Source organism: Stegostoma tigrinum, chromosome 19 (genome assembly GCF_030684315.1).
Source record: "Stegostoma tigrinum isolate sSteTig4 chromosome 19, sSteTig4.hap1, whole genome shotgun sequence".
NCBI classification, from domain to species: domain Eukaryota; kingdom Metazoa; phylum Chordata; class Chondrichthyes; order Orectolobiformes; family Stegostomatidae; genus Stegostoma; species Stegostoma tigrinum.
The window spans coordinates 52,922,314-54,075,746 of record NC_081372.1 but is presented as its reverse complement, the minus strand read 5'-3'; the positions used below and the strand labels follow the sequence as shown (position 1 = coordinate 54,075,746).

Genomic DNA, 1,153,433 nt, shown 5'->3' with positions numbered 1-1,153,433 from the left:
CTTTACACAGTATTGAAATCCAAAGTTTGGCAACAGCAAGTAAATCCGGCAAGTTTGCTTTGTAGATAATTTCAGGTCATTCCCTTTACATCTTTATTCTTCAGATGTTCCTGGAGAACAGGAGTCACTCATAAATATATGGAGTTGGGATCATGCTTTAGCCTCTCATCATCACTGTTGAAATGCACCCCTTTTTAGCACTGGCTTTGTGTAGCTCTGTTATGTGGTGTATGGGTTTACAGCTTCAATGTGAGGTGCCATCTGTTGTAGTCATCCTATTGACTTTGCATATATCCTTTCTCAGAATCTGGTCCAAGTGCAAAAGGCCAGAGCTTTGGTAGCACAACTGATATCATTAGGACAGATGAAGTGGTGAGATTTGGTTGTTGATTGGTCATGCATGTATATGTCAAAAAGGTTTGGAGCTCGCATGAGCGCTGTGGTAGTCCCTTGGCCAGTGTTTCCCATGCATTGCCTCCTTCTCCAAGGTGGGCTCTAATTTTTCCGCTGTGGAGGAGTGTTTCAAAGACAGTCCCAACAGCTTTAGGAACAGGTCAGTGCTTCACACTGTACAGTAAGCAGCTGGGAGATGCAGCAGCACTTTATCACAGCACTGTCATCCAGACCCTGATGTCGGAGGTGAGCACCAGAAATTGATCATATGGTACATCCTGTACGGAACCAGTTTAGCCCACATTAAAGATGGCCTCTATTTCTGGAGATAAGCCATGTGTTATAAGGCACTCATAGATTTCAAACCACACAGAAAGCAATGAAACCAGCCAATTACTGAGCTTTTCCAAACTTTGGAATGATAATGATTGTGTAATACAACATGTCTTTGGAAGAACGTTTGTGTTGGTGTTGAATTCAATTAGCCAGGCCCATGCATGGGGGTGATCTGTTTCAGAAATTCTGGTGCAATGTCATTGTATTCCATTGATTTGCCCCATTTGAGGCCCTTCATTGCTTTCTCTAGCTCTATCATCTCAACGGGATCGGTACTGCTGTGTTTTCTGTGACCTCACTGAGGCTTCTTTTTCAGGTGATACAACTTATTGCTACTATTGAAGATAACAAAATGTGAGGCTGGATGAACACAGCAGGCCCAGCAGCATCTCAGGAGCACAAAAGCTGACGTTTCGGGCCTAGACCCTTCATCAGAGAGGGGGATGGGGTGAGGGTTGTGGAATAAATAGGGAGAGAGGGGGAGGCGGACCGAAGATGAAGAGAAAAGAAGATAGGTGGAGAGAGTATAGGTAGGGAGGGGATAGGTCAGTCCAGGGAAGACGGACAGGTCAAGGAGGTGGGATGAGGTTAGTAGGTAGATGGGGGTGCGGCTTGGGGTGGGAGGAAGGGATGGGTGAGAGGAAGAACCGGTTAGGGAGGCAGAGACAGGCTGGACTTGTTTTGGGATGCAGTGGGTGGAGGGGAAGAGCTGGGCTGGTTGTGTGGTGCAGTGGGGGGAGGGACGAACTGGGCTGGTTTAGGGATGTGCTGGGGGAAGGGGAGATTTTGAAGCTTGTGAAGTCCACATTGATACCATTGGGCTGCAGGGTTCCCAGGCAGAATATGAGTTGCTGTTCCTGCAACCTTCGGGTGGCATCATTGTGGCACTGCAGGAGGCCCATGATGGACATGTCATCTAAAGAATGGGAGGGGGAGTGGAAATGGTTTGCGACTGGGAGGTGCAGTTGTTTGTTGCGAACTGAGCGGCGGTGTTCTGCAAAGCAGTCTCCAAGCCTCCGCTTGGTTTCCCCAATGTAGAGGAAGCCTGGGATAGGGGTGAGGGAGGAGGTGTGGGGGCAAGTGTAGCATTTCCTGCGGTTGCAGGGGAAGGTGCCCGTTGTGGTGGGGTTGGAGGGCAGTGTGGAGCGAACAAGGGAGTCACGGAGAGAGTGGTCTCTCCGGAAAGCAGACAGGGGTGGGGATAGAAAAATGTCTTGGGTGGTGGGGTCGGATTGTAGATGGCGGAAGTGTCGGAGGATGATGCGTTGTATCCGGAGGTTGGTGGGGTGGTGTGTGAGAACGAGGGGGATCCTCTTAGGGCGGTTGTGGCGGGGGCAGGGTGTGAGGGATGTGTTGCGGGAAATACGGGAGACGCGGTCAAGGGCGTTCTCGATCACTGTGGGGGGAAAGTTGCGGTCCTTGAAGAACTTGGACACACTGTGGGGGGAAGGTTGTGGTCCTTGAAGAACGTGGACATCCCAGGTCCCAAGATGACATTCCACATTAAGCAGAGGTTCACCTGCACATCTGCCAATGTGGTATACTGCATCCACTGTACCCGGTGTGGCTTCCTCTACATTGGGGAAACCAAGCGGAGGCTTGGGGACCGCTTTGCAGAACGCCTCCGCTCAGTTCGCAACAAACAACTGCACCTCCCAGTCGCAAACCACTTCCACTCCCCCTCCCATTCTTTAGATGACATGTCCATCATGGGCCTCCTGCAGTGCCACATTGATGCCACCTGAAGATTGCAGGAATAGCAACTCATATTCCGCCTGGGAACCCTGCAGCCTAATGGTATCAATGTGGACTTCACCAGTTTCAAAATCTCCCCTTCCCCCACCGCATCCCTAAACCAGCCCAGTTCGTCCCCTCCCCCCACTGCACCACACAACCAACCCAGCTCTTCCCCTCCACCCACTGCATCCCAAAACCAGTCCAACCTGTCTCTGCCTCCCTAACCTGTTCTTCCTCCCACCCATCCCTTCCTCCCACCCCAAGCCGCACCCCCATCTACCTACTAACCTCATCCCACCTCCTTGACCTGTCCGTCTTCCCTGGACTGACCTATCCCCTCCCTACCTCCCCACCTATACTCTCTCCACCTATCTTCTTTTCTCTTCATCTTCGGTCCGCCTCCCCCTCTCTCCCTATTTATTCCACAACCCTCACCCCATCCCCCTCTCTGATGAAGGGTCTAGGCCCGAAACGTCAGCTTTTGTGCTCCTGAGATGCTGCTGGGCCTGCTGTGTTCATCCAGCTCCACACTTTGTTATCTTCCAGAATGTTCCCTGGAGCTCTCCTTGAAGTGTAGCAGCATTGATCTTAATGACTGGGAAGATCTTTCTGATCGTTAAAAATGATGACAAATCATCTATCAAGATGTACCATGCTTTGAGCCCAAATGTCTTTATGTGAATACAGAGTATTAACACAGAAAACAAGCAAATCCTGTATTCCAAATCCAACTGCCTCATGCATCATCCTTTATATGGAGATCATTGCTTCAAATACTCTGCTCAATTCCATGAAGAAGCAGTAGATTTTTGAGACCCTGTGTAAATGTTATCCTCAAAAGAAAAGATAACCAATAACCACAATTACCAACTTATAAAAACTATTTTCTATTCAAAAGTTAATTCTGATATTCATAATAATTGCCTTCAGAGTTTATAAAATGGAAGTTTTCTGAACTGCTTTCACTTCTAAGAAGTATGTGAAACTCCCCTTGCTTTAGTCTCCCAGTAAACCTCAGGCATTTTTTTTTACATGGGAATGACTAGTAAATGAGAATGTACACTTGAAGGAGTCTTATTACCAGGGCATTTTGAGGCAAACTGTATGTGTGTGTGTGAGATAGGAAGTTGACTCAGTGAGCTTGTTTGAACCATGCTGGAAGTTGAACCTGAAATGTATAAATCAGGTTGGCCAAAGTGATGAGTTGGTTTTAGATTTTCTAAACTGAATAGGGAAATATTTCCCAGGGTTCTTGGTTTGTCTCTCCACATTTGGCCCCATCTGCCTTTTGCCCTTTCCTTGTCTCATACCAAAGTACTCTTCATTTCCAGCTTCCCCCTCCTGCTTTCCTGGATCCTTATTGATCTGAAGTGTATACTTTATTCTTTCAAAAGATTAATAGCTTTCAGTTTGGCAGAAGTTAATTTCACTTTATCATTAAAAATATGAGCATCATCTTAAAAACACTGCAATGCTGCCCTAAGTGATCACCTGTGACTTTGATGGAAAGTGACATACAGTAAACTAATATACAATTAGCAAAGCCTGTAATTATGCTATTGAAATAGCTAATTATACTATTTTTCGAGGATGAATGGAAAAAGCTTTTGAGTTTTGATGGAAATGCTGTAGATGTTTTTTTCTTTTTAGTTGAACTGGGAGTGCACTTATAGCTAAAACAAACTTTTAGAAATCTTCTTTGTGTCAATTCAGATGAGTTTTGAAGAATCTGAATCAGTTCGAAGTGTTCGTGGACGCAACACAAAGTTCCTTCTGAATAAGGGAAGCTGTAGTGATGGCAGTCTGGAGGCTGGTACACACAGTGAAATCTGCCCCTTAGTCAGCATGGCATGTCATGTTCACCAGAACCATCTAGAGCCCTGTGGATAGATTCACTGCCATAAATCCTTCTTAATGGTACAAAGTAATATAGGGAATGATACCCATGCAATGTCTTTGGCAGAAGATAGACTCAATCTTGAGTAACAGAGTAAGCTCATAAAAATGTTTAATAGCTTATTACATTACACCTGGGATTCATAATAGTCATATAAAAGACATGAGATCTCTGAAGTGTATAAAGAATAAAGAACAATGAACAAAGAAAATTACAGCACAAGAACAGACCCTTTGGCCCTCCAAGCCTGCACAGATCCAGATCCTCTATTTAAACCTGTCACTTATTTTCCAAGGATCTGTATCCCTCTGCCCCCTGCCCATTCATGTATCTGTCTAGATACATCTTAAATGACGCTATCATGCCCGCCTCTACCACCTCCACTGGCAACACATTCCGGGCACCGACCACCCTCTGCATAAAGAACTTTCCACGCATATCTCCCACTTTTCCCTTCTCACCTTGAAATCATGACCCCTAGTAATTGGGTCCCCCAAATTGGGAAAAAAGCTTCTTTCTCTCCACCCTGTCTATACCTCTCATGGTTTTGTAGACCTCAGTCAGGTCCCCCACTCAATCTCCATATTTCTAATGTAAATAATCCTGACCTACTCAACCTTTCTTCATAGCTAGCACCCTCCATGTCAGACAACATCCTGGTGAACCTCCTTTGCACCCTCTTCAAAGTGTCCATATCCTGTTGGTAATGTAGTGACCAGAACTGTACGCAGCATTCCAAATGCGGTCGAACCCAAAGTCCTATACAACTGTAACATGACCTGCCAACTCTTGTGCTTAATACCCCATCCGATGAAGGAAAGCATGTCGTATGCCTTCTAGAATACTCTATTGACCTGTGTTGCCACGTTCCGGGTACAATGGGCCTGAACACTCAGATTTCTCTTGCATCAATTTTCCCCAGGGCTTTCCTTTTGCCGTATAGCTCGCTCTTGAATTAGATCTTCCAAAATGCATCACCTTGCATTTGCCTGGAATGAACTCCATTTGCCATTTCTCCACCCAACTCTCCAATGTATCTACATTCTGCTGCATTCTACAACAATACCCTTCACCAACTGCTACTCCACCAATCTTAGTGTCATCTGCAAACTTGCTAATCAGACCATCTATACCTTCCTCCAGATCATTCATGTAAGCCACAAACAACAGTGGTCCCAACACAGATCTCTGTGGAACGCCACTAGTCTCAGTTCTCCATTTTGAGAAACTCCCTTCCCCTAAAATTCTCTGTCTCTTCTTGCCCAGCCAGTTCTCTATCCATCTAGCTTGTACACTCTGGACCCCATATGACTTCAATTTCTCCATTAGCCTACCACAAGGAGCCTTATCAAATGCCTCACTAAAGTCCAAGTATGTGACATCTACAGCCCTTCCCTTATCTGTCATCTTTGTCACTTCTTCAAAGAATTCTATCAAGTTGGTAAGATATGACCTTCCCTGCAAAAACCATGCTGCCTATCACTAATAATCTTTGTTGTAATGGCTGCCCAAAATTAAATCTACTATTACATTTGAAATATTCTTCGTTTGTTAATAAATGTTTGATTTTTGTTCATTTCAATTAGTTTGTTACAATAAAAGCTTTAAACAGTGCAATCTTGTCCAGCTTTCCATGAGTGCCATGGAAATTGCTCTTTGAAAAGTCAACAAGCGGTTTGTGAAACATATCATTATACCATTCAATGAAAACTGCATCGCATGAACATTTGAGTGCAAATCATTGAAGCTTCTAATTTAATATCTGTAGGCAAGATCTAATAATGGTATTCAGCAATTTGGACAAAATTGTCACTAAATCTGAATGTTACATTGTGCAATTAGCACTGTGTTTCACCTTTGAACTGAAATAACTCTTTCTGACCCTCAACTGATACGAAATCTTGCCAGTCTCCCTTTGTTCTCCAAGAGGTGCCTCAGTTCATGTTTGCTTGATACAGACCAGCATGATATTTTGATGCTTACTCCTGCACACCTTTCCGTTATCTTCCAAAGCGTTAATCCACCCTTATTGTTCTCTATAGCAGAGAAAAGGGTCCATTTTTAAGGCCTTCCAAAAATCAACCTGTATTCCTGTGCTCACCTGACAATAATTGAGGAAGCTCAGAGGAACAAAGGGATCTTGGGGTGTTTGTCCCATAGCTCCCCGAAGGTGACAGGGCAAGTTAATAGAGTAATTAGGAAGGCATAGAGGACACTTGCCTTTATCTTTAATGGTACAGATTATAAGAGTAGGGAGGTTATGTTGGAGCTGTACTGGACTTTGGTCAGGTCACAGGTGGAGTAGTGCATGCAGTTCTAGTCACCACACTACAGGAGGGATGTGATTGCACTGGAGGGGGTGCAGAGGAGATACCCCAGGATGTTGCCTCAGATTGACCAGTTTGGCTCTGAAGGAGAGGCTGGATAAGCTCAGGCTGTTTTCTCTGGTGGCAGTAAAATTTGAGGGGAGACCTGATAGAAGTGTAGAAGATTATGAGGGGCATGGACAGGACAAATAGAAAACAGCTGCCCTCATTAGTTGAAGGGGCAATAAGAAGGGTGGCATATTTTTAAGGTGAAAGACAGGAGGTTTAGAGGGGATTTGAAGAAAAATGTTTTCACCAGAGTGGTGGGAGTCTGGAATGTACTGTCTGAGGGTAGTCAAGTTGCGTAAACTCAGAGTTTAAAATGTACTTGGGTATGCACTTGAAATGTCATAATACTCAGGGCTGTGGGCTTAGTTGTGGAAAGTGGGACTCATTTAGAATAATGGTCGCTTTGGTAGTGCAGACTTGAATGGTGAAGGGCCTCCCTTGTACTGTATGGTTGTTTATTCTTGGAGATGCACACAATGGAAGCAGTATAGACAAAGCACACCTGGGGATGCTTCATTCTGGGTTCCTAGTACAGAACATTGGCAATTTCATTCCCAGGACAAAGTCACTCAAAAGAGGAAGAAACTAGGAAAAAGTGTAGAAGTGCATTCACTATCACTATTCACTGGCGTCTGGACTTAGAGAGTAGCGATGTGCAGGCAGATCAATTATAAATATTCTGAAAAGCCTGAAATTACACATCACAGTAAGCTGAGAAGTAATTAGACCTCCTAAGGAAAAATAAGCAGAAGAGGATTAATAAAACTACAGTAGTTGGATAAACTGGATTTAATCTTTCCACTTAGCAGTCTGTTGACCAATTTCCCAATCATCCTTACTGAATACTGTTGTATGTCCACATCAGCTGACTGCACAGACAGTTTGGTCTCACTAACTTCTAAGATTCTCATTGACGAGTCACAACATAATTCCTTTCTTTGCATCAACATTGATCCTGTACCACAAATCTGCTCAAAAATACATTGCATACTGAGAATTCATTAGGCTGTGTTTGCTGACCCCCCAGGAGCATGCAAAGTATCAGTGAAGCCTCTAAAATAACTTGAGATAAAGAATGATTAAAAACAATTACAAGTGCTTAAAAACGTTCAAAAAAGAAATAAATTGAGGAGGAAAAAACTGTTAAATGAAGCATATTTCTTTAAAATTTGGGAAAAAATTGACTTTATGTTGTGCATATGCATTTATTAAAATTTCAGAGGTGAGCATGCAGTTGAATTCAATATCAAATGATTAGTGTCAGCAGACACTTTCAATTCATTAAGTGTTGGGTGAATGAAGAGAAATTATTCCCTTTTGATGGGGCTGTTGAACAATGGGCTTCAGATTGGTTTCACAGGTCGGCGCTACATCGAGGGCCAATCCTGCGCTGTAATGTTCTATGTTCTATGTTCTATGTTTACTCTTATGATTAAAGTGAGTCTGGTCAATTGATTTGACTTATTATTGTCAAATGTACCTAAGTATAGTGAGAAGTTTTGTTGTGCGTGTTCTACAGGCAGATTATAACATGAAAAGATGACAGAACAATTGAACAGAGCAAGTAGTACAAAGTTATGGCTGCAAAGAAGGCTCACAAAAGCAAGATCAATATAAGGATTTGAAATTTGAGAGGTCCATTCAAAAGTCTAATAACAGCTGGGAAGAAGGAGATTGTGTGGCACAGTGGTAGTGTTTCTGTCTTTGAGCCAACAAGCTCCAGGGCTTCATGGCAGAAGAAAAGGTGTGTTCACATGGTTGAGAATCAACTTGCAAATCCATGTAGCTTCCAGGCTCCATGGACAACTCTGATCAGCCATAGGATTCACATCCATGTGATAGAATGAAAATTGGAGCCTCAAACATTATTATTCAGGAGTATAACATACATGTTGCCACATCATGGGCTCCTCTGTTGGTGGTAGGTGCAGATGCTGGGTGGCTAATGTGGATTAAATATGCATTAATAGCATAGGGTATGATGCGCGCTCAGGGTGGGTTCAGGATCTTCCTCTACCTTTAGTGAAGGATGTTCTGCTTTCTATGCTCAGTTTGAGCAGAATGCCAGCGGCACAGTGAAGATTGCCCCGGCAGCCCTGGGCACACCAAAGCCCTTCGTCACTGCTTTACACATCAGATCAGTCTTCCTGAGAGACAACCCAACCAAAGCTACCATTAATCTAAATGAGTCTCACACTCCGATCCTTTGTGGACCAACTGGTGGATGTATTTACCTATATCTTCAACCTCCCCCTCCTATAAGCCAAAGACCCCACCTGCGTCAAGACCACTATTATCATTACCTAAGGATACATACGCACTGTGCCTTAATGACTACCACCCAGTGGCTCTGACCTCAATAATCATGAAGTGCTGTGACAGGCTGGTCATGGCCCACATCAACTCCAGTCTCCCAGCCCACATTGATCCCCTACAATTTGCTTACTGATTTAACAGGTCCACTGAGGATGCCATATCCCTAGCCCTGCACAGATCCCTGGAACATCTGGACCACAAAGACACCTACATCAGACTCTGGCTCGTTGATGACAGCTCCGCCTTCAACACCATTCTCCCCTCCAGACTGATTTCAAGACTGTGTGACCTTGGTCTTAGCTCTGCCCCCTGTAACTGGATCCTCAGCTTTCTGACCCACAGGCCACAATCGGTGAGGAGAGGTCACCCCCTCCACAATAACACTCAACACTGGAGCCTATCCCAAGGATGTGTCCTTAGAACCCGACAGTACTCCCTTTACAATTACGAATGTGTTGCCAAATTCCAAATGAACACCATCTACAAGTTGCTGATGACATCACCATAGTGGGACAGGTATCTATCAACGATGAGTCAAAATACAGAAGGGAGATAGAGGACTTGGTGACGTGGTGCAATGAAACAATCTGTCTCTCAAAGTCAGCAAAACTAAAGAACTGATCAAGGAATTCAGAAAGAAAGGAGGAGAACATGCCCCCATCTACATCAATGGAGCTGAGGTTGAGAGAGGGAACAGCATCAAGTTCCTCAGAGTAACAATGACTGACAATCTCTCCAGGGCTTCCCACATGGATGTAACAGTCAGGAAGGCACAGCAATGTCTCTTCTTCCTCAGGTGGCTCAGGAAATTTGGCATGTCCATACGGTTCCTCACCATTCTTACAGATGCATCATTGAAAGTGTACTGCTCAGGTGCACAATGGCCTGGTATGTCAACTGCTCTGCCCAGGATTGTAAGAAACTGCAGAAGGTCGTGGGTACAGGCCAGACTATCATGGACGCCAACCTTCCATTCCATGGGATCCATTTACATGGCTTGCTGCCATTGAAAAATAATCAGAAAGATAATCATACAAGATGATCTGTGGATTAGATAATGTGGACAGTGAGAGCCTTTTTCCTCGGATGGTGATGGTTAGCACAAGGGGACATCGCTCTAAATTGAGGGGTGATAGAAATAGGACAGATGTCAGAGGTAGGTTCTTTACTCAGAGAGTAGTAAGGGTATAGAATTCCCTGCCTGCAGCAGTAGTAGACTCACCAAGCTTAGGGACATTTAAATGGTCATTTGATAAACATATGGATAATAATAGAATAGTGTAGGTTAGATGGGCTTTAGTTTGGTTTCAAAGGTCAGCGCAACATCGACGGCTGAAGGACCTGTACTGCGCTGAAGTGTTCCATGTTCTATGTTTTCAAGGTGGCCAACATCTTCAAAGACTCATCGCACCGGTAATGATCTCCTACAACCTCTTCCATCAGGCAGATGGTACAGAAACCTGTAAACAAGCATAAGTGGGTTCAGGAACAACTTCTTCCTGGCCATTATCAGACTGTTGAATGGACTCTCCAGCCTCAAATAATGCTGATCTTGCTAACGTTGATCTCGCCTAGCACAGCCCTGTAAAATCTAACCTGTATGCCTCTGTCTGAGCCTTTTTGATCAGCACATCCTTTTGCTTACTATGCTCTGCCTGTACCACTCATAAGCAAAGTTTTTCACTGTATTTTGGTACATGTTACAATAAATCCATCAGATTTTCTGAAGAAGGGTCTAGGCCTGAAGTGTCAGGCCCAAAACGTCAGCCTTCCTACTCCTCTGATGCTGCTTGGCCTCCTGTGTTCATCCAGCTCTATACCTTGCTATCTCAATCAGTGATAGTACATACTTTTATTCAGAGAATTCAAGAAGAAGTCTCTCACACAAGGTGGACTGGAAATTGAGAATTTTATGCTGGAGGTAGAGAGTCAATGTAAAAATATCAAAAGAGAGGCTGGTAGATTATGGTACACCAGTATATTAACGGAGATTATAGCTATAGGTACCCATTTAGCACCTAGATGCTATCTGTATTGCTCACCCATACTTCCAGTACAGTCCACACTGACTGCTACCCTGATGAAGAAGGTTCAAGGATGAGCAAAAATAAGCAAAACAGGCAGATTGTGACATTGGTAACATTGATTTTAAGTTTAATCTGCCATTCTGGACCTTTCTGCTATTATCAATGTCTTGACAAACTTGACTGGTCTCCCTTCAACGACGTCATCATCAACTCACAGACTAGTCACTGATTACTTTCTATCGGTTCTACGTGAGGAAATGCTGTGAACTGGTTACAATTGTCAAGCTCTGCAAAGATTGCTGCTGCATCTGGGTCTGATACCTGTGACTACACGGGTTCTGGGTACACTGCTTGGCCCTCCCTTAAGGTAGCTATTTCTCTTCAGCTGCTGTGTAAGACTGAGATGGAGCAGAGATTGTAAGTAAAACAAACTACCCAAATAAAGGTAGAGAGGAGAGGGGGAAGCTCTCTTAGCATCTTCCAGTAGTAATTCTCTTACCTCCACCAGAGCCAGGAGCAGTGTTTCCATTGTTTATGATTCATGAAGGAGGTGTGATGCCTTGGGGTCAACTTGTAGCCTTGGAACAGGGTGAGGTCGGAGCTGAGAGTGGCCGTGAAGGTGATGGTCATACTGAATTTCTTTATGTCAGACAGAAATCTAACACTGTTGTATTAGCAAGGTGATAATGGATTCTTTCTACCAGAAGATGTGTCTGCTTGCTATGAATAGAGAGAGAAGTCAGCAGGGATGACATGTGACTTTGCAAGGGTAGTGCCAGGACGTCAGCAACTGCCCTCATGTGGCTTTGAAATGGGCTCATTTCAAATGCTGAGGTGTATCATAGAACATAGTTATTCAATTTGTTCCAACAGTAGTGTTAACAATTTGCCGAACTTAACACTGAGCAAAACAGTTCTGCTGAATGCCTGTTATCCCGGTAACAGTAAGATTCCTCCTTTCCACCCCATCTGCTGTTCCAACAATCTTCTGCCACCACACCGAATTGCTCAATGACAAGGGCTAGCCACTTCACACCTGCCTAGTGGCTCCACCTCACAACACTGCCACATTGGGTTGGCATGAGTCTAATGGAACCACATTTCTCTGATCATTCCCCTTTTCCCTTCACAGCTTCGTACTTCTCCTGAAGTACATTGAGTACTAAATTCAGCAATTAGGAAAGAATATTGAACAAGTGCATACAATTTTAAATAAATGCAAGACGCTACAAATGCTGGAAGTCTGAAACAAACACAGAGAATACTGGAGAAACACAGCAGGTCTGGCAGCATCTGTGGAGACGGAAACAGAGTTAAAGTTTAGAGCCTCCTCTGAGTCTACTTCAGGATGGAGTTCAGAGCTCTGAAGGAGAGTTCTACTGGACTCGAAATGTTAACCCTGTTGTCTGCTTTGGCAACTTTGTGCACAAGGACAGACACTCAACTCACAGAATGGAGCAAGATGTAATGCTTGTTTTCAGGGGGCAGTGAGAAGAGAAATTTCACTGTAGTGGCTCCCCACTTTGGGGAGATTGGTGGAAATGGACTATGGGCTGTGCACTGTGTGAGGTAATAGGAGAAGTGGAGACTCAGGGTAGGACATACTTGGTGATCATGCAGGGCTCAGAGGGGATAGTATCCACTACAAGCTGCATTTCTGATCATCAGTATCCAAATGCAAACTGCTACTAAAGACCCCTCCCCCCATTGAACCACACAACCAGCCCAGCTCTTCCCCTCCACCCACTGCATCCCAAAACCAGTCCAACTGTCTCTGCCTCCCTAACCTGTTCTTCCTCTCACCCATCCCTTCCTCCCACCGCAAGCCGCACCTCCATTTCCTACCTACTAACCTCATCCCACCTCCTTGACCTGTCCGTCTTCCCTGGACTGACCTATCCCTCCCTACCTCCCCACCTATACTCTCCTCTCCACCTATCTTCTTTTCTCTCCATCTTCGGTCCGCCGCACCCTCTCTCCCTATTTATTCCAGAACCCTCACCCCATCCCCCTCTCTGATGAAGGGTCTAGGCCCGAAACGTCAGCTTTTGTGCTCCTGAGATGCTGCTGGGCCTGCTGTGTTCATCCACTCTCACATTTTATTATCTTGGATTCTCCAGCATCTGCAGTTCCCATTATCACTGCTACTAAAGAATGGCTGGAACAATGCTCAGTGTGGGTAGATAGAGTGTGAGTTTAATGGGTGAAAGTGCAGGATCCATATTAGCTAGATACCAGAATGTTGTAGAAACAATGACATTAAGCTGCCGCTTGCTAAGTGCAGCTATAATGAATTTGAAATCATTGCATTGCCCATTTGTTATGCATGCTGGTCAAAGGAGATTTGTTGCTTGTCATTAGTGAAGGCAACTTGAATTTCGATATCTCAATAATGTTGAAGTCAGGAGCAATGACAGTGCAAAAGGCCATTGTTGGATGAAGGGAAACTGCTATTTCCTCAACTTCCAGGGGTTCTGTGTGAGCTACCTAGGTCTAGGTCACATGAGGTGTTATGATTGTACGCCATGTACTATGACGTTCAGGGTTTGATGTGTAGAGTTTGGAAGGCAGTATCGCACTGCAGGCGCTCCCTTTTCACTGACACATTATGGTGACTCAGTTGGCCTCAGGATCTTCAACATGTGACAGCACATGCTGAGATGGAATGTGGATTACCAATGCAGACATGTGCCCTGATCTCCATATCCAGGATGACTCACATGGTACAGTGAGGGCCATATCACAACACTGCAGAATTCACCAATAGGAAGGGGTTCCAATCCATTAATGTTCCGGGAATCTAAGATGACCATCAGCATCTCCTGTACGTATGTGCCTACTACTCTGGCAGCTGTTGCACTGGGTGTGTTTGAGGGTCCAGGTGCCCGGCAAGGCTGGTAACTGGGGACAAGGGCTACAAATTGTGACTAAGGCTCATGACAGCATTACACCCACCCCACTCCTGACTGATGCAGGGCATAGGTACAATGCTTTCTATGCTTCAACTAGGCTATGGGGGAACAGGCGCTGGGGCTGCTGAAGATGTGGTTCCACTGCACAGTACATCTCTCTAGAAAAGCCCAGTCAGAGGGTGTCACATGATCATGTCGGTCTGTGCCCTGCAAAACTGGAGCAGGGAGTGAGGAGGTGCCCTGGGCAGTGAGCAGCTGGGAGATTGGGAGCATTCTTCCAGGAAGGAGGAAGAGGAGGATTCTGCAGACGTGCATGGCAAGAAGGGATGGAAGCCACATGTGGAGCACATAATAGAGGAGTGGTGAGTAATTAATGAGACGAATTAGGTAAGATATGGCAGGACAACTCAGTAATACTCCAAATGTGGTGAATCATCTTTCAACAAGCTCAACAACACTCGGATTTAGCTAAAATAAGATTCAATCCGGGCTCGATTTCACCCTCAGGCAACTGTCTGTGAGGTTTGCATGTTTTCTCCGTGTCTACGTGGGTTTCCTCTCACATTCCATAGTTGTGCAGGTTAGATGGATTAGCAGTGAGAAATACAGGATGACATGGGAAACCTAGAATCAGCATCACAGTTTAAAAATAAGGGGTTATTCCTATTTGAGGCAGAAATTTGTTCCTCAGATTGTCATTAGCATTTGGATTTATCTTTTCGAGTGAATTGTATCGGTTCGGTATTGAATATATTTAAGCCTGAGTTAGAGAATTTCTTCTTATTGATGTGAGTATCAACGGTTAGGAGAATGGGCTCAAACGGAGAGTCTGAACTAAAGTCTGATGAACCATGATTTTATTGACTGATGGAGCAGCCTCACGGAACTGAATGGCCCACTCCTGCTCCCATTTCATATGATTGCATGCTTTTATGAGGATAGAGGGATTTTATTTGAGGAGAAACTTCCTTCATAGCCAAGTGCAGCTCAGTAACCTAAACAAACACCTTACTGTTTGGCCACAGAATTAGATAAAGTTGCACGAAAGCATCACTACAAGGATAGCTTTCGTCTTAAAGGCTTCTGACAATAATAATTACTCATGCAACTGGAGAATTTTTTGTTCAGATTTGAAGCTGGGTGGCAAGCTAACGCTTTAAATAAAGCTTTAAATGCAAAGTTTGTAAAACAGTGAGTTAAACAAATTAAATTCAAAGCAAGAAATCTAAGCAGATGGCGGTAAGCATTCTTTGAATGCAAGGAGCTGCGTGGTTTAAATGCTTGAGGTAGAGGCACTTTTCCTAACAGGGGATTAAATATTCTCGGAAATATTAAAAAAAACCTTTGTCCACAGTTAAGAATGAATTTTGAGTGCGTTATCACTACTTTCGCAGTCCTACCTCATTCCCTAATCCATGTTAGTTGAATCATAGAACCCTGAGAGTGTAGAAACAGGCCATTCAGCCTATTGAATCCACACTGACCTTCCAAAGACCTTCCCACCCAAACCTGTAACTTTCCATTTCCACAGCCAATCCATCTAACCTGCACATTTTTGGACTATGTGAGGACACTGGTGTGCCCAGAGGAAGCCCCATGTAGACACTGGGAGAATGTGCAAACTCCACACAGTCATCCCTAACTAAAATTGAACCTGGGTTCCTGGCTCTGTGAGGTAGCATTACTAAACATTGAGCCACTGTACCAGCCAAATTTCAATAGACATCCCAGCAAAGGTTACTCAAGTTCCATGTGCTCTCATTTTTGTTAATAGTCTCATATAGAATCTAATCAAGTACTTTCTGGGAATCCCTATTAATAATATTTGTTGCCTTCACAAAAATACGCTTTTTTGATCAGACTTATAGTTGCTTGATCCTTACAAGTCCATGCTGGATCTGATTAATCAGCCAATATGGTGAAACAATGAAAATTGGGATGTACGAGAGGCTAGGATTCGCAGATACTTGGGAGAGTTGTGTGGATGGAGTAAATTAATAGGGCAGATAGGGAGGTGAGACCATGGAGAGAATTTCAAAATTGACCTGTTGTTTAATGTGGAAAGTGGCAAGAAATCTAAGTTGGCAACTTTTACCAAATATGATCATAACTGCTGTTCGAGACTTATCTCATTGAGCTCCTCACGTCTTAAATATCTAAAGTATTTGTCTAAATTCTCCCACATTTTCATTGCAACAAAATATAATACCAGCATAGTCAATTTTATGATGTACCAAATTTAGAGAGATTAGTTTTCTTTTCTTTCTGCTGTTTCTTGATATTTGTTGCTCATCCCTAACTGCCCTTGAAATGATTGGCTCTCCAGGTCATTTCAGAGGGTAGTTCAGAGGCAGTCCCATTTCTGTGGTTCTAAAGTCACATTTTAATCCAGGCTGGTTAAGGCTGGGCAAATTTCTTGTCCAAAAGAGCATAAGTGATTATTGGCAAAATGAAGAAACTGGAGGGTCCTTTGCTTCTTTAGAAGCTGAACCATTGACAGGGTATGTTTTTAGGAGTCAACAGTATATTTAGTTTAGCTGGTTTATCAGGTTTGTTGGATAACAGCTGGTTTGTAGGATAGGGAGAGTTCATAGGCAAGAGATGGTGATGTGACTGTTACACAGTTACATGCTATCGAGAATCTGAGGTGAGGAAAGAAAGAATTATACAAGTGAGCTAGAATGCAAAGATCAGTAGTCTGTGCATTTTTCTGAAAACAAAAGCATTTGCTGCCACCCCTAAAACAGAATAGTTGTCGTGGAATGTCAATTTATGGTAAGTGGATTGCTGCCACCATCCTTATGTTCTGACTTGGTCTATGGGACCTACTCGGTCAACAGTGATCAAGGAAATCCAATTTGTGTTCTTCTAAGTAGGGGCTCATGCATTTAACAACATGCAGTTTATTGCATGATGGCAATCGGTTCTAAGTAACATTAGTAAGATGTACACTGTTAATGAGAATATTGGGAGATTGAGGACAGCATCTCTTTATTTTTGAGATCCAAATCCTTATGACACCATCAGATTATGTAGAGTTTAAACCAGTCTTCAGCAACTGTCTTTGTAGAACCTTCACATTAGACAGCATTTCCATGCATACTTCTTTCCCATGAATGCATTGATGTGCACAATAACATTTTATTCCACCTTATGTCCCCTCAAATCTCTGATTTTATTGGCTGAACATTGACTTGGGACGTTCCAACTGACCTCTGATATAATCTGTAACTGCCCGAGCATGAATAGTGCTCCCACTCCCTGCGGCTTCTATCTCACACTCACCTCTCTGATTCTTTAACTAAGCCTGAAATGCTTTTTCTCCTTCCCCATTGACTGAAGATTCTACCTTGTAAACACTTACCCTGGGTTTGGCTGCTGCTGACTGACCAAGCCACTCTTAAAAGCTGTGTCTTGAGTTTATTTCCATGTTCAATGGAATTCACTTTGTAGTGCAGAACCAACTTCCAAATCATACCATTAACCTACCGTGCAATTTGACCATGTGGTAGCAACCACTGACAACAGGTAGATGGGAAGGTGGCTGACGCCATGCTTACTTTCTGACTAGGGTTAGAGCCCACTAGGCCAAAAGTGGCAGAAGAAACCGCTAGCTAGAATAATCAGAAGAAGCAGTTGTCTTAAACGAGATGTAGTTTATTGCATGACAGCAATCAGATGTAATCTCTGCAGTCCTACCACATCCAGTTGTGAATGGTGGTGGACAATTAAACAACTCACTGGAGGAGGAGGCGCCATAAATATTCCCATCCTCAATGATGGAAGAGCCCAGGACATCAGTGCAAAAAATAAGGCTGAAATATTCGCAACAATCTTGAGCCAGAAGGGATGAGTCAATGATCCATGTTTGCCTCCTACAGTGGCCCCCAGCATTACAGATACCAGCCTTCAGCCAATTTGATTCACTCCACGTGATATCAAGAAACAGTTGGAAACACTGGATATTGCAAAGGCTCTGGGCTCTGACAACATTTCAGCCCTAGCCAAGACGTTCTTCGACAATGTAGAATATTTGCCAGGTATGTGCAGGGCACATAAAGCAGGCCAACACCAATGCAGTCAAATACTGCCTCATCAGTCTACACTCAATCATCAGTAAAGTGATGGAAAAGTGTCATCCACTGTGCTAACAAGCAGCACTTGCTCAGCAATAGCCTGCTCAGCGATGCCCAGTTTGGGTTCTAGCAGGGCCACTCAGCTCTTGATCTTATTACAGCCTTGGATTAAACATGGACAAAAGAGCTGAATTCCAGGGATGCAGTAAGAGCAACTGGCCTTGTCAATCATGGCATCAGCACTTTCTGGCAAAACTGGGTTAAATGGGTATTGGGGGGAAAAGCTCTGGTGGTTGGAGTCATACGTGGTACAATTAAAATTCTAGCTCACTTGTATAATTCTTTCATTCCTCACCTCAGATTCTTGATAGCATGGAGTCATACGTAGTACATAGAACAATAGAGGTGGTTGTTGGAGGTCAGTCATCTCAGCTTCAGGACACCTCTGCAGGAATTCCACAGGGTAGTGTCCTAGGCCCATCTTCTAATGCTTCATCAATGACCTTCCCTGCATCATAAGGTCAGATGTGGGGATGTTCGCTGATGATTATACAATGTTCAGCACCATTTGCAACTCCTCAGATACTGAAGTAGCCCATGTTCTAATGCAACAAGATCTGGATAATATACAGGCTTGGGCTGACAAGTGGCAAGTAACAGCCAAAACCAAGGCCATGCAGTGACCTTCTCCAACAAGAAACAATGTAACCATCATCCCTTAACATTCAATGGCATTGCCATGACTAGGTTCCCCACTATCAACAACCTTAGGGTTACCATTGACCAGAACCTGAATGTATCTAGCCATATAAATACAACTGCTACACAAGCAGGTTGGAGGAATACTGCAATGAGTAAATTACCCCCTGTCTCCCTAAAGCCTGTCCACCATCTACAAGGCACAAGACAGCAGTATGATGGAATATTTGCAAGAATGGGTGCAGCTCCAACAACACTCAAGAGGCTTGACATCATCTGGGACAAAGGAGCCCACTTCTTTGGCACTACATCCACAAACATCCACTCCATCTGCCAATGATGTTCAGTCGCAGCAGAGTATACCATCTACAAGATACGTCGCAGAAATTAACGAAAGATCCCCAGACAGCACCTTCCAAACACACGACCACTTCCATCGAGAAGGATAATGGCAGCAGATACATGGGAACACCACCCCCTGCAAGTTCCCCTCCAAGTCACTCACCACCTTGACTTGGAAATATATCACTATTCCTTCAGTGTTGTTGGGTTAAGATCTTGGAACTCCCTCTCTAAGGGCATTTGGGTTAACCTCCAGCACGTGGGCTGCAGCAGTTCATAAAGATTCCCGTTAAGCAATGGCCACATCCCATGAATGAATAATCGATAAGGTAGACATTATCACTTGTATTATTGGGAAGCATAGTGTTATAGGTCTGTCCCCTTTAAGATCTTGAGATGTTCTGGCTTTCTCCAGCCCAAGTCATTATGTCATTATATAAATCAGTGGCGCTTAATATAATCTTAAAGATTATCCTTTCAGAACCGTTGCTTTACGCAATAACCATTAGATATGGCAGAGATGGTAATTCATGCCGACCCAGGTTGAGATTTTGCCATTTTAAAGAAAGGGTGTAATGTGTTAGATAGGGACTAACATGGCACCCCCACAGGTGAGATAATTAACCACGGTGTGCTTTTATCAGCTCTTTAAGCATTTCTTTAGGAGCTAATAGACAGAAGCACATTGCCAAATGCATCCCTCTGTCAGGCTTTGACATTGAAATGTCCAGTCACCAGAAGCTGCCTGCTATTCAGGGTCCTAGGGACTACCAGCCCTACTCAGAGAGAGCCCAGCAGTTAAAAGATAATAACTTCCTTCTTCTTGAATGCTCAGTTCACAGGGAATCAGTGCCCGGTGTCAAGGGTAGAACTTTGGTTCTCAGAGGCCACACCTTTGCCTCCTTAAAACCTTTGATGGCCTCAGGTTGGGGCAGTTGGAACCTACTCAATCTCAGCATGGAGACACTAGCCACCCTTCTTGCCTGCTGGGGAGGCAGGTGATTGGGGGAAGTGCATGAGTTAAAGCCCTTAAAGGGCCATCAGTTGACCATTTGATGGCCCGAACAGCTGGTGAGTTGAGAGAGTTGCTCATGACCCTTCTCACTCAGCACTTATCTACAAGTTTCTCTCCAGAGTCAAATCACTGTATTGCTTTTTTCTTATCATCTCTCCCATCTTTCCCGGAGAGGGGAGGGATTAGGAAGTTACGCAGAGTTTGTACAGGATGTTGGTGAGGCCTCTTTTGGAGTACTGTGTCCAATTATGGTCACTCTGTTATAGGAAAGGTATTATCATGCTGGAGAGGTTTCAGAAAAGATTTACCAGGATGTTGCCAGGAATGCAAGGTTTGAATTATAAGGAGAGGCTGGATAGGCTGGGACTTTTATCACCAGAGCACAGGAGGTTGAGGGTGACCTTATTGGGGTTTATAAAATCATGAGGGCTATAGATAAGGTGAATTGTAGGTGCCTTTTCTCCAGATTGGGGATTTCAAGACGAGAGGGCATATTTTTAAGGTGAGAGGATAAAGTTTTAAAAAAAGACATGGGGGTTAGTTTTTTTTACACATAGAGTGTTTGTATGCGAAATGAACTAGCAGAGCCAATGGTGGATGCAGGTACAGTTACAACATTTAAGAGGCATTTAGATAAGTCTATGAATAGGAATGACTTGGAGGGATATGGGCTAAACTCAGGCAGGTGGGACGAATTTAGTTTGGGATTATGGCCGGCATGGACTGGTTGGCCCACAGGGTCTATTTCCATGCTGTGTGACTCAACGATTCTGTGAAAATTCTGTCTTTGGGGAGTCTAGCCAGTGAGCAATTTCAAAAGCACCCATCAGAATCAAAATGCTCAATCTTCATGGTTGGCAGGATCTGTGAAGGAAGTAGAAGAGGATTATTTTTTCCTTTATTCAATAACAGGATGAGGGCATCACTGGCTAGACAGCATTTGCTGCCCATCCCTAACTACCCAGAGGCCAGATAAAAGTCAGCCACATTGCTGTGGGTCTGGAGTCACATGGAGGCCAAACCAGGTAAGGATGGCAGTTTCCTTCCCTAAAGGACATAACTGAACAAGATGGGTTTCCTCCCCCCACCCCTGACAATTGATTCACATTATCATTAGATTCTTAATTCCAGATATTTATTGAATTCAACTTCCACCGTCTGCCTTGATAAGGTTTAAACCTAGGTCTCCAGAATGTTACCTGGATCTCTAGATTAACAGCTCAGCGATAATCCCACTGGGCCATTGCCTCCCCTTAGTTTAGCCATTGTTTTTGAAAAACACATGGAAACCATTCAAATCAGATTTCTGGCTTGATGACACACAGCAAAGTAAACACTCTTGCCTCTACTTTTTATTGAACAGAAACTGAAAGTTCACTTCCAAAGATCCTTGGTGCAAATACTCGCAGGATCAACAAAAAGAATCAAGCTGCTATCACCCAGTAAAGACATTTCTATCATGAATTTTAACTTCAGCGAGACATCTTTTGTATGTAATTGGGGAAAAGCTGCAGAGCATTCCAGGATCTATCTAACCAGTCAGCAATAATGTACCAAGGGACTTCTTGGAGGAATGGAGCAGTCCCATCGTGAGTTATTCGGCAAAGCGAAATGCTTTTTCTCTCGGGCGAATGGAACTCTCCTTTCTGTAATAGTTGTTCCTGAGATTTAGATTAAGAGGAAATATCCGTTGCACCAAAGCACAAGTGACCGTAGATTCAGATATCAGACCTTTAAATGCAGACATTGATAAATGGCTTTCCTGGTCAAACCCATTACCCGCAGGGAATGTGACACATTTGCGGCTCAACAAGCACTTGCATTGAAAGGTTTGCTATGAAGGTCAAACAAAAACTAAATGATTCTGCCAGCGGCAACTCAGTTTGCAACAAAGTGATCAGAAACGTTGTGAAATATTCTGACAGAATAATTAGAGTGCAGGCAACCTGCAGTGTCTGAAATTAAATGGAATCTTTGATGTATAATTATTGTTGAGAGGGTTCAGGTATTAGCTTTGAGTCCTATTTAGAAATTAACATCACTTACAATAAAAGTAATCGTGATATTTATGACTTTATGTGCAAGAGGTATTAGGTAGGCCATAATGTTACACATTGTGGCTTAACAAGAAAGAGGTACTTATCAAGCACATTTTTAGATCCATTATACCTGAAGTCTGTTGATCGAAAAGCTTTCCAAAGAAACCCCTGCAGCAAACAGCCTGCAGCATAAACATGCTTCTGGCAGACTCGTGGGAAGTATTCTAAGAGTTCCCCTTATGTTTCCTCGTTTTTCTATTGATTGACATGTATACTTAATTGCCTCTTCTTTATTTGAAAAAAATGCAGAAGAATATATTTTATCGGACCCACAACTTTATCTGTCAGTGCTTAGATTTGCAAGGTGCTGTTGGAGGAAGTGTGGTGAGCATGTACACACTAATAGCATTGTGCCCCAGTGCTAGGGGGATTGAGAGTTTCAAATGATTCATGGGTGCCTGTCAAACAGACTGCTTTGTCCTGAATGATGTGGAGCTTCTTGATTGTTGATGGAGCTGCACATATCCAAGCCAATGGAAAGCATCTCAACACCATCATGACTCATGCCTTGGAGATGGTGGGCAGGCTTTGGGGAGTAAGGATATGAATTACTTACTGCAGAATTCTGATCCGCTCTTGTAGTCACAGTACACGCTGGTTCTGTTCAGTGTCTGGACAAGGTCTAACTCTCAGCCTGTTGGCAGCAGGGTATTCAACAATGGTAATACCATTGAAGGTCAAGGGAGATGGCTTGATTCTCAATAATATGTTTGGTATTGCAATTCCACAATCCATTTATTCATTTAATTGCTCTTTGTGGAATTTTCCACTGTGTAACTTGCTGCCTCATTTACCTTCATAGTGACTAAAGTGCAAAGATAATCCAGTGAGCCTCTTGACTTTAAGAACAGTGTGATGAAAAGATATTTTATGCCTAAAATGTAAGTTCTTCCTTTTTTGTTTTCTTTGCTCTTGTCGCTCTTAGCTCTTGACTTTGCTGCTTCATCTGCCTTTTGCCTATCTTCTCTCCTTTCTGATGCTGGCCCCACATATCATCTTCACTGAGCTTCAACCTACAGCTCACCCACTTTCCTAATACTGTTGGTTTACCCAATTATGATAGTCCATATTCGGCAATACCTTGTAATCCTAGACATTATTTAAAAATATTCTTTCTCACTAAGAAGACCAATACTATAGAATTTTTCAAAAACATTTCTATACTTCTTTGGAGTCATTAATCATGTTTTATACAATCACCACACATTTTATCACTGTCCTTACTTTTTCCACTTAATACTAGCAAGGTCTGTAATGTTAACTTTCAACTTCATTTCTTGTTTTTTATACTAGGAACAACGGTAATGCTTTACTTTCAGCTTTGTTCCTCTATGTTACAACTTGTATGTATGTTTTTGGCAAGTACTTTTGTACCTAAGATGGTGCCATGCCCAGCGACACCGTATACTTTTCACAGTGCTCCTAGAGCTTTTCAACTTGAGTACATGTGACAGTAAAGTTTTATTCAAAACATGGCAATGGCATTCATCTCCCAATCCAGTGTAGGAAATAAACTTTCACTATACTCTGTTGCAAATATTCTCTACTTCCAAGGCTGCTTCATCAGTGTGTAACTACTCCAAATCTCAAAAGTGATGCTACAACAGATGGTAAACCCAATTCTCAGTAGCTTTGCCTTCCTAACCCTTATCAAATCATTCAAATTTAGCATATTCTACTCAGTCTCCATTTAAATCTCATGAGGGCCCATTCTCTGCATTTTGAAATTTTGAAAAGCTTGCAACCCATTAAAAAAAAAGTTTGTTATCTGTCTGTGTCACCTACTGTGTCGATGGACATATTTTTAACTCCCACTGCAGCCATTTTAATGATCTATCGGAATCTGAATAACCAATTAATAAAAATTACTGCCAGGTTATTGACTGTACTCTGCTCTGTGCAACAGATCTGGTGGGATTAGCCAAACACATTTCACCAACATCTGTTACATGGAGTAACTTTCATCCTATTTGTTTTGGCTAGAATTCAGCCGCAGTCCCACAGGCGAAAGGATGGTTTTTTATTATTTTATTTATTTTCCATCAGTGCCCGGTACATCTATCCACTCGAGACTGTATTCAAAACGGTCCAAGTTGTGCCAGTTCACAAATTGGGAAATAATGAAGTAGACAGATGGGATGGGCATGGTGTCTCTCACTCTGACAGCTGTTAACGGTCTTATATCAAATGAATCAGATGGGATAGATATTGTGCCTCCTAACAGCTGGTGGTACAACAACGATGGAGATTGGGAGGGATCTGCTCTGTTGCTAGCCACTGTGTCTCTGTAGTATGATGTAGTACATGTGCCCAATATTAAGATCAAACAATTCAGTATTAATGTTGAGTGAGTGTGTGGGGAAAAGGAACAAAGGCAGCTTCTAATGCAATTTATGCTACTTGAGGGAACTATGTTGAAATTTAGCATTATTGGCATACTGGCCAAGATGTGCACAGCGAGCAACTAGTTTGTAATGAGATGACATAACTTCCCAATGCAGCACTTTGCCATCATCTGTGGTATCATCTTGATGGGCTGAAGGGCCTCTTCTGTGCTGTAAGGCTCTTTGACTCTATCATTTTTTGTTCCTTCATCAAAAAGCAATGTATGGCTTTCAGTAATTGAATAAACTGCATTTGGTGTACTAAAATGATCTAAGGCACTTTAGAGGAATATAATCAGACAGGATTTATCCCCTCAGCACAAGTGGACATCATAAGCTAGATGATGAAATCCTTGTTTTTAAGCCACACCTTAACAAGACAGAGAGTAGTAGAAAGGAGGAGAGGTGTGAGGGGGGCTTTGTTTGGAGTTTGAGGGCTAGGCAGCTGGTGACACAAGTACCAATGGTTCTCCAAGAAACATTTATAAAATTGCGATCAGAGCCAGTTACTGCAGCTAATGCTGTGCACCTAGACCAGAAACTGTGCACTTACAAAGATTCAGAAGCACTCAGAGATTGAGAGTGCTTGCTGTTATCATTATATTCAAGAAGCATAGACTGCAGTTCCTAGGGGGTTTAAGTGTATTATTATTACTTGTATTGTAGATGAATAGGTAGCAGTGCTGAGACCTACATGAGCTGTGCAGTAAAGGTTAAAACCATTCAAGCTACTCCAGTGAGTTGGCTGCTGTTCCATTTCTCGTCTGCATCATGTGAGACATTTGGCAAAGTGAGTTGCTGATTCGCTGACAACATCAATAGCTGATAAGCAGCCTACATACAAAGAGCCAACATGCTAGATACCAGCCTTGAATTCTGCAGAGTAAGGCAAGAGCAGAAGTGAAATTGGGGGTGAGGGGGAGAGTAGTGGGATCAGAACACCAAGAAGAAAAATCAAATGAGGACAGTCAGCAGATCAGAAACAAGCAAAATTTCTGGGTAACAATAGTATAAATGCAAGGTGCTCATGGATTTCTTTGGTGTTGAGATTGAGACCATCAGATCAGCTGTCTCTGCCATGTCCCTCTGTTGCAGGAATCCGTTGGGTCAAATTTACCCAAAAGGACAACAAATTAAGATGATGATTTGCAATGGAAACAGAGGTAACACGAGGAGAAACTTTTTTTCTATGCAACAAATAATTTAGAATCGTGTACACACCATCTGAGATCATAATGGTGGCGGATTGAAAAGGATGATTATTGGGACATAAAAGATTAGGGAAATGTGGGTGTGAAGCTAGCGGCGCTGTTCTTACAGAACACAAATTGAATGATCTCTACCTGTGATTTGATCCTATTCTTTCTATGATGTTATAAAGTTTTTCACTACACGAGGCCTGCCTGATCTCAATTTTTTTAAAGTTTTTGTCCTAACCCTCCTCATGCTGTGTCTGAACTCCTTAAGACCCAACCCTGATTCTAGTTGCATGAAAATGCTGTGCACCCAATTTCCCTTCTTGGGGGGGGATATGAAGGCTGATGTGGTGGCCCAGTGGGTTAGCACTGCAGCCTCAGAGAGGCAGGGACCTAGGTTTAATTCCATCCTCAGGTGACTGTTTGTGTGGCATTTGTAAACTCTCCCAGTATCTGTGTGGGTTTCCTCCCACAGTCCAGAGATGTGCATGTTAGGTAGGCTCCACTTGCAGTATTATGTATAGCTTTTTGTCTGCTTAGCTAGGAAAGGATATTTTCAGCATACGAGGAGCTCAATGGATGTTCACCAGATTAGTCCCCCAGATGGTGGGATTGTTTTATGAGGAGAGATTGAGTCCATACTCCCCTAAGTTTTGAACAATGAGAAATGAACTCATTGAAATTTTACGACGTTCTCACAGAATGTTACATGGTAGATGTAAAAAGGGTGCTTTCCATTGTATGTGAGTCTGGAACCAGCAGACATAATCTCAAAATAATGGATATGCCCTTTAAGACAAGATTTTCAGATGACAATTATTAGAGGACCATGAATTCCTTTCATGGCATTCAGAGCTGATGAAGATAGACGTATCCCTTGCATATTCTTCTGTGTTAAATCCCAGAGATTACATTAAATCAATGCGCCACTCGCCAACACCTCCTTTGGTGCCTTCTCTATCTATCCTGACTAAATTTTAGCTGGGAGCATTGACATTCCCTTCCCCCTTTGTTAGAGTTAGATATCTTATTGCCTCTTTAACCATAGTCCCAGGTGATGACTTGTAGTTCACCAATCTTATTTACCATGCTCACCCCAAATGTGGGTGTTATCTTGAATTTGGATGAAAACCCGTTGTAGGATACCATTAGGAGATGAAGATGAGAAGGGAATATATAACCAAGCTGCAGCCAATACTCCAAGGCACAATAACATAGCAATTACTGATCATTTTGTTTTATGCCAGAAGTGCTTCAGTGGGTCTGCACCGCAACAATTTGTATTTATATAGTCAGCTTAACGTGGCAAAATATCCCAAATCTCCACAGGAGCTTTCTCACACAGTATGTGACTGTGCCTCATGAGATATTCACCCAGCTTACGTCAGCAATGGTGGGTTTTATCGAGTGTCTAAAGGGAGAGAGGTGAGGTCTTGAGTTTTAAGGAACAATTTCTAATCCCTACAATGTTGGAAGCTTGTCGCAATGGAGAGCTGTGCCGATGCGGAGATGAGAGAAATGTTCATGAGACCAGAATTGAAGAAACATTGAGTTTTCAGAGGCTTGTTAAACAGGATGAACTTAAAGGGGTAGAGGCTTCAGAAGTAGTGCAAATCCTGTGTGAAATTTATTTAGCTTTTTACATAGAGTTGTGTAGCATGGAAATAGATCCTTCGCTCCAACTTGTCCATGTCAACCAGATATCCAAAATTAATCTACTCTTATTTGCTAGCATTTGGCCCATTTCCCAGCCAAATGCCTTTTAAATGTTGCGCTTGTACCTGCCTGCACCACTTTCTCTGGCAACTCATTCCATACACGCGCCAGACTCTGTGTGAAAAAGCTGTCCCTTAGGCACCTTTTAAATACCCCCCTCTCACCTTAAACCTATGGCCTCTAGTTTTGGACTCCCCTACTTTGGGAAAAAAAGCACTTTGTCTGTTCACCCTATCTATACTCCTCATGATTTTATAAATCTCTCTAATGTCATCACTCAGCCACTGATGCTCCAGGAAAAATTGTCCCAGCCTATTCAGCTTCTCCCTGTAGCTCAAACCCTCTGAGCCTGCTTGGTGCAGTGCTGCTATATGAGGCACTGCTTGAGTTGGGTGCTGTGTGATTGATGACATTCTGTGTGACCATAATACATCGTGTTTATGCAGGCTGTCTGAACACCTACTCATACAGTTGTCTGCAATGTGTGCAGAAACTCCCTACAGCCAGCAATCTGAAAAGCATTATGTAGGATTTGAAGTGCAGAAACATTCAATGTGATTGGTGTGTGCAGTATTTGTTTTCTCTGTTACCTTTCTGCTTCATTTATCCCCATCAACACCTCAAGCGTGACCTGCAAAAGGGAGACATGTGCCATGAAAGACCTCCTGTGAACAATTTTAATGGATGTAGAAGTGTCATGTGCAGTTGACTGATAGTTTCCTATTTATAGCAATGTGCAGGACAATCGACAGCTTCAGTCAATTGCATTGCTCTGCTCCTAACAACAAATATCTATCCTGGAAAGCTCATGTTGATGTGATGGTCAAGAAGGCACAACAACGCCTCTTCTGCGGAAAGATAAGGAAATTTGGCGTGGCCATAAGGACTCTCTACAACTTTAATAGATGCACCACAGAAAGCATTCTATCTGGGTGCATCTTGGCTTGATACATCAACTACCCTGAGCAGGATTATGAGAAAATACCGTAAGTTACGAACACAGCCCAGACAATCAGGCGAGCCAATCTTCCATCCATTGACTCCATCGACACTTCACGCTGCCTTGGAAAGACAGCCAACAACATAGAAGACCCCTTCCATGCTGGTTATAATCTCTTCCAACGTCTTCCATCAGCCAGAAGATACAAACGCTTAAATACACATGCTGACGGGTTCAAGAACAGTTTCTTCCCTTTTGTTAGTAGACTTCTGAATAGCCCTCTCTAATTTCAAACCAAATGTTGATCTTGCTTTTGTGAACCTTCTTTACAGCCGCAACTTTGTATTCCTCGCTCTGTTCTATCACCCTATGATCTTTGTGTGTTGTGATCTGCGTGTACTGCATACAAAATTGTACCGAGGTAGATGTGACAATAATAAATCAAGTCAAATCCAAAGGTGTGCATATTTTCCGAATATAATCAAATGGTTGTTTTGTGTTTTGCTGTTTGTGGACCATCCTTCTTTTGAATATAAGATCTTTCATAAATGGAATGCTAATGTCCCCTGTGCTTCCAGCATTCCTGTCATAAGGAATTTGACATGTATCCATTCCATAATATAACTCTTCCCCATTGTCGCTCATCAATGTTGATTCATCTCAGTATTAGAATTTCTCAGTATATCTTTGCTCATGATGTCCAATCACTAAAGGTTAGAAGGACATTTAAGCCCACTGTGCCTAATAGATGCAGACGAGTATGGAGTTAAAATCGTGTCTCATATTGACTGCATGGAACTTATTGGCAGGGATTAAATCCCTTTTTCCCAGAGGCTAATCCAGTCCTTCATACTCATTTTGATTTAATATGGATTTTAGTAGATTGGCATTGATAAACCAACTTCCAACGACCTCATTAATGCACAAAATCTGACTGTCCTGACTTCCTACAGAATTACATTTAACCTAACCTGCCCAGTAGCAGAGAGTAAAGTGGGCAGTGCCATGTTCTGTCATTTACAACAGTTAAAATTATGGTCAAAATACTCGTGAGACAATGAAGCAGATTATAATCCAGCAAAGGATTCTGAGCAGAGGCAATGTGCGGTGAGGGAAATAGAGGGAAAACCTGGAATCATTTTGGTCAGTTACTGCTGACATTTGCGTCTCGAATGTGCATTAGTAGGTACCTGCATTTGTGATCTCAACTTAATTTTCAACTTGAATGCTTGATTATTAACTTGATTATTTAAAACATTTATTTAAAGTGGAACTTAGAGGAATTGTTTATAACTATCTAAGTTTAACCTGAGAGCGAATGCTCTATTACTGGGCGGCACAGTGGTTCTATGGTTAGCACTGCTGCCTCACTCAGTACCAGGGACCCTGGTTTGATTCTACCTTCAGGCGACTGTCTGTGTGGAGTTTGCATGTTCTCCCCATGTCTGTGTGGGTTCGCTCTGCTTTCCTCCCACTGTTCAAAGATGTGCAGGTTAGGGTGGATTGGCCATGCTAAATTACCCGTGTTGTCCAGGGATCTGCTGGCTAGGTGGATTAGCCATGGGTGTTACAGAAATAGGGTAGGTGTGTGGGCCTCGGAGGGATGCTCTTCTGAGGGTCAGTGTGGACTTGATGGGCTGATTGACCTGCATCCACACTGTAGAGATTCTGTGACATCTATGACTGCATCCTACTTAAGCGTTGCCTTGCTTGTTGTAATGCTTGGGGCTATAAAGTATAGGCATTGTATGATAAACAATGGAAGAGGAAAGTTACTGCAATTACAAAGAATAACCCAGTTACAGATGGGAAAGGACGTCAGTAAGTCATCTTTGTTATTCTGTCATTGCTGTCATCTGATGCCTATCCCTACTTGCTCTTGAAATGATTGTCTATCTAGACCATTTCAGATGATGGTTATGAATTAGTGCGGGTCTGGAGTCACAGGGAGACCAGACCAGATAAGGACAGATCCTTCTGTCAGTGCACTGTCACAAGCCTCATGTTTACTAGACACCAGCATCGGTAGACGCACATTATTGCGTCCAAAATAGAAGTTGATGGGTTTCTCCTGGTGGAACACAGTTTAAACATTTTCGTCAACAAAATGTGAGGCTGGATGAACACAGAAGGCCAAGCAGCATCTCAGGAGCACAAAAGCTGACGTTTCGGGCCTAGACCCTTCATCAGAGAGGGGGATGGGGTGAGGGTTCTGGAATAAATAGGGAGAGAGGGGGAGGCGGACCGAAGATGAAGAGAAAAGAAGATAGGTGGAGAGAGTATAGGTGGGGAGGTAAGGAGGGGATAGGTCAGTCCAGGGAATGGACAGGTCAAGGAGGTGGGATGAGGTAGTTTGTTGCGAACTGAGCGGAGTTCGCAACAAACTACTGCACCTCCCAGTCGCAAACCATTTCCACTCCCCCTCCCATTCTTTAGATGACATGTCCATCATGGGCCTCCTGCAGTGCCACAATGATGCCACCCTAAGGTTGCAGGAACAGCAACTCATATTCCGCCTGGGAACCCTGCAGCCTAATGGTATCAATGTGGACTTCACCAGTTTCAAAATCTCCCCTTCCCCAACTGCATCCCTAAACCAGCCCAGTTCGTCCCCTCCCCCCACTGCACCACACAACCAGCCCAGCTCTTCCCCTCCACCCACTGCATCCCAAAACCAGTCCAACCTGTCTCCGCCTCCCTAACCTGTTCTTCCTCTCACCCATCCCTTCCTCCCACCCCAAGCCGCACCCCCATCTACCTACTAACCTCATCCCACCTCCTTGACCTGTCCGTCTTCCCTGGACTGACCTATCCCCTCCCTACCTCCCCACCTATACTCTCTCCACCTATCTTCTTTTCTCTCCATCTTCGGTTCGCCTCCCCCTCTCTCCCTATTTATTCCAGAACCCTCACCCCATCCCCCTCTCTGATGAAGGGTCTAGGCCCGAAACGTCAGCTTTTGTGCTCCTGAGATGCTGCTTGGCTTGCTGTGTTCATCCAGCCTCACATTTTGTTGTCTTGGATTCTCCAGCATCTGCAGTTCCCATTATTTCTTAAACATTTTCGTAACTGTTTACCCAGATTAAGAAAAGGCTTTGTAATTTTGTAAAAGATGTGTTGAATATGTAATTATTGTTCAGGAAGTTTGAAAAGGGCGTTCAAAAAAGTGCATCAGTTGTAAAGGGATAAGTTGTAATTGTGTTGGACAACAAGAAATAGCAATCTATGTCGCAAGGAAACCCTTTACCTGGAATCAGTAACAACAGGAAAAAATACAGTAAGAAAGAAATCAACTGGCTGAAGGATGTTAAGAAAAGCCACAAATACAAAGGGAGGTGCAAACTGAGGGTCTGGTCAATTAAAGTGATTTGGGAATGATTGCAGCCACAAAGAGAACCCAGGCAGAAGCAGAAAGGACAGCACAGATGTTTGGTGATAAGAAAAAGCAAATCTCTCTCAGAAAGTAGGCTGTTTGCCTGCTCAATTGGACTGGTCCCTTTCCCTGCACAACTGCAAGATGAGCAGTTAAAGATAACATAGTGTGAAGCTGGATGAACACAGCAGGCCAAGCAGCATCTCAGGAGCACAAAAGCTGACGTTTCAGGCCTAGACCCTTCACAAGGGTCTAGGCCCTAACCGTTAGCTTTTGTGCTCCTGAGATGCTGCTTGGCCTGCTGTGTTCATCCAGCTTCACACTATGTTATCTTGGATTCTCCAGCATCTGCCGTTCCCATTATCTCTGCTGGGTGAGTAGTGTCTGCTGGACCCTCAGCCCCCAACACCCAGAGGTCATCAGCCAAAACCATTCCAATAGTTAGAGAAGGAGCCTGTGCTTCCTTTCTTGACCCTGAACCATTTGCTGGACTGCACCTGAGCAGCAGGGAAAATAGGACATGTTGTTGCACAAGGGTATGAGCAGGAGTGTTTGAGAGTATATTATGTCATTATATTATCAACTAAGGCAAGGTGGGAACATGTAACTGATTGGAGGATGGTTGGAGATGGCTGTGAATAAATGGGATTGGTGTTGATCAGACTGGGGTATTGAAAGAAAGCCCCTCTCTCTCTGCTATTTCATCTTGTTATTCCATTCTCTGCTGCTTCACTCTCTGCTCCTCTCTCTTCTCCAATGCTCTCCCCTCTCTGCTTCTCCTCCCTCTCTACTGTTCCCCTCTCTACTGTTCCCCTCTCTACTCTTTTGCTCCCCTCTCTACTGCTCTCTGCTCTCTCCTGCTATCTCCTGTCTACTGCTCCCCTCCCTTCTGCTCTCCTCCCTTCTGCTCTCTTCTCTACTGTTCCCCTCTTTACAGCTCTCTCCCCTTTACTGCTCTCCACACTCATGCTCGCCTCTCTGCTGTTCTTCTCCCTGCTGCAGTCCTGTCTGCTGTTCTCTCATCTCTGCAGCTGCCGTCTGCTTTCTGTTGCTCTCCTCTGTCACTTTCTGTTTCTCTGCCTGATTTAAGTATAATATGATCAAAATGCACCAACTTGGTCAAGTAGCATACTGGTTGAGTGAACGACACATGCCATCCAAAAGGCATCATCTGCTGTATTCTGAGCCCTTTCCCATCTCAGAGCCACCTGAATCAGGTCATTATGTGTCCCACCCCCCTCCCCCCACCAAGACTTCTGACTGGCTTCGATGAGCAGCTCATTGACATGGCATGCAGACCCTTGACCTGCTGCCTTTGTAGTTCTCCCACTGCTGATACACGATTCCCCTGACTGTTGTTGCTGCCGTTACTGAGAAACCACTCCCCACCTTCCCCAGACTGCAGTCAGACAGATCTCCAAATTGTGACTGTTTCCAAAACTGACTGCTGACCATGGCCAAGCCCCTGGGATCTGCTCCTGGCTAACGGTGCTTGTAACCTGCCGATAGATTTGATCACCCCTCTAACTCCTTCGCAGAACCGAGGAGTAACTCCCACCCACATTCTGGTGGGGTCATTTGGTTGATTCCCTGTTTTTGCCACACGGGAAGCTGGCACCTACTGGGGATGTTAAACTCACACCTCGGTGTGCGTCAAGATATTTGCCACTGCCCAAACGGGTGCTTACTGACTAGTAACTTCTCCATATGTCTGTGCAAAAGACTACGTTAATTTGGCAGGTCCAATAGCCTTCGACTCTGGCTGAAATGCCAATGTGCCAATAAATATGGCCTGGTGCAGCAAGGCATGAATGCTGCAAGTGAGAGCTAAAACAGCACTCAAGCGGCCTTAAGGTGTGGCCTGGTCCAATCCATTAGCTGTTGGCCTGGCCCTCCATGTGGCTCCCTTCCTGCAGTTTCCCAATGCCAATTGCCGATGCATCCTGCAGTACATATCTTGCTTCCCAAGCCTCCTGCCAGTGGCTCTGAGAGTGCCTTGAGGATCCTGAGGCATTGGAAAATGCCAGATGTCTGTGGGCAAGGGACGTATACAACTTGTGTCCATTGGATCATGCCCTGAGACACTGTTCAGTTTTATGCAACATGGAGGCTCCTTGCAGCTAGTGATGAACAAAAGTGACTAAGTTTGCAGGCTGGCTTTTAGATTGAGATGCTTCAACTTCTAGTTCCTTTGGAAAGAGGGAAGATGAGTATTAATGATGTGTGTTGTGCCAATAATATGTTAAGCAACCTTAGCAGAGAGGTGATGGCCTTGAGGTAGTATTGTAGGACTGATAATCTACAGACCCAGGCAATGTCTCAGGGACCTGGGAAATTCTGGGGACACAGGCTCAAATCCTGCCAAGGGTCTGACAGTAGAATCTGAATTCAGTAAAGAATCTTGAATTAAGGGCCTAATGGTGACTGTGAATCTATTGCTGATTGTTGGAAAAACCCATCTGGTTCACTAATGCCTTTTGGGAAAGGGACCTGCCATCAGTTCTGAGGAAGAGTCACCGGACCCGAAATGTTAACTCTGACTTTTTATTCACAAATGCTGCTGAGCTTTTCCAGCAAATTCTGCTTTTGGTTCTAATTTACAGCATCTGCAGTTCTTTTGGTTTTTAACTGCCTTCCTTACCTTGTCTGGCCTACATGTGATTCCAGACACATAGTAACGTGGCTGACTCTTAACAGTTAGGAATGGGCAATAAATGCTGGCTTAGCCAGTGATGTCGTCATCACATGAATGGGGGGAAAAAAACTATCATCCTCCTTAATTATAAACTCATAGAAACATAGAAACTTAAAAGATAGCAGCCATTCGGCCTTTCGAGTTTGCTCTGCCATTCTTCACTATCATGGCTGATCATCCAACCCAATAGCCTAATTCTGCTTTCTCCCCATAACATTTGATCCTAAGTGCAGTATCTAGCCGCCTCTTGAATACATTCAATGTTTTGTCATCAACTACTTCCTGTGGTAATGAATTCCACAGCCTCACTGCTCTTTGGGTGAAGAAATGTCTCCTCATCTCCATCCTAAATAGTCTATCCCGAATCCTCAGACTGTGACTTCGTTCTGGGCACACCAACCATTGGGAACATCCTCCCTGCATCTACCCTGTCTAGTCCTGTCGGAATTTTATGACCCTGAGGCTCCCCTCTCACTCATCTGACATCCAGTATAAACCATCCTAACTTCGTCAATTTCACTTCATACATCAATCCCGCCATCCCCAGTATCAGCCTGGTAAACCTTCGCTGCACACCCTCAAGAGCAAGATCATCTTTACTCAGAAAAGGAGATCAAAATAGCTCACAATATTCTAGGTGTGGCCTCACCAAGGCCCTGTATAACTGCAACAACAGATCCCTGCTCCTCTACTCAAAACTCCTCCCAATTAAGGCCAATGTACCATTTCCCTTCTTTACCAGCTGCTGCACCTGCATGCTTACTTTCAGCGACTTTCAGTGCACAAGGATACCCAAGTCCTGCTGCACATTCCCCTCTCTTAACTTACAGCCATTCAGATAGTAATCTGCCATTTTGCTTTTGCTTCCAAAGTGATTAACCTTACATTTATCCAAATTTTGCGCCATCTGCCATTGATTTGCCCACTCATGCAACCTGTCCAGATCTTACAGAAAGATCTTTGCATTCTCATCACAGTTCACCCTCCCATCCAACCTGGTATTGTCTCCAAACTTTGAGATGTTATACTTTGTTCCCTCATCCAAACCATTGATATATATTGGGAATAGCTGGGGTCCCAGCACCGATCTCAGTGGCACCCCACTAGTTACTGTCTTCCATTTGAAAAGGGCCCGTTAATTCCTATTCTTTGTCTCCTCTCTGCCAACCAATTTTCTATCCATCTCAACCCACTTCCCCCAATTCCATGCACTTTAATTTTACGCAATAATCTCTTATGTGAGACCTTGTCAAGTGCTTTCTGAAGGCCTAAATATACCACATCACTGGCTCCTCCTTGTCCTACCTACTAGTTACATCTTCATAGAATTCCAACAGATTTGTCAACTAGGTTTTCCCCTTCATAAATCCTTCTGACTCTGGCTGATCCTGCCACTGCTTTCTAAATGGCCTGCTTTCAACTCACTTTTGAAAAACTCATCTTGCCACATGTGGAAAGCATAAAAGATTGATTGAGGTGCTCAGACATCAAGTCTTTGCTGGATTCCTCATCTGATTCTGCCCCAAATCTCACCGTTGCTCAGGCTTAAGTATTCTCACGTTGAGAACTAAGAACAGACACATGTAATTAAACCAAAGTATCAGAGCAATTCACCAATACACACACTCGAAAAGTTAAACCCAGAATCCAGCACACTTAAACACCTGCAAGAGGAACAATGTTGTGAAACGTGAAAGTGTTCAGTAAAGATTTACAAATATATTGCCAGGGTTGGAGGGTTTGAGCTATAAAGAGAGGCTGAATAGGCTGAGGCTATTTTCCCTGGAGTTTCAGAGGCTGAGGGGTGATCTTATAGAGGTTTATAAAATCATGAGGGCCAATGGATAGGTGAATGATCAAAGTCTTTTCCTGGGGGAGGGAGTCTAAAACTAGAGGGCTTAGGTTTAAAGTGAGAGGGAAAAGATTTATAATGGATCTAAGGAGCAATGTTTTCATGCAGAGGGTGGTGTGTGTATGGAATGAGTAGCCAGAAGAAGTGGTAGAGTCTTGCATGATTATAACATTTAAAAGGCATCTGGATAGGTATGCAAATAGGAATGGTTTAGAGGGATAACAAATTGTGAAGCTGGATGATATTGGCCAAATGTTGGCAAATGGGATTAGATTAATTTCGGATCGGCACGGATCTGTTTCCATGATGTACATCTCTATGACTCTATGATTCAGAACATCACTCCCAAACCAAAGTTCAAATTATCAGGAGATAACAAGGTGTACAGCTGGATGAGCACAGCAGGCCAAGCAGCATCAGAGGAGCAGGAAGGCAGGCGTTTCGGGCCTAGATCCTTCTTCAGAAATGTCTAGGTCCGAAATGTCAGCCTTCCTGCTCCTCTGATGCTGCTTGGCCTGCTGTGTTCATCCAACTCTATACTTTGTTATCTGAGATTCTCCAGCATCTGCAGTTCCTGCTATCTCTTCAAATTATCAGGAGATCAGTGTCAAGTAGTAGTTGGCTCATGAATGCACATTTCCCAAAGACTACATTGAAACACGGTGAAGTATAAAAATAGCTTGATTTTGTTATGCTCTGACATTCAAATCACATGTACTTCTATTTCAAAATCTCAGCAGGTCCCAAATACCCCTGTGATTGTGAATCTCCCACCCATGGTGCCACTCAAAGCTTGATGCATACATTCTGTCGCTCAGTAGGTTGGAAGTGGAGCTTTCAGCAATGTTAAACTCCAGGCATGTTGCAATGTAGATATAAAACAAGCCAGGAGTTCAGAGAACCATTGTATTGTATTCTGTCTCATATTTGGAATTGAAATCTTCCCAGGAGTCTCGATACCTCACTGGCTAGTGATTTGAATCGACATTTGTCAAAATGTAAATGACTGGCCTTCTGCCAAGTCACCTGTAAAACCTATGGGGACATGGTTGCATGAACAGTCAGAAAGTGAAGCACAATTTGGGGTCTTCGGCTGAGCACTTCCTCCCAGAAGCACAGAAGGAATTGCAAAGATTTGGAACCAAAATAAAATGTATTCACAGTTGTCAGACTGATTCAGTTTACCTAATGTGTTCAACTCCCAGTTAATGTGGCTTGTGCTTCTTTAGATACCAAGCATATGGAATACCTATGTGATAAACTCATGTAATAGGTTATCTCAAGTATTAGCCATCCCTGATTTTTGGCAAACTTTCATGAACCTTTTGCTAGCCTTGTGCTTGGAATTGGATGGAACAGCCTAATGCATATTTTTCACAATTGAACGTTTCTTCTGAATTCAGAACCATAGCCAGCATTTGGTGTCAGCAACATTATATGCCGTTGGACAGTTCTCTCCAAAGTATTGTTTGCGTAATCATTTCATATATTTTTTTTGATATATTTTAGCAGCTTTCCTGGAGCAAGTCTGTTTTCCTTCGGATGAGACGACTTTCAGACATACTCCCTTTATTATGAGATTTAATTGCGGTAAAATGAGGAGAATTTTTATTCACTGAGACACACATGACTATATGCTAGAAATGGCTAGCACGAGGGGTCATAGTTTTAAGCTGGTTGGTGGAAAGTATAGAGGGGATGTCAGAGGCAGGTTCTTTACGCAGAGAGTTGTGAGAGTATGGAATGCGTTGCCAGCAGCAGTTGTGGAAGCAAGGTCATTGGGGTCATTTAAGAGACTGCTGGACATACATATGGTCACGGAAATTTGAGGGTGCATACATGAGGATCAATGGTCGGCACAACATTGTGGGCTGAAGGGCCTGTTCTGTGCTGTACTGTTCTATGTTCTATGTTCTATGTTCTAAAGCCTGATCACTTAATTTTACCTGAAAGTTTGGTCTCAAAAATGTGACTGTCAGTTTTGGAAAGTTGTTCCCACTGCCACCCATACAGTACAAAATGAGTAGGATGAAGGGTGAAGAATCACAGAAATCTTATGATGCGGAAAGAAGCTATTTGACCCGCGATGTCTTCCAATGAGCATCATTGCCGAGTGCCAACCTCCTGCTTTCCCCCTTTCCCCTTTACATTATTTCCATCCAAACAATTAACCAATGTAGTCTTGAATCCCTCAATTGAACATATCTCCAACACAGGGTAGCCCAGTGGTTAGCACTGCTGTCTCACAATGGCAGGGGCCCAGGTTCAATTCCACTCTTGGGTGACTGTCTGTGTGGAGTCTGCACAGCCTCCCAGTGTCTGTGCGGGTTTCTTCCAGGTGCTCTTCTTTCCTCCCACAGTCCCAAGATGTGCAGGCTAGATGGTTTGGCCATGCAGAATAGCCTATAGAGTCCATGGATATGTGGGTTATATGGAGCTGGGTGGGATGCTCTGATGGTCATTGTGGGCTTGCTGGGCTGAAGGGCTTGTCCCCATGCTGTAGGCATCCTATAAATAAATTCCAGGCAGTGCACTGCATGATGAAGATTTTTCTCATATCAATATCACCCTTGCTTTTTCAGAAAATCACTTTAAATCTAAATGCTGTCATTCTTGATCTTTTTGCAAGTGAGAAATGGTTTCTCACTATCTATTCTATCCAGGCACTCATGACTTTAGAAACTTGTATCAGGTTTCCGTCAGTCTTCTTCTTTCCAAGGAGAAAAGCTCCAACTTTTACAATATATCCTGCAACTGAGGTCTCTCATTGCTGGAACTGTTCTTGTGAATCTCTTCTGCACTCTCTACAAAGCATTCACTCCCTTTCTATAATTTCCTGAAAATTTGTATGGGGGACTACAACTAAGGCTTATCAAGTGTTGAATACTAAGCAAGTGTCACAATGACAAAAACGAAATTGGAAAAGCTCAGCAGGTCTGGCAGCATCTGTGGAGGAGAAAACAGTGTTCACGTTTCAGGTCCAGTGACCCTTCCTCAGAACTGATGGTAGCTGGGAAAACGTTAGTTTATCTGCAGAAAAGAAGGAGATGGGTGGGGTAGGGAGTAAATGATAGGATAGAGCCCAAAGAGAGAGAAAGACAGTTTGGCAGACAAAGGAGTTGCTAATGATCAGGCCGGGAGGGTGAATATTTATTAATGGGGACTGTTAGTGACTAACAACAGGGGGTGTGTAGTGGCAGGCTGTGTGGTAACAAGGCCTGGTGTGTGGTGTCGGGGCCTGGGACATGGGAGAGTTTAGGCCCTAAAATAATTGAACTCAATATTGAGTCCAGAGGGCTGCAGGGTCACCAAGCCGAAAATGAGGTGTCGTTCCTCCAGCTTGCACTGGGCTTCACTGGAACACCACAGCAAGCCAGAAACAGAGATGTTGGCCAGGGAGCAGGGTGGTGTGTTAATAGAACATAGAACATAGAACATAGAACATAGAACAGTACAGCACAGAACAGGCCCTTCAGCCCACAATGTTGTGCCGACCATTGATCCTCATGTATGCACCCTCAAATTTCTGTGACCATATACATGTCCAGCAGTCTCTTAAATGACCCCAATGACCTTGCTTCCACAACTGCTGCTGGCAACGCTTTCCATGCTCTCACAACTCTCTGCGTAAAGAACCTGCCTCTGACATCCCCTCTATACTTTCCACCAACCAGCTTAAAACTATGACCCCTCGTGCTAGCCATTTCTGCCCTGGGAAATAGTCTCCGGCTATCAACTCTATCTATGCCTCTCATTATCTTGTATACCTCAATTAGGTCCCCTCTCCTCCTCCTTTTCTCCAATGAAAAGAGACCGAGCTCAGTCAACCTCTCTTCATAAGATAAGCCCTCCAGTCCAGGCAGCATCCTGGTAAACCTCCTCTGAACCCTCTCCAAAGCATCCACATCTTTCCTATAATAGGGCGCCCAGAACTGGACGCAGTATTCCAAGTGCGGTCTAACCAAAGTTTTATAGAGCTGCAACAAGATCTCACGACTCTTAAACTCAATCCCCCTGTTAATGAAAGCCAAAACACCATATGCTTTCTTAACAACCCTGTCCACTTGGGTGGCCATTTTAAGGGATCTATGTATCTGCACACCAAGATCCCTCTGTTCCTCCACGCTGCCAAGAATCCTATCCTTAATCCTGTACTCAGCTTTCAAATTCGACCTTCCAAAATGCATCACCTCACATTTATCCAGGTTGAACTCCATCTGCCACCTCTCAGCCCATCTCTGCATCCTGTCAATGTCCCGCTGCAGCCTACAACAGCCCTCTACACTGTCAACGACACCTCCGACCTTTGTGTCGTCTGCAAACTTGCTGACCCATCCTTCAATTCCCTCGTCCAAGTCATTAATAAAAATTACAAACAGTAGAGGCCCAAGGACAGAGCCCTGTGGAACTCTACGCACCACTGACTTCCAGGCAGAATATTTTCCTTCTACTACCACTCGCTGCCTTCTGTTGGCCAGCCAATTCTGTATCCAAGCAGCTAAGTTCCCCTGTATCCCATTCCTCCTGACCTTCTGAATGAGCCTACCATGGGGAACCTTATCAAATGCCTTACTGAAGTCCATGTGGCAGGTAGTTCAGGGTATTTTTTACGAGCAGAACATAGATGTTCTGCAAAGCAGTCGCCAAGTCTACACTTCGTTTTCCCCAGTGTAGAGGAGACCACATAGTGAGCAATGAATGCAATAGACTAGATTCTGGAAAGGTCAGGTGAAGTGTTGCTTCATCTGGAAGGTATGTTTGGGCCTTTGGATACTGGGGAGGGAGGAGGTAAATGGGCAGGTGTTGTGCCTTGGCTGGTTACAGGGGAAAGTGCTGTAGGCTGTGGGGAGGTGTTGATGGTAAAGGAGGTATGGACGTGGGTGGACCAGAGGGAACAGTCCCTGTGGAAAGCGGACAGGGGAGGGGAGAGGAATATGTGTCTGGTGGTGGCATCTAGCTGGAGGTGGCGGAAATAGCGTCTGATGATCTTCTGGATGTGGATGCTGGTGGGATGGTAGGTGAGGATAAGGGGAACCCTATTGGTGTTATGGGAGGGAAGAGAAGGGGTGAGGGTGGAAGTGCAGGAGATGGGTGGGACCTGATTGAGGGCCCTGTCAAGAACGGGGCCGCCTCCTCCTTACCATGAACATGCAATCCCTTCGCATGTCCATTCCCCACCTGGAGGGTCTTAGGGCTCTCCGCTTCGTCCTGGAGCAAAGACCTGAGCCATCCTCACCCCCCACCACCCTCCTCTGCTTGGCTGAGCTTGCCCTCACCCTCAACAATTTCCCTTTCAACTCCTCTCATTTTCTTCAGGTAAGAGGGGTTGCCATGGGTACCCACATGGCTCCTAGTTATGCCTGTCTCTTCGTGGGGTACGTGGAACATTCCTTGTTCCAGGCCTATTCCACCACCGGCACAGTGGCTCAGTGGTTAGCACTGCAGCCTCACAGCACCAGGGGACCTAGGTTCGATTCCAGCCTTCGATAACTGTCCGTGTGGAGTTAGCACATTCTTCCTGTGTCTGTGTGGGTTTCCTCCAGGTGTTCCAGTTTCTTCCCACATTCCGGAGATGTTCAGGCTGGGTGGATCACCCATGATAAATTGCCCATAGTGTTCAGGGGTGTGTGGGTTATAGGGGGATGGGTCTGGATGGGATGATCCAAGGGGTGTTGTGGGCTTGTTGGGCCGAAGGCCCTGTTTCCATACTGTAGGTACTCTATAGCTGAAACTGTCCAAACCTGGCACCATCCTTGTAAGTCTTTTCTGCACCCTTTCACATTGAATAAAATATTTCCTATAGAACTCTTTCAGATTACTTCTGACAACCAGACTTGTACCGACTGTAATCAGATATTTTCTGTTATATTTCCATGAATTATGGTAATGGATTATAGAATTATGAGGCGATTAGGCAAGATTTAGGATGCACATGGATGAGGAAGGAAACTGCAGTGGCTGGGCACAACTGAAATGTGGACCTTGTTCAAGAAACAGCTACTGCGTGTCCTTGTTAAGTATGTACCCGTCAGGCAGGGAGGAAGTGATCAAGCGAGGGAACCGTGGTTTACTAAAGAAGTTGAATCTCTTGTCAAGAGGAAGAGGGAGGCTTATGTAAAGATGAGGCGTGAAGGCTCAGTTAGGGTGCTTGAGAGTTACAAGTTCGCCAGGAAGGACCTAAAGAGAGAGCTAAGAAGAGTCAGGAGGGGACATGAGAAGTCTTTGGCAGGTAGGATCAAGGAAAACCCTAAAGCTTTCTATAGCTATGTTAGGACTAAAAGAATGATTAGAGTAAGATTAGGGGCAGTCAAGTACAGTAGTGGGAAGTTGTGCATGAAGTCTGAAGAGATAGGAGAGGCGCTAAATGAATATTTTTTGTCAGTATTCACGCAGGAAAAAGACAATGTTGTCGAGGAGAATACTGAAATACAGGCTATTAGACCAGACTGGTTTGAGGTTCATAAGGAGGACGTGCTAGCAATTGTGGAAAATGTGAAAATAAGTAAGTCCCCTGGGCCAAATGGGATTTATCTTAGGATTCCCTGGGAAGCTAGGGAGGAGATTGCAGAGCCTTTGGCTTGGATCTTTATGTTGTCATTGTCGGCAGGAATAGTGCCAGAAGACTGGAGGATAGCAAATGTTGTCCCCTTGTTCAAGAAGGGGAGCAGAGTCAACCCTGGTAATTATAGACCAGTGAGCCTTACTTCGGTTGTGGGTAAAGTGTTGGAAAGGAAAAGAAGAGATAGGATTTACAATCATCTAGAAAGGAATAAATTGATTAGGGATAGTGAACAGGGTTTTGTGAAGGGTAGGTCGTGTCTCACAAGCCTTATTCAGTTCTTTGAGAAGGTGACTAACCAGTGGATGAGGGTAAAGCGGTTGATGTGGTGTATATCGATTTCAGTAAAGCATTTGATAAGGTTCCCCGCAGTAGGTTATTGCAGAAAATATGGAGGAATGGGATTGAGGGTGATTTAGTAGTTTGGATCAGAAATTGGCTAGATGTAAGAAGACAGACGTTGGTGGTGTTCGATGCGAAATGTTCATCCTGGAGTTCAGTTACTAGTGGTGTACCGTAAGGATCTGTTTTGGGGCCACTGCTGTTTGTCATTTTTATAAATAACTGAGATGAAGGCGTAGAAGGATGGGTTAGTAAATTTGCAGATGACACTAAAGTTGGTGGAGTTGTGGATCATGTAGAAGCATGATGCAGGCTACAGAGGGACATAGATAAGCTATAGAGCTGAGTTGAGAGGTGGCAGACGGAGTTTAATGCGGAAAAGTGTGAGGTGATTCACTTTGGAAGGAGTAACAGGAATACAGAGTACTGGGCTAATGGTAAGATTCTTGGTAGTGTGGACGAGCAGAGGGATCTTGGTGTCCATGTGCATAGATCCCTGAAAGTTGCCACCCAGGTTGATAGGGTTGTTTAAGAAGGTGTACGGTGTGTTACGTCTTATTGGTACAGGGATTGAGGTTCGGAGCCATGAGTTCATGTTGCAGCTGTACAAAACTCTGGTGCGGCCGCGCTTGGAGTATTGCATACAGTTGTGATCGCCACATTATAAGAAGGATGTGGAAGCTTTGGAAAGGGTGCAGAGGAGATTTACCAGGATGTTGCCTTGTCTGGAAGGAAAGTCTTATGAGGAAAGGCTGAGGGACATGAGGCTGATTTTGTGAGAGAGAAGAAGGTTAAGAGGTGACTTAATAGAGACATACAACATGATCAGAGGATTAGACAAGGTGGACAGTGAGAGTCTTTTTCCTTGGATGGCGATAGCTAGCACGAGGGGATGTAGCTTTAAATTGAGGGGTGTTAGATATAGGACAGATGTTAGAAGTAGGTTCTTTATTCAGAGAGTAGTAAGGGCATGGAATGCCCTGCCTGCAACAGTAGTAGACTCACCAACTTTAAGGGCATTTAAATGGTCATTGGATAAACATATGGATAATAATGGAATAGTGTAGGTTAGATGGGCTTCAGTTTGGTTTCACAGGTCAGCACAACATCGAGGGCCGAAGGGCCTGTACTGCACTGTTATGTTCTCTGTTCTAGATGGAAGTGTTTGTGGGTTTGGAAGGTGTGAGGATCTTTGTTTATAATCTCTGGCGTTATTATTTTTATCTCCAAGTGATTTTGTTGAGCAAATGGGCATTGTTGGAAAGATTGGCCAGTTGCCCAGACAAGGGGATTGAGGACTTTCTTGGGGATCACTATCTGTGACTTGGTAGAGCACTGTAGAGAATGGGTCAGAAATCCATTCACGTCATTGGAGGGCAGAAATCATTATCTGGGCCAAATAGTGAAAGTATGTTTCTGTTAGTGAAGCAGTTGGGTTTTTATGATAATTTGACAGCTTCATGGCCACTTGTATTAATGCCAGCATTTTATTAGTGCCAGCATTTTATTTTTACATGTCTTGAACCAAATTTAAATTTCCAAGCCACCACTGTGGGATTTGAAAAGATCTCTTATGGATTCAGTAACATAACTACTATCTGCTGCACCTGGACAATTCTTGTAACACTTCACTAGTTGATGGTCATGGCACTGGTAGTTGTAACCACTCCAAAGTTAAATTGGACGCCGGTCTGGATCAGATTCAGTTGCAATGGCAGGTTCCCTTTCCTGAAGTACGTTAATGTAGTAGTTGTGTATTTATGACAACTGATGGTGCCTGTGCCATTACCAACATTTGTTACCAGCCGTGCGCTCTTTGTATCATCAGCAGCTTGCTTCTTCCCTTCACTGGTGATGAATTTTTTTATCCCCCAGTCCACTGGACCCGGCAGCCCATCAAGTAATCCAGGCTGCAATGAAGGCAAATCCACTAAAATTCAATCTGAGAATTCATGTTCTCGTTGCTAAAACCCCTAACTCTTCCAACATCATCCTTTCAGGACTCCCTAGGTGAGATCATGTTGTGGAAGTCAGCACAATTCTAGTGTACGATACCAGTAAACAGCAGCCAGAAGCAATTGGTTAGAGAGACCAATAGAAATCAAGCTCAAAGAGATGATAAAGATTCAATGGGAGCCAGTTACAAACCAGCTCAAGGGTTGCATATTGGTGAAGTGTCAATCAGAGTTTCTGGCATTTTGACTGCCTAAGTATCTGCACTTTACACTTTACCTGCCTGGTAACAGTTAAGGGTGCTGGCATTGTCCCATTGGGTGATTTAATATCAACTGTACCTATGTGCCTGTATTCTATACCAGGGACTAAAGCACTGAAACCTTTTCATATCACTCCTCTCCCTTGCCTCTGTTTTTTAGAACCAATATTTCTGTGCTATTAATTCAGTCCTACAGCCGACTGTCTTCCATACAGCCAAAACCTCAATCAAAACTTGACCCTTGGCAGCAAGTTAAGGTGTGAATGATACTCTGAGATGGTTAAAATTCAGTCCAGAGCTGAAGCTCCATCTATGTAGCGCAGGATTCTATCTTAATCAAGAAGTTGAAACACACACAAAGAACAGCCGCAAGTAAGTTTCAATTTCAAATGATGCTTAAAGGGATTCTTACCATTTCATTTCATCTTGTTGCTGGAGTATGAAGAGGATCTACAAAGCATCTAAGGAAGCTTTCTGAGACACCTAGTTGAGATCTTGCCAAAGCTCAAATAACACCAGGGCTTATACCCTCCCAATATGGCATGGGCTGTATCATAAGTGTGCCAATGCAACACGCATGGCGTTTTGATGTTGCAGACACCAGTTTTGCTATACGCTTTAATAATCCTCAGTGTTGGGCAATAAATATCTGTCTCAAAATTACTCTGTTGTTCTGGTGGTGATCTTGACTGTCTGTCCCCTTGTTAGATATTTGCACACCAGAGGAAATTTACCTCTTAAAACCTTTCATAATGCTGAAGTCTCAGTGAGAATCCGAAACATTCCCTGGGCAAATGAAACAAAGAACTTAGATTTTACAAACCTCACACAAGGCTAGATCCCCTCAGTTCTTGAACTGAATCTTCCCAGGAAGCTCTGAGGCTCTTCTTTCTGCGTAGGTTTTCCAATTATTTTTCACAATCTTCAGCTTTTTTTTAAAAATAAAGGTTTATAGAATGTATTCCCTGATGCCGCTGATCATAACTTTCAAACACAGTGTATGTTCTTAAAAAATAACCACTCAAACTAATATAAAAAGTCACAGTTTGAAAAATACACACTCTACCAACAAATAGTGTGCTGCACAAATAATTTATCTTGTATTGCTGTTGTGCCTGGTCTCTTAGACTACATAGTAATCTCAATGGTTAACCACATTCCCCACAGATTGATATAGAGGCAACTCTGAATGTGGACCAAGGTGAAAAATTCTACCAAATAATAAAATACCAGAATCAGCACTTGCTTTTGGGCATATCAAACTGAAAACAAACGTGAAGCAGGAGAAAGGGAATTTCAGCTAGTGATGTACTCTAACTTTCTCATGTATCACTGTCTTTCAATCTTCACTTTCATCTGATACTCGATCTGTAGGTCTCCATCTACCTTCTGTCTATTCAATGTTGACTGTGTTTTATCTTTGTTTCTTTTAGAACCAATACACTGTGGCCAAATGATGACAGGGCAAAAATTGGACCTTGTAAATTGACCCACAGCTGGAGAAATCAGGCCTCTCAGAAAATGGACAAACTAAGTTAAACAGCAGCCAACAACCTTTGACGACAGAGAAAAGTGGAAACCAAGATCAAAGGGTTAACAAAGTTTCAAGAGGAACCAGTTACAATCAGCCTGAGGGTCATGTATTGGAAGAGTGTCGATCAGACGTTCTGACATCTTGACTGCCTGAATATGTGTACTTCACACCTTGCAGCATGGCAACAGTGAAAGGTGTTTGCATGACCCCATTGGACAATTTGAACCCCGCTCATGATTCCATTGGCTAAAGGCCGCAGAATATTCTGGAAGATCTGGGACTAGGTGGTGATAAGGACACACACACCTGGAAACCTCCCACTCAGTGAAGACTCGAAGCAAAGATGCTCATCGACAACTCAACCTGATCCAGGAGCAGAGATCCAACCATCTAGAAGGAGACAGCGGAACCAAGAAGATCTACCCTGACCTGTGAGACCCATCTTTGTGGAAGACAGCCAGCTGTACATCAAAGAGGAAGGAGATTCCAATGGCCTGCTCAAACATGTGGAGCATTGTGGGTAATATCCTTTCTCAGGTGGATAAAGCCAAATCGAGAGTAAATATTGTGGGAATTTGAGAAATGCTCGCATGACGTTTTAGCAAGGAATATTTTGTCAATAAATTCATGTTGACCTGCAAAGCAAATTGTGTCTCTCTGACTGCTTCACTGACATGTGCTTGGGTAAAGCGTTTTCCACACATAAACTGGCCAATGCATGGTTGACAGCACAATTTTTCATGGTTTTTAACATACAATAACATTCCAATGTCCCTCACATAGAAACACAGGCAAAATATGGAAGAGGATTCAGGAGCGCTCGATCAAAAGATTGGAGACTTTCAAGGGCAGTGATGAGAGGAGCAGAATGAGAAAGATTCCGGGGTTTTGGGAGACCCTGATGGCTGAATGAGCATAGTACAATACACAGGGAATCAAAGCTGAAAGACAATATAGGGGAGCTGAGGAGATGTTGATGGTGGGGGGTGGGGAGGGGGTGTCATGGTTTCAGAGGAATTTTTAAATAAAAGCGAGAATTTGAATTTGATCCATTGGGAGACAAGGAGGCAGCAAAAAAGCAGCCTGTAAATATTTGATAACTTTCAGCAAAGATACCTCTGAATTGAAAAGAAAACTGCGTCAAGAAGGATCCACCATCTGTAGCTAACTAAGGAAGTGAGGGATGTTATGAAATTGAAAGAAAAAAATGTGCAATGAACCAAGGATTTGCAACAGTCCAGAAAATTGGAAATATTGGGTCAACCAGTGAAGGATGAGTAGAACTAAGGACATCTCTGCCCTTCCACAAGCATGCGAGAAGGAAGAGAGCAGCTTACATAACAATTGATCTCTTAGACAAGAATTCATACTTGGAAACAAGAAAATGGCAGACACTAAATTATTATCTTCTATCTGTATTCAGTGTAGTATTCACTGATTGCCTCTTAATAAAAGTGGAAAAGTTTGATGTAAACAGGAGACAGGTAAACAGGTGACCCATGGCCGACAAGATTGTTACACAAATTTTGAATTTGTTTTCATGAGCATAGACAAAACTGCAAAATGTGGAAGCCAAGTTTAAATCCAGCTGGACACTGCAATTTGCAAATTGCAGAGCCCGAGCAGACAGTATTCATGCAGCCAGGCCTTGGACAATCAATTTCCTGACAGCGTGGAACTGTATGGTCAGGTATTAACAGCTCCATTCTTTCAGAACGAACCACTGTTTCCACCTCCAGTGAAATTGCTTTTTCGAAGAATGTTATGCAGACTTGGTGGTACCCAGATGAGTGAGATGCCAGAGGCATCTCATGACATGGACAGCACTCAACAGCTGAAGATTCAAAACCATGTCTTGTGGCCTCCCAATGTGGAAAATACTCATCTCATTGGATCTTCCTGCTGTTGCTCAATGCTATTAAAGGACACAGACCGCAGAATCTTTGATGCTACTAGGATTCCCAGCTCAGTCTGCTTTTTGCACTTTCTTCAACAGTGTCTCCAGAGAGCACTTCCGATCGGCAGCTGAGCTGCACAGTATCTCCAGCTCCTTGTACCATATGGTGAGCTTCATTAGACTGACCAGACCCAGCGACACCACCTCAGTGAGATGACCTGAAGAACAGAACCAGGCCAAATCGATGGCTGAAGATCCTGAAACATCAGCCAATCCTCAAAGACCAAGGAATAGCCTGTCCCTGCCTTATTAAATGGATATTACTAGTACTTTCAGTCAAACAGTACAAATACAGAGGTAGGGAGTTGTGTTTAGGGTGCATTGAATCCTCAGAAACACATCAGAACAGGATAGCTGGCATAGATTTGAGATTATTTGCTCAGGCTTTAAAGGTAGTTTTTTGAAGAGTCCTGTGAGGAGATGCATACAGTTTAATTAAAAACAGTAGAGTCTGATAAATATTGTTGTTCCTTCAAAAAGTCTGGAATAAAGGTGTGTTGGACCTTCTACTGGCTCTTACCCTTTCATCTCACCATGTAACACACCTGAGTTAAAAAGGGCTATTGCAAACTAGTGAAGGTTAGTCAGGATGCATTTACTCACTCTTTCACTTTACAACAAGTATCACTAGAGGAAAATATTCTAGGATTAGCACTAAAGGCTGACAGGTTTCCTGGAGCCGATGGCCTGGACCTTAGTTATCTAAAGGAAGTGACATTATATATAGTAGATGTACTAGCAGTCAGCATCCAAAGCTCCTTAGAAAGCCCCCACTGAGTTGGAAAACCATAAATGTAACATTGCTATGGAATTCTCTGCCTAAGGAAGCAGTAGGGACATCTTCATTAAATATATTTAGGACAGAGTTGGATAGATTTTTGCATGGTAGGGGGATTAAGGGTTATGGTGGTAATGCACATGGGAGGAGCTGAGACCACAGACAGATCAGCCATGATCTTATTGAATGGTGGAACAGGCTTGATGGGCCAAATGGCGTACTCCTGCTTCTATCTCTTATGAACTATACAGGAAAGGAAGGAGAAGGGAAACAGTGAACAATAGACTGGTTAACCTAACATTTTTCATGGGAAAATCGCTAGAATCCATCACTAAAGCTGACAGAACATTCAGAAAATCATAATAGAACCAGGTAGAGTCAACATTGGTTTGTGAAAGCACAATATTGTTTGCCAATTACTGCTGAGGTGACACAGTGATTAGCATAGCTGCCTCACAATGCTTGGGACTCAGTACATTTCCACACCTGGATAACTGTCTGCATGGAGTTTGCACATTCTCCTCATGTCCACGTGGGTGTCTTCTAGATGCTCCAATTTCCTCCCAAAGTCCAAAGATGTGCAAGTTAGGCAGATTGGCCATGATAAATTGATCATAGTATCCAGGGATGTGTTGACTTAAGAGGGTTAGTCGTGGGAAAAACAAAGTTACAGGGGTTGGGTGGAATGGTCTTCAGAGGGTCAGTATGGAATCAATGTTCCAAATAGCTTGCTTCCACACTTTAAGGATTCTATAAATCTCCAGACCCTTTAAACTGCTTGTGGGTGCTCAGCTGAAGTTTAGTTATTTAGCAACTACACATAAACATTTAGAACCAGGCACTGGTGCCTAGTCTTTATGTTATATAACCCCTTGCAGCAAAAGCATTTGGATATTGGCAGGAATGGCCTCCCACGCTTTATCAGTTTTCACCATTTGTGTGCTTTATAAAATAAACTTGCTTGCACCTTTGCTTCCCCAGCCATTATTGTAATGCACAACCTTAGCATTGCTGGCTACTCATCCATTTGGGACTTGTTTAAAATAAGTGGCAAATAGCAATTCTTGTGACTTATTTATGAAAACTAGCAGAGCTTGAGAAGAAGGTTTTCAGCGAAGTCTGGATGATAAATGCAGCAGGCTCATCCTAAGTTCCTCACAGAGAAACTGTGAGGTTGGGTGGCAGCAGCATGTGCTGATAAGAGGAGCTGAATGACATGTGAGGAGACTTAAAAGTGGCATTAAAACCAATATAGGCTATTTGTCCAAAAAGCCTATTTCTGTAACATACATTTAGTGTAATTCTGTGTTGCATGTATCTATTCACATTTTTTGCTGTGAAAGCTTGGAAAAATGTACTAATCATCTCACAGTAAAATATGGATTTCAGTGAAGCTGCAAAATGATTTTCTATCACACTCCTTTCAGGGAAGGTGAGAAACAGTTGCCATTAACTCAGACTAAGATAAAACAAAAAAAAATTACAGACGAAAACAGGACATGCTGAAGATACTCATCATCTGTGGAGAGAAAAAACACAGTTAACATTTCGCGATAGTAGGAACTGCCAATGCTGGAGTCTAAGATAACAAGGTGCAGAGCTGGATAAACACAGCAGACCAGGCAGCATCAGAGGAGCACGAAAGCTGACGTTTTGGCTCTGGACCCTTCTTCAGAAAATGTTAGCATTTTGATATGACTTGGGTGTGTTTTCATGGAACTAATAATCTAGAAACCCAGATAATGCTCCAGAGATCTAGATTCAAATTCCAACATGGCAGATGGTAGAATTTGAATTGAATTAAAAAAAAATCTGGAATGAAGAGTTTAATGATCATGAAACCATTGCCAGCTGTCAGAAGAGCTCACCTTGTTCACTAATGTCCTTTCAGCAAGGAAACTATCGCCTTTCCCTGTCTGGCCTACTTGTGACTCCAGGCCCAGAGTGATGAGGTTTTTGCTGACTGCCCTTTCAAATGACCTAGTGAGTCATTCAGTGGTGAAGGGCAATAAATGTTGACCAGCCAGAGATGCCTACATCCCCTGTATAAGTAAAAAAATGCTGAAAAGCCTCAATTAATGGTGGGTGAGGATTCTGAACTATCTTCTGGGAGGTGGGTGGTGGTACAAGGCAAGGCAGTGGGACAAGGCAAGGCAGTGGGCTCTCCACACTCCGTCCTCTGCCTGATTAAATTCTGCCCCTCCCATCAAAAGGTGAGCAATGACTTCCACTCTATGAGTGGGAAGAAGCTTGGGTCCATACCCGAAACTTCAGAAATAGGGTTTTAACACAAGTCATATTTCAGACTGTGCTCAGTGCAAATAGCTCTATGTGATTGCCAGAAGACTGAAATCCAAAAACATATAATAACACACAATTTTACTTATTCACTTGTTCTGAGTCAGCAGCTGTAATAATATGTTGCAGATTTATGTTCTAAAAAGCAGCAGTGTCTTCACAACTCACAGTCACCATTGAAGTGGGACATTGCCTCGCAATACAGAAATTTTAAATGTGCATTCATATTCTGCCAGTTGTTTTACTTTAGCCATCACATTGTCTGCAGAGTGTTTGTCAATCCCATTCTTTTTCAATTCATTGAAAGGTCCCAGGAGCTTGTCAGAGAAACATGTTCTTTTAAAAGAAGACAATATGCCTTTCATGAAATATCAGCTCTTTCTGAGGTGAGCAATGCTAATGTTTGGCACATTTCTGAAGTACTTACTATTGACAGCAAGAGTTTGCCATAGTACCATATAACTTTGTTACTGAGAATGTCCAAAAGCAACTTTTCAAGAAAAATGATTTGTTAATGTATCACTATTTCTATATTTATCTTGTACAAGGAGCTGAAGAAAATGCTGGCTATTATCCAGGAACCGATCAACTATTTTGGATGGTTTGTTTACATATTATTCTGGTTTCAAACATTTCTCTTGCTGCTTTGCTCTCCTTCTCAAGGTTTAATTCTTCCTACTTGCTCAGTCTTCACTATTTCCCTGTTCTCAGGATACTCTGATATATTGGTGCAGCAATCAGGTTTCTTTTTTAAAGTCGCTCATGAGTTGTGGGCATTGCTGGCTGGTCCAGCTTTTAATGCCTGTACCTAGTTGCCCTTGAGAAGGTGGCGGTGAGCTGCCTTCGTGAACTGTTACAGTCCAGGTGCTGAAGGTCCACTGCCAACACGCTTAGGGAGGGAGTTCAGGATTTTGACCCCATAACAGTGAAGAAATGGCAATATATTTCAGGATGGTGAGTGGCTTGGAGGGGAACTTGGAGGTGGTGGTATTTCCATGCATTTGCTGCCTATGTCCTTCCAGATGGTAGTGGTTTTAGGTTTGGAGGTGTCTTGATGAACTTATTCACCACAGGATTCCCAGCCTCTGACCTAAGCATTGTGCTTAAAATGAATAATCTATATGGCCAGTTAACAACCACCTAGAGGTCTAATCCCACTGGAAGAGGTACATTCAATGGCAGGCAGGGGCTTTGCTAATGTGGGACACTGTGCAAGCAGGCCCTGATATGTTTGTTTGTGGGTCCTAGAGTGGGGTGTCTCTCATTCCAAGGCAGTCAGTGTCTAAATGAGGGGCCAGGATCTGGAAAGGAAGAATCTTTTGAGAACTACACCCATGTCAATATTGCATCCCCTCATACCCCCTCACTCATCCTGTGGCCAACCTCCTGCCATCCCTCACCTGTACCCGGGTATCTACTTGATTTACTTGCGTGCGTTTTAATTTTGGGCATGATCTGGGATATATTGGGTAAATTTCCGGCCACCAGTCTTTTTCACAGGGATTAGTCTGGGTTACTATTGTCAAGAGCAGATGGGTATTAACACAACTTTCTCTCGGCAGAAAATAAGCTCAATTCTTTAAAACAAATAACAGTTTTATTCCATATTATTTAATAGCCAGTTACATTGCATCTAAGGGACGTGATTATCTCTTATGAGGCATTAGGGTCAATGTGCATCCCCTCATACCCCCTCACTCACCCTGTGGCCAACCTCCTGCCATCCCTCACCTGTACCCGGGTATCTACTTGATTTACTTGCGTGCGTTTTAATTTTGGGCATGATCTGGGATATATTGGGTAAATTTCCGGCCACCAGTCTTTTTCACAGGGATTAGTCTGGGTTACTATTGTCAAGAGCAGATGGGTATTAACACAACTTTCTCTCGGCAGAAAATAAGCTCAATTCTTTAAAACAAATAACAGTTTTATTCCATATTATTTAATAGCCAGTTACATTGCATCTAAGGGACGTGATTATCTCTTATGAGGCATTAGGGTCAATGTGCATCCCCTCATACCCCCTCACTCATCCTGTGGCCAACCTCCTGCCATCCCTCACCTGTACCCGGGTATCTACTTGATTTACTTGCGTGCGTTTTAATTTTGGGCATGATCTGGGATATATTGGGTAAATTTCCGGCCACCAGTCTTTTTCACAGGGATTAGTCTGGGTTACTATTGTCAAGAGCAGATGGGTATTAACACAACTTTCTCTCGGCAGAAAATAAGCTCAATTCTTTAAAACAAATAACAGTTTTATTCCATATTATTTAATAGCCAGTTACATTGCATCTAAGGGACGTGATTATCTCTTATGAGGCATTAGGGTCAATGTGAGAGTTAAGAAGTATTTTAGCTAAGTGCAGTTATTACTAAGAACAACAACTCAGAAACCAGTCAGCTCCTCCCAAGAATAGGCTTTTATACGCTGATGGTTCACCTTAACTTGTAATAACAGTTAACCCTTTCAGTCCCGAACTGCCTTATACAACATCACTCCCCAAGAATTATTACCGTTATTTAATCCTTCATACTGTTGTTTAAACTAAATTATGCAAATTTATCACTGCCCCTGCTCCATCTCCAAGTATTTGAATATATGAGTTGGGGGTTGCTGCTTCACTCAGACACTCGGGTACAGTACGTTACTACACTGGAAAGTTGGTGCGAATCCAATTTCCTGAAGACACCCTCTGGAATCAATGTTGCTGCTCAGCATTTGTCTCCCTTGGAGGATCTTTAGTCTCCTCAAATATTGTCAGAAAAGAGAATTGCACATCTGAAGTAATTAATCTTAACTTTTTGATGCCATAACAAGACATATCCATGCATGATCTTTATTCTCTCATCTGTATTCTTTTGGCCAACATCATCATTTTATCAGGTACAGTAATAGACAGTAAAGCTGACCATGCTGTTTTAGCTGCTTCTTCTCAACAGCTGTATTGTCTGTAGCACATGTTCATCACTAATATCCCGGTGGCTATAATATCAAGGATAACAAATGATCAGCTTTTGAAGATTTAACTGTGATTGGAAAACCCTTGAATGATTCCTCCAGACGTGTGAAAATAGTATCATCTCTCAGTCCCAAAGGGGTATCATACACACTGGCATGATTAATTTAGTGTGTTACAGGTTTTCTCTTAAGTTCAGCAAACAATCTTTTGAGAAGTGTAAGGTTCCCTTCTTGCTGAGCAAGGTTACATTGAACATTGGTCTTTTTAGCTGGTTGAGGGTTTCAAACACATTGTAGAATTTTTTAGAATGAAGCATGGATTTCTGCTCAGAATTCAGAAGTGTGATTGTCTCTGACACACTTGTTCCACATTGGATTAGTCTGTATTTTAAGACTGCTCTCAGCAATTCTTTGATTTTTGAGAGATTTTGTGCCTGGACCATGAAGTTCTCTCTCAGACGGTTGTAGTTCCTATATTTCTCAACCATGGATATCTTTCAACTTACACCGTTGCTCTTTTCCCTGTATCAAGTTTGAAATTCAATGTTATATGATCATTAACCTGTATAATATGTCAGATTTAGTTCAGATGAATGACCAATACTCATAAGAAAAATTGATTTGTAACTTCCAAATGTGATCTATCGTATTGATTTGTGTGCTAATGTAGGTAAGGTCTTTGTGTTTTTCCAAAGACAGTTGTTGAAAGGAGTGAATCTATCTGTGCACACTAACACTATTAATTCTGTAACCGAACAGCCATTTTTGATCCTTGCAGATTCTCTGGAAATGTCCCTTTTTCTTACTTAAGCATGGTAATGCTGGGCTTTGCTTCTGTTTCTGTTTATGTAACTCCACATCTAGAACAGTGTGTTCTGACATCAAAGGATGCCAACAGATACCTCTTCCAGTTTTTTTTGAATTTTAAAGTAGGATCTGGAACTGGACTAAAGCGGACAAATGCATTGCCTTGATCTTTTCTAAATTTATTGTCAAATCTGAAGCAATTCAGAATCTTTTTCAACAGTTCAGCATAACTCCCTATCTGAAGGATTTGTGAGTTTAAGTTTGCATGGAGGTGTAATATCAGTCTCTAATGTTGTTAAATTTAAATACTGTTTCAATTATTTACATGATTTACTTGAAAGTATTTGCAAGAACTTTATAACTGCTTTTACATAGAAATGGTTTTAAAGTTCAGTGCTTCAAATTATTAAAGCTCTTCAACCATATTGAATGTTGAATCTTCTTCAACCATGTCTTCTAAAGAGTATAACTATTTCTTTAATAACTTCTTTAAATTTATCCTAAAAAATTTTGTTGCTTCTATGAAGGCTTCTTTTTGTTTCAATCTTCCTTTCCTGTTTCCTGTCCAAAAATTCTCCTTAATTGTGGTTAAAGTTGAATGGCTTCCAAATGCTTCAGAATTGCTATTGCAACTTTTTTCTGCAAGATTTCTTTTATATTTCATTGCAATGCTTCAGGCTGGACAAATGATACACTTTAGCTTTCCATGCATAATGGCAGAAACCTGGTTATTTATGCACCACTTTCCCAGTTCCTCTCCATGATGTTCATGCTAAATCCTTTTTAGGTCCATGGAGAATTCATGGTCTTTCTGCAAATTGTCCAAGCCTTTAGTGTGTTTTACATTAAAAGGAATGGTGTAGGACTTATCTCATTTCTTATAGCAATAATTTGGCTGAACAATTTCAGCTCCCTACAAATGTTATTACAAATAAATTCTTCTCTACTTTTTTCTCTACCAGGCTTTCTCTTCAATTTAAGCTGCAATATTCCTAATTTTCTTAATGAGAGTCCTTTTCTGCGAGAAGATTGCTTTGATACCTTCTTTTGTGATTGAAAACACAAATTAAAAAATTGTTTGATTAATATACATTTTCAAGCATCTTTTAGTTTCTCATCCTGGAAGTTTTCCTTTTTATGCAGCACTTTTAGATTTTAGCATCTTTTAGTTTCTCGTCCTGGAAGCTTCCCTTTTAATGCGGCACTTTTCACCCTTCCTGTGAGGGCTTTAACTCACATTAGTCATCCTGCACCCAGCATCGACATCTGTGCACCAGGATAAAACACTTTTTTTTTCCATGCATCTTTGATGACTTATTGGTTGGTTTCTCAAGATTTTTCAACACTTATTGCTGATTGTAGTTGATCTGAGGTTTAATCTTAAAGCTGCATTGGTTTCTGCTACTTTTACTGCTGGCTGCTATATGCATTGAAGCTATTAAGCTGTTGAAAATTAAAAGAGCTGTTTGCAGTTTCTGACTGGAATTCCTTTTCCCTGCATGTTTGGTTTTTGTAAGCTTGATACCTTTCAGTTTTGCACTGTCTGGTCAATGTCCACCCCTTTTTTTGAACAAGATTGGTGCCCATTGCTGCTCACATATTCTTAAAATTTGAATCAATTTGGCATGGCTTGGGTAGATTCACCATCACCATCTGTCTTGCTGCAATAGTTTCTTTATTCATTTACAGGATGAGGGTGTTGCTGGCCAGGCAGCATTTATTGTCCATCCCTAATTGTCCAAAGGGAAGTTCAGAGTCACCCGCATTGCTGTGGGTCTGGAGTCACATGTAGGCCAGGTAAGGATGGCAGTTTCCTTCAGTAAAAGGACATTAGGGAGCTAGATGGGTTTTCCCAACAATCGACATCATCATCATTAGATTGCTAATTCCAGGTATTTATTGAATTCGGATTCCACCATCTGCCATGGCGGCCATTCAAACCCAGGTCCCCAAAGCATTATCTGGGTCTCTGGATTAACACACCAGTGATAATACCACTAGGCCATCACCTCCCATAGTTTGGACTACAGATACCACATGGAGAGGTTTGCTCACACAGTATCCAAGGAAGAAGATCAAATCAACCTTCTTTGGGTTGTACAGTGCATCAGTGGTGCCTTACAGCACCAGGGGCCCCAGTGATTTCAGCTTCAGGCAACTGTCTGTGTGGAGTTTGTACATTCTCCCAATGTCTGCATGGGTTTCCTCTGGGTGCTCTGGTTTCCTCCCATTGTCCAAAGATGAGTAGATTGCGTGGTTTAGCCATAAGAAATGCAAGGATAGGGTAGAGGGGTAGGATGCTCTTTGGAGCATTGGTATGGGCTAACTGGCCTGCTTCTACGTAGTAGGGATTCTTGACTCTCAAACAGTAATAGGGTACATCCAAGATAATAAAATGTGAGGCTGGATGAACACAGCAGGCCCAGCAGCATCTCAGGAGCACAAAAGCTGACGTTTCGGGCCTAGACCCTTCATCAGGTACATCCATATCTCTAATGAGACTCTCGGCCTAATTAAAAAACAATACACATTTCTACTTTAGCTCAATATTTCGAACTTAGGACTAACAACTAAGCTCCTCTTAGGAAGAGTCCTTCATATCCACGTGAATGCACCTCATTGTGTAATGTCAGTCAACCCTCTTGGGTCATAAATATCTTATAAATCCAGTTGGGTACCATACAGGTATCAGCTGCCATTCTCCCAGCATTGCTGAGTACTCTAAAGAGGTAATGTGGTGCTCTATCTGGCTTTCCTCAGCAAGCAATCAGACAGCATTATCAAAGAATGAGGTTCGATCTTCTCTTTGGAGTTGCAATGCTCGATTCAAATCCCAGCTTTTCAGGGAGCTGTCAAATAAAAAATATGAATGAAATTATACAGAAGGTAGTTTTATTAGAAGCCATTTTTGGGTGAATAATTAATATTGATATTATAATATGATAGTTTCAGTATTATGATAACTCGATTACTAAGGCAGTAAAGGTTCCCCAAATGATTGATATTTCAAATGTTTAATCATTTTGTTAAACTGATGAATGACCTCACCGCTCATAGCTTTGATTTCCTGCAGTAAAGTTCAGGCATTTTTGAGATATTTGATTGGACTTGATGCTATTCACAGAATATGCAATTTATACTAATTGCATCAAAATGAGAGGCAGAACTTTGCAGAGAAACAGTAATTTCAATTCATCTGACATTCCTTTCTCTCCCAGATGCTGCGAGATCAGCGGAGTATTTGCAACATGTTGTGTTTAGCTCATTAGTTGAGCTGGTCCATATGAGGCCTTGACACACCCCTCACCCATCTCCTGATGTCTGGACAGAGGCTTCCTACTTTATCAAAGGCAAAGTAGGCACTTTCTCACCTTTCACAGCTTAAATCTTACTTCATGTTCCTTTCCCTGGTTTTTCAAATAAATGTCTATGATTGCAGCCTTCGTAAATCTTCCTGCCAAATCCACGGTTGAAATTATATACCTGCTGATCTTGTTACAGCTTGTGCGATTCTTCTAACTACTGCCTGCTGTTAGTCTCCATCCTGTAAATCTTTTAAATTTCTCCTTTGTCAATTTGAATCTTCTCTATGATGCTCATAATGCTGTGGCCTTAGAATAAATTAGTTTAGTGGCTCTTCACTATACTGCTGTAGCCATGCATCATGGTGTGTACCCTTGATGACAACAGCATTCACTGTAAAAAGTAAGTGCTGCTTTTTCTTCCATCTACCCCACCACCATTAATTTTAAGCTTTACTGCCTTGCCTGCAGGGGTCTTTAACTTTATCCTTGCCAGGCAAACAACAAATCAGGATGACCACTTCAAGCCCTTCGTTCTTTAAGGACTATTTATCTAACAAAATTGATGTCTCTTTAAACATTTTTCCTAGCCCACTCTGCCATTTCTGCACCCCTTAACAGCTCTGGAGTGAAATTTTCCCTTGTGTTATAGTTCTTGGTCTGCACCTACTTTTATGGGTTCTGCTGATGACTTATCTGTTCTACCTCCTCCTGCTGCTGGTTGACGCTCTAAGTATTCTTAAAGCAGGCATGTTCTTAAAGTGCTAAACTCAATTGGCTTCCGCAAATATATTCTTCTGGATCGAATGGATTGTTTTCACCATCATGACCCTCAGGCTTTTAAGCTAAGATCTCACGGCTGATCACCAAGTTGCGGCAGGGTGCTTTTCTTTTTATACAGACCAGATGGTCTGTCCATTTAACAGGGGTAAAGCCATAATGAGAAGAAATTCTTCTTGTAGCAACAAGATGTGATTTATTGCTTAGGGGACTAGGCCCGAAACGTCAGCTCTCCTGCTCCTCTGATGCTGCTTGGCCCACTGTGCTCATCCAGCTCCACACCTTGTTACCTCTGTAACTTATTGCTTGATTAGTAACAGGTACAAGCTACATTGGCTGGTTAGACTTAATTACTGAGGCTATCAGGAGCCAGAGATGATTCATTGGGATCTCAAGCTAGACTCATGATTCTCCCCACCAAGACTGTATGATGTCATCAGATTGGTAGGACTTCATGCAAACTCCAACATCAACCTTTCAGAAATATTACGTCAAACAAAATTTGGCTTCTTGTGCCTTTACTGAGATTTCCTCTAGGTCTCAGTACAGGTGCTTCCACGTCAGTGAATGAATTGTTGCTGACAGAAGGCAACTTCCCTTTTGGAAGCGTGGGCTCACTTTGAGAAGTGTGGGCTGACAGTAATTGCAATAGCTTTCAACCAAACATGGACACCCCTATCTGCAGAGTGCTTAGTGTTGGATGCAGGTCCTAAAACTTTAACGGGGTCAGTTACACAGCATAAAGCCCACGCTGCTGTTCAGATATTATTAAATTATTGCCCACTCCATGCACCTCATGCTGAAGGTAAAGAGATAGCTAGCTAGGAAACAATAGAGATTTTTTTAAATGGTTCAATGTTTTCTCCTACTTATAAACTTGAAAGAAGTCTGATTTGATCTCTAACAGCTTGTTATATTTTGGTATTTTCAGCATGGTGATCTGTGTGGCCAGTTTTGAGTAGGTGTGAACAACTAATCATGTTTAGTGCTTTCAGCTCTAGTCATATTTTGTATCAAGTGGATCAGGAATACAATCTCGTTCTCACCTTCATTACCCTTCTGGCTGTCTTCGAGGGTTCAGTTTTCTCTCTTGAGCCATTATTATGTACCACAGATCCTTCACCTAATCCTCTGCGTGCTGCTGACTGAATTTGTGTCATCTGTTGTTTCAGGATATAAATGCATACAACAATGACTCAAGTGATACAGCTGAATAGCAGGTAATCAGGTTTTGATATTGGAAATACTGTTGTAACTTGCCTTGGATTTGTGAGTTGTTTGATACAGTCTCCTCAACTTAAGACATTTATTTTGCCCAACCGTTTTGTTTTAACTGCTTGGGGCCTGGAAATTCCTCTTGCTGGATAGCAAATAGTTACCAGATCATGGGAGGAGGCATAGGATAGAAGAGTCACTTAGTTATTTGTGGGGATGCAACCAACATTGCAATAGAATTTATGGTGCAGGAATAGACCATGTATGCCAATGTAAGCTACTGTAGCAGCCTCTTGGCTGCTAACTCGGCCAAATATTGCTAACTTGGCCAAAATGCAAGCAATGATGGGTATATTGGCCAAGTAAAACTCTGAAGTCACAAAATTCACATACCAGACACAGTGCTAATGACGTAGGCATAATGTTAAAGGCAACAGTTATCCTGGGCAGACATACCCCCAACAATTTATGCACCAAACAAAAAAGGGCCCAGACAGAAATGCAACAGGTCCTGCTACACAAAGAAACAAACAGTAGCAAGCCATTCAAATGAGTGACAATGTTTCAAACAGTTAAGTGAATCTCCCAGATTTGCCAGAATAATAGCAAGTTTTTTTTTGTTCATTCGTGGGATGTGAGCATCACTGGCTCAGTCCAGCATTTCTTGCCCATCCCGAGCTGCCCTTGAGAAGGTGGTGGTGAGCTGCCTTCTTGAACTGCTGCAGTCCATGTGCTGTACGATGATGCACTATGCCATTAGGGAGGGAATCCCAGGATTTTGACCCAGTGACAGTGAAGTAACGCCAATATATTTCCAAGTCAGGATGGCGAGTGGCTTGGAGGGGAACTTGAAGGTGGTGGAGTTCCCAAATATCTGCTGCTGTTGTCTTTCTAGATGGAAGTGGTTGTGGGTTTGGAAGGTGCTGTCTGATGATCTTTGTGAGTTTCTGCAGCACATCTTGTAGATAGTGCCCACTGCTGCTACTGAACATCGGTGGTGAGGGGAGTGAATGCTTATAGAGGTAGTGCCAATCAAGTGGGCTGCTTTGTCCTGGATGATGTCAAGCTTCTTGAGTGTTGTTGGGGCTGCACTCATCCAGGCAAGTGGGAATATTCCATCACACTCCTGACTTATGCCCTGTGGATAGTAGATAGGTTTTGGGGAGTCAGGAGGTGAGTTACTCGCCGCAGTATTCCTAGTTTCTGGCCTGCTCTTGTAGCCACTGTGTTTATGTGGTGGGTCCAGTTGATTGTCTGGTTAATTGTAACTCCCAGGATGTTGATAGTAGGGGTTTCAGTGAAGGCAACACCATTGAATGTCAAGGGATGGTGGCTAGATTGTCTCTTATTGATGATGGTCAGTGCCTGGAGCTGAGATGATAGATGTCCAATAACCACAACCATCTTCCTATGTGTCAGATATGACTCCAACCACCAGAGAATTCACCACTTGATAGGCATTGTTTCCAGTTTTGCTAGCGCTCCTTGATGCCACACTCCATCAAATACAGCCTTAATGTCAAGGGCTACCACTCTCACCTCACCGATAGAATCCAGCTGTTTAGTCCATGTTTGAACCAAGGCTGTAATGAAGTCAGGAGCTGAGTGGCCCTGGCCGAATCCAAACTGGGCATCACTGAGCAGGTTATTGCTGAGCAGGTACTGCTTGATAGCACTGTTACTGACACCTTCCACTTTACTATTGATCGAGAGGAGGCTGATGGGGCAGTTATTAGCCGGGTTGGATTTGTCCTGCTTTCTGTGTACAGGACACACTTGGACAACTTCCCACATTGTCGGGAGATGCCAATGTTGTAACTGTGCTGGAACAGTTTGGCTAAGGGTGTTAGTTTTTGCCTAGAGTGCAAGTTCTGGAGCACAAGTCTTCAGCACTATTGCTGGAATGTTGTCAGGGCCCATAGCTTTTGCAGTATTCAGTGTCTCCAACAATTTCTTGATATCACGTGGAGTGAGTTGAATTGGCTAAAGACTGACATCTGTAATACTAGATATCACTGGAGGATGCTGAGATGGATCATCCACTCAGCACTTCTGGCTGAAGACTATTGCAAAAGCTTCAGGCTTAACTTTTGTGCTAATGTGCTGGGGTCTTCTATCATTGAGGATGGGGATAATTGTGGAGCCTCCTCCTCTAGTGAGATGTTAAATTGTCCACCACCATTCACTACTGCAGAGACTGCAGAGCTTAGATCTGATCCGTTGGTTGTGGGGTCACTTAGCTCTGTCTATCACTTGCTGCTTATGCTGTTTATCATGCAAGTAGTCCTGGTTGGTGGCTTCACCAGGAAGTTATCAAAAAAGCAATAAAACAGGGTTCAGCTGCAGACTGCACTCTCTTGAATCTTCTGCAGGCCTTCCATGGAGACCAACATGACAAAAGCAGAGACCAGCTGACCATCCAGAGAGAGAGAGAGATAGAAAGAGAGAGGGAGCAGCTTCACTAGAGACAGAGCCAGGGAGACAGAAACTGCAATAATCTACAAGATACTCAGGAAGTATTGTAAACTTAAGGAGCCATGTAGGATTACAGATAGTATTTTTAGTATTAAAGGTTATTGTAACTTTTTGCCAAATAAGTTGGGACTGTTTTGCATTGGTACTGACTTTTGTTCATATCAATTTCACCACTTCCATATTAGGAGACACCTGGGCAAAATCATTCATAACATTCTGACTGGAGTTGTCTAACTTGTTTAAGGATGAACTACGCAATATTACAATCTGATCATTCAGCATTGGCCTCATTCTACCATTAGCATTACACCCTGGTTGAATGAGAAATGTAGGACAGCTTGGCAGGAATTGTACCAGACATCCAAAAATGAGGTGCTAACCTGGTGAAGCTGCAACATATCACCGCATACACAACCAACAGGGGATGCAACGTCTCATAAATATGGAGCTAAGTGATCCCACAACCCAGTCTTCAGGTCAATGGGTTGGAGGACTTTCACCTACAGCTTTAAATGCTGATGAACAATTAAATTGTTAATTGGAAGAGCAAGCTCCAAAAATATGCCCATCCTCAATGACAGGCAGGGAGTCCTCAAATTCTTGTTGGTACAGGTGGTAGAAGATGCAGTTGAAAGAACCTTGGCTAGCTGTTGCAGCACATGTCTGTATGGTGTTGTATAGGAAGGTTACACCTGAAACGGTGAACTGACACCACAAGATAAACTATATACCGAACTATATTTGATATAAAGACCTGTTGCTAGGAGAAGTTAGCTCGTGACAAAATTTGATGACAGTTCAGTGCGAAGTCTATATAGTTAACAATAATATGTGCCTACTTTTAAGACAAGCGTGAGATCTTAAAAAATACTCTACTGTGACTTAGATGTAATGTAACTAGCTAGTGTCTACTATGTGATCCGCCTTTTTGTCCATGAAGATGGGGCCTTATTTCCTCTACTTCGTATAAATAACTTAAACTAATACCAATAAGAAGGATTAGTGGAAATGAAACTACCTAAGGCATTTCAGATTGTTCTGATAGATGCGATCATAATATATACACTGCTGGTATCAGAAAATAGATTACATAATATGGACTGTGGCTACTGTGTGGGGGAGCAAAGTGAATGAATATTGGAGGTATTAGTTGGTATGCCAATCAAGTGGGCCACTTTATGCTGGATGAAGTTCAGCTTCTTGATATTTGTTGGGCCTGTATTATACCGTAGGTAGAGTTACACTCCAATTCACTTGTGAGTTGAGCCCTTGGAAATGGTGGACAGGTCTTGTGGAGTCAGGGGCTGGGGAGCTGTTCAACAAAGGATTCCCAACCTCTGACCTGCTCCTGGGTGGGATTCTCTTTGGAGAGTGGACTCGATGGACCAATGGCCTGCTTCCACACTGTAGGAATTCTATGATTCTATTCTATGATTCTATATTTGATCTTCCTTCTTTGGACAGGGCATACCTGTTTTCATTCTGTTGGGGAGGTGCCTGTGTTGCAGCTATACTGAAACATCTTTGTTAGGAACTCAGTTACTTCCAATTTTTTTCACAGTGTGTGTAACACTTTTTCCCTTTCACCTCCTTCTGCCTCATTTTCCAAGGCCCCACACACTTTCCAGGTAAAACAGCAATTTCCAAGTGCTTCTTTCAACCAAGCCTACTGTATTCACTGCTCACAATACAGACCCTCTACACTGGTAGGTCAAACCCAGATTGGATGACCACCTTGCAGAATGCCTCCAATCTATCTTTAAGAATCACCCTAACTTGTTAGTGACTTGCAGTCTCAATGCACCACCTTGCTCTCATGTTAACTTTTCTGCCTTCGGCTACTGCAATTTTCCAGCAAAGCCCAACTCAAGCCAACAGAATAAAACATCATTTTCAATTTGGGGACTTCACAGTCTTCTGGATTCAATATTGAATTTAACAACATCAGACCATGAACGTTGTCCAACATTCTGATTACACCTTATCTCCACCTTCTTGGTGTTTACTCTGGTCAAAGCTTATCTGTTTCCTGCTATTAACACCAACCATTGACATCTCCTTATCAACTGTATTTTTCCTCTACTGCCATTAGCACTGCTTTGCATTTTACTCTGGGCACATTTACCTTCTGTACCACTTGGTCCTCCCATTTCCTTTTCCAAAGCTTCAACGCCATTCGTTTTCCAGCTCCCTTCCTTTCTGAACAAGTCATATTGTATTCTAAATGTTCTGAGTTTATCCAGCACTTTCTTTTTTAAATTTGATCCACTGGCTTAACGGTAATAGTAGAATGTGGGATATACTGGGCCACGGGTTTATAGATTGTGGTTGAACGTAATTCTGTGGCTTCTGATGGATTACAGCACTTCCTAGGGTTTTAACAGCAACTCTAGACTATGTAAGTAGGTCATTCAGCTCATCAAGTCCATACTGATCCTTTGAACAGCATCACACCCAGATCCACATTATCTTTGTAAACCTGAAATTCCACTGCCAATCCACTCACCCTCTACATCCATGCACTGTGGGAGGAAACCAGAACATCCCAGAGGAAACGCACACAGGCGCGGGGAGAACTTGTAAACTCTACACACACAGTAGCCTGATGGTGGGATTGAACCTGGGTCCCTGCCGCTGTGATTTGCCACTGAGTCACCCTGCCACCCACCATTTATTGCTAGAACTCCTTGAAGTTTATTTCATTTAGTAGTGCTACACAACATGATGGACAGTATCCTTGATGTAAAGACAAGGCCCTGCCTCCACAGGCACTACAGGATGTTAGTTTTATCCTAGATTACCATTTCTGGTAAAATTCTCACCAGTGGGATTCAGCTGACTACCCCCTATTTGCTATTTTTAATTTTATAGACCTTTTTGAACAAGGTATACATTTTGCAAATCTCATGCCTTCTGGAACCGCATCTGTATCCAACAAGGATTAGAAGGTTATGGCCAGTACCTTCGTAATTTTCATCCTTCTGTCCTGTAGCATCATTAGACGCATCTCATACGTTTGTGGTGACTTAGCAAGTTCAGTACAGCTAACCTTTTAATAGCTTTGCTTTATCACCTTTAGCCCAATCTGTGCCTCAGCTACTTATACTTAATTCTTACTTAGTGAAAGCACATGTAAAATATTCATTAACTATCTCAGCTGCTACTTCTGTCTCCATGAATGTATCCCTTTTTGGTCCCTAATTGACCTAACAAATCCTTTTTCATCCTATATATTATTTATGTGCATATTGAAGTCTTCAGGTTTTCTTTTATGCCAATCTATTCTTGTACTCTCTATTGCCAATTTTAATTTCTCACTTCTCCTCTGAACTTTTAACATGGTTGTCACTTTCGAGACATCAACAGACAACATGCCAATAGGAGTCTGTGACTGTTTCGCCTTTTACTTCATCACTTTGGGTGACAGTTTACAATGGTAGGGTAGATAAAGGCTTCCAAAATGAGTGCAACCATTAGATTTCTTGTGTGCCTTGCAGCTGCGTAAAGATTTTATAGCTTCTGTTGTGAGGATTTACAAAGTAGTCTAGAATATGAGAATTGAAAGTTATTTATTGAGAGCTAAAAGAAGGCACCTTTCTCATTCCTTATACAAATCAGCCTCATGCAGCAGCTTCAATAGGGCTGGCCTACCATCAGACTGCTTCTTTCCTTGCAAAATACAAGAGTAAGTTTTGCTTTTATATAGCATATTTGGTGACATCTGAATACGTAAAGTGTATCGCAGAGAACGAACTAATTTGATTATGGGATCCAAATTCTGAACAGCCTATTTAATAGTAGGATAAGAGAGGAAATTCCAGGGACTTCAGGTAAAGCATTCTGACATCAATATTTCTTGGAAACAGGGGCATTCATGGTGACAAAGACAAATCTAATCCCTACCATTCAACGTACAGGAGCCCATCAGGAGCCAGAGACTGAGGAAGGACTGGAAATCCATGGAGGTTAGCTTGGATTCACCCCCAGAAGATGCAGTGATGGCACTGGATCTTGGTCACTAGTGCCCCTTCCAGTCTGACCTTCCCTTCTCTATTCTTTGTGGGATGTGGGGATCATTGACAAGGCCAGCATTGGTTGCCCAACCCAAATTGCTTTTGAAGAGTTGGTGTGAAAAGGTTTCTTGATTTGTGCAGTCCATGTGATGAAAGTGCTATTAAGGAAGGGAGTTCCAGGATTTTGACTCACTGACAGTGAATTAACAGCAACATTGTTACAAGTCAGGATTAGAACACAGAACCCAGGACAGCACAGCACAGGAATGGGTAATTTGGCCCATGATGTTGTGCCTAATGCAACATCAAATTAAACTAATCCCAACTGCTTGCTTTAGCCCATATGCCTCCATTCTTTGCATATTCATGTGCTTATCTAAAAGCCCCTCAAATGCCTATATCATATCAGCCCCTCGCCACTACCCCTGGCTGCACGTTCTAGACTCCCTGCACAGTCTGTGTAAAAGTCTTGCCCCTCACGTCTCCTTTGAACTTTCCCCTCTCACCTTAAATGCATGCACCCTAGTATTAAACATTTCAACTCTGGAAAAAAGATTCTGACTGTCAACCCTATCTGTGCATTTCATAATTGTGTAGACTTCTATCAAGTCTCCCCTTGGGCTCTACCACTCCAGAGAAAACAGCCTGAGTTTTTCTAGCCTATGCTTATAGCTCATATCCTCTAATTCAGGTTTGTGACTTGGAGGAGAATTTGCATGTGATGGTGTCTCCATGTATCTTAGGTATTAAGCACAATTCACCTTAAAGCATTTGCCACCTGACGAGGTATAAGCAACCTCTCTGGCATCTGCAAAAGTAACAACCAACGAAGTAATGCAATAATAGCGGGGGCTGTGGGGTAAACACACCTGGGAGAAGTAAGAGAACATTGTTAATCCTGAAGCAAAGCTGATTTGTGAGCATTTAATGGTGATGTTAGCCTGTTGGACTGTATACCAATTCACACTAAAGCCATTGAAAATCTATGATGGCAGTTGGTAAATGTGGTGTCTTGAAATATTGCACCAGGTCCACATTCACGGCAAAATTTATAATGATAACATCAATCTGCTTCTGTTTTACTTACATCGACCTTCTCTTTAATTGTAGTCACATGATAAAACACTTGCAACTCTTCCATTTCAACTGGCAATCTTTACACTTATCACACAGGATCAAAATTGCATTTTGCAAATGAACAAAAGATAGCATATTAGTATTCACATCCAATGCAAACTCCTAAGTGTGCAACACTGATAAGTGTGTACAATTTCCCAGTAAATAGGTTCCTACACATAAGCAGCGTTGACAGCACTTCTGAGATGAAAACTTAATGATTTGAATTAAAAATGTATTCATTTGTTGGAATCCAGTGTGAGGGATTGCATTTGTGTCTTTCTCTCTCCCTCTCTGCGGACTGTGCAAAAGCTGCCAATAATTAAATGAACTGATGTTATCAGTAATTGTAATCGGCAGGCTTTATAAGGGCAGCATTCCCTGCAGTACATTGGTAATTCAGAGATGTTGCTATAGAATCAGAGACATCCGTGAGAGATATCCCTAAAGCCTTCATAAACACAAATTATAAGTCGGATTAATCAGAAGCTTTTCCATAGTGTAAGCTGCATCATCCTGAATCAAACAGACATAACAGTGGACTTCCAGGTCACTTGATAAATCGCTTTGGAGAGGAGGTGCAATTCATCATTTGTTCTGAATTTTCATTAACCCTTGAGAGCTGAGGACATGAAATAAGGCCACATCACATTCTTCAATGCATCTTTAACCATGTTGACTGTATTTTGTTGGCATAGTCCTACGCCCATTGTGATCAATTTCCAATCTTGTTTATTTCATCACCTTGAAACATTTGTGTCTATTGCAAAGTGTGCAATGGCCCTTTACTCAATTTTTACGAGAAGATAAGAATACAGGAGTTAGGAACAGGTGTAGGCTGTATGAACCCCACAAGACATTACCTCCATTTAATGCAATCATGGCTGATCATCTGCATCAACTCCATGTTCTCATTTGCTCTCTCTATCATTTGACTTCCAAAGAGACCAAACATCTTCCTATCCCAGCCTTCCATGCGCTTGGAGATGGACAATCAACTCTCTATAGAGTAACAAACCATCTGAAACAATTAACCCCTCATCTGGAGCCTTTCTCCCCGATCTTCCAGAGACCGCAGACCGTGGAAATAACCTCTTAGTCTTTATCCAATCTAAACCCATTAGACTGTCATAAATTTTTAATGTACATGAGAATTGACTGGACGGGCGCAGCCCCAACAACACTCAAGAAGCTGGACACCATTCAGATCAAAACAGCCCACTTGATTGGCACCACATCCACAAACATTGATTCACTTCATGACTAATGCTCAGTAGCAGCAGTGAGTACTATCTATAAGATGCGCTGCAGGAATTCACCAAAGGTCCTTAGATGGTACCTTTCAAACCCATGACCACTTCCATCTGGAAGGACAAGAGCAGCAAATGTACAGGAACATCACCATCTGCAAGCTCCCTTCCATGCCACTCACCATCCTGCTTTTGAAATATATCTTTGTTCCTTCACTGTTGCTGGGTCAAAATTCTGTAATTTCCTCTCTAAGGGCATTGGACGTCAACCCACTGCATGTGGGCAGTAGCAGTTTAGGCAGGCACCTCACTACCATCTTCTCAAGGGCAATGAGTCAATAAATGAAAAAGAATGCCAGGAAAAAAGTAGGCCATTCAAAATCCATTCAGTTATTTCTTAGTTTATCTGTCATTTCTACTATAACTTACATTGCTTACCCCAAAAAAAATTATTGGTGTTCATCGAAATCACCAATCATCCCAGCACTTTTGTTAAGGGGGCTTAATTCTGTGGTAAGAGAAACAAGAAATAGACCTCATATTTGAAATGGTTTGTGGTTTTTGATACATTATCCCATATAATGTGCGGTAAGTCAGGTGTATATTAAGACAGATATTTATAAGTTTATTAACAATTAACTATGTACGCTTGAACTCTATAGTTGACAGTCTGGGGTGTTTGCTTACTTAGATTAATATTACACTCTATACCTGGTTGACTGGTTGAATGAGTATAAAATGGAGAGATCTCATATGACATTGTTACATTTTGTGATGTCATCTAGCTGTTTTAAAGATATTGTGGTTTTTCAAGATTTGTGCAATGATACAATTTACACTTTTCTTGAAAAATAGGAAATCCATTCTGATAAATGTACAGAAGAATATACATTCTTAAGTTATTTGTGTGCATTAAGATAATGCTCTGGTGGATATGCTACTCACCTGGATCTATTCATTCTATGCTTACCACACATTGGCTGTGTAGCTTCACCATGAAGACTGGTACCTGTCAATGTGGATGGATGTGTATCATGTGCTATGAATGTCTTGTTGTGTCGGGTGTGATATATTATATATCAGTGTTATCAATTAGAATGACAGATTGTTGGTCGTGTACAAAACAGGTTTGCCAATGGTTTCATTTGAGCATTGTTTGTGACAAAACCATATGACATCAATGTTGTAGAATCTTTTCACAAATGCATGCTTTTGTCGAAAGATCTCAAATTTTGTTGTCTTGTTCTGGCTCACGTTGGGCTAAATTGATTGTATGCTCATTGATCTGCCCCAATCTTCAACTACTCATTCACAACAAATCCTCATAATCCTCAGCTAGATATTTCAAAAAATTATCACTAATTTCTTTCATAAATTTAATGCCCACACTACTCTGGGGTGGAGAATTCCAGACCCTGCCCTCTGGGTGTAGAAATTCCTTTGCATCTTAGTTTTAAGTGAACGCCCCCTTATTCTCTAACTATTCCACCCAAACTGATCCTGCATTGTGATCTAATCTTTTGATTATTCACAATGGTAGTGTAGCTTTTCCCTTTTGTCCGTTGATTACCATTAAATATTGAGTTCCCAGTCTTGGTTATTGAGCAACAATCTCTCTGCATCAGCTATCCAGTCATATTCATTTACGTCTATTTGTGTCATCAACTGATCTGTTTTCTTATGCATACTGAGTGCATTCAGATAAAGAGCTTTTGGATTTAACTCATGGCCATTATTACTTTTTCTGGGTCTAAATTCTGTTTCACATATAATTTCTGTCCGTACTTTACAGACTTTAATTATCATTCATTCCTCCATTAAACTGAGCCACTGCTCTCTCATTTCTCTTTGATTTTTTAAACTTCCTTTTAATTCAACTCTCCCCCAACCAATTAGTTTAAAGCTCTATCCATAACCTTAGTTATAAGTTTCAGCAGGACACTGGTTTCAGCATGGATCCAACAGAAGCTCTCTCTCTTTCCCCAGTACTGGTTCCGGTCCTCAAGAATCAGGGCCCATTTCTCTTTTAAAAACCCTTGAGCTCTACACTAATGTCACTAATCCTATTTGCTTTATGCCAGTTTGCATGTGGCTCATACAGTAATGCAGATTACTACCATTGTGATTTTGCTTTGTAATTTAGCCTGAGCTGCTCATAACCCCTCATCAGAGCCTACCTTTTAGCCCTACATATATGTTGGTGCCCACTTAGCCCAAGAGGACGAGATTGATCCCCTCCACTTCAGGCATCCTTTCCAGTTCAGAAGAGATGTCCTGATTCTTGGCACCAGGTTGGCATCACAACTTTCAGAGCTTACATTCTTTATTGCATAGAACCATATCCATTCCCTTATGTATTCATCTCTTACTACTACTGCCGTTCTCCATTCTCCCCTCACCTGAATGGACCTTCTGAACCACCATGGTTTGATCATTTCACTTAGCTTCTCTGTAGTCTGTGCCCTTGCCCACAACATAAACAAGAACCCTGTACCTAATGGACAGAGACATTGGTTGAGGCTCCTCCAAAGCTAAACCCTGGATCCCCATTCCTACCCTGCTCGCAGCCATACCCCCCAGTTCCTGACCATGGACCAGATTTGATACATTTAGTCAAAGGGGTATGAGTGTTTCCTGAAAGACAGTGTACAGATATCTGTCCCCCTCCCTGATGTGACACAATGTCTGCAGTTCATCAAGCCTGCGCTGTCATTCTTTGAGCAACCAACATTTGCTGTAGATGTGGTCACCATGCAGATGTGTTAGCACCAACTTGCTCCTATAAATTACAGCAGCAACACCTCGCTTGTTCACCTTTTATTCTTTTTAATTATTGAATGAGGAAGTTAATTATTTCAAAAATGAATTTCTCAATTTAACTCCAAAAGAGTCTCCTGATTTAGGCCACTTGGTCAATCAATGGAGACACAGAAGAAACACTCACCAATCACCTATTTCCCTGCGACACCAAACTTTGGCTCTGACAGGTGGAAACAGGTTGATGGGACTCTCTGCCATTGGTTCTTATATCCCATTGACACTCTTCTTACAAAGGTCCATTGTCCCAGTGTGCTTCTCAGTGAACAGAGCTGCACACCCTTACCAGTTTCAAATGCAACAAAATTCAAAAAGCCTTGCCATCTTTTAATAGGCATGTTTTAATGCTTGTCTTGAATGTATCTACTCTCAAAATGGTAAGCTTTGAGGGCTTATGACCTTGAATATACTTGATGTTACTGTCTGGTGTCTTTGGTATTAGATTTAATGTATTGCCTATCTTGTGGATCATAGTAATTTGTAGATCTGTGCATGTTAGTATATTTTTCACAGAAGGTGTTGGTGTATCAATGATGCAGAATCTTTCAGGCGTCCATCATGCCGAGTCATATTTATATTTTAAGTGGATAATGCCAATGCATGCAATATCAGACCCTTTGCAAGCAATTAGCTTATTCGATATGTCATGCAATCCTTTTATTTTGCCAACACTGGTCCAGCCAGTGATGCCCACGTCCCATGAATGAATAAATAAAGCTTCGTGGGAACATGCAGGTGGGCATTAGATGAGGCCAAGATGAAGGTTGTGTGTTATCCATCCTGTAGTCAACGTACATTAAGCTAAAGTGTACACCTAGGGTTTCAACAATTCTTTGTTGCAGTGGGAAATTAGTGTATTTCTTGCAGGATTACCCTCCAGCAAGGAGTCAGAGAAAGAGAGAATACAATTTTTTAAAAAAGTCCTGGTTAAAAAAAAAACACAATAATTTTCAAAGAAATATCTTTGAAGGTCTAAAATTCTCTTTGATGAGCATTCTTACTGCTGTAGGTCATTGAGATCCAGATGATATATTCATGATATGGGGGTTTCAGTGACTGAATAACCTGTCTCATCAAACCACTGCCCTCAGTTTGGGTGTGTGCTAACATTATACTGCATTGCATTGATTTTAAACAGATGACTTATGTTTGTCTGCCTCCATAAATTGTAATTCAGATTTATTAAAAACTAAATTGTACATAACATTCATATCAGTTACCCAACACAGCCTGAAAAATATTCCCGAAGTTTTATTATAACAGCATATTTATAGCTTTGATAAATTTTGTACAAGCCTATTTTATAAAAGAATAGCAATTGAATATTGCAGTTTTTGTGGCCATTACAGGACCAGTTTATACATTTTATTAAATTTTCTAAGTACAATGGGGAAGTTTTGTGTGAAGCTGACAGTATACTAGAAATAAGGTTGTCACTGTTTAATCTGAAATTATGTTGACACACCATTCCATAAAATCCAGAGGGAAACTCTCTCATTAAATATAATCTTATTTCAGGGTAGAATAACAGGCTAAATAATAGATAATTTTCCCAGTGCTTGTGCAGAGAGCTCAGAATAAATCTTCAACATTTTCCATAATGTTGGAAAAGGTCAGCAACTATTTGAAGCATGTTAGAACTTCGCATGTATGGTAAAAAGTACATATCTTCACAAAGGATAGTTTCTTAGAGATTATCAGAGCAGTAGCAACTCCGTGTGAGCCACAGTCAAGACAATGATCCTTTTATCAAATGTTTCCAGTTCAGTCTGTAGAATCTACCAGCAGTCTTGCTGGTTTGGAAATTGTTTTACTTTAAAAGTAGCTAAATAATGCACTTTATCTCGTAATTTACACAGAAAGATATTTGTTAAAACAGAATTTGGACTTATTTTGAAAAATTGCATTTTCACTTGCAGGCGATATTATTCGACTTTACACCAATGATGAGATCTCATTTGGGTCACCTAGTCCTAGATCTGCGATTGTTAAGAGACTGACTGGAGGAAGTTAGCAACACAAGTAAAAACTATAGCTTAACTTCACAAAGCACTCTGTTAAATCCAAGGGTCTCATTGCCTGGCACTCTGATCTGTCTGTATTGCTGATTATACATTAATTGTGGTAAAACTGTGACCACTTCACAATCTACTTCCTCACAGAAGACAGCAGGCACTCAGTTGGACAAGGGGCCACACACAACGCTTGCCTGTCAGAAGCCTCCTCTGAGGACATTCCAGTTGTGCCTGGCATCCCCTCTTCCTCCTCAGGAGTCTTAGGAAATTTGGCATGTCCGTAAGGACATTCACCAACTTTTATAGATGCACTTCAGAAAGTATTCCATCTGGATGCATAATGGTTCAGTACAGCAACTGCTCTGCCTACAACCATAAGAAACTACAGAGCACAGCCCAGACCATCACAGAAGCCAACCTCTCATCCATGGACTCCCTCTACAGTGCCCATTGCCACAGAAAGGCTGCCAACACTATCAAAGACCTCTCCCACCCTGGTAGTACTCTCTTCCATCCTCTTCTGCCAGGCTGGAGATACAGAAGCTTAAACACATGCAGCAGATTCAAGAACACCTTCTTTCCTGCTGTGATTAAACTGATTTGGTTTGATATATTTAGAGTCATTTGTACCTAAGTGCAGTGAAAAACATTGTTTACGAGCAGTACATGTAGATCATAGTAAGCAAGGACATACAGACCTTAGGGTGAAAAAAAACTTTGAGGCATACAGGCTACACTTCACATGGCCTGGCACTGGATTCGGCAGCTACTACATTAATGGAAGCGATGTCAGCGAGGTAGGCCTAGTGGCATAAGATGGTGCCTGAGGTTCGGCAACTTCATCCTTGGTTGGGTCCAGTGCTGATGGTGGCAAAGTGCTAGGGAAGGGCATCACATTGGCATTGAGGTGTGCCCTGGGCGTGAGAGACCTTGGTGGATCAGTGTAGGTGGTGACCAGACAGTGGCAGAGGAGAATCGGTCCAGCAGTGAAAGATGGCACATGAGGATTGGCAATTCCAACGTTTGCTGGGTCCAGTGTAGACAGTGGTAGAGGAGGGATGGTGGTGGAGGTGTCATTGATGGTGATGAGCTGGCTCAGTCCTGATTCTTTTATCTTTCCTTATTCTTAAATAATTCAAAATGGCACTCGATTGTAGCGAAATAGCGAAAAGCTTTTCACTATTTTACTGTATTTCTCGTTGTAAGATACTTGCACCAGTAAATCATGCATTTATTCACTTATTATTCAGTCATTTCTCATCTTCCTCCTCTGAAGAATGCTGCTTCCTTTCAAGCTCCTTGCTTGTCTAGTAAACCTCCTTTTTGCTTGCTGCTGGTGCCCACAGTATGGTGAGCAAGGATTATGCAGCACACTTGGCTGTAGTGCATTGCAAGGGACCCTGACACCTGGCTGAGCATTGGAATCTCTTCTTGAGGAGGCCTACCATCTTGTCATTGATGACCATGGCAAATGAATGTGTTGCAGGGAATTAACTAACAAAGTCATCAACCACAATTGGTGAGGATAAACAAGCTGCCATCTTTTTCGATTAGATTCCCTACCATGTGGAAACAGGCCCTTCGGCCCAACAAGTCCACACCGCCCCTTGAAGCATCCCACCCAGACCCATCCCCCTATAACCCACACACCCCTGAACACTACGAGCAATTTTAGCATGGCCAATCCACCTAGCCTGCAAATCTTTAGACTGTGGGAGGAAACCGGAGCACCCGGAGGAAACACACACAGACACAGGGAGAATGTGCAAACTCCACACAGATAATCGCCTGAGGCAGGAATTGAACCCGGATCCCCGCCGCTGTGAGGCTGCAGTGCTAACCACTGAGCCACCGTAACGCCCCTTGTCGTGTGTCAATCCTTGGAATGAAGCAGGTGCCTGAACATTCTTAAGGATATAGAAGTCATGGAAGCTTCCAGGATATCTGGCGCATACTTCTAAGATGTGGTCACAATGATCATAGGTTAGTTGGACATTAATAGGAGCCCTTTCATGTCATGTCATGTGTACTTAAGTAAATTAAAAGCTTTCCCATTATTAATGTTGGTTGTATTGTTTTATGGCACTCTCAATGCTGTGTGTGTGTACAATCTAAACTATCCTGCACACGGAGTGCAATGATGCAACTGCATAGACCTTTAACACATAAGGCCTGAGCCAGATGTGTGCTATACAAGCCAGGTGATATCAATATAGTAGGAGATTGTTAATATGGTAGGATCAGTGTTGCCATGGCCCCCTCACTCCCATTTCCGACATGCCGTATGAGAGATAATATTGTATATTGTGAAATGCCTCCAGTTCAATGTGTGAAGAAAGCAGCTTTTGGCCATTATGTAGTTTATAAATCCTTGGAATATGTTTGTGACTTGTGGATCACAGGGACGCTTTTTGGGTCACCAGTGATTCCTTCTGCTTTACTTCTGCTAGGATTTATTTGTCGTGATGAATGCCATGGTTAAGATTACTTGTGGCCATGATTTGTAACAATCATTGTTGGTCACTGCATTAGGTGCACAGGCAGAATTTTATGATTTCAACCTGGAATATGTGAGTGCCTGATTAATGCAATTGTCATATAAGTGACCTCCAAATATTCATGTTCCTTTGTAATCTACCCTTCTTGTCAACCCCAAAGGATTTGAGCTTCCCGATACTTTTAAGCGTTTATGTCCCCGCTTTAGCTCCTAGGTCCCATGCTTTTAGCTTAGTTATGTCATATGTTGTGTTGCATTGTGCCCTTTGAAAACACAGAACAAAGAAAACTACAGTACAGGAACAGACCCTTCGGCCCTCCAAGCCTGCACCAGCAGGCTGCTCACCACAACTAAAACCCTCTGCCGTTCCGGGGACCAGATCCTTCTATTCCCATCCTATTCATATATTTGTCAAGACGCCCTTTAGAAGTCATTGATGACCATGGCAAATGAATGTGTTGCAGGGAATTAACTAACAAAGTCATCAACCACAATTGGTGAGGATAAACAAGCTGCCATCTTTTTCGATTAGATTCCCTACCATGTGGAAACAGGCCCTTCGGCCCAACAAGTCCACACCGCCCCTTGAAGCATCCCACCCAGACCCATCCCCCTATAACCCACACACCCCTGAACACTATAGTATCGGCTTCCACTGCCTCCCCTGGCAGCGATTTCCAGGCATCCATCACCCTCTGTGTAAAAAAGCTTGCCTCATACATCACCTTTTAACCTTGCCCCTCACTCCTTCTGTCCCCGGTAACTGTCTGTTCCACCCTGGGAAAAAGCTTCTGAATGCCCATTCTGTCCACGCCCTTCATAAGCTTTTAGACCTCTATCAGGTCACCCCTCAACCTCCGTCATTCCAGTGAGAACAACCCAAGTTTCTCCAACCTCTCCTCACAGCTAATGCCCTCCATACCAGGCAACATCCTGGTAAGCATTTTCTGTACGCTGTCCAAAGCCACCACATCCTTCTGGTAGTGGGGCGACCAGAATTGAACGCAATATTCCAAATGTGGCCTAACTAAGGTTCTATAAAGATGCCAATTTTTAAACTCAATGCCCTGGCCAACGAAGGCAAGCATGCCATATGCCATGTTGACTACCTTTTCCACCTGCATTGCCACTTTCAGTGACATGCAGGAAGGATGTTCCTGATGACTGGGGAGCCCAGAACTAGGGGACTTAGTTTACGGAAACAAGGTAAGCCTTTAGGACCGGGGTGAGGAGAAATTTCTTCATCCAGAGAGTGGTGAGTCTATAGAATTCTCCATCACAGCAGGCAGTTGAGGAGAAAATAGTGAATGTTTTCATGATCGAGTTAGATATAGCTTTTTTAATGCTAAAGGTATCAAAGAGTATTGGGGGAAAACAGGAGCAGGTTACTGATTTGGATGATCAGCTATGATCATATTGTAGGGTTGTGCAGACTTGAAGGGCCGAATGGCCTGCTCCTGTTCTTTTTCTCTATGTTTCTATCCTGTCACAAATTCTTCAATTGACATGATTTAAATCGCAGAATACATCAATTATTGCTGTGATAAAGGGGCTGTGGTTTGACAGTGTCCAACTATGTTGCACTAAAAGGAACCTGTCAACTTTAAGGCCTGCTCCATAATTCAGAAGAAGCCGTACTCAGAACTTTCCAGAAATATGGAGCTTTGTCTTAATGTTAAAAAAGAAAGAAATGGAGTGTCTACCCATGTGTGATTGCCTCTCCTCAGAAAAACCAGCCTAATTTATCTCCATAAAATATATTTTCAGAGATGTTTCTGGATAATGTGAACAATGAACAGATCCCAGTGTAACCTTAATGGTCTCTCCCATCTCGCAAATAGTGTTTTCTTGTTATTTATGATTCATTTGACAATTAGAGGCAGAAGTTAGTTTATAGTGAAGCTAGCTAATTTGTCACTAATTCAATGAGGCTTAACCATCTTTGAAAGCTGCATGTATGTGAGGTTGTGTGTGTGAGCATCTTCATTAACCATCTTCTGAAATCAAAAACAGATTGAAACCATTGCATTACTCATGTATATCCACTCTGGTTATTGAACACGCCTTTTGTGGTTTATCAGAAGCAACAACATACCTTCAATCTGACTTGAGAATTCACTGAAGTCAATCACTGGAGCATAGGAGGTTGCAACGTGACCGTATAGAAATTTATAAAATCATGAGGGGTATAGATGGGGTTACCAGTAGATATCTTTCCCTAGACTGGTGGAATTTCAAAGCTGGGGGTATATTTTTAAGGCAAGAGGAGAGACATTTAAAGCAGACATGAGAGGCAATTTTTTTACATAAGACGGCGTTTGCATGTGGGATGAACTTCCTGAGGAAGTGTATGTGGGCACACATTTTAAAAGACATTTGGATAAATACATGAATGGGAAAGGTTTGGAGGGATATGGGCCAAGATCATGCCGGTGGGACTAGTTTAGTTTGGCATAGATTCATTGGACTGAAGGGTCTGTTTCTGTACTGCATGATTCTATGGCTGGATTTTAGAAGCTTGTCAGTGATTTTGGGCTTGTACTGTATATAATGCCACATTTGCTGTAACAGACAGAATACCCAAATAAATCATAGATATGTTTTATTATCCTGTTACAATGCATTATAACATCCTTTGGAGCAGGTGGGATTTGAATCCCAGCCTTGCTCACCCTGAAGTACAGATACTATCACTGCACCATAGGGCCCATCAAAGCTCAGCCTATTCATTCCAACATGGAAGTCATTAATTAATTGTTTTTACATTGACCTGTTCAGACCCCTATGACACATTTCTGGGGCACGTGGAACTTGAGCCCAGCCCTTCTGGCTCAGGGGTACAAAACTACCACTACTCCACAATACCCTTATTCTGAAATCAAATCTCACCACCTGCCATTCAAACTCACATGTCAGGAGCAGGAAGGGAGTGTTCATGTTTACCAACTATGTGTAGGTTAGGTGAATTAGCCATGGTAAATATAGGGTTACTGGGTAGGGTAGTCGAGTGGGTGTGGATGGAATGTTCTTTGGCGGCTTGGTGAGGCCTCAATGGGCTGAATGGCTTGCTTTGCTTTGTAGGGATTCTATGATTCTATGATATTAACTCCCTGGGGGATTCTTACGCTGAGTTTTCAATTATTCAAATTTTAAGATATCAGGATATTCTTGCCTCTGCTCTGGTGGCTCGTGTACAACACTTTTCCAGGAGATTACCATTAGTTTTCAGACAAATGGAGATCTGCACTTACCGGGAGACAGATCAGGGAGCTATTTTCCCAGAGGTGACTTTTGAATTGCCTGCCTCCGTGCTCACCACCCTGTAAAACCCTGGGCTAGGAACTCTACAGCCTTGGTACTTCCACTAGGAGAGTCAGGGGTTGCCAAGACAGCTCTCAGAATGTGTGAGGCCAAATTAGGATAAAATAATTGCATTGGATATCGTGGCCAAGCGAGTATCTGGCCCACGTGAATTGGAAGTCCCTTCAGTAGCAATGGTTGGACTGTTGTTGTGTTTGTAACAATGAAAACCCCAATTTAAAGGGTGGGGCCTCTGGTTCCGATGACCTCCCAATCCTGCCTTCCCTAGGACCATTCCTCTGCCAGTGGTAAAATGCTGGCGAGTTCTCTACAGGGCCTATCATCAGAGACTAAAGTGATTTCTGTGGCTATTTACTTCCATTCTGCTGACAGAATCCCATTGTTCTGTCTCGCCACATACTCACCCTGTCATCTTCAGTGATTAGTGCACATTTATTCCCAGGTATCTCTGTTCCTGAACCCTCTTTAGATCTGCACCTTTTATTATATATTGCCTCACCTCGACAAGGGCACATCACCAATTGCAAGTTTCCCCGCGAAGCCACATGACGTCCTGCCTTGGAACCATACCTGTGTTGCTTCACTGTTTAATATCCTGGAACTCTTTTATTGATAATGGTGTTGATGCACCTATCCCACCATGGTAAGTAGCAGTATAAGAAAAAAACTCACTAACACCTTCTTAAAGGCAGTAGGGAGTGAGAAATGAATGCAGGCCTTAACAGACACAGACATCACAAAAATGAATTAGAAAAATAATTCCCATTGTGTTTTAGTGATCAATCCCAAGGGATTCCGAGCCTGTCATCGCCTTCAGGCTTCTTTCCCTTGTGTAATATTGATTTTAGATTCATGAATTTACGAGAGAAAGATTGAATTCATTGTAATTCTCAACCAACGCTTGCCTGAGTCTTAGTTCAGTCCTACTGACCTGCCTTGTCATCTATTTTGGAAGAAAAATCATTCACAAGATCTTATATCTTACCCTGACCCTGACACACAACTCTGAAAAAGCTAAATTCAAAAGTAAAGCTGAATTAAAATTGCAGTAAGCACATAATTCACAATGATTTTTTTGTTAAATCAAAAGCAAAGGACTTTATTAGATTGCAAACAATATTGCGGCACATAACTCTTCATCTTTCCGTGCACTAAGCTCATTTCAATTCTTGCTAAACTTCATCACCGGAGATTTCTCCATTTGATTGGGCATCTTCTGGTTTCTATCAAAGCTGCATCTTTCAAATTAAGTTCTTCTGAGTAAGTGAAAGCTTGTGATGAGAAATGAAATGTATGTACGTATAAGGAGCATAATTTTTATGAGAGCATGTTTGATGGACTTATTTCTATAATCTATAATTATTGAATTCAGTATTGGGAGAAGAAGATTATAATGTTCCTGAAACCAGAACCAGCTCCTCACCTTCTGATTCAGTGGTCTGGACTTGATATTGAGTTCCAGTAATTTTAAATTATAACCATGGCTTTGTGCTTTTCATTGGTTTGTTTTATTTTCAATCTTTTCTCTTTTAATCTCAGTACATTAGAACTGTTGCTATTCTGCCATTCACACCTTATCTAGACATGATTTTGTTTCTTACTCTGCCATTCCCTTTGGCTTTGTGTGAAATTCTCTATCATTTAATCTCTTCTGCGGTATCGCAGGCCTTTCCAATTCTCTTTCACTTATAGAAATGTCAATATCTTCTCCAAGTTATATCTAAGTCTATGCATTTCATTCCTATAAATCTTCTTTGTACCTTCCCCCTTGCAACCTGTTCAAAATGAACAAAAATGTTCCAATGAAAGTTTTCAGAAATTGAAACATCAGCCAGATTTTATCATTGTTGCCCAGGCAACATGCATGCAGGCACTGATCAAGGTGCAAAGAAGATTTAAAGAAATAAATGCAGCAGTGCATAGGCTTAGCTGTAGTATGGAGATGTTTTCATTAATGAGAGACTGGACCCTGAGGGATCAGCCTCAAAGTGAAGTGACAATGCTTTAGAACTGGGATGAGGAGGAATTTCTTCAGCCTGAAAATGGTTAATCCGTGGAACTCATTGCTGTAGAGGGCTGTGGAGGCCAAGTCATTGAGCGTGTTTAAGACAGACTTAGAAATGTTCTTGCTTGGTAAGGGGATCAAGGGTTGTGGAGTGAAGGCAGGAAAATGGGGCTGGGAAACATATCAGCATAACATAAGAGATAGTAAGAATGGCCGATAATGGAGTCAGAGATAACACAGCGTGGTGATGGAGAAGCACAGCAGGCCAGCAGCATCAGAGGAGCAGGGAAGCTGAGGTTTCGGGTAAGGCCCCTTCTTCAGAAAGGAAAAAGGGTCCTGAGCTGAAACATCAGCTTTCCTTCACCCCTGATACTGCTTGGCCTGCTGTGTTTCTCCAGCCCCATACTGTGCTAGCAAAACACAACATGATTGAATGGTCGAGAAGACTTGATGGGCTGAGTGGACCAATGCTGCTCCTATACTTTGTGGTCTTATGGTCGGAACAAAAGGTGTCTCTTTCCTCTTGTGAAATAAAGGCAGAAGAGCGACCTCATTGACTTTTTTTTAAATGTTGAAATATTTTGTTAGAGTGTTAGCAGAGACAATAGCTCCATTTGTTGAAATAAGAGGCCATTAAGATAATCTGGTCACCAATTAATCCAATAAGGAATTGAGAAGAAAGTTTTTCTTCCAAAGTGGTTTAACAATGTGGGACTTGCTAGGACCGCACTGGTTGAAGAGAAGAAGATGTTGATATGAAAGTATGAAATGAGAGAATAGAGGATATTGCTAATAGATTTAGATGAGGAGAGGTGAGAAGGGACTTGAGTGGAGCTGAAGAATTCAATTAGTGCCTATCTCCTCTGCCATCCAATGAAGGCAGATGTTAGGCTTTTGGGAGATGCAACAGTTTGAAGATAAATGAAAATTTCTGGTTTGTGATAAACCTTTTATTTTGTATCCTGTTGTAGCCTGCACTAACACAGTGCAATGTGTTTCATGAAACTTCCATGTAATTCTGTTTGCTCATCAGAAACTATTGTTAACACTCCTTCTTCTTCCTCCTTTTTATAATTGAGAAAGAACTTGCCATTTCCCACATTCCTAACTCTGCCAGTGCTTCGTTTCACAAGAATGAGTCAGAATTATGCTTTGATTGATCAAAGTGGACACTTGGGCCCTTTAAATTCTCTTTCAGCTTCTCCATCTAACTTTGCAACACTGTCTTGAAAAAGCTGAAGGAAAGGAATAAAGCAAATGGTTTGTCGGTGGAAGGAAATGTGTCATGTTGCATAATTTCATTTATACACTCCCAACTAAACGAGGCAAGTATGTCTTGCAGTTGTTGGAATTGACAGGCAGGAAGGGAAATGAGGTATGGAAGTGCTGACAAAGAAAATCTCAGCACAATTTCCAAGCCAGGCTTTCCTGTAAATCTGAACTCTCAATTTTCTTATTTTGCATCTTGCAATAAAGATACTCATAAATGCCTGTGCACCTTGGCATTATGCACATTATAGATATGTTGCAATGAGTTGCAACCTGTAATTCGCTTTGAAATCCTGACTGAAAAGCCATGGGTAGCAGTAGCAAAATTAACTGAAGAAAATTTCCTGCATGCAGTGTTGAGTAAGATTTTGATATTTGCTTTGTCAAACATTGACAAAGGAAAAAGTGAACAAAAGGCATGATGATCAAGAAAGGTTATAGGCATCATAACATAGGGTTGCAACCTGAAACTAGCACATTATTTTCATACCATACTGAATATTCCTGGGAGAATGGTTTCTGTGCCTCATAGATACGTGGAGCTATTAACACAGACACCCCAAGGCCAAATGGCAAGTCTCAGATATAAATCAACAGTTATTATAATCACAAATATCTCTATCTTCCTGTGGCAATGTCAAAGAGAGATCAGCATCACACTTGGACAAAGGCCCTAAGACATGTCTCGCCAACTCCTGAAGCCTGCAGGCCACATGAAATCAGTCTATTCAGATTAATATTATAGCTGTGCCCTTGTATATAAGGGAAAGGTCCACGAGACGGCTAGCTAGCTGGTGGCGAGTAATGTTTTATTCAGAGCACGTCAAGGCTGCCTGTTCTACCAAGGTTTTAAAATTATATTTCTAATATCTGTTTGATTGGGTTCATCTCCTTTGCTCTCAGCTGTCTGGTGCTCCTTGACTGGCAGTATATATTTTCATCAACATATTATGACCAGCACGCCAGGGCATACTCTCTTTGGCAGTTGACATTCAATAGCCATCTGATGCCAAAAAATTTTTACAGCGGAGTTGAAAAAGTGAGTTTGAACCAGAAAGAGACAATTGGCCAAAACTTGCTGTCGATGTAACGGTGAGTCTAATGGCGCTTGCTGCTTTATTTCTTTTATGTAGAAATGGCGCAGCAACTTTGATATGAAAAATGTGCGATTCTAGTGGTCCTGCTTTCAGCTCTAGGAAAATCTCATCTTGATGCCTGACACTCACTTGAAATGCTTTGAATGACATGATATTGTAGCCACACAGAAGGTACAGTGTAAACTTGCCCGCAGAAACTTAAGGCCAGTTTGAAGCAATGCCAACAGGTTGCCTTTTGCCATTTAAGGCCATAGAAACATAGAAAATAGGTGGAGGACTAGGCCATTTGCCCCATTTGAGCCTGTCCCACCATTCAGTATGATTGTGGCTGATCATTCAACTTCAGGAACCCACTCCCACTTTTTCTCCTTACCTCTTGATCCTTTTAGCTGCAAGGGCCACGTCTAGCTCCCTCTTGGATATATCTAATGAACTGGCCCCAACACCTTTCTGTGGCAGAGAATTCCACAGATTCACAACTCTCTGAGTAAGAAATTCTTCCTCATCTCAGTCTGGAATGGCCAACCCCTTATTGTTAGACTGTGATCACTAGTTCTGGACTTCCCCAACATTGGGAAGATTCTTCCCACATCTAGCCCGAACAGTCCCATCAGAATTTCACGTGTTTCTATGAGATCACCCCTCATTCTAAATTCCAGTGAGTACAAGCTCAGTTAATCCAATCTTTTTCATATGTCAGTCCTGGGGCTCACAGATCCGCACAATAAGATTGAATTTAGGCAAAGGAAGCCCTTTTTAAATCTATCAAGGATTCTTTGTAGAAATAGTTATCAGACTTTATTTTGCATTTATGCAAATATTTATAGACGTCTGTGAGACAATGCAGAGGTTTCTTGAAGATGCATGTAGGCTTTATTTGCTATTTTTTTTTAATTTTCAGCGTTATCTGTTCCATTAGTAATAAAAGATCTGTGAAGGCTTGTCAAACAGATAATGATTGCAGGCACACATTCTTGCTTTAGGTCAGAAAACTGCATTAAGAAAATGCAAGGCACAGCCATAATTGACAATGCAAAACAAGGCACATCGCAATTACATACCACAATATCTAATGGTTGCTCATTGACATTTACTGTTAACAGGTATCTTATCAATTAAAATTTCCCCAAATTCTGACCAATTTGCGTTTGACTAATTGCTTTTAATGTATGACGTCTGGTACATTTTATTGTCCTTTTCACAGCGCACTTAGAATGTTAATTTCACAGAGAAGTCAAGGAGACTGGTTAAGCTTGGACTTTCCCTTTTGAATTCATGTAATCCTCTTATTTTTTCATGTTATGAGCTTCATGTTTACATTCAATCATCTATAGCATTATTTCAAATGGGATAGAGTTGAGACCAATGGACCTGGGACTGACAAAGTGCGTTGTTCACAGTTATGATGAGAAACCATCTTTTCAACCACCTTTACCTTGAAAATATCTCAGCTGATGGCTACCTAACACAGTCATAAAAAGCACTATAGGTAGATTAACAACACCATTGTATTGATCACTGGCTCCTGTTTCTCTGGGAGATTCCATTGAATGTCAAAATCAGTGACACAATTAACACTTGGATTTGAAGCTGCCTTCATTTCAGACTAAAACGGAAGATTTTACTGACTGTCAGATTGTTGCAATGGGTGAGTTCTGTCAGGACGCTATCAAAAGAGAATGGTGCTAACTGCTGTGCACTTTCCTGTAGCTTAGCACTGTTCCAAAAGGACAAAAAATTGGACCATAATTACTCCAATTTTCTCCACAATGTGGAAAACAAATAACATACTAAATAGTAGATTTTAGATTTGCGAGTTGGTGATACAACTGTGATTGCGAGGAGGAGAGATGGGAATTTGTGCCGCTGAATTGGCTTCCTGCTTTCTGCCTTTCCTGTCAAAGGAGATGAAAATCCGGAGAGACGTAAAATGGATGGCTGATTCTGTGTTACCCATTTAACATACACAGCAAGTCATATCCTACCTCCAAAACACTTATGCAAATCCTTCTGGATTTCACTAAAGGAGCCTGAATAGTATCTGAAATAAAGTATTTCTGTTAGATGTTCTGCACAGGTTGTAACTTGCGAATTTGCTGGTTTGGTTTTTTGGAAGAACATGAAAGTATTCATTGGACAGAAGCGTTGGTTAATTTTCTCCCATTGAATACAGTGGAAGTGAAAGTTAAACTAATTTCCTGTGAGCCTCTTTGGTGCCTGTCTTAGTGAATGGATCATTGGGGGCTCTTGAACATAAATAATATCCCAGAGCATCTCATAATTTATTGACTGACTACACTTCACAGAATGGAAAGTGTTATATTCTTGTCCTTGTTGTGATACAAATGAATATTTATAGGCTTTCTTGCGGTGAGGAAAACACTAATTTCATTTAAGGAGCATCCTACTGTGACTTCATCTTTCACGAGGCTGCATGAGAGATGAAGATCACACAATGTAGTATACACTGTCACAGGAAGAGATATAATGTTGTATTAGCATATCATACATTTAGACTGAACTCCTTATATGACAGAAAACACCATGAACTGGGTTCATCAATTCTTCCAAGATATGTGCACCTGAAATGTAATAATACATTTCAGTCGCAAAATTAATATATATTTCAATCATTCTCAATCTTATTCAAATTGTGTTCTCTATGCATGTTTTGTTTTGTAAAAATTCAGTGCTGAGAATTGTTGGCTGTGAGATCTCAGCATTAACAAGTTTCTAAAATATAGCTTATGCCTTATTTTGATCACGCCTCAAACTTCTATTTCTGAAGGAAGGAGTTGTAGCCTATTAAATGTTCATTGGCAAATATAACCACCCAGTTCTTGACCCAATGCTTTTTGTACCTATTCCAGTGCCAATCTTTTTTGTAATGTGACAAGAGAATGGAAAAGTAGTGTGATCTGTTCAAGGCTTTATTTCAGTTTAAGATCATTGCACTCAACTGTGTTTTTATTTATATTGCATTGTTTTGTTTCCTTTTCAGCCTTCATTACTTTTTTTTTGTCAATTTATGGATCCCCATCCCTAAGTGCCTTTACTTTTCTATCACGTTTAAAGTCTTGATTTTCCAAGCCATACACAATCAAAGTGTGCAACCTCCCACCCTCAGTTTTTCATTTACATTGCCACATGAATGTTTATTGAATTAATTTTTTTATTCACTTGAGGGGAGTGGGTGCTGTTGGCAGGGCCAGCACTTATTGCCCTTCGCAAGTTCTCCTTGAGAAGGTGGTGATGAGCTGCCTTTTTGATCCACTGCAGTCCACATGCTTTGGGTTGACCCACAATGCCATTAGGGAGCAAATTCCAGGATTTTGACCCAGTGAGAGTGAAAGAACAGTCAGGATAGTGAGTGGATTGGAGGGCAACTTGAAGCTGGTGATGTTCTCATGCATCTGCTGTCCTTGCCCTTCTAGATGGATGTTTGGAAAGTGCTGTGTAAGGATCATTTGTGAATTTATGCATTTCATCTTGCAGATAGTACATATTTTTATTACTTCAGGGTGATGGGGGGAGTTGATGTTTATCGATGTGGTGCCAATCAAGCGGACTGCTTTGTCTTGGATGGTGTCAAGGTTCTTCAGTGTTTTTGGGGCTGCACTCATCCAGGCAAATGGGAAGTATTCTAGCACACTCCTGACTTGTGCCTTGTAGATGGTGGACAGGCTTCCCAGAGTCAGGAAGTGAGTTACTCACCATAGTATTCTGAGCCTCTGAGCTGCTTTGTAGCCACTGTGTTTACGCGGTGAGCCCAGTTGAGATTCTGATCAATGATAACCCTCAGGATATTGATAGTGGGGGATTCAGTGATGGTAGCACCATTGAATGTCAAGGGGTGGTGGTTAGATTGTGTCTTATTGGTGATGATCACAGCCTGGCATTTGTGTGGCATGACTGTTACATGCCTATTGTCAGCCCAAGCCTGGATATTGTCCAGATCTTGTTGCATTTGGACACAGACTGCTTCAGTATCTGAGGAGTCATGAATGGTGCTGAACATTGTGCAATCATCAGCGAACATCCCCACTTCTGACCTTATGATGGAGGGAAGGTCATTGATGAAGCAGTTGAAGATGCTTCGGTCAAAGACAATCCCTTGGAGAAAACCTGCAGAGATGTCCTGGAGCTGAAATGATTGATCTCCAACAACCACAACAATCTTCCTACATGCTAAGTATGACTCCAACCAGAAGAGAGTTTCCCCCGATACCCATTGATCCAATTTTACTTGGGTTTCTTGATGCCACACTTTGTTAAGTGCAGCCTTGTTGTTAAGGCTGTTATTCTAATCTCACTTCATCTTGAATTTTCTCAAGGAGCGGTTGTCTGTTTAATGGTTGGTTCATTTCTCTATGCCTACTGGTCCTTCCCTTCCATTTCAGTTGCTTGTAAGTACATCCCATTTTCGACTGCAATGAGCAATAAGCAATCTGACTCTATCTCCATATTAGATTTTGGTATCATTCACAGATGTTGAAACTGTATTTCCAGTTCTTAATTGCAAGCCCTTTGTGAAAGTAGTTGACATGAATGACCTCAGGCTAGAATCTTAAGAGTACAACTTCCTACATTCCTTGCAATCTGAGAAACTAGAGTAAATCTTCACCTTTCCGGTGGGATTTGGGAAACAGATCTATGATCCTGACTCCTGCCTGCCCAGGTGATATTCATGGAGGAGAGATGATGTCAGGCTGAAGCTAGGACACTGCCTCTGGAACCATGCTCAAGGCTCAAATGGAGGTAGATTCTTGCTAATGTGCACAGTTCAAAAGGTCTCTATTTGCTGGAATGTGGAATCGAATTGGTGGATGTATCTGGTCCCTTAACTCTCATCCACAAACTTAGTCACCCTTTCAATCCTCATATGTTCCTCACCTTGCAAGCCCTCCTTATACACATTGTTACCTCTCGCATATGCTGCTTAATCCCTCTATGCTCTGCCATATTTCTCACATTCACTTCATAGCCCCTTACTGTCCAGACCCTCCCCCAGCCTTTCCTTACCCATTTCCCCCAAATCCCTCTTCATATTCCACCATCCTCCCTTTCCCCATATTCAATTCACCCTTGGTGTTCTCCCATTTACCACATATCCTCTCCCATTCCCATGCCCATTTCCACAGTCCCCCATATTCCGTACACTCAATTAGTATCCAATAGGAATAGGGGCTCTTGAACCCTAAAATAACATTGGGACATAATTTGAGATAGTCAAAAAATAAGTCAAGGTAACAGTCATTCAGAAACCACTTCAAAATGATAACCTACCTAATGGTCATAAAACTATCAATAGCAACAAAACTCAAAACAGCCTCCGTGGCTCTTGTGTTTAGTAGAATTCATTTGTGGAGTTTGGTGCTTAGCCAAGCATGTATTATGATATTTTATTGGATGAATATATCAATCATCTATGCTGGGCTGGATCCATTAGTGAGTTTTGAACTCAAAACGAACATTCATAATGAAACATTAATGCACAACTGTGTCAAGAAAACCTCCAGAGCTGTGTATTTTAATGCCATTGAAACCACCAAAGGTGCTCAGCCATCTGTTCATGCTTTGAAACTGGAAAATTGTTGTCCAGGCTGTAATCCAATGAAACCATAACATCATCAGGGAGAACTAACACAGCCTAATTTAATGATGAATGTCGTCAATAAGGAAGAAGAGTTTATCCCGAGAAAAATGTATTTTAATGCCTCTGAGTACTTTGACCTTTCACAATGCTGGTTAAGTTAATAGTGACTTACATTTTGAAACAAAGTTCCGTACTCAAATAAAACATTAAAATATTTAATTTATCACTTAGCATTTCATAAACAACATGTGAATTTTGAAAATACCATTTGCGCTTACTTTTAAAAAAGATGCCAACTCCAGTTAGAGTCTTCCTTCATGGTTCACAACACTTCAAAGTTGATGTGAATCCTCTCACCTCCAGAAGCCAGCCTGACTTCATTAAAATTGTGGGTGAGTTTGAAATGCCCAATTTCACTATAGTGCTGAAAAATTCAAGAACACGGCATATAGGCCTCTAGCCATGCTCTGAATCTCATGCTACTAAGATTTTCCAGTGATGGGAACGTAGATGGGAATCCCACAATTGATTTCAATCACCATTTTTATTATGGATACATGAAATTTCAACTCACTATCCTTAATTAAATCTCTAGTCTTCCTTTTATGGGCACCTTGCGATGTATATTGCTACCTGTCATCTACCTCCACATGCTCTGAACTTGGTCTTGCGTCATTATACAATACTTAATTCAAGGGTCTTGTAAAAATCTAAGTATGTTAAATTCGCCATATTACCTTTGTCTACTCTTTCTCCTATTTTGTCAAATAATTCAGTGAGACCAAGAATGGCAATAGCTGATAACTGTTTTATGTGACTTTTCCAATTTCTAAATGTGTTATTCTATTACATCCTCGAACAAAGATCCCAATATTTCAGCCACCGGTATGAATCTAATTATTTTGTAGTTCTTAAAATTCATCCATTTCTGTTTTCAATTATCACGATAAAATTTTCTGTGTGCTGGCCCACTGAAACTATCAGCTTTTTCTAATATATGTATAAACTTCTGTAACATATTTTATAACTCCTTTCAATATGGTCTTAATCAACCCATTTGATAAGGGGTATCCTTGCTAGGTTTTATTACCTTCTCAATTATCTCGCCAATTTCCACTTTAAATATCTTTACATCCCTTGTTGTTTGCTTCTAATGCCACTGTATTCACCATGGTGGTCTGTTTGGTAACCAGGAAGCAAGGCAATCATTCAACTCTGCTGCCATTTTGTCGTAGTATCAATTCATCATTCTTCTTTTTCACTGTTGTGGAGGCAGTGGCAGGTGGCTGAGAGCCTGCAGCAGGTCTTTGACAATGTTGTACCACATCAGGACTCTGGTGGTCTGTGGTGAGGTGGCCCAGTGTTGTACCAGATCGAGATGTTGGTGGCCTATGGTAAGGTGACCGATGAGCCCGAACGGCAGCTGGCCAAGAGATGTCTGGCAAGCCAGGCTGGACTCTGGTTGTTGACAGTGAGATGGCGTCGCTGTGGAGTGTGTGCCCAGCAGTGGGGTGACCAATTTACAATGGGGAGAGATCAGGCCCAGTGCGGAGGAATGCAAGCCCTTGTGGGGAACCCCAGCATGGAGCATCTGCTGGCCCAAAGCTGAAGTAGGCCTGTAATTCTTTATTTTTTCTACATTATACTCAGAAAGAATGTAATGATTAAGTTTCAACTTATTTATTTATTTTCCTATTTTGCGCCTGAGATTTTGTGCCTCGGTATATTTGTATCCAAGGTGGCACCAGGGTTAGTGTCTTTGTACACTTGGCAAGATGGTGGCAGAGTAAGACACCCCAGCCAGAGCTCCTCTGTTCGCCAGTTCCTTTTCCTTTTCATTTCTTTTTATTCCTCCTTGCAGCAGTGTTTACCAGCCCCCCACACCCCGCCACCCCACCCCACCCCATCTTCAACTTTGAAACTCCTCAAACAAATGGAAGCGAGGCGAAGGGAGATGAGTTGCGGGCTGGAGCCTGGAGCAGGGCGCCGAGTCCAGGAGCGTGGAGAACAGCGAGTGTGGGCTGAGATCTGGAAGTGAGTCGTGGGCAGGAGCCCGGAGTAGGGAACAGAGCGAATGTGGACAGGTGGGGGATATGTCCTGGAGGTGAGTCTGGGACAGAGGGGAGGCCTGGTGCTCTGAAGCCCAGTGGGCACAAACTCAGTCGACAACTTCTACAACTTGAGTACTTTACCAACACTTTTTATTCTCATTCCGGGATTTTAAACTCTGTAGTCCCATGCTAGTCTATTTTTTTCCACAATTTCAACTCTGTGACAACACTTAAAAATAAACTGTACCTAGGCACCCTGGGCCTCAGAAAGTGCTGAGACACATCACAAACTTCTCACTGCATTCATTCGAGTCCATGTGACAATGAAGGTTATTCTACTCTATTTTGTTTCCTGTCCTTGAGTACACACGACAATAAACTAAATTCTAATTCTATTTCTTATTCTAATTCTAATGCAACCCTATGTGTCCTTTCCACATCTTATTTTGTCTTTGGTCCTTCATTTGTCACTTCACTGCTCTCTTTTATAATATTTTGATAATTAAGATTGGTAATTTCATCCTAATGTTAATTTTGTGCTAATATTAATGATTATCTGAGCTTCTCATATTTCCTTTTGTAGTCCTCTGCTTTATTGTTTCTGTTTTCCTCTTCAGTCTCAAACTTAATCTTTGTTCATCCAAAATATTTCAGGTTTAGTTTGTTCTTGTTTTGTTGAGGGAATGTGATTCTGGATTCTATTAGAAACCAATTTTAAATATCTCCCACCATCATGCTACCAGTATAGCTTGGATTTTTCAGTCTATTTATCATAAATTCATTCTTCCTTCAAAATTTGCCTTTTTCCAAAAATGGTTAATGTGGCTTATGCTTATTCATCACCTTCTCAATCTTCATCTTTATCTTTCTTACATTGTGGTCATTATATTTCAGTTGTATCTACTTCCTTGTCTGCTTAATCATGCCCTAAATAATTCCATTGGAAAAGATTTAACAACATTCACCCTCTCACTGATCCCCATGCTAACCTCCAACCACCTTTGAATTTCCAAACGTCCTTGTCCCTGACTCCTACTGGGTTCTTTTATTTTATTAAATGGCTGACTGCGAAATTTAACTTCTGTTTGCTATCTATTGATAATGTGTCACGTAGCTGTCCATGTTTAATTTCTACTATCAAGTTGAAATCGGAGCCAGAATCATGTAGGTGTGAAGATTCAACATATAAGTCAATGTCTCGTTGGCTTGTCATGCCTGAGATTTTGCAGAAGAGGGGGCTGGGCATATTACTTTCATCTGACTTGACTGACCGGTCACTGACACAACCAGATCAGACATCTGTTTTCCAATGAGACTGACTTTTAGCTGCTCTGGTGAAAATTGGGCAGTGTTTAAATCAGAAGAGTGTTCTGATGACACCATTTTCCCATCTCCTTGATAGAAACATTATGAAATGACAAGGAGCATTGCTTTCGAAGCAGCTAGCCTTTATTTCCTATTTCAAACTGCCAACTATGAGGAAATTAAAAGGTCTCTTTTTCCGTGGCTGTGACTGGAAGATAACTTAGAGTCACAGAGTTGTACAGCATGAAAACAGACCCTTTGATCCAACTCATCCATGGTGACCAGATATTTTAAATTAGTCCAGCCCCATTTGCCTACATTACGCCTATATCCCTCGAAAGCCTTCCTGTGCAGTTGCCTTGTAAATGTTATAACTGTACCAGCCTCCAACACTTCCTCCAATAGCTCGTTCCATACATGCACCACCCTCTGTGTGAGAAAGGTTGCCCTTTAGAGCCCTTTTAAATCTTTCCTCTCTCACCTTAAACCTATGTCCTCTAGATTTGGACTCCCCTCCCAGGGAATAAGACCTCGGCTCTTCACCCTATCTGTGCCCCTCATGATTTTATAAATCCGTATAAGGTCATCCCCTCAGGCTCCGACACTTCAGGGAAAGTACCCTCAACCTATTCAGCCTCTATCCTTAGCTTATACCCCTAATCTTGGCAACATCCTTGCAAATCTTTTCTGCCCCCTTCCAAGTTTCATGACATCTTTAATAACAGGGAAGAGAGATCAGAATTGAACACGGTGTTCCAAAAGTGGCCTAACCAATGTCCTTTTCAGCCGACTTCCCAAAACCCTACTCATGTCAGGTGAAATATTACATTTCTTTGGCTACCTCTGAGCTGCATTGAATTATTTGTGGTCTATTTGCATCATGAGGTCTAATGTGCTTTCTCATCATAGCTTACCCATCTTGCTTCATTTACGACCTCTCGCCAAATTCTACGCCCATCTTACCACACGCCATTCCCAGATTAATTCACCATTCAATCCATAGACCAATACCCTATGCCCCTGTGCCATCTTTGAAAAGCCACTGTGTTCCTGGGCAAGCGTTGGTAGTCTGCCATTGCCACCCACTGCTCACATTCGGGTAAAGCAGCCACAAGCTGTGTTGCCCACATTGCATAGCCAAATTGGCCAAAATTCCTTCATAGGTGCAAACCTATCTTAGTCGCAGCTTAACCACCAGACCACATATGTTATCTATCTATAGCTAGATCCCGCCTGAACACTCTCTCTAACTCCACTGGCTACTGTAAACCTGCAGCTTGTCATTTTCCAATGGGGAGCCAACACATATAGGCAACTGATTGGATAAGTCGAAATGTGAGCTTGCATTTACAGAAAGCTAAAAGGATCACAAATAAAACAATGACAGAATAAAGTTCTCATCCACAGTATTAATAAGATTTTAGTATCATCATTTATGACTATTTTACAGGGAATGACTGTCTGCTGCACTCAAACTCTCATCTATTGATAGTCGGTCTCAATGAGGTTCCGTTTGGCTGGCTGCCCCTGATGCAATTTCTCTATCATAGACCATGACAGCTTCCTTCTCATCACTATGTCCTTGTCCTCTGTCTCAGAAAACTGATCCCAATGCCCCCAGTTGCTCAGCATCTATCACTCGTCAGGTTGCCTTGTCCACTTGTGCACAAGACAACATACTCTGTCCAAATAATACTTGGGGGAACCTCTAAGCAGGGAACCACATCTTCAGCTCCTCCATCATCTGCTCCCCCATGGCCCTGGTTGAAGCATAGAGAGCATTGTATCTGTGCTCTGCGTCAGTCAGGAGTGGGGATGCTGTAATGCTGTCATGTGCCTTAGTCACACTGGGTAGCTCTTGTGCCCCAGTAACCAACCTTGTAGGGGGCACAGACTCTCAAATATGTCTGGAACACCAGGATGCAGGAATGATGGCAGCTACCAGAGCAGCGGGCACACACTTTCAGGAAGTGGTAACAATTATCACAGATCACCTGAACATTAATGAAATGAAACCCCTTCCTATTGGTGAATTCCACAGTGTTGTGATATGGCCCGCTCAGCACCATGTGTGGACAATAAATGGTACCCTACTCTCGGGGGATGCCAGCCAAATTCCTGAATCCTGCACACCGGGCAGCAGCGCTGACCCTGTCATGGGGACTGAAGTGATCAAGTCTGATCTTGCACAGATGCATTGATCACTGTCCAAATGTATTTGTGGCAGTGTGACAGAAAGACCTCACACGGATCAGCTATCACTTCTTGAAAGGACCCAATTGTAGAGAAGTTCAAAGTGACTGACTGCCACCTTGATAGCCAGTGGGAGAGGATGGTCTCCCACTCCTGCAGCCCTCATATCCTACTCCACAGAGTATCCCAGCATATACACTGGCTGCACCAACATTGTTCTCTACTCATCCCCAGGAAGTGGGATTACATGTATCCCAAGGGAACCTCTCCCTGAGCCGGTTGTATGTCATCCTCTGTGAGGGGTTACTGCTGGTCATGGGCTTGGCGTCAGCCCTGGTCCTGTTTCATCTGCCTTCATCTTCCCAGGTAAGCAGTCACAGTGACAAGTATCCTACCAGGGCCAGAGTCCAGGTCTCTCACTTGAAATGACCTCAAATCAGAAAATTGAAATGAAAGAGCTTCTTAGTTGCAGTGTCACAGAGCTGTACAGCACGGAAACTGACCCTTTGGTCCAACTTGCCCACGCCGACCAGATATCCTAAATTAACCTAGTCCCATTTGCCAGCATTTGTTCCATATCCCATAAAACCTCTCTATCATGTACACATCTAGAAGCTTTTTAAATGTTGTAATTGTGCCAGCCACCATTTGCCCTGGCAGCTTATTCCATACACGCACCACCCTCTGTGTGAAATGGTTGACCCTTAGGTTCCTTTTATATCTTAGCTCTCTCACCTTAAGCCTATGCCCTCTAGCTTTGGATGCTGGGAAAACTTGGCTATTCACCTTATTCATGCCCTTCACAATTTCATAAACCTCTATAAAGTCACCCTCCATCCCCCCAACCCTGCATCCAATCTTCCAGGGAAAATATCGCCAGCCTATTGAGCCTCTCCCTTTAGCTCAAACTCTCCAACCCTGGCTACATCCTCGTAAATCTGTTCCGCACTTTTTCAAGTTTAGCAGCATCTTTCCAACAGCAGGGAGGCCAGAATTGAATGCAGTATTCCAAAATTGGCCTAAGCAATGTCCTGTACAGCCACAACATGAAATCCCAACACTAATCCTCAGTGCTCTGACCCATAAAGTGAAGCATACCAAATGCCTTCTACACTAGCTCACCTGCCTGTGACTATACATTCAAGGAACTACGAACCTGCATCCCAAGGTCTCTGTGTTTGGCAACAACAGGTCTCAGAAGAGTCATCTGAGATGAGGTTCAGCTTCACCACACATTGCGATATACACTGTCTCCATCATTATCCACATTGGGCTCAGCAAGTGCACCAAATTAGTGAACGTGGCATGCCAGCTGAATGACCATATGGATTCCATGTCTCCACCAATCAAACTGAGAGTCACTCCACCCACTGTGGGCATTGCGCCTGCCATTTTCTAGTGGCATGGAATCCCTATATTGTGGAAGCAGGCCATTCAGCTCATTGAGTCCATACCGACCCTCCAAAGAGCATCCCACTCAGACCACCTCTTTACCTTATCCCTGTAACCCTGTACATACCAGAGCTCATCCAGCTAGACTGCACATCTTTGGAAAGTGGGAGCAAACCGGAGCATGCAAAGGAGACCATGAGGACACAGGGAGAATGTGCAAACTCCGCACAGACAGCTGCATGAAGCCAGAATTGAATTTAGGTCCCTAGTGCTGTGAGGCAGCAGCGCTAGCCACTGAGCCACTGTGCTGCCCACCTTTAAAGTGGTTATTCACATCTAGAGAATAAAAAGCAATGTCATAGAACACAGTGGCACTGGGCCCCACCTGTTCGCAAGGTGCTGCCCTGTCCCACCTACCCCGACCCCCAAACAAACCGTCAAGTTCCCTTTAGGTTGGCACTATCCGTAGCCTATTTGCAGCCACCCCTGCTATAAGGAAAGCTATCACATTGAATGTAGTGCATTACTGTTCATCTTACTCCCTGAATCCTGAAAGTGCATCTTAGTAACGCCAACCCTGCTCGTGCACAGGTCCAGGCTACATCTCCGAGTGCAAGACTTACTCTCAAAGCATTCACTCACTCAGATCCAATTTGGAGATTTGAATTTTGTCTGCTTTGCATGGTCCTGCCTTTTTGCACTTTGTCCCTTCAGCCAGAGAGCCTCATATTTCGAAATGCCTTGCTTGTTTGGGCCCCCCAACAGGCTTTAAAAGGTGGCTCTGGGCAGCAGGAATAGTAGTAAATTCTGAGGCCTTTGGTGAGTAGCAAGTTGTTTGGAGACACTGGACGGTCAGATGGGACAGAAACCTGGCATGATACTCACTACTGGGGTAGCAATGGCAATTAAGGGTGTGAGCTTGATAAGATTACATTCCCTACAGTGTGGAAACAGGTCCTTTGGCCCAACAAGTCCACACCACCCTTTGGAGCATCCTACTCACACTCATCCCCTGTAACCCACACACCCCTGAACACAACAGGCAGTTTAGCATGGCCGATCCACCTAGCCTGCACATCTTTGGACTGTGGGAGGAAACTGGAGCACCTGGAGGAAACCCACGCGGACACAGGGAGAATATGCAAACTCCACACAGACAGTTACTGAGGCTGGAATTGAACCCAGGTCTGTGGCGCTGTGAGGCTGCAGTGCTGACCACTGAGCCACTGTGCCGCCCCTGATTCAGGTAGGAAACTCACTCAACGTTGCAGCAAAAATCATTCCATAGACATAACATGACATACACATTAACAAAAGAACCAAAAGATTCTGTCAACAGTTTCATTCAGCTCACACTTAGGGTGTGCACAGCCTGGGAAGGGCCAACTCTTACCCATCCTCAGTTGCCATCGGAAAGGTGATGGTGAGAGTTCTCCTTGATATGCAGTGGACCTTGTGAAAATTCACTGACAGGTCTGTCATTTGGGGAATCCCAGAATTTTGATAAAATGTGCTGAAAGTATGGTGTTAAATATCCTAGACGGGATGATGGATAACTCAAAAGGAAACTTAGATAATGGTAGTTTATTCACTGGGCCTGCTGTTACTGTCCTTCAAGAAATTGTAGGTTTAAATTAGATTCCCTACAGTGTGGAAACAGGCCCTTTGGCCCAACAAGTCCACACTGCCCCTTTTTGAAGTATCCCACCCAGACCCATTCCCATCCCCATCCCCATCACCCTATAACCCACACACCCCTGGCCACTACGGGCAATTCAGCATGGCCAATCTACCTTGCCTGCACATCATTGGACTGTGGGAGGAAACCCATGCAGACACAGGGAGAATGTGCAAACTCTACACAGACAGCCACCCGAGGCTGGAATCAAACCCAGGTCCCCGGTGCTGTGAGGCTGCAGTGCTGACCACTGAGCCACCGTGCTGCCCCTTTGAAGTATGGAAGAGGTGTGATGTTAAATCATTTTATAATGAACCTGAATTGCAATGATCAAATTTCTTCTATGTGCTGTTTCAACTTGGAAGCTTAGAAGGGTTGAGGCACAAATATTAGAAATCGCCTTTTTTTACTTAATGACAAAATATCATACTCTGACTTTCTAATTTATTAGAAAACCCATGTGATGATCAGGATTCAATTGCAGAAGTATTTTAGGAATGCCATGTAATGGCACTGGGTAGAGCAGACATTTATAGAAGATTTACAGAATCCCTACAGTGTGGAAACAGGCCCTTCGGCCCAACAAGTTCACACCAACCCTCAGAGCATTCCACCCAGAACCATCCCCCTCCAACCCACTTAGCCTACACATCCCTGCACACTATGGGACAACTTAGCATGGCCAATCCACCGAGCCTGCACATCTTTGGGATGTGGGAGGAAACTGGAGCACCCGGAGGAAACCCACGCAGACACAGGGAGAATGTGCAAACTCCATGCAGACAGTCGTCCAAGGATGGAATTGAACCTGGATCCCTGGCACTGTGAGGCAGCAGTGCTAACCACTGAGCCACACTTTTCAGAAGAGCCTGACTATAGTAATTATCCATCTTGGGTACTCACAAGATCCAATCCTGCTGCTAAACCCCACCAGCTTCACTCAGTTAAACGCTAGCTCTCACAATATATTCCAATCCTTTGCAGTACTTGTCCATTTGTTATTTGTACCTCAACCCATATCTCAGCTGACTCAGAGATGCCTTTTCAAATAACATGAAAATCTAATGAGTAACCTGCTACTAATATGAGTTCAGATATCTTGATAGTCCCCACGTTATTGTATTTTAAGCACTTAGGTAGGATATCTTGGGGAGATCCCTCTGGATTTCTGAGACAAATCTGCTCATTTCAAAGAGTCCAGAAATGTACCTAGTGTACCATTGATGATTCCTTGAACTGATCTCCAGTCTGGCCTCTGCTGGTATATCTCTAACTCATGTTAGGCACACATTCCACACGGTTTGATTTCTGTCCACCTGGTATGTTGTGTTTCAAAGTAAAAGTTTTTGTCATCTTCTAAGCACCATAGAACTGGGGAGAAGTGTGAGGTAACGGTTCAAGCACATGTCATATTGGCCCACACAGTCTGTGAGCAAGGACCAGGAACTGCACTCTGGTTTTCAGAGGGAGCATTTGCATCTGCATCAGTATCCTCAATATCCAATAAACTTCCTGACCAGAGATAATGGGAACTGCAGATGCTGGAGAATTCCAAGATAATAAAATGTGAGGCTGGATGAAGACAGCAGGCCAAGCAGCATCTCAGGAGCACAAAAGCTGACGTTTCGGGCCTAGACCCTTCATCAGAGAGGGGGATGGGGAGAGGGAACTGGAATAAATAGGGAGAGAGGGGGAGGCGGACCGAAGATGGAGAATAAAGAAGATAGGTGGAGAGAGTATAGGTGGGGAGGTAGGGAGGGGATAGGTCAGTCCAGGGAAGATGGACAGGTCAAGGAAGTGGGATGAGGTTAGTAGGTAGATGGAGGTGTGGCTTGGGGTGGGAGGAAGGGATGGGTGAGAGGAAGATCAGGTTAGGGAGGCAGAGACAGGTTGGACTGGTTTTGGGATGCAGTGGGTTGGGGGGAAGAGCTGGGCTGGTTGTGTGGTGCGGTGGGGGGAGGGGACGAACTGGGCTGGTTTAGGGATGCAGTAGGGGAAGGGGAGATTTTGAAACTGGTGAAGTCCACTTTGATACCGTTAGGCTGCAGGGTTCCCAGGCGGAATATGAGTTGCTGTTCCTGCAACCTTCGGGTGGCATCATTGTGGCAGTGCAGGAGGCCCATGATGGACATGTCATCTAGAGAATGGGAGGGGGAGTGGAAATGGTTTGCGACTGGGAGGTGCAGTTGGACACACTGCCCTCCAACCCCACCACACCCGGCACCTTCCCCTGCAACCGCAGGAAATGCTACACTTGCCCCCACACCTCCTCCCTCACCCCTATCCCAGGCCCCAAGATGACATTCCACATTAAGCAGAGGTTCACCTGCACATCTGCCAATGTGGTATGCTGCATCCACTGTACCCGGTGCGGCTTCCTCTACATTGGGGAAACCAAGCGGAGGCTTGGGGACCGCTTTGCAGAACACCTCTGCTCAGTTCGCAACAAACAACTGCACCTCCCAGTCGCAAACCATTTCCACTCCCCCTCCCATTCTCTAGATGACATGTCCATCATGGGCCTCCTGCACTGCCACAATGATGCCACCCGAAGGATGCAGGAACAGCAACTCATATTCCGCCTGGGAACCCTGCAGCCTAACGGTATCAATGTGGACTTCACCACTTTCAAAATCTCCCCTTCCCCTACTGCATCCCTAAACCAGCCCAGTTTGTCCCCTCCCTCCACTGCACCACACAACCAGCCCAGCTCTTCCCCCCCACCCACTGCATCCCAAAACCAGTCCAACATGTCTCTGCCTCCCTAACCGGTTCTTCCTCTCACCCATCCCTTCCTCCCACACCAAGCCGCACCCCCATCTACCTACTAACCTCATCCCACCTCCTTGACCTGTCCGTCTTCCCTGGACTGACCTATCCCCTCCCTACCTCCCCACCTATACTCTCTCCACCTATCTTCTTTACTCTCCATCTTCGGTCCGCCTCCCCCTCTCTCCCTATTTATTCCAGTTCCCTCTCCCCATCCCCCTCTCTGATGAAGGGTCTAGGCCCGAAACGTCAGCTTTTGTGCTCCTGAGATGCTGCTTGGCCTGCTGTGTTCATCCAGCCTCACATTTTATTATCTTGGAAACTTCCAGACCAAATGTACTTGTGCTTAATTGTATCATGAAATAAACATCTTGTTGTCTGAGAGTAGTTCCACTTTACAATATTGCTTCCTTGATTACTAATACAAGATAGAAACAAGACAAATCAAGTGCAAAGGGGGATTAGTGCCAGCAAACAACATTAGCAAGTGATAGACACAGAAAATACTGCAAGATTGCCAGCAACAGTAATCTGGGAAGATGCGAAATGTTTGCAGTGGTACATATCTGACCTAACCAAGAGGAGAAGAAATCCAGAAGACCCACAGAAAAAAAATACATTTCAAGTCATTTTATTACTTTAAGAGCATTACCGCTTTAATAAATCAAAGAAGTGGGTACTGATAGAGATAGGCCGCAGGAGTAATGGAATCAACAAAAAGACAAGTTCAGCACAGCAAAGGTAAGGAGCACTGGGCCAAGCACTGGCCTAGGAGAAAGGACAAAAGCCAGTCTCGATTAGAAAAAACGGAGGGCATAGGGAAGGGGTCTCTGTTAAAAACAAGTGAAGTTTCCAGGGAGGAATATTAACGATCTCTGAGGCAGCTGGGAATATGTTTATGAAAATTGGTTCAAAGGTAGGAAAGGGAAAGCAAAGAGACTGGAGTTCCCATCTCTCACAATGAGTACTGCTGCTGTTGGCATTAGGGTCCACAAGATGCAGCTACAAGGAACAGTGAAAGGGCCAGAAAAGTCACTTGCACTGGGGCAATAGAATCTGGAAGACTTCAGAATTTATTTAATCTGAAAATGAGCAAATTTAAAGAAATCCATTTGAGGAGTTTAACAGAAGAAGAAAAGTCAGGATAATTTAAAGGCTTAAAATGACTGGGGCACAGTGAATGTAACACAACCTTGGTCGGATGATTTATAAATGCCGCGGAATGGAACGATATTCAAAAAATTGTGTTGAAGAAAATGTTTAATGCTTAGCCCATGAAAAGAAAGAAAATATAAAGGCAGGAACGTTTGGTGAAACTCAGCAGTCTGGCAGCATCTGTGGAGAGAGAAACTGAGTAAATATTTTGAGTCCAATGTGGCTTTACTTCAGAAAATAATGACTCTATAAAATAAAATTTTACCAAGGAAGTAAACTAACTCCACAGAGGCCGGTATCCAGTCATTAAATCATCATTTATTTACATGTGTATAGTACTTGACATGAGTCTGGCATGCTCATTCCTGTTTCTATCTATCAGCCACAGCTCCCTGATTAGACCAAATTAACAGGGGAACTCATATTCTATGATGCCCACCTGCCTGACCTCATGACAATCACTACAGGAAGAAGTAGCAAGATGTCATCCTGTCTACACAGGACAGGATACCCCTTGAAAAAGAGAGGGTAGCCACTAATTTCGCTGTTAAGAAAGGAGGAACAACCTGTGAGAAAATCCAGCAAAAAAACACTGAAATATGGATATTAAAATATTGAAACGGTAACTTACTACAGAATAGCCAGTCATATGATTTAAAGCTTTATTAAAAAAGCTGTCAATGCAGTATTTCAGAAACACGGAGTTGAGAAGGCTAGCAAGTAAGGGAAATAGTGCATAGTGCTGTGGTATAGCGAGCTGAACAAACTTTAAAGCAAGAGAGTTAATGCAACATTGATTAATGTATGAACACAATCCTAGAGACAGCAGATTAAAACAGCATCTACTATGAGGCAATGTCAATGTTGTAAAACAGCAAAGCCTCAGAGATATAAGTGATGCTCAGCCAGGACAAACAAATTCTACTTCTCTAGAAATATAGACTTCCTCCACAGTACGTGAAAAAGCAGAACGATTCTAGTGCAAAAATATTTTAAATATGTAATATGCAAACGTGTCAATGCTGTAGACCTCCAGCTCTCCTGCTTCAAGCGACCATACTTCTGGCATTTTACTGGACATTCATGATCCAAGTGATCCGTTTCACAGAACTTGTTTATATCAATGGAGATTTTACACTTTAAAATTTCACACAGGAGCACGTGCCACTATCCTTTCAGATAAATTCCACGGCTGAAAGAGAAGAAGTTTCAACCTACAGTTATGATGCTGTGTGGGGCTGGATACATTTTGCTCAATATTAAAGGGATGTTACAGGTTATAGTACATATATTGTCCATAAAGTCATACAGCATGAAACAGACCCATACTGACCATAAGCCCAAACTAAATTAGTCCCATTTGACTGTGCTTGGCCCACATCCCTTTAGATGTTTCTTATTCATGTGCTTATCTAAATATCTTTTAAAAGCTGTAATTGTACCTGCACCCACCACTTCCTCTGGAAGTTCATTTCACACACGAGCCACTCACTGCGTTAAAAAAAAAATGGCCATGTCTTTTTATAAATCTTTCTCCTCTCATCTTAAAAATATGGCCCCTAGTCTTAAAATATCCCACCCTAGAAAAAAGACACTTGCCATTCACTTTAAGATAACAAAGTGTGGAGCTGGATGAACACAGCATCTTAGGAGCACAAAAGCTTGGCCTGCTGAGTTCATCCAGCTCACACTTTGTTATCTCCGATTCTCCAGCATCTGCAGTTCCCATTATCTTTGCCATTCACTTTATCTATACCACTGATTATTTTATAAACATCTGTCAGGTGACCTCTCAACCTCCAATGCTCCAATGAAAATAGTCCCAGCTTATCCAGCTTCCCCTTATATCTCAAAACTAAGATCCTGGCAAATCTCTATTGAATCCTGTCCAGCATAATAATATCCTTCCAGGAAGACCAGAACTGGACGCAGAAAAGAATGCCAGAAAGTAAAGAAATGATGTTCCATTCAAAATCAAGAAACCACCCCATTGAACAAGAATTCATGAATGGCTCTAAATATTATTCAAAAATTCAAAGCGCTGCAACAAGACAAAATTTAAGATAGGTTGCCCAAAATTGATCACAGGAGTAGGCAAATTCAACACTTAATACTTCTTCATGTTAAGAAACAAAGCTGAACCATTATATCTCGATACATCCAGGAAGATTGTCCTTCCCCTAATGGATCAAGTTCAGAAACAGCTTGGGAAATGACCAGGAATAACACTTTTTCCCTGGTGACCAAGTCATGTGAGTGTTTCTTGGGTGTGGCTCCTATACCCAAACCCAATCGGTCCATCAGAACGTGTATTGACCTTTCATAGTTTAACACTGTTGGAGCTTGGGACATTCACCCAAAGTGTACAGTTGATGCAAGTTCAGCCTAATTGTCTAAGAGTAGAATTTTTGCCTATGTTAATGCTAGATCAATTGAAAAAAATATCATAAATTATTCCTCAATTAAAACCAAATCTGTTATGAATAGATGAAGGAAGAGCATACAACAGAAGGTGACACGAGAGAGAGGCATGACTTTGGCGCATACATTAGAGCCTGGAAGCAGTCACGTCCACTGAAGAGTGGATCATTGTGGGCCTGGTATTGTGGACTACGTTGTGCAAATGACATAGATTGATGTAGGGATGAGGTCCTGCAGAGTGATTATAGATAACTAGGGAGGGGGGAAATAATGCTAAAAGCCAGGAACTTGAAGGTGGTAATCTCTGGATTGCTTCCAGTGCCACGTGCTGGTGAGGGTAAAACAGGAGGATATGACAGATGAATGCTTAGCTGAAGAATTGGTGCAGGGGGCAGGGATCAGATTCCTGTATTATTAGGATCTTTTCTGTGGCACAGGTGACCTGTTCAAAAGGTATGGGTTGCCCCTGAACTGGAGGGGTCCGATATCCTATCAGGCAGATTTGTTCGTGCTGCATGGGAGGGTTTAAACTAGATTGGCAGGGGGCTGGGATCCTCAACAGCAGGGAGGCAAGTGCGAGACTGGAAGGTGATACAGTAATCAGAAATAGCAAGTTGAAGAGACAGGTCAGGCTGAAACTGGACAGGGAGCAAGGAATGCAGTTTGAATTAAATTGCACCTAGTTCAATACAAGAGGGCTGACAAGTAAGGCTGATGAACTCGGGGCATAGATAGATATGTGGGACTGGGATATTATAGCCATTACAGAAACATGACTAAGGGAGGGACAGGACTGGCAGCTTAATGCGCCAGGGTACACTGCTTTAGGCGGGACAGAAGTGGAGGAAAGAAGGGAGGGGGAGTTGGACTTTTGTTTAAGGGGAGTATCACAGCCGTAGCCAGAGATGAAATAACTGAGGGATCATCCAGTGAGACTTTGTGGGTGGAGCTAAAACAGAAAGGGAAGGCGACATTATTGGGGTTGTATTATAGGGCCCCAAATAGTCAACGGAAATTAGAGGAAAAAATACACAGGGAGTTTGCAAAGACTTGCAAGAGCAATAAGGTTATCATAGTGTCATTTTACTAAAATAGACTGGGATGCCATAGTGTTAAGGGCTTAGATGGGGTGAAATTCATTAAATGTGTTCAGAAAACTTTCCTCAAGCACTATATAGAGGGTCCTAATCAGGAAAGGGCAAAACTTAGGAAAGTTTTGTGAAATAGGGCAGGACCAATGACTGAGGTGACAGTGGGGGAGCACTTTGGGAACAGTGACCACAGTTCCATTAATTTTAAAATAGTTAGGGCAAAGACAAAACTGGTCCACAGGTTCAAATCCTAATTTGGAGCAAGACATATTTTGATGAAGTAGTACAAGACCTTATAGGAGTTGATTGGAGTAGTTTGTTTGTACGCAAATGGACCTCTGGCAATTGGGAGGCCTTTAAAAGGGTGATAGCTGGAGATCAAGGTCTACATGTTCCTGTGACGATGCAGGGCAAGGTTGGCAGGAGTAGGGAACTCTGGATGACATGAGATTTCAAGGCTTTGACCAATACAAAAGAACAAGGCATGGCTCAGGAGCAGGAATCAAGGAAATGCCTAGAAGTATATTTGGGATACAGGAGTATACTGAAGAAGAAAATCAGGAAGGTGAAAAGGGGGCATGAGATAGCTTTGACTGAGAAGATCAGGGTGAATCCAAAGCCATTCTTTAAATATATTAAAGGAAAAAGAATAACTAGAGAGAAAATAGGACCTCTCTAGGACCAAAGTGGTCATGTATGCTGGAACCGCAAGAGGTAGGCAAGGTCCTCAATGAATAATTCACCTCTGTGTTTACTGTGGAGAGAGACATAAAGACTTGGGAACTTGGGGAAGTTAGTGGTGATATCTTGGGGACAGTCCACATCACAGTTCAGGAGGTGTTGGAAGTATTAGAATATACAAAGGTGGATAAATCTTGTGGTCCTGACCAGATATATCCAAGAATGCTGCAAGAGGCTAGGGAAGAAATTGAGGGGGCCCTGGCTGATATATTTGCATTATCATTAGCCATGAAGTCCCAGAACACTGGAAGGTCGTGAATGTTATGCCCTTATTCAAGAAGAGCTGCAACAAAAACCCTGGGAATTATAGGCCAGTAAATCTAACATCTGTTACACGAGAAGATTCTGAGGGATAAGATATACGTGTATTTGGAAAGACAGGGTTTCATTAGAAGAATTCAGCATGGTTTTGTACATGGGAGATTCACGCCTCAAAAATTTGTTACAGTTCTTTGATGAATGGACCAGAAAGATTGATGAGGGCAGGGTGCAAGATGTAGTCTATATGGATTTCAGTAAGGCCTTTGGTAGGGTTCCACATGGTAGGCTTCTCGGGAAGATTAGATCATATGGAATCCAGGGAGAGCTGGCAAACTGGATACGCAGTTGGCTTGATGGTAGGAAGCAAAGGGTAATACTGGAAGGATGCCTTTTAAATGTTGCAATTGTACCAGCCTCCACCACCTCCTTTCACAGCTCATTCTATGCACACAGCACCCTGTGTGAAAAAGTGGCCCCTCAGGTCCTTTTTATATCTTTGCCCGATTACCTCAAACCTATGCCCTCTAATTTTGGGTCCCTCTACCTTGGGGAAAAATCTTGGCCATTCACCCTATCCATCCCCTTCATTATTTATAAATTTCTATAAGGTTACGCTTTAGCCTCCAATGCTCCAGGGAAAATAGCCCCAGCCTATTCAGCCCCTCCCTGTGGTTCAAACCTCAACACTGGCAACATCCTTGTATATCTCGCGTGAACCCTTTCAAGTTTCACAGCATCTTTTCTACAGCAGGGAGACCAGAATCGAACACAGTATCCTAAAAGTGGTTTCATCAATGTCCTGTACAGCTGCACATGATCTCCCAACTCCCATACTCAATGCACTGACCAGTAAAGGCAAACATACCAAATGCCTTCTTCATTACCCTGTCTTCTTGTTTCTCCACTTTCAAGGAACCTGCACCCTATGGTCTGTTCATTGCGCAACATTTCCCAGGATGAGGGCAGGACGCTAGATGTGATCTAAGTCCTGCCCTGATTTACCTTACCAAAATGCAGCACCTCACAGCTATCTAAATTAAACTCAATCTGCCACTCCTCGGCCCATTGGCCCATCAGATCAAGATCCTATTGTACTCTCTGGTAAGAACTGTGTTCAGTTTTGGTCACCTTGCTAAAGGAAGGATGTTATTAAATGAGAAAGAGTGCAGAAGAAGTTTACAAGGATGTTGCCAGGACTCAAGGACTGAGTTATAGGGACAGGTTGGACAAGCTAGGACTTTTTTCTTTAGAGCACAGGAGACTGAGGGGGAATCTAGTAGAAGTGTATAAGACCATGAGAGGCATGGATAGGGTGAATGCACTCAGTCTTTTTCTTAGGGTTGGGAAATTGAGGACTAGAGGGCGCCAATTTAAGGTAAGAGGGGAAAGAATACATGGGAACGTGAGGGAAAACTTTTTTACACAGAGGATGGTATGGATAGGGAATGAGCTGCCAGCAGAGTGGTTGAGGGGGTACAATAACAAAATTTAAAAGGCATTTGGACAAATACATGGATAGGAAAGGTTCAGAAGAATGTGTACCAAGTGCAGGGAAATGGCCTTAGCATGGATGGACATTCTGGTCAGCACGGGCCAGTTTGGGCCAAAGGGCCTGTCCCCATGCAGTAGGACATAATGACTCTATGACTTAAGCATGTTATGACAAACATGCTAGATCTGTTCTAGGTCCTAATCCTCCCCTGATCATCGCCATAGTTTTTAATGTTTTAGTTAATTACCCAGTTTTATCTTAAAAGAAGCAACAATGCCTGCCCCAAAGTACTCTACGCTCAAATAATTCTTGCAGAAAAAATTTTTGTACATTTTTCTCTGAGCAATAATCACAAATCGATGGCCTGTCTTCAATGACTCTGTGTTCAAAGATAATAATATTTACTCATTCATATGATAAAAGGCCTTTATAATGTTAACTCTTTTCTGCTCCAGTAAAAATGATTCCAACGTCAAACCCTTTCTTATAAGCGGCTTCTTCTCCCAGGAATTAATTTTGTGAATAGCTTTAATTTTCCTCTGTCAGAGTAACCCAAACTATGGACAACATTCTAACCATAGCATGTACAAATTTTCTTATCTATTCTTGTACTTCACTCTTGTCTTTATACATTGACAGAGCTATTTTTGTGCCTTTATCTGTCTGTAATTTCAAGAGATTATGGGTTTGAACACCCAGATTGTTCATTCACAGCTATCGTTGTCAACATTAGGTGTATACTTCTTACCTTTGCTCTCAGAATGTGTTCCTTCACATTAAATTGCATGTGCCACCCAAATACCCATTCCATTAATTTGTCATATCCTTCTGTTGTTTCCATAATCCATCTCAGTGCTTAATAATCCACCTAATTTTACATACACACTTAATTTCATTATGTAGTGTGCCGTCTACACCCAAGTCAAAAATCGTAAACATGACTTCCAATCCCTTACCTGATTTCTACTTTTGTCTTTCATATAACTTTACTTTCGACGATGTGGCATTTCTGCCGATATGGTGCTGCTAAATTGTTGCAACAAGCTTTATAATTTCCCAAGCCAGTCATCACTTCTTAAAAAAAAGCTATTTGTCATTTTATTTGCACCCTTCTGTGTGTGTACTTCATTGCTTATCTGCTACTTTAGACCTTTGATTCAATTCTGAAGTTCTGATTCTGTTCACTGTCAAAGCTGGCTTTTTGTGATGACATTTTCACAATGCTCTTTCATTTCAAAAGTTTAAATTCAGTTTTAATTTATGCCACTGCTAATTTCTTCATGGTCTTACAAAGTCTTCACATGTAACACAGCCACCTCTAACCTCCATCTCGAACACTTTACTCCTATCCCCAAATCTGACTTCAACCTTCTCTGCAGCCCCAACAAGCACTCTTCTTTGCCAGCTTCACTGCAAGATCAGAGCCTCTCAGCTCCAAATGAATTAGAATTAGAATTAAAATTAGATTTATTGTCATGGGTACTCATGTACAAAGTACATGAATATAGGGAAATGTGCACAATTTTATCACATATAATGCCACCTTAGGTACAAAATGCCGAGGTACGAAGCTTAGGTACTGAAGTGGGCTAGGTACAAAATAGAGAAAAACTAAGCCTTCTATGTTAGCGTTCTTCACAGTATATTTATGAAGATAAAGAAATAAAGTTAAAAGGTAAACATTACAGTCCTTCTATAGCCTGCAGTCTCTCCACTCTGTAGGCTTTTCACATGTGATTTTGTTCCCACATCACTGCTGGCCTCGAGATCTGTGATAGGCTGACTGCACAGGGCCTAACTGACTTATATTACAGACCCACTGTTATTTCACTGTCATAGCTCCCATCCTCACCCCCAAGTAACTGGACTAAAGAAATATCAGCTTCTCCATTTCCTCTGTTCACTTCAATCTCACAAACTACCCATTGCAACGCACCTGCAGACTCCAGCATTACCGGAAATGAGATCCATGGCCAGGCAATCTTTTTTTCAATGTGGTTGGTTGATGAATGAATATTGACTCGGATACCATAAAATCTCTTCTTTAATCCTTTGAGTAATGCCACTGAATCTTTGATATCCACTTGAAAGTCCAGGTAATCTTGGATTTACTTTCTCATGGTAAATTGAAACCACAAAGTTTTGATTTAGAGGTAAAAGTGGTCCCCATCCCCCCCTGAATGTAACAATGAAGACAATACTCCACAACAAGTAGATCAGCAGTTGCCTTGAAGAAATGGCCTAATCCAGAATGCATCTTCTCAAGAGCAACTAGGAATGGGCAATAAAAACACTGGTCTGTCAGTGATGCCTGTATCCCATGAATCAACCATTGGGTTCTGGAAAGTGCCACTAAATGAATAATGAAGCCTACTGATAAAGACAAGTAAATCCATTGAGTATTACTGAGTTACAGGGTGGAATCTTACTTGGCTATGAGCAAAATGTTCAGAATTCTGGGAGAATCACATGAGAAGGCCAGTGTGGCCATTCTTAATACTGGAGCCACCTCATTACACTTGCCAACTAAGATCCAGTTGAGACAAGATCCTTGTTTACTAAAAGGAAGTTCATTGCTTGTTATCAGCCTCATTAACTGCACATCTTTTTTCGTTTGTATGCAATTTCCTATCATACGACTCACTGTGAGGAGATTGGATGCACAGAATGCCTGACATGAAAGTTTCAGTGAGTTCCTTAATTCCACCTTGCCATTGCCACTTGCCTGTCTGGCCTGCTATCTTGGACGGCTGGCAACAGCATCTCAGGGCAGGCTCCAAGGTAGTGGCCAACTCATTTCCATCCCTGTCCCCACCCCGCCATCCACCAATATGGGCATCTAGCAACATTGCAGTTCCCTTGTGGCAACCCTCCAGCACATTTCGGGGATGCTTCTGCATATTCCTGTCTCTGGGTGCACTGGCAAGTAACAATGTAATGCTGCTGCAAGGACATAGTTCATGCAGAAACAGGAACCCATTCCCTGGATTGGACCAGGCTGCATCTTAGGGCTGCTCACCTGTTCCCTGAATGCCCACTCACCTTGAACTTACCTGAAATGTTCACAGAACCCTCCTATCTTGCCTTTTTGCACTGCTTCCCCTCTGCCAGAAAGACAAGGGTCATATTGGCATGGCACCACTTGGGTGGCTCAGTGGTTAGCACTGCTGCCTCACAGTGCCAGGGACCTGGGTTCGATTCCACCCTTGAACGACTGTCTGTGTGGGGTTTGCACATTCTCCCTGTGTCTGCGTGCGTTCCCTCTGGGTGCTCTGTATTACTCCCACAGTCCAAAGATGTGCAGGCTAGGTGGATTTGCTGTGCTAAATTGCCCATAGTGTTCAGGGATATGTGGGTAATAAGGGGATGGGTCTGGATAGGATGCTGCAAAGGTCAGTGTGGACTTGTTGTGCTGAAGGACCTGTTTCCACACTGTAGGGATTCTACATAATATCACTTTTGGACAGCCTTAAACAAAGCCATGAAGCTTGTCATGTTGTTATAAATCATGTGAAAGGGAAAACCCTGCATTTAGGACATCCAGGAATCAAGAACAGCCAACAATATCAGTGCATAGGCTAAGGCACAGTCAGGATCCTCTTGTCATAATGAATGAGGAGCTAGATGTCAGATAGTCCATCACCTGTCTTGACTCTTTCTGTCCTATTGTGGGCTGATTTATCCAGGAATGAGGGTAAGGGAGAGATCTAGTGAGATAAAAATGGGCGGCACACTGGTTAGTGCAGGTGGGGAAATGTACTGAGGGGTATTGGTGAGGTGATTGACAAGTATCCTTTCCTGATGATGGGGGAGTTCAAAATTAGGGGGCATATTTTTAAGGCGAGAGGAGAAAGATTTAAAATGGGCACAAGCGGCAACGTTTTGAAACAGAGACTCGTTCATATGTGGAATGAACTTTCAGAGAAAGTGATGAATGCAGGTTCAGTTGCAACATTTGGATAATTACATGAAAAGGAAAGGTTTGGAGGGATATGACCAAACGCAGGCATGTGGGACTATTTATTTTGGGAACATGGTCAGTGTGGAGTGGTTAGACTGAAAAGCCTGTTTCCATGCTGTATGACTCTGTGACCCTATGAGCCAGCATTACAAACAACATGTAGAATTCGGAAGGTGAGGGTTTGGTATGGGCAATAGCAAGTGAGAGAAGATCTTCTGGATAATAGTGAGAAGTCTACAGCCTGAGCCTGGATGGGATATGGGTGCAGTAGCAGAGATAAGTTGAGGGTGAAGTCACAGAATTAAACGAGGTACACAACCATTTACTCAGTCAGTGAAGGACATTGAGTTTTTGGCCTCATTGCCGGGAATTCCTCCAGGTTGTTGAGACTGCAATAGACAATAGACAATAGACAACAGATACTGGAGTAGGCCATTCGGCCCTTCGAGCCAGCACCACCATTTCATGGCTGATCATCCACAATCAGTATCCTGTTCCTGCCTTATCCCCATAACCCTTGATTCCACTATCTTTAAGAGCTCATAGCACTGATGCAAGAGGTGGCCAAAGGACCGAGCTGGCAGAGTCTGGCATGCCAGTCTCCTCTGCTGGTCCCAAGGGCTAGAGGACACCATTTCCCTGCTTCCCCAGGACCTCCAGCTGCTTATGAACAAATTATATTATAGAATGATAGAGTTATAGAACATTACAGCACAGTCCAGGCCCTTCAGCCCTCGATGTTGTGCCGACCTGTCATACCGATCTCAAGCCCATCTAACCTACACTACTCCATGTACGTCCATATGGGGCAGCTAATTTTCCCTATCTGCCATATCAGGAGAAATTGTCATGATGCTAATGGAAATGGATCTGTTAGGATAGGAGTTCATTTTCTGAAGAAGGGTCTTGGCCCAAAACGTCAGCTTTCCTGCTCCTCTGATGCTGCTTAGCCTGCTGTGTTCATCCAGCTCTGCACCTTGTTATCTTAGTTCAAGCTTGTGGACTGTGCTTGGAAGGTCACAGTCACAATTTGAGCTGATCCTCACATTTCAGTTGGACAACCAGTGTCCTTATCTTCCACAGCCTATACTCCAACAGTTTTGCCTACATTTGCCTTGGAAGGTTGAAACCTGGGACATCCACACTTGGGTCAGTTACCAGGTTGTGGTTGGTGATGTATGCAGTCAACCAAGAGTTCTACCGTTGTGAATTGGGACTTCTCACTTGTGTTACCAGTTAGTTGTCTGTTGGTAATGTTCACTGAAGAGATTGCTTATCCTGCTGACACCAGCAGGCTCAATATGTTCACTGACATAGAGACACACTTGAGTTGTGTTGATCTCGACTTGGACTCACAGAGTCATATAGCAAGGAAACAGGCCTTCAATCCAACCAGTCCATGCCAAACATAATCCCAAACTAAACTAGTCCAACCTGCCTGCTCTTGGCCCGTATCCCACCAAACCGCTCCGATTCATGTATTTATCCAAATGTCTTTTAAACATCATAATTGCGCCCACATCCACAATTTCCTCATGAGTTTCATTCCACAGCTGAACCACCATCTGTGTAAAAATATTTGCCCATCTCTCCTCTCACCCTAAAAAAATGACCATAAGCAGCAGAGGTAGGCCATTCAGCCCATCAAGTATATTGTGCCATTCAATTAATTCATTGCTAATCTGATAATCTACTTTGTTGCCCTTCTCTGTGTAACTAGACCCCACTGCTTACCAAAGTGGAAACATCTTGCAAGCATATCGCACAACGCTAAAAGACTGCGCCCCTGTAACTGATGGACCCAAAGGTGGCCCTGAAATTGGCAGCAGAGAGATCAGTTTACCAGCCCAGATTCTGTCACTAGTGCTGAACCATTGGTGGTGTTTTTGTGGCACTATGATCAACCTCACTCGCTGTCCACGCAAACAAAGATTTAGGCAAAATACAGGTTTACTTGCCAAAGTTTTTTTTATTTTTCAGGGAAGAGTGGGGAAAATCTGGAGAGACAAAAGGAACACCATGCAACTGCATTCACGGTATTCAAACAATGACCCACTGGAAAATATGCAAAGCCTATATTTTAAAAAGCACAAATATTTCTCCTTTTGTTTGCCACTATTTATTTTTATTTTAAACAGAGCTTATAGACCCCAGAAGCAGAAAGACACAAAACTTAAACTAAACACAAAGACCATTAGATAGAGCACAAGAATGAATGTAGGAAGAAGAAGCCAAACAAAATTCATGAATTGCAGGGATGGCTGAAATATAAACCGAGCAGTATGAATAGACATTGGAATAAATAATCTGGTGAAATTTATGCTAAGTTTCCGTCACTGCATTGTCAGTTGTCAGTAATACTGTTCTTCAGGACTGAAGGAGGGGAATACCTGAAACATTGATTACTCCTTTTTTTCAGATGCTGCCTGGCTTGCTGTGTTCTTCCAGTCTCCTGTTTGTCTACCTCAGATTCCAGCATCTGCAGTTTTCTTTGTCTATAATCACATTGAACAAACTCTGTTGATCTCCCTAAATCAAAGCTATCTTGTGAATTACCAGAAATCATTACACTAGGCATCCTGTTACTTAGTAAAGGTTAGCAGCAGACCGCTCTGCCAGTCTTCTAATAACATTGATATATATGAAGGCACATTTGTTCTTGAGAAACGAATGAATGAGATTTGTTTTATTCCACAAAAGCTCTGTTAATTGATCTAATCCCACCCTTGCAAACCTCGGAAAACTCTTCACGTGAATGAAATTCCCTACATGTATTTTCGTTTCTTGAGACAGATATTTGTTGGGGTGAATGGGGCAGATTCCATTTAAAACAAATTTGCATTTGTTTTAACTCCTGGTAGACGCAGAGAAACAAAGCCTCAGTCATCCTCTATCTTGATCATTTCAGTCTAAGCCTTACAATAGAAAACAAGGGCATGACCGAGAATGCCCAACTGACCAATTTTCCTGCTCATCGACATATGGCACTTTCATAGTCTTAAGTTGCCCCCAGAAGCTGTACAATTAGTAAGGGGCTTATTTTTGAAATGTAGGCATGATTACAGAAACCATTGCCTACACCCATAAACAACAATGAGGTAATGATCAGATAATCTGGTTCATGTCATGCGGCTCCGGGACATGTTTAGCTACTAAGCCAGTATAATATAACACCCAATACCGACTAAGATATGCAACAAGGAATTGTTTTGTCTCCATAATTAAAACCTTTTTGCCAAGTTTCGCATAACATAAGAAACTTTAAGTAAATGTTGCAATGGTAACCAGCCTTGGTTTGCGTGTGTCGAATTGAATCGTTTTGTGTCTAAAGTAAACTGCCTCTATTTTTAATGTGCTAAAAATCACCATAATAAACGGGACTTTTCCCTACAGTGTTCAGGGGTTAATGATGCATAGTGAGTAATGTGCTATATTGTCTTAGTGGTGAGGAGATATCTGAAAGCCCCATAATACGACAGCCATGGTGACAAAATGAAGGCTAAATAATCAGCTCAGGTGAATGGTGATGCCAACTGCTGAATCAAAGTTGATGGTGTTACTTTGGTGATGCCTAATTCAAGTATACGATCGATGATCACTCATGTGCAAAGTGTGTGTTAACTGATACTAAATTTTTGGTGACACCTCCTAATATTATCTTTTCCACACTCATGTTAGCTTAATTACTCTTCTCTGAAGCACTTCAAGACATTTTAAGGTATTGTGTGAAATAACATTATTGCTGTCACACATATAATTGAAAGGAAGGAAATTAATTTGACATTATGTTTAGCCTAATATTCAATCAGCATGCATTGAGAAACTGAACATAGTACTGATGGAAGACATGCTTGTTTATTAGGCTTTTAAACTTGCTTTGTAGCTTGTAGTAATCTTTGAAACTAAATAAAAAACTAATGGAAGGAAATAGATATGGTGCAGCCAAAGAGAGCTACTGGTATTTAAGACATAAGAACATAGGGACAGGAGCCTGTTTCATCATTCAATGAGATAACGATTGATCTGTGACCTAACTCCATGTATCTGTAAAAATCGAAAGAACTGTCGATGCTGCAAATCAGAAACGTAAACAGAAATTGCTGGCAAAATCTTAGCAAGCCTGGCAGCATCTGTGGAGAGAAATCAGAGTTAATGTTTTGGGTTGAATGACCCTTCCTCAGAAGAGTCATTTTAACACAGCGTCCTGCTCACGTGCACACATGTCTGTCTTCAGCATGATGTAGTGCTCCAGTGAATCACAGCACAAACTGGAGGAACAAAATCTTATCTTCAGACTTGGCACTTTACGGCCTTCTGGACTTAATATTTATTTCAATGCTTTCAAGTTGTGAACCATTTCTTTCCTTTCTTTCAGCTTGTTATCATGACATCTCTCCCCCACCCCCATTCTAGTGTCTGTCCTTTCAAAATCAAAAACAGAAGTTGTTGGAAAAGCTCAGCAGGTCTGGCAGCATCTGTGAAGAGAAATTAGAATTAATGCTTTGGCTCTGATGATCCTTCCTCAGATGGTAGCTAGGAAAATGTCGGTTTATACGCAGAAGATAAGGCTGGGGAAGGGGGTAAAGAGTAGCAATAAGAGAGAGAAGAGCAGTTAGACAGACAAAGGAATGGATAACGATCTGGCTGGGACAGTGTATGACTGTTAATGGAGACTGTTAGTGGCTAGCAGTAGGTAATGTGTATTGGCAGGTTATGTGATAACAAGGCCTGGCGTGTGGGGTAGAGGGCTAGGAATTGGGAGAGTTCAGACCTTAAATTATTGACCTCGATACCAAGTCTGGAAGGCTGCAGGGTCCCCATGTGGGAAATGAGATGTTGTTCTTCCAGCTTCCAAGCCTGTTCTTTCATGTCTGACAGGAGACGTACCATTGTTCTGCCATTCTCACATTCCAATCCCTTAATCTGAATTTTCAATATTTTTTCTCCCCCCAGCATTCTATGTCTCATTACCCCAAACACCATGTTCCCCCCACCAACTATGGCATAAATGCTTCCTTTCTCCTCCACACTTCACTTCAGTTCTGATGAAGAGTCGGCTAGATTGAAAATGTTAGCTATCTCTCTCCACGGATGCTGCCTGACCCATTGTGATCTCCAGCGTTTGTTGGTTTCAGTTCCGAACCTTCATTATGCTTTATGTGTGGAAGTGCGTCCTAACATCTTTCCTGAACAGTCTAGCCCTCATTCTCAGACAATGCCCTTAATTCTAGGATCCCCAACACAGTGGAAATAATTTATCTTCCTCTAACCTGTCTTCTCTACTTACTATCTTGAAGACTTCAATGAGATCACCCATGGCCTTTAAATTTAGAGAAAACAGGCTCAATTTGTATAATCACGCATCATAACTTAACTCCTGAAGTCCAGGTGTCATTTTTGTGAATCTACATTATGGTCCCGCCAAGGCCAATATACCCTTCCGAAGGCATGCTGTCCAAATCTGCTTACAGTACTCCAAGTGGGGTCTAACCAGGGTTTGGCACAACTGCAGCATAACCTCTGTATCCTTGCACTCCAGTCCTGTAGATATAAAGGTCAGCAATCCATTAGCTTTCTTGATTATTTTCTGTACCTGTTTGTGACATTTTAAAGATCTAAGCACATGAACTCTCAAGTCTCTTTGGATATCCATTGTGTTTAACTTCATAGCATCTAGAAAGTTTCTGATTTACCCTTTTTTGGTCCAAAATGGACAACCTCACATATGCTTACATTGAACTTCATCAGCCACAGTTTTGCCCATTCAATTAGTCTATCAATATTTCCTTTATAATTTTATGCTGTCATCTACACTGTCTACAATGCCATCTAACTTTGTGTCATCAGCAAATTTGGATATGCGAATTTCTATACCATTATCCAAGTTGTTAGTAAATGATATGAATAATTTAGGCCTTAACACAGATCCTTGAGGGATACTTGTATCAGAGGTAATGGGAACTGCAGATGCTGGAGAATCCAAGATAACAAAGTGTGGAGCTGGATGAACACAGCAGGACAAGCAGCATCTCAGGAGCACAAAAGCTCCTGTGCTCCTGAGATGCTGCTTGGCCTGCTGTGTTCATCCAGCTCCACACTTTGTTGTCCTTGAGGGATACGTCCGGTCATATCCTGCCAATCTGAGTGCCTCCCCAATAAATAAGAGGGAAGGCAAATACAGAAGCTGACACAACAAATCTACAGATGAATGTGGACAGGTCAAGGTAAATGTTGAAAAATATGCCAGGTGGTATATAATGTAGGGAAATGTGAAGTTTGGCAGGAAGAACAGAAAAGCTGAATTTTATTTAAATGGAGAAAATCTGCAGAAAGTTGAAAGGAAGGGATTTGGCGATCTTCATGCATGTACCTCAAAAAGCTAACATCCAAGTTCAGCAAAAAAGAAGGAAAGCAAATGGGCTTTATTGCAAAGGGAAATGATGACAGAAGTAGGGAGAACTTGATAAAACTCGAAAAGGCACTGGTCAGACTACTTCTGAAATATTGTCAACAGCCTGCTCCCCTAATGAAAGGGAAGATATATTGTCATTGAAGACAGTCAAGACAGGGTTCGCGAGGATAATTCCTGGTAGGTTGAGGCGTTATTCACTGTAGTTTAGAAGAATGAAAAGCTGTCCTTACATCGTGGGCTTGATAGAATAGGAGTAGAATGCTTGTTTCCTCTTTTTGGAGAGTTCAGCACCAGAGGGCATAATCTCAGATTAAGCGGTCACTAATTTAAGACAGAGAAGAGGAGAAATTTTTATTTCACAGATGACAGTGAATATGTGGAGTTCTTTACTGAGGAGGACAGTGGGGGTTAGCCCATTAAGTAAATTCAAGCATAAGAAAGACAGATTTTAACTAGTAACAGCATCAAGAGTTATGGGGAAAAGGCAGGAAAGTGGACTTGAGGATTATTAGATCAGCCATGATCTCATTGAATGCTGGAGCAGACTTGATGGGCTGAATGTCTCCTATTTCGTATGGTCGTAATCAATGTGTTTTACTCACAGGTAGCTCTCCTAGTTTATGGAATAGCACTCCATTATTTTATCAGTCTCGTAGCAGATAAGCACTATAATTCAGCACAACATTTAAAACTCTCCAAACTAAACTCCTGGAAATGCTTGCAGATAAGAGTTTGAATTTATCTGGAATGATGTGAACATAGACCCCGAAATTATCCCACATGTATAGAGAGGTCACAGAAGCAGAGTCACCAAGTGTGGAGAAACCATTTCAGCGTAATTGCTTACAGAGTTAGGCCTCCTGGTGTTCTGGACTATCTGACATGCTGCTGTTTTGGTTACTAATGAGGTGTAGGGATCTAAAGTCCACTTTCAGTGATTAATCCTGATGTACTTGTTTCAGCATCGAGGGTAGGGAAGTCTTCCTTGTCAGTCTTGTTGTGAGCTTTTTACTCTCAGGGGTAGTGTTGACTGAGTCATTTTGTGCAGGATCATATTAAATGATCGACAAAAGTGCATCTCCTCACAAGCCTGAATGTCCTGTCTGACTGTGGAAGGGTGGACAGCTGTAATGACTTGCAACTTTTCCCTCATCCTTGACAATAAACATTCCCTGTGAAAATGAAAATCAGAAATGAGTGTGTCTTGGAGTTTAAGCTCTGAGCCTGCATTAACATCAGCAGGAACAGTCACAGGACATGGTCTTTGTGTGCCTGTGACTTGATTATCTGAAGTCTCCACTGCAGCTGTCGTGTATATTGTTCCATGCTGCATGATAGGCTAATATAAGACTGACTGTGCTGTATAACACATATTGGAGGGGAGAGATTTGTTTTCTAGACCTTTCCCAATCTAGCCATGGCACCTTCCAATACAAGGAGGTCAATGTACTGTCACTATAGTATTGGTGATATATTGTTAATACAGGTATATCAAATGGCTGTATTTGGATACAGTTTAAAGTAAGGCCTCAATGTTGTGTTATTATCCAATGACCCATTGCTTAACCAGTTCCTTATTAATGTCAAAAGCCTAATCTTCATAATTTAAGCTTCCATTGTATTTCTGAGTTGGTGCTGTTTCAAATATACAGTTTGTAGCAATCACTTCAGAAGCCATTCATTCAGTGAAAGATTTGAATGAATTTCAACCTGTTAAGCTCAGTAGAGATGCAAATATTATTCTGATGCAGTGAGTTGGTCCTTTTGCAGGCTTTAGCCAAGTGATTGGGGTTTGGAATGCACAGCCTGAGAAGGTGGGGGAAAGAGATTCAACTGCGGCTTTAAAAAGATAACTGGATGAGTCCATGTTTCTGAGAGCATGGAGGGAAGGAATGATTCAATGACAAACTGGTGGTGTTCCAGGCAAAAGGAAGTGTTAATGTGACAAGTATGAATTCAACAGCAGGGCCGGAGAAAGTACATAAAAAAACCAGAAATTGCTGGAAATGTTCAGCAGGTCTGTTAGAATCTGTGGAGAGAAATCAGGGTTAACATTTCGGGTCCAGTGACCCTTCCTCAGAATGGAGAAACTGCAAATGGGCCACTCATATTAGAAGAGAGAGAGAATTACTGCATTGTTGGCATATATATTATACACGTACACACAATTGTGAAGCATAAACACTCTGAAGAAACATACCACATAAATCTTGAATGATTAAAGCAATATCTTATATCCCTAGAACTGAAAAATCTCAGTAAATAGTCAGTAAGCATTATTGATTAATTAATCATTAATGTGGTGACCCAATTTCTGTAAAATCTTCCAAAGTGCTTCTTGGGAGTGACTTTCAAATAATATTTGACAGGCTACATGTAAGGAAATATTAGAAGAGATGATGAAATGCACACTCAAAGAGTAGTTTTGAAAGGAAAAGAGCAATAAAGAGCTGGAGAGTCTTAGGCAGGCTACTGTACTTGGAACATAAAAGATAAAGAATGGTCCCTTTGACCTTCCATGTTGCATTGAATATGACACCAAGTTAAACTAATCTCTTCTGCTTGCTCTTGGTCCTGAAGACCGTTGGTGCTTAAGAGAGTTAATTAATTGTTTCCAGTGGCTAAGTGATTAATTGTGGATGGAAGAACAACAGAGCAGAATTGGAGGGAGTGCAGAGATCTCAGTGAATTGTAGGGGTGGTGGGGCATTGAAATAAGGAGGGACAAAGGATCGGTAAACATAGATGAGAATTTATAATCAGAAATGCCAGGTTGGCTGTCAATGTGGGTCAGTAGCACAGGAATAAGGGACAAACACAACCTGGTGCAAGTTATGATGTACATAGCAGAGTATTGGTAGGATTCAAGTTGACAAAGGGTAGACCATGAAAAGACAGCCAAACGAGAAGTGGAACGATCCAGTTTAACGATAATTTTCTCTGCCTTGGCAAATAAAAGATAAAAGTGTTTTCCCATGTTCTCCCTCCCAGAAATACTATTGTATGGTCATAAGGAGAAAGCAGTTTCAAAACTAGAAATGGGTTGGAAACACGGGAACAGCATCAGACTAGTTATCCCCTTAGGCCTATTCTGCCATCTAGTTAGACCTCACTGATGTGTATGGATATCATGACTACATTCAATGAAATGGTTATCATAGAACATAGAACCGTACAACACAGGAACGGGATGAACATGACACCAAATTAAACCAATCCTTTCTGTCTGTCCTTTGTTTATATCCCTTCATTCCTTGCTCATTCGTATGCTTATGTAAACGTACCATAACACCACCGCTTCACACCCCCCTCCCCCAGCAACCATCATATCTACCCCCACCACTACCCCTACCAGTGCAATCCAGGCTCCTACCAGTCTCTGTGTAAAAAAATGCCCCTCACATTTCCTTTGAACTTTGCCCCTTTAACCTAACCCAGGCCCCCGAGTATTAGACATTTTAACTCTGGGAAAAAAGATTCTGACCATCAACCTGATCTATGCATCTCATAACTTTGTAGACTTCTATCAAATCTCCCTTCAGACTCTGCCGCTCTGGAAAAAACAACATGAGTTTTTTTCTAGCCTCTCCTTATAGCTCATACCCTCTAAACCAGGTAGAATCCTGGTAAACCTCTTCTGCGCCCTCTCCAAAGCTTCCACAAGCTTCCTGTAATGTGGTGACCAGAATTGAACACAATACAATCAATTTCTGAGACACTGAAAACTAAAAGCAGTGTAGATTACAACAGGATGTCTCATCAAGATTACGACAGAGCACTTTATTTGAAGATGGGTAGAGTTGGCCACTGGAAACATGTCAATACAAGATGTGGCAAAAATTGAATGGCAATCAGTGATAATGCTCTTCATTCAATTTCCTTTCCATCTACAGATGTTATTCACCATTGCCACACACAAACGAATAAATCTGAGTGTTGTCGGGTCTTGGTTGCAATTATGTCCGAGAATCTTGAACTTGAGACAATGGGAGCTGACAATACTGCACAGCTATACAGCTATAAAAGTGAAATACTCCAGATACCGTGAAGAAAACAGACAATGTTAGAAATATACAGCAGGCTAAGTTGAATCTAAGGAGAGAGGGATATATCCGTTGGCAACTGCTTGGCTGGATGTCCCCATTTTATCTGCAATCATGGCCTTTGAACTCTGATAGATTGCCACTTTAATATTCTATCCCAATTATAATTTGATTTCTCCAACCCCAGTTGCCTTCAATGTTCCAGTGAGGCTTTGCATCAGTTTGAAGAACTGCATCTCACATTTCAAATTGGTGTTTTACAATCTTCGACAATCAACACTGAATCCAACAGTCACTGAGATCATTTTCTTTTGGACAGCAGTTGTTGATAATGCTCCTGCTATCTCTATTTAAACTTTTAATTTCAATTTGTTGCATTGCCATTTTACTTTGCACCTTCATCTGTTTAATTGTGTCATTTCTCTTGCCTTTCGTCCAATCACAGACCCTCTCTTCCTGTTCTCCGACATTCTTCATCCCCCAATCCATGCCTCTGGATTTGTGTAAATAAACCCTGTCACTCTTCAAACATTTTCAGTTCTGATAGCATCATTGATCTGAGATATTAACAGCTTTTCTCTCTCCACAGATGCTACCTGACCAGCTCAGTTTTCCAGCCCTTTCTATTAAGTGCTGATAAGATTAAATTCATGAGTGTAAAAATCAATCCTGTAACAATTGTTTGTTTTGATTACAATTGATTGAGGTGTTCCAAAATGTACAGTTATTTAGAATCACAGAAATAGGAGTAGGCCATTCAGCCCATCATGCCTGCTCTGCTATTCAACGATCATGTTTGATCATTGATTTCAAGGCCACTCCTGCTACAACTGTCTCCCTTAATGTCAAATGCGTCCAGAAATCTGTCGATTTCTGTCTTGAACATACTCAATGATTGAGTTTCCACAGATGTTTGGTGTAGAGAACTCCATATTAGTCCTTGTATTGGGAAAAAAGACTGGCTAGGTGATCGAAGTTTCACTGGGGGAGCAGTTTAGCAATAACGATCACAATTCCATAAGTTTTAAAATAGTTATGGAATAGGCTAAGATTGGTCCCCAGGTGAAAGTGCTAAACTGGGGGGAGGCTAAGTATAACAGTAATTACAAACACAGGTTAATTACAACAAAACAAACTGGAAAAATTGGATTTGGGAGCTGCTGGTTGAAGGTAAATCCACATGTAGGAGTCCTTTAAAAGTCAGTAGGCCAGAGTTCAAGACCAGCATGTTCCTGTGAGTATGAAAGATAAGTTAAGCAAGATTCAGGAATCTTGGATGAAGAGATGTTGTAAGTTTAGTTAAAAAGAAAAGGTAGCATATGTAAAAGTTTAGGAAACAGAAGTCAAACAAGGCCCTTGGGGAGTATAAAGGAAGCAGAAACGAGCTTTAAAAGAAAAAAAAATTAGGAGGCTAGAAGGGACCATGTCATATCTTTGGCAAGTCGGATGAAAGAGAAAACCAAGGCATTTTGTACATATGTTAGGAGTAAGAGAAAAGCTCAGGAAAAAGTAGGCCCGGTGACAGAAAAAGAAGGGAATTTATGTATAGAGCCAGAGGAAGTGGGTGAGATCTTTAATGAGTACTTCATATCAGTATTCACCAAGGAGACGAACATGAATGATGGTAGGATTTGGTAAGGGTATGTTCACATTCTGGGGCATGTTGATATTAAAGAGGCTAAGGTGTTGGGCCTTTTGAAAATAATGAATTCCCCAAGGCCTAACAGGATCTATCTCAGGATACTGAAAGAGTCAAGGAAGGAGATTGTTTGGGCCATGACTGAGATCTTTGAATCTTCTTTACCTTTAAGCAAAATCTCAGAAGACTGGAGAATAGCCAATGTTGTTCCTTTCTTCAGGAAGAACACCAAAGATAACCCAGGAAACTATAAAGTGGTGAGCCTTACATGAGTGGTAGGGGCATTATTGGAGAAGATTTTTGGGGACAGAATTTACTTGCATTTGGAGAAAAACTGACTTATTAGAGATAGTCAGCATGGCTTTGTGCAAGGGAGATTTTGTCTCACAAACTTGATTGAGTTTTTTGAGCAAGTGACAAAGATGATTGGTGGCATTAAGACAGGAGATGTTGTAGACATAGACTTTATAAGGCATTTAGAACATAGAACGTTACAGCACAGTACAGGCCCTTCGGCCCTCGATGTTGTGCTGACCTGTCATACTGACCTGAAGCCCATCAAACCTACACTATTCCATGTACGCCCATATGCTTGTCCAATGACGACTTAAATGTACCTAAAATTGGCAAATCTACTACCGTTTCAGGCAAAGTGTTCCATTCCCTTACTACTCTCAGAGTAAAGAAACCACTCTGACATCTCTCCTATATCTTTCACCCCTCAATTTAAAACTATGCCCCCTCAGGCTCACCGTCACCATCCTAGGAAAAAGGCTCTCCCTATCCACCCTGTCTAACCCTCTGATTGTTTTATATGTTTCAATTAAGTCACCTCTCAACCTTCTTCTCTCTAATGAAAACAGCCTCAAGTCCCTCAGCCTTTCCTCGTAAGACCTTCCCTCCATATCAGGCAACATCCTAGTAAATCTCCTCTGCACCCTTTCCAAAGCTTCCACATCCTTCTTATAATGTGGTGACCAGAACTGTACGCAATACTCCAAATGCAGCCGCACCAGAGTATTGTACAGCTGCAGCATAACCTCTTGGTTCTGGAACTTGATCCCTCTGTTAATAAAAGCTAAAACACTGTATGCCTTCTTAACAGCCCTGTAAATCTGGGTCGCAACTTTAAGGATCTGTGTACATAGACACCGAGATCTCTCTGCTCATCTACACTACTAAGAATCTTACCATTAGCCCACTAGTTTGCCTTCTGGTTACTTCTACCAAAGTGCATCACCTCACACTTGTCTGCATTAAACTCCATTTGCCACCTCTCAGCCCAGCTCTGCAGCTTAACTATGTTTCTCTGCAACCTACAGAATCCTTCATCTCTATCCACAACTCCACCGACCTTAGTGTCGTCTGCAAATTTACTAACCCATCCTTCTACACCCTCATCCAGGTCATTTATAAAGATGACAAACAGCAGTGGACCCAACACCGACCCTTGTGGTACACCACTAGTAACTGGTCTCCAGGATGAACATTTCCCATCCACTACCACCCTCTGTCTTCTTTCAGCAAGCCAATTTCTGATCCAAACTGCTATATCTCCCACAATCCCATTCCTCCACATTTTGTACAATAGCCTACTGTGGGGAACCTTATCGAACGCCTTGCTGAAATCCATATACACCACATCAGCCGGTTTACTCTCATCTACCTGTTTGGTCACCTTCTCAAAGAACTCAATGAGGTTTGTGAGGCACGACCTACCCTTCACAAAACCGTGCTGACTATCCCTAATCAACTTATTCTTTTCTAGATGATTATAAATCCTATCCCTTATAACCTTTTCCAACACTTTACCAACAACTGAGGTAGGGCTCACTGGTCTATAATTACCAGGGTTGTCTCTACTCCCCTTCTTGAACAGGGGAACCACATTTGCTATCCTCCAGCCATCTGGCACCATTCCTGTAGACAATGACGAGTTAAAGATCAATGCCAAAGGCTTGGCAATCTCCTCCCTGGCTTCCCAGAGGATCTGAGGATAAATCCCATCCGGCCCAGGGGACTTATCTATCTTCACCCTCTGTAGGATTTCTAATACCTCTTCCCTGTGAACCTCAATCCCACCTAGTCTAGTAGCCTGTATCTCAGTATTGTCCTCGGCAACATTCTCGTTTTCTAGAGTGAAAACTGTTGAAAAATATTCATTTAGTGCTTCCCCTATCTCATCTGACTCCACACACCACAACTTCCCACTACTTTCCTTGATTGGGCCAAATCTTACTTTCGTCATTCTTTTATTCCTTAAATACCTATAGAAAGCCTTAGGGTTTACCCTGATCCTATCTGCCAACAACTTCTCATGTCTCTTCCTGGCTCTTCTGAGCTCTCTCTTTAGGTCCCACAAGGTAGGCTGGTCCAAAGATCAAATCGCATGGGATCCATGATGAGTTGGCAAGTTAGGTACAAAATTGACTTAAGACCATAAGACATAGGAGTGGAAGTAAGGCCATTTGGCCCATTGAGTCCACTCCGCCATTTAAATCGGCATTTCAACTCCACTTCCCTGCACTCTCCTGGTAGCCCTTGATTCCTTGTGAGATCAAGGATTTATCGATCTCTGCCTTGAAGGCATTTAACGTCCCGGCCTCCACTGCACTCCGTGGCAATGAATTCCACAGGTGCACCACTCTCTGGCTGAAGAAATGTCTCCTCATTTCCATTTTAAATTTACCCCCTCTAATCCTAAGGTTGTGCTCACAGGTCCTAGGCTTCCCGCCTAATGGAAACAACTTCCCAACATCCACCTTTTCTAAACCATAGACTTGGCCATAGAAGACTGAGGGTAGTGTGGGTGCTTTTCTGACTGAAGATAATGACAAATCGTGTTCTGCAAAGATCAGTGTTGGGTTCTCCGTTGTTTGTAATGTTCACAAATGATTTGGATGAAAATGTCAGTGGGACGATTAATAAGTTTGCAGATGACATGAAAATTGGTGGAGTTGTGGATAGTGAGGAAGGATACCAAAGGATGAAGTAGGATATAGATCAGCAGGAAAGTTGGATGGAGAAATGGAAAGTGAATTTTAATTTGGCCAAGTGTATGTGATGCATTTTGGGAGGTCAAATGCTAAAAGGACGGATATAACAATTGGCCAGACTCTTAGGAGCATTGATATACTGTTGGACCTTGGAGTCCTAGCCCATAGCTCCTTGAAAGTGGCAACACAAGGGGATAAGTAAAGAAGACATATGACACGCTTGTCTTCATCAGTCTGGGCATTGAATATATTCCTGGTAAGTCATGTTGAGACTGTAAGATGTTGGCCTAGCTATATTTGAAATACTGTGTACAACAGTGCTCAATGCACTATAGGGAAGATGTGCTTTGGAGAGGGTGTAGAAAAGATTTATCATGGCATTACCTAGATTGGAGTACATCAGCTCTAAGGTGAGTTTAGACAAATTTGAATTGTGTTTGCAAGAGCATTGGAGGCTAAGGGGGCAATCTGATAGAACTATATAAAAGTATGAGAGGCAAGGATAGGGTAGGTAGTTGAAGTCTGTTTCCTAGGGTGGGAATGCCAAATACTGGGGGGGGGGGGGGGGGCATAGGTTAAAGGTGAGAGAGGGAAAGTTTTGTGAACCAGTGGTAGGTATCTGGAGTGTGCTGCTGAGGGAGAGGTAGAAACATACACAATTGCGATGATTAAAAGGCATTTAGACAGACACGTGAACAAACAGAGAACACATCAATATGGACCATGTGCCGGCAGATCAGATTACGTTAGAGTAGCATGATGGTTGGCACAGTCATGGTGGGCCAGAAGACCTGTTCTGTGCTGTACTGTTCTATGTTCTATCAATCTCAAATGGTCCACCATTTATTCAGAGATCACAACTGCTTGTTCTAGATTCATTAACTAAAGAAGACATTCTATTTGCATCCATGTTATTGTATTTTGTATGCATTTTGTAAGCTCCAAAGAGATCACTTCTGATTCTTCAAAACTCTATATAATGCAAGCCCAATTTGCTTGATCTCGCCTTGTAAGATAGTGCTGGCACTGCAAATATTAAGGTGGTGAACCTCTGATGCACACCCTCTAAGGTAAATATGTCCTTCCTCAGATAAGGAGACTAACATTTCTGTCAGTGTTTCTTTCTTTACGCAGCCACCAGGTGAAACTGGGAATCTGGTGAGCAACCATTGCTGCTCTGTTACATTTGCTTTTGTTTCTGGTTTGTCACTTTCCCAAGATCTCCTTCTTTCATCGCCCATCCCTTGTTTCCAATTAGTTTCTCAAACCATTAGCTCCTCAGTGTCCAGAAATGGCTTCCCTTTAAAGAAAGTAGAAGTGTTCACTTATTTCTCTTCACTTGAAAAAATATTTTTGACATTCATTTTGCATGCTTATTGAACTTTCTATGTGGAAAACTTCATTTGTGTACCACTTTCGCTGATCAAATCCATCCGCTGAGTCACAGATTTTAATGGCAGCCGAGTCAAGTGCACAATCTAGATAAATGTCCTACTTCAGACAGAGGATTAATATATAATTTAACGTTCACTACATTTCCTTCCACTTTGCTAATATTTTTCTGGGTTTACTGCACGCATCTTTACCATTTTTTTTGTTGATTCAGAAGCCATGACACTTCTTGATGAGGTGCAACTGTTCCCTTGGCCTTCTGGCTAAGCATCTCCATTCAACCAATGGCAACAAAACAGATCAACCAATCTGTCATAACAAGGTGTAGAGCTGGATGAACACAGCAGGATGAACAGCATCAGGGGAGCAGGAAAGCTGACGTTTCGGGCCTAGACCCTTCTTATCTGTCATCTTGTTGCTGCTTATTGGATCTGCGCACAGGTAGATGCTTATAACTGACACAGATGCACTGAGATGTTACAGTGCAGAAGTCCATCATACCTTCACCAATTCTATTCCCTCATCCCAATCTCTTGTCTTTACCCCTCCATATCCCTGCATGCCATTTCTATCCACGTAGTCATCTGAAATTTCATTGAATGCTTTGATTGAATCTGTCTTCAGTACATTTCCAAGCAGAGCAACCCACACCCTAACCACCCCTTGTTTTGTTTGCACATCACTTCAAAACTATGCCTTCTCATTTTTTTATGTTTTTACCAGTGGGAACAACTTCTCCCTGTCTACTCTGTCTAGCCTGCTCATGATTTTGAACCCCTCTATCAAATATTCTCTCAGCCTTCTTCTCTCCAAGGAGAGCAGTCCTAACCTTTTCAATCTATAGTTTGTGCGATGTCCTTTCAGACTTCAGAAATTGGATGAGGTGTGTCAATCCCACATCTATTTATTTAGCAATTGTTTTCCCCTATCCAAAATATGCCGACATTTCTCTGTAAAAAGTCTTCAAGAACTTCTAGGACCTATAAATTAAAATCACCCTTTCTGAAATTTCACGAGGCTATTTTCTTCTAATGTCAGAACTGGATTTGTGAACTTGTCAGCAAAAAAAGGCTCATTAGCCATGTGAGATGTGAAAAAGATCAGTGATTACAGTGTGGTTGGTTGCTATTATTCCCTTGAATTAAATCACATTCTCAAGGAACATGAACTTTCCCTTCAACGCACTGAGCAGAAAATAACCATTAGCAGATTGGCAGCATAGTTTACACTCTAAGATAATAAAATGTGAGGCTGGATGAACACAGCAGGCCAAGCAGCATCTCAGGAGCACAAAAGCTGACGTTTCGGGCCTAGACCCTTCATCAGAGAGGGGGATGGGGAGAGGGAACTGGAATAAATAGGGAGAGAGGGGGAGGCGGACCGAAGATGGAGAGCAAAGAAGATAGGTGGAGAGGGTGTAGGTGGGGAGGTAGGGAGGGGATAGGTCAGTCCAGGGAAGACGGACAGGTCAAGGAGGTGGGATGAGGTTAGTAGGTAGCTGGGGGTGCGGCTTGGGGTGGGAGGAAGGGATGGGTGAGAGGAAGAACCGGTTAGGGAGGCAGAGACAGGTTGGGCTGGTTTTGGGATGCAGTGGGTGGGGGGGAAGAGCTGGGCTGGTTGTGTGGCGCAGTGGGGGGAGGGGATGAACTGGGCTGGTTTAGGGATGCAGTGGGGGAAGGGGAGATTTTGAAACTGGTGAAGTCCACATTGATACCATATGGCTGCAGGGTTCCCAGGCGGAATATGAGTTGCTGTTCCTGCAACCTTCGGGTGGCATCATTGTGGCAGTGCAGGAGGCCCATGATGGACATGTCATCAAGAGAATGGGAGGGGGAGTGGAAATGGTTTGCGACTGGGAGGTGCAGTTGTTTGTTGCGAACTGAGCGGAGGTGTTCTGCAAAGCGGTCCCCAAGCCTCCGCTTGGTTTCCCCAATGTAGAGGAAGCCGCACCAGGTACAGTGGATGCAGTATACCACATTGGCAGATGTGCAGGTGAACCTCTGCTTAATGTGGAATGTCATCTTGGGGCCTGGGATGGGGGTGAGGGAGGAGGTGTGGGGACAAGTGTAGCATTTCCTGCGGTTGCAGGGGAAGGTGCCGGGTGTGGTGGGGTTGGAGGGCAGTGTGGAGCGAACAAGGGAGTCACGGAGAGAGTGGTCTCTCCGGAAAGCAGACAGGGGAGGGGATGGAAAAATGTCTTGGGTGGTGGGGTCGGATTGTAAATGGCGGAAGTGTCGGAGGATAATGCGTTGTATCCGGAGGTTGGTAGGGTGGTGTGTGAGAACGAGGGGGATCCTCTTGGGGCGGTTGTGGCGGGGGCGGGGTGTGAGGGATGTGTCGCGGGAGATGCGGGAGACGCGGTCAAGGGCGTTCTCAATCACCGTGGGGGGAAAGTTGCGGTCCTTAAAGAACTTGGACATCTGGGATGTGCGGGAGTGGAATGTCTTATCGTGGGAGCAGATGCGGCGGAGGCGGAGGAATTGGGAATAGGGGATGGAATTTTTGCAGGAGGGTGGGTGGGAGGAGGTGTATGCTAGGTAGCTGTGGGAGTCGGTGGGCTTGAAATGGACATCAGTTACAAGCTGGTTGCCTGAGATGGAGACTGAGAGGTCCAGGAAGGTGAGGGATGTGCTGGAGATGGCCCAGGTGAACTGAAGGTTGGGGTGGAAGGTGTTGGTGAAGTGGATGAACTGTTCGAGCTCCTCTGGGGAGCAAGAGGCGGCGCCGATACAGTCATCAATGTACCGGAGGAAGAGGTGGGGTTTGGGGCCTGTGTAGGTGCGGAAGATGGACTGTTCCACGTAACCTACAAAGAGGCAGGCATAGCTGGGGCCCATGCGGGTGCCCATGGCCACCCCCTTAGTCTGTAGGAAGTGGGAGGAGTCAAAAGAGAAGTTGTTGAGTGTGAGGACGAGTTCCGCTAGGCGGATGAGAGTGTCGGTGGAGGGGGCCTGGTCGGGCCTGCGGGACAGGAAGAAGCGGAGGGCCTTGAGGCCATCTCCATGCGGAATGCAGGTATACAGGGACTGGACGTCCATGGTGAATATGAGGTGTAGGGGGCCAGGGAATTGGAAGTCCTGGAGGAGGTGGAGGGCGTGGGTGGTGTCACGGACATAGGTGGGGAGTTCCTGGACCAAAGGGGAGAAAATGGAGTCCAGATAGGTGGAGATGAGTTCGGTGGGGCAGGAGCAGGCTGAGACAATGGGTCGACCGGGGAAGGCAGGTTTGTGGATTTTGGGAAGGAGATAGAAACGGGCCGTGCGGGGTTGGGGAACAATGAGGTTGGAGGCTGTGGGTGGGAGGTCCCCTGAGGTGATGAGGTGTTGGAGATGATGGTTTGGTGCTCGGGTGTGGGGTCATGATCGAGGAGGCGGTAGGAGGTGGTGTCGGAGAGTTGGCGTCTGGCCTCGGCGATGTAGAGGTCAGTACGCCATACTACCACTGCGCCACCCTTGTCTGCGGGTTTGATGGTGAGATTGGGGTTGGAGCGGAGGGAGCGGAGGGCTGCCCGTTCTGCGGGGGAGAGGTTGGAGTAGGTGAGAGGGGTGGAGAGGTTGAGGCGGTTGATGTCTCGACGGCAGTTGGAGATGAAGAGGTTGAGGGAGGGTAGGAGGCCTGGGGGTGGTGTCCAGGAGGAGGACTTGTGTTGGAAGCGGGTGAAGGGGTCAGTGGAAGGAGGGTTGGGTTCCCGGTTGAAGAAGTAGGCATGGAGGCGAAGACGGCGGAAAAACTGCTCTATGTCCGACCGTGACTGGTATTCGTTGATGTTTGGTTGTAGGGGGACAAAGGTGAGCCCCTTGCTCAGGACTGACCGTTCGTCCTCAGTCAGTGGGAGGTCTGGGGGGATGGTGAAGATGCGGCAGGGCTCAGTGTGGCTGTCTTCTCTGGGGTTGCAGGCTGTGGAGGTTGTGGGCGGAGCAATGATGTCGTCGGCCGTGGGCGGGGTTCCGTCGGCCGTGGGCGGGGTTCCGTCGGCGTCGACCGTGGGCGGGGTTCCGTCGGCGTCGACCGTGGGCGGGGTTCCGTCGGCGGTGGGAGGATCGGGGTGGGCGGCAGCAGCTGAGGTGAGGGTGGTTTGTGGGCTGCAGTACCTGGACGTGGAGGTGGTGACTGCAGCAGCGGTTCCGGAAGTTCTGTGGCCGGCGGAGGCAGATGTGACGTCATCGGTGTGGTCTCCGGCCGTGTCCTCATGGTCAATGGCGGCGGGTGCATGGTGGGGGAGGGACAGGGACAGAGTCGGGATTTGGGAGGCGCAGGAATCCTCTGGTGGGTGGCAGGGGCCAGTGAGTTTGTTGTACTTACGATTTTTGGTGTCCAGTAAAGCTGAGTGGAACTGGGTGTTCAGTCTGTGGATCCTGCGGAGGATAAAAAACAGCAGGGGTCCTTTGCAGGTCTGGGAGAGGGAGGCTCTGAGCTGGGGCAGGCTGGATTGCAGTGCCTGGAGGTGCCGGCGCATGGCTGCAAGTGTCTGTTTCAGGACTCGCAGGGAGAACCGCTTCTGAAGGGTCTGAATGTTCTGGGTGTAGAGGTGGTCACGGTTGGGGCCAAATTGGGAAGGCTGAAATGTGGACTGTAGTCCCTTGGGGATGATCTGGTTCCGTAGGCAGGTGCTGAGAAAGGTGATGTGGCTGTGGTACCTGGTTTGCTTCAGGACATGGTCGAGCAGTTTCAAGGCCGAAGAGATTACAAGAGAGTTGCAATGGGAGAGAGATTCCCTGAGGTTGGTCCGGAGGGAGGAGGGTAACTTCTTCAGGTTAGGCATCCCTGGAAGAGGCTTCGCAGTGAGGTTAAAATAGTATCAGAGATAATGGGAACTGCAGATGCTGGAGATTCCAAGATAATAAAATGTGAGGCTGGATGAACACAGCAGGCCAAGCAGCATCTCAGGAGCACAAAAGCTGACGTTTCGGGCCTAGACCCTTCATCAGAGAGGGGGATGGGGGGAGGGAACTGGAATAAATAGGGAGAGAGGGGGAGGCGGACCGAAGATGGAGAGTAAAGAAGATAGGTGGAGAGGGTGTAGGTGGGGAGGTAGGGAGGGGATAGGTCAGTCCAGGGAAGACGGACAGGTCAAGGAGGTGGGATGAGGTTAGTAGGTAGCTGGGGGTGCGGCTTGGGGTGGGAGGAAGGGATGGGTGAGAGGAAGAACCGGTTAGGGAGGCAGAGACAGGTTGGGCTGGTTTTGGGATGCAGTGGGTGGGGGGGAAGAGCTGGGCTGGTTGTGTGGTGCAGTGGGGGGAGGGGATGAACTGGGCTGGTTTAGGGATGCAGTGGGGGAAGGCGAGATTTTGAAACTGGTGAAGTCCACATTGATACCATATGGCTGCAGGGTTCCCAGGCGGAATATGAGTTGCTGTTCCTGCAACCTTCGGGTGGCATCATTGTGGCAGTGCAGGAGGCCCATGATGGACATGTCATCAAGAGAATGGGAGGGGGAGTGGAAATGGTTTGCGACTGGGAGGTGCAGTTGTTTGTTGCGAACTGAGCGGAGGTGTTCTGCAAAGCGGTCCCCAAGCCTCCGCATGGTTTCCCCAATGTAGAGGAAGCCGCACCGGGTACAGTGGATGCAGTATACCACATTGGCAGATGTGCAGGTGAACCTCTGCTTAATGTGGAACTTTTTGACAGGTTGGGCTGTTCCTCCGGTACATTGATGACTGTATCGGCGCCGCCTCTTGCTCCCCAGAGGAGCTCGAACAGTTCATCCACTTCACCAACACCTTCCACCCCAACCTTCAGTTCACCTGGGCCATCTCCAGCACATCCCTCACCTTCCTGGACCTCTCAGTCTCCATCTCAGGCAACCAGCTTGTAACTGATGTCCATTTCAAGCCCTCCGACTCCCACAGCTACCTAGCATACACCTCCTCCCACCCACCCTCCTGCAAAAATTCCATCCCCTATTCCCAATTCCTCCGCCTCCGCCGCATCTGCTCCCACGATAAGACATTCCACTCCCGCACATCCCAGATGTCCAAGTTCTTTAAGGACCGCAACTTTCCCCCCACAGTGATTGAGAACGCCCTTGACCGCGTCTCCCGCATCTCCCGCGACACATCCCTCACACCCCGCCCCCGCCACAACCGCCCCAAGAGGATCCCCCTCGTTCTCACACACCACCCTACCAACCTCCGGATACAACGCATTATCCTCCGACACTTCCGCCATTTACAATCCGACCCCACCACCCAAGACATTTTTCCATCCCCTCCCCTGTCTGCTTTCCGGAGAGACCACTCTCTCCGTGACTCCCTTGTTCGCTCCACACTGCCCTCCAACCCCACCACACCCGGCACCTTCCCCTGCAACCGCAGGAAATGCTACACTTGTCCCAACACCTCCTCCCTCACCCCCATCCCAGGCCCCAAGATGACATTCCACATTAAGCAGAGGTTCACCTGCACATCTGCCAATGTGGTATACTGCATCCACTGTACCCGGTGCGGCTTCCTCTACATTGGGGAAACCAAGCGGAGGCTTGGGGACCGCTTTGCAGAACACCTCCGCTCAGTTCGCAACAAACAACTGCACCTCCCAGTCGCAAACCATTTCCACTCCCCCTCCCATTCTCTTGATGACATGTCCATCATGGGCCTCCTGCACTGCCACAATGATGCCACCCGAAGGTTGCAGGAACAGCAACTCATATTCCGCCTGGGAACCCTGCAGCCATATGGTATCAATGTGGACTTCACCAGTTTCAAAATCTCCCCTTCCCCTACTGCATCCCTAAACCAGCCCAGTTCATCCCCTCCCCCCACTGCACCACACAACCAGCCCAGCTCTTCCCCCCCACCCACTGCATCCCAAAACCAGCCCAACCTGTCTCTGCCTCCCTAACCGGTTCTTCCTCTCACCCATCCCTTCCTCCCACCCCAAGCCGCACCCCCAGCTACCTACTAACCTCATCCCACCTCCTTGACCTGTCCGTCTTCCCTGGACTGACCTATCCCCTCCCTACCTCCCCACCTACACCCTCTCCACCTATCTTCTTTACTCTCCATCTTCGGTCCGCCTCCCCCTCTCTCCCTATTTATTCCAGTTCCCTCCCCCCATCCCCCTCTCTGATGAAGGGTCTAGGCCCGAAACGTCAGGTTTTGTGCTCCTGAGATGCTGCTTGGCCTGCTGTGTTCATCCAGCCTCACATTTTATTATCTTGGAATCTCCAGCATCTGCAGTTCCCATTATCTCTGATAGTTTACACTCTGCCTGGTTTTCAGCTCCATGGACCAGAGTGCAGCAGAAATTGTTGATAGGACGGGTCATTCATTCCTTCCAACTTATGTCTGATGGTAAAGTGCGGAATTTATTTTCAGAGGTGCACATTCTAAAAATGGATGTAAAAGTGCACATTTCTCCCCCTTTTCTCCCTACATTTGTGACAGTGGCAGCAAAGAGCTTTCAGATATCTGATAGTTATGAAAGGTGCTACATAAATGCACATCTTTCTCTTTCAGCAGAGGAAAATGGAGATATTACCACTTGTGAGTAACTCTGCGATTGGTGTTGAAATATCAGAGCATCACTCATAAATTTAACAAGGAACTCAGGAGAGCCAACTTTACTCGGAAAATGGTTGTAATGCAGAACTTTCTTGTGCATAGAGTCATTGAGGCATAAAACACAGCTCAAACCTGTTGTGTCAAATAACTTGTATTGTGCTGTAAACTCTGTGTAATTGATATGTTGTCCAGGTTTTTTTCAAACATGCCTAATTGATTAATCATGGCAGGTCAACCTGTTTAGTATTCATAGCACACAGTGTTCTCCTTTGCTGAAAGATATATTTTCTCAGAACTGAAACTGTCAAGGCTCCCCCCAGCCAGGCTGTTGTTTCTGATCAAGGTTTTATTGAGTGATCGCTCCTCTGAAATTGCATGGCCTTTGATTTGCCTCCAGTTTTAAGAGCTCGCCTGTTGCTCATAATTGGACAGGGACCCCAGGGGACAATCCTGCACTTCATTACTTTCATGCTGGAGCAGGTTTCTGACCAAGAAAAAATCTTGAACTTTGTTGCCTTCACAGGACCCCAGCCCCAAGTTCCTGGGTGAGATTCGAACCCACAGATATCTGCTTCTGAGGCAAGAATGCTAATGCTAAAGGGATTTGCATGTGGAAAAGAGGATTACTGCGGCAGACTTTAATTCCAGATTTTCAGAAAGCCTCAACACTGCCTTTCTTAAAGAGACAGGCCACCTCAGCCAACTAATCGACAACTATATTTCATGGAACTTTCTGCTCCACACAGAATTTCCTAGTTTTCACTCTGCTGGCTGAATATGGCTACATCTGGCACACAGCAGGCTAGTCAATGCAAAGCTGTTATAACAACGAGCAACAATTTCAGCATCTGGTTTCCCTGGGATCAGCCAGTCCCTATCAGAATAGTTTCTGTATTACAATGAATTGCTGCACAGCTTCAACCAGCAGAAAGGAGCCTATTTGCATCTCTTGACTGCTGTTTATAGGGAGCTCTGTGATTAAAAAAAATGTCCTGGCGGGTTTATTTGTTCCAGGACACAGTAAATGTGACACTGCAACATATAAAACACATCCATTCACACCAGCTGTTAGGAAGGGGCTATCACACCCCCGTGATAAATAAAATCAAAGCAGAAGCTCCCAATCTGTTACAGAGGGAGTAGAAAACACCTTCTAATAATTAAATCTGAAACACATAGAGAAGCTCATCTAATCGGTTAAAAAGGAATAGTTAAATGAAAGCAAATCCCTGATACTCACATGATAAGGCAGAAGTAACAATTTATTTATTTGAACCTAACAGTGAACAAATTAACAGAGCTACTAACAAATCAAACAATTCCTACTTAACTACTATCCCCGAACAGAACAAAATTCTTACAGTACACTGCCCCAATAAATACAAGTTCCTCTTATGCAAACCCAAGTAATAATAAAAATAAATTAAAATTTAGACTCTCCAAAGTACAGCTAGGTTAAACCTTCTAGAATGTTCTTTACTTCTCCACTGATCGTTTTGTCAGGAATGCTTTCTCTGTGAATTCTCCTGTCAGGAATCTTAAGCTAGGAGTGCCATGATACATTTGTGAATAGATATTGCTTTCACAGAGAGTCTAGAGATTTCTGTGAGAGCCAGATACTTATTCTCCAGATGACAGTCCTCTCTCGCACCTATTTTCAAAAGCCCCCTTCTTATATACCCCCAATGACCTGTCAATATTCTTATAATAGGTTTGGTCCAAAGTTGACGTATCCAGCAGATTTAAATTCAATTGGTTTTCAATCTCTAAGTGCTTGGTTTAAATTAATTGGCTGATCTTCAAGCTGCCTGCCAAATCATCAAAACAAGCCTCAGATTCTGAATCATACAGCCAATCGATTCATGTTTCAATTTCAGAACTGGCTGTACCTCTTCAGCTACATGCAGAGACATTTTTGTTTAAATCTCCAAGCTTAGAAAAGCACAACACTTCTTAAAGGGACTACATACTTCTCCCCCCACCACTTTTACACACAAATTCTAACTTCCAGCCTTCCAATTCACAGGTACTCGATACAACTTCGCAACACAACTGTTTAAATTGATTAGTCAGGCAGGTGCAATCCTCTAAAATATAGAGGAGAGGAACACAGTAGGAGGATTGCTTTTAATCTGGGAATTATGCTAGGTTTTACACTTCCTGCTTTGACAGGTTATACTGGAAGAGTGGTAGATCCAGCTATAATTATAGCATTTACAAGGGCACTCAATGACTAAATCAATGGGATCAATATTCAGGTTTTGAGGGAAAAGGCAGGAAAATGGCACAGTGCTACAGTACTATGTAGAGAGCCTGTTCAAACATGATGGACAGAGCTGCCTTCTTCTGGCCAGTAGCTATTCTATGATCCTGTGATATGATTCTCTGGCCCCACTAAAATCTCTTTTGGTTCATAGACTGTAGGGTCAATAGCAACACAGCCATCATTGATGCTGACACTTCATTTGTTGTGTTATATTCCCTCTGATTTACCCTATTACTCCCACAACTTGATAGCCGACCCTGAGATATTACAATTGAGGCTTTTTGGACAGCACCTTACAAACCGATGACCCTTACCTCCTAGAAAGACAGGGCAGCAGAGACATGGGAGCACCACCACAGCAAGTTCCCCTGCAAGCCACCCACCATCCTGATTTGGAAATATATCACTGTCCCTTCACTGTGGCTGGAACTCCCGCCTTGTGGAAATCCTACGCTGCAGGGACTGTTTTGGTTTAAGAAGGCAGCTCACTACCACCTTCTCGAAGTAAATTGGGATGCACTATAAAAGGTGGCCAAGCTGGTTCTGTGAAAGAATAAAAGTAACTCTCTGCTTGACCTGCATTTCTGAAGAAGGTTATAGGCCCGAAATGTCAGCTTTCCTGCTCCTCTGATGCTGCTTGGCCTGCTGTGTTCATCCAGCTCCACACCTCATTATCTCCGCTCGACCTTCATTCCCTATGACAAACGTCTCACTTGATGAAGTGAATGGTAACATTGAGAAAGACTCTTTTAAATCTGTAGCTGCCTGAGTTACTGAAATCAAATCTGGGAGGTGGGAAAGGGGAGTATTTTTCAGTTTCATGTACCCACTGAACTCTTTCTATCGCTATCAAACTGAAAGAATGGGCAAAGATTCATTTCCCTACAGTAACAAACAGTGCTGCTCCATGATCAGTAAACTGGTAGATTCTATTAACAGAGATAATGGGAACTGCAGATGCTGGAGATTCCAAGATAATAAAAGTGATGAGTAAATATGTCCCTCTGAGACAGGCAAGAAGGGGTAAGATTAAGGAACCTTGGATGACGAGAGCGGTGGAGCTTCTAGTGAAAAGGAAGAAGGTAGCTTACATAAGGTGGAGGAAGCTAGGGTCAAGTTCAGCTAGAGAGGATTACATGCAGGCAAGGAAGGAGCTCAAAAATGGTCTGAGGAGAGCCAGGAGGGGGCACGAGAAAGGCTTGGCAGAAGGAATCCGGGAAAACACAAAGGCATTTTACACTTACGTGAGGAATAAGAGAATGGTCAAAGAAAGAGTAGGGCCGATCAGGGATAGCATAGGGAACTTGTGTGTGGAGCCTGAGGAGGTAGGGGAAGCCCTAAATGAGTTTTTTGCTTCTGTCTTTACGAAAGAAACGAACTTTGTAGTGAATGAAACCTTTGAAGAGCAGGTGTGCATGCTGGAATGGATAGAGATAGACGAAGCTGATGTGCTGAAAATTTTGTCAAACATTAAGATTGACAAGTCGCCAGGCCCGGATCAGATTTGTCCTCGGCTGCTTTGGGAAGCGAGAAATGCAATTGCTTCGCCACTTGCGAAGATCTTTGCATCCTTGCTCTCCACTGGAGTCGTACCTGAGGACTGGAGAGAGGCAAATGTAATTCCTCTCTTCAAGAAAGGAAATAGGGAAATCCCCGGCAATTATAGACCGGTAAGTCTCACGTCTGTCGTCTGCAAGGTGTTAGAAAGGATTCTGAGGGATAAGATTTATGACCATCTGGAAGAGCATGGCTTGATCAAATACAGTCAACACGGCTTTGTGAGGGGTAGGTCACGCCTTACAAACCTTATCGTGTTTTTTGAGGATGTGACTAGAAAGGTTGATGAGGGTCGAGCTGTGGATGTGGTGTATATGGAGTTCAGTAAGGCATTTGATAAGGTTCCCCATGGTAGGCTCATTCAGAAGGTCAGGAGGAATGGGATACAGGGGAACTTAGCTGCTTGGATACAGAATTGGCTGGCCAACAGAAGACAGCGAGTGGTAGTAGAAGGAAAATATTCTGCCTGGAAGTCAGTGGTGAGTGGAGTTCCACAGGGCTCTGTCCTTGGGCCTCTACTGTTTGTAATTTTTATTAATGACTTGGACGAGGGAATTGAAGGATGGGTCAGCAAGTTTGCAGACGACACAAAGGTCGGAGGTGTCGTTGACAGTGTAGAGGGCTGTTGTAGGCTGCAGCGGGACATTGACAGGATGCAGAGATGGGCTGAGAGGTGGCAGATGGAGTTCGACCTGGATAAATGCGAGGTGATGCATTTTGGAAGGTCAAATTTGAAAGCTGAGTACAGGATTAAGGATAGGATTCTTGGCAGCGTGGAGGAACAGAGGGATCTTGGTGTGCAGATACATAGATCCCTTAAAATGGCCACCCAAGTGGACAGGGTTGTTAAGAAAGCATATGGTGTTTTGGCTTTCATTAACAGGGGGATTGAGTTTAAGAGTCGTGAGATCTTGTTGCAGCTCTATAAAACTTTGGTTAGACCGCACTTGGAATACTGCGTCCAGTTCTGGGCGCCCTATTATAGGAAAGATGTGGATGCTTTGGAGAGGGTTCAGAGGAGGTTTACCAGGATGCTGCCTGGACTGGAGGGCTTATCTTATGAAGAGAGGTTGACTGAGCTCGGTCTCTTTTCATTGGAGAAAAGGAGGAGGAGAGGGGACCTAATTGAGGTATACAAGATAATGAGAGGCATAGATAGAGTTGATAGCCAGAGACTATTTCCCAGGGCAGAAATGGCTAGCACGAGGGGTCATAGTTTTAAGCTGGTTGGTGGAAAGTATAGAGGGGATGTCAGAGGCAGGTTCTTTACGCAGAGAGTTGTGAGAGCATGGAATGCGTTGCCAGCAGCAGTTGTGGAAGCAAGGTCATTGGGATCATTTAAGAGACTGCTGGACATGTATATGGTCACAGAAATTTGAGGGTGCATACATGAGGATCAATGGTCGGCACAACATTGTGGGCTGAAGGGCCTTTTCTGTGCTGTACTGTTCTATGTTCTATGTTCTATGTTCTAAAATGTGAGGCTGGATGAACACAGCAGGCCAAGCAGCATCTTAGGAGCAAGAAAGCTGACGTTTCGAGTCTAGAATCTTCATCAGAAAAGGGGGATGGGGAGAGGGTTCTGCAATAAATAGGGAGAGAAGGGGAGGCGGATCGAAGATGGATGGCACTATCCTATTTAACAGCCCACTTCTCCCCACTCCCTTTTAATGAAAACTGAAAGTCTACACAACTCAAACAGGACTCAAAATCAAATGGAAGTGAGTAATTGTTACAGCATCAGCTTCTAATTAGGTAGCATGTCTTAGTTCAGAAAAATGCTCCAATCCTCATAAAAGACTCATAGATGTTTACAGCACAGAGGGAAGATCTTCTGTTGTGCAATTGTGTTTTCTGGCACAAGGCTGTGGTTGCAGGCGCAATTGGAGTTTTCAAGATTGAGGCTTTTTTTGTTGTTTAAGGCTGTCAGAGATATTGTATGTGCTGTAGAACTAACCATTACTACCTTATAGTTACTGTAGAGAGCAGCCACTAATCCTCCTTTTTAGACTGAATTTAAGGGCCTGCTTGGTTAAAATTGGTCAAAGATGGTAAATCTTAACAAGAAGAGGCATTTTTCTGAACAGTAAAAAATAGTTAATTTCATGATAGTGCCATCCATCTTCGATCCGCCTCCCCTTCTCTCCCTATTTATTGCAGAACCCTCTCCCCATCCCCCTTTTCTGATGAAGATTCTAGACCCGAAACGTCAGCTTTCTTGTTCCTAAGATGCTGCTTGGCCTGCTGTGTTCATCCAGCTCTACACTTGGTTATTCCAGATACAAGTTATCTTGGTTTGTTAGATTTATTTGTGAAGGCGCTCAGATTGCAGAAAAGATCCGCCTGATTCCACGTGGGTATCAGACTAGAGTTCAAATTTCTACTTAAGGTTGTATGATATCTCCAGACTGGTTGGAAGATAGACGGTGCAGTGTCCAATACGGATCCCTACAGGACCATTAGCCTAAAACTATGGTACGTGGGGGAGAATGCAAAAAAGATGAAGTTCAAGGCATATCAATAGTTATTTCACTGAATGATGACGAAGAATTGGAAAGCTAAAGGTCCTTGTCTTATTCCAAATGTTACAAATTTCAGAAAAAATGAATGTGTAAATGATTCTCTTGTTATACCAATGGAAGGTCATGTTGAATAAAAACTTTTTCCCTTTTTTTGCATATGTTGGCTGCCAACATTCCCAGTTGAGGACAAAGTTTGGGAAAGGTGCCAAGTGCAAATCACTCTATACAATTAACATAACAACAATTACACTTTATAGCAACAATAGCAAACCACATGTCCACATCACCTCTGGCAGAGTAAAACTTTTCAAAGCACTTAATAAGCTTGTAATCAAACAAAATTTGACTTTGAATTGCAGGCATAATTAGTGAAAGAGGTAATTCAACAATTAGCACATAAACATTTAAAGGTCTGGCTGACAATGGTGGAATGATAAAAAGGGGAAAGATACTATTAAATTAGACAGGGATAGAAAAGATTTACAGGATGCTTTTAGGACTGGAGGATTTCACTTACAAGGAGCGGCTGGGGAAACTGGCATTTTTTTAGTGGAGAGTAGGAGGTTGAAGGGTGAACTGGAGGTTTCTAAAATCATGAGGGACGTAGATAAGGCGAATACCAAAGTTCTTTCCCAGGGTCGGGAAGTCCTAAACTAGAGGGAATAGGTTTAATGTGGAAGGAGAAAAATTTATAAGGGGCCTGAGATGCAGCTTTTTCACACAGAGGATGGCTCATATGTCAAACAAACTGTCAGAGGAACTGGTTGATGCAGGTACAATCACAACATTTAAAAGACATTTGGACAGTACATTGAATAGAAAAGGTTTAGAGGGATATGGGCCAAACGCAGGCAAGTGAGCCTGGTTTAATTTGGGAAAATTGCTCCACATAGACGAGGTGGACTTAACCGTCTGTTTCTATGCAGTATGGCTCCATGACTGTGCGATTTTAAAAATGTTGAAAATGTCAGTGACCAGGGAGGATTGTAAGGCTGGAGGAAGGTCTGGGGATTGACTTGGAGATCAAGGAGCAGACTCCCAAATGCAACAACTGACGCAACCAGTCTGAGTGGCTTAGCTGAATGCAGTCATTATGTGTGGGTTTTCAATTGTTTTTAAAAGACAGACAAAGGAAAATGGGAATATCTGGAAGTGCACAGCATGGGGAGGATGATTAGAATTGGCAGTGCACAGGAAACAACTGGATTGAAACAGAAATAAATACAAAAAGTGGGAAGAATTAAAGATCAGTGAGAAATAAAAATGGAATGATACTTTAAAGCAACAAGTGATGGAATTACATATGTGAGTAGAATAGTTTCAACAAACCGTGACCTATCTGTGCATTACTATCACTTGCATGGAAGGTGTTTGTTTAAATTAGGGTCTGCATTTTAGATCTTGCAGCGTGGCCTGAGAAGAATCCACACACATTACAATCTACTGCTCCTTTAAAGTAGTTACCAAATAGCAGCACCATTATCTCAAGCTATGTTACATGTGTCAGCATTATGCAAACACAACAGGATCAGAAATAATGTTAAATGGACAATTAACAAAGAAATGGGTATTGATTGCCTCATGATTGAAGATATTCATCGAAAGACCTATTCAACAATTATCCTGTCTCAGCGAGTAGTCTTGTTTAATGGGAATATCAGTTGGATAACAGTGCTGTTGTGGCTTAACTTAGTCTATGCACTACACTCCCATTGAGTGAGGGATGTTACCATGATACTGTTATCTGATATTCCCAGCATCAAACACGAGGTGAAATGAAGCAAAATATTACACAGTCCAAATCCTGGCGTGGGTCTGGAAGAGGGGGTCCAGGCGAGTGTGAGGTGGAAATCTGCTGTTGAAAAAGACAGTTAGTCTGAAAGAGCTAACTTGAAAGCTTTGGAACAGTCTGACTCAGTGATCTATAAGTGACTGGTCAGGTTTCCAGTTAAATAGTTCCACAGTTTTCAGGCATGTTGTATAGATCGAGTTATTAGCTCATTGGAAATTATGTCTCTTGTCAAATGGTAATGCAGTTAACCAGACTTAAGCTCATGTACCTTGCCATGTAATAAACTACATTCTGCCACTCAAGTACTTGCCTATTCTGCTGCAAACCTGTTGATAGTTTATTCTTTACCACCTAATATTAGCAATCCTTGTAGACAAGCATTACAAGAAGGTTAGGTGGCAACAGCTGAGGGATGGCCTTATAGAGATTTATAAAACAATGAGGTGCATGGATAGGGTGAACAGCCAAGGTCTTTCTTCCCAGCATCCAAAGCTAGAGGGCATAGGTCTAAGATGAGAGAGGAAAGATTTAAAAGGAACCTAAGGGGCAACATTTTCATGCAGAGGGTGGTACATGCATGGAATGAGCTGCCAGAGGAAATGGTGGAGGCTGGTACAATTACAGCATTGAAAAGACATCTGGACGGGTATGTGAATAGGAGGTGTTCACAGGGGTATGCACCAAATGCTAGCAAATGGGACGATATTAGTTTATGAAGTCTGGTCAGCGTAGATGAGTTGGACTGAAGGATATGTGTCCATGCTGTAAAGCCCTACGACTCTATGAATTTAAACTGACCAAAAGAAGATCCTTGCAAAAACCAAGTGCCAGCTGTGGGCATTCCTTGAAACAAAGTGACAAGTGAAGTGAGATAATAAAATGTGAGGCTGGATGAACACAGCAGGCCAAGCAGCATCTCAGGAGCACAAAAGCTGACGTTTCGGGCCTAGACCCTTCATCAGAGAGGGGGATGGGGAGAGGGTTCTGGAATAAATAGGGAGAGAGGGGGAGGCAGACCGAAGATGGAGAGAAAAGAAGATAGGTGGAGAGTAGACTATAGGTGGGGAGGTAGGGAGGGGATAGGTCAGTCCAGGGGAGATGGACAGGTCAAGGAGGTGGGATGAGGTTAGTAGGTAGGAAATGGAGGTGTGGCTTGTGGTGGAAGGAAGGGATGGGTGAGAGGAAGAACAGGTTAGGGAGGCAGAGACAGGCTGGGCTGGTTTTGGGATGCAGTGGGTGGAGGGGGAAGAGCTGGGCTGGTTGTGTGGTGCAGTGGGGAGAGGGGACGAACTGGGCTGGTTTTGGGATGCGGTGGGGGAAGGGGAAATTTTGAAGCTGGTGAAGTCCACATTGATACCATTAGGCTGCAGGGTTCCCAAGCGGAATATGAGTTGCTGTTCCTGCAACGTTCGGGTGGCATCATTGTGGCAGTGCAGGAGGCCCATGATGGACATGTCATCTAAAGAATGGGAGGGGGAGTGGAAATGGTTCGTGACTGGGAGGTGCAGTTGTTTGTTGCGAACTGAGTGGAGGTGTTCTCCAAAGCAGTCCCCAAGCCTCCGCTTGGTTTCCCCAATGTAGAAGAAGCCACACCGGGTACAATGGATACAGTGTACCACATTGGCAGATGTGCAGCTGAACCTCTGCTTAATATGGAAAGTCATCTTGGTGCCTGGGATGGGGGTGAGGGAGGAGGTGTGGGGGCAAGTGTAGCACTTCCTGCGGTTGCAGGAGAAGGTGCCGGGTGTGGTGGGGTTGGAGGGCAGTGTGGAGCGAACAAGGGAGTCACGGAGAGAGTGGTCTCTCCGGAAAGTGGTCTCACCCCATCCCTCTCTCTGATGAAGGGTCTAGGACCGAAACGTCAGCTTTTGTGCCCCTGAGATGCTGCTTGGCCTGCTGTGTTCATCCAGCTTCACACTTTATTATCTTGGATTCTCCAGCATCTGCGGGTCCCATTGTCACTGACAAGTGAAGAGAACTGCTTCCAGATCGAACAGATCAATAGCAGTGCACGAATCCAAGGCAATCTTAAAAAGAGGGGAGATGGATAAGTTCTACAAAACAATTATGAAGTTCCATGAAGAATTCAGTAGCTTTTAAAAAGGAGCACAGCAGCAATCAGGTCAGAACTGGGGAAGCTTTGGCAGCAGTCAATCTTTCTTTAGATGCTTGAATCTGCCAGAATCAGGCAAAGAAGTATTAAAAAGTCTATGAGGGCTGGGAACAATCACACTGAAGATACAAAAGAAGAAAATCCAAACCGTGATCTAGGAAAGAAATGAGTGGCACCATTAAATGTGTTACAGGAAGGGTGAAACCTTCTTTTTGAGCAAATGTCTGTGGTGGGCATCTGAAAGAAGGTTTAAGTTGGTGTATTTATTAAATTAGCCTATTTTTCATTATGAAACATTGCTTATTAGCTGTAGGAAAATTCTGTGAAAACAAGCCTATTGTTTAAGAAATTCTTTAAACTGGAAGTACTTCAGTCTTAGAATATGAAAGTCAAAGACAAAAGAAGCTTTTGTTAAAATGAATCAGGCGAATTTGAAACAAATTTGCATTTTACAACAAAAATATTTTAAGGTGTCAATATGTCACTGTGACATTTTACAAATAAAAAGGGGCAGAGAGAAGTGGCACAGTGGCTCAGTGGTTAGCGCTAGTGCCTCGTAATAGAAGGGATATGGGTTTGAATCTGGCCTTGGACAACTGTGTGGCGTCTGCACATTCCCCCTGTGTCACTATGGGTTTCCTCCAGATGCTGGTTTCTTCCCACAGTCCAAAGATGTGCAGGTTAGATGGACCTGCCAGGCTAAATTACCTATAGAGTCCAGGGATGTGTAGATGAGATGGGTTAGCCATACAAAATGGTTGGTTACAGGGATATACAGGAGGTGAGTGTGGGTGGGATGATCTTCAGAGAATCAGTGGGACTTGTTGCACTGAATGTCCTGTTTCCATACTGTAGGGATTCTGTACATATCCTAAATTAATCTAGTCCCATTTGCCAGCATTTGGCCACTATCTCTCTAAACTCTTCCTTTTCATGTACCCATCCAGACGCCTTTTCAATGTTGTAATTGTATCAACCTCCTCTACTTCCTCTGGTAGCTCATTCCATACATGCACCACCCTCTGCATGAAAATGTTACCCCTTAGGTCACTTTTAAATCTTTCCCCTCTCACCTTAAACCTCCACTGTCTAGATTTGGACTCTCTTACCATGGGAAAATGACCTTGGCTATTCACCCTATCCATGCTTGTTGTGATTTTATAAACCTCTATAAAGTCACCTCTCAGCCTCTGATGTTCCAGGGAAAATAGCCCCAGCATATTCAACCTCACCCAATAGCTCAAATAGTCCAATCCTGACTTGTTGCTCAAGTACTTGACTCTTCTGCTGAAGACTTATTATGGTCTTTCACCATTTAATGCTAGTAAACTATTAGATGTAAAACCACCCTAAGAAGATTCTGGCAGAACTACATACCATCTGTGGGAATTTCTAACAACATCTAATATATTACAGACTCCCTCGATCAAGAGCTAGGTGTGGAGACTGGTAACGAGTCGTACAGCCTGGATGTCAATAAATTTTCATAAGGGATTACTTGAGGGCCTCATCCCATGATTACTGCAATTCTTCCAGTGGCCAATGGGGAAAGTCTTTGTGCAGGACAACCACCCAGTGTCCCTTGAGGGACCCTGCATTGGGAAGTGTTAGGCAGCTCAAGAGAAGGCAATCCCTGCCCTTGCTGTGGACGTCCGCCCCTCCTCCTCAGCAGTGTCCCACTCCCAAAGACCCGCACCCTGCCCGATCTGCCAGGGGTCCATTGATAATCCTTGATGTAGTGGCCAACAGTCTCGGCAATGCAGCTGGTGCTGACCTCTGACTGGCCGGGAGATCTTACAGGTAACATTTCTATCTAGGGCCTGTCTAAACTCAATGGGAGACTCAGTCATGCCAAAGCCAGGTCCTAATTCAAACAATCGGATCTCCCAAAAAATACTCAGTGTAATGTCCCAATTGGTTTTCCAGCTTATCTTGAAAGTTATTATTCATCATTGTTCATGCACGGGATGTAGGCATCACTGCCTATGTCAGCATTTACACCCATCCATAATTGCCCAGAGAGAAGCTAAAAGTCACCCACATTGCTGTTGATTTGGTGTCACAGGTATATGAGACCAGGTAAGGATGGCAGAGATAATGGGAACTACAGCTGCTGGAGAATCTGAGATAACGAGTGGAGCTGGATGAACACAGCAGGCCAAGCAGCATCTTAGGAGCACAAAAGCTGACGTTTCGGGCCTAGACCCTTCATCAGAAAAGGGGGAAGGGGAGAGGGTTCTGAAATAAATAGGGAGAGAGGGGGAGGCGGACTGAAGATGGATAGAAGAGAAGATAGGTGGAGAGGAGAGTATAGGTGGGGAGGTGGGGAGGGGATAGGTCAGCCCGGGGAGGATGGACAGGTCAAGGAGCCGGGATGAGGTTAGTAGGTAGGAAGTGGAGGTGCGGCTTGAGGAGGGGAGGAGGGGATAGGTGAGAGGAAGGGCAGGTTAGGGAGGCGGGGATGTCTGGCCTGGTTTTGGGATGCAGTGGGGGGAGGGGAGATTTTGAAGCTGGTGAAATCCACATTGATACCATTGGGCCTCAGGGTTCCCGTGTGGAATATTAGTTGCTGTTCCTGCAACTTTCGGGTGGCATCATCATGGCTCTGCAGGAGGCCCAGGACGGGGCAGGTTGTCTTTCCTAAAGGATATTAGTAACCCAGATTATTACAACAATCAACATCAATTACTTATCTTCCTTCGCAGCTTTTACAATGCATAATAAGGCTAATTTCTACAACAAAACCACCATTGGACTAGCTTTTGTTTTCCAGATTTTCACTAAATGCAGATTTTACCATCTATCATGCTGGGTTTTGAATCCATGTCCTCTGTACATTAATCTGAGCTCTGGAGTCCTAACTCAATGACCTTGCAATGACATCATCACATTCCGTGTTGCCATTGATCTTTATAAACGTTACTATTTTTTAGTTTCACACTCAGGCAGTTGCTAGCCTAAGAGGCAAATTGGAACAAACCAGTCAGTGAACCCTCTGAGATAGTAATGGCCTGAATCCAGTGGTAGGTTCTCCTATTTGCTTTATACTGTTTCTGGAGAACAGTGGGAAATAACGACAGGTTGATTAACCATCTGATGTGAAGAAGCCTTCCATGATAACTCTATAGCAGCTATTAGGCAGTTAATCCTAGAAACTAAAGGGACAATCAGCTAGTTTTACTAACGTGAACTCACAATCATCATTGTAGTCTACACTAAAAGGGGCTGTTTCGAAAGGATTTTGAGCCCAACACTATCCTATTCAGGGAATGTTACCGTTAGGTCAAAGTCTTTCTCTGAGTGCCTGACATTGTTAGACTACCTTACCCAATGAGCTGGGACTCTTCCTGACATATCAAACAATAATTTGAATGCCACTGTCTGCTGGTTACGTTAAGATACTTAACTTCAAGTAGCAAAATTCTTCTATGTAGTCAGCTTGACTAATTGAATTACTAGCCGCTTCGAAGCTTTGAGTCCTACTAAGCGAGAGGTTAACAGTGTTGCCAGTTCCAACATAACCGAAAGCTAATATGACATGCACTCCTCTCTGACAGATATCAAAGTCACTGTACACATCAATAAATGGTCTGAATACTTTCAACTTCTCTTTGTATATTACAAAAGGGTAGCTGTGCTTGCACTACAATCATTTTTTTTGTACTGTGTATGGGTTAATAAAGCAATATCAGTTTCTACCTGTTCTTTGTAACCCTTCAAATACTAGGCTTCCTTCTCAGATTTTGCAATGCATTATAAGTCTGATCCCCCAAACGTGTTGGAAAAACCCAAGTGCTCTGACAATCATCAATCTATTTACATGACTTTACCACAAATCCAGGAACTTTCTGACTGGTTTGTAGAGTGGGCAGGGGGTGCTGAAGAAAGCAGAATACAGTGACTCTTATAAAGCTTCTGTGATGAAAGCCAACAATCTGTCCTGGGTCACTCACGTTGATGCAATGGTCAAGAAGGCACCACAATGCCTCTTCTTCCTCAGGAGTCTGAGGCAACTCTCGCTGACTTTTACTGATGCACCATTGAAAGCAACTGATCTGCCCAGGACTGTAGAAATTACAGAGAGTTATGAACACAGCCCAGTTGCTCACACAAATCAACCTTCTATCCATTGATTCCATTGACACCTCTCTCTGCGTCAGAAAGGCAGCCAACACCATCAAAGACCCCTCCCATCACTGTAATAATCTCTTCTAGCCTTTTCCATCAGGCAGAAGATACAGAAGTTTACCGACAGGCACAAGAACAGTTTCTCCTTGCTGTTATTGGACTGCTGAATGGACCTCTCAAATTTCACATCTAATGTTGATTTTGGTTTTTGTGCGCATTCTTTGCAGTCATATCTTCGTATTCCTCACTCTGTTCTATCAAACTATGATCTTTGAATGAGATGATCTGTCTCTACTACACACAAACAAAACTTTTCACTGTACATGGGTGCATGTGACAATAATAAATAAATCCCATCGAATAAAGGGCCGCTGATTCTTTTTGCTTGAAATCTGAGTGTGATGGATGAGAATGTGTCTGTAGCTACTGACTGAACTCTTTGTTTCACGCACAGAGGCAAGTGCAGGACAGAAAAGTGGATTAATTCTGCAGTGGAGGGGCATCCTCCCTGAAGCCATTACCAGCAAATGCAGGGAGAACTGCGATAGAGTCAACACACATTCAATGTAGAAACAGATAAGGAAGAAGTTCTCATCTCTGTGAATGCCAGTGTGTGACAGTCTAAAACTTAAATAAGGAGTGGCAATATTTGCATAAATAGGAACATTGGAATTTCTAGAAAAGAAAAGACTGAGGCCCATCACAACAAATTTCAATCATTTCATTTGCCATGCTTTGCAATTTTGGAGTTGTTGATCAATCGTAACAATCAACTTCAGTCAACCACTCTACCACACACTCATAGATGAGGCAGAAAAAACCTAGTGGGTGATGCAGCTTAGTAACAGGTCATGCTTCAAATTTCTTCTGCAATGTCCTCAGTCCACTACTTTCATACACTGAGGATTCAGTCCAAAGGAGACATTGCGCCAGCATTGGAAAACATTGCTCATATTTGATCTAGGTAAAGAATGTTGAGGCAATGTTTTTCTCCTAGATCAGGACATTTGTTAGGCCAGTTTTGGAATACTGTGTTCACCTCTGGTCTCCTTGCTTCGGGAAAGATGTTGTAAAATGTGAAAGAGTTGAGAAAAAAATTATGAGGATATTGGCAGGGTTGAAGAATTTGAGTAGTAGGGAGAGGTTGAATAAGCTGGGGCTATTTTCTCTCAAGTGGCAGAGGCTGATTGATGATTTTGTAAAGGTTTATAAAATCATGAGGGAAATGGATAAGGTGAATAGCCAAGATCTTTCCCCCAGTAAGTCCAAATCTAGAGGGCATAGGTTTGAAGTGAGAGGGGTAACAGGGGCCTAAGGGGCAACTTTTTCATGCAGAAGGTGGTGCATATATGGAATAAACTGCCAGAGGAAGTGGTAGAGACTCTGGATGGGTATATGAATAGGAACTGTTTAGAGGGATATGGGCCTTAAGCTGGCAAATGGGACTAGATTAATTTAGGATATCCGGTCAGCATGGATGAGTTGGGCCAAAGAATCTAATTCTGTGCTGTACATCTCCATGACTCTATGACTGAATGTCTTACCACTTGAGTCTCATCCAATGCAATTTTTGAGTGAGTCTTGATCTAGGAGACCTGTAATCTCACTGAAGACAGATGGTGGTCTTATGTATTTATGGTGCCGTTAGGTGCTAAAGTTTCTAAAGAGTAATGATGAGCCCATGACTTTCTATTTCAGATGTGAACTAAGTATTGTATTCCCAAGACTTCAATTGCTGTCCAGCATCTTTCCCGAGCGATTGTTCTTAATGTGCAAACGTCAGCAAAAAATGTCAGAAAACTGATTGGTCTCATCAGATCCTGATCCAGACTTGTAATCGCTTCAAGTAGAGATCTTTGGACAATGATCAGCAGTAAAACAGCAGCTGATTTTCTTCTCTAATCCCAATTGCAGCTCCATTACAACTGCCTTGAATGCTTTGTCCAACTGAGTGGCTATGTCATCTTAACATTGAATGGCCACTGCACTCTGCACTCAAGTTGAAGCTCTTCAATACCTCCATAGGGGTCATGTTGCCAAGAGGCATATACATCTGCATATCAAAGAAACATTGGCCTTGCAGCACAAGCAGAAACTTGCAATGACATCCGGTGAACCATGAATGAGAATTTCTGGCAATGGAAATTTGAGCTAAAATACCACAAGATCAACTATCACTGTGCTATATCTTGATAACAGGAATCCTGAACAGCACATCTTGGAAGTGACTTTCTGTGATCATATTGTGTGATGTGATTCACTTCCAACATGTATTGGGGTAAACTTGGATACACACCAAACCACCTAACAATTTACCTCCCAAGAGGAAGAAAAAGGCCAGCCTGGTTGAGAAACTGGTAAGAAAAGTTGAGGACCAAGAGCAAATATCCTCATGTCGTCTGTAACCAAGTATGGCCCATGACCATGACCCAGAAGTAGTCACACTCAATGTGTGGATATCCACCTGACCACTGGCACTCTCATACTGACTCCAACATCCTGCCAATATTTTAGTTTATCCCTCACCCCATTCATTGGCACACCACTGCAATCATCCAGTCAATCCAATGAATCGAGCAATACAAAGATCTCTCCATTCAGCAGCACCTCAACAATATCCTCAATCATTGTTTGAAGCTCTGCATGACCCATACACTTATCTTTCAAAAATACAACGTGCACCCTGATGAAGCTTGCAAGTGGTCTTCATACAAGGTCATAATTAAGCATCTTGTGAAGAGCCAATGCAAAAATCTCTGGCTTTGATATTTTAAAAGAGAAATACTAAACCACATTTATATGAAGAATGGCATATACAGTCATTTAGTGCTCAAGTGGAAAGTTATAAAAGAAAACTCTTTAGTGCATGACTGTGGTCATTCAGAACAGCCCATGGGACACACAACGACTCAGTTCATAAATGCAAAGGTAAGACTACAGTGATATGCTCCCACAACCTCCAGATTATCTGACTTAACACCTAAATAAAAACTACTAGTGTTTACTCTAAATCTACATCTGCTAAAGAAAACAGAGAGGCTCTTCAGCGATGAACTCTTTGACAATGATCTCTCCCAATTTTGTCTTCTCCATCCACTGTCTTGGTCCCTTAACTTCAGCATGCATCAAAAGATTTTCCTAAAGCTGTTGTAAAATAGGGAAATGTTTTGGTTTATCTCGAGGATGGTTAAGTAGCAAAGCTCATGCATCATATTTATGACTGTGTAGCCTGCTTGCACTGTGGATTAAAACTTTGGCATGCATAATATTTATGATTTATAATATGAATAATTTGCAATTGATCAAAGCAATACTGAGTGGGGACACGATTGAGGAGCATAGATAGGGTAGACAGGAAGAAATGTTTCATTCATGTTGAGGAATCAGTGACTAGGGACATAGTTTTAAGGTTAGGTACAGTAGGTTGAAAGGAGATCTGATGATAATCCTTTTCACTCAGAGCGTGGTGGAAATCTGGAACACCCTGGCTGTAAGATTAGTGAAGGCAGAAACCCTAATGACACTAAAGAAATATTTAGATGTATGTTTGTGATGTCAAAACATATAAGAGAAGTGCTGGAAAATGGGATTTGAATATTTAATAATTAATTAAGATTAATAAGATGAATTAAGATGAATAGTTTATTATGATTGGAATAAGTAATAATTAACCCACTTGCCTGGATAAGTGCAGCCCCAACAACACTCAAGAGGCTTGACATCTTCAGACCAATGGCATTTATTTTAAAAATTACTTAGATAATGTGATTGGTGGGATCCAGTCTACAAGCCCAAAAGTACTTCACGGACACCATCCAGGACAAACCAACCCTCTTGACTGGCATCACATCCACACCCTCCACCACTGATGCTCAGTAACAGCAGTGTGTACTATCTCCAGGATACACTGCAGAAATACACCAAAGATCCTTTGACAGCACCTTCCATACCTATGACCCTATTTCCAGCCAGAAGGACAAGGGCAGCAGATTTATGGGAACAGCATCGCATTCAAAATTCCTCCAAACCACTCACCATCCTGGCTTGGAAATATATTGGCGTTCCTTCACTGTCGCTGGGTCAAAATCCTGGAATTCCCTCCCTAATGGCATTGTGCGTTGACCCACAGCAGGAGGCCTGCAGCAGTTCAAGAAGGCAGCTCACCACCACCTTGTCAAGGGGCAACTAGGGATGGGCAAGAAATGCTGGCCCAGCCAGCGACACCCACATCCCACAAATGAATTTTAAAAAGTGCTTTATTTTGGCTGGCGCAGATTCGGTGGCCAAAGGGTCTTTTACGGTGCTGTAGACATCTCCAGACCAATGGCATTTATTTTAAAAATTATTTAGATAATATGATTGGTGTGATCCAGCCTACAAGCCCAAAAGTAGTTCACAGGCAGCATCTGTAGCACCATAATCATAATTCTCTGACTCTCATGTGCAAACCAAACACACAAATGGATCCTATTGGATGACTTTTAAGGAAATTATGATTTTTTTTCTCATAACTGAATGCCTCAGAGATTTCAGCCGTCACTGGGTTTTATTAGAAGCAACTGCCTTATGTTAAAACCTTTATTAAAATGTATATGTTCTCTGTAGGCGGGAATAATAAATCCAGACTGCCCATCAGACCAAACTGCAGTGGAAGAGAGTAGGATTCTGAGAACCAGCATGAGGCATTTCAGAAGTGATGGCTTCCTTATCTCAGTTCTGTGATTAAGTGGAGATGTCAACTGTAAGAGCAACAGGGGACTAATTTATGGACAGCTTCAGAGTTAACTGCACAAGAGTATAACTGGTGATTTTCCCACAGGCTCAAACATATTTGCCATAACTCTAATATCCAGAGCTGTGAGAACAACATGATTTGAGTCAACACTGTGTACTGGGGTGTATGGTTCTAAAGATACTTGGTGAAGACAATGTTGGACTCTAGTCTACAGCGGCACTTGACTGAATGTAATTCATTGAATAGCGATTATGATCATAGATGGTCAAAGAAACATAGAATCATACAGTACGGAAGAGATCCTTCATCTCATCAAGTCTACATTGACAAAAAAAAACTACTCTACATCTTCACAGGCCCCACTTTCCAGCGGTTTGCCCATAGTCATGATTTCATGATGCTTCAAGTTCTCATCCAACGATTCCCATCTCAACTACTTTTCCAGCAGAAAAAAATATGCCTCAAATCCCCTCTAAATCTCTTGCCTTTTACCTTAAAACCATGCTCCTTTGTTACTGACTCTTCAACTAACGGGAACAGCTATTTTCTATCCACTCTGCCCATGCCCCTACTAACCTTGAACACTTCAATCAACTCTCCCTCTCAACCTTCTCTGCACTGAAGAAAAACAACCCGAGCTAATCTACTCTCTCTTCATAGCCCGACTGCTCCAGTCCAAGAAAAGTCTCTTCTGCACCGTCTCCATAGCAAGCAGATCTCCAGCTGTGGCTGAACCAAAGTCCTGTACAACTCCAACATGTCTCCCTGCTCCTACAATCTGTGCTAGGATTGACAAAAGCAAACGCCCTTTGTGTAATCTCAACTATCTTCTTAACCTGCTCGGCCCTGACAGGGATCGGTAGGTAAGCACCTCAAGACGCTTCTATTATTCTGAGTAAAGTAGGCATAAATTACATGTGGGGTGAGCAAAAATCAGATATCACAAATATAAAATGCTTATAAAATATCCAGTTAGGCTTTTGAGAACCTTTCTAGCCCCACACGGGATGGTATGGACTTGCAGAATTTTTCTGAAGGTCATTTCCTGGTTGAAAATGCATCACCAATGGCAGTTAGTGAATTACATTTCACTACTGTTTACAGCCATATACCTTTACTGTACTATTCCCACCAAGCTAGAGGTCAATCCTGGTCCAACGAATATTGAAGTAGAGCTTACCCAGAATAGAACCAGGTGCACCTAAAACTAAGTACAGAACTGATAAAGCTGCAACATAGAACTATATGCACAATAGGCAAAAATAATGTGGTAAACTGAGCTGAGAAATCCCACATTCAATGGATCATATCAAAGCTCTGAAACACTACCTTTTATGAATTTAATAGACACTTGTCGAGGATAAGGCTTCATGGAAATCCTGATCATCATTGATGGCAGACTTCATCAGTGACTGTAGAAGACAAATGTGAAGCTTGTGCAAACATCATCAGCTAAGAGTGCAATTTTAAAGGTCACCATTCCTACAGAGAACAGTCTTCACTCAATTTGATTACCTTCACATGAAGTCAAGAAATATCTGAAGTCATTGGATAGGTACCATCTATAAATTTCCAAAAGAGTCATGCTCCAGAACTAGCAAACCTGTTCCAAAACAACTGCAACACTGGCATCTACCTGATAAAGTGAAAACATTGCACACATATTTCAGGTCGACATAAAGCAGGCCCATTGCAATCCAATGAATTATCAACCTGTCAGTCTACACTCGATCCTGCATGAGCAGGTCAGAGGATGGGAATTCTGCAGATAGCAATTTAATTTCTAACTCTTCAATTCCTGTTTACCAGCTGCATCAAAGGTAGGATGATTGACTGCAACAATGCTTTAGAAGCTTGATATCATTCAGGATAAAACTAAATTGGCATCCTATAAACTATCGTAAACGTTGACTCTCTCCAAACACACTCAAGGAATGTATACATATAACAGGCACTGCAGCAACTTGCCTAGGCTCCTTTGACAGCATCTTCTAATTAATTCCCTTTTCATTCAGGATACTAAGCAAGGCACTGCACGACAACTGCAACCCCTGTAATTCTTTCTCCCAGCCATGCATATCCTGACTTGAAGACACCTTTGCCATTTCCTCACTTGTGGTGGACCGACTCCTAGAACTGACAGCTCCGCGAGGTTACCTTCACCACTCAGACTGCAATGTCACAAAGACGGCTCAATATCTCCTTCTCCAGAACTGTTAAAGATAAGCGACCACTGCTGGCTTTGCTGGTAATAACCAGGATTCTGATTATAAATTAGAAAGACAATTAGGAACTGCATTACGAGGAGGTCTATTAAACTTTAGTAGCATTTTCAAACCATGGGCAGCCTCAAGAATAAACTGTTGTGCTCTCCTGTAGTAACTGTCAATGTGTGTCACAAAACTCATCAGTAAAATCCAATAATAGAACACCCTCTTGTAACATTGTCATTTTATTAGCGCAAAAGCCTCTTGCAGCCTCAACTTTACAACCCATCACTCAAATGGTGAAATTCAAATATATTGTCCCTTTCAATGACTTTAATTTTGGCTTGCACTGTGACACTTTTCAAATTACTCCCTTCTCATAGGACATTTAAAGCCTATATGTTTGTTTCGCAACGAGATATGTCCAAATGGAGTTTTGATGCTTCAGGCCTGGCTTTTTCAGGCAAACCAAATCAACATATAGCAGTTGCCAGAAATTTGATTGAAAGCAGAACAGGTTTTAAACTCAGCAAGTCAAGGAGCATCTGTGGAGAGAGAAACCGAGTTACCATTTAAAAGGTGAAGGGAAAATGAGAAAGGAATTAAAGTTGGGTACAGTGGAGGTAAAAATACTCGTAGCAGAAATTTTGGTTAACGTGGCTCAACTCACTGTTGAGGCCCAAATGAAGAGAAGGTTCTGATCCTTGAGTAATGTATAACATGCTTAATATTGATGTAACTAGACACTGCAAAGGTCCATTCAGAACACTTTGCCTGTAAAATGACATTCAGACACATACGATGTGAAAACTAGCACCAATAAAAGCTGGCCAAACTGCAAGGTATCCATAAGGTCTGGATAGGAAAGTTATCCTAAAGGAAAACATGTATTTAAGGGAGCTCAGAATGTTGTAATTTATGGATGTTACATGAGCCAGAGGACAATAACATGCTTGAAATTTAGAGGAAACAAACAGTGGCCAGTAGCTGCAGAGGGAGCACGGTAGCATGTTTATTGATTAGAAATCTCTTCAATCATGGTACTCCCACTTTGTAAAGACATTAGTATAGTTTTGCGAGGTCAATCACTCTCATGGCATTGAGAAAATCAAGAACATAAAATATAATTATTCTGGCCTTCCTGTGCTTCTTCTGGGTCGTAGTGACTGATGAAATTGTCTGCACAACAGAGATTAATGAAGTCCTATGCCTCCAACTCAATGAAGAATTGTACTCGGGCTGACTTTTTTTTATTCATTCAAAGAATGCGGATGTCATTGCCTAGGCTAACATTTAGTGTTCATTTCTAATTGCTCTGTAGAAGATGGTGGTATGCTGTGTTATTGAACTGCTGCAGTCTTTGGATGTTAGAGCACCTAAAGTATAAAACTTCTATAGATACATAAAAAAGGATAAAACAAATGAGGATCCGTTAAAGACAGAGTCAGGAGGATACATAATAGGGAACAGAGAAATGGCAGCGAGGTTAAATAATTACTTTACGTCTGTTTTCACTGAGTAAGATGCAAGAAATCTCCCAGAAGTGGTGATCCAGGTGGTTAGGGAGAATGAGGAGTTGAAATAAATTAAAATTAGTAGGACAATCGCACTGGAGAAATTAACGGGGCTTGAAGATGATAAATCCTCAGGACCTGATGGTCTTCATCTCAGAGTGTTGAAAGAGGTGACTGTAGAACTGGTCAATACATTTGTCACTACCTTTCAAAATTCTATGCATTATGGAGTGATTCTTGTGATTATACGGCAGAAAATGTCACCCTCCTATTTAAGAAGGGAGTGAGAGAGAAAATGAGGAACTACAGATCTGCTATCTTTACATCAGTCAGATGAAAAATACTGGACTCTATTGTAAAGGATGGAATAAACATACATTTTGATGATAATGATCAGATTGGCTACATTCAGTATAGATTTGTGAATGGAAAATCGTAATTGATGAAGTTTTTGAAAGAGACTTAATCAATGTGAAAGTAACAGTACTTTGTATCCACCTGCTCAAACATGTTAGCTGTAGAGATAATAGGAACTGCCGATGCTGGAGTCTAAGGTAGTAAGGTGTGAAGCTGGAGGAACACAGCAGGCCAGGCATCATCAGAGGAGCAGGAAAGTTGATGTTCCTTCTTCAGACCCAAAACTCAGCTTTCCTGCTCCTCTGATGCTGCCTGGCCTGCTGTGTTCATCATGCTCCACACATTGCAATCTATGTTACCTGTAGAGTTCACACATTGCACTCTATGTTACCTGTAGAGTTTTTTCCATCTTTTTCTATTTCTGATTTCCAACATCCCCAGTTCTTTGACTTTGTTGTTACAGCATATGTCTGGGTTGTGAACCAAGATTTAGAATGTATACATTTAACCAAATAGTTAGATGTTCAGAAGTATTTGATAAAGTCCCGCAGAGGAGGCCCGTTAGAAAAATTGAAGCACAACATTGTAATGTACTACTGTGAATTAATGATTGGTCGAGAGACAGAAAGCAGGCAGTAAGAATAAATAAATGTGCTCCTGAGATGCTGCTTGGCCTGCTGTGTTCATCCAGCTTCACACTTTGTTATCTTAGTAAGAATAAATAGGCATTTGTCCTGTTGGCAGCTGTGACTAATGGAGTACCACAAGGATCACTACTTTTTCCACAATTGTTCACAATGTACATCAATGATGTGGAGGTCTGACAAAATGTAATATGATAATTGCATTGTTGTGCGACCTCACGCTGTAGAAAATTGCTTAATAGAAAATAGCATTGCAGGGAAATTGCTATAGAAGATCACTATATTTATATAGCAGAAAGTTCGCATTATCCAAACAGCATCCACTCTTCATCAATTGCGTTACAGCCAATTCACATGAACAAAACACATGTTATGGCAGAAGTACCTGTATGTGAATGATACAAAACTGGGTATGCTGTGAGGAAAAAGTAAAGTGGTGTTAAGAGAATTTGGATAGGCGTAGTGAATGATCAAGTAAATGGCCAATGGAAAATAATGTGGAAAAAGAAGTGATGTTATCCACTTTGGTATATAAACTCCACACTTTTTTTTATTTCAGCTGGCAACAAATAGCTGCTTGGTCAAAAACAAAATTTCTAGAAAAGCCCAGTACATCTGGCAGCATCTGTGAAGGGAAAATCAGAGTTACCATTTTGGGTCTGGTGACTCTTCCTCAGAATTGATGGTGGCTGGGAAAACATCAGTTTATATGTGGAAAATAGGGAGGTGCATAGGGTAGGGAGTAAATGATAGGATAGAGCCCAAAGAGAGAGAAAGGCAGTTGGACAGACAAAGGAGTTACTAATGATCAGGCTGGAAGACTGAATAGTTGTTAATGGGGACTGTTAGTAACGAACAACAGGGGGTGTGTAATGGCAGACTATGTGGTAACAAGGCGCGGTGTGTGGGGTGGGGGGCAGAGACATGAGGGAGTTTAGGCCCTAAAATAATTGAACTCAATATTGAGTCCGGAGGGCTGTAGGGTCCCCAAGTGGAAAATGAGGTGTTGTTCCTCCAGCTTGCACTGGGCTTCACTGGAACACCGTAGCAAGCCGGAGACCGAGATATTGGCCAGGGAGCAGGGTGGTGTGTTGAAGTGGCAGGCAACAGGTAGTTCAGGATCTTTTTTACGAACAGAACGTAGATGTTCTGAGAAGTGATCGCCAAGTCTGCGCTTCGTTTCCCCAATGTAGAGGAGACCACACTGTGAGCAGAGAATGAAGTAAACTAGATTCTTGGAAGTGCAGATGAAGTGTTGCTTCACCTGGAAGGTATGTTTGGGCCCTTGGATGTTGGGCAGGGAGGAGGTAAGCAGGCAGGTGTTGCACCTTTGCTGGTTACAGGGGAAGGTGCTGGAGGGCTGTGGAGTGGAGTGGGGGGGGGGTTTGTTGGGGGTGAAGGAAGTGTGGACCAGGGTGTCCCAGAGGGAATGGTCCCTACAGAAGGTGGACAACCCTTATTTGCAGGAGGGAAGAGAAGGGGTGAGGGCGGAAGTGTGGGAGATGTGTTGGATCTGGTTGAGGACCTTGTCAACAAATGAACTGGGAAATCTTTGGTTGAGGAAGAAGGTGGACATGTTGGAGGCTCCCTTGTCGAAGTTGGCCTCATCTGAACATGTGCGATGGAGACGTAGGAACTGAGAGAATGGGATGGGGTCTTTACAGGAAGTGGGGTGTGAGGACGTACAGTCCAGGTAGCTGTGGGGGTCAATGGGGTTTATAATGGATATTAGTGGCCAGTCTATTCACAGAAATAGAAACAGAAATGTCAAGGAAGGCAAGGGAGAAGCCAGAGTTAGACCAGGTGAAACTGAGAGCAGGGTGGAAATTGGAAGTGAAATTGATGACGTTTTCCAATTTTCGACAAGAGAGGGAAGCAGCACCGATGATATCGTCAATGTATCAGAGAAAGAGTTGTCGGTGAGGGCCGGAATAGAACTGGAACAAGGAATGTTCCAAGTACCCCAAGAAGAGACAGGCATAACTAGGGCCCATGCGGATACCGATGGCAACCCCTCTTACCTGACGGATATGAGAAGATTTGAAAGAGAAGCTTTTGAGGGTGAGGACGAGCTTGGCCAAATGGAGAAGGGTAGTGGTGGGTGGGGATGGTTGAGGTCCTTTCTCCAGGAAGAAGTGGAGAGCCCCGAGACAGTCATGTTGGGGAATGGACATGTAAAGGGATTGCACGTCCATGGTAAGGAGGAGGTGGCTGGATTGTGTAAATTGGAAGCTTTGAAACTGGTGTGAGGGATTGAGGAATCATGGATGTACTTGAATAGGGATTGGTCCAGGGTGGAGAAGACTGAGCCAAGGTAGGAAGAGATGAGCTCTGTGGGGCATGAGCAGGCTGGAGGTAGAAATGAGCTGTGCGGGGGTTAGGGGACTATTAGCTTGGAAGCAGAGACGGGAAGATCACCAGATGAAATCAGATCAGTAACTGTAGTGGATACAATGGCCTCATGTGCCATTGTGGGGTCATGGTCCAGGGGAAGTTGGGAGGAGGTATCTGAGAGCTGCCACTCAGCCTCTGCAAGGTAGAGGTCAGTACGCCAGACTACAACAGCACCACCCTTATCGACAGGCTTAATAACAAAGTCAGGGTTCAATCTGAGTGCACTGAATGCAGTCAGTTCAGAGGGAGATAGGTTGGATTTGGTGAGGGGGCAGTGAAATTGAGGCAACTAATGTCACATCAACAGTTCTCGATGAAAGGATCGCATGCAGGTAATAGGCTGGAGGGAAGAATCCAGGTGGAGGGAGAGCATTGAAGTTGGGCAAAGGGTCTGTGGGACGGGGAGAGGACTCTCGTCCAAATTTTTGTTACTGATTCACAGCATCCTCAATTCTTTCATTTTTTAAAGTAGCTGCTTGGACTTTGGAATAGTGAGGCGTTATCAATGACAAAGGCCTTGTGCCCATCAAAAAGTACGTGCATGGCCTCTTGTAACTGAACAGCCGAGGGTATGAATAGAATCATAGAGTTGTACAGCAATGGAAACAGACTCTTTGGTGCAACTCATTCACGCCAACCATGTTCCTAAATGAAACTAACAGAAACATTATGATTATGTCAGAAGCCATTGGACCTTGAAAAGCAAAATATTGTCCTTTCTCTGTACTAAAACCACCTCAAGTCAATTTATTTCCCATCATCAGTTGCTGGAAGCTGTGGCTTTTGACCAGAAAGCCAAAGACTTTATAAGTTGAATCAATCGTTCTTTGCTTCCCCTAAGCGAGTGAAAGTACCTGGAGACGGAATATCAAAGACTAACAAGGCATACCAAGCAAAAAGCGTCACTTCAGCTCACCTTGTGGACCATGATCAATGAATTGCCTTCCCTGTCTTTCCCTCCAACTGTAACGCCCATTTTTTTTCATCAATCTGTGTGGGCTGTTATGAAAGCATTACAGTTTAACCAGTAGAGTTATAAGTCAGCAGCTCATAACTAATTACCAGTAGCTACAATCTATTTGTAAGAAATGGTCATTCTTGTTAAGCACAGAAGCCTGATCTCTTCATTTTATTAACATTGGTTTAAAGGAAAGATCAACTGAAGAATTTTGCTTACTTCAATAAAGCCTTTAACTTTTTTGGTGACTCCAGGTACAGTAGACTTGAATTCTAGTACACCATCCCAATGAGTTACAGCAGGTAGTAAAGCAAATGTGCTGAGTATTGTCTAAGTGATAACCGGTTTGAAAGTGTAAATGTACCAAGGGGCCTGGTGTCCTTGTCAATAAGTCACCGAAGTATAACTTGCAGGTGCAACTAGCTATTAGGAAGGCTAGAGGAATGTTAGCCCTTATTACAAGAGGATTTGAATATCGGGGTAATGAAGTCTTGAGTCAATGTATAGGAGCTTGCATAAACCACACATGGGATATTGTCTGCAGTTTTGGTTTCATTTACTCAAGAAAGATGTTATTGCAACACAGGGAGTGCAACAATGGTTTACCAGATGATGAGAGTGTCCAACAAAGAGAGATTGTGCAAATCTGTATTTATTCCCTAGAGTTTCAAAGAATGAGAGGGGGTCTCATTGAATCATGCCGAACACTGAAAGATACAGGCAGTGTAGGTGCAGCGAAGATGTTGGCAAGCTTAAAACCAGGTGTCACAATTTACCTGTAAGGGGTGCTACTTAGGTCCAAGAAGAGGAGAATTTTTTTTATACGCAGAGAGTTGTGAACCTTTAGAATTCTCTGAGGGCTGTGGAATTTAGTCTTTGTATATTTAAGGTAAAGACTTGTTTTCTGATTACCTGTGATGTGCAGGATTGTAGGTATGGAGTGGAGAAAAGGCATTGAAGTGTTAAATCAGTTGTGGCTCAGTGGTTAGCACTGCTGCCTGACAGTGCCAGGGACCTGCATTTGATTCCAGCCTTTGGTGACAGTCTCTGTGGAGTATACATGTTCTCCCTGTGGGCCAAATGGCCTACTGCCACACTGTAGGGATTCTATATTGAATGGTAGAGTAGACCTCAGAGGCTGAATACCCTACTTACGATGCTATGTGATAATCTTATTTCAAAATGTTTAATTTCATTCTCCAGGCAGATGGATTCTTCAACACTTGATTAGAGTCTTGAATAAATATTCATAAATTTATTGTGGACATACAAACAATGGAATATTAAATTTCCATTATTCGAAAATGTCCGATTGCATTCTTAATAGTGAAGATCTTTCAAATAAACTTTATTGCTAATCCCATTTTCACATCTTTGATGGTCAGTGCACAACTATTTGTTTGAGATGGCCTCAAATAAACAATTTGAAAAATTAATGTTGCATGTTATCATTGCTAGCAGTTGTTGAATTGAATCAGTCATTGAGTACAAAAGGGTTGCATAAACTTATCATTTACATGTGACAGGAATAGTACTTTGCATCTTCAAGGTATTTGATTATTGTATAGTAGCTTTTAAGTTGGATTATTATTGAATTAAAGAAGTAGTACCTCTTTTTCTCCGGCTCTTCTTTCTGCAGCCTGCGAACTGTTCTGTTCCACTTCTTATACTCCGTCTCCTGAGATCTGGCTGTCAATTCATGTCAGGATGACAGTGTGTAGTAGAATGGTTTTAACGGGATTTGACATTGAATCCTTTGTTCAGCCATCCATTGAGACATCTCCATAAATTATGCTACATACAGGCAAAAGTGATAATCTCTACACCAATATTTTGTGCACCTGCCATAAGATTCTCTCATTGTCGCACCTGGGAACTGATACTGCACACTGTTCTGGCCTCCTCAGTAATCAAAAAGCAAAACGCAAAGCATTTCAGCGGCAGGAACCATGAGAGACCAAGCCGAGGGGCAGCCGAAAAGTTATGTTAGTGTATGAAATACTCGCTTTGGGAATAGGTGGAGCGAAGGCTGAGCAGGAGCAAACACGGACCGGGGACTGCTTGGTGAGTAAACGAATATATTCAGGAAGTGGCAGGTGTGTCCAGGCAGGATTCCTGACTCAACATGTAGATAGGCCGACAAGAGGGGAGGCCGTATTGGATTTGGTGCTTGGCAATGAACCAGGCCAGGTGCTGGATCTTTCGGTGGGAGAGCATTTTGATGATAGTGATCACAACTCCATGACCTTTACTACAGTCATGGAGGGGGTAGGAGCAGACTGTATGGGGACGTGTTTAATTGGGGGACAGGGAATTACAATTCTATTAGGCAAGAACTGCAGACAATAAATTGGGAACAGATGTTCTCAGGGAAATTCAAGACAGAAATGTGGAGGTTGTTCAGGGAGCACTTGCTATGAGTGCTAGATAGGTTTGTCTCAATGGCGCAAGGAAGGGATGGTAAGGTGAAAGAACTTTGGATAATAAGACATGTGGAACATCTAGACAAGAGGAAGAAGGAATCCTACTTAAGGTTGAGGAAGCAATAATTGTACAGGGCTCTAGAGGTCTCCAAGATAGCCAGGAAGGAGCTGATGAATGGACATAGGAGAGCTAGAAGAGAGCATGAAAAAGCCTTGATGGGTAGTGTTAAGGAAACCCTAAGGCGTCTATACTTTTGTGAGGAATAAGAGGATGGTCAGAGTGAGGTTAGGGCTGATCAGGGGTAGTGAAGGAATCTGTGCCTGGAGTTGGAGGAGGTAGGGGAGGTACTTAATAAATACTTTGCTTCAGTATTCACCAGTGAGGGGGACCTTGTCATTTGCGAGGACAGCGTGAAATAGGCTGATATGCTCAAACAGGAAGGAGGATGTGCTAGAAATTTTGAAAAACTTGAGGATAGATAAGTCCCCTGGGCCAGACGGGACATACCCAAGGTTACTAAGGGAAGAGATTGCTGCCCCTTTGGCAATGATCTTTGCGTCCTCACTGTCCACTGGAGAGGTGCCAGATGATTAGATGGTGGCAAATGTTATTCCCTTGTTCAAGAAAGGGAATAGGGATAATCCTGGGAATTACAGACCAGTACTTCTGTGGTGGGCAAATTATTGGAGAGGATTCTGAGAGGCAGTGTTTATGATTATTTGGAAAAACATAGTTTGATTAGAGATAGTCAGCATGGTTTTGAGAGAGGCAGGTCATACCTCACAAGCCTTATTGAATTCTTTGGGGATTGACAAAATTAATTGATGAAGATAATTCATTGGATATGGCGTATATGAATTTTAGCAAGGTGTTTGATAAAGTTCCTCATGCTAGAAAGTAAGGAGGCATGGGATTCACGGAAATTTGGCTCTCTGGATACAAAACTGGCTGTCCAATAGAAGACAGAGGGTGGTAGCAGGTGGAAAGTATTCAGCCTGGAACTTGGTGACCAGTGGTGTTCTGCAGGGATCTGCTCTGGAACCTCTGCTGTTTGTGATCTTTATAAATGTCTTGGATGAGGAAGTGTAACGGTGTGTTAGTAAGTTTGCTGATGACACAAAGGTCGGTGAAGTTGTGAATAGCGAGCAGGGCTGTTGTAGGTTGCAATGGGGCATTGACAGGATGTAGAGCTGGGCAAAGAAGTGGTAGATGGAATTCAACCCGGAAAAGTGTGAAGTGATTCATTTTGGAAGGTCAAATTTGAATGCTGAATACAGGGTTAATGGCAGGATTCTTGGTAGCGTGGAAGAACAGAGAGACCTTGGGGTCCACGTCTATAGAACCCTCATAGTTGTCAAAGTTGATAGGGTTGTTAAGAAGGTGTATGATGTGTTGGCTTTCGTTAGCAGGGGAATTGAGTTTAAGAGTTGTGGGGTTATGCTGCAGCTGTATAAAACGCCGGTTGGACCACGTTTGGAATATTGTGTTCAGTTCTGGTCACCTCATTACACAAAGGATGTGGAAGCTTTAGAGAGGGTGAAGAGGAGATTTACCAGGATGCTGCCTGGACTGGAGGGTAGGCCTTTTGAGAAAAGGTTGAAGGGGCTAGGGCTCTTTGCATTGGAGTGAAGAAGGATGAGAGGTGACTTGATAGAGGTGTACAAGATGATGAGAAGCATTGATAGAGTGGATAGTCACAGACTTTTTCCCAGGGCGGAAATGACTATTATGAGGGGGCATAATTTGAAAGTGATTGGAGGAATGTATAAGGGACATGTCAGAGGTAGATCCTTCACACAGAGAATGATGGGTGTGTGGAATATGCTGGCTGCAGTGGTAGTGGAGTCAGATACATTGAAGACATTTAAGCGACTCTCGGATAGGCACATGGAGGATAGTGAAATGTAGGATATGCAGGTTCGTTTGATCTTGGGGTAGGATAATAGGGCAGCACAATATCGTGGGCTGAAGGGCCTATACTGTTCTATGTTCTATGTAAAACTTTATAAAGCAGAGTTGGATAGATTCTTGATTACAAAGGGGATGAAAGATTAAAGCTGGAATGTAGAGTTAATGTTAAAATGAGATTCCCATGATCACACTTACTGTCTAGTGATCCAGCCCCAGCAACTTCTGTTGTGAGTGACAACTCTCCTGACATTCCTTCAAGTGCCTCATGCTGTTTTCTATCCCTCAGAGCAATGCTTCATGTCTGCCTCCTCAAGAGATTGGACAGCACCGCAACACAGTTGCAGCCCAGAGTAGCTCACAGGTTATTCAAAATCTCCGGATCTATAAAACAGTACCACGTCCTGCAAAGGCTGCAGAGCAAGGCTTCCTAAAGTGCTGATCAGAACAGCACCCCATGGAGGGTGGTGAGCTGACAATACGGTGTCCTGAGCTATAATGTGGAAATGGCTACTACACTAACAGACCCTCATTCACACAGGACCCCCTCAGCAGTGCCATAGTTCCATTCTGCCCTGAAAACTCTCCTGAGGTTCACAACAGTTTTCAAGCCTAAGTCTGGGGTTGCAGAATGCTGCAGAGGCAAGAAACCAGAATTATTGATGAGGGAGATAGTAAAAACTTCCGATGCTGGAGAATCTGAGATAACTCGGTGTGAAGCTGGATGAACACAGCAGGCCAAGCAGCATCAGAGGAGCAGGAAAGTTGACGTTTTGGTCGAGATCCTTCTTCAGAAATGAGGGAGGGGAAGGGGCTTCTGAAATAAATAGGGAGAGCCGGGGAAGTGGATAGAAGATGGATAAAGGAGAAAATAGGGTGAGAGGAGACAGACAGGTCATCATCCCACCTCTTTGACCTGCCTGCCTCCTTTCACCCTATCTTCTCCTTTATCCATCTTCTATCTGCCTGATGCTGCTTGGCCCATTGTGTTCATGCAGCTTCACACCATGCTATCTCTATTATTGATGAGGGACTTTGGTTATCTGAAGGAAAAACTTGTTTTCATACAGCGTAATTCATCTGAAGGTATTTCCAATTAAATATTCACGAAAGGTTTTCGTGGCATCATGAAATTCATGTAAACCATGTTCACACAATTCTGACACCAATAAGAGAGATGATATCAGTCTAGCATGAACATATGAAGATAGAGAGGATAGTTAATATGGTTCCAATGCATCAGAGAGGCAGCAGCAATAAGCTGGGTAATTACAGATCAGTTAGTCTGAGATCAGGGAAATTATTGGAAAAAGTTCCGAAGGACAGGAGTAATCAATACTTGGAAAGGCAAGGATTGATCAGGGTAGTCAGAATGTTTTTGTTAGAGGGTGATCTAGTCTGACTAAGTTAGTTGAGTTTCTTTGAAAAGTTGTCTGAATATATTGATGGCGGTAGAGCAGCTGATGTGGTTAACATTGATTTCAGTATGACCACTGACATGGACACACATGGAAGGCTTGTCCAAAATGTAAGAACCCATGGGATTCAAAGCAAGTTGGCAAACCAAGTCCAAAACTGGCTTACAAATAGGAGTCATGGAGTGATGGTGAAGGGTTGGTGTTATAATTGGAAGCCTATGACCAGTGATGTATCACAGGGAGTGATGTTGGGGTCCTTGCTGCTTATTATGTACATTAATGACTTGGATATGAATGTGGAAGGTATAATTAGTAAATTTGCAGATGACAGAAAAATTAGGATCGCAAGGATGGATGATGGTCTCAGGCTGCAGACTGATATTGGACTGCTGGGAAACTGAACAGAGCAGTGTCTGATAAGTGTGAAGTGGTATATTTCGGGAGGTCTATTAAGAGAAGAACACACACAGTCAGTGATAGGTCCCGAGGGGGTACTGAGGAACAAAGTGAGCCTGCTGTACAAGTCTGGAGATCCCTTAAGTTGTCAGCATAGCTAGACAGGGTGGTGAAGAAGGCATTCAGGATGATTGCCTTCTGAAAATATAGGAGCAGGGAAATCTTGTTATATTTTGTATGAGATTAGTTGGGCCACAGATGGAATCCTTTCTGCAGATTTGCTCACTGCGCTATCAGAAGGGTGTGATTGAAGTGGAGAGAGTACAGAGGAGATTAACCAAGATTTTACTTGACAAGAAAATCCCAAATTATGAGGAAAGACTGGATAAGTTGGGTTTGCTTTCCTTGGAGAGGCGGAGACAGAGTAGACCATCAGAATTTCTTCCCTGTGTCTGAGACCAAAGGACATAAGTTTAACGTGAGGAGCAAGTGTTTTGGTGGAGATCTGAGGAATCTTTTTTTTAACCTAGTGGTTGGTAGAAGTTTGGAACATGCCGCCTGAGGAGATGGCAGAGGCAGGTACTCTCATAAGAGCCAAGAAACACCTGGGTGAGCACTTAAAATGTCAGAGAAGAGTCAGTTGTGGACCACATGCAGGCATATGGGAGTAGAATGGTTTGGTGCTTGTTGGTTGACATAGACATAAGACCATAAGACATAGGAGCAGAAATTAGGCCTTTTAGCCCATCGAGTCTGCTCGGCCATTCAATGATGGCTGGTAAGTTCCTCAACCCTATTCTCCTGCTTTCTCCCTGTAACCCTTGATCCCTTTGAAAATCAAGAACCTGTCTATCTCAGTCTTAAATGCACTCAATGACAGCCTTCTGTGGTGGCAAATTCCATGGATTCACCAATCGCTGGCAGAAGGAGTTTCTCCTTATCTCCATTCTAAAAGGTCTTCCCTTTACTCTAAGACTGTGCCCTAACCGAAGGTGGGTTGAAGGAACTGTTTCTATGCTATATGACACTGTGATTCCATGAATAATACACCAGAAAGCTGTAACAAATATACAAAATGCTGAAGAAACTCAACAAGTCTGACAGCAGCTATGGAGAAGAGTTCAAATTTCCAGCATTACTTTTATTTACAAAAGAGCTGTATTCAATAAATTACTAGATGTTAATAAAGAAGTGCTACAGGCATAAGGAGTTGAAAAGACTTACGTAAGCATAATGTGTAGACAGCCTCTGCAGACACATAGTTAGTGAGAATCCAGAGTGGTATCTCGGTTTGCAGGTGACTGTACAAGATAAAATAATATTCACTGCTGTAATAAAGGGAAAGGCAAAGCCAATTTGTGCACAAATAGCAATGTGATGATGAGCAGGTATTTTGTTTTTGTGATGTTAAGATTAGATTCCCTACAGTGTGGAAACAGACCCTTCGGCCCAACAAGTCCACACCACCCCTTGGAGCATCCCACCCAGACCCATTCCCCTATAACCCACACACCCCTGAACACTAACGGGCAATCTAGCATGGCTGATCCGCCTAGCCTGCACATTTTTGGACTGTGGGAGGAAACCGGAGCACCCGGAGGAAACCCACACAGCCACGGGGAGAATGTGCAAACTCCGCACAGACAGTTACCCAAGGCTGGAATCTAACCAAGGTCCCTGGCGCTGTGAGGCTGCAGTGCTAACCACTGAGCCAACGTGCTGCCCTAAAAAGAAATGGAGATGCTGGGGATTGAACCCGGGGCCTCATACATACAAAGCATGTGAGGAATAAGTACATCAGACCAACATGAACGATCCAATCTCTCACGCCAACCTGAGAGTGCAGATGTGACTTAGACAACGATGGGGAGATCCCTTATTTAAAGGCATTTAGTGCCTGATTGAGGGAGCCAGCATTAGAAAGGTGGATGCCTGCTGCTGATCTCTACCCACAAACCTTTTCCATACCCGCACCCCAAACTCCCAATGCCATCATTGCTCACTAATACATGAGGCTCTTGTGATCCAAGGCCTCAAGTCAGTATATTATTGACAACAGCTCCCACAAATTCTCCATTTTGTTGGCTAAACCCAGGCCGTGTCAATTTTTTTGTGTGTTTTTGCCATGAGGCCTAATGAGTTTGTTTTCTATTTTGCCAACATTACTACGTTAATTACACACCATGCCACTATTTCCTGCATCTGATTTCTGTTCGGCCTTACAACCCACCGTTCCCATAACAATTTGGCACCAGTGGACATCCACAAAAAGACCAGCATCCCTTGCAGCTGTGCCAACAGTGAAAGGCTGAAGTGACCCTCGACAAGGGCTGGCATTGTCCATCACCAACAAAATCATGGATCAGTAGCCAAAACATCATGCTAACACTCTGTCACATATCCGACCTCATTCTCTTGCTATCGTTACTGTTTAAGTACCACAACAAATGCTTAGAGATAACAGGAACTGCAGATGCTGGAGAATCTGAGATAACAAGGTGTGGAGCTGGAGGAACACAGCAGGCCAGGCAGGATCAGAGCAGCAGGAAAGCTGATGTTTTTGGTCTGGATCATTCTTCCGAAAAACAAACACTTACCTGTCCCCAGGTACATGTCACCCATACACCCCACAAAGCAGTACTACACAGTTCCCAGTTCCCACTGTGGACCTGTTTGTCACTGTCTAGCCAGGAAATCTGATAAGCAGAAAAATAATCAGAGAATTCCAAACACATTTATTATTTTATTTACAGAATGCAAAGTGGAACAGAAACCATGTCAACAGAGGTTCATGCGCATCCTTACATTCCCATGTAGATTCAGGCATTTTGGCCCACAAGTGTAACAGCCACCAATTGTCTGCTGCTCCCAGCTCTTGTCTGTTGGAAACAAGTGTCAATGAGGTTCTTTCTGGCTTCTACCACTCATCACACCTGAGTTCAGTCACGGAGAATGTCAGCTTCCTCCACCACGACATCCTCATCCTCCTGATCAAAAAACTGCTCATGTTCACCCAGTTCCTGTAGATCCAGGAGCTTGTCTTGTTACCTGCTCCAACTGTGCAGAGCACAGCACACCAGAATGGTGCAGCACGCTCCATCTGCAATATCCTGGAGGGAACCTCTAAACCAGTCTGAGTAACGGAACCACATCTTCAGCATGCCCAAAGTCTGCTCCCCGCGGCTCTGGTTGAGGAATCAACAGCATTGTATTTGTGCTCCATATCAGTCAGGCAGTTACAAAATGGTGCCATGAGTCATGGTCTCTGCAGGTAGCCCTACTCTCACATGGCACCCCCCCACCCATAACCAGCCTTATAGGGCACACAAATCCGGCCCCCCCCCAAACACACCCGGTACACAAGAATACTCCAGGATGTAAGAGTGGGGGCAGCTGCCAGGGTAGTGGGCGCATATATCTCCAGGAAGTGGTAATGGTGATCTCAGATTACCTGAACATTAAAGGAACTGAACCCCTTCCTATTGGTGAACTCTGCAGTGTTGTGATACGGCCCTCTCAATGCCACATGTGGGCAGTGAATGGCTCCATGCACCCAGGTGATGCCAGGTCTGTTCCTGAATCCTACTGCCCAGCTGCAGCACTGACCCCATCTTGGGGGATGAAATGATGTGGCATGACCTTGCACAGTGGTGTTGGTTGCTGCCCTGATGCATTGTGGGAGTGTGATTGCGAGGCTACAAACAGATCACCTGGAGCCATTCACTGGGATTGAGCGGTGTCCCATTCCTGTACCCCCCCAGACTCTGATCCAGGCTTGTGTCAGCACTGCACATTGTTCATCCCCAGGAAGTGGAGCCAGGGCCAAAAAACTGAGGGCCCTAATGTGGTCCCCATGCCACCCTGCGAGGCCTCATGGCTGGTGTTCAATTTGCAAACACTAATAGCATGTAGTAAATCATCTTTGACCAGCATCTGACCCTTAACCACCGTTATTCTGAATGCATAACAAATAGACGATGGAAGATTTCATAACCAATGTGCTGTGTTTTGGACATAGCTGCCTCACGCTGTTTTTTGGTGCATTGTCAGAGCATCCAACAAACATGGATGGCACACTTTTGGCCAACTAATTGCCACACCAACCTGGGCATTGGTCCAGCCATGGAATAGTAGCAGTTTGTCCGTAGAGAAGGGGAAGTTATGGCTGGCAACATAGATCTTGCGGGACCCTGTCAGCACTGGGTCATGCCTAGTTAGTAGATTATGCCCTCTAGAGGCTTCCTTTCCCTATTGCCTCACATTACCTTGCTAGCCCAATAACACCCATGCCTCCATTATAGAGACCCATTGTGTTGAACTTTGTCTGCAACTGTCCTTCCTGCCTCCTAAACCCTGGCAAAAAACCTTCATGCAGCCCACCCTAGTTCTGCATGCACACCTTGTGGGCACCATGGCGGCGGTCACAGTCACTAACTACATTCCCTGTACTCACTGCATCTTTTCCCTCTCTCAAACACTCCTGTAATATCGACAACATACTCCCAGGGCTGTATTTGCTCTAGACCTGTGACCAATTTCAACAATCAGTCCACAGACACTGACCGATATGTTTGCAGCTGTCCAAATAACAATGCAAGGTTCCCCTGGACACTGATGCTGGCCCTACAGAACTGACTGCTGAATACCCCCCAGATTGGGAAGTTCTGGGACAGATTGCTGATTGTGAATGCCCCAAGTGGATGATTGACCATGGTGGAGCCCCTGCACTCCATGTGCTATCTCTGCCTGTGATTGATAGGATGAGGACTCTCTGACAGACAGTACCCTTTCTAGATTAAGGACCATCCCTAATCATTCTTGGACCCTGTTTGTAGTTCTGCTTCCCTCATTGAGTTTACCCAATGTCCAACTGTTTAGCTGAGTTTTTCATAATAGGATTCTGAGTATTACAGAGGTGAATTGTTGTGTTACCAAAGTTCCTATCAAGCATTAATCCCCATCAATTGGCATGTCACCACTGCCAGTGAAAATCTCACCATACCATTTATGAAAATAAATATGATGGAGAAAGATAAACTCGACATTGAGATGGGCCTCAGTGAATTCATCCGATTCTGCTACTCATCTCGGTGGCTCAGTGGTTAGCACTGCAGCCTCACAGCGCCAGGGACCCGGGTTCGATTCCAGCCTCGGGCGACTGTCTGTGCGGAGTTTGCACATTCTCCCCATGTCTGCGTGGGTTTCCTCTGGGTGCTCCAGTTTCCTCCCACAGTCCAAAGATATGCAGGCTAGGTGGATTGGCCATGCTAAATTACCCGTAGTGTTCAGGGGTGTGTGGGTTATAGGGGGATGGGTCTGGGTGGGATGCTTCAAGCTTGTGGACTTGTCGGGCCGAAGGGCCTGTTTCTACACTGTAGGGAATCTAATCTAACCTATGTCACTCAGGGCCCTGGAAGATTCTACCCAATAGCCGATCAATAAGTTAACTTCTGATTGTCTGGTAATGCTTAACAGATGGATCCTCCCTCTCCCTCACCTACTGCTGGGTGTTCCTTGATGCCAGAGAGGTCACACCGCTGCCTGGTGAAGTTCCTGCCTGAAATGTAGTCTGACTGACCATCCTAAATGGAGTGATCTGAAGTTCCCACTGGCATAGCCATCGGCTGATAAGATCCCATTGACTCCATTCCTTATGACTGAGCCGACAAATCTTGCATTGCTTCTTGACCACCTTATCGACCTTTCTTTCTATCTTCAGGGATCTGTGGAAATGTTCTCCAAATCCCTCTATTACTCTATACTTTTCAGAATCTTACCTTGTATTGTCCATCCCTTTCCCTTGTTCTTTTCCCATATATTGCCTCACATTTCCCAGATTGAATATCGCTTGTCACTCGAACGCCATTTCTGCCACCTCCAGCAAGATGCCACCACCAGGCAAATATTCCCCTCCCCTCCCTTGTCCACCTTCTGCAGGGACCGTTCCCTCCGGGACACCCTGGTCCATACCTCCTTCACCCCAAGCACCTCACAGCCCTATGGCAGTTTCCCCTATAACCGGTGAGGGTGCAACACCTGCCCATTTACCTCTTCCCTCCCCAGTACCCAAGGGCCCAAACATACCTTCCAGGTGAAGCAACACTTCATCTGCACTTCCAAGAATCTAGTCTACTTCATTCTCTGCTCACAGTGTGGTCTCCTCTACATTGGGGAAACGAAGCGCAGACTTGGCGATCACTTCTCAGAACATCTACATTCTGTTCGTAAAAAAGATCCTGAACTACCTGTTGCCTGCCACTTCAACACACCACCCTGCTCCCTGGCCAATATCTCAGTCTCTGGCTTGCTACAGTGTTCCAGTGAAGCCCAGTGCAAGCTGGAGGAACAGCACCTCATTTTCCTCTTGACCCTACAGCCCTCCGGACTCAATATTGAGTTCAAATATTTTAGGGCCTAAACTCTCTCATGTCTCAGCCCCCCACCCCACACACCAGGCCTTGTTACCACATAGTCTGCCATTGCACACCCCCTGTTGTTAGTTACTAACAGTCCCCATTAACAACTATTCACCCTCTCGGCCTTATCGTTAGCAACTCCTTTGTCTGTCCAACTGTCTTTCTCTCTCTTTGGGCTCTATCCTTTCATTTACTTCCTACCCTTCCCACCTCCCTATTTTCTGCATATAAACTGATGTTTTCCCAGCCACCATCAGTTCTGAGGAAGAGTCGCCGGTCCCAAAACGTTAACTCTGTTTTCTCCTCCACAGATGCTGCCAGACCTGCTGAGCTTTTTCAGCAACTTTGTTTTTGTAGCTTGTCACTTTTTTGTCAACAAACAAGTGTCCAGTCATTATCTGTTGCCACCTGCCTCTGAGCCAATGTTGCAATCAACTTGCCATTTCTCTTTGGCTTCAATGAAATTTTAATTGACTAGTGCTATTTTAATCCTCAACAATTTTACCACAAACTTCAATAATGTATTTAACACTTGATTGCAATCTGGTACAGTCTAGCAAATCTACCAGTTGCATCCAATTGCCAGGAAGGGTAATTAAGGATGAGAATTGAATGCTGACTGAGCTAACCATGTCCACATCCTCCAAAGAATATGTTATTTTTTAAAAAATCAGTCTGACATGTAAGACTGTGTCAAAAGCCTTGCTAAAATCTATGTAGACCACATCAAGCATGCTGCTCTCATTGACCTAATTATTACTGCTTCGAAAATTAAATAAAGTTAGTCTGACATGACATTCGTTTACAAATTTCTGTTGCTTGTCCATGATTAAACTAGGCTACTCAAAGTGACAATTCAATCTATGTCTTTGACCAAGGTTTTCCATACTCAGCTTGTTTTATAATCTGTCCTCTGCAGCTGCTGTGGTAAAGGTGCTATTTGACTGCTGTTTGATTAACGCAGGAGTATGAGAAATTTTGGCACAAGGAGAAATTGATTCCAAAGTCAGGAAGTAAAGAGGCAAAGGACACAGATTAACAATAATTAAACAAAAAAAAGGAGTGAATATGAGGAGAAATTTATTTTTCTGATTAAATTATTAGAATATGGAATGCTCTTGAAAGGATAAGAACGTAATGAAGAGGAGTAAGAGGAAATCATTCAATTGTATGACCCTGTTCGATCATTCAATAATATAATGGCTGTCTTCCCATGATTATTCCTTAATTTCCCTGGTGCTCAAATATCAATCGACCTCTGCCTTGAATATACTCAAGATTAAACAGTCACAGTTGTCTGAGATAGAAGAATTGCAAAGATTCACAGTTCATTGAGTGAAGTTTCTCCTCATTTCAAATCTGGTAGTAACTGAGATGAAAGAAATGCTGTTAATGCTTTGAGTCTAATAGGACTCTGACAAAACTGAAGGGAGCCATGGGAAGGGAAGGTCAAGTGAAGCTGAGATAACCAGGGAGATTAGAAATCACAGGAATCACAGAACTAAAGGCAAAAGGAGCAACAACAGTTGTAGGGAAATGGTAATATTAAACGTTAATAGTAGTATTTAGATCAGCTCTGCAGAAAGCAAAACCAGGTATTAAGAAAGGAATTAAAGCAGCAAAATGGAAGTGATAGCTCATTGTCTGAAGTTGTGGAGCCAAATATTGAGTTCTATGGTTGTAAAGTGCATAAAACTGTGTCATGTTTTTTTCAGCATTTACTGGTAAACTGCAGAAGGCTGAGGGCAGAAATATCAGCATAGGATCCAGATTGTGTGTTGAAACGACAAGTGTCTGGACAGTTAGGGTCATGTTTACGGACTGGATTGAGATGTTCTGCAAAGTGGCCACCCAGTCTGCAGGCTGAGCACTGTGTTTTAATATTATTAAAACTGTGCCGAACAGATTAGTCCAAGCCTTTACCACCTTGACTTGAGGAATATCTTCATGTCTTTATTCAACATTCATATTTCACCAATTAATATTTATGACCTCCAGTACTGTTGTCCTACTTTACTTAAAAATGTTGAGGATTTGTCTCAAACGTGCCTTTAATATTTAATAGCTTATGGTGAGATCTCTTCAGGTATCAAAAATTGAATTTTATGACTCTTTAGCACATCGTCCCCATACTTGGAATAATTTCTTCTTGATTTTTTTCAACTTGTTTCTATTCTAACATATACTATTTGTACCTTTTCTATCTCAAACTGCACAAAGGATTTTATCCAGTTTACACAGTATGTTGCATTGCTTCTGTCGGGCTCAGTTTCATTCCTCTGGCAATTTTGCACGTCTTTGACTAGTCTTTTAAAATTTCCTCACTTCATTCTTTGCAAAATCACAGATTTGTTCCATTCAGCCCACTGCATTTGCACCATTGCTCTGAATGAGCAGTTTACTTCAAACTATTCTCCTGCCTTCTCCTCATAACCTTGTATATTGTTCCTTTATTAAATAACAGGTTAAATTCACCCAAATTGGGCCTGGCTTCATCTCACTCTCAGGCAGTGCATTCCAAACCTGAACCGCTTGTGACATTAAAAAGTTTTTATTTTTCTCATATCTCTTATGTTTCTTTTAATAATTGCTTTAAATCTGAGTTTCCCATTCTCAATCCTTTCGCAATTGGAAACAGTTTTTTTTTCCTATCTATTCTATCCAGCACCTTCCTGAATTGAATATTGTATCTCAACCTTTTCTTCTCCAAGGAGACAACCCAGTTTCTCCAATCTACCTTCATAACTGAAGTTCCTCATGCCTGGAACCATTCTTGTTCATTTTGTTTCCTCACTCTGTTTTTACATTGACAATGACAGAAGAGAAATCTTGTATTCATATAGAGTCTTGGGCATTCTAAGTCATGCTATAGCCAACCAGGGAATTTTCAAATGTAATCACTGTTGCAAGTTTTGAAGAAGTTTGGAAGCCAATTTATTCACATAAAATATCCAAAAGAAGCACCACAGCGACTTAGAGTCATTGAGTCATACAGCTGTATTGGATGGAAACAAACTCTTCAGTCCAACTTATCTGTGCTGACCAGACACTCCAATCTGATCTAGTCCCATTTGCCAGCATTTGACCCATATGCCTCTAAACACTTCTTATTCATGTATTCATTCGGATGCTTTTTAAATGTTGCATTTGAGCCGACCTCTACCACTTCCTCTTGCAGCTTATTCCACACACAAGCACCACTCTCTGCATGAAAAACTTACCCCTTAGGTCCCTTTCATATCATTCCCCTCTCACCTTAGACCTATGCCCTCTAGTTTTGGACTCCTCCACCCTGAGAAAAAGAACTTGGTTATTCAACCTCTCCATGCCCCTCATGATTTTATAAACCTCTATAACCTCACCCCTCAGTCTCCAATACTCTGGGGAAAATAGCCCCTGCCTATTCAGCCTCTCCCTATAGCTCCAACTCTCCAACCCTGGAAACATCCTTGTAAATATTTTCAAGTTTAATAGCTTCTTTCCTTCTACAATGAGGCATTGGCAGAGTAAGGCTCTAAAGGATAAACCTCTAAATTTCACAAAGGAATGGAAGGCAAGGAATTAATGGGCTAAAATAATCCAAAAGAAATATTGCAAGGGGTATCTTCGCTTGCACATTGTTTGCAAGGTTGTCCTTGAAAATGTGATAGTGATCTACATCTTTACTCAGTCCCTGTACTGTAGGGGCTCTCCTAGTGCTGCTAGGGCAAGAGTCGCAGGATAATGACCCAATGATGAAGAAGGATAGCTATCATATTTCCAAATCATGTGTGACGTAGGGGGTTATCTAGAAGATAATGGTTTTCCTACGCAACCAATGCCTTTGTTCCTAAAATGGTAGAGATTGTAGGTTTGAGAAAAGTATTGCCAAGTTGCTGCAAGTAGGCTAGGTTACTCTTATTGCCAAATAAGTAAAAATGTTTGTGAAATGTCATTGCTTTCACTTTAACCAAGTACATAGGATATGACAGTAATAAACTATTGATGTTGCCATTTTACATCGTGCTTACCATGTATGACAAAAACCTTTTAATGGAACCGAAGCTGTGGAAGTAAAGTCTTTGACTGCTGTTAAAGTCACATCATTAAACCGTCTATGTTCATCATATCAGTTGGTTCTCATCTGCCTTGTGAACACTGAACCACGCGTTATGTTGGAACTATTTTGAGCAGGAAAGAATAGCGTTTCATCAGCATCTGATGATGCATTTCAGATGGAACTTTCACTTTAAGAGAACAAAATGGCTCAGTGATAAGACATAACAGTTATCTGTGTGCCCCACTGGACTAATTTTGTGCTTTTGCGATGTTGGAACATTTCCTGCTGTCAGAGAGTCTAAGGGAATGGCCTTCCAAGCATTTTAGGAAGAGCAACATTTTTCAGATGCAGCCTCCTGTGGCTGGCCAGGGCTGAGAATGTCCTTGCTGGTCCGAATGGTGAGTATGCCTGGAACATTTTTACTCTCTAGCAGTTTTCAGACTGCAATATTTTTCAACATGTCTGGTTAACCCACATTGAAGGCTGCAGTCCTGAATTTTTAATTTCCATCTTTGTGAGACTATTGGGAAGCCACCTCTTCCAGCATACATTTGTGAGGAGTGTGGGAATTGATAAAGGACCTTGCTATTTCTTTGCTGCAGCATTAAATTAGAGGTTCCAGAGAATTTTCAACACAGGAATAGGTCACTCGGTTTAGCCACTCACAGCTACTTGAGTATTCTGCCACCTTACTTCATCTGACACCTCTCAACGTCTATTCTGTTCTTGTCAATGAATTCGTGTGGATCATGCTTCTGGTCTCAACCATTCTTTGTGGCAACAAGTTCCATATTCGAACTGCTTTCTCAGGCAAAATATTTCATCTGATTTTCTTTTCAGACTGTATGTAACTATTTGATATCAGTGAGAGATAATGGGAACTGCAGATGCTGGAGAATTCCAAGATAATAAAATGTGAGGCTGGATGAACACAGCAGGCCAAGCAGCATCTCAGGAGCACAAAAGCTGACGTTTCGGGCCTAGACCCTTCATCAGAGAGGGGGATGGGGTGAGGGCTCTGGAATAAATAGGGAGAGAGGGGGAGGCGGACCGAAGATGGAGAGTAAAGAAGATAGGTGGAGAGAGTATAGGTGGGGAGGTAGGGAGGGGATAGGTCAGTCCAGGGAAGACGGACAGGTCAAGGAGGTGGGATGAGGTTAGTAGGTAGATGGGGGTGCGGCTTGGGGTGGGAGGAAGGGATGGGTGAGAGGAAGAGGTTAGGGAGGCAGAGATAGGTTGGACTGGTTTTGGGATGCAGTGGGTGGGGGGGAAGAGCTGGGCTGGTTGTGTGGTGCAGTGGGGGGAGGGGATGAACTGGGCTGGTTTAGGGATGCAGTTGGGGAAGGGGAGATTTTGAAACAGGTGAAGTCCACATTGATACCATTAGGCTGCAGGGTTTCCAGGCGGAATATGAGTTGCTGTTCCTGCAACCTTCGGGTGGCATCATTGTGGCAGTGCAGGAGGCCCATGATGGACATGTCATCTAAAGAATGGGAGGGGGAGTGGAAATGGTTTGCGACTGGGAGGTGCAGTTGTTTGTTGCGAACTGAGCGGAGGTGTTCTGCAAAGCGGTCTCCAAGCCTCCGCTTGGTTTCCCCAATGTAGAGGAAGCCACAACGGGTACAGTGGATGCAGTATACCACATTGGCAGATGTGCAGGTGAACCTCTGCTTAATGTGGAATGTGATCTTGGGGCCTGGGATAGGGGTGAGGGAGGAGGTGTGGGGGCAAGTGTAGCATTTCCTGCGGTTGCAGGGGAAGGTGCCGGGTGTGGTCCTCTCAGTCTCCATCTCAGGCAACCAGCTTGTAACTGATGTCCATTTCAAGCCCACCGACTCCCACAGCTACCTAGAATACACCTCCTCCCACCCACCCTCCTGCAAAAATTCCATCCCCTATTCCCAATTCCTCCGCCTCCGCCGCATCTGCTCCCACGATAAGACATTCCACTCCCGCACATCCCAGATGTCCAAGTTCTTCAAGGACCGCAAATTTCCCCCCACAGTGATCGAGAACGCCCTTGACCGCATCTCCCGTATTTCCCGCAACACATCCCTCACACCCCGCCCCCGCCACAACCGCCCAAAGAGGGTCCCCCTCGTTCTCACACACCACCCTACCAACCTCCGGATACAACGCATCATCCTCCGACACTTCTGCCATTTACAATCCGACCCCACCACCCAAGACATTTTTCCACACCCACCCCTGTCTGCTTTCCGGAGAGACCACTCTCTCCGTGACTCCCTTGTTCGCTCCACACTGCCCTCCAACCCCACCACACCCGGCACCTTCCCCTGCAACCGCAGGAAATGCTACACTTGCCCCCACACCTCCTCCCTCACCCCTATCCCAGGCCCCAAGATCACATTCCACATTAAGCAGAGGTTCACCTGCACATCTGCCAATGCGGTATACTGCATCCACTGTACCCGGTGTGGCTTCCTCTAGTTTTGGGAAACCAAGCGGAGGCTTGGAGACCGCTTTGCAGAACACCTCCGCTCAGTTCGCAACAAACAACTGCACCTCCCAGTCGCAAACCATTTCCACTCCCCCTCCCATTCTTTAGATGACATGTCCATCATGGGCCTCCTGCAGTGCCACAATGATGCCACCCGAAGGTTGCAGGAACAGCAACTCATATTCCGCCTGGGAACCCTGCAGCCTAATGGTATCGATGTGGACTTCATCAGTTTCAAAATCTCCCCTTCCCCAAATGCATCCCTAAACCAGCCCAGTTCGTCCCCTCCCCCCACTGCACCACACAACCAGCCCAGCTCTTCCCCCCAACCCACTGCATCCCAAAACCAGTCCAACCTATCTCTGCCTCCCTAACCTGTTCTTCCTCTCACCCATCCCTTCCTCCCTCCCCAAGCCGCACCCCCATCTACCTACTAACCTCATCCCACCTCCTTGACCTGTCCGTCTTCCCTGCACTGACCTATCCCCTCCCTACCTCCCCCCCTATACTCTCTCCACCTATCTTCTTTACTCTCCATCTTCGGTCCGCCTCCCCCTCTCTCCCTATTTATTCCAGAGCCCTCACCCCATCCCCCTCTCTGATGAAGGGTCTAGGCCCGAAACGTCAGCTTTTGTGCTCTTGAGATGCTGCTTGGCCTGCTGTGTTCATCCAGCCTCACATTTTATTATATCAGTGAGACTTAGTTTTGAACTCTCTGCAAAAGTAGCAGTTTTTCTCTGCATCCACTGCATCAAATTCGTTTAAAGCTTGAACAATCTTCTACTTACTCATCTCATTCTTTTCTTTTCATTGGACTTTCTCAAGGCTTTCGATTGTCTAGGAGTCTGAATAGCATCAGTATGTATCACTCAGTGGTGGTATGCTTAACTCTATATTTATGAAGGTTCAGGTCTCATTCTAAAGTTGCGTGCAAAAAGATTTTTTTCATAGAGTTCATAGAATCCCTACAGTGTGGAAATAGGCCCTTTGGCCCAACAAGTCCACACCAACCCTCAGGGCATCCCACCCAGACCCACCCCCCCATAACCCACATCATCTATACATCGTGAACACTACAGGCAATTTAGTGTGGCCAATCCACCTGACCTGTACTTCTCTGGACTGTGGGAGGAAGCCAGAGCACCCTGATGAAACCCACACAGTCAAGGGGAGAACGTGCAAACTCCACACAGTCGCCCAAAGGTGGAATCGAACCTGGGTCCTTGGCGCTGTGAGGCAACAGTGCTACCCACTGAGCCACCGTGCAGCCCAAACCAAAGTGGAGAATGTGGAGAAAGTTGAAGATGGTATTTCACTTCCTCAGTGTCTGTACTGTACTGTCTTATATTCCTCTATGGCTTTGTCACTTAGCACCTCTGAAAGCTTTACGGACCATACTACCGTTTGAGATCTCTGCATTCTTCAAATTCTTATCCCTTGCTTAAAGTCCTAAAGTCATCGCCATCAGTCTTCAGCAGCTTTGGTTGTAAGTTCTGAAATATCCTCCCTACACCTCTCCTCCCCTTAGCCTGATCGTTTTGAAGAACATTTTTGCCATTTGCTCATTATTTTGACTCTGTGTTCAAGATTATTCAAAAATTCTTCTTTGAGGATCTTTGACTCCTTTCATTGCATGAAAGGTCACTTTAGCAGCTGTGTCATCCTTCCGATGAAATGTTAAACCAAGGGCCATGCCTGGCTGCTCAATTGCAGGGAAATGGACAATGACATGATTTGCAGAAGAGTTGAAAGATTTATCCCAGGATGCTCAATCAATGCCCAAAATAATTATCATGATGTTATTTGTGGCACCCTGCTGGGAACAGATTAGAGAAAATGGTTCTTACATTTCAAATGTGATTATTTTCCTAAAGTGCTTCATTAAATTGTAAAGTGCTGAGAGACATTTTGAAATTATGATAGGCATCATAGATATTGAAGGTTTTCTTTCATTTTATTTATTAAGACAATGGGGCATCAGTGGGTGGCCCAGCAGTTATTGCCCAATCCTAACGGGCCTTGAGAAAGTTACAATAAGCTGCAGTCCATGTGCTGTAGATAGGCCCACAATGCTGTTACGAAGAGAGTTGTGGGATTTTGAACCAGCGATACTGAAAGAATGACAATATATTTCCAAGTCAGGATGGTAGATGACTTGGAGGGGAACTTGCAGGTGGTGATGTTTCCAAGCATCTGCTGTCCTTGTCCTTCTAGATGGAAATGGACATAGTCTTGAAAGGTATTTTCTAACAAGCTTTGGTCAATTTCTGCAGTGCATCTGTAAGATTGTATACATTGTTTCTACTGAATGTTGGTAGTAGAGGGAGTGAATGTTTGTAGACGTGGAGCTAATCAAGCAGGTTGTTCTTTCTAGATGGAATCAAGCTACTTGAATGGTTTTAGAGCTGCAAACATCCAGGTAAGTAATTAACAGGAAGCTTTCTTCTCAATGAGACCTCATGGGGCCCAGCCTCAATGCTGAGGTTTCCCAGGATAGCCACTCTACCACCATATCTGCTGGGTCTGTCCTGCCAATTAGAACTGACATATCCAGGGATGGTGATAATCTGGTACTTTATCTACAAGGTGTATTGAGGCTCACCTGTGAAACAGCTTTTCCAACACTGGCACTATCCTCCAGTTATTGGTAAGGATAATTTTTCCAAGGTTGAACAGAGCTGTTTCAGTGTCACTTCCAGTGCCTCAGCCAATGTCAGGTGGTCCATTTGGCTGCATCTTTTGACACTTGTAGTGGTTGATAATTCTGAGTGGCTTGCTGGGCCATTTCAGAGGGTAGTTATGAGTTATTCAAATTGCTCTGGATCTGGAGTCACACAGACCAGTTTAGGATAACAGTTCTTCACTGAGCCTGTCAGACTTTACAGCAATTACCATTAATTTAATGGTCGCCTTTAGACTTTTACTGTAACTGAATTCAAATACCACCAGCTGCTCTTGAGTTGGGAGGTGATGAAGTTGTGATATTGTCCCTGGGCTGCTCATGTATGATCCCCAGATTAATACCATGGGGACATGGGTTTATATTCTATTACTGCAGATAGTGAAATTTCAATTCAACAAGCCTAATGGTGCCCAAGTATCCACTATTGATCATTGTAGAAAATAAATCTAGTTCATTCATGTCTCATAGGGAAGGAAATCCACCATCTTTGCTCAATCTGGCCTACATGTGACTCCAAACCCACACCACTGTGATTGGTACCTAACTGCCCTCTGGAGAATTAGGAATGGGCAAAGTATCCTTGCCTTCTCAATGATATCCACATCCCTGAATGATTATGTAAAAGAAAATTCGAGCCTGGGTTCCGAGATGCATATCAGGCTTGTGGTCATTGAGTGGTTCATGGTTGGTCTTTGGACCTGAGTTGTTTATTGCTCATGTCTTCTAGTATACTAGAGTTTGTGTTTGATTTATTGTTGCCACATGTACCAAGATACACTGAAACATGAGGTTTTGCATGCTGTTCATACAGACCTGTGCACAGTGACACTTCCATTTGAATCACAATCTTGATACTGTTACACATTTAGCTGCTTATTTCCTTCACTAGCTTCTTATTAGGAAAATTGCATTGTCAAGATGTCACTTCACTTGACATCATTGGAGACACCAAATCAAATTCCATCAGCAGTACAGTGAGTGGCAATCGAAACGTTTGAATGAAATTCAGAATGTGCATACCCATTCATTACGTATCTAACAGCTTCTTTGTGATTGATAATGAGAAAGTTAAAGCTGATCTATTGAGCCCCTTTAAAATGAATTTATTGTGAACCACAGCAGGATAAAAATATGGAAATCCTCCTGAAAGAATCATGCTAGTCACATTTGCTCAGAATACTGACATCTACTAATTCAGTTTTTGAAGAACATAATCAGCAGTCTTCATCAAAGGTCAGGATGCTTAGTTAACCACACAATATTAAAACTAAGCCTACACCTAATTTTCTTTAAAATGCTTACATCGGCTACATTTTGAAATTGTAATTGTACAGCATAGCCTGCAAATAATCATTACAAGGCAACAGTTCAGGCCTGGAATGTACAGAACTCGAAAATTCCTCATTAGCACAAAGGAATGATGAGTCAGAACTATCAATACACATCCTCATTAATGGGGCATGCTTATTAGCAAGCATCTGCTGTGTTTATATTCAGTAATAGCACGCAGCATGCCAGAGCATACTTGAACAATTTATTTACTTATCTTGTCAGATTGTATGAAACAAGATCGTGGCTTTGGTTCCAACACAATAATAACAGCAGTCCTAAAGGCAGGATGTGAACACCGAGCAGAGGCAATTAGCTGGAGGGCAATCTTATTTTAGGAACATACGAACATTGGAGCTGGAGTAGGCCATTCAGCCCACTGAGCTTGCTATCATGGGTAGCATGATATCTTCCAGTACTAAGTGTATTCTTCCCTAGATGAAGGGCCAAAACACTGCACAATGCTCTGGGTGTAGCCCCATCAAGGCTCTGTGCAACTGCAATAATACATCTTTTCTTCTGTACTCAAATCCTCTTGCCACGAAGGGCAACATGCCAATCGCTTGAGCAACCACATGCTAGCTTTTTGTCACTCATTGAAAGGGCACATATCTTTTTGGACACATACATTTCCCAGTCTCTCACTATTTAACAAATGTTCTGTCTTTTTGCATTTTTTCTGTCAGAGTGTATAACTTAATGCTTATTTACATTATATTACATTGGCCATATTCTTGCCTATTTAGATAGCCTATCCAATTCCTCTTGAAGCCTTTTTACATTCTCCTTACTACTTACATTGCTTTTGGCCCATCAGTAAATTTGGAAGTATTATCATTAGTCTCCACATCTAAAATGTTTATATAGGTTGTGAACAGCTGCAGACTGAGCACTGATCCATGTGGCACCCCATCTGTACCAGTCTACTATAGAATGATTTATTTATTCATACTCTCCGCTTTCCACCTGTAAACTAATTGTCAATTGTGTTTATACTTATCCCAATCCCATATATTTTAATTGTGTTTACTAACCTCCTGTGTGGGACATTATCAAAAGCCGTTTGAAAATCCAAATCCAACACATTTTCTTTGTCTATGCTGAGAGTGACATTCTCAAGCAACTCCAACAAGTTCCCAAAACATGCATTTTCTTTCATAATTCCATATTTATTCTTACTAATTTTACCAATCTTTTCTGAGTGCCCACATCACATTCTTGAAATGAATTCCGACAATATTCCTATGATCAACGTCAACATGATAGGTCTGCACGTCTCAATTTTACTTCTCTTCCTTCTTAAAGTATAAATAGTGGGGTTACATTTGCCACTTTGCAACATATGGAAATCTTTTCCGAATCAATAGGAATGTGAAAGACAATCAATGTATTGTAACTATGATAACCATATTGTAACTAAGATAACCATATATGCACTATCTCTTTGGCCACCTCTGTCAACACTCTGGGATGTAATTCATCAGATCCAGAGGATTTATCAACATTCAATTCAGTTAACATTACAAGTGCCACCTGTTTATGAAAACTAACCCATTCAGTTCTGAAGTTTCCAAAGTCTTTTCACCACTGTATATGCGGAGATGCTGGTTTGAACCGGGATGGACAAACTCAGAAGTCATATGACAAATCTCATTGTGATTTTATATAAACTGCTTGGATTATAACCCAGTCTGGTGTGGCTTCTGACTTCATCATCTTGTATAAATAGGTGATTTTTTTGCTCTCTTTTCCATAAAGTCAAATACATAATTTTTTTAAAGTTTCTTTGCCAATTTATTGTTCTTCATTATAAAGCTACTCTCTCTATCTGTAGTGGGCCCACATTTCTCCAAACTAGCCTCTTCCTTTATTCACACCTAAAAACGCTTTTACAGTCTGCCTTTATGTTTCTCACTAGCTTGCATTCATATTTCCTTGCCCATTCTGTATCAGTTTCTTGGTTTTCCTTTGCTGCATTCAAAATTGCACCCAGTCCTCAAGATTACCATTTTTTTTCTGGCATTGCCAGAAACCACCTTCAATCTAATAAAATATTTAATTATTTTGCAAGCCATATGTGATTCACCTTTCCCCTTGTGTGTTTGTGCCTTATAGTAATATACATATGTTGCAGCCTACACGATATTTCTTTAAATATGAGACTTTGCCTATCTACCATCACTTTCTTCTTGTGCATTTTCTCAATCTACCATAGCCAACTCGCCCTTCCTGGTCATAGTTTATTTTGTTCAGATTTAAGGATTTTTCTTCAGAATGAAACTGTGAGTAGAATGTATAAGGGTCTGAATGACGTGGACAATGATGTGAATTGTGGCAGAATTGGGTGAGAAATCAGGTGAGACCTGTCTCAATGTCGGGAGCATCTTGCTGCATCTTTTATGCTGGTGGGAGATGCAGAAGGCACCATTATCAATGCTTCCTCTGAGGTCTCTATACTCCTGTCCTCAAAGGTTGATGAAGGGGGCTCCTGATACAGCCATTTCCCCATGTTGATGGTGCTAGAGCTATAAGATAAGGCATTGCAGCCAATGGTCAGAAATGGTGTGCAACCAATGATGCGGACAGCAGTATTGTTGGAGGCACAGCAGAGAACCTTAATTAGGCTGATCCCAGGTATGGAGGAATGACCTTATGAGGAGAGGTTGGGGCTGCATCATTGGAGGCTAGAAGAATGAGAGGTGACTTTATGAAACAGACAAAAGTCGTAGGGCATTGGTCAGAGTAGACACAAAAAGGCTGTTTCCCCTTGTGGGAGAATCCAGGTCCAGACTTCACAATCTCAGAGTAAGGGTTTGCCCTTGTACAATAGAGACAAGGAAGAATTTCTGCTGTAAGAGGGCAATGATTCTGTGGAAATCATTACCAATGAGAGCAGGGTCAATAAATATATTCAAGACTGAGACAGACAGATTTTTAATCTGTAAAGGAATCAAGGGGTATGTGGAAAAGGCAAGACTGTGGAGTTGAGGATTATCAGATCGGCCATGATCTCATTGAATTGCAGAACAGACTCAATGGCCGAATTAGACATGGACTCTTAACCCCTTAAGAGTGGAAACAGGACCTTTAGCCCAACAAGTCCAGACCAAACCTCAGAGCATCCCACCCAGACCCATCCTCCTGTAACCCACCTATTCTAGACATCCCTGACCAATATGGGCAATTTAGCGTGGCCGATCCACCTAGCCTGCAAATCTTTGGGCTGTGGGAGGAAACCGGAGCACCTGGAGGAAACCCAGACAGACACGGGGAGAATGTGCAAACTCCACACAGACAGTCACCCAAGGGTGGGATTGAACCAGGTTGCTGATGCTGTGAGGAAGCAGTGCTAAACACTGAGCCACAGTGCTGCCTTCTGCTCCTTCATCTTAAAGTTTTCTGGTCATACATTAGCATTAGTGATTGTTTCATCAGTGCTGATACTAATGTCTTTAGAAGTGACAAAAGCTGTTGAGATGAACCACGGAGCAAAGATTGTTGATTTAGGCTCCATCCTGGAACATGAGCACATGAACTAAGCTCAGTATACTGAAGGAGTGCTGTCTGTTCCAGTGTGCAGAGTGGACAGTGGTGACACGAAAAAGATCATGTCCTAGCCTGGAATAAATGAAATCCTCACAGAGCAAGGACAGAGACTGACACTATTCTGGCTGCAAAAGGCTGCTCCATGCATTAATATATTGAGCTGTAACCCAGTTGCTCACACACTGAAAACAGTTTTAAGTCAGTGAAGGTAATAGCAGCAATAAGCTTCAACTCATTGATGCTGAGACCTGACTTATGTGCTAAAGAATAATGGTGGAAAGGGTAATGGTGGAAAGGTTCTGAGTATCTCCAGGTCCCCTTCCCAACTTACAGATTTGGAAACTTCCATGTCTTCTCCTTTGACCCTTCCTTTATCAGCAGGAATGAGAGTGGGATGTAATAAGTTGGTGATAACAAATATATGCAGATAGTGTGGAATTACAGCTATGCTGCTTGAAAGAATTTGTTTTTCTTTATGTTTATTAATCAATCAAAAAGCTACAGCATTTTATTCACTGAATAAATCTAAGCACAATTCTGTCATTAAATGGAGCAAATACATTATATTTTACTTCTCCAATAAATCATAACACAGGCATTTAAATCTCATTTACATATTCTTTTAATAAAATAAATTACCAGGCCACAAAAATTGATGATGCAGTGCCAGAAAAACGTTATTTATTTTAATTTAAAATGACTAATTAATCTAAAGTCTCTCTACTTGAAACCAAGTTGGAACAGCCTATAATTGGCAAAATGGATAGTAGATCTGAGGGTCTTATCTGGGGTAACTGCGGACTGAGTAAACATAGAACATAGAACAGTACAGCACAGAACAGGCCCATCAGCCCACAATGTTGTGCTGACCATTGATCCTCATGTATGCACCCTCAAATTTCTGTGACCATATGCATGTCCAGCAGTCTCTTAAATGTCCCCAATGACCTTGCTTCCACAACTGCTGCTGGCAACGCATTCCATGCTCTCACAATTCTCTGTGTAAAGAACCCGCCTCTGACATCCCCTCTATACTTTCCTCCAACCAGCTTAAAACTATGACCCCTCGTGTTAGCCATTTCTGCCCTGGGAAATAGTCTCTGGCTATCAACTCTATCTATGCCTCTCATTATCTTGTATACCTCAATTAGGTCCCCTCTCCTCCTCCTTTTCTCCAATGAAAAAAGTCCGAGCTCAGTCAACCTCTCTTCATAAGATAAGCCCTCCAGTCCAGGCAGCATCCTGGTAAACCTCCTCTGAACCCTCTCCAAAGCATCCACATCTTTCCTATAATAGGGCGACCAGAACTGGATGCAGTATTCCAAGTGCAGTCTAACCAAAGTTTTATAGAGCTGCAACAAGATCTCACAACTCTTAAACTCAATCCCCCTGCTAATGAAAGCCAAAACACCATATGCTTTCTTAACAACCCTGTCCACTTGGGTGGCCATTTTAAGGGATCTATGTATCTGCACACCAAGATCCCTCTGTTCCTCCACACTGCTAAGAATCCTATCCTTAATCCTGTACTCAGGATTTCAAATTCGACCTTCCAAAATGCATCACCTCGCATTTATCCAGGTTGAACTCCATCTGCCACCTCTCAGCCCATCTCTGCACCCTGTCAATGTCCCGCTGCAGCCTACTACAGCCCTCTATACTGTCAACAACACCTCCGACCTTCGTGTCGTCTGCAAACTTGCTGACCCATCTTCAATCCAAGTCATTAATAAAAATTACAAACAGTAGAGGCCCAAGGACAGAGCCCTGTGGAACACCACTCACCACTGACTTCCAGGCAGAATATTTTCCTTCTACTACCACTCGCTGTCTTCTGTTGGCCAGCCAATTCTGTATCCAAGCAGCTAAGTTCCCCTGTATCCCATTCCTCCTGACCTTCTGAATGAGCCTACCATGGGGAACCTTATCAAATGCCTTGCTGAAGTCCATATAATCCACATCCACAGCTCTACCCTCATCAACTTTTCTAGTCACATCATATTAAAGATAAGAATAAACTCAGCAGCTGCAGAAAAGATGGCTAAGCCCTGAGTTGGAAAGGTTTCTGGAAACAAGAAGTAAAATGAGCACTAACCTGGAAAATTGCAGACTAATTAAGTAAAGCCAGCTCAAACTTATTCAAGGCAAATCATGTTGAACCAACGTCGCAGATGTTTTTGATGAGGACAGAAAGAGTGGATGACTGTAATGCAGTTGATGTGACTAACATACGTGAACTTCCAAAAGATATTTGGGATGCATTACTTGGCTCATCACTGGTGATATGGAGACAAGTTGGACTGAGGGACAGAAAACAGACCGTCATCAGAAATGTTCCGAGAAAAAGGTAAAAAATCTGCAACTTTTGGTTTCAAACTAACTATGGCGGTGGCTGTAAAAGTGAGTGGTATATCTACTCAGGGTGGGGCTGTTTAGTGCAATTGTGGTCTTCCCAGCTCATTATACATGCATAATTTTATAAAATGACAAATGTCATGGACAGGAAGCTTCCACAAGACTTTCCAGGTTCTAACATCTGGGCTCAGCGTTTGAAAAGCAAGCTGATAGCGCTGTGCTCTATATCAGCCCAGGAGTATTGTTCAGCCTCTGTCGCATTCCCTCTCACCCCTGGAGCTGTCAGGGAGCAAGGAAAAAGCAGCAACATAAACAGAAGTTGCTGGAAAAGCTCAGCAGGTCTGGAAAGAAAAGAATCAGAGTTAACATTTCGGGTCCAGTGACCTTTACTCAGAACTGTTATGTGGAAGCCACTGGATCCGCAACGTTAACTTTGATTTTTTTTCTTCACAGATACGGTCAGACCTGCTGAGCTTTTCCATCAACTTTTGTTTTTGAGATAACAAGGTGTAGAGCTGGATGAACACAGCAGGCCAAGCAGCACCAGAGGAGCAGGAAAGCTGATGTTTCGGGCCTAGACCCCTCTTCAGAATAAGATACAACATAACATATGCCCAATTTTGAAGATGGTGCCAGAATGGAGATCTGGGCACTATTTGAGTATAAGCCATTGACGGTGATAAGGCAGCTTGAGAAAGTGGTTTAAAAGGCTCACATGATACAGTCATAGAGGTTAACAGCATGGCCCTTCGGCCCAACTTGATATCCTTCCATTCCTATCCGATCCATATATGTATTCTCATGTCTCTTAAATGACAAAATTGTACTCATCTCCACCACTACCTTTGGTAATCCGTTCCAGATACTGACCACCCTCTGTTTGAAAAAATTTTGTCTCCAGATGCTTTTGTATCTCTCCACCCTCGTCTTATGCTGACTAGTTTTAGATTCTCCCACTCTGGGGAAGAGCTGTTGCCAATCCACCTTACCTGTGCCTCTAATGATTTTAAAGACCTCTATTATGTCACCCCTCAGTCTCCTATGCTCTAGGGGAAAAAAATCTCAGCCCATCCAGCCTTTTCTTATAACTACAACCTTCCAGGCAAGGTCGCATCCTTGTTAATGCACTCTGCACTCTTTCTAGTTTAATAATATGCTGAGATTTATATGCAGACTTAAAGCAGAGAATAACAGCAAGGAAATTGTGATGAACATATTAAACATTAGTTCAGCCTCAACTGGATTACTATGTGCGATTCTAGGCACTACATTTGGTTGTGGCAACTTGAAGGAGGATGCGTAGGGGAAGAAGTCTCCCCCAAATCGCATCACCCTGATTTAAAACAATTTAACCACTTCTTGATCACACTGGGACATTGGCCGTCACATTACTATGGGTGCATCTGTCTCGCATGGAGTGCTTTGGTTCAAGGCATAGTTCATAACCATTCTCTGGCAATCAATTGGGGATGGTAAACAAAGCCATCCTTCATCCCAACAAGGGAACAGTAAGAAAATGAAAGAAGAGATTTGCGAGAATGTTTTCAGGTGGTGCAGGTGTTCAGCATCAGGGATATATTGAAGAAGCTGAACGTATTTTCCTTAGAGGAGAGCAGATGGAGGAGATTTGATGGTAGTTATAGATTGAAACTGTTCCCCTTGGCAGAAGAGTCAGACAGCCAGTCAACATAGATTGAAGGTGATTGACAAAAGCACCAATGGCGACGAGAGAAATATTTTTTAGTGCAGCTATGATCGTGAATGTACTGCCCGATGGTGTGTTGGGGATAGGTGCAATTAGATCTTTCAAATGGGAATTGGAAAACATTTAAAAAGCTGCAGGGTTAGGTGAAAGGACAAGAAGTGGTAACAACTGAATAGCTGTGCAGAGAAGGGCGCCAAGTTGACAGGTCAAATGTTCGGTGCTGCAATTATATCATGATTCCATGTTTGCTGCAGGTCATCTTGTGGAACCTGACCTACGTGAGCAAGCAAAACAGCAAAAGCTTGCACTTATACACCATCTTTTGACTATTTCAATGCAATTCACTGAGATGCAATGAGAAGAAAAGAAGTAATGCCAAGTCAAAGAAGTCATCAGGATGAAGGACAGTCTTAAGGGAGATGAGAGTCAGAGAGATGGAGAGGTTTAGTGAAGGTATTCAGTAGTTTGTGCCCTACTTGGCTGAAGGCATGGCTGCTGATGATAAAACAAAATGGTTCAATTCCAGAAATCCAGGCTGTCCTTCTTCTTTTCTTCTTTTAATTTCCCTATTAGTCCACTTACTTCTTCTGCTCCAATAGTCTCCAGTACAACGCCCAGTCTGCGGTCACTCTTGGCCTCTGGCAATTCATTGGGTCACAGAGTAATATGGCATGGAAACAGACCCTTCAGTCCAACCAGCCCATGCCGAACATAATCACAAACTAAACTAGTCCCACCCACCTGCTCCTGGGCCATGTCCCTCCAAACCTTTCCTATTTGTGTGCCTATCCAAATGTCTTTTAAACCTTGTAATTGTACCTGCATCTACCCCTTTCTCAGGAAGTTCATTCTGCACACAAACTATCCTCTCTGTAAAAAAAGTTGCCTCTTATGTCTTGTTTAAATCTCTCTCCTTTCACTTTAAAAATGTGCCCTCTAGTCTTGAAATCCCCCAGCCTAGGGAAGTGACAACTAACACTATATCTATACCCCACAGTATTTTATAAACTTCTATCAGGCCGCCTCTCAACCTCCTATGCTCCAGCTAAAAATGTCCCAGCCTATCCAGCCTTTCTCTATAACTCAAACCTTCCATACCTGGCAACATCCTGATAAATAACTTCTGAATCCTTTCCAGATTAAATAATATCCTTCCTATAACAGGGTGACCAGAACTAGACACAATATTCCAGAGGAAGCCTTACCAATGTCCTGTGCGACCTCACCATGACTTTGCAATTCCTATTCTCAAAGGGCTGAGCAACGAAGGCAAGTGTGCCAAATGCCTTTTTAACCATCCTGTCTATGTGACACGGACTTCAAAGAGTTATGGACCAACACCCCTAGGTACCCAAGGCCCTACCATTAACTGCATAATCCCTACCCTTGTTTGTTGTATCAAAATGCAATACCTTGCAGTTATCCAGATTGAACTCAATCTGCCAATTTTTCAGCCCATTGACCCATTTGATCAATATCCCTTCGTAATCTCAGAAAACACACTTCACTGTCTACTATTTTGGTGTCCTCTGCAAACTTACTAACCATGCCTTCTGTACCCTTGGCCTCCAACGATGCCTGCTGGCCCCTGGTAACTCCTGTCCTGGCACGGTGACTTTCCACAGCGGCCTCCCAGACTGACGTCCTTCTGGCCTGGTGCAGTGGCCTCTCGCAGTGACTTTGTGATGTGATGTGGCATGGCAACCTACTGGCCTATTGTAGCGGCCTCCGGGCGTGATAGTCTGAAGTGATTTCCCAGCCTCATAGCCGTCCGTTTGAAGCCCAGCATGGTCGAGAGCCAGAGCTTTGCACAGGCTGGAAGCTAGATACCAGTGTGGTCTGTTGTGCTCAACTTTTATTTCTGAAACACTGGAATTTTTATTTCTCTATTGTCTAAGATCTTGTAACTAAAGGGGCTGTACCTTGGTGCCTTTATGCCTAACATGATGCTGTAAGTGGTAATGTATAAACTTTTTACTGTACTCATTGAGTACATATGACAATAAAGGCTAATTCTGATTCTAATGGAGCCCTAAGTTTAAGTATGGGCTCTTCTATACATAAGCTACATGGAAGTTGGTTAGTTCAGTTGTCTAGACAGCTAAATGCTCTGCAGAGTAAGGCCAACAATGTGCTGAAATTATCATGTAGGATTATCCTTGTCAACTTCTCCTCTCTCCTGAGGTGTGATCACTCTCTGGTTAAAGCATGACCCATCATCTTTCACTATGAGAGAGCAGCCCTATCATCTTGTATGAGTTTGGCAACTTTACCTTGATGCAACAGAATAAATATAGATCAAGTTCTAGAGTAGGTCCACACTAGGAGTAATATTTTAATTTGTAAATTAAAACTTCTATAAATTAAAACGCAGTGACTGGCTATGAGTAGGGATGGTGTCTTAACGCGTGTGATTTTGGTCCTCAGAATTGAACTTCTTGCTCCTGTTTTAGTAACAGTCAAATGGACACTGCAACCTCTAATTTTTTTGCTTATAATTCCTCAAAGTACCAGCAACTAGTATTGATTGACTCTTGTCCAGCTCTGGAGAACAGTCATACTGGACTCGAAACATTGACTCTTTTTCTCTCTCCATACATACTGCCAGACCTGCTGAGTATCTCCAGCATCCACTTTGTTAGTTCCAGATTTCCAGCAGCTGCAGTGTTTTGCTTTTATTCAAGACATAGAACTTCTTTGATATCATGGCTCATTGTTCTGTGACATTGAGAAAAAGCCAGGAGCTACAACAAAAACAAGGAAATAAAATGATCCCCACAAAGATTTTGACTAACTTTGGCAAAAGATGAATCTGAGAAGGTTTTGTGTATTTTTGAGTCTGCCAGCTGTTAAATAGTACTGGAAACTAAGGAGGACCATAATTTTCCTGAAATGCTAAGATGCACTATAACCATATACCTGTAATCTGTGATCTGCCTGACTTAATTAAAGGGTGTAGAGCTTATTATACCCATTAAATTTTATTCTCTGTCATTCAGCTGAAAGTTAGAACACTGAGCGTATTGATGCATCTTGTAGCTCTGAACACTCAAATGCTTGAAATTTAAATCTGTTGGGTTTGTGCAGATGAATGAAGCAGTTTTTACCCATTGCTTTGTTAAAAGGTAGCAGTAGGTTGGATGACAGTGTGCAGGTGAGATCAGGTAGACAGGAAAAAGACAACTTGCTGATCCTCATTGATTAGCATTCTTCTCCAACTGTTTCGCGAAATTCAACCAGGAATAACTGAAAGGAATTTTCGTTGAGTTTCTACAGTCCTATCTTCTCATCTGTCTACTCTTTGTGGAATTCAGTTATGCAGCAAATGGCAGACTGCAACCAGATTAGGCTTTTTGAGAAATCAGAGAATTCCTACAGTGTAGAAGCAGGCCATTCAGTCCATCATGTCCACACTAACCCTCCAAAGAGCATCCCACCCAGACCTACTTACCTGTAACCTTGCATTTCCCACAGCCAATCTACCCAACCTACACATCTTTGGACTCTGGGAAGAAACCCATGCAGACACATGGAGAATGTACAAATTCCACACAGACAGTTGCCTAAGATTGGAATTGAACCTGTGCCCCCGCAACTGTGAGGTATGAGAGCTAACCCATGAGCCACCATGATGCTATGCCTCAGTGGTTCAATCTGGAGCACTTTGCCTCAGCTTTCTGTTGGATAAGGTATTAAGACCTGAAAGGGTTAACAGACAGAATGTGACAAGCTCCACTCCTGATCATATAAAAGACAGTTCCTGGCAGGAGCTGACCCAGTGTTCGGCTTGTTCAGAGTTAGTAGGAACTGCAGATTCTGGAGAATCTGAGACAACACGGTGTAGAGCTGGACGAGCACACCAGGCCAAGCAGCATCAGAGGAGCAGGAAGGCTGACGTTTCAGGCCTAGGAGTTGGCTCAAAGATGTGTCAGAATGTTTCAGTAGCAGTGTCAGTACTTACTGTTCAGTGTAATTGGAGGGCTTACACAGGACTAAAAGTAAAATCACAGATATACTGATTAGCGAAGAAGTCACTTGACACACGCCTTTATTGTTCAGTGCATTGAGTATAGGGGTTGGGATGTTATGTTGCAGGAAAGACGTTGTGAAACTTGAAAGAGTTCAGACAAGATTTACAAGGATGTTGCCAGGGATTGGGGATGGTTCAAGCGATAGGGAGAGGCTGAATAGATTGGGGCTATTTTCCCTCGATCTTTGGAGGCTGGCGGGTAAACTTATAGCAGTTTATGAAATCATGAAGGGCACCGATACTGTGAATAGCTGAGGCCTTTTTCCCCAGCGTAGGGGAGTCCAAAACTAGAGGGCATAGGTTTAAGGTGAGAGGGCAAAGATTTAAAAGGGACCTAAGGGGCAATGTTTTCATGCAGAGGGTGGTGTGTGCATGGAACGAGTGCCAGAGGAAGTGGTGGAAGTGAAGACAATTACATAATTTCAAAGGCATAAGGATGAGTATATAAATATGAAGGGTTTAGAGGGATATGGGCCAAATGCTAGCAAAAGGGGTTAGATTAATTTGGGATATTTGGTTGACATGAAAGAGTTAGACCAAAGGGCCTGTTTCCGTGCTGTATAAGCCTATGACTCTATACTAGCAAGCCAAGGGGTTGTTGGCAAGGAATTGACCCCAAATATCTCAGATGGTTTTGGTGAACATGGCCAACACAGATAGCATATAGGCTGACATGGTACCTGAAAATATAGAGCAGTATAATTGATTTGAAGCCCCACTATAAAAATGCCCTGCGATTGCTGCTGACGTGTACGAATTTCTCAGTGGGTTGACCAGTTACTGGTTCCTCAGTCTCCCTTGTTTTGGCTGTTGACAACCATGACAAGTTTCCCACCTTTGTGGCTGTGCTAAATGAAAAGGAAAGGCAGCCGTAATGTGAAGCCTGGAACCTATGGATGAGGCAGCAACATGCAAGACAGCAAGGCAATGCAGGGATGCTGTGAACATCCAGGTATCATCCTTTTAATTGACCACTCATTGTTGGCTATCAAGAAACCCACCTCACCAATCGTCAAAATCATAAAAGATAGAGCAACGCGCTCCTGACTTTGAGATGGTCCTCACTGAACTTCTTGTCCTATTCTGTCATAAATCTTGCCATAGCCCACAGCAACCAGACCCCTATAAGATTCCAGCTTAGAATTACACCAAGAAGAAGGATTTTCTTTTGTCAGTGACTCTACATTAGGTATCTCAGCAGGTTCTGGTGAGCACCAGATACCATGGAAGAAGAGCTGTTATCTGAAAAAGAAATGTCAGTATTTACTCGAAAATTGAAAGGTTAATGGGGGAGTTGATCAAAGTTTTGTAAGATTTTAATGGGGTGCCATCAGCAGAGAAACATTTGCCCAGTTTGGGGAATTTAGGACTAGAGAGCATAATCTAAAAATTAGATCAGAAATCACCAAATTATAGCCCAACAGGTTTATTTGAAAACGCACACGATCAGAGCCTTGCTCCTTCTTCAGGTGTTAGTGAGAGACGTGGTATCAGACACTGAATTTATGAGCAAAAGATCAAAGGGTCATGCCACTGATGAGGATGTCTTAAACAAACCTCTGATGCTGTCAAATCTTCAATCAGTTAGAAGGTTTTAATTGCTTAATATGTATATGTAAATCCCTGATTTTTTTTCAAGTCATTGCCCTGAGAGAAACAAAAGTTTTATCACTGTAAAGAAGAAGTGACATTTTAGGTCAGATAATGCATGTTAGTTGTGAGATCTTGTTTAAAATCTGTGATTTGGTTTGGAGGCAGACTGGTTTTATTTCTAAAATAGGAATTTATAGAACGCCACATTGACAGCCTGTCTATAAATCGTGTCCTTTTTGATCAAAATAGAATGCATCTGCAAATACAAATTGGCCCTATGAATTCACGTGTGTGCGTGCGCGCATGTGTGTGTGTGTGTGTGTGTGTGTGTGTGTGTGTGTGTGTGTGTGTGTGTGTGTGTGCGCGTGCGTGTGTGTGTGTGTGCGCGTGCGTGTGTGTGTGTGTGTGTGTGTGTGTATGTGTGTGTGTGAGAGAGAGAAAGAGAGAGAAAGGCGAGACAGACAGAGTGAGTGTGGGTAAGTGAGGGGTGGAGAGAGAGTGTGTGTGTATGTGAGGTGAGGGGGAGAAAGAGAGAGAGAGTGTGTGTGTGTGTGTGTGTGTGTGTGTGTGTGTGTGTGTGTGTGTGTGTGTGTGTGTGTGTGGAGGGAGGGGAGAGAGAGTGAGTGAGTGTGTGTTAATTTGTGTGTGTGTGTGTGTGTGTGTGTGTGTGTGTGTTTGTGTGTGAGAGTGATGTGGTGAGTCACCTGTAGTGTGACATGTGCCCAAGATCCCAGTAGATGCCGTCCTATGGGCACCGAACGTGGCGATCAGCCACCTTGGAAGTCGTTTACCGGAAGACCTGAGGCTGAATGTCCTTGAGCACTGAAGTACTCCCCCACTGGCTGGGAACATCTGTTTTTGGCAATTGTTGTGCAGTGTCCACTCATCTGTCTGCGTGGTTTCACCAGTATTCCATGCCTCGCAGCATCCTTACCTGCAACATATGAGATAGACAATGTTGGCCAAGTCACATGAATATCTGAGATAACAAAGTGTGGAGCTGGATGAACACAGCAGGCCAAGCAGCATCTCAGGAGCACAAAAGCTGACGTTTTGGGCCTAGACCCTTCATCAGAGAGGGGGATGGGGAGAGGGAACTGGAATAAATAGGGGGGGGGAGCGGGGGCGGACCGAAGATGGAGAGAAAAGAAGATAGATAGAGAGGAGAGTACAGGTGAGGAGGTAGGGAGGGGATAGGCCAGCCAGGGAAGACGGACAGGTCAAGGAGGCGGGATGAGGTAGTAGGTAGGAAATGGAGGTACGGCTTGAGGTGGGAGGAAGGGATGGGTGAGAGGAAGAATAGGTTAGGGAAGCAGAGATAGGCTGGGCTTGTTTTGGGATGCAGTGGGGGGAGGGGACGAGCTGGGCTGCTTTTGTGATGCAGTGGGGGGGAGGCGAAGAACTGGGCTGGTTTAGGGATGCAGTTGGGGAAGGGGAGATTTTGAAGCTTGTGAAATCCACATTGATACCATTGGGCTGCAGGGTTCCCAAGCGGAATATGAGTTGCTGTTCCTGCAACCTTCGGGTGGCATCATTGTGGCACTGCAGGAGGCCCATGATGGACATGTCATCTGAGGAATGGGAGGGGGCGTTGAAATGTTTCGCGACTGGGAGGTGTAGTTGTTTGTTGCGAACTGAGCGGAGGTGTTCTGCAAAGCGGTCCCCAAGCCTCCGCTTGGTTTCCCCAATGTAGAGGAAGCCACACCAGGTGCAATGGATACAATATACCACATTGGCAGATGTGCAGGTGAGCATCTGCTTGATATGGAAGGTCATTTTGGGGCCTGGGATAGGGGTGAGGGTGGAGGTGTGGGGCAAGTGTAGCACTTCCTGCGGTTGCAGGGGAAGGTGCCGGGTGCTGGGGAAACAACTGCACCTCCCAGTCGCGAACCATTTCAACGCCCCCTCCCATTCCTCAGACGACATGTCCATCATGGGCCTCCTGCAGTGCCACAATGATGCCACCCGAAGGTTGCAGGAACAGCAACTCATATTCCGCCTGGGAACCCTGCAGCCCAATGGTATCAATGTGGACTTCACAAGCTTCAAAATCTCCCCTTCCCCCACTGCATCCCAAAACCAACACAGTTCGTCCCCTCCCCCCACTGCATCACAAAACCTACCCAGCCCATCCCCTCCCCCCACTGCATCCCAAAACCAGCCCAGCCTGTCTCCGCTTCCCTAACCTATTCTTCCTCTCACCCATCCCTTCCTCCCACCTCAAGCCGCACCTCCATTTCCTGCCTACTACCTCATCCCACCTCCTTGACCTGTCCGTCTTCCCTGGACTGACCTATTCCCTCCCTACCTCCCCACCTATACTCTCCTCTCCACCTGTCTTCTTTTCTCTCCATCTTCGGTCCGCCTCCCCCTCTCTCCCTATTTATTCCAGTTCCCTCTCCCCATCACCCTCTCTGATGAAGGGTCTAGGCCCAAAACGTTAGCTTTTGTGCTTCTAAGATGCTGCTTGGCCTGCTGTGTTCATCCAGCTTCACACTTTGTTATCTTGGATTCTCCAGGATCTGCAGTTCCCATTATCACATGAGTATCTGTCGTGTCTGTAGTGGGTGGTGTTCCCACGTGTGATGGTAGTGTCCATGTCGATGATCTGGCATGTCTTGCCCAGGTTGTTATGGCAGGGGTGTGGTGTTGTGGTTGATGTTGTCCTGAATGCTGGGTAGTTTGCTGCGAACAATGGTCTGTTTGTTTGGAAGTGAGAAGTGGAGGTGTGGGGAAGATCTTGGCGAGGTGCTCATCGTCACCAATAATGTGCTAAAGGTCGTGAACGTGATGTAGTTTCTCTGCTCTCAGGAAGAACTGGATGAAGAATGTACCCTATTCGTCGTATCCCATGGTTGCCTTCTGAGGAGGTCATAATGGTTTTCTGCTGTTGTACGTCAGAACTGGTGATCAATGAGTTGAGCATCGCGTCGTGTTCCTATGAGTGTGTCCTTCAACACCTTCAGGTGTCTGTCTCATTCCTCCTCATCTGTACAGATTCTGTGTGTACACAGGGCTTGTCTGTAGGGAATGGCTGCTTTAATAGGTTTAAGGTGGAAGCTAGAGAAGTGCAGCATCGTGAGGTTATCCATGGGCTCGTTGTAGAATCGTGACAGCCCTGCTCACTCATGTGAATGCCACCTGGCCACTTCATCAATTTACTGGGTATGAGGCAGCTGCTGCCATGTCTTCAGAGGTCATTTCATTCAGTGTTTGCTCAAAGAAAGTATCATTGTTATTTCTCAGAATCGTGGCAGCACGCAAAACCACCAAACAAAAAGAAAAGGAAAATTTTGAGCTGTCACAGGCTTATTCCAGAAATGCAATTATACTTTCAAATGTAAGTTGATAAGAACTCAGGACCAGCACGTTCCTGTAAGGATGAAGAATAAGTATGTCAAGTTTAGGGAACCTTGGATAGCGAGAGATAGTGCGAGCCTCGTCAAAAAGAAAAAAGAAAGCATTTGTCAAGATTACAAGGCTGGGAACACACGGAGCAAGAGTGGAATACAGGAAAGCCAAAAGAAACTTAAGCAAGGAACCAAGAGGGCTAAAAGGGGTCATGAAAAGCCATTGGCCAACAGCATTAAGGAAAATCCCAAGACTTTTTATCCATATATAGGAAGCAAGAGGGTAGCCAGGGAAATGGTACGCCCACTCAAGGACAGGGAAGGGAATTTATGTGTGGGGCCAGAGGAAATGGATATTAAACAAATACTTTGTGTCAGTGTTCACTATAAGGAAGGACTTGGTGGATAATGAGTCTGGGGAAGTACATGCAGAGAGTTTGGATCATATTGAGATCAAATGTGAGGAGGTATTGGGGGTCTTGAAAAACATTAAGGTAGATAAATCCCCAAGCCTGATGGGATATACCACAGAATACGGAGAGAGGCAAGGGAGGAAATTGTTGGGCCCTTGAGGGGAATCCTTGTATCCTCACTGGCTACAGGGCAGTCCTAAAGAATTGGCAAATAGCCAATGTTGTTCCTTTGTTTAAGGATGGCAAGGATAATCCAGCTAATTACAGGTTGGTGAGCCTTATATCAGTGGTAGGGAAATGGATTGGACAGGATTCTTCGAGATAGGATTTACTCCCATTTGAAGACAAGTGAATATATTAGCGAGAGGCAACATGGTTTGGTGAAGGGGAGGTCGTGTCTCACTAACTTGGTTTAGTTTTCGAGGAAGTGACAAAGATGCTCAATGACGGTCGGGCAGTGACTGTAGCCTACATAGACTTTAGTAAGCCCTTTGACAAGGAGCCTCATGACAGGCTGATACAGAAGGTAAAGTCACATGGGGCCAGAGGTGAGCTTGTAAGATGGATAAAAAATTGGCTCAGTCATTCAAATCAGAGGGTAGCAGTGAAGGGTGTGTTTCTGAATGGAGGGCTGTGACCAGTGGAATGGCAAGCGGTGACAAGTGGGGGTTCAGTGTTGGGGCCACAGCTGTTCACTTTATATACTGATGATCTGGATGAAGGGACTGGGGGTATTCTGGCGAAGTTTGCCAATGATACAAAATTAGGTGGACAGGCAGGTAGTACTGAGGAGGTGGGGAGGCTGTAGAAAGATTTAGACAGTTTAGGAAAGTAGTCCAGGAAGTGGCTGATGAATTTCAACGTAAGCAAACACGAGGTCTTGCACTTTGGAAAAAAGAATACAGGCATGGACTATTTTCTAAACGGTGAGAAAATTCATAAAGCCAAAGTACAAAGGGATCTGGGAGTGTTACTCCAGGATTCTCTAAACGTTAACTTGCAGGTAGAGTCCGTAATTAAGAAAGCGAATGTAAAGTTTTCATTTATCTCAAGAGCGTTGGAATATAAAAGCAGTGATGTGCTTCTAAGACGTTATAAAGCTCTAGTTAGGCACCATTTAGAATACTGTGTCCAATTTTAGGCCCAACACCTCAGGAAGGACATACTGGCGCTGGAGCGTGTCCAGCGGAAATTCACACGGATGATCCCTGGAATGCTAGGTTTAACATACGATGAATGGCTGAGGATCCTGGGATTGTATTCATTAGAGTTTAGAAGGTTGAGGGGAGATGTAATAGAAACTTACAAGATAATGCATGGCTTAGAAAGAATGGACGCTGGGAAGTTGTTTCCATTAGGCGGGGAGACTAGGACCCGTGGGCACAGCCTTAGAATTAGAGGGGGTAAATTTAAAATGAAGTGAGGAGACATTTCTCCAGCCAGAGAGTGGTGGGCTTGTGGAATTCATTGCCATGGAGTGCAGTGGAGGCCGGAATGTTAAATGTCTTCAAGACAGAGATTGATAAATTCTTGATCTCGCAAGGAATTAAGGGCTGCGGGGAGAGTGCAGGGAAGTGGAGTTGAAATGCCCATCAGCCATGATTAAATGGCAGAGTGGACTTGATGGGCCGCATGGCCTTACTTCCACTCCTATGTCTTATGGTCTTATAGTGGCGTTCCTCAGGGATCAGTGTTGGGACCTTTACTGTTTGTAATGTATGATTTGGAGGAATATTTACCAGGTTTGATTAGTAAGTTTGCAGACGACACAAAGGTTGGTGGAATTACAGATAGTGATGAGGACCATTAGAGGATACAGCTGTATATTGATCAGTTGGTGACTTGGGCAGAGAGATGGCATATAGATTTTAATCTAGAAAAATGTGAGGTGATGCATTTTGGCAGATCTAATCCAGCTGGAAAATTTACAGTAAATGGCAGAACCCTTAAGAGTACTGATAAGCAGAGGGATCTGGGTGTACAGGTACACATGTCACTGAAAATGCAATGCAGGTGGAAAAGCTAGTCAACAAGGCATATGGCAAGCTTTCTTTCATTGATTGGGGCATTGAATTTAAAAATTGGCAGGTAACATTGTAGCTTTATAGAACCATAGTTAGGCTGCATTTGGAATATTGTGTTCATTTCTGGCCCCCACACTACCAGAAGGATGTGGTGGCTTCGGAGAGCGTACAGAAAATATTCACTATGATGTTGCCTGATATGGTGGGCATTAGCTATGAGGAGACGTTGGAGAAACTAGGGTTGTTCTCACTGGAATGACGAAGGTTGAGGGGTGACCTGATAGAGGCCTAAAGATTATGAAGGGCATGGACAGATTGGGCAGTCAGAAGCTTTTTCCCAGGGTGGAAGAGTCAATTACCAGGGGCCATGGGTTTAAGGTGCGAGGGACAAGGATTAAAGGTGATGTACGAGGCAAGCTTTTCACACAGAGGGTGGTGGGTGCCTGAAATCCAGGAGATGTAGTTGAAGCAGATACGATAGTGACTTTTAAAGTGTGTCTTGACAAATATGTGAGTGGAATGGGAAGAGAAGGACACGGTCACTGCAAGGGTAGGGGGTTTTAGTTGGAATGGGCAGCATGTCGGTGCAGGCTTTGAGGGCCGAAGGGTCTGTTCCTGTGCTGTAATTTTCCTTGTTCTTTGTACAATGTGAGATCAGACATTTCCTTTAAAGGCAAGCGTTTCCAATGCAAACCTGCCCTTTATGGTAATCAATGGTGTGTGTTACTTAAGCTAATGTTTAATATTAGACATCATACCTTAACAAGTCCACATTCACCAAGTTGTCCCCAGTTTCGTCTGGCATTGTCACAGATGGCTGCTCCACACTGGAACGGACAGGATCAGCGGAGATGACAGGATGGGCAACTTGATTTACATTCTCCAGAAAATGTCACTCCTAGGAGCCTTGCTTTTGGCCTACAGGACTGGAAAAAGACAAGACTTTGTGAGCAATTTCCCGTTTGCTCACGCACTCACCCCTCAGGAAAATAGCAGATTTGTGTGGGCTTATCAACTGGGAGTATTATGTCAGCCATTAAGTTTATGGACGTGACGGTATTTGCTGTTTTCGTTAGCCTTACCTCACAGACTGATGCCCACTTGTTAGTCATCAGTTAAAAGGTTGACTGGGCTCATAGTTTCTAGCATTTCCTTTGAGTAGCTTTGCAATGTGTTTTACAGTTTCATGAGTTTTAGATCGTTCTGGTTTCTACCTCCTGTTTCAGAGGTGCAGCCAGGAGCTATGGTATCTTTACGTATCAGTTCCTATCGTGGTCGGGCATGTCTCTGTGAGGAACACACTTGACTTCAGTCATGGTTTCTCATTAGAGTCTGGGGAGTCTAGACTAATGCTCCAGTGCTGATCTGAGGGAATGCTGCACTACTTGAAATATTGTCTTTTGGATGTGAGATTATAGCTCAGCCCTGTCCCCTGACTCAGGTGAAGCATTCTGAAGGAAAGCAGTGAAGGCATTCCCAGTCTATCCCACAACCAGCACCACAAAACTTCAATGATTTTTCCATAAGCTTGCTGTGGGCAAATTGGTTGTCATGCTTCTCACCTTACAATAGTGGCATTTCAAAACACACTTCATCGATTGTGAAACATTGCAACATCTGAGATACCAATGCATGTTTTTGCTTTCCTTTCTTTTCCTTACCTCCCGATTTGTGAATGTGGTCGGCTGAGAAGCTGTTGGAATAAATGTGGAGAAGGCAGCTAGATTTAATCCTGCTGGGATCAGATATACCTGCGTGCAGATTTTCAACATGAGTGGCTGAGTGGGACCCTGGCTGAGATGAAGATTGAGTCTCATCTGAATCTATCTACTGTGCCTTCCCAGACCGGATCGTCAGGCTACAATGAGATAAGGACACAGCCTATGTGAACAGCTTTGGGAATGGCGTGTCTCCGTGAACTTTGTGAGCCAGAGGCAGGGGAGACCTGAGGATTCTTGGTGGGACTGTGAGAAGGAGTCCCGACTAACCACTTCCCTGAATGTGAGCTGCACATTCATGGGTATAATCTAGTCACGGCCATTTTATCTTTTCATGAGGCAGTTATCAACTGCAGGCATGGGTCTCATACACTGACCGAAACAAACCTTGTAAAACAGAGCCAAGGTTAAAGCTGTCCTAATCCTCCCCATGCCACCAGACATTTTAACATTGGACAGTGATATTAGGAAGAGATTTGCCAATGTCTTGGCGATTACACTGCTCAGCACAGAAACCAATGCGCCATTTATACGAGTGATTAATATGATATGATGCCAGGTTCATTGGGTGGCCAATTTGTGAGGAATCATCCCTGATCTGAATGATGGGGGCTATGGCAAGAAATTTGGGAGAATCATATGAGACATACAAAGAGACGATTACCATTGTCAGGAGCAACAAGTCCTATTTTCCATCAAAGGTCCAGATGTTCCATTTTCTCACTTGTGATTGGTGAGAGATTTATTAATGGAGTCTACCACTCTTTATTCCCCTCATTACTCTCCAATCCTGCCTCATTAACATACAGGTTCCCATCCTGTCATCTGCTGGATACAAACTAGACACCAAGAGTTCCCAACATGAAAGCCAGAAAGGGGTTCCTCGTGACTCCAGGCTTGTTGTTATCTCCATCCTGGATGTCCATCTTTGACACCAAGCACCAATTTCTCCAGGGCAGTGGCTGCACACATCCAGTGTCCACAGACAATGGCATTGAACTCAATACCAGGCCTTCTGCACCTTCAACGCAAATGCTCACTGCTGAGAGAGACGGGAGTCCTGGAGCAAAAGATTACAGCGCTAATTATTGAATAGGAAATCCCTCCAGGGAAACCATTGGAATCACAGCCACTGCCTTTCCGATCTGTGGTGCCTCTCTATTCAATAGAAACTTTCCCCCATACCCACCCCTCCCCATCACAGAAGACCAATGGGAGTTTACTACATTTAGCAGGTAGCCTTCTCAAAGAATGGAGGGAGTTGGGAGATGTCGCCTCCCTCCACAGCCAGCAAGGCGCTAACTTTACTGTAAAATGTCTCCTAACTAAGCCCTTCACAATGGTGAAAAGCTGCATGCCTCCTCAAAGCAAAGGCAATCCCCTCAATTTTAGCTTCTCAGTAGCCTCCGGGAGCCATCTAAAGTTCAGCCCCATGATTGTTTGAATTGATGACAGTGTAAACATTCATCGAGTAACTCTATTATCCCAATTCTGGAGATTTGATTCCATTGTCTTTGCAGAATTAAGATACTTACAATAAGAAAAAAAAGTCGCTTTAGTTTTTCTAAACTATAGGGCTGCTCTCATTTAGGGAGAGATGACTAGTGTGGTTTAACCTGAGGGGCATCACACCTCAGGCAAGGGAAGAGGTTGAGAAGGAATGGCTTTCATGGTAACTTCGGCCAGTGTGGAAATTGAACCCATGTTGTTGACCTCATTCTGCTTCACAAACCAACTGCTTCAGCTAACTGACCATCTACCGATAGATACTAAAGTGTGAAGCTGGATGAACACAGCAGGCCAAGCAGCATCTCTGGAGAACAAAAGCTGATGTTTCGGGCCTAGACCCTTCTCTCTGACCCAGCTCTCTGATGAAGGGTCTAGGCCCGAAACGTCAGCTTTTGTGCTCCTGAGATGCTGCTTGGCCTGATGTGTTCATCCAGCCTCACATTTTATTATCTTGGATTCTCCAGCAACTGCAGTTCCCATTATCACCTACCGATAGAAGATCTACCGATTTGATGGGCTATCATGCTGGCACACAGACGATAGGGTTGTTGACTAATCACAGCAATCAAACACCAACACTTCATCGAATTTCTATTGCTTTGCAATCCCAGTATAAAAACATGGCAGAAGATTCAGTTGTGATAGTATACCTAACTCTGGACCAGGGGCCTGGGTTCCAATCCTACCTGCTTGAGTAATGCTATAACATGCCTGAACAGTTTGATTAAAATGCCTGAAATAGTGGTAGAATGCCTCCGAAAACACTTTTTACAGTAGTGCAAACTCAAAGAGAGAGCATTCAACTTTGGACCATGGCCGTTAAGCCTCCTCCACCATTCATTAAGAAGTTAGTTGGTCTGTTTGTGTCTCAAATTCCAAATTCCCATCTCCCCTGTTAACCTTTGGCTCTCCTGCTTAAAACCATTCAATGACATCGACTGAATCACTTTCTGAGGCAGAGTTCTGAGGTCACACATTCCTTTGAGAGAAAACAATCCCTCCTCATTTCTGGCCAAAAACAGTGATTCCTAGCTTGAACCTATGGCTCTCTCAAACTGTTTCACAGTCAGTGAACTATTCTCTGTATGTCCCATTACTGTTGGGTGAGTGAACAGCAAGTTAAGGGTCAACAATCAGTTAATCTACTTCTGATGATTTTGGTCAAGGGATAAACAATGGTCTTTCATGCTTAGAAACTTTATACCTTCAAACAGCACCATAGAATCTTCTATGTCGACCTGGACAGGCAGGCAGTAATTCATTCCATTTATAAAACAATTTCTCAGTACGCCACTAAACTGTTAGGCTGGATTATTTATTGAAATCCGAGTTGAAGAGCTTGAACCCATGACCTGCTGACTCAGCAGCAAGATTTGCAATGAACTGAGACAAATTGACACTTTGAACAGCTCCTCGGAATTCCATTGGGAGCAACAGACTGGAGTGTAATATGGCTAAATGCTTACCATAGACAGTCTTTTCGGTTGCTAAATTCTCCACATATTTAGCTAAGTCTGACTCTGAAGGGTAGTTTAGTTATAGATTACCTGTCAGTTGCTAAAATAGCAAGATTAGCAATTCAATTATTTATTCATTGTAATTTTTAGTTTGGCTTAACACTGGGACTCCGGTGTAGAATTCAATATGCTAAGACGACAGACAAATTTCATCTGGTCTCTCGATTACACCTTCACACCTGGAAAGTTCAAATTGATTCTCTTCCTCAAATGGAACAGTAATGCATGAGGTGTGTTATGAAAAGTCACATGTGTGTGGGAGCTTGAGAAAAGACAGCAGAGCATTTCTCAGTTTTAAGTTGCAATGTTCTCCCTCCTTTGTAACTGAAGCTAAGACATGCACCATGACAGTTCTTTGTGACTGTATCATTGTTTATTCCTGATATTCTTTTCTTGCATAATTTATCTGTTCGATCCAAGTTCCTTTCAAACAAAGCCCACGAGCTAATGGTGCATTCAGAGGAGACTGATTTAAAGGACTGTAATAGACATTTAAAGTGCTTCCAGCACAAGGGATTGAGGAGGTATGATTAAACTGCAACATTTTTGACTCAATATCCATTTTTGTTACACAAAATTAAGTTTTAAGCATAAGATGTAAAGCCATACTGTCTTTAGCTGGGGGCCCAGTACTCAATTGACAAACCTCTTTGACTGACTTATAACACTTTGTTAAAATCCATATTAAATCAGGTCAATATCACAGAATCATGGAATGGTTACATCACAGAAGGAGACCATTCAGCCTATCATGCTGATGCCAGCTCTCTGCATGCAACATTATCTTAGTGCCGATGTCTTTCCTACTCCCTACAACCTTGCACATTCCTCCTTTTAGGATACAGAAGGTTACTGTTGAATTGGGGCAGGACAAATTTGAAGGGATTTCTTTTTCACTCGCGGAATTTTAATTTTTTAGATTGGAATCTTTGAATTTGAGACAACTTCGCACATTTAACATTCAAGACGGAATTGAAAGGTGTGAATCAGATGAAGCTGACGTCAAGTTGCTTAATCTGTGTAGGGAGGAGTGTGTGAAGAAAGGAGAGACAGAGAGAGAGAGAGAGAGAGAGAGAGAGAGAGAGAGAGAGAGAGAGAAAGAGAGGGCTCATTGGATAGAATATTCACCAAATTAAAACAATGCTCATGTGTTGGTTTCACTGGGATTCAGAGACGGTTAATCCTTCCCCACTCAGCCCCATTTCCCAGGCACTCAATCCATCCCCTTGGAACTCAGTCCTACTCCCTGGGCACTTAGTAAGGGTGAGTGCGCGAGGATGAGTGAGTGTGTAAGAAAGAGGGTGAGAGTGAGTTTACAAGGGCGAGTATATAATGGTGAGTGTGAGGGTGAATGAGTGAGAGTGAATGTGTCAAGGTGAAGGTGAGTCAAGGTGAGTGAGAGAGCATGAGCACATAAGTGAGTGAATGAGGGTGAATGTGACAGTGAGTGAAGGTGAGTGTGTGAGGGTGAGTGAGTGAGGGTAAGGGACTCTGGGTGAATGAGTGCGTGTGTGAGGGTGAGCGAGTGTGAGTGTTAGTGAGTGAGCGAGTGAGGGTGTCCAGCAGGTTCAAGGTGATGTTTGTCCAGTTGATCCTCTGCTGCCTGCTATCCAGTGCCCAAGCCAGGACTCCTCTTGTGTTTCAGTCACCTCATATCTCCTTCCCAAAATCCACAAACCTGCCTCTATCTCCTTCCCAAAATCCACAAACCGGCCTGCCCTGGTCGACCCATCGTCTCAGCCTGCTCCTGCCCCACCGAACTCATCTCCACCTATCTGGACTCCATTTTCTCCCCTTTGGTCCAGGAACTCCCCACCTACGTCCGTGACACCACCCACGCTCTCCACCTCCTCCAGGACTTCCAATTCCCTGGCCCCCAACACCTCATATTCACCATGGACGTCCAGTCCCTGTACACCTGCATTCCGCATGGAGATGGCCTCAAGGCCCTCCGCTTCTTCCTGTCCCGCAGGCCCGACCAGTCCCCCTCCACCGACACTCTCATCCGCCTAGCTGAACTCGTCCTCACACTCAACAACTTCTCTTTTGACTCCTCCCACTTCCTACAGACTAAGGGGGTGGCCATGGGCACCCGCATGGGCCCCAGCTATGCCTGCCTCTTTGTAGGTTACGTGGAACGTTCCCTCTTCCGCACCTACACAGGCCCCAAACCCCACCTCTTCCTCCGGTACATTGATGACTGTATCGGCGCCGCCTCTTGCTCCCCAGAGGAGCTCGAACAGTTCATCCACTTCACCAACACCTTCCACCCCAACCTTCAGTTCACCTGGGCCATCTCCAGCACATCCCTCACCCTCCTGGACCTCTCAGTCTCCATCTCAGGCAACCAGCTTGTAACTGATGTCCATTTCAAGCCCACCGACTCACACAGCTACCTAGAATACACCTCCTCCCACCCACCCTCCTGCAAAAATTCCATCCCCTATTCCCAATTCCTCCGCCTCCGCCGCATCTGCTCCCACGATAAGACATTCCACTACCGCACATCCCAGATGTCCAAGTTCTTTAAGGACCGCAACTTTCCCCCCACAGTGATCGAGAACGCCCTTGACCGCGTCTCCCGTATTTCCCGCAACACATCCCTCACACCCCGCCCCCGCCACGACCGCCCTAAGAGGATCCCCCTCGTTCTCACACACCACCCTACCAACCTCCGGATACAACGCATCATCCTCCGACACTTCCGCCATTTACAATCCGACCCCACCACCCAAGACATTTTTCCATCCCCTCCCCTGTCTGCTTTCCGGAGAGACCACACTCTCCGTGACTCCCTTGTTCGCTCCACACTGCCCTCCAACCCCACCACACCCGGCACCTTCCCCTGCAACCGCAGGAAATGCTACACTTGTCCCCACACCTCCTCCCTCAACCCTATCCCAGGCCCCAAGATGACATTCCACATTAAGCAGAGGTTCACCTGCACATCTGCCAATGTGGTATACTGCATCCACTGTACCCGGTGCGGCTTCCTCTACATTGGGGAAACCAAGCGGAGGCTTGGGGACCGCTTTGCAGAACACCTCCGCTCAGTTCGCAACAAACAACTGCACCTCCCAGTCGCAAACCATTTCCACTCCCCCTCCCATTCTCTAGATGACATGTCCATCATGGGCCTCCTGCACTGCCACAATGATGCCACCCGAAGGTTGCAGGAACAGCAACTCATATTCCGCCTGGGTACCCTGCAGCCATATGGTATCAATGTGGACTTCACCAGTTTCAAAATCTCCCCTTCCCCTACTGCATCCCTAAACCAGCCTAGTTCGTCCCCTCCCCCCACTGTACCACACAACCAGCCCAGCTCTTCCCCCCCACCCACTGCATCCCAAAACCAGTTCAACCTGTCTCTGCCTCCCTAACCGGTTCTTCCTCTCACCCATCCCTTCCTCCCACACCAAGCCGCACCCCCAGCTACCTACTAACCTCATCCCACCTCCTTGACCTGTCCGTCTTCCCTGGACTGACCTATCCCCTCCCTACCTCCCCACCTATACTCTCTCCACCTATCTTCTTTACTCTCCATCTTCGGTCCGCCTCCCCCTCTCTCCCTATTTATTCCAGCTCCCTCTCCCCATCCCCCTCTCTGATGAAGGATCTAGGCCCGAAGCGTCAGCTTTTGTGCTCCTGAGATGCTGCTTGGCCTGCTGTGTTCATCCAGCCTCACATTTTATTATCTTGGAATTCTCCAGCATCTGCAGTTCCCATTATCTCTCATCCCTACCTCTGCCTGTTCCTCTCCATCAACCTTGCCCTGACTGTCTAAACTCCCCAGTTTTCATTGACAACTACTGTTACCCAGGAGGATCCTGGTAATAAATGTCCACGTTATGCCAATTCGTTGATAAGCCTGTGTCAATGTGGAGATAAGGAGGCAGACTGCTTCGCTAGCATCTTGCATCAAGCGTGAAATGGTATTTGGTTTCCAGATGGCCATGATTTTGGCCCATGTCTTTGTGTACTGTTCAATACGCAGAGATGGTCTCGGTGTTGTTTTACTTAAAAGAAAAGACAAATGAAACATGTAAACATGTGTGAACCTCAAATGGAGTTTCACCTTGGAAATGAATAACTTCCATGCTGTGAAATTTGAAATAAGACCAAGGGACCAAGAGTAGACCATTCAGACCATCAATTCTACCCTCCTACTCAATACAATCATGGCTGATTGAATACTTCAATGGCTTTTACATCGCTCATTTCCTGTATGTCACTGGCAATCTAAACAACTGTGAATCTCTACCTTAAACATGCTCAAAGACTAAGTTTGCACAGCCATCTGTGATAGACAATACCAAAGGTTCACAGCCTGTGGTAATCAGTTAAAAGATTACATGGAGAAAAGAATGTTTTCGATCAAATGTTCATGCCGTTGCTGTAAGCTTGTCGCACACTTTGTTCTTGTAAGTTACTAACTTCATATTCAACATCAGAGCCACGACCAAAGCACAGAAGCTGCGACAACACCCATGTAATTCAATAAGGTTGAAGTAGCCATTCCAGCCAGTTCACAGAACAACCATTCCCGGTAAGCCACAACCAGATACAGCCGAAGTTGGCTGATAGAATTGGGCACCAAATGATTTTTGGTTTGATTTCCTTGTTGTTCGGCATATAATGGTAGGAGGCAGGTTGCACACAGCTATGGTCTTTACTATGTTTTCCCTTCTGAGTGGGTGGTTGAAACTATCAGCCCAAAAAAGCACAATGGTGTCCCATCACTGTGTTGGCCTTTGTGTAGCACCAGGGCAAGTAGAGAGGAGAAGAGTGAAAGGCACCAGCCTATCACCATGGGCAAGGCTGGTTAGTGCAGTTAGATCACATGAAATCCAGGGGGAGCTAAACAATTGAATACAAAATTGACTTGAAAGTGTGAGACAGAGGATGGTGGTGGAGGGTTGCTTTTCGGAAGGGAGGTCTGTGACCAGTGGTGTGCCACAAGGATCAGTGCTGGGTCCACTGCTTTTTGTCATTTGTACAAATAATTTGGATGACAATACAGGAGTTATGGTTAGCCAGTTTGCAGGTGACACTAAAATAGGTGTAGTGGACAGTGAAGAAGATTATCTCAGAGTGTAAAGGAGCCTTAATTAGATGGGCCAATGGACTAAGGAGTGGCAGCTGGAGTTTAATTTAGACAAATGTAAGGTTTTGCGTTTTGGAAAGGCAAATCAGAGCAGAACTTATACAGTTAATTGTAGGGCCATGGTGAATGTTGTTTAGACCTAGGGGTGCAGGTACAAATTCTTTGAAAGTGCAGTTGCAGGTAGGTAGGGAGGTGAAGAAGGTGTCTGGCATGCTTGTCTTTATTGGTCAGAGCGTTGAGTATAAGAGTTGGGAATGTCATGTTGCAGCTGTACAGGACACTGTTGAGGCCATTTTCAGAATACTGTGTACAATTCTGGACATCCTTCTATAGCTTTGTTAAACTTGAGAAGGTGCAGAAAAAAATTTACAAAGATATCACCAGGGTTAGAGGGTTTGAGCGATAGGGAGAGGCTGAATAGGCTTGGACTATTTTCCCTGGAGCATTGGAGGTCGCGGGGTGATTTTATGAAGGCTTTTAAAATCATGAGGAGCACGGATAGATAAATAGTCAAGGTCTTTTCCCTGGGTTGGCGGAGTCCACAACTAGAGGGCATAGATTTACGGTGAAGGGGGAAAGATTTAAAAAGGACCTAAGGGGTAACTTTTTCATGCTGAGGCTGGTACGTGTGTGGAATGAGGTGCCAGAAGAGGTGGGTAAAACGACATCTGGATGGGCACATGAAAAGGGAGATTTTTGGAGGGATATGGGCCAAATACTGACAAATGGGACTATGTCAGATTGGGATGTCTAGTCTGTATTGACTAGTTGGATCAAAGTATCTGTTTTTGTGTTATATGACTCTATGGCTCCAGTAGGGATCTAACCTCAGTTTGTAAAGCTGCCACATAACTTCTGAGTTCGTGTAGTCTAGACCGCTAGGTATAAGGGCCAGCATTTCGTTAGCAGATTTCCGTGACTGCTCATGATTCTACATTGTGAAGGAATTGAAGCAAACTTAGATTAATGAATATCATTGAGAGTGAGGAAGAAAACTCTAATGACAATGATTTTGAGATGGTACTGAGCAATGAGCAGCAAGACAAACAAGTTGTCAAACAAGAGCCACTGGGAATAACACATCTCTCCAGACAGATATACAAATACCAGATCAGGAGAAATTGACAAAAGCCTATAATATTCAAATTGAAGTTTGAATTATTAATCTTGTCAGCTCTGTTTTTATGTCTCTGTATAATTTTTGAATTGACAACATGTGTCTATCAATAGCACGTGTCCATTTGGGAATTCTTTAGGAAAAGAGCAAGGTTGTATTATTGCTCAGAGCAGATATGCACTATACATTTAAGGAAATGTTGTTAATGTCATCACCATATCATGGTATATGACCAAATGGTATAAGGCTCTCAGTCTTCATCTTACTGAGCTCTTCTCTTGCAGAATGGCATGCTGAACGAATTGTGCTTAAATATGTCCAAATTGCTGAGCTCGGGGCCAAATAGGTAAGTATCTGTGATTGTCATGTACATGTGTAAGTACCTGGAGCTGTAATAAAAGTTTGTTGAATTCGACAATACTTCATGAAGCATGTCTCATCCTTATGTCATGGGAGCTAACAAAAGCATTGCAGTGTGATCATCAGTGTATCACACCACATCATGTCAGAGAAAATTGCTGTGGTCCAGTTACTGAAACATGGAGAAAGTCAAATGGAAAATTCTGAATGTGGTTTGAATAAAACAAGGTTTGTACTTGAAACCAAATTAATGTAAGATTCAAGTAAACCGTCAAAGTTGGTGTTTATGGGAGGAACCTACATTTTTGGATGGAATAAAGGAGCATTCCATGTAGCCTACTACTGATAATATGCTCAGTCCTTTAAATGCTGTAAATGGTTGATAAGACTTACGCAATGTGCTTAACCGTGCTTCAGTCAGAGATGAATCATTATAACACTAGATGTGGAAGAGAAGCCAGATTGGTACAGAACAATGGCGCTGAAAAACATCTGCTAGAACCAGAAAATGAGAAATGGAGAATAGAAGCATAAATCTTACATCTGCATTTTTTTTATCGAACCAGTGACTTACACTAGTTCTCATTTTTTGAAATTGGAACCTTGCTTGTAATATCTAGGAAGTGAATGTAATGTCTAAAGCCACATTTAGGACTATGACAATAGCTCCTGGGAGCAATTTAATAGCAACTGAATCAAATGTTCAATACATCTTCTGATGTGACTTGAAAAGCATGACACAAGTGAACAGCAGCACCTCTAACAAACCCTCAAACTAACTAGCTGTTCTCAATTTTTTAAAAAGTACGATGGTGTTATATTTATGCAGAACTGCAAAATATGCTGTCTGTGTTGGCAGAAAATATTATCCAAAATCAAGTTGAACTCAATGTTTATTTATGTTGAGAGAAATTTAGATTCTGTCAGAAAACATGATTGCATTGGGGTGAGTTCCCAAACCTGGATTTAATGGGTTCATTATTCCTCACCATGTGAGTCCTTTATTATCCTAGATAATAAAATGTGAGGCTGGATGAACACAGCAGGCCCAGCAGCGTCTCAGGAGCACAAAAGCTGACGTTTCGGGCCTAGACCCTTCATCAGAGAGGGGGATGGGGTGAGAGTTCTGGAATAAATAGGGAGAGAGGGGGAGGCGGACCAAAGATGGAGAGAAAAACATCAGCTTTTGTGCTCCTGAGATGCTGCTGGGCCTGCTGTGTTCATCCAGCCTCACATTTTATTATCTTGGATTCTCCAGCATCTGCAGTTCCCGTTATCACCTTTATTATCCTGCTGTTTTCGTTGCAGGTTTCTGGCTGTGATCCACAAGAATTATCAGGAAAAGCCAGAAAATGTTTACAGAAAGTAATTGCTTAGAATAAGATTTCTGTCTATATTCAATAATTTTTGTCTAATCTGTAAAATGTGTTTTAAAATTTTACGATTGCCAGTGCGTACCATTGTTGATAGGCGAATAAGTTGCCTTCTTTTGATAACTGCAGTGAATTTCTAAATCACTATCACTATGTCAAATTTCCGAGCATTGAACTTGCCTGATGTATTTCGGAACAAGTGAAACTTTACATGAGGAATTAAAGTGCTGATTGTTACGATTCCAAAGGGTGAGCTGATATAGTGAATATCCTCGGAATGAAATATTTTGTATATATGAGTATCTTTTTTTGGGGCCAATTAATTGGCCAATTCAATACATTTGTAACATTGTTATTGCATGCAGAAAGAAGCGTTTAGATGCTATTTTTATGGAATGCCATGGATTTTTTAATATACTAAGTGTATTATATAAATGTAAATAATTGTTGCATGATGGCATTTCAGAGGAGACAGTGTGTTGAAGTGTTATTGCTCAAGGTTTCTTCGTAGCAGATTCAGTGTAATTGCTGCCATTTCAATTATTCTGTAGTCATTTATTTTTAACCATTTAAAGACAAGGCAGGGATGAATTTCTTTGGCAGTGTTGCTGATGTCAAGTTCCGTACCTGAAAACCATCACCATGAAATAGTTTTGACAAAAAAAATCTTGAGTTATTCTTTTTTGCTTGAGGAATGTTGCATTTTGGAAAGACAAATTTGTGTAGGATCTATGCACTTAAGAAGACCTTAAGACATGGGAGCAGAAGTTAGGTCATTTAGCCTATCGAATCTGCTCCACCATTCAGCCATGAGTGATAAGTTCTCAACCCCATTCTCCTGCTTTTTCCCGGTAGCCCTTGATCCCCTTGATAATTAAGAATCTATCTACCTTATCTCCATTTTAAATATACTCAGTGACATGGCCTCCGCAGCCTTCTGTGGCAGTGAATTCCATATACTTTCTGGCTAAAGAAGTTTCTCCTTATCTCCATTCTAGATGATTTTCCCGTTACCCTAAGGTTGTGCCCTTGGGTCCTAGCCTCTCCTATCAATGGAAACTTCTTCCCAACATCCACCCTGCCCAGGCTATTCAATACTTTGTAAGTTTCACTTAGATCCCCCCTCATCCTTCTAAACTCCATCGAACATAGACCCAGAGCCCTCAAACGTTTCTCATATGTTACGCTTTTCATTCCTGGGACCATTCTCATGAACCTCCTCTGAACCTGCTCCAGGGTCAATACATCTTTCCTGTGATATGGGGCCCAAAACTGTGCACAATATTCCAAATGTGCCTGACCAGATAAATGCCAAAGTTGCATTTGTCTGACTAACTGCTGACTCAACCTGCAAGTTTACCTTGAGAGAACCCTGGACTAGAACTCCCAAGACTCTTTGCACTTCGACTTCTGAATTTTCTCCCCATTTAGAAAATAGTCCATGCCTCTATTCTTCTTACCAAAGTGCATGGCCTCACACTTTCCCACGTTGTACTCCATCTGGCACTTCTTTGCCCATTCTCCTAACCTGTACCTGTCTCTCTGCAGCCTCCCTGCCTCCTCAATACTATCTGTCCTTCCATCTATCTTTGTATCATCTGCAAACTTAGCCAGAATGCCGCCAGTTCCTTCATCTAGATCATTAATGTATAAAGTGAAAAGTTGTGATCCCAACTCTAACCCTTGTGGAACATTCTGCTTTCTGCCAGACAGCCAATTGTCTATCAAATAACCATCAAATTCCCAATTATATTCTGCATTTTAGCAAGCACTTTGCCTCTAACACCATGGGCTCTTACCTTACTAATGGTCAGTTACTGGGTAATGTTGCCAAACAAAGTGACCTTGGGGTGCAGGTTCCTAGTTCCTTGAAGGTGAAGTCGCAGGTAGACAGGATGGTGAAGGAAGAATTTGCATCACATGCTTTTGTTGTTCAGTGCAATGAGTATGGGAGTTGGAATGTCAAGTTGCAGCTGTACAGGACATTGGTGAGGCTAATTTTGGAATACTGCGTTCAATTTTAGTCTCTCTGCTCAAGTAAAAGATATTGTTAAACCTAAGAGGACACAGAAAAGTTTTACAAGGATGTTGTAGGACAGGAAGGTTTGCGTACAAGGAGAGGCTGAATACATTGGGGCATATTTTTCCCTGGAAGGGTGCAGGCTAGAAGGGGTGACCTCATAGAGGTTTATAAAAGCCTGAGGGGCCTGGATAGGGTGAATAGCTTAGCTCTTTTCCCTAGGGTAGGGGAGTCCAAAACTAGAGGGCATATTTTTAAGGTAGGAGAGGAAAGATTTAAAACGGACCTGATGGTTATTTTTATTTTTATGCAGAGGGTGGTGTGCATATGCGAACGAGGTGCCAGAGGAAGTGGATGGATATATGAACAGGAAGGATTAAGAAGGATATGGGGTGAATGCTGGAAAATGGGACTAGATTAAATTAGGATGTCTGGTTGGCATGGACCAGGTGGGCCAAAGGGTTTGTTTCTGTGGTGTATATCTATATGACTCTAACTGCATTTCAGTAGTTTGCTTTCAGCAATAAAGCAAGGGGAGGAAGCAGCAAGGACTGATAACAGCAAGGATACTGGAAGTTTTACACCCTACCTCTCTCTGTCTCTTTGTCTATCTCTCTCTCACTCTTTCCTGCCTTTCTCAATCCTCCTCAAGCTTAGACATCAGACAATGAAAAGCAAATCAAAACAATAGCGAGGATTGACTAAGAACTCCAGGATGTCTGCAGCTTTGCCATTAGAGAAGACAGGAAAAAACATTTTGGACAAAGGTCCTTTCATCTGTGCAACTGAGAGTCTCTAAAAAACTGAACTGTAACTGCTTTTTTTCTTCTTGTCCATACCAGATACTCCTCAATCCCTTTTGTAAACCCCACATCTTGTCTTTGTATGTGTGTATTTGATATCTCTCACTTTTTTAATACGGGGGGAAACATGATAATAACATGTTGGCAGATAGTAACACTCCACTCAAGAAAACTGTGGATTTGGCTCTCCTTCATTTTTGATCTGGTTCATAGAATCCTTACAGAGCCATTCTGCACATTGAGTCCTCACTGACACTCTCACCTAGACCCACCTCACCGCACCATCTCTGTAACCCTACATTTCCCAAGACTAATCCACCTACACATCCCTGGACACTATAGCATGTCTAAGCCACCTAACCTGGACTTCTTTGGATTGTGGGGGGAAACCAGAGTACCCAATGGAAACACACACAGCCACGGGGAGAATGTGTAAACGCCACACCGACAGTTGTCTGAGGCTGGAATCGAACCCAGTCCCTGGTGCAGTGAGGCAGCAGTGCTGACCACTAAGCCACTGTGCTGGTTAACTAAAGTTAACTACTAAAAACTACTAAAAAAAATCAGATTTATTACAATGATGGTGAATGAATTTAAAATCGGGGAAGTTTGATTCCTTCTCATCTGGTCATATTAATTTATTGTGGCCATTCAAATTTTTGGAAGAGCCATCCACTTAGTCTTATTTTCCTGCATTTTACCTCTAGCCTATTTAATTCTCATTTGAAAATACTTATCCACTTTAACTTTCAAAACAATTCCAAATATTTAGTCTACTACTATGCCTGATAAATTGTATTTTCATATTTTCACTGCGTTTGCTATAACATTCCATTTTCTAACAAGCCTCTGATAAAAGTTAAACTTTTCACTTCACTCTTTTATCAGTGATCTTAAATGTAGGCTACTTACTGTTTCATCAATGATTGATATCTTCCTCTCTGTGATCCTTACCAATAGCTTAACTTTGAATCTATCTATCAGATCTCTTTTTCCTGTAGTAACTAAAGACCCCAACTTTCTTAAATCTCCTTCGGGAATCATGTTTCCCCTTATATAATTCTGATAAATATACTCCTTGCCTTTCCCAAATCTTTGATATTCTTCATAAAGTTCAAATAACCATCAAATTCCCAATTATATTCTGCATTTTACAGGTTCCCTCCCCACATGACTGAACATAAGTTACTGTATTCCATTGTAAAATAAGATAATCAAAAACTGTTGTTTATTTGATTTGTCAATCTGATGTCTGAACACAGATGAAAAACCAGAAATCTTTCCGAAATGTTGAAATTCCATTCTACTTTTGACAAGGCCTGTTGTTCAGAGAGAGGGTGTAGGTAAGGATACGAGTGATAGTGGGTCATGTCGTTTTGTGGCATGACCCACTATCACTCGTATCCTTACATACAGATAAGGAAGGACACCACTTTGATTGGGACAACACACCCATCCTAGGACAAGCCAAACAGAGACACGCACGAGAATTCCTAGAAGCATGGCATTCCAACCGGAACTCCATCAACAAACACATTGATTTGGAGCCAATCTACCATCCCCTGAGAAAAAGAACAGGAAATAACATCACCAACGCAGGAAATGACATCACCAAACCCAAGGAAACCTAACCAGATAAATAGAAAGCGGGACATAACACCAGCGCTTCGTCGGAGGCTCACTGATGATGTTACCTAGAATGGTGACAAAACGTCTGAAAATGAATCTTCCAGCTCAGCGAGCAAACTCACATCCAGTGAGGAAGATGTTTGGTATGCCTTCCTTTATTAATCAGTGCATTGAGCATAGGAGTTGGGATGCCATGTTGTGGCTGTACAGGACATTGGTTAGGCCACTATTGGAATATTGTGTACAATTCTGGGCTCCCTGCTGTAGGAACATTGCTGAGAAACTTGAAAAGGTTCAGAAAAGATTGACAAGGATCTTGCCACAGTTGGAGTTTTTGAGCTATAGGGAGAGGCTGAATAGGCTGAAGCTATTTTCCCTGGAGCGGAGGCTGAGTGGTGATGTTATAGAGGTTTATAAAGTCATGAAAGGCATGGATAGAGCAAATAGACAAGGTCTTTTCCCCAGGGGTGAGGGAGTCCAAAACTAGAGGTCATAGGTTTAAGGTGAGAGGGGAAAGATTTAGAAGGGACCTAAAGGACAACTTTTCCTTGCAGAGGGTGGTGCGTACATGGAATGAGCTGCCAGAGGAAATGGTGGAGTTTGGTACAATTAGAACATTTAAAAGGCATCTGGATGGGTACGTGAATAGGAAGGGTTTGGAGGGATGTGGGTTAAATGCTGGCAAATGGGTTTAGATTAATTTAGGATGTCTTGTTGGCATGGACAAGTTTCCGTGCTGTACATCGCAATGACCCTAAATAAGAATGTTTTTCCTTTCCTTTTCCATCCTGTTTTCTTTGTTTCCCTCTTAATTTAAGACAGGTTTGACTGCAATTTTAGGTCTCATTAGGGGTTGGTATGGTGATCATGGGGGTGCGCAACAGAGGAGGCAAAATAAGGGCATTAACCAATAAAAAGGAGTCTATTTCATTAACAAACCAGAATGACCCCCTCCAAACACAGCAAGGGATATTGGAAACGTGTATACGTTCTATAAGTAGCAGATTCCACATGCTTACTGGTGGTTGGCTTCCCAGATGCCAACGAACAACATTTAATCTAGCTCCCAACGACAATGTGAGATGCTGAATTAAATTTACTAGCGAGCTGCCTCCTCTCTATCAAAACCCTGTGGATGGAATTTGTCAATCTTTTTACTTCTTCACTTTGAAGCAGAAAGGTGGCAGTGAAACAAAAAGAAACTTCTGAACTTAATACGTGAAAGCTTTGTAACAAAGCAGGAATTCTTTCAAAAGAATGTTTTCAGCCAGTTGGATGATGTCTGAGACCGAGCCTAATGCAGGTAAAGGAAGTGCAGGGCGAGAAATATTTTGTTTTTCAAAGAAGAAGTTTGATATATGTAAGCTCCCCAAACAACTACCATTGATACCATGCTACCAGTTATCTAATTTTTCTTGCTTCTTAATGACAGTGAAATAACTCAATAGTGGCTGGCATCCTGTTTCCCAAGTCACCCTTTATTTAAATGTGGGGAGTCCTTGACATTGGCCCAGCTCCATCAGAGCCAACTCTTAGAATGAGCAGAACCTCTCACACTCCTGTTTATATCTATCAGCCAGGGCTCCCTGATTGGACCAGATTAACAGCTCCTATCAGGGAATTTATATCCTATGATGTCCATCTGGCTCACCTCATTACAATCACCACAGAGAGCAAAACTTACAAACACATGTTTGGTAGCCAATGGATAAAACGATAAAAGCAACATGTCAACATTTTTGAATATATTCCCAAATTATTTCCATATTGTTCAAAGTGATTATCCTATTCAAATTGAGAAAATGAGGAAATGAGGAGAGGGAAGATTATGAAAGTGCCGAAATTAGCAGCTTCTTGGAGGGGTGAGACGAAAGCAAAAGGAGCTGAGAAGACCTGATAGGACGTCAGTGGGTCATAGCAGTGGTCAGTTGAGATAGATTTAACTTAGCCGTTGTGTGCACTTCAATACTAAATTAGGGAAAAACATTTAGTCAAAAGCACTGGACAAATGCAGTGTGCTTTGGTCAGAAAACCCAGCTGCCTAGGCAGTGGTATATTGCTATAGTGCTATAACATGTGTCACATGATTTTCAACCTGATCAATGGCTAGCTGTTCCCATGGTCATGAATCAGCAGACGCAAGATAAAGCACCATGAGGAACCGTGGCTCTCAGTGAGCATTCCTACATTAAACCTGCGACACCCACTTTTCTGATTCACTCTGAGTGCTTATGAAGCAACCCTAACTGTAATTTCAGCATCTGAAGAGGACACTACTGTAGATAAGTGCTTTGGAATAATTGTTAGTCTCCATAGCAACTTTTCTCTGGGCCTATTTCATGCTGTTCCCACACAAAAATGTGTAGTGCTGTATGTAGGGTTTTGAAAATCCCCTTCACATACACCGTGCCAGCTGTATTCTTCCACTAAATCAATCTACTTTGCCAGCACTTGTATTCTTTCATGTAAAAATTGTAAGTGTTCACACGTCTAACTGGTAAGGTCAGTGATTGGGGTCATCAGCTGTAATTCAATATGGCAGTCACAGTAAGAAATCTAATGTCACACACAAAAAAAAATAAAAGATTTGGAAACATCATCACTTATCTAACACTTACCCAAGAGTCAGTGATCTTTGTTCGATCAAGGCAAATGAGCTGCTGGTTGTGCTAGACTACTTAGCAGGCAGTGTATGACGTTACAGCAGAGTTTCGCACAAGTTGGATGCTGATGGGGCAGAATGTTTTCATGCTGAAACCAGTGTACTGCTCATGAGCTAGAGCCGAGCTCAGTGTTTTACTGTTGTCAATGGCATCATGCGTCTTTAAAAGAACAAACCCACTTGAAGCTGTGATTCAATTGATGAGCTGTTGTGCCTGACAATAAAGAAAAATGGACATGACTCTGCTGATTCTCACACAGAAGAAAGTTTTCACTGCCAAAAAACAACGTGTGCTACCGTTTTGATTAAATCCTTTAAAGGTGTAAGTAGTTTTCGACAGCGCATAACAAGATGTAACAAGGTGGAAAAGGAAATGAGGAGATGTGAAGGCACATTCTGGGATCTGTAATGAAAATGGGGAGGACATAAACCATGTTATAAGTGTGAGACAAGTAATGTGATCACTTCCATTTCCCCTTTTTGCTTTTTCCCCTTTTCCAGCTGGGAAAGATACCCGACCAGGGAATATTGACATTGCTTTGTATTCAAGTGTGTTTAAAACTCATCAGTAGTCATTTGACATCATAAGGTGTTGTTTTGAACAAATTTTCAAGAATGATCAGTATGTATACATATGTATAGGCTTTTCATTAACTGTAAAGACGAAAGGAAATTACCAGAGAAAAGTTTGTCTGACATTTGCGTCATTTTAGCCCATATTTCTGACCTCATCTTTCTAGTGTCATCCCAGTTGCCTTTTCATATAAACGTAATTGTCTTTGAACATTTTCAAAGTGTGGTTAGCCACCAAATCTTATCTCCTTATTGGATCCAAGTTGGAAAAGTAAATGTCATGTACATTCTTAACCTTGAAATATTTAGAAATGGAATTTTTATGGATGATTTGTAAAGTATGTGGTTAATTTGTAGTTAACATGGTTTGAACCAATGAGAATAGCAAACATTAAGCAAAAAGACTAATTTTGTGACTATAAAGAATTATCTCTGTACATGTTTCAATGGTGAATCATTAGCTTCCTTAACTCTTACCATTATTCATCAATGCACTATCCAAAACTGCTCATGACAGAATATGTATTTTTCATGAATTATTTGAGCTTGCAATGTGTGCCACTTTTTAAGACAGCAATAGGTTAAAAGTCAATTTATAGTGTGCGAAACAAAATTGAACTGACCGTGCAAAGCAGGTTGAAGTGCCAGGATGATTTAGCTTGTATTTTATACTCATTCAGTTCTCTCACAATGTGAGACTTGGAAATCTTTACAAGCCATGAACCTAAGTGATTTCCTCAGTTGTCCATGCATTATCTCAAATATGGTCTGCAGACCAGCCAAACCAACCTTCATGTCATCGGCAAACTTACTAACCTACCCTTACACTTCCTCATCCACGTCATTTATAAAGATCACAAACAACAGAGTTCCCAGGGCAGATCCCTATGGAATACCACTGGTCACTGAGCTCCAGGCTGAATACTTTCATCTATTATCCGCCTCTGCCTTCTATTGGACAGCCAATTCTATATCCAGACAGCCAAATTTCCCCGAATCCCATGCCTCCTTACTTTCTGAATGAGCCTAGCATGGGGAACTTTATCAAACACCTTGCTAAAATTCATATACACCACATCCACTATCCTATCTTCATCAATGAGTTTTGCCACATCCTCAAAAAATTCAATAAGGTCGAAAAGGCATGACCTCCTGCGTACAAAGCTACGCTGACTATCTGTACTCAAACTATACTTTCCCAAATAATCATAAATACTTTCTCTCAGAATCCTCTCCAATAATTTTCCCACCACAGAAGTAAGACTAACTGGTCTGTAATTCCCAGGGTTATCCCTATTTCCTTCCTTGAACAAGGGAATAACATTTTCCACCCTCCAATCATCTGGCGCTATTCCAGGGGACAGTGAGGTCGCAAAGATCATCACCAAAGGGGAGCAATCTTTTCCCTCACTTCCCTTAGTAACCTTGGGTATGTCCTGTCTGGCCCAGGGGATTTATCTATCCTCAAGTTTTTCAAAATTTCTAACACTTCTCCTTTCTAGCATTAACCTGTTCAAGCATATTAGCCTGTTTCACACAAGGTCCCTCTCACGAGTGAATACTGAAGCAAAGTATTCATTAAGGACCTCCCCAACCTCCTCCGACTCCAGGCACAAGTCCCGTCCACTATCCCTGATCTGTCTTACCCTCACTCTGGCCATCCTCTTGTTCCTCACATACGTATAGAACGCTTTCTGGTTTTCCTTGATCATACCCACCAAGGTTCTTTCATGCACCCTTCTAGCTCTCCTAATTCCATTCTTCAGTTCCTTCCTGACTACCTTGTAATCCTTGAGAGCCCTGTCCGATTCTTGCTTCCTCAATCTTAAGTAAGCTTCCTTCTTCCTCTTGTCTAGATGTTCCACATGTCTTATCATCCAAGGTTCCTTCACCTTGCCATCCTGTCCTTGCCTCATTGAGACAAACCTATCCAGCACGCATAGCAAGCGCTCCCTAAACAACCTCCACATTTCAGTCATGCATTTCCCCAAAAACATCTGCTCCTAATTTATGCTCCACAGTTCCTGCCTAATAGCATTGTGATTCCGCGCCCCCCCCCCCCTCAATTAAATACTTTCCTATACTGCCTGTTCCTATCCCTCTCCATGACTACAGGTCAGGAAGTTTTATGCACTGGTGGTCCCCTCCTTGCATCCTCTGAGTTATAGGGTCAGATTAAGTTTCCCACAGTAAAATTATGAAACATCTTATCAACTCTAGAAAAGTGGCCATCGATATTGAAGAAGAACAGATACCTCGGTCCAGCAGAATTATAATCAGACTCCGAATTCCTTCCAGAGTTAACATTTCAAGTCCAGTATGGCTGTTCTTTCGAACTGTTTCACAACTGCTGAGTTTCTCCAGCACTTCCTGATTTTATTTCAGCTATCTGCAGCATTTTGCTTTTAACTAGATCCTTTCGCTCCTTCACAAAATTTTCCAAGGGACAAATGTGAAGATATAAAAGTAATAACAGAAGGAGATAGGTGAGCATGGCATTTAAAATAACACCTCGGAAGTTAAGTATTTTAATTTTTACTAATTGATGCACATTGTTCCCCAAGTGCTTCACAACAAATTACTTCATTGCTGATTCCCTGGCACCAAGGCCTACATTTTCACAATGTTGAATATAAATTGTAGACCTAGGTGACGGAATATAATGTGTATTTGATTGCTTACCATTATTTTTAGTTTTATGAACTCCTATTATTCTTATATGGACAGCAAAAACTGGATATTCATCTTCTCACATCCAAACTTAATCTACAGCAAATTAGAAATGCCATAAACACTGATTCTAGGTAGGAAACACAGCTTCTGCAACCTTTGTAACACCTTGTTATGGCTGTGGAGAACAGTTATGTCCTTCAGGCTATTCTGTTCTCTGATATTACCAAATCCCTTTATACTCCCCTCACTTGGATAGTTTCCTGCGCTATTGTGCATTGGCAATTTCTCTGGTAACTCTACATGGTTGTTCTCATCCACACAAATAGGAATACCTTGCATCTGTTGGCCCAAGTCCAGGACTGCAGCCCCTCCACTATTCTTCCTTCTATTGTCATACCTGCCTGATTCGCAGGCACATAGAGTCATGGGGTTTTACAGCATAGAATCAGATTGGTTGGTCTAATGTGTCCATGCCGACTAGACACCCTAAATCAATCTAGTCCCATCTGCTAGCACTTGGCCCATCTCCCTCTAATCACTTTCTGGTCATATATCCAGATGATGCTTTTTAAATATTGTAATTGTACCAGCCTCCACCACTTCGTCTGGCAGCTCATTCCATACACGCACCATCCTCTGTGTGTAGAAATTGCCCCTTAGGTCCCTTTTTAATTTTTCCCCCTCATTTTACACCAGTGTCCTCTAGTGTTGGACTCCACTATCCTGGGAAAAAGACCATGGCTATTCACCATATCATGATTTTATAAACGCTACAAGGTCACCCGTACCCTCTGATACTGCGGGGAGAATAGCCCAGCCTGTTTAGCCTCTCCTTATAACTCGAATCCTCCAACCCTGGCAACATCACTGTGAATATTTTCTGCATCCTTTCAAGTTCTTGAACCTCACCAAACTCTCCTCCTCACTGATGCCTGCAGTGTCTGCGACTCAGATTCCAATTCAGCAACTCACGACTGATTCTGCTCAAGCCACAGAATATCTCATGGAATTCATTGTCCAGTAGTGCAATGTTTCCCGTAAATTCTTACATATTGTAGATGCAGCACACCATCTGCCTTGCCATTTCTAAGTTTATTCGATTATTTATTGAGGTTAATTTGTTACTCAATAGCTGAATTCAAGTCTCAGCAAGTTACAAATTCCTAGCTTAGAAATGAAAGGGAAATGCTAACCAGCTACCTGGGGGTTAGAAAAAACAATGCAAAGGGAATACTTTCTTCTTCCTCTGAATTCCCACTCTGTTTACCAAGTGCTCAGTTCCCTGATCATTGAGTGCTTTTTATATTCTGCCAACTGCATTGCATGCACAAAGTAACCATTCAGCTGCTGTGCTCTAAAATGAAAGCATCTGTTAAAATTTGATAAGGGTAGATTCTTTGTGGACTTTTTGCAGCAGTAAAGAAGAAGCCACTTGTGGCCAAAACAATTCATCTGATGTGGCAAGAATTCAACTGTTCTAATGACAACCAAGAAATTATGTAAAACTGCATTTTTCACCAGGCAATGAAGCAGCTCAACATCCTGAGAGATGGTCTACGTCCCCGAAAAAACATTTGTCCTCAATGGCAGAGACATCTTTTCAGTTTCTTGCCAAAAGCTAACTTCCATATTTCTCCACAGAAAGAAACACAATTTTGTCTCATATACCAGGTCTCCTCTTAGAGGTCACACTTCATGCCAAACTCTGGGTAGTCCATTTGTAAAAGTCATGGGTGTAACAATTCCAGAAATGGTAAAATAATAACCTGCAAGCTGCATGTTATTTTTTACATGATACTTTGTGTAGTAGGGATTAAGATGTGAAATAGTTAGGAAACAATTTTACTGCAAAGGCTTCAAAATTATAATAAATTTCATTTTGTAATTCAATACTGTAAATTGATCTAAACGTACAACGATGGGCATTTGCAAATTCACCCTTTTAGGGACTAGAATGATGCTTTAATTAAACAAATAAGCTTCATGCAAATTATCATCTCTAACCTTACAAAATCTCAGTTCTTTCTCTGTTTCTGTTGAGGAATTTGCCTCTGAAGAAATTAAAGCCTATTTTCATAATAGATTTTAATAGATGAGGAGGGATTTTGGTGTATCTATTCAACTATATTTGACAATGATTATTTTAACAGATCAATCAAGATTGATAAAATATACTACCATTGTTTAAATGCTTGTCAAACAGGCACTTGAAGGGATAGAGATAGTAGGAACTGCCGATGCTGGAGAATCTGAGATAACATGGTGTGAAGCTGGATGAACACAGCAGGCCAAACAGCATCAGAGGAGCAGGAAAGCTGACGTTTGTCTTATACTTGAGGGGATTGCCTCTTTGTCATATTGGCGGTGCTGTGTAAAGGCTTTAGGAAACTGGAGCAATCTTGTGATAATATCATGGATCTGCCATTTGCTGGGCATAAATAGCACATGTGTGGGCAAAGATAGGATGAATAGAGAGACACACGGCAGAAACCTGAAGTCTAATTAGGTGAATGTGAGAAACAAGTACAGAGAAGCATGTGGAGTAGACTGAATAGCATGAGGTAATGGAATTCATTGCATAGCCTTTCAATAATGTAACAGTGGAATGTGAGACCGGTGAATCATGGTTACCATGCATTGTAACATCTAGTAATGTGAGACCAGTGAATCATGGTTACCATGCATTGTAACATCTAGTCTTAATATTAATAAATAGTGTTATAAAGAAGCCCAAATCTGAAGGCTATTCTTGACCTTGTTCTCCTTTTGACCAATCTGACTTGAATTTAAAATTATGGATGTGGCGATAAAGCTGTATAACAAAATAATAGAAGCAGCCCCTTGCTTATAAGAGAAAGGGAACACGATGGCTGCTTTTAACAGGCAGCTTTAGAATGCTGCTGTATATAACACACAAAGTGAACTAGATTGCAATATAATTACTTACTTTGGGAAATGTTTACCTTGTGTTAATGTGACGTGAGAGAAAAAAGAAACACATTTTTGTTTCTGCTAATGAACAGACAGAAACGATGATAAGGACAAAAAGCAGCCATTATGCTGTGTGTGTGTAAAAAGGAATTATCAGTATTGGTTGAGCAGCTAATGAGCTGGATAACTTGGGTAAAACTGTGCAATTCAGTTACGGTGAATGCCATCTATCTTCAAAATGACTGAATGGCAGGTGTGAAGAGTCTTTTTGTTCAAGCTTACCTGCTTGTTCCTTTGTTCCATAATAAACAAGATTTGGTTATCATTAGACTCATTGTTTATTCCAGTCAGTTGCAATGAATCATTGACAATATTCAACAATATCTTTGTGATAGAGTTTATCATTCCATGGTTATGTCGTTAATAAGGCTGCGTCAAATTGGGTTGTTTCTGATTATTTTGAAAGTGAGTGTTAATTGATATGTTCTCCCTGTGCCATGCACCACATCGTACTGAAAAATGAGCAGGAGACTTTGGAGCTTATTCTAGCACAGTCCCAGCACCATGCAAGTAGCTGTGTGTGAGGAGCAGATCCACCCTGGTTCAGTGGAGAATTAGTCAACCTTGAAGCGGCTTTGGGGAGGGTAGAAACATGGTACCCACTGTGTGATCTTGTAGTATAGTTATAATGAACAAACCCACCCGCTATCGGTGCACAGCACCCTGAACATTGCGAATCTTGAAACATGTTAGCAAACAAAACCTAATCTGTTTTTTTTGAAGAGGGGAGTATAAATTTGATAGTTTTGGCCTGCTGGTTAATCAAACATATTCCTGTTTAGGTATTCTGTCTCAACATTGGTGCCTTCAGAAACAAGTACAGAATGGATCAAAGGTAAAATAAATCTCTCTGATCTATTTTGGTGTTGTTTCATGCAAGTATTGTTTAGAGAAGTGTATTTTAATGAATTAATATGTGGTGACAATGATATGGAATTACCACAGCTAATGGGGGTGCAATTTGTCTGTGGTGAGAATACAGAATAGGTTGTTGCAAATATCACAGTTTTCCAAATCAACCTGTTCAGAGATGGTAATTACACATCTCTGGAGCAGGTAGAGCCTAAACCTAGGCCTTAGGTAGGGACACTACCACTACACCACAAAAGCATTTCAGAAGACAGCTTTACACTTTGTTCAACTTCATTTTCTATTGACTAAGGACATTGCGTGGCGTCTATATTGGCTCTCGATTTACTGTTGGCTGCTATTCACAACTATCCAGGATGAATTACGGCCCAATATGTTTTCCAACACATTTTGCTGGAACGTTAACCCTTTAATACAATCTCAGATAGAATATTTGACCACAATGTTTATCTTTATGGACTTTCTGATTGAGACTGCCACATTCCACCAATCAATAGTTAGGTTTACATTGTAGACTAGTTTTCAATTTCCTAGATTCATGGGTTGCTTATGGTTAGCAGAGAGCAAGGACTCCATCATGCTAAATCATTTAGAGTGTTTCAAGGGTCATGGGGTTCAAATGAAGTAACTATTCCCTAATAGGATTTAGAAATATTTTTATGTGCAGTATTTATTGCACCAAGTCAAAGTACATTTATGCGGCATTGAACCTATTTGAAAGGGTCATGTGAGCAGTAACTCTGTTGTGTTTTAGAGGAACACTTTTTCATTGGACATTCACTTCTGGTAGAACAAACTATATGGGACTTCAAAATTTATTGCATGTATAATGTCTTGTTTTTAATTTCTTTAAATTGTTTTAAGTAATTCTTGGCTGGGAAAGAAGAGTTTAACAGCCTGACTGTGTAATTGTTTTAGGTGTTTAAGTGTAAAACACAGGCATAACATGTCTTTTGCTGAAAGAGCCTCAAAAGCTGTCTTTCATTGTTAGTGCTACATGGATAATCATTTGAATTTTGTCAGAGATCATAAAACATTAGAATAATCAGGTAATATGCACTGGAGGTAAGAGGTGCCTTAAGAACTGGTGTGAGTCCAGCATCACTATTATGGGAAAGATTTGTTACAACAAGGTGAGGAAAGGTGATCAGCTCCTCTCTTTTTAACCTCTTCTCAGTCAGCCGTTGCAAATATTCTATTTCTTTTTATGCACACAGCTAACACACTTCAATTAAAACATAATGAACTAAATTAAAATGAATATGCAAAATTGCAATGTTTCTTGAGTAAGAGTGAAAGTTTATTAACTATTTCATTGGAGAAAATAAGAAAACGCAGTATGAAATACACACAGTAAAACTTTTGCAATAAAGTTTCAAAAGAAAGGGCCACAAGAGGCTATCTCTACATACAGGAAGGTAAACACAGTTGCAGTATGAAGTTTTCAGAATCCTTAAATTAAGAGTGAAACTTGAGCCCCAAGAGTTTATCTGTTGCCCTGTTTCCTCAGGAGTGGCGAAGTTTACAGATAATCTTGATTTCTCAATGAATGGTGGTTTTGAAAAATTGCTTTTACACTGAATCTGGTTTTTGAGATTGAGAGAGACTGAGAGAAAGGGAGAGAAGGGCTTTCAATGTCTTTGCTGAAATCAGTCCATGTTGCCTTCTTTCTCCGTTGTTGCTCAAAGAGGCTGTTGGCATACAGCTCCTTTCCAGATTTTGATATCTACTCCATTGTTTCAATGTGTATCTTTCATCTCTCAATATGTGTAGCTATCATGCAAATGCGAATAGAGTAAAATGCAAATTTCCTGATACCTATCTGAGTTTCCGTACCTCATCATAAAAACATTAATTTGGAAGCAGCCAGTTTTGTATATTCCAAGTGGGATAGCTCAGTTTTTCAGGTGACCATAGCAGCCATTTTAGGCTAGTAGCATTTATTCAAAGAATGTTTAATCCATAAAAGTCTCAGGTATTAAAGTCAAATCCTGAAAATTGGGTGGCTTAGAGAAGGCCTTGAAGGTTTTGGTGTTGCCATGTATCTGCTGCCTTTGTTCTTTTAGATGGAATTGTTTGTAGGTTTGGAAGGTGCTGTATAAGGATCTTTGGTGAATATCTGGAATACATGTTGTAGATAGTACACACTGCTGCTACTGAGCGTCAGTGATGGAGGGAGTGGATGCTTGCAGCTGTGGTGCCAATCAAGCAGACTGCTTTATCCTTGATGGTGTCAAGCTTCTTCATTTGACTGGAGATATCCTTCTCCCCAAATGTGAAGTGTCACCTTGTTAAACAATGAAGAGGTATTCAATAATAATCTTCCCAGGGAACCAGCTGTCAAGATCACTGTCTTCTTTTCCGGCGGGCCACCATGAGGACAATGCCCAATAAACTTGTGCTCGAAGGTGTTCTTCCATGAGCTACACGTGGCATGCATTGCCCAACCAATTTGAGAATTCCAAAGCAACAGACCCTTCCTTCTCTGCACTGGCAACAAGTAGAACATCAGCATGCTTCCCTTAAATGCCCATCCATTTTTCTGTAATAGTTGATAACCTACATTGCGCATTAGAAAGCCCATCTAATAACTTGTAAAATAAATATGACCCTGTTTTGTGAATTTGGGTTCTGGGGTTCAGCAGCACTGTTTCTGTTAATAAGGAACAGTATATGTTTTGGACTATGCCTTTAATGTGTAATATCCAATGTACAACAGCGTAGACAGGGCTATAAGAATGATATGCTTTTGTGATGTGAACTGAATATCATGTCACTTATGCATAGTTTAAGCTATGCTTACCCAACCTTCAATAGATAGGCTGAGAGCTGTTCTGCAAGACAAAGTTCACCATGAATTATTGAGTCAGTTTATTTTGCGGACAGTGAAGTGAACCTCAGTAGTAATAAGTTCACATTCTTTGAGCATTTAAAAATATAGCAAACCAAATGGTATTGTTCAACAGGGGTAAAGGTGGTACAATGGTAATGTCACTAGAATGGTAATCTAGCAGTCTGTTGCTAATACACTGGGCATGCAAGTTCAAATCCCAGCATACTAGTTGGTGGAATTGAAATTTAATTAATAATTAAGCCAGATTCAGAAATGCTGATTACGATAACTGTTATTGATTGTTATGAAAGACCAATTGGTTCACAAATGCGCTGCAGGAAAGGAAATCTGCCATTCTTGCCTACATGTGACTCCAGGCCTACTGTAACATGTTTAACTCTGTTATGTTTGCCCTCTGAAAGGTGCAAAAACTTAAGAACAATCTATAAAGAAATAACGAGCAACATTAAAGGTTAAATGTTACGTCCACCTTGTTTACACTATACTCAGAGTGACTGCATTGTTTAGCTTTTAACATTGTTCCTTATTTTATTCTACCTTGTTCCTGAGTTTTTGTACCTAGGTACTTGTATCTAAAGTGGTTTCATGTGTTGTAACATTGAAAACACTTTGCTGTACTTCTGTACTTGAGTACACATGACAATAAAGTCTAAATCTATACCTGAAAAATTTAAAAATGGTTTAGTAAGCCACTCAGTTTGTGGGTAATTAGGGATGAGCAACAACTGCAGGCCTTGCCAATGATGTCCACATCTTGTGAAAGAACAAAAGAAATGGTCATGAAAATTTGATTTTGTTTCTGTTCTGCTGATGAGTGAGCTTTCTCTTGTCAGAGCAGACTTCCTATAAGACCTCTCATTTCTCATTGGCCCCACATACATTCCTCCTGCATTCACAACAAGAGGCAGGATTATTTCTCAAAATACCTCTACCGGAAATTCAACATTCAGCCTGTCAACAAAACCAGTTATAGTATTCTACCATTTACCTCACGTTGCTGGTTGGGCCTAGTCTAGGAGTGAGAGCAACATTTCAAAAATTGGTCGGTCAACTACGTCCGTTTAACTAACAGGCAAATCATAGCCAGGCACTTCTCATCTGGATTAGAATCCCTATTGCGAACACAGTTCGGACAAATCGTTACCCCATTTACCTCCACATTGAGGGAGTGCAGTGCTGGATGTGTGTGACTGAGTCAGGGGATGAGGTGTATCAAATGTATGACTTTAGAAATAGGGCATTCAGCCCTCGACATTTCTCTGCCATTCAATGATATCATGGGGGCTGATCCATTTGTGTTCTGACCGCCACACTAATCTACCCCCAGTAAGCTCTGATTCCCTTGCCTGACAGGAATTCTTTTGTCGTCCATCGTAAAAATATTCAATGACCCCCACCTCGACCACCTTCTGAGGCAGAGAGTTACTCAAAGCTCTGAGATAAAAGGATGACTTTAATTTTAAAAGTGTCCCCTAGTCCTGGATTCAGCCGCAAGAGGAAACCTCCTTGCCACATGCATCCTGTCAGAACTATTCAAGATTTCATACCAAGTTACCCTTCGGTCCCTTGACCCCGAGAGAAAACAAGTGCAGCCTGAACAATCCTTCCTCATAAGGCAACTTGCTATTTCCAGACATCATTCTAGTGAACTGCCTCCAATGCATCCTTCCACATGTAAAGAAACCCAAGCCTCATGGAGTATTTGAGTTGTGGTCTCACCAACTCCCTGCATAGCAGAAACATAACGCCCCTATGTGTCTTCCCAAAATGGAGGTTAATAATGCCAATAGCTTTCTGAATATCTTGGTATACCCATGTAGGAATATCAAATGACTCATATTCTAGAACAATTTGGGCACTTGGATTTGGAATTCCTCAGTCATACTATACTTAAGTATTTGTTTATTCTTCCTGGAAAAATCAACAACTTTTCCAAATTACACTGCATTTGCCAGTTTTGTTTTGCCCAATCACCTAACTTATCTATATTAGTCTGCTTAATAAAGTGTGGAGCTGGAAGAACACAGCAGGCCAAGTAGCATCTTAGGAGCACAATAGCTGATGTTTTGGGCCTAGACCCTTCAAAGAAAAGCGGGTGGGGGAGAGGGTTCAAATAAACAGGGAGGGGTGAGGCAGACCGAAGAAGGATAGAGGAGGAGATAGGTGGAGAGGAGAGTATAGGTGGGGAGATAGGGAGGGGATAGGTCAGTCCGAGGAGGATGGCCAGGTCAAGGGGGCGGATTGAGGTTAGTAGGAAGGAAATGGGGGTGCAGCTTGAGGTGGGAGGAGGGGATAGGTGAGAGGAAGAACAGGTTAGGGAGGCGGGGATGAGCTGGGCTGGTTTTGGGATGCAGTGGGGGGAGGGGAGATTTTGAACCTTGTGAAATCCACATTGATACCATTAGGCTGCAGGGTTCCCAAGTGGAATATGAGTTGCTGTTCCTGCAACCTACGGGTGGCATCATTGAGGCAGTGCAGGAGGCCCATGATGGACATGTCATCTAAAGAATGGGAGGAGGAGTGGAAATGGTTCACGACTGGGAAGTGCAGTTGTTTATTACGAACCGAGCATATGTGTTCTGCAAAGCGGTCCCCAAGCCTCCGCTTGGTCCCCCCGATGTAGAGGAGGCCACACCGAGTACAGTGGATACAGTATACCACATTGGCGGATGTGCAGGTGAATATCTGCTTGATATGGAAAGTCTTCTTGGGGTCTGGAATGGGGGTGAGGGAGGAGGTGTGGGGGCAAGTGTAGCATTTCCTGCGGTTGCAGGGGAAGGTGCCGGGTATGGTGGGGTTGGAGGGGAGTGTGGAGCGGACAAGGGAGTCATGGAGGGAGTGGTCCCTCCGGAAGGCAGACAAGGGTGGGGAGGGAAAAATATCTTTGGTGATGGGGTTGGATTGTAGATGCATTGGAGACGGGAGAAGGGGACTGACCTAACCCCTCCCTACCTCCCCACCTGCAGTAACCTCTATTGCTCCATCCCCACCTTTAACTTGTCTGACTCCTCTCCACCTATCTTCTCCTCTATCCAGCTTTGATCCGCCTCCCCTTCTTTCCCTATTTATTTCAGAATCCCTTTCCCCTCCCCCTTTTCTGATGAAGGTCCTAGGCCCGAAACATCAGCTTTTGTGCTCCAAAGATGCTGCTTAGCCTGCTGTGTTCATCCGGCTCCACACTTTGTTATCTCAAATTCTCCAGCATCTGCAGTTCTCATTACTCCTACATTAGTCTGCATCCCTGTTTTGTCATCATGCTGCATACTTTCCCATCTCCCTTTACATCAAGTGTAAATTTAGCCACCATGTCTTTGAACCCCTCACCTAAGTTGTGAATACAAATTGTAAAGAATTGATGGCCCAACACAGCACCCTGCAACGTCCCACTTGTTTCATTCTAACAATCAAAAGAAGACCCATTTAGGCAGTCTCTCTGTTGCCCACCAGCTGGCCAATCTTCTATCCATGCCAACATATTGATCTCCATCCTATGAGCTTCTACTTTGTACAGCTATCTTTACGTGAAACCTTGGCAAATTCCTTCTAGAAATTCAAATGCAGTCCATTAGTAGATTTCCCTTTATCAAAACTGTACAGAGCTCCTTTAAGGAATGTCAATAAATTGGTTTTATTTCCCCTCCAGGTGCCATGCTTACCATAACTGATTCACTTGGGTTCTAACCTCCTCAAAGGTTACTTGTAAGACCTTTCCCATGACAAATGTCTAATTATTTGCTCTTTAGTTTCACATTTGCTGCTTCCATCACATTTTGAAGAAAGGTGTTATATTTGCTATTTTCCAGTCCAATGAAGCTTTTTCAGAGTCTAATGAACTTTGGGAAATTAATTCCAATGCATGTACTATCTCACTCACCACCTTTTTTAGGACGCTAGAATAAAATACATCTGGGTCTGGAGACCTATTGACCTGCAGTTCCAATGGTTTGAACACTTTCACTTTCTTATTGATTGTAATTTCACCAAGATTCTCTCATACTTCCACCTTCTTTTTTTTTGCAGTTATTATTGTGAAGTTTTTGCATCCTCTATAGTGAAGGTAGAAGCAAAATATTCATTCCATTTACTATTTCTTAATGATTCACAATTAGCTCCCAATTCTCACTCTCCAGAAGCCCAATATTCACTTATTCTTATCTTTTTAGACAGCTCAAGAAACTCACCATTCCTTTCCATATTTCTAGCCAGTTTTTTCTCATACTCTAATTAATTATCCTATTAAGCGGTTTCGTCATTCTCTGCAGTTCTTTGTATTCTGACCAGTCATCTGACCTTCCACTTACTTTTGTGGAATTATTTGCTTTTTCTGTAGTTTAACACTCCCTTAACTTCTTGACATAACTATAGATATTTGTCCTCATTTAGGCTTAAAGTACTCAGTCTTAGACACACTTTCTTCATTTTAAAATGGACGTAAAATTCAATTGCATGATCACTGCTACCTAGAGACATCCTTACATTTGAGAGAAATGATGGTCTAGTGGTGTTATCATTAGATTATTAAACCAGCAACTTAGGTAATGTGCTGGAGAGCTGAGGTTTTACCCCACCATGACAGATAGTGGAATTTGGATACATTGAAAATCTAGATTTAAGAGTCTTATGATTACCATGTAACAAATGTTGGGGGGAAAGCCTATCTGGTTCACTTTCATCCAGTAATTGCTTTCTTTGTATGGAAAGTGCTCACACATTGCTTTTAGGTAGGATTTCTAATGTTTTGTCCTGGTAACGTAGAAACAGTGGTATAGCCAGTTCTCTTAGTGGGCTGAATGGCTGGTTTGTGATGCAGAGTTACGGCATTGCTTCAGGTTCAATTCTTGGTGAGGTCTCTGAGATCTGGGTGGGATACTTCAAGGGCAGTGTGGACTTGTTGGGCCGAAGGGCCTGTTTCCACACTGAAGGGAATCTAATCTAATCTAATCTCAATGAAGACTGTGTATTACAACCTCACACCTTGCTTGAGATGTATAAGATCCTTAGAGTAAATTCACAACTTTCTCTCTTATGGTGATAAAGGGCATAGATTTAAGGTAAGGAGCAGGAGGATTACAAGAAATGTGAGGGAAGAGACTTTTACCCAGAGACTGTTGGGAATCTGTAACTCAATGCGTGTAAGGGTGAATGAGGTAGAACCCTCATAACATTGAAGATAGATTTAGATGTGCACTTGCAATGCAAAGGGATAGGATACTATGGGCTAAAATGGGATGAGAATGGTTGTTTTTGATTGATGCAGACTCAACGGGCTGAAAGGCCTTTTTCTGTACTATAGATCACTGATTTTGTGACTCAATTGCCTGATGCCTCATATGTCACCATTGTGGGGCAGAACATAAACTTCAAGTGCAGTCCCTAACACAAGGCATCGTCAACAAGGGAGATAATGGAGTAATCGAATTGGCCTCAGTAGCCTGGACTGAGGTGAAACAAGATATGAATCACTCACTAGTTACTGACTCATTCTGGGAAGCATATGAAGGTTTAATTGTGAGGAAGGACAGTTAGGTTGTGATTCTCCCTGTAATTGTCTATGCCAATGCTCAGAGTTCAGGGTTTACTCCCTTGTGTCTTTGGAACTTTTCCCTCACTGATGAGTGGAACTATTTCTGTTTTTAGGTTCCTCAGATTCTGAACAGGATAAGTGGCCCTTTTCAGCTGTGTTACTGGACCATTACATTGGGAAGGTAGAACATTCACCCATTGCATTTCACACCTGATTGCTTACATCCAGCTCTGTAATGTTGCCCATTAACTGCTCCTTCATCAGCCTCTTGGCTGCAGCAATCCTCAACCTTACTTCTGTTATTTCTTGGATCACTTGTTCTAATGCTCTCCTTCCAAGTTCCTCCACCCTCCAGAAACTTGAGATCCTCCAAAATTCAGCACTCATATCTTAACATATCTTCATTAACATAAAGACTCATTCTACCATCCTTGCTGACCAAATTGGCTCATGGCCGAACAATGTCTTGGGTTTGAGCTATAGGGAGAAGCTAAATAGGCTGGGGTATTTTTCCTCGAGTGTCAATTATATTAAAACATGCAGTTATGATGTGCTCCCATTATTGGTACAATAACAATTTAGACATCTTCTGAATTGTATGTGATGAAGTCTTTGCACCACTATTGTAATAACCGCTTTTGTTTGATTCACTGTCACATTGTCTGATACAAGCTTTGTGCTTTACTACATTAATGATGCTATATAAATTCAACTACTCACTCCATTGGAATCAGCAGACATCTTGCAGTTTCTATTACAAGGTAGAGAATGCAAATGATTTCTTGGTGGCTTCATACATGTCTGATACTAAAACTGCAGCAGATGGGTTTTTATACTGATTCTGAATTGAAGTTGTCTGTAATGATGGTCCCAGAGGTGGTCAGACATGCCTTCTTGTATTAGAGATTGCACTTAAATCTTGAGGCTTAGAGGTACAACATGAAAATGCTAAGTTGGATGAAGGGCTGATTCAGGTTGCTGTGTAAGCATTGTTTCCATTAGGAGAAAGCGCAGAGAAAGCAAGGGATTTTTATAGCCTCGTAACTTCTCAGCCCATTTAAGCCCTGAATTAGTAGCACCTGCCCTGTTTTGTTTATTCACACAAAAATACCTGTTTTCAGATAAGGATGCACAAGTTGCGAAAACAAATCACATTAGACAGATATATAAAACCTCATAACTAAATTGAAACTGCTATCAATTATGGAGAGGAATAGCATGTTTCCTATCATAAATCCAGCCGATAAAAGTGTATCAAAGATTCTCATTCCTAATGGATGCAGCAATTTTGAACATTTCCCAATGTGTAACATAAGCTACATTATTCTTCTGACATGAAGACAGCTGTTTCTTTTTAGCATTGATGTCAGTAACATGATTACAGCGTTACCTTATATGTATGCACATAACTTTGAGTGAATGTTCAATGGAAACTTAACAATGACGTATTGAATATAAACTGTAAATTTTTTAAACCTTTACTGTGATTTAAAGCTCCTAAGAAAGCCTCAGCTAGGATCAGACTTTGTGATTTGCTTACTTCGGCACCTCACCTACGATTCAGAAGAAGTCTAAATTGTTAGTGCAACATTAATGGGAGCACATCACAACTGCATTTTTTAATACAATTGCCAACATATAACCATATGATGGATTACTAACCTTTTTTTAGTAAGTTGTAAACCAGATCAATTTTCAGGTGCACATGTGTCAAAACATAAGAACATAATGGCATAAGAACTCGGAGCAGGAATAGGCCATCTGGCCCCTTCAGCCTGCCCCACCATTTAATAAGATCATGGCTGATCTTTTTGAGACTCAGCTCCACGTACCTGCCCGCTCACCATAACCCTTAATTCCTTTACTGTTTAAAAGTTTATCTAGCCTTGCCTTAAAAACATTCAGTGAGGTAGCTTCAACCACTTCACTGGTAGGGCATTCCACAGATTCACAACCCTTTGGGTGAAGAAGTTCTGCCTGACTTCAGTCCTATATCTGCTTCCCTTTATTTTGAGGTGGTACTCTGTAGTGCTAGTTTCACCTGTGAGTGGAAACAACCTCCTTGCCTCCACCTTATTTATTCCCTTCATAATCTTATATGTTTCTATAAGATCTCTCCTCATTCTTCTGAACTCCAATGAATATAATCCCAGTCTACACAGTCTCTCCTCATAGTCCAACCCTCTCAACTCTGTAGTCAACCGAGTGAATCTCCTCTGCACCCCCTCCAGTGCTAGTATATCTCTTCTCAAGTAAGGAGACCAAAACTGCACACAGTACTCCAGGTGGTAGAAAGGCGCTGTTAGAAAAGAAAGGAGAAACTCCATCTGATGCTTTCCAACTGGCAGGTGGCTGGATATTTCCTGCCTGCTTCAACTATCTAAAGAATAGAAAATCTGAGCCAATTGTTCTTTGCTGTTGCAATATGTACAGTGCGTTCTTCAAAATGCTATTACCTGTTTTGTTAAAGTATACATTACAATTGAACTACAAACATGATAGTTTTGACCTCCTCTATCTTGTCTAGGCTTTGTAGTATAACTCCTGCTATTCATCTTTATTCTTTTCCCATCACCATGCTTTCCCTGTCCTGAAAATTGTGATTTCTGCTTGGAGCTGCTCCAGTGATACCAGATTTTGCCCTTAACCAATGAGAAGAAACTGGATAGTAGATGATAAACAGTGGGAAGCCCATCTACTGCCTACCTCCCTCATCCCTCATGCCTAAGTTGCAGGGATTTAGATCAATTGTATTTGCTTGTATTGTCTGCTTTGAGACCAGATAATTCAGCACATTGGGATGACACCAATTGGAAACTATTGATTACAGATTTAGGAGGGTTGGTTTATGAAGAGAAGTCGAATAGACTGGGATTATATTCGTTGGAATTTAGAAGAATGAGGGGTGATCTTACAGAAACATATAATATTATGAAGGGAATAGATAAGATAGAGGCAGGGAGGTTGTTTCCATCAGCAGGTGAAAGCAAAACAGGAAGGTGCATCCATGAAATTAGGGGGACCAGATTTAGGACTCAATTGAGGAGGAACTTCTTCACCCAAAGGGTTGTGAATCCTGGAATTCCCTGCCCAGTGAAGCAGTTGAGGCAACTTCATTGAATGCTTTTAAAGGCATGATAGATAAATTTTTGAATAGGAGAGGAAATAAGGGTTAAGTGAGAGGGTGAGTAAGTGGAACTGAGGTCGTGAAAAGTTCATATGTGATCTTATTGAATGGCGGAACAGGCTCAAGGGGACAGATGGCTCCTGGTTCTTATATTCTTATGTCCTTATTGCCTCTCTTACATTACACGAGTTGGTTCTTGGGGCACTTCTTTAAGTCCACTATGCCCTCTAACAAATAATATTTTCCTGATGTGCAATAGTTTAAATGTTAACATTATGCAATATAAAACTTCAAAACATGCAGCACATCGCATATGCTGTTTTTTTCAGTAGAATTGTGAAGACTATCTTGTATGCAATTTATCACAAACCTTTGGGGGCTTTCAATATTGACAAAATGTAATAACTGGTGGTTATTCATTTACGGTAACTTAGCAACCAGTTTCTCACAATGGTGCGTTTTCCTACTTGTAAACGCAATTAGGAATTGCTTCTTTCAAATCTGCCACAGTATCTATCCCGGGGCACCACTCCCAATTACATTTACAAGTGAAGATTGGCAAAATTGCCACTGTATACTTGAAAAGTGTTTTCCAATTATTTCAAATAGCTAACTGGTTAATATGCCAACAGGTTAACAGCAGTTGTTAAATGGGCAATGACTTCACAGAGAAGGGGTGAGGCTGAAGCATTGTGTAAATCACCAACTAAAATCATGGCAAGTCCAAGCTCCGTGATATATCTATTGAGGGTTTACCAAATATTTCATTCCAAAGATTTTTTTTAACACTTGTATGCTTCGCTCACTAAAGCAAACTCACTCACACCAGAAGTTGCTGGAATTGCTCAGCAAGTCTGGCAGCATTTGTGAAGAAAAAGATCACAGTTAACACTTTGGGTCCATTGAACCTTCCTCAGAATTGGGCAATGAGTTCACAGATGCTACCAGACCTGCTGAGCTTTTCCATCAACTTTGTTTTTCAACAAAAATTTTGTCTTCACTCCAGTAAGTCTCACCTTTGTCTGTCACCCTACATATGTATTTAATCCACAATCTCGAAAGCAACCAGGTTTTCAAATGGTAAGTATACAAGTTGTTATCAGCTCTTCATTGAATGTCAGCTGGTTCCTGGGTCATGTTCCTTCTCTTGCTTTCAGGAATAATGTTCAGTTTGGGTTATCACCTTAGATGAAAATGCACTGCTTCTCCAGGCTTATGCAGATCACTCCAAGTCTTGTCTTGCTGACATACAATGCAATGTGGCTTCATTGTAAAGGTCTTAATAATTACGTATTGGCATGTAACCAGTTGTTCGATTCATGTGAAACTGCATCTTCTTGTCCTGAGTCCCAACACCACTGCATATTGTCTGCATGAATTTGCATAGAGGTTCACATTTGGATGACAAATCAGGCAAGGACTTTGCGACAAAAGCAGAAATTGGTGAAAAAGTTCAGCAGGCCTGGCAGCATCTGTACAGAGAAAGCAGAATCAATATTTCAGGTCCAGTGAACCTTCTTCAGAATGTTTCTAGGAAGTCCAACAAAGGCGACATCTCTCCATTACAGCATCTATGCTACAGCTTCACTTTATCAGGGTTAGGGCAAAGCCCTTTCAGTGGCAGTAGATAATCTATGTACTTAGCCTTAGGCATCTTCATTTGAATCTTCTTGTTCAGTTTCAGGTTCAGAAAATAGAAATAGAGAAACTGGACCATCCGGCCCTTTGAATCTGATTTGCTGTTCAATAGGAACATGAGGTTCCAGGGTTTAGATGTTTCAGTAAGATCCAGGAAGATGGTAAAAGAGGGGGAAGTGTGGTATTGTTAGTCAAGGACAGTATTACGGTTTTAGAAAGGATGTTTGTTGAGGACTCGTCTACTGAAGCAGTATGGCTGATGTCAGAAACAGGAAAGGAGAGGTCACCCTGTTGGGAGTTTTCTATAGGCCTCCAAAAAGTTCCAGAGATGTAGAGCAAAGGGTAGCAAGGATGATTCAGGATAGGAGTAAAAGAATCAGGGTAGTTATTATGGGGGACTTTAACTTACAAATATTGACTGGAAATGCAATAGTTTGAGTACTTTAGAGGAGTCAGTTTCTGTCCAAATTGTGCAGGAGGGTCTTCTGACACAGTATGTAGATAGACCAACAAGAGACACATTGGATTTGGTACTGGGTAGTGAACCAGGCCAGGTGTTAGATTTGGAGGTAGGTGAGCACTTTGGTGACAGTGACCGCAATTCAGTTACATTTACTTTAGCAATGGAAAGGGATAGGTATATACCAAAGGGCAAGATTTATGGCTGGGAGAAAGGCAATTATGAGGTGATTAGGCAAGATTTAGGATGCACAGGATGGGGAAGGAAACTGCAGGAGCTAGGCACAATTGAAGTGTGGAGCTTGTTCAAGGAACAGCTACTGCATGTCCTTGATAAGTATGTACCTGTCAGGCAGGGAGGAAGTGGTCAAGCGAGGGAACCGTGGTTTACTAAAGAAGTTGAATCTCTTGTCAAGTGGAGAAGGAGCTTATGTAAAGATGAGATGTGAAGGCTCATTTAGGGTGCTGGAGAGTTACAAGTTAGCCAGGAAGGACCTAAAGAGAGAGCTAAGTAGAGCCAGGAGGGACATGAGAAGTCTTTGGTAGGTAGGATCAAGGAAAACCCTAAAGCTTTCTCTAGGTATGTCAAGAACAAAAGAATGATTAGAGGAAGATTAGGGCCAGTCAAGGACAGTAGTGGGAAGTTGTGCGTGGAGTCCGAAGAGGTAGGAGAGGCGCTAAATGAATATTTTTCGTCAGTATTCACGCAGGAAAAAGACAATGTTGCCAAGAAGAATACTGAGATACAGGCTATTAGACCAGACGGGACTGAGGTTCATAAGAAGGAGGTGTTAGCAATTCTGGAAAATGTGAAAATAGATAAATCCCCTGGACCGAATGGGATTTATCCTAGGATTCTCTGGGAAGCTAGGGAGCTTTAAATTTAGGGGTGTTACATACAGGACAGAAGTTAGAAGTAGATTGTCATTGTCGACAGGAATAGTGCCAGAAGACTGGAGGATAGCAAATGTTGTCCCCTCGTTCAAGAAGGCGAGTAGAGACAACCCTGGTAATTATAGACCAGTGAGCCTTACTTAGGTTGTGGGTTAAGGGTTGGAAAGGATTATAGGAGATAGGATTTATAATCATCTAGAAAGGAATAATTTGATTAGGGATAGTCAACACGGTTTTGTGAAGGGTAGATTACGCCTCACAAACCTTATTGAGTTCTTTGAGAAGGTGACTAACCAGTGGATGAGGGTAAAGCGGTTGACGTGGTGTATATGAATTTCAGTAAAGCTTGATAAGGTTCCCCACAGTAGGCTATTGCAGAAAATACGGAGACATGGGATTGAGGGTGATTTAGCAGTTTGGATCAGAGCTGTAAGAAGACAGAAGTTGGTGGTGGGAAATGTTCATCCTGGAGCTCAGTTATTAGTGGTGTACCGTAAGGATCTGTTTTGAGGCCACTGCTGTTTGTCATTTTTACAAATGACCCAGATGAGGGCGTAGAAAGATGGGTTAGTAAATTTGCGGATGACACTAAAGTTGGTGGAGTTGTAGAGAGTGCAGAAGAATGTTGCAGGTTACAGAGCTGGGTTGAGAGGTGGCAAATAGAGTTTAATGCGAAAAAGTATGAGACGATTCACGTTGGAAGGAGTAACAGGAATACAGAGTACTGGGCTACTGGTAAGATTCTTGGTAGGGTGGACGAGCAGAGGGATCTTGGTGTCCATTTGCATAGTTCCCTGAAAGTTGCCGCCCAGGTTGTTAGGGTTGTTACGAAGGAGTACAGTGTGTTAGGTTTTATTGGTAGAGGGATTGAGGCTCGGAGCCATGAGGCCATGTTGCAGCTGTACAAAACTCTGGTGCGGCTGCACGTGGAGTATTGCGTACAGTTCTGGTCACTGCATTATAAGAAGGATGTGGAAGCATTGGAAAGGATGCAGAGAAGATTTACTAGGATGTTGCCTCGTATGGAGGGCATGCCTTACGAGGAAAGGCTGAGGGACTTGAGGCTGTTTTCATTAGAGAGAAGAAGGTTGAGAGGTGACTTATAGAGACATACAAGATAATCAGAGGATTAGACAGGGTGGACAGTGAGAGTCTTTTTCCTTGGATGGTGATGGCTAGCATGAGGGGACATATCTTTAAATTGAGGGGTGTTAGATATAAGACAGAAGTTAGAGGTAGGTTCTTTACTCAGAGAGTAGTAAGAGCGTGGAATGCCCTGCCTGCAACAGTAGTAGACTGGCCAACTTTAAGGGCATTTAAATGGTCATTGGATAAACATATGGATGATAATGGAATAGTGTAGGTTAGATGGGCTTCAGATTGGTTTCACAGGTCGGCGCAACATCGAGGCCTGAAGCACCTGTACTGTAATGTTATATGTTCTTTGTTCTATGTTCTATGAGTGATCCTCTGCCTCATTGTCATACATCTGCTTTCTTCCCATACACCTAGACTCTTCTAGCAATCAAACTAGATTCTGTTTGCTGCCTGCAATGGCTTGTTCTATCATATTTCCACATTCATAGACTAGTAGATCAACTGTAATAGAAATATGTCATGTCCTGATGGGACTGGACAGGCTAGATGTGGGAAGAATGTTCCTGTTGTTGGGCAAAGTCCAGAAATGGGGTCACAGTTTAACAATAAAGGGTAACCATTCAGGACTGAGATGAAGAAGAATTTCTTCACTTGGAGAGTTGTGAACCTGTGGAATCCTCTCCCACAGAAAGATGTTGGGGCCAGTTCATTAGCTGTATTCAAGACGGAGCTTGATGTGGCCCTTATGGCTAAAGTGATCAAGGGGTATGGAGAGAAATTGGATTCTGAAATTGCATAATTAGCCATGATTGTATTGAATTGTGGTACAGGCTTGAAGGGCTGAATGGCTTACTCCTACGCCTATTTTCTATGCTTCTATGTAATAGTTTCAAACCAGGAAAAGTCACTTACTAGCCCACACTGCTGGCATCAATATTCAACTGGACCTGCTCAATGGCGTGTACTATTATCCGTATCTCCCAAACTGCAGCCACAAGGAAACTGATACCTTCATCCACCTTCATCAGTTATGACCCTCTGTGTTTGGGGTGATAGAGACATTTGTGTGGTAAGTTGTGGCAAAATTTCTTCAATGGTTGGTGTTGGGCAGTGAGATCTCTCCAAGGCTTAATTGAGATCCTTTGGATTTATGTATTCTTTCAGATCTCCAGCTATATTTCACTGCCATCATTTATAAAGATGACTGCAAAATTGGACGCTCACCTTACTTCTTCATTCTTTTGTCATTACATTCTATGTTTTGGTTTATTTTCTGTGTGTTAAGATGGCACTGGGAGGTAGCAACACTGTACAGGACTTTTCACTGTATTTTGTGACAATATACATGTGACAATAAATAAACCAAATGTTGCCAATCCAGCCTATTGGACATGTCACCATTCATTGATTACTCGTGTCTTTTCCAACCCTTTTAACTTGTCTTTCAGGTCAGAAATCAAGGCGGATAGAACTCACATTTGGCAGATCCTGAGCTAGTGCGTACTCTTACTTTTTTCAATATAATATTCACTAAGAAGACTTTATGTGCTTATTGTGTCACACTGGATCTTTCCCAGGGCTATATTGAAAAGATGCAAGGGAGTTCATCCCAGTGCCCTGTTTAAAATCTATCTCTCAAACAACATCCGTAAAGCAGATTAGAACATAGAACATAGAACATTACAGCACAGTACAGGCCCTTCGGCCCTCGATGTTGTGCTGACCTGTCATACCGATCTGAAGCCCATCTAACCTACACTGTTCCATGTACGCCAATATGCTTATCCAATGACGATTTAAATGTACCTAAAGTTGGCGAATCTACTACCGTTGAAGGCAAAGCGTTCTATTCCCTTACTACTCTCTGAGTAAAGAAACCACCTCTGACATCTCTCCTATATTTTTCACCCCTCAATTTAAAGCTATGCCCCCTCGTGCTTGCCGTCACCATCCTAGGAAAAAGGCTCTCCCTATCCACCCTATCTAACCCTCTGATTATTTTATATGTTTCAATTAAGTCACCTCTCAACCTTCTTCTCTCGAACGAAAACAGCCTCAAGTCCCTCAGCCTTTCCTCGTAAGACCTGCCCTCCATACCAGGCAACATCCTAGTAAATCTCCTCTACACCCTTTCCAATGCTTCCACATCCTTCCTATAATGCGGTGACCAGGACTGTACACAATACTCCAAGTGCGGCTGCACCAGAGTTTTGTACAGCTGCAGCATTGTCTCTTCTCCTCCATGCTCTTCATGTCAATGCCAAATTGGCTGCTACATTTCCTACAACCTCATCGCTGTGGGTCTGAAGTCACATGTAGGCCAGGCCAGGTAAGGAGATTTTCTTCGCTGCAGGCATAAGAAGAACATGAAGCCTTTGACACACACATAACAGATTACGAAGGACTGTTGTTTTGTTTAAACTTCTCATCCAAAAGCTGGCATCTCTGCTTCTCCGCACTGATGGTCCTTGAGCCCACAAGTTGCTGCTGACTCGAATGGAAATGTTGCATTGTAGCTGATTTGACTTATAAGATGTCAGTCCCCAAGTACTTGAATTGAATCGAATTGAATTAGCTTGATTGCCACATGTACTCACGTGAGTACAATGAAAAGTTTACAAATCACCACATTACAACGCCATTTTAGGTACAGATGTACCTAGCTACAGATTCTTAAGAACAAATTCTTTGGAAATAAAATTAGAAAAGTAATGAAAAGTCCAGCATTACAGATCAGAGGAATAAATTTAAAAATAAAGAAATAAAATGTTAAGAATAACTTATTGTAGTTCATGGACCACAATGTTTCTTTCAGGATCCAAGTTCCTGCTGCCTTACTACACTGCTGTGTTGTATCCCAGCAGAGAGAAAAGTGAATAATTAAGCCCTGTCTAACCATATATTTCAGCTTCACAACCCACACAGCAAATACTTTCAAATCAAATTAGAAATTTAGACAAGAGTAACTGTGCGGATTCCATTGCTAAATAATTAAACACTTGATAAATAATGCAGCCATAAAACAGAAATGCTATCCTTGGAAAAACTAGAGGCTGAATTTAGACAAATGTCCCATTATACACCCTACTATCCCTCATCATGATATCCTGGCATGTAAAGTTTAGATGGCTGGTTTGCATTTTCTAAGCAGCAATGTCATTCTTTGATTTAGATATTAGTTTAGATCAGTTAGAAACATAATTGTCAAAAGTCTGCTGGAAACAAAACAAGAACAATTCATGAAAAGTTTTCAAGTCATTTCAAAGTAATCTGCAGGTTAAACTGACTGGATAAAGAAAGGAGGATACCAGGTTAGTTTAGCAAAAGTCTACGGCGTGGTTTATGTGCAAAGTTTAATTCAACATAGGCTTTTGCATTATTTCTGTTTCTGGAGTAAAAAGTTAACTATTTCTTTTTATTCTAAGCCAAGTGCAGAAGGAACTATATTGTGGTGATAACAAACGTCAGCTTTTGTGCTCCCAAGGTGCTGCTTGGCCTGCTGTGTGCATCCAGCTCCACACTTTGTTATCTCAAATTCTCCAGCATCTGCAGTTCCCATTATCTCTGCTGGAAAAGCTCAGCAGGTCTGGCAGCATCTGTGGAGGAGAAAACAGAGTTATCATTTCAGGTTCGGCGACCATTCCTCAGAAGTTCTTAGGTAGGGTGCTGGACCCGAAACATTAACTCTGTTTTCTCCTCCACAGTTGCTGCCAGACCTGCTGAGTTTTTCCAGCAATTTTGTTTTTGTTCCTGATTTACAGCATTCACAGTTCTTTTAGTTTTTATATTGTGGTGATACCAGATTGCATGAACAATCTGTAAGGTTCCAGAAAAAGACCTCCGTTACCCTCCCTTGTATATTGTGATGCTTAATAAGGCCTGTTAAAGTTCACTCACAGATCTCATTAAAGTTATAGGATGAGGTTAGTTGGAGCAAAGAGCTTGTATGATTAAACCTACAAGAGTACATCAACTAGAATTGGCAATCTGATCCAAATGGCCTTGTACTTAATGTGAATGTCAAAGTGCTGCCATTCTGCTTCGAGACTGACAGCCATTCCTCTATTATGAGACCACCAGAATACTTTGAATGAGACATAAACAGAAAGTCCTCTTTTAATAAAGTTATGTTATGGTAGCATAGAGAATGTGTTACTTAAATAGTAATGCAGAAGCCTGGTCTGATGTGAGTTCAAACCCCATCACAGCAGCTGGGGAGTTTAACTTTCGTTAATTAAATAAATCTTTAATTAGAAAGGAAACTCATCTCATGAATTGGTGACCGTGAAACTATTATACTGTGATTAAAACCCAACTGGTTCAATAATGGCCTTCAGGGACAGTAATTTGTCGTCACTACTCATCTGATCTATTTGCAGCCTCAGACCCACAGAAATGTGGTTGACCTTTGAATATAACTAGCAAGCCACTCAGTTAGACCACCACCTTCTCAACAGCAATACATGCTGACATTACCATGACATCCACTCTCTGTGAAAATACAAAAGCAAAAAATATGACTGTAAGGATTTATTTGTATAGATGCTACTTATTCACTGGCCTTTTCATAAAGTGTATGTAACACATAAACTCACAGCATAATTTGCTAAGTTTTAAATGAGAGAAATGCATTGCAATGTCTTAGTCCATTTTTCATTGTTCATTATTCATTTGTAAGTAGCAGTCAATTGTGGAGTAATTTTATCATGTGGTTTAAATTTTGGAAACTGCGTGGAAAATTGAAAGGGTAATCTGGGATTACAGTTCAGGAATTTTCACTAAATTCACCAGTTTATTACAACCTTAAGTGCCTAATGATGTTTGGATATTTGCTTCAGAGAATTATTTATTTTTCAATGTATTTTCTCATTTTCCTTCCTTGTATGAAACACAATTGACAATTTACCAAGTTAATATTAAAGATGAGGCCGTGTTAAGAATTTCTTCTTTAATCAGTTAAACAATTCCTCATGGTTCAGATTTGAATGTGTTGTGCAAATACAAGTTTATTATTGAGTCAGAAAGTTATGATAGTCATTACAGTTTCACAGTTCACACATATATCTGCTTTTTTTTCTGCCCAGCAGAGCCCTCACTGTTTGACTGAAATCCTATTTCTTCTCAATCACTAAAGTCCAAGACAATCTTCCATGATATTGTCATGATGCATCCTTCAAACGAAACTCAAGACACAAAACTGATTGGAATTTTTGTCAACTAATGCAGACAAGTGGGGCTGAATGGCCTCATTCTGTGTTGTAAATGTGCTTGGATCACAGTATTTGGGTAAGTGTCATTTTTGTCATGGTTCATGGAGGGTTTCTCTCCACCGCCTTGTCGAGTTTTCTCACTCTATCATCTCATCTACCCTATCTACCACATCCCTATTTTCATCTAATGCCAGCTGAATTTCACCAATTGCCCCACCCATAAGAACTTCCTATGACCAGGATAGCCTTGAATAAAATGTCATCCCTGGCATTGATGTCATTTTTAAAAGGCTATTTTGCCCCCAGACAAGCATTGGCAGCTCAGAGTCCCATAGCACTGTTCGTGACATTTGTCCAAGATATGGTGGAGAAAGGAAATTGTTGCCCTACTGTATAGACAGGGACGTGAATGTTCTGGTGGACAGGTTGGTGCAGAGAAGGCCTTTATCCCAGGACTGGCAGAGACATGGGTTTGGTTGATGACGTCTTGCCAAACAGCATGATGCACAATCAGGACTTCCTCCACTCCCAGGTTCAGCAAAGGTGACCATGCCAGCATAGTCTGAGGTTGTACATCAGTCTCAGCCTCTGGAATCTTCTCCATGCTGCACTGGCCTAAGTCCCACCAGTTTGACCTTAGTACCTCATTTTCACTCTCTCCTGCGTGCGCACCTCCCACCAAGGCTCACGCTCTCACTATTGTCTGCAACACCTTCCCTTGCTCACTGTCACACACCACAGCCTTCAACACCACTAACCACTGATACCTTCTGCACTGGCCACTCTTTCATCCAGACCCTATCCCACCAGCACCAAAAGTATTCAGGCGTGTATCAGGCATGTCACCCACTATCACCTAATACAGAGGGTGGATCGTGCGTGGGATGAATGGGTTGGTGGAGCTGGATTATGTTTTTCCTGTAAACTTTTATAGACCAAACATGGAGAAATTGATTTGGACTGCCAAAATATAGCCTTTTCTAAGGTTAAGTCATCATTGTCCATGAGGAGGCATTCCCTAATCAGTGGAATAGGTTTTTTTTTCAATAAATTGACTACAAATTAGTTCATTTGTGGATTTTCTTGACGTCTCTGGTCAGATGTACAGGTAGTGTCAGGGTTCTGTTTTGGAGTCCGTTGCAAATCAATTTGTACACCAGTCAGAACACAATGCAGGAAAATATGAAGCCGCCAATTCTAAGTACAAGTAATTATCATATATTGGGTCTTACACCCTTGTAAGAGATCAATTTTGTAAATATGGGCATTCATTAAGTTGAGCATTCTTAAACTGGGAACTCCTTGTATAACATTTGACGAGCACAACTTTCTTTACTCCCAAAGTATTCTTTGAGAACATTTACCACTATAATAAATGTGAATGCTTCTCCTGCGAACAGCTCAAATGCTCACAGCCTTCTGCATCGAGGCAATAAAGAATATGGCCTTCTCTTGTTACCTGTGGACTGCCCTTACAAGCTATTATGTCTCTGAGCCTGAATTGTGTTGATCTGATGGTAGGGATGAATAATTGGTGAAGAACGAACAGGTGCTAAAGGCAAAATTTAGGCCATTCTCCATCTTGTTGCCACTTTATGTATTTTGTAACTTGGTGATATGCAGAGATGATACACACCAGGTTTGATCCACCAACAAGACTTTATTACAGAATATATTTTTCAATGATTTGAAGCTACGAGCTTACTTTCAGTTTATTATTCCCTCTGCAATAGGCTTAACTAACAGCATATAGAAGAGGAAAGGAAAATACACAATCACCAAACAATTCAGTACAACAGTCAGTGCCTGGGCAGAAGTTGACTCTGTGACAGTGCATGATTTTTCTACATTAGCTGAGAAAGGGAAGGAAGAAGAGAACGAGTCTTGGGGTCCCTGGGCTGTTGGTGCAGAAATGAGAATGCAAAGAAGTTGAACAATGGCAGATAATTCATTGCTGCCACAATTATTGAGAATTTCAATCCTGTACAGGTTTCAAGATCAGGACAATTCCATTTTTGTAAAAGAGGCAGAAATTTGGCTGTGTAGACTCCTTAATTCCCAACAATGAATATAGTTGAACGATCTGCTTATTTACAGTTTTACACCATCCCACATGTAAACATGGGCATGGTTGTCATAAGTTATCTCAGGTCTCACTAAGACAACGCTCTTGCACAATGTTTTCATCTTGTACTGTAAGTGGATTTGTTAAACCTTTATTGTGAAATTTCTCTCCACTCTTTCTATGTTGAGTCCATTTAGGGTCATGTGCTTGATTAAGTGCAGTGAAACATTCTATCAATCAGATTTAGTCAAATGCCTTTAGGTTTTTCACACTTTTACCAAAAATGTCAACTGATTACAATGAGGGCAAAATGACATCTGAGTCTTTGGAGAAAAAAGTGGAGAGTGTATCTCCTCAGTCTATGGGATGTTAGGATTGATTATTAACTTGTCTTATGACCACAATTACAGCCTTAATGTTGTGTTTTTCCACATAATTAAGATATTTTCTTTGAGATTAGGGATGCAAGCTTTGACCTCTAATGAAGCAACTCCAACAACACTCAATAACTTGATGTCATTCAGAACAAAGCCCCCTTGATTGGCTCCAAATCCACAAACATCCACTTCCTCCATTGCTGATGATCTGTAGCAGCAGAGTGTACTATCAACAAGATGGCATGCAGGTACCAGTGTTGGATTGGAGTGGACAAAGTCAGAAGTCCATGACACTAGGTTACAGTCCAACAGGTTTACTTGAAATCACAAGCTTTCAGAGTGTAGCCCCTTTGTTCGGTGAAGACTTCACCTGCTGAAGGAGCAGTGCTTCGAAAACTTGTGATTTCAAATAAATCTGTTGGGCTATAACCTGGTATCGTGTGACTTCTGACTTGATTTATAAGATGCACTATAGAAATTCAGCAAGGCTCCTCAGAGAGCACCTTCCAAGCCATAAGACCATAAGACATAGGAGTGGAAGTAAGGCCATCAGCCCGTTGAGGCCACTCCTATTACCACTTCCATCTAAAAGAACAAGGGCAGCAGATACATAGGAACCCCACCACGTGCAAGTTCCCTTCCCTTCTGACTTGGGAATATTTCACTATTGTCTCACTGTCATGGGTTCAAATTGGTGGAATTCCATTTCTAAAAATATTGTGGGTTTCTGACAACAAATGGACTGCAGCAGTTCAAGAAGGCAGCTCACCACCACCTTCTCAAGGGCAGCTGAGGCAGGCAATAAATTTGGGCCTGCCAGTGAAGACCACATTCCCTGAATGAATGAAAAAAAAACTTTTCTCATGCATCCCCTGTATAATAATGCTACCCAGTCCTATTGATTGAATTCATCCTTTAATCTCAACAAAATCTACTGTTCAAAAATGCAATGCTCTGTTGTACTCACTCACTTTCCTTTCATAGGGCTAACCTCAAATTTCAATTTACTATGGTCGCTGTTGCCAAGGTGCACTCTTACTGACTTGTATTGTCATCCGAATGGGATTTGTTCAGTTTCTGTGGCGTAATTTAGTTGAGTTGGCTTATGCTAAATGCAATTTTTCCCCCCAAGGCTCTTAAAAACTGTTGACGTATTTTGGTGATTTGATGTGTTGCAAATCACTGGTTGGCCCTATTTGAAACACCTTGAACACCATGGAACCTATGAATAAAATTGCACAGTATTCAATAAAGGAAACCAAGATATTTTTGGATAATATTTAGCCAACTGTACAAGGAGCAGATAAGACATGAGTAGATTCTGACACATTCTCTAAGACTTAAAATATTTCTGTCATTGTTGATTAAGACTAAGACTATTTTACAATGCCATAATTGTTTGTCTTTTGCTCTGCTTAAGGCTCCCTTTAGAAACAGTTTCTCCTGTATGATTGATAGAGGAAAGTGATACTATTGCTGAACCCATCAGAATAAATGAGACAATGTAGAATATCCTACCAAGGTGTGGAAATTAGATACTATTCATTCTGCTCAAACAAGCCTCCTCTGGGAATAATTCAATTGTGAGCATGGAATGTGTAGGGGAGATATGAGGGGGAATTGGCAATGAGTGGGAATTGAGAGGCATGAGGTGTAAGGGCTAGAGGAACATTTTGAGGGAGATGGATCTGCTGATCCTTCAAATTTCTTTACTTCAGATTGCTGCCTTGTTAATAAAAATCGAGCCTCCAACGATAGTTGAGTACAGATAAAAACCAAGGCAGAGGCTGCTTGTCTGCCAACCAAGTGACTTGTAATAACTGAGAATATCTTGATAGTCACAAGGTTTAGTTTAATTCAGCTTTGTCAGTTCCAAGGTCCAGTACGGCTCTGTTTTGTGAGGGTAAAGAACTTGTCTATTTTCGAATGCTAATTGACTGTGAGTTAGACAAAAGAAGTGACTCCTATGAAGGATGAATATCACCATTCAAAGTCAAGGAGAGTGTCAAGATTAGAAAAAGCACAGCCTCATGGGGTATATCTAAGGAGATCTCCCACACTTCCAACAATAACAGGCTCAACACCAGCTGTTGGAAATGGTTACAAATATCTGGGTTGAATGTTGCCTTTTTTTTAACTTCCCTCTTCGGATTCCACTGAATGCCTCCGGAGAGAGAGAGCAACATTAAAAAATTACACTTAAAAAGCACCTTTTACATCCTTATCAGATTTTAAATTGCTTCACAGCCAATGTATCGCATTTGAAATACAATTTCTGATGTGTGTGTGCGTGTAAGATACACAGCAGTTTGTGTCTCGAAACATGAAATGAATAAGCAAGTGATCTGTTTTGGATGTGTTAATTGAGGGAGGAATATTGGCCAGGAAACCAGGAGAACTGGGTGTTCTTCTTTAAATTGAACCTCACCCAAGTGAACTTATACTGGAGAGTCGATGTATTGAAGTTTCAGATTATTTGGTTTGCTGTGCACTGAATGCAGAATGGGATGCAAGGATGCAGCTGAGTATTGTGGATTTTGAAGTCTTATGTATTTTTGGTCATATGCATGTCAATTGTGTAGAATTCTTATTGCTATACTTAAGATATCAGTTGTTGGTCAATAGTAGCATGGACTCTGGATGCCTTATGGGTTCAAGTCGTTCACCAAGACCACGTTCCAGTGCAGTACTGAAGGGTCATAGTATCATTATAGGCAGGCTATATTTTGGATGAGTCCACAACGCCAGAGAAGGTCATAAAACTTTTTGAATAAGAGCAGGAGAAATCTCCTTGGTGAATTGGAAATAGTTATCCCATAGATTGATGTCATTGCAATAGGCTACCTGCTCATTACTACGTAGCTAGCTGTGTGACCACTCTGTCCATAAATTTGCTGCTACATTTCCTGTGTTGGAACAGTGAGTACATCTTATTGCTTGTGAAGAGCTTTGGCATTTGTCGCGGTGGTGAAAGGCAATGTGATTCACATTATTGCTTGAAATGCCTGCACGCCATTGAAAAATTCATGTGAGTATTGTTTTGGCTGACAGGGAGAGCTGACACACAGGCCCAAATTCAACAAAATGATCATAGAATACTGGAATTTCTCAAGAGATGACACACAACTGTGCTCCAATTTGTCCATGGTCCTGCTAAATCTTAACCAGGTAAAACTGGTTTCATCACATTTGCTTGACAGTGAACACCTTACATATAACGTCATGAGTTTGCTATGTGGAGTCAAATTTGTTAATGTCTAAGTCTACTTACAATGTTACCCCACCAGACAACAAGTGAGGAGTTTGTATAATTATTAACAATGGCCTGAGATCCTATGGATCTGCCTAGATCAGTATGCACATATTCATTCAGCCCCTGCTCCAGATCCAACTCCTAGTCAACAGTTACTTTGGGATCAACTTGAACCACTGACTCCTTCAAACAGACAGAGTACAATCTCCTTTCCTTCCCAACTTCCACCCTTCCAAAACAAAAGTCGCAATATGGGCAGGAACTCAAATGCACCATTCAACACAAGTTGCACTTATTGACTCTGATGTTCTTTTTGATCTTGTGACATTTCCCTAATTTCCAGTTGCCAAGACCACTGTTACTGGGCTTATTGTATGTGATTGACATCCCAGCTTAACTGATGGAATGGACACCTCAGGATAATGAGCACTTTAAATCCCTAACTTGTGAAGTGTCCCCTAACTAGAGAGTGTTGATTATACTCTCAGGCACTGTGTATTCTTTGTTCTTTATAGATACTGCAGCCTATTTTTCAATTTAATTCATAAGCTACTGGAAAAAAGGATACAAGATGGAAAGAAAATTTTCAGCATGTTCCACCTCCATCAGCTTGAAAATATTCAGTAAAATAATGATATTGAGGGATGAAATAAAAGCCTGCATGAACTTTTATGCTGGATTAGTGTTTAGAAACAGGAGATATGTTAAGAAAAACTCTCTGGGCCTTTCAGACATGGAGCTAATAGGAAACGGGACTTGTACTAGCTACATTTTTAAAATAAAATTGATCTGTTTGATTATGAGAATGTTCTCTATATGAATTGCAATTACCTCATATCTTTGAAGTCTATTTTGCAACTAACTAGAGATTCAGTTGCAATTTATTGATTATTTAAAAAATTCAACTCCCAGCATTATAATTCACTCTCCATGTCATGGAATTGTTCATTCTTCACCTGCATTGATATATGCCAGTGAGGCTTTCTGTCGTGAAGGAAGTGTAATTGGTAAGTGTATACATACACTCACACTGAAGCTTACCTGAATAGTAGCAGATAATTCACATCACATACTAGAAGTATATTGGAGTATCAACTCTTGCTTCACACATGTTCAGTTTGAAAACTGATGATATATTCTTTTAAGATAATATTTGCTACTAAAAAGAACAGCATCCACAGGAGTTTAATTGCATAAAATTAAATATAATCACATTATATATTAGACTCCCCAACATTTTCCCATCAAGAATATATTTTTTGTGTACAATATAATCAACATGGCAAGGTAAGCATACATAAATTGCCAAAACATAGCAATATGACACACAGGAAAACACAGTGCAGCTTGAATCCTGTTGAGAATTACTCCACTGACAATTCTGTGTAGTGGTGTTGCATTGCCATGGATACCACGGTTCAGACTATATATTAAGAAGGAATTTGCAGCACAGCAACAATCCATTTGTTTCAACAAATCCACGCCGATGTCAATGCCCAACTTGAGTCTCATATCCCACCTTCTTCATCTGACGTTATCAACCTTCCATTCTTTCTTCACTCCATCATGTGAATACCCCTTTCATGTATCCATTCCATTAATCTGATTTACTCTCTGAGGCAGTGAGCTCCAGATTCCAACCATGCTCTCGGTAAAAATGTTTCTCCTGACATCCTTACAGGATTCTCAGTGACTAACTTACAATTATACTTCCTAGGTCTAATCCCATCTGCCATTCAAAATACCTAGTTGACATCTAAGCTTTCTAAGTTTTCCTGTTTCCAACATATTGCTATAGTTTGGCAATTTATGTACGCTTACTTTACCACGTTGATTATAATGTACACAAAAATATAACTGCGAAGGAAGAGCTAAACCCAGTGGGTTATTCTTAAAGGCAAAAAGGGTTTGGGAGTCTAATATATAATGTGATTATACTTAATTTTATGCAGTTAAACTCGTACACACAGTACATTATTCAAAGTGTGGGCCATCTGATATTTTAGCCTGTGTGGTTCACATTGAATTCCAACCAGAGAGGTTATCTCCCTACTAATTAACCTCAGTGCAATGGTAGTTTTTTTTGTGATGACTTTATTAACGTGTATTTACCTTTCAGTGATCTGTGTCTATGTACCCCTAAATTCCTCTGTTCCCCTACACATTTAGATATTATCTCCCAAGGAGTAGTTTTCTTCACAATTTGTATTAATTCTTGCTAATTCTTATTTAACTGAATTTGCCATTTACACAGCCATTTTACAAGTTTGTTAATATATGTAATTTGTTACATCACACCTCCATATAAACTAAAGCCTGGATTTGGTGTTATCCATAGTTTTGAGTTGTATTTTAGTTTCCTGAGTCCTCAACATTAAATTCCGAACATGAGTTATTCCAGCTTTGACTCTTCGGAGACACCACATCCCACCATTTCAGATTGTAGTGACTATCCTTGATCCCTACCCTCTGTTTTCTAATTTGTGGTCACATTTCAGTCTATGCTTCTACTTGCCCACTGACTGAACATGGTATGACCTTAATCACAAGCATACAATGCACTGATGTATGGAAAGTCATTTGGAAGCCCTAAAATATCACATCCATCTTCTGTATATCCTTTCTGATACTTCTTCAAATAATTCAATTAATTGTTCAAGCAAGACATTCCCTTTTGGAATCTGTGGTGACCACTCTTTATTCTAGTTTCAATTCCAAAACGTTTTCTTAGATTTTTCAATCAGGATTTAATTATCTTTCCAATCAATGACATTAAACTAAATTGTCTATTGATCCTTGTTTTTTTCCTTCTCCCTTTTACAGAAGGGGTTCACATTAACAACCTTGCTGGATCTAATGATTATTTCTATGTACATACGTAATTGTGCTACTGCTATCCCTTGTTTTAATATACATGACCTAACCCATAATGATCAAAGGTTTTGTCACTTTCTTCACTCCAATTTTAGTTTATCAACATCTCCCATGTTTTGACCTTAAATCACTTTATATCTTTTTTTTCTCTGTTCTGTCTAGTATCATGTCCATTGTGTTAGTATTCCTATGAATAAGAAGGTCAAGTAATTACTTAATATTTCTGTCATGTTCTCACCTGAGAGTTTATCAAGTGCATTATGCCTCTACCCTGATTTTGCTTTTGACATTTATATTTCTGTCCACTACTATTTCATTTTATATACTTTCATAATTGATATTTGCTCCCTTTGTCTACTTTAAAACATTTTTTGCAAACCTTTCATATTCCCTTTTTCTTCATCCTTTGTTGGCTATGTACTTGTTATCTAAAATTTCCTTTTAAATTTAAAAGTAGCCTTTATTTACTTTTTATCTACGCTTTAGCACAATGGCCCTGTTTCTTGCATTTAAGTAGGATACATTTCGCTTGAGCTCTTTTGGTCATCATATTATATTGTTAATATCGTATTCTTTGGACAGAGTTCTGTAGTGGGCACTGCCAGAAGGACAGGAAGAGGGCAGCTAAAAGAATGTGACTGGCTTGTGTAAATTAGTCATGGGATTTTTCAGTATGGAAGGATTCTAGAACTCAGGGAAGTGGGGGAGATGGAGTTGGGAACTTAGGAGCAAGTTCTGTTTGGCAAGCAGTGAGAAAGGAATGATGGGGTGGCTTCACTGGGGGGAGGGGGGGCATCTGGCTAATTTTACATATTCTGCCTGCCCCACCCCCCACAGCTAAAAACACATGCAGCATAGACATGCAATGTCCAGCCCTATCTTGCTTGATTGGGAATACATTTCCTACCTCCTACAAGCAAGTTTTATATAAAGTAAGTACTTTTGTATTTGTCATACTAAGTCCTTCTTCTTAAGCTTTATCATGCTGTGATCTTTGTTGTCCAGGTATTCCCCTGCATGCACTTCTCTCGTCTGTTCTGACTAATCTCCCAATATTAGATTTAGCAGGGCTCCCTTTCATGTTGGAATACTTATATCATCGGTAAAAAAAGAAACTTGCATTCGTATCGGGACTTTCAAAACTTCTGCATGTCCCAAATACTTGACAGTCAATGAATATTTTGTTTTGAAGTGCACTTACTATTAAAGAATGCATCAACCAATCCATGTGCAGCAAACTCCCACAATCAACAAGGTGGCCTGTAACCAAATAATATGTTTGCCCCTGAGATGTGTTCGAGAGAGATAAATATTGAACGCTAGGAAGAATTGTCATATTTCTTTGAATAATAGCATGGGACTTTCTATAAACACTGGAGGGAGGAAGGCAGGGCTTGGTTTAACCTCTTAAAGATAGTGCCTCTGCTCGTGCTGCAACAGAACATCAACCAGAATTTTGTGCCCAGATCTATGGAGCGAGAATTTAAACTCACAAGCTTCTGAATCAGGGCTGCCTGTAGAACAACTGAATCAAAGCCTGACCTGCTTTTTTCAGATAGAATAATTTTAGAATCATACTAACATCTTTCTTAGAATGAGAGATCGAGTATTTCTCCAATTCCCTTTCTGGCAACATCCATCACCAAATAAAAACATTAATTTTTATTTTAGTCAGTGGGATCTGCTGTGCACAAAGCCAATGGATGTGTTTGCCCAGAAAATAGCCAGTTTGTGAGAGCAATTGATTGTCTAAAAATCACTGAACTATGAATCAGTCCTATTGAAATGTTTAGGTGTTTTATCCTTGCTGAGAGCGTTGGTTAATTTTTCAAAGGCTTTCTGTCCATTTTTCATGGGAGACCGTTAATGTACCTCAAGGTATTGAAGTATTTAACAAAATCTAATTTAAATTTAGTCAATATTTCATTCTTTGCTTTTCCGTGCATACATTTTATTCTCTTCAAACAAATTATAGGAAGAAGCTTGCTTTATTTAACAAAATACAGTATTTCTTTCATCTCTGTGCCAAAATTAATAGGAAGATTAAACACGTTAAATAAGAGACCTCTTTTACAGTCAGGCCAAAGTTTCAGAGTGTGAAGAGAGGAAAATTCACCTAGTTGAATTAGTCATGATTTTTGAGACATATATTGATGGTCTTAGGGTGAAATTCAACTACAGAGAGCTTGGACTCATTTGTCTATTATACATTTGCCCTTTCCATTGGTTTCATTTAAGGAAAATTGAGTGGGATGTATAAAGGGTCTCTGATCTCTACTATTAAGCGAATTGAATTGAATTTTACCCTTGTTATCTTTTTCCAATTTCTTGAATAGCTCCCATTATGGATCTTTAGAACGCTATTACCTTCCAAGTTCTTTGGCTTGCATGCCCATTATTGAATGGCACACACCACATTCTCTGGTACTGCAGTTTCTTCAATCCCAACCCACTCTCCAGAATTATAGTAATTGCTTAGACGCTGTTAAAGTCTCACATCATCCAGTTCTGATGAAAGATCTGAAGTGTTAGCTCTCCTTTCTCTACCAACAGATACTGCCCGACTAATTTTCTATTTTTATGCTCAGGCTCCTCCCTTCCTTCAATCTTCCTCTAACTCCTTCTCAGAAAAAAATCAAGCAACTGCTGCTGTTTCACTTATCTCTGTCTATTATATACTTGCTAATTTTGCCAGATTTCTGGCACCTCGATCCAGGTCAGACTGATATCCTTAACAAAAAGTTACGATGTTAAATCGTCGATTTTGTGATAAGAAACTTCATTAATCACAATAAAATGAGTATTGAAAGTTTTATTTTCTGATTATCGTGTTTCAAAATATTGAACATAGCACCAGAAATATTTACCTTTTCGCTGCTTCCTTCTGATCACTATACAGGGAAGGGGTCTGGGGTGCGTGGCATTATAAAAATGTACCAATTCTGTCATATTTTACAGCAAAAGGAAAACTGACACAGATACTTGAATTTCACACAGTGGACCTAATAACAACATCTTTCTGTAGAAAAAGTCATGCTTTGCAAGCTCTAGCACAGCCTACAGCCAGAACTGTCAGAAATGTTCAGTCTGTTCCTTCCTGTTGACTTCTGACATTTATTTTGAAGGATGGTAGTTCCACCTGTAGGGCATCCGAACTGGGGAAGTTCTGTGTCCATTCCACATGCTTTTGATTCTTTGTGACACAAAAGGGTTGTTTTGGATTTTATAGTTAAAGAACACTACATGGTGAGCGTGTGTCATTAAGCCTCAAATATCCTGAGGTCCCAGCAAGAACGTGTCTGAATTTGGTTGACCGTGTTGTCAAGGTTTGATGGGGAGGTCTGCGAGGAACTGAGCAAACATCAATGCTCAAGCCACATTACAATCAAGAAAAGGAAGAATAGAACTCAGACCTATGGAAACTGTCACGTAAAGCTTCCACTTATTGCATCAGTGTCCCAGAAGCAATGAGAGTTGTTTCAAATGAAAGAATTCCTTACACCAGTGAACTCCAGCAATAGGACAAAACAATGGCAGGTACAGCTGAGAGAATCCGAAGTGACAAGGATATGTTATGGAGGCCATCTGTTCTGACATAGCAGTTCTAGAGGATCTGAAGCTGCCAATGGTGTTTGCAAGCTATTAAGTTCACTGGAAGTGTAGCAAACAAAATAAAAACAAAATAGAGGTAACCTTCACAAATACAAGTAAAGTCACCCAACTATTTTTTTTGTTGTGACCAAGGCCACTGGATTGCATTTTTCAATTTTTGTTAGAACATAATCCTTGAATCTCTCATTAAAAGTCTTAGATCTAAAACAATAAAAACATATTCTGGACTTGTTTATTCAGCGACAGATGAGTTCTGCCTTTTTACACCTTACAGATACTAGTTTTTCTATTTCTGTGGAAAAACAAATTGATTCACGAAGCATGTAAAAGTCCTGGTATCCCAACTATTCAAACAGATAATTCCTCATTCAAGTATTTGAGTGAGGTGTGGGGCTGGTAGTCACCATAAACCAGTGGCCCTGATTTATCATTTTATTGTCAGTGTCAATCAAGTCAGCATTTCTGTTTGCATTGCCCTCCAGCAAGAGCACAGAGAATTGTTTACCCTGGTACATTGAGCGTACAGTGCATTTTAGGGAGATATGCACAAACCTTTGTGAAATACAAAGTCACAGAATTCTAGCTTTCAATTTATACATCTCTTGATTGGTCGGCTGAACATTGTGAGGCTACTGGGAATTCAATTTCCATTTGGGTGTCAACTTGATGGCTAATTCCTCTCTTTTCAATTCAAGTAAAGAAAGCTATCAATGACTATTTCAGTTCCCATTTTCCTTGCCAGTGACCTTTTGTTTTCTTTTTGATGAATCTTTTCTGAATCGATGTTTGCAAATTGGCTTTCATTTTGGGGTACCATGGACGAAGTACTTCCCAGCAATCTACAATTAACCTGGTGATACCTTTTAACCACTGCCAGCTGGCTTCAGTATTAATGTTATTAATTAGAACTGGCACTGCCAACTTACTGTGTAATCAAAGCTGGCAGCAGTGCCAATACCTATGAACCCTTACTCTTTTTCTCCTTCAAATAAATAAATCATGTAAGCAAGGACATTTTGTAAGGATTTTAACAGAATTATTTATAAGAATCAAACAAATAAATAATTTCAAAACAGCGAATGTCACCTCATACACATCATTGCTACTTTATGGTCTGCAGTTACTTGACCTATTATTGTCTTCAAATTTGGACCATTGCACCATACTTGAGTAATACCTTCACTGTAGCTGCCAGGTTTTTTTTAATGCATTGAAGACTGGAGATTAGTCACGATTCTATACCATGTTCTACATTGTGTTTTCAATCACCATTTTACTGCTCAATCTTCAGCCACAGTAACTGATTGAAAAAGATTTGCCAATTTCCAGGTTGGGGACTTTAGTTAGAGAAGGTGTTTGATTTGAAGAGGAAAGTTTTCATTTTGACTTTCCCGAGTGTCAGCTTTCAGGACTTAAGCTGCACTGTTTTTGTTGGGTATGATCGTATCACTTTTGCAGTAATGCAAGAGGAACTGGGAGCTTCGCTCTCGGATGCTATGATCCATCATCTGCCTGGTTTCCTGAGTAAAGTCCGGCCAGCTGCCTAAACCGAGGCCCCCAGTCACTGAGGTAGTTATAGTCCTGATCTGAGTCAGTCGACAGAGAGTTAATGGAGCTGAGCGACTGTGCCACAGAGCCCGTGCCTTCATATGCGTATGTTTGAAAAGAGTCATACGGAGGAACGGAGAGGTCAACATCAGCCTCTTCCAGCTTTTTACAGACAAAACTCCTGAAAATGGAAAAATCTGCATCTGGATTCTGAAACCATTGGGGCAGGGAATGAAGTTCAGGGGCCACATTTTCTCCGTTTGTTTTAACTTCTGCAAAATCATATAGACTTCGCAATGTCGTCATATCATAGGCCTCAGTGTCTTCTTCCCCTCCTCCTTCGTCATTATACTTAATGACATTGTCGCGCATGTCTTCCTCATCCTCTGAGATCATGTGACCCTTTCTGTGCCTCTTCAGTGTCAAGATGAGCAGGACAAGTACTGTATCAAAACAAAGGACATCATGTTAAGGAATTATTCCCTACTCCAGAACCACATGTTTTAAGATGCTGAAATCAAATTTGTTTCCAGTTTCAAGGTGGGGATCAACATATGCACAGTTGTTGGTGCTTTTCAGGCGAATACAAAAAAAGATGTGCATGAAGGAGTTCATTAGACACATTCCAGGCCAATAACACCGAAATAAATTTTACTTTTCCAGGTTTATTGTCTAATATACAGAAGCGTACAGGCCTGGGACGATTCCCTCCCGGTCGACACTTCATGCCTGATGAGGACACCCATGAGTGGGAGCAGAGGGGACTTGGAGAAAGATCAACTTCACCCTGACTCCTCAACTGACCTAGACTGCCCCCTGTTGGCTATATCACTCAATGAGTCATACAGTGTGGAAATTGGCCCTTCAGTCCAGCCAGTCTTTTCCAACTATAATCCCAAACTAAACTAGTCACACCTGCCTAGGCTGGGCCCATATCCCTTCAAACATTTCTTATTCATGTATTTATTCAAATGTCTTTTAAATGTTGTAACTGTATCCGCATCCAACACTTCATCTGGAAGTTTGTTCCACTGCGAACCACTCTCTGTATAAAAAAAAAGCTGTTTCTCATGTTTTTGTTAAATGTTTCTCCCGTCATCTTAATAGAATGTTCCTAGTTTTGAAATCCCCCACCTTAGGGAAAAAGACAGTTGCCATTCACTTTATCTATACGCTTCATGGTTTTTTAAACCTTTACCAGGTCACCCCCTCAACCTCCTATGCTCCAATGAAATAAGTCCTTTCCATTCCCAGCAACATGCTGGTAAATCTTTTCTTAACTCTCTGCACTCAGTCCCAGTAAATCTGGCTCACTCATCATTTTACCCTGGGGTCCACTCTGAAACCGTGATGCAGGTCACATTGAAATACTGGCAGAGAGGCAGTGGTATTGGTCACGCTTGGCATTGCTGGTATTAGGAGGCTGCCAGCGTTTGACTGAGCTGGTAGGGCATAGGCAGGGTTTCTGAGAGGGATATTCCCCTCATAGCTGGCAGGGGGAGCTCAGTGCCCAGTGAGAACTTCAACCTGTCTTGCCCACCAAAAATGGCTATGCCACCTGTTTGTCCATCCTACCGAGGTGCAGTGCCAGTCAATGGATGAGTAATCCAGACACACAGACTAATGTCCTGGAGTCATGGCTTCAAATGCTATCATGGCAGATAATGAAAATTGAATTAAACTCTTACACTTCTGGAATTAATAACTGCTCTAGTTGATGGCCATTAAAACTCATCAGGTTCACTAATGCCCTCCAGGGAATGAAATCTGCTGTCCTCACCTGGTGTGGTCTACATGTTACTCCAGACCCACAACGGCCTCTGAAATAATGTAGAAAACGAAATCCTCCTCCTAACTTTTTTCCTAATTCTAGATTTGCCTCCTCTAGCACAGTCCTGCTTGGCTTCCTTCTATGCCATGCACAAACGTGAAGTGGATTAAAACTTTGCTGTTCATGTCCTTTCTTGCACAGACTCTGGTTTGCCCACCGTCATCACTACATCAGGTCACGTTCAAGTTGGTGGGGGAGCTTCCAGATTTGAGAGGGGGTTCGGGGGAAGGTAGAGGTCGGGGAGGGAATAGTGCTGCAGCAGCTGAAGCTGATGTTGAGCAATGGGCCTTTACAAGGTTTGCAAAGAACCGTCCAGCGAGAGTACCACAAGGCCAGTGCCTCCCCTGCACCCGTAGTCAGTGCAGGAATTTTGGGCGGTCAAAGTAGAAACTGTGCAGAGGCTATGTTTCCCTTTATATGACACTCGCTGCCATAGTATAGTTAATGAAGGATAAAAGCCCAGGATCTACTCAGTGTGAGAATGAGAATGCTGGAATAAATAGGTGAATGCATAGGTGCGGGTAAGAGAGGGGCCAAGGTGGGTGAAGTGTGAGAATGAGAGGGTAGGATGAGGTATAGGTACGGGAGCTGACCAGTGAGATGGTGATGAGTGGCAGGGTCATAGTTGGTCAGGGGCAAGTTGACTGGGGTGGTTGCTCAGCAGGATGTGACATTAGGTCAGAATAGGTCTGGGGGAGTATGGGTGTTTGAGTCAGAGATACAGGGGAGTCAGGGAGTCAAGAAGCAGCATAGTGCAGTGGAGGGACTGGGAGTGTCAGAGGGTCAGCAGACAACCAGAAGTTTGCTGTTGCAGATTTGAGGAATCAATCAGCTTCGGAGTCCGAAGATTAGGCTGGGAGTTGATTGTTCAGGGATGAATCAGAATGGTTGGTGAGGAGCTGGGAAACCGTTGAGTGGTTGAGGGCTGAGGCGAAGACAGGGTGGGGCTTGATGGCTAGTTATCTGAAAATGAGCACACGGTTTTTCTGTTCATGATTTTCCAAGCAATTTTCCAGGTAAAAAGATCAGAATTCTCCAGAGTCTCTGACTAAACTTTTTGAAGGAAGCAGAGGGAATATCCATCGGATGTTCAAACTTCACAGTCAATTCCCACAAATTCCATGCTCATTACCGCGGGGTTCCAATTTGGAATGTGTCCGATCTACATGTGGGGAATGGAAGACCTGGCCATACTTTATAGTTCAGCTACTGCCAGCTATATACTGAATGGATATAGCTTTGTTCATTAAGGCTCCTATTGGAATAACCAAACAATAACTGCTTTTTGTTCAGTTTAATGAATCATCTTAATTGCTTACCTATCAGTATAAGAATGCAGACTAGCAGAGCTATCAGTGCCCCTGGGCTCAAGGCTGCAGAAACAACGTATGCAGTGGTGCTGCATGACTGGATAGTGCCATCACTGTCGCACCCACACACCCGGACTGTGAGGGTACCTGTGCTGCTCAGGGGTGGTGGTCCACTGTCAACCACAAGAATCGGGAGAAAGTAAATGTCCTGTTCCTGACGGTTAAAGCCATTTCTGTGCGTTAGGATTCCAGCTGTGTTTTCTGGAAAAAAAAGGCAAAATTTGTCTGGTTAGAACCAACATATTTTAAATGTTGTAGACAACAAAGGTCACAGGCTGTTTGCTGCTTCAGAATTCTGCTTGAACGACTGCAGCAAGAAACTTGAGGTTCTGTGGTACCAGCTGCCCATAACTCCTCTTAAACCTAAAAAAAACTGACAAATGCCTCCTCACTCTACTCAACCAAGCTCTACGTTGCTTTTCAGTTTCAGTTTAGCAATGCCCAGCACCAGATAAAACTAATGTTGAATCCCAGTAACGCAGCTCAAGAAGCTATCAGTTCAGCTCTGTCTTAGCCTTGAAAAATTGACTCATCTGTATATGTTTGTGAGTGATTGCAGCAGAGCAAATCAAACACATCTTTCAGTTCATTGACGATGATAAATTGGGTTAACTTTGCTTCTCGCACTCTATGCCTTCGAGTAGCATTTGAAATTAGTCTAATTAACTCCTCATTTCAAGTAACACGGTGCAAACATTGATAAATACATATTTAGACTTCTCTTCAATAACACCTTGCCAGTCGTTTTGGTTATGCTTTAATGCCTGTTACAACAACTCTGCTAAGAAGATAAACACATAACCAGCACATCAAGCAGAATGAGATGGCCTCTGCACAGTTTTGCACTGATAACCTGACCAAGTGGCTCATCAAGAGATCTCTTGCCATTACATTTCAAGGGTGTTTGCTGTAAACTATTAAAATGTTTCATTGAGAGATTGCTTTTAAACGTTGATTCTATTTTTGAAAGGTTAATTACTACAGTAACCTTTTTTGGCTTTTGTTCAGTTCCACATCCTGAGGAAAATAAAACACTAAAACTGTTCATATTTCACAGACAATGACCAGAGTCCTGATGGGCCAGTGGTTGAATGGAAAAGACCAATTGATTGCCAACCAAAACGTAAAAATTCATCTCTCATTGTTGCTTCGGGTTTGAGGAGCTCCATCAGCTCTGGATCATTACTTGTTTTGTTAGCAGCAAGTTAAGTTGATCTATTTTGCCCTGTTAACCTGAACGGTAGTTGAGCTTTATATGTTCAGTCAGCTGGATGGCTGTTTGTGATGCACAGTGATGCAAACAGTACACAGTTCAATTCAAATACCAGCCAATGCCACCATGATAGTCCAGCCTTTTCAAAATCACCCCTCACTTGCGGCGATGTCACCATCAGGTTAAACTACCATCAATCATCTCTCTCTGAGCAGCCCAATGGTCCTGTGGGACTGTGTGACGTTACCTTTACATATGTTTCAAATTAAAATGATGCTCTGATGAACAGCCATCTAGACTCAATATGTTAGCTTGCTTTCTTTCCTGGATGCCGCCTGATCTATTGTGAGTTCTAGCATTTTCTGTTTTCAGTCCTGAATTAAAATGTTGAGGATACGATCAAGGAGACATTCACTTTGATGCATCCTCATCAACATTTAACAGCTGATAAAAGAATATTGAAGTTTACCATCAATTCTTTTCATTGGTCATTTTTCTGTAGAAATGTCTGAACTTGCCTCACATTGAAAGTCTGCGGAACATTTAATATTTGTGTTAGTTTTTGCTCTGTTCACCTCAAATGAGTCTGTAATGTCATTTGAGCATAGAGTCTTAGAGATCTACTGCAAATAAAAAAGTCCCTTTGGCCCATCGAATCTGTGTCAGTCAAAAACAACCATCGAACTATTCCAATTCCATTTTCTGGCATGTGGCCCATGATCGTGTATTTTAAGTGTCACAAGTGTACATCTAAACACATTTTAAATGCTACCCTCCCTAAGCCTCCTGTTCCATACTCCAAAAGCATTGTCGAAGAGATCTGAATGCAAGTTGAATGCAGCCTGTCGATTAAGGAAAATGAATCACTCGGTTCCTCCAGCCCTGACTTTCCGACAAGACAGTGACTAGTTTATTCTGGGATTACATTTGGCATGAGCTGATGGGACCAAAGGTTCTGTTTCTGTGCTGTATGGCTCTATGACTCTAAGTGTGGTGACCCTAAGCTTAGAAACTGTGTTAACACAGTGAAAGAAAATAGAAGGTAAACTTGTGGTAAAGTTGCATTTTCATTTTCTGCATAACACAGGTCTGAAAAGTGAATAGATTCCATTTTCAGAGAACTGTTCGCAAATGACGTACTGCTTCCCCAGTTGAAAGCATAGGTCAGGAAATCTCTCCTCCCATTGATCTATTTCATTCATCTTCTGAATGTCAATCTCAGAACAACGAATCATCACATCCTAGATCGGAGTGTTGCCTTCATTTGTCAGGGCAATGACCCCTTCAGATTGGCTACTCTTGGTTCCAACTTTTAGGGATCAATTTTTCAGCCAGTAGTGACTTGAGGGACGATGGGTTATTCAATGTACAGGCACTGCTTGGGTTGTGAATGGGTCCCATTGTTGAATCCATTCACAAGTTGACTTGTATGTAAGTCAGGGCACATTACAGGAAAATATAAAGTAGCCGTTTTTCAGCACAGGAGGTGGTTGTATGTCAGATCTTTAAAATTACGCCTTGTATAAGAGTGTTTACAAGTCTGTATGTAAGTCAGACATTCATCAGTCAGGGACACCCCGTAACCACGAGAGAAAATAGAGGAGATTCTGAGGGCAGAATGAAAGTCGGGAGATTGAATTGATTTGATTTACCCCAGAGAATAGTACAGTATCAGTAAAGAGCAGATAAAGTCAGAATGTTTTGATATGCACTGAATTCTCACATTGGAAAGATATTCTAAGACAGAGGGCACGTATGAAGATTTTCTATTCTGTTTGGAACAGATTTACAACTGAGCACTATAATTACATGAATTTGTTTGTTTGCATTTGTCAACTATCTGTGTCACTGCTAAAACATAGGCTGCTAAAATCTTTTGCTTCATTTTCCAACTTGGCTACTTTACCATGCTTTAATCTTAGGTGTTGCTGAACTCAGGAAACATGCTCAACCTATCCTTGAATTAATTTGATTTGATTTATTTTCACGTGCATCTAAGTACAGTGAAAAGCTTTGTTTACAAGCAGTACAGGCAGATCATAGTAAGCAATGACATACAGATAATAGGGTGATAAAAACTTGTACAGAGCAAGGCATTCAGATTGCAATGCACAGGGCGTGTGCTCGGCAAGATCAATATTCACAAGATCTGCATTATTTGAAGTTAGAGAGTCCGTTCATCAGTCTAATAATGGCAAGGAAGAAGCTGTTCTTGAATCTGGTGGTGTGTGTGTTCAAGCTTTTGTAACTTCTGCCTGATAGAAGGGGTTGTAGGAGATCTTTACCATGGTGGGATGGGTCTTTGATGATGTTGGCAGCCTTTTGTGGCAGCGAGCCACGTAAATGGAGTCCATGGATGGAAGGTTGGCTTCTGTGATGGTCTGGGCTGTGAGCACCACCTTCTGTCATTTCTTACAGTCCTGGGCAGAGCAGTTGTCATGCCAGGCCGTTATGCACCTGGAAAGTATGCTTTCTATAGTGCATCTGTAGATGTTAATGAGGGTCCTAATGTACATGGCAAATTTCCTGAGCCGTTCAAGGAAGAAGAGGCGTTGTTGTGCCATCTTGACCATTGCACCTATGTGGAAAGTCCTGGGCATGTTGTCAGTTACCATCATTCTAGTTACTTGATGCTCTCAATCCTCTCAACCTCCATTCCATGGGTATAGATGAGGACATGTTCTTCTCCTTTCTGAAGCCAATGATCAGTTCTTTAGTTTTGCCGACGTTGAGAGAGACGTTATCATGTCCTCATGTCACCAAGCCCTCTATCCCTCTACTGCATTCTGCCTCAGCGTTCTTTGATATCCGTCCTATCACAGTGGCGTTATCAGCAAACCCGTAGATGGCGTTTGTTCGGAATTTGGCTACGCAGCTGTAGGTGTACAGGGAGTACAGCAGGGGGCTGACAAGGCATTCTTGGCAGGCTCCAGTGTTGAAGGTTATCGTGGAGGAGGTACAGTTGTCTATCTTCAATGATTGTGGTCTATAGGACAGGAAGCTGAGGATCCAGCTGCATAGGGTGGAGTCAAGATCAAGGTCTTGGAGTTTTGAGATCAGTCTGGAGTGGAGTGTTTGCCACATTAATACATTTCCAAAATATCCTGACATAACCTTCAATGCAGATGATGAGGTATTAGGGAAAATACTTTGGGGGATTCAATCAGGATATGTTTGACTTAATGCTATTTGCTGCACACCAGATTTGCACTGATACCAAGATGTGGGCCAGTAGAAAGATCACATATAATAATGATCCACAATTAAATATTTCAGTTTGTAAAGTTCTATTCCTACATTTCATACACTTTATAGATTAGATTCCCTGCAGTGAGGAAACAGACCCTTTGGCCCAACAAGTCCACACCGCCTCTTGAAGCATCCCACCCAGACCCATTCCCCTATCACCCTCTCACCCCTGAGCACTACGGGCCAATACACTTAACCTGCACATCTTTGGACTGTGGGAGGAAACCGGAGCACCCGGAGGAAACTCACACAGACACGGGGAGAATGTGCAAACTCCACACAGACAGTTACCTGAGGCTGAAATCGAACCCGGGTCCCTGGTGCTGTGAGGCTGCAGGGCTAACCACTGAGCCACCGTGCCGCCCCCAAATGGTTCTAATTGACTACACAAAGTTTTGGGGAAATAAGCCAGAGGAAATTTACACCTAGAACTTGTATCGTTCAACTTTTTTCAATTAAAATGCAAAATAATAAAACATTTGAACATAGCATAAATATGCAATTGATGTTATAACAGTCTGCAATCTCTGAGGTACTGAATTACATTTTCAATGTATGGAACTTTGAAAACATCCACTGTTGACTTTTTTTATCTTGCTCCACAAGGAATGAAAACATCTAAATATAAAACATTTACAGATCTCCACTTATTTGCCGATCTAATGATCAGGCTAATTATCTCCAATCTTATTTCTCAGCTTCAACACTTTTGTTTGTCAAATTCCTCCTCGAATTCCTTAGAAAACCAGCCATGACTAATACTACATCACTACATCATATTACATTCCTGTCAATTTGCTCTTTTTGTTATTCTTTCATGCATGTGGTTAACAGTCAACCACATTGTTGTGGCTTTGGAATAACACATAGGCTAAACCAGGGTAGGTTGGCAGCTTTCCCAGTCTGAAGGGCATTTGTGGCACAAAAGGTTTTTGTGACAGTCTACGTCAGTTTCATTGTCACCATTGTCTTTCAATTCCTGATCTTTAAAAGAAATAATTTTATAAATTAACTATATTATCGTCCACTCAACCATTGCTATCAAGCCAGGGGATTTGACCATGGTTCAATGAAGAATGTAGGAAGGCATGCACCAGACAGATCAAAAAATGATGTGTCAGCACAAATGGCAAGTTATAGACAGAGCTAAGTGATCTCACAACCAATGGATCCGATCCAAGTTTTGCAGTCCTGCCACATGCAGTCATGAATGGTGGTGGACAAATAAATAACTCACTGGAGGAGGCTCCACAAATATCCCCATCATCAACAATGGAAGAGACCAGCACATCAGTGCATACGATGAGGCTGAAGTATTCGCAGCAATCTTCAGCCAGAAGGGTCGAGTGGATGATCTATTTCAGTCTCCTTCAATGGTCTCCAGTATCACAGATGCCAGTCTTCAGTCAATTCGATTCACCCCAGGTGATATCAAGAAATGACTGGTGACACTGGATACTGCAAAGGCTACAGGCCCTGACCACATTCCAGCAATAGTACTGAAGACTTATGCTCCAGAACTTGCTGCTCCCTTAGCCAAGCTGAACCAGTACCGTTACAACACTGATATCTACCCAACAATGTCGAAAATGCCCAGGTATGTCCTGTAAACTGAAAAAAAGAACAATCCAAACTGGCCAATTATAGCTCCATCAGTCTCCTCTTGATCATCAGGAGACTGATGGAAGGTGTCAGTAACTGCTATCAAGCAGCACCTGCTCAGTAATAGCCTGCTCAGTGACGCCCAGTTTGGGTCCTGCCAGGGCCACTCAGCTCCTGATCTAATTACAGCCTTGGTTCAAACATGGGCAGAAGAGCTGAATTCCAGAGGTGGGGTGAGAGTGACAGCCCTTGACATCACTATCACATTCGACCAAGTGTGACCTCAAAGGTCGAGAAGAGGGGTATGAAAGTGGCTACCAGGAACCCCAGCTCTCTCTGCTTTTTGCATCTTCTTCAACTGCAACCCCAGAGAATAACTCTGACCAGTACAGGAGCTGCACAATATCTCTAGTTGCTTATACCTCATGGTGAGCATTATCAGACTGACCAGATCCAGTGAGAACACCTTGGTGAGATGACCCAAAGACCAAGACTAACCCGAGACGAGAGATGAAAGCTAAATCGACGACGATAGATCCTGAAACATCAGCCAACCCTCAAAGACTGAGGAATAGCCTGTCCAACCTTACTGAATGGGTATTACCAGTCCTTTGAGACATATAGTTCACATACAGTGGTAGAGACCTGTGGAGAAGCTGTAGTGAATCCTTGGAAGCCTGTGTCAGAACGAGATAGCTAGTGTAAATTTGAGATTGTTTATTTAGAGATTTAAACTGTTCATTGAAGAGTCCTGTGAAGATGTTGACAGCATGTGATCGAGATTAAATAAAGTACAACCGTATAATGTAATAAATATTATTTAATCTTTGATAATGTGTTAAATAAAATTGTGTTTGATCTTCTGCTGACTCTTGTCCTCTTTGTCTCTCTGCGTAACACATCTGAGTTAAAAAGGGATAACAAGGTGTAGAGCTGGATGAACACAGCAGTCCGAGCAGCATCAGAGGAGCAGGAAAGCTGACTTTTCAGGTCTGGATTTTGTGAGGAAGGGTCTAGGCCCGAAACATCAGCCTTCCTGCTCCTCTGATGCTGCTCGGCCTGCTGTGTTCATCCAGCTCTACACCTTGTTACCTCAGATTCTCCAGCATCAGCAGTTCCTACTATCTCGGAGTTAAAAAAGGTTAGTGCAAACTAGTCAAGGTTAGTCAGGGCACACTGGCCCACCTTTCACTTAACAACATTGGCGAACTGGAAAGCCATTTGAAAACAAGTTTGGTGATCATAAATAAATTTGATGTAAATTCCTTGATTCCTTGATTGTAAAGGTGAGGCAGAAACACAGAACATGAGCTGATGGTTTCACACAGTCACAAAGGCTATGCTTATTTAATGTCAGTCTCCCACAAACATTACAAACAGCCCATGCTGAAGTTCCTTCACTCCCATGATACATGTGAATTAAAGCGGTATAGAAAAAAAGCAGTTTCATTAAAATCTCAAATTGAACAATTGACATTTTCTTCCAAAGAAAGGAACATTTCCATCGTTAGGGGATTCTTATGCAGGTAACAACCTAAGAAATGTATATCTTTTCAAGAAATTTTCTAGGACACAGCTGGCTATTGTTTTCTGTAAAGTATTTGTTCAGCACAGCTCCTGAACAATTTTGTAAACATTTCTTGATGGGAGACATTAAATGTGAATAGTTTTAATGTTTGACAATTGCATGAAAGGAGTTACATTGGCTGAGGCACATTTTTCTTGATTTTACTTTTAGCTAAGGGAGAATAACCTTCACTGCAATTATTTGGCAATTCCTATGACTGAAGTTAATGTTGGAAGCGTGAGGAGCACTACCAAGGGAGAACAATACTTGTATTACTCCTTTATTCCACAAAAATAAAAATTCCTGAGAGCATGGTTGCTCAAAATCATTAATGGCACCAATCAAGAAGCACAGTAGCTCAGTGGTTAGCACTGCTGCCTTACAACCTGGGTTCGATTCCAGCCTCAGGCGAACGTCTGTGGGGAGTTTGCACATTCTCCCCGTGTCTGCATGGGTTTCCTCGGGGGGCTCCGGTTTCCTCCCACAGCCCAAAGATGTACACATCAGGTGGATTGGCCATGCTAAATTGCCCATAGTGTTGAGAGTTGGAAATGCAGGGATAGGGCAGGGGGTGGATCTGGGTGGGATGCACTTCGCGTGGTGGGGAGGTGGAGTAGGTGTGGACTCGATGGGCTGAATGGCCTGCTTCCACACTGTAGGGATTCTATGGGAAAGCTTGAAGCAAGGTTACTGATTGCTTGAGCTTCTTAAAAATCTGATGGTAATGAGTAGCTAAAGCATTCACATAGAGGGCAGCAACAGCCAAGATTTGGAAAAAAAAATAAATCCAATTTTAGTCTGGACATTTGACAGAAGAGAGCCAGTGTCTTGTTATTGGGCTCCTATGTGAATTCACTGTTCAGCACACTGTGCAGTGTTCTACAAAAATTCAGATGTGACTTTTCAAATTAGACAGCCCTACAGTGGCTGTTAACCCTCAGCGTAAAAAGAGAGCACCTCAGTTAGAGTTCGTAACATTAAGGAATTGTCCAACAGCTAAGTATGCCCATTTCATATTGTAAATAAAGCTTCAAAAAGTGACATTCTGTCAAATGTGTCATTAGGCAATGATTCAAATCGTCCCAGGAAAAGGCATCTTTGAAGGAACTTTGCTATTTACATGACATCGAATACAAAGTATCAATGTGGACTTCACCAGCTTCAAAATCTCCCCTTCCCCCACCGCATCCCTAAACCAGCCAAGTTCGTCCCCTCCCCCCACTGCACCACACAACCAGCCCAGCTCTTCCCCTCCACCCACTGCATCCCAAAACCAGTCCAACCTGTCTCTGCTTCCCTAACCTGTTCTTCCTCTCACCCATCCCTTCCTCCCACCCCAAGCCGCACCTCCATCTCCTACCTACTAACCTCATCCCACCTCCTTGACCTGTCCGTCTTCCCTGGACTAACCTATCCCCGCCCTACCTCCCCGCCTATACTCTCCTCTCCACCTATCTTCTTTTCTCTCCATCTTCGGTCCGCCTCCCCCTCTCTCCCTATTTATCCCAGAACCCTCACCCTATCCCCCTCTCTGATGAAGGGTCTAGGCCCGAAACGTCAGCTTTTGTGCTCCTGAGATGCTGCTGGGCCTGCTGTGTTCATCCAGCCTCACATTTTATTATCGAATATAAAATCTTTTAGTTTGACTTTTCATTAGCTGAATACTGAAATGCTGCTGGTTTAAAATGCATTTTTTTTACACCGGACTACAGAAGATTTTCTTTAACATGACTACCTTGCAAAGGTTTGTTTGTTCTGGACCTTGTTGCTTTCACTTACTGATTGAAATCTGACACTTTTAACCATGAGTAGATTTGGACTCTACTGAAGAAAATGTCGAGTAGGTTCATATATAGAGATCTCCTTTTGAACTGCTGCTGTGACATTGGGGAATGTTATTGATCTCGAGCTTCCAAAATAGGCAACTCAGGTGGGGACATTTTTTTTCTGACCCTCAAGTAGGGTACATTTTATTGGCCAGAGGGAGCCTGCTCAATAAAATATCTTTGTTTTCTAGACATGGTTCTTTTTAAAAAGTTTATTTCTTATCTTGCATAAAAAGACAAGGCTCAATTGGTAGGTTTCTGTGTGATATTCACAACTGTCCTTCGTCTTCTCTTAGACTTGGTCTCCTTGTGGGTTCAGTTCCATGAATCTATTGAAATAACCAGTGTGCGTTCCACATGCAATGAAAGAAGAGTAATTGAAGGGATGTGGTTTTCCCTCTGATGATAGGCCAGAGCAGAAAGGAACATTTTTCAAGGTTGTCCAGGGAGGGATCAACAGTTTGATCCTGGGTGTGAAGCGATTTTTGGAACACTGTGTTCAATTCTGGTCTCCCCGCAGTAGGTATGATGTTGTTAAACTTAGAAAATATTTACAAGGACATTGCTGGGGTTGGAAGGTGTGATCTATAGGGAGAGGCTGGATAGGCTGGGGATTTTCTCCCTGGAGCGTCGGAGGCTGAGAAGTAACTTATAGAGGTTTATAAAATCATGGGGGCCATGCATAGGTTCAATAGCCAAGCTCTTTTTCCTAGAGTAGGGGAGTCCAATACCAGAAGGCATAGGTTTAGGGTGAGAGGGGAAAAATTTAAAAGGGACCTAAAGGGCAGCTTTTTCACCTGGAGGACGGTGCCTTATGGAAAGAATTGCCAGAGGAAGGAATGGAGGGTGGTAGAATTGCAACATTTAAAAGACATCTGGATGGATATATGAATGGGAAGGGTTGAAAGGGATATGGGCTGTATGCTGATGGAGCTGGATTAATTTAGGATATCTGATTGGCATGGACAAGTTGAACTGAAGGGTCTGTTTCTATGCAGTACAACTTTATGGCTCTATGGCTCTAAGAAGTTGATTATTCATTGCAGTTTAGAACGATGAGAGGAGACCTTACATGAAATGGATAAGGTTCTAAGGGTGCTTGGGAGGGTCGATGCAGAGACCATGTTTCCCTTTAAGGGAGAGTCCAGGCTCAGCAGTCATAATCTTACAACTGATGACAAAGACTAGCAAAATTTCTTCTCTCAGAGGCTAGTGCATCTTTGGAATTCATTCCCACAGAGGGCATTAGGAGCTGGATCATAATGTATATTTGGACCAGAGAGAGACAGATTTTTAATGAGTAAGGGGATCAACGGTTTCGTTGAGAAGGCAGGAGAGTGGAATTGAAGATTATCACACCAGCCATGGTCTCATTCAATGATCTTTTGGTCTAATGAAACATTGCTGGTCCATAGGTCTTTCCCCTGGTAATGCTGGTGAAAAGCAGAGTTTTAAGCTTCATCGTGAAGAGCAAAGCTATTTCAAAAGAAAATTGGAAGCCTTGCTCCAGTGATATTATGTCAATTGATAGCTTCAGTAAAATAAAATGCTTTAATTATCATTGGATCATGATATGTTAAAAAAGGAAAGTTTTTACCAAAAGAAGGCACATTCACTGTGACAGAAACAGGTGGTGACAGTGTCACAAATGGATGTCATGTACTTTAGAGACTTTCATTCTTAACAACCTTAGCTTTCTCTTTTTTATTCTTCAGTCCTCTTTATGCTACACTTGCAGCTAGTAACTACAGGGTTTAACTGAAAGAATCCATAAAACCAAACTTAGTCATCAGCTTACATGATACAAACTCTGGGAGGAGCAAATTACTGCAGATGCTGGAATCTATGATGAAAATAAGAAAATGCTGGAGATCACAGCAGGCCAGGCAGCATCACTGGACAGAGAGCAAGCTGACGCTTTGCTGCCTTAGATATTCTTTCTAGTATAGTATTGCTGGTCATGTCTATGAGTGAGCTGGGGACTCTGAAGAAATGAGTCTGCACAGCTCAACAATTCATTCGGTGCTCCTCAAATTGCATGTGTGGCCCCCAAATGGAGTTCAGAGATGAGATTACGGGATGGCAAGCTCTGAGGTAATGGTGGCTGCCCTAGAGCTGGAGCTGAATGTTAAAAGTCTGGCAGCTTCTTTAAATCCTTGTACTGTTTTTCTATTTGTGGGTGTGTACTGATGGCGAGAACCTCAGGGTCTGATTGAAAAAAAGAAAAGCTGTGCAGGTTACAGTCAAACTATGTTTACAAAGTATGCAGTTGATAATTCTTACCTGAACTGTATTTGTGTGATAAGATTTCAAATAAGCAGTGTGTCTGACTCAAGCTTACTGGATCAGAATTTCTAATTGCAGCTGATCGCTACAAAAAAACATGATGCAAGCTGCAAAAGTGAGGTACCTTTCAGTTTGAAAAGTAACTACTTTTGATTGTGTTCGATATAAAGCATGTCCTAACATGACGGGAAGCACCGTAATGTACTGGCATCATGTAAAAGCTACTATGCCCCCGCACTAGTTATAAGCCTTTCACAGTCAACAATAAGTGCACTTTCCAGTCAAACAAAGTCTGAGGCATTGAGATGGTGGAACACCATCAATAAAGATTGTCAACACAACTCAAATTACATACAAGCATAGCCTCAGGGAATGGATAGACATCTGTCTGCGTGCATTTGTCATATTGTCTATACCCGTCTGCAAGAAAATGTAATGAGAGAATGGGCTAATTTTATTCTCATATATTTGCTTTGGTGAGGTTAAAATGTTGCAAACCTGAAGCAGGAATTCAGCCTGCCTCAATTTCTGCTTTTCACAGAGGAGAATAAGTGCAGACAATCTACTTTCAGGAGAGAGGTCTATAGTGAAATCTTCAAAGGAATCTACAAGCTTTCATCTTCATTTCTGATGCATGGGGGCCAGAATTCCTGACCCCCAGGAATTCTAACAGATCATAGGGGACGCAAAGGGCTCGAAGCACAAGGTAAGTGAATTATAGCATGTGGCCAAGCCTGGAAACCAGCCGACAACTGGAATGAGTTTCAAATAAAGCACAGAAACTGTGGAGTTAATGGTCAGTGATATTTATGATAATCCCACTCCTCTGGGTTTCCCTCCCATAACTCTGCCCCTTCACTTTGAAACTGAACTGGACTACGTATATAAGCATTGTGGCTATAACAGCTGGCCAGAGGCAAGGAACCCTGCAACTCACCTTCCGACTCCTCAAAGTCTGTCCACCAACTACAAGCCACAAGTCAGGAGTATGTTACATTGCTGATATGATAGACATTTTTACAGAGACTTTGACAATGACCAGATGTTAAACTCACTCCTCTGTAATCCTAGATAATGGGAACTGCAGACGCTGGAGAATCCGAGATAACAAAGTGTGGAGCTGGATGAACACAGCAGGCCAAGCAGCATCTCAGGAGCACAAAATGCTACTTGCCCTGCTGTGTTCATCCAACTCCACACTTTGTTATCTTGGTAATCCTATACTGATTTGACGACAAAGCTGTCTGACAACATCATAGTGGGTGGAGCCTCTGGCGCTCCTCAATATTAACCCTTTCAAACTCATATACAACAGCCTCCACCAATTAATACCTGCTCCTCCCTTGCGATCACAGATGTCTAGTGCGCTCAATTTAACTTTGCAATTGAACCACACAGGATCTTACTGTGTGAAAATTGGCTGTTCTGTTCTCTAAATTTTGAGCACACTTCAAAAGTAGCTCAACAACTGTAAAGTAGCTCGGGATTGTCCTGTGCTTCTGAAGGTGTAAATCTCTACTTTGTTCTCGTTGTAATTCCCCTTTATCCTGCATCATGAAAGGTCATTGTGTTCCAGTGAAATCGATTTGATTTGGGAAATGGGATTTTGGATGTGAAAGCTGGTAAAAATCCTCCATTTTCAGTCCAGCATAAATCTATGTAATTAAAAGGAGTTTAATATTTTTCTGCCACTTTTGAAATGGCAACTTTGCTTAGGGACCTTGGTCTAGGCATGTAGCAAACTCTCTCACTTCTTGATTCTGAGTCCTAGATGTGACAGGATGACGCCATCTCCACTCATTGACGGATGAGGCACATTTGTCATTTTTATAAGGCTGCTTTTAATGATCGTCTTTGTCTCTTTCTTCCTTAGGCCCTGTATATCATGTGCAATCCCTTGACAACAAAAGGCAAAGGGGTCAGCTGCTCACGGATTGTTGTCACCTTTTGGGAGCCAAAATGACAAAAAAGGGAACGTTCTGATGACAGGTTCTGTCCAATTTTCCTCTTCCCTCCAGGGAGGTGCCAAGTTTCTACCAAATGTTTTTTCTTCAATGCTTTAGCAGAAATAGGAAACTTCTACGTGAGTGGTTGTGACAACATATACCATACAACAATGCAGTTAACGGGATTAAACGACTTCTTTCTCAGGTCTCCTATGCCGTAACCATATTGCAATTTTGTTTGAATTCTGTTTCTTCTTAAAATGGACAACATTGCTAGTCTCATCGAATGGCCATAGCTGATCACATGATCATATTTCCAGAAGCTTCTGAATCTCCTGAATTTTACAAATGCTGCTACCAAAGCTGACACAAAGACATTGACGATGAGCTGACTGCCTCCTTGTTCAACCTGTGATGGAGGTCATAACATTGTTGGTCATTCGTACCTTCGGGCAGAGAACAGGCTTTGTTCCTGATTCTGGACTTTAGCAGACCAGTCTCTTCCCAGTAGCCCTCCTCACCACAGACAAAGTCTTTATTACAGCCATTAAATTACAGAACTCATTTTCAATTGTCACTCTTGTGAAATTTCCTAGAGCTGACCAATGTTAATATTCGCTAATTTCTGTCCAAATCTCTATGTTATGTCTGGATTTTCTTTCTCCTCATCTTGCACATTAGCAGTGGATATTCTGGTATGTTGAAAGTGCCATACAAGGTATCACTAGTTTTATTGTGGACACCCATTCAGCTCTCTCATTAAGTTTTGACAATCATTACGAAAGCAACACAGGAGGTAGGAGGTTTGGAACAGCTCCCAATGCCTTCCTGCCTCTGCTCAAGTAAGTTCTGGGCAGGAGATCCATGGAAGACTTTCCCACTCCATCCTCACTTATGACCCTTAATGTATCAATGAACTACCACTTAAGGATCTCCTCTCGGTTGGCCTGCAATTTTCTCAGCTCCAGGACAGGCAAATAACAGGTAGACATCTGCATGATTCTTTAGGTTCAGGGAGGTGAGAGACACGAAACTGAAATAATTTGTTCATGATCTAGGGCATTGACATATGGCCAGGTTATCCTCAGATGGGTGGGAGGCCACTGGCAGTGCCCATTTATGTGCTAGAAGTGCTCAGCTTACATTGAACGAGCCTTCTGTCTAAGAGTGAAGGTGGGTTGTCCCATTGTTTTGCAAGCAACATACTGGAAAACCACCAGACTCAGAAGATTCTGTCCAGTGTGATTAGGAACACCATTGTGAACTCCTCAGTGGGGAGTGTCCTTTGAGGATTTACAGACATCGGTTTGATTTACCTAGCTAAGCCATCATTAGGCAGATGATCACAACTGACTTGCCATAACATGTGCCACTATCGACAATGGATCCAGTTTGGACCACAGAATTACACACACTCTACCAATTGGTCCATATAGCTGTTTATGATCACTCCAGCATCTGGTCATACTTCCTTACCAGGCTCTATCAGTTTAATCGTCTCTCCCTCTTTCCACGTTACACTAAACTGTCATCATTTTAAATACAACTATACTATTTGCTTCAACTACTCCCAATGTACCGACTCTCACATTTTTGCCATTCTCTTGGTATAGGAATTTCTCCTGATTACTTTATGGCTTCTTGATAACTGAGTAAAATTTGACCAAATCCAGTGTTCCTCGTACGTAGAAAATTAATCAAACTCTTGTATTATTTCAAAGGACTCTATTAGCTGGCCCCTCAAGCTTCTCCTTTCAAAAGAAAGGCCTAAACTCTTTATGCTTTCAAGATTGGCATAGCCCCTGCATTTCTGAATTATCCTAATTTGTTTTCAGCATCATGTTTTATGTCTCTATATGATTTGATAACCTGCCACTAACTGACTCAATCCTATAAATCCCATCCTGACTCTGCACAAAGCTTTCTACTCTTTTCAATCAACATGCAGTGAGATATAGTAACTTGAAAATGTCTTTCCCACCCTTAATGTGGGCTCTCACATTTTGAAAAGCTCCTTCAGTTTTTAAATCTGAGCAAAATGCTGGCAGGCCCCCCAAATGGCTCCTAATTGGGGCCTTAGTAATGCAGAATGCCTTGGAGCAGGCAGTGGATCCATTTTCCTGCCAATCCCAGGAAAATCTTCATCAGTGGTAGGAATACATTAGGGATTCCTGTGTCAGTTATGTTTTGTTGTTTTGGTCCAAATGATACCCAATGCTCCATGATTTGTGTCACAGTTTCAACAGAGTAATCCTCGCCATATTACGTGTCATTGTCAGTGTACTGCAACAAATTTTATGGCTGCAATAAAAAACAATTTACACATCAGTTGAGTGAACTGAGCGGTGGTCCTGATACAAATTATTGAAGAGTGCTCAAGACAGGTACAGAGTGCGAGTTACCAGTGAGCATAGTGCTTCATCTGGCTCCATAAAAATTCACCTCAGCCAAAGCCAACTCTCCATTGATCTCAAGTGGAATCACATCACCATATCCACAATTCTCCAATGGACATTCTTTTGGACAGACTGGATTCCACAGGGGTACCAGGTTCTCCAGCTACCTTCACAGTGGCTCTCCAATAAAGTGGTGATGGTATTGAAGTGTGAAACTTTGCTGAACACCTTGCTGGCTACACTGGGCAGTTTCTGAACAAACTAACTTCCTGCTCCCTGATGTCCACCCAAACCAAATTCCTAATTAATCCATATAAGGAATGGTGAACATTACCAGAGGCCTGGTCTAGTGCCCAGGAGGTGTGAGTTCAAATCTCACCTTAGAATGGGGTAGAATTTAATTTGAGTTAATAAACCTGGAATTTGAACTGGCATTAATAATTGTGAAAATGGTGTGCTGCCAAAACCCATCTCGTTAACTCACGTCTTTCAGACAGGGATATCCGTCATATCATGTCATCAGTTAAACCTACATGTGACTCCACAGTCAAAGTAATAAAGTTGACACTCCAATGCCTTTGGAAATGGCATGACAAGCCAATGAAAGCTCAGAGGTGCAAATACTGAGGATGATGAAGATACACATCCCTCACGCCCCGCTCCCGCAATAACCGCCCTAACAGAATCCCCCTCGTCCTCACATACCACCCCACCAACCACCGGATACAACGCATCATCCTCCGACACTTCCGCCATCTACAATCCGACACCACCACCCAAGACATTTTTCCATCCCCACCCTTCTCTGCCTTCCGGAGAGACGACACTCTCTGTGATTCCCTTCTCTGCTCCACACTCCCCTCCAACCCAACCACACCCTGCACCTTCCCCTGCAACCGCAGGAAGAGCTCCACTTGCCCCCACACCTCCTCCCTCACCCCTATCCCAGGCCCCAAGATGACTTTCCACATTAAGCAGATGTTCACCTGCACATCTGCCAATGTGGTATACTGTATCCGCTATACCCGGTGTGGCTTCCTCTACATTGGGGAAACCAAGCAGAGGCTTGGGGGCCGCTTTGCAGAACACCTCCGCTCAGTTCGCAATAAACAACTGTACCTCCCAGCCGTGAACCATTTTAACTCCCCCTCCCATTCCTTAGATGACATGTCCATCATGGGCCTCCTGCAGTCCACAATGATGCCACCTGAAGGTTGCAGGAACAGCAACTCATATTCTGCTTGGAAACCCTGCAGCCTAATGGTATCAATGTGAACTTCACAAGCTTCAAAATCTCCCCTTCCCCCACTACATCCCAAAACCAGCCCAGCTCGTCCCCGCCTCCCTAACCTGTTCTTCCTCTCACCTATCCCCTCCTCCCACCTCAAGCCGCACCTCCATTTCCTAGCTACTAACCTCATCCCGCCTCCTTGACCTGTCTGTCCTCCCTGGACTGACCTATCCCCTCCCTACCTCCCCACCTATACTCTCCTCTCCACCTATCTTCCTTTTTCGCCATCTTCGGTCTGCCTCCCCCTCTCTCCCTATTTATTCCAGAACCCTCTCCCCATCCCCCTCTCAGATGAAGGTCCTTGGCCCGAAACGTCAGCTTTTGTGCTCCTGAGATGTTGCTTGGCCTGCTGTGTTCATCCAGCTTCACACTTAGTTATCTTATACTCAGTGGGCCTGACAGCATTTTTGGAGCGAGAAACAGGGTTATTATTTCAAACACGGTCTGACTTCTTCTGGAGAAGATTGTTTGGTTCAGATTTCCAGCACCTATAGAAATGTGTCTTTAATAGTTCAGAGGAAATTAGGAATGGGCAATGAGTGCTAGCCTTGCCAGTGACATCTAAATCCCATACAATAAAAGAAAGGGTATCCCCCTATCTTCTCCACCACCATATTTCAATTATTTGTCTCACCTCTGCCTCTCTCATTGTTTCAGAAACAATTCCTTCTGGCTTGGTTAGTTCTGCTTTTGTAGTCTGCAAACAAATCCTATGACCCTGGCTTTCATAAGCCCTTAACCGATTTGATACATTCGCTTTACAATTATTAAATAAATTCAAACTCCCATTCTGTTTTAAATTATTGTGGACACTGCAAGGCTGAACTTGATAAGTTCTGACCTCTTCTGAATGTCATGCGTATGACCTCAGATCAGGTGACACCAAGTGTTCAGCTTCAACGCTGCTATTCCACTTTCTCATTGCCTGTATTAAGTCATCTTTAGGCCAGTGGGAACCTTCTTGCATTTAAATCAGAAGTTCACATTTTCAAGCCCCTATCCAGGGATTCGAAGACTTATATTGCGTTTTAATTCCAGTGTGAGACCAAGGGATCCACAGCTCATATTCCTGAAGACAGAATGCCATGGCATTGAGTGTATACATTTGGTGATGCCTGGTAATATGGCATGGTTTTTTTTTCTGGGAGACTCTATTACAATGTTAAAAAGCTGCCAACCAAATATACGCATTCAAGAAAAAAAAATCTGGAATGTTAAACTGGGATCCCAGTTGTAAACAGATCAGAAATAGCTGAAAATCTGCTTCGATAAATTCTTTTCAAATTATGACAAACTCCTCACACCAGGCTTTGTGCTGCTAATTACGTTAATTCTGCTGTCAAAATTCATTCGATCAAATGTAAATTTGTTTCCAGTCTTTTCATAAAAATGGCTAAAGTCCAGTCCACTCCACATTTATACAAAGCATTGCTTTTCCAGTCACATCTAGTGTTTGTGCATACTGACATTAACATAGTTGGTTCCTGTGCTAGTAACTGATAATTAGATATGACTTGCAAATAAGCTACAATGGTTTGAATTTCATTAGGTTTCAAATGAAATTTTGACTTGTTATTTGATCACCTTCCTTTTATTGGACCAACAATAATGGGGCTAAAATGGCAGGTAATAATTTAGCTCTTGCAATTTTCGGCCATGGTGATCAGAATTATACAGCACAAAAGGAGATAATACAGTCCCCACATGCCCATGCCAGCTGTTTGAAAGAGGCATCCAATTAGTCCTCATCAGTAATAACAAGAAGGTGCATTTACATAGCACTTTTTAATAAACTGAAACATCTTAAGTTCTCACAGAAGCTTCCCCTCTCAAACTAAAACCCGAAAAAAACTGCAGATGCTGTAATTCAGGGACAAAAACAAAAGTCGCTGGAAAAGCTCAGCAGGCCTGGCTGCATCTGTGAAGAAAAAGACAGAGTTAATGTTTTGGGTCTGGTGGCCCTTCCTCAGAAAATCAGCGCCAGGGAAAATAGCCCCAGCCTATTCAGCCTCTCCCTGTAGCTTACACCTTCCAACCCTGGCAACATTCTTGCGAATCTTTCCTGAACCCTTTCAAGTTTGACAACAGCAGGGAAACCAGAATTGTGCACAGAATTCCAAAAGTGGCCAAATCTAGAAGAACAACTCCAAACACAAACCTGCATTCTTCTAGCAGCTATACTTGTAGCACAGTTTGTATCTGTGTGGTATGAACGAGCTAGGATGAGGAGGTCGGGAGGTTCTATACAAACCCTAAGCAATTTGATATGATCTTCTGATGTTCTGTGAAGGGTCACTGGACCCGAATGTTAACTCTGATTTTTCCTTCACATATGCTGCCAGACCTGCTTAGCTTTTCCAGCAACTTCACTTCTGTTTTTGTCTCTCAAACTAGACAGTTTGTAAGTGTTCATTGTCAGTCTATCGAGAAGACCCCTCTAATTTCAAAACCACCAGCACCTGGGTGAACTACAGATCATGTGTCAGCCGACAGCGAGGAAAACAGTCAACAGTGTCAAAGCACTAGGCAATGTTGTTGAGGGGAAACTGAACTCTCGAGCTTGCTCAAAAAGTTATACAATCATAGAGTTGTATAGCACGGAAACAGACCCTTTGGTCCCCCGCATCCATGCTGATCAGATATCCTGAATTTATCTAGCCCCATTTGCCAGCATTTGGCCCATATCCCGCTAAACCCTTCCTATTCATGTACCCATCCAGAAGCCTTTTAAATGTTGTAATTGTACCAGTTTCCACCATTTTCTCTGGTAGCTCATTCCATACACACACCACCCTCTGTGTGAAAAAGGTTGCCCCTTACGTCCCTCTTAAATCTTTCCCTTTGCACCCTAAACCTATGGCCTCTTGTTTTGGACTCCCTAACCCTGAGAAAATGACCTTGGCTACTCACCCTATCCATTCCCCTCATGATTTTATAAACCTCTATAAGTTCACCTGTCAGGCTCTGACATTCCAGGGAAAATAGCTCGAGCCTATTCAGCCTCTCCCTGTAGCTCAAACCCTCCAACCCTGGCAACATTTTTGCGAATCTTTCCTGAACCCTTTCAAGTTTGACAACAGCAGGGAGACCAGAATTGTGCGCAGAATTCCAAAAGTGGCCTAATCCAAAACAACTCCAAAATGAAACCTGTATTCTTCTAGCAGCTATACTCACACCATGGTTTGCATCAGTGTGGTATGAGCTAGCTGGGATGAGGACCTCGGGAGGTTCTATACAAACCCCAAGCAATTTGATATGCTCAAGTGCAGGCAGTTCAGCAAAATGATATCAACCTAGACTTTAAGCAAATGCTTTTCACTAGGTTGAATAGTTATCCACACCAGGAGAATCATAATATAAAGAGATATTGGTCAAAAAAATTGCTTAAATCATTTCTTAAGGAGAGTGGAAAGGTGGAGACACTGACAGGCTTAGAGAAGGAGTTCTAGAACTGTGGCCTAGATAACCAAAGTCAAGGTTAGCAACAATGAAGAAATTAAAGTCAAGGGTACTCATGAGACAAAAACAAGAGGAATGCAGAGATCACAGTTACTGGGCTGAAAAAGATTTCAGAGGTAAGGACAGGTGAGATAATAGAGGAATTTGAAAACCAGGATGAGGAGTTTCAAATTAAGATTGGGAACCAATTTCAGGTCAGAGAGGAGCGGTGATAAATGAAGGGATTCAGTGCATGTTAAAGTCCATTTGAATGTTTGCGTGCTAACATATGATAAAAGATGACAGGCTGACCAGATATGCATTAAAATAGTTGACCCTGGAGGTGAAAAAATCACGGGTGAATAGGTCAAACAAGCATCATTACGAAAGTAAATGGAGGTGGTCTTGCTCATAAAATAGATAGACAGTCAGAAACTCATCTCAAGTTCAAACAGCAATATTACAGTGGCCTGGTTCAACCCTTACAGTGATCGTAGAAAGGGCTAGATTTAGCGATTAGGGAATGGAGAAAAATTCAGCCCATCTAGAAGTCACTTGGTTGTTACCTACAGAACTGTTTACACCAGCAGCTGGAATTCTCATTTTGGATCTTTGTAATTAAATTAGCAAAGTCTCTACTCACACAGATTACTGCCTATTATACAGTACAATAGGAGGCTACTGGGTCTACACTGTATTTCTGTCTTCTTGAATGAGCTGTCCAGTTCATCCCAATCCTCGAAATCCACTTACCCACAGACCTGTATGTTACTTTGCTTTTTAAAAAGTATATCCATTTCTATTTGAAAGTCACTATAGAATTTGTTGCAATCATCCTTTCAACAAGAGGTTCCAGATGTTAATAATTTGCTCCAGAAAAGAAACTTATCCTATCTCTCATTCTTTTGTCAATTCTCTTATAAGTATGTATTTGCTTCAACTGTTCTGCCAGTGAAAAAAAATTCCTCCTCATTAATTCTATCCAAAATCTTCTTCATTTTCACCCATGAATCTCCTCTTCATGCTGTTCCCTGAACTGATCTATAGAAGGCTTATTTCAAGATGTGAATATATTGTGAAACATCCAGTAATATGATCAACACAAGGGACTTGACTTTGGCAATAACAGAGAGCTTGTCCTTTATTACACAAACAGTGGAGGAGGTTGAAAATTATAAGCTTCACCCCTGAATAGCTATCATTCGCACAGAAACTGCAACGAAGATAGATCGTGTTTTGTGCATGAGCATTTTGTAGAGGCACCTGCTCATGGGAATCGCCAATGTCCCTACTTAAGAGACTTTAGAGCGTGGGAGCTTCTAACTGCAAGTGTATAGAACAAACTTGATAGGAGATGGACTAAGCCTTGGTGATTTGTACAGATAGCCAGGGTAGCCTTTGGAAATGGTCTGAGGACAGTTTGATGATCTCATGTGGCTTGTGAGAGGGATTGTTGTAAGTAGGCATGAAAATGCATAAAAAAAAACATACTCATTAAAACTGTAAAGCACATGGGAACTGTCAAAGCATCTCTAAAATCAGAAGTGTACAGGTTGGACTAGGAATTATAAATGGCAATAAGAGTTTGGTACAGGGTATGAGATTGTAAGGCTTGGCGTGGATGAGATATGACAAATGCGTGGGTTGGAGATTGAGGGGAGTTATCTATGAGGCTGTTTTAAATTTAATGCTCTTTTTTGAAACTGCAATACAGTGTTGATGAATGGACACAGGCCTCCTGTCCAGTTGACCTCTGTACTGAGGCATTCACTCATCTTTTTCCATGGTTGAACCTTACCACCCCGAATGAAGTTCCAAATTCTGAGTCAATTGTCTGCAAGTTGGTTTTCTGAAGCCAGGGAATGCCCCGAAGCTGTGGTCTTGGCTGGGGAAGGAAAATCCAGGCCAAAATCTTAATTATCAGGGGATTGACATGTCTCAAATATGCAACAAATTTGTTTGGACTGAGTACTTCGCTGTACCAGCCCATCTCTCAAATTGGTTTTCCCTAGAAAGGCTACATCATTCATAATTACTCACAATGTTGGAGGAAAAGGTCTTCAAGTGGAGTGTAATTCATTTTAATTAAACAAAAACCTTTGCTCTCCCAGTTTTGCAGCTACCAAGTAGATTAACTGCTATTTCTTTTAACTGCCTAGGGATGGCATGATTTGAAGCAATTTTTGTTATGAATGCAAAATATGTTCAGTATTCTTACCATGCTAATAATTTAATGTTTTGCAACAGCTTGAGATTTGCAAAACCAAATGTTGCTGAGGGATATTGGTTTTGGAGAGTCCCCAAGCTTCAGACAACAGACATAATTCTTAAGAAAAGGGCATTACAGAGCACACGCTCATTTGTAGAAGTGAGAGTAGAATGTAAGACAGAGCTTGCAGATTGCGTGCGTTTCAAAGCACTCAAGGGCTAAGGGGAGAACACAGTATGACTTTCATAAGTACCATTAATGGTTTGAAGTCTGAATTGTAGCTCAGATATGAACCAGAAGATAAGGAAGAAAGCCATTTTAATAGTATTTTAAAAGATTCTAAAAGACAGCTACAAGGAAGACTATTGCTATCTCATGCATAAGAGCTATCCTTTCTCAAAGGCAATTTAATATTCCTGCTGGAGTGAAGGTTATCTCTTTTTGTCTAAAGTAGGCTATTCCTATCTTTGTAAGGAAGTCTAACCTAATTTAACAAGATTAAGCTGCAGTGACTGTATGAGAACATACAAATGAGGAAAAAGGCTCCCGGCTCTCAAACAGATGCTGCTGGAAGACCTGTTCTGAAGAAAACTCAAACCGGGCTCAAAACATTAACTGTTTTTCTCTCTCCACAGATCGTGCCAAACATGCTGAAATTCTCCACCATTTTCATCTCTTTGTTTCAGATTTCCAGACATCTGTTCTGTTTTTATTTAAATATTCAGAAATTCTTAGGTGGCAGTGCACAACTCATTTGGGCATAACCTTGGTTTCCTCGCTCTCTTCAGCTGTTGCATTGCCATGGAATCCCTGCAGTGTGGGAACAGCCATTCAGCCCATCAAATCCAGACCACGCCGCCAAACAGTATCCTACCCAGACCCACCCCATCCCTGTAACCCTGTATTTCCTATGGCTAATCTAGCTAGCTTGCTCCCATCCCTAGACACTATGGGCAATTTAGCATGGTCAGTTCACGTGACCTGTACATCTTTGGACTGTGGGAGGAATTCCATGTGGAAGACAGGGGGAATATGTGCAAACTCCACACAGTTGCCTGTGGATGGAATCGAACCCAGGTCCGAGGCACTATGGAGAGGCAGTGCTAACCACTGAGCTACCATGCTGCCTGTTTCATTTTAATCTCTCCCAGTCTTCATCACCAAAATTCTTCTTTGCCCTCCTTGCTCTTTCATTGGGTTTTAAAACTCTACCATTTATATTCCTGTTGTGATATTCTACCTATCTATCAGCAGACCAGCATGCACCTTGGAGGGAGTTAAGTGATACTAATATAGAGTAACATCATGCCATGTAATATTCTTGTATAAAGGGAGCAGCTCCATTGTGAAAGGATACCGCTGTACTTTATGTTACTCACTTGGTAACACAGTTAGAGAATCAATGTCTGTCAGACAATTCAATGTATTCAGTTGTTCAAAGAGTAAATCTTCTGATACCTGTTCTCAGTAAGAACCCAGTCTCAGTGTTGTTACCAGAGATAACATAACAGGAAAACCCAAAAACACCATCAGTTTATCTGCAATTCTACAGGCCACTAGTCTGCTTTGTCTCTCTCCTCAGATGCTTCCTGAGCTGCTGAGTTTTTCCAGTTCTTTGGTCTTATTTTTGATTCTTGGCATGTGCAGCATTTTGCTTTCGAATTCATAATACCATTTATCGAAAACTTGACGACCCAGTTTTTAGGGTGAGGGGAGATTGGGGAAATGGAAGAAGTGCTGGTGATGGAAATAGAAGGAATCCAGACACTCCTTACTGTGCAAAAAAAAGTTTCCTGATTTCACTCATTTAGGGCCTAATTCGAATTTTTAAGAATGCTCTTCTTATTCTGGTTTCTCTGACCGAGAAAATAATTAAAACCGAAAGAACTGCAGATGCTGTAAAATAGGAACAAAAACAGAAGTTGCTGGAAAAGCTCAGCAGGTCTGGCAGCATCTGTGAAGAAAACAATCAGAGGTAACATTTTGGGTCTGGTGACTCTTCCCCAGTTCTGAGGAAGGGTCACCAGACCCAAACGCTAACTCTGATTTTTTTTCTTCACAGATGCTGCCAGACCTGCTCAGCTTTTCCAGCAACTTCTGCTTTTGTTCCTAAGATAATAATTACTCTGGCTCTGTGATGTGAAATTCATTTATCATTTTAGAAAGATGAAAGGCCTGTGTTGTTTAGTACCTTTCACCATCTCAGTGCATCTTAAAATGCTCTATAGTCAAGGGAATACAACTACACAACACTGTTGCTGTTGTAATCTGTTTAATAATGTTGGTTGAAGGATAAATTATAGTGAGGATGTGAGAGAGAGCTTCCCTGTTGTTTTTCAAGATAGTACCTTTGGGTTTGTACGTCTACCTGAGCAGCCACATGGAGCCTAGGTTTAACCTGTATCTGAGAGGGGGCACTACAGGGAGTGATAAAGCACATACTCAGCAATAGCCTAGACCTTGAGGTGATGCTTTTTCAGTGGCACTTGTGAATTTCTAACACAGAGGCAAGTGTAACTTAAAATTGACATTTGTACATAGCATGTTGGTTTAGTCATTGTCCCCATCTAATTGCCCCACAGCACAGTTAAGAGCCAGCCACATTGCTTTGGGTCTGGAGTCACATGTATGTCAGACCAAGTAAGGTTGGCAGATTTCCATCTGTAAATTTTAGTTTAGAATTTTAAATCCTTTTCTCAAGGTTCCACAAATAAATACAATTGGGATAAACAATACACATCAGAAAATGCGACTGTCTAACAAGTTTAGGATTGGAAACTGCTGCATTAATTATTGGTTTACTCCAACCTCCGCTATATGTTGAAAATTGAAGTGTAACAGTCCTTAATAATTTCCTTTCTTTCTCTGTGCTAACTAATGCAATGGTGTTTTTGAGTTGGATGATCAGCCAATGAATGGTGGATTGGGCTCGAGGGGCCAAATGGCCTAGTCCCGCTCCTATTCTCTATCTTTCGATGTTCTGCCACACCTCTGCAGTATAATGGATCTGAGCCCAGGCCTCCTGGCCCAGAGATGGGGACACTATACCACCACACTTTGATATTTCACAATTCATGGTTTAATCCTTTTTAAAAAGAGAAATGGAAAGATAAAACATGTTTTTTGTTTTGACAATGACCTCAACAGACATCCTATCCCTTCTTTCCTTTCAAACAGAAAACACCAAAGCCCCTAGGCTTCGTTGATCTCCTCTCCTGCACCTATTTCACAGAAACACCAGGATGCAGCTCCCGGTCTGGGACTGGCACATTGGGTAGGATGCTATTGCCTCCCTGCTGGGAATTCAGCAGTGACAAAGAAGGTGCCAATTGGTTTGCACTTGGCATCACGCCCACCTCCTCATCAGCAACACCACCCCACCACCCCAACCTGGGCCAAAACTGAATCCACTGATTGTCAATTAATGGCCTCTAATGGGCTACATCTTGGCAACGCTATAATTTTACCAACCAATGATGGAGGGGCACTGGCAGGGGTTTGGGAGTGAGTGTTGGCGCCCATGTCAAATGGTCAAGTGGAAGCTGATTCACCCTGCCTTTTGGACATTTAAAAAAGAAACTTTTCAAAGATGCAGTTTAAATGTCGCTGGGCCAGGTGGGAGTTGAACCCGTGCCTCCTGCTCCAGGCACACTACCCCACAGGACCCCCTCACAGTAGCTTTTAAGATGGGTTGGCAGGTGTGGAGTGCATGATCACCATCTCCGCACAAAATTTAACTCACTTTCTTTCCACCCTGTCTCTCAACCTTCTCAGTTTGTTTGCTTCCCACTCCTGCTGACTGTCCTCCACCATCTCCAGAGTCTCTTGTTCAAGCCAACAGTGTGATTCCCTCTCCAGTCAAGTTGGCAGTTTCATCCCACCCGTGCCCCCTCCCCCACCCTCTCTCAGTGCCACACAAGTGCTTTCGCAGACCCTCTGCCCCAGTTTCTACAATAAAAGATTATACAACGCAGGAGAACATGTACGAAAGTCCTTGACTTTTGGAAATACCCAGCGACAGCACAACTCTTTAGCATTGATTCGATGGCTAATAACAATGAAATTACTAAATTGCAACAATACTTTTATGTCCTGAATAGCGACCATGTTAATCATGAAGGAATACTGAAGAGATTGCTTTGCTTCCAGATGGATAATATTTGGGACAGAGGTGAAACTCATAAATCTAGCGTCAAAAACTCTTAACTTCTGCGCCCTGATGTGGAAACCTTATTGCACTACTCCATCGTACCGCAACAACAATGTTAGCAATTAGCTTTTTCATCAGATGGCATTGTGTGCTGTTTGTTCACAAGTCAGTGCTCACTACAGAATGGGAACTATTGGGCAATGTTTTGCATTTGGGGTTTGATCACTGGCATAGGTAGTAAATCACCAAATGGTAATAGTGCAGAAGGAGGCCATTCAGCCGATTGTGTCTACACAGGGCTCTCTAAATGAGCAAATCACTTAATGCCATTCTCCAGCCTTCTTCTGTAATCCTACACATTTCCCTTGCCAGACAACAGTCTAATTTCCTTTTGATACTGGGCCCTGACCTGCCTCACATCAGTAATTGTCAACTGCAGTGACGGTCAGTGAAATAGGTGGCTAAGGCTAGGGTGGGGGACTGGGTGACACTCAAGGTGATGCTGTAGTGGCAGGCCTTCAAGTTTTGGTGTGGATTCCTCTGTTCTTTGCATTAGCTCAGGCCAGACTTCTCAGACCTTTTATCAAGTAATGTTACAATATTGATGAACAATGGAGCTCCTTGCTCTGCATTACATTCATTCCAACTGTGTAGCATACTCCTGGCACACGGTTACAGGGGTATCAGTATATCACATTGTCGCTCAAGATTCCAGAATCCATGGTGAAACTGGAAATTTCCAACTGTCAATGGCCCTAATTGGCTTCTTAACTGAGATAATAAGTTCTCCAGCCATTACAGTCATTACAAGCCAAAGAGGAAATGTTACAAGTTAAATGATAGTAATATAATGTAACAGAAGCAAAACCAAATGACAACAGGATACTCGTGCTACTGGGAACCTGATAGAATCAAGGGTCAAGAGGATGCTATAATGATCAGAGAAACCATAAGGTATCTGTTTACTCTGGAATTAGATGTCATAATTAAATATACACGCACAAAACACAGCTGAATGCTGTAATTTGCAGTTGATGAAACTGTCAAATGGCAGTAGAAATGAATAAAAGACATGATGTATCATTGGAGAAATCGCCTGGCATCATCAGTAGAGGCTATCTCTCTATCAGCTGTGAACAAAGTCAGCTTGAAACTTGATTGAAGACTGAAGATTTGCCGAGTGATTATTTAGTCATTGCCAAACACCCCCCTACCAGCATTCCCATCTCCCCCCTGCCCCCCAATGCAAGCCTGAGGAATCAGAACCATAGCAGAGAAGTCGCACACTGGCCAGTGTCAGGAAATGCTATGATTTCTTGCCTTTTTACCAAACCTCGTACTGACACTGAAACTCTACCGATTAACTTGCATTATGAAATAAGACACAGAATTCTCAAAATTCTCTTGGACATTTTGACAGTGATGTATGGAAAACTGCAAATTCTATTCTCATGCAAGAAAATCACACTGTAGGAATACTGAATTGCTCATAACAAATTATTCCATAAATTAATGCCAATTTAATTGAATTCAGCTATTAAATATCTTTGTGTATCAGAAAACTTCTATCTCGGCTGCAATTTATTTTTTCCCATGCTGTTGTTAAATTGAATAATCAATATCTCTTTGAGTCCATTGACCCATCTTCAGAACTTCTGAAGATGACTCCCTAAACTTGAAACATTAACCATCTTTTCTGTCCAGATTCTCCAAGACCTGCTGAGTTTCTCCAGGGGTTTCTGCTTTTTTTGTGCGTGTGTTTCAGATTTATATCAAGTTCTGTTTTAGTTTAATTAATTTCTCTTTGCTGATGGTTCTGGGAATGGATTTGAAATGCATGCTTCCTGTCTGTCTCTGTGATTTTAAGTAGACCACCCAGAACTCATCCATGGAGACGCAATGGGTCCTGTTTGATTCTGGGTCTGTTGGCCTATTAGTTGGCTAGTTTGGGCAGCAGTAGGTGATGCCAATGGCTTTGGAGGGTGGAAAGGAGGAAGCAATTGTCCAGAATTCCCACATCCTAAACGCCACACACTGGTATGTTTTGGGTTCATCTCAGAGAGATTAGTCCATAGTTGTGTGGTGTGCCAACACTCAGTGTCTAAGAGCACACAGGGAGTGATGCCTGGGTGAGATATTCACAGTAGGATGGTGCCTGTTGAACCATAACTAACCAGAATCACACCCTGAGGTGAGTAAGAAAACTGAAGACCAAGTCATCGCTGAGGGACCACTTGAGTGATTGAAAGCATTATGGACTTTTTATAACAAATAAAAACCTTATTCCGCCATGTATATTACCCTACCCTATGGTAACAAAGGAGGCAACATAATAATAGTTTTATAACCTCTTCATTAGACTGCTCCTATGATTACCCCAGGCTATTCAATGCTCTTTAATAACTCACTGGATGGGTTAGGAGGTGTTTTTATGCACTTTTTTTGGGCTGACACTTGATCTCACTGCAGTTCTGTACACAATGGTGGAGGAAGGCATGAATCTATTAAACAGCATGGTCTTTGTCAGCAGTCCGAGGCTGTCCCTTCTGTTTCCACATTGCAGACTGGCTTGTCAAATCAAATCATAGATTTCAAAGGCATCGAACACCCAATTCTACTCAGAGTGAAGAGTTAATGAATAGCGTGCCACCATCAACGCCCCACTGACGGTTATGACTTTCGCAGCAGATATGTGCTGAAGTTTGGCAAACATTCATGAACAAACTCTTGTGCTTCGTTTATATAGAAGGAAAATACAGTTAACAATCTCCACTGCCTTTACAAGTCAAGCATGAAAGATGACAAATGGCATTCGTCTTGGAATGTAGCATTTTGTTTTTTTTTCTGGAAACCAGTCTTTATTAATAAAAATAGACTCCATCTGTGCTGGCATACATCAGTGTCATAGTTTCCTGGCAGACAAAGCGAGAAGTATTCATTATGTTTTGAGAAAATACATTTTGTGTTTGTCTGGACAAATAGTAGGACTGCTGCCAAGGGTTTATACACCATGACAGATGGATGGGGGCAGAAAGTGAGAGAGGGAGGGTAGATTACTGGACTAACTTCAGTAAGCCAAGCGATGTTTTCAATCCCACAGCTGCAACCTGCACCTGAATGAAATTATCAATGTCTTTTCAGAGTGCTGCATTAACATCACTGACGTCCTTTGAAAGAAAATCATAAAGGAAAGGACCAGCCCTTATGGCATAAATCCTGCATGTGTGTTAGAGCATAGAGGCATAGATGTGTACAGCACAGAAATGGGCCCTTCAGCCCCACTCCTCTATGTTAACCAGGTTTACTAAACTGAACTAAGATATCAAGGTGTAGAGCTGGATGAACACAGCAGGTCAAGCAGCATATTAGAAGTAGATACTGCTTGGCCTGCTGTGTTCATCCAGCTCTACACCTTGTTATCTCAGATTGTCCAGCATCTGCAGTTCCTACTATCCCTTACTAAACTGAACTAGTCTCATTTGCCTGTGTTTTGCTCATATCCCCCTAAACCTTTCCTATCCATGTAACTGTCCTAATGTCTTTTAAATATTGTAATCATACCAGCCTCCATCACTTCCTCTGGCAGCTCCTTCCATACATGCACCCCGCTCTGTGTGTAAAAGTTGCCCCTTGGGTCACTTTTAAATTTTCCATTGCTCTCTCTGAACTTATGCTGTTTAGTTTTGGTCACACCCAACCTGGGAAAGAAGACTTTGACTATTCACCTTATCCATGCCCCTCTTGATTTTATAAACCTCTACAAAGTCACCCTTCAGCCTCCGGGACTCCAGGGGAAAAAGAAAAGAGTCCCAGCCTAGTGAGCCTCTCCTTATAACTCAAACCTTCCAGTCTGGGTAATATCCTTGTAAATCTTTCTGCACCCTTTCTAGTTTCATAATAACATTCCTGTAGATAGGGCGGCCAGAAGTGTACAGAGTTCTCCAAATGTAGCCTTATTAATGTCTTGTCCAGCTGTACAAGTCTCCCCTCTATTTTCATATATTTTTTTCCCGTTGTGTCCTCTGTACAGGTTATGGCCATGTGCTCAAAACTGCTTCAATGCAAACAGTCCTACTCATCACAAGGGAATTTCGCAAGTATTAAGTAGAGGAATCAGAAAAAAAAATTAACAAATTAAAAGTCATTTTTTTGATTAAACAAATAGCTTATCAAGTTGGACGTTTGAGCATAGTTGAAGAATTGTGTGAAGACAACTTTCAACATGCAAAGACAGAGCAGCAGGGACTGCTAGAGGGAAGTGAATGTGTTTCTCGGGAATAGGAGCTTTTCAAGAGAGGCAAAAACATCTCTCTGTAAATGGAAATGCACCATGACAGAGACCATTTAATACCTATAATCTTGCCATAGATTTCTACACTCCTCTCCTATTCTGCTTTTGTGTGTGACATGCTGGAGAGACAAATATGGAGCAAAGGAATTGATTTGTCGAGAAGAATCTTTGTTCAGAATTACTTTCTGTAATGTAGAAATGTGACACAGAAAGGAGGCGAATTGAAAATCAGTTGGCAGGTGAAGTCTCCAGAGTGCCAAATGATAATAATTTTTAGCCTGAGAGTTATTTCTGTGGCTGCTTAGGGATCATGCAAGCACGTTATCACGTCGGGGGGGGGGGGGGGACAAAAGACCAATCAGCCCATCAAGCTGGAATTTACATTCATCCAGAATGGTGCTTAACCATGTTTTGAGCTCTCTTGGTAAATTAGCCTCCAGCAATTTGTGGGAGGTTATTCCAAAAAGTTATCATATTGAAATTTACTTTTCACTAATTGAAGCCAGTCACTCTTAGCCTGATTAAATTAGTCTGAAAGTAATATTTTAAGTTTACCAGATCAATGCCACTTTTTATTTTAACTGCTTTAATAAACACCCCTCTCCACTCTTAAAGGAGAGAGCCTTTATTTTCTTAAATCTTTTGTTGTATTGCAAGGACACAAGTCTTTATTATTGTTCCCCTTTCTATACTGTCTCCAATATTACAATCCCATGTTGAGGGGTGGAAAACAGTTTGGAGACAGTGCTGCAACTTATTTTGACTATCTGTGCATATCAGTTGATCTGCTCTTTTAGCCAACATATTTACATGGTCAGCCCAGTTGAGTTTCTGGTCAATGGTAATGTGCGGGATGTTGTAGTGGGACATTCAGTGGTGGTAACACCGTTGAAGATGTTTGGTATTTTTGCTGCAACAGAAGCACTGTCTATTGTGATTAAAATAAGGGCCGCTGTAACCAAGCCCTTGAATGATCTCCAGTCTTGCGGATATTGAACATAGAACATAGAACATTACAGCACAGTACAGGCCCTTCGGCCCTCGATGTTGCGCCAACCTATCATACCGATCTGAAGCCCATCTAACCTACTCTATTCCATGTACGTCCATATGCTTATCCAAATGACGACTTAAATGTACCTAAAGTTGGTGAATCTACTACCGTTGCAGGCAAAGCGTTCCATTCCTTTACTACTCTGTGAGTAAAGAAACCACCTCTGACATCTGTCCTATATCTTTCACCTTTCAATTTAAAGCTATGCCCCCTCATGCTCGCCGTCACCATCCTAGGAAAAAGGCTCTCCCCATCCACCCTATCTAACCCTCTGATTATTTTATATGTTTCAATTAAGTTACCTCTCACAACCTCTTCTCTCTAACAAAAACAGCCTCAAATCCCTCAGCCTTTCCTCGTAAGACCTTCCCTCCATACCAGGCAACATCCTAGTAAATCTTCTCTGCACCCTTTCCAAAGCTTCCACATCCTTCTTATAATGCGGTGACCAGAACTGTACACAGTACTCCAAGTGCGGCCGCACCAGAGTTTTGTACAGCTTCACCATAACCTCTTGGTTCTGAAACTCGATCCCTCTATTAATAAAAGCTAAAACACTGTATGCCTTCTTAACAGCCCTGTCAACCTGGGTGGCAACTTTCAAGGATCTGTGTACATGGACACCGAGATCTCTCTGCTCATCTACACTACTAAGAATCTTACCATTAGCCCTGTACTTTGCCTTCTGGTTACTCCTACCAAAGTGCATCACCTCACACTTGTCTGCATTAAACTCCATTTGCCACCTCTCAGCCCAGCTCTGCAGCTCATCTATGTCTCTGTGCAACCTACAGCATCCTTCGTCACTATCCACTACTCCACCGACCTTAGTGTCGTCTGCAAATTTACTAACCCATCCTTCTATGCCCTCATCCAGGTCATGGATTGTGAAAAAGAAGGAACTACAGTTTTCTATTCTGAAAACAATTATATGCTGCTATACAACATAATGCTCTACATGTGTGAGTGTGGAATCTGCTATTATTTTTAGGTGCATTAAAGGATTGCTTTACAATCTCTTGTACCTTCATTGTAACACTCATTTTCTGACATTGTGTTTGTTGGTATGTATTTAACTTAAGCATGAATTTAAGTCAGGCTCTTTTCCTAATAACAGTTGTCTCCTTTCTCTTTCCCTGCTGCACTTTCTGTTTGTGCTGCATATACACTTAACAGGCTCACAGTTGATTTTTGCGTCCAGGCTACTTAAGGAAATAAGAGTCAGCAAGGATACAATCAGCTACCCCTGAAAAATGTAGTTCACCTGCCTCCCCAGTCCATTGTTGCACCTCTAACTGGTCCACTGAATTTCTTGTCCAGTTCCAATGTTTAGTTTTGAAAGATGCAACGTGTAAAACATCTTCAAAAAGCTAAAATAAACAATGTGAAAACAACTGAGTGGCACAGTGGTTAGCTCTGCTGCCTCACAATGCCAGGAACCTGGGTTCAATTCCAGCCTTGGGTGACAGTGTCTGTGTGGTGTCTTCACATTCTCCCCATGTCTGTGTGGCTTTGGTCTGGTTTCCTCCCATAGTCCAAAGGTGTGCAGGTTAGGTGGACTGGCCATGCTGAATTGCCCTGTAGTGTCCTTGCATGCCTAGGCTAGGTGAAATGTTATGGTAATTGTGGGGGTTTTGGTGCAGTGCGGAGGGTTAGATCTGGGTAGGATGCTCTTTAGAGGGTCAGTGCAGACTCAATACGCCAAATGGCCTATCTCTGCACTGTAGGGATTGTATTGCAAGTTCCATTATTTACTGAATTTGTAACGTTAAAAAGCTTTTTTACTGAAAGGATCCTCTTCATCTTGAAGACACTTATATCCATTCCGATGCCACATGCAGAACTACCTCAATTTAGATCAAGTATCAGTATCAGTCCAAGTGTCCCAGTCCTTTGAACTTGTGGAACAAAAACAGAAGTTGCCATTAAAGCTCAGTAGGTCTGGCAACATCTATGAAGCAAAAAATAGATTTAACGTTTCGGGTCTGGTGACCCTTCATCAGAACTGTGGATATTGTCTGAATTATTTACAGAAAGCAAGACAAGGTAAAGACACACCTTCCCACCAGTGGGCTCCATTACGTGCCGTGACAAAAAAAAATCCTTGGTCAGATTCCATCACAGCAGTTTACTCGGCCTTTTCCAGTTTGAAGTGGGTTGGCTTCAGTCAAGGAAAAAGAAGAGCTTTCCAAATCAAAAGAAAAATAACTGCTTATATAGGGGGTCTTTCTTGACCTATCATGAAAGGGATAACCAAGCTTCTTTGAGAGCTCTGTAGATGTGAGCTGCATGCAAATGAAAAACCATAATGTTGGTGGAGAAAAAACACTTGCTCTTCAAACAGTTTAACTTCAGTTTGGCAACCAGTCAAGTAAAAGCAAAAAAGCGCTCATCTGCTGCAAAAATGAGTCCTGATTGTTTAATGAAAATCGCACTTTTAATAGGAGTATGTTTTCTTTAAAGAAGAACTGTACTGTTTACATATTTATTGGCTGAACAGATTATGGTTATGTAGTTTGTTTTGTCCAGATCTGGGAAATGGACATTCTTAACAAATGGGCTGCACTGGGTTGTTTATTTTAAGTCACTAACTCGTAAATGAAAAATGGAGCAAAGGAATGTGAAGACAATTAAAAGCTGTAATTGGCTTGGCAGATGTCCCAAATTGACGTTAGTTGGGAAATTAAATTTGAGATTTGATTGGTCAAGACAGCTACTATTAATGCATAATAAAGCTTGTATTCTAAATTGGTCATTATCTAGTAATGATGGCAATTAACACTATACCGTGTTTTATTCTCACACAGGGCTGACTGAAGCACTGTGCTACACTTCATACCTTAGTTTACTTTCAGTTTACTATTTCTGCTGCTAGCAAGGCAGAATCCTCATTATAACTAACAGAGGAGCAGCTCTTAGGATCCTGAAAAGGTTCTCGTCTACCAGTGCTGCTGAAATGGACAGACTAGTTTGGCACTTGCCCCTTCATCAGTGTACACAGCGGAAACTGCATCGAAGATGGGCTATATTTGTCTACATCTACATCTACATGTAATCTAGTTACTATAAGGAGGACAGAGCTGTGTGCATGCAGATTTAATTATCCCTTGTGTTCATGTGCTTTTGTGCAATCTTTAAAAACTGTCTGATCAGGGAAGATCTGCCATAGTTTTTTTTTGTGCCGTTCCTTCTGATGCAGCATGCCTTCCGTTGTGACATTGCAAATGGGGAGACTATCAACAGCTCACTGTCCCTGTTCATTGTGTCACTGAATTAGAATCGCAAGATTTTACTGTAAGGAGAATCTATGAAAATTATGAGCCTTCGCATTTCCTCAGAGTCTCATCTGCTAAATGTAAAATGGAATAATAAAAGTGAAATATATCTTAGCTTTTCATTCCTTTGTGTGTGGGTAAATCTGCAAATATTTAAACATTCACTGAAACTCTGTCCAGCCTGGGGAAGAGGGAGGGAGTGTTCAGGCTGACAAGGTCATGGTAAGTTGGAGTTTTGCTGAGAAGTCTGATGCCTAACAAAAACGACCACTCAAAGACTGGATTTGGCATGGCCTGTAGAAGGATTGCTTTGTCTGCTGGCATCTCGTTCAAACAGTGCCCTGGTACTGGGCTACACTGTACCCATTGGTACACATGGCACTTTCTGCAATTGGTGGTCACCACTGGATGAATATCTCATTGATACTAATACCTGGCTTGTTGCGGGGACAGGGAGAGTCTCTGTTTTTGTCAAAGCTGCTATTGAAACTTGAAATCACACACCACCGTTTCACCAAGGTGAGTTTGGGGAAGCGGGGTGGAGGTTGGTGGAATAGGGTAGTTTGCACATACGTGATTCACAGAAGTAGATTCACATGTTAAAGGGCACAAGATCAAACTTTTGCTGTTGGGTTACCATAGTACAATGTCAGGTAAAAGTTTAAAATTACTAAAATTCTTTGAAGTGATAAGATAACTATTTGGAGAGCCAAAGTACATTACTCATCGTTTATATTTTTCTAGTGACATATTTGTGAAAGCTAAAATGCCCTTTGAGAGGGATTAAATGTTCATTAAGAGCAATTAATTGTCAACAACGTGTCGGCCAGACTAGGTAAGGATGGCAGTTTCCTTCTTAAAGATAGGGAGGTTTTTTTCCAACAATTGGTTCATCATCATCATGATTTGACTTGTAACACCATATTTTTAAAAATTTCCACCATCTGCTATGGTGGAATTTGAACCCAGGACCCTGGAGTTACAGTCTACTGATAATACCATGAGGCCACCACCTCCCCTTAATTATATTTTTGATTAGTAAATTGCAAATGGACAACCAACACTCTAAGTGGGAATGTTACTTATATAAAAAAAACAGAGTACTGTTGATGCCATAAATCAGGAATGAAAACAGAATTGCTGGGAAAATTCAGCAGGTCTTGAAGCATCTGTGGAGAGAAAGCAGAGCTAACTTTTGGATCCAGTGACCCTTCTTCAGAACTGGTTGTAGCTCGGAAAAGGTTGGAATGTAAGCTGGTAGTATCCCGCTGGAGGTGGCAGGAATGGCAGCTAACGATCCTTTGGATGTCTATGATGGCGAGTGAGGGCCAGGGGATCCTATCGCTTTTTGAGAAGTGAGGGTGAGGGCAGAAGTACAGGAGATGGTTCAGACATGTCTCAGAGGCCTGACAACCAATGTGGTGGGGAATCCTTGTTTAGGGAAGATGGTGGACATTTTGGAGACCCCTGCCCCCTCGTAGAAGTTGACATCACTGGTACAGATGCAACAGAGATGGAGAAACGGAGATAATGGAATAGAGTTTCCCTGGCCACCTCACCGCCATCCACATCCAAAGGATCACTAGCTGTCATACCACCACATCCAGCAGATGCCACAACTTGACACATATTCCCCTCCTATCCCTTGTCAGATTTCTGCAGGGACGATTCCTTCTGGGGCACCCTAGTCCACTCTTCCTCCATTTCCAACACCTCCCCACACCCCCTTGGCACCTTCCTTTGCAATCACAGCGCCCTGCCTGATTAGTTCCTCCCTCCTCACTGTCCAAAGTTCCTGGCACGCCATCCCGGTGAAGCGGCAATTTATCTGCACTTCGCTCAATCTAGCTCACTGTATTCTTTGCTCAAAAATAAAAACTGAAAGTACTGCGGATGCTATAAATCAGGAACAAAAACAAGAGTTGCTGGAAAAGCTCAGCAGGTCTGGCAGCATCCGTGAAGGTTAAAAAAAAAACAGAATTAACGTTTCGGGTCCGGTGGCCTTTCCTCATTTCAATATGTTCCGAGGAAGGATCACTGGACCCGAAACGTTAACTCTAGTTTTTCCTTCACAGATGCTGTCAGACCTGCTGAGCTTTTCCAGCAACTGTGTTTTTGTTCTTTGCTCACAACGTGGTCTCCTCTACATTTGGGAGCAGACTGGGTGATCGCTTTACCAAGCACCTACATCCTGTGTGCAAAAAAATGACCTTGAACTGCCTGCCACCTCAGCACAGCAGCATATTCCTGGGCCAATATCTCTGTCACGGTCTTGCTGCAGTGCTCCAGCAAAGCTCTGCACAAACTGGGACAGCAACACCTCATTTTCTGCTTGGATATCCTGTGGCATTCTGGACTCAAGATAGAGTTCAATAATTTTAAGGTCTGAGCATCGTCTTCCATGCCCTTATCCCAAACCTGTCATTATATGGGCTGCTACCACAAACTGCCCGTTGTCAGCTTAGTGGTCCCCCTTAGTGGTTATTGATTTCCCCAACCTGACATTTACCCACTCGTTTGTCTGTCCAACTACTGTTCTCTCTCTTTGGGGTCTATCTCTACCCATTGTTTACTCTCCCACCTCATCTTCAACAATGTGTACCAATCCTTTCCTGGCTACTATCAGTTCTGAAGAAGGGTCACCAGACCTGAAATGCCAACACTGATTTCTCGCCACAGATGCTGCCACTCCCGCTGATATTTCTGAGTAATTTCATTTTTTGCGTGCTATTTGAAAATAAGAGGGAAAACAAAGTGTTCATTTTTTACATATTATGTTAAGTAAATATACAAATGTAATATATTATTCTGTACTGTATGATTGGTAATTTTCTACTTAATTAGTTTCATATAGGGTGGCACAGTGCTTAGCACTGCTGTCGCAGCATCAGGGACCCAGGTTCGATTCCAGCCTCAGGCGACTGTCTGTGTGGAGTTTGCACATTCTCCCGTGTCTGCGGGGTTTCCTCCAGGTGCTTCGGTTTCCTACCACAGTCCAAAGATGTGCAGGCTAGGTGGATTAGCCATGCTAAATTGCCCGCAGTGGCCAGGGATGTGCAGGCTGGGTGAATTAGCCAGGCAGGATTGCTGGGGCAGGTTGGGGGTGTGAATAGGATACTGTTTGGAGGGTCAGCATGCTTTTTGGACTGCAAGGGTTCTGTGACGATTCTATTAAAAGCCACACAGTAGATCATAAATGGTGGGAACTACAGTAGGCTGTGTATCACCATGCTTTGTCACTGATTAAAACTGGACAGTGCTTGTCTAGTAGTTTGTGAAGAATTATTCCATTTGCAAATCCGAATCAAATGAAGCAAACGACGTACAGGAGATGGAAACAGTTGATTTGTGGCGGGATTGTCCTCATTTGTCATCTGAAATTCAGTAAGGAGATTTAAGATACTCACTTTAGAGTTGGACACTGGGGCTTTTTGGAAAAAAGAATCTGCCATTTCAAGCTTAATCATGGCTACCCTGAAGCTTTTCTGTCAGTTGGGTCAGTTAAACAAATCCTTGGAAGAAGGCACTTCATTAATATGACGGCTTCCCAATTTTACAGTTTCCATTTGCAAAATGTTTCCGCGCACAAAAGTACAAACTGACAAGTCCATATTAAAACACAGTCACTGATTAATCCAGAATCAGGAAAGATGTCTTTGCCTGAAGTGGGGTGAGAAAGAGAACTTGTTGGCTAGGTGAAGTAGGTTGCTGAGATATCTTCAAGGAGGAGCCGGGGAGGGGCTGAGGAAGTAGGGTGTAGAAGGACGTATTCATGGGATTAGAATAAGGGCTGCAAATGGAGGTTTGTGTGGAAAACAGATTCTATTACAGGGATAAATGACTTGAAATCAATATTAAACCAGAGCCAGCAGGCAAAAGGCATTCAGGCCAAGGAAGATGTCCCATAGACGTATGTGTTGACTCACTGGGTTGCAGTTTTATAGTATTAAAATGCTGCAGAGGGTTCTGGTTAAAACTTGCTGTGTAAATGTGAACAGTCATGGTGGATATGGTCACAAAACAGATAATTTCAAAAGAGCTCTGAAGCATTTTATAAATGGCCAATTTGCAAAAAGAATTAATGCAGAGCCATAGTGAGGACCATAATACTGCTGAACATCGTCATTTTCAAACCAAACTGTAGGATTTGGTAATTGGGCTGGTAAAATGTTAAATGTCTAATTCTTTGCAACAATAGATAATTTGAACCAAATTACACTGGATTTTGACTAATTATGTGTTCTGATTCATGTTTTTTGTTGCTGAGGGAGTGTTAAGGAAAAGTTAATTAAAGGTCGCTTCAAATGGTTTCAACTGAAGTCAAGAAACATATTGCTAATTCACCATATTTAACAGTTTCATATTCAGACTAATGTTGACAGCAACGCTGCTTGTCAGTCAGTTTAACTTTCAAAATTCATGTCGCAGTTTGCAATTGACGTTGGTACAAAAATTTTCTTTTTGCTGACTATTGACAAGATTTCAAGGGGACAGTTTATGCAATATATGAGCCGATGCGATGTCTTTGCACTTGAATGAATGAAGCTTTGAGATCTCAGAGGTACTTCATGGTAACCTTGATCATGAGGTTGACAAAGTCCTTGTGACTTCAAACTGACAATCTACCCATCTTTCTGCAAGTCCTCTGAAACAAAAAGAGTTGCTTAAACTGAGCCAATATTCAGTGGGTCATGTTTCTCTCAAGGGAACACTGTTACCTGACAGCTTTCTCACTCATTTACTTCAAGAGATTTCAAAGATTGAAGAATAAAAATTGTAGAGAGTCTTGCAAGCAAACAATTTTCAAATTATTGCTGTACTTCTTGAAGCACTTTACAGACAATTAAGTGCTTTTTGAAGTGTAGCCATTATGGTAATCAGAGATTCTCTACAGTGTGAAATCAGGTTGTTCAGCCCATCAAGTCCACACTGACCCTCCAAAGAGCATCCCACCCAAACCAATCGACCCCTCATCCTACATTTTTACCATGGCTAATCCAGCCAGCCTACACACAATGGACAATTTAGCATAGTCAATCCACCCTAACCCGCACATCTTTGGACCGTGGGAGGAAACCGGAGCACCTGGAGGAATCGCACAGAGGCAAAGGGGGGATGTGCAAACTCCACACAGACAGTTGCTTGAGGGGGGGGAATCAAACCTGGTTTCTTGGCGCTGTCAGACAGTAATGCCAGCCACTAAGCAAATGTGCTGCCCTAATGTCAAATAACGTCATGGTTTTTCCCAAAGTTGCTTATAATCATTTTTTAAATCAATGTGCTTGGTGTAACAGTGTTGCCTGCTCTCCAGGATTGCCCTGGGCCAGAACATTTTGTGGTATTGTGGTTTTCCTTCTTGGCACTCAAAAAGCCAGTGCATTTCCACACACTGAGTTGACCCACTGCCATTTTGTGGAGGAGGTACGTTAACTCTGGGGAGGGGGAGCACCTGGCCCTCACTCTGGGGACCATATATCTTATTGTCTAGCAGCTCCCCAGTTCCAGCAGCATTTGACACTGCAGTGGACAGCAGTAGTGCTGCAAACATTCCTCAGCATCAGAATCTTGGACCAGGTAAATACGTGAATCTCACAGCAAGGAGGGGAAGTGAGATCTGGAGAGGTCAGCAGAAGGGTGAATGGTGAAAGAGGGGAAGGGGGACCTGAAATAAATACAGAGAGGGTGAGGCAATGATAGAAATTGGATAGTGGAGCAGATAGGTGGGAGAGAGGATGAAGCCAGTAAAAGTGATTGTAGGTAGGAAGCTGGGATGGGGATTTGTCAGTGAGGAGAGTGGAGCAGATAGGTGGGAGAGAAGATGGGTACGTGAGGTGGGGCTGGTCTTGGGATAAGGTTGGGGGTGGAGAGATTTTGAAGCTCATAAAGTCCACATTGAGATCAATGGGTTGTAGGGTTCCAAGGCGGAATATGAGGTGCTGTTCTTTCAGTTTTCAGGTGGCATTGCTGTGACACGGGAGGAGGCCCAGGATGGGCATGTCGTCCAAGGAGTGGGAGGGGGAGCTGAAGTGGTTCGCGACTGGGAGGTGTTGTCATTTGTCACGAACCAAATGTAGGTGTCCACGAAGCAGTCTCGGAGCCTCCGCTTGATGTAGCACTTCCTGCGGTTGCAGGGAAAGGTGCCGGGGGATGGTGGGGCTATTGGGGAGTGTAGGGCGGAGGAATTGGGAATAGGGGATCGCACCCTTGCAGGAAGGTGGGTGAAACTAGGCTGCAATTAGACTACACCTCCTCTCACCCACCTTCCCGCAAGGATGAGATCCCCATTCCCAATTCCTCCACTCCACACTCCCCACTAGCCCCACCACCCCCGGCACCTCAAGATGAGGTGTTCCACTCCCAGGCATCCCAGATGTCCTCATTTATCAAGGATCACAATTTCCCGCCCACAGTGGTCAAAAACACCCTCAACCATATCTCTTGCATTTCCCACATCTCAGCCCTCGCATCCCCTCCTCACATCAAAAACAAAGACAGAATTCCACTTGTCCTCATGTATCACCCAATTACCTCCAGATTCAATGCATCATTCTCCACCACTTCCGCCACCTGCAATCTGACCCCACTATGAAGGATATATTTCCCTCCCCACCCTTATCTGCCTTCCAGAGGGATCGTTCTCTCCATGTCTCCCTCTTCCGCCCCACACTCTATACTCGGTTCGTGATGAGCCTTAACACCTCCCTGTCATAAATCACTTCAACTCCTTCTCCCACTCCCTGGAAGACATGCCCATCCTGGGCCTCTTCCATGGCACAATGATGCCACCCGAAAAACAGCACCTCATATTCCGTTTGGGAACCCTGCAACCCAATGGTCTCAATGTGGACTTTATGAGCTTCAAAATCTCCCCACCCCTGACCTCATCTCAAGACCAGCGCCCATCCTCTTATCCCCACCTCCTTGACCTATCGGTCTTCTTTCCCACCTATCTGTTGCTCTCATCTCACTGACCAACCCCACCCCTACTTCTTGCCCACTAGCCTCACCCCACCTCCTTGACCTCTCTGTCTTCCTTCCCACCTACCCGCGCCTCCCTCTTCACTGACCAACCCCCATCCCAACTCCCTACCTACACCCACCTTCACTAGCTTCATCCCTACCTCCTTGACCTGTCTGTCTTCTCTCCAGCTATCTGCTCCACTATCTACCTTCTGTCATCTCATCGCCCTCTCTGTTTATTTCAGGGCCCCCTTCCCCTCCCACAAGACTAACTAAAATGTCACCTGTTACATCATAAAATTGCAGAGAGGGAAGGTTATTCAATGAGTCTTATAAGAACCTCTAGCCTGCAAACCTGCCGGAAGCAGTTAACAGAATTCTGCCACAGATGTCTTCTCAGAATCTAAAGATAAAATCTGTCAGCAGCTGGGGGGAGAAAAATATTGAGTAGCATTCAAATGATATTGGACATTGAGGATAAAGGCAGCTGGTCCAATAGTCAGAGATCATCTTACTTGGTAATGACAGACTTCTGGCTTTTCAGTTGGAAGACCATGTGCTTGGAGGACGGACACGTTGATCATCATTGGTAAAAGGTTTGGGGGACATAGAGGGAGGGGCTCATGTAATGCAACCTTCTGGAATACATCCAGCCAGAGCATACATGTTGCTGATTTGAGAAACCAAACTCAGTGGGAATTGAAGTGGTATTTGGTGAGCCTAGTGCAGAATCTGTCACTGTGGGTGGGTGACAACGCAGAGAACTGGACACAAATCTCAACAAGCTCCTGCCTTCTCCCCCATACCTTTTGATGCCTTAAGCCCTAAGAGCTATATCTAACTCACCCTGAAAAACATGCAACATTATGACTTCAACTTCTTTCTGTGGCAGAGAATTCCATAGGTTCATTACTCCCTAGGTGCTGATATTTCTTCTTATTTCAGTCCTAACCAGCCTATTCTGTATACTTAAATTGTGACCACTTGCTCTGGTCTGCCTGGTAATCAGGAACATGCTTCCTACATGTATTCTTTCTGGTCCTGTGAGAACCTTATATATTTACGAAAATCCCTTTCATTCTTTTAAACTAGAGTGAATATAGTCCTAACCGATTCAATCTCTCGTCATCAGTCATTTTTGCCATGCCAGGAATTAGTTTGGGAAACCTTTGTTGCACTCCCTCTATAATCAGGACATCCTTTTTCAGATAGGGAAATCCAAAACTGCACACAATACTCCAGGTGTGGTCTCATCAATGTCCCGTATAATTGCAGCAAGATGTCACTGTTCCTGAACTCAAATGCTCTTGCTTTGACGGTGAACTGCATCTGCATGCTTACTTTCAGTGATGGAATCTAGCACAAAATTAGAGCTAGGTTAGTCAATGTTTTTAAGGGTTCTATTACCAAGCAGGTAGATACAATTCAGAAGCAGATGAGCCGTGATCTAATTAAATGGTTGGTGTGGCTGAAATGTCCTAATAAAAATTCTCATGAAATTTTCATGGGTCACCTTTGAATTCTCATAAAAGACAAAGGTCTAGGCCCAAAACGTCAGCTTTCCTGCTCCTCTGATGCTGCTCGGCCTGCTGTGTTCATCCAGCTCCACACCTTGTTACCTCAGAATCTCCAGCATCTGCAGTTCCCGTTATCTCAGGAAAACACTTGCAGGATTTTAAGTTTTGTATAAGTTGTGTGTTGCTAGTCTGATTAAAACTGGGAAGTAAAGGAGGAGCATGAATGTTAGATTCCCTCAAGGAACTAAGTTGGAGTTTGTTGTGTTTCTCACTAAACTTAATGATGCTGGGGTAACGCTAAGTATCATTAGATACACAAATCTACAACAATTATGAGAAAAAAAAAGAGAAGAGGTGACTACCTAGTGGTATTATCATTGGACTGTAAACTGCAGAGATCCTCCCTCTATTTCTTTCCCAGCTTCCTTTCCCCTTCCCAGTCGTGGTGAAATGTCCAGGCCTGAAATGTTGACTCTCCTGCTCCATTCTTATAGCTCCTCACTATATTGCACCTAAATGTTTACCGTAAAGAAGCAAAGCAAACCAAGAAAGATGCCTGCTGGATAGATGCCAGTCAATTTTTTCTGATGAATTACACTATGATGCCCACCACACAATAAGCTGGCATCACCAGGTCTGCAGATGATAAATAGATTGTGACTGGTAAAACAATGCCTGTAGAAGGAAAGAAGGAGTGAGTTATCGGATAGACAATGGTGCTTTGTGCAACATCGAAAACTTTGCAAAACTGTGCAACGTGGAAACTCAAGATAGCATCTCATACAAAGGAAATAGAGTTATTATTCCTGAGGAAACATTTGCCATTCACATATTTTGTTCTTACTGCCACCACTCCCAAGTCCATATTGCAGTATAAGAATATTTTTGAAAGAGGGGAATCACAAAACAGCAATGAAAAGCCATCCAAAACATTCAGAAAAGAACATGCAGCATAATTCTTGGCCTTCACTACTGTAGCTAATCAGATGCTTTGCACTTTGAGAGTTATTTGAGAAGAGATGCAATAAATTCTTCTATCATCGTGAGATTGCTACCAAATGACCAATACATTATTTAACTCTACTCTTTTTTGATACAATTTACACTTGGAAAAATGATTGATCGTAAAGCTTAACTCTGTTCTCATCTATGATGCAAGTGGATTCTAAATAAACAAACTATTGATGAATTTTATACACAATTTATTGCTTAACATCAGGAAAGAGGTTACCTTCTCCCTCGGTATAACAACATCAAAGGCATGCTCTCCCCAACTATGTTTTCATGTTGATATATTTTACTTAATATACTAAACATACAGAGGAATATTTCAATTCCTAGTCCGTACTAATCCCATTGATAAACAGCATAGCACAGGGTAATGTGTGCAATGCTGTTTTCATTTTTCTCTTGAAGGGGGTTTACAGAATCAGTTTGTAATTACAATCTTCCAGGGAGCAAGCTGAGGCCTTCAAATCCCTGTTTGAAAGTTAAAGCTAAAATATTTCAGTTCTTAAAGAGTTGGGACTAGCTTGACAAGAAACAAAGGGTAGATGTCTCCTCAGGAATGAGCAGCTCGTGTGTGCCAGGCAATCATTCTGATGAATGAAGCCGTGTCAGCATTGGGCATTTCGGTGAATTTACCTTCTCAAATTGCTAAACTCCTTATTTCATAACAAAACAATTGAGATGAATAAAATGGCACTAAAACCCAACGAATGCGTGGAACATGATGGGACACACCCTGGAAAGCAAGTGTGCAAAATGAAGATCCTTTCAACATGGGGCAGCACAGTGGCTCAGTGATTAGCGCTACTGCCTCACAGTGCTCGGGATTTGGGTTCAGTTCCACCCTTAGGTGACTGTCTGTGTGGAGTTTGCACATTCTCTCCGTGTCTGCATGGGTTTCTGCTGTGTGCTCAGGTTTCCTCCCACAGTTCAGAGATGTGCAAGCTAGGTGGCTTGGCCATGCTAAATTGCCTGTAGTGTTCAGGGATGCATAGATTAGGTGTGTTGGCCATGGGAAATTTCAGGGTGGGTCTGGGTTGGGCACTCTTCAGTGGGTCAGTATGGCGTTGTTGGGCTGAAGGGTCTGTTTCCACTCTGTAAGGATTCTCTGATGATAACCTTCCAAGGTTCTTTCAATTCCCCTTTGATTGGAAAATGACAAATGTAAGTATATATTTCAGAAATATAAGGGAGTGAAAGTGAACATTTATAGTACAGTTGTAGGAAAGCTGTCTTTTCTTTATTTCTTTATTCTTCAGCCTTAGTGTTTGGTTTTTGTTTATTTTTGTACATTTTAAGGTGGCACTAGAGAGGGGACACACGACAACACTTTTCACTGTATTTTGTATCAAAATATACATGACAATAAATCAATCAAATCAAATCTATTGGATAAAAAGCAGCTGAGTGCTTGGAGAAATATGCACTGATCAAAAACATGAACAAGAATTTGTAAACATTAGATCATGTCTACCAAAACTAATCCTGTCTTTTTTTGAAGAAGTAGCTCAAGTTGGTATGGGGGGAATGTCTTAGAGATAGTTCGTATGCCTTTCAAGAAGCCATTTGATATGGATCTGCATAGAAGCCACTGACTAAAATTTAAGCTCTCAGGGTGGTAAACAGATCACTAACCTGGTTATATCGTCGGATACTGAGTAGGAATATGGAAGTCTATTTTATACGGAAAGCAGTAACCAGTTCTGCCTAACAAGAATAAGGAGTCGAAACTGTTGCATATCATGTGCTAATGATTTAACATGACGGATAGCCATGCAGAAAATCTGTTGGCACAGTAAGTAATGTAAAGAGAAAAAAATTACAGAGGGACATTGATAGGTGCTTGGCAAAAGTACAGCAAGTGATGTGAATGCATGCAAAACATGAAATAATCTATTTTAAGCCATAAATAAGGGTTAGATTTGGATAGTGAAATGCTAGGGGCAGTGAAGGTCGACATAAATTTAAAAGTACATGCACACATACAACCAACATATTCTGTTCAGGGACGCAAAAAAAGGAAGGAAACACATTCAGCTTGTTGAAACTTCTTGGGTTAGTTTCGTTCCTCCTCCTATATTTTAATGCTCTTATGTATCCATCCTGGTTTAGTAATTGCCACTGTATTGCAAAACATTAATACATCTGTCGTACAGTCATTTCTCAACGCTGAGCACCATGGTGTATCAGGCTGTGTGTACTATTGTTCATTATGTGGTAGATTTCAGGGTTGGGATTTATTGGGCCTGATGCAGCTGAGGGAAACCTCTTGCTAGTTAATAAGTAGATGCTTTTCAACAAGATACAGTTTATTGCATATTAACACCTATTACAAGATACAATGTTATACCGGAGAAAATTACTGCAGTTGTTGAAATGTATACTGAAAACAAAAAATGAGTCATGTAGACTCAAAACATTATACATTACACCCTTGACTTTATCGGTTGGAGAATTGAGTACAAGAGTCAGGATGTCATGGTGCAGCTTTATAAGACTTTAGTTAGGCCACACTTAAGAGTATTTCTGTTCAGATCCGGTCACCATAGTACAGGAAGGATGTGGAAGTTTTGGAAAGGATGCAGAAGAGGTTTACCAGGATACTGCCTGGATTACAGGGTATGAGCTATAAGGAGAGGCTAGAGACACTTGGGTTCTTCTCTCTTGAGCACTGGAGGCTGAGGGGAGCCTTGATAGAAGTCTATAAAATTGAGATGCATAGTTAGGGTTGACAGTCAGAGTCTTTTTCCCCCAGAGTTTGCAGGTGGCTCAGTGGTTAGCACTGCTACCTCAGGGTTATGGACCAAGGTCAGGCAGAAGGGATTAGTTTCATTTACAGTCATGTTTGGCACAACATTGTGGGCCGAAGGGCCTGACCTTGTGCTGTACTGTTGTACGTTCTATGTTTGCTGTCCATGCATGCTGCCTGGCCCAAAGTGAATTCCAGGATTTTTTGTTTTCACTGATGCACAGACGTTGTTACAAAAACTGTAATGACCTAAACTGTGGTTTTTATTCCTTTGTGATCCTAAGCTATTTTCCCATCAAGTTCATATGACATCAGAGAGCTGGTACCTCACACATTTCTCAGTTCTCACCTTTCACACTCTTGATCTCTCATAGACAACAGTATCAATCTCAGTTTTAAATTTTTCAATGTACCCCACAACTTTAACAGTTTTATTTTGTATATAGGTTTCTGCCAGCACACTGAAGGACTTAGCTCTAATGTTAAGGTGATTCCAGCTTGATTTCTGATCCCTCACGAGCAGAAATAGTTTCTCTTGGCCTTTTAAAACATATATTGATTTTAGTTTGATCATCTCTTAATATTCCATAATGAAGGGAATACAAGCCTAGTCTACGTAACATGTCATCATAATACAAACCTGTTTAATGCTGATCATATCTAGTTGTCATTGAGTTGAAACAATCACCAGGGCAAATATATACCGAGTATGGGAACAAAAGCAATTGACGGAATCAAGTCTAGATTTTTTTTAACTGGCCAGTTTAAACATCTTTTAACACACCTCTGGAGCAGGCAGGACTTGAACACATGCCTCCTGGTCCACAGATAGGGACACTAGCACTGCACCAGAAGAGTCATGCTATCAAGCTTACTGTTGAGTTTAAATTGTACACAGCTTAGTGGCCATTAGAAAACCAAATCCAGTTCTGCCAGCTTTAGTCCTGATGGCCAAGCATCTCTATTGTGTCACATGGGTGAATTCACTCACCCTGCAGGATACTGCCGACCAAGTGCTAACCATTTAGTGGGACAAATATTGCTCATCCACAGCTACACTGCCTGGCCACAGACATGCAGGGAAGCAGTATACACCATAATTTAATGGGGGAAAAAATACCAGGTGAATATCGTGAAATCCTTGGAAACATTTCTTCAGAGATGTTAGAGGAAGGTTGAAAGTCATTGGCAACAGCTCTCCTCAGCACACTGCATATTTTGACAGCAGTATAATAGGGAGCATAGTGTCAGATCCAGTTCTGTATCAAACTGACTGCTAGCTAATTAATTGTTAATTCCTACTTTTCAAATGTTTGGCACTTACAGAGCAAGAAGAGCTGTTAGTGCACGAACGGAATGATAAGTAAGGCTGTCATCTGTTGAAGTTCTGCACACTCACTGTGCTTGGTGAAATAAGGTTTCAGTATAACACTTACACAAACTGTGCAGCTCCATTCAGAGCAAATGCAGCATGACCTCTGAATAGAAAGCACTTGTCCAACAGAACACTAACTTTAAAAACTGGCGACAGTTGGACAATTCAAATATTGCCCTCACCTCGAACATAGTAATTGTCGCACATTTTGCCCAACTGACCCATGCTGCTGGCTCTGCTGTACACAGAGTTGCAGGTAGACAGGGTAGTTTGGCACACTAGCCTTTATTGGTCAGTGCATTGAGTATAGGAGTTGGGAGGTCATGTTGCAGCTGTACAGGACACTGAGTAGGCTACTTTCGGCATATGGCTTTCAATTCTGGTCTCCCTTCCAAACATAAGGATACTGTGTAACTTGTAAGGGTTTAGAAAAGATTTATAAGGATATTGCCAGGGTTGAGGGTTTGAGCTACAGGGAGAGGCCTTGGAGCGTTGGAGGCTGAGGGATATCTTTTAGAAATTTACAACATCATGAAGTGCATAGATAGGGTGAATAGCCAAGGTCTTTTCTCCAGAGTAGCGGAATCCAAAACTGGAGAGTATAGGTTTATAATGAGAGGGGAAAGATTGAAAAGATACCTAAGGGGCAGCGTTTTCACACAGAGGGTGGAGCCTGTATGGAATGAGCTGCTAGTGGAAGTGGTAGATGCTGGTACAATTACTGCATTTACTTGGCATCTGGATGGGTATATGAATAGGAAGGGTTTAGAAGAATATGGGCCAAATTCTGGCAAATAGGGCTAGATTAATTTAGGATATCTGGTTGGCATGGATGAATTGGACCGAAGGATCTGTTTCCATGCTGTATAACTCTATGACTTGATGACTCTGTAAGCCTCCTCTCATTCCTTTTCTTCTAATTCTTAATATAAGGTTTTATTCCACTAACTCCGGTCTTCCTGCCTTTTTTTCCCCATAAGTACAGCTATGTTATCAAATTCAATTATTCACTGAATCTTTAACTTTTGATCAGTGCCAACTCTCATTTCCCCTCTTGAGGGTAATGACTGAATAGAGGACAGATCTCTGTTTATTGAAAACAGAATAACCAGAGGACAGTTACCCTTTGGGCTCCCTTCATTGACTGCAGTGGGAACTGGGAAGAAATGAAGATGAAAAAGTTTGTGAATAGAACAATCAAATCCTTATAATTACAAAAGCAAAACACTGCGTATGATGGAAATTTGAAATAAAAACAGAAAGTTCTGGAGCAACCCTGCAGGTCTGGCATTATCTGTGAAAACTGCAACTGAGTTAAACTACAAGTCCAATATGACTCTTCTTAGGCCATAAGAAATAGGAACAGGAGTGGGCCATTCGATCCCTCAAGCCTGCTCTACAATTCATTAGGATCATGGCTGATTCGACAATCTTTACACTCACATTCCTGCATTTTCCTTTAACCCTTGGCTGCCCTGCTGATCAAGATTCTATCTACTCTCAGTCTTAAACATACACAAGGACTCTGCCTCCACTGATCAGAATGTAATTACTGAGCTACTTCAGCACTTCCTGCATTTTAAATTCGTGATCATATTCTTTTTGAACCAGACCTTTTCACATTTACAAAAGTAATCACATTAAACAGCATTGAATCTGGTGTAACAATGGGCAATTCAGGGCAGGTGGGATAGTTATCAAACTTAGATAGCCTGTTATATAAGTGACTGCTTTACAACATTGTCATTCTACCAGCTACAGTCCTATGCTTAGGCTTTGAAGTTACACTCTGTGATATAATTGTAAAACCATTTAATTTTTGCCTTGACTGAAATACTTGACCAAGGAACTTAAAATGAACATATTAAATCTTCCTTTGACACAACTGGCAGTGGAAATCACAGTTTTTCAATGTTGAATAATAGATTTACCAGAATTTACCATCAGATATGAAGAATGAGTGAGATTACTTTCAAAATGCTGATGTAATAATGTCTGTCAAAACTCTTCAGGGTGAAAGTATGGCATACCAGAATACGTTTAACATCAGTCTTTCTTTGGATGTAACGCTGAAGCAATTTACCTCAGGATTATTATTATATGCAGTTTAGTATTGTATGCCGATGTGGATAAAAGTTTGAACCATGTTCTTTTTGCCGCTTACACATAATTCACCTTTCAGGTTTGCTACCTCTTGCAAAGTGGGCTTGGAAGCAAGGTGTACCTTTGATATCCCAGAGGCTGAAATGGCGACTGTCAGCTGCTTCAGGAACCAATGTGAAGTAAAAGCGATGGCCGCCCTGTGGTTCATCCTTGTCCACCACACTGACCGTATGGATCAGCTGTAACAAAGAGCAAAGCGTCAAAGTCTGAACTGCAGCAATTCTTCCAGAGCGCTGATGATGTGGAACTCCATCTGCTCTCTTGAATGCTGGCTTTCATCAATACAGTCCCTATCACCTGCACTGTCCCTGACTATCATGGGCCGCACTAACCATCTGTTATTACTATAGAGGTTAGACACACAGGCCCTGCCTACAACAAAGTTACCAACTGTTGCAGAGTGTTCAATAAGCTTCTCCAACTTTGTGGCCAATGACAATTTGCATTTCTATAGCATCTATAATGTCATAAAATTTACCAAGGTGCTACACAAAAGCAGTTCCCTACAAAATCAGAGTTATATGGAGAGATATTCGGACAAAGTACACTACATTAAAGGGTAGGTTTTAAGCAGTATCTGAAAATAACAGAGGAGGTGAGGGTCAGCGAAGCAACTGCTAGATGTACTGCACAGACAGCTGAAGCTACAGCTGCCGATGGTGGAACAATTAAAATTGGCACAATTAAAACTGGAACAATGCAAATGCACGAGGCCAGAATTGAAGGGGTGCCAAGATGTTGGAGGGCTGCAGGACTGCGGCAAGTCACAGGAGGGAAAATTGTAGTAGGATTTGAAAGTAAGCATGAGTTCTTTAAACCTGAGGTGTTGCCAACACTGAGGTCAATGTAGGTCAGTGAGTACAGGGCTGAGAGATGAATGAGGTATTGTGTAAATTGGAGTCCACACAAGAGAATTTTGGAAATATTCAGGTTTCATAAGAGGGGAAGAAATCCTTCCTGTGTCTGTTTCTTTTTAGGGTCTCAGCAAGTTTCCAAACATCCCACCCATTTTAGTACTGAGGGAGCGCTATACTATCGGCAATGTCATTTGCCAGATGAGATATTAAACTGAGGCCCTGTCTCTTTTATAAACTAATATTTTTAAGAGGAACAGACAACTTTGTCCTGTATTCTGGTCCTCAACCATTATCACACGGTGGGACTTTTATCTCTGCAAAGTGGTTTCTGCTCCTCCGACACTACTATAGTAACCACACTTCCAGCGTATTTGTAAAGAAATGTGTTTTGTTGTAAAACATATAACATAAATTTGTATTTTTTTTAAAAGATTAAGTGGTGTAAGCAAACTTCATAAATTTTTAACTGTAACAATGTGGCTGGGAATTTCTTTTCCAGTGCTCCAAGCATAGTGTGAGAGCATGTACTGAGAAAGTCCACTCACCGAGCCCTTAACTTTTCATCTTTAACAACTGCTGTCAGGAAAACTTTCAGTTGTAGAGCCATCCTCTATGTTGTCCCAGGATGTGCCATGAAGGTTCGTCTGAAAATTCCTGGATAAATTTTCTGTTGTTCTACATCTGCATTAACTGTGTTTTCAGCTTTTGTGAAAACCTTCAGTCAGCAAAGCAAGTCTGGGAACTCGAAATGACCTGCATATCAGAACGTAGTCAATGGGCCATTACCTTAAAAACCTATTGATTCTCTATTTATTGAAATCAATATGGATGGCTTTGCTTAATGAGGTTCAGAGTTAGCTTGTATCAATTAATGACGTGCTCTGGGAGAAGATGTAGCTGATTGCATTAATCTAAAAATCCAACGAGTATTGCATCTACCTGACCCGCTTTGGCATCTTCACAAATAGTAGCTTCAAATGGCATGGAAAGTTCTGGAGCATTGTCATTGACATCCAAAATCCTGACACCAAGGGAAGCCTTGCTCACTTGGGAGTGGTCATCTAGACAAAGCACACCATCAAGGAAACAGTTAGTTGAAGGTCAAACACTTCTGAGAGGAGACAATACAACAGGATGACACTCAGGGCTTCTTTTGAAAGGACAGAATTATTAGACTCACATCAGATTCTAATTTTTGCTTATTTCTCTCACAAGGATCGGCATTGCCTTCACGATAAATCAATCAGCCTTATACAAATGGGCTAGAGAGATTCGATCTATGTCGAGGCTGGAGTCATTTCACCAGAGTTTCATTAAAATCAATATTTACACATCCTTCAACCCTTCTAGAGTAAATACATTCAGTTCTTTATAGTTGCAATGCGTCATTACATTATTCTTAGCCTATATGTAAGTAGAAGAACTTACATTTCTGGTTCTGCTGTACTTACAAAGGCATGGGTAGAATTTCAAAACACCTCTTGATGACTGCCATGGATACTTGAAGGTGAATGATTGAATGATGACCATTCATATGTGATTAATTTAAGATTAACATCAAGTATGCAATCATTGCAAAGACGATCAAATCATCTTCCTTGAAACTTAGTAATTAGCTTAAGCATACTATGCTTCATTCTAGTAGAAAGTATTTTTAGTATAATGGAAATCTGAACCAAAAAATAAAATGAAAATGTGGCAAATATTCAGCAAATCTGGCAACATCTGTGTAGGGAAAATGCACCAAGTTAGCACTTCAGATCGATGACCTTTGACCAGCTGTTGCAAAAGGACCAGCACAAATTGGTTCACTGGCCTTATTTAGATAGAGCTGTTTAAAGTCTTTTGAGAAGATTTGCACCTCTGGTTGTGAATGAGGTTGTAGACATGCTCGCTGAGCCAGTGTTGGTTGCAGACGTTTCAGCACCCTGCTAGGTAACACTGTCAGTGCGCCCCCGGTGAAGCGTTTATGTTCTGCCCCACTTGTTATTTATATGCCTCGGTTCGATGGGGTGGTTGGCATCACTTCCGGTTCTGTTTTTCCGTGGTTTGTATTCCAACCGGAACTCGATCAACAAACGCATTGAACTGGACCCGATACACATTTTCCCATCTTCCAATGTGCCAGGTGTGACTCCAACCAGTGGAGAATTTGCCACCCCATATCCATCAATTCCAGTTTTGCTATGGCTTCTTAATGTCACACTTTGTGAAGGCAGCCTTGATGTCAAGGGCTGTCACTCTCACCTCACCTCTGGAACTCAGCTCCTTTGTCCATGTTTGAACCAAGGCTGTAATGAGGTCAGGAGCTGAATGGCCCTGGCGGAACCCATCTGGGTGTCACTGAGCAGGTTACTGTTGCTTGATAACACTGTTGCGGATAATTTCCATCACTTTACTGATGATCAGATGGTAATAGGTCGAGTTGGACTTATTCTGCATTTTGAGTACAGGACATACCTGGGCTATTTTCCGCACTGTCAGGTAGGTGCCAGAGTTGTAACTGTGCTGGACCAGCTGGGCCAGGAAAATTGCAAGTTTTGGAGCACAAGTCTTCAGTACTATTGACATAAAGTCGTCAGGGCCCACAGCTTTAGCGTATCCAGTACCTCCAACTGTTTCTTGACGTTAATGTCTTCTAGGGAAGGAAACTGTCATCCTTACCTGAACTGGTCTACAAGTGACTCCAGAACCATGTAGCCAGCATTACCCTCACTCTCTGAATTAAAACCAATTTTCATACGGAGTGAATCAAATTGGCTGAAAACTGGTATTTGTGATATTGGGAATCACTGCAAATAAGAAATGTTCTCTTCTTTTCACTCAAGACACCTTTTAAACCTGCTCCTTATTTGATTTTGGTGAGCTAGCATTTTTATTGGAGTCATATATAACTGAGTGTTAAAAGGAATTAAAATCTTTGTGCTATCAAGGTGTGGAGCTGGATGAACACGGCAGGCCAAGCAACATCAGAGGGGCAGGAAAACTGACTATCTGGCCTAGGCCCTTCTTCAGAAATGGGTGAGGGAAAGGAAGTTCTGAAATAAATAGGAAGAGAGGGAGAGGTGGATAGAAGATGGATAGAGGAGAAGGTCAGTGGAGAGGAGACAGACCGGTCAAAGAGGCGGGTATGGAGCCAGTAAAAGTGAGTGTAGGTGGGGAGGTAGGGAGGACATAGGTCAGTCCAGGGAAGACGGACAGGTCAAGAGGGCGGGAAGAGGTTAGTGGGTAGGAGATGGGGGTGGGGCTTGAGGTGGGAGGAAGGGATAGGTGGGAGGAAGAACAGGTTAGGGCGGCGGGAACAAGCTGGGCTGGTTTTGGGATGCAGTGGCGGGGGGAGGGGAGATTTTGAAGCTTGTGAAAATCCACATTGATACCACTGGGCTACAGGGTTCCCAAGTGGAATATGAGTTGCTGTTCCTTCAACTTCCGGGCAGCATTGTTGTGGCACTGCAGGAGGCCCAGGATTGACATCTGAGGAATGGAAGGGGGAGTTGAAATGGTTCGTGACAGGGAGGTGCAGTTGTTTAGTGCGAACTGAGCGTAGGTGTTCTGCAAAGCAGACCCCAATCCTCTGCTTGGTTTCCCTGATGTAGAGGAGGCCACAACAGGAACAGTGGATCCAGTATACCACGTTAGCAGACGTGCAGGTGAACCTGTGCTTGATGTGGAAAGTCTTCTTGGGGCCTGGGGTGGGGGTGAGGGAGGAGGTGTGGGGACAGGTGTAGCACTTACTGCGGTTGCAGGGGAAAATGCCGGGTGTGGTGAGGTTGGAGGGGAGTGTGGAATGGACAAGGGAGTCACGGAGAGAGTGGTCCTTCTGGAAAGCAGACAAGGATGGGGAGGGAAAATGTGTTTGGTGGTGGGCTCGGATTGTAGATATTGGAAGTATCGGAGGATGATGCGTTGGATCCGGAGGTTGGTGGGGTGGTACATGAGGACAAGAGGGATTCTTTTTCGGTTGTTATTGTGGGGAGTGGATGTGAGGGATGAGTTGCGGGAAATGCGGGAGACACGGTCAAAGGCATGCTTGACCACTGAGGGAGAGCATTTACAGTCCTTGAAAAACGAGGACATCTGAGATGTACGGGAATGGAATGCCTCATCCTGGGATCAGATGCAGCAGAGGCAAAGGAATTGGGAATAGGGGATGGCAGTTTCGCAGGAAGGTGGGTGGGAGGAGGTGCATTCTCGGTAGCTGTGGGAGTCGGTGGGCTTGAAATGGATATCAGTTTTCAGATGGTTGCTGGAGATGGAGACAGAGAGGTCCGGGAAGGAGAGAGAGGTATTGGAGATGGTCCAGGTGAACTTAAGGTTGGTGTGGAAGGTTTTGGTGAAGTGGATGAACTGTTCGATCTCCTCGTGGGTGCATGAGGTAGCATCGATACAGTCATCAATGCAACGGAGGAAGAGGTGGGGTTTAGGGCCAGCGTAGGTACGGAAGAGGGATTGTTCCACCTAACCTACAAAGAGGCAGGCATAGCTTGGGCCCATGTGGGTACCCATGGCCACCCCCTTTGTCTGTAGGAAGTGGGAGGAATTGAAAAAAAAATTGTTGAGGGTGAGGACAAGTTTGGCTAAGCAGATGTGGTTTGTCAGTGGAGGGGGTCTGCGGGACAGGAAGAAGCGGAGGCCCTTTAGGCCATCTGCATGGGGATCTTTGTGGTGTAAAATCTTTGTGATGGACATGCGAGAGCAGCAGATTCACCCTCCCTCACTTGGTCCTAACATGCAACACCCCTTAGCCTTCTCTTTGCTAAGGAAAACCATGTCGATGTTTTCAAAATCTCTTCATGACTGAATCCCCCTGTCCCTGAGGGACTTCCTCTGTACCCTTTCTAAGGCCTTTACCTATTTTCCTGAAGTTTGATGCCCAGAAATATCCACAATGCCCCAGCTGGGAAACCCATGATTTAGCAGTGGGAATAGCAACCATAATATTGCTTTTATATTTCATGCCTCCAGTTGTAAACTCATATCACCCAAATGTTTTTCTAATTCAGAAAGCAATCATATTTCACAGATAATGTCAGTGTATTTCTGTTAAATCTTTGGAATTGCTTGTCATCCTTTTTACATGAACGATAACTAAGCACAGTTTATTTATAAATTTTGAGTCTCTTCTTAAGGTGCTATATTATGTAGGTTAACAGAAATTATACTCATTGTTAGCGATCATCGCCAGTAGTTTTGGCTGATGTCACATTGCAGGAATCTGAAGGGTGAACTCTTGGTAAAGGCTGTCTCAGTAGGTCATTTAAGGAGTCAATAAATTTTCATTTGCTTACACTAGCACTGGTTTGACATCCCTTCTATCAAAGGCACCCAGCATTCAGTTGTGACAAGAACACAAGTTTCAGCGTGATAAAGACATTGGCCGAGATTACACCAGTGTCAGGATGACAGATGAAGAATTGGCAGAGTATGAAAAAAATGCTGTGGAGTTACAGCAGGATGGTTTCTCTGACACAAGCAAGCTGCTGGGGGTGGATTCCAGGAGGCAAGAATTATAGTGGCTGGGTGTGGGACAACAGGACACAGGGCAGGGTACCTCCCCCTGACCCCAACTCCACGCCCAACATGAGTGGAGATTGTCCATGTCATAGATACAACTTCACAATGGGATCCCTGAAAGGGGAAGGGTGATGGGGAGTGGAGACAGCATGCCAGCAGTTTGCCTGCTGGGCCCCAGGTAGAAAAAGCAACCTGCCAACCCCACAAAGATGTCTCATAATGGTGGCACCTTGGGCTCTTTGCAGCTTTGGTCATCTCTCATATATCATCTCTTTGGTCATATATGGATGACGATGGGATAGTGTAGGGGGATGGGCTTGGATTAGTTCACAGGTCGTTGCAACATCAAGGATCAAAGGACCTGTTCTGTGCTGTAATGTTCTATGTTCTCCTGGTGGTATCGCTGAGCTGCTGGCTCTCTGACTGGGTCAACTGCTTGGAAGGCCTGTCCATATTCCTTGACTGGCCACCCCTCCCCCCCTTTCTCCTTCAATAAGCAGCAACAAACGCATCACTTCTTCACTTCCTCTTGCACCCTCATAACTCAGCCATGACCATGATACAGACAATACATCACAAAGTGGGGAATTTATCTATTTTGACAAAACCAAGGCTATTTCTGTTTCCTTCACTTACTCTTAATTTTAGCAGTCAAGTTCCAACGTCACCACCTCAAATCCGTTGTCTACAAATCCACTGACAGGTGGTATGAGTATCTTTTAACAATATGACTGATTATTTATTCAAAGTTCTTCTGTAAGTCAATGGTAGCTGTTTTTAATTAAGCTATGTCTTTCAAATGAGCACTAATTTATTCATTTGGTATGGACCTCCACACTTCACCAATATTCAGCTAACTGCTCTATATGTGCATTTTTCCTGCAGTTCCATAAGACATTTCTGTAAAATCCTAGCAAGCTCCTCTTCAATCATCTCCACAATTGCTTCGTCCACCCTTTAATTTTGATACTTCCATGTCCTGAACCATTTGTCTCTGCCATTTTTCTTTATTCCTTCTCATGATATCCTTTTGAAACATTTTATGTTTGTCTACCTCTTGGTTGTATTGCTTGATTTTCTTTCATGATGCTAATCCCAACTCTAACCCTAATACTAGATCGATCGTGTGCATTGATTACTTATGGGAAGATCTATTAAAATTACTTGGGTTCAACATTCCTGTTGTTATCTGCCAATTCATCTGCTTAATTATTTCTCAATGAGTTTGCTTTTTCTGTTCTGAATTATTTGCTTTTTCTTTTAACTGGTTCAGTATTTTTTGACCATTTTCAGTCCCTTCTCTATGTAAACATTTTTATCAAGCCTTTTCTTTTAATTTCAAGAATATAATTTATTCATAAACATGTATTTTATCGATGTAGATTGTCACTGAAGAAGTTCAGTTCTGTACAGCAGCAAATGAAGGAACAATAACAAAGTTGCTGGAAAAGCTCAGCAGGTCTGGCAGCAATTGTGAAGGAGAAAACAAACTGAACATTCGGGGGCGGTGACCCTTACTCAGAAAGAACAAACATTACAGTTTGACTCTATCCAACAAACAAACCCAAGGCATTTCTTACTTGTCCAAGGCGATATTTACATATAGTTCAGGCACCAAGAGGGTCCAATAACTGAATGGACCCCACATTTGACTTTGGCAGGAAGACCTCAGATGGTGGTGGTTTTTCCCCAGTGTGACTCGGTGGCAGCTCTCCCAAGCTTTTAGTGAATCCCTCAGCATGTAGTCCTGGACCTTGGAATGTGCCTGTCTGCAACACTTTGTCACTGGTTGTTTTTGACTTCAACTACTTAAGAAGGTGGATCACCAACACCTTCTCAAAGGCAACGTTGGCCACGTCACTCGTCCTGTTAAAAATAAGGTTACCAAGCTTGGTGTTATCTTCCTGTTCTACTTTATCTTTGAGATTTACAGCTGTTGCACCTTAAACTTCATCCTTATTAAACCAAACTACTGCACAAACTTCACAGCCTTTATCATAGAGGCTTCTTAAAAAGGAAAGGTTGTATAAACTAGTTCTTATTCTCTGAAGTGTAGAAGATTGAAGGGTGATCCAATCAAAGTCTTTCACAATGTTAAGAAGACTTGGTAAGGCAGATACAAAGAAACAATTTGCTCTGCTGAGGTATTGAATGCAGGATATAAACTTAAAATGAGAGCTTGGCCAGTCAGGAGTGAAATCAGGAATTATTTTTACTGTGGATGCTGAGTCAATTGGAATTTTCAAGGCTGAGATCAATAGGTTTTTATGAGATGAGAGTGTCATGGGATACAGAGAAGCTGTAAATGAAGCTGAGACAGAAATTAGCCATAACCTAATTGAATAGTGCAGTGCGCTTGAGGGGTTGAGTGGCAGAATCCTATTTATAAGCTTACATATGTAAGTTATTCCATAACTCATTCAAGCATATTTTTGCCACATATGATTATAATGTATTTTTAACATATTGTTTAATTGGCAGCATATCTCATTCCCATTCTTTGATCAAGAATGAACTCTCAGGACAGTAACAGATCCCATTTCAATCCCTAAGTCTAACCATCCCCTGCAGTATCATTATGTTTGAATGTTGAAATAGTGTCCTTGGTTAATATTGCCGTCAACCCATTTCTCCTATTTTCTCCATCTGAATATTCAGCAATGCTCAATTCAGAGCAAATCTCAGCCACATCTCTGTTAAGATGCAATTAAAACAGAAAAGTTTGAGAAAGCATAGCAGGCTGGAAGGTATCAGTGGAGACCAAAACAGAATTAATATTTAAGGTCCATGAACTTTCAATCAGAACTTTGCTGCTATTGGTATCATTACTCTTTGGCTCTACGCGGCCTTAACATATCAAATTTATTTTAATTACTTTGTCTATTGTCTGGCTAAAGCTTCAAGCACCTTTATCTGTTTTAAGCCTGTTAATTCTTTTCTCAGCTACATGTTTCATTATCATTTCCACTTTGCATCTTTCTCATATCCCTTTCTGCTTCTGGTTTAATTTCTACTTCATTTATTTATTTTTTCCTTTCTTCCCTGAACTAATATGATAGAATCTTGCATCCCTTCCCATCGTTTCTAAATTCATTCAAAGTGTATCGGCATCACACAACAGATCAGAATTTGAGCCAGATTATAATCCTCTTGAGAAGTTGGTGGCGAGTTGCCTTCTTAAACCACTACAGTCCTTGGGGTGTTCATACTCCTACATTGCTGCTAAGGAGGGAGTTCCAGGATTTTGACCCAGGAATACTGAGGGAATGGTGATATAGCTCCGAGTAAGCTGGTGAGTGGCCTGGAGGTGAACCTTCAGCAGGTGATGTCCTTATGTACCTGCTCTGCTCATCCTTCCAGGTCACACAGGTTGCAGATGTAACTCCAACAACATTCAGGAAACTCAGCAGTATTCAGAACAAATCACACACAGTGGCAGCTGTGTGTACCATCTGAAAGGTGCGCTGTGTCAACTCATTAAGGGTCCGAGGGAAAAGCCACTGGTGTTCTGTTAAATGCTGGCCACGTTCAAGAGGCAATGCATGGGACTTGATGGCTGTCCAGCCTGCTAGATGTTGCCTCTACAAGTTTCCACCCATAATATGGAAAAGACAGGAACATTTTCCTCCACTGGGGAAGAGCATAATTGGAGGCCATCAGCACAAGATGGTCACCAGTAACCCAATAGGAACTTCAGAAGTGGCTTTGTGACTCAAAGAGTGGTGAGAATTTGGAGCACACTACCAGCAATTAGTTTGGATGCATTTAAAGGGAAATTGGACTGCATTTTTGGGAGAGGGGAATAGAGGGTAATTTCTATAGATTTAAATGAGGAAAGATGGGAGGAGATTCAGGTGAAATATAAACATTGCCAGGGGCTATTTGGGGCCTGTTTCTGTACAGGATGTCTATTGTAATCCTATGTAATTACCACACGATAGCCAGCTAAAGGCTGAGACAGTGTGAAAAATAACTGCTGCTAATTCTCTGAACGTCCAAACGTACCCAAGCAAAGCAATTACCTCTCTATCTTGACATTTCTTTGCATGAATGTGACAAAAGTAATTTCACTCTCATGATTCTGCTTTTTAGAATGGAATAGCCTTTATTGTCACATGCACGCGAATGAGTGCAGTGAAAGGTTTGTAATGTTGCCTCTCAGTGCCATCTTAGGTACACGGTACCTAGGTATAGATACTTGAAATGTTGTTACAGAGTTGAAATAGTAATAAAAAACTGGCTGGCATGGGATTACAGAGTTTAAATATTCCAGAGTAGGCATGAGGTATGTCTTTAAAGTACTCAAACTTTAGTCCTTTCTTCAGAGTCTGCACGCCTGGGCTTCAGAAGACACGGCCTCGCTGCCTCCATGCACTGGCCTCCGTCCAGGACTCACCTCCACGACACATCTCTCTGCCCAGCCTGCATTGCTCTGTTCCTGCTCCTGCTCCTGCTCCGACCTGCAACTCAGCTCCTAGCTTGGCCAACTCTCACTCTGCTCCCACTCCCGCTCGGCTCACACTCGCTCTGCTCCCACGTCCAACTGGGCCCACACTCACTCTGCTCCTGCTCTGGGTTCCAGGTTCCAGGCTCCAGCCTACGACTTGGCTCCCAGCTCCACCCACACTCGCTCTGCTCCCGCTCCGGGCTTTGGCCCACGACTCACTTGCGGGACTCAGCAAATGACTGATCTGCTCCTGCTTCTGTCGTGACTTATCTCCCGTGCCAGGGTGGTCTTGGGCTCTGTTCAGCATTCCCTTCGGATACAGTGCTTTACAAAGTTAAATGTTTGGGTGGGGGTTGGTGAAGAAAACCTGCAGCAAGAGGAAAGTAAAGGAAGGAAGATGAAGAGGAGCTGGCTAGCAGATGAACTCCAGCTGTAACGTCTTACTCTGCTGCCATCTTTACGGAATCTAACGCCTAATTTCCTGAAGCTCATGTCGAAGATCCACATTTCTGCTTTCTCCTGTATCACTGAATCCTAAGTGAAATGTAAGGAGGTGATTACCTCATGGTATTATCACTAGACTGTTAATCCAGACACCCAGATAATGTGGTCAGGACCTGTTTCAAATCCTGTCACAGCAGATAGTGGAATGTGAATTCAGTAAAATAGGATTAAGAGTCTAATGATAACCATGAATCCATCATTGGGAAAATCAAATCTCGTTCACTAATGTCCTTTAAAGAAGAAGCAGCCATCCTTATCCAGTCTGGCCTACTCGTGACTTCAGATCCACAGCAATATGGTTGATTCTTAACAGCTGTCTGGGCAATTAGGGATAGACAATAAATGCTGCCTAGCCAGCAATGCCTCATCCTTGTCCAAAATCTTTTTCCCTGGCCTCATTAAATCTGTGGTGGATGTTTAGGGCAATGACTGTCTGATATATTTTCTCTTAAAAATGTCCTGAATGCTTGATGCAGACTGGGGATGTGACCCTCACTGATTATGACCATGGTTTGTGAGCTTGAGGAATAGCTAGCGATGCGCTGTTAAGGCTAGGAATGCTGAAATGAGCTGAAAGGCTACCCAATCTTTCATGAAACATGATTAATGATACAAAAATTCCTCTCTATCCTCCTCACTGTGGATTCATGTGTAACCACCAACTCATATCCCACAGTTAAGGGACAAGCTACTCTTGTTGCTCTGGCTTATGGTGGAATTCATCCAACATGAAAAGCAAAACAAATATTGTCTAATGAGTATCCATTCAGCAATTCAACACACTCAAGGTGGAGTGTTCTATTGTTTAAGGTGCAAACTTCTGAATGAGAGTTAATCATTGATTTATCTGCTCTCTGCATGAACTCAAACCCGTGGAACTGCCTGCCAACAGGTACAATGATGACAGGTTAAAGAAAATTTCTAAAAGATGATTTCTGAATGTAGCCAATATATCTTCCTATACAGGTTTGGGGCATTGGGGGATGTACTTGCCAGTCTCCATGGTGACCTTGGGAGTCCTTCGTTAAATCCCCAAAATTAACCTAAAATTGTTTTCCTCAAAAGGTAGTGATGTGGAATTATTGACTTTTTTTTAAAGTGAATGGAGAGAGATTCTTGGCAAGCAAGGGGTTGAAAAGTTATCAGGTGTAGTCAAGAACCTGGAGTGATTGGATCATCAATGATCTTATTGAAGGATGGGTTGGCCCAAGGGGGCAAGAAGACATTTCCTGTTCCTAATTTATCTGTTCATATGTATGTTCATATTTATGCTTCTTTATATTTCACCAAGAATATTGCAAAGCAGTTGACCAGGTCCTGGGGAGTTAAGAGGCTCATCATACTTAGAATTATTTATTTTATATATTGTTACTTGTACCCAGGTACAGTGTAAAAGTAGACAATGTCACACATTATGTTACCATCTTGGATTACAGGGTAAATTCCTGAATAAGTTGTATAAATGGTAAAATACAGGATAAATAATATTGAATTGATGTTACTAAAACTGAAAGAGCTTCAAAAGCTCATCTTTCCCTCTCCATTGATTCACCCTCTTCACTCGCCACTGTCCGACATCATTCCCGAGATCCTGGCAATGTGCTCCTTTCCAGGTGCCCCCACACCATCACTTCTGCTGCTATCCCTCAGCTGGAGACAGTCACACTGTGCAGGCCCCTCCGACACTGGACATCACCTGACGGGTCCTATTGCATATACTGTGTAGAAGCTGCACAATGCAAGTATAGGATAGGCTTGACGGACCACCTGCCTGGTGTCCTTCTTATTTGCTCAACATTATTCCTCCTACAAAGCCTGTTATGATGTGACACTTGAGCTATTTCCACTGGATCAGAAGAGGTCAGAGGAGATATTGGGCTTTTAACATCATGAAAGGCATATCACATTAGGTAAGAGCAGAAAGACCATTTTGTGTGGGGAATCAAAGATATGGAGCCATCGATTCAAAATTGAAACTCAGCCAGTCAAGAGACAGTTTTAGGAGAAATGTTTTCACGATGATAATTGGTGAGGCCTTGTCTTTGCTACAGATAGGACTTAGTTCAAGAGAGACCACTAAAGCTGAGCTCGAATAAACAATTTAATACAGTGGATGAGAGCGTGTCCTGGCAAATTACACTGCAGCAGTGTAATTTGTCCAGCAAAGAGCTTGAATAAACACAAATATCTAAGGGGAATCCTGCTCTGTTGTATAGATTTTAATAACGAATGTTGCAAATAATGTGAACAGAAATCAGGTAAAATTTTAAGACCTGATGCCTCCTGTCAAAGAAGGCATTTTGACTGAAACACAGAAACATAGAAGATACGTGCAGGAGTCGGCCATTCGGACCTTTGAGCCTGCATCAACATTCAATAGATCATGGCTGACCATGCAATTTCAGGATCTCACACTCACTTTCTCTCCAGGCCCCTTGATCCCTCTAGCCACAAGGGCCAAATCGAGCTCCGTCTCTAACAAGCTGGCCCCAACACCTTTCTGGGTAGAGAATTCCACTGGTTCACAACTCTGAGTGAAGCAATTCTTCCTCATCTCAGTCCTGAATGGTTTATCCCTTATTCTTAGACAGTGATCCCTGGTTCTGGACTTCCCCAACATCTAGCCTGTCCAGTCCCATCAGGATTTTATATGCTTCTATGAGAATCCCCCCTCATTTTTTCCCTAAATTCCAGTGAGTACAAGGCCAGTTGATCCAGTCTTTCTTCAAGAGAAGTCAATCAAATGACATTGTGTCAACAAACATGTGTATTAACATTAATACTTCTAAGTCTGATGTTATGTCACGCTAAGAACACTTTTGCTCGAAAACACTTTTTCCTTTAAGGTATTATTCTAAGATTACAGACCAGGAGGGGCATTTGTAAAACAGACTGGACTTAAACGTGGCATCACTGGATTGATCTTTTGAGTGACAAAATGAACAGAGTTCATAAACTGTGTTTGTTCCCAAGACAGGAATTGTTCAATTGTATATAAACTGGGAAAGCAAACAATTAAGCAGACTAGAGTTCACTTTTGTGATATTCTCCCAGATGACCACTCTTTGGCACCTTATGTTATTTGCCACCTCCATAATATGCAGTACTAGGTAAGGATTACTCGAGGCTGTACACTGTCAACAACTCTGCTTCATCACTATATAGTAGAGGATGCACCAGTGTAGGCTATCAATTATTCTGAGGCAACAAGAAGTCGTACCACATGACAGCAAATCATACAACTACATTTTGTCGGACAAATTAAGACATTAGGGAGCTGGTACAGATACATCTGTTCCCTCTGGAGGGTAGAGCGGCTCTCCTTGTCTTCACACGTAGACCATGTGTGACATCAGTAGAAGGAGTGTAGCTGATGTAACATGAATTTTAACCCCTTAAGAACCTTTACATCATCTAGCCGTTCTGACCAGTTTAACATAAGGGTGAAGAAATCAGACATAGCACAAGGGCGAGAGCGACTAAATTTCGTTGAATCATCTCATGCTGTTTCTGAGCTCATCTTGTCCTCAAAACACATCTCTTGGTCAATCAACCCCATTCCCATTAAACTACTATTGACAATGCTTCCTGGGTTCTCCCTCTTCATGTGCTGTAACTTACTATAACTCAGAGGGTTGACGTTCTTGTTATATTCAGCTCCAACAATCTTATGGTGTCAAGCACAGAGTGTGGGTAGAGACAGAGAATTCGACATTAGCCTTCATGGGCAGAAAATATGTTCTGCACAGCTCCACAGCATCCTAGTAATTGTAATAATCAGTGGCTGTAAGCTATCTCAAACAATGCTGACTTGGAACCACATACTGGCAGAGGTGGTTAATAAGGCCAAGTGCCAATCATTGCAATCAGAATATTCCACATTTTCCTCTGTTTCCAATCTACAGTGATCACTCTTTTGCAGAAGAAAACTGCCTTGGTTTCCTTCATATATGCAAACTATCACCCCATTTCCAATTTCCCCTTTTTTACTCCGCAATGTCCTTGACTGTGTTGTTAAATGGTTCCCAAAATCTTGCACTTTTGTTTTGAGAATATCGCATCCGAATCCCTCTCGTGCATTTCCCCCTCTGTTACAGCTCCGGTACAGCTGCAATCAAAGTCATGGATTGCATTCTCCATAAGTGACAAAGGACGTCTATTACTTGTCCTCTCGTCCAGTTTGAAGTCATGGTCCAGTCTCTGAATAGCTCAACTGTGCCACTGGAGAAAGCATTATTTACGCACTCCATAAGGTAATAAAGAGTTCAGATTTTCCTGCGCTGTGGTGGCAGGTTTAGATGTGGGGAGGGGAGGTGTGAAACAGCAACGTTAGAAAGAATGATGTAGTTCCCACCTCCTCCTGCTTTTTCTGGGATCATGTTTTGTGCACTGTTGGCGCAAACCCAATTGAACCAGTTACAAAGCCAGTTGAGGGATTTTACAGTTAAAATTCCTCTTTCCCAACAGCGTAGCTGTATTCCCAAACTGCAAAGCTGAGAGCAGGAGGAGTGTATAGATACAATGGACTAGCTATGAAGGCTTCGATCAATTGACCTGAACGGCTACAGGGATAGTTAGGCTGAGATCCTGCCTTGATGATTTTAGACAGGGTAATGTCTGTTTGTAAGAGCGTAGCAACCCTTTGGAAAGCATTTTACCAGTCCACAGCTTCACATATTCTCCCATACACTGTGAACATTGCAAGAATGGAGGTGGCAACTTCAGACCCAGCTGTCAATGTGTGACAAACTGTGTAGTGTTTAAATATGGCACGTGTAGCATGATTGCAGGGACACTTTGGCATCAGCAAGCACTTTACTATTGGTCAGCATGAGATTGGTGCCACAGAGCTGTGGTGTGTATTGAATGAAGTGAGTAGTGTGAATTTGATTGCAAAAACCAACAAGTGGCACGGTGGCTTAGTAGTTAGCACTGGTGCCTCACAGCGTCAGGGACCCGGGTTCGATTCCACCTTCAGGTGACTGTCTGTGTGGAGTTTGCACATTCTCCACGTGTCTGCATGGGTTTCCTCCCACAATCCAAAGATGTGCAGGCGAGGTGGATTTGCCATGAAAAATTGCCTGTAGTGGTCAGGGATGTGTAGATTAGGGGATGGGATGCTCCAAGGGGTAGTGTGGACATGTTGGGCTGAAGGGCATGTTTCCACTTTATAGGGATTCTATTAAAAAAAAACTGTCCTTAACCTCCCCATAATTAACACTAAGCTGATTTTTGGAAAAATTCCACCCAATATCTTTTTGACGTGAATGGCAACATCTTGTTAGAGTTGCTAATACACAGCAGCAGCCTGAGACAGGGAGCTTCAACTGTTCAAACCAATGGGCTGTCAAACCATATCTGAGGTAGACCAGGACCAAAAGTAATGGTCTTTAGGTCTGTTCATGATTTTGCAATCTGTGCAGGGAGAAATGGTCTGGCCAGGGCAGCCAATATGCTTTGCTGTAACTACTTCAGCATCAAATTGTTACAGTGAACAAATGGCACACACCTTATTTACTAGGCCATTGATAAGGCCAATCTTATAGTAGATGCTATAGCAACAATACATACACATTGCCCAGTAATGGTCAACAATAGTACAGAAACCCTTGGCTTATTTCTTAATTAGGATAATGAGGAAAGAGAGGTCACTTGCCTGTTCTGTTCCTGAGCACAGAATGGAGCCCATGAAAGCATGAAAGGAAACTTTTTCATGAACCTCCTGAATCAAACATAGTAAATTTATCATCTACATACTGGAAACATGCAGAAGTTAGGAGGTTGGGTGTCTTCTCATGAAAGACCCATTTCTCGTGCAACCTAACAAAGATGTTTACTATGTGGAGCTGGAGGAAGACTGCAGGCCAGGCAGCATCAGAGGAACAGGAAAGTTAACATTTTGGGTCGGGACCTTTCTTCAGAAAGGTACTGACCTGAAATGGCAACTTTCCTGCTCCTCTGATGCTGCCTGGCCTGCTGTGTTCCTCCAGCTCCACACTGTGTTATCTCTGACTCCAGCATCGGCAGTTCTTGCTATCTCCCAGCCAAGCTGCTTGTGAGGGCTAAGCCTAGCAGGGATGCCTGGTTTCTTAGTTGAGGAACTGATCAGGGTTCTCTACTATTGTCTCAGACAAATCTACTGTAACTGGTCAGTGTGCAGGTTGGAATACCTACAGTGCCTTGTGCTATAAAATTGTCCTTATCAGCAACTCGGGAACAGCTGCAAGCCTGTTATTCAGAGATAGTAGGAACTGCCGATGCTGGAGAATCTGAGATAACAAGGTGTAGAGCTGGATGAACACAGCAGGCCAAGCAGCATCAGAGGAGCAGGAAAGCTGATGTTTTGGGTCTGGACCCTTCTTCAGAGTCCAGACCGGAAACGTCAGCCTTCCTGCTCCTCTGATGCTGCTTGGTCTGCTGTGTTCATCCAGCTCTACACCTTGGTATCTAAGTCTGTTATTCACTGTGCAAACTTGAAATAGGGCATATGAAAGCTATCCTGGGGAGGAATGGCTACCATGATCAGATTACATCTCACTGTACACAAAAGACCTGAGGTTATCGCTTTTGGTGTTAAATGTGCTCAGTCTATCTCAGATTACCTGAAATGGTAAGGAATCTCAAAAGTTGGGCAGCCTTTTAGCATCAATTTTACTACAGTACAAGACCAACTCACTTGGCATAGAGCAGAGAATGAATCTGAAGTAGCCTTATCTTGGACTCTGTACTATACCACAGGTAAATTTATCAGTGAGCCAGGAATAGACTTAGCCATTCTTACATTGTTGAAGTTGAACATTTATCCAGCCAGACTGTCTTCTGAAGTACTTAATAAATCATCTTGACTTGCAAATATTGCTGAGCATTCTGCCTTCGACATGACTTAACCACATCTGGCAGATTCCAATTACAGCTGATGTTACTGACTGCAACAATTACTTTCTAATTCTAGTACTCTAATGCTAACATTTCATCCTGAACTGCTAAAGCCATAGATATGCCCTACTGGATTCAGACAATAATTAATTCGAAGGATTGAAGACACTCTAATAACTGCTAAGATGTTGGATTAAAAGGAGAGTTCTTGTAAATTTAAAGCAAACCAATTAATTAAATTCTACAGCAGCTGCAATGGAAACATGAAGTGAAATAAAAGTTCAGTTTGGATTAACTATTTCATTAATATTTAATATTTGCAGGAAAAAAATTCGAGCTGGAAACCACTTGTTGTCCAATGTTTAGATGAATTTAGTTTGTTTTATTTTTATAACAGGAAATTCACTTCCACGTTCCTTGTTTATTGGTTTTACTGCTTTCATAAAATGGAAAGAATATTAATCTTCAGTGTTGACTTGGAAGTCATTGTGGATCTGATAGAAATACTAAAGTGTTCTACATGTTTAGCTGTTGTTCAGTGCTAGAACTCGTATGTCGTAGTCACAATAAGCTCACCTCCTACTCCAGAGGCTTGAGTGCAACATTTAAGCTGACACTCCAGTGTACTACTGAAGAGGTGGCTCAGTGATTTGCACCACTACCTCACAGCGCCAGGGACCCAGGTTCATTTCCAGCCTTGGGCAACTGTCTGCGTGGAGTTTGCACGTACTCCCTGTGCCTGCTTGGGTTTACTCTGGGTGCTCTGGTTTCTTCCCACAGTCCAAAGACATGCAGGATTTGCCACACTAAGTTGCCCACAGTGTCCAGGGATAGGTGGGTTAGCCAAGGGAAATGCAAGATTATATGGGTAGAGTAGGAGGGCAGGATGCAATTCAAAGGGTCAGCATGGACCTGTGAGGCCAAATGGCCTGCTTCCCCACAGTGGGATTCTATGAGTACCACACTTTTGACATATCATCTTACAGATGAAATGTTAAATTGTGGCCCGATCAGAAAGGGGGCATATAACATTACTGGAAGAAAAGCAGGTAGATTCTCATTGATGCAAAGCCCAACATTTGTCCCTCAGTCAACGTCACTGAAGTAAATTGTCTAACAATTGTTTAATATTGCTGTCACCCATTTGCTTCCTGCATTGGGGAGAGAGATTGCAGGAACTGCAGATGCTGGAGAATCTGAGATAACAAGGTGTAGAGCTGGATGAACGCAGCAGGCCAAGCAGCATCAGAGGAGCAGGAAGGCTGACATTTCGAGCCTAGACCCTTCTTCAGAAAAATAAATTAAAGGTCTAGGCCCGAAATGTCAGCCTTCCCGCTCCTCTGATGCTGCTTGGCCTGCTGTGTTCATCCAGCTCTACACCTTGTATTCTCTGGTTCCTGCGTTGCTCATGTTATAACAGTGACGACATATTAAAAACTATTTTGTCACGGCTTTTCATGAAAAATAATACAAGTATATTTTCCTAAGGGCACTGTTGCTGTAAACATAGGATTTCTTTCTAAACTAGGATCAGTCGTCTAGAGCTTAACCATTCTCGGTACATAATTCTCAGCGCCATTGCTGTGTTGACTTACCTGAACAATGCTTACCGGCTTAGTGAAGTAACACGTCTCGGGGCATTTGATTATTCTTAGAGGGAAAATATATTTCTTTGTGAACCATAAATTTTTTTATTGTTTATCTACTACAATACATTTTAATCTACTTTCCTAATCTGTCTTGTCCAGCTCATGCCACAGGCCTGCGTTGTTTAGATTTAAGACTCTTACCTTGCACTCAACTGATAAATCACTCTCATTCTTATATAACCATTCTTTCCCAATAACTCCTTGGCCATAGGGTTATTAATGAACCCTTTCTCTTTACACAATATTGAATCTGAGCCAACCTTTTCCTTTAGTAGGTTCCTTTACATGTTGACCTAGAAAGCTAACTTGAAAACATTCCATGAACTTTTCTTCTATGTTACCATTACTAATCTAATTTGTCCCATCTGCTGAGGGTTAAATTCCTCCATGATTATTGTATTACCAATATTCCATGTGTCTCTAATTTCTTGCTTTAAATCCTGTCTGACACGACAACCACGGTTGGTGGGCATATGGCAGGGTCCTTGGCAGTGTGGAGGAACAGAAGGATCTTGGGGTCCACATCCATAGATCCCTCAAAGTTGCCACCCAATTTGATAGGGTTGTTTAAGAAGGCATATTGTGTGTTAGCTTTGATCGGCTGGGAAATTGAGTTTTACAGCTGTGAGGTTATGCTCCAGCTCTAAAACTCCTTAGTTAGACCACAACTAAGGAGTTTTAGAGCTGGAGCATAACCTCACAAAATACTGTGTTCAGTTCTGGTTGCCTCATTATAGGAAGATGTGGAAGTTTTAGAGAGGGTAGAGGAGATTTAGCAGGTTGCTGCCTAGACTGGAGGGCAGGTCTTATGAGGAAAGGTTGAAGGAGCTAGGGGTTTTCTCATTGGAGTGAAGAAGGATGACAGGTGACTCAACAGAGATGTACAAGATGATGAGAGGCATAGATTAAGTGGATAGCCAGAGGCTTTTTCACAGGGCGAAAATGAATATTACAAGGGGCCATAATTTTTAGGTGACTGGAGGAAGGTATAGGAGAGATGTCAGAGGCAGGTTCTTTACACAGAGAGTTTTGGGTGCATGGAATGCACTGCCGGCAGTGGTAGTGGAGTCAGACACATTAGGGACATTTAAGAGACCCTTGGATATGCACATGCATGATAGTAAAATGTAGGGTATGCAGGGTAGTTTGATCTTGGAGTAGGATAACATGTCGGCACAACATTGTGGGCTGAAGGGCCTGTACTGTGCTGTACTGTTTTATGTTCTAAATGACTTATTCCCACCAATACCATCCCTCGTCATTTCTCAGCTCCCACCAAACACATCCTACCTCTGGATTTAATTTGTTCATTTCTACAGTGATTAGCTTGTCATATAGAGCACAGTCCAGCAATTATTACCTCGGAGGTTCTGCTTTTTAATTTGACTTTATCTTCACAAATTCTTTTGCAATGTTTTAATCCTAGTTTTACCGACGTCAGGAGTTCCTATGTGGTCCATGACAAATGAATTATTCTCTTCCCACTCAAAGCTGATTTCCAGGAGGTATCCTGCAACCTGTCACAGGGAAAGCGCCACAACATGCAGGATACCTGGCTGTAGCTGCAGTAACTATTCCCCACACTACTGTGCCTGAGGTTTTCTGTCTGTCCCGTGTGAATAGCCTCTTGCCCCATAATGCTCATCCACCTTGCAGTCTTTGCCCTTATCCACCCATGCAGCAAGAACTTCATGCCTGATAAAAAAAGCAGAAATTCCTTCAATGTTTCACAGACCAGGGTCTCATTCCTTGCTGATTCATATTCATACGAGCCTTAGGAGCAAATTATTGCAGATGCTGGAATCTGAGCTGAAAACAAAAAAAAAATGCTGCAGATCACACAGCATCCACAGAGCGAGAGCAAGCTAACGTTTCGAGTGTAGATGGCTCTTCATCAGAGTTAGTTTGCTTTCTCTCCATGGATGCTGCCTGACCCCTGTGATCTCCAGAAATTTTTGTTTTCAGTTCATACTAACCTTCCCCAATCACCAACCCAATCTGTACCACTGACCTGAGGCTTGTAATTGTCTCCTGGAACAAAATGTCCAGACAATTTACCACCTCTCTGTTGCTCTACAATGACTGCATCTCAGAGACCCGTTCAACAGCTCTGAACTGAATGAATGCAGTTTCAGGGACAGATGTGTTCGTCTGCAATCATAATGCAATCCACAAACTGAAATTATGGCACACAACCGGCTCTGACATCCTGTGTAATCTTGTTTTAGAGCTTATTTAGTTCAGATTTTATATACTTGTTTTTTTCTTAGTTAACATATTCATTTCTCCAGGCAAAGTTAGCAATTCAATCAAGGAAAGATTAAGTTTGGAGTCAGTTGCACACTTGGCGTCAGCATTTCTTTTACCAGGGAGCTGAAAAGCGGCAGCATTTCTAGTTAGGAAATGCATAAGATTGGGATGAAATGCCATCAGCCATTGTTATAATTTGCATGAGATATTTGCCAGCCACGTCAGCCTGAGACACTGCGTTTCGGGAAGGAAAGAAAATTGAAGTGAGAATATATGTCACATGGATTAAGCCACGAAACACATCTTCAGTTTCTCTTTGTGTTCACACAACAGTTTAGACAGAAACCAATTTGTGACCAGCTCCATTTCACAAAGAACTGATGTTGAACAACATAGGAGTAATAGTAAATCTGTTGAACAGTAAATCAGTAACAATGAACAGGAATGAAATTCACGTGCAATACAGAATTTAATTCAGTTGTCTTCAGAAAGTATGTAAACGCTCCTGTAAACTTTCAGATTTAAACAATGGATTAGCTCCAGATTGTCTCCAAGACTTTACCCATTCATTTTTTAAGCAGCCCATCATTTGGCATTTTCCAATGTACGTTTACTTTCTCTCAGTTCATGTGTTACAATTGTAACATTTTCTGAAAATGAGGTGAAAGCTTTATTGTGCTGAGTTATATGTGCACCGGCTTATCCAACTGGAGAGCAGAAGATGCATTGATTTAGTTTATGAGACTGCAGATAAATGATTCCTCTCTGAGGGCTGTTGAGAGTTGAAAGTAAGATTAATTCTTATAACTTCTGGCAGTTTTCATTTGAATTCCAATTGGAGAAGGCATACTGCAGGAAGCCGTGATCAGATTCCAACCCCGTTCTAATGTCAGTTTTAGTCAGAGGTGTCGGAGAAGGGTGGGAAATATAGGAATGCCTCTGCTGGGAATGAATGAGAGATGACTCTCGTTGTCTTTATTACAGTTAGATGATAACCTATAACACATCAAACACTATTGCCCTTGATTGGAAGTCAGGATAGACTTCTTGCATTTGGTATCCTATTTGCATTCTAAAGCTCAATAGCGAAGTCTAAACTCCAAAATTTTAACAAAGTACAAACACAAAATCCTGGAAGTCCTCAGTGGGTTAGACAGCGTTGGCAGAGGGGAGAAACAGAGTTAACTTTCGGGCTGATCACCTTTTCTCAGAACTCAGAGACTGGAAACATGAGCTCTCTCTTTCTCTCCTTAGGCGATGCCTGATCTGCCGAGTTCAACCAACACTTTCAGTTTTGGATTTCCAATATCTTCAGTACCTTGCGTTCAAAATTATGTCGATGTAATGAAACCCGGGGAACTCAAATCAGCATGGGTCAGTAGCTCTCCCTCAGATCCTCAAGAAGCTGAGATCCAGATCTACTTCTGCCAGCAAGGTATTCTTTTGCTCTGAACATCTCACACAAGATATTGGGTATATCCTTCAGAGTGAACTATTCAGTGTTTTTAATAAACTAACTGAGAAATAACCACCACATCCATAAAGCAGAGCTGAACAAAAACTTAAACATTGATCTTCACAGATTTGGTAAGCACTTTCAATGGTTCATTCTGAAGAGCAAATAACCCTGTATCTCTTTTCAGTCCCATCATCTGTTAGTTTAACCAGACTGTGACAGTCTAGCATTTTATACTTAGATGCGTACATATGCTACAGAACAAAGTTGGTTCAATGACAGCAAGTGGGTATCAGAGAGAAAGGTCAGAGAGAAAAGGAGCAAGAGTTGGACTTACACTCACTGAGCTTGCTCTGCCGTTTATGCTTGTCCAAACCTGTTCATGGGTGTATAGCGTTTAAGGGCTTCAGGGCCCTGGAACAAGCTTGTGATGATGCCACAGAACCTCACATCTCAGCATGAACAGCGCAATGTGCGTGGAGTTAGAACACATTAGAAGAACTCTCTGGAAGTTCCAATGGAGAGCTCATGGATTTGCGCGCGCGCGCACACACACACACACACACACACACACACTTTAATTAATGTAATGATATGGTGGCATACCGAGGATTCTTCACACCCCCTCCCCACAGTAACAAACAAAACAGAAACCCCATCGCCCTCACGTACTACCCCACCAATCTCCCGATCCAATGCACCATCCTCCGACATTTCCCCATCTGCAATGCGACCCCACCTCCAAAGACATTTTCCCCTCCCCAACCTTGTCTGCTTTCCAGAAGGACCATTCTCTCTGTGGCTTCCTTGTCTGCTCTGCCCAGTGCCGGCTCCTGCCCACTGCCAGTCCCTGCCCACTGCCAGTTCCTGCCCAGTTGCTGCTCCCACTTGCTGCCAGCTCCCACAACCAGTGCCAGCTCCCGCTCAGTGCCAGCACCCACCCAGTGCCAGCTCCCGCTCAGTGCCAGCTCCCACCCAGTGCCAGGTCCCACTCAGTGCCTGCTCCCGCTCAGTGCCAGCACCCTCCCACTGCCAGCTCCCCTGCAGTGCCAGCTCCCGCTCAGTACCAGCTCCTGCCCAGTGCCAGCTCCCCCTCAGTACCAGCTCCCTCCCTCTGCCAGCTCCCGCCCAGTGCCAGTTCCCTCTCAGTGCCTGCCCTTGCTCTGTGCCTGGTCCCTCTCAGTGCCAGCTCCCAATCAGTACCAGCTCCTGCCAGTGCCAGCTGCTGCTCAGTCCCAGCTCCTGTCCAGTTCCAATGTGATGCTCCAGGGCTGCTTCCCCACGTGCTGCAGCTGGGATTCCCCCCGGTGCTGCTCAGGCGCTCACAGCCCACTCACTGCTGAAGGGCTCACTGCTCACAGTGTCCTGGGGCACGAGGGCTCACAGTGTCCTGGGCACAAGGAGCACTGCTCACAGTGTCCTGGGGCACGAGGGCTCACAGTTTTCTGGAGCACAAAAGCTCACTGCTCACAGTGGGGCATGAGGTCTTGTTGCTCTAGACTTGTTACTGACTCCATTTCTGAGGGGAGAGAAGAAGAAATGAAAAGATGGAAATAAAGGAAAAAGAAGGAGAAAGAACAGGCGGAGCAGAGGAGCTCCAAAAGGAGGACCCTACTCTGCCGACAACTTGCGGATCCTAAACTATACCTAAGTTATTGAAAATGGCACCAGATTGTGGCAACAGTTGAAGCTTTTCACTGTATTTTATTGCAGTATTCAGTGTAAAATGCAAGTGACAATAAATCATTTAATTCAATTCAATTCAGTTTAACTTCGAGTGCTGCACGGTGACACCCGCTGATTAAAATGCCTATTATGCCACAGTCACGTCCTGCCACTGAAAAGTATGGATCATCTTTATTGTAGCGCATATCAGTGCTATTTTTGACAATATTACTTGCTCCAGAGAGGTGGGTACGTCCAAAATCCTGTGACCTATCTCCACCTCATCGCCCCATCCAACCGTCACCCTTGCATTCACTGACCTCCCAGTCTGTAAGCATCATGACTTTGTGTGTTCAAACACCCTCCATAGTCTCATATCTCTATCGTCTCCTCTGGCAAAGTGTTCCTGGGAGATGTGAGTTCATCCAACTCTTCTGCATATACCTTTTCTTCCCTGATCTGTCAGCAGCCACACATTCAACTGTTTAGGCCCTAAATTCTTGAACGTTCATCCCTGATTTCTTTGTTGCTTAATTCTCATTTCAAATCATCCTGAAACTTACCACGTTCCTCCATCTAATATCCATTCTTTTTCTTTGGTTTGGGGCTAATTTTAATCTGAACGCGGCAGTTTACTGCATAAAAGATTCTGTACAAGTCCTTTGTTCTTGTAAAGGAGACGGAGCAACACAGTGCATGCTATATACTAGCTTGAGTAAGTGACTAGTTCAGTGAGTAGCTTTAATTAAATGAATAGTGTTTATTTAAGAAGTTTAATTGGAAGATTTATCACACAATTGCCTGGTTGCCGCAACACCTCACCTGAGAGATGGTGCAATTAAAAGATTCCTGTTAAATGAGTATTATACTGACCACTAACAACTCCCACACAATACATATTTAATTACTATTTCATGATTAACTGTGCTGCAAAAGTATGGAGATATCGCAAAGACTCTGAGCAGATGTTAGTCATCGAGACACAGGACCAGCAGAAGACCGACAGATCACTGCAGGAAACCACCTGGGCACAAACTATCACTTGTAACGAAAGGTCACGGACCCAAAATATCAACTCTGTTTCTCTGTACAGGAAGATCAGAGACCTGCTTGAGTGTTTATGTTTTTATTAATTTAAAATTTTCAGCTCTGACAGAATTTTGCTTTCGTATCATCTTGGGTATGACTGGAAATCATTCAGTTCCACTCTGCTGGAGGTTGAGCAGATCATGGGTTCTGAGCACACTATCCTGGCCAGCACTTTCCGAAACAACCAGTACCTTATTTCTGACATTGCTTCAACACTTCCTTTGGGCAACGGATCCTATCTTTTAGGATATGGTGCTGAAATTAGAATAGCTCAGTGTTCAAATGAGGCTCGTGAATACTGAGATGAAACAGGGTACTTTCTGAAATAAGGACATCCTGCTTTGAAGCTGGAAAAATCACCTTATCCTGAAATACATCTTAGGCATTAACTGAAAAGGCAATTTCTGACCTTCCCAGTTGTATGCAGTAAAGGGAGCAGCAGAATTAGGTGATACCTTACAACCTCAAAGAATACAAATTTTTCAAGGGCTTTATTCAAGAAGAATGAAGGGTAGGTGGAAAGGCAGGTTGTGAGAGGGGTATCAGCAGTTTACAGGAAAATACTGATCGGTTAAGTAATAGGGCAAAAATGAGGAATAATAAGAGGTTGTTTATTTTGGAAGGGAGAACTAAACGAATAGTACTACTTAAATGGAGAAACAAAAGAAACAGAAGTGCTTGGGAGTGCTTGTGCATGAAACACAGAAAGCTAGCACACAGACGCAGCAGGTAATCAGAAAGATTAATGGAATTAATGGAATTTCAAGGGGGTTGGAGTATAAAGTAGGGAAAGCCTACTGCAAATGTACAAGTTGCTGCGGAGACCTCAAAGGAGAGAGTAGGAACAAGGGGATGTCAATTTAAGACTGAGATGTTAAGGAATTTCTTCTCTTCAAGGGTTGAGAGTCTTCGAACTTATTGCCACAGAAAGCTGAATGGCCAAAGTCTTTGTGAATATTAATGGCTGAGATAGAATCATGATCAGCAGGGGAATGACGGGTTATGGGGAAAGGACAGGAAAGTGGACATATGGAGTGTCAGATCATTCATGACCCTATTGAATGGCAGAGCAGGCTCAAAGGGCTGAACTACCCATTCCTGGTCCTGTATCTTCTGGTCTTATGGAAAGTGTTAAGGATAAGGAAGGACTTCTGTCCCAATGATGTTTGGTCTCTCTAAATATCCAAAAACCTCTGAGGTCTGTGAATTTTACTTTTGGCTATTGTGGACAAAAAGATCTTTACATGTTGTTACCCCAATGTTGATAACTGATAGGGAAAGTGGGACTTCATGTAGTTCAGCAAATATCATATAAAAAAAACAAAGAACTGATGCCTTAAAGAGGCATGTCAAATTCTACATGTTCAAAGGCTTTGATGTCTTGAAGGACACTGAAGGACACCACTGTAAGTTAACATTCTTTACAGCTTTGTTATGCTGGAATCAAATGTTCGAATACAGCTCAAAATAATGAACACAATTCATTTCAGATTAATTCTGCACCATTCTCAACTTAATACCTGCTGTTCTTTACATTTACCCGCTAATATTAACAGGAATAATTTCTAGCCCAATTAGTTTTAATATGTTTGGATAATGAAGCAGCAATGGGTGCTGATTTATATACATTCAATTTACTTTTGTTCCTGATAAATGAGTGCTTTTTCAAAACTACACGGGGATATGAAAAAAAATGATATGTTTTGAAAAAAAAATACACTCTCCACTGTTGTAAAAATATTCAATAGGTTTCTGGGATAAGATTGCTGCATAATAAATGCATGCTTATCTTGCATGGGTCAAAGATATTAATGTGACATTTTACATACAGTCAGCCCATTTATAGGCCACATAATGATTTTCTTCATTAATTATTTTCTTCCATCCTATTAACCTATGCCCTCCATTCCACCCCTATCTTTTTCAATCAGAAAATAGGACCATCTCAGTGTCCATTAGTAGGAAACCGAACCAGACTTTTTTGCTTTAATATGGCAACTGTAACTTCAACCAGAGTCCATCCGTGTTCAGAGTTTTAATTGTTTAATGGATAAGATAACATGTAAAAATTTAAAAGAAAAGAACATGTAACATTTCTAAATATTACAGTTGAAAACTAGTTACATTTTCTGTCTCTTATAGTAAGACTGCTTCCTTGAAGACATTGCTAATTATGATGAAACAACCCTATTGGTGGGATGTGTGGAAATCAAAGAATGGGGCTTCAAAGTTAACAACTGACTAACCTACTGTAGATTATGTTCACCAGTCGGCAGCTTTTTACAATCCTAAAGGCACAAAATCAGAAACCCTCTGGTGTCATTGAAATAATGAGATTATGAAGTGACACCTTAACAAGCTAATCTCTAATCACGGGTGGCCAACTTCTTCAAATGATATCAGCATTTAACTGGTGTGTCAACTTGTCGACGTTTCACAGTCACGCAGAGAAACTAATCTGCTCACCACTGGAACTGGAGGCTCTCAACGCGGTTCTCTCTCCTTCGAGAGAAGCAACTGGTGGTGGTTTAAACCCTGAGGGTCCCCATGCCTCAAGCAAGGGTGGAGTCTGAGAAGATGGGACCTGCAATGGAGCTGAGCCTGCGCTGTGAGTATCATTCTGCATCATAAACCAGCCAATAAGCTAACCGACCCCCAGGCTGTCAACATAAAACAATCAGTTCAGTCGGAAAACATGACTGGAAGTTGTCGGAACTGATTAATTTAGCTGGAAGGTAAAACTGGAGGTTACAAAACAACATTCCTCTTGAGGCAAAAAGCAAAATGCTGAAAAGAAGTAGTTAGTGCTAGAGATACTCAGCAAGTTTGCAAGCATCCATGGCAATAGAAACACTTGTTGTGTCAGATCTGTTGCCCCTCCTGTGAGGCTACAGCCAGATCTATGGAGGGCTTTCCACCATTTTTTGTTTGCATTTCTCTCCAGTGGTCCGTGAAGGACAGACATTTTCATATAAATCAATAGTACAGTCATGAGAGAAGATGGGATCATTTCGAGCAGAAAAAGACAAGTAAATATTTAAGAGAGGTTTTCAAAATTTGGAGGCAGGTGGAAGGGTGTTTGATCAGCAGGTAGGGAGAAACTGATTCAGTTGGCAGGAGGATCAATGTCAGAGGACATAGGTTTAAGGTATTTGGCAAAAGCAAAACATTTGGAGGGAGATGAGGAATTCTTTTCAATGGAGCGTGCATTTAGGATCAGGTGCATGCTTTCTGAAGGAGTTATGGAACATGAGCAGAAGAGCATTTAATATCCCTGGAAATGCTCACCTAAAACCAACTGATCAAAATTCTGTTGTTACGTTTGATCACATCACAAGAGGGCTTCTGACCACTTACCAACATCACGTTTAAGGCTGCTTACTTCCACCTTTAGCATATTAAAGGGTCTATATTAAGTTATCATTATTGTCAAAAAGGAAATTAACAGTATTGTATGTGGCTACAAATATGCAGAGACAATCATTACAGCTTCTCAAAAGGAATGCTGCTTCTAAAGATTCCAGCTGAACTATTTTGAAGAAATATGGAGTGGTCATTTTGCTAGGAAGAACATAGGAAAGACAATATAAAGTTAGCAGCGCAATTCCAAGAAATTAAGAACGTGTCCAAGTTCACATCCTTCTTAAATAAAAACCGAAAGAGCTGCGGATGCTGTAAATCAGGAACAAAAACTGAAGTTGCTGGGAAAGCTCAGCAGGTCTGGCAGCATCTGTGAAGGAAAAAAAAACAGAGTTAATGTTTCAGGTTCTGAGGAAGGGTCAGTGGAGCTGAAATGTAAGTTCTGATTTTTGCTTCACAGATGTTGACAGACCTGCTGGGCTTTACCAGCAACTTCCGTTTTTGTTTGCATCCTTCTTGTTAAATGCTCCGACATGGGCAATGGGCCTAGTGGCTAGGCACGAGTCCACTTTGCCATGCTGCTGGTACACAAGTGCCACTTTTTTGTGCCATTTTGCCCCCACCCATGTAACCAGTGCCACTATGGGGCCTTGTCAGACCTTGCCAATGCAGATGCCACCGATGCCGATGGGTACTGCACCGGCCCAAGCTCGATTCTGTCACCATCATGAGTCCGCTTCAGGCCCACCTCACCAATGCAGCCACTACCAATATCCCCCTGGGTCTTGTACTGGGCCCAAACATGTCTCCACCGCCCCCTCCATGAAACCGTGCTAGATGCAGATACCGCGGGGAATCCAAACCTGCCACCATACAGCAGCAGCCTTGAGTTGGTGCTAGGACCGCTTGGACGATGCAGAAGCCTCCAACACTGCCACTATGAGCCAGCGCTGCTGGGTCTACTAGATCCTGCATTGCTGGGCCTACCATTGACCGCTGATGTGGTCACTGTGAACGAGCTCCTCACCAAGGGGTAATTAAAATAACACAGGCGTGACAAAAGAGAAAAGAGGAGAAAATAAACAAAAAGAAAGCGTATGGAGCAGACAGGTTCAGAAGGCCTACTCCACCACCATTTGTGAGGGTACTGAAATCAGAACAGAAAATAATTACAGAATGACAGGGAGAAGGTAGGGAAATATGTATAGCTCAGGTGCTCTTTCAGAGAACTGGTACAGACATGTTGGGTTGAATATCCCCCTTGTGTGCTATAACTGATACTTCTCAGGAGACTATATCTTAGATTAGGGCGGCACGGTGGCTCAGTGGTTAACACTGCAGCCTCACAGCACCAGGGACCTGCGTGCAATTCCAGCCTCGGGTGATTGTCTGCTGAGTTTGCACATTGTCCCCGTGTCTGCGTGGGTTTCCTCTGGGTGCTCCAGTTTCCTCCCACAGTCCAAAGATGTGCAGGCTAGGCGGATTGGCCATGAGAAATTGCCCGTCATGTTCAGGGGTGTGTGAGTTATAGATCACTGTGGGGGGAAAGTTGCGGTCCACAGTGATCAAGAACGCCCTTGACCGCGTCTCCCACATTTCCTGCAACACATCCCTCACACCCCGCCCCCGCCACAACCGCCCTAAGAGGATCCCCCTCGTTCTCACACACCACCCCACCAACCTCCGGATACAACGCATGATCCTCCGACACTTCCGCCATTTACAATCCGACCCCACCACCCAAGACATTTTTCCATCCCCTCCCCTGTCTGCTTTCCGGAGAGACCACTCTCTCCGTGACTCCCTTGTTCGCTCCACACTGCCCTCCAACCCCACCACACCCGGCACCTTCCCCTGCAACCGCAGGAAATGCTACACTTGCCCCCACACCTCCTCCCTCACCCCTATCGCAGGCCCCAAGATGACATTCCACATTAAGCAGAGGTTCACCTGCACATCTGCCAATGTGGTACACTGCATCCACTGTACCCGGTGCGGCTTCCTCTACATTGGGGAAACCAAGCGGAGGCTTGGAGACCGCTTTGCAGAACACCTCCGCTCAGTTCGCAACAAACAACTGCACCTCCCAGTCGCAAACCATTTCCACTCCCCCTCCCATTCTCTAGATGACATGTCCATCATGGGCCTCCTGCACTGCCACAATGATGCCACCCGAAGGTTGCAGGAACAGCAACTCATATTCCGCCTGGAAACCCTGCAGCCATATGGTATCAATGTGGACTTCACCAGTTTCAAAATCTCCCCTTCCCCTACTGCATCCCTAAACCAGCCTAGTTCGTCCCCTCCCCCCACTGCACCACACAACCAGCCCAGCTCTTCCCCCCCACCCGCTGCATCCCAAAACCAGTCCAACCTGTCTCTGCCTCCCTAACCGGTTCTTCCTCTCACCCATCCCTTCCTCCCACACCAAGCCGCACCCCCAGCTACCTACTAACCTCATCCCACCTCCTTGACCTGTCCGTCTTCCCTGGACTGACCTATCCCCTCCCTACCTCCCCACCTATACTCTCTCCACCTATCTTCTTTACTCTCCATCTTCGGTCCGCCTCCCCCTCTCTCCCTATTTATTCCAGCTCCCTCTCCCCATCCCCCTCTCTGATGAAGGGTCTAGGCCCGAAACGTCAGCTTTTGTGCTCCTGAGATGCTGCTTGGCCTGCTGTGTTCATCCAGCCTCACATTTTATTATCTTGGAATTCTCCAGCATCTGCAGTTCCCATTATCTCTGGGTTTGAAATAGTGATGACTTTTACTTAAATAAATTACATGGAGGTTTCAATTTATAAGGTTTTACTATGATGTGCAACTCTGATGTAGCAGTGCAGGCTGTTGACTTGTTTTGAGTAGCAACTTTGCTGAAATAAGCTATTGATAGTTCATTTGCTCACATGTACAGCTGAGATTCCTTTATTACCATGAATTAATTGGCGACAGAGTCTATATAGAATAGAGCAACACCAGCTAAGGGGAGTAATGAGATGGTTTCAATCATCTTGAAGTGGAGTCCAACAAGGACTCGCTGTCTGGAGGCAGCAGGAGGGTGCTTTTGAAGGCACAGCACTCAGTTTAGTATTTTCCCTCTTTCCTTGGAGCTTGTCTTCTCCAGTTGTCTTGTGGTGGTGATGTGACTTAGCAGTGAGAGAGAATTGAACATCTTGCTCGGCCACTTCAGAGGGCATTTGGACTCAAACTCATTGATGTGGATCTGGAATTGTATACATTGACAGACCAAGTAAATTAAATTCAAATTCTCATATGGTGAGCTGGAACTCCCGTTCTCTGGATTACAAATTCAGCTGGCAGGACAAAAACTTGCATCTGTCTAGCAAATTTATGATATGAAAATGTTCCAATTGGCAATTGCCAAGAACATCCAATTACAGAACTATCACTATACTGCATCCAATACTTCCTATTTCATATCAAGAAAAATCCACAAATAGCTGTGTAAGGCCAGTTCATCTATTTAGTAGATTTGATTTAGGGAGAAATGTTGGGATCTTGGGACAACTTGCTGCTCATCTGAACATTGTCAAGTGGGATCTCTAATTTGTATTGTATTTGAAAAATGATACTAGTTTTAATCAGATTGTGCAAAGACTCGGGTCACTACAATTTCTATCTTGCTGTCAGGCCCATCTGTCTCACGCTGCATTGGCTTCAAATCCATTTCCTTTAACTGCATGTTGCGATTGAGTTAACATTCAATAAACCAAGTGCAGCTTATTCCATAAATTAATGTTAATTTGCTTTTGAAACAATTGTCCAAATATGGCCACTCCTGTTTGTGTCAGGCACCAATCTATTCAACTGTTCAGGCTTTGTCCTACCAGTGTCTTGTTTCAAGAATTGGCCAGTCTTACTCAGCAGAAATCAATATGTATATTGATGGATATTTTTACACCTTTCAAACTGGTGCACTGCAATCCCATTTGAGACAAATGTGAATGTAGCTGTGCTAGAGGAAATGGGAATATTCAAACCAATGACTGTGAAGTGCAGTTCTTGCTGACTCAGGTTCTGGCAGGGAAGCCTAGTAGTTTGACTAACTGAATCACATCTAGAACCCACAGCCTTACACTTGCATCTAAATAAAATTTAGGGTTTAGGTAACCTCCTTGAGGTGTTTTGTGGGTGGATTGGTCTGGTCCATAATAAATATATTTGTTGTGTAATATTTTACTGGTCCTGACGGCTGTAGTGACACAGAGAACTCAACATATTTAGTCCACCTACTCGATGTGTAGTACTAAAATTTATTTTCTGTCAAAAAGGACATTTTAAAAGTAGTTTTTTTTCCTTTTCTAAGCATTTTGCAGCTTAGACAACATTTGATAACAAACCTATATATAATTGAAGGAAACAAAAAAACATGGGGTCCCATGTTCATGCAATTTCCTTTTGTGCGCTATCTCTTTGAGAATAAAGTGGATAAGGGGAGTGTTTGGAAACCAGCTTAATCAGTTTCCTGCCTATGACATAAATATGTCCCAGGAAATGCCCACATGGCCAAGGATTGCTATGGGTGAATAATAAGGAGGGAAGGATAAATCAAAAGCTAAGTTAAGTGGTGTTAGGTCCGGCTGTTGATAATAATGGGGACTAGTGCAAAGACTCTCTCCAAAGAGAACAGGTTTCGGTACTGTAATCTTCATTGAGCTCCCTGTATTGGAGGAACCCTTGGAAAATAGAACAGAGGCTGTGTTACTGTTTGCACTGTTCAGTTGGAAAGGAAAGACAGTGAAGAAGGAGAAAGTGAGGCATCATGGACTGGACAACATCCACTCCTGCTGTTACAATGGTGTCAAGGCCCACACTTCCAGTCAAAAGGGCTGATGAGAGAATTTTTGTGAATTCTGTGCCATCAGGTCTGTTATTGCCTTAGTGGGAGAGACTTGAGCCTTGTTGGTGGTAAGGGTGTCCAGGGATAACAGATGGAGTGTGATTGCTGCAAATGCAATGCAACAGGTAATAAATAATACATCCTACAGGAAGATAATCAAGTTTGAAAAATTGTGAAATTGGATGTGGCTGCAGGTTTGTGCAATACACAATGCAAGTTCCTGTAACTACATGAGGGCATATCTTTGTTGTATTGACTGCTCAGGTTAAAAAAAAACTATTTATTAATGTTTGAATTGTATTGATTTTAGTTGGTTTGTTGCAGCAAAACATTTATAAAGTAAAATTCCGTCCACAGTTTTTCTTTATATTGGCATTGTGAGGATTCTTTTCTTTTTAAAATGCTATTACTTTTCTGGGTAGATTTTCAGACATGCATTTATAGGGCATAATTTATTGTTTTGAATGTCCCAATGATGTGATACAGGCAAATACTTTAGAATTATAGTCAAAGCAAATTTTGACAACAGTGATGCAACAATGTCAAGTTCATCTGTCTTTTGTGATGTTGTTTGAGGGTCAAGTCATCTTCAACATCATCGTCATCGATGGTACCTCACAGATGAGAATGGCTCCCTTCCCTTTTCATGGTGAGTCTGTAGTTAGCTGTACAGATCAATGTGGTTTCCACTAGCTCTGTTACACTTGGGGCAGAAGGTAGCCATGGGACGGGGTGGGTGGGGCGTTGGTGAAGCAGCGTACTCTTACACTGTTGACACCTGACTTCCACGGCAAGCCTCGAGGTGCTCGACGCCTTCCCGAGTGCTCCTCCTCCACGTTGCACGGCCTTGAGCCCAGTGAATTCCAGGTGTCTATGGGAATGCCGCACTTCACCAGTGAGGCCTTGAGGGTAACACTGAAGCACTTCCTCTGTCCATCTGGGGCTCACTTCCTGTTTCGAAGCTGGGAGTCTTGTGTCAGTCATGCGGACAACATACCTCAGCCCATTGTAGCCAATCGAGGATGGTCAGTGCCTCGATGCTGGGGATGTTGGCCTAGTCAAAGACATTGGTTTTGGTGCTTCTTCATTCCCAGGGGATTTGCAGGATCTTGCGCAGGCAACGTTGGGTGGTGCTATTTCAGTAGCTTGCACTGTCTCCTGTAGACAGTTCACATCTCAGAGCTATACAGGAGGGCAGGAAATACCACAGCTCTGAAAACCATGGGCCTGGTGTCGGATCTGATACTGTTGTAGTAAGTATTAACAAGGTAACTGGGAGAGATCTTATTTAAAACTGCAGTCATGAGAATGCAATTGCAGAATTCAAGGTGGGATAAATACACCCGTAATTCAAAATTAAATAAAACAGTAGCTACATGTACGAAGTCAATGATGTTTGACATCTCCAAACCCTTTAAGCAAACTCGACAAGACAAGCCTGTAAACTGCTAAAAAAAAGTCTCAATTGAAAGAAACGAATAGCTCACATTTAATCAGTTCCTCAGAGTGTCCTTAAGTATTTCAGCTCCGTTACAGCAATGTCTCCCACGCACACTTAAATCCCTCCCTATTTTCAGTGCCATCAGCAAAATGTTTTGAAGTATTTTTACATCATGACAAAAGTCCCGGAAAGACATCAGAAAATGCCTTTTCCACAGGTTATAATTAACCAGTGAGCTTACCTTAGTTACAGAACAGTGCAATGTTCTAACTGCAAAACAGAAAACTGTAATGGACATGAAACCCTCAAACTTGTTGCATGATTTTGTGAAACTATGGTGTGATCAGTACCTTAACTCCATTTTTCTTCCCAGACACAATATCTCTTAATATACATAGCTGGCAAAAATCTAATAATTCTCACATAAATTTTCAACTGACTTAACGTCAGTGTTGTTTTGGTTGTGATAGTTCCAGATTTCCATCACTCCATCAAAAAAGATGCCTCCTGACATCACCCAAATGGCTAACCTCTTTTTATGCCCTTTTATTTGACAATATCTGGAGTACGGTACACAGTTTTAGTCCCCTCACCTGAGGAAAGGTATATAATATGCATTAGAGACAATTCAGAGAAGGTTTATCATATCAATTCCAGAGATAAAAGGCTTGTCTCATGAAGAGAGATTGAACAGTTTAGGGCTATACTCGCTAGAGTTTAGAAGGATGAGAGGAGATCTAATTGAGGTACATAAGATGCTAAAGGGACTTGACAAAATAGATATACAGTGGATATTTCCACTTGTAAGGCAATCTAAAATCAGTTCTGAGGAAGGGTCACTGGATCCGAAACGTCACCCCTGACCTATTCTTCACAGATGCTGCCAGACCTGCTGAGCATTTCCAGCAACTTCTGTTTTTGTTCTAGAATGAGACCTCATAGTTTTAGGCTAAGGGGTAGCAGACTTAAAATATAGATGAGGACGAATTACTTCTCTCAAAGCGTTGTGAATCAGTGGAATTCACCAGCCCAGAGTGTGGTGGTTGCCAAGACACTTAATAACATTAAGGAGGAGCAAGACAGATGTTTAATTAGTCATGGTTTAAAGGGTTATGTGGAGTTGAGGCTGAGATGAGATCTGCCAATGCCCACAATAAATAGCAAAGCGCTCTCAAGCGGCTGATCTATTTACTTCTACTTCTAGTTCTAATGTTGTTATTTTCTCCCCACAGAGATATACAGCATGAAAACAGACCCTTCGGTCCAATTCGTTCATGCTGAACTGATATCCTACTTAAATCTACCCCCATTTGCTAGTATTTAGACCATATCCCTCTAAATGCTTCCTGTTCGTGTGTCTATCCAGATGCCTTTTAAATGTAATTGTACCAGACTCCATCACTTCCTCTGGCAGCTCATTCCATACACACTCCAGACTCTACGTGAAAAAGTTGCCTTTTAGGTCCCTTTTAAATATTTTGCTTCTCACCTTAAACCTATGCCCTCTAGTTTTAGATTCCCCCAACCCTGGGAAAAGACCTTGACTATTCACCTTGTCCATGCCCCTCATGAATTCATAAACCTCTATAAGGTCACCCTTCAGCCTCTGATGCTCCAGGGGAATATAGCCCCAGCCTATTTTGCCCTCCCTATAGCTCAAACCCTCCAACCCTGGCAACATCCTTGTAAATCTTGTCTGAACCCTTTGAAGTTTCACAACATCCTTCCTATAGCAGGAAGGCTGGAATTGCACACAGTATTCCAAAAGCCTAACCAATATCCTGTACAGCTGCAACATGACCTCCCAACTCCCATACTCAATGCACTGACCAATAAAGGCAATCATACCAAATGTTTTATCTAATTACCTTAATTGCTTTACTGCGTAATTTCCGGAACTCTAGCCTTAAATAAAAAGTATTTCACAGCACCACACGAACAAACAGAATTCATTGTCTCACACCTCTATTATTCTCTGACAGTCTTTCTCCGTTCTCCAGGAGATAGTGGAGAGGTGACAGCCTATTGGAATTATTTATTCCTGGATTATTAATCCGGAAACTCAAATAATATTCTGGGAGCCTGGGTCTGAATCCCACCACTGTAGATGATGAAATTTGAATTCAATAAATACCTGGGATGAAGAGTCTAATGATAAACATGAAACCACTACTGATTGTTGGAAAAACCCACTTAGTTCACAAATGTGACCTCTCATCTTACCTGGTCTGGCCTACATGTGTTTCCAGACCCACAGCAATGTGTGTGACTCTCTACTGCCCTCTGGGATGGCCTGGCAAACAACTCAGTCACAACAAATGCAACAATGTCTCAAAAAAGACCATGTGGCATTGACCTAGGCATTGGAAGTGACAATGGCAAAAACAGCCTTGTTGATCTTGCAAAATCCTCCCGACTAACATCTGGGGCCTAGTGGTCCCCAAAATTATAGATACTAGTATTCAGCCAATTTGAATCACTCCACGTGATATCAAGAAACGGTTGGAGACACTAGATACTGCAAAGACTATGTGCCCCGACAACATTCCAGCAATAATGCTGAAGACTAGTGCTCCAGAAGTTGCTGCTTCCCTAGCCAACCTCTTCCTGTACAGTTACAACACCGGCATTTACCCAACAAGATTGAAAATTACCCTAGTGCGTTCTGTATGCAAAAAGATCCAACTTGGCTAATTACTGCCCCATTAGTCTACTCTCAATCTTCAGTGGAAGTGATGGAATACGTCATTAACAGTGTTATCAAGCAGCACTCGCTTAGTAATAGCCTGCTGAGTAACTTCCAAACCCTTTCAATGAACAATACATCACCTTATACTTCTCGATATTAAACTTCACTAATACTTGCCCATTTCTGCTAGCCCATCTATGCAACGTTACAGCCAACTCATCACATCCTCATTGTTTATCACTTCTTTAAGCTTTGTACTATTGGCAGATCAATAGATTTTAAAATTCTAAGATCTAAGTTATTAAAATAAGTCAATAAAAAAGCAGCAATCTTACTCCTGACCCTTGGGAACATTACTGTTTAACACACCCTAGTTTGAAGAATTACCAATTCCTATTTTCTGCACTTAAACCTTTTCTTTCAAGTTAAATTGACCTTGACCCTTATATTCCACAAGGCTGTATGCTGTCTGCTTTATAATATCTGACCAGTTGCATTCCTCTTTAGATCACCTTTAAAGGAGTGAATTTATAAACAGTACAGGAACCGATATAAACAATTATGCCAAAGCTATTAACGCAATTCAAATGGAATATTTATTATTCTTGATTTTCTAGGAAACTTGGTTACATAATCAACATATAATTCAGATCTTATTTAGATGACATTTTATGTCACAAAAGATGAATAAATTCCAACATTTTCAGAAAGATTAATTGTGTCTTTTTTTGCGAGAGCAATGGACAGAACTTAAAACATTCTGCTGATACTTATCTGTGATTCAGTTGTCACATAATCTGGATAAACAGAATCCTGAGACCGATCAGATAAGTAAGGGAGAATATCATAAGGAGTTCATTTTAAAGTCATTTCACTTGTTCATTTCTCAAGTCTTATTGAACATTAGATGAGCTTAACTTTAATTTACAATTACCACACATTGCAGCTATTTGCCAATGATTATTGTGAATATAATGGAAAAGTTTGTTAATAGATCTGTGGATTAGAAATGACATTGAAGCAATTTGTGTCAGTGGACAAAAGAGTTGATGGATTGCATGTTTGGAGAGAGAAGAGGGATTGAATATTGTGCTACAAAGCAGGGTAAAGTTGATCTCTTGGTCCTAAAGTAATGCCCCAATTCAAAAATTTTTAGGCTAAAGTAATTTAAATGACACGTCTATGCATACTTCCACTCATTGTGAGAAGCTATGACTTTAAATGACGGTGCCTCACATCAAAGAGACAAGGATCTTAGGCACAGTCAGCTGAAGTTCCTCCTGTCATGTACTCATTGAACAGTGCTCAAGGTTGAAGGCTGTCAGTTGATTTTCAATAGTGAAAAGTATATCTGAATATGTTATGTCAGTACGCTGATCTAAAACATCAGGCATGCACAAGGCAATGTAAAATTAAAGCCAACACATTTCTTCCCAGACAAATAAGCTGGGAGATATTTAAATTACAGAAGGTGAAGTATTTGTGCTACGTAGGAGCAAATTACTGCAGATGCCGTATTGAAAACAGAAAATGTTGGAAGGTCATAAGTGCTGCTCCGTCCACCCTTCACATCAACTCTGATGAAGAGTCAACTAGACTCAGAATGTTAGTTTGTTTTCTTCCCATGGATGTGTGACCCACCTCCAGTGGTTTTTATTTTCAAAGTATTTGCACTAATTATTTATTCTCCTGTGATAGTTATATGACTGAGGCGATTAATACAATGCAGTTAACTTTCAGTGGCATCATATGATTTGTGACTGGAATCAAATTCGGTGGGAACAATCTGTTTTGAATAGCTTCTGTTGTCAAGGGCCTATCTTCGTCTGACAGACTTTTCATTGATTGCTCAATCGGTAACATCCTCACCCCAAGGTTAGAAATATTTGCAGAGATAATGGGAACTGCAGATGTTGGAGAATCCGAGATAACAAAGTGTGTAGCTGGATGAACACAGCGGGCCAACCTGCATCTTAGGAGCACAGCAGCTGATGTTTCGGGCCTAGACCCTTCGTCAGAGAGGGGGATGGGGAGAGAGTTCTGAAATAAATAGGGAGAGAGGGGGAGGTGGATTGAAGGTGGATAGAGGAGAAGATAAGTGGAGAAGAGACAGACAAGTTAAACTGGTGGGGATGGAGACAATAGAGGCGAGTGTAGGTGGGGAGGTAGGGAGGGGGTAGTTCAGTCTGGGGAGGACGGACAGGTCAAGGGGACGGGATGAGATTAGTAGGTAGGAAATGGGGGTGCGGCTTGAGGTAGGAGGAGGGGATAGGTGGGAGGAAGGACAGGTTAGGGAGGCGGGGACGAGCTGGGCTGGTTTTGGGATGCAGTGGGGGGAGGGGAGATTTTGAAGCTGCTATATCCACATTGATACCACCGGGCTGCAGGGTTCCCAAGCGGAATATGAGTTGCTGTTCCTGCAACTTTCGGGTGGCATCATTGTGGCACAGCAGGAGGCCCAGGATGGATATGTTGTCTAAGGAATGGGAGGGGGAGTTGAAATGGTTCGCGACTGCGAACCGAGCAGAGGTGTTCTGCAAAGCGGCCCCCAAGCCTCAGCTTGGTTTTCCCAATGTAGAGGCCTGCTGTGTTCATCCAGCTCTACACTTTGTTATCTTAGAAATATTTGCAATCTAGCCTCACTGCAGGGTGGGGAAATTTAGGACCAAGGGGGAGATGTCTTGTCAGACAAGTGAAAACTCAGTCTTTCTCTTAAGCAGCACAGGATTTTCTGACTTCTCCCTGTTACTGTGTACATTCTCCGTCTACTTGGTCTTGCACGTTCTCATATTCCTTTCCTTGAACTCCCAGTATGAATACTGTGAGCCTCAGGAGAGTGTCTTAATGAGCTGTAATTTAATCTTTTAACTATCACACTTCTTGTCACAAAATGGAATAGAAAAAGAGCTATGAACTTTTCACACACACACACATAATGGAGGTATGTAGCATATAAACAAAATACTTACAGAAGTGATAATTAATGGTGACTCACTTATTGTGCAGCTTATGTAACTCACAACTGTACTGCTTAAGTCTTCCATCTTAAGGTTTATTTACCACTGTGACCCCGAGTGGGACAAGAAAGTATTATTTTGTTTGATTTAAATTGCAAGTCAAATAAATCTAAGTGGGGAGTGATTTAGTAAATAACAGGATGATAGAGACTCATCTGTAACTACACTGTGCTTCCACAGTCACATTTCAAAATATCTGAGGCCAGCCTGCATTGCAAAGGACAGCAAGTGAATGGGGCTCACTGAGTAATTCTCTCGAGGAGCTGGAAGTGGCATGTTGGACTGAATGAATTTTTCTGTGCTGGGCAATTCTGCGATAGGGAAATTGTAACACAGCTGCCCATTCACAACAAAACACAGCATTGTTCGCATTCCCTGTTGCCTTGACAGTATGCTGGGTGAAAACATTGAGATGCTATTCCATTGTCTGTTGTTCTTTCGCTGCTGCACTTCACTTATTTACTTTAAGTGAGGCAACATCCCTGATAGAGCAGTGGACAAAGAACACATTAAGCTTTTTAAAATGAGTACACTTGATGCAAGCTCCCTACACTGTAAAGGATAGCTCATACAACTTTGCTATGGAAAGAAGTCATGTCACAAAGTAATCACAGTGATCAAACTTCTATATTACTGGGGGATGAGGGGTAATTGGTGACAGCTGACGTGCAGTGGTTTGCACATTGCTCAATGACCTGCAGGTAGAGAGAGGGCATAATTAACATCATATTGCAGTCAGTGGAAAATAGTGGATGGAAATTAAAGGCTTTCCCTCAATCTTGTGGGCATTCCACCAGTTGAATAAAATTAAAATTATTCACTTTTAAAAAAAACTTTGCCCTTGGTAGAAAGGTAATATTTGAAATTTGACTCACTCTGTGCTAACATTTGAACAGGTTTGTGTTATTTATTCCTGGACATCACGGGTTAGTTTTTATTGTGCCTCTTTGGGTGTCACTCGAGAGAGCTGGTGGCAAAACCACAACATTGCCTTCAGTTAAACTTGTAAATCAACCCTCTATGCAGATGTTTACAGGCAATAATGGAAAAGCAGATTCTTTGGTAAATAGATAAGCCTATTCTCTATGAAAGCAAGACCTTCCAAATTAAATAAAACTACAGTAATATTCCCACAATCTTTCCCTATATCTCAATAAAACATTATCGATTTTAAGTACAGGAAAGTCACACTGTTCCAGGAGGTGGTCACACTCTGTAGGACAGGGTTTACTGTTATGATCAATGGCCAAGGATAGGATGGTGCACTTGTTAGTGAGGCAGTGTGACAATGCTGTCACTTTAAAAAGGTTATTTTTTAAAGATAGGCTTAAATGGCATGAAGGGAGGTTGTAAAGGCTGAGGTACCAAAGATCTGAAGGTGTAATAGTTTAACAATGGAAGGGGAGTGGCCAGTGTTCCCAGTTCAGGTTTTTTCTAGGAGATAGCAAGAACTGCAGATGCTGGTGTCAAAGACAGCACAGTGTGGAGCTGGAGGAACGCAGCAGGAAAGCTGACATTTCAGGGTCGGGGTCCTTCTTAATTTTGTTTAGCTTGTAGCAGTCACAAGATGCTTTGAGCACCAGAAGTGCTGTAAGCTCCAATAAAGGATTCCTCTGACTTTCTTTGAAACCTCTCTCTCTGAGTGTTGTTCACTCCTGCCTGTAAGAGTTTGTATTTGCATTTACCTTTTTGCCAAGGGGTGCGTTTATGGGATATTGCTGTATTGGAATCGTTAATGAGCTAAGTTGCTGTATTGAATCGGTTAGGTATTCCAATTGTTAAGTTACTCTAAATTCCTCTTACTTTTGTTTGTGTTTCAAATGTAGTGTTAAATAAATATTATTTTGTTTAAAGCTGAGTGGTTTGACCAGTGCATCACACCTGGAGCCCTCACTTCACTTCCGCTTTTAGTATAAGAAAAGTTAGGGTCGAGGCTAGCTTCTTAAAATAGTTTGGGGGGGAGGTGGTTGGTGTTTGGTCTGGTCCACAACAGACATTAAAGGGACACAAAGGACAGGAGCGCAGCACCCTCTGCCTTGGCAGCTGCCCAACAGGTTTAAAGTTTTCTCTATTAATGGCAAAATGCTGCAGTTATTGGAAATCTGAAACAAATACATGGAAAGCCAATCACCATCCTTAATTGGACAGCCTGGTCTGTGCTGGGGCCACTCATTTGCCAACTCAGTAAATATCCCCACAGGACACAGTCTTTTGTTCTCATTTAAACCCGAAGCCAGAGTGCTGAGCCTGTGGGAAAAGTCCAATTGCCAGAATCTACTTCCAAGGCTGTTGTAGTCTCTGCAGTGATTGCAACAGGGTGAGCCAGGTGGACCTCATACAGTATGGGTTCCCTGATTGAGAATGTTAACTTGGTCCAATTAGGGAGCCCTGACTAATAGGCATAAACAAGAGTGTGAGAAGCTCTGTTCACTCTGAGGGAGCTGGATCAGTGTCGAGGACTCTCCACGGGTAAATAAGGGGTGGCTTGGTGACAGGATACCAGCCATAGTGGAGTTATTTCAGTGGCAATCAAACAAAAGCACTCTCCTGAAGAAATTCGCTCAAAACAGTCGTGTTTGAGTTGGGGTAAGCAGTTTTGGCCTCATGCCTTTTATTTCGGAAGCTTCACTCATTTGATTCAGCCTTCGAAGACTGGACCCAGTGTGTGGAGAGAATGCTTTTTTTTCCGAGCAACACTGGGGAAGAAGAAAAGCAATGAATAATTCTCCTGACTGCTTGTGGATGAGCAGCATTTCAGTTATTAGGAGCCTAACATTGTCAGAGGCACCAGGTACTAAAACCTTTCAAGAGTTGATGGATTTAGTTAAGGAACAAGCCTTCTCTAATTCTGAGATGCCATTGGTTTTACTTGGTAATTTGAGGACCAGGGGAATCCGTATCAGGACTTTTATAGGTTAAGACAACCAGCAGAGGCATGTGACTTTGGTTTAACCCTTAGTGAGATGCTAAGTGATCGTTCTGTATGTAGGAACACTGAGATAACCATGTAAAAGCACCTACCAGCTGAAGCCCAACTAGACTTCAAAGAGTCACTACAACTGGCTTTATCATTGGAAAATAAAGCAAGTTGTCCATATGAGTTGCAAGGTATTCTGATGGAAGAGGGCACCTTCACCTGTCTGACTGAGCTCGGAGAACATCTCTTGAGTGAAGGCAATTGCAGAGTCTCACTCTGGACATATCCTGACCGGATGGACTCTAGATCAGCTCAGAGCAAAACCCCAAAACAAAGCCAAGTCTCTGCCAAACAGTTAAAATTTTCTGCAAGATCTGGGCCAGCAAGCCTTTGTAATTGCTGCCAATATGTGGACTTGAGATGGCAAAAGAGTCCCCTGAGGTTGAAATGAAGTAAGAGAACTCATAGGCTGGTATCTAGGAGCACACCCTGGATTCGATTTGGAACACTTCAGTTGCTAAGCAATATCCAAATCAGAACTAATCAAAATAAACATCTGGCTAAATGGTGACATATTTCTAATGAAGTTCAATGCCAGCATGGCCATTTCAGTGATCGGAGAACCAGACTTTAACAAAATTTGCTCTGAACTCCAACCCTTAAGTTTGCACAAGACCTCAGCTGGACTACAAAAGGGCTAAGGCCACCTTACATGTCGACCAGGAAACAATTCCATGATTGTGCATGGCCCACCCAGTGGCATTTTCCTTATGGCAAAAGTAGAGGCAGAAATCAGAAGACTGGAAAGCGAAAGAATCAGTAATACAGTCCACCTTGCAGAATGGGCAGCAGTGGTCATACCGATTGTGAAGCCCAATGGGTGAGTTCATTTATGTGGGGATTTTTAACAAATGGTAAATTACTTTTTGCAGCTGGATAAATTACCAATCTGTTGCATAGAGGACTTATGCAAAGCTGGCAGGGGCGGGGAGTCTGTCCTTCACAAAGCTGGACATGAGCCATGCGCAATTGCAATTGTGGTTAGATGAGGATTCCCAAGGCATACTATAATTAACATGCGTAATGGTTTGCCCCAATATATGAGACTACCATTTTGGGTATCATTAACTTGTGCATTTTTCAGCAGATGATGGAATACATTTTACAAAGTCTACTCCAGGTTGCTAATTTATCTAGATGGTGTGCTAATAACAGGGAAGATCAATAAGGAGCACATAAGAGAGCTTGGATGTTTCTCCCAGTCAGGCATACACCTCTGTTCCAGGTACCCCAAGTGACCTACTTGGGCTACAGAGTCAACAAGACCAAGCGACACTCATTGGAAGATAAAGTGATGGTGATTAAAGGTGCCCCGGGCTCCCACGTTTGTACTGCTGCTTAGGTTTTTCCTTGAGCTGGTGAATTATAACAGAAAATTTATACATAACCTGACCTCCATTCTGGTGTCTGAACATCAACTCCTAAAAAAAGAGTCAGCCTTGGAAATGGTTGCATAAGCCAAGCTATAGCTTTCAAGGAAATGAAGAAACCCAGTTGTCATCCTCTAAGGTGTTGGCATATTATGATCTCAAATGAGATCTGGTATTGACATGCGATGTATTAGCTTATAGAGAGTTGGAGAGGAATGCCCAATAGCTTTGGCTAATGCAGAACGTAAGTGCAGCCAGGTAGAGCTTCAGAACAAATGGCCTATGTCCTTAGACTCAGAGTTGGAGCGATGTAACAATAGTGATGAAGTCAGCCAGGTGAACCTCATGAAATATGGTCTTTCTTCCTTAAAACTTACAACAGTTCTCCAAATTGGGCCAGTATTTAATCTTTCCAGATTTTTGAACAAAACTAAAATATTAAGTAGCCTCGAGTCCTGTGGTGCCATTTCACTTTCCAAAGGACTTTCATGTTTTATAGCTCATACAACTGTTACTTCATCTTTGAAACATTAATAAATGTGATCTAAATTCTAGATTGTGAAGCTTCAGAGAGCATTCATGAAAATGTTACGGCAACAAAAATCTGCACAAGTTAGGAATGTGCTTCAGAAGGGGGAAGGAATGCTTTTCTTTACTCCTGATACCTGTATTCCTATTTGTAAGCTTGAGTCACCAAGTATTTCATTCTGTGTTTTAGAACTCAGTGCAAGTCAGATTGTAAAAACAATATTGAAACAAACAATCAAGGAGATATAAATAATACTCATTCTCAACTGAGATGGCAGATTCAGTTGTGTGTTTGGACTGCAGCTTCTAGGAGTTAAACTGCCACAAGTGAACACATTGCAGCTATTATCTCAGTCTCTCGTCTCTGCCTCAGTGTTACTGAATCAGACTGAGAGCTGGAGACACTGAGGCACGGTCAGGTTGGAGAGCAATATCTGGACAGATTCCTCCAGATATCAGTTGTACCTTGTAGAGAGGTGCAGGTTCAGAATGGCATCCACGTGATTCATAGTGTGTTGAGGTAAAGGGAATCCAGACGAGGTAGAGAATGAGGAAGTGCAGAGGTTGTCTCTCATGAACAGGATCAATGTACTTGCTACCTGAGGACGTGGATAATGACTGCCAGAGAGACAACTAAAAAGCAGGAAGATTCAAAGGGAAAGAAGAAAGAGGGGACTTGTAACATTGTAAGTAGCTTAGATAAAAGCATCCCCTTACTGAAGTTTATTGCTGGATTGACAGAACGGGAAAATTATGGCAAATGGTTTCATAGGTGGCAAATATAAGATCACCCACTTTGTACATTGAAATGATTAGAAAAGGGTATTTCCTAAATGGTGAAAAGCGAGGGACAGTTGGAATCCACTGAGACCCATCAATCCATGTTCAGAGATCATTAAAATTTCGTGAACAGGAACTGAAGGTAATAGGCTCATGGAACAAAATCAGAAGTTGCTGGAAAAACTCAGCAAGTCTGCCAGCATCTGTGAAGGAGAAAACAGAGTTAACGTATCGGGTCCGGTGACCCCTCCTCAGAACTCGGAGAGGCGAATGGAATGTTGACTTTTATTGTTGGAGAACTGAAATACAAAGGGATAGAAGACATGTTTCAAGCTATTCATATATCTGGTTCAACTACACCAGCGTACTGTGAGCAGCTTCAGGCACCATTGTGAAGGAATGAAAGGACACACTGGCTTTGGATAAAATGTAACACAGATTTTTTAGATTTGTATGTGGTTTTCAAGATTAAAGTTACAATAAGAATTAGAGGAATGAGGGCTGTAGTTCCTGGACAAAATACTAAGGGTTATTTGATTGAGGTTTTCAAGGTATTGAGCTAAATGGGGTAGATTTATAAGAACTATTGTTGCTGGCTGGGATCTCGAAATCATGATGCATAATCTAAAACCTAAAGTCAACCTTTCAGAGGCGCGATTACTGAGCACTTCTATACAGAAAGGGTAGAATTCTGGAAATTTATTCTGCATGCGTGAACAGTTTATTTTAAATCTGAATTTGATAAATATTTATTAATCAAAGATATTAACAACTGTGGACAAGGCAAGTTTGTGAAGTTTGAGTGCAGATCAACCATGATCTTCTACCGTTCCTGTATTTCTAAAAACATATGTCTTCCCTCTTGCTCTTGCGCTCTCTCACTCTCTCTCTCTCTCTCACACACATAGTTACTATAGCCACAGTTCTGCTATTTCTGTCAATTAATTCTTTTTTAAACTTTTCAAGCCTTACATAGATCACTTTGATACCAATATCTTTAATCACTCCCTTTAATGAGTCCCAAACATTCATACCTTTCATAGCGTCAAACTTTGCCATACACTGCAAAAAGCTTTCTCAGATCGTGTCTTGAAAACTAACAGCACATTCTCACTGGTCATTGCTTGGTAATGGGCTTATTGCATGGCTCACTTTCATTTCATTCAGCTGTCAAAAGCAGCAAAGCTTTGTGTCGGAGTTTTGCATATTCTACAAAAAAAACGCAAAAATACTTGCAGTAACATAATTATGTATTTGCAGAAGACATCGATCTAAACTAATTAATTTATAGATTGACAACCTCCAAGTTTTTTTACTTATGCATTCAAGGATGAGGGCATGGCTGGCCAGGCTGCATTTATTGCCCAGCCCTAATGGCCCAGAGGGCACTTAGGAGTCAACTACATTGCTGTGTGGCTGGAGTCACATGTAGGCCAGGCCAGGTAAGGTTAGCAGTTTCCTTCCCTAAAGGATATTAGTGAACCAGCTGGGTTTTTTTTCCCAACAATTATTAATGGATTCACAATCATCATTAGACTCTTAATTCCAGATATTTATTAAATTCAAAGTACACCATCTGCCGTGGCAGGATTTGAACCCTGGTTCCCAGAATGTTTTCTGGGTCTCTGGATTAATAGTCCAGCAATAATACCGCTAGGCCATTGCCTCCCCTAGTTAATGATATTATGGTTACATATGCATTTCAATCAACATACCCTTTGATATAAAGAATTGTTATCACTGTCTGAAGGGTCGGAGTGCTGAATGATTAGTCAATTCAGAGGTAGAACCTAAAAGAACCTGTCATTTGTGTTGCCTATCAGAGAAAAGAAAAAAAGTGCAAGTATGTTCTATTCTATTGTTGATGGTTACAGCAGATTATTCGTGCCTAACTGGCCGTAAATGTGGCAAGTCATAATACACCTGCCTGGTTAAATAGTTGAGGAATAATTACAGCAAAAAACGGTTTTGCAGACCAGGTAATGGCTTTGAGCATGTCAGATTATAGATTCAAATCCCGCTTCAGAACAACGAGGACATAAATAGACTTAACACTCTTTTAGAATATGGAGGGAATATTGCAATGTCAGATGTGCCTTCAATGGATGCAATGTTACACAAAAGCTTCTTTCAGGTGAATTGAAGAGATCCCATAGAACTATTTATTGAACAGCAGGGGAGTGCTCCCCAATGGCTTCACCATTATTTACTTTTCCGGTCATCATTGCATTGCTATTTGTAACAGCTTTCTATGTGCAAATTGGCCGTGTTTCTTTTTCCATTTGTTCATGGAATGTGAGCATTACTGACAAGTTTCCCATTCTCCAGAGTTACCTTGGTTGTCCATTCCTGATTACAACATAAGAAATAGGAGCACTAATAGGACATTCAGCCCTCAAGCCTGATCTCCCAGGTTTCAACTCCATTTTTGGGCCAGCTTATTTTTGCCTTCCCTTCTCTGAAATTTCAAAAACCTTACATACTTTCAGTGATCTACTCTCCACAAGTCTCCATGGTACAGAATTCCAGACATTCTCTGTCTTCTGGGAGAAGAAATTCCTTCACATCCTCTGTTTTAAATAAGTGTCTCATTATTCTGTAACTATGTCTCCTCATTCAGGATAGCCCCACTAGTGAGAATACCTTCTTAGTATCTACCCAGTAAAACTCTTTTAGAAGCTACTATGTTGAATAAGATCACTCTTTGTGCTTCTACAATCATAGAGTCATACAGTACAGAATCAAAGTCGTTGGTCCAACTTGTCCATGCCAGTCAGATATCTTAAACTGGCCTAATCCCATTTTCCAGCAATTGGCCCATATTTCTCTAAACCCTTCCAAATCATGTACCCATCCACTTCCTCCGACAGCTCATTCCATGTGCTCACCACACTCTGTGTGAAAAATTTGTTGTTCAGGTCCTTTTAAATCATTTCCCTCGCACCTTAAGTCCACGTCCTCTAGTTTTAGACTTCCTTACCCTGGCAAAAAAGATCTTGGCTATTCAGGCTATGCATGCCCCTCACAACTTGGTAAACCTTAATAACGTAACCCCTCAGCCTCTGCTCCAGGGAAAAACGCTCCAGACTATTCAGCCTCTCCCTAAAGCACAAACCCTTCAGTCCCAGCAACATCCTTGTAAATTTTTTTCTGCAACCTCTCAAGTTTATCAACATCCTTCCTATAGAAGGGCAATCAGAATTGTAGGCAATATTCTAAAAGTGACCTCACCAATGTTCTGTACAGCTGCAACGTGACATCCAAACTCCTATATTCAATGTTTACCTGCAACTCTACTGTGAAGGGACTATGCACCAGCACCCCTCGGGCTCTTTGATTGGCAACACTCCAAAAGGCCTACAATTCCTGCCCTGATTTGCCTTACCAAAATGCAACACCTCACATTTATCAAAATTAAACTCCACCTGCCACTCCTCAACCCATTGGCCCATCTGTTCAAGATCCTGGTTGCACTCTGAGGTAACCTTCCTTACTGTCTGCTACCCCACCAATTTTGGTGTAATCTGCAAACTTACTAACCATATTTCCCATATTCACATCCAAATCATTTATATAAATGATGAAAAGCTGTGAACTCAGCGGCGATCCTTGTGGCACACCTCTGGTCACAGGCCTTCAGACCAAAATAAAACCCCCTGCTTCCCACCTTCAAGCTAATTTTATATCAAATTGGCTACCTATTCCTGGATTCCACGTGATCTAAGGAGTGATGAATAAGGTCCTAATTTGTTGAGTCACTCTTGATAAATTATTCTCTTCATTCCAGGAATCAGCTTAGTGAATCAGTTACAAACTGCCTACAAAGCCAGTACATCTTTTCCGAAGAAGCGGGACCTAAACCATACACAGCATTCCAAATGGAGCCTCACGATCACCCTGTACAGTTGTATTAAGACTACCCTAATTTTTAAATCCAACCCCTTGCAACCAAAGCCAAAATTCCATTTGCCTTCTTAATTAGCCTGCTGGACCTGCATGATAACATTTTTGCCTTTCATGCCCAAGGACACCCAGATCTCTCTGTGCTGTGCTGTTCTGGAGTCTCTCTCCATTTAAATGGTAGTTTGCCTTTTGACTCTTCCTATCAAAGTGCACAACCTCACACTTTCCTACATTCAATTCTATCTGCCCCTTCACATGACCTATTATATCCCCTGAGAGGACTGTTATGTACTCATCACAACAGGATCTCCACACCTATACTTTTCATTGTAAACAAATTTGAATACATTATATTTGGCCTCCTTCCCACACAAGTCATGAAATAAATAGTAAGTAATTGAGGCACCAGGACTCACCCTCATGGCACTCCACTGGCTATATCTTTCCAAACTGCAAAAAGACCAATTACTTCAATTCTGTTTTTTTTTATGTGTTAACCGATCCTTAATTCCTGCTAATACGTTATCCCCAATGCCATGAGCTTCTATCTTTTGCAACATTGCTTTTAGTAACTTATTGAATATCTTTTGGGACAACGCTGGTCCGCCTTATGAACTCTGCTTGCCACATCCTCAAATAAACTTTGCAAATTTGTTAAATATGATTTTCTTTTTTCAGAACAATGTGGGCTTTGATTATGTTAAGATTTTTGAAAAATTCCTGACTTTTTTCTTCTTAATAATGGATTCCATTACAGCAAACCTTGTTTAAAACTGTACCTATGAACCCGGCACTCTTGACAAACCAGCAAAAATCAAAGTTTACTGTATTGTTGTGTCTAATTATTATAATTTTTAATTTACTAACCTCAATTTAAGTGTGCTTGTTGATCAATCAGGTGCCCACATGATACATCAACAATTGAATCAATTTTGAGTTAATTTCACCTCAAATACTGCATTCTCTGTGAGGAGCGAGTACTTAGTTGACAATATGAGTGAGAAGGCTTTCTGCCGCTAAGTTTTATCATCATAAAGCAAATTTGCCTTTAAGTGCTTTATGCTGTAAATAAAGTATAACAGTGAGATGTAAATCCCCTACATTATGTTTCTATTAGTTATTGAGTGTTTTTACACTAATTATGTAGGCCTGTTCATTATCTGAATATTTGATCAACTGGCACGGTCCTGGTCCAATGGGTGGCGGATAATAAAAAGTTTACTATATTTTCAATACTATAGATTTTAGGCTAACTGATTAATTTCTTGCTTTCTGAACAACGGTGTTACATTAGCCATTTTCCAATCTGCTGAAATCCATCTGGAATCCAGTGATTTGTGGAATATTTCAACCAATATATCCATTATCTCTTGCTGCCAGTTCCTTAACTGTAAGCTAACTGGGTCCGGGCAACTTGTCTGCCTTTGGTCTCGTTAGCTCGTTGAACACTATCCTTACCCATTGTCTTTGGGAGCTTTATAATACCCTGCACCCTGAAGACCAGTGCAAAACACTGGTTGAACTTGTGTTTTGTTTTTGTCCCCTATTATTGCTTCCCCAAATGCAACCTCTAAGTTTCCAACATACACATCTTTGATAATTTTTATTTGCCTACAGAAGCTTCTGCTGCTTACCATATTGTCATTTTATTTCAATAATCAAATTCTCTTTCACTATTTGGTTTTAGCCATCTTTTGCTGAAAAAATCCCCTGGTCGGCCAATAGTTTTCACTACTTTGTGTGCATTATTTGACTGGAAACTCTCCTTGATCCCCTTCATTAACCATAGATACTTCATGCTTCTCGTCAACTCCATCTTTTTGACCAGAACAATTTCTTTTTGAAAATGTGGTTAAATATCTATTCGCTGCTCAATCGCTGATTTATCCCTGAGCCTATTTTCATAGCCCAGTGTAAACAACACTTTCTCCATACCTCTGTAATTGCCTTGTTTAAAATGAGGAAAGACAAGTTGCTGCCCATCAAACTGGTTTTGAAATTCTGCCACATGGTGATCACTGTCCACTGGAGGACCCTTAACTCTGAGATCTCTAATAATCCAAATTCATCACACAGCATTAGATTTAAAATAGCCTGTACCCAGCTGGATTCTGCAATATATTCTTCAAAGAAACAATCCCTGATGCACTCCACATATTCCAACTTCTATGTTACCGCTGCCTACCTAATTTGTCAGATTAATATGCTGATCACAATCACCCATGACAATTGACTTCGGAAAGATGTTTTAGAGCAGAAGGGACTTCAAAGTAGGTTTACAAGGATGACATTTACCTCACCTCTGAAATTTAGCTCTTGTCTATGCTTGGACCAGACTACGATAAGGTGCAGAACCAATTCATTCTCATCAAATTTACCGATAGTGCTAGTTAATAGCCACATCAACAACATCTCCTGTCTCTTACTGAGGGTTAGGAGTAGACTTATGGAACGCAATGTTTAGATTTGTCCAGCTTTTTGTGCGAGGGGACACCTGGGCAACTTTCCCCACTGTTAGAGATAACAAAGCATAGAGCTGGATGAACACAGCAGGCCAAGCAGCATCAGAGGAGCAGGAAAGCTGACGTTTTGGGTCTGGACCCTTCTTCAGAAAAAAAAGAACTTTTCTGGAGTTGGGTCCAGACCCGAAACTTCAGCTTTCCTGATCCTCTGTTACAGCTTTGTCGGCTGTGTTCATCCAGCTCTATGCCTTGTTATCTCAGAATTCCCAGCATCGGCAGTTCCTACTATGTCTTTCCCCATTGTTAACTGGTTTACAGTGATGTAGTTGTTATGGGTACAGCTGGTTCTGCGTACAATAAGACAGCACACCACCACGTTGTTAAGGGCAAACAGGGATGGGGAATAAAGGTTGTGAGACTCAATGGGCCATTTTAGAGGGCAGTTAAGAATAAAGTGTATTATTATGCATTTGGAGTCATACATAAACCAGCCTGTGCAAAAACAATACATTTCCTCTGAAGGATATTATTGAAGCAGCTGAGTATGACAGTCATGATCATTATTGTGCTGAGTGGCTTTTTTTCTTGAAATTACAGATTTATTAATTGAATTTAAATTTCCCCAACTGAAGTGATAGCATCTAATTTCTAACTGTCAGAACATTAGTCCAGGCCACTCAACATAACACTATGTGATTGTTTCATACACTGCAGCAGTGACAGCAGCTTCAAAAATCCTTCAAAGTAAAATACTGCACATATTGAAAATCCAAAACAAACAGTTAATATGCTGGAGATACTTAGCAGGTCTGGCAGCACTTGTGGAGCGAGAAATAGAGTTAACCTTTCAACTAGAGGTCCATGAGAACATAGGAAATAGGAACGGGAGTGGGCCATTCAGCCCCTTGAGTCTGCTCCACTATTCAATAGGATCCTGGCTGATCTGGCATTCCTCACGTTCACTTTCCTGTCCTTTCAAAATGTCTCTTGACTCCCTGACAGATCAAGAATCTATCTACCTCAGCCTTAAATCTGCACAAGGACTCTGCCCTCACAGCTCTCTATGGCAAGTGTACAAAAGACACTCAACTCTCTGAGGGAAGAAATTCCTCCTCATCTCAGTCTTAAATTAGTGTCCCTTCATTCTGAGACTATGTCCTCTAGTGCTGGACTCTCCCATGATGGGAACTATCCTCTCAGCATTTACCCTGTCGAGCTCTTTAAGAATCATATACATCTCAATGAAATCACCTTTCATTCTTCTAAATTTGAATAAGTAGAGTCCTGACCTGTTTGATCTTTGCTTATAAACAAAACCTCCAAACCACGGATCATGTTAGCGAATCTTCTTTGAATTGCCTCCATTGAATTTTTTGTTTTAGTAAATAAGAGAACTAGAACTGCTCACAGTACTCCAGATGTGGTCTCACCAGCACCTTATAGAGTCACAGTAAGACTTCCCTACTCTTATTCTCCAAACCCCTTGAAATAAGGACCAACATTCCATTAGTCTTCCTGATTCCCTGCTGTGCCTGTGTGCTAGCTTTCTGTGTTTCACGTCGGAGTACCCCAAGTCCCTTAGTGTTACAGCTTTCTGCAATATTTCTCTATTTAAATAATATTCTGTTTTTTTGGTCTCACTTTCAAAATAAATGACTTCACATTTTCCTACACTATACTACTTGGCAACATTTTCCCCCCACCTACTTAACTACTGGAAGGCATCAGTCCCATTTTCACCATGTGATCTCCGTTGGTCAGTTTCCAGCTGACCTTTTAGTTGTGGCAGTGAGCTGTCCATACTCCTGTAAAATGCAGCCCCTTATTTCTGTGATAACGGTCTTGTGATTTAATGTGGTCCTTGCCATTTCAATTTGTTTACCCTTTTCTTCATTTCAACAAATAAATGGGACACACCATTGATAATATTTCTTCAGGTTAGATTAGTTGGTCTTACCATATGCAGTATGGCAACCAAATAATTTGAGTCTCTTGGCAAGAGGGTTGGAGAGGAAACACTGCACTGCAGCTCACAACTAACCTGAGAGGAATTGAAGATGTTATTTTATAAGGCACTATGATGGATCAGACTAGACCCCATTAAAACATTTAAATAAGGTACGCTAGACCCTGAGTTTTTTCTTAGTTTAAAGGCAACTAAAGTGTTGTGTTCCAGATGCAACATGACTGGTCAAACTACTCGACGTTAAGTAAAACACAATTTATTTGAACACTATAATTAAAATATAGCAAAAGAACAAAGAGCTTAGAGCAACTGAGCTCCATGGGAAAACTTAACTGAATAATAGATACAGTAACTGTTACTAATTAACTGTTCCAATATAGTAATATTCCATTAACACACCTCTTAGCAAAAAGGCAAATTCATAAAAATAGATTTGTCTCACAGGTAATGCTGCAACAGAGAAAAACCTCAGCTTCTGGCTAAGAGAGGGAGAAGACAGCTTTTACTTCTTCAAAGCTTCATCAGCTTCTGCCCTTTAGAGACTCCAACAACTGCTTAAAGCTAAAGCCTAAAACTTAAAAAAAAACTAGAAACTTTGGTCTATGAGAGCTGACCACACCCAGCCAGGCTGCTTCAATTTTTCAAACTTTAACAAAAAAAATCCAAGGCATCATTACCAAAGACTGCTTGTCACCTCTTGTTCAATCCCCGTCTTAAAAGAAACAAGAATAAAATACACCTTCTTAAGCCACAGCACTAGCTCTAAAAGAATTAATTTTCATGTTTCCTTTCCTCTACACAATTTAGTGATGCAAAATGCAGTCCGTGGATGGGTAAGAGCCGTTCCACTCCTGTCTTCAGAGGGAGCAAATACATCTGCGTCTGATCGATAATTTCTAGTAACCATGTGTGACTATATGGAATTGCAATGTTGATATAATCTAATAAGATAATCTAAGAACTGCACCTTTTCCAAAGATACTCTTTTGTGGTATATTCTCAGAAACCAATCATTAGAAAGGCCCAATGCGAAAGGACAAAGGATGATTTAGTAGCAGCAAGCCACCTCAAACAATTCTTTCCTTGTATCACGTACTGGAGGAGGTGACAAATATCAAACCATAATCATTTTGGAAAATACTACAGAAATTACTGACTGTAGGGTGGAGGAGAAGTAAATTTATTTTCTAGTGCTTCGCTCTTTGCTTCAATAAATACATATATTAATGTCAAGAGACATCTTGGAAAAATTGAATATAAATTAGATATTGTTTTAGAAGTATTGAATACAGCAATGAGCAATTTCGAAATTGAATTGCGATGTAAAGCGTGATAACACTGGTTAACATTAGGAACTTGATGGTAACAGCATTTCTATTTCCCTCACTGGATTCAGAATGCCATCAATGGAAAATATTATCAGAAAGATAATCTCATGAGAATTCCATTTACAAAGTGGATGGAAGCAAAACAAATCAGTATGCATTATCACTCAGCATACACAATCACTCCACACTTTAAATTCAAGGTGGGACAAAGTATCAGTGAGTACATAACTTTTCTTCAGAAAGAAATTCTTAATTAACCCTTTGTGGTTTGTTATAACCTATCTTTGCCATATTATCAATTGCAACAGGAAATTTTCCAAACATTATGATTGAACCACTATCTCAACTGGAGTTTGAACACTGTAGAGGCTTTCTGTACAGGGAATATGTTTGTACATTTGTTTCCATTATCCCATTGCTATATTTTATTCAAGACTTTCATCATAATTTATAGCTTTGGGTGCCTCTCTTCCTTGCTGGATCTTCATTATCTTGAAAGCAGGTTGAGAAAACCAGTATTAATACATTATTTTCTGCTAGACCAACAGAGGTTTATTTTTTTAAAAAATCCTCCAATTGTTTCTATTTTCTCCTGTGCAACCTTTCGTTTAAAATAAAAATGTATAACATATATTCAAATGGAAGTCACAGAAATCTTAGGGATTCTTGGGAATTTTAGGAAAGATCTACAGGATGAGATGAAGGAAGTCAGTAGTATTATGCTGTGCTGGATCTTTGAGAGCATCCAGCAGTCCCATTTCTCCAACTTTTGGCACCCACTCTGGCATCTCTTTCATCACTGTTTTTACTCTGAACATTCCAGATCATAAGACTTGCTGTGTAGAAAAATATTCAGCTTTTCTCTTGTATTATGTCAATTACTTTATATTTAAGCTGTATGGTTATCAATGACCTGGCCAGTGGAAAGTATCTCTTCAATTATTCTGTCAAAAACCTTCCTTATCTTGAACACTACAATTAAATTCAGTAAATCACCTCTCCAAGGTCCTGACATTTTTCATAAACTGTGGTGCTGAGGGTTGAAAGTAATAGTCAAGTTGAAGATTAATCCATGATCTTTTTTTTTTGTAACTTCATTGTTTTTGTAATCTATGCCACTATTTGTAAAGCTCAGCTTCCAGAATATCTCCTCGACACGTTGTCATCAAAGGACTGTACATCTAAATCTCCGTTCCTGAATTCCATTTAAGTTTGTGGCCTTTTGGTTAAACTGTCTTACTTCATTTTTCTGTCTGTATTTACACAGGGAAATGGGCCAAGAAGTACATGAATGCTAAAGAGTTGCTGCTTAATCTTGTGATGTGGAAAATGAGGGCAATCTACAATCTGGATGTATTGGTCTCAAAGGGTATGCATTCCCACAGAGCTTTTTGAGTGTGATCTCCAAGCTTCTAACCCACGTACATTTTGTCAAATAGAACTGGTCAGGGTTAGATACTGTACTTTATGATGCCAAGCTGATAATCCGTAACATGTTTACATTTGTGGGGCAAAGAGATACTTCACTGATAAGTTAGCATTATGTAATTCCCTTAAGAGACTGAGACCTTTAAGTTATATAGTTTTTACAAGCATGTGAACATATAAACATCTGTTTGAAATTCCCCTTCCTGCTGTTTTATTGGAGATACTAACAATAGTACTAAGCACTGCAGAGAGAACAGTGAACACAGGCAATCAAATCTGACTTGATAGAATTTCAGGACTCTGTTTTGGGACACTTGACGTTATATGAGTTGTCTGTTCCAGCAATAAGCTGTTGGGGCAAGTGCCCTCTTATAAGTAGCATAAAACATCTCAGATTCTCCAGCATCTGCAGTTCCTACTATCTCTAAAAGAAAAGTCTGATGGGTTCTGAAGAAGACACGCCAGACTTGAAACATGAACTCTGCTTTCTTCCCATAGCTGTTGACAAACCCGTTGACAGGAATTTCTGTTAATGCAGCCTCTTGTTTATAAACACCTGTTTTCAAGAACAGCCACACTCAAATATTTAATCACAAATGGATTTTGTATTCAGATTAAAGCACAGAATTCATTGGCTATGAGGAAGACAAGGCATGAAATAAGTCTACGCCTGGAAATCCTGTAAAACTATAGGATCCTACTCAAAGAAGGAGGTAATTCAGCCCTGTGATTAACAATGGCTCTTGGAAAGAGTTATCTAATTACTTTGCTTCTCTGGTTTTTCCCCAAAACCCTTCAAAATGTTCCTTTGCAAGGTATTTCCAAATTCCTTTTGAAAATTACTATGCATTTGCTTTCACTACAATCTCAGTTACTGCATTCCAGACAATTTGCTTTATAAAATAATGGCCTTCAGTGCACTTTTGGCAATCTGTTTAAATCTGCATCCTTTAGTTACTGACTCTCTTCTTTTACTCTATAAAAATCCTTCATAACTTTGGTAAAATCCAGAAGGAATTTACAATGCTATATAGCATCACTCCCTCAGCAATTCTAATGTGTTTTTAGAAAAGCATGCCAACAAAAAATCAGTTTTCTACAACAGATAAGATAAGGATAAGTTATGCTCCTGACTTATAAATGTTGCATTAAAAAACAGTTGGCCACCTTGAGCCTACCTGACTCAAAGCACTCTTACTAACTGTTAATTAATGGGGAGGTGGTGCTATAGTGGTAATATTGCTGCGCTGTTAATTCAGAGACTCACATAACATTTTGGGGACCCAGGTGCAAATCTCACCTTGCATTTGGTGGAATTTGAATTCAATAAATATCTGGAATTTACAATCTAATGATGGCCATGAACCCATTGTCAATTGTTAGATAAAACCCATCTGGCTCACTAATGCTCTTTAGGGAAGGAAACTGCCATCCTTACCTGGCCTGGCCTACACGTGACTCCAGACCCACAGCAATGTTGATTTTCAACTCCCCTATGGGCAATAAATGCTGCCTGGTCAGCGTCGCCCTCACCCCGTGAATGAATAGAAAGAGACTACTTCTTAACTGTTACAACTTACTTCATGCTAATTGCTTCTCACAGATCACCCTTCCTTTGCCTCCCACCGACAACTTACCTTCCTTGAGCTGCCACTTTCAGCTTCCCTTCCCTCACTCTTCTGCCCACCACTCTCATGCCCTGTCCTTCCCATTCACTTCCTTCCTTCCACCACATCTATACAAAGAGCTGTCACAATCGAAAATGGAAACAACACTATTTGAAGAACAACTCTATTTTAACCATTGCATTAAAATAATAAAAAATAAATCTGAACCCTCTTTAAATGGAGAATGCCTGTTCTCCATTCTCTCCCCATTTCATTTATTGTTCAATGCGATGGCTCTTTCTATCCAGGTCAGTCTTAGGAAAACCTTTAAATTCATTGCTATAGCCCATTATAGCTACTGCAGTTGACCATGTTAAAGAACTGACATTGATTTAAAAAGCATCATGCATGCATCCTCTTTCCCAAATCCTTGATTCAGAGGCATGAATGCAGTGGAAACAATTATGTCAGAGAGGAGAAGATTGCGATTTGATGACTACATTGCAGCAAATACTGACTTCCTTCTCAACTTGCTGGGCAACAATATCCTGGGTGGGAGGTTTGCTAGAGCTCTTCAGGAGGGTTTAAACTAGTTTGGTAGAGGGATGGGAACCGCAGCTACACATTAGAGGATGGGGTGTACAGGCAGATACAGCATGCAGAGAGTCTGTCAGGAAGGACGGGCCATTGATAGGACAAAGTTTCAGTCAGTGTGACAGGGTGACAGGTTGAAGTATGTCTATCTTATTGCAAGCAGTGTCAGGAATAAGGGTGACGAACTTAGAACATGAATCAGTGCTTGGAGCTACGATGATGTGGCCATTACGGAGACTTGGATATCACAGGGGCAGGAATGGTTGTTGGATGTTCTGGGGTTTAGATGTTTCAAAATAAATAGGGAGGGAGGTAAAAGAAGTGGGGTTGGGCATTGCTAATCAGGGATAGTATCACAGCTGCAGAAAGGGTGGTTGTGGAGGAGGGTTTCTCCACTGAGTCAGTATGGGTGGAAATCAGAAACAGGAAAGGAGCAGTCACTTTATTAGGAGCTTTCCAATAGCAACTGAGACACTGAGGAACAGATTGGGAGGTACGTTTTGGAATGGTGTAGAAGTAATAGGGTCGTTGTCATGGGCTACTTCACCTTCCCTAATATCAACTGGAACCTACTAAGTGCATATAATTTGGATGGAGCAGATTTTATCAGGTGTGTCCAGGCAGGATTCCTGACTCAACATGTAGATAGGCCAACAAGAGGGGAGGCCATATTGGATCTGGTGCTTGGCAACGAACCAGGCCAGGTGTCAGATCTCTCAGGGAGAGCATTTCGGTGATAGTGATCACAACTCCCTGACCTTTACTGTAGTCATGGAGAGGGATAGGGGCAGCCGGTAGGTGAAAGTATTTAATTGGGAGAGGGGGAATTACAACGCTATTAGGCAGGAACTGCAGATCATAAACTGGGATCAAATGTTCTCTGCAAAATGCAGGACAGAAATGTGGAGGTTGTTTAGGAAGCACTTGCTACAAGTGCTGGATAGGTTTGTCCCAATGAGGCAAGGAAGGGATGGTCAGGCGAAGGAACCTTGGATGGCAAGACATGTGGAACACCTAGACAAGAGGAAGAAGGAATCTTACTTAAGGTTGAGGAAGTAAGATTCCAACAGGGCTCTAGAAAGTTACAAGGTAGCCAGAAAATAACTGAAGAATGGACTTAGGAGAGTTCGAAGGGGGTATGAAAAGGCCTTGATGGGTAGGATTAAGGAAAATCCCAAGGCATTCTATACTTACGTGAGGAACAAGAGGAGGGGCAGAGTGAGTGTAGGACAGTTCAGGGATAGTGGAGGGAATTTGTGCATGGAATCGACGGAGGTAGGGGAGGTCCTCAATGAATACTTTGCTTCAGCATTCACCAGTGAAAGGGACCTTGACGTTTGTGAGGACAGCATGAAACAGGCTGATATGCCAAATGGGTTGATGTTAGGAAGGAGAATGTGCTGAAAATTTTGAAAGACATGGGGATAGGTAAGTCCCCTGGCCCAGACAGGATAGATCTAAGGTTTCTATAGAAAGTGAGGGAAGAGATCACTGTGCCTTTGGAATGATGTTTGACTGTTCACTGGAGCAGTGACAGATGATTGGAGGGTGGCAAATGTTATTCCTTTGTTCAAGAAAGGGGACAGGGATAATCCTGGAAATTATAGACCGGTCAGTCTTACTGCTGTGGTGAGCAAATTATTGGAGAGGATTCTGAGAGATAGTATTTATGATTATTTGGAAAAGAACAGTTTGATTCTGGGAAATGAGGATCAAAGAATGGCAGGGAGGAACAGAGAGAAAAAAGTTCAAGGAATATACTAATAATGAAGACTAAATGTCACAGAAATAACAAAAAGACAAAGTGCATAGCGTTCAGAACAATAACACTGACAGCATACATTGAAGGAAGTAAATATGATCTGATTGCCAAAGGAGGCATGTGGCTGCAAGGGATAATGATTGTGTCTTGAATATTGTCGACTATCTGATATTCAAGGAGAGTTAGAAGCGAGGTAAAGTTGTAGGGGAAGCACTATTAATAAAGGAAATCATATGTGCAACCTGATACCGGCGATCAGGATATAGAATCAGCTTGACTGGAAATAAGGTTTAGTAACAGAAATAAGTCACCAGTGGGAGTGACGAACAGTCCCCTAACAGTTAACCATAAGTAAGACAAAGCAAGCAGGTTGAAATATTACATGCTTCTGATAGAGGGTTAATAATGATTATGGGTGACTTCAATCAATCTGTAACAGAGAAAAATCAGTCTGGTTCTGTGGCCAGGATCGGGTGATCACAGAATGCTTTTAAGATAGTTCCTCAGAACACCATGTTCTGGGACTGACCAGTGAGCAAGCTAAATTATACTTTGTATTGCATAATGTGACAAGGACCATTTATAAACTTGGAGTAAAGGCAGCTCTAAGTACCAGCAATCGTAATTTTGAAAGGGAAAAGATTAGATCTTAGACTAGTGAATTAAACTTAAATAACAGCAACTTTGACAGCATGAAAGCTGAAGTGAATTGTCATATTAGGCCTGGGAATAGATGAATAGAGATACAGTGGCTGACATTTTAAGGGGATGTTTCAGAATACTATATTCCCCCTGGAAAGCAAAAAAAAATGGTCAGAGACCCCCATCTGTAGTGGAATGCAGCAAAATTAAGAAAATAAGGCTTATAATCGCCCAAAGACGAGTAACAGGTCAAAAGATTGGTCAGAATATAAAGAACAGCACAGACAACATCGAGGGCCGAAGGGCCTGTACTGTGCTGTAATGTTCTATGTTCTATAAAGCTATTCAGGATGAAGAAATTGGAATTTGAGGGGCAACTAAAAATGTGTAGCAAGTATCATTACAGGTATTTAAAAAAAGCAGAGCAAGTACTTTGAGTATTGGTTCTGTAGAGGGGGAGAGAGAGAGAATCAGGAGTTAATAGTAGATAATAAGGCCATAAGACCATAAGATGCAGGAGCAGATTAGGCCTTAGCCCCATTGAGTCTGCTCCAGCATTTGATCATGGCTGGTAACTTTCTTAACCTCATTCTCCTGCCTTCTCCCCATAACCCTTGACACCCTTGCTAATGAGAACATATCGATCTCTGTCTTAAATTCACTTAATGAAAGAAAGGTTGGATGAAATGTACAACTACTTTGCTTCTGTCTTCCTTACACAAGTTATTGTAGTGATAGCTGAGGATGTGGAAGCAAGAGAGGAACGTGTTGAAATTGCAGTCACCATGGAAGTGGCAAGCAAATTGACGAAGTCAGTCAGTGAGAGTAGGCAGCAGACGAGAGGATTCAAATATAGGAGCAGGGGTCTCTTGCTGCAATTTTACAGGGCCTTGGTGAGATCATACCTAGAGTATTGAGTGCAATTTTGGTCTCCTTATTTAAGGAAGGATGTCCTCAGTATGGAGAGTGTGCAAGGAAGGTTTGCCAGATGGGTGAATACTGCAAGGATGTTCCCAATGTCCGGGGAGTTCAAAACCAGGGTTCACTGTTTAAGGATATATGACACCATTTGGGATTGAGATGAGGAGAAATTTCTTCCACCCAGAGAGTGGAGAGCATGTGGAATTGTCTGCCACAGAAAGCAGTTGAGGCCAAAGTATTGAATGCTTTCAAGAAGGAGTTAGCTACAGTTCTTCCAGTGAAAGGGATCAAAGGATAGGGGGAGAAAGCAGAAATGTGATTGGATGATCAGCATGATAGCTTGAATGGTGCAGCAGGCTAAAAGGGCTGAAATACTTCTTTTCCTATTTTCTGTGTTTCTGACAAGTCTCTCAAATCAAATAGACTTTGTCCTAGTGTCTTGTAAGATGTGCTCAACGAGGCAGCATATGGATAAGTGTTAATTTTTCACAACTCCCCAGATTCAGGAAAGGTTGAATCAGAATAGAAAATAGGAAATATAATCTCTCCACTCAAAAAAGCAAGGATGCAGAAAACACCAAAATATCAGCCTGTTAACTTGAAATCTGTTATTGGGAAGATGTTAGAGATTAAGAATATATCTGGGCACTTGAACAAACTCAGAGCAATCAGGAAAAATCAGCATAGTTTTGGGAAAGGGAAATCATGTTTAAATAATTCATTAGAGCTCATCGAATGAGTACCACATGCTTTGGATCAATGGGAGCCTGTAAATGCATTGTACTTGGACTTACAAAAGGTGAGTAATAAAATGGCACATCAAAGTTTATTGAATAAAATGAATGCTCTTGGTATGGGGGTAACATGTCAACCTAGACAGAAGATTGACAGAAAACAGAACTTATGCACTCAGCTCCTGGCCTCATTACAGCCTTAGTCCAAACATGGACAAAAGATCTGAATTCCAGAGGTGAGGTGGGAGTGACAGCCCTTGACATCAAAGCTGCATTCGACTGAGTCAATACTCAACTGATACAACAACAAGGAGCCCAACAAAACTGGAATCAGTGAGTAACGGGGGTAAACTCTCCACAGGTTCAAGTCATAGCTGGCACGTATGAAGATGGCTGTGGATGTGGAGTTCAGACCTCTCAGTTCCAGGACATCTCTGCAGGAGTTCCTCAGGGTACTGTCCTAGGTCCAACCATCTTCAGTGGTTTCATCACTTTCCCTCTGCCATAAGGTCAGAAAAGGGGATGTTCGCTGATGATTGCACAGTGTTTAGCACCACTTATGACTCCTCAGACACTGCAGCAGCCCATGTTCACATGCAACAATATCTGGACAATATCCAGGCTGGGGCTGACAAGTGGCAAGTGACATTTGTGCCACACAAATGCCAGGCTATGACCATCACCAATAAGAGACAATCTAACCACTGCTCCTTGACATTCAACTGTGTTACCATCACTGAATTCCCTACTGTCAATATCCTGGGAGTTACGTATAAAATAAAAAGCAAAAGAACTGCGATGCTTTAAATCAGGATCAAAAACAAATTTGCTGGAAAAAGCTCTGCCGGTCTGGCAGCATCTGTGGAGGAGAAAACAGAGTTAACATTTTATGTCGGGTCCTGAGGAAGGGTCACTGGACCCGAAACGTTAACTCTGTTTTCTCCTCCACAGATGCTGCCAGACCTGCTGAGCATTTCGAGCAACTTTGTTTTTGATCCTGGGAGTTACCTTGGACTACAAACTCAACTGGACTCACCACATAAGCACAGGGGCTACAACAGCAGGTCAGAGGCTAAGAATCCTACTGCAAGTAACTCACCTCCTGCTCCCCATAGCGTGTCCACTATCTGCAAATCACACGTCAGGAGTTTGATGAAATATTCTCCACTTGCCTGGATTAATGTAGCTCCAACAACATTCAGGAAACTTTACACTATCTTGGACATAGAAGCCCACTTGATTGGTACCACATCCACAAACATCCTATCCTTGCACCACTGATGCTTAGTAGCAGCAGTGTGTCCCATCTATAATATAAACTTCAGAAATTCAACACACCTCCTTAGAGAATACCTTCCAAACCTACAATCAAGGGTTGTAGAAGCGCAGCAGATATACGGGAAATCCACCATTTACAAAGTCCTATCTAAGCCACTCACCATCCTGCCTTGAAAATATATTGAACATTCTTAGTGTCACTGGGTTAAAATCCTGGAGCTCCCTAACTAACATCATTGCAGTCCATCTCCAGCACATGCACTGCAGCAGTTCACCACCACAGACAACTCAACATTACCTTTTCACTGGCAACCAGATGGGCAATAAATGCTCACCCTGCCAATGATGCCCATGTCCCATGTAGAAATGAGAAAAAATGCTATGTTCTTTGTCATGTTGTTGTTTGCACCTATGTTAGAGAATATGTTTCATTGTAAGAGTGCCATACTTCAAAATTGACTTTTAGGTTTTATGCCTCCTAATGTTGTAAGGGGTGATAAATAAGTGTTCGCCTTTCTTTCATTGTTATTTCGCTTACGCCTAATTAGTCAAAGTCAATGCTTCCTTATACAACCAACCTGGTCACAAACATGTTCAAGGCTCACCTCTCTATTTAACACATACCCCGCAGCCAGTGTTGAAATTCTAATTTCACAAAACATCACTGACAGTTGAGCTCAGTGCAGGAAAAAATATTCTCGGGCTTTCTTACTTCATCATTTCTACATTCAAAACAGTTTTACAAACTCTCTTTTTTCCAAATTGCTTGCATTCCTCTTAGGATATTAACGTTTCTGTAAGTGCATTGTGTTTTATTGAACAGCTTTTTGTCGGAACATGGGATGGAGTAGAATAATGGACATAATTTGGATAATGAAGTGGTTTCGATCTTTCAACTGTGGTTCTGTCCTTTGAGTATTCTACTCATGGGTTTGTTGTAGTACTAGCAGCTGGTAAAATACTACAAGGAATTAACTGAATTTGTAAGATCAATTCTGCTGAGTATTGCTGGCTGTAATACCCAGTCTGTTGAATCCCTCTTGCTATTCTCATCATATATTCAGACGTTTCACTGTGCAGACTCTCATTTTCATTCCTTAATTCAATTCATTTTCTCAAGGTTATGCATGCTACAAAATCTGTGGTCCTTTCTCCAGCCTGATGCTTAAGCCAAAGACCAGTGTGCTCTAATGTGATCAGATTGCAACAGTCTTGTATTCAGCAATATTCCCAGAGTCCTCCCAGATGACTTCACAAGCAACTCGAATTGTGAACATTGTATGAGCTTATTTTCACTTAATTTCATATTTATTGCCCATTCCTGGATTTTCTGAAAAGGTGGTGTTACACAGAATTATACAGGGCACAATCAGGCTATTGCAGTAAACTGCTCCGTACTCACGTTTAGCTCAACATGTGGCTCATCCCAACCGTTTTCTTCTAACATCCAATAACATAACATCCATTACCTATTCCCTCGTGTTTTTCTTACATTTCTTTAAATGCAAGTCTTCTGTTTACCTCAAGAACACCATGTGGTCATGAATTTCACATTCTAACAGCTCTCTGGTTAAAAAGAATTTTTCCTGAACCCTGTAGAATCTCTACAGTTTGGAAGCAGGCCATTCAGCCCATGAAGTCCACACTGACCCCGTGAAAAGCATCCTACCCAGGCAATCCCTCTACATTTTCCATGGCTAATTCACCAGCCCAACACTAAGGACAATTTAGCATGGCCAATCCATCTAACCTGCACATCTTCGGACTGTGGGAGGAAACCAGAGCACCCAGAGGAAACCCATGCAGACAATGTGCAAACTCAACACACACAGTTGCCTGGGAGTAGAATCGAACCTGGCTCCCTGGTGCTGTGAGGCAGCAATGTTAACCGCTGAGCCACTGCTTCACTTGTTTTGGATCATATAATCTAGCTAATACTTATTACTCTTAGATTTGGATTTCCATACACATTCTAAATTACCAACCCTTTTCACCATCTTAAAGAACCTTATCAGGTTACCCCCTCAAGCCTTCTCTTTCGAGAGAAAAAGAGCCCCAGATAGTTGAGTCTTCTCCCCGAGGTACTATAATCATTGAAATGAAAAATATTTACAACACAGAAAACCATAGTATCTGTGCTGGTTGACCCAATGCCCAGTTCCTGGTTCAAAGGCCAGGAGTTTAGACGGCCTCCATATTCAAGTGTTTTCCAAATTGCATTGAAGGTTTTGGCATCAGGTAGCAATTTCTGGACTTCTCCACCCTCTAGGTGAAAAAAAATTCAAATTCTCTCAGACTCTTTTATCAATTCCACAAATTCTATATGCCTACAGTTATTGACTAAGCAAACTTTCCTCATTAACCTTCTTGTTACTAGAACATAGAACATTGAACATAGAACAGTACAGCACAGAACAGGCCCTTCATCCAACAATGTTGTGGCGACCATTGATCCTCATGTATGCATCAAATTTCTGTGACCATATGCATGTCCAGCAGTCTCTTAAATGACCCCAATGACCTTGCTTCCACAACTGCTGCTGGCAACGCATTCCATGCTGTCACAACTCTCTGTGTAAAGAACCCGCCTCTGACATCGCCTCTATACTTTCCACCAACCAGTTTAAGACTATGACCCCTCGTGCTAGCCATTTCTGCCCTGGGAAATAGTCTCTGGCTATCAACTCTATCTATGCCTCTCATTATCTTGTACACCTCAATTAGGTCCCCTCTCCTCCTCCTTTTCTCCAATGAAAAGAGACCGAGCTCAGTCAACCTCACTTCATAAGATAAGCCTTCCAGTCCAGGCAGCATCCTGGTAAACCTCCTCTGAACCCTCTCCAAAGCATCCACATCTTCCCTATAATAGGGCGACCAGAACTGGACGCAGTATTCCAAGTGCAGTCTAACCAAAGTTTTATAGAGCTGCAACAAGATCTCATGACTCTTAAACTCAATCCCCCTGTTAATGAAAGCCAAAACACCATATGCTTCCTTAACAACCCTGTCCACTTGGGTGGCCATTTTAAGGGATCTATGTATCTGCACACCAAGATCCCTCTGTTCCTCCACACTGCCAAGAATCCTATCCTTAATCCTGTACTCAGCTTTCAAATTCGACCTTCCAAAATGCATCACCTCGCATTTATCCAGGTTGAACTCCATCTGCCACCTCTCAGCCCATCTCTGCATCCTGTCAATGTCCCGCTGCAGCCTACTACAGCCCTCTATACTGTCAATGACACCTCCGACCTTTGTGTCGTCTGCAAACTTGCTGACCCATCCTTCAATCCCCTCATCCAAGTCATTCATAAAAATTACAAACAGTAGAGGACCAAGGACAGAGCCCTGTGGAACCCCGCTCACCACTGACTTCCAGGCAGAATATTTTCCTTCTACTACCACTCGTTGTCTTCTGTTGGCCAGCCAATTCTGTATCCAGGCAGCTAAGTTCCCCTGTATCCCATTCCTCCTGACCTTCTGAATGAGCCTACCATGGGGAACTTTATCAAATGCCTTACTGAAGTCCACATACACCACATCCACAGCTCGACCCTCATCAACTTTTCTAGTCACATCCTCAAAAAACTCGATAAGGTTTGTGAGGCATGACCTACCCCTCACAAAGCCGTGTTGACTGTATTTGATCAAGCCATGTTCTTCCAGATGGTCATAAATCCTATCCCTCAGAATCCTCTGCCACAAAAAAAACATATCAAGTTTAGTTTGTAAGATACAACCTTCTCTTGAAATTCCACTCTGACCACCCTTTATTAAAGCTGTGCTTCTCTAAAAACAATGAGATCCTCAGAATTATTTTCAAATAGTGAGCCCACCACCAAGGTCAGTGTGACTGGTCTGCAACTACTTAGTCCATCTGATCCTTGGGACAGTGTCACAGCAGCACAGAGGTGGTCAACAGAGTGGTACTGAGGTAGAGTCAAGAGTTGTCAGTAGTACTACTGAAAATTGCTTCCTGAGGAAAATGAGCTGGGGCAAGACAGGATTCTTCTGAAACTCAGGGGGGAGTAATGTGGAAAGAGGAGAAGAACTTGAAGATATATTTGCTGTTTTAGGGGAAGGTAGAAGCAAAAGGCTCTAAACACAGGGGGATGAATGGCAGGCTTGATTTATTGACCGTCATGGAGAGGCCGAGGAAGGAGCAATAAAGAAACTTGCTGAGTCCTTTTGAAGCCGAGAAGGCCAAATTTGCCTTACACATTTGTCAGCAGATGTATTACTTTTACAAAAGTGTCTAATTCAGCTTTTTTTATCCTACACTCCAATTTCCACTGTTTATACTGCATGCAGAGCAAATGTTGTCTCTGTCCGTTGACAAAATAATTCATGTGAGTCACATTAAAACTGAGGTTTTGTGGCAATGAATAATCAACTGATCCAATTGCAAAACACATTAAAAAGAAACTTTATGAATGAGTCATCCAAGAACTAAATGGGGTCTGATATCATTTATGGAGCATTGCAGCTACTCAGTCAGCCAAGTTAAAGAGCTTCATAGCTAACCTTCACATTTAAGTTATGACACTTTATAGACTCTCTGTAACCAGCCAATGGAAGGGGGATGGTGTTGAAGGGGACATTCTTTGCAATTTCCACTAACTAGCATACCTGTTGTTAGGCATTTGGATTCCTTATCGATTATTTGTTCAAATTTTGCTTCAAATCATTTAACACCACCACCAAAACTGAATCATGATCAAATATATTTCTTTAGGGGAGGGAATGGATTTAAAAAGAACATGAATCAGAGGATGAAAGATTATTTTAATGAGCACCAACAGTTTGTTATAAATGTTCTGCGATAGAAGCTCCATGCTCTTATGAACTGTGCCACTATCATCAGTATTATTTTCCATTATCTCCTACATTTTCCTGATTACCTGAGCATCTTTTATTTTTAGCACAAGTTATAAGGATTCAAATTATGTAATTCGTCACTGAGTATTTTGTTGTCCAAATGTTAAACTTGATTATAGTCGCAATAATCCAGTATTAGGCTGTTTAGAATAACTGGCCTGAACATCAAGGCAGCATTTGACTTAGTGTGATTTCAGGGAACTCCAACAAATCTTTAGTGAATGGTGTCTACCTCAAAGGAAGACGGTTGTTTTGGTTGGACCTCAATCAGCTCAGCTCCAAGAACTCTCTTCAGTTTAGAGATCTTATGAAACACCCCTGGAGCAGGCGGGATTTGAAGCCAGGTCTCTTGGTTCACAGGCAGGAATATGAGTGTCCCTGGCTGAGCTATCTCCAGTTGCTTCATCAGTGATGTTCACTCCATCTGGAGGCCAGAAGTGGGGATGGTCAATGATGATTACATGAAGTGCCATTCATGATTCCTCAGATACTGAAGCAGCCTGTGCCCATACACTGTAAGACTTGGACAATATTCAAGCTTGGGCCTATGAGTGACAATTAACATTTACATCACATCAGAGCCAGACAATGACCATTGCCAAAAGAGAGAATCTAATCATTGCCCATCGACATTCAAAGGCATTACCATCACCGAGTGCCCTACTATCTAGACTTCTACCCAGTTCAGGGGGTTAACATTGGTCAAAACTGAACCAACTTAGCCATGTAAATACAATAGTAACAACAGCCAATCAGAGATTAGGAATCTGCAGCGAGTAACTCACTTCTTATCTCACAAATAAAAACCGAAAGAACTGCAGATACTGCAAATCAGGAACTAAAACAAAGTTGCTGGGAAAGCTCAGCAGGTCAGGCAGCATCTATGAAGGAAAAGACAGAGTTAACGTTTCGGGTCTGGTGACCCTTCCTCAGAACTGGTTGGATGGGTGTACCTTCAAAAAACTTGACAGTATACAGGAAAATGTGTCCTACTTAATTGACACCCTAGTGACCACCTTTAGCAGCTAATCCTTACACCACCGATGCACACATGTAGCACTGTGTAGCTTTATACATCTATAAGATGCTCTGCAAGAGATTCCCAAGGGTCTTCCGACACCACCATCCAAACTCACTACTGTCCAGAAGGCCAAGGGGCATAGATGCATGAGAGTACCACCGTTTGCAAGTTCCCCTCCAAGACACAGAACTAATTGATTTGATTTATCATTGTCACATGTACTGAGATACAGTGAAAAGTATTGCTGCATGTGCTAATCATACCTTACATAAGTAATTCAGGGTAATTGAACAGAATGCAGAATATAGTGTTACAGTTACAGAGAAGGTGCAGAGAAAGATTGACTCTAATATATGAGAGGTCCATTCACAAGTCCTGATAACAGTGTTCTTAAATCCGTTGGTATGTATTTTCAAATATTTGTATCTTCTGTCAGATGGAAGAGGGTGGAAGAGAGTATAATCAGGATTAGAGGGGTCTTTGATTATGTTGGCTGCTTTTCCAAGGCAGTGGGAAGTGTAGATGGAGTCAATTGGAGGAAGGCTGGTTTTTGTGACTGACTGAGCTGGGTTAATAACTCTCTAATTTCTTGCAACCTTGGGCACAGTAGTTGCCATACCAAGCTGTAATTCATCCAGATATGATGCTTTCTATGGTGCATAATGTATATCAGTAAGTGTCATTGTGGACATACCAAATTTCTTTAGCCTTCTGAGGATTTAGAGGTGTTGGTGTGATGTTTTGACTGTAGTATTGATGTGAATGATTCAGGATAGATTCTTGGTGATATTTACTCCTAGGAACTTCAAGCTCTCAAACACCTCCACCTCAGCACCATTAATACCATCAGGAGTGTGTTCTCCACTCCGCTTCCTGAAATGAATGACCATCTCCTTCATTTTGCTGACATTGAGGGAGAGATTGCAGACTTTACACTATATATCTTATCTCACCAGATCCGCTAGGCCAAAATCCAAGAATAGCTTCCAACACTGCTGTCATTGTGCCTTCACCTTAAAGACTAATGCTTCAAAAGTCAGCTCACTACCACCTTCTCCAGGATATTTTCAAATGAACAATGAATGTTGGAATAGCCAGCAACACTAACATCCCATGAACAAATAAGGGAAAGGCTGAAATTTGAACTGAAATTCCGATTTGCATGAACATGTAGGTTTAAGTAAACAATCCGTTCACAGATGGAATTCTCAATTGAAACAACTCAAACTGGTCATGCAAGCATGCTCTGTGTCTCCTAACCTGCTCTGTGTCTCCTCATCTTAATTGTTGAAGAATCATGAAGTTAAATCAGATAAATACAAGAAATGCCTGGATTGAGAAATGGAAATCTCTTAATTGCTGAGCTAAGATTGTTCTTTAATGGTTATGATTTAAGTACAAAACTGACTCAAACCGAAAGAACTGTGGATGCTGCAAATCAGGAACAAAAACAAAGTTGGTGGAAAGGCTAAGCAGGTCAGGCAGTATCTGCGAAAAAAAAGAGTTAATGTTTCAGGTCTGCTGACCCTTCATCAGAACTTTTTCCAGTTCCGAAAAATGTATATTTTCATTTCCAAGCAGTGCATTCCTGACGTGAATACTCATTGTGAGAAAAGAAAAAAAAATTAATCTCAACATCGCAAATAGTGCATTTGCAAATCACTTTAAATCTGTGACCTCTTGTTCTAGATGCTATTAAGGGTGGAAACGGTTTTCTCTATATATCATATCCAGTATGTTCATGATTTTGAAAACTTCTATCAAATCTCCTCTATACCTTCTTTTCTCCAAGGAGAATAGGTCCAATCTCTCCAATATACTCTCATAAATGAAGTTTCTTATCACTGGAATGATGTTTGCAAATCTCTTGAGTTCTGTCTGATGTGTTCACATCCTTCCTGCAGTTTAGTGCCCAGAACTGTTCATAATACTCAAGCTGATGTCTAACAAATGTCTTATGCAAGTTTAGCATCATCTGCTTGTTCTTGTACTCTAAGCTCCTATTAATAAAGCCGAGGATATTGTCCGCTTATTAATTGTTCCCTTTCTCCATCTGTCCTCAATTCTTCAATGATCTGTGCAGATATACACCATGTCCTGTGGTCTTACACCCCTATTAGAACTGTGTCATTTCTATTTTATTATATGTTCTTCTTCCTATCAAAATGCATCACCTTATACTTCTCTGCATAGAACTGTATCTGCTGCCTGTGCATGCACCCCATCAACTTGTCAATTTCCTCTTGTTGCTCTATACCGTCTGCTCATAGTTTTCAATTCTTATAAATTTTGTATCACTTTCAAACTTTGAAACTTTCTCCTGCACACTAAGATTTAGAACATGAATACCTATCAGGTAAAGCAATCATCCTAATTCCAACTCCCAGGGAGCTCCATTTCAAACATTCCTCCAGTCCAAAAAATACTCATTGATACTATCTATTTCCTTTTATTCTATGAACTATAATGTCTTTCAAAGTCTGTTGTGTGGCTCTGTATTGAACACCTCTGGAAGTCCATGTACATCTTACCAAAAACATTATCCTCATTGACCCTATTTCTTATCTCTTCAAAAGTTAATAAAACAACAATTCTACTTTAGAAACCCTTGCTGGTTCTTTCTAACATAACCATTTTTTCCATGTGACTATACCCTATTCCAAACAATTGTTTCCAGAAGTTCTCCTCACTCTTCTTTTTTGAATTAATTTCCATCTCCTTTGTCATTCTGGGAACGCAATGTTTTGTTTGCCTTACCTTTGCGTTTTGAGAGATTATTTCTCGACTGTACTCAAACTATTTCCCATTTAATGTAAACCCACTAATCCGTTTCTGAATTCTGAATTACAGGAAAGATGTGGAAGCATTGGAAAAGGTGCACAGGAGATTTACCAAGATGTTGCCTGGAAAGGAGGGAAGGTCTTACAAGGAAAGGTTGAGAGAACCAGCTAGGGCTTTTCTCTTTAGAATGACAAAGGATGAGTGGTAACTTGATAGAGGTGCAACAAAATTATCAGAGGTATAGATAGAGTAGACATCCAGAGACTTTTCCTTAGGGTGGAGGTAGCTTTTACGAGGAGGCATAATTTTAAAGTGAGTGGAGGCAGATATAGGGAAACGTCAGAGGTAGTTTTTTACTCAGAGAGTGGTTGGGGTGTGGAATGCATTGCCGGAGAGGGTAGTGCAGTCAGCCTCATTAGAGGCATTTAAGCGGCTATTAGATAGGCAAATGGATGATAGTATAAGGTAGTGGTGAAGGTTAGATAGACCTTAGGATTAGGGTAAAAGTTTGACACAACATCGTGGGCCAAAGGGCCTGTACTGCACTGTACTGTTCTATGAATTCATTATTTCCCCAGAAGAATGTGCTGCAGCTGCTCCCTAACTTCATTAACACTGACACCACAAGCAATATACCATCCTGGACTCACGTCTACAGCCACAGAAAAATCCCTAAGTAAGGGTCCTCTGATCACTATCATGCTTCCTTTCTTCTTCCATTTCTCCCACGCAGCCAAGTCACTCATGTTGCCATATTTGCAGCTCGATTTACACTCTCTTAAGGAACTAATGCCCTTATCAGTTTCCAAAGCAGAAAACCAACGTTTGAGTGAGGCCCATGGGGTCTCCTTGCAGTAGACCATTTTGAACAAGAAAATTATAGCAAGTCAATAAAATTCCACTGGCCTTTATGCAGCAGAATCCACTGTTAGGTGCCTCAATACAATTGTAACACTTTTAATACGTACAAAATATATTGAATGTCAGGCATTTTGTGTAAAGTACTTCTTAACCCTCAGCATCAAATTCTGAGATAATCCACATGACCTCTGTCGCATTCAGGCAAATTCTTCCTCACTCTAGCCAGGCACCCGAACTGTGAAGAAATGTGAAATATATAAAAGTATACGAAGAGAAGATACAGAAGTGAGCTTCGAGTTGGATAAATCCATAGACGAGCAAATACAAGTTAAATAGGTGAAATGGCCTCATTTGATATTGCAGTATCTGAGAGTCTATAGAGAAACAAAACTTGGTGGTTAAAACCTGTGACATATACTCGGGGCTCAGGTACCAGACAAAAAAACACTGTCACTTGCTCAAGATTTATGACCTTGTCTAAAACACTTGATTGTCTTAACAGGCTTGAAGCTTTTTTTATATCCACAGTGTCTATTATAGTGATGGTTGACAGGCTGTGCAGCTGTAGCATAAGCTGTGACCAAGGATAGGTGGTTTGATTGAAGGTGGAGACTACAGGGCCTTCAAACAAATCGTCGTTCTCAATTACAAACTTCTCACAACCAGGAGTTCATTGGGTTTTGATTTTTTCATTGTTCTTGTGTTCTTGTCAAAGTGAAGGATGTCACCACCAAGGAATGGAATCATTTCCACTTTAGGCACCTTCTCTCAGCATTCAACAGTCCTACTTCAGATACGTTACTGCCAGATGTAAAATAAAGCACATTCACTCTCACACTCCCTGACTCGTACTCTTCCTTCCTTCACTCATTTGCCCTTGAACCCCCTCATGCACCCATGCCTTATCCAAACTACACTCTTCCCTTCTACCCATTCTCACTGACTACTTAATTCCCAGTGCTAGTCAATGCTCATATATCTATGCCCCATAGCCACTTGCTTTCCCTTTCTAGAACTTGTGCTATCCTTACGTTTATATTTTGTTGGTCTCTCACTCAACCTCCGATGATTTTTTTCCTTTGCTGCTCAATTGCTTTCTCACTTGAATGTGGTCTTTCTAATACTTCAGGTGCACGTAACATCTGAACTACCTAATATCCCATATATTTGGCATTTCCCTAGGAAGTGAGTTCTCTTGTTTAATTGTAATGTCCTAAATTAATTGTGCTCCTGTCTCCAAATAGATCCCTATCTTTCTTTGCTTCAATATTTATCTACTTTTTATTGTTCTTTAATCAGCATGAGGCTGTGTGAAGTACCATTTAAAACCAGAACACCAAAGGCATCAGAAAACATATGGAATGTGCTACCTGAAAGAAATGATGGTGGAACCAGGTCCTTTCACAATATTAAGAAGCATCTGGATGAGTACTTAAAATGCCAGGGCACAGCTGACTAGAGATCAAATGCACATAAATGGGATTACATTGCAACACTCAAAAATAAACAAAAGGAGCCTCAAGAAACTTTGAAAATTTTCAGGTTATGGACCGTTCATTGAAATCTCATGCTGTCTCCATTAGATTTGGAGTTCTTGGTGTGCTGAACCTAGAACATGCAGATCAGACCAAGTAAGAACAAGTAATTCTCAGTGGATTTCCTTTAGATAGCCAGGATACCACTTTGCAGAGATGAGGTATCCTTGTGGTTTTGCTTTCAAAACACTTTGGGGAATTTGAGCCCCATGACACCATTGCTGCTATGATGCCATCGCCCCTATCTGTCAAGGAACTGTTCAAAAACAAGTGTGGAGTTAAAACAAAACCGTGCTAAGTGTTTCAGAATGCCTGGTAATGTAGCCATTATAGAAGTCGTGTTGAATGACCAATTTCTCAAACTATAATTTTCATAACTGGATGCTTATCATTGAGCATTTTTGGCTGGCTCGAAATGTTTTTCAAATGCAAAAGGTTTACATGAGGAACCAGAGACTTGGGGATAAGGTTTTGAAGAGGGGTTATTGATGGGGTAGTTTTCTTTCCCCTGTTGGATATGAGATAGGTTGACAAGGAGAGGAAAGAGCAAAAGCTGATGGATCACAGGGGTATGAGTTGGCATGAGGGTCTATAAAAATTCATGGGGATTACTGGAGGAGTGGGAGCACAGAGCTTAGGGGCTATGGGAGATGGGTAAATGGCCATTGATTGTCAGTGAATATTGTAAAGGGCTATGGGGGATAGATATATGGGCATTGACTAGCACTGGGAATTAAGGAGTCAATGAGAATGGGTAGAAAGGAAGAGTGTGGCTCGGATGAGGCATGGGTGCATGTGGGGATGAGGAGGAGTGAGCAAGATGAACATTTTGTTTTCTAATTTCAACTACAAAGGTAAGCCCCTAAGGCAAGCGTTTTGTCCACTCTATCTTGACCACAGGCAGCCTCTGAGGCTTTTCCAGTGCTATTCAGCTTGACTCCAAATTCAGCCTTCCTATGGGAAGTGTGGTCGGCCAGACCTGTGGAGCTGGGATTTTTCCCACCATTATAAAGCTGAACTGGAATCATGGGGAGCTTGGTTGGAATCAGATTGGTAGATGATCTCTGGGAAAGGGATCTGTGGAATGTCTGTGAGATTTTCTTTTGGAGAAGCTTGTGGTAGAGCCCACTAGGGAACAGGCAATTCTAGATTTGGTGGTGCGTATTGAGGAAGACTGGACCGGGTAAGGGAGTCCCTGTGGGCCAGTGACCATAATATGATAGAATTCATCCTGCAGTTTGAGAGGGAGAAGCTGGAATCAGATGTAATGGTATTACAATGGAGTAAAGGTAGCTACAAAGATATGAGGGAGGAGCTGGCCAGAGTTGATGGGAAGGGGAGTTGAGCAGGGAAGACGGTAGCAATGGTAGGATTTTTTGGCAGTAATTCAGGAAGCACAGCTGAAATCATCCCAAACAAGAATAAACTTACCAAGAGGAGAACAAGACAACCATAGCTGACAAAGGAAGTCAGGGACAGCACAAAAGCAAAATAAAAGCAATGTGATGTGGTGAAGATTACTGGGAAGACGAAGAATTGGGAAGTCTTTAAAACCAACAAAAGCTAACTAAAAAAGCAATGGGTGGGGGAAGGAGATTAAATCTGATGGTAAGCTAGCTAGTAAAATAAAAGAAGTTTGTAAGTTTTTTTTAGACATAAAAACAGGTAAGTGAGAGGTAATAGTGGACATTGAATCGCTGAAAAATGAGACTGGGGAAGTAGTTGGGGAAGATGAAAGAAATAGCAGAGGAACTGAATAGGTACTTTGCATCAGTCCTCACAGTGGAAAACACCAGCAACTTCAAGAGAATCAGGGTATAGGGTTGAGTGCAGTTACCATCACTAAGGAGGTGATGGGGAAGCTAGAAAGTCTGAAGGTAGATAAATCACCCTGTCTGGATGGACTACATCCCAGAGTTCTAAAAGGCAATGATGAGATGATTGTAGAGGCGTTGGTGCTGATCTTTCAGGAATTACTGGAGTCAGGAAGGTTTCACGGAACTTAAAAATGCCTAATATAACACACTGTTTAAGAAGCGCGGGAGGCAGAAAACAGTAAAGTCTACGGCAGTTAGCCTAACCTCACTGGTTAGATTTTACAGTCCATTACTGAGGATCAGATTGCAGAGTGCTTGGAAGTGCATGGTAAAATAGGGCTGGGTCAGCATGGCTTCATCAAGGGAAGGTCATCTCTGTAAAATCTGTTGGAATTCTTTGAGGAGGTAATGAGCAAGTTAGATAAAGGAGAGCCAGTGGACGTGATCTATTTGGATTTCCAGAACACTTTTGATAAGAAATCGCGTAGGAGACTGCGAAATAAGGTAAGAGCCCATGGGACTAGGGAAAGATACGAGGCATGGATTGAGAAATGCTGACAGGCAGAAGGCAGAGGGTGAGGATAAAGGAGCCTTTGACAGGATGACATCCAGTGGAAATTCTCAGTGGTTAGTGTTGGGGCCACAACTCTTCACCTTATACATTAACAAACCGGACAAAGGTACTGAAGGCACTGTTGCTAAGTTTGCAGATGACAGAAAGATACATGGAGGGACAGGTAATGTTGAGGAAGCAAGGAGGCTGAAAACAGATGTGGGCAGGCTAGAAGAATGGGCAAAGAAGTGCCAGATGGAACATAATGTGGGAAAGTGTGAGATTATGCACTTTGGTAGGGAGGATAGGGACACAGACTATTTTCTAATGGGAAAAGGCTTTGGAAATATGAAGCACAAAGGGACTTAGTAGTCCTAGTTTAGGATTCTCTTCAGGTTAACATACAGGTCTAGTAGGCAGCTGGGAAGGCAAATATAACGTCAGTACTTATTTCAAGAGGGCCAGAATACAACAACAGAGATGTACAGCTGAGTATGTATAATGCTCTGTTCTGACAATATTTGGAATATTGTGAGCAGATTTGGGCCCCAGCCATGGAAGGATGTGCTGACATTGGAAAGGGTCCAGAGGAGAAGAAGAATGATCCTGGGATTCAAGGACACATCATACAAGGGATAGTTGAGGGCCATGGAGTTTCGAAGAATGAGAGCAGGGATATCATTAACACTTACAGAATACTGAGAGGCCTGGATAACATTGACTTGGAGAAGATGTTTCCACTAGAAGGAAAGACTAGAAATTTAGAGAACAGCCTCAGAGTGAAGGGATAACCTCCTTTAAAACTGAAACAAGGAGGCATTTTTTCAACCAGAGTGGTGGATTTTTTGAACTCATTGTAGGTTGTGGAGGCCAAGTCATCAAATATATTTAAGACATGAATAGATAGGTTCTTGATCAGAGGTGAAATGAAAGGGTATTGGGAGAAGGCATGAATGAGAATGGGGTTGAGAAACTTGTCATGCATGACTGAACGGCAGAGCAGACTCAATGGTTGAATGGTCTAATTCTGCTCCAACATCTCATGGTCTTATGGATCTGCAGCTTAGGTAAAGGATCCCTTGGCACTATTCAAAGGATATGTGAGTTTTCTCCAACTTCCCAGACAACATTAACTGTCTCCATAAGCACAATGAAAACTAATTACCTCATGATTATCTCACCGTACAGCAAAATCTCACAAAATTGGCTGCCTCATTTCCTAAATTGCAACAGTGACCACAGCGGACAAGGACTTCACAAGCAGATGTCATGAAACACACAGCGATTTTCGAGGAGACGGTATTAATGAGAAGCTGTTACAGAAGTTTAGAAGGGGAGGCAATGGACTAGTGTATTATCACTAGCCTTTTAATCCAGAAACTCAGCTAATGTTCTGGGGATAATAAAATGTGAGGCTGGATGAACACAGCAGGCCAAGCAGCATCTCAGGAGCACAAAAGCTGACGTTTCGGGCCTAGACCCTTCATCAGAGAGGGGGATGGGGGGAGGGAACTGGAATAAATAGGGAGAGAGGGGGAGGCGGACCGAAGATGGAGAGTAAAGAAGATAGGTGGAGAGGGTGTAGGTGGGGAGGTAGGGAGGGGATAGGTCAGTCCGGGGAAGACGGACAGGTCAAGGAGGTGGGATGAGGTTAGTAGGTAGCTGGGGGTGCGGCTTGGGGTGGGAGGAAGGGATGGGTGAGAGGAAGAACCGGTTAGGGAGGCAGAGACAGGTTGGACTGGTTTTGGGATGCAGTGGGTGGGGGGGAAGAGCTGGGCTGGTTGTGTGGTGCAGTGGGGGGAGGGGATGAACTGGGCTGGTTTAGGGATGCAGTGGGGGAAGGGGAGATTTTGAAACTGGTGAAGTCCACATTGATACCATATGGCTGCAGGGTTCCCAGGCGGAATAATGTTCTGGGGAGCCTGGTTCAAATACTGCGATGGCAGATGGTTAAATTTGAATTCAATAAACACAATCTGAAATTAGGTGTCTAATGATGACAATGAATCCATTAATTGTTGGAAAATCCGATCTGGTTTACTACTGTTAGGGAACATTTTGAAGAAGGGTCCAGACCCAAAATGTCAGCTTTCCTGCTCCTCTGATGCTGCTTGGCCTGCTGTGTTCATCCAGATTCACACCTTGTTATCTCAGATTCTGCAGCATCAGCAGTTCCTTCTATCTCTGAATATGTCATCTTTACCTGGTCTGGCCCACATGTGACTCCGGGCTCACAGGAATGTGATTCACTGCAACTAAGGATGGGCAATAAACGCTGACCTAGCCAAAGATACCAACATCCAGTGGGTTAATAGAGAAAAGTAAAAAATGAAGGCAAGATTAACTGCGGTCATGTAAATTAAATTGTAGGAACAGTACAATCAAAAGTAGGTTGAAGGGTTAATTAAAGGTAACTGCAGTGCCAGAAGGTTCACAGAAAAAAAAGATTATGATGAACAAACTTCTGGATGAAGAGGTTAAAAAAAAGTGTAAATCCTGGGTATTAAAGTTGGAATTAAATATTTTTCTGGACAGATGAACAGATGGGAGTTTAACATTGCATTCAACTATTATTATCTTAAAATCTTGTTAACACTCACTTTGACCATCTGACCTTGAGGTTCTGTTGCATTTTGTTCATCTTTTAAACTTGGGAAAACTATTGCTTGTTTCCACCTTCTATTCTACACTGCTCAGTTTGTCAACAAAGATAAATATTGTAGCACACCAAATAATGTATAGTGTGTGAAATTTTAACTCATTAAAAATCTAAGCAGTTAGAGGCTTTAATATCAGGCCCCATGATGTGCTGCTCACTTTAGCTGCAGAAACTGGCTCAGATTTTCCAATGGCCGGACAGTCGTTATTCCGGGGCAGATGTGATTTGTGCCTGGGAATCCCCATTGTAGCACACTCTGAAGTAGACTCCCGACCTGGGAAATTGAAAATTCTACTGGAAATTCCCTTAAACCATCCAAACATATCTAATTAAATCAGAGATTTTGAATGGTTCTGCTGCACTTTTATAAATAACTAATCGTAACATGTTAGACTATTAAACATCAAGTCTATCCCCTGGGTAACTATTCAAATGGCACCCAAATTTACAACAGACCCTCAACTATGCCTCCTACATACTTTCAACACCCTATCATACCCTGATCCATCACCCCTCATTCTCTGTGACCTGGCACAACTTTCATCACTGGGCCTTCCAAACCCTTCTGCCCGCTTCCCTCAAGGACTCAACATTCCCTTGCTTTGAATTCAATGCCCTAATCCTCTTCTCTGGTTCTGACCCCTTCCTTGTTCTGCCTCTGCACCTTACACCACCACTGCAACCCCCCACCTCCCCAAAATCCCTGCCTCTAGAGCCAATCCCACTTCCCCTGCATCTGAATCTGACATCTTCCCCTTATTCTGGACCTAAAACCATCCTCCCACTCTGAACTTGACACCTCCACCTTTGCTGCAATCATGGTGTGGTCCAATCGCAGACCTGATATCTCCCATCCATACCAACCCAGCCTAAACATGCATACATACCTCACTCCCTTGCCATCTGTACCTTAGGCACTTTACCAACCTGGCATCCTATCCACCTACCCATTTCACACCCACTCCCTGTCACGCTACACCTTACCCTCCTAGCAGCCGACTCAACAGGGATTTTACCAACCTAGCACCCATCTCCATTACCCTACAACCACCTACCATGGTATCTTCTGGGTATATTAACCTCACATTTACCTTAAATACTTTGCTTTTCACAGGAACTATCAGAGTCCAATGACATTGACCCTTAAAATGACAAAATGATGCAGCTGAACACTGTGCAAAAGGGGAGCATTGTCTGCTTTCCCTCAACCGTTTTGCCCGATGATGGACCAGTAAAGAACCCTGATCAGAATCTCCTATTAGAAATGAGGAACTTTTTCATTTTGTATAAACGGAGCAGAGGGTAATCTGTGTCAGAATGTCATTACTTGGAAAATACTGCCCAATACTCTTTTCATGGAAGATTTAATTTTACTTTTCAGTGGGCTTTAAATCTACTCATAGGGTGTGTGTTAAACCTAATCCTACTCTAACCCTTTTGTTTCAGATATTGTTCGACCACCCTTGAGACTTGAGATCAGATTTTTTCAAATGCTCAAAAACTAGCCTAATGGTATGGCCATCTGATAAAAAGATTAAGATAGTTCTAGTTCATCAAGCTAATAGCTGCTAAGTGAAGTGTGGGCAGGCATATGAGTTAGAATTGATAACATTTTGCAGACCAATAGCTATAATGTATGAAAACACTTGTAGTAAAGTTCTGATACATTCAAGTATTGCACAATTAACTCTCAATCCTCGAATCACTATTAAACTGTCCGTTTTGTTCCCTATTTCTGTTTGTGTTTAATTTAATTTACACTTAGATTCTAGACCGAATGTTCACGTTTTTGTTCATTTCAGAATGAATGTGAGGTGAATTAAAAATAGTTCAAGGATTCTCATTGTACGAAAGTTTACTAGCTCCAGGATAATGGCTTTAATTTGTTATCGAGCCCTAATTCTTTGATTGGTACATTGAATTAAAGTATGGACATCTATTGAACTTTTGAAGTTGGTAAGTAGATTAAAATGATAAATGGCATCTTTGATTAACATGTTAAGCCTCTGAAAAGGTAAACAAATCAATTTCAAAGACTTGATAGTATTGAGCTCTAGAGAGTTTGTTTATTCAGCTGTGCAATGGAATCTCATTATGAACATTGGGTTGAGTTCCTGGCTTCAGCGTGAGATTCAGATCACTTGTGCTGTTTACACAGCTGTAAAGAGGAACATGTCTTTGTCTGATTGATAATTTTATGAATAAGTAGGATGATAATATTTTGAAAAGGTTTTGACTGTCCATTTGCTTAATTTGACAATTTGATGAGAATATTAAAAAAACACCAAGTTAGAGGGCCAATGAGTTTTGTTCATAATGCATACTGAAAGTGTAGTCTTGGAGAATGCATGGGATGTATGAATGGGGCATTGAAGAGATATGCCGGTGATATGGAGCATGGTTGAAACAAAAAGAATGTGTAAATGGCGTGGGAGGTCAAGTAAACAGTGGTATCTAGGTTCCAACACCTGTGTACAGAACTAGTCTAATCTCTCAATGAACGTAGGTGGGACCTTAACCCATTGGGCTTGGAATTTTCTCTCCTTCATTCCTCCCTCAGACTTGCTTCTAGAGGCATTAACCCTGGCTCCAGTTCATCTCCACCAGCCCACAATGAAAATCTATGGCTAAGGCACAACGCACATGCAGAGATAGTGTTGTCAGGAAATGACCAATTCAAAATTCCCACCTTGAGGGTGAAAATTGAATTTATGTTCTGAATTGGGATTGTGATTGCTCCCATATGCCAGTTTAAGTTGAGAGTTGGTTAAGATGCAGCCCCAGGATGATATGGTATGATTGGGATTTGGCAGCCTATGGTATCACCAAAAGGACGGTGTTATCACAGGGCTTGTTGGCCTACAATGCCAGTCTTTTCTGCAACTTCAACTGCAGTATTTTAACTATTCCCATGGCATTTTGAGCAATGCTTCATAGAACTGCATTGAAACGCCAAGCACTTTCACCCCTGTTTACAGAATATTTCTTTTTCAGATAAATTACTCTTTCAATCTATTTACCCTCACCAACCATGAGTTGGTCTTTTTTTGCAAGTATGTAGGAACCCTGGCTGTCTACTGTTTTGTTCCCATTCAGGGTAAGAAACAAGTAATGCAAATTTGAACAGCTTTAAACACAAATGTAATGAAAATGCAGGCAACAATGCGAATCTGTTTTAACGTCACATCAAACATTGTTTTCTTCCTTCACCACATTTTCTATTGTTTAAATCTGCTTTTTAGCATTTGTTAAAATTTTTAAATCCTTGCAGAATTGTGCATTTTGTTAAACAAGGCAGGGTATGTTATTGGAATTGATTTGTCAATTATTTGATAGAGAGTTAGACCAATTTGTTGCCATTTTAACACTTATGATCTTAAAAACATATCAATGCAAACACAGTAATCACAATTGATTCATCAGCCAAAAGATTATGTAGAAACAAATTGTTTGCTGCAGAACCAACCTCTAATAATTTTTAGACATTATCAGAAAATTAATGAGAGGCATAAATGTTTGAGGGAGGGTGAGACCATTATGGGGTAAGGCAATCATAGGTATAAGGTGTTATGGACCAGATGAAGCCCCTCAAATTATGTTAAGAAGATAGTCTGGATCCTAACTTTTCCTGTTGAAAGGTAGGTGTAAGGTGTTGCATTTCAAGTGCAATTTGATTGGTCAAACTACTCAACTTTAAGCAAAACACGCTTTATTTTTACACTACAGTTCAAATACAGGCAAAATAAAAATAAAAGAAATGAATTGACTTAAATGTAACTCTACTATAAAGCTTGACAAAATAATATATACACTAACTATTAATAATTAACTGTTCCATGACAGTAACATCCCATAAAGACACCCCTGGCAAAAGCAAACTCTGTAGAATAGATTGTCTCACATGCAATTCTAGCAGAAGGAAGAGTGCCTCAGTTTTTACTGTAACAGGCAGAGGAATAAGATCCACATCCAGCTTCAAATCTAAAAGCTAAAACTCAAAGTCATGGTTCTATGGGGGCTTGACCCCACTCATTTGGACTGCATCTACTGTTCTAATTTTTAAAAAATAAAAAGCTGCAAGGCCCCAGAAGCTGTTTACTTTATTGGATTTGAGCAGCCTGCTTTTCACCATCCTAACAAAAGGGACAAATACATGTCTTAATGCCATAGTATTGTCACGATGGGGAATTAGAAAGTTATGATGTGTGAAGACGAGACAGGGCGTGAGGTCATTATGGGGGCACGTAGATTAATAGTAATGTGGGGGAGGGACGCAATTATAGGGGTCGTATGGTGAGGGTTAGGAAGCCTTACATTTACGTCTGGAACTCGGCTGATGTCAAACAAAAGTAGATGGGCCTTTTAGTCGGGTTGTTTGGGCAATGGCGCATCACTGACTTTGGTGTGAGTCTGCTGCTAGAGCCGGCAGGGCCAGGCTCCAGCCTGTCTCTGACTCTCTGCTTTGAAAACTGTATCAATGGTACAGTCAATCAGGAGACAGGATCATGGCACGGAGGAAGCTCTTGCCTCCAAGTTTCAGTCTCAAGATGATAGTTGAGCCCAGAAGTCCTGTGTCTCAAAGTAGGAGACAGATTCAGAAAGTCTAAGCTCTTGAAACAATCCTTGAAAAGAAAATCTTGCATTTCAATATCACCTTTTACATGTTTTTCAGGTAATTAAATACTTTTGGTAGAAAACATCACGGTAGAAAAGAGGACAGCCTTTTCAGACACAGCAAGACCCTACACATAGGGATGTGAACAGATCTTTTCATACAGAAATGTCAATTAAGGGACTATTATTTATCTAAACCCGAAGAGAAATTCACCTGTTCTTCTTTGAAGAGTGGCATGGAATCCTTTATCAATCTCAGAAGGAAAATACAGCCTTCTTTAAAGCATCTGAGAGGGTCCCTCATGAATAATGAAGTAGAATGTTGGCGTGGTATCTTATGCTCAAATTTGGAGAGTACTTGAATTCATATGTTTTTGACTCTGAAGGAAGAGTATTCCCAACTAATCCATATCGTTACATATTAAGTGATAATGGGAACTGCTTGAGAATCCGAGATAACAAAGTGTGAAGCTGGATGAACACAGCAGGCCAAGCAGCATCTTAGGAGTGCAAAAGCTGATGTTTCGGGCCTAGACCCTTCATCAGAAAAGGGGGATGAGGAGAGGATTCTGAAATTAATAGGGAGAGAGGGGGAGGCGGACTGAAGGTGGGTAGAGGAGAAGATAGGTGGAGAGGAGAATATAGGTGGGGAGGTAGGGAGGGGATAAGTCAGTCCGGGGAGGACGGACAGGTCAAGGGAGCAGGATGAGGTTAGTAGGTAGGAAATGGAAGGGCAGATAGGTGAGAGGAAGAACAGGTTAGTGAGGCGAGGATGAGCTGGGCTGGTTTTGGGATGTAGTGGGGGGAGGGGAGAGTTTCATAATGATGCCACCCGAAGGTTGCAGGAACTGCAACTCATATTCCGCTTGGGAACTCTTTGGTATCATTGGTATCAATGTGGATGTCATAAGCTTCAAAATCTCCCCTCTCCCCACCGCCTCCCAAAACCAGCCCAGCTCATCCCCACCTCCCTAACCTGTTCATCCTCTCACCTATCCCCTCCTCCCAATTCAAACCGCACCTCCATTTCCTACCTACTAACCTCATCCCGCCCCCTTGACCTGTCCGTCCTCCCCGGACTGACCTATCCCCTCCCTACCTCCCCACATCTGCTCTCTTCTCCACCTGTCTTCTCCTCTATCCATCTTCGGTCCTTCTCCCCATCTCTCCCTATTAATTTTAGAATCCTCTCCCCATCTCCCTTTTCTGATGAAGGGTCTAGGCCCGAAACATCAGCTTTTGTGCTCGTAAGATGCTGCTTGGCCTGCTGTGTTCATCCAGCTCCACACTTTGTTATCTCTTGATGAGTATTTAGTTCAGATTCAGAAATGCAATGTATTACACATGCTACATACTTCGAGATCTAGCTCAACCATTTAACACATACAGCAAAGTGAGATATACGTGGTTGTTCTATATCTTACGAATCTCTTGTGCACCTTATATTCTAGTGTTTAAAATAGGATCATCCCTTAAGATTCTGTCTCATTTATTCTTAAGAGCAATTTATTTGAATGTATGGACAGGAAGGAAATGTGCTTTTAAAAGAGATAGAATTTATGCATTTGTGAACTGTGATACGTTAATCCTGCGACATTAAATATTATCATACTGACCCCCTCTTCAATATTTTCACAATTTCTTTGCAGCCATCCATTCATTTCTTCTAACTCACTTGTGTTTCTCTGTTGACTTGTTACACTACTGCATAAGAGGTTGTGCGCCAATTATCTGCTGAGTTTGCCTACATTACAAAAGTGGTTACACTTCCGAAGAGTGCAAAGTCCAGAGAATGAGACGCATGCTGTATAAATACAAGTTGCCCAGCTCTTTCGGTATCTGCAGCTGTCATTAAGTTCCTGCTGGGTTATCCTTTCTTCTGTTTCAATGTGAATCAAGATCTACGTCCTGACAAAAGTTCCTGATATTCCAGCTTTGTCAGTCCTCCTGAGCACATTCCAATTAGGCAGAGTTAGAAGCCTTGGGAGTACAAGCAGCTTACCTTTAGAGCAGTACACAAATGCTGTGGATGAAAATATATCAGTGAAACCTGTAGTACAAATGGAATGAATGTTAATCATGCTGTGCTTGAGATGGAGAGAGCTGCAATGAATTCAGTCCAATTTATAGTCTTCGATTCACAGCTTCCTTGCTATAACCAATAAAATGCAAGAATGAAAAGGGTCTCTGTGCTGGTTATCCTTCCTTCATAAATCCTGATACTTTTGCCAACGAAAATCTTACAATAACGTAGCATATGTAATTCAGCAGGCTCCTATTTGTAATTTAAATCTATTCACCTTCCAGGGCTGGAATTTAAAACAGCGTCAAACTCATGAATTCCTGCAACAGGGGTGTTCTGTGAAAACGACCACATGCCTGATGGTCTGACCAAGTTTGCAAAGTATGTTTTTTTTTGTCTTAAGTACTGTAAATGTAGAATGTTTATATAAAATATGTGAATCATTGTTATTATTGCTGCATTTGTCAGGTGTCTTTCAGGACCATATAGTCAATAAAATAAATAAGTTTGAGGTTTCTACTTATTAAGGTCTGCAAAACTGTCATCACTCATGGACCATATCAAGTGTCTCTATGGGGTTTGGTTGTGATGCATGACGTTACACAGCTCAGTAGTTTATGCACTGATGATAACAGCAGAATTTATAACCTATGTCGATCATGTATTACATTCGGAAGACTTGCTATTGCTTATGTTTTGGCTTGTCCATTTGCATCTTGTGGTAAGGTTTTCAGGCTTTTTTTTAGGTCCTGCTCCTTTTTAAACTAATTGTTAATTCAGGGAAAGTAATGGGAAGGTCATGGGAAGTGGGACCACCCCAAACATCAACAGGGAACAGCCGATGAACCTCACTTCCTTCAGCCTGAGGCAAGATGCCAAGAGTGGGCCTACAGTCCTTGAGACTGTGGAGCTGAATACATTTCAATGAGCAACAGCAATTTCTCAATGCTCATCCTGAAGAAAATATTGTTCTGCCTATTGCATTAACGGGACTCCAGCATCAATTCAGTGAAATGAGCTAATTGTGTTACTTTCAACTTCCTCAAATTGAACACCATTACCAGATATGGCATTAAGGAGCTTTGGGAAAAACAGAGTCCACGGGAATCAGGAAGAACCTGCTGGAGTCATTCCTAGTTCAATGACAGAATGTTTTGGTTGGAAGTCAGTTACCTGAAGGGTATAACTTTCTTACAGTATGGGGATGAAGTGGGTAAACTCAACACACAGAGGCATGAGTTAACTGAAACACTTGCTCGTTATAGGTTGAGCGAGCCATTACTTTGACCCAATGAGATATTCTGAAGAAGGGTCTAGGCCCGAAACGTCAGCTTTCCTGCTACTCTGATGATGCTTGGCCTGCTGTGTTCCTCCAGCTCCACACCTTGTTATCTCAGATTCTCCAGCAGCAACAGTTCCTGCTATCTCTGAAACATTGGCCATTGACACAGGAAAGCTGCAAATGCAAAGGTTGAATAGTTTTGGCCAGGAATGAAAGGAGTGTTTACACTCAATCAGCTTCAAGTGTGAGAAGACACTTACTTCTTTTGTTGTGTAACAGTACGGGAACAGTCTATCAGAGATAGTAAGAACAGCCAATGCTGGAGTCAGAGATAACACATTACACAGCATAGGCAACACAGCAGGCCAGGCAGCATCAGAGGATCAGAAAAGTTAACATTTCGGGTCAGGTTGCTTCTTCAGAAATGGGGAGGGGGAGGGGAGCTCTGAAATAAATAGAGAGGAGGAGTGGGGCTGGGGAAGGTATAGGTGAGTGCAGGTAGGGAGTGGTGGGGATTGGTCCCTGGGAAGGGTGGGGTGGAGATATTAACAAGGCTGCGGGTAGGTTGGAGGGTGTGATGGGAGGGTTTGGAGATGGGGAGGAAAATATGAAAGGGCTGGTGAGGTGGGCAGCGTTTGTCAGATGTGATCCATTATGACAGTACACCTTATTCTCGACTGACCATCAGCTGAAATGGTAAAATATGTCAGCCTGGACGCTGTGGGTAAACTTCCAACATGATGGGAATGGATCACTTTTAGTCATTATTTATTAGATTAGTAATTAGGAGGTGGGCCTCTTGACATCTCGTCTGCTACTGGCGTAATTGTAGTCAGTGGAAGGTGGGTGCCCAATGCTTTACTGTCCAATTCCTCTTGCCAACCGACCTAGAGGTTTGTAAATTCCAACCTCAAGCTTCCTGGTCTGGCAACTTTGTCGGCAGAGTACGGCCAAAAGAATTGTGTTCTTGTTTCGAAAGGATAGACTTAGTTTGATGGACTGCAGAGAAAAATCAAAACGTAATGCTATAGTATTCTTTACAGATGAAGATACCTCAGCTGGGGAGCTTTGCCATTGAAAGTTATAGATGTGACTGAATGAAAGACGACCAAGTTTGTTTTCTGGAGTGGAATTTTCCCTATAGTGGGAGTCTTGATGCATTTGCACCTCTGATAGGTCTTGCCAGTGGTGAAGGGAACTCCAGACATGGTGAGCAGAATACCAGGTATGAAAAGTGTATGATATCACAGGTGGTAAGGTGGGTGCACCAGGCAGGTGAGGGGGTGGGAATGCCAGGCACGGTGAGGGGGGAGGGGAATGCCAGGCACGGTGAGGGGGGAGGGGAGCACCAGGCATGGTGGGGGCGAGAGCACCAGGCACGGACTGGGGTGAGAGCACCAGTCACGGTGAGGGGGCAAGGCAGCAGGTACGGTGAGGGGGTGAGCACCAGGCATGGGGAGGGGGAAAGCAGCAGGTACGGTGAGGGGGAGAGCACCAGGCACGGGGAGGAGGAGAGCACCAGGCACGGGGAGCAGAGCACCAGGCACGGGGAGGGGAGCACCAGGCATGGGGAGGGGAGCGCCAGGAACGGTGAGGGGGAGAGCACCAGGCACGGGGAGGGGGACAGCACCAGGCACGGGGAGGAGGAGAGCACCAGGCACGGGGAGCGGAGCACCAGGCACGGGGAGGGGGAGAGGACCAGGCACGGGGAGGGGTGCACCAGGCATGGGGAGGGGAGCACCAGGCATGGGGAGGGGGAGAGCACCAGGCACGGGGAGGGGGAGAGCACCAGGCACGGGGAGGGGGAGAGCACCAGACACAGATATTTATTCAATTGCAGCAATTAAGTGATGAATTGTGGGCAGATTGTGAATGTTGCTGGGACTTTTCTGGTGATGCATGGATCCGGGATGAGGCAAAATAGCAGTAGGTGCCTGGAGGCAGGCCCCAACAGCTCTAGGTCATAACCTTCTTGGAAGGACTGGGGTCACGGGATTACAGCTGTGTCGGCAGGAATTTTGTGGAGAAGTCTTTTGTGGCAGCTGTGGTAACTCTTTCTTTAATAACAAAAACAAAGATGATGATGGAGGGGTGCTCTTGTAGTCTCAATCCTACCATGGCAGAGCCTATCGCTTTGAGTAGGGCTGCTATCATACTGTCAAGGTGTCAGTCCATGGACTGAGCCTGTAACACTGACGTCCTGCCCAGTGTCCTTCACTGGAAAAGTATGGAGATGGCCAGTTATGAACCCCATGAGACTGCGAAGGTGGTGACGCTGGCAGGAAATATGGGTCTGGGGCCAATAATTGGGCCCAACCTGTGATTATATCCAAAGGACGAGAGATTCTGCCTTCTGTCCTAAATTGCACAGTATTATTATCACTTAATAGTTTAATGAGTTTTAGTTTAGATAATATTTTACAAACTGGATAAACTCATTCAAGCTTGGAATTTAAAAGACTTTGAAATAGCATCAAGATCCATGTTAAAGCTCACTATTATTTATGTTAAATTTTCACAGAGGTTTTTAAACTTTCTCATGGGATGCGGGTGTTGCTAACGAAGCTGAAATTGTTGCATGTTCATAATCACTCTTGAATTGAATGGCTTGCTCAGCCATTTTATAAGCCAGTTAAGAGTCAGTAACATTTCTGCAGTCAGATGTAGGCTAGAGCACATAAGCATCTCCTCTCCTCGAAGCAGATGGCTTTTTACATTAATCAATGATAGTTGTCATGTTCACCATCATCGAGGCTAAGTTCATATGCCAGATTTCTGGATAATCGATTTAATTTCCACCAGCTGCTGCAGTGGGATTTGAACCTATATCTTCCACAGCATTAGCCTGAACCTTTGGATTACTAGCTCAGTAATGTTCTCATTTTGCCAAATACTCCAAAAAATGCACCTATATGTTTGTCAGTACTGGAAATGGCATGTGTTACTGATAGTCCTGGACAGGTAATAGCACAGGAAAGGCAAGCAATAGAATTTACTGATAACGTGCCTTAGCCAATATTCCATGGGAACATCCTCTCTCGTCTGATATTGCAATGCTGACAACATCTCTTGCCAACCCTTCTACAGACTATGATTAATGGCAGCAATTTAGGAGTTGTGTGTACCATCTGTCTGTAAAAAACACAGGAAATACCCCGACAAATAGTGGTTGTGTGTTGTATTGTCTCTAAAACTGCTCGCGGAATGACATCGTGAGCAGGTCAATAACAGGCATTCATATGACATGTTTAATATGGTAAAAACACCCTGGGTACTTCACTGATATGGTATCAAATAAAATTTGGCAATGAGCCAAAGATGGAGATTCTAATATTAGAAAGGGTGGGGAAGAAATCTTGGTTAGAGGCGTAGGTTCTGAAGAGTCTTTTCAAGTAGAAGTGTGTAGAGAGGAGAGGAGTTTCATCACTTAGAGCTTCAATGAGTGAAGGGGTCAAAAGTGGCACAGCTTTATTTACACAAAATATTGTATATTCTCATCTAAAATTTGAGCTAATATGACCAAATCGTATTCAAAACGTACAGGTTCAACATACACACAAGTAAGATTTTCTGTGATAATGGGAACTGCAGATGCTGGAGAATCAAAGATAACAAAGTGTGGAGCTGGATGAACACAGCAGGTCAAGCAGCATCTCAGGAGCACAAAAGCTGACGTTTCGGGCCTAGACTCTTCATCAGAGAAGGGGATGGGGAGAGGGAACTGGAATAAATAGGGAGAGAGGGGGAGGCGGACCGAAGATGGAGAGAAAACAAGATAGGTGGAGAGGAGAGTATAGGTTAGGAGGTAGGGAGGGGATAGGTCAGTCCAGGGAAAATGGACACATCAAGGAGGCGGGATGAGGTGGTAGGTTGGAAAATAGGAAGAGGTGGGGGAGGAGTTGGAATACATGCCAGCTCTTCGGACTGGCCAATATTGAAACAATGGTCGCTAATCATGTTCCTTAATTGCAGCAAACTGCTTTTCCTAATCTGTCAATTTTCAACAACTTAAATGAGAAAAGAGCAAATGCAAACCAAGAAAGACTGAGGGTTGTTTGGCCAAACATTATGACTTTTACATGATATCCACAAATATTCAAGTACATAAAAACCGAAAGGACTGCGGATGCTGTGAATCAGGACCAAAACAAACAGAAGTTGTTGGAAAAGGTCAGCAGGTCTGGCAGCATCTGTGAAGAAAAAATCATCAGCGGTAATGTTTCGGGTCCAGAGACCCTGCCTCAGAGCCCGAAACATTAACTCTGATTTTTTTTTCTTCACAGGAGCTGCCAAACCTGCTGACATTTTCCAACAACCTGTTTTTTGTTATTCTTCAAGTACTTCCAGTAAGCGTGGGTAAGTCTACTGTATTTCGAGATGTGTGCTGAACCATGTGGTATGTTACCAATTTAATAATACCACTGATTTATGTTAACTTGAATTCCAGGTCATGCAAGGTTAAACATGGATAGGGTATAAGACTCATTTTTAAGGACTGATTGTTGCAATTTGCGTTTTAACAAATGCCCCATTCGGTTTCAGTTAATTTTTTTTCACCACAGGGGTAGCTAGAAGGTAAGATATAGAAGCAAGGTATTGCAGATGCTGGAGATTTCAAATAAAAACAGAGGGTGTCGGAGAAACTCAGCAAGTTTGGCAGCATCTCTGGAGAGAGAAACAGTTAATGGTGTAAGTCCAGTCTGATTCTTTTTTTTAGAAATAACGTACATTGGTTTGAAACTGTTCTCCACGAGGTACTGGGCTCTCTCTGGGGAAGGGTTCCATCTCAGATGGCATCTGTCCCGACATCAAAAACTCATCAGGCTGAAGTGTTAATCTACATTGTACAATAGGCATATATACTGGGCAACGAAGGCCACTATAGGATTAGCACACTGTCAGTGCCACAGAGATCTGTGATGATTTTAGAATTAAGTAGTGGAAAACTAATTATTTTTGTGTCAAAGTTTTGCTGCATTTGCAAATTGCAGCAGTCTAGCAAAATGTGATTTATGACAAAGATTATTCACCAACCTGCGTTGCTCACTGCTTGTCCATCTCAATGCCCTGTTCCTCCTCATTCATGGAAGACATTCTCGGGATGGACAGGGAACCAGTTAGTGTTCTGACAAAAGGTCATTAAACTGAAATATTATCTCAATTTTGTTCTCCATAAATACTGCCTGAGCCGCTAAGCGTTTTCAGATTTTTATTATAGAGTTCCCTCATCAGCTGTATTTTGCTTTACTATTTGCCGCTGCCATCTATATATTCTTCCATTACTAGCACTCTAAAGCATTCTTGTTCAAAGTCAAAGTCTGCAACATTTGCTAATTGTAACCAGAGCAGGGTGACCATACAAACTGTCACCTCCTCCAATGTGTTCTGCGCACATGGTGGTGAGTACATTAATATTTACTTGTATGATTAGATCAAGGCTCGTCTCACAGGGAAAAAAACAAACTGCTTCAAGAGACTGTTGTTTTACAATATAGAGATTTACTAATCACGTTGGTACTTCACATTTGCTGAATTATTTCACATGTAGTGAGTCTTGCTATGTAGGCGAGCCTGAGAGTCATGATGTCTAAAACATGATCCTGCAAATAGTGATGAAGAGATGGATGAGCAGATTTGTTTTAATTTCACACTCTTTACAAATAGTTCCATGTGATCTTTAACAACTGCCTAAGCACCAGACTTAATTTAACACTGCATTTGAGGAAGTAGCACTACAGCATCAAACTAGGTAACAAAGTGTGGGGCTGGATGAACACTTTCTGATGAAGGGCCTAGGCCCGAAATGTCAGCTTTTGTGCTCCTAAGATGCCGCTTGGCCTGCTGTGTTCATCCAGCTCCACACTTTGTTATCTTGGATTCTCCAGCATCTGCAGTTCCCATTATCTCTGAGCATCAAACTAGGTTATGTGTTCAAGATCTTAAGCAGTCCTGGACACATTCGCTTCTGATTTAGATGTAGATACCACAAAGAGAATCAAGTACAATAACAAGACTTACTTTGAAATGTGAGTTCACCCATTAACTGAGCAACAATTTTATGCTCAAGACCATGCCTTTTGGTATCAGCCTCTGCACTAACTTGCAATCCATGTTAGCTTCACAGTTAGAGACATTAAAATATGAAAGTATGCAGCATGTTCCCTTTAAAGCAACAGTTCTAGCAGTAGCCTTATATAGAGAAATCTAGCAAACATTGGGCACATCTTTCAATAACCATTCCGTGTTTCATTAATGTAATTGCTGTAAATAAGCGATATTTTCTAATAGTAAACTATCACAAGCAGCATTGTTTGTAAGCAAAGAACGTTGGCAATTTCATGTTTGCAATTGCAGCTTTGCTGTTAATACAGGAACACTGCTGTCTACAGAGCAATGGGTAAGCTGCCTCATCCTGTCTTTCTGCACTTGTTTCCTGGGGATTGTGGGAATGGCTCTGCATTACTTGGTCAAGCTTTTATCTTTAAATACTCTTTTTTTAAAGTATGGTTACTGCCAAGTGAGAAGAATGTGTGAAAGAATCACACCATGCTGATTTACTTTCACTAGGTCCATTTAAAACCATTTATATTTTGCCTGGGTTTCATTTGATAGAATTACATACAATTTATGGGAATAGGCTGTTTCACTCAACTAATCTGTGCTGACGTGTTTGCTGCATATGAACCTCTCCTAAGTCTATAAGCAGGTCCTTTGATCCTTTTATCCCTCATTTGCTGACCAAGCTTCCCCTTAAAGGCATATAGGCTGCTTCCTCGAACCACTCCATGTGGGAGCATGTTCGACACTCTCACCACTTTTTGGGTGAAGACATTTCTCCTGTATTGCCTTTGGATTCATAAGGGATGATCTTATATTTATGGTTCCTAGTTTTGCTTTCCCTTAAACATTGAAGTTTTTTCTGTCCATTCAGCCCATCAAAATTTGTGCATAATTTAATAATTTTAAGGCTGTCCATTCGGTTTCCTTTAGTCTACTGTTTCCTTTAAAGAATGAGAAAACATTTGTTCTGTATCCTGACAGAGCGCTGAAATATCAATCCACAGACTGTGCATAAAACTGAGAGAACAAGAGGCTTCCTAAATGCATTGCTGCACTTGATTGGCAATCAGCACACAGAGGGTGACTGATATTAGACTAGCTAGAGATCAGCTTCCTTAAATAGCTGCCTCATCACTTCAGGGACGATGCAGCATCATCAGTCTGTGCCTAATCAGATTTACCCTCATTCTGCAAGCCTTTGTTAGCCAAGGTAGGCAAGAAGATTTATCATATTGATTATCCCAAGCAGAGCAAGAGCTGAATCTTCATCACTCTCACTCTGCTTGAGAACCGAAACAGAATTGCTAATATTAGACCAAGGAAAATAAACTCTCTGTTTCCAAGGCAAGATTTATTTGAAAAACAAATTGGAAGGACAGTTTTACTTTGGTTCAAAAGAAAGCTTTTGCTAACTGCTGAATAGCGGTATTAGAGAATAGACAGACAGCATCAGTTACTATTTCAGGTAATAAGATTACACAGATTTTCTATGCATTGAAAATGAACCGATTGTGACATTCCTTGATGAGCCACAGATGAAGATTGTAGAACTGCAGGTCACTGTCAGAGGCTCGCTAGGATACTGTAAAAGTCTGTTATAGAGGAGATGACACAAAGCTGCCTGCTTCATTGGCACCCTATCCACCAACATAAACATGCACTCTCTCCACTATCAATGTGCAGTGGCAGCAGTGTGTACCATCTACAGGACACATTTTGCAGAAAACAGGAACAGGAGTAGGCCATTCAGCCCTCTGCATCTGCTCTGCCATTCAATGTGATCATGGCTGACAGTTTCACCAGCTGTATTCTTTCTTTCAGAGATTACCTACCGTGTGGAAGTAGGCCATTCTGCCCATCAAGTTCACACCGACCCTCTGAAAAGCATCGCAGCCAGATACCCCACCCAAACCTATCCCTGTAACACAGCATTTACTGTGGCTAAGCACGGCCAATCTAGCTAACCTGTGCATCTTTGGACTGTGGGAGGAAGCTGGAGTATCTGGATTAAAACCCACGCAGACACGGGAAGAATGCGCAAACACCAAACACAGTCTCACAAGGCTAGAATCGAACATGACTCCCAGCGCAGTGACATAGCAATGCTAACCACTGAGCTACCATACCATCCCTTTCTTTTAATGAAGTCACAGACCAAGTGATGCTCAGCACTTCAGATCTGCAGTTGTAATTCCAGAATGAGAATGAATTGCTGCCTTGCAGTTTAAGTTTTATAGAGCAGGAAGTGAGGGCAGATATGAGTAGTACGAAAATTAAGGTCCAAAAGATATAGAAGAGGAGGAATGGACATGTTACCAAAGTAAAGAGACCAATAGTATTTTTGTTATTTATCCAAATAATGATCAGCCATTTACTTTTTTTAAGTTAGGCACATACAATATTTGGAAATTAAAAAAATAGATAGGCTCAACTATCAGCTTGGAGTGCATCCAATGAAGAGATTTCACCTCGTACATTAACCTATCTTTTCTCACACTGAGGTGGTACCCAAGATTGTGCTATTGTTTCAGATTTTCTACATTAGCAGCTTTCTCTGATGATCTATTTTTAAAAAATTCAGTCAATAATGGATTTTCATTCTAAGGAAAAAAGGTGTCATGCCGAAAAAAAATCTTAATGATCAAACTGGAACTTCAGTGCAGAGTTGATGGATTCTTTCATTTTACTAATTTGGGAATCATAGTGTAGGTTAAATGGGCTTCAGATTGGTTTCACAGGTCAGTGCAACATCGAGGGCCGAAGGGCCTGTACTGCGCTGTAATGTTCTATGGTTTATATGTTCTAAAGTGCACTTTCTTACTCATGATGTACGCAATGTTAAAGGGTGTCCAGTAACAAAACAAAACTCATTTCACAGAAATGTGATTTTGAATGGACCAATGACAGACAGTATTTTAAATACTGATGACATTTATTTGACCTGACAATTAAAGTTTGAAGAAAAAGCAAAATACTGTGGACGCTGGAAATTTGTAATAAGGAATATATCAGAAACACTGTGCAGGTGTAGCATCATTTGCAAAACATGAAGAGTTAATATGTCAGACCTGTGGCTCCCTATCAGAAGTTCCTGCTGAATATTTCCAGCATTCCCTATTTGCACTCTACATCGCAAGTGTGCCAGGCAACAATTTCAGGGAAAAAAATAAATGGGTCGCATTTTCATCCCAAGAGGTAGTATATTTGAAAATGGGCATATTAGAATTTCTCACCACCGGCCAATGTATCTGTCTGCCAATGCATTCCCAACTCTTGCCTGTTTCCAAGGAGGAAGTGTCTCAGATAGAGGTAGCTACTTGTTTGTCAATGATAGGCAATGATGTAAGGAATGTGACCTACTTTTCAATATCATTTATTTTTGAGTCTGGATCTTGAAATGTTAGCATGTGGGTCTTTATGTGTGTTAAAGTGTTTGATATTTAACTCGTCTGTTTTTCTGAAGCCCTAACTTTTAAACCTGTAAATGTGAAATGGAATAGTCTGTCAACTCTGTGCAATGAATCTCCAGTTTGATCATTAAGATATTTTCTTTTTCAGCATGAGGCCTTTCTTTCTTAGAATGAAAATCCATTACTAAGTGATCTTTTAAATAGATCACCAGAGAAAGCTGCTAATTAAGAAGTGCTGTTCTGAGGAAGGGTTACTGGACCCGAAACGTTAACTGATTTTTTTTCCTTCACAGATGCTGCTAGATCTGCTGAGCTTTTCCAGCAACTTCTGTTTTTGTTCCTGATTTACAGCATCTTCAGGTCTTTGGGTTTTTAATTAAGAAGTGGCAATGTTGGGACCTGGAAACTTTTGAAGAAATAACCAATTAAGAGATCATCATTGGAAGACCAGCCCTGTTGAGGATGGTGATGGGACAATGTGAAGTGTCTATTGGAGCATCTGAGGATTTGAACAGTGGTAGCTCCAACTGGAAAGGTGGATGCTCCAAATGTAGGTGGGAGAAAATGAAGGTGTCTCCATGTTTGCCACCTCCCTCTGAAGACTCACATTTAATACCTAATATACAGGGTGCATGGCCGTCAGACCGTGATTGCAGACATGGGCCCCCTGCAGAATGTGGCAAGTGGCTATTGTCTTCACAGCCAAGCGTATCCATGCAAGGATGCTCTGCAGCATGTGCATCTCCTGAGACCAAAAGCCTGCCAGCATATCATGTTCAGGCTCCAGTCTCCATCTGGGAACCCAGGCCACAGCGAAGAAAATCCAAATGACATATGAGGAGTGCTCACAGTTGGCATTTTGCTCAGCTTAATTCACTGTATGTGATCCCAGCTGATTTTACTTATGGCCAATCAGATCACAGAGCAGAATCCGGTTTGATAGATGATTTTTTTTCTGCTTTATTCAATGAAATACAAACAGGTGATGTTGCAGATGTTGTGTTAACAATAAAACAGAAGTTTATAATGCAAAAGACATGAAGATAAAAACAGAACAAACTGACCATTTTGCATATAACACAAATTGAAAGACATCAAAGCATTTGGTAAAAAAAAATCCCAGCTATTCCCAACATCACCGCACTATTGCACTCAAAGTACCTTCTCTGTCAATCTATAAATTTGACTTAACAGTTTCTTTCAATTCCCAGTCTTGAGAATTTGATTGCCAATTCCTGATTATTCACACAAGTGGGCTTAATTTTTCTTACCCTCAAATAGTTCCTTCAGGGTTCGAACCAAATAATTCTGGTCTAAAATAGTCAAATTGAGCATTTTCACTGAGGTAACCTATTTTCTAAGCTCTGAACTTCATTCTCCAAGAGACATTGTACTTAAATCTAATCTCAGTCAGGTTCAGCTGCAACTAAAACCAAAACCCTTTCCTCAAATGAAAAAAAATCAGATTATTTTAAAATAAGATAGTTCTTTTTAATGCTCACCCTCTTTGATCGTAAAACTCTCACAATGCAAGGTCAGACGTCATACGACACCATATGCCAACATTTCTAGTTCCAAACCCTAAAGTAAATGATATCAAAATGAAGATGACACACCTTACATCATTGCCTATCACCGACAAACAAATAGTTACCTCTATCCGAGACACTTCCTCCTTGGAAACAGGCAAGAGTTGGGAATGCATTGGCACACAGATACATTGGCCGGTGGTGAGAAATTCTAATATGCCCATTTACAAATATACTACCTCTTGGGATGAAAATTCAACTAATTTGTTTTCTTTCCCTGCAGTTGTCTGACATGCTTTCGATGTAGAATACAAACAGAATTAAGCTTGGCAATGATAAGGAAACTCCAGAATTAAAATTCAGTTCAGTGTTTAATGGCCACCCCGCAGAAAAGTTGACAGTGTTGTTCTCTTGGCAAAGGCTACCTGGCCATATGAGTGTTTCCTGCCTTTTCTGTTGCGTGCCGAGAGTGTAATCAAAGTAATACGTAATCTAAAACTGTACAAACTAATTAGGGTAGGGAGATCATAATAATTTATCAACGTGATAGTATCAAAACAGGAAGATTTCACAGATACAGGACAGTGTTGTGGGGTCACATGTAGAATAACGTGAACCTAAGTTCACAGTTGAGGCTGTCTTCATGCATATGGAACATCGTCAGACACTTTGATCACCTGCAGAGACTTATTATTCAACATTCCACTCACTCCATTTGTATGATCTTTTGATCTCTCCGCCTACAAATTCTGTGCCTATGTACTCTCTCTCACTTCACCTGACGAAGCAGCAATGCTCTGAAAGCTTCTGATTTCAAGTAAAACTGTTGGACTATAACCTGGTATCCTGGGACTTCTGGTTCTGTACACCCCAGACTAACACTGACTCTTGCAAATCATGACTTCTCTCTCAACCTGCCTTGATCCCCTACAATTTGTCTAATGACATAACACGTCCACAGACAATGCCATATCCCTAGCCTTGCACTCATTGCAGGAACATCTGGACAACAAGGACACCTACATCAGACTTCTCCTCATTGACTACAGCTCTAACTTCAGCACTATTATCTCCTCCAGACTGATCTCAAAACTCAGTGACCTTTTTCTCAGTTCTGCCCTCTGCAACTGGATCCTCAGCTTTCTGAACAACAGACCACAATCAGTGAGGGTAGGTAACTGCAACCCCTCCTCAATAACACCCAACACTGCAGCTCCACCAAGGATATGTCCTCAGCCCATTACTGTACTCTCTTTACATCTATAAATGTTGTTGCCAAATTCTGAATGAACACCATCTATAAGGTTGCTGATGACACCACCGTAGTGGGATGGATATCTAACAACGACAAATCAAAGTACAGAAGGGAGATAGAGGGCTTGGTGATGTGGCACAATCAAAACAATCTGCCTCTCAATGTTGAAAGAACCAAAGAACTGATCATTGACTTCAGAAAGAAAGGAGGAGGAAAACATACCCTCATCTACATCAACGCAACTGAGGTTGAGAATGGGAAGAGCATCAAGTTCCTTGAAATGATGATAACTGGCCATCTCTCCGAGACTTTCTACATAGAAGCGGCAGTTAAGAAGGCACAAAAACACCTCTTCTTCCTCAGGTGACTCAGGAAACTTGGTATGTCCATAAGGTCCCTCACCAAGTTCTACAGATGCACCATTGAAAGCATACTGTCTGGGGGCATAACGGCCTGCTGTGGCAACTGATCTGCTCAGGACTGTAAGAAACTGCAAAAGGTGCTGTACACAGCGCAGACCATCTCAGAAGCCAACCTTCCACCAATGGGGTCCATTTACATGGTTCGCTGTGGAGGAAGGGTGGGCAACATCATCAAAGACCTATCAAACCCCGGTAATGATCTCCTACAACTTCTTTCATCAGGCAGAAGGTACAAAAGCCTGAACACATGCACCAGCAGGTTCAGGAACAGCTTCTTCCTGTCAGTTATCAGAGTGTCAAATGGACTCTATCCTCAAATAACATAGCCTGTATGCGACTAAGTATTTTGATCTGTACATCCTTTGCCTGCTGTGATCTGCCTGTACCACTCATAAACAAAGCTTGTCACTGTATTTTGGTACGCGTGACAATAAATCAATAATCAAATAAGATTCCCTGTCAGCAGTGTTAATACAAACAGTACATTTGGAGGATGCAAAGGTATAAATGTAGGAAGGTAATAAGGTTAAGTGAACTGGCAAAGATCTTGCAAATGGAATATAATGTGGGAAAATATGAAATAACCCACAACGGCAGAAAGAATGAAAAGAAAATCTACGATATAAACAATATCACAGAGCTCTGAAATGCAAAAGGATCTGGATATCTCCATGCATAACTCATAACAGGTTAGTATATAGAAACAATAATTAGGTAGTAAATTAATGTCATAATTTATTGTGAGGGAACTGATTACAACAGTAGGAAGGCTATGCTTCAATTGTGTAGAGCACTGGTGGAATCACATCTGTGTTCAGTATCCAGTATTAGTCTCCATTTTCGAGGAAAGATATCAATATATTAGAGTTAGTTCAGCAAAGGTTTACCAGATTACACTTAGGATGGGTGGGTTATCTTAAGGAGTGATTAGACAGTTAAAGATCATGTTCACTGGAGTTTAGAACAGCATGAAGTAGTTTGACTGAAACATATTAAATCTGGGTGGTGTTGCGAGGATAGCCATGGAGAGGTGGTTCCAATTTATGGGAGAATATAGAACTAATGATCTAATGTGCAAAGACAAGCTATCTTCCATTGAAATTAGAGATTTTTTTTTAACAGATCACAGAGGGTTGTGAATCTTTAGACTTCCCTTGAAAAGATGGCGTCAGGAATCTTTAAGGCAATGTGGATAAATTCTTGATAAGCAAGAGAATGAAAAGCTATCGGGGTGGGTGAGAAAACAAAAATGCTGGAGACCACAGCGGGTCAGGGAGCATCTATGGAAAAAGAGCAAGCTAATGTTTCAAGTCTAGATGACTTTTATCAGAGCTGAAGGTAGGTGAGGTAGGGGTAGGTGAGAATGCGGAAATGAGATTGCAATCAGATCAGCCATGGTCTGATTGAAAAACAGAGCAGGCACAAGGAGCTGACGGGTCTGTTCCTGCCACATCACGCCCATAATTCAAAAGCTTGTGCAGTACCGACACTAGAGAATGAGGGGAGAGATAAGGAACATGTGATTAAAGCAGATTCATTTGCAATGCTCGGCTGTTGTGCATTGGTTATTCAAGAATTCAGCAACGTGAATTTTAGATTCCATTCTTCACCTAGTTTTTAAAACTCGGGCTACTTAGCAAAGGTGAGTTCATCCTGTGCTTTGGAGTTTAATTTTGTTCAGGACTCAGAATGTGACTGTATGTATTTAGTGGCCAGCACCATTGTTGGGCGATTGCTGCTTTTTTTGTAGACTGTGAAGTGAGGCCATATTCCCTGTGCGAGAAGATGTAAAGGTGTCAAGTTGAGTGTGGGCCCTGCCTTTAGTTCTCAAGCCTGCAGATGGTGTGTCCATAGAAATAGTTTGCTTTTCCTTGACATTTATATCGTTGTTGACATTGGCTGAAGAAGTGCACGTTAAAAGTAACATCAAAGAGAAATCAAATATAAAATGTTATAGTGGTCTGGAAGGTTTGAGTTTATTCTCATTCTCAGCCTGTGCAATCTCAGAGTTTGTGTGTAAATTTATTAAACAGGCTCTATGGAATTGTCCATGTTATTCAATTTGATTTATTTATTGTCATGTTCATTTTGTTACAAAATACAGTGAAAAGTGTTGTATAGTATCACCACTCTCTAGCACCAATTTAAAACTCAGAAAAATAAACCAAAACATAGGATATAAAAGCTTAAAAAATAAGACAAAATGAAAGTGTTCAACTTCACAGTCTTACTTGATAAGTGCTCTGCACTTCTGCAAAAATCTGAAAGATAGGCTGATTTATTTGATTCTCTGTTTATTATTTTAACAGTACCTATGAAGAAGATAAATTGAAACACTGTCTCATCTTCAACTTAAAACATTTAAAAGCATCTAGAATGACCTTGCTGCCTGTAGGGTACAACAGACCTTTTACCATGTGCTACAGAAGTGCATTGCTCTTCTCTGGGAATTAGATGAATCTTGCATCCATAATCATTGCTTCTTTCCACACTTTGCGATTGTACATTAATTTTAGAATGAATAATGGTGTTTTAACCAGTACACTTCAGACTCCTGTTTAATAAATCTGCCTTTTTGCAGCCTGATGAATAAGTGTGAGAGAGTTAGTTTTCAAACATAATCTTGTTGGAAAGGGAAGCAGGCCTCTTTAGAAGTGTACCCTTTCTCATGGAGAACTCTGATGGGTTTATGTTTGAAACATAAAAAATGGTACCTAGAAAGGTCACTGTATAATAAGGGGATTTAAAAAAAGAAGCCAGTGATGGCAGAATTAAGGTATTTGCTAATCCTGACATTTGAACTAGCCTATTTAAGGTGATATTGAGGTACTGTAGTACCTGATGGGAAAAAAATGAAACAAAGTAATTGGCTCAGAAAATATGGAGGTGCCTGAAATTTAGACGTCTTTTTGAAGTGCAACGTATGAGGTTATTTTGGAAAAAATGAAATTATACATGATTAGACGGAAACAAATTTGAATAACAAATTAAAAATAAAATCCAATAGGTTGCTGGGTATACAAACAAGTGGTTGGAAAAACACAACAAGCCAGGCAGCATCTGGAGAAGGAGAAGACAATGTTTTGGGTATTACCCTTCTTCAGGGTTGGAATTGGAGGTAGGTGGAGCTGCAGATAAAGGGGGGAGGGGCAGTACAGAATGGTGGTGATAGGTGGACACTGGTGGTAGGTATGACCTGGTTGGTCAATGGGAGGGATGAATCCAATTGGTAGGTGGAATGGAAGGGAGGAGGTGGTAGGTAGAATAGAAAGGAGGAAGCAGGGCTGGAAAGGGAGCTGGGGATGGGTGAGAAGGTTATTTGAAATTAGACAATTCAATGTTAAGTTCTCTGGACTGTGGGGCGCCCAGGTGAAAGGTAACGTGCTATTCCTCAAATTTGCATTCTGAGTCGCTGCAACACTGCAGGAGGCCAAGGGTGGACATGTTGGAAGGGGGTGGGAGGTCGGGGGTGAGGGGGGTTGAAATGGGCAGTTACGGGGAGGTTATGTTAGCTGTTTTGGGCCAGGCAAGGATGCTCAGCAAAACGGTCATCTAAGCCTATGTTTGGTTTCACTGATGTAGAGAAGACCACGTTGGAAATATCAGCTATAGTAGTCTAGGTTGGAGGAGATGCAGATGATGCTCTGCCTCAGCTGGAAGGGCTAATTAGAGCTATGGATGGAGGGGAGGGTAGAGATGTGTGGGCAAGTACTGCATCTTGTATGGTTACAGGGGAAGGTACTGGGCAGGTTGGAGTGATTGGTGGGGAGTGTGGCGTGAACTGAGGAGTGGTGAAGGGAATGGTCTTTGTGGAAGGCAGAGAGGGGTGGGGAGTGGAAAATGTTCCGGGTGGTGGGCTCTAATTGGATTAGGCAGAAGTGTTTGAGGATGACACTTTGGATGTGGAGGCTGGTGGGGTGGAAATTAAGGATAAGGGGTACCCTATCTTTATTATGTTGGGGCGGTGGGAAGGTTGGTGTTAGCACTGAGGAGCGGGGAAACAGAGGAGGCATAGTGATACATGATGCCTTTCTAAACTAAAAACATTTTGCCTCCACGTGGTCCATATCTCTCCAATCCTTCGTTATTCATGTATCTGAATCAAGGATATGGAAAGGGCAGGGAAGAGATTCAATAACAATGTGAGGATTGCTTTCAATATTTTGAAAGTTAAAAGGAAATGCAATAGTGGTATTAAAGTTCATGTTAAGTTTGATGAAGAAAAAATTACAAAGTAGAGGAACTGAAAGAATACAGCTTGGAAACTAATCAACTACAATGCATAAAATTTTATTTTGCTTCTAAATGTTGATGTGTGCCTTGTTTGAGTATTCACCTTGTGCACAATGTGCCTGTGTCTCTATATATATATGTGGTCACAATCAAAGGCTTCTTCTATAAATTACTTCACTAACCAGTTCTTTGGTTACAGCCTAATGTACTCAATTGTTAGCATTTCACACAGAAGGTAACAAACAACAATACCCTTATGATAAATCTTATAAGAGTTTATTTGTTGATGACAGTTTTGCTGACGGAATATCAACTGGAAAGGGTAACTTTGTTACTCTCTTCACGTACGCATCAAAGCTCTTTCCTGCTTTCATTTGAAAAAAGATTGGCCTCCTGTCCACAGACTGCTGGGAATTAGGAGCAGACAAACAGGAAGCATTGTATGTAGCGTCAAAATTTAATTTTAATTACTTCACATGCTATATTCAAATCAAATTAACTCTATGCACAAAACAAAATATTTAACCTAATGTCAGATCCCGCAGTGGAGAATACGTCAGTAAAATTGTTTGCATGAAAATCAGAGGTTGAAAGAACAATGTTGTACTCCAAGATTGGAGTTATGTCCTTACAAAAAGAGTCCAAAAAATTTCACAATACATAGATGATTTAAAACACACAGCTATTTTTGAATACATATTAGAATGTTAGATATCTTGGGAAGTTTATTGAATCATCTCAAGAGGTCAAATAAAAGGGAATATGTTATTTAAGATGTTATTAGCGTTGGTCACATTTTGCAGGAGATTAAATAAACTACAATAGTTTAGCATATGTAGACTGTGTAACTGGGCTCATTAGTGAAGTGACTTATGGGATGGAACAAAAATTTTGATCTTTCCCTGTCACAACCTCTCGTCCTCATTTCTCTCTCTCACACAGATCCATCCCCATATCTCTCCACAACCCCCTCCACCCCGCCAACGCACACACGTACACACACAAACCCATCCACCACCTCCTGCCCCAACACACTCACTCACAAACACAGACAGACCTGCCCCTCACACACTGGCACACACACACACACACACACACACACACACACACACACACACACACACACACACACACACACACACACACACACACCACCCCACCACCCCCAAGAGTAAGTAAGCATAATGATTCTGAGACAGATTAATATATTTAGGTTTGCTGATGACACAAAGCTAGATGAGAATACAAACTGTGAACACGATATAGAAAGGATCCAAAAAGATGCTGAAGATGAAGCCAGCGGGCAGAATTTTGTGCCCTCCCTCCACCCATGGTGAGTTTGGTTTTCAGGTTGACTAACTGGGAAGGAGGGTACAGTGGTTGACTCAGTAGTTGGGGATCACTATTCGGAGAGCACAAACTTCAGGCTAGGGGCGTACCAGAAGCTACATCCCTGCCCACCTCCCCTTAACTGCTGATGACCCACACTCAGCAAACCCACTTACCACCATCACCTCACATGTGCCCAGTTCCCCTTTCTATGGAAAGCTCGGTTGGATGTTGTATCGGCAGCAACCACTACCTCTAAAGCACAGAAAATTTACCAGCTTCTGCTGCCTGCAGGAGGGTCAGCTGCTAGCCTGAAAAATGCCTGAGTGATACCACTGTGGGAGGCTTCCCTCCAAAAGGAGATTCACAAGGTCCTCACCAACTCTCCAGCTGATAGCTGACATCCTGTGGAAGATGGAACATAACACTGGAGTAAGTGTAAACACGGTCACTTTGCTCACCAGAATGGAAAAGCTGAATACTTCTTTAAAGAAAAGTGTGAGACTTGCACATGCTGACGTTCACAGACACCTGGGTGCACTCGCACATAAAAGTAAAGGGAGGCAAATGATGCTTTGATCTTTATTGCAAAGCGAATGGAGTACAAGATAAGGAAGTACTGCTATAATTCTAAAGGGCTTTGATGAGATCAAATCTAAAGAACTGTTCCCAGTTCTCCATATTTAAGGAAGGTTATATTTACATTGGATGCAAAAGTGACAGTTCACTGGACTGGTTGCTGGGAAAAGAGTATTGTCCTATGATGTGATTCCGAGCAAATTCAGCCTATACTCCTGGGAAATTGTGACTAGAGCTCATTGAAATATACAAGATATGGTCATGGTTTGACATGATAGGCATTGAGAGGTTATTTCCCCTGTGCGTTGGGTAGCCCAGGGCTTTGAGATAAAGGGCTGATCATTTAGGACCGAGGTGATGAAAATCTTTCACCCAATGGGTTGTGAATCTTTGGAATTTTCTACCTCTGGAAGTTGTGCATGCTCCATCACTGAATGTATTTAAGATTGGGCTCGACAAATCTTTGGCCTCTTATAGCGTAAAGGGATATGGAGTAGGTGGGAGAATGTATTTGAGAGTAAAGATCAGTGATGGTTACACCGAATTGCAGAGCAGACTCGATGGACTTTGTGATCAACTCCTCCTCTTTCCTATGATGTCATCTCATAGTGGGTATGTTTTGATTAAGAGCAGTTCCAGTCGTTCAACGTTCTCATTTCTCCTCTTGCATCCTTCCAACCATTAACTTAAAACTCCCCTAAGCCGCAACTTAAAATTACAAGAGTTTAGTTTACCTTCAACCTTGGCGTTTTGCAATTCTGTTACAATTCCTTTCTCCTTGTAACTTCTTTCTCCACTTGCAGATTTGTACTCACAGCCTCACTTCCATGACCATGTCTTTCACTGTCCCCTATGAAGATGCACAGCAGACGGAGGGTTCTGTATACAGTGGTAGAAGTTATCATATACAAAGGAGGTGTAGAGATACCGCAGGGAAGATTTACAAGGCTGATACCAGAATTGAAAGGATATACATAACAAGGATGGATTCACAGGTTGGGTCGGTTCTGTCATGAAAGGCAACAGATTTTGAAAAAAGATAGGGAAGCCTATTTGAGGTCCTTAAAATGAAAAAGTTTGATAGATAATGAGAATTTTTCTCATACAGAGAAGGGCTTAACTAGAAGCCACCAATATTAAAATAGTCTGGTTTAGAAATTTGGAAGATTTTTTTCACCCAAAAAATATTGAGAATGCGGAACTTGCTTCAAAATTAGTCCCAAATGCCACTGCTGACACCTCATGGTACCTGCCATCTCTGTCAGTATGTGGTACAGGGTAATTGTTGTCAGAGGTTGTTCCTTGATCCATGATGTGTTCAGGCCCTGTATCGTGAGCAATGGGTAGAGAATGGTCCACTGGTAATTCTAAACAGGATGAGCACTCACCTTAGTTGAGGAGATGATTTCTGACACAATAGCAATAAGTACAACTACATTAGAAGACGGACACAATTATGGAAGACTCTCAGGACTTGTACAGGATACCTCTGCTCTCTGCAAGGGTGAGAGAAGACCTCTTGTCTCTTCCCAAAACCTGTGCATCGTCGCATTAGGTGGAGCTTGACATAGTTCAATATTCTGATATAGACTGAGCTGAAGAGAGATTGAAGTAGGTTCAAATTGAGTGTAAACAAGATTATGATTGGTTAGGATGATTGATGTGTTTTTGTCATGTATCGTATTATAATCCCATGCCAACTTGTTGCTAGGTGTCCATCAGCACCTCCCTACCTATTTAAAGTATTCCAGCTGCTTTCAAAATATTGTGAAAGTGAAAGTTACTGTCATCACTGATAAATACTATTTCTTATCAGAAAGCTGCTGAATATCATTGTTTCTACAACCAATAATTGATAGAGAAATGTACAAGAATAATAGTTCATTCTCTCTTCATTTTGAATTGTGTGTCCATAAATTGCTACCATTTATTGAAAGATTGTTTTAAAAGAAAAGGAGCTGTTCTTGCAATATAAAAAGACCATGGAAATGTTGAAGCACAGATCAAGATCAGTGTCTGTTTTAAAGTGATGCAGCCATTAATGCAATGCTTTTAATACAAAGTTTTCTAATTGTTTCCAATTTATCATTTAAAAGCAGTATTTCGACTTAGGCAAGATGAAGTAATATACTGCAAGGCAATTATGAAAGGCCCAGGAAGGTTAATGTTAAATATTTTAAGATGTCATAATAGTTTGGCATTTATAGGAAATACTCATGCTCCTTTTATTCAACAAATGATCTTGTATCATGGATTAAATAATAAATCCAGACAATTTATAATGGAGATTATTTGATCTTATAAAATAAAAAGAGGGTCACAGTATTTTCTGATTGAGGTGTTAATAGGTTTTTTTATGTAAAACTGACAGAGAAAAACAGAAGGGGGATAGCTGTGGAATTTTGAATCGTTTTAAGAATAGTGTACTTCACAACGGAGTGGGAGTTGATGTACAGGGCATTGGCTAGGCCACTTTTGGAGCACTACATTCAATTCTGGTCTCCGTGCTATAGGAAAGGTACTGTTAAACCTGAAAGGATTCAGAAAAGGATCTACAAGGATGTTGCTGGGGTTGGGGCTGAGAGCTACTGGGGGAGGCTGAATAGGCTGGGGTTATTTTCCCTGAAGCTGAGGTTGAGGGGTGATCTTAGAGTGGTTTATAATATTAGGAAGGACATGGATAGGGTGAATAGTCAAGGTCTTTTCCCCCATTGTATGGGAGACCAAAACTAAAGGGCATAGGTTTAAGGTGAGAGGGGAACGATTTAAAAGGGACCTCAGGGGCATGCAGAGGGTGGTGAGTGTATGGAATGAGCTGTCAGGGGCTGATAAAATTTTAAAATCTAGAAGGCAGCTGGATGGGTATATGAATAGGAAGGGTTTAGAGGAATACGGGCCAAATGCTGACAAATGGGACTAGATTAATTTGGAATATCTGGTCAGAATGGATGAGTTAGACTGAAGGGTCTATTTCCGTGCCGTACAACTCTATGACTGTATGACTTAAAGAGTGTGAGGAATGAACAGATGAGCTGAAGGCACAGGCTAACATGTAGGTGTGTGACGTAATAGCTATGACCGAGACCTGGCTAAAAGATGGGCGAGATTGGTAGCTCAACATTCCTGGTTATAGGGTATTCAGTCAATTTGAGGGGGGAATAAAAGAGGATGAGGTTAGGGGTGGCATGAGGGAGTGTTCACAATATCGATCAAGGGATCAATTACAGCAGGGGCAGGGATGGTACTTTGGAAGAATCATCAACCAAGGCCAAACTGGTAGAACTAAAAAGCACAAAAGTGGGAAACACATTGTTGGGTGTGTACATTCGGTGACAAATAGGTGAGGGAGAGCGAGGGAACTAATTATGTGATCAAATTTCTGAGAAATGTAAGAATAATAAGGTAATAATAATGGGGGTTTTAAACTACTCAAAATTGATTGGTATGCTTTTACTGTACAAGGTAGAGAGGGAACAAAACTCTTAAATTGCATCCAGAAGAACTTTTTTTAGCCAGTACCAAGAAAGCTCAACATGGGAGAGGACAATTTTGAACCTAATATTTGGAAACAAGCCAAAGCTGGTGGAAGGCTCTTCAAAAGGGTAACATTTTGGAGTGATACAGTCATACAACATGGAAACAGACGCTTCAGTCCAACTTGCCCATGCTGACTAGATATTCCAAATTAATCTAGTCCCATTTGCCAGCATTTGGTCCATATCCCTCTCAATCCTTCCTATTGATAAACCCATCCAGATGCCTTCTAAGTGTTGTAATTGTACCAGCCTCTACAACTTCCTATGGCAGTTCATTCCATACATGCACCAGCCTCTGCATGAAAAAGGTGCCTCTTAGGTCTCTTTTAAGCCTTTCCCTATCATCTTAAACCTATGCCCTCTAATTTTGGACTTCCCCTACCCTGGGGATAAGACTTGGACTATTCACCCTGTCAATGCCCCTCATGATTTTATAAATGTCTATAAGGTCTCTCTTCCAGTTAGATTTAGGATAGCTACGGAGAAGGATAAGAATAGATTGGGAAAAATAGTTTTAAATTGGAGAAAGGCTCACTTAAGGTAAGGTACAACTTGACGCAAATGGAGTGAGAGGAGCTACTTGCAGATAAAACTGTGTCAATGCAGTGGGAGGCATTCAGAGAGGAAATGGTAAGAGTACAGGTCCAACATGCTCCTGTAAAGACAAAGGGTGGGATCTAGGCCAGAGAATCCTGAGTGTCAAGGGACATGAAAGTTAAAATTAAGAAAATAAGATAAGTCTATGGCAGATATTGAGGTCTCATACAGCAGAGTCCCGAGGGGAATGCAAGAATTGCAGGGGATCTCTTGAAAAGCAAATGAAGAAACTGAGAGAGTACATGAGAAAGCTAAGATGGGTAGAATAGATGAAAACCCAAAGACAATTTTTAACAATGTGATAAGCAAGGGAATACCTGGGGATAGAAAGGGCCCATTAGGAACGACAAAGTTAGTCTGTGCTTAGATGTAAGCACAGTCTCAATGGAAATGAACAATGCAGACATCTCGGTGGGGGACAGTGAAATATTAGAAACTAATGTAGAGTCAAAGACAGAGAGAGGGAGAGGGAGAGGGAGAGAGAGACAGAGAGAGGAGGTACTCAAGGGTTCAGCAGCTTTAAAATTGAGTAAATCTGCAGATCTGAATAAATTATATCCCAACCTGTTGAGTGACACAGGGCAGGAGCTATCAGGAGCCCTGTCAGCTACTTCCAAATCTGCTTTATTCGCAGGTGCAGCATCAAAAGCCTGCTAACATTACTAAAAAAAGGGAAGAAGGCATGGACCAGGAAATTATAGGTTTGTCAATCTAACTTCACTGGTGGGAAAGTTTAGAAAGAATTGAGGGTCAGAATATATCTGTACTTGGGGACACGTGGATTAATTAGGGAGGTGAGAATGGATTTGTTAAGGAAAGGCAGTGTTTGAGAAATATGATCAAATGTTTTCAGGAGGTAACCAGGAGTTAGAGGATGGTAATGTATTTAATGTGGTCTTCATGGGCTTAGCAAAGCTTTTGGTAAGGTCCCTCATGGCAGATTCGTTCAGAAAGTGAGAACACATGGAGCGCAAAAGCAAAGTGACACATCATGTCCAAAATAACTCAGAGACAGGAAGCAATGGTGATGGTAGAGAGATGTTTCTGTGAGTGAAGTCTGTTTCCAGTGGGGATCCACAGGGTTTGGAGCTGGGGCCCTTTCTGTTTATAGTCTACATTTAAGTCCAAATCATTAATCTACGAGGATTAAGAAGTTTGTGAGTAGTACAAAAGTTGGTAGTGTGGTAAAAAGTGAAGGGGATAATATCAATGGATATCAACGTGCTGGTCAGCTGGGCACAGCATTCGCAAATGGAATTCAACCTGGAAATATGTGAGGTAAGGCACCTGGGAAGGATAAATAGGCAAGGAACTATGCTATGAATGGTAGGGGCTCCTGGAAAGCCATTAAGTTCTGGAGGACGTTTGTTTATGTTCCTGTAGGGTACATAGGTAAGACGATTAAGAAAATGTGTGGGGTACTTATGTGCTATGCCTTGGCTAATAAAGTCAAGAACAGACAGGTTATGATGGAAGTGTACACAATGCTGGTTAGGCCATAATTGGAGTACCGTGAGCAGTTCTGGTTACAATAGTATAAAAATGCTATCATTGTACCAAAAAGATTTACCAGGATGCTTTCTGGATTGGAAATTCTGAGCAATGAGGAAAGATTGAATAGTCTGGGGTTGCTTTCCTTGGTGCAGCAAAGATTGAGAGGGATACAAGGTTACCAGGAGAGTGGATAGGATAAATAAATTTTCCATTAGTAGAAGGTCTAACCAGGATGCATTAATTTGTTTTAAGAGGTAGAAAGCTAAGAGGAGAGTTGAGAGAAAACAAAATCACCCAGACGGTGGTGGGAGTCTAGAACTTGCTACCTGAAAGAGTGGATATGTTAGAACCTCTCATCACATGTACACAATGATTAGATATTCACTTGTGTTGCCAGAGCCTCCAGGGCTTTGCGCCAAAAGCTGGAAAATAGGATTAATTTAGTGAAGAGATAACAAGGCGTACAGCTGGATGAACACAGCAGGCCAAGCAGCATCAGAGGGGCAGGAAGGCTGACGTTTCGGGTCTGGACACTTCTTCAGAAATGAACACCTTTCTGAGGAAGGGCCACCGGATCCAAAACATAAACTCTGATTTTTTTCTTCACAGATGCTGCAAGACCTGCTGAGCTTTTCCAGAAACTTCTGTTTTTGTTGTGGACTGTAGGCCAGGTTACCTGACATATAAAGAGATTTAAACTATACTTTCCTCAACACGTCTCTTGCTATCTCATCAAGAAGCTCAATTAAATCAACGGAACACCATAAACTGCATTTCTCTCAACAGCCCACATGTGGTTAATATGTAGTCAATTCTAATAGAGGTGCTGAAGCAAAGGATACTGGGCATGTAACACTTTTGAAAATTGATTAAAATAAATTAGTAATTTGATAATATAGAATTTGAGTGAGGAATTATTGCCCATCTCAGAGGGCAGTTAAGAGTCAACCATATTGCTGAGAGTCTGGAGTCACATGTGGGTCAGACCAGGAAAGGATGTCAGTTTCCTTCCCTGAGGGACATCAGCGAACCAGATGGGTTCTTCTGGTAACTGACAATGGATTCATGGTCAATATCAGACTCTTAATTCCAGATTATTATTGAATTCAAATACCACCATCTGCCATGGCAGGATTCGAACCTGGGTCTCCAGAACATTACCTGGGTCTCTGCTTTAACCGTTTAAGGATATTACCACTACGCCATCACCTAGTCATAGTGGTCAAAGAATTAAAGATGACTAATTTAGTATTATTAATTATGCCTGTGGTGTTTCATACTTCTGCATACTAGAAGCTACATTTCAACATGTTCTTCCCAGGCAAAAAAAATCACACACTTCGCCTATTTCAACGCTACAAAATAGGTGACACATATTCTCTGGTTCATTAATTTGTCAAGGTATGACATTCAGAGTTAACCTGCCTGGTTAAAAATTTAATAAACCTTAGCAGTTAAATGTCACTCAGTATAACTGGTGCATTCTCCATGACAATGCCTACATCTGTTAGAGCTCACTCGTCAACTAATCAGTACTCTCTTCTCAAAGGGAAATGCTTTATCCCTGCATTGATATTTCTTGCAAATTGATCTGATGACTGCGAGATGACAAACTCTGACAAAGTCTGAACTTTTCAACAAAAGGAAAATAGTAATTAATTAGCCAGTTGACAGCCAATTAAATGGGTAATTTAACAAAGAGAACTAAATTCCAAATGAAACATAACAAGTGGAAATTACAATGTTATTTTTGGGTGGAAGTGGGGAGATAATGCATTCAAGCCCCTGCAGACCCTACTGATCACAGAAGACCTCAAACATAACAATATGGGTTGCACATTCTCTTCCCAGGGACACAAGAGCACATATACAACAGCAGAAGAGAGGCAGGTAATTAGTTCAAACAACCAAGGCAGATTGCTGTAAGGCAGACTGAGAAAGTTCAAAAGGCCCTTGCAATTTTGGGCATTATAAATAGAGACATGGTGTGCCTTTATAAACCACTGGACTAATGAGGAGTGCAGGAGGGCACGTCAAGAATAGTAATAGATATACCTAAAGATAAGGTGTCAACCTGGGGAAGTAACAAAACAGGATTTCTTGCATGCCAAACAGCAAAAGCAGCAAAGAGTTGACAGAATAAAGTAATCCTACAACTAGTGATTCCGGAGTTCTGCTATATCTACCTGGAACAGTGATGGATATTTAAACAACTCACTGGAGGTCATGTTCCTTGCAGTGTGGAGCTGGAGAAACGCAGCGGGTCACGCAGCATCAGAGGAGCAGGAAAGTCTACGAATCAGGTCGGCACCCTCCTTCAGAAGAAGGGTCCTGATCTGAAACATCGAATCTCCTGCTCCTCAGATGCTGCATGACCTGCTGTGTTCCTCCAGCTCCACATTGTATTGATTCTGACTCCAGCATCTGTAGTTCTCGCTATTTTCACTGGAGGTCAAGGCTCCACAAACATCCATTTGCACAGTTTGGGGAGCTAGCACATCAGTACAAAGTAATAAGGCTGAAGCATTCATAAAAAAATTTCAGCCAGAAGTTCCAAATGGATAGTCCACCGCAGCATGAGGTCCCCAGCCTTCAGCCAATATGATTCACTCCACGTGATATCAAGAAATGTTTAGAGGCACTGGATACTGCAAGGTTATGTACCCTGATACCGTTCTGGCAATAGCAGTGAAAACGTGAGCTCGAGAACTTTCCGTGCCACTGGACAAGCATTCTCACGCAGCTACAACCCTGTCATCCACCCGACAATATGGAAAATTGCCCAGGTGTGTCCTGTATGTAAAAATCCAACCCGACCAATGATCGCCCCATCTGCCTACTCTCAATCATCAGTAAAGAGATGGAAGATGTGAGCAACAGTGCTATCAAGGAGCACCTGTCCACTGACATTTCTGTTTTGTTCCTCTTTCACAAGGGCCACTCAGCGCCTGCCCTTAATAGGGTACTGTGGAATTTCAGCAGTAGAGTCCTCCCCATTCCCATACAATATCAACCCCTGGATCAATGCCTAAATCCAGATTATAGGGTCATTTTACAAATTGTCACCATTTTTCCTAACTTGTAACAGTGAATGCATTTCAAAACTGCTTCATTGTTGTTAAGCATTCCAAGATGCCCTGAAGTCATGAGAAGCAGCAAAAACTCTGCTATCTGTGTCCTAACTCACACCAAGTCTTGCTCATCCTTCACCTCAGTGATTACAGCTACACTCTGGCTCATTGCCTAGCACAACATTCATTTCAAAACATTCATACTCTCTTTCAAATTTCTCCCAAGGCTTTAGCCCTTCCTATAGCTGGATTCTTTTGTCGTCAGTCAGGTATAGGACACCTCCTTTGCCCTCAGTAAATACCAACTACAATGGGAAGAGGTTCTTGAATTGTCATCAATTTGCCACAAAAGAGTTGATGTCACCTCGAGGATGGGTGGACCACTCAAAATATAGCTAACTGCACGTAAAATTTCAGAGGACAAATGCAAAAGACAAGCATGGCACCTCCACTCTACAGTCAGATTCTCCTGCCCCCTTTGCAAGCCAACACTGTCCTAGGGGTAGAGGCTGTAATGTTTTAGTACATGTCTTTACCCTCCTATTGGCCTTTTATCCTCCACCAGTGGTACTGCATTTGGACTCACCCAGGTCCTAACTCTGGAAAAGATCCATTTCTCTACACTGCTTTAAATCTCTTTTTAAGAGCAAACTTTTGTTTGACCATTATATCATTGTCTGATGTAGTTTTTATATCACATTCTATCTGTAGAATAGCTTTAAAATGGCTTGGGGTGCTTTTTCTGTGTTAAAGGCTCTACATAAAAGCAAGTGCCATTGTTGCTGTTAGCCACTTCTTCCTGCTGTGACATTGTTCGACCAGCATTTTGAAAATAAGATCTGAGCAATGCTTAGAAAAGAGACATGCTGTCAATTTTCTTTTTTATTGTGCACTCATCAGGACAGATGCTAAAATATTAAATCTGAAAGGGAACAATAATTTACCTGGTATTACAATGTATCGAGAGTGCTGATTGTGAGAGTGAATAGGGATGTTTCTAATACTGAATCATTTTCTAATTACTTATTTGAAACGTAAACTTTTCTTTAGTTTCTGTACAAATCATTTTCATTTGCAGGTCAGCCATAATCTGATAACGAAAGAGGCTCTGCATGGCCTATAGAAAACACAAATAATAATCAGAGTTAACACAGTGTGGAGCTGGAGGCACGCAGCAGGCCAGGCAGCATCATCGGAGCAGGAAAGTTGACATTTCGAGTTGGGACCCCTCTTTAGAAATGGATTCCTGACGATGGGTTCCAACCCGAAACATCAACTTTCCTGCTCCTCTGATGCTGCCTGGCCTGCTGTGTTCCTCTAGCTTTACACTGTGTTATCTCTGACTTCAGCATCAGCAGTTCTTACTATCTCTGAGTGACAAATAAAAATTATGCCCCTTCCCTCTCTGAGACTGATAACTTTCAGTTAGCAGAACAACACTGACACACCAGAATTTCTTTTTTATGAGCATATGACACCATGCTTATAGAAAGATTGTTAAGGCTACTGAAGGGAAAGGGAAGAGCAATGCCATACCTAAGAACATATGAAGCAGATGTGTTCACAATCTTGACAATAGTCTTTGAATACAGATTATTTTACAGTCTCTTCATCACTATTAAGAAGGGCACACTCCCTGTTTTAGTGAGAAATAAACTGAAAAGCTACTTTTCATCAAACCATAGTGGGTGGAAACCACATCAGAAAAGCCATAATATTTTGAAAAAAAAATCCTCCTACATTATGCTCCACATAACATTTTCCTTCACAAGAGATTGCAATGATAATGCAGAGGGAACCAGCAATTACGAGGTGTAAGAGGACAGGAATAGTTGACATGTCAACAAATTTCCTTGTCTATTCCACCTTCTTCAAATAATGTATTAATGGAGATTATAAACTGTTAAGTATTATCTGAATGACCCTGCATCCTCAAATTCTTAACTTCACTCATGTTTTCCCACATTATTCCATGTGAGGTGATGGCCTGGTGGTATTATCACTGGACTGCTAATCCAGAGACCAAGGGGACCCACTGCAGATGGTGGAATTTGAATTCCACGACAAAACAAATCTAGAATTAAGGATCTAATGATGCCCATGGCTCCATTTGGAAACCATCTGGTTCACTAATGTCCTTTAGGGAAGGAAAATATCATCCTTACCTGGTCTGGCCTACATACGACTACAGACTCACGGTAATGTGGTTAATTGCCCTCTGGGAGGGGCAATAAATGCAGCCTAGTCAGTGACTTCTGAATCCCAGGACTAAATAAAAGAAACAAATACCACTATATATTTAAAATGAGGATAAAAAATGTCTAGTTAGCTCAGAGAGACCAAGTTATAGATGAGAAATAGGCCACTTTTTTCTTGCTGTTAGGATGCTGAACAGCATCAACTATGTTCTAGGTGAATGTGTGCCCTGAGGCCTTATTTTGAATGTTAGTTTATGTTTATTGCCTGAGATCCCTCAGGGTGTTTTGGTGGGATGTAGGGCCAAGGTGCTTTATGCAACATACAAGGTACTTCCATCGTTTTTCAATCCACCACTCAATTGAAAAACGATTAATGGTTTGTTCAATTCAGTTACATGGTTTCTTTTATGGACGTCTATAGTTTGCTGTTGCCAAGTAACAGTGTGTGTGGGTTGCTGAACGCCTGTGCTAATTCTGCAATCCAGAATTTATTGTTGCAATGTCATGATAGTGATTGTAACAGTTTCTCCAGGGGAGTGCTTGAAAATAAATACATGGGAGTGAATATTTCAGTACCTCATGGCGAAAAAGAAATGACCCTTAACAGAACTTCACATGTTGCAATGGAGAGATTCAATTCACTTCAGTTCAAACTAAAATCAAAAGTTTGCGTCCAAAAATACCAAGTGTATCAGAGAAAAAGATGAAAGAAGGAATTAGACTATAATTCAGGAAAATTTGGTACAAGGGTAACGCAAGTAAATTAAAAGCTCTGATCAAACAGGCTCTAAGGGAGGTCTTAAAGAGGATTAGCAACAAAGTTGCTGGAAGAGTCCAGCAGGTCTGATAGCACCTGTAAAGGAAAAGACAGTTAACGTTTTGGGTGTAGTGACCCTTCCTTGGAAAGAGGATCTTTCACGTTAGGAATATACAGACTAAATAGATGAAGGCATGGCCTCCAATGGGCAATAAATGGTATGGGAGGATACAGAAATGGCCAGAATTAGAGGAGTGGGTAGTTTTTTCAGATGGTGGAAAAGTACAGTTAAACAGACAGATAGCTGAGGTGCAGAATGCATTTAAACAGGAGTATAAGAATTTTAAATTGGAGGGTCTTCAGAAATTTATCAAGGACAGGCGTGCTGGGTGAACAGACATGGTATAGCATAAGATACAGGCAGCAAGGTGAACTGAAATTTGTGGAACGATCAGACAGGTCAGAAAAGTAATGAAACAGTTGAGTCCCAAGTTGACCATGCTGAGAATGAGTGTTTCAACACACGGCCTGAAACAATATCAAAGAAGGGTAATGTTCTACAGTAGGAGGCGGCAGGCAGTTTCGCAGAGGAGGACCAGGTTAAACTGGACCCTGGGTTTTCAACAATCTAGCACACCCTGAGACAATGTTCTAGAGTAGGAGGCGTCAGGCAGTTTTGCAGAGGAGGACCAGGTTAAACTGGACCCTGGGTTTTCAACAGTCTAGCACACCCTGAGACAATGTTCTAGAGTAGGAGGCGGCAGGCAGTTTCGCAGAGGAGGACCAGGTTAAACTGGACCCTGGGTTTTCAATAATCTATCACACCCTGAGACAATGTTCTAGAGTAGGAGGCGGCAGGCAGTTTTGCAGAGGAGGACCAGGTTAAACTAGACCCTAGGTTTTCAACAATCTAGCACACCCTGAGACAATGGTCAGCCAGGGGATGAAGCAGTTGGCAACAATTTGGAATTTTTTTTGGCAGACATCAAAAGCAATTAAATTTACAAACCTCCATCATGAATTAGTCTCCATCACATGACATACATTCCAATAACACATCTAGATTTATTTTGATTTCTGCATTATCAAATTACAGCAACCTGAAGGAGAAATCTGATGTTGAACATTTACTGTAGTACTTGAGAGGATAGACATGACTTAGAATGGACCATTAAAAGACCGCATCATCAGCCCGGAGGCCCTACCTTTCTTCGCTATCTGCATTTGTATACTTCAAAATTAATTGGTTTATAAAGGTCAGTTAAAGTGCTTGTTTACAAGTTTGCTGATGACACAAAGATGGGAGGCATTGAAAGCAGCATAAATGGAAGAGATATGAATAGATTGAGTGAACGGAATCTGAATATTGGGTTTCAATTCAGGTGAAAGGGCTGTCTTGGACTTTGGGCTGAGAAAGGCTAGAACAGGATACTTAGCAAATGGCAAAACCCAAGAAATAATATCGATGCGAACATTGGAGCGCAGGTACATTAAAGTACAATGACCAGAAAAAAATCCAAAGATACAGACAGCTGGCTGTTATACCTAGAATGCCAGAGGATAAAAGTTGTGCTTCAGCTAAACAAGGTCCTGGTTAGATCACATTGGGAGTATTTTGAGCCATTTTCAGTCCCTTGTTTCAAGAATATATTAGAGGAACAGCAGTACAGAGTTATCAGCATGAAACCTGAATTCCAAGGATTAAGTTATCTGGACCTGCCCGTGCAAAAGGTTTATTTCTGGGAAATTAGAAAGTTAAGAGATAGCTTTTCAAGATTCTTATTGTGAACAAACAGAGTAGATAAAATGAAAATCATTTCTGCTGGCAAGTTAGTTTAGGACATATATGCAAATTAGAAAGATTAGCAGATCATATCTGAGCAGTGATATTAGAAAAAAGAGATGACTGGTGACTCATTTTTTGGAGATGATCATGAGCTGGAACTTCTATAGCATGAATGCTATTGGAACATAACAGCCCAAATCAGAATGTTGTCCAGTTATGTTACTTGCAAACATGGAATTCTTCAGTATTTAGGGAGTCAAAATGGCACTGAACATTCTGCAATCATCAGCAGACATCCCCAATTCTGACCTTATAATGAAGGGAAGGTAATTTATGAAGAAATTAAAGATTTTTGGGTCAAGGACAGCACCCCAAGGAGCTGGGGCAACAATGTCCAAGAACTGGAAGTGTTTGGCCTCCAACAATCTCGGCCATTTTCTATATGATTCTAACCAATGTAGAGCTTTACCGCAGTACTCACTGACTTCAAATTTGTTAAGATTCCTTGATACCACATGAAGTTAAGTACTGCTCTAATGTCCAAGGCAGTCACTCACATCACACCTCTGGAATTCAACTCTTCTGTCCATTTCTTGACCAGCGTTATAATGAAGTTTAGGAGCCAAGTGGCTCTAGCACAACCCAAACTAAATGTCAGTGACCAGTTTATTGCTGAGCAAATATAGTTTGACAGGACTTTCAAAAGCTCCTTCAATAACTTTTCTAATGACTGAGTATGGGTTGATATGGTGATCATTGCCTGGGTTGGATTTGACCTGCTTTGTCTTGCAAGGACATGCTTCCACGCGTAGTATTGTAGCTGCACTGAAAGTGCTTGGATAGGTGTGCCAAAGGTCCTGGAGTATTCTGCACCATGACCAGGACATTATCAATCCCGTGACATACTCTGGTAACACTGTCATCAGAAATTTCCTAACAACATGTGCAGCGAATTGATTTGGATGAAAACTAGCATCTGCGACGCGGAGAACTTCAGGACAAGACTGTGATGGATCATCCACTGGATACTTCTGGCCGACCACATATGCAAATGTTTCAAACTTGACTTTTGCACTGTCATCAGAGATAATGAGAACTGCAGATGCTGGAGAATCCAAGATAACAAAGTGTGGGGCTAGATGAACACAGCAGGCCAAGCAGCATCTCAGGAGCACAAAAGCTGACGTTTCAGGCCTAGTTATTAGTTATTTTGCACTGTCATGCTGGGCTCACTCATCCCTGATGTTGGGGATGTGTGTGTCACCTCCGCCTCCCACAAATCATCTAATCCTCCATAACCATTCACAACTCGATGTGGCAGCAGACTGGGGCTTTAATTTGATCCATTGGTTGGCACTTGTACTGTTTTACTCCACAAGAACAGGTTGTTTCTGCTGCACTGCATGGAGGGTCCTGTGCCGTTAGAGACTTCTGGCATGGAAACAGACCCTTGGGTCCAACTCATCCATGTTGACCAGGTTTCCTAAACTAAATTAGTCCCCACTTACCTCCACTTGGCTCATATCCCTCTCAACCTTTCTTATCCATGTACCTATCCAAGTGTCTCTTAAATGTTGTAACCTGCATCTGCCACTTCTGCTGGCAGTTCATTCCACATACGAACCACCCTCAGTGTGAAAAAGCTGCCAGTAGGGTCCCTCTTAAATCATTCTCCTCTCATCTTAAAATCACGCCCTCTAGGTTTGAACTCCCCAATCCTAGTAAAAAGACCTTTGCCATTCACCTTATCTATGCCCCTCATAATTTAATAAAACTCTATAAGGTCACCTTTCATCTTTCTACGCACCAGTGTAAAAAGTCCCAGCTTATCTATCATCTCCTTATAACTCAAACCCTCCAATCTTGGTAATATGCTTGTAAAACTTTGCAACACCACCAGCCCCCCAATTTAATAATATCTTCCTCTAGCAGGGCAACAGAACTGTACACAGTACTCCAAAAGCGGCCTCAATGTCCTATATAAGCGCAACATGACGTCCCAATTCGTAAACTCAATGGGATGAGCAATGACGGCAAGTTGATTCACTAAACTGGCATTTCATACCTAATAAAGCTTTAAACCAGGTTAGTCCCCTGATTTGACAGTACTGATATAAGGAGAGATGCAAGTCGTATTAAATTATCAAGGAACAGAAAACAAAATAGTAAATATTCTATAGTCACAAATGATAATGGTATTGTAACAGGGTCACTAAGCGATGGACAATTTCAATCAGACGGAATGCTTACAAAATAGCAGGAATACTGAGTAATCACCTTGCTTCAGTGACTACTAGGAAGACAAATTAGTTGGCATTGACATCGGAAGATGACATTAAAACCATATTAAAAAAAAAGAGAAAATAAAACATTAAATAAGCAGTCAAATTCCAAGGAGGTATGTGGCCTGATCTGAATAGATTGCATCCATGCAATTTAAAAGGAACTAGGGAAGAGCTTGCAGAGGTTTGATTACACACATTTCATCATTCATGAGAAGAAAGATGTAGCGCCCGAGGACTTTCTGTTAGCTAATGTGATATCTGTTTTTAAGAAGAGAAATGGAATCTGTCTGGGGATACAGAGACCAGGTAGATTATCATTGGTGAGATTTAAAAAAAATAAAAATCCTCATATTGTAAAACATGGCAAAACAAATAGAGACCAAAACAAATGTTTTAAAAGTAAAAGGAATTGTCTTGTTTGGTCAAACTCTTCGATTTCTTTAAAGGGGCATCAGAGAAAGCAGACAAGTAGCATGCTGGAGAAGGCAAAGCTTTACTGTGGGCTTCAGGACCCCAGATGTCAGGAGCCCTGGTATCCAGAGACTGAGAGCAAGGCTGACCCAACAATATGCCTGGCAGTGGCCTCTGAACTGCATCTTCCATGTATATCATCATCAGAGGGTAGGCAACTCTTGAATTATGGCAGCTCCACCAGGCCAAGTGGGTGCTACTGAGGTAGGTGGAGACCTCAAGGCAGCCTCAACATGGACGTGCCTCAAAGCTTTAAATTAAATTGATAAAACAGAGGAGATAGCTGGCAAGTCCATCAGGTCAAAGGGGAATCTCTTTCCAATGCAATATTAGGGGAGGGCCAGAACTTCTCTGCACCTGTGTGGCTTGTTTTGGGTGACTGAACCTGAGTTTGATAGCCCTCCCTGGATTGCCACTGGAGGATGCCTCAATTGATGTGGCTAACAAGTTGTGAACAGGCATTCTGAATAATACATATTTTGGACAATAAATACATAAACAGACGATCTCCTCTTTCCTACAAGAATTCTAACTCTTCCCCAAACTGCCCTCTGGATTCCCCTCCATGACTGTAGAAGTGAGATCTCTCAACTTAGTTCGACTGACACCTTCAATCCAGCATTCTACCACTAGTAGCTCCTCCCTCCTACCACCTCTTGGCCTCCGAGACCACTAGGTCAGGAGAATTCAACTCTTTTTTAATGAGAACATAGAACAGTACAGGCCCTTTGGCCCACAATGTTGTGCCAATCTATTAACCTACTCTAAGATCAAACTACCCTGCATATCCTACATTTTACTATCATTCATGTGCCTATCCAAGAGTCGCTTAAACGTCCCTAATGTATGTGACTCCACTACCACCGCTGGCAAAGCATTCCAAGCACTCACCACTCTCTGTGTAAAACACCTACATCTGACATCTCCCTATACCTTCCTCCAATCTCCTTAAAATTATATCCCCTCATAATACTCATTTCCACCCTGGACAAAGGTCTCTGGCCATCCACTCTATCTATGCCTCTCGTACAACTCTATGCAGTTACCTGTCATCCTTCTTCGATGCATTGAGAAAAACCCTAGCTCCTTCAATCTTTCCTCATAAGGCCTGCCTACCAGTCCAGGCAGTATCCTGGTAAATCTCCTCTGCACTCTCTCTAAAGCTTCCAAATCCTTCTTATAATAAGGTGGCCAGAACTGAACACAATATTCCAAGTGTGGTCAAACCAGGGTTATATAGAGCTGAATAACCTCGCGGTTCTTAAACTCAATCTCCTTGCTAATGAAATCCCACACACCAATGCCTTCTTAACAGCCCTATAAACTTGGGTAGCAACTTTAAGGGATCTATGGACATGGACCCCAAGATCCTTCTGTTCCTCCATACTACCAAGAATCCTGCCATTAACCCTGCATTCTGCATTCAAATTCAGCCTTCCAAAATGAATCACTTCACAGTTTTCTGGGTTGAATTCCATGGGAATTGATGGGATTCTGGTGCTGCTGGCTGAGCCAGCATTCATTGCTCATCTCCAAATTCTCCTGAGAAGGAAATGGTGAGTTGCTTCTTGAACAGCCACAATTTATGCTGTCCAGGTAGACCCACAAAAATGTTCAAGGGTAGAATGCATTCCAGTTCCCAACCAGATGCTTTTTGTAACATCTTTCCTCATGCCTATGGAACTTGTTAATTTTTTGCTCTGAAGAACACAAATGCTTCATGAGTCTACTGCTTGAACTTCAATCTGGTTATCAGTGGTACAGGATCAACAACTGGTGAGTCTTAACAAGAAGAGGAACTTGACTCACATCATAAGAGATAGATTATTGCTATGGATTGATAGCAACAGAAACACGTTGCACTAGATAGCCACAATTACTTACGACAATCATATCTGACACAATCAACCCACTAGAGTCTCATGTATTCAAAGGAATTTACCTTTATTTTTAACTTAGAAACTGTATGACATTATCAGACTGAGTGGAGCCTCATGCAGTTTTAACATTACCTCAGCCAGAATTATTACCTTATGCAATAGATTTCATCCCCCTGTTTGTTTGTCTGAGGCATGTAACCAGTATATCCTGAAACCAATAAATACATTTGAATAAAACCTTGTACGTAGGCATAATATGGTTCAAGGAAAAACTGATTAGTTTTGGGTGAAAATGCAGATCTGGTTCTTGGAGTTTGTTAAAGGGTCTATTAGCAGTGGAAAATAGGTCAAACTGAATTTGCTTTTAAAATAGTCTACTCTGTTCTATTGAGGATGTTGTTTGTTTTAGAATGTTGTAGATTGTTTTAGTCGCTGTGACAGAATGGATTGCTGCTGTTGAAAAGTGAGTAGTGTTTCCAGAGCAGGTTACTGGATTTGAGTTGGGCTGAAAACCTGGCTAATGACTTGGAAGTTTTTTTAATGGGAAACATTCTTTCAGCTTTGTCATACAGAACATCAACCAGGTTTGGAAAAGCCTCCCAGAAGAGCTGCAAAATTTCAATAATCTTGAGTAAACACTGTATGGCAAGGGTGAAGGTGTGCACTCTACTGAGTCAGCTCTTCACTTCATTCATATGGAACAAGTTAATTTTTCTGGGTCTAATATTCAAAACTTTGATGAACAAAATAGGGAGAAATGTGATTGATTGGTATTACTTTTCTGCAACCACTCCATTCATTCAGTTTCAGACATCTAATTGCCAAAAACTCTTGTCTAAAAGAAACAATGGTTTACAGCTACATTGAAGAATTTTGGCAAAAGATCAATAAGTATGATAAGTACAAAAAGTTAAATACAACAATAGCATACAACCAGAATCCCACAAAATTGTTGGCTTTGCTTGACTTGCTAAGAGTGGAACATTGGATTCAAAAAGACTTCAAAGTTAAATCCATTTAAAAGCAGAGCTGACTTGATTAGTTCTGGCCAGAAATAGATTTTAATTAGCTCAGTTCTGGTTCAAAATACTTTTTATTTGTGTCACACTTAAAAAGTTTCCAGTTGTTTCCCTACTATACACAGCACCCTTCAGAATTATAATTGTTCCATCAATTTATCAAAGCTCAGCCAACTAAAGAGAGCAGCAATATGGAACAAGTAATAATTTAGAAAACATTCTCTAATAACCTAAAGTTTATAAAGGAAGCTACTCTGAATTCCCATTAAGTGAAAGCAAAATTCATAATTCACTTTCCAAAATAGCCTGGCAACACAATGTGGAATTTAAAGGTACAACATCAATCAGCGTAATACATTTCCTAACCAGTGGAACAAATAGAAACCATACTTTACATGAAGAATTTACATCGACATTATAAATAATTCTGATAGCTCTCAGTGCATTTAAAGAGCGTTGTGCAATTTTAGGATTCAGATGATAAAAGATGACTACTGTCCATTAATTTCCACATAACTGTTCAGGGTTTCTATTAAATTGAGTTATTTACTTAAAAGAAGATTTGACCTCAGTCAAACTTATGATTAAGGTGAACTGACTGACATGAAGTGTTGTGCATCATGGTATGGGATGGAATGCAATGCAATCTCCTGTCTGTAGACACTGTGGAATTTCCTTGTCTACCTAGTCTCTTTACAGTGGACAGACAGCCAGGATTTCAGATTACAAAAGCAGAAATTGCTGGGAAAGCTCTGCAGGTTTGGCATCTGTGGAGAGAAATCCAGGTTGATGTTTCGTGTTGTATGATCCTTCCTCAGAACGTCTAGAGCATCTGCAATTCTTTCGGTTTTTATAACTTTGGATTATTTTCTTTTAGTTTTGAGAACTTTATACATTTTGGGTCTGAGCATTGATGCCCATTCCATTTTAACTAATTTGTGAAAATGATATGCACTTTCATATCCATATAATATTAATATCAACTACAGTAATAGCAATAATTTACTTCCCTTTAGTTACCTCACATGGATCTCTCCTTCACCTCTTTTTATTTCCCATCCTCAGGCTGTTCCTTTGTGATCCGAAAACTCAAAAGACAGTTCTGCGAGTGGATTGACAACATCTAGCTGTACTCTTCAGCATCTCGCATACTCCCTTCACTGTTTCTGAAATACTGTACTATTTGTCTGACTTCCAGTCCTGGATGAGTAAATGCTTTCTCTAACTAAATATTGGGAGATCCAAAACTATTGTCTTTGAATCCTACCACAAGCTCCATTGAACTTTACCTATCTCTGTGACCACTGCTTGAGCTGAACCAGATGATTCACAGCATTGACATCCTGTTTCACACTGAGGAGAGCTGTAATTTTGTGTCTTTTCCAACAACAAGACCATCACATTCCACCCCATAACACTGCCAGTTTCCATCCCTATCTCAGCCCATTTGCCATTGAAAAAAAAAACAGACTTGACAATGCCAATACTCTCCTAGATGGCCTCACATCATCTACCCTCCACGAACTTGAGCTTACCCAAAACTCTGCTTTGTATATCCTAACTCACAAAGTGTGAAAAACATCACTCCTGCACACTGATCTACAATGGATAGTGGCCTGGCAAGGCTTTACTTTAAAACAAAAAAAATCTCATTTTTTTCTTACATAATTCCTCATCACGTATTTGTAACCTGACCTAGTTCTCTGACTCGCTAGTCGCAGCTCCTCCAATTTTAGACTCTGGCACCATTGGTCATTAACCTGCTTAAGCTGTCAACTATCGAATTTGCTCAGTAAATCTCTCTGCCTCTCCCTCCTTCCATACTCTCCTTAGTGCTATCTTTTTAGTGGCCATTCCTAAGATCTGCTTATTTCAAATTTTGTTTGAAAACACTCCACTGAAATGCCTACGCTGCCAAACAAATGCAAGTTGTTGCCATCTATGTATGTTGTTCCTTCCTGGTGAATCATCACTTGCTTACTCCATGGAAATCTCCATGCTGGAGTGATGGTGGTCGATGTGAAACTGAATTTATCAGTCTGATTATTTAACCTGAACGATCGCTATGCCTTTTTGCGTTTGGGATATTTGGCCTTTGTACTAAAGTGCAGAAGTTCAAAAATCCATACTCTGGGACAGTTGCACAGTGAATACGATGCCTCGTGGTATCAACACCATTATTGTGCTAATATTGCTATTAATCCAGAAACTCAAATAATGTTCTGGGGATTGGAGTACGAATCCCATCAAAACAGATGATTGGATTTGAATTCAATAACAAATCTGTTATTAAGGATCTAATGATATCAGTGAACTGCTGTCAATTGTTGTAAAATCCCATCAAGTTCACTAAGATGCTTCTGGTAAGGAAACCATTGTCATTAACTGGTCTAACCTACATATGAATGCAGGCCCACAGCATTGTAATTGACTCTTAATTGTCCTTGGGGAAAATTAGGAATTAACGATGACCATATCCCGTGAATAAATGAAAAAAGAACTGCTTGGATTAACACACATCTGTCTATCAAACTGGTGAGTCAATAAAAATTTATTCCAATATATGTTGTTGAAGTAGTCGAGGTCACAGTCACCTTCTTTCTGAGCCGTGTCCTCTTGCAGCATGGTATGTTAGGGAAATATGCTGCTGTTTACATGCAAATTGCTTGCTTATCTTGATCTCAGACATGCAAGTACCTGTGATTGTAATGTGCATTTGTAAATACCAGGAGCTGTCATAAAGGTTCATTGAATGCTTCAGTAATACATGACCCATGTCTCGTCCTTCTGCTATGGGAGGGAGTACAACTATCATGTCATGACAGTTGAAGATCATCAGCTATTCTGCTGTATCACATTAACAGCTTAAAGAACCTGAAGTAATTCTACAGGTTGAATTTTCTTTGCATTTCGGAGAGAATTCAAACAGAATGACAAGGTGTTTTGCAGTCAATTTAGCAAGGGGACTCTTTTATCTCATTTTCATGACTGAGGGCAATCAATGAGCAAAATACGAAATGATATGCAATATAAGTCTGGCTGCAGGTCAGGAGTACTGAACTGGACAATGGACAATACAAATTATTCCTTTCTCTGTTCAGTTTACTATTTTTTGTCCGATTCTGAAAATATATTAATATTATTTTTTGCATAAATATTCATGTTTTTGTTACTTCTAGTTTCACTTTTTCAATGTTGTCCTGGCCCCTTTCCTAACATCCATAAACTTGGGGTCATCCAAAATTCTTCTGGCCAAGACTTAAATTGCAGACATTCTCATTTGCCAACCATTCACTCACTTTGCCTTGCTGTTCTGCAACAACTAAACTGTCAAATTCCTCACTGGGTTCAAATCTCTCCATGAGATTGCCCCTTGCTATCTCTCCAACCTCCTCCTGCACTGCTATTATTTAAAAATTTTGCATTATCCCAGCTCTAATTCCTTGCTCATTCTCTACATCCTTTGCCCCAACAATAACAGTCCTGAGATAATGGGAACTGCAGATGCTGGAGAATTCCAAGATAATAAAATGTGAGGCTGGATGAACACAGCAGGCCAAGCAGCATCTCAGGAGCACAAAAGCTGACATTTCGGGCCTAGACCCTTCATCAGAGAGGGGGATGGGGAGAGGGAACTGGAATAAATAGGGAGAGAGGGGGAGGCGGACCGAAGATGGAGAGTAAAGAAGATAGGTGGAGAGAGTATAGGTGGGGAGGTAGGGAGGGGATAGGTCAGTCCAGGGAAGACGAACAGGTTAAGGAGGTGGGATGAGGTTAGTAGGTAGATGGGGGTGCGGCTTGGGGTGGGAGGAAGGGATGGGTGAGAGGAAGAGCCGGTTAGGGAGGCAGAGACAGGTTGGACTAGTTTTGGGATGCAGTGGGTGGGGGGGAAGAGGTGGGCTGGTTGTGTGGTACAGTGGGGGGAGGGGACGAACTGGGCTGGTTTAGGGATGCAGTTGGGGAAGGGGAGATTTTGAAACTGGTGAAGTCCACATTGATACCATTAGGCTGCAGGGTTCCCAGGCGGAATATGAGTTGCTGTTCCTGCAACCTTCGGGTGGCATCATTGTGGCACTGCAGGAGGCCCATGATGGACATGTCATCTAGAGAATGGGAGGGGGAGTGGAAATGGTTTGCGACTGGGAGGTGCAGTTGTTTGTTGCGAACTGAGCGGAGGTGTTCTGCAAAGCGGTCTCCTAGCCTCCGCTTGGTTTCCCCAATGTAGAGGAAGCCACACCGGGTACCGTGGATGCAGTATACCACATTGGCAGATGTGCAGGTGAACCTCTGCTTAATGTGGAATGTCATCTTGGGGCCTGGGATAGGGGTGAGGGAGGAGGTGTGGGGGCAAGTGTAGCATTTCCTGCGGTTGCAGGGGAAAGTGCCGGGTGTGGTCCTCTCAGTCTCCATCTCAGGCAACCGGCTTGTAACTGATGTCCATTTCAAGCCCACCGACTCCCACAGCTACCTAGAATACACCTCCTCCCACCCATTCTCCTGCAAAAATTCCATCCCCTATTCCCAATTCCTCCGCCTCCGCCGCATCTGCTCCCACGATAAGACATTCCACTCCCGCACATCCCAGATGTCCAAGTTCTTCAAGGACCGCAACTTTCCCCCCACAGTGATCGAGAACGCCCTTGACCGCGTCTCCCGTATTTCCCGCAACACATCCCTCACACCCCGCCCCCGCCACAACTGCCCAAAGAGGATCCCCCTCGTTCTCACACACCACCCTACCAACCTCCGGATACAACGCATCATCCTCCGACATTTCCGCCATTTACAATCCGACCCCACCACCCAAGACATTTTTCCATCCCCATCCCTGTCTGCTTTCCGGAGAGACCACTCTCTCCGTGACTCCCTTGTTCGCTCCACACTGCCCTCCAACCCCACCACACCCGGCACCTTCCCCTGCAACCGCAGGAAATGCTACACTTGCCCCCACACCTCCTCCCTCACCCCTTTCCCAGGCCCCAAGATGACATTCCACATTAAGCAGAGGTTCACCTGCACATCTGCCAATGTGGTATACTGCATCCACTGTACCCGGTGTGGCTTCCTCTACATTGGGGAAACCAAGCGGAGGCTTGGGGACCGCTTTGCAGAACACCTCCGCTCAGTTCGCAACAAACAACTGCACCTCCCAGTCGCAAACCATTTCCACTCCCCCTCCCATTCTTTAGATGACATGTCCATCATGGGCCTCCTGCACTGCCACAATGATGCCACCCGAAGGTTTCAGGAACAGCAACTCATATTCCGCCTGGGAACCCTGCAGCCATATGGTATCAATGTGGACTTCACCAGTTTCAAAATCTCCCCTTCCCCTACTGCATCCCTAAACCAGCCCAGTTCGTCCCCTCTCCCCTTTGCACCACACAACCAGCCCACCTCTTCCCCCCCACCCACTGCATCCCTCAACCAGTCCAACCTGTCTCTGCCTCACTAACCGGTTCTTTCTCTCACCCATCCCTTCCTCCCACCCCAAGCTGCACCCCCATCTACCTACTAACCTCATCCCACCTCCTTGACCTGTCCGTCTTCCCTGGACTGACCTATCCCCTCCCTACCTCCCCACCTATACTCTCTCCACCTATCTTCTTTACTCTCCATCTTTGGTCCGCCTCCCCCTCTCTCCCTATTTATTCCAGTTCCCTCTTCCCATCCCCCTCTCTGATGAAGGGTCTAGGCCCGAAACGTCAGCTTTTGTGCTCCTGAGATGCTGCTTGGCCTGCTGTGTTCATCCAGCCTCACATTTTAATAACAGTCCTGCTTTAACTTATCTAGATTCGAAGTTCTGGATTTCCTCCCAGAACCTTTGGTCTCTCTCAACTTTCAAAGTTACCTTGTCACCTGCACTAATATTCAGTCATAGAATGGTACAGTGCAGAAACAGACCCTTCAGTCCAACTCATTCAGGCTAACCAGATATCCCAAATTAATCTAGTCCCACTTGCTAACATTTGACCCATATTCCTCTAAATACTTCCTATTCATGCACCCATCCAGATGCCTTTTAAATGTTGTAATTGTACCAGCCTCCACCACCTCCTCTGGCAGCTCATTCTATACACGCACTACGCTCTGTGTGAAAAAGATGCCCCTTAGGTTCCTTTTATAATTTTCTCCTCTCACCTTAAACCCATACCCTCTAGTTTTAGAGTCCCCTACCCTGGGGAAAAAGACTTTGGCTCCTTACCCTACTGATGCACCTCATGATTTTATGAACCTATTATTTACTTCAACATTTCTTTGGCTCTGGGTCAGCTTTTGAATGACTATACTGTGAAATTCCTGAGGCTATTTTACTATATTAAAGGTTTATATGAATGGAAGCATTTATAAATATGGGACATTGTGCTTTTGACTTTGCCACACTTGTCTTCTGTTTTAACAAAAACAAATGTTCCTGTAAATTCTCATAAGCATATTTAGGATTAGTATTTTAAGCTTCAACAGTGAAGCCCTGATTGAATAACCTAATATGGCTCACTGGAAATTACATATGATTTTAATTGCGTTGCACTATTTCATCCCGAGATTAGAATGCCAACCTGACAGATCAAGATCTAACATGGTGACAGATACATAAAAACATTTAGTTTCTCTGGAAGGTCATTGAATGTTTACAGTGGTTATTAGAACATTTTCTTTGAATGAAGCTTTTTTGGGAATCATATAACTTGTAATCACCGCTTGTTTTACTGGAGACCTGGAGCTGTTTGAAACAGTGTTTGGCTTTGAATTTATCCTGATATTCCATGGGGGTGGGGTGAGAGATGGGAGGGGAAAGGGTAGTTGTGATAAAGGGGCTGGCATGTTGATGTCTGCTGTTTCTGGAAAATTGCTCTTATTCAGCATGTAACCAATTTATTCTTCTCGAACAGTTAGTGAAACAACATCTAAATCTTGTATTTCCTGAGCAAGCTTTGTCTGACAAGACTTCAGACACAAATGTACCATTTGGTCACCTGTCTATGAGTACAAGACCACCGGGTCAAAAAATATATTCCATACCTGATCTTCTTCTTCCTCAAGAACCAAAACCCATTGGCCAAAGTGTTTTATTTTTTGAATGTCAATCTGTATTGAAATGTGCTTTTTATCTTTTACAAGGTGTATGAACATGCATGCTCGAGTGTGCGTTTTATAGGTTAACATTCATTCTTCATACTTCTTCATATTACATACTGTATGTGCTCGTAAATTTTGTATCTTTATTAGAATAGGCTTTGCTATATAATAATTAACATTGCATTCACTGTGGAAAACAAGTCAACTGTTTGTTTTATTTGAAATCTGATAGTGGCAAATTATTTAATTGGCCATCGCAGTAATTGGGGATATATTTTTTTATCTGATGCCGTCACACATGAAGAAGCAGGATGACAGCAATGATACACTCCTCCAGAGTCATTCATATAATTACTGAATCAGTAAGACTATTAATATTGATCATTCAGAATAAGTCTCTTCAGATAATCTTTCTGGAAACTTTTAAGAGATTTTTGTTTGTATAAGTAGTGGAACTTAGGATGACATGAGTAGAATTAACACTCGACGTTCCTTTGAGATGGGATGGTATAAAAGTATCAAGAGAAGGCTTACTTCTGCCTCAAATTTCTTCCAAGTCTAAATGTTGGTATTACTATTACTCAATTGTTCTGGCCCATCTCTACAACTTCCTTGGAAATTTGTTCCCCTGTAGATCTTTTTCATTCCTTAGTTTTAACCAAATGAATTCAGCCCTTGAACCTTCTGAAACACCTACATTCTCATCACTGTTACACCTCCTCCTTTCCTACTTTCTCTAAGCAGGTTGTGTCCACAAATATTTAATATCCAGTCCTGCCTGTCACCTTTTGTTCGTGATCACTGTTTTCACAACATCATAATTCCACATGCCTATCTGCATTTGCAATTTGCCAATCTTCTTTGCAGCATCATAAATTCATGTACATACACACTAATCCCAATTTAAATTTTGCTACTTTCCATTATATACTGAAAATAACTGATGATTTACTGCTGTAATGAAACAAATAACTGAGGATGCTGAAGATCTGAACAATAAAATAGAAACTGCTGGAGAGAGTCAGCAGGTCTGGTAGCATCTGTGGGAAGAAAGCAGAGTTATTATCTGTAGAATGCCTACAATGTGGATACAGGTCATTCGGCCCAACAGGTCCATAGCAACCTTTTGAACAGCATCCCACCCGGACTCAACCAACACCCTCCCCCCTGGCTCCACCGCCCAGTTTGCACTGAGGCTTGCTGGAACACTGCAGCGGGCAGCATTTTCTCACTCTTACCTCTCATTATCAACTTTCAGCTTTTCATCTGTACTGCCCTGCTATCTGTAACCTATGAGCTGGATCTGGAAGATAAGGTTAAAGATAATTCCAAGAGGCTCTATTTTAAGAGTAAAAGGGTGGCTACAGAGAGAACAGGTACCCTTAAAGATCAGCATGGCTGTCTATGGGTGGAGCCACATGAAATGGGGGAGATTTTTAATGAATATTTCTCCTGAGTGTTTATTGAGGAGAGAATCATGGATGCTAAGGAAATAAGGGAAACAAGTGGGGATGTTTTAGGCTGCATACACATTACCAGAGAGGTGTTTGCAGCCTTAAACACATTAAGGTGGATAAATCACCTAGGCCTGATCAAGTCTATCATCGAATGTTACGAGAGGCTAGGGAAGAAATTGCAGAGGCCCTGGCAGCGATTTTTACTTCATCTTTAAGCCATTGGTGAAGTTCCAGAAGGCTGGAAGGTAGCTAATGTTGTCCCATTGTTTACGAAAGGTAGCAAAGACAAGCCAGGGAGCCACGGGCCAGTGAGCGCGTCATCAGTGATAGGCAAGTTATTGGAAATGTTACTGAGTGTCAGGGTCAACCAATATTTACATAGCCAAGGCCTGATTAGAGATAGTCAGCATGGAATTGTGAGCATGAATTCACGTCTGATAAATCTGTTAAAGTTGTTTGAGGAGATAACCAAGAGGATGGATAAGGGTAGGGCAGTGGATGTTGTCTATATGGACTTTAGTAAGGCCTTTGACAAGGTCCCGGACGGCAGGCCGGCCATGAAGGTTAGGCCACACGGGGTCCAGCGAGAGCTGACTAATTAGATTCAAATTGACTCAATGATAGGGAGCAGAGGGTGATGGTTAAAGGTTGGTTCTCAGACTTCAGGCCCGTTGTTCGTGGTGTGCCACGGGGGTCGGTGCTAGGACCTTTGTTATTTGTTATTTACATAAATGGTCAGGATGCGAATGTACAAGGCATGATTAGTAATGTTGCGGATGTTACAAAATTAGGAGATATCGTTAATAGCAAAGAAGGGTACCAAAAATTACGGAGGGATCTTGATCAGTTGGGGAAGTGGGCTGAGTCTTGGCAAATGCAATTCAATACAGGTAAGTGTGAGGTGTTGCACTTTGGAGAGTCAAACCAAGGTAGGGAGCATTTATACGGTAAATGGTAAGGTCCTGATGAGTGTTGTGGGGCTGAGGGGCCTAAGAGTACAAGTGTATAATTCATTGAAAGTGGCATCACAGGTGGACAGGGTGGTGCAGAAGGCATTTAGCATGCTGGCCTTCATTGGTCAAGGCACTGAGTGTAGGAGTTGGAATGTTATGTTTTAAGTTGTATAACTTGTTTGGGAGGCCACACTCAGAGTATTGTTTTGGTCACCCTGTTATGGGAAAGGCTTAATTAAACTGGAAAGTGTACGAAGATTTAAGAGGATGTCACCGGGATTAGTAGGCCTAACTTATAGGGAGAGGTTGGCCAGGATAGGACTTTATTCCTTGGAATGTAGGAGAATGAGGGGTGATCTTATTAACGTGTACAAAATCATGATAACATAGATTGGATGCATGCCCGGAGAAGGGGAATTGAAAACTAGAGGGTATAAGTTTAGGGTGAGAGGATAGGTTTAAGGACTTGAGGGGCAACTTCTTCATGCAGAGAGTGGTGAGTATATGGAATGGGCTGCCAGAGAAAGTGGTTGAGTCAGGTATGATAGCAATATTTAAAAACATTTGAATAGATACATGGATGAGAAGGGTTTAGAGGGATATGAACCAAATGTGGGCAATTGGAATTAGCTGATCATGGGCACCATGATCAGCATGGAGCAGTTTAACAGTTCTGATGGAGAAACACTAACTCTGCTTTCTTCCCACAGTTGTTGACAGACCGGCTAATTTTCTCCAGCAATTTCTGTTTTTGTTTAATTACTTACTATTTCCCCTCCTATTACTATCTGCCACTCCTAATTTTTTTTTACAAGAGCCAAGTGAGTTTAAACCCTCTCCCAATGTAAAATAAAATCTTTTATCTTTCTAACGTCACATGTCTCAAACAGGAAAGTTGCACTGATATGTTCTCGTACAAAAGAATGTAAGAGTCCATTCAGTCAAAGCCATTGATTTAAATCCACATACGGGTCTTTACCAAAACTACTTATATCCACTCCAAAATCGATGCAAAGTTCTATTGCAATGTTTGTCAAACGTCTTGAAATGAAGCGCTTCTTTTTCAAAGGGTTACTAATCTTGAAACATGCCTGCATCATTCCATTGAAGTCACACAAAAGTTTTACATGTGAACTGTGGTAATGATGCTTTAAGATATCAGTAAGATTAGGGGAAGCGATGGCCTACTGGCATTATTATTGGACTGTTAGTCCAGAGACCCAGGTTTGAATCATCTAATGATAACAATGAATCCATTGTCAAAAAACCCCAACTGGTTCGCTAATGTCCTTTAGGGAAGGAAACTGCTATCTTTACCTGGTCCGGCCTGCATGTGAGTCCGGACCCACAACAATGTGGTTGACTCTTAGCTGCCCTCTGGACAATTAGGGATGGGCAATAAATGCTGACTCAGCCAGCGATGTCCTCATCCCACGATTGAATAAAAAAAGAGCGTGACTGCTTCAATACTGCAGGGAGCGCAGGAATCTTGAATGAGCAGAAGCACAAAGAATGGGTGAAGGAAGAACACAAGCATCCCGAGGAGTACAGCACTGTGCCTGTTGAACAATGACCATATTGCCACTCCTGGCACTGCTCAAATTTCCACCGGATCCCAGTCTCCCAACTGCTGTCCTATTGCGAGCTGCTTATGAGAAAATTTCACTTGCAGTGATGTTTACTGCATTAGTAATCACCTTAGCCTTCCACTCCAGTATTGTCATCAAGACCTAAAACCCCTCTGTTATTTTAAGTGGAAAATATTTGCTCCTCAATTTGGATTCATCTTGAAGTTCTCTTATGTTAAACAGGCCTCTTCTGGCTGTTCAAAAATATCCACAAAAGAAACAATCAAATTCCCTTCCTCAGGATAGAAATGAATAAAGAAAGGATATTTAACCCATCAAATTAACCTTTCCTAACAAAGCCATTTGTGTTATCACAGATGTCTCACAAAATCTTTTCTGTCTTTAAAGTGGAAATTTTAATTTGTATTCATTCATTACCTTTAATTTATTTGAACATAATTGGTCTCTTTGCAATCATACAAATGACCAAGCTCATTTTGCTCCATCAGAAATTGTGTTTTGAAGGAAACATTACTTGCACCTGGAGAGGAACATGATCAGTGTTATAACTTGGCTACAAGTCAATCACTCATGCCTCTTAAACTCATATCCCTTTGTCTATTCATTACATTTTTAGACTGATTCAAGCATGGAACATGGGAAACACTAATAAATAAAAAATACTAGCAACATAGGTAAGCTGGTTGAGAGCATTGCTGAAAGCATCTCAGATTTAAGGGACTGCAAATCATTTCGTGAGGTCATTGCTTTGACAAGAATCAACACCCAAAGTCCAAGAAAGATGACCAAGATATTCTGGCAATGTTTCAAGAGTGAAAGCAGCTGGAACACGTCTGTGGCCATGCACATAAACAAGCTTTATTTATATATACCGACAAAAATCAGAAGCTGAGAAAGACAAGGTAACACTAAATAAACAATGTCAGTTCAGAATCAATAATGATGGAGTGAAGTCATAGTTGTTACTGAGCTAATGGAATTAATATATTTGAACAAGGAAGTTGTACTTCAACTTATTCACCACACACAGATATGTTGATATCATTTGCCCTTTCTCACAACCACTCAAGTGTGTTCCAATGTAGATGCCATCTGCTGTCTGCCCAGGGCCACATATGGCAGTGACAATACTGTCAAATTGCATCCATTTCAGTGAATGATTTCATTTCCAGCATTTGTTTTTTTTTAAATCTGTATCAAAGGGTGACTTCTCAGGTTTTTTTTTAATGTTACACTATTATGTGAGGTAAGGGTAATTGTTTTTACAACTTAAGTATTTATGATGTGGAATGCATTGCTTGAAAGGATGGCAAAATTGGATTGAATTATAACTCACATGAGGGGGAAAGGCTATGGGAAGGAGGAGAAGAGAGAGACTAATTGCACAGAACTTTTAAACAATGTACAGTGCAGGCACTACAGACTGAATGGCCTTGTTCTGTGTTGAATTTTTCTATAATTCAAGGCAATCTATCTAATCGTAATTAAGTACCTTATACCAAGAACTGTGTGGGACTCTGGTGGAATTGTGGTTTACTGTCTTAGTGACAGACATGTGGAAAGATTGATTTAGATTTGAGTTAGATCCATTCATGCCATCCCTCCTGCAGCCAGTTAGAAGCTGCGTTAAGAGACAATACTACAACTTTAAAAGGAGCTTCCCCATCACCTGGTTCAAGAGGCGTCAGGAAGTTACCAAGGTTACAGGTACTGGCATTCAAAAGAAATGACTGAAAATGAGTCGCACAAATTTTTAATTACTGTCCAAATCTTCACTGTTGGTAGCAGCAAAAAATGTAACTTCATACAGCAGGTTCTTTCATTCATTCTAAGCTGCAGAAAATGTAACAAGCCCATCACCCTTCACTCCCACCATTTGCTCTTCGGATTTGGTGGCTCTTCATGCAGTTTTAACTTAAAAAAAACTGATTCGATTATAAAAAGGTTTCAGTTGTTCCAAAGTAATGAAAGGTACTACATAAATATTAGTCTTGTTTACCTACATGTGTTGTACTTAATTGTCAGTTATGCACAAGCAATCCCTCATTAGACACAGTGAATGTTCTGTAACTGTATTTTAAATAAACTACATTCCAGGTGGTAATCTGTGACCCAGATTCAATACCTTCAAAGAACAACTTGCTTATTACAAGGCAGACATAAGAACAGAACTGGATCTACTCCTAATGATAACCTGCCAAATAGTAATGTTTCATACATTATTCAATTAAATGTATCTATCAGCAGGAGAGCACAGTATCTGGCAGTGCCATCTATGATGCTGTGGGGCACCAAAAGGTCCACCTCGGACAGATGGCATATGGTTTGATGGCCTGAGGAGGGGGGCTGGGGTAGAAAAAGAGGTAAGTAGGGGAAAATATGTAAAAGGGTTTTGGCATAGGGGAGTGTGCAGGTGTGTGCAACAGCTCCGTTGCGATGACGTTGTCGCACTGGTCACACTTATTAGGAAAAAGATGAGCCAACAGATCTCAAACTGTCTCTTTGAACTTTGGGCTTCAATCTGTGGAAATGTACAGTGGCAGTCTTAATACCAATTAGTAACTATATTTTAAATCATAATGTCTGTGCCAAAACAGATATTTGGCTGTTTTTCTACACTTCCACCTCTCCCAAAGACCAATGCGGCTGTTTTCAGCTTCTCACAAGTTGGTCGGTAGAGCACTGTTCTAGAAGCAATGTGATCATTGTAAATTGTTGATGGAAGATTAATCGCAGCATGCTATTGCCTTGGACAGTGGAACATGCCACATCATGAAACTACTGCCTCCAACTAAAGTCACTGTTAAGAGTTTTTAAATGTTGACAGCTTGGTATAGACTAGTTTCGTGCTTTTTTTAAGAATCTGAAAACCAATTTGATTACCAAAAGGGAGAAAATCACAAGATTCATCATTTTAATCAAAAAAAATTTATGAAACAAAAATCACATATATGTACGTTAATAACTATACAATAGGGGCAGATAAAGTAAAAATATTCAAAGTATAATGAACTGTTAGTTTCGAAACCAAACTTATTGAATTAAATTTCTTTTTCCATTTATTTGATTATACTTACAAAATTCAAGACAGATATTGTCAAAATTTGAACAATTAACCAATTGATCTGAGGAGGGCTTTGGAAATTAGTAATGAGGGCAGAGATTTCTTGGACTTACTGCTCACTTCTGGCAAGATTTTCCCTTGGAATTTCCTCTAATGATCTCACAGTTATAAACTTTCAGTTCAACACAAGTTGATCCAGCATTTAAGTATAACCATCCCAGGTTAGTGCTCTTCTGAAATTCTAACCCTGGAGTCTTGTATCCCTATTCTTAGCTTGGATATTCAAGAAGTCTAACTCACTGTTATGAGTCGCTCAGTTAATGAAAGTTTTAATTCTATTAGCAACATGCTGAATTTCAAGTGAAGATTGTTGGAAAAGGAGGTTCTGGAGGAACAATCTTCAACCAGATACTTTAAGAGCACAAAACCCTGATTAAAACCAGGATTGCATGTATGGGTAATTCACCATTATTATCATCTTTTTTGTTGGACTTTTGCTATTATGCTCTTTGTTTTCCATGCAACTTGGCCAAACGATCATTTACTGGAAGCCAAGTGCTTCACCAGAAATAATCTACGAATGTCGTTCTTAAAGACAGTATCCAACCACAGTTACTTGACTTTCAATTGTATTATCATAGCTTAATCCTTCACTATCAGCATTCTGGGGATTACCATTGAACTGGACTAGCCATATCAGTACTGTGGCTACAAGAACAGGTCAGAAGCTAGGAATCCTATAACAAAACTCACCTCCTGACTCCGCAAAGCCTGCCTACCACCTACAAGGTGCAAGACAGGAGTATGATGGTATACTCCCCACTTACTTGTTTGAGTGCAGCTTCAACAACATTCAAGAAGCTTGATAACTTCCAGGACAAAACAGCCCACTTAATTGGCACCACATCCAAAAATATTTACTCCCTGCACTGCCATTGCTCAGTAGCAGCAGTGCGTAACATGTACAAGATGCATTGCAGAAACTGACCAAGAGTCCTTAGACAACATATTTCAAACGTATAGCCATTACTTTTGAAACGACAAGGGCAGCAGATACATGGGGACACCACCACCTGCAAGTTCCCTCCAAGCCACTCACCATCCTAACTTGGAAATACATTCCCATTCCTTCGGTATTGCTTGGTCAAGATCCTGGAACATGCTGCCTAATGGCATCGTGAACACAGCTATCACAAATACACTACAGTGTTTGTTGAAGAAGGCAGCACACCACCATTTTCTCAACGGCATCTAGGGATGAGCAATAAATGATGGCCCAGCCAACTATTGCCCATACCACTCATGAATGCTTTTTAAGAAATCATCTGCCACACTAAGATGTAAGTACACCCACTCCCTCAGTCATTACACTTGAAATCAAGTACAATACTATATTACCATAAGCTAGCCAGCCATAACCTTGTTGCTCATATCCTAATGCATACTTAGTTCCACTCAGATTGACCTACAAGCTAACAAGATCTTAATCATAAAATTCCAGCTGGCAGCATCTATGAGGAGAAGAAAAAGCAATTAACATTTCAAGCCCAGTGATCTTTTTCACAACTCGACTGGAAACAGCTTTCTCTCCAGAGATGCTGGCAGAGTGGCTCAGTTTCTCCAGCAATTTCTGTTTTTGTTTCAGATTTCCTCAGCTCTATGTTTTATAAACGTCCATCACAGGCAAACCATACTGACTGTTTTATAACGTCATTGTTTTCTGAGGATACATTTGTAAAGCTCTACCAAGCACCTTTACCAACTATAATGTCCCTTTGATAATTCTCTTTGATAATCATAAATTTAAACAGACTGATATTTCATCAAATATGAATTAATGGCATTGGAATGGTGTCACTTCCCAGTGGTTTTACACTTTTCAACAAGATTGGATACAAACACCAAACAGTTATAAATTGTGCTGTTAGGTGAATTCAGGTCAGAGCTCTGTGTAAGAATAATAGTAAAAAACAAAGTACTGTGTTTTTTTTTCAAACCAGGCATCAATCTGAAATCAGACTTGAAATCTAAATGTATCTTTACTGCAGATCTTTGCATGAGCTGGATTTACATTCTCCTGGGTATGGTAACATAATAATAATGATCATGATTTTGGAATTATACAGGATCAACTTATCTTTCTCAACATACGTCCCCATGCAATATGCACTGCTACCTTAATTTGCGCAAGTGTAGACCATCTTTTTGAACTTCCCATTGGAAGCCATTTTTTAAAAAAGTGCTGTGATATTGTTTCACGGCAGGGAATTTAAGAGCGGAGGTTTTTATGTTAATTCCTGGGATGTATGCTTCATTGGCTGAGCCAGCATTTGTTGTTCTTCACTGATTGTCCTCACGGAGGTGGTAGTGAGCTGTTTTCTTGAACTGTTGCAGTTTGTTTGATATAGGCATGCACGTAATGCTTTTAGGAAGGTATTTCCAAGATTTTGACCCAAAGATGCTGAAGGAATTGTGATGGATTTCCAAGTCAGGAAGGCGAGTGAATTTGTTGTTGTCCTTCTCAATGGTGGTTGTGGATTTGGAAGGTGCTGCCTAAGGGGCTTTGGTACATTGCTGTAGTGCATCCGATTGATTGTGCATATTGTTGTGACTGAGCAGTAGAGCGAGTGTATATAACACTTAGAAATAGGAGCAGCAGGAGACAATTCAGCCCATTGAGCCATTTTGCCAAACAATGAGCTCATAGCTGATCTGATGATCCTTAACTCCAACTTCCTGACTTTTTCGCATAACTCTTGATTCTCAAATTGATTGAATATCTGTCCTTCTCATCCTTGACTATTCTTAACAATCTAGTTTTGATAGCTCTCTGTAGTAAGCAACGCCATAGCATTACTACACTCTAATAGAAAAATTCTCTCATCTCTGTCTTAAATGGAAAATTCCTTGCTTTGAGTTTCTCAAAGACATTCCCACAAAGGGAAACAATCTTCTCACATCTACTTTATTGAGTCCCTTATGAATGGTGTGTGTTTCAATAAAGTCTTTTCTTATTCTTATAAATTCTAATGAGCACAGGCTCAACTTTCTAAACAGCTCCTCACAAGAAAATGTCTCCACACCTGGGATCAACTGAGTAAACTTTGTTTGGCCATCTTCTTAAACCAGTGTAATTTTAATCAGATAAAGGGATCAAAACTATTCACAACATTCTAGGTTATTTGACTAATGTCTTGTACAGTTTTAGCAAAGCTTCTTAATTTTAGTACATCGTTCCCTTTGAATAAAGATATAATTCCATATATCCTCCCTACTAAAATTGGATAGTAGCTTTTAGTAGTTCATGCACAAGGGCTCCCAAATCTCACTGTGCTTAAGCTTTCTGTACGCTTTTGCCATTTAGATAATATTCAGCTCCTCTATTCTTTCTACCAAAGGGCAAAACCTAACATATTCCATTGGCTGAATTTTCCCCATTCTCTTAACCTGTCTATATGGCTATACAGAAATTTGGTGTCATCTTCACCTCTTGATTTTCCACCTATATTTCTGTCATCCACAAATTTGGTGACAATATGTTTCACTTTTCTCATGCAAGTCACTAATGTATTGTGCAAACAATCACGGCCCCAGCACTGAACTCTTTGTCACTCCACTCATTAAAGGTTATCATTCCAAAAATGTCACCCCTGATTTCAACTTATTATTTTCCATTAGTCAGCTAATCATCTGCCCATGTTAATGCACTACACACAGCACCATGGGATCTTATTTTAAGGTGTGGCTCATTATTAAATGTCTTCTGAAAATTCAAATATATTATTTTCCCCGTTAACTATTCTGCTTGTTACCTTCTCAAAGAATTCTAATAAACTTGTCAGGCATGAGATCATTTATGAAGCCATGTTGACTCTGTTTGGTCATGTTATGCATTTCTAGAGGCTCTGCTATTACATCCTTTAGAATAGATTCAATATTTTCTCAATAGCAGTCATTAAGATAACTAGCCTCTCATTATTTGTTTTTAATCTCCTTCAATTTATGAATAAGTGTGTTACATTGGCAGTTTTCCTGTCGTTTGGGACTTTTACAGAATCTAAAAATTTCTGGAAGATCATTAGCAGGGTATCCAAGGTCCCTGTAGTGACTTCATTTGTATCCTACGATGCAATTCATCAGGCAGGTGGACTTATGGGCTTCACCCCCATTGGTTTTCCTACTTTGTTTTTCTCCCACCTCATGCCCCTTGATTTAGTGATTTTTCAGATGCTATTACATCTTCTACTCAGAAGGCTGATGCAAAGTATTCATGCAACTCCTCTGCCTTTCCTGTGTCCCTATCGTTATTTTCTAATAGGTCGATGCTCACTTTGGTCTCTCCCTTCCATGTTATATATTTCTAGAGGCTCTGACTGTCCACTCCTGCATTACTCACTAGTTTACATTGTTTGCATTCTCCGTCTATTTTTACGGCCATTTTGTTGGCTATTAAAACTTTCAAAATCCTTTTAGTTGTGCACTTGTGATACCAAGGCGTGAATGTCTATGAACCACGTGCTGGAAAATGGAATTAAAATAGTTAGGAGCTTGTTTTTTTTTGACCCTGTGCTATGACTCTACCAATATTCTTCATCGCACTCTTGTATTTTTGCTTTCAGTTTCATACTATTCTTAACGTCCTTTGTTAACAAGGGTTGGTTTGTCTTCTTCCTGGAATCCTTCTTTATTGGGATCGATATTTGCTGTGTATCATGAATTAATTTTTTAAAATGTCTACCTTTGTTCCTCAACTGTCTTTTCTGCTCAACTCTTTTCCTTGTCCACCCCAGCTAACACTTCTCTCATTTCTTTGTTATCATACTTACTGTGGGTTAGTGCAGTTGTTTCACACCCAAGTTTCTCACTCTCAGACTGTGTATAATTGTACAGTTACAGTCACTGTTTCCTGGGGAATTCATTACTCTGAGACCACTTATTAAACTTGCCTCAGTACACATGACCAGATCCAAAACAGCCCGATACTTGGATGTACAGCACACCACTTAAAGAGAATGCTCCGAGCATAAGAGTCATACAGTCATGCAGTATGGAAACAGAACTTTCAGTCCAACCACTTCATGCTGAACATAATCCTAAGCTAAACTAGTCCCACATGCCTGCTCCTGGCCCATATCTGTCCAAACCTTTCCTATTGAAATATCCAAATGTCTGTTAAGCGTTGCGATTGTACCTGCATCCGACACTTCATCAGAAAGTTCAGCCCACATGTAAAACACCCTCTTTGTAAAGCAATTTCCTCTAATGTCTTTTTTAAAAAAATTCTCTCTTCTCACCTTAAAAATGTGCCCCCTACTCTTGAAATTCCCCATCTTAGGGAAAAGGAGACTACCATTAACTCTATCTATGCCTCTTAATATTTTTAAACTTATATCACGTCACTTCCTACGGTCCATTGAAAAAAGTCCCAGCCTATCCAGCCTTTCCTTATAACTCAGACCTTCCATAGCCAGCAACATTCTGGTAAATCTCTTCTGAACCCTCTCCTGCTTGATAACATCCTTTGTATAACTGGGTGACCAGAACTGGACACAGTATTCTAGAAGAAACATCACCAACGTCCTGTACAACCTCAACATAATATCCCAACTCCTGTACACAAAGGACTGAGCAATGAAGGCGAGCATCCAAACGCCTTTTTAACCACCCTGTCTATATGTGGTACAAACTTTAAATAACTATATATCTGTGCCCCAGATCCATCTGTTCTACAACACCAGTCAAGCCCCTACCATTAATTGTACAATACCTATTCTTGCTTGTTGTACCAAAATGCAATACTTCGCATTTATCCAATTGAAATCCATTTGCCATTTTTCAGCCCATTGACCCATTTGATCAAGATCCCTTTGTAATCTCAGATAACCTTCTTCTCTTTCTACAATGCCACCAGTTTTGGTGTTGTCTGCAAAATTATGAACCATGCCTTCTATATTCTCATCCAACTCATTTACATAAGTGATAAACAAAAGAGGACCCAGAACCGATCCCTGTGGAACACCACTGGTCACAGGCCTCCAGTCTGAAAAGCAAGCCTCCACCATTACTGTCTCCTGCTGTTAAGCCATTTATGTATCCAATTGGCAAGCTCACCCCGAATCCCATGTGACCTAACCTTACTAATTAGTCTACCATGCAGAACCTTGTCAAAGGCTTTACTAAAATCCAAATAAACAATGTCGACTGCTCTGCCATTAACAATCTTTTTGGTAACTTTCTCATAAAAGCCATTTAAGTTTGTGAGACACGAGTTTCCTCGCACAAAACAATGCTGACTATGACTAATTGATTTTTGCCTCTGTAAATGTCCATAAATCTATCTTTTATAATCACCTCCAACAATTTTTGCTCCTGATTTATAGCATCTGCATTTCTTTCCGTTTTTACCCTTCCCTTCCTGCCTGTCTTTTTGAAAAACCACATATCCCTTCACGTTTAGTTTACTTCTAATCTCTTTATAGCTGTGTCTTTGCAAAGGCTATGAAATCATATCAATCCACCTGTATTTTGTGTCATTAAGTCATTTATTTTGTTCTGCAAATGTGTATTTAAATCAATAGACTTTACTTATGCCTTTTGGCCATTTTATCTCCCCCGGGTCCCTAATTGCTACTTTTCATGTCGGTTGACTCTATCCATTGAGGTTGTAGACTTGCTCACTGAGCTGGTGTGTTTGGTTCCAGACATTTCATCATCCTGCCAGGTAACACCGTCAGTGTGTCCCCGGTGAAGCGTCGGTGTTCTGTCCCGATTGTTTTATATATATGCCTTGGTTTGCTGGGATGGTTGGCATCGCTTCCAGTTCAGTTTTTCACCAAACCGAAGCATTTAATAACAAGCGAGACAGAACACTGACGCTTCACTGGAGGCACACTGGCGGTGTTACCTGGCAGAGCGACAAAATGTCTGCCATCAAACACACTGGTTCGGCGAGCAAGTCTACAACCTCATCCACAACCCGAGCTACAAATCTCCTCAAAAAACTTTAAACGCTATCCCTTTTTATCCCACTCTAAATTTGTGTCGATGTGGTGTCAGTCTAGAAAGGTTTGCCCTGGATAGTGTCAAGCTTCTTGAGTGTTTTTGGAGTTGCACTCATCTAGGTGGCAGGCTTGGAGAATCAGAAGGTAAGTTTGTTGCTAAAGGATTTCTAGCCTCCAATCTACTCTTGTAGCCACCGTATTTGGCTCAGTTCAGTTTCTGGTCAGTGGTAATTTCCAGGATGCTGATAGTGGAAAATTCAGCCATTGAACGTCAAGGAGTGATGGATAGATTCTCTCTTGTTGGACATGGTCATTGTCTGACACTAGTACAGCATGAATGTTTCTTGCTACTTGTCAGTCGAAGCTTGGATATTTTTCATGTCTTACTTTGTTTGGATGTGAACTGCTTTTGTACCTTAGGGTCACAAATGATTCTTAAAGTTATACAATCATTCCCACTTCTGACCTTATTTGGAGGGAAGGTCACTGATGAAGATGGTCGGGTCTAGGACACTGCCCTGAGGAACTCCGGCAGAGATGTCCTGAAGCTGAGATGTCCTGACCTTCAACAACCGCAGGCATCTTCCTTTGAGCCAGGTGTGACACCAACCAGCAGAGAGTTTTCTCTAGATTCCCATTGATTCCAGCTTTGCAAGGGCTGCTTGACGTCACACTCAGTCAAAATGCAGCCTTGATGAAAAGGGCTGTTGCTCTCTGGAATTCAGTCTTTTTTTTTGTCCCAGCTTGACCTAAGGCTTTAATAAGGTCAGGAGGTGGGTGGCCCTGGTGGAACCCAAACTGGGTGACGATGAGCAAGCTCCCACGATACAAGTGCTGCTTGATAGCACTGTCGATGACACCTTCTATCGCTTTATAATGACTGGGGGGTAATTGGCCTGGGTGAATTTGACCTCCTTTTTGTGTTCAGGATGTACCTGATCATTTTCCTTCTGGTTGGATCGATGCCAGTGTTGTAGTTGTACAAGAAGAGCATGTTTCAGGGCTTATCAAGCTGTGAGGCACAATTCTTCAGAACTTCTGCCGGAACATTGTCAGGGTCCAAAGCATGCAATTGAGTCTACTTTTATCTTCATATGACACTGGTGAACATCTCATTTGAGCCATCACTCAGGTGTGAGAACCAATAGATTAATACACGGAACACAAACTGGTGGATTCTCACTTGTATGGTCTAAATCTATGCATGTGAATAGAGTACTCAGGAATAAGGGATCTATGAAATCTGTTGCATATAAAATAGAAAATGTTTCACAGATTTAAGGGCTGCAATTAAAAACAGACTTAATGTTGACATTTCTCTGGGTGTAATAAGGTGTGAGCAAAGAGTGAGAGATCACCCTCTGGTGGCGAAAGTTAAACATTGACACTGAAATGAAATTCTGTCTTCTATCAATTGGAGGACATCTATTCCGAAATTTACTTTAACTGCATGGATGAAATGAGAAAAATGGATTTGTTGCCATGGACCAGATGTTATAGCAGTATTGTGTGTATTAAAGAGAAATTGTTTGGCATAAGGAGATATGCTGAAGTGAACTGTGGGTCAGTCATTTCATTCAAAGTCCCGCACCTCTATGCATTCAAATGCAGTTTGAAAGAACGCTAGCCAGGAAACAGAATTGTTAAACTAACATTTAACAACCACAAGAGAAATGTGCAGAGCTGGCATAGAATGCAAAGCGCAAAGGAAATAACAACAGTAGAAAGCTATCGCATAGAAATTATAGAAGAGAAACAGGTCATCCAAACTCACCCATTCTGATGTTTAAGTTCTACATTAAACTTCCCCCACTTTTTCTTTTCTAATATTTTCTTCCTTATGTGTCTACCCAGCTTATTCCAAAATGCATTTATCCAAATTTGCCTCAGTTACATTCTGACAATGCACTGGATGAAAGCGTGTCCAATGAACTTCTATCTGGATTTATTTGCGACTGCCTGATGCCTCTGATCACCAGTTTTGGGTTTCCTTTGCATCCTCTTCACATCTGCTCGAATAAATCATTTATAAATTTTAGAGATCTCTGCCATAGTTAGAATTGAAACTCCTGTGTCAATTTACAAACTAGAGGTAGGAGGTGCAATGTACACTTGGGTTTTCTATTTGTTGGTGTAGGCAACAATCACTTAAGAAGAAGTAGGGACACGAAAACAAGAAAACCATTGCTGAGAAAAAAAAACCTCATCAAGTTCATTCTAATGAACAAGCAATATTATTTCAGGATTGTGATTTTGTACTGCCCTGTTTGGAATGGATAACTGTGGGAAATTGACAAAGTAACTGTTTGGGTGTGAGATACTGGTCACAATGTTAATGTTTCTCTGCACTATCAGATGCATTCATGAAACTTAACATACCCGACAAAAACTGTGGAAATGCGTATAGAAAATGGAAACAACATTGCATAATTGAATACTCGACAGTACGTATCTCAGAGAGATCCACATATTTAACTCTTCGCTCAGCAAACTCATGGAGGCTTCAAAACTCATGCTTATCTCCTCTCCCTTGGATTAAGTTATCCAAGACAGTTCATCTGAATCTCAGCTTTTCTCCTGTTCCACTTGCCCTGCATCAGCTTTTCTCACACTGTGCTACATTGGTTACTTGAGGTGAAATTAATGATGGAGATGGCTCTTTCAGCAGGTCAGAAATTTGGGACAGCTCCACTGTGGCTGCTTCCAGGAGCCCCAGTACAACTCTACACCCTAGAGGTATAGCAGTCTTACTCTGGAGTGTCAGTCTCTTTACGGCTGAGATTCCTATAAACAACTGGGCAGTCAAAGGGCAGGCAGCAGCTCTGTGGAAGCAAAGGCTGCTATCGCTGCTGCAGCCAGAAACTATCAAGGAGGACATTCTAGAACTAAGTAGGGACTTACTATGCTGCCCACCACATCCAACTCTCTCCTCTGGAGCCCAAAGGGTACTGCCAGGTTTAACTTGACGGTCTGCCCATGTGACATCGCGCCAAGCCCCTACTGGTGATTTACCATCACAAGTCAGGTAATGGTTAGATGACCCTCAATTGTCCATTCTCATCCTCCTATGCCCCTGACAGAGGGAGCTGGGAAGTTGATGGGCAGTGAACTTTCCAATTTCCTTCCTGATTCCAGCTCCTGCATCCACCCCTTCACCTCCTGCCTATATCTGTGGATTGAATTAACCCTTTGACGCATGTGTGTACTTTTCCCCACTATTCCATCCTCATAATTTTATTGTTTACGACCTGGGGTCCACTGTTCAAATGTTCTATCTTATAAATCTCTCTGTGTAGTTCACTTTTGTTTCTGTTCCCACGTCCTTTTTCAGCATGTAAACCGTGATCAGACAGACGACTCATCCTTCGCACTGAACAAACGTCATTGAAAAGCAAACTGATGCCATTTAAATGTGACCTACCTGCTTCCATTGCTATCACGGTCAGGTTATGCCATCCTGCTGTCTCTCGGTCTAGCCTTTTCGCAATTGTGATGTCTCCAGTGTTGGCATCCATATTAAATATCCTCTCCAAGTCAGTGTTACGATCAATGGAGTACCTGTCAAAACACCATCGAACAACAGTGAATAACCAGCATTAGTGAGAATATAGCACATAGCTTGGATAGATCATTCCAACCCTGTGACTAATGAACATGAGAAATGCTTGCATCTAAATAGCATATTTTTAGGATCTCCATAGATCTTAGAGCACATGTACAACCAACTAAAATATTTTTGAAATGCTGTCATTGTTTTATTGTAGGAAATCTAGTCGCCATTCTATACCCAGAAAGCTCCCACAAATAATAATGTGATAATGGTCAGATAATCTGTTTACAATTAAGAGGTGACAGCCGAGAGCTATTTTCACTGGACTGTTAATCCAGAAATCCAGGTAATGTCTCAGGTCCCAGACTTCAAATCCTGCCATCGCAGATGGTGGCATCTGAAGTCAATAAAATCATAGAGCATAGAATCCCTACAGTGTGGAAAGAGGTCCTTCAGCCCAACAAGTCCACACTGATCCTTGGAGCATCCCACCCAGGTCCATCCTCCTACAACCCACCGGAGTTACACATCCATGAGCACTACAGGCCTTTTAGCAGAGCCAATCCACCTAACCTGCACATCTTTGGACTGTAGGACGAAACTGGAGCACCCGGAGGAAACCCAAGCAGACACAGGGAGAATGTGCAAACTCCACACAGGCAGTTGCCCGAGGGTGGAAATGAACACAGGCCCCTGGCTCAGTGAGACAGCAGGGCTAAGCACTGAGCCATTGTGCTGCCCCAATCTGGAACTATGTGTCTAATGATGACCATGAATATATTGTCGATTGTTGGAAAAAACCACGTAATCTACTCTTGTCCTTTAGAGAAGGAAACTACCATCCTTACCTGGTCTGACCTATATGTGACTCCAGACCCACAGCAATGTGGTTGACTCTCAACTGCTCTCTGGGTCATTCAGGCAACACAAGCTGTGACACCCTCATCCCATGAATGAATCAAAATAAAACTCCTGTTTCCCCTGGATTCACCAGCAGTGGTAGAAAGCAACATACAACCTGATCCAGCCCTCACTTCCCTTAAGCTTCCCGATTTTCCAAAGATCAGGAAACCAGCATTCAGGTTTCAACTGGAAGTGTCATTAAAGTAAATAAATGAACAAGATGGGAGCAGGTTGGTTATCTAGCCATTTCTACTGAAACGACGGATTCAAGTTGGATCAGGTTCAGGGTTGAGCGTTTAAACAATACAGCATCCTACCTGACCCATTCAGGAGGGGTTAAAGCGCACCCCCAACATTCCCCTCTAGAATTGTTTGTGTGACAGGGTTTGTGATAGAAATAAAAGCCCAGCTCAGTTAAATTCAGTTCCTTGACATTAATTAGACACTTGCATCAAGGGAACATTAAGACAGTTGCTCCTGAAATTCTGGGAAGAACAATTAGGCATGAAATAGAAAAACGAATCAATTCTGAATTATGGGCCATTTTTGCGCTGTCAGTTGTGACCAAATTGGTTAATTAGCACTTCACTTTGTCCGTTGCAGCTGAGAGAAAGAGATCTTATTTATCCCACCTGCTTTAATCTTGCTTCATTAAAGAGAAAGAATGACTGTTGTGTCTTGTCTGCATCTAGTTTGTTCTCTTTATATTCGTAATTCCCAAAAGGTTTGTCTCCATGGAGAGTAGCTTCTTTGCCTTTTTTTCCACAACTCACTGGGATCTGTCAGGTTATTTTCCCCACTATTTCCAAAGGTATTAATTTCCCATCAATTCTAGAAACAGACTGCAATAGTTGGTGTCCAAGCAGTTTATCAGGAACTCTGACTTGCTTGTATGATCTCCTAAAGACAAAGCGCGACACTTAGATAACCTCCTCACCTGGAATTTATCGGTGAAGGCTCCACGTACACATTCCCTGCAAAGACTGAGGATTTGGCACAATTCCCCCTACAAACCTGCCCTGCATCATTGCACAACAGGAGAAAAGTTGAAGCATCATTGTCTAACTTTGAAGAACATGCAATTTGCACCGAATGAAGTAATCTTGAATTCACAGCTGAATTTTAATTACCCAATCATCTCTTCCAAAGCATATAATAATAGACATTGTCTCAGAGAAATTTTCATTTGAAATGCAGTTTTAAGTTTTGTGATGGCTGGTTTGAGTCATGCCAATAGCATGGGTTCAAATCCTGCATTGGCTGTGATTAACATGAAGGACTCTCCCTCTCAACCCTGGATAAACACCACCAGTCATCTCTCTCTGAGGTAGCAAACCAATGGTTATCTGGGACTAAGGCAATTTTACCATATAATATATCACCTATATAAACTCAACTATCATTACGCTGACTTTTCAGCATTTTAACAACATAGAACGTCAACCTGTTTTACTGTAAATAAACATTTTCAACTTTCTAAGCTTCTGCCTGCAACTCAATGGTTTGTGTTTCGAACTTAGGACTTGTTTCCTCACCAGTTGCCATTATACAATTGTTTGAAGTGCTTAAAGTTGCCTTAAGTGCTAATAAAGTGTCTAACTGCACACATGAGTCCTCGAGTGTCCTTTCATTGGGTGCGCGTGTTGTTGTCTTGGCCAGTATTTATTGCCCATCCGTAACTGCTCTTAAGCAGGTGATGGTGAGCCATAGGCATGCATAGCTACTGTCATGGGAGGGGAGGAGTGCAGGAATACACACACACACACACACACTCACACACACACGCGCGACTTTGAGATCACAAGGTGTAGAGGTGGATGAACACAGCAGACCAAGCAGCATCTTCGGACCAGGCTGCTTGGCCTGCAGTGTTCATCCAGTTCTACACCTTGTTATCTCAGATTCTCCAGCATCTGCAGTTCCTGTTATCTCTAATTCCAGGTCTTTGACTGAATGACAGTGAAGCAATGGCGGAATAGTTGATGTGTGACTGACAGGGGACATTGCACGCAGCGATGCCGTGCATTAGCTGCCCTCTGTCACCTAGAAGGTCATGCTTCATAGGTGTTGTCAAGGCTGCTTTGGTGAATTGCTGCATCTTGTAGGTGATACACATTGCTGCTCCTGTACATCAGTGATGGAGGGAGTGAATGTTGAAGGTGGTAGATAGGATGTGAATCAAACAAGGTGCTATCTCCTAGATGGTTGCAAGCTACCCGAGTCTTGTTGGAGCTGCACCATTCCAGACAAGTGAAGAGTATTCCATCACACTCCTTAATTTAGAGAGTCACAGAATCCCTGCAGTGGGGAAAGAGGCCACTTAACCCATTGAGTCTGCACCAACCCTCCGAAGACCATCCCACCCACACCCAAACCTATACCCAGCCTCCTACTCTATCCCAGTAACCCCATATTTCACATGGCTAATCCACCTAGCCCACACATCCCTGGACACCAAGCGTAATAAGCTTACTGACCTGGCCAGCTCCATTCCCAGGCGAGGGATCCTGCTCAAATTTTGTGGGAGTCGGGGCAGCTCGAAATGACATCTTTCACAGCTCCTCAAAGGTAAGTGGCTTTGGGAACATTGTAACATGTTGAAGGATTAGATCAAAAGGCTTTACCCATATTGCTTGCAATGCTTGTTCCATTCTAACTCACTTCCAATGCATGCCTGCAGCTATCTCATGACTTCTTCTCATCCCCATGTTAACTCCTGCCAGTTTAGGACCCTCCCTTTCAACCAAGCCTACTGTTTACAGAACCAACAAGTCAGTTAGTAATAGGGGCATGTTTGAAATGCTCAGGAACTACCACCAATCAGGTATCTCTAAAGATACAGCAACCATACAGTCTGCTGGGATAATGGAGACTTTTAAAGCATCAGAGAGACCATTAAAGCATTAATAACAGAGGCATCAAGCACTTCACTCTGTCTTTAAAACTGCCAATAAATATTCCAATGTTGACAAAAGAGATTACAGTAAAAGAACTACATTTGTCAGCATTTAAAAGATGTCATTTAGCAAAGTTAACAGTTATCCTCAACTGTCAGGCAGACCCCTCACTGAGGTAATCCTGTCAAATAGACCTCTCACTGAGGTAATCCTGTCAAACAGACCCCTCACCGAGGTAATCCTGTTAAAGCAGACCCCTCACTGAGGTAATCCTGTCAAAGAGATCCCTCACCGAGGTAATCAAGTCATCAAGATCACTCATTGAGGTAATCCTGTTAAACAGACCCCTCACTGAGGTAATCCTGTCAGACAGATCCCCCACTGAGGTAATCCTGTTAAAGCAGACCCCTCACTGAGGTAATCCTGTCAAACAGACACCTCACTGAGGTAATCCTGTCAAACAGATCCCTCACCGAGCTAATCTTGCTGTGATGTGAAGTCTCAGACAAGTGTGTACTCATCCAACCTAGGACAAAGACAGCACCATTCAGTGTCCTTTCTACTGAGATGTGTCTGGCAAGTCACAAAATTGGAGCTATTCACAGCAATAGAGAAAATTCAGCCCAGAGACTGCAAAATCCCAGAACATATTGATAACATCAAGTTGAAGAAGCTATGCTTTAAACTTTCTATTTACTTCTAAGAGAGAAGAGAAGTAGGCTCTCAACAGGTAATCATGCCAGTGCCATACACCAAACCATCACAATAAACTTTGAAAAGCCAAGGATTTCTAATATATCCTGGAAAATCTGTAACAAGGTTAGCCTTTCAGGATTGAGAAGGGGAGAACAGCTATCAGGAGTACATAGGAAAGCGGATGGGAGCTTGCATTCAGATTGAAAATTAATAGGGAGTTAGAAAGAGACTGGATGATTTGATTAGCTTCGGTGAGAGATAAACGCTTCAGGCATTCTGCTCTGGAGTAAAAACTTCCTAGAGATCAGACATAACCACTTGGCAGATAATAATTTCTGATTCATTCTGAAGAATGTCATCTTAAAGGACAGTTAAATGTTCAGCTGATGTTGTAGGGTTTTGGGTGTGCCAAAAATAGGGAAAAAAAACTTGGAGTTTTAAACCGTAACTTGCACCCAAAAATAAAGTTTAGTCAATAATGCTTTTAGTCCAGTGCTGCAGGAAAGGTAATAAAGTGTAAAATCTTCTTGGTTTATCCATTAAGATATAAACTGAATGTTCAAAGTTATATTTATTGTATTTATAATCTCTACAGGGATCATAATAGTATTGTTTATGCACATATAGTGTCAACTGTGGTTCAGCAACACGGTTCTCTCATGCTGAGTCACAAACTTGCGGATTCATTCTTTCTCAAAGACTTGAGCGCAGAATCCAATCTAATAGCATAGCACTGAGGGAATGCTGATTGAATGAAAATGTTTATTTATTGTATTAGTGTTTTATTTCCCATGCAGAAATCCGTTATTTTAAAGTTTACAGGTGTCACAGTCAGAGCATGAAATCACCTTGAATTACCATTACAATTGTTACAGAGTGATATTGTTAACGATTTCAAAAGCATGTTGGCGGGGGGGTGGGGGAAGATAAAACGTTCTTCTGCACACCATTCAGAAGCAGCACTGAGCTGAATCACAAACACTTAAGTCATGGCAAAACTGACCTTTTTGCTACTAAAACTCTAAATCCTTTTTATTTGCTGCAAAATTGATTTCACCTGAAGCTAACCTTGCACTCACCATCAACCACTATCCCAAACTAAAAGCACAATGATGACCTGTTGTGTCCCTTTGGGCACTGTTGAATGAAACTTTTCAAATTGGGCTTAACTTGCTTGGAGCATGGGTACTAGTTCTAAAACTTCACACATTTAAATGTATTTAATTTTGTGGGAAACTGGTGATCTTTTTCAGTTGTTGTAGTTTGTCACCATATGGTGTAGCTTGATGAATCTGTCCTGCTCAGCAGAGACCAAAGTGCATGAGATCAATGTTGCAGACTGGAATCTTTCGTGTTGCAGCTCACAGGTTTGTTGCCTCGTGGATCATAAAAATGTATAGATCCATGCGTACGGGCATATTGTTAATCTGTTTTAACAATGTAAAAGGTTTCAAATGTCAATCCTGTGGAGGCAGATTGACATTTAAGTTGGATAATGTGAATGCATAGATGTTAGACCCATTGTAAGGAGTTAGCTTACCTGTTTCAATTCCATCCTCAAGTGCCAGTTTCCTGTGTACATCTTTGTAAGCTAAAGAATGGATACATGCATTCACACCAGTGTCACTTTTGTCATAAAGCAGGTTGTCTATTCCTTGTGTTAATCACCAGGATTAAACACATCAACATTTCTTTTGTTAGCATCCATGTGGCATCTCAAGTTGACCACATGTACTGGCTGATTGGGGCCTGTCAGGTATAACATTTAGTTGTATCTTAGATTTTGTTGACCTGCTTGTGTCCCATAGACGAGAATGTTGAAAGCTTCTTTGGCATTGTCCCTTTGTCGGCTCTTCTTCATATGCTGCTGTGGAGTGTTGTGTTGTACTCTGAGTTCCTCCAGACATAGATTGTATATGTTACAAGATGCTAAACACTACCTTGTTGAGGCAAGCCATATTTCATACCAGATTTGGATAGTCCACTGAACCTGTTGACCACTTCATTAGTTGTTTCAGATTCAAGCACTTGTAGATGGTGCTGGTTTACTCCAATGTCTTCAAACTTGCCCCTTTCTCTTGTTTGCTTGGGTTTATCCAGAAGTGCTTTCCAAAATTATGTGGTAGGCTAAAGGCAATGGACAGTTTCACAAACCGTTCAGCTAAGTTAATCACATTCAGTATCTTTGCCTCAATTTCAATCTGTGAATTAATCAACTATTTTTCGTTGGCTGCTGTCGGTATAATATGAACTCATGTCTGAAATTGACTTGAACTTTAAGTTGTTATTCCGAAATCTGAAAACTTTTCTCAAATCTCTGTGATGACCATTAGAAATACTGGAAGATTTTATTCTTAACTCTTCAGTGCCCAAAATGCGAAGAAATTTGATTGTCTATCATTCATAGATTATAGAATCATAGAAGACCTACAGTGTGGAAACTGGCCCTTCGGCCCAACAAGTCCACACTGACCATCAGACCCATCCTCCTAATCTACACATCCCTCAACACTCCGGGCAATTTAGCATGGCCAATCCACCTAGCCTGGACATCTTTGGACTGTGGGAGGAAGCCGGAGCACCTGGAGGTACTTAGAAAGAGGCTATTCAGCCCACTGTGTCGGCACCAGCACTCTCCAAGAGACATTCACTCATTGTCTATCTCCCTGTCAACAACAGTGCTCAGAATCCTCAGTAAGGGCCGTCAACTGGGTCTAACCCATCTCCGGCACCTTTGTCCTCACACCTTCTCTTCTCACATGCTACAGCGACAGGGTTCCCTTTGTCCTTACCTACCATCCCACCAGCTTCCACATCCAGAGGACCATTAGCTGCCATTTCCACCACCTCCCGTGAGATGCCACCACAGGACACACATTTCCTTCCCCTCCCCTGTCACCTTTCTGCAGGGACTGTTCCCTCTGCGACACATTGGTCCACTCTTGCTTCACTCCCCACACTGCCCCATAGCCTCACTGCACCTTCCCCTGCAAGTTACCTTCGCCCTCCTCAGTATCCAAGGGCCCAAGCATACCTACCAGCTGAAGCAGTGCTTTACCTGTACTTCCCACAATCTAGTCTATTGCATTCGCTGCTCACAATGTGGTCTCCACTACATTGGGGAAACAAAGCGTAGGCTGGGTGACTCACAGAACACCTATGTTCTCTCTGCAAAAGAGACTCCCAAGCTTCACTTTGCCTGCCACTTTAATGCACCACCCTGTTCCCTGGCCAACATCTCTGCTTACTGGTGCCATGTGACTGTTTTAAGGATGCAGTTTAACTTAGACTGACATCTATGTCACAATCTTTTCCCAATTTCGAAATTGTGGCTAAAGCTCTACTAAATCTATTGTGGTGTCATTTCAATTAAAATCTAAATTTATCTTAACAAATATTCTGTGGAAGAAAGTCATTGAAACTATCCTGTAAAGTGTTATTAGAATTGTTGACGTTATTGTTATATGAGCCACTAATTTTTCCTCGCATTGGCACATAATTTTCAATTGAGCTTTTGTGATTCCTATAATAGGTGGCTTCAGCAAGGACAATAGTTGTGAATACTACAATTCGCTTCATCATACTTGGCCTGTAAGAGGCCACGGTGAACAAACAGACATAAGGGTAAGATTTCCAACGCTGTTCTTTCAGCATGCTTGACTTTCACTGGAAGGTTAGAAATAATGACCCTTGTTTAGAAACCCACTGAAACACATACTTTTGGCTCTCGTATGAAGAACTGTGTACTTGGTTGAGCTATTTAGAGGTCAGACAGTGGACACAGCCATGCGTCACTGTAAGGAAAAAGTTAATGTGTGCAATGTGGCAAAGGAAAAGGATAAAAAGTCATATTGTTTTGCATTAATTCTTTCATTTTTGGCATATATGGAACAAGACAAATACAATTAAATTTTATCCCACAGCTCTGGCCACTGATGCAGTATGCTCTTGACACGAATGAATGAAATTTGTCCTTGGTAAATATCCCATCAAGTATAAATATAATTGTTTTGGGAATTTATTGTTGGTTATTTTGTTAATTGTGTCTCTATGCCTTTATCATTAAACAACCTGATTCCAAGATGAGTAAGGGATAGTATCAGAGATAATGGGAACTGCAGATGCTGGAGAATTCCAAGATAATAAAATGTGAAGCTGGATGAACACAGCAGGCCAAGCAGCATCTCAGGAGCTCTCTGATGAAGGGTCTAGGCCCGAAACGTCAGCTTTTGTGCTCCTGAGATGCTGCTTGGCCTGCTGTGTTCATCCAGCCTCACATTTTATTATCCAAGATGAGTAAGGTAAGCTTTTATGCTATTCAACACCTGATAGCACAAGTGATTATTTCTTAAACTGCTGTTAAATGGTAATGATAATTAATTGTTAATTAGTTCTGACTGTTAGATTACACCTGCTATTAATGCTGATATAAATCTGTTACTGACAGCTATTAAAATACAAATAGGAGAACTGTTCATTTTGGCGCAATTTAAATTAGTTATACACCAGAGAACAGCATTGTTCCTGTTTCTTTAATGTTGTGAATTTTATTCCTTCCTCTCATATCCAGTGTGATTACTGAAACACAGAAAAAAAGTAAACACCACAACACTATAAGAAATCAGAAAAGAAATCGGCTATTCAACCCCTTGAGTCTGCTCCACCATTCAATAGGGTCACGGCTGATCCAACACTCCTCATGTCCACTTTCCTGTTCTTTCCCCATATCCTTGATTCCCCTACTGATCAAAAATCTATCTACCTTAGCCTTAAATACACACAAAGACTCTGTCTCAAAGTTCTCTGTGGCAAATATTTTCCAACACTCTCAACCATCAGAAGATATTTGTCCTCATCTTAGTCTTGGTGCCCCATTATTCTGAGACTATGCTTTCTGTTCCTGGTCTCTCCCGCAAGGGGAAACACCCTCTCAGCATTTACCCTGTCAAGCCCCTTTAGAATCCTACATGTTTCAATGAGGTTATCTCTCATCCTTCTAAATTCCAGAGAGTAGAGTGCCGACCTGTTTAGCCTTTGTTCATGTATCACTCCCTTCATCTTAGGGATCATCCAAGTGAACATTCTCTGAACTGCCTCCAATGAAATAATATCTTTTCTTAAACCAGGGAAGTGAAACTGTTCACAGTACCCCTGATGAGGTCTCACTAGCGCCTTGCAGTGCTGCAGTAAGACTTCCTTACTCTTATACTCCAACCCTTTGAAATAAGAACCAACATTCCATTAGTCTTCCTGATTACCTGCTGCACCTGTGTACTGGCTTTCTGTGTTTTGTATATAAGTCCCTCTGTGTTGCAACTTTCTGCGGTTTTTCTTCATTTAAATAACACCTTTGCTCTCCCTTCCAAAATGAACAACTTCATATTTTCCAATCACTTGACCTATCAATATCTCTCTGTAAACAGTATCGCTCTCACAACGTGTGTTTCCACCTATTTTTGTCATCTGCAAGTACGGCTGCAGTACATTCAGTTCCTTCCTCCAAGTCATTGACAAATACAGTAAACAGTTGTGGCTCCAGAACTGAACACTTGGAATCCTAAGTGTCACAGGTCGTCAAACTGAAAAATAGCCCTTTATTCCCCACTCATTGTTTCTGATGAAGTAGCTGAATCATAGATTCCCCAGTGTGGAAACACGCCATTCGGCCCAACAAGTGCACACCACCCTCCAAAGAGCATCCCACTCAGACCCATGTTTCCCTGAACCAATTGTCTACCTATGCCACTTTACTACCTCAAACACAGTGGGCTCTTACGTTGGGGCTTAGCATTTTAATGGGCTATCTAATTGAATGCCTCTGGGAATCCAAGTTCAACACATTTACTGGCTCTCCTCTGTCCACTCTGTTAGAGATTTCAGGCTGAAGAACAGAAGGGTCACTGGACTCAATACTAGCGCTTGTTACCCTCTCTGCAGATGCTGCCAAACCTGCTGAGTTTCTGCGGCCGTTTCTGTTTTTGATTCAGAACTCCAGCATCCACAGTTCATTGCTTTATTTCAGTGCATATTTGGGCTTTGTCTAACCAACCTTTTTAACTGTAGTGACTATAAGTGGTGCAGAGAATGGTCAACTGTTTGTAACTCACAGATTGATTACAGTTATGCTAAGCTTACAAACAGTGAATTGGAGAAAACTTTAGAGACAGGATCGAATCAATTTTCAAGTATTGGGTTGCGATTACCCAGCCCTGCCTTCTAAATACAAACCTTAAAACCTATGAAAGAATAAAGTGTGGACCTGTGTCAGTACACACGAATCTGGTACTCATGTCCTGCAAAGCCAGCACAAGAAGTGATGATTTGAATGCAGAAGAACATTTTGGGAAAATTACTAACTTTCGTGGATGAAATTTGTCAAAAATTTGATTTCTTAAATCCTGATAAGGCATTTTCAGATTTTGACTAATTCAGAAGGAGTAAAGAGAGTTCCGTAGAAACGAACATCATGTATTTCAGGAGAGATAATGGAAAATGCAGATGCTGGAGAATCCGAGATAACCAAGTGTGGAGCTGGATGAACACAGCAGGCCAAGCAGCATCAGAGGAGCAGGAAAGTTGACGTTTTGGGTTGGGACCCTTCTTCAGAAATGGGGAAGGGGTAGGGAGTTCCAAACATCATTCTATGAACCTTCCCCAGCCCCAGCACTCCTCTCTCTACTTATTTTGGAACTCCCTTCCCCCTCCCCAATTTCTGAAGAAGTGTCCCAAACCAAAACGTCAACTTTCCGGTTCCTCTGATGCTGCCTGGCATGCTGTGTTCATCCAGCTCCACACTATGTTATCTCTTATATGAGTAGGACTATATTTCAATATTTACCTTATTTAATAGAAGTATTTTTCTCAACTATGCACAGCTCCTGAGGTTTGTTCATGGTGGATACTATATGTGTTGGGCAAGTCAAAGGAAAATGAGTGGCGTGTGGGGGCTTGGTGTGGCATCTGTTGGCACTATATTGGCATGGGGTAGAGGATGTGTAAAAGGGGTATAGGTTGGTATGGAGGCTATGATAGTCATGTCAAATGATACAGGGGCATGGGAAGTGTGTGGAAGGTAGACTAGCCAGAGGTCATGAAGAGAGATGTTAATTGTGTGAAGCAATATTCTCATCATGAATCTCCTGTTTAAATCTCTTTATTTAAAATGAATGGTAAATATTTCAAAATTCATAAGCAGATGCTATAATCACATGACTGGAATCAAACAGAACCCTCCAGAACATTCTGCAAATCAAAGCTAGCTAGTCCATTAAGTCCTTTAACTGGTGGAGGTGTAATGTGCAGACCTTTGTTACTATAAACTGTCTAGAAACATCTTGACTTCCATGAAAATGACACAGGAATTACAAATTACTACTGCCCAGTAGCAGGATGGTAATTGTATTTCAGTTAGTTATTAATGGATCATCATTATCATCTCTTCGCCTTACAATGGCCATTATGAGGGTAATCAAAGTATCTCATTTCTTTGAATGACTTAGCAGAAACAACACTATCTCATGACTAGAAGCTGCACTTGTCAAATTGAATAAGCATCCAGTTTTGACTTTCAACCTCAGTTGCTGATTTAACATCATGGGAAGCACATCACTCTCAAATGTCACTTGTTCAGAAAGAATCTCAGCCATCACCTGCCAAACTGGACAAACACTTGGAATATGTTCTTCGATAGCTGCACCTCTGACTGTCAGCAATCCTGTATCTGAGCTCTCAGATAAAGAAGATCACTGTCAGAAAAACAACATCAGCTACTTGACAGACTTCCAACTGAATCACTGATTCACTGGGGCTTAAACTAAGAAAAACATCTTCAATTTTTTTTTAAAGAAATTCTTAAGTTTCAACTTCCTTCCTTCCCTTTCTCCCTCTTACTTACTGAGTACAGCCCCACAGCCCACTCCATTAAGTAAGCCGGCCTCCTATCCATCCAGCCTCCTATAGCCTTCTGAGAGAAGTAAATGCACCTCACCTCCATTTTAAATTTACTGCTCTCCAGATTCAAGCTACACTTCCCACTGTCCCGGGAAAGCAGCCAACAGTATCAAAGACCCCTCATACCCCAGTTATAGTCTCTTCCATCGGGCAGACAATATCAAACTTTGCATACAAGGATGAACAGATTCAAGAATAGCTTCTTCCCTGTTGTTACCAGACTTTTGAATGTTCATGTTGATCTCTCTTTCTTGCACCTTCTCTGCAGCTATAATGTTGTATTCTATACTCTGTTCTGTTACCCTGATACACTTGCACAGTACAATCTGCCTGTAAAGCATATAAGACAACGCTTTTCATTGTACCTTGGTACACATGACAGTAATAAATCAAATGAAACCAAATCAAATACATACATAAGGCAGCACAAGGAAGCAGGAATAGGCCATTCAGCCCTCGAGCCCGCCTTGGCATTTAATATAACCAAGGCTGCTGACCTCATCTCAGCCTCAAGTTCACTTTCCTGCCTCATCTCTGTAACCCTGCAACTCATAACTAACTAAAAACCTGTCCATCTCCTCCTGAAATTTACTCAATGTCCTGACATCCACTGTACTCTGAGGTAACGAATTGCACAGATTTATAGCCTTCTGACAGAAGTAAATGCTCCTCACCTCCATTTTAAATTTACTACCCTTTATCCTAAAATTATGATTTCTCATTAGAAATTGTCCCATGTGAAAAAAAATGCTCTCTACTTCTACATTGTCAATCCCCTTCACCATCTTACACACATCAATTAGGTCTCCTCTCATTCTTCTAAACTCCAGACAATATAGGTCTAACCTATTCAATCTCTCTTTTTAAGACAAACCTTTCATCTTTTACATGCCTGGGCCTGTAAATGAAATAACAAAGCAAATTTCCGCGTTCTGATTATTTTGTTCAATAAAGCCTACCTTGGAATTCATCTGCAAGGGTTTTGCTGTGGGTTTATTTGTAAGAAAGAAACTTAAATAACAAAACAACAAAGTTTGGCAAACACTATTTAGCGTACCTTAGTAAGGGACAAGAATGAAAAGGGAAAGAAATAAATCAAACAATAACGCGCTACCTTGGGCTTAAGAGTGGAAAAACAATAATAATTTAACCTCACTGCTATCATCCCTTTGTTGATGACAGGGCTGAAGGCTTGAGTGGAATTTTTTATCTGTTACTCTTCATATTTAAACTGTAGGCTGTTTCTCAGCCCTTCTCCATCCATCCTGCCTCCACATTGGGCATTCTCACCCAGGTCTTGCAAGTCATTCACCCCGACTTCAAATCCAGCCAGCACTTCCAACTACCACTCCCCCATCACCAAAAATTCAGATAGCTGTTTTAAAGGCAGGGGCTGCAGAACTGGGAATTATCTATTCTCCGCAGAGCAGATCACTGAATGAAAATTAGAGTCAGTGGCAGTTTGGACACTGTGCCCAAATGTCCATAGTGAGATTTGAACGTGCAACGGTCTGACACAGAGCAGAATGCAATCCATTGAATTAACTGCGATCAAAGTTGCTAACAAGGTGAATAATGTATATCTATATAATGAGGCATTTCGAGCACGTAAGTACCTGGAAGTACACACGTATGTTAATGGTACCAACAGGTAATGAAGAGGGTTGGTTAGCTTGGGTGGCTGCTTGTGATGCAGCATAATGCCAACAGAGTGGGTTCAATTCCTGCACGACCTGAGGCTACTCTGCAGGAGATAGTAGGAACTGCAGATGCTGGAGAATCTGAGATAACAAGGTGTAGAGCTGGATGAACACAGCAGGCCAAGCAGCATCAGAGGAGTAGGAAAAAGGGTCTAGGCCCGAAACATCAGCCTCCTGCTCCTCTGATGCTGCTTGGCCTGCTGTGTTCATCCAGCTCTAAATCTTGTTATCTCTGCTACTCTGCAGGACTCTCCTTCTCAACCTTCCCCCTCACCTCAGGCATGGTGACTCTCGGGTTAGACCAGTCATCTCTGCCTCTCTCTCTCACTCTCTCTCTAATGAGGGACAAGCCCTATGGTCTGGTTGGAATATAGCACTGCCTCTTGGCTTTTAGTTTTCACAAGTTCTACTTCTACACCCTTTCAAGTCAAGCAGAATGGAAAGGCCTGTACCTGATCGGGCTGTTTGTTATGTCAGGATCCTGTGCAGTTACAGAGCCAATGACACTCCCAACATGGGCGTCCTCTTGAACGTCGATCACTTTCGCCTGTGAGTTGAATACAGGTGGTTCATTCACATCTTTCACCATCACTCTGACACTGGTCCAGTCCTTAAAAGATCTGAGGTTCTCAAACTGAGGGTCTACATGTTTATTCACTGCTTCCAGCAATAGACTGTGTATCCTCTTGGTTTCAAAGTCCAGTGGCTGAAAGAAATACAGCAACATGTTAATTTTAAAAAAGAATTATTGTTTATATACATGGCTTGTATCATCTGTTTATTATCACTTACATTACTAACATATTATAGAGGATCACCCGGTGAAACATTATACACAATCTTTTGAGGATGGTCTCAGTTACAGTTTGTCAGATACCAAATAAATTTGAAAAGTTTTTTATATGTTATACCGTCTCTAATTATTGAATAAACATTTGTTATCAAAGATTCTGTGTATCTGCATATATAAAAGATAGTGAAGCACTGTGAGAGATGGCCAATTATATTACTTTTTTATGTAAGTGTATACGGTGTGCATTGAGTTGATCGTGAACTGACTCATTCCATTTTGTTAGTCATTACAGGCCACATGATCTACCTTCCTCATTGAACATCTACCATTCACAACAATATTGCAGCCGAGGTAGTTTAATTCAAGGCTCAGATTCATGGGGCCTTATCTATTAAATGCCATAGTGAAATTTATAATTCAGTGCTTAGCAAAATTGTTCCCATTCTGCCCCTGAACTCGAAGCATGAGAATTATTTTGACTGTACAGTGACAATGAGGTTGGTTGAGTAGTTGGACAGGCTTATGGGGAGCAGGAATGAGGTGCTGGAGCTCTGCTTTTCTTTCCTCATTTTTCCATGGAACATGGGCATCACTACTAAGGCCAGCATGTGTTCCCATGCACTAACTCCCCTCGCACTGAATGGTTTGCTAGGCCATTTCAGAGGGCGTTTAAAAGTCAACCACAATGTTGTGTGTTGGAGTCACAAATAGGCCGGAAAAGGTAACAACATCAGATTTAACCCAGTGTGGAATTGGATGAACATAGCAGGCCAGGCAGCATCAGAGAAGCAGGAAAATTGATGTTTTGGGTCAGGACCCTTCTTTTTCCTGAAGAAGGGTCCTGACCAAAAACATCAACTCTGCCAGTCCTCTGATGCTGCCTGGCCTGCTGTGTTCTTCCAGTTCCACACTCTGTTATCCCTGACTCTAGCATCTGAAGTTCTGACTATCTCTGAGTGAGTTACAACAGCAGATTTCCCTCCTTAAAGGACCCAAATGTGAAGGGTTTTTGCAACAAACAATAATACTTCTAAAGTCACCTTTAGAATTCATTTAAAATCTAAGGTCATTAATTGAGTTCAAATTTCAAAATTTGTTGTTCTGGGTTTTGAACCCATGACCTCAGAGCATTACCATGGGTCTCTATAGTTATGCCATCGTCTCACACTTTGGGCTGCCTTTGAGAACTCTCCTTTAATTAATGTTGGGTAAACATGTGAAAATTTCTCTGCTAAATTATTGGGAATGAACAAGAAATCCATTTTGAATTATGGCTAATAGCCTGAAGTGCTTGGCTGATAGTAACAGTCTTGGAGGACCAGAATCAGCACAATCCCGAGATAAACCATCCTGTGTAGCAATGCATTCCTTGCTGCACTAACTCCCAATGTACGGAAGCTTCTAACTAGTTTGTTCAGTCATAATCTTTAATTACTGACTCATCACCATAAGGAAATATGTTTTGCCTTCTAACTGTTGTATAATCAATCACAATTTTTAAAAAAACCTATTTTCAATCTTATTTAGTCCTTTTCCACTAGTGGATGTAACAGGTTTAGTAGAATGAGCTAACAGAGAGCGTGGGCAACTTCTGATGGAAATTAAAATTATAGGGGCAGTCGAAGGGTTAAATCTCACAATGATCAGCAGCATGATGTACGGATTTATGGTGTGTTACAATAACCAGTAGAATGCTGTACCTTAATAGAATGAAGTGCTTGAGCATCGGTCAAGGAAGTGTAGGACAATGGTCGGACACCTAGGATAGCTATTAATGGCAGCTTCTTGATGCAAGTTAGCAACAAAATGGCTTCTAAACTGCAAACTGGTTCCTAATTCTGCTAAAGCTACATAATTCACTAGCCCTCAGGCCGCTGCAAAGAAAGACAGTAGACAATGCACTTTTCAAAATACAGCAGCAACCTGATAAAGATAGAGAAGCACCACCCACTCTGACTGACCTTCAAGTGCAGGAGCAATGCCTCTCTGTTGTGAGATAGAAATGATCTAAGTGTAGTGACATAAATTGTTTACCAATTAATACCATTGGGCATGCTGATAATTTGAAGAAAATAGGTTAGCAAAAAGGTATACAAAATAACGAGCCCCGAGGATTGGGGGCGATCAGGAAACCATTTTCTGATTGTCACAGTTTTTGTTTGCAAATTAAAGTTTAATTTTCCTGAAGAATTCTCCGCATCTACTGGTAGTTTCTCCAATACACTTCACGTCAGTTAATACGTTCCTCTGGGAGCCCCGGTTCTCCCACAGTCCGAAGATGTGCAGTTTAGGTGGATTGGCCATGCTAAATTACCCATCGTGTCCAGGGATGCATAGGCTAGGTGGATTAACCGTGGGAACTGCAGGGTTACAGGGAATACTGTTGGAAGGGAGGGATGCTCTTTGGAGGTTTGGTGAGGATTCAATGGGCCGAATGGCCTGATTCCACACTGTAGAGATTCTATGAGTTGCCAGCCTTCTCACTTTTGCAATGTGACCAAATTCAGACGCTGCACCTTCACAGAAAAAAAGACTGATCCTCTGCTTCATAGGCTCAATATTCTGAGATTCCACCCTAAATTTCACTGCTGGGTCAAGTGCACAAAGATGGGTCATTTCCAGGCTCCACACGCCAAACCCAGGAGACAGTCTTCTAGATGACCACACTGTCTTTCCAGGGTGACAGTGTTCCTCCCGACCATGCAACGAGAGTGGAAAGTGCAGCCTGCGTATGTGGACCTGGGCATACAGCCTGTTTCTGTGTGCCCAGTCAGTAGGTCACAGTTTAATAAAATAAAATTAATCTTAAGGCATCCCTCAGCTCCCAACTCCTCCATCTTCTCCTAAACTCACACATCTAACTCTGTGCCACTCTGTAATCTTTCCACACTAAGTTAATAATATCGACCATAGGCAAACTTCAGATGCCAGGCTTACATCAAAATAAATTTACTAATGAAATCAGTATTTAGAGAAAATACAATCATTGACAAGCTCGGGTTTTTCTCTTTAGAACAACGAAGGATGAGAAGTGACTTGATAGAGGTCTACAAAATGATCAGAGGTATAGATAGAGTAGACAGCCAGAGACTTTTTCCTAGGGTGGAGGTAGCCATTACGAGGAGGCACAGTTTTAAAGCGAGTGGCGGTAGATACAGGGGAGATGTCATACATAGGTTCTTTACTCAGAGAGTGGGATGGGCGTGGAATGCATTACCAGAGAGGGTAGTGGAGTTGGCCTCATTAGGGGCATTTAAGCGGCTATTAGATAGGCATATGGATGATAGTATAAGGTAGGGGTGGAGGTTAGATAGGCCTTAGGATTAGGGTAAAAATTCAGCACAACATCGTGGGCTGAAGGGCCTGTGCTGGACAGTTCTATGTCCTATGTTCTATTCACAAAACAATCAACTAATCTCTTATGCAAATACTTATGCAAATAATCTCTTAAGCAAATAATTTTCTTCTAATTTAGTGGGTAGTTTTGGCAGCTTTGTTAGTTCCAAGGGGTGTAGGGTCAAAGTTTGGCACAACATCGTGGGCCGAAGGGCCTGGACTGTGCTGTACAGTTCTATGTTTTGTCAGTAGAACATAGAACAATCAACTAATCTCTTATGAAAACAGATGCCTTTATTCTAATTTAGTTGGTGGTTTTGGCAGCTTTGCTAGTTCCAACGGTTGATGCATTCTTTAGGTGCATTATTGTGTACTTACTGAAATTCCAAACAGTACCTATAGCCCGACATCTCCTTACAATGACACCCATCCAACTCCCTCCATCAAAAATACCATATCCATAGGGATACCTTACCTTTCCAGGGGAATATCCAAAGTAAAGGCCCTGAAATGGAGCAGTTCTGACCTGGTCTGCACACTGCGCTCCAGAAAGTGGGGAAAATCCAAACTAAACAGAGATAGCTGGCCATCTAAATGCCACCTCCCTTTGTGTCTCACATTTTAAAATAGGTGGATAATATTTGTCCAAACTCCCAACACAAACTCTTATGGCACATTAGAGAAATATAACACAGTTATACAGATAAACATGTGCAATGCAGCTTCACACTCTAACTCACATGGTTCATCACCTCTCAAGATGTAGGCTGTTTGCATAAAATATCAAACACACAAGACATATCCCCCCAGCAAACAAAACCAAATAAGCAGCAAAGAAAGCAGCCTCAAAATGATGTAAACAGAACTAGTTTTATACTCACTTCAAAAAAAAAATTGGAGTAATAGTGCATCATCTCTAGTTATAAGCTTCAGGGGTGGACACCACAGTCAAACATCAAAGGGCAAAGATCAGCTGACATGTTAATCATTTTCCGGTAGGTGTAGGGTGTTATAACCAGCAGAGCCATCCAACTTCCCACTTCTATCAATCTAATGATAGAATCACAGAATCCCGACAGCATGGAAACAGGCCCTTCGGCCCAAAAAGTCCACACCGCCCCTTGGAGCATCCCACCCAGACCCATCCCCCTAATGTACACACCCCTGCACACTATGGGGCAATTTAGTACGGCCAATCCACCTAGCCTGCACATCTTTGGACTGTGGAAGGAAACCAGAGCACCCAGAGGAAACCCACGCAGACACAGGGAGACTGTGCAAACTCCTCGCAGATAGTCGCCCGAGGGTGGAATCAAACCCAGGTCCCTGGTGCTGTGAAGCAGCAGTGCTAACCACTGAGCCACCGTGCCATGCGAGATGTTGAATCCTACTCACTCATGGGAGTTTCTCAAGTCCTTTTAGTAGTTTATGTAACACAGAATAGAACCAATGACTGGCCTATAGTGCGGTTCATATAAAAATGTTTGGGAAAGTAGCCTACACTTCGCAAGAAAGCTAGAGACTTACTGCAGATAGGTTCCAGAGCTTGGTTCTTAAAACAGGCTACGAGCCATAACATGGAGGCAGAAGCGGGGTGGAGGGGAAATACTTAAAGTTCCTGAATTAATTGAGATGAAAAGTAAATACAAGTAAAGAATGACATAGCAAGTGTCATTTAACTTGTGCAGTACAGGAAGAACAGGTCAGTGAAAACGTAGGCTCACCCTTTGTTGTGTGCACTTAATAATGAAGCAATAGGAGTGTGTTTAATATTTGCACATGGTGTCAGACAGGATAAATACAATCTACACGTGTTTATGGAATATTTCACACCTCAAAAATGTTGCAAATGAAAGAACAAGGATTCAAACTCAAGGGAAAAGCATGGCTCAGCAGTCAATTTCTGAATCTCAGTTTCCTCCTTCTTTTAAAAAACATCATTCATTCTAAATAAGATTTTAAGTGCAATTTCCCATAGTGTGAATTGGAATTCAGGCTACAATATGATGATATCCTGCAGATATGAAGCCGGGAATACTGCAGCAAGTAACTCATCTCCTTGCTTCTCAAAGCCTACCCACCATCTACAAGGCACAAGTCAGGAGTGTGATGGAATACTCCCCACTTGCCTGGATGAGTGCAGCCCTAACAACACTCAAGAATCTGGACACCATCCAGGACAAAGCAGCCTGCTCGATTGGCACCACATCCACAAGCATTCACCCCCTCCACCACCGATGCTCAGTAGCAGTAGCATGTACTATCTACAACATGCACTGCAGAAATTCACCAAAGATCCTCAGACAACACCTTCCAACCCACGGCCACTTCTTTCTAGAAAGACAAGGGCAGCAGGCATATGGGAACACCACCACCTCCAAGTTCCCCTCCAAGCCACTCACTATCCTGACTTGGAAATATATCACCGTTCCTTTGCTGTTGCTGGATCAAAATCCTGGAATTCCCTCCCCAATGACATTGTGGGTCAACCTACAGCAAGTGGACTACAACAGTTCAAGAAGGCAGCTCACTCCCTAATTCTCAAGGGGCAACTAGGGATGGGCAAGAAACGCTGGCCAGCCAGCTCCACCTATGCCCCATAAATTAATTGGAAAAAGGCCCCCAAAATTTGCAACATCAGCCAAAATAAGAACAAATGAAGTTTAATAAAATGAGAGGAAAAATACACACGAAGTCTGGTCATTACCTAATGATTTGACAAGTCACTGGTTTTAATGTGTTTCTGTCGGTATGTGAGTTAGTTTGTGTGTGGGTGTGTGTGTGTTCATATTAAGTGGTGTCAATTCAACAGTAATGGACTAACTGGCGTCGTAACTCTGGAAAAGTCAGGAACTCTGTTTAAAACAGACACCACGATTTCAGATGTGAACAGAATCATTTACCAGGTAACAGTATGCGATTGTCATGGAACTGTGTTGCATAAATATCGTACTGCTGACTAGATAGAGTCGTCGAACTGTACAGCACGAAAACAGGCCCTGCAATCCAACACGTCCACACCGATCCTAAATTAATTTAGTCCCATTCACCAGCATTTGGCCCTCTAAATCCTGCCTATTCATATACCTGTCCTGATGCCTTTTAAATGGTGTAATTATGCCAGCCTCTGCCACTTCCTCTGGCAGCTCATTCAATGCATGCACCACCCTCTGCATGAAAAACTTGCCCCCTTAGGTCCCTTTTAAATCTTTCTCCTCTCACCTTAAAACTGTGCCCTCTAGTTTTGGACTCGCCCAACCTGGGCACTATTCACTCTATCCATTGCCATTATGATTATATACGGTAACCTACAATGGAGAGCAGCCTGAAGAAACTGACCTGAGGTCAAAGTTTGTTAAGCCCAAGAGATAAGCTTCTTTCTGGGGAGATAGAAGCGAGTCCTAATCAGCAATGAATCAAGCTTGTTGTAGTGGATGACTCAACTGTAATGCTCTCCAGTGGTTAAAACGATCATTTCTGGAGACTGCACAGTGTAAAAAGTTTGAATACATAAAGATTCTAAAGAAAGCTTGCTCAGGGCACAATTATCTAGATCTGGAATGGGAGTCGTCTGATCAGTGCCCAGAGTCTGGGACAGAGCAGCTTGATCATCAGTTCTGATCAATTCCTTGGCAAGTCCTTGTAAACAGGTTCACCTAAAGCTTTAATCATTGTACAATACTTTGCAGTAAATAAACAAAAACAGAAACCCTGCAAATGCTGGAAATCAGAAACAAACCGTGAAATTGCTGAAAAATCTCAGCAGATCTAACAGCATTTCAGGAGAGAAACCAGAGTTAACGTGTCAGGTCTAGTCACCCTTCTATAAACATAGAACATAGAACATAGAACATAGAACAGTACAGCACAGAACAGGCCCTTCAGCCCACAATGTTGTGCCGACCATTGATCCTCATGGATGCACCCTCAAATTTCTGTGACCATATGCATGTCCAGCAGTCTCTTAAATGACCCCAATGACCTTGCTTCCACAACTGCTGCTGGCAACGCATTCCATGCTCTCACAACTCTCTGCGTAAAGAACCTGCCTCTGACATCCCCTCTATACTTTCCACCAACCAGCTTAAAACTATGACCCCTCGTGCTAGCCATTTCTGCCCTGGGAAATAGTCTCTGGCTATCGACTCTATCTATGCCTCTCATTATCTTGTATACCTCAATTAGGTCCCCTCTCCTCCTCCTTTTCTCCAATGAAAAGAGACCGAGCTCAGTCAACCTCTCTTCATAAGATAAGCCCTCCAGTCCAGGCAGCATCCTGGTAAACCTCCTCTGAACCCTCTCCAAAGCATCCACATCTTTCCTATAATAGGGCGCCCAGAACTGGACGCAGTATTCCAAGTGCAGTCTAACCAAAGTTTTATAGAGCTGCAACAAGATCTCACGACTCTTAAACTCAATCCCCCTGTTAATGAAAGCCAAAACACCATATGCTTTCTTAACAACCCTGTCCACTTGGGTGGCCATTTTAAGGGATCTATGTATCTGCACACCAAGATCCCTCTGTTCCTCCACGCTGCCAAGAATCCTATCCTTAATCCTGTACTCAGCTTTCAAATTCGACCTTCCAAAATGCATCACCTCGCATTTATCCAGGTTGAACTCCATCTGCCACCTCTCAGCCCATCTCTGCATCCTGTCAATGTCCCGCTGCAGCCTACAACAGCCCTCTACACTGTCAACGACACCTCCGACCTTTGTGTCGTCTGCAAACTTGCTGACCCATCCTTCAATTCCCTCGTCCAAGTCATTAATAAAAATTACAAACAGTAGAGGCCCAAGGACAGAGCCCTGTGGAACCCCACTCACCACTGACTTCCAGGCAGAATATTTTCCTTCTACTACCACTCGCTGTCTTCTGTTGGCCAGCCAATTCTGTATCCAAGCAGCTAAGTTCCCCTGTATCCCATTCCTCCTGACCTTCTGAATGAGCCTTCCATGGGGAACCTTATCAAATGCCTTACTGAAGTCCATATACACCACATCCACAGCTTGACCCTCATCAACCTTACTAGTCACATCCTCAAAAAACTCGATAAGGTTTGTAAGGCATGACCTACCCCTCACAAAGCCGTGTTGACTGTATTTGATCAAGCCATGCTCTTCCAGATGGTCATAAATCTTATCCCTCAGAATCCTTTCTAACACCTTGCAGACGACAGACGTGAGACTTACCGGTCTATAATTGCCGGGGATTTCCCTATTTCCTTTCTTGAAGAGAGGAATTACATTTGCCTCTCTCCAGTCCTCAGGTACGACTCCAGTGGAGAGCGAGGATGCAAAGATCTTCGCAAGTGGCGAAGCAATTGCATTTCTCGCTTCCCAAAGCAGCCGAGGACAAATCTGATCCGGGCCTGGCGACTTGTCAATCTTAATGTTTGACAAAATTTTCAGTACATCAGCTTCCTCTATCTCTATCCATTCCAGCATGCACACCTGCTCTTCAAAGGTTTCATTCACTACACAGGTCGTTTCTTTCGTAAAGACAGAAGCAAAAAACTCATTTAGGGCTTCCCCTACCTCCTCAGGCTCCACACACAAGTTCCCTATGCTATCCCTGATCGGCCCTACTCTTTCTTTGACCATTCTCTTATTCCTCACGTAAGTGTAAAATGCCTTTGTGTTTTCCCGGATTCCTTCTGCCAAGCCTTTCTCGTGCCCCCTCCTGGCTCTCCTCAGACCATTTTTGAGCTCCTTCCTTGCCTGCATGTAATCCTCTCTAGCTGAACTTGACCCTAGCTTCCTCCACCTTATGTAAGCTACCTTCTTCCTTTTCACTAGAAGCTCCACCGCTCTCGTCATCCAAGGTTCCTTTATCTTACCCCGTCTTGCCTGTCTCAGAGGGACATATTTACTCATCACTCCCAACAACTGTTCCTTAAACCATCTCCACATGTCTATAGTTCCCTTACCATGGAACAACTGCTCCCAGTCCATGCTTCCTAACTCGTGTCTAATCGCATCATAGTTTCCTCTTCCCCAATTAAATATCCTCCCATTCTGCCTAATCCTCTCCTTCTCCATCGCTATGTAGAATGAGAGAGTGTTATGGTCACTATCACCAAAATGCTCTCCCACCACAAGATCTGATACCTGCCCCGGCTCGTTTCCGAGCACCAAGTCTAGAATGGCCTCTCCCCTCGTCGGCCTGTCAACGTACTGTGTTAGGAAACCCTCCTGAACACACCTTACAAAAACAGCTCCATTCAAATCTTCTGCTCGGAGGAGGTTCCAATCAATATTAGGAAAGTTAAAGTCACCCATTACAACAACCCTACTGCGTCCACACTTTTCCAAAATCTGTCGACCTATGCTTTCTACAATCTCCCTGCTGCTATTGGGGGGCCTGTAGTAAACCCCTAACGAGGTGACTACTCCCTTGCTGTTCCTAATTTCCACCCATACTGACTCAGTAGGCAGATCTTCCTCGACAATGGAAGCTTCTGTAGCTGTTGGTAGCTAGAAAAAAGTTGTTCTTTTATGCAGAAGATAGAGTTGGGGGAGGAGGTAAGGAGCACATGATAGGTGGAGATCGAGCCCAAAGACAGGGAAGACAGACAACAGAGTGGATAACAGTCAACCCAAGAGAATGGCTGCTAACGAGGACTATTAATGGCTAACAATACGTTGCGTGTAATAGCAAACCGTGTGGTAAGAAGGCCTGGTGTATGGGGGTTGGGGTAGGGACATGTGAGGTGTTTCAAGCCCCAAAATTGTTAATCTTGATGTTGAATCCAGAAGGTTGTAGAGTTCCCAAGCAGAAAATGAAGTGTTGTTCTCCCAACTTGCGCTGAACTTCGGTGAAGAACTGCAGAAAGCCTGAGAGAGATGTTGACCAGGGGACTGCTGAGATATTTCAGCAATTTCTTTTTGTTTCAGATATTTTGCAGTATTTCTTTAGTGCATTTTGCATTAATATTGAACATTGAATATATTGCATTGTTCGAACTAGCTTGGGTTTTTGATATCCAGAATAACCTGAATGGACCAGGGAAAGTGTGATAGAAGTCTCTATTCCTATTGTCTGATTCATGTTATTATATAATAAAGATCCTTGTGGGGAGAGATAGATCACAGAAAAACTTCTTAGGTGTACAAAGAACCATCAACGTTTTCAAAGTAACAAAAAGTAGCAAAACAAAGCTGGAAGAGTGTGTAGTTACTATACTTTTATAACTGTAAATCGGGGAGTTTGGCAATGAAATCAGTGACCAGTTGAATGGTTTTAGTTAACAAAGTGTGAAGCTGGATGAACACAGCAGGCCAAGCAGCATCTCAGGAGCAATAAAGCTGACGTTTCGGGCCTAGACCCTTCATCATGCGCTCTGATGAAGGGTCTAGGCCTGAAATGTCAGCTTTTGTGCTCCTAAGATGCTGCTTGGCCTGCTGTGTTCATCCAGCTCCACACTTTGTTATCTTGGATTCTCCAGCATCTGCAGTTCCCATTATCACTGACACAATTTTATCCTCACTGTGAAGCCTCTTCCAGGGATGCCTAACCTGAATGGTTTTAGTTACTTTTGCTTAATGGGCAAATTTCAGTCAGGATAAAAAGCTCCTCTGATCTCTTCAGATATTAATGTAGGAATGTTAACATCCACTCGCATAGGCAAATAGGCCCTAGATCCAGAAAGATAATAACTGCAGTCTCGTAGCACTCACTACCACTGGGTCAAAGTCTTGGAATTCCCACCCTAATGGCATTTTGGGTCTACCTACAACACACTCACTGCAGTGGCTCAAGAAGGCAGCTCACCAACACTTTCTCAATGGCAATTAGTGATGGACAGTAAGCAACGGCTACAACCCGCTTAAAAAATAAGTTCTCCATTGCAATATTTAAGGGTCAGTCTAGGTTGCGTGAGTAATGTTGGCAGTGGGTCTTTGTCACATTTCCATTTTCTTCTGTTTTACCTACGAGAAAGCCTTGAGGAAACCATGAATTTTGAAGTTGAAGGACAAGGACAGCAGGTTCACAGGAAGACCAACTCCAGCAAGTTTTCCACAAATCGTGATCTGGAATTATATTGCTGCTGTTGCATCTAAAATCCTGGAACTCCCTTCTAACACCGTTGGAGGAATATATAACGGCTGGACAGCAATTCACACCACCACTGTTTCGGGGCGATTAGGAATAGGCAAAAACTACTGGCCCCAGCCAGCAATACCCACAACTCATGAATGAAAAGTCCAGGAATAAAATAGTCTAAGACTCTTCACTTGCTCCTGACAAAATGCCTTTATTAAAAACATCACTAAATTTGATCAGCCTGTCCTTTTGAACATAACAGTGATGAATAACTTGATTATAATGTCCTGTACTTGTACTTTGAGAATGAGAATGAGCAACAAAACTAAATAAAAGAGCACTACTCTCTGACATGTTTACCAGCTTGGGCCAAAGGGCCTGTTTCTATGCTGTATTATTCTATATTAATCCACGAGTAAATGGTAGCAATGTCAAGGGTGTAACAATGTAAACATCCTTCTCACTGTGTTACTGGAACTGATGGGGACAACATAAGTGAGGAGCAATGTTGAATTTTAGTTGACATATTTAAGTGGAATCAGCAATACTCAATGACAAGAAAACAATTTAAATTCTTTTTAAAGAAGCAAGTTTCTTCTACATTTGGCTTCAATGTTTAGGTTGCTCGATGTATCTTTCATTGCACGATAACATTGTTGGATGAGCTGTGCTCTGCAGAAAGAATTACAGTTTTTTAGAACCATCAGATTCGATAGTAAATGTCTGTCATTTTATACTTTGCAATGTCTTGTGATTTTACAGGAGGTTCATCTTATGCCAATTAGAAAACTGATAATTAAAATAAGGCTAGAAATCTTGCTGCGTGATTAGCAATCTGTAACTGATTCCTGGCAATGCAATACAAACACCATCAGATGCGATGCCTTGTGTGAAATGGTTCAATATTAATGGATCAACATAGCATCATTCCAAAAGAGTGTGTTTTTTTGATAAATGATTTTGCTGAACTGCAGCATTAGCTTTCATATTTTCATTGATGCCACACAGCTCTATCTCACTACCACTAGGATCCAATTTTCTACAACTGCTAAATTATCAGTGTTTTGTGCAACATTGAATATGGCATAAATAGAAATTTCATTGAATGAAATGTTGAGATAGTGAAAGCTACTGCTTTCAGCTCCCTCCTCTGAACTCTCATTTCTTGCTATCCCTGTAAAAGGTCTGTGCTAAATCAGTCATTTTGTAACTTTGGGATCACATTTAACCCTGGGCTTCATTTTTGATAATATATTTGTGAAATCACTAAGAATGCCCATCTCCAGTAATGCCTGACGTTGTCTCTGGCTTCGTGTGCGACGTTCAATTGCCTATTCCTATATTTTCTACCTCTAGACTTGCCTATTTCAAAATCCTTAGGCTGATGTCTGATATTGCACACTGTCTAATCTACAGGTCATCCAATTCTCTACTGGCTACCTCCCAATTTACATCAAATTTAATTACCTCATTGCTCCTGTGCTTGCTGACTTAAATTGGCTGTTGACCTTGATTTTAAAATGCTCACCCTTGTTTTCAAAAGTCTCCAATGAGGTTCTCACCTCCCTATCATTACTTACAGCCCCATAACTCTCCACAATAATATGCACTCATCCCTTTGGGATCCGGTGAGCAACCTTGATTTTAATCACTCATGCCACTGGCGGCCACGCCTTTATTTTCCATGATTCTTAAGCTCTGGCAAACAGTTCTGCCATTTTTCTGTATCTCCTCTATCCCTGTGATGTGATAGGGATCTGTTTGGAATGTAATGAATGAGCTTTCACAGTCCTCTGGGGCAGATGTGAAGAGGAAATTCTTTGTTCAGAGGGCTCACTGATATTTGGAATTTTCTACCTCAGAGAGCTGCGGGGCAGAGTCATTAAGCATAAAGGTAAAATAGGCAGATGGTAAACATTAGGTGAGTCGAGCTGTATGGGAATCAGGCAGGAAAGTGATATTGAAGTCAACGTCAGATCAGCCCTGATCTTCGTGGTTGATCAGTTTTACTCGTTGTTCCTCTCTCTAATACTTTTTGGACGTCATTTCCGACAAGCCAATAAAATGCTTACTCTGTGAGAAACAACATCCAATTAGTATTTTACTTTCTTTTACCATGTACCCGAAAAGAAAATCATTGGGGCCTTTTAATGACTGCTTTAAAAGTAGCTTTATCTAGGTCCATGGCACAGAGAAATGTCCAAAGCTAATCTTGAATGAAGCAACAGTTATTTCTGAAGATGATATATGCAAATGCTTTATCAAAGCAGGTAGCACTGACCTTGGAGGACTGGGTCTGATGCTCTTTTCCAATGTTATGCCCAAGAATTTATGCCCTTATGTGAACAGTTAATGCTAAGCCGTCATAAATTGTGCAATCTTTCCCTCAATACCCTGTTCTCTTAGATCCCACATCCAAAGACTGCCAGCAGAGCCAGTCCTTAACCGTGAATCAATTATGCCAATCATTGCCAATGCAAAAATCAATGCTCAAATTAGTTTCTCTGTCACTTTACCACTTATCAACTTTGCAATTATTGTGGTCAGATGAAACTTATAAAACAAGGCTAATCAAATGCTGATACACAACAATAAAGAATTGACAAGAAAATGGAACGTTCCTACTTCCCATCCCCGATTCCTGGCTGAAGTAAGCTCTGTTATAGACTATTGCATTTAACACCTGATCGAACAAACCTCTTGAAGGGAAACAGATTAGCAGCTCTATCTCATAAGAATTTTTAGTCCAACTATAACAGACTGCAAAGCAGTAATTGTATTGGCTGAGTGCCATCAGAATCTGCCCACACACAATTATAACACAAGCAACTGTTGAAGAATGGCATGCGACAGAAGGTTGTCCTTCGAGCCTGGGATATGGGATAAGAACGGGTGGTCAAAGCTAAGTCAGATTCTAATGAAAAGCTCCGCAGTTTTTCTTCAGAATATTTCACTATGATAAGTCTTAACTGTACTGAAACCTCCTCTGGAAAGTGCATCACTGCAGCAACAGTCAGCTATAAGCCATCAGAACAAACCCACAAGGTGAACTTTTGCCCTGAATATTGGACGTCAAAATTTAGATGAGGCTGAAGAGACATTAGGATGAATAGCAGCAAAGCCCATACATCACAGCTAAAGTTAATTACTGACAGTTATGTGCTGATATACAAATAAGACTGCTGAAAAAAAAGATGAGGGCAATTTATTTTCTACTTGATTGGGAGTGAGAGGGAGCTTCTGGAATAGATTTGGACAGACACTTGTATTCCTTGACTTCTAACTTTCACCCAAGTGCAAAGAAACTGTATAATTGCCAGCCCTGACTCATTACAGCACTGTAACATTGTAGGAGTTTCAGTACACATTGGAATACAAAAGCCAGTTTTTAGTTAATTATTAATGCTGTTTGAGTGGTATTGCTCATGGTAAGTCAGAGGATAAGGTGTATCTGTCATTATCAAACATTATTCAATGCTGTTAGGATGAGCATAATATCTCAGTTCTGTAAAGGGCTGAACTGCTATAAATTGGCATGAGGTTAATTAGAAGCTTATTGTTGCGGCAGCCTGATATTACAGACTGACAATTGCATTGGCACTGCCTTTTAAATTGTAAGATAATAAAACAGGAAATGGGAGTTTTTCTTTAAAATTAATGTTCATGTTTAATGATTGACACCTCTCTATTTAATTATAATTCACTGGCTGCTTCATATGAATATGACGTTTTGTCCAAATCATGTGCAAGCATAACTGAATCTTATTTGTATTGGTTTCAAGAGTGACAGTCACAGTAGGCAATTTTTGCTTATGTGCTTTCAATGAAAACATTGTGGCCGCTTTGAAATTGCTTTATAGAAGGTCCAAATAAATTAAAATGCTAAATGTGATTCTACTGTTTTAATTGGTATGCTAAATTTACATGGTGTAACTTAAATGAAAGGGGTCGAACTATCAAAAATTTTACTTGGAAAGTGCTTTACAACGTAGAGCACAATATGTTCTTTACTGATTCAATAACCAAAGGATGTTAAATGTTCCTGCCAAATGGTCCTTACCCTTCAGCAAGCCTCCAGGCTCGGTGCATTTTAAGACTAATACGATACCTAGATTCTGTACATGTCTTCAAGTTAATAAACAATAATAACTGGGATAATTAGTTCCTTCTATCAGCATTGAGAACACATGCAGGTCTTATTATTCTCGAGACCTGATTTTTTAAAAATTCTCTCCCCCTTTTAAATATACCTTCTAAATGTGTTCATTATTTGGAAGGTTTGAACTGGCAGGTAATTTGATGCTGCCGTTTTATTTAGAAAATGCATTGGTCTGTGCCCCCATAAAAATCAACTTGCATACACCACTGTTTTATGGTTCCATTCTTCATGTTTTGCAGCAGCTGTCATTCAGCGATAGTGCCCTTATCTCTAAGCCTGAAGGTTATCGGTTCAAAGCCAACTCAAAAGCATAATCTTGGCTGACATGCCAGTAAAACACTAAATGGGAATGTTGCAGTTACAAAGAAATTATGGCAGAATTTTACTGTTCCCTGAACGGTGTTTCCAGGTGACCTGTAAAATTCTACAGGTCACATTTCAGGCACTCACTCTCCCACCTCTAACTTTGCCATAATTTCGCAAGTGGCCTGAAGTGGGGTGAGACCTACGGCTTTCCTTAATAGCCACCTCCTGCTCCTTCCACAACTTTTCAGTTAGCAGGTGGTGGTAATTTTATGTGCTTTGGAGGGTTTGGCTTTTGCTTCTAATCTTCCTTTCTTTAACTTTTCAACAAAAAAATTCAGTTGTAGGACAAGGATGTCACTAGCTGGCCAGCATTTATCGCCCCAGAGGTTAGTTAAGTGTCAGCCACATTGCTGTGGGTTTGGGTCGCACATAGGCCAAACCAGGTAAGGATGGCAGTTTCCTTCCCTAAAGGACATTAGTTTTTATTTTTCGCTGACAATTGGTTCATGATCATTATTTGATTCTTAATTCCAGATTTTAAGTGAATGGAAATTCCATCTTCTACCATAGCAGGATTCAAACCCAGGCCTCTAGAAAATTAGCTGGGTCTCTAGATTAGCAATTCAGCAATAATACCACTATGACATCATCTCCCCTACTGGCTCTGAAGATCTGTCTCATTAACAATGCTAAACCATGAGCCAGTGATTTCTAACAAAAAGAGGTATTTGGCTAAACAACAAAATTTAGTTTATTGCAATGGTTACAAGTTACATTGACCTGTCAAACATGATTACTAAGATTAACAAGAGTCAGAGATAACATGCCTGACCCCATCAAAATCTCAAGCCAGACTCTGACTCTCTGCCATCAGATTGGGTGAAGTTCAATGTATTGTCTCATATCAATCCCGGAAAAAAGCATCCCTCATATAACAGGGAACCCTGCAAAGGCTGGGGAGGTGGTGTAGGGAGTGCTCAGCAATTTTGCCTCCTTGGGCTATGTGTGAGAAACAGCGATGGGTCTTCTTCACGGGCCTCCATCTCCTTTTCAAATCAGGAGGTCTCCCCTGCAATTGGCCCCTCCCAAACCGGCCCCATTTCCAACATTCCACTATCCCTATCACCGCCCCATAAGTGCAGACCACTGCTAGGAGCAAAAATACATGGAGCAGAGACACATTGGCCAACCAGATCCATAAAAGCAGGACCTCCTCCCCAAATGAGTGTGGAAGGCCCATCTCCAGCAAATGAATACTCCTCAGAGTGTTACAAGGCATTGGAACTGCCTGCTAGAGTGGGTGTGAGTTCTTACAAACATTTCAGTGAAATGGTGAGAAACCCTGTTAGCTAGTTGCCGTCTGAGAATATGCCCAATATCTAGACCAAAACCTGATTTGCTTATTCAAATGTATGTAAGATTTTGTACTACATTCTGTGAAGGAGTATTTTCCTAGTATCCTAGTTAACATTAATGAGACCATTAGGCCATAAGATTTAGGAGCAAAAATAGGCCTTCTATTCCACCATTCAATGGAATCATGGCTGATCTTATAACGCTCAATTCCATTTTCCCACCTTTTCACCTTGATTCCCTTACTGGTCTATGTCACTACCCTCGGAGAGAGATTCCTCCTCTTCAGATCCATGAAACAAAACCATGAAACAAGACTAACTGGTCATGTGTCTAATTGTGGGACAATATACAGAACATATGCACTGGGACATCTGTCCGTATAACATCAGATAAAAAGTTACAAATCCTTTCTAAATCCAAACTAGCTCTTTCTCTAATTAAGCTACTTATTATAACCATTGGATAATGGAGTGGTGATGAATGAAGTCAGAACTCTCTCACACAGTGGCACCCCACTTTTCCATTTCTTAGCAATGCACAAATAGAATAGTTATTATATAGATGGTTCCAACCTCAAACACAAGAAATGCATAAAGAGAGGCTGTGTACATTGAGACACGTACAAGATCTCAATGCAGAGACAGTCCAATTATCTTTTATTTCCTTATTGAAGTGAACTGATAGACTGTTGGGATGCTGTAATAGAGAGACAAATAATTCACCACAGACACAGCAGTATATTCAATTTTCATTCCTTATTTGTGTCCTTCTGAATCTAAGATTGGCCAACATTTTGAAACCCACTGTTCATGCTGTGTACGGCCAATATTCTCCTAAGCTCCCACTACGTGCTTCGGCATGTCCAATATTCTGATGTGTACAGGGCCTTACACAGCAAAAGCAGCTAAAATGCTGTTATGTGCTCCCAGTATTCCCACTCCCTGCTCAATATTCTAACACATGCTTGTTGTGCAGCGATCACTGACGAAAATTCTGATGTGTTCCCATTATCTGATCTTCATCCAAGATTTTCCCAGCTGCATAATTCTCTGCACAAATCAATTCAATTTGTGATCCTGACATGACTTGCTTAATTCCCAATATTCAAAAGTCCTATTTGGTCATTCCCATAGGGCTTTTAGAAACAGCTTGCCACTATTTTGACCCAGTGACAGTGATGGAACAGCAATACAGTTCCAAGACAAGATGGTGTGTGCCTTCGAGGAGAACTTGCATCTCCTGTTTTTGTGTGACTAGACAAGTGCTGTCACAGGTTTGGAAGGTGCTACCACAGGATTCATGGTGAGGCACTGCAGTTCCTCTTGTAGATGGTGCACATTGCTGCCACTGGGCATTGGTGGTTGAGGGAGAAAATGTTTACGGCAATGGATGACATGTTGACCTGGGCTGCGGGAGTTCAAAACTAGGGGGCATGTTTTTAAGGTGAGAGGAGAAAGGACATGAGGGTTTTTTTTGTTTTAAACAGAGAGTGCTTTGTGTGTGGAATGAAATGCCAGAGGAAGCGGTAGATGTGGTATAGTTACAATGCTTAAAATACTACTGGACAAGCACATGAATAGGAAAGTTTTGGAGGAATATGGTCCAACTGCAGGCAGATGAGCCTAATTTAGTTTGGGAACAAGGTTGACATAGACTGGTTAGACTGAAGGATCTGTTTCCACACTGTGTGACTCTGGCCAAGAGGGCTTCTTTTGTTCTGGATGGTGTGAAGCTTGGAGTGTTGTTAGAGCTGTATTCAGCCAGGCAAGTGGCTGAATTACTTCAATCACACTCCTGACTTCAATCTTGTAATTGGAGGACTGGTATTATTGAGAGTCAGATGAGTTATGTACCATCAAATTCCCACTCTCTGGCTTTATCTTATTGCATTTGTATAACTGGTCTAGTTAAATATCTGATTAGTTGGGTATTCAGCAATGATAATGCTATTAAATGCTAAGGGAAAATGATTAGATTCTCTCTTGGTCATCAGCCCAAGCCTGAAGGTCCATAGCTCTTGCTCTAGGGAAGATAGGAAGTCCTGTGATGTTTGAAGAGTCCTCATTGGCATGAATGTTGCGCAATCATCAGCAAACATTCCTATTTTGGACTTTATTAGGGAGGGAAGGATATTCACAAAAGCTGAAGGTGGTTGAGGCTAGGGCACCTGCCTAATGAAAACCTGCCCTGATATCGAAGGACTGAGATGATTGACCTCCCAAAGCAGTACCCATCTTGCTTTGTGCAGGATACAACACAAGCCAATAGAGGATTCTCCCCTGATTCCCAAAGGCTTCCACTTGTTAGGACACCTTGGCAGTATACTAAACTTTTTTTTTGTCAAGGGAAGTCATTTTCCTTTCATCTCTGAAAGTCAACTCTTTTTAAAGAAATTTTGAGAAAGCTTTATTGAGTGGTCCTAGGAGAACCTAAACCAAGCTTGGGAGCAGGTTGTCGGTAAGCAAGCGCCACCTGATATCACCGATGGCCATACTTTGTATCTCCTTGCTGACAATTACACTGATGGTGTCGTGATTGGCCGTTTTGGATTTATCAATCCTTTTAAGGTACAAGACATGCCTGGTCAATGTTCCACATTGTCAGGTAAATGCCAGCATAGTAGCTGTATTGGAACAGTTTGCTGAGGGGTACGGCTAATTTGGATGTTCAAGTCTTCTGTATGACTGCAAAATATTGTCAGGATGCATGATCTTTGCAAAATCAAATGTCACAATACATTGGGGTAGTGTGCTGAAAACCAGGCCCCACTATTTCCACAAATGTGTAAATCTGCTGAATTGTCCAAATTACCTAACTGTTTGATTCAGATTATGAGAAAATACACATTTGACTTTTTCATTTTTAACTAGTAGCGACAAAAAACATGAATTGCGAACTTACACCGTATCCTAATTTCTACCCTTTTTACAACAACAAAGAAACAGTCACACAAAGAGACAAGGCACAAATATTATCGGTGGGAAGAGATGAAGAAGTTAGTAAGGCACAGCTGTTACCAGTCCAGATCTCAGCTCCCAATAAATTGTTTCCTTGCAGTTTTTTTTCAACCCTTTAATGAAATATGAATTCATTGGCATGCCGCTTTTCAGATTTTAATTCACTGGTTCAGAATTTGCCCTCTCAATGTCTCTAAATGTGTTTCTTTCCCCATTTGCTTTTCAATTGGGAATTTGCAGGGGGAACAGTTTTCACAGAAATGATGAACTCCCAGGACATCACACCTACAAGGAAATTTTCTGTTACTTCAGAGGGAGGAGGAGATTTAGGTGCTTGCCTTTTGCAGGTTAGAAGCTTCTTTTGGATAGCCTAAACACAAGTATTTGGCACTGATTCAGGAACTCATCAAGAGGCTGGTACGAATGCTGAACTCCTTAGAAACCCCACAGACAGTCAACTGAAAAGCTAATGAAACAACAGTCTCAGAGTAGAATTGCCTTGAAGACAGGCACTTGATGCCAAGTTCTGTAACATTCTCCCCCATAGTTTGAATAAGGCAACATTGTCAGTAGAACTCAATTGACTCCAGTGACTCATTTGCAAAAGTGCAAATGTCTTCCTCCTTGATTTAAAGCAACGCCTTTTCCCGTTTTTAGCCCAGAATCTAAAATAAGTCTGCCATTGTCTTCAACTGTTTCTTGAATCCCTTTTCAGTGAAATTAATTAGATAAAGACCACCATCTGTGATACTGGAGACATCAGGAGGAAACTGGCATGGATAGGCACTTTTAGCTGAAGATGTGCGCAAATGCTTCAGCTTTGTCTTTTATATGGGTCCTGTGCTCCCACGTGATTAAGGGCTAGTCTGTCTCGGCTCCTCCTCAGAGCAGATATTTAATTGTCGACCACCATTCACAATTAGATCTTACAGGATTACATATCCTTCATTGGATCAGTTGGTCATGACAATACTTTGTCCATCGCATTTGGAATGCAAGGAGTACCATGTTACAATCTCATTAAGTTGGCTGCCTGTTCTTAGGTGCTATACGGGCATGCTCTCCTGCACAACTTGTTGAGCCCTTGGCTAGATGGCAATGATAACGGTGAGGAGAGAGGAATTTACCAGGCCAAGAGATTACAGATTGTAATTCAGAAAATTTCTCCTGAAGGGGAATGGGGTGATATACGAAGCCCATTCCTTAAAACTGCTGTTGATAAGGTTTGAAACTTGGCTACTGGGCAGGTATTGGTTGAAGTTGATAAGGTCCTGGGTTGTTAGCCTGCTAGAGTTGATTAGTTTTGCCAAACTGTTATTTTCACAGGTAAAATAACTCCATAGATGTTGTCCCTAAATGCAGCACCAGTTAGTGTTGACGTCAGTAAATAGAGTATGGCAATGAAACACAATGAAAGCCATTTTTCAATAGAAATGACAGCGAAAAGGACTGCTCTTTTTGTTCAATTTGCCACCGAGCCCATACTGAATTTTGCAATCTATTACAGAAGGGACAAGAGGGGTTTTTGAGAGAATGGGTCAAAGATGGATAGACACTCACTCCCACTCTCACTTTAAAAGCTTTGGATTAACTTTATATGTTAAACTTTATACATCTGTCAAGAGCACTAATACACAGAACATCACTGCAATATTCTTCCCCTTGCTCTTTCTTAAACAATAACCTTTTTTTGTCAAATGCAGAACATTATTTCATAGGAGAAGAGATAATAAGCAATAGACACAGAACATGGGAGACGTGGGGGTCAGCTAACAAGACAGAATTAAGGGGCCACTGATAAAAGAGGGAGGCAGGTCAGAGGGATGGAGGAACAAGATCTGTCTGACACACGTGTGGTTGCAGTGACATGTATACCATTTCTAAGACAAATATTTCCAATGAAAACAAGGCTTTTGTGTTTAAATACAGTCGAATCATATGAAAAATCAGCTTATAAATCAGTTCAATCACAAAGAATTTAAATAATGGAATAGGTATGATTGAAATTGACATTTTTCCTCCTCTCTTGGCTTCCCATGCATCGTGTCAGTGAGATATTAACTCCAGGAAGTAAGGCTTTAAACCTGCTGCGATGTTTACTTCTGCTTAACAAAAGGGATTTATATAAACACCGGATCATTGATTCTATCACTTAATAAAATCCCATGATTGTTGCTGTTCAAACCATTCTGTCCTGCCAGACTCACTCCAACACTGCAGGCTGTACTCTATGGTAGAATCTTATAGTGCAGAAGGAGGCCATTTGCTCATTGTCCTTTTATCAGTTGATAAAGTTCCACTGAGCTGAATCTGACTTTCCAACACTTGCATTTGTAGCTTTGTAGGTTATGACATTTCACAGGCTTACCCAAGTACTTTTTAAATATCATGCATGTGTGAAGCTCAACCATTCTGTTGGGCAGTGAATTCAAAATCGCCAATACCCTCAGAGCATTTAAAAACTGGCTTAAAACATCTCTAAAGGTCCTTCTTTTTCTCCCACATCTATAACCTGTATTTATAAAGGGGAACGTGTCCTTCTTATCCAGTCAATCTACAGCTCTCTTAATTTATCAAGATCCCTCCTAATTTTAAACACTTTAGATTAAATTCCCTACAGTGTGGAAACAGGCCCTTTGGCCCAACAAGTCCACACCGCCCCTTGAAACATCCCACCCAGACCCATCCCCCTATAACCCACACACCCCTGAACACTACGGGCAACTTAGCATGGCTGATTCACCTAGCCTGCACATCTTCGGACTGTGGGAGGAAACCAGTGCACTCGGAGGAGACCCACAGACACGGGGAGAATGTGCAAACTCCACACAGACAGTCGCCCGAGGCGGGAATCGAACCCTGGCGCTGTGAGGCTGCAGTGCTAACTACTGAGCCACCGTGCCTCCCCGACTTTAGTTAGGTCTCCCCTTAGCCACACTTGTTCCAAAGAAAAGACCTCTTGTCAATCCAAACATTGCTTATAACTGAAGTTCTCCAGCCAAGGCATGACCTTTGTCATTCATTTACATTTCCCCTCTTTCTCAGTATGTAGTAAATACAACTACATGCAGTACTCAGCTGGTGGGATTTGAGTAGAACGTCCCTGCTCTTAAATTCTATGTCTTATTTTCCACCTTATCTATCTGTCCATCTACCTTCAATGTTGAGGAGAGATGCACTGCAACCTCTTTCTGTCCCTCAACAATTGTCTGCATATTGTGTATATCCTTGGCTTTACTAACTTTTCCCAAATGCATTATGTCACACTTCTCTGGACTGAACTCCATTAGTTATTGTTCTATGCACCTGACAGTTCCTGAAGTCTACAGCTTTAATCTTTCTCATCAACCACATAACTACTGTTTGCTTCATCTGCAAACTTCTAACTTCCTAAACAGAGGGCTGACAATGTCCCAGTAATACCAAGCCACAGTGGGTACCACTCCTGCCAGTTTTTATACTCATGTGGCAGGAAAGTTTCCCCTTGGTCCAACCCTGTCCAGCCACCAATACTGAGTGCCATGAATGTCATAGGAAAGAAACTGTTCAAGATGTTTGCCAAGGCAACAATAGGAGATTTTCATTTGAGATACAAAGGTTTGCAAATAGATCACCTCAGTCACTAAATGTACAAGCAATAGATACGTTTGAGGGTTAAAGTGGTGATGCTACAAGAACATTTCTTCATGCATGTACAAGAACATCCACTGACTCCAGATACAGTTCTCACTGCCTCAGAAAGGCAGCCAACATAATCAAAGGCCCCTCCCACCTTGGTTATAATCTCTTCTGTTGGGCAGAAGATACAAAAGCTTAAATACACATTCCAAAAGGTTCAGGAACAGCTTCTTTCCTGCTGTTATTAGACTTCTGAATAGACCTCTCAAGTTTTAAATTTAAATGTCGATCTGGCTCTACATTATTAATGCCTTGTGATAGCTCTCCACATCACTCCATGCAGTAGCATATCCATGGTCTTGCAAAATCTTATTCAACATACTCATTGTGGCTGCTCTTCGTCTAAGACGCCCCCTCTCAGCAACACTGGGCCGTGCAGAGCACTGCATACAATTACTAGCAGGGGGAGTCTGGTTGGAGCATAATACATAGTTTCTCCTGATTTGTTCTGGAACTGAAACCTCAAACTTATAGTCTGCTCAATGATAACCCTCCTCATGCTAAGGCTGTCAAGATACCTTTACTCAGCTTCTGTTGACAGGGTAGCCCTCATTTCCTAATGAGGAGTTCTTACATGGCTGCTTTCTGGCATATACATGCAATATTCATTACTGATGGTGATACCACTGATGAGTATTTATTGAGTGACAGCCTTGTGTTAATGAATATCTTGGGGGTGGCCTGCTAATACTTCATGGTTACTGTGTGCAGTCAATAAAACCCTGGCCCTTTGACTAGTTTGTCACTGTGGTGAACCTCCTGGCTACTGTGGTCCATTGTCAACTCTAGGAATTGTTCAGCTTGTTCAAATTCTACATCTGTAAGAACCGTGACAGACTGCAAGCTGGTGACTCAACTGGTAGCCTGAAAGAAATGGAAATTCAAAGTCACAATCACGTTGAAAGCCAATTGCAGTCGATACTCCCCTCTTTATGTTAAGGTTGTACTGGATGTTGGTGAGGCCTCTTCTGGAATACTGTGTACAGTCTGGTCTCCGTGATAGGAAGGATATTATTAAGCTGGAGAGAGTTCAGAAGAGATTGACTAGGATGTTGCTGGAAATGGAAGGTTTGAGTTAGAGTGGGAGGTGAGTATACTAGGACTGTTTTCACTGGACTGTAGAAACTTGAGGAGGTGTCCTGATAGAGGTTTATAAAATCATGAGTGGTATAGATAAGATAAATTGCAGGTGTGGGATTTCAATACTAGGGGGCACATTTTTTAAGGTGAGAGGAGAAAGATTAAAACAAAAGACAGAGGGGCATTGTTTTTTTAACAGAGAGAATGGCTCATGTGTGGAATGAACTTCCAGAAGTAGTGAATGCAGGTACACTTACAACATTTAAAAGACATTTAGGTAAGTACATGGATAACATGAAAATATTTGAATGGATATGAGCCAAGCGCAAGCAGGCGGGACTAGTTTACCTTGGGATTATCGCTGGCATGGACTGGTTGGACTGAACAGTCTGTTTCCATGCTGTATGACTCTGTTACTTCTCTCACAGTTAGAAAATATCTCTTCAGCCAGCATGTGATAACGAAACGTTACTGTTGGCATGCAGAGCTACTAAAGCAAAGTTGCTCAGACATTTTCAAATAGGTCATTCTAACCCTCTTGCATAATGCTTCCCGACTGGATTCAGAGGCTCAACTATCTTGCCCGTTTACTAGTTGAAGCGACATTAACCCTGTCAGGTGGCTCCTGGACCTGAGCTTCTGTTTTTTTCCCTCTTCTCATTCTTCTCCTTTAATCTCACGTACCTCCAAACACAATGTGTGCACAGCAGGCAAGACTGTGCTTCAACTTTCCGGTATCCAGTCTTCACAAATGTAAGCAAACACTAAGCTTCCACCAGGAACGTGTCATAGCTACAAAGGGGTGTCTGCAACTCATTCCGGTTACTGCTGTAAAATCCATCCTGACAAACAAAATGAGTAAAAATCCAACTGATTGGCTGCACTTTCAGAAGTCAAGCATTTTATTGTAACCTAATGAACTGAACAACTGAATTGCCATCTTGAATATGGTGATCAGGTTGTCAATTTCAAGGGCCACCTTCCTATCAATTTATAACATGCCAGTGTGATGATGCCAGATATTTATTCAGTATGGCTGCAGAATGATCCAGTTTTGGAATGGCAATTTTCTGCTCCGTGTTTTTCCCGGGTGGTACTGCCATCGGTTTTTAACTGTGGGCCTTTTGATTATTTACTTACTTCAAGAAAGATGAACAGAAATCTTCACAGCAAAGGCATTCACCCAATCTCATCGAGGAAGCAGGTGCAGAAAACAAACACTTTTAAAGCATGTCTCCCATTTTTTCACGTCAGGAATTAAGAAATTATGAGAACAATGTCCACGCAGACAAACATCTTTTGATTGTTGATCTACATCTTAGTGCAACAATCATTAGAGTTGAAGTAGACACAGCTATACATATTTAATATTCTGTATGACTCTATTAAATTAGATATTTGACTTAGCAAACACACCGCCACTGTGCGCATTAATGGTGCACGTATGCTGAATTTGAGCACATTTATGACATTGTTACACATAACAACCTCGGCAGATGCTATTTTGCAGGAGTACTGGATACAGCAACAAGCCTATATGCTGACTGGGGTCTTTACAGCCTACAGTCTTGACTTTAACTTCTTAAGATTATTACTACTGCCTCTTCTGTCAGGCAGCAGGCGCTAGTAATAGTTCCACTTTAACAATTTAATCTATCCAGAATCCATCCTTTGACTTTATATGGGCCCATTAACTGCTCCTATTGTGCTTGCCCATCATCTCACTTAGTACTTTACCCCTAACGCAAACCTTGCTTTGTTCATTACACGCAAACTTCACCTTTTACCCTGGCAACATGTTTGCATTTGAATCGTTCAATTTCTACCCTTTTCTTGTTGTGATGAGATAGAACATAGAACATAGAACAATACGCCGCAGAACAGGCCCTTCGGCCCTCGATGTTGTGCCTACTTGTGAACTAATCTAAGCCCCTCCCCCTACACGATCCCATCATTATCCATATGCTTATCCAAGGACTGTTTAAATGCCCCTAATGTGGCTGAGTTAACTACAATGGCAGGCAGGGTGTTCTACCCCCTTACCATTCTCTGAGTAAGGAACCAGCCTCTAACATCTGTCTTAAATCTATCACCCCTCAGTTTGTAGCTATGCCCCCTTGTACAAGCTGAATTCATCATCCTTGGAAAAAGACTCTCACTGTCCACCCTATCTAATCCTCTGATCATCTTGTATGTCTCTATTAAATCCCCTCTTAGCCTCCTTCACACCAATGAGAACAGACTCAAGTCCCTCAGCCTTTCTTTGTTGGGCCTGCGCTCCAGACCAGGCACATCTGGTCAATCTCCTCTGCACCTTTTCCATGCTTCCACATCCTTCCAGTAATGGGGTGACCAGAACTGCACGTAATATTCCAAATGAGGCCGCACTAGCGTTTTGTAACAGTTGCAGCATGACATCACGGCTCCGGAACTCAATCCCTCTACCAATAAAACCTAACACACCGTAAGCCTTCTTAACAGCACTATCAACCTGGGCGGCAACTTTCAGGGATCTATGTACATGGACACCAAGATCCCTCTGGATATCCATACTACCAAGAATCTTTCCATTGACCCGGTATTCTGCCTTCTTATTATTCCTCCCAAAGTGAATCACCTCACATTTATCCGTATTAAACTCCATTTGCCATCTTTCCGCCCAATTCTGCATTTTATCCAAGTCTCCCTGCAACCTGCAACATTCTTCCACACTGTCCACCTCTCCACTGACTTTAGTGTCATCTGCAAACTTACTAACCCATCCACCTTTGCCTGTGTCCAAGTCATTTATAAAAATGACAAACAGCAGTGGTCCCAAAACAGATCCTTGAGGCACACCACTAGTGACCTGACTCTAGCCTGAATATTTTCCATCAACCACCACTTGTTGCCTTCTTACAGAAAGCCAGTTTCTAATCCAAACTGCTAAATCTCCCTCAATCCCGTGCCTCTGTATTTTCTCCAATAGCCTACCATGTGGAACCTTATCAAAGGCTTTACTGAAGTCCATGTACACCAGGTCAACAGCCCTTCCCACATCTACATGTTTGGTCACCTTCTCAAAAAACTCAATGAGGTTTGTGAGACACGACCTGCCCTTAGTGAATCCATGTTGACTATCTCCAATCAAATTGTTGTTTGCTAGATGATTATAAATCCTATCTCTTATAATACTTTCCATAACTTTTCCTACAACAGACGTAAGGCTCACAGGCCTATAATTTCCTGAGTCATCCCTACTGACCTTCTTGAACAAGGGCACAACATTTGCAATCTTCCAGTCCTCTGGTACTAAACCTGTAGACAATGAGGACTCAAAGATCAAGGCCAAAGGCTCCGTCACCTCCTCCCTGGCTTCCCAGACAATCCTTGGAAAAATCCCATCTGGCCCAGGGATTTATCTACCTTAATACCTTCTAGAATTGATAACACCTCCTCCTTACTAACCTCAATCCTTTCAATTCTAATAGCCCGTAACTCAGTCATCTCCTCTACAATATTCTCCTGTTCCTCAGTGAAAACAGACGAGAAATAATCATTTAACACCTCTCCGATCTCCACAGGGTGCACACACAACTTCCCACTTCTATCTTTGACTGGCCCTATTCCTACCCCAGTCATCCTCTTATTCCTCACATACCTTGTAGAACATTAATATCGTCAACCTTAAACACTAACCCTGATGTTAATAAATCTGCAGAGCATTTTCAGTATTTTCTGTTTATGTGCTTCATCAGGACTTGGATGAAGTGGTCACGTTGAATAAAAGTGGTGGGGAAATGCATGTTCATCGAGGAAAGGGAGTTGGTATTGGCTTTGAGAACATTTGGCAATTTTGAACGTTCAGTAATACCACAGTAATAGGTACATTTTTTTTCCAATCCTTATTTCCATCTAACTATCTTTTACTGGTCAATATTAAGGCAGAGGTAGATAGGTTCTAGATAAGTAAGGGAATGAAGGTTACTGAGTGTCAGCGGAAACACAAGGGCCCTTTGATTTAAATTTCCAACTTACAAGCATTCGTACTGATGGATGTGATCTCATACCGGGATGCAATTTTAAAAACCTTACATGCGAACACTTTCTGTCCCTATGATTGGCCCCTTTGTATTATCCTCTATCATGTTGAGGCTTGTGCACAAACTGACTCGTGAACTAACTCCAGAATGAAATTTGTTTGCAACACGATGTCTGCCTATTCTGATCAGCTGTGGTCTCAATGAACTCCAGAACAAACTCAATGGACCAGTGGCCTTTCCTCCTCCTAATATACATGCTTGCATTTCAATAAGGTTGATCAACAGCGTTCAGTTAAGGGAAAGCTTTGTCGTACAAGAAATTCAGTTGAAGCCATCACAAAACCACTTCATGTAGGATCATTATTGTCCCTGAAAGCATTTTAATTCCGTCTGCCTGAATAGGTCACTGGGTCAAAATTGTCACACTCTCCCTCTCAGTAAAGCACTTGGACAGAGCAGTTCAATAAGACAGCACACTGCCATCTCCTAAAGGGTAACTAGGGACAGACAATAAAGCCTGGCCAGTCAGTGAAGACCATATCCCATGAATGAATTTAAAAAACAACTGTTTTTGAACATGGTCCATGGGGTAAAATAATATTTTTATTATTCATTTGTGGAATGTGGGCATCACTAGCAGGGCCAGCATTTATTGCCCATCCCTAGTTGCCCTTGAGAAGGTGGTGGTGAGCTGCTTTCTTGAACCGCTGCAGTTCACCAGCTATGAGTTGATCCACAATGCTATTAGGGAGGGAATTTCAGGATTTTGACCCAGAGACAGTGAAGAAACAGCAATATATCTCCAAGGCAGAGTAGTGGGTGGCCTGAAGGGGAACTTGAAGATTGTGGTGTCCCATATACATGCTGCCCTTGTTCTTCGAGATGGAAGTAGTGGTGGGTTTGCAATGTGCTGTCTGGAGATCTGTAGTGAAATTCTGCAGTGCATCTTGTAGACTGCTACTACTGAGCACTGGTGGTGGAGAGAGTGAATGCTTGTGGATGTAGTGCCAATCAAGCAGGCTGCTTTAGCCTTCATTGTATCAAGCTTCTTGAGTGTTGTTGGAGCTGCACGAATCAAAAGGGCATGAAGAGAAATCTTGAAGACAGTTATACTCTTTTTTCTTACATTTTGATATTTAAATTCTGTTTCTTTTTAAATGGACAACCTTGCTGAACTCAAGGTTGATCACAGGATCACACTTCCAGAAGCAAGGTCTTGGAGATGATGCTTCCAGGCAGCCTGGATGTTTTTACAGCTACATCAACCCCTCACCACGACAACTCCAATAAGGGAGGTAAAATCATAGTTTTAAATTAACAACAATCCAATTAGTACACCAAGATTGACCATCAGTACCTGGAAGACCTGCTCCTGACAGATGACTGAAATCTAAGCTTGCTGAGTTCTGAAATTCTTAAGTCAGTTGCTGGCCAACATGAAGATAAAAGCAGCTTAAGGTGTTAGTAACTGGAAAGGCCACTCTCTTTCTCCCTCTCAAAGGTCTTATCTACAGAAAGAATTTCAAACTTTGACTGTCAAACTGGATTAATTCTCTGCAAATAAGAAATATTGCTATCCCTTGGGTTGCTGTTTATCCAGATCCCTGCTCCTAAGAAAACAATTGATACAGGATTTTTTAAACAATTCATTCATGGGATGAGGGCATCACTGGCCAGGCAGCATTTATTGCCCATCCCTAATTGCCCAGAGGGCAGTGAAGAGTCAACCACATTGCTGTGGGTCTGGAGTCACATGTAGGGCAGACTAGGTAAGGATGGCAGTTTCCTTCCCTAAAGGACATTAGTGAACGATATGGCTTTTTCTGACAATTAACTGCATTACCAGACTCTTAATTCCAGATATTTTATTGAAATTAAATTCCACCATCTGCTGTGGTGGGGTTTGAACCAGGTCCCCAGAATGTTATCTGGGTCTCTGGATTAACAGTCCACCGATAATACCGTTAGGCCATCACTGGACTCGAAGTAATTTAAACTGCTATCAACATCTTTGATTTTTCTAAAGAAGGAAATATGTATACTGTAACTGCCTTCTTTGCCTTTCCTCTTTCTACTCTGTGTGTGTGTGTGTGTGTGTGTGTGTGTGTGTGTGTGTGTGTGTGTGTTTGTGTGTGTGTATGTGTGTGTGAATGAAGTAGCAAAGCCATTTGAATATTTTGAATATACACTTTGAATATTTACGAATATACCCCATCCTTGATCTCATCTTAAAGGATGCTGCTATGAGTTTATTGCAAAAGTTTGAACCTAAAAAGCAATGTTTGGCTATCACCCTTTGACTCGCATCATAAGGAATGGGAATAAAAAGAGAACAGGACAGTCAAACAATACGTCACTGTCTCAGGCACAATAGGGAAAAAGCAATTATTATTTAACACAACCCATTCCCCTTTGTCCATGATATTTGTCACTGTGTTGAATTCAATAATAGTTGTCCAACTGAAAAACATGGAAACCAGAGTCATCCATTTAGCCCGCTCCATCATTCTTTTAGCCAAGGTAGCTTACTTTCATAAACCCAGTTAACCTGATTTAATCCTTTATTCTTCAATGTCCTAGTTTCTGAAATAAGTACCAGTCTTACTTTTAGAAAGAATCTTTAATAATTTCTGAATCTCTTGCCTTTTGCAGCAGAATATTTCACATTTTCACAACCATTTGCGCATAGATTTCCCATCTGATCTCACTTTTAACCTATTTAATGGAAACTGGAGAAGATATGTTTCTGAAGGGGTACTGCCTGAGAATATATCCAATCCTTATCATTGGGATCAATTGAAATTGGTCTCCTTGGAGATTGATAGCAAGCTATCCCTCAAAAATCTCAATAGCTATCAAACTTTTCCTTAGGAAAGAAGAAAGACCATGAGATTTGCTCTGAAAACACATAACAATCACACTGGCATTAGTGGTGAAGAGTGGATATTACCTTTACTAACATCTTTCCAACCCTACAGAATCAGAGAATCCCTATAGTGTGGAAGCAGCCCATTCAGCCCACTGAGACCTCACTGACCCTCCAAACAGCATCCCACCCTGTCTTTGTAACTCTGTAACTATCTGAAGTATATAATTAAAGGAATTGCCAAAAAGACAGAGAAAAATTAATTCTTTGGTGGGAGAATCTAGAACATAGAAGCATGATGACAAAGTCAGGACATTTCTTTTGCTACACTTCACTGGGCTATTGTTCTAGAAATCAAGATATGTTATTCTTGAAGCCAGAATAAAAGTTTCAGATGTTAAAAGAATGCAAATGTCATCAATCTGCCCCATTTTGAGGCTATGTTGACTGAGAGCCCAGATCTGTCTCCTGTACTTAACAAGAATTATTTATTCATTACAAAAAATTCCAACTGTAGATAAACATGAATTATTGACATACAACTGAACAAGTTAAAACTCTAACCAACTTTTAAAACTCTCCCTCTACACACACATAAAAACAAACAAAAAAGAGAGGGGGGAAAGGGAAAGACTAAGAAATGTTTGCTGTCCAAGGAGTTTACTGAAATGATCCTTTTACTGATCAGAATGCTGTTCTTAATCTTCTTTCTCCAAATACATGCACTTATTTGTAAGAGGCACAGGGTGACTGGTTCACACTTGTAAAGGTCTCTGACTTATTAATTAAAAGTCACAGTTTATAACTACTGATGAGGAGAAATCAAATGGCCATCTTCAGGCTTGAGGGATAAGGGAAGAAACATAGCTCATTCCCCTCTGGAAGCCAAATGAATCCTGCCAAATCATTTATATCCCAAAGCTGTTCAGCTACCTGTGAGCCAACCACACAGTTTTCGACAAGGGAGGGAGGAAGGCACCATCACCAATAGCTGGTCACCAGTCCACAGACCATTAAGAGACTTGTTGCTGATTAAAGCCCATTTATACACAACCCCTTGATGTCATATTGTCTGTAACCAGGTTTCTTCAATGCTTGAGCAAGCAGCTTTGTAAACAGTGCTTCCAAAGAGTATCAGGTTACTTGTTTTTGAAAAGCAAAATCCTACATCAATTTCTGAATTTTTCTTTAAACAGTCCTTTTTCACATTTGGATGAGTGATCTACTGTCACCTGTATTTTGCAGTAAGCTATTCCACTGTCACCATGATCTCGAACCATTTTGAATAGCTTTAAGAATAAGGGAAAAAAATAGAAGGATATAGCTTACAGAGAATCCATCAGTCCTGAGCCAGCTCATTATCAACAATGTCTTCACCATCTGCCCTCTTTTAACCTCTCTCTACCGTCTACTTCAGACCCAACCAACATTGAAGTTGCCACTCTTCAGGTGCCATTTTTGCCACAGGGCCGAAGTTCCTTCACCACCACCTCGTTGCTACCAATGCCAGACCCACCAATGTCAAAGTGGCATCTCTTGCCCACCTTGATGTTGCCACCCCTTTGCCACTGCCAATGCTGGACCCAACTAATGATGAAGTTGCCAAACCTCAGGCGTCCGCTTTTGCCAATGGGCCTATCTTGCTGATGTTCTTCCTGTCGATGTAGCAGCGGGCCATTCTGCCAGGTTCCGTGCTCACCCCAGATAAAGTAAGGGCTCACTTGCCGCTACCAATGAGGTCCGCGCTATGCTCCCTCAAGTCCGCACCCACGCATTTCAGTCCACAATCAAAATTATAGAAAACAAAAACAAAGTACAGTCTTTACAATTTACACAAAGAACAGTTGAAATTTCAAACTCTCGCCCCAATATGTTCTTGAAATAACGTCAATGGAAACCATGAAGTTTTTGTAAGATTTTGTTAGACGAAGATTTGAGAATAAAACAAGTGGACGGTGTTACAGTGTGAAGCACTCAAAGTAACTGAATGATACAACAGGCTAGAGAAGCTGAATGGTCATCTTCAGCTCAGAAGCTCTGACTTGTAAAGCTCTCCATAGAACAATTTTGTCAGCCTCAATTTTGCTGTCCTAGAGCTGTAATTCTCAAGTGTTCATCCAGTATCCTTTTCAAATTACTGATCTACTCTATAACTCGCTTTCCAAGAGGTAGCAATTCCAGGTCATGACCTTTCCCTGCATGATACAGCTTCTCCATATACCTTGCCCAAAAACTTCCATGTGTGTCCTGGTGCCATTAACTAATGGAAAAAGCTTTTCTTTGTCTAACTTCTCTAAACCTGCCTTAATCTTGTCCACTTTTACCAATTTTCTTGACATTCTCTTCTGATCCAGTGATAACAACCCTTTCTTCTCCAACCTAAACTTGCAGCTAAAATCCCTCATCCTTAGGGCTATTCTGGTGTGCTGTTTTGGCACCCTCTCAAGGATAACCACATCCTCCTTCAAGTGTTATAACAAAAATCTAATGAAATATGGTAGTGTGGGCTAACAAGAGTTTTCTTAGAAGTCCAGCGTTAAGTTCCCTGCTTTTGTATCCAGTACCTCAGTTTTTGAAGCTGATGATTCCATATGCTTTGTTAGCTTCTTTCTAAATATGTTCAACCACCTTCAGTGATCAATAAACCCCCAAGCGTTCTGTTGATGCACAGTTACAACTGCACCATTAAGTTCACATTGCCAAATGTAGCACTTCACTGCCCTCTCTATTAAATTCAATCTGCCATTTGCTGCCAATTCTGTTAGCCGATCTAATAGCCTGTTGCAGTCAGTTTGCATTATCCTCACTGCTTGCCACTCTGCTAAGTTTGGAATTATCAGCAAATGTAGAAAATGTATCTGTAATCTACCACCCAAGTTATTTATGTACAATGAGCCATTCTGGTGCTAAGCCAGGAAGCGCTACTGTCTACCATCCTCCAGTCTGACAAATAGCCATTTACAGCAAGTTGCTGAGTCCTGCCATTCAGCTACTTTTTTTACCTAAAGTATTCAGCTCTTCCATGAGTCTTAATTCAGTTAATCGATCGTTTAACAAATGCATGTTAAAATCCATACAGACAACATTTAATACTTTCCCTGCTTAACAATGTGCTGTTTTAAATACCAGGCATTCTAACAAGCAGATAGTCTTTGCAGCAGTGATAATGGGAACTGCAGATGCTGGAGAATCCAAGGTAACAAAGAGTGGAGCTGGATGAACACAGCAGGCCAAGCAGCATCTCAGGAGCGCAAAAGCTGACGTTTCGGGCCTCTCTGATGAAGGGTCTAGGCCTGAAACGTCAGCTTTTGTGCTCCTGAGATGCTGCTTGGCCTGCTGTGTTCATCCAGCTTCACCTTTTGTTATCTTAGACAGCAGCACTGTTGGGAGTTTTGAGTTCACACTCTTGACATTGAGAGAACTGTCTGGGAAACTGAAACCTGCGATGGGCCCCATATCTGAAACCCTCTAAGAAAGCCCCTTAAAATCAGAACAGCTTAGTTGGAGTTATTCAGAGTTTCATACTCACTTGAGATGCAATTTACCAGGAAAGGCTAGAGAATTGAAAACACCACTAATTCCTATGTGACTATTAGACTAATCCCCACCCCCACCCAAATTCCTCTCTCGCCAGCCCATATAGTCCCCGAAGCGTACTGAACACCCACCCCTCCCGGCCCAAAGTGATTCATTCCCTCCTACCCCTCTACCCAACCCGGATGCTTAGCCCCTATCTTTCATCTGACCAAAACAGCATTCAGGCTTCGGCCGATAAGTGGCATCACGCGAGTGTAAGGTAATGGTCATCTCCAACAAAGACAGTCTAACCAACTTGCCTTGACATTCAACAGCATAATCATTGTTGAATCTACACCATCAATATCCTGGGATTCACCACTGATTGGGAACTGAATGATAATAACTACAGAAATACCATGGCTGCAACAGCAGGACTAAAACTACGATAATAAAATGTGGAGCTGGATGAACACAGCAGGCCCAGCAACATCTCAGCAGCACAAAAGCTGACGTTTTGGGCCTAGACCCTCCTTCAATAAAATAAGTTTGGCACCATTTAGCCAGCATTTCTTGCTTTATTTCATCCTCTTTTGTCCATCCCCCAAGTGTCCTGTACTCTGAGCCAATTGTGGTGCCGCTTTGAGCGTTAAACCTGCTGCTTTTGTCCTTCCAGGATGTAGAGGCTACATTGTTTTTTCAGAAAGTACCTGACTCCCTAAATCCTCTTTGTCATCCACAAGGTAAAAATTAGGAGTGTTTTGGAATATTCTTCACTTGCCTGGGTGAGTGCTGTTCCTAACAGGCTCAATTAGTTCGACACTGTCCAGTACACGGCAGTGCTCTTGATTGACACCCCATCCACCACTTTCAATGTCCATGCCCTCCACCATCAATGCAGAGTGGCAGCATTGCATACCTTCTCTAAGAATGCATTGAATCAACTTGCCAAATCTCCTTTGACAGCACCTTCCATACCCATGACCTCTACATCCTAGAAGGACAAAAGCAGCAGGTTTGAGGCTCAAAGCACCACCACAATTGGCTCAGAGTACAGGACACTTGGAGGATGGACAAAAGAGGATGAAATAAAGCAAGGAATGCTGGCTAAATGGTCCCAAACTTATTTTATTGAAGGAGGAAGAGAGAGGGAGGGAGTTGAGAATTTATAGTTGAAATTCTGAGAAGGAGTGAGTTATTGTAGCTACAGACAAAGGGAAATTAATTGGATAAATAGCTGGAAAGCTAAAGAATATTTAAAATAAGTTACAAACAGACATTATAGCTTAAAAATCTGCTATTGACAAAGGGTGTCAATGAACTCAAATTATTCACACAGCATTTTCCTCTGTTGACGTTAATGGAGGAATCTACTTGTTTATTCTGAGTGGACTCATTTGAAACAGTGAGCAGGAAAACTTCACCTAAACATACTGAGTTTCTGCATATCAAAGTCATGGTAGCAATATCCAAGTTTAAGTAAGAACCAGAATAAAAACATAAATTCCCCATATAAAATGACTCCCACAACATAAAACATGTCTGACCTACAACTTTAGGTTTTATGAATTCTATTAGAACCTGTCACTCATGTTACCTTGTTAATAGGAGAGTCTCTGCTATTCCCATCTGATAGACTGCGTGCCTCCCAAGCAGTGTGACAGGTAGAATAAGGACAACAGAGGCAGTGACATGGGGTTTGACAAGGGAGTCTGCAATTTTACAAGGATCATCAAAAAACAGAAAGCAAAAGAAGAAAAACCAAAATCAATAAGGAAGCTTTCTCATCTTTATCACTGATGCACGAGGTGTAAAGTCCACTGCCATTCTGTTATTCTATGCAGAGCAGAGTGCAGTCTTAATAATAATTCTCTCCATGTATGTATGCAAGAATTGCTGGTCAGGTTTTGTTGTGGTGCACTGTTTGCTATCTGGTCTGGTTAATAGCAACGTGTAGGAGGACAATAAACTTCGTCCCACAGATTGTCAACTGTGGCTCAGTCAGTTGTACTGTTGTTTTTAAATCTGAAAGGGTTAGGTTTAAGTCCCACACTAGAAGCTCAAACATGGAAGTCCAGCACAGCACTTTACTGTTGTACTGAGGAAATGTGTCATTATTGGAATCATTGTCTTTCAGAAGATTCTTGATCCTGAGGACCCAATTCCAGGTGTTAATGAAAGATTCCCTTGCACTATTTGAAAGAGCAAAGTTCTCTCTGATTTTGTGGATCAATATTTGTCCTTCAACCCAGGTCTAATAAAACAGATTTTTTGATCATTATGGCAACTGTTTCGATGAGTTTGCTGTGTATAAATTCACTACCATTTCCTACATTGCAGCAGTAACTAAATTTCAAAAGAACTTGATTAGCTTTAGGCTGATAGAACAGTGTCCTACGCTGTGAATGGTGTAATGGAAGTGCACCATTTCATTCATGATAGCTTCAGTCATGAGAGCTACATTTACCTGAAAATAGCCATGGGGGCTGGACAGAGCTGCGTGTTTTCACTTCACACTAAGTCCAAATCCAGCCCAGCATCATGGAATAGATGTCTCATCTATCTGCTGGCTATCAGGATACTGTGTGAGATTGGCCAGCAACAGGTTCCATTGCATGCAAAGAAAATATGCCATTAACACCCCTAGATTAAAGGCAAACAGAACTAATTTACAGGTTGCAAAGAAAAGATTGGTGTTTCTTCTAAAGTTGACTGCCGTAGCCTTCTATGGGCAATATAGATAGCAAAATATAAATCTAATATAAAAAGGCAAGTAAAAGGAAGACTGGATCAAAAGTAAAAAGAACTTTGGATGCTGCAAATCAGGAACAAAAATAGAAGTTGCTGGAAAAGCTCAGCAGGTCTGGCAGCACCTGTGAAGAGAAAAACAACCAGAGTTAGCGTTTCAGGTCCAGTGACCTGAAAAGGAAGACTGGAGCCAATTAGAAACAAAAGAAAGGGGGATTTATACTGAAGGTGGAAGGCATAGCTAATGTATTGATTGAACACTTTACATTTGTCTTTATCAAGGGAGATGATGCTACCCAGGTCATGGAGAAAGAGGAGGTAATGTAAACATGAAATGGGTTTAACGTTGTTAAGTAGGACGTAGTATATGGACTATGTGCTTAAATTGGACAAGGCACTAAAACTAAATCAGATACATCCAAGGATACTGAGGGCAATGAAAATTGGAACTGCAAAAGCACTAGAAACAAATTTTCAATCTTCTCAGACTCAAAGGGTGATACTACAGAAAATTGCAAACATTACACACTTGTTCAAAAATGAATGGCAAGATAAGCTCAGCATTTCCAGGCCAGTCCATTTAATTCTAGTTATGAGGAAATCTCTAGAAACAATAGCTTGGGATGAAATTAATAGTTGCTCGCACAATCTCAGGTTAAATTATAATGAAAAAACCTGCATGGAATCAAGGAATCAAGGGCTATGGGGCGAGTGCAGGGAAGTGGTGTTGAAATGCCCATCAGCCATGATTTAAATGGCGGAGTGGACTTGATGGGCCGAATGGCCTTACTTCCACTCCTATGTCTTATGGTCTATTTCATAAGGGAAAATCATATTTCATAAACTTGCTGGTGTTTTGAAGTAACAAAGAATTATTGAAGGATGGGAAATAAAAAGGCATTTGATACAATTCCACAAAACAGATTTGTTATACATTCTGGAATAAAAGAAATAGTGGAAACGTGGATACAAAATTGGCTGAGCAACAGGCACCAAAATAGTAAACTGAACCATTGTTTCTCAGAATAGAAGGTTTGTCGTGGATTTCTCCAGGGCTCAGTATTGGAACCCTCTCCCGGCATGTATTACAGATGTATACTTTTATGAATAGGATAAAAATAAATAAATTTTGCAGATGACGATAAGTTTGTAATCATGTGAACTGTGAGGAGAATATTGGAACTTCAAGTGACAAGCATAACAAGTGGATGACATGCAAAGTGACAGATGAAGTTCTGAGAAACATGAAGTGATTCATTTTGGTTGGAAAACATGGAGTGACAATACAAAATAAAGAGGACAATTCTAAAGGGGGTGGGAAAAGGTGCAGAAGGACCTCAGTTTGGGTGCGTGTAAGACACTGAAGGTGGCAGGACACTTTAACAGAGTGGAGAATAGGGCATACTGCATCCGAGGCTTTATTATATTTAATACAAATGCAAGGATGTTGTATAGAATGTGAAGGGGTCACAAAGTCAAACGCAGCTGCAGTACTACATCCAGACTGGGCATCAAACTTTAAATACGATATGAAGGCATTAGGGACAGTGTGGAAAAGACTTATGAGAGTGGTTGCAGGGAAGAGGATCCAAAATTGCAAAGATAGACTGGCAAAGAGCTTTATTCCCTAGAGTATAGGAGGCAGACAGAAAATGTGACTGAAGCATTCCAAACTCATAGGGAGCAAGAACACAGTAGAAAGAGGAAAGCTGTTCCTGCTTAGGAAATGATCATGAATATGGTAGCGTAGATGTAAAACAATCGGTAAGAGAACAATGGCAACTAGAGGAACAAACCATTTTGTTCTGGAGCCAAGTGGTTAGGACCTCGAATGCACAGCCTGAGATGAAGGCAGGGTGCAGTTTAAACATTCAAAAGGGAATGAGGCTGTGAACTAAAATGAATGAATGTGTAGGGCTATGGGGAAAATGCAGGAGAATGGCAATAAATGACATGTTCCTTTACAGAGTTGGTGCAGATACGATGGGCTGAATGGCCTCTTCTGTGCTGTAACAGTCCTGTGACTATTGCCAAACAACATGACAAGGACAGCACCACTACAAGATCCACTTTCACTGCACATCATCTCGACTTGAAACTATATTGCCGTTCCTTCGCTGCAATTGGAGCTGAGTGCTATGAAATCATCAACAAAACCCATACTTCTGGCCCTTGTATTACTTGTAGAATTTAGTTCTTGTTTCTGCGATGAGGTCTGGAACTAAGTGGTGATGGTGGAACCATTGGCAGGTCACTACTGAGGACTGATACCTTTGATGACCATGGGAACCAGTCTGGAAATGTTTAAATTCATTCATGACTCAACAGATTATTCACATTTTATTATCTAGTCTGCTTAATAACATTGAAAGAAGGTCCAGTTATAAGGAAAAAATATTAGGCAATTAAACAATTTTGAGGGTGTTGCCTAATGGTGAACAAAGCCATTTTGATTGCTAGGAAGCTTCTTTTGGTTCCATCCCTGGCGTGGATAACTAATGCCAGCTAGAAGAATCAATCGACATTAGTTGGGAACAAGAACGCTCAATGAAATCTTGTGTTTTCTTAAAATTTGTCACCATTACTCTATACACCCCTATATACAGAAAAGGGCCACTAGTGAGCTATCTTCATCCAGCTCCACAAGTTATTTACACCTTATGAAGCTGGAAAAGAGAAATAATCTACTTTTGATCAAGTCACAATTATTTTGAAGCTTAATTTCTTCGTGAGGAGAAGTTTTTACTCTCACAACAGTTGATGCAGGAATTTAAAATCAATCATGAAATCTAGAAAAACTAGTCTCAGTTTCATTGTCAACATTATTATTATTGTTTGTTATTAAAAATGTCCATCTTGTCTGATAGAGAAAGAAATCTACTATCCGTACCTAGATAATAAAATGTGAGGCTGGATGAACACAGCAGGCCAAGCAGCATCTCAGGAGCACAAAAGCTGACGTTTCGGGCCTAGACCCTTCATCAGAGAGGGGGATGGGGTGAGGGTTCTGGAATAAATAGGGAGAGACGGGGAGGCGGACCGAAGATGGAGAGAAAAGAAGATAGGTGGAGAGAGTATAGGTGGGGAGGTAGGGAGGGGATAGGTCAGTCCAGGGAAGACGGACAGGTCAAGGAGGTGGGATGAGGTTAGTAGGTAGATGGGGGTGCGGCTTGGGGTGGGAGGAAGGGATGGGTGAGAGGAAGAACAGGTTAGGGAGGCAGAGACAGGTTGGACTGGTTTTGGGATGCAGTGGGTGGAGGGGAAGAGCTGGGCCGGTTGTGTGGTGCAGTGGGGGGAGGGGACGAACTGGTCTGGTTTTGGGATGTGGTGGGGGAAAGGGAGATTTTGAAACTGGTGAAGTCCACATTGATACCATTAGGCTGCAGGGTTCCCAGGCGGAATATGAGTTGCTGTTCCTGCAACCTTCGGGTGGCATCATTGTGGCACTGCAGGACGCCCATGATTGACGTGTCATCTAAAGAATGGGAGGGGGAGTGGAAATGGTTTGCGACTGGGAGGTGCAGTTGTTTGTTGCGAACTGAGCGGAGGTGTTCTGCAAAGCGGTCCCCAAGCCTCCGCTTGGTTTCCCCAATGTAGAGGAAGCCACACCGGGTACAGTGGATGCAGTATACCACATTGGCAGATGTGCAGGTGAACCTCTGCTTAATGTGGAATGTCATCTTGGGGCCTGGGATAGGGGTGAGGGAGGAGGTGTGGGGGCAAGTGTAGCACTTCCTGCGGTTGCAGGGGAAGGTGCCGGGTGTGGTGGGGTTGGAGGGCAGTGTGGAGCGAACAAGGGAGTCACGGAGAGAGTGGTCTCTCCAGAAAGCAGACAGGGATGGGGATGGAAAGATGTCTTGGGTGGTGGGGTTGGATTGTAGATGGCGGAAGTGTCGGAGGATGATGCGTTGTATCCGGAGGTTGGTGGGGTGGTGTGTGAGAACGAGGGGGATCCTCTTTGGGCGGTTGTGGCGGGGGCGGGGTGTGAGGGATGTGTTGCGGGAAATACGGGAGACGCGGTCAAGGGCGTTCTCGATCACTGTGGGGGGAAAGTTGCGGTCCTTGAAGAACTTGGACATCTGGGATGTGCGGGAGTGGAATGTCTTATCGTGGGAGTAGATGCAGCAGAGGCGGAGGAATTGGGAATAGGGCATGGAATTTTTGCAGGAGGGTGGGTGAGAGGAGGTGTATTCTAGGTAGCTGTGGGAGTCGGTGGGCTTGAAATGGACATCAGTTACAAGCTGGTTGCCTGAGATGGAGACTGAGAGGTCCAGGAAGGTGAGGGATGTGCTGGAGATGGTCCAGGTGAACTGAAGGTTGGGGTGGAAGGTGTTGGTGAAGTGGATGAACTGTTCGAGCTCCTCTGGGGAGCAAGAGGCGGCGCCGATACAGTCATCAATGTACCGGAGGAAGAGGTGGGGTTTGGGGCCTGTGTAGGTGCGGAAGAGGGACTGTTCCACGTAACCTACAAAGAGGCAGGCATAGCTGGGGCCCATGCGGGTGCCCATGGCCACCCCCTTAGTCTGTAGGTAGTGGGAGGAGTCAAAAGAGAAGTTGTTGAGGGTGAGGACGAGTTCGGCTAGGCGGATGAGGGTGTCGGTGGAGGGGGACTGGTCGGGCCTGAGGGACAGGAAGAAGCGGAGGGCCTTGAGGCCATCTGCATGCGGAATGCAGGTGTATAGGGACTGGACGTCCATGGCGAAGATGAGCTGTTGGGGGCCAGGGAATTGGAAGTCCTGGAGGAGGTGGAGGGCGTGGGTGGTGTCATGGACAGAGATAGGGAGCTCCTGGACCAAAGGGGTGAAAATGGAGTCCAGATAGGTGGAGATGAGTTCGGTGGGGCAGGAGCAGGCTGAGACGATGGGTCGACCAGGGCAGGCAGGTTTGTGGATTTTGGGAAGGAGATAGAAACGGGCCGTGCGGGGTTGGGGAACAATGAGGTTGGAGGCTGTGGGTGGGAGGTCCCCTGAGGTGATGAGGTCATGAATGGTGTTGGAGATGATGGTTTGGTGCTCGGGTGTGGGGTCATGATTGAGGGGGCGGTAGGAGGTGGTGTCGGAGGAGAGTTGGCGTCTGGCCTCGGCGATGAAGAGGTCAGTGCGCCATACGACCACTGCGCCACCATTGTCTGCGGGTTTGATGGTGAGGTTGGGGTTGGAGCGGAGGGAGCAGAGGGCTGCCCGTTCTGCAGGGGAGAGGTTGGAGTGGGTGAGAGGGGTGGAGAGGTTGAGGTGGTTAATGTCTCGACGGCAGTTGGAGATGAAGAGGTCGAGGGAGGGTAGGAGGCCTGGGGGTGGTGTGCAGGAGGAGGACTTGTTTTGGAAGCGGGTGAAGGGGTCAGTGGAGGGAGGGTTAGGCTCCCGGTTGAAGAAGTAGGCATGGAGGCGAAGACGGCGGAAAAACTGCTCTATGTCCAATCATGACTGGTATTGGTTGATGTGTGGTTGTAGGGGGACAAAGGTGAGCCCCTTACTAAGGACTGACCGTTCGTCCTCAGTCAGCGGGAGGTCTGGGGGGATGGTGAAGATGCAGCAGGGTTCAGTGTGGCTGTCTCCTCTGGGGTTGCTGGCTGTGGAGGTTGTGGGAGGAGCGATGAGGTCGTCGGCCATGGGCGGAGTTCCGTCGGCGTCGGCCGTGGGCGGGGTTCCGTCGGGGTTCCCACGGAGAGACCACTCTCTCCGTGACTCCCTTGTTCGCTCCACACTGCCCTCCAACCCCACCACACCCGGCACCTTCCCCTGCAACCGCAGGAAATGCTACACTTGCCCCCACACCTCCTCCCTCACCCCTATCCCAGGCCCCAAGATGACATTCCACATTAAGCAAAGGTTCACCTGCACATCTGCCAATGTGGTATACAGCATCCACTGTACCCGGTGTGGCTTCCTCTATTTTGGGGAAATCAAGCGGAGGCTTGGGGACCGCTTTGCAGAACACCTCCGCTCAGTTCGCAACAAACAACTGCACCTCCCAGTCGCAAACCATTTCCACTCCCCCTCCCATTCTTTAGATGACATGTCCATCATGGGCCTCCTGCAGTGCCACAATGATGCCACCCGAAGGTTGCAGGAACAGCAACTCATATTCCGCCTGGGAACCCTGTAGCCTAATGGTATCAATGTGGACTTCACCAGTTTCAAAATCTCCCCTTCCCCCACCGCATCCCTAAACCAGCCCAGTTCGTCCCCTCCCCCCATTGCACCACACAATCAGCCCAGCTCTTCCCCTCCACCCACTGCATCCCAAAACCAGTCCAACCTGTCTCTGCCTCCCTAACCTATTCTTCCTCTCACCCATCCCTTCCTCCCACCCCAAGCCGCACCCCCATCTACCTACTAAACTCATCCCACCTCCTTGACTTGTCCGTCTTCCCTGGACTGACCTATCCCCTCCCTACCTCCCCACCTATACTCTCTCCACCTATCTTCTTTTCTCTCCATCTTCGGTCCGCCTCCCCCTCTCTCCCTATTTATTCCAGAACCCTCACCCCATCCCCCTCTCTGATGAAGGGTCTAGGCCCGAAACGTCAGCTTTTGTGCTCCTGAGATGCTGCTTGGCCTGCTGTGTTCATCCAGCCTCACATTTTATTATCTTGGATTCTCCAGCATCTGCAGTTCCCACTACCTCTGATACTGTCCGTACCTAGTCTGGCTTACATGTGATCCAGACCCAGAGCAATGTGGTTGACTCTCAGCTGCCCTCTGAAATGGCCTAATGAGCTCAAGGGCAATTAGGATGGGCAACAATTGCTAGCTTCATCAATGATATACTTCATTTCTTTTATGAAACATATGTAAATTAAGTACTTTTTTGAATTTGGTCACTGTTTCAATGTCCATTTTGTGAAGAACTATATAATAGTGGCAAGTTAACCTGTTTTTAAGCAATGGTAAAAGAACAAATATTGGCTTAAGGCACTAAGAGGAGTTCACCAACTCTTCATAGAATAGGATGAGATATTTTACTTCCCTTTTAGAGAAGAGAGGGTACCCCAGTTTATAATCTCATCTGCAATACTTCTTCAGGTAATGCTCTGGTGGAACTTCAGCACACAACATTCTGGATCCAAGTTAAGAGTCACTTTGACCTCTGACACATTGGGTGACACTGTGCCACTGTGGGCCCTGAGGCAAGATCAATAAGTTGAAATCCATCCAGTTTGTCACTAGTATGGACAAAATCTTCCGAAAGCAGAAAATGAAAATAAAGCAGTGGGGAAAGCATTAATCTTTTTAAAATGTATGGTAGGCTTATTCCTGGGGCAAAGGCCTTGTCATTTGATTGGGCTGTTACTGTTACTGAGATTATATATAAATAATTGTGCTCTCTTCTTTTCAAAGGCAGAAATTGTCATAAAGATCAAGTTACTCTGCATATCCCAGGATGTGCCAGCAAAATCAAATCTGTTTAACATCTCAAATATTCTATCATAAAAACAATACTAAACAAAAACCCTTTGTCCCACTATTAAATGTTAAATTAACATGGAAGATCAATAATTTGCAGAAGGACAACAGCTCACTAAAAAAGTGCTCTATAGTTGGGGAATTATTCAGAATGTGAAGTTATTCTTTTTAAATAGGAGGATGTAGGATCTAATTTGTCCAGGACAGGAACTTGAGGACAATATGTCCAATATCATATGTGCCATCTTACCCCTGAGTCTATTTGACTTAAATTCCAAAAAACTAGGCATTTTAAGGTAGTTGTCTAAACCCGCCTCCTTATATTTAAGACAACATGGAGTTTGTGAGTTACTGTTAGCTCTTCCTATAAATTATTCTATACCACTCAGTTGACATGGTCACCAGACGAGTCCTATTGAAAGTTAAGCATCAGATGTAGTGCCTGAACATAAAGGCAGACTTACATACTGTCAGGCAGTCAGATTTAGAGACCAACAACTGCTGAGATTCTCCAGCAACTTCTGATTTTTGTTTCAGATTTCTGTTTTATTTAAGTCCAATTTAGAGACCGTAGTACGGGGTCAGAAGTAATACTGCAATGATGGTGCGGGGAAGCTGCTGGTGAGAGAGAAGAATCCTGGTCAGGTTATACCCTGCTTGAAGGGGTGGATCTTGTGGCGGTTTAAAGACCAAAAGGTCACCAGATGGTGCCCTGCTACTGGAATTCTATTCTGTCATCAAATAAATATTTTACCAATGAGGGAAAAGCTGCCCGAGCTATGGTTATTGAGGAGGACATTGGAAGGGTTTCAAATTGACAAAGATGCAGATAGGCTGTCAGTACTTAAAGTGGCAAACACAGTTGATTCCAAGGTCATTAAAGGAAGCAAAATTTGCAGAAGCACTAGCCAACATTTTTTAATCTTTCCTTGCCGCAGGGTGGTGCCAAAGGTCAAGAAATGCAAACATTACGGCCCTGTTCGAAAAACTTCTGTAATAAGCCCAGCAATCATAGGCCAGACTTAACTCCACCGATAGAGATGGTGGATGGACCAATTATTCAAGAGAGATTGAAGAGTTTTATGGGGGAAAGTAAAAAGGGCTAATTAGGAAGATTTATGGAAAAATCATGTCTGACTAGCTGAAAGTTTTTGAAGAGGTAACAGAGAAGCTTAATGAGGACAATGCAGTTGATGGGGCATTCTTGACCTTCCAAAAGGCATCTTATGCAACACACACAACAGACTTGTGAGGAAGATAACAAAGTGTGGAGCTGGATGAACACAGCAGGCCAAGCAGCATCTCAGGAGCACAAAAGCTGATGTTTCGGGCCTAGACCCTTCATCAGAGAGGGGGATGGGGAGAGGGTTCTGGAATAAATAGGGAGAGAGGGGGAGGCGGACCGAAGATGGAGAGCTGGTGAGGAAAGTTATAGCTCACAAAATAAATGGGACCTGAGGAGTGGATCCAAAGTTGGCTGAGGATGGAAAATATTTTGTGGAAAGCTTTGTAATATTGGCAAGTTAATCTGTTTTTGAGTAGCGGTAGAAGAATAAACATTGGCTCAAGACACCAAGAAGAATTCACCAGTCTTTATAAAATGCGAGCATTAAAAGAATATTGGTAATGGCAGAAGGACAAATATTGGTTCAAGATACCAAAAAGAATTCAACTGTTCTTTATAAAATAGAATAAGATCTTTTATCTCCCATGAGAGGACAGGGCATCCCAGTTTACAATCTCATCTGCAGCAGTCCTCCAGGTCATGTTCTGGCAAAACCTCATCACACAACCTTCTGACTCCAAGTTAAGAGTTACATAGACCGGGAACACACTGGGTGGCACAGTGCTACAGTGGACACCAGAAGACTGACAGTTGTTGGATACTTTGTAGGCAGCAGGAAGGTTTTGTGGTGGAATACCCCCGGGATCCTTGCTTCGCTTGATTTATATTAATGATTTAGATTATGGTGTGTATATGTCACTAAAAGTGACGGAACTGGTAGACTGAGCACAATAAAGCACACTGTAGTCTATATCTATGTTGTACATATTGAACAGTATCCCTATAGTATATGTATACTGTATACTTGAGCAAGGAGATTATGCTGAGCATGAATGAGACATGAGTTAGACATCAGCTGGAGCATGGTGTGCATTAATGGTTGGTGGGGTGGGGGGGGGGGGAAGGGAGTTGGAATTACACTTCAGGAGTAATGTGAATGCATTGGTGAGTGTGCAGAAGAAATTTGTGAGATTGGTTCCAGGATGAGAAACTTGGAGAGGTTAGGACACTTTCCCACGAAGGAGATGATTTCATAGAAGAATCATGAGGGGTCTGGACACAGTAGATGGATGGAAACTTGTCCTCTCTTCAAAGCATCAAGAATTAAATAGCACAGAATCAGGTGATTTACAAAAGAAGAAAATGTGATCTGAGACAAAATTATTTCACATAGCAAGTAGTTAGGATTGAGAATGCACGACCTGAAATTGTGGAGAAGGCAGGTTCAACTGAGGTATTCAAGAGGTGTTTTGATGTTATTTAAATAGAAACAATATTCAGGGTTAAACGGAAGGGGTAGGAGAATGGCATTAAATCCTGACGCTCTTTCAGAGAACTGGTAAAACACAAAAGGCTGAATGGCCACCTTCTGCTCAGTATGAATTCTGTGATTCTGGGTAAGTTCAGAAAGAATGAGTAAAGGGGTTTTCAAAGGACTCTGGAAGGCTTGACCTGATTAAACATGGAGAAGAAAGCCCACTGGGTGTCACGGTGGCTCAGTGGTTAGTACTGCTGCCTCGCAGTAAGAGGGACTTGAGTTTGACTCCACCCTCAGGAAACTGCCTGTGCAGAGTTTGCACATTCTCCCCGTATCTGCACTGGTTTCCTTTGGGTGCTCCGGTTTCCTCCCGTAGTCCAATGATGAACAGGTTAGGTGGATTGGCCACGTTAAATTGCCCATAGTGTCCAGGGATGTGCAGGCTAGATGTATTAGAAATAGGAAATACAGAGTTACAGGAAGAGGGTGGGGGAGTGGGTTTGATGGAATGCTCTTTGGAGGGTCAGTGTGGACTCTATGGGTTGAATGGCCTGCATCCAAACTGTAGGGATTCTATTGGAAATGCTGGAGGAATTAGGAACTTCAACAACAAGACTACTGTCTCATGGAGAGTGTGGCATAATGTATCAATGTGATATCTATCATATTCAGACACTAAAAAGGTATGACACTACTGAATGGAGTACTAGAATGCATTTAGTTGACATGGGTTTTATTTTGTTGGTTAAAGTGAAAATATTAACACCTGTTATGCAATCAATTACTTTGGTCAGAGTAAATTCAAATCCATTTTGAAAGCTTCAAACTCTGCCAGAATTGCAACAGTTGTAAGTGAACCATTGTTTGCCACACTCATTCTGGATGGTTAAGCAGAATGCACTTGATTACTCCTAATGGATTTTATACAATGAGACATGAAGACCCAAGTGTTCATATTTGAATCACGAAGTGTGAGACCCAAGAAGACATAATGGATCATGCAGCTCAGTGCCTCATTAAAGACCTGCTTCTGCATTTTGACAACTGCATATGCCTGTACACTATGAAGTTACACAATGAATCTGAATGAGGAAGCAGATCAACAAATCCCACTATACTATGGCTCCTTGTGCTGGAAAACTGTGCTGCATTTGGTGTCATTTCAAGGATAATTCACCAACCTAGGACATAGAGAGAAATGTCTCAGACATTCATGATAGTAAACAGAGCTATGTCAGAACAGATATTGTTACTGTATCCTTGCCGATGTTTATAATCCTTGACTCTTCATGTGTGCTCCTTCCACATTTTATAGGCTAGATCTTTTTAGGAGGAAGTCAGAAATCACTAATTCCAAATGTCAGTGTGGATATTAAATCAATTACTGTGTATAATTCACTGCATTATGAACCTTGTGCCATCTGGAGTGAAAAACGGCTTGACCTACAAAGATGATGGATATGCTATACATTTCACTTCCTTATTTAAGAATAAGAGAAGACAAAAACAAGGAATTATTGACTAGCTAACCAAACATCTGTTGTGAGGACATAAATCAAGTCTATAATGAAGGACAGAGTGACTGAATACCTTGAAATTTTGCAGCTGGTCAGAGACAGCCAACATACGGTTGTAAACAATAGGTCATGCCAGAAAGAGCTAATAAATTCTTTGAAGAGTTAATTAAAGCAATGGGCAGAGGGGACAGTTTATAGAAGTTACGTGGACTTCCAGACAGCATTCCATAATGGATTAGCTCCCAACAACTCACCGGTAGAGCAAGTTGGTATCACTGATGTTGTGACATGTGGCTAAAGGAGGAAGCTGCTGCTAATGCATCCCATACGCACATCCATACAACCCTCACTGCCCTCAGTCCGCCTGAAGCCCTGATCAGCATCCCACATGTCACTCTATTTGGCTCCTACCCACACACTCACCCACTGCTTCACTCAACTCTCCCCTCCCTCTGTTAAGTGTTTCACTCTCCATCCCACTTGCTACATCTCCAGTTGCCCCACTCTTGACTCCTCACTGCCCCATGTTCACTCATTTACCTCTTTTTTCATTTCCAAGGATGATGGCCAGTGATGCAACAGGGCAGTGAATGGGAGGTGGGCAATGAGGGTTCTCAACTGGGGTGGCTAAGTGCTTGGTATTGGGCAGTGAGCAAATTGCAATCCCAAGACTTGAATTTGCTTAAAACGTTTGAAGAAAGATTCATTGTGTTCCTCCTTTTCTTTGATGCACTGCCTCAGTACTGTGTAGTATGCACTGCTGTCACAGGCATTGTGACTGCTTTGAGTACAACCTGTGTAGTTCCAATATCAAAAAAAAACTATTCTGAAGAAGGATCTAGACCCGAAACATCAGTTTTCCTGCTCCGCTGATGCTGCTTGGCCTCCTGTGTTCATCCAGCTCTATAACTTGCTACCCTGCCATTCAACAAAGTTTATTATTAGGGTACAATAGGTTAATGTTCAAGTTGGCAAATCACTGGTCTAAGCAAAAACAAAGTTGCTGGAAGAGATCAGTAGGTCTGGTAGCATCTGTGGAGGAAAAAAAATCAGAGTTAACGTTTTGAATCCAGTGACCCTTCCTGTGACCGGACCCGAAACGTTAAAACATAGAATCACAGAACCCCTACGGTGTGAAAACAGGCCATTCAGCCCAACTAGTCCACACTGCGCCTACAAAGAGCATCCCACCCAGACCCATTTCCCCTACCCCTGCATTTTCCATGTCTAACCTAGCTAACATAAACATCTCTGGGGACTATGGACAATTTAGCATGGCCAAACCACCCACCCTGCACATCTTTGGACTGTGGGAGGAAACCCCCACAGACACGGGGAGAATGTGCAAGCTCCACAAAGACAGTCGCCCGAGGGTGGAACTGAACTAAGATCCCTGGCACTGTGAGGGAGCAGTGCTAACCACTGAGCCACAGTGCTGCTTGAGTTTTCCTCCACTGATGCTGCCAGACCTGCTGAGCTTTTCCAGCAACTTCTGTTTTTGTCCCTGATTTACAGCATCCGCAGTTCTTTCAGTTTGGATCACTACTTTAGCTGCACGACTGGCTGAGTGGGAGGAGACTGAGGAAACAGAAAGTAGGGATTACACACAGGAATGCTAATTAGTAGATTGCGACAAGTGGGAATTCCACAAGGATCTATGTTGGGGCCTCAACTATTCACCGAATTTACTTGTGACCTAGATGATGGAATGAAAAGTTACATCTCCAACTTTACATGCTGATTAGCAGCTTTGCAAGCAGTGAACACACAAAATTACTAAGTGTTGCTCCTAGATTCAGTGAAAAGGCAAATAGATTCTAATATGTGGACGTTTCGCCACTTTGAACCTGAACAGGGTTGACAAAAATACTTGTGAATGGTCAAAAGCCACAGGCATGAGAAGTCCAAAGTGATGTTGGACTCTGTGTGCAGAAAATATTAAATTGGCACTTCTTGGTAAAGTACAAATACAATCAGAAAGCTAAATGAAACTCGTCCCTTGAAATCCAAAGGACTCAATTCAGGGAGATAGAAGTAATTCATCAGCGATACAAAGCTTGAGATATGCCAGACCTGGAGACAGTAAGCAGTTTTATGATTGTAACATAGGAGTACACATTGGCATCAGATCCCTGGACTCCGATAGTTAACTTATCAGGAGACGCTGCACACACTAATGCATTCTTCACTAAAATTTAGAAGGGTAACAGCAATCTGATTGAAATTTTCAAGATCTTAATAGAAACTTAATGGATTGAGCAAAACTATTTGCCCTGTTTGGGGGCTCAAGGGTTGTGGAATATCACATAAGTTTGCATGCCAGATCTATTAGGAGTGAAGTCAAATAACAATTCTGCATGAAAAGGGCGGCTGAACTTGGAACTCTGCTCTACAAGTGCGCTGTCCAGGATCAAATTCCACGTGTCACTGTTCAGCCCAATGACATCATTCTGTAGTCTAAGGCTTTCCTCCTCACTGACTACCACATCACCAATTTTCCTGTCATCTGCAAACTTACTAATCATACCTCCTACATTCATGTTACTGATGTACTGAACACTGGGGTACACCACTGGACACACGCTTCCAGCCACATAAACACCCTTCAACCACTATGTTGGCTTCCTGTCACTCAGCCAACTTTGGATCCAGTTAGACAAGTTGCTCTGGATGCAGTGGGCTCTCAGTTTCTGAACCGGTCTGCCATGTAAAACTTTGTCAAAAGCTTTTATGAAATCCATGTAGATCACAGCAACTGCATTAAGATCTTCAAAACGTTACCTCAAAAAATTCAATCAAATTTGTTAGACATGATCTCCACTTCACAAAGTCGTGCTGACTAGACTTAACTAATCCATGCCTCTCCGAGTGGATATTACATTTGACCCTAAGGACGTTTTCCAATAGTTTCCCTACCGCTGACTCACTGGCATGTAGTTTGCTCCTTTATCCTTACTAGCTTTCTTCAGTCATGGCACCATATTAGCTGTCCAACAGTCCTCTAGCACTCATCCTTTGGCCAGAAAATATTTGAAAATTAATGTCCCAGCCCACGTAATCCCTTTTGTTGCCTCCCATACCACCGTGGGATCTATTCCATCTGTGCCTGGAGGCATAGCGATTTTTAAGCCTGCTAAAACTGCTAACACATCCTCTGTCTCTAGGCTAATTGCTTCAAGCATATCACAGTCTTCCTTTCTTATTTTGAGGTCTACTTTGTTCTTCATCTTTGTGAGAGATACGGCACGATATTAGTCATGGCATGTTATGAATGAGGCAATGTGTTTTGTACAGGTTTCAAGGAATTCAAGATATTGACAATTCTGCAGAATACACTCACAATGTGAGTCTTGGCAGGGTCCAAAAGAGGCTGAGTTTTTCGGTACTGAGGGAAGCACAGGGCTTTGCATCCTATACCATTATCAAATATTCCCAATCAGCTAGTGTTTCATTAGTGAGAGGATAGGATTAAAACTTAATTTATGTGAGAAATTGTGTCACCTTGCAAGATGAGGTGAGCAGTCACCACTTCAATCCATAGTTCAGTTTGTTAGTGCTTCAGAAGAAAGTGCAATTGTTTTCCTCAGTGAGATTGGGGGCTATTAGTCCCAAAAACATTAGACAGAATAGAAAATGTCCATTCAATTAGGTCAGTTTGTTTTTGAATCTAGAAATCAGCTTGGCTAAGGGCTGGAGTGAAAGCTGTCAAAACAAATCATTGCCAATAGCGCACAAGCATCAGTCAGAGAAGGTTGTTGGTGAGTATGAGGAAGAATTTCAAACAGGAAACTTTGGAAATGTTGCTTTCAAGATAACAATGCTCTTTGTAATTATGAGTGCCTTAGGTACATTTTACCTTAACTTTCTCTATTCAAAAGGAGATCAATCCCAGTTTCTCAAATCTCTCTATCTACCTTGTTAGTAAAGAAATGGAAAACATTATATAAATAGAGCACCTTTTATGACTTCAGGGCCTCAACAAAATCCTCTTGAAGAGTATTCACTGTTGTAATATAAGATATTATAAAGCAAATCAGTGTGCCTTTCTTACCAATTCTATTGCTTTAGAATCATGAAACCAATTATGGTTCAAGGTCTTAAATCCAATTTATTGGTTCAATTGATAGTGCGAGGCTGTTTTGATGAACAGAATGTGTAGAACAAGAACCATAAACTCATAATGGAAGCATTAACATTTAGGATAGAAACGATGGGAAATTTTGTTGCCCAGGGGGCTATAAATTCTCCACCATATGGTGCCATGATGAGGATATTTAAGCCTGAAACCAACAGGGGTTTAGAGCCTTACAGAACAAGCGATATGGGGACCAGGCAGGAAAATGCGGCTGTAGAAGTTCATCTTTAATTATAATGAGCATCAAAACTAGCTCAAGGAACCATCTGGTTTACTCCTGCTCTGATTTCTTATCTTCTTATAAAACACAGAAAGGTGCTTTTTGACACTTCTTGACTGCGTCAACTCTTTGAAAGAATGATTCAGCTTACCCTGGTCTTTGCCAGGCTCTGCAGTTTCTTTCCCATTCAATTATTTATCCATTTCCTTGAACAAACTTGTTATTCAAACTGTTGCCATAATCCTTTCAGGAAATGAGTTCCTGACCAACAGACTACATAAAATGCTTCGGATCTTTATTTTTGTTCATTTGTCATTTCCCTTAGATCTATGCTCTCCAGTTACCAATCCTATTGGTACAGTCAGTCCTTATTCACACGATCAACGGTCTTTGTAATTATGAGTGCCTTAGGTACATTTTACCTTAACTTTCTCTATTCAAAAGGAGAGCAATCCCAGCTTCTCAAATCTCTCTATCAATCTGAAATTCCTTATTACTGATGCCGGTCTTATAAATCTGCTTTGCACTATCTCAATGTTCTTGGCATTTCTTCTTAAATAAATATTGTTCTCCCGAGACTTATCTTTGTATGTCCAGCTCCTATTTATAAGCCTCAGAACCCAGAGGCAGTTTTATCACATTTATTAATGCTACTTATTTGTTTAATTTATTAAAGGTTTTTGCACTTGTGAACCGCAGGGTCTCTGTTCCTTTAAAACTGAAAATATATAATGAAAAAGATACCAAATAAATTTTATGAAGAAGGGCCAGACCCAAAATGTCAGCTTTCTTGCTTCTCTGATGCTACCTGGCCTGCTGGTACCACAGGTAATGAAGAGGGTTGGTTAGCTTGGGTGGCTGCTTGTGATGCAGCATAATGCCAACAGAGTGGGTTCAATTCCTGCATGACCTGAGGCTACTCTGCAGGAGATAGTAGGAACTGCAGATGCTGGAGAATCTGAGATAACAAGGCGTAGAGCTGGATGAACACTGCAGGCCAAGCAGCATCAGAGGAGCAGGAAGGCTGATGTTTCGGGCCAAGACCCTGCTTCAGAAAAAAGGTTCTAGGCCTGAAACATCAGCCTCCTGCTCCTCTGATGCTGCTTGGCCTGCAGTGTTCATCCAGCTCTACACCGTGTTACCTCAGACTCTAGCATTGGCAGTTCCTACTATCTCATACCAAATAAATTGCCCAGATTCAAAGATTTCAATATTCTATCTTTAGAACTCATATCCCTTTCTGAACATTTCTGTAAAGCGTCTCTGTGAGTCTCATATGTTTTCCTGCATTGAAGTTGCTACATAGTAGCAAGTTGTTGTAGCTTCCATTCTTTCACCTGCAATAAGAACGATGGGCTGAGGGCGAACCTGGCGTTGGTATTGTGAACAGTTGTCTCCCGCTGCACTCTCAATGCAATTCTATGCCTTCTTGCTTGATCAGCTTACACTCACAGCTGCTTTCCAATGGTCAGCTCTTTCAGAGTCATTGATCATTTTCTGCTCATGGTCTAGGATGGCAAGGTGGTGATTGATTATCCCACTCGTATGAGTCATTTCAGCACACAACCTACGTAAAAGTGTCTGTCGAGTGTGACTTGGTTAAAGAGAAGCTCAAGTGTTGTCTTCAAGATAACTTTGCAAAGGCAAGCCCTATTATTAAAGGAACAGAAAACACTGCATAAATACAGCACTTTTTATAACTTCAGGGCCTCAAAGAAATCCTCTTGGAGAGCACTCGTTGTTGTAATGGAAGGTAAATCAGTACATCATTCTGACCAATTCTTTAGCTTCAGGATTATGATTCCAGGTAGGTCCTAAATTCAATTTATTATTTCAATTTTCACATTTAGACATAAGATAACAACTTGTGCCTTACTGTTCCCTTCACTTAGTATCACAGCACAGATGCCTGTTCCATAGCTGAGGGTAATCAGTACATTTATCGAGCTGTCCCTTCCATTTTCTCTTTGTCTGTCCCTTTGTTGACCGCAGAGCTTACACCAATTGTTCTTCTGCTACAGTTTTCTTTCTCTCTGTGAGGCTGGCTGGATGTTTCTTTCAAGTGAGATGGTTACTCAAACATACAGGGCCCATCTGTTTTGAAAACTACGTCTTTCTTTGCGGTTTCCACTCCTCGACTGCAGTCAATGCTTTGTGCATCTTCTGACTGGCATTAGGAGCCTGTAAGTCTCAACCAATAGGTCAGACGTAATGACTGTGCTCATCAGCAGTTCTGTCCTGTGGCTAATGCTGAAACAATGTCTGATCCCACTGGTCACCACAGGGCCTCTGCACCTCCCAAGTCAGTTTTCATAGAAGGTTCTGTTGGATCTGTCTGGTCAAATCATGCTCGTTTTCCACTCGGTCATTTAGCACTTTCCTGCCAAATTTGGTGGCACCCATATTTGTACGAAATGCCACAGCCAATTTATGTACAGCAAGAACCCACAGACTGCAGTAGGACAACAATCGCATCATTTATTCTTGCAATAGATAACACAGTGTGGAGCTGGAGGAACACAGCAGGCCAGGCAGCATCAGAGGACCAGGAATGCTGGGCGTTTCAGGTTGGGATGCTTCTTCAGAAAAAAGGGTCAGAAGAAATTTCTGAAGAAGGGTCACGACCAGAAATGTCAGTTTTCTTGTTCCTCTGATGCTGCCTGGCCTGCTGCGTTCCTCCTGCTCCACACTGTGTTATCTCTGACTCCAGCATCGGCAGTTCTTACTATCCCTCATTTGTTCTTGCAATGTTGGTTCAGTGATCAATCTGAGGTGAGGTCGTTTTTCCTCAGGTGTGGGATCTCTCACAGCAACCTGAGGGTATCTAGGCCATTAGATCATTGTATGATCCAAAAGAAAGCACCCTCCACTGACATGAGATGACATGATGATGTGATGTGGCAATATACACTGATGATCTGCCACTACCACATTGTGATACATATGATAGCTCCTCTAACATAAAAACAGGGCATGAGGACACATACTGCTAAAGAATGCAACAAGATTTAATTACAGCATCTATCTACATATGTACATTACAGTCACAGAAGTGGTGGCTCAAACTGGATTTGGATGTACTGTAGCCAAATTCCTTGAGTGGGTCATGCTGCTAGAGGACACGGTTCAGTAAGATGGAGACTGAGATCCTTTTTTATATTCGGGCATATACCCAAAAATGCTGATGTCACCATGTCCCTTAAAGATAGATCGTACATCCACTGGGTGACATCGCCACCTCCGCAATGCAGCACTCTGTCAGCACTTCAGTGTTAGCATGGGATGACACTAGAATGGGGCTTGGAGCCCAATTTGTTATGAATGAGTGGCAGGAATGCCACAGACTGATACACAGCTAACATTTATCTGCCTCATGTGACTGAATCAAAATGCAAAGACTGTGGCTGTGTTTTGTCTTTCATTTCAATGCAAAAATGTTAATGCATTCCACAAATAGTTAAGGGTCTATCCCCATTCACAGGAGCTTTGAACTGTTGTTGTTGTTGAAAACCAGCTGAAGATGATGCAACCAGACTGGATGCGAATATCCTGGAGAAAGTATACCAGTCACAGAAGCCTGGAAACAGGAAGGCTGAGACCTCAGCAAATCTTTCCAATGTCACTTACCCCTTTAAGCAGTCCTTTGATGCTGCAAGTGGAGGTATTGGGGGCCAAATTGAATAATGGAAGTAATGCTATTTTTAGTGATCCCTGTCACATTCACTCTGTAGCTGTCCAACACGCTCCTTGCACCACTGCGTCTGCAATAGGTTCTGATAACTTGTTTATTTCATAAATAATCAGCTTGAGAAATCATCTTAGTGTGGATAATGCAAAAAGAGCAGCATGATATTGATTCTGGGAACTTTCAGACATTTAAAAAGTTTGAAATAGCCTCAAACTTCCAGGATGTCAGTACTGTACTCATGGTAATAGTGGCTGTCATTCAGGTCTCTCAGTAGTGGCACTCAAGCAGAGAAACAAATACATTTGTAAATCTCAGAGTAGGAATTTTCTAATTCCATTATGTAGTAGATTCATAAAGCAGAATAGAACTGAAACAAAATTCAGTAAAACTAGTGGAAGCTCCTTTATGTTGTCTGCCCAATCTGCTCATTTTAATTTGTTTTGTATGATAAGTAAACGCGGCAGTTTATCAGTGCATATTTCTTCAATTTTATATGGCAAAATATGGGATGAACCTTCGTTTGCTAATTGGTATATTTCAAAACAGCTTAGTACATCCAGGCCAATAACTCTGACCATCGGTAATATTGTTTGTATGTTTGAAATGGTAGACCTTGCTATTGAGGTGGAGAAATTAAGACTCACTCATTATTTTGGTTCTCTGTGTTCCCATCACATTCCCAGTGCAGGAATAACAATGTAAAATGCACAGTTTAGCTCCTTCTCCGTTTTGCAAGAAAAATAGCAGCTGCTTACTCAGCACCTGGTGCACCAATCTTCAAATTCTTTGCATTTGGCTGCTCCCTGAAGTTATAATGAAAAAACACTGTGGCACCAAAAAACCCTCAAAACCGATATGCCTTGAACTCCGTGTGTGTTTCCAAAGTGCCTGCTCCTCCATTTTATCAGCAATAGTGAAAGTGTTGCAAGGGCTTATCTCCTTGCCCCCCAATGGTCCTTAAGTGACCAATTTCTAGTCACTTGAGAGTTTATCCGGTCACTGCTAGAACTAAACCAGTAGATTAAAATGGGTCACACCAAGCATCCAGCCAGTACCCTCTCAGTGTACAGGCTGCTAGTGAATAAGGGAGTATGCCTTCTTGAGGGCTCCAAACAATGCTCTTTCTCCTTGACTCTCCACCTCATGTTTCCACTGTGACCTGATCTTCCCACGCCCCAGCCCTCAAATCCGCTTTCTCCTGCACTACCCTCACTCCCCAGCTCCATGACATTCTGCTGTTGGGGACATGATGCAGTCCCAAAAATGACCATAGCACCTGATGGGCACTGTTGCAAGCTGCAGGCCACTTAATTGACCGAGGAAAATTTGGAATGGGATCTGAGGGTAAAGGACTGCTTTAAAACGGCTGGAAGCATAACAGTTGTTAAATTGAGGCATTCATGAGAGCATCGGATGTATTTTTGGATAATAATGATGTGCAGAGATATGGGGAAAAGTTAGCACATTGGCATTAGATAATTGAGCCAGACTAGACAATAGAGCAGGAACAATGGGCTGAATGGTCTCCTCCAGTATTGTAACGATTCCGTGAAGTAGTTGCAATATAGGGCAATCCACCACTATAGAGTGAGGGGTGAGCAACATCCTGTTTCCAATCCCCTCCCAATTTTTTCCCCAGTGGGGTCAGGAATCATTAAATCCAGCCCACGTATGAGAAATCAATTCCTATTCTCTTACCAGTAGAATCCTACAGTACGGAAGAGCCTGGTGGTGGTGGGACAATGTGGGGAACGGTATATGTGATAAGTGGAACATGCTTGGGAGCACAAAGGTACCTTTGAAGCCATGGATCCCAAAGGCTCCACACCTTTACAATGAAAACTAGTGAGAGAGTAACTTTCTTGTGCCTGGCACTCCCTACACACTCAGGTGCTCATTCCACCTGGAAACTGCCTCTTTGTACTCTATACCATCACACTACAATTACCTGAACAGTATGCTGTCTGGTTGGAACATCATATTAACACTAGTTAACAGAATTTGCTCCAATCTAGAGCGATTATATGTAAAGTTCTTTTCCCCAAAAATGAATACATGTATTTATAATACATGCTTAGTTATTATTTCTAATTATTCAACTTCTAATGATATTATGCTCGCAGAGGTTCATGCCAGCTAACATGGTGAGTTGAACACACTGTTATTGGAATCATTTCCAATCTGGAAAGTCAATCGGAAAGCTCAGCTGATATCACGTGACTCATTTGCTGAACAAGGGAGATTAGTGGAATCGGATCAATCCTCAGGCTAGTGATATCTCCGGGTGTCCAGTCAGAAAGCGCTTACCTTTCTCAAGATGATGATCCCTTCCTGTGCCTCTGTGTCCGTGATAACGCTAAACCGATCGGAACCATCTTCCTCTTTCAAGGTGTAGGTCATTTCCGAGTTTTGGCCCAAGTCAACGTCTTCAGCTTTCACCCTTCCCACTGTTGTTCCGACAGCTGCCGACTCAGGCATACTCAGCTGGTACAGTTCTGCAAAAGAGATTGAAGTGTTTCTAGCATTTCGCCTGTTCAATGTGGCATCACTTGTGATTTCACCCCATTCCACTTCATGATTTCATACACCTTGAGCTGACAGGGTACTCTGCCAGCATGGTTCACCCAAACTAAAGCAATAACACTACTTTGCAGAAAAATAATGCTGGAAAACAGAGTCATAGGGTTGTACAGCACAGGAGCAGACCCTTCAGTCCAACTCCTCCATGCTGATCGAATATCCTAAACTGATGTACTCCCATTTGCCAGCATTTGGCCCATATCCCTTTAAATCCTTTGCATTCATGTACCCATCCAGGTGTCTTTTAAATGTTATAATTTTTCCAAACTCCACCGCTTCCTCTGGCTGCTCATTCCATACACGCACCACCTTCTGCATGAGAAAGTTACCCTGCAGGTCCATTTTAAATCTTTCCCCTCGCACCTTAAACCTACACCTTCTAGTTTTAGACTCCCCTACCCTGCAAAAAATCCCTTCACTATTCACTCTATCCATGCCCCTCATGATTTTATAAACCTCCATAAGGTCACCCCTCAGCCTCCAATGCTCCAGGGAAAATAGCCCCAGCCTATTTAGCCTTTCTTGGTCACCCTTTCAAGCTTAACAACATTCTTCCTATAGCAGGGAGACTAGACTTGAATGTAATATTCCAAAAATGGCCTAACCAATGTCCTGTACAGCCGCAACATGACCTCTCAATTCCTGTACTCAATGCACTGACCAATAAAGGTAAGCATACCAAACACCTCCTTCACCATGAACTGATCAAGCAACATTACACCAAAGGGAACTGATGTTTTAGATCAATGCAGACCTCAAACAGTACCCTTGATTGCCTCCCATCTGCTGCTGCCTGAGCCGCTAACATTATCCAGCATTTTCTTTATTCGGCTTTCCAGTGTTCATGGTATTTTGCTCTTGAACAATAAATCACATCAATATATTACCTATGACTATATGAAGCACCTCCCAGGAATCAGACGAATACGGATATTGAGTCAAAGATGGAGGTATCAGGGCAGGTGACCAAAAGTTTGAAAACAAGATAAAAAAGGTAGTTTTTAAAGGTGGGGATATTTAAAGTTGAAGTTTCAATTAGTATCAAGACAACTAAAGGCAGGACCATCAATGGGGAGATGAACCAAAAGCCAGAGTTAAAGGATTGCAGAATTGTAGGGCTGAAGGGAGAGCAGAGAGAAAGAGAGGAGAGAGGTTATGATTGGTTAGCGAATAGGTGCTTTGAAACTAATAGATCTTTCACCGTCAATACACAGGGGACAATCAGTTGTGGGCAGGAAGAGGAGTTGAGGACAAGACACTATCCTGAAAGAAGCAACTGACTCTGGTCAAGGGAAGCTGGTAGCGGTTTTGAAGGTTGAAGTACTCTGAAGTATTTAAAGTTCTGGCTACAGTCAGGAAATGAACATAACTCGCTACACTCACATCGAGCTATTAAAAATGTCAACCAGCTGAGGACTGCTACTTGTAACCTTTCAAATGTACATGATCTGGTAGAACGCATCTCTGCTTGTCACATTTGTCGGAGTAGAATTGCAATCAGTGCCAGATTGGGGAAAGTTTTGTACTTTCAGTCCACGCCTGCAGGGAATTAGACCTAAGTTGTTGCCCAGCTTCAACACAACAACCAGTGGAGACTTTATCACTTCTATCATGTTTGCTAGATTCAAACTCCGAACCCAGTGTTGATTTGATTTATTATTGTCACATGTACCTAGGTACAGTAAAAGTCTTGTTTTGTGTGCAGTACAGGCAGATCATGCATACAAAGTACATTAGGGTATTGGACAGAGCGAAGAATGCAATGTTACAGCTGCAGAGAAGGTGCTCAGACAATGAGATCAATGTTAAATTTAAAACTTGAGGTCCATTCAGAATCTAATAACGGGGGGAAGAAGCTGTTCTTGAACCTATTTGGACTTAGGTACCAACTTCTATATCTTCGGGCCAATGGAAGAGGCTGGAAGAGAGTATAACTGGGGTGGGAAGGATCTTTGATTATATTAGTTGCTTTCCTGATGCAGTGGGAAGTGTAGACACAATCAATAGATGGAAGGCTGGTTTGCCCAATGGACTGGCTGCGTTTACAAGCCTCTGATTTTCTTGTGATCTTGGGATGAGCAGTTGCCAAACCACGCTGTGATGCGTCCAGGTAGGCGGCTTCCTCTAGTGCATTTATGAAAGTTGTTAAGCATTGAAATGCCCATGTCCAACTTACTGCAGCTCTGACAACTCAAAGTATGTGTCAATAATTCCAATCCAATTGCCAATGATCCACCGATTATTTCTACATTGAATAAGACCGTGGAATCCACATAGACAGCTATGACAGAATGTGAATACTGAGACTGGATTTGAGAAGGAACATTTCAAGAAACTCAACTGTTAAGTATTTCTCCATTAAAATCCATGTTGTTTCTCGTTACATCTAGATGTATTTTGCATCCTGTTTCATTAACTTATCTAGCAGACTATATTCTAACATAGACCAATCCATTATAGGGTGACAATACTTGGCTCCAGCAGTGAATTCAATGAAATTGAATCTGGATTTTTTAATGTCAGAAACAAGTAGTACGTAATGTAGCCTAAATGATACCGTAAATTTTTGAAAATGTACACAATGAATTATTGACTTCTTATTAAGTGCTCACTAATGGGTAATTCCATTGTCTGGCACTGCACCAATATGAGTGCCCCTAATGTTATGGGTCATGCAGAAGCAATGGCAAACAGATGAATTCCTGGATTGTTACCAGGAACAATGGAATCATACAGCAGCACCAAATGGAACCTTCAAAAAAGCTTGAAAATGAACTACAGGAAAGGTTTCAACTGAACAGTTTTATTAAGATGGACATGGTTCAGCAGAGATTTACCAGGATGTGGTTGGCTATGGAATGTTTGAGTTAGAAAGAAAGGTTAGATAGGCTGGGAATTTTTTTGCTGGAGTGTAGCAGGTTGAGAGGAGATCTTATAGAAGTTTATAAAATCAGGCCAGTATAGGAAGGGTCAATGGTAGGTATCTTTTCCCTAGGATAGATGATTTCAAGACTAGGGGGCACATTTGTAAGGTGAGAGGGATAGATTTAAAAAAGGCATGAGAGGCAATATTTTTACGTAGAGAGTGGTTCATATGCAGCATGAAATTTCTAAGGAAGTGGTGGGTGGGCACAATTACAACATTTAAAAGACATTTGGATAGGTACATTAGTAGGAAACGTTTGAAGGGAAATGGCCAGGAACAGGAAGATGGGGCTAGTTTAGTTTGGGGTAACGTTCAGCATGGAGTGGTTGAACTAAAGCGTCTGTTTCAATACTGTACGACTCTGAGTCTGTGACGCTCTTTTGATCCAGCTTTGAGAAAACTATCTCCCTGTTACTGAAGATCTGTTACCTCCTACTGATATCAAAATATAATAAAATTTATCCTGGAAGAACACAATATGGTCAACAAAGATTCAGAAACATCAGGTTAGTTGTTTCAATTTTTATAGCATGTGTTCAAATAATTTTTGAGCAGCTCAAAAGGAATTCAACGATTCTATTTTTATTACAAGTCACACCAGAAAAAGCATCATATGGAAAGGCACTGTTTAGAAAGTCCACATCGAAAAACATTCCAGGGGATTGGAGACAGAATGCTTACCTCCTACACTTGTGGAAATAAAGAAAAGTTAATTAGGGTCAATGTAGGATTGTCCCTGAATGATAATACTTTATCAACTTTTTAGATAATTTTGAAGACATATGTAGTTTATAAGAGTTTCCAACATGGGTTTGATAAGGTTCATGCACAGAGTTGTGATGCGTGGAACTAAAGACATTGTGGCTACATGGACAAACAGATAGCAGGAGGCCAAGCAGAGAAGAAAAGGTACAAACCGCACGGAGTGGAAAGTATAAGTAAATATTAAGCACAGTGGGAATTTGTTGCAGCTATTCCTGCTCAATTTTGTATATAGGATCTGGATTTAGAATTTCAGGTTAACTGTTGATCAATTTAAGTGGAGGGGTAAAGTAACAAATTATTTCAAGGATTGTGATAACTATAGTAGGAAAAGCATCAAACCTGTAGGGGTAGTTAAATACAAGATAGGTATGTCCAGGAAGAGAAGTCTAACTGTGATTAGTATGATTACAATTTTAATTCTGAATGTGTTATAATCTCACCTGGAGGTAACTAGTAAAAGAATCATGCATATGAAACTCTTTTACAGTGGAGTGCGTCATGTGGTTGAGATGGAGGCACCCTGCAGGGTCAATATAGAGGAGGGGCCTTTATATTACTTCAAACAACACAGTAAATGATCTGAATTTCCAATGATTTATGTTTAATGGCTTTTTGAACAAAAATGTTAAAAGAACATATTTAGTTTATGCAATTGAAAATAACGATTCTGTTTTATCAGTGGCTTCAGAGGGATTGACTGTAACTTTGGCAGTGGGGTTGTCAAGAAATGTACAAATGGGCTCTTGGCGGGTTTCAGAAAAGCAAGTGTACAGGAGTGACAACAAGCGGCATGCATACAGGCTTGGGCTCACAGTGCAGGTATGGGAACAGGGCTCCCAGTATCTGTACAATAATGCGTTTCACAGCAACTGTATACAGGAGCACTGCTCCTAGTGTCTATAGCAATAAAGTCAATAGACTGTTTACATATAAGATCAGGCCTCACGGTACATGTTCAGGAGTGTGTGTATATTCTGCCTGATAAGGGCTCATTAGACACAAGAAGTGAATTTTGCTCTGAGCTCTGATAAGTACAGGTTCTCACTGAGGTTGATTTGCTCGCTTTTGCATTCTGGTACAGAATGTTGATCATGACCTTGTGCAAACCACAGTTGGAAGTGAAACCAATTACATAAAACAAATATGTTCTTTTATATGTTTTTCTTGTTCATAAGCAATTAGATATAAATCACCGAAATTCAGATCACATACTGCGTGGTTTGAAATAATGTAAAGGTCCCTTCTCTACTTTAACCCAACAGTGTGCCTCAATCTCAGCCACAGGACGAAACTCCAGACGAAACACACATTTTTTAAACCAGTTACCACTAGATTATAACTCGCCCGGAATTAGTATTGTAGTATTGTCAGTAACGGAATTATAAAAGGCTTACAGAGAGCTGGCAGTGACAAAGAAAGAGACCAGCAGCAAGGCTGAAAGCAGTGGCAATACGATGGCAGAAGGGGAGGGGTAGTGGCAAAGCACGAGGCTTGTAATGGTTGTAAGTGCAGTGAAGAGGTGGTGACAACACCACCTGGAGAGCACAGTGTGCCCCCCACCAAGAGCCAGCACAAGTGGCAACATCTCAGAGGATCGGCTAAGTGTAAACCGTAAGGAGACCGGCTGACAGGGCTGGTTAATATAACAGGGAGCAGCGGGTGGTGGGGGAAGGGGCTCAGACCTTGAATCATGGCACTAACGATCAATGAATCTTTGCTTATTTTATGTGGCTGATTAACATGGAGCATGCTCACTGTTTTGATATAGACGCACAAGCAAGCAGGGCTATCAGCTCTTAGGGTTCAACAGAAAAGGCCAATGAGATGTTGGGGCAACAACATGCTTGTGCACATTAATCCTCACCTGTGCCTGGTCTCTAATGGTCATGGCTATCCCTGACATTAGATCATGATGTTGTTCCATCAGGTCAATGGGGTGGTCAGTGTGCAATGGCCATTCCACTGTAAAAGATCCCATGCTTAGTGATCTCCACCCTATAAGTATGACGTCTGGGGCCTGCAACATCAAGACCTCATGGGTAACTCCAGCAGTGATGGATCTGAACATCACACCACTATCATAGTTGGGGAATACTAACACTATGACATTCAACCATCTGTGAGGCACAGGAAGTAAGAGGTGCTCAGCTCAAAAGACCAGGTGATGGATACATATTCTTCTGGAAGGGTAATTCTGAGGAAGAATGCTAACTCCATGGAGTTGGGTTTGGCTCAGGAAAATGAACTGGATGATGATCTCAGTGAGCCCCTCTGAAGGATAAATGGATGTCTCAAGGCTCTTCCGTTTACCTTAATGCAGAAATAGTTCATGATAGGCACCACTTTGCATGTGCCAACCCTAGAAGCAACGGATGATGCCAAAAAGGCCCCAGCTTTCTTCAGCTACAGTCTCAAGTCCCAAAGAGACATGAGATGATTCTCCTTTTAATTTCAATCCAAGAATTGGGAGGGGCACAAACTTCTGGAAAGCCATGACTGCCAGGAAAAGAATTGGGATGACAAACATCAACAGAGTGCACCTCCTGACAAAATGCCAAGAGCGTGGGCTGGTCACAAAAAAACAAATGTTTCTTCAGACAAGCAAAGCCGAGACCTCCTGGCAACACATTGCTTCTAGACATTAGCACCTGCTTAGCTACATCATTGTCCAAGTGAGGGACCAGTAGGATGTCCACATCACCAGTACCATGGCAGGAGCTGATGATAGCTGGATCATCTGGCACCTAATCTGGGCTACCATCCTCCTGAGCTTGGCCCAAAATTGGCAATGCCAGGACATGCACTGATGCAAGAAATTTAATGTTGATGGGCTCTAGGAGATTGCAAAGGACGACCTACTCAGCCAGCGAAACTGACAAAATAAAATGTTCAAGAACCACAGAATATGAAAAGCACTGGGGTCTGCCATTAAATCCATTGTAAACAGCACCTGCCAGGAGACTCTAGATTCCTGCACTAAAAAACATCAAGACTGGTTTAATGAGAATGATCAGGATATCCAGGAGCCACTAACTCATAAGCACAACAAGTTTGTGATCTGTGAACACCAAAGTTTGGGGGAAAGAAAATGGGTCTACAGACAAGCGAAGGCTGGGTCCAAACAAAAAAATCCCCATGATCCAAAGGTGTTTGGAGGAAGATATGAAAAAAACCAACAACCAACACACATAGATTCCTCAATATCGTCAACACCATGGATGGCCAAAGCATCCAAGGACTTGTGACACTCATCAAGGACAGAGGATCAGTCAGCTCTGATTAGAAGAAGCACTTTGAGTACCTCCTCAACCAAGACTCAGTCCACAGCCTGGGGGTCCCTGACTACAAGATATCTACCACTATGTCAACACAACTCCAGTCTGACCATGAGGCTGACAAACCATCCAACGGCTGAGAAACAAAACAGCCTCCTTCGCAGATATATCCACGCTGTGATATTAAAATACTATGGAGAAGCCCAGTTAACATCATTGCACGACCTCATCTCCATCATCTGGAAAAAGGAAAGCATGAAACGGAAATTACTGAGATGCTGTAGTTGCAACCATCATAAAACAAAGAGAACACTCCCATCATTGTTGAGACAGATGATAGCTTACTCTGGTTGAATCGAGGAGGATTATCATTGATGTCCGTGACAGTGATTGTAACAGTAGTTGACCCAGACAATCCACCCAGCTGTCCTGCCATGTCCTTGGCCTGAATGACTAAGACATAATGGTCCTTCTTTTCACGGTCCAGGTTAGCTACAGCAGTTCGGATTATTCCTGCACAAAACACAAAGATGGGGAAAACAGATAAATCACCGAGCTTTGTAGTTTCTTTGTTCCTTAAATAATACAAATCCTTCACAAAGCTTAAGGACTTAGCAGAGCTTGATGGCTTCTGGGGAACTGAACAGATTTATCTTATAGTTATGACATTATACCAGGTAAATTGATTTTTTAAAAATCCATTTCTGAGATTTACATAACAGCATGGCAGACAATCTGTCTATCCTATTCATTTCTATATAGTCTGTGAGTACTGATGAAATGGGACACATTTTGTTGAAGTTGTTCATTTTGCAATCATCAGGATGTTTGCAAGGATACCACTGTAAAGGAAATAATATTTTCCCACAATATGGAAAGAGTGTACTTAATGGTTGAAAAATAGCCTTTGTTTGGTAGAGTTATTTCCATGGAGAAAGCACCAGTTGGAAGATGACTAACAGTTGGCTGCCAGGTTTTGTTTAAAGTTAAACCAGGCAAGTTGACTTTGATTGGCCACGTCATTGCCTGGAAAAATGAACTGGAGTATGATAGTTGCCTATCATACATTCTGTTACATTGTAACATGTGCAATACATGTATATGTCCTTTCTGTCTGGAACTCTGCGTATTAATATAGGTTGCTTAAGTTTTGCATCGATCCTTTGGTGAGAATCCTTAACACACATGATCATTTAATGAATGTTGTTTAGTTGCAAAAATCACATCTAAAGTCAGACATTGTGCTATGCATTTGAACAGCACCAGCTGGCTGGGTAGGGTTGGCATCATGCCTGTTGGAAAGGGGCTTACTGCTTGATATAATCCACTGGTCTTTGCAACATACCACCTAATTTGTGTAATAGGCAAGATGGCAGAATCTTGTTAGTGATGACCACTTGTATTATAACACCACAGTGATGTGGAAAAAAAAAACTAGCTTCAGCTATTGCTTTGAAATACTAAAACAGAATAGGCACTTTTCTGAAAAAGGTATCTTGTGGCGTGTTCATTTATTTGTGTAGTTTATAGCAAGAAATTATCTGATGAGGGTTCCCAGTACGTTGCAGGCTTTGCTGGATGTAGCTATTTCAGCATCAAACTTGCGTGGTGAGCAAATGGCTTGTAAACTACTTATAATTTTGTCAATAAGTGCAATCTCATAGCCTGTGGAATGGTCAGAGCCCCAGTACATGCATTGATCAGTGAAGGAAGGCTTGCAGCAGGCAGCTATCCCGAATCCTCAGCAAATTCTTCAACATGCTATCAAGGAACCAAAGCTGATTCGACTGTTCCATTTTAAAGGTGAAACTGGGTAAAGGGCAGCCCAATGGTATCAATGTGGACGTCACCAGCTTCAAAATCTCCCCTTCCCCCACCGCATCCCAAAACCAGCCCAGTTCGTCCCCTCCCCCCACGGCACCACACAACCAGCCCAGACTGTCTCTGCCTCCCTAACCTGTTCTTCCTTACCTATCCCTTCCTCCCACCCCAAGCCGCACCTCCATTTCCTACCTACTAACCTCCTCATCCCACCTCCTTGACCTGTCCGTCTTCCCTGGGCTGACCTATCCCCTCCCTACCTCCCTACCTATACTCTCCTCTCCACCTATCTTCTTTTCTCTCCATCTTTGGTCCGCCTCCCCCATCTCCCTATTTATTCCAGAACCCTCACCCCATCGCCCTCTCTGATGAAGGGTCTAGGCCCAAAACGTCAGCTTTTGTGCTCCCGAGATGCTGCTTGGCCTGCTGTGTTCATCCAGTTTCACACTTTATTATCTTGGATTCTCCAGCATCTGCAGTTCCCATTATCAAAGGATGTAGCCTATTAAGACACGCAATGAAACCCAGCTATCATTATGCAAATCTAAAGTCATTGAACTTACGATAAAATCGTAGAATCCTTACAGGGTGGAAGCCGGCCATTTGGCCCATCAAGCCCACACCCACCCTCTGGAGATCATCATACCCCAGACACACCCCATCACTGTAAACTTGAATTTCCCACGTAGCCTACACATCGAGGCTGTGGGGTGAAACCAGAGAACCTGGAGGAAACTCACACAGACTCAGGGAGAATGTGTAAACTCCACACAGACAGTCGCCCGAGGTTGGAGTTGAAACTGGGTTCCTTGCCCTGTGAGGCAGCAGTGCTAACCACTGATTCACCGTGCCACCCCTAGATCTCTGTAGCTTACACACAGTCGAGCTAAATTTTAAAGACATATGTATTCCCAAATGGGTGGTGTTGTCACAGGATTCCCACAAAGCCCAACTCTCTCAAACACCTTTATTGGGATCCAGGAGGAATGTGTCTTTGTTGGAATAGCACTTAACGTCTTACCACCAGCATATTTTGAATATGTAGACAATATATTTGTTATATTTGAATTCACGGCCATGTGTAAGTCTTTCCTCACACATCTGCTGCTGTCAAGCTTAAAAGACATTCTGTTTCTCACACAAAAAGGAAATATGGTATGTAATTATCGGCCATCTGGTGGAATGCTAGGTAAGTAAGCCATATTTCCCAAAAAATGGTGAATTGTGTAAAACAGCATGTCTGTTCTGCTCTTCACAACAGGACACTGCTAACCACATTCAGCCATGTTGCAAAACCTAAAGCACAGCGCTTAATATTAGACACGATTCTTCAAATGGGCAGCACTCGCTAAAACAATTCTGAGTGTGCAAAGAGAAAAAGCACACACCCATGCAGTATCTGTTTGAATTTAACAAGACAGTGGTCATACTGTGAGCCTAACTAACAATCTTCACTGGTTGTCAGTGTAATTTTTAACACCTTCAGGATTGTTCCTCGTGATCATATGCAGACCAATCAGCATCATGTAAACAGAACTTAAACAAAGCCTGACAGTTACCCAAGTGTCAAACTGGTACATTCTCCAGGGCAACACCTCTACCAATCACAGATCACAGCCCAACCACTCAGTGCACACATGATCATTCAGTGTAAAAGATGCGATTCCCTATTTCACTGGTTTTCTTGTGAATGTCTGAGGAGCACAGACAAAAATACTTCAACAAAATATACATGTCTTTCAGCAATTTTCAGGTCCAGTCCTGCCTGACAACTATTTGGATATAGTTTCCACAAAATATGAGAGCCAGTCTAAGGTGGCATGAGAAAGGAGCTTCATGTTGAAGAGATCAAACCCAAGAATGATCTGCCAGCAACGTTGTTCAATGCATTTTCCAAACCCAAACAGTATTCTTCTGTTAACATCTAGCTCGTTTGGACATCAGCTCATCATTTCTTCATTGGCTATGTGTGACTATGGATTGTTTGCTCAATCGTGGACATACAGCTTTGCTAATGGTAACACTGCAGGCTGCCAGTTCCATACAAACTGCTCAGAGATAATGGGAACTGCAGATGCTGGAGAATCCAAGATAACAAAGTGTGGAGCTGGATGAACACAACTGGCCAAGCAGCATCTTAGGAGCATGAAAGCTGACAGAAAGGTCAAGGCCCGAAACAACAGCTTTTGTGCTCCTAAGATGCTGCTCGGCCTGCTGTGTTCATCCATACAAACTGCTCACTGCCGCTGATTTGCCAAGAAATATTTTGTTTCTGCCATGAAACCAAAATAGCTCCCCTTTTGTGATCTACGAAAAACAGGCAATTAATGAATGGAAATGACACCACTGATGAAGTCAACTATGAAAAGTATAGCACACATAGATTTAAAGCACCAATTCATGAAATAAGGGAAGAGCAACTCTCAGAGGTAAATGAAACTCTGAAAGTGAATATGGAAACAAGGCTGATATAGTTCTAAGGTCAGTTTTGTCTTTATTTACAGGACAGTTTGTTAAAACTCTCCTATTTGATAAGATTTCAGAAATAATACTCATTTATCTCACAGCTGTAATGGTCTGTGGACCTGGGTGATAGTCAGCTAAGAGTACTGACAAATTTTCAATTGTACAACAAATGTCAGAACATCTTGATATGATTCCCTATTTATCTGAAAGCCAGTGTCAAATTTTGTGCTTTACAATGATTTCTCAGTGATGGAGACAGGGGTGTGCGTGCGTGTTGGGAGGATGTAGAGGTGTATAGGAGTGTGGGGGTGCAGGAGCATGCAGTTTCAGCTCAGGAATAAAACAAGTTGGTACCAAGTCCTGATAGATCTCACTAGTTACTGTAGTACTACTTTTCATTCTCTTACAGTGCACACTCACTCCTGCACAAACTACCACAGCAATGTACATACACAAACCCACTTCACTGAAATACACCCACACACATACCCTTCATACATAATGTGCTCATAAACATCACATACAAACATGTGATACATATTCATATAGTATTCTTGTCACATGTTCACCTCTTCCCTTTCCTAGACATTTGATCCCGATGAAAACAGCACATTAGTATTAATTAGGTTGGAACAGGTGAATCCTGTCGTTCTTTTGGAAAGGCAACTGATCCAGAGGCCCTCTTGTGGTATAGTTTAGCATCCCTATCCCTGAGCTGAGAGACCCCGAATCAACTGCCCCCGTTCCAGAGTATATAAATAACATCTCTGAACAGGTTGATTAAAAAATAGTGTAACTCATCTAGGGAAGAATTTGCTCAAATTTATAACATTGATATGGAATCTATTCAATATGTAACTGCTTCTGAGATCATATCAAGCAAACCAGAGGATGTTTAGCCTCAAACATCATAGAGATATACAGCATGGAAACAGGCCCTTCAGCCCAACTTGTCCATGCTGACCAGATATCCCAAATAAGTCTAGTCACTTTCACCAGCATTTGGCCTATATCCCTCTAAAACCTTCCTGATCACGTACCCATTATTACCAGAACAACCACCGCCACTTCCTCCGGCAGCTCATTCCATACGCACGCTACCCTCTGTGTGAAAAAGTTGCCCCTTAGGTCCCTTTCCCTTCTCACCTCAAATCTATATCTTCTTGCTTTAGACTCCCCATCCTGGGGAAAAAAAGACCTTCTCTTTTACCCTACCCATGCCTGTCATGATTTTATAAACCTCTCACTAGACTTGCAATGTTAAATCAGCTTTCTCTCCACAGAACAAAAACAAAGTTGCTGGAAAAGCTCAGCAGGTCTGGGAGCATCTGTGGAGGAGAAAACAGAGTTAATGTTTCGGGTCATAGAGGTTTAAAGTCATAGAGTAATAGAGCATGGAAGCAGGCCCTTCGGCCCAAACTGGTCTGTGCTGACCATGGTGCCCACCCAGTAAGTTCTAATTGCCTGCATTTGGTCCATATCCCCCTCTAAACACTTACCACTCATGTGCCTATCCAAATGTTTTTTTTTAATGTTGCTATTGTATTTGTCTCTGGCAGCTCATTCCAAACATGCATCACTCTCTGCGTGAAGAAGTTGCCCCTCACATCCTTCTTAAATCTGCCCCCTCTTGGGTCCCGTGACCCTTCCTCAGAACGGAAGGAAGGTTCTGAGGAAAGGTCACTGGACCCGCAACGTTAACTCTGTTTTCTCCTCCACACATACTGCCACACCTGCTGAGCTTTTCCAGCAACTTTGTTTTTGTTCCTGATTTACAGCATCCGCAGGTCTTTCAGTTTTTATTTAGTACATTCTCTCCACAGACGCTGCCGGACCTGCTGGTTTCCTCCAGCAAAGTCTGCTTTTGTTTGTCTCAGATCTCCAGCATCCGCAGCTTTATTTTTGTTTTATATTACTCCAGTGAAATGTTGGCACCAAAAGTCATTAACTTTTGAGCAAAATAGATTTGGTGCAGAAGTTAAGGAAAGACATGGGCTGCGTCTGCATCAAACAAGCGATTCAACGTGCCTGTTCTGACATAGGTAGACTCTCTAAATCAGCAATCCCAACCATGCTGTATTTTGGGTTTTGTGGCTCAGGGGCAGCACTTGCATTGGTGTCAATAGGTCATGGCTTAAATCTCAGTGGGCAGGGGCTCGAGGGATTTTGCAACTTTTTGGCTCAAGCCAAAGGGCATGGTGTCACTGAATGTTTTTAAGGAGGACGAAGATAGACTCTTGTTGGCTAGGGAATCAAAGGTTATTGGGGGTAGACTGGAAAGTGAAATTTGAAACTTAAACAACTCAGCTAGGATCTTACTGAATTTCAGAACAGGTTCGAGGGGCTGGCGCTTCCTATGTTATACATTTGTATGCAAGTTCCACATAGTGTAATACAATAAAAGCTGGCACATCTGTGTAGTTCTGTGAGATTGTTGGACGATTGACTAATGGGCAGGGGTGATCGCCTCTGAATAAGATGCTCCAAGTTCTCTCTCAAATGGAGATGAAATATCTAATGGTAACAAAGTGTAGAGCTGGATGAACACAGTAGGTCAAGCAGCATCTTAGCAGAACAAAAGCTGACACTTCGGGCCTAGACCATTCATCAGAAAAGGGGGAGGGGGAGAGGGCTCTGAAATAAATTGGGAGAGAGGGGGAGGTGGATCAAAGATGGATAGAGGAGAAGAAAGGTGGAGAGGAGACAGACAAGTTAAAGAGGCGGGAATGGAGCCAGTAGAGGAGAGTGTAGGTGGGGAGGTCGGGAGGGGATGGGTCAGTCCGGGGAGGATGGACAGGTCAAGGGGCGGGATGAAGTTAGTAGGTAGGAAGTCGGGGTGCAGCTTGATGTGGAAGGAGGGGATAGGTGAGAGGAAGAACAGGTTAGGGAGGCGGGGACGAGCCGGGCTGGTTTTGAGATGCAGTAGTAGGAGGAGAGATTTTGAAGCTTGTGAAATCCACATTGATACCATTGGACTGCAGGGTTCCTAAGCGGAATATGAGTTGCTACAGGCTCCATCCCCGCCTCTTTAACTTGCCTGTCTCCTCTCCACCGATCTTCTCTTCTATCCATCTTTGATCCGCCTCCCCATCTCTCCCTGTTTATTTCAGAACCCTCTCCCCCTCCCCCTTTTCTGATGATGGGTCTCGGCCTGAAACGTCAGCTTTGGTGCTCCTAAGATGCTGCTTGGCCTGCTGTGCTCATTCAGCTCCACACTTTGTTATTTCGGATTCTCCAGCATTTGCAGTTCCCATTATCTCTGTGAAATATCTCATGATGCTTTATGAACAGCAATAGAGTTTGCACTGATACGCCTGACAGTATTTATCCCTGGAATAATATTTAACAGCAGATTATCTGATCATTCTCAAATCTGGGATCATGCTGTGCTTAAATAAGCCACTGTACTTTCAACTTTCAACAATAATATAGTTCACTACTTAAAATTGCTTTTAAACTTGTGAATGGTGCTGTACTAATGCAAGTGTTCTCTTACAACCCCATGAGTCCTATTTTCTTTTATTTTGAAAGTAATTAAATTGTCATCAGTAATAAAGCCGTTAAGATCCACACAAAGGTCTGTGGTCACGGACTTGTGTTACAATGCTGCTTGACTGTTTGGCGATACAGACCCAGTAATTAAAACTATAGATGCAGATAGAACAAAGGGCTCAGCTCGAGTTGTAGGACACTTCTGCGGGTGTGGTATTAATTAAATTATGTCAGACATGCAACAGTACATGTGTGTTGTAGAAAATTCCTTTTGCATAGTTTCCAATAGAAATGCTCAAGAAGGTCCTTTAGCATATATATATTTGCAAGAAATATTTAATTGACCGTGTGAGACTGTAGTGTTTTCTTAGACTCCTTTAGCTGTAGCAACACTGGTGATGTTGATAATGATTGATACACTGCAGACAAACAATCCTTGCCTCATCTCAAACCCTGCCCACATGACAGGAAAATACCAGAGTACTCAGGCCCAGCATAGCTGCTAATGCAGCACTGTAGGCCATCAACAGCAGCAGAATTATACTCCTGCATAATCTGCAATCTCATGGTGCTTCTCCTGCCAAGGTCCACAGGACCAGCAAATTAGAAACTAAGAAGATAGGAAAGTGAGAATGATGATTGCAAACAGAGTTTGGTCATGAGACGCAATCCTTAAAATGAATGTGTCCACCCATATGAACACTAACACTCAAGATTTGCACAGGTACAAGGCACAACATTGGAGGGACATATTGCAGCTCAGTCATAAAGTGATGGATTCAAGTCTCACACCACATACCTGAACACGTAATCCAGGGTGATATGTCAGTGGTGTGGGAGCTCAGCTCAGCTCTGTTAGATTGCCAAGGGACTACTGGCTCTCTGACAGGGACGATGCATGTAAAGGAATAAATTCTGAAGAACAATCGAGTTCTTCCTGGTGTCTGAACTAACAAGCATCCTTCCCACTACATCACTGACCACTGCAACTGCCTGCAATATAACTGTGAGAATGTTTAAGAAAATTAATTGGCTGTAAAACGGAAGTAGGAATGCAGATTTGTATGCTCCATTGGAATCCATTTACTGGACCCCCTTATTGAAGATTTACTCTGGGATATGGCAAGGCCAGCATTTACCACCCATCCCAAGATTCATTTGAGACAATAGTGCTGAGCCTACTTCACATACTCCGTGACGAAGGTACACCTTCCTGAGGCATTTAAGGAGGAAGGTTCAGGCTTTGGCTCAGAGGGTGGGAAGAAGCTCCCTGATGTCAAAGTCAGGACGGTATATGACTTGGACAGAATTTGAAGGTGATGGTGTTTCACATTTGACGCTGGCTCCTCAACGCAGTGAAATTGCAGGATGAAAGTTGAAGAAGAAGCAGCTTGGACAATGTATTGCAGGCATTTGGAAGATAGCCACGAACCTTGTTGGTGCCCCAATGTAAACTGCAACCTTCTGACATGACATACTGTTGATAGTCTTCGCCTGTTGTCTCTGTTAATCTGCCATCTGCTTGACTTTCCATCAGAATCAAGCTAATTTAAAATAAGTTCACCACCCTTCACAGGTACTTGTAGATTTCTTCTCTCATCAGCAGAAGAAGTATATTTGCAAGAAATATTTAATTGACCGTGTGAGACTATAGTGTTTTCTTAGACTCCTTTTGCTGTAGCAACACTGGTGATGTTGATAATGATTGATACGCTGCAGACAAACAATCCTTGCCTCATCTCAAACCCTGCCCACATGACAGGAAAATACCAGAGTACTCAGGCTCAGCATAGCTGCTAATGCAGCACTGTAGGCCATCAACAGCAGCAGAATTATACTCCAGCATAACCTGCAATCTCATGGTGCTTCTCCTTCCAAGGTCCACAGGACCTTCCAAACCCTCAATCTCTTCCACTGAGTAGGACAAAGGCAGAAGGTACGAGGGAACACCACCGTTTGCAAGCTCCCCTCCAAGCCACTCGCCATTCTATTTCAAAATATATCACTGATCCTTCACTGATGTTGCATGAAAATCCTGGAATGTCCTCCCCAAGTACATTGTGAGTCTATCCGTGGCAGATGGACTACAGCAGTGCATGGCTGCAACTCACCACCACCTTCTCAAGGAAAACTAGGGACAGGCAATAAATGCTGGCCAACCAGTGACTCCCACGTCTCATGACTGAATAAAGAAAACCTTATACTTTCAGCCAACAGTGGCTAGTTAAGCAAAAGAAACACAATGTGTGAGGCACACAGCACAATACATTTCTCCAGATGAAAACTGTATGAACATTCTCAGTTGTACTATGCTGGCTATCAAACAGTAGGTCTGGTTATTCTGAAATGAGGAAGAAAGAATCTCTGACAGTCTTCTCGAATTTCCAATGAATGAGCAATTTTACCCTTTTCGTGATTGTTCAGAAGAATTATCAGGTTTGGGTAAAAAGTAGTTTGCCACTTTCTTGTTCTGACACAGTGCTTTGCTTTCCTACATGGTACATCTTTCCTGCTTTTTGATAAATTCTTTCAGAGATATTTTAGCCCCTGTGCTCTGTTGTAGATCAATAGCCTTCCCTTTCTCCAAATTCCCTTCATCACTCGCTGAAGATTAACTGTGTCCTCATCCCTGGTTTGCTATAAACTCTCTCTGTCTCTCCCACAAAGTCCATTTTGGATTGATTGTAGGTGAAACTCAGCATTACTGTGTGGCAAAATTTAATCTTCCAATACAAATAAAGAAATTCCATTTAGCTAACTGAGTGGAATATGTGCAGATATGCCTTGGTGTCAAAAAAGTAGGACAGATCTAACCTGGCCAATTACCATCTCATCAGTCTCTTCTCAATAACCAGCAAAGGGAGGTGCTAGTAACAGTGCTATCAAGCGACACTTACCAATAACCTGCTCAGTTTTGGTTCCTTCATGATCACTTGGCTCCAGGCCCACAGTTTTACCCAAACATGGACATGAGCAACATCTTAGAGGCGAAAATGATTGCTCTTGACCCAAAAGGTCCCAGGCAAAATTAAAATTAATGGAAATCAAAAGGAAAACCAGTTCAAGACATAACTAATACAAAAAAAATGTGGTTGTTGGATGCCAATCACCTCAGTCCAAGAACGTCACTGCAGGGGGTTCCTCAGGGTCCTGTGCGCAACCATCTTAAACAGTTTTGTCAATGGAATCTTTACGAGATGAATGCACAGTTCCATTCACTAGCTCTTAGATAAGTGGGCAATCTATCCCTGCATGCAGCAAAATTTGACCAAATTGCAAGCCTGGGCTGACAGGTAGCAAATAATGATTGTCCCAAGGAAACGTTTGGCTACCTCCTTCAACATTCAATAGCACTTTTACTGTTGTTGTTCAACGTTCCTGAGTTTGCCAGTGAGCAGAGTTTACTTGGCCAACTCATATAAATATTGTGACTACAACTGCAAATTAGGGGATTATATTATCCGTCTCAAGTCAATCAACTCTCAACACCCCAAGTCGTCTGACACCCAGAGGTCAGGGGTATGTTGGGCTACACCTTCCTTGCCTGGAGTGCTGCTTTAACATTCAAGAGAATTGACACTATTCAAGAGGATTGACACTATGGGCAAAGCATTCTGTCTGACTGGCACTTATCCACCACCTTAGACATTCACTCCCACCACAAACAGAACATTATGCCTACAGCCTGTGTCACTTACAAGATGTGTCACAGCAAGCCACCAGCATATCTGTGATAATACTTACTAAACTTGTAACATTCACTGTACAAAAAGAGGAGGGCAATAGGACAACTTCCCCATGCGCCTCCAAGTCACCTGCTGGCCTCACTTGGAAACATATTACTTTTTTTGTTTTTCCTGTAGTGTATGGTAAAATCCATTTTCTATCCATGCCCATATGTGTTGTGGGAGCTAGCAGCTTGTCGACATTGTGACATTCAAAAACACAGGATGTTCCAATGCTTCAAATATTTGTTCCTGCATAATAACAAGCGTGGGACTCCCTTGGAAGCTTTGAAGGTGACCCAGATCAGTTCAAGGCTCAGTGAAAAACAGTTCAAGAGACACTCTATTTTTGCCAAGTGGAAAAAAAAGAGCAATTGTCATGGGCAGGGAGCAGGTTACATGAAGCTAATGACTGCTTTCGGCTTTGCAGAGTTACTGCAAACAGCAGCCCTGAGAACCATTTGATAGTTTAGTGCAGGGAGACAGGAGTTTCAAGAAGCCCATAAACTGTATTTGCTTGATGCAGCTGAAAAAGTTTGGTGTTCGGAGAAACCCAGGATCCATGCCCGCCTTGCCAATCTAAATTCTTTGACTGTTTTGTGGAGCTGGGGATGCAGCCTGATGAAGCCAGTGTGGGTAACTGTGGAAGGAGAAATTGACCAACTGGACAGAGTGCAGCCACCAAGTGTTATCCCCCATTGCTTGAGAAATACTTACAGGTCAAAAATTAAGCAGGAAGGCCGCCATGCTGAGTAGATGTGGTTAGTGAATAATTGGAATCCTTTTTGAGGGAGTAAAAAAAAATTAATAAGATTTCATGCCTCGATGTCACTATCTAGGTGGGCTGCAGGGAAAGCCATGTGATCCAACATAATTGTTTTTGATACATAATGTGCTCCCCATAGGGGTGTGCAACCTCTGACTATCTGTTAACGCAAATTTACCGCATTTCAAATCTTAATGTTAGATTATAAATTGTGTAAATATTGTAGACTGTTTTCCCTTTTTTAAAACTTTGTTTCAAAAGTTTACTTTATTGAATTTGTGGTGGTATTCCATTACTAAGTGTCCAAGATTGAAAATTCTGCCAACTTTTAACAAGAAAAATTTCTGGTTCCTAACCGGATCATTACCTAATTTGATGCTCATGTCCAGGATTTTAACAAATTGGCTATTGCTAGGTGGGCCAGCAGTTATTGCCAATCACTTGCCGTTGAGAAGAGTTGAATTTTGCCTAACTACAGTCCATGTAGTACAGATATGGAGGGAGTTCCAGGATTTCCACCAGCAGCACTGAAAGAATATATAGTTCCAAATCAGATTTTTTGGGCTCTGGTAATGAATTTGTAAGTGATTGTCCCATCCACATTTCCATCCAGGTGATAAAGGTTGCAACTTTTGAAGATACTGTCAAAGGATTTTTGGTGAGTTTCAACAGTGTGGCTTGTACATGATTCACATTGCAACCACAAAGTGTCATTAGTGAAAACTGTGAATGTTTAAGACTGTGAAGTGAGTGTTGATGATGCAGGTTGTTTTATCCTAGATGGTGTCAAACTTGTTGACTGTTGTTGAAGGTGAAAGCAGGTGAAGGGTACTTCATTACAATCCTTACTTATGCCTTGTAGGCGATGGGCAGACTTTGGGAAGACAGGCTGCAAGCGACTTGCTGCAGAATTCCCAGTCTCTGGCTTGTTCTTATAGTAACTGTGTGTAGATGGTAGGTCCAGTTCTATATCTCAGCAGTGACAGTCCCAGGATGTTGACAGTTGGGGATTCAGCAATGTGACATTCCCAGGATGTTGGTAATTTGGGATTCAGCAATCGTAGTGCCGCTGAAATCGACAGAAGATGGCTTGAATTTCATGTTGTAGATGGTCATTGTCTTGCACATAAGTGACACAAAGGCCATTGACTACTTATCAGCCTAAACCTGAATGTTATCCAGATCTTTGTAGATACAGAGATAATGGGAACTGCAGATGCTGGAGAATCCAAGATAATAAAATGTGAGGCTGGATGAACACAGGAGGCCAAGCAGCATCTCAGGAGCACAAAAGCTGACGTTTCAGGCCTAGGCCCTTCATCAGAGAGGGGGATGGGGTGAGGGTTCTGGAATAAATAGGGAGAGAGGGGGAGGCGGACCGAAGATGGAGAGAAAAGAAGATAGGTGGAGAGAGTATAGGGGGGAGGTATGGAGGGGATAGGTCAGTCCAGGGAAGACGGACAGGTCAAGGCCGTGGGATGAGGTTAGTAGGTAGATGGGGGTGCGGCTTGGGGTTGGAGGAAGGGATGGGTGAGAGGAAGAACAGGTTAGGGAGGCAGAGACAGGTTGGACTGGTTTTGGGATGCAGTGGGTGGAGGGGAAGAGCTGGGCTTGCTGGTTGTGTGGTGCAGTGGGGGAGGGGACGAACTGGGCTGGTTTAGGGATGTGGTGGGGGAAGGGGAGATTTTGAAACTGGTGAAGTCCACATTGATACCATTGGCTGCAGGGTTCCCAGGCGGAATATGAGTTGCTGTTCCTGCAACCTTCGGGTGGCATCATTGTGGCACTGCAGGAGGCCCATGATGGACATGTCATCTAAAGAATGGGAGGGGGAGTGGAAATGGTTTGCGACTGGGAGGTGCAGTTGTTTGTTGCGAACTGAGCGGAGGTGTTCTGCAAAGCGGTCTCCAAGCCTCCGCTTGGTTTCCCCAATGTAGAGGAAGCCACACCGGGTACAGTGGATGCAGTATACCACATTGGCAGATGTGCAGGTGAACCTCTGCTTAATGTGGAATGTCATCTTGGGGCATGGGATAGGGGTGAGGGAGGAGGTGTGGGGGCAAGTGTAGCATTTCCTGCGGTTGCAGGGGAAGGTGCCGGGTGTGGTGGGGTTGGAGGGCAGTGTGGAGCGAACAAGGGAGTCATGGAGAGAGTGGTCTCTCCGGAAAGCAGACAGGGGTGGGGATGGAAAAATGTCTTGGGTGGTGGGGTCGGATTGTAGATGGCGGAAGTGTCGGAGGATGATGCGTTGTATCCGGAGGTTGGTGGGGTGATGTGTGAGAACGAGGGGGATCCTCTTTGGGCGGTTGTGGCGGGGGTGAGGTGTGAGGAATGTGTTGCGGGAAATACGGGAGACGCGCACATCCCTCACCTTCCTGGACCTCTCAGTCTCCATCTCAGGCAACCAGCTTGCAACTGATGTCCATTTCAAGCCCACCGACTCCCACAGCTACCTAGAATACACCTCCTCCCACCCACCCTCCTGCAAAAATTCCATCCCCTATTCCCAATTCCTCTGCCTCCGCCGCAGCTGCTCCCACGACAAGACATTCAACTCCCGCACATCCCAGATGTCCAAGTTCTTCAAGGACCGCACTTTCCCCCCACAGTGATCAAGAACTCCCTTGACCGCGTCTCCCATATTTCCCGCAACACTTCCCTCACACCCCGCCCCCGCCACAACTGCCCAAAAAGGATCCCCCTCATTCTCACACACCACCCCACCAACCTCCGGATACAACGCATCATCCTCCGACACTTCCGCCATTTACAATCCGACCCCACCACCCAAGACATTTTTCCATCCCCACCCCTGTCTGCTTTCTGGAGAGACCACTCTCTCCGTGACTCCCTTGTTCGCTCCACACTGCCCTCCAACCCCACCACACCCGGCACCTTCCTCTGCAACCGCAGGAAATGCTACACTTGCCCCCACACCTCCTCCCTCACCCCTATCCCAGGCCCCAAGATGACATTCCACATTAAAAAGAGGTTCACCTGCACATCTGCCAATGTGGTATACTGCATCCACTGTACCCGGTGTGGCTTCCTCTACATTGGGGAAACCAAGCGGAGGCTTGGGGACTGCTTTGCAGAACACCTCTGCTCAGTTCGCAACAAACAACTGCACTTCCCAGTCGCAAGCCATTTCCACTCCCCCTCCCATTCTTTAGATGACATGTCCATCATGGGCCTCCTGCAGTGCCACAATGATGCCACCCGAAGGTTGCAGGAACAGCAACTCATATTCCGCCTGGGAACCCTGCAGCCTAATGGTATCAATGTGGACTTCACCAGTTTCAAAATCTCCCCTTGCCCCACCGCATCCCTTAACCAGCCCAGTTCGTCCCCTCCCCCCACTGCACCACACAACCAGCCCAGCTCTTCCCCTCCACCCACTGCATCCCAAAACCAGTCCAACCTGTCTCTGCCTCCCTAACCTGTTCTTCCTCTCACCCATCCCTTCCTCCCACCCCAAGCCGCACCCCCATCTACCTACTAAACTCATCCCACCTCCTTGGCCTATCCGTCTTCCCTGGACTGACCTATCCCCTCCCTACCTCCCCACCTATACTCTCTCCACCTATCTTCTTTACTCTCCATCTTCGGTCCGCCTCCCCCTCTCTCCCTATTTATTTCAGTTCCCTCTCCCCATCCCCCTCTCTGATGAAGGGTCTAGGCCCGAAACGTCAGCTTTTGTGCTCCTGAGATGCTGCTTGTCTGCTGTGTTCATCCAGCCTCACATTTTTTTATCTTTGTAGATACAGATTGCTTCATTAATTGAGGTTTTGAGAGTGGCACTGATCACTGTGCTCTCATCAGGGAATTTCCCGAACTCTGAATGTATGATGGAGGGGAGGTCATCAATAATGTACTTGAAGATGCCAGGTCAAGAACACTACCCTGAGGAACTCTTGCAAAAATTTCTAGGAGCTGAGATGACTGGATTCCAATAGCACAACCATCATGCATTGGACTAAGTATAACGCCAGTCAGCAGGGAGTTTTCCAACAGATTCACATTGTTCCTTCATCATTGCTGTATTAACATCTTGGAATCCCCAATTCCAGCAGATGGAATGCAGTGGTTCAAGAAAAGCATTGTTTCAAGGGGGCAATTCAGGATTTTCCAACAACACTCAGAAACCTTAAATTAAGAAAAAAAATGAATTGACTGACCTATTTGCAACCATAACTTCAGCACCTGAAAGAGTGCACCAGACAAGAATTCAGGCCTTCAGATTAAATTAAATGTTATTTACTGGACGAAATCAACGTACTTTTGCAAAATCCATTGATACTAGCTGAAACTGCACCAGCCCACAGAATAGGGCTTGTAACAATGATACAACCTCTGGCACTTACATCTCTAAGTCAAATAATCATAGGGTTTGAGTCTTGACCATAGACGTGAGGCACAAAACCTCGACTGATGTTCCTGAGGGAATACCACTCTGTCAATCTTTTGAATGAGACATTAAGCTGAGGTCCAGATTTCCCTGATAGATGGATGACACTATTTAAGAGAAGGGCTGTGGAGATCACCCTGATGTTCTGGCAAATATGCATCAGTCAAGCAACATCCCAGCCTGATGTATGGCGTGGTTCCTACGTAATTGCTGTAGCTACACTTCAAAAGTAGAATAAAGTACTTAGTAATGTTCAGAAATCACTACAGGTGGTCTGCGAACGTAACCTGCTTCAGTTTTCCCTCTACACCACATTCTGACAACCGATATAACTTGTCACCCACAAATGCAATACAATTCTTCTGCCCCTCTCAACTGGCACCATCTGCTTCCATTCTTGACATTTGTCCTCATTTCTCAAAATCCATCCAGATTTTCTTTTGCCCTTGTTGTAGCAATGAGGCCGTAACTGTTGCTAGGAGACAGTTTTGAGGGCACTGTTGTTACTGTTACCTCATCCAAGTGGCTGCATTCTGAAACAGGAAGTGACTGCAGTTGCTAATTATAACTATTGCTTTTCAGTGACATTTTGCAAAGCACTTACCAGATGGGGAGGGAATGATTAATCCAGCTCCCTCATTGCCCATCTACTCATTAATAGCTTGGGACCATTGAACTAAACTGGACTAACTGACTTGTTAAGATCAGTTCCTCAGTACAACTGAAGCCCACATTGGATGTTTAAATATCTCACCATGCTGTTCATTTATTCACTGATGCATTCAGGACATTTAATCTAATGGTAAAACATCTGGCCGCACATGTGCAAGACAGAAATTCACACTGCAAACTGCGAAGCTGCATTGCTGATAGCTGATCCCTAAGCAATAATTCCTGCCATCCGGGCTGAGCCTGCGTTATAAAATAGCCTCAGTGCAAATGATCGATGCTTAATTTTAATCTATCCACAGCCCTGTTACTGCTGAACCCCCATATATTTGGGACACACTATAAAGCAATTTTTTCTCATGTTCCTTTACTGTATTGTGCCTTTTATCTGGTGTTTGCTTGATACCTAATCAAAGCTTTCTCATCCTTTTGAGTGCAGATATTTAATTCCCAAATGATTGCCCTGTTTTCTAAAAACGTTAAATCTTGCTACTGCTGATAGGGCTTGTATATCCTGCCGTGTAATTCCTATAATTCATGACTTGTTAATTCAGCAATCATCTATCCTTCGAACTCGTGCAGAAGCACAGCTTACTTCATTGTGTGACCTCACGTTTTATTTCAGACCATTTGACCCAAAGATGACTAATGTGGGTCAGATCACATTTGCATCCCCTCACAATCAAAAAAAAGCAGCAGCAATATGTAATCAAATACAATTAAGTGCCATTTATGGCAGTGATGGCAATCAAGGAATATGGCAAATAGTCAACAACCTAGTTATGGGTTTGTCTATTACAATCTTGAAAAAGTCAAGCTGCCCTTTCATCCAAACCCATGAACTGTCTTAAAAGGAAGAAAGGCAGAAATGTCAATCTATTTCTATCGCATCTCTTCCAAATTAAATCCAAGCTGAGATTACATCCTTCTTTTCTCTTCACAAAACTAGTGATGCGTGAGGCAGAAAAAGTACATCACGTCTGTTTCCAAAGCTGAACTTTCCAGGAACTGGTCATTGGTCTTTTGCAAAGGGTGCAGCTTAAAGGCACCATACCACATCAGACATGTTGAGACTCTCCCATTCTCACTAACTGCCAAACGCATATCAGAAAGACTTACAGGTCAATAATCAATTTGTTTGGCCAAGAGACAAACAATCCTTTGGCAACTACAACCTGATGTGGACTCGAGCCAAGACCCCAGAGATAGGGATACGACCCATTGCGAAATAAGATCTCCATAGACAACATTAGGATGGTTAGCTCTTGCACGATTGTAATGCAATACTGTGCGCTACTAATGATTGACATTAGGTGCTGTAGGTAGTTGCCTTGTGTCCAACTGCCACCATTGCCAGTTAAACAACATGCATCAGGAGAGGAAAAGAAATCATTAGATCATATGACACATACAAGGTCTTGTCGGTTACATTTTACATTCACATTTATGGAGTGTCTGTAAATCCAATATCTAATTCTACAAATGACACAACCCAGGAAAGTCACAGTGGTGTCTGTTCTTGATTGAACGACATAGGGTAACTTTCAATTGTTCACTTCATCATCTCTGAAAGGCAGGTTCAGAAACCACTTGAGTAAGGCAACACACGATCTTTAACCATGAAGTTTCTTTCTTTCACAACCTGTCATATCCACCTTGTATCAGCACTTGCAACTTCAAACTGCAAGCTTGTGGCTTCATGCACAACTCCACAAACCAGAGCTTATTTATCCAGGTTGAGGGAATGTTCACACTCTAAAAGATTTCATGGAGACTGCTTGAAAAAGAGCAGTGGAGGTGTCTTGCCCAACATTAAACTCTCAAACAGCATCCGTGAATAGATTAGCTTCTTAGTTATCTCAGTGTTATTTCAAAAGAACACACACTTTCCAAGTTTTACTGCTGGATTTCACTCCAATTGACTGCACTTGCTTGGCTGTTAAGCACTTATGATGTGTAGATGTTGTGAAAGGTGCTATATAAATGCAACTTTTCCTCCTTTCTTTTTGGGCAAACATACAGCGTAATAATTAATGTGCAGATGCATTTTGCACAAACAGGACAAATTTGCCCAGTGATATAAAATACTGAATAAGATACTTTTTCCCACATTAGTTATCATCTTGACTTAGCAAAGTAAACTGCATTATTCTGCATGTATGGCTCAAAAACTTTTCATTTGAAGACTTGACTGATCACATGGAAATTTGACCTCTATTTTCTTTAAACTCTCTCTAATCCTTATGGAAATTATCAGACCTTTATCATCCATCAATAATTTGCTTATAATTTACAGGCTATGAGATAGCAATGTGAAAACTCAAGCGATCAGCAACAAGAAATTTCAGCATTTCTTAACTTGTGTGAACAGACTAGGACAAAATTTGGATAAGGTTGGAAAACAGTACAGGAATCCCAATAAGCTATTAACCCATGCTTACTCTAACCTTGCATTCTGCCTTCCCTTACATCATTGTAACATGTAGCCAGCTGCAATTATATCGTTGAAGGTCAGAACAGCTGATTAAAGGGTACAGAATCATGAAAAGTGAGAATCAGTTGCAGTTTGCCTGCATTACTTAGAGCAAGCAAACATGCCCTTATGTAGGAATAGAAGAATCTGGGTATCAGCTTGGGTGTCACAGTTGTTGAAGACTCTCGTCCTTAGACATCCGAAGGTGATGTTCGCAGATTGGATATGATATTGAATTTCCTTCGATGAGAGGCAGCTTCTCAGGTGAGGGAAATGTCCCACATTTGGGAGGATTTCTCAATTGATCTTTACAGTCTGAAACTTGACCTGAGACAGGTTAGTAAACGATTTGAGTTTGAGGCCATAACCATTTCTTCGGTATGCTTCCACAAGGGTATTAAATGAAGCTTGAAGATTCACTTCTGAGAGAGCAGACATGGCATTGTGATCAATGTACTGAAGTTCCACAACCATGGTCAGTGTCATTTTCTTCAGGGATGAGGCTGATTTTTTTTCCATCCATCCTGTAGCTAATATCCACACCACTGGGAAGCTTGTGCTTGACAGGGTAAAGAAAGGTGGTGACAACAAGTAGAAGCCAGTCGATTGAGAGGGGGACAAAGGAATCCTGTCAAAGATTCCCTGGAAGTTTCCCAGATATCAATGCATGGGAGACCTTTGTTCAGAAGAAACTGACACAGAAGAAGTCCCTGCATGAAGGGACCCAATTTACGAAGAACCTCCATTGACAAGACAGAGTATGGAAAAGAACCAGAGAAAGGAATGCCAACGATTTCAACACCAAGGACTGCTTCCACTTCTTGGAAACACCTGCCCAATTGTGTGGTCAGAGTTACGGTTCTAGGATTAGGCTTACCATCCACACAATGACCCAAAGAAACCATGACCAGTGGCACGCAATTTCCCAGGTGGACTATCATTCTTGTTAGTGAGTGATTGTCAATGATGACCACGTAGGAACAGGAGTGTACCTTTTAGCCTCTCAAGCCTGTTCTCCCATTCAATGAGATCATGCCACATACATAGAGATAACACAGTATGGAGCTGGAGGAACACGGCAGGCCAGACCAGTTTTCTGAAGAAGCATCAAATTTGCTGCTCCTCTGATGCTGCCTCACCTGCTGTGTTCCTCCAGCTCCACACTGTGTTATCTTTGACTCCAGCATTGTCAGTTCCTACTATCAATGGCTGATATGTAGCTTTTATCCATACCCTTGCCTTTGACCCATATTCCTCAATACCTTTCACAATTTGTTTTGCTTAGCAATCTCAGATTTAAAACTAACTAATCCAGCATCAAATGCCATTTGTGGAAGAGAGTTCCAAATTTCCACTACCTAGCTGTGTAGCAGTGCTTCCCAACATCGCTCCTGAATGGTCTGGCCCTGATTCTCAGACTATGAACCCTGTTCAAATTCCAACCAGTGGAAGTAGATTTATCTTTATCTAGTCTGCCTTTCCTCCTATTATCTTCAAGACTTTTATCAGAACACCCCTTAGCCTTCTGAATTCTGGAAAAAAAACAGACCTAATTTGTATAAACTCTCCTCATAACATAATACCTGAAGTCCAGGTACAATTCTTGCCAATGTGGTATTCCCTCCAAGGCGAGTACATCCTTCCTAAGGTGCCGTGATCTGCTCATGATACTCCAAGTGGAGTTTAACCATGGTTTTATATAACTGCAGCATAACTTCTACATCCTTATCTTCAAGTCTTCCAGATCCTCTCCAGAAGGGAGAAAGTTTTTGGTTACTGTGTGTACGAGTATCGATTGTTCAAGTAATTTTGACCTGGAAAAGACACAGGAATGTCACATCATTGCAGACAGTGCACTCCCAGTTTCTGCAATTCAGCACTCATGACCCTGGTGAAGGTGACAAACAGGACACAAAGTCTTCTGTCCACAGTGGGAAGCAGGTTCTTCAGACAAACAGTGTGGAGACAATAGGAGCAGACAGATGTTAGCTACATAGATGAAGGACCTCGATGAAGTGTAAAAAGATGCTTGTGCAGGGTTTGGAGGTCACACTTTCCACCACGGAAATAGGAAGCAACTCGATGAGAACACTTATTACCCAAACATGACGCAGCATCTCATGGCCAATATCACTGCCGAACAATTTGAAGACACCCAACATGCAAGTGATACACTGAAAGCTCAGGCCAAAAATCATAGAAGCAATCATATTGGTCCCAGGCTGATGCTGTCATGGCCGAACATGCCTGTGCTGAAAGGAGCCTTCAGCATTTTGCAGACATAAGAATCAGGTTTTATCCTCAGGTGTACTCAAATATAGGAGTGCAGTGAAAAGTGTACAATGTTGCCACGTCCTTTACCATGCTAGGTACAAAATACCTAGTTACAAATTTCAGGTACTAAAAGAGATTAGGTACAAAAATAGAGAAACAAAGAAAAAAAGCCAGCAGTTCTACAATACAGTCCTTCATAGTATAAATATGGAAAATAAAAGAAATAAAGTTAAAAGAGAAATTCACAGCCTGTCTACTAAAAGATCAGTAGAATTGTGAAGACACTGTGCCAGTGTGTGTGTTTGTGGTAGTAGGTGTCCAGCCTTCCACTCCTGTAGTCGTCCACTTGCTTTACTGTTGCCTTTCAGGCAGCCAATACAGATTACTGACCCCTATGCAGAGATGGTGTAATCCAAAGATTGGCCTTCCCGTTGCTTGAGGAGGGCCTGCTGTGTTCCTCACTGAAGGTCAACAGTATTCCACCAAGCGTGCTACAGAAGTTGCATTGTATGTGGAAGACTGGCCCTGCGTGAGCGTAGAACGGTGACTAATGTACTTTTGTATGGAGTATTAGATTAATTATTTCATACAGGTGGCTTGAAATTGTTGTATCGTGTGAGCATTTACTCCAGCATTGCAGCTAACGCAACACTGCACAGTGCACAACAGAGAGAAGACAAGGTTTCAGACTATCGCTGAATTGGGGAACTGGTATTGTGTTCACTGGTACTACAGTCTGGACAAACCAGCTAGTGGTGTTACTTCTGCTTCCTGCTCTTCCTCAGCTGCTCACCAGAGAGCTCGTTGCAGGGGTTACGCCCTGAAGAAAGGAGCTTATACAGGATGCAGTTGCCATGACCTTTGTTCTAAGCAGCAATGCAAGCTCCTCCTGTGTGGTTCACACAGTGAGAACTCTGGCTACTTTTGCCTGTGTTGGTAGCATGACTTCAACTGCAGGATGCCCGTAAGTTCTTGAATCAACAGACAGGACTTCCCATCTAGTGGTCACTTTTTTGTTTCTCAATGGGACAAATACCGATGGCAAAGCAGGCTGATTCAGAATAAAGGAACATTGGCTGTTGCCCTGAAACTGGGCACACTGCTGGAGAATGTGCAGAGCCTAGTCTCAGCCCATCTGCACATTCAGATGGCTGAACCCTTTTCAATTGCTGTTCGTTTGTGTATTTAGAAGCGGTACCTAAAATGCTGTATGTGTGCAGTCATGATGGCCACACAAAACCTCACACTACGCTGTCTGCTTCTCTCTGCAAAGTGTGATTGCTATGTACTGCACCAAAAGAATGAAGATGTGGGACAGTCGCTTGTTTGCACCCAGCATTGCACCCTTAGTGCTAATAAAACATTCCATGCAGAAATGAATTTATCACTATTCTGTATTAAATTCCAAACATAACTGATAATTTAAGCAAATGCAGAAAATGTTGAAGCAACTCAGCAGGTCTAGCAGCATCTATGGAGAGAGAAACAGAATTAACACTTTGAGTCTGAAATGAATTCTGGATGTGAAACTTCAGCTCTGTTTCTCTCTCGCCAGATCTGCTGAGTTTCTCTAGCGATCTCATGTTTCTAGCATCTGAAGTATTTCACTGGAAATAACTTCTGTCTTCCTGAATCTTAATGGAAACGTGATCAAAAGCCATGAAATGATGATAAATGAAAGCGCGAGGTCTCATGGCTGATTTGCAAATGGTTCGTAAATTGGGTCCCTTGCAAATGCGCTGCATTAGATTTCCAGTACCAGGTTTGTTATTTTGTAGCAAATATCAAGCATATTCTGAGGAAAAAATGCGAATTTCAGAGGGAACAGGACAGAACAGCTTTTTTTTAGAAATTAGGCATTAACCTCTGTAGCAAAAACTCTGATCGTTAGACCTCAACTGAGTGTGTCCAGAATCCGTGAGACTCTTGCATCCACAACAGAAGAATGCCTCTATTTCGAAGCTGGAGTAGCAAGCTGAATACAGGAGGCAACATTATTCTCCACAAACAGATGTGAATGAATCACGACTTTGAGAACTGCGTGTTAAAATTACTGCCCAACTGAGGAGATAAAAATGCCTGCTGTTTAAGAAGATTAAAAAAAGCCTCTTAGCTGTTGACCAACACACCTGTTTTTTGTGCAAATTGCATGATGTAGTGAGGAAGCATGCCAATAACCCCAAGTGTCAAGCTGGTACAGAAAGCCACCACGCTGGCTGTATATCTGGAGGAGATAGTGGGATCTCTTGGGTGGAAAATTAAACAAGTATCCAATCTCATGAAAGCTGCCAAGTAAATAGTAGGCCTCTTCGGCTGTATTGACTATTTCAATCTATTTAATTTGAATTGATGCACCAGCCAGCCGCAATTGTAATACAAAGGGAAATGGTAGAGATATTTGAGAATTACTGGAACAGGCCGTGAAACAATAACTAACCAAGCAACAATCGAGAATGATTGAAAAATAACTATAATTTTTCTCACAAACGTGCCTGGTTTTTTTCAGTCCGTTCACCATGGTATCAAACTACCCTTAAAAATGTGACTCTTAACTCCAGACGGATGACTCAATGACTAGCTGATCCCTGTTTATCCTTGAACTGGTGTGAGGAATGATCCATAGAAATGGGAAACGGAAACAATAGCAACCAAAGGAGGCCATTCGGCCCTTCGTATCTCTATTGGATATCTGGTTCCTTTTGAAAGTCATCAGGCATCTGCTTCAATCACCCTTGAGGGCAGAACACTCCAGACAATAACATTTGTAACATAACTTTGTAACTCACCTAGGTTCCTTTTGTCAACTACCATACAGGCAATCCCTGGATTCCCGTAAGACCAAATAAAACAAGGAGTAGGTCGTTCAGCCCCTCGATCCTGTTCCACCATTAATTGGATAATGGCTGAACATACATTCTTCACGTTTACATTCTTTCTCCATAACCCTGATACCTTCACTGATCAAGAATCTATCTCAGCCTCAAATATACGCCAGGACTTTGCCTCCATAACTCTCTGTTGCAAGGAGTTTCAAAGTTCCTTCTCATCTCAGTCTTAAATTGGTATCCCTCAATTCTGAGATTATACCCTCTGGTCCTAGACACCCCCATGAGAGAAAACAACTTCTCAACGTGAACACTGTCAAGCTCCTTAAGAATGTTATATGTTTCTATGAGATCACTTCTCATTCTTCTAAACTCTAGTGAGTAGCGTCCCAATCTGTTTAGTCATTCTAAGATAACAAAATGTGGGGCTGGATGAACACAGCAGACCAAGCAGCATCCCAGGAGCACAAAAGCTGACGTTTCGGGCCTAGACCCTTCATCAGAGAGGGGGATGGGGTGAGGGTTCTGGAATAAATAGGGAGAGAGGGGGAGGCGGACCGAAGATGGAGAGAAAAGAAGATAGGTGGAGAGGAGAGTATGGGTGGGGAAGTAGGGAGGGAATAGGTCAGTCCGGGGAGGACGGACAGGTCAAGGTGGGGGGGGGGGGGGGGGCAGGATGAGGTTAGTAGGTAGGAAATGGAGTGTGGCTTGAGGTGGGAGGTGGGTATGGGTGAGAGGAAGAACAGGTGAGGCAGGCGGGGGCGAGTTGGGCTGGTTTTGGGATGCAGTGGAGGGAGGGGAGATTTTGAAGCTGGTGAAATCCACATTGATCCCATCGGGCTGCAGGGTTCCCAAGTAGAATATGAGTTGAGGAGGCCCAGGACGGACATGTCATCTGAGGAATGGGAGGGGAAGTTAAAATGGTTCGCGACTGGGAGGTGCAGTTGTTTATTGCGAACCGAGCGGAGGTGTTCTGCAAAGCGGTCCCCAAGCCTCCACTTGGTTTCCCCAATGTAGAGGAAGCCACATCATGTACAGCGGATGCAGTATACCTCTTTGGCGGATGTGCAGGTGAACATTAGTCTTTCTACATGTATCAATCTCCACAAACATTGGATCATCAAAATGATTTTTTTCTGAACTGCCTCCAATGAAATGATCTCTTTTCTTAAATAAGGGGACCAAAACTTCACTCAGTACTCCAGATATGGTCTCACTAGCACCTTGTAGTAAGGCTTTTCTACTCTTACACTCCAATCCATTAGCCTTCCAGATTACCTGCTGCACCTATGTGTCAGCTTTTTGCTTTTTGCGCATTAGGACCCCAAATCCCCTTGTGTTGTAGATTTTTGCAGTTTCTCTCCATTTAAATAATATTCTGTTCTTCTGTTCTCCCTTCCAAAATTCACATTTTTACAACATTTTATTTTTCCACAATATATTTCACTTGCAAACTTTGTGCCCACTTGTGTTACCTATCAATAGCTCTCTGCAAACTGTATCTCTTTCATAACCTGCCTTTCTACCTATTTTTACGTTGTCTGCAGATTTGGCTCCAGTTAACTCGCCTCCTTCCTCTGGAGTCATTAACATATAGAATATCCTTACTTGTCGCATGTACTACAATACAGAAGTACAGGAGTACAGTCAAAAGTTTTTACAATGGCTGCCTCTTAATGGCGCCATCTTAGGTACAGGCATCTAGCTACAAACCTTACAGAGTACAACAAAGTCTTACACAAAGAGAATTAAAGGAAAGCATAAGCATTACTTACACAGGTAGTTACAACAGAGTGAAAGGGTTTTACATTACAGTCCGATAACACGTTCCTGTGTCCATTTGTAAGTCAGGACGCAATGAAGGGCAATAGAAAGCAGCCGTTTACAATTCCAGGAAATGGCTGTATGTCGAATATTTAAAATTACATCCCTGCATGGGATCACATTGGTAAATGTGGATATTTGTTAAGTTGGACGTTTGTAAATCGGGGACCCCCTGTACATCTGATTCCTTTGCATAATTGCCCTCTCTGCCACAGAAACCAATTTTTAGTCATTGACTGTATGAAAGCCCTTCATGGTTTTGCACAGCTTATTCTTTCCAGTTTACTGACAATGGAAGGCAACTGCTGATACTTCTCACAATGCTGATCCAGCATCCAAAAGTTGCAACGTTTGCCCGAGGTTTTCATGACAGAGCACAAGGTTACTCAGAGAGGATGGAGGTTGTTCTGACTCCTGCTAATTCCCATCGTGTTAACTCAAAGGTACTTAAACCTTCTTGTTCCATCCACCTCCTTCAAAACATTTGGAAAGTTTTCTAAATCACCCTTGTATCATTATGTCTACAGTATGCCAGTACAACTTAAAAGGTACATGCTTGTGAAATCACCATGACATTATGGCAAGTAACCCAGGGTAGAGAGATCACATTCTCCACCTTAGCTCAGATCACTTGAAGCATGACACACTAATGGAAACATTCCACTATTTGTAACCAAAAAGCTTAATCTGGACATCAGGCACTTTAGTGTTTAAGAAATGTAATGTTTGTATATAATAACTAGCGTAATAAACAAGTGCAGGATTCTTCATTACTATGTTGTTTACTTCCAGTTTCTTCTGTTAAAGAAGAAAACATAGGCATTAAAAAATCCATATCATGTTTAGCAGTGGTAGCTGGTTATTAAACAGATTCAAAGATCTGAGTGGCAGACATTTGGAAAACCAATTGAAGACTAACTGATCAATTGCATTGGACTTCAGGGAATTGGGCAATGGGCAGGATCAGTTTCTGCCAGTACAAAGAGTTGTATAAATTTGTAGAAAGGGCACCTACTAACCAGAAGACAAAAGTAATTTTTTTTGATTAAAATCTAACATCTCTCAAGATGCAAGAACTTTTCAACTTCACTTAAAAAAAAGCTGAAGTTACAAAATAGAACGAGAACTAGAATTTTCCAACTTTAAGTACATTTAAGTCATCATTGGACAAGCATATGGATGTACATAGAATAGTGTAGGTTAGATGGGCTTCAGATTGGTATGACAGATCAGCACAACATCAAGGGCCGAAGGGCCTGTACTGTGCTGTAATGTTCTATGTATGTTCTAAATGTTGTAGACCTTTACAGGAACATAATGACTACTCTATCTTTTCCTTTCTCTTCTTAGAAAGAAAGCCAAGAGCCTATTTAAAAAATTTGATTGTAAAAATTCAGCTCTCCGCAACAAAAATGAAGTTTTAAAAATCTCTTCAATTGCTGACTTCTACTCTAGGGGGGGTTACCTGTGACAGACCTTGATCGGTTCCATTATCTTCCTTCTCCAATTTAGCAGGAACAGAGAAGAAAACCCTTGTAAAGTCACCTGCAGGCAGGATCATGCCTCTATAAACCTGCTGTCGGAAAAGTAGAGTTTCCAGAGATCAGGGCCAGCAAAGTAGCAGCAAAAGGGGGAAAAAATGGGAAAACAAGGCAAAAATAAGGGAGAAAATTAAAGAAGGCAGAAGCAAAACTAGTGAAAGTAACAAACACACACTGCACTCTACATCAAGAATAAGCACGAAGATCTCCAAAGAGAAATGGGAGGCAAACAGTCATTCCTAAACCTTACCTTTTTAGGTCTCAGTATTAGTTTTTGTGAAACTCAACAAGGGTTTTTCTGTGAGGCTTTGTGGGATTTCTCTGCCTGTCTGACCGAACATGCCTCATCAACTACCTCCCCCACCTCTCTCACCTGATTTTAACACAACCCCCTTCCTTCAGCCTGCCGTGCACAGTAGAACATGCCACCAGCCAAAAGACCAATATCCCTGGCACCTGTCATCCTTAAGAGGTCTCCATGCACCCAATAAGTTGTTGGCAAGCTGGCATTTTCCCTCACCAACAAGTGGGGCAGCACAGTGGCTCAGTGGTTAACACTGCTGTCTCACAACGCGAGGGACCCAGGCTCAAATCCACCCTTGGGCAACAGTCTGTGTGGACTTTGCACATTCTACCCGTGTCTGTGTGGGTTACCTCCAAGTGCTCCAGTTTCCTCCTACAGTCCAAAGACATGCAGGCTAGGTGGACTGGCCATGCTACATTGTCCACATTATTCAGGGATGTGTAGAGTAGGTGGGTTATAGGGAGATGGGTCTGGGTTGGATGGTCCGAGGGTCCGTGTGGACTTGTTGGGCTAAAGGGTCTGTTTCCACACTGGAGGGATTCTGTGATCGATGAAATGACACTCTCCTGCATGCACAAAGCCATTCTCTCACTCCCTAGTTATTTTTTAATGACTAGATCACACGCTTCAACCACTTTCAGCTCCATCCTATTTAAAACAGCTCCCACAAAAGGACAAAGTAAACATAACCCAACTAAGTGGAGGCTACACCTCACCCTCACTTTGCAAACCAACTACTGGCATTATGATGGATGACTATGTTACATTTGACCATTACCTGTTGTACCCAGCTGTCATCTGCTGGAACTGAGTGTCAATCCGGTTCTGACTGGTTTGTAGCACTTGATACAGCTGAAGATCTGTTATGGACAAGGAGAGCTTCCTCCTGGTCTCCCATTCCCTCACCATCCAACACATCACCTCGCTGCCTGCTCCAATTGTGCAGAGCACAGCACACCAGGATGATGCAGCCCACTCTGTCCAGACTACACTGGAGAGTGCCCCCACCTCAACACCCCAGACTGGCCCAAGCACTGGAACCACATCTTCATCAGCCCAATTGTCTGTTCGCCCCGGCCCTGGTTGAAGGATTGAACGTACTGTATCCGTGCTCTGCAACCGTCAGGAGGGGTGGCGGGTGTAATGCTGTCATGAGCCTTGGTCAGAGCGGGTAGTCCTTACCCCCTGGTGACCAGACTTGTAGGGCACATGAGTCCACACACACCTGGTGCACCAGAGAGTTCTAGGATGTAGGAGTGGTGGCCGCTGCCAGGGTAGTGGGCACACATCTTCAGGAAGTGGTAATGGCAATCTCAAATCCCCCAAACATTAATGGATTGGAGCCCCTTCCTATTGGTGAAATCCACAGTGTTGTGATACAGCGTTCTTAATGCCACGTGTGGACAGGCTCCACCCGGGAGATGGCAAACATGTTCCTAAATCTTACAGCGCGGGCTGCAACACTGACCCTGTCATCAGACAGCAATATGACCAATGGAAAACAGATGTGATCCTGCACAGATGACATTGGTCACTGTCCTAATGCGCTTGTGGGAGCACAATTGAGAGATCCTTGGCTCAAAGTTGATCTGCTACACTTTGATCAAAGCCAGTGTGAACAGTTCAGCAGCTACCAAACAATGTGTAACCATGAGAATTGCGAAAGATTGTACTGAGCGATATGCTGACAGTATTAAAAGTATATCTAATCCGACCCCACCACCCAAGACATTTTTCCATCCCCACCCCTGTCTGCTTTCCGGAGAGACCACTCTCTCCGTGACTCCCTTGTTCGCTCCACACTGCCCTCCAACCCCACCACACCCGGCACCTTCCCCTGCAACCGCAGGAAATGCTACACTTGCCCCCACATCTCCACCCTCACCCCTATCCCAGGCCCCAAGATGACATTCCACATTAAAAAGAGGTTCAGCTGCACATCTGCCAATGTGGTATACTGCATCCACTGTACCCGGTGTGGCTTCCTCTACACTGGGGAAACCAAGCGGAGGCTTGGGGACTGCTTTGCAGAACACCTCCGCTCGGTTCGCAACAAACAACTACGCCTCCCAGTCGCAAACCATTTCCACTCCCTCTTCCATTCTTTAGATGACATGTCCATCATGGGCCTCCTGCAGTGCCACAATGATGCCACCCGAAGGTTGCAGGAACAGCAACTCATATTTCGCTTGGGAACCCTGCAACCTAATGGTATCAATGTGGACTTCACCAGCTTCAAAATCTCACCTTCCCCCACCGCATCCCTAAACCAGCCCAGCTCTTCTCCTCCACCCACTGCATCCCAAAGCCAGTCCAACCTGTCTCTGCCTCCCTAACCTGTTCTTCCTCTCACCCATCCCTTCCTCCCACCCCAAGCCGCACCCCCATCTACCTACTAACCTCATCCCACCTCCTTGACCTGTCCATCTTCCCTGGACTGACCTATCCCCTCCCTACCTCCCCACCTATACTCTCTCCACCTATCTTCTTTTCTCTCCATCTTCGGTCCGCCTCCCCCTCTCTCCCTATTTATTCCAGAACCCTCACCCGATCCCCCTCTCTGATGAAGGGTCTAGGCCCGAAACGTCAGCTTTTGTGCTCCTGGGATGCTGCTTGGCCTGCTGTGTTCATCCAGCCTCACATTTTATTATCTTGGATTCTCCAGCATCTGCAGTTCCCACTATCTCTATGAAGATTTGTTCATTTTGGTCATTGAGAAATGAATTTGTATATCAAACGAAAACATTTTTAAAGGAAAAATGTGCTAATAACACATGTATTATGCCAGGATGTCATGCCCATGTTGCACCAGGAACACTTGGCTTTAACTGTACAATACAAGAGGGGCATAAACCTAGCCACGCAATTATATAACTTGTGAATGCATGTGATCTACAAGTTGTTCCATTCATTCCATGAACAAAGGTAGCAACAGTGCTTGGGGAACTAGTGATAGATTATTTCCTTAACTTTCTCTTTGTTTTGTGACTTAACAACACAGCAAGCATGATCACCACTGACAAGATAAAGCGCTGGGTGTATTTATTTGGTATTCCTGGGATTAAATGTACCTGATGATAGGTCACTGTTGACACACAAACCATTAAGGGATAGGCGTATTAAGTGCGTAATAACCTATATAATAACAACAACAATTATTTTCAAATAATCTAGCAGTTTGAAGAAGGCAGCTTACCAGCTAACTAGGGACAGCCAATAAATGCTAGCCTGCCAGGAACAAGTGAATTAAATAAAATAATATATGGTGTGCACGATCAAATCCATCATCAGTAAGCATCAAGAAACAAAGCAAGATTTTCGCATTATATTAGAACAGTTTTGTTTAATGCCAATGGAGAAGGGATTAACATCGCCAAAGCAACATTCGTTGGAAGGAACGTGTGAGCAACTTTGTGCCACTGGATATTCATTTTCAAAGACAAGAGAGGAGTGAAAGAGGTGCATGATTCAGCAAGCAGGGAGAGAATTAACAAAACAAATTTTGGGTGGAGAGTGCACATCAAAGGTTAAGCATAGTTACTTAAATACCAGCTTAGGTTTCTAAAATTTGCAACCAGCCATGATCACGGGGTGCTCCATTATGAAGGAGCAGAGGCTAGGCCTTACCATTGTATTACATACTAATCCTGCGTGAAAAATCAGGAAGAAAACTCCGCCAATGCGCAGTGAGGTTGATGGACAAATCCAGTAGCAGGACCACCAAGTGCAACAGAGAACATTTCCCTCTCCAGACAAGTACACAACCACCAGGTTAGGATGAGTTGTCAAACCTCCAAAGCATTACATTAAAGTTTGAAATGTTAATTTTTGTAAACACAGTTTTACCTGTTTGTACAATTATTGAATTGACATGTGCCCACAAACAGCCTTGTGTATCCATTTGGGATAATTTTTACCCTTTTGGAAAAAGGGGGAGGTTGGATTATGTTGTATGATTTTGACAGGTATGCGCAAGACATCATTACATCCCAGCATATTGTATTATTATATATTTAACGTTTTTGAGGAGATTTGTAGCTGGTGCTGTGGATGAGGTTGTAGACTTGCTCGCCGAGCTGACGGGTTTGGTTGCAAACACTCTGTTACTCTGCTGGGTAACATCGTCAGTGCGCTTCCAGTGAAGGGCCGGTGTTCTGTCCTGCTTGTTATTTATATGCCTCGGTTTGTTGGGATGGTTGCAAAATGGAAGTAATAGCAAACACCGCAACAAACCAACTTTCATCATCTACTGTTAACTCTGATAACTTACACTATGACACACTAATTGACACATGCTCTTCTGCATAAATAATAGCTTAATATGAGAACAGACACCTAGGTTTCCAAGACATACTATATTTGTATATCTTAGCTCATTACAATAAATACTTGTTGGATTTTTCAATGCCATGTTATCCATGCCTAGCTTGTCGAGTTAGATATTGTAAGAATTGCTACATCAGGTGAAGTATGTTGCTACAAGCAAAGCCAACATCAAACTTTCAGATTAAAACAGTGGAGCTACTCTTCATAGTATTACAGTATTTATAGCCAAATTGCTTCTCCATGCTAATTAACAGTATTATGTTAATATTATTAGAACTAATCATGGAAAGATTACCATGCTGTTGACTGGCAGGCATGAGCAAACATGCATATTCACCTTTAACTGGTGCTTAACAAGACAGAAAGGAATATTAACATTGTGTGCATTAACCCAGATTAGTTCTCAGGGGAAATTATAAGCATGGACAAAAAAAATCAGATCTCTCTTAAATTACGATCCTGAAAATTTCTAAGCACTAAACAATCTTTGTTTCAATGTGCACAGAGAGTCAAAGCTCTATGCAGTCTGGTAAATTGCAGTTAGAGATGGAAGTTGCAGTTAGAAATGGAGAATAATTGGACACGTGCACTGGTATTTGTATAGTCAGACGCTGTTATGACGGATAAGTCAGATCTCAGAATGAAACCTTGCTTGACAGGTTGAGTGTTTAACTTTTGCGGTTGGTTACCATGGCGGCTCATCACTTAAACATTGTCACACAGGCTGCAGATGTTGTTTAAAGACAGCACCAAAGTTTATTAGACAACAAAAGCAAACAAAACCTATTTGTACTTAGATCAGTTAGAAACATCCTAACATGCGTCAAAGTTTCATCCTGTTTTCCAATATTTTTACAGATACTCAATTTCTCCTAGAGAGATATTGCTCCTACTTTAAATACTTTAATTCTTATTTCCCAGTTCTCCTCCTTGAGCACTGGCACAGTTTTATTTGGTGTCTGTGGGTGAAAATCTTTTTTACAGGCTGATGGCCAAAACTGTTTTTAACTTCAGATAGCTGGAACACTTCTGTACACTCCCCACAACTTGGACAGTCCATGGAACTAAAAATTACTTCTGCCAGGATGAGCTGAATTCCTGATTCTTTTGAACTCAAGCCTAAAGATTAATTAATGTCTTTTCCTTTGCTTATAAATGCATAATTATTAGCATTGTACTTGTTTACACCACAGATATCCTGCCAGGCACTTGACTGCAATTATGTGCCTTCTTAGATATTATTTCTTTCAATCATTATTCCAAATTACTCTCTGACGTTTTCTTTGAAATAAAGCACTACCATCACAGAATTGAACAAAATCCAACTGCTTCTACTTTAAAGTCCAAGTTACAAGTGAAATTAATGCAATTTTCTGTGCTTTTTTGATTCAGTACTTATATTATTTGTAATTACACAAATAAAATTTACAAAGCAAATGGAGGAGCAGGAAAGTAAAGTGCATTCATGAATAGTGGTTTCACTGCCACACTAGTGAAGAAGCGGGAACAGTCAAAATAGTGATGTTACAGTACCACGTGTGTTGAGAACGTGTATTTACAATGGGACATGTTTACATCATCAGTTCCTATGCTACATGTGGGCATCGTATTGTTCATGGAAAAGGCAAGATTGCAAATGATAGGTCAGGTCTAGGTGACAGAGGCTGCATGGAGATATAAGCTTTTAACATATCCATATGGATCATTTGTGTTGATCTGAATAAATGTTAGAATGGGCTGGTTTGCTATGCTCCTAGAATCATAGAATCCCTACAGTTCAGAAAGAGGCCATTCAGCCCGTAAGGTCTGCACTGACCCTTCGGGTCTTCTATCCTAACCCCATAACCCTGCGTTTCCCATAGCTAATCCACATAGGCTACACACCACAGACAATTTAGTATGGCCAATCCATGAGGAATACATAGTAGAGCTTAACAGTCTAACCACAGCCACACAATGCCTGTTGTGGGAAATGGGAGTTGGCTGACTCAGATGGTTGGATGGCTGATTTGTGATGCAGATTGATGCCAACATTGATGTTTGTAGGTTCAACTCCTGAACACTGGCTGAAGTGACCATGAAAGACTAACCTTCTCAACCTCTTCCCTCACTTGAGGGTGACCCTCAGGTTAAACCATCATTAGCCATCTCTCTCTAATGAGGAAAGCAGCCCATGGTCCAGTAGGATAATGACAACTTTCATGGGAAGTGGGGAAATATCACAACTGCATTCATTGGTATGGGCTTGGCTCTCAGTTTAAACAACTGAATCTGATTACAGCTTTTTGCAAAAAAAAAATCTGAGGCATATGATTCTGAAATAGAAAATGACCTCTCTTCCAGCAGTAAAACTGTTTTTCTGGTGAGCAAACATCTCACTGTCACTGCAAAGGGGACATTTAAAAGTGTGCAAATGTTTGCACACATAGGAAGTGAAGTTTTGTTAAGTAATGGAGAGCAGGGGGTGATGAAGTGGTTACAACAATTGTTCGGTTATTTATATGAGATACAGCAGTCGCTGTTTGAAATTAGACAGAATCGTTAAGGTAAGTCTTTCTTTCCCCCATGAATAACACTCTAACTGGGAGATGCCATTATGAATTGGTTTGCAATACCTTCTCATGAATGATTAGGAACAGGAATAAACTCTTCATCTCCTTGACCATATGTGGCCCAATTCATCGTGGCTAATTATCCCTCAGAGCAGAGTAGGTTTGAGGATCCAAATAGTCTACTCTTGCTCTTAACTTGTATCCATTCTGCAGTGCCCACAAATGTCTGTACTAGCATCAGGTGCTTCAGATTCATGTGTACATTGTTCAGGGATGATGTTAAAGCTATTCAACATCTGATTAAACAGGGCATCAGCTGGGTCTAGTTCCCACAAACCATCAACAATCAGCCTGGACAGTCTGAGAATTTTCGCAATTGTTCATGCACGGAAAATGCCATCTGAAGACTATGCTCATCATCCTCAGTTGATTTTTTTATTTCTATTGTGTCTTAGTGCCTCACAGCAGCAGGGACCTGGGTTCGATCCTGCACTCAGATGATGTGCAGAGTTTGCACATTCTCCCAGAGTCTGCATGGGTTTCCTCTGGGTGCTCCGGTTTCCTACCACAGTCCAAAGATGTGCAGGTTAGCGTGGATTGACCGTGTTAAATTGCCCTGTAGTGTCCAGGGATATGCAGATCAGATGGACTAGCCATGGGAAATGCAGGGCTACGGGGGGGCGGGGGGGAGGTGATACTTTTTGGTGAGTCAGTGGATACTCAATGGTCCAAGTGGCCTGCTTCCACACTTGGGATTCTACGGATTCCTCATTAGCCAGTTTGTTTGAGAACTTTGTCCACCTAAGCTTGTTGTAAAAACAAAACATTGTTGCCTTATGAGATCAAGACATCCTTCTGTGTAGGCTTATAGCTCCTCACTGCAGCTGGATTAGTGTACTGGGCTTGGAAAACACAGGGAATGGTCAAGCAACTGGTAAAGGATGTGTACATATTGGAGATGATTATCAGTATTAACTGGGAAGAAAGTAGGAGAGTTTCAAATGAATTCAGAGAAGGCATATTTCATTTTTGAATTTACACACCGTGGATGATGTTGGGGATGGAATAGTTGTCTATATAGATGGCAACACAAAGAAATAGATGAGCGAAAACAGGACAGAGTTGTCAAGCAGATAAAAGATGGTCCTTGTGGTAGAGAAGATGCAGAGCCAGGATTTAATATGACTCCAAAGCTTTAAACAATCTTTTTGAATTTGAGGTATATCCAGGAAGACAGATGGAATACATACGAAGAATTTCAAATGTGTCGCACAGTGGAAGACAAAGGATTCATCATTGTTAACTGAGGACACTGCACCTCATCCAAGACTGAATGATTCATAAGTAGTGACAGTGGAGACATGGACTTGTAACCACTATGTCGAAGCTGATCCCTTGGCTGAAACATTGATTGTGGGATTAATGGTTACAACTCATATAGACTGCACCTCAATTAAAAGATCAAATCGTCAAAGGAGGTCTCAAAGCAGGCCTAGCTCTTTGTTCTGATTGGGTCCTGAATATTTGTGTGCTTTTGGCAACATGGCAGAATCCAACTATTGTACTGGATACCTCGATGCCCTTTTTATAGCAGAAGGAACATGACACCAACTAGTTCCAAATCCCATGGCTTTGAATGGTATCACCAAAGCGCAGAATGCTGGAGGTACTTTGGCTATAGTTGTCAAAGCCAGAATGCAGTCAGAAGTCACATGACACTAGGTTATAGTCCAACAGGTTTACTTTAAAACACAAGCTTTCAGAGCTTTCAAAAGCACTTCACCTGACAAAGGGGCTGCACTCTGAAAGCTTGTGATTTCAAATAAACTTTTGACTTTGTCCACCCCAGTCAAACACTAGCACCTCCACATCATAAGCCAGAATGATACAAAGGCAGACTGGTCCCATTTGGTCTCGACAATGGAGGAGGAGCCTTGAAATAGGGTGATGCTGTTGACCATGGGAAAGGCAGTAATCACAGATGAGTACCAGTTTTGATACTTAAAGTTGAGACAAGTCAGAAATGTTACTATGGACAGTAATCCAGTATTTATCTCCATGTAGAACAGCGTAAGTTTCAGCTTAAGTACTATAAAAACTACTTTGTGTTCCTTTGTTCCTGCCCTGACTTAATAAATCCTATTATGTTGTCAGAGCCATTTTAGTTTAATTCCTTTTGCCTGGTAATAGGTTTGTTTTAACTTTGAAAATGCCCTTCTTTATGAACTGAATTACTCAGTTAACGAGCACAGAGCCACAAGTTTCCCACAATGCACCATGGTGATCCCAAAGCACTCAGAAAAATAAATGCTTTATTTCAAAACAATATGGCAGCCCATGGAAAGCAAAGAAGCAAGCACTTCAGAATTTAGAAAAGCTAATTTAACTGTCTATCAAATACAAAATTAATGGTTAACTGCACAATAATTTCTGTACTATAGCTGAGAGATTCGTACGATGGTTGAAAATCACTCAGCATCTTGTATGTTGCAATTGATTTGCAGTAAAGCTGGTTCTAAAGTTACAATATGAAAAGATTTATCTTTATCTAAATAAAAGCACTCTGACAAGAACACAATCCATAATTAATAATCTGATGGGTTCACAACGGCGAAGGGAAAAGTATTGCCTACTAGAACCAAAAGAGTAAAAGAGTGGAATGAAAAGCCATTCACTAGTAAGCACAGCAATGCTTTCAGGCATTGTCGATAAGATTTGGACTGTGATGGCAACATTGGTTGCCTTAATTTCTCTGCTGCCCCCACACTGTCAGTCAAACCTCTCTCCCTCTGAACTGACTGCACTCTGTGCTCTCAGATCCAAGCCTGACTTTGTTGTCAGGCCTGCTGACAATTGTGGGGCAGTTGTTGTCTGGTGTACTGACCTCTTCGTCGTGGAGACTAAGCGAAGGCTCTCAGATACGTCTTCCCATCTCCCCTGGACCATAACCTCACCACCCAGCATCAGGCCACAGTGTCCACAATGGTCACCAAACTTATCTGGGGATCTACCCACAACAGCCTCCCGGACCAAGCCCTTACAGCCTTCTTCTACCTCCTTTCCAAAACCCATAAACAGGATTGCGCAGGCAGACCATTTGTTTCTGTCCAACAGAACTTACTTCTTCAATGTGATTTCTTCTAAATTGAGCTTGATTCAATTTTCTTTTCCTCCCCTTGCACAGTCCATTCCCATTTACATCTCCAATTCCTATGATGCTCTATATCAATTTCAGAATTTCCAGTTAGTGGGCTCCAGCTGCCTGTTCTTTATCATGGTCATGTAATCCTTTTACACAATAAGATTCTTGGCAATGCAATATGGAGGACAGGATAAAATTTGTGGCTGTAAGAGCTGCACCTTTATTGAGGTATTTTCAGTGTTGGAGCTGAATTCCTCAAATTTCTGGAGCAGTAATTACTGTTTTATAAGCTGTTATATATATTATAAGTTTTATATATATGTTATATATAAGAAACAGTGAAATTCACAGCTGATCTTGGAGAAACCTGCATGGCGGAACTCACAATAAGAGAGCAGCTAAGTAGCTTATTTATCAGAGGGTGGTGCATGTATGGAATTCGCTGCCAGTGAAAGTGGTGGAGGCTGTACAATTACACTATTTAGAAGGCATCCAGATGGGTATACCATTGGAAGAGTTTAGGGGAACATGGGCCAAATGCTGGCAAACGGGACTTGATTAATTTAGGATATCTGGTCGGCATGGGCAAGTTGGACTGAAGGGTATGTTTCCATGGTGTATGGCTCTATAACAACCATCCCCAATCAGCATGGTCTCAGGACTCGCCACTTCTTTCTAGAAGAAAGACCTGAACTGTCCCCATCCACTACCACCCTCCTCTGCCTGGCTGAGCTAATCCTTACTTTGAACGACTTCTCCTTTAATTCCTGTTTCTTCAGGTCAAAAGTGTGGCCATGGGTTCCCACATGGGCCCTAGTTATGCCTGTCTCTGTGTCTGGTGAATTGACCATTCCTTGTTCCAAATCTATTCTGGCACCCCCCACCCCCCCACCCCCGCCACAACTCTTCCTCGAGGATATAAATTACATCATCGGTGTGGTTTCCCTCTCTCGTTTTGAATTTGAAAAAATTATCAATTTTGCTTCCAATTTCCACCCTACCCTCACCTTCACCTGGTCCATCTCTGACTCCTCCCTTCCCTTCCTCAACATCTCTGTTTCTGTTTCTAGGGATGGGCTGACCAATGATATCCACTATAAACACACGGGCAGCTACAGTTACCTGGGCTTTATATCCTTACAGCCTGCTTCCTGTAAGGACTCCATTCCATTCTCCTAGTTTCTCCAACGCATCTGCTCCAATGATGTCACTGCCTGCAAAGGGACCTCAGAAGTATCCACCTTCTTGCTCAACTGAAGACTGTCCACCAACTGTAGTTCACCCGCTGTGTCTGACCCATTTCCCACATTTCAGCCATCACCCCTTCTGGTCCTCACTTACCACCCACCATCATCCACATGCAAAAGATCATTAGTTGTATTTTCTTCACCTCTAGCAGGGTGCCAAAACCAAACATATTCTGCAGGGACCCTTCCATTTGGGATACCCTGGTCCACTTTCCTCCACACCCAGCACCTCGTAACTCCCCACAGCACATTCTCATCCATTCACAGAGGGCTAACAACTGCCTGGTTACTTCCTCCCTCCTCACTATTCAAGGTCCCAAGCACAACCTCTGGATGAGGCAGCAACTTATGAGCACTTTATTCAATCTACTGCATTCACTGCTCACAGTGTGGCGTTCTCTGCATTGGGGAGGCAAAATGCAGGCTGGGTGATCACTTTGCAGAACACCTACATTCTGAGCGTAAAATTGAGCCTGAGCTTCCTGTTGTCTGCCCCTTCAACACACCACTATGTTCTCCGGCAATGTTTGTCTCTTGGCCGTGCTGCAGTACTCCAGTGAACCTCAGCCCAAGCTGGCAGAGCTATTCTTCATTTTCCACTTGGGGAGTCTGCAGCCTCTGGGGCTCAACGTCGAGCTTACTAACTTGAGAGGCTGATTCTATCCTTCTTTGTTTCTTAACAATCCCCATATCCCGTCCTGTTATGACATAGGTCGCTTTAAGTACAACCAACCCATTTTCACCCACTCTCGGGCCTATTATCACAATACATCATTTGCTTTCCATAAGACCAGAGGTAATACAGCAAAATTAGGCCATTTGGCCCATCGAGTCATGGTTGATCTATCTTCAACATAAATACCATATTTCCTAGTTGCTATCAGTTCTGAAGAACAATCACCAAACTTGAAATGTTAACTCTGCTTTCTTCCCGTGGATGCTGCCAGACCTGCTGAGTTTCTCCATCAATTTTTTATTTTTGTACCAAACTACACTAATCCCATTTAACTGTACATAGTCCACTGTCTACTACACTCTGCATTTTAATTGCTCATCCAGGTGCTTCTTAAAGATTGCAAGTGTACCTGCCTCCACAACCCTCTGAGGCAGTGCCACTCACTAAATGGAAAAGCTTTGCTCAAAATTTCTTCAAAATAATATACTCCTCACCTTAAACTTACAGCTTTTGGTTTTAGACACATGCACCACGTGGAAAAAGGTTCTCATGATCTTCTCTCATATATCTGTACACCTCAATCAGATCCCACATCCGTCTCCTCTGCTGCAAGGAAAACAAACCCAACCTCTCCAGTCTCTCCCCATAACTGAGATTTTGCTTCCCAGGCAACATCCTGTTGTTACCTCTCCCCACGCAGCAATCACCCTTCTAATACTGTCGGGCCAGAAGAGCATACTGTATTCCATCTGTGCCCTAGTCAATGTTTCATGAAGTCCCAACAACACTTTCCTGCTCCTATATTTTAAACTCTAGCTAATGAAGGCAATCATCCTGCATGCCTTCTTCACCTTTCTGTCTACCTGCGCTGACATTTTCAGGGATCTATGGACTTCTACACCAACGTCCCTTTGTTCTTCAGTACTCCCCAGGGACCAACCATTCATTGTGTATATCTGTCCCAAAATGCATCACCTCACACTTACCTGGATCAAATTCTATCTGTTGTTGCTCTGTCCAATTTACCAACTGATCAATACCAGACTGCAGCCTCAGATCATCCTCCTCACTACCACCAATGCCACCAATTGTCATGTCATCTGAAAACTTACTAATTATACCTTCTACATTCATATCCAAGCCATTATTGTACACAACAAACAGCAAGTGTCCCAGCACTGATCCCTGTGACACTCCACTGATCATAGGCTTCCAATTACAGAAGAAAACACACACATTCAACATTTGTCTCCTACTGGAGAGACAATTTTGGACCCAGTTTGCCAACTTGCCTTGGATCCCATGGACTCTTAACCTTTCATGTGGCACCTGGTCAAAGGTCTTACTGAGGACCATGTAAACCACATCAATTACCCTCACCAATATATTAGGCACCTGCTCAAAAAAATACAAATTAAACTAGCCAGAAGGGGTCTCCTTCTAATAAATCTGCGCTGCCTATGTCTGATCAATCCCTGCTTTTCCAAGAATTGACTAATCCTGTCTCTCAATATTTTTTCCAATAATTTCCCTCTCACTGATGTCAAACTAACGAGTGTGTAATTACCTGGCCTAGCCCTGTTGCCCTTCTTGAACAAAAGATCCACGTTATCTATCCTCATTCAGCTGGCACATTACCTCTGGCTAATGAAGCGCCAAATCTACCCAGGGGTCCCAGAAATCTCCTCCTTTGCTTCCCACAATAACCTAGGATACATCACACCAGGCCCTGGGGATTTATGCACCTTTATGTCAATAAAACATCTAATATCTTCACCTTAAAATCTTAACGTGCTCTAGAACCCCCCAATCCCAACTGAAATTCCCTGGTACAACATCTCTCTCCTTTGTGAACACAGGCAAAAAATATTCATTTAAGACCTCAACCGTTACTGATGGCTTCATACCCAGATTTCCCCTTTGGTGGCTAACAGGCCCCACTATTTCTCTTGTAATCCTCTGGCTCTTAACATACATTTAAAATGTCTTGGCTCGTCCTTAATCCTATCTACTGAAAGTATTTTGCAAGCCCTCTTAATTTCTTTTTAAAGAACTGCCCTACACATTCTATATTCCTGAAGGGCCTGCCCTTTTCTTTAATATAGAATTCCTACAGTGTGGAAGCAGGCCCTTCAGTCCAACAAACCCACACCGACCCTCAGACACCCTGCCCGGATCTATTCCCCTATAACGCACCTATTTTACACATCCCTGAACACTACGAACAATTTAGCATGACCAATCTAGCTGGCCTGCACATCTTTGGACTGTGGGAAGGAAACCGGAGCACCCAGAGGAAACCCACACAGACACGGGGAGAATGTGCAAACACCACACAGACAGTTACCTGAGGATGGAATTGAACCTGGGTCCCTGGCACTGTGAGGCTGCACTGAGCTACCATGCTGCCCTATGGTACGAGACACATGCTTCCTTCTTTTTCTCGATCAAATGCTCAATATACCTTGACAACTGAAGTTCTCTGGACTTGCTGCTTTTGCCCTTCATTCTTCGAAGAACACCTCATTTCTCACTATACCATTATAAAAGACTTGAGGAGAAGTCAAAGAGTCATTCATCAGGTTTTACTTTGTGGGGTCTGAAATGAACCATTGCTAAGCAATTTGTACAATGAGTTTGATTTGAGATTAGCTGGTCATCAAAGATGACATGAACGCTCATCTTTACCACTGTAGATCCTACCACAAGGCAGCTGCTTTACCAGAGAGTGCGCTATTATACTGAGGCAATTTACAGTCAGCTTGAAAAACTGAAAAGTATTTGTTCCTGTACAATAGTTTCAGTAACAATGACACTCTTCACATATCCTTAAATTTTCAGAGGGATCAATGTTTATTTTGATTTCAAAATGATCAAGATTTGTTCAGCTTACACATTTTCTTGTCAGCACATTCAAATCCTTGCTCCCTGTTGTCATTTCCAGTAATTGATACAATGAATTATAGAATTGGCTGAAATACTTCAGAGCATGCAATGTAAAATCCAATCCAGAGATTGATCTCAAAACAAACTACTGATGATGCGGAAATCTGAAACAAACACAGAGAATGCTGGATGGAGAGAGTCAACAGATGTGGCGACTTCTGTGGAAGGAAAAACAGAGTTAACATTTTGACTCCAATATTACTCCTTCTTCAGGCTTCAGCGTTTTCTATGTTTGTTCCAGGTATTGATCTTACTTATCTATATCTAACATGGTTTCAATCAAAAGGCAAAAAATACAACTCAGAAAGGCTAGATTAATAGTGATGGGAGCAATTCCACACCCAGGTCTTTGCAGTGCTTTTGATATTCCAATGATAAATGTTAACCACCACCAAGTCAAAAGGGTACTCGCGTCTGAGTCTAATTCTGTTGCTCACGTTGAACCCTTTACGAGCATTATAGCTACTTTTAGTTTACCTTTTGTCATCAAAGGTAACAATCAGGCAGACAGTATTTGCTGTAATGCTGCATTAATGTTTAAGGGGGTTGCAGAAGGAAAAGAAGCAAATAGTCAGTCAGACAGGAAGACAAATAAAACAATCAGAATGAAACAAAGACAAAAAATAATGGAATGAAGGAGACAGAACAGGATAAACTGAGGGGAAATGAAAGTATTCTGTTCTCCATCCTTCCAAAGGAGTACGTAGCCTGTGTTCCCTTCCTCATTGCGGATTGACAAAACTGTTTGAGGCGTCGGTCATTAAGACTGAAGAAAGCCTGAAGAATTCTATTGCTTTCTTACTGCCTTTTATACCACCTAACCCTATCTTTCTCCAAAGAAAGTACTAAATAGACAGTGCCCTGTAGCACAGCATGAGTTACATCAAGCAAATTGCAGCTTGAGCACAGAAAAGAAAGCACTTCAGTTGAACATTGACCTCCTTAGAAACTTATGGCCCAATTTATTTGAAGTGAAGGTCATTTTCTGTAAGACCTTTCTCTTAAAACAAAAAAGAGTGGCTGAAAGGTTTGAGCAAGGAAAAAGCTAGGACAGGCTTTTAAAAGATTGTTCATTTTTTAACAAGAATGCTGTGAAACTTAATAGAAAGTGAACAGAGGAGCTGTTACCGAGGAACGATATCTCCTCGTTCTGTGGCTTGGACGTAGAGGAATCTAAAGAATATGAGGCAGCCACACTGGGACGAATCCCAAGGCATAGCTCAGGAGTAGTTCATTCCACAGACCTTGGTGGGAAATTAAGATCTTTTACATTCCCAATAAGAGTAATACTGTAGGTTCACTGCAACGTTATGGAGTGAATCCTAGAATCCCTACAGTTTGGAAGCAGGCCATTCAGCCCATCAAGTCCACATCTGCCCTCTGCAGAGCATCTCACCCAGATCTACCCTCCCACCCTACCCCAATAACCATGCACTTCCCATGGCCAATCCACCTAGCCTGCACATCTCTGCACTGTGGGAGGAAGCCAGAGCACCCAGTAGAAATCCACGCAGGCACGGAGACAGTGTGCCAACTCCTCACAGACAGTCACCAGAGGGTGGAATTGAACCTGGGTCCCTGGCACTGTCAGGCTGCAGTGCTAACAACTGAGCCAGCGTGCTTCCCAAGCACGGCCTCTCTTTCTTTCTGCAAGTTGGGGTCCCTGGATCCTGTAAAGGCAGTCTCCCTCCAGAGCTGGAGGCTCAATGCCTCCGAGGAGTGACTGTGGATAGTTCAAATGATCCAGCTGAGGAGCACTCCACCCCACACACCTTCACCCTGGGGGAGTAGCATCTTTCATAATTAGAACAAAGAACATAGAACAGTACAGCACAGTACAAGCCCTTCGGCCCACAATGTTGTGCCCACCTATTATCCTACTCTAAGATCAAACTACCCTGCATACCCTCCATTTTACTGTCATCCATGTACCTATCCAAGAATCTCTTAAATGCCTCTAATGTATCTGACTCCACTACCACTGCCGGCAGCGCATTCGATACACCCACCACTCTCTGTGTACAAAAGACAAAAGGGTGGCTGAGAAGTTTGAATAAGGAATGAACTAGGACAGGCTTTTAAAAGATTGTTTATTTTTTTAAACAAGAATACTATGAAACTTAATAGAAAGCAAATCTCTGACATCTCCCTGAAACCTTCCTCCATTCGCCTTAAAATTATGCCCACTCATAATAGTCATCTCCACTCTGGGAGAAAGTTCGGTATTCACTCTATCTACGACTCTCATTATGTTGTACACTTCTAACCTCTCAGCCTTCTTCGCTCCATAGAGAAAAGCCCTAGCTCCCTCAACCATTCCTTATAAGACCTGTCCTCCAGTCCAGGCAGTATCCTGGTAAATCACCTCTGCACCCTCTCGAAAGCTTGTATATCTTTCCTGTAATGAGGCGACCAGAACTGAATACAATATTCCAAGTGTGGTCGAACCAGGGTTTTATAGGGCTGCAGCCTAACCTCGCAGCTCTTAAACTCAATTCCTCAATTATTCATTATCCCTCATAATTTTCATTCAGATCTATGTTGAGGAGCATAGCAGTCTCCCAATCCCTCTCAGTGTGGTTCTTCAAAGCTTCAGGCAAATTCAAGGGTTTGCTTACCATGCTTAGGAGGTTTGCAAAAGCAACAGCAACCAATTAGGAGACCAAATCTGGGAATATAATACGACACACACTGTACATTTTTGAGAACATAAACACAATTTGCTAGAAAAGCTCAGCAAGTCTGGCAGCATCTGTGAAAAAGAAATCAGAGTTAACTTTTCGGGTCCGGTTCTGAGGAAGGGTCACCAGTCCCAAACCGTTAACTCTGATTTTTTTTTTCTTCACAGATGCTGCAAGACCTGCTGACCTTTCCAGCAACTTTTGTTTTTGTTCCTGATTTACGGCATCCACAGTTCTTTTGGTTTTTATTTAGTACATTCTTGAGACCCCAGCTTTGCCTTACTTTGGGGTCCTAAAGTCTGCAGCAAAATCCAACTCAGAATATGACAATGGGAACTGAAACTCATTCCTGAAACATCTTTTTATTGCTCGTCTTTAATATGTACATTATGTTTTTTGTGGTCTATTAGATGATGGTTGAGACATAATTTTTCCAAGTGTCATCAATTCAAGAATTACCAGTTAGATTTAGATTGGAAAATTGCAAATGTAACTCTATTATTTAAGAAAGGTGAAAGAAAGAAACCAGAAAATTATAGGCTTGTTAATCCAACATCTGTTACACAGGTTATTGCAATCTATAATTAGAGGCAGATTGACCGAGTACATCAAGTGTGTTTCAGCTGATTGGCTACAACCACAATATATTTATAAGGGTTAGATCATGTGTAACAAACTTAATGATATTTTTTGAAGACACAACTAATGTAGTAGACAGAGAAATATCTTTGTACGAGAACTGTCCTCTCAAATTGACATTGTCCCTCTATTTTCCATAATGTTTCCACAGCTTTTGATCTTTTCAATTGGAAATTCAATTCTATATTCAATGTAGTAGTCCCCAGTGCAACTTAATTTTCTGTACTCTGACCATTTCCCCAGTATGGCCTTTATCTTCATTCCTTTAATGGACAGATTGAATAAGATAATTTGCTTAGTTCCTCATTGGTAGATCCTCATGAAGCATTTTTGGGTCCTGCTGTCGAGTGTAAAAACTGTTCTGGTTCTGGGATCTTCCTAGACTGCAAAGGAGATTCTGCAGTATCTTAACTCACTCATAAATCACATTCTAGATTCTCTCTCCAGCTATTTTTTTGGCGTCAAGGTTGAGAACATTCAATTAGCTGGCTGTCACATACATCGCTTCACCCAACTCATCTGGGCAAATATCCTCAAAGGGTCCTTCCTGCTCTAGACCCAAAGTTCTTGCCATCTCTAATTTCTCTTCTGTCTTCACTCATGCCCTCTCTGAACGCATCTCATCCATAAGACACATCTCCCGCATTCTCAACCCTACTCTTATGGAGACGAGACTAAGGTCGGTGGAGTTGTGGATAGTGATGAAGGATGCTGTAGGTTACGGAGAGACATAGATAAGCTGCAGAGCTGGGCTGAGAGGTGGCAAATGGGGTTTAATGCAGACACATGTGAGGTGATGCACTTTGGTAGGAGTAACCGGAATGCAAAGTATTGGACTAATGGTAAGATTCTTGGTAATGTAGATGAGCAGAGAGATCTTGGTGTCCATGTACGCAAATCCTTGAAAGTTGCCACCCAGGTTGACAGGGCTGTTAAGAAGGCATACAGTGTTTTAGCTTTTATTAATAGAGGGATTGAGTTCCAGAACCAAGAGGTTATGCTGCAGCTGTACAAAACTCTGGTGCGGCCGCACTTGGAGTATTGCGTACAGTTCTGGTCACCGCATTATAAGAAGGATGTATAAGCTTTGGAAAGGGTGCAGAGGAGATTTACTAGGATGTTGCCTGGTATGGAGGGAAGGTCTTCTGAGGAAAGGCTGAGGGACTTGAGGCTGTTTTCGTTAGAGAGAAGAAGGTTGAGAGGTGACTTAATTGAAACATATAAAATAATCTGAGGGTTAGATAGGGTGGATAGGAAGAGCCTTTTTCCTAGGATGGTGACGGCGAGCACGAGGGGGCACAGCTTTGAATTCAGGGGTGAAAGATATAGGACAGATGTCAGAGGTGGTTTCTTTACTCAGAGAGTAGTAAGGGAATGGAACGCTTTGCCTGCAACGGTAGTAGATTCGCCAACTTTAAGTACATTTAAGACATCATTGGACAAGCATATGGGCGTACATGGAATAGTGTAGGGTAGATGGGCTTCAGATTGGTATGACAGATCGGCCCAACATCGAGGGCCGAAGGGCCTGTACTGTGCTGTAATGTTCTATGTTCTATGTTCTATGTTCTATGTACTCCACTAAAGCACTGACCATTGAACTTCCCTCCCTGGCTGCACACTAGTGAGATCTTTAACTGTTCTCACTCTTCAGGTTCTGTCCCTCTCTCCTACAAATGAGCCATCACTTTATTTCGCTTCAAAATTCCAATCTTTCGCCACCCCATCCTTGCAAACTACACCCTAAAGGAAAATCCGGTCATACTTGGAAATGAGCGTATTGGTTGTAGAGAAGATTTGATTTGAAGTGTAGATGTCGGACCGATCAATATGTCTCATTCACAGCTTTTAATGTTTTTTTGTTTGCTCCTTTCTGGGTACCTCCAGGTTCCCTTTTCTCTACAGAATTCTCGAACATGCCGTCACTACCCAAATACAAGTTCACTTTTCCAAGAAAGTCATGTTTCATTCCCTCCAAATATGTTTCTGTCACAACTATGGAGTACCAAAACAGTTCTTAAAGTCACAAATGACCTTCTAGGACAGCAACTTAATTCAGGTTCCAGAGGCTGGCTATGTTTGCGCCAGAAGGCTTGGGTTCAACTCCTACCTGCACGAAAGGTATGGAATAACATCTCTCAACAGGTTAATTAGGAAGTATCTACATGTTAGCCATGGCTGTCAGCTCAGGCTTGAGCAGCTGTATGGTCTTGTCTTGCTCTATAATAGAACATAGAACATAGAACATTACAGCACAGTACAGGCCCTTCGGCCCTCAATGTTGTGCCGACTGTCATACCAATCTCAAGCCCATCGAACCTACACTATTCCATGTACGTCCATATGCTTGTCCAATGACGACTTAAATGTACCTAAAGTTGGCGAATCTGCTACCGTTGCAGGCAAAGTGTTCCATTCCCTTACTACTCTGAGTAAAGAAACTACCTCTGACATCTGTCCTATATCTTTCACCCCTGAATTCAAAGCTGTGCCCCCTCGTGCTCGCCGTCACCATCCTAGGAAAAAGGCTCTTCCTATCCACCCTATCTAACCCTCAGATTATTTTATATGTTTCAATTAAGTCACCTCTCAACCTTCTTCTCTCTAATGAAAACAGCCTCAAGTCCCGCAGCCCTTCCTCGTAAGACCTTCCCTCCATACCAGGCAACATCCTAGTAAATCTCCTCTGCACCCTTTCCAAAGCTTCCACATCCTTCTTATAATGCGGTGACCAGAACTGTACACAATACTCCAAGTGCGGCCACACCAGAGTTTTGTACAGCTTCACCATAACCGCTTGGTTCTGGAACTCAATCCCTCTATTAATAAAAGCTAAAACACTGTATGCCTTCTTAACAGCCCTGTCAACCTGGGTGGCAACTTTCAAGGATCTGTGTACATGGACACCAAGATCTCTCTGCTCATCTACACTGCTAAGAATCTTACCATTAGCCCTGTACTTTGCCTTCTGGTTACTCCTACCAAAGTGCATCACCTCACACTTGTCTGCATTAAACTCCATTTGCCACCTCTCAGCCCAGCTCTGCAGCTTATCTATGTAATAATACAGGTAATGCTATGAAAGTTAGAACATCACAGTCTTTTTGTTTTTCTTTCAGAGTCAAGGCAAATTTCATTTTTATTAAAATGCATCTTGGGCTTTTAACTAGTGCTCAGATTGAACAATTCCACATTATTCTGTGAAAGCTAACATATATTAGGAGTTTGCACATTCTCCCCGTGTCTGTGTGGGTTTCCTCTGGGTGCTCCGATTTCCTCCCACAGTCCATAGACGTGTAGGCTAGGCAGGTTGGCCATGCTAAATTGCACATAGTGTTCGGGGGCAAGTGGGTTATAGGGGGAAGGGTCTGGGTGGGATTCTTCAAGGGGCGGTGTGGACTTGTTGGGGCAAAGGGCCTGTTTCCACACTGTGGGGAATCTAATCTAATAACAGAAAATGCAAAGGCAAATTGATGGCATTTGGTCAGAACAGATCAGAACCAGTACTTTCTGTTTCTAATTCGGATTCCCATCATTTGTGGCATTTCGATTTTTTTTTGCATTTCTCCTTTCATAAGAATTTGACTTTTAATCTCAATTCGGTTCTAAAACTGACAGTACAGAGTAAGATGATATGCAACATTTACCAGTTGTTATTTAGTATCTTGGAGGTAGAATTGCAGTCAGCGGATCTGAGAAACTTGACCTGTAGCTTCGGTGAAAAATTGACATTAACTGTTTTGGTGCTTGTGCAACACACCAGCCGATCTTCCAACGATATCAGGGCAGGAGAGCAAGTGAACTCTGTAGAGATTCAACTCACTGGAATTTAGCACAGGGAAGGTCCTGAGGGTTTCAGTTAGATTAAAGGTGGTCCTGTACTTTGAGTACAGCAAGCAGAGGCCTGAATTTCAACAACTTTAGGAAATGGTCTACATTTTAGCGCTGACAGCAAGGCATACCATTTTAGAAGCGAGACTCGGTAGATCCTAAACTTGCACAGATTTGGGACGTGATTATGGATTTTGACGGCTGTGGGATAGTTATCCTGGATTTTGGAAACATTGTGGATTGGCTGCTGGGTTACTGTTTGGATTTGGTAGGATTTAAAACTGTAACTTAAGGTCCGAACTAGAATAATTGTTAAGCAGAACTTGAGATTTGGTAGGAATGAAAACAGATGGTGCTGAAAATATTCATCAGGTCTGGCACCATCTGTGTTGAGAAAAACAGATGTAATGTTTAAGTTAAATCATCTTTCTTCTTTTCCGTTATTTTGGATACACAGTCTCATTCATTCACTTCAATGTTGAGTGACTGGCCTTAGAGTATTGGTTCATTGGATGGATCCTTGATGTCTATTGTAGATTTGGAGTAGTTTTGTCAGTGCAGACTCATTGGGCCAAATGGCCTCTTTTGTGCTGTATATTTTTATGATTCTTTGAGATGAGGCAGAGGGCCTGCCAGTAATTTCGTTGGAGATAATGGGAACGGCAGATGCTGGAGATGCCGGGAAGGGTCTAGGCCTGAAACGTCAGCTTTTGTGCTCCTAAGATGCTGCTTGGCCTGCTGTGTTCATCCAGATATCCTTAAACTGGCGGCACTCGTTTGTATCTTTGAGAAATTTCCACTAACATTAAATTTGACAGCTCTTAGAAACTCTTCTCTGCCACTTTCCATTTATCTTCCCCGCAATACTGTCCATCAGAAAGATTACTTGTAATGACCACTGTCGTGTCTTTCTGTCTCTCTTCCCCCCTCTCTCAAATGTGTAATCAATTCAAATATTCAGATTTTCTAACCATACAAAGCACGGGCATTAATTTGAGATTTTCAATTTATTTTCAAGATACAACGAATAAGAAACACAGGACATTTTTTGTTTGTTGTTTAACAAAAACATTTCAAGGACAAAGTGATTTTTTTAAAAAGTCTCTGGAATATGTATTCCAAAGACTGTTCATTTCCACCCCCGTGTCACTCATCTGTATGTCTATTTCAATCCATCACCTGTTGAAAGCGTTGCCTACTTGAGCATCCCAGTGTTCACCTGACTTCAATCTTCCACTTGTATGCTCAACAAATAGTCAAAACATCTGCTGCCTATATCCTGTTAGAAAGCTGTTGATCCAGCAATACTAATTCTGTGGATCTTTGTGATTCCCACTCCCAAAATAATAATTTCAAAGTCGTATTCTCTTATTGAAATCCAGTGATCTTTTCCTTCATGACCTCCTGTAGTCCTACTACTCTGTTCCCATCACCATGAGTTTCCTATTTATCTACCACTGGGTGCCAGTGAATATCATTTCCCATTGTCTCTGCAACTCCATGGCCTGTAATTTATTCCCCAAACAATTTCTCCTCTCTACCTCTCCCATCCTACAGGACCTTGCATGACCAAACTGATGGTCACCCCCAAATTCTTCTTTGATTTAATGTCCAGTTTTTTCCTTCAGATTCATTAAAATGCTTTGGTATTAAGTTTTCCTGCATCAAAGCACTATGTAAATATGAGGTGTTGTTTGGAGAAGAGTCAACATATCCTTGTTTTAAATAGGTGTCCCCTTATTTTTATACTGTGATCCCTCAGAAAGAAATGCCAATATGTACTCACTCGTGAGTGGACCAAACGTGCTTCAAATTCACCTCAGAATGCACTGCTGGGGATGGAACTTGAACCTAGAGCTCTCTGTTCAGAGGTAGGGGCACTGCCACTGTGCCAGAGAGGACACCCTCAGGATTAACATTACCTTGACCAGTGTGGAACAGGGAAAATTATTGTAGCCCATCAAGAAACAGCATGCTGAGAGAAAGTGATTGAACTGTGGAAAACCAACAACAAATCAAGTCAATGTAATTTTTTCAAATTAAAGAATGCTAACAGCTCAATTAATGGATTTTCAGGGATAATGACATTTAATCATGCAGCAGATTGTAATTAGATTCCAGTTAATATCTGAATATTAATTGTATTGACTTGTAGGTGTGAACTATATATCTACTAGCTTTTGTTGTGAAATGTGATATAATTCTGACTAATGAATTGTACGTAAAATATCATGCTAACATAATCATGGTCGAGATCATGTTTTTTCCCCGTTTCATCCATCAGTGATATATAGAGATGATATATGTCTGATTAGGAGTTTGGTGTATACAAAATGTTTTCTCTCTGCCTACAACTGCTCGATTACAGTTTAGGCTTAAATAATCACACACAATGCAAAGAAGCCACACAGATAGATTGAACAGTTAAACACTACAATTTCCAGCCAGACTTCGGATTGTAATCCAAATCAGAAAGACTATCTGAATTCTTCCTTCCTTGCTCCAGGATTATGACGGCCAAAGATAGTCTCCCACATGCTACCAATGAAGTGAGATCCTTAAACATGTTGCAGACTGGGGCATGAACTTGGAAACTGTCATCCATATAAGTGAGTATCACATCACGTGCTTCAATGACTCACTTCATCACAGCATTGCATAGCAACTGCTCTTCCCAAGACCAAAAGAAACTACAAGAAGTTATGAACACAGTCCAAGTTAGCAGGCAAACCAGCCTCCCATCAATTGATTTCATCTATACTTCCTGCTGCATCAGGAAAGCCACATAATCAAAGACCCCTCCCACCCCAGTTATACGCTTTTCCAACCTCTGCTGATGGGCAGAACACATAAAAAAAATGTATGCACGCATGGACTCAAGATTCAAGAATAGCTTCTTCCTGCTCTTTTGAACGCTAATGTTGATCTCTCTCTCTCTCTCTCTTGCACCTTCTCTGCAGCTGTAACATTGTATCCTACATTCTGTTCTGTTACCCTAATGCACCTGTAAAGCACGTAAGATGACAATTTTCACTGTAGTTCAGTAGACATGACAGTAATAAATCAAACCAAATCATCATCATGTTCTAAACCCAGAAGTAGCTGTTATCTTCAAGCTTCACATAAATCTTACCTTCCGTCCACGGTAAGTGGAAGGAAATGAAGACTTGAGATTCTGGGTGCACAGGTCCACATGAACATCAACTGTTTCCTATGCAATCTGCTTAAATCTTGCTGAAATTTTGTTTTCACACTTGCACTGATATGAGCATCAATAGCAAGGTCAGAATTTGGTGCATGCACCTGTTCTCGAGAAGATAGCAGTGAATCGGAATATTTCGTTACCGCTACAAAGCCAGCCAATTGAGAACCTCTGGAGTTTAGAAGAGATTGAGGTGACTTAAAGGGGAATTGGCTGGGTGGATGTGGAGAGTGTGTTTCTTCTTGTGGGAGAATCTAGAGCAAGGGATCCTCGTATAAAAATAAGGGGATGCCTATTTAAAACAAGGATATGGAGACATTTTTGTCCCTCACAAATCATTGAGAGTTCTTAGAAATTCCCTTCCTCAAAAGGCAGTAGATGCAGAATTATTCTTAAGGGAGAGCTACATAGATGGTGGATTACCAAGAAGATGAAAGATTATCATGGGCATGCACGAGTGACAATTGAAGTTAAAAACGGAAAACACAGGTAAAGCTCAGCAGATCTGGCAGCATCTGTAATCAGGGTCATCAGAGTTTTGGGACCAGTGACCCTTGCTCAGAACTGAAGGTCCGCCACTGGAGCTGAAATGCTATTTCTCTCCCCAGATGCTGCCCGACCTGCTGAGGTTTTCCCGTGTTTTCTGTTTTTGTTTCTGATTTGCAGGGTCTGCAGTTCTTTTGCTTGTTAAGAATCAGATCAACCATTCATAGAAAATGGCAGAGCAGGTTTGAAGGGCAAAATGGTCTATTCTTGTTCATAACAAATTAACTAGATATTGCTTGGTCTGGCCAGGTTTCTTATATAATGAGCTCAACTATCTATGCTCCACGTTGTGGCTCTACCTCTGAGCCAGGAGGTTTGGGTTCAAGACCCAACTGCTCCAGAGGTGTGGAGCAATGTAACTGAACCGGTTGATTTTTTTTAAAGAAAAAAACATTAACTTGTGTCAAATATCAGTTTATGTGGGATAATAAAGTGTGGAGCTGGAGGAACACAGCAGGCCAGGCAGCAGAGGAGCAGGAAAGTTAACATTTCAGGTCGGGGCCCTTCTTCTGAAATGGGGGAGGGGGAAGGGAGCTCAGGAATGAATAGAGAGAGGAGGGATGGGGTTGGGGAAGGTAGGTGGGATGCTGATAGGTGAGTGCAGATAGGCAGTCGATTGGCCAGTGAGGTGGGAGGGGCGGGATAGGTGGGAGAGAAGATAGGCAGGTTGTGTCAGGTCAAGGAGGCAGGGATGAGAGGGAAGGTTGGTCATGGAATGAGGCTGAGGGTAGGGAGATTTTGAAATAGGTGAATTCTATGTTGAGGCCATATATTCAGCCTCGGAAACCTACAACCCAATGACCTAAATGTGGAATTCACTAGCTCTAAAATCTTCCCACCTACCCAGCCTCATCCCACGACCAACCCTCCCTCTCATCCCTGCCTCCTTGGCCTGGCACAACCTGTCCACCTTCTCTCCCACCTATCCACCACCCCCACCTCACTGACCAATCCCCACTACTCTCCACCCGCACTCACCCATCACCATCCCACCTACATTCTCCAGCCCCATCCCTCCTCTCTCTATTTACATATGAGCTCCCTTTCCCCTCCCCATTTCTGAAGGAGGGTCCCGTCCTGAAACGTCAACTTTCCTGCTCCTCTGATGCTGCCTGGCCTGCTGTGTTCCTCCAGCTCCATGCTGTGTTATCTCTGACTCCAGCATCTGCAGTTCTTGCTATCTCTGAGTTTATGTGGGAAATCTGTTTCAAATCTAAAGCAATGTTCCCATGTGAGAAGAGAGGTGGCTGCAAGGAAGTGGGAAGAGTTGGCCACTCTCTCATAAATGTATTCAAAATAGGTCCAAAACTTGTGTCAAAATTTGACATTGTGGGTGGGTGGGAGGTGAGAGAAATAAATAAAAACTAAGTAGGAGACTAAAGCAAAAAATAAAAATCCAGCGTGAAACACAACATGAAGGCTTTGCAAGAGATGAATCAGCATTTTGCTTTTACAAATTATCCTGCCAAAGAACAATAACGCTCTCCATCTGTTTGCATGTTACTGCCTGGGTCAATAGTTGATACTATCCATGACCATGATCTGAGCTTTATTTTGCTTTGAAATATTCCAATTCTTTTAATCTTTTTCTCCTTCCCTTAGAGATGTATAATAATGGCTTTATAATATGAGGTTGAAAAGGTTATTGACAGAGTTTTTTTTTAATTTGTTCAAGGAATGTAGGCATTGTTGCCCGAGCCAGCACTTATTGCCCAGGGATAGGTGATGGTGAATCCACTGGACACTCTGTGCAGACATCATAGGTCTATGGGCATCCATAATGCCATTCAAAAGAGAATTCCAGGGTTTTGATCCAGTAACAGTGAAGGAATACTGATGAAAATCCAAGTCAGGATGGCATTCAATTTGAGGGAAACTTACATTTGGTGATGTACCCATGGATCTGCTGCCTTTGTTATCTAAGTGGTAGAAGTTATGAGGTTGGGAAGTACTATGATGGAGCATTAGTAAGTTATAGCGGTGCATCTTGTCGATGAAGTGCACGCTTGCCATCGTACGTCAGTGTGTGAAGCGAGTGATGGCTGAAGGGTGCTCGATGGGGCTAGCTATCAAGTGGGATGCTTTGTACTGGATGGTATTGAAATTCTAGACAAATGTATGAATGGCAGCTTTCCAGGCAAGAGGAGTCTGTCCCATCACACTCCTGAATTGTGCCTGGAAGACAGTGGAAAAGCTTTAGGGAGTGAAGAGGTGAGTTACTCACAACAGGATCCCAAGCTTCTGACCTGGTCATGTAGCCTCAATACTCATGGCTAGTCCAGTTCTGTTTCTGGTGAGTGGCAACCCCCAGAAAGTTAACAGTAGGAAATTTAGCAACAGTGATGCTATAGAATGTTAAGGAATGGAGGTTAGATTTTGTCTTGCTGGAGACACTCATTGTCTGGCATTTGCACAGCACAGATGTTACTTTTCGATTATTGGCAATTCTCAATGTTGTCCCATGTCTAGCTACATTTGAACACAGACTGCTTCAGTATCTGAGGAATCATGGATAGTGCTGAGCATTGTGCAACCATCCGTGAACATCCCCACTACTAACCCAATGATGGAGGGAAGGTCATTGATGAAGCAGCTGAAAATGGTTGGTCCTACTGTGACAAACTCCTGCAGAGATGTCCTGAAGTTGAGGTGACTGACCTCCAACAACCACAACTATTTTTCTTTGTGTCAGGTATGACAGCAGCCACTCGCAAATTTTCTTTGATACCCAGTGACTCCTGTTGTACTAGGATTCCTTGATGTCACAAATACTTTCTGGATGTCAAGGACAATCAATCTTATCTCAACTTGGAATTCCGCTCTTTTGTTCATACATAGATCAAGGCTGTATTTAGGTCAATAGCTCAGTCAGCCCAGCAGAACCTAAAGTGTGCAGGTTATTGCTTTCCAAGTGCTACTTGATAGCACTATTGATGATGGCTTCCATAACTTTACTGATGGCTGAAAACAGACGATAAGGCAGAAACTGACAGGATGGGATATATCCACCATTTTGAGGACAAGACATACCTGGGTCATTTTCCACATCGTGGGGTGGATGCCCGTTTTGCAGTTGCTCTGAGATAACCTGACTGGGGTGTAGCTTTTATGGAGCGTAAAGCTTCAGTACTTTTGCCAGAATATTGTCAGGGCCCATAGCCTTTTCAGCGTCCAATACCTTCAGCTTTTTCTCGACATCACGTGGAGTGAACTGAATCGGCTGAAGGACGATGTCTGCGATGCTGAGGACACTAGGGGAGATAGATGCAAATGCTTCAGCCTTGTATTTTGTATTGCTGTGCTGGGCTGTCCCACCAGTGAGGATGGAGATATTTGTGGAGCCTCCTCCTCCACAACCAAATGCAGGACGATGCTGAGCTTAGATTTGATCCATTGACTTTTGGGATCACTTAGCTCTGTCAATTGTGTGTTGTTTCCATTGTTAGACAAAAAAAAGTATTTCTGTTATAGCTTCACCAGGTTACAAGCTCTTTTCAGTTGTGCCTGATGCTGCTCTGGGCTTGCTCTCCTGCATTTTTCATGGAACCGGAGTGGATCCCCATAGTAATGTCGAGTGGGGGATGTGCTTGAGTGTGAAGTTGCAGATCGTGGTTGAACACAGTTCTGCTGCTGCTGATTGAACAGATCTGAAAGCTGAGCATTCACGACAGGTTGCGACCGAAGTCTATCCCCTTCAGCATAAAGCTTCAACAGTAAGGGTTCTCAACGTAAAACCTGAACAGAAGCTTTGTTGTCCAAAGCTGAACTTTCATTCACCCAATATACTCTTCTCATTGACCAATGTTTTCTCCCAAGAATGCATTGACTTTAAAGCTCTCGTTCTTCTTTCAAAGTTCCTCAGGGGCCTCAGAATTACTTACTGCTGTAACATTCGGAATTGTTGTCATGCTGTAAGCCCTCCCCACTCCTGTAATTGTAGGCTTTTGTACATTCCTCATTTTCAGTAATTAGTGGCTGTGCCTTTAACTGATGGTGCTGAACTCTGGAATTCCCTCCTTAAACCTTGCTTTCCCACCTCTTTTAAACCTAAGCTGCTGCCCAATTTTTTGGTCATAGTTTTTAATAATTCCATGTTGCTTTATAACACATTTTGCGGGAAATGTTTATTTTTCTACTTCTTTTTCTTCATCTGTGGGATGAGTGCATTGCTGGCTCGGCCATTCTTAGCCCATCCTTTTACACAGAGGCTAGTTAAGAGAGCACAATCACATGCACACTAGGCCAGGTAAGGATGGCAGCTTCCTTCCCTAAAGGACATTAGCAAAGCAGATGGGTTCTTCTGGCAATTGATTACAGTCTCACTGTCACCATTAGATATGTTGTTAGTCCTGTAAGTCAGTGCTCCAAATAACAACATTATAAAGTGTTGCTGCCTGACAGCCATTTCTGACAATGCTTCTTGCTGGATACTGTGAGATTGTGGAGGATGACTGTAACATTAATAGATTCAGTGAGGGGAGTTGGTACCATACGTTGTCTGAACAGTGAGTGTTTAGTGTAAAAGCTCTACCAGAATTAGTTCATTATCATTTGTCATGGCTCTTGAGAGAAAGAAGAATCCCAACAGTCGTAGTCAACACAATGGGGCATCATAAGCTCTAACCTCATCCAAAATATTCTCTAAAATGGAAATGAAGACAGTGATGCTTCATCAACTCAACAGTAAACAGATTCTAACATCATCATTGCCCAAGTGTTTCATCAATATAATTTGATATTTCAACTTGAACACACCCTGCTACTTACAGCAGTATCTTACATTTCAATTTGGTGTTTGTTTTGTTCACTGCAATGTTGCAATTTCACACATGGGTGACACATCTGTGAATGAAATTTATGTCAGTCAATTGAACCACAAACAAGTATGAACTGAAAAATCACGCAACAGTTTTTTTCAGATTTACAAATAACTGGCAAGTTTTGGAAGCACCATTGTTTGATGTGCTGGTGGCAGGTGGGGACGCGGGTGATATGGATGGGAGAAATTAAACCTTCAGGAACTGTGTAGCACTTAGACAGAAGTTGTGTTGTTTGATTTTCCTGAGTTGCACCACACAAATCTGATTCCTGGTAGAAGACAATGCCACCTTGTCAATTTCACGAGGATGGGGATACATATTGAAAAACACAATTTCAGTGGAGTCTGAGCACACAGACTGTGCCTGAAGCAGACACTTTCACAAAGAATTGGCACAAACCGGATTTAACTCCTTGTTGTACGTGGATTTGAACAATGTTTGTGGAGGGATGGTTGGAGACTAGTACAATATAGCACGGGTCCTTCCTACTGCCTGCTTGTCCAGACAATTTGGTGCAGTTGGACAAGTTACTGGAGATGTCAGAGGAGGGGGGAAGTAGAAGGAGGAGTTAGTTTTTTTGTACCTATTAAGGTCCTAATGTGGCCAATGAATGAGTAATTAAGGGCCTTCTCCAGCATCCCCCTTGATAATTTCCCCATGGCAGGGGAGACCCATGCCAAGCAGGTAGCCATGGTCCAGTAAGGGCTGATGGGGCAGGGGAACTTCCCCTTGCGGGCCCTTTGTGTACAACGGAGGCACTCTGAGCCAAGATCACCTTTCAAATTTACCCTTCTCTCTCACTTTTGAGACATGGCCTCCGACTCCTCCATCTCTACAATGGGGATTCTTCAGGGTCCCTGATTACAACTCGCATTTACACTGGGAGGACGACCATCCGGGCATTGGAAAATCTGGGCCATTATTATTCAGACTACACTTGACTAACAGTTTGGAAATGAATCTGTTGGATCTCAAAAGCTCTCCATTGGGAGACTGCAGTTTTATGTTGTTATAAAGTCATACAGTCTTACAGCATGGAAACAGGCCCATTGATCTAAGCAGTCCATGCCAAACATAATCCCAATCTAAACTAGTTCCACCTGCCTGCTTCTGGCCCATATCCCTCCAAATCTTTCCTATTCATGCACATATCCAAATGTCTTTTAACTGTTGTAATTGTAAACACATCCACCACTTCCTTGGGACGTTTACTCCACACATCATCCACCTTGTGTGTAAAAGATTTGCCCCTCATGACTGTTGTTATAAATCTCTCTCTTCTCATCTTAATGTGCCCCCAGCCTTGAAATCCCCCATCCTAGGGAAATGATAACTACCATTAACGATATCTATACCCCTTATTATTTTACAAACTTCCGTGAGGTCGCTTCTCAACCTCCTACATTCCAGTGAAAAAGGTCCTAGCCTATCCAGCCTTTCTTTATAACTCAAACCTTCTATACCCAGCAACATCCTGCTCAATCTCTTCTGAACCCTTTCCAGCTTAATAATATCCTTCCTGTAACTGGGCAACCAGAACTGGATGGAGTACTCCAGAAGAGACCCCATCAATGCCCTGTAAAACCTCAACATGACTCCCAATTCTTTTACTCAAAGATCTGAGCAAGCATGCCAAATGCCTTCTTAACAATCCTATCTATATGTGATGCAAACTTCAAAGAATTATGTACCTGAACCCCTAGGTCCATCTTGCTTGTTGTATCAAATGCAATTTGCCTCAATACCTCGCATGTTTGTGTCTATTATAAAATAATTGATGAATGTCAACTGTAACGATTTGGCAACAGTTCTATCATCATAGCATGTGAAAATTAGGATGAAAGAAAGCAAAACAAACACAAAATGTGTTCGAGAAACTCGCAGTTCTGGCAACATCTGTAGAGAGAGAAACAGAGTTAACACTGAGTCCAGTACAGAGGGAAGCAAATTGGACAATATTGATCTGTTTTCATTTAGCAATCCCGAAGTTTCTTTGCAGTACATTGTACAACACTGAGAAAATAAGAAAAGATGGGGGGGATACAATGCAAAGACATAAGTCAGTCTGCTTTGGAGAACATTGTGCTATCCACCCTATCATCAACATACTTATATGATCAGTGCAACAAGCAGCAGTTCAGCATGATTTCTTCATGATCAGCTAAAATGTGGAGTCACAAGTGAGTACTTGTTTGCAGTAACTTCTTCTAAACAGCGGCAAGGGTTCAATACATTTGTATGGTACTGTATTGTCTTATTTATATGGGTGCATATTGCAGTAAAGGGGAAATCCTCATTCAGGGTTAAATGTTTAAGATTTTGGTTTCTCATTTTCATGTTACTCTTTTTATAGGAGCTGAATCAGATCATTTTCTATCTGATCAGAGTATCACAGCTACATCCATGCATTGTTCATCAAGTCTCTGCTCTGTTTCCTTGAAAATAATAATACCCTCTGTACGGATGCTGAGATAGCAAGAACTGCCGATGCTGGAGATGGAGATAATACAGTGTGCAGCTAGATGAACACAGCAGGCCAGGCAGCAACAGAGGAACAGGAAAGCTGATGTTTTGGGTCGGGAGCCTGCTTTTTGTTCCTCAGATGTCACCTGGCCTGCTGTGTTCCTCCAGCACCACACTGTATTATCTCTGGGTATGGATGCCACTTCTTTGGAAATTTTCAGATATTTTAGCAAGTTCTAACACTATGTCCTTTTATACTAATCACATTCAAACCACCTAGCCCCAAAAAAGGTACACTCATTGTATTTGCTTTCCTTTTAAATGGTGCAGTTGTAACCTCATTCTGCATCGCCATATGGCTGGTAATTTCCTTTTCCATTCTTGCTCTCCCAAGCCATCCTTTCTTTACATGAATGACTCCAGCGACTTAGCATCTACTCTGTTTCATTGCTGAATCTCCTCTGTGTTCATCGACTGTGCTCAGATGATACAGGCCAGTCCTCATTCACTCCACTCCTACACAAAATGTGGTAAAGGGGCAGGAATAGGCTGCACACACCCTCCAGTCTGTCCTGCCAGTAAGAATCATCAGCATAGAATCAGTACAGTGTGGAATCAGGCCATTCAGCCCATCAAATCCACCTGTTTTTCCATAGAGTGACCCAACCAGACTTACCCCCTTCTGTATCCCGGTATTTCCCATGGCTAATCTATCTAGCTTGCAAAATTGTGGACGCTAATGACAAGTTAGCATGGCCGATCCACCGAACCTGCACATCTTTGGACTGTGGGCATGAGCTGGAGCATCCAGAGGAAACCCACGCAGACACGGGGAGAATGTGCAACCTCCACACAGACAGTTGCCCAAGGCTGAAATTGAACCTGGGTCCCTCGCGCTGTGAGGCACCAGTGCTAACCGCTGAGCCATTGTGCCATCCCATTAGGAAGGCAAGGATGATTCTATACTCTTGATTCCGCTTTTCTGTCTGATCTTTACATCTCTTGATTCCCTTAGTGTCCAAAAGTCTGATTCAAAATTAGGTAAATATTCAGAGACTAAGCACAAAGAAATCTCTGAGTTACAGAATTCCAAAGAATCATAATTTTCAATGAAAAAGTTTCACCCAATCTCAGTACAAAGTAGCCAAAGAATATGTCTCTTGTTCTAGATTCTACAGCCAGGGAAAACAGTTTCTTGGCAGAAACCCTGTCTAGTGCTCTTAAAATGTGGCATTTTCCAATGAGGTCTCATTCCTCTAAACCCAAGTATGTAGATCCATTCTCATTGAATCACAGAATAGTTAGAGTAGAATTCTGACCTGTAATGTCCATGCTAGCTCTCTTTAAAAACAACTTGGCCAATCTCTCCATTCCGTTCTTTCCTTATAGTCCTGCAAAATCATTTTCTTCTCTAGACTTCCATCCAAATTGCTTTGAAGCTAAAATTTAATCTGCCTTCCCGCATAATCTTAAGCAGTGCATTCCAGATCTTTGTGCCTCCATGAAATCCGCTAACAAACTTCTCTTCCTGAAGTACAAGTAACACCAGCTTCCCCAATGTAATCATGTAATTCATCCTGGAATCATTCTCCGCAAGTTCTTTTTTGAAATCACTCGATAGAAAGCCCTCACATCTTTCCGAAAGTGCAGTGCTCAAAACTGTACACAATACTCCTGTTGAGGCTTCAATCACATTTTCTAAAGCCTACTATAGCTTCCTTGCTTTTGTCTTCAACATTTCCATTTACAATGTACAGAAGTCCTGCTGTCCTGCCACATCTAGTTGCCAATGGCAGTGGACAATTAAACAACTCACTGGAGAAGGGGGCTCCATAAATATCCCCATCCTCAATGAAGGAACAGTCCAACAAATTAGAGCAAAAGAAAAGGCTAAGCTTTCTCAGCAGCCTTCAGCCAGAAATGCTGAATGGATGATTCATCTCGGCTTTCTCCAGTGTTCCTCAGCATTGCAGATGCCAGTCTTTAGCCAATTCGATTCATTCCACATGATATCAAGAAACAGCTGGAGAAACTGGATACTGCAAACGCTACAGGCTCTGACTACATTCTGGCGTAGTACTGAAGACTTATGCTTCAGAACTTGCTGCTCCCCTAGCCAAGCTGAACCAGTACCGTTACAACACTGGTATCTACCCAACAATGTGGAAAATTGCCCAAATATGTCCTAAACATTAAATGTTGGAAAATTCCAACCTAGCCAATTACCACCCCATCAGTCTCCTCTCGATCTTCAATAAAGTGATGGAAGGTGTCATCGATAGTGCCATCATGCAGCACCTGCTCAGCCATAACCTGCTCAGTGATGCCCAGTTTGGGCTTTGCCAAGGCCACTCAGCTTCTGACCTCATTGCAGCCTTGGTTCAAACATGGACAAAAGAGCTGAGTTCCAGAGATGAGGCGAGATTGACAGCCCCTGACATCAAGGCTGCATTCAACTGAGTGTGGCATCAAGGAGCCCTAGCAAAGCTGGAATCAATGGGTGTTCAGGGCAAAACCTCCAGTGGTTGGAGTCATAGTTGACACATCAGAATATGGCCATGTTTGTTGGAGGTCAGTCATCTCAGTTGTAGGGCATCACTGTAGGAGTTCCTCGAGGTAGGGTCCTAGGCCCAACCATTTTCAGCTGACTGACAATGACGTTCCCTCCATTATAAGGTCAGAAATGGAGATGCTCACTGATGACTGCAAAATGCTCAGCACCATTTGTGAATCCTCAGATATTGAAGCAATCCATGTTCAAATGCAACAAGATCTGGACAATATCCAGGCTTGGGCTGACAAGTGGCAAATAACATTCAAACCACACAAATGCCAGGCTATGACCATCAGCAATAAGAGATAATCGAACCACTGTCCCTTGGCATACAACAGTGTTACCATCACTGAATCCCCTACTGTCAACATCCATTGGGTTATCACTGACTCCAAGGTCAACTGGCTACAACATACACACAGGCTACAAGAGCAGGTCAAAAACTAGGAATACTGTGGTGATTAACTCACCTCCTGACTCCCCAAAGCCTGTCCATTATCTACAAGTCACAAGTCAGAAGTGTGATGGAATATTCCCCACTTGCCTGGACAAGTGTAGCCCCAACAACACTTGAGAAGCTTGACACCTTCCAGGACAAAGCAGCTGCTTGATTGGCATTACATCCACAAGCATCCACTCCCTCCAACACCGATGCTCAGTAGCAGCAGTGTGTACTATCTACAACATGCACTGCAGAAATTCACATCAGATCCTCAGGCAGCGCCTTTCAAAACCATGACCACTTCCCCATCTAGAAGGACAAGGGCAGCAGATATAATGGGAACACCACCACCTCCAAGTTCCCCGCCAAGCTACTCACCATCCTGACTTGGAAATGTATCAGCGTTCCTTCACTGTCGCTGGGTCAAAATCCTGGAATTCCCTCCCTAATGGCATTGCAGGTCAATCCACAGCAGGTGGACTGCAGCAGTTCACGAAGGCAGCTCACCCCTACCTTCTCAAGGGCAACTATGGATGGGCAAGAAACACTGGCCACCCAATGACGCCCACATTCCACAAACGTGTTTTTAAAAACTCCCATATACTTTCATTAACCACCTTTTCAACCTTTCCCACCCCTTCATTGAGTTTTGCACATATGTATCATCAGGCCTTGCAGTTCCTACTTTCTCTTTAGAATTTTATCCTGCATTTTATAATGCCTCTCAGGAGACATTTTACCAAAATATATCACTTAGTAGCTGTCTGCAGTAAGTATCTTCTCCACATCCATTTCCCCAGCCTATTCATGTCCTGAAGTCTATTACTATCCTCCTCTATCAAACCCATTTGGCAAAGTATGCTTGATTTTCAGTTCTATGGCTCTTCAGATGCTATGAAAGTCAATCATTTATTCAAACACGCAAAGTCCCTGATTTATCTGACTGATGGAATCAGGTTAAAGAAATCATTATTAACTATTGTGTATTTATAAATAAAGATTGTATTATAAATAAGTAAGGTTCTAATCAGGCTATGAACATTAACATGTGATCGACTGATTCATTGTTGTCACATGTACTGAAATACAGTGAACAGGCAGATTGCATCATACAAAGTGCATCAGAGCAGCAGAACAGAGTGCAGAATAAAGAGCTCCAGCCAGAGGAGGAGCAGAGAGAAGGGTTGAGAGGAGGGGTGGAGGGAAAAGAGAGGGAGGTAGAGGGAGAGACAGAGAGAGAGAGAGAGATCAGAATTAACATTTGTGATGTCTGTTCAAAAGTCTGATAACAGTGGGAAACAAGCTGTTCTTGAATCAATCCATACGAGTATTCAAGCTTTTGTAACTTCTGGAAGAGGGTGGAAGAGAGTATAACTCGGTTAAGAAGGATCTTTGATTATGTTGGTTGCTTTCCTGAGAGAGTTGGGAGCGTAGGTGAAGTTTGTGCTCCTGAGATGCTGCTTGGCCTGCTGTGTTCATCCAGCCTCACATTTTATTATCATTAAATGGATAGCAAACTGGTTTGTGTGATTGACTGGACTGTGCTCATGACGCTCCATAGTTTCTTGCAGTCTTAAGAAGAGCAGTTGCCAAACCATGCTGTGATATATCCAGACAAGGTCCTCTAATTAACACTCTGACCCCCTGTTTAAATTCCCTACAGAAAGACACATTGATTTTATGGGTGGAATAAAAAAGAAGGAACCATCTGTCCACTGCATTTATTGAGATGTTCCTTTTGATTTGTCAAGAAATTCTTTCACACACAACCTGCTTTCTCCAGGCTCTTTTGTTTCCTCACAAAGGTACAGGATGACTGTTGCACTGAAGGGAAAGTTTCCTAGTTACTGTTAAAAGCAACAGCTTACAGTAAATGGTGCAAGAAAGTAAGATAACAAAGTGTGAAGCTGGATGAACACAGCAGGCCAAGCAGCATCTTAGGAGCATAAAAGCTGACGTTTAGGCCTAGACCCCTCATCAGAGAAGGGGATGGGGACAGGGTTCTGAAATAAATAGGGAGAGAGGGGGAGGCAGACCGAAGGTGGATAGAGGAGAAGATAGGTGGAGAGGAGAGTGTGGGTGGGGAGGTAGGGAGGGGATAGGTCTGTCCGGGGAGGACGGACAGGTCAAGGAGGCGGGATGAGGTGAGTAGGTGGGAAATGGAGGTGCGGCTTGAGGTGGGAGGAGGGGATAGGTGAGAGGAAGAATGGGTTAGGGAGACGGGGATGAGCTAGGCTGGTTTTGGGATGCAGTGGAGGGAGGGAACGAGCTGGGTTGGTTTTGGGATGCAGTGGGGGAAGGGGAGATTTTGAAGCTTGTGAAGTCTACATTGATACTATTGGGCTGCAGGGTTCACAAGCGGAATATGAGTTGCTGTTCCTGCAACCGTTGGGTGGCATCATTGTTGCACTGCAGGAGGCCCAGGATGGACATGATGTCTAAAGAATGGGGGGGGAGTCAAAATGGTTCACGACTGGGAGGTGCAGTTGTTTGTTGCGAACCAAGCGGAGGCGTTCTGCAAAGCGGTCCCCAAACCTCCGTTTGGTTTCCCCAATGTAGAGGAAGCCACAGTGGGTACAGTGGATGCAAGAAAGTAAATGGTTTTATTCAGACTTTGTTTTCTTTTAGCGCAGGTAGAGAGAGAGAGCAAGAGAGAGCGATAAACAATGCTTGTCCTTCCAGCAGTCTGAAGGCTTCTCCCTGTATTGATCTCACCCACAAACTGTTCAGCTGCCCAGGAATCAGACAATAGCTAAATGGCTTTTGGCTTTCATGACTAGGTACAATTGCAAAACACAGCTGTTACTGGCCAAATGGTAAAATAGACAAATAGACAGAAATATATTGTGTCATGTACAAATGCCTGCCCCCAGTGCTTGAACAAAGCAGCTATCTCACAGATTATCATTTCTAAATGCTTTCTCACCAAGGAGGTGAATCTAACTGGTCTGCTGTTGCTAAGTTTATTTTTATAGTTTTTTTGAATGAATGTGTAACAGTTGCAACTCTCCAGTCTCCTTGGCACCATCTTGTATAAAAGGAGGAGTGGAAGATTATAATGTCCCCTTAATTTCCATCCTTATATTGTTCAAAATCCACCAATGCATCTCTTCAGGGTCTTTACAACTTTACAGACACAGTCAGCCTTAAAATCTCTTTATCAATTTCAAAAAGAACAACTCTGTGAGAAGGATGAAATGCACATGGTTAACAAAGGTGCTGAAAGAGGCTGCCTGAACAAAAGCTAAAGCACACAAGAGGCATAAATGATTGGCAAACCAGTGGTTTGGGCTTTTTAAAAAAAAGAATACAGCAGTGAATGTTCCAAAATCTAATAAAGAGGGGCAGAGCAGCTTGCAAAAGTATATTGATAGCAAATACAAAAATAAACAGCAAAAGCGTCTGCATGTATATCAAAAGAAAGTAGCTGCAGTGTGTGTGGGACCCTTGGATGGTATAACTAAGCAATTTATAATGAGGAACAGGAAAATGGCCGACAATATAAACCAATACATTGCATCATTCTTTATGGGGGAGGACACCATAAACATTCCAAAGTTAAGCCAGATGCTAATGGGAGGAACAGTCTTGTAACAGTTGTGATCATATGGGATAAAGAATTTGACAAGCTAATGGGACTAAAGTAGACAAGGCACTAGAAAATGAAGAATGCAGGATCTTAATGGTTCTGGCTGCAGAGATAGTGAAGGGATTGGTTGAACTACTCTGTTAATCATTAGATTCTACAAGGGATCCAACACAGCATAAAATTGCCAATATGGAACCTATGTTCAAGAAAGGATTGAGACTGAATGTATAAAATCAAAGGCCAGTTAGACTAATATCCATTGTTGGGAAAAATCCAAAGTCCATTATTCAGAAGGAAAAGCAGGACAGTTTGAAAAGTTTAGTGCAGTTTTTTTTTATTGTTATTCATTCATGGGATGAAGGCATCACTGTCAAGGTCAGTATTTTATTGCTCAACCCTAATTGCCCAGCGGGCAGTTGAGAGTCAGCCACTTTCCTGTGGTTCCGGAGTCACATGTAGGCCAGACCAGGTAAGCATGGCAGTTTCCTTCCCTAAAGGGCATTAGTGAATTAAACAGGTTTTTCTGACAATCAACAAAGATTTCATGGTCATTGTTTGCAGATTAATTCCAGACTTTTATTGAATTCAAAATTCACCATCTGCCATGACAGGATTCAAACCCAGGTCCCCAGAACTGGGTCTAGGCCTGAAACATCAGCTTTCCTGCTCCTCTGATGCTGCCTGGCCTGCTGTGTTCATTCAGCTCTACACCTTGTTATCTCCAGAACATGACCTGGGTTTCTGCATTAACAGTCTTGTGATAATACCACAAGGCCATTGTCTTACATTTTGTGAAAGCAAAATCACACTTGACAAATTTACTGGAATTCTTAAGTATACAACAGACAGAGCTAATAAAGAGATCTCATGGAAATATTGTATTTGGATTCCAGAAAGCATTCAATAAGGCCACATAAAAGGCTGTTGAACAACATCAGAACTCACAATATTGAGGGTTAGGTTGTCTGGTTTGAGGTTTGTCCAACACACAGTAGACAGATAATTGGGAGTAGTGGGTTTTATTTTCCACATTGAAAAGATGTAGCTAGTGGAGTGCCACAAGGGTCAGTCCTACACTGTCAACTATTTAAAATGTATATGAATGATTCAGAGGATGAGCAATATAATGCATCCTCATTTATTGTCAATACAAAACTAGGTGGCAGAGCATGTTGTGACGAGGGCATAAAAATCTGCAAAGGGGTGTAAACAGATTGAGTGAATGGGCAACAATTCAGCAGATAGCTTGATATAGGGAAGTTTGGCCTCATGCAGTTTGGTGGGGAGAATGGAAGGGCAGAATATTATTTAAATGGAGATAAAGATTGCAAAAAAAAATTGAAGTGCAGAGGATCTGGGTATTCTTGTGCATGAAACACAAAATGCTACAGATTTGGAGTTTAAAAATAGTGGTCTTTTTCACCTGTACAGAATATTTGTGCAGATGCACTTGAAGTACTGTATTTAGGAAAGGCATTGGAAGTATTTCCAAAAAGTCACTAGGCTGATTCCTGGGATGACTTGTTTGAACAATCAAGAACTGCCAAACAGATTAGGCCGTTTTTGTTCATGTTTAGAAGAATAAAGTGTACTGTTAATGAATTCTATGCGATTCTGAGGGGGCTTGATAGGGCAGATGCTGTCAAGAGACTTCCACGAATGCTGGGAATGGGGGTCTCCTTTAAAACCATCTTCTTTTAGTATTCCATATTTAGCACTTCCCGTGCAGCCTGAGGCCTAATATAACTCTGTTATAGTAGTAAATAGGCTTCTACAAGTTTAAAAAAAATATTATGAGCCACACTATCCGATTATAATTGCAGTGTTTAGGAAAACAAAAGCAAGTTTTTGCTCTTAAAAATGAAAACTAACTTACAAATGGAGAATACAACTTTCATCCTGGCATGAGCAACTGCTCATGTCACTGGCTAAGAGGTCTTTTTGACACAGAATGTCAGCCCCCCAGAATAAAGTACAACAGCAGGGGTAGGTGGACAGAGTGGGTCCAAGGGAATGAACAGCTATCATTTTGGGTGAAGACGAGGAGTTCCCTACATGAGCCCAAGGGGAAAACAAAGATTCTCACCACTAAAGACTGCACAACATTAGGCACAAACACTGTGCCACTTCAAAACTGCCACTCCTTCTACTTCAATCAACAGGCCAGCTTGGGGATCAATGAAACATTCTCATCTGTCGCAGTCATATACTGTCTTTATCTTATTTAATAGAGCATCATGTCCAAATTACAGCTTAACAAACTCAAACTGTCTGAAAATTGTTCACAAATTGTTGACTACCTACATTAGGTAGCAGTGATCACAAACCCTTCCCCCCGCTACCTACAAAATCAATACAGCTGGGGGAATGTTGAATTGAAGGACCTGGTTACAGAGTAAGGGGACATTTGTTTAAAACTGAGATGCAAAATAATTTCTTCTCCCAAAGAATAATGAGTATTTGGAATTCTCTACCCCAAGTGAGTTCTGCAGCTAGATTACTGGAATTATTTTAAAAGGAGATAGACAGATTTTTTCAAATGTTTGGGAATTGAAGATATCAATGGGGCTGAGGTGGAGATGGTCAAGAAAGTCACTGCTAGGGACTTGACGATCACCAAAAATCTTTACTGGTCCATCCATGTTGATGTGATGGTCAAGAAAGCACAACACGCTTCTACATCCCCCAGGAGGCTGAAGAAATTCAGCATATCCATAAAGACCCTTACCAATTTTTACAGCCGCACCATAAAAAGCATTCTATCTGGATGCAACATGGTTTGGTACAGGAACTGCTCTGCCCAGGACCATAACAAGCTGTAGAGAGTTGTGAACACTGCCCAGTCCATCATACAAGCTGTCCTTCCACCCATCGACTACGTCTATACTTCAAAATGTCTCAGAAAAGGAGCCAACATAATCACAATGCCACCCCCAACCAATCTCAGTTATAATGTCTTCCAAACTCTTCCATTCATAGAAGATACAGAAGCTTAAACACACGTACTAACAGCTTCTTCTCCGCTGTTAGTAGACCTCTGATTGGACCTCCCAAGTTTAATGTTGACCTCGCTCTTTGTTCACCTTCTTTGCAGCCACAGCTTAGTATTCTTCACTCTGTTCAATCAACCTATGATCTTTGTATGTTATAATCTGCCTGTACTGCACACAAAACAAAACTTTTCACTGTACCTAGGTACAGATGACATTAATAAAATAAATCAAATCTAATTTTTAAAAAAGCTGACAGAAATGTGAAGCTGAGATCTAGGACAGATCAGCAATGATTTTGTTGAATGGCCAAGCAAACCTGACGGTGAATGGACTACTCGTGTGTTTAAGTTGATGTTTTCATACTTTCCTAGAAGCAATCTTTACAATGGGAAGGTGTGGAATTTTGCTCAAAGTCAATCTAAATAGCAACAGATTATGAGACCTGGTTTTAGACTAGAATGCAACATCTCTTAATCGACCTGGGAGATCAACCTGGAATTTGTACGCCTGGAAAAGAATTTGAACCCGTAAGGTTTTAACTCAGGGCCAAAAGTCATTCATCGATGGCTTTGTCCTTTCAAATTATTTCCCTTTTCTCCAAAGTTGGTTTAAGATTTCCATCACTGTGTTGATATTCATGAAGGCTCTTAACATATTTCTTTCAATTCCTAAACAGGATATGAGAAAACGCACTGTCTGATAAGTCATTTGTCATTTCCCATTAGAGTAATCCCCATTTTTCACCTCTCCAATTCTCTTCTTCATTTCTTCTTTATTGCAATGAAATGGTTATTAATTCTCTTGAGTTTCCTCTTCTGTTACCTTCAAGATCCATGCATAATATCCTGTATAAAGCAGTTAGTATAAAATCAAGGCTGCTTACACCTGTATCTTACTCAAATCTTTCCTGAACAAACAAAGCGCAAAACTACACATCACCTCATCCCATATAATCCTTTGGCTTTTAAACCCAAGCTTGATAAAATCTGACATTCCAATTTTTCTCCTCTACTCACATTTTTTATAGCCTTCGGCACTGTCCTGTGATAAAATTCAAATTATCATTTGATTTGATTTATTAATTCACATGTACCTGGGTACGGTGAACAGTTTTGTTTTGTGTGCAGCACAAGCAGATGATAACATGCAAAGTGCATTAGGGTAGCAGAACTGCGTGAGGAATATAATGCTTCAGTTGCAGAGCAGTGCACAAATAGCAAGGTCAACAATAAATTATGTTGTTAGTAATTTTAACAGACTTTGAATTGAGGTTTAAAAGAGCAGAACAAATGTAAGATATGTCAGAATAAGATCTGCAGTAGAGAGCTCACAGAATCACTATGCATCTGCACTAGCTTGAATTAGTCACAGAAAAAAATCCAATGGCTTGTATTTCCTGTATTCCTGGACACTCCATCATTGACCAGGCTCTCCATTTACCATCAGTGACTATGTTCACTTTGTATTGTGGGCAGACAGATAATAATGTTTGTAACATACTGATTTTGGTGGAATCAATTGAATTATTTTAAACCACTAATGCTAACATCATTGAATGTAAATTTGTAAAGATCGACACATAGGTATGGATTTGTGTGTAGTGGGAATCATGGGAATCAAAGGGTGCAATCAAATACTAAAATTAGGTACATATTTATGGTCTTCATGATTCTTGTTACACTCAGACCATCCACTAGCTATTTCTCAGAGACCTTCACAGTTATTCCTTTGTCTATTGTATCCATGGATTTGTGTCTACAGGACTACTAATTAGTTGCTGCAGAATTTTTACTGCATATAAAGAAGTTTCATAATTATATGTTAGAGACACACTGAGGAAATACCACGATAGCATTTGGAAATTAGTGTAACGGCTGTCTTTTTTTAATTTTCATTTAAATGAACTGAAAGATGCATGTGTCAGGAGTGAAGGTCAGATTATTTAAATGTGGCATTTGCCTCTTCAGGTAAAATTTGTATTAAGATTGCATTTCAAAAAGAAGGAGAATATGATCAATGCGTTAGGTTTCCCAAGGATTTTTACCAGTGTCACTCGCGGTGAAACACAACAGAACAATACAATGAACTTCTTACATACACCTACTTGCACAATTGACAGTTATGAGTTGAACAAATTACTATTTCCTTTAAAGTTGAAATAAAAGCTTAGCACTATCCCATTTGATGATAATAAAATGTGAGGCTGGATGAACACAGCAGGCCAAGCAGCATCTCAGGAGCACAAAAGCTCAGCCACTATCCCATTTGGACATTTTGGACCATCTTGGTCAGCTCAGTTGGCTTGTTGGCTTGCTTGTAATGCAGAGTCATGCCAACAACATGGGTTCAATTCCTGCATTGATTGAGGCTGCAATGAAGAACATTCATTCTCAATATTCCACCCCACGTGAGGTGTGGTGACCCTCAGGTTAAACCACCATCAGTCATCTCTCTCTCTCTCTCTTTCTGTTCTGAAACAGCAGTCCTATGGAATACGGCGACTTTACCATCTACAAGATACAGTGCAACAAACACCTAGGCGACACTGACAACACCTTCCAAACCAGCGACCTCCACCATCTAGAAGGACAAAGGCAGCAGATCCATGGCAACACTGCCTTCTGCAAATGACCCTCCAAGCCACAAACCATCCACTCTTGGCACTACATCTCTGCCCCTCCATTTTTGCTGTGTCAAAATCCTGGAATTCCTTCTCCAGTAGAACTGTGGGTACATCTGCAGAGGTTGAAGATGGCAGCTTAGCACCATCTTCTCCAGGGCAATTAGGGATGGGTAACAACTATTGTTATTGTCAGCAATGCACAAATTCCTCAGAAAAATGTTACAAACAGTAGGGCTGCTGACTTGTTTTCAGGCATTTCTTGCAATGGGGCCAAGGAAGCAATCTCGCAACTAGCAGCGAAATATTCTGCATTTCATTTATATTTCTCTTACCCTGATATTAATTGCCCTGAATTCACAATTCTTTAATAACAAGCAATGTGAGGTTGTTGGCTCACTCACTGAGCTGGCTTGTTTTCGTTCAGATGCTCGGTCACCATGCTAGGTAACATCATCAGTGAGGCCTCCGATGAAGCAATATTATTCTACCCCACTTCGAATTTATACTATCCGGTCTGTTATGGTGAGTACCGTCATTTCCAGTTTTGATCTGTATGGGTTTGTATACGGGTCCAATTCTCTATGTTTACTGATTGCATTACGGGTGGAGAACCATGCCTGTAGGAATTCCTGTGCAAGTCTATGTTTGTCTTGGGCTACTATAGTTATCCTGTCCTAGTTAAACTGCTGGGTTTCACTGTCTGAAGGAGAGTTTATTGTGTCATTTTGCTGCTATCTGATATTTATGTATTCTGATGGCTAGTTTCCTTCTTATCTGTCCAATGTAATGTTTGTGGCAGTTGTTGCACAGTATTTTGTAAACCACATTAATTCTGCATGTGGTGGGAATGGGGTCTTTAATCCTTGTGAGTATTTGTCATAGAGCAGCTGTGGGCTTGTGGGCCACCATGATTCCTAGTGATCTAAGGAGTCTCATTGTCAGTTCCAATATGTTCCTGATGTAGGGCAGTGTGGTCATTGCATTTGGGCGTACTGTGTCCACTTGTTGTTGTCTATTAGTAGGCACCTGCAGAAGGAGTTGCGGGGAATCCGTTCATAGTGAAGATTTTGTATAAGTGTTCTTCCTCTTTCCTGTCTGGTTCTAGAGTGTTGGCATGAGTCCTGGCCCATTTAAATAGAGTCCTAATGCAGCTTTGATTGTGGACGTTGGGCTGGTTGCTGTGGAAGTTGAGGATTTGATCTGTATGGGTTGCTTTTCAGTAGACTAAGGTTTGGAACTCCCTGTTGGTCATACACTCAACTGCGGTTTCCAGAAATGAAAGTTTGTTGCTGTTTTCTTCTTCTCTTGTGAATTTAATCCCCACAAATATGTCGTTAATGAGGTGATGGGTCTCTTCTAGTTTGTTGTGTTTAATAATGATAAATGTATCATCTACATAGCGGGGTTCACAGTTTAGGTTGAATGAGGGGGAGGGTGGTGTGTTCTAGTCTTTGCATGACTGCTTCTGTGATGATTCCCAAGGTGGGTGACCCTGTTGGTGCGCCATTGATCTCAATCTATACTTGACCATTAAAGACCAAGTGTGTGGTGAGGCACAGGTCTAGTAGTTTAAGTATGTTGTCGTTGCTGATGGAGCTGTTGGTCTGCGTTCCTGCTTCCTCTATTAATGTGGCCAGAGTTTATTTGGCTGGTGGGATGTTGATTGATGTGAATAAAGCTGTGACATCAAAGGATACTGTAATCTCGTTGTCACAGATTTTTACATGCTCAAGGATATTGAGGAATTCTTTGGTTAAATGGTTGAAATGGGATGATCTGTTGACTAAATGTTTCAATGTCTGTTGTCAGTCCTTGATCAGTTTGTGTGAAAGTGTGCCCTGTAGGGAAAAAACAGCTTTGAGTTTGAAGGGGGGTGGTAGTGGGCATTTGGTTTGTGTACTTTAGGAAGTCCGTGGAAACGCTAACAGCATAGACACCTCGGGACACATTCACTGCCAAGGCATTAATTCATTCTATCTCATTAACTAATACCTGGACATTGTTGTTTCCTGTTTTGTGGTTTTACACTGATTGCTAACACTAGCACCGTATGGCAACTGTCAGTAATTTACACAGAGTAAGAGGTGCTTCAGCTAGTTCACTGTCACCAATCCTCTTTGTGCTATTCTTTGTCTAAGCCTTGATTAATGACTGGGGGTAGGGTACACACCAAAGTACAGTGTTTACTGAAGAGAATCCCTTTTAGTTAACAAGGTTTATTGGACGATGACAATGTGTACAATTACATTGCTTATCACCCATGACTGCTCAGACTCTCGGGAACTGAGCAGGGGGCATCTGTTTCTAAAAAGTGGAATGTGAAACTTACAGCTTCCACTTATAGATTGTAATATCATTGAGCTCCGCCCAATCTAATGTAACCTAACCATTCGTGCCATATACAACTTTCTAATATTGAAAACTGAAAGAACTGTGGATGCCATAACTCAGAAACAAAAACAGAAATTGCTGGAAAGGCTCAGCAGGTCCAGCAGCATCTGTGGAGAGAAATCAGAGTTAACATTTTGGACTAAGTGACCCGTGCTGAGAACTTTCTAAAATTGGTTTTCTTGCATTTCAGTCCAAGAGAGTGCAAGAAAATCTTTACTTGATAACAATTTCCTCAATAGTAGTTCAGTATTTTTTTACATGTACTCATCATTATAATACAGGAAACAAGGGGCAATTTTTATATGGCAAACTCCCACAAATGGCAGTGCAATAATAAAAAGATATTTGTTTGTAATCATTTTGGTTGTGGAATAAATATTGGCCGGGACACCGAGAAGAACTGTCTTCTTCGCTACATGGCCACAGGCACTTTGATCAATGAGTAGATACACAGAGCTGTGGTTTGGTACCTGATTTATAAAACTACACTTCTGACAGTGCAGCACTCCTCAGAACTGCAGTATCTCCGGTACCTGCCTGCATGTTATATTCAGATTCCCAGAGAGGAAGAGGAAGATCATTCACAATAACGTACTTGGAGCTGTAGAGGTGCAAAAGTAGCATATGCGGAGGACCAATATTCATAGCAATGTCAATAAAACAGATAAATTGACAAGAAAGATCATGACGGAGAGTGTGGTGAAGACAATGGGTGCCTAACAAGCAAGGTTTGCTCCCCCCAACCCCGTATGTACTTTTGGATAATTTGAGAGGTACTTGAAATCCATTAATGGACAAGTAACTGACTGTGTGGCCATGAAGTATTGCGTGGGCCTTTAAAGTGGCAATTAATCAGTGAAGTTATCAAGGTTCTTCTTTCTATTTATGGTCTGGAAATATTCGCAAAGCTAAAATGAATTATGTGAAAAACCACTTTGTATTAGTGACACAGATGAGCATACTAAATTTTACCAATTATACTAAAATTTAGGGCAAAATCAAGATTCAACCATACTTTCAAAGAGTTGGACATCTTCAAAAATTAGACTGGTAGATAGGGATGGCAGTTCAACATAGGGAATATGTGAATTGTGTACTTAAAATAAGTAAAGCAGAGAAAGAAAGCATGTATTGAATGGAATTTTAAAGCAATGTATTATTCTGAAAAAGGATCAGGAGTTACGTTGAAACAACTATTGATATTTCTAATCGAGCACAAAAAATATTAACGCTATAAAGAATACAAATCAAAAGAGATGTGATTATTATTTCCTAAGGGTTCTCTTTGGTCCATTTCTAGCACTCTATGCTGTTCCAGTAACCATAACAATCAGTATACCATTCTTTGATGGACAATTCTCATCAAGGTTAGTTCAATAATTTTAGAAATTAATTTGTGAAGAAAGTTTCAAGTACCTGAGGCATCTTAATGAAGTATTCAAATCTATCCTCTCGACATTTTATCTCCAAGTCATTGATTATTTTTGGAGAGTGATGTTGTCAAGTAGGCTTATGAGGCTGTCAAGACAATAAATCATGCTTTGGGTGGTTGTGAAGGGGTTATTGATCAGCATGTTAGCAGAATTCCCTCCACTCTTTGCAAATACACTACGGGATCTTTTACATCTACCTGAGGAGTGACACGGTGGCTCAGTGGATAGCACTGCTGTCTCACAGCACCAGAGACCTGGGTTTCATTCCACCTTGGGGCAACTGTCTGTGTGGAGTTTGTATATTCCCCCCACGCCTGCCTGGGTTTCCACTGGGTGCTCCGGTTTCCTCCCACAGTCCAAAGATGTGCAGGCTAGGTGGATTGGTCATGCTAAATTGTCCATAATGTCCAGGGGTGTGTAAATTAGATGGATTAACTATGGGAAATGTAGGGTTACAGGGGAAGGGCAGGGGGATGGGTGGGATGCTTTTCAGAGGGTTAGTGTGGACATGTTGAGCCAAATGACCTGTTTCCACGCCGTACAGATTCTATGAGTACAAGGCCCCAGCTTAATCTTTCAGAGAGATTACTGTTTAAATGTGAGCCAATGTGGTAGTTCCGTACACTGAATGATAGCTGTGAAACAGTCCACTTTCAACCATCAGACCCAGGTACAAGTGGTGCCAACTGAATTATGCAGTCACAAAAATATAGAACATCGACAGCACAGAAGGTGTCTTTCAGCTACTCCTGGTTAGCATAGCCAAAAGTGGGCTATCTAGTCAAAACCCATTTTCCTGTTCTTGGTCCATAGCAGTGCTAATCCATTCACAAGCTTTTGTTCCCCCAAATGGAGAAAGAGCCTCTATATCTATCAACCTTTTAAAATATGGATTCCAGACTTACCTCCCTTAATACTTTTACTTGACAAAGGTTTATCGATATTTAAATGTAACAACTGATCCGGCATCCACTGTTATTTGTGGAGCGCAGTTCCAAACATCTAACACTGTTTCTGTGTAGAGGCGCTTCCTAACATCTCTCCTGAATGATCTGGCCCACATTCTCAGACAATGCCCCCTATTTCTAGAATCCCCAACCATTGAAAATAGTTTATCTTTATGAACCCACTGTTTTCTTGTTAATATCTTGAAGGCTTCAATCAGATCATACCATGATAAGGTTCCCCATGGTAGGCTCATTCAGAAGGTCAGGAGGAATGGGATACAGGGGAACTTAGCTGCTTGGATACAGAATTGGCTGGCCAACAGAAGACAGCGAGTGGTAGTAGAAGGAAAATATTCTGCCTGGAAGTCAGTGGTGAGTGGAGTTCCACAGGGCTCTGTCCTTGGGCCTCTACTGTTTGTAATTTTTATTAATGACTTGGACGAGGGAATTGAAGGATGGGTCAGCAAGTTTGCAGACGACACAAAGGTCGGAGGTGTTGTTGACAGTGTAGAGGGCTGTTGTAGGCTGCAGCGGGACATTGACAGGATGCAGAGATGGGCTGAGAGGTGGCAGATGGAGTTCAACCTGGATAAATGCGAGGTGATGCATTTTGGAAGGTCGAATTTGAAAGCGGAGTACAGGATTAACGATAGGATTCTTGGCAGCGTGGAGGAACAGAGGGATCTTGGTGTGCAGATACATAGATCCCTTAAAATGGCCACCCAAGTGGACAGGGTTGTTAAGAAAGCATATGGTGTTTTGGCTTTCATTAACAGGGGGATTGAGTTTAAGAGTCGTGAGATCTTGTTGCAGCTCTATAAAACTTTGGTTAGACCGCACTTGGAATACTGCGTCCAGTTCTGGGCGCCCTATTATAGGAAAGATGTGGATGCTTTGGAGAGGGTTCAGAGGAGGTTTACCAGGATGCTGCCTGGACTGGAGGGCTTATCTTATGAAGAGAGGTTGACTGAGCTCGGTCTCTTTTCATTGGAGAAAAGGAGGAGGAGAGGGGACCTAATTGAGGTATACAAGATAATGAGAGGCATAGATAGAGTTGATAGCCAGAGACTATTTCCCAGGGCAGAAATGGCTAGCACGAGGGGTCATAGTTTTAAGCTGGTTGGTGGAAAGTATAGAGGGGATGTCAGAGGCAGGTTCTTTACGCAGAGAGTTGTGGGAGCATGGAATGCGTTGCCAGCAGCAGTTGTGGAAGCAAGGTCATTGGGGTCATTTAAGAGACTGCTGGACATGTATATGGTCACAGAAATTTGAGGGTGCATACATGAGGATCAATGGTCGGCACAACATTGTGGGCTGAAGGGCCTGTTCTGTGCTGTACTGTTCTATGTTCTATGTTCTATGTTCTATAATCCTCAAATTCCAGAGAAAACAGGCTTAATTTGTATAGGTAAAGTTGCCATAATCCTATCACAACATATGTTTGCTGTTTCATTAGAGAGAGATGACTGATGGGGGTTTAGTCTCAGGGTCACCATGCCTCAGATGAGGGGAGAGATTGAGAAGTAGAGTGTTTCATGGTAACCTCAGCTCGTTTGGGAATTGAACCCAAGCTTTTGGCATTATTCTGTGTGGCAAACCAGCCATCCAGCCAATTGAGCTAACTGCTCCCTATCCCTCAAGTCCAGGTCTCATTCTTGTAATCCAATGTTGTACTTCCTCTAAAGGCCAACATACACTTCCTAAGGTGCGTTGCCCAGATCTGTTCACTGTATTCCAAGTGCAGTCTAACCACTGTGTTGTACAGCTGCAGCACAACTTTGGCAGCCTTCTACTCCAGTTCTCTGTATAAATGGCAGCATTACACTAGTTTTCTTGATTCGTGCTGTGACTGATGGTTGATTCGGTGCAGTTTAGGCATGTTTTCTATTACTTATCAGAATTTGACCATTGATCATTACATTGTCAAATGACCTAGGCCACACTGAACAACACAGTATCTTTCCACAAACTCAGGAGTTTGTGCTAAGTCTCAAACTTTTATGCCTTGTCCTGAATCAAACTGGGATAACTGTCAGTATGTTTTTTGATCACGTCCCATCTTCTTCCTTCGTCCCAATGATACATTATGCATGTTTTATTCAACAATGTAGGAGTGGAGAACTGTGTGAATCTGTCCCCTGATCAGAAGAGGTGCCAATGAGGATAAGCTATTGCCTTGACAAGAATTTAGATTTAACACAGCTAAGTTGACTTTGCTTTGAATAATCATATATTTGTGGTACCAGCTGTGCATTCTATGACAGCATTCAACTGGTGAGGGGAACAGGTAATGAAACTGAACACTGTTTCATGCACATGTCTTGGAGGGGTGTACTTGCAGACTGCAAGCCACTGTCAGGGTACACCAAACCGATAAAGATTGTGGTCAATGTATCTACAACTGTTGCTCTCATATTTTCTTTGTATTGTCGTACAAATAAAAACTTGATGAAATATTAGTCACTAATATGGAGTCATGACCTTGAAGACAGAAAATATGAGCAACAGTCTTACTACACGACTTTGAAGGAATTTTGCATGGAAGAAGAAATATTCTCTTTTCTTCATATCAGGGAATTTTATCACATGTAACCAAATGGTATTTTAGCCCACTACTATGGGAGGTGGCAGAAATGGTGGCTAATGATTTTTTGGATATGGATGCAGTTGGGGGAGTAGGTGAGCACTGGGCCGACCCTAATGCTGTTATGGGATGGAAGAGAGGAGGTGAGGGTTGAAGTATGGAAGATGGGTCGGACTTGGCTAAGGGCCCTGCCACCTCCAATGGGATATCACCAACAGACACATATTCCCCTCCCCTCTCTTGTCAGCCTTTCTCTGGGTCTGTTCCCTCTGGGATACCCACTCTTTCTCCACTCCCAATACACCACACGCCGCCATTCCAAAACTGCCATGACACCTTCCCCTGCTATCACAGAAGGTGTAACACCTGCCCATTTACCTTCTCCCTCCTCAGTGTCCAAGGGCCCAAACATACTTTCCAGCTGAAGCAGTGCTTTACCTGTACTTCCCACAATCTAGTCTACTGCATTCGCTGCTCACAATGTGGTCCCCTCTACTTTGAGGTAAACAAAGCATAGACTGGGTGACTGCTTCACAGAATATCTACATTCCATCCGCAAAAAAGGACCCTGAGCTTCCAAGATAACAAGGCGTGGAGCTGGATTAACACAGCAGGCCAAGCAGCGTCTTAGGAGCAGGAAAGGTGGCGTTTTGGGCCTAGGCCCTTCATCAGAAATGGGGGAGGGCAAGATGGTTCTGAAATAAATAGGGAACGAAGGGGAGGCAGATTGAAGATGGATAGAGGAGAAGATAGGTGAAGAGGAGACAGACAAGTCAAAGAGGCAGGGATGGAGCCAGCAAAGGTGAGTGTAGGTGGGGAGGTAGGGAGGACATCTCAAGCCGCACTATTTTCTCCCTACTAACTTCATTCCACCCCCTTGACCTGTCTATCCTCCCTGGAATGACCTATTTCCTCCCTACCCTCCAACCTACACTCATCTTTACTGGCTCCATCCCCACCTCTTCAACTTGTCTGTCTCCTCTCCACCTATCTTCTCCACTATCCATTTTTGATTCGCCTCCCCCCTCTCTATTTATTTCAGAACCCTCTTCCCCATCACCCCTTTTCTGATGAAGTGTCTAGATCCGAAGCGTCAGTTTTCCTGCTCCTAAGTGGCTGCTTGGCCTATTGTGTTCATCCAGCTCCACACCTTGTTATCTCAGATTCTCTAGCATCTGCAGTTCCTATTATCCCTGAGCTTCCAGTTGCCTGCCATTTCAACACACTGTTCACTGGCCAATATCTCTGACTCAGGCTTGCTGCCATACTTCAGTGAAGCGCAGCACATGCTGGAAGAACTGCAAATTTGCCAGGGGCTGCTCACACATGAAAACAGCAGCTTGTGAACTATAGTCAATGTGGCCTACTGCATCCACAACTCCTGATGTGGCCTTGTCTACATCAGTGAGATCAAACGGACACTTGTAGACCATTTTGTACAGCACTTATGCTCTGTAAACCACAAACAACACCTTCCAGTCTCGAAACACTTTAACTCCCCCTCCCACTCCCTGGATGACACGTCCATCCTGGGCCTCCTCCAGTGTCACAATGACGCCAAACCAAACACTGGAGGAGCAGCACCTCATATGCTGCCTTGGGAGCCTACAGCCTAATGGCCGGAATGTGGATTTTACTGATTTCAAGTTCTCCCCACCCCCAGCCTCATCCCACGACTAATCCTCCCTCTCATCCCCACCTCCTTGACCTGACACAACCTGTCCATCTTCTCTCCCACCAATCCACTCCTCCCACCAATCCTGACAACTCCCTACTTGCACTCACCTATCACCATCCCACTTACCTTCCTCAGCCCCACCTCTCCTCTCTCTATTTATTTCAGAGCTCTCCTCCACCTGCTAGGGAGTTCTTTTTGGTCGGAATTACCAGAAAGAGCTTGTCACCTCAAAGACCTCTTGGATGCATTCATGTCACCAGTTGATCTTCTTTTACTGTTGCAGATGGTCTTTTTTAAACTTTACAAGCTTTCTGATTCTGATTTGCTCAACTGTGAATAGAAAGTACCATATCAATGTTGCATTTTGGAACCTTTAGGGTTGTGAATGGGTTTGTTGCCTTCGGATCGGGAAAACATGTAGATCAGTGCATACTATCAGACCCATGACATGGTTCCTCTGTTACTACAATATTAACGGTCTTCAGGCAGCCATCCCAAGGATCTGTATCGGTATTATTCATTTTAAATACCAATGTGTGGGATATCAGCCCTGTGGTAAGAAGTTAGCTTCTCTTATGCAGACTGCAACACATTGTGCCAGTTCCTTGAATAATTCTTGTGTAAGCTCTGAGAATAACTCAAATTTGCATTGGCACCAGTTTCAGTTTTGGTAACTATAACGTGTTGTTCATGGTGGTGGTGGATAAGGACATCAGGCTTGAGAAGGCTGGATGGCTGTTTTGCAGAACACTTATATTTTGACTGTAAAAATGACACCTAGCTACCAGTTGCCTGACGGTTCAACACTGTACCATGTTCCCACACCAGCATTTCCACTGCAGCCTGCTGCAGTGTTTCTGCAAGCTTCAGTGCAAGCTGGAAGAACAGGATCTCATTTTTCCACCTGGGGACCCTGCAGCTTTTGGGACTCAACATGGAGTTCAATGATGTTAGAGGCTGACTATGTACTTCCATGTTTTTTACCCATCCACACCCCAGTCCTGTCGTGATAGTTGTTACGGCCAGCACAGCCTACCAATTCTTTCCTATTCTTAGCTCTTGTTATCACCCATTTAGCTTCTCTTCTGTCATGGCTTAATATCGATAATTACCTTGTTTGCCTACTGCTTTCATATTTCTCTCTCTCTCTCTCTCTCTCTCTCTCTCTCTAAGCTCCATCTCCACCTATCCACTCACTTTCAGCTTGTCTTCAGCTTAAATATCACTTCTTCCCAGCTGCTATCTGTTCAGCTGACATTGTAATTGGGCCTGAAACGTTAACTCTGTTTTCTTGCACAGATGCTGCCAGACCTGCTGAGTTTCTCCAGCAATGTCTGTTCTTTGTGTCAGATCTCCAGCATCCACAGTTCTTTGTTTTATTTTAAAATTCTATCAGCTCAGTAAATTATTGTATTTTAACAGTGTAAGGCAAGAAAGAGGCTAATAGGGGAAGAAAATTATAATAGCTACGTTCAACACTCATTGTTTCAATTTGTAACATCTGAAAAGTGAAGCATTTAGATTTGATTTAATATAATCCTTGAATTAGAATTAATTTGTAGCAGTGTATGCACATTTAAGGTCGTAATAGCCTTACGCTTTTGAATTTTATTATTCAGAATGATGTCATGACTGAATGTATAAGGATATCTCACGACTGCAACTGTCATATATACAGTGTGTCACAGTTTGTTTATATTAGCATTTTATGATCTTCTGCATTAATTCCAATCAGTGTTAAAGTTATAAGTTACTTTTCCACTCTGTCCTTTGTCTCAAATAACTCATAAGAAACTCATTCCAGGCATCCACAACCACAAAGACAAAGAAAATCACCTTCAGGTAAGTTCAAAATACAAACGGTCAAGCATCTGAGCTTATGGGGAATGTGAACCAATTGACAAATGACTCTAGGGAAGTATGAATGGTCAGTGATAATTGATACTTTCATTAAGGAAGTCATTACTTATAAATGTGAAGACTGAGAAATGAGCTCAGTATTAAAGCATGGGGGCCAGACAATGTAAACCCCCAGTACGAAACAAATGGGCAAATAAGATATTCTAAACTGTCCTCATATCTTAGCAAGAAGTCATAAAGTAACAGCATAAAGCTATAATGAAGAGCATGAGTCTATGGCTAATTGACTCCTTGAAGAGCCAGTTAGTAGGAGGTGACATCAGTCAATGTCAATTATTATGAAGGAGCCAATTACAAATTGATTATACACCCATTAAACCAATTAGAAATAGGTCTCACCTCACTGAGGCCAATCAGAATTTAAAAATACAATTGATCATCATGCGGGTGTTGAAAAGGGTGAATAAGCAGCAGCTTTCAGTGACCAAGGAGCACACTAAGTTTGAAACCAGTTAGCCTGTTGTCCATATTGGAGTGAGAGTGAGAGCGAGAGCGAGAGCGAGAGCGAGAGCGATCAGTCACTGTGCTTTGACCCTACACTTAATTACAACTGGAAAATGAGAGCTGTATTGCAACACTAAAATCACTGCCATGCTTTGATAAGTATTGCTTTATAACTTAAGTTTCTTCAGTTACGGCACGTACTAACTGCTGTTGCCTGATTGGTTAGTCTCAAACAAACAAATTTACATTGGAATTTGTGATCAATTCTCACTTAAAACTGACAAATGGGAATTAGTCTTTGCAATCACAACCAGCACAAAAAAAGATGGTTGTGGTTGTTGGAGGTCATCTCAGCTCCAGGACATCATTGCAGGAGTTCTCCGGGGTAGTGTCCTAGGTTCAACCATTTTCAGCTGCTTCATCAATAACCTTCCCTCCATTGTAAGGTCAGAAGTGGCGATGTTTAGAGATGATTGCACGATGTTCAGCACCATAGATAACTCCTGAGATACTGAAGCAGTCTATGCCCTCATGCAGCAAGATCTGGACAATATCCAAGTTTGCACTGACAAGCAGCTGATAATGTTTACAGCACACAAGTGCCAGTCAGTGGCTGAAGACAGAATCTAGCCATTGATTTTGTTTTTATATTCAGCAGCATTTTTATTGCTGAAAATTATATTTCGAACATCCTGGAGTTACTGGTGATCAGTGGTTGAGCTGGACTAGTCATGTAAATTATGCGGCTTCAAGATAAGGTCAGAGGCTAGGAATCTTGCAGCGAGAAACTCACCTCCTGACTCCTCAAAGCCTGCCCACAATTTACAAGGCATAAATCAGGAGTATGATGGAATACTTCCCATTTGTAGGAGTGCAGCACCAACTCAAGATGCTTGGAAAGAAAAAACAGCCCACTTGATTGTTTGTAGATGAGGTGCCGTTCACTCCCTCCACATGTGACACACAGTAGCAGCAACGTACACTATTACAAGATGCACTATGGAAATTCACTCAGGTTCCTTCACCAAGGCCAAGCATCTTCCAAGTCCACGGCCACTACCATCTAGAAAGACCAGAGAGCCAGCTAAATGGGGACACGACTACCTGCAGGTTCCACTCCAAGCCACTCACCTTCCGGGTTTTGAAACAGATTGCTGTTCCTGCAATTTCATTGGGTTGAAATTCTGGAACTCCGTAGGGAAAAGTGTCGTGGACATACTTTCTCACCTAATGACGTTGTTGCACAATACATACACACACACAACTGGCTGACTAAAGACAGTGACTCCATTACACAGGGTGTTACTCAAAATGAGTCTGATACCATTGTATTGGAACATGACACATTATGTCGTCACGTAACTGTCTCAAAAGTACAGTTCTCTCTGGTCTGAAATTTATGGCATAGTACAACGTAAAGCAAAGAGCTTAGCACTGGCCCCATAGAGCCCCACTAGATTCAGATTTCTAGTTACAAAAAAAACTATTAAACATAAGCATAATTTGTTTTTCACCAAACAGTCAATTTTGGATCCAAGTTTCCACTTACCACAGATCCAGTGAAGTTTTGCATCTGTAACAATTCTGTCATGGAGTACATTCTTGCAAAAATCAACACACATTGTATTGAAGCTGCTACCCTTATCAACTCTCCTCGTTCTCTCAAGATTCAAACAAGTTAGTAAGGATTAACTGTTCCTCAAGTCCATGCTGACTATTTTTGAATAAATAGTGTTTAAATGCTAATTAAAATAGCCCATCATACTAATTCTTTCTAATACTGTAGTTTGCACACTCTAAAGGTTAGGTTGATTGGCCTGTAATTAGTCAGTCTATCGCTTTCTCCATTTCTAAACAACTGCACAGAGTTAACAGTCCTCTGGCACTATGCCAGCAGCTGTAGAAAATTGTAAAATGAAGGACAGGGCCTCCATTTTCCCTGCCTCATTTCTCTTAACAGCCTGGGGCCCATTTCATCTGCAACTAGTTATTTATCCACTTTCAAAAACGCTAAACTTCTTAATGTTTTCTTTCTCGTTAGATTTATATAAGCCAATATTTCATACTCCTTCGTAACTATAATACAGCATTGTCCCTCCCTTTGGTGAATGTAGACAAAAAATATTCATGAGGAACAATGCCCACATCATCTAACTCCTCACAAGTTACCTTTCTTGTCTCTAAATTAATCTACTGAGTTAACTTCATTAATGTCTAGCTCATCATATGGTTGAAACATCTGGGATTTCGTTCTTTTACATGCCAATATTTTTAATGCTCCCTCTTTTCTTCCTTAATTTCCTATTTTTTGTTTCATACCTTCATTTTTTATAGTCCTCTAAACATTCTGCAATTTGAGCTCTCAGTATCTAGTATAAGCTACTCTTTTGTTCCTAGCCATCTCCACAGGCTTTTTGGAATCAGGAGTCGGGAGGGTGGCTAGATTTGGGAGTGTAATTGGCTACTTTCTGAGAACATTTTTGCTATGAGCTGTCATTATCTCTTCCTTGAATATCATCATCATCTTTTTCTTCGCTGACATTGAATTACCTTCAAGCATTAGTTTCCAGTATGCTTTTGTGAAAGCACATCATAGCTTAGCAAAATTGAGTAATTCCCAGAATAAAACATGTGCTGATGGCTGTCCTTTTCCATAAATTAAACTGAACTATGGGTGAAGTAAAAGTCAACAGAGTCCTAGAGGACTTTCTTATCAGAGAGGATTGGTGGATGAGTTTAACTGGAGGGTCATCACGCCTCAGTTGAGGTTCAGAAGGCAGGGTTGTCACGGTGACCGCAGACAGCATGAGAATTAATCCTGAGCCGTTGGCATTTTCTGTTTGGCAAACCAGCATTTCAGCCAACTGAGCTAACATTAAGTTATGAGCATTACAACCAAATTCTTCCCTCACTGGTACTCCTTCTAGTTGCCCATGCAGTTTCATTGCCTGAACAAAAGACAATATTGCAACTTCCCTTCTTGGTCTTGTTGCACAGTGGTTAAAAACAAAATCTGACTGCATTTTAAGACTTCTGTGCCCTCTATGCCTTTTACACCGACTTCATTCCTGTTATTATTCAGATTGTTGAAATCCCCTATCATTTACTGTACTGCTCCACAATTTACTTACACATTTGCCCTACTCTCTAACTGGGAGGTCTATAATATTCTCTGAGCAAGTGATTACTATCTTTCTGTTCTTCAGTTCAACCCAACTGCTCTCATTTGATGATCCTTCCAGCACATCGACCTTTCTCACAATTAGGATTGTATCTTTTACCAGGATTACAATCCATTCCCTGTTACATTCCCCCTTTCTTTCCTATCTGATAAGTCCCGGACTAGGAATTATCAGACTGCATTCCTAATTTTGCTCAAATAATCTTCCAGTTTTAGCAATGACACAAAACCTCCAAATGTTGAAAACGTAATGCAGAAGAAATAAATGTGACTAGAATAAACAAATAGTTATATAGAGATGTCAAGCACAGAAACAGATCCTTTGGTCCAACTCGTCCATCCGACTAGATATCTTATATTAATCTAGCCCCATTTGCCAGCATTTGGCCAATATCCCTCTAAACACTTCCTATTCATGTACTCACCCATATGTCTTTTAAATGGTGTAAGTGTACCAGCTTCTAACACTTCCTTTGGCAGTTCATTCCATACATGCACCACCCTCTGAATGAAAACTTGCCCCTTAAGTCCCGTTTAAAACTTTCCCCTCTCACCCTCAACCAATGTCCTCTAACTGTGGGAAAAAGACCTGGACAATTGACCCTCTCTATGGGAGTGGGTAAAGGTTCAAATACGTAAGTTATGAGAGAAAACAATTTATTCAAATGGGCTGACCACATTAGGAACGAAGGTTGTTTCTTGCAAGATATATCATTTTGGGAGAATGTTTGAATCAATCAAAAACCACCTAGTTTCTCCGCTTAAAATATTAATTGTTTTTCTATTTTTTTTGTAAAAAATTTCAATGGCCCAGATAATGCTGCAGAATTATTGAATTGTATAATGACTCACATTGTTCTGTCTGTGAAATCACCAACCAATTTGTGCTGAGGAAAAGTTTCGCAAGCACGGCATGGCACTATAAACATGTTAGCCAAGGTGTCCCACTCCTGGAACATCTAAGTCCATTGTGCTGCTTGCACTGGATTGTTGGAGATAATAGCTCCTCATGCACTTTGGAAAAAAGAAACAAGACAACAGAGTATTTAATGAATGGCAGGACATTGGGTAGTTTAGAGGAACTGAAGGATCTTGGGGTAATTATTCACAGATCCCTGAAGTCGGCAGAGCACACAAATAAGATAGTTAAGAAGGCATATGGGACAGTCTTTGCAAAGAGTATGAGACCAAGGAGGTAATGAGGGAGTTGTGCAGAGCATTTGTCAGGCCACAACTGAAGTAGTGTGTGCAGTTCTGGTCACTTCACTACAAGAACGGGATAAGCAAAAGGAGAGACTAGATAGGCTTGGATAATAAAGTGTGAAGCTGGATGAACACAGCAGGCCAAGCAGCATCTCAGGAGCACAAAAGTTGACGTTTCGGGCCTAGACCCTTCTTCCACGTGAAGGGTCTAAGCCCGAAACATCAGCTTTTGTGCTCCTGAGATGCTGCTTGGCCTGCTGTGTTCATCCAGCTTCACACTTTGTTATCTTGGATTCTCCAGCATCTGCAGTTCCCATTATCTCTGATCACTAGATAGGCTTGGAGTTGTTTTCTTTAGACCAGAGAAGACAGAGAGTCATGATTGAGATGTACAAGATGAACAGGTATGTACAATGAGAGTAGAGAGCAGCTGTTCCCCTTGGTTGAGGGATCAATTGTAGAGGGTTTGGTTTTTAGGTAAGGGGCAGAAGATTCAGATAGGATTTGAGGAAATAACTTTTTCACTCAGCGGGTGCTGGAAATCTGGAATGCTCTGCCTGGGAAGGTAGTGGAGGCTACAATCTTTAAAAAGATATATATTTAGATGAACATTTCAAATGTCATTCAAGGATATGGGACAAGTGCATGACATTGGGATTAGTGCACTTTTAGTGTTAGGTTAGGTTAGGTTAGGTTAGATTCCCTACAGTGTGGAAACAGGCCCTTCGGCCCGACAAGTCCACACCGCCCCTTGAAACATCCCACCCAGACCCAGACCCAGACCCAGAATCATCCCCCTGAACACTACAGGCAATTTAGCATGGCCAATTCATCTAACCTGCTCATCTTTGGACTGTGGGAGGAAACCGGAGCACCCAGAGAAGTTATAGTGCTGTGGGTTCAAAGGGCTGAAGGCCGTTCCTGCACCGTATGAATCATGTACCTTTTTCTTTCAACATAGCAATTTTACCTTAAGTCAATAATGTTTCCCTAGTTCAGTGACATGTGTGAAATTACCCAGTCAAAAATTTCACATTCAAATTTGATCAAAGTGAAACCACAACAAAAAAGTAGCAAAATATAGAGTACTGTACAAAACAAATTAATTTGATTTTGACTGAGAATTAACGGGAACTGGTTGAATTGTACAAGCAAGGATTATATCATTACTGCACTGCAGCAAGCCAGAAAAATCTCCGTCCTTAATTAAACACGAGAAATGCTAACAAACGTTGCAGTGTGACAAGGTCATAAAAGTCTCATTGCAACCTGGCACTATACCAGCTACATGTTAGAGGTGAACTACATATTGATTAAAGTCATAATTCAGTCTCTACCCTTTACATTTCATTTCAATGAACAGTTCTAAAAGTTTGGAAAGTACAGAAATTATCCCCTTGACACTTCCAGCAACCTCCAGATCATGTATATTAAAAATTGTGTATACAAACCAGAGATTTTTCCATCTGGAAAACTTCCCCTTGAGCTAAATTGGCTATTTCAAAAAAAACAGCATCATATTGAGCTTTCACATTACTGAAAGGCTCCTGCGAGTAAATAAGGCCAACAATCTCTCCTGATCCATCCACATTGACACTACAGTTGAGAAAGCACACCAACGCCGCGATCTCCTCAGAAGACTAAGTCTAACAAGACATTGATCCCTCCCAACCTGGTTATACTTTCTTCCAGCCTCTTCCATTAGGCAGAAGAGACAGAAGTTTGAAAACACATGTACCAGCAGATTTAGGAATGCCATCTTCCCCACTGTTATCAGACTTAAGAACAGACTTCCCATATATTAGAGTTGATCTATCTCTGCATCTTCTCTGTAGCTGTAACACTATATTCTGCATTCTGTTCTATTACCGTAATGTACTTACGTGAGATATGATTTGTCTGGATAGCATGCAAAACAATACTTTTCACTGTATCTTGGTACATGTGACAATAATAAAATAAAATCAAAAAGCAAATCAAACAAACATGTGCCAGAACTATTTCATCTTGCACCCTTCAGGACAAATGTAAAACATCAAATTTCAAAGCTCACAATTTATTCACCAGAACAGCATGCAGATTGTCTGGAGATATTGACTTGACATTTGAGGGGTTCTCACTGAACAATCCAAAAAGTCGATGCTGACTGTCTGAGCAGCCAATGCAAAATAATCAGACATTTACTCTTGCCAGAATGACACACACATGAACAATTCAAACCTATTGCCTTTTCTTCAATTAACTGGGAGCTTCATAAGCCTGATGTTTCTGATTGTTTTCTCTGAGACAGCAAGATGAAAAGCTTCAGCAACATTTTTCTCTTATCAGCAATATTCGCACGTCATGTTGGTGCTATTAACATTCTTTATTGAACTTAACTTCCTCAGTATTACTGTTTTGATATATAGACAATTACTAAACTCATGAGCTTAGAAATGGCTGGTGATATTAGCATGCAAATGTTTAATATATTTGTATAACATTCCTCAATTTTAATGCCCATTTCTTTTAAATAGGCTAACAGCTCCATTGAAGCAGCAGGCAGAGGAATGCCATGTAAATGGATCAACATTCAGATGCTAAAATTCAATCACACTGTTTCCCAGAAACAAAACCAGTATAAATATTAGATGGCTTAAAATGACACATTTTGTCAAAACTTGATGTTGTACCCTCATAAGGACATTTCACAAGAATACAAATAAAGGGGAAAACAAAAATTCATGCCGTAAACAGTATGGTTCTGATTATTTGGCAAATGGGCTATGATTGATAAAAGCATTACCGCAGAGAGTGTTAACAGTTCTGTTGATTGATGACTGAACACAAGTGGTGTTTGCCACTATCTGGATGCTGCTATCAATCCAAAAAAGATGTTTTGCCTATCTGATAACTGGGAAATGTGGTATTTCAGTTACAGTGAGGTATAGGTAAGGCATACTTTCCAAAAACTAACTGATCACATCAAACAGCTTAGCTATTCAGTTGTTATCAAGAAGTAAGGCATTGACCATCAGAAGCAAGCCCATGCCTGCAAACTTGGAACACTGTATGTTAACATTAGCTGGTGATTCTATAGTTAGACAACATTAGCTGGACAATCCTGAGTCTGTAAGGAGTTGCTGACAGGCTATTTAGTTGGGCCCTTAATGTGGCACAATTATGTGAACCAGAAACAACATATATTCAAACACAGATCCCTGTTCTGTGCAGGCAGAACATGTGTTCACCCTGCACCTCTTTTAAGTCAACAAAATAGGAGACAGCTATTTGTTGAAGCATTTCTCAGGATAATGTCCTGACCAACCAGAGTTCTTCTGCTGAATTAAAATCAAAAACGAAGTTTAACAATTACCAGTCAAACATCAAAACTGATGCATTCTCCATTCAACAAATATACCAGAATCCACTTGCCAACAAACAGCACTTTCCTCTCATGGAGTATAAATCTGAGATAACAAGGTGTGGAGCTGGAGGAACACAGCAGGCCAAGCAGCATCAGAGGAGCAGGAAAGCTGATGTTTTGGGCCTAGACGCTTCTTCAGAAATGGGGGAGGGGAAGGGCGTTCTGAATTAAATAGGGAGAGAGGCGGAGGCGATAGAAGATGGATAGAGTAGAAGTTAGCTGGAGAGGAGACAGACAGGTCAAAGAAGTGGGGATGGAGCCAGCAGAGGTGAGTGTAGGTGGGGAGGTAGGGAGGAGATAGGTCAGTCCAGGGCGGACAGACAGGTCAAGGGGGTAGGATGAGATTAGTAGGTAGGAAATGGGGGTGAGGCTTGAGGTGGGAGGAGGGGACAGGTGGGAGGAAGGACAGGTTAGGGAGGCAGGGATGTGCTGGGCTGGTTTTGAGATGCAGTAGCGGGAAGGGAGATTTTGAAACTTGTGAAGTCCACATTGATGCCATTGGGCTGCAGGGTTCCCAAGCAGAATATGAGTTGCTGTTCCTGCAACCTTGGGTAGCATTGTTGTGGCACTGCAGGAGGCCCAGGATGGACATGTCGTCTGAGGAATGGGAGGGGGAGTTGAAATGGTTTGCGACTGGGAGGTGCAGTTGTTTAGTGTGTGCCAAGCGTAGGTGTTCTGCAAATTCAGTGCATTTGACCTGTCTTCTCCTCTATCTATCTTTTATCTGCCTCCCCATCTCTTCCTATTTATTTCAGAACACCCTTCCCCTCCCCCACTTCTGAAGAAGGGTCTAGGCCCGAAATGTTAGCCTTTCTGCTCCTCTGAAGCTGCTTGGCCTGCTGTGTTCATCCAGCTCTACACCTTGTTATCTCAGATTCTCCAGCATCTGCAGTTCCTACTATCTCTGAAATAAATCTGGGTTTCCCCCTTTATTGGTGCTCTTGTCAATTGTCCTGATCAGTGCAACATGAAAAACTTTGACAAACTGTTTCTTTTTTCAGTTATACAGTAGTTTTGTATGAACAAATGATTACAAACAAATACCATACTTGAAACTTATAGAGGGCCAGTTTTTCCCTTTGTCATAGCATTTTTCAGCACAGGTGGAGGGCATTCAGCTGTTGTTCACATGTCAGTACTTTGAAATTTCACTTCAAGTCGTCCCACTCCCTTTCTTTCTTCACCAGCCCTGCAATTGTTTTCTTTCAAGAATTTATCTAATTTCATTTCAAATGTTTTTGGTTCTGCATACCATTTTAGACAGGGCATTCTTTGGCAAGTGGAGAAAGAGGGATGAAAAATATTTGCATTAAGACAACAGCCTATTATTGCAAAGCTAATTCCCACAGTTGTCTCCTCAACAGATAGTGAAGATTTCGAAATAGAAGGGATAAATTTTAGATGACAAAGTCACGTGAAAGTTTCGAGCACACCAATGGTAGCAATCTAATTTTTTGGCAAATAATTACATTACAATATTACTTTAAAAAAGCAGGCACTTAAGGATTAATGCTAATAACAGTATGGCTTCAATACAGTGTCAAAATCAAAACAACATCTCTGCATCAAAATTGAAGTAAAGTAATTGCCAACTTTTAAGTAGGAACAAAGGAACCCACTTGGGTAGGAAAGCAAACAGCTTTTTACAACCAATCTCAACGAAAAGGAGGTATGCTTTACATGTTTATAGAAATGATTTTCAGTCTTTACCTCAGGATACCTTTCAATCACACAGTCACAAACCAAGATGAAGAAGGCAAGTCAGATTTGCAAGCATGGAAGTTATGTTTTACTGAATTTGACCACCACTGTGAAAGCTACCTTCGTAACAGATGGTGCTGGTAAATGCACATTTAATCAGTAAGAAACCTTCAGCTTAAAACTGTATGTTATCAGAATTGATTGGATTTGCAATGGTGTAATAGCAAATTCCAACATTAATCATCTGCTCTGTAGGGTCAAAAATAGCAGTAGCCAGTGAGGGCTAGGCTGATGACTGTAATTAAAACAATCCAACATGGTGGCAGAGTAAACTTTGCAGCATTCTGTCCGCTTTTCCATTTTGTTTCTTTTACTTGCGTCATTTTTTAGTGAAGAGCTTGGACAGCATTGACAATGGTCAAGTGCCCACAACATTAGAGGCATTTTTACATTCCCAGCAGTGGTGGACAGGGGTGAGATTTCAACCAGTGTGGGACCTGCTTGAGCAGCAGCAGATGCATTGGTATGGGGGGCCCTGCATTGATTTGGATCTAGTTTGGGACTTGGCAATGGAGTCAAGGCAGCAGTGATATCAGTGAAGGCGAGTTGGCGCTGAAGAATAGCAAAACAGTTCTGGCAGTGGTGGCTCAGCAAAGGGGGCAAGGCTAACTAACTGCTTTGTGCTGGTGTTGGACTCAGCACCACGGTGGAAGAGCCAAGAACCAGACCCACAGCAAAGGCACTTAACAAAAAGGAGCGTAATGTTAAACTTTTAACTTCACTTATTTCTTCTTTTTAACTTTTCCATTCCACGTCTGAGTTTATTTTCTGTATTTTTAAGATGGCGCCAGGTATCAGCAACATAATACTTTCACTGTATTTATAACAAATACATGTAACATTATTTGTGACAGTAAATAAATAAAATCAATTACACCAAATTCAAATAGTGTGCTCTTCATTGGAATCTTTCATTTAAAGAGCGCCAAAGAGGATGTGTAGTGGAAGTCAGAGGATAGAGAAGATGTTAATTAAATTCTTACGATGGAGAAGGAATTGGAAAACTTGTTGGATTTGGCGAAAGGCTCAAGGTAAACCATAAGTTACACTGCCCTTGTTGATCCAGAAAGCTATATAGAACATAGAACATCAAACAGTATAGCACAGTACAGGCCCTTCGGCCCACAAGGTTGTGCTGAACTTTTACCCTAATCCTAAGGTCTATCTAACCCCCACCCCTACCTTATACTATCACCCATATGCTTATTTAATAGCCGCTTAAATGCCCCTAATGATAACTATAATATATAGTATATATTTTATGTATATGCACACACACACACACACACACACACACACAATGCATAGTTGAACGCTGCACAGTAAATACTTCAGAAAAAAAAGTGAAGACTTAACTCTTGCAAGATGAATATTTATAAGGTGTTGAAATCCATGCCTGTTCTTGGCAAGAGCCTATAATAACAGTCTCACTGGTTGCTGGCCATTGTCCTGAATTTAACAGGGAACTGCTGTCCCAGGGTAACTATTTCTGACAGCTTAAGTGAGAAAAAGGCAATTGTGAAAAATAGATTCACTCGAATATTCCTGACAACCCTGTTCCCAAATCTACATGATGTAAATTAAGGACTTTGAGGCCAAAAGTCAGGTTTTGATTTTTAGTTGTGATCTGCTACTAATCAAGCTTCTGCAGCATATTGCAAATGTTATTTGCCATTTGTTATTGAAACAGGCAATAATTGCAAAGGTGACACTTGAACTGTACTGAACACATCGCTGGTTATGGACAGATCAAGTAGCTGCGGAATCTTGCTGAAATGTGATTACCTATCATTCTGTATACATTCTCATAGGCTTCGGCTTTCCATTTCTCTCCTGCTTATTTTGACTTATGCAGCCTGGTTAGGTTTACTATTTGCTACCTTTGCAGATATCAACAGCAGTGATGAATACATAATTGCATCCCACTGCAAAGTTCTCTTCTGACAGTTCCACAATGCCAAATATTTAACACTGTATACACCAAGAGATGATAATTAAGTGAAAAAAAGGGGGAGAGAATATGACTTTTGGTTTCCCATAATTTGCTACAGAAAAAGAAATTCAAAGTAGAAACACAGTTCAGTTGAATAAATGTACCAGTTTGGTGTGTGAAATTAAAGGAATGGCAATGTCACTTATTAAATAATCTTAAGACAATTAGTAAAGAAGAAACATATATGGAATCAAGTTAAAATCAGGAAGTTAGAAGCAAGATGGGAAGTTGCCTTGAAAGTTGATTACCAAACGTTACGAGACCATTCAATATATATTGTGTGGAGAATGGAGAACAAAGTAAAAAATGGTTAAGAATACAATTAGTTCTTTTTTAAAGATGAAAATGGGAAAAAAACCTGATGAGAAAGTAGGTTAGTTAGATCCTATGAGTAAGAAGCTTGTTTGTTTGAATAACCACTGCTTATTGGATTTAATGTTGGAGATCTTAAAAATTTGCAGTGTAAGAGTAAAATTGTTTCCCTCCCTACATAAGATGCCAATGACAACAATACAACAATAAAAACAAAGAGTGGAACTGTCCCCTCCTGAGGCGTTGGGAATAATAGCAAGCATGTTGATTTATTTGGGCACGAGTCCAACACAGATTCTTACCATTGAGTTAAACTGTCAATGTTACGTCCTCCCTTCTTTAATGGGGAGATTAATTTCTTGCCATCAGATGATGAGAAGCTTATGAATTTGCATTTCATGTATTGTCTTTCCTATCAAAGATAATATCCCTCTTCCCAATCAACCTCTGCCTGGACAAAGTATTCAAAGCTTCAAAACTCAACAGTACAAATGAAGTGGGCATCCATCAAAATGAGTCATAGAATAGTACAGCAAAATACAGGCCCTTCGAACCATGATGTTGTGCCAACCTATCATCCTACTAAGATCAATCTACCCTGTATATCCTACATATTACTATCCTCCATGTGCCTATCCAAAAGTTGCTTGAAAGCCTCTAAAGTATCTAAGTCCTTAGCATCTAGTCCAGATGACAGCACAGCCCTATTACTCCTTTACACTTTCACTGGAGCTGATTCCACTGAAGTAGGTGCTTTCATGTTGACCAAGGCCCTTTGATGTGCCCCTGAACTACTGCACTATCAAACTGGTCAACAGCAATACACCAGTACTAGATTCTGAAGTGCCACTTTAGTACACAGGTCTACGCAGCAGTTTCAGCTCCTCAGTTGGCACCCATGCAGGCAGGGTCAAGCCAGCTTTTCTCTCACTTTAGCACAGAAGGGAAGTCAGGAAGCATGTGGCTGCAGGAGATAGTGAAGAGTTAATGTGAAAGGGGTGGAAAGGGCATGGGGAGACAAGGTAATGCAGGGCATGATAATGCATGTACCAGCAGTTTACACAGCACGCACACTACACTGCCACATTCAATCCAGGAACTGGACTATTTCTAGTCTCAGGGTAGGCTGTTTTTGATCGGGTAGTTGGTTCAACAGAAGTCCAGGTATTGGGCCATGGTGAGGCCAGGCAGTCAAACAGGATCAGTCCCAGTCCTGCAGGTCAGCCAGAAGGGGTAGCCTTCTAAAGTGAGTCTGAGGGTAGAATGTTGTGAATCAGGACCTTCCTAGAAAGTCTGCCCAGGAAATGGGCCACAATTAGTTAGGGAGAATGGGCCTGACATAATCTACAATTTTATTTTTAAGGCTCATTCACTACATAATTAAGGCTGTAAGCTCAAGCCTGGAGATTTTATTTGGTGGCTGAGGGAATGGTGGAAGTGATAGGGGGGTAATTGTCAACAGGATGGTAGGGCATGCTGGGTTATTAAAGGGGACTGCATTGTTTCCAACAGGGGTTCAAGCCAAGTAATGGTCACTATTGCCTTGATATGGGGAGGTTCAGGGCCAACAAAAGCAATATATCAATTGTCAGGTTCACTTGAACTGAGGCAGGGTCATTGATAGTAAGTGTGAGGTGAGCTTTGGCATGGATCAGGATCTAGAAGCTTGAGAATAATCTCTGAAAATGATTGAAAGCCAGGGCAGAAGACAACTAAGAATGTCCTGAGCAATATTATCACATTTATGCCAGCTACTGGATAAGGACTTACATTCACAAGGACTTGGTCAATCATATTCTTGGAGGCCTAAAGATTACAGCAACCCTTGATTTCTTTGTTGATAATCATTGTAAAGATCTACTGGGGATATGTGTGCATTTCAAAGTCCTCGGCTTATAGGTGCAGCCAGGTTGTCACTGATGCCCTCTCTACAAGAGCCTCAGACCCATTCCCCCTTATTGTGGCTCACATTGAACTACGGCATTAGGATTCTCAGCCATTGCTGGATTTTTACAAGCACAGTGTACAATCAATCAATTAACCCACATAGCAATCAGAGCATGCTATCATCCAGCCTTTGTCATTGTAACTAAACTTATCCTAGTCCCTTAATTTTCAACTCATTTGTGACCAAAGCAACCAGACGTTGAAAGTCTCTGCCATATTTCCAGGCAGCTGCAACAGCTCATCCATCCCAGACTTCTCACAGTTACCAGCCTGTTTCAAACATCGTTGGCCAATACAAAGATGGTTTCCAGGTAAGGAATGGTACCCCCTCCGGTCACGGCCAATGACAGCTCTAAAATATCCTCAGATGCCCATTGAGGAGACGTACCAAGCAGCTCCACATTTTGACCAAAACCATTGCTGAAGTGAAAACCTCCTGAAGATAAAGTTCTGATGGCTGGACTAGTCATGTGCTACTGGGCAGTATACCCCAGCTATAAATGCATTATAGTTGGGTGTTGCACATTCCACATGCTCAGTCACCACAGGATAATATGTTGACTGGGATGGAGATGCAGGAGCTCCCCAGGTCACTGAATCATTATCCTGACTTGTTCAAGACATTTGTATTTAAATCCAGTAATCCCTCCAAAACAGCACCATGGAAATATATCATTAACATTTTGGCAGTTCAAAAGATTACTTGCTACCACCTTGTCAAAGGCAATGTTTCCCACATCAAGTTAATAATGGGAAACAAAAACATTTTTAGTCTCTGCAAACAATTCTGGGCACCATATCTGAGGAAGGTTGTATGAGTCTTAGAAAAAGTGTAGAATAGATTTAACAGTGATACCTAGATTTCCAAAGTTAGCCTATGGGCAGAGTTTTGGGTTTTATTCCATGGAAATTAAAATGGCATAGCACAGCATGGCATAGCATAGCATAGCCTTTATTGTCACATGTTCTCAAGTACAGATGTACAGGGGTACAGTGAAAAGTTTACAATCTCACCCCACTTGGCACCATTTTAGGTGCAAAGTACCTTGGTATAAATTTTACGTACAAAATGGAGAAGTAAAGGTGGAAAAGTGAAAAAGTTACATTTCTTACAGTTATTCAGAGTATAAGTTAGAAAAATGAGAAATAAAGTTAAAAAAGAGAAGCATTGCAGTCTTTCTATAAAGGGCCTGCAGTTAATCAGTGCAGGGGGCTTCCACGTGTGGTCTAACTAGGCTCACAAACCGCAATCCACTAGCCATCCCTGCTCCATCTCATCTGTCAGGCTTTAAAGCTCAAATTGATAAAGTTCCTGACTCATTAGATCCACTCCACACAAATGGCTCTGCTTTGAGCATTTTTGCTTTTTGGGGGCAGAATCAAATCAGACCCATTGACTACAGAAGCAGAGGCAGGTGGTGCTGAAATACTATTGAGAAAATACTTTTCCTAATTCTCTAGCACTTCTAGACTTTTAGTTAGGTGCTTTAACCTCACCCTTCCCATTATTCTCTGCCTGTTCCATGGCTCCCTTCCAACGTCTTTAACAATTCACCTAATATGTTACATAGAACCCATGAGCAATATTTCAACAAAGGTATTTCATGAAATTGACTTTAAAAGACACACAAAAAAAGGCAAGAAAAAAATTGCAACTTTCATAAAGTTATAACAGTAACAATCAGATATTCAAAGATTCAACTACAGAAGCTTTGCCTTACTTCTCATTTCTTAATTTTGTCAGACATCAGGAAAAAAATGGATCAAAGGAAAAATACCTTATGGGAGCATAAGGTATCGAAGAAAAAAGCTCTTTCAGCTAATGAAAATACATGCCTGCTGGGATAATCTATCAGTGAGTTTTGGCATTCAGCCAAGAATTCATAATGTAAACCATATCTTATAACTAAACAACTGTTTCTCTAGCTTCCTTCCAGGGGAAATGCAAAAGAAAAAAAATGGTTTACAAAGTTTTCTTGTTTGATGGTTTTCCTAACCTCTGTTGTCTTCCAACAAAAGGTACAGTTAAAGGCAGGAACATGGTGGAGGTCAAGCAAAATCGTGAAATGCTCTGGGTAACGGGGTACTGATAGCTTTCATGTTAAGATCACTTCAAACTAATAGGTAGTGTGTTAATAAGCTATAGAGTATCAGGGACTACATCGACATCTCTTTATAGAATTGATTATTTCTCCAATAGTTTGAGGGGAACTACTTTGTATCAAGCATGGGGCAGGTGAGAATGCCATTCCCAGCTCCCAGGCTGAATAAGACAGAATGGGAATGGAACCTGCACTAGCTATCAAGCCAATCAAGCTAATTAGCCTCCCTCAAACGAACAAATGAACAGAAGAAAATTGACATTGGCCTTGATGGTTCATTTGTAAATGCATCAATCAACATTGGACGAAACAACAAAAATCCCAGGCTCTATATCTGCTATGGGCTGAGTTAGATGAACTCAGGTAGAGAATCAGCAGACACTGGAAGTTGGTTAAAGCATCACTGGACTAAAGAAAGAAATCATCCAGATCTCTATTTCTGATTGTTGCTATTTTTTTTCCTCGATTAATATCTATTTCTAAACCAACATCATTAAAAACCAGATGATCTGATCATTATCACTATCACATTCACGTTTGTGGGACCTTTCTGCTTCTTTCTGTTGTTGCTTCATGCAAATAAATCGATGCTGCCTTTTTTATGATTTGAAATGCATCTCAATTTTCAGGAATAAAGTGTAATTAGTGCCATTTAGCACATTATTTTTGTGAAACCATAGATTTCACACCTCATCGAAGAACAGTGTTAACAGAGTAGGTGCTAATTTGGATCATTTCTTTTATTTTTGGCCTTCTGGGACTTGCCAATTTAGGTTCATTTAGATTTTGATCAGACTAACATTTGTTGAGGTATTTATCTTTCTACGTTATACTGTACTGCAATTTCACTGAGCCACACCTGCACATCTCACGGAATCAAAAGATGATCATGAACCTTGCAAAACTCAGCCTTCAAATGAAGATGTGGATTCAACACAGAAAATGTTGGAAAGACTCAGCAGGTCAGCAGCACTGTAGAGAGAGAAACAGTATTTCTGTCAATGGAAGATATCAACTGAAAAGTTGACTCTATTTCTCTCTCCACAGGTCTTGCCTGATCTGTTGGTTACTTCCAACATTTTCTGGCTTTATTTCAGAGTTACAGTATCCACTGAATTCTGTGTTCCTTAAAGATATTCATGATCTCCTTTGAACTTCTACTGAACATCACGCTACAGAACATGGGCTAGAAATCATACCAAACAGCAACTACTTTTCAGTATTACCCTGTGCAGACATTTTACAAAAAATGATTTGTATAGTGTACTTAACATGGAAAGACTTCTGTTCAACAACAAAATAAAAAAGATTAGGGAAAGGGATATGAGGAGGGATAGTTATAAGTTTAATGAAGGAGATCCATTTAATGGTTGTCCTGAGGAATGGAACTTTTACTCATATTGAAATCGCCATATTACAGGCTGTTGATGTTGAAGGGAGGGAGACCTAAAGGCTTGGCTGGGGGCAATGCAAAGCCTGACGCTGAAACAGCTGAAAATATATATGCAGGAGATAAACTACTGACAGATGCAGACTAAGACAATATAACATCAAAGCATGTTAATTTTGGATTAAATCATTGCATTCTGTTGCTTCAGGCAATTGCTTTTGATTTTCAGAGCTCTCCATAACTTAGCATTAACACTGTTACTAGCCAGTAATCAACCACTGAAGTATCCCTAAGGTAGAACTCCAGCGCAGGCCAACTGTTTTCTTCCTTACTTAGTCTGGATCTTTACAGCCAAGACTGGAGCTGTTGTATTGTTGTTGGTTTAACTAGCAGCCAAGTAAGGGTTGATGCTGAAGTAGGAAGTCAAATCGCTTTATCCGTCTAGTCCATTAACCCCAGATGTCCAGAAACTTGACAATGTTTCTACAATGGATAGTTGGTCAAATACTTGTTTGTTAAAATTGTCATTTTATGTCAGCAATGGTAAATGCCAGATGCTAAATGTATTGAAATGTTTCGAATGGGGTTCATATTTAGTGTTGACATGCAGCAAGCTCGGTGATATTTTCCAACCGGAATGAATGATATCCTATCCTTATGAATGATGTCAGATAATCTTCCATATTTAAGAATCAGTTCAATAGTGTACTGTTATTATAAGGGTCACTATCAAATACGATGAAGTAATAATTAAATACACTGTGGTGAAGATTTGTACTCAGGGGAAAGAGTAAATGCTTACAACTCATCAGCAATTTAAGGTAAAATGGTTCAAGCTTAGTCAGTCTTACAGTGAATGAATAAATATTGTACATGAGCTTGATTAAAAAATATAAAAAGTATGAAATACATATGCAAATCCGTTAGTCCTGAATAACATTGGGAAATGAATATTCTTTCAATTCTTTTGAATGTGATTTGAGTTCACCATATCTTAGCACAAGGTAATCAACCCCAAATTTCTATAAACCAAATGGCTGATCTGTTGAAATAAATTTGGACATGGCAGCATTAGTGACAGGTAGCATTTAAAATCTAGAGGCAAATATTACACTTGATTGGTTTTAGTTGTTAATGAGGTCATGTGCTTCAGTAATGTGACATATGAAAGGAAACAGGTTAATCAATTATTTTATAGAAAGAATCTGATTGCTACTTGTATCATTCCACCATTCTCAGGGAAACAAGGTAGCGAGAACAAGAGCGAGGAAAGGGAGAGTGACAGAAAGAAGAGAAGAACAGAAAGATAGGTCAGCAAAGAAGGAGGCATGTTAGGGGTGAAGAAGGAAAGAACAGTTCGGTGAAAGAAAAGGAAAAGCAAAGTGGGTTGAAAGAAGAGAGAGTGCCAGAGAATGGAGGGAAAGGAAGAGTGAGAGATGGGAGACACAGAGACCTATAAGAAGAACGAGCAGACAACAGAAATGGAGTTTAAAAGGAAAATGATTGAGAATTGAAGATGAAGAAGAAACAAAACAAGAAGTGTTTAAGGATGTGAGAATAAAGGATAAGGAAGATTAATAGAAGATAGAGTGAAATACAAGAGGAACAAATGATGGATATAATCAAAAAGAATAAACAAAGATACACTGTATTAGTGCTGGAAAAATGCCATTGCTTAACATGTAATTATGTCAATACTCTGACAAATGTGATGTGTGTACATTGAAATATGCCTTTGACTTTTTATAACAGACTGTAGTGACAAGAAAATAAAATGTTCCTGAGGTCAAGGGAGCATAGGTGTGCTTGCTCATGTCTGCCAGATGCATATTTTGGTATTTTCTTCCTATGAGGAAAACTGTATTCAGGACAAGGTTCAGCTCCTACCTACCAGTCTTGAGGTCCACTGTGAACTGGTCCTGTTCCTCCACCAGAGTGTACAATAATCTTGCACTGCTGCCATACGTTGGGTCATCTGCATCTGAAGCAGTCACCTGCATCACAGAGGTGCCTGGAGACAAAGCAACAATAAAGGTAAACGTCCAAGCTCAGTATTATACATTTATGTTACAACACATAGGCAAGAACATAATGGGCCATGGTAAGTGTCTGTTGAGACAGGAGCAGAGAAGCAGAAAGCTTGGCTACTGATGTGTAGAAACATCACCTATTTCTTGAGATTTGAAGGTACAAATTAACATCAACACAAACACCCAAGGTGCTTTTGCAAATTTTAAACTCAATTCAATTTAAATAAATTTCAGCCTGTTATCGTAGACAGCCATTGCTGCTCCAAGCCAGCTTTCCAAGATTTAATTGGCTCCCTACTGGTTAATCAAAACTTATTTTAAAAATTAACAGTAATTGAGAAAAGGAGAAACTAAAGGATACTCGAGTTACTAAGCATTTAAAATGGGATGAATAGGTAATAGAAATAAGCCAAGAACAGCCTTCTTTGTAGCTCCAACAAAGTGTCCAATCTTCTCATTGGTAGAAAGCTTGAGATGATCCCATCAACCCATCCTGGACATTTGCCAAATGATCATGGCATGAGGTAAATTGGCCCAACAATCACAATTGTTGAATCCAAATACACACCCCTATTGCTACTTGATGCCAACAACTTATTTGTGGTAATTCTTTTACAATAAGTGATTAAAACCAGCCCTGACATGACTGATTCTGAAACCACTGACCCAAGATGAAGTGGAGTATTGACTTGGACAATTTTTGTTCCACTCAAGCTCCTAGCTATTAATCACTGATACCCAGAGATTTGGTCTGTTTTTCAATATTTACTGTGGCTTTGTTTATCATAGTTTCCAACAGATGTACTCCGTTTAGCACCACCCAGGCCCACACTCTCCAAGGAGAGTATCCGAGTTATTTAAATGATTATTAAAAAATCTTCTTTTCTTTACTCTTGCTTCCAACAGGGTATTTGTCAATCCTGCCACTGATGCAGGATGAAATAAGGAATGTTTATCCACTCTTATCACCTATAACAATAGCATTGCCATGTTTCATGCTATTCCTACTTCCCTCTAGGTAGGTAGCCATGGCCTAATGGTATTGTTATTAGACTTTTAACTCAGAGATCCAGGTAATGTTCTGGGAACCCTGATTTGAATGGTAAAATTTGAACTCAACAAAAGTCTTCAATTAAGAATCCAATGATATGCATGAAGCAGTTGCCGAATGTTGGAAAAAAACCCATCTGCTTCACTAATGGAGGGAAGGAAACTGCCATCCTTACCTGGTCTGGCTAACGCGTGACTCCTAACTGACAACAATGTGGTTGACTCTTAACTGTCCTCTGGGCAATTAGAGATGGACAATAATGCTGGTCCAGCCACTGAAACCCTGGATGCCTGGTTTTCGGCCCATGATGCAATTGACAACCATGTGGAATTAGACTCCAAACACAAAGCCATACAGAACAGAACCAGAAGTGGCACAACCCAACTTAACAGACCAGATCATATAAATACCAAGCAGAGTAGAACAACATCACTTCATCAGAGGCCACGCTGATGATGTATGATAACCAGCCAGCTCGGTGAGCAAGCCAACAACCTCACCCACAACCCAGGCTACAAATCTACAACCATTACTCTCGTCCTATGAATGAATAAAAGAAAAAATACCACTGCTGGACCGTTAGGCAACCCATCACACTTCCCTCCAAGCCTACTCTAAACCTAACAGGTAAATAAAACAGAAGAACTGATCTTAAATCAGGGGTGGTGATGAGGAGAAGCCCACAGTTGAAGAACTATGCACAATTTTCAAGAGCCTACTACAGCAAGAACGTACAGGAGCCACTGAAAAAAAAGAAGTGGCCACAAAGGTAAGTCTTAATTTGGCACTGGCCAAAAAGCCTATATTTCTTATGATTTCTTTACAGTAATGGTCAGTCAGATTTGTGCTAAATGACATTTCTGAATGACAACTTTGATTCCAAATCGGAAGGTCTTCTCCCAGACTGAATGAATTACAATAGCTAAGGAACCATTCCTGAACAAGTGGCAGACCCAAAAGTGGTAACGCATTGATAAACAGTCAGGAGAGAGTGCACCAGTTAGTCCTCAACATTGACTAGAAACTCCACAAATCACGCCTAACATAGATAATGAATCATCCTCAAAATTAACACCTATCGTCTTCTCACAGTTAGTGAATCAGAGATCCTCCAAGTTGAACAGCACACTGATGAAGTACCAAGAGTAACAAAGTCTCAAATTGTACTCTAGGTGGGAGACTTCAATATTCATCATCTAGTATGTCTCAGTAGCAAGTTGGCTGAAGCTACAAGGACATAGACTGGGTGTATACAAGTGATGAGGGTACCAATTCAGAGGAGAAATGTGCTACACCTTGACCTCACCAATCTGTCTACCACAGTATTGGTAGCAATAATTACCGAGTAGTTCTTTTAGAAGCGAAGCTCATCCTGCCACTGAGATACCACTTTACACCATATGGAAATACCACAGTGTTACATGGGGCAGATTCAGGACAGATCTACAAGCTCAAAACTGACCATCCATGGCACATTGTCCTCACAATCACAGAATTTAATCACAGACAAGCTTGGCACATATCTCACAATACCCTCATCAAGTCAGGTAATTCATTCTGGTTCAACGAGTATTGGAGAGCTCCCAGGAGACACACCAAGCCTACGGAAAAATGATGTGTCAACTAGTGAAAATACAACTTACAATGGCATAAATACCATACAGCAGAAGTGGCATTCTACAGACAGAATTTAATGATGACACAACAGAGGGTAGGATTCATATACTGACCATATCCAGGCATGAATGACGGTGGACAATTACACCACTGAAAAGGAGGCACAATCATCCTCCATAATGGTGGGGGCGGGGCTGGGTGGAGGAGTAGTGGGATAGATCAGTCCAGGATCTAAGCCTGAAATACAAGGGGTCAGAAGCTGGAAATTCTAAGATGAGTAGCTCACCTGCATGATTCTCCAAAGGCCTGTCATGCATAGATTACAAGTCAATGCAATTCTCCTTCCTTCTTTAGTTGGATACAGCACCAATAACACTGAAACTACTCGAGAAAATCAAGTGGGCAAAGCAGCCCACATTGAAGCCCATCCACCACCCTCCATCACCGGCGCACAATGACAATAGTATGTGCCATGATCAGGTGCACTGCAGTAACACACCAGAACTCTTTCAAAAACTCCTCCCAAAACATCTTGAAGGACATGGATAATGGATTTGTGACAGCACCACTGCCTACAAATTCCCCTCCAAAACTCACAACATCCAAATGTGAAACAATATTGCTCGTACTTCACTGTTGCTAGTACAACATCATCAAACTTTCCACCTAACAGCAGTGTGTTATCACAGTATGATGATATATTCAAATATTTTGAATCTATCCCACTTACAAGTCCAGTAAAGGTGTAGTAGTTCTTTAGAAGTTGCAAGGCCATTGAGCCAACCTTGGGCGCCACTCCCAGTCAAAAGGAAATGCATTTTAACAAAAAAAATCTCAGCCACAACTGAAAACAGCATGAAGGGAATAAATGATAAGGGAAAACAAAAGAAGTGCAGCTAAACTACAGAATCTCCACACACATAGTAGCCTGAAAGTCTTGCTACTGTAAATCACTGACACAATTGAAAAACTCAGGAAACATGATGATGAGTACCAAATTTCCTCAAGAGAATTGGAAAGCCACAGAAGTCCAGTCTGAATGTTGGCTTTTAATTGAAGGCACACTGGCAAACTGCTAAAGGGGAGCAAAAGTAAAACATTATTTGGATAACAACATTTGCAAGCATGAGGCTCAGTTTACAACAACTGAGGAAGGGTCACTGGACCCGAAACGTTAACTCTGTTTTCTCCTGCACGGACTGCCAGCCCTGCTGAGCTTTGCCAGCAACTTTGTTTTTGTTCTTGATTTACAGCATCCGCAGGTCTTTTGGTTTTTATTTAGGCTCAGTTACCAGTATGGCTACTGTTGTCAGTCTGCAGCAAGTAAGCAATATGTATGGCAAGTGTGGTCTGCTGTTCTTTTTTTTATTCACTTCATGGGAGATAGCTGCTTCTAGCTGGGTCGGTCCCAAAGAGCCCTTAAGAAGGTGGTGGTGAGTTGCTTCTTGAACTGTTGCAGTGCATCAGGGAGAGAATTCCAGGAATTTGACCAGTGACAATGAAGGAACACTAATTTATTTCCGAGTCAGACGGGTGAAGGAAACATTCAGGTGGTGGTGTTCCTATGTATTTGCTGCCCATGTTCTTCTAGATGGTAAAGGTCAGGGGTTTGGAAGATGCTGTTTAAGAAGAATCTCTTTAAAGGAGTCTGCAGTGAATTACTGCAGTGCATCTTGTCATTGGTACACGCTACTGCTACTGAGTGTAGATCCAACAACACCCAGGAAGGTTCCATTGAGGACAACTGCAACCCAACTGACTGGCACCACGTCCACAAACATTTATTCCTTCCACCACTAACTCTCAGTAGTTAGTCATGAACTCTCTACTGAGCGTCGATGATGGAAGGGGTGAATGTATGTGGATGTGGTGCCAATCAAGCGGGCTGCTTTGGCCTGGATAATGTCAAGCTTCTTGAATGTTGTTGGAACTGTAACTAGGGAGTATTCCATCATACTCCCAGCTTATGCTTTGTAGATGATTGACATATTGTGGCGAGTCAGAAGGCAAGCTTTTCAGTGCAAGAAACCCAGCCTCTCACTGTGTGTGCATGCATATATTATATATGCCAAGTCAAGTTGTATTTGTGGTCAATGGTAACTTGAGTGATGTTGATATTTTGAGATCCAGTGATAGTTGTGTTATTGCTTTTTCTCTCTTGTTACAAGTAGTCATTGTCTGACATTTGTGTGATACAAAAATTACTTGCACTTTTCAACATAAGCCTGGTTATTGAGCAGATCTTGCTACATTTGGAACAGCCTGCTTCAGTATCTGAGGAGTTGTAAAATACTGCTGAACACAGTACAATCATCAGTAAATATCCCCACTTCTGACCTTATGATGGATGGAAAGTCATTGATGACGCAGCTGAAGACCGTTGAGCTTAAGACATTACCCTGAGGAACTCCTGCAGAGGCATCCTGGACCTGAGATGATTGCCCTCCAACTGCCACAACCACCTTCTCTGTGCCAGTGGTATTTTTCCCAATTTCCACCAATTCCAGTTTCAATTGGCCTCCTTGATGCTCCACTCAGTCAAATGTGATCTAGATGACAAGGGCTGTCACTCTCACCTCACCTCTGGATTCAGCTTTTTTGTCCACGTTTAAACTAAGGCTGTAATTAGGCCAGGAGCTGAATGATCCTGATGGAACCCAAACTGGGAGTCACTAAGCAGGCTGCTGCTAAGCTAGTGTTATTTGGTGGCACCATTGATGATACCTTTCACCACTTTCCTGATGATCAAGACTGTAAGGGGGCTGACTGGTTGGATTGGCTTTTTTCCTGTTGTTTGTCTACAGAACATACCTGAGCAATTTTCAACATTGTCAAGCAAATGTCTACGTTGGGCTATACTGGAACAGCTTGGCTAAGGAAGTAGCAAGTTCAAGAGCATCAGCTTTCAGGACTGTTGCCGGAATGTTGCAAGTGCCTATCACCTTTTCAGTATCCACTACTTCCAAATGCTTAATATTATGTGGAGTAATTCAAATTGGCTGAAGGCTGGCTTTTATGATGTTCAGGGTGTCTAGAAGAGGCCAAGATGAATCATCCACTTGGTATTTCTGGCTGACAATTGTCGGGAATGCTTCAGCCTTATCTTTTACACTGATCCACTGGGTTCACCCTTCATTGAAGATGGGGATATTGTGTGGTCAGTGCCCTCAAGAAGTTTTTAATAGTCCACTATCATTTACGACAGGATTTGGCAGTGCTGCAGAGCTTAAATGGGACCCATTGTTTGTATAATCAATTAGTTCTCTCTGTTGCTTGCTGCTTATGCTGTTTGGCATGCAAGTAGTCCTGTTTGGTAGTTTCTTCAGATTAACACCTCCTTATTGTTGCACCTGGTGTTGCTGCTGGTATTCCCCCTGCACTTGCCATTGAACCAAAGTTTAAACCCTGGCTTGATGATAATGGGAGACTGAAAGATGATGCCAAGCCACAAGATTGCAGATTGGGTTGGAGTGCGATTCTGCTATTGCCAATGTCCAACAGTGCTTCATGAATGCTCATTATTGCATTGTTAGGTGTGTTTAGCGCAGTTATGGTGCCACAGAACACAATGGAGCATATTCCCAATGTGAAGACTGGACTTTATCTCAACAAGGGTTGTGTGTTGGACACTCTTACTGATATGGTAATGGACAGATGCATCCATAGCCAGCAGATTGGTAAGGCTGAGTTCAAGTATGTTTTCTCTCTCCATCTGCTGTAGATCCAGTCTAACAGTGATGTCCTTTAGGACTCGACCAGCCTGATCAATAGTTCTGCTGCAGAGCCACTCTTGGTTGTGAACATTGAAATCACTCATCCAGAGTACATGTAGTGCCCTTGTCACACTTAACACTTGCTCTAAGTGGTGTTCAACATCGAAGAGTACTGACTGACCAGCTGATGGAGAACAGAATGTGACAATCTGGAGGAGGTTTCCCTACTCATGTTTGATCTGAAGCCATGTGACTTCATGGGGTCTGGAATCACTGTTGAAGACTTCCAGGGCAACTCCCTCCCAACTGTATAACCCAGTCCCACAACCTCCGCTGGGTCTGTCCTGCAGGTGTGACAGGACATATCCAGGGATGGTGATGGTGCTGTTCAGAACATTGCCCATAAGGTACGATTGTATGGTTTTGACTTTATTAGGCTGTAGCTTAGCAAGTCTCTGAGACAGATCTTGCATTTTGGCACTAGTCCCCAAATGTTAGTGAGGAAAAATCTGCATGGTTGATATGGCTGTGTTTGCAGTTGTCTTTTCTACTGCCTAGATCAATGCCAAGTGGCCCCTTCAGTTTTATTCTTTCCTTTAGACTTTTTAAGTGATGTAATTGAGTGGCTTGATAAACCATTTCAGGGCAGTTAAGAGTCAACCATACTTCTGAGAGTCTGGAGTCACATGTAGGCCAGAGCAGGTATAAGTGGCAGCCAAACCAGGCAGAAATCATTGATCAGCTGACAGGCTCAGTATGAATGAATGGTTTGCACCCTTAAAGCACTTATCATGAAATGCAGGATGACAAAACAGGACTCTATATTGATATACAACAAGTCAGAATTAGACTTCTGGATATAAGACCATAAGACCATATGACATACGAGTGGAAGTAAGGCCATTGGGCCCATCAAGTCCACTCTGCCATTTAAATCATGGCTGATGGGCATTTCAACACCACTTCCCTGCACTCTCCCCGTAGCCCTTGACTCCTTCTATAAGGGCATACTATCACAGCAGAGAAAAGAAAAATTAGGACAATCCTGCCATGTGATCACCTGTCCAATTTTACAGAAAAACAGGACAAACTTAGCGAAAAACAAGGTAGAATCAGTTTCGTACATGACCAACATGCAGGCATCGAACTGTCTAATTTGCACATAGGACAGAAGGTCAGAGTCACACATCCTACCCAAGGAACCTAGTTACTCAGACATCTAAATTATGCAGTGCATACAAAGTTGCAACTCCAAACTGAGCAACATTGTGGGGAATGAGAAGCAAAGTCAGAGAATTGTACAATACTTCAATTGTGCTTTGAACACACACAAAGGTACGCTCAGATAATGAAGGTGTGGAGGCTATCATTATAAAAACCAATGCACTAACAAAGACACAAAGGAGCAACATACATAAAACTTGACAAGCAAATGTGAAATATGGTTCACTAGCAAGATATGACAAGATCCAGAGGGTTGTCAAGCCGCCATATGTTGTTTTATAGTTGTTTATGTGTAAATAATTGTACAAATACACAATGCATAAACATTCTCACTTTTCATACATACAATCTGATCTTGGGGGAGAAAAGTGGTTGCTGTGTTATTGCTTTAAGAGCTGAGAATGTGAATGAGCCAAATACCAGGATGAGACAACATGACAGTAGCTATGAGAAGTCCAAGTGGCAGTGTATTAGACAAAAGGATATGTGTTTAAATTGCAGCGTTGATTTAAGCCTACAGTTTATCTTTTATGTGAACCTGTTTGAGATGTTCAAATAAGTTGAACCTACACTACTGACCAACCTGAGTAGAAACTGAGTCAAGTAACAAAACACAAGAGGACGACAATTCCCATATCACAAGAACAGCTAATAATAGTATAAAAAGTTGTTTTATTGATAGATACAATATGTATGGCCCTCATATGGACAATTGTTATGCTCACTGTAGGGGTCTCCTGGATGCATAGCATTAAAATTTAATGGGTAGGTAAACATAGGAACATATAATGGTTTGCTTGTTGACATGTTGCATTTACTGCTATTCTAATACATCTTTCTTCATACAAGCCGTAAGGGCTTAGGATACTGAACGGCGCAAACTGCTCCTAACTCAACACCAACCAGAGTTCAGAGAAAACACAGTCATGCACGGTATCATAAGAAAAACATACTGAGGTACAGTTTTAGAAGTTCTTACATGAGCAATAGAGAATGTAGTAGAGTACGGAGAGGTTTTCCCTCAACTTGTTCAGTAAGTGTTATACCTGACCTGGGAGTACTTAGTCTAACACTGAAGAAGCATCATTCCACTCCCAACACCGACAGCTCTATGAGCACAAGAAATAGAACTAATAAATTCAATAACTCATCTTGAAGCATCTTGAAATATTAACATTGTACCTTTTGAATTAAAATATTCTTCCTGCTTAAAGTAACTAAACCTTAGATGGCCTCCTGAGGGGAGTAAGCACACTAGTGTAATCAGATTTCTTCTGGTGAACTTGTTAATCTTTAACAAAATAATCCTGTGGAATTGAAAGTGAAGGCAGCTTTTAATGTTCAGACCTAAAAAGTTTGTGATTGCCCAAATCATGTGACCAGATGATGGAACTTGTTTGAAACACATAACCATATGGAAGAGAAATCAATTCTGTCATGAGATAAATAGTAGCATGGACACTCTGCTCAATGACCAAGGCAGAATCTCCTTAAACAAACATATTTACATCATTTTGGTTAGATTAGATTACCTACAGTGTGGAAACAGGCCCTTCGGCCCAACAAGTCCACACTGACCTTGGAGCATCCCACCCAGACCCATCCCACTATAACCCACACACCCTGAACACTACGGGCAATTTAGCATGGCCGATCCACCTACTCTGCACATCTTTGTGACTGTGGGAGAAAACCAGAGCACTCAGAGGAAACCACGCAGACACGGGGAGAAAGTGCAAACTCCACACAGACAGTCGCCCGATGCTGGAATCGAACCTGGGTCCCTGGCGTTGTGACGGTGCAGTGCTAACCACTGAGCCACCGCGCGTTCAAGAATTACCTTCACTTGAAGAGTTTCAAGATGTGCTCATTGATCTTTCTCCACTGATCGAGTGAAGTCACAATTATTGGATCATACTGGATATCTTGTTGAGGCAAATATAATTGTTTGATCTGAATGATTACACTGTAGTTGATAGAACCACTTTACTACATATTATTTCAATCTAATGTCCATTACACATGCCTCATTCAACTGGTCTCTACACAAAGACTAAGCCAGCTGATTCTCCAAAGTGTCAATAGTAACCTTGAATTTTCTGGGTCAGTTGAAATGAGAAAAAAAACGCAGATGGAGCCTGTCCAAATGAAAGGTCAATTGATTGGATGTTGACATAAACACTGGGCTATGTCTTAGCATCTCCTGAAGAGATCTAGGCATCTTTAAATTAAACGTTATAACTCAGCAAAATTATGCATTATGCCTGGGTATGTTCTGTTAAAACCAGATGCCAGGCACTAGATTTGATAGTTAACTATTTGTTAGCAAACCAAAATGGAGTTGACCACAGGGTCATGTTGCGCGAACACAATACGGTTGATTGGATGACACAAAAGTTGCAAGGAAATAGACTATATTAGCAGTCCCAACAAGCATGGCTTGGGGGCAAGGCTCATTAAAACTGTGAGATAAGCCTCTTTCAACAGAAAACAAGCAAATGTACTCGTGTGTTAAAGATCAACTGACAATTAATAGATGTGGTACGTTTGTGATGTTTGCCAGTGATCAAACTGATCAATCACTGAACACTGGGCAGTAACCAGGATTGATCACGCAGCCTGAATGCTTGGAAAGGAAAATGTGCATAGAGCAAAAGATAGCTAGCTCAGGAACAAGGTCATTAAATCAATGGCTGGAACTCGGGATGGAGCAGGCTGGTCATCCGTTTCGGTTTGATCTTCAGACAAGCCCACATGCAATCAAAAGCTTGTATGCGTAAACTTGAATTACTGCTAGTGCAATACCTTGTAGAATACCTTACTTCATTACAGAACAACTGGATTTACCCTACAGTTGGGAAAACCTTGGGCTTTTGATACCCAGAACAAACCCAATAGACAAGGAAACACAAACTGAAAGCCTAAAAGAAGTAGCATCACTTCAAAAAAGGTATATTATTGATTGTAAACTACTTTCAGATGTCCTGAAGTTGTACAGTGTACATCATAAATGAACGCATTTTTTTTTCTTTTCCTGCACTTTGCAGTGAAATGTTAGCACATCAGGGATTGGTTAAACTATTGCATTGGTCTTTCTTGGTATGAAATGCATAGTATTGTAAAAATAATGGCTTGGCACATTAGTAAAAACACAAATTAGAAAAAGTTAATAGTATCTGCCTTCAGTCTGTAAAATTAAATCCAGTGCAATATTCTTCCTGCGTGATGCCTTCATCTTGAACAACCACAACCAATCTGCAAAGATCATTATTTTCCCTCAACCTAAGTCCCAAAATACTTTAAGATAACAAGCAAGATTGAAAGAGCTTATTCCATTCCAGATCCAGCATTCTCACAGCCTATAACTCAACGCACCAAACATCATTTGGCAGCACCTTCCAAAAACACAATCTCTATTACCTAGAAGGACCAGTGCTGCAGATGCATGGGAACAATAGCATTCACAAGTTCTAATTCAAGTCACTCACCATTCCCCAGTTATAAGTGCTCCTTCACTGCCACTGAGTTAAAATGCTAGAACTCCTGCACAAATAACACTGCGGGTGTTCCTACATCAGGCTGATTGTGGAAGCTCAAGAAGATGGTTCACCACCATCTTCTGAAGAGTAAGTATAAAGATAAGCGATAAATGCTGGCCTAGCTAGCACGACTCACATCTCAGGAATGAATAAGATAAACCTGGATTAACTGTAGCTGACTGCAGAATAACTCAGTCAAGATAGCAAGATAGCAAAGAGAATCAAATGGAAACATCACTTATTTCTAGGACAAACATCCAAATTACACTTAATTTTATCATGTAAACCATTAATCAGTCACAGCATCATTGTTTAGTTATTCAGAATAATATGTCTCATATTCAAGTAACGGCCAAAAGAAGTCACAAATCTTTTTGAGGCTAATTATCAACAATTAGAAAATAGATATGTCTCATATGGTGCTGGGCATTTTGTACTCTTGCTTATTATAACAACCTATAAAAGGTAAAGCGGGAGCTCCTGTCTGTTCTGATCCTCAACTGTTTTCTAACTTTTCAATTTTCACCGAATGCAATGTTAAAATGCTCCATCATGAACTCAGACATCATTCAACCTGACGACCCTGAAGCTCAAACAATAAATGAAAGAGAGTTGAGCAGGTTATCCTTTTTTCAGGTCAGGCCATGCTCACCTTCGAAACCAATGACCACTTCCATCCAGAAGAACAAAGGCAGCGGATATATGGGAACCCCACCACCTTCAAGTTCCCTTCCAAGCCATTCACCATCCTGACTTGGAAATACATCACCGTTCCTTCAACATCGCTGGGACAAAATCCTGGAGTTTCCTCCCTAATAGCATTCTGGATCAACCCACAGCAGATGGACTGCAGCAGTTCAAGGAGGTAGCTCACTATCACCTTCTCAAGGGCAACTAGAGATGTGTAATAAATGCTGGCCTGGCCCGCTACGCCCACATCCCACACATGAATAAATGAAAACAAAGGGAGCTGTCCTTTCTGGAAGTGATTGCTGGCTTCAGTCCCAGCTTATGCTTCCAACCCTCAATCTCAGAGTTAATGAGGAAGATATAACTTTCTGCCCCAGCCTGACAGTCAGGGTGAAAGTCAATAACATTTGTGTGTTGCATATTAGTCCAACAAAATATTCACACAAACCTTTAAATGCACATTCATTTCAACCCATCCACGTTACCTATTACTTGTTTCTTTTCATTTGTCTATCCTTCGTAACTGCATTCTCTGATTTTTGACCTTTAAATACATCCAGGGCTACCAAAAGATGTCATGGCAATACTGGAGTGAGGAACTTATCTCCCATTGTCCTCAATTAATAACTCACAAACAATCATCTTGTCACTGTGCAGCTCAGGCAGCTGACTGGAGACAGAATTTGACCGTAGATCCAGTTTACCATGGAGGGGTCTTATAGCTCCGTCGCAGAATCCAACCCTCTGCATCAGGAGATTCATGTTCAAGTTCCACCTACCCTGGAGAGGTGTCAAAATAAATCCACTTTTCCCTCCTTCAAGCCAGGGAATCAGCAGTTTGGATTTAATTCAGTAACCAGGTGTCTCCACTGCTGGTTAAGATTTCATATCTGCACAGATAAGGTAGAGGTGAAGTTACCATAATCCCAGAGGATCGTAAAGTTGTTCTCTCATCAAACCAGTAGTGGTCTCATTTAGAAGTATTCTATCATACACCTGACCTATGCCTTCAGATGGTGAGTTGGCTTTGGGGAGGCTGGAGGTAAGGTGATTATCTATTATTAAAACAGATTAGCGAAAGACAGTAATTTGGATTTGTCAAGGGAAAATTTCAATTGATTTTTTTCAAAGATGTAAACCAGGAAGGTTGATAAGAATCATACACTCGATGTGGTTCAAATGAATCTTCAGTTTTTGAAAGTTTTTTTTCTCTCTAATCAATCTGTTCAGAGACACTAGCATGCACATGGTAGACTGGTCACAAAAATAAACTCACATTTGATTAAAGCCCAAGTGACAACCTAGATCCAAAATCAGCTCAGAGGCAGAAAGCAAACGATACAGGACTTCCTCTCTGATGAAGGGTCTAGGCCTGAAACATCAGCTTTTGTGGTCCTGAGATGCTGCTTGGCCTGCTGTGTTCATCCAGCTTCACACTTTTTTATCTTGGATTCTCCAGCATCTGCAGTTCCCATTATCACCGATACAGGACTATATGTATTTTAATGAATCAAAAGGGTTTTTCCGGTTGAATTTTGCAAGGCTAAGTACGAGGTTTGTTGATGTTCCAAACATTTATCAATGATTTGAGCTTGATTACGGGGTTTGGGTGTGTGTCGGGGGTGGGGGGTAGGCATGCGTGTTTGGTGGGTATGATTGAGAAGTTTACAGAAGATATAAAAATTGTCCACATGGTTGAAAATAAAGAAGATTGCAGCAGGATATCAATTGATGAGTCAGCTGGGCAAAACTGCAGCAATCTGAAGAGCTGAGAGATAACGCATTAGGGAAAGACTAACAACACAGTGGAATACACTGTAAATGGAAACATACTGAGAAGTGTCGAGCAATAAAGGGACCTTGGAGTGCACTTCCATTGATGCCTGAAAGCAGTTGAATAAATATATGAGGTGGTAAAGAAGGAATATGAAGCATGTGCCTTTATTGAGAGACTTAGAATACTGGATGAGGGAGGATATATTGGAAATCTATATAACACTGCTTTGATCATAGCTGGAGTATTGCATACAATTCTGGTCACAGCAGTAGAGAAAAGGTGTAATTGTTCAAGAGACGGTTCCAGAATAGATGTACGAGTATGCTGTCTGGACTAGAGTATGTGAGTTATTGGATTCTCTACAGTGTGGAAACAGGCCCTTTAGCCCAACAAGTCCACACCACCCCTTACAGCATCCCACCCAGACCCATCCCCCTATAACCCACACACCCCTGAACACTACAGGCAATTTAGCATGGTCGATTCAACTACCCTGCACATCTTTGGACTGTGGCAGGAAACCGGAGCACCCAGAGGAAACTCACGCAGACACAGGGAGAATGTGCAAACTCCACACAGACAATCACCCGAGGCTGGAATTGAACCCGGGTCCCTGGCACTGTGAGGCTGCAGTGCTAACCACTGAGCCACTATGCCGCCCTATTTGGAAAGATCGGACAGACTGGGGTTATCTTCCTTAGAACAAAATAGGCAAAGTAGGAGGAGACCTAATAGAGGTGTGTAAAATTATAAGGCTCCCAGATAAAGTTCATATGAAAAATCAGTGATTAGGTGGGTGGGATATTCCAAGGGTCAGTGTGGGCTTGTTGGGCCGAAGGGCCTGTTTCCACACTGTCGGGATTCTATGCATCCATGAATCACTCCAACATGGGGAATAAGTGAACCGGTGGGTGCAGATTTGCTGAAGGAGTTAAGAGATTTAAAGAGATGAAAGGAGAAACGTTTTCACTCAGAGGGATGCTGGGGATTATTAACTCATCGTTTGAAAGTATGGTAGAGGCAGAAACCCACATAACATTTAAAAAGATATATTTATATGCACTCAAGTGCTGGAAGCTATACGACTATAGTCTAAAACCCAATAAGTAGTTTAGGACTGGATGGCTACTTTTTAGACAGTCCTCACGTGGTGGCTCATATTTGTGAGCTGTAAGTTGATTAATACAAATCAATAAGAAATGAACAACATTGACCCTAGCAGCAGGGTGACACCATTGCTAATCCTCACTTGCCATATTCATGCATCTGAAGTGTAACTTCACAAGCTGCCATTCCACTGGTGAGGATAGTTCCTGCATTGCAAAACTTCTGATTCCCAAGTCACAATGTCGCTCAGGCAGCACTGATTTACTTCGTTCTCCACACGAGGAAAAGCTTAAGGACAGATTTGCGACCAGCCAGGACAACATTGAAAATGACAGAACTCATCTGCAGCTCCAGCCCTTAGCGAATACCTCCTAGGAGTGAAGCAGCTGCTTCCCTGTCAGTCCCTGAAGGTAATCGAAATGCAATTAGTGAATAAAATTTCACTGCGCAAATCAATAAAGCTGGTCTTGACTGTAATGAGTGCTATAGGCACACGCCAGCTCTGAAGGCCCTCTGCATGCCACAAGGAAAGCTCAGAACTGACCACACCGCATTCTGCACTGCGGGATGTACAGAAGGTATGACAGCTGAATGACCAGTGGTAAATTCTTGTCCTCAAACACAGCCACTGTTAGTAGTCAGACTACATTATCTTTTGAACATGGATTGTCAGTTTTCATTTTCATGTATTGTTTGCTAACATTGAACCAGTAGGGTGACCTGATTCCGCATAACAAAAACAGAAGTTGCTGGAAAAGCTCAGCAGGACTGACAGATCTGTGAAGGAAAAAAAAAGTTAATGTTTCGAGTCTGGGAGACCCACTCTCAGACCCTTCCTCCCTATAAATCGAATTTGCATCACTATTTGACTGGAAAGGATGTGACTATTGTCCCACCACGCTATTACAAAATGAATAAGATTGCAAATGACACCACAAAGATGATGACTGACTGCTACTCAGAGCAAAATCAATTCACACCAGTTATCACTATTAACTCAAAGTAAGTATTTATTACAATGCACAACTTTAACAAATGGCAGAGAAAAGAAAGAATTCCTAATTCACCTCTGCCTGACTTAAACCTTAAAAAAAACCAAACCCCTACACACACACTCATTTGCAGCTAAGACAGATAAAACGATAAAGTTTGATACAGATATTACACGTGGAAATCAAAACAGATGGGGAGCAGAATTCGAGAGAGAGAGAGAGAGTATCACTCTGGTTTAAAAGTATCTCCTCTCAGTCTTTTGTAGAGCAACAAAACCTTATAGATTTAATAAATGCTGAACATTGTTGGGAGGCAATGGTGTAACATCATTGTAACAGTAATCCAGAGAGCCAGGCTAATGTTGCAAGGACCTGTGCTTGAATCCTACCATAGCAGATGATGGAATTTGAATTTGACAAAAGTCTGGAATTAAAAATGTCTAATAATGACCATTAACCATTTTCAATTGACAGAAAATTAATCTGGTTCGATAATAACCCTCAGGAAAAGGAAGAAAGCCACCATCCTTGAGACTACATGTGACTCCAGACTCTCAGTAACATAGCTGGTTCTTAACTGCCCTTTGAAACTGCCTCATAAGCTACGCAATTGGATCAAATGTTGAAAATCTCAAGAAAGGAATGAAACTGGACAGACCATCTGGTATTGATTTGAGCACCAGAAATGACAACAACAAACACACCACTGTCAAGCCTGCAAATTCTGCTTCACTAACATCTGGGGGCTCATGCCAAAATTGGGGAGCTGTCTCACGGGCTAGTCAAACAACAGCCTGACGTAGTGGTAAAAATAGAATCATACCTTACAGACAATGCCCCAGACACCATCAGCTGATCAGAACATTGTTGCCCAACAATCTTGTCATTAATTCAGAGCCTATTGTCTCTGCAATATCTATCTTTTTACTCCTACAGTTTTGGGAGAAAGCTACATCATGTACAACTCCATGTGTGCTTCAGTGAACATTTCTTTTTAAATTGTAACTATCTCTTTTTCACTGGGTCCTTAATCCACAGTTTAAAAATGAAGACAAGAAAATATGTTTTTATGATGATGCTCCCAACAGTAATTTCTAGGTGGAATATATTATATATTGAGGATATAATGATGCATTCTATAATAACAAGACCAGGATTGAAACAAAACAGATCCTAGGTGAGGCTTATGATAAAATATTGGGATCTGCCATTTGTAAATTCCTTCACTGGCCTCATTTGTGCTGCCATAAATCTCATTTTGTGACATCTCTATACACATTCAAAATATATATATTTTAATCACAATGTTCCTAAGCACTCAGGAGCAAGTGAAGTTACCAACTCCATCCTTATTACTGTATCAATGATGACCACTGCCTCAGGAGCTAAAGTTCTATCAATTGTTTGATATTAAATGCAGAATAATGGTAAAGGGCTAAGAACTCTCATATGGGACACCACCCAGGTTTGAAAAACATAAAACTGAAACTGAAACAGGCAGAGGGATAGAGGTTAAAATATAATCATAGAATCCCTATAGTATAGAAACAGGTCATTTGGCCCAAAAAGTTCACTCCGCCCCTCCAAAGAGAATCCCACTCAGATCCATTGCTCTACCCCTGTATTTCCCCATATCTAACCTAAACATCCCTGGGCACTATGGACAATTTAGCATGGCCAATCCACCCACCCTGCGCATCTTTCGACTGTGGGAGGAAACTGGAGTATCTGGGGAGAGTGTGCAAACTCCACACAGACAGTCGGCCAAGTGTGGAATTGAATGCAGGTCCCTGGCACTGTAAGGCAACAGAGCTAACCACTCAGCCACCGGACCACAGGTAAAGTCCTGAGACTTTGGTTGAGTGAGAATCACAGAGAATAAAAATTGATCTTGGTGAGCGAGAAAGAGGAATAAGTGGGGTTTCAGCTTAAGAGTAACATAGAAGAAAATTTGAGAAGTAGGATTGGTTGACTCACATAATTAGACTACAACAACTGAACTTCCTTGAACCATTTGTTTCATGACACCACAGGTCATGTACATGTCAACAACAATAGATGTTCCATGCTATTACTTCTTGAAATCCGTCTTGCAAAGGAATGAAACGGACAACCTTCAGGACATATTGTCTGCTTTTCATTCTCACATAATGTGCCATCACCACCATCCTCCAGCAAGCTTGATCTGCAATTAGGACATTCCATTTTCTCAATATGATGAAAGGAATGTCCTGTGATTCAAGTATCACCTTGTGATTGAGCTGCAACTTATTGATGTTGTGATACTGAGTCTTGCTGGCTGCAGACCTCCAGAGGCTAAACAAAACGTGATGTTGTAGATTTCTCGATTTTAATTCCCCCTACGACATTCCCAGCTCTCTACACTGCCATTGCTGGTTGACAAAAATGTTGCCTTCTTTCCAAGTCACTGATGAATCGTTTTTGCTTTTGTGAATTGGATATCTTTTACTCAAAATCTGTTAAGAATTTGGTGCTGCTCTCAAGCGAGAAAGTGTCAAGAAATTGTCATTCCTTTTTTGTCAGCCTTCAATTCAATCAAACCAAAACCCTGTTTTGCTGATCCAAACTCGAACAGAATGACTCAAAAACATTACAGAAAGTTAAGATTTCCCTGGGCGATAGCAGACTCCAGATTTTAAGGTTTTTTTCGTAAAAGGTTTATAAAAAGAGAACACTTTGAAAAGGTTAGCAACTGTTCCCTCAATTTATTCACAATCAAGATCATTCCCTCAAGAAAAGCAATAAAGTTCTTTTTAAATGGAAACAGCCAACGGAATGTTGGCTTTTTTCCTCTAGGGGTTAAGAGTATAACGTAATCGCATTTATGTAACAATTATTTAAAGCTCTGGATGGTCCCTATATGGAGTGTTGCATATCAGTTCTGGACGCTTCAATTTAGGAATTAGGTCAATGACTGAGCTAACATGGTTAAATTATAAGGATTAGTTGCATCATATCGACTGGTATCACTTCATGCATGGGGTGAAGTAATTGTTTAAATTAATTTAGGGACTTGATGCATGGTTGAGACACATTATTTTGCCCACTGGGGGAAACTGAGCTCAAGGGTGGGATAGATAGCCATTGAAATAGCACAAAGTGCTTCAAGGATGATATCAGCAAGGAAGTAGTGACTGGAAATCTGGAACACTCAGCCTTTTTAAAAATCTTTTGAGGAAATAGTCATTCGAAAATTTCACCTTTATGATCGGTAGACTTTTGTTAAGTTGTTAAAGGCTACCACTCAAAGATGGGAGTTAAGATATCTCATGAATTCAGTTGAATGACAGAACAAGTTTAAAGGGTTGAATGGCCTCTCAATGCCCCTGTGAATGAAGCATGCCCTATGGATATGTCTGTGCCTAGCAGCTGTATTATTTTAACGCAAAAATATTTGGAGCAGTTATTTTACATATAATATTAAACGATTTATTCCCATTTTCCAAACAACTGGCAGAAATAAAGGTATGCCAGATTAAAACAAAAGTGCTCCATGATATATAGGCCTAGTTAATTGCCTCACTTTTAAACATTAACTAAATCCACTGCACTCTCAAGTAGTTTCGTTCGACACATTTCTCCAAGTGCAGTAATTACTGCTACAGCATTTATTTAGCTTCCTACATTTGACTTCAAGTTTATTGTCACAATGAAGAACTGGCCCCACAGCTAGTCCAGATGGTTCCTATTTAACTGCTTCAACTCAAGGCAAATAAAAAAATTCTATGCCTTGTAATTGATAAATAATTGACCTTTCAGTTTGCAGTGACCTTGCTGAAACTATAGGAAAATCAATATCCTGCAAGCAATAAATGCTACTTAAAGGGATCTTTCAATTTCAAAACATTAACCGATTCCAATGAATACAACAGTGGATGATATTAACAGAATCAATTTTGGGAAGATTACGGTGATGGTGGGGTGAAGTGTTGAGCTGGGTTAGTGACAAGTATCAATAATCTGAAAAAAAAGGGGTTGTTTTGAATAGACAGTGAAAAACTTCAGGAGTTAGCACTAAAATATTGTTGGAATTTTGTTACTGGAGAATGTATATGACATGCTAAAATATCACTATAGTTTTATAAACGTAAAGCTGTCAATAAAGATATTTGATTTTTACAAAATCAAACTAGCCTGCTTATGTTATTTATCAAAAAGTAATTTAGTTGTTTCTTTCCAGAATGGTTTACTTTTGAGTCCAGACATGATCGACTTGCAACTGTCCTCTTTTGTGATTAAGAAAGTTGCTCAGCAGAAAGTAACCCTGTATTATCCCTTCAGTGCAGTTGGGATGAACAATGAATGCCAGCCTTACCAACAAAGGCCATCACCTGAAAACACGTCGCAAAAAAGAAAGAGACTGACAACTTTCTCAGGCTGAATTTTGCAGCCAGAAGAGGTCAGATCACAGATCGTCTACAGATGCTAGAAGATTTCTGTCAGCCAGATCTCCAAACAAAGCAACACCTTCAGAGCCTCTGGGGCTTGAATGAACATACCATAGAATATAAGTCCTTAAACAGCCAAATTGAGGGTTAATGAGCAACACGGTGTCTGAACCAGGAAATCAGTTGCAATATTGAACACAATGTCGAACAAAATGCAGAAAGTAAAACAGAACGTGGAAAAGAAAATTGTGTCAAGACAGCGAGAAAGAGAGGGAGAGGGAGAGAGAGAACAGCAAATGTTGAGGGGCTTAATGTCTCTGTTTTTTTGCATTTCCAGCAATATTCAGAATCTGAAGGAATGAAACACTCCATTCTTAAATTCAACAAAATTTAAAACATTTGATGCTATCAACAACTTAAGTTCACAGGAATGAAGGGGTGTACATTGATACAGGATGAGTTAGCTGCATTGTTGTTTCTAGCAGAAAATTCTGACCATTTATTCTTTTCTCACCTGTAATTTTAATTTCCAGTTTATTTTCACTTATGGAAAAAACAGGGTCCCTCAACTACAGAACTGCTAAATTACACCATTTGACTTGTATAGATGGTGAAATCACAGGGAGAATGTGTGACGTCCCCAGGAAAAATGATGTAGAACATCATACTGTAAAACTGATACTGACTGCTAGAAAGTAGCAATCATACTGATAAATAGAAAAATCTGTCATCTGAGCCTAATTGTTGGGTTGTGATTAATACTCTGAAATGATTCACACCAATTTGTTATCCACCATTAGGTACAAATCTTGTTTTTTTTTCATTTAATGCTTATGGCCAGTTATTTTTGATTGCAAAGGAAGTGAATTCTTCAGTTAATGAAAAATGAGAGCTCTTCCATGTATCATCTGGCGTATCCAACATATTACAGATTTTAAAGCCACTCATTTCCGCAGTTTCCTTTGTGGGTCATTAATTCTGCCGAAAAGCTGGTAGACATCAATGACCAAACTATTCACATAGTCATTGAGTGATGGTAACTTCACTGAAGGATTAATGACTGTAGTGTAATCAATGCAGGCTTAATCATCGGTTGTTTACCAGGAAACAACACAATATGTTAGTAGTCATTAAATGCTAGAACATTCAAATTTCCTTCCACTGTTGCCATTTTCTTTTATTACTTCTGCTTTTTTAAAAAAAAGCAAAATAAATTATTTCACTTAGAAACGTAGATTCTCTATAGCATGGAAAAAGTCTGCAATGACCATTCGAAGAGCATTCTACCCAAATCCAGTCCATTACCCTATCCCCACAACCTACATTTGTACCAGAGATTAACCACCTAGCTGATACATCTTGAGAAGCTACAGAACAATTTAGCATGGCCAATCCACCTAACCTGCTCATCTTTGGACTGTGGGTGCTCCAGTTTCCTCCCAGAGGAGACAAGGTGAGAATGTGCAAACTCCACACAGACAATCACCCAAGGCTGGAATCAAACCTGGTTCCCTGGTGCTGTGAAGCAGCAGTACTAACCACTGAGCCACTGTGTTGTCCTCAAAACGATCCCTTCCTGCATTCAAAATACACCAATTATCAAATTATTGCAGCAACAAAATGCAGAATCAGACACAGAAGTTAGGGCTAGGTTTGATATTAATTGAGATTCCAATTCAAACTAAACATGATAAGGAGCTGTCCAGTAGACACTGAGTAAAGAGACAGAAAAAGCTCAATGACCACTCTATGATTTATATGATGGCTTGTTCAGTATGGCATTTGGGGAATGCTTCAGGGGCAAGGACTCTTCTCAGGTTCTGCCATCTAACCTCCGTTCACTATTTACACTCACTTGGTAATACAGAACTTGAATACTATTGCAAACAAGGGCAATGCTATTACATCTTTTCATCTTGCAGAGCAGATGCAAGAATTCCAAATTTCGAACAAAGTGACAATTTATGCTACATGAAAAGATGGTTCTTATTGGTTGGTAAATCAGCTCCAATTGGCTGAGGTGTTTTCTTAAATAAAGCACCAGGGGGCTACCAACTCTCAAGATTTTGTTTAATTTCAGAGAATGGACAATGCCTGGACATATACTGTTTTCTCGCAGAGTACAGCTCCCTGTATATGAATATATGAGGCACTGATAATAGGTAGGCCACTCAAAGATAAACCAGTGAACCATTGCTTGCAGGTACAGAAGGTGGCTGAGGTGCTAAATGAGCACTTTGCATCAGTATTCATCCAGGAAAAAGGTGAGGAAGACAGTGAGATTTGTGTGGAGCATGCAAACAAGCTCGGGCATTTTGTGATCAAGGACAAAGCGTTGTTGGATCCATTGAAAAGCATTAAAGTGAATGAGGCCCTAAGGCCTGATGGTATCTACCCCAGGTTATTAAGAGAGGCAAGAGAGGAGATTGCTGGGGCATTGATCAAGATCTCTCTATCCTCGCTAGCCACTGGAGAGGTCCTGGAGGGCTGGTGAGTAGCAAGTGTTGTTCCTCTGCTCAAGAAGGGAAATAGGGAGAATCCAGGAAACTACACACCAGTGAGTATCACAACAGTGGTTGGGAAGTTTTTGGAGAGCAGTCTTAGGGATAGGATTTATGCACATTTGGAAAAGCACAGCCCAGTGAGGGACAGTCAGCAAGGCTTTGTGCAGGGCAGGTCATGTCTTACTAACATGGCTGAATTTTTCAAGGAGGTAACAAAGGTGATCGATGAGGGGACAGCAGTGGATGTTGTCTACATAGATTTTAGTAAGGCTTTCAACAAGGTCCTTCATAGTAGGCTCATCCAGAAGATCAAGATGCACGGGTTCCATGGTGATTTGGTGGATTCAGAATTGGACTGTCCTTGGAAGACAGAGGGTATTGGTGGAAGGGAGATAACCAAGCTGGAGGCCTGTGCCTAGTGGTGTTCCGCAGGGATCTGTACTGGAATGTCTGCTGTTTGTATATAAATGACTTAGATGAAACTATAGATGGTGGGTTAGTAAGTTTTCAGACAATGCAAAGATCAGTGGAGTCGTGGATAACATAGGAGGTCGTCAGAGGATACAGTGGGATGTAAATCAGTTGCAGATATGGGCAGGGAAATGGCAGATGGAGTTTAATCCAGGTAAGTGTGAAGTGCTGCACTTTGGGAGAGCAAATGTTAAGGAATAGTACACAGTAAATGGCAGGACTCTGAACAGCACTGACGAACAGAAGGATCTTGGTGTTCAAGTCCACAGCTCGCTGAAAGTAGCTGCACAAAGTAGATAGGGTGGTAAAGAAGAAATATGGCACACTTGCCTTTATTGGTCAGGGAATTGAGTACAAGAGTCAGGATGTCATGTGGCAGCTTTATAAGACTTTGCTTAGGCCACATTTACAGTATTGCCTTTAGTCCTGTTCACCACACTACAGTAAGGATGTGGCGGCTTTGGTATGGGTGCAGGAGAGGTTTACCATGATTGTGCCCGGATTAGAGGGTATGAGCTCACAGGAGAGGCTGGAAAAACTCAGATTGTTTTCTCGAGTCGTGCAGACTGAAGGGAGGTTTGATAGAAGTCTGTAAAATTAAGAGATGCATAGATAGGGTTGACAGTCAGAATCTTTTTCCCAGATTTGAAATGCCTGATACTAGGGGGGCATGGATTTAAGGTGTGGTCGGACACACTGCCGGATGTGGTGGTTGAGGCAGATATGAAAGGGGCATTTAAGGGAGATCTAGATAAGCACATGAATATACAAGAAATGAAGGGATATGGACCAATGGCAGGTGGAAGGGATGAGTTTCGTTTGGCATCATGTTCGGCACAACATCGTGATCTGAAGGACCCATTCCTGAGCTGTATACCTGTATGTTCCAGAATCTTAGGTCTGTGGTTAGTACAATTCTGATCATACTTGGGATTGTCCAGCAAGTGATAGCATGCAGGTTCGCATTAAATGTTGGATATTATAAAATATCCTTTATTTGTATAGGCTGTTTGAGTACTGTCAGCCTGTTGAGAACAGCCTAAGGGATGTGCTGTTTAACCCAATCTGTCAGTTATTGGGACGTAGGCATGAGGCAGACATTTCATTATTTTCATTTATCTCTTTGCCTGGTATTTTGCCCTCCCTGTTTTGTGCTTTCTATATTTCATTTCTTAGAACATAGAGCATAGGACATAGAACAATACAGCGCAGAACAGGCCCTTCGGCCCTCGATGTTGCACCGACCTGTGACTAATCTAAGCCCCTCCCCCTACACTATCCCATCATCACCCATATGCTTATCCAAGGACTGTTTAAATGCCTCTAATGTGGCTGAGTTAACTACATTGGCAGGCAGGGCGTTCCACGCCCTTACCACTCTCTGAGTAAAGAACCTGCCTCTGACATCTGTCTTAAATCTATCACCCCTCACTTTGTAGCTATGCCCCTTGTACAAGCTGAAGTCATCATCCTCGGAAAAAGACTCTCACTGTCCACCCTGTCCAATCCTCTGATCATCTTGTATGTACTATGATTTTGTGCTGATACCTGTATCTGTTAGGCTAAACACTGCAGGTCCATAACCAGGTCCACTGAGGCAGAGCATGAAACATAGACTCAAATTGTATCTCACAAACTGAAAGCTGCTATGATTTACACCATACTCCTATTCACTAATCAGATTAATAGCACAGGAAAACACTCGGTTCAATCCCTTCTCTGATGAGTCTGTCTGTGTCTCTGATCCAGGTAAATGTTCAAACAGCCAATATCCCTGTGGAATATTCAAAGATCTCATGGCAAACAATTCAGCATTGGCCCATGGGAGGATTTTCAGAAAATGTTCAAGAAAATTAACAAGAAGAAATCTTAGCACTCAAGAAAGGACCCTGGAGATGCTCAAAATGAAGAAGGTTATGTCTCAGGAAAAAGCTCGAACTTAACAGTAAAATAGGAGTTCACAAGGTGGTTATACGGTATGATTCATTAATTAAAGACACGTAGGCCTTAGTTGAATTACCATCATCATGTATTTCCACTATCTATAGGACTTGGAATTCTGCAGTACAGATATAGTTCATGGGCTAAAGAGTTGAAGACTAATGAATTCATACATAGATATTCCAGAATAGAAAATCAGAATAACAAAATAATTTATGGAACTCCAGCCTCAAAATATTACAAAGTTGTACCACACAGTGATTGTGGACAAAAGCAAAGAAAGCTGAGTGATACTACCTCTGCACTTGTTTTACACTCAGTGCACTGCCAAAGAGGGATCAAGATGCTGACTGAACACAGCAGGTCAAGCAGCAAGTTAGGAGCAGCAAAGCTGATGTTTCAGGCCTAGACTCTTCATCGAGCCCAGAAACGTCAGCGTTCCGGCTCCTCTGATGCTGCTTGGCCTGCTGTGTTCATCCAGCTCCACACCTTGTTATCTCAGATTCTTCAGCATCTGCAGCTGCTATTATCTCTCTCAAGTTGCTGACTGACTAGAACATAGAACATTACAGCACAGTACAGGCCCTTCGGCCCTTGATGTTGTGCCGACCTGTCATACCAATCTGAAGCCCATCTAACCTACACTATTCCATGTACGTCCATATGCTTGTCCAATGATGACTTAAATGTACTTACAGTTGACGAATCTACTACCGTTGCAGGCAAAGCGTTCCATTCCCTTACTACTCTGAGTAAAGAAACTACCTCTGACATCTGTCCTATATCTTTCACCCCTCAATTTAAAGCTATGCCCCCTTGTGCTCGCCGTCACCATCCTAGGAAAAAGGATCTCCCTATCCACCTTATCTAACCCTCTGATTATTCTTCGTATTGTGCAAGAGCTAAAAATGAATGCCACCCCCATCTTGCTCATATCTAAAAACAAGGAATTTGTCTAACCCAAGATCATAAGCCTAAATTGACAGTGGGCAAACTAAAGAAAGGTGTTCTGAGGAGGTATCACATTGAAAAATGTCAAATGGCACATGCATTCCTTAGCTTGTTTTGCATTCTGGTGTTAAGAACAGAATTAGCCCCTAATCAGCTATTAGCAACTATTGTCAAAACCCACAGATGGATGAATTAAATAGCACATGGGGAAATAAAATAAGGATACTCCAAAGACTCCTTGTAAAAACCAGGAGGGGGATCAGCTGGAAGGTGTGGGTGCAGATAGAGCACCAGATATTTACTCAATTAATTCAATTTTGTGCATATGCCATCATGCATTCCCTGCAGGATTTGTTGCTTTTTCATTGCAGTTGTTTAGTCATGAGTATTCTTTCTTGACGGAAAAGTACAGAGACCAATTTGTCTTTTCATCCTGGCTAAGTGCACACAGGAGCAGGTTAGCGTGCTTAGGCAACAGGAGAGCTGGGTGGGTCGAGGATTCCAAGAAGCAATGGAAAGAGGCAATAAATAGCCAAGTAAGTCAAGTTAGATCATTAATGCTGGGCGCTAACAGTTTTCTCCTCATGTATTAATAATTTGTTTTCATGTTTTAATTATTTGTTAAAGATTACCCTTCAACATCAGCCATGGAGTTACCTATCGCTTCCCTCCGCCTCCTTGTGGCCAAGTGAGCCAATGGTACAGTGTATACAGATACACTGCACCAATGCACAAAAATTAACGATACTCAAGCATCAGCAAGAGGTGTCTGGACAGTAAATTCCCAGTCACTGCCTGAGAAATATGGAATACATGGAGCCCAGGACGGTGAACAAATGGGATGGGGGACAGGTCATTAAACTAAGGAACGATCATGTAAAATATGAAATGGTTGGTCATCTTGCCCTTGAAGAATATCTCAATTGAGGTACCATCCTGATGGGGCTCTTGTGGTGCAATGATAGTGTCCCCGACCTCTGCCAACAGACCTGGGTTCAAATCTCACCTACACCAGGAGGTATGTAATAAAACCTCAGAACAGGTTGATTAGAAATTATCTGTCATCCTGTTGCCTTTGCCAGCGAAGCAATCCTCCAGCACAAGTTACGGTCTGATGTCACTGTGGTTTTTTTTAAAAAATAGGCACAGGCTTTGAAAATTTAAAATAACTTTCATATGGTTACCTAATGATGTCAGGACTTGTCAAATTCAAATAAATTACTTCTGAAATGTAGTTATTGTTAGCAAAAGAAATGGCAGCCATTTTCAGTACTACATGATCATATGAATACCAACATGATCTGATAATCTGATTTATGTGTTAACTGAGCATTAAATATAGGCTAACTCTAGGGAGAATTATCATGGTCTTTAATTTAGTTGCAAAGAATTTTTTTCATGTCCACATCAAAGTTCCTTATTTTACCAAATCAACAGAAAGTACCTCTGAACAATGAGCACTACCCTATTACTGCATCCTGAAAATAATTTGCTGGAATCGAACATAAGCTTCTTAACCAGAGGTGAGAATTCTACTCTCCGAGTCATTGTTAACTACTAGAAATTGAAATTTATGATTGATATATTCCTTTGACTGTCATTTTCTGATGTTAAACATAGGGAGGAATGCCTTATTATTGGATAATATTTGTAAACCATAAATAGAATGCCTCACCACTTGGTTGATTCACAGATAAAGCAACTGCAAGGTCTGGCAGTGCACTATGTATGTAAACAATAACCATCATTACTCTTTACTGCAATGCTTCAGTGATTTGGAAGTGTGTTACTGTCCTCGCTGCTGCATTGACGGATTACAGTACAGGGAATCCTTTCATGATGATACTCTGTTTATTGGCAATAACAGACCCCATGACGAGGAGCCGGTTTATTGAGTGTTACTGACTGATTGCTTGAGTTGCTGGAAACAGCAACAGGTTTTGAATAAGTCGTGGTAAGCAGTTGACTCAGTCTGAACACTTTACATTCTCAACACTGACTGGAAGAGTTTCTACCCTGTGAAAGGTGCCTGACTGAATGTCCCCTCTCACTGGGATGTCAGTCTGACATGAAACTGTGTGCTTAGTATTGTAATGTTCAGATTAACTGTTTGGGGTAATCAAGTACATTATTATAAAATAGATTTTAGTCCATAGAGATCATTTTGATACAGTCTAGTGTTCCTCATGAATACCAAAAGCATGCAATGTATTCACACAACTTAGAGAATGACCCGTTCAACAGAAGGTCAATCTTTTATTGCAAATAATATAACAAAATAATCAGCTTCATTATTTAACACAAAATAAGTATTTACAATGTACTGGAGGTCAGTAACTCCATTTCATTTTAAGGCTTGGCAGAATTGTGTTTCCAATGTTTGGCCCCTTCCTGGCTTCAACTCAAATGCCTATCCTCCACGAAACAACTCTACACATAGCCAAACATTTTACATCCACAGCTTAACAGGTTTCTCTCAAGAGTTAAAAAATTTAAAATGTCTAGAGAGGGAAAATCCAAAGGCCACACAGGAAGTCCAGCAGAAGCTCAGGCACAAACACAAGAGATAAATCTTGCAGTATGGCATTAATAGCGGGACATATGTTCAAATGATCAGGCTGCTTTCCATTCACTTCTCGTTCACTGCAGGTAGGCTGAGCTACATCTGCTGTTGGTTGCAGTGTGATGGAAACTGACTTCAAACAAGAGTGACATTACTGCCCCAGACAGGTGTAGAATGCACTGTATCTATTCTGAAGTGAAGCAATCACACTGTTTGGGAAACATTCATGGACGAATCCCCTTTGAGGCCAAATCTGCTTCTTGCCTTTCTACCACTATCAGATTTGAAATAACAAAGAGTTTCATCAAATTATAGTGCACAGAAGCTCACATTAGTTCTTAATATTCACACAATCACCAGCTCCAAATCATTCATTATAAACCTTTCACATATTTACCTAATTCCCTTTTGAAACTTATTACTGAACCCTCACCCACCATTTATTACAGGCAGTGTATTCCACACCAACTCAATTTACTACAAACTTTGCCTCACCTACCCTTTCTTTAAGCATTTGCCCTGAATTGGTCTTTAGTTATCATTCCTTTTAACATCAGAAATAACATGCCCAGACTGGACTAAGGAAAGGTGATGGGTGTCTAGGACATTGTCAAGACAACAAGCAGTGAACTTCTCTTGTCGAGATGAATCGCTGAATTTAGTGACTCTCAGGCACCTAATTGGACAGCAGCAGGATTTCCCAGGAAAGGAAGACCCCAAGCGTTGGAGACCAGCCCACTAAGAGCTGCTGGCCAATCAGAGGTGTGCATATCTACTGAACAGCAGAGCCACTGGAGAGGTGGAGGCCTGTAGAAGTGTCACAGCTAATCAAAGCTTACATAAGTTGTTGGAAGGGTAACATTGAGTGATGGTAAGACTGGGGTAATGGAATGGATTTTATAGAGTTTCTGCTACAGGTAGGAAGGAGGCTCTTGAGGCCATAGTGTCCATGTCAATCATCAAATTTCCATCTGTTCTTATCCTGTTTTCTAACACTTGGGGCCCTTAGCCAAACTCTTCAGCAGTTAGTACCAGACATCCACAACCCTTTGGGCTTATTTATTTCCTTCAAGTGCCCGCAAACCTCTGTCTCCTTATCTTAAACTGTATTCCCCTTACTCCTCGGTTATTGGCCGCACTGCCAAAGGGAAAAGCCGCTCCCTGTCTACACCATCTGTGCACCCCAGAACTTTATACACCTCAATCAGGTATCCTCTTCAGTTTTCTCTGGCCTAAATGGTTGTGTGGGAGGGGAGGGCCTATGCAAGGGCCTCATTGTTAGGCAGCTAGTTTTGCCTCACTGGTGCTTGCTCACCACATTGGAAACATAACTCAAAAATCCTGTCAGGGACGCTTGAGCTGTGTCATGATCACTCAATGCCTGTTTGAGGGAACCAGGAAGGGGACCCCTACTGAGATTCAAACCTCTTTCTTGCAGTCTAACACCTCGACCACCTCCATTACAATCCACCACCACCACATCATAAGAACATGAGAACGAGGAGCAGGAATAGGCCATCCAGCCCCTCAATCTTGCCCTGCCATTCAATACAATCATGGCTGATCATTACTCATCGTAACTCATCTGTGCAGAGGTAGTAGGAATTGCCGATGTTGGAGAATCTGAGATAACAAGGTGTAGAGCAGGATGAACACAGCAGGCCAAGCAGCAACAAAGGAGCAGGAAGGCAGTTTCAGGTATGGGCCCTTTTTCAGGAGTCGGGGAGAGGAAGGGGATTCTGAAATAAATACAGAGAGGGGGGAGGCAGATGGAAAATGGATAAAGGAGCGTGTGGGTGGAGAGGAGACGGACAGGTCAAGGAGATGGGAATGGAGCCAGTAAAGGTGAGTGTACGTGGGCAGTTAGGGTGGATGTTGGTTAGTCCAGGGAAGATGGGCTGGTAGGTAGGAGGTGAGGGTGGGGGTGGGGGTTGAGGTGGGAGGAGTGGATAGATGGGAGAAAGGATGGACAGGTGAGGGAGGCAGGGACAAGCTGAGCTGGTTTTTGGATGCGGTTACCGGGTGGGGAGATTTTGAAGCTTGTGAAGTTCACATTGATACCAGTAGGTTGCAGGGTTCCCAAGTGAAATATGAGGTGCTGTTCTGGCAACCTTACGTTGTTGATGTAATGGAGGAAGACGTGGGAGATAGGGCCAGTGTGGCTTCAGAAGAGCGATTGTTCCACATAGCCTACAAAGAGGCAGGCATAGCTTGGGCACGCCTGGCCATCCCAGATGTCCTCATTTTTCAGGGATCCTCCTGTACATCCCAGATATCCTAGTTTTTCAAGCACTGCAACTTCCCCTCCACAGTGATCAATGACACCCTCGACCGCATCTCTCACGTTTCCTGCAACTCATCCCTCACGCCTCCTCCCTGCAATAACAACCAAAACAGAATCCCCCCTCATCCTCACGTACTACCCCACCAACCTCCGCATCCAATGCATCATCCTCCAGCACTTCCGCCATCTGCAGTCTGACCCCACCACCAAAGACATTTTTCCCTCCCCACCCTTATCTGCTTTCTGGAGGGACTACTCTCTCCATTACTCCATTGTCCACTCCACACTTCCCACCAGTCCCACCACCCCTGGCACTTTTCCCTGCAACACATGAAGAGCTACACCTGCCCCTACACCTCCCTCCTCAACCCCATCCCAGGCCCCAAGAAAACCTTCCACATCAAACAGATGTTCACCTGACAATCATCTAATGTGATATATTGTATCCGCTGTTCCCAATGTGACGTCCTCGACATCAGGGAAACTAAGCGGAGGCTTGGAGACTGCTTTGTAGAATACATATGCTCAGTTCACGACAAATGACTGCATCTCCCAGTCGTGAACCACTTCATCTTCCCCTCCCACTCCTTGGATGGTATGTCCATCCTGAGCCTCCTGCAGCGCCACAATGATGCCACCTGAAGGTTACGGGAACAGCATCTCATGTTCGGCTTGGGAACCCTGCAGCCCAATGGTATCAATGTGGATTTCACAAGCTTCAAAGTCTCCCTTCCCCCACTGCATCCCAAAACCAGCCCAGCTCATCCCTGACCCCCCCCCCCCAACCTTTTTGTCTTTTCTCCCATCTATCTGCTCCTTCCATCTCCTACCTACCAGCCTCATCCTGCCCCCTTGACCTCTCCATCCTCCCTGGACTGACCAACCCCAACCATAACTTCCCACCTACTCTCACCTTTACTGGCTCCTTCCCCGCCCCTTTACCTGTCTGTCTCCTCTCCACCTATCTGTTCTTTATCCATCTTCCGTCGGCCTCCCTCTCTCTCTTTATTTCAGAGACCCCTTCCCCTTCCTCATTTCTGAAGAAGGATCCAGACCTGAAACATCAGCCTTCCTGCTCCTCTGATGCTGCTTGGCCTGCTGTGTTCATCCAGCTCCACACCCTGTTGTCACTCTTCTGTGGCCTGACCATCCTCAGCTGTCTGCAGTACCAACAGCAGCCACTGCCCTCCAGGTGGTGATATTGTGCAGCATAGTTCCTGACCTCTGGCAATTTCTGGTGAATAGAAATAGCACCCATGCCTCTTAATCCCAGGAAGATCTGCTGCTGCCCACTGAAGATGGCAGTGGGCCATCTCTAACAGAGATGAAACGTGTCTCTCCAGCCAGTGAGTGAGTTCCTCATTGCCTCAATTAAATCCAACTCCAGGAATGGGAACTGAGACATCATTGCGAATGTGCTAATTAATAGTAAAGGAATGTATTACATTCAACTTCAATATTTTCCACTGAGTGCAAATAATACTGTACATGTTTATGAGGCACAGGCAAGCACGTTCATTTACAGTTTAAGATCTGTTTCTCTTTGCACAACAGGCACACAAAGCTGCAAATTAGTAATTAGAAATGGAGTTTAAATTAATAAACACTGAAGCTGTAGTAAATAAACATTGATTTTAGTCAGTGGTTCTCCAACTAACTTCTTTGCTTTTCTCCATAGCAAAATTTCCTGAACAATTATTTTGATCACTATGCAGTGGAGCTCAGAGTTAACCGAAACCCGAAGGGATATAGGTGGAGTGGGGTTTAATCCATTATCCTTCATGAGCTTCCTCTACTGTGTAACTGAGGAAGCTCTAATAATCAAGCAATAAGGATTAGACCTAGTAATGTGGGATGTGTAAGTTGATTTTGCAATCTCTAGTGCCACAAAATCACCAGAATCATAATGCAGAAGAGGTCCTGCAGCCTATCGAGTCTGCACTGAAATGTGAGAAACACCTGACCTTCAACCAAATCCCAACACTTCGCTCATAGCCTTGAATGTTATGAGGTGCTCGTGCTCATCCAGGTACATTTTATAAGTTGTGAGACATCTTGCCTCTACCACCCCCCCAGGCAGCACATTCCAGAATGTCGTCACCATCTGGGTTAAAAAAAAAGTTTCTCCACACAGCCCCCTTAAACCTCCTGCCCCTCACCTTGAACTTGTGTTCCGTTTTGAAATACCCTCTCACTAAGGGAGAGAGCTGCTCCCTATCTACTTGCCTGTGCCCATCATAATTTTGTACTCATTCAAATCACCCCTCAGTCTTCTCTGTTCCAACAAAAACGACCCAAGCTTATCCAACCTTTCCACATAGTTTCATTTTCAATCCTCGGCAGCATCCTTATGAATCTTCTCTGCATCCTCGTCAGTCCAATCACATCCTTCCTGTAATGTAGTGACCAGAACTGTACACAGTACTCTAGCAGTGGTCTCACTAAAGGTCTATGCAACTCCATCATGACTTCCCTGCTTTTGTAATCTATGCCATGACTGATAAAAGCAAGTATCCGTTATGCTTCTCCCCACCTTACTAACATGCTTTCCAGAGATCTTTTGAACAAACATGTCAAGGTCCGTTCGTTCCATGGAAGTTCCTAGTGTCATGCTGTCCATTAAATATGTTCTTGGCAAATTACTCCTTCCAAAGTGTATCACCTCACACTTTTCTGCCATCTGCCACTATTGGTCATCCTGTTTATATCTTCTCATAGCCCAAGACACTCAACTTCGCTGTCAACTACCCAATCAATCTTTGTGTCATCTGCAAACTTACTAATCCAACTCCCCACACAGTCATCCATGGCATTTATATCAATGAATGACAAATGATGAATAATAAGGGACACAGCACAGACACCTGTAGTACACCACTGGACATTGACTTCCAGTCACGATAGCAGTCTTCTGTCATCACCCTCTGCCTCCTACAGCTGAGCCAATTTGAATCCATTTTATCAAATTACTTTGTGTTCCATTTGCATTTGCCTTCTTGATAAGGGATGTACGTGGAACCTAGTCTGAAATCTCTATAAGCTACACCAGCTGCACTACCCTCATCTACACATTTCGTCACTTCATCAAATAATTCAATCAATTTTGTTGGGCATGACCTCCCTCTGATAAATTCATGCTGACTATCCCTGATCAAGCCTCACCTCTACAACTGGTGATAAATGCTCCCCTTCAGAATTTTCCCCAGTACTTTCCTGACTCACTGGTCTGTACTGTGGCTAAGTTAGCAGTGTTGTGTTTTAGTTTCACACAGGGTCACGTACTTAGTCCCAGCTGAACTGCTGCCTGTTTGTATTTATGCTAGGTATGTTACATGAATTCTGATCAACTGAGGTTGTCAAATGGAAAGACAGAAGTAATACATTCATGATGTTCGATAAGTTGCATTTTGTGAACTGGACTGTAGTTGTGCTCAGTCAATATCGCACAAAATGAAAAACGGACAATAGTCATATGACTAATCCTAAATGATAAAACTGTATGCCTGAAGTGCCTCTGATTGCACTGACCTTTGTGATTCTGGAAAACCAAACACCAAGATTCCACCAGGATGAAAGGTCAACAACCTGTGATGTTGACCAAAAATTTTCAGCCTGCATGAGGTAGGCTGAGAACGTTGGGATGGGGTGGTTGAAATCTTGCAGAGTCACAGCAGATCAGATCCTGGGTTGTGATCCTGTCATTGGAGCATTACCAATGGTGGGTGGGGAAGTGAAGAGGCCCCCTGCTCCAGGGAAGCGTGAAGCCAATGTTCGTCATCAAAATTGAGGGGACGCGTTACAGTGAGGGTCACTCTTTGACAATAGAAAATAAACCAATACAGCACAGGAATGGGCCCTTCGGCCCACCAAATTGTGCCGAAAATGACAACAAATTAGTCTAATCCCTTCTGCCTGCCCTTAGTCTATATCCCTCCATTCCTTATAAATCCATGTGCTTATCTAAAAATCCCTTATTGTATTTGATCACTGCCCCGGGCAGTGCATTCCAGACTCCTATCACACTCTGCATAAAAAAACTTGCCCCTCACATCTCCTTTGATTTCCCCCCTCTCACCTGAAATGCATGCCCCCTCGTATTAGACAGTTCAACTCTGAGAAAAAGATTCTGACCATCAACCCTGTCTATGCATCTCATAATTTTATGGACTTCTATCAAGTCTCCCCTCAGGCTTCATTGCTCATGAGAAGCCAACCCTAGATGGTCTAGCCTATCCTTTATAGGTCACAGCCTGTAATCCAGGAAACATCCTTGTAACCCTCTTCTGCACCCATTCCAAAGTTTCCACGTCCTTCCTGGTGGGTGGGACAAAACCACTCCAACAAGCTGGGGAAGACGCCAACTAAATGGAGGCAGCTTCTCAGCACGAGCCCGGAAAAGAGGTGTTTGTAGTGGTCTCAATGATGCTTATGTTAGTAATGGGGTTGTGGCAGAGAAGGCAACGTTCCCTTATCTTGGAATTCTCCAGTATCTGCAGTTCCCATTATCTCTGTTCCCTGAAGGAGGTTGTCCTTTCACATTGGGTGCGATCTTTTGTAATAATATATTTCCCTTACCTGCTCAAGGCCTGAAGTCTTCTACATGGCCCCGCAGAGACCACATCTCCCAAACCACCTCTGGCTAGCAACAACTTGCCCTCCATCCTCAAACGCTAGGTCTGCGGCCAGGCATTATGAAGATAAATGTGTTAAAACTACCCAAAATTGTCTGTCAACTAAAGTGTCAATGAAGTGGTTCTGACTCCCCTCGAACAATTCGGCCTATGGAGATTTTCCTTTTTAACTCCAGCTTTCCAGCATCCATGTTATTTGTAAACTGAGTTAATATAAGGTCAATTGGTCAATGTCAGTCATACATGTACAAGTTCATAGGATTTTAAATTCAAGTGCATTATACACAAGTCTATTTATATTCATGTTCTCTGTGGTTTTTCTCTGTGGGGTCAATTTGCCCAAATCAGGTCCTATTCACAAAGCTAACCAAAGCCTGCAGGGTCACTATCCTGTCGATTGGAATGGTTTGGGAAGAAATGGTGATCAATTTCATTCAGTCACAGGTCCTAATAGGGCACATTTCAAACAACTGTCATGTCAAAAAATATTTAATTAAATAACAGACTTGTTACTGTATATCAATGAACTGAACAGCTGGTACAGGAAAATGCTTTAAACATCAACTGTCGTGATTTTGATGACAGGTGATGGTCTTGAGTATCCTGTCAAGAACTGACCTCCATTTCATCTCGATTAATAAAACTGCACCATGTCTCCACTTTCAGAACAACTGTTTAATGAAAATAAAGGTTTAATCACTACATTCTGTTGTGCTGCCCAACTGCAATGGTTCATGATAGGTTTTAAATATTGATTATGCAAGTGTAAATGAAAAGACAGTTGCTGTTTAATCTCACCAGCCCACTTAGGTTGCCGTTTTCTATTTATATTCCAGCCAGAAATTCTCTCTCATGCAGTCTTCTTTTACTAAGCACTGATGTTTTTTTTACCTCTATCCACCTTTCTTTTCTTCCTAGACTGATGTGCATTCTGAACGCTTGAAGCAAGGTATTCCTTTCAGAGGCAGGAATTGAGATGTAAGACTAAATCCTAACTGTGATACTGCCTCTGTCCCTAGGCTACTGGGACATTAGCATTGTTCCGACTGATAGGCCCCTCTGAATACTCGGATAACACTGTGTAGAGCGGGATGAACATAGCAGGCCAAACAGCATCAGAGGAGCAGGAAGGCTGACGTTTTGGGTCTAGACCCTTCAGAAAAAACAATGCCTCTGCAGGGAAGTGGAATGCTTGGTCTGTCCTGGTGAAAATCCAGAAAGGCTTGATCCCAAGTGTTTTGATGGAGTACTTGGGGTCCTGTACCATACCCTTTAATGACCCCTGAAAAATAGCAACCAGCAGCAGAAGTGGGATCAAGAATAGAAGTCGCTGGAAAAGCTAAGCAGGTCTGGCAGCGTCTGTGAGGAAAAAAAATCAGAGTTAACATTTCAAGTCCCATGATCTTTTCTCAGGAACTTCTAAGGAAGGGTCACCGGACCAGAAATGTTAACTTTGATTCTTTTTCTTCACAGATGCTGCCAAACCTACTGAGCTTTTCCAGAAAGTTCTGTTTATGTTCCTGATTTACAGTATCCGCAGTTCACTTGTTTTTTTGTTTAACAAGTGGTGGATTTTCTGCCTGTGCCACTTGGCGGTCATATTATTGTACTGCCTCCTTTTGGCCAAGTTTGGGATGGCAGATTCCATCTTTATGGAGAACAAAATGGCAACCAGCAATTTAATTTTTCAAACAATTTGGTTTGTTGCTTCTTGCCATGTTTTAATGTGAGACTGAATCATGTAGCTTTTTAGTTCATTGCTTTGTCAATTCTTATTAGTCCTTATTGACTGAATAGAAGCCATTCAACCCATTCGTGTTTGATCTTATCTCGGGTTGCTCCTCAATTAAAGCATGCAATCATAAAAGTTGAAATAAATTTCCCACTGCATTGCTGAAGGAAGGATGTTGTTAAATTTGAAATGGTTCAGAAAAGTTTTACAAGATTGTTTCCAGGGTTGGAGGGTTTGAGCTACAGGGAGAGGCTGATTAGGCTGAGACTAATTTCCCTGGGGCATCAGAGGCTGAGGGCTGACTTTCTAGAGGTTTATGAAATCATGGAGAAGGCAAGTCCAAAACTACACCTCAGAAGGGTCCAGGCCCAAAACGTCAGCTTTTGTGCTCCTAAGATGGCACTTGGCCTGCTGTGTTCATCCAGCTTCACACTTTGTTATCTCGGATTCTCCAGCATCTGCAGTTCCCATTATCTCTGGTCACAGGTTTAAGGTGAGAGGGGAAAGATTTAAATGGGTCTTAAGGGGCAACTTTTTTCACACAGACGGTGGTACATGTATGGAATGACCTGCCAGTGTAAGTGGTGGAGGATGATACAATTACAACATTTATGAGGAATCTGGATGGATATATGAATAGGTAGAGTTTAGAGGGATAAGGGCCAAATACTGGCAAATGGGACTAGATTTATTTAGGTTATCTGGTTGGCAAGGATGAGTTGAACTGAAGGGCCTGTTTCCGATCTGTATACGACTCTTTGACTCTAATTGTTGAAAAATGGAACTCTTATCTGGTGTAGGTGTGGCAGGAGCCACCACACGTTCACAATGAAGTTGAATGAATGCTTAAAGAAGAGGAAGATATTGAGCTTTGAGATGTATGGCAGAATAGGGCCAGTTTTGAGAAGGATCCAGCACAGAGGTGACAATAGATGCAATAAAGCGGATTGTTTTCCTCTTTGTTGTTGACATCTATAAATTTGAAATCCCTCTAGATTTTGATCCCTTTGAAAGGCAAAATGTAACTTAATCTTGAAAGATTCAAGACTTTAGTTTTTGCATAAAGAAGTGTCCTTGAAATTCATTTAAGAACATTACAATACTTTATGGCTCTGTTTGAAGCTAACTTTCTGACCTTTCACATTTTGCTGGTGTACCTTCGTGTATCAATGTACTGCATTGGACACGGTGACTTCATGTCATAGGCAAAGTTAACAAATTATCGCTGTAACAATAAAATAGATCCAAAGCTCATAGTTGTGAGGTTGAGGTTGCCAAGTTTATTAATTAATTTTCATAAATGTGAGATACCACTCTGTGCTTTGACATTATTCCCGTCTGTATTTGGGTCAAAGCTAATTTGTTCCACAGTCAGCATAGGAAAGATATGATTTAGAAGCAGAGGTAGGTCATTTGACCCTGCCAGCCTGATCCACCATCAAACAAGACCCTGTCTGATTTGGAAGTTGTTTCGACTCCTTGTTGCTGTCTTCCTTTCTATGTCCCCATAACCCCTGACTTCCCCAATGCACAGATCGAATGAGCAGCCTCCACTGCTCTCTGTGACAGATAATTCCACAGACTAACCCACATTCTGAAGGGAAAAAGAAATTCTCCTTATCACCATCTGACAAGGCAGGCTTCTTATTCTGAAACTGTGTCCCCTCATGCTTGTCCCTCCTACAAAATGAACAGTCTTCCCAGTATCCACAATATTACGTAATCTCAGTATCCTCAATATGCAAATTTCAGTTTTCTAAACTGCAGTGGGTATGGACAAAACCTGTTCAATATGATAAGCCCTTCATTCCAGAAATGGGTTAGGTAAAACTTCTCAAAACCACTTCCAAATTTAATTATGTACTTTTCAAATAAGGGGATCAAAATTATACCTTGTAGTCCAGATGTGGCATTATTACATATATGCCTGTAGCAAATCTTTCTTCTACATATTCTGTTCCTCTTGTAATAAGTGCCAATGCTCCATTTGCCTTCTCAATCACTCATTGTACCTGCACACAAATCCCTCTTAAATTATGTAATCTTTTCTAATCTTCCTGCTAAAGTGGGAAAATTTACATTTCCCCACAGGATACTACGGCCAAGTTCTTGCCCACTCACAACATATTTATATTCCATTGTACACTGTTTACAAGTTACTGTCCTACCTATCTTGGCTCCAGAAATAAATTTAATATCATAAATTCAGTCCCTTCATAGAAACCATTGATACATTGTTACCGTTGAGACCGGATCTCTGTAACATTCCATATTTACAAATTACCCACCGAAATGCCTATTATCTACGTTTTGAGAGTTAGCGGTCCTTTATCCATGTCAATATATTACCTGTACAGATGTGCTTTTAACTTGTGCCTGTTCCCATCAACTTTAATTATGGTGCCTCATTAAGTGGCTTTTGGAGATTTGAGCAAAACACATTCATAGGTTCAAATCGCTGCTGATGCTGGTTGACTCGCCGTAATTTCGGGCAGCATGGTGGTTCAGTGGTTAGCACTGGTGCCTCACAGCGATAGGGACCTGGGTTCAGTTCCTCAGGCGACTGTCTGTGTGGAGTTTGCACATTCTCCCCGTGTCTGCATGGGTTTCCTCTGTATGCTCCAGTTTCTTCCCACAGTCTAAAGGTGTGCAGACTAGGTGGATTGGCCATGTTAAATTGCTCAAAGTGCCCAGCAATGTTTAGGTTAGGTGGGTTAGACATGGGAAATTGGGGGAATGGGTCTGGGTGGGAATTTCTTCAGAGGGGCAGTGTGGACTTGTTGGGCTGAATAGCCAGTTTCCACACTGTAGGGATTCTGTGATCTCTAGCATTTTTTTGTTTTCATCACCTTGATAGCTTCTCTTTATCAATATTGTTTGTACCTCCCTTAAATAACCAGAAAAAACTGGTTAAACAAGATTTCTCTTTCACAACACCATGTTGACTCTGCCCGATCCTTGATAAGTACTTTTTAAAAGTATCCTCCAGTAACTACCCCAAACAATGGATTCTAGCAATTTCCCTATGACAGCTGTTTGACTAATCACCCTGTAGTTCCCTGCCACCTTCATCTCCCTGACTGGAAATTTCTTAGCTCTTTCCCATACTAGAATATGGAGGGGTCAGCAGACTGTGTGGGCTCAAGGGACCATCTGAGGTGCAGACTGCAGCATTCCATCTAAACAGTCCCAGAAGAAAATTCTCTCCTTCAGGAATGGGAATGTCTGGTGCATGCTCATATTAATGACAATGGGATATATTGCTGCCAGTCCTCTCCTGTGCTTTATATACAATGAGAAATTAGTTTGCAGTCATCACAAACCAGCTGCACATTAGACCATAAAACCATTAGACATAGAAGCAGAATTAGGCCATTCAGGTCGTCAATATGGTCTGCCATTCAATCATAACTGACATATTTCTCAACCTTATTCTCCAGCCTTCACCCTGCAACTCCGATCCCCTTACTAATCAAGAACCTATTTATTTCTGTCTTAAATGCATTTAATGACTTGGCTTCCATAACCTTCTAGGGCAATAAGCTCCAAAGATTCACTGTCCTCTGGGTGAAGAAATTCCTCCTCATCTCAGTCCTAAAGGGTCATCCCTTCGCTCTGAGGCTGTGCCCTCGGGTCCTACACTCTCCTAGTGGTGGTAACATCTTCTCGATGTTCACTCCATCCAGGCCTCTCAATATTTTACAAGTTACACCTCAGCCTTCTTAACTCCCTCAAGTACAAACCCAAAATCCTCAACTACTCATCACAGGACAAGTCCTTCATCCCTGGGATCATTCTTGTTCACCTCCTCTGGACTCCTTCCAACACTAGCTCATCTTTCCTTAGATACTGGACCCAAAACTGCTCACAGCATTCCAACTGCAGTTTGAATCCAGCCTCAGCAGTACAAGCCTGCTCTTGTATTCTATCCACCTCGAACTGAATGCTAACGTCGCATTAGCCTTCCAACTGCCAACAGAATCTGCATGTTAACTTTGATGAAATGAAACCCATTGCCGAAAGTTGATCCCAGGGAGTGCTCAGTGCTGCATGTGTGTAGTCAATTGGTCATTGTACTTGTGGAAATCCAGCCAATCCAATAGCTCTTGTTGCCTAGTTCTCAGGACTTCTGGTGAATCCTACAAAACCACTATGCTATGAATATAGCATACATGAACTCCTTTCTCTGTGTGTGACTGACAGGGTCATGCCATACCTGTCAACAGAGTGGCATGTTCCAATCCTGGAACCTCCCAATGGTGTAGAGATTCAAAGCATCAGTGACACTTAACTTTTAAGGTGATTGCCTAGGATTGCCTGCTATTCCATGAGACAGTAGGTCTTCCTACAGCAGCTGACATAGGTTCATGACTGACTGCTGTGACACCCTTAGCTCTCTTTATCATTGTCTCTCTGATAATTGCATGCAGCTACTCCTCTGCAGCACATTAAATATTGCTCAGTATTCCACTGTGCCCTAGTTGCCCACATGCTGATTTTCCTGACCTTCTGCTGCTGGAGATGCAAATGCCTAGTATTATAATCTCTGGACCGTTAATCCAAAGATCCAGGTAATGGTCTGGGAACCCAATTTCAAATCCTGCCACCATAGCTGGTGGAATTTAAGGTTAAAAAAGAATCTAGAATTAAGAGTTTAATAATGACCACAAAACCATTGTCAATTGTCAGAAAACCTTTCGGGTTAACTAGTGTCCGTTAGGGAAGAAAAAGTGCCATCCTTACCTGGTCTGGCCTACATGTGACTGCAGATTCACAGCATTGTGGTTGACTCATAAGTGCCCTCTGGGCAATTAAGGACGGGCAATAAATGGGATATCCTCATCCCATGAGTGAATAAAAAAGCCAGGAGCTCCCTGCTGTGCATCAACATGCCCTAATCGACAGCCACCCCATCACAAACAACCCCCTTTTGGAGCAGAACTTTGGCTGCCTCTTCCTGCTGTCACTACCATGTCCCCAGACACTCTCAGTCTGGTTTTGAATCTACAACCCTGCATTGTCTCTCAGCCACCTTTGTCCTTCTCTCTATTACCCCATCACATCCTCTGGACTTCCAAGCCACTCATCATTGCTTCTTGATACAATTGTTAGCATATATAAGATTTCATTCCCTCCATTTAAAATTGAGCTACCCCTTCCCTGAAAACTTGCCAATCATCTGTCTCCACCCTCTTTCAATCACATTTAACCTCTTGTTGGTTACCCTTAACTTTCACCTCACTGTTGTCTTACTGTCAATCACTCTTGATCTCTATTCCAGCATGCTTCTGATGCCTTCAGTATGATTGATGCACCTGTTTCTCATTTGCTGCTAACTACAATTTAATTTGGTGGCCATATATTTAAATAACTGTGTAACTTGCTCGTATGTTAGAAATATCTTCCTATTGTCTTCTGTCAGAAACTAGGATATGCTACCACCAACCTAATTGGCAAATTTCATCCTGTTGTCTAGAAGCTGATGTTTTGTCTTCCCTATAATTAGTTGCCACCAGCCACCCGAGTTTCTTCATCTTAAGAACTTCACTATAACCTTCCCATTGTTCCAGTTATTTACCCAGCTGGTCTAAAATAAACATTTCCTGTTGATTGTTTCTACATATCCACTTTTCTGTAGGAAACACCATTTCATTCTTGATGTGAGAGTGTAAAATATTTACCCCTTAAACGTGAGGGGCATGGACAAGGTCAATAGGAAGCCCCCCTTTGTTGAAGGGTAATAACAAGAGGGGCATTATTTTAACATGGGGGCAGGAGGTTTATAGGGGTTTTAAGGAAAGACAGTTTCACCCATAGGTTTGTGGGAATCTGAAATTCACAGCCTGAGACTGCAGCATAGGAGGGAAAACTCACAACCTTTAAAATGTACATTGGTGGGCATTTTGAAATATCATAACATTGAAAGCTGTAGGCCAAGAGCTGGAAAGTGGGATGAGCGCAGATAGAGCGGTACAGATGTGATGGGCAGAAGGGGCCTTTTCCATGCTGTAGGACTCTGACTCTACAACGGTTGAATAGTCCTACAGAACTCATTGAAATTAGTACTAATATTAAAGTAATAATATTCCTCATATTTCCACAATAATGTGATTCAATTTGTTTCAATCTTATAATTATGATCTATGTTTTAAGACAAAAATATTATGCAAACTATTGTCTTACAAGAAATATTTTAATTAGTTAATTTCGCTGGTTAAGTCACAATGAAATGTATTATTCGCCATGATATTAAGAGCCTTTATGGTGCTCATGTACATTGCATTTCATCTATTTTCCTTTATTGACTTTTATTCTCACAATAGTTTTGACTTTTAATACCAGCTGTACTCTATGCTATCTCTTCTGTTCTTTCTCTGGCCTCTCCTTCTACTTTCATCCTACCAAATCATTTTTTTTAACCTTACCTTCATTTATTCCCTTTCCTCCTGGCTCCCACAGTGCTTTTTGGAATTGAGAGTAACTTTACAACAAATTGAATTTTCATTGATTGTGAATCAGCATCCAAGGGCAGAATTCCAGCTAGTTGTAAGCAGAAAGAGTTCAAAGACTGACCAGTTCAATTCCTGATGCTTTTACTCATTAAACCAGCAAGCCAGCCAGTGAATTAATAAACCTGTCAGTATTCCCCAGAGGGCAAAATTGAACAGTATTCCCCAGAGGGCAAAATTGAACTGTGAGTGAAGTGGCCATTTCAGAATATAGGTGGGAAAGTGCCTGGGGAAAAAATTTTGCGGTTCATTATCTCCTAATTGTCTGTTTTCCTTTTTCTCTCTATTTGCTACCTTTTTGTAGTATTTAGTTATCTAGTTGATGATGTTAAAAAAGTTTTCGATATCAGTTCAGTCTGATAGAATTCACCGCAGAATAGGAGCTCTTATGGTGCAGTAATAGTGCCCATACCTTTGAACCAGGAGGTCTGGATTTGAGTCCTAGTGAAATAGCATCTCTGAACAGGTTGACTGGAAAATATCTAGAATTCGTTGATGAGCCACAGATTTGGCTGCAACGATACCAATTAAACCTCTCATACCACTCATAGTCAAAAGTACCTATCATACACTGACATCGTACAGGGGTGCTTCATATGTGTTAAATAAACATTTACCACCACTCAACAAGCAAGAAAATAAAGAATGCATGATGGCTAAAAATATCCTTATACTTTGCTTTTTTATCTACTGTTTTAAAGCATAAATACTCAAGTTATTATCAATGACTATTATATCAAAAGTCCATTATTCATTTAAGAAAGTGTGGTTAGCCATACTGCATTTCCAATTATCCAGAGTTGCTTGGGCAATACTGATCCTTACCACTTGGTTTCCTATGGCTTGTTACCCTGTTCAATGCTACCAATTGATTAACTGGGCAGGAATCAACATGTTGGTGGGGTAGTCAGCAACCACCTTTTCATCTCAAAGATCAGAAATTATGGGCTGCTCAGTCTAGCAATTTGAGGTCAACCCTGAATGAAATACATGTAGCTAAGTCCAGTGAACTTGATTGGCAGACTCATATTCACAGCCTTCTGGCCAAAAGCCACAAAACCAAGAGTGATGGATCTACTCAGCCACCTAGTGTTGCTTTCGTCAGTTCGCTGGACATGCAAATAAATTGACCTCAAAACTGCTCAGCAGTTCAGATGGTAAAAATATTTATCATTTCCCTCATACATTCTTCTCAACAGCTCATCTTTACCACACAGGAATGACTAATACTCTCAAACTTCAGGGCTTAATTGCAGGTACTCACAGCATGGAGACAGACCCTTTGGTCTAATCAGTCCATGTCGAACATAATCCCAAACTCTAAGGTTTTGGAGTAGATCTGTAGTTCAGGCTGTGAGTGTTGAGGTTGGTTGACTTGCCGAGCTGGTTTGTTGTTCTGCAGACATTTTATCACCATGCTGGATAACATCCTCAGTGCAGCTTCTGATGAAGCGTTGGTATGTTTTCCCGCCTGGTTTTTAAACTGTGGGGTCCATTGCAAAGGATTGCCTCACTTCCGGGTTTCCTCCATAGTGGAATGTATATAGGATAGAGTTCAATGTGTTTATTAATAGCCTGCTTCGTAGAGTGCCATGCTTTCAGGAATTCTCATGCTTGTCTCTGCCCAGCCTGTCCCACGATCTTGGTGTTGTCCCAGTCGAAGTCGTGGCTCTCCTTGTCCATGTGGATTGAGATGAGTGAGGCTTGGTCGTGTCTTTTTGTAGCCACTTGGTGTTCATGTTCTCTTGTTAGTTTCCTTCCTGTTTGTCCGATGTGGTGTTTCTCACAGTCTCTGCAGGGGATCTGGTAGATGACATTGGTCCTGTCCATGGCGGGGAGTGGGTCTTTAGTTCGGGGGCGCACTTGTCATAGGGTTGATGTGGGCTTGTGTCCCACTCTGATGCCCAGCGGTTGTAGCAGTCTTGTTGTGAGTTCTGACGTGTTCCTGATATAGGGTAGTGTGTTGAGTATGTCAGGGCATGTAGAATCTTTCTGGTTCCTGTAGGCATCTCCTGACTCAGTTCTTTGGATATCCATTATCCTTGAACACTTGGAACAGGTATTCCTCTTTCTCTTGGTTCCATGTTGCTGCAGTGTGTTGTTGCCCTTTTAAATAGTATTTGCATGCAGCTTCTTTTGTGTGTGCTGGGATGGTTACTATTGAAGTTCAGTACCTGGTCTGTGTGTGTGGCTTTTCGGTGTACTTTCGTTTGCAGTTCCCCATTTGTCTTGCACTCTACCATGACGCCCAGGAATGGAGTTGTTTGTTCTTCTCCTCCTCTCTGGTGACTTTTATTCTGGTGAGGGTATTGCTTATGTGTTTGTGTGTCTCTTCTAATTTGGTCCATTTAATGATGACAAAGGTGTCGCCTATGTAGCATATGCACAGTTTAGGTTGGATTTGCGGAAGGGCGGTCCTTTCCAGTATTTGCATCACTGCTTCTGCTATGAGTCCGGAGATAGGTGATCCCATTGATTTGTTCGTACGTTTGGCCTTGAAGGTGAAGTGGGTGGTCAGGCATAGGTCCAGTAGTTTAAGCATGTTGTTCTTGGAGATGGTTTCCCTGGGGACATGTTCCTACCACAAGTGCTCACCCGAACTAAAGACTCACTCCCCGCATTGGACAGGACCAACGTCTTCTACAAGATCCCCTGCAGAGACTGTGAGAAACACTACATCGGACAAACAGGAAGGAAACTAACAACAAGAGTACGTGAACACCAAGTGGCTACAAAAAACATGACCAAGACTCACTCATCTCAATCCACATGGACAAGGAGAACCACGAATGCAACTGAGACAACACCAAGATCGTGGGACAGGCTGGGCAGAGACAAGCACAAGAATTCCTGGAAGCATGGCACTCCACGAAGCAGGCTATTAATAAACACTGAACTCGACCCCATATACATTCCACTATGGAGGAAACCCAGAAGTGAGGCAATCCATCGCAATGGACTCCAGAGTTTAAAAACCAGGCGGGAAAACATACCGACACTTCATCAGAGGCTGCACTGAGGATGTTACCAAGCGCGGTAATGAAACGTCTGCAGATCAACAAACCGGCTCGGCGAGCCAACCAAACTCAACAATAATCCCAAACTAAACTAGCCCCACCTGTCTGCTCCTGGCCCATATCCCTCCAAACCTTTACTATGTATGTACTTACCCAAATTACTTTTAAATGCTGTAATTGTACCAACATCCATCACTTCCTCAGGAAGTTCATTCCACACACAAACCACCCTCTGTGTAAAAAAAACTCATGTCTTTTTAAAGTCTGTCTCCTCTCAACCTTAAAAAGGTCTTGAAATCTCCCATGCTAGGGAAAATTGCATTACCATTAACTTTTTCTATGCCCCTCCTTACTTACTAAACTTCTCTAAGGTCACCTCTCCACCTCCTATGCTCCAGTGAAAAAAAACCCCCAGCCTATCCAGCCTTTCTTTATAATTCAAACCTTCCATACCCGGCAACATCCTTGTCAATCTCTTCTGAATTCTCTCCAGCTTGATAATACCCTTCCTATAACTGGGAAACCAGTCATGGGTTTCCAACTGATAAAGGCATCAGAAGACTTTATTTTTAGTATTTGAGGCTGCTGGTAATTGTATAAACATGTTGCTCAGAACGAAGCCATTTAGCTCATTCCCGTTTCAGTAATGCTTACCTCTTTGCATAAGCAGTTCAAAGCTAATTATGCTGTGTTATTTATTATTCCGTTTCCATTATTTCACAACCTTTGTCTACTTTAATTTCTATGCCATCCTTCATAGAGGACATTAATTTTGCTTCAAACATTCCCTTTCAACAAGCATTGCAAAGTGCAACAAGATTTTTCCTGTTTCACTCATTCTCTTAATGTTCATTTTAAACTGATATTTTGCTTGTCACTTTATCAAATCTTACCACAATTGTAAATGCCTCCAAAAAATATCTTCTCATCTATCTCTGCTCTCATGGAAAGAATCTCAATATTTTCCTGATTAGCTAAAGTGTACCATTCCCTGCATTGTCCAAGTGAATCTATTGTAATTGCCCTCTACACTTTTAATGTCCTTTCTTTAATAGATAGTCAAAACTGTTGTGGCCTAATCAATATTTTGCGAAACTTCATCAGTACTTCTTGGCCCTACGTCCTTGTGTATTTGACGTTATTAATCCTCTCCTTCATGGAATTTATGCAAATGAATATCAATTTAACAAAACAATAATAGTTAAGAAAGCTAAAATACCTGTTGTTAGTGAAAATCTAAAGTAACTGAAATTTTGAAGTTACTTCTAAACAACCAGCTGTCTTTTTTCCATGATTTACCCCTCTGCCCATATTTATGGAATGTAAACACATTACACTGTAATTGTACCCCTCTTAAATTGACTTTACCGCAGCTCCTCTGCTTCAGCCAAATCTATTCTGCTTCCCAAATTGCTGTAAATTCTATAACTTAATTATAAACGATATTAAATCTAATGATTATACAAAAAGAAGGATTGAAGTATGGTTTTGAAATAGAGATTGAGTAATGTTCAGTCTGGATCAATTTTCCTCCTGACCTTGAACTTCAATTCACCTGAAGATTATGTTTCATTTCAACTCCTTGTGCACGATGCTACAGGGACTGATTAGCTATTACTAATCAATTCTCCTAAAATGCAACTGAAAGCTTCATTGATATTCAAATATCAAAATAAATCTTAACAAGTATGATGTTTCTATGCAAAATTCTTGTAAATTAAGATGTGGCATTCTTGTATGCAGCTGCAGAATATTAAGTTAATTCAACAAATAAGGTGCCAGATCTTGTATGTTAATGCCATACCTTTTATGACAAACACCATGAGTATGTCAGACAACAATTTCAGAGGATTATGAGACCAATAACACTGCTATATCTGCAACTAAAGTTTAAAAGATGCGCCAGACATTGCAAGTGTAGGGCATCCCTGTCATGCTCATGTGTTAATGTCAGCACTTGCTGTTCATGTTATGCTACTTCAACTTTTGCACAAATTTCAGAGTTATCAGAGTGCAAGTAAAGTCTAATTAATGCGGTGCATCACAAGATGCCCTCTTTCAGCAAGGGCCTATTGATATATTTTGAGTGCGTAATCGCAGACATGGAACCACTACCAAAGTAGCTAACCGACCTCAGTTAAATTGCTACATGCATTGGCATATCGTTCATTCACTCAACATGGTCTTTGTTTTGCTGCAATCCCCAACAACACTGTAAAGCAGACCGGCTGATAGATTAAAAGAAGAAGCGGGGGTTAGTGTCAGTAATTGGGTCTTTCAAGCTGTTAGATTGTGATAGTGCCATCAGACAGGTTTACTACTATAATGTCGATTAGACAAAAACAAACTTCATGCCAGATTGGTATATTTGTGCTGCTGTTTTGGGTATTGCACAAGCAAATAAAATTCAGCAAGCCATAACAAAGCTTCATGATTTGTGTATCTGGGCTGGCTGTTAGGCAATATTAAAAATGTGCTTCTTATTAAGATTGTTTGATTTTGGAAGATATATTTCTTTTAGATCTCTCTGTGACATATTTGACCATATGTCCCAGTTGAACATGTCTGGTGGATGAGGTTTCAGAAGGAGAACATAGCCTGGCCTAGGATGTCAAACCAACCAAATGAAGTCCTGCATTCTCTTCGGTCGTTACGTGAACACTGTTCTCAATTTGATTTAGTCCAGTATTATCGTAACGGCTGTGCAAGATGACATCAATAGATGCTATGTAATAAAAGCAATGTTGTCAGCTCCAAAACCAGAAATATCTTTCACTATTTGTTGGTTGAGAGATGTGGATTGGAGGTTACAACACAGTTTGTGCCAGTGCAATCTCTTCTCTTAATGTCAATTACAGTGCAATGAGAGCGATGGCAAACAGCTTGTGTAAAGTCAGCTTCAGAGTAATGCAAGGGAATCAGGTGAGTGCTTGCAGCCAACAGTCTGTCCTTGGGTAATAAAAAGAGCTTGATTAATGATTTCCACACCCTGTGTCTGCATCATTTGATGGTTGACTGGATGCAATTTGTTCTCTACACCCTGGCATTTCCTCATCCTTACAGGGATTTTTATTTAATACACTGCGCCTTCTGCTCTGATTGTAACTAAACTTTGTTTCAATTCTAAACTTTGTTCAGGCAGTCATGGAACAAAATCAGATGCCAGCGAATGTTTCTGTTGCTTTTGCTTACATTGGGATCCAATCAATCGTGGCCACTGCTGGTACTGTATGAAAAGGACCAGAGAAGATCACAGTTGTCCCGAGCAGAGCAATCCCAGGAGTTTAGCTTGGTAAGTGATTCCAGACTCCAGGGTTAGGGTTCTGTGGGGCAGGTGGCAGAAGGAATGATGGGCGTTATACCTTTGGGGAGGGGCAGTAAATGTCCTCATTGTTCTCCTTGAATAAGAAAGCCTCATTTCTTCCTGCCTTTAAAAGTGGCCTACAATGGCAGCATATCAACATTCACTGAGCTTTTTAACAAGCTGTATTTGCCCATAATTATTTATTTACATACGTTGGGTGGGCTGCTGATATTTGGTAGCTGCCCACCATTCATATTATACTTGTCAGCTTGGGTGGCAGGTGTGAGATGATGGACAATGCACCAGACCAAAGATATACCTGCCTGGAATGTGTTACCATTCATAGTACAGCAAGTATATAATTGTTATGTCAATATTTAAATTGATTTTGGATTACCACTCAACTCTACAGGGCGTCCATATACTATTACCAGCTCCAGTACTGTGGAGCTACTTATTCTGCAAATTTCTTATCCTTCTGTTAGATGATGCAGTTTTCTTTCTCAAATGGTTATCTAATTGTCTGATAAAGACATAATGGAACATCCCCAAATGGGGCAATGTATTCCATATTTTCAGGTCAAAACTCTTTTTTCCTAAACTCACTCTTGTTTTCATCTTGATTGTAATTAAAAGTCAGTACAAGCCCACTGAGCATAAATAATCTTTCAGTGTTTCCTCTGTCAAACCTTTTCAATCATTTGATCATTTATACTCTGGCTACTCATTCAACATTCTATGCCATTACAAGGCAAAACTAATTTTCTTCAACATTATGATTTTCTTTATAAAGTCCCTTCACATCTAACATTACATCTTTAATATTGCTACAAAATATCAAAGCTTTGCATCTTACAATCAACAGGACTGGACACAAGAAACCAAACTTAGAAAGGGAACTACAGTTTGTGTAGTCACAATCCCATGGTGAAAAGCTCCGATTTTGTCTCTGTTTAGTGTTGTTTAAGTTCTGTACCACCTTTTAATTAATTATATCTTTATTGTGGTTCCTATATCGTACTCATAATAATGTGATCCTCTGTTTAAAAGCAGAATCCTACTTCCCCAGTATCCCATCTCCCCTTTTAAGTTCTCCATTCCAAGCAGACTTTCCTATTAACAGCATATATTCATTCTGGTTTCCTCAAAAATACTACATATTTATTTACATTGAACTGGATTTGTCACATATCTCTCACTGATCTAGCCTCCTGAATTCTTTCTCCGATGCGCACTAATTTGGTATTGTCTGGAAAATTGTGTAATTGCCCACTTTTTAAGTAATGCTACATTCCTGGCTGTTGACCAGGCACAATGATTACTGTAGGGAGGTAGTAGGGCATTCAAGGTTGAGGACATTTACTATATCAGATTATCATTCTCTCAGCCCCCTCAGACTTTCCCATTCACATAGATCTTGGAGCAAGCCCATAAATGGAGGCAGATTTCACAGTGTATACAGACAGCACAACGAAATAGGAAGAAAGGAAACCAACAATAAGATTTTAACCAACGCATAACCTATTAATTTAGACATTGTTAACATAGAGTACAAGGATGTCTGGTCTTCTACCTTTCTTTCAGTTATTTCCCTCAAGGTAGGGAAGGGGAAAATCTTCTTTCTCGTACCTGTTAAACAGACCAAAACAAGCCGCTGGTATTAAATAACATCAAATTACTCCTCCTGTTTGCTGCCTATCTACTGCCATGCCATCACCATGTGAGGCTGCTGGTGTCCAGCTTCACAAGTATCTTATGTGGCGATTTACCTTTCAAAACCTTAATGTTCCCAAAATGTTTCATTTCTACCAATTCAAAGGTCTGATTTGCAACAGGCAGTTTCCCTACATCAGATTGCAAGGAGCATCTGCACATTTGCCAGATCCACCTACATTTTTTTGACCCAGGTGTAGGAAAAGGGAAGGATGTTGTCAAAGCTTCTGTCCTGACTCTGATGTTGGTGAATCTAACAGACCTACGGTTGGACAACCTCCATGACCATGTGTTAAGTTCTTAAATGTTTAACAAAGGGAATGATTGTTGCTGAGATGGAAACAGAGCCTGAGAGCTCTGGGTGGAGCAAGTGGAAGTTGCCCTCTCCCATTTTTTTCAATGTATCTGAATAAACCAGCAAAAATACTGGGATCCCAAATCTCTTACTGCTACTTTTTTTTTTGTTTCTGGCATCAATGGAGCCACGAATGTTGTTCAAATATTCCCTGTACAAGCGAAGCCTCAAGACATCAATGTCCCTCGAAAACTCTATGTAAAAACATCAATACACCTTATGAAATCAATGTAAAAATGCACAAGTAATAGAAATATAATGCAGGGTGTACACACGTCACTGTAATTATTCATTTATAATGTAAATATTTGGACACTGCAGTAGAACATGATTTTTGAGATATGTATTTTTTTACCAGTTTATCAAGAGTGCCTGTTGATAAGCTACCAGTTAAAACAAAGTTTGCTTTACTATCCATTACTAATCTCTGTAACTGTCAGAGGTAGTTTCTTTACTCAGAGAGTAGTAAGGGAATGGAACGCTTTGCCTGCAACGGTAGTAAATTCGCCAACTTTAGGTACATTTAAGTCGTCATTGGACAAGCATATGGACGTACATGGAATAGTGTAGGTTAGATGGGCTTCAGATCAGTATGACAGGTCGGCACAACATCGAAGGCCGAAGGGCCTGTTCTGTGCTGTAATGTTCTATGTTCTATGTTCTATGTTCTCTTATTACTTTTCTTCTATAATCATTTCTAATGAAAAAAAATTGTCTCTCTTCAGTCATTTGGCCCAATTCCTCTGAACCAGTAATTATGGTTAGAAAAATGATCATGAGCCGTTATGTTAATACAGTAACATCTGAACAATTAGCCCTCTATACCACTTTCTCTTGAGTCTTTAGAGTGCTCACTGGAGTCAAGGAGTATCCCAGAGGACTGAAAAAATGGCTTGTGTAACACCCCTGTTTAAGAAGTGAGAGAGGCAGAAGATGTGCTGATTAGTCTGACCTTGGTTGTTGGTAAGTTGAGAGATTCAATTAATAAGGATGAGACTGCAAAGTACTTAGAAAAGCATGGTAAAACAGGGCAGAGTCAGCACGGCTTCATCAAGAGGAGGTCTTGCATGAAAAAGATCTGTTAGAATTTTTGAGGAGTTGATAAGCAAGGACAGTGAGTGGACATGATCTATTTGGATATCCAAACAGCCTTTGACAAGGTGTAGCATGGAAGGCTGTTAAATGTGATAACAGCAGACAAAAATACAACCCTCCCTGAAGTGCTCAATGCAGTTTACGAACAGAAGGCCAGTGAAATGGTGTCATTTGCCCCAAAAGGCTTGGTTACACCTGTTCCCCCGGTCACCGTTTTTTGAGAGTGAAGCCACGGAAAGCAAGCGGCCCAGACAGAGTCCCCAGACATGCATTGAGATCGTGTGTGGACCAGCTGACAGGAATATTCACTGACATCTTTAACCTCTCCTTGCTACAGTCTGAAGTTCCCACCTGCTTCAAGAAGACCACCTTAATCCCAGTACCAAAGAAAACACATGCAACGTGCCTGAATGACTGTTACCCAGTGGTTCTGACCTCCATAATAATGAAATGCTTTGAGAGGTTAGTCCGAGCTCGCTTCAGCTGTAGCCTCCCAGTCTGTCCTGATTCCCTGCAATTTGCCTATCAACACAACAGGTCCATAGCAGACGCCATCTCCCCAGCCGTGCACTCATCCCTGGAACATCTGGATAATAAGGATACCTATATCAGGCTTCTACTTATTGATTACAGCTCCACCTTTAACACTAATCTCCAGACTCCAAGACCTAGGTCTCTGCTTCACCCTCTGCGACTGGATCCTTGACTACCTGACCCACAGACGACAGCATCTCCTCCACAACAGCCCTCAATCCTGGTGCCCCACAAGGCTGCATACTCAGCTCCCCACTGTACTCCCTGTATGCTTATGACTATATTACCAAATTTTATCCAAACTCCGTCTATAAGTTTGCTGACGACAACATTGTTGTAGACCTGACATCAAACAATGACAAGGCAGAACACAGGAAAGAGATGGAGTGCTTGTGAACATGGTGCAAAAATGACAATCTCTTCCTCAATGCCAGAAAAACTAAAGAGATGATCGTCGGCTACAGGAAGCAAGTTGGAAGGAGCTGCCCCTATCTACATCAATGATGCTGAGGTAGAAACAGCTGAGAGTGTCAAGTTCCTAGGAGTGACGATCACTGACAACCTGTCCTGGACATGTTGATGCAATAGTCAAGAAGGCACAACAAAGCCTATTCTTTCTCATGAGGTTAAGAAAATTCAGCATGACCATAAGGACTCTCACTAATTTTTATAGATGCACTATAGAAGTGTTCTATCTGGATGCATCATGGCTTGGTACAGCAACAGCTTTGCACAGGCCTGTAAGAAATTACAGAATGTTGGAACATAGCCCAGTCCATCACACAAGCCAACCCTCTATCCTTTGACTCCATCTATACCTTGCGATGTCCTGGATAGGCAGTCACCATCATCAAAAACCCCTCTCACTCCAGTTATAATCTCTTCCAACAACAAAGTTGCTGGAAAAGCTCAGCAGGTCTGGCAGCATCTGTGAAGGCAAAAACAGGGTTAAAGCTTCAGGTCCATTGACCCTTCCTCAGAACCAGACCTAAAACGTAAACTCTGTTTTTCCTTCACAGATGCTGCCAGACCTGCTGAGCTTTTCCAGCAACTTTGCTTTTGTTCCTGATTTACAGCATCCACAGTTTTTCTGTTTTTTTTTATTTTATAAGGTCTTGCAACCTCTTCAAATGGGCAGAAGATACAAAAGCTTAAACACACGTACCAACAGGTTCAAGAACAGCTTCTCCCCTGCTGCTATTACGCTGCTAAAAGGACCTCTCAAATTTCGCAACTAATGTTGATTTTGCTTTTTGTGCATCTTCTCTGCAATCCTAACTTTGTACTCCACACTGGATTCAATCATACAATGATCTTTGTATAGTATGATTTGCACGTAAAACAAAACTTTTCACTGTACCCAGGTACATGTGACAATAGTAAATCAAATCAAAAGAGCCCCTGGTGTTAGGGGCAAGGAGCTGGTGTGGATGGGGGATTGGCTGACTGGCAAAAGTAGAGAGTGGGTTAAAGAAATCTTTTTCAGGATGGCAGCCGTTGACGAGTGGAGTTCTGCAGGGGTCAGTGTTGGGACCACATCTATTCATCTAATACATTAACAATCTGCACAAAGCACCTGAGGGAATTTTGTGAAGTTTGAACATGACACAATGATAGGTGGAGGGACAGGTAGTGTTGAGGATACAGAGGGGCTGCACATGGACTTGGACAGGCTAGGAGAGTGGGCAAAGAAGTGAAAGATGGAATACATGCAGGAAAGTGTAAGGTTATGCACTTTGTAGGAAGAACAGAGGAATGGACTTTCTTCTAAATAATTTAATTTCTTTGAAAATCTGAAGCACAAAGGGACAGAATTATCATGCAACTTCACTTAGCCGTTAGGGAGGTGAATGTAATTTTAGCATTCATTTCGAGAGGGCTACAAGAGTAGGAATGTTAAGGTTGTATAAAGGTTCTAGTTAGACCACATTGGGAATGCTGCATGCAGTTTTGGTTCTGTGTCTAAAGAGGAATGTTCTGGCCTTGGAGTGGGTCCAGAAGAGGTTTACAAAATGACTTAAAGAGGAAGGGCTTGTCGGGCGAGGATTCTGTATCTGTACTCGATGGAATTTAAAAGGATGAGGGGGTGCATCTCATTGAAACTTGCAAAATACTGATGGATTTGGATTGAGTGAACATGGAGAAGATGTTTCCATTAGTGGGAGAGGCAAGGACTTGAGGGCACACCCTGAGTGAAGGAATGATTTTACAGAACTGAGATGAGACAGCATTTCTTCAGCCAGAGGGTGTTGAACCTGTGCAAGTTATTACGAGAGAAGGCTATGGAGCCAAACCATTGAGTGTATTTAAGACAGAAATAGATAGGTTCTTAATTGGTAAGGGGATCAAAAGTTACAGGGAGGAGACAGGTGAATGGGATTGAGAAACATATCAGGAATGATTGAATAGTGGAGCAGACTCGATAGGCAAAATGGAATAATTCTGCTGCTATGTCTTATGGTTTTATGGTCTATTATTAACTACTTATAATCCCCATCACAGGTCACCTCCTTTCTTTGTGGTCCTTCCTTTGGGGCGGCACGGTGGCTCAGTGGTTAGCACTGCAGCCTCACAGCACCAGGGACTCGGGTTCGATTCCAGTCTCCGGCGACTGTCTGTGCAGAGTTCGCATATTCTCCCCGTGTCTGCGTGGGTTTCCTCCACGTGCTCCGGTTTCCTCCCACAGTCCAAAGATGTGCAGGCTAGGTGGATCGGCCATGCTAAATTGCCTGTAGTGTTCGGGGTGTGTGGGTTATAGGGGAGGATGGTCTGGGTGGGATGCTCCAAGGGGCGGTGTGGACTTGTTGGGCTGAAGGGCCTGTTTTCACACTGTAGGGCATCTAATCTAATCTCACCTTCAATAAAAAGCACCCTTGTCATTTCCTACAGTAATGTTGTAAACTTAATCCCTTTCGTGACCCCCACCTTCTATTGATACTTTTCCTGACTGTCTGTGCTCCTCTCTTTCATGTCAGCATGAATGAAGTCTTAGTACCACATTTGTGGCCTAATTGGCTGATTTATTGATGGATTTTCTCTAACTAAACCTCTTTTATTTTTTCTCAGATTGTTTTCAATGATGTACCTTCTCTACTTTACAACTGAAGATTTGTCACTGTTAGGCTTCTGTTTCACTTACCGACTGTTCTATCCAGTTAATTTAAGCTATAGGAATATTTTAACTCTGTTAGGAGCTCATTTGTCGAGCACCTACTGCCATCCTTAAATGTGAGTATTAACAGCTATGACAATTCCAGCTGAGGATGTAATGCTGCAATTTGGAATTGAGTTATGCAATGTTATTTTGAATAGTTCATGCTAATTCAGAAATGTGGGTTATTTTGTTGCAATAGTTGACAGTTGTCTTATCCTGGGTGAATTAAAATTTGTGTAATGAAGTATTTTGTCAGCGAGGTGTCAAATGTAATCCTCTTCAATCACTGAGGGAATCAAAAGTTAAGTGGACATATTTATGAATGTGCTTGATACCTCTCGTGAGTGAGCTGAGATTCAATCTTGTGTTTGGATTTGTACAGAATTACTCCAGCCAAATAGAGCATCACAGACAAAAGCAGGGAGAAAATATATTTCATTATTTCTGCAAACCACTACTAAAGACTGAATGAATCTATTTCCCCTTTCAAAAGCTTGTGATAATTTATTCTGCAATCCAGGAAAACCTAACCCTTATACACTCATTAGTAGCTCAATGCTTAGAAACTAAAGAACAACTGCAAATTGTAAATAGTTAAATTGTTGCAGTTGCGGTTTATAAGATTGTTATGTTTGGGGGTTAAATTTAGGGTTAAATGAAAGGCCTGTAATTAAATCTACCTGATAATTGCTGTGGGTGAGAGGATTAAAGCCATTAAAGAGACACCTAGATTGCTTCACTTGTTAAAATATTTCGACTCCTACACAATTAGAAAGACACCTCTGGAACTGATGGACAGATAGCCTCCGAAATCCCAGAAATGATTTGAGTGTTTCAGGCAGTAAGCAATTGTGTTTGATCCTGCCTATTTATTTACCCGCTGTAGGAGAGTTTGGCTCTGAAGGATTATTAATCAGCATTTCTACCTGGATACCAGTTCGTTCTGATTCATAGTGCCATGGGGAAGTGTTATAGTAAAGAACAGGTGACAGGCTGGCCTAAAACATCACTCAATGGATGTATTACTCCACCAGGTTCCAGGTGAGGGAGAGCAAAGACAGGCAGCTTGACACCATAGTTCACAGTGCCAGAATATGGATGGGAACTTGTACTATGATTGATAAGATTAGCAGTCTGGAGAGAGAGGAACCCACTTACAAAGTCAATAGACAATCGGTGCTGGAGTAGGCCATTCGGCCCCTTGAGCCAGTACCACCATTCATTTTGATCATGGCTGATCGTCCACAGTCAATATCCTGTTCCTGCCTTATCCCCATAACCCTTGATTCCACTATCTTTAAGACCTCTAGCTATCTCTTTCTTGAAAGTATCCAGAGAGTTGGCCTCCACTGCCTTCTTGGCAGAGCGTTCCATACATCCACCACTCTCTGGGTGAAGACGTTTTTCCTCAACTCTGTTCTAAATGGCCTACCACTCATTTTTAAACTGTGTCCTCTGGTTCTGGGCTCCCCCATCAGCGGAAACATGCCTCCTGCCTCCAGAGTGTCCGATCCCTTAATAATCTTATACGCCTTAATCAGATCCCCTCTCATCCTTCTAAACTCAAGTGTATACAAGCCAAGTCGCTCCAACCTTTCAACATATGACAGTCCTGCCATTCTGGGAATTGACCTCGTGAACCTACACTGCACTCCCTCAATAGCAAGAATGTCCTTCCTCAAATTTGGAGACCAAAACTGCACACAATACTCCAGGTGCAATCTCACCAGGGCCCTGTACAGCTGCAGAAGGACCTCTTTGCTCCTATACTCAATTCGTCTTGTTATGAAGGACAGCATGCTATTAGCTTTCTTCACTGTCTGCTGCACCTGCATGTTTGCTTTCATTGACTGATGTACAAGAACACCTAGATCTCGTTGTACTTCCCCTTTACCTAACTTGACTCCATTGAGATAGTAATCTGCCTTCCTGTTCTTGCCACCAAAGTGTATAACCGCACATTTATCCACATTAAACTGCATCTGCCATGCATCCGTCCACTCACCTAGCCCGTCCAAGTCACCTTGTATTCTCATAACATCCTCCTCACATTTCACACTGCCACCCAACTTTGTGTCATCAGAAAACTTGCTAATATTTTAATGCCTTCATTTATATCATTAATATATATCATAAACAGCTGTGGTCCCAGCACCAAACCTTGTGATACCCCACTGGTCACTGCCTGCCATTCCGAAAGGGACCTGTTTATCACTACTGTTTGCTTCCTGTCAGCCAGCCAATTTTCAATCCAACTCAGTATTTTGCCCCCAATACCATGTGCCCTAATTTTGTTCACCAATCTCCTATGCGGGACTTTATCAAAGGCTTTCTGAAAGTCCAGGTGCACTACATCCACTGGTTCTCCCTTGTCCATCTTCATAGATACACCCTCAAAAAATTCCAGAAGATTAGTCAAGCATGATTTCCCCTTCGTAAATCCATGTTGACTCTGACCTATTCTGTTACTGCTATCCAAATGAGTCGTAATTTCATCTTTTATAATTGACTCCAGCATCTTTCCCACCACTGACGTCAAGCTAACCGGTCTATAATTTCCTGTTTTCTCTCTCCCTCCTTTCTTGAAAAGTGGGACCACATTTGCCACCCTCCAATCCACAGGAACTGATCCTGAATCTGTAGAACCTTGGAAAATAATTACCAACGCGTCCACAATTTCTAGAGCCACCTGAGTGTCATAGAGTCATGCATCACAGAAACAGACCTTTCGGTCCAACTGGTCCATGCCGATCAAAATCACAAACTAAACTCGTCCCACCTACCTGTGCTTGGCCCATATCCCTCCAAAGATTTCTTATTCATGTACTTATTTAAACGTCTCTTATACATTGTAACTGTACCTGCATCCACCACTTCCTCTGGGAGTTCCTTCCACACATGAACCACTCTCAGTGTAAAGAAAATAAGAATTGTCCCTCGTGACTTCTTAAAATCTTTCTCCTCATCTTAAAAATATTCCCCCTAGCCTTGAAATCCCCCCACCTTAGGGAAAGGACACCTGTCAATCACCTTATTTATACCTCTCATAATTTTATATACCTCTATAAGGTCACCCCTCAACCTCCTACTCTCCAGTGAAAAAAATCCCAACCTTTCCAGTCTCTCTTTATAAGTCAAACCTTCTACTCCCAGCAACAATCTGATAAATATCTTCTGAATGCTCTCCAACTTAATAATATCCTTCCTGTAACAAGGAGACTAGAACTGGACATAGTGCTCAAGAAGAGGCTGCTTGGTTGGTTTAGAGATAGTAGGAACGCAGATGCTGGAGAATCTGAGATAACAGGGTGTAGAGCTGGATGAACACAGCATCAGAGGAGCTGGAAAGCTGACTTTTCGGGCCTAGACCCTTCTTCAGAAATGGGGGAGGGGAAGGAGATTCTGAAATAAACAGGGAGAGAGAGGGAGGCAGCTAGAAGATGGATAGAGGAGAAGATAGGTGGAGAGGAGACAGACATGTCAAAGAGGCGGGAATGGAGCCAGTAAAGGTGAGTGTAGGTGGGGAGGTAGGGAGGAGATAGGTCAGTCTAGGGAGAACGGACAGGTCAAAAGGTGGGATGAGGCTAGGAGGTAGGAGGAGGGGATAGGTGGGAGAAAGAACAGGTTAGGGTGTTGGGGACAAGCTGGGCTGGTTTTGAGATGCGGTCGGGGGAGGGGAGATTTTGAAGCTTGTGAAGTCCACATTGATACCATTGGGCTGCAGGGTTCCCAAACGGAATATGAGATGCTGTTCCTGCAACATTCGGGTGGCATCGTTGTGGCACTGCAGGAGGCCCAGGACGGACATGTCGTCTGAGGAGTGGAAGGGGGAGATGAAATGGTTCGCGACTGGAAGGTGCAGTTCTTTGTTGCGAACCGAGCGGAGGTGGCTTATTTGCACTCCCTGCTACCTGACTGGTGTATATACAAAGACCATCCTACAGGGGGCCCCATTCCTGACGCACAGGCATGGACTGGCTACATTTTGTGTCTTCTTTAATTGTAGGTTTTAGTATATGGCTCCAGGACACCTTGTTGAAGCACCCTTCCAGTTCACTGCCTTGTTCTGAAGCTGCAAGTCATCTTACTGCCTTTCAGCTTCAGGAACCACCTGGTTGCTTTTAATCTCTTTATAGATTAAGCTCACCCCCTCGAAAATCTTAGCTTTAACCAGTTTCCACCCGATACTTGTTTTCAGGTCAGCATGTTGCATTAACCTATTTCCCTGACTCCGTAGCAAAATTAAACCCTTGGACATTACAAAGCAAAGCTTATTTTACATAACCGTGTTATCTCTAGGTGAATGGCATTCTCACCTCTGCATTAAAGGTTCAATTTCTGCACTTGAGTGTAAAAATCTAAGCACTTTGAAAGTTCATTATTTGGCTGTAAAGAGATTTGAATAGTCTGAGTTTGAGCGGTACTACATATATGCAAGTCTTTATTTCTTAAAGTTCTATTAACTCAGGATTTTCTGATGTCTGACATCTATTCACCCTACAAAGGTACAAAGTAATTGGAGCAAGATCTGAACTGCTGCCTGGCAACAGAATAATGGAATTTATCACTGAATTAAGAGTAGGACTTGATATCTTAGGATCAGGTGGATTGTCAAGATTAAATTGCTAATAATCTGCACTGTGACTTTTCTAATCAAATTGGATTTAGAGGAATTAATGTTTTATTCCCTAATACTATGAGATTAAACTCCTATTAAGCCTTCAGCTGTTGGATTTTAATATATTTTAATGTTTTGATGATCAGTTTATTTGGTTTCCCCAAGCCCCAGAATTGTATGCGTTTGCAATGGAGCTAAGTAAGAGGCATTCTCCTCTCCATTTCCAAGCATCCCTACACTGCCTGCCATCCCCAACCTCCCGCCCCACGAGAACCAATGTAGATCATAGAGTTTCCATTTCCACTGTGCTCTTCACTCCAGGCAATGACTGGGAATGGTACATGATGGTGATAAAATTGACAGAGCTCTCTTACAAATTCAAGATTTCATCATGGCATACCTTTTGTTGAAACTGGCAATGTACCAATACGTTTAATGGACTGGTGACATTTTGTTCTCACAATGAGATTTATATCTATTACTAAACCTCAACGTATGTGCATGTCCTGAAGTATGATTATGAACTGAAATAACTTGACATGCAATGTCCTCTTCCAACAATGATGGAGCTCCACAAGACTTCTCTTTGTGAAGGGATTATGGCCCAAATTAACTACTGTACAAGACTCCGATGTAAAAATCTCATCTGATTGATGGAAGTTAATTTGACATAAGTACCTTCGCTAGCAAGGAAATTGAAGCAATTTCAGGTTGAGGCAGCAACAGTAAATGATGTGGAAGTGAACTAGATGCAGGAGAATTCGATTTTTTTGCTCATTTTTCTGACGAAAGATGAATTTTGAAAAAGTGTGAAAAGTTTCCTAATATTTTGTGCTGTAAAATACATGACAACATAATTGTTGGGTGCACACTGACACTCAATTCATAGAATGTACAGTCCTCGCTAGTGAAAGAGAGAAGAATGGGTGCTTTCAGACCTGCTCCAGACTATGTGAGCAGCATGATACACATCAGGGTCAGCAAAAGCTTAAAGCGTGACTGATTGTTGACACAAGCTCTGACTCAGTGATGATGATGCCCTTTAATTAATGAGAGGCTTGAGGATCTTTTCTTATCTGAAGGCTCTTCTATGCTGATTGTGAATGTCAAGAAATTTATCAGTACACTGGATGTCAATGCCTGAACTTTTGCTTGATTTAACCCGTTCCAACTGTTCTCTAATTTATTTTTTGCTGATGTCTTTTGTTTTATAAATGGGTCACTTTGTTCCTCCAGTTTGCCTTGTAAAATACAGAATTGGCCAGCACAAGTCGAGGATGACAGTTGGTAGCAGTCCCAAACAGTTAAATAATCTGCGTTTTAACTAACAACCTCATCTATATCTGTCATGCAGTACTAACCATTTGCTACTATAGTGCAGGACAATTGAAAACATATTGTTTACAGCAAATTCACTGTGTATTTTGGCACAGTTCAACCAGCATTTCCTACCTTCTGAGCCATATTATGTTTGCAGTTAAGCCCCTTTATGGAACATCCCATACATGCTTTATTTCAGACCTCAGTATATTTTATTAAGTTAGATTTGGTCATCATGTTTATCGGATTTCACATCAGCTAGCGTCCATATTACTTATTACTAACAGAAATGTTGAAGCTGGACAGAGGGCTGTGGCTAAACACAGGGCAGTGCGGAGGGAATTCCATCTTCTGTCCAAGCTCTCAATGAGTCTGGATGGGGAGAATAGATAGCAAGAAACCAATCATATTTACAGACAGTTCGAGGCTAAGTGGACACCGCTGTACAGTGATTGGACAAAAGAGCTAGCGGTCACACAAAGAAAAAAATAATGTGACACAGCAAGTGTTTAAGATTTGGAATATACTGGGCGGCACGGTGGCTCAGTGGTTAGCACTGCAGGCTCACAGCGCCAGGGACCCGGGTAAAATACCAGTCTCGGTCAACTGTCTGTGCAGAGTTTGCACATTCTCCTCGTGTCTGCGTGGGTTTCCTCCGGGTGCTCGAGTTTCCTCCCACAGTCCAAAGATGTGCAGGCTAGGTAGATCGGCCATGCTAAATTGCCCAGAGTGTTCAGGGATGTGTGGGTTATCAGGGGATGGGTCTGGGTGGGATGCTCCAAGGGGCGGTGTGGACTTGTTGGGCCGAAGGGCCTGTTTCCACACTGTAGGGAATCAAAACATTCTTTAAAAAAATACTGCTGAGGGTATGGTGGAGGCAAATTCAATTGTTGTCTTCAAAACAGTATTGGACAATTATGTGAAGAGGAACAATTTGCCTAACTATGGAGAAATGGAATGGACCAAGCTCAGTAGCCCTGACAGAGAGCCCAACACAGACAAGATGGGACAAATGGAGTCCTTCCGTTCTGCAACTGCTCTCTGATTCTAATTGATATTTCAGTGATGGGAAGAATTTTCAGTCAAGTGTAGAATGATGCTCAGCTGCAAAAGCAAGCTTTGTTGACCCATTCATTGACCTCAAATCTCCTTTAGCAATAGAGATTCCAGAGGTGAGGTGAGAATGCTGACCCTTGACATCGAGGCTGCATTTGACCAACTGTGGCATCAAGGAGTCCTAGCAAACCTGGAATCAATGGGGATTGGGGGCAAACTTTCACCATTTATACAAATGATTTAGATGTTAATATAGGAGGTGTGGTCAGTAATTTTGCAGATGACACCAAAATAGGTGAAGAAGATTATCTCAAAGTTAAATGGGACATTGATCAGATGCGCCGACAGGCCGAGGAGGGGCAGATGGAGTTTAATTTAGATAAATATGAGGTGCTGCATTTTGGTAAGGTAAATCAGGACAGGACTTCTACACTTAATGGTAGGGGTGTGGGTAGTTTTGCTGAACAAAGAGATCTTGGGATGCAGGTGCTTGAAAGTGGAGTTGCAGGTAGGCAGGATAGTGAAAAAGACGTTTGAGACACGACTTTATTAGTCATAACGATGAGTCTCGGAATTGGAATGTCAGCTTGCTGCTGTGCAAGACATTGGTGAGGCCAATTTTGGAATACTGCAGACAAATCTGGTCGCGCATCCATGGCAAGGATGTTGTTATAAACGTCACAAGGTGCACAAAAGGTTAACAATAATGTTGCCAGGCCAGGAGGGTTTGAGCTAGAGGGAGGGCCTGAATAGGCTGGGGCTATTTTCCCTTGAGTGTTGGAGACTGAGGGGTGACCTTGTAGATGTTCATAAAATCAAGAGGGGCATGGATAGGCTGAGTAGCCAAGATCTTTTTTTCTCAGGTGGAGGGACTCCATTGGACACAGGAAATAGGTTTAAGGTGAAAGGGAAAAGCTTTAAAGAGCACTTGAGGGGTAATTTTGGAGCGGTACCTTGAGGGTTTCTGCACTGTATTTTTCTCTGTTCTATGTTCTAATTTTTTGGCATAGAGAGGGATGTGTTTGTGGACCATACTGTCAGAGAAAATGGTGGAGGCGGGTACAATTACAACATTCAAAAGGCATCTGAATGGGTACATGAATAGGAAGTGTTTGAAAAAATGTGGACCAAATGCTGGCAATGGTACAAATTCAGATTGGGATGTCTGGTTGGTGCAGATGAGTAGACTGAAGGGTCTGTTTATGTGCTGTATGACTCTAGGGTTATACCTGTCACATAAGGAGATGTTTGTGGTTGCTGGAGGTCAGTCATCTCAGTTCCTCAGGGTAGCATCCTCGGCCAAACCATCTTCAGCTGCTTCGTCAATGACGTTCCCTCCATCATAAGGTCAGAAATGGAGAAAATGTTCATTGATGTTTGCGCAATGTTCAGCACCATTCGCAATCCTGCAAATACTGAAGCAGTCATTATTCAAGCAACAAGATTTGGACCGTATCGAGGCTTGGGCTGACAGGTGGCAAGTAATATTGGTATGACACAAATGTCAGGAAATGACTATCTCCAATAAAAACAATCTATCTAGCACCATCACTGAAAGCTCCACTATCAACATCCTGGGGGATTACCACTGACTATAAACTTAGCAGAACTTGCCATATAAACACAGGTCAGAGGCTGGGAACTCTGCAACAAGTAACTCACCACCTGACTCCCCAAAGCTACCCACCATCTACAAAACACAAGTCAGGAGTGTGATCGAATACTCCCCACTTACTGGATGGATGTAACACCAACAATCACAAAGTTTGACACCATCCAGGACAAAGCAGCCCACTTGACTGGCACCCCATCCACTCCCTCCACCACTGGCAAATTTCTGCAGTGCATCTTGTATATAGTGAGCATCAAAGATGCTTTGACAGCATCTTCCAAACTCATGACCACTTCAACTTGGAAGGACAGGCCACAACAGATATATCGGAATACCATTACCTGCAAGTTGTCCCACCATTCAGACTTGAAAAAGTTTATTGTTTGTTCACTGTTGCTGGATCAATATCCTGGAATTACCTCCCTGAGGACATTGTGGGTCCATTTATAGCACAAGGACTGCAGCGGCTCAAGAAGGCAGCTCACCACCACCTTCTCAAGGGCAGCTAGATACTCACAATAAATGCTGGCCAGCCCACGACACCCACATCCCAAGACTGAACAAAAGAAAGTCTTGGTAAATTAACATCACACTTAAGAGGGGGTTCATTGTGTTAACACGAGAGCACTGTATGCGTGGTGTAGATTGTACTACATTGTGTATAATTCAGAGCAAACCTTCAGAAAATAATGGAGCAATTATTTGACTAGCAAGAACTGCAGATTACTGCGATGGGTAAAAACTGAATTTATCGATTAAACTGTTTTTGTGCTCCCAGGAATATGGTGGGTACATTGTTAAATAGAAGGCCAAGCAATAATGGTGGTAATCTGAGGGTTGGCAAATACACCTGTACCTGTACCTTCTGGAGTTTTTATGCATGCTTGCCTTCAAGAGATGACTAGGTTGAGGAACGCAGAATGGGATCAGTCTTTAGACAGAATTGGTTAAATAGGTTGGATGGTCCTTTTGAGGTCTATGCTTTCTTCAATACGTAACATGGTTAATGAGTATCTTGTGTCATTTTCAAACTCTCATGAGATTCCTAACTGTCTCCTGACAGCTGAATAGTTACTTTCCTAATTAGCACGGCTTTCCATAATAGGCTAGTCAGAGGAGTTTGAATCTCATGAGAATAACAAAAAAGAGCCTTTATAAATTACAACAAAATAAATCAGGTTTGAGGCATCTAAATTGGATTTCATAATCAACGAACTCTAAAACTAACGTTTAGTGACTTAGAGGCATTGGAGAGAACCAAAGGTAATCTCAAACCTGAGGACCAAACATACCCAAAACAGTGAGGGCAATATCTATACAAGTCTCTATTTGCTATATACAAAATGTTCTTTGCAGTGATGACACATTTTCATTACCGTTGAGTAACTGACACTGCTCCTCCAAAGTTAGGAAATCAAATGAAGTCTTTGGGAATGTACCAATATTTTAACACTGTTTCCCACACAGAAAAGTTTGGCAACCATTTATATTTTGTGGGATGCTTTCAAATAATGTACAGTGATTATTAGCTGAAAACACTCAGTTATAATCACAGTAATTATTCTTGGGTGTATGCTAAATTTATCATGTACTTTTAATGTTCTTTCAGTTTCTCTCGCTTTAAGGGTGTTTTAACTACTTATTGCTATGCAATTTTGTGAAACTTTGTTCTGTAACTTGACACTTTTTCCTTTTGAAACAAAACACAATGATAAAGAGCAAATGCTAAATACAGTTCTTAGATAACTAAAATAGCTGTCTTTTTATACAGCTTGTTCTACTATCATTGATCAGCCTGATGGAACCACCTACAGTTTAGAACCCACTGACGGCTATAATTTAAAATCTGCACAAGGCAGATCAATTATCACTGCTGTTCTGTATTATTTCCTAGAAGAACATCAGGATTACATTTGATTTTGAGTGTGGAAACCGGGTCTGAACAAACTGCAGAGGGTGCTTGTCTCCAACATATAAGATGATTTAACCCCAACTAAAGTCATGGCCTCCAAAGTGAAGCCATCAAATTGTTCCGGCTTTTATGATTGCAAAGGAAACAAAACACAATGATAAAGAGCAAATGCTAAATACAGTTCTTAGATAACTAAAATAGCTGTCTTTTTTATCACAGCTTGTTCTGCTATCATTGATCGGCCTGATGGAACCACCTACAGTTTAGAACCCACTGACGGCTATAATTTAAAATCTGCACAAGGCAGATCAATTATCACTGCTGCTCTGTATTATTTCCTAGAAGAACATCAGGATTACATTTGATTTTGAGTGTGGAAACCGGGTCTGAACAAACTGCAGAGGGTGCTTGTCTCCAACATATAAGATGATTTAACCCCAACTAAAGTCATGGCCTCCAAAGTGAAGCCATCAAATTGTTCCGGCTTTTATGATTGCAAAGGTGGTTAAAATGACAACTGTTTGTGGGAGTAGGATTCTCTATTCAACATAGGAAGTGTTTGTATCGGAATTCACTGTTTTTGAATGTTATCTCCTTCATATTTTCCTTAGATTTACTCTTGCGATATACATAATATTCTCAGCTAAATATTCTGTGTTGGGATGATAAACATTCGAAATCCAAGTAATTGCCAGGCAATTTTTCTATCACTGCCGAGTGAATGATTATTTGCCATTGAAACACAGAATCACAGAAGTGTCGCCATACAGAAAGTGGCCATCATCCTTGCGCCATCTCATTAAATGAGTATCATTACATATTGCTAATTTTCTGTTTCTTCTCCACTGCCTAGCACACTATTTTAACCCAATAATTATCCACTGCCCTCTTGAATGTCTCAATTGAACCTGCTCCACTCTATTTCCAGGCAGTGCATTGAATATTCTAACCTCTTGCTGAGTGAAAAAGATTTTCCTCTCTTCACCCTTGTTCCTTCTGCAGATCACTTTAAATCCTAGCCTACTTATTCCTGCCCCTTTTTATGAACAGGAACAGTTTCTTCCTAACTATTTTGTCTGGCCCTGTCATGATTTTGGAAACCTCTGTCAGATTTCCTCTTAGCCCTCTCCTCTCTAAGGGGAACAGTCCCAACTTCATCAGTCTATCTTTCAGAATGGAAGCTTCTCATTCCTGAAGCCATTCCTGTAAATTGTTTCTGAGCTCTTTCCAATGTTTTATATTCATCTTATAACGTAGCATCTAGAACTGCACACAATATTTCAGCTGAGGTCTAACAAGTGGCTTATTCAAGTTCAATATCACTTCCATCCTCATGTCCTCTGTGCTCCTACCAAGATATTGCTTTACTTACAATTTCTGTACTTCTCTAACCACTTTGAATGACCTCCACACACCCAAGTTTCTGCACTCCTACACCCCCACCCCACCTTTCAAAGCCTTTTGTATGGTCTTTCAATGTTCTTCCTACCAAAATGCATCACCTCACACTTCACTGTACTGAAACTTGTCTTCCACCTATTTGTCCAGACCACCACCTTGTCTATATCCTTCTGGAATTCCACACTTTCCTCCTCACCGTTCACGATTCTTCCAGATGTTATCATCTGCAGCTACTATTTTTCCTGGCAACCTCTCATTCAGGTCTGGCCTGTATTTATGCAACTCTTCTGCTAGCTGGGCATCAACAAGATTGCTGAGAACTGCCATGGATTTTTTTGATATCTATTCAAATACAACAGCGCATTCTTTCTTGTTAGACTGGAAAAATATTACTGTAAGAAGCATATAATTACTTGCCTTTCACTGCCCTTTACATTGCAAGTATCCCAGTCTATATTTGGGTAATTGAAGTCTCCCATTAAAACTACTCTGTAATGTTGGCAGCTTCCTCTGGTTTCCTTACAGATTTGTTCTCCTACATTCTTTACACTAGTTGTTGGTCTATAGGCTATACTAAGCAATGCAATTGTACCATTTTTGTTCTTTAGCCAAATCTGTGCTTGAACCCGTGAGATTTTTTCTTTCTTCAGCATTGCAATGTCTCCTTAACCAATACTGCCATCCCATCTCTTTGCATTTCTTTTCAGTTTTTTTTCTGAACCTTGTATCCAGGAGTAATTAATAGTTAGTCTTGCTCTTCCTTGCACCAGGTCACTGTTATTGCCAAGCACCATATTTCCACATGGTGATCTGCACTTGTAATTCCCCAATATTGTTTACTATTTTCTGTGCATTCACATCCATGCACAGTCACCCTGATTTTGACATCATTTTGTCTCCATCCTTAGTCTGACTTCACCTACAAACCAACAATTGCCTATGTTAGTGCCAGTTGCAACTCGACCTATTTTGTGAACCCTAGTCTTCTCTCCTAGTATTTTCCCCTGGTCCCTACCAACCTACAACCCATGATATCCCCTCCCCATTGAGGAGAGATCAAGGCAGGGACTGCATTTGAATATCAAAATTCCATGGCTGTGGTCAGGAGTCATTTTGATGCCTATGTAGCAGAGGAGTTGCATAAATACATCAATCTACACAAAATTGCTACATATTCAGGTGTCAAAAGAAGGAAAGGAAACAAATAGAATAACTATTCCTAGGGAAAAAGTGCTCAGGAAATTAATGGGGCTAAAGAAATAGGGAACACAGGAACAGCAGTGAGACATTTAGAACCTGTTCTACCTTTCAATGTGATTACAGTGATCTGTGTCCTAACTCCATTTGGACCGTATTCCTTAATAAAAAAAAATCTACCTCAGATTTAAAATTAGCAATTGACTATAATTCCCATTATACAGGGTCCTAGGAGATAGTGACCCAAAGACAGTGGAGGCACTGGTGGCAATCTTCCAGGAATCCTTAGATTCTAGAAAGGTTCCAGAGGATTGAAAAACGGTCAAAGTAACACCTTTATTTAAAAAGGAAAGGGGATAAAAATATACAGGTAACTATAGACCAGCTTGTATAAATCTTATATTGAATGCATTCATGACTCTTCTACAGTCCAAAGATTTGCACTCTAGGTGGATTGGCCATGCTAAATTGCCCATGGTGTCCAGGGATGTATAAGGTAGGTGGATTAGCCATGGCAAATGCAGGGTTACGGGGAAAGGGTAGGAATCAGGGTCTGGGTCTGAGTGGATGCTCTTCAGAGGGTCAGTGTGACTTGTTGGGCTGAATGGCCTGTTTCTGCATTGTGGGAATTCTATGAAGATTGTGTGATTCTATGTACAGAAAGTAATTAACGAGGTTAATGGAATGCTGGGCCTTTATATCTAGATGATGAAGTATAAGAATGTTGCAGTTATATAAAATCGTGATTAGACCTGTGTACATAAAGTAACAGACTTTCAATGCTGCTGCCCAGTGTAGCCCGCTTTCCAGGTTTAACCTTCCCAAGTGGCTGCAAATGGATGGAGCAGATGCCACAAATGTGACTGGATGCCAACATCCGTGGATAAGGGGTGTGTGCAACTGATGCCTGTGGTTCATGCAATGGGACAATGGTTGATCCCAAGCAACACAGAGGTCATTCAGAGCAAGGGGAGAGCTGAAATTGCCAGGTGTTCATTCTCATTTTCCATGCTGAGATTTCGCAACGTCTAGCTTGCTTGGTGCATATGGTAAATGGGGTGTTTTAATTGTTGAGGCAAGTTGGGCAATGAACAACGTGTTTCAAAATTAACAATCCCTCTAAATTGGCAACTCACCACAGTTTGGCAAAAAAAAAACACCTACTGGCTGTCATAAGCTGAAAAGATGGAGTGAGATGTTTTGATGTCGCGATGGGCCTAACTTGTCGCCTGATTCACAGCAAGTCTTCCCATAGCCCATGGTGCTCAGACTCCAAAATAATTCTACCCACTGAGTACACACAAAAGCCAGGACAGTCCCAGAATAATGTATTGAATCCTATGCTGGACTCTGGTGATATTGAAAGGAAAGTAGCCAGACTAATCCCATCGGTTTGAAATCTCAGTTATGATGATAGGATCAAAGGATTGGAATGGTTTATACTGAAGAATAGAAATGCTGACAATCATTTCCAAATATTCGACTTACCAAGTTTTTTTAGGTAATTTGAATTGGAATAATTCATTAAGTACAAACTCCATCACAGGGAACATGAGTTCAGTCACAGAAGAGATCATGTGATATAGAATTAACTACTGCACATAAAAGCGCATGGATTACACAGCCCGAGAGAAACCCTGGAGATGGATTGTGTCAGCAACAGAAGAGGAAATTGGCAGGCAAAGGGAATTCGAAGGGCACAAGAGAATAAAAACAATGTTTAAAATTCTCCGGCCATTGACTCTGGCAGGTTACCTAGCTGCAATCAATTTCTACAAAATGTTACACTCATTTTCAAGAGTAGGAGAAAAGATAGTGCAGATTGTAATATGATTGTCATGTTTATACCAAGATTGGAGTTTTAAAGGAGAGGTAGAGAAAACCGAGGTAAAGTGTTCCACGTTGTGTTATATCTCACAGCAGATGTGTGATATACCTTTGAAAGACATCCTGACGATGTCATCTCTATCAAGGTCTATGACTTAATGGTAGAAAAACTCTTGGTCTCCATCTTACTGAACTCTGCCCTTTTGCAGCATGACATGCTCAGGAGCTGTACGACATTACTTTTGAATTGCTTCGTTTGAGCCCAGACATGCAAACAATGTACAGGAGTGGTAATGAATGTGTATTGAATTCTACAATTCTATGTGACTCAGTCTCATTTTTATGTAACGGGAGCTAACCTAATTATCACAGTTTGATATCAGAGATAATGGGAACTGCAGATGCTGGAGAATCCAAGTTAACAAAGTGTGAAGCTGGATGAACACAGCAGGCCAAGCAGCATCTTAGGAGCTCAAAAGCTGACATTTCGGGCCTAGACCCTTCATCAGAGAGCCGGAAGGAGGAGGGTAACTTCTTCAGGTTAGGCATCCCTGGAAGAGGCTTCGCAGTGAGGTTAAAATTGTGATCAGAGATAATGGGAACTGCAGATGCTGGAGAATCCAAGATAACAAAGCATGAAGCTGGAAGAACACAGCAGGCCAAGCCGCATCTCAGGAGCACAAAAGCTGACGTTTCGGGCCTAGACCCTTCATCAGAGAGTGGTCTCTGATGAAGGGTCTAGGCCCGAAACATCAGCTTTTGTGTTCCTAAGATGCTGCTTGGCCTGCTGTGTTCATCCAGCTTCATGCTTTGTTATCACAGTTTGATAGTTGCAGATCATCGACTCTCCCACCCCACTATCATGTCAGATTTTATTTGCTGAAACAGAGTGAGTTAATACTTCGGGGCTAGGTGAAAAAAGAGAGATGACTTCAGTGGAACATGGACCATTACAATGTCTATAAACTAGACAGCCCATCCACAAAGGAAAGTTATGAATATTGATGGTGGTAAGATTAGTGATTAAACAATTAGTTCTTGACTGTAAATTAGCCAGAGCTCTGAGAACCTCCTCAGATAATTCAAATTTCGGATAATTCGTGACTTTTAGAGAACTAAAAATTAATTGCCACGTGGTGGGTGAGAGAGCCAATCTGTCACTGCTGGAATCCTCAGTGGATTGTAAATTTCTTTCAGGCATGATGCCCATAAAATCTCAACAGCGGCCTCACTATCTTTTCATCCGAATGATTACGAAAGCTTATCTTCAGGGTGCCTGACCAAGCCAGCAGCGGAGACGGACAGCTGGCATCATTCAGCAGTAACCTCTCCAGCCCCGTCTCTCTCCAGTCCATCTAATTGCTTGTTGGAGGGTGAAGGGGAAGCTTGAGTATCCAATCCCATCTGGAGTTTATTAATTTTGTGGGGTTTTTTTACCTCCAGGTTTCAGATCACGGCTTGAACACCTCACTTTCAGATTTTTAGATAAAGTGTAAAAGAAGAACTCTGTTCAAGTGAAGGGCTTAGCAAGACTTTTACTTTGGCAGGCTTTTGTTTTCCATAGTTTGCCTTTCCTGGTGCTGACATGCCTCTTTTCCCTATTAAATGTGGCTTAACTCAAAGAATCAGTGGTGAAAATAGTGAGCCTGTTTGTTTGTTTTTTTCCCCTTTTGCAAGCCCATAAAAATGTTCTCATGGTCACTTTGACTGCAGTGCCTGAAATTAATTCATCTGTCACTTGGAATTTGCTGACAGTCATGATGTCTCGCACTACTCTCTAATTCAGCAAGCTTCTGATGCATCGGAAACTTGAGTAGATGACAACTTGGCAGAGTTTTGGATGATTCAGACCTTTACCCTACCATCTGAGCCCTGTTAATCAATTCTGAATCAAATCAATTTTGATACATAAGTGTTAGTCTTATTCTCCTTACAAACATACAGTAAGTCACAAAATGCAGTAAGTCAGTGCTTTTAATTATTACCTTCTAACGTGGGTGGCACAGTGGCTCAGTAGATAGTACTGCTGCCTCACAGCTCCAGGGACCCAGTTTCGATTCCAACCAGGAAATGGAGTGTAAGTGATGGCTGTTCAGATGGGATTGTGGAGAAGGCAATGGATAGAACTGCAAGCTACATTATGGAGAATGTTGGGAAAGTCAGGATTGGATTGGCATTGACAAAATGGGACAATAGTCACTTTTCCTGACATTTTCCACCCCAAGGTCATTAAATCTGTTGAAATACTGTACTTAGACCTGAAGCATCACACTCCTGCTCCCCGCATCCTTGGTCACTTGCATCCATGCATATTTGGTTTGAGAGGCAATCTACAGAGATTAGCACTTCATAGCAAAGCTCTGAGATCCTTCAGCTAGCTCTCCAGAGCAGAGTTCTCTCCCATTGCTATATTTGCTGAAGCCCCCAGGAAACAATGTTCCGGTTGACCATTCTACCCGCTGTCAGCATTCCCTTAACGGGAAATTCTTTCTTTTTCAGATGTGGCCATAATCACTCCCATCTTCTGGATTGGCCAGACAACCAGGAAGAATGGAACTAATCTAGCTATTTTTGGAAGAAGGATCCAGACCCGAAATGTCAGCTTTCCTGCTGCTCTGATGCTGCTTGGCCTGCTGTGTTCATCCAGCTCTACACCTTGTTATCTCAGAAGGGAGCTAATACTGAGGTAAAATGACCTGGCAAAGTTGCTTTCAATTTTGAATGGGTTCCTGAACTACCAGCAAAGGGGGGATGAACAAGCCATTTGGATTTAACTGCTGCTTGCAGTGGGCATGAATTTGTGGAACTGTCTGACAAGAGACAACTTATTTCTTTTAAATTCAAGAGCGAGCTGGATAGAGACCTAACAGCAGAAAGAAACGTGAAAAGGAATAAGAATGTTGTATTCAATGAGATGGATGGATGGATTGAAATTGGAGTTTCTGATGCTGTGAATTCATCACATTTCTGAACTGACCTGGGAAGTGATGGAGAGGTAGGAACAGAGAATCAATTATTGCCATCGTTTGAGTAACAACCTACTTCAGGAGCAGACCTGTTGTGATGCATAACAATGTTCGGAGTGATTCATCAACTGTGCTAATATCATAAAATAAATATATTGGAGTCCAGTTCATCTTAAAGCCTCTGTTATGATGGTTTCATGAAAGCTCCTTTTTGGGTTATTTTACTTGCTTATCTTTTGGGAATGTTGGTAGCAATGTTTTAAGGATTGAATGGACGGGCTGAAAATCTAGTCCTTAAGATTACATTTTGACACTTGCCCTCTCCACAGATCTTGAAGCTTAAAACCAAGTTTTCATTTTTTAAAAATTAATTTCATGCTTCAGTGGTTCCCATCCTAGTCTGTATGATGTTTTCGTTTCTATTGTAGATGTTCTGATACATAGGCCAGAGGTGGATACAGAAACCTCACTAAAGAGTATGTTTTGCTACCCCTTTGGGTGCCTTACTATTGATTTTTCAGAGAGAAACAACTGCCTTGTGACTATACAGATCCATGGTTCAAATCATCAGGCTCTGCTCTGTTGAAAACTATCTCAGAAATACTTGGTCATTAGCAGAAAACAAAAGAAAGAGATATTGGGTTATAGTATAATAGATTGGCAGACTAGTCCTGCATTACTTTGAATAAGTGACCATTCCCTAAGGATGTTGATTTTTGCAGATTTTAAAAACTAATCTCGATACCATCCTCTCACAGCAAACACTTTCTACAGAATCCTTACATTTACCTTGGCTGAGATCAACTAGCTCAACACAAGGCCTCAAATTTGCAACCTGCATGCTCTTCACTGTTCAATGCTACTTGTGGGAAAACAAAATCATCTCCATCTTAAATGGTTGGCCATTTGCTCCGTAATTATGCCCTCTGGTTCTAGACTCTGCCACAAAGGGAAAGAACCTCTCTCAGTATGTGTATTGTCTAGCCACCTAAGAACCTTGTCCGTTTCAATATGTTGCCTCTCATTTTCTAAATTCCATTGAGTACAGGCCCAATGTACTCTAAACCCTCCTCATCAGAAAATCCTGCCATTCCAGCATCAATCTAGTAAATCTTTGCTGGACTACCTTCAATAACAGTCTACCTTTTCTAAGGTCAGAAGATCAACGTGTTTTTTTTTCGAGTGTTCTGCGTGTGTTCTAATTAGTACCTTTTGAATTAGTAAAATTAGGTTTAGTTGTCATGGGTACTCAAATACAGGGATATGGGAGTGCAGTGAAAAATGGACAATGTCACCATTCCTGTGCCATCTTAGATGCAAAGGTACCTAGATACAAAGTATTAGGTAGAAGGTAGAAAACGAAGAAATAAGTTAAAAGTTTAATATTATGCTCAGGCCCTACTACCCTGATGCAGAGATCAATACCAGCTACCATGAGACTGATGCAATTGCCATGTGACTGTTGTTGCTACCATGTGACTGTTGTCGCTACCATGAGACGGATGCCACTGCCATGAGACTGATGCTACTACCATGAGACTGATACCGCTACCATGTGACTGTTGTCGCTACCATGTGACTGTTGTCGCTACCATGAGACTGATGTCGCTGCCATGAGACTGATGTCGCTGCCATGAACCTGATGCCGCTATCATGAGACTGATGCTGCTATCATGAGACTGATACCGCTACCATGTGACTGTTGTCGCTACCATGAGGTTATGCCATTGCCCTGAGGCTGATGCCATTGCCATGAGACTGATGTCACTACCATAAGACTGCATGAGGCCAATATCAGGAATGCAGCCACTACTGAATCTGTCAGTCCCGAACCAGACATGAGGCCCTGGACCCAAACTCGCCTCCCCCCTCGGCTGCTGCCAGGACCACCGCTTGCCTCCCACCTTGATCCCCGCCAGGACCACCAGCTTGCCTCCCCCCTCGGCCCCTGTCAGGCACACCCTCTTGGTTCCTGCCAGGACCACCCGCTCATCTTCCCCGTCAGCCCCCGCCAGGAGCACCCGCTCGCCTCCTCCCACTGCTGCAGGGAGGATTCTGCATCTGACGTGCTGGTCATCTTGAAGCTGCCTGAGCTTCCACAGTAGGAGAGGTTAAAGTAAAGGGGACAAAAAGCAGAGAATAAAAGAATAAAGAAAAGATGAGCAGACAGGTTTGGGGCACGCTACACTGTTACGTTCTGGTTTAAATCATCTAGTTTAAGCAAGACTTCCCCACATTTATACTCCACTTCTTTAAAAATGAAGGCTGCGCTTCCAATTAATTGCTGCTGTTGTGTGGTGGCTTTTTGTATTTCATCCCTGAATACTGGCAAATCTTCCATCTAGGTGGAATCAGGCCATTTGGCCCAACAAGTCCACACTGACCCTCTGAAGACCACCCCACCACCCTTTCCCTGTAACCTTGCATTTCCCATGGCTAAGACAACTACCTACACATCTCTGGACACTATGGGCAATTTAGCATGGCCAATCCACTCGCCTGCACATCTTTGGACTGTGGGAGGAAACTGGATCACCCGGAGGAAACCCACGCAGACTTGGGGAGAATGTGCAAACTTCACACAGACAGTCGCCCGAGATCGGAATTGAACCCAGGTCCCTGGCACTGTGAGGCTAACCACTGAGGCACCATGCTGCCCTAAAATGCACTGTCCTTTGAGCTGTAAACCTTCTGTACTACAGCATTCTGCCATCTTTCCCCATTTAAATAAGAATGTCATTCAAGGCACTGTGCAGAAAATATTGTCATGATGAAAGAATATCTAGGGTTGTAGTCTCAAACTGGATGAGTCTTTCATTTTTGCCTGTCATTATCTTTGGTAAAGAAAAATGATACAAGAGTAGGTGGCAGGGGAGAAAACTTTTATTTTACTAGCTCAATCGTTGTAAACACTGAACTACAAGCAATTTTGAATGCATAAAGATCAACATTCTCATTGATAATGGAACCATCCTAAAAATTCTTTCCTGGGATGTCAGTGTTGCTGGCAAGTCAGCATTTATTTCCTCTCTGTAATTGCTGTTGAATGGAATGACTTGTAAGGCCATTTCAGAGGGAACAGTCAATCACACTGCTATATTTACACTAGACTGGGTAAGGACAGCAGATTTCCTTCCTTAAAGAACATTTTTGAACCACATGGGTTGTATGATGATCAATTTTAACTCCAGACTTATTGGTTGAATTTAAATTCCACCAGATGACATGCTGAGATTTGAACCCGTATCCCAGAGGATTGGTTCAGACTTCCACATTATAAATCCATTGACAAAACTGCTCAGCCATCGTCTTCCCCATCCTTTGAATTTCTACATTGGGTCATGTATTGGGGAAAGTGGGGTCTTTGTTCAGTTTTCACTCCTGGAAGTAGAGTTCAAACAGTCCCAATAGATGAGATAGAAACAGAAATTGCTACAGAAACTCAGCTGGTCTGGCAGCATCTGTAGATAGAAAGCAGAATTAGCATTTCAAGTCCAGTGATCCTTCTTCAGAACTAATAGATGAGATGTCTAGTTTCCTCATTGAATAGCTTTGACCCAGTTCCCAAAAGGCAAAAGCCAAAAGCTTAACACTGTCCATCATGTGCCACAACATTGCCACTATTGCGTTTGTAGATACCATAGGTGTGTAGGTGTTGGGACTAAGTAAAGGAGATTTTCCTTTGTATACTCCTGGATATGTTCAATGCTGACAAAGACAACTGGGACTTGAACAATGGTTCTTGATAAACCTACCATCCCTCATATTGATCAACTGAAAAATATAGACTAATATTTTGTTGCTGGTACAGAAAAACTGTGGAATTTTGTTTGTTCAACCAACCATGGGAATTTAAATTTTTTTTTCTTGTAAACCATGAATACAAGACACTGCAGTAATTCCATTAATTTCTCTGCAATCTGCAAACGAGTGCATTAAATTCACTTGTTTCCACCCCCATGCATGTCAGAGAACTCCTCTCAGAATCCTTGCCATCATGTAACGCTGACCAGAAGAATATACAATCAGAAAGTGAAGAGGGAGTATTTACTTTGGTCATAACGTTGAGGTGATTGCATAAACAGTGAAACAAAGTAATTTCAGATCTGGAGTTAAACTACAGCCAACACCTATTGTGCTGTAGGTTATCATTATGTTTCAGTGGAGTCATTTTTTGCTAATCCATGTATTGTGGTTTGTGTTTGAGATATGTTAAGATGTGTTTTCATTGCATGTATATTATGCTTACCAGATTAATCAACATTATCAATGAATAATTTAAAATATGAGTCTTAAAGCATGAAACTAGTCCCACCTACCTGCTCCTTGCCCATATCCCTCCAAGCCCCTTCTATTCATGTACTTATCTCAGTGTTGTTTAAATATTGTAACTGTATCTGCATCCATCACTTCCTCTGGAAGTTCATTCCACACACCAACCGATGTAAAAAGAAAAAAAATGCCCCTCCAATCTTTTATAAGTCTCTGTCCTCTCTCCTTAAAAATGTTCCCCAATCTTGAAAGTCCCCAGCCTAGGGAAAAGATACCTACCATTAACCCTATCTATACTCCTCATGATTTTGTAAACCTCTGTCAGGTCACCAGTCAACCTCCGCCATTAGAAGTTCCACCCTATTTAGCCTTTCTTCATAACTAAAACCTTCCGTAAGAAAAAAATAATTCTGGAGACAAGAGTGTCCTAGATATTTATTGACTATCCAAGTGATGGTGGTGAATTGCCATTTTGAATTGTTGCAGGTGGCTGCTCAGGGTACCCCGCTGTACCAGGGAACAGGATTTGCTTTAGTCAAAAAATATTTAAGCTTGTCATTTTCCAATAAGCACAATTGTTAAGTGCAAAGATGTTTCATACCTTTTAGGGAAAAAGGGAAGCTGACCAGGTTTGAATAAGTCCAGCCCTCTATTTCAAATCTCATTCTAATTTCTGTTATAAAAGCTACAGTGATCATCTTCTGTGACTGGATATCAAAATAGTACTCTTCTTCCTTGCCCTGCATGCCTTCCTCCCCACGATTCACACTGACACTTCACTCTTTCATTCATGTTGGAGCTGTCATTGTTGAATGTCTCTCTTCAATGCTACCTCTCTCCTATGCTAAATTACTTCTCTCATTTTACACCCACATTCCAAAATGCCTCTTTCAACTCCTGCCACTATGCCCTTTCCCTTTCTAAATCCTTTCCAAATGTTTGGTGTTTCCTTTTACACTTGCTTAAATAGTTCCCCTCAATTTCCTCATTCAGTTGTCTCTTCATTGTACTGAGTTTCACTACTACTTCTTCCATCTCCGTGAATTTTTAACTATCAATCTTCTCTCTCCCCGACACTCTGCTCTTCCTAGATCTGGTGATCAATGCACAGATCCTACTTGTACTGTGCATACACTTCCAGTAATAGATATAGATAACAGATTTCAGAAGAATGTTACTGGTCTGTTGCATTGCTTTCAATCAACAGATATTAAGACAGCCACTAAGATGCTACTGTTGGAAATGGAACTATAATTAAGTAATAACTCAGGAATTCTCTGAGTCTGTCTCAGATTCTGTAGATTTAAATGGCCTGAATTTTTAGTATGCTAGCTGGGTTTAGGGGTGAAAGACATGTTAAATACAAATGATGACTTTGGGCTCATTGAAGCCCTTAATTGGCATTTTACTGGCAACTTAAGGCTCTCATCCCAACCTCATTGTATTTTTACCCATGGTGGATGGATCCCTGTTCATGTTGAAAGCCCAGCAGATTTAACATTGTTGAGCAAAGTTGGTGAGGAATTTCCTTCACTAATCTCCTGTGCCTCTGGGAGACACTCTCTCTAAGGCCCAGTCCATTACCCCAAACACCTTCCACCCACCACTGAATCCCCCAATCCCACATTCAGCCAGACTCCTCACTGTTGTGTGATTGCCTGTAGTTCCAGCACTCACCACCTGTCCCAGCTTCCATTGCTAGAACAACAGAGCTATTGGCAATCTGATTGCCAGGAACTCTTGAAGATGGGATACTCCTCATGAAATTGGATAATGAGTGTCTTGCCTTACAGGAATCAGCACTGACCACTGTGTGTAATTGACGTGGAGATGGCACCCAGTGGTACTCTCAGCCTCCAACTGTTTGTCTTTGTAGCCAGGAAACAGCAGCTGTGCTGTAAAATTCAGCCCAATAGAGCAGGGAGAGACGTCAGCCAAGAGCCTTGTTCTAGGTTGCAATGCTGAGATTTCACGTATAGTTTGAATGTTGTAAAGTGCACTGTAATAGGTGCAAACATCAACGTAAATGGAAGATAAAATGAGGTGTTTGATTTATGTGTTCTGCCCCTTCCTAAAAGCATTAACTCCTGCTGGGTTTCAGCAGCTGGAAGTCTCTTGCCACTGTAGCTAAGTGATATTCTTGAACCCTGACACCCGGCTTTTAAAATGTAGAAGATATCATTGTTATGTTACTCTCTTCTTCACCCGAGGTCAGAAGGTTGTGGGTTCACGTCCCCCACCAGAGACCTGAGTGTGTAATCCTGTCTGACACTTTAGTGCAGTATACATTTATTTCTAATTGTGGAAACTTATTCTCTTCAATTTGACTGCCATGTTTTTGCACATATCAGTTCATGATTCTTCATTTGTTTTTGAAGTACTTTGGAATGTCTTGTGGTAAATGTGAGTTCTAAGATTTTCCTCTCTGCAGTCAGGCACACAATCAATATTTGCTAACATTAATCAGAGTATTAAAGACCATTGCACCAATATCTGCTAAAAGCATATTTTAATATTCCAAAAACACAACTGACTAAATAATGTAGTAGTTTTATGCAGTTCTCAATTCCAGGTTCATAATATCAAAGATCTGAAATAATAATTGTTTTATATATATTGCATAGTAAAATTGTGCACTGGAAATTTAATGCTGACACAATTTTAATTCCTCATAGCCTTCATGATATGAGTATTATAATTTCACAGATTTACTGAATATTACAGTTGTTAAGAGCAATAAATGGAAGGCATTAAACAAAATTAATATTCATAGCATCCATGGGACAAGATATTTTAATTTTGGAATTGTGATATTTCTTTTCTGTATTAAGTGGATAAAAACTACCTTGAAATTTTGTGGGTGGGAATATAATAGCAGAAGCTTGTTAAAGAACTGTGTATATAGCGATCAGATGAGAAATAATTTTTATTCAGTAAACAGACGACTAAAATGTACAAATTCTCAGATTAGTTTGCTATTTCTGTGCTGTGTTAGGTTAGCTTAACCAAGCAAACACTTGATTGCCTAAACCTTGGAGTGGGTAAAAAAACTTTTGACGATTATACATTGACCCTGATTTCTTACCTGCATACCGTTTATTAGTCTTCTTCTCGCTTTCTGTTTTCCTCTATCCATTCTCAGTTGATGCCCTGCTTATTCTCCATGGACCCGCCAATGAGTCTCTGTGACTACTTCGTTATCCTCGATTAACCCCACTATGAATTTATCTAACCTTGCCCATTCTCAATTGATGTCTTTCTCAGTCTTCATTGTTCCCTGGCTTTTGAACCCTGTTTCCTTCCCAATGACCCTTGAACATAATCTGTTGCGCTTTGGTCTTTGGCCTTCTGCTGTCTCTCTGTTATTATTCACTGAGCAGATTGTATATCCCCGCTGACTCTCCCTTGACCCAAGCTGACTTGCCATTGACTCACATTTGAAAGCAAATATTTGGATGATGGAGTCCAGCTCAGTTGTGATTTCATTTTTGTGTGAGAGTATAATAGCAAGGATGTGGGTTTGCCCATGAAGATATGTAAATTAAACAAGATACAGGAGGCTGGCTGACAGAATTAACATTTTAGAGAGTGGCACATCACAGCAAAGAGTGAATGGTACATAAACAAGCTGAATGCTTTCACGATCATTTGTGTAGGCAGCAGTGGAGGGAGGGGTTGGTAGTTAATAGGATAGTGGTAGGTTTTGCCGTTGGTGTTGGAGGCAGTGGGCCAATAGCAATTCAAATGGCATTGACTATTTTTGTAAACGTTATTACGAATGTTAAATTATAAAGTGCGAATCAATTTCAAATGGCTGACAGTTGTAGTACACTTCCCCCTCTTTTGCTGATATTCACTCACTGCGGTTACATTGGTATAATTTGTTTAATGTATAATTTCAGTATTTCAATTTTTAATGATCGTTACATGGGAACTGGGGACATCAAAATCATTTGTACGTTGCATACAATTTAAAAGTCAAACAGAAAGCAATAAAAAAATCTGTTAAAGTAAACTTTTTTTTAACAAATACTATAACTTTTCAATTGGTCCCCCATGCAAATAGTTTCTTAGCTGAGCATCCACATCAGAAATGTATCTATCATTTTTAAATTACCAGCAGAGCAACAGCCATTAATTTTATTGTAAGTTTGTATTACATAAATTATTACAAATATTATTTATACCAGCACAGTCATTTTTTTTATTCTCACCATCACTTTTTACACTAATGTTCCCTAAAATGTCTACCCTTATAGTCAAAGAGATTCTAGTTCTAAATCTCTTCCAATGGACTTATAGAGTTTCCATAGTTGTGGTCCTGATGAGGTTGCATGATTTACAATTGAAACTGAATAAGGCTAAAATTAAAATGATGATGTTTGTACAGCTGCCTTTTATTTTAGAGAAAGAATGTTCCTGCTCCTCTGATGCTGCCTGGCTTGCTGTGTTCCTAAAGCTCCACACTGTGTTATCTCTCACTCCAGCATCGACAGTTCTTACTAACTCTTCCACCCTCCTCTTGTGCCTGTTTGAGATTACTTACAGGCTACTTCTCCACTGGCCTCAATAGTTACAAAACTGTGAGGATGAGAGGGATGATGGGAAGGTGGGTCAAGGGGAATCTGTGAGGAAAACCTATTACCAAACATCATTGGCACCTTGTCCTGATCATGGTTAAGGGAGTAAAGGGACCATCAATTTTGTTTTTCCCTGTTTTATTTTAGCACCTGCAGTGAAATAACTCCACCAAGTAACCAAGTCATACTTTAATTGTACATGGAAAGTCCTTGACACTGATGCAGCTTCCTTTGATCCAGCACTGAGTGAACAGAATGTCTGACACTCCTGTTCTTACCTGTCAGCCGGGGCTCCCTGATTGGACCAGATTAACAAGCCCAGTCATTCTAGTGAGGTCCAGTTGGCTGACCTCCTAACTATTGCTATACACTAGTGCTTTTTTTAAATTTTGGAACAAATTTATTATTGGAGAATTAAAGACATGTTTCATTGGAGTTTTTTATTTCAAGTGCCATCAGGTAGGGTTGGAGGTGTTGGGAAAGAGAAACACATGCAAATGTACATGTACACTAGTTTGAATTCTTACCCAATTACCACTGCAGTGTAGTTTACCTTAAAGTATACTTGAGCTAACATTGAATGAGACATGTTCGACCTCCACTGAGATGTACCTCTCAGTATTTTGCCTGATAATGTAAAACCTTTAACTCCATTTGTGAAGTGGGCTGGAAGACAGAATCAAAGTTATCATTACTTCTTTAATGTGACAACGCATTCTCAAGACATCTAGGACTCATCTGCAGTTGGGCTTCATTTTATGTATTGATCTTGTAGCTCCCAGATGTTGGGATTGAATGAGACACGATCGCATTGAAAAAGTAGAAAATTCTTATGAAGCTCAAAGAGTCAATGTAGGAAGGATGTTTCCATGGCTAGCGGTATTTAGAACTGGGGAATAGGGGGAATACTTTTTCTGAATAAAGAGCCGTTTCGGACAGAAACGTGGAACAGCAAGAATATTTGAATCTTTGCAATTCTTTTGCAACAGACACTATCTAGGTTCAGTCAATGAACAACTTAAATACAGAAATTGATATATAGATATTAAAGACATAGAGTTACAAGGATAATGTGGGAAAAATGGCATTAAGGTGGAACAGACTTATTGAATGGAGGAGCAGGCTTGAGAAACCAAATGCCCTGTTGCAATGTCCTAGGTTTAATGATTCTCTCATAATTGTCAATGCTGTACAAATTTCCAACCTAGATTTTCTTGGCATGCTGCTATATGTATCATCAATCCTTGGACATTTTGTATATTCAATCTTCCTCAAGATAAGACTTCCATCTCATATATCAAGTTGTTCATTAATCATTTTGGTTCAATGAGAGATATTCAGCAAATTTTCTCACTAAGACAATGGTGAGCCATTGAAATTAACAGGAAGCACGAGGCCAAAACATTGACTGTTTTCAAGAGGAGTTCGATATAGCTCATTGGTTAAAGAGATATAAGAGTATGGAGCAAAAGCAGGAACAGGATAGTGAATTGAATGATCTACCAATGATCATGTTGAATGACACAGCAGGCTCCTGGTCTATTCCTGCTTCTATTTTCTATGATTCTATGCTATCTGAGTCTTTTCTCACAGTTCCTTTAGCCTTGTCAATATCTTTTCGGTATTATTTAACTTTCTGTGCATGATTAATATCACGTCCTTGTCTGTTGCATGCTTCTCTGCATGCCTGTCAGCAATTGTCAGTGAGGTGCAAAGCTGTTCCTTTAATTCGGGGAATTTTAATCTAGGCTACTAAAATTTGGAAGTTCTTGGATGTTGAAATATTTGCTGATTTGTCCACTGGTAACTTCACAAGTAACCTTTTTTTATAATTGAGTATTTGGTATTATAGAAGACCAATAACTATTGAGTTGTCTGTTTTTAATTAACAGAATTTGAGCTAACATGGATGCCTGTTTTTTGACATTACTTATGCCCTACAGCAAATATTGTTTCCTGCTGTCTCAGTTTTAATAAGTTTGATACATCATAATTTTTTATAAGGCTGGCTGAATTCACACAGACATAGAATGCGTGTCATACAAATTAGAACATCCCAGGCTTAATTACCAGTCAGTTCTGTTGATAGTAAGAGAGCCACAGTACTAGTAATTTGATTTGGGTGTAATCAGCCAATTTCTTGTTTATGATCATCTAATGTCTTCTGGGAAAAAAAAGGTCACATCAGGTTCGGGTATGATGCCCGTCAATGTTTGCCATGATTATTGAGACTTAATCATTCTCAGGCATTTCAGGTGAAGATGCAAAAAAATTAAGAGAAAAATTATTTTCTTTCTGAAGCATTGGACATACTTATTCTCAAAATAAACAAGATTAAGTGTGGCGTGGGCCTAAATGTGGGAGATAATTCCTCTGAGAGACAACTTGATTTTCTTCTTGACTCGTTACATTTTCTTATGGGGTAAAAGGTTCAATTTTACTATTTTGGCTATTTGCATGTCATGTTGAGTTTTTTTTGAGGGATTGTCTGATGAGGCCTACTGAGTGTTTCACCATATTTTAACAAATTTATCTCATTAACAACCTACCCTATCCCTCTGCCATCCTCTCATCTGATTCCAAATGCATCTTACCACTTTCCACTACCCAAACAACATGCCACGCAATGGATATTTGCCAAAAAGACCCTTGTATCTGTGCTATCTTTGGGAGGCTATTGCACATCCAGGCAACCATTGGCAAGCCAGCATTGCCCCTCATTAGTGACCTAATGGCACAGTAGCTCTGGAGCCAAATTCCCCATGCTAAATAGTCAGCATCCTTCATTTCCCTCACACATACAACCCCATTCTGTCAGCTTAGCTGCTGTTTAATCACCAAGTCACATACTTTGCCAGTCCATAGTGACATCCCATCCCCAAACCCTCCCTGAGTCTCCATTACTTTCTCTCATGTCCAGTGATCCCACTCATCATGTCATTGTCCAGTAGAGGATCATCAGAAACAGACCAGTATTCAACAAATCCAAACGTTTTATTGACATCCAGCATAAGGGAAGGCACAGGAATTGAATAGAGACTGTAGTTCACCACCACAATGCAAACTAAATGCTGGTATCTTGACCCTGACAGTCCATTATTGTTTTCTGCACCAGGCTGACATACTGAAATAAAACAGAAAATGCTAGAGAAAGTCAACTTCAGAACAGACTACCAACGGAAAGGTGCAGAGTCCACCAGGAAGTACAGTTCTGAAGAAGCCGTATGGGACTTGAGAAATTAACTATTTCTCTTTCCACAGACATTACCACAGCTGCTGAGCTTCTGTCCCTTTCTCTTTTTATTTCAAGATCTAGCATCTTTAGTGTTTTGCTCAATCTTAGCATCTGCTGGAATCAGGTCTGCCTTTCAGCACTAGATGTTAAAGAACTCTGTAATGCATGAGGACAGCTTCCCCTTCCCACCCCCTGTGTCATCGTCTATCTCCTTGGGCAATTATTAATTCCCCCAGTTCCTCATATCTGTCACATCATCTCGTTGTTTGCTTCTATTGTGCAGTGCACAGCACATCAGGGCGGTGTGACACACTTTGCCTGTACTATACTACAGAGACTGGGCCAAGCTGAAGAAAAAAACCTTCAGCAGCCTTTTGTCAGCCCCACCACAGGTCTGTTTGCAGTGGACCCGTTAACCGTGACCAAATCATTGCATCCGAAAGGGAGTTCCTGCTACGCTCTGGCACCCTTCTCTTAGTGATAGAGTCATAGAGACGTCAGCACAGAAACAGACCCTTCAGTCCAACCAGTCCCTGCTGACCATGTTCCCAAACTAAACTAGTCCCACCTGCTTGCACTTGGCCCATATCCCTCTAAACCTTTCCCAAGCATGAATTTATCCAGATGCCTTTTAAACATTTTGACTGTACCTGTTCATTATTTGTCTTAAATTCATGCCCTGTTTCTTAGCATTTCACAGCATATTATCTTAATTTGATTTCCCAACTGGTCTTCTTGCAATTGTGACAAAAGTGTGTGAAGAACATGACACTCTGTCTCAAAGAATACTTAAGGTGAGACACATAGATGCCTATAAGAGGAACATAGCTGGACAGAATGGAATAGCAGGGTAGGTTTAAGTGAAACTGAATAGGAGGAGGTTAAGGTGGAGCATAACTGTCAGCATATAACATTTGGACCACATGGCTTGTTTCTGTGTTGTAAAGTCAAAGGTGATGATCTCCACACATTCCTCATCCACTCTTTTTTTTTGTTGGACAAAGTTGATTCCATATTACTTTGGTGTTGATTGGGCTGCTCTTTGATACCCCATTGCAGAGTGGAACTTGAGACATCCAATTTCCATCTGTGTAATTTCAATCTAGCTGTTCTCACTTTCTCACTGCGCTGGGGAAGGGTTACCAGATTTGAAATGTTAACTCTGATTTCTCTTCACAGATGCTGCCAGACCTACTGAACTTTTCCAGCAGCTTCTGCTTTTGTTCCTACTTTCTCACTAGAATGTTTAATGTTAAATTCTGGGAACTGATATCAAATAAAGGTCTCTATCAGAGACCAGGCACGTTCAAGTCAAGACTGAAGCAACTCTTAATCATGCCACTCTGGCCAGGATTGATGCAATGTCACCTCTCATTTTATAGGAATATTCTGGCTTCCTTCTCCACACAAAATAATTTGCTCAAGATTCCTTTGTTATTTTTGTGTTTGTCTATGCAAAGGAATGTCTTTCTTCATCCCCGACATAATATGTAGACAGTCCAAAGTTGGAGCCCAAAAAAAAGTTTTGACTCTTGCTTAATTCACAAGGAAGGTCAATGCATTCTATGCAGGAAATTACTTTTTAGTTTGTTTTACTCACTGTCCTCAGGCTGGTGACCAGACACCCAAATTCTGGCTTATTTTATCGGTCACTGCTGTTTCCCAATTTTGCTGGGAAATGGTGCTGTGAGACCTCTCTGAATCTAAACCTACAGCAGAGATTAAGTTTTTGTTTTGCAATGCGAGTATAGACACAGATAGCATTACAGGTTAAACGTTCGCTTTAAGGGTGTTATTATTTAGGACATCTTAAATAAAAACATTAAAATGGAGAAATAAATATGTAAATTAAACACTCAACGCTGATGTAGTTATAACACAGTGTGGAGCTGGAGGAACACAGCAGACCGGACAGCATCAGAGGAGCAGGAAAGCTGAAGTTTCGGTTTTCAGAAGAAGGGTCTGAGTTCAAATCCCACCATAACATCTGGTGGAGTAATTGATAAATCAATAAAACTGGAATCTAATTCATTGATGTAAAAACACATCTAGTTCCCTCATGTCCTTTTGGGGGAAGTAAAATATCTGTAGTCCTGACCTGGGTTGGCCTACAGGTGACTCCAGGCTCACAGTTACACCATGCCTGTGGAGTCAACATGCTGACGTATGAAGGGTTGGTCAAATGCGGATTGTACCATACCATTGCTGCTGACTAATGTAGCATTGCCAACTCTGATGCAGAAGTTAGTGGTGATAACTTAAATGGAGACAAATGCTGCCCCAAAGTGCCCCGTCAATTGCAGAACCTCCAAAGGTGCTGCGGGATGAACATAGCTGGGTCACAAGTCATGTAAGTATGATGAAGGACTGAGGTGGATACAATGGGAAATGGAATGGTTGATGTGTGTTTCGGAAGAAGGGTCGCTTGTGATAGGGAGGATTTTATTACTTTGGACAGAGTTTGGAAAAGATTTACCAGGATGTGGCCAGGAATGGAGGTCTTGAAATATAACAATAGACTGAAAAGGTTGGGACTTTGTCTTCACTTGAGTATGGGAGGTTGAGGGGTGACTTTATTGAGGTTTATAAAATCATAAGGCAAACTGGCCAAAAACATAAAGGAGGATAGTAAAAGCTTTTTTAGGTATGGGAAAAGAAAAAAAAATGGTTAAGACTAAAATTGGGCCCTTGAAGACAGAAACAGGTGAATTTATTATGGGGAACAAGGAAATAGCAGAAGAGCTGAATAGATACTTTGGATCTGTCTTCACTAGGGAAGACACAAGCAATCTCCCAGATGTAATAGTGGCTGAAGGACCTAGGATAATGGATGAACTGAAGGGAATTTATATCAGGCAGGAAAAGGTGTTGGATAGACTGTTAAGTCTGAAGGCTGATAAGTTCCCGGGACCTGATGGTCGGCATCCCAGGGTACTTAAGGAGGTGGCTCCAGAAATCGTGGATGCATCGGTAATCATTTTCCAATATTCTATAGATTCAGGATCAGCTTCTGCGGATTGGAGGGTGGCTAATGTTGTCCCACTTTTGAAGAAAGGAGGGAGAGAGAAAACAGGGAATTATAGACCGGTTAGCCTGATGTCAGTGGTGGGAAAGATGCTGGAGTCAATTATAAAAGATGAAATTATGACACATTTGGATAGCAGTAACAGGATAGGTCAGAGTCAGCATGGATTTACGAAGGGGAAGTCACGCTTGACTAATCTTTTGGAATTTTTTTGAGGATGTAATTAGAAAGATGGACAAGGGAGAGCCAGTGGATGTAGTGTACCTGGACTTTCAGAAAGCCTTTGATAAAGTTCCGCATAGGAGATTAGTCAGCAAAGTTAGGGCACATGGTATTGGGGGCAAAATACTGACCTGGATTGTAAACTGGCTGTCTGACAGGAAGCAAAGAGTAGTGATAAACGGGTCCCTTTGGGAATGGCAGGCGGTGACCAGTGGGGTACCACAAGGTTCGGTGCTGGGACCGCAGCTGTTTACAATATACATTAATGATATAGATGAAGGCATTAAAAGTAATATTAGCAAATTTGCTGATGACACAAAGCTGGGTGGCAAAGGAGGATGTTATGAGAATACAGGGTGTCTCGGGCAGGCTAGGTGAGTGGACAAATGCATGGCAGATACAGTTTAATGTGGGTAAATGTGTGGTTATCCACTTTGGTGGCAAGAACAGGAAGGCAGATTTCTATCTCAATGGAGTCAAGTTAGGTAAAGCGGAAGTACAACGAGATCTAGGTGTTCCTGTACATCAGTCAATGAAAGCAAGCATGCAGGTATAGCAGGCAATGAAGAAAGCTAATGGCATTCTGGCCTTCATAACAAGAGGAATTGAGTATAGAAGCAAAGAGGACCTTCTGCAGCTGTACAGGGCTCTGGTGAGATTGCACCTGGAGTATTGTGTGAAGTTTGGGCCTCCAAATTTGAGGAAGGACATTCTGGCTATTGAGGGAGTGCAGCGTAGGTTCACGAGGTCAATTCCCAGAATGGCGGGACTATCATATGTTGAAAGATTGGAGTGACTTGGCTTGTATACACTTGAGTTTAGAAGGATGAGAGGGGATCTGATTGAGACGTATAAGATTATGAAGGGATTGGACACTCTGGAGGCAGGGAGCATGTTTCCGCTGATGGGTGAGTCCAGAACCAGAAGACACAGTTTAAAAATAAGGGGTAGGCTATTTAGAACAGAGTTGATGAAAAACGTCTTCACCCAGAGAGTGGTGGATATATGGAATGCTCTGCTCCAGAAGGCAGTGGAGGCCAAGTCTCTGGATACTTTCAAGACAGAGATGGATAGAGCTCTTAAAGATAGAGGAATCAAGGGTTATGTGGATAAGGCAGGAACAGGATACTGATTGTGGATGATCAGCCATTATCATAATGAATGGTAGTACTGACTTGAAGGGCCGAATGGCCTATTCCTGCACCTATTGTCTATTGTCTGTTGTCTATTGAACAGACAAACACAGGAATTAATAAACGGAAAACACAATAGTCATGTTTGATGGCATTTATGGCCAATTTTATTATGATGGTTGCCTGATCGAAATAAACCTCCTCTGATCTCCAAAAAATATTTTAGATGGTTTTAAGAGATGGTTTTCCATAAATAATATAGTTCAGAAGCCACTTAAATATTTCTATTGTAGAATTGTTAGCTTAACTCATCCTTACTGCCCTACCATTGCATAAATGCTGCCATACTTCGCAGAGCTCTGATGTCGAGTCATCTAAACAGATCATATATAGTAAAAAGATGGTGCATCATATCCAAAAATCCAGTCTTTCATCATTAAAGTATTGAGGAAAAATTTTCCACTGACCCTACAGTAAATATTGTCAGTATAGATGGGCGTTGCACATGGATCCCTTCAAAATCCCTACTGTAGCACATTCTGAAGGACATTGAAATTTTTACTAGGCAGAATGGTCACTGGATCCAAAACATTGACTCTGCTTTCTTCCCACAGACGCTGTCAGACCTGCTGAGTTTCACCAAAATTTTCTGGTTTTGTTTCAGTCTAAAAAATCTGTAGTTCCTATTTTTCTGTTTCCTTCATTTCCTTGGCCGTGCCATCAAATTTGCAACATTTCATGATGTCGACATCATTGCAGAATGAACAGAATTTTGAAAGATGATCTCCATCGCATCCACTAACTCTATAACCATATCTTGCGACATTCTAAAGTGAAATTTGAAATGTCCAAGGCATTTGTAAACTTTCTGTTCCTATAATTTCTCTGATACTAATATTTTACTGATACTTTTTTTTCCAGTTCTCCACACTCGCTAGACCCCTGGACTTTAAATGTTTCAGGACATTTCTCAGGTCTTACTGCAAAGAGTCAGGCACAAATTATTTCCTTCACAAAAGTTTGCTGGAAAAGCTCAGCAGGTCTTGCAGCATATGTGAAGAAAAATCAGAGTGAATGTTTCAAGTTTGATTAGCCTTCCTCAGAACTGACGGTAGCCAGCAAAATGTCAGATTATATGCAGAAGATAGGATGGGTGGAGGGGGTAAGGAATAAATAATAGGTGGGGATAGAGCCCAAAGAGAGAGAAGAGCAGTTGGATAGACAAAGGAGTGAAAACAATCTGGCTGAGAGGGTGAATAGCTGTTAATGGCAACTGTTAGTGGGTAACAAAAAATAGGCAGTGTATAGCGGCAGGCTATGTGATAACAAGACCTGGTGTGTGGAGTGGGGGATTAGGACATGAGAGAGTTTAGGCCCTAAAATTATTAACCTCAATATTGAGTCCGGAGGGCTGCAGGGTCCCCAAGCGGAAAATGAGGCGTTGATCTTCCAACTTGCGCTGAGCTTCACTGGAACACTGCAGCAAGCCTGAGATATTGGCCAGGAGATAGGGTGGTTTGTTAAAGTGGCAGGCAACAGGTAGCTCAGAGGTCTTTTTTGTGGGCAGAATGTAGGTGTTCTGCGAAGCAGTCACCCAGTCGCTGATTTGTTTCTCCCATATAGGGGAGACCACACTGTGAGCAGTGAAAGCAGTAGACTAGATTCTGAGAAGTGCAGGTGAAGTGTTGCTTCACCTGGAAGGTATGTTTGGGCCCTGGATACTGGGGAGGGAGGAGGTAAATGGGCAGCTGTTGCACCTTTGCTGGTTACAGGGGAAGGTGTCATAGGGCTGTGGGGGCCATTGTTGGGAGTGAAAGAAGAGTGGAGCAGTGTGTTCCGGGGGAACAATCCCAGTGGAAAGCAGAGAAGGGAGGGGAGGGGAGGTGTGAGTGGCATCGCACTGGAGGTGATGGAAATGGTGTCTGATGATCTTCTGGATGTGGATGCTGATGGGATGGTAGGTAAGGACAAGGGAAACCGTATCAAGATTGAGGGAGGGAACAGAGAGGGTGAGGGTGGAAGCATGGGAGATGGGTCAGACTTGGTTAAGTTCCCTGTCGACCGTGGTGCTGGAGAATTGTCGGTTGAGGAAGAAGGTGGACGTTTCTCAGGTTCCCTTATCGAAGTTGGTCTCATCGGAACATACATGACAAATACAAAGGAACTGAGAGTCTTTGCAGGATAATGTTATCCTTGTCCTTACCTACCATCCCAACTGCATGCACATCCAGAAGTTCATCAGACACCATTTCTGCCACCTTCAGCAAGATTCTACCACCAGACACACACTCCCTCTCCTCCCCTGTCTGCCTTCTCCAGGAACAATCTCCCTCTGAGATACCCTGCTTCACTCTTCCTTCACTCCGACCAACGCCCGACAAATCAACGGCACCTCCCCTTCAACCACCAAAGGTGCCCATTTACCTGCTCTCTCCCCAGTATCCAAGAAGACATACCTTCCAGGTGAAGCAGCACCTTCTGTTTTTGTTCCTGACTTACAGCATCTGCAGTTCCATGGCTTTTTATTTCCTTCACTTCTCTGCCATTCATCTATCCACGATTGTAAATTATCCTGTCTCTCCCTGTAGTGTATCCAGAGTTATATTTGCCAATATTTTCCTTTTTACCAACCTATAGAAGCTTTTGCAAACCATTTTTATCTTTCTTGCTATTTTGCATACATATTTTATCCTCCTCCTTTTAATTGCTTGGTACTCTGTCAGAGTGTAACTTCTGTATTTCCTTAAGTCTCCTTTCCAAGACTTCCAAATTAACTTCCCTCTTCTATTTTCCCTTTACTTGTGTAAATAAACTTTGTTTCTACAGTGGTCTTTATAGCTCGGGCATGTGATGGGTGACCTTTACACCTTATCAATATGATGTTGTTCTTCTGATATGGCAACCACAACAGCAGACAGAACTTTGGATGAAGATAATCCAGAAGCTTTTATAGTTTGTAATTCTGTTGTATTTTATGCACTCCATAATCAGAAAGCTAACAGAAAAGGTCTTGTCAAGGAATCCATTTATTGTCAAGATTCCATTTAGGAGCCAATGGGCAGTTTTGTAGAATCTATTCAAGCAAGTTATATGTGTCTAACATCAAAAAATCTGTTTGGTTTTCCAAGGCTGTACTGATTGCAGTCAAATGAAAGACCTTGAGAAGTTCTATTCACTGAGTAAGCATATCTCGTTTTTGGGTGACTACGATTAATATTTCAGTGTTTGAAAAAAACTCCAATTACAGGGAGGCAGTTGTCTGGAATGCTGAATTGACGTTAAGTCAGAGCAAAACAAAAATGATGGAGGGGTTTTGATACTAAACTCAAAAAGGCAAGATCTTCTGGAAGGTAGGGAACTCTGGGAATTCTGCACTTGAACTTGGGGACAATAATGCGAGCCATCTCACAATCTTCACGTCATTGTGTTTCTTTCGCGTTGAATTTCCTATAATGCTAAGACTCTGCATTTGGAGTTCTAATGTTAGCACAGAGGAAATATCTCTAAGTTAGTATCTTTAAGTGTACTAATCAAACTCCACAAGATCTGGCATTTTCCTGTTGCTGAATTCTGATAATTGCCAATGTTCCTACAAACTTTACCAGTGCACATAAACAGGAACACAGGAGCAAGCGTAGGCCGTTCAGAGCCCCGCCTTCTTTGCCATTCAATTAGATCATCGGTGATCATTGCCTCAAAATCACTTTCCCATGTTATCCCCACATCTCTTGATAGGATTAAAATCGAGAAATCTCAAATCTATTTCTGTCTTTAACATGTTCAGTGATTGAGCATTCCAATCCTCTGGAAAAGAGAATTCCAAATATCTACCCCAGTCTCTGTGAAGGGCTTTCACTTCATCTCTGTCATTAATGATCTACTCCTTATCTTGAGACTATGGCTCCTGTCTAGAGTCACCAGCCGGGGAAACATCTATATACCACCTGTCAAGCCCTGTGATGATTTTGTAAGTATCAATTAAATTACGTCTCATTGAGCAAAACTGTAGAGAATACAAACTCAGTTTCCTCAATCTCTAAAGACAATCCTGCCTTCCCAAGGATCAGTCTGGAGAACTTTTGCTGCTCTCCCTCTATAGCAAACATATCGTCCCAAAGATACGGAGACCAAAACTGGTCACAATACTCTGAGTCCAGTTTCACTAAGGCTCTATACAATTGAAGCAAGGCATCTTCTGCACTCAAGGTGGCTTGATGGCCCAGTGGTTAGCACTGCTGCTTCACAGCATCAGGGACCCTTCGGCGACTGTGCAAACTCCACCCCGACAATCTCCCTGTGTCTGCGTGGGTTTCCTCCCACAATCCAAAGATGTGCAGGTTAGGTGGATCGACCATGCAAAATTGCCCGTAGTGTCCAAGAATGCACAGGTTCGGTGGATTGGCCATGGGAATTGCAGGGTTACAGGAATAGGGTAGAGGGGCTGGTCTGGGTGGGATGCTATTTGGAGGGTTGTTTTGGACCTGATGGGCCGAATGGCCTGCTTCCACACTGTAGGGAATCTATGATTCTATTCTATGAAATGCTTTTGAGAGGAAACTCAACATGCCATTTGCATTCCTCATTGTTTGCTGCATTTTGTTCTAGCTTTTAGTGACTCATGTCCCTTCAGACATCAACATTTTCCAATTTTTCACCATTTAAGTAATTTTTTTTTCTAAAATAGATAATATCGCATTTATTTACATTATTGTCCGTCTGCCCATTCATTCAAACTGCCCAAGTCCTCATGAAGCATCCTGCTCACAGTTACACTACCATGTTGTCAGCAGATTTAGAAGTGTTACATTTGGCGTCCACTTTCAAATCATTTAACAGAATGTGAACAACAGTGGTCCATGCTTGCTGGCCTCACTAGTCCTTGCAGTACCTCACTAATTACAAACTTGTATCGAGTGATCTACTTAACCCTGCTGTCTATTTTCTGTCTGCTAACCAGTTTTCCATACATCCCAATTACAAGCTTTCTGAAAATCTGTTGCCCATGCTGTACCCAGCAAAAGAATATCATTTTAATTTAGAACTCCACGATTTATTCTCCTTCGTTGGTTTGATCATTCTGCTGTTGGTGACTCTGATATTCACTATTATTTAATCCAACACCTCAATCCTGTTAGAGTCCTCTTTGCTGTAGCCCGCCATCAACTTAATAATTAAAAATTATATTTAAAAATTTCATAGGTTTAGGACATTTGACAGTTAACCTTTTAGCTATTCCCATGTACAATTATTATGATACAGCGTACATCAATATTGATGCAACAGTCATCAAACTGCTTACTTCACAACATCACCACATATCTCCATGTATGGTAACGTCTATTTCCTTTAATACGCTTTGTTACCAAATCATTTCAATATCTGCGCACTATGGTTACCAACATCAGGTTACAGCTGTGAGCAAACTACCACAAGAAGAAGAGGATTTTTCTAATCCATCCTCTGAAAAACAGCAATTTCTCATGCATTTGATACCTTTTAAGGGTGTAAGATGTCTCAAGAAGCTTTACAGGAGAGTCGACAAGCAACATTTCACAATATCACAACATGAGGGATGAAATTATAGAGGTTTATAAATTCATGATGGATAGAGTAAATAGACAAGGTCTCTCCTCAAGGTCGGAGAGTCCAGAACTAGAGGGCATAGGTTTAAAGTAAACGGAGAAAGATTTAAGAGAGACCGAAGGGGCAACTTTTTCTTACATTGGTTGGTACGTATATGGAAAAAGCTGCCAGAGGAAGTGGGGGAGGCTGGTACAATTGGATTTAAAAGGCAGCTGGATGGGTGCATGAACAGGAACGGTTTAGAAGGATATGGGGCAAATGCTGGCAAATGGGACCAGATTAATTTAGGATATCTGGTTGGCATGTACGAGTTGAACCAAAGGGTCTGTTTCTGTCCTGTACAACTCTACGACTCTATATGTGTTGTACAAATCTGTCACTCAATGACTCTATCATAGAAACATCGAGTGGAAGCAGGCTATTTGGCCCCAAAAAAGCCCATGCCAACCCTCTGAAGAGCATTCCAACGAGACCCACTGCCCTACTATATCCCTGTAACCCTGCATTTCCCATGGTTAACCCACCTAGCTTGCACATCCCTGGATTCTATGGGCAATTTAGCATAGCCAATCCACCTAACCTGCGCATCTTTGGACTGTGGGAGGAAACTGGAGTACCTGCAGAAAACCCATGCAGACATGAGGAGAATATGCAAACTCCACATGGACAGCCACCCAAAGATAGAATTGGACCTACATTCCTGGTGCTATGTAGCAGCAGTGCTAACCACTGATCTACCGTGCACATATCACATAAGGAAACATTGGGTGGAATTTGCTGAAATCAAGGCAGCTTCAGTCCACATCAGAGATTAGGTGGACAACCTACATTGCTTCAGATGTGCATGCCTGATTGAATCTAGTGCCTGTGTGCATTTAACTGCATCGCATAGCACCTTCCCTGGGATTCAAAAACATGGAATTAGAAATCGACCACTGTCATACTCAACTGCCAATGTCCTGCTGGCCAATTCAGTACCGGCAGCTCTCCATTGCTAGCAGCAGCACCAGGTGTGATGACAACTGCTGGTAATGTACCCAGGGAGAGACCTAATATCAACATGTTGCTGAAGTCACAGGTTAGTAAGGATGTGATATGGGTCATCAGGAGGGAGTTGTGGGAGAGAGTAGTCTCAGGCAAGAGTGGCTTTCAATGGCCAACACCTGATTATGTTCGGACCCTCAGGTTTGGCATTACTTGCCTTTGAAAGAGGTAACACTCCTGCCCATAACCGTTCCCTCCTCAATCACCAAATAGGATTGGCCTTGTGATCTTCTGCAGCCATGACAAAGTTTTGCTATTCATGAAGTCTATGAGAAGCTATTAAATTCAAGTGGATTCAAAGATAATTGATTTTATTAATTATCCTAATTGATACCACTCCCCCCACAAAAAAAGGACATGTTGTTCCCAAGGGTTTGTTCTGTCCCCTAACATAATTGCAGAAGGTTTCTTCACCATCAGGAGACAGAACCTGGCTGAATATTTCTGGATAAGATAAGCTTCATTAAATTTAGCTCATTATGACTAATGTCATAGAGTCATAGACATATACAATATGGAAACAGGCTCTTCGGTCCAACCTGTCCTTGCCAACCAGCTATCCTATGTAAATCTAGTACCATGTTCCAGTATTTTGTCGGCGTCCCTCTCAGTCTGCATATTCATACACCCATCCAGATGCCTTTTAAATGTTGGAATTGTGCCAGCCTCCACCACTTCCTCTGGCAGCTCATTCCAGACATGCGCCTCCCTCTGTATGAAAAGTTGTTCCTTAGGCCCCTTTTATGTCTTTCCCCTTTCATCCTAAACCTATGCCCACTAGTTGCGGACTCCCCCAACCTGAGGAAAAGACCTTGCCTAATTACTCTACCCATCCCCTTTATGATTTTATATACATCCATAAAGTCATCCCTCAGCTCTGATGCTGCAGGGAAAATGGCCTCAGCATATTCAGCCTTTCCCTATAGCTCTAACTGTCCAACCCTGGCAAAATCCTCTTAAGTCTAAGTTTAGTTCAAAGATTAGGTGTTAAGGAATGTCTCAAAGAAGAGAGAGAGCTAGAGAGATGTGGAAGTTTAGGGAAGAAATGTTAGACCTTAGGGTCTTGCAGGAGAAAGCATGTTCACCAACAATGAAGTAACTAAACTACATGAAGTTTCCAAAGACAAGAATTGGAGGGACATAGATATCTGAGAAGGCTGTGGAACTGGGACAATTTGAAGTGACAGGGAGGTGTGAGGCCATGGTACAGAATGAAAATAAGGAAGAGAATTTCAATATAGTGGTGAGGAATAGGACATAAGTGCTCCTGAAGGGCAGATAGTGTCTTTTGAAAAGTGATAATTTGAAGGGTGTTTTTTATTTACATTCCCAATTTCTTAACATTTGAAAAACACTGCTGTTAGTGAGAGTAGAAAAAATACTCATCTGTTTTGATTGACAGGCCATTAGGTGTAGGTTAGAAAGGGGGAAAAAAAAGCAGTAACATCCATTTGGGCAGTTTCAGTAGAGTTCTCTATCAATGTTTCCCAAGAGCTTTTATGATATTATAAAAGTTTGACTGTTTCAAATGCTACACTTATATCAACAAGGGATTCTGAGTACAGCGTTTGATTTCCAGTTTGAAAAAACATACTTGTTTTATAAGAGTTTGAACAATAAAATTTAGATGTTTAGAACTGGTTTCACACATCAAATGTGCGGCTAACAGCTGTCTTAAAATGTGAGACTTTTTTTCGTCTCTTTCAATCCATATGTTTCTAGATTCTGCTTAATTGTGGATACTGCCTGAGTTGCTATTGAGGTGGTATGAGTGGGTATGAGGATGAATGAGGGATGAAGGGCTGTAAGGTGTGAGGGATAGTGGCTCGAGCTCCTAGACTAAAAGGCCAGAGAGCTGAGGTAGAACATTTCATCATGCTGCCACAGCACTTGGTCACTGCCAGGACCAATTAGCCCTTGCCCCTAGTGTTAGGCCAAACTTAGTCATGCCCCCATCTCTCTGGTGCAACATTTGGGTTAAATGATGCCTTTTAAACTGGCAACACCCAATATATGTTTCTGTACTATCTGTACAATACTATCCGTACAATACTATCCTGACTTGGAACTATATCGCTCTTCCTTCAGTGTCATTGGGTCAAACTCCTGAAACACCCTTTCTAACAGCATGGTGGGTGTACCTATAACACTTGATCAACCAGACAGAAATCAGGGACCGAAGCGCTATTCAAGCATGATCTGCCTGTTTTGAACAGCAAAGGAATTAAGTGTTATGGTGAGCAGGTGGTTACATGGAGCAGAATCCACGAAAAAGCTCAGCCACGACCCTTTTGAATGGTAGAGCAAGCTTAAGGAACGAGGTGGCTTACTCCTGCTCCTATTTCTTATGTTCTTACACCTGTACAGCATGCAAAACAACACTTTTCACTCTATCTTGGCTCAAGCGACAAAATAAATGAATCAATATTTCACTCAACCATTCATGGTCTGGTTTTCATCCTGAGCTAACCCCAGCTCAGCAGCTATCTGCCTGACCCTTGATCCCAGCACAGTAACTCCACAGCTTCTGACCTGAGGACAACATATCCATCCCACCCATTGAACTGAGCAACAGCGCCCCACAATTAATCTGAGAGTGGTGGCCTGAGTCCCTCCCCCAAACACAACAGCACTGCCTCAGCTGACTGCAGAACAGGAGGGTGTTTCTTATAGTCTCGGGTCCTGGTTATTGCACTGGGACCACCAACTTACTTGTCTCAGCCTCTCAGTGCAACAGTTCAAAACCGGTAGTTCAGCAGTACCATCTCAAGGGGAAATTAGGACCGGTAACAAACTAATTGCTGGCCTAACCATGACAGCGACACCACATGAATGAATAAAATGTTCCTCAACCTGGCTACCCATCTCTAGAGTGAAAATCCAGACCATCATTTCGATGGCATATATGCATCCCTCATTGGCTTATTTTACTCAGTTGACCTTGCAAAAGAACTGAAAAAAATCAATGATTGGCCCTTAACCTTGGAATCATGTACTGCTCTAGTTCAAGGCATCATTTCGACAAGAATTCATAGAAGCCACGTGTATGCCTACCCCATCCTGAGGGATTGGTGCTGAGATTAGCTCTTTCACTCTGGTTCCAATCTCAACATGAAATGGGTACACATCATATCCTGATATTCTGTTAGCTCAGAAAACTGATATAATCGTACATCTGTCACAACATAGCAACAGCAGCCTGCAGAATTCATTATTTGTACAGTATTTAAACCGAAGACAAAGAACTATGCTTTGAACTATAAAAAATTAACCAGATCTACGCAGATCTGTGCTGGTATTAGCCTTACTTCAGAGTTATCTGCTTCAGCCTAACTGCTACACCCTCCAATATTTGCCTTCGTATTTTATGTAATTGTCTCTTTAGTGTCATGATTAACTTGACTTCAGTAAGAAGTTATTGTATTGCATGAAAAGAATTTTCTCTTTGTCGCTTCTTCCTGTCTTATCAAACCAACGTGTAAACTGATTTTCGTCCTGTGATCACTGATCCACACTAACACATCTGAGAAAAGTGCTCAAATCCATCCACTCCCTGAAATTACCGTCTCTCCCAAGACTCATAAGATTTCTTTACAAATCCTCCATTACTCCCTCTGATCATATGCTAAATCCGATTCCAAATGTCGTCATGTCTGCCCTAATCTCTCACTGACTCCCTTGGTGGTCACATGCTATTCCTCTAAATTATGTTGTCTTTCTTCTCATGGTCTCTTACGGAATTAACAAATCCAAATGGTCCTTTTCTGTGGGCTCTCCTTTGTTTCATAAAAAAAGTAATTCAATTGATGTGAACACCATTGGCCAAGCCAGCATTTATGATAAGAATATAAGACAAAGGAGCAGAAATCAGGCCATTCAGCCCATTGAGTCTGTTCCACCATTCAATCATGGTTGATAAGTTTTCAAACCCATTCTCTTGCCTTCTTCCCATAACCCTTGATGCCCTTGGCAATCAAGAACCTATCTATCTTTGTCTCGAACATACTCAATGTCCTGGTCTCCACAGCCTTCTGTGGCAAAGAATTGCATAGATTCACCACTCTCTGCCTGAAGATGTTTCTCCTTATCTCCGTTCTAAAAGGTCTTCCCTTTACTCTAAGGCTGTGCCCTCACATCGAAGTCTCTCCTTCCAATGGAAACATCTTCCCAATGTCCACTCTGTCCAGGCCATTCAGTATTCTGTAAGTTTCAATTAGATCCTCCTTCATTCTTCTCAACTCCATCCAGTATAGACCCAGGGCCCTCAAATGTACCTCGTTTGTTAAGCCGTTCATTCCTGGGATTATTCTTGTGAACCTCCTCCAGAGCCTGCATATACTTCCTGAAGGATCGGGCCCAAAATTGCTCACAATACTGTAAATGTAGTCTGACCAGAAATAGATACATACAGATTAGAAACAAATCTTTAGGCTCAATTTGACTAAGTTTCCCAAATTAAACTAGTCCCACTTGCTTGCATTTGTCCTATATCCCTCTAAAGCTTTCTTATTCATGTGTCTGTCTAAATGTCTTTTAAATGTTGCAACTGTACCGGCATCTAATACTTCTTCTGACAGCTGATTCTACATACGAACCACCCTTTGTGTGAAAAAGCTTATTGCCTATCCCCAGTTGCACTTGAGAAGGTGGAGGTGAGCTGTCTTCTTGAATTGCTGCAGTCTATTTGATGCGGGTCACTCACAATGCAATACTGAAGGAGCAGTGATTTCTTGCCAAGACAGATTGTGAGTGGCTTGGAGAGGAACTAGAAGGTGGTGGCTTTTCTATGTATCTGCTGCTCTTGTCCTTCTAGCTGCAGAGGTCTCACGTTCGGAAAGTACTGTGAGGGGTGCTTTGTCATATTACTGCAGTGCATCTTGCAGATGGGACACACTGCCACAACGATGTATTGCCAGTGAAAGGATTGAATGTTGAAGATGGTAGCTTGTATGCTAATCAATTGGGCTACTTTGTCCTGACTGAGTTTGATCTTAAGTGCTGTTGGAGCTGCACCAATACAGAAATTTGGAGATTATTCCATTACTCTCCTGGCTTGTTACATGTTTATATTGGACTGGCATTTGGGAAATCAAGAGTTGAGTTAGTCTTCACAGAATTCCTGACCTCTGACCCGCTCTTGTAACCATTGTATTTATGGCTGGTCCAGCTTAGTTTCTGGTCAATGGTGACCTACTGGACGTTAAAGGTGGGGGGGGGTGGCGGGGTGGGTCGCTGATGGCAATGGTATGTTAAGTATGACAGTTAGATTCTGTCATCAGAGGTGGTCATTGTGTGGCACTTGTGTGGCACAAATGTTACTTGGTGTGAATCGACCGTAGTCTCTATGTTTTCCACGACTTACTGCAAACGATCATGCTTTGGTGTCTGAAGAGTCACAAATGGGACCTTATGATAGGGGTAAAGTCATTGATGAAGCACTTATAGATGGCAAGATCCAGTACACTATCCTGAGGATCTCCTGCAGAGATGTCCTGGAACTGAGAATGACTGACCTCCCACAACCATCTTCATTTTTATGCTACTTCTGAGTCCAACAACTGGAAGGTTCCCTCATGAGTCCTGTTGACTCCAGAATTGCTACAGCTTCTTGTTGGCACAATTGGTAAGTGTGCTATCTTGATGTCAAGGGAAGTTGCTCTCTCCTCACTTCAGCTCTTTTGTTTGTTTTTTGGGCCAAGGCTGTACTGAGTCAGGAGCGGAGTTGCCCTGACTGAACCAAATGACGATCAGTGAATGGGATATTCTTTGCAAGCGGTGCTTGATAGCACTGTTGAAGACCACTTTCATCAGCTTGATGATGATTGAGAGTAGCACTTGGCTGTGTTGGATTTGTCCTGTTTTTTTGTGGACAAGATATACATGGGGAATTTTCATTACTGCATAATGGATGATGTTGTTTCCTAAGGGTAAAATACCACTGTGATATGATACAGTCTGAGTGTTTCTCTATATGTTGGCCCACACAACATATCACACAAAGGTTATCAAAGTTTATTAACAATGTTCACCATGTGATATCACAGATTTGCAAGTATGTCTAGTTTCCATACTTTTCTTTTAAATATTACTGACACATTATATACATAGCGAACCTGGCTGACTGCCCTGCACCGATCTGCACTACACTGGGGTGATTACTGAACTGAGAAGAAGATAACAATGCTTTGTACTAAAGTCTCACATCATTATTTCATCCAGCTGTTTTAGAAACATATAGACAGAGAAAATAATATCAGGAATAGACCACTTGATCCTTCTGGCCTGCTCCAGCATTCAGTATGATCACGACTGATCTTATTCAGTACCCTGTTCCAGCTTTCTCCCCATACTCTTTGATGACTTTAGTCCTCAGAATTATATCTGTTTCCTTCTTGAAAATATTCAATGTTTTGGCCTCAACTGCTTTCTATGGCAGAGAATTCCACAGGCTCATCATTCACTCTCTGAGAGAAGAAATTTCTCCTTATCTAGGACCTAATTGGCCTACACCCAATATCCTTAGACAGTCAACCCTTGGTTCTGGACTTCCCAGATATGAGGAGCATCTTTTCTGAAATTACCCTGTCTCATCCTATTGGAATTTTACAAGTTTCTAAGAAATCCCCTTCATTTGTCTAAATTCCAGTGAATATAGTCCTAACTGATTCAATATCTCTTCATACGTCAGTCCTGCCATCCCAGGAACCTGTTTGGTAAACCCTTGCTGCATTCCCTCCATAGCCAGAACATCCTTCCTCTGATAAGGTGAACAAAACTGCTCACAATACTCCAGGTGTGGTCACACCAAGGCCCTGTACAGCTACATCAAGACCCTTTCTCGTATACTTGAATCCTCTCACTATAAAGGCCAACATACTATTTGTCTTCTTCACTGCCTGTTGCACCTCCATTCTTACTTTCAGTGACTGGTGTACATTTAAGTTGTGTTCCACCCCTCATCTTTCCAAATTGTCATTCAGCTAATAATCTATTTTCTTGCATTTATTGCCAAAGTGCTTAACGTCACAATTACCCACATTATATTTCATCTGCTATGCATTTTCCATTTCATTCAACTTGACTAAGCCACACTTAAGTATCTCTTGCTCAGAGTTCACCATCCTACAAGCTTGGTGTCATCTGCAAGTATGGAGATGTTACATTTAGTTCCCTCATTCAAATTATTAATATGTACTATTAATAGCTGGGTCCAAGCACTGATGCCACTGGTCATTGGCTTCCACTTGGAAAATAATTGACTGCCAACCAGTTCTCTGTCCATGTCAGTATACGACCCCCAATCCCATGCACTTTAATTTTACCAGGATGTGGCAGACTGCAGAGCTTAGATATATAGGTTATGGAATTGGTTATCCCTGTCTCCTGCAACACTCATGAACAAGTCCATCAAACAGGCTGGCTTCCAGTCAGAGAAACAACTGAGAATCCCTTGCCCTCTGAATTTTTCAATGATAAGTCTTCTCCACCCATTTGTAAATTCGACCCCAGGAAAAGTCAAGTCCCAACAGAATTTACAAGAGCGTGACCAGGACAAAAATTAATACCGGACTAAAGACCTTGAGTGCCAGGTCAAGTCATAGTTCGAGGATGTAGGTTTTGAGGACTATTTTAAAGGAAGAAAAGGAGACGGGGAGGAAGATAGCATTTGGGAGTTAATTGAAGCAACTCAGGTTTAAAATGCTGAAGGCACAGTCACCAATGATGGATTGGAAAATATGTGGGATGCACTAGAGGCTAGAATTGGAAGAGCTTGGAGTTCTCCGGAGATCTGAAAGAGTTAAAGAGGTAAGAAAGAATAAATGCTATGGAAAGCTTTGAACACCAGGATAGCAAGTTTAAAAATAAGGCATTGGTGAACGATCCTATACGTTTATTATAATAAAGCTGCCTGTTGGTGATGAAAATCTACGCAATGTAGCTGTTGATACCCTTTAAATAATGAGGTGTTTCAAACTGCACACAGTAGACACAAACTGTGACCAAACTAGTGTGTCCTGCAGATACAGCATTACCACTTTTGTTTTGGTATTCAGTGCTCCAGTTATTAAACCTGAGAGACACATTGATGTTAGTGTGACTTGTTACCCATACTTATCTCTGTTGTAAGCTTCCCCACTGCTGGATGACTGCAGGAGATGAACCGAAGCTCTTCACCTCTTTACTTAACTCACTGTGTTCACTGGAACAATGCCTGCATTCTATACTTGCTGAAGAGACTCCAATCCCATTAGATTGCTAAGTGCACAGTAGGCTGTCCTGGAATAAGCTTCAGAAGAGTAATTATTGTATTTATCATGGTTGCAACAATTCTACAGAATTTTAGAAAAAAAAGTGTTTCACTTTTTAATAGAAGTTCACTGTTCAGATTGTGAATGAGCTGTGGTGATATTGTAGTCCACAGTTTTCCAAGACTCCGTGGAAGACTTCATGTACTGACTCTGGGTAATTGTCTTTGAAGCTTGAATTTCTCATAAGTATTTCACCTGCTCCACATGACCCTCTGCAAACATTTCTGACTCTGAAATAGAGTTGGAGAATGAGGACAGTTCTGATCTAATTACCTAGATAGATACTCAGGAAATATGAGATAGAAAAGTCCCAATCGAAGTCCAGAGTGACTACAAAATTGAACCACAACTATCCCCAGGTCCTTCCTGACTGTCCCCTGAACTACCAACTCCCCTCCTGCCCACTTGACTAACCCTGACCACCACCAATCTAACACAATAACCATGGACTACCTTTGACTGTACTGCCAATTCCAATTGCCCCAAATTTCTCGCTCAATACAACCACGATGTGACCGGATTACCCCTCCTAACTTGACTATTTGCCAACTATCCCTCCTAGAACTCTGCCCATTTATTATCTGAGTCACCTGTGTCCTCAACCATTTGCCACCTTATCTTCCCACCCACTTACCTCAGTCATTCCACTCCCTTCCTGCACTACCTACTCATCTCACCATTAAACTGAAATGTTAGCAGATGACAGAGAGTGTTGTAGAATAGTGGCATATCCTGTCCTCTTGCTACACCAAAGCTTTGCGACAGAGTTCCTGACAGAATACTGTGCTCTGTTTATTGATAAAGGCAGGCCCAACAGACCTGGCAAGAAATACAGGGCTGTGTTGAAGAGGAGGTTGGTTTGACAGGAGCAATGATTCAAAGATGACTGTTCCTTGGAAAATTCAAATCACAGCATAGCCCAAACCCATTGTCATACCTTGAAAATCAATACTGGAGTCTTGGGGCTAGATTTTGATCGTCCACTGGTGATGGGAAGGGAGATAAGCAGAAGCTAAAAACAGCCCTGCTGGTTACCAGGTCGCTATACAGATGGGTGATTGGGGAAATGGCAGGGTTAAGATGGCAACACGAGTCATTAAGAGCGTGGCATTTTCTAATCAGTCTCAGCTTCTCCTAGGTAGCGGAGACTGATTTGGGTACATGGAGGCAGCTTCCATTCTTTCGGCCATTGACCAAAACTCTAGGTGACCCTAGAAGCCCTTCGTGCCTGAGTGTGTGCAGGAATAGCCACAGATTACCGTGTAGAAGTGGTTGGCCTGGCCATGAAAATTTATATTTAGAATATTTGGAAAGAAGGTGCCTATAAATGGAGATGCCAGCTAACATACAATCTCTTGCAACCTGCTGATTCACGACGCAGGTGTCCTTTCATCAATGATTTTAAGCACAGAGAAGCAGCCAATGACTTATTTGGAGCTTGGAGAGGGGTTGGGGGCTGTAGGGGAGACATTATTCCTACCAGCCTTGACTCAGACCATCCCTCAGCAATTTAGCATGGCCCTGTGGACCTGACTTAGGCACTGCCTTCATGACCATAGTCTGTTGCTGCGTCCCCATCTCCGGGCAGTTAAACCACTGGACGATGCCTGGAAATTCCTAGTCAGTCTTCTTTAATACTGGTCAAAACAAAATTATTAACCTATTTTCCCTCATCAACCTCTATATTTGGACTTGAACCTGGACCCCTCGGTCAAGAGGTAGGGATATTACCACTGTGCTACAAGAGGAGTCAACAAGGTGCTTTATGAATCCACATGAATTCTGAACTCAATTTAGCACAACTGGTCAATAGCTGGCCTACATTTGGGAAATAAGCATGCTGGCAGAGACAGGGATAATGGGAACTACAGATGCTGGAGAATCCAAGATAACAAAGTGTGGAGCTGGATGAACACAGAATCTTTCGGACCTAGACCCTTCATCAGTTTCTGATTGCATGATCAGTTTCGAATGAACGGTCTAGGCCCAAAACGTCAGCTTTTGTGCTCCTAAGATGCTGCTTGGACTGCTGTGTTCATCCAGCTCCACACTTTGTTATGTTGGCTGAGACTGTTTTCTTCGGAGTCCATCCTTCTCCATCCATGATGTCAGCAGGGCACAAAACATCAGCCCTTTATCTCACTCAGGGGCAGTGTGTCAACATTGAAGAATTGTCCGAACATCTGTGGGCTAGGAATGGGTTTGTGTTCTTTGGAGACCACAACTAGAAGTACAAATATCAGGTGGGGATGACAATCACTTATCATCCCTACATAAAGAACCTGCAGACATTTATTGTCCAGTCTTATACTGAGGAATGGTCGTGAGACAAAATACTGGAGATGTTTGAGTTTGATTTATTGCTGTTATATTCCAAGATACAGTGAAACATGTTGTTTTGAATGTTATATATGCAGATTGTACCATAGAAAGTGCATCAGGGTAGCAGACAGTTTCAGACAGTTTTCGGAAAGAAACTTTCAGACAGTTGCACATTGTCTCTCGCAACCTGTCACACTCTGTATCATGCAATCAGTCAGTTATGTGTGTATAATGTGCAGTAACATCAGTAAGCATAGATCCGGACGATGTTCGCAAATCTGTGATATTGTAGCTTTGCAAGTAATAAATGTTGTGAATGAACTTAAAGATAGCTGACTCAACAAAATCTGACGGTTTATAATGTTACACGGGTTAACAATGGTAAACAACCAACATTGTCGGCTGGAATAGATTCATGAGGCTGAATGGCCTCTCCTGTTCCGTTATTATGGATATATAATGTCTGTGACACATTGCCACGCAACAGGTCCAAAAATGTCATTAGAATCCTGTCAGTGTTCTGCTGAACAACATCAAACAAATCTAATCCTCTTCCCCAGTGGCTGCATTTATTTGCAAAGTTTTGGTTTCAGATGCATTCCCTGCCTGACCTGGAAAGAAGACAATAAGGCTGCAGCATTTAGTCACACCCTTATATTTGGGAGACAACAGTGAGTTGGTTGTTCTTGATACTGTCTAGAGGCCCAATGTTTAGCACTGCTGTCTCACACCACCAGGGGCCCGGGTTCGATTCCAGCTTTGGGTGACTGTCTGTGTGAAGTTTGCACGTTCTCCCTGTGTCTGCGTGGGTTTCCTCTCACACTCCAAAGATGTGCAGGCTAGGTGGATTAGTCACAGGAAAGCAGCACTACAGGGATGGAGGGAGGGTGGATCTGAGTAGGATGCTGTTCAGAGGGGTGGTGTGGACTCGATGGACCAAATGGCCTACTTCCACACTGTGGGGATTGGACGATTCTAGTGAAGGAGTCTTGCAGGACAAAGACATGGATGTCAAACAAAGATACAATTAGATTTGTTGGCCATCCTCACCCCTCTACCATAATCTGGCACAACGGTCCACAAATACACATCGTATCTCAGGTATCAATACAGATTTCTTTGACATTGTACAGTGCCTGTTGGCTGTGCCTTTGGAAATATATGCTGAAGTGAATGAATCGATGTTCTGAAGAGAAGAGGTAAAAATAAAACATGACTAATTGATGATCAAGCTTTCATATCAATGGCCAAGTGGAATTTGTGTTGAAGGCTTAATACCCAGCTCCTGATATGTTAATCAATTATAATATTATTAGTCAGAGCTTATCATGTTAATTGTATTCCATGCACCTTTAGATTCTTCTTTGGACTTGTGTATAAAAGTGGCATTTCTGCAGTTACTTGAAATTTCCTCAATAAAAAGACTCATCTTGGTTTTGTTGTCTGTTAGAAAATGAATAAAACAATTTTTTAAAATTGAAAACCAACTGAGGTTATGAATGGCCAGCCTTACTCAGGTGACCACTCACTCACAGTTTTTTGCCATTCATAAGTTATTTAGTCAGCCTTCTATGTGGAGATGTTCATCATTAGTAATGGCCATCTTGACAGCCTGTGTGCAAAAGCCCTGCAAATTCAGAATAACGATGGATAAAATGACATTTAATGTGAAAATGTGTGGCTTTAGTGTCCTTTCAAACCATCTTTCCTCTGCTCACTGAGAGACTGAGAGATATAAACTATTTGATTACAGACTGTGAAGAACTATTGAAAGTTCAATTTGTTTGGAAGATGACATCTTGCAATACTTGGCAAGTTTCTTGCCGCAGAGTTCTCACTGTAAGCATAACACTGACTGGCAGTCTATATAATTTTTGGCTCTTCCTTTAATAAAAACCGCATCTATCTAAAACTGATCTCAAAATACCTTGCTGTTTCTGTTTGCATGAAAACATTTTAATTACATCGAATAGATTCCACTGATTTAATACAAATCATGAAATTACAGAACAATGCAGTGGAGAAGGGAACCATTCAACTCATCATGACAGCCAACTCTTTGCAAGAGCTATCAGATTAATTCAATTCCATTGCCTTTGCCCAATAGCTTTACATGTTTTTTCCCATTCAGATATTGTTTTGAATCTCTTTTGAAGGACACTTTGAATCTGCTTCAATCACTTCCTTTCTCACCATTATAACAAGGTACTTCACTAATTTTCCTTGTTTTCTCTTTTTGTTTGCAAATTGCCCTTAAATCCATCGTCTCCAGTTTCCAGAGGAATTTGTTTTGTTGTCATTAATTCTTACAAGAGTTTATGAGTTGAAGGCCCATGTCAAATCCCCTGTTAACTTTCTCCAAAATAAAAAAGAACAATTTCAGATTTTTCAGTCTCTCCACTATTCTGAAGCCAAGTCTCTCTGATGACATTCCAGTAAACCTCTATGCATATTGACAAGGCTGAACTGAATTCTTTCAGAAAGTGTGATGCCTAGAATTGGCCACTATACCCGGACTGAGGTCCAGCCAGTGATTTGTACAGATTAGCATAATTTTCTTGCTTTTATGTTCTTGCCTTGGTTTGTAAAACCAAAGAACATGTGTGCTTTCTGTAAACAGCCTTCTGTCCAAATATACTTCTTCACAATTTTTTGCATTCAATTTCATTTGCCATGTGTCTTTCTTTTTCAACAATCTGTCCATGTTCTCCAGAAGTCTGTCACTATCTTCTTCAGTTTTTAATAAATTTCCAAATTTTGTGTAATCTACAAAATTTGTAATTAGGCCTTGTAGATCCAGTCTTATATAGGATGTATAACCATTGTTCAACCAGTTCATGCCAGCAAGCTTTCCTCTTACCTTCATCAAAATCCTTTTCCTATCTTAAAACAAAATAAAATACTGCAGATGCTTAAAATCTGAAATAAAAATAGAAGTTACTGGAGAAACTCAGGAAGCCTGGCAGCATCAATGGAGAAAAAAAAATCAATGTTTTGGGTCCAGTGGCCCTTCTTCAGAACTACTTCTAATTTCCTTCATTTACTTATATCAATCCTTATTAAATAATCTATATGACCTACCTTTTATCATAGAAGTCACCATTGTTCCAGAGGATCATACAGCTGCTTTCTCATTACAGGTGGATGACTGGTGGTAGTTTAATGTGAGGCTCACCACAGGCCAAGGGGTGAGGTTGTGAGTGTGGGACCTGCACAGTAGCCTCAGCTGATGCAGGAATTGGGCCCATTCTCTTGGATCACCTTGCATTGCATATCAGCCACCCAGTCAACTGAGTTAACCAACAAATATTCTATTTTTCTGTACTCTAAAATCTTAGAAGTCTTCATATGCCGACATTCCTTATGGATTTCTTGTACTATCTAGCATCTCTTTCTATGTCCACTCTACAAAAACCTTTCATGATATTAACAACTAAGTCACTCCTTAGTCATCCTTTTTGAAGTGAAAAGAGACATAGCCTGTCAATAATTTCCTGTTATACATATCCACTTATTCCTAGTGTCATTCTTTTAAACCTTCTCTACAGCATCTTCACTGCTCATACATCCTTTGGTGACTGAGATGCTGTGCAGTAAGTATAATCTAACTAAGATTGGATACAGATTTAGCATAACATCTTTCTTTTCAATACTCTATTGAGCAACAAAGCCCAATGTTTGGTTTGCTTTTGTTTAATACTTTGCTAACTTGTCATTGATTCGCTCTCATTTGAAGGGGAAGTGGAAAATTGTAATCAAAGGCTACTCAATTTCCAGTCCTAATTCTCTAGTCAACCTTGGATACGCCCCATTTATGCTACTAACTTTTGTAAATTTTGGAACACTAACTTTTTAAGTACTCACTGATGTGGTTTTTTGCATCAACCACCACTGCCAGAATGGTCTGGTCTAAGTAAAACCCTTTATGTTAAGTCACATAACTATTATGATGAAGACTAGATTCTGGTAAAGACAGAAATCTTTATCTGCTGTAATATCACAGGCTTACACATAGTCTGAGAAATGGCTCTCCAATGTAGCTGTATGATATAAATAACCAGCTGATGAATGCACCAGAGTGACACCATCACATAAAGCGAAAGGTGAGGAAGGTACTTTTGTACTAAAATATCGCCTGATGTCATATAAGTGCTTATATGCATGAACACAATACATATACTGTATTTGTTCTATTTATCATTTTCAGTTTCCTTACTAGCTCCTGCTTTGCTATGCCAGTGATAGTATCTGCTGCATTCAGGGTAGAAATCAATAATATAGTAATGACATCACTGGATGAGTACTGCAGACGTCCAGGCTAATGCTCTACAGGTGTGAATTCAGATCCCACTACAGCAACTGGTGAACATTAGTTTAAGTAATGCATCTGGAATATAAAGCTGGTCTCAGAGATGATAACCATAACACTTTACCATTGAAGATTTTGTAAAATCCCATTTGGTTCACTAATATATATTTGTGAAGAAACTTCAAAGGAATCTGGGTGTGTTTGCACACCAGTCATTGAAAGAAAACATGCAAATGTGGCATACATTTAGGAAGGCATTTGGTCCGCCGGTCTTATTGCAAGATGGTTTGAGTACAGGATCAAGGAAGACTTACTGCAACTGTACAATGCCTTAGTGAGACCACACCCAGAGTATTGTGTGTAATTCTGGTCTTCTTCCCAAAGAAAGGATAATGTTTCCTCTAAAGTCGAGCTCTCCGCCCGTTTCATCTGGACTCTACAATTCCTCTCTGTCCTAAAACCATGGGATTTACCTCTCTGAGACAGAAATTCTTCCCAGTGCTCCTCATTTCAGTCCTGGCAACATTCAAATTGGCTTTATTGTCCACATGTGCCAAAACTAGTACAGTGAAAAGTTTACCAGTTGCCACTTTTGGTGCCATCTTAGTTTCAGGGAACTTAGGTACAGATGCTTAAGTACAAGTTTTTAGGAAAAAAGATAAAAAAAAGAAATAAAACGTCCAGAATTGCAAATCTTAGGAATAAACTAGAAAATAGAGAAATAAAATGTTCAGAACAACAGTCCTTCCAACTCGGTCTATGACGGCACCCAGCTCCAGTCCGCACCTGTCTTTGACTCCAGCCAATGCTGGGCTTCACCTCGAAGCTCTCAAAGCTGGGACACCATTCTGGGATCACCTCGGAAGTCCACACTGAGGCCATGCAGGGCTGAAAGACTGCCACAAGCTGCCAAAAGACATATAGCTGAGGTCTGGCATCTGATGGGCTGCTGGAGGTTTTGTGGCAGTGGCTGACTTCCATCCAACTTGCTTTCCAGAAGGATGACCACTCTATCCACAGACCTCCCTGACTAGTAAGATAAAAAAGAGCATAAATCCATTCAGCCTACCAGCTCTGCTCTGCCAGGCTGAATGCAATGCTGCATCTAAAGTTTCAGCAATACCAAAGATGCATACTAATGAATAGTTCATTAACAATCTAGTTTAGATGAGGAATAGGATGGTTCAAAATATACTAATCTGCAGAATTAGCTGCCAGGGTAATTGCTTAATGTTATAGATCTATTAGTTCATGCCATTGAAGTGATCAAACAGTGGGCAATAAGTAGTGAACGGTTCCTGATCTTTCTGGTGACCATTTATGATTTTAAATGTAAAATATAATTAGAAATTTTCTTTGAGCTTTCTCAATGATCCTAAATTGTTTCGTCCTTCACATTTCATTGACACAAATACAACAGTCTGGATTTTCTGATAGGGAGATGGCCTTTGCAGCCAGAGATATGCAACAGGAACACATAGGATTCCTGAATGCCTTGACTCTGTGGAAATTACTTGACAAGTTGAAACTTCCATTGGTCAATTATACCTGGCATCAGGAACTGTCTGGAAAAGCTGCCAACTTAACAGTTACCCAGGAAGTGCTAGAGGAATTAAAAGCTGCTCAAAATCCTGGCTAACTCAGAATCTGACTCACTATTGATTGCTCCTTCCCTTTGCCTACGGGCAAACAAAGTATGCCACAGTCCCCAGATCTGATTGTCCCGAACTCTCCCATACTCACTCCTTGCTGGACGCAACTTGATCTCCTATTCTGCCCTGAACTGGATTTGACTTGACCCACTACCTAACTCTCCATGAACCACCACCATCACTTTCCTCCACTTAGGCCCAACTCTCCCTGCTCCTGGAAACATAAACAGCCTGATTCCCAACCCTGACCTAGCCTGAGTCTTATCTACTTGCCACCCTTTCACCCATCTGGCAACCTAACCCCCAGACAACTGGCACCCTACCTACTCATTGACCTGGTCCTCCACCCACTCACCTACCTGGCACCTGTACTCCTTCATCCACTGGCATCACACTAACTTACATCATCCACCCACCATCCCTCATGGGTTGTAAAAGTGGCTTCAAGATCTTTGAATCAATGATCTGATTTGTTGATTTGATTTATTATTGTCACATGTACCCAGGTACAGTGAAAAGGTTTAAGATAACAAAGTGTGGAGCTGGATGAACACAGCAGGCCAAGCAGCATCTCAGGAGCACAAAAGCATCAATAACCTCTCTTGTTATCTTGGATTCTCCAGCGTCTGCAGTTCCCATTATCTCTGACACAGTGAAAAGGTTTGTTTTGCATGCAGTACAGGCAGATCATACCAGACAAAGTGCATTAGGGCAATAGAACAGAGCAAAGAATACAATGTTACAGCTATAGAGAAGGTGCACAAAGAGTGAGGTCAACATTAAATCTGAAACTTGAGAGGTCCCTTCAGAACCTTCAGAAGTCTAATAACTGTGGTGAAGAAGCTGTTTTTGACTCTGTTGGTCCGTGTGTTTAAGCTTTTATCTTGAAATACAGCAGGAATCCTAGACTATCCCAGGCTACATCAGCTGAGAAGGATTCTGGCCTAGATATTCCCACAAAGAACTCCACAGAAGGCAATCGTTTTTCTTTCTCCAATCAGGATTGGAAACAGGGTGTCCGATTTTCCTTAATGTGGCATTAATCATGATGCAAACTGCTGCCACATGAGGTTTATCACTCTGTTCCCTCCAGCCAATGGTACTACTCAATGCCCTTGCTTAAAGCAGCCTGGAGCCTATGCATGAAAAGCTGCTGTTTTTTTTCTTGACTCGCTGCAACGGGTAGAGGTTGATTTGTTCTGTTCCTTCTGCTCCCTTTTAATAAAGTATCTCATTTTGAGTCGGTGGAGAGCTGAACTGTGGAACATCATCAACATGAACATTTACCTTATCAATCTGTGCCTCTGAATATTAATTCATCAATATATTGCAGTACAGAGCTCCTTCACTGTGCAGATTGATGAAGCATAAATATTTAATGTTTGAGAAAGCAATTTCTTTTACTATATGACCATAGAACTCACTTAAGATGAAAGGATTTCATTGAATTATTTCTCATCTTCCTGAGTCTTTTTTTTGGGCAGTGCACTCTTGATGTTTTGTATAACCCTTTCATAGAACAGAAGGACAGAGGAAGGCTTTTAATCCCTTGAGGCAGATCCACTATTATAGAGTCATACAGCACAGAAACAGACCCTTCAATCCAACTCATCCATGCTGATGGGTTCCCAAATTAAACGAGTCCCATTTGCCTGCATTTGGCCCGTATTCCTCTGAAACCACCCCCGCCCCCTTCATGTACCTGTCCAAATGTCCCTTAAATGTTGTAGCTATACCTGCATCTCTTCTGGTAGTTCATTCCACATACAAACCATCTGCTATATGAAAAAGTTGCCCCTCTGGTCCCCTTTAAAACTTATCTCTCTCAATGTAAAATCATGCCTTCTAAGTTTGAACACCTCTGTCCCAGGGAAAAGACCTTTGCAATTCACCTTATCTATGACCCTCTTAATTTTATACATCTCTATAAGATGTCAACTGCCAGTGCTCCAGTGAAGAAACCTTTAGCCTATCCAGCCCTTCCTTAGAACTCAAACCCTCCAGTCCTGGTGACATCCTTGCAAATCTCCAATTTAAGAATATCCTTCCTATTGCTGGGTGACCAGAACTGCACACACTATTCAAAAGTGGCCTAATCAATATCCTGTAAAACTGCAACACAACGTCCCAACTCTTAGACTCAATGGTGTGAGCAATGAATACAAGCATGCCAAATGCCTTCTTTACCACCCTGGCTACCTTTGACACCAATTTCAAGGAACGGTATTGCCTCATCTCCAGGAAGAACTTGATCCATGAATTCAGAATGGAGAAGTACTGGAGATAAAGCGTTGTTAGTCCTAGATAGATGGCAAACAGAGAGAGTGATCAAAGAGAAGCTATGTTCTTGGTGACCATCAAAATCCTTTGTTACCTTATCAGTTTCTTTGTCCTTTGCTAAACAGATGATAAAGATCTATCAGATGAAGCATTGTTCATTTTGAAATGATTCAATACTGATTTTTCTTGCATTGAAGTTATCAATGTTTAGGGCTTTTCATTCTTCCTCGGCATGAGGGCATCACAGTAAATGGTAATATTTAATGCACACCCCTCTTTGCATTTATGAACATGGACTGTACTGTCTTCTTAAACTGCTGTAGTCATGCAGTCAAAATGCTCTTACAATGCAGTTAGATAGGGTTTTCTGGGATTTTGACCCAGTTATATTGAAGGGACATATACAATATATGCCCAAGTTTTGGGACTAATTCTGTTGCTATGATTAATCAAGTTCAATACCATTGAGTTGAGAAAAGTCGTGCTATTCACAGAGGTTTATATTTCCAGAAAGTCTTGCCAATGGTAAATGTGTATCATAATGGAAGTCAATTGAATCAGACGCAAACCATGCAAGGGTTTGTTATGTACTATACACAATTGAAGATAAAATGAAATATTGTAAGACTTTCTAAAAAAAAATTCCTAAATTTTCAACTGAGATTTGAAACGGGAAAATAATCTTTAAAAATAAAGGATTGTCGAAGGAATGCTGGACATTTTAAAAGCAAGTAACCTGAAACTGATTGTAAGTACAGCTAACACAGCTGCTTATGGAAGAATTCTATCTAGCGGTCCTTCTTGTGATGCCCTCATGCTGAGGAAGAATGAAAAGCTCTAAACAATGATAACTTCAATGCAAGAAGAATCTCATTTCTGGAATCAGATGAGTGTTCATGAACGTTGCGGTTTAGTAACTTGTTACCACTCAAGGTGACTCAATAATAGGGCCTGGGAATATTTTTTTAAAAACTTATGGAGAGGAAAAGAATTTTTTTGAACTCCATTTCACAAATCTCATTTTGATTACTGCTGAAGAGATGTACTGTTGAAGTATTTCATCATTCTTCCATCAGGATTAGTACAAGAATGCAAAATTTCAAATTATAACAATTTACACAACAGGAGATGCCTCGGTCATTGGTTTTATTCTGGCACCAATTTTCCCTCAAACCTTTGTGAACTCTATTGGTATGAAGAGGTATTATTCCAAATATTACCATCATTGATTGAACAAACTATGTATCTTGACTTTTTTTTTGTAAAATCACTTTGCAGTGCAAAATACACTGGTTACAACAGCAACAATATTGCATTAAGAAGAAAGAATTCTGTTTGCTGGAGGCTTTGAGGTTACAATACTTAGAGGTCACATGACTCAGGTTTTAGGTAAAATATATATTTGAACACAGATTTTGCGAGAGTCTAAAATGACCAGCATCAAGAGAAATGGCTTTTGCCCAATCTGTCTCTTCTTGTGGAAACTCTCGTCAAAGTTTGCGACTTCCAAACGTTGGAACTCCTCATCATCACAAGTAGAGATTTCCTGAAGGAAGATCCAGAACCCACCACTACTGTCTTCAGAAAATAAATGTGAATTGACCTCACCATAACTGATCCAGGCATAAATCCCAGCCTCAACAGCTTGTGTGGTAAGTGACTCCAGCTACAAACCAGAATTTGGGACAATGTGATTTGGTTTTTTTTTCTGAATTTAACTATTATTGACCAAAGTAGTTTTAAGATAATACTCTATGAAATTTTATATTATGAGTATATGATATTTTTCAATAAGCATCATTGCACAGTCTTTTGTTAGTATCTTTGTTATCTTTTGTTAATAATCCTTACATTTTTGCATAAGTTTCGATTGCAGTAAAATAATTCTTTATTTACTGCTTAAGGAGCCTGGTCAACTTGTTTCTGATACTGAACTGTATGCAGTCTGGTCACACCCTCCACCAGTAGAATATCACCTCTCTTTTAAAATCCAAACTTTGTTGTGACAAGTGGAGGATTCAACCCATTCTAATTAGGGTCACATTACTGTCCAGGTTGCATTCTGGCAGTGCGTTTCAGACATCCAGCAGGAAGCATACTGAATTTTCAAACTGTGTTACCGACTGCTAGATATAAGGAAAAACAAGGCGAAGGCGAGACTCTATGGCTATTTATTTCCCTTACACATCAAGAGCAGCAATGCATTCAGAGGGGGATAGAATTACATGTGTTTATAACAAACGAACAACTGAGTCCATTTATCTGTGAGATGCAATGCAGCTATGTGTTTCCACCCACTCTACTTCATCTCACCTGATCTGTAAATCCTTCTATTCTCCTCCCTGATTTACTTATCCAGCCGCACCCTGAATGCAACATTTTCTTCAGTCTCTCCGTGTGGTGGAGAATTCCACACTTTCACCACTACATCAGTATAAAGAAGTTTCTCTTGAATTCCTAATTGGATTACTTCATATCATTATGGCTCCTGAAACTATCTCCTCCGCTAGTGGAATATATTGAATCATAGCAGCTCATTTAAACACCAGCAAGTTGGCCAATGACCTTGTTATAGTTGCAGGTAACAAGGCAGACACATTGTTTGCCAGGGTTCTAAAATAATTGCTGCAGCTTGGGAAAATTTACATTCTGAGCTTCTGTGCAGAGTTTGTATAGATTTCATAGGTGTACAAGCCATTTTGAAGAATTATAATGCAGTTTACCGATACATAAATAGTCAGCTTTGAGTAAGCCTTTTATTCATTTTTAGGTCATGAACATTAATTGCTCATCAATAGTTATCCTTGAGAAGGTGGGGATGTGCCTCTTTTTTGAACTGCTACAGTCTGTGTGGTGAAGGTACTTGCCCAAAGCTATTAAGTAGAAGGATTTATCTATTTGATCCAATGAAAATTAAGGAACAGCAATATATTCCCAAGTCATCGTGGTGCGTAATTTTGAGGAGAACTTGCAACTGATAGTGTTCCCATAGCGGAGATAGCAAGAACTGCAGATGCTGGAATCAGAGTCAATACAGGGTGGAGCTGGAGGAACACAGCAGATCAGGTAGCATCAGAGGATCAGGGAAGTCGGTGTTTCAGGTCGGAACCCGTAATCAGTCCTGAAGAAAGGTCCCGACCTGAAACGTTGATTTTCCTGATCCTCTGATGCTACCTGACCTGCTGTGTTCCTCCAGTACCACACTGTATTGACTTGTGTTCTCCAGGCTCCTACTGTCCTTGCTTTTTGAGACGGTGGAGATTGCAGGTTTGGCAGGTGTTTTGGAGAAGTGTCAGTATGATGCTACATAGATAACAAAGTGTGGAGCTGGATGAACACAGCAGGCCAAGCAGCATCTCAGGAGCACAAAAGCTGACGTTTCGGGCCTAGACCCGTCATCAGAGAGGGGGATGGGGAGAGGGCTCTGGAATAAGTAGGGAGAGAGGGGGAGGCGGACTGAAGATGGAGAGAAAAGAAGATAGGTGGAGAGGAGAGTATAGGTGGGGTGGTAGGGAGGGGATAGGTCAGTCCAGGGAAGAAGGGCAGATCAAGAAGGTGGGATGAGCTTAGTAGGTAGGAAATGGAGGTGTGGCTTGAGGTGGGAGGAAGGGATAGGTGAGAGGAAGAACAGGTTAGGGAGGCAGAGACAGGCTGGGCTGGTTTTGGGATGCAGTGGGGGCAGGGGATGACTGGGCTGGTTGTGTGATGCTGTCGGGGGAGGGGGCGAACTGGGCTGGTTTTGGGTTGCGGTTGGGGAAGGGGAGATTTTGAAGCTGGTGAAGTCCACATTGATACTATTGGGCTGCAGGGTTCCCAAATGGAATATGAGTTGCTGTTCCTGTAACCTTCGGGTGGCATCATTGTGGCACTGCAGGAGGCCCGTGATGGACATGTTGTCTGAAGATTGGGAGGGGGAGTTAAAATGGTTCGCGACTGGGAGGTGCAGTTGTTTATTACGAACCAAGCGGAGGTGTTCTGCAAAGAGGTCCCCAAGCCTCCGCTTGGTTTCCCCAATGTAGAGGAAGCCACACTGGGTACAATGGATACAGTGTACCACATTGGAAGATGTGCAGGTGAACCTCTGCTTAATGTGGAAAGTCATCTTGGGGCCTGGGATGGGGGTGAGGGAGGAGGCGTGGGGGCAAGTGTAGCACTTCCTGTGGTTGCAGGGGAAGGTGCCGAGTGTGGTCGGGTTGGAGGGCAGTGTGGAGTGAACAAGGGAGTCACGGAGAGAGTGGTCTCTCCAGAAAACAGACGAGGTGGGGATGGAAAAATATCTTTGGTGGTGGGGTTGGCTTGTAGAATGCGGAAGTGTTGGAGGATGATGCGTTGTATCCGGAGGTTGGTGGGGTGGTGTGTGAGAACGAGGCGGATCCTCTTCACCAGCTTCAAAATCTCCCCTGCCCCCACCGCATCCCAAAACCAGCCCAGTTCATCCCCTCCCCCCACTGCATTCCAAAACCAGCCCAGCCTGTCTCTGCCTCCCTAACCTGTTCTTCCTCTCACCCATCCCTTCCTCCCACCTCAAGCCGCACCTCCATTTCCTACCTACTAACCTCATCCTGCTTCCTTGACCTGTCCATCTTCCCTGGACTGACCTATCCCCTCCCTACCTCCCCACCTATACTCTCCTCTCCACCTATCTTCTTTTCTCTCCATCTTCGGTCCACCTCCCCCTCTCTCCCTACTTATTCCAGAACCCTCTCCCCATCCCCCTCTCTGATGAAGGGTCTAGGCCCGAAACATCAGCTTTTGTGCTCCTGAGATGCTGCTTGGCCTGCTGTGTTCATCTAGCTCCACACTTTGTTATCTTGGATTCTCCAGCATCTGCAGTTCCCATTATCTCCAGTATGATGCTACAGTCTCTTCTGCAGATAGCAGACACAGTACATGGGCTGGCAGTGAGCAGATGGACTGCTTTCACCCACATAGCACCTAACCTGCTCTTGTTTAATTTGGGTTAGAATCAATCATATTTGACAGTTTATTTCAGAACATTATTCAGTAGATAAAGAGCTCACTTTGATCAACCTGGAAGTGCAGAAAAGATGAGGTTATGTTGCTGGGGTTGTAACAGTTGCTGAAGAAGGAAGGTTGCAGCATTATCCATATAGGTCACATCAAAATGTCATTGCTGATTGTCAAATAGGAACTTGAAATAACATGCATAATTCACACTTTTTCGCTGGATCTATTAGTGACAATAGAATGTTGAGACAGCACAGATGTTTAAGAATGCCTAATGGCAGACGATATGGTGAATGTCACTTATCTCTTACAACACCAAATGGCTCCATGTAAGGAACAAATTTAGCATCACTGGTGATGGAAAAACATTAGTGAACTCCATCACAGATCTGATCAATCTACTGCTAAATCACTTCTGTAATGAGTGCTGCTTGCATTAATTCAGACAATTTTACAACCATATAAAGAGTCAGATTTCAACTAAATGCACCTCTTCTGATGAAATATAACACATTCACAAAATTATAGAGATTGGATGACAGGCATTGAATTAATTAAAAGTCTCTTTGAAGTTATTTCAATTAGGTTATTGATTCCAAGGAATATAAAATTAAGGTGAGACAGTAAATTAACATGACATTCTCTGCAACGTATAACCTTCCTCTAAACAGACATTGGCTTTATGGATTAGATTTTAAAAGCTTACTATATTCACTGTTGGAGAATCATGAGCATTGAATTTTATGCCATTTTCAGCACATAATTTTATTGTATTGAGCCTCTTGTCAGAAACTTTGTTCTTCCAATCATAGCCATTAACCTCCACAGATTTTATTACACAAAAGGGCCAGCTAATGGTCTTTGAATCCACTGACTTTTCAACCAATGTCACAATTTCTTCCCCAATAGATGGTGCATGCATTGTAGAGAAACAGGGACAAAGTACTTACAAATGTTAGAAGTGTAATCTACTGGTTCAGTGCCTTCTTCTTTGGGCTGAAGGTCAAGTGGTTTACTTGGTATCTTTGAGCATAGGCTGGGTTTGATATTTTCTGTAACTTCCTTTTTACTAGTGAATGTTGCCAGCTTACAATAGTGCAGAGAAAAGTGTCTTTTTTGTAAGCCTCTAAAATGCATATATTAATTGGCACAAAGTCCAATTCATCAACCACCCCTTTGTCTGCCAATCTACACTGGCTTCCAGAACAATGCCTAGAATTTAAATTCTGCGCGAGGTCCTCATTCCCCTCCAGGATCTCACCCCTCCCTACCTTTATAATTTCCTCCAGTCCTGAAGCCCTCAGTCTCTATGTTCCTCCAATGAGATCCTCTGGGCTTATCCCATCCTTGTTGGGTTTACTAGGCATTATGTTCTATAATAATCTTCCAAAATACTAACATTTCCACTTCTTTTTTTCCATTTGAGACATTCCCGAAAGCTTACATTTGTAACCAAGCTTTCCTTCAAATCCCCAACCAGAAACGTCAGCTTTCATGTTCCTCTGATGCTACCTGGCCTTCTGTGTTCCTCCAGCTCCATACTGTGTTATCTTTTCTTCAAATCTGTTGCCTCTCGTTTTATCTGAGAATGCTCCTGTAAAATGCTTTGGAATATGTTTACACCATTGCGAATGTTGTATAAGTGGATATAATGTTCAGATACCTGTTCTGCCAGTATGATAGCTGTTGTGGTCACGTCCTCCTGAACCGTCTGGGATACCTCGAAAGATTCACCGGCACTCAACTTTCTTCTTGGTATTTGGTAATGTGACTGATACTGAATAAGTAAGGATGTTCACACAACATCTTCAGCATAAAATAGGCTCAGTCTTGATACATGGAATAGATTTATAACATAGTAATTAGTGGCTAGTTTCATTGCATCTGAGCTACATTACAGTAATTTTCAAGACTACAAGCTATACTTAATACTAAATGTATTACTGCTACTGAAGAATTTTGGCACACACAACAAGAATGACCAGTTGTTAATTCCTCCTAGAAACACTCCCTTATATCCCAGTGGATAAAGTTTATCTCGTTACACATTATCACTAGTTACAAAACTCTTGTTCAAAGTTTCTTCTAATCATTTACTCACAATTAATTCCCTAGTCTTATCTTCAAATGGATGTTCATTTATTTTCTTTCTTTTTATATAGTTTTAAAAGCTGTTTTTAAATTTCTTATTAGTAAGTTCTCAAATGAGAATTTACCATTTTAATTATTTTAGTCATTCTTTGTTGGTTTCTAAAATATTCCCAAACTTCAGGATTATTAATTACCTTTGCCAAAATATAGTTCTTATTTTCAATTAATTCAGTTTTTTACTTCCTTAGTGACATCCCTTTCTAACAAAATGATTGTGATGTTAAACATAGCAATTACAGACTAGTTAGTTTAACTCTAGTAGGGCAAACATCTAAATTGAATGATTTAGCATAGAATTGATAGGCCAATAAACAAGTATGGGTTAATTAGGAAAAGCCAGCATGGATTTCTTAAAAGACTATTGTGGTTCAATAAATAGCAGAGATCCAAAGATGTAGCAGTGAGATTTGATGTGGGTATTGCTGTTGATGTAATGTACATAGACTTCCAAATTGACTTCAATGCAGTACAATGCAACAAACTTGTGAGAAAAGTTATTTCCCACAGAATAGGAGAGACTGTAGAAAAATTGGCTGAGTGGTAGGAAACAGAAAGTGAAGGTTGATGAGTATTTTTCAGGTCGGAGGAAGATTTATTAGCGGGGTGACCAGTATTGGGACTTTGGCTTTTTCTGATAAATACTAATGAACTAGACTTTGGAGTGCAGGGGACATTTTCAAAGTTGGTAGAATATACACAAATTGGAAACATTGCACACTGAGCAGAGCACAACACATAACTTCAAAAAAATTGACAAGTTAATGGAAAGGTCTGAGACGTGGCAGATGAAATTCAATGCAGAGAAATGTGAGATAATACATTTCAAGAGAAGGAACAAGGTGAGCCAATCTAGAATAACGGGTACTATTCTAAAAAGCATGCAGAGGCGGGGATACCTGAGTGAGTGTGTATATGCTTGTCATCAAAGATAGAAGAACAGATGGTGAGCATAGTTCATGAATATATAGTGCCTTCAGCTTTATCAACAGGGGCATAGAATACAACAGTTACGTAGTTAGGTGAGGCCTGCAGAAATCGATAGTTTGACCTCAACTGGCATATTTATACTGTTCTGGGTGCCACAGTGTCAGAAGGATATGAATGTATTTGAGAAAGTACAGAACAGTTTCATGAGAATGGTTCCATGGATGAAAATGTTCAGTTATGGAGATAAATTGGGCAAGGTGGAATTGTTTTCCTTGAAGATTCAAAGACTTAGTTGAGGAAAATTTTCAAAGTATTGAGCAGTCTGGATACAGGAGACAGGGAGAAATTGTTCTCACGAATAAGGATCAAAAACAAATAAGAGGTTTCTGATTTAGTGATTTGCTAAAAAGTAAATGTGAGGTGAAGTAAAAATTAAAACCGTACACAGAATAAATAATTCAGGTCTGGAATGCACTGCCTAGAAATCTGGTGGAAGAATTTTCAATGAAAGCATTCAAGAGGGAATTAGATGGTTATTTTAACACAAGAAATAACAGGTAGGGTTATGGAGAAAGGGTGGGAGAGTGACACCAAGTCACAATGTTTAATCAGAATGTCAGTGCAGTTATAATACGCTTATTGTTTTCTTCTACATTGTAACACTTCTGCGATTCTAGTGTGACACAATTTGGTCCATCTTTTTCATAGATTCTTTCTTTTCAATTGATTTTTTATGAGAGTTATCTCATGATGAAAATACTCTTTTAATGTCTGTCACTGCTTATTCAATGTATGACCTCAGCCAACTTTGTCTTCATATCTTTATAAATGCCTTTATTTAAGTTTTAAGATACTATTTTTAGTCCCATTTCTTTCATTCTCAAATCATATGTGCGTTTCTTTTTCAAGTTACTCTTCCTTTACAATGAGATTAATCCCATCTTATTATACATTGGTAGATATAAAATAGCCTTCACCCAATTGGTTTGACAATGTAATGTAAAATGTTGTCTCAATTATACTATGTGAATTTATTCTCAATGCTATTTTTGCTGTTGTGGTTTGTCCCATCTATATGAAGAGTTGAATCATCCATAGTTATTGCAGTATCTTTCTGACAGGCTCCAATGATTTATTGATTTATATTCTCTCCTACCATCTAGTTACTATCATACCATATATAAATAATTCCACCACTGAATTAGTTCCTCCATTGTTCATTTTCTCTATAAAAACTGATTCCACATCTTGATTTTTCTGAGCCAAGGTTACTTCTCACTATTGTATTGACCTGTTCATTTATTAACAGAGATATCCCTGTGTATATTTTTCATTTTTACCCATGTTTTTGAAGGATTAAATACCTTTGAATGTTCAGTTACCAACACTGGCCACATTGCATCAAACCTCTGTTGCGGTGATCATATCATACACATTCATTTCTATTTGCGATATCAATTCATCTAACTTCTTGCAAACACTCACAGACATTCAGACAAAGGGTCTTTAATTCTGTCTTTTCACTACTTTTCCCTTCTCTGATCAATTTGAGAGTGCACATTTAAGTTCATATACTCTTTACCTTCCTGTTATACTCAGCTTATCAACACAGCTATCACTGCAGTGAAATATTGTGTTGCCCTTTGTCTTTAACTTTCTAAGTTTCCACTCACCTGAACCTTCTGCCCCATTAGTTCATTAGATAGATAGTGTGCATTATCATCTTTTGAAAGTGATGTGTTGCTGAGTTTCTCGTTGCTGTGGAAGACTTCACCCTTCATTCACTCATGTCTGCAATGTTAATGAATTCAGCCTTTGTTTTAAAATAAACCCAGGTTCACTGCTCAGCGTCAAATGTATTCACTTTACTGGCTGCTGTTCTGTAGCCCGTTTCTTGATTTTCTTCTGGTTTTTTATGTTTATTTTTTGCCTGCGTATCTGCAAGGTTATGAATTCCACACTTGGTCTCATTTTAATCAGAATGTAGCTGTCTGCAACCGTGCCCATTCACTTTTAATGGTGGATGATGTCTTGAGGCAACTGTGAACATATTAGAACTATGCCTTTATATACTTAAACTAGAGAAATTGTATAATGATTGAGTAACGGCCTATTGCTCCTATTTGCTGATGTATAAATTTGCTAAATAACCGTCAATTTGGTGGATCAGTTTCTGTGCTATGTGTGATCCTATGTCTTTCAAAGTCTAAAATCTCTTTTCCATTTAAATTAAGATCACCATTCTGACCAAAAGAGATTCTACATTTTGCCAAGTAGACTTCGAGGTGAACAGATACCATTCCATTCTCCTGTCTCACAATAAGATCCCTGGAGTTGGATGTGTGACATCTAATATAACAAAGCTTTCACTCATGTCAGAAAAGTGATTCAGTTCTTCCCAGGTTAATCATAAACCCTGCAGTGAAACCGTTGCAAATTAAATTGACAAGCATGCTGATTTAAAACCTACTTGATGTGTCTTCAAGTTTGAAGCTTTAGGAAACTACGTTCTATATGTTTAATTTTGCTGTATATATTCAGGGCCTTCCATAACTATTTAATCTGCAGACTTTAAAATAAACAAGCTTATGAACCCAGGAGGATTAGGATAGGAATCCAACCACTCAGATATGCTCAGTCTTTCAAATTGATCATTGCTGATCTGTACCTCATCTTCATTCTTCCATTTTTTGTTTCATATTACTGTTACCCTCACCCTCCAAAAGTCTCAGTTGCTCATTATCCCAGCAATATATTTCATTGTATTTCAAAAGGTAGGAAGAATCTGAACCTATTCACGGCCTCAGAAGCTTGTCTAAAATATTACGTATGCTGTTGATATAATTAGGAGTCATTTGCATATATGATTGTCTTGGATCACAGCGTGTATCTAAGTAGTTCTTTTCAGATTTGGGTAAATATAATTAAGAGAAGGCTTGATCACAGCAATTTAATTATAGTTCTAATGATAACCATCTCCCATTCTTGCAGGAATTTCTAACTGTGCTAACAAGTTAGCTGTGGACCTGAATCTGGAGTCTGCCACATTCCATCCTGGAATATGGAAGGTCTCTGGAGCACTGGATTGCCTTTCCCTTCTCTAAATTATTATCCCGAATCCCATCCGCATCGCCAAAAATGTCTCGGATCACAGAGTGTATCCACGTGGTTCTTTTCAGGTTTGGTTAAATGTAGTTACGAGAAGGCTGGATAACGGCAAATCACTTAAATTTGAACATGTATTGACTAATAATAAAAGATGAAAAAGAAAGGAACATTTATTAAGTAAATAAGGAGTGAGAAAAAGAGGTAGAAAACAATAAGCTTCACACTCTTCTCCCCAAAACGGGGCCCCTCCATTGATGGCTGGTCCGGAGGTTTTCCTGGCATCATTCACGATTCTGGTCTCAGGCAAAATCCAACGACTTGGAGCAAAGATCTCTCTCTTATACAATGTAACAAACAGCAAGGTACAGAAAAAAACACTGAGAGAAGACAAAACTACTGGCCACTACAGAAAACAAGCTACAGGTGTCATCCTCAGCCTGTAAAGGAATGTTCACAGGACTCATTCGAGGTTATGCAGCTTGTCAAGTATCATCTGTAACTTTCCCAGTTTATATTCCCATCCTACACAGTATATTTTCTCATGCAGCTGTCGAGTATCATCCTTAACTCTTAGCCCTTCAGCCTGTTCTGTACAATGATTCAATTAGCCAACTGTGAGAAATTCCACATTAACAATCTGTTTCTGCCTTCAAAGTGGGAAACTCAACTTGTTTTAACAAAGAATCACTAAGATGTTCTCTGCTCACAGTTGGCAAATGTAAAATAAATGGATTGTGAAAGCCTTTTGTCTCACTGTTCAATTCAAGCCATTTTAAAATGTACAACATTGCATCTTTGCAGTATACATTCAGCCTTTTTTTTATGTCCTAAACTGATCAAAAATAAGAAAATGGACATCAACTAGTTCATTAGTTTTCAGCTTTTCAAGGTTATTAAATACTACTTTTTCATAGCAGGAAAGTACAATTAACATAATAAAGGACATATATTTGTCTAGAATTAATTTGATCAAATGCTCACAAAGCATGGCATCAAAACAAAACTAGGTTTGTATTGACAGGAGATAATAGATATTGTTTCTTTTTCAATGTAACAAAGCAGAAGAAACATTTTTGGATTCAGTAGATGAGTTGTCTTGGATATGCTATACGGTAACAACGAGCATACTTTAGAGAAATAAAGTGAATAAGAACCTGTGAATCCCAGTGTTCTTTGCAACTGGGGTTTCCCTTGTTATGGATCTGTTGTAACATAATTAAAGGCTATAGATTAGTCAACAGCACGATTGTCACTGAAATATGTGACTAACAAGTTGGCAGCAAGTGGAGTTAAGGACTCTTGTAGTGCAATGATGTGATCCCTACCTCTGAATCAGGCAACCTGGGATCAAGTCCTGGAGGTGTGTAATAACATCACAGAACAAGTTAATTAGAAAATAACTAGAAAATGCCATGAACCAGTTGCAATATTTTTCGGTTCACCATTACTACAGAGGATCTGCCTGTAATCCTTAGACATAAAGACTGCCTTGATCTTCGTCATAAAACTCATTAGAATTGTTCTTTTGTCGAGTGTTATCACCCGCAACTAGTTAAAATTTATTGTGTTCTACTTTTGCCTGGGAAGATTCTAAGCAGTGGCTGAATGAGGAACTATGAAGGATTCAATAAGGTACCACCTTCAATAGACAGAAACAAATGGATTCTGCCTCAATTCTTAATTGTTCTTATGCTGGTGAAGGCATGGGCATTGCTGGAGGGTAGGGGCAGGACTTGCTGTGATTGGTATCAGAGGAACAAGAAGGGAATTCACCTGTTATGGAATCTCAGAATTATAAAATGGTTACACACAGAAGGGGGCCATTCAGCCAGTTATTTTCATGCCAATTGTCTGAAGGAGCTTCCTTTTCCCTGTAGATCTCTATATTTTTCCTCTTCAGATAATAATCCAGTTGCTTTTCTAAAACATTATTGGAACCTGCCTCAACTACACACTGAATGTCAGATCCTAACCATTTACTGTACGAGACAGGATTTTCTACTATGTCGGCATTGGTTTTGTTGCCAATTATTTTAAATCTATGCCTTCTGGATCTTAAAATTTCCAACAATGGGAATATTGGGCCGGATGTTTTGAGGAGTAGCAATCACACTCAGATTGCCACTCGACTTCTTCATTTTTATAGTGACAATGACATTCAGATCGGGGCTTCTTCAGAACTCCAGAGTTGTACTGCCACTCTGACAGTTCTGTCCTTGTGTCAAAGGTGTGGCATTAGGGTGGCAACAGGATAAAGTGCTGGACAAATAGGATGTCAGATGGATGGGATGCCAAGTGCCAGGGTAGATGGAGGGCAAGGTGCCAATAGGTCGGATCCCAGGTACGTTGGGTGCTCATTGAAAGGATCCCAGGGTGCAAGGTAACAAGGAAGCCAAAAAAAAAACTAGTGGAGAGTTTAGGGCTTGTCATGGTGGATGAGAGATATCAGATCTGGTGAGGTGAGAAGGGATGTCAGACCCAGCATGGGTAGAATTCCAAAAGGCTGAGGAATAGGGTGCCAGCGGTTGGGTGTCAGTTGAATGAGGTGCAAAAAGGGAATGGGTTGGGTCCAGTAGCAGGGATGTATCAAACTCCAGAGAAAAGTGGATATCATGTCAGGGTCTGTGGGATGTAACGGGACTGTAGGAAGTGTGATTTGAGGTGTGTGAGGCTTGTTAGGCTTCAAAGTTAGACTATGTATAAAATACTTGACTGGAACCTTCCAAATTCTTCAAATTAAATGAAGACTTTCAGAGGGTTCCAGTCTTTGGAGAATGGTCCAGTGGAATCTTCAATTTCCTGGGAAATTCCTTCACAACCTGCTATGATGGGGATTTTGCAGGGTTACCATGTTCATCTCCCATCAACAGTGAAATGACGACTGTCTGGCCACTGGAAAATCTGGGCCATGTTTCTTGCAATCTACTCAGTTCAGACTCTCAAATACCCGTCAGCCTTCTCTTTCCCAAGGTAAACAATATTGCTTTAATTTTTTTTATGAAACTGAAATTAATCATCTATTTTCCTGATCCTTTTTTGCACACTCTGTAATGTTTCCTATCCATCTTAAAGTGTGGTGCCCAGAAACAGGACACAGTACTCCAGTTAAGGACAAGCCAATGTTTTATGAAAGCGCCTTCCCTTTGAGATGCAGATTCATCTTGAAGAGGAGCCATCCACTCCATTTCATGTATGATATTCAAATCTATTTTCAAAAAAAGGATGAGGAAAATGAACATCTTTTGTGACTATATTGCTGCAGTGAGTGGCATTATGAGACATTGGGACAGATGGGTTTGGCAGTGAGAGTTGCAACATATTTATTGGAATGGTAAACTAAGTTATACGTGCTTGGTTTAGCAATGTTCAATGGCGAACTACCTGGGGAAACACGCAGTACACTGGATAACCTCTTTCTGAGACAGGTTGTCTCTTCAAGTAATGATTGCATAAAATATAGAGAAACTGTGAGGAGATTATTTAGGGGAAATGATGATTATACTTGCTGAGGGAGTGTTCCTAAGACAGAACTATTTGGATATCTTGTCTTACCCTGCAGTTTTGGGGCTAAATTGCAAAGATTCATGACTCAGAGATGCTGAGGGGATGCGAAAGGGATACGAAACTGAAGACAACTGTGTAGAGCACTGAACGATTAGTTAGGAGCAATTTTTATGTCAGTGGTACATAGTTTTATTGCACACACTCCAATTGACGTGATGCAGAGCACTGACTAGCCAACAACATTTTGCACCGGAAAGATTCAGAGTGAGTAGAGGAGACTTCACGGTTTCTTCAATGGGGCACTTGAGGCCCCTAAGAAGAAGATAAGGAGACAAAAGTATGTCCTTCAGCAATAAGGAAGGCAAACTAGCAGAAGCTTAGTAAATAGTATAGGTGCAAGAGCTCACTTGGGAGGTCCCAGCTAGCAAGAGTACAACTGAGAAGTGTCTCCAGGGTCAGAATAAAATTGACAATTTGACCCAATTGGCGAAGGCAAGAAACTGGATTGCAAACACATTTCAGGACAATTGTACCTGCCAACAGCAACATCACAATAACAACAAGTTGCATTCATTGTCATAAAATATGCCTCGGTGTTTCATCGTGGCACTACAGAACAAGCCTCCTGTATAACTGAAGACGCTCATGCCTTGAACCATTTTCAAAAATTCCTTTTTTATGTCCTCTCTAAGCTTTCACATCATTTGAAGCCGCTCCTTCATCACAATGAGGATTTGCACTAAAGGTGGGCTAAACAGCCATTAGACCTCCAAACCTGTTGTAGGAAGGACATTATTAAACTGGAGAGGGTTTAGAAAAGATTTACCGGGATGTTGCTGGGAATGGAGGGTTTGAGTTACAAGGAGGGGCTGGAAGGGCTGGGACTTCTTTCACTGGAGCCTTGGAGGTTGAGGTGTGGCCTTGCAGAGGTTTATAAAATAATGAGGGGCATAGACAAGGTGCAGAAGTCTTTCCCCTAGAGTGTGGGATTTCAAGACTAGGGGACACATTCTTAAGGTTGGAGGAGAAAGATTTTAAAAAGACTTAAGGGGCATTTTTCTTAACACAGAGTGGTTCGTGTATGGAATGAACTTCCTGAGGAAGTGGTGGATGTGGGTACATTTACAACATTTAAAAGACATTTAGGTAAGTACATGAATAAGAAAAGTTTGGGCGAATATAGGCCAAGTGCAGGCATCTGGAACTAGTTTAGTTTGAGATTATGGTCAGCATGGGCTGGTTGAACCAAAGGGGCTGTTTCCATGCTATGAATCTATATGCTGAAACTGGCCACCTGAGAAAATTTTAAAAGCCTAAGTGGGGTGGCACGGTCACTCAGTGGATGGCAGTGCTGCCTCACAGTGCCAGAGACCCAGATTCGATTCCACCCTGGGGTGACTGCCTGTGTGGAGTTTGTGCATTCTCCCTGTGTCTGTGTGGGTTTACTCTGGATGATCTGGTGTCCTCCCACAGTCCAGAGATGTGTAGGCTCGGTGGATTGGCCATGGAAAATGCAGGGATAGGCAAGGTGGGTGTATCTGAGTGGAATGATCTTCAGTGGATTGTTGAAGACTTGGTAGGCCTGATGGCCTGCTTTCACACTGTAGGGATTCTATTCTATTCTATTCTATATGGGGCAAAGCAGCCCTATAATAGTTTCTCAGGGGAAAAAAATTCGAGAAGCTGAGCTCTGACATTAAACTTAGTTGCTGTGTAAAGTATACTTCAATGATTAGTTCAGTTTTGAAAAGCCAAGACAACAGAAAAATCAAATTTCTACTTGCAGTGTAGCATAAATCACTTTAATGGAACTTGATCATGTGACCACAAAGCGAATACGATGTATCAAACAGTGAAAGTAAGGCTACAACTGGGAGAATGTGTCATCCACTTGTTGACGCAAACACAGAATATTGTCAAAGCCGGAGATTTGAAATGGAAAGTTCAAAATTTACTTAGTACATTAGTAGAATCTGCATTGAGGCTTAAGTTAGTAGAGTCATGGAGTGTTACAGCACTCAGTCCAACTCATCCATGCCAACCAGGTACTCTAAACTGAAATAGGCCAATTTGCCTGCATTTCACCCATATCTCTCTTTTCAATTCATGTACCTGTCCAAATGTCTCTGACACTGCAGGAATTGTCTGGGAAGTTGAAACTTCCGATGGGCAATTACCTAGCATCTGGAACCCTGCAAAAACCCACTCAACTCTGAGTTAGAAAGGGGCACTTTAGATGGTGTCAATATGCTGAACTGAATAGTTAATCAGGAAAGGTGAGAGGGTTTAAAACATGTTGTCACTCCTGGTTAACTATGAAACTGACCTCCTTAATTCAGGGCAGATTACCCAAACTCCTATGGACACTCGATTTCCCCCTCATAATCTCGGTGCCCATACATTTTCTGTATTACCAGAGGCTGGTGTTGGGTTGCTGATAACTCTGGGGAGAGTGCAAGCCCAATTCAGAGACATAAAATACAATGAGTGTACCTTTTCGCTGTTAACACATAGCAGATAGGGCAGCTGGCAGGCAAATGGCCTTGATTACTTGTCCAACTATCATAGGTTCATAACTTGGGAGACATACCTTTTTCAGTTTTCCAGCTTTTTTCTCTTTCCAATGGTATGACAGGGTCAAAACAAAATCCACTCAGTCAATAAACTGGATGTGATTCCAAATCTTCTGTTTACATCAACTTGTCACCCAAATTTTACTTGTGGAAATGGATAATGAAAACCAAAACTAATGCACATATATCAGGAGAGAAATAGCATTGGAATTTTATGGAACCCACTGGGATAGTTAAGGTGGAATAGGAAATAGGTGGTCAAGGCTTCCTACCACTGCTCTTGTTGCTGTAACAACCTTGTGCCAATTAGCCAATTAACAGCCAGTAGGGGGGGATGTCTAACCAATCAGCAGCTTACAGTTAGCTCTGAGGAGGCACCATGCTTAAAGAGCTGCCAATCCCCATGCCGTAATATGGTTTTGCTTTGTTGCAGCACGCATCAGCTATTCCGCAGCCGTGCCTGTGGTCTTCACCAAACACTAAACTAGGGAGCACTTCCCTCCCCTCAGGAACAGAAAGATGTCAAGGGAGAGGGAGAGTTGAATCCTAAAATCAAGGACTTTCCAAACTCCATCAAAGCTATGAAAGAAATAGGCTTCTCTCCACACTTGATAACACCTATTGCCACTCTAAAATCCAATGAGGCTCCAATTCCCCAAGACCTTATGTACTGATGGTTAGATTTATTAATTCATAGGATGTGGGCGTCACAAGTTAAACCAGAATTCATTGCCCATGCCTAATTGCCCAGAGGACAGTTAACAGTCAACTACAATACTGTGGGTCTGGAGTCACATGTAGGCCAGGCCAGGTCTGGTAACGCTAGCTTCCCAAAAATAAAAGAAAGTATGACAGCAAGCTGCATTAATAGGTATTAAGTCAGATCAGCAATAGCTTGATCAAAGAGAGAGATTTTAAGGCATATCATGAACAGGAAATTGAAGTAGAGAAGTTGTGCAGGAAGGATATTTAGGTGTTGGGACTTGGGGCATTGGAGACATCACCACCAATTTTGGAGTTGAGCGCGATGCACAAGAGGTCACATTTGGAGGATATCTTGGATTGGAGAAGATTGGGGGTAGGGAGGAGTGAAGCCATAGAAGCGTTTGAAACATGGATGAGTACTTTGAAATCAAGCCATTACTTAACTGGGACCCAATGTAGATTAGTGAGCACAGACATGATAGGGAAATATGTAGTGGGTTATGACAATGGACAGCAGAGTTTATGATGCCCTCAAATTTACAACTGATAAGACATAGGGAATTAGTCAGGAGAACTTCCAAATATTTGAGTCTGGAGATATTGTAAGCACACATGAGGGTTTCAGCAGCAGATGAGCTAAAACAGGCTAAGTCAGGCGATGTTACAGAGCTAGAAAGACATAATGATGACACAAGTTAGGTTGAATGTTCATCATGGGATGAAATGTGACACCAAAGGTGTGAACTGACTGGTTTAGTCTTCAGCTGTTGTCAGGGAGAAGAGCCGGTTCTCTTGCTAAGAAGCAAGTGGTGGCAGGGTGGCACAGTGGTTAGAGCTGCTGTCTCACCATGCCAGGGACCCAGGTTCAATTCCACCCTCAGGCAACTGTCTGTGTGGAGTCTGGACATTATCCCTGTGTCTGTGTGGGTTTCCTCCAGGAGCTCCAGCTTCCTCCCACAGCCTAAGGATGTGCAGGTTAGGTGGACTGACCATGCTAAATTGTCATAGGTGTTCAGGGAGGTGTAGACTAGGGGGATGGGTCTGGATGGGATGCTCTGAGGGTCAGTGTCGACTTGTTGAACTGAAAGGGCCTGTTTCCACGCCGTAGGGATTCTATGAAAATATCCTTATTTAAAGGATATGAGTGAACCAGATGAACTGACAATAGTTTCATTGTTGCCATTAGACCCTTAGCTGCAGATTTTTATTGAATTCAAATTCTACCATCTGCCATGGTAGAATTCAAACCTAGTTCCCCCGAACATTACCTGGGTATTTGGATTAATAGTCTATCAATAAAACCGTTAAGCCATTACCTCTCCACAGCACCTGACACTAGCTAGCCAGTCTCCAGTAATACAGAAGGCATACAGGTGCTAAAATTCACAGTAAACCCATCATTTGAAATCATTCATTAGCAGGTATAAAGCTTTGTTTGCAATCTAATCGTCTTCAGTTTTTTGTTGCCCACTGCACTTTTAGAACATGAGACAAATATTACAGGGAGGTGATGGCCTAGTGGTATTATCATTAGGCTATTAATCCAGGAACTCAGGTAATGTTGTGGGGAGCCATGTTCAAATCCTGCCATGGTAGATGGTGGAATTTTAATTCAATAAAGAATATGGAGTTAAGGGTCAAATGAAGACCATTAAACCATTGTCAATTATTGGGAAAACCCATCTGGTTCATTAATGTCCTTTAAGGAAGGGAATCTGCCTGGCCTACATGTGACTCCAGACCTACAGCAGTGTGGTTGACTCTTAACTGCCCTCTGGGTAATTAGGGATGGGCAATAAATGCTGGTCATGCCAGTGATGCCCACATCCTGAGAGTATTTTTTTTAAAATTGGGAATACTACAGACAAAGACAAGGGAGAACGACAAATCCAATTCCATTGTCTATAATTAGTATCGTTTCGAAAAGGAAGATGTCTGTGTTTCTTCCTGAGAGAGAGGTCAACTTGATAACCAGTAACAAGCTGCTGTGGTTTTTAAAAAAGAGGATTGTATTCACACACATGCTCTGAATGCCTGATGCAATGTCACCCACTCAGTGTTTATATCAGTGTTTATATACAAAGGAAAAATATATTTAAACTGAACAATATATTTTTTGTGAGTATTAAACAAAAATAAGTGAATAATTCACATGTTTAGCTCATCTGAAGAAAAAGCATGTATAGTGGGCTTGATGAAGAAGGGTTGTCATTCTTGAGAGGTTATCCAGGTAGATTCAAGCTGGAATCTTACATCAGTTTGATGGAAGGGTTTACTTCAAAAGACAAATTTTCAACAGGGTACAGATTTGTTTGCTCATTGTCCTATGCTAGTACGTCAGCTTCTTATATTGGCAGATTTGAACAGAACCAGGCTGAGATAAGTTTTCAGTTGTTAAAAAGATATCCATATTACTGTCCTCTCTGCTGCTGTTTCTGCAGTTGAATAATTTAATTTTTTTTACTCATTCATGAATTGTGAGATATGTTAGCTGAGAATAGTTTCCATCAGGCAAAAGGCCTCCTCCTAAGTCCATACTTCTATTGTTCACCCGAAATAATTTGAAAAATCTGAATCTATTTCAAACAAAGGGGTAATGGGTGAGTTCCGCACAGCTACCCGTTGATGAACTGGTTTCTGCACAGTTCTACTTGTTACATTTTGATCATGGAAAGATAAAATTTGAGTTTTAGCTGACAACCACAGATGTTTTTATATGTGCACACCACAAAGGATTTCCATCTCAGTGTGCTGATTCAAGATTCCACCCACAGCGATTTAGTTAGGAACTTCCCAGAGAGTAGAGATACTTTAGAGTTTATGTAGAAATTGCAAAGATCACCTTAGCAGTCTTTCAGCATCAAGTTTAAAAAAAAGTTTAGTTTCAGAAGACTCCAACCTGATTGTTTGGATATTAAAGTTAGGGATATTCATGTCTCCATTGCGAATGAGAGGCAGCTTCTTTATATCAGCTTCGATTATGCAGCACAGAGGTGAGATGGACTATGGTTGAAAGTTCTCACAGATTCTGCTAGCAAAATGATGATGTCTGCAAGCTTGTTAAAGATATTTTCTTGACAGCTTTTTTGCATCTTTAAAGAAAAAGAAACACCGATTCTGAATGTGGAGTGTCTCTACAATTCTAGCCATGGGAGACTGTCCTGTCTGTCATTATCCCATGCTCTGGATTTTGATTGGATGTGGTGACCTCTTTGCATTCCTGCTTTGCAAAACCCACCAGTTTTGTATTCACATCCAATGTGTACATTCACACTGGTATATGATTCACATTCAGGTGTACATTTACAGGACAGACATTCAACTGGGAATGGAGCTGCAACAAAAAATTAACATGACATTTTTATATAACTCATAGTCACATGAGCAGATTATACTCTCACAACTGGAAACATGCATGTGACAGTCAGCCTAATGACTGTAACATTGGATGGGAGCAAATGGGAGACTTTGGGGACAGAGAGGAAGCTTCCTTCGCATGTGTAATTGGCTTCCTTCCCAAAGAATGAGCACTAGTTGGCAATTGGATGTTTGATTGCATGTGTACAGATGGTGGCAGTGTGAACAAGTGGACCACTCAGTTTCTACTTTGCTTCTTTCACCTCTCCAGGAAACAAAGTCAAGTCCAGAGATAACATAGTGTAGGGCTAGAGAAACACAGTAGGCCAGGCAGCAACAAAGGAACTGGAAAGCTAATGTTTCCGGTTGGGACCCGTCTTCAGTATTGGGGAGAGGGATTGAGCTCACAAATAAATAGAGGAGTGGTGGGGCTGGGGAAGGTAGGTGGGATGGTGATAGGTGAGTACAGTTAGGGAGTGGTGGGGATTGGTCAGCGAGGTGACCCCAAGATCAACCCTGCCTCCTATCCCCACCTCCTTGACCTGGCACAACCTGTCCACCTTCTCTCCACCTATCTGCTCCTCCCACCTCACTGACCATTCCCAACACTCCCTACATTCCTACGCCCCCATTCGTCCCAGCCCGAAATGTTAACTTTCCTGTTCCTCTGATGCTGCCTGGCCTGCTGTGTTCCTCCAGCTCTACTCTGTGTTATCTCTGACTCCAGCACCTACAGTTCTTATTATCTCAAAGTCAAGTCCAGTGACACTTCTCAGATTTATGCGTTTTTTTGTTGCAATTGCGTTGAGCTTTTAATTAAGAACTCCTTGGTCATCAGAAAGGAGAAACTCCTCCATTTATTTGGTACTTTTCACAACTGTGTAATATTTTGAATCTGCTTACAGATAGCGAAATACTTTTGAAGTGTAGCCAATTTTCACACCAGCTACATCCCACTATTAGCTCAGAGCTATTGACTTGTTAATCTCTTTGGGGATGATGGCTGAGGAATAAATATTGCCTGTGACCAGGAATACTACCTGTTCATAGAAGAAAGGTGCCTTACATCCAGCTAAGAGAAAAGACAGAGCCACAGGTGAACAGCCCAAGATGGCACCTCTGACAGTACAGAACTCCCTCAGTCCTTCACTGGAATTTTGTGACTGTCTGGGATCGCATGTACATGTTTCTCGAGTTGGATTCGAAACCATTTCCAACTCAGAGTCTCTGTGCTACCATTAGAGCACAATTGACACAATATAATTCAGTATGACTTTCTGCAGGTATTTGGCCAAAAATTAATATATATTGCATGTTCCTTTCTGTTTAGTGAGTTTTTTTTTTGCCTTGATTATATGACGAGTGAAACCAATAAGCACTCTCAACAGTTCCCACTTCAATCTGATATTGCAGTGAATATTACTGAGTTTATATGCCAGATGCTTTGCACTGACTATGCAGTGAGCCGTTTGCAGTTTGAGACCATAAAAGTGGGGATCAGGTGCCTCTGTAAAATATGCCTCATTTCCATTCCATTAATTTCAGCAGGCACCAATTACTGCCTTGGTGACTGACTTGAAAATGCCCATCACTCATTGTCCATGTTGCACAGGGTAGGTAATTCATGTAATAGCTATTGAGTGCACTCCCATTTCTGTTACACCCACACCTCTGAATATTGTCCAGTTTTAACACAACCATTATGTAAGCCAGAACAAAGCTGTGACTGACTCACTGAATGTATTTATTACCCATGCAAAATAGGTCCATTTTGGTCTCCGCCCCATTTAATTCCCTGCTGAGGAAAGATTTTGTAAAGGTTAAGCAGCTGTTCCAACCTAACTGAGTAAAGTAGGAATGGAAGCAGACCATTATGGATCGTGAGTCCACTTCACCGTTCAAGAAAGATCTGGCTTGTCTACTTGTGTTTTGCATTCCACATTCCCGTCTATCCCCAGTACCCTTTGATTTGCAGGGCAGGACACTGACTCAGTGGTTAGCACTGCTGCCTCACAGCACCGAGGACTCAGTTCGATTCCACCCTTGGTGACTGTCTGTGCGGAGTTTGAACATTCTCCCCGTGTCTGTGTGGGTTTCCTCTGGGCACTCCGGTTTCCTCCCACACTCCAAAGACATTCAGATTAAGTGGATCGGCCATGTTAAATTACCCATAATGTCCAGGAATGTGTAGGTTAGGTGGATTAGCCATGGGGAATGCAAGGTTACAGGGATAGCATGGATTGGCATGGACTTGATGGGCTAAATGGCCTGTTCCATACTGTAGGGATTGATTGAATTCTCTTGCCTAGCAAGAATTTATATATCTCTGCTTTAAAGATATTGACTACCCCCATCTGAGGCAGATTGTGCAAAGTCCTACAATGGATAGAAACCTCCTTATTTTGTAAAGTAAAAGGCTTCTTCATTGTGTTTTTCAGCTGTTGATTATCCACCCATTAAAATAAATGAAAGAAGCTAGAACAGATTTTGCTGCAGTGTGTATCTAATTAAACATCTCTAGCTTATTCTGGCTGTTTGGATTGCGAGCTGGAAGCAGAGACATTTTTCTAATATTGGCCGGTTTTGAGTTTGTTTCAGGCAAGCTGGTGTTTCCAAGTGTAGGAGTTGGATATCCACAAGAAATGCCAATGTGTGGTGTTAAATTTGGGCCTATAAGGTGTTATCAGTACGAGTACACCTTCCCTGACTCAGGAATCCTTTGTCTTCTACTGGGAATCCACGTGCAATCTGATAAAGACTCTCTGAAGAAACTGGGGCTTGGGCCTGATAATGGAGAGTCGATAGCATTGTGCAGTGTCAAGTTGGGAGAAGGTGGCAGGATCAGGGAGCTGTGGGCAGAGATGGTCAGAGAGGTAAGCTGGTTAAATGGAGATTCAGTGCCAGCACTCCCGTAGGTTGCACATACAAGTAAACAAATGTGAATAAAGTTACCTTTTAAATTGCAGACCCAACAAGTGCTGCTATCTCTTAGTGCAACCCCTCAATGATGTTGACTGTCTTAGAACAAGACCAATCCTGTCGAGTCTCAAATGAACATTGGGCTTTTATTTGCAGCCTAATACCTCCTCCATGCCTGAGTAAATTGCTGTCTATATTTTTACCTCACATTATGTGGGAACATATTTCCAAGTAGAAATGTATGCATACTGTCTGCCATTCTGGGACTCATTAATATATTAGCGCTTGAGAAACAGGTAACTGTGGCCTCAATTTGCAGTTCTCTAACTGACAGCGCTGCAGGTAACACGGTGATCAATTCTGGATTCATGACTGGGGAGTTAGAGAGCAGGAATGGGCACTTCACTGTGGTGGGATAAACCAAAAAGAATGTAAATGTCTCAGCTACACAGCAGCATTGAGAAGAACCCCGAGGCCAAGATAATTACTCACGGCAAGGAGACGCAGGGAAGGAAAAGCATTTCCCAAGAGCGTAGGGCTCTGGCGTACCTAGTGGGTCAGTGGGGTTAGCACCACAACACAGTGGAGCATTGGGACAGCAATATAATTACTATCGACGTAGCATTTACGGTTGAGCTTCAAGACTCGCTGGCTGGTGGGAGATGAAAAGCAATACTTCTGCTCTGAGAGTTAATCGGAATTGAAAGCTGATGCATGTTGAGCTGATGGGGAAAGCATATCTCGCCCGTGTAATGCCTGACAAGGAATGTCTGACTGAAGCACACAAGATAGAAAAGCATTTGACTTCCTTAGGATCGGTATTCCTTCCTGGTGTGTTTCTGTACGAAGGCAAAATGTACTCTCAACAGACTGTACTGTCTGTTTGACCAAAAAAAAGACATGGAATATGCGCTGTTCTAATGGCCACTCCCCAAAATGTTGAATGTGCCAAAATGCTCCTTTAAGAGAGTTGGTCCGGTGACCTGGAGGGGCAGAGGTTGGGTCTAGTCTTAAGGATCATTAATAAAGTGTTCCTGCTCAGATTTCCCATTGATAGACCTGGTATATAATTCCCAGCGGCAAAGGCAGATTCAACATACCAACTTGCCCTTTCTGCAGAGCCAGATTGACAGCTCCTCCTGGACTGATCACATGACCTTTGTCAAAGAAGTGATAGCTTATCTTGAAGGAGGTGGGGAACGGCTTTTTTTGGCAAACAAACATCTATTTATCACGCATCTCTGAGCTGGTCAGACACCTCGGCTCTGCAGCCCAGCTGGGTACTTTGTGTTTGTCTCACAGCTCTGCTGAGAGTGACACGTGCCAAGCCACTCAGGCTGGATTCTCCAAGCTGTCTTCAGCGTCTAGGAAATGGGTTTCTGCCTGCTGCAGAGATAGTAGGAACTGCAGATGCTGGAGAATCTGACCTGTCCATCCTCCCCAGACTGCCCTATCCCCTCCGTAACTCCCCACCTACACTCACCTTTACTGGCTCCATCTCCGCCTCATTGACCAGTCTGCATCCTCTCCACCTATCTTCTTCTCTATCCATCTTCTATCCACCACCCCCTCTCTCCCTATTTATTTCAGAACCCCCTTCCCCTTCCCCATTTCTGAAGAAGGGTCTAGGCCTGAAACATCAGCTTTCCTGCTCCTCTGATGCTGCTTGGCCTGCTGTGTTCATCCAGCTCTACACCTTGTTATCCACTGTCTGCTGCAGTTTGAAAATGTGTTACTTTCCAGCCGAGACTCTTAAGAAATGTGACACAACCGGTTTCGCATAATTTGTTTGTGAGACAGCCCTTCCCTGTCCATCCGTTTCCCTCATGGTCTGATTCGATTTTAATGGTTAGGTCACTCGTTAAGCCAATGACTTGTTTGAATGTTCCTGATACGGGACAGGTCAAAATTAATCAACAAGACAAGAGTTTTAAGGAAGGGTCACTGAACCCAAAACGTTAACTCTGCTTTCTCTCTACTTTGCTGCCAGATCTGCTGAGCTTTTCCAGCAACTTCTGTTTCTGATTTACAGCATCCACAGTTCTTTCGGTTTTTAAACAACAATATTGTTGTCGACTGTGTGAATAAATCTATCACTGGAGGTTTCATCACGTGTCACTCCATATGTCATACAAACACAAATTTTTGAGTAGATTTGTAGCTCGAGTTGTGGGTGTTGAGGTTGGTTGGCTCGCCAAGCTGGCTTGTTGTTTCACAGACGTTTCGTTATCGTGCTTGGTAACATCCTCAATACAGCCTCTGATGAAGCGTTGGTGTGTTTTCCCGCCTGCTTTTTAAACTCTGGGGTCTGTTGAGATGGGTTAACTCACTTCCGGTTTTTCTTCGTAGTGGAGTGTATATAAAACATATTGAACTCGACCCCATATACATTCCACGACAAAGAAAAACCGGAAGTGAGGCCGTCCATCTCAACGGATCCCAGGGTTTAAAAACTAGGTGGGAAAACACACCAATGCTTCATTGGTGGCTGCGCTGAGGATGTTACCCAGCATGGTAACGAAACACCTACAGAATAACAAACCAGTTCGGTGAGCCAACCAACCTCAAAACAAACAAATATAGCAGAACAAGTAGGCCCTTCATCCCCTCAAGCCTGCTCCATCATGCTTTAGGGTCATGGCTGATTTGTTTGTGTTCCAAATTCCACATTCATTTGGTCCTTCCCTTGCCTAACAACTATATTTCCATCTCTATGTTAAAAAAAATCAATGACACCTCCTTCACTGCGTTCTGAGGCAGAGAGTTTGAAAATCTCACAACCCGCTGAGAGAAAAAAAACTCCTCATTTCTGTCCTCAATGGCTGATCAATAATTTTAAAACAGTTTCCCTATGCTTCCTTAAATAGGGTGACTAAAATTGAACCAGAACACCTAAATCTTTGGCACCTCAGAATTCTGCAGCCATGAACCATTTAGGTCATATCTTACTTTTTTATTCTTCCTGCCAAAGTGAATAACTTCGCATTTTCCCACATGATACTCCATCTGCTCAGTCACCCAAGCTATTTACATCTATCTAAACTTTCTTAAGTCTTCTTCATGACATACTCATCTTTGTGTCATCTGCAACTTTATTTGCCATATCTTCACTCTCTTACCTAACTCATTGATGTTCACTTGACACAGACCCCTGCAGGAATCTAATTCTCACACCCTGTCAATCAGACAACCGTACACACACTATTTTCTGTCAGCTAACCAATTTTATATCCTTGCCCATATAGTACCCTTACACTGTAAGTTTTATTTTCTTAATAGCCTTTGACATGGTACCTTATTCAAATAGCTTCTCAAAATCCAAAATTCTCAACACACATACAGGATCCCTCTTATCAATGGGGTTTATTACCCATTCGAAAAACTCCAGTAAATTGGCGAAACATGATTTCCTGTTGATGAAACTGTACTGACTCCTCCTGACTACCTTGAGTTTTTCTAAATGTGCAATTATAATTCTCTATCACCTGCTATATCACCTTCCCATGACAGATATTAACAGGCCTGTTGTTTCCTGTTTTCTGCCTCCTCCCCTTCCTTGATAGAGTAATTATATCTGCTACTTTCCAGTGTGAAGGAACCATTCCTTATACAGAGAGAATTTTGGAAAAATAACATCTATGTATTTATTACCTCATGAACAACATGTTTTAAGGCCCCAGGATGAAGTCTACTGAACCCAGAAACTTGCCAGTCTGCAGCTCCATCAAATTGCTTCATAACATTTCCCTTGTGATTATAATTTTGTTGTGCTTCTCTCTACCTTCCATTTTCTAATTTACAACTATTACTGCACTAGTTTTGTATCCTGTATAAGATCAGCATATTTATTCATTTCATGTCTCCTTTCCATTTTTATCTATTGGCATTCCATTCTCACTCTCTAGAGGAACAACACTCACTTTATTCACTATTTTGCTCTTTAAATACCAAGAAAACCTCTTGCAATCTGCTTTAAATTGATACAAAGAAACTGGGAACATGAGTAGACCATTCACCCTTTTGAGCCTTCTCCACCGTTCAATATGACCACGGTTGATTCTCTATCTCAAAGCCATATTCCTGTTTTCTACATTTGGTATCTTTAAGATCTAAAAAAAAAGGGCTATCTATCTCTTTATTGAATATATCTTTTTTCCATCTGGGCAATCATGTGCACTTGGTATCGGAAAGAAAAAAAGAAAACTTCATTTTATAGACATAGATTTTGTAATGCTTCACTTTCCATCTCTCCTATAAGACACAATTTGAAAACTCACTCTAAAATTGGTTAATTTTTGGGACACATACTACCTTGAAGTGAAATGTGATTGACAATGAATACCTGTGAAAATCTATCAATCGGAATTTGTGATGTGAAGGGCATGTCAGAAATTAAAGACAGTAGGTGAACACAGAGTCCTCCATATCCATTGCAAACCATCTCTTCCCAGCTCTCCATAATCAAGTTGACCAGACAATTTTGGAAATCAATGTTATGGAGTTGCCCCTTGGGACTATCTGAACCCAATGCCTTGGGCTGAAGGGTCTGTTTCTGTGCTGTATGGCTCTGTGACTTATGCCAATCCTTTTGTTTCCGACACTAATTATAACTCATAATTAATTCAATGAATGTAACATTCATTGCGAAACATTGAAATGATGAAATTAACTAAATAAACGCTATCAAGTCCAAACGACAATACCAATTGAACACTCAGTTGGAAGTTGAGGATTGTAGGACAGAAGTTTAGAAGTACATATGAGTTTTGTTGATACATTGAAAGGTGTGGAATGGGTGGAAAGTGAAAGGAGAATGAAATTCTTCCCATCTGAAAGCAGATGATTTGGCTGCACTGTGTGACCAGTAGGAAAACATCAATTAGTTGCGAATAAAAAACAAATAATTCTAACCAGACTTCTGTTAATTTCGTCTTCTTGCCTCCACCTCAAAGAATTCAACTTCAGTCCCCAATTCTGTTAAATGTGTCTTTTTTTGGCCCATACTTGATGCTGTTGAAGATTCTGTGCAGAAGGTATTTCCAATCGCAACAACAATCCAATTTATTCACAGGAAGTGGCAGTTCTCATTCAACAACTTTTGGCTGCCAAGTGGCTGAAATTGTCACCCTGGGCAATTAGATGTTGCTCACATGAGGAGGCTTAATGCCCCTTTCAGGCCCATTCCCTTCTATAGAGGAACCTTTATCAACTCGGCAGGTAATCTCTCTCTGGCACATAAGTAACATACATCGGCAACCACCATATTAAATCCTTCCTTTCCTGCCTGTTCACACCAACAAAGAATTCACAACAAACAAATGCTGAAACCAACATGGCATATTGGTAACTACAGAATTGCAGAAAGTCCTACAATAGAGAAATTTTGCACAGGTTTAGCTGTCAATTCTTAATCATTTGTTGTTTTGTTTTAGTTTGGGAGGAAAATGAACACCCACTTCACACCATCTGCTTCTATTTGCCAGCAGCATTTTTCCAGGTAGCACCATGGAATTGTACATAGCACATCAGATATGCTTTTTCATTCAATGTAATATTGAATGTGTGATCTGTTTTGTGAAAAAAATGGCATTTTTGATTCTGAGACGTTACCCACGGTTTCTCTTCACTCCATTTCGCTTTCCTCACCATGTAGTTCCTCCAGTCAGCAAAGACTGAACTGTTAACAGGTAAGACGTGTCTGGTAAAAGCTAAGTCCACAACAAAACGATTGACATCTGTTAAGCTCTGAGTAATGGTCTAGACTGTAAATTTAAAATTACATCCCTTAAACTCTTGCCTCTTGACCTCTGTCTCTGTATTTCAGAACCTTTTACAAAACAGACTGCTTTGGCCAAGAACTTTATCGAATTATAGAAAGATTACAGTACATTTGACCCATCACAATCTTCTCTGCATGATTGACGAACCTATTGCCACTTTTGCTTTTTCCCCTGACACCTTCAAATATGATCAAGGTGCATCCTCTAATTCTCTTTTGAAAGCCTCACTTGAATCCACCTCCAACAGTCTCTGAATTCGTGCAGACTACTTTTTGCTCAAAAAAGAAACTAAGCCGCGCTGTTTCTCATTATTTTATTCTTTCATGGGAAATGGGTGTTGCTGGCTGCGGCACTTATGGCCATAAGACCATAAGACCGTAAGACCATAAGACATAGGAGTGGAAGTAAGGCCATTCGGCCCATCAAGTCCACTCTGCCATTTAAATCATGGCTGACGGGCATTTCAACTCCACTTCCCTGCACTCTCCCTGTAGCCCTTGATTCCTTCTGAGATCAAGAATTTGTCAATCTCTGCCTTGAAGGCATCCAACGTCCCGGCCTCCACTGCACTCTGCGGCAATGAATTCCACAAGCCCACCACTCTCTGGCTGAAGAAATGTCGTCTCATTTCAGTTTTAAATTTACCCCCTATAATTTTAAGGCTGTGCCCACGGGTCCTAGTCTCCCCGCCTAACGGAAACAACTTCCCAGCGTCCACCCCTTCTAAACCATACATTATCTTGTAAGTTTCTATTAGATCTCCCGTCAACCTTCTAAACTCTTATGAGTACAATCCCAGGATCCTTAGTCGTTCATCATATGTTAAACCTACTATTCCAGGGATCATCCATAGTTGCCCTTGAGATGGCGATGGTGAGGTTCATTCATGTACTGCTGCAGTCCATGTGCTACATATTGACCCACAATGCCCTCAGGGAGGGAACTCCAGGATTCAAAGTCGGGACGGTGGGTGGTTTGGAGGGGAACTTGCCGGTGGTGTAGTTCCCATGTGTCTGCTGCCCTTGTCCTTCTATATGGAAGTGGTTGTGGGTTTGGAAGGTACTGTCTGGTGACCTTTGGTGAATTTCTGCAATGCACCTTGTCGATAGTACACACTGCTGCAACTTAGCATCAATGGTGGGGGGAGTGCATGTTTGTGGATATGGTGTCAAATAAGCGGGTTGTTTTGTCCTTGATGGTGTCCAACTTCTTGCGTATTGTTGGAGCTGCACTCATCCAGGCAAATGAGGAGTATTCCATCACACTTCTGACTTGTGCCTTGTAGATGGTGGACAGGCTTTGAGGAGTCAGAAGGTGCGTTACTCACTGCAGTGTTTCTAGCCTCTGAACTGCATTGTCAATCATTTTAATTAGGTGTCCTCTGGTTCTTTATCCTTCTCCCAATGGAAACAGTTTCTCCCTATCTGCTCTGACCAGGCCCCATGTGACTTTGCTACCTTGATCAAACCTCCTCCAAGGAAATGCCTGCCATTTCAACACATGACCATGTTACCTGGCTAATAGCTCTGTCTCGGGCTTGCTGCAGTGCTCCAACAAAACTCAGCTCAAGTCAGAAGAACAGCATCTCATTCTCCACTTGGGGACATTACAGCCTTCAGGACTCAATATCGAGTACAATATATTTAGAGTCTGAGCACCTTCTTCCATGTCCTTTACACCGAAAAGGACTCATCATCGACTTCTTCATCCTGGAACCATTCTCATGAATCTTTCCCGTATCCTCTCCAATGTCTTCGCTTCTTTCCTCAAGTGCAATGTGTATCTTTCTTACTGTTTCCTTCTTTGGTTTGACGTCTTTTTTTTATGTGACTACATTCTTTCGCATGCCTCCAGATATTTTACTACAGGAGCTTTAAAAATATAAGTTGTTGCTGCTCGTCACTCGTGGTTCTCTCTAGAAGAAGCAAGTACTATGTGGTGCAAAACTCAATACTGCTTTTACTTTCCAACATGTAGTTTAATATTTAATTGGATTGCCTTCACTCTACCTGAAGAGAGTGGAATAAAATGGCACTTGGCTCAATTATCAGATGGAGACAAGTCATAGAACATAGAACATTACAGCGCAGTACAGGTCCTTTGGCCCTTGATGTTGCACCGACCTGTGAAACCAATCTGAAGCCCATCTAACCTACACTATTCCATTATCATCCGTATGTTTATCCAATGACCATTTAAATGCCCTTGAAGTTGGCGAGTCTACTACTGTTGCAGGCAGGGCATTCCAAGCCCTTACTACTCTCTGAGTAAAGAACCTACCTCTGACTTTTATTCTATATCTATCACCCCTCAATTTAAAGCTATGTCCCCTCATGCTAGCCACCACCATCTGAGGAAAAAAGGCTCTGACTGTCCACCCTATCTAATCCTCTGATCATCTTGTATGTCTCTATTAAGTCATCTCTTAACCTTCTTCTCTCTAACAAAACAGCCTCAAGTCCCTCAGCCTTTCCTCATAAGACCTTCCCTCCATACCAGGCAACATCCTGGTAAATCTTTTCTGAAGTCAGAAGTAAGATTGAACATAACTGTGGAGTAAAAGAACAAATTAATTTCTCATGTGCTTCACAGGATCAGTCAGCTGAAGGGTTTGGCAGAAGGCAGGAGAAGGGTTATGTAAGCCATAGGGATTAGAAGTGATTAGATTTCCTACAGTGTGGGAACAGGCCCTTTGGCCCAACAAGTCCACACTGCCCTGTGGAGCATCCCACCCAGACCCATCCTCCTATAGCCCTCACACCCCTGAACACTACGGACAATTTAGCATGCCTATCCACCTAGCCTGCACATCTTTGGACTGTGGGAGGAAACTGGGGCACCCGGAGGAAACCCACGCAAACATGGGGAGAATGTGCAAACTCCACAAAGACAGTTACCTGAGGCTGGAATTGAACCCGTGTCCCTGGTGCTGTGAGGCTGCAGTGCTAACCACTGAGCCACTGAGCTACCATAACAGGCTAATGAGGGCCTGATCCTCCAGCAGGGATATGGGCCCTTTAAGAACTCCCCATTTCCAGATAATTGTCGCTTTCCTTATGTATGCTAAATGGACTGTTCAGGAGATACAGGATTCTTAAAGAAAGGAAGTGTAAGAGAAATATTGGGGATGGCCTTGTTTTGTTAGATGTGCATTAAAAGTTATTCAGGAGTTTGAATGTTCAAGGATGGCCACTTTGAAAAGACAGTAGGATCTGAGAAGCACGAACCTCCGGGCAGAATACATCAATCTGCTGTGCCAAGAGTGTCCATGCTGTCATTTCCTGTCTCCACAGAGTAAGTTCCCAAACCTGCAACCAGACGCTAAAGAGGGCAATCTACTTAGATATAAAATGTTACACCAATCAAACCTGAGCTTCATAAAATTCATGGCCAATTCTCTCAGTCCAAAGCAAACATAAAGAGTTCTGAAGCATCATATTGGACTCAGATGTCAACTCTCTTTCTCTCTCCGCAGATGCTGCCAGACCTGCTGAATTTCTCCAGCATTCTCTGTGTTTGTTTCAGATTTCCGGCAACCGCAGTATTTTGCCTTCACTAAAATCTTAAAACGGACCTGGGCAACCAAGAAAAAAATTTGTATCACATTTGGAGAGACCTCAGGGATGTATACAAAAGTCATTTTGAGGGATGTCGGTGTTGGGAGGGGTGTGGTAGGTTCAGGTAACATGGGTGGGAACGATTCCTCGAATTGACCCTGTGACTGCCACTGCTGGATGTAGACAGGCCCAGAGGATGCCTTGGCCTACCTGAAGTGCTGTCTGCTTCTGCGAAACCACCTCCAGGGGGCTCAGCTGGCCCCTGTCACCGGCAGGAAGTTGGGGGCCACTTGGAAAATCCCAATCAGCCTCCTTCACTAAACCTTAATAAGTTGTAAATTGCTTTACTTTGGCTCCCCACTACTTGCAAGTAGGTAACCCTGCTTTGTCCATGTCTGGGAAAATGACCTATTTTTAGCTTCACCACAGACTCCATTCCTGGATCTGTTGGGGCCTAAAATTTAAGCCAATTGGGCACACATGCAAGGAGGTTATGTCGAGCTCTTATGGTTGGGCCTCAGCTGGCATACAGTGCTTAATTCTCAGCACTGCATTCTCTGAAGAGGAACAAGGCCTTGGAGAGGGTGCAGAGGAGATTTAATGGAATAGATTGAGAGATTATAGGTATATGGAGGGAAGCGAGGGTTGTTGTCCTTAGAGCAGAGAAGGTCGAGAGGTGATTTGGCTGAAGTCATCAAATTTAAGAATGGTAAAAATAAGGAAGGAAAAAAAAATGCTCCATTGGCAGAAGAGTACATCTTTTGGCTGCCAATCCTTCTGTCATTGCAAACGTTTTGTTTTTACTTAGTTTCAATTGATTAATAAAGCATCCAGTGGTGACACGAAAGATTTTTTAAAAACTCTGTGAGTGATTGCAAGCTGCACGATATTTCTGGTGGAGACACGTTCGAGAGTAAGTTTCAGAAAAGTGAATTGCATCAATATTTGATAAGAATAATGCTCAGAGCTATCAGAGTTTAATTAATTAACTAACCCTTTCAGATGGACAACACAGGCATGCTAGACTAAATGCTTCCTCTGAGCTTTATCATTGTTTGATTCTAAGTGGAAAAAGCTTTCTGTGGGATGGGATGATTGGAGATCCGCAGGGATCTGTCGTCTATCAACTGATAAACATTGTTATCTCTCAGTGAGAGCTGACTGTTAGGCTCAGATTTTCACCACTATGGAAATTGTCACATGACCAGCTCACGTGTACAGCCTGCATTCTCCAATCCCCTTCTGGGAGCTACATGGACCACCTCCTCAGGAACCTTGTCATTCAGAATTAAAGTCCGACTATCCGGGGCACTATTCCTTGGGTTAAGCTCGTGGAAATGCCTTGTCTCCACGAAAATCATAGAAAGTAGGAGCAATAAAATGGAAGTAGGAAAGAATTTGTGCATATCTAACATGATTGTAAAATCAATTAATCATTACCAATGGGGCCAGTATTATTCATGTCTTAATGTTATAGTGTCCTAGAGTCATACAGCACAGAAACAGGCCCTTCGCTCCAACCAATCCATGCCGATCACAATCCCAAACTAAATTAGTCCCACCTGCCTGAGTCAGGCCCACATGCCCCCCCCCCGCTTGCACTTCTACTGGTTTCACAATTTATCAATTGTTGGGGCACCTTCTGCCCACATTAGGATATTGTCAGGGGGGGTCCATGACAGGGATGGGGATATTGGTGGAGGCCATGGTTGGTGAGTGCGGGCAATCCTCCTTTTCTAAATTCCCTGGCCCAGAGAGGAGCGTTCCTCGACAGTAATGACTATCTCCGTGGTTAACCTTAGATGGAGTATGGAGTTAGCAGAAGACTGACCAGCCTCCCCTTCTCTCACGGAGCTCTTAGCCGCCTGTTCTAGACAAATACTGAGTAGAATTAAGGCGCAGAAGGTTTACTGCCCAAACTATCAGAAATAATCACCACCTTGTACTCCCTATGCCATGTGGGCATAACTATCTGATTCTAAAACACCTTAGACATTGCTTTGCTTGTACTAGTGAGGGATTAGAGTTGAATCACAATAACAGTTCTCAATTAATCTCAACAATGGCAGACCCTTTACATGTGTATTGCGTTTTTGTGAGGCCTGTAAAATCCCATGTCTTTCTGCTGTATAATATGAAAGAAGTACGCCTAACATAATAAAATGTGCACAGTTTGTATTCAGAAAGGAAAACACATAGAAGGTCTTGTCTTTTTCTCCTAAGTCAAATGATAAATTTACTTCTTAAGCAAAGGACTGTTTTGTTTTAATTAATTTTGATCTTTCAGCTCCACTAACTGCAGACTGTAGAGAGGAACTGAAGCCAGGCTCTTGCACTGGTTTGCTGAGTGCCAGATGTGTTTGTTTTATGGATGACTTCATTACAACTGTTCTAATCTGGGTTACGTCCTTTTAATTATTCCACAGAGGAAAGCAGCCGCGTGAAATTCTCTCAATCAGCTTGGTTTGACAACAAGAGTTCATTTCAAATAGAAAGTAATGCTCTCAGGGACAGGAAGCATCTGATTAAATTTGTGAATACCAATTATACCCATAGGGTTTGACCTGACATTGTTGCTGCTTCTCTTTACAAGGCTGAGGTGAAAAGTACAATAGTTGAAGTCATCAAGAATGACAATACTCCTGCAGGCAACCAAAGAGACATATACAACATTTTCAGGTCAACAATTATTGCAGAGTATAATACCCAGGGCACCAAATTCACTTCTAATTCACTACCTGGGACACTGATCCTCAATTCTGTTAATGCTTTTAGAGTCATAGAGTCATTTGACATTTTGACAGAATGTGTCTACACAAACAGGCACATAGGAGGGCTCATTAAGAGGATAGAAACCCATAAAATTATAAGGAAAGTGATGTTGTAGATTTAATTGTGATTCAGTGACAGGAAGCAATGGGTGGTTTGCAAGGATTTTTTTCAGACGAGGAGAAGTGGTTCAAGTTTTACAGTGATTCTGACTCTCGCGGTTATTCAGAAATCAGCTTTTATGTCTGTTCACTTGTTGGAATTTTTATAAATGACCTTGACTTGGGTGTAGGAAGTATATTGTAAAATTTACAGATGATACAAACTTCTCAAAGTAATAGATAATGATGTATAATCAGGCTAGATATCAGCCTCAGGAAAACAAACAGAACTGTGAAATGGGCAGAAACATAGCAGGCAGAATCTAATGTAGACAAGTGTGAAGCGATGAACTATGATCGGAATAAAATGGAAAGACCATAAACTATAAATAGCATGGGTTTGAAAGGCTTAGATGGGCAGCACGGTGACTCTGTGGTTATCACTACTACCTCACAGTGCCAGGGACCCAGGTTCAACTCCACCCTTGGGTGCCTGTTTGTGAGGAGTTTGCGCATTCTCCCCGTGTCTGAGTGGGTTTCCTCCGGGTGCTCCGGTTTCCTCCCACACTCCAAAGATGTGCAGGTTAGGTGGATTGGCCATGGGAAATTGCCTGTAGTGTCCAGGGGGTGTGTAAGTTTGGTGGATTAGACATGGGAAATGCTGGGTTACAGGTTAGGGGATTGGGTCTGGTTGGGATACTCTTTGGAGGGGCGGTGCAGACATGTTGGGCTGAATGGCCTGTTTCCACACTGAGGGGTTTCTATGAAAAAGACTTTATTGTCAATGCAGACTTTCCTAAAGATTGAAAAGACAAGCTAATATGATCGTTAAGTATCAGTGTTAGTTGGCTTATTAACAAAAGCATAAATACATGATGCTCATACTTTCTAAATCATTGGTTAGGCAGTGGCTGGGCTGCTGTGAACAATTCTGGGTATCCCACTTCAGGGAAAATGTAGAGGTCATAGGAATTTTCTTTTCATTCACTCACGGGTCACACATCTTTGGTTGGGTCAGCACTTTTTTCTTGTCCCTAGCTGCCCTTGAAAAGTTGGTGGTAAGCTGCCTTCTCATACTGCTGCAGTCTCTGTGCTGTAGACAGCCAACGGGAGGGAATTCCATGATTTTGATCCAGTGACATTGAAGGAGCAATGATATATTTCCAAGTCAGGATGGTGAGTAGTTAGGAGAGGAACTTGCAGATGGTTGTGTTCCCATGTATCTGCTGCCTCAGATCTTCTAATTCTAATTGGTCATGAGTTTCAAAGATGGTATTTGCAAATTTGCAAATTTCTGCAGAGCGTCTGATAGATGGTACGCAGTGTTGCTACCGAGTGTCACTGGTGGAGAAACAGATTATTTGCGGATCTGATGCCAAACAAATGGGCTCCTTTGATCTGGATGGTGTCAATCTTCTTGAGTGTTGGTAGGGCTGCACTCATCCAGGCAAGTGGGGAGTATTCTACAACACTTCTGACTTGTGCCTGGTAGATGGAGGACAGGCTTTAGGGAGTCAGTAGGTGAGTCACTCACTGCAGTATTTCTAGCTCTTGTAGCTGTTACATTTATGAGGTGAGTCCAGTTCAGTTTTTCATCAATTTTAACACCCAGGATGTTGACATGGAGATATGGTGATCGTATCATCATTGAGTGTCAAGGGTGGTGGTTAGACTGCGTCTTATTGGCGATGGTCATCGCCTGGCATTTGTGTGACAAGAAAGTTACTTACTTGCCACTTGTTAGCTCGATGTTGTCCTAATCTTGTTGTATTTGGATATGGACTGCTTCAGTATCTGCGAAGCCATAAATAGTGGTGATGAGGATTACCAGGATGTTACCAAGGTCGAAGGAGTCTAATTTTGAGAAAAGGATGGAAAATTTAGGAATGTGTTATGCCCATGGGTCTCTAACCTTAGAGACCTACAGGTGTGATATGCACAAATTGGCAAGAAAATGGGAAAACTACGCCAAATGAGAGAGTGCAACCCGGGAACAACTCTACTTCCTACATGGTGCCTCAGGAACCAGGTATTACCACGTAGTGTGAAGTACAAACCATCCATCAACAACCCACAAGCCCAGAAAGCAGCAGAACAAAACGGCCGCAAAATGGTAAGGGTAATGATAAACAACGCACACAACCGGCTCCACAAATACAACACAGAAATTACATGCCAAAAAACATTATTCCTGGAAGCTACCAACCAAAACTGGACAACTGACATGGAACGAGCCATCAACAACAGTCGACAGACCACAAGAGCCAAGAAAAGACAGACCCTTCAAGACAAGCTCACCACACTTACCCACAAAAACGACAACAACAGAATAGGCACATCGATAAGAAGCCTCTCCAACAGGAAACTGACAGACACGGAGAAAGCCGTTCTGACCTGAGGACTGAATTACAACTACAGGGACGCCGACAAAGCGGAATTCCTAGTCACACTGAAAGCCACAATAAAGGCCAACAATATCAACAAAGAAAGACAACAAAAACCTTACAGAGAGAGAAACTGTAGGAATATTCTCCTTGAAGCAGAAGAATAAATGCTAACCTAAGATAAGTTTTCAAGGTGATGAGAGGTTTGAACAAGTAAATAAAGAAAAATTATTCCCTCTTTTGAGTGAGTCATTGACCAGAATTCAGACAAATACAATTGGTACATTATTTAGTGGGAAGATGAGAATCCAGCCTTTCAGTGAGAGTCATACAGATCGAGAAAGTGCCATCTGAAAATGCAACGGAAACTGATTCATTAAATCATTGTCAGAGGATGTTTGACAGCGAGAGGATGAGGAATGTAAATTTTAGGAATGTAAAACCAAGCAGACTTTTCTTTCCTAGAGGCACGATGGGTCAAATAGCGGTTTTGTGTGCTGTATGGTTTGAATATTAGATTATTTCTGATCTGCACTTTAACTTTATCATCCTACCATGGTTCCATATTCTTTGACATTTTTGACAACAAAAATCTGCCTGCCTCAGTTCAATAGTCCCGAACATCAACAGGCATTTTGGGGAGAGAGTTTTTGATGCCCACTATCCATTTAGAAGTGTCATGTGTTTTCAGAGTTACCTTTTGAATTTCCAAGCCATCGTTTTAACATTCTTTTCCTTCGTTCTGAATTTCACCCCCAGAGTTAATTTTTTCTCTGGGCTGAACTGTATATTGTTTTTGGCAAAGTGCAAATTATGCCAAGATTTCTAAAGGGATCTTCAACACGAGGACAATTGAGATTTCTCACTGCAACTTACCAAATGCATCTACTTAACGACCTACACGGTCCTTAATGGTGCCCGTCTATGCCATTCACATCTTACAACGTGCCATTCTCAAAAGGATCTACCACTCATCAGGTCATAGAATCCCTAAAGTGTGGAAGCAAGCCATTTGATCCATCAAGTGTACAAAGATTATCCTGCCAAGATCCAATTCTGCATTTCCCATGGCTAACCCACCCAACCTGCACATCCCTGGACACTGTGGGCAGTTTAGCATGGCTAATCCACCTAACCTCCACATCTTTGGACTGTGGGAGGAAACTGGAGCACGCAGAGGAAACCCGCACAGAAAGAGAATGCGTAAACTCCACACAGACAGTCATCCGAGGGTGGAATCAAACCCAGGTCCCTGGTGCCGTGAGATAGCAGTGCTAACCACTGAGCCACGATGTCACCCTTATCCACAGAAAGAAAGGCATCCATTGCATTCGCATAATTTCAGAAAGGCTGCTATACACCTGGACTAGCATTGGCAATCCAGTGTTGACCATCACCAGCAATGTCATGGTACGACAACCACAAAGCCATACTGCTCATGGCACATAGTGGGCATGGCTGACACTCCTTTGCATGTACACCCCCATTCTCTCACCCTCGTCACCATTTAACCACCAGGCCATACAGCTATCATTAGCTCCATCCCAATGAGTCACTGCTGATTTGTCCTCAATGACTTGTGCAGACCTGCATTTCTCATTGTTCAGTCAGGAACAGCATTTACAGGCAAGATAATTCCAAACATGAGCTCATGACCAACAATCACTCTACAGCTCTTGAAGAAATGTAGCAGGTCTAGTAGCATTTCTGGAGAGAGAAACAGAGTAAACATTTCAAGTCCAATGTGTGTTCTGAAGAAGAGTCATTTAGTATTCAGAGCAGCAACTCAGTTTCTCTCTCCATAGATGCAGCCAAACCCATTGAGTTTTTCCAGTATTTTCTGTGTTTGTTTCAGTTTTCCACTATTTTACTTTTATTCTACAGTTCACGATGGTCTGTTGCGCCCAATGGGCATGGATGAGTTCCATCTGGCTTGTAGCACCCGATGTCCACGAAGAGTTCAGCTGGCAATGACAATGTTCTCCTCCCCAATGTTCTCGACCTCCCTTCTAACAGATTGCCCCTGATTGCCGAGTTCCTCTATCACATCGTCTCAGTCCATGCTCCAGTTGTGTAAAGCACAGCGTGCTAGGGTGATGTGGCACACTCTGACTGGAGTATACTGGAGGGCCTTCCAGACCGGTCTGAACTTTATCTTCAGCTGTCCTACTACCTGCTCCACCATGGGCCTGAGCGAAGAACGTTCACAAACTTGTTGAAAGTGCCACCCTGGCTGAGTGACCAACACCTTATGTCAAAAAGGGAGTACCTGCTGCACTCTGACCCCTTACCATTCCAGCATTCAACTCAATTTTAAGTTGCCGCCATTTAATTCTAATCACTGAGATGACAAAATTAGATTTGTAATGACACGGTGAAATCTACCTTTCACAAGCATTTGAGCCCTGAACATGTTCACTCTGCATGCAACATACATGACTGAAGATGCCCACTTTTCATCACTGTCGATAATACCCCACCCCAAGGCATATCATACCCTCTGATGCTGTTCCACACCCGCCCCGTACACCTCGGGTTTCTCCCAATCAACATATTCATTCCACCCCCACAAATGTGTCTGCTCCTCCCTGTCAGCCTTGGCTTCCACTCTCCTTTTGTCAGTAATCCCTACACTAACTGAACAAGCCACCTTGCACCCTTCTCACTGATCAGTGGACAGAGCCCCAGGATTGTAAATGCCACAGACATCTGATTAACTTCCCTGAATAGCAGCTAGACATGACTGACCAGGCTGTTGGTAGCTGTTTGCAGGTTCCTGACTGACATTGCACAATTCCCTGACTGCTCATGATGGTCCTATAAGATACTGATGGTTGTCCACTCCTTATACTATTGCCAAAGATCACCCCTGACCTGTGCTGATGACCAACTATGGCCAATTCTCGGGACTGTGTGTGGACTATGCCTATAACTGATGGTACTAGGATCCTGACAGATAGCACCTCTCACCACCCCCACCCTCGCACCATGGCTGGATTAAGGATCAGCAAGGACCCCCTTCCCACATGGTCATTTGAATGAATAAACATACAGTATGCTTGTCACAAAGGCAGATGGTAAAGCATGTATGCTGCAAGCACACAGGAAGGTGTCAAGAGAACAAGCAAGAACATTGAGAATCAGTCAGATCCAATCCATGAGCTGAGTGCCTATCCACACGTGCAGTGAGTCCTTGCAGCAGCTTTACAATGCTAGTTATTGGAGTGCCCTGTGAGTTAATTCTGTACTTCCAATTCTGTGGGTCAGAAAGGTGCCATGAGGGTCCTGCGGGGCTGGCACATGTTTGATGGCGACATCCGTGGACAAAGTGTGCAGTCAGCAGATTCCCATGGATCAAGCCCCGAGGTGCTGTGTGGTACTGAGCAACATGGAGGATCCTTACGGCCAGCAGTGAACCACGTTGCCGCTCTGACTTACAGGTCGAGCATTCTCAACAACCGGCTTGTCCTGTGCACTTGGTCGGATAGGAAACTGAATATTAAAGGGGCTAGCCATTAATAAGACATTTAACAAGCAAAAATATGTCTGTGCCTTGTGAGAAACTCACCTCTTCTCACAGCCAATGCAGCAAGTTCTTCCTGTACAACTGAACTTTTCATGAGATTTTGCATAAATCTCTTTCAGGTCCCTATAAGATTCTCTCCTCTATATCTAAGTGGTCAAATCCTTTTAAATGCCTAATTAGATCACTAGACAAATCTCCTGCAATTAAGACAGTACACAAGACACGTTGACAAAATACTGCAGATGCTGGAAATATGATAAGAACTGTCTTCATAACTTAATGCTCAAAGCCCTGTGTCATTGCAGTGAATCTGCATTCCACGCGCTCCAAGGCCATCATGTCTCTTCTGAGGAAGTGTGACCACTGATAGATGAAAGCTGCCATTGCAGTAGGTCATATTGGAGGTGGGCATTGTGCCAGGGTGTGTGCCAATACTTTTTGGTGTGCAGTAACTGTCAGCTGGTTTGTTTCAAAGTTCCTGAACCTGCTGTCATCTTTGTAGCATGAAGGCTTCAAGCCTCATTTACTAAGAGAGTGGAACATACATGTTAAATTTAAGTGAAGTGTCAGCAGTGCTTTGTGTTGTTCTATACCTCTAGGATCTGTCACACATTGTTACTTTTAACGTATTTCAATTTACTTTGTGATTTTTAATATTGTCTTCCCAACACTCTGAGTTGAAATTAAATAGGTGAAATAAAATGCGCACATGCAAGTTTTGCTGAATAAGTATGTATCAATGAGATGATAATGAAAAAATGGTACACTCCCAGTTACCACCATGAGACTAATGCACATCAGCTGTTGTCACTTTGCATTGTCAGCCACTGATGACAAATCACAGATTTCTCATTTGAAATGATGGGTGTAAAATAATTATTTGGCAACAGAACTGTTTTGTTATCAACTGTAAATCATGCAGAATAACTTCAACAGTAAGAAATGTAATGAAATTATATTGGAATCTGTGGAAAATGTGATGAAACCCTTTGGACCTGATTAATCAATTTCTGTCCCATCAAACACTGTGTGGGAACAGCAAATTTGTGAAATTTTCCTGCTGATTCGTGTTTTCAATAAATATATATTTCAAAGCAACTTGAACTTTAAGCGAAGCTGTAATTATGCAAATCCTGATGGAGGAATTGCATTTTGTGTGTTCAGTTTACTGGGTCAGATTTTGCTGCAATAATAATGATGTGGAGGTGCTGGTGTTCGACTGGGTTGGATAGGGTCAAAAATCACATGGCACCAGGTCATAGTCCAACAGATTTATTTGAAGATACAAGCTAATGGTGAGATTATTACTGTCACCATCATTACTGCACTGAAACTGTCAGCAACACCAGGCATGATACATTCTCCTCTCTGGTTAGCCAGCAGTAATGATGGTGAAGGTGGTGATAAAATAGGGTGAGCATGAAAAGCTCAGATTCATGACCTCAAGAAAAAAAAAGTTTCCAATTTTTCCTTCAAATCTTAAATGAACTTCCGAATCTCAACCTTGAATGACAACCACCTTGTTTCCAGAGATTTCCCTCCCTTTAAAGTCCAAACTTGTTCAGTTTACCTCCACTTACGATTCTCCTCCCATCCGCCAAGAAATCAAATGGCAGAAATTCTGGAGAGATAAATCAGACTGGTTACCTGGCAACTATTGCTCATGTAACTGCTTCTTTTGTACAACAATCCTGCATGCTCCATGGCTACAGTCTTCCCGGACTCTTCAACCACACAATTCCACATTAGCACCACCAGCCTCATTATATCACCGTGCCTGCTCTCTGACTAACTCAGACTGCAATTTCAGGCCTTCATAGTGCTGAACTACACCTATTACATGCATGTTTTCACTAGGTTACTAATGTATGCATCTACACAAGATGATATTGCAATAACATGGGCATCAACATCTTTGAGCTTGCTGACTCACTTCAGCACTGAGTTACGGCCAGTCAGCTTTTGACTGGGTCACCTTGCTTTCTTGGAGCACCATGTTGTGAGTGCTCAAATACAGGCTGCCTGCCTTTACATTTTAACCCACCCTGCAGAAGGAGAGGCAGGTAGCTTGTGAAAGTTGGGAGCGTAGAAGAGGAAAGGTTTCAGTCAGAAAGTGGGTGGGCTTCTCTGCCATCTAAAACCATCGTGGTTGATCTCATCTCAGCCTCAACCCCACTTTCCTACTCATTTCCTGCACTGTCCTTTAGCCGATTATTAATTAAAAATGTGTCTATCTCCTCCCATGGTGCACTGCACTCTGGGGTAGTGAATTTCACAGAGTTATGACCCTTTGAAAGAAGGAATTCCTCCTCATTTCTGTTTTAAGTCTTATCCTAAAACTGTCATTCTAGGTTGTACCACATGAGGAAATATCCTGGCTATCTATTTCGTCAATCCTCTTTAGTATCTTAGCGGCCTCAATTAGATTTCCTCTCAATCTTCTGAGTTCTAGCAAGTGTAGACCTAAACTGCTGAATCCTTCCTTTATCTCTGGAATTAATCCAGTGAACCAAGTTCTAGAAGATTATTAACTTTCTTGTGGCACTGCTGGGAGACTATGGGCACTGAACTTAGTCATGCTCTAAAGTCTGTCCAGCCTGGCCTGGTCTCATTAGTGGTCAACAGAGAAAAGGACTGCCCTGGCCTCTCCCAAACCATCCTCCAGAGCCCTGTCCTGGGAGTGGGCAGCTTGCTTGCCTTTCCTCTGAGACATTATTATGGCTGTGCACTATATGGTCCAATTTACCTTTGAAAGGTAGTTGCTGGCTTGCAGTGTCCAAAATATTATGTACCTGGTCTTTAAATATGATGCTAGAGGCATGGAAGCTAGTTGTTCTTGCCTGCAGTGAGCACTTCCACTTTACTAGCTACACCAATCCAAAGAAATGCATCTAACAGCTCAATTGCTTGTAGGGTTCTCTTTAGGTTATAACAAATCTCATTTGTCAACACACCTTAACTGCACTTTGGGAAAAATCAAGCCCAGAATATGGAATGCATGGAAATTCTGAAGTTGCTGCCAGTGAGACAATGTTGTTCCACAATGCTGGCCATAGAGGCTTCTCTCGTTATCATCACTATTGCAATTATGAATTGATGAAAACTTCTCTTTCTGCATACTTTGTCTTGCTGCATTTAAAACCATAAGAAAACCTTTATTGAGTGATGTGTAATCATTCATCATTAATCATAATCATTAATCAGAATCATTACTAAACATTCTGAATGGCAATGAAATGTACTCCTGGAATATCACATTTTAATGGCTGAAAAAAGGCAAGTTTTGTCAAAGTGGTTTGTTTTATATCCAGCAGGACATTTCACAAGAATACCAATTCAAGGGCCAACCAGCATTTATACTGCCTGAGAGGAAAGTTCTGATTGATTGAAAAGTGGACTCTGATTGATACATCTATTACAATGGAGCAAGCACCCATTAATATTGATTGACAATTAATTGCCAAGCTTGTTCACATTTCAAATCTGCAGGTTAACTCTGATTGGTCAGGACACTGCCTTGAGAAATGAACCAGTGAACAGTTGTTACTAATTTTTGATGAATTGAAATGGGAGGAGCATGTATATATGTTATTTATTCACCACTAACAAGACACTGCCATTGAGCCAAACAGATGCTTGGCCTATCATGCGAATGAGCAATGTGGTATAAGAAATTTAGTGATTGTGTGATACCAGGTATCTAAGCCTTATCTCCTGAAAACTGGTGGGTTACATCAAACAGAATATTCCTTTAGCTGTTTGCAGTAAGCAAGGTATTGATTTTACTCAAAAAATATACTCATAGAATGTGTGACACAGTGTTCAATATTACATGTGATCCTGCAATTGGAAAACATTTGATGGATATTCCTGAGCGCGCAAAAGATTATGATTAGATTCCCTACAGCGTGGAAACAGGCCCTTCGGCCCAACAAGTCCACACTGCCCCTTGAAGCATCCCCCTATAACCTACACACCCCTGAACACTATGGGCAATTTAGCATGGCCAATCCACCTAACCTGCACATCTTTGGACTGTGGGAGGAAACCGGAGCACCCGGAGGAAACCCACGCAGACACGGGGAGAATGTGCAAACTCCACACAAAAGATTATGTTGGCAATGAATATAGGATAACAAACTTGCAGAGTGGCACAGATGCAGATACTGAAAGCTACGTATCTTAATACACAGTGCCCTTTTCGTTACAAACATGTACACACACGGCACCTGAATAAATTCACCAAAGTCTGTGGCAGTGATCTGCAGGCTTCATTTCTTAAGGTAGTGCCCTGATCAAAAAGTGTTAACCCTATGGGTTTAAAACTTGAAACAAGCCTGGTAGTTAACTGTCAATAGGCATTAGTGGATATATTCTCCATGCAATGCTTCTACCTCCAGAGTCCACTAGCCAAAACATCAGCACCCTTCACTCACTCAGTATAAATGTTGGTTTTCCCCTTAAATTAATATTAATTAAATTAATGTTCTGATGAGAGCAAAAAAAAGAATTTTGACAAAATATATCTTTATTTTCAGCGATACTCAACTTCTGTATTATCAAATGACTACTTGTCAAATTTTAACGTAATGAACATGAAAATTCCACATATTTCCCATCAATATGTTTGTTCTTTTTCTCTCTGAAAGACTGTCTCCCTGTCTCCTTTTTTTAAAGCTTCTGTTTTGATAAAGTCTTGAGTTTCTTTTCTATATAAAAGCTTGAGTTAAAAAGATTTTAGGTGCTTTTCATTTCCTGATTCGTGGATGAATGCTTAAATTCTGGTCACAATGCAATATCTGACCCATTAACATGGAGTAAGAGAGGAAATACGATAGTGTGAATTGTACAAGACACTGGATCCTACCCTTACTCCAGGTGAAAAAAGGTAGCTTGTTGAGGGATAGATCTTAGAGCCTCACAGACTCATTCCTTCATTGGTGGTCCCTCACAGATGAGGATGGCTCTCTTCCACTCTCAGGGTGGGTCTGTAACAGTCCATAACAGTCTGTAACATTCGTCACAGTCTACACACAGTCATTTAACTACTAATTGTTTGCTGTAGGCTGGAGGTGCAATCTTGGAGGCACAATTTCCATCTTTCAGCATCAGGAAGTCCTCTCTCATAGAGCTGCCAGCCAACCAGAGGACACCTTATCTCCAACACTTTGGGATATGGGTGTGTGGTGCTAAATCAAGATTTGAGTAAGCACATGGCAGTGTCAGAAATCGCACAACACCAGGTTATAGTCCAACGAGTTTATTTGAAAACACAAGCTTTCGGAGTCTTACTCCTCCTTCAGCTGTTAGTGAGAGAGATAGTATCAGACACAGAATTTACAAGTAAATGATCAAAGAGTCCCACCACTGATGGGACGTTCTAAAAAAAACCTAAGATGCTGTTAAATCTTTAATCAGTTTGAAGGTTTTAATTGATTGATGTGTACATGTAAATCCCCAAATTCCTTTGAAGTCACTGTCTTGAGAGAACTAAAGATTTTATCAGCGTAAAGAAGCTAGAAGAACAACACCTCATTTTCCTCTTGGGGATCCTGCAGCCCTCTGGTCTCAATATTGAGTTCAGCAATTTTAGGGCTTAAACTGTCCCATGTTCTAGGCCCCTACCCCACACACCAGACCTTGTTAACACATACTCTGCCTTTACACAACCTATTGGTTGTCATTAGCAGATCCCATTAGCAGCTTTTCACCCTCCCAGCCATATCATTATCAACTCCCTTGTCTATAAAACTGTTCTTCTCTCTCTTTGGGCTGTATCCCAACCTATCATTGATTCCTTACTCCCTCCATCTCCCTATCTTCTGCATACAAACTCATGTTTTCCCAGTTACCATCAGTTATGACGAAGGGTTAGGACCCAAAACATTAACTCTGATTTTTTCTTCACAGATGCTACCAGACCTGCTAAGCTTTTCCAGCAACTTCTGCTTTTGTCCCTGATTTACAGCATCTGCACTTCTTTTGACTTTTACAAAGAGAAAATAGAGACTGCTGACATTGAACAACCTCAAGCAACTATTAGCCAGTACCATGTACTGATAGAGACAGCAAACACCACAATCTGCCAACTGTGATCGTCAGGAAAAAAGACACAAATACCTTTTCAATTGCTAAGTAATAAAAATAAATCTTTACTGGGAGACAGTGGGTAAGTTCATTATGATCACACTTTGTTTATATTCTTCACAAATTCAACTTAACTCTTTTGCTTGCTGAATGATCACAATGGCTGCGTTTCATTTACTAATCCCCACCTTTCTCATTGCCCTGTTCTTTCTTAATATATTCTAATCTTTACATAATGCTTTTTGCACATTATCCTTTGTCTTGACTTTATATTCATAGTGCTTATTTTTATCATTTTGACCTCTTTGCTCAAAGACCACTTTGTGCTCTCATAGCCCCTCCTCATAGTCAGGCATCCTATTATTGATCCCTTCTCTAGTGTAAATAGCTTGCCCCAATTTAACCAATCTCATTAAGCCAACTCTTCCTCACCCCTTATTTTGAAACTAACTACAAGTAATTGGATGCACCACCATATTCTACCTTGACACAAATTTCCACTAATACTGACTTCACAAACACTGGAACAGTGATCGGAATAACTAGTCATGTCATTTGTGAGATTGTGGCTTCTCTCCTTCTATATTAACAGACATGGTTGCAGCCGCATCATTGAGGAAAATAAGATGTGAATCTCTGACTTGAGTTCCTCTGGGAGCACTGGAATTGACATTGTCAGTCCTTTTACTTTAAGCTTCCATACGCTGTTTGTTTTTCCATCAGAATCTACAACTGTTAATCTTGCTCAATAACATCAATGTCTGTTTCCATACCTATGTTGTGTTTGAGGACTTGCAGGCTCCTGAACTAGCTCCAGATCTACTTTGATCTTCATGTAAACTTCGCCTGTAATTACACCTGTCCTCTTTTGTCTGGTTTGAATTCTCCCGTTGTCCCCAGTGTGTTGTAATGTATTTTTAATTGTGTGATGTGCCGATGTACTGTGATGGGCATGAACAGAAAGTGCACACAAACAGCAAGTCAGATTGTTCAAATATCCCAAGATCAAAACTAGAGTTGCCGCAAAATTTATCGCGGTCTTCTTCAGTCTTTAATTTCGTACTTGAAATGGGAAAGGAGAATTCATTCCCAGCCTCATTGCTTTCTTTTCTGTTGTGTACTGCAGTGAGAAATGATTGACATATTGACTCAAAGCACCCAATCACCATCAGCACTTATTTACACATCCCCAACAAACAGGGCAAGATAACAAAAACTCAGATCTTGCAATATACTCCAGTGAAATTCTACTAAAATGATCAGTTGCTCTGATCTGGGGTACACCGGTCAATACTCTGGCCCATCCAGCAACTCCTGTATCCCATGAATGAATAAAATAAAGCTTGCCACAACTTTTAAAAACAGCTGTCAACCATAATGCTCCGCCTTCTCTGACCGATTTTATACTCAAACGGTCACTGCCTCCTATTCCATTAGTTTCAGATTTATTAACCATCCAATTATGAGGCACTTTATCAAAAAAAATCCATGACACATGACATCAATGGCAGTACCTTCATTAACCCACTATGTGATTTAAAATCAAGTTGGTGACAAATCATTTGATACAGCATCCACTCCCTTCTGGAGTGGAGAATAGAGTGAAAAAAATGTCTCCTAATCTTCATCCTGAATCATCCAACCCTTATCCTCAGACCTGTTCCTCTAAAGTCTCAATAACCCAGCTTGGGGAGGCAATGCACTTTGCTTCCCCATGTCTCATATCTATCTTGGTTATTAATCTCATCTCAGGTTTAAAATTTTACAATTGATTTGGCATCAACAAGCAAACAGGGAGGAGAGCTGCATTAATTTTATCTTAGATAATTAATTTTTACAGTTAATGGTGTCAATTTTGTAATCAGGAGCTCTGAGGTACTCAGTTCTTAGCTGAAAGGAATAGAAAAGTGGAAGGAAATAGCAAGTTTTCAGCCTTTAAGAGGAGGAACATGCCTTTCATGTGAATTAACTGTTAATGGCAACATAGTATTGCACCAGATTTTAAATTTAGGATTGTCAATCTGATTCCTAGGTATTTTTTAGGTTTTGATCCTGTGTGCACCTGATGCAATTTTAAAATGTAAATGCACTAATTGGGCAGGAGGTGACCAAGTTCCTCCAGGAGGGAGGATTTCCCTGCAGAGCACAAGTAGCAAAGATACAGAGCAGCCAAAATGCACTTTGGTGATATCTTACCAAAGTCAGCAGGTAACGCCAATAGTGTACTGTACACAAAAGTGGTGATACTGCTAAAGGAGAGGTAACATAATCGAGTAAGGTCCCCAAGGTCCCAACATATTCCGCCTTACAAAAGAAACTATCACTTCTGCACAGTTTGAAGGCAAATACTGCTCACTGACATGCACCACATTGTTTACGTTTCCCAAATTCACGATTGAAAATTCCCGTCTCGTCTTGGTTTTCCATTCATCAGCTCCTAAAGGAGACTAACAGATGGTTAAATGGAGGCAAACAGATGGTTAAATGGAGGCAAACAGATTCCCCATTAGCCCCCTCACTCTCTCTTTGGAAATCCGAGTACGTACTGAAGTTATCAGGGTTCAGAGATGCCCACTGTGATTCTCAAATCACAAACTTTCCTGATCCTACTGGCCACTGAAAATCCAGCACAAAGGATCTGAATTCACTGATTTACTAATTTAACCAAAACAGAAACCAGAAACAGAAAGTGTATGCACCTCATACTAGTGGCTTTCCATAATACGGTTAACATCATAAGTTACAGATCAAGCCATTCAAAAGAAAAGAATGTGCATATAATTCAGCTGTAATGTCAGTCAAACCAGAAGTCGGCCATTTTGAACTGCACACTGCAATGTAAACCTAAACCCCAGTGAAATCCAATTATTCGTTCAGCTTGTTCAATTCTGAAAATACATTGCTCCAATAAGACATTTCATTAACGTGGTTGACTGAAGTCTTCCTTCAAAGGTTTGGCAAATAATTTTCCTTTTATCTAAAACAAACATGTGGACTGCTGATGGGCAAGGCCGCGTGAGTGAATGCTCATTGTGGGCAAAAGTCATACTGTGCAAAGACACAATCATGAACAAAATAGAATTCAGAGCTTCCAGTTGTACAGTGAAAATGCATTTGGGGCGCCTTGTGAATGCTGGTATCATTATGGTTCACTATGAAGAGCAACCAGTACACACATAACACACGAGAAACAACTCATCTCTCCTTACCTACGGGTGACAACTCAGGCACGCTGCCAACGTATGGTCCATCTAGGAATTTTGGCTCACTGTCATTAATATCCTGGACTTTGATGATAAATTCCGATTCAGGCTCCAGAGGTCTGTCAGTCAGCCTGTCCCGTGCTTGAGCACGAAGGGTGTAGTAGGTTTTTTCTTCGCGGTCCAATCGCTCTGTAGCATGGATATCCCCTGTAATCTCATCGATAATGAACACTGTCCCAGCACCCTCCCCTGATATGGTGTACTTAATGGAGCCATCTCCTTTGTCCGAGTCTGAGTGAATCTAGAAAAGAGAAAGAAACCGTTGTTAATGAATCTAGTTAGTCAGTCATTTTGGAACTGTTTGTAACTGGATGAAACCAGCTTGTGGCATAGGAAGAATTCTATTTGCTTCTATTCAAATTCACAATGGCAAACTTTTGCCTCGAAAGGCTGTTTTTTGCTGGGCAAAGGTACCAAGGGATATGAAGCAAAGGTATGAAAATGGAATTATGGTTCTAATCAGATGAATTGCCAACTCAAGGAAAGAATTGAGGTGAATGGAAGAGATGCAGTTAAGAGGAAGCTGAATATGTATGCGAGGGGCAAAGGAATAGAAGTATATGCTGATTAGATCAGATGAGATGAGGAGGTGGGGGAGATGGCTCATGTGGAATATAGATGATTAAACCAAATGGCGTGTTTCTGTGCTGTATGTCTATCTATGTTAACCCATGTAACAGATGTGAGGGTTACTCTTATTTCTGATGTTCTTAAGCTCGCATATGGGTATCAAGAAATACATAGGAATATGATATTACAGTATAAGACTGGCAGTTCTGTTGCTTGGAGACACACAGCAGAAACCAGCAGGAGTCAGACTTCAGTGTGGAAATGCATTTACATGATGCGAGTCAGTTCTATCAGTGTGTAACCTGTGCCTGGAGATGTGGCGACCTTTCTTCACCGGGGTGACTCTTGAGTGTGGTGAACTTTGAAATTAGATTTATAAATGGAGAAGCTGTGCGTGCTAAACTTGACACAATCCATTGTTAGGTTCCAAAGTATTTTTTTCCCACTATGAGTTTGAAATTAGCCTGTCCTTTTCTTTATAGTTTTCTTCAATGTGCTCAGCCTAATGGTGTGACTTTGTTCAATTTGATGCTGGTTCGATGGCTGGATAAAACACAATATACTAGGGTGAGGCAAACTTCCTCTATTTATTGCATGGAATGGAAGCTTGGATAACAGTTTTCTTCTACTTCTACAACTTTGTCCATCTAGTACTGGGCCCCGCTTTCTTTATGATTTTACATGAGGGAATGCCATTGTGTTCTCACCCTGATAAGGCACTTAATTAGGAATGGCTGACCAGGAACCTATCCCATTATCAGTGCTCTTCAAGGCTCCTGGAAAGATTAGCATATAGCTTATTTTCAATCGTGACTGCGCATGAACATTCCTTTCATGACCAATAAGGCCTAGAATGGGCCTTGAATCTGAGGCATGGTCACTCCCCTCAATAGGAAATCAGAGCAATGAGTATATGTGCTAAGAATTTCCATAAAAGCAGTGCACGGGGCAGCTTTTTCCATCTCTGCCTGTACTTGGCACTCCTGAGGTACTTAAATGTAGCAATGTTTACAGATGGGATAACTTGAGAAGGGCAAATTCTTTCAAATGCGACAGGGACTGGATTACGTAAGATATATATACAGGATGGCATGACGGCTTAGTGGATAGCATTGCTGCCTCACAGTGCCAGGGACTCGAGTTTGATTCCACCCTTGGGCAACTGTCTATGTCGAGTTTGCGCATTCTCCCTGGGTCTGCACAGGTTTCCTCTGGGCGCTCTGGTATCCACCCACTGTCCAAAATGTGCAGGTTAGGGGAACTGGCCATGCTAAATTGTCCCATAGTGTCCTTGGTCATGCAGGCTAGGGGGATTAACCATGGGAAATGCAGAGTTACAGAGATAAGGTAGGGGGTGAGTCTGGATGGATGCTCTTTGGAGGGTTGGTGTGGACTTGATAGGCCAAATGGCCTGCTTCCACACTATAGAGATTCTATGATACAGAGCCAAAGCATTCCATTAGCCTGAACAATCCATTTTGAGGTTTATTTTTCTCCCTGTTTCCTGTTGGACATTTTTGTCAAATACTCAATTCATATGCTCTTCAAATTCCCTGATGAATTGAGGTAGATCAGTTTTTAAACTACCTTGGTTGATGGTGTATGAAAATAGAGTGGAGGGGTCCTTTTTACAGCCTGATTACAGAAGAATGTTGGATCCTCTTTAAAGATATAGATAGGGCTGGATTCTGTCCTTGGCTTAGGTGAGTTATTCAAACATTTTGTTTTTTATATGTTGAATGAGGAACTAGTGACCCTCTGATTAAACTCACTACCAGTCTTTATTGAGAGGGTGGGACAATGCTGACCTTGTCTTTTTTGAGAGAAGCCCACTTTCATTCAATCAACTGAGCAATACAAACTTTGATTGATACAGTATCATGAATGCAAAAACGTTCATTCATTTCAGATGGTGCAATGAAAAGACACTGAGCTAAATGATCAAATACCAAGAGGTCGTCTCCTTTAGCAAGGAAAAAACTGAGCCCAGTTGCCTATCCTGATGTCAAAGAAGTTCTGTTGACCTGGTTCAAGCTATTACTAGCAGAGAACTTTACAATCTCTGCGATTGTCACTCATTCCAGCTATCTCCAGAGTACAGCTCCAGATGTCAGTGAGACCCTGCAGAGTCTCTCACATTATACTGCCCCAGATTCATAATCCACATGGAGAATGGTTAGGTATTTATTGTGTGTGGAGGCTGGATTGCAACATTTGAATTGCTTTTCCACACACGCATGATTAAAGATTTTCAACCATATCTGTACAAAGGGTTAATTTAAAAAATGAAGGTCAATAACTTGCTACTTTCTGCTACCGAAACAAAATGGCAATGCAGTGAATTCAGATGGTACCAAATTCCAAGTGTGTCAAAGATGTCAGCTATTCCAATTGGTGGGGGCTGGTGGGAGCTATCCAGGGAATTTTACAGGCCACTGCCAGGAAAAAGTAAAATTCAACTCTATTTCTTGAGACATCCTGAGAGGAGCGGAGTTTCAAGTGGTCATTGATATAGCATCATTAATGCAAAAATGTTCATTAACTTGAGAATGTGTAATTAAAAAAAAAATAGACGCTGGGTTAAATGAACAATTACCAAGAGGGCATCTAAAAATGGATCTTAAACCATATACTAAAGAAAGAATAGGAGGCAAAAATGTGAAGCGATTTAGAAATTTCAGAACCTATAACAGAAAATGGCAAGACTGCTAATGATGACAGAATGTGAAGAACAAGTCACCAGAGTAAGGAGAAAGGGCAAGAAGTGAGAGCTGTACTTTCGGCAAGGGTGATACAGATGGGGTTTGCGAAGTCACTGAGGGTTAATTGAAGATGCTGAAAATTTTAAATTTGCAATGCTGGGGTGATGGGAGTATCTGTAGAACCACAAAAACCTGCGGTGGTGAACAAGCAAATGGAAGAACAGATTCAAACAATAATTAAGTGCTTTTAGTTACTTCTGCCTGCATATTTGAAATTCATTCATAAATAAGTGTGAAAGAATGGAATGAAAAGCAATTTAAACCTTCTGAGACCATCTGGCCCATTGAGCGATCATAATATCAAAGTATCACAAAGATCAAGGAGCAGATTAGACCAGCAGCAAGTAGTTTGGATCTGGAGTGCATTGCCTGAGAGTATGATGGATTCAATCATGGATTTAACGAGGGAATTCTAAAAATTACCCAAAGAAATAAATTTGCAAGTCTCTGGGGAAATGGTAGGGAAGTGAGACTAGGTGGGTTGTACTTGGAAACTGCCAAAATAGACAGGACAGGTCAAATACAGTCCTTTATACTGTAATCATTCTTTGATTCTGACTCTGTGGCCCATTCCATTCCCAGATTTCTCAGAAGAGGTTTATTATCAACCAAGTAAAACTTCCGTAAAGGTAAATCTATACTCCTGATACTCTTGCCTCGTGCTGAATAATTGACGACAAACCATTAAGTAAACTATTCAATCATTTTGGCCTAAATCTATCCGTAGAATCTAGAATTGCATTTTTGTTTGACAGTCATCTGACGTTTCAGATGAGCTCTGTGAATTAGCACATGGACTGTTGGAAATCCATTCCGCACAAACAGTAAAAACAACCCTCACACCATGCATGGGCACGTGCATGCACACACACACACACACACACACACACACACACACACACACACACACACACACACACACACACACACACACTGTATGAATTTTCCTACCAATATCCAGCTTCACTTGAGGTTTAACTTTTTAATCTGGGTCTGGTCTTACAAACGCAATTAAAGATCAACAAAAATAATGTTCAATTACCTGTTTTATGTGTATCATCTATTATTATTTTTACAACCACGAGTAAAACGTGCTTCTAAGGAGACAAAGAACAATAATCATTTTTCTTTTTGAAAACACTTTATTGTTTCTTTTAGGCTGTCAGAATAATCAGATGAGCATCTGGAGACTCGCAGAAATACAGAAGCTGAAAATGGTTTCCACACAGGAGAGGGCACATGGCCTGTCATAACTTTGCTGGTTCTCTGCATGTGAACATCATCAGGCCATTCAGCCTTGAATTTGTTCTCGTATATAAATTGGTCATAACTGGTCACAGTCCTGCACCCACCTTCGTTTTGCAGCTGTTAAAATCACTGTGCAACAAAGCCTAGCAATCGTCGTCGCCTGAATAGTATTTTTTGCAAAGAAGAACACCTATTTGCATGAGTTCGTGTTCCAGTTTTCACAATCGTCAATGCAACTGAATGAACCCCCTGCTCAAGAACTGGTCATGTGATTTCTTAAAGGATTATCATGAATCCAAGCACCTGGAATTTCAAGTTGGTAACAGCTGTCTCTAAGACAATAGCTACTCTTTGGTGTCTAACCTGACTGTCTGTGCAAGATAATGAGCAGTTTCCATAACAGCCAAACTCAGTGGGATTCTTATGATGTAATTTTAAATTGTACTCTTCCTCAGGTATTCATTGTTCACATTCATTGACTCAACTTTCAATTTCTGTTGAAGTTCTACTGCAATGAATGATCTGGCCATGACTCACCTCATGATTCAGTGAAAATATGCTTCTCATTGACTGCATAAGATAATGCCTGAAAAGACACGGTGATGCCAGCTGCTGCTCTGCTTCAGCATCAAGTCAAGGGAAAAGTAGACTCTTTTACACAGTATTGATGTTGACCATGGATGAATTTTAACAGCCTTCCCATCAGCTGCGGAGACTGTGTTTGGGAGGAAGGTTGTACTGAATATAAACATGTTTTTCACAATTGCCCAGGAAGATCTACCCTCAAGAGGTGATATGTGTTTACACCCACCTCTTCATCTGTCCTGGCAATATTTCTGTCAAGATAATAGTTATAGTTATAGTTATAACACTTCCCCTGCCATCCATCAACCGCATATTTACCCATATTCTTATAGTGCAGTGGGCATTTCCAATGTCCAAAGCCACTTCTGGTGAGGCATTCCAATAAGAGCAGAGTACAGCAATAAAACTACCAAATTTCAGTATGGGTCTTGTTCGAAGTTGCTTTCCTTGACTTAAAGCCGAGTTGCTCACAGGCAGAGGACTAGATAGTTTTAGCAAGGTGCTTATTTTGCCTTCTATATTGATATACTTGTTCCAGGTCAATACTCTTAAATACATAAGGAATCATTCCTGTTGCAACAAAGAGAAACATTTACTTCCAATTAAACTGATTGCACTGGTTCACTGATGACTCAATATGATTATGCAAATAACTTTTGGCATAATTCTATGCAGTTTTGAGCACAATTTCCAGGTGCCAAAGCAGAAAATCAACACCCCTGTACTCCACATCCTGTCCTTCTTAACAGTTCTATTTACTTAGAATCAGTCCAGTGTGGAAACAGGCCATTCAACCCATTGAGTCTACAGTGACCCTGTAAACAGCATCCCACCTAGATCTTACCCCCTCCCCTGTCCCTAAATTTCTCATGGCCAATCCACACAGCCTGCCCATCCCTGGATACTATGGGCAATTTAGCACAGCCAATCAATCTAATCTGGACATTTTTGGACTGTGGGAAGAAACCTGGAGGAAACCCACCCAGACACAGGTAGAATGCGCAAACTCCACATAGACAATTGCCTGAGGGTACAATCAAGTCACTGGCACTGTGAGGCAGCGGTGCTCACCACTGAGCCACCATGCCACCCTTGGGTTGCAAAGGGCAGTTTTTCATGGTTACCTCAGCAGTTGGCACCATACTGCGTCGTAAAGCCAATCCTTCAGCCAACTGAGCTAAACCAAATGCCACAGATTATGGAAATGCCCTGAGTTATTCTAACAAGTATAGTCTGGAACTGATCCAATGCCACAGTCAATGTAGAATGGAGATGGCATTGCAGAAAATGGTTTAATCTGTCCACTTCTCCAACATTCAATTGACACAAACATATAGTAAAGAATAAATTGGACTTTGAGAATGTTTGCTTTTACCTACTCATATAATGCCAAGTTAGCTAGTGACAGGGGCCTTCCAATAAAACAGCTGAAGCTTATTATGTTTTTTTTTGGAACAGTAACTCTGTTATTTTGTGGACACTTTGTAAAAGACAACACAGTAGAAGATGGGTCACCATGGTAACAAAAGTGAGTACACAGTGGCTAGAGGTCATTTTGAACACCTACACATATGTAAGATGGTACATAGAGAGCCAGCAAGTGTGTCATTCAGTCATAGATAATATTTATAGGAATCTACTGTTGACAGACTGCCTTGTAAGATTTGTATGATTGGAAAGCTAGACAGTTCAGTGTAAAATGGGAGATAATGCCAATAACAACTTGGATTGATATAGCACCTTCAATATAACATAAAATTCCATGATGGTGCTTTACAAACATTACATTTGGTGCTGAACCACATCAGGGAATATTAAGCAGTAGCTTGGCCAAAGCATTTAATCGGAAACTTTAGGTGGGAATGTGAAGTAAGGAGGCAGAGAGAGTTTCAGAGCTGAGGGCCTAGGTCGCTGAAGACATAGCTACACAAAAGGTGATGGAATTAAAGTCAATTAAATAATTAGGAATGCTGAAAAGAGCAGAATTTAAGAAGCATGGGTATCTATTTATTTATTTATTGTTGGGGGACACCAGATTTGAAGTGTGAAGCCATGCTGACATTTGAAATTTAAGATAAAAATTTCCACATCGAAGTGTTGTCTAGCGGGGAACTAATGCTACAACTTGGTTTTCCAGTGCTGAAACGTCCTGATATGTTCTGACTGCTGCTACCATCTCCTTCAGAAACTCGAACCAAGAATACATCTTTCATCTTGATGTTAGTCTAAGGTAAAAATGTGATTTCAAAAGGTGAGGCACTTTGGAATGTGGTTCCATGAAAGCTATTTTATGGTATGCATAAACCAAAGATTCTGTTTAGATTCTAGCAAAGACGTTCAAATGTGATAACAATGAATGCTTGTTCTCTTTACAGAGCCAGGGCTTATGCCCAAAGTTTCTTTAGAAAGAAACAAGGTTAATTAAATCCTGTGGGCAAGAAGATATAACACTGCAAAATAAAATGTGGAATCTCTTTGCATCTTGTGTTCCTATCAATGTTTAATTTTGCACTCTAAGAAAGTATCTACTGCCGGAGCTTTAATCTGTAACCTGAACATGGATAGGAAACAACAACTTTAATTATATGTAGAATCTTCAATGTAGAAGAGAACTCCCAAGGTATTTCACAGATCATAGAATTTCTACAGTGTGAAAGCAGACCATTTGGCCCATCGAGCCCACACCAACCTCTGAAGAGCCACTCCCTATCCATCCTATCCCTGTAAACCTGCATTTCCCATGGCTAACCCAACTAGCCTGAACACCCCTGGACACTGTGGGCAATTTAGCATGGCCAATCCACTTGGCGTGCACATCTTTGGACTGTGGGAGGGCACCCAGAGGAAACCCTCACAGACACAGGGAGAATGTGCAAACTCCACACAGACAGTCACCTGAGGGTGGAATCAAACTGAGTCCCTGATGCAGTGAGGCAACAGTGCTAACCAGTGTGCCACCATGAGAAGTGAGTATTGAGTAAACTTCAGCGCCCTGACAACTTGGGTTCATAAAATAGGCACATGCTGGTTCAGATTTGTTCACACCATTCTCCAATGTTCAGCTACCTTTTGAAGAAGGTATACTGCTATCATATCTCTGTCAGCAAAACAATATGCTGGGATGTTGCTGTACATTAACCACCTAATGACATGCAACAATTTATAATAGATATTGTGCTCCTAAAAGTTATGTGTGGCTTGGTATGTGATGCTAAGTTATTGGTAGGTCTATCAGTATGTTTTCAGCAGACACTTTTAAATAGTTTCTGTGAAGTGAAACAACAGATATTGAAATGAACATTTGAACAAAGGAAAAAACAGTTAATAATGCTGTCATTACATCTATTACATTACATGCCTCTAATCAGTCAAATAACATTATCGAGAATAATTGTTCAAGTGGCAAGTGTTGTCAACAAAAATGAAGCACAAAGCTTTGGTGAAGTTACAAATAACTGTGGCTACACTGACTGTAGATGTTAAGAATTCTCACCTCCTCATCATCAGTGCTGAAACAGTCCCCTAGTTTCGAGCACAGAGAATAGCACTTCCATTTGTGTAGCTAAGATCTCTTGGGCTGCACCCTGAGTATGTAAACACCATGCGTCATGGTGTTCTGAGGAGCTAACTTCTCCAAGCATTAGCAGATGGGTCTGGCCACATTACTATGGAAAGTTCCAAGCTGTTGGACCATGCTAAATCACTTGTCCTTTTGGGGGGTATTTATGCCAACAAACAACCCTAGCCTAACAGAAACTGATTAATTCATAACTTCCTCGAGGTTGTGCGAGATGATGGGATCTGTTAGATCTCTGAGCAAATTTTCAAAGTCATTTCGTAAAGTGCCTCCTCACTAGAACTTTGAACTAAGCACCGTGACACAGTTTAGCTGGTGGAAAGGTGGTAAGGAAAACAACAAGAAGGAAAAGTGTACTGGACCTCCTCCTTATCAATCTGTCAGCTGCAGATGCATCTGTCCCTGACAGTATCAGTAAGAGCGACCACCGTATAGTCCTTGTGGAAACTAAGTCCTGCTTTCACATTCAGAATAACCGCTATCGTGTTGTGTGACATTATCACCATGCTAAATGGGACAGGCTTCGAACAGATCTCGCAACTCAAGACTGAGCATCCATGGGGCACTGTGGGCCTTGAACAGCAGCAGATATTCAAGGACACCTATGGCTTTATACCGAATGTTCTGATAAGCAACATCCTTATTGATTATGCCCATGAAAAACAACTCAAGTGAAAACAGATATTAGACATGTGCTGGAAAATCACTTGATTGAATATAATCAAGGCAGTTGGAGTTATAGTGTTAGTGTTAGTTCCTCAACTAGATGGGTTAACAAGATTCTGCATAGATTACAGGAAGGTAAATGTAGTAACAAAAAGAGATGCCCACCCAATTCCACAGCTGTAGTGATTTTAGTGATAATGTTGGCAGTGCTCCATTCCTTTCTAAGATTTATCTACAGAAGGAACTCTGGCAAGTGCCAATACCGTCAAAAGCTCAAGGGATATCAGCTACTGTTAAACCAATATTAGGTGATACCAAGATAACAAAGTGTGAAGCTGGATGAACACGGCAGGCCAAGCAGCATCTCAGGAGCACAAAAGCTGACGTTTCCTGCCTAGACCCTTCAGCAGAGCTCCTGAGATGCTGCTGGGCCTGCTGTGTTCATCCAGCTTCACACTTTGTTATCTTGGATTCTCCAGCATCTGCAGTTACCATTATCACTGATACAATTAGGTGATACCATTTGGGTTTAGTAAAAACATAGAACTGAAATCGTAGCTGATGTGCCAAATTGTGTAGTTTACTTAGAGGACATCACAATATACAGGTAGTTCTCCTATATTGTGACAGTTGTGTTCTTGTACGACCTCACACTATAGAAAATCCCTATACCTGTGCAGCAGAAAGTTTGCATTATCCAAACAGCATCCACTATTCATCAATCACATCACAGCTAAATTGCATTAATGAAATACAGAACTACCTGTATAGTAACACCTGGGAACAATATGTAAAATGACTAGAAGACTTGTTTTAGCAATTTGCTAGCTGGCTTAGTAACAAATCTCATTAAGAGTGAATTTCCGGAAGAGAGTGTAACAAGAAAAGTGAAAGTGAAGCATTTGGTGGAATTCTCCATTCCCAAAACTGAATGGGAGATTATAACATGTTTGCAAATCTGTGGTGCAAATCTGTGGATTTCGTCAGAGATTTGTGCCTAAAATCAGCATAATAGCTGTACCTTTAATAGATTTGTTATGAAAACTGGCAAGGGGGATATGGTCAGCAGAGCGCCAGGCAGTTTTTGAGAAGCAAACAGCAATTCTAAGAAATGAGCCAGTGTTGCTCACCCCTAACTTTATGAAAACTTAGAAAATGGAATAGAAAATACCAGTGACTTGGAAGTACGTAAAGTCTTGTTGCAAGATAATGAATTGAGAATGGGGAAGCCGGTGTGGTATTTTTCTAAGAAATTAAATCAATCTCAGAATTACAGTGGTAAAGGAGACTTTGGGATTATTATCGGCTCTTTAATGTTTCAATGTCAATGACCAGCAAGGGTTGCAAAGAAATGCAAATATATAATGACCACAATCCATTAAATTGAAAACTTGAAATGTAAGATTATTCACAGTTTATTCATTCAATGTAAAAATTGTTCACGTTACTGGAAAAGATACTGGCCTAGATATTCCAGTGAACAGCAAGCTCAGGTAGATTTCCACTCTGGCCTTACTTTGATATGAAAGAAGGGAACTCAGCAATTCTGAAAGGAGATTTCACTCAGGTGTCTCTCTGAAATGTGGACCTGTAACTCTGTTCTACTGAACTAATCTCTAGAGAACGTCAGGTCCTGGGGATGGGAAGGTCAAATTTCCTGAGGGCTGTTGGATCCCGAGGCAAGGGGTGCTGGGACCAGGGTTTAGGGCGTATTGTGGGGTGGGGGGTTGCTTGGGAGGCTGCTGTTGGGTCTGCGGATGAGTGTGTCATTTCCAGGACTGGCGTATTGGTTCCCAGGGATCAAGGTAAATGTTTTAGGTCCGCAACTACTAGTGTCAGGTTCCTTGGGCCCAGAGATGGTGAGGGGGTGCAGTCAGAGGAGGGGGTGGTTGGGGAATCTTGGGTCATTGTCTGTGGGGTGTAACAGACTTGGTGATGGTGTTAGGTTGTATGAAATAAATATTAGGCCTGTTTAATCATTACTCAGGAATTAGAGCATATATTTGATTGTCTTAATTTTCTCCCTAGTAACTGCTTTACCTTATTTTGTTGGAACTATTTGAGGCCTCTAATTATAATGGAGATTTTTGAGGGGTTCCAGTTGGATAGGAATTGCCCAATAGAAAATTCATTTTTAGAGCATAAGAACATGAGAAGTAAGAGCAGGAGTAGGTCATCTGGCTCCTCGAGCGTGCTCCACCAATCAATAACATTGTGGCTGATCAGTTTCATGGACTCAGCTCCACCTACCTGCCCATTCACCATTGCCCTTAATTCCTTTACTGTTCAAAAATCAATTTTTGCTTTAAAAGCATTCAACAGGGTAGCCTCAACTGCTTTACTGGGCAGCAAATTCTACAGATTCACAAACCTTTGGGAGAAAAAGTTCCTATTCAACTCAGTCCTAAATCTGATCCCCCTTATTTTGAGGCTACACCCTTCAGTTCTAGTTTCACCCACTAACGGTGAAGAAATGCCAATTGGCAGAGGTGGGATTCAAACCCACACCTTTCTGAAGAGACGTCAGCTTAATCCAGTGTCTTGGATGGCTCGGCCATGCTATTGGCTCTGGAGTAATTCCTTCAGAGCGTGCTACAATGACCATTCCAAAGAGACCACATCACAAACTCCCATCTATACTGGAATAACAACTGTCTGGCCAGTGGATAATCAACCTCAATGTAATAGCCAATGCATTGATGAGATAGCACTGGTGTAACTGGACTCTGACATAGACACAAGGCCACTAAAACTCTTGGGCATAAACAATTCCAGTTTTGTGTTTCCCCTAGGGTGGAGGTTATCTACAATGCAGATTGAGCTTTACAGGGTACATTCAGACTAGAAGGCTGGTTTGTGTCAACAATGAATAAGTCATTTGAAAAGTCTTTTATTTATAAACAAAACCAGACAAAGTGACAAATTATTGCCACTGATTGAGAAAACAACTGAAGAGAAATGAAGGGATTAGGAATTCCAAGCTCTCTTCCCAGTGTTTGACTTTGTTGTTGCTCTGCCCATAAGTGATAAAAGGCATGGTGACTGATGTCCTTTGTACAGAGTTTTTGTCTCATTTTGACTGCAATACAAAATTGAAAGAGTTGCCTTGACTGCTAACAACTGAAGTGCATGCACCAAAATCACGCAGGGTTAGATGAGATGCTCTTGTACAGAGCCAGCACACAAATGATGGGACAAATGGCCTCCTGCTATAACCGTTCTACAATTCCAGAAGATTTAAACACCTTAAAGCCATTATGGCTAGTGCAAAGAACTCCTGGTGAAATCTGCCAAAACTCATATTCAAGTAGATTTTGGTTATTTATCAAACTAGTGAAGCAAAAATTCGGACAAATCATCCACAAAAACAATGCTGATAGCATCTTTAGAATATGAATTCAATTAAAAAGATAAATAAAATGCTAAAATTATTGAAAAATATCCACAAAACTCCAAAATAACAAAATGCTTCATTCATGTCCAGTAAACTGCCACGCGTGCTTTGTTAGGCAACACGTACATGCGATTACAGACTCACAGAAACGCAGTTGACATAAGTGCCCACGCAAGCCAGTTGCTTGTAACAAACAAATTGCACTGGCTCATGAAGACAACTCCCCATCATCTTATTAGGCTCCTTGATAGTGACAACTATCTCCTAAGAATAAAGTAAAAAAAGGTTTGAATCCATCACAGTGACTGATAATGTTGATTTTTAAACCCGACAGATGTGGAGAGATCAGCTTTCTCCCTTCCAACAAAACCCCTGAACCCCAACTCTCACCCACCAATGCATCCAAATCTGTGCAATAATAAGGAATACAGGTGATAACTTATTTACTGGAACTAGAATGCGTGCTACATTTTATGAAGGTGTATTGTCGAAAATAGTAATTTACAACAGCGTTGACTAGGCATGTGCATATACATCTGAAATACTTTTCAAAGAAAAAGTTACCAGCTAAAGCAGCAACAATGTTGCATTTAGACAAGCTGTTTGGATGAAGACAACATGTCTGCAATGCTTTCAGAGAAAAATAATATGGTTTAGTTTGTGGATGAGGCAAGGATACTGGATTTCAACACAGAAAATCCAAAATAGATTGTATCAGGAGCAATCTCTCATGCTCTCTTTCTCTGAAATTTCCTGTCACCAAAGTATATGAGTTGGAAATCCATTGGAAGACCTCATCACCACAAATGGAGAGCTCCTGAAGCACAATTCTGAATCAACCACCACTATCTCCAAAAGAGGTGAATTTAATCAGTCATAATTAATGCAGCAAGCAATTCCAATAGCTTATGTGGAAAGTACAACATTTAGAACAATCTGTAAATAATGCTCTTTTCTTCTGAATTTGACTGTTATTTGGCCTAAGTACTTTTAGGATAACCTTCCACAGAGTTTCATACATTTTTCCTGGAGGTTTTGTGTGGTTTTCTGTGTGGTTTTTGAAGGAGGGTACATTTTTCTTCGAAATTTAAAGCTTCATTAATAACCTTTATATCTTTGCCTGAGCAAGACTGTTTGCGAGAAGAACTTGCTCTTTATTTTTTGAAGAAAGGTCTCGACCTCAAATGTTGCTTTCCTACTCCTCTGATGCTGCCTGGCCTGCTGTGTTCCTCCAGTTTCACACTGTGTTATCTCTGACTCCAGCATTGGCAGTTCTTACTATCTCTGTTGCTCTTTATTTGTTACTTAAGGAATGTTGCCGATATGTTTCTGATACTGAACAACTTACAAACTGATATATGTGCACATTTATGTGTATAATTGGCAAATTTATCTCTCTTTTGAGACTCAACTCTGAAAATGTTTATGCTTTTGTAGATGCAAGTGCTGTCAGCAGGAAATGAGGTACAATTTGAGCATGTTGCATAATGATTGGGCTTTGAATTGTAACATTGAAACAGTTGCCTTAATGTTAACTGGGACTTCTTAATGCTCCAGGCAATTATGGAGTGTTATTTACTAAATTGCTTAAATTTCTATCATTGGATCATTCCTTTTTCATGAAGCATGTAACAGCATTGAATTAAGGGATAAATGGACCTTTCTGATGAAAGTGAGGACAATATCAACTGGATGATCACACATTTTTATGATAGAACTATAGGTAAATAGCCCATTATTGCTTACTTTACGAAAAATGGGCACAAGAGCCAAATATTGTAGTTTTTCTCTCTCCTATGAGGCTTTATGTACTGATAATTACTATCAGAACCCTTCCATTAATAAAATATCAGTAGGAAATTGAGTGATAAATAGATGAGCGAGTCTCTTATTTTTATCCAAGGACTTGAAAACATCACATTCCACTTTGACCAAGTCACAGTTAGGTAGCAGACATATTTCTGAACTATAGCTTCTGTCCAGAAACATGTAAGTCCTGGATATGACATGCATGTAACAGGTATCAATACCGCCTTATAACAATACAAGATTTCGTTGGTATATATCAATAAGGTTGGACATAAGGTTTGCACACAGGTCAAAAAATTGTTTAAAATAATGTTTATCTTGTGATTCTCCAAGATTCTTTTTGAACAATGTCAAAACACATCCTAATGAATGTCTGTGAAGATTTACATTTGAGGTTTTGTGTCATTGGTTTCATTTGGGTACATTGGTGAATTACACATAGCATAAAATGTATGAGCTGAATCAGTTCAAATTCAAATTTAATTTTCTCAAGCCATTGCGTTCTGTCATTCATTGATATACGAGCATGTTTCCTTTGGCAAATATTTTTCAATGCAAAAGTAAATGTTAGGACTTTCTCACAGCAGCGAATTTGCTAACATGGTGTGATTTCAAATGTTCAGGCTATCACTGACCTGGTAAACTTTCTAAATCACAGACTACTACCGTATAATTAAATGATTTACAGCAAAGCAACACCTGAGTGTGTTACAGCACCATAATGTTGTTGACAGCTTGATGGATCACAGGGATTTATCTTGACAATTCCATTGCCTCAAATAGAGATTAGGTAGATTTGTCCTGACAGTCCTATCATCTCAACTGTGGGCTACAAGAATTTGTCCTGACAATCCCATAATCCTGAGGTTGGGTCGTGGGGATTTGTCTTGATAATCCTATCAAATCAGCAATGATGCTGCAAGCAGCCATCAGGCATTTCCCTGACTTAGTATTGAGCAACAGCAAAGAAGGTCATTCCCAGATGGGCTTTCCTCACATGCAACGAATTGATATATTCATTATAGTTTTCGATTTGAAGTTCAAAATAGAGTCAAACGGAATAAAAACAGAAACTACTTGGAGAAATTCTGCAGGTCTGACAGCATCAGTGGGGTAAGGGAAAGAGTTAATGTTTTCAGCCCAAAGATCTTTTCTGAACTGTACGAGACTGGCGAGTGATGGATGTTAGGTTTTGACAAGGTGGGAGGGACAGTGAATGGAATAGCTCATGCGGATGTACAGAGCAAAAGACAAAGTGTGTGAGAATGGTAGTAAAGGAGTGATCTAGATGCAAAATTGGAGTTAACAACAGGTATGACAAGTAGAAAATAGGTCAACTCTGCTGACAGCAAACTCATGCCATCAAGACACTTAGGTAGGAGGAGTTGGGGGGAAGGACATAATCAAAATAGAGGGCAGTGTTCATGCCTTGAAGTTGTCAAACTCAATGTTGAATCCTAGAAGCTTTAAACACCTAAGCAGAAAATGTGGTGCTATTCTTTCACCCAGGGTTGGGCTTCACTGGAGCACTGTAGCTGATTTAAAATGCAAATGGCAGCACGAGATGGTGTATTGAAGGTCAGGATCATTCCAACAGTCACAGCAGAGATGTTTCACAAAGCATTCACCCGGTCTCTACTTGGTCTGTGCAACGTGAACAGTGAATATGGTAAATAAGATTGAGAAAAAGTTCAAGTAAAATGCCACTATAACTAGAATATTTTTTGAGGCCTTGGATAGTGAAGAAGGAGGAAGTAAAATAGCAATCTTTAATAATGCTCGGGGGGAGATAGATTGAGGAAGTATTAGGAATGATGGAGGAAAGTGTAGGGTGTCTCAGAGGGAATGATTCCTGTGGAATACTGACCAAGGAAGGGACGGCAATATACGTTTGATGATCACATCCTGCTGGTGGTGGTGGAAATGGTCGGGAGGATGGACCTTTGAATGTAGACACTGGTGACGTGAAAACAAGGAGGCCCCTAGTGGAAAGGGGAAGGGATAAAGGAAGAAGTGCAGGAAATCATCAGACATGCCTGAAGATCTTGTTAACTATGGTGGGGGGGTGGTCCTCAATTAAGGAAAACTAAATAAATGTCAGAGGCACCTCTATGGAAGGTGACATTTACAGAACAGATTTAATGAAGATGGAGAAACTGGGAGAATGGAATACAGTCCTGACAATGGATTTGCAATTCCTGCAAATGGATGTGAGTTAGAGTGAAGGTTCTTTTTTTAAAGGTCAGAGTATCATTCTGGAATGGTGACTAAATGTATAAGTAACATAAACAAATTTGAGTGCAATAAAATGCCTAAAAGATCCTTACGGTGTTAAGGGAATAAGATGTTTGCACTGTGTTTATGATAAGCAGAGTAAACAGAACAAATGATTTAAAATATAGTCCATCTTGTGATTTACCCAAAGCCAAACTTGTCAATTTTGCTTTAGCTTGTTTAAACTTGAAATTAGTTAAAAGAGAACAGATTTCCCCTTAGCAGCAGTTTTTTTTATATCCATCTAGTTCAATTCACTGAACTGAAGCAGCAATGTTTTTCTAGTTACAGAGCACCCAAATCAGGTGTACTGAGGATCTCTATCTTGTAAGAAATGTAAAAAAAACATTAGAGTTGTGGAAGATTCAAGACATTAGACATGAAGGCTCAGAAAGGAATCATGGTTTATTCCCACAGTTTAAGAAATTTGAAAGGGTAAATTAAGTAGATACCTAGAATTGAGATGGAAGTACAATTTCTCTGGAATTGAATTTCTGTAATGAATAGTGTTGGAAAACATTTCCATTTGATGTTTGTATTAAGATTTTTTTTTAGTTACGTACACTTAAGTACAGCTTACTTTTCCACTTACTTGCCCTTTGACGTTAATTTCTAAAGTGCCAACAGACATTGTTGAGTTAGTTTACTTTCTTTCTATTTGTAATACAGTAATATTCTGTTATCATAGAATATCTACAACTTCACATGAATGTTTTCATGGCTAACAACTAAACAATCTCAACAAAAATGTCAACATATGATCTATCTAGACAGGTGTCATTCTAGGCTATGACATGCCCAGTGGTACCATTTGTCGTGCTCACAACACCCATGACTATCAGAGGAAAAGTTACTTTAGAAACTTAACTTACTAACCATAGGAATTATCATTGATTATTGTAAAACCCAATTGGTTCACTAATGTTGTTTAGAGAAGGAAACCTGTCACCTACATTTGTCCTACATGTCATTGCAAGCTCACAGCAATGTGGTTAACTCCAAGCTGTCCTCTCAAATGGCCAATGGATTCAAAAGTAGTCAGTGAATGCTGAATTTGCCCCATAAAATAATAATTAAATTGCTCTCATCTACTTACACGTTCCCAGCTCGAGTGGCACTGAAAGATGCCTGGCATTAGTCTAATTAGCATACATGTGGATTACTCAGTAGTTAGTAAGAATGAGGTCATTTGTCTCCATTGATGCAAATTGATTTACAGGTATCAATAATGTCCAAAATCATGTACAAATGGCTTTCAAGCTTTAACTAACTCAACAATGTCTGTTGGCACTTTAGAAATTAATGTCAAAGGGCATGGACTGTATATCTAAACTAAGAAGTTTCTCGGTCAGTAAACATGGGTGGTCCACAACATTGTTCCAACCAGATGCATTAACAACACTTTACCAGGATCTGTTGTGCAAGCTTATTATAGAAACAACCATAATAAAATATGCTAGAATGCAAATAGAAGGAATTCATTGTCAATTACAGTGTAGCAATGAAAAGTCAAGATAGTAGCCAATTCCTAATTCCTTTCTTAATATATTCATTAGATTATTGTTCTGTTCACTCATGCTAATAGGCAATATAAGATTGCACAGTGGAATTCTAAGGCCTATTAACCTTTGCTGAATTCCACACAGATTGTTTAATGTAATCATGAATTAGCTACTCAACACATAAAGTTAATTCATTAGATCTGGAGCAAAAGCAGAAGTTGCTGGTCTAGCAGCATCTGTGAAGAAAAAATCAGAGTTAACATTTCGGGGCTGGTGGCACTTCCTCAGAACTGATAGTAGCTGGGCAAACATCAGTTTATTTGCAGCAAGTAGGGACAGGAGTGGGGTAGGGAGTAAACAATAGGCCTAAAGAGAGAGAAAAGCAGTTGGACAGACCAAAGAGTTGATAACAATACGCTGGGAGGGTGAATAGTTGTTAATGGGGGCTGTTAGTGACTAACAATAAGTGGTGTGTAATGGCAGGCTGTGTGATAACAAGGGCTGGTGTGTGGGGTGGGGGTTTGGGACATGGGAGAGTTTAGGCCCTAAAATTATTGAACTGGATATTGAGTCCAGAGGGCTGTGGGGTCCTCAAGCAGAAAATGAGGTGTTATTCTTCCAGCTTGCATTGAGCTTCGCTGGAACACTGCAGCAAGCCAGAGACAGAGATGTTGGCCAGGAAATAGGGTGCTGTGTTAAAGTGACAGGCAACTGGAAGCTCAGGGTCTTTTTTGTGAGCTGAATGCAGATGTTCTGTGAAGCGGTTGCCAAGTCTACGCTTTGTTTCCCCAGTGTAGAGGAGACCACACTGTGAGCAGCGAATGCAGTAGACTAGATTTTGGGAAGTGCAGGTGAAGTGTTGCTTCACGTGGAAGGTATGTTTGGGCCCTTGGATACTGGGGAGGGAGGAGGTAAATGGGCAGGTGTTACACCTTCGCTGGTTACAGGGGAAGGTGCTGGAGGGCTATGAGGTGTGTTGGGCGTGAAGCAAATATGGACCAGGGTTTCCCAGAGGGAACGGTCCCTGCAGAAGACGGACAAGGGAGGAGAGGGGAATATGTGTCTGGTAGTAGCATTTTGCTGGAGGTGGTGGAAATGGCGTCTGATAATCATTACATTCCCCACCTTGCTGTCAAGCAACCAGTTGATAAGTAACTCTATTGCACAAGAGATGGCCTTTGATGGGAGCTGCATACACCTAGAATGGGTAAATATTTATTACTGTCACAGCTACATAAAAAGGTCTCCAAGTACAACATGACCTTGATAAATGGGCCGAGGAGTAGCAGATGGAGTTGAATTTAGATAAATGTGAAGCATTTTATTTTGATAATGCGAACCAGGGCAGGACTAATACAATTAATAATAGGGCCCTGGGGAGTGTTGCTGAACAAAGAGAGCTAAGGGTGCAGGTGCATAGTTCCTTGATTGGTGAGGCCACTTCTGGAGTAATGCATACAGGTCTGGACACCATTCTACAGGAAGAATGTTGTTAAACTAAACAGGGTGCAGAAAAGATTTACGAAGATGTTGCCCTGACTGAAGCGGGGGGAGTGACGTTATAGGGAGAGGCTGAATAGGCTGAAGCTATTTCCTTTGGTGTGTCAGAGGCTGAGCATTGCCCTGAAAGAGGTTTAAAAAATCATGGGGGGCATGGATAGGGTGAACAGTCAAAGTCTTTTTCCTTGGGTGGGGCAAGTCCAAAAATAGACGGCATAGGTCTAAGGTGAGAGGGGAAAGATTTAAAAAGGACTTGAGGGGTATCTTTATCATGCAGGGGGTGGTGCATGTTTGAAATGAGCTGCCAGAGGTATTCGTGGAGGCAGGAACAATTACACCATTTAAAATTCATCTGGACATGTGTATGAATAGGAAGATGTTGAAGGGATATGGGCTAAATGCTTGCAAATGGAACTGGGTCAGATTTGGATATCTGGTCAGCACAGATAGGTTAGGCCGAAGGGTCTGTTTCTGTTCTGTATGACTCTGCGACTCTACACGTGGTAATAGTCTTGGATGAGACGACACATTTTACAGAATAAGGGGAGACTCATTTAAAACTGAGATGTAAAACAATTTCTACTGGCAGAGGGTAGTGAAGTTTTGGAATTCTCTGCCTTAGAGAGATGTGGAGGCTAAATCACAGAAAAAATAGAAATATGTAGATAGATTTTTGAACTGTCAATGAAACTGTAAATTTGGAGAAGGGAGTGTGCAGCAGGACCTGGGCATCCTTGTGTACTAGTCATTGTAGGTAAGCATTCAGGTGCAGCAGGCAGTAAAGAAGATAAATAGTATGTTGGCCTTCATTGGGAGAGAACAGGAGCAGGGATGTGTTGTTGCAGTTATACTTCGTGAGGCCACACCTAATATATCATGTGTAGTTTTAGTCTCTTTTTCTGAGTAAGGATGCTCTTGGTCTCGAGGGAGTGCAGCAAAGGTTTACCAGGCTGATTCTGGGGATGGCAAATCTGACAAATGAGGAGTGATTGACCAGGTTAGGATTGTTTTTGCTGGAGTTCAGATGAATGAGGCAGGCTCTCATAGAGCCTCATAAAATTCTAACAGGACTGGACAGGGTAGATGCAGGGAGGATGTTGCCAATGGTGGGTGTGTCCAGAACCAGGGATCACAGTACAAAGGTTCAGGGTGGATGATTTAGGATGGAGATGAGGAGGCATTTCTTGGCCCAAAGAATGCGAGCCTGTGGAATTCATTACCGCAGGAAGTAGTTGAGGCCAAAACATTGAATGTGTTCAAGAGGCGACTAGATGTAGCACACGGGGAAAATGGGATCAAAGGTCACAGGGAGAAAGCAAAATTAGGCTATTGAATTGGATGATCAGCCATGAGCATGATGAATAGTGGAGGAGGCTCAAAGGGCTGAATGGCCTCCTCCTGCTCCTATCTTCTACGTTTCTATTATGGCTGTGCTAAACTAGCACAGCATTGGCGTTGAAGCCTCGGACAGATCGGCCATGAACTTGTTGAATGCCAGGGAGGCTTGAGAGGCTGAATGGCCAACTCATGCTTTTATGTTTTATGTTGTTATGACTTAGGACCAGATCTTCCAATGGGAAGAGAGTCACTGCAGCAATACAGACAGGAGTTATACAGTTAGGGCCATGCAGAAATCCCTGAGAACTGGCCTGGAATTTGAAATTACTGATGGGCAATTACCCAGGGTTGGGAACTTTTCTGAAAAAGTGGCCAGCTCTGAGTTGCAGTTGGAGATTTGGAAAGGTTCCACTTAACAATTTAACAGCTACCCTAGAAAGGTTAAATGGATTAACATGGAGTTGACTATTAAACTGACCCTCCCTCCCTCTCCACACACACACACACACACACACACACACACACACACACACACACACGCACACAGACACACACACACATATGTGCACGCACACACATACACACTCCCTTTGATTCGCTGTACCAAATGGACCTTCTAACAACGTATGAAACAGTGAAATAAAACATATGCAGTGTGGGGAGCAGAAAGAACAGGGTACATTATTTAGAATGCATATTGACCAAAATAATGGACCAGAAAATGAATGGAAAAATTAAAGAATGGGAGAACCGAAGCAATAAGATGTGAATAAATTGAAATTGTATAACCTTAATGTCTCAGCAATAAGTCTATATTTAAATCCAGTTATTGCTCTCATATTACAGTTTGTTTTAGGCTCACTATAAATGAGCTAAAACAAATTAAAATTAAATTGACTAAATTACACACAAATGGATGATAAGTATTTTTAAAATACTTTATACTTTGACATAATACTTTATTATGTCAACTATGGTATAGGTCAGTGTGGCAATTTGTGAGAGGTCTGAAATGGAACATTCTAGAATAGGATGATCAGTGTATTAAGGTGGCTGGTTCATTAAAAGCCTGAGTAGTGTCTCTAGAACAGTGGGACAGACCTCAAATGAACCACTGTTATTTGCTGCTGACTTGACAAAAACTCCGAAAGTAGAGTGAAGAGTTTGAGTTATAGGGAGAGGCTGGATAGGCTGGGACTTTTTTCACTGAAGTGTAGGAGGTTGAGAGGTGACCTTAGAGAGGTTTATAAAATAATGAGGAATACAGATAAAGTGAATGGTGGGTGTCTTTTCCCTAGGGTGGAGCATTTCAAAACTAGTGGACATATTTTTAAGGTGAGAGTAGAAAAATTTAAAAGACATGAGAGGCAATTATTTTACACAGAGCGTGTTCATCTATGGAATCAACTTCCAGAGGAAGTGGTGAATGCAGCTGTAGTTGCAAAGTTTAAAAGACATTTAGATAAGTATATGAATAGGAAACATTTGGAGGGTATAGAACAAGTGTAGGCAGGTGGGATTAGTTTTGTTTGGGATTATGGTCACCATGGATTGGTTGAACTGAAAGACTCATTTCCATGCTGTATGACTGTATGACCCTAACTAATGCTAGTTACTTGGGGATAGGTGCAGTCATTTTGCAAGATGATGAATTGGGAATACAGAAGCCAGTGTGATACTTTTCTAAGAAAGTAAAACAACACTCAGAGGAAGTAATCCACTGTGGAAAGGGAGATGCAGTAAAAGACAAAGTCATAAGGCCTTTTGGGTCTTAGCAGATATCGTAATCTAGTCCCATTTGCCAGCATTTGGTCCATATCCCTCTAAAATCTTCGTGTTCACATACCCAACCAAATGCTTTTTACATGTTATAATTGTACCAGCCCCACCACTTCTTCCGGCAATTCATTCCATGCATGCACCCCTGCCCTCTGTGTGAAAAAGTTGCCCCTTAGGTCCCTTTTAAATCTTGCCCCTCTCACCTTAAACTTATGCCCTCTAGTTTTGGACTCCCCTACCCTGGGAAAAAGACCTCGGTTATTCTCCATATCCACGACCCTCATGATTTTATAAACTTATATAAGGTCACGCCACAGCCTCTGATGTTCCAGGAAAAGCAGCACCAGCCTATTCAACCCCTCCCTATAGCTCAAACCCTCCAGCTCCAGCAACAAGCTTGTAAATCCTTTCTGAACTCGTGCAGATTTCACAACATCTCTCCTGAAGCAGGGAGACCAGAACTGAATGCAGTATTCCAAAATTAGTCAAATCAATGTCCTGTGCTTGACCCATATCCCTCCAAACCTTTCCTGTTCATGCACTTATCCAAATGTCTTTTAAATGTTGTGACTGTACCTATATCCATCACATCCTCTGGCAGTTCATTTCCTACATGAGCCACACTCTGTGTAAATAAGTTGCCCCAATGTCCTTTTTAAATCTTTCTGCTCTCACTTTAAAAGTGTCTTTTGAAGACCCCCAACCTACGAAAGAAACCCTTGCCATTCACCTTATCTGTGCCCCTCATGATTTTAGAAATCTCTGTAAGATCACCCCTCAACATCCTATGGTCTAGTGAAAAATGTCCCAATCTATCTTTATAACTTAAACCCTCCACTCCTGGCAAAAAAAAACAGCAAATCTTTTCTGAACCCTCTCCAATGTCATAATATCCTTTCCTTAGCATGGTAACCAGAACTGTACACATTGTTTATACTTTCTTTGAAAGTGACTGCAGAATCCAGACAAAACTTAATATTATCGAGTCAACAGTTCAATTTCCTGCACAGTTCAACCCCTTGTGGGCCATGGGTGTTACTGGCAGGGCCAACATTTATTGCTTGTCCCTAGTTGCCCTTATAAAATTGGAAATGAGCTGCATTCTTGAACTGCTGCCGTCTGTCTGCTGTAGGTTGACCCACAATGCCCTTTGGGAGGGAGTTCAAGGGTTTTGACTCAGCGACAGTGAAGGACTGGAAAATATTTCCAAGTCTTGGTGGTAAATGGCTTGGAGGCAAACTTGAAAGCGATGGTGTTCTCTGGTATCTGCTGCCCTTCTCCTTATAGATGATTATGACCATGTATTTGGAATGTACTATCTCAAGATATTTAGTGCGTACCTGCAATGCATCTGTAGATAGTACACATTGCTGCTACTGAGCATTGGTGGTGGAGGGAGTGGATGTTTGTGGATGCAGTGCTAATCAAGTGGGCTGCTTTGTCCTGGACAGTGTCAAGCTTCTCAAATGTTGTTGGAGCTGCACCCATCCAGGAAGTGGGGAGTATTCCATCACACTCCTAACTTGTGCCTTGTAGATAATGGGTAGACTTTGGGAGTCAGGAGGTGAGTTACTTGCTGCAGGGTTCCTGGCCTCTGATCTTGTAGCTGTTATATTTATACAGCTGATCTGGTTCAGTTTGTGATCAGTGGTAACCCACAGGTTTTTTCCAGGGACGAATTCATTGAATGTAATACTATTGAATGTTAGGGTGTGACAGTCCAATTGTACTTTACTGGAAATGGTCATGGCCGAGCATTTGTGTGGCACAAATGTTACTTGCCACTTGTCAACCCATAGATTGGATATTGTTCAGATCTTGCTGCATTTGAACACGGACTGCTTCAGTATCTGAAGAGTTGTGAATGATGTTGAACATTGGGCAATCATTGCTAAACATCCCGACTTCTGGCCTTGTGATGGAGGAAAGATGACTGATGGAGCAGCTGAAGATGTTTGGGCCGAGGACACTACCCTGAGGAACTCCTGCAGAGATGTCCTGGGGCCACAATGACTGACCTCCAACAACCATGATCATCTTCCTATGTAACAGGTATGATTCCAACCATTGGAGAGTTTTCCCCCGATACCCATTGATTCCAGTTTTGCTAGGGCACCTTGATGCCACACTTGATTAAATGCAGCCTTTTATCAAGGGCTGTCACTCTCACCTCACCCCTGGAATTCAGCTTTTTTGCCTCTGTTTGAACCAAGGCTGTAATGAGGTCAGAAGCTGAGTGGCTCTGGCAGAACCAGAACTGAGCAGGTTATTGCTGAGCAAGTGCTGCTTGATAGCACTGTTGATGACACTTTCCATCACATTACTGATGATCGAAAGTAGACTGATCGGATGGTAGTTGGCCGGGTTAGATACATCCTGCTTTTGTGTAAAGGTCATACCTGGGCAACTTTCCACATTGTTTCAAAGATAGTAGGAACTGCGGATGCTGGAGAATCTGAGATGACAAGATGTAGAGCTGGATGAATACAGCAGGCCAAGCAGCATCAGAGGAGCAGGAAGGCTGACGTTTCAGGCATAGACCCTTCTTCAGAATAAGGGATTTCTGAAGAAGGGTCTAGGCCCGAAATGTCAGCCTTCCTGCTCCTCTGATGCTGCCTGGCCTGCTGTGTTCATCCAGCTCTACACCTTGGTATCTCAACTTTCCAAATTGTTGGGTGAATGTCAGTTTTGCAGCTGAGCTAGAACAGCATGGCCAAGGGTTCAGCACCAGAGTTGATCCCTTAACTTGATGGTTATGAGAGAATGGGAGGTGTGGGAGGCTATTAGATCACAGACTGTGCTGGAGCACAATTCTGCTGTTGCTGATGGATGCCCAGCATTGAGTTGTTAAAGATGTTTGAAGTCTGTCCCATTTAGCACATTGGTAGTGCCACCCAACGTGATGGAAGGTATCCTCAGTGTGAAGGCAGGGCTTCATCTCCATAAGCACTGTGCCTCGGACACTCTTACCGACACTGTCATGGACAGATACATCTGCAGCAGGATGTCATCAAGTATGTTTTCCATCTTGTTGGTTCCCTCACCACCTAACACAGACCGAGTTTAGCAGCTATGTCATTTGGGACCCATTCAGCTTGATCAGTACTGCGGTTGCTGTGGTCAACAGACCATGGGTCTAAGATTGGACATTCTTAATTGAACCACATCTGGAGAGATCAGGGCAAACAGAAAATTAGCCAAACTAAATTAAATAGTTCACCTACAGAGAACAGTGGAAAGTAAGGTCAAAGAGGACACACAGGTTCAGGGGGAGCCAGTTACAACCAGCCAATTTTATATTGGAGAAATATCAATCAATCAGACCCTCTGGCACCTTGACTACCAGCTGATACCTCCCGGTATGGCAACAGGGCATAAATGCAACCCCATTGGATAATATGAACACCACTCATGACCCCCTTGGCCGAAAACTACAGGACATTTGGGAAGGTCTGGGTAAGGGGAATAAAAACACACACTTAGAAGTCACCCCCTCAGTGAAGATTCATGAAAGGAAACTGTCCAGCAACTCAAGAAGACCCAGGGAGAAGATGTGCCCTGGCCTGCGTGATCTACTTTTGTGGAAGACAGCCAGCTCTATGTCAACGAGCAATGAGTTTCTAATATTCCCAGCTCAGACATATGGATCATTGTGGGTAATATCCTTTCTCAGGCAGTTAGGGCCTTGTAGAGAGTAAATATCGTGGGGGGAGCGGGATTAAATAGGGGAAGAAAGGGAAAACATCCAACTGCATTTGTCATGCACCTGTGGACACAGTTTACTAATTTAGATCGGACTACACTGACCCCGCAAAACAGGGCAGGTGGGACCTGAGGCACTGAGGCAGCAAGGGAAAGTTTTAATCCCGAAGCCAGCTCCCACACAAAACAACAGGTGATTATTCTGGGGGTTGCCCCAGATGTTAGTAGGGCAGACTTTGTAAGAATGATGGGAATTTTTTTTGTGCCATTGTCATTTCCTGTACCTCGGTCAATACCCGATGTTCCATCCATTTTCATTCCTCTTTTCCTTGATAAAAGTAAACAGCTTGCTTAGGCGATTTCAGAGAGCAATCACTTTCCTGTGGGCCCGGAGTCACATATCGGCCAGGCCACATAAGGACAGCAGTTTCCTTATTTCAGATTTTTAAAAATTGAATACAAATCCTGCCATCTGCCATGGTGGGATTCAAACTCAGAACATTACCTGGATTTCTCGATTAATCATCTAGTAATAACATCACTGGGCCATCACCTCCATGTTGTCTATGTGCCACAACTTGCAATAAAACACAATCATTAATGGCTTTTCATTTATCTTAACAGTGGAGTTATGTGAAAGATAATTTGGCTTTTTGGACAATAAACTGAAAATGAGAAAAATGGATACTACCAATGTATGGGAGAAGATTTAGTGAATTATTTACAGTCTGGAAAAGCAAGTGAAGCTAATTTCTGGTGCAGAAACCCTGTTACTTATTGGAGGCATTGAGTCCATGCATAGTGGGACCATTCTTTATGGATTCTAGAGAACTAAGTATATGAACAGGTTTCTAATTGGTCAGGTTGCAGGTTAACCAGGGGAGGATAATTGAACGAACAGAGAAGCAAAGACACCTCCAAAATTAGGTGCATTGATCTTCCCTTTTGCCTCTCAATGTCAAGTTGCTTTCTTTAATGTTCTGAAAATTTTTAATTATATATAGATAAACTACACTTTGAATTGCTGCAAGAAAATAACTCTAAAATCCAAAGACAACAAGAATAGTCTAGGGTCTAAATAAGAAACCAATGAATTATATACTGATTGTCGAAGAATGGAAGAGGATTGTGGAATTAGCACATCTATTTTTGTTGTAAAAATGGAAAAAAAACTACAGATGCTGAAATCAGAAGCAAAAACAGAAGTTGCTGGAAAAGCTCAGCAGGTCTGGCAGCATCAGTGAAGAGAAATCAGAGTTAACGTTTCAGGTCTGGTGATCCTTCCTTGGAGCTTTCACTCATAATGTGTTCATTTTGTTTGTTCTCTACACGTGCACAAGCGAGCGTGTGTGTGCGCGCGCGCATATGTATATCTATATTAAAGGGGGTAACGTTCAAGCTACATAAATTAAAATTTTTGTTCTTTTACTGCCTAATTAACATTCAGAGTGTTATAATAATATTTGTTTTGTCATTCAAGTAAACTAGTAGGCTTTGATTTTATTGTGGATAGTTGCCTGTTAGTGGCAAATGGGGATTTGTGGCAGATTCATTGAATCATTGGTCACATTTGAGACCATGACAATTGTAGTCTTAAGGGCTTGGATGGGGAGGAATTTCTCAAGTGTGTACAAGAAAACCTTTCTTATTCATTATGTGGATGTATCGACTACAGATGGAGCAATATTTGACTTTGTGTTGGGAAATAAGACAGGGCAAATGATTGAGGTGTCAGTGGGGGAGCACTTTAGGGCAAGTGATCATAATTCTATTAGCTTTAAAATAGCTATGGAAAAGGGTAGAACTGAATAAAAAGTTATAGTTCTAAATTGGAGTAAGGCCAATTTTAATGGTATTGGACTGGAACTTTCAAAAGTTGATTGTGGTAGGCTAATCACAGTTAAAGGGACAGTTGGGAAGTGGGAGGTCTTAAAAAATGACATAGTGCGAGTTTAGAGAGAGTATGTTCCTGTTAATGTGAAGGGGTAGGCAGCACTGGATGACTAGAGAAATTGAGGTTCTGGTCAAGAAAAAGGAAGCATATGTCAGGTATCAAGTGAGTCCCCAGAGGAATGTAAGGGCAGTTGGAGTACACTCAAGAGAGAAATCAGGAGGGCAAAAAAGTTGAGATTGCTTTGGCAAATAGAGTTGAGGAGAATCCAGAGAGATTCTAGAAGTATACTAAGAGCAAAGGGGTAACTAGGGAGTGAATAGTGCCCCTTAAATATCAATGTGGCTGTCCATATGTGGAACAGCAGGAGAGGGGTGCGATACTAAATGAATATTTCATGTCAGCATTTACTGTGTAGAAGGATATGGAAGCTGGGGAACTGGGGGAAATAAATAGTGATGTCTTGAAAACAGTCCACATTACAGAAGAAAGAGGTATTAGAGGTATTAAAATGCACAAAGATAGATAAATCCCTGGGACCTGATCGGTTGTTTACCAGAGCTTTGTGAGAAGTTAGAGAAGAGATTGCTGGGCACCATGCTGCGATATTTGTATCATCGACAGCCCTAGATGTGATGCAGGAAGACTGGAGGGTGGCTAACGTGGTGCTATCATTTAAGAAAGGATGTAGGGAAAAGCCAGGGAACTATACATATGTGAGCTTTAGATCAATGATGAGTAAGTTGTTGGACGGGATTCTGAGGGATAGGATTTACATGCATTTGGAAAGGCAAGGACTGATTAAGGATAGTCAACATAGTTTTGTGCATGAGAAATGAGACTCATTAACTTGATTGAGTTTTTTGAAGAGGTAACAAAGAAGATTGATGAAGGTAGACTGGTAGTTGTCATCTGTATGGGCTTGAGCAAAGTTTTCACAAGGTTCCAGTGGTGGGCTGGTTAGTAAGGTTAGATCGAATGGGATCTGGGGAAGCTAGCCAGTTGGATGCAAAATTGGCTTAGAAGGACAATGGATGGTGGCAGAGAGTTGCTTTTCAGACTGAAGGCCAGAAAGATGAATGTTGGATCCATTACTTTTCGTCATTCATATGAATGATTTGGATGTCAATATCGGAGGCATGGTTATTAAGTTTGCAGATGGATTCAAAATTGGTGGAGTAGTGGACAATGAGAAAGGTTATCTAGGAGTATAACTGGACTGTGAGCAAATGGGCCATTGGACTGAGGAGTGGCAGATGGAGTTTAATATAGATAAATGTGAGGTGTGGCATTTTGGAAAGGCAAATCAGGGCAGGATGTATACAGTTCATGGTAGGGTCCTGGGGCGTGTTGCCAAACAAAGAGACCTAAGTGTGTAGGTGCATACTTCCTTGAAATTGGAGTCACTGTTAGTCAGGGTGGTGAAGAAAGCATTTGGTATGCTTAACTTCATTAGTCAGAGCATTGAGTAATAGACTTGGGATGTCATGTTGCAACTGTACATGACATTGGTGAGGTCAGTTTTTCAATACAATGTTCAGCTCTGGTCTCCTTGCTATCGGAAAGATGTTGTTAAGCTTGAGAGGGTGCAGAAAAGATGTTGCCAGGGCTGGAAGGTTTGAGATACAGGGAGAGGCTAAATGGATTGGGGCTTTTGCCTGTGGAGCATTGGAGGCTGAGGGTGACCTGAAAGAGGTTTATAAATACATGAGGAGCGTGGATAAGGTAAATATGCTGGTACAATTACAACATTTTAAAGGCATCTGAATGGGTATATGAATTGGAAGGGTTTAGAGGAATATGGGCCAAAGGCTGGCAAATGGCACTAGGTCAGATTGGGATGTCTAGTTGGCATGGATGAGTTGGACCAAAGGGTCTCTTTTTGTGCTGTATGACTCTCTGCTGTGACTACAGGAATAGTGCAGTTTGATTTCCAGTGCATTACTCCAGTGCATCATGGCAACAGGTATAAACAGATGTGACTTTCCTCAGTCCCCTTCTTTTCCATTATCCTCCCTCATGTTTTACATGTGCAACATGTTTTAAGGTCTGGCCTGAGAAGTGATGAGAGGATGGGAAACCTCAGACAGAGATCGTTGACCTATTCAAGAATCCAATACATTCAGAACCAAAGAAATCACAGGAATCAAACATTAGATTGTAGCTTGAACGAAGTGGTACAGCATGAAGCCCCTGTAGAAAGAGTTTGGAAACACAGTGTGGTTTTCAAATCGCAACACTCTCCAACTCCAGGCTGTAGAAGAAATCCATTATTATCAAAGTGTGTCAGGCTCGAGGCTGTGTGCTACTGGGAGTTGTACTAACATTTCCACAACTTATTTCCATTTTTAAAGCTCAGTATTCTTCACAGCTAGAAACTTTCATCATAATCAGTTAGGGCTAAATCAACACAAGATGTCCAAACTTCCTTTGGTACCTTCTCTTGCCCCCAAGCATTCCACAACATTTAGGTTCACTTTCAATTAGTTTTCATGAATAGCGATGCTGTGTTAGCAACAAGGTGATATTTGTTAAATTCCTGTTGCGAGTGAAGCTGCAGCCTTTTCACACAGTGAAACTACTGGATTCAAGCCTCCCTCAGTGTATTGAAGTGTGTCCTCATTTATGCACACGTTAAAACCCTAGCAATGTCCCGCATCTGCGCATAGTTAGCCAGAACGGACAATTTACCAACTTCACCACAATCACAATACAACATTCTTTGCAGAATACGTTTCATGTAATTAAACTTTCCAAGGTGCTTCACAGGATCATTGCAAAATTCAACATGACATTAAGTCACATACACAGAGTGCAGGATCTACAGCTTTGTTGAAAAAGTAGGTTTTTAATAAAGTGAGATAGATGTGAGAAAAGTTTAGAAAGGGAAATCCCAGTGTTAAAATCGGCTGATGGCTGTCACTAACGGTGGACTGATTGAAATCAGGGATGATCGAAAGGCCAGAATAAAAGGACTGCAGATGCTATTTAGGGTCGACATGATGGAGGGGATTATAGAGATAATGGCTAGGCCTTACAGGAAAGAGCATTTCAAAACTTGAGGCACTGTTTATCTGGAACTGATGCAGGCCCAGCAAGCACAGAGGTGCTTTGGTAAACAGGGCTTTCTGTGAATAAGGATATGGTTGTCAATGACATGGCATTGGAACCTCGGAGAATTTATAGATTTTTTTACTTATAATTTCAAAATGTGTAATTTTAAAAAGGAGGGCTGCAAGTGAAAAAAATGCATATTTAATTTCATGAATGCTTGCAAAATTCTGGGTGAAGCCCATGGAATATCGCACACCTAATTGTCAGGAAAACTTCTAACAGAGAGATACTTAACAAAAAGAGATGTGACATGGCTGACTTTTTCTCCCCTCTCTGTCAAAAACAGCTCTTGCAATTTTACTCTCTGGGATGTTAAAGAAATGGTTGAAAAGCCAGTTCCGCTCTACTGGAGTAGATAAGTGGGACTGAACTCTCTCCTGTGTACCCAACTGGCTTTCAGCATTAGCATGCAGTGAATGTCACAGATATAAAAAAAAGCACTGCTCTTGTTCCCTGCATCTTATAGGTGAAGGAAGAACTTCTCTCACTCTAAATGCTGGAAGCCAGTTAAAAAAATGTATTCCCGAGAAAGATACTTCAAACAGACTTCAAAACCTGGAATCTCAAAAAAAATGATTCAACTTTTAAGTCACTGATAAGATCGACTGCAATTGTTCACTTCCTTTTCACTTTTATCTTTATAAACTTTCCACTTATTTTTAATCTTTGTGTATATGTGCTGCATCACTTTTCAATTTAAGTATATGATAAACACACTCTTTGTGTTGATTTGAGAAAGCCTGGTTGAATTAACTCCAAGTTCATCTGAGTCTGGGAGAAAGGTATTCACAAGGAATCTTGCTTAAAGTAATCCTGAGGGGGAAGATGGCTAAAGAAAGAGTTCATTCCTCCTCCTCCAGAAGTTTAACAAGTTGGGTTAATCTATCTGAGACGGTAACAGATTGGGGAGCTTTGCCCAGGGTGTAGTTGTAACAAAAGGAAGCTTTGCACTGGATGACAGCAGCTTGACAGAAGGTGGGAAGATCAGCTGAAAATGCATTGCAATAGTTGAGTTGGAGACAACGAAAGGGTTTCAGCAGCAGATGAGCTGAAGCAGGAGTACAGTTTGATGTTTTATAAATCACTGATGTATTCTCCATGTCGAGCAATGATGTAGCCGGGACATCATATGATGTTGATTCGTCACTATTGCAGTGTCTGCAGGAGGCTGATTTCTGTTGTTAAAAGGTCATGTTTGGAAAGTGTTACACCACAAATGATCTCCTTCAGTGTCCTGCCTGATATGTGAAATATCAAGATGTGTCTGGTTGAGCTTTCTGCCCTTGTTAATCCAAGATATACTCTTCAATTTAGCCACCATTGTTCTGTTCTTTCTGCTAATTAAAACAGTTTTCTCTTGTGAGCTGTTGTATGTTAGGTTCTCCAACCTTGCCTGTAATTACTGTGATCCCATGCCAGGCCTTCGGGCTTCTATATCAAATTACATTCAGTTTATTGAAAAAGAAGCATTCCTGACCTTTGCTTGAAAGGTCAACAATGTTGGGCAGAAATCATGTTCCAAATGAAGATTTTAATTGAAGAATGCCACTTGGTTCCCCTTCCTCACCTCGTAGAGGAATTATCTGGTGTGATACTGCAACACAGATCAAAACCTGATCATTGTAGAGCCGGCTGCACTCACAATGACAAAAAATTTGTTTCATTGTCCCTGCTATGGTGAGCAATTAATGGGCCCAACTCAACCTTTATAATGTGGTTCAGGAGTCACTTCCCACTCTGTGGGATTGGGTGGAATGTCAATTTTATGCCTAACTCAGTAGTCCTCCTCTCTATTCAGAAGCGAAACTGAATGAGTTTAATCTAGCTTTGGACCCACTCTTGTCAAGTTTTCCAGTTTTGGACTACATAGTGGATAGAAAACATATTTTGAAAGCACCTTACAGTTTTATGTTGGGGGGTTGAGGGGGGTGGGGGGGCAGCTTGTAATCAATGACACTGGACTAGCAATCTAAAACTTGCAATTAGTCCAGCTGAAGAAAATGATTGGTTTCAATGAATATTAAGAGATAATAGTATTCATTTTGCAGCAGACATCTTCAGATTATTCTGACTTGTACAGTTTGACAATTTTATACAAAGGTTCAAACACTGCAGAAAGATCAGTTGGTATTTGCTTTTAAGTAAAATTCAGCTGCTTTATGTAAAATGGCACCAATCCCTCCAGGAATTAAAAATAGGTCTTATAAATGTTAACCTCACCTTTCCAACATAGAGTGGCTCTGTTCCAGTGTACTCCTCCACGATGAAGAACTGGTTCCACACCCAGCCACGTTTTACACGGCGATGGGCTACTAAGCTTGCTTTTGATTGTTCCATCTTCCATATTCGATGTTGCAAACTCTTCTGGGTGGAATTTGTTCCACAGTAACACAGCACACACAAAGCCACTGACGTAAGCCACAGAGAGGCACGATTGACCATCTTAGCCAGTCAAGTGTCAACATACAAGTGTTCAGGTAAGTTGATCAATGCACACTGTGCCCATCAGAATGTGAAGCCTTAAAAGTCTCATCAATCGTTGATGAAAATTGAAAATCAGACTCTAAATTTCTGAGTGATGGCTTTCACTTCTCAAGCTTGTCCTTAGGCTTAACAGGAACCTGAGAAAATAACAATAGACACCATAAGATGGCATAATTGAACCACAGTCCACTAATAATATTAGCAATCCATACCTACAATGCAGTAATAACAACACATTGTATTTATTTGGCCATGTGGCTAAGCAGTGTCCCAATGTTTTGATAATGTTTATAAATTGTAAGACTTTTACAGATTTGTCTTATCATTCATTCACGCAATGTGGTTATTTTTGGCTGGATTAGCATTTATTGCCCATCCCTATTTGCCCTTGGGAAGGTTGTGGTGAGCTATCTTCTCAAACTGTTGCAGTTTGCAGCAGGATTTTAACCCAGCAATAGTGAGGGAACAGCAATGTATTTCAAAGTCAGGATGCTGAATGGCTTGGAGGGCAACTTGCAGGTGGTGGTGCTGCCCCTGTCCTTCTAGGCTGAAGTGTTTGTAGGTTTGGAAGTTGCTGTCTGAGGATCTTTAGTGAATTTCTGTAGTGCATCTTGTAAATAGTACACACTGCTGCTACTGAGTGTTGGTGGTGGAAGGAATGTATGCTTGTGAATGTCGTGCCAATAAAGCGAGCTGCTTTGTCCTGAATGGTGTCAAGCTTTTTAGAGTGTTGTTGAAACTACACCCTTCCAGGTAAGTGGGGAATATTCCATCACACTCTTGGTTTAGGCCTTGTAGAGGGTGGATAGGTTTTGGGGAGTTAAGAAGTGAATTGCTTACTGCAGGCTTCCCTAGGCTCTGACCTGCTGTTATCGTCACTCTATTTATATGGTGAATCCAGTTCAGTTTCTGGTCAATAGCAATCCCAAGAATGTAGGTGGAGGGCATTTCAATGATGGTGAAGCCATTGAATGGCAAGGGACAATGGTTAGATTTTCTCTAATTGGAGATGGTCATTGCTTGGCATGTGTCTGACATGAATGTTACTTGCCATTTGTCAGCCCAAGCCTGGATATTGTCCAGATTTTTCTGGATTTGAACATGGACTGCTTCAGTAGCTGAGGGGTGATGAATGGTGCTGAACATTATGCAATCATTGGCGAACGTCCCTACTTCTGACTTTATGATGGAGGAGATGAAGCAGCTGAAGATGGTTGGGCCTAGGACACTACCCTGAGGTACTCTCGCAGAGGTGAACTGGACCTGAGATAACTATAGACAATAGGTGCAGGAGTAGGCCTTTTGGCCCTTCGAACCAGCACCACCATTCATTATGATCATGGCTGATCATCCACAATCAGTATCCTGTTCCTGCCTTAACCCCATAACCCTTGATTCCACTATCTTTAAGAGCTCTATCCATCTCTTTCTTGAAAGTATCCAGAGACTTGGCCTCCACTGCCTTCTGGGGCAGAGCATTCCATATATCCACCACTCTCTGGGTGAAGAAGGTTTTCCTCAACTCTGTTCTAAATGGCCTACCCCTTATTTTTAATCTGTGCCCTCTGGTTCTGGACTCAACCATCAGTGGAAACATACTCCCTGCCTCCAGAGTGCCCAATCCCTTAATAATCTTATATGACTCAATCAGATCCCCTCTCATCCTTCTAAACTCAAGTGTATACAAGCTCAGTCGCTCCAATCTTTCAACATATGATAGTCCTGCCATTCCAGGAATTGACCTCGTGAACTTACACTGCACTCCCTCAATAGCAAGAATGTCCTTCCTCAAATTTGGGGAGCAAAACTACACACAATACTCCAGGTGCGGTCTCACCAGAGCCCTGTACAGCTGCAGAAGGACCTCTTTGCTCCTATACTCAATTCCTCTTGTTATGAAGGCCAGCATGCCATTAACTGACCTCCAACAACCACGATTATCTTCCTATGTGATGGGTATCATTTTAGATTACACTGATAAGAATTAAGAAATTTTAAAACATGGGATCATTCAATGATGTCTGAAAATTGCATCCATTTCAGATCAATCACAATCACCATTCGTACTTGCCCCCAACTCCTGTCTTTCTATCAATTGTTGCTTACAGTCACCTTCTCATGTGACAAGTTGGGGGTATTAAAGCAGGTGGGAAGACAGGGAATGAGGACCCATTCCTATTAAATCTCTGACAAGAAGCACCATGGATTACCTTTTCACCTGATTAATTGATAGGAACCTAGTAGTAAGGTGATGGCTGTGGGGAGGTACGCCATGTCAGGATTACAATCAGCAGAACCTGGCCATCTCTTGCAGTCAGGCAGATGGGTTTGCTCTTTCAAAGACACTCAGTATCTGATCGAGAGATCAGCTGATATCAGGCAGGGATGTGCTCCCCTCTGACTCTTCAGGTAGTAGAGTAGAAAACCCAAACATCCAAAAAGTGCTGGTCAGGCCTAGGCCTGAGAACCAACTACTGCCCTAGCTGCTGATGGTCCTCCCACATGTTCCCTACCTCATGACTTCCTTCAAACCATCAAACCACTCTGGCCTGAGATCCAGGAATAATCAAAGGCTTAGAGTGAGTGCAGAACCAACAGCAGCCATTGCCTTCCCACTGGAACTGCCAGTTAATACAGCATTTCTTGCTATGTGAGACCACTGCATCTAAGATCCTTGATCCCAAGAAAGGCCTGCTGGTGTCCTCTTAAGTGCCTTCAAAAGATTCTGCCTTTTAGTTAATGACTATGTATCCAATAGCCCACATTTCCATTGTTTTCCACTTTCCGTTAAAAAAAATCTGCCAAACTTCCTTTTCAACTTACTGGTTGCTAAGGTCTGACTGTAGTATTTAATCCTTTTCCATAATGTCCAGTATGTTTGGTGCATATATTATTAATTCCTTTCGTCATTCCAAATTATTGAATTTCCTGGAAATAAGTTATAATGCAATGTTGTGTAAATTCCCTTTCTAAAATAGTACATGAGCTTGGCAGTTTCTATTGTTGAATGCTCTTGCAACAGAAATATCCTGAACATTGTCATATCGCGATATCTTAAATGAAATGCTTATAGACTTGTTCAGTTTTACTAAACAGGATTCCAATTGCTCATCCTCCTCCTCCTCGTCAAATATCACAAGACACTCAGAACTGTGTTCTGAGATTGCTGCAACTTGGCTGTCAAATTTGTTACATTTATATCATATGTATTGTAATGGAAAATTCATTACAGCATAATTTCACAATCTCAGGACGCTAAACAGCTGTGAAGCATGTTATATTGAGAGTCTGAGAGAAATATCTTGCAAAGCTCATGAACTGATATTCCTCAAGTCCAGCTTTCAGCACTGTCCAGTTATCAGCTCTCGTCAGCAGGCTCCTGACATACCTTTCCCTTCCTAACCTACACAACTAACAGTCTGATGAAGGGTCTAGGCCCGAAACGTCAGCTTTTGTGCTCCTGAGATGCTGCTTGGCCTGCTGTGTTCATCCAGCCTCACATTTTATTATCTTGGAATCTCCAGCATCTGCAGTTCCCATTATCTCTGATACAACTAACAGTACTGCCTACCATTCAGTCGTCGGCACATTTTGATCAATGGCTTTCTAGCAAATTTACTAAAAGTTGCAGTGAAGAGGTGATGGTAGAATCCAAATCATTGTGTGGCACTCATTGTCATCCTGTCCATTGAGTCCTTGCTCATTATCCCTATGTCCTGACCAGCACTTTTGGGATGGTTGGGTTTTCTACTCTACTACCTGAAGAGTCAGAGGGGAGCACATCCCTGCCTGATATCAAGGTAATAAAATGTGAGGCTGGATGAACACAGCAGGCCAAGCAGCATCTCAGGAGCACAAAAGCTGACGTTTCGGGCCTAGACCCTTCATCAGAGAGGGGGATGGGGAGAGGGAACTGGAATAAATAGGGAGAGAGGGGAAGGCGGACCGAAGATGGAGAGTAAAGAAGATAGGTGGAGAGAGTGTAGGTGGGGAGGTAGGGAGGGGATAGGTCAGTCCAGGGAAGACGGACAGGTCAAGGAGGTGGGATGAGGTTAGTAGGTAGCTGGGGGTGCGGCTTGGGGTGGGAGGAAGGGATGGGTGAAAGGAAGAACCGGTTAGGGAGGCAGAGACAGGTTGGACTGGTTTTGGGATGCAGTGGGTGGGGGGGAAGAGCTGGGCTGGTTGTGTGGTGCAGTGGGGGGAGGGGATGAACTGGGCTGGTTTAGGGATGCAGTGGGGGAAGGGGAGATTTTGAAACTGGTGAAGTCCACATTGATACCATATGGCTGCAGGGTTCCCAGGCGGAATATGAGTTGCTGTTCCTGCAACCTTCGGGTGGCATCATTGTGGCACTGCAGGAGGCCCATGATGGACATGTCCTCTAGAGAATGGGAGGGGGAGTGGAAATGGTTTGCGACTGGGAGGTGCAGTTGTTTGTTGCGAACTGAGCAGAGGTGTTCTGCAAAGCGGTCCCCAAGCCTCCGCTTGGTTTCCCCAATGTAGAGGAAGCCGCACCGGGTACAGTGGATGCAGTATACCACATTGGCAGATGTGCAGGTGAACCTCTGCTTAATGTGGAATGTCATCTTGGGGCCTGGGATGGGGGTGAGGGAGGAGGTGTGGGGACAAGTGTAGCATTTCCTGCGGTTGCAGGGGAAGGTGCCGGGTGTGGTGGGGTTGGAGGGCAGTGTGGAGCGAATAAGGGAGTCACGGAGAGAGTGGTCTCTCCGGAAAGCTGACAGGGGAGGGGATGGAAAAATGTCTTGGGTGGTGGGGTCGGATTGTAAATGGCGGAAGTGTCGGAGGATAATGCGTTGTATCCGGAGGTTGGTAGCGTGGTGTGTGAGAACGAGGGGGATCCTCTTGGGGCGGTTGTGGCGGGGGCGGGGTGTGAGGGATGTGTTGCGGGAAATACGGGAGACGCGGTCAAGGGCGTTCTCGATCACTGTGGGGTGAAAGTTGCGGTCCTTAAAGAACTTGGACATCTGGGATGTGCGGGAGTGTAATGTCTTATCGTGGGAGCAGATGCGGCGGAGGCAGAGGAATTGGGAATAGGGGATGAAATTTTTGCAGGAGGGTGGGTGGGAGGAGGTGTATTCTAGGTAGCTGTGGGAGTCGGTGGGCTTGAAATGGACATCAGTTACAAGCTGGTTGCCTGAGATGGAGACTGAGAGGTCCAGGAAGGTGAGGGATGTGCTGGAGATGGCCCAGGTGAACTGAAGGTTGGGGTGGAAGGTGTTGGTGAAGTGGATGAACTGTTCGAGCCTGATATCAGCTGTTCCAGGGAGAGGTTTGTATGTGTCAGTGGTGGTATTTCAGACCCTCACTCAGAAGGAAGTCCCACTTCAATGCCCCAACAGTTCTTTCGTCGATGTAGCAACCTATGGCAAACCCGCACCCCTCCACCTCCTGTCTTTCCCTTCCTCAGTTACCCATTTATCAGACCCCTTTTAGGATTGTTCCCAAATAGTATTAATACAAATACTCAACAAGAGAATTTCAAATGTTATAAACTTTACGGAAGCAGATTTTAATTTTTTTTTGTTTTAAATCTTGCATGTGGGTATTGATGATGAGACCAGTATGAATTACCCACTCATTGTCCTTATCCTAATTGTGATTGACAATGCGATAATGAGCTGCGTCCTTGAACATCTGCGGTCATGTGGTATAGGTTCACCAAGTGTTACTCAGGAGACAATTTTGACAGTGAAAGAAAAGCAATTTAGTTCCAAGTCAGGGAGCAACATGAATTGAGGGGGGGACTTGTTTTCATGCATCTCCTGCCTTGTGAGGTGGTAGAAATTGCAGATTTGGAGCCAAAGGATGTTTGGTGATTTGGTCTAGCCTGCCTTGTAGGTGATACACACTACGGCCACTGTGAGGCATAGGAGGAGGGATTGAATGTTTAAGATGGTGGATGGGTATCAATCAAATTCAAAAAGGTTCAGAAGAGATTTAGCAGGAAGTTGCTGGGATAGGAGGGTTTGCATTATGGGCAGAGGCCATAAAGTCTGGGAATATTTTCACTGGAAAGTACGAGGTGGACAGTGACAGTACAGATGTTTATAAAATTATGAGGGATATAGATAAGGTGAATAACCAAGGTCTTTTCTCTAGGGTGGGGGATTTCAAATCTAGGCGGCATTTTTTTTTAAGGTGAGAGCAGAGAGATATTAAAAAGACATGAGGGGCAATTTCTTTTGCACAGAGAGCGGTTAGTGTATGGAAGGAACTTCCAGAGGAAGTGGTGGATGTGGGCACAGTTACAATGTTTAAAAGATGCATTGATAAGTACATGAAAGAGCAGTGTTTGGAGGGATATGACCCAAGCACAGGTGGGACTAGTTTAGTTTGGGATTATGGTCAGCATGGATTGGTTGGGCCAAAGGGTTTGCTTCCACGCTTGTATGACTGTCTGACTCTTAAGTGGTCTGTTTTTCTGGATGTAATGTATCTTGAGGGTTTTGAAGCAGTACTCATCCAGGCAAGGGGAAACTATTCCGTTGCATTCCTATCTTGTTTCTTATGGAATGTGTACAGGCTTTGGAGACATGGCAGAAAAATTAATCACCACAGAATTCACAGCCTCCAACCTGCTCCTGCAGCTACTGTGCTTTAGCTGTGACATCGGAATGGATAGGTTGGGGTTGTTTTGCTGAGAAAAGAGGATGATTACATTAGATTAGATTAGATTTCCTACAATGTGGAAACAGGCCCTTTGGCCCAACAAGTCCACGCTGAGGGAATGATTTAAATGAGGTTTACAAAATAATGAGGGGCTTGGATAGGGCAGACAGTAGCTAGGTCAACGACCAGCCTACGCAGACTTCAGGTGATTGGCGGAAGGATGAGAGGGAGATGGAGGAAAACCTTTTCACTCAGAAGGTGGTGGCTTTCTGGAATTTACTGCCCAGTGTGGTGTGTGAGGTAGGAAACATTCAACACATTTAAAAGGAACATGGATCTACATCTGAAACACAGTAATCTGCAAAGTTAGGGACTCTCGGTGTTGGTAGTATTAGAACAGCTGACTACTTTATTCAGCTTGCAGTGTCTTGTGCTGTGACTTGTTTATTGTTCGACGGCTCTGATGGTATAATTACCAGTGAACATCCACTCTTTTGGCGTTATGCTGGGGGGAAGGTAACTGATGAAGAGGCTGATGCTGGTTGTGCCTAGGATGCTACCCCGAGGAACACCTGTAGTGATATAGTAGAGGTAAAATGATTGGCCCCCAAAAACCACAACCATCTTCATATTTGCCAGGTGCAATTCTAATCAGTGGGGAGTCACAGTTGTGACTCCAGTTTTACCAAGGTGACCTGTTGTTGCATTCAGTCAAATGCTGCCTTCATGATAAGATCAGTCACGCTCACGTCACTCATCTCTGCATTTCAGCTCAATTTTTATGTTAAAACTAAGACTGCAATGTGATCTGAAGATGGGTTCCCTTGGTAGGCACACAAACTGAGCCTCATATTAGACAGGTTGCAAATGTTTCGTTTAATTTGATTTGATATTGTCACCTGTAGTGAGATGCAGTGAAAAGTATTGTTTTACATTTCCACTATCCTTTACAGAAGGAACACCCAACATCACCACAGTTCTGATCGTAAGATGCATGTTCAGTTTCATTCACTACGCAAATAAACAGAATTAGCCTGGAAATATCTTGTTCTCCTAGACAAAGAAATGAAACACCAGATGCCTATTCTATAACCATCATGCTAATGGATGACTGCCACTGATACATCAATATTTCAGAGAAAATGGACACATCTAATGGATTTAACACTTCTGGTTACTTCATATGACTTAGCTAACACAATTCTATTACAAAAGAACTGACCTTATAAGTCTATAATTACTGACACAAATTACACACTCCTGTTTTTAAAGCTATTTTTAGAACTTGGTTCGTATTGTCTTGTGCATATAGACTAACATCATTTACTACAAGGCTTCTCTAGGGTCTCTTTCACTTTTGTGCTGTTTTCAATAATTTGCTGTATATTAACAGCTCCACACAATTCCTGTGACATGCGAGTAAACTTCTTGACTAATTTAAGAACATGGACCAGCGAGAAATTAATTATGAATTGTCTGAAAGAGGGAAATGAGAGGTTGACTGGCTATGTGTGGTAAAGGTGCTCTTGTAATAACTGAGAGACAGAAAGGCTGTTGTTATACATCGCCTTTCATCTAAAAGACAGTCCAAAGTCCTCTATAGTCAGTGAAGTGTAGTCACTGTGTGATATGCACAGCAATAAGGCAATATCTGGAGAAGATTAGATTCCCTACAGTGTGGCAACAGGCCCTTTGGCCCAACAAGTCCACACAGCCCTTTGGAGCATCCCACCCAGACCCATCCCCCTATAACCTACACACCCCTGAACACTACAGGCAATTTAGTATGGCCAATCCACCTAGCCCACACATCTTTGGACTGTGGGAGGAAACCAGAACACCCGGAGGAAACCCACGCAGACACAAGGAGAATGTGCAAACTCCGCACAGGCGGTTGCCCGAGGCTGGAATTGAACCTGGGTCCCTGGTGTGTGAGGTCACCATGCCACCCACTGAGATAGTAGGAACTGCAGATGCTGGAGAATCTGAGATAACAAGGTGTAGAGCTGGATGAACACAGCAGGCCAAGCAGCATCCGAGGAGCAGGAAGGCTGATGTTTCGGGCCTAGACCCTTAATCAGAAATGGGGTAGGGGAAGGGGATTCTGAAATAAATAGGGAGAGAGGGGGAGGCGAATAGAAGATGGATAAAGGAGAAGATAGGTGGAGAGGAGACAGACAGGTCAAAGAGGCAGAGATGGAGCCAGTAAAGTTGAATGTTGGCGGGGAGTTAGGTAGGAGATAGGTCAGTCTAGGGAGGACAGACAGATCAAGGGGTCGGGGTGAGGTTAGTAGGTAGGAGATGGTGGTGGGGCTTGAGGTGGGAGGAGGGGATAGGTGGGAGGACGGACAGGTTAGAGAGGCGGGGACGAGCTGGGCTGGTTTTGCGACGTGGTAGGGGGAGGGGAAATTTTGAAGCTTGTGAAGTCCACATTGATATCATTGGGCTGCAGGGTTCCCAAGTGGAATATGAGTTCCTGTTCCTGCAACCTTCAGGTGGCATCGTTGTGGCCCAGCAGGAGGCCCAGGAAGGACAAGTCATCTGAGGAATGGGAGGGGGAGTTGAAATAGTTCATGGCTGAGAGGTGCAGTTGTTTAGTACAAACTGAGCGTAGGTGTTCCGCAAAGCGGTCCCTAAGAGGAAGCCACGACGAGTACAGCGGATGGAGTATACCTCATTAGCAAACGTTCAGGTGAACATCTGCTTGATGTGGAAAGTCTTCTTTGGGCCTGGAATTGGAGTGATGGGAGAGGTATAGGGGCAGGTATAGCACTTCATGTGGTTGCAGGGAAGAGTGCCAGACGAGGTGGGGCTGGAGGGGAGTGTGGAGCGGACAAGGGTGTCACAAAGAGAGTGGTCCCTCCGGAAAGCAGATAAGGGTGGCGAGGGAAAAAAGTCTCTGGTCGTGGGGTCGGATTGCAGATGGTGGAAGTGTTGGAGGGTGATGCATTGGATCTGGAGATTGATGGGGTGTTATGTGAGGACGAGGCGGATTCTGTTTTGGTTGTTATTGCGAGGAGGGGGTGTGAGGGATGAGTTGCGGGAAGTGCGGGAGACATGGTTGAGGGCATTCTCGACCACCGTCGGGGGGAGGTTGCGGTCCTTGAAAAACAAGGACGTCTGAGATGTATGGGAGTGGAATGCCTCATCCTGGGAGCAGAAGCGGCGGAGGCGAAGGAATTGGGAACAGGGGATGGCGTTGTTGCAGGAAGGAGGATGGGTGGGTGGTTGGTTTCCTGCAATGTTGCAATGTTCGTGATCTGGTATTGTCGGTGTTTGATAGTAGCCACCTAGAAACATAATATGCCATTGTATGCTGGTATTACGGCTCATGAAGACTGTTTCCAGTCGAGACATGTCAGACACAAAATTAGGTCAACCATGTTGGAAATATTTTACCTGCTTAAAGTCAGCAATTTAGGTGAATGTTGTGGTATCGTCATCGTGCCAGTAATCTAGAGACTCAGGTAATTTTCTGGGGGCCCAGTTTACATTCACAGTAGATGGAAGAATTTCAATTCAATAAAAGCTGGAATATAAAATCTAATGATGGCCCAATAAGCCATTGTTGATTGTTGTGAAAATAGATCTGGTTCACGAATATCCTTTCGAGAGGAAAGCTGCCATCCTTATCTGGTCTGGTCTCCAGGTGACTCCAGACCCACAGCAATCTGATTGACTCTTAACTGAAAAGGCCTAGCACTTTTATAAATCACTACAAATTCTCAACACGGGAATGAAACCAGAAGGCCCGCCTAACATTGACCTTGTCACCAGAAATAACTACTGCAAAAGCAGCCCTGTTGATTCTGAAAAGTCCTCCTTACGAATAGCAAGCCATTTTGTTATTTCACAAAAGGCATGAAACATTATGCGCTACCAGAGATTGATTTAGGCAGCCAAATGGCAACAGGAAATCCTGTCAACCCTGCAAAGACCCCCTCACCAACATCTAGGGACTAGTTGGAAAAGTTGGGAGAGCTATCTCACAGATTTGTCAAGGAGTAGCCTGAAAAATAAAATCAAAATATTGCAGATGACGGAGATCAGAAGTAAACAGAAAATATTGGAGAAACTCAGCAGATCTGGTCGCATCTGTGGAGACAAAAACTCATTTCAAGTCCAATCTGACTTTCCTCAAAATAAATAGTCTCGAAAATGTTGGACTCAAAATGTTAATTCTGTTTCTGTCTCCTCAGAGTTTCTCCAGCACTTTCTGACTTTAAACAGTTTGACACAGTCAAATTCATGGAAAATACGTCATGGATAATATCCCAGACAACACAATCACCATTCCTCGGTAAGTCCTGACCACCAGCAGGAGAAACGCAGTAAAGATGGTGGCACAGTGGTATAAAGATGGGATGGAGTCGCCCAAAGGGCACTCAACATTGACTTGGACCACCATGAAGTCTCAATATTAGATTGAACGCAGACAAATAAACCTCCTGCTGACAATCAGGGGACTAACATCTCCTAAACCATCCACAACCTCATCACCTCAGGTAATCTCCCACCCACAGCCTCTAACCTCATCATTCCCCAACCCCGTACTACCTGCTTCTATCTCCTTCCCAAAATACACAAACCTGAGTGCCCTGGTCGACCCATTGTCTCCTCCTGCTCCTTCCCACTGGACATATCTCCATCTATTTCGACTCCATTTTCTCCCCCTTGATCCAGGAACTCCCTACCTACATCCGTGACACCACCCATGCTCTCCACCTCCTCCAGAACTTCCAATTCCCCGGTCCCCAACACCTCATCTTTACCATGGATGTCCAGTCCCTATACACCTGCATTCCCCATTCAGATGGGTTAAAGGCCCTCCACTTCTTCCTGTCCCACAGGCCCAACCAGTCCCCCTCCACCGACACCCTCATCCACTTTGCCGATCTCGTCCTCACCCTCAATAACTTCTCTTTCGATTCCTCCCACTTCCTACAGACAAAGCGGGTGGCCATGGGAACCCGCATGGGCCCAAGCTATGCCTGCCTCTTTGTAGGATACGTGGAACAATCCCTCTTCCAAAGCTACACTGACCCTATCCCCCACCTCTTCCTCCGTTACATTGATCACTGTATCGGCGCCGTCTCAATCTCCAACGAGGAGCTCGAACAGTTCATCCACTTTACTAACACCTTCCACCCCAACCTTAAGTTTACCTGGACCATCTCTGATAACTCTCTCTACTTCCTGGACCTCTCTGTTTCCATCTCTGACAACCACCTGGAAACTATTATCCATTTCAAGCCCATTGACTCCCACAGCTACCGAGAAGATACCTCCTCTTGCCCACCTTCCTGCAAAAAGGCCATTCCCTGATTCCCAATTCCTTCGCCTCCACCGCATCTGCTCCCGAGATGAGGCATTTCACTCCCAGACATCTCAGATGTCCTCGTTTGTCAAGGACTGCAACTTCCCCTCCACAGTGATCGAAAATGCCCTCAACCATGTCTCCTGCATTTCCCGCAACTCATCCCTGACACCGTCTACCTGCAATAACAACAAAAACAGAATCCCCCTCATCCTCACGTACCACCCCACCAACCTCTGAATCTAAAAGATCATCCTCCAACATTTCCGCCATCTGTAGTCCAACCCCACCACCAAAGACATTTTTCCCTCCCCACCCTTATCTGCTTTCCAGAGGGACCACTCTCTCCGTGACTCCCTTGTTTGCTCCAGCCCCACCACCCCCGGCACTTTTCCCTGCAACTGAAGCAAGTGCTACACCTGCCCCTACACTTCCCCCCTCACCCCCATCCCAGGACCTAAGACCTTTCACATCAACCAGATGTTCTCCTGCACTTCTGCCAATGTGGTATACTGTATCCGCTGTGGCCTCCTCTTTGGGAACCGCTTTGCGGAACACCTACGCTCAGTTCGCAACAAACAACTACACCTTGCAGTTGCGAACCATTTCAACTCCCCCTCCCACTCCTCAGACGACATGTCCATCCTGGGCCTCCTGCAGTGCCGCAATGACACCGCCCAAAAGATGCAGAAACAGCAACTCATATTTCGCCTGGGAACCCTGCAGCCCAATGGTATCAATGTGGACTTCACCAGCTTCAAAATCTCCCCTTCCCCCATCGCATTCCAAAACCAGCCCAGCCAGTCCCCGCCTCCCTAACCATTCCTTCCACCCCATCTCCTAACCACTAACTTCATCCCACTTCCTTGACCTGTCCATCCTCCCTGGACCGACCTATCCCCTCCCTAGCTCCCCACCTACATTGACCTTCACTGGCTCCAACCCCGCCTCTTTGACCTGCCTGTCTCCTCTCCACCTACCTTCCCCTCTATCCATCATCTATCCGCCTCCCCCTCTCTCCCTATTTATTACCCCCTTCTCCTCCGCCATTTCTGAAGAAGGGTCTTGACTAGAAATTTTGGCTTTCCTGTTCCTCTGACTCTGCTTGCCCTGCTGTGTTCATCCAGTTTTGCACCATGTTATCTCAGATTCTCCAGCATCGGCAGTTCCTACTATCTCTGTAACCATGAATCTATTGTTGATTGTCGTAAAAACTCATCAGGCTCACGACCGTCTTTTAGGGAAGGAAACTGCCATCCGTACCTGGTCTGGCCTACATGTGACTCCAGACCCACAGTGATGTGGGTTGACTCAACTGTTAGGGATCGGTTATAATTGCTGCCTAGCCAGTGACACCCTCATCCTGTGAATGAATTAAAAACAAAGCATGATGATTCTGCAGGACTACAATGTGACAGAGAAATTTAAGGCACAGGGTCAAAAAGGTGTAACCTGCTTAGGATTAGCAATGTTGTGACCCTTTCCACTGTGAGGAACTTCAAAAGAAAAATATTGGACATTAGCTCGTCTGGTACAGGTAGTAGACAGACCTCAACATCCTTCCCCAGTCTGTCTATGTGACTCCAGATCTCCAGCAGTGTGGGTGACCATCTGAACTGTCCTCTGAAGGTGCCTGGCAAGTCATTCAGTTATAAAGAAGGCTGCTCACTTTCAAGACAACAATAAATACTCATCTTGATGGAATATGCATTTTCTTTGAGTATGTAAAGAATATGGTCGATTTCCAGGAAGTATTGTCCTGGCCAATGCCTGTGTTATACCTGAATCTAAGAGTGGCATGGCCAGATGTTATGCTTCCTAAAATATTTTTTAAAAACTTCTCTCACGTGATGTGAACGTTGTGCAAAGCGTGAATTATTTTACCCATTCCTAGAGTGTTTCGCCAGAGCCACTTCAGAGGGCAATTAAGAGTCTACCACATTGCTGTGTGTCTGGAGTCAGATGCAGGCCAGATCATATATGGACAGCAAATTCCCTTTGCTCAAGGACATATTAGTGAACTGGATGTCTTTCTACAACAGCTAGCAACAATTTCACGGTCACCATTGCTAACATTAGCTTTCAATTCCAGGTTTTATTCATCAAATTTTAAATTTCACCAGCTGCCCTGGGGGGATTTGAACATATGTACTCAGGGCAAGTAGCCTAGGCTTCTACATCCTGGACCAGTGACAGGACCACAGACACCATCTTGTCTTCAGAGCTGAATTCAATTGTGTGCATCACCCGAATATGAACCGGTTCAGAATCCTTCTTGGAAAGGCACGGTCAAAAATCGCAGAACACAACACCAAGTTCAGAAAACACAGGTGAAATTAAATAACAAAACGTTGAGAAACTAACTTCTAGGTGCCAAGGGATTTTTTTCAATAGAATAATCATATCAGTTACATTTGATGCTCTCTTTGTTGGTTTTACAATTGTAATTCTGAGCCCAAGTAACTTTTTAAAATCTGTATATTTCAGTAAAGATTCCATAGCTCAGTCTAGTACATGTGCTTCAAGCATGACTGAAGAAATCATTTGCAACAACCAATCCATGGTTCAGGATTTCATATTCTGTCCTGATCTTGTCTTTGGATCATGTCCATACAGTTGTACTGGTAAAGAATCTCAACATAGTCATGAGCCAAGATTATATTGTTTGGTGGGCCAGTCTCAATGGGCCATTTGATTCAATCATGCACCTATTTTTGATGGTCTAATGCGGGAATGAACATTCTGAGGAAAGTTGCTTCCCACACCTCCATTTACAGGCTCAGTGGACAATAATTGTTTCCTTTTCAGTAACATTTCACAACACTAACAGTGCACATGTACAAGCAGTGTGACGCATTTTGAATCTGGAGCTTTTATAATAGGTGTCAATAGTAGTGTTTTATCCTAAAGACTTCAATATTTTGATTTGGTTGTAATTCTAACAAACTATCCTTGTGTTTGCAAATTGTGCTCAATGTGAAGTCAGGTTTATAGCTAAAATTAAAGCGTTGGATTTTCATTAACTTCTCTAAGTGTCAGGAGAATATTTTGAGCCACAGCAAGTTGAGAAAAATGATAAAGTTATCAATATAGACTGAGCTTTATTGTTGTGCCAAATTATTTCACGATTCATAACTCAGCAACACTTGAAGAAATTTTACTTATAAGCAAAGGCAAACTCTTCAACCCTAGAGAGATAAGTGACCCATACTTGCTACCTCAGCAATTACATGCTGGATGAGAAGTTGCTATTTGACAGGCTCTGCTCACCCCCAGTCTGACTGCCTGCCTTTTCTCTAGACAAGAAAAGTGGCTGGACTAGGAAAGCAGTGTGATCTGCCTGCTGGATTTAGATTGATTGGGAAAAATTTACAATTGCCCTAACATGGGGCCATGTTCTGACCATTTACCCTCCACCACCTCACAAAACCCAAGCAAAAACAATCCCTCATCTTGGTCTGGATCCCCTGAAGCCCAAGCCTCAGCAATAATTTCTGAAATCTAAAAGCTTCTGGTCTCTGATTGATTGATAGCTTCTGGTGAGGTGGTAGCTTAGCACCTAGGCTTGTGATTTTAGAAACAAACTCACTGGCCAGCTCTTAAACACTGATTGGAGTTTGATCCAGCAAGATTTCTCAGTGGTGAGGATGGGGAATCACTTCTAAAATGCCTAACCCCCTCCATATTTTGTGCATGGAGTATCTTATCTCAGTCTGAGTTTCGTTATGCATAATGTCATGAAATGTAGTCTTTGATTCTTAACTGATTGTAATTTCTGAATTAACAAATAGAAAGGCATATTTTAAACAGACCAACCTTATCCAATTGCATCTCCTGATTTAATCTGAGTACTGAACCTTACCAATTAATATAGTTTGGAATGTAAACTAATCCAAAGTAGGAATCAGTTTTGCAAAGAAGGAAAGAATTCTCCAATATTAAATCCATATAACAAAGTATGAAGCTGGATGAACAAAGCAGGCCAAGCAGCATCTCAGGAGCACAAAAGCTGACGTTTCGGGCCTAGACCCTTCTCCTAAGATGCTGCTTGGCTTGCTGTGTTCATCCAGCTTCACACTTTATTATCTTGGATTCTCCAGCATCTGCAGTTCCCATTATCTCTTAAATCCACATGTTTTCTTTGCAGCTTCAATCCTTTCACCTACTTAACACATATTACTGTTTTGTACCATTCCCTGATCATTTCTAATAAAACCACATAATTGCAGAACAAGGTCATTCAGTGCTTCTTGTCTACGCTGACTCACTGCTGAAGCCATCCATACTAATCTCCCTTATCTCCTTTGCCCCCTGCAGCCCTGCACTTTTTACTTCAGAATGTTTTTTCCACTCTTAACTGTTATGCTAATCTCCCTGAGATAATATATTCCATTGCATTCTTCAGAAGCATTCCTTCTAACCTTTGCATCATTCTCACAGTGATCATTTTGAGTTGATGATAACTTGCCAGTGACTGCCCAACCAGAGGAAATAATGGAGCTTATAATCGCCACTAGTCACAGAGCTATTGAAGAGATATTTAACTTGTGAATATAAATCAAATCAAGGTTTGTTTTAGAATCCAAAGCAATAATTAGTGTTACGCAGCACAGAAACAGATGCTTCGGTCCAACACATCTGTGCCAACCAGACATCCCAAGATGAGCCAGTCCCATGTGTCAGCATTTGGACCATATCCCTCTGGATCACTCCCATTTATTTACCTATCCAGATGCCCCACCTCCACCACTTCTTCTGGCAGATTGTTCCGTACATATACCGCACTCTGTCTGAAAAGGCTACCTGTCCGGAACTTTCTAAATCTTTCCCCTCTCACCTCAAACCTATGTCCTCTGGTTTTGGACTCCCCCACCCTGGGTAAAAGACCTTGGCTATTCACTCTATTCATGCCCCTCATGATCTTTTTGTAAACCTCTATAAGGTTACCCCACAGCCTCCAATGCTCCAGGGAGAAAGCAAAACGCCAGCCTATTCAGCCTGTCCCTGCAACTCAAACCCTCCAATCCCGGAAACATCCTTGTCAAGCTTTTCTGCACCCTTTCAAGTTTAACAACATCCTTCCTATAGAAGGGAAATCAGAACTGAATGCAATATTCCAAAAGTGGCCTCACCAATGTCCTGCACAGCCGCAATATGATTTCCCAACTCCTGTACATAATGCTATGATCAAAGAAGGCAAGCGTACCAAATGCCTTCTTCACCACCCTGTCTACTTTCGACTCCACTTTCAAGGAACTGCGCATGTATTCCACTAGGGTCTCTTTGTTTGGCAACACTCCCCATTAAGTGTATACATCCTGCCCTGGTTTGCACTACAAAAATGCAACACCTCACACTTATCTAAATTAAAGTCAACCCATTGACCAATCTGATCAAGATCCTGTTGTACTCTGAGAAAACATTCTTTGCTGTCCACTACACTACCTATTTTAGTATCATCTGCAAACTTACCAACAAAGCCTCCTATATTCACATCCAAATCATTCATATGACAAGGGGATCTTGGTAAATGCCTTTTAACATGCAAATTTGGTTTGTATCATAACAGTCATTTTAATTGTAGATCGTACTAGATTGTATTATAACAATCATTTCAGGCAGGTGCATGGCACATTGAGTGGCCAGCATTATGGCATCAGGGATCCAGGTTCAGTTCCACCTTCAGGGAAGTGTGGGATGTGTGGAGTCTGTGTGGAATTTGCATGTTCTCCCCATATCTGTGTGGGATCCATCTGGGTGCCCTGGATTCCTCCCGCAGTGATTTGCAGGTTAGGTGGCTTGGCCATGTTAAATTGCCCATAGCTTCTAAGCTAGGTGAATCAGCATGGGGCATATTGGGTTATAGGATGGGGGTGGGTGGGATGCTCTATGAAGGAACAGTGTAGGCTTGTTGGGCCAAATGGCCTGCATCCACACTTTAGGGATTCTACATATTTCTGATCAGTTATATTGTGCATCACTGCCTTCATCGATGAAAGATGTAAGGATTTCATATGAACTCACTAGGAAGCTAATACCTGCTGACACTGTTCAGATCCATTTAAGCCCTTTTAAACGCTGTTGGATATTTGCTGTGCATTGACCTTCCCTAAAGATTTCCAAGATTCTGGAGGTGGATGAGGTTGGTCTTTGCCAAACGCAGACATAACAAACCGAAAGCACGTCTGTTTCTTCTGATTCACTGTGCAGTCTACCCTTATTTCATATCTCCCGGCATATTTTCAGGCTGGCTAATTATCTTGCTGTCCTCTCACATTGTTAACCTGATGCATTCATTTATCTCATTGGTCCATTCGCTTTCCTACTTCCTACCCAGGGGTGGGCACCATTTACTTCCTTCATTTTTTCTCATCTTGCAACCTCAATCCATGGTCTTACCACTGATTTAATAATCCAAATTATTTTGTTTCACAACCTAAGGTGCATATTCGATTGAATTTATTTTCCATCCACGCACTGTCTGCAGGAAGAATTTTTACCTGATGCAACAAAGCTTATGTTATTTCCAGAGACAATAGGAAACCTTGAATAGAAGTGGTGGTATTGAAGACTGTAAGACATAACACAACTCAACCTTGTACGTTTATCTATTTTTCATAATACCACAGTACTGACTACCTCTCTTCTCCATGGCTCTATGCAAATCAAGCTGATGACTACCACAACGGATGGACATACATTGCTACTGTTGCTGAAGTACACATTAGCTTCTGAAACATTATGCTTCATGACACAGGAGATCCACAGGAGAATCACAAACGTAAATAGTCACATACACCCCGACTGTGTTTAACTGTAAAATTAATGTCTACAGAATGACTGGATGCAATTTAAATGCCATATTTACCAGTTCAATTATCTTGATGCAGTCTCTGAAACCAGGATGATTTGTTTTAATGCGCCAGAGTCATTTAGGCTGTCTTCATCCTGCACCTACAGTGCACTGAGTCCACAGAATTACAAGCATGCGTGCAGTAAAGAGACAGTAGAAAGTCTACCAGAATGAGCAAATGTTGGTAGAAATGACATTTCCTCTGAGAGGTCTGTTCCTATAATAGTTCCAACAGTTAGATTTTCACACATTTCTGTTTAAATGGTTTTGAGTATTTTTTCACTGGACACGAACTGGCTGCTCAGAATAAGCTAAAATTGATCTTTATGGATTTGTTGTTGCAACATTCCCCCTGATGCAAAATGTAGGCTGACATTCCCCATGTATTGCTGCTACTCCCCATATATTACTGACACTGGGGTGTACTGACAGAGAGGCATAGTTTAGAGTCATAGGGATGTGCAGCTCAGAAACATACCCTTTTGTCCAACTCATCCATGCCGAGCAGATATCCTAAATAAGTCTAGTCCCATTTGCCAGCATTTGGCCCATATCCCTCTAAACCCTTCCTATTCATATACCCATCCAGATGATTTTTAAATGTTGTAATTGTACCAGCCTCCACCGCTTCCTCTGGCAACTCATTCCATACACGCACCATCCTCTGTGTGAAAAGTTTGCCCCTCAGGATGCTTTTGAATCTTTCTCCTCTTACCTTAAACTGATGCCATCTAGTTTTGGGACTCCGTAACCGTGGGAAAAAGACTGTGGCTATTCACCCTTCCATGCCCCTTATGCTTTTATAAATCTCTATAACGTCAGCCTCCAACACTCCAGGGAAAGTAGTCCCAGCCTATTCAGCCTTTGCATGTAACCCAAACCTTCCAACCCTGATGACATCCTTGTCAATCTTTTTAACACCTTTTCAAGATTCACAACATCTTCACTACAGCAGGGAGACCAGAATTGAACACAGCATTCCAAAAATGGCCTAACCAGTGCCCTGTACAGCTGCAACATGACCTCCCAACTCCTATACTCAATGCATTGACCAATAAAGGCAAACATACCAAATGCTTTCTGCACTATAATTTCTACCTGTGGTTCCATCTTCAAGGAACTGAGAATCTACACCCCAATGTGGCTTTGTTAGGCAATATTCCCCGGGACCTTACCATTAAGTGTAAAAATCATGCTCTGATTTTCCTTACCAAAAATGCAACACCCCTCATTTATATAAATTAAACTCCTTCTCCCATACCTTGGCCCATCTGTTCAACGTCTGTTGAACTCTGAGATATCCTTCTTCACTGTCCACTACTTCACCAATTTTGGTGTCATCTGCAAATTTAGTAATCATTCTTCCCATATTCACATCCAAATCATTTATGACCCAGCACAGTTCCTGCAGCACACCGCTGGTCACAGGCCTCCAGTCCAAACAGCAACCCACCACCACCCTCAGTCTCCTTCCTTCAAGTCAATTTTGTATCTAATTGGTGAGCTTTTCCTGGGTTCCATGTGATCTAACCTTGCTACCCAGTCTACTGTGCAGATCCTTGTCAATTGCCTTGCTGACTGCTCTGCTTTCATGAATCTTCTTTATCACTTCTCCAAAAAAACTCAATACATATTTAAACATGAACAATTAACCTGAAGACTGCCAACCTTTTCAGGTGGTCATTAAAATCTCCACAGTGCTATCTCAAAGGAGAGGTGAGTTTTCCTTCATGTGCTGACATTTATACCTCAGTCAACAGCATTAAAACCAACAGATTATCTGTTCTAAGAATTTTCTTCATTTCTGAAGAAGGTCCAGACCCGAAACATCAGCTTTCCTGCTCCTCTGATGCTGCTTGGCCGACAGTGTTCATTCAACCCTACACCTTGTTATCTTAGATTCTCCAGCATTGGCAGTTCCTACTATCTCTGAGTCAGATTATCCGCTCTTTCTTCTGTTATTGTTTGTCGAAGCTTGCTATGCTTAAATTGGCTGCTGCATTAAACTTGTTACTGCGCTGACTACACTTCAAATGGACTTGATTGGAGCACAGTTCTACAGGATGTCAGGAGTTTGTGACAGCTGCTATATGAATGCAAGATTTTCCTACCTGCCAGGTCTGCATTTTGATTTGTTTCTCTCTTTCATATTAGCTTGGTTCGATCATAATTCCTGTTGTACTTTTACAATAATATACATGCGAAATAGTGGCAGATCTTGCAAATGAAGGCAGAGGCTTACTTCAATAGTTTATTGTCACGTGTATTTTATAGTGAGGAAAACAGCTAAATACAGTGAAAAGCCTTTCCACTGTCACCACAATCTGGAGCCATTTTGAATAGTTTTAAGAATAAGCGAAAAAGACATAGCCTAAACAGAGTCCATCAGTCCTGAGCCAGCTCATCATCAACGATGCCTTGGACCGCATCACTCCTCCAGCGCCTCGTTGCTGTCTACACCAAACGCAACCAACATTGATGTCACCTTTTCCTCAGGCACCATCTTTTGCCACTGGGCTGATTATCCTCTGCCATAGCCTCACCACTGCCTGCAGTGGACCCCCAAAATCAAACTGGATCTCTCGCCGCACGGCCCACTTCCTGAATGCCCTTCTGCCATTGCTTCACCGCTGCCAACACTAGACCCGACCAATAACGAAGTCACCGATCCTCAGGGGCCATGTTCTGCAGCTGGACCTACCTCGCCAACATAGCAGCTGCTGATTCTGATGCAGGTCTTGCGCTCGCCCCAGAAAAGTAAATAGGGACTCGCTCACCGCCACCACATGGTCTATGCTGGGCCCACTCAAGTCCGCGTTGGGGTGCCTGACTGCCATCCAACCTCAGGACAAGAGGTAAGTAAAATGAAAAAGGAAAAAGGAAACGAACAGATGTCAGGATGGATGAGCCACATTTCCATAGCCCTGCTCCGCTGCCATCTTGATGATCTAACCAGGTTGATATGTTGTCCCTGTGCTACGCAGAATTCCCATTAGCATCGCCATTTCCAATTTGGTCAGTGGATTCTGGTAGGGTAGCAGGAGTGGCTCTGGGCTTTAAATAAGACCCAGTATTTTCAATTTCAAGCCTAAGTTTTCAGCGAGTAATAAAACTGAAAGTACTGGAGAAACTCAGCAGGTCTGGCAACACTTGTGGAGACAGAAACAAGATTAACATTTTGAGTCCATTGTTTAGAAATTCTGAAGAGTCCTATTAAACTCGAAAAGTTAAAATTGGTTCCCTCTCCACACAGCAGCTGCCATAACTACTTCTCTCCAGCAAGTTCTGTTTTTATTTCAGATCTGCGACAGTATTATTTTTAGTTAGTAGACCACTGTTTACAGTATTCATGGTATTAGCCCAAGTACTTGAATCAGCAATGCTGCTGCTTTACAAAGGAAAACAAATGTTTTAAATCAAAGCAGGTTATAATTGTTTGTTCCAAACAGAACAGATATTGTCAGTACTGATCCAGCAAATTGAGCTACTTGTGATGCTGTCAGATAAAGGAATTGTCTAGTAATTGGTTATGGTTAATTTATGGCCACTCCTGATTATAACATAAAGCTTTTCTCTGCAGCCATTCTGCCTGCCTCCCACAGCCCCCCCACCCCGCCTAAAAGCACACAATTTACAGAAATGCAAATCACAGAATAAAAAAAGTGATGAAACCCAAAAATAACTACCTGAGGCAACCTGCCAAGTGACAGAAAAGTGCAGAGGGAAGAGTGTTAACAATCCTCATTCAATCCAGGAGGGAAATGAGGAGACCACTCGTGATTTTATGAGGGAAAGCATTCCTAAGGCTTATACATAGATATATTTTTCTCTCTTTGTCAAATTGCCTGAGTGAAGGTTGTCCCAGCGCTGTGTATATGTTCTAAACGCAAATATTATGTCCACTACCTATCAAGGCTCTATTAAATAACAAAAACACACACAGCTCACAACATCCTGACAAAAGGCATTTACCAGCTCAGGTATTTTTTATTTCTCCAAAAAACATTTTCATTGTAGCACATTTAACTGAAAAAAATATTCAAGGTTGCATTTTTTTCACAGTCTTGATTATTTGTGTTGGGAATTCCAATATGTTTTTGGAATCAGAAAGACAGAAACCAGGAGCAGGAGTGGGGCATTCAGCCCACTGAACCTGTTCTGCTAGTCAATGTGACCAGGGCTGATTCTTTCTCTCAATGTCATACTGAGGCAGAGAGAACGGATTCAACCTGCAACCAAAACCAAACCAAAACAATTTTCATTCAGCCTGTACACACTTGCTCACTTGCTCTCTCTCTCTCACTCTCATCCATGGGATTGAAGCGGGTTCTCTCTCTCACTCTCATCCATGGGATTGAAGCGGGTTCTCTCTCTCACTCTCATCCATGGGATTGAAGCGAGTTCCCAGAGAGACAGTGTGTTGGAGGCATGTTTGATCTCCTGCACAGTATTAATTGTGGACTGAGAAACACTGTCAGAGTGAACCAAGCCTTTAAATATTGGTCATTTATTTCATATCGCTTTCTAAGTAAAACTCTCTTCTCTAAACAGCGTTGCTGGTATTTCTATGTATATTTTTATTTCTCATGCGTTTGTGTTTGCAGCTTTGAATCTCGGCTGCCTACCACAGGAGATGGAACATCAAAGATGAAAGACCTGATCGCTGCTCTCCTTCCTTTTTCCTGATGATCCAGGAAGCTGTGTGAACTACTTAATTCTCACCATGTTCAGGAAATGCTATGCTGGGCTTATTGCTGCACTCTGGCACGACCTTTTGAGGCCCTAAATCACACTCAGTACATACAAGTGAGCTTCCTTGCAGCACTCCAATCTGTGTTAAAGTAACAGATCACAGAGCAGCTGGGCACCGAGCTGGTGCGAAAAATCCAATACTACTTAAGGAAATGAGGGTGGAAGGTAAGGGGCACATTTTTCATGGTTTATTCTAGACAATGGAACCACTGGAAGATTGGAAAATTGATAAATTCAACGTTTTTTCAAAAATCAGCACTAATATTTCAAGAATTATGAATGCACTGTTAGTTTGGAAGCCATCAAACAAGAGAAGATTCAGTGTTGTGACTAGTGACTGAAAGGCAAGTTGTGTTGAAATTGAATGAAAGACTTGCATTTCTGTAATGCTTTTCAATGAGCCACTGGACATTGTTGGCAAAGCACTTAAGAAATGCTGCCGTTGTTGTCATTAAGAAACACAGAAGAATCACAAAGCTAAGATAACAAAGTGTGGAGCTGGATGAACACAGCAGGCCAAGCAGCATCTCAGGAGCACAAAAACTGACGTTTTGGGCCTAGACCCTTCATCAGAGAGCTGGGGTCTAGGCCCAAAACGTCAGCTTTTGTGCTCCTAAGATGCTGTGTGGCCTGCTGTGTTCATCCAGCTTCACACTTTGTTATCTCGGATTCTCCAGCATCTGCAGTTCCCATTATCTCAGAAACACAAAGCTAGTTCTCCAAACAGCATTGTCATGAATCTATTATCTTTGTGGTGTTGTTTGAGGGTTAAATATCTGCCCAGAAATTGGAGATGGTTCCCCTTCTACTTGTCACTGTTGTGTCATGGGATCTTTCACATCTACATGAGCCAGCAGATGGCACTTCTTCTTTTTATTTCTTTATTTTTCTAATTTATTACTGTGATTTACACTTTTACAGAAGATCTCTAATACTGGACTTCTCAATTTCTCTTTTTTTTCTATTTATTTTCTCTGAAGAATTTGTACCTAAGAAGGCACCATAAGTAGTGACTTTGTAAACTTTCCATGTGGGTACATGTGACAATAAACCTAATTCAATTCAATTCAAGAAGATGAAGGCTCTAACAGTGCATTAAGTGCAGCACTCCCTCAATATCATTCAGCAGTGATTTACCAGGATGTTGCCAGGAGTGGAGGGTTTGGGTTGGAGGGAAAGGCTGGGACTTCTTTCACTGGAATGTTGGAGGTCGAAGGGTGACCTTACAGAGGTTTATAAAATCATGAAGGGTACAGGTAAGGTGAACGGCAGGTGCCTTTTCCCAAGGGTGAGGGATTTCAAGACCAGGGGACACATTTTTAAGGCAAGAGGAGAAAGATTTTAAAAAAGGACTTGATAGGACATTTTTATTTATACAGAGAGTGGTCTGTGCATGGAATGAACTTCCAGAGCAAGTGGTAGATGCGGGAACAAAAACGAAGTTGCTGGAAAAGCTTAGCAGGTCTGGCAGCATCTGTGGAGGAGAAAACAGTTAATATTTCGGGTCCAGTGACCCTTCCTCAGAACCAGGTCGCCGGGCCCGAAACATTAAATCTGTTTTCTCCTTCACAGATGCTGCCAGGCCTGCTGAGCTTTTCCAGCAACTTTGCTTTTGTTTCTGATTTACAACATCCATGCTTCTTTTACGTTTTTTGGTAGATGCGGGTACAGTTACGAGGTTTAAAAGACATTTAGGTAAGTATATGAAGAAGAAATCTTTGGAGGGATAATGTGCCAAGCACAGGCAAGGTGGGTCTAGTTTAGAGACAAATGGTCTAGGCCCGAAACGTCAGCTTTTGTGCTCCTAAGGCGCTGCTTGTCCTGCTGTGTTCAACCAGCTCCACACTTTGTTAGCTCTGGGTCTAGTTTAGTTTGGGATTATGTTTGGCACGCACTGGTTGGACCGAAGGGTCTGTTTCCGTGCTGTATGACTACTGCACTGGGATGTCAGCTTTGATTTTTGAGCTCAAACTCTGGTGTGGATTTGACCCCAGTAACTTGTGAGTCAGAGCAGAGAGTTCTGCCAAATGATCCAGAGCTAGAAACATTGTTAAACAAATTAACTTGAGATAATGGGAACTGCAGATGCTGGAGAATCCAAGATAACAAAGTGTGGAGCTGAATGAACACAGCAGGCCAAGCAGCATCTCAGGAGCACAAAAGCTGACGTTTTGGGCCTAGACCCTTCATCAGACCCTCTGATGAAGGGTCTAGGCCCGAAACGTTAGCTTTTGTGCTCCTGAGATGCTGCTTGGCCTGCTGTGTTCATCCAGCTCCACACTTTGTTATCTTAAACAAATTAACTTCTTTGTTTTTCTTTGTGGTTAGCACACTCCTTGATTGTGCAAACTAGTTGATAAATGAGACTAATGAGTGTCTCAACCTGCAGCTTGGTAAAGGACTGAAATACAGGCCAAGGCTAAGTAGCAGCGTAGCTACCTGTGGAACAGCCTGATCAGCTCAGGATGTAATGATCAATTCTCTGATTTTAAGAATTGTGCAGTTGCTATTGTTATCCATTCTGTAATATGGGGGTTTTATGATTAAAACAGGGCACTGCGGTGGGTGTTATACAACTCAATTTTCTGAAGGTGTTAAACAACACATTTGTCAAGATTTGTGATGATTGAAAGTTCAAAATGAAATGAAGTGGGAGACTGTGAATGAATAATAGATGTAGCAGCATTACAGGCAAAACTCACATTTCTTCCATGCATTTCATAATGTCTGAACCTCCCAAAGCATTTTCCATCCAATGATTTATTAGTACTTTAGAAATGTAGTCACTGTGAGATTAGATTAGATTTCCTACAGTGTGGAAACAGGCCCTTCGGCCCAACCAGTCCACACCGCCCCTTGAAGCATCCCACCCAGACCCATCCCCCTATAACCCACATGCCCCTGAACACCACGGGCAACTTAGCATGGCCAATCCACCTAGCCTGCACATCTTTGGATTGTGGGAGGAAACCGGAGCACCCGGAGGAAACCCACGCAGACACAGGGAGAATGTGCAAACTCCACACAGACAGTCGCCCGAGGCGGGAATCGAACCCAGGACCCTGGCGCTGTGAGGTTGCAGTGCTAACCACTGAGCCACCATGCCGCCTAAGAAACATGGCAACCTATGTGTGCACAGCAAGGGGCCACAGTAATACAAAGTTTGTTTTAATAGTGTTGGCTGAGGAGCAACTATTGGGCAGGGCACTGGGAAGAATAACCCTGCTTTAATTCACAAGATTGGCATGGAATCTTTTATATCCAACTGAGAGGGCAGACATGGTGTTGGATTAGTAAACCCCCCGAAAGATAGCTCCTCTTTCGTACCATATCCAAATGTCAGGCTAAGTTATGTTTCTGAAGTAAGGTAACAAAGTGTGCAGCTGGATGAACACAGCAGATCAAGCAGCATCTTAGGAGCACAAAAGCTGACGCTTCGGGCCTAGACCCTTCATCAGAAAAGAACCCTGTGTTCATCCTGCTCCACACTTTGTTATCTCGGATTCACCAGCATCTGCAGTTCCCATCATCTCTTATGTTTCTGAAGTGTCTGGAATCTACAACTGAGAGGTGAGAATGCTGAACAAAGTCCCACATCCGAGTAAATAGAAAGCAGTCAGAGATGGTCGTTCTAAGTGAGTAGCAGTGACCATCACACTTTGGTTAGCCGTGGATGCTTTGTTGGAGAAAGAAGCCAGCCTCAAATATCTGGAATCAATTTTGTGGACTCTCAAAATCCTCTTAGGGCTCCATGGTTAGCACTGCTGCCTCACTGTGCTAGGGACACAGGTTCGATTCCATCCTCAGGTGACTGCGTGGAGTTTGCATGTTCTCCCCGTGTCTGCATGGGTTTCCTCCGGGTACTCTAGTTTCCTCCCACAGTCCAAAGATGTGCAGGCTAGGTGGATTGGCCATGCTAAATTATCTATAGTGTTCAGAGGTGTGTAGATTAGGTGGGTTATGGGAGATGGGTCTGAGCGCGTTGTTGTGAGGGTCAGTGTGGACTCGTTGGGCCAAAGGGCCTGTTTCTACACTGTAGAGTTTCTACGATCTATGATAAAGATTGTCTTGGCTAGAATTCATGTCCAGGCCCGTGGATGAACCAATGAGATTTGGGGGCAGCAGTGCCAAAACCGCTGACAATGAGGCACAGAGACTTCACATCCCAATATAAAAGGGTGGAAAATCTGAAGGAATAACCAAGAGAGGAAGAAAAGTCGTAGTTACACCTCACCTAGTCTTGGAAATATTCTGTGTCTGGCCCATCAACACTGTTCATTAGGCAGCAAAGGAGCATGTAATAGAGACAGCAGGAACTGCAGATGCTGGAGAATCTGAGATAACAAGGTGTAGAGCTGGATGAACACAGCAGGCCAAGCAGCATCAGAGGAGCAGGAAGGCTGACCTAGAGGTCTAGGCCTGAAACGTCGGCCTTCCTGCTCCTCTGATGCAGCTTGGCCTGCGGTGTTCATCCAGCTCTATACCTTGTTATCTCAGATTGTAATACTGCTCTGTCATTTGTTGTGATCATGGTTGTTTGAACATTTCAATACCTTGCATCCATGGTATATACAAACCCGTACACACTGATAATTGAAAATCTATCGATTGCTACCCTAAATATACTCAAAGACTGAGCTTCCACAGCCTTCTAGAATAGAGAATTCCAAAGACTTACAACCCTCTAAGTCAAATAAGTTTTCTTCATCTCTGTCCTAAGAGGCAGCCTCTTATTTTTAAATTGAGCCCTCTGATTCTAGTCTCCCCCAACCAAAGGAAGTTGTTCATAAACATTGATTACTTTAAGGAGCTCAAGCATAAGTCCCAGGATTGGAGCCTTAAATACATTCTACATGAACCACCCAACACACCCACTTATGCTGAATTCCTCGGCAGGAGACATTGCCACCTCTATAATTTTGAATTGGGATGGGCGGAGGTTCCTGCTGGGGAATGTAAGACAAGCCTTGTAATTAGAAAACAATTCAATGCAAAAGTGCCCCAAGGCATTTGGGTAGATGTAAGGAAACTGCATGAAGATTAAGGAAGGATCAGATGCAATAATTGAAAGCTGTTCAAAGAGATCAATTTTAGGAAGGTTTCTAAAGGTCACCAGAGGTGAATAAGCAGACATGATCAGAGTTGTTAAATTCAAAATTAAGTCGATGCACAGATTCATTATGTACGAAGCCAAGAAAGCACTGGAGAATGTAATTATAAGGTGAAATACAAAACCATCAGCATCAAATTGTTGAGTGGATGGGAGACTGTTTTCACGAATGGGCTCTCAGTTCAAGAATTGAATTGACCCCCAAAGAAGAGGGAGAAAAAGTTTGCAATTTAGTATTTTATAAAATAGCAAAGTAAGCTTTCTGATTCTGTCATTCTTATGTTCTCTCAGTGTATTGGCAGAACTCAAAGCAAACTCAGAAATAAGGGGTTAGAGATCGGATAGGTGTAAATTGGATAGTGAGACGTTGATGCTATGACCATCTCCAACAAGAGACACTCTTAAATACCACCCCTTGGTATTCAATGGTGTTACTATCATTTTATCTCCTACTATCAACATCCTTGGGGGTCACTATTAATGGGAAACTGAACTCGACTTGCCACATAAACATAGCAGGTACAAGAGCAGGTCAGAGGTGAGGAATACTGCAGCATGTAACTCACCTCCAGACTCCCCAAAGCCTGTCCATCATTTACAAGGTACAGTACAAGAGTGTGATGGAATAGTCTCCACTTGTGTGGATGGGTGCAGCTCCAACAACACTCAAGGACACCATCCAGGACAAAGCATTTGATTGGCACGACATCTACAAATATCCATTCATTCCCTCACTGACGCTCAGTAGCAACAGTGTGTACTATCTACAAAATGCACTGCGGAAATTCACCAAAGATCCTTAGACAGCACCATCCAAACCCATGACCACTTCCATCTTAAAGGATAAGGGCAGCAGATACATGGGAACACCACCACATGCAAGTTCCTCTCTAAGCCACTCACTATCTTTATTTAGAAATATGTCACCATTCGTTTACTGTTGCTGGATCAAAGTCCTGGAATTCCCTCTCTAAGAGCGTATGGATCACCCAACAGCACATGGGCTGCCGTGGGTCAAGAGGGCAGCTCACCACTACCTCCTCAAGGGTAACTAGGGATGGACAAGAAATGCTGGCCACAGAAAAGTCCACTTTCCATGAGTGAATAAAAAATAACTTCTTGAGTTGGGAAAACAATTTTCCTCAGCTTTCCAGATCCTACACCTTTTTATCTGGCCTTTATAGGTGACAGAAAAAGTCTTTTAAAAATTCATTTATGGGACACGGATGTAGTTGGCTAGGCCAGCATTTATTGTCCATCTGTGTTTGGCCTTGAGAAGGTGTTGGCGAGCTGCCCTCCTGAACTGCTGCAATGCAAGAGGCAGTTCTCAAGGGAAACAGGGGAGAGGCAGAAAATGCTTGCACAGCTAGTGATACCCACATCCCACAAACAAACAGGGAAAAATGCACATGCACTTCTTTCAAGCTCAGTATTCCCGTTGTGGGGACCACTGGGAAGTTTGATTTCCTTCCCATAGAACAGTCTTTTTACATATGATTTTGCTGTGATTTTAATGAACTGACAATTTGGCTGTTAAATAATCCAACTTTTAAAGCTTAAAAAAAACTACGGCACCCACTCCCCTCCAGTGATTGATAGGCACTCTGTTCGTAAAGGAAATGGCACAATATTATATTCTTTCAGAGATACTGGGAACAGCTGATGCTGCAGAATCTGAGATAACAAGGTGGATGAACACAGCAGGTCAAGCAGCATCAGAGGAGCAGGAAAGCTAACGTTTCAGGTCTGGACCCTTCTTCTGAAAGCCGAAACGTCAGCTTTCCTGCTCCTCTGAGGCTGCCTGGCCTGCTGTGTTCATCCAGTTCCACACCTTGTTATCTCATTTTTTTTTTAGTTTCATGTAGCATATCTGAAGGCTTTTGATAATGACTGTTGTAGCCTTTATGAATGCTTGACTGAATTTCAAAAGCCTCACAGTGTCCACTCCTCAGGTGGTGTATTGATTTAAGAAGAAATAAACGTTTTAAGAAGTTGTAACAACATAAGATGCTTTTAATGTGTCTTTTTTTTTACTTCTAAACCCAATGGGCAATTGAAATAATTCAAATTTTGTTTTGCTCTCATTTTTCCTTGCATCAAGGATCATGCATTTGAATTCCGAGTTTGATTAGGTTGTTATAGTGATATTTTCCCAATGATTTTTAATTATTCCAATGGCTATTTCATGGCTCCTGGAGACTGGGCAAGGTCCTCTGGCTCCGAAACACCAACACACATGAAGGAATGGAGTTGGCATGGGGTGGCATGGGTGACCTGAGGCAGTATATGACATGGATGGGTGGTGCATTAGCATAGATGCAGCATGGGCAAATTCAGGTGATGCAAGTGATCTGAGCGGGAAATGGGTGGCAATGGGGCAAGTAGGGCCGAGGGCACATGGAGGTGGCATGGAGATTGGTGAGCCCAACATGGCATTTGGAGCTGTTTTGCTGTTTGGGAGAACTGAGACAAGCCTCCTGTCCAACTCATCTCCACGTTTAAACTCTTTACACACTCTACTGTGGCTTGTATCAACCAGATTAAAAGGGCTAAGTGGCTGGAGAGGTGGTACGTCGACATGAAATGGCGTGGGTTATTATGATAGAGCAGAGGGAATGTGAAGGGAGTGTTGCAGGAGGTGAAGGGTGAGAACTGGAAGGCAATCTTTTGTTTTATTGTTTTATTCACAGTAGTGGCAAAGTCCTGGCTCTGTTAGGCTAGTTTTTACCACAGCCTGCTCCCTACCTGATAGCCCTTGTAGCTGCCTCCAAAATCTTTCCAGGGCTAGTGTTCCACACTCCAATTTTTACCAACATCCCACCCCCTGCCCAGTGCAAGGTGTGTTTGTGAAGCTCTGAATTATCCCCACTTGAAAATTCAGGGCATAGTTACTACCTCGGTCACTGACTGGAAGTGAATTCCACAGGCTGTAACTTTAATATTATAGTGTGAGCAATAACGTAAATAATCAATTTCAATCACACTACAGAAATATTCTGCTATTAGATACTAAGTGATATTGAAATAGTATAATTAACAGCTTGATAGCACGGAACTTCAAATTGCCTGTATTGCTGATGTTTGTCAACGGGTGAAACACATTAATTTTCCTTTGTTGCTTTAGTTGAGGTATAAATGCAGCCTAAATCACATGTTACTCAATTTAAACAAAGCAAAAACTCATGAATGAAACAGCTACTCCCTTACAATTCTGCAAGGTTCCTCTCAAATGTTGAGATCAAAATTCATCCATGGCAAGCTGAAAATTTATGATAATGGAAGAAAGAGTAGTAAAAAGCCGCAGTAGAGTGTGTGAAGAGTTTAAACGTGGAGGTGAGTTGGACAGGAGGCTTGTCTCAGTTCTCCAAAACAGAAAACCAGCTCCAAACATTATGTTGGACTGGCCAATCTCCATGCCACCTCCATGTGCCCTCATCCCTGCTTGCCCCATTGCCACCCATTTCCTGCTCAGATCACTTGCATCACCTGAATTTGCCCATGCTGCATCTATGCTAATGTACCATTATTGTACATTATTGTAACATACATTACTGGTTACAATGATAATGGGAACTGCAGATGCTGGAGAATAAAAGATAACAAAGTGTGGAGCTGGATGAACACAGCAGGCCAAGCAGCATCTCAGGAGCACAAAAGCTGACGTTTCGGGCCTAGACCCTTCATCAGAGAGCTCTCTGATGAAGGGTCTAGGCCCGAAACGTCAGCTTTTGTGCTCCTGAGATGCTGCTTGGCCTGCTGTGTTCATCCAGCTCCACACTTTTTTTACTGGTTACAATTCTCGCAGGGTCTTTCAACTGCATCGTCTAAATACTTGGTCATCATCGCTTAGAAAATTTAAAGCAACAGTGTGGAGGATGACCACGCAAGTTCTCGTCCAAGATAAACAGCTTGCTGACTTGAAACTACATGTTTATTCGCTCATTGTTTTTAGATCAGAGTCCTAGAGCATGCCCTCAAAGGGCATTATGGGTATACCTTCACCAGGTGGACTACAATGGTTGAGGAAAATGGCTCAGTCACCCACTTTCTCAAAGTGAATTTGGGATAAGTAATAAATGCTGGCCCTTAGTGCTACCCGCATTGAACGAACACATTTAATATAAATCACAAAGTGCCACACCTAGATTATCGATCCATTCCTGGGGCCATGTCACATATGGTCTGATCTTGCCTGGCTGATGGATTTTCAAGTGGAAATGAGTGGGAATAACACCACGGTGTCTGTAGTCCAGCTGATCTCACTATGTGTACCTAACCTCAGTGGTCATGGCTTATGAATTGAACATTCAATAAATTTGGTCATTTATGTATTCACATAGAAAAAAACAATCATCAAAAGAACTAATCTGTTGCTGTAAACCCAAACCATTTCCTGAGGTCCTGCAGGTAAAAGGATGTATGTCGCTTTTGACTTATTTGCTCATAGAAAATGAGTATCACTGTCTGGGCCAGGAAATTGACAATGGGCTGCCTTTTGATTTGATTTGATTTATTATTGTCATGTGCACTGAGATACAGTGAAAAATATTGTTTTGTGTACTGTAGAGGTAAATCATACCTTACATAAGTACATCAGAGTAACAGACCAGAATGTAGAATATAGTGTCGCAGGCACAGGGAACGTCCAGGGAAAGATAACATTAATATATGAGAGGTCCATTCAAAAGCCTGTTAGCAACAGGGAAGAAGCTGTTCTTAAATCTGTTGCTATGTGTTTTCAAATTTTTGTAATCTCTGGCAGATGGATAAGGGTGGAAGAGAGTATAACCAGGGTTGGAGGAGTCTTTGACTATGTTGGCTGTTTTCCCGAGGCGGCAGCAAGTGTCAGCAGAGTCAATAGATGAAGGCTGGTTTGCATGATGGACTGGGCTGTCAGTAATTTTTTGCAGTATGGAACTGCCTTCTGGAACTGCTGAAGATGGCCACACAATGCTGATCAAGACAATCGCGGGATTTTGACCCGTTGACAGTGCAAGTGTCAATGGTGATATATTTCCAAGTCAGATTGGTGAGTGGTTTGGACGGGAAATTGCAGATGATGGTGCTCTATGTACCTAGAGTCCTCTTCTATCTAGAAGGTGGTGGTCATGGGTTTGAAGGGTGCTGTCGTTAAGAGGCTTGCTGATCCAGTTCATTTCACAGACGCTGTACACTGCTGGTACAGAGTGTTGGTGATGGAGGGAGTGAATGTTTGTGGATGTGGTCCCAATTGAGTGGGGATGATGTTAAGCTTTTTGGATGGTGTTGGAGCTGCACTCATCCAGATAAGTGAAAATATTCCACTGCACTCATGATTTGTGCCTTGTAGATGGTGAGCAAGCTTTGGGGAGTCAGGAGGCAAGTTACTAGCTGCAAGATTCCTAACCTCTGACCCACGTTTGTAGCCACGGTATTTATATGGCTAGCCCAATTAACTTTCTGGTCAACAATAATCCCAAGATGTTGATGGTGAGGGATTTAGTGAACTGATACAAGGACTGATGATTAGATTCTCTTTTGTTGGAAATGATCATTGTTTAGCATTTGTGCGATGTGAACGTTACTTGCAACTCTGGAGATTGTTCAGATCTTGTTGCATTTATGCATGGACTGCTTCAGTCTCTGAGGAGTCACAAATGATGCTGCACACTGTGCAATCATCAGTGAGCATCCCCACTGCTGACCGTAACGATGGGTGGAGGGTCATTGATGAAACAGCTGAAGATGGTTGGGCTAAAGACACTGTCCTGAGGAACTGAAATGTTCTATAATTGTGGTGACTGACCTTCAACAACCACAGCCATTTCCCTTTGTGCCCGATACAGCTTCTGGTAAAAGATTTTTGAAAATGCTTTAGTCTTGTCTCCTACGTTGATGTTTTGGACTCCTCCATTATCAAGGATAGGATGTTTAATTGTCCCCTTGCATGCATGAATAGACTGAAGGACCTGACAGTTTCGATCTGATCTGTTTGTTGTGGAATCATTTAGCTCTACCTGTCTCTTGCTGGATATACAGTTTGGCACACTCGCAGTCTTATACAGTTGCTTCGCCAGATTGACACCTCATGACTGGTATTCCTGGTGCTACTACTGGCATGCCTTCCTGCATTCCCAATTGAACCAGGGTTGATTCCCTGACATGTTGGCAATGGTTGCATGGAAAACATGCCAGGCCATGAAGTTGTGGATTGTGTTGGAGTATGATTCTGCTGCTGTTGATGGCCCACAGCGTCTTGTAGATGCCCAGTCTTAAGCTTCTAGATCTGTTTGAAGTTTATTCCATTGAGCATGCTACTAGTACCACACAACATCCTGGAGAGTATTCTCATTGTGAAGATGGGACTTTGTCTTCACAAGGGCTGTACAGTAGTAACCTTTACTAATCATTTCATGGACAGGTGCATCTGCAGCCATCAGGTTGCTGAGGTTGAGGTCAAACATATTTTTCCATCACCACCTGCTGCAGAATCTATCCAGCAGCTAGATCCTTAAGGGACCGACCAACTCAATCAGTAGTACTGCTGCCGAGTCACCCTTGCACAGTACATCTGGCATGCTTATCACCCTCAGTCCTTCCTCCAAGTGCTGTTCAACATGGAGGATTTCTTTCTTTATTCACTCATGTGATGTGGGCATCGCTAAGTGGCCAGCATTTAGTGCCAAACATTGCTGCCCTTGAGAAGGTGTTAGTAGCTGCCTTCTTGAAATACTGCAGTGCATGTGCTGCATGCTTAATACCCTTAGGGAGGGAATTCCAGGATTTTGATCCAGCAACAGTCATGGAATGACAATATAGCTCCAAGTCAGGATAGTGATTGGTTTCGAGGGGAACTTACATGTGGTGGTGTTCCCATGTATGTGCTACCCTTGTTCTTCTAGAGGGAAGTGCTAATGGATTTGCAAGGTGCTATTTGAGGATCTTTGATGAATTTCTGCAGTGCATCTAGTAGATAATACAGACTGCTGCTCCTGAACTTTGGTGGTGGAAGGAATGAATGGTTGTAGGCGTGGTCCATGAGGTGAGGAAGGACAATACATGATAATCAACAGGGTTTCTCTTTCCCAAATTTGATCTGATACTCTGAGACTTCACGGTGTCCAGAGTCAATGTTGAGGACTTCCAGGGCAACTCCCTTCCAATTGTATACCACTGTGCCTCTAGCTGTGCTGAGTCTGTACTGCCAGTGGGCCAGGACATATCCAGGGTGATGGTAGTGTCTGGGATGTTGTCTGTAAGGTCTGATTCTGTGCGTATGAATATATAAGGCCGTTGCTTGACTGGTCTTTGAGTCACCTCTGCCAGTTTTGGCATTAGTCCCCAGATGTTAGGTGGATTTTGTAGGGTTGTCAGGATTGCGTCTGCCCTCATTGATGCTGGATGGTCAGTGTCATTTTCATTTTTATTTTCCCGTTCTCTGCTTCTGTGACCCCAGTCCCACATCATCTGGCTAAATCACAAAACCGTGGGTAATTAGGGATGGGTCCCAGAGCTGTCAACCGCATCCTAAAAGCCAAATAAAAAATATGTTCCAACCTTTAACTGTCTTATCAGCATGTGAAGGAGCTGGACCTTACATACCTTTACGTCTTTCCAAAGCAGTTCAAGTCAAATAATTACATTTCTGTACTGAAGGCATTGCTTTGGAGGTACTTGTTGTGACAAGTAATCTGTACACAGCTTCCTCCAACAGCGAGTGAGCTGAATGACCAGTTAAATTGTTGCTTTGAATGTGATGGTTGAGTCTTTACTGCTGTCTCCTTGGAGTCAGCTGTGTTTCATTATCAGTGTGAGAATTTGGAGGTAGACTATTGATTATTTTTAGGTCTCATCAATACAAATTTAACTCATCAATCTTGGTCTGGCAATCTCGCCTCTGGGGAAGGAGTGAAAGGTGACATGAAGAGTCTGACTACCACATGGCTGAGGTTACCTGTTTGTCATGCCATGGGAAATTCATTGAGAGTGAGTAGCTTACAATAAGTGCTGTAATGGAAATGCTAAAGCTGCCTCTCTTAGTTCACCAGTGCTACATCAATTTATGTGTCAAACTGTAAAATTTCTTTAGTTAGATTTGGCAGATGAGGAGAGTGAATGAGTGAAGCTAGAACCAGGACACATAACATCAGAATAAGGAGTTGTATTTCAGGAGAGGATTGTGGAGAAAGCTTGTCTTAGACAGTTGTGAAGCTGTGGAATTCTTTACCGCAGAAGGGTGTCCAGGTTGAGCCATTAAGTATATTCAAGGCTAGATATGCATATTTTTAATCAGTAAGGGAATCAAAGGCAGAAAAGTGCAGCTAAGGATCATCAGAACAGCCATGGTCACATTGGATGGGGAGCAGACTCAATGGGCTGAATGGACTACTCCTCAGACTATGCTTGATGTTCCTATGGACAAGTTTGCCATTATCTTGTCATATCTTTGATGTTCTCTGTTTGAATATATGTTCATTTTGCACAGTCTTGGGGAGAGGGTTTACATTTTAATGTGTCGATGCAACTGGAATGTGCCTTATTTGATCCTTTCCCATAGCAGCAGCAGCGTGCTTGTTTGTACAATCTATGTCTTTTTGTTATTTTTCAGGAGCTGTGCGCATCAACTATTAAATTCAGATCTTTGGATTTGGTCGTGGAAATGGCCGAGTTTTGCCAGCTCAAGCCAAAGCAGAAAATCTAATCCTAAGGTCAATAAATGTGGAGCCGGAAAAGAAGAGCAGGTCAGACAGCAACTGAGGAGCTGGAAAGTCAATGTTTTGAGCCAAAACCTTTTGTCAGGGCTGCGGCAGTGGAAAAGCCCAGGAAAAAAAAACATTGAGAGTGGTGGAGTTGGCAAGAGGGTAGATGAGATGGAGATAGGTGGATGCAGGTAAGAGGTTATTGTGATTGGTCAGTGGGAAGGGTGGAGTGAATAGGTGAGCCAGAAGATGGACAGGTTGGAGGTGGAGAGATTTTGAAACTGGTGAAATCAATATTCAGGCCATTGGTCTGTAAGCTCTTAAAGCAAAGTATGAGGTGTTGTTCCTCCAGTTTACGTTTGGCCTCACTCTGACAGTGGAGGAGGCCAAGGATGGACCTGTCACCAGGGGAGTGGGAGGGGCAATTAAAGTAAATGGCTACTGGAAGGTCAGGTTAGTTGGTGCACGCAGAGAGCAGATGATTCCCAAACGGGTCCCTGAATCTACATTTGGTCTCTCTGATACAGAGGAGACCACACTAGGAGCAACAGGTACAGTAGGTGAGGTTACAAGTGCAGCTGAATCTCTGTTGGATTTGGGAGGATTGTTTGGGGCCTTGGATGGGTAAGAGAGGGTAGGTGTAGGAGCCAGTACAGCACCTCCTGCAGTTGCAGAGAAAGTACTGGGTGTGGAAGAGGAGTTGGTGGGAAGTATGGAGCTGATGACGGAGTCGCAGAGTGAACAGTCCCTGTGGAAAGCGAACAGGAGTGGGGAGGGAAATATCTTTTTGGTGGTGAGGTCTGATTGTAGGCGGCAGAAATACTGGAGGATGATTTGTTGTTATCGAAGGTTGGTGGGGTGGTATGTGAGGACTAAGGAGACTCTATCCTTATTGTTGTTGAAGGAAGTAGTTTTCAGGGCAGAAGCTTGGGAAATGGGGGAGATGTGGTTGAGGGCATCCTGAAAAGCAGCCTCTCAGAAAATGGATTGAAGAAGTGAGTCAGAAATAATATTTCAGGTCTGTAATTAATAAGACATCGAAGAGTCGAAAATTTAGCTTCCATGCAAATTCTTCGTTTTGTGGTTAAAGCATACAAAGCATGTCAGTCCTGAACTGATCACATCAGTGCCGCAAAAGTCTTTATTGACCCTATTTAATTAATATTCCTAACTCTGCTGAATCTAGGCATGTTTCCCTCATTATTCAGAATTAATATTCCTAACTCTGCTGAATCTAGGCATGTTTCCTTCATTATTTGGAATCCAGATACATTTATTTGAAGTTACCTAATTTTATTTGTCAATCAAGAGCACACAGAAATGAAAGGAATCCATAGATGGGTTAAGATCTTGCAGGTTTTCAAGATGGCCTTCAACAAACAAGGATTGTAAATGTGGAATTTAATTAGTTTGGGAGTGCCAAGCAGGGTGCATTGTGTACAATCTGTAGAAGGGTTTGCTTAATGGATTAAGTACATTCCTAGCTCTGGAAAATCACTTGTGGACAATTGCTGATACAGGGTAAGCGAACTATGCCATGTTGCACTTTAATGTCCAAGTGTGAGTACTGTCTAACACAACGATATGTCACCAATCTGTGCTTACAAATTGTACTGTTCAGTCATCATCTCTGACAAGCTCACTGTGCAATCTATGTTTGGCAAGGGATCTGAAGGTTTTCGAGGGTAGGTGGGAATCTGGAATCAGAACACACACAGATCACCCATGATCTTATTGAACGGTGAGCCAGGCTCGAAGGGCCGAATAGTTTAATTCTCTCATATTTTATATATTCATAATACAATATGCAATATGATTTCTAAAAGGCACTGATTTTCATGTTTTTTTTTTATTTTTAAAGTTGTAATCAGATACTGGAGCCTTTTCACTTGTAAAGGTCAAAACAAATGAAGCATAAGCATAGTCTGTTAACTTAGGTAAGTAACAGACATTTTGTTAAATTCTGGCAGGGCTCTAACTGTATTCTACTAACACGGCAAGGAAACCAAAATGGGCTGTTTTCTGAGATAATGGGAACTGCAGATGCTGGAGAATTCCAAGATAATAAAATGTGAGTCTGGATGAACACAGCAGGCCAAGCAGCATCTCAGGAGCACAAAAGCTGACGTTTCGGGCCTAGACCCTTCATCAGAGAGTCTAGGCCCGAAACGTCAGCTTTTCTGCTCCTGAGATGCTGCTTGGCCTGCTGTGTTCATCCAGCCTCACATTTTATTATCTTGGGCTGTTTTCTGGAAGGTTGAAATCTCTGCACAAATCCAGGTTCTAGGCTAAAGTTCTATGTTATAAAAAGGATATGGAGATGGAAGTAGATGATTGCTACTAGTTGTGTCCTGTTTATTCAACCTCTTCAGGACTGTACAACACTTCTGGAGCAAATAATGTAAAAAAGCATAGAGAAAGTTTGACCTCAACTTTGTATGAAGAATAACAGTTAGGCTGATAGAGCTCACAGATACAATTCACTATGGTGGTCTTGACTGATATTTACAATTTATATAACTGTTAGGAGTCAGCCCCATGCTGAACTAAGAAAAACCTTTCCCAAATCCAAGCAACAAAAAAACTCTCTATATTCAGGAACAGTGCAGATCTAATAGAACAAGTTTTAAAACAAAGTAGCAAGCCAAAAAAAATTTGAATGGAACACTAGATACAAGGTCAAAAGCACATGATAAGTGCATAAGGTTGAATATTAAGTGAACAAATATCAGCCATGATGTGGAGGTGACAGTGTTGGAGTGAGGTGGACAAGGTCAGAAGTCACACAATGCCAGGCTATAGTCCAACAGATTTATTTGAAATTAAAAGCTTCTGGAGCGTTGCTCCTTTATCTAGTGAAGTCCTTGTAATTTGTGATTTCAAATAAACCTGTTTGACTATAAACTGGTGTTGTGTGACTTCTGAACAAATATCAGAACAGCTGAAGGATGGTCTGAACAAATGTCAGAACAGCTGAACGATGGGTATCAAATGCTATAACAACCAATGAATTGGAAAGCCATGGATTCCCTATCTGAATTCAGACCTTTTAAGCAAAGAATGAAGCTATGCTTCATAAACCAAGCAGGTGCACAACCAGTTATGGAGTCATAGAGATGTACAGCATGGAAACAGATAGCACAGTGTTTGCATGGTTAGCACTGCTGCCTCACAGCACCAGGGACCAGGTTCAATTCCAGCCTCAGGCAACTGTCTGTTTGCACATTCTCCCATGTCTGTGTGGTTTTCCTCTGGATGTTCCAGTTTGTGCCCACACTCCAAAGATGTGCAGGTTAAGGTGGATTGGTCACGTTAAATTGACAGATATGTGCAGGTGAGCTGGGTTAGCCACGGTAAAGGTTATAAGCATAGGGTGGATATGGGTGTAAAGCTGTTCAGAGGGTTGGCGTGAACTTGATGGGCTGAATAGTCTGCTTCGACACTGTAGGAATTCTATGATTCTTTTTCCAGACCCTTTCATCCAACTCATCCATGCCAACCAGATATCCTAAATTAATCTAGTCCCACCTTCCAGCATTTGCCCCACATCCCTCTAAACCCTTCTTATTCATAAACTCATCCAGATGCCTTTCCGCCACTTCCTCTGGCAGCTCATTCCATACAATCACCACCCGGTGTGTGAAAAGGTTGCCTCATAGCACCCTGTTAAATATTTCCCCTCTCACCTTAAATCTATGCCCTCTAGTTCTGGGCTCCCCTACTGTGGAAAAAAGACCTTGGCTGTTCACCCTATCCATCTCCCTCATGATTTATAAATCTTTATACGGCCACTCCTCAGCCTCCAAAATTCTTTGGAAAGTAGACGCAGCCTATTCAGCTTCTCCCTGTAGCTCAAACACTCCAATCCGCACAGTATTTTGCCAATATTTTCTGCATCCTTTCAAGTTTAACAACATATTTCTTATAGCAGGGAGAACAGAACTGACAAGTGGCCTCAACAATGTTCTGTACAACTGCAACAATGACATCCCAACTCCTATACACATTGCACTGATCAATAAAGGCATGCATACCAAATGCCTTCTACACTATCCTGTCTACCTGCGACTCCACTTTCGAGGAATTATTAACCTGCACCCCAGAGTCCCTTTGCTTGGCAACACTTTAGACAAGCATGTGAAAACACTCACAGCATTTGATAAAAGCTCTGCCACAGAGTTAATACTACTGGTTTGTCTGAAGAGGACCAGAAAGATCCAATATGGAAACTGTAGGAAGACCAATTGCCTGCAAGGGTCAACTTCAGATCTAATCACAAATTAACGTCTGACAGAAAAAGCCACAGAGATCATTAGTTCAATTTGTCAGTAAATGCTAATAACAACCAATGTAACTTTCTGGTGCATTACTGTCAGAGGAGGTAATGGAATTGGTGATTTTCTCAATACCTATTAAAACATTGTAAAAAGTGCTCTTTGAGAAAAACAGAGGTCACAGTCCTGATTTAATCCTGGCAAGAAGACAACAAACACAAAGCTACTGTTGATAGACAGTGGTAGCTGTAAACAAATAGTATCGACATTAAACAGGACACAAAAAGTAAGCAGGTTGTGTGGTGAGTGTAGTCAATTGCATTGTGAAACTGTAATAAATTCCAGGATCTGGACAAGGTGTGTGATATGAAAGGACACTTATTCAAGGAATTTGGCTTGAAAGATGGTGCTAGTGGCTACAGCAAGGAGCAACCAAAAAAAAGACAAGCCTAGCATAGTGACAATATTTTCCAAGAATGCCCCAGAAACAAGGGGAAGCATAAACTGATACACCAAGTTCACAGCATGAGAGATCCAATTCAAGACCCAGAGTGGAGCAACTTTCAACCTTGAGTTTCAATAGGCTCTCCACATTATGAACATAACACATTGTGTAGATACAGTCAAACAAGTCAAAGATTTTTGCTGCAATTTGCCCAAAGAAAACTGGCACACTCAAAACCAAGGTGGACACGAAGGCTAGAACAAATATCCAACCAGTCTGAAGTCTAAGACAAATGTATCAGGATCATTGGAACACAATACAACACGTGTCAACTATGAAATTAACTGCATACAATGTGTTACCAATCTCTTATATTGTTACTTTGACATGATAATGTAGCTACGGCAATTCAACATAGATACCAGAGATATTGCACCTCTTTGGCATAAATGAAACAGCAGAAGCCAGATCCCCAGCATGGACAGATCTCAATGCTGTAAAACCACCATGATGCCAATGAAAGCAGAAGAGACCAAGAAAAATATCACGGAGTCAGTCCAGGATTTACAACAATTGTATTTTTATCTGGATGGCAGTAGATTGGGAATAGGGGGAGATGCAATGAGACCTGGGTGTCCTTGCACACTCGTCGCTGAAAGTAAGCATGCAGATGCAGCAGCTGGTGAAAAAGGCAAAAGATATGTTGGCCTTCAAAGTGAGAGGATTTATGCACAGGAGCAGGGATGCTTTTCTGCAATTGAATAGGGCCTTGTTAAGACCACACCTGTGCGTTTTTGGTGTCCTTATCGGAGAAAGGAATTTCTGGCTATTGAGAGAGTGCACAGAGGGTTTACCAGGCTGATTCCTGGGATGGTAGGACTGATGTATGCTGAAAGACAGGATCAGTGAGCACTATATTTATTTGAAGTTCAGAAAAATGAGGGGGGAGTCTCATAGAAATCTATAAAATTCCAACAGGATTAGATAGAGTAGATGCAGGCAGGAGGTTCACAGGAAACAAATTCTTCCCCAAGCTGGATGCCAAACGTGGATACCGGTTGGTATTTTGGCACTCTAAGCTAGGAAATCTCAGGAAGCCCAGAATTGTAATGAAATGTTTTGCAAGGATATGATGAATAGGTAGGAGACTGGCATCGAGTAAGTGAATAGGTCTCGGCACAATGGCAGGCATGTGCCCTGCTGCTTTGACTTAAGGAGATCATTCTGCACTATTCCAGTTCTATGATTCAATGAAATCACTACTTTCAGAGTACCATTTGAAAGATTTTGCTTCCAGAAAATAACTTCTGGTCTGTTCCATTGACATGTGAAGAGGTTTTCAAAAATTGCGCCTGGGTGTTGATAGTCTTCCCTCCATATATAGAATACATCTTTCTTAAGGAACGTCAGACGAACAAGACCAAGACTTATCCAGTTGATAATAGGGCCCTGGGGAGCGTTGTCAACAGAAAGGCTTAAAGATTCATGTACATAGTTCTTTGAAAGTTGAGTCACAGATAGACAGGGTGGTTAAGAAGGCATTTAACATGCTTGCCTTCATTGCTCAGAGCACTTTGTATAGAAATTGGGACATCATGTTGTACAGGACGTTGGTGAGGCCACTTTTGGAGTAGTGTGTGCAGTTCTGGTCACCCTGCTATAGAAAGGATATTATTAAATTGGAGAGGGCTCAGAAGAGATTTACAAGTATGTTACTGGGACTGCGGGGTTTGCGTTATAAGGAGAGGCTGGACAAGCTGGGACCTTTTTTTCCCTGGAGCATAGGAGGTTGAGGATGACCTTGTAGATGTTTATAAAATCATGAGGAGCATAGATAAGGTGAATAACCAAGGTCTTTTCCCTAGGATAGGGGAGTTTACAACTAGAGGGCATATTTTTAAGGTGAGGAAGATTTAAATGAAACCTGAGGGGCAACTTTTTCATACAGAGGGTGGCTTGTGTGTTTAATGAACTGCTAGATGAAGTGGTAGATGCAGGTGCAGTTAAAATTCTTAGAAGACATTTGGGTAACAGCTGATCACTGTACCCTGTAGTTCCAGGACCAAAAGAAGAAATGAATCCTGGAAATTGGCACTTTATGAATTGTGATCCAAAAGTCTGTTGTAAGTGCATTTCCAATTATTTTAATGCAGAATATGAAACACTTGCTCGAGAATTTTGGTATCATAAGATTCTTTCCTCTTTGGGAAATAATTCACTGCAGAAACGGATCACAAACTATTGGAGATAATTTGCCACAGACCTCTTTCAAATGTTCCATCTGGGTTACAGCAATAAAAATACAATACAACCTTGACACCTGCTTTAAACTGGTACCAGATTAGTCAACTCTGAAAAAATTAAGCAGATTTTCAAACTCTAGCAAGGACACAGATGTTTGACTGGATCTAAAAATCAACAGCATGGGCATCGAGCTTGAAGATACACTCAAAATTGATCAGATACATAAAATGTGGCCAGCTTTGATCAGACAAACCACAACTGAAGGCACTGCAGAATGTTACTAAGGAAGCTGGTCTGACATGGCAGAAGAGGTACCAAACACGCTCAAGTGCTCTTAACCTCAGAGGGAGATGAGCTCAGTATCTCAGGAGACGTGACTGTCAAAGGAAAATTAGTACTTGTGCCTGAAGCTCTCTGCAAGGGCATGATCTCAGAAATACACCAGTAACATATGGATACAAAGCTGAGGAGACAAAGAACAAGAGATACTGTCTATTGGCCGGGTATTAAAAGATTAATGAGAACAAACTAATCATGACCAAGCCACTAGCCACAGCTACACAGAGAATTTCTACACCCACAGGAATACTGTCAGTCTCTTCATACAAAATTGCTACTGATCTACATCCTATGAACAGAGATGACTTCATTTTACCCTCTGACTATTTCACCAAATTTCCAATGATTTGACAGGTAAAGGGCACTTCAACTTGTCAGTATCAGACTTATTGAGTGCCATATTCAATCTACAGGGTGGAGAAATCTGTTCTAACAATGGAACACGATGTTTGGGCAAAACATTCAGGGATGTGTGCTAAACAGGTATGAGCCCTGACAGGTTCTCATCTCCTTACACCCAGTCAAACACAGTTTGCTGAGGGGCTTGGGGTGGCACAGTGACTCAGTGGTCAGCACTGCTGCCTTGCAGTGCCAGGAACCCGGGTTCAATTCCAGCCTTCAACACCTGTCTGTGTGGAGCTTGTACATTCACCCTGTGTCTGCGTGGGTTTTCTCCGGGTGCTCCAGTTTCCTCCCACAGTCCAAAGATATGCAGCTTAGGGTGGATTGGCCATGCTAAATTGCCCATAGTGCGCAGGCTGGATGAATTAACCATGGGAAATGCAATGTTACAGGGATAGGGTAGAGGATTGGGTCAGAGTGGGCTCAATGGGCCGAATGTCTTGCTCCCACACTGTGGGGATTCTATAAGTCTCTGAAATAGTTTATACCATTAAATCACTCAACCTGAAGTCTAAAAGAACAGAGCTAAATTTTTGCGTAACCAAATTACACTCCAGAGTTGCACTTCTACATATTAGCAGAAATCTTGCTTGGAAGATAAGTGAGAATGAGCTAGTCAGGCCACTATCTGAATCCTCAGAGATGCAGGATGCAATGCTTGACAACCCAGTGAAGATGAAATTGGTGTGTGCCCACCATGCAGACACAGGATTGCCTCAACTGCATGCATGACAAAAAGGTCAAAGCCACACACTCCATAATGGCAACATAATTACCTGCAGCATCTACCAGTATCTGCAGTGAGCCCAGCTTTTGTGAAGTCACAATACCTAACAGAACACTGAGCAGGAAAAGAAACCAGCTATGGGAAATGTATAACTTGCCAATTGCGCACACTCAGATGATGATAGTGTGATGGAGCAGCAGGAGAATAATCAACACATCCATAGACCAAGAAGAACGAAGGAGATAGAATTTACATCTCCAGAATGGTGCACCACAGTGAGATCTGGAAGAGTTGCTGAAATATATGGACACTTATATTTCTCTACTTGTCCACTTGGCAATCCTTCTCACCGGGGTAAATCAAAATAAAAGGTTATAAAATGTTTACATGCTTTTACATGAAGTATACAAGAGCTTCATTGAGAAGCGAAAAGTTATGTTGGTCCAAAACCTCTGGGGAGATGTCCCTTCAATAACTCAACATGCCAACTGTCCAAATGCCAAATGGTATCATGTGGCCAACAGCCACATGCTGTCTGAAAGTGAGCACTTGAGGCTAAAGCTATGTCTATATTTTGTATATGATTTTAGCTGTAAATGCGCCCACCACAGATTTTCTAGTAAATGAATTCCATGTGCTTCATTTGTCTTTGAGATATCACAAATATATTATTATGTGGATCTTAAATCTGGATTCAAGTTGCTGGTGTGCATCAGGGTCTTGAGGAAGTCCAGCACATGCAGTGTGATTGCCAGGAAATCTATATTTCCAATGGGCTTATTTGCACTGTCTGGAATCCATCATGAATGTCTCTATTACTAGAGGGAGTCTCACCTGAAGACTTACCCTGGAAAGAGTGGGCTGATTAATGTCTGGTGTAACTCAGTGATTAGCCAGCATTGTTGTACTAAGCACCACATAACCCTCAATTACCCACCCCACCTGGAGCTGACCATCCACTGAATCAACTGACTCAAGGCTCAACGTCAGTACCCCCGCAACCTTACCTGACTCTAACCCCTCACCTGACTATTTCCTTGATCAATGTGACAGCTCATCCAACAAGACCCAACAAACTCATCAGACCTGAGTGCCCAACAACCCAACATGAAAATCCCTGTGGCCTGACCTGATCCATCTCTAAAACTCTAAGCCTACCATGTGGAACCTTATCAAAGGCTCTACTGAAGTCCATGTACACCACGTCAACTGCCCTACCCTCATCCACATGCTTGGTCACTATTATATAGACAGTTACAATAGCTGAATTGTGCGTAAAAAGCCCCTTGGATGACAAATTTCAATGAAGACCAGTTGATCTGTTTTGCTGATGTCAGTTAAGTATAATTATTGTCTCTAGAATTACAAGATTGCAAAGGGAACATTCTGTCCCTCTTCATTTAGAGCCATGAGATGTTTAGAATCCATTTGAAAAGAGGAAAACAATTTCTGTTTAACATCAGAAAGGTGGACCCACCAACAATGCTATGGTCAGCTGTGTGTCAGTTTGCAGTGGACCCCATAATCTTTCACACTCTCAGTGTAACACTGAGCCCAGCTAATGCTTGATTAAGTGATTCAGCCTCAAACTTAGAAATAAATTCAGTTGTGATTGCAAAGGTCATCTCATAAAAAAACATGAATGCTTTCAAAGATTCAGAAAAAAGGCAAGTGAGGCATGAATAGTTTGTTTTGTTATCAACCTGTAATATATGGACAGGGATGTATCAGTTTAACAGAAGTGTCATTTTTCATGGAAGTAATATCTCACTATCAGCCGTCATGTTGTATTCCAGGTTTAAAAACTGTAAGGAGTCCATTAACCGACAAAAGGATCTTAGAACTTCATATTTCATTACAGTTACAGTGGTTATGGGGTTTCCTGTTGTGTTTTGTATTTAATGACAGTCTCAGTAACAGTTTCCAGGATTGAGGAGTCACAAATATTTCAACACCAAGTAATGGTCTTATTTTGAACTTATTTTCAGATCCTTTGTTCTTCGAGATTGAATGAAAAAGAATAACGCTTTCAGTTCAGCCTCGACACACATTTTGTTCAGCATCTTTTCTAACTTCAAACATTGACTTTAATTGAAACATTGACAGATGTTAGCATCTGGACATCAAGAGTCCTGGTGGATACCAACAGAGTGAAGCACAGACATGAAACCAACTCATCTCAGAGACTGTGATGATCTCTTTCAAATCCAAATGCAGTTCTCTCTCTTAATGTGCAAAAGTTGCCTTGTGATTATTTCCAAATCCTTTGTGACCTCATATTGATTTTCCACTTTACAAGTGCACTGGAGTAGCATCAAGCAGTCGGTGAGGAAGAGTGTAGTGTATGAACCATGAAGAAACCCCTGCAAAAGATCGTTGACTTTCATCTAGCCCTGCTCAACTACCTCGCCACACTACTCCAAAACAGCTTCGCCCCTTGCCAACTGTTGATGGACTGAAGGTTGTAAACCTAACTTTCCTTTCTTACGCATAATGCCAAGCATTACAGTCAGGGTCATGAGCTAGTACAATAGATGAAGGAACGTCACAGAGCGAGCAAGTAGATACCTCCCACCAGCAACACAGTGATCACAAGCTGCTGATGCTGAAAGCAAGATCTCAGGTGACTGCAGATAAGGAGGGCACAGGCGTAGTATTAGCAAGGCTTCAGCAGCCAAGATCACAACTTGTTCATGCACCAAATAGCATCATTTACAGGAAGGAAACAGTTTGATTTTGTTAAAGGACAAATGAATAACTGGATTGTCTTCACACTTGGGACCCTCAAGAGGATGATGTAATAACTCAGTCAAAAATAACTAAGACAAGGACTGAAAGAAAATCCTCAAGGCCTCCAACAGACATGCACTGATCCTCCACAACTTACAACAGAATGTCATCCACATTCTGAGAGATCAGTCCTGCAGACTTTCCCTGTGAAGTGGCTACCTTACTCCCATCCTTCTCTAAGACATGCTTAAAGTATGGTCAAAAAGAGACATGGTGTGTGCTGAATGGGGTGTAGTATTGATGGCAGTGGTTTGTGGAAGTAAGATAAATATACGTAGCTAAATGTTACTGGAAATTTTAGTGGTAAATATTAATGATTTAAAAGCTTGGAGGGAGGTTTAGGATAATGGCAAAGTCCTATTATGCTAATGAATGGGATACATCTTCAACGATACCTTCTGACACCTAGATATGCCCAGAACCAGGACTGGGCCAGCAGATCTGCTTAAGTTTTGCTTTAATCAAGGGTTCCTGTTCCCCAAGGTGAAGGTTGATTCACCTCTCTTGTTTAACCTCAGTACAACGTCCTAACAGCCAGCGACCACTAGATCACATTGCTGCTCCCGACAGTTATGGGAATGTCTCTAAATAGGCGTCAAGACAGATTAATCCTACTGCTGATCCATGATTCAAGCTTTGAACATTGTTGGGTCAACTTGAAATGCTGCTAGTTAGTGTCCATTTATTTGTTAGAGAAACTTCACGGTCTTTGGGTAACACAAACGTCCCTTCTAATCGTTCAAATTCCTCCAAGGCTGTAATTTAAGCCACTGTATTTTCAGCTTTACATATTAGTTTTACACAAAATATCCCTCTTTTCTGGCAGGGGATTACATGGAAAAGCTGTGTGGCAGTTGCTTAGGTGACATTTGGTCTGCTTACTTCAATCAATCACCAGCCTGAATTAAAATAAAGTCTATAAATGCTCATACTTTATTGTTGTGCTGTCTACTCCCGTTGATTAATTGGATATTTTGTTAAAGTAATGAATCACAAGCACAGAGAGCGATGAACCAGTCTGTGTAGTGAAATTATAAACATAATCATTTTGAATACATGTTGCAATCTCCGCACCTTTCCATTTCTCCTTCTACCAATGTCTAGGAGCAAGAGCTCCAGAAACTGAGAGTAGTGGATGCTAATGGCAGCAGGATAGTTGCAGCTAAACATCCTGCATTAGTGGCTTTTTACCTCCATTCACGTAGTAATTTAGTTGTAACAAAACATCTAGGTCAGTAACACCTCTGTGCTGCATACTGATAGCAGTATCTTTGCTGAAGTTAATCCAAATCGTTCAAGAGGTTGACTTACGATCTTCTTTCACCCTTTTCCTGAAGTTAAATACTTGCTCTGTTTTTCACATGTATGACTCTATGACTCAGGTGGATTATCCATACCAGCAGAGACTTTTTGTACAGAATGGCCTGCTCAGTGCTGTATATTCTAACTAATTCAAATAACAAAGCCCATTGTATGGAATGGCAATGATTGTACCAACTTCATTCTAAATGTCACCCCAAGCTGCACACTTATTGAGCTGACTGCGGCTTACTTGTAATTGCAGAACAGAGTGACAGCTCAATCTTGTGCTAAGCCTGTGACTATAGCAGTGCAACTGCCTAGCCAACTGTTTCTTTGTGATGCCACTTCCCACGAGCAGAGAATTTTCTTTCAAAATAAAGGACGTCAACCTGAATCTCAATTCACCGTCCCATCAAAGAGCAGGAAAATTGCCAGTCTTCACAAAAGATCATAACTGCCAAACAACACATGCTGGGAGGATAGAGTAAAATATCTCAGTGTGAGTAAATAGCAAGTACTATAATGGCAAGATGTGTTTGAATTTTGCACTTAGGTGGTAATAGCCCTGTTATCTCATTAACTCAAATCGGGTCTTGCAGAACAGAGAAAAGTGCAGTAATGGAGAAAGCAGTAGCCTGACTTCCTGTGATTGTTGCTGTTATTGAGTTGTACTTCATGTGATTACATTTGCCTATGAAACCACTGTTCATTCAGCAGTGTCAGAGGCAGAGCTTTGGTCTTGCAAGGAGGCTTGTTTCAATCTCTGCTGAAACAAAATAGAGATTAAGGCAACACTAAAGTTGTGACTGAAACCTTGAGCTCCAGCAGGGGGCATGGATAGGGTGAATAGCGAGTGTGTTTTCCACAGGGTAGGGGAAGGGAACGATTTAAAAATGGGCTCAAGGGACAACCTTTTCACATAGAGAGTGGAACATGTATGGAATGAACTGCCAGAGGAAGTGGTAGAGGTTGATAGAATTACAACATTTAAAAGGCATCTGGTTGGGTAATTGAATACAAAGGGATTAGAGGGATATGGGCCAAGTGCCGATAAATGGGACTAGATTAAGATAGGATATCTGGTGTTCATGGACGGGTTAGATTAAAGCGTCTTTTTCCATACTGTATAACTCTGTCTATTAACAGTATTCCATTGCTATATAAGTACACACATCAATAATAGTAGTTATCTCAAATAATTAACCACTATCACATTGTAGGGTGCAGAACAATGTGGGGTGAGGGTTGGTGAGGAAACCTGTTCTTTATCTTGAAATTTTCTCCCTAGTTTATCGCTTTCATTTTTTTACCAGTCAGACCATTCAAAAACTGAAGGGTCTAATCCAGAACTGACATTGCAGTAACTCTAGACAGCAAGCTGGCTCATTTTCGAAACGTTAGCTTGCTCTCTCTCCGAGGATGTTGTCTGACCCACTGTGACCTTCAGCATTTGTTGTTTTCAGTTCAGGCTCATTTTCAGCATCACAACCTGTCAAAGTAGATTACAAAACCTGCTCTATTTTTTCAAAGAATCCCAACACTTCATGTGTATCCTTCTATCTGTTACTCTGACCTGTAATGTCGAGCTGTCATTCTAGTCCCATTCTGTACAGCTAAAACTGTTTGCACCCAATAAATGCTATCTTGCCACTCTTGCCTGCATTACTTGAGTAAATAAATTATTTTGATCATTTGTACACCATTAAATGTTCATCTTATTTAAACAATTAAACTAGAAATTGGAAGAGAACCATGCTCTGAATGCTCCGATACAGGGGCAGAAAAATGCTAAAATTACAGGTCAGGAAGCAGCAGTTGGAGAGAGAAATCGAGTTAATATTTCAGGTTGAAGACCTACTAAGTTCAAGATACTGTCCAGCATTTTCAGTTTTTATTTTAGACAACAAGTAGTCTTAATAGAGAATTCATGCAAATGTAATGCTCCTTAAGTTGGTATGCATGGCAGAGATAATACAAGCAGTTTGACTCACGTCAACAACATGTTAAATGTTGAAACAAGATAATAAAATGTGAGGCTGGATGAACACAGCAGGCCAAGCAGCATCTCAGGAGCACAAAAGCTGACGTTTCGGGCCTAGACCCTTCATCAGAGGGTCTCTGATGAAGGGTTTAGGCCCGAAATGTCAGCTTTTGTGCTCCTGAGATGCTGCTTGGCCTGCTGTGTTCATCCAGCCTCACATTTTATTATCTTGGAATTCTCCAGCATCTGCAGTTCTCATTATCTCAAATGTTGAAACAATACTGTCTCTGCATCCTACTTCCATGCCCTTTGAGATATTTTTAAATAGGTAGCTCCAATTGATTTTCTTGTTTTGATCCCTATCCTCAAGATGAAGTGAAAGGTTACAAATAGACATCAGCTTCAGCGAAAACATATAGAGCGCAGGAAATGTATATACTCGTAAGATCAATTTTTTTTTGTAGAACATGTTGCTTCTTGATCAGTTGGCAACTTGTGAATGTACAGGAAGGAAGTCACCTGATTAAAGAAGATTTATGTTTGGTATGAAGTTCCATAAGCATTATAGAGACGTGACTTATTAATCTTTGACAAGCATTGCGGAAATATATCTTAGGGCTGACATTCAATGGGTAATTCTTACAAAGTTGATGAACACAGGAAGGATTGGAGAATGAAGGTAGCTTGGTCTTTTTTCTCAGGCTTTCTAATTCTATTGTTCGCAGAGAAGCTGTGTCAGAACTTAAGAACTAAAGGATTTAGCACAGGTCCACTTCCATGTATAAGGATACACCAAGGAATTTTTCAGCATCACTTAGCAATTTGATGTCTTGCATGACTGCCTCGGAATTTATTTTTTAACATTACCAGCATCAATACTCTCCATATGCCTGCTCCCACCTCACTTCATCTAATCCATTATCTTTGCTTTTCTTTTAATTAAAAGACATTTTCTTACGATGTTAGTTCTGCTGTTAACCTGTCATTTTACAGAGTCATTGATTTCTTTTTTATTCACTTGCAGTATGCGAGCACCAAAGCTAAGCCTGTCATTTTTTCACCTGTACCTGGTTGCCTTGGTAAGCTTTTGCCAGACTCTCATCTTAAACCAATGTTGTTGGTTTACTGCAACACAGTTCACTAGGCCTCTGCACAGTCAGCCATAAGACCATAAGACCATAAGACATAGGAGTGGAAGTAAGGCCATTCGGCCCATCAAGTCCACTCCGCCATTTAAATCGTGGCTGATGGGCATTTCAACACCACCTCCCCGCACTCTCCCCGTAGCCCTTGATTCCTTTTGAGATCAAGAATTTGTCGATCTCTGCCTTGAAGGCATCCAATGTCCCGGCCTCCACTGCACTTTGTGGCAATGAATTCCACAAGCCCATCACTCTCTGGCTGAAGAAATGTCGTCTCATTTCAGTTTTAAATTTATCCCCTCTAATTTTAAGGCTCTGCCCATGGGTCCGAGTGTCCCCGCCTAATGGAAACAACTTCCTAGCGTCCAACCCTTCTAAACCCTGTTGGTCCGGGGCTATAGTCACATTCAGGCTGGACCAGGGTGGCACACTCATTTCTTCCTCATAAGAGCATTTTCAAGACTTTTGGTTGTTGAGTTACGATTACACACAATGTAAAGCAATCGTGATATTGGGCCAAATGAATGGTGCTGGTGGATGGAGACAGAACTGGGATTGTTCTGACATCTAGGCTGTAGGATTGGGTCACTGACCCATTATTGTTAATACCACATACAGATTTGAGAAAAATAATTTTGATTCATATGGATTGACGACATAGCAGCCAAAAAGGAAAGGAGAACAATTACACAAATATATTTCTGGGCACTCTATTGCTCAGCCGTTAGCACTGCTGCATCACATGGGACCCAGGTTCAATTCAACCCTTGGACAACTATCTATCTGAAGTTTGCACATTCTCCCCACGTCTGTGTGGCTTGCTCCGGTTTCCTCCCATTGTCCAAAGATGTGCAGGTAAGGTGGATTGGCCATGCTAAATTATCCATAGTGTTCAGGGATATGCAACCTAGGTGGATTAGGCATGGGAAATGCAAGGTTACAAGATAGGGTAGGGAGGTTGGGTCTGGATGGGATGCTGTTTGAAGGGCCAGTGTGGACTTGATGGGCTGACTGGTTCAGTTAAGTTTCTGATCAATGGTAACCCTCAACATGCTGATAGTGGCAAATGCTGGAACGGTAATGCCATTGAACATCAAGGAGAGAGAGTTAGATTTTCTCTACAAAATTCCAGGTCATTTTCATATATCAAGAAACGACAGTGGTCTCAATGCTGATCACTAGGGAAAACCATTGCGCATCACTCTCCACTCAGAAAGAAAATCTATTACTAATCTCTGCCCTCTGGCTCTTAACCAATTTAGTTTTTCTTGCAGAATCTGCTACTGCTCTTTTAATCAGCAAATTTATAAACAAATCTATCATATAGTATGTATAGAGTCATAGAGTCATACAGCTTGAAGAAAACAGATCCTTCATTTCAACCAGTCTATGCCAATCATAATCCAAATGAATCTAATCCCACATGCCTGCACATATCCCTCCAAACTCTTCCTTTCATGTACTTATCCAAATGTCTTTTATACATTGTAACTGTACCTGCATCCATCACTTCCTCTGGAAGTTTATTCCACACAGGAATCACTCCATGTGTAAAAAATGTTGCCCCTCATTTCTTTCTTAAATCTTTCTCCTCCCACCGTAAAATTATACTCCCTAGTCTTGAAATCCCCTACCCGAAGGAAAAGATACCTGTCATTCACCTTATCTGTATCCCTTATGATTTTGAAAACCTCTATGAAATCACTCCTCAACATTCTACACTCCAGTGAAAAAAGTCCCAGCCTGTTCAGCCTCTCTCCATAACTCAAACCCTTCAGTCCAGGCAACATTCTGGTAAATCTTCTCTGAATCCTCTCCAGTTTAATAATATCCTTCCTATAACAGGGTGGCCAGAACTGCTCACAGTACTCTAGAAGATGCCTCACCATTGTCCTGTACAATCCCAACACGACGTCCCAACTCCTCCACTCAAAGGTCTGAGCAATGAAGGCAAGCATGTTAAACTTTATTTTAAGCCCTTTGAAGATCCATATATACAATATCAGTTGAATTACCCACTTTGTTCTTAATTAAATATTATGTTACAGACAGTTAATTTCTAATCTCACTGTAAAATGCTGTGTGAGAAAGAATGATCTTAATGTAGTTGAAGATCAAATTAGTTTGAGAGTAACTTACTCAGGTTCACAAGAGGAACTTTAAGCTTAAACAAAGCCAAATACATAGGTGAGAGGGATGAACAGATTAAATGTGTGGTGGTAAGCAAATAGCAGAAAATATTTTTTAGAAATTAGTCAAAATTTTATGCGAAAATATTCTCCATCAAAAATTAAAATAAATTAGTGAGATAGCCCCATCCAACTAGGCAGTTGAAGATTAGATTGAAAGAAGAACCTTATCACGTTGTGCAAAACAGCAATAAACCTGACGTTTGGTACAGTTGTGGAAATTAACAAAGGGCAGACAAAAGATTAGTAAAGAGGGAAAAATAGGAAATGAGAGTAACATAGCCAAGGTTTTTGCATGTAATTAAAAACGACAAGAGTAGCTGATGGAAGCAGAAATTATCAAGGGCAGTCAGGAAATGGCTGTGATATTGAAGAAGTATTTTTGTCTGTCTTCTAGAAGTCAAAATTATGTACGAGAAATAGAGGGTATATTCTTAAACTCACTGCCACCAACAGTCATATAGTCATCCTTTATAGCGCATGCCTTTCCGTATGGAAGGTGGCCCACCAATATAAATGCAGACACTAACAGCAAACACCAATCTATCTGGATGCATAGAAAGTGATCAACACAGAAAGGTATGCTCAGCAGAACAAGACGGGCCAGGGTATGATACTGACATTTGCAAAATTCACTGCTAACATTGCCAGGTTACAGATTGTGTTGGGAATGAGGTGCAGTGTACCGTCTTGCGAGATGAATTTCAAATGAGAGCAAATATGAACTTATTGTGCAAGAAAGATGCACGGTAATTACAGGAACACAAAATCTTTCTTCTCTGTGGATTCAGTCAGTTTTTGATGTCATTTTCCATCATAGCCTATTAAAGAAAACATTTCCCAGCAAGTTTGACAAACTCTCCAAATATATGGAAGCTGATCTGTATTGCTGAATAGGGACAGCTCAGAAAAAAGTCTTTCCCTTCAGTTCTGAGCAAAACCTATCAGCTAAGCCAGTCAGAACTATCAATCGATGAGAACAGAATGAAGCATATATAAAGGGTTCAAGTCATGCTCCTGTCTAGCAAGAGATGTCAACAAAGAAAAAGAAATAACTCTGTGTGAGCATCAACAGGGGACAATGCGCAAATTGGCCTCTCTCTGTATCAATATTACTTGCTTCTCCTCCATTGCTGTTATACACGTAGGGAACTGAATAAACAGGGTGAAACATGCCTGGGGTAACAGAGTGAAATGAGTAATTACTTGTAAAATAGAATATATCAGACTCAGAGTAAAGCAGGTTGCTGATTTGTTAGCATGTTACATGCAAATGCCCAAGTTAGTTCCTTCATCATGTGATAACATGGTGTGAAGCTGGATGAACACAGCAGGCCAAACAGCATCCGAGGAGCAGGAAAGTTGATGTTTCAGGTCAAGACCCTTCTTCAGAAAACCTTCATCATGTAATGCCTTTTGTAACAAATCCTTGCTCATGGTTGTATAAATTTAGAATAAACACATGACATAGAGCCACTGTTTCTTAATTATATCCTCTCCCCTCTGGGCCTTCTCAACACAGTTGCTTATTTCCAGTAATACTGCCTTTGCACCAGTAGAGGCATTCAACCAGCTGAAACAATTGTCATGGACGCCATGTTTAAACTGCTTTATAACAGCCTGCTGGTCCAGGATTGACTGTAGATAAAACTGGCCTGGCCAACTACAGTCCTATCAGTCTAGTCTCGATCATCAACAAAATAATAAAAGGTGTTGTTTAGGCCCCTATGGTGCAGTGGTAGTGTCCCTACTACTGGACCAGGAGGTCTGGGTTCAAGTCCCACCTGCTCCAGAGCTATGTCATGACATCTCCGAGCAGTTTGCTTAATAATATCTGAAAAGTATTTTTGACACTGTTACCAAATGGCTCTGAAACTTACTCAATATGGGGTTTTTGCCAGAATCACTCAGTTCTTGACCTTGTTAGTCTTCATGCGAATATGATAAAACAAAACAGCGAAACACAAAATGGTACATGAAGGTTATAGACTAAAACATCAAGGCATCATGTGACTGAGCACAATATCGAGGAGACCCAGCAAAACAGGGGTCATTGGGAACCACAGTGAAAAATCTCTACTGTTCAGATTTATACCAGAGAAAAAGAAAGATGGTTTTTATGGGCCTATCGTATCAGTCCCGGCACATTGTTTCAGAGGTTCCTCAGAAACTATCCTAGTCCCAATCATTTTCAAAGGACATCTTCATAAATGACATCTTTGGCATACTCAAGAGTGGAAGTGGGCCTGTTCCCTGATGATTAAACGATATTGCAAGTCATTTGTGGCTCCACATAAACTGGAAAAATTAATATCCACATGCAGCAAAACCGGAAATTTTAAGTGGCAAATAACATTTGCATTCTACAATTAACGAGGCAAAGATTACCTCCAATGAGAGAATCTAATCAACGCCCTTGACCTTCAATAGCATTACCTTATAAGTTGCCACCCAGGTTGACAGGGCTGTTAAGAAGGCATACAGTGTTTTAGCTTTTATTAAGAGAGGGATCGAGTTCCGGAACCAAGAGGTTATGCTGCAGCTGTACAAAACTCTGGTGCGGCCGCACTTGGAGTATTGCGTACAGTTCTGGTCACCGCGTTATAAGAAGGATGTGGAAGCTTTGGAAAGGGTGCAGAGAAGATTTACTGGGATGTTGCCTGGTATGGAGGGAAGGTCTTACGAGGAAAGGCTGAGGGACTTGAGGCTGTTTTCGTTAGAGAGAAGAAGGTTGAGAGGTGGCTTAATTGAGACATACAAGATAATCAGAGAGTTAGATAGGGTGGATAGCGAGAGCCTTTTTCCCAGGATGGTGACGGCGAGCACGAGGGGGCACAGCTTTAAATTGAGGCGTGAAAGATATAGGACAGAGGTCAGAGGTAGTTTCTTTACTCCGAAGTAAGGGTATGGAATGCTTTGCCTGCAATGGTAGTAGATTCGCCAACTTTAAGTACATTTAAATCATCATTGGACAAGCATATGGACGTACATGGAATAGTGTAGGTTAGATGGGCTTCAGATTGGTACGACAGGTCGGCGCAACATCGAAGGCCGAAGGGTCTGTACTGTGCTGTAATGCTCTATGTTCTATATTATCTTAGTCCCCAATCATCAACTTTCTAGGGGTAACCAATGACCAGAAACTGAACTGAGCCAAAAATATTAATCCCATGGAGGTCAGAAGAAGGAATTCTGTAGTGAGCAATTCACCTTCTAAATTGCAAGGCCTATCCACAAGGCACAACTCTTGATTGCAATGGTGTACTCTCCACTTTTCTGGGCGAGTGCAATTCCAATAATATTCAAGAATGTTGACACTATCCAGGCCAAAGCAGTGCACTTGATTGGTATCCTGTCCAATACATTCAAGGTTCACTCCATCTAACAATGACACACAGTGGCAACACCACGTACTGCACTGCGCCAACTCACTAAGCCCCCGTTAACACCACCACTTAAACCCACAACCTTAAACCATAAGACCATAGGACCATTAGACATTAGAGTGGAAGTAAGGCCAGTCAGCCCATCAAGTCCACTCCGCCATTTAAATCATGGCTGATGGGCATTTCAACTCGACTTCCCTGCACTCTCCCCGTAGCCCTTGATTCCTTCTGAGATCAAGAATTTGTTGATCTCTGCCTTGAAGACATCCAACGTCCCAGCCTCCACTGCACTCCGTGGCAATGAATTCCACAAGCCCACCACTCTCTGGCTGAAGAAATGTCATCTCATTTCAGTTTTAAATTTACCGCCTCTAATTTTAAGGCTGTGCCCACAGGTCCTTGTCTCCCTGCCTAATGGAAACAACTTCCTAGTGTCCACCCCTTCTAAACCATACATTATCTTGTAAGTTTCTATAAGATCTCCCCTCAACCTTCTAAAGTCTAATGAATACAATCCCAGGATCCTTAGCTGTCCATCATACGTTAAACCTACCATTCCAGGGATCATCCGTGTGAATCTCCGCTGGACACATTCCAGGGCTAGTATGTCCTTCCTAAGGTGTGGGGCCCAAAATTGGACACAGTGTTCTAAATGGGGCCTAACTAGAGCCTTATAAAGCTTCAGAAGCACACCGCTGCTTTTATATTCCAACCCTCTTGAGATAAACGACAACATTACATTCGCTTTCTTAATTACAGACTCTACCTGCAAGTTAACCTTTAGAGAATCCTGGACCAACACTCCCAGATCCCTTTGTACTTCTGCTTTGCGAATTTTCTCACCATTTAGAAAATAGTCCATGCCTGTGTTCTTTTTTCCAAAGTGCTAAACCTCACATTTACTCACATTGAATTTCATCAGCCATTTCCTGGACTACTCTCCTCAACTGTCTAAATCTTTCTGCAGCTTCTCCACCTCTTCAGTACTACCTGCCTGTCCACCTATCTTTGTATCATTGGCAAACTTCACCAGAATGCCCCCAGTCCCTTCATCCAGAACATTAACGTATAAGGTGAACAGCTGTGGCCCCAACACTGAACCCTGCGGGACACCACTCGTCACCGGTTGCCATTCCGAAAAAAAGCCTTTTATCACAACTCTCTGCCTTCTGTCAGACAGCCAATCCTCAATCCAAGCCAGTAGCTCACCTCAAACACCATGGGCCCTCACCTTGCTCAGCAGCCTCTCGTGAGGCACCGTATCAAAGGTCTTTTGGAAGTCTAGATAGATAACATCTACTGGGCTTCCCTGGTCTAACATACTTATTACCTCTTCAAAGAATTCTAACAGGTTTTCAGGCACGACCTCCCCTTACTAAATCCATGCTGCCTTGTTCTAATCTGACCCTGCACTTTCAGGAATTTAGAAATCTTATCCTTGACAATGGATTCTAGAATTTTACCAACTACCGAGGTTAGGCTAATCGGCCTATAATTTTCCATCTTTTGCCTTGATCCTTTCTTAAACAAGGGGGTTACAACAGCAATTTTCCAATCATCTGGGACTTTCCCTGACTCCGGTGACTTTTGAAAGATCATGAACAAAGCCTCCGATATTTCCTCAGCCACCTCCCTCAGAACTCTAGGATGGAGCCCATCGGGGCCAGGAGATTTATCAATTTTTAGACCTTTTAGCTTTTCTAGCACTTTCTCTTTTGTAATGCCTACCATGCTCAACTCTGCCCCCTGGCTCTCCCTAATTGTTGGCATAGTACTCATGTCTTCCACTGTGAAGATTGATGCAAAGTACTTATTAAGTTCTTCAGCTATTTCCTTATCTCCCATCACTAGCCTTCCAGCATCAATTTGGAGCGGCCCAATATCTACTTTTGCCTCTTGTTTGTTTCTTAGGTATTGAAAGAAGCTTTTACTATCGTTTCTAATATTACTAGCTAGCCTACCTTCATATTTGATCCTCTCCTTCCTTATTGCTCTCTTTGTTATCCTCTGTTTGTTTTTGCAGCCTTCCCAATCTTCTGATTTCCCAGTGCTCTTGGCCACTTTATAGGCTGTCTCTTTTTCTTTGATATATTTCCTGACTTCCTTTGTCAGCCATGGCTGTCTAATCCCACCCCGGATAATCTTTCTTTTCTTTGGGATGAACCTCTGTACTGTGTCCTCAATTACACCCAGAAACTCCTGCCATTGTTACTCTACTGTCTTCCCCGCTAGGCTCTGCTTCCAGTCGATTTTCGTCAATTCCTCTCTCATGCCCCTGTAATTACCTTTATTTAACTGTAATACCATTACATCCAATTTTACCTTCTCTCTTTCAAACTGCAGACTGAACTCCACCATATTATGATCGCTGCCACCTAAGTATTCCCTTACTTTAAGGCCTTTTATAAAGTCTGGCTCATTACATAGCACTAAGTCCAGAATAGCCTGCTCCCTTGTGGGCTCCATCACAAGCTGTTCCAAAAAGCCATCCCGCAAACATTCCATGAATTCCTTTTCTTTGGATCCACCGGCAACATTATTCACCCAGTCCACCTGCATATTGAAGGCCCCCATGATCACTGTGACCTTGCCTTTCTGACATGCCCTGTCTATTTCTTGGTGCATCTTGCACCCCTGGTCCTGATCACTGTTAGGAGGTCTGTACATTAGTCCCATTATAGTTTTTTTGCCCTTGTGGTTCGTCAATTCCACCCACACAGACTCCACATCTTCTGACCCTTATCTGAACACTTAGATGGTGAACAGAAAATGCATGGGAACACCACTAACATCAACTGCAAGTTCATTTCCAAGCCACACACCATTCTGACTCAAAATAACACCAATATTCCTTCAGTGTCAATAAGTCCAAACCCTGGAATTTCTTCCTAACCTCACTGCTGGATGTATTTGCCGTCCAAGGACTGCAACAATTGAAAAAGCTACCTCATCACCTCTTTCGCAAGTGTAATTCGGAATCAGAAATAAATGCAATCCTTACAAGTGACCTCCGCATCCCAGACAAATAAGCCAAAATTCACTGAAACTTGTCTTGGCTCCTTATGTTGTTTTCCCAACTCCTTCAGAATCTGCAAATTTGTAATTTATATCGAGTAATCTTGAAGATTTTGGACCCCAACGTCTGTCTGATTTCTATTTGTATAATTATTATTTTTCTGCCTTTACCAAAATATTTCGTCAGCCTCTCCAACCTCCACAGACCTCTTCTTGTAATAAACCACATCTCCCAGGCTGAAACTGGGTTCCACTGGCCTTACCTTACAGCTTAAGGCATGCCATATGCTTTTGGACACTTTGGCTTTAAACATAACCCTTTCTGGCTACATACAGTGCATTCAAATGCTATGAGAAATCCAGAGAATCTCTACAGTGTGGAAGCAGGTCATTCAGTCTATTGGGTTCACACTAACCGTCTGTAGAGCACCACCACCCAGTCTTACCCCCATGCCTATCCCTGGGACCCTGCATTTACCAAGACAAGTCTACCTAGCCTGGATATCCCTGGACACTACAGGTAATTTAGCATGTCCAATCCACCTCACCAACACATCTTTGGATTGTGGGAGGAAATTGGAACATGCAGAGAAAATCCACACTGACGCAGAGGGCATGTGCAAACTCTACACAGTCACCCAAGGCTGGAATCAAGCCCAGACCCCACGCGTTGTGAGGCAGTGGTGCTAACCACTGAGCCATTGTGCAGTACAATACATCTACCTGTAACTCCTTCCTAAGCTGGGGGGTGATGACTTAATATTGATGGAATTTTAGTATTGCTGCCAAAAGTAAACTGATATGGATTATATCATCTCAGTATCTGCAACAAAATCTTAGCATAGATAGCACAGACTAGATAATACAATAATTTAAAGTTTGGCTGACCTGCCAGTTTTTTAATGAATTACTTTGTCTATTGCTGCCTGTCTCCTTTAACATATCCCATTGATAAAACAGCTTCTGACTGTTATATGTCCATAATGGTCACTACGCCTATATTTGCATATATATCCCTAAATTAATCACTACCAGCTAAGTAATGCAGGTACACTCATGAGCCAGTTTTGGTATTTTGAGGTCAGTCTGATTTAAGTGGTTTTATGAACATAAAAATCGGGTTCTTCTTTGATTCAGCATCATGATGTCTGAACTGGAAATTGAAGTTGTGTGGTCACTTTAGAGTTAAAATACAGAAACATTTGCTTTGTGAGGCAGCTGTGCATTGCATGACTGCCGAAAATTTCAAGAAAAGAATTATAGAAAAGCAACTTGGAAAGTATAAAATGGAAATAGACAATGAAAAACACAGGAGCAGCATGAAATGGGAAGCACAAATTTCCATTACTCTTTATATAAATGGAAGCTATCCATCAAAGAGCCTACGACACAGCATGTAAAGAGAAAGCAATAATAGGAGAAACTGAAAGCAAAACACAATAAGAGTGGAAATTAGATAAGAGTTTAAGATGAGCATGGTAATAAAATGCAATGGAAGAATTCTGGAAACTAAGAATAAGGGAGGAGGTAAGCACAGTGAGTGAAAACTTTGTCTCTGTGCTCCATACAGTGATACCATAAAATGTTCCCATGGACAGGGTTTATCATTTGACCACGTACAATGCTATTCACAGGATAAACAGCACATAGAGAATTGAGAAGAAATAAAATCACATGTAAGTGGAATCTGCTAATGGAATTGGACGGGGAGGGCTGCTTATTGTACTGAGAACAGGGCTGGTCTTTCCTACCTCAATAGCAGCAGGGAGCACTGATGTTGTATTGAGGGCTGGGGAAAGAAGCTAGTGCCTGATTATTAACTAACCTTTCAATGGTCAGTTGAGTGGTCCCATTGAATGACTTCGCCACTGGTTAGTGAGAAGGCTCGTGGTGGTGGTGTTTCCACCCATCTGTTATCTTGTCCTTCAAGATGGTAGAGGAAAATTTGGGTCAAGTACAAGCAGAATGATGTCCTTACCAGTCAAAATGTGACTTATGTATGGCAGCATTTTTAAAAATTAACTGATAAAATGCAAATGGCTAAAATGCTTCAGAGATAAACATTGTCATAAATTCCACCTTTTTTTTGCTGATGCATGATCCTAAATAATGGGCAGGACTTGCATGTACTTCTTTTCTTCTTTTTCTGCTCTTTCTCTTCCTATTTGTGCTTTCTCTTCTGCTTCTCCTTTTGTTTTCCTCTTTGAATTCCATCCTCCGGCAATAAATCCTGACCTCTGGCAACAATTCCAATTCTCCAGTGGTGCCTCCCGGCCTGGCAGCGTGGTCTTCTGGTGCGCCATGGCTACCTCCCTGATTGGCGCACTGTCCGCTTCCCATAGGGACGTCCATGCATGGTGTGGTGACCTTCTGGCCTCCTGCAGTGGCATCCTGGCAGTGTGGTGTGGAGCCAGGGCTCCGTGCGAGCTGGAAAGCAAATGCCAGCATGGTCTGTTGCACTGAAATTTTATCTCTGTGATGGTGGATATTTTATTTCTCTATTGCCTAGGATCTTGTAACTAAAGAAGCTGTACGTAGGTACCTTTGTATGTTAGTCAACACTGTAATTGGTGACGTATAAACTTTTCACTACACTCAAATTAGTACATGTGACAATAAAGGCTATTCTATTCTGTTTCTCATTCTTTACTGTTGATTTTTGTGTATTTTAGAGCAGAATCTTTCTGCACCAGGTTGGATTGTCTGAATGTCTTTTAATGATTCATGACTAGATGCATGAATACAAATTGTAACTCCCTTGGAGTTTTGCTATAGTTAGGACGGGTAATCTTCAATATAACAGGCATGACTACAGCATCACTAACTTTGGAAGGGCTTGTTAATAAAACACCCATAACCAGGACGCAGCTAGGGTTATTTTCCCACTGCAATTTGTGGGTTTGATTGCAGATGGTTAGTGAGCTGGCGTATCTTTCAATTTTTGCATTAGCAACCAGAAAATTATCACATGGGAGTTGGTTACTGAGAAGGCAAGTCATCGAATAGTTAGAATAAAGATGATTTCCCTCAAGCTTTCTGGATCACGTAGTTCACATCATCCCTGTTAGAAATAATAATTCAGAATAAGAAAGACGGGACCTTCATGGCCTCAAAAGCTAATGGAGAAAAACGAATATAATCAACTTGCTGAAAGAATGCATCGCATACAGGGAAATAAAGAGAAAGATTTGCATTTATATAGTGTCAGTTGTGACCTCAGGGTACCAGCAAGTACATACAGCCAATGAAGTATATTTGCAGTGTAGTCACTACTGTAATGTGGAAAATGTCACTGAATCCCTGCAGTGTAGAAAGACACCATTTGGCCCATCGAGTCTGCACTATCCCTCCAATGAGCATCCCACCCAGATCCCACCTCCCCCCACCATCCTGTCCTTAACTGCACATTTACAATGGCTAATCCATCTAGCCTGCACATTCCTGGACACTACAGGGTAATTTAGCATGCCAATCCATCTACCCTGCACATCTCTGGACAATGGGAGGAAACCAAAGCACCCTGCGAAAACCCATGCATTCACAGGGAGAACATGCAAACTCCACACAGACGGTCATCCAAGGATGGAGATGAATCTGCTCCCCTGGCACAGTATTGCAGCTGTGCTAACCACTGTGCCATCTTGCCACCCAATTGCAGCACGTCATCTCTAATAACATCAATCCATTCGAAGCAGGCTCACTGAATTTTTAAGGCAGAGTAATATAGATTTGTGATTGACAAGGAAGTCGAATGGTATGGGGGTATACAGGAGTTGAAGCCACAGTCAAGTAAGTCAGGATTTTATCAATGAAAAAACAGGCTTGGAGCCAAATATCCTCCTCCTAGAACTCAAGGTCCCCAATATCACAGATTATAGTCTTCAATTCACTCCACATGATATTCAGAAATGGCAGAAGGCAATATCTGGCTTGGAAATATATCATCAGTTGTTCAGACTCACTGGATAAAAGTACTGTAACTCCCTCTCTAATGGCCCTACAAGTGTACCTGCATGAAATTACTGCAGGGGTTCAAAAAGACAGCTCATCACCACGCTGTAGAGATTGGCAATAAATGCCTGCTCAGCCAGTAAAGTCCACATGCCATGAATTAATTTTAAAACTGTACTTTTTACGTTCATATATTATCATAACTGGATAACCTGATTTTTCCTAAGAAGGTTGTTGAGGAAAAAATATTGGCATAGACACAGTGATGCATTCCTCTGATGCCCTTTGAATAGTGCCATATGATCTTTCATATTCACTTAACAGGAAAGATGAGACTTTTGTATGATACCTAATAGACAGCACCTTCAGCACTCCTTCAATCTGGCAGTATAGCGTCTATATTTTGAGCTCAACCTCTGGACAGGAAATTGAACCCCTGAACATCTGAATCAGATTAAAAAGAGGCTACAACTCTAGGGCTGATTACAAAGGGCAATTCCTCCACTATGTTCACTCACACACTGAGCAGTTGTGTCCATCTGTTTGCAATGATATTTTTCAAGTTGCCTGAAACTGACCACATCAATGCAAAAACTGTGGAATTTTGAGCACAAATTGTATTCAGTGCAAATGGAATGTCTGCAATCTATTCAGTTTATTCTTTTAAAAATTGTACTAGACGATGTCCCTACTTAAAACTGACCATAGCTCCAGAACAAATGAATTGCTATAGAGAATTTCTACTAATTGTACTCATTTGCTTTTCAAACAGGTTCCAAATGTTCATCTGTATTTTAGGGCACAGGGGACAGAGATATACATATTTTAAAATCTTATGTCCTTTTTTGAAGCAATTTTCAGTAACTGAATATTAACGTATTTACAGGCAGTGGTCAGGAATGCTATTTTAGCTGAAGCTTCTCTGGGGGGCTTTTCATTTCTTTGGCTAATATTGTTGCATAAAACTCTTTTATGTGGACTTTTCTTCCATTCACCTTACGGTAATATAAGTTACTTTAATACGTTTTGACACACAATTTGTTTCTACAAGATTTGGATCCTTTCAATTTGTTCATTCCATTTCATTACATGGTTTGTCATAATTGGACTCTTTTTTTCATTTGTCTTCCATGAAGTTTGCTGCACCAAGTTGAAGGTGTCAAAAGAAATGTTAATGAGGTCAGATGTCTTCCAGTATAAGCCTTGACTTCCATCAGCTGAAGCCAGTCAATAGCTGGAGGATAGTGGGTGATGAGACAGCATCCTGTGTTCATGGTGTTTATCAGTTAATCTACTGCTAATTCTATGTGTGGAGTTTAGCTGACAATTGAATTAGACTTCAGTGCAATGCCCTCATGCATGGATGGCTGACTGCAATCAGCACAGGAACAATGGTGAAGTACCAGGAGGCAATCTCTAATATTTGTGTAACAGCAAACATGCCTCTGAATCTGAATGCTGTGTGTTTGAGCCCAACAGTAGGCATCAATTTGGTGCGGTGTTGTGCAAATTCTGCTTTGCAGGTTGAGCAAGTTCTGCAAGAGGTTCATTTAAGGTCTCATTTTGTCTGTTCAAGTGGGAGTGAAAAACCCAGGAATCTGATCAAGGAGTGGCACAGTGTTTTCTTGGTACCATTATCAGCACCTGTTCTTCAGCCATCCAAAATCATTGTTATACATAGGAACTTGACGTGTACAAAATACTTGCTTACAGTAGAAAATTAATGAGTTGACTGCGAAGTGCATTGGGATGTCTGAGACCATTTATGCTATTACACAGACGACTTTTCATTTTTTGGAAAAGGGCTCACAGGTAACTATAAAAGAATGCATATTAAAACAGTGATTTTCATTTCTTGACCAGGATTTTTTGTATGTTTTCTTTTTCACACTTTCTGAAGTATACCAGAGTACAAGAATAATGTAGAAATTCAGCATGGTAGAGATTCAATGAACCTTTACTTCAAACACATGGAGAAAAATATAATAGAAACAGCAGTTAACAGGGAGTTAGATAAATACCTGAAGGAAAAACATTACCAGGACTTTAGGGGAAAGCAGGGCAATTAAACTCATTAGCTAATTTAAAGAGCTGGTAAAGAATCAATGAGCTGAATGGCCTCTTTCTGTGGTGTTTCATCCTAGGTTGCCTTATAAAGTGAGAAGAAAGCAGTCTTATTAACACTTTGCTAATGATTCAAAGTGAGCTTTATTTTCTATGTATATCATGCTATTCCTGATGGATATAAGCCTGCAGCAAAAACAGTTCTTAATTTGGCACTAATTGAGGAGTCTCACTAAGTCAGCTGCACTGAAGCAGTTGGTGCAATATTTACAGAGTTCTAGTCAAAGCCACAATTCCCACAGTTAATACATTTCATGTTTAATTTGAAACTCCTCATCCTGCAATTTGCTACAATTTGAGCTTAGTTGAAGAAAATTCTATTCTTCAGTTTGGATGTTGGAATGTCACTACGGCCCAGTTCACCAAACATTGATCATGCCATCCCTGCTTCAGTTCTCATTCTTGCCAACTAGAAATTTGAAGACAGGGAGGGGATGGGCTGTTGCTTTCAACAGGGTATCTTTACCTGATGTGGCAATGCTTATATTATCCCTTGTAATTTAAGAAACTAGGTGTGCGTCACATTGGGGTAAAGAAAGATGCAACAGATGTTCACTACAGTTGTCTATCATATACCATTATTACATTCACCGACATAAGAGAGACTGGGCCAGTATTAGGCTACTGTGTTACAAAGCTGTAAAAAATCCAAGTTAAGATGGTGGCTGAGATCTTGATATCCTCACGTCACTTGCTCTGATATATGTTTCTTAAGGTCTCTTGAAGAGACAATGTCCTTCTCTGCTCTGTCAGCATAAGTGCCCTCATCTTCTCACCAACTCTCTAAACTCACTATCTCTGGTACTTCACCTGCTCACAACCCACTCACGGTCTACCAATCTCACTATCGCCTGCGGCCTCTTTCTCATTCATTCTTACCATACCCCCACCCTCAGCAGTACTAGCCCTCTGCACTGTCTACTCACTCACTCATTACACCACTCTACCTGCTCCAAAAGTAAGATCTATGTCACCAGCTTTCAGCTTTCTAAATACCTGCTCCTTTCTCTCATCCCAGCACAAAGCAGGTCAGAAGGGGCCAAGATGGATGGTGGCTATCTGACATACAGCTCCTCACCCATTATCTAAACAACATCCTAATTCTGACCAGCCCAAGTGGCTGAGTGACCATGTCCAAGCCCCTGGATTGGTACTGAAGGCTGTCCTTGACCTACTGCTCCAGGATCCCCTGTCTTAAAGATGACTGAGGACTGCTGACAACCATGACAAGCTTCCTTATTTTGTATCTACTCTAAGTGGCAAGGCAAGATCGAAGTCATATGAGTCTGATAACTCAAAGAAGGTGAGCAGCAAAACAGCAAGGCAATGCATTGCAATGAATGATACATTGTCATGTCTATTCTACAGTAAATTACAACAAAACACAGTGAAAATCTTTCATTTGTCGCTGTAATCAGGTGTCATTTTGATAGTTTGCGAATAAGAGGAATGAAAAGATATAGCTTCCATTTATGTACGGGTTCAGAACCACCACTAACTCGCCAGGCCCAACTAACATCAAAGTCGCCGGTCCTCCAATGCCAGTTTTCACCGCTGGGCCGAGTCACCTTCACCGCTGCCCGCTTCGTGCACACCAGTGTTGGAGACTATTGTCGTGGTTGATTTTGCCGTGGTGCTCCCCCACCACCGCTTCACCAGCGCCAGTGCTGGATCCAGTAAATGATGCAATCAAGGCAGGAATGTTGTGAGCAACTCGGTGGGCTAAGAGTGAGTGAGTGCTATGATAGCAAGCGAACAGCCCAGTCCAGTCCATGGGTGTGTGTCCCTGAGTACAGAAGCGATCTGCATGTGGACTGGAAATGTGCCTCAAGAGATGTTAAGAGGCCTACACAAATTGGATGCCAACATCCATTGGTGTGTGACTGATGTGTATGGCACGTACCCAGAGATGTTGATGTCCAGTGTTGAACTGGAGGTCCTTCAAAGAAAATGATGAGCTGAATTGACTCTGGTTCCCACATCAAGCTTTCTTAATGTCTACCTTATTTGGTGAATTAGATAAAATTAATAGCTGAATATTAATGAGGTATGTTGTGTCATCAGCAAGGCAGTTAATAAGCAATAAATCTCCCTTAATTGGAACTTGCCACTGCCTAGTGACGAATTCACCACATCAGTTGTGAAAAACACAAAAGATGTTGTATGTTGCTCCCAATGTTGCAATGGGCTTCACTGCACTTCTTCCCAAGTTATACTACACATCTCATCAGAGGCCACATTGCTGAGGCCCTTATCAGATTGTGTAGTCTTGTTTTCCTTTTCTCCAGATGTTGCCACTCCTTTCGAGTATTTCTGGCAGTTTCTGTTTTAATTTCAGATTTTCAGCATCCAAGAGAGTTCGGCATTGCAGTGCAACTAAGGAGGTGGCTGATTCCCATTTAATTATTCGAATAACTCTGTAAGTACATGTATAACGATCACACTGATGAAATCACAATAAACATTGTAATTTGTTCGGCCCCACCTCACTCCTCAGGTGAATCTGCAAATTGATTTCTACAAAGAAGACTGAAATGCAGGGTGGGCACAAATTATTTCAGTTTGCAGATTTCTTTAAATGCTTCAACCATCAAAGACTTTTCCAGATAGACTTTGCTGCGCATTATCTGTATGGGTGCTTGTGATAATGGGCTAATTATTGTCAATAGTTAGCAAGGCAATTCAGTGTGGCAACCTTGTAAGAGTGAGGTGAAACTCAGCAATTCTACTCTGTGAGATTTCACTCAAAGTTTGTGATGATCTGGATTTGTCGATCCACATAGTGAGTGCTTACTTATTAATTTTATTTACTCACCACAGGGCATTAAAATCACAAGGTGAAATTTTATAAAGGTCTGAGCAACATGGGCTATGGCAAGATCTGGGAGAATGAGAAAACAAACTTCAGCAAAGCCTATCTCAACACTGATATTGTCTTGTTCCATCTCCATTATGCTTTTCACCAGTGATGTGGTGACATTTATGCCAGGTGAGATGCTACTTGACAGGTAATTCACGCTCGTTAAAATGCCTTGTTAATGCCATAGCTCACCACAGCCTCTCATCTTAACAAAATGCCAGTTCAAACATACAATGATCATGATGATTCTATGGTACAGTTACGTGTCAGATTTTCTCTGAGTCAGAAAATGGGAGATTTGAGTCCCATCCCACATATTTGAATGAGCTAGGCTGACACTTCAGTGTGAGTCTGCAAAGCATTGATTTGAGAAGATATCCTGAAACCCTTTGACACAATGGTGTTTCCATTAACTCCCACAGATGTGGAAGTCCTTTTCTATACAGATTATGTATGTAGAGTACCGTTTTACATTTTCTGCAATCAAAGTGCTAAATATAGTATAGTTACTTGAGGCAATCCATTGATCATCAGAGAACAGCACTTGAGCAAATGTTCTCTAGGTATCATGGTGTAGGACAGGATTTTATTCTCAGAAATGGAAATAAATCTCTTAACTGTGCCCCCACCACCACCTAGAAAGACCAGGGTAGTATCTATGGGATCACCAGCAACCTCCAATGTTGCACCATCACAAATGGGGAAAATATTCTTGTTCATTTACCACTGCTGAGTCACAGCCCTGAATCTCCCCACAAGCAGTGTTATGAACATTGCGTCTGCTTTCTCTCCATGGATGTTGCCAGAGCTGCTAAGTTTCTGCAACAATTTTCTGTTTTTGTTTCAGATCTTCGACATCCACAGTTCTTTGTTTTATATTATTGCTGTGAGGGTACATTCTCTGCACAGAGTGCATTAAATCAGTGAAATACTTCACCATCACCTTCTTATGGATCGACATTTAGATGCATATTCCCCAAGAAGAACTGTGAAATCTGCAATGTGATTTGAACCTTTATTCTATGTGTGCAGATTCAAATATAACTATCTGGCAAATATCCATTTTGTTTTGTATTTTTCAGCCCAGTGAATATTATCTGGAACCTCAGAGATGGTAAGAGCTGCTGATGCTGGAGTCTGAGACAACAAGGTGTGGAGCTGGATGAACACAGCAGGCCAGGCAGCATCTGAGGAGCAGGAAAGCTGACGTTTTGGGTCTGGACCCTTCTTCAGAAATGGGGAGGGGAAAGGGGCTCTGAAATAAATAGGGGAGGTGGGGATGGGGTTGGGCTGGGAAAGGTAGGTGGGATGGTGATAGCAGGTAGATAGTGTTGGGGTTCGTCAATCAGGTCATGACCAATCTTCACCACTACCTCCGGGCTATCACCATCCCACCTACCTTTCCCAGCCCAACCCCCACTCTCTCTATTTATTTCAGAGCCCCCTTCCCCTAAGAAGGGTCCTGACCAGAAACATTAGCTTTCCTGCTCCTCTGATGCTGCCTGGCCTGCTGTGTTCATCAGCTATACACTGTATTATAGAGTAGAGCCTATTCTTTTCGAAATGTTTTTGTTTACTCATTCAGAGAATGTTTGATTTGATTTGATGTAAGCATTATTGTCTCATGTACTCATGTGCAGAAATACAGGAGTACAGTGAAATGTGTACAATGTCACCACACATAGCACAACTTACGTACAAAGGTATACAGGTACAAATCTTGGATACAAGTAGTAACATTGAGAAACAAAGTTAAAAGTAATGAATGCTGTCAGTGTAAGTAGAAAAGTAAAGATTAGTCCTTCCTATTATTGTTAGAAAATAAGGAATAAAGGCAAAAATTCAACAGTGTTTCTTAAATGCACCCTCTGCAAGGGCTCGATCTACTCTGCTTTGGCTTCCTCTCCGCGAAACCTCCAGCTATTGCTCTCAACACTGCAGATGCTGGAAGGCTTTGCTTGTTGATTCAGCATTTATTGTACATCGTAATTGCGCTTCAGAAAGTGATGATCAGCTGCCTTCTTGAACCACTGCAGTCGGTGTGCTACAAGATATGTCCACAGTGCTGTTTTCTAGGGAGTTCCAGGATTTTGACGCAGCAAAGTGAAAAAATAGCAATTCCAAATGAGGACGATGAGTGACTTGGTCAGGGAATTGTTTGGTGATTTTTATCCTCATAACTGAGATGTACTCAATGCCACCACTGATGATCAGTAATGGAGGGAATAAATGTTTGTGGATGTGGTGTTGATTAAGCAGTCAGCTTTGTCCTGGATAGTGCTAAAATTCTGAAGTATTTTTGGAGCTGAACACATCTAGGCAAGTTCAGAGTATTCCATCACTCTTAAATTGTTCCTTGTAGCTGGTACACAGGCTTTCAAGAGGCAAATAATTCATGATTCATAGTCTCTGCCTGTTCTTATATTGACAGTATTTTCGTAGCTGCTCCAGTTCAGCTTTTGGTTAGTGGTAGTCCCCAGGATGTTGATATTGAGAGATTCAGTGATGTTATTACCACTGAATGTCAAAGAGCAGTTACTAAATTCTCCTTTTTTAAAATTGTCATTACCTGACGCTTGTATCATATCACTGTTATTTGTTGCCTGTTTGCCCAAGCCTGGCTATTGTCAAAGTCTTGCAGCATTTGAACATAGACTGCTTCAGTATCTGAGGAGTAGTTAATGGTGCTGAATATTGTGCAATCATCAGTGAACATCCCCACACTGACCTTATGATGGAAGGAAGGTCATTGATGAAGCAGTGAAGATGGTTTCAGAAGTCTCATCACTTTTGGGAAGATTTGAAATTAAAATGTTTTCTGTGGAGTTCGTGCCAATTAAATTGCTGAAAATATGTTGTCTGCGTAATAAAGATTTGAAAGCCATCATTCTTTTTTTGTCTCCTTTTCTTTGTAATCCATTTAAGAGTGGAATTCAATTTCAAGTATAAAGTTCCTCAGCAAACTAATCATATGTTTATCAGGTTACAACTGCATTCTGTATTAATGATTTTACACTGGCTATGGAATACTGTCATTTCCCTTTGACTGCACACTATTATCATTCAGACAGACTGATGAAGGTTTTCTGAGGCAGCATAAAATTACCTTCTATCATGGTATCAACAATGACACATAGCCAATCAGAACACTCTGTTAGGCTTATGTCTCAGCCATTGTGAATCATCACCATCAATAATTGCTCAAAACAAACTTCAAACAGAATTGCTATACTAACTCAGCAATACAGGGACTTATAATAGTTTGCACGTCACACTGTTCCAAGCTGTGATATAGGGAATCGAATTCATTCAGAAACAGATAACTGAACAAAGCTCTCCAAGTCATATCACCTATTGTGGTGTCACATTAAGGATGCAGCTTCACTCAAAAGGACTAAAGACAGAAATGGGTGAGATTAGAGACGTGCCTGTAAATATGCATGGATCTCCATTTAGAACATGTTGGATCATACAAAATTCAGAGTTGTTTTTTTAAAGGAAGTCAATTCCTCCTCAAGATTTTCTTGTTAAACTCTTAGTACAATCCCTCACACTTAACTTTGAGCTCTTGATTGATCCAAGCATCATGGTGGCTCCGTGGTTAGCATGGCTGCCTCACAGAGCCAGGGACCTGGGTTTGATCCCAGCCTCGGGTGACTGTCCACGTGGAGTTTGCACATTCTCCCCACGTCTGCGTGGGTTTCCTCCCACCAAAGATGTCCACATTAGGTAGATTGTCCATGCCAAGTCACTCATAGTGTCCAGGGATGTGCAGACTTGGGTGAATTAGCCACAGGAAGTGCAGGGTTATGGGGATCAGGAAAGCGGGGCATGTGTCTGGGTGGGATGCTCTTCAGTGGGTCCGTTAGGACTCAATGTTCCAAATTGCTTGGATCCACACTGTAGGGATTCTGTGATCACGATGGAGTGCAATCTGCAACTAGGTTGCCATCAGCTGCTAAAAAACGGGTCACTTTGAATGTTTTTCTTCACAGCCTTGCTGCTGTCAGATCTGAACATGGAAAAGTCCAACCAGCAAATGACTTGATACTGTAGACATTTTGAGCAGCAAGTTCAAGAGATGGTCCCTTATATGTATAAAATATAATTTGTGGGAATTGGAAAAGATATGATCTACATATTGACTGTAAATCAGTGTTTGATAAGCTGAACTCATTGCATTGCAGCACTTGGGTTTTACATGGGCCAACATAATTAAGGGCTTAGGTTCCTGGTCATGACTGCCCCTTACTGAGGGTAACGACTGCCTGATTTTCAATTGGATAACACGTGGATGGGTGCTGGAAACAGGGCTCGGGCACATCTATGGTGCCTCATATGAGCCTAATGTTGGCCTGTTTCCTGCTGGGGTTTAATCAAAGCTGAGAATTAATCTCCTGCACCATTTCAGGGCTCCAGTTATGAGACTAAAGTATAAACAGTGCAAAAGTCTGCTTCACGTCCTCCTAACTTCATACAATCCCTACAATGTGGAAACGGGTCCTTTAGCCCAACAAGTCCACACCAACCTAAGAGCATCCATCCAGACCCATTTGCATAACCTGCACATCTTTGAACACTATGGGCAATTTCCCATGGCCAATCCACCCAGCCTGCACATCTTTGGACTGTGGGAGGAAACCGGAGCACCCGCAGGAAGCCCACGCAGACACGGGGAGAATGTGCCAACTCGACACAGACAGTTGCCTGAAGGTAGTAATTAATCCAGATCCCTGGCACTGTGAGCCAGCAGTGCTAACCACTGAGCCACCATGCTGTCCTAAATTGTTACAATGGTTACTTTTCCATGTTTATTAATTGGCTGAGTGTGCTTCAGAAAATCTCGAAGTTGTGAAAGGTGCTATATCGATTCAAGTTATTTGTTTTATTCACATGTACCAGGCACCTGGCCAGCGGTCATTAAAGGGCTCTCTAATGACTGGTTCTCTTAAGGGTCTAAATGTTTAAGGAGTGTTCTGGTTTGCTCAGCAGAAACATTGCACTGATGGATGGAGCTCCCTCTACACCTGGATCATCCAACATCCCTCAACTCTTACCCTCCCCAGCTCAACGCCAAAGCCTCTGAGGTAACCATTACCCGAGGCATACAATCCAGGAAACTCATTCTTCCTGATGGTGCTCAGCAAATCCAGAATGCTCTCACACTTGGAAATCTTGAATTTGGGGTCAAATACCGACCTACCATTTGGTCTCTAAGACACAAGAAGTGCCTCCCACAAAGAGCAGAAAGTGCATATGACAAGTCTCAGCTACCCATTTGTGTTTTAATAATCTGTACTTCCTCTTCTTTGAGAGTCTAGTCAGTTTCTTGTTGAAATGATTTATTTTAATTAATGCCCTAGACATGTTCTGTACTAGTGCTTATATTAATTTACATACTGTTATATATGCCATGATTGAAAGCTTTAACTTCCCAGCTCCAGGTTGAAATGAGTGCTGTGGTTCAGAAACAGAAATAAATATTCCTTAATCAACTTCTGGTTCACTTTTCTCTAACATTATATCTAGATGTTTTCTGATCTTTTTTATTTTGAATGAGCTCACTCTGTCACTTACTGCCTCTCCATCGCAAGCTTGAAGAACAGCATTCAGTTTCTGCTTGGGGACCCTTCAGCCTCTGGGATTCAATGTCAGTTCAATAACTTCAGACCCTGGTTATGTCTTTCCGTGGTTTATTTTTACCCACCCCACACCTAGCCCTGTCATGGCATGGAGATAGTAGGAGCTGCTGATGCTGGAGTCAGAGACAACAAAGTGTACAGCTGGAGGAACACAGCAGGCTGGGCAGCATCAGAGGAGCAGGAAAGTTGATGCGTCAGGTCGGGATGGAAGAAGGGTCCCGACTTGAAATGTCAACTTTCCTGCTCTTCTGATGCTGTCTGACCTGTTATGTTCCTCCAGCTCCATACTGTGTTATCCCTGTCATAAAATGGTTACTTTTTGCGCAGTTCACCCATTCTCTACTACTTTTATCTCTCATTATCACTCATTCAGCTTCTCTTCTTTACTGGCTTACTATCCCCTCATCTGTCTATTCCTTTCATACCTCTCTGTCTCTAGGCTCCATCTCCACCTACCTGCTTACCTCTCCTCCCAACCCTACTTTCAGGATAAATAATACTTTCTCCTAGTTGCTATCAGTTCTGATGAAGAATTACTGACTTGAAATATTGAGGTTGTTTTCTCCCTGTGGATGTGCCAGGCCTGCTGAGTTTCTCCAGAAATTTCTGTTTTTGTCATCTTTAAGGACTTTGTGTCTTATGCATATACAATATTATGACACTGCTTGCTTGTTAGTCTGCTGTGGATCTACAACCTGTTTACAAACATATCGGCTGATTGCTGTAATGTCTGCTTCATAATTTGTAGTGTGTTTTACTGTGTTTAACAAACTAACTCACGGAGTTAAACAATCCCCTTCAAGTGATTGATTATTAGGCCATTGACATTGTCATATTTTCAGGAACCAGGGAGGATGTTGAAAAATAGGAATTTGAAATAATACTGTCAGAGTCACTCCTAGTGGTATACCCAGCGAAAGTACAAATAGGAAGGTTGCAGGATCAAAATGCAGCCAGTGGCATGGTGCAGGAGGGAAGCCTTCAGAGTCCTGAAGCATTGGAACTAGTTCTGGGGCAGGCACACAGCCAAAAGGTACAGGTTACAGCTCAACAGGACTGCAGCTGATGTGGCAAAGTTTACTCTTGTGTTTGAGGGACATTAAAACTAAACTGGCAGGAAGGTAAACGTCAGTATGTAGCAGTAGGAAAAAGAATTAGGAGTTCCTTGAATGGTACAGAGGAAATTTACCAGAATAGTCACAGATATGAGGTACTTTAGTCACAAGATTATATTGGAGAAGTTGGGGTTGTTCTCCTTGGAGGTTTGCAGGGGAATTTGCTAGAGGTATACAAGATTAGGACAGGTTTGGATCAGGTAGATAAGAAACAACTGTTCTTATTTAACAGTCCAACAACTTAGGAATATATTTATAAGGTTTTAAGCAAGAAATACAATAGGCAGGGGGAGGAATTATGAGATCGTCATGCTTAACAAGAAATCAGGATACCTCATTTCAATCAATAGAATTATGCTGAAAAATTACATTATTTTTCAAAGCAGAAACACATTTGAAAGTAAAAAGAGTTAAAACAAGAGCTATTAAATTTAACAAAATGGCTTATAGCAACGTATGTTATAAATTCAGGTTCACTTCAAAATTTCCCTAAGAATTCTTTTACAGACACATGAAATTTCAAGTCATTCACATCTTTAGGGGCCAAGTGTGTTAAAGTCCTCTGGAGAATTTTACTCAGCTCCTGTCATTTCCTGAGGCAAAAATTTCATTTACTCTCTCATAGCTCTGGATATTCACTTACATGTGCTAAGTTTTTTATTAATTTTCAATGCTTCAAAGCAAATCTGGAAGTTGCCTTCTTTTCTAATGTGTGACTACTATGTACTGATGAATGTTTTCCCAAACCCTTCAAATTAGACCATCTTCATAAGATTCAAACTGAGATTAAACCTCACCGGTTTTCCATGCAGATGAAGATGAAATCAATGGTTTTCTCAGCTGACAGCACAGGTCTGTTTTATAGTCATTTATTTTATCTATCCTCTCCTAATTACCATAATGAGGCTCAAATTAAAAACCTTTTCCACGAACAGTGAGATAAATGTAGATAAAAGAAGCCCTGTGCATCTCCATTATGATATAGCCTCCTCTGAGATATCCTCGAAATGACCTTCAAGCCAACTATACCTCTGATGCTGCTCGGCCTGCTGTGCTCATCAAGCTCTACACCTCATTTATAATTTCTTTATCTTAGTCCACCTTTTCTTTCATAATTCTGGCTTTTCTATTCTGACTCTCTGGAACAAACCTTGTGGATTGCTTTCTTACACGTGTTCTGTCAACCAACACAGCCAAATATTTTAATTTACTTACATTTATAATAATAATGTTCCCAATATTAAACATTCCCTTTAAAATATTAACATGAACTAGATAGTTGCAACAATATTCTGAATGGTAATAATTGGAATATACTGCTCTCAAGGTTGGCAGAAGCAGAGATGGTTATTAATTTCAACAAGAAACTGGTAGGGCACTTGAAGAAGATTTTTATTCACTCATTGCGTGTGGGTCTTGCTGGCTGTCCAGCATTTATTGCCTATCACCCTAATATATTTGAAAACATATGAAAATAGACCAGAGAATGGAATTACCATCAGACAGCTGGCATAAACTCTATGACTCCTGTGCCGTTAATAACTGTCCGAGTCATAGTTCAAAGGTCTTTTACACACCTTCCCAAACCTGTAAATGTTCTGTTGCTATTGATGCTGAATTTAGGCAGATGCTGACAAGTTTCTAGTGAACCTTTTGGCAAGACAAAGAAGCCTTACAGAATGTTTAGGAATGATCTCTTTCTATCATAACCATTTTTTTTCAACATCTTTACATCACAGGAAATCTTCCATCAATCATGATATTCATACAAACAGAGGTAGGTCATTTTCGCGAGCTACAATGCTTCTATTTACTGATTATACCCAGGCCCACATTTCTTCTGGTTTCATCTTATTAAACAAACAGTCCATTGGCATTCATTAATCCTCATTTGTTTACACACTATTTCTAGCTACTTACTCTGAGACATACACAGACGTCATTGACATTCATTGTCCTTTTCTTTGACTGCATTACTGTTGTAATATCTTTGTCTAAATGTATTTATTGTTTACACTAGGGCTTGCATTTCTCCCATGTTGTAATTTGCCAGCAGTCTCTCATCATTATCTCAGTCTTAAGATTTTAAGTGATCTTCCTTATGTGAAAATCATATCAATGACTGAGCCAGTTTGTCCGAGCAGGACGACCAGGGAGGAACCAATCTTTTGATGGCAATACGTTTTCAAAGATTCTGTGGACCTTAAAAAAAGGAAGGGCCTTCCCTGATATGGATATCCCTGCAACAGAAGTTGGGGGCGCAGATAGGAAATCTTGACACAGCAGGGTGATTTGAATTTATCATTGAGTTTGGACAGAACCCATTTTGGTTATTGCTGGGGCCATAACTTGCAATGTGGGAGCTATCAACTGATAGGTCAGGCATAAATACTCTGGATGGGCAGACAAGGTCTACTTAATTGTCATGGTCTGTGTGTTTCTAAATTCTACACCCTTTAAGCATGAAAATCTTAGGTTGAAGCTGTCATTGAGAGTTTAAATACGAGCACCCTTTGTTGGACTGTTTTGCTTGACAGGTCGACTGGTGTAGCTTAGAAGAAACATTATCATCTGTTCACGCTGCTTCATTAGAGTTCTCCAACATTTCCCAAGGATTATGATGATGAGTTGATGTATGCAGGACTTTGTTCTAAATGCCATAATTATTTCAGCATGGATTCAGAAATAAGGAACACTGGGTAATGAAAGAAGGTTAATGATCTTCTGCACTCCTCAAAGATAAATGCTACCATCTGCTTTTTGCTATCTCAGTCTGACAGGGCCACCACTCACTCGAATTTTACACATAAACTAATGCTTAAGGATTACAACTCTCATAATTGCAGGCATCATTCCACTCAATAGTTCTCAACCTCCCATTCTACCAACCACTGCCCTCTGTGCTTCTGACCCACTCACTAGGAACCTCATCATCTCTGTTGTTCATATGATACCACTAAACACCCTTCCTTCCACTTCCGACATGCTCAATCCTTCCTTCTGTCTCATTGCAGGAAGAATTAGTCCTACTACAGACTGATGCCTCCACAGCATCAGTGACCTGCCTGCAATCCCCAGTCAGACAGCTAGTAGCCTGTAGGGCTTATCATAACCAGCCTCTGGACTGCAAACACATGGAAGGATGGCGTGGGATGACTGAGATGGCCAAATCCCTGGAATGGGATCAGATGAACCCTCTTGGCTGACTGTGGCAGCAGACCCTGAATAAGTGTAGCCTGCTTCACCCCAGTGTAGACTGCTCCCCTTGGACTTTCCAACATGATCATTTGCTTGATACACATGGAACATGTTTGGCATATAAGCTGCTGGCACGAGCTGCCGGTGTGACATTTATGTAACCTCGTTCTGTAAAGCAATATTCCCATCCCTTTGGCTGTTCAGGGTTCCCCACATGACAAGCTGCCTCACTCTCCCTTTTTCTGAGCATCCTATGCAGATGGGTGAGATGCATTCGTGTCCCTGCACACAACGTTACCTGGAAGAAACAGGCACAACATAGGTGTCCTCTGAACTCTGAAGTGAACTTTTGGTCAAAATCGTGCGGCAGTTGACCTGAGAGCTTGACGGCATGACGAGGTGGTGAGGCTGGTGCTTTGCCCTGTCAGTCTGCATGGATGAAGGGCTAAGAGGGGCAGCACTGTGGCTCAGTGGTTAGCACTGCTGCCTCACAGCACCAGGAACATGGGTTCGATTCCTGCCTCAGGCAACTGTCTCTGTGGAGTTTGCACATTTTCCCCGTGTCAGCGTGGGTTTCCATTGGGGACTCTGGTTTCCTCCCACAGTCCAACCATTGGCAGGTTAAATGGATTGGCCATGGTAAATGCTGGGTTCCAGGGAGAAAGCAGAAGAGTAGGTCTGGGTAAGATGCTCTTCAGCTGGTGGGCTGAATGGCCTGCTTCCACACTGTAGCGATTTTATGATTCTATGGTGGTCATGGAGCTGGCAGTGACATTGTACCGAGCACCATTGGATATTGACTGGCAAAAGGTATAAGCATCACGTTCTGGTATTGAGTCACAGAGATGTACAGTGTGGAAACAGATCCTGTAGTCCAACTTGTCCATGTCAGGAATTTATGCCATTTAGTTTCTCCAAGGAAGAGGAGGAGGAAGAAGAAGAAGAAGAGGAGAACCAAAAGTGGTGGATAAACAACTCAAGACAGTCTAAATGAAATCGAATTGCATGGAAATAAGATAGTCATCACTAAATAGCAAAATGTTGAAATCGTCATTTAAAGCTGAAGACAAAAATGGGAAAAGATTATATTTGTGACAAAGTTCTGATTTTTTCATTCTCTCTATATTTTCCCACTTTTTTGGCACTACCCACCTCACATCAGTGAAAGGAATATTACACACTTTTCTTTCTTTCTCTCTACATAGCTCACCTGAGATCTGCCCATGATTGGATCAAGCAATCCAATTTGATCCCAAGCCCACCTCCCTGGAGTGAGAACTCTATTTAAAGTCAAGGCAGGCCTGCAAATTGGGAAATTTCTCGACTGAACCTATTGTCTTTAACTGCCCATAGCATAGATCCACCTTTACTGCAGTGACATTTTCACTGCATGCAAAGTCCTTCAAATGTCAATGTGGAAATTAAAACTCATTAAAAGAGAAAAGCTCCAATGTGTGTATCAACTACTATCTGTAGAGGTTCACAGTGTTGACAACAACCACGGAAAGTTTTGGGGAAACTGACCTGTTTTAGCATCTGAGAAGGGCAAATAATGAGCTGATGTTTCAGCTGGTGAAATTATTTACTCTTTACAGTGTCTAACAGAAGTCTGAGTGCTGCCTTAATGTCAGCTTTGTAGTGTTTTCTTTCCTAACATTCTGCTGAGGATTGTTTTTATTAAAGGGTGATGGCATTTTCATTGGAGTCAGTTGTGGGAATATTCTGACCCCTACAGTATGAGGGACCTGATTTTACTTCAACACATGAAATCTTCAGTCACCTCGTTCTATTGGCTTCCGAGCTTCATACCAGCCAACTTCTACCCCTATTCTTAAATAAAATGCTAGTTTTTCAAGAAGTACGCCCCTCCCCATCTCTGACTGTGTCAGTTCGTCCTAACTGCCTCTGTGCGATTGCTCAATTCGTGACAAAGATTGTGGACTAAAATCCTTCTCTCTGTTACGTTAACATTACTCATCATTTTAAACAAAAACATTCCAAAAATAATGAAACAATACAGCGGGCATTAAAAGGAGGTTAATTAATAGATGGTTCTGCTGGTGTGTTTTAATCCATTATGGCGGGAGAAGACTGAAGTGGAGTGTCAGCAATGAAGTAAATGAGTTAGACGTGAATGATCTAGGTTGATAGTATGTATTCTGTATACAGGCATACTCTGTAAATTTTAGATGGTTTAATAAATGTGGTGCCAGTTGCTTCTTGCAGTAAGTCCTGTTTTGATAATAAACCCTGTGGATGCTGTTTTACACTAGCTCCCACTCATGAGAACATAAGAAATAGGAGCAGGAGTAGGCCATCTGAATGAGCCATTTAATAAGATCATGACTGATCTTTTCATCGACTCAGCTCCACTGACCCACTCGCTCACCATGACCCTTTATTCCTTTGCTATTCAAAAATCTGCTTGCTTTAAAAACATTCAACAGGGGAGCCTCAACTACTTCCCTGGGCAAGGAATTCCACAGATTCACAACCATTTGGGAAGGGAAGTACCTCCTCAACTCAGTCCTAAATCTGCTCCCCCTTATTTTGAGGCGATGCCCCTTGGTTCTAATTTCACCCACTAGTGGAAACAACCTCCCTGCTTCAAGCAACATATTCATTTTAAAATTCTGACCCTTGTTTTCATATCACTCCATAGTTTTGCCCCTCCCTATCGCTGTAATTTCCTCCAAATCTTAAACTTTTGAGATATCTGGCTCCTCTTCTTTAACCTTCTTGTGCATTCCCAATCATCAGATCATAAGACGTAGAAGCAGAAGTTACACCATTTAGTCCTTCACATCTGCTCTGCCATTCAATCATGGCCGATAAATTTCTCAACCCTATTCTCCCACTTTCTCCCCATAACCCTTGATTCCCTTGATAATCAAGAACGATTCTATCTCTGTCTTAAATATATTCAATGAGCTGGCCTCCACAGCCTTCTGTGGCCGTGAGTTCTATAGATCCACCACCCTCTGGCTGAAGAAGTGTCCCCTCATCTCTGTTCTGAAGGGTTTTCCCCTTTACTGAAAGGCTGCGCCCTCAAGTCCAAGTCTCTCTTGCCAATGGAAACATCTTCTCAACTTCCACTCTGTCCAGGCCGTTCAGTATGCTATAAGTTTCAATTAGATCCACCTTCAACCTCCTAAACTCAATCGAGTATAGAACCAGAGTCCTCAAATGCTCCTCATTTGTAAAGACTTTCATTCCTGGGGTTATTGTCATGAACCTCCTGTGAACCCATTCCAGGGCCAGGACACCCTTCCTGAGGTATGGGGCCCTAAATTGCTCACCATATTCTAAATGTGGTTTGATAGGACCTTTATAAAGGCTCAGAAATACATCCCCACTTTTATATCCTCATCCTCTCGAAATAAATGACAACATTGTATTTGCCTTCCTCACCACCCACTCAAACGTTTACCTGATGAGAATCCTGGACTAGGTCTCCCAAATCCCTTTGTACGTCAGATTTCTGAATTTTTCTCACACTTGGAAAAAAGACAATGCCTCTATTCTTTGTACCAATGTGTATGAATTCACACTTTCCCACATTGTACTCCATCTGCCACTTCTTTACCCACTCTCCTAACCTGTCCAAATCATTCTGCAGCCTCCCCACATCCTCAATACTACCTGACCTTCCATGTAACTTTGTATCATCTGCAAACTTAGCCAGAATGTCCTCAATTACGATCTACTATTGTTGACCATGCGTTGGATCCAATCTCTAAAATTCCCACCCAACACCTCTCTATTTCACTTTTCTTTTAAGGCACCTATTGAAGCCTGCTTCTGAGACTAACATTTTTGTCATCTGACTTTATAATCTCCTTTTGTGGCTCAGTGTCATAGCCTTTAAATGTTCTGATATAGCACTTTGGAATATTTCATCATTTTAAAGGTATTATAGAAATATAAGCCATTGTTCATTACAGTCATAGTGTTATGAACTAGTCAAAACTGCCTCAACGTAGCCTAGACCCTAAATTTTTCTTATTTTAAAGATATATGTAATGTGTTGCATTCCAGATGCAATTCGACAGTACAAACCATGAGATTTTAAGCAAAAAGATACTTTATTCATACATTATCATTTAAATACAGAAGTAAAAATAAAGAAATGAATTGGTATAGCTATAACTTAATTGAAATGCTGAACTAAATAACAGATACAGTAACAATTATTAATTAACTGTTCCAATATATTAACATCCCACGAACACCCCCTTGATGAAGGTAAATTCAAAAAAACAGGTTGTCTCACATACAACTCTAGCAGCAGGGCAGAACCCCCCAGCTTTTAGCTGTAACTAAGAGAGGGAGAAAACAACTTCAACATCTAGTTTCAACTGCTGAAAACTGAAAGCCTCTGTGGGACCTTGACTCCACATATTTAGGCTGATTCTATTGTTCCACTTTAAAAAAAACACAAGGCCTCACAAGCTGTTTTCTCTGGTTGCTCTGAGTTTCTGAAGGTCTCGGCCCGAAACATCAGCTTTCCTGCTCCTCTGATGCAGCTTGGCCTGCAGTGTGCATCCAACTCTATACCTTGTTATCTCTGTTTACCATCTCTGCCGTAACACCTCTATCCAAAATAAGTAGAGGACAAAATACACCTCTTGAAGTCATAGTATCATCACCAAAGGAGGCACAAAAAAGAAGGCCGTTCAATTCCTTGAACTCTATGGGAACTGTCTATTTTAATTCCATTTCCCTGCTTACCCAATTCCCTTCATAGGATGGGAGCTGGATGTGATATATAAAGGGTGATATGTTTCTTTGAGGCAAGGCTGTGCTTCACCATCATTCATGTCATATGTTATGGTCTAACAAACCCAGAGGAACCAACATTTTGTAACAAAGGTTGTGTTGTGTTGTGCCCCATTGTCAGTCTACCTTAAACAGGCACAAACATGACAGCACAACTTGATCACGGCATGTGCCTTGAGGATATAAATGTTCCAGACTCCTTATTACCATGCATCACTTGAAACATGACATGCTACTAGAGGCATGTTCTTGTACTGTAATTCTATGGTCTCATACTGGCCAAAGAACATATGTATCTGTAAATGCAATAGTTGTATGCAATAACCAGCTGTAATAAACATCTGACAGATCTATTATCCACATCTAGTTTATCATGTTACGATGGCTAATATAAGCATTGTTACATAAAGTAAAATATCTTGGTAAAATCCATATCGAATGGCACTGATTTGTATCTTCCTCACATATTAAACAGGCTGGTGTCAGGATGAAAATGGCAGCCGAAGGAAAAATGTTGCCAACTTATTGGAAAGTGTACTCCTACCTCTGAAACAAGGCACTTCTGACAATGCAGCAACACCTGCTCAGCATAGGTGAGATTATATACTCATATGCTAGCATAAAATCTGAACCGTCACTTTCTGACTCAGAGTCCCACAAACTGAGTGAAGTTGACACAACATTCATCATATTAAACATTTCTCATCTAGGGAGAATGATGGCTGAAAGGAATTGAGAAGTGAAAGGGTTATCTCTCAGCTCCAAAACTTCATGTACCTGACTACTGTTATTTTCATAAACGCAAATCACGGCATCCAATGGGTCCCCCACTAAAGACAGGTAGGGACTTAATAATCTGAAAGAGTGAGCTCTTTGGCACTGCATTTGATGTCAGAAAGATAATGCTGATGGTAAGGGGATGAGGGCAGCGCATGTGGAGGGAGAGGAGTTCTCGGATTGGCAATAGAAATACAGTGGGAGACGCTGACTGACAAGGAAGAACCAAGATGAAACTTCAAAAACTCCACTGTTTAAGCATCCCGCAGGCCATGGTCAATAGGCCATGTGAGGAATCCTAGGTTACATCTGCCTCAGGTAGTCAAATCCCAGCTTGACAGAAGTTTCTGAATTGGTCTAAAACAACCCATCTCACTGATGTACAAAGACCATTATGGAAGTCCTAGTTTCTGGGGCTGCTTTCCTGTTCAATTTCATTGTGTTATTTTAAATGCTAGTGTATGTAGGCATCCATTGAACAAGCATAGAATTTTATTGATGTCATAGTCCACAGTTCAACGTGAATGCTTTGGTAAATAATGATGCATTGTTCCAGTATGAATACAAGATTTTTTATTATTACCTTCACTATTCACACTCTAACAACTCAGGTGCAAGACGCTCCTTAATGTAAAGGTCATCTCTTTATTTCTAAGTATTTTTGATTGTGGACTGCAATGGGAAATAGACTGTTTCAAAGACAAAAGATCATGGAAAGGATTACTGCCTTTTAAAGCAGGTTGCAGTCACCCATTGTTTTCTACATTGCTGTCTGTTCGAGCAATGGGAGAGGATTAGCTGCTGATAAGCTAGAACCAGGGAGCATATACAAAATGGTTATTCAGTTCTTGGAGCCTTCTCCACTGTTCAATAAGATAATAGCTGATCATCTAACTCAATAGCCTGTCCCACTATCCTTTGATCCTTAAAAGCTCCAGGTGCTAAATCCAACTCCTTCTTACCATCATAAAATGTTTTAGCCTTGAATGCATTCTGTAGTAGCAAATTCCGTAAGCTCACCACTCTCTGGAGAAATGTGTCCCTACTTCAGACCTAAGTGCTTTAACTCATATCCGTATGCTGTGACTGCTGGCTCTGGACTCCCCACCATTGGAGAACGTCCTTCCTGCATCTCCCCTACCTAGTCCTGTTAGAATTTTAAGGGTTTCTATGAGATTCCTCCCCATTCTTCTGAAATCCAGTGAATATAATCCCAGCTGATTCAACCACTCCTCATGCATCAGATCTGCCATCCCAGGACACAATCTGGTAAACTTCTGCAGCACTCCCACTATAGCAAGAATATCTCTCCTTGGATAAGGAAACCAAAACTGTATGCAACACTCCAGGTGTAGTCTCACCAAGACCCTATACAATTGCAGTAAGACATCTCTGCCCCTGTATTGGGATCTTTCTTTACCACCTGCTCTGCCTGCATGCTTACCATCGGTGACTGGGGTACAAGGACAACCAGGTCTCATTCTACATCCCCAAACTCAATTCACAGCCATTCAGATAATAATCTGCCCTCCTAATTTTATTACCAAAGTGGAAAAGCTCCCATTTATCCACATTATACTGCATCTGCCATACATTTGCTCACTTATTCAGCCTGTCCAAATCACACTGAAACATCCCTGCACCCTCCTCACAGCTCACCCTCCTGCCCAGCTTTGAGTCATTTGCAAATGGTGAGGAACTACACTTGGTTCCCTCATCCAAATCATGAATACATGTCAGCAATACCTGGGTCTGAACACTAATCACTGCTAGTCACGTGAATACAACATACAATGGTTCAGTGTCAGTCCAAATTATCCTTTGATCTCTGTGTTTCATGTACACTACCATTATGTCACAATAGATATACAATGTGATATAGAATATATCGATATGGAACCATCAATATGCATTCAACCAATATCAGCCTCTCTTAATATCTTGTTACCATGGTTACATGGTCCACTATATCTGTTCCAATCACTTTATGACAATAAGCACACTGACCAGAACATCATCTCCCAAATCATCAAGATACGGATGTGACCCTTGAAAGGTTCCCTCAAAGCCTTATATTTGTCTTAGGCCTGATTCAGAATGCAGCCTTGCCAGCAGTTTTAACTCAGCATGTGCTAATTCCATAATGATATACATGGGTATTGAGAACACACAATCTCATGCATGTCTATACACTCCTTCCACCAAGTTCATACTTCCACAACAGAGAGATCTATCAGGCAGGACTCTGGAAAATGTAAGATAACAAAGTGTGGAGCTGGATGAACACAGCGGGCCAAGCAGCATCTCAGGAGCACAAAAGCTGACATTTCGGGCCTAGGCCCTTCATCAGAGAGGGGGATGGGGAGAGGGTTCTGGAATAAATAGGGAGAGAGGGGGAGGCGGACTGAAGATGGAGAGAAAAGAAGATAGGTGGAGAGGAGAGTATAGGTGAGGAGGTAGGGAGGGGATAGGTCAGTCCAGGGAAGACGGACAGGTCAAGGAGGCAGGATGAGGTGGGATGTAGGAAATGGAGGTGCGGCTTGAGGTGGGAGGAAGGGATCGGTGAGAGGAAGAACAGGTTAGGGAAGCAGAGACAGGCTGGGCTGGTTTTGGGATGCAGTGGGGGGAAGGGACGAGTTGGGCTGGTTTTGTGATGCAGTGGGGGGAGGGGAAGAACAGGGCTGGTTTTGGGATGCAGTGGTGGAAGGGGAGATTTTGAAGCTTGTGAAGTCCACATTGATACCATTGGGCTGCAGGGTTCCCAAGCTGAATATGAGTTGCTGTTCCTGCAACCTTCGGGTGGCATCATTGTGGCACTGCAGGAGGCCCATGATGGACATGTCGTCTGAGGAATGGGAGGGGGAGATGAAATGTTTCGCTACTGGGAGGTGCAGTTGTTTGTTGCAAGCCGAGCGGAGGTGTTCTGCAAAGCGGTCACCAAGCCTCCGCTTGGTTTCCCCAATGTAGAGGAGGCCACACCGGATTCAATGGATACAATATACCACATTGGCAGATGTGCAGGTGAACATCTGCTTGATATGGAAGGTCATCTTGGGGCCTGGGATAGGGGTGAGGGAGGAGGTGTAGGGGCAAGTGTAGCACTTCCTGTGGTTGCAGGGGAAGGTTCCGGGTTTGGTGGGTTTGGAGGGGAGTGTGGAGCGGACAAGGGAGTTGCGGAGAGAGTGGTCTCTCCGGAAGGCAGACAAGGGTGGGGATGGAAAAATAGCTTGGGTGGTGGGGTCAGATTGTAGATGGCAGAAGTGTCGGAGGATGATACTTTGTATCCGGAGGTTGGTGGGGTTCATATACCACCCCACCAACCTCTGGATACAATGTATCATCCTCCGACACTTCCGCCATCTACAATCCGACCCTACCACCCAAGCTATTTTTCCATCCCCACCCTTGTCTGCCTTCCGGAGAGACCACAAAATTCTTCCCCTCCCCCCACTGCATCACAAAACCAGCCCAGCTCGTCCCCTCCCTCCACTGCATCCCAAAACCAGCCCAGCCTGTCTCTGCTTCCCTAACCTGTTCTTCCTCTCACCTATCCCTTCCTCCCACCTCAAGCCGCACCTCCATTTCCTACCTACCACCTCATCCTGCCTCCGTCTTCCCTGGACTGACCTATCCCCTCCCCACCTCCTCACCTATACTCTCCTCTCTACCTATCTTCTTTTCTCTCCATCTTCGGTCCGCCCCCGCTTTTCCCCCCCTATTTATTCCAGTTCCCTCTCCCCATCCCCCTCTCTGATGAAGGGTCTAGGCCCAAAATGCCAGCTTTTGTGCTCCTGAGATGCTGCTTGGCCTGCTGTGTTCATCCAGCTCCACACTTTGTTGTCTCGGATTCTCCAGCATCTGCAGTTCCCATTATCTCTGGAAAATGTAACTTGATTAAGACTGGCCTTTCCAGAGTTCCCTCTGAACCCTTCTCTCCAGCCCTTTTAAAATGGAGCTGTACATTTCTGTGAGATTTCTGCAAGCTTTCTTTTCATGTTCCTGACATGATTAAACACACATCATTTAAGATTCCAATTTACCTGTATTCAAAATGCAGTCAATACAGGAATCAACTAATACAGATCACAAATAGCAAAGGCAAAGATTGCGTTTTGAAGAAACTGAAAAGAAACATATTTTCTTCAAGGTTAAGACACGCTGCTATGGAGATAGCACGAGAAATAGAAGATGTTCTGCTTGAAGTGACATCAAATATGACAGATATGGACAGGGCAATGAATAATAGCACTGTCCTCTGCATGCATAATAAATCCAGCATCACAATAAGCATTGGAAAAATTGTCTGCATCCATTGTGGAAAAATAAAGCTATATGGCAGAGGACACATCCAGAGGGAAAAAGGATTCAGTATAGAACCATGCACCTTGTGTGTTATTTGTTGTTGCCATTGAACAATGTGAAGTACACCAGCTTATTGTTTCATTGAAGGATTTTTACAGTCTGATACAGAGGCTTCGACATATTTTCTTTTAAAAGATTTAAAAAGCAATGCTTGTAAAATGCTGAAAAAGGCTTTTGGGATGCTTGCCATCATTGCTCAGTGCATTGAGTACAGGAGTTGGGATGTCATGTTGTAGCTGTACAGGGCATTGGTTAGGCCATTTTTGGAATATTGCACTCAATTTTGGTCTCCTTGTTTGAAACATGTTGTTAAACTCGAAAGTGTCCAGAAAAGATTTACAAGAATGTTGCAGGGATCAATTCAGCAAATATTTGCTTCAGGCATACCTTGTCAGACAAAAGGAAATGATTTACTCATTGAATGCTCATTCAAATTTTTTCCCCTTTCACTTTAAATTTCAAGGGAAAAGGTCATTGTACTAACTTGAGTTGGGAAGCAACAAATTTTGGAACATTACTTTTGCTTTTCCAGGGGGTATGTTTGTGTCAGGTATTAAAGAAAGATCAGGTCTGCCTGCTCCGGTGAAGTAAGTAGCTATCAAATTTCCTGTGGTCGGTTTGGAAAGATACAGTGAGTTATCACAATCTCCTAGGTTACTTTCTTTCTGAAATCAGTGCATGAAAGACACATTGAAAAATGTCTTTGCTGAGATGCTGGTTACATATTGCACGTATACACCTTATTGCTATAAAGGCAAAAGAGGTCTCCACACAGCGCAGAATGAGAGACACACATAGTCCAGACGTCGTAGGGATTGCATTTTACATTCTCTGAAAGGCTTTTGTGAACTAGTTTCTTTTTATAATCTAGAGCTTTCAAGTTCATTTTGATGTTTTAACCAAGTCATTATCTGATGTATTTTCTGGTCAATAATCCAGAACACCTTGCTTTGTATAGAACAGTGACATTTTAAAAAAAGATAACAAAGTGTGTAGCTGGATGAACACAGCAGGCCAAGCAGCATCACAGGAGCACAAAAGCTGACGTTTTGGGCCTAGGCCCTTCATCAGTGAGGGGGATGGGGAGAGGGTTCTCCACCCCGCAGTGTTCGGGAACGCCCTTGGCCGTGCCTCCTGCATTTCCGCTACACATCCCTCACACCCCACCTCTGCCACAAACGCCCTAAGAGAATCCCCCTAGTCCTCACATACTACCCCACCAACCTCCGGATACAACGCATTATCATCCGACACTTCCATCATCGACAATCCGACCCCACTACCCAAGACATTTTTCCATCCCCACCCTTCTCTGCCTTCTGGAGAGACCACTCTCTCCGTGACTTCCTTGTCCGCTCCACACACCGTCCAACCCGACCACAACCGGCACCTTCCCCTGCAACCACAGGAAGTGCTACACTTGCCCCCACACCTCCTCCCTCACCCCCATCCCAGGCCCCAAGATGACTTTCCATATCAAGCAGATGTTCACCGGCACATCTGCCAATGTAGTGTACTGTATCCACTGTACCCGATGTGGCTTCCTCTACATTGGGGAAACCAAGCGGAGGCTTGGGGACCGCTTTGCAGAACACCTCCGCTCGGTTCGCAATAAACAACTCCACCTCCCAGTCGCGAACCATTTTAACTTCCCCTCCCATTCCTTAGACAACATGTCCATCATGGGCCTCCTGCAGTGCCACAATGATGCTACCCGAAAGTTGCAGGAACAGCAACTCATATTCCGCTTGGGAACCCTGCAGCCCAATGGTATCAATGTGGACTTCACAAGCTTCAAAATATCCCCCTCCCCCACCGCATCCCAAAACCAACCCAGCTCGTCCCCTCCCCCCACTGCATCACACAACCAGCCCAGCTCATCCCCGCCTCCCCAACCTGTTCTTCCTCTCACCTATCCCCTCCTCCCAACTCAAGCCGCACCTCCATTTCCCACCAAGCAACCTCATCCCGCCTCCTTGACCTGTCCGTCTTCCCTGGACTGACCTATCCCCTCCCTACCTCCCCCCCCATACTGTCCTCTCCATCTATCTTCTCCTCTATCCATCTTCGGTCCGCCTCTCCCTCTCTCCCTATTTATTCCAGAACCCTCTCCCCATCCCTCTCTCTGATGAAGGGTCTGGGCCCAGAACATCAGCTTTTTTGCTCCTGAGATGCTGCTTGGCCTGCTGTGTTCATCCAGCTTCACGCTTGGTTATCTTGGATTCTCCAGCATCTGCAGTTCCTATTATCACATTTTTAAAAAAGCTTGTTACATTTGTTTACCTACATTGACCGCATTTGGAAGTAATTCCTTTTAAACAAAGGACTTTCAGATACTGCAAAGAAATGTGATAAGGTATTATGTAAAGTTTCAGACTGGCACATTCCAAGGTCCAAGACTATGTGTTGAGGAATGTTTGCGGCAGCTGCCGCCAAGGTGGAGTGGGGAAACACCACTGCCGAAGGTCTTTCTGCCAATGTTAAATTGGGCTCCGTTCAGTTATTAGACCCTCCCAGTGCCTCAAACATATGCAAATATAGCCTTGTATAAGTAAGAAATTCCTGGATTTTCTTTATTGGATAGAGTCAAATTCCAATGTTTGTTTCTCCATATGCTAATAGACAGAATTGAACTACTTTAGTGGCTATGTAAGTATATAAAGATATTTTTAGGAATAAGGTATATTTTTGAAATTAAAAAAAATCAAGTTAAATCCTCCTGTTTTTCTTGCCTTTCCCTTAACATTTGGGTATGCAAGTCCACAGATCACTGAGGATGGCAGCACAGGTAGGAAAGGGAGTAAAAAGGCCTATGGCATTCTTGCCTTCACTGCAAGGGGTATTGAGTATAAGATAGAAAAGTTATGCTGCAGCTTTATAGAGCTTAAGTTAGACCACACTTGGAATATTGTCTGCAGATCTGGTCATCACACTATCAGAAGGATGTGCATGCTTTGGAGAGGGTACAGAAAAGGTTTACCAGAATGTTGCCTGATATGGAGGATTTTAGCTTTGAAGAAAGGTTGGATAGACTGGATTTGTTTTCATTGGAACGTGGGAGGTTGAGGAGTGATGTGACAGAACTTTATAAGATCGTGAATGACATGGATTGAGTGGAAATTATGAGGCATTTTCCCAGGGTAGTGAGGTCAATTACTAGGAGACACAGATTCAAGGTGTGAGGGGGAATGTTTAAACAGATGTGTGAGGCATGTTTTTCACACAATGGGTGGTGAGTGTCTGGAACGCGTTGTCAGAGGATGTGGTGGAAGCAGGCACAACAGCAGCATTCAGGAAGCACCTGAACGAATACATGAGTAGGAAGGGAATAGAGGGGTACAGATCCTGTACGTAAAGACAGTTGTAGTATGGAAGGGCAAAATGGCTCAGTGCAGGATTGGAGGGCCAAATGGCCTGGTCCTGCACTGAGACAGACAGTAGGAACTGCAGATGCTGGAGAATCTGAGATAACAAGGTGCAGAACTGGATGAACACAGCAGGCCAAGCTGCATCAAAGGAGCATGAAAGCTGACGTTTCGGGCCTAGACCTTTCTTCAGAAATGAGGGAGGGGAAGGGGGTTCTGAAATAAATAGGGAGACAGGGGAAGGTGGATAGAAGATGGATAGAGGAGAAGATAGGTGGAGAGGAGACAGACAGGTCAAAGAGGTGGGGATGGAGCCAGTAAAGGTGAGTGTAGGTGGGGAGCTAGGGAGGGGATAGGTCAGTCCAGGGAGGATGAACAGGTCTAAGGGGCGGGATGAGGCTAGTAAGTAGGAGATGAGGGTGGGGCTTAAAGTGGGAGGAGGGGATCGGTGGGAGGAAGGACTGGTTAGGGAGGCAGGGACAAGCTGGGCTGGATTTGGGATGCAGCAGGGGGACAAGAGATTTTGAAGCTTGTGAAGTCCACATTGATATTATTGGGCTGCAGGGTTCCCAAGCAAGATATGAGGTGCTGTTCTTGCAACCTTTGGGTGCCATCGTTGTGGCCCTGTCAGAGGCCCAGGATAGACATGTCATCTGAGGAATGGGAGGGGTAGTTAAAATCATTCGCGACTGGGAGGTGCAGTTGTTTAGTGCGAACCAAGCGTAGGTGTTCCTGTGCCATATTGTTGTTTGTTCTTTTCTTCTTTCTCTTATATTTCAATCAGCTGCCTAAATCTGATAATGCAATTTTTGACGGTGTTGGAAGAGGTTGACAAGATTTCTCTTTTAGTCATTTGTCGGCAGCTTACTCTTTTTTAGGATTTCAAAATTGATGGCTCAAATGAATTATTATGAAAACATCAATAATGGTTAGAGTCATAGAGATGCACAGTATGGAAGGGGACCCTTCGATCCGATTCATCCATGCCAATCAGATATCATAAATTAATCTTGTCCCATTTGTCCACATTTGGCCCATATCCCTCTCAACTCTTCCTATTCATATACCCATCCAGATGCCATTTGAATGTTGTAGTTGTGCCAGCCTCCACCACTTCCTCTGGCAGCTTCTTCCATACACACACTACCCTCTGCGTGAAAAGGTTATCCCTTAAATCCCTGTCAAATCTTCCCCTCTTACCTTAAACCTATGCCCTCTCGTTTTAGACTCAATTACTCTGGTGAAAAGACATTGACTATTCATCCTATCCATGCCCCTTATGATTTTATAAACCTCTATAAGGTCACCTCTCAGCCTTCAATGCTCCAGAGAAAATAGCCCCAGCCCATTCAGCCTCTTCCCACAGCTCAAACCCTACAACCCTGGCAACATCCTTGTAAATCTTTTTTAGGTGTTCTAGTACAGCATTTCCTGAAAATAGACACGCAAGTACAATAAGCAGTTAGGAAGGCAAATGGTATGTTGGCCTTCATCACGTGAGGATTCTAGTTCAGTAATAGGGATGTCTTACTGCAGTTATACAGGGCGTTAGTGAGACCAAACCTGGAGTAATGCATGCGGTTTTGGTCTTCTGTGTGGACATGATATACTTGCCATAGAGGGAGCGTAACAGAATTAGTAAGCAGATATACTGTTTGTCTTTGAACACATGACTTGCGTCCTGATTTCATAGATGTGGGAACCACATCAACTTTCAAGGTGCATAAAGATAAGTGGACAAAGTAAAAAATTTAAAAGAAGAAAGAATGCAAGAACATGACAGATAAATGTGATAATGATGATGCTTGCATGGAAAGCAAATGCTGACTTGGACTGAGATAACACAGTGAAGAAGGGTCGACACCCAAAACATCAGCTTTCCTGCTCCTATGCTGCTGCTTGGCCTGCTGTGTTTATCCAGGTCTACACCGTGTTTTCTCAGATTCTGCATGTGCAGTTCCTACTATAGCTGACTTGGGCTGGTTGATTTCTCATGTTGTAACTTCTCAGTATTACCATAAGAGCTCCTTCCACTTTCCTTTGGGATCCATATGGCTTGCTTCCATCTAGTTCAATGAGTTCCAAGGTATTGTGTAATATGGCAGCTGCAGAGTCAACTCATCCACTCTGTCTGTTTTTCCATTTCTTCCTTTATCTTTCTGTCGATTTTATTTTAGTTTTATTTTCAGTTTGTTTCTTTTCTATTTACTTACCTTTCGAGAAGGCTCAGTTATGGATGTGACTGAGGTGGCACAGTGCTGCCTCACAGTGGCAGGGTTCAATTCCAGCCTCGGGCGACTGTCTGTGTGGAGTTTGCACGTTCTCCCTGTGTCTGTGTGGGTTTCCTCTGGGTGCTCTGGTTTCCTCCCACAGTCCAAAGATGTGCAGGCTAGGTGGATTGGCCATGTTAAATTGCCCATAGTGTTCAGGGAGGTGTAGATTAAGTGGGTTATAGGGGGATGCATCTGGGTGGGATGCTCTGAGGTTTGGTATGGACTTGGACCGACGGGCCTGTTTCCACACTGTAGGATTCTATGATTCTATGGAGGCAGCAGCAGTGATGGCAATGCAGATTCATCAGGTCCAGAGTGTGGCAGGAGCTGGGGCATGGACCAGGACTTTGAACAGCCCTTGAATGCTTGAGCGATAAATCAGCTTTGACAGAGCTGAAAAAGTCTTGGATCTCTCACTCTCCTTTTATTTTGTACCACTATCTTCAACCACCTGTAGAACTGCTGCTTTTCTGTGAGGCTGTGGCAAAGTTTGCAATTGACAAAAAGTTTGTGCTGAAGTTCAAAGGAGTTCTGCATCTCGTGGTCACTTTTGTCAAATCAGTCATGATGTTTCTTGAGGGAGACGCCATGTTATGGTGGGCTTTAGGTATGACCAAGGACTATGGCCACACGCCAGCTCTTGGTGGCTGGAGGTTGACAGTGAAAAATTACCTGAAAAGGGCCATCTGGGTGGGATCTGTGAGGCCTTCAGTCTTAATGTTCTTACATCATTGTTTCTGTTGCCTTGCTTTTTTGGGGTCTTGTTGAAAGGATAGTACAGCACCCAGTGCTTATTTAGATACATTTCTAATGTTGGTCTGAATATTTACAGTGAAAAAGTATATTTGAAACAACAAAACAGACTTTGCAACACAGGAATAGGATATTCAATCCAAATGGTTGAACAAAGGCATAATGCTCCATATGATCATCCTCCCCATGCCCCCACTCACCTTTCCCACATCATCTGGGTCCATCCTATCTTTTCTTTCCTTTTTCCCTCTTTCTTATTTCAAACTTTGTTATGACATTTCTGCTATTCATTCAACTGCTCAGCTCTAATGCACAGTTCGGTGCTACAGGGTCATTTGATTAGTGATTAAACATATTTCATTCTGAACCTCTTACACTAGTAAAGACAGAGAGAGAAGAGAGTTTAAGGTCCATGAACTCACTTGGTTTGTAACAATGTCCCAGAGGAAAGACTGACATTTCTGAGTTCAAGTTTCAATTAATTTTTATAAGAGGAAAGTTAGTTTTACCATTTGAGAAATGATGTGTTCTCCTCATATTGCATAAAATACATTGGTTGTGCTTCAGAAGTTGAATCTTATTTTTATCACCCTCACACAAAAAAGCTAATGTTCCTGTCCCCTGCTGATTGCAGAGTATGGTGCTGAGTCAGAAGATGACTGCAATCTGGTCTGACTGTGATCGGATGTTCTATTCTGTTTGTTTGTTTTGCACAATACATTTCCTCCGATGACATGCTTATATCCCTTTTATAAACCGAGCTCTGGCATTTCACGGCTAAAGTAAGATTGCCTTTAAGCACTGGTGTGTGGAAATGAAGGTGAGGTAATAGCCAAGTTGTTCCATTAAACAGAGTTAGTGTGAGAAAAAGCAACGTTCTTTATCTACAATATGTGGGAATTCAGCACTTAAACAGCTCACAAACTATGCACGTGCAGAGGGAAATCAGCAAAGAAAATTTACACATCCAAGGGAAATAAACAAATCTGCATTCAGTTTTTGCACTGAATTATGTGGAACGTCACTGTGCTTAATGGATTTGCTGCACCATCAGAAGTCTGCACAAGTGAGAGGACAAAGCAATGAAATTTGCAGATTCTTGCCTTCGATATTTAAGACAGCAAAATGGCAACGAAGGAATTGGTTGGCAGTAACAGAATACTTTATAATAAAAACACAGAAATAATCATTAATGGCTGCAGCATACAATAAAGTGAGGAAAGTCACATTCAGGAAGATGGGAGAGTGAAGAACACTCATGGAGAGAAGATATCCTGGCCCAGTGAGTGTGGAATGTTAGTGATGAGAGAGAGGGATGGACAGTGGTTGTGAGAAAAGAAGGAGTGGTAATTGTGAGAGAGGGAGGATCAGTGGTCAAGAGAGACAATAGAACAGTAATTGAAGAGCGGAGTGATGGAGCAGTACGATTTTGATATAAATCAATGGCATTTGGCTTTTAGGCTTACAATAAAAATTTCTCTGTTGCTGAACTTTTACAATGCTGTGGAATGTTTCTAAATCCCAAGCTGTGTCTTTGTACAGGTTGAGCTCAGGGCTCTTTGTTCTCCATTTTCCTTTCATTGGCCTCTTCACACTGTGCACCATCTGAGGCTGAGAGGCTTTGGTGGTGCCACTAGATCTTTCAATTAGATGCAGACATGTGGAGTCATAGCAAGGTGATTTTGTGACATAAAAGCAAGAACAATCCACTCTGCAGTGGAAGAAGAATGTTTGAAGTCTAATCACTGGTGTTGTGTAGGAAACACAGCAGCAGGATTTCACAAATAACATTGCGATAATGACCAGATAACATACTTTCAGGTGTTGCTTGAAAAGCAACGGTTGGTCAGGACCATGGGGAGCAATCCGTGTTCCTTAAAGTAGTGCCACCGCATCTTTTGGCATTCACTTAAAAGGCCAGAGAGGGTAATCATCTAACACCTCATCTGAAAAATCCACAAAACTATAACATATAGGAGATGAGTAGGCCGTTCGATCATGGCTTTTATTCTCATGCCTCATTCTCTTTACTTCTCCCTGTAACCCTTGATCCCCTTCCTAATCAAGAATCAATCTCTAGCTTAAATACCCTTGCTGACTTGATCTCCACTGCCTTCTGCAGCGAGTTTCAGATTCACCACCCTCTGGCTGAAGAAGTTCCTCCTCATCTCAGTTCAAAAGGGCCATCCTTTCACTCTGAGGCTGTGCCCTTGAGTGCTAGTCTTTCCTAACAGTGGAAACATCTTCTCTATGTCCACTCTATCCAGGCCTCTATTTATGCTTGACGTGTAGGAAATCTATTACAGAACATTTCCAGGAAAAGATAAAAGTGATGGCCAAGATGTCAATGTTGAGGAACATATCAGCTCTGATTTAATGGTGGCAGACCTGATGGGCTGAAGGCCTAATTCTGCTCCTATATCTTATGGTTGATCTAACTGATTCATTTTTTGAATTGTAACCTTCTAATTAAACTCATTTGCCAAAAAGAATGAAAATGTCTGGCAGGCATTAAATCTGTTTTCAAAGTAAAATGGGCAATCTTACAAATGGGCATTACAATTATGGATGTTTCAAACATCATTTTTCTTGCAAGAAAGATAACGTAGTGAGAGTTGGGATTACTCTGCAGTGTGAGAACACGCAGAAATAATGGATTTTCCCAACTATTGTCAGCAAAGGTAATTTCAATACTGCTAACAAGTAGAGAGCTCTAGAATTTTGACTAAAAGATGATGATGGAATAGCAACGTATTTCCAACTCAGAGTGGTGTACATTGTAAATCGTAGATGTTTCAATACAGGAAGAAGCCACTCAACGATTTCTTAGAGACTCAATTGTTGTTACAGGAAAGATAGAGACTGGGGCGGAAAACCTTATAAAGGTCTACAAAATTGCGAGAGGCATAGATAGAGTGGATAGTCAGAGACTTTTTCTCAGGGTGGTAAGGTCAACTAAAAGAGGGCACAGATTCAAGATTGGCGGGGTGGGGGGGGGGAAGGTTTTTCACACAGAGGGTGATGGGTGCCTGGAACACACTGCCAGTGGAGGTGGTGAAAGCAGGTATGTTAGCAACGTTTAAAGCATATCTTGATAGACACATGAACAGAAGGAGTGAAACCATGCATGCGCAATAAGCACTTGATTTAAATAAGGATTAGAATTGGTGCTGGCTTGATTGGCCAAATGGCCTGTTGCTGTGCTATAAATTGTATTGTATATTGCCACAGAAATTTTTCTCACACATTCTCTGAATTATCAGAACCGGTCCCTGGGTTACGGACTAATCTAGTCTCCCTTTACAGTTATTGTAGTTTTGTAAGCAAACACATCACGCAGAGGGAAGAACTTGTAAAAACATACAAACATATGAACACACAAAGAAGGAATTAATGTAGCTCACTCAGCCCTTACAGCCTGCTCTGCCATTCAATAAGGTCACGATGATCTGATTTTAACCTCAACTCCACATTCCTGCATAACGCCTGAAAATTGTTCATGCTATTGGTAACCAAGAAATCATTTGCCCCTGTTTTAAAAATATTTACAAATTCTGCATCCACTGATTTTTGACATCCACGATGGTGTAGCTCTCCTTCAATACAGTTGTACCTGTTGTGTGTTACCATCTATGAGTTGTTTGGGACCAAGTCAACAAGGTTTGTTCAAAAGCACCTTCCAAACCCATGACCTTTACCAACTGAAAGAACAAGAGATGCAGTCAGAGTGAAATATCACCTCCAAGTAGCATCTTTGTGCTGAAACCCTGGACCTCCCTTTTTAACTACAGTGTTGATGTCGATGGTTCAGGGAGGTACGTGACAACTCATACTGACTGGGCAGCAACCTGGCAGGAGGAATCACCAACTCGCATCCCAATCTAAGCCTGTTTATCACTAGAGCAAAGAACTTAAAAATGAGGTTTGTAGGTTGAAATGGAAACGGAAACATATAGCTTCCAATGTAAAGTATCGGGAGAAAATTTTAAACGGATCTGCATCGTGCCATATCATAGCTAACTATTTCCAGCAATATGCAGCAAGACTACAAGCAAAGCTCTCATCCAGACTTACAGAAATCCTTTGCTTCTTGAATAAAATTTTAAAATCCTCTACCTATTCATTTGGCCCAATGTCATCTGAGTTCATACAGCCTTTGAAGAGGGAACCAGTAATGAATGACAGAAAACAACTTTAGTAAATGAATTCCAAAGCACCTTGATCACTGCTAATCAAATTCTTGAGAGGGCATGCCACCACTGCTGGCACCTCCAGTTATTTAATCACAGCTTTCTGGGCATGAACTTGATTAATTGGGTTGCCACTCTGTTTAATCGACATACTGATCGCTTATCTCCATTGTCGCTTGTCTGTCAGGGTGACAGAATGCAAGGGACAAGGTACACAAGGGCTGGGTGTACAATTATAATTGGTGCTGACAGACAAAATGTCAGAATGTATCACCTCTTCACTGCACTCAGCTACATAATTAATGAGATAATTTTGAAATGTAAAGGCTGTTCTTTTTTTCCCCTCTCTCCCAAGAAGCATATTCAACTCAATCTCAGGTTGCAACCATCAGTTTTAAACCAGCCGAAGATGGCAACTCCAACGCTGATTTTTTAAATGCTTATTTCAATGAACTCCATAATATTTTTTTGGACTTTCCTCATCACGCATGGATAAAAAATAAACTATATGCATATGTCTGTGTATATAGATAATTCTCCTTGTTCTTAAAAAATGTCTCCCCCATTTTGTTCCTCAAAGCTTGACTGGAGTTTTCAGTGTTGTTACTGGCTGCCATAATTGGTGGTGATTGGCTTAGGTTTTCAGTGATGGGATAGGCTGGGGTTTACAGTGATATGATTGGCTGGAGTTTGCAGTGAAATGGTAGGCTGACGTTTTCAGTGATGGGATTGGCTGGGGTTTTCCATGATAGATTGGCTGGGAATTTTCGGTGATGGAATTGGTCAGGGTTTTTTCCACAACAAGATGGGCTGGGGGAAATTAGTGCTGGTATTGGAGAGCATTTTCAGTGAAGTGATTCACTACAGTTTTCCCAATTGTGCATTCCGCCCCATTTCCTCCTATGCATACTAATTCCTAGCCTCTTGCTAGATCAGATTCTTGATATATAGTTTCAGTATAAAAACATTCAGTATATTAAATAATATGCAAGGTGATGCTTCAGAATCCACCATTTCCAATATTAAGTGAAAGAACAGGATAATGTTCAATGTAAACTGTGACACATTTTGTTGTACTCTCGTCTCTGAGGCAATGGTGCAGGTTTAACATTGCACTTTAGAGCTTAAACACAAAATTCAGAGAGATACCAGAACAGTGGTTGGGAGGGGTGTGCGGGGGTTGTGGGCGCGGGGGGTGGGGTTGGCGGGGTAATGTTGCTGTCTTCTGGACAAGACATTAAACTGAATAATACAAATTATGTGCTTATGATTACATTGCTATTTGGGGGACCTTGCTGCACAGACATTGACAGCTGAATTTCCTGCATTACAATAATGAGTGCACATCAAAAGTATTAGACTGGTTGTAATGTATTTTGCCACATCCAGTGGTTGTCAAAAGCACAATTAATGTGCACCCAATCTGGGGCACAGGAATCGCTTGGCTTCCATAACAGGAAGGGAAGGTCATCACCATTGTAGATGAGTTCAGAATTGTACCACAGTCAAGTTGTGCTTCTAGATGAGTCAGACGAGACATTGAGAGATAGATCAACAGATAAGGGTGATGAGGAGACACTGCTATATGACAATGATTTTTTCTAAATCTATGATAAGGACGTGCAACTGTATAGGTGTCAGAGGAACGGTGATAGTGGGAAACCAGTGGGAGTATAAGCATTGGTTTACAAACCTGCCAAAATTCACAGTTTTACTGATGCTTTCCAGAACAGGTCAGAAACCTTAGATAATGTTCCCCTTATTAGGCTAGTGGCATAAATGCCAATGGGAGTCTCCTGTTGCCATAGTGCTTTAAAATCAGATAATGGCAAGCAGACTGGTCAGAGAGCTTAGATAGTTATTCTCATGGAAGCCACCTTCAGCAGTACCTTTTAACCCCTCAAACACAGAGGGCCAAGGCTGTCTATGGCCATGTTCTCAGTGCAGCTGGATTAAAACCCTGGATCTCCCTTCCTAAGGGCACGCATCATACACTCACGCCAAATGGATGGTAGCACTTCAGATCCCGGTTTACCACACATCTTCTAAAGAGCAATTAAGAATAAGAAATAAACTTTGCCCTACTCATCAATGCAAAGTAACTTATTAAAACAAGGGTGGCACAGTAGCCCAGTGGTTAGCACTGATGCCTCTCAGCATCGTGGACCCGAATTTGAATCCACCATCAGGCCACTTTCTGTGTGGAGCTTGCCTATTCTCCCCATATCTGTGTAGGGTTGCTCCAGGTGTTCTGGTTTCAACCCTTAGGTATGCAGTTTAGGTCAACTGATCATGGCAAATTGCCCCATGGTGTCATTGCATGTGCAGATTAGGTGGGTGCCATGGGAAATGCAGAGTTACAGGGATAGGGTAGCGGGGTGCCTCTGGGTGGGATGCTCTTTGGAGGGTCAGTGTGATCTAGATGGGATAAATGGCTGGCTTCCATACTGTGGGGATTCTAGGATTCTATGAACAGAAGTGTATTGAACAAGAAGAGTGCCAAAAGCATTCCACATTTGAGGCTGCTGGAACATTATCTCTTGGTCTTCTCGGCTGAGGTTATAATATTGAGAAATGCAGATTGTTTCCTGTTTCAATGTTTCCCTGACTGAACAAGCCTACAGCTGACTCAGTGCAGTAAATGTCAGGCTTACCTTGTAATGCAACAATAAATGGGGGGAAATTGTTATTGCGTCTCTATAGACTTGGAAACCGTTGAATGTTGCAACAATCAAAAACAAAATTTTATATTGAACTTTACAACATATATTTTCAGCAATAAATCCACCTCACAGTTTCTTCCCAGTGTCAGGAATAATTTTGCAAGTTGACATATAGAAGAACTCAGTCAATATGTACTGCATAGGGCAAGGCAAGTGATATCAGCCATGTGGCAGTGGGAATTGAATGGTCCCACACAACTGGTTATGGGTTGACCAGTGACTGAAATGTGTCTAAGTGAAGTTGGTAATGTGTTGCAGGCTGCAGGAATGGAAACAGAGCAGAAAAGTTCAAGTTGATGACACAATGGTGAAATGGTGATTGAAAACCATTTCTTTTGCTTCCCTATCGCACTGTGCATACACTGTGGGTTTTATGTGAGCTCTTACTCCACGGAGGGATTGAAGTCTACAATGGTCTGCATTTTATTTCAAATAAATTCCCTGCTGGGCATCATCCTGGTGGCAGAAGAGGCTGTGCCTTCCTGTGTGGGCAAGTGATTGTGAAGAGGAGTGCATGATATGAGAGATCCTGTAGTAATTGCAAGGATGACAGAGAGAGGACCTGAGACTGGAGAATGACAGCTGTTATTCATGGAAAGCAGTCAATGGTTGTCTGGGGATGTTTGACCATGTGGAGGGCGCCCAGTCCAATTGCACGAGATGGGCAGACCTGATGGCCCATGTGTTGGAGATTGCCAGCCTGATTTTGCCATGTTGTACATAAGAAAAAGGCTGGGAGGCAAGTTTAAGTGTGTGTGGGATGATCCACACCTTTGGAGAGGTTTCACCTCAACCCAGATGGCTGTACAAGTTTCAAACCTCCTTAACTCATAAATTCCAAGTGCATATGCATGTTGAAATGCCCTCATGTCTTCCTCTCTGCTTCAGAGTGACAATGCCTGCTGACTGAACATTGTTATAAGCATTATTTTGGATCTGCAACCTTGGGAGACTACCTACATCCAGATAAGAGGCATCTCCCAGAAGGTTGCAGTGACCAGACAATTGGACAGATAGGTGGACTAGGACTGCCAAGGACCTATTTTCCTACCAACTAATCCAGGGCAGTGAGTTTTGATCTGTGATGATCACACAGTTGCACTGCATGTTGTTTTGAAATGCTTATACTGTTGCGCTGTGTTCTGTAATTTTGATTCAAACACAATGAGTGTTCTGTAATATTGCTAGTGTTAGACTAAATACATTGTTTTGTAAAGTTTCAAATGTTGAAGGGTAACCACTGAAGTGGTAACGCTGTGCGTATTGTTCTGAAATGTTGGGATTATTCATGGTTTTCATTCACTTGCAGTGCAGTTTTGATTAGAGTGCATTCTGTAATATTAGCACTTTTACACTCTCCTGTTTTATAATTTTGAAAGTGTGAGATTGTAACTGTACATGATGTTTCATTATGTCGAGACTATAAATGTGTGCACTCTTCAGTGACATTGAGTTTTTAACTCTGTGTCGATTGTTGGCACAAAAACACTATGGCCTAGTTTTTTCCAATGACCAGACAATCATTTCTGCAGCGAAATGGGAGCCTATGTAGATGGGATGTATTGGTGACATAGTAGACTCCGTGGAAATTGCTCCAAGAACCTGAAGATTCCAATGGGCAACTTCCCTATGCCTAGAAACCGCCAAATGTATCCCTATAAATTAGAGGATTCAGAGGTCCTGATGTAGTTGAGTAAATAGTTGTGCAGGGGAAGTTGGACTATTTATAAGCCAGTCTAACTCCTGGGTAATCAATAAACTAACGCCTCATAAACTAATGAACCATAAGCTTCTTAGTCCTACCACTGCACCACTTCCAGATCCCTTACATCACCCTTCAAACCTGGAACCCAATGCACACAACTCCTCCCAGAATCTGAATTTTGCCTCTCGTCCCCTTGAACCCCTGTCACCCAAAGCAACTCTGTCCTTTGTCTGAACCAGACACTGTCCTGTATGTATTAATCCAAATAATTTATATTATTACACTTCTGAAACGATTAAACGATGTTCCTTTCTTTACTCACTGTCAAACTTTCTGTAAGGTTCACAATTCTTCATCGGCTAGGGCATTGAGTTTAAAAATTGGCAGTTAATATTACAGCTTTAGTCAGGCAACATTTAGAATATTGTGTTCAATTCTGGTCACCCCACTACCAGAAGGATGTGGTAGTTTTGGAGAGGGTACAGAGAAGATTTACCAGGATGTTGCCTGGCATGAAGGGCATTAGCTATGAGGCCAGGTTGGAGAAATGTGGGTTGTTCTTGCTGGAATGACGGAGGTTGAGGGGTGACCTGATAGAGGTCTAAATAATTATGAAGGGCATGGACAGATTGGACAGTCGGAAGCTTTTTCCCAGGGTGGAAGAGTCAGTTACCAGGGCGCATACGTTTAAGGTGCGAGAGGCAAGGTTTAAAATTGAAGTACAAGGCAAGTTTTTTTTTACACAGTGTGGTAGGTGCCTAGAACTCGCTGCCGGAGGAGGTAGGGAAACAGATACCGTGGTGACTTTTAAACAAGCGTCTTGAGAAAAATATGAATAGGATGTGAATAAATGGATATGGTCCTCGGAAGGGTAGGGAGTTTTAGTTGCGGCAGACAGAATGTCGGTGCAGGAGTGGAGGGCTGAAGGGTCTGTTCCTGTGTTGTAATCTTTGTTCTTTGTTTGTTCTTTACTCTGTTCTGTAATACTGACATCATTATGCCGCACAGTGTTCTATAATGTAGGTGGTATTTCATGGTGATAGTAGGAACTGCTGATGCTGGAGATTCTGAGATAACACGGTGTGAAGCTGGAAGAACACAGTGGGCCAAGCAGCATCAGAGGAGCAGGAAAGCTTGACATTTTGGGTTGGGACCCTTCAGAAATCTGAAGGGTCCCAACCTGAAGCATCAAGCTTTCCTGCTTCTCTGATGCTGCTGGCCCGCTGTGTTCATCCAGCTTCACACCGAGTTATCTTGGTATTTCATGGTGTTCTGCAACATCGACACTGTTACATTCTGTTCTGTAATGTTGGCACTGTTACAGTTGGTTTTGTAATGATAACACTATTGCAATCAGCTCTGTAACATTGTCACTGATACATCCTATACTGGAGCAGTGGCATTGTTATGTCCTATTTTGTAACAGTGACACTAATCCATCCCGTACTATAACATTGCCACTGTTACACCCTGTTCTGTACCACTGATACTGTTACTTAATGGGCCCTTTTATCAAGAAATGAACATTACTATCAGATCGCTGCTCCACTTCAAACATTTTCCACAATTGCAGAGTTTCGCACTTATGGCTAGGACTTTCAAATTTGGACTCTTCAGAAATGCAGGCCATGCTTGGTTCAAACTCCTTTTTCAAAGTTCTGTAGAAGCCAATCTAGGTCCTTTCCTCCCCTTTTTACAGCACTAGCAGCCATAATCTGTTGGGTATTCATTGATACACTCTAAAACTTTTCAGTTCATCAACAAGGTTTTTGCTCCTGAATATGAGTGAGCTAAGTAGGTAAGTGGGGAAAGTGTAAGGTGGGTAGAGTAGCGAGATTATAGGGTTGGAAGATGGCAAGGTGATAGGGTGTCAGTTGGGTAAAATAGTAGGGTGCCAAATGGGTAAGATAGTAAATGGTTAGAGTGACAGGATGCCAGCTAGATAGGGTGGTAAATGTATAGAATGGTGAGATCAGGTCAGATTTCATTGGGCAGGAGTTATTCTGTCTGGGGAGGAGTCAGGGGTTGGGGTCTTTGGGAAATTGGGGCAATCAGTTAGGGTGGAGGGTTGGAGGGAGTTGTAGGTCAAGAAGGGATCCAAGAGGTCAGTCATGTACTTACCCCAGAATTAGGCATAGTTTTAATCAGTTTCCCTTTTCCTGGGTAGAGGATCCCTAAGAACGGGAGAGTTGACCTTGTATAGTCAAGGGGATGAGAGACAAATGTCAGGTTCTGAGAGGAGTTGCATGCGTTGGGTTCCAGGTTTGAAGGGTGAAGCAAGGGATCTGGAAGCGGTGCAGTGGTAGGACTAAGAAGCTTGTGGTTCATTAGTTTATGAGACGTTAGTTTATTGATTACCCCGGAGTCAGACTGGCTTATAAATAGTCTAACTTTCCCTGCACAACTATTTACTCAACTACACCAGGACCTCTGAATCCTCTAATTTATAGGGATACATTTGGAGGTTTCTAGGCATAGGGAAGTTGCCCATTGGAATCTTCAGGTTCTTGGAGCAATTTCCACGGAGTCTACTATGTCACCAATACATCCCATCTACATAGGCTCCCATTTCGCTGCAGAAATGATTGTCTGGTCATTGGAAAAACCAGGCCATAGTGTTTTTGTGCCAACAATCGACACAGAGTTAAAAACTCAATGTCACTGAAGAGTGCACACATTTATAGTCTCGACACAATGAAACAACATGTACAGTTACAATCTCACACTTTCAAAATTACAAAACAGGAGAGTGTAAAAGTGCTAATATTACAGAATGCGCTCTAATCAAAACTGCACTGCAAGTGAATGAAAACCATGAATAGTCCCAATATTTCAGAACAATATGCACAGCATTACCACTTCAATGGTTTCCCTTCAACATTTGAAACTTTACAAACCAATGTATGTAGCCTAACACTAGCAATATTACAGAACACTCATTGTGTTTGAATCAAAATTACAGAACACAGGGCAACAGTATAAGCATTACAAAACAACATGCAGTGCAACTGTGTGATCATCACAGATCAAAACTCACTGCCCTGGATTAGTTGGTAGGAAAATAGGCCCTTGGCAGTCCTAGTCCACCTATCTGTCCAATTGTCTGGTCACGGCAACCTTCTGGGAGATAGCCTCTTATGTGGTCTCCCAAGGTTGCAGATCCAAAATAATGCTTATAACAATGTTCAATCAGCAGGCATTGTCACTCTGAAGTAGAGAGGAAGACATGAGGGCATTTCAACATGGATATGCACTTGGATTTTATGAATTAAGGAGGTTTGAGGCATGCACAGCCATCTGGGACATGCTGAAACCTCTCCAGATGTGTGGTCACAGATAGGTTTGCAGCCTTTCCTCCATATAGTGCTGTCATGAGGGCTGACTGCCCCTTTTCCTGCCATCGAAGGCCACTTCCACTGAACTGCTGACTGTAGCAGTAAATTAGATCATCAACATCACAGAACACACAGAACTAATACTAATACTAATATTATGGAACAATATACACAAGCTTAAGTGTGAACATTTTAAATCAATGCCATATTACCATCATTGCAAATGTAATGCATTGTTCAATAAACAATATTATAGCGATGGCAAGTTTGATAATCAGTAAGTTGATGAACAACCAATGTTGTTTTCTGATTAATTTTTCTTTCCTCACTTCCTCAGCTAAAAACCACCAGAAGATTTCAGTTTTGAATCACATGCCCAATTTGAATGAGAATGCTTTCAAGTACAGTCAGAACCACTTGTCTCCATGTTTAGATATTAAAAGGACATATTGGCCTGAGTTTCATTAAACTGATTTCTCTGCTGCTGTAATACATGTGAGGAGGAACAGGATTTTGCTTTGGATCTACTTTATGGTCAAACAGAATGCTGGCAGCCACTGATCTCAAATCATTCATGTGGAATTACTCTTTGAACAATGTAATGAGGATCTTTCATCCAAGTCCATGGAAAATGCAAATACTCTTGAAAACAAGCTGAACCTTTGGAAGAGTCATACAGGGGAGAGATGATCACTGCACTCTCAGAATGCTACAATTCGTTCAGCAGCTCAAAATACTTTGATGTTACTATCTTGCTGATTTCAATCACAACGTTGTCAGTGTGGAACCCAGAGACCGCAGGCAATCTGATTTTTAATGTGGGAAATTGATCAGAAATTGACAAATAGGTGCTTGAAAGAGAAATGTTACAGATTTAATTGGAAAGCTGCAGGAAATCGGTATGCTGCATGTATTTAGCAACAAGAAGTTCCAATTATTTTTAAAAAGTATTACTTTAAACTAACAGTATTCTGCAAATGCAGGAAATATCTGGATATACTGTAGAACTGTTCAACTGTGTAAAATCCTGGGCTTGTGCATTTTCTTCCTATGTTGTCAATTCAGTGTTATTTAGGATTTTTCCTCTTTTTCTTTACTTCAATCCCTTACCAGTCTGAAACCACAAGGAATCTAGAATCCATCACACATCCCTGGAACGTATGACATGCTAACACGTCCAGACCTCATAACCTGTTGTCTAATTCACCCCCCTGCAACCTCTGCTGGTTTGGAGTTCAGAACCTTCAAGATCCAGATAGTGTTACCATGACCACAAGAAGGAAAATGGGTGAGCTTTTTGACTTGGCTGACATTTGGACATTCTCTGATGGTTTATGTACAGATGTTGTAGAACCCAAAGTAAACTGTAAACTTTTAATATTTTGACTCAAGAGATCAGGATCTCATATGCTAGCTTCTTGTGGAATTTTGCTATGCAGAAGGAGCTCATTCAAACCTCATTGTTTCATAGAATTATCTAATTAGAAACACCAGCCCTTCCCCACACTGGTTCTTCTCATTCAGACCTGAAAGTACTTTCTTTACAAGTCCATAGCTATTTTCCATTTGAACAATACTATCGAATACACTTTTATCTTCAATTAAGTGGATTCCAGATGACAATTACTCACGGTGTATAACATAAGTTAAAATCACTTCTCACCTGATTCCTTTGTCGATAGTCTAAAACCTCAAATAGAAACAAAGTACGGCTGATGCTGGAGATCTAAAATATACGGAGAAAGTTCTGGTGAAAATAGGCAGGTCTAGCATCATCTATTGAGACGACATTTCGATGCTTCTTTGGAACTGAAATCTCTGTCCTCTGATAACAGACTGGTCGATCAGTGAAAACAGTTTCTCTTCACCCCCATAGCAGTAAGGTCTTCCACAATTTTGAGCACTTTCATTGAAAATATGATCTTTTGCCATCTCTTTGGAGGACCAACACCTTGGTGAAGTATTGATTACCTCTGACAATAGTTTGTCTTTGCACTGCGACCATTACGAAGATCTCAATGTAGCAGCAGTGACAAGGGAAAACTAATTCACAGAGAAGACACTGCGGCTCAAATGATTACAATCTCTTGAAGCAAGTGAAATCCTCACTTCCCTTTCTATCTGCTTTGCCTTCTGACCTGCATATAAATGTAGTATACAAGAAGAAAAATGAAGGGTGTTGGGAAGAATGTGTTGGGGGTAAAAAGATAAAGCGTTCTCTGCTATTTATAGGGAAGTTTTTCTGTAACTAGTTGCTGTGGTGGGAGGCTGATGAGGTGCTGACAAGTTCATCTCAAGGTTTCCATGTTGAGGTAGGATTATACCATTGTGCCCAACATATCAAATTACCAAATCAGGACCAATAGAGTTGTAGAGATTTACAGTATTAAAAAAAAGTCCTTCAGCACTCGAGTCTGCACCTAACAATTCCAATCCCATTTTCCGGCTATAACAAAATTTTTCTGCAGTACTCTGATTTGCAGAGTTCTTTAAAACGACAACCTCTGTCACAAGATAATCACTGTTATTCATGACTGAAGGACAATGCTACTCTCTCTTCTGTGTTTCATTTTGAAAGACTGTGTGTTCAATTCATTCACTGTAGCTGAGTTTTCTTCGACCAGGCATTCTCCATGATCTTAGAGTTCTGAGCATGTCTGTAGTGAAAAGACATTTTTCTGCATCAAATCAGCTGTCTGTTGTGTCACATTACAAGATCTCTGTGATTCTTCTGTAAACTTTTCACTATTAGCCTACAAGGTTTGTTTGTTAATGCTGTTTGACTGCCGACAGGTGAAACTTCAGTTCAATTGTCTCACCGAGATGATCAAAGTGTGCTGATTCTTGTCAAACTCTGAGATAATTAAGCCCATTATTATCTAGAACATTAAACACTGCAGACACATTCCATACCTCCATGACCTTAATTATTAGTTTTAGTTGAAAATATTCTGTAATGCTTCCATGCTTAATGTTGCTAATGAATTCATTTTGTAGCTTCCAGTAGCTATCCATATAGATCAACAATTTCTGTACATTGAATATTAAAATAATGCACTCTGTTCTTAGACCTCTTGCTCCCTGGATAACTTTACATTAGTTGAATCTTCTTGATGGGTCTTTGCTCAGGATTGAAGCTTTTTTCTCTAAACATGTCTAGTTTATTTAGTCATAGAGTCCTATAGCATGGAGACAGGCCCTTCAGGCCAAACTGTCCATGCTGACCAAAATACCCATCCATGCTAACCCCACTTCCAAGGCACTTGGCCCATATCCTTCCAAACCTTTCTGATCCATGTATTTGTCTAAGTGCCTTTTAAACATTGTTAACGTATTCGCCTCAACCACTTCCGCTGGCCACTCATTCCAGATGTCTCTGTGTAAAAAAGTTACCCCTCAGATTCCCATGTATTCTCTCCCCTCTTACCTCAAACTGATGCCATCTATTCCTCAATTCCCCTACCTAAATGACTGCAAAAATTTATCGCATACCTCATTTTCACCTGAAAGTGTGAGGAAGTATAACTCTAATTTCTCGACATAGATGCTGCCAGACCTGCTGAGCTTTTCCAGCAATTTCTGTTTGTGTTTCTGATTTCTGCCTGCACGGATTTGGCACCATCCATGCTAATCAAAACTTGAATAGTCTTGAATTGTTTTTTGGAGTTCTGAAACAATTTTCTCGCAATGACTGAAGATCTTTTTTCTAACTACATTAATCAACATCTCAGATTTTATGGTCGCTTTACTGGCTGCAGCAAATTCTGAATCTTTTATCACTAATTGATCTTGTACAGAATTAGTTATTTCCTTCCTAGCAGTGATCCAGCTTTCTTTTTTAGTAGGAACTTTTGCATTGAACTGGACTTCAGCTGCTGTTTCTGCATTTCCTGAGCAAGATCTATACCACACATAGACAATTTTACTTCGTCTTTACCTTCATTGCAAGTGACTAACTCTCACTGAAAGAGACAGCTAGGTGTTCAGGAACACTGTCCCTTGAATTTGATATCAAGTCAGGTCTGAAATTTCAAATGCAAGCAAATGAACAATCTATGTGCTTGTTTCCTTCTTTGTAAGTATTCTGAAAGGGCAAATAAATGCCCTCTGGTGGCTGTGTTTTACTTCCTTTGGCACCTTCTTTTCCTGCTATTTCCAGTTTCTGCTTTGAGACAAATGCAAAGTTTTCCCCACTTTATTGTAGTTCTGGGACTGAAATATCTTCAATATTTGCAAACCACAATGTGGCTATCTCAGCAGCTTCACCTAGGAAAGAATTTTAATGATTAGAAGGCATGTACAAGGCAGCTTAGATAACAGAGTGTGAGGCTGGATGAACACAGCAGGCCAAGCAGCATCTCAGGAGCACAAAAGCTGTCATTTCGGGCCTAGACCCTTCATCAGAGAAAGGGATGGGGAGAGGGTTCTGGACTAAATAGGGAGAGAGGGGGAGGCGGACCGAAGATGGATAGAGGAGAAGATAGGTGGAGAGGAGTGTATAGGTGGGGAGGTGGGGTGGGGATAGGTCAGTCCAGGGAGGACGAACAGGTCAAGGAGGCGGGATGAGGTTAGTAGGTAGGAAATGGAGGTGCGGCTTGAGGTGGGAGGAGGGGATAGGTGAGAGGAAGACAGGTTGGGGGGGGGCGGGGACGCGCTGGGCTGGTTTTGGGATGCAGTGGGTGGAGGGGTCGAGCTGGGCTGGTTTTGGGATGCAGTGGGGGAGGGGGAGATTTTGAAGCTTGTGAAGTCCACATTGATACCATTGGGCTGCAGGGTTCCCAAGCGGAATATGAGTTGCTGTTCCTGCATGGTATATGCAGTGATTGTAATGAGGTCAGCTAAGTGGACCTCATAGAATATGAGTTCCCTGTTTGGGGCTGTTAATCTGGTCCAATCAGGGAGCCCTGGCTGACAGATGTAAACATCCTGTTCACACTAAGACCTGGCTCTGAGGAAGCTGGAACAGTGTGAAGGACTCTCCACCTTCGGGTGGCGTCATTGTGGCACTACAGGAGGCCCGTGATGGACATGTCGCCTGAGGAATGGGAGGGGGAGTTAAAATGGTTCGCAACTGGGAGGTGCGGTTGTAACCTGTTTTCTGTTGTAACAAAATGCAGCATGCATTTTATTCTGACTCTTGTACTTTCTGAGTTTAAAGGAGGGTGAGCTGGGAATTCCTGGGCAGTTCCCAACAGGATCAAAACCTCATCTCCAGTATCCAACTTAAAACTATATTCTCTGTCATTTACAATAATCTCTTAATACTAAAATTTATCCTGCAGATTTGTTCCATTGAGGAAGTTGAATTTTCACTGAGTGCCTTAGGAAGATTTCATCCCATCCCTTAATTCCAGGATTCCCACAGATTGCTATGGTCTGTGTCTGATTTTTTTGCATTTCAATTGCAGTCTTAACTCCGTTTCTCTCATTGCACAGATGACTCTTTACAAAATGGGTAAGATTGGTTTGTAACGGTAGAATTCCTTAGTGGTTTAGAACAGTCCTTATTGCTTTGTGGACTTGCTTTTGGTACGTTCTTTTGATTACATGTTTCTTCCCCATCTCTGTACAGGAGCTGATTGAATTCTTTCTGTTTTTAACCTTACATTTTTCCATAGATCTTCAGCTGCTCTTTCTTCAGCTTCTGCTCAGGATTCCACAGTTAAACACTCACATTAATGCTGAAATCAGTCACTAGCCAGTGTCTATTACCACTGAGCTTCTCTTTACATATTTGCTGTATCACTAGATTTGGATCACCAGGCTGGCCTCACAACTATTCATCATTGGCTTCACTTTAAACTATAACTGAATGCTTCCATGGTTACCAGTGCCACCATGTAGCAATGTGACATCCGCATTCTTCTGGGTAAAAACAACAGGCTTTATTGCATGTATCTATATATTGCTGATGGTATATGCAGTGATTGTAATGAGGTCAGCTAAGTGGACCTCATAGAATATGAGTTCCCTGTTTGGGGCTGTTAATCTGGTCCAATCAGGGAGCCCTGGCTGACAGATATAAACATCCTGTTCACACTAAGACCTGGCTCTTAGGAAGCTGGAACAGTGTGAAGGACTCTCCACATGTAAATAAAAGGCAACTTGGTGACAGGATGCTGGCCTCTATGGAGTTATTTCTCCCTCCAGGCAAGTCATCATCCTGACTTAGGAATACATTGCTGTTCTTTCACTGTGGCTGGGTCAAAATTCTGCAACTTTCTCCCCAGTGGCATTGAGGGTGTACCTATAGCACATAGACCGTAGCAGCTCACGAACGCAGCTCACCACCACCTTATCAAGGGCAACCAGAGATGAGCAATAAATGCCACTCCCAGCCAGGAAAAAAAACAGATCATCAACCATATTTACTTAGATTCCCAAAAAATAAATTCATCAGTCAACAACTCCATACAAGTGGAATAACAAATTTGTCTCTGAAGTGGGCTGCAATAATTTCTAACTCTTCCAAGCACTGAATATTTACAATAATTGTGTCTGAGATACACAAATACACATTTCCATCTTCTTGTCTATACATTGAACATTGTTGCATAATTTGGTTCCTTACGCTGTCACTTAACAAAGCAGTATTGCTGCTATTAAAAAATATCAAAACAATAACTCCCATTTAAAGTGCTATGCTTAACAACCCATTATCTGCACATTGCTTAGCTTTATATTTTTACATCCAAGTTCTTGGTACCAATTTCACAACTTAGACTGCACTAATTACACCCTTAAATCGTACAAATTACAGGCTGGCTAATTAGAAGTATTCTATATATTGCTTCTTTGATGTTTAAATTGAGTAGTTACAACACTGACAATGTGTTTTGTTTGTCAGTTCTTCACTAATATTTTAACATGATTTGACAGAAAACTTTCCAAGAGTCCCTGTTCAGCGAAAAAAAATCAATTTAAAAGGAAAAACGCTTACTTTAAACTAAATGTCAAAGATTTCAAATTCCTCGACAGGCTTGCACCCAAGCACTTACCCCTCCTAATAATCAACTCGTTCCAACAATCTCAGAACCCCGTTCTCCTTAATGTCTCACTTTGCTGCTGCCTAAAGAAATGTTCTGTTGTGCTATAAATATGTCTCCCTGCCACAGAGTTCAGAGGGATTTGAATACATACACTTCACATTGTTGTTTATGTCGTGATCGTGTCCCTACCTCTGGCCCAGGTTGATGTTCCTTATGTCCCACATGAGTGGGGCAACGACTCTGAACAGGTTGACATAAATACTTTTTATCTCCTTCCAGAAATGGCCATCAGACAGTATTTGAGTGGAGGCTGCATGAACCTCTCTCTCATGTATTAACCAGTTCCCATTCAATCCTCCTCCATCTGCAACTCCAAGCTTGTTTCCCATTCTCTCTCATGACAGCAGAGTTAGATTACTCATCTTGTGGTATAGGTCAGGAAGAGGGATCATCTAACATTCCCAGGCACAGGACTAACTTGAGGGATTAAAATGTTTGTTTTCTTTTTAAGATTAACCAAAGGTAAAATGATTGAATCAGTCAATGTGTGAACTCCATGTGAAATTACATTTGGGCTGTGTCCAGTTTAGTGTTGCTTTATTTCATGTATAGAGCTACATCTGAGAGACTGACGTAATTAAATGGTGTGAGGATCTACATTTTCACATATGTAAATATGTACATTTATACATCCAAATTCCCAGAAATCTAATTGGAATCAGATAAAGCAATATGGAATTGTCATTTTTCAAGTAAAGTATTAGCAAAAAGGCAATACATTTGCTTTTTACATATTCCCCAGAAAAACTGAATGTGTACTCAATGTCACATGAAAGAATTCACAATTAATGCACAACTTGGGAAATTTCTTATAACATTTTCCCTGAATTATATCAGTAATTATATGAATTCACCCTCTCCCAACTTTGACACCTATCCGTGCAAAAGCAGGATCTCCAATTTGATGTGATCAAAGCAAAAGTGATCTACTATTATAGTTGAGAAATAATCTTAGGAAAGTTTGATCTTCTGTGCAGTCAAATGAAACCAAAGAGTACAAAACAAGGGTCAAATGATCTGACCACTTAGAATCATCATTAAAGCCTGACAGTGTGGAAGCAGGTCATTTGAACCACTGAGTGCACACTGACCCTCTGAAGAGCCTCCCACCTACAGCCATCGCCCTACCTCTGCATTTCCCATGACTAACCCACCTAGTCTGCACAGCCCTTCACACTATGAACAATTTAGCACAACCAACCCACTTAACCTGCATATCTTTGGACTGTAGGAAGTAACTGGAGCACCCAGAGAAAAGCTGTGCAGACATGAGCAGCATGTGCAAACTACAAACAGTCTCCCTGGGCTGGAATCAAACCTGGGTCTTTGGTACAGTGAAGCGGCAGTGCTAACCACTGTGCTACTGTTAAAAACTGGCTATTCAACATCTCAACTTTGCAACTTAAAAAGAATATGGGCTAAGTTATGCCTCTGCACATTGGTTTGATTATTCTACCAACCAAATTTGAGGTCTACAGTTCATCATGAAAATTGCCAAACGCTCTGCCAAAGTAATGAATAAAGTAAGTGATGTATTTCTCATTGACATTTATAGTATAGGAGGACACCATCCAGCCCATCATGTCTGTAAAAGTCAACATGGATCTGACCGCACTAATTCCATTTTCCAGATTTTGGCCCACAGCCCTAGAGGCAATGGCAAGAGAAGTGAAATTTGAAACATTTTTTAAGTGTTTTGAGGGTTTCTGACTTAGTCACCCTTTCAAATAGTGAGTTCAGAGCAAAAATCTCTCTCCTCAAAACCTCTCTTTGCCTTTACCTCTTACCTTAAATCTATTGGGCCTTGTTATTCATTCCTCTAATACCTTTCTATCCATCCTTTCTAAACCTCTTATATACACCTCTATCATGTCCCTCCTCAACTTTTGCTGCTCTAAGGAAAACAGTTCTAGACTGTCCAACCTTTCCTCATAGCTCAGGCACTACACTCCAGGCAACATCCTGATAATCCTCCTCCGCACCTCTCCAGTACAATCACATACTTCCTACAATGTGGTGACCAATATTGCACACTGTATCCAGTAATGCCCTAACCAGTGTTCTATACAGTTCCAGCCAAACCTCTCTGCTGTTGCATTCTATGCCTCAGCTAACAAAGGTAACTGACCCATAGGCCTTCTCAATCGCTGTATCTACTTGCTCTGCTACATTCAGAGATCTGTGGATATGCACAGTAAGGTCACTCTGATCATCAATCTTTTCCAAAGCCCTACCATTCATAGTGTAATCTTTTGTCTTGTTTGCATTCCCCAGGTGCATTACCTCACATTTTTCCAGGTTGAATTCCATTTGCCATGGTTTTGTTCCGCTGACCAGTCCGTTGATATCTTCCTGTGGTACACAGCTATCCCCCTCATTATTTACCACACTACCAATTTTCATGTCATCCTCAAACTTCTTGACCATAGTTCCTACTTTTAAGTTCAAATCACTAATGTATATCATAAACAAGTGCCCCAGCACTGAGCCCTGTGGAACCCCACTCAAAACAGACTTCCAATCTCAGAAACAATCCTCTGCCATTACCATCTGTTTCAACTCTCAAATAATTTTGGATCTGATATGTCACTTTTCCACGGGCAGAAAATCTACAATGAGTGATGTTTAGCTTTGCTAAATTCCAGGTAGACCACATCAAATGCATGACATTCTTCAATAATTTTGGTTCAATACCTCCTCAAAAAGCTCAATCAAATTTGTCAAACATGACCTTTCCTTAAATATTCCATGCTAACCTTGATCAATTCAAGTGCAGATTTTGTTGTTGTCCTTCAGAATTATTTCTAACCATATCTCTACAGATGAGGTTAGATTGACTCTCCAGTACATTCCTGCCGTATCCCTTCCTCCCATTTAATAATGGAAATAATAAATTCTACACACTCTTTCTGTTTACAGTTTGGTAAATGTTTCTGCTTTGAGTGTAATTAGTGATATTGGCACCATACCGTCAGCGTTGGGGAGTGTGTTTTCACTCTAAATTTCCAAACAATCATATTTGTGAATCACTAAATATAAAGTTTGCTTGCAAACTATTATCCATAAAATATTTACACTAAAAATATCATCTAAGAACATGTAGCAGTTTTACTAGCATAGCTAAAAATATATTCAATTCCTGAAATCTACTTTGTTAATCAGAACATGTAGTCTGCCATCTACAAGTACTCTGATTTAAAATGCATTAAAAAGACCATTTAAAATCTTTGGAAAAGTGCAGCTATGAAACCTAGATAATTCTAAGAGCCTTTATATCATGTATAGCAAGGATTTTGTTTTGCATTCCCTGAACAATGTTTCTTGTGTTATACTTCTCATGAACCAATTTAATTCCAATTTGTTTTAGTTGTTCTGAGCAAGATTTCATTGTGATAAAACATCAATGCTCATGTACAAATATAATGCTACGCAAATGACTAAAAATTTACCAGGAAGAACTATTAAAGATCTTCATGAACAATAGAAGTGTGATAAGCCTGTAACACACTGCAAGAATATAACCTTTAAATAGCTTTTCACCATTTCTTTCAAATGCTATTTTGAATTTTCAGTCTACCCATTAAATATGACTACAACAAAATACCACCTATCGTCTAACAATTGATTAATAATTCTTGGGATGTGGGCTTCAGACCAGCAGTTAATGTCCATCCCTTATTCCCCTTAAGAAGATTCTGATGACCCGCCTTCCTTAAAACTGAACTGGTTGCTCAGCCATTGCAGAGAACCCTTAAGATTCGACCATGTTACAAATATCAAGGGAACGGGGATAGTGTAAGGAAATGGCTTTGAGAAGACCAGCCATGATCTAGTTTAATGAAAGAGCAGGCTTGAGGGGTGAATAGCCTACTCCTGCTTCTATTTCCTATATTTTGATTGCTGCATGTCTGGAATCAAACATAAGGGATTCTTTGATTCTCTGATAGGCCAGGCCAATTAAAAGCAGTAACTTTTCATCCCTGAATTCCAATAATGAGCCATCTAGATTTTTACAATAATCTAATAGTTTCATGGCCATCATTATGGAGTCGAGATTTTCTTTCCAAATAATTCAATCATAAATTTTAATTTTTTACAGTGCAATTTAAAATCCTGTTTCTACATCACTAGTCCAGTTCATCTGGATTACGAAAGCCAGTAAATAGCCACTTTATGGCAGGAACCAGACACCTTTCTTTCCAACTCAGTTGGCTCCCATCCTGAGCCTTGGTCTCTGACTCCATACATTTCCTGATTCTGTTCCCCCCTCAACTGCTGACTCAAACAGCCTCACCGACTGCCTCAGGAACAGCCAGTCTTGACATCAGGCCTAACATAATATCTTGTAGCCTTTCCACCGCTTTTGGACCTCAGGCTTCAGCCACTGACTGCAACAGTTCCTGCCCATGGACTGGCTTAAGTTCTGGATGTAAGTTTGCTCGCTGAGCTGGAACGTTCGTTTTCAGACATTTCGCCACCATTCCAGGTAACATCATCAGTGAGCCTCCGACGAAGCTTCGTCGGAGGCTCGCTGATGATGTTACCGAGAATGGTGACGAAACACCTGAAAATGAACCTTCCAGCTCAGCCAGCAAACTTACATCCAGAACCTCAACCTGAGCTACAAATCTTCTCAAAACTCGCTAACTGGCTTAAGTTTCCACTCATCATTGGCACTTCACTTATGGACTTTCCTTGTTCTAAAACTGTCCTGTGTTCAAATAAGTTCTCAGAAGTACTGACTTCACTATCCCTCAGTGAAGGAAGCTGGCTGCTTTCAATCTCCCAGCTGGCCAGCTTCACACAGAAATAAATGCATTGCAACACAAACGAAGGCCGTCCGACTCATTGCTTCTGTGATAAGTCAGAAAGAGCCAATTATACTTTCCAAGTCTTGACCTATCAACCTGAATGCAGCAGGTCAATGCATATCCAAGTATTTTTAGAATGTGATGAGAGTTTTTGCTTCTACTAAGGTTTTGAGGTATGTTGAACAATTCCTACCACCCTCTGATCGAAAACAAGTCTTCTCGATTCTTCTCAAATTCTTCCGCTAATGAATTTAAATAATGCCAGTGGTTATTGGCCTTTGTGATAAGGAAATAGTTTCTTCTTATTCACTCAATCAAGGCCCTTCTTAATTTTGTACACTAGAATTAAATCACCCCTCAGCCTCCTCTGTTCTAAAGTTACCAACTTATCTTATTCAATCTTGCCTCACGGCTGAAACTCTATATTTCCATCACTGACCTTCCAGATTTCCTCAGCACCCCCTCCAGTACGATCACTTCCTATACAGCGTTGACCAGAACTGCAATACAAGCTAATGCAGATGGTAATACTCTAGCTGTGGCCTAATAGGTGTTGTATACAGCTCTAACAAGCCTCCCTGCTCAAAGTGTAATCTAATAGGAGTAAACAATTCATGTGCCTCCCTAAACACCTTATCTATTTGTCCTGCTCGTATTAGGAATTTATGGACATCTTCTGTTCCTCTACATTTAATATCCTCCCATTATTTGTCCTCCCCAAAATATGTTACTCCTCACTTCTCCAGATTGAACCCAATCTGCATTATTTCTATCCACCTGACTAGTCCGTTGAAACCTTTATAAATCAATCTATTCATACTGAGTGAGTTAGTGGGGGGCGGGGGGGAGGAACCAGATGGATGATTAGTTCCATCCGCTGAGGTTTTATATCAAAACTATTCTCTTAGAATTAAATACAATTGGAAATAGTCACCACTTGGTGCAGAACTGCTTCTGGTTGAAAGAATTTGACTGTTTTACATTCAGCACTTTCTAATGTATGTTCACTATATGAATCCTCCATTGTGGAAGGACAGAGTGTCTTGGGCTTCATTTATGCTCCACACCCATGTGCCTATGAGATTCTTTTCCTTATTTACAAAATTATGATTACTAAGCAGCATAACCTTTATTAGCTTGTGATAAAGGAAACACTCACTCAAGGCCCTTCTTAATTTTGTTCACTGGAATTAAAGAACCCCTTCGTTCTAAAGAAAATAACTTTATCCTATTCAATCTTGCCTCAAGGCTGAAATTCTTCTTTAACCTATATCATTCATACAATATTCCAGCTTAGAAGTTACAGTATTCTACTCCTTACTGACCTATCTTTTCCCTGGTCTGGGTCCCCTCCCTCATTATGTCTAAAGATGTCTTATTCTCTTTATGAGTATCAAGATGGTGATAACACAAGTTTGTAGGAGGAAAGAAAATGAAGAGAATGGTGTTAAAAAAGGAGATTAAAAAAAACCGAGTTGGGATAAAATACATCATAGCCTTTTGGAGAGACAGAAAATGCAAAACAATCAAAAACAATGCAATTAATAGAAAGATGCTAGAAGCTGGGCAAACAATTCAAGCAGGAGTCTATTTGAGAAAGTGCAACAGAATTAGAGCAGAAAATCTGTTTTTTAAACATAAGCAATGCCGCAGAGGGAAATGTGAACACATTGAGAGTTCATATCATATGTTGTGGATATGTCAAAGGGAGCAATTTTTTTCGGAAAATGTGAATAAAATACAAATCCTCAAGAATTCAGTATTTTGGTACAATTTTTGGAACTCGGAAATAACAATCTAAAAATTTAAAGTCATCCACAAAAATACTGAGAATCAGATATAAAAATAGAAAATGGAAATATGTGGCAGATGGTGAAGAGACTAAAATAAAAAAACCTACAGAGAGGCTGGTATAACCATATTTGGCAATTTAGAAAAGGTCCCTTTTTAAGTTACACAGCTGAATGTCTAAGCATTTGTTGGTAGCCTTGATGTCTCTTTTGTAACATTCAGCACCATCACACAGAATGGCATTAATCCACATCAAGCTGCCTTTGAGGGTCTCAATGAGGTGATTCTGTGACTCAATGCTAGAGAGGAGGTTCTTCCTCATTGACCCGAACTAAATTTGGTTTAGAGTCCCTTGAGGTGATAAGCACAGCCTCTGAGAGTGGTGCCTTAAACTGCGACGCCATCTAGTGCCACTTCAGCAACAACCTAGACTTCCTTCCTTGGATTCTCTCAATAGCCAGAGTTGCTGAATAGGATCAAAGTGATAACCAGGTTGTCAATTTTGAAATAGTCAATTTCTTAGAAATTCACATTCGATTATTGATGAAGTGGATCTGAGCAAATTGGGTTTTAGAACAGTGAATTAAAAATCTTTAACATACTTCAATTTTGAACTTCTGAAGCTGGATGCTGAAATGCATCAATTTACTTTTATTCTAATTATTAATTTCAGGCATTAACAGTCACTTCCCTGTTTTGTTTTGACACTTCTGAACTTTGTTTTTTTTTAAATTTTCTCGCTCCTGCAATTGTGCTGTCGTCCTACTGTGCAACAATGGAGCTAACTTTTCGGGGATGAAGTCAGAACAACGGCATTCAAAGTATCCAAAAAGATTCAATGCTTTTCGAGTGAAATAAAATAAAGCCACCATGTTGAAAAAAGATGATCAGGTGTATTGCTATACCAGCAAATGCACAGAATTTTTAAAAATTATTCACAGAATGTGGGCGTCACTGACTGGCCAGTATTTATTGCCGAGATGGCAGTTAAGAATCAATCACATTGCTGTGTGTCTGGACTCAAATACAGACTAGGTCAGGTAAGAACATGCATTGATGAAGCAGATGGGCTTTTAACAACAATCAGCAATGGTTTTAAGGTCATTATTCAACTTTTTATTCCAGATTGTTACTGAATTTAAATTCCACCATCTGCCAAGGTTTGATTTGAGCACAGGCCATTGCTTAGCTCTCATATTAGAAAAGGTCTGTTGATGATACCACTAGGCCATGTTGGCTTTGTGATTATTCAATGGGTATGTTTGACTTAAAACAACGTCTTGATGGGTATCAAAGCGAAGTTTCATTCCATTTATCCTTGCTAGATTCGAAACGGATTGATAATCTCACAAGTAATATGAGTTATCTGTCATTGATAATAAAGTGTGAAACTGGATGAACACAGCAGGCCAAGCAGCATCTCAGGAGCACAAAAGCTGACGTTTCGGGCCTAGACCCTTCATCAGAGAGGAGGATGGGGTGAGGGTTCTGGATTAAATAGGGAGAGAGGTGGATCGAAGATGGAGAGAAAAGAAGATAGGTGGAGAGGAGAGTATAGATGGGGAGGTAGGGAGGGGATAGGTCAGTCCAGGGAAGACGGACAGGTCAAGGAGGTGGGATGAGGTTAGTAGGTAGGAAATGGAGGTGCGGCTTGGGGTGGGAGGAAGGGATCGGTGAGAGGAAGAACAGGTTAGGGAGGCAGAGACAGGCTGGGCTGGTTGTGTGGTGCAGTGGGGGGAGGGAATGAACTGGGTTGCTTTTGGGATGCGGTGGGGGAAGGGGAGATTTTGAAGCTGGTGAAGTCCACATTGATACCATTGGGCTGCAGGGTTCCCAAACGGAATATGAGTTGCTGTTCCTGCAGCCTTTGGGTGGCATCATTGTGGCACTGCAGGAGGCCCATGATGGACATGTCATCTAAAAAACGGGAGGGGGAGTTGAAATGGTTCGCGACTCGGAGTTGTTTATTGCGAACCGAGCGAAGGTGTTCTGCAAAGCAGTCCCCAAGCCTCCACTTGGTTTCCCCAATGTAGAGGAAGCCACACCGGGTACAATGGATACAGTATACCACATTGGCAGATGTGCAGGTGAACCTCTGCTTAATATGGAAAGTCATCTTGGTTCCTGGGATAGGGGTGAGGGAGGAGGTGTGGGGGCAAGTGTAGCACTTCCTGTGGTTGCAGGGGAAGGTGCTGGGTGTGGTGGGGTTGGAAATCTGATTCAAGCCCTCTTTCATGGCTATTGTTGACCTCAGTGACTGATTAATTCATTAGCCATAACTGGATTGGCTTCAATACTTCTCAATTGTTCAGATATCTTTGCTCCTGACTATAATACATTGAACTTACTGTTACAAAATACACATTTATGTGAAATGTAAAATAATTCCTATTGTCCAAGAGATCCACTTCCTCTTTCCTGAACCTTTCCCTCAATAAAATGGTAGCCACCATCTTGCTGCTAATTCTGCCATTATCCACCATCTTCAAAACCCTGTCTTGACTCTCTTTCTTCTTGACAATCACCACACCTCTTCAACTTTCCTGCCCTCTCAAAAGTCCTTCAAGATGTTGTCTCCTTCTGAATCCAGCTACTTGGCAATGTTACTTAAGAGATGTCATCCCTTCTTGACCATGCTCCAGCTTTTACCATGTTTGGCCATATCATGCTCCGTAAACTCCTTCAATTTTTCAATTGAGTGGAGTAATTCTCTCTGGGTTCTGTTTCTATCTGGCTAGTCACAACGAAAGGATCTCCACTAATACTCATCTTTCATATCTAGAATTTGCCAAGGATTACTCTTATTTTTCATCCACCTTCTGTTCCTCAGTCACACTACCTGAAAACACTAGTGCTATATAAATCCAAGGCATTATTGTTATGGGCAGAATGGTACTCAGCTTCCCAGATGATTAGCCCAGCAATGTTCTTAGCCATTCTTTTCTCAGTTTGTTTAGACTAAGTTTCACCTTTGAGAAAGAGTCTGCACCTTCAGAAAAAAGGGAGATGATAAACTTGAAGAAAAGAATTTGCTGCTACAGCAAAAAAGAACACACCTAGGAACAACCATGTACAGAAATGTTGAGAATATTTGGTGTGCATTGTAAATAAGAAGAACAAGGGAAGTGCTTTAGCATCTCAATCGTGAGCATAAAGATTTCTGCTGACTTTTGTAAAATGCTCCTGCTGCATCATCACAATTTATGATGTCTGGGAACCCATGGATCTTTTACTACTTGGTTTATTTTTCACACTGAACATAAGATGGAAGGATCAATGCTCCGAGCACATTGTGTAGTCAGCAGAAAAATTGGAAGTGATCTTTTGCAAATCACAACTTTCCAACATTTGACACTTTACTGATAATATAATAACAAGAACTAAATGCAACAGAGTGTTTCTGCATCTGAAATCCAATGGACGGAAAAGCTTGAGTTATCTGTTTGCAAAGCAGACCTAATCGTGGCCTAACAAAAGCTTATGGAAGGAGGGGCTAGAGAAAGGAGCCACCTTTGCATCTCTGAGGCAGTTTTTACCAGGCATGTTGCATCTTAATCTATAAACTACATAGAATAAGATTGCAATTTACAGTACAGATCAGGCCAATTCGTTCAATGGATTTGTATCAGTATGTATGGTCACCATGAATCTCTTCCCACCTTTACTTAACCCTAAAAACCAGTTCATAGAGTCATAGATTGTACAGCATGGAAACAGACCCTTCGGTTCAATTCATCCGTACCAACCAGATATCCTAAATTCTATTCTTTACCTCTTTGTGTAGTTAACCACCCTTCCTTAAAACGCAGTGGTCTGTGTTAGCAAGTTTCACATATTACACAATCTCTGGATATAGAGGTTCTCCGGGATCCCTCTCTGGACAGTGAAGTGACTGTATTACATCTCCGGTGAATGGCTTTAGTTTTCTCCACAATGACTAGTTTTGAAGTAATTGTCACTCACCATGTTAGCTTTTTTCCAATTGGCTGCACGTTGCATTGCATTAAGTTTGAAGTGAAAATCTGGAATGTTGGCCATGGGGCTGAGGTACTGAGTGGTGGCAGGGCCTTTGAAGTGAGGTAAACTTCAAAAGTACACAGCTAAATAAAAGGTTCAATCACATTTCACTTTGGTCATTACTATATGCACCTTAATATAAGGGTTTCTTCAGTGTGATATCTCAGATACAATAAATCACTAAAAAATCACTTCAACTTTCACAATTTCCCATCCTCACCTATGCAAGACATGCTAATTTGTTTCATATTCTTTTGTTCTTTTTAAACTAGTAAATTTGTTTCATATTCAATTCCTAGTATAAGCAATATCATTGGTTAGGTGTACTAATATTAGTTTACTCAAGGACTCTGTACAAAACTCTGGTACGGCCGCACTTGGAGTATTGTGTACAGTTCTGGTCACCGCATTATAAGAAGGATGTAGAAGCTTTGGAAAGGGTGCAGAGGAGATTTACTAGGATGTTGCCTGGTATGGAGGGAAGGTCTTACAAGGAAAGGCTGAGGGACTTGAGGCTGTTTTCATTAGAGAGAAGAAGGTTGAGAGGTGACTTAATTGAAACCTATAAAATAATCAGAGGGTTAGATAGGGTGGATAGGGAGAGCCTTTTTCCTAGGATGGTGACGGTGAGCACGAGGGGGCACAGCTTTGAATTGAGGGGTGAAAGATATAGGACAGATGTCAGAGGTAGTTTCTTTACTCAGAGAGTAGTAAGGGAATGGAACGCTTTGCCTGCAAGGGTAGTAGATTTGCCAGATTTAGATACATTTAAGTCGTCATTGGACTAGCATATGGACATACATGGAATAGTGTAGGTTAGATGGGCTTGAGATCGGTATGACAGGTCAGCACAACTTCGAGGGCCGAAGGGCCTATACTGTGCTGTAATGTTCTATGTTCTATGTTCTATGACAAATACCAACAGAGCTGGGACTTTGTTCTTAATCAATATAAAAGTTGCTGACTTAGAAATAGAGGCTTGTGTTTCTACCTGAAATTAGATGGCTGAGGAAGAAGATAAGATGTTTCGTTATGACATTGAGCAACATGCTGTGGCCCAACACTGATTGACCAGTTGGTCCTTTCCCTTGCTCATCAATTTTCTATTACATGTTGGCACTCCTAGCCATATTGATATCCAGCTCATAGGCCAGATACAAATTTCTCGAGACTGCGGACAAGTTACACTGTTTTTAGTTAGTAGTGTGGTTGACTTCATCTGATGCCAGTTCCTGGAGGCTGAGCATCTTGAGTGTGCTCCAACCTGATACGGTGGCATCAAAAAAAGTTGCATATTCTTCTAGAGTTATACCACTTGCTATTGAACAAAGATAGTCTGAGTAAACAGCAAAGTCCATTCTATGAACCCATAGCATGCCGCTTTGTGTTGATGGTTACTGTGTTAAGCCCATGTAACTTTTTTTAAAATTAAACAAGGTGAGTTTTATCTTATGGTCAACATAATGAAAGAATTGACACATGTAAAAATAGATCTCAACATCTCTGTGGCAAACCTACCTTTTATTGCAAGCCTCCTGAGTTCGCAGACAGTTCCTTCTGTGCTGACAGAAACAATTTAAATTGAAAGTGGAAGTCAACAATAGGACAAATCTCTGATGACAACAATTACTTCGCCAACCTCTTTCAGCCCAGAATAATGGTCGCCTACTTATTGTAAATGAGATGACAGTGAAATGCAAGTCACAGTGCAAAAAACAATTGAGCAATTTGAAGCATAAATCAAATCCTTTGTTAGTTGGAATTCTGCAATCTTTAGCACTGCTTTAAAAACACTGCTGACAAAACTGGCCACCCTCACAGATTGAATTAACTACTATGGAGAGTTTTTGCTAATTGTGCTCTTTCGCTGGCCTTTCGGGAGGTTCTTAAAATTGAAGCTACTTATTTTAAGGACAAGGAAATTGTCAGGCACATTTTAAAAGCATTTGCTTTGAGGTTACTGAGGAGATGACTACTGTACACCAACATAGCTAGAAAATGGCTCTGCATGGTTATTTAAAGTGCTTTCCTGTAATTTCTAGTCAGGTACTGACAGATGGTGAATGAGACACAAATGCTTATTTGTTGTGGTAAACCCATATTCAGCTGTACTAATTAAACTGCACAAGTTGTCACTCTTCAATATGTCAAAGAATACTTATATTTAAAAAGGAAAGACTTTCTAAAACATTTCTTGAATATATTTGTTGTACGCTTTTACTTTTGCCAACCGATAGATGAATTTGAAAGGAAAATTAGTTTAAAAAATCCACTCTTAAAACTACTGTAATTTTGGATACATCTATTGCTTACACCTTAAGCACTGACATACATGAACTGAAAGGAGAACAACAGTTCTATCACAGCAAGTTTAGTGCCCATTCATAGTGAATATACATTAATTGTATATGCACTACATTAATCAGATAATTCTCATACATATTGAAGAGTGATGTCATATTTTGTATTCCGTTTTAGCATTAACAGGTTTGGTGAACTCGTTAAGAATACTGGTTAGTTTGGTCACAGCCAGGATTTAGCAAACCATTCCATTATAAGAAGAAGTTCTTAATTCCTTTATGGACAATTGGGAAGGCTGACCAGTAGGAGGAACCAAGTTCTGAAGGTGCCTTTAAAATATTTTCATGAATTACAATGTATATAATTGGTGGAATAGGTTAATAAAAATAAGTGAAGAAAGGAAGAGAGTGTGCAAAAAATGCTGAGCAAACACTATTAAGATATTGCACGTTATTTTCATGAAAATTGGTTTGCCTTTAATTCTTTGTATATAATGAATGTGGTACCATTGAAAGTGCTTCTAGCATTTGAGCATCGATTACTACTATTTTATATAGTTTGTTTCAATGTAGTAATGTACATGCTGAAGTAACAGCTGGTTTAAAGAGATTGCATCTCTCTAGATTTGTCAGCAGACGAACAATTAAGAACATTCATTCCAGTTGAGCTATAGGAAACAGGCGATGGCAATTTCTCTTACAATAGTACGCAGTCACTTTCAGATCAGTCCTAAGATTTCCAAAGTTAATGCTTCCTTACGTTTCGGCTGAAAATTAACTTCAATAATAATGCAAATCCTTTCCGTCTTTATTGTTTTCTTCAAATTAGCTTACTCCTTCTGCTTTTACTTTTTTTATTTAAGCAAACTGTTGGCATCATTCTTTCAGTGAATGTTTGGGGTGAAGGGTATTTAACTTCTCTCTGTGACTGGGTTCCATTCTATCACTCAAGGGAGATCACAATTTTAAATATTTTCTTCAGTAAGTTATTTACTTAGTTTTGGTGCTACCACCTCTCACCCCACCACCGTTTTTTCTATCTGCAGCTGAGGAAACGATAGATTTCAGCCTTCAGACTATGCCAATTATGAAACATCTGTTCCAATTCCTATGACATACCTGAAAGTACATTGAATAAAGAGCAATGAACTTTTGTCCCCAACCTTCTCTTCTCAAACTACATCAGTTCAACAATTTGATTTCTCTCTTCCAAAAGCAGAGCAGAGAATGAACTGAGATGTTCCCTTAGTGGGGAGTAAGAGCGTTCTGGATGCTTTTCAACTCAAACTATTAGGTTAGGAGTCCAAAATTCAGTGCAGCTGAACAAAGACCCAAGGTACCATTTCTTCACTGAGGAGCTGATGTATCATTTCTTCATTGAAGAGACTAGGTACCATCCCTTCTGTGAGGAACCATCTCTGCACTGAGAAGCTATCTCTTCACCGAAGAATTGAGTTACCATTTGTTCACTAAGGAGCTGAGATCATCTTTGCACTCAAGATCTAAAATGTCATCTCTTCACTCAAGAGCTGCAGTTGTTTCTCCATCAAGGAGCCAAGATACCATCTCAACAAAGAGATCAGATACCATCTCTTCACAGAGGAGCTGAGGTACCAACACGGCTCTCATTAGGTGAGGTACCACATCTTCAGTGAAGAGCTGATCTGTAATATTTTGAATGAGTAGCTGAGGTTGTTATGTCTTTGCTGTGAAACTGAGATACATCTTCCAATGTGGAGTTGAGAGCTCATCTAAAACAAGTAACTTCGGTCCTATCCCTTCACTGAAAGGCTGGGATATCATTTGTTCACTGAGGAACTGAGGTCCCATCACTTCACTAAGGACCTGAGGTATTGCCAATTCACTGAGGAGTCAGCAATTTTCAATCTGAAGAAAAGATATCCTTTACCAACCAACAAAACGAACTGTGATTACTCAAAATATCACCATGCAGCAGCAAAAATTACAAATGATAAATTAATTGTCGAACCTCATAACTGAACACAAAAAATGAATAATTTGAAAACATTTTTCTTTTTTAAAAGAACAATTTTTGAAAAACAAAAGCCTCTTTTCATGTTTATGAAACCAAGAAACAAATTTGCAAATCATTTACTATTCACCTGCACATTTTAACCAAAAGATGCTCAGAAAAACAAAACATTTATTATCAAGCTCTGTGAACATAGGATGCATTTCAGTCAGGATACTAATGGATACATTCTGACCAGATTAGAATGAATCCCTTGCCCTGCCTAAACACATCCCTTTGCACATGGATTTTCTGCTGCATCTATCCCTTTTCATGATTTAATTAATACATTGATATATTTTTTTAAAATTAGCAGGTAACCCCAAGTTTTATGTGTAGGGCATGAATACACACCATGCAGGTAAGAAGGTAGAATGTACATCATAAACCCTAAGGAAGGATTTGCTGCATCTATGTAACATGAAATAGAGGATGCAGAACTCAACAGCTAATTACAATGCAGGAGATTAAGAATTTGGTGTTGTTGCTGACAGTTATCAATTAAGAAGCTCAGCTAAGGCTCACTTATCAACCATGCATGTTTCTGCACCACTGAAATCTTTTTAACACATTTATTTTAAAATTTGCAATGCTGTAGTACAGGGGATTTTTAATCAATCTGTTTATTATTTATCTGGTGCAAAATTCTTACTTGTAAATGCTATCAAAATCCAAAACAGCACATTGCAAGCACACCACTAACGGTCTGTTTCATTACCACATGCAGCCTCAATCTAAAAGTCATAGATCTTTCCCTTCGACACTTGCCTGCATACTAAACGGAATTTGTCAGAATGGACTACTAACTAGTGGAATCACATGCGACTATATTCCGTCAGCTACATTGGAAAGCTAAAGTCTTGTCAGGACCAGAGTTGTGATGCTAACTTGCCTCACCGAAGCCCCTAGAAACCAGCTAGGGCGCTGAGCTGCTTATCTAAGTGGATTTTTGGAGGAAACTGACCGCAAGAAAATAACGGACTGAAATGTTAAGACGGTCAGAACGAAACATGCAAAGTTTAACAAATATTTCAATAAAGCAGCGCTCAGCGATGTTTCTTTTTTTAACCCTGTAACTGAAACAGACCAGCGACTTACCAGTGCTGTGTTGCAACTCAAACAGAAATACCAAAGCACAGTTTCTGAAGTCATAACGTAGCCTTAACTTGAAGTCTACACTGAGCGCAGCTTACTGAATACTGGCTGCATTTTGAGTTCTCAGGTACAATAATCGCAGCTTTCTGCAGTTTTTGTTTTGTCACAGACGGACATCAGTTTGTTCGCACAGATTCCGAGGGAATCTGTTGCAAAACCTTATATTCTTCGCCCCCCACCCACATCACTGAGACTTGAAACCTGCAGTAAATACCCTGATCTAAAACAAGTCTTGCACTTAAATCACACCAAAGCCTCGAGAAACCTTGTAAAGCCCTAATCCCTCTGTAACAGTAATAATCTAATTTACCTTTCAGAGCCAGTTGAAAGAGAGAGAGAACTCGCTTCTTTTCAGTCTTCCCACTCCGAGCATCTGGTTGTCCTGTTGGAGTAATCCCCCGAACCAGAAAGGTCCCCTCGACAGTTGTGGAAAAACAGAAATCAGCGCAGCTCCGGTCCCTTCCTGGAACGCAGCGTGTAAGACTGCAGCCTTAGGTCTCATGCGCCGTGATTCAGGGGATGGGGAGGGTGGCGGGGGGATACTGAGACCAGGCGAGCTCTGACAGGAGCTTCGTTCGTAGCGAGATCTTCAATCCTTTCATTTCATCCCCTGGTGGCCATTCAGGGAATAAAAAGGAGCAGGAATTTCCTTTTAATGAAATGCTTAAGGAATACAAGGGATGGACCAGTCGCTGCTCAAGCGGGGCGCTAGTTCGTAGCAGTGTGCGGTTAACTCTTTCATCTCCGCTGTCAGTGTGCTCTGGAATTGACTGGCCACTGCCAACTTTCTCCGTTGGCATGGCGCCTCGGATAAAGTCACTGATTTTTTTTAAAGTTATCTATCACAGCGGTACGGACAGGGGAGTTGTCCACACTGATTTTAACGGTACGTAGTAACAGTTCAGTGAAAGACTGTGAGCGTTTCAAGTGGGCTAAAGACGATGACACAGAATGATTGAAGCTACAGGATATGTTTTTTATTAAAACCAACCCGATCAGTTACTGTGGAGAGAGGTAACGTTTCCAGTATAAATCTCGCAGACCTGCAATTGTTTCTCCACTATTATTTCTACTTGATGTATTACAGATTTCCAACATCGTCGTTGCATTTAGCTGATCACCTTCTGAGATACATTACCCATTCTGCCTTTTAAAATGTTGCTATTTTGACACCACTGCTTGTTCACTGGTGTTATTTTTATATTTTTCTAATTTGACTGAAAGTAGCGGGAGTACTGGTGACAACCTGAATTCTGGAGTTTATCCTGACACCGCATGCTCACGTAAAATGCTGGCAGTTGATTCCTGTCTGACACTACTCCCTGCACATTAATGCTGTGTATTTACAAGCTGGGTTTTATTATTAATCTGACTGCACTAATGGGGCAGATATTCCATGAATCTGCCCAGGGTTTTGAGAGATTGAGTGGCACAAATCAATGGTCTCATTCATTTCGTAATTTTCTGATGAAATCAAATCACTGCAGGATCAGCAAATAGGGAAGATTGGACGAACCACCTGCCCATTGTCTGCCTGTCTGTGCAGTCACCGTAATACCAATGTTAGGGTTGGCACCTGACACCATCAGATCAGTGGGGGACAATTGAGGTTCATAAATGGGCACGTAATTCCCACCACAAGGCTTCATATTCTTGCCGTCAGGACTGAACCAGTGCTGGGACATACCAAGTGGACCAGCCAACAAGTTTGTCAGCCTGGGCTGGTGGAAGTTTTGGGGTGAGGGATGATCAGGGTAAGAAGCCCTTCAGAGTGTCGCCGAGGACTCAATGGGCTGAACGGCCTGCATCCATGTTGTAGAGATACTATGATTTCCAAGATTAAGGGTGGAAGGCTGCCTCTTTAAAGAGATTCTTCTGATCCTATTTGAGAGCCAGTGTTCTCCTCAGAGGTCAACCCACAGACCATCCCATCCCACAGCTCCAGCCCCTTGATGATTTAGTTTAGAAATGGGGTAGTCTCAAGGAATTTGTTGCCTCAGTTAAGGCAGCTCATTCATTTCAGCCCCTGCTCCAAACTCCATTCCTGAGATACCAGCTCCATCCTCCATTCCCTGATAATGAGCTGAGGTTCATACCCTTGTGCTTTAATTAAGGTTGTCAATTTCCATATCTCCAGACTGCCCTAATTCATCTGCAACAGAAGTCCTCAAACATGACTTTGATCCTCGTAGACTTGGCTATTTCTCTCTCTATTTCTTTCTCTCCTTTTTTCTCTCTCTTTTCCTCTCTTTCTTTGTCGCTCTCTCTCTTTCTTTCTCTCTTTCACTCTTTCTTTCTTTTTCTCTTTCACTTTCTTTCTCTCTTTCTGCCTTTCTTTCCTTCTTTCTTTCTGTCTTTCTTTCTATTTCATCCTCACTTCTTTCTCATGTAACTATTGAATTCCACAGAATTTTATTTGCCATCAAGCTCTCAGTGTGCTCTAATATGAATTTCCATCAGGATCTGAATCTGCAGCTTCGCAGCTGGGTCCAGCGCCTCCTCCAGGTGGAGAAACAAACAGCAAAATAAAACAAAAAGGCAGGAGAAAGAGGAAGATGTTGGAATGAGAGAAAATCAATTCAAGGGCAAGTAAAAGAAACCGATTGCAAAAAGGGCAGCGAAGGAAGAGGATAAATAAGAAAAGTAGAAGAACGGCAGAGAAGAGAAAGAGGACACTATGACAGAAGTGGGAAAAAGACAGTAGTGAAGATATATGAATGAGTAAAGAAGGAAAGATAGAGTAAGATATTGGAAGGAGGAGAAAAAGCGGAAAATGGAATTAAGGTCAACTAAAGTGTGAGATTGATAGGTAGACCATGCATAAAAGAGATTAAGGAAAAGATGGCAAGAAATGAGTGAGCAGTGAAGGTTGAACATAATGGAGAATTAAACTAGAGAGTGTGAGAAGTGATGGAATGTGGACAAGTAAAAAGTAAGAGAGAGTGAGCTCAATGAGAAAGAGAGGACTCGGTGAAAAGTGTTGGAAGAGATAGATGTGTGAAGGAGGAGACACATGAGGAGTGAGGAAGCAGAAATTTGGAGAATTGGAGTGATAGAGAGACAAAGTTATGAGAAACGATGAAGGAGAGTGAGCACTGAAGGAGAGGCCCTAATGAGTAAATGATGGAAGGGAGTAAATGAGGTGAAGAAGGAAGATGAAACATGAAGGAGCAGCATGTGCAGGAAGTGATGGAGAAGCAAAGCTGAAAATTAGAAAAGCACAGGAACAGAGAAAGGAGAGTGAGTGAGAATTCTGAGGGATGGCTGAGTGAGAAGAGTGAAGGATAGATTGAATGCAAATTGAATGTGGAAAGAGTAACAAGGAAGGTGACTGTAAATGGAGAAAGAGTGGGGTGGACATGATGGAAGAGAGGGGATATGAATTTAGGAGAGTGGGTGAACTGTGAAGAGGACAGTGAGAAGTAGAGATGGAGAATGAGTGAGAGCCAATGGAGTGGATTAGGAACTGAAGAAGGTGAGTGATAATGAAATTAAGGTTGAGTGAGGAATAACATTGGGAATTCAAAAGGAGAGTAAGAATGAGAAGTGTGTGTGAGAATTGAAGAGTGTTGCAAATAAAAAGTGAAGGAGAAAAAGTGAGAATTCTAGGAAAGAGACAGGCAGCGAAAGCAGTGAATGACTGAGAATTGAAAAGGGAGGTTAGGTAAGGAAGAAAGGAGAAAGGTAAACAGGAAGTCATTGAGGAGAGTAATAATGAATTAAAGTGGGAAAAGTTAATGAGAATTGAAAAGGAGAGTGAGTAAGCAGTGAATGAGAGTGAGTGTCACGTGATGGAGGATTATGATGGAAGAGTGACTGAGAGTTGATGGAGAATGAGAACAGAGTGAAGGTGGAGAGTTGACATAAATTGAAGAAACAGAGAAACCAGGAAGTGGTGGAGGAATGTGAGTGAAGGCTTAGACTGGAAAGTGAAGAGAGTGAATGAAGAATGAGGACATGTAAGTTGTTACAAATGCAACTTTAACAGGATCTTTATGCTTTAAATTATGTTTGTACTTCAAGATAGAATAGAATAATATGGAAAGAAGGTTGTATAGCTTAACTCAACTCAAGATCGGATAGGGATTTGCAGAACAATATACAAAGTCCTCGGACTTGAAATAAAGATGATAGCAATTGGGCAGACTTTGTGTCTCCAAAGCTTTTGATAGGAAAAAAGTGAGTGAGAGAGAGAAAGAGAGTGGAAAGGTCACACAGACAGATAAAGACTGCTTTTAGCTCACAAGCAGCAAAGAGAATTTGCGCTTTCTTTGGGCTACCAACCAGCATATATTTGGGATCTTGCTATGATTAAAGAGGTGCAACCCATGGCAAGTTAAGATATCCAGGGTGTTTTGTCCTTTGTCGCCATGGGAAGAAAGATTCTATGCAACAAGCCTGACTGCTAGAAATCAGTTTGGGACTCGTCTGGAAACTGAGAGGAGCACCTTTTAATGATTACACGATTATGCAATTCAGCACCACAGGGAGATGTGAGCCCATTAAAAGCTAGGAATAGTTGTGAGCTGTTTTGAAAAAGTCTATAAGCACATGGAGAGCATATTGTACACGTATGCAACATGAGTTTAACGAATGCACCAAAGCATTAGTAAATTAATTTTTCTGTTATTTAAAGTATTATTTGCCTTAAAATAGTATATGTACAAAATTGCTTTTAGTTTATTTGTTACAGTGCAAGATTTGAAACTTGATCGGTACTTGTTTCAATTGGTCACCAGGGAGTGCAATCTTTTCTGAAAAGGTATAGGTCTCTGCAAATGGTGAAAAAAGAGATGTAGTAGATGAGACTGAAGAGTAAGGAGAAAGAACAAGACAGACCAGTGAAGGAAAGGAATACATGAAAATTGAAAAGAAATGAGTGAAAAATTAAGGAGAGTGAGAAGGGCAGAAGAAGAAAGAAGTAATGGGAACTGCAGATGCTGGAGAATCCGAGATATCAAAGTGTGGAGCTGGATGAACACAGCAGGCCAAGCAGCATCTTTAGTGCTCCTAAGATGCTGCTTGGCCTGCTGTGATCATCCAGCTCCACACTTTGTTATCTAAGAAGAAAGAAGTAGTCAGAACAGAAGAAAAGTGAGCAAATTAACCGTAGGGGAGCATTGATGAGAATTGAATGAGAAAATCAAGAGTAGAGTGAGGCAAGTGTGTAGGAAGTGAAAGAAGGCAAATTTTGAAAAGAGAAGTTTTAGTGCTATCTGAGCAGAGAGAGAGAGTGAGTGAGTGAGCTACTGCAAGAGTCAGTACGTTAGCATTGAAGATACAATGAGGGAAGAATTGAATAAAATTGAAGGAAAGAAATAAAATGAAAGACAGAAAAGGAAGACCTGAGAAAGAGAAATGACAGATGTGCAATGTCAAATTGAAAGTAATATAAAGAGAAAGAGGTGCTTGAGAAGAGAGACAGGCAAGTTAGTGAAGGAGGCAACCTGATTTAAAATTAAAGGAAACAGAAGTGACATGGTTCACTGACACCAAGAGGTGAAAATTAGATTGGATGTTGGACATGTTTAGTCATTATTCTGCCTGGCTGGGAATGATTTAATCATTCGTGAGATACTCACTGCTCTACTGCACAGATCCGATCCAGTACTCAAAATTGTGAAGGTCTCTGGCTGATGATGAGCATCTTCTTATCTGAAGATTTTGATATTTCACATATGAGGTTCAAATAAATGTACAAATCATAGCTCTTGTTTTCATCAGCTGCATACCAGGGACCCGGGTTCAATTCCAGCCTCGGGCGACTGTCCGTGTGGATTTTGCATGTTCTCCCTATGTCTGCGTGGATTTCCTCTGAGTGCTCCGGTTTCCTTCCACAATTCAAAGATGTACAGATTAGGTGGATTGGCGACACAACATTGTCCCACAGTGTCCAGGAATACACAGTCTAGGTGGATTAGCCATAGTAAATGTGAGGCTAAGTGGATAGAATGGGTGCCTGGGATGCTCCTGGAAGGGTTGGTGCAGACTTGATAGGCAGAATGGCCTCTTTCTGCAATGTAGGGTAATTATGATTCTAACGTTACACCAAACCCACCCTTCAAGTCCAGTCTACGTTTTCTTTACATTTCACCTAAAGGTGATATTTTCTGCAGATGATAGAGTTCTTTAGTTACCAGTAACTCTCAGCACAGGTAGCAATTCCATATGTACAACTGATAGTAAGAAGTTCAATCTTAAGGTATCATGACCAATCCCAAATTTATACTCACCCAATAGCCACAAGTGACCACTCTCCAGTAGACGTCGGTGGATTGCAAAAACCCTGACTGTTTTTCCCTATCCTGGTACACTGAGACTATTTATACAGATTCACCTACCATCCAGAATAGATTGGTTAAATCTGCACAAGTGAGTGATTGAAGTTAGAATGCCACTAAATGTTTTACAATCGATAAGTTGCTCTTCAAACAAAAACATAAAACTTCCAGAAATACTGAGCAGATCAGACTGCATTTGTCGAAGAAATAAAGTTACTATTTCAGATTACCCTGAGCTATTTGAAAAGTATGTATGATTGGTAATAAGTTAAATGTCTTGCCCACTTCCAATGTTACTTGCGGAATAATTTGCTCTACTCTTTTTCTGTACCTATTTTGAATCTTCTTAAATCCAGCTGAGCCAATACATGTGAAAACCAACACATATGGCAGTCTAGCACTCTCATACTATGTCTTTAAGTTTCATACAATATTACAGACTCACATTATCTGGAATGGAATTTGAACCCATAACCTACTGACTCAGGGGATAAGTATTGAATCAAGACTGACAGTCAAATGCCTTAACAGCTCTTCTCAGGGTGACATTAGCAGAGCCCTGAGTGCAAGATGCTGGATGCTTTTTTAGTTTCTTGTGCTGTCTAGTGAGCGTCAAAGGGAAATATATTTCAGGAGTAAAAAAAGCAGGAAATATCATGCCATAAAATTGAATGAATCACTGCCTTTAAACATGATAAGATGAGTAACTTGCAGGGTGAAATGATAGATCCACAAATTATTAATTCTAAATTTACTGAAAAACAAATACATATTGGGGAATGTAGGGAGATATTATTCTTTCACTTCTAGTTGAGCTTGTGAAACTTGAATAAAATTAGTACAAATATATCATTTTATAACAAGAAAAAATGGATTTTTTTTCAATCAGAATAGATCTTGCCAATGTATTACATTGTTGTCTGATTGGCAAAATAAAAGCTGCTCCCTAGGTGTGACTTTGAGTTTGATTTTCATTTAAAGTACATTTATATTATTTATGCTTTGGTGCAGGATTTAATATAGTTTTTAATAAACTGAGTTCAGAAATCTGCATGCTCCACCAGTGAGGGGAGCTGGTGCTTTAGGGGGATTGGTGAGATATAAGTTCAAGGATCTGAGAGAGAGAGAAAGAACAAGTGTGTATAATTAGTTATTCTACTTCGACTAAATTTTGTCTGTCAGCTCAGCAACGACAATGAATTCGCTCCACTAGTGCCAATTGTGAATGAGTTGGGCCCCTTTTTGAGACTGCCTATCTTTCTATGACAAGTCGACATTTATTTACCTGCTGCTTCTTGTTCACTCTGCGGAGACATAAAAGATTTTCCCACTACACACATTCCTGAACCAGACCAAGCCATCATAGTCATCTTTTTTGGAACTTCTTTATCTGATGTTTCTTGTTAAAGCCTTGTTCCTATTGTAACAGTTTTCATTGCAATAATTCTATCAGACAACTCATTTCTGCTGTTAGTATCTTTCTGTCAATAATCTTTTTTCCCCTATGTTCAAACATTCAGATCTCTGTAATAACATAGGGTTAATTATTGCTTCCCAACTCCAATCTTTGTATTTACCCAGTTCTCTTTCGTCTTCTGCATTCTGCTTAAACTTTCAAACATTGCAGAAGCAAGTAAAATCTTTGTTTAATTTAATAAGTTAGGCAGACCAATGAATAATAATTGATTCCCAACAATTTCAGTTATATGGCATTGAAAAAGGAACATTTACTCCATCTTAGCCTCTCTCTCCATATGTCTTTGTTTCCAATCCGGGTGTCTATTTTGTTACGTCACCACCACATGATATTACATTGGTGGATGACAGAACACATTACAGACTTCCACCAAAGGAACACCACGCTGGTCACCAGGAGGATGTGGACAGAGGAACCTCCAATTTCACCACCTGAACTGCAAAAGGGTCCCCAGTCTCCACTTGAAACATTTCAAAGCAATCCAGACTGACAAACAGCATACCATCTCTTAGTTGTGCAATGCATCATTCATAAAAGGAAGATTCCAGCTCACAAGAAGAGCTAATAAGTCAAACTGCTGAGGAGGAAAAGGACTCACGTTGCCCATTTTCATGTTTTTGTTTGTTTTGAATTGCTTTGGAGTCTGTCGATAAATGTACTTTGTATTCTGATGCAGTGATAAACGGTAGTGTACTCAATGGACATGTCCAAGGCAATAGGTATAATGGGCAGAGAAGAACAGTTTTAATGTGATACATTCCAGCAGTTTTGTAGCGTTTGCTCAAGGAGCATATTCACTCTAAGAGTAAAAGTGAAAATCAATAACAGAGCATTGACCTAACGTATCTTCTGCGGTGTCATCAATGAGGAATCACAGAAAATCCACAAACATTTTGCAGTCTTGAATATAACTTGAATGTATCACAAAAAAAATCTAATCTAATGCATAGCACAAGATCTATCACTATCGTGAGAGGTATAAGGATTTATCCAAAATAAACTCAATTGAAAAATGAATATGATGTGGCGGTGCTGGTGTTGGATTGGGGTGGACAGGATCAAAAATACCATGACACCAGGTTATAGTCCAAAAGGTTTACTTGAAAACACGAAATTTGAAAAAACGAAGATGGAGAAGAATAAATTCCTGTCAGTTTAGTCAGTGTTTGTTGCTGGGGACAATGAAATCTCCCTTTGGCTTTAGGAGTCCTCATCTGTGGAATGAAAAATTGACCATAGTTCCTACTTCTGACGAGTGACCATAAGTGTAAATCTCCCGAAACTTCCATGAAGGCTAACAATCAGGAATTGGGCATTTATGAGTGGTGTGTCCAGAGTATGTGGGATCATATGATACCAAACATTCAACAAATAAGGCTGGAGTGGATATACACCAAGAAAAATTTGCGAGCAGCAAAAATATAACAGATTAGTAATAGCAATAATTGGCAGAAGGCCCTTTTCATACCAAAAAAAATGTAAAGAGTCTGCTTTATTCAGTTTTAACATGCTTGTAAAATGAACTCAAGCATGTAACACAATTCATATTTGATGCTGTTTACCTCCCAAATGGGAAGTGTACTGAAACTACATCTGATCTAATACTCTGCATGAATTCCTATGTTGCTTTGATGGATCATTTTCATAAACAAAAAAGCTTTGCTGGACCTGCCTTTACTTATTGAAAGTGTACACCATAAACTATTGATAATTATCATATCCCGGGATCAGATAAGCAAAACCCATTTAATCAGTGACACATAAATATATCATGGAAAAGAATGCCATGTTTAAACAATTTATTGGAGTTCTTTGAGAGAATAATAGATAGCATGGATAATGAAGAATCAGTAGACGTACTGTACTTAGATTTCCAGGGGCATTTAATAAGGTGATACACCAAAGACTATGGCAGAAAATAAAAGCTGATAATATACAGGACAACATACAGTCTCAGACAGAAAATTGGCCAATAGACATAAAATAATAATTAGGTGTAAATGGGTCATTTTCTAGCCGGAAATATGTAATGAACAAAATGCCACAGGTATCTAGTCTTGGGACCTCAATTTTTTTTTTACACTTTACATAAATGACTTGGATGAAGGAACTAAAGATATGACCACTAAATAACACAAAGGTAGGTAGGAATAAAGAAAATTATGGAGAGAACATAACAAAACTACAGAGGGATACAGATTGGGTAAGGGAATGGGCAAAGATATGGTGAATGGAGAATAATTTTGGACCATGAGTAAAAGTCCATTTTGGCACAAAGAATAAAAAGGAAAATATTATCGAAATAGTGAGAGGTTGCACAGCTCTGAGATGCAGAGGAATCTGGGTATCCAAAAGCATGAATTGCAAAATGTTTGTCTGCAAGTTTAACAAGTAATTAGGAAAGTGGTTAGAATAGTATGATTTATTGCAAAGGCAATAGATTACAGAAGTAAGGAAACTCCGCCTCAGTTATATAGAGCATTGGTGAGACTATATCTGGAATACTGTACACAGTTTTAATTTAAGGAAGGATGTAAATACATTGGAAGTGGTTCAGCGATTTACCAAGCTAATACTTGGAACAGGTGGAAACTTGGAAAAGTTGGGCAGACTGGGTTTATATTCAATTGAGTATAAAGTAAGAGTTGACATACTCAAAGAATAGATTCTGAGGGATCTTGACAGGATGGCTGTGCAAAGAATGTTTATCCTTATAGAGGGATAAAGATCAAATAGACACTTTTTAAACAATTGGTCTTCCATTTAAGACAAAGATGGGATTACTTCTTCTCACATGGGACATGAGTCATTGAAATATTCATCTTCAAAAAGGGGTGAAGTGGAATTTCATTTTAATTTTTAAGGTAGAGGAAGGTAGATTATTGATAAATAAGGGAACAAACGTTACAGGGGGTGCACAGGAATATGGAATGATCAGATTAACCGTGGTCTTAACTGAATAGCAGAGTGGGTCAGCACGCTCAGTCCTACTCCTAATCATATACTTGTATGCCTGCATGGACAATTCCACATTGTTAGATTAAACGTTCACCTTCTGAATTTTTTTTCTCGGTACATTTTATCCGCCCCTCTGTGTACGGTTTCACTTTTGCTCAATATCTACAGAGAATGTCCCAGCTAAGTGAAGGGAAGGATGGCTTCCCTCATTTTCATTCCTTTGGTGAAAGTTGTTGAGACATCAGTAGTCTTGGCAGCCTGCTGGACAGTACTGCCATATACAGTAAAGGTTCACAACACCAGATCAAGCTAATCAGGCAGTGGTGAAGTGACCAGGAGGCCTTTTAACCTGGAATCAGGCCCCGGGGGAAGAAAAGCTGCGTAGTGACAGTTTCTGTCCAATCAGAGGCCAGAGGCTCCTGAATACAGCAACATGACAGAGGAAGCATATAAAATGTGAGGCTGGATGAACACAGCAGGCCAAGCAGCATCTCAGGAGCACAAAAGCTGACGTTTCGGGCCTAGACCCTTCATCAGAGAGGGGGATGGGGGGAGGGAACTGGAATAAATAGGGAGAGAGGGGGAGGCGGACCGAAGATGGAGAGTAAAGAAGATAGGTGGAGAGGGTGTAGGTGGGGAGGTAGGGAGGGGATAGGTCAGTCCAGGGAAGACGGACAGGTCAAGGAGGTGGGATGAGGTTAGTAGGTAGCTGGGGGTGCGGCTTGGGGTGGGAGGAAGGGATGGGTGAGAGGAAGAACCGGTTAGGGAGGCAGAGACAGGTTGGACTGGTTTTGGGATGCAGTGGGTGGGGGGGAAGAGCTGGGCTGGTTGTGTGGTGCAGTGGGGGGAGGGGATGAACTGGGCTGGTTGAGGGATGCAGTGGGGGAAGGGGAGATTTTGAAACTGGTGAAGTCCACATTGATACCATATGGCTGCAGGGTTCCCAGGCGGAATATGAGTTGCTGTTCCTGCAACCTTCGGGTGGCATCATTGTGGCAGTGCAGGAGGCCCATGATGGACATGTCATCAAGAGAATGGGAGGGGGAGTGGAAATGGTTTGCGACTGGGAGGTGCAGTTGTTTGTTGCGAACTGAGCGGAGGCGTTCTGCAAAGCGGTCCCCAAGCCTCCGCTTGGTTTCCCCAATGTAGAGAAAGCCGCACCGGGTACAGTGGATGCAGTATACCACATTGGCAGATGTGCAGGTGAACCTCTGCTTAATGTGGAATGTCATCTTGGGGCCTGGGATGGGGGTGAGGGAGGAGGTGTGGGGACAAGTGTAGCATTTCCTGCGGTTGCAGGGGAAGGTGCCGGGTGTGGTGGGGTTGGAGGGCAGTGTGGAGCGAACAAGGGAGTCACGGAGAGAGTGGTCTCTCCGGAAAGCAGACAGGGGTGGGGATGGAAAAATGTCTTGGGTGGTGGGGTCGGATTGTAAATGGCGGAAGTGTCGGAGGATAATGCGTTGTATCCGGAGGTTGGTAGGGTGGTGTGTGAGAACGAGGGGGATCCTCTTGGGGCGGTTGTGGCGGGGGCGGGGTGTGAGGGATGTGTCGCGGGAAATGCGGGAGACGCGGTCAAGGGCGTTCTCAATCACCGTGGGGGGGAAGTTGCGGTCCTTAAAGAACTTGGACATCTGGGATGTGCGGGAGTGGAATGTCTTATCGTGGGAGCAGATGCGGCGGAGGCGGAGGAATTGGGAATAGGGGATGGAATTTTTGCAGGAGGGTGGGTGGGAGGAGGTGTATTCTAGGTAGCTGTGGGAGTCGGTGGGCTTGTAATGGACATCAGTTACAAGCTGGTTGCCTGAGATGGAGACTGAGAGGTCCAGGAAGGTGAGGGATGTGCTGGAGATGGCCCAGGTGAACTGAAGGTTGGGGTGGAAGGTGTTGGTGAAGTGGATGAACTGTTCGAGCTCCTCTGGGGAGCAAGAGGCGGCGCCGATACAGTCATCAATGTACCGGAGGAAGAGGTGGGGTTTGGGGCCTGTGTAGGTGCGGAAGATGGACTGTTCCACGTAACCTACAAAGAGGCAGGCATAGCTGGGGCCCATGCGGGTGCCCATGGCCACCCCCTTAGTCTGTAGGAAGTGGGAGGAGTCAAAAGAGAAGTTGTTGAGTGTGAGGACGAGTTCCGCTAGGCGGATGAGAGTGTCGGTGGAGGGGGCCTGGTCGGGCCTGCGGGACAGGAAGAAGCGGAGGGCCTTGAGGCCATCTCCATGCGGAATGCAGGTGTACAGGGACTGGATGTCCATGGTGAATATGAGGTGTTGGGGGCCAGGGAATTGGAAGTCCTGGAGGAGGTGGAGGGCGTGGGTGGTGTCACGGACATAGGTGGGGAGTTCCTGGACCAAAGGGGAGAAAATGGAGTCCAGATAGGTGGAGATGAGTTCGGTGGGGCAGGAGCAGGCTGAGACGATGGGTCGACCAGGGCAGGCAGGTTTGTGGATTTTGGGAAGGAGATAGAAACGGTGGCGCAGTGGTAGTATGGCGTACTGACCTCTACATCGCCGAGGCCAGACGCCAACTCTCCGACACCACCTCCTACCGCCTCCTCGATCATGACCCCACACCCGAGCACCAAACCATCATCTCCAACACCATTCATGACCTCATCACCTCAGGGGACCTCCCACCCACAGCCTCCAACCTCATTGTTCCCCAACCCCGCACGGCCCGTTTCTATCTCCTTCCCAAAATCCACAAACCTGCCTGCCCTGGTCGACCCATCGTCTCAGCCTGCTCCTGCCCCACCGAACTCATCTCCACCTATCTGGACTCCATTTTCTCCCCTTTGGTCCAGGAACTCCCCACCTATGTCCGTGACACCACCCACGCCCTCCACCTCCTCCAGGACTTCCAATTCCCTGGCCCCCAACACCTCATATTCACCATGGACATCCAGTCCCTGTACACCTGCATTCCGCATGGAGATGGCCTCAAGGCCCTCCGCTTCTTCCTGTCCCGCAGGCCCGACCAGGCCCCCTCCACCGACACTCTCATCTGCCTAGCGGAACTCGTCCTCACACTCAACAACTTCTCTTTTGACTCCTCCCACTTCCTACAGACTAAGGGGGTGGCCATGGGCACCCGCATGGGCCCCAGCTATGCCTGCCTCTTTGTAGGTTACGTGGAACAGTCCATCTTCCGCACCTACACAGGCCCCAAACCCCACCTCTTCCTCCGGTACATTGATGACTGTATCGGCGCCGCCTCTTGCTCCCCAGAGGAGCTCGAACAGTTCATCCACTTCACCAACACCTTCCACCCCAACCTTCAGTTCACCTGGGCCATCTCCAGCACATCCCTCACCTTCCTGGACCTCTCAGTCTCCATCTCAGGCAACCAGCTTGTAACTGATGTCCATTACAAGCCCACCGACTCCCACAGCTACCTAGAATACACCTCCTCCCACCCACCCTCCTGCAAAAATTCCATCCCCTATTCCCAATTCCTCCGCCTCCGCCGCATCTGCTCCCACGATAAGACATTCCACTCCCGCACATCCCAGATGTCCAAGTTCTTTAAGGACCGCAACTTCCCCCCCACGGTGATTGAGAACGCCCTTGACCGCGTCTCCCGCATTTCCCGCGACACATCCCTCACACCCCGCCCCCGCCACAACCGCCCCAAGAGGATCCCCCTCGTTCTCACACACCACCCTACCAACCTCCGGATACAACGCATTATCCTCCGACACTTCCGCCATTTACAATCCGACCCCACCACCCAAGACATTTTTCCATCCCCACCCCTGTCTGCTTTCCGGAGAGACCACTCTCTCCGTGACTCCCTTGTTCGCTCCACACTGCCCTCCAACCCCACCACACCCGGCACCTTCCCCTGCAACCGCAGGAAATGCTACACTTGTCCCCACACCTCCTCCCTCACCCCCATCCCAGGCCCCAAGATGACATTCCACATTAAGCAGAGGTTCACCTGCACATCTGCCAATGTGGTATACTGCATCCACTGTACCCGGTGCGGCTTTCTCTACATTGGGGAAACCAAGCGGAGGCTTGGGGACCGCTTTGCAGAACACCTCCGCTCAGTTCGCAACAAACAACTGCACCTCCCAGTCGCAAACCATTTCCACTCCCCCTCCCATTCTCTTGATGACATGTCCATCATGGGCCTCCTGCACTGCCACAATGATGCCACCCGAAGGTTGCAGGAACAGCAACTCATATTCCGCCTGGGAACCCTGCAGCCATATGGTATCAATGTGGACTTCACCAGTTTCAAAATCTCCCCTTCCCCCACTGCATCCCTCAACCAGCCCAGTTCATCCCCTCCCCCCACTGCACCACACAACCAGCCCAGCTCTTCCCCCCCACCCACTGCATCCCAAAACCAGTCCAACCTGTCTCTGCCTCCCTAACCGGTTCTTCCTCTCACCCATCCCTTCCTCCCACCCCAAGCCGCACCCCCAGCTACCTACTAACCTCATCCCACCTCCTTGACCTGTCCGTCTTCCCTGGACTGACCTATCCCCTCCCTACCTCCCCACCTACACCCTCTCCACCTATCTTCTTTACTCTCCATCTTCGGTCCGCCTCCCCCTCTCTCCCTATTTATTCCAGTTCCCTCCCCCCATCCCCCTCTCTGATGAAGGGTCTAGGCCCGAAACGTCAGCTTTTGTGCTCCTGAGATGCTGCTTGGCCTGCTGTGTTCATCCAGCCTCACATTTTATTATCTTGGAATCTCCAGCATCTGCAGTTCCCATTATCTCTGACAGAGGAAGCATGTTGCACAAAGAAACCCCTGCCCAGGGTGTAGCGATCTCTGAAGACCCAAGAAAAAGGCACATGAACTCCGCCTCCCATTCCTCAGACGACATGTCCATCATGGGCCTCCTGCAGTGCCACAATGATGCCACCCGAAGGTTGCAGGAACAGCAACTCATATTCCGCTTGGGAACCCTGCTGCCCAATGGTATCAATGTGGACTTCACAAGCTTCAAAATCTCCACCTCCCCCACTGCATCCCAAAACCAGCCCAGCTCGTCCCCTCCCCCCACTGCATCCCAAAACCAGCCCAGCTTGTCCCCGCCTCCCTAATCTGTTCTTCCTCTCACCCATCCCTTCCTCCCACCTCAAGTCGCGCCTCCATTTCCTACCTACTAACCTCACCCCACCTCCTTGACCTGTCCGTCTTCCCTGGACTGACCTATCCCCTCCCTACCTCCCCACCTATACTCTCCTCTCCACCTATCTCCTTTTCTCTCCATCTTCGGTCCGCTTCCCCCTCTCTCCCTATTTATTCCAGTTCCCTCTCCCCATTCCCCTCTCTGATGAAGGGTCTCAGCCCGAAATATCAGCTTTTGTGCTCCTGAGATGCTGCTTGGCCTGCTGTGTTCATCCAGCTTCACACTTTGTTACCTTGGATTCTCCAGCATCTGCAGTCCGCATTATCTATGATATGGTGGGTGTAGGTTTGGAATACTCAGAAGCAAGTGTTGACGGTTGGCTCCCAACAGGTTATCTACAATCTGTTATTGATCAGACACCGATTTACATTAAGGGACACCACCCCCGTTCCCAAATCTGAAGATTTGAGCAGTGAAACCATCCTGCCTAGCTAAATGCCTTTGCTAACTTCAAGCTCATCATTCCTGAAAGCTAGTTGACTGCAACATTTATTTTTAAAGATATGCTTCCTAAGTCAATAAGTCTTTATGTGCAGTGATTGTTAAATAAAACGCATTCAGACAGGTTTCCTTGAGTTCATAAAACAAGAAAAGAGAATGGTATTTATTGTATTTAACCTGATCTCTGCACAGGAATAAAAACACTCCAAATTTCAAGCAGCCACACACTGAAAATTAACATAACGTGAATAGATAGCAGTATGTGCGGAAAGATTTAGCAGCTGAAACTCCAGTAAAGTTAAAAGGATAGTTTTCTCATAGATTGGTGACTTGGGTTGGTCTAGTCTGGCTCTGAGGTCCTTCTAATTTTGTGGTCGAAGTAGTCTAAATATGGTTCATACGTTCTCGTCACAGCAGGGACTGGGTTGATTTTAGTAGCAAGTGATGGCAAATGGCATTGTCACCAAATTTGTGATTCAGATGTTCAGGAGACACAGGTTAAAACTTCTCTGCAGCACATGGTGGAGCTTGAGTTACAAAAATTTTAAATCAAAAGTCTAATGTTGACTGTAAAGCCATGTCTGGTTCATTATGCCCTTCATGGAAGGAAATCTGCCGTCCTTACTTGGTTTGGCCTATATGTGAATTCAGACTCACAGCAACATGGTTGACTCTTAATTCTCATCTGAAAAGCCTTCGTCAGCAACTCAGTTGGATCACAAAAACGTATGAATTAGGAGCAGGTGTATGCCTTTCACCCCTTCAAGCCTGCTCTACCCTTCAAAAATGATCATGTTTCAGTATTGCATATGACATGGTATTCTGCTCAGATTCTGTAAATGCTCAGGTAAATTATTCTGGCAAGCTTGCGCGGTGAACTATAACCTTCCCTCACTGGAACCTGGAATCAAGCCAGACCAGGCAGTAATTCTCCTTCCAACAGTTACAAAGGTTTTCTCATTGAGTAGAACAGTCTCCATTCGGCTCTAACACAACAACAAACTGTAATGCAAAATTAGCTCAGTTTGTACAATAATTAGCACTAATTTGCAAATATTGGTGAGGGTTAAGAATAAGGGAAGTGAAAATGCCGCATGTATACCGCAATAAAAAAAAGTTTTTCTAAGAAACTATATGTATGAGTATGCACCATATAAATATGAATTGTATATAATATGCATGGATACATACATTTATACCTGCTGGTTGGGATGATTAAACATGAAAATCTTTATATTTATTAAGACATGTTGAAGACTTTACTTTTGTTGTTTGGATGTGTCATATTCATAGGTTGGCAATATGAAAAGGTGTAATTTTGCTCTCTACTTGGATCTTTGTTTCGAAAGGTGTTGACGCCTATGTGCAGAATGTCTACCTTCGGCCTTGACAGCATCACACACTACTCACAACTTAATTTAAATTTTGTTTTTTATTTCTGTTGCATGCAGCTTGGATATGGTTGCAAGCTGTCAGCATCAAGACAGTGTGAAATGTTGGTTAATTTTCACCTGCACCCTCTTATGCATTTGTCACTTATTAACATCTTAATGCACATGTTCATTAGGGGCCAGTCACTAGTTTCCACTCCCAACCTTTATGTTATGGTGGCTGCTGGAATTATGGACTTGGAAAACCTTGAATTTGAAGCTCCCCTATGTGGGGCGTGGGAGGTAGAGTGGTCACCTCCCTGCTCCCCCATCATGGAGTCAGGAGATTAGGGTCAGCCTATGTGCCCCTTGGACAACTGGCCACTTCAAAGACTAACTAATGGGAAGTCTTCAAGTTACTCTTAAAAATTTGTTCATGGATGCGATCATGGTCACTGGCTAATCCAACATTTGTTGCTCATCCCTAATCGCCCAGAGGGGCAGTTGAGAATCAATGATACTGCTTTGAATCTGGATTCATTTTAAGGCCAGACCAGTTAAAGACAGCAGATTTCCTTCCCTAACAAACATGAGTGAACCAAAACTTGACGAAGGTTACATGTTTGCCATTAAGCTACTTTTTTTTGAAGTTTCAGATTTATTATCATTCAATTCATATTTCACCACCTGCCATGGTGGGATTGGCGCACAAGTTACCGCAACATTAGCCGGGTGTTCTGAATTTCTCACTTCAACGTCACCTCCCCGCCTGTTTGTCTTGAGGTGAGTGATTGGGGTGACACCATGAACTCAAAGATTAGTCGGCGCCTGTTTGCACGATAAGGTTGTTATTGTAAGCACTACTGAATACAACGCACACGATCTAATGGTCGGGCAGAAGTGTGGCTTTCTACCCTGTTAAACAAAACAAATGATCGGGTTAGCTAGCTCCTGATGCAGCACTATAACGGAAACAAATCAAATAGTTAATAGAACTGGAACAAAAACTTCTCAAAATCAAGTGAAAATGTCACTGTCTGCTGGTGATGTACCCAGGCCCTGTGGTGTCAATTGACTTCAATCAGTTGTTTCCTATCGAGGTGATGCTGACTCGCCCGTAATTGTTCAATCTAATCCTTACCTCCATTCCAAACCAAGGTAGAGGGCAAACAGTGCTCGAGCATCACATGCTTTTCTCTGGCATTAGAGAAAATGTAAACTGCAAAGGATGGTTTTGATCCATTGACTTCTTCATTCTGGTTGCAGTACTTTCTTGTCTCATCACTCTGTTGGTAAAGTAGGAGTTACATTACTGCTCAGTTTGGAACTGGATCTTTACGCATGTGAGGCAAATATGATTGCCACTATGCCAGACAAATATATTGTAGATCAATTTAGCTTTCTAAAATGGGGCTAAGGGTCTATTTAGTTAACTGCAGTGGAGAGGGAACCACTTGTGAGTCATAATGAGAAGGAACACTGACCTTCATTACAATGTGGCTTATTTCATGAACAATAGGTCCAAGTACCAGTGGTTAGGTAAACATAAGAAGTAAGACCATGAGGAGACAATAGACACATCTATTACTACAATCCCCTTTTTCCCATTTCAGACGAATTGTATTATCAAATTAGGTGGACCGTAATACAGTTTCAGAACAATTATCTTATGCCACAGCATTGTGTTTTCTTGGAGGCTCAATAATGTACCCAACTATCTTTGACTGACATGTCCCAACGGTCTGCCACAGGATCCCTGATCAGTCCATTGTCAGGGAGCATTACCATGTTGCATGAATTGAAAACAAACAAATCATTGCCACCTGCCTGATTGCCAGTCAAAAGCCTTTTTATCCAACGCCAAATTATTAGTCAATGTATTCAGGAAAATTAAAGAAACACATAATTTTCTAAATGCATCTTTATCCTACATTGCTCACAACAATGCCCTGGAGTTTGGTCTTCATTCCTTGGAAATTCCAGTATAATATGGCAATTCTATTTCATACACAATTTCCTCACTATGCAAAGTTTTACTGTCATTCCAGAAACCTGTGGAGAGTTGACCTAAACATTTCTTCGCAAGTGATTCCTGCCTGATTTATTTCAGCAATAAGATCTCTCTTTCATCAGCTTCACTTGTTTTCCTGATACTGCATGGATTGTGGCCCCAAAGCATAATATGTCACACTTATTTTTTTAACCACTGCCAAATAAAATGACCTTGCCCATTTTTAGTTCTAATTCTGCACTACTCTGCTCCATTGCCAGTCAAGTTTGCCTGCAATGTGTCAACCGTGGTCATCACATCGCAAAAAGGGACAGTGATTTGGTAAGTGTGCTATTTATGAACGAATGCCTAAATTTGCTGCATAAGGAGAGGTGACAAACTCCTTTGTGGTTTTTGTTCCACATAAGAACATGTTTGAGCAGTCATATGACTGGTTCAGTTGCACAGCTATTTAATCTATAGCATAGAAGTCAATATTTCTAAAGTTTCACTGACACAATGATTGCAAACTTTCAGTTTTTGGAGTGCAGTGGAGAAAGCAGATGGATCATGTTTTTTTTTATTTGGTACAGTTACAATGTTTAAAAGACATTTGGATAAGTATATGAAAAAGAAAGGTTTGGAGGGATATGGGCCAAGCGCAGGCAAGTGGGATTAGTTCAGTTTGGGAACATAGTCAATGTGGATGGGTTGAATGAAAGGGTTTGTTTCCTGTATGACTCTATGACTCAATGACTCTATTTATGTGTCTTCAGTAACCAGCAATGTGTTTTAATCCTCTACAGTCAAATCGTATTACCTCACCTAAGGCTGCAGAATGTGTCAAATATCTGCTCTGTTCCATATGTTCTTACGACTTCATCACATTCAAAGAGAAACAGAGAGTCAAAGATGTATCCAAACAAGCTTCTTTATTGAACTTGCAATGGAGCATTTGTAAAGTGCATCCTAAATTGCCAAATGAACTGAGGCGGCTGTGGATGTCTACCAGATGAGGAGTGTTAGTAAACTGTATTGTTTCAGTTAGTTTAGAATAGACTGCACTGCTACTTCGAAATACACATTTGATTTCAGAGTAACTGCAGTGTCAATCACAGTCCATTCTGAAGAGGAGCAGAATGTTTGCCTTAGATAACAAGGTGTGGAGCTGAATGAACACAGCAGGCCAAGCAGCTTCAGAGGAGCAGGAAAGCTGACGTTTTGGGCCTAGACCCTTCTTCAGAAATGTTAGCTGTGTTTGCTTATGTCACATGCCACAGCACTTCAAATAACGTGAAAAGTTTTGGGTGATTTTACGAGATGTGAAAGACATGACATTTATACAAAACATCCAACCAGAGGGTGCTGAGATATTTCTTGTTTGCATTCTGGGAGTGGGCTTCACAGTCAGCGCAGGTATGAAGGGCATCATGGAAGAAACTGGTGTTAAGGAACGGTCAGCTCCAAACATCACAGTAGTGTAATGTCCCCATCCCTTCTTCCTCCTCTAACCAAAAAAAGAGGCAAAGCTCAGAGGAGAGGAGACAGAATATCAGTTGGCAGCGAGAGTTCCAGCAAGGAAAGGACCGTCAGCCTAAACATCTTCCTGAAACTGTTGATTGTGATTAGCAGGTAAGTTTTGAGAAAGTATTCTTGGAGCAGAGAGCACCAGCAGCTTCAATTTAGTATTAAAAGTATTTGATATTGGAAGGAAAAATCAAGTCAAAGAGGTAAGGCTTGTCAGGAGAGCTCCTCCTCTTGCCCGATGTGGGAATCCAGGCACATTTCTGGTGCCCTGGACCTGTATGTGTGCAAAAAGAGTCTCCAGCTACAGCTCCTGGAAGCTTGAGCTTCAGAGTTGACATGGTGGCTGGGACTCTATGGAGCATCCGCGAGGCAGAGAGTATCATGGGTAGCACATGTAGAGAGGTGGTCATACTGCAGGCTCAGACTCTGAAGGCAGGAAGGGAATGGGTGACCACCACCAGACAGAGCAGGAGGGGTAAGCAGGCGATACAGGAATCTCCTGTGGCTATTCCCCTGCAAAACAGATATACCGCTTTGGATACTGTTGAGGGGAATGGCCGCTCAGGCACTAACAGCAGCAGCCAAATTCACGCCACCATGGTTAGCTCTGCTGCAGGGGGAGGGTGAAAGAAGCATGTAAATGCGGTAGTTATAGGGAATTCAATCATATAGAGAATGGTTAGGCATTTCTGTGGCCACAAACTAGAGTACAGTTGTGTTGCCTCCCTGGTGCTAGAGTCCTAGGTGTCTTGGAGCAACTGCAGGTCATTTTCAAGGGGGAAGGTGAACAGCCGGTGGACGTGGTACGCGTTGGTACTGACAACACAGGTAAAAAAGGGGATGGAGTACTAAAAGCAGAATATAGGAAACTAGGAAGAAAATTGAAATGTAGGACTTCAAAAGTAGTTATCTCAGAATTACTATCAGTGCCACAAACTAGTCAGAATTGAAACAGCAGGACATGTAGGATGAACACGTGGCTGAAAAGATAGTGTGAGAGGGAAGGTTCCAGATTCGAGGGCCACTGGGACCAGTTCTAGGGGAGGTGAGACCTGTACAAACTGAATGGGGTTACACTTGCAAGACCACGACTTGGGGTTACTTGGTGGAATGATTGGAAGGATTTAAACAGTGTGGCATGGGGATGGGAACCTAAGGAGTGTGGCAGTAGATGCTGAAATTGAGGGACAGGAAGAAACCAAGGCAAACATGACTAAGAATATGAACAAGAGAGCAGCAGAGGTAATCTGAAATGCATGTCTTTCAATGTGATGGCAAGGTGGATGAACTTAGAGCTCTGGTTAGTACTTGGAACTATGACATTATTGTGATTATGCAGAATTGGCTAAAAGATGGACAGGACTAGCAGCTGAATGTCCCAGGATTTAGATGCTTCAGATGTGATAGAAGGAGACGTAAAAGGGGTGAGGAAGTTGCATTATTGGTAAAGGAGTATCTCACAGCTGTACTGAGGGAGGTTAGATCAGAAGATGCATGCAGCGAGGCAATATGGGTAGAACTCAGGAACTGGGAAGGTGAAATCACAATGACAGGGATATAATAAAAGGCCTCCCAACAGCCAGCTGGAGGTAGAGGAGGGAATATGTGGACAGATTTTGAAAAGGCATAAAAATGTCGGGGTTGTTGTGGTGGGTGATTTTAACATCCCCAATATTAACTGGGGCTCATTTCATTCTAGGGTTTTGGATGGGGTAGAATTTATAAGGACCATTCAGGAGGGTTGTTTGGCACTGTATGTAAACTGTCCAACCGGGAAGGAGTTATACTGGACCTAGTTTTGAGAAATGAGCCCGGGCAGGTGAGTGAAGTTTCAGTGGGGGAGCATTTCGAAAGTAGTGACCACAATACAATGAGATACTCATGGATAAGGATAACTGCAGTCCTTGGGTGAAGTTGTTAAATTGATAGAAGGTGAACTATAACAATATTAGACAAGAACTGGAGAATTTTGATTGGAGGCAGCTGTTTGAGGGTAAATCCACTTCGGGCATGTAGGAGTATTTCTAAGGCAGTTGATAAGACTTCAGGAGCAGCATATTACCGTAAAAAGGAAATTTAGGTATGTCAAGTTAGGTGAACTTTGGATGACCAGGAATGTTATGACTTGGTCAAAAAGAAAAAGAAGCATACATAAGGTCTAGGGAATTGGGAACTGAAGAAGCCATTGAAGTATATAAGGGAAGTAGGAAATAACTTAAAGAAGGAATTAGAAAGACTAAAAGGGGTCATAAAAAGATATTAGCAAACAGGATTTGGGAGAATCCCGTGGCTTTTATACATACATAAAAAACCAATGGGGTAGCCAGGGAAATGTTTGGCCCACTCAAGGACAAAGGAAGGAATCTAAGTATGGAGTCAGAAGAGGTAGATGATGTCCTCAATGAATACTTAGTGTCGGTATTAACCAAAGAGAAGGAATTGGTGGAGGATGAGCCCAGGGAAGGGAATGTTGAGTTTCTAAACCAGGTTGCTAGTAAAAGGTGAGCAGCGTCGTCCATCTTAAGAAGCATTAAGGTAGATAAGTCCACCAGTGAAGGTCAGTTAGCTTAATAGTCTGGACAGCTGGTTAATAATGTCAAAACATAGAGCAGAGAGCAGCACAACACAGTTCCAGGTACCTATATATGAAGGGCCAGGAATGATGTTCCAGCTAACTCCTTTCTTGAAACTATTGCACTCACCTTTCTACACCTTCTGTGTAAGCAGTGGTCCTTGTCCAAGCAATATTCCTATCAGGTCGCTTTACTTTCTTCATATTCTGGACTCTCCTCATGCTCCTCTTAGCTAACACACTTCTGCTGTTCTCCCAATAATTTCTCCCAATAACTTCCCTTGACATCCAACACTCAGATCCACGCAAGAAAATGGGGTTAACAATCATGCATGCCCTTCAGTTTCTTTCTGTACAAAATGCTTTCTGAAAATTTCCGATGAGTCTTCATTTCTTTTTCTCTCCATAAAGATTGATCAGTATCAGGGAATGAGATTATCATTGTGTAGTGTTATCTCTCACCGTTGAGGTACGGTTTCTATGAGCCATCCTGTGCCATGGAAATGGTGATAACCTTACAAAGCTATATGCATGCTCCACCTGTCTTTCCTCTGAAAAGTTTTTTCTCCCCCTTATTCATTCATGTGGATGAGGGCAGCTAGGCCACCCCTGATTCCCCTAACATTTACAAGTCAACTACATTCTGTCATTCTGGAGGCAGCTTCCCTTCCATTTATAAACTGGTTTTCCCAACAATCAACAATGGATTCATGGACATCAATAAACTCCTAATTGCAGATAATATTTAAAATTGAATTCAGACTCCACCATCCGCCATGGCATAATCTGAACCTAGGGTCCCGACTCGAAACGTCTATCTTCCTGCTCCTCTGATGCTGCCTGGCTTGCTGTGTTCTTCCAGCTCCACACTGTGTTATCCCCATACCGTTACCTCGGTTTCTGGATCAACGGTTTAGTGACAATACCACGAGGTCATCACCTCTGCTGTGAGACAACAGTGAACTCCCTCCCCTGACGTAGTGATCATCTATCACCCTCTCTGATGCAACATGGGATGATGAAGTCAGAAATGCTGTCAGCTGAAGTCTGGAACAATCCCAAAGGCAAGAAATTCAGGGATGATTTACAAGGCCACTGGCAGCCCCTTTCATTACCCTGTTCTGAGGTGACAAGTCTGTTTCCAAGAAGTGATTGGCACTCTTTTCCTGAATTACACAGAATGCATACATTGTTCCTGGTTAAGGTGAAAGGAATTGCTCCTGGAGGACTCCAAGTCCTATATGCAAAGGTAGTCAAGTAGGGGAGCAGAACTGATAGCAGGTTGGTATTGCGTGATAGTTGAATCCAATCCTATTTCAGATAAAGGATGGCAGGATCACCTCACTTATTATCAGGTTTGATTTCTGATTGGAAATTTATTTAACAGCATCTTAGATTACATCTATTTACAGATAAATCATTGCACTCAGAGAAATGGAAAAAATTGGTTTTCATTGATATCGAGAAATGGTATAAAGCAGTGAACATGCTGAAGAGAATCATGCACAAGTCCAGTGTCATTGCCCCTTAGAGAAGTGTAGTTTTGGAGTGAGGGTATGACATTCCACAAATGTGCCGTCAGTCCACAGACAATGTCATCCCTTCTTCCTTCCCTAGGAACTGTCGCTGGCTTTGTGATCCCAATTCATTCGAATGCACAAAAGGCAAAACAAAATGAATTTCTTTATATTGTATCAGAGATAATGGGAACTGCAGATGCTGGAGAATCCAAGATAACAATGTGTGGAGCTGGATGAACACAGCAGGCCAAGCAGCATCTCAGGAGCAGAAAAGCTGACGTTTCGGGCCTAGACCCTTTCACAGAGTCTCTCATGAAAGGTCTAGGCCCGAAACATCGGCTTTTGTGCTCCTGAGATGCTGCTTGGCCTGCTGTGTTCATCCAGCTTCACACTTTGTTATCTCGAATTTCTTTATATAATGCTTTTCATGATCTCACAAGTCACTGTGCGTGTTCATCCAGCTCTACACTTTGTTATCTCAGACATTTTCCTTTATTCATTTGTGGGGCGTGGGCATCTCTGGCAGGGCCAGCATTTATTGCATCCCTAGTTGTCCTTGAGAAGGTGCTGCTGAGTTGCCTTCCTGAACTGCTGCAGCCCACCTACATTTATGGAGGGAATTCTCGGATTTTGACCAGCAACAGTGAAGGAACAACCATATATTTCCTAGTCAAGGTGGTGAGTGGTATTGAGGGGAACTTGCAGGTGGTGGTGTTCCTATATACATGCTGCCCTTGTTTTTCTAGATGGAATGGGTCATGGGTTTGGAAGGTGCTGTGTGAGGATCTTTGGTGAATTTCTGCAGTGTATTGTGTAGCTAGTACGTACTGCTGCTACTGAGCATCGGTGTTGGAGGGAGTGAATGCTTGTGGGTGTAGTGCCAGTCAAGCTGGCTGCTTTGTCTTGGATGGCATCAAGCTTCTTCTATGTTGTTGCAGCTGCATCCATCTAGGCAAATGGGAGTATTCCATCACATTCCTGACTTGTGCCTTGTAAGCCTTTGGGGAGAAAGGAAGTGAGTTACTTGCCACAGTAGTCCTAGCTCCTGACCTGCTCTTGTAGACACTGTTTCCATGTGGTGAGTCCAGTTGAGTTTCTGGTCAATGGTAACTCCCAAGATGTTGATAGTGAGGATTCAGTGATAGTAACACCATGGGATGTTAAGGGGCAGTGTTCAGATAGTCTGTTAGTGGTGATGGTCATAGCCTGTTGGAGGGTAGAATAAAATAGTAAAATAGGTAAGATACGTTAATCTTTTAATGAACCATGATTAGGCCACTCTCAGAGAACTGCATGCACATTATGTCATCTTACTGTATAAATAAAAGATACTGACACATTGGAGAAGGAGTTGAGAAGATTTAAAAGAACAATGCCAGAACTGCACAGATACAGGCACCAAAAAAGGATTCATGGGTTGTGTGCCTTTTCCTCCTCATAAAGAAAGCTAGGGACTGGCCTGTTAGATGTCCTTAAAATGGGATTAGAAAAGATGGATGTTTGTTAATTGATGCAAGCACGATAGCAAAAGGACTTTTGTCCATGTTGTAAAAACATCTATTGTTCTATGACTCTAAAATTACAGTCTAACTCATGCTGTTGCCAAGAAAGGTATCAGGAACAGTTACACATACACATTCACCTCAAATTGGAGCCTAACTTTAGGACAATTATCTTGATTTTGAGGCTGATGAACCAGAAGCTGAATATGAGCCCTTATGCTTCAAGCCCATTTAGTCCTGGATCAAAGAGGCACGGCAGAACTTTGAAAGAGAATTGGCTGCATTTATAGAGGATGAAAACCCCACACAAACCAATTAGCTTGCCAAAATCCATAATAAGTCAGGAAAAGAAACAAAATAAATCAACTTATTTCAACTTTTGAATGCTATTTTATTCGGAAGTATTTTAAGACAATCCCTGGACAGCCTAAGGTATTTTAGCATCAAATAGGATTCTCAATCCCAGTGTCATTGTTTTGAATCCTGCATGAGGTCATAAAGATCTTCTGTAATATTTTGTACATAATACATTTCTTTTTGCAAAATAAATTATAATCAATTCTCCACGGTCTCTGAAATCATTGAATTTGGTTAATAAATCATAAATTAGATGCGAGAACTTACATTGATTATGGGCTTCACCGATCTAAAAATGAATAACTTGAAAGTTATTGTTAGCCTGTGTCAAACCAACTTGTTTCAAAACCAACAGCTAACATTCTGATATACTGTGTATGTGCATCAAGTGCTTCTCATTGTATTGTGTCACAAATCGACACAGTTTTAAAATTAATTTGATAGCATGAGTACAGACAGAATGCTTTCATGCTTTCATTGTGGGGAACAGCATTACTCGGGGACATCAATAGATGGTTATCATCAAGAAATAAAGTTGGAATTTCAGAAGAAACTTCTTTACCATTAGAATGAATTTGGATTTTAGGATTCTAAGGGTTGAACAAAAATACCACAATGGAGTAAAATGGAGTAAAATTCATGAATTTATATGAATTGAGACAGTAGTATGCCAATGAGAAATATAAGCAAACTTTTACAAATTGAAGGCAAAGAAATAAAAAAAAAATTGGGAGGCCTTGAGACAGGAGAGAGAAAAAGGGTTCCAGACACCATAACACTATTGCTTTAAGAGGTTATTTTATTCATTTTTCCTTTATTTTCTTTTTTTTAATGAGATGTTTTAAGACAGAAGTGACCAGCTGTCTATTTGGAAAGCCAATAAACAGTTTGTGAGATCTTGTTTTGTTTTTAATGTAGGAACAATAGAAACAATCTTAATGGATGTAGTCAAGCTCTTACAGAGTCCAGAGTTTTAGTTTCTTAATTATTTCAGCTACAGTTGTGGCTGGGTCTGTTGCTGCAGTGCATATCCCCCACCACACTCTGTCAGAGTTCCCTTGATGTTTCTCCTCCTGTGTGGCAGAAGTTGCACATGAGCCCATCAGCTTTCTGAATTTGTCTTTTTGTTAAGGGCATGGTTATGAGATGCTAGTATATTGGAAAGTTACTGTTTAGTAGCTAACTAATGTGTTATCCTGTAAGGTATTCCAATAGAGTTACAGCTAAGTCATTTGTTTTTCTTTATTCTTTCTTTTGTTGTATGTTAACTAGAGTGTATGAATAAAGTGTGTTTTGCTTCAAATCTTGTAGTTTGACTAATCAGATTACATCTGGAATGCAGCACCTTACATTTACCCTTAAAATTAAGAAAAATGTAGGAGTCTAGACTGTCTTCCTAATATATTTTGAGGAGGTCTTGTCTGATGCATAACACCTGGTTAGATTAAAGAGATGTTAACAAAATCAACATATGACGAGGATGGACACCTTTGTGCTATGCTGGTGTGAAGCAAGGGTGGACTTTCGATAATAAGATGTTTACGCGACCAAAAAATGGTATAAGGTACTCAACTTTTCTGTTCTCCTTTATAGTTTAACATTGGTTTAACTGGGTGGAGCTCTCCCTGCAGTACTGAAATAAAATGATTGTAAATTTGCACTTCGTTTCCAGAGATTGATTATTAAAAGGTAAAAAAAACTCAAAGAGTGGGGAGATTATGGAACTCATCACCACAGGGAATGGTTGAATTGAGTAGGATACACACACTTAAAGTGTAGCCAAATAAGCCTTTGTGAGAGAAGGCAATAGAGTGCTTAGACAATAGATTTAGATCAAATAAGATGAAAGAAAGTGGAGTGAAATGAAAACAACTGTATGAACCGGTTATTCTAATTGTTTGCTTCTGTGTCATATAACCTATGTAATCCTAACTGAAGTAATTTTGAATTGAGGTCAGATGTAATGTAAAGAATAAACAGCAAACTCCCAAAAACAATATGATATTGAACTGACGATCTACTTTAGTAATATTACAATACCTTAACTGTTCCTTTTTAAAAGAGTGCCATGGGATTTTTTGTATTAGCCTGACAGGACGGATAGAGTTCCATGGTGTCAGAAGGCAGCACTCCTGACAATGCGACACTCTTAGTATTGAGACTCAAATAATTACCCTGTATTTCCATTGCTTTGGTCTCTGGATCTTAACCCAAAACTCCTGGCTTGGAGAAACAAAGTGTTATGGCTGAAAGGGAAATCTGCCTGTCATCTCACTGGGAGGAGGGCTTGAGTGGATCACAAATCCTGCTGTGGGAGAAATGTGTTTTCTTCTGATGCCCCCAGTACTCTGTTGCTGCCCTCTGTGGGTGATACGTACTTTATTTTCAAAGACACTTGCACCTCAGATTATATTATTGTTTGCCTTAGAGAATGTCTTATTTGGAGAAACCAGAATTTATATTAAAAGAAGACCATAAATGACCAGATGGTGTAGGTAATTCTAATCAGGTGTGAGTGAGCAAGTCCTCTGAGATTGCCATCTCTCTGTATTTCCAGACAATTGGAGGCAAAGAAATGTGATATGAATTAGAATCATAGAGTTGTACAGCACAGAAACAAACACTTCAGTCAATGTCTATGCGAACCAGATGTCCCAATTAATCTAGTCCTATTTGCCAGAATTTGGTCCATATCCCTCTAAGCCCTTCTATTCATGTACCCATTCAGATGCCTTTTAAATGTTCCATCTACTGACCTTGGACACATGATACAATTAATCTTTCATCAAGATGTCTTTTTACTGGCCGTACCACCTTGTTCTCAATGTAGCCGTTGGAAAACAGTGTACATCATGAAATTCACATTCAGGGACATCTACAGGCTGTGGATTGCATGAAGGGTTCAGATCAACTTTCCTCACATGAAGAACTCTTTCTATTTACAGGAACTAAATGCTATTACTGAGTATATCATGAAGCATGATTGAAATGGATACTTCTGAAGGGTTCCAGGCATAGAGAAATTGCTCATTGAAATCTTCAATTTCCCAGGCAATTCTTTGGGAGATTGGGATTCCACAGTTGAGGTAAGACTGCACTATGACCATCAAGAATAGTGATGTTTGGGTTCAGGTTCATAAGGAGAAGTGGTGATTGTAGAGTCAGTAAGCACTGCAGATGCTGGAACCTCGAGTCAATTAACGTGGAGGTGGAAAAGCACAGCAGGTCAGACAGCATCTGAGGAGCAGGGAAATCAACATTCCTGACAAAGGGTTTTAGCTCAAAACAGTGACCTGCTCCTCGGATGTTGTCTGACCTGCAGTGCTTTTCCAGCTCCACATTTATTGACAGTGGTAATTGTGGACCTGGCTAAGAAACAGTAACTACCATACTGTAAAACTGTGAACATTGTTCAAAGCTCACTTGCCACAAAGGCATCTGCAGAAACAGTAAGAGCTAAAAGCTCAAAGAATGTTTCCACTGTGTCAGTGCTTGTCAACACGCAGTCCTGTTCCTGGTAAACACTGTAAATTTTTGGGCATCTCAACACTTATGCTGAAATTTGTTGTTCTTCAGTGAATACAATGATGAAGGCTAATATCAGCTCCAAGTTGTCACATATACAGATCAGAACAAAAGGGCGAGAGAACATAATCAATGTAGACACGAATGTCCCTGATTGTACCCTGTGATCTCTTTTGGATACAACATATCAGCCTCATGTGACTGTCTGCTTCAGCAAATGCTCTCATAACTACACAGGCATCTGTCAATGTCATGGGAGGCACAATGTTCAACAAACTCTGGGATTGTGCAAATCTCTGAAAAAATAGAAAATACAAAATTGTGCTCTACAATGGTGACAAACAACTGAAATTTCTCAGGACTTTTGAAATGCCAGTCTCATTCAAAGATACCAGAACACATGGTGCATTTTATGTCTTAGCTGGAGACTGTGACATGCTTAAGACCATCCTCCACAAAGCAAAAGATGTGCACATGAATACAGTCAGATACCTGATTCCTGTGCGCACCAACAGCATTTTCAATTTCTTTTTCAATTTGTTTGCTGAGTCCTACTGACAAACTGAAAGGTGTTAAATTTCAATTTGTATGTAGAGCCTAATGTGCTATCAATTCACATCAGCAGTAACAAATAACATTTCATGTCAGAGAGCAGGCAGGGAAGGAACTTTGATGTCTACTTGACATTGCTGAGGAAGTTGGGGATGTGCCCACTGTTGAAGTTTCAGCCATGCAATTCTCATGAAACCTAAAATTGAGAACCAGATTCAAATGTGCGTTAATGTGTGGCCACGTGACTGTACAATGAAAAATACACTTGACACTAATAATCGATAATATCACAGAGAAAGTGAAAGATGCTAAGCACTTTGTTTAATTGACTATATTGCAGGACACTATCAAACTAAGCTTGCTGAAGAAATGAGGTATCTTACAGTATTCTCCCTGCACATAAGCTCAACTTTGGATTCAAATCAGCCACGGAGATATTTTCGGCACAATAATTCAATCTCTGCTTGAAGAATTTGAGGGCTTGTAAAATATCAATGATGACATTCTGATTTTCAATTGCACTGAAAATGAATTTTTAACATTCCTAAATGTATGTCTACACTATCTTGGAGAATGAAACATGAGAATGAAACAAAGAGAAGATCAATGAAAGTCAAAACAAGCTCTTCAATGACATGTTCGGTGGCAAGGGAATCTCGCCCAAACAGTGGAAAGTTGAAGCCATTACAAACACACATCCTACAAATGTGCAGCCAGCCCAGAGTCAGCTAGGACTCAACACATGCTGTCTTGACCTCATTTCTGGCCTTACTGTTATCCATCTCACAGTGTGATCTAACAAAGCATTCCACCAAGTGAATCAGAGATAATGGGAACTGCAGATGCTGGAGAATCCCAGATTGCAAAGTGTGGAGCTGGACGAACATGGCAGACCAAGCAGCATTGTAGGAGCAGAAAATGTGTGAACACACACCTGTGTGTTCATCCAGCTCCACACTCTGTTATCTCTATTCCACCAAGTGTGAATGGACTAAATCACACATGCAGCAAGTACGTAGCCTCAAGCTAAAGGTAGCCATTGAGTTGTTTGAATGCCTACTTTAATTCTGAGATAGCAGCCCAGCTAGTTGTGAATTCAAGCCCAATTGGCTTAGGTGCAGCCCTTGGTGCAGTAAGTCAAGACAAATAATCTATTAATTATTACAGTGACCAAGTAACTTAACAAATTTAGGTACAATGCAAAAGCAGCTACAAGCTGAAGCCAAACTGGGATTCGAACAGGCAATACAATTGGCTTTATCATTAGAAAATACAGCAAGTGGAGCATGGGAGTAACAGGACATCCCAATGGACGTGGACTCCCTTACATGTCCGACTGAGCTTGAGAGACACACTTGAAGGTCACCAATCACAGATCCTCACGCAGGGCATACCTTCAGCAGAGGGATACCTGGTCCCTCAAAACAGCCAGAAGGCCTGTCAGAAACCATGTGTTTCCCCCCTCCGACTGGTATCAAGGAAATCTCAGCGTCCAAGATGGTTGCAGCCTCAATATCGTTACTGCTGGAAGAAGAGGAGGAAACTTTCCAGAGATGCTCAGAACATAAGAGATGGGCTATGGTCCGGTGTATGCCACCAATGTTGGAATCTGAGTCAGAGGAACCAGACCTGGGGTGAAAATAGCGCTGGAAAAGCTACGAGAGAAAGAGGAGACCTACAATCCTGGACATAGGTTGGAAGGGAAGTATGGTTGGTACATGATGGATCTTATTAACTATGAGATTGGGCTCATTAGCCTGGGCCAATCAGGGTGTCCTAGCTGACCTGAATAGCCGGGTGTTTCGGAATCTCCTCACTTTGGGGTACAAACTCTAATCTGGTTGACCACAGTCAGTGTACTGTGCACATGTAAATAAAGGGTGACTTGGTGATGAGTACCAGTGTCTGTACAGTTATTTCAGATTTCCATTCCTCCATCAAGTGGAGGTCACCCATCAGAAAGATGCTGTTTGGTCCTAGCATTGTTCAGGGCTGAGACTACAAGCAGTCTCCAAATTTCAAGTCCTGGAATCCAGGAAGAGCTCTGAATGTGGTAGTAGGGTAGGGTCAGCTGAGAGTTGAGGGAAGCCCCAGCGGCTGTGATAGCAAGAAGTGAGAATCTTGATGTCAAAACTGGAGAGGTCTCTCTCTCTCTCTCTCTTTCTCTCTTTCTCTCTCTCTCTCTCTCTCTCTCTCTCTCTCTCTCTCTCTCTCGAGAGAGAGAGAGAGAGAGAGAGACAGAGAGAGAGAGAGAGAGAGAGAGAAAACACTCATCTTGTGGTACGGTAGTCATGTCCCTAATCCTGGATTGAAAGACCGAGGTTCAAGTCCCAAGTGCTCTAGAAGGGCTTAATGGCATCTTCGAAAAATAGAGAGGGCCTGAGGGGCGCAAGCATTGGTATGGTGATGGGTGCCCAGTGTGAACAGGAGACTCTTGAAGGAGGTGCCTTCCCACCCTTCTCAAAACTGGGCTGAACAGGAAGCAGGACTTAAAATGGCCTTTCAATGTCTTCCTAGGAACGTTCTGTTTCTTACTGAATCCTGCTAAATCTTACTGTTCCTTCCCGAACCTTTCATATTTGTGACATGGTCAAATGGGATATGAAATAACCTTGAAGTATCTGATGATTTTTTTCAGGTAATAGATTTGCTTCGGGTCACAACTTTCTGAGTCTGTGGTCTTTGAAAGGCCTCTTATCAATTTGACCTGGCCTTAATTGGGCTGTTATTACTGAGCGCCTGTGTTAATAGACATACCCGAATGAGGTGACGTACTACAAAACCCATTAAAATAAACCTGCTTTTCATTTTGCCTCATATTTAATCACATCCAAATAAAAACATTTACAATAAATAGCCCAGAGACCACTGTAGCCTGTCATCAACAGAAATCAAACACAGCACAATTAAACAATAGTGACTGGTTGATTACAACACTGGCCTTTGTAATGATAAACCTGACTGACAAACTGTCCAATTCACTGTTGAAAGGCACGATGGTGCATTATTGACAGTTGCAAAGATACAAAGGGCATGGTCATTATGTTAAAGGAATAAACATTCATGTTGATAGCAATTACAAATTTCTCAGGGAGAAGCTAGCTTGTCAAAGTCAGAATAATCAGTATAAAATGACTTGCTCTCATTCTCTATCACTCAAATTTGTTACACTGTCAACAGTGAATGTGTATGAATTAGGTTCCAGATGTTGTACACAACTGAACTGTGTAGCTGCTTCAGGTAATGTTAAAAGAGATGGCATGCAAAATATGGGCCCACAGCACTTATTGTATGAGGGCCACAGACATTGTTTTGGATGCAATGGCGTCACAGTGCATCTGCCCATTTCTTATGCAGTCTGCACTGGACTCCAGTCTGGGGAGGGTAAGGCCATAGAATGTACACCAGGAGTACGCAAAATAAGCAGGGTTTCATCAGCAGAAGGGGGCTCCCCCACTCTCTAACAGTCAAAGGATTATTACCAGGTTAGTTGCTGATTGACCTTTTGCAAACTATTGCTAAGTTTGTGCAGGGTTTTGATAGTTTACACTGCAATTTAAAGTCTCCTGTGGACGACATTGTGAAGAATGGATTGCAGGGCAGATGGAGACCATTCAGCACACTGTGTCCACTCTGAAAAGCATTTCCCTTCAAGCCATTCTCCTCCCTTGCACGTTGTTCCCTTTCAAGCAATATCATTTTGATTTCCTCGACCGTACCAGCTGCACCACACTCTCGGGCAGCACATACTGGGCCTTAACTGCTCACTGCATGGAAAAGCTTCTTGTCAGATCATTTTGCTTCATTTATCAGTTATTTTAAATCTCTCTCAACTCTCCCTATCTACTATGTCCAGTCCTCTCACATACCTCTATCAGATTTCCTTTCAGTCTTCTTTTGCCCAAGGAAAACAGTTTTAACTTTTCTAATCTATCTTCATAACTGATGTTCCTTGTCCCTCCAGCCATGCTTGTAAATCTTTCCTGTCACTCTCGCTACTGCCTTCACATCTTTGCCAAATGCAAAGGCCAGCTGAGGCTGAATTAGTGTCCTACACAAATTCAAAATCACCCCCTTGGTCTGGTACTCAGTGATCTAATGAATAATGTCCAAGGGGCCGTATATTTTATGAATCACTTTTTCAGTCTGTCTTACCGTATTCAGTGACTTTGGAGCATGTACACCCAGATCGGTCTGCTCCTGTGCTCTTTTTAAATAATGTTCTTTGTTTTATATCACATTTCCACAGTCTTTCCATCAAAGTGAATCACCTCATGTTTCTCCATATTGAAATTCGTCTGTCACCTCATTGCCCAGTTTCATCAACTCATTTCTGTCCTTTTGAAGATCTATGCTATCCCTCTCACAGTTTGCATTGCTTCCAAATTTTGCATCTTCCTTATAACGTGTGCTGTACACCAGGATCTAGGCTTGCTAATATATATCAGGCAAAGCAAAGCTATCAACAATGAGCATTGGAAGCTCCACTACAAAATTCCATCGGCCCTGTAACCATCCATTAACCATTATTCTTTGTTCCCTGTTAATCAGATAATTCTGTGTCCATGTTGCTGCTGTCTCTTTTACTCCAAGAGCTTTGGCATTGCCACCAGCTCTCAAATGGAAGATCATGTACATCATATCAACAGCATCATCCTCATCAACCTGTCTGTAATCTGTTCAAAAAACTCCAGCAAGTTAATTAAACCTTCTTAAATCTTGGTATTTGTTCATATGACAATTAATTTTGTCTTGAACTACTTTTTCCAGAAGGTTTTCTACCAGGCCTGCAGTTTCTGAGATTGTCTTTATACACTTTTTGGTACTATGGCATAATGCTTCCAATTCTCAGTCCTGTGGCAACGCCACTGAAAAATTGTGGCCAGTGTTTCCAAAATTATACACTTCTTTAGTTAACTTCCGAGGTTCCCAAGATGGTGGTCGCAGAGTAGGCACCATCTGGGCTCCTATGTCTGAGCCTTTAACCTTTGTCAAGTTTTTCCTTTATTTCCTGTCTTCCCCCTTCCTCCTTTCTTAGCTTACTTTTAGGTCTTGCCCAAACTTACCTTATAAAGAGATCTCTTTGATACGAAGGCAGCTTCAATGGGTTCTGGAGCGCCAGCAGCATCTTCAGAGGCAGCGTGGCTTCAGAGTTTGAAACATGAGAATGAAACAGAGGAGAAAACGGAAACAAGCTCTTCAATGACATGTTCGGTGGTACAGAGTTGGCCAACCTGTATAGCCTGGAGCAGGACTCCCAGTTCCACATGGAGTGTGGCTGTTGTAGCCTGGAGCAGGACTCCCATTTCCACATGGAGAGGGGCTGGTATAGCCCGGAGTGGGACTCCCATTTCCACATGGGATGGGGCTGTTGTAGCCCGGAGCGGGACTCCCATTTCCACACAGAGTGGGGCTGGTGTAGCCCGAAGCGGGACTCCCATTTCCACATGGAGTGGGGCTGTTGTAGCCTGGAGCGGGACTCCCATTTCCACATGGAGTGGAGCTGTTGTAGCCTGGAGCGGGACTCCCATTTCCACATGGAGTGGGGCTGTTGTAGCCTAAAGGAGAACTATAGCAGCAGAGAAGGAAACATTACAGTCTTAAGCTATCTTTCTTTAATTTTTGTTTTAGGCTAATGAGAATTATGTCTATGCATGGTGACTGTTCACTGTATTTTACATCGAATACACAGACAATAAATGATACAATTGCCTCTCTGACTTCCCTCAGTATCCTTGGACATGTCTCATCCAGTCCGCGTTAAGCACTAACAGCCCGTCTGTTACCTCTTCCCAATCAATTTTAAACACTTCTAATGAATTAGTTCTTCTCTTTCCATTAACTGAGTAATGTTTTCTTCCTTGGCAAACACCGATGCAAAGGATTCATTTGACAACTCAGCTATGCCCCTGCCTCCATGAGTATGTCCCCTTCTCTGTTCCTAATTGACTACATTCCTCCTTTGACTGCTCTTTTATCATTCATATGACTATAGAAGACATTTGTGGATTCGCTTTTATGTTAGCTGTCAAACTCTTTTCATACAGCTTTTTTGCTACTTTTATTTGCTTTCTGACCCTTTGTACCCTTTATATTCAATTTGATTCACACATGTATTTTCTAGCTGTCGCCGGCACGCTTTTCTTTATTTATCTTAGTATGTATATCTTTTGTCATCCAGGGGAGTCGAGATCTGTTGGTTTTACTTTTCCCCTTATCTGCATCCAAGCTATCTCTCTTTGAAGGCAACCCATTGATCACCAAATGGTTTTACTGCCAAAATTTGGCTTCAATTTGTTCATCCCTTCTTACCCAGTTGAAGTCATTATTTGTACTCGTACCCAGGACGTGGGCATCATTGTTTGAGCCAGCCTTTATTGTCCATTTCTAGTTGCCCTTGAGAAGGTGGTGCTGAACTGCCTTTTGAACTGCTGCCATTCACTTCCCTCCCAGTTAATTGTTCTAACTCTAGTTTGTTCATTGTCCTTTCCCACAATTTGCCTGAGCCTGCTGTCAGAAGTTTTGCTCCTTTCTGCCTTTACACTACTCCTACCCTGGTCTATATTCACATCACTATAGTCCTCCATTATAACTACTCAATAAGATTTTGCATCTCTCTGTAGTTTCCTTGCTAATTTATACGTTTACATTCTTTCCACTAGCTAATGGCTTACAGACTGCACCAATTGTTCTGTTTATTGTTACTTAACTCAAGCTGAATCAATTCTGTCCTTGAACCCATTAGGACCTCTCTTCTCCAGTAAAACAAAGTTGTCCTTGATCAATACCAACATTTCAAACTTCCCCTTTCTTTCTTAGCTTTCCCAATCATCTAAGAATGTTTAACACACAGTCCTATTTTTTTCTTTGAGCAGGACTCTGTAATAAATACATCGTATTTCCATGAAGTAATCGACTACATGACCAATCTTATTTGCTGCAGTCCATGTATTCATATAGGGATACAGTAACCCTGATTTAGACTCTGAACCTTTCTTTTTCACTCAAACTCCACCCATTAACTTACTATACCCTATGAAAGTGATATCTGATACCCTGGTATTCCTCTTTGATAATATCTCTTGGCTCCCAAACCTGCCAAGTTCATTTAAACCCTCCCCTCCAGTTTTAATAAGGCATCCTCAAAGGAACCTGCTACCAGGTATGTCCAAGTCCCAATTGTCCGACACGTACAGGTCCCATTTGCTGCAGAGTCAAGTCACAATATCCGAAGAATGTGAAACCCTCTATCTTGCACCAACTTTCCAACCACGTATCTATCAGCCTTCTCTCCTATATCTGTGCTCACTTGCATGTGGTACCAGGAATAATCCACAGACTATTATTTTTAGGTCCATAGAACATTACGGTGCAGTAAAGGCCCTTTGGCCCTTGATGTTGCACTGACCTGTGAGACCAATCTGAAGTCCATCTAACCGACACCATTCCCTTATCATCCATATGTTTATCCAATGACCATTTAAATGCCGTTAAATTTGGCAAGTCTACTACTGTTGCAGGCAGGGCATTCCATTCCCTTACTACTCTCTGAGTAAAGAACCTACCTCTGACATCTGCCCTATATCTATCACCCCTCAATTTAAAGCTATGCCCCCTTGTGCTAGCCATCACATCCGAGGAAAAAGGGTCTCACTGTCCACCCTATCTATTCCTCTGATCATCTTGTATGTCTCTATTAAGTCACCTCTTAACCTTCCTCTCTCAAACAAAAACAGCACCAAGTCCCTCAGCTTTTCCTCATAAGACCTGCCCTCCATACCAGGCAACATCCTGGTAAATCTCCTCTGAACACTTTCCAATGCTTCCAAATCCTTCTTATAATGCAGCGACCAGAACTGCACACAATACTCCAAGTGCGGCCGCACCAGAATTTTGTACAGCTGTAACATGACCTCATGGCTCCGAAACTCAATCCCTCTACCAATAAAACCTAACACCCCATACGCCTTCTTATCAACCCTATCAACCTGAGTTTCTAGCATACATCCCACATCCCTCTTTCTCCCTGTACAATTGGTACCAAAGTGGACCATAACTGCTTGTTGCTCCCCCTCGCTCTTCGGGATGCTTTGGAGCTGCTCAGTAACAAGAGTAAACCATGGCACGGGGAAGTAACACTGCATCTTCACATTATATCTCTGGTTTTGGAAACATCTATCTATTTACCTAACTAACAAACTGCTACTGCTCTTCCAGTCTTCCATGCACCCCCTCATACAGCTCAGTCACCTGTGATGCCAGGGACATGTCTCTGCTGTCTTCAGATGAACCATCATTCTCAGTTGTATTTAGAAATGGATTAAAAACAAAATCATCAAATAAGTGGGGCTGCAAGACAAAAGTCTTAAAATTCCATCCAAAAATAATGAACAAAATGATAAGAGGCTGGGATGTGTTCAGGGAAATCCTGTACCACCTGCCTATTTTTTTTATGACTGTATACGGTCATCATTCTTGAAGTAACTCCATAGAGGCTAGTTTCCTATCACCCAGTCACCTTTTTCTCACACAGCAGATGGGACCTGACAAGTCGGATGGTTGTGAATTGAACAGACCTGGTACGAGTTCCTTGGGGGATGCCTTATTAAAGCTGGAGGGGAGGGGTTAAACAAACTTGACAGGTTTGGGAGCCAAGACCTATTATCAAAGAGGAATGCCTGGTTATCAGATATCACTATCATAGTACATGACACTGACACAGCTAGCCCAGAGCCTGTTCCTAGAGTGAGCAAAACGCCCCACATTCCTGTTCATGTCTGTCAGCCAGGGTTCCCTGTTTGGATCAGGTTAACAGCCCCAGTCAGGGAACTCATACTCTATGAGGTCCACCTGGTTAACATTGCTCCAATCACTACAATTCCCTTTCTCTCCTGCATAGCCATTGGAGAGATCATGTCTTTAAATGAGCTGCCCACACAGCTTTCAGTCCCATGGAAATCACACAGTGATTCTAGTTGCTGCTCAGCCTCCAACATCAGGAGATCCATTTACTGCAACTGACAGAAGACTCCATTCAATCAGGGCAGAAGTTTTGTTAAGGGGTGAACAGTACGTGAGGAGAATGAGAAGAAGAAAAACAAGGGAGGAGGTAACTGTGATGTCTTCCTTCTCCATGTATTGCTCTTGATCAACTCCTTTCAGTGCAGCTCCTAATAACTCTCCAACTGCCCTTTCCCCAACACTCTCACGCTCTGTTTCCCTCTCTTACTGTGCAACATGATGATCTCATGACCAAAATGTTGAACTAAGAGCAAATGTGAAACAAACTATCCAATTCACACTTTTAAATCAGGCTATTCGATCATACACACACAAGAAAAAAATCATTCTTGTGTATTTGTTCAGAGCCTGCTCTTCACGTTGCTTTGCCTATCAAAGTGTTTCTACACTGGACAAGCACAGTGGCCGCAGCATGCTCAGGGTAAGGTTGCTACATTTAGCCAGGCAAGTGGAAGATGGCTGTATGGGATCTGGTTCAGGAATACTTTGCTTCAGATGCTGTCCCTCTGCACGGGCAACAGCAATGTAGGTGGACACTGGAGTGACGGTGATGGGAAAGTGAATGTTATTATCCTGAAAGAAGACACAGATCTGTGCTTTGTGGAGCCACACCCACCCCCTGATGGTGATGACTCAGCAATGTCAGCAATATGTTCAGTGAGAGATTGCTAGAAATCTGTGACATCCTGAAAGCCCCTTTGATTATGAAAGTAAACTGGCAAGGAATATGACAGGGAAGGAGTAAGACAAAGGGCAAGGAATGGAAACAGAAATGTAATTTACAAGGGAGGAGAAATAAAAAATATCATAAGTAAGAAATCTTGAATTAGGAAGACAGGGTGAACACTATAAGGGAGTAATGGGAACGGAGGAAAGAAACTGAATAATGGAATGTCAGATGGAATTATGAATGCTTGAACTCCAAGAAGGACACCCTGGATTGTTTCCTGACTATATTATGACCATATTTCAGTCTCATAACGTTAGACGGAAGGAAAGGAGTCTACAGTGATGACTTCAGTGATTGGATCAATGGATGTTTGATGACAGTCACAGATATGATGGTCCAGAGGGACATTTTCCATGCTTTACAAATTCCATGATTCAATTACTAATACTTTTACTTTTGAAAATGTAAATAAAATGGATGAAGCTAAAGTGAATAAGCTAATAGCGTTAATAGAAAAGCAATGAACTGTTCTTGGACTGATAGTTATACCAAACAGGCAACTCAGAAATGAAATCAGAATCAATACCTGAGTCTTGTAAGGTAAAATATTACTGAGAAACTGGACATCATATTAAAAATCCACCATCAAAGAAAGAGCAGTGGCTCATTAGGTGATAGTTCTAGCTGTGTATTGTAACCAAATTTTACAAGTTATTCACAAAATTCCAAAGGGAGGGCACTTATGTATTAGGAAGACAAAGGCTAGAAATTTAAGAGAGTTTTATTAACCTGGAATACATTATGATGTCGTGAAAGTTTGTCAGACAGACTATTTATATCAGATAATAGAGAAACCCACAACCAAGAATTAAATTTGCACCTTTAACCCCAGTATTAGCCAACAAAGAACATTTAGAAAGGTATTAGTAGATTGATTCGGGCCAATCCTAAAACCAGCAGTGGGAATGATTATCTTTTAACAACTACGAATGCTTCAACAAGATTTCCTGAAGCACTGGCTTTAGGGCAAATTGCTGTAAAAATGTTACAGAAAGAAGTCATGGGTGAAATGCAAATAAGAGTACAACTGGAGAAGGAATTAGTAATTGAAAATTCAAAAATTGATCCTCTGAAGATCAAAGGAGATAAAACCTAGGTATTTAGATAGCTTGATATTTTATCTTCCAGAAGAACTATCAAAGTGATTTACAAAGGGTATTCCAGGCTCATAAATCAATCTGTGTGAATAGTCCAGGAGCCTTGTGTGACTTTGTTTCAAAGCCCAGCCCTTGTTTGAAAGCCCAACACATGACTGAAAATAAAAATAAAGCTTATTGTCTTATTAGGGCAGATTTCTCTCTGACTTTTCCAGTTGTGCCATTAGCTGGGAACTTAACGATATAAGGTATCTGTTGTGATTGATGGGGATTGTTGTTATTTGAGTAAACATTTTTATGCATTAAGCAGTGTCTGAAGTAAAAAGTTTCAGACTATGTAATATGGTATTTGAATTTTGATATAATATAATCTGATATCTGGGTTCTGGAAGTTACGTCTTTAAAATGGATAACACAGTTAACTCCGATTTTTTCTGTTCTCATGACCTACTATAGATATAGTGATGGGTTTTTTAGAAATCTTCAGTGGGTATTTGTACCTGATGAGTGATAATTATGTCAGCTTCTGTAAGGTTAGATTTAAATATGAATCATGTTAAACTGGAAGATTCCATAGATGTTTATATTCTCGGTCTTTGTATCTATGTATATGTTACAATCACAGGCCCTGCTTTGTCTGGACTAGAACTGAACCATATAGTTATAATCTTTTGCAGGCTTCTGTTAGTGTGTCATGCTACAAATGGTCCCAGTAAGATAGAGACTGACATTTTTGTACCATTAAACCACGCATTATGAAACCAATTCTCCAAAGTTATGTTGCATGTATTAGCTGTGAGACCTAGAAGCATGGAAAACAGGAACAAGAGTAGGCCATTCTGCCCTTTGAGCCTACACCACTATTTAAAATGATCATGGCTGATCATCCGTGGTGCCTTGTTCTCACTTTTGTCCCATTTCCTTTGATTCCTTGAGCCCTAGGAACTTCTTGAAAGCATTCAATGCTTTGGCCTCAACCATTTTCTGTGGCAGAGAATTCCAGAGACAGACCACTCTGGGTGAAGATATCTTTTCTTACCTTTGCCTGATTATTTTACATTGTGATCCCTGTTCTGCACTCCCCAGTTATTAGGAATATCTTTCCTAAGTTTATCCGGCTTATTCCATTAGAATATTATAAATTGCAATGGGAATCCCCCCTCATTTTTCTAAACTCCCATGAACAAAGTCCTAACTGATGCAATCCCTCTCCATATGACAATTCTGTCATCCCACGAATCGGTCTTGATTTCACTCCTCCCATGGCAGAATATCCTTCTGCCAGTAAGGAGATCAAAACTTCACACTGTACTCTAGGTGTGGTCTCATCTAGGCCCCGTACCATCGTAGCAAAACCTGCTCTGTGTTCAAATCCTGTCATTATCAAGGCCAACATGTCATGTGTCTTCTTCACTGCCTGCTTCATCCCCCCTTTTCCAACCTACCGACATTCAGACAATAATCTGCTTCCTTGTTTTTGCTACCAAAGTGGATAACCTCATGTTTATCCACATTAGACTTCATCTGCTATGCATATGCCCACTCACTGAACTTGTCCAAATCACAACAAAGTATCTTTGCATCCTCCTCACAGTTCGCCCTCCTACTCACTTTGTGCCATATGCAAACGTGGAGATATCACACTTAGTTCCCTCATCGAAATCATTCATATATATTGTGAATTCCTCGGGTCCAAGTATTAATTCCTGCAATATCCAACTTGCCCAATCAGAAAATGACCTGTTTGTTCTTACTGTTTGTCCCCTCTTTGTCAACCAGTTTCTACCAGTTTGTTAGGACACTGTTCCCAAGTTCATGTTCTTTAATTTCACACACTAATCTCTTATGAAGTACCATATCAAAAGCTTTCAGAAATGCCAAGCAAACCATATTAATGCTGATACTTACATCCTCCAAAAACACCAGTGGATTTGTCAAGTATGACTTCCCTTTCATAAATTTGTGCTGACCTCTGGCCAATCCTGTCACTGGTTTTACAGTTTACATCTTTTAGAATGGACTCTAACATTTTTCCACAGGCTAACAGGTCTATAATTCACTGTTTATTCTTTATTTTCCTTTTTTACATAGTGGGGTTACATTAGCTAGTCTCCGAACCATAGGATTTGTTCCAGAATCTATGAAGTTCTGAAAAATGACCATCAATGCATCTTCTCTTTGGAGGGCCACATCCTCATTGGACTTTAATCCCATCAATTCCCCAAATACCATTTCCCAACGAATGCAACATCTTCTGCTTTGCAAAGAAAACACTAAAATCACCGTAAGAAGATCACCAACAGGTATGCATGGTTGGACATAGGTGTGTGTAGTCAATTCAGTAACAGAATACATGTAAAACCATTTTATCAAGTTTAGCAACTCAAAGTCTGTCTTTGGAGATTATTCTGCATCTTAGAATGGTCGACAATTAGTTGGTAGGCAAGGTCTCTCGTAATTACGTTCCAAACATACATTGCGCTGGAGCTGGTAGTCCGCGTTCAGGTGTTGTTGATACAGCCGAAGCCACCAGCGGGAGATTGTACCAAATATGGAGTGACCACGAGATTAAATAGCAGATTGAGTTGACCTCTGAGCGAAGGTAGACTTCTTCAGTTTTGAAAGTCACTTTGCAAATCCTACAAAAACTTTTACTTTCGAAGCAAGAGAGCTCATGCAGCCATTAAATCGGGAAGCAGGCTGTAAAATTTAGTTCCTTTTGTAAAAGTAATATAGATTTTATAGCTTGATAGGACTTGAAATCGAAATGAGGCAGAGGGTTTTAATTTGCAGATGTGTACTCACATAATCTTGCTACTGTTAGTATGAATTCTTCCAAATGCTTCGGATTCCAGGGCTGTTGTTAACTTCATCTTTTGTGGCATCTTCAATGCACATGAGTCTTGGCTTCTCTTATTCGCGCTAGGGCTGTCACCATAATATAAAATGGGAGTATCTGGATTAATTAGAAATAGACGCTGCAGTTACATCTGACTTGTTCTGTCATCATGATCTATAGTGACGGACTTTACTTTTACCAGGGTATTTGTATCTGATATTATGTTAGATTCTATTACATAACAACTCGACATCAGTCACGCAGTCTTGAACAGCTCAACAAATGTTTGTTACAGCTCCCACTAGCTACGTATATTAAAATTACAGGCATCATCGCGTCTGGGCTAGTGCTGAGAAATTGAATTACAAACTCTTGCATGTCATAAATGGGCGCAGTAAGGTAGAGACTGAGATTTTATACCATCAAGTAACATGCTTTGATATAGTGGTGATATCATGATACCTGAACAACATGTTTAGACACAGACATTTGTCGCTAAATTTGACTGCAGCCTTTCTCTGCCTGGTATGAGAGTTTACATGATGCTAGAAGCTGTTTGTTAAAAGGTGTTGAGCATTGTTAGGATTAGATGAGTAGGTGGCTGCAAAAATTTTAACCTTCCATATACAGTGGCTTCAACAGGAGCAAAGAGTTAAAATAAGTCTTTAGGTTCTTGCTTAAGGCTGCAAAATCGGATTTTGGATAAAGAAACCCTGGAGGAGGTCACAGCGGCTACACACATGGTGGGCTGGATTTTCAGGGGCTGCTCTGGTTGTGACCCAGTCTGGCTACAGTTTGAAAATTGCAGCCCTAGTCGTTGTCTCTCGGACCCCAGCACCACTTAGATTTTCAAAGTGCTCGCACAGAGGAGAAAAGAGGATAACCTGACTGCAGCTCGTTAACATCCACATTCTGTGCAGTGAAGCATAGATTGGGTGGTTTCTCTGTTCAAGGTTTTTTTATTTGGTTGCCCATGTAGGTGACATGGGCATTGCCAGCTATGCAGCATTTATTGCCCATCCTCAGTTTCCCTGTAGAAGGTGGTATTGAGCTGGTGTATTGAACCATTGTGATGCTTGGGGTGTAGGTCACCCATAGTGCTGATATGAAATGAGCTCCAGGATTTTAAACCAACACAGTGAAGGAACAGTGACACACTTCCAAGTCATAATTCTGTGAGACTTGCAGGGGAACTTACATATTCGATGTTCACATGTATCTGCAGTTCTTGTCCTTCTAGATGGTAGAGGTCAAAGATTTTTGATGGTTCTTTTGAAGTAGTCTTGGTGAATTCCTGTAGTACATCATATAATAATGCACATTGGTACCATTGTGTGTCTATGGCGAAAGCTGTGAAGGCTGAAAGAGGTGGAGGGGTCCCAATTAAGCAGGTTGCTATGGGTGGTGTCCAAGTTCTTGAATATTGTTAGAGATGCACATATCCAGGTAAATACATCACCCTCCTGACTTATGCCTTGTAGAAGGTGGACAGGCTTTGGGGAGTCAGGAGATAATTTACATGCTGTAGAGTTCCTCACTTCTAACCTACTTTTGCAGCCACAGAATTTATATGAATAGTCCAGTTCAGTTTTTGGCCAATGGGACCCCCAGGATGTTGATAGTGAGGGATTCAGTTGGGATAGCAAATTGAGTGTCAAGTGGCAGTTAATAGATTCTCTCTTTCAGACATGATCATTACTTGCTACTTATTCATTGTGAAAATCACTTGCCACTTATCGACCCAAGCCTGGATACAGTCCAGATCTTGCTGCATTTGGGTATGGGCTCTTCAATATCTGAGGAATCATGAATGTTGTTGAACACTGTGCAATTATCAGTAGCACCCCCACTTCTGAACTCATGATGGAGGGAAGGTCATTGATAAAGCAGCTGAAGATGGTTGGCTTGAGGACACTTCCATGAGGAACACCTTCAGAGATGTTCAGGAGCTGACTTGACTAACTCTAACTTTCCAACTAACACAATCATCCTCTAATGTGCCAGGTATGACTTGAATCAGTGGAGAGTTTTGTCCTGATGCCCATTAATTCTGGTTTTGCTAGTGATCCTTTATATTACCCTGGATAAAATGTGGCCTTGATGCCAAAGGCAGTCACTTGCAACTCCTCTCTGGAATTCAGGCCTTTAGTTTGAGTTTGGATCCGTGATGAGGATATGAGTTGAGTGACCCTTGCAGAATGCAAACTGGGCATCAGTGAGTAGGTTATAACTGAGCAAGTGTTGTTTGCTAGCACAGTCAACAGAAGCCACTTCTACAAATTTGCCACTTTGGATTTGTCCCGCTTGATGAGGATAGGACATATCCTGTATCCTCAGCATCTTTGTTGTAACTGAATGGAACAGCTTGTATAGGTGTGTGGCTAGTTCTAGAACATAAGTCTTTAGCACTATTGCTGGGATTCTAGGGCCGATGAACATTATTGTACCGAGTGGCTTCAGCTGTTCCTGGATATCACGTGGGGGGCATCAGATTGACTGAGGGTTGTCATATGTGATGTTGGAGTCTCAGCTGGAGGTTTATTAATTTATGTTAAGTAAACATTTTCCAATGAAAATACATCTATAACTTGACTCAACTGAATCTATTAACCACAGACAATTCTAATAACAGCAAACACCATTTAATGAAAAGTAAAAAGTAAAGGGGGAACCAAAGGTCTGCACTCTCATTAGAAAGAGACTACTGGTGGTGCCTTAACCTAAGGTCACCACATGTCAGACGAGGGGAGAGGTTGAGAAAGAGAGTCTTTCACAGTAACCTCGGCCAGTGTGGGAATTAATCCCATGCTGTTGACTTTAGTCTGCATTGCAAACTAGCCACTCAAAAATACTGAAGCAAGTAATTGGCTTGACACCCACGTACTCTACTTCGTTCAACATTTTCGCTATAACTTATACGGTTCTCCCGATACAAATTTTGGAAGCCCACAATAAAGGTACATCTCTGCAGATCAAGTGATCAAAGAATAACAACAAAAATAATCAATACAGACTATAACATCTTGCACAGCAAACTATAAAGTACAAGGATTACAGATACTGTATTTGTGTAGTACAATGTAACAAATACTGACAGAATGAAAAAAACAAGAGTTACTAAGCTCTTGGGCAAATAGAGTTTTGACAGGGTCTTAAACAATGAGAAGATGTTGTGGATGCAGAGGGTTTTAGGAAGGGAGTGGGAACTGATGGCTAAAAGAACAGTCACAAAAGACAGGGACATAGAGGGAGGTGCGCAAAGAGTTAGATTCAGTTGAACAGAGGTTTTCCAAATGTGAGTGAAATGAAGGGAAACGGAATTTGCATTTATATAGCACCTTTCACAGCCTCGGAACATTTTAAAGAGCATTTTGAATTGTCGTCACTTTTTCTTCCAATGTTACTCAGTAAAATCCAACAAATAGCAATGAGGTGATGACCGAGGAAATCTATGTTAGTGAACTCGTTTGAGAGATGATAGTTGGCAGAACACCAAGGATTACTCCGATTTCCTGTTTCACGAAGTACCTTGGGATATTTTACATCCAAAGTCCCAGTTTACCACATCATATAAAAGACAGCGCCTCCAATAATACCAGAGTGAGAATTTGAGATGTTGTGACTTCACGTCTTGCTGTAGAATTTAAACCAATAATGGTCTGAAATGAAGATGAGTGTGCGATCACAGAGTCAAGGATAACAATAGGAAAATAGACTGCACTTTAGTGCAGTTTGTGTACGTGAATTGAGCTGGCCTGTGAGATAATTTGTTTTACATTGCTCTTGGTAACCTAATTTTGCATCATTCCCCTGACCTGTGATTTGAACTTGAGATTTTAAAATTCTTATCTTCACTTTCAAGCCTCTCCATAGCTTCACCTCCTCTCTTCTCTGTAACCTCTTCAAGCCCTATAACCCTCTGAGACCTCTGTGTTTCTCCAATCCTGACCTTCTGAACACCCTTGGTTTTTATTAATCCACAATTGGCAAGTGTTTTTCTTTGGCATAGCTGCCTGAATTCAGAAATTCCCTCTTAAACCTTGCTATGTATCTGCCTCTCTTTTCTTCTCCAAGATCCACATTAAAACCCATCACTTTATTTGAGCTGTTTATTCTGGTAGCTCCTTTCACAAGCTGGTGTAACATTTTGTTTAATAATTGCACCAGTTTTACAACATTAAAGAAATGCTGTGGGAAAATAAGTTGTTGGTAAGGGGGACAATCAGACCAGCCTTAGAAAGGAATAGATGCATGTCTGTAAGATCCTGTTATTGGACAACTAAACCATTATCTGACTTATGTCGGGGGTGCAGCTTTTGCATTCTTGCCAGCTACACTGCACTGACAGGATGAGTAAAGCACTGTTGTAAAGGTTGAGCCTGTCAGTCATAAACACCAAAGCAGATGTGTCAGATATGAAGTGTAAAGTCATTAAATGAAACTATGGAGGCTATATTTTATAAGACTGGTTATTCCATAGACTGCAAAGCTTCACATCTAGCTTATTTATGCTGTTCAGTTCAACCACAGAAAGAACGTCAGCAGAAAGGAACAAGTTTTTAATGAGAACGTAAAATGGGACAATCAAAGATTTGATCCATAATGAGTTCAACAGAAATTTAGCAGGGCTATTTTTTTTCTGAGTACAGACCCAAAAAAAAACAAATTTGCAAGCAATTGGTCACTTAATCTTACAAGAGGTTCTGTTGCTGACGAGTAAATACTGGCACCAGTGACCTTTCAGCTGGTCACACTTGACTGCCTGAACAGGGTCTAACATTGTACATGATATGATAATGAATATTGGTCACCCCTCAGGTTTCTTGTAAATTGTGAGGCCCAGTGTGTGCAGCTGCCAGGGAAACCCCATGTTCCCGTTTTAGCACTGACATTTGGTTGAGCTCTGAGCAGTTGGATTGTGAGGGAGAAGGAAGACATTCCTTCTCTGTGGTAGGAAATAGTGGTGAGGAGCCAAAAGCAGATTTTCCCAGCAGTACCATGGAAGTTGCTTGCTTGTAAATAAACATTGAATGTTGTCTCCTAAAACATGCTACCTCCAGTTTCAAATATTTCCAATTCAAAAGGCCAAGACAAAAATCTTTGATGTTCATATCAACCTGTCTAGAATATAGTTCACATGGTAGAAGATAAAATAATTTGCTCCAACAGCTTGACTTGTCTGTTGTTGGAATTTTACAACAAATGCTACTTACTTGTAGAGAAGCTAAACATGTCCAGTGCTTGTTCCAGGGAAAACATGATGAGTTGAAGCTGCTGTGAATCGCACCATACTTCCATATTCCATTGCTATACCGGAGAAAATGTCTTTTGGAGTCGTCCCATTTGGCTAAGATTTTTGAATCTTTGGCCAGTAATATGGTTTCCTGGTGTCTTTCAGCTCATTTTCCAATTTGTCCCAGGTAGTCCCTATCTTGGCAGATGTGAGTGATGGAAATAGAAAGCCTCCCATCATTTTCTCAAGCACAACATGCGTACAAAAGACAGAATTGGAGCTATCACAACCAGTTTCAGCTTTAAGTGCAGAATGGATGATCCATCTTGTTCTTGTCTCATAGCAGATATATGACATACCTTTAAGGGATGTGCTCGTGATGTCATCACCAATCATGGCTGGTAACCTATTGGTACAAATATCTCAGTCTCCATCTTACTGAACTCTGTCCTTTTGCAGCATAGCACACTTTATGAAGTGAATTGCTTAGCTTCATCCCAGACAGAAAAGTACCAGTTGCTGTATTGTACACTAGTAAATACTAGTGACTTTAATGAAAGTGCATTGAATTCATCAGTACTACTGGGCCCATACCTGGTCCTTTTGTTACATGATCTAACATAGACATCACAACATGATTGTTGAGATGATCAGCCATCACACTGTAATATCACATTGCTTTCTGACGTACCCATCATAACACCATAACACATGATAGTTGTTCAGCTATATTGATTTGATTCATTTGATATCAAAAAGAGCTGATTCCAGCAAAATAGCAGAATCTTTGGAGCATGACAATATTCTAGTTGTATGTTGCTTCAGAGTTAATCTTGCCTGTAGCCTGCCACAGTCTGCAAACTAATACCGACCTAACAATGTACAAAACTATCCACAGTGCCTTGTGCACCAATAATGCGTCAAAATCAATCCAGCTGATAACCATTCTATCAGCTTGCTCCTAATTATCCCCAAAATATTGAAATGGATTGTCAATAGTGCCATAAAATGGCACTTACTCCAAAAGAATAAGGGAGACAGAAATCCAAAAACAGTTTGGGGACTTACTTGCAGAACTTAGGCAACTGAAGCCGATGGAATGAGTAAGGAAGTGGGGTATATACAAGAGTTGGAGGAATGCACTGTTCTGAGTAGGTAACACAGTTGGAAGATCTGACAGAGAAAGTAGAGGGATGAAGCCACGCAGAGATAAGGATGAGAATTTTATACTGAAAAATCTTTGTGGACTGAGCAATTGCACACATTTTCAACTGAGACAAAACAGGTCCTTTCAGGTGGTTATGGCATTATCTGTTCAGTAGCGGAAGAGTTGTCTTATTGGCTTAATCAATACTTGTTGCTTAACAAGTACCAGCAAAGTAGATTAACTGCTCATTTATTTCATTGCTGTTTATGGGACACACTACAAACAAATGAAGTAAGTGAACTTGAAAGTAATTCATTGGTTGTGGAGGCTTTCAAACATTCTGCAGATATGTGAGGTGCTATATAAATGCAAATTCTTACTTTGATGAGCTGATAATCTCTATTGATTATTTTTCCCTTAACAATATATTTAATAACTTTGCCAATGTTGCTATTTTGGTAAAAAGAAAATGTCATGTTGCTTACCAATTTAAAACTCCAAGGTGATTGTGAAAGATGAAAAATTCAATAAATAATGTTATGCTCTGTTATTTCAAAGTAACCTATTTAATCAAAAGGAGATGGGAGTTATGTGACTTGATACACAGAATGATAAAATCATTCAACCCTTACGGCATAGAAGAAGACCATTCAGCTTGTCATATCCATGCTGGCTCTCTGTGAGAATAACTCAGCTAGTCTCATCCCCCAGCCCTATACCAGTGGTCCTCCAGTTGCTTTGTTTTAAACTTCAGAGGATTGTCCAGTCGCAGCTTGCAAATCATAAATAAGTCTGCTTTTACCACGGTCTTGGGCAGTGAAATTCCAGATCTGAACCATTGAATAACAAGATGATTTCATCCTGTCTCTCTTGGTTAATTTGTTAATCTTCTTAAATCAGTATCCTGTGGCTCTTGATCTATCTCTCAATAGATGCAATTTCTCCCTACCTGTTCTGTCTGCATCCTTTATGATTTTGAACGCTTATTTTCCTTTAAAAGGAACAATCCCAGCTTGTCCAATCTATCCACATAACTGAAATTGCTCTTCCCTGAATCCATTCTCTCACTCCTTTCTGCATGCTCACTGATAGCTTCAAATCTTTCTGATAATCTGGTATACAGGGCTAGAAACAATACTTCAATTCAGGCAAAGCCAAGGCTCATCGTAATTTGGAGATAGTAGGAACTGCTGATACTGGAGTCTGAGAAAGCAGGGTGTGGAGCTGGATGAATACAGCAGGCCAAGCAGCATCAGAGGAGCAGGAAAGCTGATGTCTCAGGTCTGAAGAAGGGTCCAGACCCAAAACGTTAGCTTTCCTGCTCCTCTGATGCTGCCTGGCCTGCTGTATTTATCCAGCTTTACATCCTGTTCATCATAATTTCTTTGTTTTTTTTAACAGCATGTCTCAATCTATGCAACCCAGGATTCTAAATGCTTTATTAACAAGCTTTAACGTGCTCCACTACCTTCAAAGATTTATGTCCACATAAACCCAGGGGCCTCTGTGTCCACTTTAAAATTGCACCCTTTAGAAATGCATTACTTTAAAAATTTCTGCCACATGCCTTCCCATTCCATTACCTTGTCTGTGCGCTGTTGAAGTCTATTACTATCCTCCTCATGTTTCACAATATTTCCCTTTAAAATGCCATTCACAAATTTTGGGATTGGGCCCTGCACACTCAAATTTAGGGCACTCATATTTAGATTGAGAAAAGCAGAGATTATATCAGCTCCTGGGTATATTCCAGAATTAATCAATCCAATGTGAAAAATGGCCATTCTCCTCCATTCCCCATTTCCTGTCACTCAACCGGATTTGTAACCCTTCTCCCGGCTTTGCTAACAGACAGTGATGTTGCAATTTTATCAAATGATTTTTGTGAAGTTCACGTACTCTTCACAACAATAACATTTCCCCCATCAATTGCCTCGGTTACCTCAACACCAAATGCAATCAAATTAGTCAAATACAATTTGACCTTCACAAATTCATACTGAGTTCCATTAATTTATTCATACTCTTCCAAGCAGTTGTTAATTTTGTTTAATTTCAATCTCCTTCATCCAAAACATAACTTATTCATCACTGTTAGAACTGATATAAAGCCACTCCCAGTACTATGTCAGCCTGGTCCACTTACTTATTAATTACATGTTGGTGATTTTCCACTTAGGTGGTAATGAGCAAGTCATTGCGATGAATGAAAACTAGAAAAATGCGCAAAGTTGATTGAAGTCAAAAATAACAATAATTAACGGAGTGTTGATAGGATTGTAATAGTACCATTTCATATTTTTTCCTGACTTCTTTTGTCTGCTGTAGGCTCTATCTCACATTAATATATAGATCCACACATTTATTTGGACATATTTGATCACAGTCATACTCATTAGAATATTTTGTTTTACCTGCTCTGTTGAGTCATAGAGCTGTACAACATGGAAACAGACCCTTTGGTCCAACTCACCCAGATATCCGAAATTAATCTAGCCCCATTTGTCAGCATTTGACCCATATCCCTCTAAACCCTTCCTATTCACGTACCCGTCTAGACCCTTTTAAATGTTGTAATTGTACCAGTCTCCACCACTTCCTCTGGCAGCTCATTCCATACGTGTACCACTCTCTGTGTGAAAAAGTTGCCCGTTGGGTCCCTTTTATGCCTTCCCCCTCTTGCCTTAAACCCTTGCGTTCTAGTTTTGGCCACCCCTATGCCAGGACAAAGACCTTGGCTATTCACCCTATCCATTCCCCCAAATGATTTTATAAACATCTATGAGGTCACCCCTCAGCCTCTGACACTCCAGGGAGAATAGCCCCAGCCTATTCAGCCACCTCTTATAGATCAAACCCTCTAATCCTGGCAACATCCTTGTATTTTTTTTCTGTACCCTTTGAAGTTTCACAACATCTTTCCTATATCAGGGAGACCAGAATTGAACACAGAAGAACCAATGCCCTGATGCAACATGGCATCCCGATTCCTATACTCAATGTCCTGGTCAATAGAGACAAGTGTACTAAACGCCACCTTCACTACCCTGTCTACCTGTGACTCTACTTTCAAGGAACTATGAACCTGCACTCCAACATCTTTTTGTTCAGCAAGAAGCTAGGACAAGCATTGAAACAGATGAAGAAGGGTTTTCATTTTATAGTGCCTTCCATGACCCTGTGAAACTCTTAAAGGCTCTTACAGTCTATTTATTACTTTTAAAGTGCACTCCCTGTTGTAAGTCAGAATCAAAGCAGATGTCTAATGCATAGCAAACTCCCACAAATAACAAGGTGATGACGACCAGTTATTCTGCTTTTCACAAATACAAACGGAAATTGCTGGAGGAACTCAGTGAGGCCGGCAGCGTCCGTGGGGAGAAAGCAGAGTTAACATTTTGAGCCTCATGACACTTCATGAGAAACTGTTTCTCAGCTTTGGTTTCAAGGTTAATTAATGTCAAAGACTTTTACCTTGCACTTGTTTGAAATAGAACATAGTATCTTGTATGTCAACCTAATAGTCTTGTTTGAAAGAAGGCTCTTCTGATGGTGCAGCACTCCCTTACAACTGCACTGGAGTGTTAGCTTGATCTTTTACATTCAGATCCTGCAACGGGCCTTGACTGTACAGACTTCAGACACAGAAGGATGGCTCCATCTCGAGCTCTACTTGTGGGCATACTGGCAGATTCACTGACATTGTCCAGAGCTTTCTTTGCTCATGGTCTCACGCCAATCTGTGAATCCCTAATGTATTAAAAATATTTCAAGGTGCTTTAAATGATTATTATCTGCTGAAGAAAATTGATCTCCAGGAATAGTTGTTAAGACCAGTAGGCAAAAATTTGGTTGAGAGATAGGTTTGATGGAGCAAATTAGGCAGGCAGAGAAGTATCAAGTTTAGGGAGGAAATTCCAGAGTTTCTGCAGAAAATATGGAATCAGGCATGAGAACGAACTCAGTATGTGAGGACCACAGAGATCTTTGAAGCCTTTAGTGTGAAGGAGGTTACAAATAGAGAGAACAGAGGCTACAGAGGATTTGAAAACAAGGATGAGATCTTTAAAAAAAAACTGTTGCTGGGCTCAGTCAAAGTACAGCAGTGAACATATGAAAGTTTGGGTGAACAGGATTTGACATGAGTGAGGCTATGGACAGTTTAGTTTCAGAAAAACTCAGAGGTGGATGCAAAACCATTGAAATGGTCAGGTTGAGAAGCAATAAAAGCATTGCTAAGAACTTGAGCAGTGGATGAGCTGAATCAGGCTAGGCATATTTAACATGAAGACAAAAACTCTCAACAACTTTCACCACTGAAGCCTGAGTAATGCTGAATCCAACTTGTTAAATTGTTGCTGAAAAATTCCACATCTGAAATAAATTCATCTAGTTAGATGGTCATTCACTCAAGGTGAACTGACACTGTTCCACCTTGGGCCAACTATGCACATATCTGCCCATCTCCAGCCTTTCTTAATTTCCAATGCCAGGGAAAGCCATAGCAAGCTCTTAGTCACATCCTCACATCTCATTGTTGGTCTCTGCATTCCTCTTTGCCTCAAATGGAATGTGTCCAAACTCAGTTGGAACACTCCATCCCACAAAACACGGCATCCACTTACCAGTCCTGTCAATAACAATTTCCATTATTTGCTGCCATCCAATTCATTGCATTTTTAGACATAATCCTTGTGAATAAAAACTTCCTGGCTCACTTGCCCTCGCTATCACTGCAACCTCCTCCAATGCTGCAGGCCTGTGTTTGCTGTCTGTTCATTTACTCTCCACTCCTTTGGAAATATAGCCCTCTGCTATCTTGGTCTTGCTGATAGTGTTGTCTGGAACAGCATCACTGTATAACAGGTGTTCAATGGGAGTGTGTCAAAATTTGCAAGATTAATATTAGATTGCACAATAAAAGTTGACAATTTGTATGTTAGAACAATGATGAAAATAACTGGTCAATACAAATTCCATACAGAAAACACCACTACAAATCTCAATTATGTCTCTATGGTGGCAAAGAAACTTTATCAAATAGTTTTTATGGAATATATTGAAAAATGGCCAACACACCTCCTAAAACTTATCGCATTAAGTTAAAAGTGCTCCAGATCTTATCAATAGCCTATTAGTATAAGGCTGCAGTAAGCTGTGTCAGGAGATATGTAGTTTTACTTGTGAAAAACCTATATTTCACAAGACAATTTGTCAATTGTGACTTATTGGCCTCATTTATGGAGATATTTATTGAGTGATACAAAATGTATTCTCTGTTTCCTTCAAGTGTTAGCACTGGAATATCACAGCAGTAAAATAAGGACAGGTTTTAAGCGAGTAAAGTTTCTTGGGTTTGAAAAATAGGTCCATTGTAACTTGACTAGCACAGAACAAATCAAGCTGTAACAGAGCTTAGAAGTCTGTGATGAACTTAGTGACATGTTCCTGTTTCCCTTCACATCCACTGGTCCTTTCTATTATCTGTGTTGCCTTGAATGCTTTTTTAGTTATATGCTTTACAAGGACTGCAGGGTCTAGCGTGCATGAGGATAGCCACCTTCTGGACTAACTCGAAGAGTTTCTTATATTTCTGAGTCTCTGCAACTACTTACATGTCACAAGGATATAGTACACATTATTTCAGAGACTTTTGGAAGAGCTTGGTCTTTGATCTCACTCCTTTAGGATCCTTAGTTACTCCCTCTGCAAACCTCATGATGTCATTACAGTGGTTATGACATCTCAGTCAGCATTAACTATTTCAGACCCCTTTGGACCCATATACAACATTTTCCATTGGATAAACAAGATATAAGCCAGAGTAGGAAGCAGAGTAGAGTTTGAAACAAACGCAGAAAATAACTTTGCACTGGTGGATTGCCTTTCATAACCTTAGGATGCCTAAGCTGTTTTACAACCAGTAAAGTGTTTTGGAAGCGTAATTACTGTTAAAACAGGGCAGCCCACTTGTGTATAGCAAATTTCCAAAAGCAATGTGATAATGACCAAATAACTTCTTTTTCACAATATGTTATCACCTGAAGGATAAATAGTGATTATTCCACTGAGAATAACTCCCTTTTCTTTTTTGAAATTGAACCATCCTTCTGTGATGGGGCATAAAATTAACATATCGACTGAAGGTTTGAATCTAATGTATTCCCTCAGAACTTCAGTGGAGAACAAGCCTACATGTTTATTCTCAAGTCTTTGGAGTGACATACAATTTTCAGTGATGTCAGAGTTGCGGTTTTGCAGTAAAAGCTTCTCCCATCTTGAAGGGGAAACGCCCCACAAACAGATAAGTGAAGGTTTTTTTTGGGGGTTCAGGAAGGTAAAGAAGTATCATTGTTTGCAATGAGGAGTTGTGGACATAAGTCACTGCTGACCTTAGGTTTCTCCCCAGCTCCCCAAGGTAACAGATGGTTCACTACGAAAAGCTTCTGCCTTCCAGTGAGAGGGAGATGAATAATTTAGCCACAGTTCACAATATAAGTCAGTGTCCAGTCATATTAAATTTCAAGCCTGCACTTGTTGTTTACAAGTTTATGATAGGATCCATCACCTCATGGCTCTTGCACCATCACTAGTGCAGTCTGAAAGTGTCTGAATGCCTACCTGTTTCAGGTGACCATCATTTCTTTTCAGAAATTGGGATCCTATGCTATAAATTCGATGTTACTTCAACAGGGAAATGCTCTGTACAATTTACACTGTGTCCAACTTCATGGGTAAGGAAGCTAAAAAGGTCTATCAAAGGTAGCCATCAAATTATTTCAGGAGGACAAACACCTCAATGACCAACTAATGAACCAATTTAACAGGAAGTCAGTTTTGTGCTTTGAAGTTTGACTGCCAGATCAAAATGAAGCTAGAACTATAATACCATGACTGTACATTAACCACTAAACCAACAGTGAGATTGAATACAAGAAAGAGATAGAGTTCTTGGTAGTATGGTGCAAAGACAACAATCTTTCCCTCAATATCAGTGAAACAAAGGAGCTGATTATTGACTTCAGGAAGAAAAGAGGAGAGCACACCCCTTTCTACATCATTGGAGGTGAAGTGGAGATGGTTGAGAGCATCAAATTCCTAGGAGTGACAATCACCAACAATCTGTCCTGGACCTCCCACTTCGATGCGACAGTCAAGAAGGCACTAAAACGCCTCTTCTTCCTAAGGATGCTAAGGAAATATGCCATATCCATGAGGACTGTCACCAACTTTTATAGATGCGTGGTAGAAAACATTCTATCAGGGTGCATCACAGCTTGGTGCAGCAACTGGTCTGCCCAGGGCCATATGAAACTAAACAGAGTTGTGAATGTAGCCCAGTCCATCACACAAGCCAACTTTCCATCCATTGAACAAAAACAGAAGTTGCTGGAAAAGCTCTTCACTCCATGAGGAAAATAATCAATGTTAATGTTTTGGATCCAGTGATGCTTCCACTGAGGACCCTTCCTCCAATTTTTCCTTCACAGATGCTGCCAGACCCTGCTGAACTTTTCCAGCAATTTCTGTTTCTTTTCCTGATTTACAGCATCCATAGTTCTTTAGGTTTCAATCCATTGATTCCATCTACATTTTTTGTTGCCTTGGAAAGGCAGCTAACATCATCAAACACTCCTCCCACCACCAGTTATAATCTCTCCCCACCTCTTCCATCAGGCAGAAGATACAAAAGCTTAAACACTCATAGCAACATCTTCAAGAATTGTGACTCCCCGCTGTTATTAGACTTCTGAATGGACGTCTCAAATTTCAAATCTAAGTTGATCTTGCTTTTTGTGCGTCATCTTTACAGCTGTAACTTTGTATTCCTCACTCTGTTCAATTACCCAATGACCTTAATATGGTACAATCTGCCTGCACTGCACAGAAAACAAAACTTTTTACTGTTGTTAGGTGCATGTGACAATAATAAATCAAATCAAATCAAAGCTTGGCATGACCAGCTCTGCTAGTCAAACTTTTGAAAGCTTTATTAGACTCCATTATGTGGTAACCGATATTCAAAATTGTATTTTACATACTCCCACTGAAATAGATATCAACATTCCATAGGAAAATAGATACATTTTGACCTTGACCCTGGGAAGGGCAGCCAATAGTTATATTTGATTCACATTCAGGAGAATTGGGGAGGAAAGTGACGATGGAGACAGCAAGAAAGAATATATAAGAGAATGATTATATATACAAAAGAAAATGACACATCCAGCAGTGTGATGATAAATATCTCTATTAGTAAGTCTGACCATAAACCCAATGATGATTTTATCACTTGTGAACTATACAGTCAGTTGTGCTTGTGGAGACATTCATCATGCCTGAATGCTGGCCAAGACATATCCCCAATATATTCTGCAGTTGCTCTAATAAAAAGTATTATGCTGATTGTTGTGCCCTGGTCTTCCTGCTTAGCACAGTGGTGCATATTGATTTGAAAGCAGTTTGATGAATGAGATATCTGTGGACACATTTACATGCATGGGATGCTAGTTCACTTGGACATCAATGAATCTTCCAGAAGGATGGAATCTATTTATGTGGCACTACTTTATGTATCTCTGAGACCAGCTGACAGAAGCAGACAAGATTGGGATCACTACAAGAAGCTTTTGCATATTGATAGACACTCACATCACACACAGTAAGCCGTGGTAACTTTGATCAGAATTGTTGGTGCATGGATGATCGTGTTGTTACCTGGGCACATGCCATCTGATCACATGGCACCCGGCCCCTTAACTTGTATAAAAGTAATGTTTACCATTGAACAGTTGAGTAGCCCAGAGTTGAACACTAATCTTAGGAGCAACTTACTGCAGATGCTGGAATCTGTACTGAGATCAACAAATGCTGGAGATAACGGTGGGTCAAGCAGCAGCTATAGAGAGAAGGCAAGCTAATGTTTCGAGTCTAGATGACTCTTCATCAGAACTGACAAGATGTGTGGAGGGAGCAGCATTTATGCAATAGTTGGGGTGGGCATGTTGGAGTGCTGTGGGAGAAAGGATGTTGATAGTTCAAGTGATTGGAATGTGAGAATGGCAGAATGATGGTGTTTCTAACTGCAAGACTGGCAAGAACAGACAGCCCCAATAGATGGGGGCGTGGTGGGTGGAGGCATTAGGGGAGAAAGGACATGGTGATGGAGAATGCAACAAGTAAAGCTAAAATAAGGGAAGGAATCGGTTCATGACTTGAAGGTGTTGAACTCAATATTGAACCCAGAAGGTTGTAAAGTGCCTATTTTGAAGATGAGGTGTTGCTCTTCCAGTTTTCACTGTGATTCGCTGGAGCATTGTAACATGCTGAGGACAGACAAGTGGGCATGTGAGCAGGATGCTGTGTTAAGATGACCAGATACGGGAAGATCAGGGTCATGTTTAGTCATGTACCGGAGGTATTGAAGGTGAAGCAGCCTTTCACCTGTACCTCCCCTAATCTTGGGTGTTGTAGTCACTGCACCCAATGTGGCCTACTGTACATTGGAGAAACCGAACACAGGCTAGATGTGCACTTTGCAGAACACCTCCAGTTCATGCCAATAGAAATTGTTCCCACACTGGCTGAGGCTACATAAAGATCACACCTTCTCAGTCTTGCCCCTCACCTGAGGCCTGCTGACCCTCAGGTTAAGCCACCACTGGTCGTTATCTTTCTCATGAGACGGTAGCACTATGGTGGACTGTGGTGATTTTACCTTACCTAATCATTCAAGCAAAGTAGAATACTTTAAAATTAGTTAGTAAATCAGGACTATACATGATTGTGCATGGTGTAGCGTAGACTATTAAATTATGATTAAAAACATGTCTGACAGCCAGTCCAATGACAAATCTCTAGCTGAGAACCCAGTGTAATTGAAGATTTACTTTGGTGATGTATTAGAAATGTCTGGTTAACTGGAGTGCAATGCCCCAGATGACGAAACTCCCTGAAATTACTCATTATTGAAGAGGTGCTTTTCATTCACGGGGCATGCAAAAATACTCCAGGAAAACTGTGCTAGTCCATTGAGTTGGGGTTTAATTGAACTGTGCTAGGGCCAGTGTGTAGGTTAATTGAATAACTGGGACTATGGAGAAGGTTTTAAATTAATAGAGGGGTGGAGGCGTGTTTGAGTGAAGGAGGGTTGATCAGTAAGTTCACAATGATACAAAATTGCTGGGGTGGTAAATACTGAGGAGAACAGCCTTAGATTACATCTCCTGGCATTTCACTTGGAATTACTGAGCAGTGAAAATCATGCCCATAGTCGCATGGTTTGGCTTTCAGGAAGGATTTCCTCAGAGACAGGAAGAAGTTACCTAGCGAGGATTCGGGCTATGAATTTCCTGGTGATAGAGAGGAGGCTGAATCCTTGGTAGTTCCTACAGTCCACCTTGTCTCCTTTCTGGAAGACAATGGCGATAGCAGGATCGCTGAGATTGGCAGGGTTTTCTTCTTTGTCCAGATTCTCAGGAAAGATTGAAGGAGATGATGGGCAAGCTCAGCTTGTCCAAGTTTGAAAATCACTGCTGTTATCTTATCTACTCCTGCAATGTTGCCATTCTTCATATGTGTAATGACAGCTTCAACTTCCGCCTCACCAAGTGGAAATCTAAGGGTAGCTTTGATGGAGACTTGGAGGATTTCCTCAAATATGTCATCATCAATGATTGAATCATGGTTTAGGAGTTCTTTGAAGTGCTCTCTCCATTAAAGGCTGATGTTTTCTCTGTCTCTCAAAAGGGTACCATCCTTGTTCAGTACTGGTTTGAAGCCAAGAATGTTGGTCTGTATATTGCCTTGGTCACATTGAAGAAACCTTGGGTCTCATGTTTATCAGCAAAGATGCTGTTCTTTAGCTTTCTCAATTCACCCCTGGTTTGTGATTTCCCTAGTTCTTCTTTGTAACTCTAGCTTTACTTTTTGTGGAGTTCTCCTCTTTGCCTCACCGATAATGGGTAATATGGTCCTTTTCATTAAACTTGTCTTGATGTTTCCTGGTCCTGTAGCCAATGGTTCATCCCAGCACGAGATGACGGCCGTTTTCAGCTGTTTCCAGATTTTCTCCATTCCATTAAAACGCACTCTTTAGAGATTTTGGTGATAGTATTGATGGAATTCGGAAAGCTGCTTGGCTCATTGTTGATAATAATGTGTGAAGCAGGATGAACACAACAGGCCAAGCAGCATCTCAGGAGCACAAAAGCTGACGTTTCGGGCCTAGACCCTTCATCAGAGAGGGGGATGGGGAGAGGGTTCTGGAATAAATAGGGAGAGAGGGGGAGGCGGACCGAAGATGGAGAGAAAAGAAGATAGGTGGAGAGGAGAGTATGGGGGGAAGGTAGGGAGGGGATAGTTCAGTCCAGGGAAGACGAACAGGTCAAGGAGGTGGGATGAGGTTAGTAGGTAGGAAATGGAGGTGCGACTTGAGGTGGGAGGAAGGGATGGGTGAGAGGCAGCCTGCCTCCGCCTCCCTATCCTGTTCTTCCTCTCACCCATTCCTTCCTCCCACCTCAAGCTGCACCTCCATTTCCTACCTACTAACCTCATCCCACCTCTTTGACCTGTCCGTCTTCCCTAGACTGACCTATCCCCTCCCTACCTCCCCACCTATACTCTCCTTTCCACCTATCTTCTTTTCTCTCCATCTTCGGTCCGCCTCCCCCTCTCTCCCTATTTATCCCAGAACCCTCACCCCATCCCCGTCTCTGATGAAGGGTCTAGGCCCGAAACGTCAGCTTTTGTGCTCCTGAGATGCTGCTTGGCCTGCTGTGTTCATCCAGCTTCACACTTTATTATCTTGGATTCTCCAGCATCTGCAGTTCCCATTATCTCTGGCTCATTGTTGAGCTTCTTTCTGAACAATTTCTTCATCTTCAGCTGCTTCTCATTGAATGTGATAGGATTGAAATAATTGAATTGATTCTGAGGGTTTTCTCCATTTAGAAAATAGTCTCTGTCCCTTTTCTTCCTACCAAGCGCATAATCTCACATTTTCCTACATTGTATTCCATCTGCCACTTTGTCCACTCTCCTAGCTTGTCTATGTTCTTCTGCAGCCTCCCCATTTTGTCAGCACTACTTTCTCCCCCGCCTATCTTTGTGTATTCTGCAATGCTCTCGGTTCCTTTGTGCAGATTGTTCATGTTTAACATGAATAGTTGTGGTCCCAACACTAACTCCACTAGTCACCAGCTGCCATCCTGAAAAAAACACTTTTACCCCTACTGTCTGCCTTCTGCCAGTCAGCCAATCTCCTTTAATACCTGTACTTTGCTGTTAACACCATGGACTCATCTTATTTATCAGCCTGCTGTGCAGCACTTTGTCAAAAGGCCTTCTGGAAATCCAAAGAGACCACTGGCTCTCTTTTGTCTAAATTATTCACAGGGGGAGGCAATACCCTACTGGTATTATCGCTAAACTGTTAATCCAGAGACCCAGATTTCATTCTGGGGACTTGGGTTCAAATCCCACCATGGCAGATGGTGAAATTTGAATCCAATAAATATCTGGAATTAAGAATCTAATGATGACCGTGAATCGATTGTCAGGAAAAAAACCACCTGGTTCGCTAATGTCTTTGAGGGAAAGAAACTGCCGCCTTTACCTGGTCTGGCCTATGTGTGACTCCAGACCCACAGCAATGTGGTTGAATCCTAATTATCTTCTGGGCAGTTAGGAATGGGCAATAAATGCTGCCTAGCTGAGCAATCCTCATCCCATGAATGAAGAAAAAAAAACCTCCTCAAGAAATTGTAACAGATTTGTTGAACATGGCTAACTTTTGATGAAACTGTGTTGACTCAGCTGTACTTTACCATGCATTTCCAAGTACTCCACAATCTCATCCTTAACAATGAAAAGTAAAATCTTACCAATGACCAAGGTCAGGGTGACCAGTGTACACCTTCCTGTCTTCTGCCTCCCTCCCTTCTTAAACCGACGTGTTACATTAGCCATTTTCCAGTCCTCCAGGACACTTCCTGACTTCAGTGATTCCTGAAATATCACCACGAATGACTCCACAACCCCCTCAGAACTCTGTGGTGTAATCCATCTGTAGGTATGAATACTGAGCCATGGTAAATGTAACATAGTAATGCACATTTTATGTAAGGGTTAGCTGTGCTGAAAAAAGCTTGTGAGGAATAATGATTCAGGTAATGGTTCTGACGGTTGTCAAAGTCACTTTATATTGAGCTCCCCCAATACAGACAGAGTATACAGAAGGCATGATTGATGGCAGCGAACTAGCTCAAACAACCCTTATGCTGTGCCACAAACTGACATACATGGGCAATACCATGAGTTGCCAGCAGCAATCACTGATTTTGCCTCAGAAGATGGAATTCCTACATGTGAAAGCAGGCCATTCAGTCCATCAAGTCCACACTGACCCTCCGAAGAGCATCCACCCCGACCCACCCCGTACTGTCATCCTGCATTTCCTGTGGCTAATCCACCTAACCTGCACATTCCTGGAATCTAGGGGACAATTTAGCATGGTCCACCAATCTGGCATGTTTTTGGACTGTGGGAGGAAATCCTTACGGACTCAGGGAGAACATACAAACTCTGTACAGTCAGTCACCCGAAGCAAAATTCCAACCTGGATCCGTGGCATTTTGGGGCAGCAGTGCTAACCACTGAGCCACCGTATGACAAGCTATAATAAAAATGGGTGGATATTAGGAACAGCGAGGGTCAGGTAACAGCCACGAGCAGTTGATTGCCCCCGAACAATGTTACAACTATTGAAAAGCAATAAACAGTAAACTATTAGAGATAGTAATAAAGGAAAAAAAAGATAATTGTGGAAGGCTTTAATCTTCATATAGAATGGGACAAATAAATTTTCAAGTGCTCTATAAAATTAGTTTGTAGTATGTTTTCTGATTGTTTTTCAGAATGATACTCTGTAGAACCAATTAGGGATAAAGCTGTCTGAGGTTTAGTATTGTGTAATTAAGCAGGGTTAGTTAGTAATGTCATAGCAAACAGCCCTCTGGGAAATAGTGACCACAGTACCATCGTATTCTGTATTAACTTTGAAGTGACATGCTCCCAATGGAAAAAGCAATCCTAGACTTAAATGTAACCAATTAAAATGGCATGAAAAGAGAATTGTCTAAGGTTAGTTGGCTAAATTAAAAGTATGACGATAAATTAAAAAATGAGAAACAGCTAAAGGAACAATTAAAAACAAAATAAATTAAGTTGAAAAACAAAAATGAAGCACAAAAGATTCATCTGTAGCTCATTCAGAAAGTTATTCATTATCATTCAGTTAAAAGAAGATGATTTATAATGTTGCAAATAAGTAAAAAATGATTAAAGTGGAAAATGTGGAGCATGAGTGTAAACTAGCCAGGAAGAGCTTTTATAAATGCATAAGAAGTCAGTAGCTTCAGTAAATGCTGATCACTTTGAAGCAGAGGAAATAAAACGTGATTATCAGGAATGGGGAAATGGCAGTGGCATTGAAAATATAATCGGTGACTGTCTTTACAGCAGAGGATACAAGTTTGATTTTCAAAACAGAAAGTAACTTAGACACTAAAAAGTGAGAAAGTTTATGGAAATTAATATCAATAGAGAGCAATATTGTGTTTTGCTTCACAGTGAGAATGCAGTCTCCCGTTTAAAGACATGTTAACGATTTTATCAGTCATCATAACATGTAACCTGAAGCTGGAAAGGCCTGTCTCTATCTTGAATGGGGTCTCTTGAAGCATGACAGGCTAATGGAAGTATGTTCCTATTGTAACTGAATAGCTTGATTTGAGTGTCGATACGAAAGTATCTTTGACTACCAGGAGTCACAATAAATATCTATTAAATATGTGATAGTGAATTCCATGCTGGGTGAAGATATTCCTCTTCATTTTAGTCCCAAATGGTATACCCCTTATCATTAAACCATGACCCCTGGTTCTGGACCCACCTCACCATCAGGAACATCCCTCAAGCATCTAACCTATCTTGTCCTTTTACAATTTTATCAGTTTGATGAGATCTCTCTCATTCATGTAAAGTCCAGTAAATACAATTCCAAATAAACTCAGTGCCAATGAGTCCTGTCATTCTATGGATCAGTTTGGCAACTTGGCTGCCCTCCCTCTAAAGCAAGAACATCTTCAAATAAAGAGTCCAAAATCGCACATAATATTTCAGCCATGAACTCACCAGTGCCCTTGTACAATTGTAGCAAGACATCCTTGTTCCTCTACTTGAATTGTCTCACAATGAAGGTCAATACAGAGTTTGCCTTCTTCACTGCCTGGTGCATCAGTGTGATTACTTTCGTTGACTGGTGCACCAGGACACCCAGTGTCTTTGAACATTCCCCTCTCTAAATTTATAGCCATTCAAGTAATAATCTGCCTTCCTATTTTTACTAATGAAGTGGATAACCTCACAGTTATCCACATTATGCTGCATCTGCTATGTATTTACCCATTCACTCAACCTATCTGAATCATGCTGCAACATCTCTACATCTTCCACACAGCTCACGCTTCTGCACTTTCTTTTCCTTATTAATTTACGGGATAAAGGCGTCACTGGCCAGGCAGCATTTATTGCCCATCCCTAATTGCCCAGAGTGCAGTTAAGAGTCAATCGCATTGCTGTGGGTCTGGAGTTACATGTAGACCTGACCAGGTAAGGATGGCAGTTTCCTTCCCTGAAGGGCATTAGTGAACCAGATGGGGTTTTTTTTACTAACGATTGGCAATGGGTTCATGGTCATCATTAAACTCTTAATTCCAGATATTTATTGAATTCAAATTTCACCATCTGCCATGGCAGGTTTTAAACCCAGGTCCCCAAAACATTTTCTGGGCCTCTGGATTAACAGACCAGAGATAATACTACTAAGCCATTACCTCATCGGCCTAGCTTTGTGTCATCTGGAAATTTTGGGATATTACATTTAATTCCTTCATCTAAATCACTAATATATGTTATGCATATCTGGGGTCCTCGAACTGTTCTTTGCAGAACCACTATTCACTGCCTATATTCAGAAAGAAGGCTCATTTATTCCTTCCCTTTGTTTCCTATCCACTAATCAAGTTTCTATCCATCTCGGTACACTATCCCCAATCCCTGTGCTTTAATTTTACACATTAATGTCTTGTTGAAAGTATTCTGAAAGTCCAAATAAATCATAGCCACTGGGTCTCCCTTATCAATTCTACTAGTTACATCTTTTTTTTAAGAATTTCAGTAGATTTCTCAATCATGATTCATCTTTTGTAAATCCATGCTGACTATAACTCATTCTACCATTGTTTTCTATGTGGTCTGCTGTAAAATCCTTGATAATGAACCCTAGCATCTTCCCCATCACCGATGTCAGACTCATTGGTCTATGATTCTTAGTTTTCTCTGTACCCCCTTTTTAAATTGTGGGGTTACATTAGTTACTCTCCAATCTGTAGAAAGTCTTCCAGAGTCCAAAAAGTCTTGGAAGATGAGCATCAATGCATGAACTATTTCTAGGATGACTTCTTCAAACACTCTAGGATATGAATTATGAGGGGATTTATAAGTTTTCAATCCCATGAACTTTGCCAACACCATTTCTTGACTACTGCAGACAAATACCTCACTGGAAAGAAACGACTGCAACATGGTTGCAAATCAGACGAATGTTGGAGAAACTTAAGGGACCAATATGTGACAGACCTCCAGGACCAATAACTTTCACCCAGAAGTTCTAAAAGAGGTACCTGGAGAGATTGTTGATAGACCTGGGAATGGTGACATCAGATTGGAAGTTGGAAAATATTACACTGGTTCTCAAGAAATGGGAGGAAGAAAAAACAGGAAACTACAAGTCAGTGTGCCACAGACCAATCATTGGGAAAATGCTAGAATCTATTAAGTAGGTCTTAACAATGTGCTTAGAAATACATTACATAATTAGATCAATGAAAGAAAGGATGTTCGACAAATTTATTGGAGCTTTATAAGAAGCAAGTGACAGCATACAGAAAGGAGAAGAGGTTGATGCCACAAGCATGTACCACACTAAATATTAGTAGGCAAGAGAAAGACTTATCATATCAGGTATAATATTAACATGCTAACAAACTGCTTTGTATCAATTTTCATTTAGAATTGACAGGATCATGAGTAATTGTGGAATTTGCATCTACATTGAGTCTAATGGGTGTCATATGAGATAGGCTGCAGTCTGATCACAAACCACTGAATACTGCGGTTACATGTATCTGAGAAAGAATTGTATTTGTATAGCACTGTGTCCAACCTTAGCATGTCTCAGTAAAGTCCTTTCAAAGGGCAGTCTTTATTCCAATGTAAGAAACTCAACCACTAGGATACACTCAGCAAGTCCCAAAAACTGTAAACATGATGGCCAGATCCCTGTTTTGGTGACACCAGATGATATTCGATTCACCAAACCCCTACCCTGCACTGACCTGTGATAACCCACCATCTTACAGTGATACATGATACACGATACACTGCCTTCAGCTCCGAAGGACTCCCTGTGATATCCCACTTCTACCTCATCTGGATTGACCAGATAATTGGCTTACATCCTTCACTCCAACCCTGAAACTCTACCAATGGGTAGAGTGAGATCATGTCTGATCTGCAACTCCATATCCGTCTTCCTCCATATCCCTGAATATTTCTTCATTAATGATAACTGCAGTTATAACACAAGTGAAGATAAGCACTCGTTATAGTGCATATATCTGCCAGGCTGATTTAATCCAACATTATTGAAATGATGCAGCTCTTCCTTGAGGCTCTGTCCCTAAAAAGGTGGCAGCTGTGAGAAGTAACACTACAGCAGCTGAGACCGTCCATGACATTCCAAATAAAACAAACCACACATTTTGAAACAAAACTCAACTTTCCCACCTCTCAAAGGTCTGAATCTGTCACTTAGTGAATACCTCAACACTTCTTCCTTGGGCCACAGTCTGAATACCTAGTTTTGTTGAAATCCATCATTAATTTTTTTAAGATATATTGTTTACAAATAAAACAGATCAGCATTCTCTTTTCCAAGTTTGGTGCAGATGTGATTAGCAGTAGTCCTAGCTAACAACTGCCTCTCAAGGAAGAGTTTCAAACATAACGACCATCACAGCTTAAGTCAGTAAACTTAAGGCAACAAACGGAGGATACATTAGGTTATAACAAATGCCCTTAACCTATTAAGAAGATAAAAGGAAGGCCACAATGTTTATTGATAAGGATATTTCGTGCAAGTACTAAAATCAACGGCAAATGGATTGTGACAACAGGGGAAAAAATTGTAATGAAATGTGCTGATTAGGGCATGCTGCATGACTGTATAAATCACCAATTTGACTTCATCGCAGAGAAAAGATCTTGGTGAAGTTTATAAACATTGTGTCTCCATCACGTGCCTGTAAATAAGAGCTATAATTGCTGAACTTCACAAGACTTGAAGCAGCTAATTAGACTACAATAACCAATTCTTTATCCGCGACCCAATTCCCTCCCCACATCTCATACTCAGTCTTGATAACCCACTTATTCCACTCTGTCTCTTTTAATTCCTTACTCTGACTTGTTGAAAAATTGTCACTTATTGCAAATCCCTGGTTGACCTGAGATGTTGCTCGTGAACATTTCTTCTTGATCTTCAGGGATCTTTACCATCTGTAGTTTTGTACTTCTAAAATCTCTAGGGGTTCACTGGCTCTCAGTCTTTTGTGACTTTGTTCCCACTCTCCACGCTCGGGTGCTGATGTCCTGTTCATCATCCTTCACTCAGAACTCTCAATAAAAAGGCAGTTTGGTTGCAATGCAGCAATTTAAGTCTCTCAACAAATAGGAAGGACCAAACTGATTGGAAATCCAGACAAGGCAGTGGCAGCTACAATCAGATTTGTGTTTGAATGTTGGGTAGCTGGTCGGCATGGCAACATGGTCAAAAACAAACATTGACATTGTTGTAATGTCACAATGCTCAGGCAAGGCATCATGGGATGGTTGTGACATCACCGATCCACTGCCTAACAACCCGATATATCCTGGATACTGGTTATTATGGGCTGTTTGCACTACAGAGAGGGCAGTGGGATTAAGATGGAATTGGGGGGTTTGGAGTTGGAGCCACTGGGGTGATGTTGATGGCCATTGATCCTATATCCCTTCTTTCTCAGGGAGTTGGACACATGGTACCACAGTGGGCACCAGCAAGAGCTTTGAAGATGTTTGAATCTTACCTCACCAACTCTCAATACTGATGAGACTGCTGCCTTGCCTGGAGTACCTTCTCTCTACTACCTTGTTGCTTTGTCATCTAGTTGTTAAACTTTTTAACCTCTTCTCTCATGCACAAAATGGGATTTTTATTGTGGCACAGAGACCAAAGCCACCAGCACCAAAGTGAGCCAATTGAAACTATCTTGATGAGAAAGAAGGACTTGATTAGAACAAACATCAACACTAGTTAAAGAAGAGTTGTTTTTAATATTTCAGAGAGTTGTCTGGGTTTGCTTTTGTCCTGTACATGTAAGTGAACAAACTCGATCAAGCAACAGCTCCAGTTTGCAGGACAGTCTGATTGGTTCACAGTTATATAAATGGAGGTGTTAGTGAGCATGGCCTACAGATTGCTCTCTGCTGACAGGAGCACTCAGAGTTCCTGAAGCTATTAAAGTAACCCTGCTCTGTGTTCCCAGGACTATCTAATACTGCTAAATGTCCATGTTTCGAGGGGAAATTCCCTCACCAGTTTCTCCATTTTGCCTGAGTGCTGTTGCTATTTTGAGGTAAAAATCCCATTTTGGAATGAAGTGTTTGTAATTTCAGGATTTCTAACATCCAAGGACCCCAGGGGAGCTTTTTAAACAAAGGTCTGAGACCACTGAATAAATTCAATAACCTTTTCTCATTCAGAAAGAGTCGTTTGCAGCTTTTATTACTCAGTTTCTATGTCATAAAGATGGACAAAATTGCTGTGTTCAGCCTTCTGAGAGGGACACGGGGCAATACCAGGAGAGGATGATAGCTCAGCTATAGCACTGAGAACTGCATTATGGGACAGGTCTAACCTCTTCCAGCCTAAATCATCACAACCACATGAACACAGTCAGGAAGGTGAGGTTCCCGTACTGTTCGTAGAACCCTGCGATCTGGTCATTGTAAATCCATGGTTGATAGGTTAGGGTTTGCTGTGGGGAAAACGGGTTGGACACTCATGGAATCAGTCAGTCATTGGGAGTGACACATCTATAGCTCAGTTCTTACTGGAGTTGAGAGGCAGTGATCCTCCTCTGATTGCAAAGGCTCATGGATTTTTCTCCCCAGACTAGTGATGGCTATGAACCTTGCTCACAAACACATTATTAGGCCCCTGTGCCCAGCAGTTCAGCAGGTTAAGTAGGAGTGCTAGACCATTGCCAAGCATTCAGCATCTGTGATCGCAGCAGAGCAAGATGCAAAATGTTCAATCTTTACATGAAAGCGATGTACCCCACTGTCCCCCATCACTCCATCCAAAGCTGCTGACTCTCTCTTTAGTTCAGCTTCACAGGCATAGCATCTTTCTGAAGACAACCATCGTTCATTTGGTGATTGGCTGAACAGAATCCAGGATAAAATCACTCACTTTCAATATCTATTCCCTCCACCATCGACACTAAGTTGCAGCAGTGTGTACTGTTACAAGATGGACTGCAGAAATTCACCCAAGATCCTAAGACAGCACCTTCCAAACCCATGATTGCTTCCATCTAGAAAGATGAGGGCAGCAGATACATAGGAACGCCACCCCCGCAACTTCTTTTCCAAGCCACTCACCACCCTGGAGTCAAAATCCCAGTATTGCGGGTCTGTCCACAGCAGATGGACTACAGCAGTTCGAGAAGGTAGCTCACCACCACCTTCTCAGGGGCAACTAGGGATGGGCAATAAATGCTGGCCCAGCGAGCAACACCAACATCAAGAAAGAAATAATGAAGCCTCAGTCAACCCTTCACCCTCGCCAACCCAGCATCCAACCACATGCTTTCCAGCAATGGTCCGTGATCTGCTAAGGAATCCCCCACCTACTTAGCCCACCACCCCCAACCAGTTAACCACAGCTTGATCTGCTGCCTTACAGTAACAATATTAAAACTGGAAAGGTTCACAGAATCATGGAGGCCTGAAAATCTACGCATCTTGCTTTGAGATACATCTCAGCTCAGCTATCAAATAGTAGCCTACGTACCTGCTGATTCAGCGATTTCACAAACCAGTTCTCTCCCAGGAAGTTACAGGCCATGTCTGTGTCCCCATTGTAGACCAGTACTCGGAGACCCTTACCGAGCAGCTGCAGGTAGAAAGTGTGCATGGTGTTGTAGATGCATTGATAGTTTTCATCAACCACAGAACTGTAAGGGCAGAAGATGGGTTAGCTCTGGTTACAATCAATACATCAAAGTTAGTCGCAGGCTCAGCTCTTAAGTTTAGAACAGTGAAGGGTGATCAAATTGAGGTGTTCGAATTTTAAAATGTTTGATAGACAAGGGGAGAAAAGTGTCAAATGCCAAGGGACAAAATTGAATGGAATGTAAATCAGCAATTATTTTATTGAATCACAAAACAGGCTCTAGGTGCTGAATGGCCAAGTTGAAATAGTTGGAATATTATAATACATTAACTTGATCAGGCTTAGGTCAAAGTAGTGAAAAATAGACCACTGGAGGTTTCCAACACAATCCAACAGAAATAGTTCCAGCATCCAGGGCTGGCGCAGTGGCTCAGTGGTTAGCACTGCTGCCTTACAGTGCCAGGAATCCAGGTTCAATTCCAGACTCAGGTGACTGTCTGTGTGGAGTTTGCACATTCTCCCCGTGTCTGCATGGGTTTCCTCTGTGTGCTCCAGTTTCCTCCCACTGTCCAAAGACGTGTAGGCTAGGTGGATTGGCCATGCTAAATTGCCCGTAGTGTTTAGGGATGAGTAGATTAGGTGGGTTTATAAGGGAAAGGGTCTGGATGGAATGCTCAGTGGATCAGTGTGGACTTGTTGGGTCGAAGGGCCTGTTCCCACACTGCAGGGATTCTATGATCTTGATTTTTTCATAACTCTTGTCTCCTGACTCTTTCAGAATCCTGGTGAATCTATATCATACACTATCTTGTGCCCATCATGTGCATTTCATCATAGCATGAATTTGCACAATGTGGCCCACCCAATGCTTTGAATAAATCAATCACTATCTCTTCAACTTTATTTCTAAAATCTGTTGACTTCTTTATGATTGCATTATCTATCTTTACATGGCCACTTGGACAATTATGTATTTGAATTCCCGTTGGGTTTCTGTTTCTCCATACCCTTTGGTACCTTTCCATTGAGCTTATACCCATTAATCCTCATTTTCCCTCTTTAAAATATTGCCTCTTACCTATCAACATCAAGTGGAATTTTCAGCCAAGAATCCATCTACTAACTCCTATGTTGTATGAGTTTAACTCAGATTGACAGGTACCAGTTCGTGCTGCATCTCTCTGTCAATCATGATTCAACCAGTCAGTACCCTGTTATGTCATATAAATTGGTGCTCCCTTTCTAAGTTTAATTTCTTGCATCCCAGTTGTGACGAGTGCAAGCCAAAAAGCTTTTATGTTGTGCATCTTTTTAAGAACATTTCAGCTTGCTGTGTCCATTGAAAGTCTCTCCCAGTCCTTCAGTATTTGACAAATCTTACGTATGGGGGACTTTGGGAAACAGATGAATTTTCACCTCTGTCCATGAGAATGAATGGCTTGATTGCACAATTTACATCTACCAGATATTCAATTTCTGCTCAATCCCATTTGAAGGGGGCAGTAAGTGGGTCGGTGCAAACTGGTTTTTCAATCCATTAACAGGAACATTTGGCCACAGTTGAGGTGAAGCCGATTTGTCAAGACACCGGTTTATCTCAGCTGACACTCCTGTGCAGTGTTGAGAGACTGCCACACTGTCAGGAGTATTGTCTTTTTGGATGAGATGTTAAACCAAGCCATCCAATCTTATAGATGCAATATTGTCTGTTTACCAACATATTCTCTTACCTGCAGAGTTCCCAAGGTTGGACAAAGCTTGGGATGTGCAGAGCCTGTCTTACATCAGCACGATTGAGCCAGGTCCACTGAGCGGTATCATTGATACACGGAGGTGCTATGTTCTTTAATGTAGCTGCGTTCTGCTACAAGAGTAAAGGAAAGTGTGAGTAACAGAGAATACAGATACCCCATGAGATGCACGTACTTTCAAAAACAATTAAACCCAGCAGGTCACGGGAAGATGGGCAAAAAAAAAATTTATACAATGAACTGGACATTCAACTTAATTAGTACTAATTACAATGAGATCAGGAAATCAATACACTGAAGGAAAATGGGCCATTGGAATTCTGTCAAACTGGAGTTAAAGGGAAGTGTTTGGGTATATTGGAATTCTGTACAGTGAGAAGAGGTTGGGACCAATGGAATTCTACACAGTGACAGCAGGAAGAGGTAGGTTAATTGGGATTCTGTATAGTGAGCATGAGGGGGAAGAGGTTAGGTCCACTGGGATTCCATACAGTGACAGTGAAAGGGAAGAGATTGGGTTCATTGGGATTCTGTACAGTGACAGTGAGAGGAAAGAGGTCAGATCCATTAGAATTCTGTACAGGATGGAAATAGATGGTCAGTACCTTTGGTATTTCAAAATGATAATGTTGGAAGAGGTTCTTGAGATCTGTGTGGAAGCGTGAATGACTTCCTGGTATTCCTCCAGCACAGTTCAAGTACAGTGAGTACAAATTAAGTCCACTATTGTAGATGATCTGGAAGACTTGCCCGACCTAGAAAGAAAATAACTTGTTAATGGCTATTTCCTCAGGTCACCTAAATATCCAACTTTATATCTCACCTCTTTCTCCCTTCCTCCAGGAACTTGCATCTTTCCTAAGGATTGTAGGCTAACAATCACATAAATCTATGAAGATGGAAGGTTAAGTTGATAAGCGCATTTGAAACCCTATGGGATACTGGGCTAAATACATAGAGGCAGAAAGTGCAAAGTTAAGGAGGTTCTGTTGACTGTGATCTTAAACGGAGACCTGCCAACCCTCCGATGAGAATGTAAGAAACAGGAATGATGTCTTGCTGCCGTTCAAACTGCATCAGAGGTTAGTGTCCTCACGAATTGGTATCATTGAAAATAATCCGTCTGACATATGACATTGGTGTTTGTGGCATCTTGCTGTGTGCAATTTGGCTCTCTTATTTACGCTGGTTTTCAAAAGAACTTAATTGAGTATGAGGTGTTTAGTGATGTCCCAAGGTTGTGAAAGGTGCTATATAAATGTGTGTCTATGTTTCTTATATCCAAGTATGCAGAATCAGAGGTCAAATGTGTAGTGAGCTGGAGTTCAGTAAGTGAGGGAGGGGAACTTACAAATACTTGGCAGTAATAGTTGTTGTTGCTGACAAAATTGCAGGATCCACCTTCGCAGCAGTATGTGTTCAGGTTGCTCCATAATCTAAAATTGGAGAAGAAAGCGACAGAGAGAGGGAATAACATTGTTAAAGTCACATCTTTGTGTGTTGAGAGCCAGACACCAGCAAGAGGAGATACTGCCTCCCTTTCCATACTATCCTTCTGCCTCAGCCTCCTTATGTCAAGTTCAATCTCCTGCATTCACAAATTGAGTTCCTTGTAGATTCGCCAACTTTAGGTAGAGTTAAGTCATCATTGGACAAGTATATGGACGTACATGGAATAGTGTAGGTTAGATGGGCTTCAGATCGGTATGACAGGTCGGCACAACATTGAGGGCCGACGGGCCTGTACTGTGCTGTAATGTTCTATGTTCTATGTTCTAGATGTTTAGCTAACAGGCAGGTTACATGGGCTAAATTGGGGGGTTTTCAAGTCAGTAAGCAATGTAGTGCTACATGGGTCAATGCTATATTCTGAGCTATTTACAATCTCTACTAATGACTCCCATGAAGGTATAGAAATGTATTCACATGAATTCATGATACAAAGCCAAGTGGTAAGGTAACTGGTGGGTAAAATTCAGAGAGGCTACAAAAGGACATAAACAGGTTAGGTCTGTTGGAAAAAGGTGGCATAGAATGGAAAAGCATTTCTCAGAGTTCTTTTTTAAATTGTAAAACCTGGATGTATCATACTTAGTGATAGTGTCCTTGAACAAAGAACACAAATAATCATGCAGGTGCAGCAAACACTTAGGAAGGCAAATGGCATGTTGGCCTCTATCACGAGTAGACCGGAGTAGAACGAATAAATAAGTCTCGGTATGATTGTACTTTGTTTCAGTGAGGTCACTTCTGGGGTGCTGTGCACAGCTTTTGTCTTGACATTTCACAAAATATATACTTGCATTAGAACTGGTAAAGCAAAGGTTCACTAAATTAGGCCCCGAGACAAGTGGCTGAATAAACTGGGTCTGTATTCTCAGATGAGAAGAGTAAAGAGGTGATCTCTTGAACTGTACAAGATTCAGAAGGAGCTTGAAAGGCTACGTTTCAGACAGAGATAAGGAGGAAATTTTTTAAGGATAGTAGATCTGAGGAATTCTTTACAGCATAGGACTGTAGGAGATGGTATCATTTAGGCTATTTGAGGTTGAAATAAAGATACTTTTCGTCAGTAAGCGTATCAAGCGTTATGATATAAAGGCAGGAGAGTGGAGTTGAGGATTATCAGATTAGCCATGATTTCATTGAGTAGACTCAATGAGTTGAATAGCCTAGGTCTAATGGTCTTACGGGAAATTCTGAGAGATTGTTTATACTAATCGGGGAATCAACAGTGCAATGCTATGGTTTAGGATAAAGCGCTGTCCTTCAGGATAGATAAATTTCTCAACTTGATAGTTCTGAATCCTTGGAATTTTCTGCCATTGATGATTGTAGAGTTTCTATTGAAGATATTAAAGACTGGGCTAGACAAACGTTTGGTCCCTCAGAGAAGCAAGGGATATGAGGAACATGCAGAACAACTGAGTTGAAGCCCAAGATTAGCCACAGTCATGCTGAATAGTGGCATTGGTTGTTATTCCATAAGCTTTACTTCTGCTCCTATTTCTTATGTTCTTATGCTGTGGCTAGATACCTCAGACAAAAAAAACTCATTGCTAATGGGTGAAGACTGATTTTGTTAGCTGAAGTTAGACTGCTGCATGTCTTTCAAATTGCTTGAATGAAGATGGTTCACGGAATCACAGGAGGCCCGCAACACAGAAGGAGGCTATTCAGCCCATAGTGCCGGCAATGTTTCATTAAACAAGCATTATTTCCTAGTGCTGCCCTCCTGCTTTTCACCTAAACTCTTGCACATTATTTTGATCCATGTATTTATTCAATGCCTGCTTCAATGCCTCAATTGAATCCACCTTCTCCACCTTTTCAGACAGTGCATTCCATACCCTATTCACTGTGTGAAGAAAGCTTTTCCTCACTTCACCCTTGTTTCTTTTGCAGATCAGTGTAAAGTTGAATCAATTGAATAGGTAAAACAACATTTTTGAAGACAGTTATGAAGTTGTGGTTGATTTGAAAATGCACACTCAAATCGGACCTAATGCAAACCCAATACTTTTTTTTGAAAAGCACATGTTTTACAAATGGTAAATGAGTTAACTCCTCATTTGGTCTCAAACTAAACTCAGCGATAGTGGTGGTTAGGTCAGTTAGAGTCATAGAGTTGTACTGCATGGAAACAGACCCTTCGGTCCAAACCATCCAAGATGAACAGATATCCAAAATTATTCTCGTCCCATTTGTCAGCATTTAGTCTATATATCTCTAACTTTTCCTATATTCATGTACCCACAGAATCCCTACCATGTAGATATAGGCTATTCAATCCAACAAATCCACACCGACACTCCAAAGAGCATCCCACCCAAAGCCACACTACCCCTGTAACCCTGCATTTCCTATGGCTAACACAAATAACCTAAAGATCCCTGAATACGATTGATATTTTAGCTTGGCCAATAAAACTTAACTTGCACATCTTTGGCCTTTAGAAGGAAACTGGAGCACCCAGCGGAAGCCCACACAGACATAGGGAGAACGTTTACACAGCCACTCCACACAGCCGCCCAAAGCCGGAATTGAACGCAGGCCCCTGGCACTGTGAAGCAACAGTGCAAACAACGGAGCCACTGTGCCACCCTAAAGCTACCATATCCATCCAGATGCATTTTTAAACGTTGTATTGTACCAGCATCCACCACTTCCTCTGGCAGCTCATTCAATTCATGCACCGCCCTCTGCATGAAAAAGTTGCCCCTTAGGGCATTTTTATATCTTTCCCCTCACACCTTCAACCTATCCTTTCTAGCTTTGGACACCTCTACTCTGGGAAAGAGACCATGGCTATTCACCCTACCTATGTTTTAAAAACCAGTTTGAGGGCAAAGTGAGTAGGTCAGAGAGAGATAGTGTGCTGGCGAAAACTGATCACAGAGATTTGGCAACTCCTGAACATTGTTGTGCCCAAGTCAAAGACACTTCTGTATTTGCAATGATTATACCCCACTATCCATCTTATGGAAATAATAAATGAAATGGGAATGTTCTAAGGTACAATGGAATGCTTATGATGCAAGTAAGACCAATGATGTACGACTTGTTCTGCATAATACAAACTGTGATGCAAATCTGGCATGTCATTCTTCAAACAATATAGTGGAGGCTTGAATCATTCATGTATGACTGGTGCTCAAGAAAAGAAAAAAATAGTAGTTGCAACACTGGCCAAAATTGAACATAACTATGTGTAAATAAAAAAGGAAGAATATGGAATCATTTTTTGTATCAAAATGATTCGTTCATATTTTGGGGTTGGAAATGTCAAATTACTAATACGTCATTAACTCCTAGTGGCTAATTGGAGATCCAATTCTGAAATGCAGACAATGATCGTAACGAAGATACAGAAGTGGACTGTACTCACAATATGACTATAGCATTGAATACTGTAACTCAAAAGAGAATGCCAACAGAGATACATTGTTGAATTTGCTGCATATTTGCAATCAGGTTTCCTCACTTTAGGGTTGGATAGTGGACAGAAACTGTATTGGAGGATTTTCAATTCACTGCACTCAAAATTATAGCTGAATCTGAGAAAAGAACCTACAAAGTGAGTTTGAATGGTTAGACAGAGTTTCACCAGTGTATGCATGAGCAATTGAAATCTTTCCGCAATCATTAAGATAGGTTGATGTGAATAGGGTCACATAAATGAAGTGATGATATCTACTTCTTTAAGAGACATTGTTCTGGAGGAATGTCATACTGAATGCATCTGGATAGTGCATAATATTCACTAGCATAATATCCATAGTCATGGCCTGGTCTAGACACTGATCTTGAATTATTCCCACAAAGATGCATGTTTCCCAAAATTGCAGAAGCTATCTGCGATAAACTCCATTACAACACTGAGCCACATATTTCAAAGATATTTATAAAAAGAAAAGTGGCAATTTTCTGACAATCATACTAAGTGGATTGATGTAAAATATATGATCAAAATACAAACTCTGAATGGACAACGGATGATTCATCATATGTTGTTTTCATCATGGCCCACCAGAGGAGTTTGCCTCAAATGAAGGATTGAGTTGTTTTGCTCTGCTCCAGAATTTTACAAAACTGAATAGGATGAAATAACACCTCACTCCACATTATTCAGTGTCAAATAGGGAAACTGAAAGATCTAAGAAGAGTCACAAAAACACTCAGGAAAAAAATAATGAATGACTCTTCAGGTATCAGCTTGAAACTCATACTAGCTAATCTTCTGCAAAAGGAGAGAGCACCACACTCAAACATAAGGTATATATAGAGCATAGAACATAGAACAATACAGCGCAGAACAGGGCCTTGGGCCCTCGAGGTTGCGCCAACGTGTGAACTAATCTAAGCCCATCCCCCTACACTATCCCATCATCATCCATATGCTTATCCAAGGACTGTTTAAATGCCCCTAATGTGGCTGGGTTAACTACATTGGCAGGCAGGGCATTCCACACCCTTACCACTCTCTGAGTAAAGAACCTGCCTCTGATATCTGCCTTAAACCTATCACCCCTCGATTTACATCTATGCCCCCTCGTATAAGCCAACGTCATCATTCTTGGAAAAAGACTCTCACTGTCCACCCTATCTAATCCTCTGATCATCTTGTATGTCTCTATTAAATCCCCTCTTCGCCTTCTTCTCTCCAATTGGAACAGACCTAAGTCCCTTAGCTTTTCCTCATAAGACCTTCGCTCCAGACCAGGCAACATCCTGGTAAATCTCCTCTGCACATTTTCTAATGCTTCCACATCCTTCCTGTAATGGGGCGACCAGAACTGCACACAATATTCCGAGTGAGGCCTCAATAGTGTTTTGTACAGTCGCAACATGACATCACGGCTCCGGAACTCCATCCCTCTACCAATAAAATTTAACACACTGTATGCCTTCTTAACAGCACTATCAACCTGGGTGGCAACTTTCAGGGATCTATACACATGGACACCAAGATCCCTCTGCACATCCAGACTACCAAGAATCTTTCCATTGACCCAGCATTCTGCCTTCCTATTAATCTTCCCAAAGTGAATCACCTCACATTTATCTGCATTGAGTTCCATTTACCACCTTTCAGCCCAATTCTGCAGTTTATCCAAGTCTCCCTGCAACCTGCAACATTTTTCCACACTGTCCACCACTCCACCGACTTTAATGTCATCGGCAAACTTACTAACCTATCCACCTATGCCTGTGTCCAAGACATTTATAAAGATGACAAACAGCAGTGGTCCTAAAACAGATCCTTGAAGCACGCCACTAGTAACCGGACTCCAGGCTGAATGTTTTCCAGCAACCACCACTCGTTGCCTTCTTACAGAAAGCCAGTTTCTAATCCACACTGCTAAATCTCTCTCAATCCCCTACCTCCTCATTTTCTCCAATAGCCTACCATGTGGAACCTTATCAAAAGCTTTACTGAAGTCCATTTACACCACGTCAACTGCCCTTCCCTCATCTACATGCTTGGTCACCTTCTCAAAAAACTCAATGAGGTTTGTGAGACACGACCTGCCCTTGATGAATCCATGTTGACTATCTCCGATCAAATTGTTACTTGCTAGATGATTATAAATCCTTTCTCTTATAACCCTTTCCAAAACTTTTCCTACAACAGACATAAGTAGGAAGGTTAAAATTTACATTGAATTTTCATTTTGCCTCACTTATGTTCTTGCCATCCTATTCCATCACCCATCTACCTGTCATCATACCTCTTCACCCACTTGCCTGCCAACATACCTTCTTACTCAACAAACTGCCACTCCGCCCCCATTCAGAAATTGTCCTGCACCCTTAACTATTAATCTGCCGTCCTACTGCTTCATCCATTAATCTGTTACCCTGCTCCCTGAGCCATTACTTCTTTGCCCATCTATCAGCCTTAACCCTCACCCATTTATCTTACCCACGCAACTTACTCTGTAAATGTTAGAGTCGCTTTGGGATCTTTAACCTGTGGAATACAGCTATGTTGCTTACTTTCCAGCCTCCATACTGCACTGCATAGACAGAGTCTCAAATCAGGTAGGTTCCACCAGATTAACAATTCCTTTGAATTCTATGATTCTAAGCCAGAAATGTGGAAATGTGAGGCAGAGTAAGTAAAATGAAGAGGAGTGACAATCTGAGAGTGATTGCCATCCTTCATAAGTTTTGGCCCTTGCCAAAGAGGGAAAGTTGACAGCTGTTATTTTGTCAAGTTTGTATTCCTCTAAGATTTATTTGCTTGGATGTTGTACATTTTTTTAACCAATGAGTTTATTGAAAATGTTTTTGTTTTAAGTTGGAAGCAGAACAATGTATTGATATTATTATTTGTGTGGTATGATCTGCCTGGATTGCATGCAAAACGAAACTTTTCACTGTACCTCAGTTCGTGTGGCAACAATAAATTAAATGAGATCGATAAATATTATCACTATGCCCAGTTCTTTATGACCATGCCGTATGATCAGTTGGGAGCCTGGCTATCGTTGCAATAACTCCTGATATATTATGTGCAAATCACAGTTTTGGCCTTGAGCAACACCCAGTCTACCTTAGATTATCCTGGAGGGTGAAGGTGTATCAAAAATTTAAACACCAGGTAAAGCCAGCTGCCTCTTGCTGCTAATATGTGGTAAATTTGTGAGTGTTTATCTTCACTAACAGGAAGCTTTCATTACATTGTATTGCAAACCAACCATCTCACCAAATGAGCTAGCCAACCCCGCAACAACTTACTTCCATGATATCTGGGAAAATTGCTTTCTCAGTATGAATAATGTACAAGTAAATTTACATTCACTATAGTCCTATCAGACCATCAGGCTGCTCTCTAAATAGAGAGAGAGAGAGAGATGACTGGTGGGGATTTGACCTGCTAGTCACCATACCTTGGGTGAGGGGAGAGGTTGCGAAGGAAAGTTCTTCCATGATAATCTCAAATGGTATAGGCACTGAACCCACACTATTGACATTGTTGAGAGCCTGAGAGGACCGGGCTAGAAGCCTGGAGTGGGATGGAGACCTGGAGCAGATTGGAGACCTAGAGCAGGCTGGAGGCCTGGAATAGTGTGGAGCAGGCTGGAGACCTAGGGTGGGTTAGAGGTCTGCAGCTATACAGAGGCCTCAAGTGGGCTGGAGGCCTGGAGTGGTGCAGAGCAGGCAGTAAGCGGCACGTGAGGCTGGTTAGATCACTATGGAAGCCTATGCATTGAGCTAGTGCAATGTAATGTTTATCTGACTGTAATGTTTAATCTTTTTAGCAATATCTTATTTCAAACTTATATTCTGAATCACTGTATGGTAATTCAACTTCTTTTCTATTCCTCTTTTATATATCTAAGATTTGTACTTAGGTACTTTGGATCAAAGATGGTGCCATGAGAGGCGAGATTGTAAACTTTTCACTATACTTGAGTACACATGACAATAAGGGATATTCTAATTCTAATTCTACTGAATATTGCAAATCAATCATCCACCCAACTGAGCTAATTGGCTTCACAACAAGGTGCTTTCATCAGGCTAAAAAACATTTTGCCTACCTTACAAATGCATAATATGATGTATGAGCTTAGTGTCAGAGTGATAGCAGGTACATAGGCCATAGATCCCAACAGCTGGCTGACCATATTGAACAACACATCCAATTGATCATTCATGGCTGAGAGCATTTCAATAGTGCTCAACAACCTGTGTTTGCAAACCTTAGAGAAGTATATGCAGCATTAGATGTGATTTTGCAGTTGGAAATAATTTATTAAATAATCCTGACTGTGCTAAGAGTTACACTAGAACCCAATTGAAGATCATTGACTGGGCCTACAGAGTGATGCATTTATGCACACTAGAAGCTATGTACATACAAAAAAAAGGTCAAACCTGGTTTTATGCTCAGAAAAGAAATGAGCATACATTGTACCTTTTTCAAAAAGAAAGAAGTTGTGGACAGAGCAAATGCTACCTGGCAACATCTTGACCAATCAGAGCCTACTTGCCTGGCCGAAGAATTAAGATTGATGGTTAACTGCCCTTATTGCAACCTGATGTCAATCATGGCTCAACCAATTAGCAACCTGTCTAATGCTATTTAAAATGGCCTGTCTTTTTCAAGTTTATCCTTTACATTTTTCTAATTTTGTTGAGTGCAAAATCAAAAAGCTTCAATCTCTAGAGGTTTTATAGCAATGTTTGAGTTCTGAATCACAATTAGTTTGACACAGTAGGAACTCATAAGTGAGCCTTATTCCATTATCTTACTCTGACCTGGAATTTTAAATAGAACATTTCATGCAATTCTAAAATGTATCTTCTACTTAGACCATTATGCCCGAATGTATGTCTGTGTGGTGGGTACCCATGTATAAGGGATTTGTTTATGAGGCTGTGCATGTTTATGTATCCCTAAATCTATCTGTGTGCAACAAGCATGCCTATATGTATAGGAGGGTATGCTTTTCTGTAAAAACAATGTGAATGTGTCTCTGTGATGAGCAGGCATATGTGGTGTGATTTCTGGTTTTCAACATGCCAAAATACATGACATATGCTACAGAGTTAATGGGAACTGTAGATGCTGGAGAATCTGAGATAACAAAGTGTGGAGCTGGATGAACACAGCATCTTAGGAGCACAAAAGCTGACGTTTCGGGCCTGGACCCTTCTTCAGAAAAGGGGAATGGGGAGAGGGTTCTGAAATAAATTGGGAGAGAGGAGGAGGCGGATCGAAGATGGATAGAGGAGAAGTGTTGGGCTCTTTTTGTGTCAGATATCTGGGACTTTATTAACAACTATGTGCATTCATATAACATCTGACACTTACCTATGGAGTCTGGGTATTATGTTTATGCTACTGTTACATTGCATACATAACTGAATGGCTGACCAACTGACTGGTTATACAAAGTAGAATAGACACCTCTTAGAGTTATAAGTTGTAAAGTTATAAATGGAATTAGTTAAAGGTTCTGACCTATATATCAATCATGCTCAAGTCACTACAGTCCTAATAGTCTATAGGGCTGTTCTCTCAGTAGAGAGGTATGGCTAGTGGGAACTTAACCTCAGGGTCACCACACCTCAGGGAAGGGCAGAGGTTGAGAACGAGAGACATGACAACTTCAGTTTGTGCAGGAATTGACGTCATGCATTTGGCATTACTCTGTGTTGCAAACCAGTTAACTGACCCTAATCAACTTGCATACTGTTCCACTAAAGGTAGCACCCCTTTACTGATGACACCGATTGCTGGAAAGTGTCAATGGTCAGTCTTTTCTAGGCAGTTAATTCATCAATGGAACTCTTTGCTGGTCAAACTGCTCAACACACTGCAGCAGATTGTGTTTATGAAACGTTTCTTTATACCTTTTTGTTGATGTGACTGTGTGCTATTTAAGGTCATAACTGCTTTGGGCCCAGGTTTTCAATTATGCTGACCTGTTTCAACCTATTGCTGGATGTGCATATTCTCGGACTCATAGCAAAGTTGAATAAACATTGGCAGCTGTTTACTGTGTCAGCCCTAGCATCCTTACCAATCTCCAAAGCTGAAAGGAAGGAGGCAAGTTTTATGGGTGCAGAAACAATGGGGCCAAAGTTGTCTCACATATTCGATTTTCACAAATTTCCGTTTTGACCAGAATTTTCCTATCCTCCCTTCCGATTCTTAAATCCACAATAAAGTTTTTGACTAGTATACCCATTTCCACTTCAATGTTCCATTCCACCAGCTAGGAAAAGGCTCAGCAGACAGGACTCCTACAACCAGTTTACATTCATGAGCACAAAACTAAAATGATTCCTACAAAAGAAGACTATATCTGTGTGTGTGCTAGTGCGAGTGTGTGAGTATTGGTTCTCAGAGTGTCACATTTCATCAGTCTCGGTGAAGATAGTTAAGCTGTGTACCTGAGGAGTTTTGTACTTGCAAAATGACAGGTTAAAATGCTAAATGCCTCTAGTGTGATATACATCAATATCTCTTTGTGTTGGATGTCACATAGCTACCCATTTGATGACATGCTTGGGCAACACAGTTTTTGCTTGGTTAGAATTGCATCTGAATATTAGAGAGACTTAAGTGTTAGATAAGAATAGAGTTAGGCCATCGAAGACTGAAATTAGAAAGCACTTCTTCATCAAATGCCAGTCGACAACCAGAACTGTATGGATGCTGGGATGGTTGCAAAGACCAAAATTAACATTCTTCAGTCAATGAAGAGTATCAAGGGTTACTTAATAATGGTAAATAAATGGAGACAAAGTGTAGATGTAACGTTGTCTACAGGAGTGATAGAATAGACTTGATGAACTGAATGACCTACTGATATTCCTGAGTAATTGGTCAGCTTATTTCACCAGATGAAATAAGAATGGATGGAATACAAATATGAATCTTGCACAAAGAAATATAGAAACCTCAAACAGATAATCAGACACTGCTAAAACACAACCCAAACAGGATTTCAGGATTACATTAAAATCTTCTCACTGCAATAAGCAACGTAATCAGTGCATTACACTGAAAAAAAAGCTACTTCAAAATGCTATGGAAACAAGCATTATTGTTGATCCAGATTTAAAAATTCTACTGATTGCTCAATATGATGTGAACTTTTGTTTCAATTGCAGGTAGATTTTTAATAAAATCACACAGCTCGGCTCAAGAAAGGCAACATACTTGCAATTGGCTTGGTGAGTGTATAGCACAGTAATAAGGGCCCACCGAAGGGATGTTTTTATTATTTAGGGCAGTGCTAAATAGATCTGCAGGAAATTGAATGTAAGCTGACTGTATTTGTGAAGTATTACTTGAATAAGTGCTAAAGGAGCAGGTCACAAGCCAGGCACAAATAGACAAGATAAGAGGAGGAAGACAGACCGTAAAGTTCTCAAGCCAGCTCAGTCATTCAATGAAATCATGGCTGATCATATAATGGCTTCAAATCTACATTCATTCCTGATCACATTTGACTATCTTGTTAGTCAATAATCTATCCACCTCTGCCTTAAAATTATCCAAAGGCCATGTCTCTGCTGCTCTCTGAGGAAGAGAGTTCTAAAGATCCATGTTCCCCGCAAGAGAAAGAAATATTCTTAATTTCTGTCTTCAATAGGAAATGCTGTATTTCTAATCTGTGGCCACTAGTCTTAGTCACCGTCCAACCTATTCAAGGCTGCACAGAATTCTATATGTTTCTGTATGATCCCTTCTCACTTTTCTAAACTCAAATGGACACTACCCCAGCCTAGATAATAAAATATGAGGCTGGATGAACACAGCAGGCCAAGCAGCATCTCAGGAGCACAAAAGCTGACGTTTCGGGCCTTCATCAGAGAGGGGGATGGGGAGAGGGTTCTGGAATAAATAGGGAGAGAGGGGGAGGCGGACCGAAGATGGAGAGTAAAGAAGATAGGTGGAGAGAGTGTAGGTGGGGAGGTAGGGAGGGGATAGGTCAGTCCAGGGAAGACGGACAGGTCAAGGAGGTGGGATGAGGTTAGTAGGTAGATGGGGGTGCGGCTTGGGGTGGGAGGAAGGGATGGGTGAGAGGAAGAACCGGTTAGGGAGCCAGAGACAGGTTGGACTGGTTTTGGGATGCAGTGGGTGGGGGGGAAGAGCTGGGCTGGTTGTGTGGTGCAGTGGGGGGAGGGGACGAACTGGGCTGGTTTCGGGATGCAGTAGGGGAAGGGGAGATTTTGAAACTGGTGAAGTCCACATTGATACCATTAGGCTGCAGGGTTCCCAGGCGGAATATGAGTTGCTGTTCCTGCAACCTTCGGGTGGCATCATTGTGGCAGTGCAGCAATTCTCCAGCATCTGCAGTTCCCATTGTCTCTGATACTACCCCAGCCTATTTCGTGTTTCCACATAGAATAGCACTCTTATCTCATGGATCAAGTCAAGTGAGCCTTCTCTTTACTGCTCCAAATGCATTTACGTCCGATTTTAAATAAGTAGACCTAAACTGTAGATCATACTTCAGATGCGGCCTCATCATGGTTTTATAAAACTCTAACAAAACTTTCCAACTTCCTTGATAAACAAGGTGTAGAGCTGGATGAAGGGTCTGGGCCTGAAATGTCAGTTTTTCTGCTCCTAAGATGCTGCTTGACCTGCCGTATTCATCCAGCGCTATACCATGTTATCTCGGATTCTCCAGCATCTGCAGTTCCTATTATCTCTTTCCAACTTCCTTTCTTTATTTTCTTTTTCAAATGAAATTTAGTTTTGAAAATGTGCTAGAAAGGTTCTAAAACCTTCACGAGCTAATATATATTTTTAAAGAACAATGTAGAGTAGGTCCTTAAAAACAGGTCACTTCATTGAGATGCACCAAGGTACACTCAACAAATATTTTCACTGCAAACATATTTAAAGGGTTTGAGAAGATAATCCAAAATTGACAGTAATATCCGATGACAGTAACATGACATAGTCAGGACAGAGAAGACTGTTCAACCTATTATACCCTCCTTCTTTTACATAGTTCGTTGTAAATGTTGGCTTTTTTTCCTTTGGAACAAGAAGATATGAGGGGTATGAAATAGAAATGTTTATATTTATGAAAGGATGGGAGAGGACAAATGGACACAAATGTTCCAAACAGAAAGGGTTTCTGGCAAAAGAGGCTGTAGCATTAAGATTAAAACGTTGAAACCACATTTCTATCCCGATGGCAACATCTTGGCCAATCACAGTTGATTTGCAACTATCTGCCTCCTTTTCTCCCAAATGTTGTGGTTGTTCAAAATTTGACATAATTGCATTGTCCTGATGAGCACATAACAAAAGGTTTCAGCCAAATGTTTATGATTTCATAAATATCTAATAAAGCTCCCCACGCAAAAAAAAATATAAGTCTATGGAATTTGCTGCCTGGTTTAATGGTTAAGTCAGGATTTACATCAATTTTCAAAATTAGATAGGTGGATGAAGGGAAAAGGGGATGAAGGAATAGGGATGGATAAATCTTGGTTGGAATTGTTAGCCCTGGTATTGGGTTAGCATCAAATAGATCAATTTGGGCTGTTTCGCTTTTTTTTGTGTTGTATATTCTGTGACAAGTGGAACCATTTGTGGCTCTTCAGGATAAGTCTGTAGATTTCATTCACCTGCAACAGAAAAGCAATCAAATAGGTTTAATAACTGAAATAGAGATAGTGCTTGAGTTTCATGTGGCAAAGAACCAAGGCTGACAATAATGAAGAGAGGGAAAGAAAGAATGTCACAGCGAGAAAAAGGAATGAGAGGTAAAGAGATCAGATCACTGAGGGAGGGAATAACAATGAGACAGAGGTAAGGAGTGTGAAATAGGGTGGGATATTTCAGCATTCCAGCTTTCGTAGATCATACTTTTGGTTTTTGTGATGTTGTTCACTCCTCCTGATAGTTTTTTTTATGACGTTTGATTCATATTACCAGCATTGCCTATGCAACAGTATAACTTAGTGATATAATATCAGCATCTCTTTATAACATCTGATCTTGGGGTACTATGCACTTGCACTTCTTCAGAAAAAGAGAGGAAAGTGATGTTGAGAAAATTTAAATGTGTACAGTCCATGTTTTAAGAAGCTACTAATAAAAATAGTATGCCAAAATTCAGCTAGATGCCTTAGCTTTCAAAGCTTCTTAGAGCAGGTGTCGCACAGGATTGTACAGATACAGGAAATATCATCGAATACTAATTTGGGGATCGCTGTCTCTTTGGCATAAATAAGCTATGGAGTCGTTGCACCTGCTACATATTGGCTGGCACATTGTGGGGTCTTCTCATTCACAGTTGCCAATTCTGTCATTCCCTTTACCCCACCCCATCTCATACGCTGTTGTTCTCACAAATAGTGATCCAGACTTACTTTTGCTGGAGTGTGCCAGGCAGGCTGTAAATCTATATCAGTTACAAATTATTGAATATGGAAGGGTCTGAAAGGGTTAATAAATAACTGAGTGCAGTGAGCATCACACACTGCAATGAAGTCAAGGTGATTTGGTGGAAGAGTGAAGTAGAATGTTATCGGAGACAGAACTAAGGCTAGGCCCTGCCAACAGGCATTGTAGTAATGTTGAGCCTATTCTTATTACGTGTAAATAATTGCAGTGATACAATAAGCTATGTCATGTTAAATGTATAAGACACTTCTTCTAAGACCAGAAGGTGGCTACCCTTCCACACACTAGACCATGTAAGCTCCTAAAGAATCCATACACTGGGAGGATACATTCAGCAGCGCACACAACAAAAAACACATGTCTGTTTCACTGTATCAATGCAGCTGCCAGAAACATCTTCTACTTTAATTCAGAAATAATAAATGAGCTACAAATTGAGGGGTGATAGATTTAAGACAGATGTCAGAGGCAGATTCTTTACTCAGAGTGGTAAGGGCGTGGAATGCCCTGCCTGCCAATGTAGTTAACTCAGCCACATTAGGGGCATTTAAACAGTCCTTGGATAAGCATACGGATAATGATGGGATAGTGTAGGGGGAGGGGCTTAGATTAGTTCACAGGCCGACGCAACATCGAGGGCCAAAGGGCCTGTTCTGCGCTGTATTGTTCTACATTCTACGTTCTACGTTCTACCTTCAATAGAACATTAGCAATATTAATATTCGCAATATTACCAAACCTCAACACCCGTGAACATCAAATAGTTAAGATAATATAATTTGAAATTTAACTCCATCAATGACCAATGTCCAGTTATTAAAAATTTAAAAGGCCAGTTGCAAGAAGACAATGGAAGATAGTAAGCAAATCTAATCATTACTTCCTTTGATAATATGCTGACTGAGAAATAATAGAAAACCGTTAATGCCATAGCTTGCGGAAAATTATGTATTTTTGTTAAATATGTGTATACAAAAAAAATTACTGAAATGGACATGTAAAAAGAAACAGAAAAAGTAAAAAGCTCACAGTAGGGCTAGATTGAAATGAATAGACAGAAGTCAGTAAAAGGAATGCAAGATATTTCTGTTGAAAGGGCAGGCAGAAGACCTTTGAGAATTCTAACAATGCACTGCAGAGATTAAACATAAAAGAAAGATTTTGTCAGTGCAGGGACACAGGCGGACTTTGTAAGAGCTGAGTTACATTTGAAGAATCTAGTTCTGATGAGGATGAACAAGGGAACATCTTTTGTCAAAGGACTACAGATTATATACCAAGGAAAGAAAGAGTTATTATACTTATTCAAATACAATATTCTGTTTTAAGGGGCTGCAGGGTTTACTAAAGGAGGCAGTATTAACATGTTGAGGATGGATTCCAATTGCTTCTTACTGGCTTATTCTAGTCAAGAACATCACCAGAATGTGTATAATGTGGCATATAAATAAATTTACTTAATCACTTAGCCTGTGTGAAATTGTGCAGCAGTCTAATTTTTTAATCTGATATTTACAGTATACTGAGCTGTGCAATCTCAAATATTCCATAGAATCCATACAGCGTGTAAAGAGGCCATTTGGCCCAACAAGTCCACACTGACTCTCTGAACAGCATCCCACCCAAATGCACCTCCCCCATGGCCAATCCATCTAATCTGCACATTCCTGAACACTATTGGCAATTTAGCTTGGGCAGTCCAACTGAATTACATATCTTTGGGCTCTGAGAGGAAACTGGAGCACCTAGAGGAAAATTGTATCAGAGATAATGGGAACTGCAGATGCTGGAGAATCCGAGATAACAAAGTCTGGAGCTGGATGAACACAGCACACCAAGCAGCATCTGAGGAGCACAAAAGCTGATGTTTTGGACCTAGACCCTTCATCAGAAAAGGGGGATGGGGAGAGGGTTACATAGAACATAGAACATAGAACATTACAGCACAGTACAGGCCCTTCGGCCCTCGACGTTGTGCCGACCTGTCATACCGATCTGAAGCCCATCTAACCTAGACTATTCCATGTGCATCCATATGTTTGTCCAATGACGACTTAAGTGTACTTAAAGTTGGCGAATCTACTACCGTTGCAGGCAAAGCGTTCCATATCCTTACTACGCTGAGTAAAAAAACTACCTCAGACATCTGTCCTATATCTTTCACCCCTCAATTTAAAGCTATGCCCCCTCTTGCTTGCCGTCACCATCCTAGGAAAAAGGCTCTCCCTATCCACCCTATCTAACCTTCTGATTATCTTATATGCCTCAATTAAGTCACCTCTCAACCTTCTTATCTCTAATGAAAACAGCCTTAAGTCCCTCAGCCTTTCCTCGTAAGACTTTCCCTCCATACTAGGCAACATCCTAGTAAATCTCCTCTGCACCTTTTCCAAAGCTTCCACATCCTTCCTATAATGCGGTGGCCAGAACTGTACGCAATACTCCAAGTGCGGCCGCACCAGAGTTTTGTACAGCTGCACCATAACCTCTTGGTTCCGGAACTCGATCCCTCTACTAATAAAAGTTAAAACACAGCATGCCTTCTCAGCAACCCTTCTGAAATAAATAGGGAGAGAGGGGAGGCAGATCGAAGATGGATAGAGGAGAAGATGGGTGGAGAGGAGACAGACAAGTTAAAGGGGCGGGGATGGAGCCTGTAGAGGTGAGTGTAGGTGGCGAGGTAGGGAGGGGATAGGTCAGTCCGGGGAGGACGGACAGGTCCAGGGGATGGGATGAGGTTAGTAGGTAGGAAATGGAGGTGCGGCTTGAGGTAGGAGGAGGGGATAGGTGAGAGGAAGAACAAGTTAGGCAGGCGGGGACGAGCTGGGCTGGTTTTGGGATGCAGTGGGATGCACCTAGAGGAAACCCATGCAGACATGGGGAGTACATGTAAATTCCACACAAAAGGTCCCTGGCACTGTGAACTACCATGCCACACTAATAAATTATACTTGACTACCTCGATATTGTAAGAAAAATAATAATTCAATTCCTTTGTTGTTCTTCCTTCTTTTCTGAACACCAGGCTTCCCAATACAACATAGTGGATTAATCTTATATTACACAGCACATAAATAATACCCTTTTTTCACTGCTTCAACTGAGTCTGCATGGGCACAAAATATTAACAAAGTATTCCTTTCCATTCATCTTTCCAATAATTGCAGGTTGTTTAGAACATAGAACATAGAACATAGAACAGTACAGCACAGAACAGGCCCTTCAGACTGACAGTCATATATTGAGTTTGATGATAGACTCCATCACCAAGCCATTTACACAGAGGAAAGCTACAAAATGAAACCATCATACCATAAATAGAATCAGAGATAGTGGGAACTGCAGATGCTGGAGAAGCCAAGATAATAAAATGTGAGGTTGGATGAACACAGCAGGCCAAGCAGCATTTCAGGAGCACAAAAGCTGACGTTTCGGGCCTAGACCCTTCATCAGAGAGGGGGATGGGGAGAGGGAACTGGAATAAATAGGGAGAGAGGGGGAGGCGGACCGAAGATGGAGAGAAAATAAGATAGGTGGAGAGGGTATAGGTGGGGAGGTAGGGAGGGGATAGGTCAGTCCAGGGAAGACGGACAGGTCAAGGAGGTGGGATGAGGTTAGTAGGTAGATGGGGGTGCGGCTTGGGGTGGGAGGAAGGGATGGGTGAGAGGAAGAACAGGTTAGGGAGGCAGAGACAGGTTGGACCGGTTTTGGGATGCAGTGGGTGGAGGGGAAGAGCTGGGCTGGTTGTGTGGTGCAGTGGGGGGAGGGGACGAACTGGGCTGGTTTAGGGATGCGGTGGGGGAAGGTGAGATTTTGAAACTGGTGAAGTCCACATTGATACCATTAGGCTGCTGGGTTCCCAGGCGGAATATGAGTTGCTGTTCCTGCAACCTTCGGGTGGCATCATTGTGGCACTGCAGGAGGCCCATGATGGACACGTCATCTAAAGAATGGGAGGGGGAGTGGAAATGGTTTGCGACTGGGAGGTGCAGTTGTTTGTTGCGAACTGAGCGGAGTTGTTCTGCAAAGCAGTCCCCAAGCCTCCGCTTGGTTTCCCCAATGTAGAGGAAGCCACGCCGGGTACAGTGGATGCAGTATACCACATTGGCAGATGTGCAGGTGAACCTCTGCTTAGTGTAGAATGTCATCTTGGGGCCTGGGATAGGGGTGAGGGAGGAGGTGTGGGGGCAAGTGTAGCATTTCCTGCGGTTGCAGAGGAAGGTAGCGGGTGTGGTGGGGTTGGAGGGCAGTGTGGAGGGAACAAGGGAGTCACGGAGAGAGTGATCTCTCCGGAGAACAGACAGGGGTGGGGATGGAAAAATTTCTTGGGTGGTGGGGTCGGATTGTAGATAGCGGAAGTGTCGGAGGATGATGCGTTGTATCCGGAGGTTGGTGGGGTGGTGTGTGAGAACGAGGGAGATCCTCTTTGGGCGGTTGTGGCGGGGGCGAGGTGTGAGGGTTGAGAGGGATGAGCGATCCGCCGCATCTGCTCCCACGATAAGACATTCCACTCCTGCACATCACAGATGTCCAAGTTCTTCAAGGACCGCAACTTTCCCCCACAGTGATCGAGAACGCCCGTGACCGCGTCTCCCGCATTTCCCGCAACACATCCCTCACACCCCGCCCCCGCCACAACCGTCCAAAGAGGATCCCCTTCGTTCTCACACACCACCCCACCAACCTCCGGATACAACGCATCATCCTCCGACACTTCCGCCATCTACAATCCGACCCCACCACCCAAGACATTTTTCCATCCCCACCCCTGTCTGCTTTCCGGAGAGACCACTCTCTCCGTGACTCCCTTGTTCGCTCCACAGTGCCCTCCAACCCCACCACACCCGGCATCTTCCCCTGCAACTGCAGGAAATGCTACACTTGCCCCCACACCTCCTCCCTCACCCCTATCCCAGGCCCCAAGATGACATTCCACATTAAGCAGAGGTTCACCTGCACATCTGCCAATGTGGTATACTGCATCCACTGTACCCGGTGTGGCGTCCTCTACTTTGGGGAAACCAAGCGGAGGCTTGGGGACCGCTTTGCAGAACACCTCCGCTCAGTTCGCAACAAACAACTGCACCTCCCAGTCGCAAACCATTTCCACTCCCCCTCCCATTCTTTAGATGACATGTCCATCATCGGCCTCCTGCAGTGCCACAATGATGCCACCCGAAGGTTGCAGGAACAGCAACTCATATTCCGCCTGGGAACCCTGCAGCCTAATGGTATCAATGTGGACTTCACCAGTTTCAAAATCTCCCCTTCCCCCACCGCATCCCAAAACCAGCCCAGTTTGTTCCCTCCCCCCACTGCACCACACAACCAGCCCAGCTCTTCTCCTCCACCCACTGCATCCCAAAACCAGTCCAACCTGTCTCTGCCTCCCTAACCTGTTCTTCCTCTCACCCATCCCTTCCTCCCACCCCAAGCCGCACCCCCATCTACCTACTAACCTCATCCCACCTCCTTGACCTGTCCATCTTCCCTGGACTGACCTATCCCCTCCCTACCTCCCCACCTATACCCTCTCCACCTATCTTCTTTTCTCTCCATCTTCGGTCCGCCTCCCCCCTCTCCCTATTTATTCCAGAACCCTCACCCCATCCCCCTCTCTGATGAAGGGTCTAGGCCCGAAACGTCAGCTTTTGTGCTCCTGAGATGCTGCTTGGCCTGCTGTGTTCATCCAGCCTCACATTTTATCATCGTACCATAAAGCCAGGTTTGCAACTGTCTCCATGAGAGCAAGGAAAAATTCACAATCAGTTTCAATGCAAAATAATGCATCAAATTAAAACAAATTTATTTCTTACTTTTATCGCACAATCTCAGCATTGATTATTTGGATTGACTTTTGCAAATTTGGGACTGCTTTAAATATCGATCAGTCACTCCCTTAGGTACTGTGAGCCATCAATGGAAATTAGCACCTGCTACCTTTATCTACTTTTGTGCTAGTGGCTCCCAGGAGCATTACAATGCAGATTGCTTGTGATGGTGTACAAATCTCTGTATTATCTATGTATCTTACTTCAGTGTCTCCATTGGTAGCTTGAGCAAACACAGTGCAAAAAAGCTCAGTTCACATTACAGACTGACAGCGGGTTAATAACAGGGAATAATGGCAGGCACTGGACAAAATTGTTACCCTTCTATCTACTGTACTGTCAGAAAAATAAAGACCATCTGTAAGCTGGTGCATGCTAATGGATCATGTAACACAACTTAAAAGCACAATTACTACCCTGTCCCGCTAGGCAAGACAGATAATAAAGTGTGAAGCTGGATGAACACAGCAGGCCAAGCAGCATCTCAGGAGCACAAAAGCTGATGTTTCGGGCCTAGACCCTTCATCAGAGAGGGGAATGGGGTGAGGGAACTGGAATAAATAGGGAGAGAGGGGGAGGCGGACCGAAGATGGAGAGAAAACAAGATAGGTAGAGAGGAGAGTATAGGTGAGGAGGTAGGGAGGGGATATGTCAGTCCAGGGAAGATGGACAGGTCAAGGAGGCGGAATGAGGTTAGTAGGTAGATGGGGGTGCGGCTTGGGGTGGGAGGAAGGGATGGGTGAGAGGAAGAACAGGTTAGGGAAGCAGAGACAGGCTGGGCTGGTTTTGGGATGCAGTGGGGGGAGGGGAAGAACTGGGCTGGTTTAGGGATGCTGTAGGGGAAGGGGAGATTTTGAAGCTTGTGAAGTCCATATTGATACCATTGGGCTGCAGGGTTCCCAAGCGGAATATGAGTTGCTGTTCCTGCAACCTTCGGGTGGCATCATTGTGGCACTGCAGGAGGCCCATGATGGACATGTCATCTAAAGAATGGGAGGGGGAGTTGAAATGGTTTGCAACTGGGAGGTGCAGTTGTTTGTTGCGAACCGAGCGGAGGTGTTCTGCAAAGCGGTCCCCAAGCCTCCGCTTGGTTTCCCCAATGTAGAGGAAGCCACAACGGGTACAGTGGATACAGTATACCACATTGGAAGATGTGCAGGTGAACCTCTGCTTAATGTGGAAAGTCATCTTGGGGCCTGGGATGGGGGTGAGGGAGGAGGTGTGGGGTCAAGTGTAGCACTTCCTGCAGTTGCAGGGGAAGGTGCCGGGTGTGGTTGGGTTGGAGGGGAGTGCGGAGCGGAGAAGGGAGTGGCGGAGAGAGTGGTCTCTCCGGAACGCAGACAAGGGTGGGGATGGAAAAATGGCTTGGGTGGTGGGGTCGGATTGTTGATGGCGGAAGTGTCGGAGGATGATACGTTGTATCCAGAGGTTGGTGGTGTGGTGTGTGAGAATGAGGGGGATCCTCTGGCGGCGGTTGTGGCGGGGGCAGGGTGTGAGGGATGTGTTGCAGGAAATGCGGGAGACGCGGTCAAGGGCGTTCTTGGCCACTGCGGGGGGATAATTGCGGTCCTTGAAGAACGTGGACATCTGGGATGTGCGAGAGTGGAATGCCTCATCCTGGGAGCAGATGCGGCGGAGGCGGAGGAATTGGGAATAGGGGATGGAATTTTTGCAGGAGGGTGGGTGGGAGGAGGTGTATTCTCGGTAGCTGTGGAGTCAGTGGGCTTGAAATGGACATCAGTTTCGAGCTGGTTACCTGAGATGGAGACTGAGAGGTCCAGGAAGGTGAGGGATGTGTTAGAGATGGCCCAGGTGAACTTGAGGTTGGGGTGGAAAGTGTTGGTGAAGTGGATGAACTGTTCGAGCTCCTCAGGGGAGCAAGAGGCGGCAAGGACCGCAATTTTCCCCCTGCAGTGGTCGAGAACGCCCTCTACATTGGGGAAACCAAGCGGAGGCTTGGGAACCGCTTCGCAGAACACCTCTGCTCGGTTTGCAATAAACAACTGCACCTCCCAGTTGCGAACCATTTTAACTCCCCCTCCCATTCCTTAGACAACATGTCCACATTGGGCCTCCTGCAGTGCCACAATGAGGCCACCCGAAGGTTGCCAGAACAGCAACTCATATTCCGCTTGGGAACACTTCAGCCCAATGGTATCAATGTGGACTTCACAAGCTTCAAAATCTCCCCTTCCCCCACTGCATCACAAAACCAGCCCAGCTCGTCCCGTCCCCCCACTGCATCCCAAAACCAGCCCAGCCTGTCTCTGCTTCCCTAACCTGTTCTTCCTCTCACCCATCCCTTCCTCCCACCTCAAGCCGCACCTCTATTTCCTACCTACCACCTCATCCCGCCTCCTTGACCTGTCCATCTTCCCTGGACTGACCTATCCCCTCCCTACCTCCGCGCCTCTACTCTCCTCTCTACCTATCTTGTTTTCTCTCCAACTTCGGTCCGCCTCCCCCTCTCTCCCTATTTATTCCAGTTCCCTCTCCCCATCCCCCTCCCTCATGAAGGGTCTAGGCCCGAAACATCAGCTTTTGTGCTCCTAAGATGCTGCTTGGCCTGCTGTGTTCATCCAGCTCCACACTTTGTTGTCTTGGATTCTCCAGCATCTGCAGTTCCCATTATCACTGGCTCTGATCATAGTCCATTTTGTTAATTTCAGCCACAGTCCCCAACTGCATAGTCCAGTGCATTTTTAAAAATTCAGTCATCAATTTCAGAGGCTACACATGATAAAAAGATTTTCAAATGGGTTCTTATGACGTTAATGCGGCTGAAAGACGTCTTCCACACTGTATGACTTTATGGTTCTATGTTTGTGTTCATGAGAGAAACAACTACCCACCCTGCACTTTGACTGCAATTTGCCTGTCTATGTATGTATCCAAATTTCAGAATGGAGTTGTCTTGGAAAGATTACAACCAATTTGATAAAATGTGCCAAAAGATCAGATTCACTGTACAAACATGACTGATAATTATGAAACATTGCATTAAAGCACTATGAATGGAAATACCTTTTACTGCACTATGTGTTGGTTATCCTGTACGTTTCCTCCAAAAATCCAAATTCAAATACGTGAAAATACATTCAATTAACAGTTCAAGTCGACGTACATAAAGTGCAATACAGTTTTGATTTGTTTTCAATTCAGACATGAGATGCTTCATTATTGTTGCATTTACACTGCATATTTCATGCCAAGTATTGTCTTGTGATATAGGTCACAGAGTTGTGCACAGTTGCTAACCAGCCTACTTTGGTGGGTAGACTTAGAATGGTGATCAGGGTTTGAGTGAAGATTTGTAACTCAGGTACTAGTTGTAGATGTTGGTATATTCGCTGAGCTGGGAGGTTCGATAGCAGTCATTTCGTCCCCTCACTAGATGACACCGTCAGTGCTGTGGAGTCTCCTGTGAAGTGCTGTTGTCTTGTGCTAGTCTGAATCGATATAGTCTGGCTTTTGCTGCTTCTGGTAGGTGCTGTTTCTGGCTGTACATTGTAATGGTCAGCATATTGGGTCTAATTCAGTCTGTTTGTTGATGAAGTCCACAGATGAATGCCAAGCCTCCAAGAATTCCCTGGCTGTCCTCTGTTTGGATTGTCTTATGATAGTCGTGTTATCCCAGTTGAAAGTATGATTCTTGTCTGTGTGTACTGAAACCAAGGACACCTGGTCGAGTTGTTTAGTTGCTAGTTGGTGTTGGTGGATGTGGGTTGCTAGTCGTTTGCCTGTTTTCCCATGTAGTGTTTTGTGCAGTCTCCACATAGTATCTTGTAAGCCATATTCGTCCTGTCCATGGTTTTTCATGGGTCTTTAACTCTGGTCACTTGCCGTCTTAGTGTGGCTGCCAGTTTGTGTGTTGTCATGATTCCTAGCAGTCTGAGTAGTCTCGCTGTCAGCTCTGAGGTGTTTTTTTTATATATGGTAAGGTGGCTATTGTTTGGGGTTTTGGTGTGCCCTGGTTGTGTTGTCTGTTGACTCAGCATCTGTTCACCCACAGTAGCTCCTTCATACCACATGATGTTCAGCTTCACCTATCTGATGATTAGAGATGCTACCTGGTCGTTTCAGGTAGAGATAAGACTGCATGACGTCTCACAAAGATAAGGACCCTCCAGACCTCATACTGTTGACGTTGAAGAAATTAGCAGTCGTGCCCCACTCCAAACTCTCGTATTTAGCAAATGCAAATCTCCAAAGCCAAACAAAAACCTGCTCATTTGTAGAATTTAAGCTGATTAGTCTATCACCTGGTTTGTCAAGGGGTCAGTCCTCAATAACCTATATCAGTTTCTGTGTTTTTCCACCAGTGTAGAAAGGGTTTGTCTGTGTCCCAATGATAGAAGTTGCCCCCCAATCAAAATATTAAATCTTCGATACAAAATGTTTGAACCCACACTTCTATCTCCATTTTACCTTTGTAGTGTACAATTATTTATAATAAGCTTATATTTAGAATGTAATGATGAAAATATTTCTATAACATTTTATATACCCTCGCATCTCAACTTCTCACCCAAGTCTTTTGAAGTGCAGTACTGATGTGTCGGTAATAGTAGAGGTCTGTTTACTTCTATTCCTCCCTGTTATTATCACAGTAATCTTATTAAATTTCCTTAATCCTTCAATCAGCAGTTTTCATTTCCAGAGGACAGACTTGCAAAAATTTACTATACTCTGCTGAGCAGTAAAAGATGTCCCATAGAATCCCTACTGTTAAGAAGTAGGCCATTCAGCCCATCAAGTCCATACCACCCCTTCCAAAGAACATCCAAACCAGACTCACCCCTCTACCCTATAACCCTGCATTCCCCATGGCCAATCCCCCCAGCCTGCACATTTTTGGACTGAGAGAGGATACCAGAGCCCCCGGAAGGAAACCCACACAGACACAGAGTGAATGTACAAACTCTGGACAGACAGCCATCTGAGGGTGGAATTGAACCTGGGTCCCTGGCTCTGTGAGTCAACGGTACTAACCAATGAGCCACAGTGCGTCAGTTCAGTAGTGGGCTACAAATTTATTCAGACTGAAGAATTGCAATTGGCAATCTGGCCATGCTCAGTCTAATGAGACAGGCAGGGCATAAACTTCTTGCTGCCTCCTGACTTGGACAATGTCAGCATGCAGCGCAGTACAATTCACAAAGCAGCCTGGCTGTTCACGCACTCGGGATGAGATGAAACCTCCCATACTTAAAGGCAGCCTGTACTGCTTAAAGGGAAGCTGCCCTGAATGGATAGAGGATCCTGCTGCCAATGTTGCAGTTGGAAATGAGAGATGGCGTACTGGGGTGGCAGAATGATTTCTATGATTCATGGATTCTATGCTTAGTCATGGATCTCAACAGGAGAAATTTGTTTTGTTTCTGTGGGAGGTAAGGGTGTCCAGGAGGGCCTCAAGGGTCATCTCCGAAAAGAATGGGAGCTAATGCCCAGCATGAGAAATCTAGATCAGAAGCAGAAACTGTTGGAGAAACTCAGCAGGTCCGGCAGCATCTGTGGAGAGAGAAATAGAGTTAATGTTTTGAGTCCAGTGAGCCTTCTTCAGAAGTGAAACGTAGACTTTGGCATTGATATCCTTTCACTTCTGAAAGGAGGTTTAGTGATCTTTATATGGATGGTTAAAATCACTAAGTTAATTATCAGAGGTTACCTTCTACCCATCACCCTACTTCATACTGCTCCCACATACCTCAAGCTGTTCAGCTATGACAGGAAAATCATAGTGCAAAACCCTGACTAACATAAAGACAGAAAAACCTGGAGAAACCCAGAAGGTCTGGAAGCAGCTGAGGAGAAACAGAGTTAATAATTCAGCCCAATATGACGTCTTCGGAATTGCTAAATCTTCAGGGCCTCACTGCATACAGGAAGGGAGATGGAGGCCTGGAAAATAGAGGAGCCATCCAGTGTGTGGTTTCCATGATATCCTACACTGGGCATTCTTGCAAAAACGGTTGGGGTCAGGAGAGTGACATGCTCCCCTTGGTGAGTAGCTAATCATGCTCATAAGGGTTGAATTTAGATCTATATAGGAGGCTATAGGAGATTATCTAATGGGCCAAGTGAACTCATTTGCCTAAATTATGTTTCCTAATACACTCATTGGATGTGGGCATGCAGGATGTTGGATAAACCAATGCTTATTGCCCATCTCTGGTTTGCCTTGAGAAGGTGGTGATGATCTGCCTTTTTGAACAGCTACAGTCCATGTTCTGTAGGCACTACCACAATGCAATTAAGAAGGGAATTCCAGGATTTTGACCCAGCGATAGTGAAAGAGTGGTGATCCTATTCCATGTCAGGATGGTGAGTGGCTTGTAGTGGAAATTGCAGGTGTTAGTGTTCCCATATATCTGCTACCTTTGACCTTCTAGATAGAAGCGATCATGGGTTTCATAGAATTGTAGATTTCCTACAGTATGGAAGCAGGCCATTCGGTCTACACTGATCATCCCTGTAACCCTGCATTTCTCATGGCTAATCCACCCAGGCTGCACATCCCTGGACACTATGATCAATTTAGCACGACCAATGCATCTACCCTGCACATCTTTGGACTGTGGGAGGAAACTGGAGCACCTGAAGGAAGCCCACACAAGCGGGGAGAATGTGCAAACTCTACACAGACACTCGCCCAAGGCTGGAGTGAAACCCAGGGCCTGGATGCCGTGAGGAAGCAGTGCTAGCCACTGAGTCACGGTGCCACCAATTTGGAAGTTGCTTTCTAAAGATCTTTGGTGAGTATCTAGAGTGCATCCTGTAGACAGTACACACAGCTGCCATTGAGCATCAGTGATGGATGTTTGTCGATGTGTTGCCTGTTATGACATGGAGATAACAAACCAAACGAAATCAGCCTATCACTTGATGAACAGCCCAACACCCCAAGTTAAAGCATTCAATGATTCAAAAAAATTGCTCAGTTGTTCCTCATCAGACTTTCTGAATTATAGGTCTTAGGCACTAAGTTTACAGCTTAAACAAAAGCTATTAGTTTATTATTAACAATGTAACATTTGCAGAACACAACTAACAACAAGGCAAATAACTAAAGCCTGGTATTTAAAGGCCAATCTTCTTTGATCATAAACATTGACTCATAGACAGACAAGCAGACTGACAGTCAGTCAAACAGACAAACTTAAGGGATGAATTAAAATTGAAATAAAAGAATTGTAATTTGGAAGTTCATCAAAGCAGCTTTAAATAACAGATAGCTGACCTTCAGAAACCTTTCCATTGGTATTTAGCACCTAATCCTAGAATGTAAAAATGTGAAATTAAGGAGTGGGCATTCTTACGTTGATAAATACTTAGATTACTTTATTTTACAGTATCTAAATTAAGTTGTGAATTCAAAAGCGGACATTACCCTTTAGTTATGAACTATACAGAGCAAAGAGGCGTAGATATTCCACTTCATTTAGCAGGGATAATAATAATCAGAAAATGTAATAGAATAAGTGTTTTTCTATCACATAATTTCTCAGGCCACTGCAGCATAAAATTTATTATCATTTATTAAACCATCAAAATTAATCAGGATGTGGTTACTTTGGCTGCTGTATGTTTTATGTCCCTTTGACTTTATTTTTAAACATTGTTTGCTGAACGCAGAGAATTTAAACATTACCGTATTGCAACAGTCAGATCCAGAATTACAAGCACAACACAAGGAATGTTTTTATTACTTACTCATAGCACATGAGCAACACACTCTGGGCCAGCACTTATTCTTCATCACTAATTACCCTTGAGAAGGTGGTGGTGAGCTGTATTCTTGAACTGCTGCAGTCCATGTGCTGTAGGTAGGCACACAATGGCCTTAAGGGGTGAATCCCAGGATTTTAACTGAACAACATGGAAGGAGCAGCGATATATTTTCATATTAAGATAGTGTATGTCTTTGAGTTATTTCCATGTATTTGCTGCCCTGGTTGTGGGTTTGAAAGATGCTGTATAAGAATTTTTAGTGAATTTCTGGTTTTAGATGATACACGCTACTGCTGCTGAGCATCAGTGATGGATGGAGTGGATTTTGAAATTTGGTGTCAAACAAACATGCTGCTTTGTCCTGGATCATTTCAAGCTTCATGAGTGTTGTAAGGAGTTGTGCTGTGATAATACTGTGGCTTTTAGCGGTGTATCTTATCCTTTCTTTTGAAGAAAGGTTAGGATAGAGGCACCAAGTTGTCTCTGCCAAGCCAATAAAGTAAATGGCTTGTGAGGCCCTGTGAGTTTTAAAGTTAGAACAATAGAAGAAGCATGTATGGGTGGAGTCAGGCTCCCACAGAACCAGGGTTCTCGTTTAGTTTTCAGTTGTTGGAGTTTTGAAGTTGCCTGTGGAAGCTGTTACATCTTCCTCTGTTACAGCTAAAGGCTGGAGGTCTCTCTGTCCCTGTCAGCCTTTACTTTTGTTATTCGTTTCATCACAGTCACATCACATCAAAAACATCACACGTGAAACAATCTTTTTTTTACTGTGTTCACCTTTGCTAAGAAATGTTACTATATTGAAGTTTGGTAATTAAAAAATCTATTAGTCTGTTAATTTTTCCAATAGAATTAAAGTTATACCAGTTCTTATTTCTTTTGTTTGTCTTTTCACCTAAATGTAAGAATAAAGCATGTTTTGCTCAATGCTAATTAGTGTGACCAATTAAATTACATTTAACACAGCACCTTACACTTGCCATCAGATATGATAAAAGTTATGTTCAAATAGACTATGTTCAAAAATTGATATATTTGAAAGGAGTTTAGTCTGGTCTGTAACAGTAGTCATCCAGGCAAGAGTGAAGCATTCCAACATACTCCAGTTTTGTGCCTTGTGGATGGTGGTCAGGCTTTGGGAGTCAGGGCCTGAGTTATTCATTGCAGTATTCCTAACCTCAGACTTACTGTCATAGGCAGTGAATTATATGGCATGACTAGCTCAACTTCTGTGATTCGAGTAGGATTTTAGTAGAATCCCAACTGCATTTCAAAGAAAAAAATCGATAGGACAAAATTATTTGTTTCTGACTGAACAACTTAATCCTTTGTGACAATAATCCTGTATTGACAATGCTTCTTATATTGCTATTCTCGTGTTTTCCAATCTGATACTCATGAAGTTCTTAACTGTGCTTTCTTAATGTGTGGACATAACTGGCAAAGCCTACATTTATTAGTCAGGCCTAATTTCCGCTAAGATGCTGGCTGCTGATTCTTTGCTCTGTTTTAAATTCTTTTATTTCGGGGACTTCTATACCTAGCCAGAGCAGATCTTTATCTCATGAATCTTTTGCAGATTCTGTCAATATCTTCTTTCCAACTGATTTTCATTTGTCCATCAAATGCTTCGCATGAATTTTAATGAGGGGTCTGGACCAGGTTTACACAGAAAAGACTCCAGGAGTTCAAATCTATTAACCCTGCTCTGCTGAACCGATGATGGCCCATAGCCCAACTTACCTCCACCTCCAACCTGCCAGCCAAATCAAGCATGCATTGCGATTTTAGATTAAACAATGCAGTGTAGTGAGTACCGGGGCTCATTTTAGTTTCTTAATGTGTCCTTCTGTGAGGGTAAAAACACAGGCATCTTTTGGTATTGCATTTTGCTTGTGTTTACAGGTGAAATATCAAAATATTGAAACAAAATATGGACTTTGTCAAAAAAAATTGAGGCAGGCATATCTCGGCCACTGGTCAGGTGGGGTCGGCTCAATGTGGTCATGGTGATGCATGTGCCTGAGGTCTGGGTACTTCTTGTCTGAGGAATCCAGTTGTCTTGCTCAAGGTGGTGGTGGCAGGTAGTTAATGGGGTTCTGTCCAGAGAAACTATAGAGAAAGAAGAATAGTAAGCAAGTGAGGCAAAGAACCAGGATAATTTCTCCGAGTTAGCAAGCAGTACTGCTGAATTAGACAGATTTGCATATGGCTGACCTGAAATTTCTTAGAACTGTGACTGAATGCAGAAATAAATAAACACGAAAAGCAGTCTGTTGAAAAAAAAATCATGGGGTAGGACTATTGCTGGCTGAGCCTATCTGCATTTCCTTTTACCTGAAAAGCTTGTAAGGTAATTTCAGGGGTAGTTAGGAATCAATGGGTGTACGGTGGGTTTGAAGTTAAATGGCCAGGTCAGATAAGGACTGCTGATTTCTTTTCCAAAATAATGTTGGTGAACCAGTTGGGTATTTGCAACAATCAACAATGGCACATAGCTAACATTAGCTTCACTTTTAATCCAGATTTTTAAAAAATTGAATTCTAATTTTGTCACCTGTCATGGTGGGATTTGAATGCATGTTTTAGAGCATTGGCCTGTGGTTCTGGGTCCAGGCTATATTATCATTGTGTCACCACAGTGTCTCCAAATAATAGCAGATGACTGGAATGACACAACAGTATGAAAGACATAAGTACTTAAAAGATATTACCTGTCAAGTCATGTCCTTTTGTATCAGGAAAACATACTGAAACTTGCTTTCGAAACTGGAGAAGGTTTCAAACTCCTCCAGTAGGTTGAAGTTAGAAAATTACTCAATGCAATCGGGAACAGGTGCATAATGTATACTGGTTTCAACTGTAAAAATAAAAGCAATGCGCAGATGTTTTCTGATGATGTTTTAACATGACTGCAGTGCATTGTGGCCTCTGTTCCTTTCTCGGTTTCTCCAAGTGATCAACTTGTTCTCTCTGTTGTGTCATCAGGTGAAGTGTCTCAAAGAGAGATGATAAACAATGGGGGAGGGGGGTAATTACTGTCTTCTGCACAATTATTCTGGTTGGCTTTACTGAGGAGAAATGGCAGCAGATTGGGAACTGAATGATTGATCATCCTTTCAGTGAGAGAAATGGGTGTGAGGAGAACAACAGGGAGGAAGAAAATAAAAAAAAACGAAGTTGTCCTTATTTCTTCTATTGTTATTGTTTCCTGCACTAAAATATTAATTGTGATCACTCTGAACTATTGCCTGATGAGATTGCAATTACCACTCCAATTTAAATGATTTGCTTGTTTTTAAACATTCCCATCACGAAGGTCATTATATTCCAGGTGCCTACCTGATGTTCTCTCACATGGAACATCATGATTATTTTAGATATGGTTACTCGGTGGATGCAATATCTCTACTGGTAAAACTTACAGTGTAAATAATGATGTCTTCAAGTATTTTACAGGATTAGCAGATGTAGTGTTTATTTGGCAAAACGTTACCCTTTCTCTCTCACATTGTCTTCAAATTAAAGCTTCTCAGCATCCAGAGACAGCATTAACAAAGAGAAAATCCAAGGTATCTCAGACAGGTTCTCACATTCATATTCCTAAGTCAATATAACAGTGTTATCCCTGTACCTTTGTTTGAGGAATGTGTCTGACAGGAATTAACAAGTGGCACCAACATAGAACGAGCATGGAAAGTAATGTCGAGGCAACATTGCATGCAGCAAGATGGCTTATCTTGGATACCTGCTCCTTAATACTTTGTCAGATGGGATCAAACAAATGTTTTGCATATGATAAATGACCAGGCCTTTAGAAATGAAGTGATATAGCTAGATGCCCTGAAAGAAAGTCTGTTGCCCTTCTTCTGATAGAGGAAGACTGAGTAAGGGTGGGGAAAGAGGTTCCTAAATGTTTTGCTGGAGAGCAGAAGGCTGCCACTCCCAGAGACAGAGATCGACATTCTCTCTGCATTGCCTGGGATCAGTGAAACACTTTATCTGAAGAAAGGTCCAGACCCGAAACATCAACTTTCCTGCTCCTCTGATGCTGCCTGGCCTGCTGTGTTCATGCAGCTCTACACCTTGTTATCTCATCAATAATGGAATGGGTGCTTTTCCTATCTCTCCAACTGATGTATTATTTATAATCTTGTTTACTACAATTGGCTCTTCTAGCTAGACTCGGATTCTCACTACCACACTAGTCCAGGCAGGCCTGACTATTTCCTAGACTACAAAGGTTGGTGGCGCCAGTCTTCATCATGAGCATTTAACAACTCATACATGTTAGACAGCTGTTGTGAAACAATGGTCAGGACCTCAGTGGCTGCCTGAAGGATCCAACATAAGGAAAGGGGTAACCAGCTGATAACCAACCCCACCTTTACAGCTAAAAACCCCAGCAGGTCTCTCTCCTGATTCCCACTTTGCAATTTCTCTCTCACCATCAGTCCATCTTCCTGTGTGGGTGCATGTTGATCCCTAAGCCTCAGGTTGATGTAATAGCCACAACAGCCACCACAGTGGTGCTACTTGACCCTAGGGAGTGCCCGCCACTTCTTAGTTAAGTGCCAGACTGGTCTATAATGTGGAGAGATCTTTCCCAAATTGTGGTACTGAGCTATTGTTAGCTATTCTGCCGACGAGGTTTGTCTTGCCTGTAGCCATTAAATATTGTCTATCATGTCACTTCCGGCAAGAAATGCCATTGTTACTCAGTCTAAATTAAAATGCATTTGATTTCAGCCCAGAAATAACACTCTTGAACTTTTCTAGTACTCTTCAGGAGGCCCAGCAAACCAATCTGTTTTATTGTAAAGATGATTTGCCATTATATAGAACCTTTTGGTTTAAAATAACACTTTGGATTCGGAAATAGAAATAGAGAGGTGGAGAAATTAAGAAGGAAATTACAGAACTTAGGGTCTAGTTTGTTTTAATATGCGGATGCTGCTGCTATCATGTTTTAAGAGGGTTATGTGCCTTACTTCATTACACATTTCTACCCGGTCTGTATCTCTTGCTCTGCTGCTGTCAGAGTAACATCATTATCTTTTTTTTAATATCTAGAAATGCTTTCATGCACAACTGAACTTTTTTCCCCAATCACCAAATCACTCATATTACTTTGTATATTGATTCACCACCGTGAAATCCCCTACATTTAAAAAAAAATCAATTTACCTGCAAAGCCCATTAAGGACAGTACAATACCATCAAAGAAGAGCGAGAGATAGAGAGAGGGAAAGGGCATTAAATCAAAATGAAGTTGCAGGAGGATTTCATTGGCATAGTCAAATCCTATTATAAAACAGGCAGCTGATGGCATACCTGCTGATGGCTAAGCAATTAAAACAGGGAGTGCCAAAATGCTAGAATTGGAAGACAACAGGCAACTTAACGGGGACTGGAAGGGATGACAGACATTGGAATAGGTGGACTGCTATAAGGTTTTTTTTAAATGTTCTCTATCACCTTATTAAGGCAAAGAATGGACATTGCCAATATTGCCAGTATTACCATTTGCATAATATTGACAGACCTCCTGTATATTGCTGCTAAAGACCCACATCATGTTGGAAATATATCAGTATGTTAATGATGCACCCTGTTACGAATGCACACTTGATCAGTAAGCTAAGGTGAAAGTGAGATTGGTCATGAACTATTTTGCAACCCAGGCAGCTTATCCTCACACTCGCCATTGCTTTTAAGAACTTACTGAAATCATGCATTAAAGTCATCACAGAAAGTTTGAACTTTTAATTAACAGCTTAAGTACACTTTTAGCAGCATGGTAATGAAGCATTTAAGATGCTTAATTATTTTTCTTCCTTTTTAGTTCTCTCTGCTTTACCTCAATCCAAATTCAACCTTGATTGAGAAGTTTATTTCTGCGCTGGCTCCTCTATATGCATCATCCACCCGTCAGTCTTATTAAACTCATTGAGAGTGAAACTACGCCAAGTCGTCATCCAAGGCTGGTCTCTCCAAGGTTATTTCTGAGAGTCAAACTCTGTTCAACATTTCACTATCTGTAACTGATACAGCTTCAAGAGACCAACTCTAAAACTTCCTTACCCCAGTCATTAACGCTCATTTATTAAAAATGTAATTTCTTGACTCAGGTATTCATACAGTCATAGAGTCATAAGCATGGGAACAGACCCTTTGGTCCAACTCAACCATGCTGACGAGACATCCTAATCTGACCTAGTGCCATTTGTCAGCATTTGGCCTTTGTCCCTCTAAACCTTTCCTATTCATGTACCCTTCCAGATGCCTTTTCAATATTGTAATTGTACCACCACTTCCTCTGGCTGCCCATTCCATACACTCACCACCTTCTGCATGAAAAATTACCCAATAGGCCCCTTTTAAATCTTTCTGCTCTCACCTTAAACCTATGTCCTTCAGTTTTGGACTCACACGCTGGGAGAAAGACTTTGGCTTTTCACCCTATCCATGCCCCTCATGATTATATTAACCTCTGTATGGTCATCCTTCAGTATCAGATGTTCCAGGGAAAATAGCCCCAGCCTATTCAGCCTTTTCCTGTAGCTCAAACCCTCCAGTTCCAGCGCCATCCCTGTAAGTCGTTTCTGCACTGTCAAGTTTAATAACATACATCCTAGAGATGGGCAACCAGAATTGCACACAGTATTCCAAAAGTGGTCCCACCAATGTCCTGTACAGTCACAACATGACATCCGAGCTCCGACTCTCAATGTTGTGACCAATGTAGGCAAGTGTACAAAATTCCTCCTTCACCAACCTGACTACCTGTGATTCCACTTTTAAAGGAATTGCCAAACTCCTGAGTGCCCCAGAGTCCTTGCTATGCAACCATCCGTTCATGTGTCAGAAAATTGCAGGACAAAACATTTTCAAATTATCATCAAATCAACCTGTTCAGAGATGTTATGACCCAACTACAGGCCAAGTGAGAATTAAACCTCGGCCTTTTGATCCCGAGATAGGGACACCACTACGACACCAGAAGAGCCCTCCAGAATATCTTCGAGATGAAGAATTCAGTTTGACATCTTTCAAGAAAATTAAGCCAGTTTGTGAGAGATCTGATTTGGATAAGGAAAACATTGTTTTTTTTTGTTCATTTACGGAATGTGGATGATGCTTTCCAAATCAACATTTATTGTCCTAAGGGTGTGTAAGAGTCAACCACATTGCTGTGGATTTATGTCAGAATGTCAATAGGTCAGAATGGCATATTTCCTTCCCAGCAAACCATCAGTAAACCAAGATAACAAAGTGTGAAGCTGGATGAACACAGCAGGCCAAGCAGCATCTCAGGAGCACAAAAGCTGACATTTCGGGTGTAGAGCCTTCATCAGAGAGGGGGATGGGGAGAGGGTTCTGGAATAAATAAGGGGAGAGGGGGAGGTGGACCGAAGATGGAGACAAAAGAAGATAGGTGGAGAGGGGAGTATAGGTGGGGAGGTAGAGAAGGGATAGGTCAGTCCAGGGAAGACGGACAGGTCAAGGAGGCGGGATGAGGTAGTAGGTAGGAAATGGAGGTGCGGCTTGATGTGGGAGGAAGGGATGGGTGAGAGGAAGAACAGGTTAGGGAAGCAGAGACAGGCTGTGCTGGTTTTGCGATGCAGTGGGGGGAGGGGAAGAACTGGGCTGGTTTAGGGATGCATTGGGGGAAGGGGAGATTTTGAAGCTTGTGAAGTCCACATTGATACCATTGGGCTGCGGGGTTCCCAAGCGGAATATGAGTTGCTGTTCTTGCAACCTTTGGGTGGCATCATTGTGGCACTGCAGGAGGCCCATGATGGACATGTCGTCTGAGGAATGGGAGGGGGAGTTAAAATGTTTTGCGACTAGGAGGTGCAGTTGTTTATTGTGCACCGAGTGAAGGTGTTCTGCAAAGTGGTCCCCAAGCCTCCGCTTGGTTTGTGGGTGGAGGGGACGGACTGGGCTGGTTTTGGGATGCAGTGGGGGAAGGGGAGATTTTGAAGCTTGTGAAGTCCACATTGATACGATTGGGCTGAAGCCTAATCTCATGTTCCCCCACTGCATCCCAAAACCAGCCCAGCTTGTCCCCGCCTCCCTAACCTGATCTTCATCTCACCTATCCCTTCCTCCCACCTCAAGCTGCACCTCCATTTCCTACCTACCAACCTCATCCCGCCTCCTTGACCTGTCCGTCCTCCCCGGATTGACATATCCCCTCCCCATCTATACTCTCCTCTCCACCTATCTTCTTTTCTCTCCATCTTCAGTCCGCCTCCGCCTCTCTCCCTATTTATTCCAGGACACTCTCCCCATCCCCTTTTCTGATGAAGGGTCTAGGCCCGAAATGTCAACTTTAGTGCTCCTGAGATGCTGCTTGGCCTGCTGTGCTCATGCAGCTGCACACTTTAATTGGCAGTGGTTATGTCGTTGGCATTAGGTACACCTCCCTCCACCTTCCAGACTTTTATTGAATTCATGTTTCATCATCTGCTGTGTACGCCTGGAACCCACGTCTCAAAGACATTCACATGAGTTTCTGGATGAGTAACCCTGTTATATTACCATCACATCACCGCCTCCCCTTCTGCATCTGGAAGTGAGGGAAAACATGCGCATCTGCACTGAAAGACTTTGCAGCAAATTCTGTTATAGAAAAGCACAATGGAGAATGTGTTTTTTTGATTGTTTCATTGCATTTTACTCATCCTTGTCAACAGATGAAGAAATAGCTTTGTTCATTCTCTTGGGAGAACAGTTTGTTACTTTAATGATCCACCTGTTTGAACTGTTGGATCAAAAGTTATATAATTGGGAAAAAATTAAACCAATTTGTACCCTTCATTATCGTATATCTCCTGTTGCTGACTGCAAGTGTTACCGTCGATGATTGCCATACAGAAATACCAGGCCAGACATAGCACTTAATTGATTATTTTGAGGATGTTCAACAGAAGAAATACTAATAAAAAAAAAGAGATTAAAGCTGCTGACACTTTGCTGGCATTTATCTCTGACCTGATATGCTCCCTGGATATGTATTTGCTGAAAAGATAATTTGGGTTTCTGAAACCACCAGGAAATGATTACACAAACAAGACCAAATTTTCTATTCACCGTGTAATAAATTGTACAATTACGGAAACGTATTGCACCTCAAACTGCAATTGTTGTGACATGAGTCTTAGGGCTGACTTTAAGACTTATTGATGTTTTCACACAAGAAATTACTTCAGCCTCTCCTTACTGAGATAAATTCTGCATGAACTACAAAAAGATTGTGTGGACCAGAATCATTGTGTAGAGTTATTTTGAATAGGTTTTCATTAAACTTAATAACTACATATTCGAGCCACTTAAAACTATGCTGGCATTCATTTTTATCTCAGAAAATTGCCAGTCCAAAAAATGCTCCTTCTCTGTTGAAATGTAATGGTTTGTTAACTGTGGATCACTGTAGATAAGTCAGACACAAAGCTAACACCCAGAATGGGAGATCTAATGGTCTTGTCCTTCACATTGCAGTTTACGATCCTAGAGCAAGCAAATGGGATTGTAATAACTTCATTGCGGTGTTTTTAACTCGAGAGGCAACAACAACTTGCATTTATGTAGAACCTTATCATGGAATAGCTTTTGCATCTCAGATCTATACATTTTCAAGAATCCATGAGACAAAAAGTAACTCAAGGCAGATCCAAAGGAGAAGATATTAGGATGGCACTATTTAAAGTTTAACCGAAGATGTGAGCTTTAAAGAGCATCGTAAAGAAGCAGAAGGTGATAGAAAGCTAGATCAATTTATGGGGCGGGTAGAATAAGGAGTCAAAGACACTACCATTGATAGAAAGGTGAGGAGTGTGAGGCTGGAGACAGGGCAATGAACACTTTCACTGCTGAGCTCGAGGCAATAATGGGATGAAGGGGGAAACTTGCATTACTAACAAAGGTTTTATTAATTTAAAACAAACTTGTATTTATGTAACCTTTCATGACTTCTGAATATTCCAATGCACCTACCCAGTTTATTATGCACCTGAAGGTTTAATTGCTCTTGTAATGTAGGAAGTACTACAGCTAAATCGTGCACTCCAACTCCAAAAGCAGCAATGTTGTAAGGAAAATCTCTTCTTGTGTTGAGGAATGAGGGATAATTATTGGTCAGGACACTAGATAACTCCTTTGTTCTCCTCTGAATTAGTGCTAAGGAGACTTTTACATCCACTTATAAGCTCAGATAGAGCCCCAGTACACCATCTCAACTGAAAGACAGCATTCTCCCAGTACCCAAATTGGACAGATAACCTCAACTGTTCTGCGTGAATCCAGGAATGGGGCTGGAAGCTATGACACCATCACAGATGGTATTAAATCAGACATGGTTGACAGAAAGGGGCAAAGCCATGACAGAATTTAAACAAGAGAATAAGAATTTCAGATTTGAGATGATAGAACATTGACAGCCAGGATAGGTTGATGCGTGGGGTAATGGACAAAGGTGATAGAGTGCAGGCACCTAAGCTTACACCATCTTACAGAGTGTGGGTGTCCATTGCCAAAAAGCATTGAATTGCCAAATGGCATAATTCTTCTTTCTAAATGTAAGCTTGGCTTTGCTAATATCCAATTAGCCTCTGAATCATAATGTTTTGGCATTTTTGTGACAAGTGACTCATCTCCACCCTTCTCTAAAGCCTCTCCACCACCTATAAAGTATGTCAGAAAAGCGATGGATGACTCCCCACTCACCACACTGAGTACAGCTGGAATTATACTCCAGAGGCTTGTCACCATCTGTACAGTAAAGGGTTAATAATGCTTTTACTCAATAGCTACTGAGCATGTATGAAAGAAGCTATGTCATAGCAATGTCAGATCACATGGAACTAGAGTCTGAGTCTGTATGGTTCTGGCATTATGCCTTCTTTCAAAATGTATTGTAAATAGTTATCTTTTAATAAAGCATGATAATGTTTGCTCACCAAAATCTTGGACCTCAAATTATTACACCATGCAAAACAAAATTGTCATTTTGGATAACAGTTCATCAACAAGGTTAAACATTCACCCCATCATTGATATGCAATGAGCGCAGTGCAATAGCATAGCTTGTATAACCCCATATTGTAAAACCTAGGAGGGCAAGGACATATGCTGGTATTCCTTCATTATCGTTGTGGTTGGTTGGCTCGCCGAGCTGGTTTGTTGTTTCGCAGAAGTTTCATTACCATGCTGGGGAACATCATCAGTGCAGCCTCCGATGAAGCATCGGTTTGTTTTCCCGCCTGGTTTTTAAACTCTGGGGTCCGTTAAGATGGATTTCCTCACTTCCGCTTTTCCTTCATAGTGGAGTGTCTTTGGGGTCGAGTTAAATATGTTTATTGATGGCTTTCTTGATGGAGTACCAGGCTTCTAGGAATTCTTGCACCTGTCTCTGATTAGCTTGTCCCACGATCTTGGTGTTGCCCCAGTCGAAGTGGTGGTTCTCCTTGTCCATGTGGATTGAGATGAGTGAATCTTGGTCATGTTTTTTGGAGCCACTTGGTGTTCACGTACTCTTGTTGTTAGTTTCCTTCCTGTTTGTCCGATGCAGTGTTTCTCACAGTCTCTGCAAGGGATTTTGTAGATGACATTAGTCCTGTCCATGGTGGGGAGTGGGTCTTTAGTTCGGGGGAGCAGTTGTCGTAGGATTGATGTGGGCTTGTATGTCACTGATGCCCAGCGGTCATAAGAGCCTTGTGGTGAGTTCGGGCGTGTTCCTGATGTAGGGCAGTGAGATGAGTATGTCGGGGCATGTAGAATCTTCCTGTTGTTCGTGTAGGCATCTTCTGACCCAGTTTTTTGTATATCTATTATCCTTGAAAACCTGGGAGAGGTATTCTTCTTCCTCTTGGCGTAATTCCTTGTTGCTGCATTGTGTTGTTGCCCTTTTAAATAGTGTTTGCACACAGCTTCGTTTGCTGGTTACTGTTGAAGTTCAGTACCTGGTCTGTGTGTGTGTGGCTTTTCGGTGTACTTTCGTTTGCAGTTCCCCATGTGTCTTGCGCTGAACCATGATGTCCAGGAATGGGAGCTACTTGTTCTCCTCCTCCTCTCTGGTGAATTTTATTCTGGTGAGGGAGTTGTTTATAAGTTTCTGGGCCTCCTGTAGTATACACTCCACTAGGAAGGAAAACCGGAAGTGAGGCAATCCAGCTCAACAGACCCCAGAGTTTAAAAAGCAGGCGGGAAAACACGCTGATGCCTCATCAGAGGCTGCACCGAGAATGTTACCTAGCATGGTAATGAAACGTCTGCGAGACCCTTTCCTTCTGTGGTCTTCATCTCAGTCTGTCTGCTCTGGGCTGTTCTCGTGAATTAATAAGGTCTTTCCTATCAGGAGCCAGTTTCTATCGAGTGTCAACATGCTCACTGTCCAAATTGCTGCAGAAACATTTTGATAGTCCAAACAATTGTCTCACAACAGACCATAAATTTTGACTTAATGAGAAGTGATTTGTTTCTTTGGACGACTGTTACGTCTCAGTTTCTGTAACCATGAAGACAATTTAATCTTGATGTCATCAGTCATATTCTGATGTTACCTCGATGGACGCTGTTCTACCCCGTCTTGTGGTTTGTGCTGAAGTAATCATTCATTAATGCCCTCTAACTGCATGCAGATAATCTCCATTGATACAAATAGGATCTTAGACGGACTGTTAGTGATAGTTTCTGTACCACTGAACTAGAAGGTCTGGGCCAGCATTGTCTAACAATCCCTCCAAAGAGGATTAAAAAATATTTACAATTAATGTTCGACATCTCAGTTAAGTAATTATTCTTCACGTCTGTGCAAGTTGATATTGGTGATCTATTACATAGAACATAGGACAGCACAGTACAGGCCCTTCGGCCCATGATGTTGTGCCAACCTGTTATCCTAATAAGATCAAACTGCCCTGCATACCCTCCATTTTACTAGCCTCCATGTGCCTATCCAAGATTCGCTTAAAAGTCGCTATGGGACTAACATCATGAAGGGCATCACACCTGAGGTTGATGCTGTCTTCCCTTAAAGTATATATAAATGCAAGGATCTTTGAATTGTGATCTGGAGTGTGAATCCTGGATTATTTTTGACATTCATGGCCTCAATCGGCTGAAGTTCATTTGCAGTGATCAAATCATTTTCCTACACGGATAAAGTGAGCTAACTCAAGATGGATTAGGACAGAAACCTGAGATAATCTCTGTATACGGTTCTCTCTACATGCTGTACTTTGTTTTGTAATTTATTTGGGAAAGCTTTGTTATTTTAAAAGCCCTTTATAGCTATAGTTGATTTCATTCTTTACCGTTTATTTACCAATTAAACTAATGGACAGAATAACTTTTCTTTAGCTTAAAAACCCTAGGGAAATACTTTTGAGCAAAATCAAATTGTAATGGGTAGCCATAACACCTAGACGTTAATCTGTAGAAATGTAATGCAGGTTATTATAGATGCTTTTGTCAACATGTTTCAACACACCTCTGGAGCAAGTGGGGCTTGAATCCAAGATTTCCTAGTGCAGAAATAGAAAGCATTACCACTGCAGCACAAGATGGTTAGCACTGCTGCCTCACAGTGCCAGGGACCTGGGTTTGATTCCACCCTCAAGTGACATTCTGTGTAGAGTTTGCACATTGTCCCCTTGTCTGCGTGGGTTTCCTCCAGATGCACGGTTTTCCTCCCACAGTCCAAAGACGTGCAGGCTAGGAGGATTGGCCAAGCTAAATTGCCTGTAGTTTTCAGGGAGGTGTATACCAGATGGGTTTATAGGGGAATGGGTCTGGGTGGGATGCTCTGAGGTTCAGTGTGGACTTGTTGGGCTGAGGGGCCTGCTTCCACACTGTAGGGATTCTATGATACTGTTTAAAGTCTTCGCAAAGATCTGTCGCTCGGGTTGTCAGTGAGGTTGTTGACTTGCTGGCTTGTTCTTGTTCAGACATTTCTTCAGCATGCTAGGTGACATCATTAATAGAGCCTCCGATGAAGTTATTCTACTCTGCTTGGAATTTAAACTGTCCGGTCTGTAACAGTCATTTCCAGTGATCCACCACAAAAAACAAAGACTACAAAAAACTGGACACATGGATAAGAAACCTATCCAGCAGATGACTCACAGAAACTGAGAAAGCTGTCCTATTAAGCGGACTGAACTATAACTACAAAGATGCAAACAGAACAGACTTCATGGCTCTGGAGAAATGCATTAAAAGACAACAGACTCATAGACGAAACACAACAAGCCATCTAACAAACTGTCATCTCCACACTAATGGGAAGGAATAAAGGGGACAACCTGAACACAACAGAGAGAAAAGCACTAGATAAACTCAGGAAAGACTAAAACATCATAATCCTAACAGCAGACACAACAAAGGACGCATGACCGTCATTACGAACAAACCAGGCTACATGAAGAAACACAAATTGCTTGCAGATGCAACCACTTACCAACAGGTGGTGATAGACCCAACACCGCAGTGAGGCAATGGCATCACCCAGACACTGAAGCAACGAATGAATGCAGGGCAGATAACGAAGGCAAACTTCATGAGATTAAAACCAGAAGGCACAAATACCTCTCGCTTCTATGGACTGCCGAAAGTACACAACAAAACACCCCCCTCAGACCCAATGTTTCTCTACCGGGTATACCTTCACACATTTTTTTAGGACTGAGATGTCAGCTTTCCTGCTCCTCTGATGCTGCTTGGCCTGCTGTGTTCATCCAGCTCCACACCTTGTTATCTCACACCTTCACACAAACTCCTAAATCAGGACTCATCACAGAAGCAGTCATGTAAAGACTAGAACACACCACCCTCCCCCAAATCCAACCTAAACTGTGGATCAGGTACATAGACGACACATTTGTCATTATTAAATGCGACAAATTAGAAGAGACCCACAACCTCATCAACAGCATTTGCATAGGGATTAAATTCACAAGGGATGAAGGAAACAACAGTCGATTTCCGTTTCTGGATGGTAAAGTAGAGCGATTGACAAACGGGGAGTTCTAAACTTTAGCATACAGAAAAGCAACCCATACAGATCAAATCCTCAAATTCTACAGCAACCACCCCAATGTCCACAAACAAGGCTGCATTAGGACTCTATTTAAATGGGCCAGGACACACTGCAATACTCCAGAACTATGCAGGAAAGAAGAAGAACACTTGTACAAAATCCTCGCCTTAAATGGATATCCCAGCAACTTCATCCACAGATGCCTACAAAACAGACAACAGTAGGAGGACACAGTACGACCTACCACACTGACCGCACTGCCCAACATCGGCAACATATTGGAACTGACAATGCAATTCCTAAGACCACTAGGAATCATGGTGGCCCACAAGCCCACAGCCATTCTACGACAAGCACTTACAAGGGTTAAAGACCCCATTCCCACAATGTGCAGAACCAACGTGGTTTACAAAATACCATGCAACAACTGCCACAAACATTATATCAGACAGACAGGAAGGAAACTAGACATAAGAATACATGAACATCAGCTAACAGCAACACGACACAACAAACTTTCCTTTGATATCAGTACACTCAGATAATGAAGGCTATCAGTTTAACTGGGACAATACAACTGTGGCAAGCCAAGCCAAACAAAGACATACATGGGAATTCCCAGAAGCATGGTTCTCTACCCATACTTCAATTAACAAACATATAGAATTAGACTCCATATATAAACTCACACATAACAAAACCAGAAATGACAGTACTCACCATAACGGACTGGACAGTATAAATTCCAAGTGGAGAAGAATAACATCACTTCATTGGAGGCCTCACTGATGATGTTACCTAGCATGGTGATGAAACATCTGAACAAAAACAAGCCAGCATGGTGAGCAAGTCAACAACCTCAAGAAGCTACTGCCAATTATTTCTGTTTGCAAATTAACCTGTTCAGAGATGTTATTTTACACTGCTGGAATGGGGCTTGAAGGTTGGGTGAAGATTTGCACCTCTGGTTGTGGATGAGGTTGTAGACTTGCTCACTGAGCCAGTGTTGGTTGCAGACGTTTCAGCAACCTGCTAGGTAACACTGTCAGTGTGCCCCCGGTGAAGCGTTTATGTTCTGCCTCACTTGTTACTTATATGCCTCCGTTCGATGGGTTGGTTGGCATCACTTCTGGTTCTGTTTTTCAGTGGTTTGTATATCGGGTTTAGTTCAATGTGTTTGTTGATGGAGCTCTGGTTAGATTACCAGGCCTCCAGGAATTCCCTGGCATGTCTCTGTTTGGCTTGTGCCAGTACGGATGTGTTGTCCCAGTGATATGTGTGTCCTTTGTCTGTGTGTATTGAGACCAGTGAGAATTGGTCATGTCTCTTGATGGCTAGATGTTGTTCGTGTATCCTTATTGTCAGTCTTCTTCCTTTTTGGAAAAAAGGGCACCTACCTAGAAGCTGTGTGGGGTCTTTCTTCAAGCATTAGAAATGGTTTCTGGAATGATAATTAAGGTCCAACACATGTTTTAAGCAGAGCTTGGTGATCGGAAGAATGTGAGGCTTTTCTGACTGATCAAGAGAACAGGGAGTGCAACTAGGAACTTCAGGAACTCAGAAGGTTCTTTTTTTTGTTTTTTTTTTAACCTTACTTGAGAAGGCTGGAAGAGCAGAAATTTTCCTCAGAGAATAGCAAGATAAATGGAAGGGTTTCCCTGGCCTTGGCCTTTCTGCAACACCGACACCATTCCTACCACATGAAAAGTCCAGACCAACTGTTATCCAGTGGAGTGGATGGCTGCAGCTTTATTGGGTACCAGGTGCTGCTGGGAGGCAACTAGGAGAGTGCCATGTAAAATTTAGTGGGATTGCCAGAATTGACAGACCTCTTACCTTCCTATGACTGACTGCTACCATCTTATCCGCAGTAGTGGACTGCCCATTGAACATAAGACCAGTTGAGGTCCTTAACTGGCCAATTAGGTTCTGTTAAAGGGTTCAGTCCCTGGTATTTATCAATGGCAGATGGACACTTGGCCCATGGACAGACCAGCAAATATATCTTTTCTGTCAACTCAGGTCAAGGCTGATGGGTGAGGGGCTTTATTCCTAAATCAGGCATTCCGTGACCCACAAAGGGTCTGACCAGTGGCAAAGATTGCCCTCTATAAAAGAACCTTCTGCATTATAATTCCAACACCCCGCACCCCCAGACTTTAATGTGCCTCCCTGACTAACCCTAGCATGGCCATATCCTGGCTATCCGGCATGATGATGGTCCAGACCATTTTCTGTCCTGCAGTTGTCACCACTCTCATTGGCATTGCTAGGATTGAAGACATGCCAAATGCAAATGGTCAATAGCTCTTGGAGGAGGGAACTCATCCTTTAAAAGGATGCAAGTCCTAACTACAGAAAATGGGCTACCTGAGGAATGCAACATCCCACCAGGACATCTATGACTATTGATTTCAGTTTTCCAGCCAGTTAATGTTACCACCACTGGAATTTTTGGCACACATATGCCACCTGCTCTTGAGGAATGGCCTCTTGAATATTTTGATGTTCACCACTATGTTCCTTTTTCATCAACTACCATTTCAAATGGTTTTAGATAGGGACATCACTGGACTTCACAAGTCTAAGGTGGTTTTGTGGGATGAGGAGGAGTTTGAAAACATCATTCAAAGGCAATGCTGAAGCATTTGAATCCATCTTCATTCTGAAATGCTGAGTGGATAATCCTTTCCTGAAGATCCCCAGTATCTCAGATACCATGTAATATCATGACGTGGTTGACAATATTGAATATTGCAAAGGTTATGGTTCCTGACAAAGCCCTGGCAAAAGCACTGAAGATGTGCTTAGAACTAGCTATGCCCCAAGTTAACCTAACCCACTGCAACTACAATTGTGGCATTCAGATAACGATGTAACAGTATGTGACTGAGTATAGTATCAAGGAGCCCGAGCAAAATTAAAATCAATGGGACTAAAGTGGAAATCTCTTTGCAGCTTGGGGTCATACATAATAAAAAGAAAGGTGGCTCTGGTTAGTGGAGATCAATTATCTCAGCAACAGGACATCACTGCAGAAGTTCCCCAAGGCAATATTATAAACCCAGATACCTTTAGTCTCTTCATCAATGACTTTCCCTTCATTATAAGGTCAATAATGAGCATGTTTGTTAGTTTAGGCACAACACTCAGCACCAGTCCTCAGGTAATTAAGCAGTTAATGTCTAAATTCAGCAAGATCTGGGAAATATCCAAGCTTGATTTGATGAGCAACATTTATGCTTCAGCGTTTCTAGACAATGACCATCTCCCACAAAAGATAATCGAAAAGCCTAGACCTGATATTGAATGACATTACTATCACTGAATTCCTTACCAGCAACATCCCAAAGGTTACCATAGTCAAGATGCTGAATTAGACCAGCCCAGTGAGTGCTCCTCTATCCATCTTCGATCCGCCTCCCTCCTCTCCCTATTTATTTCAGAACCCCCTTCCCCTCCCCCATTTCTGATGAAGGGTCTAGACCCGAAACGTCAGCTTTCCTGCTCCTAAGATGTTGCTTGGCCTGTTGTGTTCATCCAGCTCTACACCTTTTTATATCACACAATTTGTGCTCCGTTTTCTATCATTGTACTTGTGTTTGATGAATGAACTCTGAGCACGTCCAGCCACTTAGGGTGGACATCCACAATGATGAAGAACATTGAGCCAATGAAAGAACCTGCAAAGTCAACTTGTAACTGAGTCCAGCGTTACCCAGCCATTCCCATGAGTGTGGGGGAGCTGCTGGCAGTAATCTTTGTCCTTATTGGCACTCTGGGCAATGCCTCATCAACATGTCTATGTCAGCATCCAATCCTGGCCACCAGACATAACTTCTTGCCAACATCTTCATTTTGGAAACCTCTTGCTCTGCTTGGGTCCAGTAAGACTCAGACCAAAGGCAACTACGATGGCTTGTCAGCCTAGAGCCTGAAGAAAATTTTAACTATTTGGGTGAGGCTTGGCTTTATTTTGGGGGTTTGCTGTGGACTGATCTCGAGTCCATCTGCTCAGGATTTGTCCTGAATGAGGCTCTGCAATTGCCTTCACTGAGGTGGTGTTTCCCAATCTCAGTCAGACAGGTAAAGGTGTTTCCTTCTATTGGAATACCCTGCAGCTCATATGGTCCACTTGCTGCATTTTCCTATGATAAAACCAGTTGTAGTGCTGTTTGAAGTCTAGTTGGGCCTCAGCTGGTAGGTGTTTGCATGGTTACATCATTAATTCCACGTGTAGAATGGTCTCTTATTGTCACATCAAGGGTTAAATCAAAGTTGCATGCCTAGTCATCTTAACCTAGTCAAAAATCCTGACACAGGTTTCCCTGCTTCTCAAATTGCTGAATAAAAAAGAAAGCGGCTCAGAATTAAAGGAGGCTTGGAATTTTAAAATTCCTTAACTAAATCTGGTTCCTCAGAGAAAGTCAGACTCCATAAAACTGAAAAAGCTGTGAGTCCACAAGCTGCCAGAAGAATGACGCTCATTGCCTTTCATCTGCCACAATGATATTTGCCTGGAAAGAATAACTTTCCACATATTAGGCTCAGCCTTTGAAAGCAGGATGGAATGAGTCAAGCTTCCCAAATAATGGCATGTTGCCAGAAATGCTTAACCCCAACTTAAAGACAACTGTTGTGAGTAAATCTCTCCAGGAATGTGCTTACTGTCATCGCTCCTGAAATAACTCCACAGAGGACAGTATCCCGTCATCAAATTACCCACTATTTGCACATGGAAACTCCTTGACACTGGCTCAGTTCTCTCAGAGCTAACTCTCAGAGTGTTTGAATGTCTGACACTTCTATTTGTATCTGTCAACCAGAGCTCCCTGACTGAACCAAAATAACAGCCCTAATTAGGGAACTCTTATTCTATGGTGTCCACCTGGCTGACCTCATTATAATCACTACACTACCACTTTGCTGTTCTGTTTGCATTCCCATTCCAGATAAAACCCCTGACATTTTATAAGGTTCTTAAGACGGGTGTTGAGAGCAGCTATGTAGTTCTCTCTTTAAGGTTTGTCAGCAGCAATGCTATAGCGTCATAACTTTCAATTTTGTACAGGTGAATCGAGTGCCATCTAGACCCAGATTTTCATTGCAAGGCATAATGCGGCCTTTAGCAGAGTTTCTTATGGAACCATTATAAACCACTGAAGTCTTCCTGGTCTTATAAAAAGAATGACCTGAGCAGCATTATTTTACTTCACTCCCTCCCCGCTGCAGTTGTGTCCCCCACTTTAGCATTCAACGCTCACTTTGGCAATGGGACAAAGTAGCTAGACTTTCCACTCCCCTTGAGTCCTTGATCTGAAAGCAGATCATGAGCAAATTTGTTCAGTATCCACTGCAGCATTTATTCCATTAGGCTGATCATCAGCGTGGCTCATGTCCCACCGAATGCTGCGCAATTGCTCCATTCACTGCCTACCATTTACTGCAAGTTAAAATTGTTCTCCACCTACAAAGTCAAGGATTGTCTGCAACAACAACTTCATTGATATGACACCTTTAACTGCGCAAAACTTTCCAAAGTGCTTCTTGAGCCAAGTGGTCGCTGATTGTGCAACTTGGTCAATGTTATAGGTTTTAGTATGCCTTATAAAGGAGGACAGAGATTGTACGGCAGACAGGTTTAGTGAGGGGATTCTAGAGTTAAGGGTTTTAGCAGCTGGAGACATATGTGCCAATGATGGTGCGATTAAAGTCAGATAAGATTGATAAAATGTTCTAGTTTAAATACTTAAATGTTCTGATTTGACAGGAAGTTTTTTTTAAGATTGACAGAAATGGTGCAATCATTGAGTTTTATTTCTTTGTTTATATTTATATTTATTCTATTTCTATATTGCTTAAGCATGCCTCATTCACTATGGGTTGGGACATGTGAGCCTTCAGTTCAGTAAACAGAGAATAAATACCCTCAAAGCCTTCAGAGGGAAGAGGACACTGCGGGGGTTAGAATATATTATTATCTCCCTCCAACTCCATTTTAATTGAATCCCCTCTATCTCTTTGTACCCTCCCCTATTTTTGTTCCTGTTGCACTGCCCCAGTGGGAAACATGTTGAAATTGTTAATTGTGTGATTAGTAAGACAAGTGATTTGGTTTTCAGCAATTTGGAGACGGTAAGGAATGCAAATGCTGGAAGCAAGACTCAATAAGTGTGGAGCTGGAAAAGCACAGCAGGTCAGACAGCATCCAAGGAGCAGGGAAGTCAATGTTTGGGGCGGAAACCCTGATGAGGGGGTTTATCCCAAAATGTGACTTCCCTGCTCCTCAGGTGCTGTCTGAACTGCTGCGCTTTACCAGCTCATCATTTATTAACTCAAGCGATCTGCTGTCTGGTTATTTAAGAAAAATAAACAGAACAAAAAGTGTAAGTGAACAGGTTATTATTAAGAAGGCAGTGCTTACCAGGTAGAGTATCAGGAGGAGCAGTATTTGGGCTTCATTTATTCACAATCTACCTAAGTGGCTTAGCTTAGGGGTCAGTGCAATATATCCATTTTTTTTGATAATGCACAAGTATTGGCAGATAAATAAGCTGTGAAGTGGGTTTAGGGAGGGTTCAAAAGTTAAAGTTTAGTGTTCGGGCCGGAAGCTGCTAGGTGAGGTATAAGTTGTAACATCTGAAATATTCAGGTTGGTGGGAGATACTGACATAATGATTTTTAATATGTGGGAGAATGACAATGTCGAAATTTGAGGACCCTTGAGAGATGTCCTTGTAAATGAATCCCTGAAGATTAATAAACAATTATGGTAAGCAATTTGGAAGGCAAATGATATGTTAGTCATTGTTGCATGAGATAGGATTATGAGGTCATAGAAGTTTTATTATAATTGTACAGGCCTTTGATAAACCAGAGTAATGTGTAAGGTTTTGATCTCCCTCCCTATGGAAGGATATTCTTGCCTTACTGTATCAAAGATTCTCCATATTGCTTCCTGGGATGAGAGAGAATAAGCAGAGTTGGGCTATATTCTCTGGAGTTTAGAAAATTGAAATATATTCTCATTGAAAATAGCATATTTCATAATTGATTTTTTCCCTTGATTGGAGTGTAGAACTATGGTCATAATCTCAGGATAAGTGGACAACCAGTTAGGACTAAGTTTAAGAGGAAACCTTCTTACACAAAAGATTGCGACTTATATGAGTTATCTGCCACAGAGAGTACTTGTAGATGCTCAGTTTTTGCCCATACTCATGTAAACTAACAGATATTTGGAGCTTTAGAGAATCACAGGACATTGGGCTAATGCGGGAATTGCAGAATTAAGAAAGGAAGGTAGCATCATTAAATGGTAGATCAGACTCAAAAGTCTAGAAAACACACTTTTGCTTTCTTTTCATGTTTGTTACTGAAAGTGGATCTATTCTCCTTCTGTAACTACGACAATTTGCAGGGCTCTGATTTATGAAAAGCATTTAACCCCTGCTCACTTTGCCTGACGTTTCAATGTAAACAATTGTAAATTTAGAATCAAAGTTACAATAATGAATTAACGTGTTGAAATATGGTGCTACATAGATTGAGAGGAATAATACAGCAACAAACTTTACACTGTATTGTTTTGTTGCCTGGAGTGTTGGTGTTTCCAAAGTAACAGTTACTCAATACTGATGCAATAGGGTTTTGCTTACAGCTTTAAAGACAGCGCTTGATAGTTTGTTTTTGTTCCAAGAAGCTGATGAGAACGTTTATGAGTTTTATTAAAACTATAACTTTTTCCATATTGTATTGAATAGTTAGAGGTCAAAGATATAGCGTAAAATATATGGTTCACAGGAGACTCAGATCAGTACATCCTGAATCAGCAATGCTGTCTCATATGTGGAAAGAACTTTGAAACATGAAACTTTTCCTGCATTTAAAAGAGCAGGGAAAATAATCTCTATATTTTGAACTTTTAAAATTAGTGAAGCTTTTCTTTTAGAATCATAGAATCCCTTCAGTGCAGAAAGAAGTCAGTCAGCCAATCGTCTGCAGCAGAGAGCATCCCACACAGACCAAACCACATGCAACACCCACCCCCCCAAACCAAAACAATGCGTAGGTTTTTTTTAAAATTATGGCTAACCCAACTAGTCAGTAAATCCCTGAACACTGCAGCACAATTTTTTTTAGCACAGCCAATTCACCTAACCTACACATCTTTGGAACAAAACAAAGTTGCTGGAAATGCTTAGCAGGTCTGGCCGCATCTGTGAAGGAGAAAACAGAGTTAACGTTTTGGATCCGGTGACCCTTCCTCAGAATCAGACCCTTCCAGCAACTTTGTTTTTGTTTCTGATTTACTGCATCCGCAGCTCTTTTGATTTTTATTTACTGTGCGTCTTTGCACTGTGTGAGGAAACCGGAGCACCCGGAGGAAACCCAAGCAGACACAGGGAGAACGTGCAAACTCCACACAGACAGTCACCCAATGCTGGAATCGATTTGATGTCCCCGGTGCTGTAGGGAGGTGTAGGGTTCTGGATTGCGATCAGCAATTAGCTGATTTTTCGGTAGTTTGAATCATCCCCAGATCCTTTGTTCTGATACTGGACTTATTTAGGGAATGTGAGATGAAGAAGGCAGTAGACGGGTGTTTCGGGGCAAAGGAATCTCTGCAATTATTAAATACAAAGGTAAGTACATTGCAAGTACGAAAGCAAATGCAACAAACGGTGCAATTGACACTATGTTATACAGAGGACTGTAACTAAATGCCATTAAATTGAATGCAGGTTAAACACTAATAGAACTAAACAACAGGGATTAATCACCGAAGTTTTTACTAGACTTCGTACCCTTGGGGTTCCCTGTACTGCAACGACCCACCTTCCCCTCCCTGCTAGCTAGGCTGGATATTCGAGAATATAAGCTCACTGTTGGGGATAAACATGATTTTGAGTACCGGTGGCCATTCCTGCTGACAGAGCCAGTGCTTTGATGATGACTTCGGATGGTGTACGCCTTCAGTCTGGGTTGAGTCCGCTCATGCGGTAGGACATGGTTTGGATTTATCGGGTGCCGAATTTGGTTTCTCCTACTTTGTGGTGGTTTAGCGACCAGATTTTCATCTCAGGATGTGTATGAGGCCGCGTGGTGTCTATTGGGTTGGTGGTTTTCAGAGGCCATCGGTTGCCAGGTCCGCTGGTTGTGGTGTTGCTGCTGGTTCTACTGGGACAGAACAAGTCTGCGTCGGTAGGTTTCGGGATTGCAGTGGAATCCCTCTTTCAGAGATAGCTGTGCAGGTAGTTGTCGGGGTGAATCAGACCTTGGGATCCCTCTTCTGGAGATGGCTGTGGTGTTCACTCTTGGGCCGGTGGCTCTTTCTGATCCTTCTCCTGGTTGTAGCCGCGTGGATAGTTCCCGGGGCAAATTGATCTTTTGCATCCCTCTTCTGCAGATAGCTGTGCAGGCGGTTCTTGGGGAGGTAACTTCTTCAGGTGAGGCTGGGGCCTGCAATAATGCTAATTGTGCGTCTCTTATCTTTGCACCAAACCTGCGCTTCCCATTGTGTTACTACTGTTCCCTTTTGAAGCCTAGGCCTGGTTGAATGTTCTTTTAGAGTGGATGTGTGAATTGGATTTTCAGGCTGTCTTTGTCTGTGTAACTTTCCCAGCCCACAACCCAGCTGCCCTTCTTTCCAGCTTTTTACATCTATTTGAAAAGTCCAGGATTTTGGTCCAGTACTTTGGAATAGGGGGATTTTTGCACAATGCTACAGCAGCAGCTGTAACCAATATGCCACCCATTACAAATCATTATGCAATAGATTCAGCACCCTGACTTACTGTTTTAGATATTTTCCCAATCATATCACTGAAACAGGTAGGACATCAAACCAGGCCTCTTTGTGCTGTGAATTGTGTGGAGTAGGCATCCAGAATTAGAATTTATTTTTAGAATTTAAAATATGTTTGGGATGAGAGAGAAATGAGGAATTTGCACTTCTATATTCCATCTTTCATAGTTTGTGTCGGGGTGTTCAAAAGCACTTTAAAACCAGTGAGACGTATTTGGAGGATAGTCAATTTCAGACCGTAGGGGAAAGGTGCAACCAATTTACTCGCTGCAAATCTCAGAGCAATTGTAGTAGTGATAAATTATCAAATAATTGCCTTTAGCAAGAGAAAAGTTGAAATGTTTCCAAGCCAGAAATAACTAGTCCACATGCAACTTCAACTAGAAGCTAAAGACTTATCTGGAACCAACCTGTCAGTCACTTACTTCTGGTCAGATTTTCCTGTCGGTGACATCCACAGGGATGTGAAAGGTGTGGCATGTCAATGGGAAAAAGTTATTCAGAGTGTTGCATTTCTTACTGTCTCCTCACTCTACATTGAACAAATGCAATACTTTTATTTGTGCATTGTTTGTTGGAGGAAATCCAAGGATTTGTGAAGCATACACAGAGACTGATGGAGATTGCTAATTGCTCAACACAGAGTCTACATCTTAATCTAAACTATCCTATGTCTAGTGCTCCTGAGATGCTGCTTGGCCTGCTGTGTTCATCCAGCCTCACATTTTGTTGTCTTGGATTCTCCAGCCTCTGCAGTTCCCATTATCTCTGATACTATGTCTAGTGCTGGCTGGCTTATCTTCATATTTTCATCCGTGTACTTATCGACACTAAATTCCTCTTACCTTCAAACATTGGTATTCAACATCCATTAACAGAGCTTATTAGATACTAACAGGGCTTTACATGACATCCCAAGTCCCTCAAAGCTCAAATGTAATCATTTACAATGCAGGAAATGTAATAGTTAATGTGCAACCGGCTTGGTCTCACAAATGGTGTTGTGTTAAAAACCAAACACACTGGTTTCTTTCTACTAGCTGAAGGATCGGTATTAAATAGAACTCTGGGGAAATATTCTTTATGCTTCTCCCAAGTACTTTCTTGGGAGCTCTTACAAGCACCTGAGGAGGCAATAAAGCATCCCAGTTTGACATCTCAAGCTGATGGATGGCTGCTGCAATGGTGCAGGCATGGTAGTGTCAGCCCACATTATCTCTAAAGACATGGGAGTGGGATTTAAATTCACAGCCTTATTCCTTAATAATGAGTTGCATTCACTGACTCACAGGTTACACCAAGGTTAACCAGATAGGAATAAAAATGTACATTTCTCTTGACAACCTTCAGATGTCCCTTAAAAATGAACCAGAAATACCGAAACCTGAAAGAAAAGTTCCAGGACATGTTTTAGCTTATTTTCTGACAATTTAAAAATGGTGTATTTGCCAAATGCTCAACCTCTCCTTAATTTCACTGTCAAGGACATCAAGGTGTGTCTGAGCCAACATGGTGTCAGGCACACTTTGGCAGCAGTTAGAGTGTGGGGCGTAGCCCACTGTATCGGATGGATAGAAGGGGTAAATGTGGATGATACATAGAACATAGAACAGTACAGCACAGAACAGGCCCTTCAGCCCACAATGTTGTGCCGACCATTGATCCTCATGTATGCACTCTCAAATTTCTGTGACCATATGCATGTCCAGCAGTCTCTTAAATGACCCCAATGACCTTGCTTCCACAACTGCTGCTGGCAACGCATTCCATGCTCTCACAACTCTCTGTGTAAAGAACCCGCCTCTGACATCCCCTCTATACTTTCCTCCAACCAGCTTAAAACTATGACCCCTCGTGCTAGCCATTTCTGCCCTGGGAAATAGTCTCTGGCTATCAACTCTATCTATGCCTCTCATTATCTTGTATACCTCAATTAGGTCCCCTCTCCTCCTCCTTTTCTCCAATGAAAAGAGACCGAGCTCAGTCAACCTCTCTTCATAAGATAAGCCCTCCAGTCCAGGCAGCATCCTGGTAAACCTCCTCTGAACGCTCTCCAAAGCATCCACATCTTTCCTATAATAGGGCGACCAGAACTGGACGCAGTATTCCAAGTGCGGTCTAACCAAAGTTTTATAGAGCTGCAACAAGATCTCACGACTCTTAAACTCAATCCCCCTGTTAATGAAAGCCAAAACACCATATGCTTTCTTAACAACCCTGTCCACTTGGGTGGCCATTTTAAGGGATCTATGTATCTGCACACCAAGATCCCTCTGTTCCTCCACACTGCCAAGAATCCTATCCCTAATCCTGTACTCAGCTTTCAAATTCAACCTTCCAAAATGCATCACCTCACATTTATCCAGGTTGAACTCCATCTGCCACCTCTCAGCCCATCTCTGCATCCTGTCAATGTCCCGCTGCAGCCTACAACAGCCCTCTACACTGTCAACGACACCTCCGACCTTTGTGTCGTCTGCAAACTTGCTGACCCATCCTTCAATCCCCTCATCCAAGTCATTAATAAAAATTACAAACAGTAGAGGCCCAAGGACAGAGCTCTGTGGAACCCCACTCACCACTGACTTCCATGCAGAATATTTTCCTTCTACTACCACTCGCTGCCTTCTGTTGGTCAGCCAATTCTGTATCCAGACAGCTAAGTTCCCCTGTATCCCATTCCTCATGACCTTCTGAATGAGTCTACCATGGGAAATTTATCAAATGCCTTACTGAAGTCCATATACACCACATCCACAGCTCGACCCTCATCAACTTTTCTAGTCACATCCTCAAAGAACTCGATAAGGTTTGTGAGGCATGACCTGCCCCTCACAAAGCCGTGTTGACTGCATTTGATCAAGCCATGCTCTTCCAAATGGTCATAAATCCTATCCCTCAGAATCCTTTCTAACACCTTGCAGACGACAGACGTGAGACTTACTGGTCTGTAATTGCCGGGGATTTCCCTATTTCCTTTCTTGAAGAGAGGAGTTACTTGATAGCTGCATGAGAAAATAGATTGCACAGGATGGGAAAACAGGCTGGGAAAGTTTAGAACAAAACGTAACAAGCTGCATGACCCGGAATGAGTCCCGCGCGCATTCCTTTACAAGCCAAAGATGAGACCTGCACTTGTTTTCCCATCCTGTCCTGTCTGTGACAACAAGGTGTAGAGCTGGATGAACACAGCAGGTGATGGAAATTAAAATTATAGGGGCAGTCGAAGGGTTAACTCTTACAGTGATCAGCAGGATGACGTACTGATTTATGGAGTGTTACAATAATCAATAGAATGCTGCACCTTAACAGAATGAAGTGCTTGAACATAGGTCAAAGGAGTGTAAAAAAAAGTTAGGACACCGAGGTTAGCTATTAACGGCAGCTTAATTAGGATAATTAAAGCATGTAACATAGAACTAAGGACTAGCATGACGTAATGGCGTCAACCCAAGGTGAAGGACCGTTGTGTCGGATGTAGTAATAAATTAGAAACTTGGATACAGGCACAAGATGGCTTCTCAATGTATATTAGCAACAAAATGGCTTCTAGGCTGCGAACTTTATTAATTCTGCTAGAGCTACATAAATCACTAACCCTCAGGCCGCTGCAAAGGAAGACAGTAGACAATGCGCCTTTCAGAATACAGCAGCAACCTGATAAGATAGAGGAGTACTAACCGCTCTAACTGACCTTCAAGTGCAGGTGCAATGGCTGTCTGTTGTGAGATAGAAATGATCTAAGTGTAGTGACATAAATTGTTTGCCAATTAATACCATTGGGCATGCTGATAATTTGAAGAAAACAGGTTAGCAAAAAGGTATAAAAAATAACGAGCCCCGAGGATCAGGGGCAATCGGGAAACCATTTTCTGATTGTCACAGCTTTTGTTTGCAAATAAAAGTTTAACTTCCTGAAGAATTCTCAACGTCTCCTGGTAGTTTCTCCAATACACAGGCCAAACAGCATCATTGGAGCAAGAAGGCTGACATTTCGGGTCTAGACCCTTCATCAGAAATGGGAAAGACGAAGGGGGTTCTAAAATAAATAGGGGGAGAGGGGGAGGAGGATCGAAGATGGATAGAGGAGAACATAGGTGGAGAGGAGCCAGACAAGTCAAAAAGGCGGGGATGGAGCCAGTAAAGGTGAGGGTAGGTGGGGAGGTAGGGAGGGGATAGGTCAGCCCAGGGAGGACAGACAGGTCAAGAGGGCGGGATGAGGTTAGTAGGTAGGAAATGGGATACGGCTTGAGGTGGGAGGGGGAATAGATGAGAGGAAGAACAGATTAGGGAGGTGGGGAAGAGCTGGGCTGGTTTTGGGATGCAGTAGGGGGAGCGGAGATTTTGAAGCTTGTGAAACCTCCAGATCTAACACATCATCCTCCAACACCTCCACCATCTGCAATCCGACCCAACCACCAAAGACATTCTTCCCTCCCCACCCTTGCCTGCTTTCCGGAGGGACCACTCTCTTCTTTGTCCGCTCCACACTCCCCTCCAGCCCCACCTCACCCAGCACTTTTCCCTGCAACTGGAGCAGGTGCTACACCTGCCCCCACGCCTCCCCCCTCACCCCCATCCCAGGCCCCAAGAAGACTTTCCATATCAAGCAGATGTTCACCTGCACATCTGCCAGTGTGGTATTCTGTATCCACTGTACCCGTTGTGGCTTCCTCTACATTGGGGAAACCAACCGGAGGCTTGGGGACCACTTTGCAGAACATCTACACTTGGTTTGCACTGAACAACTGCACCTCCCAGTCGCCAACCATTTCAACTTCCCCTCCCATTCCTTAGATGACATGTCCATCCTAGGCCTCCTGCAGTGCCACAATGATGCCACCTGAAGGGAGCAGGAACAGCAATTCATATTCCGCTTGGGAACCCTGCAGTCCAATGGTATCAACGTGGACTTCACAAGCTTCAAAATTTCCCCTCCCTCCATTGCATCCTGAAACCAGCCCAGCTCGTCCCCGCCTCCCTAACCTGTTCTTCCTCTCACCTATCCCCTTGTTTCACCTCAAGCCGCATCCCCATTTCCCACCTGCTAACCTCATCCCACACCTTTGACCTGCCAATCCTTCCTGGACTGACCTATCTCCTCCCTACCCCCCCCCCCCCCCACCTACACTCACCTTTACTGGCTCCATCCCCACCTCTTTGACCTGTCTGGCTCCTCTCCACCTATCTTCTCCTCTATCCATCTTCCAACTGCTCCCCCCTCTCCCTATTTATTTCAGAACCCCCTTCCCCACCAGCCCCCAGCCCCCATTTCTGCTGAAGGCCCAACACCTCAGCTTTCCTCCTCCTCTGATGCTGCTTAGCCTGCTGTGTTCATCCAGCTCGACACTTTATTATTTCGGATTCTCCAGCATCTGCAGCACCTGTTATCTCTGTTCTGTATGTAGCAGCCAGCAGTTTTGTCTTGCTGTGTCTGCTTTCTTTATGCTGGCTGTTTGTCACACTTTGCAAGAGAGAGAGAGAATTTAATTCCAAACTTTTGCTGCTGCTGTTGGAGTTTGCTTTGGATTAGAATCAGATACAGTGCTAGGGATGAACCTAAGCCTCCAGACTAACCATCAATTGAGGGGTCTCTGACAGGCAGAAGAACATGAGACTTGTTGCTTTTCCTGGAAAGGCGTGAGACTTCTTGCTCATTTTCTCCCTCTGTTCTTTTCCATTTATCATTAACACTATAATCATTTATTATTACTTAGTAAACATTCATATTTAAGCAAATTGCTGTATTGAGCCTTCTCTTTATTATATTTACCCAAATCTGAAAAGAGCCACTTAGATACACTCTGTGATCCTAGGCACCTAGTTAACCCAACTGCACTCCTGAGTAATGGGTTAACCATTAGCAGTTTGTCCCCACTAACTATTGTGGTTAACGAATACATGTTAACCAAGACATCAGCAGAACCTTTCTGTTACTGAAGCTCGGGTGACAACATCTAAAGATGTCTTATCCATTTTTACATGTTGACTGGTGATAATTGGTTCTACCTCAACATCAATCTTTAAGTTTTCCAGTCCCCTTGCGCTGTTCATCTCACATCAGATCAAAGGCGCTACTATTTCTTCGAGTCCCAAACAGGAAATGGTTATTTTGCCTCTGCTGCAAATTTTCTGAATTTGTCACTAATTCCTTGCCCACTCTCTTCGGTTGAAGTTAACGTTGCACAGTATTGACGTGTTTCACCCAGATCTGAGGTTCTGATCCAATGACCTTTCCATTAGAAAGCTTTTTTATATCCAACTTACAGTGCATCACTTCTTCTATCTCTAATCCAGCCCGTCAGCTGCCGAATTTCTCATTCGTGCCTGTGTCATTTTAACAGTTGACTACTTTGTAGATCTCCTATTCTGTCTCTCATCCCCCATTAAGTTAGACTCGTATACATTCTGCTACATGTCATACATCCTGCATCAAATCCCAACAAGATCTGGTTGAATCAGTTTCCAAGGCCTCCAATGTAAAAATTTCATCATTCTGTTTAAAGTCTTCATGTCTATGTCTGTTTGTCCAACTCTGCAATTCCCAAACAAAGTGTCTATTATTTTGGCTACTTCAGAATCTCTTACTCCATTTCAGCTTTGGTAGCTACAGCCTTAGCCAGCTGGCCATGAACAGCTGGCTCCAACACTGTCTTCTCTTTTAAGACCTCCTTATTTCACCATCTTCAATTTGACGCTCACTGCTGTCAGAATATACTTCTGTGGAAAGCTTTCATGCTTCATTCTATATTAATGTTGTAAATGTTTATTGTTGTTATTGCTGTGGTTCTTCAAATGGTGTATTGGCATCACTTACATCCACTTGAGAGAGCAGATATGGCCACAGTTTAACATCGCGTTCAAAAGACAAATGAGACAGAATCTAAGAATAGAACTGGAGCCTGAGGATTACAGTAGGCAAGAACTATAAATATGGTTCCTAAGAAGATATTAATATTCAAGTCTTTTCCTGGTAATCTTCAGGGATCAGAGAAGAATCTCATAGAACATTATCTTTTTGTAGGGTTACTTGTCATTAGTAGTTTTCTCTGAAGATTGGATGATAGCGTCCAGAATAAATTATATCATATCTGTCGGAGAAAATGTCTTATCTTGTGTTCCCATAGTATTAGCAGAGTTTATCAGATGTTATAGCTATGGAGAAAGCAGTAAATTTTATTCTTTAAATCTCACAATGGGATCACTTACATTCAATTCACAAAGTGGGCATGGTCTTAATTTAATATCTCTTTGATCCCAGGCATGTTTTAAGAATGGAGTTGAACTGTTGCAATCCTTATGGAGATGTTGGTGCAACATATGTGTCATGTAGGTAGCTAAGAGTCTTAACCAAACAACATGAGGAAAAGGTAATATGGTGTCTAATTTAGCTGAGGGCCTCAGACTTGAACTGGTATGACTGTACCATCAAAACAAGATCTATTCATTCTAAGATAACACAGTGTGAAGCTGGATGAACAAAGCAGGCCAAGCAGCACCAGAGGAGAAGCATCATTTGAAGAAGTGTCTCGACCTGAAATGTCAAACTTTCCTGCTCCTCTGATGCTGTTTGGCCCGCTGTGTTCATCCAGCTTCACACCGTGTTATCTCAGAGTCACCAGCATTGGCAGTTCCTACTATCTCTATTCATTCTAATCCCATTTTGCAGTTCTTAGCCCATAGGCCTGTAGGTCATGACACTCAATGTGAACATTTAAGTACAATTAACGTTTCATTCCACTCTCTTAGGCAGTGAGTGCCACACACTTTTCTGCAACATCATCTTTGTCAAAAACTTGCTCCTCAACTCTCCTTTAATCATTCTATCAACTACTTAAAGTCTACTCCCAAAGTTATTAACCTTTCTGCTAATGGGAATGGTTCTAACTACGTACTGAATCTCAATCCTTCATAAGTGGTACACCTCCATCAGTTTTCTCCATGCTGTCTACTGATCCAAAGGAGGAAAGAAAATAATATCTAATCCTTACCTTTTGCTAAAATTTTCAAGCCTAGCAGCATTTATAGGAAATCTCTTTTGTACCTTCTATAATGGAATTACAACCTTGCTGCAAAATGGTGGCCAAGATTGTATGTCATAATCTGATGTGCTTTATATAGTTCTAACATAACCTCACTGATCCCCCACAGTACCAGGGACCCAGGTTTGTCTCCAGCCTTGGGTGACTGTGTGAAGAGAGCCTCCCTGTCTCTGTGTGGGTTTCCCCTGACGGCTCCTGTTTCCTCCCACAGTCCAAAGATGTACGGGTTGGGTGAATTGGCCATGCTAAATTGTCTGTCGTGTCCAGAGATTTGCAAGTTAGATGAATTAGCCTTGGGACATCGGGGGGGCTACATGTGGCTGGGATTTGGGTGGGATGCTCTTCAGAGGGTCATTGCAAACTTGATGGGCCAAATGGCCCCTATCCAGACTGTAGGAATTCCATGCTTATCTCAGTTTTTATTGCGTCGGCCTCACAAATAAAGGAAAGTATAACTTGTGTTTCACCATTTTATCCATTTGTCCTGCTATTTTCAGGGACATGTAGACATACACTTTCAGGTCCCTGTGGTATAATGGGATTGATGTAAATCATGATTTGTACAACAGTAAGAGAGAGGGCACCAGTCTGGAATGTAATGAGAGAGGTCTCTGAAGCAGCACAAGAGAGCTGCACTTGATGACTTACAATGTGCAGAAATAAAAACGTGATATGGTAGATAAGATGAAGAGAGCCTGACTTCGACATAAGGAGCAAGCAACTTCAGGATAATGTATTTGTACAGACCCACAGCCCAATATAATCCAAACTGTATTTCAATATGTGTGTGGCAGTATTAGCCTAAAGCAGTCCAGTGGATCCTTCACATTTTTAAGAACCTTACCATTTATTATGTATTCCCTAGTCTTGGTTGTCATCCCCAAATGCATTGCCTCACAACTCTTTTTATTGAATTCCTTATGGCACTTTTCTGGCTGTGTGACCAGATTATCAGAATCTTCCTGACTCTACATTGTTCATTACACAGATAATATTATCATGATCTCCAAACTTTGTAATCCTCCTTATATTTAAGTCTAATCATTGTTATATACAGCAAACAGCAAGACAATCAGTATACTGTGAAACAACAATGGAAACAGTTTGCTAATCATAGAAATGCAAATTGAACATAACTCTTTGCTTCCAGCCAAGATCACTTTGGGTCTAATTTGATACTTGCCCTGTGATCTCATAAACTTTTAGTTTCATGACCACTTTGCTGTGTGGGATCTCATCAAAAGGCTGATTACCATCCAAGTAGTTTACATCAAGCTTGTCACCTTTATTGACTCTCCTTACTCCTTCTACAAGAAATTCAGTCAACTCTATAGGGAGAGCTGAGATAGTGGGAACTGCAGATGCTGGAGAATCCAAGATAATAAAGTGTGAAGCTGGATGAACACAGCAGGCCAAGCAGTATCTCAGGAGCACACTGAGATGCTGCTTGGCCTGCTGTGTTCATCCAGCTTCACACTTTGTTATCTATAGGGAGAGCTACAGGAAGAGGATGATTAGGCTGAGGCTATTCTCTCTGGAGTGTCAGAAACTCAGGGGTAGACTTAAATAGGTTTATAAAATCATGAGGGGCATGCACGGGATAAATAGTCAAGGTCTTTGGCCCAAAAGTACAAAACTAGAGGGCATAGGATTAAGGTGAGAGGAGAAGCGTTTAAAAGGGACCTAAGGGCAACTTTTTTCACACAGAGGGTAGAGTATGTGTATGGAATGAGCTGCCAGAGGAAGTGGTGGAGGTGGGTACAATTACAACATTTAGAAGGCTTCTGGGCGGCTATATGAATAGGAAGGGTTTCGAAAGATATGGGCCAAGGGCTGGCAAATGGGACTAGATTAATTTAGGCTATCTGGCTGGCATGGATGAGTTAGACTGAAGGCCCTGTTTCCGTGCTGTAAACTCTATGACTCTAAGTCAGTCTGACACGAATTTGCTTTAACAAATCTTTGTTGACTGTCCTGAATTAATCCAGGTCTTCCTAACCAATAATTTACGCTATCTCTCAGAACTTTTTCCCACCATTTTCCCATCACTGAGTTTAGGCTAACTAGCCTGTAGTTTTCCCTTCTGCCATCTTAAGCTAATAATACATTAGTGGTTTTCTTTCGGTTCCCCACTACATTTTGGACTTGGGTATCTTTTGCTGCTCAAATTTTGCTGCTCATTGAATAGGTTTGAAGCCAGTCTGGGTGGTGCAAAGCTCTTCAGAACAATGTGCCTGTACCAGATCTGCGACCAAGCTATGTGAAGTGTCAGATAAAGCCTCTGATTGCTAAATGTGAATCACATGCTATCTACTCGCATGGAACCTGTCCATTGTCGAAACATGGAACAATTCAAAAAAGATCTGCTCCTGTATTATTGTAGGAATGCAGGTAGCTTGATTTTAACAATCAGCAATTCACCTTTGCTGGTATTCATTAATTTGCAAAATAAAGTTAATTCATTTCTGAATTGTTGGAATATTAGAACCCCTGAATAAAAAAAATACTTCATACTGTAGAATGCCATGAAGTATGCGAAAGGTCCTGTCCCTAATGTCAGGATTATGTCTGTATAAATACAGAAATTAAATTGTCAATTGCATAACAATGGCTTCTGCAATATTTAAAGAGTTATCAGAGACATGAGATTACAATAAGATTTCTATTTATTTGACATGCAAGAAAAGAATTCCGTACATTAGTTTCAAACAATCTGCCTGAGAAGCCTTTAAATATTTTGAAATATGTCTCTGGAGTTCACAGTTACTCAAGGTGAATACATCAATGCATTTTGGACTCTCAGATCTTGCAACCTAAGTCACACTGTTAATCATTTTCTGCATTTATGAGAAATCCTTGCATTCATCCTTCATTGCCTGCTTATACAATCTGAGCCATACAGTCACAACTGCCGGGATATAGGTTTCTATCCTGGATAGAAGTAAATCCTTACGTGATAGAGTGTCAAATGCCCACAGTACGGAATTAGCATTCTCTTAGATTTGTCTATATCCAAACTATATTGGCCTTTAAGATATTTTAAAATTTTTGTTTTCTTGAGTTTAACCGATCAATTTATCAGGGTGGCAGAGTGGCTCAGTGGTTAGCACTGCTGCCTCACAGCATCAGGGACCTGGGTTTGTCTGTGTGGAGTTTGCATGTTCTCCCTGTGCCTGGGTGGGTTTCCTCCAGGTGCTCTGGTTTCCTTCCATGGTCCAAAGATGTGCAGGTTTGGTGGATTGGTCATGCCAAGTTGCCCATAGTGTCCAGGGATGTTCAAACTAAGTGGGTTAACCATAGGGAATAGAGGGTTCCAGGGTAACAAGGTTACTTTTCGGATTGTCAGTGTGGACTCAATGGGCCAAATGGCCTGCTTCCACATTGTAGGAATTCTGTAAAATTCAAGAGTATTGTAGAACAGTAGCTCAGAAAGCAATGGCAAACATTTCATTCATACTCTTCGATCTCACTAGGGGAGACATGCACATTTCACTGCATTTGCACAGGTCCTTTCCTTCTGGTGGAGCCAGCATATTCCTGGGAGATTGTTAGAGAATCCCATTCTCTTCAGGGAGATGATGCTCAGTGTTGACTAATCAACTGACATACCCATCCATCATGACCAATTGGTGTCAATGCCTAAACCAACCTGCAACAATTTCTCTTCCATTCTCCTGGCAACAACAGAAACACTTCTTCATGCATCTTCAATTTTAGGTTCATGATGTCCAGTTCATTCAGTCGATCAGTTTCCTCACTGAGCTGCTACACGACACAATGAGAAACCAGGTCAGCACACAGTATATGAGTTGTCAGGGAGATTAACAATTATGTCGAAATGAGCAAACTTTTTTCTTTCACTGCCAGCTCCCACATTCTGCTTCCCAGAGAATGCCAAGAAATTGAAAGTTGTCAATGAAATGTTAATAAAGGTCATAGCAACAAATCACAATAAGAATAGTCAGATAAAATTCTCCATTTTCACTGTGGCTTTGATAATATGACTGGGCTCCATATTTTAATTAAGTCCTGATTCACAACCTGATCTAAATAGTCTCTCAATGACACCAAATTTTTGGATGAACTAATAGTAATCAATAGATCACTGGCAAAGTAAGGAAGTACAAAAGTATCTTTCCTCTCTTGAGATTAAACTAAGCTTGCTTGACCAAGTTATATAATCTTGATGATTTACTTCATTTCATGATTACTGTTCTTCTCTAGGAATCTTGGCTCCATGATCATCACAACCTTCTTAGAGAATCAAGCTAATGAGATGTTTCAGTGTTCTTATTCATTTGTTGAGTCAATTCCTTCTACTTCGTTCAACTGGATTAATTCAAATGGAGAAATCAGTTCAAATCCTACCACGGCAACTGCAGATTATTAAGGATAGCTAGTGTCAGTAATGGGATCAAACTACAAGATTGTCGTAGAAATCCATCTGGTCACTCATGTGTTCGAGGGAAGGAGGTCAGCCATCATTATCTTTGCTGGCTTACATGTGACTTGAGGTTCACAGCGATGTGGTTGACTCTAACTGCCCTCTGACATGGTCTGGGAAGCCACTTGCTTGTACAGATGTAGGCAGTAAATGGGGAGATGGTGACAGAATGGTTTAGTAATTCAGAGTGCCAGACAAATGTTTAGGGGAAATTTAAATCCTCCAATAGAAATGGTGGAATGTGAAATACAGTAATAAAATCAGGAATTAAAAAGTTAGTGTGTGATGGTGGCCATGAAACTATTATTAATTATTCTTAAAAAAAACATCTGGTTCAATACTATCCTTCAGGGAAGGAAATTCACTGCCCCGAACTGGTTTGATCTGTAGAACCACTGCAATGTAATTGAATCTAACAGCCTTCTGAAGAACCTGGCAAGTTACTCAGTTCAAGTGCACTTAGGGATAGAAAATAACATTATTTATTGATTAACCAGCAATAAATCAGGCTTTAACAGTGGTACCCACACCTCATGAAAGAATTATTACAAATCAATAATTCTCCACCAGCTGGGATCAGAAATGCATGGCAGAATCTTCCAGCCTCTGAACAATTCCATTCAATTAGGAAAATCTGGCAAGATCAGCAGAAATGTGATTCTTGAAGTTAAGAAGAAAATGTCCATTTCTGAAGTCAGGTTTTGAACGGTGAGATGAGAATCTTTCTTGTGAGTGGCATGTGTCCTATCTGTGTTGCATTCCATTAGGAACTAAGCTTGCCTCCATGAAACACAGTTTGCTATTCTCCCACGTGCCAGAGAAAAACTGGATGGCAACAATTCCTGACATGAAAATAGAATGGGTACATGCAATTCCACCTTGCTACTTGTTACAATTAGCTCCATCTCCGACAACGCTTACTATCTTCTCAGGGCACATTCATGTACCAGGACTACATACCCCCTTCCACAAAGTTTGGCATTGAACACACATTACCATCTTCATGTCACGAAAGTGCATTTCCAAACCACTTTTACAAACAGTCCTTCAATTCATTGCTACACTTTGGAACGTACCAGGCATTTTCTTTAGAGTGCACTGTCAGGACACTTTGCACATAGGGGTACAAACTCAACTCATGAATTGGATGAAGCTGCATCTCAAGGGCTTTTAGCTATCTCTCGCCTTGCACCTATTTGGACGCGGGCACCATCTCTGATTTGCCTGTTGCAATTTGCTGCCTTCCTCTGAATTTAAAGGTTCACAGCACTTCAGTCTTGTCTTGTGTTTTAGTACACACACAAAGCCAGGCAGCTTTTCACAGTTGCTAGCCATCAATGGTGTCAGACATGATGCTTTGCAACATTGTGCTACTTCAATGTTACACTAGCAACCTACGCAGCATGTATCTACTGCATGTGCTTCATATCTCAAACTCAAGGGGGGTACTCTTCAGTCATAGAATCACAGTGTTTTACAGCATGGAAGGACATCCTACAGCCCATCATGTTGACACTGGCCATCAAGCACCTATCTACCTTCATCCCATTTCCCAGAACTTGGCCCATGGCCTTAAATGCTATGATGCTTCAAACATTCATCAAAATACTTCTTAAATGTTGGCAATGTTCCCGGTACACCACACTTTAAGGCAATGAGTTTCAGATATCACCCTCCCTCCTCAACTCTATGAGAGAATAAACGTCCTTAATTCCTCTCTAAACCTCCTGTACCTTACTATGCCCCCTGGTTATTGACCCCTCTACCAAGGAGAAAGATTTCTTCCTATCTGCCTTATTTATGCCCCTCATAATTCTTTGCACTTCAATCTGTATCCCCCTCAGCCTTTTTTACTTGAAGGAAAACAATCCTAATCTACCTAGCCTCTTCTTAGATGCTGGGGTTGATGGGGAGGTTCACCAAGAGGGGAATATAAAGATTTAGTAGGGTCACCTAGACTGAAGGATTAAGTCTGTGACTCAATCCATGAAACATGAATGCTGTTGCCTTCTGTCTTCATCCAAATAACAAGTGCAAGATGGAAATGAAAATGGCAGCCTCTGCACCCAGATTGGGTGGCGTAAGTGCTTCATTCTGTGAAGAAAGGATGGTCCATTTTTGTTCTGTCTGAGGCCCTTCAAAGAGCAATGCCATTAAGAACATGCCCAATATAGTACTGAGGAAGGTGACCTGCTGTCACAAAGTGCTGCATGTGGACCTTTGTGCAATGATCAACAATGTCAGTGAAACATCTTGGCTCCATGCAGTCCTGACCACATCATTTAATAATGTATATCAATCTGACTAATGGCTGTGAGGCACAAGAAACATTTTACAAAGATAGCAATCATTTTCCAAAGTCTCATAGTCTGTACAAGGTTCACTTCACACTTTCGATCACAAAACATCTGCACCATTATGCAATGCTGTCCTTCTTGAGTACAGTGAGTGGAGGGAGAGGTCCTCATTATTGCTATCACATTACAATATGCCACTGTGTATGCTATGAAAGGCTTGAACAATAGACAGATGGATAAGGACAACAATGTGCCACTTCCATGTTGAGTTATCACACTGGTCTCCTTGTCAGAGACATCTACATCCCAGGTTTTATTATTAATGTGTGGTGTGACTGCTGAATGATCACATTACTGCTTTGTTTGTGATATTGCCCACAGAAGCTGTGGTCGTCTCTGTGGCTGCTGCACTTCAGGTTACAGCAGTGTGAATGAGGAACTTATTCATCTGGAAGACCAAGAACAACATCAACACGTTAGCTCTGGACTGACGGCACCTAACCTAGTGTCCATCTTGTTTTTAAATATCCCAGGAGGTCTTGGTAGTGATGAGTACTTTGGCTACTGTTGAATGGGTCACCATAAGGAAGTGATGCGTAGCTAATAAGGTGCAGAGATTACTGTGAGAATATACACTTGTTCTCATGGGAAGAAACCCTCCACGAAGCGAACAAAATTCATCCTTCGCCAATTTCTGGTAAAATTCAACTCTTGAGTCTTTGCATCAACAATCCATCAAACTACAACTTGGCTGAAGGTGACTGTTAAGCAACCTCCCATTCCTACCTTCAAACCTAAATTCCTTGTACAAAAAATGATAAAATATATGATTAGGAAAGTACTCTCAATGTTTCTTGTTAAGAGACAAAATGCCTGGAATTAACTTGAGCAGTTCCTCCTCTAGTCTTCAGGGTAGTGGCTTAGCCTAAAGCATTTGGAATGTTTGGTGGTGGCTGAATTAATCTCAAGCCAAATATTGAACAAAGTATTATGGGGACTGCTGATCTCGGTGGTGAAATGATCTTTTAATCAATTTAAGCCCTAGGTCCTATTCCACATTTCTTGGATCCTCTTGCTGAAAGCAGCCCGTGTTGAGGTAAAGGGTACTTTATCTTGTCCTTTTTTTATATTAATGGTTTATAGACTTGTGATCCCTGGGAGATATTCCTGCAACTACTACAGATCTTACACATTCCTTTGCCATGTTTTAAAAATCCAGGTCTTCACCATATATCCACATTCACAGCATCTTTACTTTAAATCTTGCATTGCCAAATGAACAACTTCATTAATAAACTTGTATAAATTTCTTCCTAGCTTAAAACTAATGAAATGGCCAAAATTGATCATCTCAGCATTACAGAGCATATGACTCCAGTTAGGAGGGTTCTGCAGTTTCATGCATGTTATTATACATTCCTGTTAATTTAGTCAAATGCAATGTAGCTAACAAGATAAACGTTTGTGCTAGCATTTGGCTAATTTGGTCTAGAGTGCCCCTGACAATTATCACTATGTTCTTCACTGCTACAACACAATGCTACCAAAGAACTTTTTAATCATTTCTGGATTGTAGCATCCTAATTCTTGCAAAATATTAACTGCTGAGGATTTTCACCTTTATCAACGCTCCTCTTTGTAAAGGCAACTGCAAATGACTCTTTCTTGCAACATATTTTAGAATTTTTTTTCCCAGTTTAAAATTCACAGAATCTCGGGGTGACATGGTGCTTGGTGGTTAGTACCGCTGCCTTAGAGCACCAGGGACCTGGGTTCACTTCCAGCTTTAGTGACTGTGTGGAGTCTGCAAATTCTACTGTGCAGGTTTCCTCTGGGTGCTCTGGTTTACTTCCACAGTCCAAAGGTGTGCAAGATGGATTGGTCACGCTAAATTGTCCGTAGTGTTCAGGAGTATACAGGCTAGTTGGATAAGCCATGGGAATTGCAGGGTTATAGGGATTGCGTGGAGGTGGGATGCTCTTTGGCAGTTTGGTATGATTTGATGGGCTGAATGGCCTGCTTCTACATTGTAAGGATTCTATGATTAAAAAAAAATCCAGAAATGCCCAAGATTTGATTGCTTCAGTCTTTCAGAGAGTCCAGCCAGCAACACTTCGAGTGTTTTAAGCATACACACATGATTGGAATAAGTAATGATGCTGGAGAAGAAATAAAATTCTAAAATTCTTGACCTAACTTGAGTGAAATGTGTGTCTAAATCACAAGGGTGTGAATTACACCCTGATGGACAAGCGAATAGTATCATCAATCAAAACTTTCTAATTGATTTCTCTCAAATCAGTTGTGTCCTCATTTTATAATCTCCTCTAAAGAGCTCAATTGGGACACTAAAAAGTTACATGCTTCTTTTCAAGCTGTCCTGCTGGTTCCTTCTTGCCCCCGTTCACACTAGGAGATACCCAAGGGAAAAGATGAACAATAAGATAAGTAGGAAAAGCAGACATTTCTTATAACCCTTTACATAAGTGTTGATAACCTGTGGCGATTAGAGATTGGTTACTGACTACACGGTCAGCTCAGTAACTGGGCAAAGAATCATGTATCTCCCCAACATGGACAGAATCCCTGTGAACTGTTTCAAAATGCACTTTTGGAAGCTTATGAGATGCCCCAAAAAACCACCTAGCATTCCATGTTTTGATATGCATCATTGCGAAGGCCTACATCCTGTTATTTTGCTGTAATTTTGATTGTGATGAAATGGGAAAAGGACTGTTTTCAAACCAAGCATTATTGAAAGTATTGCACATTTTAAAAAATCTGGTTTACTAAACCCGATTCAGAGAAAGTAGGAACTGCGGATGCTGGAGAATCTGAGATAACAAGGTGTAGAACTGGATGAGCACAGTAGGCCAACAGCATCCGAGGAGCAGGAAAGCTGAATTTTCAGGTCTGGATCCTTCTTCAGAAATGGGAGAGGGGAAGGGGATTCGGAAATAGAGAGAGACAGGGAGGTGAATAGAAGGTGGATAAAGGAACAGATAGGTGGATAGGAGATGGAGAAGTCAAAGAGGCGAGGATGGAGCCAGTAAGGGTGAGTGTAGGTGGGAAGTTAGGATGGGGGTTGGCCAGTCAAGGGAAGACGGACAGTTAAGCAGACGGGGATGAGGCTGGTAGGTAACAGGTAGGAGTGGGGTTTGAGGTGTGAGGAGCGGATAGGTGGGAGAAAAATCTGACCCCATTACCAAGGACATATTTCCTTCTCCACCCTTGACTGCCTTCTGGAGGGATTGCTCTGTCCGTGACTCCCCTTTTGGCTCCACACTCCCCACTAGCCCCACCACCCGCCCGGCACTTTTCCCTGCGGCCGCAGGAAGTGCTACACCTGCCTTTACCCCTCCCACCCTCACCCCCGTCCTAGGCCGCATTAAAAAGTTGTTCACCTGCACATCTGCTAACGTGGTTTACTGAATCCGCTGTTCCCAATGTGGCCTCCCCTGCATCTGGGAAACCAAGCGGAGGCTTGGAGATTGCTTTGTGGAACACTAACGCTCGGTTCACGACAAATGACTGCACCTGCCAGTCAAGAACCACTTCACCTTCCCCCTCCCACTCCTTGGACGACATGTCCATCCTGGGCTTCCTGCTGTGCCATAATGATGCCACCTGAAGGTTGCAGGAGCAGCAACTCATATTTCGTTTGGGAACCCTGCAGCCCAATGGTATCAATGTGGACTTCACAAGCTTCAAAGTCTCCCCTTCCCCGACCTCATCCCAAAACCGGCCCAGGGTGTCCCTGCCTCCTTGGCCTGCCCGTCTTTTCTCCCACGTATCTGCTCCTCCCACCTTACTGACCAACCCCCACCTCCTACCTACCAGCCTCATCCCCACCTCCTTGATTTGTGTGTCTTCCCTTCACTGATCAACCCCACCCAAACTCCCTACCTACCCTCACCTTTACTGGCTTCATCCTCACCTCCTTGACCTGTCCGTCTCTTCACCTATCTGCTCCTTTATCCATCTTCTGTCTGCCTCCTCCTCTCTCTCTATTTATTTCAGAATCCCCTTCCCCTCCTCCATTTCTAAAGAAGGATCCAGACCCGAAACATCCGCCTCCTGCTCCTCTGATGCTGCTTGGCCTGCTGTGTTCATCCAGTTCAACACCTTGTTATCTTAGTTACTATAACTTGTTGTTGATCGCGTTTGTTTGTTCAAGCAGTAGGGGAGGCTCTCTATAAAGGGGCCAGTGCTGGGAGTGTGTAAAAGATGAGAATCAGCTGGTAACATTAGTTTGCAGAGCGGTGATCAGTTGTGAATGGCAAAGCCTGGATTGGATCTTGTGCAGCGAAACAGCTAGGGGTGTGCACAATACTGGCAAATTCTTCAGACTGTGACTAGGATAAATGGGGTGTCTTTTTTAATCCTGTAAAGAACGTGAGGCCAATTTGTTTTCCCTCACCAGTCGCTGCAAGCTATGACTTTTGAACAGTAACTATTGATGTACTAATCACCTGTGTCTCCTGTAAAGATTTGAAAAGACCCTCACCATCAGTTCCTTTTGCTCCTCCTCTGCTAACAACATGAAAACCACCATTTTCAGTTCTGAAGAAGCATCATAGCAAAGTTGAAGAATTAACTCTGTTTCTCTTTCCACAGATGCTGCCAGACCTGTCGAGTTTCTCCAGCATTTTCTTCTTTTATTAATAGGATGTTGACTGGACTTCCGAATGAAGACCAGACACACAGCGTTTAAGTCGAGGGACCTGGACCAATACAGAAAATCCAGATATGACCGCTGCAATGCCGTCAGGGAGGCCAAGAGGCAGTAATGGACCAAGTTAGAGGCCCAAACCTATCAAACAGACTCAAGCTGTCTATGACAAGTCCTAAATGGCATTACCGGATACAAATGAGGCAATGTAAGGTAACGGATAAAGACACATCCCTCCCTGATGGATTCAATGCTCAGTTTGAGCTGAACATCATCAGCGTGGTGACACCTGTCCTGACAGCCCCAGATACACCTATTCCTTCTGTTACTGCTTCAGAAATCAAATCAGTCGTCCTGGGAGTCAACCCAAGGAAAGCGACAGGCCTGGACAGAGTCCCCAGCTGAGCACTCAGATCCTGTGCAGACCAATCGGCAGAGATATTCACCAAAGTCTTCAACCTCTCCCTCCCACAGGCCGAAGTCCCCACCAGCTACAAGGAGCCCACCATCATCCCTGTACCTAAGGAAACACATGCACTGTGCCTTAGTGACTACCACCCAGTGGCTCTGTCCTCAATAATCATGAAGTGCTTCGAGAGACTGGGCCATAGCCCAGATCAACTCCAGTCTCCCAGCCCACCTCGATCCCTTACAATTTGCCTACCGATTTATCAAGTCCACAGAGGATGCTATATCCCCGTTCCTGCACTTATGCCTGGAACACCTGGACAACAAAGACACTTACGTCATCTCCTGCTCATTGACGACAGCTCAGCCTTCAACACCATTATCCCCTCCAAAGTGATCTCAAAACTCCATGACCTTGTTCTTGGCTCTGCCTCCTGCAGCTGGATCCTCAGCTTTCCGCAGGCCACAATCAGTGAGAATAGGTAACTGCACCCCCTCCTCAATAACACTCAACACTGGAGCACCCCAGGGATGTGTCCTTAGTCCCTGACTGTACATGTTTTACACCCATGACTGTGTTGTCAAATTCCGAACAAATGCCATCTACAGGTACAGGCATCACTGTAGTGAGACAGATATCTAACAACAACAAGTTAAACCACAGAAGGGAGATAGAGGGCTTGGTGATGTGCTGCTATGGAAACAACCTGTCTCTCTGATCATTGCCTTCGGAAAGAAAGGAGGAGAACCTGACCCGATCTAAGGGTCTGAGGTTGAGAGAGTGAAAAGCATCAAGTTCCTCGATGTGACGATAACCGACAATTTCTCCTGGACTTCCCACGTAAATGGAACAGTCAAGAAGGCACAACAATGCCTCTTCTTCCTCAGGTGGCTCAGGAAATTTGGCATGTTCATAGGGTCCGTCACCAACTTCTACAGATGCACCAGAGAAAGCGTACTGTCTGGGGCCAACATGGCCTGGTACAGCAACTGCTTTGCCCAGGCCCGTAAGAAACTACAGAAGGTGGTACACACAGCCTAGGCCCTCAAACAGCTTGCTGCTGCAGAAAGACGGCCAAATCATCAAAGATCCATCACACTCTTCCATCAGGCAGAAGGTGCAGAACACACACACATACACACAAAATGTTTTTTCTATGATGAATAACCAGGGGCCATAGATTTACAATATAATCTTTTTCTTTCAGAAAATGTGTCAGAAACTCATAACATTTAGGCAGTAGTAAGATATTCACTTGATTTATCATGGCTTCTAAGGCTCTGGGTCAAAAGCGGGTAAATAGAATTAATGTCATAGAACATAGAACAGTACAGCACAGAACAGGCCCTTCAGCCCACGATGTTGTGCCGACCATTGATCCTCATGTATGCACACTCAAATTTCTGTGACCATATGCATGTCCAGCAGTCTCTTAAATGACCCCAATGACCTTGCTTCCACAACTGCTGCTGGCAACGCATTCCATGCTCTCACAACTCTCTGTGTAAAGAACCCGCCTCTGACATCCCCTCTATACTTTCCTCCAACCAGCTTAAAACTATGACCCCTCGTGCTAGCCATTTCTGCCCTGGGAAATAGTCACTGGCTATCAACTCTATCTATGCCTCTCATTATCTTGTATACCTCAATTAGGTCCCCTCTCCTCCTCCTTTTCTCCAATGAAAAAAGTCCGAGCTCAGTCAACCTCTCTTCATAAGATAGGCCCTCCAGTCCAGGCAGCATCCTGGTATACCTCCTCTGAACGCTCTCCAAAGCATCCACATCTTTCCTATAACAGGGTGACCAGAACTGGACGCAGTATTCCAAGTGCGGTCTAACCAAAGTTTTATAGAGCTGCAACAAGATCTCACGACTCTTAAACTCAATCCCCCTGTTAATGAAAGCCAAAACACCATATGCTTTCTTAACAACCCTGTCCACTTGGGTGGCCATTTTAAGGGATCTATGTATCTGCACACCAAGATCCCTCTGTTCCTCCACACTGCCAAGAATCCTATCCCTAATCCTGTACTCAGCTTTCAAATTCAACCTTCCAAAATGCATCACCTCGCATTTATCCAGGTTGAACTCCATCTGCCACCTCTCAGCCCATTTCTGCATCCTGTCAATGTCCCGCTGCAGCCTACAACAGCCCTCTATACTGTCAACGACACCTCCAACCTTTGTGTCGTCTGCAAACTTGCTGACCCATCCTTCAATCCCCTCATCCAAGTCATTAATAAAAATTACAAACAGTAGAGGCCCAAGGACAGAGCCCTGTGGAACACCACTCACCACTGACTTCCATGCAGAATATTTCCCTTCTACTACCACTCGCTGCCTTCTGTTGGCCAGCCAATTCTGTATCCAGACAGCTAAGTTCCCCTCTGTCCCATTCCGCCTGACCTTCTGAATGAGCCTACCATGGGAAATTTATCAAATGCCTTACTGAAGTCCATATACACCACATCCACAGCTCGACCCTCATCAACTTTTCTAGTCACATCCTCAAAGAACTCGATAAGGTTTGTGAGGCATGACATGCCCCTCACAAAGCCGTGTTGACTGCATTTGATCAAGCCATGCTCTTCCAAATGGTCATAAATCCTATCCCTCAGAATTCTTTCTAACACCTTGCAGATGACAGACGTGAGACTTACTGGTCTGTAATTGCCAGGGATTTCCCTATTTCCTTTCTTGAAGAGAGGAATTACATTTGCCTCTCTCCAGTCCTTAGATACGACTCCAGTGGAGAGCGAGGATGCAAAGATCCTCGCAAGTGGCGAAGCAATTGCATTTCTCGCTTCCCAAAGCAGCCGAGGACAAATCTGGTCCGGGCCTGGTGATTTGTCAATCTTAATGTTTGACAAAATTTTCAGCACATCAGCTTCCTCTATCTCTATCCATTCCAGCATGCACACCTGCTCTTCAAAGGTTTCATTCACTACAAAGTTCATTTCTTTCGTAGAGACAGAAGCAAAAAACTCATTTAGGGCTTCCCCTACCTCCTCAGACTCCATAACACAAGTTCCCTATGCTATCCCTGATCGGCCCTACTCTTTCTTTGACCATTCTCTTATTCCTCACATAAGTGTAAAATGCCTTTGTGTTTTCCCTAATTCGTTCTGCCAAGCCTTTCTCGTGCCCCCTCCTGGCTCTCCTCAGACCATTTTTGAGCTCCTTCCTTGCCTGCGTGTAATCGTCTCTAGCTGAACTTTACCCTAGCTTCCTCCACCTTCTGTAAGCTGCCTTCTTCCTTTTCAAAAGAAGCTCCACCGCTCTCGTCATCCAAGGTTCCTTTATCTTACCCCTTCTTGCCTGTCTCAGAGGGACATATTTACTCATCACTCGCAACAACTGTTCCTTAAACAGTCTCCACATGTCTATAGTGCCCTTACCATGGAACAATTGCTCCCAGTCCATGCTTCCTAACTCATGTCTAATCGTGTCATAGTTTCCTCTTCCCCAATTAAATATTCTCCCATTTTGCCTAATCCTCTCCTTCTCCATAGCTATGTAGAATGTGAGGCAGTTATGGTCACTATCACCAAAATGCTCTCCCACCACAAGATCTGATACCTGCCCCGGCTTGTTACCGAGCACCAAGTCTAGAATGGCCTCTCCCCTCGCCGGCCTGTCAACGTACTGCGTTAGGAAACCCTCCTGAACACACCTTACAAAAACAGCTCCATTCAAATCTTCTGTTCGAAGGAGGTTCCAATCAATGTTAGGAAAGTTAAAGTTACCCATTACAACAACCCTACTACGTCCACACTTTTCCAAAATCTGTCGACCTATGCTTTCTTCAATCTCCCTGCTGCTATTGGGGGGCCTGTAGTAAACCCCTAATGAGGTGACTACTCCCTTGCTGTTCCTAATTTCCACCCATACTGACTCGGTAGGCAGATCTTCCTCGACAATGGAAGCTTCTGTAGCTGTGATACCCTCTCTGATTAGTAGTGCTACACCCCCTCCTCTTTTTCCCCCCTCCCTATTCTTTTTAAATGTTCTAAACCCTGCAACATCCAGCAACCATTCCTGCCCATGAGAAACCCATGTCTCTGTTACGGCCGCAACATCATAGCACCAGGTACTGATCCATGCTCTAAGTTCATCACTTTTATTCCTGATACACCTTGCGTTAAAGCAAACACACTTTAACTGATCCCTTGGTTCCTTCCCAGGAAAATCCTTCCCACTAGCTGGTCTACCTCTTGCTACTGCCTCACCTGCATCAACGCTCACCTCCGGTATACAGCTCAGGTTCCCACCCCCCTGCCATACTAGTTTAAACCCTCTCAAACTACTCGAGCAAACCTTCCACCCAGGACATTGGTCCCCTTCCAGTTCAGATGCAACCCGTCCTTCTTGTACAGGTCCCACCTTCTCCAGAAGGCATCCCAATTATCAACATATCTGAAGTCCTCCCTCCTACACCAGCTGCGCAGCCACGTGTTAAGCTGCGCCCGCTCCCTGTTCCTCGCCTCGCTATTTTGTGGCACCGGTAGTAAACTAGAGAACACTACTCTGTTCGTCCTGCTTTGCAGCTTCCATCCTAACTCCCTGAAATCACTTTTTATATCCTCAATCCTATTTCTGGCTATATCATTAGTGCCAATATGTAACACGATTTCTGGCTGTTCGCCCTCCCCTTTTAGAACCTTATACACCCGATCGGAGACGTCCCGGACCCTGGCACCAGGGAGGCAACATACCTTCCGGGAATCCCGATCCTGACCACAAAATCTCCTGTCGATTCCCCTAAGTATCGAGTCCCCTACCACGAGTACTTTTCTATTCTGCCCCCTTCCCTTCCTTGCCACAGTGTCAGGCTCAGTGCCAGAGAACTGACTACTATGGCTTTCCTCTGGTAGTTCATCCCCCCCCCAGCAGTATCCAAAACGGTATACTTATTGCTGAGGGGAATGCCCACAGGGGATCTCTGCACTGTCTGTCTGCCTGTCCCCTTTCCTCCCCCTAACTGTAACCCATCTATCCTTGTCCTGAGCCTTAGGAGTGACCAACTCCCAGTAACTCCTCTCAATTACCTACTCTGCCTCCCGAATGATCCGTAGTTCACAGCTCCAGCTCCATTTCCCTACACGGTTTTCAAGGAGCTGTAGTTGTCAGAACTTTGTGGATTGATGCACAATTGACGGGCTGAATGGTCTCCTTTTGTGCTATAACTACTTACAAAGTCAGTAAAGACTCAGCCCTATTCTTTTGCCCAACACTATCCTTTCACTGTCAATGCCAGTGAAGTATCTCTCCTATTTTCACTTTAAACTTTCCTATTCATCTCTTGGCAGCCCTGCGTGGCATTCTTTTGGCTTGGTGTGCCCTTGGCGTGGACTTCTGGCCTTGATAAATTCCAGAGTAGTTTCCCAGCCTCGAGAGCCTTGAGGCAAAACTCAACACAGTCTGGAGCCAAGGCCCAGCATGGACTGGAGACTAGGTGCCAGTGTGGACTGAGTTGGAAGGACTATCATTTTGAACTTATAGTCAGCTCTGAATAGACCTCTTCAATTTCAACTCTAATGTCAATTTTGCTTCTGTGAACATTCTTTACAACTGTAACATTGTATTTATCACTATTTTCAATCACTGCATGATTTTTGTGTTATGATCTGCCTGTATTGCACGCAAAACAAAACTTTTCACTGTACTTGGGTATATGTGACAAGGATAAATCAAATCAAATGAAAACCTCTTATTTCTTTATTTTTCTAATTTATTTCAATGACCTAAACTGCTGGACTTTTTATTTATATATTTTCTATTTTTTTCCCTTAGAGCTTGTACTTAATAATCTATACCTAGGTATCTTTGTACCTAAGATATTGCTATAAATGGCGACTTGTAAACTTTTCCCTGTACTCATTTGAGTACATGTGACAATAAGGCTAATTCTAAGATTCTAGGGTTTGATGCTGTTAACATTGAATTTTGAAGACTTACTACACATTCACCTGAGTCTCTCAGTTACTGTATCTTCCTAAGATGTACAGCCATTGACTAACTTGCTGACCTTTCTCTCTGGCCTCCAAGAAAAACAAAATGACCCTCCTTCCAACATTGATTGCCTGAAGGCTACCAAAACTAAACAACTCTTCCAGCAGGATGCCACTTCATGAGAATTTAATCTACTTGTGGTTTCAGGCCATCTGTCTCTATACATCACAAAAGTTCCCTCGTTATTTTATAAATTTCTATCAGGTCACCTGTCAACCTCCTGCACTGCAGTGAAAAAAGCCCCAGCCTAACCAACCTTTTATTAATAACTCTAACCTTCCATACCCGGCAACATCCAGAGTGGAATTGTGTAGAGTATGGATTGGCTGGGCCGAATGGTCTTTTTCCATTCTCTATGACTCGAAGTAAACCCTTCAGCAATTATCTACCAAGTTAACTTTGCTAATCCAGACATAATTTAATGTTTAACTTGAATCATGTGTGTTTTTGAGAAAGCTTTTTAAAATTTCATGTCCAAAATATTATTTTCTGACCTTGTGTTTTTTTTAAAAAAGACACCTTCACAGAACTTAAACCAAAAATCCATTTTAACTCTATTTTAGGACTAAGTTTTCAGATAATAAAACAATGATGAATTTTCATCACGTAAGGAAAAGCTTTTATTTTCTGTTGGATACCAAACCTGAAATCAATCGATCTTTTTCTTTATTCATTAACAGGATGAGGGCATCACAGGCTAGGCAGCATTTATTGTCCATCCCTAATTGCCCAGAAGGCAGTTCAGAGTCACCTACATTGCTGTGGGTCTGGAGTCACATATAGACCAGACCAAGTAAAGATGGCAGTTTCCTTCCCTAAAGAACATCAGTGAACCGGGTGGGTTTTTCCGACAATCAACAATGGATTCATGGTCAGCATTAGAGTCTTACTTCCAGATATTTAATTGAATTCAAATTTCACCATCTGCTGTGGTGGGAGTTGAACCCTCGTCGTCAAAATGTTACCCAGGTCTTTGGATTGACAGTCCAGCAATAAAACCACTGTGGCATTGCCTCCCCATAATCAGTAGTTACATTGTTTCAAAAAGAAACTTGCTCTAAAATATGGAGAGATCCCACAGACTTATTATACATTAACTTCATGTGACTCAGTGTTGCTATTAGACGCATTGTGATAGAATCGTACAATTCTATAGACCACAAGGTGTTCATTTGGCCTATTCTGCTTGAGCTGACTCAATGAAAAATGACTCAATTAGTGCCTTTTCCCTGCTCTTTTCTTGTAACTCTGCAAATCCTTCATTTTGAATATAAATTCAATTCCCTTTGGAAAACTATATTTTAATTTGCTCCAAGCACCCACCCATCTTGTGCATTCCCACTCAACAAGTGATTGCATCAATAATTTCTCCTTATTGTCCTCCTGGTTCTTAGACAGACCTTTTGAGTTACATCCAATAGCTACCAGCCGTCCTGTCAGTACAAATGATTCCACCTTCCCCCCCCAAGCAAAAACTCCTCTTTGAGGCTGAACAAGTGAAGAGAAAGACACCTATCAAGGTCTACGTTAGCAGGAATACTCATTCACTTCGCAAAACTTTTTACAATTTATACATCTGTAATGTTTTTGAGGGATGCATTCCATAAGAAAATGAAACATAGGATTCTTAAAGAGCTTGATCGGGTAAATGCTGAGAGGATGTCACCCCTCATGGGAGATCCTCGGACCAGAGGTCACAGCCTCAGAATTAAAAGATGACAATTTGAGACTGAGATAAGGAGATTTTTTTTCTCTCAGCCGGTTGAGAGTTTTCGGAACTCCTCGCCACAGAGAACCATGGGGGCAGAGTCCTTGTGTATATTTAAGTCTGAGATGGATACATTCTTGATCTGTAGGGGAGTCAAGGGTTATGGGAAAAACACAGGAAAGTGGAAGTGCGGAATATTGGAACAGCCATGTTCCTATAGAATGGTGGAGCAGGCTTGAATGGTCAAATGGTCTACTCCTCTTCATGTTTCTTATGGTTTTATCACCAAGAACCTTGCGTTCTATTAGAAGAGGACTTGCAATATGCACCAAGGCCAGCATCACCTTATTGTCATACTTCAAATAACTCATATCACAACCTATTTTTGTTCCATGTAGGTATCTAGTATGACTTTTGTCAATCAGAAGAACATTAACAAGAAGAGCTATAACCAACCCATAAGGACCTGAAGAGACCCAAGACATAGTCTTAGCCGATATCTGGAGAGATTGCGGTCGGAGGAAGCTATGGTCATGAGAATAGAGTTGCAGTGGTCTGAGGTAGAAAGACCTAACATGAGTTTGAAGAGTTGTGTTACAAGGATGTTGAAATCAAGAATCAATGTTAGAAAATTGACATGAGATTTGTGAAGTGGAACATTGAAGTCTTATGACATAGTCTAAATGCGCGAGTTGATAAATGGGAAGCTGTGATGATGACAGCTGTGTTCGCGTCTGAAAAATAATTCTACTGTCTTCGCTTGAGCAAGTTTGAGTTTATAGTGAAGATTTAATCAGCTGTAAATACCTAGAGTTTGCATGCACAATGAGAAGCCACACTTGAACAGGCTACGAGGACAAACTATCCCACAATCAGAAAAGTGATCTTGATACTAAATGTAACAGCATGCTTGGACCTTAATACTGAATTTATAGTACAAATGAAAGATGGAATTATGGCATTAATAACATCCTCCATTGTTTATCACTGTGCCTAACTTAGAAATATATTTGCCATTCTTTCACTGTTGCTTGATCAGAAACCTGGAACTCTCTGCTAAACCACACTGTGGATATTCCAATACCACATGGACTGCAAAGGTTTAAGAAGACAGCTTATCAGCAATTTCTCAAGGACAATGAGTGATTGGCAACACTGGCTGGTCCAGCCAGCAATATTCATATCCCATGAACAAATGAAGCAAAGAGTAAGTTTTTGAGTCTATTATGACACTCAGTTGCTAGGAAATTAATTATTGCGTCTCCTCCTTCATCAAAATGAATGGTGGCCATGGGTTTCAGAATAAACACCGCATTTATTGCTGCTGAATCT

The 1,153,433-nt window shown here is 42.1% G+C and overlaps 2 protein-coding genes across 4 annotated transcripts; both read right to left on the bottom strand.

Annotated features, from left to right (window-relative positions):
• Nucleotides 1-265,478: 265,478 nt before the first annotated feature.
• Nucleotides 265,479-996,938, bottom strand: LOC125461535 (cadherin-22-like). Of its 3 annotated transcripts, none has more exons than XM_048550445.2 (12): nt 996,642-996,938; nt 864,185-864,585; nt 830,200-830,494; nt 661,684-661,803; nt 557,586-557,753; nt 550,002-550,189; nt 489,774-490,027; nt 475,047-475,183; nt 324,388-324,509; nt 322,653-322,770; nt 270,976-271,227; nt 265,479-268,268 (listed from the first exon to the last, which is right to left on the bottom strand). In XM_048550445.2, the coding sequence occupies exons 2-12, from the start codon at nt 864,404-864,406 to the stop codon at nt 267,772-267,774; spliced, it is 2,373 nt and encodes a 790-aa protein (XP_048406402.1). In that variant the 5' UTR covers nt 864,407-864,585; nt 996,642-996,938; the 3' UTR covers nt 265,479-267,771. The 3 variants fall into 3 exon arrangements, with proteins under 3 accessions (XP_048406402.1, XP_048406403.1, XP_059508826.1); XM_048550446.1 differs by lacking the exon at nt 996,642-996,938 and adding an exon at nt 996,275-996,354; XM_059652843.1 differs by lacking the exons at nt 322,653-322,770; nt 324,388-324,509.
• A 70,774-nt stretch (nt 996,939-1,067,712) lies between these two features.
• LOC125450381 (lysosomal protective protein-like) lies at nt 1,067,713-1,101,493 on the bottom strand. Its single transcript, XM_059652655.1, has 5 exons — nt 1,101,410-1,101,493; nt 1,071,313-1,071,462; nt 1,070,687-1,070,820; nt 1,068,855-1,069,017; nt 1,067,713-1,067,814 (listed from the first exon to the last, which is right to left on the bottom strand). Exons 1-5 carry the CDS (start codon nt 1,101,491-1,101,493, stop codon nt 1,067,713-1,067,715), a joined length of 633 nt encoding a protein of 210 aa, XP_059508638.1.
• Between the last annotated feature and the right edge of the window lie 51,940 nt (nt 1,101,494-1,153,433).

Excerpts from the sequence above, each read along its gene's own strand:
- LOC125461535 (XM_048550445.2), bottom strand. The coding sequence starts at position 864,406 with ATGGTCAATCGTGCCTCTCTGTGGCTTACGTCAGTGGCTTTGTGTGTG. Across the intron at positions 661,804-830,199 it reads GCCTGAGTTGTCACCCGTAG|GCACCTCTGTGATGCAGGTG; the intron begins GTAAGGAGAGAT and ends CTTTGTCTCCAG. Across the intron at positions 322,771-324,387 it reads AAGATGCCAAAGCGGGTCAG|CTGATCCATACGGTCAGTGT; the intron begins GTAGATGCAATA and ends TCTTTGTTACAG.
- LOC125450381 (XM_059652655.1), bottom strand. The coding sequence starts at position 1,101,493 with ATGAGCCCCGGTACTCACTACACTGCATTGTTTAATCTAAAATCGCAA. Across the intron at positions 1,071,463-1,101,409 it reads CTGGCAGGTTGGAGGTGGAG|GTCGGGCAAGTCTTCCAGAT; the intron begins GTAAGTTGGGCT and ends TTTTCTTTCTAG. Across the intron at positions 1,067,815-1,068,854 it reads TGAAATCGCTGAATCAGCAG|CAAACCCTAACCTATCAACC; the intron begins GTACGTAGGCTA and ends TTTTCCCCACAG.